The sequence below is a fragment of the Saimiri boliviensis genome, chromosome 1, assembly GCF_048565385.1.
Source record: "Saimiri boliviensis isolate mSaiBol1 chromosome 1, mSaiBol1.pri, whole genome shotgun sequence".
Lineage (NCBI taxonomy): Eukaryota > Metazoa > Chordata > Mammalia > Primates > Cebidae > Saimiri > Saimiri boliviensis.
Genome location: NC_133449.1, coordinates 173,359,622 through 174,513,054, shown reverse-complemented (window position 1 = coordinate 174,513,054; position 1,153,433 = coordinate 173,359,622). Strand labels below are relative to the sequence as shown.

The following is a 1,153,433-nucleotide window of genomic DNA, read 5'->3' as shown; positions in this document are numbered from 1 at the left end:
AAACATTCAGTCAATGGTTGCTCAACCAGAGTTGTTTTAATGTTTCTTATGAGCCAGCTCTAGACTTAGATGTTTTATAGGATTATCTCATCTTAAACCTCGTACCAATTCTATGAGGATATTAGTACCTGAAATTTGTGGACAAGGAAACAATGGTAGAGAGGACTAAGGTAACTTTTCAATGTCCAAGCATCCCAGTACCCTAGCAGCTCCCCAGCATTCCCCCTATTGCTTGACTCATCCAATTGCAGTCTCCATCTCAAAGGGGACAGGGCTCTGTGCTTCAGCACTTCAGGGACAGTGGTAGCTTCCACTTCCCATGCACCCATCACATCTGCTACCTCTCTCTGGAGTTGGCCCCAAATGCAAACTATTGGCCACTGTCTGTTTCCACCTCTCCATCCTGCTCCCTTGGATGGAGTGCTTCATGGCAACTCTCTCCTCGGACCCTGACTCAATCCCTCTCTCCACAGTCATGATAAACTCTGTTCTTCCTTCACGACTTGTAATGGGTTTTAAAACCTCAGTCCAAGTTAGAGGAAACGCTCTGACTACCCACCCACCACCCAGCTGGATTGCTCTAAGCTCACTGAGCTAGTGAGAGGCAGAGCTAGGATTCAACCCACCTTCTTTGTCTTACCTCATTCCTGGCTCCCAGGTTGACCATTAAAGTAAACAGATAATTCAAACTCTAAACTCAAACACTGTTTTCTAATTATTCTCTCCTCGGTCTAGATAAGCCCAGTTTGATAAAACGCATAAAATGGAGTGGAATAAATGAATAACATTCCTACGATGGCTGTAGGGATGTCACTGTTGAGAGTGGACGTCAGGGTCGGGGTAGTGGGCACCACGAACTCAGAGTAATGGCAGGGAGAGGCTGCACACACCCCACACACCCCACCGTCCCTCTTGGAGGAAAAGGCAGCTCTACCTCTGGTTGTTCTCCTGCCATTGCCAGAATGCCTGGGACACCACGCACAGGACCCAGCAGGAGCCTCACCCATAAAACCATGCATCTGGCCAAAAGGATGAATGACAAACGTGTTTTCCTAGTTGATTTCAGAAGATAAGCAAAACAAAGAAGGAAACCATCATTCTGCTCCTCATGCTACTTCGTAAGAGGCAGACTGAGGATCTTGTACAGCACCTCCAAAAATTCTCAGCACCAGTGCGAGAACTCCAGTGCCCATGTTCATTACTTCAGTCATCCTGGTGGGGCTCCAGTTTGGCTCAAAGAGCCCTGCATTTGCTAAACGGAGTATCATCGTAATTAAAAATGATGACATGATTTTACAAAGTTTTGTGATCAACGGTCCTCTTAGATAAATTATTAGAGTTTTTTTCATGTCAACTCATTTTTGGTATCCCTCTAAGGAAAAAATGAACGTCTGGGTCAGTGTTACCGTGAGAATTAGGATCAGAGTATAGGTTAGGATTCTTCTACAGGCTTGGCGTTCTAGATACAATTGATTCGGTGAGCATTTTCTCCCTCTGGAAACCTGCTAGTCACCTGGCCCCATGGGCACCCCTTGCTAATAACTCTCTGCCTATGTCATGAACTGCTCCCTCTCAGTCTTCTGTGGGCCTCCTTCGCTTTTTTCAACCTCTGCCTACTGGATTGCCCCAGGACTCAGTCCTGAGCTTCCTGCTCTTCTCTACCATGAACTAGATGTTCCCATTCAGTCCATGGCTTTACTCATCCACATGCTGATGACTCAAATGATATCTGTTGCATTGATAGTTTCCCTGAGCTACAAAATCACAGTACAAGTGTGACATGTTTAAATATGAACAGATTTTCTTCCCCTTATCAATATTCAGATCATCGTTTCTCCAGTCTCCTCAGCAATCAAGATGTAGCTGTGAGACTGAAAATAATTTTTACATTCCTTACTACACTTAGGATTTAATATACAAAGAGATTTTATGAAATTTTGTGAACAACGGTCCTATTAGATAAATTATGAGTTTTTATTTTTTTCATTTCAACTCATCCTCAATATCCTTCTATGGAAGAAACAAGTGTCTGACTCTGATGGTTGGGCTGTGGTCTTGCTGCCCCCAGGCAGGAGAAGAATGAACCAGGAGGAATAAAAAAGTTGGAAGCCCAGATCATCTGGTACCGAGGGATCAGAGGCAGACATGTGGATGCTGAAGTCCTTTCTCTGAACTTCTGGCCAAGCAGCAGAAAATGGGTTACAGCTCTTCAGGGGAATGCTGAAAGGAGAGTTTTTGCACAATTTATTTTAGGAGCTCTGGGAGGAGATCGTCTTTCATCTGGCCTTATGTCACCAACCTGAGCAGTGGGGAGGAGGTGGCAGGCAAACATGTCAGAGTACAATCAGTGGCACAGCATGGTCAGGCAGAGACAGGGCTGGATTGTGGCTAAGCTACCTTAAGTTACCCTGCGGTGTGGATGGGATTCAGAAATTCCCACATGCTGCCAAAGTGTGAGTGGACCATGGCTTGGTGGAAAACTAGTGGACATTCACAGGGCCTGTGGCCAAGAGGGGCATATGGGCCATTGAACCAGGAGCTGGGTGGAGAATATGGCAGACAGCTAGAGGGGTGCACAGGGCCATCCAACATGGAGCTGAGTCAGCCAGGGAGTCCCAGAGCATTCACCAAGCCCTCACCAAGCCATACTACTGCCAACTTCAATGGTAAATGCCAGCGGGGCCAGTGATGACCAGGACCTTGCAAATAAGGTGCATGACTGTGGAGTTCAGAGGAGGTAGAAGACACTAAAATTCACAAAGACTTTCCGGGATCTGCTGGAGGGCACCATGGACTCCTGGCATCTGGGGGAAGAGGACTGATGGGCTGAACATCTGAGAGACTGCATCTGTTTAAATGCTCAGGAGAAGAATCCCAGACCGAACTAACTCTATTTCCCTCCCCCAGTCTGCCCCCATCCCACAGTGGGTCAGCAGTCATGAGGAAGATCTGAGAGGAGGATATAATTTTATTGCATTTCTATAATGCAGAAGTGCAATAAAAATCATATGCTGTCTGCATTACAGAAGTGCAGTAAAATCATATCCTGTCATAAATCTCCTCAACTCATAAATCTGATTACTGACAGCTAACATTAATCTTAGATCAAACCTAGCTTACACTACAGTCTTCTTCCCTCCCTCTCTACTAAAAACCAAAAAAACAAAACCAGTCTACTCTTAGTTTTCCCTGCCTTAGTCAGTGGCAGCATATCCTCCCATAGTTTAAGTCTCCAGGTTGATGCCTCCTTTCCCATAATCCTGCACATCTCATCTGTTGGTATGTCTTGCCAGCTCTACCTCCAGACACATCCTAAACCCACCCACCTCTCTCTTTTCTCCACCATCCCTATTATCCTTGCAAAGATTATTGCAATCCTCTCTTCCCTGTTTCCACCTCTGAGGCAGCTTCCATACGGTGCTGTGTATGCAATAAAAAAAGACAGCCCTTTCACGGACATGGAGCTTGGTGAACGGGCAAGGGCTGGATCTCAATCCCTACACACCCGCTTTGCCTGGGGAGGTTGTGTGGACTCCAGCCTACCAAAACACAGCCAGCAGCCCTCCTTGCTCCTCTGCTTGCACCCTATGATCCAGTATCCACCAGCAGCCAGAGGGATCTTTTAAAGACATAAATCAAATCTCACCGCCCTGCTGAATACCCTCAATGTCTTCCCAACACTCTTAGAACCGTGTTTCAACTTTCCACCATGGCCTGTGGTGCCCTGCACGCTGGGACCCTGCTTCCTTCTCTAGCCTCACCATTTTCCCTGTCACTCTCTTTCCTCCCACATGATGCCAGGCAATTGCTTTTGCTTTTTCTGTTTTGCCAAACTGGAATACACAGGCTGGCTCCTTCTTGTCATCTAGGTTTGGGCTCGAATGTCACGTCCTCAGTAAGGATTGTCCTAACTGATACCATTCATATCATCCCCTTCCACATCTTCTGTCACATTACATGTTTTTTTCTTGATGTTTGTCAACCTCTAAAATCATTTATTCATTTGTGTATTTCTTCTTTCCACATCTTTTTCTTTCAAGAGAATAAAAATTTCAAAAGCAGGGACCATTTCTGTCTGGTCCACCTCTATTTTCAGGATCTTAAACCATGAATGGCACATATTTGTGGAATGAACACTTGACATAAATAATCAATGGTGAAATTTTCATGTGGTGTTATTGTTGGTGTCTCATAAAAAGACTGTTAAGTTGTTGCTAACTTGAATCCAAGGCTTTAGTATTTCTCAGAAAGACAGTGACGTGGACCTAGAGACACACAGATAGAAGAATAGACATAAGAAATCATTTACAATTTGCTGGACAGTGAATCAGCCACTCACGTTATCCAGTTTTCAGCAATAAATTGTGATGTCAGTGCACTGAGTGCATCTTAACAGATTTCATACTTCAGTTTTCTAAATATTTCAAAAGTTCAAAAATAATTACTATAATGTTCTATGCTTGGAATAAAAAAACTATTGACGAAAACATCAATAAAACCCATTTATAACTAAAACTGGACCTTCTAGATTACCATATGTTAAACTTAAGATTCCTTACCCAAAGAAAATTTTTTTTTTTCACTTTGTTCCCAGGGTCTCACTCTATTGCCCAGGCTGAAGTACAGTGTCATTATCTCAGCTCACTGCAGCCTAAACCTCCCAGATTCAAATGATCCTCCTGCCTCAGCCTCCTGTGGCTGGAACCACAAGTGCATGCCACTGTGCCCAACTAACTTTTAATATTTTTGTAGCGACGGGGTCTCCCTGTGTGGCCAAGACTGGTTTCAAACTCCTGGGCTCAAGTGATCCTCCTACCTCCGCCTCCCAAAGTGCTGGAATTATAGGCGTGAGCCACCACACCCAGTCTGAAAACCCTATTTTAATATCTGAATTCACATAGCATATTCTATTTGGTTAATTCAATTAGGGTGATAATAAAACATTCCTCCCTTTCCTTTTTCACACTGCCTAAATTTTAAATACGGCGTGAGAAAAGACGCTGTTCAGTTGTGTGATTATGACACTCAGGAATCATGCAGAGTGTTGCCTTTCAAAACTGAATTTGAAACTAGAAAATAGCAAGTTTTCAAGTGGTTGAATGCTTTTACAAAGTCATGCAAAACACATTGTTTTGATAGTCATCTTTTCTTCTGACTCTGAAACTTTTCATCACCATTTGTCTGCATCCTGTTTGTGGTTTAAGTAAAATCTGATCACAAAGAATGATATAACACATACTAAACAATAGTTAGAATCATCTTAAAATCTATTCATCATCAAGTGTTCAAGTTTACTAAAACATTATTCATGGTGTTACCAAATCCAGGAACTGCTTACTTCTATACAATTTAATATATAGCCCATGTGAATGAATATTACTAATGACTGAGCCTCGTCATGACCAGTTCACAGAACTACTACAGTGGGGGCATTTATCGAGTGTCACCATCTTCTGTTACCTTATTTGCTCCTAATCTTCAGCCCTACTATGATGGCCTTGTGGTCTGAGGCTCTGCCTTGAGGTTTCTCTTCTCACAGTTTCTTCCGTTCAATTTAGGAAAGGCAGTAGTTTTACAGTGGGCTGGGTCTTGCAGACGTATTGTCAGATCACTATAAGATACTGGTTATTAAATGTAAGCTCTGTTGAACAACAGAAAAAACAATTTTTACCTGAAAACTACTCTACTTTTCTTCCTTCTTTTCTTCATCATTCCTCTATTTTTCCTTTCCTTTCTTTCAACTTTCCTTCAATATATTGTGTTTCCATTATGCAGGAAGACTAGCATAAGAACTGTTTATGAACACAAGAAAAACCCTGTTGCTATGCCTACAACATAGTAGATGTTTCACGGCAGGTTAAAAAAAAAAAAAAAAAGAATGAAACCCATGGTTTCCACCTTTGATGCTGACATGATTGAATCTTTTGTTTGAAAAGATTCAAATCAACCTATCTAAGCTCTCTTCGCATATCTTAGAATCCTTAAGAAATGGTCCTTGGCCGGGCGCGGTGGCTCAATTCTGTAATCCCAGCACTTTGGGAGGCCGAGGCGGGTGGATCATGAGGTCAAGAGAGGTCTACTGCATTTAGTAGACTCAACTTCAAATCAAGATTTTGCTTCCAACAAGCCGTGTAACCTTGAATCAGTCACTCTCTTCATATAAGCCTCACTTTCCACATTTGAATAATGAGAAGATGTGTTATTTACTTGGAATTCTTTTAAACAAAAGTGACAGGAACCCAGCTAAAACTAATTCAGACAAAAATGAGAATTTTTCAACTAAACATCTTCAGTCACGGCTGGATCCAGGAACTTAGAGCAGCACTAGAATACTGTCTTTTTTCTCAGCTGTGCATATTTCTGTGTTGGCCATTTCTCCCCTCCTGTAAATGGGCTTTCACTATGGGCCTAAGGGAAGTAGCCACTGGTAATTTTAAGTTTGCATCATCCCAGCTTTCTTAATTTCAAGAGAAAACGGCTTTAATTCCCAAGATCTGTGGCTCAGCCTGAGGAAAGAACTCAGGTTGGCTGTGCCCTGTTCACACACCTACCCTCTGGAACTGTCTCAGTTGCTAGGGAGGCAGGGTTCTACCGCTGGCCAAGTGTGGAATTTATGTCCACCTCTGTAGCTGGATGGTGGAGGAATTTTTCTTGGTCCCTGTTCTATTGTCTATTTTCTGACCACAGAAATAACTAGAAAGAGTTAAGACAGCACAAGTGTGCCCTTAGCCTTTCCAGGCAGTTTCTCCATACCTCTGATAGACTAGGAGACACGGAACCGGAGAGGCATTTCATCTATAAAGCAAAATTATTACCCATGTCCTTTGCTCATATATCTGTCCTGTTCTAGGGGATAATAGTAAGTTTTGTTACTCACTAGGAAGGTATCTATTTCACAAAGAGATAAAGTACTTGCCGAAAGTGAAAAGCCTGAATTGTGACAGAGTCTAGGGCTAAAACGAACACCTGCCTTCCCCCAACCAGGGTACTCTACACACTGCCATGCTTTCTCTTGGTTAAGCAGAGAATGCCGTTTTACCACTTTGGTGCCTGTGGTCATGGGGCTACTCCAGTTTAGAGGCAGAGACAAGTTAGTTCCTCCGGACCCAACTTAAAAACTTCTTAAGTATTCTATATAACTTATATTCTTAAAACATGAGCATTTTTAGAGCACCGTGACCGACAAGCTCAGTCAAATATTACTACTGCAGACTAAGAGGAAGTGCAAAATGAGTTACAGGATCTTTTGCAAGAAAGGCAGTCTGGGCATTTCCACGTACACATGAAAATTAAGACATGGAATCTGTATTGAGAAGCTCACAGATCAGCAGATGACCTTTTGGAACCTCAATTTCCTCATGTATAAAATGAGGGGTTAGACTAAACTACTTTTAAGGTCCTCTAGGAGTCTGTGAACATGATTAAGGCCTGTTGGAGCTTCCTTCAGCCTCTAGACCCATGGAGCAGAATTCATTTTAATAAGTAGAGAAATTATATGCTGAAGATGCATGGGTTGCATGGGTTGTATCTATTATACTCAACTTTATCTCCAGGGCTTTAGCAGTCAAAATCCTGACCCCAAACCACAGAAGCTGAACCTAGCTTGTTGATTCCCAAAATTTCAATATGGGAACTTCATTCGTTTGCTCTCTCCAAAGAGACAAATAACAACCTTGGAAGAAGCGGCCTGTGTAAGCTGTGATCAGAGGCTCTCCTGGTGCTGGTTTTGAAAGGAAGAAGTACAGTGGCTCTGGATGTCAGAAGAGGAGGGGGTTTAAGATGCTGAGGGGCATGGCAGTAAGAGACCAGGGCATCTAAGCCACGCACTAAACATCTGGCAAATGTGTGAAAGCTCAGTCTCATAAAAAACACTTGCATTTACATTCTAAGTGTGGTCAACACAGAGCATACGTGTTACTCACGTTGTGACCTCAGGAAAACACTTTTGGTTAACCGCCAAGAGTAAGGCTCACTTTTTTCTCAGCACCTTCTCTGAGTAGTCTGTTCAACCATGATATGCCCACGAAGACAGGAAGAACCAAGTGAAGTTAAGTGAGGTAAGTGACTGGCCCCAGGTCACTGTGAGATTGTGCTCATAGTCTACGTGCCATCCCACTTTTTTCGTATGCTAATAAGCCAGGCAATGATAGACTTTCCAAGCCTTCAGTGACATATCGGAAATGTCAAACTGCTGCTTGGGCTTATCTTGCATTTTTATGTTTCAATACAAATGTGTGAAGAGCCAGTGAGATCTTGAATCCATTAAGCCTTCCATTGCTACCTGATGTATAACAGTGATGTATGAATCCATGTAACTACAGTACTCTTTTCTTGGTAACACATTTTTAAGATGTTCAAATGAAAGATGTTATTTAATACTTAATTTCGGAGAAATGGAAAATGTATAATGATTACATGCTGCCTTTAGCCTAAAATAGGATAGTTCTATCTATAATTCTATATTGGTATTTGTGCTGTTTTTCCTAGATTGGGGTTAAGGTGGGTAGTGGTGGTGACAGGTGGTATCAGCCTATCCATAGGTGCTATTATCTGTCTACCAATCAATCAATTTATCTATCTATTGATCTATCTGTCTATCTATCTCCCTACCTATCCTCTGCCTACTGGAACAATTTTGATAAATGATAGAACATTCATTTATTCATCCCCTCTATAATTATGCATTGAGTAACCACCATGTCAGTCACAACTCTAAGTAGTCAGGATACAGCAGTGAACCAAACAGACAAAATCCCTACCTGCCTGAAGCTTACCTTCTAAGGGAAGAGACATAGAAGCAAAACAGCAGTTAGTTCTAAGGAGAAAATAAAGCAGGCATTCTTTGAATAAAGCCCTGAAGGAGGAAAGGGAGTGACCCTCACAGATGTCTATGGAAAGAGCATTCCAGATAGTGGGAACAGTGAGTACAAAGGCCCTAAGGTAGGACTGGGCTTGGAAGGTTTGAAGAACAGCCAGGAGGAGACCCCTATGACTAGGGCAGAGAGAAGGAGAAAGGAAGTAGCAGAAGACAACGTCAAAGAGCAGGGGAGGAGGTCAAATTCTGGAAGGTTACATAGGTTCTTCTAAGGACTTCCTTGGCTTTTACTCAGTGTGAGAGGAAGCCTTTGGAGGGTTTTGAGCAGATGTGTGGCATGAGCTGATGTTTTACCAGGACTCCTCTGGCTGTGTATTAAGAAGATGCTGTAGGGGGTGAGGGGTGGAGGTGGCGAAGCCAGCTAGGAGGTTGCTGTACACTCCAGGTGAGAGATGGTGCTGCCTTGGACCCAGATAGTGGTGGTCAGGTCATTGAGAAGTCTTCAGAATTCTACATCCCATCTTCTGCGGACAGATGGGAAATAGAATGTGAAAGAGAATAGTGGAATTGGAGACGATTCCAAAGTTTTGAGCCTGAGCAGCTGAAAACATGCAATTGCTATTCACTGAGGTAGGAAGACAAGTTTTAGAGGAGAAGATCTAGAATTCACTGTGGACCTAAGTATGAGATGACTATTAAAATCAAAGAGAAGTCGAGTAGAGAGTTGGATATAAACATCTGCAGTTCAAGTGAACTGTATCTCCAGGGCTGGAGATACAGAACTCATAGTCAATCACACAGGAGACTGTGCTTAAAACCATGAGATGGAAGGCCGGGCGCGCTGGCTCAAGCCTGTAATCCCAGCACTTTGGGAGGCCGAGGAGGGTGGATCACGAGGTCAGGAGACCATCCTGGTCAACATGGTGAAACCCCGTCTCTGCTAAAAATACAAAAAATTAGCTGGGCATGGTGGCGCATGCCTGTAATCCCAGCTACTCAGGAGGCTGAGGCAGGAGAATTGCCTGAACCCAGGAGGCGGAGGTTGCGGAGAGCCGAGATCACGCCATTGCACTCCAGCCTGGGTAACAAGAGTGAAACTCCGTCTCAAAAAAAAAAAAAAAAAAAAAAAAATCCATGAGATGGGAAGGCACCTGAAGACCTCAAGAGAATGAGCGCAGATAGAGAGAAGTGCTCCTGGGACTGAGCTGCCGAGCACTCCAGTATTTAAGGGTTGGGGACTTGCCGGGGATCTGCCGAGAAGACTGGCTAGAGCAGCAGGGGAAATGTCAGAGGCTAACTTCACAGTCTTTTACAATAAAATAGCACAAAATTAAGTAGTGTGCCCCAAAACTATTAACATGACCTGATCTCTATTTAGAAGAATGTGTGTGATTTGACCTGAGACTCAGACAAAACAATGCTAAAGGAGATTATATTGCATCATTCAATCACGGAACTCTACTTGGATATGTACTTGGATATGCCTTCCATCATTTTTTTCTACTTTAAAAGAGGATGCACACCAAAGTTTTGAATCCAATGCATTTGATTTAAAAACTATTTTGGGATTTTTTTCTGCTTAATTCAGGAATATAATAATTATGATTCTCAACATATTTCCACAGAATAATATCAAAAAGTATTCTTAATTAAATCTAGGCTGTGTGAAAATAGGTTTTCTATGCCTTCCAGAATTTAGAGGAATTTGAATTTGTGAAAAGGCTCTTTCGCTCAAATTTATTACTTTTATAATTAAATAATGCTTTAACTCCAACCTGAAAGCAATTAATAAAAATACTAGGGATGCTATCAATGTGGTATAAGCAATGTTGTGATGTATTAATTCAGTTTCTAGCAGTTTTCTAGTTAAGTAATTTCTAGTTAAGTAATTCAAACAAGTGCAACAAGAGTATTATGCTCAGGGTCAATGAAGTATTTGCACATTACCACCACTGATTGTTAAAAACTATATATATATATATATATATATATATATATATATATATATACACAAGTTTAATGTTATTAAATTTTTCTAGATTGAAAATGAAATCTGTTTGAAAGGGAAATGTGTCAATACAATAAGAGTTTGACAGGGTTCTCCTCTGAAGCACCTGTATAATTATCCCACTAAAAGTAACAATACACACTTAGGACATGACTCTATAACAATTCACTCTTGGTGAAATATACTTCATTTAACAGTAAATGGTATGATGATTTCCTCTGAAAAATTTGAAAAGTTCCCTAAAGGTAGCAATGAGTGATAAATGTTGATAAAGAAAAATTAATATCAAAGTTTTCTCTAAAGACTTTATTAAATATATGGGCAACAATGCTTGACAAGGATTTGGGAATCTACAGTATACTCTGACTATGATTCAATCCAAACTGAATATATCCTGCTGAAGATCATCATTGTGGGAAGAAAATATTTCTTCATACACAGATCTTCTGGCAGGAAATATTTCCCTTGACACAAATTGTTCTGCATTCTCAAAAGAATGGATTTTTTCTCAAAGCCCAACTCAGTGCCCACATCGCTCTGAGTGCCAGATATTCATGTATTCAGACAAGTGGGTTTCACTTAAATTTTCATTTGTATATGCTCTGCACACCTCATCCCATTTTCGTAAAATTCAAATACAAATGCTCGTGAAGGATCTGAAGATGCCATTCTCCCTACAAGTGCTATTATTTATCATTTTACTCAAAACAAGGAGTCTGTACTGGGAGCTGTAAAAGTCAGACATCCTGTCCTCTATTTTAATTTCTATTTTTGCAATAAGTTTAATGCAATAACCATCTAGAAGATGCAATAACCATCTAGAAGACATGGTGGTATGTACTGGTATGTTCAGAGATGATATGACCAGTAGTAGTTGCAAGCACTTAGCTGCATTGCACATATAAGTGTGTGGCCCAAGTTTGTTCTCTTGCACTGTTCCCTATCCTGAATTGGCTGCATAGTGCTTGACTGATAAACCTTGTTGATGTCAGTGAGTCTGTTTTCCTAAAGCCTTCTTAATACCTTGTTTATAAAGAGTTGCCCTATTTCTGTTGGCACTTGATTGGTGGGATTGCTGGCAGTATAGCACTATCTTATGGCATTTTGAATATTACTTCCATTAAATATTATAGTTTTTTCTATTTCCTCTGGCAAGTATTCTATTTTATGATGTTAGGGTAGTTGGCAATACAGTATATTCCCTCAATTAATGATAATCTTCTAAAAAATCACTTCAGAGCATTTTCTTTCTAGAACCAGTAAATCAAATTAAACAAAACTACTTAATTTTAAATTCTTAATTTTGAATCTTAAAATATGTCAGTTTTCATAGGTTGTAAATTAACATAGGAGGATGTGCCATAAACAAAGAAATCAAAATTCAGTAGCTTGAAACAGTTTCCTGTTCTTTATAAGAAATATCTTTGTGTTCAAATTTTCCTTTTGCTGAAAAAACTAAGAAATTTTTATTTTTGGTAATGACTCCTTTTTGAAATTCCTGCTAAAATGACTGATTACCAGGACAGCTGTGAAATATGACCTACTAACCTACTTTTATTAGATGATTTTGAATTACTAGCCCTGTTTCTCTTGATGAACCCAGATTTATGCTGACAGTGAAAGTAATAATACAGTTTTGTCTTTCATAAATAAAATTACTGCAGAAAATGTTCTCTAGTTTAACAAAATATTCCTATAAAATTTTCAGTTAAATATGGCAATAAAATCATTTGCCTTTTTTTAAAAACAAAATATATTTGTAGAATTATTTTCCTTGAGTTTCAGCTTTTAAAACCAAATAATCTACAAAGTTGGAAGCACAATTCAATGTTACATTTTATTTTAAATAGTTTGCAGTGTGAAAGCTTTACTAGAAAAGCAATAGTAAAAAGCAGTAGGTTAAAAATCATTTTTCTTCCTTATTTTAAAAAGTGATAACTTCAGATCCATGAAGCCGCACAAAAAAAAAGTCTACCAAAAACCAGAGGAACATGTTGTTAATGAAATCTTGAGCTCCATACAATGCCCTTGACTTTATTCACTTTTCAACACAGAGCAATGGCTTTGAATCCATGTTGTCAGTGATGACTAAGCCTGACCCATTTAGAAATGCTTATTTCATAATTCCCCATTTACGAGGACTTCATACTATGGATACAATGCAAAAGACAGCAAGCTCTTCTACATTTAGAGACACACTAGCTGGCATTTCTGATTTAGAAATAAATAGCCTTAATCTTGAAGTAAAGTTAACTAGCTCCTTTACTAATTTCCTTTAAGGAAAACTTAATCTAAATAAATATGAAACGAAAACTGCATGTCAAAAATCTTAAGAGATTTTTGCACAGGCAAAAAATATTTACCTATTTAAATAATAGGCTAGCTATATTTTAAATAGTAAAAACCAAATTCTTAAAGGAAAAATATGACCAATCTTCAAAGCGTAATGAAGTCCATTCCAGGTTTAAATGTGACAAACGAAAACAGAGGGAAATCTTACAGTGTCTCTTTACATTGAAGAGGTGTTTCGCAGTGTCCGAGGGGAGAAATGTGCAAAGTGTACCTGAACTATTCTCTGTGAAGTAGGAAGTTTACATATGAAGCCAAATACAGGCATGATTCAGAGGTATTGTGGGCTCAGTTCCAGACTGCTGCAATAAAGCAAATATCTCACTGAAGCAAGTTCTATGAATTTTTTGGTTGCTCAGTGCATATGCAGGTTATATTTATGCTATACTGTAGTCTAAGTGTACAGTAGAATTATGTTTAAAAAACTGCACATACCTTAATTTAAAAATACTTTACTGAAAAAAGTGCTAACCATCATCTGAACCTTCAGTGAGTTGTCATATTCTTGCTGGTGGAAGGCCTTGCCTTGATATTGATGGCTGCTGACTGATCAAGGCAGCAGTTGTTGAAGGTTGGGGTGTCTGTGGCAATTTCTTAAAATAAGGCAACAGTGAAGTTTGCACATGGATGGATTGACTCTTTTTTTCACAAAATATATTTCTCTGTAGCATTTGATGTTGTTTGATAACATTTTATCCACAGTAGAACTTCTTTCAAAATTAGAATAAATACGAAATCAAATAAATAGAATCAAACCCTGCTACTGCTTTATCAACTAAGTATATGGAATATTCCAAATCCTTTGTTGTCATTTCAACAACGTTCACAGCATCTTCACCACAAATAGATTCTAGAAACTACTTTCTTTGCCCACCTATGAGAGGCAACTCCTCATCTGTTCAAGTCTTTTGAGACTGCAACAATTCAGTCACATATTCAGGCTCCAGTTCTTATTCTAGTTCCCTTGCAGTTTCCACCTCATCTGCACTTCCTTCCTCCATGACGCCTTAAACAATCCATTTAGGTTGGAATCAACTTATTCCAAACTCCTGTTAATATTGATCCTTTGACCTCCTCCCATGAAGCCCAAATGTTCCTAACAGCATCTAGAATGAATCCTTTCCGGCAGGTTTTCAATTTGCTTTGCCCAGATACATTAGAAGAGTGGCTATCTATGGCAGCAATAGCCTTACAAAATACATTTCTTAAATAATAAGACTTGGAATTCAGTTCTTGATCCATGGGCTGCAGAATGGATATTGTGTTAGCAGGCCTGAAAACAATACTAATTTCCTTGTACACCTCTATAAGATTTCTTGGGTGAGCACTGTCCATGAACATTAACATTTTGAAATACTTCTACTGAAAGTAGATCTCAATGGTGGGCTTAAAATACTCAGTAAACCATGCTGTAAACAGATGGCTTTGTTATATTTCTAGAGCACAGGCAGAGCAGGTTGAGCATAATTCTTTTTTTTGTCTTTAAATATAATTTTATTAATTTTTTTCTATAATTTGGAAAAGGAAACGATTCACTTGAGAGTGACTTATTTAGGAGAGTAGAGAGAACTACTTTTTCAGCAATTGAACTGTTTTCCAAAATGTTCTCTTTTGATTTTGATTATTTATTTATTTATTTATTTATTTATTGCATTTTAGGTTTTGGGGTACATGTGAAGAACATGCAAGATTGTTGCAGAGGTACATAATTCTTAAGGGAATTAGGATTTCTAGAATAGTAAATGGGCACTGGTTTTAATTTAAAGTCACCCCCACATTATTCCCTAACAAAAGAGGCCAGCTGTCCTTTGAAGCTTTAACATAAGGCCTTGATTTCTCCTCTCTACCTATGAAAGTCCTAGATGGCATCTCCTTCCAATGGAAGGTTGTTTAATCTACATTGAAAATCTATTTTGACTGTAGCTGCCTTTATCAATGAACTTGGCTAGATCTTCTGGATAACTTGTTGCAGCATACGTGTTGATCCGCAGTTTATGTATTGACAAGGCTTCAGTCAACAGGAGGCTATTAAGTGTCAAGTTTCGGGGAAGTCAAAAGTTATACCCCATGGACTGCGCAGGGTTTGGCACCCCAAGCCCTCTTCCCATTGTTCAAGGGTCACCTGCATTTGTGCATTGATAAAGGGGTGCGCTTCACAGGGAGTAAGTCCCGGAAACCACAAGCGTTAGCTCGCCCCTGTGTGGAGTCACAGGCAGGTGGCCACGGGGAATTAGCTGAAGACCAGCAGGCAGGGAGCCTCCCACGTGCCACCTAAGGGGCGCTTCGGCAACCGCCGCCCCCGCCGGAGCGGGGCTGCGGGCTCAGATCGCCGTGCAGGACTCCGCCAGGCGGCGCCAGCGCTGCGGCCTGCGGGTGAGGAGAGGCGCGAGGCGGGGCCCGGCGGGGCGGGGCCGGGGCGGCTGCGGTTTCCTCGGACCCTGCGCCCAGGCGCGCCTGTGGCCCCCGCCCGCGGAGCCGGCCTCGCTCGCGCCCATCCCAGCGCCTACCGGACGGCTGGACTTGGGCGCCTCGGCCCGGCCCGCGAAGGACGGGCACGCGCGGAAACGCGGCTGGTCCTCTCTTTAAAGGTAGCGCATCTTCCGGAGGTCGCAGCCGGCGGCGGCGACGTGGGGCGGGATGGGCGCGCTCTTCGGGCTGGGGAGGCGTGCGCTCGCGCCCTGGGCCGCGTCGGGGCGGTCTCGGGGTGCCCCGCGCCCCCTAGAGCGACCCCTTCCGCGGCCGGGTCCCGCGAAGCCGGGGTGAGCGGGGCCTGGCTCGGGCCGCCGGTGACGCCGCGCAGCCCCCAGGCGGCCGTTTTCTCGCGGGGCTGGACTCCCGCAGGGCCGGGCGCCCACCCGGCCACCCCGTCAGCCTCGGGTGGCTCGTCGGGGGTGAGCTTAGAAAGGGCTGCGTTCGCTGTGACCACGGTTACCCGAGGTTGCTTTTCGCATGACTGCTTGCAGTTCGGTTCACAGGACTTATAGTTGCCACAAAGAAACGTCAAAAAGTAGTCTTCCCGCCAGTTGAAAGCGCTCATCTGTGCGCTTTAAGGTGTACGGTCTTTGTCTTTGGCGAGTTGTGCCTTTTAAGACGCTTCCAAGAAAAGAAATTGAAGAAGAAATTATGATTATTTTCTCCCCGAAAAATCTTGCAAAAATGATTTCTGGAAACACCTGTGTTGGTTGTTAGCTCCCTTAGCATGCCCAGTCCAAGGTGGGCTCTCCCTGGCTCGGCAGGCCACCCCGAGGAGGGTCTGGCTTGCTGTCCGCTCCCTTCGCACTTCCAGAGTCCGGAGAGGCGAGTTTGGGGTGCCGATGTGGAGAGGGAAACAAATGCCCCAGAAGCCCCCCATTCAGGGATTTTCACAAACCGCCCAGTTCAGCTTTACCCCTTGTGTCTCCAAAGGTGTTTTCAATCTACATATATTTGGAAAACTTTAGTTTTCCTGTTATTTTTTAAAAAATAAACATACGTATTATGTTTGGTAGAAAGCAAAACTTTTTAAGTAGAGATGTCTTCATACCACAGAGAGACTTGAAAGTGTAGAAAATTGCTAAACCAGTGACAAGATGCCAGAACATCGAAAAGATGGCAACCACTGCTTTAGGAAATATTTGACATAAATATTTTTCACCTTTTGTCTGATACCTGGCTGATACTTTTATTTGATAGTTTAAAAAGAATTGTAACTTTTAGACTGAAAAGGGAACCTAAAGTCAGTCCTATGAGCTACAAAGAATGTAAATCTTTTTCATGACATCTCCAATAAATTATGTTTTGTCCTTTGCTTGGGTTACATTTAGTAGAAGGAGGTGTTGCCCCATTCTTTTTTGGAAAGCTATGTGTTTTTAAGTGTATTTTGGAGCGGGAGGCTTCAGCCTGCCTGTCCAGGTCGTGCTTTCCCTTCCATTACACCAGCGACTAGGATTCCAGGCTCCTTAACAGGGATCATCTGCCTGGGGCAACAATCTGATTGCTCACCATGAAACTTCAGGAAGGAGATTAAATAAAGGATATTTAATAATTATTTTTATTTACTTTTATCTTGTGGCTCCCAACAAATTTGTCCACCCTTTTCAGATAATTTTGAATCTATATTCTGTTGTCTGTGGTATTCACATATTATTTCTCTTGTTGTGACCATGGAAAACTTGAAACTGTTAAAAGTAACTTCTGGGTATTCATTTCACCAGTCTGGAAGAATCTAGTGATGGTGCAAAAGAGAGCTGCTTCCATAGCCGTTAGTGAGTTGGCTGTGGATATTCAGTCAGTCTTCGTCTCACCTGTCTTTGATTATCTTGCCCTCAAGAATGCTGTGGGCAATCTCTTAGATACTTTTAGAGGATCTGATTCACGTGGCCACCTGATCTACCAAATTAGAAAACACATCAAAAAAGGTATTTGAGTTAAGGTGGTTAGTGGAGCTCCTCAATGCTAGGAAACCTGTTTCATACTCTGGAATTGTGCTGAAGATCTGTGTCCAGCTTGCTCTTTTCTTCCTTTTTGGAAGGATGGCTTATCACTTGATGGGGTCCTGTATTCTGGTTTTATTCCCTACCTGTCCTCACAATTCGAGATAGTGACTTGGAGACAGCCATCATGTTCCTTCAGCAACCAGAGAAGTAATTCATCTGATTCCGAGGACTTCAGTGAACTGATCTGAGATAGGTACTGAGGCACCATCTTAATGGTTTTACGAAGCAAATCCCTATTGGTACGTCAGTATTATGTCAGTATTCTCGCATAAAGAAGGACCTATTGGCACAGAAATGAGCCTTAAGTATAAGTCAGCAGAAAAGTTTCTGCAGTAAATAAAATTGTGTGTCATCTAATTTGAGGAATAAATAACTAGTCACTTGTCTTTCTCTTATTTTTGGTGTTTCACTGAAAGTGTGTCCTGGATTTCCTTTCCCTCTACTTCTGGAATAAAGGAAGGACACCCAACTGTGACATTATCTGGAGGACAGTGGAACAGCAGGTGGTAGTGAGGAAATCAAATTGTATATCCTCAGCTCAAATACATTCCCCTAGTCTGTCCTTCCCAGTTCTGCTTTAGGAGTGGGATTGAGAGAGAAACGGAAAACTAATAGGTGGTAGACAGTAGAGTTTTAAGGGAAGTGTGTAGTAGATTAATAGATTGCCTTGTTTACCTCCTCTGTATAGTTGGGTTTGGTTTGCAAAAGTAGTAAAGTGTATTTATTTTTACCTTACTGCATTTATTCATGATGCCAAGACTGTTTTATCCTGCTATAGACCTATATTACTATTTTCTTCGATTTTCTTAGACTTTGCTGCTAACTTTGACAAGTCACTTTCCTGAAATTTGGTAAACCTCAGAGAGAGTATCACTGACTTAATGCCAACTCTATCAATGTATATGTACAAATTTTTTATTAAGCACTGTATGTTTGGAAGCATTTCTGGTCTCTACTTGTAAAAAAAAAAAAGAAAAAAATTTTAAATCTGAAACATATATTCTCTTAACAGACTAGTCCAACTATATTCATATAGGAATGATAAAATAATAAAAATTGTGTGTCTGTCTCTTTACTATAACTGTGATGGTATTATGCACTGCTAAAAGCTGTAACTGGAAGATTTACAGAGCCTATAAACAAATAATTGTAGTCATGAACTCCCTCAATTTTTTGTAGTATCTCTCTGTAGACATTAATTAAAATGTGGATTCCAGAGTTCATTCACTCTTTGATCCATAGCCTTAGTAGAGCCTCAAGTATAATTCCTGGGAATTGTAATAAGATTTCCACTAACCACGCTAGTTTTTGTTTTGTTTTGAGACAAGGTCTCACTCTGTTGCCCAGACTGGAGTGCAGTGGCGCGATCTCAGCTCACTGTAATTTCTGCCTTCTTGCCTCAGCCTACTGAGTAGCTGGGATTACAGGTGTGCACCACTACCACCCAGCTAATTTTTGTATTTTTAGTAGAGATGGGGTTTCACCATGTTGGCCAGAGTGGTCTTGAACTCCTGACCTTAAATGATGCACCCGCCTCAACCTCCCAAAGTGCTGGGATTACAGGCGTGAGCCACCGTGCCTGGTGAGGATAGTTTTTTAATGAACAACAAAAAATAGTTTTAGAATTTTGTTAGTAATTTCCTAACAAAATTCTTCAATATAGAGTGATAGATAAAGAACCTAAGCATAGAAATGATTGGATGTTTATTTATGTATTCTAATGAATGTGTTTTTGTGGTGTTTTACCAATATAGGAAGTGAAATCAGATGAATGTTGGTGAGTACCCCCACGACAACAGTTGCTTCATTTCATTGGTTCAGAGTGAACTATAATCTGGAAGCCTCCCTTAGGTAAGAAAGGCTTGAAAAAGAAATGATTGACTTTTTAAATGGTCATGTATCTTTAGGCTAGAATGTTTAGATTATTGTTTTCAAGCTAGTAAATATCAATTTGTCTAAAATATATTTTACAATGTACATAGCTATAAAATTATTTCATATGAAGCTTTTGATTTGTGAGTGACTATAATCTTTATGCTCTGAAGATTAACGTACACAACCTAAAAGAACATTAAAATATTATTTTTAACAAGTTATTGGTATTAACATAATACCCTTAATTACTTATTGTGATTCTACCATCAGTGAATTGGCAATTTAATGATATTATTAAATAATTTTAACAATCCATGCCACATACAGTGAGATGTGACATGCACAATATATATAGCACAATCCCTCTGTTTAGAACTGCAAGGCAGTTTTGTAACCTGGCATTCGTTGGTTTTCAAGTAAAGGATTCTATTAAGGGTAACTTCTTTGTAAAATCTTAGTGAAAATTTAAATATCCATTTTGTAGATTTCCAAATGAAATTGTTACAAGCAAAATGTCAATGACTGTGGTCCACATTAGAATTTAGAATCCAGCATCTGTTCTTGTACCTTACAGTTTTAAGGAGTTAGCATTGAAGAGCAGTAGATGAGTCCTTTTAAAATAGCATATGCTTTGAATTTTTGGTAGCCAGCAGTTTCACAGAGTCTACGTAGTATTGCTGGATAGGACCTAAGTCATGCATGTAACTGGTTTCGTCAGACTAAAATGTGTGTAGTAGCTCTTTCGTCTGATGCTTGAGAGCAGCTTTGTAACTATTTTTGCTTTTCATTTCAGTTTTCCAAACCCTAACAATGACTTTTCATTTTGTTCAGTGACTTTATAGGTCATTCCTGCTTCTGGGATCCAGCTGTATGTTGTGGTTAAGAAATCTGTCACATCAGACAGAGTGAATCACAAGACAGAGATATTTACATATTACATACATGTTTCGTTAGATTTCAAGGTATGTTTCAGTTATGACACTGAATCTTCCATGTGTACATTCCTAACATTTCAGGAGTGAAAGGAGGATTCTATAGTTAAACAAATGTCAATATAGTTCAGAACCATTCTTACCATTATTTTGCCTTTCAACTAATTGCATACATAAAATATTTTGTATTCTTATATGAAATATATATACAAGTTGACCATATTTACTTGGACATATCTGGACTTCAAATTTGTTGGAACTTAGTTGTGTCCCATGCTGGCTAATACCTAGAGTTTCATCATTTCTGTTTGGAGGGTAAGAATACTCATTCCCTGGTTGCTTTATGGAGAGGATCAGGTGTGCTGCTTGAACTTAGAGTTTGTCCCTGCCATATCCAACTTCTCTGAGCTCCTGTGTCCTGGCTGTCATCTGAAAATTGTTGCAGATCATTTGAATTTTTGTTAATATTATTCTTTGACTTACGAAATGAAAACAGTTAAGAAAACTTCACGGGACAATTTAATATAGGAACACAGACTGCAACTAAACTATTTGCTGGTACTTTAATCCTCACAATGACCGTATAGATACTTTTCTTGTTGCAGGCAAGGAAACTGAGGTTTAGAGTAATTCGTTCTGACAAGATCATATGGTTAGTAAGTAGCAGAGTAGGGACTTATCTAGACCCATGCTTTTAGTTATGTTTTGCTGTCTCCAAGACTGCCCAAGAGTTTTTTTTTTTAGTACAATTTCAATGTGATACTTCCTTTTTTGAAAGAGATAAGATACAATAATTGACCAGGAAAAAAAAACTTGGGACTTACAGTGCTTCCTTGGACATATCCTCCTTGAAGTCTCGCAAGGTACCTCTTCTACACACAAACTCAATCACATGCATCCTCTTTTCCTTCCACTGAAACTTGTCCCAACTTTGGTCTTAGCATTGATCACTGTATTTCACCATTTGACTATAGCTCTTTGAGAACAGGTTTGTAATTCTTTATCTCTATATCCCCAGCACGAGGTAGCACCTATCGATGAATGAAAGTGGAAGATACCAACTAAAATTGTATTAACTAGACATTTTTAAATTTTTTAATGTTATCCTATACTGTTAGAGTGCCAGTATTTGGTGGAAATGTGAAAAAAACTGTCAGACACTGAACATTTTCTAATATTTACAGAATGAAGAGGAACAGTTTATCTGTTGAGAATAAAATTGTCCAGTCATCAGCAGCAGCGAAACAGCCAAAACTTGGGTTCTACTCTTCTCTCAATCAGAGTCATATGCACACGGTTCTTCTAGATTGGGGGCATTTGCCTCACCACGTAGTATTACGAATTTTTCAGTATCTTCCTTTACTAGATCGGGCCCGTGCATCATCCGTATGTAGGAGATGGAATGAAGTTTTTCATATTCCTGACCTTTGGAGAAAGTTTGAATTTGAACTGAACCAGTCAGCTACTTCATATTTCAAGTCCACTCATCCTGATCTCATTCAGCAGATCATTAAAAAGCATTCTGCTCATCTTCAATATGTCAGCTTTAAGGTAAGAAAAATCAGCATTAAATGGAAACTGTGACTGATACTTTGTTAACAATGCTTTTGTATATCTAGAGCCTTATTTTGAGGCAGTCAGTGAATTTTGCAAAACATTTTATCCGAAGTGGTTTCCTGTTTTTCTGCAGTTATTTGCATCGATAGAAGTGTAGAACTTGAGCTGTAATTGAAAAACTTAAAATGTAGTTTCCATCATTTGTATGCTGTTATTAAAATTCAGGTAATTGCCAAAGATTTGAAAATATGAAGTGCTTGGCAGGCTAATTTGTCATCATCTCTGTTTTTCATTTTATAGTCTTGAGACATTTTGTACGAAGAAAAAATACTCATTTATATGATAGTTCAGAGGGATGAATAAAATTTTGCAATTGAATTCTACTAAATAATTACATTGCCATTAACTTTCTGATAAAATTATCTTCAGGAAATTGAGATTAAAAATTGTCTGTCTAGGTCGACAGCAGCACTGAGTCAGCAGAAGCTGCCTGTGATATACTCTCTCAACTGGTAAATTGTTCCATCCAGACCTTGGGCTTGATTTCAACAGCCAAGCCAAGTTTCATGAATGTGTCAGAGGTAAGGATGTTATGCTTTTTTTGTGAGCTGTAATAAAATCCCTCAATACTGCCAAACTAGGCAGAAGCCATTTTTTTTCCTAAAGACAGACCATCTCTTATTTGTATTCAAAGTATTATTTAAAGCCATTTTCTATTGACCAGCACTTATTTTTACAAAAATAGTTTATGCATGTTTTCACTCTTTAGATATATTTTGTAACTGTAGTCATTGTTCCCACAGTGTCATTAATATAAAATTTGGATATTGTGCTTATTCTAGTTAAATGCCAATTTATGTAGTTACTTTGAACACAAAGCATGTAGAGGGAAGAGTGGATGTTTTTCCTGTGATTCTGTGGCCTCTTTGTTGGAGGTGGAACAATATAATATTTAACTAAATGAGCTACGCTTGTTAGAATGATGTTTAGATTCATGCAGTAGAAACTCCAAAACAAAAGTGGCTCAAAACATGATTAAAGTGTATTTCTCTCACATTAAGGAAATTGATAGGCGAGCAGTCCATAGCTGGTATGAAGGTAGTGGGAACTGAGGTTCCTTCCAGCCACTCCACTCTCTCCAAGGTGTTTCTTCAAGATTGCTTTCTTTCTTTTTTTTTTTTTTTGAGACGAAGTTTCGCTCTTGTTACCCAGGCTGGAGTGCAATGGCATGATCTCGGCTCACAGCAACCTCCGCCTCCTGGGCTCAGGCAATTCTCCTGCCTCAGCCTCCTGAGTAGCTGGGATTACAGGCACGCGCCACCATGCCCAGCTAATGTTTTGTATTTTTAGTAGAGACGGGGTTTCACCATGTTGACCAGAATGGTCTCGATCTCTTGACCTCGTGATCCACCCGCCTCGGCCTCCCAAAGTGCTGGGATTACAGGCTTGAGCCACTGCACCCGGCCCGCAAGATGGCTTTCTAAGCTCCAACCATCACATCCTTGCTCTGGGTGCTGGGATGTTAGAAAATGGGGGAGAAGGGTGTGCCTTCTCTTTATCAAGGAGACTACCCATAAGTACTACCCAGTGTTTCTATTTACCTTTCAGTCTGGCCACACCAGATTCCAGGGAGTCTGGGGAACTTTTGAGCTGGATGGCAGTATGCCCAGCTAAAAATTGGGACTAGATTAACAAAGAAAGGAAGAATGGTTGCCAGGAAGCAACCAGCAGGCTCTGCCATGGAAACTAACAATTGTATTCTCTTCATTCAGGCTTCAACCTGAATGCCATCTCCTCGGAGAGGCCCTTCCTTAACCATTGTGAAAATGGCACCCCCTCCTCCAGTTACTTTACAGTTAACGTTATTTTTATCTTCTTTATGTTATTAATCAGTACTTGAAACCACCTCATTTATTTAATGTGTTTATTTCCTTCTTCGCACACCAAACACAAACTCATTGAAGGCAGAGATTCTATTTTGTTTACCATTATAAACCCAGAGTCAGAATAGTGCCTGATATAAGATGGATATTAAATTATGGTAGTTGGTAAAGCTGGCTAATGGAAACGTTCCTATGGAAGAGGTTAGAGGAATAGCAGCATCTCTTTTATAAACTGGGTCATGGCTCTCTTCTAGCCAGTATTCCTGCTGGTCTGTTTATCTTCTAAAGGGATGCGCTGAAAAAAAAAAATGGATCATTTAGGGATTAGAATAATGTAAGTAATCCGATGAAATTTATACTTCTAGATAGTTATTTCCTTGTTTATGAACTACAGAATCAGCTTACCCTGAAATTCTTCTTATATTCTAAAAGCTGTCTCTAATGTTGCATATCAGCTTCCAGGACCAACTTCTAGGTTAGCTGATGCAGTCATTAGAGCTAGACACCAGGAATTAATTAGCAAGCTTCATTTCAAGCTCTACCTCTGCTTTTTAAAGTAAGCTCTGTGGCTTCTGGCAAGCTCATGGATCTTTCTGAGACTCAGTTTTTTTCATCTGTAAACTAAGGAAAAATAAAAGTATAACATTTTGCTAAGCATAAATAGTACTAAACTAATATATTGTTATTATAATGAAATATATACTCTAATTTTTTAAAAGTCATCCTTTAGGACTAAAGCAGTCAGTTGACAGTTGATTAAAGAAAAACTAAACTTTGTATTTATATTCCCCTAACAATTTTGGTACTATAAAATTTAATGAAGAGGTCTAGCCTTCTACCATTTGAAAATTTATTTGAAAATTTGTGTAAACCAGTTTACAATTAGTATAAATCAATAAGTTTTCTTATAAACTAATGAACATTTATAACCAATTTGGTCATTCTGTTAGGCGTAATAGAACCTCTGGTAGAATCCACATTGATAGATTTTGAAAAGGGTAGAGTGGTCATTTACAGATTTGGTTTCCAGACTTTCTATCTTTGCCAAAAAATACTGAATCCGAACGTTTCTGAAATTCTACTCATTTTAAGGTCAAACTAGAAGTAAGCTTTAGTCTGTCAGTGTTCAAAGCATACACAGACTTGGATTTACTTTGGGTAATTTGCAAGGAAAAGCATGTCGCTGAATATTGTGAAATCTTATAGAATGAATTAAAACTTCATTTATTCATTCAACAAATTTTTATCATCTACCTGCCATGCTATGTGCCAGATACTATTTTAGGTGCTAGACATGTGGGAGTGAATAAATCAGATAAAGATTCTATTTGTTCTAGAGCAGGGGTTAAAAAGTTTCAGATAGCAACTATTTCAGGCTTTGGGGGCCGTGTAGTTATGCCGTGACTACTCAACTCTGCCATTGCAGTCTGAAAGCAGATGCAGACAACATACAAATAAAGGGCATGGCTGTGTTCCCGTCAGACTGTATTTATGGACACTGAAATTCAAGTTTCATGTAATTTCATGTCATAAAATATTATTCTTTAAAATTTTTTTCCAACCATTTTAAAATACAAAAATCATTCTTAGTGAGCCATAACGAAACAGACCATGAGCTGGATTTGGCAAGTGGTTTATAATCTGCCAACCCCTGTTCTAGGAAATAAATATACATTAATTATGTCCTTTTAAGATTGAAAACCAAATCCTTAACATTGAAACAATTGGAAGACATGCTTTATGAAATCTTTGAAGCTTTTTTTTTCACTATTTATCATTATAAAAAATATAAAACTGTACTTTGTTATAAAAATATCTTCTGCAAAATGATTCTGTGGAAGCAGCCATATGTTCAGATTCTTACTGTGTTATCATTAGCATGTATTGATATGGTTTTAATGAATTACTTAAAGCTGTGTGTTTTAAAATAATGTTTTCATATTTTTTTCTTATTGCCATACAAGTCTCATTTTGTGTCAGCACTTACAGTAGTTTTTATTAACTCAAAATCTTTATCATCAATCAAAATTGAAGACACACCAGTGGATGATCCTTCATTGAAGATTCTTGTGGCCAATAATAGTGACACTCTAAGACTCCTAAAAATGAGTAGCTGTCCTCATGTTTCATCTGATGGTAGGTTACATTTTTTTAAAGCTAGAGTGATATATATTTTTTTATTACAGTAACTGTAAAGATGCAATTTCTTATTGAAAATTATATGCTTATGAAGCCTAAATTATTATGGTAAGTTTTTTCAAAAGTTTTCCTAATCTGCAAGGTAGGTATAGTTAGATATAGTAACTTTCTCCTGAGATGTTTTAAATTTACACATATATATGCTTTTCCTTATATACATTATATCTCTTGGCAGCCATGTTCTCAGAAATGGTTAGATATCTATTTCACAAAGAATGAGTAACTAATGTCAAATTTAAATGTACAAAATATTGTATTAGGACCAGTATGTTCTTTGTTCCTAAGAATTTCCCCCAACTTCCCACAGGAATTCTTTGTGTAGCTGATCATTGTCAAGGCCTTAGAGAACTGGCATTGAATTATTACATCCTAACTGATGAGCTTCTCCTTGCACTCTCAAGCGAGACTCACGTTAACCTTGAACATCTTCGAATTGATGTTGTGAGTGAAAATCCTGGACAGATTGCATTTCATGCTATTAAAAAACACAGTTGGGATGCACTTATTAAGCATTCCCCTAGAGTTAATGTTGTCATGTACTTCTTTCTATATGAAGAGGAATTTGAGATGTTCTTCAAAGAGGAAATCCCTGTAACTCACCTTTATTTTGGTCGTTCAGTCAGCAAAGCAGTTCTAGGACGGATAGGTCTCAACTGTCCTCGACTCTTTGAGTTAGTGGTGTGTGCTAATGGTCTTCAGCCTCTTGATAAGGAACTTATTTGTATTGGTGAACACTGTACAAACTTAACGGCCTTGGGCCTCAGTGAGTGTGAAGTTAGCTGCAGTGCCTTCATCAAGTTTGTAAGACTGTGTGGGAGAAGGCTAACACATCTCTCTATAATGGAGGAAGTTTTGATCCCTGATGAAGATTATAGCCTAGATGAAATTCACACTGAAGTCTCCAAATACCTGGGAAGAATATGGTTCCCTGAAGTGATGCCTCTATGGTAATTGGCTACCAAAGATTCTGAAGTTGTTGTTGGTGTTGTTTTTTAAATCAGTATGATTAGCTGCTTTCTATCTAAGCAAATGTAAATTTTAAGATGTGTTGCTGCAATATTTTAGTTCAAATATTTTATTGTTTGCAAACTGTCTTAATGAATTGCTGCAGAAATATTTGAAAAAAATAAGAAATTTGAAAAGCAAGAAATTGCTGTAAATAAGTCACAAGCACTGTATGTGGATTAGATGGTTGAGATGCTAAAAGCTACAGACAATTTCTAAGTAGATTTCTTAGCTTTCCTTGAAGTCATATTTTGGCTTGCTAAGTAAATGTGTAATATTGAACTTGGATTCCTTAAGTTATATCATCTACTTTATTACATTGTTTTATTTGATTCTATTTTATCTTGCTATTAATATATTTTATAAAATACATAGTATTAAAAACTAAATGTAAAAATCAAGATTATAGACACAGAAGCTTACTTAATTATAACATTTCTAGCACTATATGAGATCATCTTGTGATTTAATAAATAACATAATTTCCATGGTACTTTAGATTCTACTTTATCATATTGAGAGATAATGAGCATTCCATTAAAACTCAAACTCATGATAGTGAATAAGTCTCATGAAATCTGACGGTTTTAAAAAAGCGAGTTTCCCTGCACAAGCCCTCTCTTCTCTTGTCTGCTGCCATGTGAGATGTCTTTCACCTTCTGCCATGATTGTGAGGCCTCCTCAGCAATGTAGAACTGTGAGTCCATTAAACCTCTTTCTTTTGTAAATTGCCCAGTCTCAAGTATGTCTTTATCAGCAGCGTGAAAATGGATTAATACAACTGGTTATCATTTGGCTTTTTTCTTGATAATAACCATTCTAACAAGTGATATCTCATTGTGATTTTGATCTGCATTTTCCTGATGATTAGTGATATTGAGCACCCTTTCAGATACTCATTGGCTGTTTGTATGTCTTCTCTGGAAAAATGCCTATTTTTATAGACAGCAGGCACTACATTTACCATCAGACATTTTCATTTTGTATCTTTCATTAAAATTTTTATTTTTTATTAAAATTGCATGTATTTAAGGTATGTGACATGATGTTTTGATATATACATATACACAGTAAACCAAATATTACAGTCAAGCTACTTAATGTATTCCTGTCCTCACACAATTACCTTTTTTTGTGGTAAGAACACTTATAATCTACTCTCTTAGCAAATGTCAAGAAAGGTTATTAAGATTTATGCCTATGTTTTCTTATAGGAGTTTTATAGTTTAATCTCTTGTGTTTAGGCCTTTTATCCATTTTGAGTTAATTTTTATATATAGTGTAAAGTAGGGGTCCAAATTCATGTATAAACATAGATAATCAGCTTCCCTAGCACAACTTGTTTAAGAAGATTTGTTTAAAAAGGGTGCCAAGATAATTTAATGAGAGAAAGAGTCTTATCCAGCAGAGAGCAGTGAGTACTAAAAAAAGAGGCTAAAAACCCCTTAAAATGTGAAAATTTAATTTCTACAACACATGGATTCTTAACAAAGGCAACTTAAAAATCCCCACCAAGAAGATGATGAATGAAAATGAAAATGAAAGAAGAATCTGAACAATATTTACTTGGGGTTTGTCAAAGAGTCAAATGGGAAAAAAAATTTGAAAAGAACAAGAAATAGGGACATCCAAGAAGCCAAAATTACATATGTAAGAGAAAAAAGTTATTAAAATTTAAAAAAAATCTTGGAAATGACAAATATGTTCAATATAATTAAAATTAAAAAGAAATCTCAATTGATAAAAATATGAATTCTCACCAATGAAAGTGAGAATGCATAAATATGCTAATTCATTAAGAAATTAATAAGTTAGAGACAGATATGAAAAACAGGAGAACACTTGTAAACTTGGAGGATAAACTAATAGACTTAACAGGATTTTAGCTAATAAATGTTGACAAATGGCCAAGCAGAGAAAGACAGTAGAAAAGTAACACTCAAAGTGCTAATGACACAGAGTTTACTAGAAATGAAGAAAGAAATGTCTCAGGATGGGAAGTTAGCTGTAAGTGTAGCTAATAATAAAATTAAGTCAGCTAGCAAAATGAAACTGCAGAACATCATGAAAGAGGGAAAACCTTAAGATGCTGCCGGAAGTAGTACACTATCTACAGAGGGAAGACAATGGTATCTAATCAGACTTCTCATCAGCAAGGAGAGTAAAATCTTCAGACTACTAAGGAAATGCAGAAATCTATAACTGACTGAATTATTAAAGATGGAGGGAAATGATTGTTTTAGAAATACAAAGGCAGTAACGGTGTATCTATATATTCTCACTAATAAAAAGAACATAAAGTAATGGAACAGTTTCAAACTTAGAATAGCGGCTTCAAATACCTGAAATTCAAATTAATGAATTTTACATTTTACGTTGTAACTCTTGTTTAAGTTTTATCAAACAATATGCTTATTTTGTAGGATGCATTCTGATGTTTTGTTTTAACTAAACATACCATAGAGATTTTTTTAAAAAGCAAACATTGCTTAATATAAGTTCAAATGGTGTTCCTGCATTCAGTGACCAATTAAGAAATGTGATTAGGCTGAGAGCAGTGGCTCATGCCTATAAACCCTGCACTCTGGGGAGCCGAGGTGGGTGGGGCCAGGAGTTCAAGACCAGCCTGGCCAAAATGGCAAAAGCCTGTCTTTGCTAAAAATACGCAAATTAGTCAGGTATGTTGGTGCATGCCTGTAATCCTAGCTACTCAGCAGGCTGAGACATGAGAATAGGTTAAACGTGGGAGCCAGAGGTTGCAGTGAACCAAGATTTCACTACCACACTCCAGCCTGGGTGACAAAGCAAGACTCTGTCCTAAATAAATAAATAAATAAATAAATAAAGTGATTTTTAAAAAGCTACCCTTAAAATGGTAATAAAAACAAAGTATGCACAAAACATTAACATGGAAAATTACAAAATGTGAAGGACACAAAAGATAATCTTAAAGGGGGAAAATGTTACTTTCATGATGCAAAAAGTCAATTTCCATAGCTATGGAAATTTGTCCCAAATCACCTGTAAATATAATGCAATTCAAAATGCCAGAATGTCTCAGTGTGGTGGCACACACCTGTAGTCCTAGCTACTTGGAAGTCTGAGGTGGGAGGAGCTTTTGAGTCCAGGGTTTTGAGGCTGTAGTGAGCTATGCACCACTGCACTCTAGTCTGGGTGACAGAGTGAGACCCTGTTTCTAAAAACAAACAAAAAATAGCCAAAATGATTTTTTTTAATGAAACTTCACATGTTAATAGTAGAATTCACATAGAAGAGCAAAATGTCAATAATGGCCAAGGTAATTTTGAAGAAATATAAATTTGCAGTCTCCCCTTGACAACTGTTTTTATTATTAAAAAGCTAAAGTAATTAACACAATATGCTATTACCAATAAAAAACAGTTCAATGGGGGTCAGGCCGGGACCTGCGCCGCCTCAAGTTGTAAAGTGTAACAAGAGGGTTGGGGTGGGCAGCGTGGGCCTGTGAGGCCTGTGGGTGTCCGCATCCCCCAGCTCCCCCCACTGGCTCCACGGTGGTCTGCTCCAGTGGCAGCTTGTGGATTCAGGTTCCAGATTGATTCCAACTTAGAGTGAGCCTGCCACCGAACATCTGACATCACAACAACAAAGCTTGCGGTCTTTGTGTTCTCCTCCTAAGTAGATGTGACTGATCTCAAGTTCCCATCAGGGTTGACTCTGCCTTCAAGTGAGCCTGCCACTGAACACCCGGCACCACAGCAAGAAACCTCATGGGTTTTGTGTTCTCCCAAGTAGTTGTGACTGATCTTGAGTCCCTGTCGGTTTCTTTGCATGTAAGCCCAATTTTCCTTTTCTGAAACTCTTCCTGAGACTCATTCTCAGTTTCCACAGCCTTGACAGATATAAAGAGCAATGATAACTCCAAGCTGTGTCTATCTAGAATATTTTTTCTGAACAGATGCAGACCTTACATTCCGGGCTGTGACACATTGGCATGGTGCTCTTCTCTCCTCAGTCCAGCCCACCTGGAAGAGTACAGATCCATCCTGCCACCGCTGGTGATCTCACTTGGTAATAGCAAAATAGTCATATACAAATTTTATCTTGTCACTCTCCTGATTTAATTTTGCCAGTGGTTTCTCACTAACCTAAGAAAAGGACCACAGAATTCACCAAGTACTTCTACCTGTTTCCCTCTCACATTTAGTTTACTCAACTACGCTCTGGGGTGTGTCTGGGATTTTTGTGCATTTCCTCAATCCATTCACCCAGTGTCACCCTTATCTGATTTTCTAAGGCTTTTTCAGTTAAATCCTTAAAGTCACAGTAGTTGTAATATCTAACTGTAGAAAAGTTAATTATATTGTGTGTCTAAAAGTTAATTATTTAGTATGTCTAAAGAAATGATTATTTAAGATTGTTTTTCCGTCCAATTCTGTGAAGAAAGTTATTGGTAGCTTGATGGGGATAGATTTGAATATATAAATTACTTGGGGCAGTATGGCCATTTTCACGATATCAGTGCTTTCTAACCAAGAGTATGGAATGATTTTCCATATATTTGTGTCCTCTCTTATTTCCTGCACATGGCTTGTTAGTTATATTCCTAGGTGTGTGTATATATATTCCTAGGTGTGTGTGTATATATATATATATATATATATATGTATGTGTATATATATATGTGTATATATATATATATATATATGTATGTATATATATTTTTTGTTCCCTTTGTAGCTATTGTGAATGGGAGTTCACTCATGATTTGGCTGTTTGTCTATTATTGGTGTATAGGAATGCTTGCAAGTTTTGCACATTGATTTGTATCCTGAGACTTTGCTAAAGTTGCTTATCAGCTTAAGGATATTTTGGGCTGAAATATTTTGGGTTTTCTAAACATACAATCATGTCATCTGAAAACAGGGACAGTTTGATGTCCATTCTTCTGATTTAAATTCTCTTCATTAATTTCCCTTGACTGATGGCCCTAGCCAGTACTTCCCATACTATGTTGAATAGTGAGTGAGAGAGGACATCCTTGTCTTTTGCTGTTTTCAATGAAAATGCTTCTAGTTTTTGCCCAGTGAGTACGATATTGGCTGTGGGTTTGTAATAAATAGCTGTTATTATTTTCTATATCATTGATATCTATTTTATTGAGAGATTTTAGCATGAAAGACTTGAATTTTGTCAAAGGCATTCTCTGCATCTGTTGAGATAATCATATGGTTTTTGTATTTGGTTCTATTTATGTGATGGATTACATTTATAGATCTGTGTATGTTAAACGAGCCTTGCATCACTGGGATGAAGCCAAGTTGATCATGATAAAGTTTTTGATGTGCTATTGAATGCGGTTTTCCAGTATTTTATTGAAGATTTATGCATCAATGTTCATAATGGATATGGGCCTGAAGTTTTCTTTTTTAGTTGAGTCTCTGCCAGGTTTTTGTATCAGGATGATGTTGGTCTCATAAAATGAGTTAGGGAGAATTACCTCTTTTTGTATTGTTTGGAATAGTTTCAGAATGAATGCAACCACCTCCTTTTTGTACGTCTGGTAGAATTCGGCTGTGAACCCATCTGGACCTGGGCTTTTTTTAGTTGGTAGTCTATTGATGGCTGCCTCAACTTCATCCCTGTTATTGGCCTATTCAGGGTTTCAACTTCTTCCTGGTTTAGTCTTGGGAGAGTGCAAGTGTCCAGGAATTTATCTATTTCATCCAGATTTACTGGTTTGTGTGCATAGAGTTGTTTGTAGTAATGTCTGATGGTAGTTTGTATTTCTGTGGAATTGGTGATGATATCCCTTTTAACATTTTTCATTGCATCTATTTGGATCTTCTCTTTTTTCTTTTTTATTAGTTTGGCTAGTGGTCTATTTTTTATTTTTTATCTTTTCAAAAATCCAGAGTCTGAATTTGATGATATTTTGAACTTTTTTTTTTTGTCCCTATCTCCTTCAGTTCTGCTTTGATCTCAGTTATTTCTTGCCTTTGGCTAGCTTTTGAATTTGTTTGATCTTGCTCCTCTAGTTTTTTTTCTTTTTATTGTGATGTTAGGGTGTCAATTTTACATCTTTCCTCACTTCTCTCAGGAGCACTTAGTGCTATAAATTTCCCTCTAGACAGTGCTTTAAATGTTTCCCAGAGATTCTGGTACATTGTGTCTTTGTTTTCATTGGTTTTAAAGGACATCTTTATTTCTGCCTTCATTTTGTTATTTTTCCATTATGCATTCAGGAGCAGTGTATTTAGTTTCCATGTAGATGTGAGGTTTTAAATGAGTTTCTTAATCCTGAATTCTAATTTGATTGCACTGTAATCTGAGAAACTATCTGTTACGGTTTCTGGTTTTTGTTTGTTTGTTTGTTTTTGCATTTGTTGAGGAGTGTTTTATTTCCAGTTATGTGGTCAGCTTTGGAATAAGTGTGGTGTGGTGCTGAGAAGAATGTATATTCTGTGGTTTTGGGGTGGAGAGTTCTGTAGATGTCTATTAGGTCTGCTTGGTCCAGATCTGAGTTGAAGTCCTGGATATTCTTGTTAATTTTCTGTCATGTTGATCTGTCCAGTATTGACAATAGGGTGTTGAAATCTCTCACTATTACTGTGTGGAAGTCTAAGTCTCTTTGTAGGTCATTAAGAACTTGCTTTATGTATCTGGGTGCTCCTGTACTGGGTGCATAAATATTTAGGATATTTAGCTCTTCTTTTTGTATTAATACATTTACCATTATGTAATGTCATTCTTTTTCTATTTTGATCTTTGTTGGTTTAAAGTTCATTTTATCAGAGACTAGAATTGCAACCCCTGCTTTTTTGTTCTCTATTTGCTTGCTAAATATTCCCCCAACCCTTTATCTATACCTTTGTATGTGAGATGGGTCTCCTGAATACAGCACACCAATGAGTCTTAACTTCTTATCCAATTTGTCAGTCTGTGTCTTTTGATTTGGGTATTTGGCCCCTTTACGTTTAAGGTTAATATTGTGCCGTGTGAATTTAGTTCGTTGATGCAGTTTCTTCATTGCATCGTTGGTGTTTACCATTTGTTACATTTTTGCAGTGGCTTGTACTTGCTGTTCCTTTCCCTGTTTAGTGCTTCCTTCAGGAGCTGTTGTAGGGTAGGCTAGGTGGTGGCAAAAACTTTCAGCAGTTGCTTGTGTATAAAGACTTTTATTTCTCCTACACTTATGAAGCTTAGTATGGCTGGATATGAAATTCTGGGATGAAAATTCTTTTATTTTAGGGTGTTGAATACTGGCACCCACTCTCTTCTGGCTTATAGGGTTTTGGCCAAGAGATTTGCAGGGAGACTGATGGGCTTCCTTTGATGGGTAATGCAACCTTTCTCTCTGGCTGCCCTCAGGATGTTTTTCTTCATTTCAACCCTGGTGAATCTGATGATACTGTGCCTTGTGGTTGCTCTTCTCAAGGAATACCTTTGTGGTGTTCTCTGTATTTCCTGTATTTGAATGTTGGACTGCCTTGCTAGGTTGGGAATGTTATCCTGGATAATATCCTGAAGAATGTTTTCCAACTTGGTTTCATTCTCCCTGTCATGTTTGGGTACACTGATCAAACAGATTTTGTCTTTTCATACAATCCCATATTTCTTGGAGGCTTTGTTCCTTTAACTCTTTTTCTCTAATTTTGCCTTCTCATTTTATTTCATTGAGTTGATCTTCAATCTCCGATATTCTTTCTCTGGCAGGATTAATTCAGTTATGGAAACTTGTGTATGCTTCATGAAGTTCTTGCACTGTATATTTCTGCTCCACCAAATTGTTTATGTTTTCTTCCATGCTGGTTATTCTCATTAGCATTTTGTCTAACCTTTTTTTCAAGGTTCTTCATTTCCTTGCATTGGATTAGAAAATGCTCCTTTAGCTCAGAGAAGTTTGTTATTACCTACTTCTGAAGACTGCTTCTGTCAATTCGTCACCCTCATTCTCCTTCCAGTTTTGGTCCCTTGCTAATAAGTGTTGTGATCCCTTGGAGGAAAAGAGGCTTCCTGGCTTCTGGTAATTTTAGCCTTTTTGTGCTAGTTTCTTTCCATCTTTACCTACCTTTAGTCTTTGAAATTGGTGACTTTTGAATGGGGTTTCTGAGTGAATGTCCTCTTTGTTGATGTTGAAGCTGTTTATTTCTCTGTGTTAGTTTTCCTTCTAATAGTCAGGCCCCTCTGTTGCAGGTTTGCTGGAGTTTGCTGGAGGTCCACTCCTACCCTTCTTGCCTGGGAATCACCCACAGGTGCCACAAAACAGCAAAGATTGCTGCCTATTCTTTCTTTTTGTAGCTTCATCCTAAAAGGGCACCTGCCATTTTCCAGCCAGAGCTCTCTTGTATGACGTGTCTCCCAATTAGGATACAGAGAGGTTCCCAGAGCCACTTGAGGAGGCAGTCTATCCCTTAATGAAGCTCAAGCACTGTACTAAGGGATCTGTCACTCCCTTCAGGGATGCTGGACTGGGACATTTACATTTGCTGAAGGGAAACCCATGACCGCCCTTTTCTCAGGTGGTTTCTCCAGGACAGTGGGGGCTTTGTAAGACCCTGAAGGGCTGCAGTCTTTTTATTTCTGAGATACCCTGCCCCGCAAGAAGGGAATCTACTTGACAGTCTGCTGCAGAGGCCTTGCTGAGCTGCCCTGGTTGGTTCCATGCAGCCACTGTATAAACTTCCTAGCGACTTTATTTATACAGGTGATGTTGAAAACACCTACCAGAGAATCAGCAATGGCAGGCGCCCCTCTCCCCACCAAGCTCTAACATCCCAGGTCGAGCTCGAACTGCTCTGCTGAATGTCAGCATTTCAAGCCAGCAGATGTTAGCTTGCCAGTCTTTGTGGGGGTGGGGCCCACCAAGCCAGCTCACTTGGCTCTCTGGCTTCAGCCTTTTTCAAGGAGAGTGAGCAGTTCTGTCTCACCAATGTCCCAGGTGTCAGTCGATTAAAATAGCCACCCAGTTTTGTGCTGGAAACCCAGGTCACTGGCACTGTAGGTGCCAGAGGGAATCTCCTGGTCTGCGGGTTGTGTAGCCTGTGGGAAAAGCACAATATCTGAGCTGGAGTGCCAGAGTGTCCAGAAAAATCCCCAGTGGCTTTCCTTGGCTGGGAGAGACAGTTCTCTAGCCCCATGTGCCTCCCAACTAGGCTGTGCCCCACCCTGCTTCAGCTTGCCCAACTTGGGCTGTTTCCACTGTCTAACCAGTCCCAATGACTGATTTCTCAGTTGGAAATGTGGAGATCACTTGTCTTCTGGTGCTGTCAACTGCAGACTGAGGCGGTTGCTATTTTGCCATCTTTACTTTTTTTTTTTTTTTGGAGATGTAGTTTTGCTCTTGTTACCCAGGTGGGAATGCAGTGATGCAATCTCAGCTCATTGCAACATCTGCAGTCTGGGTTCAATTGATTCTCCTGCTTCAACCTCCCAAGTAGCTGGGACTATAGGTGTGTGCTGACCAAACCTGACTGATTTTTGTATTTTTAGTAGAGACAGTGTTTTACTGTGTTGGCCAGGCTAATCTTGAACTCCTGACCTCAAGTGATATGCCCGCCATGGCCACCAAGTGTGCTGGGATTACAGACCTGAGACAGCATGACTGGTGTTTTCAGCAATTTTGACATGTACATTTACTAGCTGTGATAATTATTCTGTGCAACAGATTACCAGAACTTCTTCCTGTCTCATTGAAATGTTTTACCCTTCGATGAACATCTTCACTTTCCCTATCCACTACCATCACCACTCCATACTCCAATCTCTGACTACCTTTTGTGTGTTTGTTTAAAGAATCAGGGTCTTGCTGTGTTTCACAGGTTGGAGTGCAGGGGCACAGCTATGGCTCACTGCGGCCACAAACTTGTGATGTGAGGTGTTCATCCTCTGAAAGTGCTGGAGTTACAGGCAGGAACCACCATACCTGGCATATGAGTTCAACTTTTTTAGATTTCACATATAATTGTGATCATGCTATATTTGTCTTTCTATGCCTGTCTTATTTCACTGAGCATATGTCTTCAAATTCCATTTTTTGTCACAATAACAGCTGTATAGTATAGTCCACTGTGTATATGTGTCACACAATCTGTTAATCTGTTGATAAGCACTTGGGTTGTTTTCCTAACATGGCTATTGTGAATAATGGTAACATAAATATAGGAATGCAAATATCTCTGATATACTAATTTTCTGTCCTCTGAGTACATATTCAGCAGTAGCTGAATCATCTGGTAATTCTATTTTTGATTTTATTTTATTTTTGAAACATCTATTCTATGACACCAAAAGGAAAAGCACAGGCTACAAAAGCACAACAAAACAACAATTGGATTGCACCACATCAAACTAAAAAGTTTCTGCACAGCAAAGGAAACAATAACCAGAGTGAGGAGAGAACCCACACACTTGGAGAAAATACCTGCAGCTCATGTATATGATAAAGGAGAATAATAAATGCATACAAGCAACTCAAGCCACTTAACAAAAATCAAAGAAGCCTATTAAAATTGTCAAAGAATCTGAATTTACATTTCTCAGAAGAAGGCAGTCAAATGGCCAACAACTCTATATTTTCTTTCTTTCTTTATTTTGAGATGGAGTCTCACTTTGTCGTCCAGGCTGGAATGCAGTGGTGCTATGTCAGCTCACATAAACCTCCATCCCTTGGATTAAGCAATTCTCATGCCTCAACCTCCCTAGTAGCTGGAATTACAGGTGTGCACTACTATCCCCAACTAATTTTTGAACAACTGAATGCTTACCACCACCAATCATCAAGAAAATGTAAATTAAAACCTATAATGAGCCCTCCTCTCACAAATGTTAGAATGTTAGAATTAACATAAGGATGAAAGATGAAAGTGTTCTTGAGAATGTAGAGCAAAGAGAATCCTTATGCACTGTTGTCAGAAATGTAAACTAGTATTTTAAATTATTAACATGATCATTTCTTTTTAATTCAACTTTTTTTTTTACTTTCAGATGTATTAATATAAGTTGTTTTCTGTCAGTCAAAGCTCAATGAGAATGACCTTAGTTACCTTAAATTAATATAAACAGCAGCATTTTCATAAGCTCAAAATGTATACACTAGATTCCAAACATTTGTTAAATTAATGGCACTGGTTCCAAAAATGTACTAGGTAAAAAATGCATTATGGTTATTTTTCCTGCTTAGCTTTTGGACTCAGATGAACTTTTGATTTTGTTTTATTTAATGAATTGTATAATTATACTTTTTTTAAAAAATTAGGCTGGTTGCCGTGGCTCAGACCTGTAATCCCAGCATGTTGGGAGGCTGAGGCGGGTGGATCATGAGGTCAGGAGTTTGACACAGCCTGGCCAAGATGGTGAAACCCTGCCTCTAGTAAAAAAAGAAAAAGAAAAAAAAAATTGCCGTGTGTATTGGCAGGTGACATAGTCTCATCTACTTGGGAGTCTGGGGCAAGAGAATCACTTGAATCTGGGAGGTGAAGGTTGCAGTGATCTGAGATCATGCCGCTATATTCAATACTGGGTGACAGGATAAGAATATGTTACAAAAAGAAAAGAAAGAATGGGAGAAAGCGGGGGAGGGAGGAAGGAAGAAGGAAGGAAGGAAGGAAGGAAGGAAACAAAAATTACTAATACATAGTTACAGGAAAAAAATCAATTTTATTGAAAATTACTCCCAAGATCTTGCTCTTTATAATTTTTTTAATGAAAGAGTATCTTTAAAAAGTCACATTCAGCATCTTTACTACATTGTTCTGTGAAAGTACGTATGTATATTTTGTGAATATTTCATATTTTATTGAATGAAAATTACTCATCTATTCCAAGAATGATAATATTTCCTTAGCTGCTTATTTTTATTCTTTTAATTTTCTTTAGATGTTTACATAATACCACAGTGACTCTGGCTAATTTTTAGTATGTCTTTACAATATTTTGTCTGACTTCCTTGGGTACAAATAGTGATAGAAGAGACACATAAAGGAAAAGCCTAATAAGTAGATTATGAGGACGTGTATGGCAACTAATGTGTAACAACAATTCAGTAAAGTTTCCCCTCTATAGAATATAAATGCGATTATCATCATCACATTTTCTAAAAACTGAAAGCTGTAGTGTAGAATTCTATGGCCCCACCTCTCTCTCCTGTCAAATATTTTCTCATTTGACAACTGCAGTTTCACTGCTGCCCAGCAGGAGAAATTGATGGCAGCATACAGTAGTGTGATGACGATAAGCATCAGTACTGTACCCACCACACTGGAATCTTCTGTACTGCTAGGAAGATGAGCTCCATTTTTCCAGAACTCCAGCCATGGTGCCAACACTGATACAAAATATATGACCAAGAGAAAGGGTAGGCTCTTCAGTTTCAGAGATGCAGCAAATAATGCCAGAGCCACTGCACGTGAGATAATTTCTAAGAAACGCCATATTATCACATAGAAGAGTTCCATTGGCGGTAGCTTAATGGTAGTATCATCGTTGCTGATTTGGATGGCTAGTGTACTGCAGAGAATTGCCCCATAAGCAGCTGATAAGAGGCAACATGTCATCAGCAAGGCTATTAAAGATAAACATAACAATGTTAGAAAATATTTTTTGTTAGTAATGTTCACTTTCTCTTCTAACCTTGTGGTTTTAAGATTTATCCCCACTCAACTCCTTTAGAAAATCATTTACTTACAAAATAATAATAATAATAAAAGCTTTGTTAAGCTTTTATTACCAGGAATATTTAAGTATGCAATACATACATACACCTGGGAAAAACAAATAACACAAATACATGCATACCTACATTTCTACAGGTATATACACATTCCCTCAAAGGGAAGACTGGCAAAGATGAAATATGAGAGAGACATTCAGATCTGATGCTATAAGATGTTATAGCACATAGAAAGCAGTCTCAAGTAAAAAATAATAAAATTACCTGAATTAGACATTGAAAAGTTAGTCTTTATAGAAAGTTAAGAGTGTAAAATAGGAAGTTAGAGTGTAAAGTAGTGGCCAATGTAACATAAACTGTGTTTTACACTATGGTGATAATAGGAAATAAGAAATAAGCTGTGGAGTTAAAGTAAATCCTGGAAGTGAAGCTGACAGATTTTGCTGAGTGATGGAATAGAAAATACTAGAGAAACAGAAAATCTGAAAGTTCCAGAAATTAATAAGTGAGTGTGTGCATATGTGTGTTTGTGTCTATTAATGTAATTTTATCAGAAAATTCTTCATGAGCAAAATTAATTAATTTCAACATTGTTCTTTTAATAATTAGACAAATAAGCACATGGAAGAAAGCCTAAGTTATGAAGTAGTTGCATAGTGTGTTTAAACAATTTTGTACTGTATTCAGTTGAAAGAGTAAAAACTCATTGCACATACACATTCAGGCTAAAAAAAAAATCCACTCTTCATACACAATGAAATGAAGCCAGAAAACAAAAAGTGGTCAAGTTGTCATTTTTCATCCAAATTACTTTTTCATTTTCTAAGACTATTTAGAAAATGAGCATCAACACTCCATTTATTCCTTAAGGAAAACTCAAAGTGAAACTCTGAATCATTAGCATCCTAAATTTCATTTATGAGAAATATGACTGAATAAAAATAAGTAACCTAAAATTTAAATTTAAAAAGTAAAATTGACCAGATGTGGTGACTCATACCTGTAATCCTAACACATTAGTAGGTTGAGGTGAGTGGACCACTCAAGCCCAGGAGTTCAAGACTGACCTGGGAAACATGGTATAAGCCTGTTGCTACAAAATTTAGCCAGGCATGGTGGCACATGACTCTAGTCCCAGTTATTCAGGAGACTGAGCTGGGAGGATTCTTGATCCCAGGAAATAAGTATAGGACTTTGTCTTGGGACTGATATTTGCCTGTCTTCTCACCCCAGCACTTTGGGAGGTTGATACCAAGGGGCAAGCTTCCAGACCCACCCCAGCAACAGATGAGAAATTGGCCTCAGCAAAATGTACTCCAGTTCCAGTCAATAGTTTTATTGATCGACTAAAGTGACTTCAGGCCTGAATAAATCTGAGAAAGGCAGATCATGGCAGCTGCAGGCCTTGAGTGCTCCCAGTGTTCAACCATGGGATACAGGTGCAACCTGTACTTGAGTGCTTCCAGTGTTCAAGTCGGTACTGAGTCAGCTTTGGTGACCAAATTACTCCAGCCATCAATGTCTGGACATCAGTGTCCCTAGTGCTACCAAGGCTGAAGCTATCATAAACTTAAAGACCTCAATTTCCTTCTTGCCCTGAATTTTTGGACAGGCTTATTTCCAAAAATAGCCAAACTGTGAACATTGAATCAGGCACCTACATCACTGTGCAGACATCAATGCATAGTCACAAAGATCAGGATTTTATCAGAGATACATGATGACACCAAGTGGTCAAAATCAGGTCTCAGTGGTGACTGACACAAAAGATATATGACTTGACAAAAAATTCAAAATAGTTATTTTAAGACAATGTTGTGGACTTCAGGAAAACACAAATGATTCAGACATTTATCAGAGAAATTTGACAGAGAGATAATATAATGCGAGAAAAATACTAACAAAAATCTTGAAGATAAAACCACAACAAAATTAAAATGCAGTTGAGAGCACTGACAGCAGAAGTAGTCAAGCAGAAAAACTCAAGGACAGGTTCATTGAAATATACAGTCAGAGGAAAAAAAGAAATAAAGAAACTTCATAAGACTTAGGGGATAATATCCAAAGAGCGAATGTGTTAGTCACTGGTGTTCAAGAAGTATGGAAAAGCTGGGCGAGGTGGCTCATGTCTGTAATTGCAGCACTCTGGGAGGATAAGGCAGGTGGATCAAATGTGATCAGGAGTTTTAGACAAGCCTGCCCAACGTGGTGAAATATAAAAGTCTCTACTAAAAATATAAAAGTTACCTGGGTGTGGTGGTGTACACCTGTAATACCAGCTACCTAGGAGGCTCAGGAAGGAGAAGCACTGGAATCCAGCACACAGAGGTGGCAGTGAGCCAAGATCATGTCATTACACTCCAGCCTGGGCAACAAGAGCAAAACTCTATCTCAAAAAAAAAAAAAAAAGTGTATGTAGAAAAAAATGTAGAAAGCTTATTTAGAAAAATAATAACAGAAAACTTTCCAAGCCTAAATATAAAAATAAATATGCAGGTAGAGGAATGTCAAATGCTTCCAATCAGATTCAATCCAAATAAGAATATCCCCATACTTAATATAATCAAACCACTAAATATTAAAGACACAAAGATGATACAGAATTAAGAGGAAAAAAAATACCAGAAATACACCTATATAATTAATATATACATAAATATAATGTAAATATTAATACATCCAAATGGAGAGAAAAACTGCAAGATGCTAATAGAAAACTTCAGGACCTTACTTTCAACAATGAATAGATTATGTACATAGAAAATCAATAAGTAAACACTGAACTAAAATTCGCTGCAGGGCAAATGAACGAAACAGTTACAGAACTAACTATCCAAGAACTATAGAATACACATTCTTCTCTACTAAATACATAGAAGATTTTCTAGTATCTATCACACATTAATTAAAAAATACAATCAAGTTGAAGAGATCAAATTCATATTAAGGATTTCTTCTGAAATCACTAATTCAAAAGTACATGAAAATTAAACAACATAATTCTAAGTCAATGAAAACATTAAAGAGAAAACATAATATTTAAAATAGCATATTAAATACAAAACTTGATGTTTCAATCAAGGAAATAGGAAAACAAAAAGCTAAAATCAAAAGTTAAAAAAAAAATATCCCTACAAAATATAATCAGAGACAAAAAAGGAGATATCTTACCTGGTACCCAGAAACAAATTCATGGTAAAAAATCAAATCAGCAATGAAAAGTCACCTTTTAAAGAACAGCCCAGGAACCCAATGGATTCACTCTGCATTCTACCTACCCCTGAAATAGAACTCCTGCCAATTCTCTTTAATCTAGCAAAAAAAAAAAAAGAAGAAGAAGAAGAAAGAAGAAAGAAAGGAAGAAGAAAGAAAGAAAAAAGAAGAAGAAGATATGTGAACTGTTTCATTCCATGGGGCGGGTCATACTGATCTCAAAAACAGACAAGGACAGAACAAAAAAGACAAAAAAACCACAGGCCAATATTCCTGAATAACATAATGTAAAAATCCTCATCAAAATACTGTGAAACTGACTTACAATGCACAGTTAGAATCCTTCACCAAGATCAAGAGACATGACAGGAATGCAGGAATGGTTTAATACACAAGAATCATTAAATGTCATACATTACATGAACAAAATAAAAGAAAAAATCTAGGCGGTCATTTCAATAAGTAAAAAATGCATTTGTCAACATAACAAATAACATAGACAAGAATAACCAAATAATTCAATACATGAAAAAACCCACAGCTAACATCACACTCAATGAGAGTTAAAAGTAGAAGAGTTTTCTGCAAAGATCTGAAAGAACACCAGGATATTCACTTTAATTGGTTAAATATAATACTGGAAGTTTTTGTTTGTTTGTTTGTTTGTTTTTTTAATAAAAGTAACACTGGAAGTTTTTAGCAAGAGCAATTAGACAAGAGAAATTTAAAAATAGGTATCCAAATTAGAAAGACGTAAAATTATCCATATTTATTAATGATATAATGTGGAAATTCCTAAAAATACCTCTGAAAAGCAGGTAGAACTAATTCAGAAAATCAGTAAAGTTTCAGTTAACAAAATCAATATACAAAATTAAGTAGCATTTCATACATGAATAGCAAAATATCTATTAAAAAGGAAACTCAAGGAAACAATCCAATTTACAGTAGCTTTGGGAAAAAATAAAACAACCTTAAAAGTAAATTTAACCAAAGACGTATAAAAAATGCATTCTGAAAACTAGGAAACATTAGCAAAAAATTAAAATAACATAAATAAATTGAAAGTTATCTATGTTCATCGATTGGAAAAAGTACTATGATTTAAATGTTTATATGACCCCAAAAGGTCTGCAGATTCAATGCAATCTCTATTAAAACACTAATGACATTTTTCACAGAAATAAAAAAAAATCCTAAATTAAGAATAAAGCGCACACACACAAAAAAACCCTGAATACCCAAAGCAATATGACAGTGGGGTTGGAGAGTGAATCCTCAAAGCTACAGGCATCACAATGCTATAAACTAATACAACAGAACACACTGAGCAAAAATAAATCCACACATATATAGCTAGCTGATATTCTACAGAGGTGACAAGAACACAAAATGAGAAAAGGTCAGTCTCTTCAATAAGTGGTGCTGCTGAAACAAAAGAGCTACATGCAGAAAAACAAAATTAGAACCTATCTCTAACCACATAGAAAAATTTACTCAAATGGATTAAAAAGCCTATATGGTGGTGTCACCTACAGTTCTACCTACTTGGGGGATCACCTGAGTCTGAAAGTTCAACGCTGCAGAATGTCACACTCATGCCACTGCACTCTGGCCTAGGCTATGTAATGAGACCTCATCTGTAAAAGTACATTTTAATAAGCAATTAAAATAAAGATGTAATGAAAACCCCAAACTGTCACACTACTAGAATAAAACACAAACACACTTAATGTTGGTCTTGGAAAGAATTTTCTTGGATCAGACCTCAAAGCATAAGCATAAAAACCACAGACAAATGAGGTTACATCATGCTATAAGCTTTCATACAGAAAAAAATATATAATAGTAATAACCAGAGTAAAATAATGAGAGCGAATATTTGCAAACTATACATCAGACAAAGGGTTAATTGAAATATATAAGGAACTAAAGATTCAAAAGCAAATAAACACTGCATAACCTCACTTATAATTGGGAGCTAAATGATAGGAACACATGGACATATAGAGGGGAAGAACACACACTGGTCTGTCAAAGTGTAGAGAGTGTTAGGAGGGAGAGAATCAGGGAAAACAACAAATGGGCCCTAGGCTTAATACCTGGATGATGAAATAATCTGTACAACAAACCCCCATCGCATGAGTTTACCTGTATAACAAACCTGCATATGTACTACTGAACCTAAAATAGAAGTTAAACTTGGAAAATTAGAAAGAAAAAATATAACTGTATAAGAAATTAGGTCTCTTAATAGGTTTTCCTCAAAAGGCATTATTTAGAAGAAGACACGTGGTCAGCTTCATGGCTCACATCTGTAATCCCAGCCCTTTGGAACGTCAAGGCAGTCTAATCACCTGAGGTCAGAAGGTCAAGACCAGCCTGGCCAACATAATGGAACCCAGCCTACTAAAAATACAAAAATTATCTGGACATGGTGACACAGTCCTATAATCCCAGCTACTCAGGAGGATGAGGTAGGAGAATCACTTCAACCTGGGAGGTGGTGGTTGCGGTGAGCTGAGATCACACCATTGCCCTCCAGCCTGAGAAACAAGAGTGAAACTCTGTCTCAAAAAAAAAACAAACAAAAAAACTAAAACAAACAAACAAACAAACAAACAAACATGCAAATCAAAACCACAATGAGACATCACCACGTTTCAGTTGGAATAATCACTATTTAAAGAACAAAAGAAAAAGGAAAAGAAGAAACAAAAAACTAAGACTATGGAGGAAAGAAAACCCTTGCACACTACAGATAAGAATGTAAATTAGTACATCCATTTACACCACTATATCCATTATACTCCAAGAACAGTTTGGAGCTTCCTCAAAAATTAAAATATAGGACTAAGATATTCTCCAGAAATTCCACTTTGGGGTATATATCAAAAGGAATTGAATCCAAAATGTTAAAGAGATCTATGCACTCCCATGTTTATTTCAGCATTATTCACATTAGCCAAGCAATGTAATAAACTCATGTGTCCATCAGTGAATACATAAGGAAAATGTGATACATATATGCAAAGAAATAGCATTCAGCTATAACAAAATGTAATTCTCATCTGCAGCAACAGGGATGAACCTGGAGGACATTACATTGAACTATATCAGGTACACAAAGACAAATACCACATGGTGTCACTTTTATGAGAAAGCTTAAAAGAAAAAAATAGAAGACTCTATAGACATAGAGAGTAAAATGATTTTTACCAGAGACTGGAGGCTTTAGCAGAAAAGAAATAATGAGAAGAGTTTTATCAAAGGATTTGTAATTACAGTCAGACAGGTGTAATAAATTTAAAGAGATCCATTGTGTAGCAGGGTGACTATAGTTAGTGAAGGTATATTGTTGAAATATGTTCAGAGTGTGGATGTTAATTTGCTCTTACCAAAAAAAAAATAATAATAACTATGTGAGAAAATGCATTTATTAATTATCTGGATTTAACTATTCCACATTGCTTTTGTACATCAAACATCATCTCATACAGAATAAATTCATACAATGTTACCTGTGAATGTAAAAAAAAAAAAAAAATGAGAGCGAGAGAGAGAAATAAGGAAGAAGAACCACGCCAAAAAAAATTGTATTACACTGACCACTGACACAATGTTTTTTTCTTTTTTTGCGACGAAACCAAGTCTCGCTCTTCATGCCCAGGCTGGAGTGCAGTGGTGCTATCTCGGCTCATTGCATCATCTGCCTCCTGGGATCAAGCTGTTTTGTTGACTCAGCCTCCCAAGAAGCTGGGATTATAGGCTGTACAACCACACCCAGCTAATTTCTGTATATGTAGTGAACACAGACAGGGCCTCACCCTGTAGGCAAGACTAGTTTCAAACTCAGGACCTCATTTGATCCTCCCACCTTGGCCTCCCAAAGTGCTGGGATTACAGGCATGAGCCACCACAGCAGGCTTACACAGACAGTTTTCACAAGATTATATATAGGTGTTCATAACTATTTGTCAGTTAATGGACAGGAAAAAATAATTATGGAGCTCGTTAAAAAATTATTGGTAACACACAAATGCACAGAGTCTACAGATCTGTGTGTATAATAAAAATGGCATCTAATGCCATGAAGCTATTAGAACTGCACAAGAATCACACACTCACAAAAAGCCCAGAGGTCAAATTTCATGTATTGCATTTATACATTTAAACTTACTTTACATATTTTACATTTTTATAAAAAATATTCCAACTATAGATCCTATACCATTCTTTGTAGTTGCTGCATAGTCACAGGTTTATTTAGCCCTCTTTGTTTTACTGAAACATATGTAATACACATGACTGCTGAAGGTCATATGTAATTCCGTAATTCTGGACATGTGAAAAAGTGTACCTAACTGGTTCTCATTTGGTTTGGATGTCCACTTGTCAAAAGTCTATTTCTTTGGCAAACAACTTCTTAGTCTTTGTTTGTTGTTTACATAAGTTCTAAAAAACTTTCCGATCCAACAAAAGTTTAAATGACAGCTGATAATGTCAAATCACATCTTTGTAATAAAATACTATACATTCCATGTCTTTTTGTGAGGTTTTATTCAAGCTTATATTTATCAACTTTGAAAATGAAAAATAATTACCTTACTTTTACATGTAACAATCAGCACTTCCCTCTTAAAGACCAAATAAAAATGTTTGGATTTTGTTTTACCTCTGCAGCTAATCAACATCTGTTTAACTGGTTATCTTCCTCTTCATGTATATTAGAGGGATATATATGTAAATGTATACATTCCTGGTGACTGTTAAATTTTTCATAATGATAGATTAATGCAAAGTTGCAAAGATAGTGGAGACATGTTTGCTGTACATTTACACGTATTTCCCTAAAGGCTACATTTTAAATAATTTTGCATAATTCCAGTACACAAGAGGAACCTGACATTGCTTCAATGTGTGTGGAAGCGTGAATGTGTGTTTATGTGTGTGTGTGTGTGTGTGTGTGTGTTCTATTTTAAGTTATTCAGGTGCCAATTCAGGCAACTACCACTGCAATCTGGATACTGACGAGAGAGGAATTCACCTGGTAACCATAAGACAGACTACCCAGGGGAAAAAAAATTCTTAGGAATTTAAAAGGGAGCAAAGACCACTTGGTAATCATCAGTAGGCTATCCAAGAGGCAAAACTCCTTACCTGGGAATATGGATCCAAATTTTCCTAATATCTAAAGACAGCATGTAGCTTCAGAACTCCTTCAACTTTTACTGTAAGTAACTAACATTTTGATTTATTTCTAGAATGCTATGCCTAAACTGATTTAGATTTTACAACCCTAAACTCCTTTATTAAAGTCCATAAATAACTCTCAGGAAAATCCACCTGTGGTGAGCTCAGTTCTCTAGCTGAGGTGCTCTGCTGTACCCTTTCACAGCATTTTTTCTTTTTAACAAACTTTCCTTTTTCAAACTTATACTTTTGTTGGTAAATTATTTTCACCAACCTTAGAGTAAACCACTTACCAATTCCCAGGCTCTGACAGCTGGCTGGGTAGATACAGGAGACTTAGGGCTAAGACTGATGACTAGATGAGCCTAAATGAGACTAAATGTCACTTTCACAGAGACCTCCATTTTGACCACACCAACATAATTTCAACAGATCTTTGGAGAGAAAACCTCAATAGTTCTTGGCTGAAGGCAGCCTAAATCCCCTTTACATTTAGTTAATAAGAAAAGCAAATAGCTATAGTATGGGGGAGTCTGTCCAAATAACTTGTTTGCTCATGTGGTCTTAACCCTAGAGCCAGGTGGCCCTCTTGGAGGGAGGTCGAGCAGGGATGTTAAAACACTAATAGTGTTTGCTTTGGGCATCAGAACCTTTACTTTACTCTTCAACCTCTAGATGTATTGACGCAAGCCTTTGTCAATTAAACTTCACTAAATAAATGCAAGTCTCACTAGCTGGGGAGGGCCGATGGCTTCTATCTGTTTACAGTACTCTCCAGGAAGCCTGTAAGCTGCCCAGACCCTCAGCTGAACTGGCAGAGCATGATATCAATGTAGTTTATTCATCCATCGCTCGGTCAGGGAGTGCAGGAAGATCCTGCAGGTAGTGAAACCAAAAGGATAGCAGCCCACACTCTCAGAAAACTGAGTCACACAGGTTTTTGGGCTGGTGTGAGACTTAGACATGCCTCCCTCTAGAGCAGTTATCCCCAACCTTTTTGATACCAAGGACCACATTGGTGGAAAATTTTTTCACAGATGGAGGAGAAAAGGTAGAGTGGGGGAATGGAGTCAGGGGTGAGAATGGAATGATTTTAGGATGAGATTGTTTCACCTCAGGTCTTTGGCAAACATTAGATTCTCATGAGGAGCACACCACCTAGGTCTCTCATGCAAGGAAGGGTTGTGTTCCTGTCAATCAGATCTGACAGGAACCTCAGGCACTAAGGTTCAGGCAGTTTCTGTGGCAGATGGGTAGGGGAGAATGTGGGGGTGAAGTGATGGGAGGGTGGTGTTAAGGGGCCCTGAGTGTTCAGTTAGGCCACGGCATATTTCTCTGTGGACCCTTAGCTGAACTGACAAAGCTAAATATCTGTGTTGTTATACTTTATGCATCCATCACTGAGTCAAGGTCTGCAGGAATACCCTCCCCAACGAAGTCCACCATGGGAAAAACCTAACAGCAAGAACAGCAACAACAAAACTCTCAACACAGCGCCAGTGATTTCAGGGGACTTCCCCAGAGCCACAAGCTGACCCAGTGAGGGGTTTATTCCTCCCCGTTTGGGTGCAAATGCAAAATTACACAAAGAAACTCAGCTGTGAATCCTGGAATACACAAATGAACTATGCAGCCAAATAATATTCTATTTCCTACTATTTTCTAGGTATCTATTTCTCATTATTTTCTAGAACCATCTTCTAAATCTTAGTACAAATTACAATGCCGAAAAGTCACTTTACTAATTCTGCTCCCATTCCCTGTGGAAAAAAGGCAAGAATTCAGCAATGATGCTCTACAGAGCCTTTGTCATTTCAAAACTTCCAGAAATTAGGCCAACTGATGATACCCCATTTACACTACAGTTAATGTTATATCAGTCCTCCCAGATGAGAAAGAACCACTGCAAGAACAGTGACAGTTCAAAATACCGTAATGTCCCTCGCCTGCAAATCAGCATGTTAGCTTCCCAGGAACCAGTCTCAATGATCTCGAATGACAGACATGGAATTCAGAATCTGGATGGCAAGAAAACTCATTAAGATTTAAGAGAAAATTGAAACTCTCCAAGTAAAACAAGCAATATACTAAAGACATTCAAGAGCTGAAATATGAAATAGCCACTTAAAGAAAGACCATACATTGACTTCTTCAGCTGAAAAGTTCACTATAAGAACATCACAATACAATTGGAAGTGTTAACAACAGAGTAGACTGAGCTGAGGGAAGAATCTCAGATTTCCAAGACTGGTTCTTCCAAATCAACTCAGTCAGTAAAAAATAAATAGAATCGAAAATGAGCAAAACCTCCAAGAAATATAGTATAAGTAAAGAGACCAAATCTATGACTTGTCTCACCAGTATTCCAAAGAGGAAAGGACAAAGAATAAACAACTTGAAAATATATTTGAGGAGACAGGCATGAAAGACTTTCTCAACACAAGAGAGAGGTTGACACCCAAATCCAAAGAATACAAAGAAGACCAGCCAGATGCTACTTAATATGACCATTCACAAGGCACATAGTCATCAGATACACGAAGGTCAATGCAAAAACAAACAACAAAAACAAAAATGTAAGAGCAGCTAGAGTGGCAAGTCACCTACAAGACGGCAGGAGATCTCTCAGTGGAAACCTTGCAATCCAGAAAAGACTGGGGACATATTTTCAACATTCTTAAAAAAACAAACTTAACCAAGAATTTCATGTCCCACCAAACTGAGATTAAAAGAGAAATGAAATCCTTCTCAGACAAGCAAATGCTAAGAACACACACTTCAAATAGATTAGACTTTCAAGATATCCTCAGGGAATGCTAGATATAAATTTGAAATAATAATATGCTACCACAAAAGCATACTTAAGTGCATAGCCCACAGGCATTATAAAGCAGATAGAAAACAAAGGCTACATAGCAACCAGCTAACAACACAATGACAGGATGAAAATCACACATATCAATACTAACCTTGAGTAACACAGAGAGGCAGGCTGAATAAAAGACAAAACTCAACCATCTGTTGCCTTTAAGATACCCATTTCACATCTAATGACACCTATAGCCTCAAAGTAAAAGACCTGGGTAAGATCCACTATGCAAATGAAAAACAAAAAGAGCAGGAAAGCAGGTGTTAAACCAGTGAAAATTGAGAACTACGAAGGTCATTACACAATAGTAACAGGTACAAGCCAACACTATCCTAAATATACATACATCCAACTTTGGAGCATCTTGATTTATAGAACAAGTTCTTGGCCTATGAAGAGACTAACAAAGAAACTCTGGACTTAAACTCAACACTTGACCAATTTGACATAACAGATATCTACAGAACAAACATTCCACTTAACAAATAGAGAGTAGATATTCTTCTCATCTGCACAGAGAGCATAGACCAAGATTAACTATCAGCCCAGTCATAAGGCAAGTCTCAGTAAATTCAAAATAAACTGGAATTACACAATATACACTCTTGGACCACAGTGCAATAAAAATAGAAATCAATACCAAGATCTCTCAAAATACACAAGTACATGGAAATCAAACAACTTACAACTAACTCACTCCTAGGTGAACATCAAAATTAAAGCAGAAATTAAAATAATTCTTCGAAATAAATGAAAATAGAAAAACCTTTCCCACATCTCAGGGATGCAGCCAAAGCAGGTGTAAGTGGAAAGTTTATAGCCCTGAAATGCCTTCATCAAGAAGCTGGAAAAATCTCACCTTAGTGGGCAGGCACAGTGGTTCATGCCTGTAATCTTGGCACTTTGGGAAGCTGATGTGGGCAGATCACCTGAGGCTGGGAGTTTGAGACCAGCCTGACCAACAGGGAGAAACCATCTCTAGTAAAAGTTGAAAAAATTCGCTGGGTATGGTGGCACATGCCTGTAATCCCAGCTACTCAGGAGACCAAATCAGTAGAATCAAGGGGTGCGAGTGTGCCTTTAGGCCCTATGCTACAGGGCTGGTTTGGTAAAACCTTGGCCTACCAGACTTCTGCTTAAGAGAGCCCCACCATGGGAAAGACTTAACAAAATCAATAGATAAATTAAATAAATAAATAAATAAATAAATAAAAATAAAAACCTCTGAACACAGTGTCAGTGATTGCAGGTGGCCTCCCCAAGGCCCACAAGCAGATCCAGTCAGGGGTTTGCCTCTCTGTCCCTAGTCCAGTAAAATACAGGAATAAATGCCAGAATACAAAAAGAAACTCTACAGTTGAATATTAGGCCATCTATTGCTCATTATTCTCTAATACCATCTCCTAGATTTTAGCCCAAATTACAACACAAAAAGTCACTTTACTAATTCTGCCCCCATCCTGTGTAAAACCACAGACAAGAATTTAGAAACAATGACATTGTACAGAGACTTTGCCATCTCAAAACTTCCAGAAATTAAGCCAAATGATGATACTCAATTTGAATCACAGTTAAAGGCACACCAGCCATCTCAGATGAGAAAGAACCAGTGCAAGAATGATGACAGTTCTAAACACAAGAATCTCTTTTAGCACCAAATCAGCCCAGTAGCTCCCCAGCAACCAATTTCAATGGTCTCAAATGACAGACATGGGAATTCTGAATCTGGATGGCATAAAATCTCATCTAAATTGAAGAGAAAATTGAAATGATTCAATGAAGCCAACCAATGCAAAAAAGAAATCCAAGAGCTCAAAGATGAACTAGGCACTTAAAGAAAGACCAAAAATTGACTTCTTCAGCTGAAAACTTCACTGTAACAACATCAACAAGCAATTGGAGGTGTTACCAGCAGAATAGACCAAGGAAAAGAGAGATAACAAACCACTTGAAAAAAATATATTTGAGGAGACAGTCGTGAAAGTCTTTTTCATCACACTAGAGAGGTCAACATCCAAACCTGAAGAATACAAAGAACCATAGCCAAATGCTACCTAATATTATTCCCAAGGCACATAACCATCAGATTCATTAAGGTCAATGAAAAAACAAATAAATAAACAAGAAAACTAACAAAAACCAAAGACGAAAATGTAAAAGCAGCTAGGGAGAACTGTCAGGTCACCTACAGAGAGAACACTATCAGGATGACAGCAGATCTTCAGCAGTAACCTTATAATACAGAAGTGATGTGGGTCTATTTTCAACATTCTTTTAAAACATTCCAAACAAGAAATTTTATATCCCACCAAACTAAGATTCATAAGTACAGAAGACATAAAATTTTTCTCCTACAAGAAAATGCTAAGGACCCACACTTCAGTTAGATTAGGCGTTCGAGACATCCTCAAGGGAATGCTGAACATGAATTTTAGAGAATGATACCTGCTACCACAAAAGCATACTTAAGTGCATAGCCAACAGGTGTTATAAAGCAGCTAGGAAAGCAAGTCCACATAACAACCAGCTAACAACACAATGACAGGATCAAAATCACACATATGAATACTAACCTGGAATGATACTAAGTGGCAGGCTGAATAAAAAGACGAAACTCTACCATGTTTTCAAGACACCCATGTCATATCCAGTGACATCCATAGCTAAAAAGTAAAAGAGCTGGGTAAGAGCCACCATGCAAATGCAAAACAAGAAGAGCAGGAAAGCAGATGTTAAACCAAAGAACATTGAGAAGGACAATGACGGTTATTACATAATAATAATGGTTGCAATCCACCACCATCCTAAATATACATACATCCAACATGGAGTACCCTGATTTGTAGAACAAGTGTTTGTCCTATGAAAAGACTAACAAAGAAATACTGAACTTAAACTCAGCCCTTGACAAACTGGACCTAATAGACATCTACAGAATGAACACTCTACCCAAGAAACAGAGAATAGACATTCTTCTCATCTGCACATAGAAGATAGTCTAAGATTGACTATCAGCTCATCTCAGTCATAAGGCAAGCCTCAGTAAATTCAAAAGAAACTGAAATTACATAAAGCACAATCTTGGACCATGCTGCAATAAAAATAGAAATCAATACCAAAAAAATCTCTCAAAATACACAATTACATGGAAATCATACAACTTGCACATGAATAACTCCTAGGTAAACATCAAAATTTAGGCAGAAATTAAGATAATTGTTTGAAAATAAATGAAAATAGAAAACACTTTCCCAAATCTCTGGGATACAGCCAAAGCAGGGTTAAGTAGAAAGTTTATAACCCTAAAAAAACCTTCATCAAGAAGTTAGAAAAATCTCAAATTAACAATCGAACTGCACCTAAAAGAACTGAGAAAGAGGGGAAAACAATTCCCAATTAGCAGAAGAAAATAACTAAAACTAAAGAAAAACTTAATGAAATTGAGATGCAAAAATCTATATAAAAGATTACTTAAACAAAACCAAGATTTTAGCCCTTGAAAATAAATAAATAAATAAATAAATAAATAAGATTGATAGACTGCTACCTAAATTAACAAAGAAAAAAAAGGGGGCTGGGCATGGTGGCTCACTTTTGTAATATCAATATTTTGGGAGGTTGGGTGGGGTGGATAACTAGAGGTCAGGAATTTGAGACCAGCCTGGTCAACAGAGTAAAATCTTGTCTTAATAAAAAACTAAAATAAAATAGCCAGGCATCGTGGTGCATGCCTGTATTACTAGCTATTTAGTAGGCCAAGGCATGAGAATTGCTTGAACCTGGGAGCTGAAGGTGTCAGTGATCCAAGATCATGCCACTGCACTGTATCCCAGGTGACAGAGGAAAAACTCTGTCTTAAAAAAAGAGAGAAAAAGGAAAGAAAGAGAAGATGCAAAGAAGCACAATCAAAACCACATAGGCAGTATTATGACTGATCCCACAGGAATACAAAAGATCCTCAGAGACTACTATGAACAACTCTATGGATACAAATTAGAAAATCTAGAGGAAACAGATAAATTTCCAGAAGCAGACAATCTCCCAAGACTAAATCAGGAAGAGATTAAAACTGTGAATAGGCCAAAATCTATGCCTGAAATTGATTAGGTAATAAAGAACCTACCAATAATTAAAAAAAAAAAAATTCTAAAGCAGACGGATCCATAGCTAAATTCTGCCAGATATTCAAAGAACTCATAAAATGCTACTAAAGTTATTCTGAAAAATTGAGGAGGGGGTCTTGTTTTTTTTTTTTTTTCATCTCATTGTATAAGGCCAGTGTCAGCCTGATACCAAAAACTGGCAGAGACACCACAACAACAAACACATCTGGCCAATATCCTTCATGAACACAGATACTCAACAAAGTATCAGTCAACTAGACTCCCCAGTGCATCAAAAAGCTAACACAACACAATCAAAGTAGGCTTTATTCCTAGAATGCAAAGCTGGTTCAACATATCAATCACTAAATGTGATCACTGCATAAATCGAATCAAAAGCCAAAACCAAAATTTAAAAAGTCTTCGATAAAATCAAACATCTCTTCATGACAAACTCAACAGACTAAGCACAAAAATAATGTACTCAAAATACTAAGAGTTTTTTACAACAAACCCATAGCCTATATCATACTGAATGGGCAGAAGCTCAAATTATTCAGTGCTATCCTTATCAAACTGCCAATGTCATTCTTCACAAAATTAGGAAAACACTCTTTTAAATTTCATGTGGAACAACAACAACAACCAAGAGCCAAATTAGTCAAAGCAATCATAAACAAAAGCAGCAATGCCAGTGATGTTACACTACCTGACTTCAAACTACATTAAAAAGCTGCAGTAGCAAAAACAACTTGGCACTGGTACAAAATCAGACACGGAGACCAAGAAAAGAGGTCAGAAAACCCACGTATAAAGCCACACACCTACAACTATCTAATCTTAGACAAGCCAATGAAACAGGCAATGGGGAAAGCCTTCTCTTTTCAATAAATGGTTCTAGGATAACTGGCTAGCCATATGTAGACGATTTAAGCTGGACCCCTACTTTTTACGATATACAAAAATTAACTCGAAATGAATTAAATATTTAAATGTAACACCTCAAACTATAAAAATCACGGGAAGATAACATTGGAAGTATTCTTTTGGACACTGAGAGCAACAAACATTTTTTGACTAAATGCCCCAAAGCAACTTTGGAACAAAAATAAAAATAGAAAATAGGGACCTAATTAAACTAAAGAATTTCTGCACAGCAAAGGAAACTGTCGATGGAGCAAACATACAACCTACTCAACGGGAGAAGGTATTTGCAAATTATGCGTCCAACAAAGGCTTCAGATCCAGAATCTAATAAACTTAAACAAATTAACAAGCACAAAACCAAAAACTCTGTTAGAAAATAGGTAAAAAGAAAATGAACAGATACTTCTCAAAAGAAGACATACAAGTGGCCAACAAGCATATTGAAAAATGCTCACCCACCTCAGCCACCCAATGTGCTGGAATTACAGGCATGAGCCACCCAGACTGGGTACAGTCAAGAGTTCGAGACCAGCCTGACCAATATAGATAAACAAATACAACCTGGGCATAGTGGCACATGCCTGTTAAGTCTAGCTACTTGGGAGGCTGAGGCAGGGGAATCACTTGAATCAGGGAAGTAGAGGTTGCAGTAAGCCAAAAGCATGCTATTGTACTAGATCCTGGGCAACAAGAATGAAATTCCATCTAAGACAGACAAACAAAACACAAAATTTAGCATCAGAAATTATTATAGAAATGCAAATCAAAACCACAATGAGTTACCATCCCACACCAGCAAAAATGGCTACTATTAAAAAATCAAAAAACAACACATGCTGGGTGAGGATGCTGAGAAAACGTTATATACTGCTGGTAGGAGTATAAGTTAGATCAGCCATTGTGGAAAGCAGTCTGAAAGTTTCTCAAAGAACATAAAACAGAGCTACTATTTCAACCCACCAATCCCATCCCTAGGTATATACCCAAAGGAATATCAATGATTCTACCACCAAGACATGCAGTCATATGTTCATTTCTGTTCTATTCATGACAGCAAAGACATGGAATCAACCCAGGTGACCATCAGTGGCACATCACGTAAAGTAAATGATTGATTTATTTTGTATGGTTGTCTAGTATTCCATGTATGTGCATGTGGAGTATTCCACAGCAATTCAAAAGAAATAAATGTTGTCCTTTTTAGCAACATAAATGCAGGTGGAGGTCGTTATCCTAAGCAAATCAACTCAGAAGAGAAAACCAAATACTGCATTTTCTCAATCATAAGTACACATGAACATTCAGCACACATGAACATAAGCACAGGAATAACAGACACTGTGAACCAATAGTGGGTGGAGGGAAAGACAAAATGGACTAAAAACAAAACAAAACAAAACAAAACAAAACAAAACAAAAACCAAAAACCTACCTATCGGGTACTATGCTTACTACTTCGGGTGATGGGATCCACACTCCAAACCACAGCATTTCCCAATATTTCCATTAACAACCCCACACATGAATTCCCTGTATCTAAGGTAAAAATTTAATATAAAAGATACAGAACTATTTGCCTGGTGACTTTTATAAAATTTTATAGTCTTAGGCACGTTCTAATTTTCACACAGTTTCCATTTCAATTAAAATCAATGCTATTTACAAAAGGCAAATTATAATAAATATATGTTTTATATAACAACTTATTCCACCACCTCATATCTCAATATTATATCAAGCTTAATTTACCTCTTCGGGGTCAATAAAATAAATTGATGCTAACTTCTATGCATACTAAATTCCATAGGTTCCAGTGACATCCTTTTATACACTGCTAACCAAATAAATTCATAGAAATTTGATCTTAAAAAAAATTTAGTGCATCTGTAATTTCAGATTATATATATTAACTTACCAATTTCTGTTATATTATTATGCCCTCCCAACCTTTGTCTACCTGATTTTCAACATCAAATAACTCAACTTACCTCTACCTGAAGGCAATTCTTTTATAGTGAGAGTGACATATATCTGAAAAACTAATTGTGGAGCAGAAGAAACAAAAGCCTGAACAACTCTCATGCATTTGAATGCATTGTCTTGCCTTAAAATACACTGACTTGAGTAAACAATCTTCCTTTGCAGTATCTTATTTCTCTCTGGGTTGCTATCTTGACTCTCTTCCGCCTCCAGTGTAAGATATTTCAATAATTTGTGGTAGTGTATAGTGGTCTGCAAACACCTGTTAATATGAAGTAACATCGAGATTAACATTTTCTAGTGACAAATGTGTAGAAATATTTGAAAGATTATCAGTAGATGAACGCTTAATTTTGAAATAAACCATTAAATTACACACATTAACTTAATCACACTGAATAAAACATAACTTTCTAACAGTTTCTAATCTTATCATTTATTTTAGTTCTTCCCCTCATTTTCAACTTGAAATAATATGCAACTTCCGCCTGATAAAAGGATCCAAACAACAGATTAAAAAGCAAAAGGTAAAGATTCTTTCATTCATACACAAGTCAATTCATTTTTTCAAAATCACTTTGATTAAATAATATCCTAGTCTTTTACTAATGCATTTATATTCTGACCCATACAAAAGCTATTTCTCTTAAAATATACTTAAGAACATCGATGTTTTTAAACGTTCTTTCAATGATACAAATTTCAACTTCCTCAGACAAACCCAAAATTTCACTGGAATATATTTTGATTTATGATTTTTTACTAGTGATGGAATTTTGTTCACATATCATCATTATAAGAATGTAGTCGTATAAAACACCAATGAGTACTTAAAGCGGTTTTATGTACATGACAAAAACAAACACAAATAGTATCTGTAATGAAGTTTAACTGCAAAGTTGTCCCAAAGAACTTCCACAGATAAAATTCAGTAGGAAATAAGCAGATCTTTATAAGAAATCGCAAAACACAAATAAAAGCAAGATAAGATGTCATGAATAAAATGTATAAACATGAACCCAGCATATTTCCTATTTAAAACTTATCAAGTCAAAATTATTAATTTTTGAACAAATAAAAAGTGCTTCAGAAGTATAAAAAAAGACAACTTCTCCATGATGAACAATTTTAAAAATACCAACAGAACCAATTACCAATTTCTTCATGATGAACAATTTTAAAAAGAACCAACAGAAGTTCTAGAAAATATATATATATATAAAATCACTGGCTGTATTAAATAGTTAAAAGGTAATTAGATAACTGAAAAACAAATTTTATAAAATTACCAAAAAAATGTAGCAAAGAGAAAAAAAGGAACTATAAGATGGAGATTATTGGGCAATTAAGAAGAGCGTGACAAAGCCTACACATCTGATCAAAATTTTAATAGAAGATAGGAACTGGCAGTATTTTAAAAATAATGACTGGAAGAATAATTTCAAGTTGTTACAATCATTACTTCTTAGCTTAAGTAAGTCTTATGTATCCTAAGCAGAAAAGACACATAAATAATAAAATTAAAATAAGTGTGGGCAAGTATGATGGCTTATGTCTGTAATCCCAGTACTCTGGGAGGAGAGTCAGGGCAGATCCTTTGAGCTGAGGAGTTAGAATTCTGCTTGGGAAACATGGTGAAACTCTGAAATACAAAGATTAGCTGGGTGTGGTGGTGCATGCCTGTAATTCCAGTTACTCAGCAGGCTGAGGTAGGAGGATCACTTGAGCCTGGGTGGCAGAATTTGCAGTAAGCTGGCAGAATTTGCAGTAAGGTGGCAGAATTCACACACCACTGCACTGCAACCTGCACAACAGAGCAAGATGCGATTTTCATAAATAAATAAGTTTAAGTTTTAAAATAACATAATGTATGCAAACAAAGTTACCTGTTCACAAGTTTAAGTGGTCATGTGTTTTAAAATAGTTACAACTAAAGCATAAGAACAAGAAATAAAAGCCATCAACCAAAAAAAAAAAAAAAAAAAAAAAAAAAAAGAGAGAGAGAGAGAGAGAAAAATATCCACATAGAACAAACAACAGAATAGGCTATTTGCACTTTTAGGAAAACTGATTTCAAGGAAAACCAAAAGCATCATCAGCAGTAATAAAGGTCAGCACAAAGTAATATTTTAATTTGTTAGAAAAACCTATTAATATAAGCTTCCATATACTCAATAACATGAAAAAAACGAACAAATCCAGCATAAATCTTAAAGAACAATATAAGGTCATAGACATCTTATGGTTTGGAGCCCATTTTCTGTTATAATACAACTACAGTTTTCAAAAAGGAATACATTTTTAAAATTTATGATAATTTATTAATGTAACCCTCTTCTTTAAAAAATTAATGTTTTTAATATCTCTGAAGTTGCCTCTGTCATTGCCTACTGTTTTACCTCTCTCTTACCACATAATCCAATGTCTATAACATATCATTTCATTAAACCCTATTAGCTAAGTCTTCCTTAGAAATTATTAAATGTATGATAAATTAAATAGGAGATTGTATCATTATAACTTTTAGATACTTTTGACCTTTAGGTACACACAATCATTTATTATCTCTACATTATTTTTGCTTCTGAAAATATGAAAAACAGTTTCTCTCCTATCCCTCATCTTCCATGATCTTATATGAGAAATTTTATTGGATTTTGGGGGAGGAAATATTGATAGATTCATCTACATCTCCAGAAGTACGAAGTAAAGTGCTGAGTATGAAGTTGCATTTAGATGCCTCCATAAAGTGTAAACATGAATATGAAATGAAAGAGATTTGATTGAATTGTCTTACCTTTACAAAGTAAAAGAAAGGAAGATAAGGAGTGAAAGAAGATAAATGAGGACATTTTTAGCTACAATATCTAATATTTAATCTTATTCAATAATTCATGTAAATCATTCTACACACTCATTAAGACATCAAAGGTGTCTTAAAACAACAAATGTATGCATCAGGCATAAATATAATAAAAATCTATTACAAATGCAGTAGCATGTTCAAAACCAGGACAAGATTAGGAGAATTTGCAGACCATCCTTTATGAACACAGCCAAAAAAAAAACCAACAAAAAACAAACAAAAAAAAAGCTCAACAACACACTAGAAAGCCAATCCAAGCAATACGTATAAGCGATAATACACAACAACCAACTGGGATGTATTCCTGCAACAAGAAGACACTTCTCAGGGGTATGTGAACCTGTGCAACTCCATCTTTAACAGGAGCTGGGTAAAATGAGTCTGAAACATAGGAGGCCGTAGTTCCAGATGGTTAAGGCATTCTAAGTTACAGAATAAAACAAAAGGTCAGCATAAAATTACAGGTCATAATGAACTTTTTAATAAAACAGGTTGCTGTGAAGGAGACAGCCACAATGCACAAAAACCAAAATGACAATAAAGGTGACTTCGGTCGTCCTCACTGCTGGACTCCCACCAGTGCCATGACAGTTTACAAATGCCATGAAACATCAGGAAATTACCTCATATGGTTTAAAAAGGGGAGGCATGCCAGGAATAATCCACCCCTTGTTTAGCATATCATCAAGAAATAACCAGAAAAATGAGCAACCTCTGTTTATGGAGTAGCCATTCTTTTATTTCTTTACTTTCTTAATAATCTTGCTTTCACTTTGCACTGTGGACTTGCCCTGAATTTTTTCTTGCACAAGATCCAAGAACCCTCTCTTGGAGTCTGGACGAGGATTAATTTCTTTTAACAGATTCAACATATAAAAATCAGTAAAATATATGTTAATAGAAAAATGGACAAAAATCACAGGATGATCTCAACAGGCAGACAAAATTATTTTGCAAAATCCAACACATATTAGAATAAAAACACTAAACAACCAATCCTTTCTCAGAATAGCAAAGTATACTTGTTAAGGAAAATGTAACAGCTAGAATAATATTCCACATAGAAGTGAGGACTACTAAGCTCTGATTTTCTTAATCTTGCCCAAATTCCTATGTAAGTTGCATGAGGAGTCATGTCCTAGAAACCATAAATTCTCATCACATGGAATTTATTTTTATTTTGACAACATTGTTTTATTTTAACTGGAATGTTTCCTTTCTGTCATTTCAGGTCTTTAGACAAGCTCACCCAATTGTCAACCAGAAAGTATTTAAATTTACCTAAAGCTTGAAATCCACTCCCCCACCACTCGCCCACCTTACTACTTTAAGTTGTCCAGGCTTTCTGGAGAAAATGAATGTATTTCTTAATGTATTTGATTGATATCTGATGCCTCCCTAAAATTTATAAAACCAATTTGCAGCCTGACCATATTGGGCACATGTTCTCGGGTCCTCTTGGGAATTGTTTATCATGGGCCATGGTTACTCATATTTAGCTCAGAATAATTATCTTCAAAATATTTTACAGAGTTTGACTCTTTTCATTGACAGACTGAACTTTTTCCCTTATATCAGAAATAAATGAAACATGTAAACGCATTTTTCAATATGGTACTGGAGGTTCTACCCAAGATAATTAGTTGTTAGGCTATGGGGGAAGAAATAAAAGAAAAACAAATTTAAAAAGGAGATGTGAAACTCCCTCTACTCAAGATGACATGACTTTATATATAGAATATCTGAAGAACTTCACACAAAAAAACATTAAGCTAGTAAATGGATTCAACAAGGTTTTGGTACACATCACCATATAAAAACCAGTTGTGTTTCTACATAACAGCAGTAAACAGTTTAAAATGATGCTTAAAAAACTTTATTTGTAAGAATCTTAAAAGGAAAATATTTAGAAATAATTTTAAGGAAGAAGTATAAGATTTGTACATTTAAAACTACCGAATATAAACAAAGAAAGTTAAACACCTAAGTAAATGGAAATGCATTACATGCCCATGGGTTGATAGACTTAATATTGTTAATATGACAGTGCTCCCCAAACTGATCTATAAAATCAATTTTTTCCATATCAAAATTCCAGTTGCCTTTATTGTTATTATTAATGTTTGGCAGAAACAAACAAGTGATCAGTTAGAAATGCAAAGGACTCCACATAGCCAAACAATTCTGCAAAAATAATAATACCAACTTAATTAATTTGTTAATTTATACTTTCTACTAAAAAACTTATTACAAAACATTAATCCTCAAGGCTGTCTGTTAATAAGGATAAATATCTAGATCAAGTGGATAAATCTTACAGTCCAAAATCTACACTTGTATTTACCAACAGATGATTTTCAACAAGGGTGCCAGGACCATTCAAAGAAGAAATGAAAGCCAAAATCACAAGGAGATTTTATTTATTCACATTAGGGCTATGATGTAAAAAATTAGAACCCTCAGTCACTGCTGATGGGAAGATAAGATATTGTAGCTACTTTTGGAAACAGTCCTACAGTTTCTGAAATGTCAGTTGGACAGTCTGACAGTTCCTCACTGGATTTGGAGACCAGCCTGGCCAGCCTTGTGAAACCCTCTCTCTACAAAAAATAAAATATGAGCTGGACATGGTGGCGGGTACCTATAATCCCAGCTACTTCAAAGGCTGAAATAGTAAAATCTCTTGAACCTGTTAGACAGCAGTTGCAGTGAGCGCTACCCAACTCCAGCCTGAACAAAAAAAATGAAACTTCATGTCACACACACACTAAAAGAAACTCAATTAGGCCAATTAAGCCATACTTTCCAATTTAGCTCACTTGAAAAAAATTACAATAGCTGACATCAGTTCAGATCATAATTCAAGACTCTATATATTTATGTATTTTAATTTATATGTTCATTTAGTTTATATATAAATACACATTTTCATTCGATAATTCAGATCACATTTTTGATGCAATCGTTAAGTTTTAAATCAATAACAAAACAGTTAACAATCTTTATACAATTTGAAATATCACTTAATCCCCATCTACCAAAAGAAATAAAACATAAAATAAAAATATACCTTACATACTATTAACCTAAAATGTAAACTCTATGATGCAAGAGTCCTAAAAATTATAAAAACTTCAATTAAAAAACACACAAACCACTTCAGAGATATTAATCTTAAAAAAATGAATTCCTATGTAGTTCATAAATACGAAGAATTGTTCTTGGAAATCATGTTAGTCTTTCCTAAATTTAACCTATAAATTTAATTTGATAAAATAAAATGTATCAATAGCTAGCTCTGAAATTCACATAGCAAAACAAGCATAAGATTACCTAAAACATACAGTGAAAAAAAGTTAAAAAAGAATTGACCTGCAAGATTTTGTGTTTATTCACATACACAGTAACTAAGATTTTAAACCTCTGACTAAGGCAAATTAATATAACAAAATAAACTCAGTTATGGTACTTTAATAGAAAAAGTAATTGTTTTAAGTTGAGATATTTTCAATCTGACCTTTAAATTATACAGCAAATAATTTTTAATTAATATTTGAAAACATAAATTACCTAATTCTGTTCTTACTCCTGCCTAAAATTAAATGATGTCACATAGTAAGTATACAGAACTAAAATATTAACTTATCTATATATGTATATATAGAGAAGTTGGTAAGATAAAAACTCTTGAACAATAGCAAAATTCTATTGTAATTTATTACAAAAACATTTTAAAATTTCAGAGAAAAACATTAAAACATTATGAACAGCTGACTGAAGAAATGTGTTTATGTTTAGCTGTCAAAATTATCAACCCACTTTGAATTTTATAAATCAAAAAGAAAGTTCACAAATGTCAAAACTGACTAAAAGAAAAAACAAAAATTAGAGGCCAGGCATGGTGGCTCATGCCTATAATCTCAGCACTAAAAGAGTTTATTTAATCATTAAAAAGGCAAATGCAAATATATATAAATTTATGCAAAAGTGTGAAGCCTTATTCTTTATGCAAATGATAATTAGTAACTCTTTTCATACATCTAGTTTGGAGGAAAATTAAACAGGCTATCACCACATAAATTATATCACTTCTTTGTGGTGACATTTAAGAGCACCTTTACGTTATCTATGGACGTTCTTATTTAAACACATACAAATATAATAGGGTTACAGAATTATTTATAATACAAAACTTTTTGCAACATAATTATCAGATGAGACATTAACTAAATTACAGTTTATTCACATATCAATGAAAATTGCTAATCTGAGAAGAAAAAGTTAAAAACTAATACTACAGAAAAAGTAAAAGATGATTACAGGAAGTTCTCATTCTATGTATGGAAAAGCTACAAACAGGCAAAATTGATACTATAATAGTGATACTGCCAGAGAAGTGAGTAAGAGACATTAACATATTTATTTATTAGATAAAATCAAGATCATTATAATTAACCTGGCCGTTTCTTATATCATTTGCATGTGGAACATATATAGAAATATAGATGTCATATGTAATTGCATAATTAAACTATTTATATACATTATACACTTCATAGCATGTCATATAATCTAGAACACCTAGAGAATGTTACATACCACACCAGAAAGTAAACCACACATAGAAATTTACATAATAAGGCCGGGTGCGGTGGCTTAAGCCTGTAATCCCAGCACTTTGGGAGGCCGAGGTGGGTGGATCACAAGGTCAAGAGATCGAGACCATCCTGGTCAACATGGTGAAACCCCGTCTCTACTAAAAATACAAAAAAAATTAGCTGGGCATGGTGGCTCGTGCCTGTAATCCCAGCTACTCAGGAGGCTGAGGCAGGAGAATTGCTTGAACCCAGGAGGCGGAGGTCGCGGTGAGCCGGGATTGCGCCATTGCACTCCAGCCTGGGTAACAAGAGCGAAACTCCGTCTCAAAAAAAAAAAAAAAAAAAAAAGAAATTTACATAATAAACACATTGCCATTATTGTCATTTACAATAAAGAAATATATTTTAAAGCCTTTTATATGGCTTTATGTAAATAGGCTTCTAAATAGTGCATGGTTCTGAGAGGAAATAAAAGCTTACTACTGACATTTTAAGTGACAACTAATAGATATCTCCATATCATATGGGAAAAAGAAAAGGCACATATACCATAATTTGGAAATCTTTATTTCTGCTTAGTAGAACATAGTTTTCCTGAGAGAATCTCTTTTGATAATAGAGTGAATAAGTTTAAATATTAAATATGCATTCTTAACAAGTATATTGCAAATATCCTGTTTCGAGCCAGGGAGAATTCACCATTCTTTTCACTGCACTGAACCATTCATAACCATTTTTATTTAGAATAACATAACACTATGACGGAAGAAGGCAGGATATGAAAGGATAGTAAAAAAAGAAATGAGTCATCAAAAGTGGGGGGGAAAGTGGAAGATGGAAAGAAAACGGTAAAGTTGATGTTGGAGATATTTTGAACAAATACTTTATTACTTAAAACTCATATTTCTTCGAATATTTTTTAAGGAAATGGGTAATCTAGTATCTTCCACTTACAGGCATATTTTTATAAATGATTTTTCTTTTCTTCTCATGTTGTTTACTGTAAGAAATTTTTTTTTTTCCCCCAGGGGCCATGGAGTCTTACTCTCTCACCCAGGCAGGAGTGCAGTGGTGTGATCTGAGCTCCCTGAAACCTCTGCTTCCTGGGTTCAACTGATTCTTCTGCCTCAGCCTCCCAAGTAGCTGGGATTACAGGCCCATGCCATCACAACCAGCTGATTTTTTATTTGTAGTAGAAACAGGGTTTCACTATGTTAGCCAGGGTGGTCTCAAAATTCTGACCTCTGGTGATCCACTTACCTCAGCCTCCCAAAGTGCTGGGATGAGAGGCATGAGCTGTCACACCCACTCTATTGCAAAAATTTTATCAAATATTGATGAGCATCTTTAAATAGTAAAATTAGGTATGTTTTTACAACACTCAAATTACTAGTTTTAATACTGTCAGGGGTTTTATTTATTTATTGAGTTTTGTGGCTGTCTTCATTTCTTGTGGTTTCTGCCTAAAGTCCTTTTCTTTCAGGAGATACAGTCAATTAAAGCTAAATTCGCTCCAGAGAATGGCACAAAATCACTTCATGAACTGTCACTGGGATTAACTCTTTGGCCCTGCAGGAGTGTTTATTGTCCTCCTCTTGTTGCTAATTCTTTGTATGGAAGATTAGACTTTGATGTTTCGAATTTTCGCATGTTTGTAAACCACTCTGCATTTTGTGCATTTACAGAATAAATATATATAAATAAATATATTCAGAGTATACATATATACAGAGTCTTACTCTGTTGCCCTGGCTAGAATGCAGTGACATAATTTTGGCTCACTGATCTCTTTACCTCCTGAGATCAAGGAATTCTCTGCCTCAGCCTCCTGAGTAGCTGAGTTATCATTAAAGGCACCTGCCATCATTCCCAGCTAACTTTTCTATGTGTAGTAGAGATGGGGTTGCACCATCTTGGCCAGGCTGGTCTCAAACTCCTGACCTCATGATCCACATACCTTGGCCTCCCAAAGTGCTGGTATTACAGGCACACATCACCACTTCCAGCTAATTTTGTATTTTACCTTTTTAATAAAGGGTAACACTTATCCCCAGTGACTCCAAATTCTGTAAAATATATATAATTGTATATACATGTTAGTCTCTTTGAACTATAAATACAGAACTGGCTCAAATTAGATCTTACAGAATTTATAGTATTAACACAAATCAGTGAAGTCACAAACAAAAGTGATGTGGAAATAAATTGCATAGCTACATTTTGGTATTCCAAGTGACAGCTACAAATTCAAGGATGTCTGGAGAATCTACCATTAAAAAGTTTAATCCCTTCAGTTGACAAAGTTTATGAGACTATTTTCAAGGCTTTCTCTCTTCTTATGCTACTCTTCTTTCTTAATTTAGGGTTACATATTTATCCCCCATAACTATTTAAAATGTCCATTAGGCTGAGCGAGAAAAAAAAAAAAAAAAAGACTGGTATACAATATGTGCATAAAAAGAACAGAAGAAATGACTGACTTATTTCCATTTGCATTTTATAAAATTAGTATTATCTTACAACCAATGACAATTACACAGTAACGCTTTCAAAATTGTGAAAACAAAATAAAACTAAATAGGGAAGCATTTCCATTAGAGAAACATTAATTATGACATCCTTAATCTTGTTAGCCAACTATTTATATTCAATTTACTCGCTGGAAACAGTGAATGAGAAATATTTGTGTCACTTACCTCACTATAGGTCCTAAAAGAAGAATGTGCCCAATAAGTAACACAACCTTATTTCCCCTCGAGTCTTTGTTGAAAAACAACAGGGTAATTTGATCAAAAAATGCTCCCGTAATAATAAGGCTGATGGTAAATGACATCCAGTATATGTCACCATTGTTCCGATAAAGAACAAACATATACAAAGCGGAGGCCACCTCACCACAGTAGAGAAGAGTTGACAAGAAAATGCTAAAAGGAAACCTTGGATGGGTTCTGCGGTCAAGGAAAACTTCTATTTCCAAAGATGAAACTCCTCCTGTACTTCCTTCATCAGTCTCTTCTAAAGGTGTCTCCATTCTCAGGGTTCTGCTAATTCAAACTCTTCTTGTCAGTGAATCCAGCAGAATTCAGTATACAATCCAAAAAGAAGAGAACGAGATTCCATATAATTCACTGCTCCTAGGAAATGTTAGGAACACATCCTAGGAAATGTTAAACACATAAATATGGATCACTAATCACAATAGAAAAATCTATGTCTGATTTAGGGACTATTCAACCAAAATCTCTAACTTAAGGTATTAAATCTTCAGAAAACATTGTTTTAAAGAAATAGACAATCAAACTTCTCTGAGGCATTTATCACCTCTTAACACCAAGAAGATAGTCCTATCTCCAAGTGGTATTAAAATATTCATTTCCCGTAAGTTTTCTTTTTGCGCCTTTTAGTCAATGTCTGCAGCTGACATCCACTAAAACAATGCAGCACAAAATCTAAGCCAAGTCTGCCCATGATGACACTACAAAAACTATCCAGGAGATATTCCAGATCAGGAAAGGAATACATAATAGTGACCCCTTTAACTTCCACTTATTTTTAATGTTGGTCATTTTGCATTTAAATTATGTGGGTTTTTTTTTTACTTGATTTAACTCTGAAGTTATTAATCAAGTCAAGTTTGAATTTAAAATAGATACAAAATTCAGACTTTGCATGGTAATAGTAAATTGAACCTCTTTGGTGGAGGAAAGAAGCTAATTTTAAGTTGTCTCTAGACAAACTGCCAGAAAAATTACTACTGTGAAGATCAACTGTTTATTATGTGTGGAAACAATATAAAACAAAATAATAAGGAAAATAAAAGGTAACAGTACTTTCAAATCAAGTAAACGTTAGAACAGAATTTTTAGACAGAATTATTTTTTCTGACTAAAAATGCTGTTAATATAATGAAAATGCACAAAATGAGTAATAACTAATGCAAATTTCAAGAGAGAAAAGATAATATTCCCATAGAAGATGTTGGCGGCGGCAGCGGGCCACCCAGGGGTACGCCCCGAGGGAGGAGGGAGCAGCAGAGACGGGGCAGGTGAGGCGGGGCCTCGGCCGGGAGGGAGGAGCGCTAGGAGGAAGAGGCCCGGCCGGGAGAGCCCCGGCCTCGGGAGAGAGCAGAGGGGGCCGAGCATTTCCTGGGGCATTCCCGGCCCGCCGGACTGACTCTCTCGGCCAAGGAAATTCCCGGCCAGCCCCGACCCCCAAGCCGCTGTGGACCCAGGTGAGGAACCCCGCGCACCCGCGTCAGCCCTGCGGCCTCCGTGGGGTCCGGGTAGCCCTCGGAACCTGGGCTGGCCAGGGCGGCGGGGCTGGGAGTGAGGCCCCCCCCGCGCCCCCGCGGCGCGACCTCCGGGATCGCCCTGGCCCCAGCGTCCCCAGCTCCCGCCCCGGGCTCCGTCCCCGCACCCCTAAACCGCGCCCCGGAAAAGGTACCCACTGACCAGAAAATGCACACTGCAGCCCCCGCCAAGGGACAGCGCCAGACAGTACCCGCCACAGCGGGAGGTTGAACTGTCCCGAGAATAACTGCCAGTTCGCCAGTTGCCCGGCAGGAGAGAAAACCGCCAGCTCAGAAAGCGACAGTCGCTGGAGCCCGAACTCTCGGGGGAACAGCCGCCTTAATACATAGATGGCAGGTTTCCTCTCAGCTGCTTGGGAGGCTGAAGCAGGAGAATCACTTTGCTGTTTTCTTTCTTGTTTCTTTTTTCTTTTTTTTTTGAGACAGGGTCTCACTCTGTTGCCCAGGCTAGAGTGCAGTGGCACAATCTTAGCTCACTGCAACCTGGGCTCAAGCAATCCTCCCACCTCAGCCTCCTAAGTAGCTGGAACCACAGGCGAGTGGAACCACAAGCTATTTTTTGTAGAGACAGGGTTTCACCATGTTGCCCAGGCGAGTATCAAACTCCTAGTCTCAAGCAATTCACCCACCTCTGCCTCCCAAAGTGCTGGGATTACAGGTGTGAGCTACTGTGCACAGCCCACTTTGCTCTTTTTTTTTTTCCTCCCCTTTCAGCTTCCCCAGGTAGCTGGGATTACAGACATACACCACCACACTCAGCTAATTTTTGTATTATTAGCAGAGATGGGGTTTCACCATGTTGGCCAGGCTGGTCTCGAATTTCTGACCTCAACTGATCTACCCGCCTCTGCCTCCCAAAGTGTGGGGATTACAGGTGCCAACCACTGCAGCCAGCCCAATTTGTTCTTTTTCAAAATTGGCTTAGCTATTTGCGAACTTTTATTCTTCCATAGACCTTTTAGAAGCAAGATGGTATCTTTGAAAAAAAAAAAAAAAAAGGCCCACCTGGCTCCTGCCTTTAACCCCACCACCGAGGCGGGTGGATCACTTGAGGTCAGGAGTTTGAGACCAGCCTGACCAACATAGCGAAACCCGGTGTCTACTAAATATACAAAATTAGCTGCACACCGTGGCACATACCTGTAATCCCAGCTAGTTGGGAGGCTGAGGCAGGAGAATCGCTTAAACCGGGCAAGGCAGAGGATGCAGTGAGCCAAGATCATGCCATTATTCTCATCCTGGGCAACGAGCAAAACTGCATCTCAAAAAAAAAATCCAGCTGGAATTTTAATTTTTTTATTGGAATTGCAGAGAATTTTATTGGGATTGCATCGATCTAACTTGGGGAAGTTTGATTGCCTTGACATATTAATATCCATGTTTATTGTAACTCTTTATCTTTTACTAGATTTTGGAAATTTTCTTTTCGAAGATCTTGAGTGTTCTTTGTTTAATTTCTACATCTGTTACAGTTTTTATTTTTGTGAATGATATTTCTTTTGTTTATTCCTGATGTAGAGGACATAATACTGGTTTTCTTATGTGCAGCCTTTTTGTTGAATCCTGATATGAATCAATACTTTGTTGATTTTATTTGGTTTCTTATATAGATGATTAGTGTCATCTGCAAATATTGGTTTTTATGTGCAAATATGGTTTTAATGTCATCTGCAAATATGGTTTTATGTCCTCCTGCTAGTTCTTATGCCTGTGTCTTCTCTGTGATGTCGTGATCTAATCTCTTTTCTGGCCCAGCAGCCTAGCCCTGTACTCCATAGCGGAAGTAACAGCTTATAGGAGTGGGCTTCCTGGACAATTAGGTCTCATCCTAACAGGGGTTATACCTGAAACTCCTCCATTAAGTGTGGTGGTTGTTTGGTATCAGTTCAGGGTATGTAGCCTTTATTAAATTAAGACAGTATCCTTCTATTCCTTTTTTTCTACAAGTCTTTAATCATAAATAAATGTTGAATTTTTATTAAATGCTATTATTTATTTGTGAGATAATCTCATAACTTTTTTATCCTAATAATACACTGATAGACTCTCTGATAATGAATTATTCTTGAATTCTTCACCTAAACTTGTTTGATCATGTTATTTTTTAGTACATTATTAGATTGGGTTCAATTTTGGATTCACTTTTTTTTTTTTTTTTTTTTTTTTTTAAGACAGGGTCCTGATCTGTCACCCAGGCTGGAGTGCAGTACCATGATCACAGCTCACTCCAGCCTCAACCTCCTGGGCTCAGCTATCCTCCACTTCAGCCTCCTAAGAAGCTGGGACTTCCGGTGCATGCCGCCACACCCACCTAATTTTTTTTTTTTTTTTTTGCTTTTTTGTAGAGATGAGGTTTCACTATGTTAGAGACCAGCCCAGGCTGGGATTACAGGTGTGAGCCACTGAGCCCAGCAGGTTAGCTCTTTTTTAATGTAAGATTTTTCATCTTTATTCTTTGATAAATTACACTTATCATGTCTTTATCTAGTTTAAGCATCACTGTTATATTAGCCTCATAAAATGTTAGGTGGCTTTCTCTTTTTCTGCTTTTTCAAACAACTCGTGTAAGATAGACATTATCTAATCCTTCAAAATTTAGCACCAGTGCTGAGGCTTTGGAAGTGGTTGGGAAAGTCTTTGGTTACCATTTTAATTTCCTTAATGGTTATTGGACTATTAACATATACCATTTATATCTTTTTATATGTGTGACAATTTTTTTTTAACTTTCTAGTCAATTACATTAAATTTAGTATGTGTTTCTTTTTAAATGTGCTGCTGGTCTTGAACTCCTGGACTCAAGTGATCATGCCACCCTGGTTTCCCAGACCGCTGGGATTATACGTGTGAGCCATAGAACCCAGCAGATATATGTGGTTTGAAATAAATGATAATATATAAGTAAATGTTGTTAGGTAGCTGTTATTTTTAAAAAGCCATTTTCAACTATACATTTGAATGGATCTTAAGTCCAGATATTGTGACCCAGTATTTATTGTTATTGTTGTTGTAACTATTATTACTCACATTTACTACATTTCTTTCAAGCAGATGAGCCAGCTGACCGAAGCTGGCTGGAGCATCACGTGGTCCATCAGTACTGGACAGCCAGGCCCTCCCAGTTTTCTTATAGCTTACATTTGCACTCCAGTTTAGCTGCTATCTGGTAAGAAGCTAAAGTTTTCATTTAATGTGATAATAGAAAAAACTTTGATGTTTAAACATTTGGCTTTGATTTGTGACTTCAGTTCCTCTCTGAAATTTAAATTTGTTTTGGTTTTGACAATTTCTTTTTTGAACAGAGTCTTACTCTAGTTGCCCAGGCTGCAATGCAGTGGTGATATCTCTCTTCACCTCACCCAACCAATTTTTTATTTTTTATTTATTGATTCTTGGTGGGGGGTAGAGAAAGTCTCACTCTGTCACCCTGGCTGGAGTGCAGTGGCATAATCGTGGCTTACTGGAGCCTCTGCCTCCCTGGTTCCAGCAGTTCTCATGCTTAAGCCTCCCAGGTAGCTGGGATTATAGGCACACATCACCACACCCAGCTAATTTTTCTATTTTTAGTAGAGATGGGGTTTCACTATGTTGACCAGGCTGGTCTCAAACTCCTGTCCACAAGTGATCCACCTGCCTTGGCCTCCCTAAGTGCTGGAATTACAAGCGTAAGCCAGCACACCTGGCCAGTGTTGAAAATTCTAGTTGAATGTTTTTTGATTATTTAATTGTTAAAAATCATAAAATTACAGTATTATTTAATTATAATCTGTATTTCAATTTTTTTGTTAATTTCAAGGTAAATGGATTGGTACATATTAGGGCATTATTTGATTTCTGTTTTGGTATACTTACTATAAAAATAGACATATTGTTTTCCAGAAAACAGCATCACATAGTTGTAAACATTTGCCTAAATCAGCAATAAACATAACAATTGCAGTTGTTCTGAAAGTGTTTCTCAGGATTTTGAGTAATGTGAAAATATAGGGGGCATTTAAGCCATTTATTAAGTGTACTTGCTAATTCATAGCCAGTAAGGTTAGCACTAAATTGCAAATATTCTTTGAAATTAGTTATTTACTTACTTAGAAACCTTTCTGTTGGCGTTTATCTCTGCTGTCTCATAGGGACCATCACTTGTACAGCAGTGATCCATTGTATGTTCCAGATGACAGGATTTTGGTTACCAAGACTCAAGTTATTCTGGAAACCCTGTGGTAAGATATATTCACTTAATTAATAGTTTTTATTTATGATGCTTGATTACCGAGAAGCAGAACTTTTATTAAAGGAAACTATTAAAGCATTTTCACATGCAAATTAGAAATAGACCATTAGGTGTAAAGTTAAAAGACCAGATTTGACTGTGGAGATTGAGAGATTTTGACATATTTACTTCATTTTTATTTTAAATTGTTTAGCATATGATTTACTTAGATTAGTCCATCACTTCTTTAACACTTGAGTTCAAAGCAAGGTTTACTACTATTCTTAATAGGCAGAGAGTGTCAGTGAGGGCCTGCGCCTCTATCTGGAAGCCAGAAATCTAATGCAGCATGTGGTGCTGTTACTCCTAAAATTCCAGGTCCCGGTGCTCTCACTATGAAGTATGATATTGACATGCTGGCATTCTTAGAAATAGGAAGATCTCTTTGGGTCATCCAGTATATGGGGGAGATGCTTTGACAATATGTCTTGGACTTCTCTCTAAGACGATGTTGAAATATCTTGAGACGTAAGGTAATCAGATGAAAAGATTGATGTCTTCCATTTTCTTATTTTCTGACCTTGTTACCCCTTAATTCTGAATATTTAATAAAAATTTCCTGAAGTGGGGCATGGTGGCTAACACCTATAATCCCAGTGCTATGGGAGGCCAAGGCGGGTGGATCACTTGAGATCAGGAGTTCAAGACCAGCCTAGGCAACATGGTGAAACCCCCATCTCTAAAAAAAATACAAAAATTAGCCAGGCATGGTGACATTTACCTGTAGCCCCAGCCATTCAGGAGGCCCAGGCTGGAGAATCACTTGAACCCAGTAGGTTGAGGCTGCAGTGAGCTGTGATCGCTACTGCACTCCAGCTTGGGTGACAAAGTGAGACCCTGTAAAAAATATATATATATATATTTTTTTCTGGGCATACTGTCATGAATATTTTTCTAGACTTAAAATACACTCTTTTAAAAAATCTAATTTCAGGTTACTTTCAGGAGTGAAAAAGCTCTATATTTCAGCTGATAGATGGGAAAGTAACTGAGAAACAATATTATAGTAACTCCTTTAACACTTGTAAGTTATTTGTATTTATTGTTATTTAAGAAATAATAGGATTTATGTAAACTGTGGCAATATAATTTTAGAACATTTTACAGTATTAAAATTAACTATAATTGCACTCATTTGTGCTTCCTTACGCAAAAAAGATTAATTTAAAATTATTTAATATCCAGGCCAGGCACATTGGCTCACGCCTGTAATCCCAGCACTTTGGGAGGCCGAGGTGGGTAGATCATGAGGTCAGGAATTCGAGACCAGCCTGGCCAAGATGGTGAAACCCTGTCTCTACTAAAAAATATAAAAATTAGACAGGTGCAGTGGCCGGCACCTGTAATCCCAGCTACTCGGGAGGCTGAGGCAAGACAATCGCTTGAACTTGGGAGGCAGAGGTTGCAGTGAGCTGAGATCACGCCACTGCAGTCTAGCCTGGGCGACAGAGCAAGACTCCGTCTCAAAAATAAATAAATATTTAATATCCAAAAAGAAAAATTGAGTTGTGCATCTTTACAGTACTTAAGAGAATTCCTTAATATTGTTTGGGACATGTTTAATTTCAGTTTGCATTTTCTACTGTTTAGATCTGTCATTCTGTATTGTAAAAGCTATATACTGTAATTTTTTTTGCCTTAAGTAGATTACCTTATGTATATTTTTAAAAAATATAAGCCATAATTCTCTAGTCTATTGAAATTAATGCTCACTCTTTTTCCTTTGTGTATAAAACTATTCATCATTTTATGACTTTGTTTTCTACTAAACACACTGTTTAAAAGAATTGTAAAAGAAATATTTTACAGTGAGAGGGAAATGAATTTGAATGTTTACAGATCACCTTTGAATAATTGCACTTTGCTTCTGTCATAGAGCTGTTTACGATCTGTGCTGGAACAAATAGCAGCGTATGGCCAGGTTGTATTTCGACTCCAGGAGTTCATTGATGAAGTCATGGGACACAGTTCTGAAAGCATGCTGCCTGGAAGTGGGTCTGTTCCTAAGAAGTCACCTGAAGCTCCCTTTAGAACCTACCAGGCTTTCATGTGAGCCCTGTACATATACTTCATTGGTTTCAAAGAGGAACTTGCAGAAATTGAGAAGTGCATCATCAATAATGGTATTAAATGTTCTTCAGTTTTACTCATACTACACATAACTCATAATTGGAATGCCATTTAGATTTTTCATTAAGATTTCAAAGTTGCCTGGCAAATAAGTAGTTCTCTTGAATACTTCATTTTTAAGATTAAATTTGTATTTTTAACCCATTTAAATCTCTCAAAATCAAAAAATTACAGAGGATTTAGACTGAAAAATCTAAATTACTCTTCCTGCACCAGCTCCCCAGCCAGTCAGTTCCCCTCCCCAGAGACAGCCAGGTCCTCGGCTTCTTACACATCCTTCCAGAATGAGTTCAACACACACAAGCAGTGCATATACATACACCCATACCTAACAGTCATTACACTACTCTCTTCAAATATTTCTTTTTTTTTTTTTTTTTTTGACACAGAGTTTCGCTCTTGTTACCCAGGCTGGAGTGCAATGGCGCGATCTCGGCTCACCGCAACCTCCGCCTCCTGGGTTCAGGCAATTCTCCTGCCTCAGCCTCCTGAGTAGCGGGATTACAGGCACGTGCCACCATGCCCAGCTAATTTTTTGTATCTTTAGTAGAAACGGGGTTTCGCCATGTTGACCAGGATGGTCTCGATCTCTCGACCTTGTGATCCACCCGCCTCGGCCTCCCAAAGTGCTGGGATTACAGGCTTGAGCCACCGTGCCCGGCCCCAAATATTTCTAATTTAAATTTTGAGGATAATACCATTAAAATATGAAGAGCTTCTTGGTTTTTTATTTGTTTGTTGTTTTTTTCTGAGACTGAGTTTCACTCTGTTGCCCAGGCTGGAGTACAGTGGCGCTATCTCAGCTCACTGCAACCTCTGCCTCCTGGGTTCAAGCGATTCTCCTGCCTCAGCCTCCTGAGTAGCTGTGACTACAGGCACATGCCACCACACCCATCTAATTTTTTGTATTTTTAGTAGAGACAGGGTTTCACCATGTTGACCAGGCTGCTCTTGAACTCCTGGCCTCAGGTGATCTGCCCACCTTAGCTTCCCAAAATGCTGGTATTACAGGCACGAGCTGAGATTATACCACACCTGACCATGTAGGGTAGGTTCTTATAAATGGAATTGCCATGTGTGATTTTGCTGAGTTTTGCCACTTTATGGGGAGGTACAAGTAAATAAATGTGTACTCTTGTGAGCCATGTAGATGAATACCTGTTTCCTCACACTCTTGCCATCTGTGTGTTGTCAGATGTTTTGGTCCTCACCGTTACGGTAGATGTAAAATGGTAACCCATGTAGCTTTTTACCCTTCACTTTAAATTTGAACTACCACAGAAAATAATACAGAGAGGTCCTGTGTTCCCATTACTTTGCTTCCCCCAGTGGCAAAACCTCATGTAGTTAGAGTACATGATCAAAACTGGGAAGCTGACACTGGCACAGGCCACTAGCCCAGCCACAGACCTGACGCAGTTTACCAGTGTTGCTGGAACTTGCTTTGAACTCAGGGGTGGGTGTAGTATCTTCTTGTATAGTTCCAAGCTGTTTTATCACATGTCTAGCTCCACATGGTGACTTCCATGTTGAGGTCCCAGCTGTGCCATCGCCTCACAGGAGCTTGTGCAGCCCTCTGTAGGCACAGCCTCCCGCACTAACACTGGTCCATGGGGAGGTGTTTTGTTTTACCTAGTATGATTTTAATTTGCATTTTTTTATTATAAGTAAGGTCGAGTGAATTTGTTTGTTTTAGAACCACTCATCTTTCCTTTTCTGTGAACTGTCAGTTCCTTTATATGTTATTTTTCTGCTGAGTTATCTTTTTCTCCATGACTTGCAGGAGTTCTTCCTTAGGGAAGTTGGGTCCTTGTGATGTGAGATCAAAATCCACCATCCTTCATTTTGTCCTGGCTGCCCATAAACCTGATGATTTGCCAGCATTTATGTCACATTTTAGATGCATGTATTTTTCCTTGCTATTGAGTTTGATTTGTTGATATTTGCAGGTGCTACAATAACTCTTGCGATAGTGGTGGACAAGTTGTCACCTCAATTGGCTCAACTCAAGGTTCGCACAGAGTGTTCAGTACCAGAGTAGCAGAAGTTCCACCTGATACTCAAAATGTCTGGGCCTCTCACCTGCTCAATACCCTGTACAAGGCCATTCTCGAATATGACAATGTTGGAGAGGCCTCTGAGCAAACCGTATGTGAGACTTCTGCCTAAAGTGTGTGACTCCATTCTGCACAGCAGAGGGGTGGGAGACAGCTGCTCATGGTTCTGTGTTAATGATACTTGAATGGTGACTTGTTGGACAGTTCAGAGTTTTCAAATTAGCTTCCAAATTTGAGGCTGTAGGAAACTAGCTTTTCAGCTCTAATTGCCAAGATCCTCAGAAGGATGAGGCAAGGGCAAAGCAACATGTTTCTCGAGAAATACCTAGCTGATGTGTATAGACATTTATAATAATTCTTTCTTACATAAAAACTAAGTCTATTACATGAAGTATCTGAAGTAGTCATATTCACAGAAACAAAGTGGAATGGTGGTTACCAAGGACTGAGGAATAGGGAGCTGTTATTTAATGGGTACAGAATTTCAGTTTTATGACATGAAAAGTTGTGGAGATTTGTCACAACGATGTGAATGTACTTAAAACCTCTGAACTTAAAAATGGCAAGGGCAGGGCACAGTGGCTCATGCCTATAATCCCAACACTTTGGGAGGCCAAGGGGGGACTGCACTTAAGCCCAAGAGTTTGAGACTTGCCTGGCCAATATAGTGAGACCCTGTCCTAAAAAAAAAAAGTTAAATTAAAATTTGAAAAAGAAACAGGTAAGATGATAAATTTTATGTTATATATTTCATATTGTATTTAAAAAATACAAATCTAGGCCAGGCATAGTGGCTCATAGCTACTTAGGAGTTTGAGGTGAGAGGATCACTTGAGCCCAGGAATTTGAGACCAGCCTGGGCAGCATACTAAGACCCTGTCTCTACCAAAACTTTTAAAAGTAGCCAGGTGTGATGATGCCAGGAATTTGAGACCAGCCTGGACAACATGGTGAAACCCCGTCTCTACTAAAAATACAAAAATTAACCGAGTATGGTGGCGAACACCTATAGTCCCAGCTACTCAGGAGGCTGAGACAGGAGAATCACTTGAACCTAGGAGGTTGCAGTGAGCTTAGATCATGCCACTACACTCCAGCCTGGGTGATAGAGCAACACTCTGTCTCAAAAAAAAAGTAGCGAGCTGTGGAAAAGTAGCCATGCCTGTGATCCCAGTTACTCGAGAGGCTGAGGCAGGAAGATTGCTTGAGTGTGGATGGTCGACGCTCCAGTGAGCCATGTTTGCACCACTGCACTCAGCTTGGGTGACAGAGCAAGACCCTGTCTCAAACAATATATAGATTAAAAAATCTATCTAGAGGCTGTAATTTAGAATGCCACAGTTTTATTTGGGTATGTATATTACGTGTATTTTCTAGTTTGTTGGTATAAGTTTTTTTCTCACCAATTTAATATTGCATTTCAGTATAAAAGAGATTGATTTTCTCTCAGCACTGCCATTTTTGGTCCTCTGAGAGCTACTGGAATTAAGTAATTTCCTCACTTTTTTTTTTTTTTGAGACGGAGTTTCACTCTTGTTATCCAGGCTGGAGTGCAATGGTGCGATCTCGACTCACCGCAACCTCCGCCTCCTGGGTTCAGGCAATTCTCCTGCCTCAGCCTCCTGAGTAGCTGGGATTACAGGCACAAGCCGCCGTGTCCAGCTAATTTTTTGTGTTTTTAGTAGAGACGGGGTTTCACCATGTTGACCAGGATGGTCTCAATCTCTTGACCTCGTGATCCACCCGCCTCAGCTTCCCAAAGTGCTGGGATTACAGGCTTGAGCCACTGCGCCCGGCCCTCAATTTCTCATTCAAAACATTCTTTTCCTGATTTTGTTGAATGTTTATTTGTACTCTCTTGTTTATCACTGAGTTCCCGTAAGATTTTAATTCTGAATTATTTTTCTGGCATTTCCTGTATTTCCTTATTGTAGTCTCTTACTGGAGAGTATTGTTTTTCTTGGGAGGTGTCATGTTTCTTTGCTTTTTCATGTTTGATGTATTCTACATTGATTTCTACACATCTGGTGAGAAAGTCACCTTTTCCAATTTTAAGGAGTACATTTTGTAGGGAAAGAGTTATCGACATGAATGGGTCTTGGAGTGTTGGTTCAGTGGAATGCATTGGCCTTGGTTCTGGATGAATGCAGTAGTGCAGTCTCCATGTACTTTCTACAGTTGTAAACCACTTCAGTGATGTTTCCAAGTACCTCAGTGACCTACACTGAGGGAGTTTGTGGCAACAGTGGCACAACTGGCCAGATGCGCTGGCTCACGCCTGTAATCCCAGCGCTGTGGGAGGCCAAGGCAGGTGGATCACTTGAGATCATGAGTTTGAGACCAGTCTGGCCAATGTGGTGAAACACCATCTCTACTAAAAGTACAAAAATTAGCTGGGTGTAGTGGTGCATGCCTGTAATCCCAGCTACCCAGGAGGCTGAGGTAGGAGAATCGCTTGAACCTGGGAGGTGGAGATCGTAGCAAGATGAGATAGCGCCACTGCACTCCAGCCTGGGGGACAGAGCAAGACTCGGTGTCCATGAATGAATGCATGAATGAATAGTACACAATGCTTGGCTGTGCTGGAAGGCCTGGGTTCTAGGTGGCTTTGCTCATGGGCACTTGCCCCTCTGTGCCTCATTTTCCTCATGCTGCCTGCCTACTTCCCAGAGTTGCTGCCAGGATCAAAGTGCTCCAGGTTTGAACAGTACCCTGCCTGGCATCTCTCACCCACCTTGGGAGGAAGGGTGAGTATCCAGACAATGAGAACTACCTGCAGGGATGCGGAAGAGGGAACACAACTTTCTCTTCCCAGCAGCTGGCTTCAGGGGAATGCAAAACTACTACACACAGAGAAAACCTGTGAGCCTTGACGCAGGCACAGGTGGGGATGAGTATAATTGAAGGCGACTTTGCATGTGAGCGTGTGCATTCCCAGAACAAGAGAGATGGAGGGTGCTTGCAGGGCATCTCCTCCAGGGCCTTCCTCTTAACAGACCAACACGCTGAGCCCCAGAGAGAGGATCTGTGAGCCCGAGTCAGAACCCACCTTCTGTGTTCCTCTGAAATTGAAATATAAATGTTTTCCTAGTTGGCGGCTTGCCTTTTTATACTACCGGTTGACGTAATGTTTTAAATGTTGATGAATGTCAAAACTAGTGACATTTTTGCATGTGTTTTCTTCCAACCTTAGAGAGTTTCTGCTAAGCTCTTTGTGTACACACACACACACACAGAGCTGGCTAGCACAGAGCTGTCAAAGGAAATTCATTCATCAGGACTCCATTTTTACTTGTTGGTTAATTGCTTTGTTCTTTTCAGGTTATCTTGTATGTTCTGTGAAAAGCTCCTGCATTTCAGAGTAGGAGATCAAGAACTATTAGTTGAGTGAATGAATGAATGAATGAATGATTGAAGCTGTGTATTTGATTTTTTTTTTTTAAGAGACACTCTGCAAATGCTGTCCTCCTTCCCATCAGTTGTTTCCTTTTGAACCAGCACTTACGGTCCAGGTTGTACTTATACCAAACTAATGATGCCTTTTCAGGATGGAGGTGTCAACCAGATTCTAGTGAAGAAATTTATGAATTGTTTCCCTGAAGTTGTAAGCAGGTAGATTTGGTTGTAATGACAGTACATGCATGTATGGTATATATTTGCATGTTAGCAAATGACTCTGTGACTTACCCACCTTTGAAACGTGCACAATGTGACTTATCCACTATGAAATCTGCACCTTTATCCTGTTAATATCTGTGCTAATGCAGCCGCGGCGGGGAGTTGGGGGGGGCAGGCAGGGGAGGTGGCTTGCACCTGTGATCCCAGCACTTTGGGAGACTGAGGTGGATGAATCCCTTGAGGTCAGGAGTTCAAGACCAGCCTGGCCAAATGGTGAAACCCTGTCTTTACTAAAAATACAAAAATTAGTCAGACATGGTGGCATGTGCCTGTAATCCTAGCTACTCTGGAGGCTGATGCAGGAGAATCACATCAACCTGAGGTTGTAGTGAGCTGAGATCATACCACTGCACTCCAGCCTGGGCAGCAGAGTGAGATTCTATCTCAAAAAAAAAAAAAAAAAAAAATCTGTATGGATGCAGCAACCACTTATGAATCTTTTCCCTAGCTTCTTCAGAGAAATAACCAGAGAGACCCCTACCTTCTTAAAAATCTCAGAATAAATAACTCCCCAGATAGATGGCCACTGCAAGGCCTGCAAGGCCCCTGTGGGCTGGAGATGGTGATATTACTTCCTTCTTAGAGATGAGCTCCTACCTGCAGTCCCCAGCCATGACATGGATACAATATTGCTGTGTGGTTCTCCAGTGGCCCCTGGTCCAAGCAGATGTCTTTTGCCTTGTTGGGAAGCTGCAAGAACAAACAAAACACGACCCATCAGAGCTCAGCTAGTGGGGGTGGGGATTCCTAGTCACTGCTCCACCATGCCTTGGTTCTGACTGTGATGGGAAGACCAAATGAGCTGCTAAGTGAGGACCAGGGCTCAAGTCTGTGCGGTGATCACCTCAGCAAGAAAGATCAAGTCTCAAGGTGGACGGCCTGGGTGCTCAGTCTCTTGACTGTGTCCTGGGCAGCTTGGACCCCACCCTCACGGCACCTCCATCCCCAACATGTCAGGCAATCTTAGGGAACTTCTGCATATAGGAGCACTGGTTACCTAGATCTCAAGCTTCTCAATGGCTTTTAAACTTCTAAGTGGGTTCTGAGCTCCTCAGTGGCTTGGAAAACCTGGTTATCCAGATTTTAGGCTTCTAAGTGGGCCTCAGCACCAACATTGATTTTAATAAACTAGGTAATCACAAGTTAGCTTCTCAAGTCATTATTTGCATAAAGGCATGAAGAACAGATGTGGTGGCTCACACCTGTAATCCCAGCACTTTGGAAGGCTGAGGCAGAAGGATCACTTGAGCCTAGGAGTTCAAGACCAATGTGGGCAACATAATGAGGCCCCATCTCTACAAAACCATTAAAACAAATTAACAGCTGGGCGTGGTGGCTCACGCCTGTAATCCCAGCACTTTTTGGGAGGCTGAGGTGGGTGGATCACTTGAGGTCAGGAGTTCAAGACCAGCCTGGCCAACATGGCGAAACCCTGTCTCTACTAAAAATACAAAAAATTAGCTGGGCATGGTGGTGCATGTCTGTAATCCAAGCTACTTGGGAGGCTGAGGCAGAATTCCTTGAACCCAGGAGGCGGAGGTTGCAGTGAGCCAAGATCTTGCCATTGCACTCCAGCCTAGGCAACAAAAGCAAAACTCTGTCTCAAACAACAAAACAAAACAAAAAAACAAAACAAATTAACCAGGAGTGGTGGCACACACTTGTAGTCCCAGCTACTCAGGAGGCTGAGATGGGAGGATTGCTTGAGCCCAGGAGTTCCAGGCTGCAGTGAGCTGTGATTGTACCACTTCACTCTAGCCTGGGTGACAGAGCAAGACCTATTTCTAAAAAAAGAAAAAATACCTAAATGCTTGCTACCATGAAACACTCTAACATATCTATTTATATATTCAGAAACATTTACTGATACCTATGCTGTGCTAAGCACTATTGTAGGTGTATGGAACGCACCCATGGAAGAAATAGACAAAAGTCTTCAAAGCAACCACACCCCTCAAACTAGGCATGTGTCTTTGGGAGCGTACAAGAACTGATCTAATTTGGATCTCTGGGTGCACTGTGTTCCATACGGGTATCCATCCCACCACCACCCTAGGGTAAAAGGCAATGGGTGGGTAAAAGGCAATGCTGCTGGACCTTTCATCTATACTCATTCCCCTCCTGATTATATTCTCCATGGAAACAAAGAGAAGAAAAGGCATTCTGTTCTTTGTGTACCCAGATTGTGTTTAGGCTCGCACAACTTGAGCAGATTTCTAAATCCTTTTTTTTCCTTTGAGTGGCAGGGTCTTGCTTTGTACTCCAGGCTACAGTATAGTAGTGTAATCATAGCTCACTGCAGCCTCCATCTCCTGGCCTCAAGCAATCCTCCCACCTCAGCCTCCCAAAGTGCTGGGATTACAGGTGTGAACTACTGAGCCTGGCCAAGAGTTCTTTACATATTAAGGATATGAATGTTTTAACAGAATATTTGCTTTACATCATGATTTGAGAGTGCCAGGCTTTTAAATTTTGTTCTAATATTTATGCAATCAAATCTATCATTCAGTAATTTAGTAACTATTTATTAAGGGCCTGGGAAGTGCCTGGCACTGTGCCAAATGTAATGAACAAAAATAACAGTCCCTGCCTTGAAGTAGTCCACCATCTACTGTAATGACTGAAATATGCTAAGGCCAACAAGGAGAACTATTTTTTTGAGACAGAGTCTCACTCTGTCACCAGGCTGGAGTGCAGTGGCATGATCTCGGCTCACTGCAACTTCTACCTCCTGGGTTCAAATGATTCTCATGCCTCAGTCTCCCAAATAGCTGAGATTACAGGCATGCACCACTACACCCGGCTAATTTTTGTATTTCTAGTAGAGACAGGGTTTCACCATGTTGGACAGGATGGAAGAAATAGACAAAAGTCCTCAAAGCAACAACACCCCTGAAACTAGGCAGATTTCTGAATCCTTTTTTTCTTTCAGTGACAGGGTCTTGCTTTGTACTCCAGGTCAGAGTGCAGTGGTGACCTTGTGCTTTCTTTATTTTTCTTTGGAAATATTTTATTTTGTTGTTTAAATCAAAATTTAAAAATCATGCCTTTAATCCCAGCACTTTGGGAGGCTGAGGTGGGTGTATCAATTGAGTTCAGGAGTTGGAGACCAGCCTGGCCAACATGGTGAAACCCCATCTATGTACCTATGATGCATTTGACAACAAAAATTTAGAAAGAGGTTGGGTGCAGTGGCTCATGTCTGTAATCCCAGCACTTTGGGAGGCTGAGGTGGGCAGACCACTTGTGGTCAGGAGTTCAAGATCATCCTGGCCAACATGATGAAACCCCCTCTAAAAATACAAAAATTAGTTGGGCATGGTGGCGGTGCCTGTAGTCCCAGCTACTTGGGAGGCTGATACAGGTGTATCATTTGAACCTGGGAGGTAGAGGTTGCAATGAGCGAAGAACGCACCATTGCACTCCAGCCTGGGTGACAGAGACTCCGTTTAAAAAAAAAATTAGAAAATATATTCATGTAATACATCATATTAACAGATAAAAGGATAAAAATCATTTGATAGAATTTGACACTCTAGGCTTTGTGCAATGGCTTACACCTGTAATCCCAGCCCTTTTCGAGGCCAATGTGGGAGGATCGCTGAAAGCTAGGAGTTTGAGACCAGCCTGGGCAACAAAGCAAGACCCTGTTTCTACAAAAATTAAAAAATTAGCCAGGTGTGAGACTCCTATAGTCCCAGTTTATCAGGAGGCTGAGGCAGGAGGATTGCTTGAGTCCAGCATCTACAGTGAGCCATGCTAACAGTCTCCAATCTGATAAAAAATAGACCTACCAAAATCCTATAACAGGTATCCAACTTAATTAGAAAAATTACCTTTAAAGAACTATCTTAGTCCATTTGATGTTGCTGTGACTGAATACCTGAGACTGGGTAATCTATAAAGAAAAGAGGCTTCTTTCTTACAGTTCTGGGGGCTGAGGGGTTCAAGGTTGAGGGGTTCTTTCTGGTCAGCCTCTGGTGATGGCCTTGTACTGTGTCATAACACGGGAGAAGACATCTTGGCCGAGGCGGGGGCACTGAGGGCCAAACTGGCTTTTTATACCAAACCCACCGTGGCAATAACTCACCCACTCCCATGATAACTCATTCAACCATTGGTTTATTTTTTTATTTTTGAGATGGAGTCGTGCTGTGTCACCCAGGCTAGAATGCAGCAGCATGATCTTGGCTCACTACAACCTCTGCCTCCCGGCACCTCTCCTGTATCAGCCTTCCCGAGTAGCTGGGATTACAGGTGCGCACCACGATTCCTAACTAATTTTTGTATTTTTAGTAGAAACGGGGTTTCCCCGTGTTGGCCAGCTTGGTTTAAAACTCCTGACCTCAGGGGTTCTGCCTGCTTTAGTCTTTCAAAGTGATGGGATTACAGGCATGAGCCACTGCACCTGGCCTCACATTTTTTTTTTCAATTATTTGCTAATCACCCCGTCTTTCTCTTCCTCCCTCCCTCCCTCCCTTCCTCTCTCTTTCTCTTTCTTTCTTCTTTTTTTTAATGGAGTCTTGCTCTTGGTACCCAGGCTGCAGTGCAATGGCACAATCTTGGCTCACTGCAACCTCCGCTTCTCAGGTTCAAGCGATTCTCCTGTCTCAGCCTCCTAAGTAACTGGGATTACAGGCACCTGCCACTACACCCAACCAATATTTTGTATTTTTAGTAGAGATGGGGTTTTGCTGTGTTGGCTGGGCTGATCTCAAACTCCTGACCTCAGGTGATCCACCTGCCCCAGCCTCCCAAAGTGCTGGGATTACAGGCACGAACCACTGTGCCCGGCCTCACCCCCAGTCTTTCATTACATGCTTGACATGTAATGGGAATGTGGTAATAATCATCCAATTCCATTTTCCTTGTATTGAGTTTTCCTGCCATACATCTCAAAAGGCTGAATCAACTCATTTGCCCACACATCTCCTTCCCAAGCCTCTGCTGGTGACAGTTTCAATGACCAGACTGTCACCTGTGCCAGGGACTGTGCTTCCTCTACCCCCGGGATGGTGCCCTCATTGTCAGCCAGTTGCCAAGAGATTTTGTTCCCAAGCCTCAGCTTACCATCTGCCTTCTCAGACCACTCCTGGTAGAAACTGTGAGGTCCTGCCTTGTTAGGAAGCAATCCTGAGATGGATTTTGAAGTGCAGAGATGGTGCCCCACGCTTATAATCCCAAGACTTTGGAAAGATTACTTGAGGCTAGGCGTTTGAGACCAGCCTGGGCAATACAGTGAGACCCCGTCTTAAAAAAAAAAAAATTACCTGGGCATAGCGGTGCACATGTAGTCCCAGTTACTCAGGAGACTGAGGCAGGAGAATCACTTGAGCCCGGAAGGTTGAGGCTGTAGCGAACTATGACTGTGCCACCTGGGCATGGGCAACAGAAAAAAGTCTCAAAAAAAGTACAAAAGCATTTTCAAGAAGTAACACGTGAAAAGAAAAGTATTTGTGAAGAGGAGCTATCAGGTGATGATGGAGATGATGATGATGATGCAAACCTGATGACATCCCTGGCAGCCCAGCAGAGAGCTCTGGAGCAAAGACTGCCTGTTAGAGGTGCTGGCATTGTGTGGAAATGGAGAAGCTGCCATGACTCAAATGTTACCACCTTGTTCATTCATTCATTGGCTGGAAGTCAGCGCAAGGAGAGCATGACTCAGCTCCAAGCTGAAGCAGACCCTGAAGGAATTTTGTTCCCAAGCCTCAGCTTACCATCTGCCTTCTCAGACCACTCCTGGTAGAAACTGTGAGGTCCTGCCTCATTAGGAAGCAATCCTGAGATGGATTATGAAGTGCAGAAATGGTGCCCCACGCTTATAATCCCGACTTTGGAAAGATTACTGAAAGGAGGCCATTGCTTCATTGTTTAGTAAGCTCCCAGTAGCTGAGGAGCAAGCACTTTGTTTTTTTTCTCCTTTTCTTTTATTCTCTTTTGAGACAAAGTCTTACTCTGTTACCCAGGCCGGAGTGGAGTGGCGCAATCACAGCTCACTGCAGCCTCTGACCTCCTGGGCTCAGGTGATCCTCCCACTTCAGCCTCCTGAGTATCTGGGACCACAGGCCTGCATCACCACACTTGGATAATTTTGTGTATTGTTTTGTACATGTGTGGTCTCACTGTGTTGCCCAGGCTGTTCTTGACCTCCGGGGCTCAAGCAATTCTGCCTCGGCCTCCCAAAGTGCTGGGATTACAGGCATGAGCCACTGCTCCCAGCCCAGGCAGGCCCTTCTAAAGACAACTGTCTCAGGTCTGCTGTTAAATGTTTTCTGTAGCCCACTCCACTGGCCCTCAGCCAAGGTATCTTTATGGCAAAACTATCATCTGTAGGACCCCACATAACAGGGTGGGGTGGAACTGCAAGACTGGCCTCAGCTATGCCCTCCAGGAGCCCTGAATTTAGCCAGTTAAAGCACATCCCAATAACCATAGAGGTCTAGCTTCAAAAGTGAGATCACTTCCTTTGTTTCTGTATGAATTGTTTTATCTGGTTCAAGACATTGATTCAGGCACAGCAAGTACAACTGGCCAGTAAGAGGAAGCTGATCTGAAAGGTGTTCAGGGCTGAGACAGTATCCTAATAATCAGGGAGCAATACACACAAAAAGTACAATCCCAGACTGGGTGCAGTGGCTCATGCCTGTGGTCCCAGCACTTTGGGAGGGTAAAGGCAGGAAGATCATTTGAACCCAGGAGTTCAAGACCAGCCTGGGTAACATAGAGAAACCCCATCTCTACAAAAAATGCAAAAAATAGCGAGGCATGGTGATGCACGCCTATAGTTCCAGCTCCATGGGAGGTTGAGGTGGGAGGATCACTTGAGGCCAGGAATTTGAAGCTGCAGTGAGCTGACATTGTACCACTGCACTCTAGCCTGAGTGACAGAGTGAGACCCTATCTCAAAAAAAAAAAAAAAAAAAAAAAAAAAAAAAAAAAAAAAAAAAAAGAGGGCACACATGGTGTCCCTGAAGACGGAGAGTTTACAGTCTTTAGGGAACCCCAGGCAGGAAATGCCTTCATTAAAGGCTCAGGAGCCCCAATGTGCAGTCTTCCAGCCAGTCCTGAAGGTGCCAGACCAGTCCAAACAGGTCTGCTCAGTCCTTGCCGTCAGAGGGAATGCCCAAGGCAGTCAATTCCAGGCAGGTTTTGCATGTCCACAACAAGAGTGTCTGCCTGAGCAGTGTGGACAGCAACCCCAGGTGGGCATTCTGGTGGGATGTCCAGGATCTGGGTGGCCCCAGGGGGCAAGTGAGCAGGTGGAAGGACACGGGTCAAGTGGAAGGTCACAGTCAATTTGAATTCAAAGCAGTCCAGCAGCTTGGAAAGGCAAGACCGGGTGTTTCTTTTTATTTTTCTTTGGGAGGAGGGGAAAGCTTTCAGGAGTAGTTCTGAACGACAAAAGTCATTACTGCTCACCCCCAACTCTGGACCTCCCCAGATGCCAAGTTTGTGTTTCGGTTCTCTTTCAAACAGTAATTAATTTTTGGAGGCAGGGTCTCTCTCTGTCACCCAGGTTGGAGCACAGTGGCATGATCTGAGCTCACTGCAACCTCCACCTCCCAGGCTCAAGGGATCCTCCCACCCTAGCCTCCTAAGTAGCTGGGACTACGAGTGCCTGCCACCACACTTGGCTAATTTTTGCAATTTTTGTAGAGGTGGAGTTTTCCTGTGTTGCCCAAGCTGGTCTCAAACTCCCGAGTTCAAGAAATCTGCCTGCCTTGGCCTCCCAAAGTGCTCGGATTACAGGCGTGAACCACCACACCCTGACTGTGTTTTGGCTATTTAAAAATGTTTTATTGGCTGGGCATGGTGGCTCACACCTGTAATCCTAGCACTTTGGGAGGCCTAGGGAGGTGGTTGCCTGAAGTCAGGAGTTCAAGACCAGCCTGCCCAACATGGCAAAACACTGTCTCTACTAAATATACGAAAAGTTAGCCAGGCATGATGGTGCGTGACTGTAGTCCCAGCTACTCCAGCCTGGGCAACAGAGTGGGACTCTGTCTCAAAAAAAAAAAAAAAAAAAAAAAAAAGTTTTATATATTTAAAAATAAATGGGGTTTCACTATTTATAGTGAAATATAAATGGGCTATTCACTATTTATAAATGGGCTGGACTTGAATTCCTGGGCTCAAGCAATCATTCTGCCTCCACCTTCAGAGTAGCTGGGACTACAAGCCTGTGCTAATGCACCTGGCTCTGTTTTTGTCTTTTTGTTACAAAATCAGTATGTCTCATTCTGTCATTATAACTTTAGATTTTTTCCCATTTTGATGGAGGTAAAATTCATACATGTATAATTCACTATTTTAGCCATTTAAAAATGTATACAATTCAGTGGTTTTGTTACATTCACAATGTTGTGCAACCATCACCACCAACTAGTTTTCAAATCACCCCAAACAAACCCTGTACTTGTGAGCATCGCCCTCCTCCTCCATCCACCTCTTCCTCCCTGGCAACCCCCAATCTATTTCCTGTCTCAACAGATTGGCCTATTCTGGGCAATTCATATAAATGGATTCATATAATATGCAGCCTCCTTTCATTTCACGTATTTTTAAGGTTCATCTGTATTGCAGCATGTATCAGTATTTATTTTTATTTATTTATTTATTTGAGATGGAATCTCTCTTTGTCACCCAGGCTGGAGTGCATTGGTACGATCCTGGCTCACTGAAACTGCCAGTTCCCGAGTTCAAGCGATTCTCTTGCCTCAGCCTCCTGAGTGGCTGGGATTACAGGCACCCACCACCATGCCCAGATAATTTTTTGTATTTTCAGTAGAGACTGGGTTTTACCATTTTGGCCAGGCTGGTCTCGAACTCCAGACCTCAGGCAATCCACCTGCCTCAGCCTCCCAAAGTGCTGTGATTAGAGGCATGAGCCACCATGCCCAGCCCAAACTTTTTTTTTTTTTAATGTTGACTTTCAACTGCATGACCTGGTCTCAGCACTGTAGCTCAGAAGCCCCAGGAGGTCGGGTTCACACCCTTAGGGCTGGGACTTTCTGAGCCCTAAGGATGAGAATCTAAGTTCCAAGATGAGTGGAGGGCTTCCCTGAAGGGACCAAGGAAATCACTGTGGTAGAAACAATAGGAGGCAAGAGGTCAGTGGTGGGGAGGGGAGGGGAGGGGAGAGAGGGGCCTGGGGCTGGATCGGAGGGTTTTGGGTGGGAGGAGAAGAGAGGAGAGGGAAAAATTCTTCTCCAGGACGGGTGTTCCCCCATGCTCAAACCTGTGGGTTTCCCCTCAGTAGAGCAGGGTCCCTGAAAGCAGCAGCTGTCATAGGAAGATATGATGGAAGAAGCTTCTCCTAGTAGTTTCTAGAACCTGAAGATGAGAGCCTTTAATCGGACACAGGCATTCCCAGTATGCCAGGGAGGTACAAGCGCTTAGTTGGTTAATGAGGGGTCCCAGCCAATGGTCCCAGGCCCTGGAAGGCAGTCAGGCTGTCTTGCAAGAAGGGTGGTCTTGGACTAGGGTAGACAAACTTGCACAATCACACTGGAGTTGGTCAGATGGGCTCCATAGTGGCCAGCCCAGAACTCTGTATCCTGGCCCCAGTGTTTGAAAGACACAAAGCAGACACCCATCTTGATGTTGGAGAACACATGGGTGACCTATAGGCAGAGGAAGGGCCCAGCCCCATTATGCCACAGCCTCCTCGCCAAAGTTGATGTTAGGGCCTTCTGGCAGATGGTTATTTTCCAAGGATGGCTATAAAATCTCCTATGGGGCACATGTTCTTCTAGAATCTTGTAGAATCTTCCACTCCCCTCATCAAAAAGTGGAATCTGGGTGGTGCAGTGTGGCTCATGCCTGTAATCCAGCACTTTGGGAGGTGGAGGCAGGTGGCTCACTTGAGGCCAGGAGTTTGAGACCAGTCTGGCCAACATGGCAAAACCCCGTCTCTACCAAAAATAATAAAAAAAAAATAGCCAGGTGTGGTGGCACATGCCTGTAGTCCCAGCTACTCAGGAGGCTGAGGCAGGAGAATTACTTGAACCCAGGAGACGGAGGTTGTAGTGAGCTGAGATCATGCCACTGCACTCCAGCCTGGATGACAGAGTGAGACTCCATCTCAAAAAAAAAAAAGGTGGTGGGGAATCTAATTATCTTCCCCATGAATCTAGGTGGGTTTGCTTGTCACCAAGAATGTGGTGAAAATGATATGGAGTGACTTTTGCCAAGTGACTTCCAAGTCTAGGTCAGAAGAAGCAACGGAGCTTCTACCTGTTTCTCTAGAATCCTCTTCCCCAAGCAAACACATAAGCATTCTGACTGTGTGGGAGCCACCATGCTGTGAGGAAGCCCAAAGTAGCCCAAGCAGAGAGATCCCATGGAGAAGCTCTGAGACTAAATGAAAGAAGAGATGCTTCCCAGCCACCAACTGCTGCACACACACCACCCACCACCCTGCCCTGCAGCTCCAGACTTCATCAGAATGTCACTATCCGAACCTTGAGAGGCAGAAGCCAGAACCACCCAGGTGAGCCCACACAGAAACCACAAGAGGTAGTCAAAGGACTGTCATTGATTTTAGGCCACTAGGTTTTGGGGTGATTTGTTTAGCAGCAATAGGTCATCACAGGCCCCCAACATCCTTTCCCCAACCCCCATCAGAGACTCACGTGAAGGTAGACATTGTTGTTCCACCAGGGGATGGGATCAGGCACAGCAGAGAATTCATCTAGAACAGTCTGGTTGGCATCTAGAAGTTGGACAAGGAGTTGATACATACAGCCACTGTCGTGTTGGGCTCCCCACCTGTGGGAGGAGGGAGGCCTTGAAGGCTGGGCTTGCCACCCCATCTCTTTGGGTGTCTGCCTACCTAGTCCTTCCTGCCTTGTCCAAATGCCCTCCCCATGTACACAAATCCTCTAAAGGGACTCCTGGGAGGTGATCTCTGGACCCTTGAATGTGTTGTGTCAGACAGGACTATCTTTGATGGGGACCCAGGGGGTACTGGATAGTCTACCAATGTGATTTAGGGCAGGGGCTAGCCACACTCATAGAGATGGCCTCAGGGAGGGGGCTGGCCCCTCCAGAAAGACCCACAATGTGACTTACGGTGGGGGCTGGGAGTCAGGGAACATCAGTGGACCTGGATGCCAAGATTAACCACATGGGCCTTTGATCAATTCATCATGCCTATGTGATGAACCCAAGAAACACTCTGGACATGGAGGCTCAAGTGAACTCTGTTGGTCAACAAAATGCCATGCATCTTGTCACACATCAGTGCCAGCACGATAACATGTCCTGATGCCATGGCAGAAGGACAGCAGAAGCTCTGTGTCTGACATTTCCCCTGGATGCTACTCTATGCCCTTCTTTTCTTGGATGATTTTAATCTATCATTTCCCTGTAATAAACCGGAAGTGTTTAGTAGTTTTCTATGAGTTTTCCAATGAATTACTGAATTGTGAAGGTGGTTTTGGAAGTCCCCAAAAACTTGCAGTTGGTGGAGTTGTAGAGATGGGGTTTTGCCATGTCACCCAGGCTGGTCTTGAACTCCTGGACTCAGGCGATCTTCCCATCTGTGCCTCCCAGAGTGCTGGGATTACAGGCATAAGCCACCATACACAGCCAGATTTTGTTTTTAATTATCACTCATCAAATGACATAATATGTTTGTGTTGTTCTGACATACTGTTTCAGAAGTGAGGATGGTGTTAGGGATTCCATCCCTGAACTTTGTAGTGAGCTTGAAACTTCTCACAAATATTGATGCCTGGCCAGGCATGGTGGCTCACCCCTGTAATCCCAGCACTTTGGGAAGCTGAGGCGGATCACTTGAGATCAGGAGTTCAAGATCAGCTTTGCCAACATAGTGAAACCCCATCTCTACTAAAAATACAACAATTAGCCAGTCATGGTGGCAGGTGCCTATAATCCCATCTATTCAGTAGAGGCCCAGGCAGGAGAATTGCTTGAACACGGGAGGCTGAGGTTGCAGTGAGCCGAGATTGCTCCATTGCACTGTAGCCTGGGTGGCAGAGGGAGACCCTGTCTCAAAAACAAAAACCAAGCAAACAAACAAACAAAAAATATTGATGCCTGGCTCTCACACTCAGACACTCAGATTTAATTGGTATGAATGGTGCCTGAGCATTGTGTTTATGTGTGTTTTGACTGAGTCTTGCTCTGTCACCCAGGCTGGAGTGTAGTGGTGTGATCTTGGCTCACCACACCCTCCACTTCTTGTGTCCTGGTTCAAGCATTCTCCTGCCTCAGCGTCCTGAATAGCTGGGATTACAGGCATGTGCCACCACGCCCAGCTAATTTTTGTATTTTCAGTAGAGACGGGGTTTCACCATGTTGGCCAGGCTGGTCTTGAACTCCTGACCTTGTGATCCACCCGCCTTGGCCTCCCAAAGTGCTGGGATTATAGGCATAAGCCACTACACCTGGCCAGCATTGTGTGTTTTAAAAGCTACCTTTATGATGTGCAGCAAAATTTGGAAACCGCTGATTATTACAATCAAATAGTACACCATTGACCAAAACAACACAAATATGTTACAGAGTTTGATGAGTAATAATTAAAAACAAAATTCTGGCCAGGCATGGTGGCTCACAACTGTAATCCCAGAACTTTGGGAGGCAGAGGTGGGAGGATTGCTTGAGTCCAGGAGTTCAAGACCAGCTTGAGTGACATGGCAAAACCCATCTCTACAAAAAATATATGGCCAGGTGCGGTGGCTCACACCTGTAATCCCAGAACTTTGGGAGGTTGAGGCGAGCAGATCACCTAAGGTCAGGAGTTCGAGACCAGCCCGGGCAACATGGCAAAACTCTGTCTCTACTAAAAACACAAAAATTAGCCAGCCGTGGTGGTGCATGCCTGTAATCCCAGCTACTTGGGAGGCTGAGGCAGAAGAATCATTTGAACCCGGGAAGCGGAGGCTGCAGTGAGCTGAGATGGCACCATTGTACTCCTGCCTGGGCGACAAGTGAAACTCCATCTCAAAAGAAAAAACAAGAAAAAAAAACCACAAACATTTAAAAATTAGACAAGCATGGTGGTGGTACACTTGTAGTCCCAGTTACTCAGGAGGCTGAGGTAGGAGGATCGCTTGAGGCAAGGTGGTGGAGGTTGCAGTGAGCCGAGATCATGCCACTGTACTCCAGCCTGGGTGAAAGAGCAAGACTCTATCTCAAAAAAAAAAAAAAAAAAAAAAAAAAAAAAAAAAATTCTTATTGGAGATATATCTCTTAATGAGATGGAGTTTGGGGGCAAAGTTATAAATGTGAATTTGCTGGCCAGGTGCAGTTGCTCATGCCTGTAATCTCGGCACTTTGAGAGGCCAAGGTGGGTGGATCACCTGAGGTCAGCAGTTTGGGACCAGCCTGAACAACATGGTGAAACCCAATCTCTACTAAAAATACAAAAATCAGTGGGGTGTGGTGGTACACACCTGTAATCCCAGCTACTCAGGAGGCTGAGGCAGGAGAATCACTTGAACCCAGGAGGCAGAGGTTGCAGTGAGCTGAGATTGCACTGTTGCACCCAGCCTGGGCCACCAAGAGAGACTACCTCAAAAAAAAAAAAAAAAAAAAAATTTGCTAAAGATCAAAATTTCCAATGGCCATTTTGCCTGGTTCCCCAGTAGTCCTTACATCTGGGGACCACACACCACAGTGAGGGGCTTTTTTCCTGTAAAACTAGAGAAGGGGGATACTGAGAAAGAGACTAGGGAAGGAGAACCATATGATGCTTCCCACACAGATGTAATCTATAGCAGATTAATTTTATAATAGGGGGCAGATGGCTGTGGTGGACCTGGAATTTGACTCCCATAAAACCATCTGGGTCATAAATCCCCTGGAAAGTCTTCATGCACCCCAGATGCAAGATCATCACTAAAGGGACAAGCTCTGGAGTCTGTTGAGTCGGGGCCTTATGCCAGGTTCTGCCAAGCTCAGGCTGTATGGCCAGGGCAAGTCATCTGGCCCCCAACATTTTTCTTCCAGAGATGCAATCTTACTCTGTCACCCACACTGGAGAGCAATGGTGTCACCTCAGCTCACCGTAACCTCCATCTGCCATGTTCAAGAGATTCTCCTGCCTTGGCCTCTGGAGTAGCTGGGATTACAGGCACACACCACCATACCTGGCTAATTTTTTGTATTTTTAGTAGAGATGGATTTCACCATGTTGGTCAGGCTGGTCTTGAATACCTGACCTCAAGTGATCTGCCCACCTTGGCCTTCCAGAGTGCTGGGATTACAGGTATGAGCAACGGTGCCCAGCCTGTCATCTCCCCTTTCCTAACCTCTCAGTTTCCTGCAAAGCTCTGAATGATCTGAAGGCCTGAAATACACCTTCCCCCAGGATCGAGGTTCAAAAAAGATGCTCGCATTTATAAAGTACTTGTTATGTGCTTGCCATGTAATAATTGTCTTTGCAAGAGCCCTATCTTATAAACAGAGGAAACAGAGGTTATGCTGTGACATGCCCAAGGCCACAAAGCCACAGAGCTAGGGTTTGAATCTGGGAGGTCTGGCTCCAGAATCTAGGCTCTTAGCCAACTTTGCTATTTTCTCCTCCTAAGGCAAGGAACATCTCAATCATTCACAGACAAGACTGAGCTGGGCCCAAGGCCTCTGTATTGGATCTCATCTTCTGCTTTCCAATCTATATCCCTTTGGGCATGAGTAGAAAGGCTCAGGGTGTGTACTCTGCTAATTACAAAAACTGTGAGTGTGGCTGTCACTTCACCTCCCTGAACTTCAGTTTTTCTTTTTCTTTTTTTTCCGAGACTGAGTCTCACTGTCACCCAGGCTGGAGTGCAGTGGCACAATCTTGGCCCACCACAACCTCTGCCTCCTGGGTTCAAGCGATTCTCCTGCCTCAGCCTCCCAAGTATCTGAAACTACAGGTGCGCACTATCACACCTGGCTAATTTTTTTTTTGTATTTTTAGTAGAGACGAGGTTTCTATGTTGGCTGGGCTGGTCTCGATCTCCTGACCTCAAGTGATTTGCCTGCCTCAGCCTCCCAAAGTTCTGGGATTATAGGTGAGAGCCACCATGGCCGGCCTGAACTTCAGATTTTTTTTATCTATAAGGAGGGGTTAGGAGGCCTAAATTAAGTCACCCCTAAAATGGTCATGTGACATGAAGTCAGTGCTTAGCAAGGGGCTATTTTAATCATCACACTCACCAGTCAGAGACACAAATCTCAATCCTGCCACTATCCAGCAGTTCTGGCCACAGAGCTTCCTCCACTAGGTCCAAGATCTGCTTCTTGCAACACCAGCTGGGAATGGAGACAGGGTAATAAGAACAGGCAGGCCTTTCTCAGCAACTGGCCGTACCTTTGGATAGCAGGGGCATTCACCTGAATGAAGTCACGAAGCATGTCTGAGAAGGGGCCCCACGAACGGTTGTCCTGTTTTCCTCTACCACCCAGTCGTCCCCACCATGCTGCACCATACACTTTCGGAGGCCTTCTGTGACATAAAAAAAGGCTAGTACCCAAGTTCCAGTCCCCTGCCTTTAGGCTCCTAGTGAGACTCCGCCCCTAGCCCCTCCCATGGGCTCCTAGTGCAGCTGGCTTTCCCGGCCCTTCCCACTGAGGCCCTGCCCCCGTCCCCTCTCATCAGCTCACGGCAAAGCTCTGCTCCTCTGACCCGTCTCACCTATTTGCAGCAAAGCCCCGCGCCTCCAGCCCCTCTATCTGGCTCCCAGAGCTGCCTCCGCCCACAGGTTCCCAGTGAAGCCCTGCCCCACCAGCCCTGCACCCTGCCTACGAATGCTCCCTCGCCGCTCCGACTCCTCCCATCAGCTCCCAATGCTGCCTCGCCCCTGCTACTCCTCCCACCCGTCCCAGTGCGGCCCGGCCCCTCTACCGCTCCCAGCACCCTGGACCACCTCTTCTGGGATCCCACCTTGGCCGCAGGGGTTGCGAATAGGTAGCGTCCGATGGGTCTGAGCGCGCAGAAGCGGCCCAGCGGGCAGGGCCTTGTGTTGCGGGCGGGCGAGCTGCAGCAGCGCGCGGCCGGTGGCGCTGTGGTCCCGGGTCAAGATCAGCAGCCGCAGGGCCTGACTGTCCACCAGGTCTCGCCAGCCCTGGCACACTTGGCGGCAGCGCCCCAGCAGCGTGCGCGGGGGGACTTGGCTCAGCACCACCAAAAGCAGCTCCGGGGCATTTGGCTCAGGTCCAGCGCCCCTTCGGGTTCCGGTTCCGGCTCCGGCGCGCGGGGGGAACCGGGCAGCCAGGCACCTGGAGGCTGAGGCGCCCATGATGCCCCCGCCAGGCCCGGCTGTGGCTGCGGGTGAGGAAGGGTCAGGGCGTCAGGGACCAGCTGCCTCCGCCTGCCCTGCCTCTGCCAGTCGCATCCCTACCTTCACCACCCCTGGGCCCCGTTCCCAGGTACCCATCCCCCAGCCCGTCCTTGATAGCACTGATATCCCGGAGACCCCGCGGTCTGTGTGTATGTCCCGAATTGCATGCTATCAGCCCCCCTCGCCCCCACAAACACCCCAACCCAAGTCCTACCCCGGGGCCTGGCGGCGCTCCTCGCCGGGAAGCCGCAAGCTCCCCACACCCCTCTGCAAGCTTTTTACTCGCCGGCTCCTCCCCTCTTACTAGCCAGCTTGACCCACCCCTGCATCCTCCTTCTTACTGGCCAGCCCCTCCCACCTACTCCTTCCCGGTCTGGAGACCCAACCTGCTTCCCGCGATGGGGCCAGTCCCTCCGGGATCCAGGGGAGCCGTCCTCTCCAGCCCGCCTCTTGAAATGTTCCTAATTCGTTAGCGGCAGATGCCTGGCTCCTAACAACCGTTGTTATTTTGGTCCGGCTTCTGGGTGGGAGGCCTCATATCCGCTAACGCATTAAAAATTTTCCATCTCCTTTAAGGTCGGGCATGATTATCTTCGTTTCACAGGAGAAAACAGCCTCCGGCTGCTAAAAATGAGTGCCACAACCAATCATAACACTAGCCAACTTTTATGGACGGTTTTACTGCCATCCAGGATGGCAGCTCCATGAAGTAGGTGCCATTATGCCTCCACTTCACAGGTGAGAAAACAGACCGGCAGAGGCCAAGTGACTTGCCTATGACCACCGGCCAGTAAGGATTTGAATCCAGCCAGCCTAGCTCCAGAATTCCTGATTTCAGCTTCTACATCAGCTCTGTCCAATAAAAACACAATTGTGGCTGGGTGTGGAACACATGCCTGTAATCCCAGCACTTTTGGGGGCCAAGGCGAGTGGATCGCTTGAGATTAGGGGTTCAAGACCAGCCTGGCCAACATGGTGAAACCCATCTCCACTAAGAATACAAAAATTAGCTGGGTGCGGTGGCAGGTGCCTGCAATCCCAACTAATTTGGAGGCTCAGGCAGGAGAATCGCTTGAACCTGGGAGGCTGAGGTTGCAGTGAGCAGAGATTGTACCGCTGCACTCCAGCCTGTGCAAGAGAGTGAGACTCTGTCTCAATAAACAGAAAAAATAATTATGAAAGTTGATTATATGAATTGGATCCTTCTTGTCATACTCAACTAAAACAAAGTTGAGAGGCCAGGGGGAAAGAAACGCTCAGGGCAGATACCATTTGCCCCAAGAATGTGATTCTCTGCAGGGCTGGCTGTTAAAACTGCCAGGTGTAACCTGGAACCAGTCTAACTGGTACTGAAACAACCTGCTGTGACTCTAAGACTAGTTTTACCATCTGCTGTCACTTACCAATCAGAACTTGCCAGCTCCCCAAAACTATGAACTTTCTTGCAAAACAATACCTAACATTTCTGTTTCTTATTTAAAAAAAAAAAAAAAAAAAAAAAAAAAAAAAAAAAACCTCTAACCTCTTTGTTCTTTGAAAATACTGAAGACCACGTGGTCTGTGTGCATGCCTCAAATTTCAATTATTACTTTACAAATAAAACATATATATATATTTTTGAGACACAGCGAAGACTCTGTCTCCCAGGCTGGAGGTCAGTGGTGCGATCTCGGCTCACTGCAACCTCTGCCTCTTTGGTTCAAGCGATTCTCATGCCTCAGCCTCCCCAGTAGCTGAGATTACAGGTGTGCACCATCATGCAGGCTAATTTTTGTATTTTTAGTAGAGAGGGGGTTTCACCACGTTGGCCAGGCTGGTCTAAACTCCTGACCTCAGATGATCTGCCCGCCTTGGCCTCCCGAAGTATGGGGATCACAGGCGTGAGCCACTGCACCCAGCCCAAGTAAAACATTTTAAATTTTGAGATTTGTCTCTATACCTCTATATTTTATTTGGCTTTGCATAATGTGAGCCATATACATAATTTAAAACATCAACAAACAAAACCAGACATAGATTATTCCCCACAAAGAACTTAACCTTCTAGAGCAGGCATCCCCAAACTTTTTACACAGGGGGCCAGTTCACTGTCCCTCAGACCGTTGGAGGGCCGCCACATACTGTGCTCCTCTCACTGACCGCCAATGAAAGAGGTGCCCCTTCCTGAAGTGCGTCGGGGGACTGGATAAATGGCCTCAGGGGGCCGGATTCGGCCTGCAGGCCGTAGTTTGGGGATGGGACGCCTGTTCTAGAGGGGGAGACATGATAAACAGTTGCATAATGAGCAAATTACATAGTATCAAGGAAATAATTAAAAATAAAGCCTCCAGGTCAGGTACAATGGCTCAGGCCTGTAATCCCAGCACTTTGGGAGGCTGACAGGGGCAGATCATTTGAGGTCAGGAATTCAAGACCAGCTTGCCTAACATGGTGAAACCCTGTCTCTATTAAAAATACAAAAATTAGCCAGGCATGGTGGCACATGCCTGTGATCCCAGCTACTTGGGAAGCTGAGACATGAAAATCACTTCAACACAGGAGGCAGAAGTTGCAGTAAGCTGAGATCTCACCATCACGCTCCAGCCTAGGTGACAGAGTAAGATGCCATCTTAAATAAATAAATTAAATAAATAAAACCTCTTTTTGACCTTCTAAGAATTCTCTCCGCAAATGCAGAAAAGAATTAAATGGGGCCCAGCATGGAGGCTCACATCTGTAATCCCAGCACTTTGGGAGGCCGAGGCAGGAGGTTCCCTTGAGCCCAGGAGTTTGAGACCAGCCCTGGCAACACAGTGAGACCCTGTCTCTACAAAAAATTTAAAAAGTAGCTGCATATGGTGGTGTGCACTTGTAGTCTCAGCTACTTGGGAGGCTGAGGTCGGAAGATGGTTTGAGCCAGGGAGGTTGAGACAGCAGTGAGCGGTGATCATGCCACAGCAGTTCAGACACTGTCTAAAAAAAAAAAAAAAGAATGAAATGGTTGCATTAGTGCATACACATTAAACTAGCTTGTAATGTGCATCTGCCCTGATGAACAATGTGTGTTAGTGATTAGTGGGCCGGGCACAGTGGCTCATGCCTATAATCCCAGCACTTTGGGAGGCTGAGATGGGTGGATCACAAGATCAGGCATTTAAGACCAATCTGGCCAAGATGGTGAAATCCTGTCTCTACTAAAAATACAAAAATCAGCTTGATGTGATGGCAAGCAACTGTAATCCCAGCTACTCGGGAGGCTAAGGCTGGAGAATTGCTTGAACCTGAGAGGTGGAGGTTGCTGTGAGCTGAGATCATGCCACTGCACTCCAGCCTGGGCGACAGAGCAAGACTCTGTCTCAAAAAAAAAAAAAAAAAAAAAAAAAGTGATTACTGCTATGAAAAATTAGACCAGAGAAAGGAAATGGGGCATAATGAGGCTGGGTTGGGTGGATAGAAAAGGAGAACCTGAATTAGAAGAGACGGATGAACTATTATGCTGGTCTCATTTCTTCTCAATATGTATATTTTCATTTTTAAAATTTCATTTCAGCTGGGCGAGGTGGCTTATGCCTGTAATCCCAGCACTTTGGGAGGTCCAGGTGGGTGGATCACCTGAGGTCAAAAGTTCGAGACCAGCCTCACTGACATGTTAAAACCCAGTCTCTACTAAAAAGACCAAAAAAAAAAAAAATTAACCAGGTGTGGTGGTGTGTGTCTGTAATCCCATCTACTTGGGAGGCTGAGGCAGGAGAATTGCTTGAACCTGGAAGGCGGAGGTTGCAGTGAGTCAAGATCACACCATTGCACTCCAGCCTGGGCAACAAGAGCGAAAATATGTCTCAAAAAATTGCTTATATATATTTTTTGAGACTGGGTCTCTGTTATAGCTCAATTCAGCCTCAAACTGCTGGACTCAAGCAATCCTCCTGCCTTAGCCTCCTGAGTAGCTGGGACTAAAGATGTGTACCATCATGCCCAGCTAACTTCTTTCTATTTTTTTTTTTTTTTTTTTAAGGAAAGATAAGGTCTTGCTGTTGCCCAGGCTGGTCTCGAACTCCTGAGCTCAAGTGATCCTTCCTGCTTCTACCTCCCAAAGTGCTGGGATTATAGGCATGAGCCACTATGCTCACTAAAACTAATATGCTAGTTTCAATGTAATATGTAAGTAGTGGGAATCTTTTTGATAATGAGATACAATGACCTAACTCTATGATTTTTTTTTGAGACGTAGTCTTACTCTGTTGCCAGGCTGGAGTGCAGTGTTGTGATCTCAGCTCACTGCATCTTCCACATCCCAGGTTCAAGCAATTCTTCTGCCTCAGCCTCCCAGTAGCTGGGACTACAGGTGCACGCCACCACGTCCACGTAATTTTTATATTTTTAATAGAGACAGGGTTTCATCATGTTGGTCAGGATAGTTTCGATCTCTTGACTTCATGATCCACCCGGCTCGGCCTCCCAAAGTGCTGGGATTACAGGCATGAGCTGCTGCACCCAGCCATATATGAATTTTTAAGAACTTGTTAAGACAGAGTCTCACCTTGTCACCCAGGCTGGAGTGCAATGGATTGATCTGGAACTCCTGACCTCATGTACTCTGCTTGCCTCAGCCTCCCAAAGTGCTGGAATTACAGGCATGAACCACCACACCTGGCCTGAATTTTTTAACAGTTAAAGGGTTTTAAAAATTTAAATAGGTTGGTCAGGCACAGTGGCTCATGCCTGTAATCCCAGTACTTTGGGAGGCTGAGGCAGGTGGATCACCTGAGGTCAGGAGTTTGAGACCAGCCTGACCAACATGGTAAAACCCCCATCTCTACTTAAAAAGTTAGCTGAGTGTGGTGGCACACACCTGTTGTCCCAGCTGCTCAGGAGCCTGAGGCAGGAGAATTGCTTGAACCTGGTAGGCAGAGGTTGCAGTGAACCAAGATTGTGCCACTGTACTCCAGCCTGGGCAACAGAGTGAGACTTTGTCTGAAAAAAAAAAAAAAAAATTCAAGTAGGTGAAAAGAGCAGATACTGAAAAGTCAGTTTTCTTTTCCAGTACTCGCTCCTCCTCCCGAGAGGTAGACTCTTGGTCGCCACCCAAGGACACCACACCCAGATATACGTTCACCAACCCTTCTGAGGACTGCTACCTGAGACTTTATTTGCGAATAAGACCACCTCTGTTCTCAGTGCCGTTCTGCCCCTCACCCAACCTTAGCTTGTTACAATGATGGTCCAGACTCTCCTGGCCCCTATCTATTTCTGTAGCTCAAAATGCTATTTAAGCTTCAACCATCTGGTCCTTCTTTCGATCTCAGACTTTGTGGGGTTCCTGTGTGCGTGCACATAAGGGATTTGTGTGCCTTTTCTCCTGTGAATTTGTCTACTGTCAAGTTTATTTCAGAGACTTAAATTGTCAAGCCTTTGGAGAGGGTAGACAGAAAGTTTCGCTTGTCCCTTCACTTGTTAAAAGTTTTAAAAAGTTCTTTGAGATGAGGTCTCACTCTGTTGCCTAAGTTGGAGTGCAGTGGTGTGATCATGGCTCACGGCAGATCTGACCTACGAGGCTCAACCCATCCTCCCACCTCAGCCTCTCAAAGTGCTGGGATCACAGGCATGAACCAGTGCCCTGCAGGTACGAGTCAGGTCACTGCAGCCTTGCCCTCCCAGCCTCAGGTGATCCTCCCATCTCAGCCTCTTGAATAGCTGCGATTATAGGCACAGTTATAGTCCCACCATGTCTAGCTCAATTTTTTTTTTTTTTTTGAGACGGTCTTGCTCTGTCGTCCAGGCTGGAGTGCTGTGGTACACTCTTGGCTTGCCACAGCCTCTGCCTCCCGGGTTCAAGCAATTCTTCTGCTTGCCTCAGCCTCCCGAGTAACTGGGATTACAGGCGCAAGGCAGCATGCCTGGCTAATTTTTGTATTTTTAGCAGAGACAGGATTTCACCATGTTAGTCAGGCTGGTCTCAAACTCTTGACCTTGTGATCCACCCACCTCAGCCTCCCAAAGTGCTGGGATTACAAATGTGAGCCGCCGTGCCCGGCCCAATGTCTGGCTAATTTTTTTAAAGTTTTTGTAGCGATGAGACTGGACTACAATGTCTCCTCTCAATCTGTTGGCCTCAAGTGATCCTCCTGCCTTGGTCTCCCAAAATGCTGAGATTACAGGTGTGAGCCATCACTCTGGCCTTGTACCTATACTTTATAGACAGAAAGGGGCTGAGGAAAGCAGAAACAGAAAACAAAAAATGGGCTGGCACTTTCAAAATTACCTTCCTTGTAGTGGATAAAGCAGAGTTGTTCTTCAGTTCAGTAAACCAGAAAATCTCTTAATCTATGAGGGCCAGCTGTGGGTTTTATGGAGCTGTTGCTTCAGAGACCCCACACAGAGGGGCAAACCTTCTAGAGCTACCACAAACCCCCTGGGGATAATAAATCATCAGGTCTGCGTTTGTAACAAATTCCCAGGAGATGCCAGAACTGAAAGCATCCCTTGCATGTTGCTGCACATATTCTTTTGGTTTTTGAGATGGAATCTTATTCTGTTGCCCAGGCTGGGGTGCAGTGGCACGATTTCAGCTCACTGCAACCTCTGCCTCTTGGGTTCAAGCTATTCTCCTGCTTCAGCCTCCCAAGTAGCTGGGATTACAGGCACATGCCACCAGGTCTAGCCAGCTTAAACTTAAATTTCTCTCCTTTTATGTCCCCTTTACATTATAGCTAGGGCATTTTGGAGCTAGGTTTTGTTATCTAAGTATTTCATTTCAAGGTGATAAAGGCAGAGTGAGAAATGATTTGCTGTAAATCGGGGCATTGGCTCTGATGAGATTGGGCAATGCTGATGCAAAGCAAGAGGTGAGTGGGGGCTGCAAGCTTCTCTCTCTGCTAGGGGTGTGGATAGAAAGCTGGGGAAAGTCCTGTGGTCCAGTTTGCAGAAGCAGAAATGTCATGTGCCTCCAGGAACAGAGAAGTGGGCAGTACAGATAATCCAAGGGTGTTAGAGGTTTGACCAATGCAGGTTTCTTGACTGCAGCTCCCCCTAGAGGCCAGTGAGCAAGATTAGAGTGAGGTAGAACCAGAGGCGGGGCTTGGTCAAACAGGGCGGTGGGAGGGTGGGAAGCATCTTTCTTTATTATTATTATTATTATTACTATTATTATTATTATTATTATTATTATTATTATTATTATTATTGAGAGAGAGTTTCACTCTTGTTGCCCAGGCTAGAGTGTAATGGCACGATCTCGGCTCACTGCAACCTCTGCATCCGGGGTTCAAATGATTCTCCTGCCCTCCCAAGTAGCGGGGATTACAGGCATGCATCATCACACCTGGCTAATTTTTTGGTATTTTTAGTAGAGACGGGGTTTCTCCATGTTGGTCAGGATGGTCTCGAACTCCTGACCTCAGGTGATCCTCCCACCTTGGCCTCCCAGTGTTGGGATTACAGGCGTGATTTTTGAGACAGGGTCTTGCTCTGTCTCCCAGGCTGGAGTGCAGTGGCACAATCTCAACTCACTGTAACTTCCGCCTCCCAGGTTCAAGTGATTCTCCTGCCTCAGCCTCCTGAGTAGCTGGGATTACAGGTGCCTGCCACCATGCCTGGCTAATATTTTTATTTTTAGTAGAGACAGAATTTCGCCATGTTGACCAGGTTGGTCTCAAACTCCAGACCTCAGGTGATCCACCGGCCTTGGCTTCCCAAAGTGCTGGGATTACAGGCTTGAGCCACCGTGCCCCTCTGGAAGCAGCTTTCAATGAGACAGGCCCACAAGTGTGCCATGCCAATTAACCATTGCCATGGCAACACCTGGGAGTTACTGCCCCTTTCCATAGCAGTGACCCAATGGTTACTCCCCCTTTGCTAGAAATTTCTGCATGAACTGCCCCTTAATCTGCACACAGAATTAAAAGTGGGTATAAATATGACTGCGGAACTGCCCTGAGCTGCTACTGTCTGCCCATGAATAGCCCTGCTCTGCAGGAGCGGTCACCAAGCTGTGACACTGCCACTTCAGTAAAGCTGTTTCTTCTACCTCTGGATTGCCCTGAATTCTTTCCTGGGTAGGACAGGTGCAGTGGCTCACACCTGTATTCCCAGCACTTTGAGAGGTCAAGGGAGGCGGATCATCTGAGGTCAGGAGTTGGAGATCAGCCTGGCCAACATGGCAAAACACTGTCTCTACTAAAATTACAAAAATTAGCCGGGCATGGTGGTTTAATCCCAGCTACTCAGGAGGGTGAGGCAGGAAAATCGCTTGAACCCAGGAGGCAGAGGTTGCAGTAAGGCAAGATCATGCACTGCACTCCAGCCTGGGAGACAGAGCAAGACTCCATCTGAAAGAAAGAAAAAGAGAGAGAGACAGAGAGGAAGGAAGGAGGGAAGGAGAGAAGCAAGGAAGGGAAAGGAAAGAAAGAAAGAAAGAAAGAAGAGGAAAAGGAAAGAAAGAAAGAGAAAGAAGAAAGAAAGAAAAAGAAAAGGAAAGAGAAAGAAAGAAAAGAAAGAAAGAAAGAGAAAGACAGACTTGAAAAATAAAGCCAGGGAATGCCATGAAGACAGGATTCTCATGTTTGTATGCCTAATAACAAAAACAATCACTAAAGACTCTACAGAAACCACAAACTCTCCCAAAGGGCATTACAACTTTACACAAAAAATAGTTCTACAAAGACCTTTGTAGAAGGACCTGTCTGACCTCAAACTGGCATCACCTTTAATATTGATAATTATTTCAAAACAGTTACGTACTCCTCCTCATTTTTTCTTGTAAGAGCTTTTGTCTTCCTTTCTGCACATAGTTTGCTGAATCTGCACATAGTTTGCTATGCCATGCAGATTCTCATTACAGTGCTATATTCCTAAATAAACATCTTTTATTTTATTTTATTTTATTTTATTTATTTATTTATTTTTTTTTTGAGACTGCCTCTGTCACCCAAGCTGGAGTACAGTGGTGCAATCTTGACTCACTGCAACCTTTGCCTCCTGGGTTCAAGTGATTCTCCTGGCTCAGCCTTCTGAGTAGCTGAGATTACAGGCGCCCACCACCATGCCACGCTAATTTTTTTATTTTTATTTTTAGTAGAGTTGGGGTTTCACCATGTTGGTCAGGCTGGTCTCGAACTCCTGACCTCAGGTGATCCACCTGCCTTGGCCTCCCAAAGTGCTGGGATTACAAGCATGAACCACTGTGCCTGGTGCAAACAACTCTTCTTTTACAGAGCCTCTCTCTGTTCATTAGGTTGACAGATATGGAATCAGAAATGGGACATGAATGAGATCGCTACTGGAAGATATTGATGGTTTTTGGAATGGCTGTGCAGCACTCACTCTGAGCTCTGTGTTTACATGGATGGCTCTTCTTTCTTGCCCTGGTTATCCCCGCTCAGGCTGAGCCTCCCTTCTTTTGTTAGAGGCTTTTTGATTTCTTTTATTAGTCTTTTTGATATTATTTGGGATCTGTAAGATAAGATCACTGTCTTTTATTTATTTATTTATTTATTGAGATGGAGTCTCACTCCTTTGCCCAGGCTGCAGTGCAGTGGCCTGATTTTGGCTCACTTCAACCTCTGCCTCCTGGGTTCAAGTGATTCTCCTGCCTTACTTAGCCTCCCCAGTTCCTTGGATTACAGGCATGCACCACCATGCCCAGCTAATTTTTCTATTTTTTTTTTTTTTTTTTTTTGTTTTTTGAGACGGAGTTTTGCTCTTGTTGCCCAAGCTGGACTGCAATGGCATGATCTCAGCCTACTGCACCCTCCGCCCCCAGGTTCAAGTGATTCTCCTGCCTCAGCCTTCCATGTAGCTGGGATTACAGGTGCCAACTACCATGCCCAACTAATTTTTGTATTTTTAGTAGAGATGGGATTTCACTATGTTGGCCAGGCTGGTCTTGAACTCCTGACCTCAGGGGATCTACCTGCCTCGGCCTCCCAAAGTGATGGGATTACAGGCATCAGCCATCATGCCTGGATAATTTTTGTATTTTTAATAGAGATGGAGTCTCATCATGTTGGCCAGGCTGGTCTCAAACTCCTTACCTCAAGTGATCTACCAGCCTCAGCCTCCCAAAGTGCTGGGATTACAGGTGTGAGCCACCGTGCCTGGCTAAGACCACCTTAATAAGGGACTATACATCCTTCCTGAAATGATAACAGACTTTTTTTTTTTTTTAATCTTTTCTGGTAAGCCCTTCCTGGTATGGAAACCAGTGTCTTTGTGGATTGCATATTCTGGGTTTCTGCAGAATTTGCATGCTGCCTGTGACGCATGCCTCTTTCAGTTTACGCACCTAGTTTCATATTTTGTTTGATCTGCACACCTCAGTTAACATTTCTGTGAGCACTTTTATCTTGGTTTCTTTTGATTTGGTTTGACCCTTCCCTTGCTTGTTTCTGAAAGTCTTTCAAGAGCAAAAATAAACATTCTAAATGGTGGGTGTGTGATGGCTAATTAACAGCTACTAGGGTGGTCATCACTATCTACAACACCTGACTAAACACCTGACATTCCCTGGCAGGATTTACAGGATTTTCTTTGCTTTTGGAACATTAATATGAAGTGGAACAGGATTCTCAAACATGAAAGCACTCCAGGTTTTCTGAGGTTCCAGCTGGCACGTATTATGATCGGTTCTTGTGCACCTTGATTTTTGAGATGGAGTCTTGCTCTGTTGTCCAGGCTGGACCGCAGTGGCGTGATCTCAGCTCACTACAACCTCCGCCTCCTGAGTTCAAGCCATTCTCCTGCCTCAGCATCCTGAGTAGCTGGGATTACAGGGGTGCACCACCACGCCTGGCTAATTTTTGTATTTTCAGTAGAGATGGGGTTTCACCATGTTGGCCAGGCTGGTCTCGAACTCCAGACCTTAAGTGATCCATCCACCTTGTCCTCCCAAAGTGCTGAGATTACATTCTTACCTATGAATTATGCCTCAATATAATATTTATTTGAAAAAATTTTCAGAGATTAGGGTTAGCTTGGAATTCTTGCTGTTTCACAGCCCTAATTATTTGCATTCATCAGTTGTCATCTTTCCCAATGCTAGATGACATAACATCTTAACTGTATATCAGGGATTCTTAACCTGTGGTCTGTTAATAATTTTCAGTGGATCCATGAACTCCGTGAAATTGGATGCACAATTTTGCATGTCTATGTGCATGTATTTTTCTTTTCCCTTGTGGACTGAGTTCATAGCTGTCATTGTATTCTCAAAACAGTCTGTGAACCAAAACTTATTCAGAATAAAACCTCTGTGTTAGAAGTTTCATGCAGAATGTGTAGAAAATAATATCAGTAAAGATGAGTGAACTAATAATTGACACACTGTTTCCAGTCAATGGTCAAGGAACCAAGCCCCTAAGAGTTTGCAGATTAAAACTGGCAGGTGTCAGTGGCTCTGTGACACTAACAAAAATTTGAGTAATTTGGTCTGAGAAATAGAATAAAGCCCTGTTCAGAATAGGAGGCATAATCAGTGTGCTACGAAAAGACCTTTCCATCACACTTATAGAAATAGATGTCTGTTATTCAAAAGTATCCTGTATACCATGTTTATTTTAAATATTGAAATTAGATAGATGAACATAATAGAGGCAACAGTTATGATTCAACTGTATAAAAATTATTTGATACTTTTTCTCTTAACAGGAACAAAACAATTACCATAGTCAACGCTAACAGAATTATATCAGGTTCAGCTTTGCCAGTGTTTAATAAAAGAAGGCAATTTTGATGTGGCTCAGTTATGGCAATTTTCATGCAATGAGTTTTAGGACTTTGTTATTTATTCTCAGTCTCTGATAGCAGGGAGACAGTGCAGTATTAAACTGGTGGCATAGGGTTGTAAATATTCTTTGAGATGTGAAGTTGCTCCAAGAAATCTGAGAACTTTGGCTTTCTTTGATGTACTTATTGACAGGTTTCTGTGGTATATTCTGTCCTATGTGTCTTGAGTGTGACATCTCCAGGCATTATGGAGAGTGTCTTTGTTGGCCGCTGTTACCTGGGTCCACCTTTGCACTGAGAATTGGCACCAGGGAGAGACATAAAATACAGGTAAGTGTATTTGAAGGTGAATGTGAACCTGAATCTATGTGAGAACTGGATGCCTTCCAAACCTGTAATTTTCCAAATAAAAGAAGGGTGGGCGAGGATATTGAAACATACCATGTTTAGTGGGAAACTTTGAGAAAGGAAATACATTTAAAAATTTTATTCTTTACCAGGAAGTATAAGTTAACTAAAATACCATATTATTTTGCTAGAGATGGGATTTCACCATGTTGGCCAGGCTGGCCTCAAAGTCCTGCGTTCAGGTGATCCGCCTGCCTCGGCCTCCCAAAGTGTTGGGATTACAGGTGTGAGCCACTGCACCCAGCCCAGCCTGATATGTTTTTAAGTGAAAACAACAAGTAAAGAACAGTAGTATGTAACTATTTAAAAAGACTATATATGTATATATTTATGTAGACATAGAATTTATCTGGAACTATTTAAAAAGACTATTTATGTGTATATTTATGTAGACATAGAATTTGTTTCACCAGTTACAAGAAACTGGTAACAATGATTACTTCCAGGCAGGCAACTGAATGGTTTGAACAGCTGGAGAGAGGGATTTACTTTTTACTTCCTATCCCTTCTTACATTGGATTCTTTTGTGTGTGTGTGTTTTTAGTAGAGATGAGGTTTCTCCATGTTGGTCAGGCTGGTCTCAAACTCCTGACTTCGTGATCCACCCACCTCGGGCTCCCAAAGTGCTGGTATTATAGGTGTGAGCCAATGCGCCTGGCCTCTTACACTGGAATTTTAGGCCATGTGCACTTATTACCTACTCCAAAGAAATATTATAAATATCAGATCCTAAGAGAAAGAACCAAGAAATAGAGAAATCAGCGGTTTCAATGATAAAGGCAGGTTAGCAATTCAGATTAGCAATTCAGCTGCTTGGCACTACATTGGTTTACGGATGTTGGTGAATCTTGGAAGCCATGGTTGAAGGGCTAGGAGATTATATTGTACAGGTCCCTGGGGAAGAAAAATGAGCCTGTGTGATTGCAGCAGAACAGAGACTTTGGTCTCTCCCTAGGGCACACTGTGTGAAGACCGGCTGGTGGTGCACTGCTGCTGGCCTTTTTTCATCCGCCAGGTGGCCCAGGAACTCAAGATGAGGACCTCCCATGTCTACGAAATCCGTGCAGTCCCAAAGGACACCCTGGTTTGACAGAGCAAGATAACTCCTCCTCCTTATGCCCCAGCACCCTCTTCTCAAGCCTCTCAGTAGAACAATTGCTTTTTTGTAAGTTTTTATTGAAATGATATGAAAATAAATGATTCCCCCCTACTGTCTCTGCTGTTGTTCTTTCTTTACACATTCCCCTGTTGATGACTTTATTATTTGTCTGAATTTGCTATTCCAGTCCAGCCATATAAAGCAGATCTAGAGGTGAGGTTTTTTTCTTTTTCCTTTTTTCGACAGAGTCTTCATGTGTCACCCAGGCTGGAGTGCAGTGGCGTGATCTCACTGATCTCACTGCAACTTCTGCCTCCCGGGTTTCAGCAATTCTCCTGCCTTAGCCTCCCAAGTAGCTGACACTACAGGCGCGTACCACCACGCCCAGCTAATTTTTGTATTTTTAATAGAGACGGGGTTTCGCCATGTTGGCCAGGCCTGTCTTGAACTCCTGACCTCAGGTGATTTACCTGCCTTGGCCTCCCAAAGTGCTGGGATTACAGGTGTGAGCCACTGCGCTCTGCCTTTTTTTTTTTTTTTTCTTTTTGAGATGGAGTCTTGCTCTTGTTGTCAAGGCTGGAGTGCAGCGGCACCATCTTGGCTCACTGCAACCTCTGCCTCCTGGGTTCAAGTGATTCTCCTGCCTCAGTCTCCCAAGTAGCTGGGACTACAGGTATGTGCCCACCATGCCCGGCTAATTTTGTATTTTTAGTAGAGACGGGGTTTCATCGTGTTGGCGAGGATGGTCTCGAACTCCTGACCTCAGGTGATCCGCCTGCCTCGGTCTCCCAAAGTGCTGGGATTACAGACGTGAGCCACCGCATGTAGCCTAGAGCTGACTTTTGTGCCTCCCCTTCCTTGCTGGAGTTTTGGAAGCTTGCATTTTCCCCTCTGGATTTCTACTGCCATCCTTTCATGAGGGATGTCTGAGAAGCTGGAAAAGTTGTTACGTGGCTTACTTATGCCAAGCCACCTTCCTCAGAGTATCAGGGATGGAGCACGATGTGGTTAACTTTAGTTAACATGTGGACTGGCTGGAAATGTCACTGAAACACATCAGCCATTGTTTTTCCCTTATCCAGACTCTTCAGGTCTGATTGCTTAAGTGAGAGAGTCTCAGGTTGGTGCTCATCTTGAACACCTCTGTAACACTTACAAATCTTCTCCAGGCCCCAGGCTCAAAACCTCAGGTAGGCTATGGGTGGAATTGTGTTCCCCACTTCCCACCCCTCTACTGAAAGATAGGTTGAAGTCTGCACCCAGCTAAATTATACTAATCGACCAGGGTTAACCCTGGTAACTGTGAATACAATTTTATCTGGGAAATAGGATCTTTGAAGGTGTATCTAGTTAAAATGAGATCATTAGGGTGGGTCCAATCCGGTATGACTTGCGTCCTTGCAAGAAGAGGAGAAAAGACACAAAGAGAGTCACAGAGGGAAGATGGCTATGTGAAGGCGGAGGCAGAGCTGGGAGAGACGCTGCTGCAAGCCCAGGAATGCCTGGGACTGCCAGAAGTTGGAAGAGGCAAGGGAAGATCCTCCCTCAGAGATTTTGGAGGGAGCATGGCCCTGCCAACATCTTGATATTGAACTTCTAGCCTCCAGACCATAAGTTTTTGTTGTTTTAAACTACTGAATTTTTGGTCATTTTAGCAGCCCTAGGAAGCGACCATCCACCACGCTTGGAAGATGTTTTTGTTAGGGCAGCAGCACTGAGCAGTGCCGAAGAACCTGGGTTCTGTAGTCTGAAATGCCTCCTCTGTTTACTAATTACGCAACCATAGGCAAATTTGCTAACCTCTCTCTGTTTCGGTTTCCTTATCTGGGAAGTAGGATGTTAATAGTACTGACTTCACAGGGCACAAGGATTGTAAATCAAGACATTTAGCACATGGCCTGCCAACAAGGACGGACCCAGTAAATATTTGTGATTACTGTTTTATGGGTACTTTATATTTGTAGCAAATTATACTAATTTTCCTTTTTTTTTTTTTTTTTTTTTTAGACCAAGTCTCACTCTGTTGCCCAGGCTGTAGTGCAGCAGCGTCATCTCATCTCACACAACCTCCACCTCCCAGGTTCAAGTGATTCTTGTGCCTCGGAGTTGCTGGGATTATAGGCGTGTGCCACCATGTCTGGCTAAGTTTTGTGTTTTTAGTGGAGATGTGGTTTTGCCACTTTGCCTAGGCTGGTCTTGAACTCTTGGACTTAAGCTGTCCACCTGCCTTGGCCTCCCAAAGTGCTGGGATTACAGGCGTGAGCCACTGCACCTGTCCAAATTATACTAATTTACCATTGGAACATACAGTTTTCTTTTAAATTAAATTCTAGTTGAAAGTTGATACCAGAGATGAAGTTGCCTCCACCTCAAAAGGCAATTAAAATAAGAACTGTGAGTAAATAATAATACAGGTAGTAGATTAAATAATAATAATAATTAATTAATAATAATAATTAAATAATTATACAGGTAGTAGATGGATATGGCAAACATTGTGAAGGTGTAAACTACTAATTTTATTGATCACTTACATGTGCCAGGCACTGTTCAAAGCACTTTACATGTTTTAAGACATTTATCCTTAACATCCCTCAGAAAGGTGCTATTACATCTTAATTTGCTAGAAAAGGGATCTGAGTCACAGAGAGGTTAAGTAACTTGCCCAAGCCCAAACAGCTGGCAACACAGCAACACAGGAAATCAGGCACTTGGGGCTGTGCACCTAACCTTTGCACTAACCAGGCAAAGAAGGAGTCCAGCCACGAGGCCTTCATAGGCCCACAGGGTTGTGCAAACCAGAGTTTGCTCCACAGAGGTGAATTCAGCCTGCTCGGCATTAAAAGGAAATGTTACTTGCCCGCTCCTCCACCTGCCTCCACTGAAACTAGGCAATTCTTACCCAACAAAGTGATTTCCTCTCCTCCCAGCCCTCCCTTTTGGATGTCCAGAGCACCTGCCAGGAGCTAAACCCCTTTGGGAGAAATCAAATGCACACTGTTGACATTTAATCTATGACAAAGTGCTGCCCTCTCCAAAGCAGCTAATGAAAAAAAAAAAAAAATCCAGGCCTGGGGAACACCCTAGTAAGTGAAAATAAACATGTTTTTATTGTTTCATACTAAAAGATGTACTGGGCTTCATACACTGACAGCTGGGAACAATGCACATTTTTGGCAAAGGAGACTTGAGTACTCTCTGCAGGTTCACGTGGTTGACCCTCCCTGCATGAAGAGCAGATGGTGTTTCATGCACAGATTTCTGGCACAGTTCTCCTCTTGTCTGATGTAAAAGATGCGAGTGGACCTCTCCAGCAAGGGAGCCCCCTTTCCCTTTTTGCTTCCTCTGATCAGTTTCGGTGGTAAAGAGCAAATTTAGCACTTCATTAGGGCCACGAACCCAAGTCAAGCTCTGGACTCTGAAAGCACTGAGTCTACCACAGAATCACAGAACTTAAAACTGAATTAACATGTGGATCATGTGGATAGTTTTTTGAAAACTGATGGTAGAAAGTGGTCCTGATGGGAGGTGGCTTAGGGTCATGACTTCTGATATCTTCTAGAAGAACATGTTAAGTCCAGGAAAAAAGCACTTGAAAAATAAATGTGCTCCCAGGAGAAACATGATCAGTACTGGATATTGAAGTGAGAGACAATAACCCTGACATTAAACACCCCATTAGCACAGTTTTACAAGAAATCTGGAATGCTACAAATCTGAGAGTTACCCAACAGTGAAGACATATTCTGTATGTTTTTCTTCTTACTAGAAAATTCCTTTTGGTTTTCCAGGATACAAAGTGTGGCACGAATCTCTGATGACTCCATGTGGGTAAACAACACCAACACACACGCAACAGACATTTCAAAGTAATCCATACAGATCATTATAAATCACAAAACCAGCAAACAAGCCCCCAAACCTCTTGGCTTTACAGTGGAATATACCAAGAAAATAAGCCGCCAGCCCTGGAACTCTTTATTTTTTGGGATGAAGATATGAAAGGTTTAGAAGTCCTTAAGTGTCCACTGCCCTAAGCAATCATTTTTTATATATTTATATATTGTATATATGCAAGGTTTATTTATGCAATATTCCATAATGACTAACATATACCCTTTTTATAAACACTATTCACACATATATAAACTCATAAAGCTTCTCTTTTGTCTATTAAAACACTGTACTTAGAAGAATAAGCAGAGACACAAGAGTCTACAGTTTTTCTGCTTCTTTTTTCATGGAGGTGTGTATTTTTCTCTTTATCCATTTTCTCCTTACCCTTTTTACGCTTAACACCCCTTCTGTCTGACCTAAAGTGTAGTAATAAGAAACAGTAATTCCAGGAGATGGAACTCAGACATCATTAACAAACTCTTCTACTGCACATTTCTGATGGACTCATTGTGATCATTCAAGCCCATCCTTGCTTCCTCCCTGCCACCCCCAGCACTTTTTGATCCTTGATCATTTGGAATCTGTTTGCTAAAACCAAGAGTCCAAAGATGAAAACTTTAGAAAGTGGGAAGCTTGGCTGGGTGTGGTTTCTCACCCCTGTAATCCTAGCACTTTGGAAGGCTGAAGTGGGTGGATCAGAAAGTCAGAAGTTCGAGACCACCCTGCCCAATATGGTGAAACCCTGTCTCTATTAAAACTACAGAAAAATTAACTGGGTGTGGTGGCAGACACCTGTAGTCCTACCTACTCAGGAGGCTAAGGCAGGAGAATTGTTTGAGCCTGGGAGATAGAGGTGGCAGTGAGCCGAGATCATTCCTCTGCACTCCAGAGTGAGACTCTGTCTCAAGAAAAAAAAAAAAAAAAAAAAAAAAAAAAAAAAAAAAAAAAAAAAAAAGAAAGTGGGGAGCTTTTTCTAAGCTTCTGGAAAAAAAAACACATTTTTTATTTTGTGTTTTTGAAAATATTTAGTTTATTGGCTAAGCAGGTTCAAAGGAAGAGCTAAATTCTTATGAAACCCTCTACTATGCATCATGGAAAGTTCCCAGAGACTTAAAAAACAGCAAGTGTAAAAATTAGGAGTGATGGTTTCCTATTGCCCGATTGTAAGGCAGAAGCCAATGTATGAAGATGGAAATGTGACTAAGAGGGCTTTGAAGACAAGGTGTAAATACCCAGTGTGCTCAATCACATTTCTTCCCTTCTCACCTACCACTTGGCAGATAAAGCCAGAACCCTGGGGCTTCTTATGGTGTACTATCACCTCTTCCTGTGGTTAACAGAGAGAAGGGTATGGCTAAGAAGTCCAAATTATTCATAGCATTCAAAGGTGGCTGCCAGTTTAATCCCTGCATATGACACCTTCACATAGAAGAAAACATTTCTGTAACCTTCAGATGCAATCCTTACTCTGCTTGTGATTTGGCCAGTGTTGGCTCCTGTTTACAAGCAGGGCTGGATGAAAAACTGAGGATGTGTCCATGTAAAATTAGGATCTGAACTCTAAAACAAGTGACATATCTCAGTGATGCTGCATTTGTGTTATTGTCTTTGATAATCAGAGCAGCAGGTGCTTTTAAAAAATCAAATTCTTATTGATGTCTTAAGAGAGGAGAAGATGAAAATATATGGCTCAAATAACATCAGGGTATTTATGAATTTCACTTATATGAGCAATGTCTCTTGTAGGTTAGCACAGGTAATTTTAAAGTTGTATTTTAGATTATAGTATTTTTCTTAAATGAGGAGTAGAATGTCTTCTAATGGTTTGTTCTTGATGATGATTTATTTATGAACATAAAAGGATGTATGGTTATAATTGATATTTATATCTTTCTACTTGAAATAGCCTCTTTGTAAGCATTGCAGTTTGGTATCTTTCTTATAACATCATGGATTTTTTTCTTGTCTGAGACTCCTTAGATACCAAGTCTTTATTTCCTTGATCACTATGTTTTATTAGAAATTCTTTGGGTCAGAAGGTATCATGGGAAAAGACAGACTGGAAAAGAATAAAGATGTGGCAGAGGGATGCAGGATGCTTGATGGGGAATCAGGCTGGGGGTGATGGCTAGTGCACATTGTGCTGAAGCATTGGCCTCTTCGGATTGAACATCAAAGAAAATATTAAGTCACCTCCTCATCACTCTAAATCTGATCTGGAGAGACAGGCCAGACCACAAAACTGGAAGGCACTGGATGTCCCGTCTTGTCATTTGTTAGGTGCCAAGCTATGAGAAATTAGCAAGATAAAGTTTGGCTTTGACAAAAGCAGTGAGTAACAGAGGGATAAGAGTCTGGTGTAAACTGTAATAGCATATGACTCACTTGCTTTTCTCCACTCTGGCCTACCACCCATTAATACGGCGGGTGAAGATGGATTTGCTTCCTCCTATTACTCTCCTGTCTTGGAGGCCAGATTATTGGTATCCCTGTGCCATCCCTGATGTTCAAGGAATATCATGCAGTCCACAAACTCTCCATTTGAGCAGTTTCCATCCCGGCAGATTGTTTGCTCTCTTCTGCATCCCAGTTGTCACAAGCTCCTCCTGGGAAGATGACCAAGGCAGGTTCTGAAAAGTAAAAAGGATTTCAGAATCTGTTGTGTGCAAATACAGCTGGGAAGAACTATAGTTCTTCAGGATTCTTGTACCTTTGGGGTAGAAATTTTTCTTCTCACAGAAGAGATGCTATGTTCTTCTCAGTGCATCATATCAGGAGGTACACAGTATCTGTTTCCCCATTGCTGGTGATGCTAACTTTGGTGTTTTGGTTAAGGTGATTGTCCACTGTAAAGTTGTGATTTTTTTTTCCCTTCTGTGACTAATAAGTATCTTGTGAGGAGACATTCTGAGACTTTTCAAGCTTTCATCCACTAGTTTCAATATTCATTCATGGTTATTGCCTGAACCAATTATTACTGAGTGGTTGCCAAATGGGTTGTTTTTAAATTTCATAATTTCTTTTACACTTAGAGATTGGCACTTGACTATAAGGGGGAGCTTTTCTTTCTCCTGCATTTATTTATTTATATCAGCACAGCCTCAGGGATTCCTATTTTATTTTACAGGTTATCGCCCATTACTGCCAAGCCCCCGACTCCTGCTCTAAACCCTGAACCTAATGATGAAGAAAGAAATAACAGACAAATATAGATTGAGAGACATTCCATAAAATAAATGGCTTGTACTATTCGCCATTCCAAGACCATAAAAGAAAACGAATCTCAAGGAACTGTTCCACATTAACTGTTTCACATTAAACTAAAGAGATATGACAACTACATGCAAGATGTGGTCCTGAAAGGGATCCTAGAAAAGACTTTTGAAATAATTTTTCTGTAAGGGAAAATAGAACAATTAAAAAATAGTAGGCCAAATGAATATGACCTGTAGACTAGTTAATAGTACTACATCAACATTGATTTTCTGATTTTTCTGATTTTATTATGGTTATGTAAAAGCATATCCTTATTTTTGAAAAACACAGACTGAAATGTTTAGGGATAAGTGGCATTTAGTCTCCAACTTACTCTCAAATGGTCCAAAAATAAATAAATAAATAAAAATGAACCTGGTAAAATCTTAACTTTTGGGGAACCTAGTGGAAGACCTTACAGGAACTCTTTGCACTATTTTAGCAAACATTTAGGGAAATCTGAAGTTATTTCGCAAATAAAAACTTAAAACCCATGAGCCCCCAGAATTTCTCTGAGGCCTTAAATATTGTATTTTCATGGCCAAACTCAACTTGCATTCTTATCATCCTCACACATGTAATCAATATCCTCCCCTCCCTGGCCAATGTCTTGCCTCCTTTCTCTTCCTAGGTTGAGGATGCTCCAGAGGAAAGTGCAACCAAACCTCTCTGGCAGCCCCTTGTGAGGCGAGGGCAAGTGGTTTGACTGCACATAACAGGAGGTTGCTCTTTATGACTTTGTTGCATGGCTCTTGGCCATGAGTACTAATAAAGTCCAAACTGATCATCCTGCAGGAGGAAAGGAGAAAGCTAAAAGGATGATGGGAAATTCATTCAATATTTCTATCTCCTGTCCAATTTTCTTTCATCTATACCCTGATTTCTTTTCTGTCCAGGGACTCATGCTGATGTAACTGGCTAGTTTTTGCTTGGGGAAACTTTAATGATCACAGCCTCATTATTTGTGGGGATGGTGTGGCACAGTCAGATCTTACAAGCCATTTGTGGAAGTCTTATCACATCAATCTGGGGAGTCTTACTTAAACCCCCAACTTACAAAGGCAGAACTAAGATCTGTGGCTCCAGAGACCAAAGGTACCAGAGGAGGCTCGGCTTTCAAGCAGGCAACCACAGCTGGGCTGAAAATGGAGCTGCCCTGAGCTCCCAGGGCCTGCAAATGCACTGCAACACTTCCTTATTAGCTAATGTGCTTCATTCAGCACAATAGCAAGTAAGAGCTTTCAGAGGCTCCAGGTGGCTGCTTTACATTCAGCAGGAGAAGCAGGCATTCCGTGATTACGAGGATACATTCTGTGTCTCACCATGTCAATAAATTACACAGGATTTGGAGTTATGCTGTCTTCACTTCACGCCACTAAATGTGGGTAGGGGTTTCATTTTGTTATTCACCCATTTTAAAAGGAAGGTGGCCTGCCTTAGACATACCCTGCCTCTCCTCCTTGTGCGTAGGTTGGTGCCAGTGCTGATGTTAGGCTTCTGCCTATGGAGAAGTTTCGACCTGTTAATATCGCAATGGGCCCAGAGATGGTCGTTTTGATCTGTATTATCAGTCTTGGTGTGAGAATGTCTCTCCCAGGTTATAGCATCTGCATCCCAAGCGAGTAGCTGTGGTTTCTTTGCTCTTTTTAACTACATTTATTGTGATGTAACATTTCTGAGAACAAGTGCAGGGGCAGGGAAGTAATAAGGAAGTAACTGCCAAGGGAAAGCTGGCTGCCACATTAATCTGACCTTCCAGGTTGTGCTAAATGATGTAGAAAGAACTTCAACTCTAAGATCAACTGACATTTTAATAGGCACCCAGAAAAATCCCATCAATGGTAGGAGGTGTGACTTTTCCTATGGCTGGCACTGTGCAGTAGGAAGTAGCAGCCCTTATTAGTGCTGTGTCTGCAGGTTAGGGGTTTTGAGATTAGGCAGGTAATAATTCTTTGTTTACTGAGCACTCCAGAAGACAAGTCTATTTGAAGTAAAAACAAAAGACATCACCAAAAATCCCTGATGTCTGGAGATAGCTTTTCCGTCCAATCTTTTGTTGTTGTTGTTGTTGTTGTTGTTTTTGAGATGGAGTTTTACTCTTGTCCCCAAGGCTGGAGTATAGTGGCACGATCTCGGTTCACTGCAACCTCCAACTCCCGTGTTGAAGCGATTCTCTGGCCTTAGCTTCCCAGGTAGCTGGAATTATAGGTGCGTGCCACCACACCCAGCTAATTTTTGTGTTTTCAGTAGAGATGGGGTTTTGCCATGCTGGCCAGGCTGGTCTTGAACTCCTGACTTCAGGTAATCTACCTGCCTTGGCCTCCCAAAGTGCTAGGATTATAGGTGTCAGCCATCATGCCCAGCCTTTCATTCAATCTTAAATGGGGTGGAAAGCAGTTAGCAGCCACAGACTGGAGCCAGATTGCCTGGGCTTATTTCCAAACTCCACAATTCCTAGCTTTGTGACCTCATGGAAGTTTTTTAATCTCTCTAGGCCTTTAACATGCGGGTAGTAATAGTGTTTATTGTAGCTGTGGGAGTTTCAAATAAGTCAATGTTTGATATGAGTAAAGCACACAGTACAGTGACACATCGCAGGGGCTCTATAATTGTTGGATCAAAATTATTATTATTGATTCAAAGACCTCCTGAAGGCTATTTCTTGTGATTCTGTTTCTTAATTATCTCAAAGAATAGAAAATCCTGCAGGTAGAAACAGGTCATTAAACAGTGGCTGTCACATTTGTTACTAGAGTTTCTTCTGCCCTAAAAAACTGTTTCCTAAGTTGAGATCTTTAAACTTTACATTCTTATCTATAAAAGGATAATAATGGATACTAATGAAGATAACCATACCTTAGTATTTATTTTGTGTGGTGTTGTGAGATGTCTCCTATTATTATTCCCTCTATATAGATGAGAAAACTGAGACTCAGAGAGGTGAAGTGACTTGCCCAAAGTCACATAGCAAGACACACTTTAGCACAACTTAGGTGTTCCAGTTCTATAGCCTGGGCTCTGAAATCCTGTGGCAGAGAAAGCTTGGGGGATAGAGAGGGAGAGAGAAACAGAGAGAGAGAGAAAGGGAAGAGGGCTGAAGGGAGGAAGAGAAGAGACTCACAACTAGTAATAAGTACTTTCTGAATAAGTGGGTGCAGAAATTCAGTAAGTATACCCTAGTGATAACAAAGGAAATGATATTTCATGTCTTGTGTATACAATTCCAAACAACCATTTTGGCTTTTTTTTTTTTTTTTTTTTTTTTTTTTTTTTTTAAAGATGACCCTTTGCTTTTTGTTTGCTGCATAGTCACTGCTTTAAATAACTACGAGTGCCAGTTCCTCTGAAAGGTGAGTTCTTAAGATCTCAGAACCCTGGAAAGCAAGTGCTTAAGCCAAGTTCCTTGTTTTAGAGACGGGGAATAGGGTGGAGAAAAGGGAGGTAATTTGCCTCTCCGCCTGCAATAACTCCAGTGACATCTTCCCTACATTCATCCTTCCTATGTTGGGCCTTCTTGTCAGGAAAAAAAGGTGATTCATTTATTCTCCAATTGTTCATTCAACAAATACTGTGTAATAAAAAATACTTGATGAATAAAAGAGTGTTAATGGAACCTATCCCATGGAGAGTTTCCTGGACTGGTTGAGCTTGTTCCTGCGCTTCCCACTATGCTGCGTGTCTGGTTCCTTCTCAGTCTTCAGATCTCAACTCCAATGTCATCCCTTTGGAGAACCTTCCCTGGCCACCCTACGTAACATAGCTCATGCCCCTCAGCCATTCTTTGTCCCACCACTTTGTTCCTTTCATAACATCTGAAATGTAAAAATTCTCCTGCTCGTCTATCATTTACTGCCTCCCTTCCTGCAGATAGGAACCTTATCTGTGTTGTTCGCTGTTGTATCCCAACTGTACGGAACAACACCAGGCATGTAGCATGTAGTAGAAGCTCAGTTGATATCCATTGAATGAAAAATGAATAAATGAATGAAGTGATATTGATTTTTGCCCAGGAAGAAAACATTCTGTGACTTTAAATGGAGATGGAGCGAGAGAAGCACTTGGCTGGAGCCCATAGGTCATAATGGATGCCCAGTGGGGGGTTTAATCAGTACATGCATTTTCTGAATTACAAAGTGTGCCAGGGACATTTAATTTCTGTTAATTGGCACCAAGGAGGAGGGGTTGTTATTGAAATCACCAGCCAGCTGGAAGCATGTCCGTGTCAGACCTACTTGCAAATCAGAAGGGACATTTCATAAACCGTGTCACCCTTGGGAAGCTGCAAGCACCCAGAGGGCAACACCGATGTGCTTGCTGGCTGCATTCTGCGTTACGCACAGCCCTGAATCTGAAACCTTCAGCAGATGAGGTGGTGAGGTGGTGGGGACAACCAGAAGAGAAAAGACTGATGAGAATTATGGCATAAAACGCATTTTAAAATGATCGTCATATTGCCCAACCCTGGCACCACTGACCAGCTTATCTGAAAGGTCAGACAACAAAGCTGAGATTTCTTATCCTTCAGAGCCGGCCCCACCGTCTGCTAATGGTTGCCTTGGACAAGTGATTTATCCTCTGAGCTTCAGTTGTTTGATCCACACATAGGGAACAATAACACAACTCATGGGGGGTGGGGGTTGTGAAGATTAAATGAGAAAATGAATGTAAACAATGGTATTGGTAGCTAACATTACAGTATTTTCTTGTGCTGGGCACTGTGCTAATTGTCTCACTTAATCCCCACCAAACCACTCAAGGAAAGCACAATTAATACCCATTTTACAAGGGAGGGAACTACAGGTTGGAAAAGTTAAATGATTTGCCCATGGTGACACAGCAAGGAAACACGGGGCCTGTATTTGATCCAGGTCTTCTGATTCCACTGGACTCTTAGCAACCCTGTAACAAACTCTCTAAGGGATTCACTAGGTACCGGGCACTTAGTCCACATCTAATGAATGGCAGCTAGTAAGAGACTTCGTTCTTACATTTAGCATCCTTCCTGCTCATCCTGCTTTCAAGCCTACATCATGCCTGCTAATGTGTTCAACAGCCACCACGTCTGGGGCCCCTTCTGTACACCAACATCCGCCTCTTGTCTCACTTGATTTTCCCAGTCACACTATGAAGTGCTGATTATTGTTTCCACTTTTCTGATAAGTAAAGAAAGGCTCAGAGAGGTTTGTTAACTTGGTCCAAGGTTAGGTAGCTAAGAAGTGGGGTCAGGATTTGAACCTAGGAATGTATGACTCCAGAGTCCAGGCACATCCCTCTTCACATCACACTTCTCTGTGATGCTCATTTTTCTAAATCTTTCTTCTCCACAAAGCTCTCTTGACAACTAAGACATTCTCATTGGTCTCCTCTCTCACTTCTGTCTGATAGAGCCTAGATTGTACTCTTTGTTTTGAATTGTGCCTCTGCATCAAATAAAAGGTAATAGCTACAATTTATTGAACATTTCTAGGTACCCAGTACCATACTCAGAGCTGGACATGCCTGAACTTGTTTAATCCTTTGAGAGCTCTTCTAGGAAGTATATGGTCTGATCCTAACTTTACAAATGAGAAAACTGAGGTCTAGGGAGGTGTAACTTTTCCAAGTTTCTTTAGTTATTTGCCAAAGGAAACATAGCTCCTAAGTAACAAAGCTGTGACAAAGCCCCAGGTGATCCGGTTCCAAATCTCATCATTCCAGCTATTATATTAATTACTTCTCCTGATCTTGTAAGGTTCTAGTGGAGTGGGAACATAGTTGGTCCTTGACTGATGCTTTTAGTTCTCTGTTGGAGGCCCCCGTAACAAAGAAGTCCTAAGCTCCAAAACTTGCCAACATCTAAAACACCTTAAGCTAAAAAAAAGAATTCAGCTTATAAATAGAATGTGCAGACAGAATATTTAGAAATGTGGTTCTGGTATCTAAAATTAGCCTTCCCTTTAAAACAGTATCACCCCTTCTGACTGTTTGACTGCTCTGTTCCTTGTCATGGAAGCTAGTGCTATCTCTCTCTAGCTGTAACTGACATGTCCTATTCGTGCAATGCAGTCCTCTCTCTCCTTGACAGAGACATAAAACATCTCCTACGGTATTGGGGAGAAGGTGGTGGTGGGGCCAGCAGGAATCCAGATAAGACCTTTTGAAGGCACTATTTGTTTGAATTCCTCTTTGGTCCTCCAGGCCTGTTTTAGCTGCCTCTCTACATTTTGATTCAAGCTTGCTTTCTATTTATTTGTGAGGGTCTCCTGAATGCCACAGCCTTCTCAATCCTCTTGGATGGTCAAGGAAGGTCATTAGGTCCTGCTGGCCTCCAGGACATGTGTGACCTACAGCACTGAAACTCTGACATTGAAAATGGCTCTCATCAAGTTGGTCCGTCATGCCAGCACTGATTCCAAGAGCATTAACACAGAACGCACACAATGCACAAAACAGCCTCTCAGATATCTTTTGCCTTTCTCCCTAGGTCTTGGCTGGCATCCTTTTAGTCCTTACCAGGCTGCGGCTCTTGTTCATCCAGCAGTGACCCCATTTACCTAATTAGGTTGCATCCGTGGGTGTGTATCTCCCCCCAAAAGTAGTTGCATTTGAACTTCGGACAAACACTAGCAAGGAACACTGGAAGAAGATGTCAGCTCTCTGAGCCCTTTTGTTCCTACAGAGGAGATGGAAGTGGAGGTCATTTTGGAGATCATATCCCTCTTCTCATAGGACTCTGCTCTATATCATTTAGAGCGAGGACAGGCAAAACCAGAAATAAGCTCACAAAGAGAGGGCAACCTGGGGAATGCAAAATGATCATTTTGTTTTGATGTCAATGATCCAGAACCACACTGCAAGCTTTAATTCTTTTTCTTTTTTCTTTCTTTCTTCTTTTTTTTGATGGTGGGGTTTCACCATGATGGCCAGGCTGGTTTTGAACTCCTAACCTCAGGTGATCCACCCACCTCAGCCTCCCAAAATGCTAGGATTACAGGCGTGAGCCACCACGCCCGGTGCTTCAGTTCTTTTTCAAGTGGCTTGGCTGTGTCTGGCAACTCTTGCAGCAGGGGTAGATATGCTTTCTGGATTTTTCTGTGCATAAAACTCCAGGTATCTTACTTCCTACCCCTACTTGTTGGACAGCAAGACCTTACCTCACAGTTTTTCTCTGGGAGGGCTTGACCCTCTGATATAGACCCCCCCGCTCCATCTCCTTCCCCATCCTAGCAAACTCAGCAGCGCATCTCACTTGTCCGTGCTCTGCGATCTCAACCATGTTGGTAGTTGCCATTGAAGAAAAGGGATTAAGGTTTTGGATTAGAGTCCTGGGTTCTAGTCCTTGTTGTCTTGAACAGGTCATTTGACCCCCAAGCCTCAATTCTAATCTTTAAAATGGGATAACAGCAGTACTTCTGTCATAGGGTTGGGTAGAATTAAATGACACAATGCATGTAGCATGTAAAGCACCTGGCATATAGTAGGTACCTGATAAATGATGGCAATTATTGCTGGATGAGGAGTAAGAGATGCTTTTTAGTTTAGTTTTTTTTTTTTTTTTTTTTCAGTTTCCATTACACCTCAAACTAGCTTTGTGATTTAAAGCAAGGAACTGAAACATTCTGAGTCTCAGTTTTCTGATCTGTAGTCGGAAGACAAAAATAGCATTCCCCCCAGGCCAGGTGCAGTGGCTCACACCTGTAATCCCAGTACTTTGGGAGGCTGAGGCAGGCGGATCACTTGAGCCCAGGAGTTTGAGACCAGCCTGGGTAACATAGCAAAGCCCCATCTCTACAAAAAATACAAAAATTAGCCAGGTGTGGTGGCACATGCCTGTAGTCCCAGCTACTGGAGGCGGGGGTTGTGAAATGGGTGAATCACTTGAGCCAGGGTGTTGAGGGTGCAGTGAGCTGAGATTGTGCCGCTGCATTCCAGACTGGGCGACAGGAGTGAGATCCTGTCTCAAAAAACCAACCAGCCAACCAACCAAAAATAAACAAGCATTTCCCTGCATACCTCACAACGTTCTTATGACAATTTATTAAAAGATTAACAGCAGCAGCAGCAGCAGCAGCAGCAGCAGCAAGATCTCATTTCAGTTTCAGATTCAGAGGATCTGCTTTTGGTTTCTATGATTGGCTACCTTGAGGTGCCAGGCAAGGCGCAGAGGAGAGCTCCTTTAAAGGCCCCCAAATTGCTTAAAAGCCCTCAAGCGATCTGGGCTTGGCCACAACCCGTATTTCCTCATTCAGAAGCAACAAGGTCTCCCAAAAGAGGTGTAGTTGGAAAAATCGTCAAAATTCCTTCAAACCATAAAATTTTAAAACCAGACATGTTGGTATATCAAAATCAGTTCCCAGCAATGAATCAAAGCCTTAGAATCTCAGGGACAGAAGCCAGATGGGAGCTCGACTCTTGAGGCAGAATATCTATGACCTTAGGTTGCAATATTTGTTTTGAGTAGTGTTTACCAAATACCTCTGTGAGTTGCACTAAAACTTCTATATGGTCTATGTGTGGGAGAATTACAAGGGAAACATAAGTCCAGAATGCAGGGTGGTGGTTGTGAGGGAACTTGTGGGGAGGGGAAGAAAGGAATGGAATTGGGAGAGGCATGCAGTGGACCACAGTGGTAATGACAATTACTATTTTTTATTTTATTTTATTTACTCTTTTTAAAGATGGGGTTTCACCATATTGCTCAGGCTGGTCTCGAACTCCTGACCTCAGGTGATCTGCCCACCTCAGCCTCCCAAAGTGCTGGGATTACAGGCGTGAGCCACCGCACCTGGCAGTGACAATTACTGTTTTTAAAAAAGCTGGGTGCCAGGTATATGGTTATTTTTTAAGATCCTGTATAATTACATATGTGTATAGACATATATTTCATATGTGTGAAACATATAATATAAAAGGGGAGAAAAGCAGAAAGTAGGCCCCAAATCCAGGAAAATTTAATAAGAAACAAACAACACTCTATGATGGCTGTATCTATTTTCACCTCTCCTGTTAACCACTGTATCTCCATTGCTTCTCACAGAGCCTGGTCCAGAGTGGGTGATGGATCACTGCTGTTGAGTGAATAAATGGATGGATGGACAGATGGGTACATCTATAACCTCCTCCATGATCCTCATCATCCTCACCATCTTTGACTTGATGGCACACCTCAGATACCACCTCACTGCCTTCACCTTGTCAAAGTGTAGATCAGTGGGCAGAGGGCCTCCTGGGAACATTTTGTTTCGGCTTTGGTCTCGGACATAATCTAGGCCTGGAAAGCAGTCTGTTTGATCATTTAACATTGCTGTTTCAAACAAAGCGTCCTTGTGTGAGTTATTCTCCATGACACCAATTTGCTGCAAGGATCTTTGGAGTTAATGTCTCTGGTTTAGTCCTGACTGCCAAACAGATTCCCTAAGTGACTGTCTTTCATGGTCACCTGAGAGGTTGCTGGAAGTGCTAGCATTATCTTCTCTTAGTCAAAGGGAGAACTGGGAGTTCTTTTCTCTCAAGATATGAACAAGAGAAGCATCAGTGGCAGCAGCTGCTGGCCCGGCACTGCCTCGTGCCAGCTTGCTAAGCACTTGGTCCCAGCTGGAGAGACTTAATAGGACTTTGCCGTTCTGCGTGCCACAGCTGTTCTCTTCCCGGGAAGATATGTGGCTGCCTGTGTGGTCAGAGGTGGGTGAGAGGATGAGGATGGATGCTTGCTCCTCTCATGGAAACGGATTACTTCTGTACCTGCCGAACCAACGCCAGAGGAGCTGGGAAGCTCATAGGCATTGCTAAAACCTTTGAGAGTGTTAGCTGAGAAAGACCAGCGAGCATGGAGTCGCCCTCCCCCCAAGTCAGCGCCTTTCCTAGGCCCAGGGCCAGGTGAAGGTGATTGTCAAGGGCTGGACAGCGGTCAGGAGTGGGTTGAGAGGAGTGCTGGGTTTGTTAGAAGTGCTCTTGGCTTCTGCATGACCTTTCTGGGTCCTGTGCTGTACTCTAGGGTCAGAGTTAAGATATTTAACAAGCAGGATGGCATAGGCACTGGCCAGCTGGAATGGAGAAAGTCTTTATGGCCAGAGGTCTTAGCTGCACCTGGCCTGAGCCTTTAGGTGCTGGATGGGAGAGTGATGGGGAGAGCCTGGGGGAAGGACCAGGGTATGGGTGTGAGGAAGCCTTGGGGAGCTCAGAGTACCCAGTATTCACCGATCAGTACAAACCTCTTTCAACATTCCACCAACCAGTGTGGCCACACTCCTGCTGGATGTCAGGGCTGAATGTTGGCTCTGAGAAAGGTGGATTGGAGCCTCACATTTTATGAGAATCAGATTCACCTGGGGAGATTGTTAAAAACAACAGACACCCAGAGCCCACTTCCAAACTACTGAGTGAGACTCTCTAGGGCCCAGGCCAGGCTTACTACACTCCTGAGATCTGAGTTTCTTGGATCAGCTGATTTCTAAGGATTCGGCAACTTTCCAGGGGTTTTTGAGGACTTGAGAGATAAGAGTCCTGCACAGTCTCTGGGGGGAATATGCCCAATTCAGGGGCAGGTCACGTGGGTGAGTGAAGCAGGCTGCTGGGGCACAGCACGTTGAAGAACGAACGTTCATTTATTTGAAGCCACCTGGACCCTGACCTAGGCCCCTGGATTGCTGCTGCCGGGGAAGGCAGGCCTGTTGTGGACAGACTCCCTGACTTCTCAAGACACACTAGAGGTCACTGAGCCACGTTTTGAGTCAGTCCTGCATCTCTTCAAGACACAGGTGGGTGCGCTCCTTTAAACTCTTCCTGCTCTGAAATCCCTGTCTGTGGGACAGAAGGGTGGAGGGGCGGAGTGGGTTCCACACACAAAGGGAAGGAGACAAGTCCCAAGTGAGGATCTTGATGCTGCTTAATGAAACCATTTCTTCAGGTATGGTCCTCAGAGTATGTCCCCAGCTGGGCGTGACCCGCTATCCCTGCTCAGGTGTCTCCTATTTTCCCCCAATCAAATCCTACTCTTAGATGCCAGAGTCTGACCACAGGGCCAAGGGGCACTCTTCCTAGGGACTGTCCGAACCTTAGCTGAGTGGTGGTGCTCTCACAGAATGGAATTTTCACCTTCAGACTTGAGGGGCTTGGGTTCTACCTGGGATCTGTGGAATGTTCCACAGGGAAATGAATTCCTCCGAGTATAAGAGAATTTAGCTCCACTGTTACAGTTAAACCTAAATGCTGAGGCTCTTTTCTTGCTTGGAATACCCTTTTCCCACCACTGTGTGTATCTGACTCGCTCTTGTGCTCAGGACTCAGACGCTGTTCTGTCTTCCAGGACTAGTCTGTGTGTCTCCTTTTAGCACCACAGTCCTGGGTGGGCCCTTGTGTTAGAATTTCTCACCTGAAATTTCAGTAGCCTGCTTGCTTAAAAACATCCCATCTAAAATTTGTCAGGTGTTCATGATGCCAGCACTGTTTAAGTCACATTGTATCATTATCTCAGATAATCCTCATAATAGCCTAATGAGGTTGGCACTACACTGTATTATTCCTACGTAAGAAAATGAGGCTCTGAGGGATGAAGTAACTTGCCTGACATCCCATGGCCAGAAAGTGGTAAATGAAGACCTGAACTGTGTGCACAGCAGAGCTTTCTGGGCTCTTTTGAGTTTGCAACCAAAAATGCACTGTGCTGCCTCCTGGCTGTCCAGAATCAGCATCTTGAAGTCAAGGATGGGTTTTTGGTTCGTGCAGCAAATGCCAAGTTGGGCTCTGAAGTCAGATAGTTTGAAAGTATATCCTTGTCTGTGGTTAACCTTCAAGCTTCAGTCTCTTTGGCTCTGAAATGGGAACAATCTACCTGCCTTATAGTGATATGGTGAAAATTACATGAGAGGATGTGTTATCATCTTCATTGCTGTGCTTAGCACACAGTAAATGTTAAGAACATGTTGTCTTTGGGTATGAGGACTCATGTCTGTAATCCCAGCACTTTGGGAGGCCAAGGCATGAGAAGACCAAGCCCAGGAGTTTGAGTCCAGCATGGGCAACATACCAAGACTCCGTCTCTACAAAAAGTATAACAATAAATTTACAAAGCATGTTGGTGGAATGAATGAGTTAAAGCCGCCAGTGAAGCCAACTTTTGTTTGGAAATAATATTTTCTGCCCCTTTCATGCCCTCTTAAAACTCCACAAAGATGGGATTTGCTTTGGGAGAGGGTGAGTTTGATGCTGTGCATGGGTGAGGAGGCTGGATGGAGTGGTGGTGGCAAGGTTTGGAGTTGTTTGCATCACTCAGAGGGGTTACCCCATAGAGATAACAGACGGTGGGAAAAACATTCCATTTCATTTGGCTTAAGGCAAGGACATCTCCATTACATCTAAACACCCTGCTCATCAGCCACAAAACTTAAAAATTAACTGGATGCATCACTACTGAGGAATAGACTAAATACCTGGTCGGCCAGTCATGCCGTATCTCTGCCAGTCTGGGTGTAGAGTAGACTGCTAAACATTGCTAAACCCATTGAGAGTGCTTTTTGGGTAAAGATGAGGGATAGGTATTTACATTTTGACAAATCACACAATGCCTCCCTGTCCTTGTGACTTTATCTCATTTCTCCAATTGGATTATTATATTTAGTTCAGTGAGGCATGGATTTGGGCATGTTGATTTTGTGGAACTAATGGGTCAGTATCTCATATTTGTTTAGGTCTACAAAGGTGAGATATTGACCCAAAGTTTGTGAGATACGGACCCAAACGTGATTGAGATTGCTAGAACAACGTGCTACCCTGTTGGCTATACTGGCCCCTAAGGTCTGACGCAATGGCAGTATTTTATGAGAGGAGTATGGTTTGTTTTATTAAGGTCTGCAAAATGTGGACAGTTCAGTTTGCTGAGTGTGTGAGTGGGTATGTAAAAGATACGTGTTTTGAATCCCAGGACCTTCAAGACCTACCTAGGGGAAAGGTCTAAGTAGACCTGCCTTTTCTTTAATTTTTTTATTTTTTATTTTTTATGGCACCCAGCCTTAGCAGCAAATGTTATTTATTTGTTAAAGTGCCCATGTTGATGGGCACACAGTAAATGTTAAATCACAACAATTAAGTTTAATGAAATGAATGGTTCTCTCACAGCATTGCCTGGGCCTCCTGGGATGCCTCCTCTACCCTGATTACAAGGCTCTGCCTGGCTGGTCCTGCTCACATCAGTCTCATCTTAGTGGGGTCACCTAGCTGTGCCCCATTCTTCGCCGCAGGCTCCGTCCTCCTTCCCCCACCCTGTCGGGAATGTAAGGTTGCCCACCCCTCATCTCCTTTAGCCTCTTCTGCCTGGCTTTCCTCTATCCTCTTTCACTCTTACTCTCACACCCACCCTCTCTCCTCCATATTTTCTTTGCCCTCCTACTTTCTCCTTCTCCTTTACCCTCTTTTCTCCTCCAGTTTTCTTTGTTCTCCCCCTTTTATAGCAGCTTTCCCTTAGGAAGCTCCCCCACTCCAGCCTCGGGCTGCCATATTCCCACAATGTTGTTGCCTTGTGGGTGAAACAGCTCATTTGCCCCAACTGAGAAGAAACCAGGGGAAGTCAGAACAATATATATCCAAATATATAGCTAAACCCACCCCACATAAGGTTGTTTTTAAGCACGTTGTGCTTTTCTTCTTTTTTTAGAGTCTCACTCTGTCACCCTGGCTGGTGTGCGGTGACGCGATCTCAGCTCTGTGCCTCAGCCTCCCGAGTAGGTGGTATTACAGGCACATGCCACCATGCTTGGCTAATTTTTGTGTTTTTAGTAGAGATGGGGTTTCATTGTGTTGGCCAGGCTGCTCTCGGACTCCTGACCTCAAGTGATCTGCCTGCCTCGCCTTCCCAAAGTGTTAGGATGACAGGTGTGAGCCACCACGCCTGGCCCATGTTGTGCTTTCTTGAAGTCAGACTATATGTCTAAACTCTAACCCCATATAGGATTGTTTGTAAGCATGCTGTGTTTTCTAGAAGTCTGACTATATAGCCAGGATGAATTAATTGTCCATAATGGCCCTATCCAGAGCCATATGCTTTCTTCTTATCTATCGCATAAGATTACATGTGAGAAAAACAGACTGAGAAGCTTCAATTATAATCTTTTGCTGTTTGGTACTCAGAGATCTTTCTGACCTTCTTAAGTGGAGGATACTCAGGAAGCTGACTCCTAGTTTTATTGGGTTCTGAAAATGTTCAAAGTATCCACCTCACAACCCTTGCAGAAATTCTCCCTTTGCAGCCAGGATCATGACTCTACAGAGGGAAAAAGATATGGCAGCTACTATCTTTTTGTGGCCGGTATAGAGGCCCCAGATGATGGGAGAAGCTGTTCTAATGCTTGCTGAGGATACTGCAAGGTCAAAGAAGCAATGCCAACAATCCCACCATTGTCACATTCCTGCTGCAGCCCCCTTTAGGACACCATAGAAATTCTACACAGTAACATGGGAATGACAAGAGGCACACTCCATGCTGGGGCATAAGGTGGACACAACAATTTTTCACTCCTTGGTCTGAGTAAGCAAGCTCTGCGGCATCAAATCATGATGTCTGTATGTTTGGAAGGTCACCCAGTCTCTCTTCCCACCCAGGGCAGGAATTCCTGCTCCCGCCTTTCCTTTCCTGGAGGTAAAATAGAAAGAACAGGGACCCGTGCTCAAGTCCCCAAAGAATGGCAGGATGCCCTCGGTGGAGGCAGATTGTATTTAAATGCAATTCACCTCTTTGGGGTCCAGGAAAAGCCACTTGTAGGTTCATTTGCTGGGAAACACGGTCTGCATGGCTGAGGAAGTGGACACCAGGGTTGCGGCCTTGCCAGGAGCTGACTTTCTCCGGAGGTCTGTCTGTTGTCCGGAGTGGCAGCCGCTTCGGTGGGCAAATAGGACGGTCATCTCTGGGCCCACAGAGGCTGCTTCAGGCTGGGATGCCTTGAGGGTGGCTGGCTGTTCAGGCTTTCCAGAAGTGGGATGGGAGGTATAATGTTTGGTGGGAGGAGGGCTGTAATTCTGAAATCTCACGGTTTTGACTTGCTGCAAGAGAAAGGAGAGGACATGGACGCGGGTGAGTGGGAGATGTCAGTTTTCCTATGCTTGTCGCCACTTGAAATCCCTCATTTATGTGTTTACTCTGCAAATACCAGTGCCTGCCGTGAGTGTCAAGTGCTATGATGGGGGAAGTACAAGATGCTGAGAGTGCAGAGGACCCTCTGACTCCAGCTGGAAGTGGAGAAGCCAGGGAGGTCTTTCAGAGGCATTAAACTGAGAACCACAAAAGGATTAGGACTCATCTGGGAGAAACAGGGTAGGCCACTGCCTGTGAAAACAGCCTGAGACAAGAGGGTAGATCCCTTCTGGAAGATAAAAGAAATTTACCTTGACTCTCTCCTCTCTTTTGTTTGAGGCCTCTCTCCTGATAGAGATTTCCATATGGCCTTATAAGTCCTTAGAGCACAGTTTGCAAACTGGACACCTGCTGGCTGAATTTAGTCTGCAGAATGTTTGAGGGTTTGATCGACTTGCCAACACATAAAAATTGGGAGATTGCATATAAAAATCAGAATTTCATATGTCTCCCCCCACCTCCCCCCCAAAAAAATTAAAGTTCTGGCACACTGGGCCTATGCCTTATTCTGACAACAGCTGGTTAGACTTGAGAAGCAGGGCCCCCTTCATGTGAAATACAAGGTCTCCAGTGAATGCCAATTCCCCCCTCCCTCTTTCCTTTCACCTCTTCTCTCCTGTTACGTATCTGTCAGGTACCTATAGGTACAGTATTTGCTTTGGCCAGTGTCTTTCTTAGCTACTGCTCAGGAATGATGTCTTTTTTTTTTTTTTTCCCATGCAATTCAATCCTAGTGCCCCCACTAAGATCCGAGTTTCTTCATACTTTCTGACCCTCATCATATCTAGCCAAGGTCTGGGCATTTACGAAATGCGTATGGTTGTATCTAGAAGCTTGGAGTAATGGGCAACTGGGGCCTAGAAAACTCTGAATTATTTCTGTAATTCAGAACAAGTACTCCCAACATTTATATCTGTCAATGCTTTTTTCCAATGCCTTTCCCAATGAGTTTATAGCTTAGTATTAAGAGCATGAGTTTTGTATCAGATCTGGATTCTACTCCACATATATGTGTCAACTGTCTTGGGTAATCTTCTTGAACTCCCTGAGCTGCCATTTTCTAATTTTAAAATGAGGGTGAAACTAATGCCTATTTGAGAGGGTTGTTGTCAGGATTAAATAGATGGGGCACATGAAGTACTCAGTACAGTGCCTGCCAGCCTGTTAGTACTCAGTAACTGCTTAACCAACAGGGGGAATTATATCCTCTTTCCAATCTGAGGGGAATGGATGATGATGGTGGAATGATGCTGATCGCAGTGCTGACGGAGGTGGTGATGGCCATGATGTGATGACGGTGATGATCCATAAGTTAAAAGACAGCAATAAGCATCACCTAACTTTCTTACTGTCTTCTCTTCCCGCCTTCCCTTCTGCTTCAAAGATATTATGAAGAACGTAAGCCTTTTACAAAAACTCTTATGTCTGCTAGTGGGAAAAGTCCTGGACTAGAAGTTAACAGATGTGACCTCTGCCACAGAGGTCACAATAAGTTAGTTGGGGTCATTATCATTCAGTGTGACCTCAATGTCACTTACATTATCCTGTGTCTCAGTTGCCTCTTTTATTATTATTATTATTTTTTTTTTTTTGAGACAGAGTTTCACTCTTGTTGCCCAAACTGGAGTGCAATGGTGCAATCTTGGCTCACTGCGACCTCCACCTCCTTAGTTCAAGTGATTCTCCTGCCTCGGCCTCCTGAGTAGCTGGGATTACAGGCACCTGCCACCACGCATGGCTAATTTTGTATTTTTAGTAGAGATGGGCTTCTCCATGTTGGTCAGGTTGGTCTTGAACTCCTGACCTCAGGTGATCTGCCCTCCTCAGCTTCCCAAAGTGCTGGGATTACAGGCGTGAGCCACTGCGCCCAGCCAGTTGCCTCTTCTATACAATGCATAATTATGTGTCAAACCCTATGTAAGTACTTCACATATCTCATTTAATCTCCAATACTATGTGGCCATTACTCATTCTACCTCCATTTTACAGATTATGCAAAATAAGTGTTTCAGAAGGGTGAGGTATTTTGATCAAAGCCACCCAGCTAGCAAGCAGCAGAGCTGGAATTCAAAACAAGATTTGTCTAATGCCAAAGTCATGCTTTGTCACAAGCCACTTTTGGGCCTCAAAAGATGTATAAAATATTCAGGAATCATAAAGGAGACTCAGTAACACACGTAGGGAGGGTGTGAATGATATAGGGATGTTGGCCATGGCACGGTGGGGAGCTGAGGAGGAGGAGTGTTGTGCGTGAGAATTCTTTTGAGGCTGCAATTTTGGTTCCTTGTCCACCAACACTAAAATCTCAGAGCTGAGACACTGTGCAAAGTGGAGGATCGAGAGTCGGGCCCCCAATGTCACTCTGATCCTACCTTTTCGATGCCATTTCTTGAGTTTTCTGGTTTCACCAGGATGGATGGTGGGGCAGACGCAGGTGGTTTCGGCAAAGGCTCACTCTTGACGGGGATTTCCTTGCCTTCCATGATGAGGGAGCTGGCTGCCGAGTGGATCCGGGCCTCGCTGCCCCTGCCGATGCACGTGAGGGCGGGCTCCCCCGTGGGGGCAGGCTTGGGCCCCATCTCCACCACCATGGCTGAGGGGGAGGAGGAGACCCCCTGTGGCTGGTAGAATTGGAACTGCTGAGGCCGAACAACCATGGTGGGGCTGCGTCTGAGGGAGCCTACCACGAGAGTGGGGATCCCGGACTGGACAGGTCTCTGCAGGGATCCATCTGGGGAATTATAGGACAGAGAGGTCAGCAGCATGGGCAGCTGGCAGTAGGTTGGGTGGGGTGGGGTAGGCAGTGCATCCTGGTATCCCAGAATAGACAAGTGCTTTCCTAATCTGACTGCATTCACATTCTCTTGGGGTCTTTGAAAGGTGACTTCATTCTTTTTTTAGTGCTGTTTACTGATGCTGGCAGCAAACAGCTCTTTGGCTGAATGGTGTGCGTGTGTGTGTGTGTGTGTGTGTGTGTGTGTGTGTGTAGAGGGGCTGTCAGCGGAAGGTATATTGCTTCCATTTGCCTTCAGTCTCTCTCTCTCTCTCTCTCTCTGACGCACACACACACACACACATACACATGAAGCAGACACAGAGGTGGGCAGACCAAATAGGAAACAAATGACAGAATCAGAGACAGGAGATTGAGAAACACAAAGGAGAGACAACTGAGAAGACTGGGAGAGAGGAAAATTAGAAAAGAGAGAGGAGGAGAGAGGGAAAGTCTGACGAGTGACTTGCTGTGAAAATCTTAACAGAAGCTTTAGGCATGTGGTGGGGGCTTCCTTTTTGTCGGGGCCTGCAGGGAGAAAGGGTGAGTGGAAATAACTGTGACTGCTAGGCAAGCACAACAGCAGAAAGAGGCAAATTTGGAAAGGGTATGCCACAGTGCGGGCTGTGAGGATGGGCTTTGCAATGTCTCATGACAGAAGACCTGGAATCAGGCCTCCTGGGGAGTCTGGGATAAGTAAGTCCCATCACCTCTCTGAACCTCAGTTTTCTCATTTGTAAGCTGGAGATAATAATAGTATGTCATTGGGCTGCTGTGAGAATTGTATTCTATTAGGTGTGCAAAGTGTTAGGACAGTGCCTGGAACATGATAAACGGTGCATGTTTGTAAGCTATCATTGTTTCTGGGTAAAGGATAGCATATCCTAAAAACGTTTGGTTTTGGTTTTGTCCCTTCCTGAGCTCACTCTTCTTCTCCTTTTTTTTTTTTTTTAATTGAGATGGTCCTGTCTCAGTAAAAGGCCATTTCTTCCCCTGAAATTCTCTGGCAGGCAGGAGATCCCCTGCCTTCAGCTACATATGTCCTGTAGTTGACCCGGGGAATCAGGAGTTCATTGCATTCTGTGGGCAGGTGGAGGAGATACCCCTTTCTCTATGAGGGTCTCCCAGCATTTAGAGAGCTGCAGGTTTTATCCCAGCCAGAGCTGCTAGTCCTTTGTGACACTCCACAGACTCGAGTTTGAATCAAAGTCATCTGTGTCCAGCACAGAGGGCCTGAGCCAAGGCCACGTCTGCATCGTGACTCTATCAAACCGGATGTGTAAATGAAAAGCAGGATGCTCACTTAACATAGTCGGTGTCCTCAGCTGCTGCAAGCAAGCCAGTCACTATTTACACAAGTGTGACCTTTCAATTTAGACATTTATTTTTCTACGGGCAGCCCTGTGAGGTTCACACGGTCAATTCTCCTGTCATTTCTCTTTGCTCTGGAGAGATTGATAGCTTGCCAGCCTCACCTTGGGAAAAGACAGAAAGAGAAAGCCTCTGGGAACTGGGAAGTCAAAGAAGCACCAGGCAGACATGTCCTTAGGCTCTTGTAAATGTATGAAAAATTGGTCTGATGCCTTATCTATTTATCTTGTCAATTCCTAATTTCCCAGAGAGTTAATGCTTTCTTATTACATGTGCATACAGTGCAAGCAGCCGAAGCTTCATGCCCATCAAGATTTTGCTAAGGTGGAGAGGGAGTATATTAAGGGAAGTGTGAGCAATTGCTTTTGGGATGTAACTCTGCATACCTAAGTGGTCTAGACTGAGTGTGAATGTTTCTTCTTTTTTTTAAATCAAATATGTATATATATTTCCTTGAGACAGGCTAGACTGGAGTGCAGTGGGAGACTGTAGCTCACTGCAGTCTCAACTTCCCCGGCTCAAGCCATCCTCCCGCCTCGGCCCCAAAAGTAGCTGAGACCACAGGCATGTGTTACCACGCTCAGCTTGTTCCTTTAATTTGTTTAGAGATGAGTTTTCACTATATTGCCCAGGCTGATCTTGAACTCCTGAGCTCAAGTGATCCTCCCACCTCAGCCTCCCAAAGTGCTAGGATTACAGGTGTGAGCTACACACATTCAGCTGTGTATGAACATTTCAACCCTAAGTGAGTTTGTGCTCTGGATGAACCAAAGATGATTTGATTGTAGTAGCAATGATAGTCATAAAAATATTATATAAAAAACTAATGTTTCTTGACAGATTGTTATGTGCCAGGCACTGTGCTATCAGTCATATATGGGTTGTTTTATTAAGTTAACCCTGATGAGGCAGGAATTTTTATTTCCCTTTTACAGAAGAGTGAACTGAAGGCTGAAGAAGTTAGTCATTTGCTCAAGGTTATTGTGGTTGGTTTGCTTACAGTGGGTGTGTTGTGGGGAGCAGTGGAGGGAGGTACAGGAAGGTGATGGAGGGAGGCATGGTTGAGTGGAATGAAGTGCTCAGAGTCGTGGGACTGGTGGTCAAGCAGGCTGTCAGATGAAAAAGGCACTGGACAGGGAAGCTAAAATATGTGCTTTCTTTTTAATGGAGTTTTCCTTTAAAAGGGTCATATTGTCCCACACATTATTCTTCTGCCTTGACCAATCATATTGCATTTTCATTAATTCATTTGTTAAGATCATAAGAGAGATCGCACAGCTTAGTTTAATTCAGAGAACACAGAATAAATCATATTTATGGGGCTTGGCTAGTTGTCTTCTACAGAGGTATAAGAAAATAAAATGTTGATGTTTCGTGTAAGAATTGGGTTTCAAACACTGTTTATAATGCCTGAAAAGGAAGTCTTATGTGGAAGTTCACTTTGTGTCAAGAAAGGAGCCTAGTTCTTAAGATGAAGAATCTGTATTCATTGCCATGTGTGCAATGTGGATGTTGTGATGGTAAAAATAAAGCACGGTGCAGAACAATGCAGTGCGCATGGTTAACAGGTGTGTGTGTTTCCATCTATCTATCCATGGAAGAGAACTTGGGACTCAGTTAAGGATATGCGGGAGATTTGCTTTTGTACAATTTGTATACAATAAACCTTTTTAAGAAAGTTCTATGCATTCATTACTTAAATAACATAGTGGGAACTAGGGGCTCTGGTCACTGCCTCCTTAATCCTCATTTCCTCCTCCCACATCCTGCCCACCCACCCCTGCCTTCTGTTTCTCTTGTGGCACCCCATGGAGGATTCCCTGGAGTGCAGTTTGAGAAGCACTGATCCAGCAAATGCTCTCATCACTCTGTCTTAATAAGAGCCAATGTCCACACTGGGCACGTTCTAATTACGTATTGGCACTCAGGGCTTCCATCACCCCCATCATTCAACAAGCATGTATGAAGTAACCTAAGGCCATGACCTTGAGTTGGTATGACACTTCATTCAATAAAACTCATCATTCGGGAATTGTACAATATCCTTTGCAGGGGCTTAGTTTAAAGGCAAGATCCTGTTTTTGCAAAGAGCATCCTGTGTACCCCGGGGTCAGATCCCCCCATCTCTTAGCTCTAGGCACGTACCTCTCTGCCACCACTTACTCTTTCTCATGCTGCTCCGCCCTTTCCGAAGAGACCCTTGTCCTAAAGTCCCAGGGCCAGCTGTGCTCCTCACAGGGTTGACTATGGCGGTGGGCACAAAGACGGATTTGAAGGGACGGCTTTGCCGCGGATCACCTTCTGAAATGCTGCCTTGGGAGGACACAGAGGAGGTGGATAACGTCCATGTGGTGTAGAGACCAGGGCTTCGGGAGTCTGGAAAGCTAGAGGTCTTTCTGGTTTTGGACATTTTTTTTAAAGAGAAGAAATAGAGAAAGAAAATGTTCAGTCAAGAGTCCTATTTAAAAACCTATCAGCTTCCAACCACATACCAAATATGGCCACTTCTCACCTTCTTCCCACCCATACACACTCGTTTTGTCAACTATAGACTTCACTAAAGTTGGCCCCACCTCCTTACACCCGGGTAACTGTGAGGGTGTGCTGAGGGAAGGAGGGCGGTGGGGGGCGGGGTGTGGATCATATCAAGGCCTTGGTGGAACTAGAAGACTTGAATTTCATCCTTTTTCACTCCAGTTCTGATCATTCCTCACCCCACATCTTTTTAGCCCTTAAGCTCAGAGAACAAGATCCTGTATGTGTTTATTTCATTTTGCGATGGCAAGTTCTTGTTCAGTCAGTGACTTTTTCACAAATTCAAACTCTTTGAAGGCAGAGAATTTATATGACTTATATCTCTGTTTTCTGCATATACTGTGGATCAATAATCATTTGTTCAGTGGCTGTCATACTGCTTTCAGCATGGACACCAGCCATTTTGGCTGATACATGTAGGGTGCTTACTGCATGCCAACCATCGGCCAAGTGCTTTGCCCACATTATCTCACGGGTTCTTTACAATAGCCTTCTGAGGTAGGTACTCTCAGTGCCACTATTTTGTAAATAAAAAACACAAAGACTTACAGTTGCTTGCTCAAGCAACTAGTTGAACCCAGGTCTAAGAGGGCTCTCTGTTCTTACGTACCTCCTGACTAGGTGGAGCATTTATCATTTGGTAGCAGGAAAAGTCCTTGATTCTGCCTGAAATAAATGAACTAAGGCAGCTGGTAGGCCCTACATATGCCTCCATAAGACTCTAATTCTTTAGCCTTGGGCTATGATTTTCAAGCATTGCATTAAAGTTTTATGAAACAACAATCCCTTATCCACTGTTTCCAGCCTGCAGCTCCCTGAACTCCATGGGGACTGACTATCATTTTATTTGCTTTTCTTGCCCTTTTACCAATCCATTCCCAACATCACATCTCCTATTGAGCAGTCCATTAATCACCATGTCACCCTGTTGATTAAGTAACCTCTGCTAATTTCCTGGGAATAACCAACTCATCTAAGACCCCGGCACAGAGATGCCATGTGGTTTCCTTCTTACCAACGCCTCCAAGTTTTCCTTTAGGTCATTTCCCCTCATTTCTCCTCTTTCCCATTGTCTCCCCTTCTTTTGATTGACAAAGTAATATACAGTTTAACAACAAGCCATTGTTGTATGAAGATAAGTAAGGCATTGTTTAATTGTGGTCAACGCTGCCTGAGAAGTATATTCAACCAAATGCTCTAGGAACTGATGCTCGCAGCAAGGGGACTTACACACATAGCTGTCAACCTGTTCCTGGTCCCCATGGTGGTGTAGTCAGTGAAAACGAATAGGGCCATTCATTAGAGAGGAGTCAGCCCATATTCTGTGGATAAGACCTGGGCAGTGGGGAGAAATCCCCAAACTGGCTTCCATGGCAGGGTGCAGCTGATCTGCCTATCTTTTGAACAGAGGCTTCAAGGGAGAGTGTCATATTGGCTGAGCCTGACTCTTAGCTGTGGTGATGAGTTAAGGAGGAGGAAGATTGCATTTCTTTAACCTCACTGTCAGTTCTAGGCCATTTCCCACCCTCCTCAATACTTCCCAGCTTTGACTCAAATTATCAGGCTTGACTGCCCGCCGCTCCACCTTCCTGCAGTCAGCATTTACTCTCCAAGTCTCTCCCCTTACTCTCTGATTTCAGCTTCTGGCTCGTTGTCACTCTCTGGATACAACTCATCCTACCATGATGATCTCATCTCATCTCAGGGCTTTAAATAGCAGCTCAAGTCTGGAGCTCTCCCTGAAATGCTCAACTTGTATATTCAACTGCTTACCAACATCTTTACTTGGATTATTAAGAGGTGTCTGAGGCTTAGCCTGCAGTGAACTAAGCTTTTATTTCCCTCCATATCCCAAAACGTGCTCCTTTTATGGAGCAGTTGCTATCTCATTTAAAGGCAACTCTATCAGTTACTCAGGGAGAAAAACTCAGTCTCACCTTGAACCCTCTGTTCTTTCACATCTGACATTTTATTTGTCAGAAAACCTTGTTGTCCAAGGTGTATTCAGAATCTAACCACTTCCTACTTCCACAGCTAACACCTTGGTTCAATACACTATCAACTCTCCCCAGGATAATGATATCTTCTTAGCTAGTTTATCTGCTTCTACCTTTTCCTTCATATAATTTATTCTCAACTCAGCAACTAGAGGGATTCTGGTTAAACACAATTAAGATTACATCACTGCTCAAAACCCAGCCACAGGCTTAAAGCCAATCCCCTCATTATGACCTAGGAATTTCTTTATGATCTGGCTACCCATTACCATTCTGACCTCCTTCCTAATCTCCCCCTCGCTTGCTCTAAGCCAGTCCTGTTGGCTTCATGTTGGGCACACTCCTACTACAGCAGGGCCTTTTATTTTTTTTTTTGGAGATGGAGTCTCGCTCTTTCTCCCAGGCTGGAGTGAAGTGGTGCGATCTCAGCTCACTGTAACCTCCACCCCCACCCCTGATTCTCCTGCTTCGGCCTCCTGAGGAGCTGGGATTACCGGTGTGCACCACCAGGCCTGGCTAATTTTTGTAATTTTAGTAGAGATGAGGTTTCACCATGTTGGCTGGGCTGGTCTCAAACACCTGACCTCAGTTGATCCACTTGCCTTGGCCTCCCAAAGTGCTAGGAGTACAGGCATGAGTCATGGCACCTAGCCTACTGCAGGCCCTTTGTTTGTACTTGCTGTTTCTTTAGCCTGGACACTTCCCTCAGAGGTCCACAAGACTTGCCTTCTGCCTTCCTTCTTACTTCTCGGCAAAGCCATCCCTGACCAACCTATCTAAAATTGTAACCACCTCCAAAAATTCTATTCTCCTTTCCTGATTTTCCTTGTTAGCCAGTATCATTAACACATCATATAGATTACTTAAATATCTTGGTTTTTTTTTTTCCAAGTGTCTCTCCCACTAGAACATACGCTCCTGTAAGCAAGAATTTCATTTATTTTGTTAACTGGTATTTCTCCAGTGCCTGGAAAAGTTCCTGACATATAGCTTGCACTCAATATTTGCCAAAGAAATGAATTAAAGCATCAGTTAAAGACTTCAGTTTGCCCTTGGGTATTTTACAACTTTGTAACAAATTTCAAGAACTTTCCTTTGAAAGGAGTAACTATGATCTTTTACCCTGACTTTCTGCCACGTGAAGAAATCTTTTTATACAACCCTAGATCTATGGGGACTCTGACCAACTTCACCTGCACTCTTTCTAGAAAGAAAGTTCACCACCTCACCAGCTAGCCTGGTTGGGAAAATCTGTGGGCTAGAAAATGCTGCCTTTTATTGAACCAAGATGTTCTTGAATGTCTTGGTTTACTGAACCAAGACCAGTTGCTTACACTGGTCCCAGTCCACTGGCCTCCCTCGGAACAAATTTACTGCTCTATTTACACAGTAGAGGATGATCCCTCTGCCTCTTGTCTTCTTTAGGTTAAATAAGCCCAGTTTCTTTATCAGTTTCACCCATGATGTAGTTTGCTGTCTCCTCACCATTCTTGCTGCCCTCCTCCGGCCGCAGTGCCTCACCTAAATGAAGGTCCCCAAAAGTGGGCATATGACTAGGTATGACACCCTACAGAGCACAATGGGGCTCTTTCCCAGCGATTGTGACCCTCTGGTATGTCATAAAGGCAGCGCTTGAGGTGTGGTGGTAGCCTCACTGCCTTGAGACAGGCTTTGCTCGGGCTGATGTGGGGGTGAAGGCAGGAGGAGTCATGGATAGTTTTGGGGTCTGGGTGCATTTGTGGCAGTGGTATGAGGTGGCAAGACAAAGACGGGGTGAACAACACGAATGGTATGCCACGCATCGTAAAAGATCGGGAAAAGCTGTAAGGGAGGAGACCCTGCAGGGTGGCTAGCATTTCATCTTGGGTGTGGAGGAAAAGGTAGGGGTCTGAGTTCATGGAAACTCTGATTAGGGGTCGGTCGAGCAGCCTGTTTCCCGAGGTGCTCTGGAGAGGTCATCTGACCACATTTTCCCCTCACGCCACTAGATGGAGCACTAGGACAGAGGATGTGAAGTGGGGTTCCTGGGATTTAATGCGGAAGAAAACCCGACATCCAGTTCTCGAGGAAGTTGCTTAACTTTGCACACGATTTTCATCTGTAAAATAATATCTACCTTACAGGATTCTTGGGCATAGCCAGTGAGCTAAGAGATATAAAAGTGCCTGTAAGCTGTGAAGAGCTACAAAAAAGATAACTAGTTTTGCTATCTTGGTTTTAAAAGAGATAGGCAGGTAATACAGCGAGAAGCCCTTTCTTGGCCTGTTTTCTGCAAAAGCATCGGGTCCTCCATCATCAGTTCAACCCACAGACGCCCCCGGGGCTAGGGCGGCCTGACCTCCCAAAGTCCGGGATTAGAGGCGACGCACCTGAAAATGGGGATGACATAATTGTTTGGAAAGATGCCAACTCGCCCGGTGACCAAGGAGACGCCCCTGAGCCAGCCGTCCTGGCACTTCCCCAGGACCCTGACGCCTTCTCCCCTTTGCAGGTCCAGCTCTTCGGGTCCATGGGCTGAGTAGGAGTGCAGGGCTACAAACCTGGGAAGATAACAGAGAACTGGTGAGAGAGGAAGGAAGGTGTGCCTGATCGGGGGCATGGAGCTGGCCAGTGGGTGGTTAGCAGTGAGAACCTTCTTGGCCGAGTGGGCACGGTGGCTCACGCCTGTAATCCCAGCACTTTGGGAGGCCAACGTGGGAGGATCACCTGAGGTCAGGGGTTCAAGACCAGCCTGGCCAACATGGTGAAACCCCATCTCTACTAAAATAACAAAAAATTAGCCAGTTGTGGTGGTGGGTGCCTGTAATCCCAGCTACTCAGGAGGCTGAGGCAGGAGAATTGCTTGAACCCAGGAGGTGGCAGCCGCAGTGAGCCAAGATTGTACCACTGCACTCCAGTATGGGTGACAGAGTAAGACTGTTTCAAAAAACAAAGCAAATAAAGAACAAAAATGATAACCAATACAAATAAAGAACAATAAACAATAACCACCCCCACCAAAGAACAAAAACAAAAACAATAAAGAACCTTCTTAACACAGAAACCTGGACATGTAAAGCAGATAAACATGCAACCCCTTGGTTGAAATAGTTGGGGAGGAGGCCAGGTCCCTGCCTTCTTCATCTCCCCATCATCCTCCATGCAGTACACAGCAGCAAATCACTCATTTAGGCCAAGCTTGGCACTTTAATCATGGGGAAACAGGCCTTGAACAAGGAAAGGAGTTGGTGACAAGAATTAGCGTCAGGGATGAGCCTCAAACCTAGAAGGTGCTGCTCTACTACCATGCTTTTTCACTAGGGCTTGTTGTGTCCCCAAGAAAATGGTGGCAGCCAGCAAGGTTCAGGGGAATAAGAGGTCAGCATAGAAGCCTCTCTGATCCAGAAAGCAGGGACGTGTTTGCCTCCTGGGAGTGTCCTAAAGAGTCAGCTTAACGTAGGCAGAGAAGTAGATGTTGGGAAGTGGGAGGCAGGGGGGAAGTTTTGCTTTTGGCACCCAGTAGAATCCTGGCTGCATGGCGGGACTGGGAAACGGGCCTGTGACATGGCAGAAAGTTCTCAACTTGGAGCAGAGTTGCTCCCTGAAGTCCACACAGGAATCAGGCAGGTAATATCCAGGTCTGAGTCAGAGGGGCGAAGACCATCAGGGCTGATGAGGCTGTGGAGGTGAGAATAGCTGCCTGACCAAAGGCATTCAGGAAATAATCCATTGGTTTGCCAGATTCAGGGGTCACCAGCCTGTGGCCCCCAGGCATCTCAGACATCAGGAAGCCCTTCCAGACTCCAAGGACTGTGAGACACTGGAGTGTTTTATCAAAGGGAATAGGGGAGTGTTCTCTACATGGCTTTTTTCTTTTTCTTTCTAAAATGCTATATTTATTTTTTGCTGATTACCAAAACAACATCTATTTATGACCCAACATTTTGAAGCTAAAGCAAGACAATAGAAATTGCTCAATACTCAATCTCCCCGTGATGTTGTGATATGTAATCTTCCAGTCTCTTTCTACTTTTGTAAAATAATGAGCCAAGAGTGCTGTGGTTTGCTAATTTGTGTGGTCTTTTTTTTTTTTTTTTTTTTTTTTTTGAGATAGGGTCTTACCTGTGGCCTAGGCTGGAGTATGGTGGGATGATCATAGGTCACCAAAGCCTCAAACTCATGGGCTCAAGCCATCCTCCTGCCTCAGCCTCTTCAGTAGCTAGGAAAACATGTGTGCACAGCCATTCCTGATTCATTTAAAATTTTTTTTTTGGTAGAGATGGGGTTCTCACTATGTTGCTCAGGCAGGTCTGAAATTTCTGGGTTCAAGCAACCCTCGTGCCTCAGCTTACTGTAGTGCTGGGATTACAGGTGTGAGCCACTGCACCTGGCCCTAATTTGTGTTTTTCACCATTATTTCACTTGGAAGTGGTAAAGAAAGGTGACCTGTTATCTCTCTGGATGGGATGGTTTGGGAATGGTGATGCTCAATCACCCCTGTACTTGGTAAAGATGACCCCTCTGTGCCAGGACTGGGGTGAAGGGATGAGCCTTTTACTCACATGTTCGCTGAAAGGTGTTGCTGGGAGCCAGGCAGACTGACCACGGCTGTGGAATGTCCTGGAGAGGCAGGTGCGGGGTGATAAGTGCTGACCTGCACATACAGAAAAGATAGCCACGCAGGACCAGTGAATGCCACAGCCCAGGCCCACAGCAAACAGAGCAGCTACGCAGGGGCCCCACACAGCTGAAAACCAAGAGCCATGCCCAGTGCCACCCATTGTGCATCCTCTCTGTGGTTGGTGGCTATGGGAACAGGGAAGTGGAGAGGAGCTGGTTTATGGCCTGCTGGGGTGGCATGCCAGGACTGCATTCCAAAAGACTGCTCAGATAGGGCGGAAGATGAAGAGCCGTCCAATTTACAGTCCACAGGGCACTGCCAGGCTCCTCCTCCTGTCCCTCTCCCCTCCCCACCCATCTCCCTCTATGAAAACCTGCTCTTGGAAAATGAAATGGTGGCTAATATTGATTCAGAAGTGAGCACTTGCCAGGCAGTTTTAAGTGCTTTGTAAGTATCAGCTAAGTTAATCCTTATTGAAGGAACTGTTATAACCCCCATATTTGGATGAGAAACTGAGACAAAGGGGGAAGAAAGGTCACACAATTTGTATGAAACAAAATAAAAAATTAGGTAGTCCAAGTTCTGAGCCCATACTCTTATTATTGACTATTGCTAGAATTCACACACACACACACACACACACACACACACACACCAGCCTATCCAATGACTTATAGAAGATGAATTTGGATCACTTTAACTTTTCCAGGATAAAAGAGGAAACAATAATGATAAAACTCCTGGAAGGCTGGGCTCGGTGGCTCATGCCTTTAAACCTAGCACTTTGGGGGCCCGAGATGGGAGGATCGCTTGAGCCCAGGAGTTCTAGACCAGCCTGGGGGACATAGTGAGACCCCGTCTCTTTAAAAAAGATTAGCTGGGTATGATTGCAGGTACCTGTCATCTCAGCTACTCAGGAGGCTGAGATGGGAGGTTTGCTGCAGCCTGGGTGGACAAGGCTACAGTGAGCCATGATTGTGCCACTGTACCCCAACCTGGGTGAAAGAGTGTGATAACGTTCCTGGAAACTGCCTACTCTCCTAGGGCTTTGGCAAACATATTGCCTTGCTTATTTCCTTCTGAGCACATATTACAGATTATGAGAGTTTCCCTGCTAGACTGTAAATTCCATAAGGGCAGGGAATATGCCAGTCTGGTTCATTATTGTATTTCTGTGTGCTCAATTTGTGCTTGTAGTTTAAAGAACAAATGAATGAGTGAATGAATGAATGAAAAGATCTTCCTACCTAGTACACCAAGGATAATGAAATCTTCTCCATGCCATTCAGAGTAAATATATTCAGTCCGTTTTCAGTCATCTACTGATAAGTGATGGTAACTTTATGTGTGCCTTTTTAGGACCATGCTTTTGTGGATACAACTATTGTTTATATATTTGTGTTTATGTAGGTTTGAGTGCATTATTAAATACTTATGTCTCTCTGTTTTGAGCAGACATGTAGGTTTGTTCAAAGCCCATGGCAATTTAATATACATGTGTGATGGCTTTGGTCCATTGTAAATCTGGTTTTGTTCACACATATGGGTTATGGATTGATGTTTGTATGCTGCATGTGCTGCATAAGATTGCAGACACAATTGTATAAGGGATTGTGAATATCTATATGAGATTCTGTGTGTGTATGTGAACTCTAGAGGAGTGTACAGGTATGCACACCATGTAATGTTATACGTGTGTCTGTGTCAGTGATTGTGTAAATGTCTGTGTGGTCATCTTTGTATTTGTGACAGTCTAAAGATTGAGTTGTAGCATCAAAAAACCACTTTAGTCAAATAATAAGTGTTGGTGAAGAGGTATAAAAATGGAAACCCTCGTACATTGCTGGTTGGAATTTAAAATGGTACAGCCTCTTTGCAGAACAGTCTGACAATTCCTAAAATGTTTAAACATAGGATTACCATATGATCCAGTAAGTCCATTTCTAATATATACTCAAAATAAATGAAAACATATGCCCACACAAAACCTTATAGGCAACTATTTCAGCAGCATTATTCATAATAGCCAGAAGAAGGAAACACCCCAAATGTCTATTTATTGATGAGTGGATAAACAAAATTTGGTATAACCAGACTATGAAATATTATTCAGCCATAAAGATGAATGAAGTATTGATACATAAGAGAACATGGGTAAACCCTGAAAACATTATATTAAGTGAAAGAAGCCAGACACAAAAGACCACATATTATTTGATTCAATTTATATGAAATGTCCAGAAGAAGTCAATCTACAGAGACAGAAAATAGATGCTCATTTCCAAGGGTTGGGATGGTGGGGAATATAAGGTGATAGCTAAAGGGTACAGGTTTCTTTTTGAAGTGATAGAATATTCTAAAATTGTAGTGATAATGGCTACATATCTGTGAATATACTAAAAACTACTGAGTTGTATACCTTAAATGGATGAATTGCATGGTAAGTGAATTATATCTCAATAATAAGGCATTAAGAAAAAAGAAACCATTCCACAATCACCCACCTGAGGTACTTTTAGCACTGCATAAAGTGTTCTGAGTTTGTAATCAGATATTGTCCCACCTGTTCCTTCAAATAGACATGAGAAGGAGCTGGCTTTGGGCTAGGCTGCTCCTTGTCTGTGACTGGTGAAGGTAAACTCCTTAAAGATAAACAGGGCTTATGTTTCTGGAGACTGTTGGAGCACTGATTAAGCAGGATGGACTTCACTTAACACTCTCGGATTTCCAATATTATGTTTGAGTAAAGGAACTGCTATCCATAAACACCGTTAATGCTTTAGGGAGGGGGAAGATTCCAGAATGCAAAGCCATCTTTTTATTACACCAGGCTCTGTCTTTTTACTTCTCTGGGCCTTTACTGGAGGAGGGCATCTTTCCCCTATTTGGAACAGTGAGCCTGGCCAGGACAGTAATCTGCGGGCTTGTGATAGAGTTATTTCTAATATGGAATGGGAAAGGATGTGAGATTCTCAGGTTTTAAAGCATCCTGGAAGAGAAGAGAAGGGACGACATGAGAAGGAAGCAATAAAGAAAGGGGGAGAGGGGGAGACAGTGGAAGACCCTGAGAATGGCATAGGGTAAAACTGGGACAGAGATACCATGGGAGAATGACAGATCAAGAGGAACAGAGGGAGGAAGGAAGGGGGAAAAAAGGGAGGTAAAAAAAGTTTGGGGAAACTCTCACAATACATTCATAAGAAGACAAACAACCCAATAAAAGTGGGTAATAGATACCATGGAAGATGATATATTGAGTGGCCAATAAACACATGAAAATATGCTCAATATCAATAATTTCCAGGGAAATGCAAATTAAAAGCACTATGAGATACTGCTACACACCTATGAAAATGGCTAAAATTAGAAAGACCAACCATACCAAGTGTTGGTGAGGATGTGGAGCACTTAGAACTCTCACATCCTTCTAATGGGAATGCAAAATGATACAGGCTATGTTGGAAAACAGATTGGCCATTTCCTATAGAGTTAATCCTACACTTTCCATACTACTCAGCAATTGAATTTACAAATGTTTACTTAAGAGTAATGAAAACATGTCCGTAAAGGACTTGTACATTAATATTCAGAGCAACTTCATTCATTTTAACCAAAAACTAGAAACACCCCAAATGCCCATCAATGGGTGAATCAATAGGCAAACTGTGGTATAACCACAGTGGTGTACTCCTCAGTGGTACATGCAACAGCAGAATGAATCTCAACAGTGCCCTAAAAGATGCAGGATGCTGAAGACTACATACTATATAATGCCAATTATATAAGATTTTAAGAAGCCATAACTATAGTGACAGAAAACAGATAAAGGGTTGCCAAGAGCCAGGGTGGGGAGAAAGGATTGATGGCAAAGGGGCACAAGAGAGCTTTTTGAGATGATGTGAATATTTGATATATTGATGTTGGTAGTGATCACATGCTGTATATGTTTACCAAAAGTTATTGAACTGTATACTTTAAATGCTTAAACATGACTGTATATAATTAAACCTCAATAACTGTTAAAAACATGACTACATTATCTGGTTAAGGCTGTCCAAGGGGTCTTAGCTTGACTCAGCTCGAGCTCTGGAATTAGTCAGGGAAGGGGATGGGAATTGCTCAGCTTTATAGAGAGGGTACCTGTCATGGTAGCGGGCCACCTGAATAGGAGAGAAACCAAGAATGGGAACCCATGGATCAGATGCTCAATCACTAAGGCAAAGGAAAAATGAACGAATGAATGATTAGAGAGATAGGAAAAAAGAACAGAAAGAGAAAGGGGGAGATAAATACAGTTTGGAGAAACTCTCACAATATGTTCATAAGAAGACAACCCAATAAAAATGGGCAACAGAGACTACAGATGACATATTGAGTGGTCAATAAGCACATGAAAATATGCTCAACATCAGTAATTACCAGAGAAATGCAAATGAAAAGCACTGTGAGATACCACTACACACCTATGAGACACACATAGGCAGAGAAGAGAGAGAAACTGGGTGGGAAAGAAGACGGGCAGAACAAGACAGAAAGGCAGGCCCCACCCGGTTAAGTGAAGACAGCTAGATAGATGGATGGCCAGCTTCTGAGGAGACAAGTCTGCTCCTGTCACTGTGATTGAAGAAAGAGGCCCAGCCTTTCTGAGTGAATGGGCCTGGCCCTGGTTCCTTTCCCTGGGGCCAGTTGTGACCTTGGGTGCTGTGCCACAGAGGCTGGCTGGGAGGTTCTCCAGCAGCCGATGCTCCGTGGCCCAGGGTTCAGAGTCTTGAGCAAGATCAGGGTTAAGTATGGGTGTGTGGGTATGGTGGGGAAGGGCATTTCTGCTGAAATCTAAACACATTTTTTCCCCTCCCTTTTGAAGGAAATGACTCATTTAAAAAAAAGTCTTTATCAGCCACAGCAGAATCCACAGCTGTGTGGCTTCTGGGAATTTCCAGGTCTTCAGGTGCTAAGTGAGGGAGTAAGAGAGTATGAGGCCTCCTGGCACAGAGTTTTTGGCAGTGCTCTGCCCTGCTGCCTTCACCATCAGCCACACAGGTATAGAAAATGCAGCCACCTCTCAGGAGTCCAGAGAGGAAGTCTAACTTAGGACTCAGGCCAGTGGCTCTACCATCTACTGGGACCTGCGATCTTGGACAAGTGATTAAATTCTGTGGATCCTCCATTTCTTCAAAATCTGTAAAATGGGGCAATGAGGTTATTTCTCCCTTAGAGTTGTTATGAGGGTTAAATAAAATAATCCACATAAATTATTTGGCGCAGGTTGACACACTGTAAGTGCTCAATAGATATGACTTATTTTGATCTGCATAGGGTGGGGACAGAGTGGGTGGAGTACTTCTTATGGGACAGCCTGGCAAGGTCTTGGACTGAGAGCAGGACCCAAGAATGTGGTGGGCATAGGGATGAGTGTCTGTAGCAACCTTGCTCCTCTCTTCTAGAGGAAAACCTCCCCACCTTTCCAATGTAAGGTTGTTTTTCCCCACCCAACCCATGCCGTGGATCTCAGCTATTTCCTCCAGGGCTCTTACCTTTTGGTAACTTGGCAGGCATGGGGTGACCGTCTTCCCCAGCAGAGTGTGAACTAATCTACAGCTGCTTATGGTACTACACTTAGTATTCCCCAAAACTAACAAGGGCTTTGAACCTACAGTGTTCACTCAGGGTTGAGAGAAGGGCTACATTTTATTTTATTCATTTTTAATTTTTTCAAGACAGGGTCTTGCTTTGTCACCCAGGCTAGTGTACAGGGGTGCAATCGCGGCTCACTGCAGCCTCAGCCTCCCAGGCTCAATCAATCCTCCTGCGTCAGCCTCCTGAGTGGCTGGGACTACAGGTGTGAACCACCATGCCCAGATAGCTTTTTGTATTTTTTGTAGAAATGGGGTTTTGCCACGTTGCCCAGGCTGGTCTCCAACTCCTGAGCTCAAGCGATTTGGCCACCTCGCCTTCCAAAGTGCTGGGATTATAAGCATGAACCACTGCACCTGGCCTAGGACTGCATTTTAGGAAGAAAATTAGGTATTGGTAGTTTCTGTACCCACCACTAGGCTAGAGTTGACCATCTGACTTTATAAAGTTGAAAGCTCATTCCTCTCTATGGATTCAAAATGAGTTAAGAGCCACATTTGGTAATTGCTGTGTGTGGACTTTATTTGGTCCTAGGCGCTATGCCAGGCACTGGGATTACTTCAGTAAGCGGGACACACAGGGCTCTGTTCTCATGTGGCACTCACAGTGTATGCTGGGAAGGGATACACCTGTAACTATACTGTGTAAGCCTGGTGTGTGTTGGGGTTGGGGAAGATCAGGATGCTCTGGGAGCTAGCAGGAGAGGCTTGCCTGGACCTCCAAGGGCTGCTTCACCCTCATGTGCTATGACTCCAGTGCTAATTTATACATGGGCCCCATGATCATTATCCCCATTTTTATAGATGGGGAAACTGAGGTAAAAAGATTTCACAATTTTCAGAAAGTGGCCATATTGGTGGAGAGCTTGATACCAGAAGCAAGGACCCTAGGCTCAGAGTCCTTTCTGTGGAGCTCAGGATGAACATTTCCAGGTCTCAGTGTGGCTAACGGGGTCATATATATGAGGCATATGTGTTTATGCTCGTGGGTAGGATGACCACTATTCCTGTCCGGTGTCCCTAGTAATACAGAATAGGTCTGCAGGCAGGTGGAATATGAAGCTGCTTGTGCTTGTTTTTCCTTCCCCTTTCCTGGCGGGGCAGATCCAAGGGAATCAGAGCTTCGGCTGCCAGATGGCTATCAGCCCTTCTCCATCTACGCCTGCCTCAGAGCCAGCCCCGCCTGCAACCCTCCCTGTTCTTGATGAGCAAGGAGCAGCCACCCAGAGCTATTTATTTGTCCTGAAAGTAAAAACACTGTCTGAGAGAGAGAACTCATTTATGAGCTATCAGCAGGTCCCTTCAGGTTCATCTTGAAAATACTTTTTTCCGAACTACACAGCTAGGTCTGCAGGGGTTATATAGCATAACGCTGTGAAGACTACTGAATTTACAGTTCCCGAGTAGCCATCAAAGTTTGGAAGATCCTCTGTGATCTGCTCCCATTTTGCTCTCCAGCCTCATCTTCCCTCACTCCCTCTCCCTACCCCTGCCCCACTTCAGTAGGGTCTTCTCTTAGCACTTTGAGCAGGTCATGCTGTTTATCACCCTTGACCTTGTGCCTCTCCTGGCCAATCCCCCTACCCTGTTACGTTCCACTTCCCATTTCTGGTTTGATTGTAACTTCCCTTTGTTATTAAAATATAAAATTATAGATATATTATGCATACAAATAAGTGTATATATTTTGTGTCATTTAAAGAATAATAATAAAACAGATATCTGCATATATACCACCCTACTTAAGAAATCCAATAAAAATAGAAATCGAGTCTCTCTCCAAGTTACCCCAGAGGTAACTGTAATGCTAAAGTTAGCAGATCTACAAGAAAAAAACAAACAAGCCCATTCAAAAATGGGCAAAGGATATGAACAGATACTTTACAAAAGAAGACATACGGGAGGCCAACAAACATATGAAAAAATGCTCATCATCACTGGTCATCAGAGAAATGCAAATCAAAACCACATTGAGATACCATCTCACACCAGTTAGAATGGCGATCATTAAAAAATCGGGAAACAACAGATGCTGGAGAGGATGTGGAGAAATAGGAACACTTTTACACTGTTGGTGGGAATGTAAATTAATTCAACCATTGTGGAAGACAGTGTGGCGATTCCTCAAGGACCTAAAAATAGAAATCCCATTTGACCCAGCAATCCCATTACTGGGTATATATCCAAAGGGTTATAAATCATTCTGCTACAAGGACACATGCACACGAATGTTCATTGCAGCACTGTTTACAATAACAAAGACCTGGAACCAACCCAAATGCCCAACGATGATAGACTGGATAGGGAAAATGTGGTACATATACACCATGGAATATTATGCAGCCATCAAAAACGATGAGTTCACGTCCTTTGTAGGGACATGGATGAACCTGGAAACCATTATTCTCAGCAAACTGACACAAGAGCAGAAAATCAAACACCGTATATTCTCGCTCATAGGCGGGTGTTGAACAATGAGAACACATGGACACAGGGAGGGGAGCACTACACACTGGGGTCCGTTGGGGGGAAATGGGGGAGGGGTGGGGGGGTGGGGAGGTGGGAAGAGATAGCATGGGGAGAAATGACAGATACAGGTGAGGGGACGGAAGGAAGCAAAGCACACTGCCATGTGTGTACCTATGCAACAATCTTGCATGTTCATCACATGTACCCCAAAACTTAAAATGCAATAAAAAAAAAATCGGAAAAAAAAAAATCATTTCAAGGCTTTTCTGTGTTGTTGCCACCTTGGCATATATCCCTAAACAGAATGTTCTTGAGTTTTGACTATTTGTGCACATCATATGAACAACCTCACAATGTGTATATTCTGTGACTCGCATCTTTTGCTTAACAGGAAGTTTTTGCATATGTTCATGGCTAATTTTCACTGTTGATTCTTATATTTCATTCTGTGACTCTATGACCATTTCACCATTCTGTCATTTATGTATCATTTGGGCAATTTTCAGTTTGGGGCTGCTATGAGTGATGTTACTATGAACATTTTTGTATATGTCCCCTGTGCACATGTGCAAGAGTTTCTCCAGGATGTACATCTAGGAGTAGAATTGATGGGCTACAGGGTATGAGTCTGTTCAGTTTTATTGGGCAATAACAAACTGTTTCCCAATGCGGCTGTAACAATTTATACTTCCACCAGCAGTGAATGACAACTACTGTTACCCCACAATCTCACCAGCATGTGGGAAGGCCTGCTTTTTTAATACCTGCAGATCGGGTGGGTGTGATATGGTATCTCATTGTGGTTTTAAATTAATTCCTTTGAGCACCAGTGAGCTTTAGGTTTTTTTTCCCCCCAAATACTTACGGGCCATTCTTGTTATCAGAACTGCCTGTTTATGTCCTTTCTCTCCCCCTCCTCCATGGGGTTATTTATTGTTTTTGTATTAAATTATGGAGTTCCAATATATTGGATATGAATTCTTTGTAGCTTGTATTTTTACTCTGTGGTATCTTTTGATGAACTGAAGTTCTTGTTTTTCATAGAGTCAAATTCACAATATATTCCCTATGGTTGACGATTTTAAACAGTCTTCAGTAAGTTTTTTTTTTCCTCCCAAGGTCATAAGGATATACTTCTATACAGTCTTCTAAAAGTTTTATAGTTTTGACTTTCACAGTTAAGTCTTTAATCCACCTGGAATTGATTTTCGACAAGGGAGGAATCCAGTTTCATCTTTTTCCACATGGATACCCAATTAGCCCAGCATCATAGTTCATCCTTCCCTTCTGATCTGCAAAGTCTTCTGTGCCATCAATCAAGTCTCCATGCTGCGTCTGTTTCTAGGTTCTCCAGTGTGTTCCACTGGTTCAATAGAATCTCCATGCTAAATCCATGCCGTCTTCATTAGCTTTGAAATAAAAATGGAAATCTGATTGGGTAAGTCCAATTCTTTACCCTAACCAAATTGCATCTTCTTCTTCTTCATTAGAAGTGTCTTGGCTCTTGGCTTTTTGCTCTTCTATTTGAGTCTTAAAATCACCTTTTGAGTTTCATAAAAACAAATAGCAATCGGACCCACCGGGATTTGAATTCATGGGTAAATCTGGGGGAAAATCAACATCTTTAAAATATTAAGTCTTCCCATTCAAGAACATTTCATAATTCTCCATTTATGTGAGAGCATTTTTAATGTCTTTCAATAATGTTTTATAGATTTTCTCAATAAAGGGCTTGCATGTCTTGTTATATTTATTCCTAGGGATTTAAATAATTTAGTTGTTCCTGTAAATAGTACCTTTTTAAAAATCATTTTTCTATTTAGTGTACAGAGATGCAATTGACTTTCTTATATTGATTTGTATTCCGTAACCTTGATAAGCTCGTGTTTATTCCCATTATATTTTTTTCTAGATTCTTTTGAGTTTTCTATATAGGCAATGATATCATCTGCAAATAATGACATTTATGTTTCTTCCTTTCAAAGACTTAACCCCTTACTCAATTTTACGACCTTACTGTGCTGGCCAGGCCGTCTGGGACAATGTTGAGCAGAAATAATGAAAATGGGCATTCTGCTCTTTTTTTTTAATCTTAAAGAAAATGCTCTCAATATTTCACCATTAAATATGATGTTTGCGGTAGATTTTAGATAGATTCTGTTAATCAATTTAAGTAAGTTTCTTTTCATTTCTAGTTTGCTAAGACTTTTTAATATATAATGAGTGAATATATATAATGAGTGAACATTTTCTGTACCTATTGAATGTGTCACTTTTTATCTCCTTTAAGCTGTTAATGTGATAAATTATATCAGTTAATTTTCTAATGCTAAACCAACCTTTAATTTTGGAGAAAAACCCAAACTTGCTCATGATATATTCCATTTCCCTGCATTCCTGGGTTTGGTTTCCTAATATATACTTGAGGACTTTTGCATCTGTGTTCCTGAGTGTGGCAGAACTATACTTTTCCTTTTTTATGTCATCTTTTCCTGCTTTTGATAGTAAGACTCTCCTAATTTTATGAAATGAGTTGGGAATGTTTTCTTCCACTCTTTGAAGTAATATATATAGTTTATATAATAGTTAAATTATCCCCTCCTTGAAAGTATGAAAGAACTCACTGGTAAATCTGTCTGGGTCTGGAGTTTTCTGTATAGGAAGATTTTAAATTACTGATTCTGTTTCTTAAATGGTTATAATGTTATTCTGAAGGGTTTTTAAGAGTTGTTTACCAGATGCAAAATGTTTTTCCTTGGCCCTGTTTGTTCAAGAAAAGTTCCCGTGGGAACATTTGCTTGGCCTCCCTGTTGGTGAGAAAAGGTAGTACTTGGAGTATCTACATAGAGGCTTGGAAAATCCCAGCCAGAGCAGACCCCCATACTGTCATCAATTCAAGTACTTAGAGAACCTGAAAGTCCCAGTGCCTTACTTAAGAGGAACTCCATGGGAGCAGTCACTGTTAGGTGGACTTTGGTAGCTCCTTGAGGGACTATGCAGCCACAGCTAAAGGAATGAAATTTTGGGGCCATCTGACATGGGTTTGAGTTTTGGCATTGTAACTTATTGGCTGTGGGAGGCTCAGACTTAATCTCTCTGAGCCTCAGTTTCCTCATTATGAAAGAGGGCAAGAATGGTGGCTACGTCATGAGATTCTACTGAGGGTTTAATTAGAACATGCAAGCAAAGTGTTTTATGAAATGCCTGGCTCATATGAGGTACCCAATAAATGGTTACCATCGTCACTATTATGACACAGGAGACATACAAAGCAGATGTCTGGAGGGGAGAAGCAGGCAATAGGACTTCCTCCCTTGGACTGGATTTAAGAAGGAAAGATTTATTCTCTAGGATGCAAGGGCCAGCCACCATAATCCAGATTGCCTTTGAAGAAGACCCAGTGATGGGTGGCTTAGCCCAAGTGTGGGGGATGTGTATTTAGGAGTCTTTCTTCCCTTTCCCTGATACTAGGCTGACTATTCTCATGCATCCTAAGGCTTCCATCCCAGGCACTTCCCTATGGCTGTGCTCTGCATTGGCTTTTTGGGGAAAAAGCAGAAAACACTATCCACACAGCAAATCACAAAGACAAATGTGCTTTCTCTTTTGGTTGGGCACAGAATATCTCCTACCCTGTCACACCCCTGTTGTTTTCTTCTTTTTAGGCCGAGTCTCACTCTGTCACCCAGGCTGGAGTGCAGTGGCGCGATCTCGGCTTACTGCAACCTCTGCCTGCCAGGTTCCAGCAATTCTTGTGCCTCCGCCTGCAGAATAGCTGGGATTACAGGCATGTGCCACCAGACACAGCTAGTTTTGATATTTTTAGTGGAGATGGGGACTTGCCATGTTGGTCAGGCTGGTCTTGAACTCCTAATCTCAAGTGATCTACCTGCCTTGGGCTCCCAAAGTGCTGGGATTACAGGCGTGCACTACCATGCCTGGCCATTTAATTTTTTTTTTTTTTTAATTTTAAGTAGAGATAATGTCTCACTATGTTGCTCAGGCTGGTCTTGAACTTGTGAGCTCAAGTGAACCTCCTGCCTCAGCCTCCCAAGTAGCTTGTACTATAGGTGCAAGTCACCATGTCTGGTCTCCCCTGCTGTTTTCTATCTCATGCTTTCCTGAGCCCAAGGGTCCTGCTGCTTTCAAAGCAGGGTTTGGGCATCAAGGCAGAGTCTGATGGGGTGAGTACTGTTAGGGCTTTTTGAAATGCCAGGCTTCACAGAAGTCTTAATTATAACCCTTATTCTCCTCATCCTAACAGTCCATTTGAAGAAGTAACTGTTTGGCAGTAATTATGGTTAAATCCTCTCATAGGGCCTCATTAAAGGCCATAAAAACTTAAGTATGCAAAGTTTCTCTGAAGTCTGCTGCAGATCACCTCACAGCATTTACTCACAAAAGATGCTTGTTAAGCATCTGCCAGGTACCAAACCCCGTGCTAGGCCCTGGGGACCTGTGATGATGCCACTGCACTCACAGACAGTGGAAACTGTGCGTCCAACCTTCTGTCCATCCTACCACAGCCTCCTGCCCTCACATTCCCCAGACATGAGTATCCCAAAGATGAGGTCTCTGTACATCTAGAAATTTCCATGCTCACTCACCTCTCATGTGGACTAAATGACCTACATCCTTATAAAGTAGCTTTCTATGGTGGAGATATTGGTGATGGAAGTTATTTTCTGAACTAAGGAATTACGGACCCACAGGGAGAGGTGGATGAGGGAAATGTTAAGTAGAGATAATGTCTCACTATGTTGCTCAGGCTGGTCTCTCAGCAGACCAAAACCAGTCAAGAGACATTGGAGCATAACTGTTAGGAACTCGGCTGCAGGTCCCCACTTTGCTATGCTTTCACAGACTGTGTAACCATAGGCAAGTTATTTAGGGGAGATGGCTGGTGAAGCAAACTGAAGTCAGAATGAAGAAAGCTTATTTTTAAAAAAATCCCTTCTAAGGAATCTAGTGAGCCCAGAAATAATTTGGCAATGTCAAGTTCATCTCAGCATCTTCAGAAAGTTTACTTTCTGCCATGTGTTTGTTGTCTATTAATTTAAAATTTTCTCGAAGAATATTATAGTAATCACAATTAATATTCTTAATTTAAAAAAGAGAAAAAATAATCGCTTTTCACCACCACCTATTATCAAAGCAGTTGTCTCTGTTCTTTTTTTTTTTTGGAGAGTTTCACTTCATCGCCCAGGCTAGAATGCAGTGGCGCAATCTCGGCTCACTGCTCTGCTTCTCTGGTTTGAGCAATTCTCCTGCCTCATCCTCCTGAGTAGCTGAGATTACAAGCATACACTACCACGCCTGGCTAACTTTTGTATTTTTAGTAGAGATGGGGCTTCAGCATGTTGGCTAGGCTGGTCTCCAACTCCTGACCTCAACTGATCTGCCTGACTCGGCCTCCCAAAGTGCTGGGATTATAAGTATAACAAACATGCCTAGGCTCTGTTCTTTTTTGAGTAGTTGAGTGCCCTCAATAAATGAAGGATTTACATTCCTGGAAACAGTCTCCAGTGCTCTCACGGTTCCTTGAAACACTCCCTGATACCTTCTTGTTGGTTTGACTGCCTTCATCTTCTGAAGTATTATCACTGGATAATAACTGGGAAAACCCCCCATACTGAGGCTGAGACCTTGGTTGGCCATAGGACAATTTTTCCTTCTCATGGGATTATTAGAATGTGGCTGCAAAGTCCACCAAGATCTAAGAATCCTTTCTGAGACAGGCTCAGTGATCTCAGCAAGTGAAAAGGGCATGTGTTTCCAAAGCCATCACCTAAAACTTCTTCTGGATGGCATGCTTGCTGGCTTTGTGAGGTTCTGCAGAAATCAGTTGTCTTTCATGGTTTCAAATGAGATTTAAACAGTTTTAGTTGGCTGTCCCCAGAGACTCGGCATCCCTGCCCCGAGGGTCCAGCCTGTGGTACCCAGAGAGGTTTGGCTGCTCTCTGCTGTCCTCTCCCATCACTGAGTGAGCCACACAAGCTTGGGACCCTGGCTGTTTGGACAATTAATGCAGCTCACTCCTCAGAGCACTGCATTTGATGGAAAATAAAGGGAGAATAAAACTCTTCAGATAATCTTTGTTTCCAGGTATCCCGATATTTTTATCTCACTGTGCAAAAAAGGAATGAAAATATGCATTTGCATTAAGAAGGAGAAAATCCCTATTTTTGGCCCATCCTTACATCAACCATAAGTTTATTTGTATCCCCGCCTTTTAGAACAATACCTAAGCACTCAATAAATGTTTGTTGAGTCTGCTTTTAGGAAGATCAGTTTCCGCACCATCTGGGACAGATGTGAGGAAATGGTCCTTTCAATTCTCTCTTCTGTTGGTAATAAGACTTTTGTAACAACAAACAGTGGTGACATATTTGTGGAGGAGGGGTGTTACTTTTGTTCTTTACCTTTCCTTGATGTTCTCTACCTCTACCTTTCCCACAAAATGTGGATGTCATTTTTCCCACAAAAAGGCTGAGAGCTAGTGCTCATAGATTTTCACTAAGGAACCTCCTGTAACATCTGGAGAGACATAATTTGGGAATATCTGGTCTTCTCCAATTGACAAATGCTCTTAGGTAAGATAATGTGAAAGACAAAGAAGGTTGAAAAGAAAGCATAGTCCCTGTGCTTAAAGGAGTGTGTAATCTCACTGAGATAAGATGACAAAAAATACAAAGCAGAGTTCCAACATCAAGAGCTAACTATTTACAGAATACTTGCCAGAGGCCACACATTCCTAAACACTCTATTATCTCATGTAATCCTCACAACAAACCAAGGGGCTAAATACCATTATCATAGTCATTTTTTCCCATTTGGCCTTGAGAATGTCAAGGAAAAAAAAACCATATGTTTAGTAACATGCTCAAGGCCACAGAGGCAGCAAGTAAGGTGAGCTGGGATTTGAACCTACTTGACTGACTTCAGAGCCTTTCCTCTCAGCCCTAACTACAGCACACAAGGCAGTGTGTACATTTTGGAGGGAGGATCAGGTGGTGCTGGCTCTAAGGGCTGGAAAGTTCTAGAGGGCTGGACTCTGTGAGGGCTGGGACTCTCAGAGAAGGGCTTCTTTAGCTCTCTGACCCTCATTTGCTGGGCTAAGCCAGGAAGAGTTTTACCCCATTTCTGGGAACTCTGCAAAGACATCTGAGAAGAGATTTCTCAGTCATTCTCTGTTATGAGACAGAAATGTGATTTATGGGCACACTTATATAACTTTCCCAAGGCATAGGCAGTAGGATGTCAGGCTGGGCTTTGGCCCTGAGCTGAGGCTTGGCAAAGCCTGAAGGAGAGCTGTGATAGCATCTGGATCATCTCCAGTCGCCACACCTAGTGTCACCTCACCCCTCTGTCACTGGTAAGATGAAATCGCTGCCTCCTATGTAATAGCCAATTTTCTTTTTTAAGAGTTGTGGTCAGGGAACTCAGGTTCATATTAACTATATGAATCTTAAAAAAAATCTGAAGCCCATTCCCCTGGCTTTAGGAACCTAGTATGTAAGAGCTGAAGATTTTAAAGCTGGAAGAGCTTCAAGACCACCCAATTTAATCCCCTGAGGGAAAGTGGCATGGGGAAGGTCACCACCCATGGGGCTTGGCAACACAGTCAGACCTAAGTCCACCACTGAGAGAGGGTACCATATCTTGGTAGCTGGTTCAAGAGGTTGGTTTGCTTGACTTGCTTTCCAAACTATGTTTCACTAATTTTCAACAAATATTTATTGGACTTTCCATGTGCCTCGTTCTGTCCTCATGGAGCTTATATTCTAGGGAGATGGCAGGTAAAACAAGATACGCATATAAGAAACAGAAACCAAGAAAACAGACTAATAAAATACACACCATAAAGGAAACAGAGATAGATGATGGGAGAACTTTGGATAATGCGTTTTGATTCCATGTCTTCCTACCTGGCTGGGTGACCTTGGCTATGAAGTTCATCTAAACCCAACATGCTGCTTGTCCCTTGCCCCTGGAGCATGCATCATTGTGGGGTGGTTAGCTTTGGGTTGGGTCTAATATACCTGGTGCACGTGGAAGGGATGAGGCTGGGGATGTACCAGCCAAAGGCGTATTTTTCCATATATGGAGGCTGCAGTCTTAGATGCTGGCTGCTTGGTCTCAAGCTTAGGGGTGCAGTTGATTTTGTCCTTTGGAGAGAACCCAGATATCAAAGCGCTAAAGCACTAAAGCATGGACACACCCTCAGTGGGGAAGGTTATTGGTTAAGCTCAAAATCCCCAGGGCTGTCAGGACATGAGCAAGCAAGGCGAAATGATGAGACAGCAGAGCTTCGCATCACTGCCCCTTATATCCTTATGGGCCTGTAGTGACCCCACAGCCTGCATTCACTTGACACTCACCCACCCTGTTGATCTCTCCCTCCTTCATTCACTTACATACTTATTTCTTTATTGAATTCCTCGTTATTATAACAATTCCCTCACATACTCATTCACATCTTTCTTTCATCAGATTCCTTCATCACCTAATTCATTCATTTATTCATTCATTTATTCAGTCTCTTCTGTTTATTGGCTCATGTACATAGCTATGTATATGTTCACTGGCTTTCACTTGCTTCATCACTTATGCATTCAACAAACGTTTATTAACCATCTCTCTGTGCCAGGCTCAACTGAGCTTAATCCTAGAGGGAGCAGGGGGACATCAGTTACCCTGTCTTAAGGAGTTGAGGGCATTAAGGTGCACTTAGGTAAATTCCAAAACAAAGTAGTAAGTGACAGAATTCCACCAAAGGCATATGCCAATTGTTTGGAAGTGAAAATGGGATGGTGTCCTCCATTTTCACTGTTCTTTCTTCCCTACAGGGCCCAAAGTGACCAGACACACATATTCTCACAAAGGCATTAGGGACCTCAGAAGTGGCTAGAGTAGACGAGGGTGTTTGCATTTTAAAGGAAGAGGGCAATCCTCTAGCCCAGGGATCTGCACACTCTCTAAAGGGCTAGAAAGTAAATCTTTCATGCTTTGTTGAAGGTCTCTGTCACTACCATCTAACTGTTTCATTGTAGTGTGAAAGCAGCCATAGATAATATGTAAAGAGTAAGCCTGGTTGAGTGCCAATAAAACTTTATTTTTGGGAGGATCCAAGATGGCCAAATAGGAACGGTTCTGGATTGCAGTTCCCAGTAAAAACACAGAGGGCAAGTGATCACCACATTTCCAAACAAATTTTTACTGCCCACAGACCAGGAGATTCCCGGGTGGAAAAGCACCACAAGTCTCCAGCATGGCTGTTTCAGCCAGTGCAGCAGGTCTCTGCACAAAAACTCACACCAATCCGGGTGCTGTTTCAGCTGGTGACTGGAATGCCTGGGAGACAGAGTCGCCCATCCAACTGAAAAAAAGGGGGCTGAAACAGGGAGCCTGGTGATCTGGCTCAGGTGGTCCCACCCCCACAAAAACCAGCAATCTGAAACGCTCTGGATTGAGAGTTTCACAAGCATAGCTGGACCCAGGATGGTCCAGCTCTTTTTGGGGGAAGGGCATCCGCCATTACTGAGGCAGCCCACCATTACTGAGGCAGCCTACCATTACTGAGGCAGTCTGCCATGACTGAGGCAATCTGCCATTACCAAAGCAGTTCTAACTATACTTCTACAAACAAAACTGCAAGGAAGTTCACACAGCAGCTGGGCAGAGCCCATGGCAGCTCAGCAACACCTCTACTGGCGGACAGTGACTAGGCTACCTCCTTGCTGGGCAGGGCATCTCTGAAAAAGGCAGCAGAATGACAGGAACTTATAAATAAAGTCCCATTTTCCTGGGATGGAGCACCTGGGAAAAAAAGGTGGTTATGAGTTCCACTGCAGCAGACTTAAACATACCTGCCCAGCAGCTCTCAATAGAACAACAGAGCTCACAGATCAGCACTTGAGCTCCTAGAAGGGACAGACTGTATCCTCAAGAAGCTCCCTGACCCCCATATAACCCAAGAGACACTTCATAAAGGAGAGCTCAGGCTGACATCTGGAGGGTATCCTTCTGGGACAAAGATAACAGAAGAAGAAACTGGCAGCAACCCTTACTGTTCTGCAGCCACCCCAGATGATCCCCAGGCAAGCAGGATCTGGAGTGGACCTCCAGCAATCCTACAGCAGAGGGGCCTGACTGTTAGAAGGAAAACTAAGAAACAGAAATAAATAACTTCATCAGCAACAAAAAGGACATCCATTCAGAAACTCCATCTGAAAATCACCAACCACAAAGACCACAGGTAGAGATGGGAAGAAACCAGTGCAAAAAGGATGAAAATACCCAAAACCAGAACGCCTCTCCTCCTCCAAGGAATCACAACTCCTCACCAGCAAGGGAACAAGGCTGGATGGAGGATGAGTCTAATGAATTGACAGAAACAGGCTTCAGAAGGTGGGTAATAACAAACTTCTCTGAGCTAAAAGGTCATGTTCTAACCCAATGCAAAGAAACTAAGAACTAGGAGTTGGGAGACCAGCCTGGGCAATATGGTGAAACCATGTCTCTACAAAAAATACAAAAATTAGCCGAGCATGGTGGTGCATGCCTGTAGTTCCAGCTACTCAGAAGGCTGAGGTGGGAGAATCACCTGATCCCAGGAGGTCGAGGTTGCAGTGAATCAGGATCACCACTGCACTCCAGCCTGGGCAACAGAGCAAAACTCGGTCTCAAAAAAAACCCCTTACATTAGCATAAAATCTGTAACAGGAGTGGAATGGAAATACAAGTTCTTAGAGAGAATGAAATAATGTAAATTTCTAAGCTGTTTAATTAAAGTTTGTTCCCCCATTTTTTTAAATGAATAATGTTGGACACAGAATTTCTCTGGGATTTAGATTCCATTGGACATTTCAAAGGAAAATAAAATTTTTGTTGGAAAATGTCAAAAAAAAAAAAAAGAAACTAAGAACCTTGAAAAAAGGTTTGACGAAATGCTAATGAGAATAAACAGGTTAGAGAGGAATATAAATGAATTGATTGAGCTGAAAAACACAACACGAGAACTTCACGAAGCATACGCAAGTTTCAATAGCTGAATTGACCAAGCAGAAGAAAGGATATCAGAGCTTGAAGATCGGCTCAATGAAATAAAATGATAAGGCAATATTAGAGAAAAAAGAGTGAAAAGAAATGAACAAAGTCTCCAAGAAATATGGGATTATGTGAAAAGACCTAATCTACGTTTGATAGGTGTACCTGAATGTGACAAAGAGAATGAATCCAAGCTGGAAAACACTCTTCAGGTTATTACCCAGGAGACAACCTAGCAAGGCAGGCTATATTCCCCAACATTCAAGTCCAGGAAATACAGAGAACACCACAAAGATATGCCTCAGGAAAAGCAACCCCAAGGCACATAATTGTCAGATTCACCAGGGTTGAAATGAAGGACAAATGCTAAGGGGAGCAAGAGAGAAAGGTCAGGTTACCCACAAAGGGAAGCCCATCAGACTCACAGCAGATCTCTCGGCAGAAACCCTACAAGCCAGAAGAGAGTGGGGGCCAATCTTCAACATCCTTAGAGAAAAGAACTTTCAATCCAGAATTTCATATCCAGCCAAACTAAGCTTCATAAACAAAGGAGAAATAAAACCCTTTATGAACAAGCAATTGCTCAGAGATTTCATCACCACCAGGCCTGCTTTACAAGAGCTCCTGAAAGAAGCACTAAACATAGAAAGGAACAACCAGTATCGGCCACTCCAAAAATGTACCAAATAGTAAAGAGAATTGACACAATGAAGAAACTGAATCAACTAATGGGCAAAACAATCAGCTAGCACCAAAATGGCAGGATCAAATTCACACATAACAATATTAACCTTAAATGTAAATGGGCTAAATGCCCCAATCAAAAGACACAGACTGGCAGATTGGATAAAAAGTCAAAACCCATCAGAGTGCTGTATTCAGGAAATCCATCTCATGTGCAAGGATATACACAGGCTCAAAATAAAGGGGTGAAGGAAGATTTACCAAGCAAATGGAGAGCAAAAGAAAAGCAGGATTTGTAATCCTACTCTCTGATAAAATAGACTTTAAACCAACAAAGATCAAAAGAGACAAAGATGGGCATTACATAATGGTAAAAGGATCAATGAAACAAGAAGAGCTAATGATCCTAAATATATACGCGCCCAATACAGGAGCACCAAGATACATAAAGCAAGTTCTTAATGACCTACAAGGAGACTTAGATGCCTACACAATAATAGTGGGAGACTTTAACACCCCATTGTCAATATTAGACAGATCAACCAGACAGAAAATTAACAAGGATATTCAGGACCTGAACTCAGACTTGGACCAAGCAAACCTAATACACATTTACAGAACTCTTCACCCCAAATCCACAGAATATACATTCTTCTCAGCATGACATCACACCTACTCTAAAATTGACCATATAATTGGAAGTAAATCACTCCTCAGCAAATTCAAAAAAACAGATATTATAACAAACACTTTCTCAGACCATAGTGCAATCAAATTAGAACTCAGAATTCAGAAACTGACTCAGAACTGCACAACTTCATGGAAACTGAACAACTGGCTCTTGAATGTTGACTGGATAAACAATGAAATGAAGGCAGAACTAAAGATGTTCTTCAAAACCAATGAGAACGAAGACACAACATACCAAAATCTCAGGGACACATTTAAAGCAGTGTCTAGAGGAAAATTTATAGCAATAAATGTCCACATGAGAAGCAAGGAAAGATCTAAAATTGACACCCTATCATCAACATTGAAAGAGCTAGAGGAGCAAGATAAAAAAAAAAAAAAACTCAAAACCTAGCAGAAGACAAGAAATAACTAAGATCAGAGCAGAATTGAAGGAGATAGAGACACAAAAAACCCTTCAAAAAATCAGTTAATGCAGGAGCTGGTTTTCTGAAAAGATCAAAAAAATAGACAACTAGCCAGATTCATAAAAAAGAAAAGAGAGAATAATCAAATAGATGCAACAAAAAACGATAAAGGGGATATCACTACAGATTCCACAGAAATACAAACCACCATCAGAGATTACTACAAACAACTCTATGCACATAAACCTGGAAGAAATGGATAAATTCCTGGACACTTACGCCCTCCCAAGGCTCAACCAGGAAGAAGTCAAAACCCTGAATAGACCAATAACAAGGGTTGAAGTTGAGGCAGCAATTAATAGCCTACCAACCAGAAAAAGCTCAGGTCCAGATGATGGGGTTACAGCCAAATGCTACCTGATGTACAAAGAGGAGCTGGTCCCAGTCCTTCTGAAACTATGCCAAACAATCCAAAAAGAAGGAATCCTCCTCATCTCATTTTATTAGACCAACATCATCCTGATACCAAAACCTGGCAGAGCCTCAACAAGAAAAGAAAACTTCAGGCCACTATCCATGATGAACATAGATGCAAAAATCTTCAATAAAATACTGGCAAACTGATTGCAACAGTAAATCAAAAAGCTTATCCATCACAATCAAGTAGGCTTCATCCTGGGAATGCAAGGCTGGTTCAACATATGCAAGTCTATAAACGTAATTCACCACATAAACAGAACCAAAGACAAAAACCATATGATTATCTCAATAGATGCAGAGAAGGCCTATACACCATGGAATACTATGCAGCCATAAAAAACAATGAGTTCGTGTCCTTTGTAGGGGCATGGATGAACCTGGAAACCATCATTCTCAGAAAACTGATACAAGAACAGAAAATCAAACACTGCATGTTCTTACTCATAGGTGGGTGTTGAACAATGAGAACACATGGACACAGGGAGGGGAGCATCACACATTGAGGTCTGTTGTGGGGGACTAGGGAAGGGACAGTGGGTTGCAGGGAGTTGGGGAGGGATAACATTGGGAGAAATACCAGATATAGGTGATAGGGATGGAGGCAGTAAACCACACTGCCATATATGTACCTATGCAACAATCCCACATGTTCTTCACATGTACCCCAGAATCTAAAATGCAATAAAATATATATCTAAAACAAAAACAAAAACAAACAAAAAATTAAAATTAAAAAAAAAACTTTATTTTTGGACACTGGAAATAGAAATTTATATAATTTTTTGCCCCCTGCCTCTACCCCTAATAAATTCAAAATTACATCTGTAAAAACCATTCTTAACATGCTGGCCATATGAAAACAGGCAGTGGGTGCATTTGGCCCATAGGCTGTAATTTGCTAATTTTGTTTTAGTTCAAAGAAATGAATGAACAGTGGATAATTTCCAGATGTCAATAGCAGAAATAGTTTAGGGTTTAGTCCTTCTCCTGGTGACTGCTTTATCTATGGATGTAGACAGATGAGGGCTCACTCAGCAAAGGCCTAATCCCAGGCATAGAGAATCAGACATTGAAAATACAGGATAGGTATTCTCTGACCTCATCTGTGTCCTGCCTCCTTGAAACTAATGCAGACAATTAGAGCAGTAAACCCTCTCTGTGCTCCAGTGTGTCTGGTTCAAATCTGTTTAGGGCTTGTCTCCTGAGTATATTCCCCAGGCCTAGCAAAGAACAGGGTCTCAGTAAATCCTCAATGAACGAAGGGACACGGTAGGTGTACCATATTTGTGAACAGAAGCAAGGAAGCAGCGAGACTTCTCTCATCAGTATTGGCTCAGGTCAAGTCAAAGACAGCAGGGCAGGCAGCTTGAGCAGCTGAGAGAGTAGAAACGATTTGTTCTCATTTCTGGCTCTGCCCTTTTTGTCCTCGGAGTTGCCCTATACTCAGCATGAGAAAGCAGGGCTTCCCTAGCTGAAGTGCCTTGGATTGGAAACAGACAAACTGGTGCTTGCAATATTCATTGCACATGTAAGCAGTTTTTATTATGCATCTAGTTGTGTAATTTTCCACTGGGGCATGATTGTTTTGAGATGGGAAGAGAGGGAGAAGAATGGATATTACATATCCCAAAGCTCATGCTTTGAGATACTATAATTTTTTTTTTAAATTTAAAAAAAATGGTCAGTTTTCTTGGAATTTTCTCTTTTTCTTTTATTTTTTTTTCTTAACACACTGTCATTTATCAAAAATGAAATTCCTGAGGCATTCAGAGAGGGTTGTGATAGGGGCCCATATCTTGTTTTTCCATGAAAACAATTGAAGAACATGCCCCTTTTGTGTCCTCTGTAGAAACTCTCCCTTATGAAGAAGGCCTGATATTCAGCTTATGCGCAGAGAAAGCAAATCGCACCGGAAGTTGTTTGCTGAAGAAATCCAGATGTACCCTGAACCCAGCATAGCCCCCAGGGAGTGCCCAATAGTATTATATGGAATCACTGAGTCTTAGATGATGGGCCTGCGTGGCGGTGGCAAACACATGGCACATGTGCCCATTTCCTACTCCTGGGCCCATGGCAGACATGGCTAATCAGCCCCTTTATTACTTCCTACTGAGTCTGGTTGCTGTCCCAGAATCTCTCCTCCATCACCTTTGGGGACAACTGAATTACTATGTGAGATGCCCACTACTCCTACTGCTCAGGCAGGGAAAGAGCCTGGGCTAGGAAGACAGCCAGACCTGGGTTCTGATAAAAACTCTGAAACATACTCGCTGAGTAACTGAACTTGTTACTTAGCCTCTCTGTGTCTCAGTTCCTCCATCTAAAATGGAAATAAGTAACAACTATTAACAATACTCACAGAGGATGTAAGACTGTGGCACTGGGTCTGTCACAAAATGAGTTCCTTTTTTCTTAGAGCTGAGCAGGAATGAAAAGTGGGCCTGAATTATGTATTTATTATGCCTTTGTTTATTGTTGTGGGGGTATGTTTCTCTGCACGATTTGTTTTTCCAAAAATCCACTCAATGCACGGATCCTTTCAGCTCCTCCAGCCAGGAGTGCATTAGTTTGTTTTGGCACATTTCCAGGGACAGGGCACTGGCAAGTCTCCCTGTCCTACCTGGGGAAAGTGTCAGGGTTCCCCAAAGCCCTTCTATTGTCCCATGTGTTTGGGAAGAGTGGTCTGCTGGGGCTACTCAGAAAGGGCATCTTCTTCACACAGCCCTTGACTTAGCTGCCCTTCATTCTGCATTTACTGCGAGCCAGACCCTGGGCTACGTCCTGCACATCAGCTGTTGTCAGTGGGAGGCAACTCTGACCCGGATTAGAGCAACCACTTGATTATCTTTTTCCCCTCCAAGCAATTAGAACAAATGAAGCACTGGCTAGTGTAATGATAATCCTGATGGTTCTTGTACTTGCTAATTTTAGAGGTGAAGTGGTAGGAAAGTGTTTCTAAATGAATAATCATACAATGGAAAAGTTTTGGGAAAATGGGTTTCAGAAATGGGTAATAAGATGAGTGATGCCTCCCCCTCCCCACCAGAGTTATGAGCATCTCAAGATAATGCAGGAGACCAGGGACATTTGGTAATGTCTGTTGTTGCCACATGTGGGCGGGTGGTGGGTCATACAGGCACCAGTGAGTAGGGGCCAGGGATGCTGTTAAAAGCCCTGCAATGCACAGGGCAGCCCCCACAACAATTTTCTCACTCAAAATGCCAGTAGTTCTGAGGCTGAGAAAACCTTCTGCATGAGAATGTCTCATTCATCCTCTAACAGGTCTGTGTGGAAGATGCTATTAGTTTTCCCATTTGAGATGGTGAAACTGAGGTCTTATAAGGTTGAGTCACTCAGCCGAGGCCATCGCACCATCAAGGTCTGCCTGTGCCCACGTGTCTATATTACCTTCCTTGTCCCCAGAATGCTGCCCTGTTACACTGCTTTTTCTTTTCTTTTTCCCTTCTGTTTTATTTTGCTTCTCTTGTCTTCCTTTCTTGTTGAATTCTGTGTGTATTGCAGGCTCCAGTGGCCTTGGACATCAGTGTTCCCTGCTCCCAGCTCCCAGAGCTATAGCGTCTATGTTAAAATGTCTGAGGTGCAGGCTGGGTCGCTCCCTTTTTCACCCGGGCAGGGTTGGGTCTTCTCAGTGGCTCACCTGCCAGGATTAATTGGACAAAACTATGATGTAAGGTTTAACCTCTTGCTGGAGAAATGCTGAATCAAGGAAGCAAGCAAGGTTAATTATCAAACCTGCTTTAGTCACCAGAAACCAGAAAGGTTTTTCCCCAGAGGACCTCAGGGAGCTTGGGCAGGGCTGAGGATCCGAGTGTTGCAGGAGTCACCGTGCCCCAGGAGTACTGGCACTTTCTGGAGTTACCTCAGTAGAAAGGCAGTGAGTGGGTTTCTCCTTGCACTGGGTGGCAGTGCCAAGGAGAGGTGCACGCAGAACCTCAGCTCGCTTCCTTTTTTCACCTGGCTGACTGCTGTCAGCCTCCAGGTTTTCACCTGCAGATCACGTCTTCCAGGCAGGCTTCTCTGACTTCCTAGACTAGGTGGCCCTCCATTACATACTCCCTTCCTCCCCATCATTGAACTTCACAGCGCTTTGCACATTTAATGCCTTGTAATCAAGTATTTTAATAATTTGTTTAGTTTTTGCCTTCCCTGGTAGCTTGGAGGTTCCATGACTGTAGCAACCATGTCTGTCTTGTTCACTGTACCACCTATGCCCAGCTCAGTGCCTGGTGGGCAGCCAACAACTCTGTTGACTGGCTCACTGACATGCTGTGAGGGGCTCTGGCAACTAAGATTCACAGTGGGCTCTGGACACTTGCCAGGTGAGGACGGGGTTCACAGAAAAAACTGCAAGGTGCATATAGGAAGTGGTGGACAGATGGCTGGCTCTGCCTCAGTCTCTATCTTGGTCTTTTTTTTTTTTTTAATCTGAAGTCCTATTTTCTTGCATTCATTTTTGGGTTCTCTCTCATGGGTTCATATGGAATTTCAGCTGAGTGTCTGAACAAAGCAAGTGCAATTGCCCCAGGGGGCCGCCTAGGTATAAGCCAAAAGTCACACTCCTTCCCTGCTTCTGGAATTGTCATTGTTTATCAAGGAAGCAAAGGGGCTTTTGGAAGCCTCTACACTTCAAAGCAGGCTCCAACAGATCATCGCGCTGAAGTGTGTGGCTGATCAATCTCATTCTCAGTAGAGCCTGTTTGTACAGGCTGGCTCTGGGGCAGTGGGTATGGGAGATGGTTTTAGCTTCCTGGCTTGACCCCATGATAATAATAACAGAATGAACATTTATGGAGCCATTTACCACTGCTAAACTCTGACCATTATCTCATGTATATGCCTTGCCTCATTTTATCCTCACAGCCATCTTATGAAAACTACCACCATCAGTTTCATTTTACAGATATAAAAACTGAGGCTCAGAAAGAGTATGTATCTTATGCAAGGCTATATTGTTTGGCAAGAAGCAGTGTGAGTTCCATAGATTTGGCTGACCCCAAAGCCCATATTTTTATTTCCTTACTGTGCTGAGAAGCTCTTTGCCTCAGAGAAAAGCTCTACCCAATACCTGTGGGGGATGACAAAACTTTGCACCTGCCAGAAAGAAAACAGGTCTCTTGCGTGAATGTGTGCTTGAGCAGAAGACAGGAGGAATCGCAACAATAACCATGATTCATTAAATAATAGAAACAGCTCTTTCCCAGTGTTATGTCTCTTCAGAGTGTGCTGTTAGCCAATTAAGGCACATAATAGTCTGCCAAGTCAATTTTGTCATTCCAGTGAGAAAACTGGGACTTGGACAGGCCAAATCCCTTGTCCAGGGCTACGCAGTTAACTGTGGGAGCACTAGGATCACATCCTTTGAGTCCTCATTGGTGACGTATCTATCACTTTTCTGGTGCAAATAATGGTTAAAGTCACCTGGGACTATGTGGTTCAAACATGTGGCATTCAGTTATATATTATAGAGACTCTTAGTTTTATTTTAAATTGCAATTCATGTGTTTCTTTAATTTTGGGGGGAAGACCTTCACTCTGTTAAGGAAGTACCTTTTCCTGCCAGTGTTTTACATTTGAGAGGCAAGATCACCCCTTCCTCCATATCTGTTAGTGATTGTGAAAACTACACCTTAAAACATTCAGATTGGAATGATCATTTAGATTTGAAAACATTTAGCTTATTCCCTGCCTTAGGTCAGGGGTTCTCCCCAGCCACACAAATGACAGATCCTAAAAGCTCTCCTTGGAGGAAAGAAGGGGAAGGTAATAGCAGTGGCTGCAGCTTGAGTTATTGCTATATTACCAAGATCCTGCATGGAAGGACTTATCCCAGTTTGCCGATGAGGACACTGAGGCTTAATGGGGTTAGATTCTTAATTTCAATGTTACTTAGTTATTAGATGGCAAAGCCATGACAAGAAGCTTTGCCTGATTCAAAACCTTTTTGTTTGTACTAAGCTACCGTCCTCTATAGGAAAACAAACAAACAAACACAGTAACAACAACAGAATCCATAGATTCCATTTCAGCATTGGCAGTATTTAGTTTCCAGCAGTCTATGCGATAGGAGAGATTTCTCATTGTGCTTCCCCAAATCATTCACGTTTTGATTTACGTTCCTTTGCTCTTCAGAGCACAGGAAACTAAAACTAGTATATAAACACAAGTTTGGAAAAATAAAGTCATCATTCAACCCTACATCAATCTTTTCTTCTCCAGGCTGAACAAACTCAGACTTCTTTCTCCTGATCTTGGCTCAAGTGTGGGAACCAGACCTCAGGAAGGCAAGGGAGGGAAGACATAGGCCAAGGAGGCTCAGGCTGGGGGCCAGCCTAGGGCAGTGGTAAGAATGTAAACATGGATACTGCATAGGCAGGCAGTAAGATTAACCCAGCTGGCAGTGGCCAGTGGAAGAAGGGATAGCTGTTCAGTGATGGCAAACATGCCATATGAGAAGGTGGTAAGAAATGAATCTTATCTTTGAGCTAGGGGAATGCCCAGGAACAAATGAGAGAGAAAGAGAGAGAGTTAGGTTAAAAACACGAACTTTAGACTCCCCAGTATATGCTGAGGGATTATGATGTGCAGGTGTGGGGATCAATAGTGAGATAAAGCTCACAGTGCTGTGTCTTACACATAGTCAGCTCAATATTATAGAAGAATTGGGGTATAAAAAAATTCAGGAGTGACACATTTGGAACACCACTATTTTGCAACCCCTAATGAAATAATGTTCAAACCACCAGGTGAAAGGCTAATGGGAAACCATATAATGAATGGAGCAGGCTGACACTTGAATGGAATCAATTTTTATAAAAAAAGAGAGGCAACTAGGCATTATGTGCTTCCTGATGTGTTGCTATAGGAAGTACTTAATTTTTAACATGAGTGTAAATATAACAAAATGGGAAAAAAGTCTTTTTCAGTAAATGATGCTAGAACAACTTCATATCTACATGTAGAAGAATAAATCTGGATCCCTACCTCACAACATATACAGAAATTAACTCCAGCTGGATCATAAAATCTAAAGATAAGAGCAAAAATTGTAAGCGCTTAGAAAAAAATGCAGTGGTAAGTCTTTATGAATTTGGATTAGGCAATGGTTTTTAGATATGACAACAAAAACACAAGCAACAAAGGAAAAAGTAGATGGGATGACTGGACATCATTATAATGAGAAACTTTTGTGCTTCAAAAGATGTCACCTAGAAAGTGAAAAGGCAAACTGCAGAATGAAAGAAAAATTTGCAAGTTATATATCTGATAAGGAATTTGAATCTAGAATATGTAAAGAACTCTTACAACTGAATAAGAAGAAAAATAACCCGATGATAAAATGGGGAAAGAATATAAAAAGACAGTTCTCCAAAGAACACATGTACAACAAACAGATGCTGTTATTAGCTATGAGGAAAATGCTTATCAAAACCACAATAGGATGGATGGGTGTAATAAAAAGCCTGATAATAAAAACAAGGGTTGGTAAGATATGGGGAAATTGGAACCTTCATACTCCAAAGCTGGGAAGATAAAATGGTGCAATCACTTTTGAAAATTATTGGCAGTTACTTAAGCACAGAGTTACTATATGATCTAACAGTTCCACCTCTAGGTGTACAATCAGATGAAAGCATATGTTACAAATGTTCATAGCAGCATTATTCATAATAGTCAAAAAGTAAAAACAACTCAAACATTCATTGATGAGTGGATAAACAAAATGTGTTATATTCATACAATAGAATGTTATTTTCCCTAAAAAGGAATGAATACTAATACATACCATGATGTGGATAAACCTAAAAACATGTTCAGTGAAAGAAACCAGGCACAAATATCCAAATATTCGAATGCTCTGTGCTTCCACTTAAAGAAAATGTCCAGAATAGGCAAATCTATAAAGAAAGAAATTAATGTAGTGGTTTCCTAGGACTGGGGTTAGAGGAAATGGTAGTTTGAGAGGTGATGACTAAGAAGTGTGGGATTTCTTTTTTGAGTAAAGGAATGTTTAAAATTGACTATGGTGGTGAATGCTCAACTGTGTGAATTTATTGAAAGCCATTGAATTATACACTTAAAAAAATCCAAACCAAACCAAAAATCAAGTACTTAGTACTGCCTATGGAGTATTCTTGCCAAAAAAAATTGAGCCTGAAGCTGTCAAGCCTTTAGTTCTAACTATCAGTTTACAGAAAGTACAAGGGAGGCTGGGCATGATGGCTCATGCTTGTAATACCAGTACTTTGAGAGGCGTAGGTGGGTGGATCACTTGAGTCCAGGAGTTTGAGACCAGGCTGGCCAACATGGTGAAACCCCGCTTCTACTAACAATACAAAAATTAGCCAAGTATGGTGGTGCTGCCTGTAATCCCACCTACTTGGATGGGTGGGGTGGGAGGACCACTTGAACCTGGAAGGTGGAGGTTTCAATGAGCCAAGATCATGCCACTGTACTCCAGCCTGGGTGACAGAGTGAGACTCTATCTAAAAAAAGAAAAAAGAAAAAGAAATATGAGCTAGAGAGAAATGTGTTATCACTGCAAAAATGCAACCAGTAATATCCAGAATTTGGAAAATTCAAAAGGACAAGTGACTTTGTTTTTTTAATGTATATATGGTTAGGGGAGAAGGAGGGATGTGTAGAATTAAAAAAGCTGATAAGCAACTTTAGCGAAGTCTCAGGATACAAAATCAATGTGCAAAAATCACAAGCATTCTTAAACACCAATAAATAGACAGAAAGCCAAATCATGAGTGAACTCCCATTCACAATTACTACAAAGAGACCTAGGAATACAACTTACAAGGAATGTGAAGGAATACAACTTACAAGGAATGTGAAGGACCTCTTCAATGAGCACTACAAACCACTGCTCAATGAAATAAGAGAGGACAAAAACAAATGGAAAAACATTCCATGCTCATGGATAGAAAGAATCAATATCATGAAAATGGTCACACTGCCCAAAGTAATTTATAGATTCAGTGCTATTCCCATCAAGCTACTATCGAATTTTTTTCAAAGAATTAGAAAAAACTACTTTAAATTTCACATGAAACCAAAAAAGAGTGCATATAGCCAAGACAATCCTAAACAAAAAGAACAAAGCTGGAGGCATCACACTATTTGACTTCAAACTATACTATAAGGCTACAGTAACCAAAACAGCATGGTACTGGTACAAAAGCATATATGGACCAATGGAACAGAACAGAGGCCTCAGAAATAACATCACATATCTACAGTTATCTGATCTTTCACAAACCTGACAAAAACAAGCAATGGGGAAATGATTCTCTGTTTAATAAGTGGTGCTGGGAAAACTGGCTAGCCATATGCATAAAACTGAACCTGAAACCCCTTCCTTACACCTTATACAAAAATTAAACCAAGATGGATTAAAGTCTTAAACATAAGAGCTAAACCTAGGAGAAAACCTAGGCAATACCATTTAGGACATAGGCACAGGCAAGGACTTCATGAGTAAAACACCAAAAGCAATGACAACAAAAGGCCAAATAGACAAATGGGATCTAATTAAGCAAAAGAGCTTCTGCACAGCAAAAGTTACTATCATCAGAGTGAACAGGCAACCTACAGAATGGGAGCAAATTTTTGCAATCTATCCATCTGACAAAGGGCTAATATCCAGAATCTACAAGGAACTTAAATTTACAAGAAAAAAAAAACATCAAAAAGTGGGTGAAGGATATGAACAGATACTTCTGAAAAGAGGGTATTTATGCAGCCAACAAACACATGAAAAAATGCTCATCATCACTGAGCATTAGAGAACTACAAATCAAAACCACAATGAGATACCATCTCATGCTAGTTAGAATGGTGATCATTAAAAAGCAGGAAGCAACAGATGCTGGAGAGGGCGTGGAGAAATAGGAACGTTTTTTGCTGTTGGTGGGAGTGCAAATTAGTTCAACCATTGTGGAAGACAGTGTGGCAATTCCTCAAGGAGCTAGAACCAGAAATTCCATTTGACCCAGCAATCCCATTACTAGGCATATACACAACAGATTATAAATCATTATACTATAAAGATACATGCACATGTATGTTTTTTGCAGAACTGCTCACAATAGAAAAGACTTGGAACCAATCCAAATGCCCATCAGTGATAGACTGGATAAAGAAAATGTGGCACATATACACCATGGAATACTAAGCAGCCATAAAAAAGAATGAGTTCATGTCCTTTGTAGGGACATGGTTGAAGCTGGAAGCCATCATTCTCAGCAAATTAACACAGGAAGAGCAAAACAAACACTGCATGTTCTCACTCTTAAGTGGGAGTTGAACAATGAGAACACATGAACACAGGGAGGGGAACATCACACACCTGGGCCTGTTGTGGGGTAAAGGGCTAGTGAAGGGAGAGCATTAGGAAAAATACCTAATGTAGATGATGGGTTGATGGGTGCAGCAAACCACCGTGGCACATGTACACCTATGTAACAAACCTGCACATTCTGCACATGTATCCCAGAACTTAAAGTATAATATAATAATAATAATAAAATTTAGGAACCATATTAACCCAATGCAACATGTTTACTTCATTTTGTTCACATTTGAACAAACACTGAAAACATAAGCCAAATATAAAAATTTGAACACTGAATAATGTTTTTAAGGAATTGTTCTTTTTTTTTTTGAGATGGAGTCTTGTTCTGTGTCATTCAGGTTGGAGTGCAATAGTACGAATCTCTGCTCACTGCAACCTCTGTCACCTGGCTGTAGTTCAAGCCATTCTCCTGCCTCAGCATCCTAAGTAGCTGGGACTACAGGCATGCGCTACCATGCCCGGCTAGTTTTTGTATTTTTAGTGGAGATGGGGTTTCACCGTGTTGGCCAGGCTAGTCTTGAATTCCTGACCTCAAGTGTTCCATCCACCTCAGCCTCCCAAAGTGCTAGGATTACAGGTGTGAGCCACCGCGCCTGGCCTGTTCTTCATTTTTTAGTGTGTAATAACGGTATCATGATTATGTTTAAAATATTTTTAAAGAGACACTTGCTGAAATTTTTCCAATGAAATGATAATGATGTCTGGGCTTTGCTTTAAAATAACCCAAGAGGCAAGGTGGGCAGATCACTTGAGGTCAGGAGTTCAAGAAAACCTGGCCAACATGGTGAAACCCCATCTCTAATCATAACATAAAAATTAGCCAGGCATGGTGGTGCATGCCTGTAGTCCCAGGTACTTGGGAGGCTGAGGCAGGAGAATTGCTTGAACCTGGGAGGCAGAGGTTGCAGTGAGCTGAGATTGTGCCACTACACTTCAGCTGGGGCAACAGAGTGAGACTTCATCTCAATAAATAAATAAATAAATAAAATAATATCAAATACATAACCCAGAGGGGAGCAGGTGAATGAAAGGAGATAGATCTGGCCCATGAGTGGATAATTGCTGAGACTAGATTATGTGTACTTGAAGGGTTCATTATACCATTCTTTCAACTTTATATATATTTGAAATTTTCTGTTATAAAAAGTTCAAAAAATAATGATAGAGATTGAAAAGCAAACCAGCAACTGCTAAGAAAGTTTGACGGCTAAAAAATTTTTTAAATAACAACAATGAAAAGAAATGGTAGCCAAGCACTTTATATTCACTTTCTATTTTTTGATCTTCCCAACAAGCTTGTGAGTCAGAGGTTAACTCTCATCTTTTGAGGGGAAACAAGCTCAGAGTGGTTACTGATTAGTCCTACATCCCATCATTGGGTTGGAGAAGCGGTACCTGGGGAGGCTGGCGTGGTTTCTTCTGTAAAACACTGTTTCTCTGGGTGGCTCATGACAGTTCTTTACTCAGGGGGCTCTGGCAGAATAGAGAGAGAGGCAGGGGGCCTTCTGGTCCTTTCTTGCTTTCAGCCATCTGCCTGTGAACTCCTGCTAAGGCATTAACTGGTAATTTATGAGAAAGTTTAAGGGGCTATCTTCACCCAGGGTGTACACATTCAAAAAGTTAACAAACACGTTTCAGCCACTCAGTAGGCCCCATAAAAGGCACTATGGGGGCAGATAATGACAACATGGAACAGAACAATTGTAGGGATAAGTGTTCATCTAATGGTGCCTCCTCCCTTTTCTACCCACAACTCTTTGGGAGTACTCAGTGAGTTCTGGAGTACTCTGACAACATCACGTATGAGTATGGATTTGTTGAGTGAAAATTGTAAAATAAGAGAAATGTTTATCTTGAGAGATGTCATCATAAGACTATAAACATAGGGTTAATTTATCTCTGTAAATTATCTCAAGGAGGAGGATTAGCTAAGAATCTTAAATATAAATTTGCACTAGAAGGGTGTCCAAAGGAAGAAAACATGTATATTGGTACTAAGTAAAATAGTTTCTCATGGCAGCCCTGAGGACCATCCAGTTGGGTTGGGATTCCTGTGAAAGACAGTGACAAAGGAGTACCCTGGGCGAGGATCTGGATTTATAATAGTTCAAACTCCCAAAAATTACTTTATGCAGACTATTTCATATATGGGGTGAAAAGGACAGTCAGCTCTATAGACCTCAGAAGTCACCAGGGCACATGACAGTTCATCTTCCCAGATGAGGAGCCCAGGAAAGATGCTTGGATTTGTCATTATCATCCTGGCATAGGATAGAGGACGGTGGGGGAAGGAATCACATTCCTTACACTGACTTAAGTGAGCCCTCTCCCTCTTTTTTCTCTTTCTCTTATCTTTTTTTTTTTTCCGGGTAACAGAAGAGGGGTTTGGAAACTCAAGAGCACGTAAGTGAACAAAACATCAAACCTGCTCTTAAGAAAAAAATATTCAATTTTAAGCATGTTGATTAGATATACATGTGGTATTTATAGTGCCAAGAGGGTGTTATATGTTCTAACATATATGCTACAGCACAGGTATAAACAATGTGCTGTTAATACCAGAGAGATACATATAAGAGAAATAATTCTGCAGAAAAGGGGTGGCAAGAGCTTCCTTGAAGAAACAATATGCTTATAGGTCCTTGGGGTATGGATATGAGTGTAACAGAAGAATGAAACAAAAATAAATTCCAGAAGGGACAGCAATTATTTATTCAAAAAATATTTGTTCATTGCCCAGAATAATCCAGGCATTCTGCTGGGTACAAGGACAAAAAGCCATGAGGTGACCTAGTACATGCTGTGCATATAGGAATGTACACACACACTGTCCTTTTCTTTTCTTTTTTGAGATAGAGTCTTGCTCTGTCACCAGGCTGGAGTGCAATGGTGCTGTCTTGGCTCACTGCAACCTCTGCCTCCCAGGTTCAAGTGATTCTCCTGCCTTAGCCTCCTGGGTAGCTGGGACTATAGGCGCACGTCACCACGCCCAGCTAATTTTTGTATTTTTAGTAGAGACGGGTTTCCCATGTTGGCCAGGATGGTCTTGATTTCCTGACCTTGTGATCTGTCCACGTTGGCCTCCCAGAGTGCTAAGATTACAGGCGTGAGCCACCGTCCCAGGCTCAAACACTGTACTTTTGTGTGTATGCACATGTGTATGTCAGTGGACCTGGGAGTCCAGGGAGGTAAACTGTAGCCAGATAATGGAGAGTCTAGAATACCATACTAAAAGCTTACTTAGGGAAGGGAGCACAGGTCTTGCCTCAAGTCTGGGCCCTATTTCTACCCTTGCAATGTACAAATTACTTAATCTTTTTGGGAATTCCTAGCCAGCACAGTCAGGCAAGAAAGAGAAAGAAATAAAGGGCATCCAATTTAGAAAAGAGGAAATCAAACTATCTCTGTTTGCTGATGATTATACCTAGAAAACCCTAAACGCTCTTCCAAAAGACTTCTAGATATGATCAATGAATTCAGTAGTCTCAGGTTACAAAATCAAAGTACACAAATCAGTAGCATTGCTATACACCAACAACAAACAATCTGAGAATTAAATAAAGAACTCAATCCCTTTTGCAATAGCTATTAAAAATACCTAGGTATATAATTAACCAAGGAGGTGAAAGATCTCTACAAGGAGAACTGCAAAACACTGCTGAAAGAAATCATAAATGACACAAACAAATGGAAATACATCTCACATTCATAGATTGGAAGAAACAATATTGTGAAAATGACTATACTACTCTAATCTACAGATTCAGTGCAATTCCTATCAAAATACTAACATCATTTTTCACAGAATTAGAAGAAACAATCTTAAAATTCATACAGAACCAAAAAAGAGCCCAAATAGTCAAAACAATTCTAAGCAAAAAGAAAAAATCTGAAGGCATCACATTAAATGACTTCAAATTATACTACAAGGCTGTAGTAACCACAACAGTATGGTACTGGTATAAGAGTAGGCACATAGACCAATGGAAGAGAATCGAGAACTCAGAAATAAAGCCAAACACTTACGAACAACTGATTTTTGACAAAGCACCCGAAACTGTAAACTGGGGAAAGGACATCCTATTTAATAAATGGTGTTGGGAAAACTGGATAGCCACATACAGAAGAATGAAACTGAATCCTTATCTCTCACCATACACAAAAGTTAACTGAAGATGGATTAAAGACTTAAATCTAAGACCTGAAACCATAAAAAACCTAAAATGCAATTAAAAAAAAAATTAAAATCAATTAACTAATTTTTTCCTCAGCAATTGTATTTTATATTAGCAATGTGTTTCTCATCTATTTTGCATATGTGTACATATATAAAACATATTTCTCATATATAGCGCATATATAGAAATGTGTTTCATGTATATGTTTTATATACATACATGCACACAATACAAGGCAGTGAAGAACCAAAAAAAAAAAAAAAAAAAATCTAGAAGAAAACCTAGAAAACTTTTTCTGGACATGGGCCTAGGCAAAGCTTTTATGACTAAGATCACAAAAGCAAATGCAACAAAGACAAAAATAAATAAATGAAACCCAGGTAAATTTAAAAGCTTCTGCACAGCAAAAGAAATAATCATCAGAGTAAACAGAAACCTACAGAATGGAAGAAAATATCTGCAAATGATGCATTTGACAAAGGACTAATATCCAGAATCTACAAGGAACTCAGAAAAAGGTAAACAATTCCACTAAAAAGTGGGGTAAAGAAAATATATAAGATACAAGCAGCCAACAAACGTATAAAAATGCTCACTATCACCAGTTATCAGAGAAATGCAAATTAAAACCGCAATAAGTTACTACCTCACCCAAGTCGGAATTACCATTGTTAAAAAGTAAAAAAACAATAGATGTTGGCATAGATGTGGTGAAAAGGGAACACTTATACACTGCTGGTGGAAATTCAAATTAGTATAACCTTTCTGGAAAACAGAATGGAGATTTCTCAAAGAACTATAAGTAGATCTATCATTTGATCCCACTACTGGGTATCTACCTAGAGGATAAGAAGTCATTATAACAAAAAGATTCATAATTGCAAAGATAAGGAATCAACTGATATGTGGATAAAGAAAATATATTGTGCATATATATATACACCCATGGAATACTCAGCCATAAAAAAGAATGAAATAATGTTTTTTGCAACAACTTGGATGAAACCGAAGGCTATGATCCTAAGTGAAATAACTCAGCAATGGAAAACTGATAGTGCATGTTCCAAGTGAGAGTTAAGCTATGGGTATGCAGAGGCATACAGAGTGGTGTAATGGAAATGGGAGACTCAAGGAAGAGAGGGAGGGTAAGGGTGGTTAAGGGAAGAAAAATTATCTGTTGGGTACAATGTAGGCTGCTCTGGTGATGGGAACATTAAAATCTCAGACTTCACCACTATATGATTCATCCATGAAACCGAAAACCACTTATATCCCTAAAGCTACTGAAATAAAAAATTAAAATTAAAAAAAGGACTAAGAAAAATACCTAATCTTTCACTTCCAGAGTTTTCCCCTTTGGTAAAATGAGCATACCAATACCTACTCTGAATAGTTTTGAGGAGCGTCATATGTTTGTAAATCCCTTATGGTAGTTTCTTGGTTTTAGTGATCACTCAGTAATGGGATCTATTAATGGTTTGAGGAAGAGAAGTAGCCAAAGGGATTTTGGTTTGCAAGAGGTCATTATGGAGGCCATAACTGGAAGCATGGATGGGAGTGGGAGGGATTGGGCAGGATGAGGCAAAGTGATTGAGTGTGGGCTCTGGGAGGCCAGTGAGGAGGCCAGAGCAGGAGTCTAGGCAAGAGATGAGGACCCAAACTAAGGCTGTGAAATGGAATGGGCAAAAGCAATAACTATTTAGGTGACACAATCAGCTGACTGACTAGCTGAATGTAGGAGGTGAGGGAAAGAGAGCTTTCTAGTTGCACGGCAGTTCAGCTATTCTGGATCTGTAATACAGAAGGAGGAAGGCTGAGGGAGTGGGGCTGAAGGATTGGCGGGGAGGGGAAAGGGAAAGAGAGAAAGAGAGCATATTGAGGAGCAGAACTTCTTAGAAAAACAAGAATGCTTCATTGCTCTGCAAGTGTGGGAGGCAGGAGGTAAGCAGTCTCCACATCCTGAACCAAGTCAACTTTAGAATCTCCAGGGAGTGTCCTGCACATGTGACTTCCCCCAAAGAGGCATTTACTGAAGGACTTCTTTCTAACTTGTGTCATGTGTAGTTGACTTTCTTTGTCTGCAGGACTCTCCCAGAGACCAGCTGCCTTGGTTTCAGTCCACCCACTTAACTTCCTCCACTGCAGTTTTCCACAGATCTTACTCAGCAACTTCAGGTCTAATCCTGAATTGTGTTTGAGTGCCACTGTTTTTAGTCTGTAGTTGCAGTTCATCTGTGAGGTCATTTCCTGATGTTCTACCCGGAAGTTCCAAGTGGTTTCCCACAGGTGGAAAGACACAACGACAAAGGGGAAAAAATTCCTGACTCTGGCTTCTCATTATAAAGGGGCAGCAATTGCTCCCATTTGGGGTTTGAGGGACAATCCAAGACTTGTCTCTACCACAGGGGGAGAACAAGGCAGCAGCTTATTCTTGGTGCCATCAGCACCGTACACAATGTTTGGACGCAACTGGTAGGTCATGAGGAAACAGTAAATGGAAGCCTTTTTCAGGTGCAAAACACTTAGGACAAATTCTTTACTGAGGGGGCGGGTAGAGAAGAGAATGCTGGAAGGCCTTAGCATTGAAAAGGAGTCAAGTGAAGATGACCAAGAAAAGGGAGGCTGCAGACATCCAGGATAAACTACATGGGCATAACAATGTTGCTTAATGTGGTCTTGGTTGACAGCATAGTGTAATGACAAGAGCTTGTGTTCTAGAATTAGACAATTCTAAATTCAATCCAGACTCTTTACTAAATTACATGAGCTTGGCTTAATCATTTTTCTTTTGGGGCCTTAGTTACCTTGCTATAAAGCATTGATAATACCTCCCCTACAAAGGCTCTTACTACAGTTTTAGAATAGACAGCAGGACTTAGGAGACTGGCAGTCAAAGGAGACTTTTCCCATTATAGGATATCATTCTATTTATGTATCTATCTATATATCTACCTACTTACCTACCTACCTACGGATCCAACCAACTCGTATTAGTTTCAGTAAAGTTTGAGGTTATATTACTGTTCTTGCTTTGGTAGTAGAATCCCCAGTACTCACTATGGTTACTAGCACATCGTAAGCGTTCAACAGATGTTTATTGGCTGGAAGAGTTACATTCATCTGTAATCTTTCTTTAAGAAATTAATTCTTTCTCCAGTCTTCCCTAAGTATATGTCACTACCATCAGCTCAGCTATTTATGTCAAAAGTCTTGATTCCTTGATTTATTGAGCACCTGCTAGGGTCTAGGCACCATGTGGGTTGCTAGAGCAGGGGAGGTAGGAAGAGTGTGATGAGCTCGATCCAACCACAGCTCTCAAGAATGTTAGAGAAAAGGGAAGAACTTGTCATTTGTTCAACTTTCCGCTCATCTTTAGGTATAACTCATAAGTGGGCCATTTGAGTGTGTTTTTACAACCCTTGGACAAACATATAGAAATATAATCCACAGCCATCTGAATGGAGAAAAGGCTGCTGTGAAATGGTTCCCTGGTCATTGGATGTGTGAATGCCATACTCTGGAATTCTCACTCTTTGTGAAAACTACGAAGGAATAATGCTTCTTTTAACTCCTACTAGACTTCTCCCACTCCAGTCAAGCCTGTGTAGATGACATAAATGCCCAGAATAAGAATTTGAAACGCACACAGAAAATGACTCTTGGCTAAATCTTTTGTGATGCTAACTTAGAGCTGAGTGAGTTAGCTTATTTCTATTGAGTGTGGGCTGTACTTTATATATATTTCTATTGAGTGTGGGCTGCACTTTATATATCTATGACTATATATAAAGAATCGTTTCAAAAAATTTGGTGACTCTTTGGCTTAACTGTGAGTCACAAGGCTCCCATTTTAGTGTGTGTGTGTGTGAGAACTTTGGGCATAAAGCATATATTAATATGTGCTTGTAAAGAAGTGCAATGTGTATGTAGAAAGTTTTATAGTTTTGTTAAAGCAAGCGGAGTGTAATGGAGGAGAAAGAGAAAGCGTGTATGTGTGTGCATGTGGTGCAGGCGGTGGGCAGGATTACATGAGGAGCCAACTTCTTAGCGACCTGGACAGTGATATAAGACATGAAGAAGTGTTGTAAGAGGTGATTGTTTTCCTTTCAGAATAGCACACAGGTCTTTGAGGAGCCCTTGACTTTCTCTTTCCTCCTTGTCTTGTTAAAAAAGGATTAGAGTCCAACTAAGCCTTTTAATCCCAAGGTAGAAATTCATGTTTAAAAACAAGATTTACGGCTTCTTAAAAAAAATACATCAGTGCAAGTTGGGTTTTGTCCTTTCAAGTTGTGACCTGCATGGTCCCAAAGAATGTTTTCAGCTGAGTACCCAACATGTGGCTCTTCTTAATTACTTCGCCTCATACCTCCACTCCTTCATCTTTTGAAGTACCCTTCAACCTAAATAGCCATATGCTGCTAGAAATACTTCAGCTTCTGGATTGCCATGACCAACTCTAGGCTTATCTCTCTTCAGTTGGCAATACAGTGACCAGGGTTAACAACAATAGTATTAAGAGCTAATGCTTACTGGATGCTAAGTATATGGCAGGTATCATGGTGCTAGGCAGTTTACATGCATTATCTTATCAGGTTCTCCATCTGGAAACACCCAGGACTAGCTTCACCAGTGTGTGACTTGCATAGCCACACAGGTTTAATGCTCTGCTGTTCTCATCTTGAAATTCTTGATCATTTTTGAGCAAAGGACTTGTATTTTCATTTTGCACTGGGTCCTATAAATGTAGGTAACCAGTCCTAAGAACATTCAATAAGCCATAGTTTCTTTTTGTTTCTTTTGCTTTCTTTCCATCTGATGCCTAATACATTGCCAGAGGTTGGGATAGTGAATCTTAAATTGTGATGCCAAAACACCCTTGAGAAAATAGGTGCTATCGTCTTCTCAGACGGAAGTTCTCTAAGGGACAGGAACCATGTCATGGCACTCAGCAAGGGAAAGAAAAGTATCTGTGAGAATTTGGAAAATGCTGTTTAACCCCCCTAAACCTCAGTTCCCCCATCTGTAAAATGGGGATAATAGTAATAACACCTAACTCGCAGGCTGTTCAAGGATGAAAGGAAATGTTTATACAACTGTGACATGCAATACGTACGGCATTAGTTACTATCAGGGCATTCTGGATGCCCAGCAAGTACTAAACATCAAATATTGCTTGTGACATGTATGAATCACTTGCCCAACTCCAAAGTGCCCTCGTCCCAGGAGTTTCTTCCCTACCTGCCCCACCGAGCTGGAGGGAATGTCTGCTTTCTCCATGGGCTGGGTGATCACAGAGGGGTTGCTGGAGCTGATGAGCACTGGGGTGCTGATCTCTACCATATGGCGCCCCGAAGGAGAATGGACCATCCGGTTGAGAGTGTTCAAGGCTGTTGTGATGGAAAACTGCCCAGGCCCCTTCCTCCTGGACCCGGGGCCCCTACGGAGGGTGGATGTGTTGCCTCTGGAGGACGAGGACACCAGGGACAGGTTTTTTGTGCGGGATGACTGGCGACCTTTGTTCTTTTCTAGAAGGTGTCTTGCGGTGAGGTTTGGCTGAAAAGACAAAAGGTCCAATGAGAAGTTTGTCTTCTTGATTTAATGTGAGTAGCCAGTTCCTACCCACGCCCATGTGAAGCCAGGTCAGATGCCACCTCCTCAATCACTGGCTCAGATGCTCATTCCTTGGTGAGCACAGTAACAGCTTCCATCTTTTATCAGTGCATCCTCATGATTTTGCTCTATCAATGCATTCTCACAACTTTCTGGCAAAGTATTACTCTTTTACTGAGGTCCAAAGGGGATAAAAATAAGCCATGATGCTCTTTCCTGACTGAGAGTATTCTGTTTTTACCCATTTTCCCCAGTCATATCCAGCTCTTTTCACCTAGTGGGCTTCCTTCCTCTTCCTTTAGCAATCCTGGAATCCCCTTGCCCTTCCTGGTGCTCCCAGCAGCCCCTGTGCTTCCCAGTCATTGCATTTTTCACTCCAAACCACAATCCTTTTCTTGCCTTTCCCCCACTAGTCTGTAGGCTCCCTGGGTTGCAGGGACCTTCTTTTTCTACGCACGATTCTCTCCTGTACCCTAGAGTAGATACTTAGTGTTTGTGGAATAATGAGTGAATGAAGTTGCTCAAATTTATACATTTGATGTGTTTGAGTCAGAATATAAGTGCATTCAGTACCCCAAATCCTTATTCTAAGACTGCCTTTTACCATTTCCTTTAAATATGTTCATGTAATCACCATTCTTCCTTGTTCTATATCTCTTGGCCAGTGATGTGTTGGCAAAAAAGCTGTCCAAAAAAAAAAATAGTAGCAAGCAACAAAGAAAACAAGTCCTAATTTGTGGAGTTTTCCAAGCCACCAATGGTTTAACACCTGGCTGGCAAAATTCCTGAAAATGTAACAACCAGCTCTTGTGATCTAGTTCCAGCCAGCTCCAGTACACCACTGTGTTATGTCTGTCTTCCCTACTATATTGGTCAATTCTCACAAGAAATATATAATAATATTTTGAGTACCCTACTCACTGAGGGTCCCTGTATGTTCATTTTCTTTGGAAATCTGAAAAATGTTGACAAACAAGGGTTAGTGCAATAACTTTAAAATTTTAGAATGATTACCTAAATTTCCATTTTTGTTATTGTTACCAGCTGCCCTCTAAAACCACATCTCATTCTAATGTAGAAATCCAACTATAGAGGTAAAGGAAATTTGCCCATTAAAGGACTTTTTAGTGACAATGTGCAGAGGATTAAAATAGCTGAGATAGAAAGTTTTATTGAATATGGTTTTTTTGAGGAATAAATAAATAAATTTCTTAAAAAGAAAATTTTAAAGATGTGTTTCTTGCCTCAAGAAGCATATAATATTGTGAAAACCTCATCAAGTAGGGGAATGAGTATTATTGTGTCTACTTTAAAGATAAGGCTGAGGCCTGGAAGGGATGACTTATAAATGACAGAGCCAGCATGTAAACAAGAAAACATCATATAATAAGTGCTCTGATGTGAAAGAGAGTGACTGGGGGAGGAAGCTACTGTAAATTAGGGGGTCGAGGAAGATCTGAGAAGGTGGCATTTAAGCTGAAGCAACAAATGTCAACAAGGAGCTAGCTACGTAAAAATGGAGGTTAGAACATGCCCAAAGAGGCACTATAAGCTAGTGTGGAAGTCCTAAAAAGGGAAAGGGCTCAGCTTGCTTGAGAGAAAGACAGAAGAAAGAAACAGAGAGAAGGCTGGAACAGAGAATACGACGAGAAGATGATAAAAGAGGTTGCAGAGACAGGCAGGGGCCAGATCACAAGAGTCAGGGAGGGTTCCATTTTATTCTATGTATAATAAGAAGTCTGGCAGGACTTAGGTGGAGGAGTGATATGATCTGATTTATGCCTTTAAAAGCTCATGCTACTGTTTGGCAGTTTCTTAGAAAGTTAAACACACATTTAGCATCTGACCCAGGAATTCCACTCCTGAGTAATTACCCAAGAGAAAGGAAAACTTGTGCCCACTCAAAAACCAGTATGAAAATGTTTATAGCAGCTTTACGCATAGTTGCCAACAGTTGGAAAACAACTCCAGTGTCTTTCAAGAGGTGAGTGAACAAACTCTGGCACATCTATATGATAGAATACTACTCAGCATCAAAAAGGAATGAACTACTGATACACGAAACAGCATGGATAATCCCAGATGCATCATGCAAAATGAAGGAAGCCCGACTCCAAAAGCTACATTCTGTATGATTCCATTTACATGACATTCTGGAAAAAGAAACCTGCAGGAGCAGAAAACAGACTGGTGGTTGCCAGTGGTTATGAGTTGGGGAAGAAATTGACTGTAAAAGGGCAGCATGCGAAATTTCAGGGTGGCTATTGGAACTATTCTATGTCTTGATTGTGGTGTTGTTACACAATTGTATGCATTTATTAAAATTTATAGAACTGGATGTTAAAAAGAGTAAATTTTTCTGTATGTAAATTAAAAAAAAAAAAGAAATAAAAAGCTCGTTTTGGCTGTTATTTAGAAATGCCAGAACAGAAGTAGGGAGGCCAATTAAAAGTTATTGAAATTGTTTAGGCAAGCTCTGATGGCAGCCTGAACGAGGAAAAATGGCTTATAGGACCCAGGGCACCTGCCCCTCCATTGTTCACCCAGTAAAAGGGCAATATACTCTCTGAATTGAATTAGTAAAGTTCTTTATACAGCCATTCATGGCTATAATGAAAAAAGTTAATTTTTTCTGCTTCTGCCTAATTGTTCTGTCCCCAGGTGAGCACCACCTTCAGCTTTTCTAACATCAACACTGACAAAGGGCCCCTGGAGACTCTGCATCTGCCCTGTCCTCTGCCAACATGATTAATAGCTCTGTTGGGGAAGAATTACAGGTCTCTTAGATTTGCACCCACTCATTTAAAACAATATTGTTGAGGCTCAGTGGGCTGATCAAAGTTCATATAACCCAGGCAGGCTCCACTGGAGGAGTCCTGATAAGAATGAGCATAGGCTGAACCTTTGTTTTATCACCTTTTAATGTAGGTGCAATTCAATAAGTAAAATGATACATTAACAAGAAAAAGCCTGTTTATGCCAAAACACACACACACACATACACACACACACACTCTCTACACACACACACGCACACACTACACACACCACACACACACACACACACACACACACACACACACACACACACACCATGCTCATAAGAAAGACTCCCTTCTAATTGCTTTGCATGGCACTGGTAATTCAAAACTTATTTAAAGAGATCTCAGCAAGTGTTAGTCTTAATGAAATGACTGAAGTCAAAATTTAAGTGCTGCTTTAAAAAGCACAATTTAGATTTCAGGCAATTTTTGAAAACCAAGTTTCCAGATTAGAGCAACCACTTGATTATCTTTTTCCCCTTCAAGCAATTAGGAGAACAAATGAAGCACTGGCTAGTTTAATGATAATCCTGATGGTTTTTGTATTTGCTAATTTTAGAGGTGAAGTGGTAGGAAAGTGTATCCAAATGAATAATCATTAAATGGAGAAGTTTTAGGAAAATGGGTTTCAGAAATGGGTAATAAGATGAGTGGTGCCTCCCCCTCCCCACCAGAGTTATGAAGAAGCATCTCAAGATAATGCAGTAGACCAGGCAACAACTTCCATAAATACTTAGGTACCTCCTATGGGTCCAGTGAGGTGCTAATTGCAGCTGATCTCTGTCCTTGGAGAGTCAACCATTGTTTCTGAATCATAGTAACTTCCTTCTCAGAAAAGGCTCCTTCCTACCCAGCAGATGCCTCTGCCACTGACCTACATCCATAAATCAAAAAGTAGGGCTGTACTTGACCACTTATCTTCTCTATCCCTGCCTCTGTCAACCCCAAAGTCCCCTGGATTCTACCTCCTGAAACGTCCCTGAACCTCCTGGTCTAATCCACAGTCATCTAACTGGGCAATGCAGGAGCATCCTGACTGGACTTTCTGCTTTTTTCTCTCTCCTCAAATCATTCCTCCCACTGCAGCCAGGACAGTCTTTAAGAAATCCAAATCTGGTCACTTCGAAAAATCTTTCAATGGCTTCTATTGGCTTTTGGGTTGAATCCACACTTCTTATGATATGACAAATGCAATGAAACCCAATGTTTCATGTGTTCCCTTATACTTCTCAGCTGACTTGAAATCAGAGCAGGCTATGTAACTGATTCAGGCTAATGGGCTGTGAGTGGGAGTGACAGGTGTCACTTCTGAGATGAGGTGTTTAGTTGCTGATACAACTCACTCTTTTTCATACATCCCTACTGTGGAAACTAGGAAGTCTACCTGTTCCAGATGATACAGCTACAAGATGCACTACACACACACACACACACACACACACACACACACACACACACATACACCACACAAGCTACAAGATGCATTATCTGGAACAGGTGGACTTCCTAGTCTGGGTTCCTGAGTGACTATGTGAGCAGAACCCCTCATCATTCTGCACTACATGGAATGTAGGTGAGGAATAATATTTTTCTTTGTTAAGCCACTTAGACTTTGATGCTGTTTATTGCCATGGCATAACCTAGCCTATCTTGACTATACAGGATGGTTTACGAAGTCCTCTGTGATCTGCCTTACATTTACTTCCCTGGCTTCACTTTTTGTTCTTCTTTTATTCTCTAAGCTCCAGCTCTGGTACTTCCTTTTTCCCCTGGCTACACTTTACCTCCTCATTCTGCAGGACTTTTGCACATGCTACCTCCATTACCTAAAATGCTCTTCCTTCTATACTTACTTTTCTGTCAGATCTTGGCATAAGTGACATTTGCTGACTTTCTGCCCAGGTAAGTTGCATATCATAACTTCCTAATAGTTTCCTCTACTTCAGTCTTTTTTTTTCTTTTTTGAGATAGGATCTTGCTCTGTTGTCCAGGATAGAGTGTAGTGGCGCAATCACAGCTCACTGCAGCCTCGACCTCCTGGGCTCAAACAATTCTCCTGCCTCAGCCTCTGGAGTAGCTGGGACCAAGTGTGGGCCATCATACCTGGCTAGTTTATAAGTTTTTTGTAGAGATGGGAGTTTCACTATGTTTCTCAAGCTGGTCTCAATCTCTTGGGCTCAAGCAAACCTCCCACCTTGGCCCCCAATGTGTTGGGGTTACAGCCATGAGCCACTACAGTGGCTTCTTCAGTCTTTACATGATTCATCATACTTGTAACTACTGGAATACTTTCTGACTTTACAGTCTCTCAGGGCAGGAACCCATGTTTGTCTTGTGTCTTTTGAACTAGGCGCAGGTCCTGGCATAGCAGGCGCTCAATGAAAAATTAGTTGAATAATTAAATATATGTTTAGGACAGGGTTACACTGAATGGTTTGCTCTTTAATTTTTTTTCCCCTTGGGAGCTTTGACTACTTTCCAAATCATTTTCCATTCATTCACTTGTTAAGCTAATGTTTTAAAAACAGAGTGCCTGTTCTGTGTTAGGTTAGCCTGTGAAGTACGACTAATACACTTATCGGATATTCAGTGAGGTAAGAGACCATTGAGGGTTTAACTACTTGCTGAAATTTTGTAGAGAAAGTGGGTTTCTATTTGAGCCTTATAAAATAAGTGAAATTTGAACAGGTAAAGAGAATTGGCTGGTGTATCTGAAAGGGGCTCCAGCAAGAGAAAAAGCATTAGGAATGAGTTTATTAGAGGCAGTAAGAAGACCAGCCTCTCTGGACCCTTCCTCCAACCCTTCCTTCGACACTGATCGAGTAGAGGAGTTACAGAGAACCTTGAGAGCTGTGCAATGCAGGTTCATTTCAGAACCTGCTTTAGCTCTTATGATTAGAAGAATTGGTCGCTTCTCCATTGCGGTCTGCTCTGTTTCAAACCCTCCAACCCCCAGGGTGGACAGCACACCTTTTACATCTTTCAAAGCTTTCCACTACTCATTTTTAATGCTTTATGCATGTTAAACACCTAATAAATGCAGTTAAACAATGAAACCTTTGTTTTTTGTGTGTGTGTGTGTGTTTTTTTTTTTTTGAGACAGAGTCTCACTCTGTCACCAGGCACCAGGCTGGAGTGTAGTGGCGCCATCTTGGCTCACTGCAACCCCCGCCTCCTGGGTTCAAGCAATTCTCCTGTCTCAGCCTCCCGAGTAGCTGGGACTACAGGTACATGCCACCACGCCCAGCTAATTTTTGTATTTCTTAGTAGAGACAGAGTTTCACTATGTTGGCCAGGATGGTCTCCATCTCTTGACCTTGTGATCCACCTGCCTCAGCCTCCCAAAGTACAGGGATTACAGGTGTGAGCCACCGCGCCTGGCGGAAACCTCTCTTTTAAATATGTAATGACTTGCTTCAAGCTAAAGTGAGGCTCATGGCTAATGAGATTAGGCATTGACCAGTTATATCATTATACTGAAGAAACAGATAACTTAGCATGTTTTCTTTCTTTTTTAAAAAAAATCTTTCTTTAAAAAACAGAAGTAATAAATATATGCTAATTTCAGAAGATGTAGAAAATACAAGTTGGCAGAAGAAAATGAAAAGCATCTAGAATCTCACCATCTAGTGATCACAGAATGTTAACATTTTGATACATACACTTCTCTAGTCCTTTATCCATTTATATAAACACACATATATTTATAAAGCTGGTTCCATATGGTCCAACTTATTTTTTTATTGTGATAAAAGACATGTAACATAAAATTTACCTTCTGAGCCATTTTTAAGTGTACAGTTCAGCAGTGTTACGTATATTCACACTGTTATGAAATACATCTTTAGAACTCTTTTATCCTGCAAATCTGAAACTGTATACCTATTAAACTTTTAAAAAGCTTAACAATGAATCCTTCCATAATATCAAATATTTTATGACATTAAATATTGTTCTCCATATATTATAGTATTCTCCATTGAGAGACACTTTTTTCATCACCACAATTTTTAAAAATGAAGTCCTTATTATTGAATATTTCGAGTAATTCTGGTTTGTCATAATTATACGTCATCACCTAATGTTATGGTGAACATTTTTGAACATTTTATATATCTATCTTTGCATACTTATTTAAATATTTTCTTACAATAAACTCTCAGATGTAGACTTGTGGACTCATAGGAGGCACACAGTTTTAATACTTTTGGTGTAAGTTTATTTTAGTTTGCATATGAGAGATTTCGCTCATTTCCCCAGACTCTTGCTAGAATTAGGTATTATTGTCTGGCATCTATTCTTTAGAGATTTTAGTTTTGAAATAAGCCTCCTATCAAATAGGAATTGTTCTCAGGCATCACTGTAGCACATGCATATTTCTGTATAAGCGTGAATCAGATGTAGACTTGATACTCACATACCTCTACAAACAAGATAGGGAAGATGCCTACTTTATCTCCTAACTTGCCTTCTGCCCAGTTCTCATCCACTCGGCTGATCACAGTGATGATATCATCCTGAAAGAGAAAGTCTCATGGTCAGCATTTACTTTCATTTTCAGGCAGTAGAAGCTTTCAGTAGAGATCAGTTTGGAGTCTCAGATGGTGTAAAGTGTGAGGAATATAGCTTGTGCTTGATTTATTTGGAAAGTCTTTTTGCTAAAATGAACTTTCTTCATAAAGGGCAGTATTTGTGTCACCGAGACTACAGGGGAGTAGAAATAATTTGGAGAATCAATAGAATCCAAATGGAAAACTTAGAAACGTTCCAATTTTTAATCACCAGAAGTGTCCAAGCTTTTCATTTAAATTTATCTGATAGAGAAATCAAGATGGAAGCCATAGGGAAAAGCACTTTTAGCTTTGCAAAAAGAAAAATGAATTTTATGCTCATTTAGAAGGCTTTTCAGAATGTTTTCAATTTTTAATGCATCAAACATAAAGCAACTTTTTGTTCAGATTTTTCTTACTACAAAAAGTTATTTGTAAATTTGTAGAAACATTTGAAAATACAGATAAGCAAAACAAGGAAAATATTATACCACAATAAAGATACAATCACTGTCAACAGCTTGAATAACACATTTTTTCTAGATTCTTTTCTATCAAGACAAACATACATATATATAAATGTACATTTTTTTTTCTTTTTTTAAGGATTTTTTTAAAAGTTTATTTTTTTATTGCATTTTAGGTTTTGGGGTACATGTGAAGAATGTGCAAGACTGTTGCATAGGTAGACATGTGGCAGTGTCATTTGCTGCCTTCCTCCCCCTCACCTATATCTGGCGTTTCTCCCCATGCCATCCCCTCCAACTCCCCACCCCCCACTGTCCCTCCCCCATTTCCCCCCAACTGACCCCAGTGTGTAGTGCTCCCCTCCCTGTGTCCATGTGTTCTCATTGTTCAACACCCACCTATGAGTGAGAACATGCGGTATTTGATTTTCTGCTCCTGTGTCAGTTTGCTGAGAATGATGGTTTCCAGGTTCATCCATGTCCCTACAAAGGACATGAACTCATTGTTTTTGATGGCTGTGTAATATTCCATGGTGTATATGTGCCATATTTTCCCTGTCCAGTCTATCTTTCCAAAAACATACACACATGCATATAATGAAGTGCGCAAATCTTGAGAAATTTTACATTTGAATATATCCATGAAATCCCTGTTCAGATGAAGATATAGAATATCTCCAGCACCCAGGAGGTTCCTTTGTACCCTTTCCCACCACGTATTAAGAGGCAACCACTACTCTGACTTCTAGTACTATACATTCATTTTGCCTGTTCCTGTACCTAACACAAATTCATTTTGCCTGTTCCTGTACCTAACACAAAAAAACGGGAAACCGTTTTTTTTTTTTTTTTTTTTTTTTTTTTTTTTTTACTTAATACCATTTTAGGAACACCTTACCATGCCCCTACAACATTCATCAAGTTCAACCTGTATATTCATCATCCACTAAAGACCTTCTGATCTCTCTGACATTATGTTCCATGCTCCTCAGGAATCAGGATTAATTCAAATCTAAATCTGTTACTGCATTATACCCTTTCTTAGCTTCCTCTTTTTTTTTTTAAATGGCAATTTATTCCTTTTTTTTTTTTTTTTAAAGATGAGGTTTCACCGTGTTGGTCAGGCTGATCTTAAACTCCCAACCTCAGGTGATCCGCCCGCCTTGGCCTCCAAAGTGCTTGGATTACAGGCGTGAGCCACCGTGCCCAGCCCTTAGCTTCCTCTTACATAGCAGTACCCAACCTTGTTGGCACCAGGGACCAGTTTCGTGAAAGAAAATTTTTCCATGGACGCAGTGAGTAGGGAGTAAGGAGAGAGGGTAGGGGGATAGGGGATGGTTTCAGGATAAAACTGCTCCACCTCAGATCATCAGGTATTCGATGCTTATAAGGAGCATGTAACTTAGATCTCTTGCATGCGCAGTTCATAATAGGGTTCATGCTCCTATGAAAATCTAATTGCTGCCACTGATCTGACATGAGGTGGAGCTCAGGCAATAATGCAACCCATGGGGAGCAGCTATAAATACAGATGAAGGTTCGCTTGCTTGTCCAGCTCACCTCCTGCTGTGCAGCCTGTTTCCTAATAGGCCACAAACTGGTACCGGTTGGTGGTCCAGGGGTTGGGGTTCCTGCTCTTACGCATTTGCAATTATGCATTTATAGGTGATTCCTTTTTTTGTTGTTGTTAGATGGAGTCTTGCTCTGTTGCCCAGGCTGAGTGCAATGGTGCAATCTTGGCTCACAGCAACCTCCGCCTCCCAGGTTCAAGCGATTCTCCTGCCTCAGTCTCCCGAGTAGCTGGGACTACAGGCATGTGCCACCACACCCGGCTAATTTTTATATTTTTAGTAGAGATGGAGTTTCGCCAGGTTGGTCAGGCTGGTCTTGAACTCCTGACCTCAAGTGATCTGCCCACCATGGCCTCCCAAAGTGTTGGGATTACAGGCATGAACCAGTGCACCCAGAGGTTATTATTTCTTTCATGTCCGTCTACCCTATCAGACCATAAACTCCATGTATGCAGGGCCTGTGTCTGCTTTGTTAATCTTTGCTGTCCCTAGCACCTAATGCAGTGGCCTCCTTTAGTTGTCGGGCAATAAATATTTCCTGAATGCATCCTTGCATAAATAAATACATGAAGTTGAATAAATTAAATAATTTACTGAGCTAGAAAGCACTAGGAAAAGAGCAACTTTGGGAAGGAGTATCTCGAGTTTAATTTGGATGTGCTGAGTTTAGACCATGAGATTTCCTAGAAGTCTCTGTACTCCACAGCCTTCCAGAATGGGTCAAATCCTCTTTTCTGGTTTCTTTATCATAATTTCCCATTTATATGTGTGTTTCTTTCACTAGATTGCCAACTCTGTGAAGGTAAGAACAATGACTCATCACTTTATCTCCAATGGCCAGCTTGGCACATGGATAGGCTCAAAAAATGAATAAGCGTGTAGAGTAAGTGTCCCAGTTTGTAAATTCCCAGATAGGGTCAGAGAGGGAGACGATGATACTCCCTGTTTATGTCTCCCTCCAGCTGTGTGTCTAATGCCTGGCACAAAATAAATACTTACTAAATATTTGTGGAATTGAACTGACCTTCCTCTAACCGTAGTCTACGTCTAAACTTTGTCGTTTGGGCTGTAGAATGACCTTCCTTAGGAGTCTCACTCTTAGGTTCCAAGGTAATAATAAACATCATTATCTCAAAATATGGAGGACAGAGAGGTTGTCTATTTGAGGAAACCTGAAGTAAATCTCCTTTCTGGTAGTGGTGAAATAAAAATATTTTACAAAACAAAAGACCTTGGCTAAACTATCGTAACAGTGCCACTTTCTATACTTATATTTGATCTACTTATCACCAGTAGTGAAGAATGAAAATAATTCCAACTGTGGTTTCTATGAGAGATGTGAATGTTTATGGAATAACGAATACTGAATACAGAGAGTTAAAGTAGTGTAGACTTTAGTAGAACTGTCATACTTACAAATGGTGGGGAATCATCTAATGAAAAACGGAGGCACAAGAAATCTTAGGGTAATTAATGTTTGAAAAATATGTCTTGTAAGAGGTTATTTATGTAGAAAGGCATGATTATGTTGTTATGTGTGTCTGCAGTGTTTTGAATGTGATGTTTACAACAAGATAGAATGTTGTAAATGAGTAGAATTAGGTAACCATAACTTAGTCAGCAAGAATACCCTTCCACATACATGATAAAGAGGTAGGGGCGTAGTTTTACATAGCATGTTATCAAATTGTTTGTGATTTTCTGTCCACGTATCTGTTCTTCCCATTACTCTGCCAGGAGAGCAAAGACTTTGACTTATTCATGTACTATTCCCAGGAGATGCAAAGAGTAAGTGCTCAAAAGTGATAGAATGAATGGATGAATGAGTGAACGAGTACATACTTTTGTAATTACAGTAAAAAAGGCTCACAGATTTCTATCACTTATTTGTAGATTTCTGCAGAGATTTCACTTGCATGTAGTTTGAATTGTACACACATATTACATATATAATTTATGCATAAAATATAATTTATGCATAAAATATATTTTATGCATAAAAGAATAAATATAAATAATAATATATTTAATATATAATTTTTTAAAATCAGCAAATGTTAAACAAGCAACTCTGGTTCTGCTATGGTCTCTATGTGGTCCCAGATGACTCTGGTGGCCACCCAGAATCCTACCTTGAGGAAGGTGAGGCAATCCTGGTTCTCACTCTTGTCCTTGCCTCGTAGGTCGAAGTTGTAGAGGGCCCTGCAGAGTGGGGGTGGCTGGGGCAGCTGCTTGATGACTTCCACAGAGCTGGCTGGGAAGATCCCACTGATGCCGTTGATTTCCCCCTGGTACCAATTCTCATCAAGCTGTCTCCGGAGAAGAATGACATCTCCCTTATTAAACCTTAGGTCACCAGGATTCTGCCCTCTGTAGTTGCATAAGGCCTTTGCTCGAGGCACCTACAATGGCACAGACCAATAAAATACACACTTAGCTCAAATATCTACTTAGCTTAGAGTCTGGAGGAACAGAAGATACAAGCATTCCTCCTTTTATTATACTTTGCTTTGGCATGCTTTGCAAATATTGAGTTTTTTACAAATCAAAATTTATGGCGACCTGTGCTGAATAAGTCTATTGCTGCAATTTTTCCAACACCACGTGTTGATTTTGTGTCTCTGTGTCATATTTTGGTAACTGTTATTAACTTTAAATATGTTAACCTTTTTCATTATTATTATATCTGCTATGGTGATCTGTAATCAGTGATCTTTGATGTTATTATTGTAATGCCTGGGTTGGGGGGTGGGTGCCACAAACTGCCCGTACAAGACAGCAAACTTTGTCAATAAATGTTGGTGTTCTGATTGCTCCACCAACTGGCCATTCTCCCATCTCACTCCCTCTCCTTGGGCCTCCCTATTCTCTGAGACACAAAAATACTAAAATGATGCCAATTAATAACCCTACAACTCTCACTTTAAATCAAAAGCTAGAAATGATTAATCTTAGTGAGGAAGGCATGACTGAAGCTGAGATAGGCCAAAATCTATGCCTCTTGTGACAAACAGCCAAGTTGTGAATGCAAAAGAAAAGTTCTTGAAGGAAATTAGAAATGCTACCGCAGTGAACACATAAATGATAAGAAAGTGAAACAACCTTATTGCTAATATGGAGAAAGTTTGACTTGTTTGGGTAGAAGATCAAACCAGCCACAACATACCCTTAAGTCAAAGCCTAATTCAGATCAAGATCTTAATTTTCTTTAATTCTGTGAAGGCCGAGAGAGGTGTGGAAGCTGCAGAAGAAAAGTTTGAAGCTAGCTGAGATTGTTTGAGGTTAAAGAAAAGAAGCTGTCTCTATAACTTAAAAATGCAAGGTGAAGCCACAAACCATCAATATTGAGGCAAGACCCACCACCAGCAAGAAGATGGCTCAAATCATCATTAACTTTTTTGTTAGTAATAAAGTATTTTAAATTGTTAGGTATATATTTTTTAGGCATAATGCTATTGCACACTTAATAGACTACAGTGTAAACAACTTTTATATGCACTGGGAAATAAAAAAATTTGTTTGACTTGCTTTATTATGGTATTAGCATTATTGTAGTGGTCTGAAACTGAACCTGCACTATCTCTGGGGTATACCTGCATAATATTTTTTCCCATAAAACACGGATATTTTATTCCAGCTATAGGACAGGGAAAACAAAACAAAACAGCAACAACAACAACAACAAAAACCAGAGGGAAACACATCTTGCCACACACCATTCTAATTTAACTGACATTAATTTGGGAAAGGTAGAGCAGAAATACATTTATACATATAAATATGTATGTCTTTATACATACATAGATGCATTTTCAGATTTTAGTCTCACTGGAGTTCATATCCTCATTTTTAAAAAAATAAATGCCCTTAAAGGTCATCAAATGCAAGCTAATATTTCTACCTATGTCTCCTCATCAATCATTTAATATTGTTCGGATTGCATTCAGAGTTTGTGTGTTAACCACTTACATAATTTATCGAATTGCACGTTTGGAGAGGTAAGGGAAAAACTTGCTTTAAGTAATACTCTATGTATCAGTTACCCATGATGTGATTTATTTTCATCATTATTTGAAACTTCGCACATCTTGTAGTTTCCTATGTAGTCTCTCTATGCAGTCTACTTCAGCTTCTAGTGCTATACGTATCTATGTCTTCTGGGTATGACTGCCCGTGTTCCATGAGCTTGAGGTCAGGCATTATCTGTGTAGCACCCGAGGTGGATTCTGACTTGGTCTTTGCTTCAGAGCTGAGTTCTGTTGGCAAGGGCACTGAGTGTTTTGAGACGTGAGGTATTTTGGCAGGCACTTCTATTTCGGCAGAGGATCGTAGCTTAGTTTTTTCTTTAAGTTTAGGGAGTGACTCTTTCATGCTGTTTTTTATCGACAATGATTTAACTACTCTAAAAATCTGCTGGCTTGTAGCATATACCTTTTCCCTGTTACCTTAGCAATTATTACTGACTGAACTGGGTAGCAAACAGTTGCTCCTAAAGTGGCCAGTCCTAGAGGATAAGTAATTTTCTTAAACTTAGAACTTTTTCTTGCTGAAACCAAGCCCCTTTGAAACCGTAATAACTCCCATTTTTGGAAGAAAATCCCGAGGAGGATTTTTCATATAAACATAAGCATCTTTTCCAAATTGTACTGTATCCATTATCCCATTTTTCACAAAGACATAAACACCGTTGCACCAGCCAATACAATGACCAGTTGCAGTGCGGATGGAAGCAAAGCCCATTTGTAAATGACCAGGCTGCTCTTCAACATATTTAGAATGGAGTGGCAGTGCAGCATATATGGAGAGCTACTCTGGTTTTTCACTAGCTGCTTTTTGGATTCCTCTTCTTTGGCTGCATGTACACTTACAGATGCATATATCAGACCTGCAGGCATGGTTGTCAGTTTTCCCATCTACTAGCAGGGTGAAAATCCAAAACACTGACAATGGTAAATGCTGGGGTGAACGAAGAGCAACAGGAAGTCTCATTCATTGCTGGGTGATGAAATAATCTGCACAACAAATGCCCATGCTACGAGTTTACCTGTGTAACATACCTTTACAGGTATACCTGAACCCTGATGGCCACCATGTCTACGACCCTTTCGGCCAAGGTTTTCAGACGGCACCTGCATAATATTAATAACTAATTACTGAGCACTTCCTATGTGCTAAGTGTGTATGTGGATCATCTCGTTTATGTAGCCCTTAGAGTTAGACACTCATTATCTTCATTTATAAGACAAGATGACAGAGACATAGAGTGATTTATTAACTTGCATAAGATGACACAGCTGAGAAATGGCAGATATGGGACATGAACTCAGACTACCTGATGCTAGAGCCCTTTTTCTTAATGACTATGCCAGCAACAGGGTTGGGAACTCGACTCCACATCTATGAGAGTGGAATCAGTGACTCTGGGTCTGAATACCAATTTTGAATTATGGCTCCACTTCTTTCCATTTGTGTAATCATGGCCAAGTTACTCAGTCTTTCCTAAACCGTATTCATTTATAAAATGAGCATTTGGATCATTAGGAAGCCCAACTGACACAAAGAAACAATTAGTCAGAGATCGATCATCAGTTTAAAAAAAAAAATCAGCTCAAGCATAATCATTTGTCAAATCAGTTGTCTAAATAATTATTTCAGTCAGATACAATTTTACTAATTAAAATTGGGTTTTTTTCCACATAGAAATGGCTTTACTCCAGTCTTGCTTGAAGTCAGCTTGACAAACTGCAAGTTCTAACAGATTATGTTTAAGAGGAAGTGCTTCAGTCACCTAGGGTCATATTTTATTTTGTGATTTTCCATGCAGTGGGATTATGTAATCCCCTCTCATTGTAGCAGTCTTGCTAGTCATATAATGGGTATAGAGAGGCATTAATTTAGGTCTTCATGGATCTCCTGAATCTGCAATGTTCATTTGAAAAAAAAAAATTCCAAGCAGATCAGAAGTAGAGACAGGACCTAACATTACTTTGCTGATGGAATGATTGAGCTGTCCTTTCCTGCTGGTCTGCACATAGAGTAAGGAGATCCCAGGGGTGAGAAAACCACAGAAATACAGCTCATACCCAGGAAACTGGTGGACAAATGAGCAAAGATGTATGTACTAGGGGGTTTAAAAAATACTGTGAAATAAACAAGGAATTGCTTGAATAAATTATTACATAACCATACAATGAAAAACTTTACAGTCATTAAAATTGATGATGTATCAATCTATCTATATTAATAACATTGAGTGTTACTGATAATATACCATTAAGTGTAACAGAATGAGTTAAGAACAATTATGTAGACTACATTTTCATTATAAATACACATGTATATTTTCACCTGGGGAAAATGCTAGATGACTATAGGGCAATATTTTAGAAGTGGTTATTGCTAAGTGGCATGATTTTTGAATATTGTAAAAACACTTTATTCCTAAGTGCCTAGCTGTGTTTTCCAACTTTTCTAAAATAAAATAATTGTATTGCTTATTAAAATTGGACAGTCAAAAGAAAATGAATGACGTTGGTAGATGAGGGGTAAAAAGTGTAAGAGGAATTTAGAAAGAATGAAGGCCATGCTGAGTAGGATAAGCAAACTATGCAACTGCCTTTTTTAGAGAAGGTGCTCCCTATCTGAGCAATAAGCAGGTAAAAGCTGGATGAGAATGGATTTCTGGGGCATGACTCAAATCTGTTAGACTTCTAGGGTTGAGTACATCAGGGAACAATAGTTGTCCCTCCATATTTCTTTCTCTCAATTTTCCATTGTAATACTAATCACATTTTTATGGGTGCATGACTACCTGGAATATTGGTCACATTTTCAGCCTCTCTGGTGATTAAGTCCAGGCCAGTGTGGATGTAAGCAACCTTTTGGAATAAAACTTCCTGATTAAGAAACCTTTAGGAAAACAAAACTTTGGAGTTTTCTTTTCCTCTCCTCTCTCTTGCTATGTGGAATGCAGACATGACCCCTAGAGCTCTAGCTGCCATCTTGAATATTGAGGACAGGGGCTACACCTAATAGGGAGGAAAGAAGCCTGGGTTTCAGAGCTGCTGCACCCATCCTGGATTTTTGTCTGAGAGCTAAATAAATTTCTACCTTGCTGAATGCATTGTGGGTTTTCTTTTTTTATTTTTTGATTTATGGAAAAAAAATCAGAAAAGAGAAAAGGAAAGAAAGGAAGAAGAAAAAGATAAAGAAGAAAAAAATCCAAGTCCCTTTGGCTTTGCATGATAATGATAATATCAATAGCTAACCTTTACTGAATGGTTCTTCCTTGCGCCAGATTCCTTGCTAAGTGCTCTAATTCTCTTTGCTAACCACTCTCTAATTCTCACAACAACCTTTGATGTGTGTATTATTTCAAGTGTCAATTTTCAGATAAAAAAATGAGATCAGAGAATGAAATGGTTTGGATGTGTCCCCATCCAAATCTCATCTTGAATTACCACATGTTGTGGAAGGGAACGGCTCAGAGGTAATTGAATCATGGGGGCAAGTTTTTCCTATGCCATTCTCATGACTGTGAATAAGTCTCATGAGATCTGATGGATTTATCAAAGGTTTCTGCTTTTGTTTCTTCCTCATTTTGTCTTGCTGCCGCCAAGTAAGAACTGCCTTTTGCCTCCTGCCATGATTCTGAGGCCTCCCCATCCATGTGGAACTGTAAGTCTAATTTAAACTCTTTTTCTTCCCAGTCTCAGGTATGTCTTTCTCAGCAACATGAAACAGACTAATACAGTAAATCGGTACCACTAGAGTGGGGTGTTGCTGAAAAATAACCTGAAAATGTGGAAGAAACTTTGCAACTGGGTAAAAGGCAGAGGCTGGAAACGTTTGGAAGGCTCAGAAGAAGATAGGAAAATGTGGGAAAGTTTGGAACTTCCTAGAGACTTGTTGCATGACTTTGCAAAAATGCTGATAGTGATATGAACAATAAGGTCCAGGCTGAGGTGATCACAGATGGAGATGAGGAACTTGTTGGGAACTGGAGCAAAGGTAACTCTTGTTATATTTTATTAGCAAAAAGACTGGCAGCATTTTGCCCCTGCCATAGAGATTTGTGGAACTTTGAACTTGAAAGAGATGATTTAGGGTATTTGGTGAAAGAAATTTCTAAGCAGCAAAGCATTCCAGAGGTGACTTGGGTGCTGTTAAAGGTATTCAGTTTTATAAGGGAAGCAGAGCATAAAATTTTTGAAAATTTGCAGTTTGACAATGCGATAAAAAAGAAAATCCCATTTTCTGAGAAGAAATTCAAGCTGGCTGCAGGCTGCAGACATTTGCATAAATAATGAGTTGAATGTTATTCCCAAGACAATGGGGCAAATGTCTCCAGTGCAGATCAGAGGTCTTCATGGAAGCCCCTCCCATCACAGGCCTAGAGACCTAAAAGGAAAAAGTGGTTTCATGGGCAAGCTGAGGGTCCCCATGCTGTGTTCAGCCTAGGGACTTGGTGCCCTGTGTTGCAGCTGCTCCAGCTGTGGCTGAAAGGGGCCAATATAGAGCTTGGGTTGTGACTTCAGAGGGTGCAAGCCTCAAGCCTTGCCAGCTTCCATGTGGTATTGAGCCTGTGAGTACACAGAAGTCAAGAATTGAGGTTTGGAAACCTCTGCCTAGATTTCAAAAGATGTATGGAAATGTCTGGATGTCCAAGCAGAATTTTGCTACAGGGGTGGGGCTTCCATGGAGAACCTCTGCTAGGACAGTGGGGGAGGGAAATGTGGGGTTGGATCCCCCACACAGAGTCCCTACTGGGACACTGCCTAGTGGAGCTGTGAGAAGAGGGCAATAGTCCTTCAGACCCCAGAATGGTAGATCCACTGACAGCTTGCACCTTGTGCCTGGAAAAGCTGCAGACACTCAACACCAGCCTGTGAAAGCAGCTGGGAGGGAGGCTGCTTTCACAGGCTGGTGTTAAGGCACAACACCAAAGCCCAAGGCCATGGGAACCCACTTCTTGCATCAGCATGACCTGGATGTGAGACATGGAGTCAAGAAGATCATTCTGGAGTTTTAAGATTTGACTGCTCCACTGGAATCTGGACTAGCATGAGGCCTGTAGCTCCTTTGTTATGGCCAAGTTCTCCCATTTGAAATGGCTGTATATACCCAATTCCTGTACCCCCACTGTAGAAAGTAACTAACCTGCTTTTGATTGTACAGACTCATAGGTAGAAGGGACTCGCGTTATCTCAGATGAGACTTTGGATTGTGGACTTTTGAGTTAATGCCAAAGTGAGTTAAGACTTTGGGAACTGTTGTGAAGGCATGATAGGTGTTGAAATGTGAGGACATGAGATTTGGGAGGGGCCAGGTGGAATGATATGATTTGGCTACGTCACCACCCAAATCTTATCTTGAATTTCCATATGTTGTGGGAGAGACCCAGTGGGAGGGAACTGAATCGTGGGGGCAAGTCTTTACTGTGCTGTTCTTATGATAGTGAATAAGTCTCATGAGAGCTGACGGTTTTTAAAAAAAAGGAGTTCCCTTGCACATAGTCTCTTGTTTTGCCTGCTGCCATCTATGTAAGATGTGACTTGTTCCTCCTTGCCTTCTGACATGATTGTGAGGCTTCCCCAGCCACATGGAACTGTAAGTCCAATTAAACATCTTTCTTTTGTAAATTACCCAGTCTCAGGTATATCTTTATCAGCAATGTGAAAACAGACCAATACAAAAAAATTTAAAAGTTGCCCAAGTTCGCAAAGCTAGAAAATGGTGAATTTAAGATTTGAACTCAGTTCTATCCCCAAGCCCAAGCCTGCATTTCTTTTATTTTTCTTTTTTTTGAGACAGGGTCTCACTTTGTCACACAGGCTGGAGTGCAATGTCATGGTTTCAGCCACTGTAGCCTCAACCTCTCAGGTTAAGTGACCTTCCTGCCTCAGCCCAAGTATCTGGGACTACAGGTGTTTATCACCATGCCTGGCTAATTTTTTTGTATTTTTTTGCAGAGACAGGGTTTTACCATGCTCAGGCTGGTCTCAAACTCCTAAGCTTAAGTGATCCACCCGCCTCGGCCTCCCAAAGTGTTAGGATTATAGGTGTGAGGCATTGTGCCATGCCTGTTTCTTAAAATATAATCTGTGGTTTCCCTGTATGAGATTCTGGGAGGTGTTAAAAATGTGAATGCCTTGATCCAACTCCTGACTGATTTGATCAGAATCTCTTGGAGTGGGATCCAAGTAGCTGCATTTTTATCAAGCTTCCTCACCAAGTTTGATACTACTGTAGGTCTAAGCTATACCTTATTCTAACTCAAAAGGGTGGCAATAAATGGAGTTTTGACGTAGGCTTTGTAAATTGCTAGGTTGCTTTCTTTCTTTTCTTCTTCTGAAAGATGTTTGCAGTACAAATGGCTTACATATTTTAATGACTTACTGAAAGTATATTAAATTAAAATTGCACAAAATTCTCAAATCCCTTTGAAGATGCCAAAACCTTGAAACCCTAAAATAGTACTAAATACGTATTTTCATCTTTTCTCCAACTCCCCCAACATAAATAAATATTGTAGAAATGAATTATATATAAATTCTATTTTTAACAAGAAGACCCTCTTTCTTCTTTCTCGTCATTTTGGACAATCCCTCCTCTGGTATTCTCATTTCTATGGTCATAGTTGCAGAAAACATTGGCTTCCATAGTGCAAAGCAGGGCAGAGGGAAGCAGGAAGGGGTGGAGTGAGGGGAAGAGACAGGGAGAGTGAATGATTCTGAAGAGCAAAGGAAATTAACATTTATTGGGGTTCTACTAGGCCACAGACATTTTTCTTACGTTATTGCACTACTGCACTTTCCGTATATTATCTCATTCGTATGCTCTCAACATCCTCTGAAATAGGTGGTATTACCCTATTTTATTGATGAGGAAACAGAAGTTCTGAGATGGTAAATGTCACCAAACAAGGTCACACAGCCAGTATATGGCAGATCCAAGATTGGCTGAGGCTCATTTGACCTGAAAGTCTGGGTGCTTTTACCATTCTCATTGTCTGCCATCAAGCTGAAGTCACCTAGCGTGTTTTTCCATCATAAAACTCATTTGGGGCTCTGTTTTGTAATCAAAATCTGAATTGAGTGTGAATGCAATTTGCTTGCTGCTGGCTGCATTAGCATGAATTATTGAACTCCAGAGCTCTCACATAAAAGTTAAGCACCTGAAGAGACTCAGCTGGTTGATTCCATCCAGTCCCTCACTGCTCTCTCAAGGGAAAAAGATTCCAAGTTCCACATCAGCTCTCACCTGTTGTATTGTTGGCGATAGCTTTTCTCACCCATCATTGTTTTCTGTCTCTACAGATGCAGGGGTGAGAAGGCACAGGGATAAAGTTTGCATGGAGGTCTCACAGTGAGGTCATCACCAAACTCTTTTTCCTTGTGTGTACCTAAAAAGCTTTCCTTTTCTGATATTAAAAAAGCTCAAGACTCTATAGTCCTGTAATTTACCTATTCATTTGTCTCCTCAGTAGGGTCTGGAAGCCACAAGGAGCATGATTTTGATAGAAAGATGATTCATAGGCTTCAGAGATGAGAGCTTGCAGACACTTTAGTAATAACATTAAGTTGTTGTTTTGTGAAGCATCCCCTTCTGTGAGGAACCACCTGTTCTCTCTTTACCTTCTGATGGGCAGGTCATTCACCCTGGCCATGTCATACACACAAGGGTATGCGGGCCAGGCTGGCCAGTTAGAATATCCAAAACCCTCAGCACAGTGATCAGTACAGCATAGGCATGTGCGTCAGTCAGGGGTAGTTAGTATCTGAAATTTGATATATAGATGCTGAGAAAGAATCTATATTACTTTTGAATCATGAGCCATCAGGTTGTGGACCTTGGACCACCAGTGCAATACGGTGTCGTCCAATGTTGGCTATAATAGTGGTGATATTTCTGAACCAGTAGACTCACTTTCCTGAAAGAAGCTGTAGGAAACAGCAGAACTAGATATAGCAAGCTAGATAGTTAACTAGATAGCTAGAGCCCTGAAAATAAAATGTGAACTGCTAGATTAAATGGCTTCTGAAGGTTATTTTAGATGAGATCTCCAATCCTCTAGATCCCCAATTTACTGCTGATTACTTAAACTACTTGGAGCTCTGACACTTGAAACTGAACAATTCCTAATTAATACATATTTGAAGCCCAGAAACAACAAACTTCGTAACGATATAACAGGAAAATAGCAAATTTCAGAAACAGTCAGAGGTTCAGCTGCCAGTGAGCCCTGAGTTTATTTCCAATTTTAAAAATAAAGAGAGGTATAGACAGCTAACAGGGTAAGGAGAAAGGAACCCACGTGGAGCCGGATCACCACGGTGACACATGCAAGGAAAAAGGCGGAGCTGAGATGAGAACTCAACCTGTTGCTATGAAACGAGCTCTTTGACACACCCTGGCAACACTTCCCACCAATTTAGAAAGGTTGGCCTGGTTCTCTCTACTCCTTGCATCAGGTGGGACCAAAATCAATATGCTGAGCTAATGGTCATCATCAGTGGTTTGCTTCCCTGAGCTGAGCATGAGCTCGCCCATCACTGGAGAATGGAGCCCAAAACCAAAACCATACTGTTCTTTGACTCAAGTTATCTATCATTTCCTGGGCTAAGTTCTTTGCTGCTGGACAATGCAGGATTTTTGTCTGAACCATCTCTGCCTCTCTATCTTTGAACCTGGACAAAAGTAGGTGTTTAAGAAATGCTTGATGAATGAATGAATAAGCGAATTACTCTGAAAACATTCAGGAATTGGTGTTCTCAGATACACAGAATGCATGCAAGATTAACAAATATGGCCGATAATAATTACTTAAATACAGATCTATTGGTATGAGCTAGGGTAAAGAAGGATTGTTTTCATCAGATTTTCCAAACATCCCCCAATGTTAATGATTTGGTGTTATATACACACAAAGGTTCCATACTCAAAGTTAGGCATCACTGAGTCAGCAAAATCACACAGGTTCCTTTGCTGACTCGCTTTTCAGAAGCTTTATTTTGTGAATGTGATTTGCATAATTGCATCTGGGCCACTTTGCAGGAAGGGCCCACGTGTCTTGGGAATGCTGGGCAGGGAAAATATAACTTCCCCTGTGATTTCACTCTATTGAAGAGGTAAGGGGTCAAGAATTGTCCTGCACCCTATCTTTGTAGTTGCTGCTTAACCAGCGAAGATACCTTGCCTCCCTTGCGTATAGTGATAATCTTTTTGGAGCAGATTTGTTGGGGGAAATGAAGTAAATATTAGAGAGGTCTGGTTAGCCCATGTGCATGTTTTCTCTTCTTTGGTGAGGCGGGAAACACTATGCAACCCCCAGTGCTCACTCAACAGGGTGATCAGATCCACCTGGCCTTGGCAAATCCCAGATGATTCACTGCTGGGGTACTTGAGATCAGCAGAAAGCTCACGATGATCTTACTAAGTAGAAACATTCAGTTTTCAGACTGGTTTTATAAGACACTCTGTGTGAGGGTTTTTGTTGTTGTTGTTGTGTTTTTGTTTTGTTTTGTTTTTCATAGAAAATTTTACTTGTTCAGGAGAGGTACTAGGATGCAATAGTTAAGAACACATATGTTAGAATCAAGTGGGATGTTGCTTTGCATTCTGGCTTTTGTAACTTTAACCAGATCATTTACCATCCCTGATTCTTAATTTGGATCATTCACAAATTGGGGCGAATGCTAGTATTTCCCTGTGCAACAAACTCAGCAAGTCTGGGTCATCCAAACCTTGCATATTCTGACAGAGGTTTTGGCTCTTGTCCTGGGAGATAAACTTTTAAGGCCTTAGACTATTTTGCCTGATCAGAGAGACTTTGTCTACCAGGAGGCCTTGGGTCACATGAGATAGTCTAAGCTAACAATGTGATTTATGGTGGGGGCTTTGGGCTAAACAGTAGAAGCTTGACCTCTGGAGGGACTGGAGACTGAGGACAGCCACATGGGTGGTCTGAGATGGTAAATGTCATCAAACAATGAAATCTTCAATAAAATCCTGGACAGTGAGTCTCTGGTAAAAACAAATGCTGTCCACGTGACTCCACTGGGAGAGGACAGCTGGAAGCTTTATGGAAGCTCCTGGACTCTGCCCTAATGTGCCTTTTTTCATTGCTGACTTTAGCTTATCCTCTTTCACTGGAATAAACTATAACCATGAGTTTAACAGCTTTGCTGAGTTCTGTGGGCCCTTCTAGTGAATAGCTGAAAGTGAAAGTGATCTTGGGACCCCTGAGCACACTTCCTCATGGTTTTGGAGAGGATTAATGTGATAAACAATGTAGAGTACTTGGTGGAATGCCTGGCAAATAATAGGTGCTCCATAAATAAGGATGCTTAGGAGAGAGGGGTAATAGGCCTGCTGTTACAGCTTCTGGCCTGACTTCCCAGCTCTACACGTCATTCATTCATTTTTGCTTTCACGAATTATTATTTGAGTGCCAACCATACCAGGTATGTTCAAGACCCTTCATGGAGAGCTTAAAATCTAGTTGGGGAAACAAAGATCAGGCTTATAAACACATAGATCAATATATAATTGCAAGCTGGAATAAATGTTATGAAGGGAAAGAATTACATTATGACCTCAAGGGAGGCCAGAGACTTGAGGGCTGGAAAGGAACCCAATGTAGGGAAGATTCTTTTTATTGGCTGCATATTTACATCTGAAATTCTATTCTGTTCTGTGACTTTTGTTATGTGTTTCTCTCTTTATTTTAGTGTTTTCTCCATCGTACGTTCTCACTGATATGTAGGAGCTAAGCTATCGAGAACGCAAAGGCATAAGAATGATACAATAGACTTTGGGGTCTTAGGGGGAAGAGTTGGAGGCAGACGAGGGATAAAAGACGACAAATAGGGTGCAGTGTAACTGCTCGGGTGATGAGTGCACCAAAGTCTCACAAATCACCACTACAGAACTTACTCATGTAACCAAATGCCACCTGTACCCCAATAACCTATGGAATAAAATTTTAAAAATATTTTACTGTTTTCTCATTCCTGGACTGTATTAGCAAGTCTCTCTCTCTTTGTCTCCCCTCAATCTTCTGCTTTGGCCTTTCTTTTTCCAGTCCTTGGTAGAATGCTAAGATATCACCGGCTCCGTTTTCCTTCTTTATCTAGCTCCTGCCACTTTGAGTCCTTGGGCATGACATCCCTTCCTTCCTCCTTCAAGCAAATATTTTTCAAACACTCAGAATACACCAGCCTTTCTGAGGGTTTGGTCCCTCCTTCATCAGTTCCAGGGCTTCTGTAGCAGGGAAAAGGGAAGGAAGCAGGAGTTTATACCACTTGGGCAGAGAAAGAGCTGCTCATAGTCAGCAGTGCCTTTTCAGGGCTGCCACTGGCATATTTTAATTTTTTCCTCCAAACATTTCTCTGAGATTTCTTTGAGTTAATCTTATTTCCCTATCCTATGAGGTATTTGAAGATATGTCCAGAGCCATATCCTTGGCTCCAAACATAAGCTGGTTCTCAATATAACAGCTTGGGATTGTTTTTCAAATAGGCTAGATGCCAACTCCCAGAGATGTTCATTGGGATAGCACTCCCCAGGGAGACAAAGCATTTCTGTCACCATCTCTTCTTCACGAGGACACAGGGCACCTGTGGAGAAGGACAAGGGGTACGTGGGAGACTGAAGGATGAGGGAAAGCACCATCTCACTTGGCCTGGGAGGCAATTCTGCCCTCTTTCATTATCCCCCTTTCCAGAGCGAGTTTTCCAGTAGGTGTGGCGCTTGGTGGGTGAGTCTTTTTCCATATGGTTTGAGAAACTGAGCCAAATACACCAGGCAGAGTGAGAAAAAATGAGTCAAATGACCCCCCCCCCCCACCACCACCACTACTTCTCCCCTGGCTTAGAGGAAAAGCAAAACTCTGGTTGCTCTACTCTGACTTTCTCCTCTGAGAGGTTTTTGGAACGGAAGGAGGAATGACCAATGACGTGGAGGTTTCTCGTAATGCGACCAGCTGGCCTGGGGGCTGGAGGTGGCCTCTGGATATGATTCACAACTTTTACACTGTGTCCTTGAGTAAGCCACTGAACCTCTCTGGGCCTGTTTCCTCAACTGCAAAGTGAAGAAGGTGATTTTTACCATTCTTCTCAACTGTAAAGATAACAGATTTTTTTTTTTTTTTTTTTTTTTCAGACAAGGTCTTGCTCTGTTGCCCAAGCTAGAGTGTAACAGTGCGATAATGGCTTACTGCAGCCTGAAACTCCTGGGCTCAAGGGATCCTCCTGCCTCAGCCTCCCAAGTAGCTAGTACTACAGGCATATGCCACCATACCCCAGTAATTTTTATTTTTGTTTTATTTTTGTTAGAGTTGGGGTCTTGCTGTATTGCTCAGGCTGGTCTCAATGTCCTGGGATCCCTCTTCGGCCTCTCAAAGTACTGGGATTATAGGCATGAGTCACACTGTACCAGGCCCAGAGCTTTTTAAAGGTGAATAATTAAAGCTCCAGGAGTATCTTTAAAATACATCAAAAATAATGGTGACAGGTAAGCTGAAACAAAATTGGCAAAATGATGATAACTGTTGAAACTTTAGTCATGGGTAGAAGGCAGTTCGTTACATTCTCTGCTTTTCGTTATTTTATAGAGTTGATTATTTTCTCCACTTCTGTGTATGTGTTCCTCCTTAGAATTGTCAGTGAGTTAAAGGTGCCACAACCTGACAGGCTGTTGTGGGAGGAATGAAATGACTGTAAATACCCCCAGGCCCTTGGGGAAAATGGCTTGAAGAGAAGAGCTGAAATGGCTTGGCTTGTCCTCAATTGTCAGAAAGTTACATCTTGGTTTCAAGTGATTTACTTCTTAGTTAATCTCCATCTTTTAAGACTTACGTGTTTTTGTGTGTATATATTTATACTTATTTGCAGTTCAATTTTGTGATACCAAAGGAAAAAGCCTGGCATGACCCTTGTTGGAGACCTCAAGCCCTGGAGAAGTTGGACTTCTTCCCTCTCAGTTCAGTTGCCCCTGAAGCCAAGATTTTTTTTATTTTTATTTTTATTTTTATTTTTAACAGGGGCTTGCTCTGTTGTCCAGGCTAGAGTGAAGTGGCGTGAACATGGCTCACTGCAGCCTGGTCCTCCTGGGCTCAAGAGATCCTCCCACCTCAGTGTCCCAAGTAGCTAGGACTATAGGCATGTGCCACCACGCTCAGATCATTTTTTAATTTTTTGGAGAGATGGAGTCTTGCTATGTTGCCCAGGCAGGTCTTGAATTCTTGGGCTCAAGCCATCTTCCTACCTGTGCCTCCTACAGTGCTAGGATTATAGGCATGAGCCGCATGCCCAGCTGAAGCCAAGATTTTTAATCACGAGGACTTTCTGCAAATCTGCAGTTTGCCTATTTCAAATCAAAATTCAGAGCATTTTTCTCATTTATACCTAGTGAAATAGACATGACCTTGGAGAAGAAGTGTCCTGCCTGCCTACAGTGCTGGACTTCATGGAAGGAGCGAGTGGCTGTGCGTCAGAGGGGTCTAAAGACTCACACACCATTTGTCCTACTGGACATAAAGGCTGAACTTAGAGAAACCTCCTGAAACTCTCTAAGAAATGGAAAACATCACCGATGGGTAAGTTATAGAAGTATTCTAGCAGTTATTTGCAATCATTTTTCACTCTGAGATGGAGCCAAAACTCTTCCTTAGGAATATGAGATATGGCCAAAATGTAACAGCTCTCCTTTTCCATAAGGTCGTATCCACATAGGTGCCAATATCTTTGGCATTGTTCTCTGGGTCTTTCATATCTTTGTCTTTAGAAAGACTTTCCTGTCTCTTTCCCTAAAGGCTGGGTCGGTTCTCCCTTTTTTGTGAGCCATTGCACCCTATGCTTCCCCTATCACAACCCTCATCACTCACCCTGCATTGCAACTGCTGTTTTACTTCTCTGTCTGCACACCAGATTGTGAGCTCTGTAGCAGCAGGCCGTATGACTTATTCATCTGTATACTCCCTACATCTACTCATTCATTCAACAAAAAAGTACTGAGTGCCTACAATAAATGAGACAGACATAATATCTGCCTTTCTGGGACTTACATTCCAGTAGCATCTAGTAAGCACTCATTTATTTGTTAAACAAACAAATAGATGAGTAGATAAATAAATGAATATTAAATCACACTATGCCAGTTAAACCCAACCCAAACTTTGGTATTCAGTCAACGTTCCTCTTAACAAAGAAACTCCAACATACCCAAGTAGTTATTTCCCCAAGATTGGGGAGCATCCAAGCATGCTAAGCAAAGATAAATATAGCATTTTTCTAGGTCATCCTTTAAAAAGGCTCCATTATTTAAAACATGCCTTGAGCTGTATCTACATCCCAGTTTTTCCAGTGGGTACTTGCCTTGGAGACTCTTGCTTGTCGAAAGCTTTTTCTTTCCCACATGCCCTCTGCACTGAGTGTATAATCGCCACCGCAGGCAACCATGATGAGTGACAAAAAGCACCAGCTGGCAGCTCCAGCAAAGGGAGCAGGAGAGATCAAGGAGGTATCTTTTTCTGCCTATTCAGAACATTGAAACCCAATTTATCGCTGGCCTCATGAGCCAAAGAAAGCAGCTCTCAGCAGCTGTTGATCTGAGAAGCTCCAATCTCATTTCCATGAGCTGGGTGTCATCAACACTCATCTGGCCTGTCTGGGAATGAATTGGCATGAAGGAGCAGTCTTCCTCTTTTCATCCCTGAGGCTTTGGGTGGGCCTGTTTCAAATGGCAGAAAGGGTTCTATGACCACTCTCTTGAAAATCATGCCAAAGACTTTCTTGTTTTTGTTGTGGGTGGACATTCCTTAATAACTACTGCCCGGGGTTCTACTCTTCTCATTGCTTTCACCCTCACTCAGTAAGTGCTGGTAAGTCAGCTCTCAAAAAAAGAAAAGAAAAGAAAAAAGGTTCCGGTTTGTACCATTTGACAATTTCCTTGGTTTAAATATTCCTATTTTGGCTACTAACAGACATCGCTGAATGTGAAGTTGGGAAGAGATGTATTCTATTGCCTCCTAAGAGCTGGTAGAAGCTGGTTCCAAAACACCACTACACAGCTCCCTGTCTAATTCACATTCACTCCGGAGTGAAAGCTTGCTCTGGGCTAGCACCATTGCCTTTCTGCAACTGGGATTTTAGGATACAGTGTATTCTTTTGCATCTGCTATCTCACTGGGCTCTAATCATGACACTGAGGGGTATTATGCCTATTTTGTGGATGAAGATACTGAGGCATGGGGGGACATGACGTATCTTGCACAATTTACACCAATATTATTTATCTCTCCACTCTTGTCTCTGGCCGTTCTCTTCTCACACTGCTCATTGCAGCCAAACTGAACATTCTTTTTGTACTACTGATGCTTCATGCTCTTTCACCTCTTAAGATCTGGAATAAATCTTAAGAATATTCCTTCTACACTCCACCTTCTCCTTCCACTCCCCAATCACCGCTTGTCTTTTAGGTTTCAGCTTATATATCGCATTCCTGAATGTCCATGTCAGGGTTAGGGACCTTTTCCATGTGCTTTTATGATGCTCTCTCATGCTCTCATGGTGGAATTTGACCAGTGGTGTTGAAGTGACTTGTTTATTTATCTGCCCCCTTCACCAACTGTAAACTTTGCGATGGCAGAAAGTTCTACGCAGCCCACCACTGATTTCAGTGCCTTGTACAGGGTCTGGCCCAGTAAGTATTGTGAGAAGGAATGAGTCCATGAATGATAGTCCCTTAATTTCAGATTTTCCAAATGTGTCCCACCAGAACCCACAAATACCAATTTCTTCATAGTTGGGCTAAGGTTTTCAAGAACGAGGAGAGGCTCCTGCTAAAATGCATAGTCAGCCAGACTTCTCTGTGGGCTGGGTGCAGGTGCTCAACTCCTCTGTCTCGACATGGATCCTTTGGGCTTTGCAAAATGTCACAAAAGCAAGCTGAGAAACCTGTTTGGTGTGCTATGAATGTGCTCATTACATGCATGCCAAGACAAAGACATAGTCAGGAAGAAGCCTCCAGAAGCAGCTGCACCTTGATAAGACGATGAATGTTTATGGATATCCTGGAACCAGCATGTCCTAGTATCGTTGCAGGACTGAGCCTTATGGATTAGCATGGATTCCCTCAATTTTCCTCCTAGGAGGCTAGGAAAGGGTCAGGCTGCTTTGCATGCTGGGGAGCTGCTGACCTTTTGTCACCACAGAATGTCACACATACCTGAGGCACTTGTGCAAATACTTAATCATTTTCTGTAAACACAGCCACTGCCACTTAAAACAGGCAGTAGAGTCTGCCACACATTAGTTACTTCTCTTATATTATGTGAGCCTGCAATACAAACTAGTGATGCAGACTTCAGGGTGTTCAGCTTTGTTCTTGAGTTCATATGAGAAAAACCATTTTAACAATTATCAGAGGATCCCATGATGCCTCTAGAAGCACTACTGTTCAATAAAACTATCTGCCATGGTCTAAATGTGCTATTCTATGCTGTCCAATACAGCAGCCACTGCCTGTCTGTGGTTATTGAACACGTGCCACGTACTAGTGCGACTGAGGAACTGCGTTTCAAATTCTATTTACTTTTAATTATTTAAATTTGAAGAGCCGCACATGGCTAGTGGCTACTGTGTTAGACAGCATAGTTCAAGATCTAACTATCACAAGAAATACAGAGATTGATGAACATCTTAAATGACAACACAGGGATGCAATGGGAAAAATTCAGAAAGTGGAAAACTGTAAGACAAATGACCCAATCTCGCTAATAAATAAATTGCATCGGAAAAAGGAAGAGGAGGTATGTAGGTGTGGGACCCTAGAGCTTAAGAGATTTAGGAGGCTTATCAGCCAACTGCAATGTGTGGACCTTGGTGAATCCCGATTCAAACAAGCCATCAAAAAATTATGAGACTGCCTAGGTGCAGTGGCTCGTGCCTGCAATTCCAGCACTTTGAGAGGCTGAGGTGGGAGGATCACTTAAGCCTAGGAATTCAAGATCAGCTTGGGCAACATGGTGAGACCCTGTCTCTGCAAAAAAACATTTAGCTGGATGTGGTGGCACAAGCTTGTAGTTCTAGCTACTTGGGAGGCTGAGGTAGGAGGATCACTTGAGCTCAGGAAGTTGAGGCTGCAGTGAGCCATGATCATGCCACTGTACTCCAGCCTGGGTGACATAGCAAGACCCTGTCTCAAAAATAAATAAATAAATAAATAAGGAAAAAAGAAAAAAATCAATTGAGGACATTTGAACATTTTTTAGAGGAAGCCCCTGATGTATTTACCAGTCAAAGATTATGATGTCTGGGCTTTGCCTCAGTTTCGTCCAGTAGGGGGAGGAAGTAAGTGGGACATATACGCATTAAGATGGACCTTATGTTGATAATTGGCGGAGGCTGGGTGATAGGTACGTAAGTGATCATTACTATTATTTTCTCTATTTTTATATATAGAAATATTTATAGTAAATTTGAAAAACCAAATCATCAGAGGAATCCTAATGTTGGTGTGAGAGTATGGGCAAAAAGTCACCTTCCTTGAATGTTGGGAGCTTAAAATTTCACAGTGAGAAGTGACTGGGTATATTGGTCAAGATTTCCATTACATATTTTCTTTGCCTTACAAGTCCTAGAAATCCTAGTTTTAGGACTTTCTCCCGTAGACATATGCTAGAATTTATGTAAAAGATCATGGAATATAGGATCATTTATAGTAATGAAGAATTAGAAATAGCCTAAGTGTCCTTCTGCCATGGATTACTTAAATAAATGATAGCAAGTAACTACTGTGGAATGCTAAGCAGCTTTAGAGAGAATGAGATAGATTGGTATGGACTGCCATGGGGAAGATTCATGATCTAGCCTTAGGTTAAAAAGAAAAGCAAGTTGCAAAAAAAAATATGTACACTCTGATGCAATACAAAATACATATGTGTATGTGTACACACAGATAAAGCCTGGAAAAACATATACCTAATTGATCTAGGGAGGGGAGGAGCTTACAATCACCCTGTTACCTGTGGGTGTCAATTAGCTCCAACTCCTGTCATTTGTTACTATGAATAATCAACAGCTGGCACTTCCATTAGACACCCTGGCCCTTTCTCCCAGAAGAAAATGAACGTGTCTCTGGGGCTGAGAAGTTTCATCCAGCACAAATTGTTCATCCCTACTTCCAAAGCAGAGCATGTTTCAGAAGTTTATTTATCTTATGAGAATAGCTCACAATTACTGAGTGTTACCCCATGCTGAGCATTGGGCTAATGTCTCTGTCACCTCATGGGCTCTAAATTCAGATTCTCCTGCTTGCCACTGTGTCACTTTAGTTACTTCAGCTCAACTTTCTCATGTATAAAATAGAAGGAATATCAGTACCTACTGTATGGTTATGAGAAGTCAGTGAATAATGCATACTAAGTGCCTAGTGGATAGAAATAAATACTCAATAAAAGTCCACTATCATTTTCTCACTTCAACCTTCCAACAATCCCTGTGAGGTAAACACTATTATTGATCCATTTGACAGATGAGGAAATTGAGTCTTAGAGGCGGTGGTGTGCTAGAGCCAGCTTCCATGGGCTTGTGAAAGCTAACTGTTAAATTTTCACAAATTTTTCGAATTGGCTGACATCATGTCGACAGTTTGAAAGTAGCTATGATAGGATATTTCTGCCGTGAAAATGACCCATTTCCCTCACAGAGCCGCTTGTTAAATATTTACCAGCACACTGATGCTTAAGCGGTTAGATAACTTTACGGAGGCCCTATGGCTGACGAGTGGCAGAGCCTAGTTCTAGCTAATTCCAAAGGTCTTGTTTGGATATTTGTAGATATGCTTTGTTTGAAGAAATCCCTCTTTAAAAGTCACTCTTATGTCCTGGACAGGCGCTTTAACATCACATCACTTGAGCAGTGATTCTCAAATTTTAGGGTGCATTGGAATCATTGGAGGGCTTGCTGCAATAAATTGCTGGACCCTAACCCAAGAGTTGCTTCTGCAGTAGGTCTGGGGTGGGTCCCAAGAATTGGCGTTTCTAGCCAGTTCCCCTAGATGATGGTAACCTTGCTGGTCTGGGGACCACATTTTGAGAACCATTGTTCTAGAGCAATATCTGAAGCTTTCTGCTATAAACCTTGCCATAATCTTAGGGTCAGGGATTTATCAGTTCTTTTCCAAAAGAATTTAGATTCCAGGCCCAGAGGTTTTCACAGGAGAAGATTTTGGTAGGATATCTGTGTTCCCAGAAGTTTGAGCACAGGAAAACAGGAACCCAATCTTGGTGCCTGCTCTCCAGTTGGCCCCCATTTAGCTCTGGCGGGTATCCCAGGAGCCAGGGCCTCTCCCCACAGAGCAGGAGGTAAATGAAAAAAGGAACATTTCAAAGTCTATCTTTAAAACCTGGCAGAAAGCTGCCCTATAATTACCCTAAGTGAACTAGTTACAACTTCTCTCGTATTGATGTAGGATTATGATGAGATTGCTCACACAGTCTGGTGGAATTCAACTAATGAATTTAGAGGGGTTTTGTTTTGTTTTGTTTTGTTTTTTTCTTAAAACCACCCTCCTAACTACCTCCTGTCTCCTAAATATTATAGAAAACAAAACCAGGAAGGAAAATGAGGTAAACCCTGAATTAATGTTCCCAATCAGAACATGTTTATTTACTGAAACAATTGCTGCTTTTGGAAGTACAATTTGCCAAGTCTGGTTTTCTAACTTAAGTATTTCATTTTTCACAAACCCTCAGATGGGGCATGAGGGGTGGATGAAGCAGGAGGGCATGAAGACATATATAAAAAACACTCTGTGGACCTCGCTGCAAAGGAATCTAGAGAAACTAGGATGGGGTGTTAGCCATTTCAAGTGTGCAGGGACTTGACTTATCTCTGCAACCATGTTCTACGAATGTGCTGGCCAATATTGTAGAAGGTAATGGACCAGGGTGAGGGCTCTGGTGGCCACTTCCATAATCTTAGGTTTGGAAGATAGGAAAGGTACCCTTGGCTTAAAATGTACCAAGGGCTTGTACCATATGGACTTGCTTTCATTTAGGGAATCTGATTTTAGGAATCTGACTTTTCGCAGATAATTGGAATCCCAGTTTCTTGAGAGTAGGAACAAAATCTTACAAATCTTTCTGGCCCTATGTTCCTGAGCACAGAATTAGTGTTTAAGAATCTCAACAAATGCTTGTGAATGACAGGATATTAATTTGGAAAGAACAAGAGTTTTACAGTCAGTGATTTGCTAACTTAAATACTTAAATACTTAAGTTAGTGATTTGCTTTCAAATCCCATCCATATCTTCTATCTGTGTGACCTTAAGCAAGTCATATAACTTCTCTGACACTTAGTTTCCTCCTCTGTGAAACAGGGGTCCATTAATCCACAAAATTTACTGAGTGCCTGTGTGTGCCAAAACTGTTCTAGATATGGGATTTACATTAGGGAACAAGGCAGTCAGAATTCCTGTCCTCAAGGTCTATGTGTATGTAGCATTAGAGCCGATCTCAAGCTGCTTCTCAGGAAGGCTAAATGTGAGCTAAGAGCCAAATCCTGGGTTCAAGTCCTACCTCTACCACAAAGTAGCTGTGACATCTCAGCAAGCTAATGGTAATAGGACCAGCCATATGGGGATACGGTAAAAACCATACTTGCCTTTGTGTACATTTGGAAAGGGCATTTTTTTGGACACAGGAGTTACATGAAGGGGCACTCTTATCATGGAGCTGATGTGGTCCCATTTCAGAACTTGGTAAGCAGAGGCTGAATTCAGCCTACAGAGTACTTCCTTGGCTGGGTACCTTGTACAAGTACATGTAAAGCCCCTGGCATATAGTAGGTATTCAATAAGTACTAGTTTTTTATTACTGTGTGTGATAAGAATTAATGTAAGGAAGGCATCAACAGTACAGGCATCAACTGAACAGGTTGGTGTTCAGTAACTGTTAGCTCCCTTCCTCGTGGTATGTCAAAAAATAGTAACCATGTACGTCATGGTTACCGTAACCTGTAGTAGCAACATTACACTAACAGTGTAGGTGATAAGCGACCACTAGCAAACTGTCTTGTCTTTTGTTTTACCAAGTGCAGGAAGTAGTTGGGACTAAGAAAAAGAGCCCTGGACTAGGAAGAAGATACCGCTCTTGCTCCAGCTCACCCTTGCTTGGCCTCTGCCGAGGTGACCTTCACCAAGCCTTAGTTTTCCCATTTGTCAATGAGATGAAGGTGTGGGCTGGCTGAGGTCATGCAGTGGTATGATCACATGAGTGCATTTCATTGTAACAGTTTCTTTGCCTAGAGTGTGTATAGACAAATAAGGGCATGAGCCAGATTCGGGGAAGGGAAGACTTCTATGCGGGAGTCTTAGAAGGACTTCCTCTTCCAACACGTCTTACTGTACCGGCCCTCACTGAGACAAGAGGACTTGCCACACAGTGGGTGACCTCTGTATGGTGTCAAATGACCTTTAACGGAGAACCATGGGAGAACTGGCTAGCAAGCCCAGCTATTAATCGATGGCTTAAGCATGCAAGATTTTGTATCATGTTCTAGTCTTGCCCGGGCTAGGTTTAACAGTGGCTAAGTCCCTTCTAGTCAATATGATCTAAGATTCTATCCAGCTCAGATATTCCATCAGTCAGTGACTAACACCTTCCATTTTTCGTGACTTTTCTAGTTAGAACTAGATTATTCAAATTCCTAATCAGGCACTCAGATGAGGCAATCTTTCTTTCAATTTAAGGTTTCCAAGCAGTCAGTGTTTTAGTCTTTAGGCAAGCGCATTTCCAAAACCCCCTTTTTTGGTTTTTCCTTCTTAATTCCATTAGTAATTCCATTCCATATGCAAAATATCTAATAAAAGTCACCATTTATTGAGTTTGCTGTAAGTCAGGAACTCGGCTAAAGTGCATTTAGTTACAGTATCTCATTCAGTCCTTACAACCAGCTGATGACACAGGTATTACTAATATTTTACATGTGAAGAACTGGAAGCTCAGGGAGGTGAAGTAACCCGCCTAAGGTCACACAGCTGATGTGTAAGTGATGGGGTCTGAGGGCAAAGCCTGGTCTCTTTCCCCTGCAATATCTTGCATTTATTAATTATTTATCTTTATGTAGCATTACGTGAAGTGGCTTCTCTGCTATAGTTGCTCAATATTCTAAGTCGATTAATGTTCCATAAATATTTACTAAAAACTCACCATGTTGCAAAAGAAGGTTCTTCATTGGTGTGCATGTGACCTGTCTCATTATCTTATGCAAGCTATATAATGATGTATTTGAGGCAACACCATTGATCTCTTACTGAGTGCCTACTGTAAGTAACATTTATTGGTCAAATGATACCATGTCTCAAAGTACTCCCTCATCTAAGCCTTACAACAATCCTGGAAGCAGGGCCTCTAATTATCTCCAGTTTACAGATAAGAGACGTGAGGCACAGAGCAGGGATTTTTCTACAGCCCCGCAGCTCCACAGCCAGGCACTGTCCCAGGTATGATAATTATTCAACATCTTCTGTTTCCTTTGACTCTCTGCCAAGGGTCCAGCAGCCCTGTTAAGTTTGAACTCAGTAAAGTTCATTGCTTGGTTAGACTGTAGCAGGGTCGACTATGAACCACCAAGGTCACAGATGTTCTTTCTCTGGGAAGGTGGGTTTGGAAGTGCATAGAGGGAAGCAGCTGGGGCCTTTATCAAGTCAGTGTGCAGGCAGCAGGGGTGGGAGTTGGGCCTCGGACGCCTGCCTTCCCTTCCTTGGTGAAAGGGGGATCTGATATCCAAATACCTTCCTTTCTTCTCACTGCTGTGAGTCACCTGTGTCTGCATGAGGAGGCTTCCTGTGATGTCTGCAGCTGCCCCTCTAAGACAAGAGACTCGGCCAACTAGGAGAGGAGTCAGGGATGTGCCATGTTCAGCCAGCCTTCTTAGAGTAAGTATTTGAAAATTCTGGCTTCCATGGACTAATGCTGAGTGGCACTTTCGGAGCCATCTTGTTAAAGTGGCTATTGGGAAACTGAGCTCCGGTGTCAGTTGGGAAGGAGGGCGTATCTAAAAATAGAACAGGACATTGCAAATGATCTGTGAAAAACAAACCCAGGCCCTGGCCTGGCTGCCTGGACCCAGATGTGCTCCCACAGAAGCTTGGCAGAGCATGCGTGCAGGGCACTGCCTGGATAAGCCAGGTGTCTCCAAGGTTCTGGACACAGTTTGGCTGTAGAGTTTGGCTTCAGGTTCTGAAACTCAGGTGGGCCAGAGAAGAGTTTAGAAACATGAGACTCAGCTGTGGTCCCACAGGCTTCAGTTCTAGATTCTATTTTTTTAATTGGGTGGTTCTTGGAAAAACCAATTCAATATATTGTAGACCTACAGATTTCCTTACTGATTGCCATCTCTTTTAGGAACAACTTGGCATATGTTCGGAAGCTCTGTTATCTCTCATTTCTCCATCTCTTTCCTTTTCTCCTTTTCTCTTCCTTCCCCCAGCCTCTCTTAAACTACAATGTAGTAGGTTAAGCTTGGGCTATAGAGCATAGTGGAAACAAGTGTGACTCCTAGTTTTACTTTTTGCACTGTATGACCTCAGGAAACTTGCTTCACATCTCTGAATTCTAGTTTTCTTTTTTGTAAGTGGTTATAATATTAACAGCTATCACATGGGGTTTAGAGAAAGATTACATGATAAAACGCATGTGGAGATAACTGGCACAGTACTTTGCACATAATATATGGTTAATAGATGCTGTATACCATAGACATATTCTCCTCCTTCCTCTGTTCTTCTTTTCTTCTTGCTCTCTTCTTTTCCTTCCCTTCCTATCCATCTTTGGCAGACAGACTCTAAGGTGGCGCCCATGACCCCCACCATGACCAAAGGTGCTCATGCCCCCATGAAGTTCCTTCTCCTTGAATGTAGGTGGTGTCTGTGACTTGTGCCCAGTCAATGGAACACAGCAAAGGTGATGAGATATCACTACCCTGTGATTAATTCATGTTATATAAGACTCCACCTTGCTAGACACTCTCTCCCTTGCTGGCTTTGAAGAAGTGGCTATATTAGAAGGTCACATAGCAAAGAGCTGAGGACAATCTCTAGGAGCTAAAGGCAGCTTCCAGTCAAACAGCAGGCAAGAAGCCTGGGTTCTCAGTGTTACAGCCACGAGGAGATGTTGTGACTATAGCCTGAGGAAGCCTGGAAGTGAACCCTTCCTCAGACAAGCCTCCTGATGATAATCCTACCCTGACCAACCTCTTGATGGTTTCAGCTAGGGTGTGTCAGACTTCTGACCCACAGAACCTATGAGATTAAAAGTGTGTGTTGTTTTATGCCTCCAAATTTGTGGTAATATGTTACATAGCATAGAAAATGAATGACCCTTCTTTTCTAACTCTTCCTTACCCCTTTCCACTCATTCACAAATTCCATAATAAAATTATATGTCTAAGTAGAAAATGCAGTAGAACTACTTCCATATATCCCTTACTGAAATATTTAGGAGAAAACGATTTTGCCTTAAGGTAAAAAAACAAAAATAAGCAAAACCCCCACAAAGAACAGAACTTAATTCGGTTGAATGGGCTCAAGAATCCTTAGGGAAAGATAAAGGAAAGCTGCAGTCATTTTCATGGCGTAACGGAAGCACTACCTCTTTCTTCTTATATGGACCAACAGAAAATTAATGTCTTCTCATCCTTCTTAAGAGGATAAACCTGTCTGGGGACATTTCAATATCCACTGCATAAATGACCCAGAACTTGAAAGAGTGAAAGAGCCTCAAAAGATTTAATTCTGAGAGAAATTCTATTGGTTTCTGACTCACTGTTTTTTTTTTTTTTTTTGGGGTGGTGTGGAAGATAATGCTGAGAATGCCCAGTTCTGAAATGATCATATCATTTTCCCACTCAGAACTCTTCAGAAGTCTCCCCATTGTCCTCAAGATAAAGTCCAGACCCCTAATTTGGCTTAAGGGTCATTGCCAACCTCTTCAGTTTCCTTGTTTCCCTTTCTGCCTCTGATTTCTGAGTCTTGCTTTACAGCATTTGCACATGCTATTCCTCTGCTCTGAAACCACTTTCATTTCTTTGACTGGTAAATTTGTTATTATCTTTCAAGTCTTAGTTGAGGTGTCATTTACTGTAGAGAGCCTTTCCTGAGTCCCAAGCACAGGTCAGGCGTCTTTCCCTTTCCTTCCCCAGTCATAGGCTTTATTACGCTGCATTTTAATTGCATGTTTACATGTCTGTCTCACTCCAGTAGAACATGGCTTCCTTAAGTGCAAGGTCCATACCTTGATTCTTCTTGTAGCTCTCTTGTCTACTTGTGGGCCTGGTACTGTGACTACAGCAGTGAGCAGAACAAAGTACTTCCCTCATGGAGCTCAAACTAGGATCAGGGTATTATACTCTGCAAGGCCCTATTTACCCTCAAGGTTCTTTTACCAAATAAGCCATGTGACTTGCCATGATGCCAAATCATTAGAGTTAAAGATAATTTATGTAGCCTCCGTATCTCCTGGAAAGGCACAAAGGACAAAGGAGCAATCACCTCTGGGGTGATCAACAAAATAGACCACTAGCCATATTAATAAAAAAGAAAGGAGAGAAGAATAAAATAGATGCAATAAAAAATGATAAAGGGGTATCACCATCAATTCCACAGAAATACAAACTACCATCAGAGATTACTACAAACAACTTTAGGCACATGAACCAGTTAACCTGGAAGAAATGGAAAACCAGGAAGAAGTCAAAACTCTGAATAAACCAATAACAAGGGCTGAAGTTGAGGCAGCAACTAATAGCTTACCAACCAAAAAAAGTCCAGGTCCAGATGGATTCACAGCCGAATTCTACCCGATGTACAAAGAGGAGCTGGTACCACTCCTTCTGAAACTATTCCAAATAATCCAAAAAGAGGGAATCCTTCCCAAATCATTTTATGAGACCAACATCATCCTGATACCAAAACCTGGCAGAGACTCAAGAAGAAAAAAAAACTTCAGGTCAATATCCATGATGAACATAGATGCAAAAATCTTCATTAACATACTGGCAAACTGATTGTTACAGGACATCAAAAAGCTTATCCATCACAATCAAGTAGGCTTCATGCTGGGGAGGCAAGGCTGGTTCAACATACGCAAGTCTACAAACATAATCTACCATATAAATAGAACCAAAGATGAAAACCACGTGATTATCTCAATAGATGCAGAGAAGGCCTTGGACAAAATTCAACAGCGCTTTGTGCTAAAAACTCTCTTTAGGTTCTGGGGTACATGTGCAGATCATGCACCCTAATCTCTTCTTTCTTGAGAATGTAGAGAATTTTGAGATGAAGGGAGTGGGGAGGGAATAATGTAGGGTCCAGGGAGAATGTACTCATGTTCAAGGCTACCTCATGAGCAAGGTCACCAGCAGGCCAAGGAACCACACGCTGGCACTAGAGTGTATATTGATCACCCTCATCCCAATGTATCTGGCATTCTTTGCCAACTCAAGGCTTGGATCCCTCTTTTTAAGAATAATCATTTATTTATTTTTACTTTTTTTTTTTTTTTTTTAGAAATAATGTCTTGCTCTGCTGCCTAGGCTGGAGAAGAGTGATACAATTACAGTTCACTGCAGCCTTGAACTCCTGGGCTCAAGCAATCCTCCAGCCTCAGCCTCCCAAGTAGCTGGGATCATAGGCATGCACCACCACACATGGCTGAATCTCTTTTTCCTCTAACCTGTTTTGCCCTCTAAAGTCTGTAGCTATTCTATAAACCAGGCAGAGAATCAGGGGGTGTTGGAATCTGCCCTCTGCCTCCTTTCCATCACCACTCAGTGATGCAGGAGTGTCTGGGGTCTGCCGGATCCAATATGCTGATAGTGAGCATCTCTTGTTGTCTCCTTTCCTCCTCCCCTTTCTTTCTTACCTCTTACTTCCCACCAACTCCTCTTCTTTTTTATTCTGATTGCACTGCTAACCCTACACTATTTGGTGAAGACATGCAGACTTGAGAGTTTTTTCCTCTAAATGTTTCATAAATAAGTCTTTTCCTCCAGAGGGCAGGAATTGTGGCTCATGCCTTTTCATACCCTCTGCAGGGTGCAGCTCACACTGTAAAGTTTTAATAAACACTTGTTGGCTTGGCTTGTCTGGTTGGTAGCAGCACATAAATATTTGCATAGCCTTGGCCATGAATCACTGATATCAAGTAAGTTCTAGCCTGGGTGAATTATTTGGCAGGAACTGAGAAGCAAATTCAGATACTTACAAGTTGCTCGTGAGAGTATAAAAGTAAAAAAGAGTTATATGTTCTCTGTATAGAGATCCAGACACTATAGAATGTATAAAGAAAATATACATATCTCGTTTGCTTTCTCTTCCAACTCCACTCCCAAGTGAAGACAACCTGTGACCATGGTTTGAGGCATATACTTCCAGACCACACTGTCCAGTATGGTAGTCGCTAGTTCCGTGTGGCTATTGAGCATTTAAAATGTGACTAGTCAGAATGGTAATGTGCTATAACTGAAAAACACACACTGGAGTTTGAAGACTTACTATAAAAATGTAAAATATCTCATTAATAGATTTTTATATTGATTATATGTTAAAATAAAATTTTGATAGATTAAATAAGTTATTAAAATTAATTTCACCTTTCTTTTTACTTTTTAATGTGGCTACTCAAAATTTAAAATCACATATGTAACTTACATTGTATTTCTACTATAGAATAATGTTCTGTATTTTTTTCTATGCATATATAATCCCACATACGTGAACAAACACACATAGACATAATTGTTAACAAAAATATGTAGATAGGTTCTGCCATTTGCTTTCCTCTAGCTGTACTTTTGGGACATATTTTATTAGAATATTTAGAGCTAACTCATTTTAAAAAATGACTATAATATTCTGCTCTAGAGATATATCATCGTTTATTTAATTAAGTCCCTACTGATAGGATTTGGGGTTGTTTCCAATATTTTTTTCTATAAGCAGTGTTGCAATGTTTGAGCATCTGGGCATAAATATTGTTAAACAGTGTACTAGTATTTCACAAGTGACATTATTAAATCAATAAGGCATACACTGTACAATATTTTGTACAATAATTTTGACAGATTAGGCAAACTTTTTAACATTTGGGTATCATGGACCCTCTGGAGAATCTGATGAAGGCTATGTATTCTTCCAGGAAACTGTACATAGGCAAATATCTATACAGATTTTTTAGTGTCAGGAATTCACAGATATCTGGAAAGCAAAGTTAAAGATCTTAACTTAAGATCTTTAACTTTGCTTTCTATTAACTCACTATAGGGCCAACTCTTTTCTCTTAGCTCACCAAAGTGCTGGGAATACAGGCATGAGTCACCACACCCAGCCCTATGGTGAGTTATTTCTCTTAACTCAAGAGTGGGCCTACTCTCTTAGGCCAAAGTGGGTGGATCACTTGAGGTCAGGAGTTCGAGACCAGCATGGCTCAAATGGTGAAATCCGTCTCTACTAAAAATACAAAAATTAGCCAGGCGTGATGGTGCACGCCTGTGGTCCCAGCTACTCAGGAGGCTGAGGCGGGAGGATTACTTGAACCTGGGAAGTGGAGGTTGCAGTAAGCCAAGATTGTACCACTGCAACTCCAGCCTGGGCAACAGAGTGAGACTCTGTCTCAAAAATAAATAAATAAATAAATAAATAACTCATCATCAATTCAGCTTCTGAGTGTTCTAACTGTTGGCTAGAAAAGACAGACAGTCCCACATTGTGGTCAAGAACCTGCATCAAGTATTAGGCAACCTTAATTAATTAATCTCTAATTAAGTCCCTGTAATTAGAGATTACCCTTCTAATCTCTGTAATTTAGGGATTTACCTGAAACTCAACATGCATCAGTTTCCTCCTCCATGAAATGGAGGCATAATACCTACTCATGGGATCTGGCACATGGCAGGCACTGAATAAATATGGCTTTCTTTTTGTCACTTCCGTGGGATTTTTTTTCTCTTGAGGTATCTTAGAGTTATCAGGATGCTTTCAGTGGTCAGCTAATGGTCAGAGACTGACTGGGGCAGGATTCATAAATGGGCCAATTAGAGGAGTCCTTTGATATCTATTTAGAAAGTTTACTTAAACATTTGCAGCCATTTCTTCACACAAAGCTGTTGTTTTCAATCAGTTGCCCAAACAGGAACTTTAAACAGTCTTTAGCTCATAGTAGGATTTCTGTTCCAATATCATTGTTCCAGTAGGATGATTTTCACCTAAATTATAGAAGCTAAATAGTTCTTATTCCTTTAAAGGATCTTTGGGTCCCTGCTTATACAGTAATTATTTATTTTTCTTTTTAAAATTTGAGACAGGGTCTCATCCTGTCACACAGGTTGGAGTGCAGTGGTGAGATCTTAGCTCACTGCAGCCTCTACCTCCTGGGCTCAAGTGATGCTCCCACCTTAGCCTCCCTAATAGCTGGGACTACAGGTATGCACTACCACGCCCAGCTAATTTTTGTGTTTTGCAGAGACAGAGTTTCAACATGTTGCCCAGGCTGGTCCTAAACTCCTGGACTCAAATGATCCACATGCCTTGACCTCCCAAAGTGCTGGGATTACAGGCATGAACCACCATGCCCAGCCTTACAAAGTAATTATTTCTATTTGTTCCCTGAGTATTCCTTTTATCATCTCTTTCTTTCCATCCACGAAATGTGGATTGTTCTGGGTGACAAAGAGCTCTTTCTCTTGTTCTTCCCCACAGCAGTTAGTACAGTGCTGGATATAGAATGTGTATTTTAATTCTTGTGAACTAGAACCCCTGTCTTGAGAGTTTTTAATAACAGAAAAGAAGTGAGTTTTTATTCAAATGATTCCCATTGACCTGAAAATAATAAAAACGATAATAATAGCTAACATTTATTGAGTATTTACAGCATGTCAAGCATTGTAACAAACTCACTACATTCATTGTCTCCCTTTATTCTCACAACCCTAGGATGTAGGTGTTATTGATTTCACCTACATCAGTGACGAAATTGAGCCTCTAAAATCTATCTCAAATCAGTCATTTCCTCTGTCTCTGCTGCCACCATCATCCCTCTTTGCCATGTTCTCCTGATAGGTTTTCCCATTTCCACTTTGTCCTCACCCAATCCTTCTCACCAAGGCAACCAGAATGATCTTTAGAAAATATAAATTGATCAGACTGCTCCGGGTTCCATCTTCCTAGTAGTTTCCTATTGTCCAAAGAATCTAAAGGGTCCCCGCCTCCCTCACGCCTCCCTCGTGACTCCTTACCCCTCTGCACAGGTGTGAGGTCATGGCTTCCAACAGCTCCACCTCCCTCTCCCACTTCTGCAGAAGCTACTGTACCCTTTGCCTCAAATACTCTTGCCCAAATCTTTGGTTGGCTTATTTAGACTCATCCTTCACTCCCTTAGGAAACAGCTGTTTCTGATAAAATGCTTCTCATTTTAATTAAGTCTCTTTCCTCAAACAGGCCAGAGCTTTCAGGCTTTTTTCTTCTTATTACCAATCACATTTAAAATATTTTTAATAATATTTTCATTTCTCCTTATTACCAACCACACTTTATATATTTATGTATGTGTTTTACTTCTTAACATCTCTCTGATGAGACTGCACATTCTGTGAGAGTGCCTGCATTTTTCTGCACTGTATACCCAATGGCCTAGTCGTCTGTCTGGCTGGCATATGGTGGCTGGTATTAACAAATAAATATTTGTTGAAAGGATGAATGACACTTCAAGTAGTGAGTGTAAACACTAATTACCTCAATTCTTTTCCACTTTCAAAACCTCATAATGCCTAGTCTAATGCTCTCTGTGTAAAAGGCAATGTTCATTGAAACAAATACAACTGAACTTCAATTTTTTTTTTCCTCTTAGTTTAAGAGGAAATTATCCCACCCTAGTCCAAAACAATGATGGCTCTAGATGGCAAAAAATGATGATGACTCAGAACAGATTTAAGGGGATCTGTAACACAGCTTATCAGTTGGCCATTTACTCTGGCCTAATAAAGCCCAAGATAACCGAGTGAACTCACAGGACTCTTCACTTAGTGGCTACCTACAGAATCAGACATTGCCTGAGGGTAAATACCATTGACAAGACAGGCAGTGCTATTTCTGGGAGAAAAAACTAAAAATTGCAGTGGGTGGCTGAAAAATTCTAGGTTTTTAAAAAAATTTTATTTTTTTGAAATAGAGTCTCACTCTGTCACCCAGGCTACCGTGCTGTGGTGTGATCTCAGCTCATTGCAACCTCCACCTCCTGGATTCAAGCAATTCTCCTGCCTCAGCCTTCTAAGTAGCTAGGATTACACGTGCACACTGCCATGCCTGGCTAATTTTTGTATTTTAGTAGAGACGGTTTCACCATGTTGCCCAGGCTGGTTTTGAACTCCTGAGCTCAGGCAATCCTCCTGCCTCGGTCTCCCAAAGTGCTGGGATTACAGGTGTGAGCCACTGCATGCAGCCTACAGTTCTGGTTTTTGCTTTGTGAGCAGCCTTGTCAGAAATAACAAAAGCCTACAAAATGAGTTTGCCACTTAATTTCATTAGTCTCAAGACATATGCGAAAATGACTTTCTGCTGGAGCGTGCTTTGTGAGCACCAAAGGGAGCCCTTCAGTGGATCGCTTAAGGACCCAAAGTCAAAATGGACACAGGGAAAATCTCTATAGCCTGCTCACCTCTCATTTTTGCTGCAAATGTAACTTAATTATAACTGCAGTTTATGGACTTTCTTGTGGTATGGAAATGCAGCAATAAAAAAACCAAAACTGGCCTAGCGCAGTGAGCCTGTAATCTGGCATTTTGAGAGGCCAAGATGGGTGGATCACCTGAGGTCAGGAGTTTGAGACCAGCCTGGTTAACATGACAAAACCCTGTCTCTATAAAACATACAAAAATTAGCTGGGTGTGGTGGTGCCTGTCTGTAGTCCCAGCTACTCAGGAGGTTGAGGTAGGAGAATCACTTGAAGCTGGGAGGTGGAGGTTGCAGTGAGCTGAGATGATACCACTGCACTCCAGCTTGGGCAATAGAGCAAGAGTCTGTTCAAAAAAAAGAAAAAAAAAGAAAAAAAAAAAAAAAAAGGAAGAAAGGAAGGGAGGGAGGGGGAGAGAGAGAGAGAGACAGGGTTGCAGAAAGTTACCTGATGTCATTTAATTCCACTCTCTGTCTCCAAGGGACTTGGAAACCAGTTATAAATAATGGTGGGAGGAAGTCGAGAGTCTAATTAGCCTGACAGGACAGTAATTTTTAAATCTTAAAACAAACTCTCTTATGCAATAGTTTAAACATATTGTGTTCCATCTGTTTTCAATATGGTTATGATACCTTCCAGTATAAAATTTTTCATACCTCACTCAGCTGATCCTAATCCCTTCATTGTATGGAACTCTTACTTCGATGAGAGAAAGGTTTTGTTGTTACTGTTTAAATAAAATGAGATAGAGTCTCACTATATTGCCCAGGCTGAACTTGAACCCTGGGCCCAAATGATCCTTCTGCCTTGGCCTCCCAAATTTCTGGCTGGCCAAGGGGAAGATCTATGTCAGAAACTACAACTAACTCTATACATATATAGTTATTCATCCATCCATCCATCTATTCATCCATTTATCCATCCATCCATCCGTATTTATTTTGTGCAAGCTAATAAAAAAAAAAGTGGAATAATAGACTGATTGCCCTTAAGGAACTCTGAGTTCAGAAGGACAAATAGATAAGAAATAAATGCCAATAAAGGGAGGTAGGTGTTACACTGGAGGAGGTATGAAGTCTTAAGGGGGTCTTGACTCAGATAGCTCCTTCACTTCTCCCTTCTCTTGCTCCCTTACTCTAAGTATTTTCTGAGCTTTTAATCTGGTGGAGGGGTGGGAGAGGAAGGACGGCATAAGGGACAACCATGCATCTATAAGACGTAGAAGGGCAGGATGAGGTAGGTACCAGGGAAGTCCTGTTACAGGAGCTGAAGAGGGAGACAGAATCAGAGACCAACTGAGAAGATTTTCCAAAGAGGCAGTATTTTCCAGAACACTAATAACTGTGGACAGGATTTTGAGAGATTGATTTGTCAAATAGTGAAGAGGTTAGATCGAAAGTCAAAGGGTTAAGAGAATTATTAAGGACACATGCACACAAATGTTCATTGCAGCACCGTTTACAATAGCAAAGACCTGGAACCAACCCAAATGCCCATCAATGATAGACTGGAAAGGGAAAATGTGGCACATATGCACCATGGAATACTATGCAGCAGTAAAAAACGATGAGTTCATGTCCTTTGTAGGGACATGGATGAACCTGGAAACCATCATTCTCAGCAAACTGACACAGGAGCAGAAAATCAAACACCGCATGTTCTCACTCATAGGCGGGTGTTGAACAATGAGAACACATGGACACAGGGAGGGGAGCATCACACACTGGGGTCTGTGGTGGGGGAACTAGGGGAGGGACAGCGTTGGGTAGGAAGTTGGGGAGAGATAACATGGGGAGAAATGCCAGATATAGGTGATGGGGATGGAGGCAGCAAACCACATTGCCATGTATGTACCTATGCGACAATCCTGTATGTTCTTCACATGTACCCCCAAACCTAAAACACAATAATATATATATATTTTTAAAAAAGAGAATAAGGCACTGGGAAGTACTTTGAATTTTGGTTTCTTTTTGCTTTTAACACTTATGTATAAAATGTTAGTAATCCTAAAAATGCATTTAGGGCTTAAATGTGTTCTCACTGAGATATCTGTCTGCACAGGATCTCTCCCTTTTGTGAGCCATCTTTCCTTTATTCCCTAGTAATTCCGCTCAGGCCATGTGGTGCAGGAGGGCTGATTCTGCCCAGACTTCTGGCTTCAGGGGTGGCCATGTGACCGAGGTCTGACCAATCAGAGTATTCCTTATACGCTTTGTACCAAAACAGTTGCTCCGAGGTGCATGCAGACCCCCAGGTAAGTTAATCGGAGTCTCCTTGGCAAAGCTGTCACAAAAAACACCCATAATTGATCTAAGATTAAGAGCTTAAAGAATGATGTCGGCCTTGGCTGTCAGTCTATTGCTCCTGAAAAGGAACTTGCCTGAGAATGAAGAAAGCAAGAGGTAGAGCTGAAAGATGATGAAAGATACCGAATCAAGATGACGGTGAGCCCATGGATCCTGCTGGGTCTGAGGTCTACCCTCCGAATCCCCATGAAATGAACTCTCTTGCCTTTTTTTTTTTTTTTCTTAAGCCAGTTTGAAGAGGAATTTTGCAAATTACAACTGAAAATGTCTTCCTACACAGAGCAGATAAACTGTATTGACACAAGGGAAATAATTTTCCTGAATAAGTTAATATGATCAGTATTAATAAAAATCCACAACTCGGGCTCACATCTGCCCTGATCAACTTACCTTTCTGGCTGAATTGATGGATTCTATTCGCGACTTCAGTTAAAAAGATAAAACACCATTGTGGTTACAGAATGTGGCCAGGTAGTTGCCCAGATTTCTGTTTTTCAGATCAATCCTTTTAACAACTATTCACCATGATTCTGTCCTGTAGTTTAGATATTTGAGTCCTTTCATCCCAAGGACCCCTGAAATAGTTTCCTATCTGTACCAAGAATCCTATGAATGTTAGTCACTTTATCCATATCTGAAATATGATCTCTCTCCTCAGCTCCCTCCCCCGCCTTAGGCCAGAAAGAAACAGTGGTTCTTGGAGAAGAGAAATGTTAAATAATGTACCTTCTTGAGAAGGAAGAAAATTCTAATGGGTCACCACATTCTCATTTCTATTACCAAATAAGATTGTCATAAGTGACAAGTAAAGATGACCCCTCAGAGCTTTTCCCCACTACAAACTCTTTGGAATTGACCTGAGGCAAAAATAAACAAATAAATAATTAATTCTTAATAATAAAATAGAATAAAAGAAGAGGAAGATGCAAGAATGCAGCAGCTCCTGAAAAAATCCCACTGTCTTCAAGAACATTATCAATTTTACCTCTTCATTTTATCTCCATGGGAAACTTTGCAGGAGTCAAGGCTGGGTGGTGTTCACTGTAGGAGTATGTGTTAGCAAAACTAATTTCAGCACATGTATAAAAAATTTCCATCAGTTGCTTGCTGCTATCAAATATCACACTACCTGTGAAAGCTCTTTGAGGAACTGCATTTTAACTTCCTACTCTGTTTTTCAATGAAAGTGAGATTTCTGTTTGCCAGCTGCCTTGTCTATTGGGTTCGTTTTGATCCCAGTTTTGACCCTGCTAATGTATCTTTAAGTGCCAATAGCAGTTTTACATCTTGTTAATATTCTTCCTAGGTAAGAATCTCATTTTCTGTCTCTGTAGACTTCCAGGGGTAAAAATGTGAGGTTTCCATTTTTCAGAAATATTATATTTTTTTCCACCCACCACAAAAAGAAATTAGACAGCCATAGGAGTTAAACACAAGTGAGGTAGGTTAGCCTACCCATTTTAAACAAAAGTTGGGGGAAAAATATTTCAGACACTAGGAAACCAGGGGGCATAGCACTTTAATTCCATCTTAGTTTTGTCAGTATTAGATATAAAGGAGTCTTAGGACTTAGAATCAGGCCTTTTTTGGGAAGCTTCTAGATCAATTAAATCGGACCGATGTTTATTAAAGGGCCATGCATTGAATTAGATGATACTGAAAGAGACAGTCCTTCTTTTCTGGACTGGTGGAGCTGAAACCTATCTAAGTCTAAGCTATCTGCTGCACTGTTTTTTATAGTAAATATTTGTGATTCTTTTGAATGTCCTGCATCTGAATCCCTTTTCCATGTTTGGGAATCCATCCAGCTTCTAAGTGTAGGTAGGTGGCAGAACTTGCTTCAAAATTTAGAAGTTGAACAGCTGGGCATGGTGGCACATGCCTGCAGTCTCGGCTACTCAGGAGGCTGAGGCTGGAGGTTTGATTCAGCCCAGGAGTTGGATGCTGCAGCAAGCAATGATCACTACTGCACTCCAGCCTCTGTGTCAGAATGAGACCCTGTCGCTAAAACAAAATTAAATAGATAAATTAAAAAAAAAAAACAAAACACACACACACACACACCCAGAGAAGTTGAAAATGCCCGCTTAATAGTGTTGCTTTCAGCCAGGGATCTAGGTTTTGTCAATTAGATGTACTTGACTCGAATTTTTAATTGAGAGTTAGTGACCCAGAGAGAGGACCAGGGAAGACTCCTCTCCACCTCTGTGTGATGCTGGTAGAAGCTAAAGCATCTAAAGTTGGAGGTCGACCTCCAACTACAGCAATAGGAGGGGGCCAAGGGGCATTGTTCCTGCAAGGTGGCCTCAAACCAGTCTTCCAGCCCTCCTAGAAGTTCTGTGAACAACCTAATATTCTTTTTATTAATCCTGCCTCTGCTGATTTTATTTTTCTTTTCCTTTTTTTGCAGTAGATTTTATTGCTTGCAAGAAGCCCGGGGAATCTAAGTCGTAGAGAATGCCCTTTGTAAATGAAGAGAGTTTAAGGCAGAGGGTGATGATCTGCCAGAGCTAGCTGGGTCCTTACAGGCTCTTAGTCTGGCTCTCACTCTGAATTTTCCAGCCTGTGAGCTAACAAATACCAAATTTTGTTTGAGCTAGTTTGAGGTGGTTTCTGTCACCTGTAACTAAAAGAGTTCTGGCAAACACAGATGAAAGCAAACTAATATTACGTATCAGGAGTCTCAAACATGTTCATCCCTTTGACCTGGTAATCATTTTTCTATTCTTCGGAAATAATTTAAAATGTTAAAAAACAAACCCCAAATAATTGATGGGCTTGGGCGAATGGTTGGATAAAACACACCTTTAGATGACATCCACAAAGCTGGAGATATTTGCTACCAATTCCATGCTCCCTTTATTTGTCCTCTTCACGTTACATTTTGGAGATGTTTTCATTGCTGCCTTAGTTTTATTCTGTGTCTCTCTGGACAGCTTTTCCCTGCCTCTCTCCTTGGAGTCTTAGAAAACTACTTTTTGAGGCTCAAAATTGCCATAACCCGTGAGACCATGTAAATGCTTATTTGCTTTTCAGACTAAATTGCAGCTGAGAGCCAGAGGTCTGAAAGTGCCCTGAGCAGGCCACGTTGTTAAACACCACACATGATCTTGGATGTGTTCGTGTTTCTAATGGAACTTTTTATGCAGCAGCCTGGTTTGCAGGCTTCTGACCCTTTCAAGCCCAGAGAACTATTACAGTGGCCCGGGCAAGAAGCAAGGCAGTTTGGTGAAATACAAAATGCATGGACCGAGAGTCAGGAAACCTGGAGTTTGCTCCTCGTGTGTGTTCCCTGCAAACTGGTGACCTTGGAAAGTTCCATTTTTCTCATTAAGCCTACACCACACATTTGTATAAGACATTGGACCAGGTGTGTTTTATGGCCCCTTTCAGCTCTCGGCATCTATGTTTTATGATTCCTTATACGGTGGCATTTTAAAAGAAAACCCGTGATAAACTTGGTTTAGGAGTGCCTTTGATGTCATATCTAATGCAGATCAGGCCTCAGGCAGAGTCATGAGAAGAATTTGCTTGAATGCATTCCCCTGGGATGAAAATCTGTCTCTGAGTCTTTAGAGCTGAGTTCCCTAAACCGACTCCTAAGAATGTTGGCCTGACTGCACCTCAATTCTGCTCCCAGCTGGAGGCACCCACTCTGGAACAACTAACGATTCAGCCTGACAGGGTTCCATCTAGTCTTGAGAACAACCATTTGAAGTAGGTGTTATGGTTTTACAGAGAAGGAAACTGAGGCTCCAAGAGTTCTAGTGACATCCGGCATGTGAGAGAGCTGGATTCAAACACAGGTCTTTGGTTATTTCCTTTTTATTTGTTTTGAGATGGAGTTTTGCTCTTGTTGCCCATGCTGGAGGCAGTGGTGCAACCTTGGCTCACTGCAACTTCCACCTCCTGGGTTCAAGCAGTTCTCCTGCCTCAGCCTCCCAAGTAGCTGGGATTACAGGCATGCACCACCACGCCCAGCTAATTTTTGTATTTTTAGTAGAGACAGGGTTTCACCATATTGGACAGGCTGGTCTCAAACTCCTGACCTCAAATGATCCACTCGTCTCAACCTCTCAAATTGGGAACACAGGCGTGAGCCACTGCGCCTGGCTGGTCTTTTGGTTTTAATGCCTGTGATGTTCCCCCTGCCTGAAAACGGCCCTCAGGTGAACATTGTTGAAGTGAACGGTGAGGTGCATATTCAGAGAAGGTGACATTAGACAGACTTCCAGCCCAAGTTTTTATAATGTGATAGTATAGCACCTTCAGGACATCAGCTTTGGCCAAATTCAGGTTTGTCTCTTGCTCTCTGTGTGACTTTGAGCAGATTAATGTTCCTGAGCCTCAGTGTCCTTACCTGCAAAATGGGAATAGAGATAATAATACCTGCCTCCCATAGGGGCTGCAATAGTTGAACAGAAGTGCTTAGCATACTGGGTTTTCAGTAAGGCTAGCAATAGGTGAAGGGTCCAATTTGCTTGTCCAATTTGCAACGAGTTCTACTGCAAATTTACTCTTCAACCTTCAATTTACTCTTAAATTCATCCACTTTTCTGCATTACAGCTACTATCTTAGCCCAGGCCACCCACCCAGAAGACCAGAATTGGTTTTCTACTTTCATTCCTGTTTGCAGAAATTCATTTCCCAAACAGGAGCCAAAGTAGGGTTTTTTTGTTTGCTTGTCTGTTTTTACACATTAAAAACATTTTGTAATTCAAGATCAATGCGATACTTGTTGAAAGTAACAACTTTGGTATTTATGGAATAAACTTTATAATGTGATTGTTTAAAATTAGTTTGGTTTGGTGTAACATGTTGCTCTGTAAAGGACTTTTATGAAACAGGTATTATATAAAAAGAATTGACTATCTCAAAAGAAAAAGACAGCCAAAGCTTCATTGATCAACTTAATTTCATTTGATTAACTCATAAAACAAAACTTTATCTTTGCTGCCTGTTATGAAGAGGAGAAATAAGTTGCTGCAGTTTATACCCATTCTAGCACAACTTCCTTCTTCCAGTAAGATCTGGAGCAGAAATAACCCAATCTTCTGTTTGAGAACGGATATTCTGAAGCCATCTGAAGTGAGCTCTCTCAGATTTCCTTGTCTTTAACTCCCAAATTACCTAGGTAACTTCTTTCTTCCCTCCTTCTCCCTTCACAGTCCTTCTTTCTTTACAAAAGTAATCTCTCAATCTGTGGTCTTGATCCGTCCCCTTCTATAAGCTTTTTATGGATTATTCCCATCACTTCTTTCATCTTCATTTAATGGTAGTATACATCTACACTTTCTATTTCTTAATCTCTTGCTCTTTGCCCTCTAGGTAGAAACAAAAGCAAAAGACAGCCAGGTGCAGTGGCTCACGCCTGTAATCCCAGCACTTTGGGAGGCTGAGGTGGGTAGATCACTTGGGGTCAGGATTTTGAGATCAGCATGGCCAACATGGTAAAACCCCATCTCTAATAAAAATGTAAAAATTAGCTGGGCATGGTGGCATGCCTGTGAAAATCCCAGCTACTGGGAAGGCTGAGGCAGGAGAATTTCTTGAACCTGGGAGGTGGAGTTTACAGCGAGCTGAGATTGTGCCACTGCACTCCAGCCTGGGTGACAGAGTCTCACTCTGTCTCAAAAATAGAAAAATAGTAAAAATACAAAAGCAAAAGAATGCTTTCTGTCAATCCTGTTATGTCTTGAACTGTTATCCAATGACTCTCCTTCCTGCTTTCTCTGTGGTGTGGTTCAAGGAGCAGCAGCAAGGGGATCATCTGAGAACTTATGAGAAATTCTGATTTCCAGATCTGCTGACTCATAATGTACATTTTTAACAGGGTCCTCAGCTGATTTCTTAAAGTTTGGGAAGTTCTGGTCTATTCCGAGTATGCTTCCACACTCTTCTAGCTTAACTTACCCTTTTGGAATCTGGACTTAATTTCCTCCCTATCATGTCTTTCAAACTTAAATTTCATTACAAGTCATAAAGTGTGGACTTTTTTTTTTTAAAGTCAGACTACAGCTTCCTTGATCTCTGCATAATTAACCCTATACTGCTCTTCTTTCCAATTCTCTTCTTTTGGACTATATGATATGATCACACAAAGTAACGTTTTATATGACCTTGAATTATAGACATGTTTGGCTGACCATATATGCTCATGTTCATCTATGGCAGATAAAACAGCTCTGCATGGTCAGGTACCTCAATCCCTAATGCCCTTCCAACAAGAGAAAGACAGGGAGAGTAGAAAAAGTTTTCTCTACTTCTCTGACAATTTTGGTACTGGAAGCTCATTTTATATTCTTTCCACCTTTCTAATACCCTCATCTTTTTTTTTTCCCTTTAACTTTTATTTTAGATTCCTGTTCAAGTGCAAGTTTGTTACTTGGGTATATTGTGGGATGCTGAAGTTTATAGTATGAAGGATCCTGTTACCCAGGTACTGAGCATAGTACCCAAGAGGTAGTTTTTCAATCCTTATCCCCCTCTTTTCCTTCTCCACCTAGTAGTCCCCATTGTTTATTGTTGCCATCTTTATGTCCATGAGTACCCAATGCTTAGCTCCCACTTGCAGGTGAGAACATGCAGTATTTGGTTGTCTGTTCCTGCATTAATTCACTTAGGATGATGGCCTCCAGCTGCATCCATGTGGCTGCACAGGACATGATTTTGTAGTGACATTTTGAACTGAAAATCAGATCAGGTTATTCCCTGCTTTAATATTCCTTATTAGATCTAGTACCCAGCCCCCTTCATTACTGATATACTTTATATATTTGTCCCCACCCACATCTCATGTTGAATCATAATCCCCAGTATTGGAGGTGGGACCTAGTGGGAGGTGACCGGATCATGGGAGTGGATTTCTCATGAATGGTTTAGCACCATCCCATGGTGCTGTCCTCATGAAATCTGGTCATTTAAAAGTGTGTGGCACCTCCCCACACCTGTGGTCATTTAAATGTGTGTGGCAACTCCCCACACCTGTGGTCATTTAAAAGTGTGTGGCGACTCCCCAACCCTCTCCTCTCCTTTTTCTCCTCTCTCCCTATCTCTTTCTTGCTCCTTGCTCCTGCTTTCACTATGTGACACGCCTACTTTGCCTTCTGCCATGATTGTAAGCTTCCTGAGGCCTCTCCAAAGCTGCTGTTGGAGCTATGCTTCCTGGACAGCCTGCAGAAACATGAGCCAATTAAACCTCTTTTCTTATAAATTATCCATTCTCTAAATGTAAAACCCAAAACTATAAAAATTCTGGAAGACAACCTAGGTAATACTACCTTGGATATAGAAATGGGCAAAGATTTCAGGACAAAGACACTAAAAGCAATTGCAACAAAAGAAACATTGACAAATGGAATCTAATTAAACTTAAGGAGTTTCTACACAGCAAAGGAAACTATCAACAGAGTAAACATAACCTACGGAATGGGAGAAAATATTTACAAACTATGCAACTGACAAAAGTCTAATATCTGGCATCTATAAAGAACTTAAATTTATAAGAGAAAAACAAACAGGCCTATTCAAAAGTGGACAAAGAACATGAACAGACACTTTTCGAAAGAAGACATACCTGCATCCAAGAAGCATATGAAAAAAGCTCAATATCACTGATCATTAGAGAAATGCAAATTAAAACCACAATGAGATACCATCTCACACTAGTCAAAATAGCTATTATCAAAAAGTCAAAAAATAACAAATGCTGGCAAGGTTGTAGACAAAAGGGAATCCTTATACACTGTTGGTGGGAGTGTAAATTAGTTCAACCATTGTGGAAACCTGTATGGTGATTCCTCAAAGAGCTACAAGCAGAACTACCACTCCACTCAACAATCCCATTTCCAGGTATGGCGCCAGAGAAATAAAAAGCATTTTACCATAAAGATACATGCACATGAATGTTCATTGCAGCAGTGTTCACAATAGCGAAGACATGGAATCAACCTAAAATCCCATCAGTGACAGACTGGATAAAGAAAATGTGGTACATATACACCATAGGATACTATGCAACCATAAGAAGAATGAGATGATGTCTTTTGAGGGAACATGGATGAAGCTGAAGGCCATTGTCCTTAGCAAATTAATGCAGGAACAAAAATAACAACAAAAAACAAATACAGCATGTTCTTATTTATAAGTGGGAGCTAAATGATGAGATCACATGGACACAAAGAAGGGAATAATAGACACTGGGTCTACTTGAGGCTGGAAGGTGAGAGGAGGGAGAGGACTAGAAAAAATCACTATTGGGTACTAGGCTTAATTCTTGGGTGATGAAATAACCTGTATAACAAACGCCTGTGACATTTGTTTACTGATATAACAAACCTTTACATGTACCCCTGAACCAAAATAAAAGTTAAAAGGTAATATAAATTCTCCAGCCTCAGGTATTTATAGCAACAATGCAAGAATGTCCTAACAAAATTACCGTGGGATGGATTCTTAGTCCCTCTGCACCTTCCTCTGCAGCTTATCTCATGCCACTCACCTCAGTGTTTATCACGCCTCAGCCATGTGAGTCTTCTCTCAGTTTCCAGGACTCGGAACTTGCCAAGTTCTCTCTGCTCTCTGAGAACAGGGTCAGGATGTTCTCCCTTGTTGGAACCCATTTCCCTGCCTTCCTCTCATCCTTCAGGTATCAGCATAAATGCCTCCCTTAGAGAGCCCTCTTTTTTGACCACCCTAATCAAAGATCTTTTCTTTTATCCTCCATTTCATACCATTGTCTATATTTAGTTTATATAGCAGACACTTCACAATTTGCAATTATTTTTATTATTTATGTGTGTGTGTATGTGTGTGTGTGCGTGTGTGTGTGTGTGTGTGTGTGAGAGAGAGAGAGAGAGAGAGAGACTGTTGGTGTTCTGCCTACATTTTTAAAGGGCCTTTACCATTTTTGTGCAATTCAGCTTATTTCCAATAGTTGGCACCTATGATTTTGTTGAATGCCTTCTACTGAGCTTCTAGAATATACTTTGCGTTTGGGGGCAGCACTTAACTCATGACTGACAGGCATGAGGGTATAAATACCCCAGATCTCTCATCTCTTGGCCAGCATCGTTCTAAGGTCTGGGTTTTATACTGTTTCTCAGAGTTTCCTCAAAAGACTATGCTTCATTGACCACGGCAGTAGCTGGCCTCATAACACAGCTTCGTTGGTCACCCTCTCTTCCCTGTATGATGTCACTGCTCCCCTGCCAATTACACCTCCCAAATAATCTATAAGCATTCAATCCTCATCTCAGGGTTTGCTTCTGAGGGGAACACAGCTACGATAATAAACTTTTTTGTTCTTTTTATCTATCCCAATAGAGTATACATTACATGTCTGTCTTGTTCATGGTATATCCTAGAACTTAGTTTAGTGTCTGACACATAGTGAGCACTCAATATACATTTGTGTAGTGAGTGAATACTTGTGGTTATTATCAAAATGTAGAATTTCTTCCTTTCACTGAGTTGTGTTGTATCAGTAGCTTACCATGCCCCCAGAATGTGAGATGTGCCTTCCAAAACTTAGATGAAGAAAAGTTGTTTTTTCCTATTGTGAAGTTAAAAGTAGCTCTACTGTTAAGATATTGTTTTAGCAAGGTTTGTTGTGGCTAGAGGCTCTCTATGGGAAGGAATCTCAACAAAGATTCTCTAGGATTGTGTCAATTCTTCCTGGAATGACCTGAACCCCCAGCATATGGATACTCTAGAGATGTTTTAGGCAACGAAACCCATTCTGCCTATTTTTGGGTGATTTAAACAGAAATCAACTGAACCCTTGACCAGGGACCCTCAATGGAATAAGATGGATACTTATGCAGAGAGAGTGTCAATAATAATATTAAATAATAACAAAAATAATGAACATATGGTAAGTGCATTTATGGGCCAGTCCTCTAGTATATTTGTTCATCTCAGAACCAATGTAGGGGGTAGAGGACACATTACTACCATTCTTGATGAAGAGATTGAGACTCAGGGAGGTTGACTTATCCAAAGTTATACAGCTATCAACAGGTAGAACTGAGATTTGAAACTAGCTATTATGACTTCAGAGCCTCTGTTCTTAACTAGTCCTCTATCTTGCCCCCTGGGTTAGAAATACTTAAAACCAGTTCAACAGGAGAACTGAGTGAAGTGGTCCAGCCTAGAGAAAATAAGATTGAAAATAAGGTGTTAAAATAATATGCAACCCTCCTGAATTGCCTTCAAAGAGCAGCAGATGCCCATCGAAGAGTGGGCAGATGTGTTTCCCATGGCTTAATTTCAGGGAGACTTGTCTAATATTGCTGTTCAGAGGTAGAGGGAATAGTATGTGCTCAGACACACAAAACTTCCCTGAACTGGAGATTTAAATGGACTGGTTGTGTGGGCCTCTCAGGGAGAAGTCAGTGAGAGGACTGAAGCATAGGAGGACCTTCAAGATGTCTTGCAGATGTGAGATTTTAGAATGCAAAGGAATTAGAAGACTCGCTCAGTCCCTACATATGTGGCTGGTACTATGTAGTTTTGGAGAACCAAGATTTAAACTGGTTACGTGACTTGGGACAAATTTACTAATGCCATGTTAATAAACAAAAAAAGATGTGCTATGCATACTCTTTGCATGAGGGAGGTGGAGCTGCTGTGCTGCAAGATGAGCTGGCAAAGTGACAGTCAAGAATGTGGGCTTAGAGTCACTCTACATGGGTAGCTTGCCCAAAGTACTCCTGAGCCTCTTATCTGTAAACAAGTGTTGCTCTGTGGATTAAATAAGGTTTTGTGGGTAAAGGATTTAGCACAGGCCTTTGAAGACAGTAAGGGTTCAAAAATGTTAGCTATCTTTTGGAAAACCTTTAAATGTATATTTTTCCTTAAAAACATAAATGCAAACATTTCTGTATCTTCTGTATACTCTATAAAATATGAAAAGAGAAAGTTTTAAATGTGGGTTGCTGGAATCTGGAGACTCGGAGAATTTGGAACTTTTTCCATAACCATAGTAGGGCTAAGATTTATTAAGCACTCAGATACGTTTCATGTCACATGATTGGTTTTCAGCTAAAACAGGATTGGAAGCTGAGTTTCCTGAATTTCAGGCTCTATTTTTCCTCACCTACAATGGACCATTTTGTCTGTGTAGATAATGGTTTCTATCAGGAATGAGATATATTTTGTCCTGAATCTGCTTACATTTCAGGAAAAGCAGATCAGTTCTGGACCAGGGCTTGTCATATTCTAGATAAAACATCTCTCCCAAATCTCCCTCCCTTGCACATTTGATTTCTGATTGTCTTCCCTCCCTTTTCTCCTCCTTCTTCTTTGGTTTTCCTTTTTTGCCTTTTTTCTTCTCTAGCTCCTTTTCTGCCTTTTCTTCCCTAGCTCCCTCTTTTCTCTCACTCAATTTCCCCTTCTCCTGTCTCCCTCTCTATTCACCTACACTGATTTTACTACTTAAGCTCCTAAATTTCTGACCAAGAAGTACCCAGTGAAGACACAGCATGCAATTAAATGGAGCTAGATTGGCTATGGATTAAATCATGCTCCAGAAGCTTATCAACAGCATTAGAATGGAAATGTTGGTGCCAAAAGATTTAACCAGCAATGGCAGCTAGTGCAGGGCTCCATGAGGTTCCAAAAGAAAACACACTGGCCCTGGTCACCTCGGTTAGAATCCTGCCCTTGGATTCAGGCAGACCTGGTTCAAGTTCTGACTCTGTACTTCTTAAGCTTTTCCTCATCTAAAGTGGGAAAATATCACAGGCCTCCAAGGACAGTTGAGATGATTAAAGAAAATATGTTTCTTTTGCTCAGTTCCTGGCACACAGGGTGAGCTACGTGATGGTAGTAGTTATTACGGTGATGATCAGCAGCTATATCCACCTCTTCTCTGGCTCCCTGGCTCCGTTTTTTCCCTCCATGCCCAGTCAGTGCGAACGATCGTTCCACTTGGTTATGTTGGTGCAATTCTCCAGCCTTTGGTATAGCAACTGGAATGGAGGAAGGTAGGAATCCCAGAAATATCGCAGCTATAAAATTTTATGTTGTGAAAAAAATCCTAGTGTGTGAAAAGCTGCAGAAAACAGAAACAATAGAAAGAAATATGTTTAACTGCAAATTATTTTTCTTTCTAATACAAAGAGAAGTAAAAGAGGGAGATGGTAAATTTCTTTTTCCCCTGTTAAAATGTAGCCTCCTGCATCCAGGATCCTTTTTATCGCCTCTGAGTAGGAAGAGAACACTGCTCTCTCCTTCCATTGTTCTCTCCCGCTATTCTTCCTTCCTTTACGAATCAAATCAATCTACTTGGCTTTCTCTCATCCATGGGAATCCACCACTCTGATGAGAAATTTGGAATCCAGATTACCGCTCCTCCTTCTCCAGAGAGCTGGGAAGGGAAGTTTTCTCTTCTGCCCCTCCATTTCTCTGCCATTCCTGTTTATTAAGCAAAAGTCCCAGATAAGATTTATTGCCACTTTGCCTTTCTCATATCCAGGCAGCTCGTTAATATCACAGACGAACACCTTTCCTGAGCAGAGTCCTACAGAGTTCTATTCCTGCTCTGGGTCCCCTGATTCTGCTGTATTGCCTTGGCAACCAATTAAATACTTTAATGTGTACAGCGATATTATTCTTAATTCTGCAAAAACCAGAGCAACCTGCTCAGAAGGCTTTGGCATGCCAGTCAGTTGGTGTTCTCATTGGTATCTGGCTGCATTCTGGTTTGACTTCTTTTTTCACCTCCCAATTACCTCCGAATCCCCTGCAAGCACCTACGTGTCATTCCTAACACACCTGGCCTCAAGTCAAGCAACAACCTCATCAACAAGGCAGGGGCTGGAAGAGATCCTGGGGACAAAATGGCTGATATGTTTCCTTTCATTTAGCCTCAACGGAAGATACCAGGAGCTCAGCCACGAGGCTGGCTAATCTATCTGCAGTTTCTTGCAATATGAAAAACATTATGCATTATAATTAAGTATTTGGTGAATGCTGATTGCATTTCAGACCCCATGTTAGGTACAGAGGAGGACAAGATATCTTCTTACCTATAGAACTTATAGTCTAGTAGAAAAGAGACATGAGCAGATAGCACTGTACAGTCTGATACATGCTTTGGAGGCTGGAGGGTAGCACTGGAGACTCTGGGAACCTGAGGAGGAACCTAAGGCCAACCTGGGCTTGAGACAGAGGGCTGACTTCTGGAGGAATACAGGCTACACTGGTACCTGAAGATGGGTTGCAGGCAACCACATGGGGAGTTTCCCCCTCAGCTGGACAGTTTCATTCTTGCCTTCTCTTAACACTGGCAGTTAGTCTGATGCCCTCAGCTCAGTGGTCTGCTTCAGACACTCTGGGATTATTTGCCTTATTTCTCCTGTCTCTAGGCTGGTGTTTTCCTAATAGCCTTTCAGGAAAGGGTGACAGTGAATGATCCACATTCTCTCATGTCTGCTCTTGGTTCCTCTATGCTGTGCATGCAAGTGGCACCCGGAAGACACGTTTTCCACAGCTAGCAGTGTTGGGACCACGAGGCCAGGACTCATCGCCCAACTTATGTGCCCCTCAATGCTTTCTGAGCTTTGCAGTCCTCAGTATCATGGGTTTCTGTTGATGCCTATTTTAAAAAATACAACCTCAAAATATTCCCTAAACATTCCCACAACTAGAGGGATGCTAAATTATGGTGTGTAATCATACTTTCCTATTTTGTTTTCTTAATATTTACACTTACAGAACACAAACCTCTTGTCTAAAGTGGAGATAGCAGTAGCACTGTTCTCAGTGGGTTGCATGTAGGTAGAGTTAAATGAGATGCTATAGGTAGAGTCCAGTGAATGACACACAGTCAGTCCTCCATACATCTCCTCTGTTGGTAGAGTTGACCAGTCCCACATCTGTGCTCTTGTAACACATGTGAACACCTTTATTTTAAGGTTTATTAACTGCATCATGCATAGTAAGTAGTATGCAGTTAATAAATTTTAAAATAAACTTTAAAGTTTAAGTGGTATGTGGTTTACACAAAAGACCACAAGCATTTGAGGACCTGGATCCTGTCTCTCTCAGTTTTGGATCCCAAGCAAAGAGCTTTTACCCATCAAAGGCATCTTATAAGTGTCTGCTGAATAAGTGAGACCTGAGAAATATTAATAATAACAATGCCTGACATTGATTGCCACTGAGCTTACTGAATCAGGCCCTGAGCTATGAGCTGTATACAAATTATCTCGATAAAGCCTCCAAGTGATGCCATTATTTTTATTATTCCCATGTCTATAGCACAGGGAATTAGCAGTCCAACTGTGGTAGGCATGATAGCATGTGAGAAGAGAAACCTGCCTGGGGGAGTGCAAGCAGATAGCTAACCATACTGAGAGCTTATTTGGTGCCAGGCCCTGTACTAAGCACTTTGTAGGCATCATCCCATTAAATCCTCCAATAACCACACAAGGTGAGCCTTACTATTTCTATTTTATAGTAACAATGTTCAGAGTCACTAAGTAACTTGCACAGAAGCACACAGCCAGTACTCATGATGGACAGCCTTTGTTCCAAATCACAACATTATGTTGTTTACTTGTCTCCTCAGATGTCTCAAGTCAGAAGCAGCAGAAAATTGGAATACATATTTTTAAAATAATACTAAAATACCTATTCTCATTATTCAGATATACTTTTAAATATAAATATATAGATATTTACATATACACACACATATCAGGGGCTGGAGGGAGGGGAGGATGGGAAGTTACTGTTTAATGGATACGGAGTTTCAGTAGGGGGTGATGTAAAAGTTCTGGAGATGGATAGTGGTGATGCTTGCATAACAAGATCAATGTACTTCATGCTGAACTGAACATGTAGCAAAGGCTAACATGGTAGATTTTATGCTATGTGTATTTTACCACAATAAAAAATACAATAGTTGAAAAAACGGATAAAATTAGAGCTTTGGCAGCAGGAGTACAGCGTGAGTACGGCGGCCGTGTTTCCACCGGAAATGCTGTCTTCCCTTTACACTGGAGGCCAGTTCAGTTCAACTCAGAAACGCAGTGCAAATTCAGAGCCTCTGCCTTTCTGTCACTGATATCCCTGTGACAATTAAGTATCAATTAAGATGAAGTGTTTCTCTCAAGATCAAAGAGCACATGAAATTTGTGGTGGATGATGCAAGAGTTTAGACATGCAGAGTGGCATTGCCTATCTTCTTAGGGTTAGCAGCTCATGAGCTAAGAGATTTTGAAGCTGGCCCATTGTATTTTCCTGAGAATGATGTTCATCACCTAAAAAAGGCATTTAGTAAGGTGATTCACAGCAAGAATGTTTCAGTCACCACATGACTTTATGCCTAATGTGATGTGCTGCTTGTTCCTCAAATAGCTCTGTAATGGCTTAATTCATGAAGGGTTCATCTCTGCATAATGAGGAGTTATTCTATGATCCTATGAGATCGACCACAGACATGATGATGTTTATTTATTTACCCTTCCATTAAAAAAAAATTCCTAATATGGGCCAAGCTATGCACTGGGTGCTCTGAGCACAGTAGTCAGAGATAAGATGAGGTGCCTGTTCTGGTTGTGCTCGGAAAAAAAGATCGAAGAAATGACAGAGCTCTGAGATGAACTCAGCTCTATTTGAGCCCTGGAGTCTGAGCTCATGAGTGTCTCTGGTGTGAGCTTTCAAGACAGAGCCTGGTACATAGCAGGCACTTAGGAATAGTTTATTGAATGCTCTGGCTTCTGAGCTGGAGATATGGAGCAGTGTGACCCTGGGGGCTGGCACAGGTCCCGGCTGTAGGAAGCAGCTCATGGTGAATGGATTTATCTTTCCCTGCCCATGTTCTATCACTTACTTTGGATGTTCTTGCTTGTGTTCATGTGTGCTAGGGGTATCAGGTAGCCTGACCATTTCAATAGAAAAGAATGGCTCTGTCTGCCAGGGACATGGAGACTGTTCCTCAGTTACCCAGTAAGCTCGGTCACCTGCTTGAAGTAGAGATAACTTCTTGTTTGGCTGCCCTGAATCCAAGAAGTTGCTGTAGATACAGCCGATAGGCCTTGTGATGGCAGGCAACCAGTCTGGCATGAGAGCTGCTGGAGAAGCTATTACAGAGAGCACTTGACATGCGTCTTCCTGGTGGTGTCTAGTCACCCTGCCTGTCCTCCATCTGTTTCCTTCCCTTCTCTTTCAGCTTCCATTCTCATTCAAGATATCCCTGCCCTGTCCTGCCTTTTCTAGGTCCACATGCCCAGGACAGACCCTGCCTTTTCTTCTCTTGAACATAAGTGTAATGACCCCTAAAACATGTTTTTATTTATCTAGGAAGTTTCTTTTTACTAATCAAGTTTTATTTTGTTCAGTATGAATTGCCTCACCACCTGACATTTTCATAAACCATCATTTCTTGAGTCTAAGAATTCTTTGTCTTAATCAACTTTATTGGGTTATAATTTACATAAAAAATGTACCCCGTTTAAGTGTCCACTTTGATGTTTTGTTAAACCTATATACCATTGCATAAAACATTTTCATTATCCAAAGAAATCACTATAGTTTATAGTTTTGTCTTTTCTACAATTTTATATAAGTAGAATAAGACAATATGTACTTTTTGGTAAGACATTTCTTTTTTTCACATCTTAAGATTTCTAAAATTGGATACATCCTACAGTGAGCATCTAACATGGTAGTGTTTCTCTTTCTCTCTAAGAACTATAACTAAACAGACAATACATCTTGTAATGAATACCTTAAAATCAGCATCAATATCCCTAATTTTGATATATTTATCTATATGTATATATATGTTTGTATACATGTATACTGACAAGTTGGTTTGCCAACTAGTCTTGACTGGTTTTTGCACTGAGGAGGTGAGAATCTTTGCTTTGCTGTGTAGGTTACCATAGAGCCTATAGCTGAAAACTGGTAGGAACTAAATAAATACTGCAGAGGGTGGCAATAGTGAGTTTCCAAGAGTTTTCTAAAAATATCTTTTGCATTATGACTGAGCATGTGAAGTCTGAAACAGCATTTCTCAAATTTGTTCCATGGACAATTCATATTACTAAGATGCTAATAAATAAAAGGGAGAAGAAAGGGGGGGTGTCAATGCCATAGGAATTTGGGAAATTGTTTCTTATTAAAATCTCACTTAGAAATCCACAATTTATTAGCATGCTAAAACTTGCAAAAAGGCCCACAGCAAAGAGAAAATGTTTAGCTTTAATCTCAGGTTTGTTTGACCCTGGTACTTTGTGGCACACCCCATTACAGAATTCACCATGTGAGAGGCTGGTCTAAAGTACAAGCATGAATAAACAGAAGGAGAGGGAAATGGAGAGCCAGGTGTGGTGGTATGTGCCTGTAGTTGTAGCTACTCAGGAAGTTGAAGCAGGAAAATTGCTTGAGCCCAGGAGTTCGAGGCTGCAGCAAGCTATGACTGGGCCACTGCACTATAACTGAGCAACAGAGTGAGACCTCGTCTCTAAAGCAATTTTTTTTTTTTTTTTACAGGGAAAAGAAATTGAGTAAAGTTGTCCAAGTTGAGTATCCCTTGGGACCAGAAGAGTTTCAGATTTCAGATTTTTTGGGGGGGATTTTGGAATATTTGCAGAATACACACTAGTTGTGCATCCCAAATTGAGAAATCTGAAATTCAAAATGCTTTAATGAGTACTTCCTTTGAGCATCATGTCAGTGCTCAAAAACGGCTGGATTTTGGAGCATTTTGAATGTCAGATTTTCAAACCCATATTTGAGCTGGTCCCAGCTAAGCCCAAAGTGATATCATGGGGCCTGCAATGGGCCAGATGAGGATGCACTTCAAGAGGCAAGGGCTAGACAGGCACTTTTCTTCTCTCCTGAGTCTTTTTGTAGTACGAAGGGACAGGTGGGCAGGCAACTCTTCCTAAGAGGAAATGAAAACAACACAAAAATATACATTGGCTGACACCTTAGGTAACATGTCCCTAATGCACATGGCAGATAATTGAGGTTGAGTAAGAAAAAGCTTATGCTCCACCCATTGCCTCAGAGCTTAGGCCATCCTGTGGGCAGTGAGCTGTTTGTATTTGTCCACTGGTTGGCCAGGCACCTTTAACTAATAAAACCAAAACCAAAACCAAACAACAACAAAAAAATCCTGAAGTAGGTAATGGAATGACTGGCTACAACAGGGAGGAGCCCTTTGCAGTAACTGCCCTGATCACTTAAATGGTAGCGAAGATTTTCTCGAAAATAGCATTGATCTAATACACATCGAAATGAAAGGTGATCAGAGTGAGTCAAGTAAAAATCAGGCAGAGTCTAAAAGAAATGTGCATGAGCTTACTTTCCCTTCTGAAAATACACAGCAAAATTGACTTTTTTCTCTTGGCATTTATTTCTACAAATTTTAACACATACATAGTTTCATTTAACTACTACCACAATCAGGATATGTAGCAGCTCCATCACCTCATTCTGCCCCTTTATGGTCATATCTTCCCCCAACCTGTAACCTCTGGCAACCACTCATCTATTTTCAATCACATAGTTTTGTCTTTTTGAGAACTCCCTTACCTTTTGCAATTCTCTTTATTTTTTTTAGTAGGGATCCCTGCATGTTTCTGTGTGTATGCAAGCAGCTCTAGTGCCAGCCGGCTTTCTCCTCTGTTCTTACTCTTTTGTTATTTACTGTTGCTAATGTTTATTAGCTTCTATTATGTGCCAGGCACTTCTGCTAAGCTCTTTATACATATTATCTCATTTTAATCTCATAATAGCTGTATGATATATGTACACCTTTATTATTTCCATTATACAAATCTAGAAACTGAGGATCAGAGAGGTGAAGTGACTTGCCAAAGGCCTCACAGCCAACCAGCAATTCAATCCCAGCACAAATACAGCCCTCTTCACCGTAAATCCTTAAAATGCTACAGTAAGCAATAAAAGAGAAGAAACTAATTAGGAAAGAGGTGCACTGAGAGAGATTGGAGGCAGTGCCAATGTGGGGCCATGCGGTTATTAAAAATGTTTGCAAATGCGTATGAAGCTGGAGAACTATCTAGGTCTCTTGACTTTTCAACCTCAGCCCCTTACCTTTATGTCTTTCTCCACCTGCCACATATGGTCCTTGCTGTCCCAAATGGCACTTATATGTGTTTTCAGGGGCCTGGTATGATATTAATCTCTTTGCAAATTTAGCAAAAAAAAAAAAACCCACTGTCTACATCACAGCTCTGTCACAGGATACAGTCTCTGAGACCCAGGAAAAGGGCTGGCCTACCTTCTGGTTTCTGCCCAACCTCAACTCCCTGATGTGCTTTCTAACCTCATTTTTTTTCCCATCAGTTGCTTGCAACACCAGCTGAAAAGTTTCTAGGACAAAGCCACCTGGTCTGGTCTGTGTGCTGGAGTAAGACCGAAATGTGTGTGACTGGCATGATACTAGCAATGTAGAAAGTCCAGGCTCACAGAACCCACGGCAACATTTGTGTTCGGGCATAGAGTGAGCAGGAAAAAATGAAAGACAGAAAAGTTAATGAAGAATTGATGATGCTGAGGAAGTAGACCAGGTTCTTGCCCTGTGCATAGTTTTCCTTTGAATGCACTGTTTGGGGAAGTGAAATTAGTTCAGGAGTTTTCTCCTAGAATTGATCATTAGCACCTTAAGGGTACTGGAAGTGAGCTGCAAAACCAGCGCATGCTGGGAAGAATCATACATCTGAATCATGGCCACAGATCATATGGAAGCAAACAAAACAACAAAAAATCAGGGCACCAAGGACCATCCCTGGATGGCACTTGCTTAATAAGGGCCTGAAAAGGTATGGGTTATTTAGAGTAGAAAGTATTGAGTCATTTCAATAACAACCACAGCTAACATTTACTGAGCACTTAATATGAGCCAGTCACTGTGCTTAGAGCTAAGTGACATGAATCATCTCACTTATTCTCACAACAACCCTCTGAGGTAGGTACTACTATTATCTCCAGTTTACAGATGGGGAATTGGAGGACCTGAGGTTTAAGTGAGTCACCCAAAGTACACAACTGTTGAGGGTCAGAGTCGGGATTTGAATTTTGGTATTTCTCAAACCCAAGTGCACAGATTCTTAACTTCTCTGCTTTACGACCTATCCTAAGTCAGAAATATTACTAAGGTGTAACAAAATGAGGAGGAAGAGAGATCAGATTTCAGGAACGTACAGTCCTTTTGAAGGCTTGCCAACTTCCTTTGCTTTCCCTGGATTAGGGGAAGGAATAAGGACCAGTGGGATTTGTACCACCACGGGCTCCTCCCAGAGGAGTCTGGTGATCTTGCCTGTTGGTTTGAAATAATTGCATGCTGTGGAAACCTACAGCTGTTTCTCAAGTTTTCTTTTTACACAATCATCTTGGGAGGGTTTTAGACATGTAGGCACAATAGACTATTTTTTTCTCTCTATTGGGCTGGCACCATGAGGTGTGACGATTGGTTCCACCCTAGAACACTGGCTGGCACAGGATGCATCGGGCCTCTTTGAGCCAACAAAAGGAGCTCGATGAGCTTGTTTTTTAGATGAGTCTAGGTGAGCAGAACAGACTCTGGGCTTCAAAAGCTCACAGACAGGAAGTTAAATGAACTCTCTGGAATGCCAGGTTATCGGCAAGTCCTTTGAAAGTTTTACAAAATGGCACCCTGTGACAACAGGTTATTTATGCTCTCTGTGAGGAGTACTTTATACTTGGTATTATCCTGGCCTGCACTCACCATAGAATCAAGTTTAATGATAATCATACCTATTACACTCTCCCGCAAGGGCTGTTACTCCTTCTACGTTTTGTAGCATGCCTCATGCGTGGCAGGGCACAATGCACAGTCAATAATCATGTTCACTGCGATAACGATCTTCCAAATGTGTTTCATCTAAGGCTCTCAAAATGTTTTGCAGACATTAATTAGTAACGCCTCACAGTGGTTGTCTGTTTTTATAAAAGACATCTTCCCATTTTACAGAATTTTACATTGAGATTCAGCAAACATAAGTGGCTTGCCCAAAGTCACACAGCATGTCTACATGAATCTTAATGATGATGCTTTGCATTCACATAGCAGATGTTTTCTAAGGCTTTAAGTATATGTTGCAAAGATAATTTTCACACTATCTTGGAGGAAGGTGGGTAGCAAGTGTTACTAGCTTTTGACTAGATTGGCTGAACTGTGGCAGAGAGGGCAAGGAACTCAGGAGGATTTGACCAAGGATGCAAGTCCATTCCTCTGACTCTGAACAGACTGTGGCATCCAGAAAAGCCTTAGTTCTTTTAACTGAGGGATGCATGGTTGCTTTCATGCTTACCAAAAATATAGTTAATATTTTTGGGAGCAGAGGCATGTTGCAGAACGACAGCCATATTGACATCCAGAAATGGGTTTGCTCATATTCCCATTGAGGAAGGCAAAAGGGATGAGAGGAGTCACTTCAAGAAAGGATAGGTAGGAAATGAAGGAATTGGGAAGTGGGGGGATGGGGGTGCCAGCTCTGCTCTCTTACAGAGCGTCTTTCTAGCCCAGGTCCTGCCTGAACACAGGAGTTCTTGAGTTGCAGCCTAACGACAGGACTTGGTCCAGAGCAGCTTGGAGGGTGGGCACAGACCATAGTCTGGTGTTATAAGTCTCTGCAAAAGAATTCCAGAGAGACCCAGTATCTTAATGGCTGTCTCTTATGTATGACCAGCTCTCTCCTCAATTGCCTGTGCCAGAAGGATTCTGGGAATCCTCTGTGGTTCAAAAACTTGGTAACTGTAAATCAATTCATCGCTACCTTTTCTTTGCAACACAGCCACACTGAGAAAGGTGAAAACCACAGCAAAAATATTCCAAGTTGATAAGGGAACTGCCTCCTCCCACTGTGACACCATTTCTTGAGTGAGCGATGATACTCTGTTAAAAGGCAGTCAGACTTCTGCAAGGTGAGGAGGGGGAGAGGTTGCTGGGTCTTAGGAATTCAAGGAGGATTTGCTGACCCAGAGATAGAGCCCTTTTCTCTACAAACAAGGCATGTTTGAGAACAATTTGCCTCCTCACCCCCGATTCTGCCATTTCCAGACCAGTGGATTCTGATTGATGACTAGACCAGGGCTAGTGGAGGGACTTAGAAAGAGTTCCAAGCCCTTTTCTGGAATGCGTTCGCATATAAGCACAATGGCAATAGTCTACGGTGGAGAAATCAAGAGTCTATAGTGAAAAAATGTCCCACTTCTTCTCACCCTCATTTTTAAATGTTTACACATGTCCCATGGGTGGTTTCAAGGTGCAGTGAACCCAGGAAGGGGTAACTGTTAGAAGGAAAATTTTGGAAAACTGCTCCAAATGTGTATCACAAGCCACTCCTCACTCCTGAGTGAGGAAGGAGTCCTGCAAGACTCTCCCACATGCTGTTCCTCTTCACAGCAGGGATACACGGGACCCTGCTGTCAGAGCAAGCCTTAGATCTAATGCTTGCTCTAGGTAAGACTTCAAAGAATGCAGTTTTGATTTTCTAAGTATGCCAATGGCCCAAGCCACAGCGTTCCATGTCCACTTTGTCACACTGACTTCAGGGGTGACAGTGCAAATAATTCTGCTGGACTCACAAGGAGCATGTCCTTCTCTCCAGATGTGCCCCTACACATTAGTCCACCACAAGGCTCGTGGCAGGTCAGATGAAGTCCTCAGGGTGTGCTTTCAGCTCTGGACAGAGGGATTCCCATTATCCAAATATAAAAGCATTACTGGGTGATCTGTGAGGCTCAACTGGGTCTGTTTGGTTTTTCAATTGCAGCCCCTGCTGTGTATCTTCCGTGTATTTCATCCATTTTGCAAAACGAGACACATCTGCAGAGCTCCTATACACAGCTGATGTACTTCACAGCCCAGCCTTTGCTATCAATCAGTCCGCCCACATAGACGCTTCCCTCCTGCACTATCTCCTGCGTCAAGTATCTTGATAGCTTGGAACAGAGTATGAATGAGTATTGCCATAATAGCACTTTATGACTAGGGGTGGGATGATGGATTTGGGTAAAATTTTTAAAAAGCCCGACATTTGGAAATTTCTGAGATCTCAAAAGCAACAAGCAGTTAGATTTGTTTTCTTTTCCCACCCTCCATGCATTTCTCAGTCACTGGTTTGGCCTCAGAACAGCAGAAGTGAAATACCAAAATTATAATCTAAAAGGCTTTCCTTGTTCTACTACTTTCTGGACAAAAGGAAAAGGAGAACCTACCAAGCTTTGATAGTTCTAAAGAGAATTCTTGGATGATTAGATAGGCTCAGACTTCTGTTGTATTTGAGTAAAATGATCACTGCCCACAGAAACATATCACTTAGGAATCACCAGCGGCACTCTGAAATGTAACTAAAAAAAGGTAAGTTCTAGCTCCTTGTATACACAAATCCAACCCCCAAGTGGACATGATAGTAACAAATAAGATCTCTCTTACCCCATCCATGTGGATTCTGATATTAGGCACTAGCCGGAAAGGACTGGCCTGCAGACGTCTGGGGTTGGTCCTGCTTTTCCTGCCATCCTGCAAGGTCATCGTGCCGGGCCTGCGGAAGGAGCCCCCTCTTCCCGAGCTCTGCCCTGAGCGCACGCCATCCAGAAGGCGCACGAGCAGCAGGTTGGCCGGTAGCGCCTCGATGCTGCAAAACACTGGCGTCCTGCATTCGGGGCACCGCAGCTCCTGGTGGGCCTTGAAAACCCTCTGTAGACATGGTTTGCAGAAGGTGTGCTGGCAAGGGAGGACTTTTGCCGTGACGTCGAGCTTCTCAAAGCACACAGGGCACTCCAGAAGATCAAGTAACGTCAAATCATCCATTTTATTTCAAAACTCCAGTCCCCACCTGGAGAAGCAGAATCCACATGGTAGGGTCCTTTGAGCCACCCGGGGAAGAGCTGATCTCTTGAGAACGTCAGAATTCTTGCCTGCTTGAAGGAGAGAGAGGAGAGAAAAAAAAATGTGACTGTTCTGAGAGGTCTATCCCACCTACATGGAGGCAGTGTCTCATAAGGCAGTTTACAAGTACTTTGTTCCGGCACCCAAGTTTCAAATGACTCATTCTGATTCAATGCTAGCAGGTATAAGACTCAACTCGTGCCTGCCGTGAGGATCAGAGGGAACATTCAGCACAGGACTGACTGCTCATTGCCTGTCGGGGACAGGAGAGCAGGGACATAAAGTGGCCTGCTGAAGTGGCCACCCAAGCTCTCTCTACCAGCCAGGGCGGGAAGAGGTCCTTTACCCCTGCCTGGGGAAATCTCCTGGACAATTGCAATTCTTACAACAAAGCCCCCTCCAAACATGATTTCTGGGTAGCTATCTTCTCCTTCTCCATCTCCTAGATGTAAGTGTATCTATCGTCTGCATCACATGTGGATTAGTTTAGTTGGGTAAGTTGGTCTGAATCTCATGCAGATGTAGAATTATTTCCTTCACAATACATCTTCCCACATTCTTCTAGCAATGTACAAGAAAAATTTCCATTAGAAACCCATTTCCAAAAATTGTTTTGCCTTAACTACAGGCCAGGGTACTTGGAAGCTTTGTTTCTCTTCTTTTGTCATCTTTTTTTTTTTTTCCCCCTTCCCATCCTGATTACCTAAGGCTCAGAAACAATATTCCTCCCACAAAGTAAAGTCGTGCAGCCTGTTTAGTTACTTTGACATTGTTCTCAGTTTCAAATGAAGCAGATAGGAATTCTGGATTGTGGTCACAACCTGTAAAAACCATACTAGGGCAGCATATACAGGTAGAGGTCAGCGTGTGTGTGTGTCTTTCTCTCTCTCTCTCTCTCTCTCTCTCTCTCTCTCTCTCTCTCTGTGTGTGTGTGTGTGTGTGTGTGTGTGTGTGGTCTGAAAACAGTGTTTGTTCCAGAAACAAGTTTCCTTTTGGATGTATGAAAGGAAGCCTCCAGTTTAGAAGTCTGGGAAGAAGTGAGCTGCCCCTTACAAGTGCCAGGACTTCGGTGAACACCGAACCCAGAGGTTTGGCAAGAAGGCCAGTGGCCCCACTAGCGACTAGTAAGCAGGAAAGGCATGACGCCAGGATGAGCGATGGCGCCTCGCTTCCTAAGACTCCTCTCCAAAGATGTCAGCGCAGTGGCGGGCTGGGGTGGCGTGTGGGGGCCACTAACCTTGTGCGTGTAACCTCTGCTGAGTTCAGCGCAGCAGGGGTGCGCAGCTCCCTCCAACCGGCTTCCTTTCCCCCAGCGCCGCTGCAGCCACCGCTCAAAAACTTGAACCACTCAGTCTTACTCATTTCAAGGGATCGCCTTTCCCAGCCCTGTTAACGCTTTCACCGCCAGGCTGCTGCCTACCAGCAACGCTTTTGTTGTGGTTAACTTGATGATCTTTCCTACAGTTAACTGAATCGTTTCTGAGAAAAGATTGTAAGAGGCAAAACATAAACCAGTCCCTAAGGCCAGGTATTTACGAAGTTCCTATTTTCACCTTTCTCATTTTCTCTAGTAGCCAAGGAATTGGAACCTGCTCCGTTACAAACATACCAAAGTGATTGTGTTTATTTTAAAACTTCATAAGGATTTCCTGGGAAAGTGAAAAGTAAAAATGGTTAAGCTATGAAAACAAGGATAAGCCGGACACATAGAAAATATTGCTTTTTAAAGATCATAGTCAATCTCTGAATTTAGAGACTCTGAATTTAGAGGGACTTCAGTGATCTTTTTGTTCAGTCTGTTTAAATTAAGCAACGAGTGTCATGTATATACACACATATGCGAAAAATCAAAGCACAGAGAAGCTTTTTCAAAAAAGGAAAAGCAGTGGTCCCAAAGTTGTCCTGCCTGTTACCAACTGCAGTCTTTTCATATCCTCAGATTATGCTCATATTTCTATTTTTTGATTTATCAATAATACGTTTCATGTAAAATTACAAAGGTATCCGACTAAGTAATAACAATCTTACCTAATACCAGGGTAGCCCTTATCTGTGTCAAGCACTGTTCTAAATACCTATGTTAGCCCTTTAACTCTTTAAAGGATACACTAAATTCTTTACATTTATTTTGTAGATTAGGGAACTTGAGACACAGAGAGGGTAAATAACTCAACCCAGGACTCACAGTTAGTGGAAGGTAAGTCGTCTGTGCTCTTAACAATGTCATGGAGTGATACAACTTTAAGAGGCTGGCGGGGCGGGGCAGTGGCTTATGCCTGTAATGCCTGTAATCCCAGCACTTTGGGAGGCCAAGTGGGTGGATCATGAGGTCAGGAGATCGAGACCATCCTGGCCAACATGGTGAAACCCTGTCTCTACTAAAAATACAAAAACTATCCGGGCATGATGGTGCGCACCTGTAGTCTCAGCTACACAGGGGGCTGAGGCAGGAGAATCACTTAAACCCAGGAAGCGGAAGCTGCAGTGAGCTGAGATCGCACCACTGCACTCCAACCTAGGCGACAGAGTGAGGTTCTGACTCCAAAAATAAAAAGAGGTGAAGAGGTGGTTGAAGGTAGCTAAGTCTTCTCTAAGAGGGCACGAGGTCAAAAGATAATGGCCAAAACTGACTGCTCTCTTTTGCAGGTGAGGCAGCTGCAACCAAAAACATCAAGGGAGTCTTTGAAGTTGTCCAGTGAGCTAGGGGCAGAACTGGGACTAGAAACTAGGTGTTCAAGGCCAGCTGTGGTGACTCACGCCTGTAATCCTAGCACTTTGGAAGGCTGAGATGGGTGGATTGTTTGAGGTTAGGTGTTTGAGACCAGCCTGGCTAACATGGTGAAGCCTGATCTCTACTAAATATACAAAAAATTGGCTGGGCGTGGTGTCTGGGAGTACTTGGGAGGCCGAGGCACAAGAATCACTTGAACCTGGAAGCTGGAGGCTGCAGTGAGTTGAGACCACGCCATTGCACTCCAGCCTAGGTGACAGAGTGAGACTCTATCTCAAAAAAAGAAAAAGAAACTAGGTGTTCTTTTAAAAATTATTGTTATTACTGTATCTTCTCTCTAGACTGAGGATGACCATTATTATGCAGATTGAGTTCTGATACAGCTCAATGGGAAAATCTTAAGAGGAGACCAGGAGATCTGAAAACATTGTTTACATGTTTTTCCATGTTTTTTTCATGTTAGTTCCAAAAAATCAAACATGCGCTTGGGCCAGAACTTTGGGATGGAGTAGATGGTTATCTATTTTCTGGGCACTGAGGCCTAATTTTGATGTTGGTCAATTTCAGAGACCACTTTCAACTACTACTTTTTTAACCTTACTTTTGAGCTCGATAACAACCCATCCGATTCTGCTTGCCTATCTCCTTCTATTAATTCCTAATCCTGAGTCTGTCCCACTAAGGATTTTCCTTGTGGTTTACTATCCTCTTACTCTGTTCCCCACTTAGCAAAGTTGAATCAGTTTCCTTTGTACCCTGCAGTGGTCTCACTCCTTACAAAGGGCCACTCCTATGCTGGAACTCCTATTGCAGAGATTGGAATATTTTCTCTTATTCCTTTTCTTGTGCTTAAACACACTCTCACCTTTACATACTCATATCTGCACATGCATGCATACATTTGCATAAGGATGCACACACACATAATCTTAATCATAGTAACACTTGGAGCACTTGCTGTATGCGACTGACCAGCGTTAAGACTTTAAACATATTATCTCATTGAATTCTCCCGACCACCCCATAAGATACAGTAACTTTCTCAGGGTTACAAACCTTGTGATCTGAACTCAGGTTGGTCTAATCCTGGGGCCTATGTTTCTTTTCATTTTATAAAGTCATGTAAGTGTCATAAATATACCCATGTATCTTTACTATGTAAATTCACATGTTTATACGTATGCCCATACTGTATACACCAGCTGATCCCAGGGCCAACCCAAGACAAAATATTGATGTCAAAAAAGGAGATTGGGCTCCTCTGGGTTGCAGTCTACCCACCTCGTGGCCCTACACACCCTTGTGTGGTCAGTGATCTTAAAAACTTGGAACTCTCCCATCCCTGAGAAAATGCAGTCAAATCAGCTCAGTCCCAGGAAGCTGGACTAGATCCAGTGGATTACTCTTTTCTAGCAAACCTGGCAATTGAAAATCTAGCCACATAGAATCATGACGGTAGAATTTTAGACTCTGATGGAGGACAGAGAAAATGTACACTGAAGTGAGGAGTGGTCCTTTAGCACCTCTCAAACCACACCCTGTAGGTGGTCCCCAGCGCCACCCACAAGAGGTTAGTCTTGAAGAGAACATTTCTTTTGAAACTTTTAAAGAAGGATGAGAGTTTTAAATGAGGATTTCATTCTGGCTTACACAAATACTACCTTGACATCAAATCAGATGAACATGTAGTCTCTAAAAACAAACAAAAAGGTGAACTATGCATACCTCTTCAGACTCCAGGCCACCTCCCTTCCTCCTCCATTCCCACCCCATCAACACTCCTGTTTGTATCTGTACAGTTTTGGGGTGATTATTGGCTGCATTCTTTTTTAAAATCTGTGTGATATGCCTGAGGTTCTGCTGTGCAAATTTATGAGTACATTTAGATTTATGTATGTAAAACACACAGAAAAGAAAGTCTAATCATATTGTTTCCCTAGTCAAAACTCTTCAGCAGGTTTCTGTGACCTTAGGATAAAATCGTATTCTTCTTCTGACGGTCAGGCCCTGCATGATCTGGCTCATGCCCATCTCTCCTGCTTCAGCTTATACCCCCATCACCCCTCACTCAGCGCGCTCTAGACCCACTGGCTTTCTTCACACTTAGGACAGTGTTTTCACCATCAAGTATTTGTTCATGTGCTTCTTTCTGTCTTCAGTGCACTCTCTTCCCCTTCCTCTCTTCCTAGTTACTCTCTCCCCCACCCTTGGCTTTTTAAATCCTCTTCTCTGCAAATTTGAGCTTTAAAAAATGCCACTTCCTCTGGGAAGCCTTCTTTGATTCTCACAAGTAGAAAGTTTGCCATCCTACACCTCCCCTTTATAACACCTATCACAGCTGTAACTCAGTAATTATTTTCTAATGTCTTATTTAATACCCACCTCCCCCACATAGACTGTAAGCTCCAAGAGAGGAAGGACCTTACGTGTCTTGTTGCTGTTCTATTCTACCGTATCTAAACAGTGGCTGGCATGTGGTTGATACTCACTAAATGTTGAATGGGTTTATTGATGACTAAAGGAATGAATGATGTTCTTAAAAAGTTGCATTTTGGCAGGTGTACACCAAACAGTTGATGATGGTTTTATATTAAACGCCTCTTGAATGTCGCTTTGAATGTTCTCAACCACACTTCTTATTTAAGCTAAGAAGTTTTCCCAGATTCAGGCCACATGCAGAGATGCTACCTGGCAGTGTCTCTCCTCAAGACCTAGTCACATATTTGTTGCCTCCTGCCCCAGAGCTTCTCTGACGTTGCAGCATGGGACACACATGGGAACTTACTTCACACGCACGTGTGCATTATCCAGAAGTGTGGACTGTCTTTGACTAATGGAAAGTCTACTGATATATTTTCCTCTTTTATCCTCTGGGGCAGGCAGTCCTGAGATGTCATAAAGTTCTTCAGAAGGTCTTGTGAGATGAATACTATTCATTCGTTGGAGGCTAACACAATAATGCATCTTTGTGCTGGCTTTCTCTTATTCCCTGTTTCACTTCCCCACCCCTAACTCCTGCTCCCAAATAAATTACTTTCAAGGAAGCAAGCCTTTGTCTCAGGCTAAGACAGTTTCTTTCCAATTAAAAATTAAATCACAAACAAGTGTGCAGATAAGTTTTGTCAATCAAATTTACTTACTTATTGTAATTATGATTTTAGAGGTGTACTACTTTCATTTGACTCTTAGCCACTTGGTGGTCTCAGGCTCGCTGCCATAAAGTTACTCATTTGTAAAGCACTCCTTAAATCCATCAAAGGACTTGAGGTATTTGGAAATCTAAAGTCTTAGAGCTGCAGGGTCATGAAACCTCTCTTGACCATCACTGGACTCTTGTTGCTGAAGGCCATGTTTTGTACATCTTTGCTCTCTTCATTTAGTACCTAGTAGGTTTTAAACCTTTAAATAGATGTATGTTATCTGTTTCCATTCTGTTGAACTTGCCTTTATTGCTTTGATTTTCTAGTGACACTGAGAAACCTTTGCAACAATTCAAGAGGAGGCATAACTGGAGGACAACAACGGAAATGTGAAGAAAATCAGACTGACAGGGGTTGAGTGGCTATTAAATATTTTGTCTTTCTTTGAAGGATACAGGCCCAGGATGAAGTCAGATGTGAGATTTTCTCTCCAATCAGGGAGATGTTTGCAGGACATCTACAAACTCCTGGCCAGGACAAAGAGGCGTTATAAATTTTCTGGAGATGACTTATGGTTCTTAAATTTACTGGGAAACACTTTGAACCAGCAGTCAAGAGCATTGTTGTAAGCCAGGTGTGGTGGCTCATGCCTGTAATTCCAGCGCTTTGGGAGGCTGAGGCGGGCAGATGGCTTGAGTTTAGGAGTTCAAGACCAGCCTGGGCAACATGGCAAAACCCTGTCTCTACAAAAAATACAGAAATTAACCAGGCATGGTGGCACATGCCTGAGGTCCCAAGGTGGGAAGATCGCTTGAGCCCCGGAGATTGAGGCTGCAGTGAGCTGAGATCACACCACTGCACTCTAGCCTGGGTGACAGAGTGAGACCCTGCCTAAAACAAAACAAAACAAACGAACAAAAAGCCCTATGGTTTTGGAGTCTAACAGACCTGGTTTGAATCCCAGCTCTGCCAGTTGCTAGACAGATAGATCATTTAGGCAAATTATTCCTCTGTTCCTTGGATTCCTCATGGATAAAGTGGGGCAACTAGTAGGACCTACTTCATTGAGATGTTCTGAAGAGTCAGTTGAGATGACGTATATAATGGTGCTTAATAGATGTAGGGTTTTTATCTTCTTTCTTCTTTCCGTAAGCAGATCTCATAAAAGAACCAGATGCCAGATGGTTCTCACTCTAACGCAAGCTAATCCAAAGAAAAACATGCTAGGCCATGTGATTGCTCAGTTCTTTATTGATCAAAATGCTCTTACACAATGTGTTCAAAACCTCTGTCATCTGCATTTTATCTTTATGCCTTTTGCCATAGTCATGTACTTTTTAAAGATGTCAAATTATTTTATTAATGATTTAAAGGGAAACTTAAAAAATACTACTATAAATGGGAAATTTCCGTTGCTGCAGTTTGAAGGTGAAAGTAAATGTACATTTGATTAAAACAATAAAATGTCATTGAATCCCAGTTAAATGCTATTGCCTGCCTAGATCTGAACTTGAGACCTGAGCAATTTTTGTTAAAGAGAGAGCAGTGGCTCAGGCCTATAATCCTAGCACTTTGGGAGGCCAAAGTGGGCAAATCACTTGAGGCTGGGAGTTTGAGACCAGCCTGGGCAATGTGGTAAAACCCCGTCTCTACTAAAAATACAAAGCCTGGCTGGGTGTGGTGATGCATACATGTAATCCTAGCTACTTGGGAGGCTAAGGCATGAGAATCACTTGAATCTGGAAGGCAGAGGCTATAATGAGCCAATATTGCACCACTGCACTCCAGCCTGGGTGACAGAGTAAGACTCTGTCTCAAAAAAAAAAATTTTTTTTTTAATAAATAAAAAATAAATATAGAAAGACTTACCTGAGGCTTTCTCCTTGGTGTTATCAGAAAAGTGAAGGAGAATTGAAAAGAAAATAACTTTCTCCTGGTGTGATTCAGTGTTATTCCTTTTGGGTTAGGGTATCCCAACCCATAGGAGACTCTGATTTAATATATTATAAAGGAACTGAAGTGATTGTGAAGAACCAAAGAAAGATAGAAACCTACCCATTTCTGTACCATAAATGGGGGTTCACCCACTGTGCATCTGGTGAGAGATTCTTAAGCGCATTTCTTGCTTTTGATTTTCAATAAAAAATAATAGTTTACTAAGCATGTTTATAATCTTTCCTCTACAGATTAGAATGAAGTTCTAAAGGCATATTTTTGAGAGGAAAAATTAGGAAAGTAAGTAAGAATGCATCTTTCCATTCTATTATTGATAGAAAATAATTCTGCTGCTAAAATCCAAGTAATTGAATTTTAACTGTAAAACTGTAACTGTAGTCTAGTTAATTGAATTGTACCAATGCCAGTTGCTTAGTTTTTACAATCTATTATGGTCACATAAGAAGTTATCATTGGGGGAAGTTGCGTGAAGGGTACTAGGGATTTCTCTGCACCATTTTTGCAATGTCTCATGAGTCTATAATTATTTCAAAATGAAAAGTAAAAAAAAGTTTAGAAAGCAGTATATAGCTAAAGCCTTAAAAAATATGGTTTCACTTTTCACCTTTTGATCCTAAAATACCACTTCTATACATTTATAGTAATGTAACAGATATATATCCAAGTGTGCTCCTCATAGCGTTACTCACAACAGTGAAAAGTTTAAAAACAGCCTAAATGTCCAGCAATAGGGGAATGGGTAAATGGTGATATGGGGAAATATTATGCAACTCTTAAAATGACAAGGAGATGTATATTTAATGACATGAAGGATCATTCATAATTAAGTGAATATTGAAACTTAAGTTATATGAATTCAAGTTATCTAAAAATGAAACACACACACACACACACACACACACACACACACACACACACACATATAGTATCAAGACTAGAAGATTGTATGCCAAAATGTTAGCAATGGTTATTTCTAGCCACTGGGCTTATTAGTTGATTTTTATTTTTAAAAAATTTGCTCATGTATATTTGTAATTTTTCTGTAATAAATATATTACTAATGTAATATATTTTTTAAAAGATATTAAAAATGCTTAAATCATTATAGATTTACTAAAACATTTGCAACTGGGGGAGTTAAATCCTATAACCCTAATAGCTTATGCATTACAGTTGATAGGATAGCCATTTAAAAAATAATAAACTGCACAGCTCTGCAACTGCTGTAGGAAGATGTTAATCCACAACAGACACTGTGCCTTACTAAAGAAAAGTAAGTGGTAAATCGTTTCACCCCTAACCTGTCTTTCTCCCTTTCTTTTACTGTTTCCTTGCTGATGAAATCAGTAAATGTTTTGATTCAAAACCAGGAGCAGGATGCAATCTTAATTCTTATTAAACTCAGGGCAAGTCTGTGCAAAAGCTGACAGTTTGCCTGGGCAATTGGTAAGCACAATCTTGTTTTCTTTGTCACACAAGTGAGAAAGTTGCAAAATTCAGTAATTCCCCAAGTTCTCTGATTCGCGTTAGTTATCTCTCTTTATGGGTAGGCCTTCCAGAGTAACGTTAAATACATGAGAAACAAAGTTTTTTTTATTATTAAAAAAGAATTAGAACGATTTTCTATTGCTGACTGTAAATAACATCTGTCAAATCAATTAGACATTTTTTAGGGTGCCCTGTGATGGTGCTAATTATGTGTTAATTATATGATATATGTTATTTACTCACTTGTCCTTATAAATTGTCTCTCTGTGCCACATAATCGACATCCCATGGTGCGGGAATCATGTCCGTGTTGTTAATTGTGTCTGACACAAGTAGGTGTTGAATAAATATTTGCTGAGTGATGAGGATGACTCATTTGTGTTTGGAATTCTCATTGCATTCCTAGGGAGAAAGCTTGGGACTTGGAATCTGGAGACATGCTTTAGAAACTCAGCTCCACCGGTAACAGCTCTGTGACCCTTTGTGTTCAAAAGCTTTAGGCCTCGTCCATAAAAATGTGATCAGTAACAAGTACTTCCCAGGCTTGTCATAAGGAAGAAATGTCCTAATACATGTTGGTAAAACAATGTCTGGTACATAGAAAGTGCTCAAAAGATATTAATGGACATATCTGAATTCTTTCTGTTTTAGCTATAGTTTATCTCTTTCTGATACAATTTCTAACGTACACTCTGGAGTCAGATGGCCTCTGCTGTCTTATTAAATAAGAGTGTGACCTAAAGCAAATTACTTAAACATGCTATACTCGGTTTTTCTCATCTATGAAACAGGAATGGTAATGATGGCACTTACTCCTTGGGATTATTGTGAGCACACACTGAGAAGATGCTTGTAAATGCTTCAAAGGGTGTGACAGGAGTAAGTGCTCAGTAAAGGTTAGCCATTATCTCCTTATCAGGCCTCTTATCTATTGTATTGCATCTAAAGTACAGTTTAAAATTGAGCCCAACTGCCGGCTTCTCTTCTTGAAGCAGTTATTTATTCTGATTTGGCCTTGTCATGACTGTCAACTCATGAAATGGCTGCCTGGAGGTTTACGTGGTCTGGGCATTTCGGCACCCTGTAAAACTTTAAGAGGTGATGAGATTGGCTATTGTGCTAGAATAAATAATAACAATTAACATTGTTTTGTACAAGATTTTGTGCAAAGAACCATAGCCCTATAATTACCCCCATCTTACAGATGAGGAAACAGAGGCTCAGAGAGGTTATGTATTATCTCAGCCAGTGCATGAGGAACTCAGAACTTACACCCAGGCAGACTCTTAACCTTCATGTCATCCCTTTTGCCACATTTACTAAATTAAAAAGAGGCTATTTAAATCAATACTTTATTGCAACTTTGATCTTAGACTTTTATTTTTGGTGCCACTCAGTAGAGTTCAAACCTTGGCAACATAAAAAGCCTTCTCACAGTTAACATCAGGTTAATCTCCAAGAAACACAAAGGGAAATAAGCCTGAAACAGAAAGGGACAGAGCATAGGGGGAATTATTATTATTTTTGAGATAAAATCATGAAAAATTTCAACAAACTAGATAAAAGCATTTGGGTAAAAATCCCTTTGGTTTTCAGAAACAAATGGAGACTTCTATAAATATGACCAGAATTACCTCATTTTGTTTTTATGCTCAATTTATGACAGTGAATTAACTTTTCAACTAGAATTTTAAAATAGATTTGCCCTGGTAGATCTAGCTCTGCCACTTGACATATTACCATTGTGGTAATCAACTGTAGGTACACTAGGAGTATAGGAGTGTGGTTGCTGGAGAAGAGGGCTCAGATGGTGGGCAGTTCATCTCTCCATGCCACTGTCCAAACTCACCTACTCCTTGCCCCCTGATTGGCACTAAACGTGGCTTGTATTCTAAACTAACTTCAGTATTTCGGCACTGTCTATAAAATCTGTAAGTATGCATTCCATTTTACTCAGTAATTCTACATCTAGAAGTTCATTTAACAGAAATATCACAAAATATGCAAAGAGATATATACAAGGGCATTCACGGTTTCGTTGTTAGTAGTGGAAAATAAATGGCACTAACTTAAATATCCATCAGGAAGGGATTGGCTATATGTACCATAATGCAATCATACGGCAGAATATCTCGGTAAGTGAATATATATTGATATGGATATAATGGAAAAAAGATTGTAGGCTATGCTCATAACACCCATAACATTATAGAAGGATTTTGTAAGGATACATACCAGTGATACACAAACTTAAATGCATGCAGGGGATGAGATTTTGGCTTTGTGAATGGGTCAAGTAGGGACTGTGACAACCTTGAGAGCATGCCTCATGTTAAACAACTAGCACCACTCATTTTCAGGAAATCGTTGCTAATGTGGTGGCAGGTCTTTAGATTTTCCAAGAAAAGTTGGGAGTCAGAGTACTATTTATTCTGGTTTGTGGCATCTACTTACTTCTCTGTCACTTCCAAACCTGGGAACTCCATGAAAGCATTTCAGTCATGTGAAACCTCTTGATTTTCATTTCAAGAAAACAAATAAAAATATTTTAGTAATGTATTGTGTATGGTCATCTGCTAGCCGTATTTTTCTTGCAGGCTCATTGCGTATCACCCGTTAAAATACTCTTAGCAAGGGCTATCTCTGGAGAATCATATTATAGGCCAATATCAGGGCATGAAACTTATTATGTATAAAGTAGACTGTTCTCAAGTGTAATCCTGGACCACAACATCAGTGTTCCTGGAAACCAGTTAGAAGTGCATAGGCCCCACCCAGACTTGTTGAATTAGAAACCCTGGGGATGGGCCCAGCAATCTGTATTTCCCCAAGTGCTTCAGGTGATTCTGATGCATTCTAAAGTTGGAGATTGAGTGGGGCTGATGCATTTCTAACTAGTTTCCAGGTGGCACTGATGTGGTACTCCAGGGTCACATTTTGAGAACCGTCTATTTTATACATGGCTTTATGTTTGGGGTTCATGCAATGCCTGCACTGCTTTTATAATTAAAAAACCCCAAAAGCACACAGGACATACTTACACTGGCTTTATATTAGGAAGGTCTGAACTAAAGTGAGTTTCCAGAACACTCCAGACTAGGGCTAGTCCTGAGAGTTGGGACTAGCTTTAGTTTTGTTACCAATCTTCTGGGCTCAGCTGGATTACGCTTTAGACTAGGGTTTCCGTAGCCTTGAAATGCTTCTGGCCATGGTGGACCCTGTGAGCCGCTGTGGGTAGAAACAGCTTTTTAACGGTGTTGAGAGAGAAAAATTACATCTCTCATTTCCATGGTATACCTGGAGCCTGTGGGGAAAATAAATACCTAGGTGATAAGCATTCATTCTTTGATTCAGTTCATTCATTCATTCAACAACAATGTTGTGAGTGCTTACTGTGTGTCTGGCATTGTTCTGAGCCTCAATGACACTGAGATACCTTCATGGAGTTCACAGCTTAGGAAGGGACACAGAAGTAAATAGACTATCATGAACCAGTGTTAAAAGTAGTGTGATGAGGGTCAGCACATGGTGACTTGGAAATCCCCACTAGAGATGAGGGAAGACTTTCCTGAAGAGGTGGCACCTGGCTAAGTTTTAAGAGATAAGCAGGAGAAAAAGAAATGGGGAGGAGTCAGCTTGGTAAAAAAAAAATGGAGGGGATATGCAAGGCCAAGAGCTAAACAGATACAGAGACATGAAGGGTTGGAGGACCCGGGACTTTCTGGGAAATGCTTGTACTCTGCCTAACCTGGGAAGAGGGTGTGTAGCCAGAGTGTCTGGCTTTGGGGCTGAAGTGTGGGCAGCTACCTGATCACAAAGTGCTTGGAAAAGCAGGCTGGGATGCCTGGGCTCCATCTAAAAAGCAACTGAGAGAGCCAATGACAAGTTGTAACTTAGGGAGTGACAGAGAGTCCCTTTAAATTTGGGGGCTGTTTATATATTTATGACAACAAATGTTTTCACCCAGAGTTTTCATTTATATCTACTTGAATCTATAAAGTTTAAAAATACCATGACTTTAAGTGAAAAGAAATAGCAACTTATTTAAAAAAAAAAATAGAATGTACAAAATGACGGCTGGGAAACTGTAGTTAATGTAAACACAGATTTAAGTTTTGTACTTTCCCTTACTGCTTGGTTTTAGATATCTTTCATGACATGTCATACATAGCCTGTGAGTTAATTAAGCTGTTGATTTGGAAGGTTGCTGGTAAATCCCAAGCCAGTTTCAAGGGTGTGTATGTGTTTTGTGTGAGGACCTGGTTAAAGGCATTCATAACGTTATGATAATCCTCATTGAATGTTGCTGGGCTTCCAACTGGCAATGCCTCCCATTCCTGGCATCATTACCCCACTAAGGGCTTTGCTTCCCCGGAAAGTTGGGTGAATACTCAGTTAGTAGAAATCAAATCAACATGTTCAGTTTGGTAAGGACTTGTCTTCCTTCATCTCACAGGGAGAAAGGGAAAAGTCAGTGGTTTCTCAAGAGGAAAAGGAGGGGAGGGAGGAGCAGACTGGGGTGACTGGTGATGCTGTTAAAGTCCCACAATTGCTGTAGAGGTGCATTTTCAGCCCTGGAGCAGGGTGACCTCATTTGCTGCTACGCATGCATTCATCCTTGGTTTTCTAGTCTTTTTGCTATGAGCACATGTGTATCTGCTGAATGTGTAAATGTGTCCCAGAGAGGCTGTGAGGATTTTAGAGACAGACTAAACCAGATTTAAATACTACCCTGCAACAACTTACTGAGTGTTGAGAGCTTGGAAAAATTGCTTACCTACCTGATATGTGATTTCAGAATGCCTATTGATATGGGTTTTTTGGTGAGAATTTAATGAGTTGATATATTTATGTTTAGTATCTTAGTCTGTTTGGGATGCTATAACAAATCCCCAACACTGGGTGGCTTATAAACAATAGAAATTTATTGCTCCTAGTTCTGGAGGCTGGGAAGTCCAAGATCAGTGAGCTGACAGATTTGGTGTCCGGTTCATACACGGCATCTTTACCGTGTGTCCTCACATGACAAGAGGGGAGAGGCGTTTCTCTTGAGCCTTTTTTATAAGGTCTTTACCCCCATGGCCTAATGGCTTCCCAAAGGCCCTGGCTCTTAATAACATCACCTTGGGGATTAGGATTTCTACATATTGTTTTTAAGGAGAAAGAAACATTCAGACCATAGCACATGGTGACTGACACATAACTGATGTTCAGTATTTCTTTCCTGACCTGGAACTGAAGCTACCTTTTCTGGTTTCCATAGGAACAATTGTTTGTCACCCTGACCCTCTGTCATGCTTAGTTTTCACCAGTAGGGAAACATATTTGGGGAAGAGAGAACTTGAGGGCAGCATGACCTGCATTCCAATCCTGGTGTAACTACTCATTTCAGACAAGTCACTCAATATTTTTGAGACTTAGATTCCTTCTCTATAAAATGGAAATGATAATGTGCGATAATTTCCATACCTTCTATAGTCATTGTGAGAATTCAGTGAAGTAATGCAAGGGTGCTCAAACCTTAGCATCAGAATCACCTGAAGAGCTGGTTAAGACACAGATTGCTGGGCCCAGCCCCATGGTTTCTAGTTCAATAAATCTGGACAGGGCCTATGCATCTGTAACTAGTTTTCGGGTGACGCTGATGCATGTCCAGGACCACACTTTGAGAACAGTGCCTGACGAAAGTAAACACCAGACAGTTGTGAGTTACCATCACTTTCATATTTTGGAGCAGTAGTAATAGTGTAGATACCACCACATGGCTGCAATTTTAATTTTAGGGTCCTTATTTTGGCTACATCAATAATTTCTTGGTTTTCAATTTTGTAGCACTATTATAAACAGTGAGGAGGAGAGATTCAGTGTTGTAGGGGGTTAAAATCCACAAGTCAATGTTGCTCACATCCAAGTGACCCAAGTACAGGAATCAGGGCCCAGGATGGCTAGGTCCCAGTGTAGTTTTGTCAGCCTGGGACAAACTAAAAAACAATTTTTTTTTTTTTTTAGATTGAGTTTTTCTCTTGTTGCCCAGGCTGGAGTGCGATGGTATAATCTTGGCTCACTACAACCTCTGCCTCCTGGGTTCAAGTGATTCTCCTCCCTCAAACTCCCAAGCAGGAATTATAGGGATGTGCCACCACACCTGACTAATTTTGTATTTTTAGTAGAAACAGGGTTTCACCATGTTGGCCAGGCTGCTCTCGAACTCCCAACCTCAGGTAATCCATCTGCCTCGGTCTCCCAAAGTGCTAGGATTACAGGCATGAGCCACCAGGCCAGGCCTTAAAAAACAATTTCTGGAACATTCGACTTCTCAAGACCCTCTACTACGTATTGAGGGCATGTTTTCGGGCGATTGGGGCAGAAAACAGGAGACTTCCACAGCCCAGAATCTTCTCTGCTGTTTTCTTGGGTCCCACCCTCCCCAGGGGTTTTAAGCTTCTGAAGGGTGGATCTTCCCCCTGAGGAAATCACAGCCCTGACTCTTATTTTAGAAGGCAGATGGCAAAGATAAGCGGCAAGTGACACCTCTGTCACCTAATGAACAGTCTGAATTACACATCTAAAATTAACAGCTTCTCTTCCTGCCTCCCACCCACCCGCCTACCCAATACTTAAACCCTCCTCTGTCATTGTTTCTCTGAGCAATCGAGTCGCAAGAAATACTACCTGGATTTGCAAACCCTTGAAACTCAGGGAGGGGGACTCAGCATTGCACTCGGGTTAGGGTCAAGGGTGCTGGGGTCATCTCCTCACTTCTTAGCTTGGAGAATGAGACAACCATTTTCTTAGGTAAATTGAAGGAAGTAAGGGTATTTGTTTCAAAGTGTTCTTGTGAGGGTTAACTAGACATGCATGTAAGGTCTCAATAAATAGCAACTGTGGTTGCTATGGGGGATTTTTAAGTTTCTCATGGGATCCTCTTCTGCATGCCCTCCCAGGGCTGTCACTTTTCCAGAATTATCCAACAATGTTCGGTTCGTTTTGGGGGTCCAGATTCTCCACTTTCCGTGATTTGTTTATGTGGCTTCGGACTGAAGGAGAAGAAAGGAGCCTTTGGTGTGGGATCTAGGGAAAGAAAGGAAGGGACAGGGACAGTGCAAGCTCTAATGAGGAGTCTGCCCCCACCTGACCCCAAGAACAGATGATGCTCAGTACTTGTGAAGCAAGGGTGAGAGCCGTAAACTGGAGGCTCTGTTCTCCCCAGGCGATGTGGGAAACTTAGTAGCTCAGCGGCCGAGTGGACAAAGTGCAATGCAGCACTGCGGGAGAGGCTCACACACCTCACACACGGCACTAGGCATGCACTGAGCACAGAAGGGAACCGAGTCTATCTGGCTTTTCCAGGGGGTGAGGTCTCAGGCAGGAAGGTCGTGTTTTGATGGAGGCCACAGTATCACAGAGATGCCAAGGTAATTCCCTTAGGGAATTGTGGGTGGGCAGTAAATATTAACAGAGAACATGAGGGGACTTGTTCCTGAGCTTCTTCCTCTAGATGGGGAAAATTCCTAAGTAATGGGGTGGGAGGGACTTGTAGTTACACAGGTAGGAGCAGGTGAGGTCAGGGACATTCAGGTGATATAGCTGAAGCCTGCTTCCAGCACAGTGCTGGGCATATGGGAAGCACCCAGGAACTGGTCCTAATTACCAGCTTTTCCTGGACACTTTGACCTTTCCCTGTGCCCATAGGACTGGGCAGTCTCTGCTGTGAGTATCGAAGGACATGAGAACTCTCAGTTCTTCCTTCCATGGAACTACAAAATATTTACTTTTGAGAGGAAAGAGTAACTTATATCTAAGGAGCTAGGAGATAGCGGTGATCTTTGGCCGGCTTTGCTTGTCAAAAGACCCGCTCACCTCCCAGCTATTTCACCTTTGAACTGTGAGGCCACAGGCTAATTATTTAGCTTCCTCATCTGTAAAGTGGGGACAAAATAGCCTGCCCTACGACAAGATCAGAAACATGAAAATGTTTTGTAGGTTGTAAAGTTCTGTTAAGGGAGTTAGGAAAAAGGGGTTTGTCGTGGCTGATAATGAGGTCTCCTAGGGACACCAGCATTCAACCAAAAAGTGGCAACCACAAGAACTTATTCTGAAATAATGAGGACTAATAAGAGTTCAGCTGGCTGGGCACAGTGGCTCACGCTTGTAATCCCAGCACTTTGGCAGGCTGAGGCAGTAGATTATAAGGTCACAAGATCGAGACCATCCTGGCCAACATGGTGAAACCCCATCTCTACTAAAAGTACAAAAATTAGCTGGGCATGGTGGCGTATGCCTGTATTCCCAGCTACTCAGGAGGCGGAGGCAGAAGCATCACTTAAAGCCAGGAAGCGGAGGTTGCAGTGAGCTGAGGTCACGCCACTGCACTCTAGCCTAGCAACAGAGTAAGACGACTCTGGCTCAAAAAAAAAAAAAAAAAAAAAAAAAAAGTTCATGGAAACAGATGAGGAGTGGGGTTAGGGGTTATTCCTGGGTGTTCACCACCTACTCTTGAGGCTGGTCCACAGGACATGAGCCTAATAATCTCATCAGAAGGTGCCATTGGGACAATCCTGAACAGGTGATATGTGCTGCCCCCTGCTTCACACCCCTGTGGTCATTTCTCACTGTCTTACAGGTTGTGAACTTCTAGATGAAGGTCTTCATTCTCTTCTTATTGTTGTTCAGCCCTGAGCACAGGACCTGGCATTCAGCAGACATTCTGATGGTGTTTACAGAATGATTCAGTGAGTGGGAGTGTGCGTTTTCTTTTTCTGGATCAGGGTCCTTGTCTATATTCTGCATACTTACTCTCATTCTCACACCTCTTCTCTTTCTGAAATGTCCTTACACTGATTTCCAACTCTGGGGAGACTAGAAATATTTGGGTCTAAAACACAGGAAAATCTGAGAAAGAAGAACAAGTATTGCATTCCTTTCTAAGTCATGTGTGCCTTGGGAATCCACTTTGGGGAAGGAAGAAGACTTGCGAATTGATCTCTAGGGGCAAGTGGGAGTAACAGGCAAATCCTGTGGAGAACCTGTCCATCTTCACATAATACTGTTTTGTGTCTTAAAAGGACATGTAGATTCTGGAGGTTTCCCATCCTGGAAATAACTGCTTTTCAAAAAAAGATAGTTAGGAAATAAATCTGACAGTGGCTCCAATTGTTGTTAGGGTAAAATGCATGATTTGTATTTATAATTTTTCTGAATGCGGCTGTGATTTTAAGTCAGGGAACTTCTTGATTTTAAGTTGGTTTTCAAGCTTGCTCCTACAACCTCTTAGCTGTGTCACAACAATGGCAATGACAAGAAAAGGTGTTGACAGTGCCTGTTCCCTGAGGGCTTGCTCTAGACCAGCATTCATGCTTGTCCCCTTTCTCATAATAACGCTCTAAGGTTGGTCATGATCTCAACTTTATTTTACAGATTGGGAGACTCAGGTTTTGAGGGGTTCCGTGGTTTCCTCAAGGTAATAAAGGAAGTCACCTTAATTTGAACCTTTTTTGAATCCAGGCCTGATAGCTATGTCTATACCCCTCTCCATGCCCTAAATTGCTCCCTTTGAAAAGTATAAGGTTGGATTTATGATGAGATTATATAGATCTGTCTCTGAAGTGTTTTCTAGGCAGTTCAAATGAAGCTCTTCAAAATACAAACTGTCCTCTGTGACAGGGCATCCTGCCCATTCCCAATGCCTTCCATCAAGAACTTTTTCATCGACTCCCCTCAGAGTTCAGCCTAGGGCAGGCATCCCCAAACTATGGCCCGCGGGCCACATGCGGCCCCCTGAGGCCATTTATCTGGCCCCCCGCCACACTTCAGGAAGGGTCACCTCTTTCATTGGTGGTCAGTGAGAGGAGCACAGTATGCGGCGGCCCTCCAGCGGTCTGAGGGACAGTGAACTGGCCCCCTGTGTAAAAAGTTTGGGGACGCCTGGCCTAGGGCCCGGTGGAGAAAATGGGGCAACAGAACAATAAAACAAAAGAAAGCCACAGACTAGTGTCTGCAACTGATCATGAATGAAACAACAGTCCCCCAGCCTGGAAAAATGTTAGTCTGATGTTCTTTGTGCTAAAAGCTCTGGTTCCACAGAGCATCAATTTCTCCTAATAATAAGCTTTTTAATTCCTCATCTAATGATGCAGCCTTGTTTTGAGGATTCTTATAATCTCTATTGCTCATCCACGATGACAGACACATGCACAGTCAGTTTGTCACTTCCCTTCTTTTCTTTTTCTTTCTCGTCACACATGACTCCCGCCCCAGCAGGAGCAGGGGCTCTGAGCAGTGCCCCCATTTCCTCTGCCTCCTCGCCTCCCACACAGCCATGCACGGCTCCTAGAATTCTCTGCAGAACATCATCTGCTTCCCCATGAAGAAGCTTGTCTTTCTTTTCTTCCCTCCTTGCCTGGTGACTCTGTGTCAGCTGGGTATGCACGTGTACCCTGCTTTGTTGACCAGTTCCACATTTGAGCTAGTATTTTTCATGCATTAATTCTGTTCCAGGCCCGTGATGAAAGCTCTGAGCAGGTTATCTCATTTGCTACCCATGAGGTGAGTCTTAATGGTGAACCCACTCTGCAGATGAGAAAACTGAGGCACAAGGAAGTGTCCAAAGACACACAGCCTTCTAGTGTCTAGATTCTAGAGCCTACCTTCTTTTCTTTCTTTCTTTCTTTTTTTTTTTTTTTGAGATGCTCTGTTGCCCAGGCTGGAGTGCTGTGGCATGATCTGGGCTCACTGCAGCCTCCGCCTCCTGGGTTCAAGTGATTTCCAGGTAATTTTTGTATTTTTAGTAGAAATAGGGTTTTACCATATTGGCCAGGCTGGTCTCGAACTTCTGATCTCAAGTGATCCACCCACCTTGGCCTCCCAAAGTGTTAGGATTACAGGTGTGAGCCACTGCACCCAGCCAGAGCCTCCCTTTTTAACCAGCAAGATTCACTGGCTTGAGGTTGTTCTGGAATCTATCACATGAAAATTAGTGTTGAGAGTAATCTCTGGCTTTTGAAGTTCTCAGCCCAAAGGGCCCTACAGAATCAAGGTGGACAATAGCCTCAGGAAAGGTCAGGCCAAACAGGAACAAAAACTAGAAGGGTTTGCAAAACATCCGCAGACTGATTAACACTACGCAATAATAACCATTCTCTACCTCTAATGAGTACACAGGAATGGCCTAATAGGACATGGTCCCCTGCACCTGCTCCATCCCTCACCTCTGTAGAACCTCCTCCCAGATCATTTGCATGTTTCCCATGCTTCAGTTTCACCACAGCCACCCATAGATGGGTGGGTAGCCTGTGGGACAGTGGCCCTCAAGATTTCAGGTAGGTTAAGATCACTTAAGGGGCTTACTTAAAATACAGATGTTGTAAATTCCAATTTAGGATGCCTAGAAGAGAGATCCAGGACTTTTTATTATTACCACGAACCTCTGGTGATCCTAATGCAAGTCTCAATGCTACTCTTTAAAAGTAAGCTCTGCTCCTAAGACTAAGGCATTAGGAAAAGGAAGTAAAAAGCTCCAGTTGGCTGGTGGCCTGACTTTGCCTCTGGCAGTCCCTCACAGATGCCTAAGGACATAATCCGGCAGGCCCAGCGTCACTCAGTTGCAGTGGTCTTTTTCTCTTGACCAGTCTGTTGCTGGGGAGGAGGCAGTACAAGAACTGCCTATCTTTATCTGCTGTGCTTATTGTAGAATCCTAATCAGATTTTTTCTCTTTTTTTTTTTTTTTTTTTTTTTGAGATGGAGTCTTGCTCTGTCACCCAGGCTGGAGTGCAATGGTGCGATCTCGGCTCACTGCAAACTCTGCCTGCAGGGTTCAACTGACTCTCCTGTCTCAGCCTCCTGAGTAGCTGAGATTACAGGAATGTACCACCACACCTGGCTGATTTTTGTACTTTTAGTAGAGAGAGGGTTTCACCGTGTTGGCCAGGCTGGTCTCAAACTCCTGACCTCAGGTGATCTACCCACCTCGGTATCCCAAAGTGCTGTGATTACAAGTGTGAGCCACTGTGCCTGGCCAGATTTGTTATTTTTTAAATCTTCTTAATGAGCATCAAGATTTTTATCATTTGTCCTAAAATTTCCTACTTGGGTATCCCAACTTAGACCAAGTGAAATGATCAGGAAAAAGTAGGGAGGAGATACTACAATAAAGACAGCTGCTTGTTAAGGCGTAGATACAACTGAAGTTGCCCTAAAACTTGGTTTCCTATGACTAAATCATGCTAGAAGCCCAAACTTGGACAGGAGGCTTGCGTGGCCAGCCATCCCATCCCAGGGGGATGTGCATCCCAGTGCTCCTGTGCAGCACTCCTCAGTTGCTGTGCTCATCTTAGAGCCAACACAGAAATGTTGAGTTGCCTTTACTCACCAGCTCCACCAGCTTTGTAACAAATCTCCTCTGCAATTAGATATTTGATTTTCCTTGGTCCATAGCATGATTCTAAAATCGAAACTCTTGAGTGTGTTTTGTAGCACCTGACACATGGAAGGCACTGAGTCAATATTTGCTGATTAAGCAGTTATAATTCTGTGAATCCACATTTTTTTTTTTAAGATTATTGTTCCCAGCTGGGCATGGTCCCATGCCTGCCTGTAATCCCAGTACTTTGGGAGACTGAAGCAGGCGGATCACTCAAGCCCAGAAGTATGAGACCAGCCTGAGCAACATGAGGAAACTGTGTCTCTATTTATTAAAAAACAATTTTTAAAATTTAATAAAGAAGATCACCATCCCAGAAAAGATTCTGTGGGCTGGACCAATACAAGTTCATATAAATTTTCATTCTTTTCAGACAAATGAGAAAATTTCAGGTAATGTATTAAGTTTTTCATAAAGCTAAATTTATTCAGCATAAGAGACTTCTATTCTGAGGCTGTTCTTTCTAATTTGGGGTATTAAAAGTACCTTTATTCTATAGTAATTGATGTGACTGTATAAACTAAATTGGCATCCAACCCCGTTTCTTTGAGTGGGCCCCCCTCATCTCTGCCTGGTTGACTCTAGCAATATCCTTCCTCAGCCCACTCTTTTCCTCTTGTCTATCAGGACTTTTAGTTACAAGAAAGATGATGATGCAGGCCTTTCCTTGAGTATAGAAAGACTTCAGAAGACCATAGGTCTAAATGCAATATGCTATCTTGAGCTGGATTCTGGAACAACAACAACAAAAAAAGGATATTAGTAGAAAAACTGGTGAAGTCCACAGTTTGTCTTGTAGTCACTGGTAATCTACTCACGTTAATGTTTCAGTTATGATGAATGTGCCATGCAGATGTTAACAATGGCAGAAATTGGGTGAAGTGCATGGGAATTCTCTACTGTACTACTTTTGTCACTTTTCTGTAAATCTAAAATTACTCTAAAATGAAATTTTGTTAAAAAAGGATAAATGCTAACAATCTATGCGTTCCACAATCCATTTAGCCAGGGTTGCTGTTCAAACATGTGAATCAGCACGTTTCCATATCCTCCTTAAAACCTTTCAATGGCTTTCCATTGCATTGTGAATTAAATCCAAAACCTGTACCAGGCTCCCATGAACTGGCCCTACTTCTGTCTCTGGGCTCATCTCTGCTTGTCCAAGCTGCCCCCGGTGAGTGGCTGGTCACTTTACTCAGGTCACACTGGCCTTTCTCTAGTTGACGAGGCCAGGCTGGTGCCACCTTAGGCCTTTCCATGGGCCTCCGCCTCATACCTCATCTTCATCCACCTCATCTTGCTCTTTAGAGCTCTTCTATGGTGCCTCCATTGCCCACTCACTCCACAGTAACTCTCCTGCTCTGCCTGTCACTCTCCTTCGCTTTGTTTTGTGTTCTTGAAAACACTTATCGCCATCTGTCAAATTGTTTACACTATATATTTGCTTATGATGTATCTGTGCATGGTCCTTCCCCTGCCCCTGGGATGTCAGCTCCACAAGGGCTGGGGTTTTGTTGCTCATTGCTTTAACTCCAGCACCCAGAGCAGTGTCTGGCACATAACAGGGGTACCGTAGTTATTTGCTAAATGAATGAAAGAGGGGCCATCTCATCCAGGAAGCCTTCCTGATCTCTGGTCAGAGCTAAAACCCCCTTTTTAGCTCTCATAGCTTCCTGCACCTCCCTCTCCCACAGCTCCTGCCCCACAGGCTGTCACCGCTGGTTGACCTGCTGTATTCTCCACCAGGTTCTGGCTCTATAGGGTGAAATGTATTATGACCTTGATCCGCCCATCTCTGGCAGAACACCTGGAGCAAGTCTGGCACTCAGTGCCTGGGAACTCATCAGGGCTGCTGCCTGGACACTTACTGGTTGACTTCTGGGAGTCAGGTGAACCTGAATTAATTAATTATTTTCAAGACAGGGTCTTACTCTTGTCACTCAGGATGGAGTGTAGTGGCATGATCATAGCTCACTGCAGCTTCAATCTCCTGGGCTCGAATGATCCTCCCTCCTCAGCCACCTGAGTAATTATGACCACAGACATGTGCCACCATACCAGGCTGATTTTGTGTGTGTGTATGTGTTGCATAGATGGGGTCTGTTTTTCCAAGCTAATCTCAAACTCCTAGACTCAAGTGATCCTCTCAACTTGGCCTCCCAAAGTGTTGCAATTACAGGCGCGAGCCACCATGCCTGGCCAGGTAAACCTATTTAGAGAAGGCCAGTCACTGGCCACTTCATTCCTCTTTGGGCTATCAGCGTCAGCAGTAGAATACACTCGATGTGTGCTTTCTGAATGAATTAAAAGAGGAAATGGGAAAAGCAGTCTGGCTATGGGATCTGAAGGGGATTTCCAAAACGGACTTTGAAACCTGGACAATATCTGAGTTCCACCTGCTCAGTGGACCCAAAGGAAGTGTGAATTTGGGGACTCAAGTTCACCTGTCTTGGCATTGGGTCAGTTCTTCCAATGTTTTCAAATCTTTTAGATATTTTCTTGAGCCTCTTGTCAGCGACATCTTCTACAAGTAGTGTTGTTTCTGCCTTGCTGCTTTCCTTTCATTTCAGCCTCTCTCACCCCTTCCCTCTCTGTGGCATAGCAAGAGCCTTTTCCACTCTGCAGACTCACAGCTGGAACTGCAGCTGCCCTGGGAATGTTGCTCAGCCATCACTACAATGCACAGGGGATGCCAGACTGTGACACCTGACCTCTTTCTCCAGCTAAGCACCAGCCCTCCATCTTCTCTGATTTAAGCAAGAAACAGCATAGAACTGTGGAAAGGATGTATAATTCAGAGTCTGACCAAACTAGTTCCTAAAATGTTAACTCGGAGTGCTGATAGATGTGTTCATTAATTTGACTGTGGTGATCGGTACACACTGTATACACATACCAAATCATCATGCTGTATACCTGGAACATATAAAATTTTAATTTGCCAATTAAGTATTTTGCAATAAAAATAAAATTTAAAAAATTTAAATCTTTTAAAAATGAAAATAAAATAAATGTGACACACTTAAATTTGTTTCTAAAAACAAAAACAAAAACACAAAAGAACCCCTGCTTCATAACATGTGAGTGACCTTGGGCAAGAAATTTAACTTTTCAGGGCCTTGGCTTTCTCATCCAGAGAGTAAGGATGGACCCGTACACACACACACACATACTCTCTCTCTCTCTCTCTCTCTCTCTCTCTCTCTCTCTCTCTCTCTCTTCACATGGTTCCTCTTCTTATCTGCCCTTTGATTTTAGCTGAAATCATATCTGCTTCATCTAAAGTATGTTTCGTCCTTCGGTCTCAACCCTGTATGAGTTTTCTTCATATCCCTTACCACAATTTGTAACTAATTGATTTATATCTTTTGTGTTGTCTTCCCCATTAGAGTGCAGGTAGGAAGTACAGCTATGTGTCACTACTGTATCTCAGACATTGAAATAGTGGGTAGTATGTAATCATATGCACTATAAAAGTATATACAAAGTAGAAGTAGTTTTATACGATTATAAGTATATACTTATGCAATATAATTACAAGTAATTTTCAAAGTATAACCGTTGGTATATAATTATATCACTATTAATACTCTCATTATTTTTATGAACAGTGGGGACATTATTGGAAAGAGGAAAAAAGAAAATCTCTGGGCAACATGGTCTTCTTTCATTAGCTAATGGGGAGGGTCAAACTGTAGTCTCAGGTCCTGGCTAAGAGACTCTTATCTTCCAATGAGAGGTGGCATGTGTTTCAGAGGCTGTCAGTTTAACTGGACCCCAAGTTTCAGAAGTTAAAGTTTCTTCGAAATCTCTTCCACTTCAGCCTACTCCTGTAGTTTCTATTTAACTTCGAAATCTCTACCACTTCAGCCTACTCCTGTAGTTTCTATTTATTTTAGTAATAAATTCAGTTGGCATTTTCCCTCTGGAACCCTGTTATTAGAACAAACGTGACAGAGACTCTGCTTGCAGGTACAATAGTGTGGGAACAAAATGAACTTCGATGTACAATATGACTCCCAATACTGGTTCAGCCATAGCGTGTCAGTTCCAATGAGTAAGAGCAATGGGCATCTCGTTAAGCCTCACAATTTAGCACCAGCCTTCAGGAGAGGAGAAAATCATGTCTCATTGTACTGTCCTGTTAGCCTTGTAAATGTGCAGGAGAGAGGAATTGGGAGGTGAGGGGCAAGGTGTGGGGTTGGAGGGGAATATATAAATCAAGAGAGCAGAAATATTTATTCCAGCTTTTTGGTTGTTTTCTGATGAATCTGAAGAAAGACTAATTGATTAAAAATGATTTATAAGAGAAGTGAAATGAGGTCATGGTCAAAAGGCTCAGATAGCTGGTGAGAGAATTGTTGTTAGTCAGCAATCATTCAATTATTGAGCATCTACTATGTGCCAGGCACTATTCTAGGCATTGGCAAAGAAGCCAGACAAAGTCCATGATTTACATTCTAGTGGGAGGAGACAGACCAAAACCAAACAAGCAAGCTAATGGATATCTTCCGTAAAGAATATAAAATGGTAACATTACAGGTAGTTACGCTAAGGAGGGTGATAGAGACTGCTTTAGGTTGATGGTCAATGAAGTCTTCTCTGAAATTGTGACATGTGAGTGATAACTGGATACTTGGATGGAGGCAGCTGCAGAGAGAAGTTAATAGCATTTCAGCTGAGAAACAGAATGAGAAAAGCCTGGAATGAGCTCAATATTAGGGAAAAATTGGAAGATTGTCCAATCCCTCTAAATACAAAGACACAAAGAATTACCACTTCTACATTCTTTACTATTTACTAGTGATGTTTATTATTTACCAGCTAAGTGCCTGGGACAAGTTATTTGATCATTCTAATTTGACAGCTATAATATGGCAGTAGTAATGACTGCACGCCTCACAACCTGTTATGAATTACATATATGGCAATAAATGCTAACAATTGTTGAATGCATATTATGTGCTGGGTAGCATGCTAAGTGCTTCACATATAATAGCTCATTGAATTTTTTGATAAACTCATTAATAAGATGAAAAGTATTATATACTCCATTTGTGAATGAGGTGATTGAGCACAGAGAGGACAAATAGTTTGCTTAAGCTCAACCAGCAGATGAGTGGCAGACATGGGATTTGTACCCAGATACCCTTCTTCCAAAGTACTCAACCTTAACCCACATATTCCAGATGTAGAAGTCTTGGATTGGTTCCTATCAGGTACTGAGCCCGGTGCCTGCAGTGGTAGCCCTCAATGCTTTTAGCTCTATTATTACTACATACATTGCCTTTCTTCTACCTCCCAGCAGCCTTGAGTAATCTTGGAATCTGCATTTTAGAATGTGACATTGAGAAGTCAATGATTGCCAAAGAACTAGAGCTGGAAGCCAGATCTTCTCATTCCAAATCCTCAAGTCTTTTCCTGCAGTGAGCATCCCCGGAGTTTCTGCTTGTTATAATTGATCATAGTTTGAAAGGAATATTCAGAAATACACGCTGAATTTGCTTCAGTAGATCCAGCTGTTTGCAAAACAATAGGTCCAATTTTCTTCCTTAATACTGCTTCTATTAACATTTAAAAGATCCCTCCATATTCATAGTTCCTATTTTAAGCCAAAAAAAAAAAAAAAAATGGTTGGAGCCTTTCAGCATTCATCAGCTGATGAAACCCACCAGGATTCTGAATCGACACCTCCTCTGCCACCTGTCAGCCTCAGTGCCACTTTCTGTGCCTGCCTTGCTCCTCCTTGTGTACATCCTAGGAATTTCCAGGTTTCCTTGAGGCTTCGTAGGTAGGACTCTTAGTTCCTGGGGAATTTGCTTTTATTTTCTTGTACATGGTCATTCCTATTCTCTTGGATTCCTAGAACTGAACTTTAAACTTGAAAACCGTTTTTTAAAAGTAGTCTCTTTGGTTAGGATGATTGGAATTTAGAATCGGCTTCTGAGGTTGGAAGAAAGTACATCTCCTCTCATTGTCTTGCAAGGCAATCACAGCTGCAAATAGGACAAAGAAACATGACAGACAGCAGGGAGGTAAAACAGCTAGAGCATCTTCTTTGTAAAAATGACAAGGCTGGAGCTTCCTCGGATCTTTCTCTGAGGTTGGTTCAGACTTACAGCTCCAGTCCAGACCCTTTCTTTTAATGTAAGACTCTAATATTCAATCACCTACTCTGCGTCTCCACTTAGAACTCCAGCAGGCACCGCAAATCTAACATGATAAAAACAGACACCAAAACTTCATCCTTAAATTTGCTTCTCTCTGTCTTCCTCACATCTGCTAATAACAACTCTGTCCTTTGAGGCACTCAAGCAAAAATGTTGCTCAAGTAAAAAATATTTGGCTCCTCCACCACTCTATCCCCAATATCTATTCTTCCCCAACACTTCTCTCTCTCTTCCAGGACCCCATGTCAGATTCACCAGCAACTCCTCTTGACCTTTACTTTCAAAATAGATCCAGAAGCTGACCATATCTCCCACTGCAGGCCAAGCCACCACCCTCTCTCCTGGTTTCTGTGGTCTCCCTTATTTATATTCAGTGTGACAGCCAGAGTGATCATTGCCTTAATTAATTAATTAATTAATTAATTTTGAGAGGGAGTTGTTCAGGTTGGAGTGCAGCGGTGATCTCAGCTCACTGCAACCTCCGCCTCCTGGGTTCCAGTGATTCTCCTGCCTCAGCCTCCCAAGTAGCTGGGATGACAGGTGCCCACCACACCTGCTAATTTTTGTATTTTTAGTAGAGATGGGGTTTCACCATGTTGGCCAGGCTGGTCTCAAACTCCTGACCTCAAATGATCCTCCCACCTCGGCCTCCCAAAATGCTGGGATTACAGGTGAGAGCCACTGCACCCAGTTGGAGTGATCACTTCAAATTTGTGTCAGTACACGCCCCTCCTCTGCTCAAACTTCTCCAACAGCTTCTGTCTCTTAGTATGAAAGGTGAATTCTTAAAAAGGCCTCCAGGATCTCCACCTTCCCCTATTATCACTCTACTCTCATCTGATGTACCCCCTTGTCCTCTATGCCTTAGCCATCCTGGCCTCCTTGCTGCTCTGAGGACCTTCCAGGCATGGTCTTGCCTTGGGAACATAAGTTCCCTTTGCTGGAAAGCTTTTCTGCTCTGCAAGGCTGACCCTCTCACCAATTTCAAGTCCCTTCTCAGCCAAGCCTCCCATGATATCTCTATATAAAATTGCAAAGTTGCTTCCAGCCTGTGCTCCCAGTTCCCTCCCCTGTTTCATTTCCCAGACCATGGATCACTATCTCACATACTGTACATTTAACTCACTGATTAGGTTTATTGTTTTCCCCCCCATGACTCCCACTAAAACATAGGCTCCATGAAGGAAGGAATTTTTGTCTATTTTTTTCACTCTATTTCCAGTGCCTAGAAGAGTACCTGGCAGCTGGCAAACACCGAAACATATTTATTAGGCAAGTGAATGACTGTTAAGGGATTAATGACTGTTAGAGTGTTCAACTCTATCTAGTCAGGAATCATTCTGTGACAAAAAGACAGAAAACCAATTCAAGCCAGAAAGGAATGTGATCGGATCACTTCCAATGCTGTTGGAAATTCAGGGAAACGTTACTTTGAAGGCAGCTCTCTCCAGGAACTCAAATGAACCCATCAGTCACAGACTCCCTTTCTCTGTTGTCTCTGATTTCTTCCCTGTTAGCTTCATTCTCAGACAGGTTTTCATTGTCCCGCCAACTTTAGACATACATGCTAGCAGACTAGCAATGCCAGTGGGGGAAGAAAAGCACCCCGTCTTCTAATACTTTCCCCTAAAGTCCTAGGACACCATCTCATTGGCCTGGCTCAAGTCAGGTGCCCATCCCTAGACCAATCCCTGTGATGCAGAGGAATGAAATGCTCCCCTTGGCCAATTGAATCATCTGATCATCCCTGGAGGAGAGTGAGAGAGTGGGGTATGAGGCCCACCAACACTCCACAGACTGAGAAGACAAGGAGGGGTGCCTCTGTAGGGAGAAACATACATAGGTGCCATTATCAGGCTCATCCTGCATTACCACCAGAGTAATTTCTGTAAAATACGGTTATGATCTTGTGACTATTATGCTCCAGAATCCCCAGTTTCTCCTCATTAAAATAAATGCTGAAATTCTTGATCTGGCATTCAAGACTCATCACAATGTAGCCCTAGTCTATTCTTCTGGTTTTTCTCACTTACCAAACTCTCCCACATTCCCTTTGCTATGGACACACCGGACTATGTGCTATTCTTGGACCACTATTTCTTTCTTTCTTTGTTTATTTATTTATTTATTTATTTATTTATTTATTTATTTATTCATACATTTATAACACTTACTAAGCACCTACCATATGTCTCCTAGCCTTTTTTCATTTAGTGACTGCTCTTCTAAATGCGTTTTGCCTCCTCTATGTATATGAAAGCCAATACACTCTTTATGGATCAGGTTAAGGCCACATTTTTGAAGATGCCCTCATTCCTCTCCTACCTCCTCCATGCAACTCAGAATTATTTATTCCTTTCATCTCTCTCCATAATACTTTAGTCCTTTTTTGAAGGTACTTTGGTTTAATGTTACGTATGTCAATAGCAATTTCCTCTATTGGACTCTAAATTCTTTGCGGGCTTAGGCATCCCCTCTATCCATGCAGGCAGTTATAATATATTGTGTACATAGTATATCTCTAATAAAAATGAATGAATAACAAGCCAAATTGTCTTAAACTTTCAGTTTCTCTCTTCATCACTGTGGTATGTTTGTTTGTATAGTACACATTTGGATTTATAAAATGTTTTCAGGACTTACATGTTATTTACTTTTCCGAGCAGTTTGTGAACTCGGTATTATCTCTATTTTAAGGATAAAGAAACAGAATCTCTGATAAGCTAGGCAACTTTTGGGCTGCACAGCTAGTAAGTGGTAAGGATGAGAACTGAATTCAAATCCAATATTGACTCTGTTTCAATCAAGGATAGTTTGGTGACTGTGTAAGCACAAAAAGTAATTTATTAGTGAATCAGTGGTAAATTTTGTTTAATTTGGCTCTTTGGCAAATGACCAAAGAACCATGCTTTTTGGTAATCACTCTTCTGTGTCATCTCCTCCCTCAGTGGCTCTGAGCATGGATGTGTGACTTGTTTTGACCAATAGGACTTTAGCCAGCATGATGTAAGTGGAAGCTGGATAAGTCACTGGTGCATGAGGACTTGCTTGTTTGGACTGCTTCCTTTTGGAACCCAGCTGTCACACCATAAAAAGCCCAAGCCACTGAAGGAAGAAGAACCATGCACCCTTCCACAGTCCCAGTTGAGTCGTTAGCTGCTACTGGCACCAATGGAGCATGTGAGGCTCATCCCATCTGAAGGCAACTGGTCAGGCCTCTAGATGGCTGAAACTCCAGCTACAGAACCATGAGAGAATACAACGGTTGTTATTTAAAGTCATTAGGTTTTAGAGCAGTGTGATACTCAACAATAGGTAATAGAAACATCAGGCCAGCATCTGACTTACTCTGTCCAACCCCAAACCAATCACTGTGGCCGGGGCTGTGGGAACTTCTGGCTCCTGCCAGGACCACAGGGAGCAGGCAAAGAGATCCTCAAGGAAGGATATGAGGATTTGTGTGTGACAAATAAAACTGGTGGCTCCAGAGTCAAGTCCAGCCTGCTCCTCAGTGGGTTAGGAAGGCATTCATCTCATTAAGGAACCATAGATTGTCAGAGGTGAAAAACTTCAAGTCCAAGTCTTTCATTTTACAAACAGTAAAATTAAGGCCCAGAGAAAACCATTTCCAGGGCCAAGATATTGTGGGCCCTACTCTGGATCTACCACCCCTCGTTTCCTCAGCGATGCTGGTTCTCAGGAGAGGGCGGAGGTAGGGTGTGAGGATGTGTGTGTGTGTGTGTGTGTGTGTGTGTGTGTGTGTGTGTGTGCACTCATATGTTTCCTGGTGTCTAGTCTAGGATGGGAGGGATATCATCCCTTGGTGTGAGGGATATCATCCTCCCAGAGCTCTGTTTTCAGCACCTAGTTTCAGCTCTGTTTTCAGTACCCTTCTGGGCAGAGACTCACATTCACACACAAATTTGGGATTAGTCAGACCCCACTCAACTCCAGGGATGAGTTCTCCTCAGCCTTTCCTGACACAACTGATGGTTAAACCAGTTCAGGACATGTCTCTAAAGTGTGGTGGAATTTTCATCAGAAAGGAGTACTTACAGACAACATTTGGGACCTCAGGCTTCATGTAATGCCCTGATTGATGTGAATTTGTGGCTCTTTAGATAATTCAAAAGCAGTTTTTGTGAAATTTCCCGGAACATTTTGTTTCCTCAGGCAAAAAATGGCTTTCGCTGCATGAGCAACAGTTGTGTGTCTACTCCAGAGAAAGACAATCAATTGTGCCCTCTGACACATCAATAAATACCAGCAGGGAGCCAGATTCTCTGTCTTCACTGTATCCATCATTCTCTCCCTTCCCACAACTTCCAGAGTTAGAGTTGTAGGATGTTCATCCTGAGACAAATTTAGAATTTATTTGCCCAAATCCATGATTTTAGAGATGAAGAAACAGAGGCCCAGAGATGGCTAGAGACTTATTTCAGCCACACAGTCATTCTCATGAACTAAGTTGGGATCTGAGCTCTTTTATTTTTTTTCTTTGAGTCTGAATCAAATCTTCTTTCCATATCACTGCAATGTTTTGGTGACTTCAGTGTCAGCTCTGATGCAGGATAGGGAGTAAATTTTGAGGAAGACAGATAGGGAAAGAACTGAGTTTCAGAGGAAAATGCCTCTTAGCAGGGAGCCCCTAGAGAGTGAAGAGAATGATCTGGATTTTTCCAGTAGAGACTCTGGACTGCACTACTAGTCTTCAGCCACCAACAGGACACTTGGATATAAGATCTTGAAGAGATTTTTACACAAGTCTCCACAGGAAACTAGCCATGCTATGTCTCATTTTCTCAGGGCCCTGATCTATGTCTCTGAGGTTCAGAGAGGTTAAGCATGTTACCCAAGATCACACAGCTAGAAGTTGATTTCAAAGCCTGTGACCTTTGCATTACCCTGTATTGCCTTTTAGGGGGCTTGGTACAATCTTTGCTGTCAATGCAGCTGAAGGTATTTAGTCAGTGCTTATTAGTTTTCAGGCAAAAAAGAAATCATAGGGATATGTAGGAGTTGATTTCTATTTGAAAGCTGCATAATGCAGCTGGTTCAGGATGTGAGTTCTGTAAGGTTACACCATCTAAGTGCAAATCCAAGTTCAATCACTTATGCCTCTGTGACCTTGGAGGACACTTGACCCTCCAGGGTCTCTTTTTACTTCTGTTTAACTTGGCTTCACTCACTGATTCCTTTGCAGGATTCTCTTGAGCACACATCTACCACCTCTGGTTGGTTTGCTTAGATCAGCTCATTTATGCCAAAGGAGAGAGACAAGTGAAACTGTTTAATGGGAAACTCAACCAAGTGTACACAAAGATGCATATAAGAGTATAGTTTCTACAGAATTATTTATAGTAGAGAAAACCCAGAATCATCTATATATGAGTTTATAAAGAACTGGTTAGGGCGGGCACATTGGCTCACACCCTATAATCTCAGAACTTTGGGAGAATCACTTGAGGCCAGGAGTTTGACACCAGCCTGGGAAACATAGTGGAATATTGTCTCTACAAAAATAATAAATAAATAAAAATTAGACACTTATGGTGGCATGCACTTGTAGTCCTAGCTACTTGGGATACTTGGGATGCTGAGGTGGGAGGATTGCTTGAGTCTAAGTTCAAGGCTGCAGAGAGCTATAATCATAGCACTGCATTCCAGCCTGAGTGATAGAGAAAGACACTGTCTCTCTCTAAAAAAAAAAGAAAAGAAAAAAGAAGACTGGTTATATCAACTATGGTATATGTCAGTAATGCAGCACAGTGCTTTCAACTGCTTAGGACAAAAACATCAGAATCATCTTTAATTCTTTTCTTTCTCACTCCCTCCATGAGTACCATGAGTAAATCTTGTTGACTGCCTGCAAAATATATTTAGAATCTGCGTACTTCTCATTGCCTCCACAGCTACCTTCCTGATCTTGAGCCACTATCATTTCTGAAGCAGATGTTTGCAATCATCTTTCACCTGGTTCCCCTGCATCCATGCTTGCTCCTACCAGCTACAGTGGCATCCTTGCTGTTCCATGGACCTATTAGTTACATTCCTGCCATGGGGCCTTTGCTCTTACTGTTCCTGCTGCCTGTAACACTCTTTCCTCCAAGTTCTCCTAGCTCCTCCCTCATCTACTCAAGGATGCTTCTCAGTGAGACCTGCTCTATCCACCTTATTTTTAGTTGCAATCAACCCCACTCTGAGTTTAGTACTCCCAATCCCCTTTACCCTGCTCTACTTTTCCACAGCCATTATCACTTTTAGTATAATATATGATTTATTAATATATTGTGTTTCTCTCTACTAGAATATAAACTCCACAAATGCAAGAATCTCTGCATTTTTACCTCTGCTTTTGTTGTTTAGTGCTGGATTACTAACACCTACAATAGTTTCAAGCATACAATATGTGCTTAATAAATGTTTGCTGAAAGTATAAATGAATAAATTCTTCTTTATAGTGGGTTAGTAAACAGATCTTAAAATCAATGAAGATTTATATGTATTAACACTGAAAACTCTTCAAAATTTTTTTTAATTTCAATTTTTTAGATTCAGTGGGTACCTGTGTGCAGGTTTGTAACTTGGGTGTATTATGTAATGCTGAGGTCAGTGGTATAAATGATCCTGTCACCCAGGTACTGCACATAGCACTCAATAGTTTTTCAACTCTCGACCCCCTCTTTCCCCAACTCTAGTAGCTCCCAGTGTTTACTATTGCCATCTTTATGTCCATGAGTATCTGATGTTTACCTCCCACTTTTAAGTGAGAATGTAGGATTTGGTTTTCTGTTTCTGTGTTGATTTGCTTAGATTAATGGCCACTAGCTGCATCCACGTTGCTGCAAAGGACATGCTTTGGTTCTTTTTTACGGCTGTAGTTCCACAGTGATATATGTATCACATTTCAAAAATACAACCCAGGCCAGGCATGGTGGCTTACATCTGTAATCCCAGCACTTTGGGAGGCTGAGGCGGGTGGATCACAAAGTCAGGAGATCAAGATCATCAGGGCTAACGTGATAAAACCCTGTCTCTACTAAAAATAGTGTCTGTAGTTCCAGCTACTCTCAAGGCTGAGGCGGGAGAACTGCTTGAACCCAGCAGGTGGAGGTTGCAGTGAGCCAAGATCGCACCACTAGACTCCACCCTGGGTGACAGAATAAGACTGCATCCTAAAAAAAAACAAAAACAAAAATACAATCCACCATTAATGGGCACCTAGGTTGACTCCATGATGTTGTCATTGTGAATAGCTCTGCAATGAGTATGATGAAGTGCATGCATCTTTTGGTAGAATGATTTGTTTTCTTTTGGATATATGTATGTGTGTGTATATATATATATATATATATATATATATATATATATATATATATCTCCAGTTATGGGATTGCTGGGTCCAATAGCAGTTCTGATTTAAGCTCTTTGAGAAATCTCCAAACTGCTTTCCACAGTGGCTGAATTCATTTACATTCCTCACCAACAGTGTACAGGCATTCCCTTTTCTCTGCAGCATTGACAATATCTGTTGTTGTTTGACTTTTTAATAATAGCCATTCTGATCAGTGTGAGATGGCATCTCACTGTGGTTTTGATTTTTATTTCTCTCATGATTAGTGACAATGAGCATTTTTTTCATGTTTCCTGGCTGCTTGTATGTCTTCTTTTGAGAAGTATCTGTTTGTATTTGTATTAGTCTGCTCTCACATTGCTACGAAGAGCTACCTGAGACTGGGTAATTTATGAAGAGGTTTAACTGGCTCAGAGTTCTCAGGCTATACAGAAAGCATGACTAAGGAGACCTTAGGAAACTTACAATCATGGTGGAAGGCAAAGAGGAAGCAGGCATATCTTACACTGGCAGAACAGGAGGAAGAGAGTGAAGGGGGAAGTGCTACATACTTTTAAACAATCAGATCTTGTGAGAACTCACTATCATGAGAACAGCAAGAGGGAAATCTGACCCCGTGATCTAATCACCTCCCACCAGACACCTGCTCCAACACTGGGGATTAGAATTCAACATGAGATTAGGGCAGGGACACAAACCCAAGCCGTTTTGATATCTTTTGCCCATTTTTAATGGGGTTATTTGTTTTTTGCTTGTTCAATTGTTTAATTTCCTTATAGACTCTGGATATTAGACCTTTGTTGGATGCAGAGTTTGTGAATATTCCCTCCCATTCTGTGGGGTTGTCTGCTTACTCTATTGATAGTTTCTTTGGCTGTGAAGAAGCTCTTTAATTAGGTCCCATTTATCAATTTTTGTTTTTGTTGCAATTGCTTTTGAGGACTTAGTTATAAATTATTTCCCAAGGCCTATATCCAGAATGGTGTTTCCTAGGTGTTCTTCTAGGATTCTTATAGTTTGAGATTTTACATTTGTCTTCAATCTATCTTGAGTTAATTTTTGTATATGGTAAAATGTAGGAGTCCAGTTTCATTCTTCTGCATATGGCTAGCCAGCTATCCCAGCACTATTTATTGAATAGGGAGCCTTTTCCTGTTACTTATTTTTGTCAACTTTGTTGAAGATTAGGTGGCTGTAAGTGTGCTGCTTTGTTTCTGGGCTCTTAATTTTGTTCTAGAGGTTTGTGTGTCTGTTTTTGTACCAGTACCATATTGTTTTGGTTACTGTAACCTTATAGTATAGTTTGAAGTCAGGCAATGTGATGCCTCTGGATTTGTTCTTTTTTCTTATAACTGTTTCGGCTATTTGAGCTCTTTTTTGGTTCCATATGAATTTTAGAATAGTTTTTTTTTTTTTCAGTTCTGTGAAAAATGGTGTTGGTAGTTTGTTATAAGTAGTGTTGAATCTGTAGACTGCTTTGGGAAGTATGGTCATTTTAATGATATTGATTTTTTAAATTCATGAGTATGGAATGTTTCTCCACTCCTTTGTGTCATATATGGTTTCTCTTAGCAGTGTGTTTAGTTCTTTTTGTAGAGGTCTTTTACCTCCTAGGTTAGATGAATTCCTAGGTGTTTTATTTTTTGTCTAGCTATTGTAAATGGTATTGTGTTCTTAATTTGGCTCTCAGCATGAACATTACTGATGTCTAGAAATGGGTAGTACTGACTTTCATACATTGATTTTGTGTCCCGAAATTTTGCTCATGTCGTTTATCAGTTACAGGAGACTTTTAGTGGCATCTAGGATTTTCAAGGTATAGGAGTGTATTGTTCACAAAAAGAGATAGTTTGGCTTTCTGGCTTCCTATATGGATGCCTTTTATCTCTTCCTCTTGTCTGATTTCTCTGTCTAGGACTTCTAGTCCTATGTTGAATAGGTGTTGTGAGTCTGGACATCCTTGCCTTATTCCAGTTCTCAAGGAGAATGCTTCCAGTTTTTGCCTATTTAGTATGATGTTGGCTGTGAGTTTGTTATAGATGGCTCTTACTATGTTGAGGTATATTTATTTAATGCCTAGTTTCTTGAGGGTTTTTACCATGAAAAGATGTTGAATTTTATTGCCTTTTCTGTGTCTATTGAGATAAGAATGTGTTTTTTTTGTTTGTTTTTAATTATTTTTATGTGGTGAATTACATTTATTACTTTTGTATACTGAATCAACCTTGCATCCCAGGAATGAAGCCTACTTGCCTATGGTAAATTAACTTTTTAACATGTTGATGAATTCAGTCTGCTGGTATTTTTTAAAGGATTTTTGCATCTATATTCATCAGGGATATTGGCCTATAGTTTTCTTTTATCTTGGTGTCTTTGCCAGGTTTTCATATCAGGGTGATGCTGGCTTTGTAGAGTGGATCAGGGAAGAGTCCCTCCTCCTTGATGTTTTGAAATAGTTTCAGTAGAATTGATGTGGTGCCAGCTCTTCCTTGAACATTTGATAGAATTTGGCTGTGAATCCATCTGGCCCAGGGCATTTCTTTGGTTGGTAGGTTTTGTTTTGTTGTTGTTGTTGTTGTTTTTAATTACTGATTCAATTTCAGAACTCAATAAAGTCTGTTCAGTGTCTCAATTTCTTCCTGATTCAGCCTTAGGAGATTGCGTGTTTCCAGGAATTTATCCCTTTGCTCTACATTTTCTAGTTTATGTGTGTAGAGGTGTTCATAATAGTCTCTGAGAATCTTTTGCATTTCTGTGAGCTCACTTGTTATATCACCTTTGTCATTTCTAATTGTGCTTATTTGGGACTTCTCTTTTTCTCTGTTAACCTAGCTAGTAGTGTTTGCTCTATCAGTCTTGTTTATCCTTTCAAAAATCAAACTTTTGGTTTTATTGATTCTTTGTAAGAATTTTTGGGTTTCAATTTCTTTACTTCTGCTCTGATTTTAGTTATTTCTTTTCTTCCTCTACCTTTGGGGTTAGTTTTATCTTGCTTTTTTTTTTTAAATTCCTCTAGATTGATTTTAGATTGTTAATTTGATATTTTTCTAACTTTTTGAGATAAGCATTTCGTGCTATAAATGTTATTCTTAGCACTGCCTTTGCTGTATCCCAGAGATTTTGGTATATTGTGTCTCTGTTTTCATTTATTTCAAATAATTTTTTGATTTCTGCGTTGATTTTATTGTTTACCAAAAGTCATTTACTAGCAAGTTGTTTAATTTTCATGTAATTTTGTGTTTTTGAGAGATCTTCTTTGTATTGATTTGTATTTTTATTCCATTGTGGTCTGAGTATATATGGTTGGTATAATTTTGAATTTTTCTTCTTTGAAATTGATTGAGACTTGCTTTATGGCTGAGACTGTGGTCAGTCTTGAAGTATGTTCCATGTACAGATTATAAGAATGTATATGCTGTGCTTAATGGGTGAAGTATTCTGCAGATAGCTATTTAGGTCAAGTGTTCTTTGTTTTTTGCCTCCATTAACTGTCTAATGCTGTCAGTAGTGTGCTAAAGTCCTCCACTATTATGTGTGGCTGGTTAAGTCTTTTCATGGGTTTAGAAGTACTTGTTTTATGAATCTGGGTGCTCTAATGTTGGATGTGTATATAGTTAAAATAATTAAGTCTTCTTATTGAATTGAAGCCTTTATCATTACATAATGCTCTTCTTGGTCCTATTTTACTGTTGTTGGTCTAAAGTCTGTTTTATCTGATATAAGAATAGTGAACCCTGCTTTTTCTTGATTTCCATTTGTGTGGCAGATCTTTTCTCAGACCTTTACTTTGAGCCCGTGGGTATCTTTAAGTGTGAAATAGGTCTCTTGAAGGCAGCAGATGGATGAGTCTTTTCCTTTCATTCAACTTGCCCTTCTGTGGCTTTTAAATGGGGTGTTTAGACCATTTGCATTCAGGATTAATATTAACTTGTGAGGTTTTGAACATATAATGAAGTTATTAGTTGTATGCTTTGTAGTTTCTACCATGTTTTTGCTCTATAGCATTGGCAGGCTATGTGTTTAGCTGTAGGCTATGTGTTTAGCTGAATACCTCCCAGATATTAGGAGGCTCAGGGCAGGAGAAATGCTTGAACCTGGGAGACAGAGGTTGTAGTGAGCCACGATGATGCCACTGCACTCCAGCTTGGTAACAGAGCAAGACTCTTTCTTTAGAAAAAGCAAATTCATGAAGCATTCTATATTTAAAATAAAAAAGGTAGCAAGTATCATTCTTTTGCTTCCATGTTTAGAATGCCCTTAAAGATCTCTTATAAGACTAGTCTAGAGGTAACAAATTCCCTCAGTGCTGGCTTGTCTGGAAAATATTTTATTTCTCCTTCACTTGTCTTGAATTACTTCTTCAAATGTACTTTCCAGGTCATTTGCTTTTTGTGCTTCTCTTTCAGGAATGCCAATAATATATAGATTTGGTGACTATACATAGCCCCATATTTCTCGAAGTCTTTGCTCATTTTGAAAAATTCTTGCCAGGTGCAGCAGCTCACATCTGTAATCCCAGCATCTTTGGGAGGCTGAGGCGGGCAGATTACTTGAGGTCAGGAGTTGGAGACCAGCCTGGCCAACAAGACAAAACCCCATCTCCACTAAAAATACAAAAATTAGGTAGGCATGGTGGCACATGCCTGCAGTCCCAGATATTTGGGAGGCTCAGGGCAGGAGAAATGCTTTAACCTGGGAGGCAGAAGTTGTAGTGAGCCATGATCATGCCACTGCATTCCAGCCTGGCAACAGAGCAAGACTCTGCCTTTTTAAAAAAAAAAAAAAAACTTTTTTCTTCATTTTTTAGATTGGTTTAGTTCAAAAGATTGGTCTTTAAGCTCCAAAATTATTTCTTCTGCTTAGTCCAGTCTATTAATAAAGATTTCAATTGTATTTTGAAACTCCTTAAGTGAGTATTTTAATTCCAGAAGCTCAGATTGCTTTCTTTTTAAGGTGTTTATCTCTTTCTTCATTTTTCTGAACTGCTATAGAAGTTTCTTTATGTTGATTTTCAACCTTGTCTTAGATCTCAGTGAGCTTTCTTGCAATCCATGCTTTGAATTTTTTATCTGTCATTCCCAAGTTTCCATTTTGGTTAGGGACCATTGCTGAAGAGCTAATGCAATCCTTTGGTGGTGTTGCCACATTCAGATTTTTTCATGGTGCCAGAATTCTTGTGCTAGTTCCTTTTCATCTGGAGACACTGGCACTTTTAATTTTTGTGTTTATTTTTCTATGGGTAGATTTTTTCCTATTCTTTATTTCCCTCACAAAGTGAATGATGTGGAGAGCAAAGCATGCCTGGAAGTTCCCGAAAGTGTGGAGATGCAACAGCAGATGACAGCTGGAAGTTCTAAGACATCGTTTTATTTTTATTTATTTATTTTTTATTTATGTATTTTATTTGCATAGGTTATGGGGGTACAGGTGGTATTTGGTTACATGAGTAAGTTCTTTTAGTGGTGATTTGTGAGATTTTGGTACATCCATCACTAAAGCAGTAAACACTGCATCCTATATGGTGCCCTATCATAATAGCACTATTACATGAAATAAGCCCCCACCTTCTTACTTTCTGGTTTGTTGAAAAAAATACACTGGTGCTCTTTGAAGTGATAAAAGTGTTTATGAATAGGTATAATTAGGAAATACTTCTCATATGACAGCTACAAATAACTAAATTTGGAGGTATTTTGACTCAATATGAATAAATATTTTTCCATAAAATAGTAGTGATTATATTTTTTGTTTTATATAGATCCCAAATTATAATTGTCAAATATATATATTTTAAATTAATAATAGGTTGTCATTCTTAGGAATTTGGTTTGAAATTTTTCAGTTCCATAGAATTGTCTTACTGCATTAGCTTCTACTTTTACTTAGACATGTTGTTAGAAATATATTCATCTGCTTTAACATTATTTCTGGGTTGAAAAATCTTCTTATAAAACCCTTGAAAATAAACAATCTCTTTTTTATAAAGCCCGTGTTAGAGCACAGATTTACTTAGGATTGAAGATCTGGAAGAAATAATGTATAAGAATGGTCTCAAAGCAGACCACTTTAAGTTTGACTACACTTCATGTCATGGAAGTATTGCCTATTTCAGTGTGAAACTATCTTGAATTTGCAAATATAGTGTTATATTTTATAAAGTTTTGTAAAGTCCCAGTAAAACAGTTGTATGTATAATCTGTATCTGAAACCATTTTGCAATCTATGGAAATAGAGTAGCAATTGATATTTCTAAATTGTGAACTTTAACTCAATCTAGATTTCTTTTGAGAAGTAACTTTTCACTCTTTGCTTTTGAGGCAGCCATTAGGTTGAAAATATACATTTATCATATAAAACGATGCATTTTACACTACTCTCTCCATTTATATGCTATAAACAACTACAGTGTTTGAAATATGGAAAATCAGCAGTCTAAAGTTTGTTTTAAGTTCCAAATTTAAAAAAATCTTCAAATCTGAATATACTGTAAATGTCATGAGAGGTTTGATTCAATAACTTGTGATAGAGGATTCTTTGGTATCTTACTGTTTGGTTAAGGCACTAATTTTACTTACCTATCTATTAAATTGTGAAAGTACCTGAGATATACAAATCTCCTTGTAGGAAATGTGAAAGAAAAGTACAATAAAACTAGGGGTTTTTGTTTGTTTGCTTGCTTTTATGATTCTTTCTGTTTTTTAAATATCAGAGGGATTTTTGTTTCTAAGCAATATATACACGTAATCAACCAACATATCTGAAAAGGATCATGAAACCTGAGAAATGCTAATGGAGACTTGCTGGTACATAGGAATCTAGCAAATTCACAAACCAAGGGGAATGTTCTGAGATAACATTTGCATTGTCAACCTTTATTGACTTTGTTTTTACAATAAAAAATATTTTGCAATTAAAAAAAGAAAGTCTTTTATCCCTCACCCCCTCAACCTTTCCCCCCAAGTCCCCAGAGTCCGTTGTATCATTAGCGGTTTTTTGTTGTTGTTGTTGATACAGAGTCTTGCTCTGTTACCCAGGCTGGAGTGCAGTGGTTCAATCTCGGCTCACTGCAACCTCCGCCTCCGCCTCCCAGGTTCAGGGGATTCTCCTGCCTCAGTCTCCCTAGTAACTGGGATTACAGGCACCTGCCACCACGCCTGGCCAATTTATATATTTTTAGTAGAGATAGGGTTTCACCATGTTGGCCAGGCTGGACTCAAACTCCTAGCCCCAAGTGATCCGCCTGCCTTGGCTTCCCAAAGTGCTGGGAATACGGATGTGAGCCACCACGCCTGACGCATTGTATGATTCTCATGCCTTTGTGCCAAGACATATTTTTAAATAAAAAGAAAAATGAAGTTGTAAAGCTATACACATACAGAGTGTATAACTTCATTTATGTTTTTTGGAAAAACTCAACAAAATTATTTGTACTTTCATACATATGTATATAAATACATAAAATGTTGAGACGACATATTCTAGATTTTTAGCAATAGTTATTTTTTAGGATAAATGAAGAAGGCTTTTTTGTTTTTTACCTGCATCTCTAGTTTTTGAATTTATACAAAACACTGTGTTCATGTATAACCTTTATGTTTTAATGTAGATTTTTCTAAGCCAGTGTAAATTTTGAAAGAAAAATATAACTGTATATGACAAAACCTTGGCACCCTTGTTAATTCTCCTAAATCAGCTAACCTGAACAAGTCGTTAGCAGAGAGGTTTGAAATGGATTGGGGGTCTCTGACCAGTGGATTGTTCTTACCCGCTTGGCCGGATCCCTACTTTCCCAGACCCACATTTTTTCAGCGCTCCACTGCGAGCACCCTGGGAGAAGGCTCATGTTGTTTAGATTGCGGCTGTAGCCCTGTCTTCCAGGGCCCTGTGCTTTAGACTTGGTAGGTACAAAGTCTGTATTTGTTTAATTGAAACAGCTCTTTCTTGTCCTCTGGAACCACACAATCACATCCTTTTACTAGGGCATTCCATGATGCAGCCTCAGTTCCCTCTTCTCCCTGCAGGTGGCAGAGTCTTCATTGGCTTTAACTAGCCATGCTTACTACAGCAGTGGCTCTTAATCCATCAGACATAATGCAGGCTTTCAGCAACACTTTCTAACTCTCTGCACTATTCTAGAATAAAATTAATAAATTAAACCATTACCTACAAATATAACTTCAAAAAGCAATACGATGCCCCTGCTCTAATATAAAGAGAAATGAAAGGAAAGTAATTGATAGTACAATACTATATATTTTAAAAACAAATGCTTGGATGTGATTTCCCTAGAAGTGGTTATAAAACAGTTAGTGCTCTGCCTATGTCTAGGATCCCTGTGATTGGGACAGCTACAGATGCTGTCTGATACAGTTACAATATTTCAATCAGTGAAATAATATTCCAAAATGGTGGACAACTCTTGGTAGAACTCTGAACAAGACAAAGTACAAAATTTCTTTAATTTATGTGCACTTTCAATTCTCCCAAATGTGCTGTATATCAAAGCTAAGCTCCCCATTCCCACTCCCACTAATAAAATAAAATAGACAAACAGCTGTGTTCTAGGCTCAGATAATTATAAACAGGTGTTTTATCTCCTCAAAAGTCTGAAGTGTGGGACAATTTTTTGTTGTGTAGGATTGCTCTTCATATTGGAGGATGTCTAACATCCCTAACCTTTCACCGACGAAATGTCTGTGGTGTTCATTTTGAGTACAGTACTAAAAAAGAAATGTTTTCACAAGTTTTCATAATGTCCTCTAGGGGGCACTACTGGCCTCATCAAGAACTTTTGACCAGCTGTCTAACAGGGTAGCCACAAGTCAAAAGTGACTACCGGCCTTGAAATGTAGCTAGGGGAGGAAATAACTAAAATTTTAATTTAAGCCTGGATAACATAGGGAGACACTATGTCTATAAAAAAAATTTTAAAAATAGCCAGGTTTGGTGGCACACACTTGTGGTCCCATCTACTCAGGAAGCTGAAGCAGGAGGGTTGCTTGAACCTAGAAACCTAGGCTGCAGTGAGCTATGATTGAGCTACTGCACTCCAGCCTGGGCGACAGAGTGAGATCCTGTCTCAAAGAAAAAGTTAAAATAAAAAATAAAATTTTAATTTGATTTAAATATAAATGTTAAAATTGATGATCAGTTCCGTTATTAGAAAACTTTTAAATATGATTGGAACAACCTGAGTATGTGAATCTACTGTGTCGATATAAATTTTATAAAATCTGAATAGACATCAAATATTTCTAACAGAAACTCTATGGAACCAATTGAGATGTTCTCTAAGTAAAATACACATAGGAGTTCAAAGGTTTAGTAGGAAAAAAGGAACGGAAAATAGCTAATGAATAGCTTTCTTATACTGGATTACATGTTGCAATGATAACATTTTGGATATATTGGATTAAGTAAATATTAATAAAATTAATTTCATTTGTTTCGTTTTGCTTTCTCAATGTGACTACTGGAGAACCTAAAAATACTGTCAGGCCTCCGTATGCAAGCTCGGACCCAGAAAGTCTGAAGTCCTGCCTGCCTTGGCTGATCACCCCGCACCACCTGCCTGCGTTCCTTCGCCATTATTCCTGATCACACAGTGGAGCTTGCTCCTGAACATAAGCTTCCCCTCACCCCACCCTGCCATCCTTTTTTTTTTTTTTTTTTTTTTTTTTTTTTTTTTTTTGAGGTGGAGTCTTGCTCTGTTGCCCAGGCTGGAGTGCAGTGGTGCAATCTCGGCTCACTGCAACCTCCGCCTCCCAGGTTCAAGAGATTCTTCCGCCTCAGCCTCCTGAGTAGCTGGGACCGCAGGCACATGCCACCACCCCTGGCTTATTTTTGTATTTTTAGTAGAGAGGGGTTTCACCGTGGCCAGGATGGTCTCAATCTCTTAACCTCGTGATCCACCCGCCTCGGCCTCCCAAAATGCTGGGATTACGGACATCAGCCACCACGCCTGGCCCCCACCCTGCCATGTTAACTGTTATTATAATAATATGAATACTCCTCGCTCCACCCTACCATCTTAACTACTCTTATCCCACCTGCCATTGTAACTGAACTTAGGGTAATGCATACTCCTTGCCCCTACCCCCTCCACTGTGACGGATCTTACTATGTAACTTTCCACTGTTCACCCCAAACCTATAAAACCAACTCCTGGCCGGGTGCGGTGGCTCAAGCCTGTAATCCCAGCACTTTGGGAGGCCGAGGCGGGTGGATCACAAGGTCAAGAGATCGAGACCATCCCGGTCAACATGGTAAAACCCCGTCTCTACTAAAAATACAAAAAATTAGCTGGGCATGGTGGCATGTGCCTGTAATCCCAGCTACTTAGGAGGCTGAGGCAGGAGAATTGCCTGAACCCAGGAGGCGGAGGTTGCGGTGAGCCAAGATTGCGCCATTGCACTCCAGCCTGGGTAACAAGAGCGAAACTCCGTCTCAAAAAAAAAAAAAAAAAAAAAAAAACCCAACTCCTATCCCACTGCCCCTTGCTAACGCCCTTTTCGGTCTTAGCCCACCTGTACCCAGGTGCATAAACAGCCACGTTGCTCACACAAAGCCTGTTTAGGGAGTCTCTTCATTCAAAGTGCTTGTTTTTGACAGATACGTATGTGGCTTACTTGATAATATTATTGGAGAATGCTGGAATAGAGAAAACTCAGGGTCATGTTTCAGCCTCTGAAATCCCATCTTGCTTTTCTGTCTGATAGGAATGCATGGTAAGTTAGAAATGAAGGAGGAGTTAGAAAAATTATTTCCTTATTCTCTAGTAGGGAAACCAGGGGCCCCAGGGACAGGGTTTTTAATGGTAGAATAATCTCAAGTGATGATTATTTTTTAATGAAGTCCCAGATTTTGGCCTGTAGTTTCTGGCAGGGTGGATGTTTTTCCACCACTCTCCTTGTCTACTGGGTTCTCTGGAAATCTTCCCTTTACATTCTGACGTGAGGGGTTTGGCCTGTGATGGAAAGACTCTTGCCAGCTCTGCTCAGAGGCAGTGAGGAAAAGGCATTTCAAAGTACAAGGAAGCTGGCCTGTCTCTCCATTCTGGAGATTTACAGATAATGCAGGTGCTACATTTCAAAGCAAACTGTGGGATATTCCCTGAGGTAGAGTTTAGAGAACCAAGCCCATAGGTAGCTAAGTGACACCCAGCCACCAAGAGGCTGCACTGATCATATATTCAGAAGCCTGTTATGGATTCTAGAATGTATTGAGACTAGTTAAAATAATCTTCTGCTTCATTTTAAAGAAATTATCTTTCTTTTTCTAAGTGATTAATTTCACGATGTGAGATAGAAGCATTAATAATGAGAAGCATGAACTTTGGGCTCAGACCTGGGTTAGGCCCCAGATGACTGACATTTCATGACTGTGGGACCCCTGGCAGATAACTTAACCTGTCTGCACTTCGGGTTTCAATTTTCCCATCTGTGAAATACCTTCTTCATATGTAGAAAATGCTCAGTAAGCAGTAGCTGTTTTTCATTATGAAGGAGTGTAAATGGGAGGTGGGGGAAATTTTTAAAGAGGGAAACATTTCAGAACAACATTTCCCAGGCTATTTTTCTCAGAATACTGACCTCATGAAATCGAATTCCAAAAAGAAAAAGAGTTTCGTGTGCACTGCATTTTGGAAATGGTGTATCCCTCAGTGGAGACTGACAAAATATATTACTATCTCAAACATTCTAAGAAGTCCTGCAGTAAGAAACCAGTTTAACTTGGCTTAACTCAGCATTTTCCAAACTTATGTTATTAGCATTTTTCCCCCAAAATAAGTATTAGCTCTGTAAGTTGTACTTTGAGAAAATGTCTTACATTCTAAGCAGAGCTCCTTAATTTCTACACTTTAGGTTGACTAGACCCCTCATCAGAGAGAGAAACGTGGAACAAGCCAGCATACTCTTTCCCAGGATAACTAGGACCACAGTGAAAAACTCACTCCTGAGGGAACTTAGGTAACCTTGGGAAAAAAAGAAAAAGGTGGTGGTGAAATATAATAGTCTCTTGAAATACTACCTTAGAAATTTCTAAGAGGGTGTTGGAATAGAGGCAGACAATAAACTTAAATTTTGTTTTTAATGTTTTAATAAAGTCTCATGAACTCTTGTAGCTCTCTATAAATGATCAATAACTATAATAACCTTCTGCCATAACAATATTTCAAAGGAAAATGCCAGGCTAGAGTTTAAATACACACACACACACACACACACACACACACACACAAACACACACACACACAAACACACACACACACACACAGGCTGCATGATAATGTATAAGCAAATTAAAAGGATATGTTTAATTTATAAGCCCTACTCTGATTAGAAAAAATGTTCGATGTGGAAAGATTACTAAAGGATAATGTTCATACTCAATTTGCAATAATTGCACATTTAGTTCATCAAGACGCATATCTAATATAATCTCCTAAATCCCAAAATACACATAAAAATAACATCCAATAGATGACATCAGACAGATAGGATAAAAATTCTACTCCTAAAAAGATTCAGAATACACTAGGATCTAAATGAAAATGCAAAGAAGCAAACCTAGCTAGGTATCTGTGAATATTCTTTTTCTCCAACTCCGAAGTGCTTGGAATGTGAATATTTTTAAAAGAGCATCATTTCTCTTCAATTTTTATTATAAACATTTCAAACATACAAGAATTGGAGGAATAGTAAAATAAGCAGCCATCAACCACTGTGAACATTTTTTTACATTGTATACCGTATATGCGCACATTATTTAAATAGGCATAAATATTGAGGGGGTAAACACTTTAATAATAAATTGCAGACACAGATATTTCACCTTACGTATTTCAGCATGTATGCCCTACAAAAGGACATTCTCCTATATAATTATATAACATTATTTTGCCTAAGAAAATGACTAATAATTCTCTAGTTCCTTCTGATATTAATACCAACCCTAGAGTAAAATTTCTCCAGGAAGAAATCTAGGTTGATATATGGCACTTGGTTATATTTCTTCATTCTCTTTAAATCTAGAATGTTTTTTCTATTGCCAACATTTTTTCCTTGATATATTGACTTTTTGATGAGACCTGTGTCTGGTAGGATGTCCCACAGAGTGACTTCGTTTGGTTGTTTCCTTTTGGGTCACTTAACCATTCCTCTATTCTCTATACTTCCTGTAAACCAAAACCTAAGCTTGCCTAAATATTGAAGATTTTGTCCAGAATACTTCATAGGTGGTGTTTATTCTACTTTGCTTCCTGTCCGGGTGTAATTGTAAATAGCACCCCTCTCACCATCAAGATTTTTATGTGTTTGTAAATGAACCATCACATCAAGAGACAATACGTTTGTTCCACCATTAGCAATGTCAAGTTTAATCACTAGCTTAAGTGTCCATTAGAGTTTTTAAAAAGTATTGTGTTCCATACTGAATTTTATAACGAAGGCTTTTATTACTACAAGTCAACTTTGGGTCTCACTCTGTCGCCCAGGCTGGAGTGCAGTGATGCAAGTCAGCTGTGACCTCCTTCAGATCCACCTCAGCCTCCTGAATAGCTGGGACTACAGGCATACCAGGCTAATTTTTATATTTTTCATAGAGATGGGTTTTTGCCAAGTTGCCCAGGCTGGTTTTGAACTCCTGGGCTCAAGCAATCCACCTGCCTCGGCCTCCCAAAGTGCTGGGATTACAGGCATGAACTACTGTGCCTGGCTGGCACCTCTACATTCAATAACCCATTGAAATTTTTTGCAGCTGGGTACAATCCTGAGTAACCAGTTCCTCCAAGAGTTTGACTTAAGTTAAAGTCATTTCTTTTTGCATTGAAATGGCACCCAAAATATATATTTTTTACAAAAAATTCTATTTTTTTTTTTTTTTTTTTTTGAGACAGAGTTTCGCTCTTGTTATCCAGGCTGGAATGCAATGGCGCGATATTGGCTCACCGCAACCTCCGCCTCCTGGGTTCAGGCAGTTCTCCTGCCTCAGCCTCCTGAGTACCTGAGATTATAGGCACGTGCCACCATGCCCAGCTAATTTTTTGTATTTTTAGTAGAGACGGAGTTTCATGATGTTGACCAGGATGGTCTCGATCTCTTGACCTCGTGATCCACCACCTCAGCCTCCCAAAGTGCTGGGATTACAGGCTTGAGCCACCGCGCCCAGCATGATTTTTTATTATTGAATTCAGCCAAAGGAAAAATGTAGAATGTTGAGGATTTAAGTATTTCCAACCAACTGCACAAGTTTTAGGTATAGTTCACTTTTAAAACCCTCTTATTTTAATATTAAAATTAGTACTTGCTCATCATGGAAAATTTAGAAAAAAAATACAGAAAAACATGAAAAAGCATAAAAACCACCCTTAACTTCCCTTTTAGATAAAACCACTGTTAGCATTTTAATGTATTTACTTTTCATCTTTTTTCTATACAGTTTTATAATATACATTCTATATCACAGAACATAAAATCTGTTATGCCTTTTCCTACTTAATTTGTGTCATAAACATGTTTCCATATTATTTCAATTTTTTTTTTTTTTTTGAGACAGAGTTTCGCTCTTGTTACCCAGGCTGGAGTGCAATGGCGCGATATCGGCTCACCACTACCTCTGCCTCCTGGGTTCAGGCGATTCTCCTGCCTCAGCCTCCTAAGTGGCTGGGATTACAGGCACGTGCAACCATGCCCAGCTAATTTTTTGTATTTTTAGTAGAGACGGGGTTTCACCATGTTGACCAGGATGGTCTCGATCTCTTGACCTTGTGATCCACCTGCCTCGGCCTCCCATAGTGCTGGGATTACAGGCTTGAGCCACCGCGCCTGGCCTAAATTCTTTGTTAACCTTTTAAAAATGACTACGTAATTTTTCATATTGTGGTGTTCCTACTGTTGAACATTTAAGTTGTTTTCAATTTTTTCTCATTATGAATAATATTTTGGGGAATATCTTTACATAAATCTCTTTAAAATTATTTTCTGAAGAGAAAGAATTGGGTAGAAATGAATGGATTTTTTTCTTTTATTTTACTCTTGCTTATCAAAGTAAGATGAACTTATCATAGACAAGTACAATATGATAAAACTGGGAAAGGAAAAAAAACACTCAAAATCCTCCACCTAGTTGCCAGAGGCAACTGATATTAGTGTTTTGCCATGATTTCTTTAGATATATGGAGCTACAGTGTTTTCTTTCTTAGGAAGTTTCGAGGATATTTATATTTTTAAGGCTTCTGATAATATGGCCAAAATTGCTTTCAATTTATCAATTTGTTCCTCTTCTTGAAGTGTGTTTGTGACTATCCTGAAAACACCAACATCTGAACATTTTCAAATGAGCATAGTTGTTTTGAAACTTCCCATGATTTTAGGTTGGCTCATGGAAAATTTGTCTGTGAACATGGGAAATGGCATAAAAAATGCTGAACAAATGTTACTTAGAAAACTCACCTCCAGCTTTGTTTTTGTTGTCACTGGCGTTCATTTTCGGGCAATTGAAAATGTTTACTTACTTGACAAGTAGTTGTGGAAGCCAGTTCACTGGTTTTTCTAGATGAAGATAGGCTATTGCTTATGTATTAACATTTGTTTCCTGGGAGAGATAGAAGAAAATATTATTCTAGTTAGGAGTTCCTAATCTTTTTCATGGCATGGCACACATAGAAAATAATAATTGTTGCACACCTTGGCCTCAGCTACTCAGGAGGCTGAGGAAGGAGGATTGTTTGAGCCCAGGAGGTGGAGGTTGCAGTGAGCTAAGATTGTGCCACTGCACTCCAGCCTGGGTGACAGAGCAAGACCATGTCTCAAAAAAAGGAAAAAAAGGAAAATAATAATTGTTACATTTATGTGTGTGTGTGTGCATGTGTGTGTATGTGTGTGTGTGTGTGTGTGTGTGTGTATACAATTTTTTGAGACAGGGTCTCTGTTGCCAGGCTAGAGTGCAGTGGCATGTTTGCAGCTCACTTTAGCCTCAAATTCCTGGGCTCAAGCAATCCTCTTATCTCAGCTTCCTGAGTAACTGGAACTACAGACTTGCACCACCATGCCCAGATAATTTTTTCAAAAAGAGTTTTGTAGAGACGAAGACTCATTTGGTTGCCCAGGCTGGTCTCAAACTTTTGAGCTCAAGCAATCCTCCCACCTCAGCTTCCGGAGTAGCTTGGATTACAGATGCAAACCACCACGCCCAGCTTGATATTGTTCTATACAGTGAAGTAAATGAATAAGGCTCATGTAGTCCTGGGGCCCACCTGGCTGCCATGAGGGCTGAGAGATCAAAGTCTCAGTCTCCCATAATTCACTGATGGTATGTCCCAGACAATGATGCATCCTGGGGGAGTTACCATGTTATGAAAAGTGTATCTTTCTTTTTCTTTAAATGTCGTTTTCCTATTTCTTCCATCCCACCTATCTCTTGAACCAGTTACACAGGGACTTTACAACCGTGACACCTCTCCTTAGTAGAAAGGTAGATTTAAAAAATTCTTCTGATCCTACCTCTTCATTATTCTACACAAAATACGCTCAATTCCTGTTCAAAAAGTTTTGTGTATTTGGTTTCTCTCATCTGAAGTCATTAATTCAACAATTACTGAGTTCTGTTATGTACTGGACACTTTGATAAACACTGGGACTAGGCGGTAAGCACAGCTTCTGACTGTAAGGTGTTTACAGTCAAATGGAGGGAAAAATAGGAAGGGAAAGGGAAAGTGAGAAGCTCCTGAATGGCGGCAGGTCTAAAAGTTCCATGGCATTCTCCCTGGGGCTGATGGGAAGGCTGCCCAGAAGCACTGACATTGGAGATGTGAGTTGAAGAAGAAATGAAACTTTGACACTCTAATCAAGAAACAGAGTACTGGATAAGAGACAGAAACTTGTGGGTTTGAGAAATGGGTGAGCTTGTTGATGTGACTAGAATACCAATTCCAGGCAACCCTTAGAAGAGTGACAGAGGGCAAGGCTGGAAAGAAAGGAAGGTGAGGCTGGTTTTTGATGGGCTTTGCCTGCCACATGGAACAGTTAAGATTGATGCCCTGAACCACTGGAAAAGATTTTTCAGCAGACTGACACCTGTAGACTTGTCTTTTTGAACTGTCACTCTCACATCAATATGGAGAATGGAATTGGAGGTGAGTGGCGAAGTCCTTGGGAGACAGATGCAACTTTGAAAACAGAAGCGATGAGGGTTGGACCTATAGCCAGGGTGATGGGAGTGGATGAAAGAAGGCAGTGGTGATAGAAGCAATGTGAATGGCTGTAGGGGCACAGGAGGGGTCAATTTGGGCAACTCAGTAAGTGGTGATGCTGGTCGCAAAGACAGGGAGAAAGGCTTTGCTCCACTTTCAGCTCCTCACACCCAACCTAACCTTTTCCACCCAGCCCAAGGGCCTTTTTCTTTAAAAATCTTCTTCCATCCTTGTCTCCTTAGAGACCACTTCCTTCCCAGAGTGGCTATTCTGGGATTCAGCTGTGGGCAGCTTGCTCCCTAAGCATGAGGTTATTATTTCACCTGTATTAGGTCTATTTCCTGCATGAGATTGTAGGACTGTTTTCAGGCCCACATCTCATGATTCTGTGCTACTCAGTTCAGTCACTATTGCAGTGTCAGGCATTTACGAGGTCCAACAGGCAGTGGGGACTTGTGCTGTGCTTGCAAATGAAATCTTAAATGTAAAGTACATACCAAGCGGAGCTGCTCTGGTTAGTGCATGGGGAGAAGGCTCATAATCCGGGACCCTTGGCCTTCTTCTGTTCTTAGCAGCAGCCCCCAAGAACCTCCACTGTATCTAGGACCTCATGGGACAGAGTTGGAAAACTCCTGGTTATGTCGACTGATCATGGGTTTTGGAGTCAGATAGATCTGGGTTCAAATCCCTGCTCTGTCACTTACTTAGGTGTAATAGAGCAGACAAATGATGAAGACAAATGACAAGTGGCTACAAGCCTCACTTTCCCCTCTGTAAACCAAAGGTAATATTGTGTTTGTAGGGTTATTGTGAGGATGAAGTAAGATAATGCATGTAACAATCTCTGGCACTTATTAAATGCTCACTAGATTATAATTGTCATTGATAACAATAAGAAGACATTTGTTAACTAATTACATGTTTGATCCTTATTGAATTGGCACACGTTCAGTCTAAATAAATTTCTTCATCCCAGGTTAAGAAAAGCTAGGGTTGGGGTGAAGTCATGGTGAGTTTGGGATTATAAGAAGAATCAATCTTGTCTCATATTTCATCCACTCCGTCAAACCAGAATCGCCTGCCTTTTCATGAGAGTCTATCAATATTTAATGTATGGGTGTCAGTTGCTGTAAACTGACCATACCCCAGCAACAACTTGAATTAATTATATGCCGGACGAGAGAAAATAAAATGCCTTTTTCTCAGAGGCCCAAGTTTCACTGGCTGCACGGAAGGCTGGAAACCACAGGGTGAACTTTCTGCTGATGGAGGACGCTGAGAAGAAGCTGAATCAGAAGAGTGATGGCAAACCCCGGAAAGTACGATTTAAAATCTCCTCCTCCTACAGCGGTCGAGTACTGAAGCAGGTCTTTGAGGATGGGCAGGAATTAGAGTCACCAAAGGAGGAATACCCTCACAGTTTTCTCCAGGAGTCCCTTGAACCAATGGATGGTGTTTATGGGTCTGGGGAAGCCCCCAGGCCCCAACTGTGCTCCCCTAAGCTGACTGCTCAGAGGATCAGTGTGTTTAGAGAGGGTAATGCCTACACTTTGGCGGGCGGCCAGCCTCCTCTGTTCAACAATTACAAGGCGAATGACCATAAGGTTGGTATTGTACATGACATATAGGCTTTAAGTGTTTAGAGAAACACCTAAATGGTTCAGATTTGTGTCTTGCTCACCTTCTGGTACCAACCAGAGCTATTGATGCACCAAATGGGAAACTGTTATTAGACGAATATTTCTGGGGTAAAAATAACATGCTTGCTGACTACTAATTGGAAGTGCAATGAGCATACATAGTATTCAAATTCCATCCAAGGTAATACATTGTAATTGGATCCTTGAGTTTTCCCGGAATGTAAATTAAATAAAGGTGCAGTGGTTTTCAGGTTGTCAGACTGCAGTTTTTAGACAATTATGCGACATTTTGTTTCCTGAAAGAGCAAAGTATTTGAAAGTGCTCACTTTACTCCAGCCAATTATTCAGCTTGCAGTTTATCCACGTCTTGTTTTTTACCCTTATTGCCTTCCTCCTACTGCCTGCATTGTCTATTTATTTTGCCTTTCCATTGCTCATTAGCATTGACTCTGGGTAGTTGGAGTCCTGGGAAGAGATGGTGAAATGCAAATCAGCCAGAGGAGATGTTATGTGGGGAAGAAGTTTGAGCTAATGGTTTAATTGAAATGTGTTTAATTTATGAATTTCAATTACTTCCCAGTACCATGGATAATCAAAAGCCCATACATGGTTTTCTTTTAAGCTAGAACCTGGAAAATATTCACTGATATTCAAAAATTCATAGGAGATGTATATATGCTGTTAGTGGGAAAACAAATGCCTTTTAAAAAAGATTAAATACAATTATATAACGTATCTGTGTTATTAATGAATAGTACAGCAGGATGTGTTCTCATCTTTAAAGTGTGAAAGCCAGATAATTACTCTTGAATTATTTTTATTGTTAGTTTCCTAAGGGAATAGATAATACATCTATTGCAGACAAATGTATTTTTGGCTTTACTGGCATTGGTAAAAGTATAATTATGGGCATGTTCACAATTACCAAAGATAACATTAGGTTTCTTTTTGATATTAAAGGGGGCTGAACTTAATGACCTCTTATCTTAATGGGTGTATTACAAAGTGTTATCACATCTTATCTCTATCTGTATCTATCACGTTGGGTCTTCACCATAACCATGGGGAGAAAGGCAAACTATGGTCATTCCCATTTTGCAGATGAGAAAAACTGAGTGCCAAGTTGTTAAGGGATCCATTTGATACTACGGGGTCATTGGATACAGAGTCAGAATAAGAATCCAGATCTTCTTATTCCCCAAATGTTTTGCTTTAGGGCATGTTCCTTTTTTAGAGAACAATGTGATTATATAATAATAATAATAGGCCGGGCGCAGTGGCTCAAGCCTGTAATCCCAGCACTTTGGGAGGCCGAGGCGGGTGGATCACGAGGTCAAGAGATCGAGACCATCCTGGTCAACATGGTGAAACCCCGTCTCTACTAAAAAAAAAAAATACTAAAAATTAGCTGGGCATGGTGGCGTGTGCCTGTAATCCCAGCTACTCAGGAGGCTGAGGTAGGAGAATTGCCTGAACCCAGGAGGCGGAGGTTGTGGTGAGCCAAGATCGCGCCATTGCACTCCAGCCTGGGTAACAAGAGCGAAACTCTGTCTCAAAAAAAACACAAACAAACAACAACAACAACAACAAACAAACAAAAATAATAATAATAATAATAATAATAACTACCATTTGTTGAGTGCTTATTATGTCCTAGGTACTTAGCTAGTCTTGTACTTATACTATATCTTTTTAACTATGTCTCATTTGTAAGTTTAGAATTTCCGAAGTCACAGTTCATGCAAACCTTTTACAAGACCCAGTAGATAAATTTTGGGTTGCTTGATCTTCATAAGTTATGTGCAAAATTTAACATTTATGTAAATGTATCATTTTTTTTTTCTTTTTTAGACACAGGGTCTTGCTCTGTCACCCAGATCGGAGTGTAGTGGTATGTTCATAATGCACTGCAATCTCAAACTCCTGGGCTCAAGGGATCCTCTTGCTTCAGCCTCTCTGGTAGCAGGACTATAGAATTTATAAATCTAGATAAATGAGTCTTCATGGCAGCACAGATCAGTTGGTTAGAACACAGTACTCTACATGTTTTAGAGGCCATGTTGAAGGTTCTATTCCTGCTTGGCCTCATTATCTCAGGTTCCTTTGTTTCCTGATCAAGTGCCCCATCCCAATCATAGCCAGCTTCTGAAAATGAAAGTGGCCAGGATGGATTCATGCAGCTCCACTTACTGGAACTACTTGTCAATGTGGTATTTATGAAAAAGAAGGAAATGAGAGCTAATGTCATGATTTTTTAATAACAAATCCAATTGTAAAACACCTCCTAGTAAATATTGGCTATAAGACCACATTGGGTAGCAATTAAGTGCAATAATTCAAAGCAAGAGCTCTGAACTCAGATATATGTACACCATCGTTCATAAAAGCGTTATTCTCAATTGTCTAAAGATGGAAAGAATCCAAATGTCCATAGACTGATGAATGGATAAACAAGATGTGGTATGTACACACAACACAGTATTATTCAGCCTTGGAAAGGAAGGACATTGTACACATGCACAATGTGGTTAACTCTTGAAGACGTTATACTAAATGAAATAAGCCAGTCACGAAAACACAAATACTGTATGATTGAACTTATCTGAGGTACCTAGAGTAGTCAAAATCATAGAGACAGCAAGTAGAATGGTGGATGGCAGGGGCTGGGCATAGACGAAAAGAAGGGTTACTGTTTAATGGATACAGAGTTTCAATTTGGGAAGAAGAAAACAGTTCTAGAGATGAATGGTGGTGATGGTTTCACAGTAATGTGAATGCACTTAATGCCACTGAGCTATACGCTTAGAAAGGTTAAGATGGTGAATTCTATGATATGTACAGGTTACCATGATAATAATATATACATTTTTTTTTTTTAAAAAAAAAGGGCTTTGATGCCAGTCAAACCTGAGCTGATGTTCAGTCCTACCCATTTACTGTGTGAGCTTGAACAAACTAGTTAATCCTGTTGACCTTCAGCATCATTGTGATATGAGGGATATCAAAGGACTTAAGAGAGTTGTTGTGATGATTTTAAAAGATAACACATAAAAAGGTCTTAGCATTGTGCCTGGCACATTTTATGTGCTTAGCACATGATACCCACCATTGTAATAATGAGCAAGTTCTTATCAAAGAAATGTTGAGTCTTAAATTTTATAAGATGGGTAGAGAAAAAGGTTATAAATAATCAAAATATTTTAAGCAATTAAAATGGGCTGAAGTTTATAAGGTTCAAAGAAAATGTCAAGGAAAAAGGAAGGGAGGTAACATTTACTGAACACCTACTTTATACATATTGCGTAATTTCATCTTCACAAGATTTCTTGGAGAGTTTTGCAGATTGGAAAAACGGAAGTTCATAAGGGTTAACTGACTTGCAAATCTCACACAGTTGTCAAATGACATTTTAATACAGTCTGAACTCAGGTCTGTCTATTTCCAAAGCCCACTGAATTTCTAGTACCCAATAAGCATTTCTGCATTTAAAAATGGAGCAGTGGGCAGGTTTAATAGTGCCTGATCAATAATCTCTAGGCATGTTGCCACAGACACCAGAGTATTTACAAGTGCTCAATCACATAGGTTGCCATTCTGCATGCTAGGAACGGAAATGAAAAATTCTTGGCTCTGTCCTGGCCTTCTATCATGCAGGAGTGAGTGTTCCTCACTGACATTTGATGTAACCATATAATGGGAACTTTCATTACACCCAGAGAGTTTTCTTTTCTTTTTTTTTTTCTTTTTTTTGAGACGGAGTTTGGCTCTTGTTACCCAGGCCGGAGTGCAATGGCGTGATCTCGGCTCACCGCAACCTCCGCCTCCTGGGTTCAGGCAATTCTCCTGCCTCAGTCTCCTGAGCAGCTGGGATTACAGGCACGCGCCACCATGCCCAGCTGATTTTTTGTATTTTTAGTAGAGACGGGGTTTCACCATGTTGACCAGGATGGTCTCAATCTCTTGACCTTGTGATCCACCCACCTCGGCCTCCCAAAGTGCTGGGATTACAGGCTTGAGCCACCGCGCTCGGCTTACACCCAGAGAGTTTTCTTACACACAAGGAAGAATTTGCCATCAGGGTAACTAAAACTGAAACACATCTTAAAAGTGATTTCAGACCTTCCATCTTTGGGGTACATTAAAAGATAAACTTGCTCACGCCTGTAATCTCAGCACTTTGGGAGGCCAAGGTGGGTGTATTACGAGATCAGGAGTTTCAGATCAGCCTGGCCCCAACATGGCAAAACCCTGTCTCTACTAAAAATACAAAAAATTAGCTGGGCATGGTGGTGCACGCCTATAATCCCAGCTACTTGGGAGGCTGAGACAGGAAAACTGCTTGAACCTGGGAGGCGGAGGTTACAGTGAGCTGAGATTGCACCACTGCACTCCAGCCTGGGCAACAGAGCAAGACTTCATCTCAAAAATAACAATAAAAACAAAACAAAACAAAAACTTGCTATCTTGGGTGTATCAGACATTGAGCAGCTCAGAAACGGGTTTGCAGTAAGTGATTTCAGATTAGCGTATTGAGAGTTTTGTCTTGAAAAAAGTCAGCTCTAGAGATGAAAAACTTCCTAGTAACTGAACCTTGTTGGCTGTTACTGGAAGTAGAAATGGAACCTTCCAAAAGTACCACCATCCTTATCTTCTGATATTCAGAAACTGATAGTACAGAGTGTGAAATAAGAATCCAGCCTGCATAAAACAATAGGAAATGGAAGCTGCTACACGATCCCTTGAAGAAAGGAAGAGAAAATAGGGCCAGTTAGGAAGCTTGTGGCTTAATAAATAATTATTGAAAACTCCACTGGTGTTTCCTGAAAGAGACCCTGAATATCGAAGTCTTGCTTAAGCCAGGTTTTGGTTGAATATACAAGGGTTATAAATACAAGGGCTCAACTACAGCATTTAAATAGATTTGGTTTATATAGTTCTGTAAGCAGGGCAGAATATTTCATGCTAAGGTATTTAGTTGTATAGTATGATTGTGCATGTACTCCCGAAGAATAGTTTTAAATAATAACAATGGCAACAATTCTCACAATCTGCATAGTATCTCCAGCTTTTGCAAATACTGTTTTATATATTTTTCATGGCACCTTCCACCCCTAGAAGTTGATATAATTAGCCTCAAGAATGAAAATAAAAATATTTAACCATAGGAACATTGCTCAATCAGCAGAGAAGCCAATAGAGTGTTGGGGAAGGGTACTGAGACTTGGGTTCCTAAGCATGAACTCTTATATTACTAGATTTGGGGATGTCAGAGGCTCCTTGAAGGGAGACTGGGGCAATTGGATGGCACTCAGGAGTCTCAGGACAGCACATGTTCACCATCTAGTTTGGAAACATTTCTGTATTTTAATCACTAGCTTGTCTGTGGTGATGCCTACCAGCTGGACGTCAGCCTCTTTGCAAATGAGCAAACTGAAATTGAGAGGGTACATGACTTTCCTATATCTCACAATCACACTATACAACTGAATACTTCAGCATGAAATATTCTGCCCTGCTTACAGAACTGTATAAACCAACTCTATTTAGATGCTGCAGTCAGACAGTCTTGTATTTAAAGTAATTTCTAAACAGTTACCCTCCAGTCCTCTCTACTGCATTGTGGTATTGCCCAGGTTTATTCCTGAGCAAATGATTAAATAACACCATTCAAGAGAACAAAAGCTATTAATAATGATGCTTTAGATGTCTATTTATTGGCATAGATAATTTTCATATTATATAACTAATGAAAAAATAGGTTACAACAGAGTATATGTTATGATTCTATTTTTTCAGGAGGAAATACTTTTGAATAGTGTGATACAGCTGGTAAAAATATGGGCTTTAGGGTGACAGATGGGTTCCAATTCTAGTCACAGTGCCCTAGTAACTCTGTCAACTTAGTGAGGCATTTAACCCCACTGAGGCTCAGTCTCCTCAATTTAAAATGTGGAAACCATAGCATCTGCCACATAGGGATGTTTGGGGAGAAACTGAGGCAATGTTGGTAAAATGCTTAGCATGATGCCTGACACACAAAGAGTGCTCAATAGGTGGCATCTACTAATATTATTATTTATGCTGATAAAAAATTAGAGAGATATTTATATATAAAAAAAAGGTGTTCCTCTGTATTTATTAAACACTCATTGTACCCAGCCCTGCATTAGCTGTTGCGGTACGCAGTACGAATAGAAGCTCTAGCCCCTGCCCTCCAGATTTTCATACTCTGAGTAGTTCAGCTTTGATTGGTCACCATCAACAGGAAGAAGGAAGCTAGTTTTCATGGCTTTTAGAGAGAGCAAACAGACCAGGGAATGAACTGTGACTTTGGGGTCTGATGGGATCACCAGTGCTGGGTGATAGAAGTTCCTCCTTTGCTGTTTCCTGGTATGTTGGACAGGTTCTGCAGCTCTCTACTTGGTGATTGGTAGTAAAGTTTCCATGCTCATTCTCCATTTCTCTAGCCCCTACCTATCATAGATTTTGGAAAGATAATCATCTACACTAATAACCTGAAAATCATTCGAACCCCTATGGACAAGAGAGACTTTGTGAGGAAAATTCTCCAGAATGAAGAGGACGCTAAGGAAGAGTCTCTGATGAGCAAAGAAGAAAGCTATGGAGGCAGAGGACAGCATGAGAGGCCTTTGGTGGAGGCAGAGAATACATTCCCCCATAACCGGTATACACAGGTGTGTTGGGGAGCTTGACTATCCTACTCGGAGCTGGCCCTACAGCAATGGTCTCCAGGCTGGCTTGACTGTGCACTGCTTAAGTAAAACCTTTTGAATATGAATACTTAAGATATCTAAATTTGAAGATATGAGAATTTTAACATTTGTTATATTTTAACGGTACACTGTTAGCAATAGCAATTATAAGTCCATATTTCAAATACTTTAAATTTTTAATTTTTTGGCTGACTTCTTTTTAGACCTGATTAAATATTTATTGTTTTCACTGTGCAGTGTGGCTTATGAACAGCTGGTTCTAGAGGTGGAAAAAATAAATCAACCCTAACTTTTCTTATGGGTTCACTTGTTCTTCTATTATTGCTGTTATCCTTGATCCATAGTCTTCTTGAGGACATCATGTAAAGTAATGATTACATTTGGCAGGTTAGTTTGGCTAAAACTAAGGAGTATCATTTGTAAATCCACTAGACCAGGCACAAGTCAACTGCAATATGTTAAAATGTGCTGAAAGTGAACAAGTGAGTTGGATGCTACTGTCAGCAGCATTTGAATGACAGTCTTACTCCAGGGTCCCTTGGGTACCATGCTTGTCTAGTGACTGCCTGACCTAATATGGCTGTCAGTGTCCACAAGTTTATTAAAAGTTAGTATAAAAATTCTTTTAAAATGATAATAAAGCTCAATATCTTGCCTAATTTTAGATAAAAGTAAATATAAATAGTTCCAATGTTTTCCTCTCATATGCCTTAGAAGTGTGCACATACCACCTTGGAAACCATTGCTCAGATATGCTCAGACCAGGGGCAGGAGGGCTGATACTCAATAATTCACAGTGTGAGGTTGGGGGTGGAGGAGGCAATTTTGATGAATTTAAGCCAAAAGAGTAAAAGCTTGGGTAGCTGGAGAAATGTTTTCTGTCTCTTAGATTCCATCTCTTGGGACTTGATATTTTCTGTGAGATTCACTTTAACTTCCTGGGATTGCTATGGAAAAATGGATCAGGGGCTTTCTGGAACTTGAGTGATTCCTCCATTCTGGGAGGATTCAGATGATAAGAAGGGCACGACTGGGCTTTGAGTGATGGCCTTAGACAAGAGGCACCAAAGGCTCCTTCTTATCTGATTTCTTCCATATCACAAATCTATCTACCTCTACACAATTTCTCTAAAATCTACTTTTTTCTTTCTTCCTTTCTACCTCTTCTTCCCTTCTCCTAGACACAAGCAACCAGGACTCTACCAAAAGGTTCTGAAAGTTCTGCTCACATCCATTCACATCTCTTTCCAACCAGCCCTTACACTCTAAAAGATATTTTTAAATGCAATCTGATTAGGTCACCCTGTATTAGTCCACTTTCACACTGCTATAAAGATACTACCTGAGACTGGGCAATTTATAAACAAAGGAGATTTAATTGACTCATAGTTCCAAATGGCTGGGAAGGCCTCAGGAAACTTACAATCATTGTGGGTGGTGAAGGGGAAGCAAGGCACGTCTTACATGACAGTAGGAGAAAGAAAGAGAGACAGGGAGTGTGAGGAAGGGCCATGCTTTAAAACCACCAGCTCTGGTGAGAACTCACTTATCATCATGAGAACAGCATGGGGGAAACTGCCCCCATAATCCAATCACCTTCCACCAGGTCCCCCACTTGACACATGGAGATTACAATTCAAGACGAGATTTGGATGGGGACACAGAGCCAAACCATATGTATCACCCCCTCTAAGTGTCTTTTCATTGCTTGGGATAAAACCCCAAACTTGTTACTTGTCCTAGGAAGCTCTATGTAGCCTGGCCTCTGCTGGCCCCTCCAGCAGCATCTCTCACACATCTCTTCTCATGCTCTTGCCCCAGACACACTGCCCATCTCCCCATCTCCATCCCTCATATATTATTTTCTCTTTCCTACTAGAGGCAAATCCCCTCTACCTGGAATGTCCCCAGACTCCCCACCATCTTGTCTTCAGCTTCTGAGATCTCAGAGGAGACATCACTCCCTCAGAGGGATCTTCCCTGGCTTCCGTGAGGAAAAATTCCTCTAGGATTGACCTGTCAGGGCACCTTACACCCGTCCTGACAGCTGCAATCTTACTTTAATGTGTGTGAGTATTTGGTTGGTGTTTGCTCTTCCCAATTAGGTCTCCATGAGGGCAGGCCTGGCCATGTTTATATTGGGTGCAACATTGTAGTTCCAGTATCAGAAAAATAGAGCCTGGCATATAACAGGTAATCAGTGAATATTAGTCAAATGTTTGTGGAAAGAATACTGGAATTTGAGACCAAAGTGCCAGCTGGTAAGAAGTCTTTGGCCATTACCTTCTCTCATCTTCTATGCTGAACTATTACGAACCTAGTCTGTGCCAGGTGTGGCGGCTAATGCCTGTAATCTCAGGCAGAGGAGGGAGGATCCCTTGAGCCCAGGAGTTCAAGACTAGCCTGAGCAACATAATGAGATCTGTCTTTACAAAAAATTAAGCGGAGGAAAAAAAAGAACCTAACCTGGCAGCAGGAAGATGATTGAACATGGTGCTCCAAAGCTATATAATTCTTTAATTCTATTACTTATGATACTATATTGTAAGTTGCAGGAGCATATGTTTTCAGAAGACAGCCAGAAATGATAAAAAGCAGGTCATACTGCAGGCCTGAGTGAAAAAAGCAAGAGTAAGCCTGATATGACAATTACCTTTAAATTGAATTTGGAGAGAGCTGAGTTTTTTGGCTGTAATGCTGTAAACTAGGACAGAGGTGTGCAACAGAAGTTTGCTGTGAAAGGTTATACTTCACTTGTCTGTCCTATAAACTCTGTTTTAAATTGTTATTTGTTTGCCCAATCCCTCATGCAGCAAATGTTCAGACAAGTTTTCTTCTAAAAGAGAAGGTCAAAGAACATCAAGGAGCCCCTTCTGACCAAGAGCCCCTTTCTTCTGTTAGATGGAATGGGGCAGCAGTGAGAATCTGATGAAAGAGCAGGGCAAGGCTGAAAGCCGGGCCAGGATTGAGCCTCTGTATTAACTATCAAAGAAGAGGAGAGGAATAATTGAATTGAGCCATAGCAAAAAGTGGAAAGGGAAAAATTTGGCTTTGTGCTCAGTGGATTTGAGGCCATGAATTGTCTGGGTTTCTTTATGCTTTATGTGATCTCACTTTGAGATAATAGTAATAATCATCTCATCATAAGCATAATAATAATCATAGTAGCTGCCATTTATTGAGGGCTCACAATAGCCAGGCACCATGACCAATGCTCCATGATATAGTTCATTTAACTGTTACAAGAATCTTGTGAGGTAGATATTATTAATAGTCACATTCTGCAGTTAGGGAAACTGAGGCTCAGAGAGGTTAAGTAACTTGCCAGAGGTCACTAGAGCCAGTAGTCAAATATAAGTCCATCTGTTGATCAGTCTTATGACCATAACCACCATATTATGCAGTCTCAATTGGTGTTGGTTACCATCTTCAGTGCTACACAAGCCCTGGAGTCTGCAATAAAAGATCAGGCCCCTCTTCTTGGTCAGAGAGCTAGTAAAAGGTGGATTGGTGGGTCTCTTGGGTTCTAGAACCTAAGCTATGCTGTGCAACTATGTTCTATATCCTACTAAATATTTTCTGAGAATAATTTAAACGATACAGAGAAAGAAAGAAAGAGGCTTATATTATACAAGTCTTGTATAGAGTGGTGCTCCTTAAATACTTGCTGAATTAGCTGAATCATTAAAAAGAGAGTAAGTGGTTGAAGAGAGTGATAACCCAGAATTAGAATGGAAACTCCAGTGAAACTTCAAATAATGTAGTACACTCTAGAACTATATGACATTAGATATAATTTGATGGAAGACTTGTTCTTATTCTCTATAGCAGGCTTACTAGGTCATTTCATTAATCTTTCAATATCTGATCAGGCATTTTATGCAAATGAATTTTTGGATCACATGTATAGCATTATGGTAGGATTTTACTGTACTTTCTCTGGCAGTGTGGACTTATGTTATTAAAATCTCACTGCTATGAAGTACAAAGCATAAAACCTAATGGATTTGGCAGGAAATGAATCATGGGAATTAGCTTTAAGAATATTTTGGCAAATATCTTTATTTTAAATACTTTAAGAAAAAAAATTATCCATTGTTAATATTAATTAACATATGGGAGCAATCAACAAAATATTAACAAAAGGGTACATATACATTATTTGAGTTTTTGTCAGTTGGGTAATGACTTCTATTCCTTAAATCTAGAATACATAGGCTGGGTGCAGTGGCTCAAGCCTGTAATCCCAGCACTTTGGGAGGCTGAGGTGGGTGGATCACAAGGTCAAGAGGGTGAGACCATCCTGGTCAACATGGTGAAACCCCGTCTCTACTAAAAAATACAAAAAATTAGCTGGGCATGGTGGCACATGCCTGTAATCCCAGCTACTCAGGAGGCTGAGGCAGGAGAATTGCCTGAACCCCAGAGGCGGAGGTTGCGGTGAGCCGAGATCGTGCCATTGCACTCCAGCCTGGGTAACAAGAGCAAAACTCCATCTCAAAAAAAAAAAAAAAAAAAAAATCCAGAATACATAAACTTTAGTAGCTTCTTAGGCACTTTGCAGCATGATGGAGCTGTTTTCAAAACTTATGCCTTCCTTTTCAGAGATTATTTTTATTCTTAGTTTATAAAAGAAAGCTGTAAGAGTTGGGTAGAGCTACCTAGTGAACTGTTGTCTTGTTGCTCCCTAGAATTTAAGGACAGGAAGTGTTCTCCAGACATCATCGTTCATTCGTTTATTCATTTGGCACAAACAGCGTGCCAGGCACTGCACTAGATGTTTGGGAAGAGACAATGAAATGGTACAAGTCCTGTCTAATCAACAGAAACTTTCATTGGAGTATGGGACACCTGTCATGCCAGGGGTAGTACAAGTGGCCATGGGGGTGGCGGGACTCCTGGTCTAGAGGTGTGGGTGGGCAAGGCTTCCTGGAGGAAGAGCTGCTAAGCTGACTTCTGGGGACAAGCAGGAGTTGGCTGGGTTGGGAGTGGGGAAAGGTCCATGGAGACCAAATGCAGAGAGGCCCATGAACAAGATCCTGATGAAAGAAGTGACAAAAATTTTAAATCAGCCTAGGGAACTGAGTTTCATCCTGAGGTTTTATCTGGAGGGCAGGTGTTCATTAAAAAGCTTTTCTGAGTGCTTTCTATGTGGCAATCACTACTGCAGGCAACTTAATGAGCTTGGCATCAGTGAGGAGAACGTACCACAAGACCAGAGGCATGGGTCCACACTGAGTTCATGCCAGAGTCAATGGGCAGTTGGGCTAGGATTGTGGTTGTGGGATGAAGAAAGCAGGATGGATTTGAGATTTTCAGAAGCTGAAATGGACAAGACTCAGTACTGGATTCACCAGGTTTCAATCTAGTATCTCCCCTTATTTCTGGGAAGATTCATAGTCTATAAGGAATGCCAAGATCACCAATTTCCTTAAGATATCTGAGGGGAGAGCAAGACAAGAGCCAAAGAATATTTTCTGGAGAGTGGGAGTCAAGAATTGGAGATTTGTTAGCAAGGTTTAGAAGTGAACTAACTTTTATGGTGAATCTATGATTTGATAGATAATATTGCATTACATAAATTCTCTCATTTAATGTTCTACCTACTCAGAAGGGTAAGCATTATTATTCACATTCTATAAGTAAAGGAATAGATTGGGAGAGGCTAAGGGAACTTTTTAAGTTGCACAGCTGCTGGCAGATAATAGCCTCACTCCTACTCTATTAACTCCAAAGTACAGAGCTCTTAGTCACTGGGCCTTAGCTCTCAAAGAGAATAAAGATATAAGTACTGCAAGCATTCAGAGTTAAGCTTTGAAGGATTGTAACATTTATTGATTCACTGATTTTTCCACTCAGTCTCTCAGTCACACAAAAGTCTTTCTTGAGCACTTACTATGGACAACTACAATGAGGAGCTGTGTACATAGGCATTAGGAGCGTCAATTCTGGTGCTCTAATCCCTGGGATGAAAACCAACCTCTTCCTCTTTCAAGCTGTGTGTGTGACCATTGGCAAATAACTTCTCAGTATCACATTTTCCCATCTGCAACACAAGGATGATAATACTTACACTATCTCACTGGGATTTTTGTGAGGATTAGACAAATGATATATAGGAAGCTCTTAGAACTGCACCTGGCACCTATCAGGCATGCAACAAGGGTTCACTTGTAGTATTTGGCAATGAGGAAAATAAAGTCCTTGCCCTTTATGGAGCTTACAGAAGAAAAGGCCAGAGATAGTGACAAGGGCAATGAAGATCATGAAGTCTTAGAATGCAAAGTGTGGTGACAAGAGATGCTGTCTTAGAGATGTCCACCAGGGGAATTCTCTCTGTTAAAATTGCTGTTACTATTCTGGGTCCCAGCCGATTATCTCACTGACATTCGTGGGAAGCATTTTCCTCTATTCTGCCCCAGCCTTTGCAGAAGCCTAGTGCTGTTTTGACCTGCATGTGAACAATGGACTTGAACTGCTGCTCTAACTAAACCCTAACCTGTCTCTTGCAGGAAGGGGATCTTCCCGAGGACAGCTGTTTTCACTGCCGAGGGTCGGGCAGTGCCACCTGCTCTCTGTGCCACGGCAGCAAGTTCTCGATGCTGGCCAACAGATTTAAGGAGTCCTATCGGGCCCTGAGGTGCCCTGCCTGCAATGAGAATGGCCTACAGCCTTGCCATATTTGCAATCAATAGCCTGTGGCTTTTGCATGTCCACTGTTATCTTACCCTCCCTAAAGTTATTTCTAATAAACTATCCCCTTCTCCTCCTCCTGCCTCTCCCAGCAAGGAGGCCACGGTGGCTGCAGTCACTCCCACTGCTGGCAAAATTCAATTATCTGATGACATTTTGTGAGGTTGGTAACATCTCTGTGTGAGTCTAAGTGGCAGGGGCATTTTCGAATTAGAGTTTGCTTTGAAACTGATTCTAAAATTATCCTTCCAGGATGGTGTGAGTGTATCTCACTTGACTTAGCTCAGTTTTCTCCTTGTTTCAGTGAAGAAATATATGCACACTTCAAGCATCGGTTGGGGGTTATTTTGCAAAATTATACGGTGAGAAAGGAATAAAAAAGGCAGGTTTCTGATGAACTGAATTCTCATTGCTTATAATGCATCTCAAATGATTATTGGTCAAATTGAATTTCTGATTAAGCCGAAGAGGAAGGGGACAGCCGATGTTAAACGCACTAGCAGGCCACGGCAAGCAAAACAGGATGCTCATTCTGGAAGGCCAGGGAGCCTTCCCTTTCAAAGATTTAAACCTCTCCTGTGTGGTGTGCTTGGATATTTATGCAGACAGTGAGCAATACTATTTCTTAAGTCAAGATGAGGTAAGACATTTTCATGTGCCTCTAACTACTGAGGTTATAAGCCAAGTCAAAGCTATTTATGATAAATTTGGTGCTCAAATATGTGTGTATGACATAACTTCTTCCAGCCCCTGAATTACTACCAAATAAATAAACCCATTTTAAGTCTAAAATCTAGCCATGATCTCTTCATAAAGGATTGCAGATATTTTATAGATTACCTCCTGGAAATCTCTAAAAGAAAAAATGAACCAAGGCTGATTTTTAGCAGTAATGTTTTTACTATCTGTGAATATGCATAGTAAGGATGATCCTTTCCTCTTGAGGTTGGCTTTAAAATTAGAACATACTTTTATTAATGAACTTTTGTAGCTCTAACACCCACTCCCCAAGCCCCTTAAGAATAACACTGCAAAATGGATCTCTTGAGGCCTGTTGCGTTCTGTGGTAATAATTTTGATTTTACAGCTTAATAATTTCTCAAGATTTGTTTGTTATTCTCTAATACTCAGCTTTTAACATAATTTAACAATGGAATGCTTCTCAGGCAATATAAGTACTTCTAATAAAAAAGATCAAAATATTTTCGAAGCCATGATAGTTTTGCCTGTCCTTTCATACTTAGGACTTACCATGTTGCTCACCAGCTTTCTTTGCTTCTGTGCTTCACTATTATACCTTCTGCCTCTGTTTATGTTTTCTCACAGCTGTTGGCTCTTCTGCCTTTTCAGTATAGAGGAAGGAGGGATGTAGAGAGAACTTTAAGCGTTATTTTGCCTTTTTTCTTTTTTTTTTGGAGACAGTCTGCTCTGTTGCTCAGGCTGGAGTGCAGTGGCCCCATCTCAACTCATTGCAACCTCCGCCTCCTGGGTTCAAGCGATTCCCCTGCCTCAGGTTCCCAAGTAGCTGGGATCACAGGCACATGCCCCAACTCCCAGCTATTGTTTTGTAGTTTTATTAGAGACAGGGTTTTGTCATGTTGACCAGACTGGTCTTGAACTCCCAACCTCAGGTGATCCACCCATCTCAGGTGATCCACCCACCTCAGCCTCCCAAAGTGCTGTGATTACAGGCATGAGCTCCCAAGCCTGGCCCTATTCTACTTTTTGACTGGAACATTCCATCACAACTATTGTTTGAGCCCTGCTGCATGCAGAACAGTATTTCAAAGTACTTGTGTGTTACTCAGAGAGGCATCATCCCTTTGGTATCTCACGGAATTTACAGTTTTAGAGCAGGAAAAAGATACATAATTACAATGCACTGTGACAAGTGCTGGGATAGGATAATTACGGGGAGCATTTGGAGCAGGCAGAAGGGGCATCTAATTTAAGCCTTGGGATTATGGTGGTTGCCCAGAAGAAGAGGTATGAGCAACTTCAGCTTCTGTGAAGAGCCTTTAATGTTTTTCATCATATAATAAATAACCTACTAGTGATCACATTTATTGTGTTCATTCCACAAGTATTCATTTATTATTGTGGTAGGAATACTTAATATGAGATCTACTCTCTTAATGAATTTTTAAGTGTACAGTATGTTATTGTTGACTAGCCACAAGTATTTATGGAGCACTGAGGATGTATCAGAAGACAAAAGAAACTAAACGCTCCTGCGAGCTTACATTTTGGTGAAGGAATATAGACAAATATATGGATTTATGGGAATAATATATATGTTTATGCAATAAATATAACCTATAGAAAATATATACATTTATAGATAATAAGCTGCGTATATATAACACATACATTACACACACACACATATATATATATATATATATATATATATATATATATACACATACATGTAATGTATAGTTGTATTAAAAAGGCTTTATCCCTTTTCTGATGAAAAAACAAAACACTAAGGGGGAATGGAGGATTAGAAGAGGTTTCAATTTTTGTCAGGGCGCGGTGGCTCATGCCTGTAATCCCAACACTTTGGGAGGTTGAGTCGGGTGGATCACCTGAGGTCAGGAGTTTGAGACCAGCCTGACCAACACAGTGAAGCCCTGTCTCCACTAAATACAAAAAATTAGCTGGGCATCATGGCATATGCCTGTAATCCCAGCTACTTGGGAGGATGAGGCAGGAGAATCGCTTGAACCCGGGGGGCAGAGGTTGCAGTGAGCCAAGATTGTGCCATTGCTCTCCAGCCTAGGCAACAAGATTGAAACTCCAGAATGGAACTCCATTTCAAAAAGAAAAAAAAAAGAGGTTGCAATTTTAAAATTAGCTTGCAGGGAGGCTCCTTGAAAAGGTGCCATTTATCAGGTTGAGGTTGATGTCCAGGAATATAAATTTAAAATTAAAATTAAAAAATAAGAAAAGGTGTCATTTAAAGAAAGGCCTAAAGGAGTTAGAGAGTGAGCTGGGAAGGTGTCTGGAGTAAGATTATATCAGGCAGAGGAAATAGCAAACGCTAGACTCGGGAAGCAGAGTGCCGTAATCTTGAAGATAGAACCACAAGCTCTATTTACTGTCCTTTGAACTCAGGAAGATTGCTATGACCCACTGTTTGCAAAACAAAACCTGAGTTATTTGCCTATTACTAGAGACAAGTTTGCACTATAATATCCACTTCCCGATTTTGTGAACTGCAAGTATTTGCCAGTGGGTTGGGCAGGGTTGGGGTAAGTTTAGGACAGGTCAGCCAACTGGTCCTCCTTTAAGACTAAGAGAATCCCTTCGGAGCTAGAAACAAACACGGAGGTTAAAAAATATCATCAAAGTGCTGCTGTGATTAAAATAATACTATATCCTTAGAAAAAAAGCTCAAAAAATTTAAATAAATACATGTCTTAAAAATGTAACATTTATCCATTCATTTATTCATTGAGTAATTTTTTGTTAGATTTCTACTATGTTCTGGGCATTTGTACTAGGTCCTCAGAAGACAAAGATGAAAAAGGATTTAGTATTTATCTTTAAGGAAATTACAGTCTTGGGCTTCTAGTTCTCATAGTAAATGAATTTGGTCCCACAATTTGGAAAGGACACCTTCACTACTTCAGTAACTTTCATTCGTCTGCTTGAGGTCAAGTTAGCTCCCCCAGGTTTGGGGACTGTGTTTGTTACAAAATGTATGTATGCATTTATTTAAATTAATAAGCACATATCAGCCTTTACTGCCCGCAAGACATTGCTCTAAGCAGTTCACACTTAGCCAGCTCCTAAACCATCTTAAGGTTGAATTAATTCAGTTTTTTGATCATCTCTTAGTCTCCCCCATACTGTTCTTTTCCATGCCATGCTCACCTACAGTAAATACACAGGCTCTTTTTGTGATCCTCACAAATATCTTGCTTTACTAGTCCTTTGTGGATATGATAAACTGTACTGAAACTGGAGATCTACTTAGGGGGCTAATACTGCATCATAGTAATGAGGTAACTTCTCAAGACTTCTGAGGACTTTGTTGGCCACTTAGCACCCTTCTACTGATTCCTCCTTCCCTCTGTGCCTTCCCATCCCAGCTGACCCTTATTCTTCTTACTCTGTTGCCAGAATGACTCATCTTTATGGCCCCTATTTCCAACTGTGGCTCAGCCTCAAGGCCTATCTACTCTTCACATGCAAAGATCTGCAAAGCCAGGAAGCTTATGGCAGTATATCCCCCTCCCTACCTGTCTTAAGGGGCTCCATGGAGCAGGAAGGGCAGAGTCCAAAGGCTTTAAACCTTTGCCCCCATAGCAACTCTACTTTTTCTTCCTTGTTTTCATTTTGGTTTCCAGGTAAGAGCCCTGCTGAAGAGAGCATAGTACATTTAAAAATTTTTGAAAACAGAGTTAAGTATTTACTTTGTGACCCATACTTTACTTTTCCAAATTAAACTGGCCAAAGACACCATTTAAGCTTCAGTTCATAGGTACGATGATATTTTTCTATTCTAACTCTTCCACAAATATGAATTGCTCTGGTAATATATTCATTTAGACGACTGCTGACATTTGTAAAAAAAAATTCTGTGGTTCACTAGAGCTTAATCGGAGTGAATTTTATGCTAAAGGTAAATGTGAAAGAAATGTTCGCAGTTGTTTTTAATCACCTGTCCTCATTAGTTGCATCTCCTTATTTTCTAATTAAACACAGTAATTATAGAGAGTTCACATTCATGCAATTATGTGAGAGAGAAATGGAGTTATGTCAGTGTCAAAATTATGGCATATAATTACTGCCTGTGTTAAAGAACACATAAAACCAAGAGAAGCTGTAGAAACGTCATACAGTAGAACTTCCTTATTGCTTGAGAATTGGGGAAAGCAGGGAGGAAAGGGGCAGTTAAATCAGACCTTGACTAAACTAGAATCTATGTTTATCTCCTTTTACACTATAAGTTTGCTCTGTCCACAGTCCCCTTAACATCCCTTTTATCCAGCTCCCAGACACATTTTCCTCCATCAGTGATTATTTCCCAGATTAGGGCTGCTAATTCACACTAAGGTGTAAATGACTAATAGATAATTGACCATGCTGCTTTTTTAGTTTCAAAGTGTTATAATTTTTGAAGGCCTCCTGTGTGTCAGGCCATGTGTAAGATACAATCAGTCACACAGATGAAAGAGACGCAACATCTTCTCTTACGGACATCATGGTCTCACAGGGAATTAGAGAATTAAATGAACATTTGCAAACTAAAATAATACATGCCATAGGAGGGGGAGAGATTGAGCTTGGTTAACTCTCCTTTCATTGTTGATCTCCCTCATTCAGCTTTGAGCTTCTTGAGGGCAGGAACTGTGGCCATGCGTCATTCTATCTCCAGCATCCACACAGTGCTTGGTGCATAGAAGGTGTTCTATAAGTACGTGGTGGTTTGGTGTTTGCAGAGACATGACATTTAATTGCACATACAGGGCCCTCAGTATATTGTTGTCTTATGGGTCAATGCCTTGTGAAAATTTCACCAGTGGACAGCTTCTAAAATGGCTCCCATTGATCCCCACCTCGTGGTATTCCTGGCCCATGTAATCCTTTCCCTTTGCGTGTGGACTGGACCCAGTGACTTACTTCTAACAATAGGATATGGCAAAAGTGATGAGATGTCACTTTGGAGATTTGGTTGTCAAAGACTATGACTCTTTTTCTGGCTTTGTGCTTGCTCACCTGATGATGCCAGCTGCCGTGTTGCAAGCTGCTTTATTGAGAGGTCCACATGGCAAGGAGCAGAAGGCAGCTTCCAGCCAACAGCCAGTGAGGAACTGAGGCCCTCAGTCAGCAGCCTGCTGGGAATCGAATCCTGCCATCAGCCACATGAGTGAGCTTGGAAGAGGCTCTTTCCGCAGTTGAACTTGAGATGCCTGCAACCACAGCTGACAACTGAACTGCAGCCTGTGAGAGACCTAGAGTCAGAACCACTTAGCTAAGCTGTGTCCAGATCTCTGACCTGTGGGATACAAAACTGTGAGATAATAAATGCTGTTTTGAGCCAATACATGTTGGGATGATTTGTTACATAAGAATAGATAACCAGTACAAGGTAAGACCATCATCTGTCTAGGTCTTTGTTGATGAAGCCTTATATAACTGAAGGTTTTTCTCATAGAGAAGAATACTAGCAACAATTTGTTATTTGTTTAATGCTCAATTGATTAAGCTCATAAATCTAACACAAAAAACTAACAACCAATTTTTCTTGGGGTCTTTAAACACAGATTACAAATTTATTAAGCAAACCATTTTAAACAATTTAAACAAACAGCCATTATACATTTGGAATGGCTAACCCTTTTAAACACTTTAAAACCTTAATTGACAAACATATAGAAACAAAGACTACAGAACATATTGCTATAGTTTTACGTGAATTACAGTTTCACATAAATCTACTTTAAGGCATCAGTATCGTGGGTTTGATGCTTTTCTTATTTCTGTGCTTTTTGTTTGTTTGTTTGTTTTGATATACCCTCAGAGTTTTAGTATTGTTATTTTTATTTCTTTCTGGGGTCACACAATTGTGAGGAGGCCCGAAGAAAATATTATCTTATCAAAACAGCCTAGATTGCAGGACTTGGTTTATTGACTGATTAATTCTTGGTCAGATTTGTTGCTTCTCCCAAGGTGATTCTAACCTAAACCACCTTTTTATAGTAAGCTTTTCTATAGTTCAATGATATCTGTTATGTCAGCAAGACTATTTCAGGCCTTATCTTATGCCTAGGGTTTAATTTTGCAACCTAGTATCTACCCCTCAAATTGTTTTTGTAATTATCGCTTGGGCTGTTCTTATATAACTGATTCTCCTGTCATAATCAAATATCGATTTAGTCTCTTAGCATTAAAAACTGACAAATTCCTTATTAGCACTGAGATTTAATCTCCTAGGAGTTGACGGATTAAGTCTGGGTAGTTAGTCTGCCTCTGTAGGTCACTTGGTAATTCATTACATTGGCAAACACTGAAAAACCCTCTTTCTGGTAGGTTATTGTTGGTGCTCACTCAAACCAAATAGTCTTCTTAGCTTACAGTTCCCAGCATTTATTTTCTTTAAACAGACATAGACAGATGACTATGTGTCGTAAATACATAAAATTAATAGAATATCAAGCCCTCTTCATTGTTAAAATCAGTAAGAAAATAAGTATACTCTATTATTCACTGTTTTCTATTATAATGACCTTTTGCACAGACTTCGTATTAACGTTTCTATTTTGAGTTATTTTGAATTCATGGCCTTTGATAAGACTCACCTTTTTCCTATAATCCATGATGATGATGGTGGTCATAATGATGATGGTGGTGGGAATAGTGATTTTGATGCTCACATTTTAACTTCATCTTAAAAGGCATATCATCATTTTAAAAAAATTGGGGAGACCATAGTGTTTAGGAGTTAGGAGTGCACATTTGGGTGATAATACTATAAAAACGACAATGAGATCATTACTATTAGAGTGACAATATGCAGAAAGAAAAGGGGATGTGGTTGGGATGAGGCTATGGAAGGGGCTTATGGGGTGGGCAGCAAAGTTCTATATTTTTGACTTACGGGGTTTTTTGGAGGGCATATGTGCTTTCCTTTCATAATACAAATTGTATTTTTAAAAATTATCATCGTAAAGTTAGTTGGGGGCCCTGAATGCTGGCTCTTTTATTCTTTTACCACTGTCCCTGATGTTCTTGAAAACATTCTTGCTTTTTGGCAACAATAGGATGTTGAAGAAATGTTCTGATTTATTTCCATCTTAAATAATGGAATTAGCTGTTCTCCAAGGAATTCTATTTCCTTTTAGTAGGAAATAATTGTCAAGTCCAGGATCTGGGCTCTGGGAGTTATACATGAGAATGTATGGTGAGCCAGAATGCTATTGATGTGGCTGTTAGGCCACTCAGAGCTGAAAAAATACTTCTTAACTCATAACTTGTCATAACTCCAGGTTCTCAGGTCTTCAAACCCAAACTGAATTACACCGTTGGCTTTCCTGGTTCTCCAGATTGCACATAGCAGGTCACTGGGCTTCTCGAACTTCAAAACCACATGAGCCTATTCCTAAAATAAGTTTGTGTTGTGTATCTCTCTATGTATCCTATTAATTCTGTTTTTCTGGGGAACCCTAATACAGATTTGAATATTGGGGGTTTTAGCTCAATGATATGTGGGATAGTATATCTAAGTTAACAAGTTGATAAATTTTAGTAAGACAGTAAAGATAACAGATTGGACTAATAAAAGTATGTATTATTAAATGCTTCTACAACAAGCTTTAGACTGCAGCAAAATGAAAAAAATAGGTTTCCAAGAATCCATAAATCAACATAACATATTAAAATGTTGTAAAAAACTAAGCAAATCTAGATTTTTCACCCCCTTATTTTGTCTAGAAGATGAAACACAATCTTGTTATGAACTGGCTTTGATAAGTCCTACTGTGTGAAGCATGAGACTTTAAGATTCTTTTTTGTTAGTCATTTAACTACTGAGACCTTTTATCTTAAACAAGCAAACTTTTCTATATTTAGTAAATGTGTTGTGCCTCAGCTTCCTAACCTGTAAACTATGGATAATAACTATACCTGGCAATTGTGGTGAGAATTAAATAAACTAATACACGTAAATTACTCAAAGCAATTACACAAGTAACAGTGACTGCCACATATTAAGTGCCCATAAATGTTAGTTGTTATTATTAAGAGCTTATTTCCTTTATTATTTTATTTGAATAGCAGCTTCTATGGCCAGAGCGCTTACTTAATACATTATCTTATTAGAGTTGCATGAGATGTTCAGTATTTAGTATTTGTTGAGTGTTAGGGATATAAAGAAACATGAGACCCTGTCCCATCTTTCAGAAATTTGCAACTTAGTTCCAACAGTATTTTCTATTATGGCTTGATTTTAGAAAATACATTTCTGCCGGGCACGGTGGCTCAAGCCTGTAATCCCAGCACTTTGGGAGGCCGAGGTGGGTGGATCACGAGGTCAAGAGATTGAGACCATCCTGGTCAACATAGTGAAACCCCGTCTCTACTAAAAATACAAAAAATTAGCTGGGCATGGTGGCGCGTGCCTGTAATCCCAGCTACTCAGGAGGCTGAGGCAGGAGAATTGCCTGAACCCAGGAGGCGGAGGTTGCAGTGAGCCGAGATCGCGCCATTGCACTCCAAGAAGAGCGAAACTCCGTCTCAAAAAAAAAAAAAAAAAAAAAGAAAAGAAAATACATTTCCAGGGGAGCTGAATATAGACTGCTAGCTTTTTACCAGTAAGGATTCTTTAGGTTGCAAGTAACAGAATCCAACTAAAACTAGCTTAAATAACAAAGTGGATTTGTTATTATGGGGCAATGAAGAGTGTGTGATTTAGGAGTGGTTGGTCCAGGATTTCCACAGCGTTCACTGAAACCCCAACTTTTCCTCAGCTAATGGCTTCTCTCATCACAGGGATGACATCAAACCAAGGCTATCTACCCATAGGATGACTATTAGCCTCAGCTTGGGGCTCTTCCTTGTTCATATCTAGGGGAGGGGAGCTAATTTTCAGAATCCCCCAGTAAACCTCTCTTCATGTCTCACTGGTCCAATCTGCGCCATATGCCTGTTCTATTGCTAGTCCCTGGTAATGGAGATTATCCCTAGATCCATCAGGACCATCTAGGAAGCTGGGAGTGAGTCAACCTCCTTTCAGGTCCCTGTGCTAGTGCTTATTAGGGCTACAACAAAAACTTGACAGGAAAGCAGAATGAATGCTGACTACACAACCAACAATTCCCAGTCTACTCTTTGGGAGGAGAATGATATCTTACTTTTATATTCTAACATGTTCTGAGTCAAGTGCACAGAAAATGTTTAATAAATACTAGCAGAAAGAGTAGAGAGTAAACAGACCTACCAAAGAATTATTTATCTACTTTACATAAGTATCTGAATCCTAGAAATATTTGTCCTAGGAACTGGCACTACCAGTTTTTTTCTTGTTTAATTGCCCTCTCTCTCAGCAACATGACCATAGACTCCATCTAGTCCCAAGAGTGCTAGAGGGGCAGCTGGGATTGACCTTTTCTTTTGGAGTCTCCCTTGTTGATTGATCATAAGCTGTGATATTCATAATTCATTCCCAGGTCAAGGGGCACATTTTGGCTGCTTGATATGATATGTCATAGTAGATGAATCAATCTTTTAAGATTTGTGCCAAGAAAAATTGGCATTTAAGCTTTCTCTTTATTCCAGCTCTGAGGTTAGGGAAAGGACTGCTGATCGACTAATTAGCATATTAGAGGGACTAAGAGTGATGTCTTATCCTTTAACAGTTGAATAATCAGTTGTCCCAGGGAGATTCTTAGAGCATCACCAGAATATTATTTCATGTAGAACTCCAGACTGGTTTGACCTCCTGGTCACCATATGTAACACAATGGCAATAGCTACAGTAAAGAAAAGCAAGTCTGTCATGACTGGTCATGGGAAAGGATAATGGTAGAATGCATTTGACATAGGAAAGTTTTTTACTTCTCAGGAGTTAATCCTTCAACTTGCATGCTCAGCATCTGTTTTGTCTCACTTCTGACTAAGAGAGAGTCTATGTCTTAGGAGTAGATGCAGGAAAACCAAGTACATACAATCAATGCATAATATCATACAGGATAGCTGTTCAGGATATTGGGAAGCTGAAGCAAAATCAGGAACCACCTTATTCATTCTAAAGCATTACTACTGTACGAGTTAGTACATTTTTTTTTTTTTTTTTTTTTTTTTTTTTTTTTTTTTTTTTTTTTTGAGATGGAGTTTTGCTCTTGTTACCCAGGCTGGAGTGCAATGGCACAATCTCGGCTCACTGCAACCTCCACCTCCTGGGTTCAGGCAATTCTCCAGCCTCAGGCTCCTGAGTAGCTGGGATTACAGGCACGTGCCACCATGCCCAGCTAATTTTTTGTATTTTTAGTAGAGATGGGGTTTTACCATGTTGACCAGGATGGTCTCGATCTCTTGACCTTGTGATCCGCCTGCCTCGGCCTCCCAAAGTGCTGGGATTACAGGCTTGAGCCACCACAAGTTAGTACATTCTTATTGATGAGAACAGCTGGCTTGGTGAGTTGATCAAGAAGGAAATCAGGCAGTTGCTTCAGGTTAATCTTTTCAAAAGTTTTTATTTTTATCTCAAGCTCCAACAGAATGAATGAGGTTAATCTTAAATATTCACTTATTTGTTTTACTGCTCTGAAGGCACATCTACATGGGTCAATCTTTTTTTTTTTCTTTAGACAGGGTCTCACTCTGTCACTAAGGCTGGAGTGCAGTGACATAGTCACAGCCACTGCAGCCTTGACCTCTCTAGGCCCACGTGAGCCTCCCACTTCAACCTCCCGAGTAGCTAGGACTACAGGTACATGCACCACCATGTCTGGCTAATTTTTCTATCTTTTGTAGAGATAGAGTTTCACCATATTGCCTAGGTCAGTATGAAATTCCCAAGTTCCTCTGCCCTTCTTGGCTTCCCAAAGTGCTAGGATTATGGGTGTGAGCCACCAAGCCCCACCTGGTTAATCTTTTATTATTATTATTATTTTAATTCTGGAACAGATTAAGATGAGAATGGCTTGGTTAATCTTGATGTGACCATTTTAGGAAAAGAATTTTTTTTCCAATGGGGAAGTAATTATTGAAAGTCATTACCTGAATCTTCTATTTCTAGGAGTAATTTTCCCAATAATCCATGTTTACCTATTGAGTGTTATTTTCCCATTATTTCATAAGTGGCCAACACCTCTTTTGATTGACTTTTCCTTTTTAAAGAAACATCAATGTCTTTAATCTGGGCAGTCTTATATGTTCTGCTTTCAAATCATTCCAGTTTTCATGTACTGACTTTGAATCTATTCGTTTACATCTTTGCAGATAAAAGATTAGAGAAATGGGAGGCTGCTCCCTTTGGATGAGTTAATTAGCCCCTCCATGATTCAGTTTATTCATCTGTGAACTGTGGATAAAAATGTGGCAGCGCTTTACTCATGCCCCCTCTTCAGGGCCTGTGCCCCCCACCCTCCTCAAAGCTGTGCTCCTTTCTGAGGCTTGTCACCCAGCCTCCTGACTTCAGTGGGGGCCACTCAGCTCCAGGGATTTCTGTAGGATTTGCTGAGGCCTCAACTGGAACCAAATTTTGGATCAGCTTGTCTTGTTGTCCAATTCTCCATTCTTTATTTTCTCAGGGGTGTATCTCCCTAATCCCCATCCTCATCCCTGTATATAATTCCTTATCTCACAGTCTGTTTCCAAGGAACCCAATTGGAGACAAATACATACATACTTCTTCAGATGGTTGTAAAGATTGAGTGTCTACATAAAGCCCTTCAGACAGCACTTGGGTTTGGGAATAGATTTATTATTTGATAGCTGTCATTATTCTTGGGTTGTACTTCATTGATTGATAACATTGCCATTTCTGCTTATCCCATCAATCAGATAGTCGTTTGGAAAAAAATGTAGTAACTAGACCAAGGGAAAGTTGTTAAGTTTGCTATTTTTCTGTTAGTTTACTCTTCCTTTGCCCTGGGGCCCTTCATGGCTGCCTCCCTCCCTGTCTCTTCTCTCCTTTCCCCTTCTTCTATCCATTTCAACCTTTCAGTATCTGACTGCTCATGGCCTCTGCTCCTGGAAACATATGTGGGAAAGGAAAGGACTTGTTAAACTTACTCACATTGGAGGCTCAAGGTGTTATCCCTTAGCTTTGTTAAGTTATACTTCATCTGAAATTCTCTCTGTATGCCTTTGGTTTTATTATTACTACTATTATTATCTGTAGTACCACCACAACTGCCCTTCTGTAATTTTTGGCCTTCAGACTGTTGTGAGATCATTCTTTTAAAATTGGTCTTCCCAGATAAGAATCATCTTAAATAGATATTTTTAAAATGCATGCCATTATAAGCTTCAAGTCGTGAAATTTTTTTAAAAAAGAAATAAAATGCATGCCATTAAGCTAAAATAAAATGCATGCCACTAATTACTACCTGCTATTACAAAGAAAATTTCCCCTTTTTTGCTCATTTGGTGAGCTGAATTGGCCTTAAAGGATGCAATTTTACCAAACAAACAAGATGAATAAAATTCTTACTGGATTTCTAAACAATTAAGGTGAAGAGGGTAAATACAGAGAGTTGAAAATATCAGTGTAAAAGGCAGCTCAACTTTCAAAGGTCTCAGGAGCTAGGCTGATTTGGAGATGGAAAAAGAGTAGGCAATAAAGAGTCTTTTTCCTTTCCTTTTCTCTTCATTTGGCACATGAACTCACAAAAGCTAATTTCTTCTTTCACATCATATTAGATAGGAGTCTCAGCTCAAAGTGCTAGAAAACTCAACTCAAATTAATAGCTAAGCACAAAAGGAGATTTACTGGAAGGATCCTGACCAAGCTCAGAGAATCCAAGAAGGAGCTGCAGGGAACATGGCAACTCATGGGATTCAGGGACGAGAACTGGAGGTCCAATGCCTTCAGAATCTCTTTTCATCTTTTGTCTCTGCTTGTATCTGGTATTATTGGTTAAATTGTGTCCTTCAAAAAGATGCTGAAATCCTAATCCCCAATGCCTAAGAATGTGGTCTCATTTGAAAGAAAGTTTTATCAGATGATGAAGTTAAAATAATGTATTAGTTTGCTGGGGCTGCCATAACAAAGACTGAGTGGCTTACATAACAGAAATTTATTTTCTCACAGTTCTGGAGCCTAAAAGTCTGAGATGAAGGCATCAGCAGGATTGATTTCTCCTTGGCTTGTTGGTGGCTGTCTTCTCTCTCTTTCTTCACATGGTCTTCCCTCTGTGTATGCTTGTGTCCTAAGCTCTTCTTTTTATAAGAGCACCAATCATATGGGTTATTACGGCCCAACAATATGACCTTATTTTATGTTAGTTACCTAGTTATTCTTTCAAAGCTCCCGTCTTTAAATACAGTCACATCGTGAGGTACTAGGCATTAGTACTTCAACATATAAATTTTAGGGATACAACTTCACATATAACAGTTGAGGTCATTAGGATGGCTCTTAATCTAAGGTTGTTATGAAAATTTGAACACAAAAACAGACATACATAGAGAGAAGACAATGTGAAATCATAAGAAGACCATCAACAAGCTAAGGCATGCCTGGGGCTAGTAGAAGCGAGGGGAGAGGCATGGGACAGATTCTCCCTCCCAGCCCTCAGAAGGAATCCATTTTGCCAACAACACCTCAATTTATGACTTCTGGAATCCAGAGCTGTGAGACAATAAATTTCTGTTATTTAAGTCATCCATTTGTGGCACTTTGAAAATGAATACATCTGGCTTTTTTTTCCTATTACAGTCAGACAGGCTTTCGCCAGGTAGTGGCCAGTCTGGGCTTTGGCTCTTCCTCTTCGCATTTCTGATCTTTCAGCACACTTTCCATCTCTATCTTCACAATGGATCAAGAACCTAAAGACTGATCACCACCTCCTCTGATACCACTATGGTCTCAGCCATCATTTCCTCTTATCTAGATTATGGCAACTGCCCCTTGAGGGGAGAAGCAGCTCAAATCATGTTTTTCTTTTCTTGTGCTCTCACACCACAACAATCATCAACACAGAAGACTTCTGTAACCAAATGTGTGTGTGGTTTCTCCCCACAGAGCAAACAAGCACTCAGTTCTGCAATGGACACCAGCTGGGTATCCTCCAATTCAGTTCTGACACTAGTTGGAGATAGTTCAGATCCCAAAAGTTGAGGACTCAGTCCCATATGATCACCCTGCGGTCCCAACTGTCCCCATTCAGACGCTAGTTGCAAGTCCTGGCCTCCAGAACTTCTGACCGACCAACTTCAAATCTGGCTTCCCATGACCCTCTCTTTGAATTGAGTTAACTTAGCAGAGCAGCTCATAGAACTCAGGGAAACACTTACTTCCATTTACCAGTGTATTATAAAGGATAGTACAAAGGATGTAACTGAAGAGCTGCATAGGGCAAGGTATAGGGGAAGAGGCATGGAGCTTCCACGCCCTCCCAGTGTGCATCATTCTCCAGGAATCTCCACATGTTCGGCTAGCTGGGAGCTCTCTGAACCTTGTTTTTTTTGGTATCCTAGCAAGACTCCATTGGATAGACATGATTGAAGGCAACTAGGTAGAAATAATGATTAGCCAAAAAAGGGTATGATCTAATACTAACAGATTGAGTCAGGAAACTCAGCAAGGCCCATCTGTCCAGCTTCTTCTTGGCCTCCCTGTGCAGCATTCCTTCCTGCAAGGTATAGGGCAGGATGCTTTCTGGAATGAGTGTCTTATGACCTACAATCAGAAAGGCTAGGAAAGATTAGAGTCCTACCTTGGCAGGTGAAGGGAAGTCAGAAGGCGAGAGAGAGAAAAGCCTCCTTCTGAGGCCTATAGTGCCCCAACATTATAGCCAAATGCTGTAGCAAGGGCTATAGGAGTTATGAGCCTGGAACCATGGATGAAAAAAAATATATATATGGAAAATATCATACCTCTTAATTAGTCTCTTTCTTTGCTTTGCTTCTCCAAACTGTAAGAGCCAGAGTGACTCTGTTAAAATATGGAGTTGAGATCATGTCTCTACTCTGTTCAAAACTCTCAACGGCTTCCCATGTTATACAAAGCCAACGTCTTTACCACGGCCTGGAGGACGCTATGTGACCTAGATCCTTGTTTTCTGACCTTATCTCTCAGGAACTCTGCAACAGCCATACTGACCTCCTTGCAGTCCTGAAATGTTTCAGGAGAATGCCTATTTCAGGGCCTTGGCACCTGCCTTTCCTTCTACCCCAGACGATCCTCCTCCAAATATGAGCATGATTTGCTCCTTCTCTTCTTTCAACTTTTCTACTTAAATGTCACTTTCTTGGGAAGGTCTTCCTTAGCTCTTTAAAAAAAAATTTAACACTGCTCCTCTCTCTCCTGCCCTGCCATCACTTCTCATCTTTCTTCTCCAGTTTATTTTCTCTCCTTAGTACCCACACTTACTTATCATACCTGGTATTTTACATATTTGAATCTATTCTGAGATTTTGCTTTGTGTTCCTTGAAAATTCTCTTTCTGTACCCTGTTTTCAATAACTATATCCCTGTTCCTTGCCTTGGCCGGTGTCTCTAGCCCACATCTCAAATGTCAAGTTGCTGGATTTTAGAGACAGTCTTGGCCCACTCAATTTCTGCCCCTGAATTTCAGTTTTTGTTGATGGAAAAACTGAGCTTCAGGGGCAGGAAGAATTTTGTTCAAGGTCCTATTGTATGGTAAGTACATTCATGAATTTATTCAACATATACTAGGTGCCAGGCATTTTACTAGGCACTGGACAGAGAGGAGTGAATAATATATAGTTCCTCTAGTCTTGAGGATGTCACAGTAACAGGGAAGTATTTCTATATGCAGACAATTATAAGACTGGATACAAAAAAATCAGTGATAGAGAGATGGTCAGGATGGTCAGAAGAGGGAACTGAACTAGCGTGAAGAAGGCGAGAAAAGCACAGAGACGGAGTCAGGATTGGAGTTCGGTGTCACTTAAATTTTGCAGCATTTACAATCATTCATTCATTCAACCTAAGTGTATTGGATGACTACCATGTTTAAACTATTGTGCCTCCCTTTGAAGACACAAAAGTTATTTGATATCTTACAAAAGCTCTTTGGTAAGATATTTGGTATCTTAAAGACTGAATAAGGTTGGCCAGCAAATTGCTGTCATCAAGTCCCTGACCAGTTAAGCCAACCAATTTCAAAGCAATGGAAATTTATTTCACAGTTTCTTCTCTCTCCCTCAGGGACCCAGCAAGTAAGATTACTGTTGTGCAAACTGGCTGTGATTTGGAGCTACCAGATTATAGGCTCATGTTGTCAAGACTGGCACATGTTTCAGAAAGCCCTAATGTCCTTGGAATGGATAGGTCGCATTTATTCTTACACAAGTCCCTCAGCCAAGCAGCCCACGTAGAGGTAGCAGGTGGTGGAGCCTTTAATCTTTCAGGACACAACTTTACCCTTTCATGGTTACTTAATCAGGAGATTAAGTCCTGCTTAAAGATATATTCTGGAGGAAATTGATGGTCAGAGTGGACTGAGAATACAGGGTTCAGGATCCACCCTAGCAGGGGGTTTGTATGTCACATCTCGTCTCCAGCTACTCTGGTAACGGAGGCAGATACAAAATACCATAAACTCTGCAGGTCATTGATCTCTCCTTTGTGGGCCTGTGCAGTGTCCCTGGAAGACCGATTTTTGTTTTCCTATAAGGAGGGAGTGGTGATACAGTGGAGTGACTTTTAAACATGCATCCAACACATGTAAGAGTGTTTGCATCTCATTTTCCTCTCCACTCCTCCCTCTGTATTTCAAGGAAATGCTGCCTACAAGCTTAGTAAGGTGGGGATTAAGAATTAATTATCGGATTTAGCAATTTGGTCATCGGTGACCTTGACAACAGTAGTTTCAGTGAAGTGGTGGGGGCAAAAACTGACTGGAATGGGCTCAAGAGATTACAGGCAACTCTTTTGAGGAGCAACATTGGAGAGAGGATTGGAATACAGCTGGAGGAAGATAGGGGATTAAGAGTGACAGAGTGATTTATTTTTTTTTTAAGATGGAAGAAATTACAGTGTACTTGTGCTGGCTGGAATGGCCCAGTAGAGACAAAAGCTGATGGTGTAGAAAGGAAGGGGGATATTGCTAGAGAGATGGCCTTGAACAAGAAAGGGGTAAAGTACATAAATTTACAATCACATAAATTATATATAAAAATAAATAAATATTTATTTATTTGAGCTGGGTCTCACTCTGTGGCCCAGGCTGGAGTGCATGGCATGATCATCGTTCACTACAGCCTTGAACTCCTGGATTTAATAGATCTTCCAGCCTTAGCCTCTCAAGTAGCTAGGACTACACGTGTGCACCACCACACCTGGCTAATTTTTTATTTTTTGTAGACATGGGGTTTCACTATGTTGCCCACACTGGTCTCAAACTCTTGGTCTCAAGTGATCCTTCTGCCTTGGCCTCCCAAAGGGCTGAGGTTACAGGCATGAACCATAGGAGCCTGGCCAAAAAGTAATAAACATTGAGAACTCATCCTTTCCTACTACATTTTCCTAGTATCAATGTTCTTGGTTCTTTATGGCTCTTGTATATGGATGGTTGAAACACTATATAACGGTGTGATTCTGTGCTTCCCTCCCCAACTCCCACTCCTCCCTAAACTTCATGTCGCTAAATCCCAAACTTGTGTTTAGTGACATTAACTTAGCATCTTTAAACATGGTAGGAGTATTTATAGCACAGGAATCAGCAACCTTTGGAAATCAGGGCCTTGCTTAGTTTATATTTTAAAGGAGAGCTGTTTGTTACACATTTTTCAGCTCACCTCAGGATTCAGTGGACAAATGGAGACACTGGTGCTAAACCAAAGTGCTGACAGTTCATCCACAGGAGCAAGAGGGAAGGCAGGGCATTAGGTCCAGCGGGTAGAGAGGTGGCAGAGCGAAATGACCTACCTACTAAGTGAAAATGGAAGTAAGGTAATGACTGGAGTTTAAGACTGGCAACAAAGATGTCAGAGGTGTGAGATTAAAAGAGTGTGGGAGAGTCAGATTAGAAAAATTTAGTACTTTATTTTTCTTTCTTTCTTTCTTTTTTTTTTTTGAGATGGTGTCTCGCTTTGTTGCCCAGGCTGGAGTACAGTGGCGCGATCTTCGCTCACTGTAGTCTCCACCTCCCAGGTTCAAGCAATTGAACTTCACGAGTAGCTGGGATTACAGGTGCCCGCCATGATGGCCGGCTAATTTTTTTTTTTTTTTTTTTTTTTTTTTTTTTTGAGACAGAGTCTCACTTTGTTGCCAGGCACCAGGCTGGAGTGCGGTGGCATGATCTCGGATCACTGCAATCTGTGCCTCCTGGGTTCAAGCATTTCTCGTACCTCAGCCTCCTGAGTAGCTGTGACTACAGGCGTGAGCCACCATGCCCAGCTAATTTTTGTATTTTTAGTAGAGGCGGGGTTTCACCATGTTGGCCAGGCTGGTCTCAAACTCCGGACCTCAGGTGATCCGCCCGTCTCGGCCCCCTAAAGTGCTGGGATTACAGGCATGAATCATCGTCAGTACTTTCAAATTGTGTTTGTCTGGCAGCATTCAAGGCCCCTTGGGGTTAGTGGTTATGAATTTAAAAGATGCCCGTCACAGTGGGTGAGTATTTCCTCCAGCCCCTTCCCGTGGCTTGGGTAGAGGCGGTCAAAGGAGAGCTAGATTTTCCCAAGGCTAGGGTTTTGGCAGACCAGTGCGACTGTGTATGGCAGGGGCATATGGCAAGAGACCTTCCATAACCACCCTCGCTAAAATCACGTCCGCGTCCGCGTCCCTTTAACCGAGCATTGTGTTTATTTTCCAAGCTTGTTGATTGGTTGTGAAATGAGCCGGCTCCTCAGCAGGGCCGGTGTTTCCTCCCCGCGGAATCCGCAGTGCCCACCACGGCGCTGGCGCATGGGAGGCCTCAGAACTGTGCCGCATAACTCGCTGAATACGCGGATTAACGTGCTGGTTCGCCCAACATCTGTGCGTTGCGGCGAAGACGAATACTCGCAACTCTTCGCGTATCCTCTAGTTCCTCGCTCCGTGGTGTGTAACCTTAGCGAGCAAAGGAACTTCCCCGCAGGGTGGGATGCGCGAAACCGCGGTTTTATTCCCGAGGCAATCTTTACGGTACCCGCGGCCCAACCCCAAGCCTCAGAGGCAGCTGCCCGGTGGCGCGAGGAATGCTAACCTTTGTCACACCAGACTTTCCTTATGAAAACTTTTTTCCGGTGCTCCAACCACGCTTATTCTGTGACTCCAGGCGGTGATGCCATGAAAGCACACGCCCAAGGTCCGGGTTTCACGGGGCGGGGCGTGGTGCCTCCCGGGCAGAGAAGCTTCTCTCGGAAGGCGCGGCCGCGGGAGGGCAACGGGGCCGCTCTGGCGCCCCCAGCGGGGAGACCGCGGGGCCCTGGGGGCTCCGGGCGCGCTCCCCGCGCTCCCCGCGCTTCCCGCGCTCTGCCCCGCCCCCGCCCCCGCCCCCGCCCCCGCCCCCGCCCCCGGCGGAAGGGGCGTGGGCGTGGCCGACTGCGCGTTTCTTCGAGTGGCCAATAAAGTTTGGAAAGTTTGAAAGCCTGAGGAAAAAGGCCACGCCCCTGTGGCTGTCCGAGTGTGGGCGCCCACGCGCGGAGCTGGGGGCAGCCCTGCGCTCGCGGAGGCGTGGCCGGCGCGCGGGGCCCGGGGCGCGCGGGGATGGGGGTCACGGTGGACGTGCACCAGGTGTACAAGTACCCCTTCGAGCAGGTGGTCGCCAGCTTTCTCCGAAAGGTACCGCCCAGCTTCCACCCTCCGGAGCCCGCGCTACCTCGCCGGCTTGCCGCTCTCCCCTCTCCTCCGTCCTAGCGGAAGCTCGCGCGCGCGTCTCTCCTTTCAGGCACTGATGGCGAGGGGAGGCCGTTGGGCTGTCCTCCTGGTTTGCTCAGCATGTTCCTTCTGCTGCCTCTCCACTTTCCCTTGTTAAACAGCTGTGGGACTTGGTGCAGTTTGCATACTCTCTCTGTGCTTTAGTCTGGTAATCTGTAAAATAGGGAAAATAGTATTAGCGACTCATAGTGTTGTTGTGAGGATCCAAATGAGGTAATTCAGGTAAAGTGCTTATCACAGCTGTCACCTAAATGAAGAAACTGAGGCAAAATCAGTATAAGAAGAGAGTTTAGCTAAGTTTGAGGACCGCATCCTGGAGTGAAAGTGCTCTGGGTATACATTCTGATGAGCAGAAGTCAAAAGTGGGGTTTTAAAGGAAAATAGGCGGTTCCTAAGTTGTTTACCAATAATTTATATTAAAGTAACATAAACTATTGATTGGCTGTACATTGTTCTTTGTATCAGAAATTCCGGGAACTTGAAGATAATGGGTAAGGCAGCTGGTTAGGAACAAAATGCCTTTAACTAGTTGCTCCCAGGAATGGGTTGGGTGAGGAGGGAAATCACTAAAGTCCTATACTCTTCACTTTCTGGGCTCGATCGATTTTGCATATTTCACTGGAGCTCACACAGTCTGCTCTGAGCTATTTTTCTTTTTCTCACTGCTACTGATGTTTAGTTAGGGCTCTAAAATGTTATGTTGTTTGTATTACTAAAACTGATTTCAGTACAAATAATGAGCTCTTCCTCAATATTGAGCGGCCCTGAATCCTAAAGACTGTTTCTAGGATTGTGGGTCATGATAATGGGAAAATGAGAAATGGCTTTGAAAAATCAAAAGCGCCCAGGTCTGGGAGGTAGGACTCCTGGACTCTGCTCTGGTTCTGTCCGTGGTTAGTTCTCTGGGGGACCTTGGCCAAGGGTCTTTTCTCTCGGTCTTAGTTTTCACATCTAAGATGAAAGGGTTGTACCAGAATATCTTTTAAGGTCTCCTCATCTTTCACTTTCTTAAGATTTGCAACAATTGCAATTTGTCTTGGTTAGCAGCCACTGGACATTGAACTCCGTATGCAGCCTGGAAGCCAAACTAAGGGGGATGTTGGGAAGATGAAGGTTATTTGTTGAATGATGAGGCATAGCCTTCATTAGAGGAAGTGACACGGTGGCCCAGGTCACAGAGGAGTGAGGAGGACATTGGTTAACATTTTGTTGCTCCTCTTTAGGAGGAATGTCAGCTTGCTGATATGTTCATTGATTTTCAGTTAGCTAGACTAGTGCCTAACACCTACTACTAGGTATTTAATAAAAACCTGATCAAGGAATAAATGAATGAAAGAATGATTTAGGGATCTGTTGTAGTCTTTGCCTTAGGCTAGGTGTGTGGGCCCAAAAAGTAACAGCCAACACCCAATTTTTTTTTTTTTTGAGTGGGGTTTAGGACTGGCATTTGAGTGTGGGTGCTCTTATACCACTGCTCCTTTGTAAAATCTTTTTGGATTGTCATCATCAAGAGTCCATCCATCTCCACCTTCTCAGAACTTGCAGGGCACTTTACCTAGGCCTTGCTGACCTTCTGCAGTGACAGATGATGACTTCTGTATGTGTTGTGTTCCCCTGTTAGACTCTAAGGTTTTTAAAGGTGAGACTCACTCCTTCAGAAACATGTAACACAATGCCAGGCTCTCATTTACGGAGGTCTCAGCGCATTGTCAGCTTTTGGTAAATGCTTTTCTTTCATTGAACAGATACTTACCTTCTGTGTGCCAAGCTTTGTGCTAGGTGCTAGATAAACATAGGAGGGCACCACAGACCCTGTTCTCATGGAGCTGATGGTGTCTAGTGGGTGAGATTAACATAAATAAATGATGAGCAAATGAACATAAAATTCAAATGGTTGATGTGTATTTACAAAAGGAAAATACATGGTGCTTGAATATAGCAGGGAGGCCTGCTGAAGTCAGAGAGGGCGATCTTTAGGAAAGTGTTTCCTGAACAAGTGGCACTTGTGAAATGACGACTGAAGCATGAATAGGAGTTTCCTAGGAAGGCTGGATGTGTGGTATGTGGTGTGGTGTGTGTGTATGTGCGCTCATGTGTGCTTTCCATACTTTATCATGTTTACTGCTCCCAGCAGCCTCAGGAAGTAGTTATGATTAATTTCCATTTTCCACTATGGAGAAACTGAGGACCAGAGAAGTCCAAGTGCCTTCCTCAAGTTCCCACAGCTAGCAGGTAGGAGAGCCAATATTTTAACACATAGATCCAAAACCCACACCCTTAAGCCACCAGGCTGTGCTGCATTGCATGTAACAGGCACTCGGATGATTATTGAGGGAATACAGTGTTTCAGAATCAACTTTGCTGGCCAGGCACAGTGGCTCATGCCTGTAATTCCAGCACTTTGGGAGGCCAAGGACTGGTGGATCACTTGAGGTCAGGCATTCGAGACCAGCCTGGCCAACATGGTAAAACCCCATCTCTACCAAAAATACAAAAATTAGCCAGGTGTGGTGGCCTATGCCTGTAATCCCAGCTACTCAGTAGGCTAAGACAAGAATCTCCTGAACCCAGGAGGTGGAGATTGCAGTCAGCTGAGATAGATCATGCCATTGCACTCCAGCCTGGGTGACAGAGCAAGACTTTGTCTCAAAATCAAAACAAAACAAAAAAGCCCAAAAAACTTTGCTGCGCTCGATCTGTTTCCTTTTGTTCACAGTCTTCTCTCAGGGTTTGCTCAGTTGAGTGGACCTATTGTCCCTGACATAAAGGTATAATTTGGATGTGTGTTAGGGTGAGAACATAGAATGTTTAAGTTATCTATTGGTATGTAACAAACCACTCCAAAACTTAGTGACTTAAACCAAGGACAGGCTTTTAATTTTCATGATGCTGTGAAAAGTGGTTGGTTTTTGTGTGCTGTGTGGTATAGCTGAGGTCACTTATGTAGCCGTAGTCAGTTAGAACCTGTTATAATTCTTATAAAATATTTAGCAAAGTACCTGGTACATAGTGAAAAAAGTTAAGAAGGACATTTTGGAAGGCAGAACTGGGAAAATGAGAGACAAACATTTGGAGACTAAATGTCTAGTGGTGGGATAGTGTTAACATCACCTATGTCACTGTACTTCCTTTCTTTCTATTCATTCATAAAAGAATCCTTCAGAGATTCCTTGGAAGGAACTATGTGACTATTTATAAGATGTCAGTAAATCCATCTGCTGGGTGAATTTTCACCTTACGTTTTTCAGAGCCAACTGGAAGTCAGTAGACCTGGATCCTGATCGTTGTGCTTTCACTGTTAGGTTGGATGGTCATGGGAAACAGTTTTCACCATGCTATACTATGTCCTTGTGCAAATTAGAAAAGGCTTCTTTTAGGGGTCCACTCCTTAAGCTCACAGTTCATAGGGCTAGTGGAAAGCAAATGAGACCATTTATGCAAATTAGAAAAACATACTCCTTCCTCTAGGTAGATGCAGTTCTGTGTCCACAGGCCTACATGACCTGGAGCCCATGTGCAGTGAGCAACTGTGTAAGTCCTAGCGTCTCATCTGTGAAATGGTAATGCCACCTACCCCACCTACCTTCCAGGGTTGTTGTGAGGATATCAAATGTGTTAACAGTTTGAAAAGCATAAGCTTTTTTATAAGCCTAAGGTAGTAAGAATTATCTTTTTGGCAAAATATAGTTTTATTTTTCTTTCAGTCTTTATAAATTTTTTTTTTTTTCAAAGGAAAGCACTTGGCAGAAGGGACAATGATATGAAGATCTCTGGGAAGTGTTTAATCTGATTTTGCACAATGGTATGTTTGAAGCTGCTTTAGCACTGAGGAAGTTCTATTTTAAATCAATCTACTGATCTACAGCTTTGGTTATGTTAGGACTTGCCTTCCAAGTTATAATATATTACTGTTTTTAAAACCTGAAGAATGTTTGCTCTTCTTACATCTGCCTGTTGAATACCACAGGCAAAATATTAGCTGCATGCTTTCTAAGCTAAGTGACACTGTGAAAACAAACAATATGATATTCTTTGTTCGTGAAATATAGTATTTCTCAATAAACTCTTCATGGAGGAATGTTATGAAACCCAAAATGGTTTATTTGTTGGATGCTGAACTATATGCACTTTCCAAGAGCTATAGCATCAGTGCACTTGACAGTATATTTTGGTTTCTTTCTTCATGGGAATCTTAGCTTTCTAGCTCTCATCACTTACCACTGTTTCCTTCCTTTTACTTACAGTCATCTACAAAAAGAACAGAAAGTTGCATAGATGAATGTAGCAGTGTAGAAAATAGGTCTTCTCTGGAAGCTGACTTAGACCTTTTTAATGGGCTTGTCTTTCATGAGCTGGATTCAGAGAATTTCTTAAATTTCATCTGCCTGAAATTTAAAGTCATTAAAAAGGATCCAGAGGGCCATGTATTGACTGGCTCTTCTTGTTTATATCTAAATGAGGCCAGAGAAGTAAAGATTTTTCTTACCCTCAGAAGGTTGATTTTCTTTTTATGCTGTGGTCAAAAGAGTCATAGTGAATAGAGTATTGCCTTCATGGGTGGTGATTTTTGTCATTTGTTTCTGATGTATCCCAAGTACCCAAAGAGATCTTGGAACACAGTAGGTACTCAGCAAATCCTTGTTGAATGGTTGAATGAAATAACTCTTTTGTGGATTAGCCACGTGTAATTTTAGATTGAAGTCAGTATAGGATTCAGAAACATGTCCTTACTTTGGGTACTGTAATGAAATCGATGTATTAAAATATTAATAATTTCTTTGCTTCAACAAAATGACCCTGGGTATTATTTATTCTGGCTGGGAGCCTGGTGTGCTGAACAAAATGGCTTGAATGTTTACTCTTAAGCTCATAAAGGGGATTTATGAATGGCTATTTCCATTTAGAGTAGAAAGTTGATTGGGTAATTAATAATGTTTCCATTTCTGATCTTATCTTTTCTCCCTTGCAAATCTGACACTTACATGTGTGGAACATATCTCCTTGCAAAGCTCCAGAAATATGTGGGGGGTGAACCTGCATTTCTTTTTTTTTTTTTTTGAGACTGAGTTTCGCTCTTGTTACCCAGGCTGGAGTGCAATGGCGGGATCTTGGCTCACCGCAACCTCCGCCTCCTGGGTTCAGGCAATTCTCCTGCCTCAGCCTCCTGAGTAGCTGGGATTACAGGCACGCACCACCATGTCCAGCTAATTTTTTGTATTTTTAGTAGAGACGGGGTTTCACCATGTTGACCAGGATGGTCTCAATCTCTCGACCTCGTGATCCACCCGCCTCGGCCTCCCAAAGTGCTGGGATTACAGGCTTGAGCCACTGCGCCCGGCCTGAACCTGCATTTCTAAGATAAATGATTTGATAAACCATAGGCCTAGTTTAACATAATGATTATTTATCTTTTGTCTTGTGCTGCACTAGTCTTTCTTCACTTTTATCTTCGTGTCCTCAGTTCTCCTAGAAGATTAGTCATGATGTAAAGGAGAATGGTGTAGTTGTGCAGGACGTGGGCTCTGACATCAGATGGGATGGGGAAGACAGGGATGGAGTGCTGTTAGCTAGCCCTTTGAGCTTGGTTTATAGGTCAGTTCATTTTTCTATACCTCGATTTCCTCATCTGCAAAATGAGAAGAATAATCACTATCTTCTGGAGTTGGAGAAATTAAATCAGATAATACATACAGTTGCATATAATATAACTAGCTTAATTTCAGCACACAGTAGGCTCTTTTAAAGTACTTGAATAATGATAACAGCAACAACGATAATTTGTTGCATTTATTTCGTGAGCCTGAAATTAAAAAGCTGAGAGAAGTCGCCTTCAGAAATCTTTACTAACTTGAAGTAATAAAGGGGAGAGTGAGCATGAGTAAAGGTACACATTTGAATTATGAATATTTTCTAAATGCCATTTGAAAATAATTGTAGAGTGTACTTAGAAACCTATCTCGTGGCGATTGTGGCAGCAGCCTAGATAACAGATTCCCTTAATGCTTATAAAATGGATATATTAATATACCAGACTTACTGTAGGTCTTCTTTGCCTTCTTTGCAGGACTATTCAGATAGATCTTTCACTTACCTGCTTCCTTGTACTCTGTTGGGTAATGGACAGTGACTCCTCTTTGGATGTCATTGACTCTTTCTAAGAGGGGGAGGAAATGTTATTAAAAAAACAGACATTGTCGTCTGAGCTTTTTGGAGAATTGATGTTTTAATAACTCTTTTAAGAGTAGGCTTTCTGTGCCGGGTGCGGTGGCTCAAGCCTGTAATCCCAGCACTTTGGGAGGCCGAGGCGGGTGGATCACGAGGTCGAGAGATCGAGACCATCCTGGTCAACATGGTGAAACCCCGTCTCTACCAAAAATACAAAAAATTAGCTGGGCATGGTGGTGCGTGCCTGTAATCCCAGCTACTCAGGAGGCTGAGGCAGGAGAATTGCCTGAACCCAGGAGGCGGAGGTTGCGGTGAGCCGAGATCGCGCCATTGCACTCCAGCCTGGGTAACAAGGGCGAAACTCCGTCTCAAAAAAAAAAAAAAAAAAAAAAAAAGAGTAGGCTTTCTGAAAGCTTATGGTTTTTTTTTCTCCCCTCAGCAAATATGAATGCTAAGTGTTTTATCTTCATGAAGCTTCTCCCACAAACATATTAAATATTATTTCTGTAATTAGAGGGACTCAGTTTCTTGGCCTCTCACTTTTTATATGTATGTGTTTGTTTTAATGCATATCCCCCCCCGCCAATATTATGAAGTTCTTGGCTTATCTTTTAATACGTAAAAAAATAAATGAAAGCAAAAAGATACACCAGCTTTAGGAGAGTCTAAATCTTATCCTGTTAGAATGTTACATACATGTGATTATGCGGTGGTATTTGCAATAGTTTCATGTCTTGGGAAAGGAAAAGGAGTTAGTTTACACATTCTGTGAAGAAAGTAAAAGTTATAAGGAAATGCAAAATCAAGTCAAATATACCTTTAAAAATCCCTTAAATCATCCATAAAGTAGTATAGCATACATGGTACATGTATGCAGCCTGTGGGATCATTCTTATGCACACTGCAGTTGGTGATCACCTGAGCCAGTATTGAGAAGGATAAGGGCTTTTGGCAGATACGTGGGTCTTCAGATCACATTGCTTTCATGAGAGTCTCTAGTATGAAATGGGGATTGAAGAATTCAGGTGTGACCTGCTCATCTACAGGCTTTGCATTATTATATTTTAGGAAAAATACTCTGTGTATTAATACTTGATAGGATTCCATGCTTTCAGAAGGACTGAATGAGATCATGTGCATGACAGCTTCTCTAGTATAGCACCCTGCATAAACACAGTAGCTGCTCTGTAAGTCTTTGATGGGTGTGATTCTGATTTAGCTTGATCAATTCTGCGGTCATACTGTATTGTGTTTGAAAAGGTCTTCAGAAAAACCTGGCCACATGCCTCCTGTCTTTCCAGGTTAGTGTTTCTGGCGTTGACCTTTTCTGAGAAGCTTTCCCTTTTTCAACACTTTTTCATTGGAGTTTTGGTAAATTTTCATGAATTAAAACATGAATATTCAAGTTACCACAAGGTGGCATCAGATAATTTCAAGTAACGCCAGGTAGGGGGAGCCTCAGTTCAATAAATCTTTAAAGAGGTTGAAATATGTACCTTTCATAGTATGGTAGTTAGCTATTACAAATAAACCCCTATTTTCTTCTACTATTCTTGTATGGAAACTGAGGCTCATAGCTGTTCAAACTCCAAAAATTATGCAAGTGTTAAGTATTTGAGTTTATAATCTTTAAGAATTTCTCTGATAACTTAGTGAAGTAGTCAGAACTTGAAAAATTTTATCACCTCGTCTCCCTGGTGATTACATTTTCAACTCTTATAATTCAGTTTAGTCATCTCCCTACAACTGACATGAATTTATAATATTCAGTCAATATATATTTATGGGTCTGTAATGAACAAGCTAGAACTGTAGTAAAGGAGATAAGCCCATTTTACGTTAGTGTACAAGTTACAATATACACATATATAGTCACAGTTAAGAGGACCTGTGTGAGTCTCAAATATCTCCCTTGCTTTAGGGGGTACTGTGTAAGTGAAAGTCTACTTTGCTGAGGAGCAGAGCGTCTATACCTAACCCTCTGTCATGGGCATGTAACTTGGAAGGGCTGAACTGCAAAATCAATGTTGTTTCAAGCATCTTTTTTTTTTTTTTTTTTTGGAGTCTCACTCTGTCACCCAGGCTGCAGTGCAATGGCACAATCTTGGCTCATTGCAACCTCTGCCTCCCAGGTTCAAGCAATTCTACTGCCTCAGCCTCTTCAGTAGCTGGGACTACAGGTGTGCACCACCATACCCGGCTGATTTTTGTATTTTTAATAGAAACAGGGTTTTACCATGTTGGGCAGGCTGGTCTTGAACTCCTAACCTCAAGTAGTCCGCCCGCCTCAGCCTCCCAAAGTGCTGGGATTACAGGTGTGAGCCACTGTGCCCAGCTAAGCATTTTTTCCCCTAGGGCTAAAAATGAATGAATGAAGATATAAATAAATAGATTTTTAAAAACTAAGTTTTTCATCAGTTATCAAGATTGCAGTTTCCAGGATGGAAATGTGAATGACAGAGTTTACCAACATGGAATGTGAAGAGAGATAGTGAGGTTGTCGAAAGCTGAGCCGCTGCTCTCTTCGCAGATTGGTTTCTGACTGAAGGCAGGCTCATTTTCCAAATTGATCCCTAAGGTCATTGAGGTTTACATTGCAAATTTTAAAATTTATTCAGAAAATATTGACTTAGTACTTTCTATGTGCCAGACATATATAATATAGGAGTAACTGAAATGGACAGTATTCCTGCCCTCAGAGAGCCAGTGTTCTAATCTACTGTCTTTTTTGGGTCATCGATATCTTTAAGAGTGTGTTAAAATGATGAACCTCTTTCCCTGAAAAATCCATTAATAAATCACACACACACACACACACACACACACACACACACACAGACATACACACACACAGAGCTGCTGTGGGTGGAGACCTAGGGTTCAGAAAACTTAAGGCTCAAGTTTGCCAAATGAGGGGCCTTTTTTCCTCCTTCCCTCAGCCTGCCAGCTGCTCTTGCCTTCTGCTCAGCACTTTGTGATGTCATGGATGACTTCCCACTAATTTTCAGATTTGATCACATGATGAATAGGTAAACCTCAGGAAAAAAGAATCCAAGGGGGCTTGGTGGGCTCGGGTCAGCAGCTACCTTGTCTTGTGGCTTTTAGGAGGTCGCTTCTGCTTGCAGTGTCTCTCTTTTCACATATGAATAATGGAAAGGAATGTGTTAGATTAACTATTAGGTGATTTGGTGGTAGGTTAGGTGGGCAGGCTTTGTAGGCTGGCAGAAAGAATCTGGGGGTAAATTATGTTACCCCCAGATACACTATTCATTAGCTGGACAATTTGAGCAAATTACTTAATTTATCTAAGCCTTATTTTTCATACAGGAAGTAGAAAAATAAGACATAGCTTATAGAGCTAATGTATATAAACTGAACTAATGTATAAAAAGTATGTAAATTGCCTAGGACAAAAGTGGTAGCTATTATCAACCTTGTCACAGCCAAATTGTCTTTCAGGGGAATTAAATCAACATGTTAAATATTTATTGAGCATTTACTATGTGCCTAGCGTAGCATACTTCTATGAGTATCCTACTGTGATGCTAACCCAGCCTGCAGGCAATGATATTAGATCATGGTGAAGAGGTCTACTCTGTGTTAATACAAACAGGCCTGGTTTAATTTCCTGACTCCACAAGGAGCCAGCTGGGTGACCCTAAGCAATCCAGTCTTCATTCAGTTTCCATATCTGAAAGATGGGGATGATGATATCACATAAATCAGTTACAACAGAGAGAGAGGCTGCCGGATTTAGACAAGATTGTGCCAGGAAAGCATTTAGTACAGTGCCTAGCAGGAAGAACACTCTTATGTTAGGCTGGTTCAATATTAATAGTATTATTATTTATTGATTAGCTTAACCTCATCCCCCCTCTCCATTTAGGGCTATGTTGGATCTAAAGGTTTTCCCCAGATTTCATGTAAGTCAAGATGGTGATAAGCATCTCACTTACATAGGAGAAATATAAAATTAAGATCCATGATTTAAATCTGGACTTTGTTTAGAAGTTTCTTGGAAAGCATTTACTACTCCTGCCAACAGTGGTGGTTACTACTAAATAATTCACTTTGGTAGAAGATTAATGGTGATTCTTTTTTATATGTTTTTGTTTAGTACCCGAACCCCATGGATAAAAATGTCATCTCTGTAAAAATTATGGAGGAAAAAAGAGGTAAGTTCTCTATACAGCTTTTTCAGTGATGATCATTAAATCATAGTGGTTTTTGTGAAGGGGTGTGTGTGTGTGTGTGTGTGTGTGTGTGTGTGGCCTCTTAGGTTTTTTAAAAAAATTGATCACCTGTGGTTCCTTGCATTATTAATTTTTAAACAGGTATATTTCTGTACTTGAGGTGACTTAGAAAGATGTGGCAGGTAGAGCACCAGCATTTATGATAGTAAAAGTCCGCCAATGCTTTTTGTCACTTTCTAAACTAATAGTTAATGACAGTACTGAGCTATATATAATTGTAACCGCTAACATTTTTGAGCACTTAATATTTGCCAGGTCCTCTTTTATTAACTCAATCTTCAGAACAATGTGTGGGATAGGTATTAGACTACTCATTTAATGAATGAAGAAACTGAGAAGTTAAGTGACTTGCTCAAGGTCACATGGCTGTAGCCTATTATCATATCATCTTGTAGATGGCAAAATGCATATGATTAAATATGAGATGTCACCATAAAGTGATTGCTTATGGAATCAACTACTTGGCAGTGTAGGTTAGCATTGACTAGAGCAGGAGTTGACAAGCTATGGCTCCTGCTGCCTGCTTCAGTAAATAAACTTTTATTGGAACATATTCACATTTGTTTACATGTCATCTATGGCTGCTTCCTCACTACAACAGCAGAGTTGATCAGTTGCCACAGAGACTTTATTGCTCACAAAACTTAAATTATTTACCCTCTGATTCTTTACAGAAAATGTTTACTGATTCCTGCTCTAGAGTATAGGAATCTTTTCTGTTCTGTGTTGTCCCCATCTCCAGCAAAAAACATTATCAATGTCACTGTTTAAACTTGAGAACTGGGCAATGCAGGAACCTGTGACAATGCACATAATCAATGTACAAAGCTTTGGAGACACTGAGGCCTAGGTACAGCATGACTTCTTAGTAATCATGAGATGCTACTGTTTATAGTGTGACTCTGAAGCCCTCTCTGTGCTTGGTAAATGTAACTGCCTTTTGCTTGCATATGCATTTTTTGTATTTCTGTAACTATATAGGTATATTAAAAACGTTTTCTCATGTATCTGCACTGTGGGAGAAACTTGTTATTTGTCATCAGAGAAATCGGATTTCAGTACTATCTTGGTGACCTTTTTGGAGCTTCAGTTTCTTCATCTGTCAAATGGGAAGACAATCTTGTTTTTAGGTTATGAAGATCAAATGAGAGAACACTGCATATTCTAAATTGAAATGTTAATTTTAATTTCTGTCATTGTCAGGGGCATCTTTGCCTTTGGGAGTGGCTAATCCATTTTGAGTATGTGGGTGAGATGGCCAAAGGGAGGGCCAATGGGCAGAGGAGTTTGCACCCTATCAGCAGCTTCTGGGCAGTCAGGATTTTTGCATCAAGGTTTGGGACTGCTATAGCGAGAGCTTTGAGAAAACCTGTAGCAGCATGGCTAAGTCACAGTGATTCACAAAGCAGAAGACTGCACTTCAGAGTTTATTCTTTCCTCTGCCTTTGCCTTTCTTTTTCCTAAATCACACACAATGTTGGGTGACCATCAGGTGATGGTCATGCGGTTGTTAACTGTCTCTGTAAAGTAATAATTGGTCACAGCTGGCATCAGGCAACGGCACATTCCTAATAGAAAACATCTGAAACTGATGAGCAGGACAGAAGAGGGCTTGCACACACACAGTGTTGGGTGACCATCAGGTGATGGTCAAGAGGTTTTTTAATTATCGCTCTAAATAATAATTGGTCACAGCTGGCACCAGGCAAAGGCATGCTCCTAATAGATAGAAAACACCTGAAACTGATGATCAACAGCTTCCTGATAAGATCTCAGGAGTTGGGAGAAGTGATGCAAGACCCCGGATGTATGCCAACGTATAAAAGCCCAAGCCAAAAGGTCAGACCACACACTTGCCTTTCAGGTTGCCCATTTGGCCCTCTTCTAAGTGTATTTTTCTTCCTTTCATTCCTATTCTAAAGTAACAGGAATAGCCTTTTCCTGTTTAGGTAAGTTTATTAAAAAGAACAGGAATAGCCATTTTCTATTCATTTTAATAAGCTTTCACTCCTGCTCTAAAAACTTGTCTTGGTCCCTCCTTCTGCCTTATGCCCCTCAGTTGAATTCCTTCTGAGGAGGCCAAAATTGAGGTTGCTGCAGACCTGTATAGATTTGCTGCCAGTAACAATAGGAAGTCTACCTCCTTTTGAGAGATGGATATGGCCAATATAATTAATTATAGGTCTAAATTTTGTAGACAGAAATCTGTGCTTGAAAGTTTGGTACAGAAGGTAGCAGCATTAGATTCTCTTCCTTTTTGCTGAAACATTGAATTGAGCAGGTCATCGTCATTGGAGCACTTACATGGATAGTCCAGAGCAGTGAATGGCTGTGATTCTTTCATCTTGACGTTGGAGGGTGCATTCTGAGTTGCTGTTGTACCCTTATTCCTTCATCACAGATAAGGAGTATCTGATTTGGCCCAGAAAAGTGTCAGGAAAACTGAATTTTGAGTTAAACATTTTCTGTAGGAATTCTGCAAATAGAAAATTGAGATTGACTTTAAAAGATTTATTGACACTAAGAAAAGAATACATTTTCCTTAATTTTTTGTGTGTAAAAAAATTTCTTTTTTAGATGAATCAACAGGGATCATCTACAGAAAGAGGATTGCAGTCTGTCAGAATGTGGTTCCAGAAATTTTAAGGAAGGTAAGTTCATTTTAAAATTTAATCCCAGTTGTAACATTAATTTTTTTTCATTTTTAAAAATTATACATTAAATTACACATGTGCAGGTCGTGCAGGATTATTACATAGGTATACACATGCCATGGTGGTCTGTGAGTAATTTTTAATAGTCACAGAAAGGAACAGCATTTTCTGATGTAAAGGAGCATTAGAAACTTCCTACTTCTCTTACTTCATAGCCTTCTGAGAAAGAAAGCTCTTTCTTATCCAACCTCAGTTTTAGCAGAAGTCACTGGAGATACTTGTCTCTGTCTCACTGCTTATGAAGGACTCTTAATGGACATAGAGATATTGTGCAGTTATTTTTAAGATACTTTGGGCATTTTACATGAAGTGACTGTCTAATCTGTTCATGGTGAGAAATGAATTGGGTGAGAATAATCAGAAATGGGAAGATTGTAAATATTTAGTCTCATCTTTAGTAAGGAAGAGAAAAACTTCAGTTTCTAATTCACTATCAGAGATAACAGTTGCTTCCCAGAGTATAATGTTCTCCATGCCCTCTGTGAGTCTTTATGTGTATAATATTGATGATGAAATCTTTATGATAGCAAATTATTTTCTTTCTTTGAAGTCCTTAAGCACTCTGGTGATTCTTTGTTGGAAAACGGTGAGTGGAAATTTTTAATCACTTGCTTGAACCATAGAGGGATTTTCAGTGGGAGTCCTTTTAGAGCTATGAGGAAGTCAGAGGAAAACATCTGGATATGCACTTTCAAACAGGTCTCAGAGGGTAGTTTCAACCCGAGAGAGATTCTGTGTATGATGTTGTGATATTCCATTCTCAGGCTGCTAATGAAGACATACCCGAGACTGGGTAAGTGATAAATAAAAAGAGCTTTAATGGACTCACAGTTCCACATGGCTGGGGAGGCCTCACAATCATGGTGGAAGGTGGAGGAGGAGTAAAGGCACCTCTTAGATGGCAGCAGCCAGGAGAGCATATGCAGGGAAACTGCCCTTTATAAAACCATCAGGTCTCATGAGACTTATTCACTATCATGAGAACAGCATGGAGAAAACCCACGCCCATGATTCAGTTACCTCCCCCTGAGTCTCTGCCATGAGATGCAATTATGGGAGCTACAATTCAAGATGAGATTTGAGTGGGGACACAGCCAAACCATATCAGATGTGGAACCCAGCTTGGCTCCTGCTGATTAGCTTGCAAATTAAATTGCTGTGCGGTATGTGGAACAAATGGCAGCTTCCATCACTTTCTTATCATGGATTAAAAGACTGTCACATTCTTCAGTGTAATAAAGCTAATATGACAATGAAAATGAACTTTCTTTTATTTTCCAGATGGTAAAACTTGTTGCACTGTAGCAGGAAATTATTACTGGCTTTTTCCAGAGTGTGTACCCTGCCTTTGCATTATATACTCTGAATCTATTATTTAAAAAGGCATTCAATTTTGTCTTGTGTCTCAATTCTTAAATAATTTAAGGACACCTCTGACTTGTACAATTCTGCCTTTGTAGTTTTCCATGTCTTCACCTAGGAAACCATACATTTCTAGGTATTGGACAGAGTTTAAAATGAAGACGATATTTTACCTGATATTGTCCTGCATGTGAGCCTGTAAGTGGGCTCGATTAGAATTCATCAATTTAAGAAGGCCATAACCACCCTTAGAGGAGACACAAAGGAGGCTGATAATTTGCTTAGTGTTTAGCAGTTAGGGAAATTAGGCCAGGAACTGTATAGCTTACATAAATCCTGGGCCATTTGCATGTCCTCACCAACACTTAGTAAGGTCATAGTATATTTGATTATCAAAAATGTACAGCCACTGGTGAGCCATCATCCATATATCAGGATTACTTGTCCTTTTGGTTTTCCAAGACTGAGAGTAACTCTGGATGCAGTCCTTTTATAGCCTGCTCTTCCTAAATTGAGAAAGCCATTCTCTTTCTGTTGGACAGGTGAGCATTTTGAAAGTACCTAATATCCAATTAGAAGAGGAGTCATGGCTCAATCCTTGGGAAAGAAACATGGCTATACAGAGTCACTGCCTTACATGGACACAGTATGCATCCATGAAAGAAGAGTCTGTGTTCCGGGAAAGTATGGAAAACCCAAATTGGTAAGACTCGTGTGTGTATGTGTCTGTGTGTGTGTGTGTGTGTGTGTGTGTGTGTGTGTTGGATGCAGGGATGGCACATGAGTACATACATTAAAAACCTATGGTTCTATACTTATGACCTCTGTTTATAACTCATACAAATTCCTTATTATTATTTTTTTAGTCACACAGTGATTAGTGATTTTTTGCAGGGGAGGTTAGGAAATGACAGAGCTCAACTCGTGTCTGACCATCCCTCCCAATCCTGGTGTCTTTATCACTCTCTCGAGAAGCAGTGAGTGTTATCAATTTGATGACTATTCTTCTAGACCTTTAACAGATACCTTTAGATTCTTACATATATACTCATAGAGCCTGTATAGTGTTGTTTATCTTTTTAAACATATATTTTAAATTGTAAATTATTTTGTAAATTATTGTGTTTGTAAATGGTGCACTTCTTTTAGTTAACAGAACATTTCTGAGCTTAATTCATGTGAGATATATGTATGTATCTATAACTGTTTAAACTATTGCATATAATTAAATCCTGTGATCCTGTGACTATATGACATTTTATGTAGCTACTACTTTTTTGATAGACAGATGGTATCTAGGTTCTTTTTTTTTTTTTTTTTTTTTTACAAACAGTACTACAATATTTGTGAAGCATATGTTCCTTGTATATGATCCTTTATATTGTATATGAGTTGTTTCTCTATGGTAGATTTTTTTTTTTTTTTTTTTTGAGATACAATCTTACTCTGTCACCTAGGCTGGAATGTGGTGGCATGATCATGGCTGAGTGCAGCCTCAACCTTTTGGGCTCAAGTGATCCTCCCACCTCAGCCTCTTGAGTAGCTGGGACTACAGGCATGTGTCACCACACCTGACTAATTTAAAAAATTTGTTTTGTAGACACAGGTCTCACTATGTTGTCCAGGCTGGTCTCAAACTCCTGGGCTCAAGTGATTCTCCTAGATCAGTCTCTCAAAGTGCTAGGATTCCAGGTGTGATTTACTGTGCCTGACCTAAAGTAGAATTTTTAAATATCAGGTTCATTAAGATATTATTTGCATACAATACAATTTTCTTAGTGTACAGTTCTTTTAAGTTTTGACAAACATATAGTTGTGTCATCACTGCTACAATTAAACTATAGAAAATTTTAGATAGATTTAAAATAGTTAATATTACAAGACCAATAAATGGAGAAAGAATGTTTCTTTCAACAAATGGTGCTGGGATAATTGGATATCCACATATCAAAGAATGAAATTAGATCCCTACGTCATGCAGAATATGAAATTAACTCAAAATAGATCAAATACCTAAATGAAAGAGTTGAAACTATAACACACTTTGAAGAAAACAGATATAAATCTTTACGATCTTAGGTTAGGTAATTTCTTAGATGTGATAGCAAAAGTCTAATCAGCAAAATTAAAAACAGATAAAATTGACTTCATCAATTAGAAACTTTTGTGTTTCAAGGGACACTGTCAAGAGGGTAAAAAACAGGCTGGGCACAGTGGCTCATGCTTGTAATTCTAGCACTTTGGAAGGCCAAGGTAGACCAATCACTTGAGGCCAGGAGTTCAATACCAGACTGGTCAACATAGCAAAATCCCGTCTCTACTAAAAATACAACAATTAATTAGTCAGATGTGGTGGCACATGCGTATGTTCTCAGCTACATGGGTGGCTGAGGGACGACAATAGCTTGAACCCGGGAGGCGGAGGTTTCAGTGAGCTGAGATCACAACACTGCATTCTAGCCTGGGCAACAGAGTGAGACTCTGTCTTTAAAAAAAAAAAAAAAAGACACACAATAACAAGTGTGGATATGTGGAGAAATTAGAACCTTTACATGTTTCTGATGGGAATATAAAATGGTACATCTGCTTGGGAGAACAGTTTTTCATATCCTCAAAAAGTTAAATATAGAATTGCCATTTGACCCAGCAGTTTCACTCCTAGGTACTTCAAGAGAAATGAGAAAATCTATGTCCATACAAAAACTTGTGCAAAACTTTCATAGCAGTGTTATAGTAGCCAGAATGTAGAAACAAGCCAATGTCCATCAACTGATGAATATATAGCCAAATGTAATGTATCCACAAAATGGAATATTATTCAACCATAAAGAGGAATCGAGCGCTGATTCATGGTTCACCATGGACAAATTTTGAAAATATGCTAAATGAAAGAAGCCAGTTACAAAAGGGCACATATTATATAAGTCCATTTATTTGAAAAGTCCAGAACGTATAAATCCATAGTGACAGAATGTAGGTTATTGGTTGCCCTGGGTTAGGGAGAGAGGAGAGTGATGAGTGACTGCCAATGGGCACAGAGTTTCTTTTTTGGGGCTATGAAAATGTCCTGGAATTAGTGTTGATGTTCTGTGAATATACTAAGCCTCACAATTTTATGGTAAATGAATTATATCTCAATACAGAAAACTGTATAGCTGATTCTTAGGACATGCGTACTTTTATTAGTTTATATAGCATCTTAGTTTGGGCTGCTATAACAAGAATACCATAGACTGGGTGGCTTGCACAATAAACATTAATTTCTCACAGGCCTGGAGGCTGGGAAATCCATGATCTAGGCCGTATTCTTGGTTTGCAGATGCTGCTTCCTTATTATGTCCTCATGTAGTAGATACAGTGAGTTGGAGTCTTGATCTCTTTTTATAAGGACACCAATCCTGTCATACAGGCTCTACCTCGTGGAAACTAATTGCTTCCCAAAGACTCACTCTCTTTGTAGACAACCATCCCATTGTAGGTTAAAGTTTCAACACATGAATTGGGGGTGGCAGGAGAGGACACCGACATATAGTCATAGCATATAGAGTCTGTCACATTGCCTTCCAATGTGTTAATATGCACCTTTTACACTGATCAGCAACACATGAGAGTGTTCATTGCCTTACAACAGGCGTCCCCAAACTACGGCCCGTGGGCCCCCTGCGGCCCCCTGAGGCCATTTAGCCGGCCCCCCGCCACACTTCAGGAAGGGGCACCTCTTTCATTGGTGGTCAGTGAGAGGAGCACAGTATGTGGCCGCCCTCCAACAGTCTGAGGGACAGTGAACTGGCCCCGTGTAAAAAGTTTGGGGACGCCTGCCTTACAACATTGTCAGCACTTAGCATTCACATGCTTTTTAACTTTTGCCAATATAATGGGTGAAAAATGATTAATTTTTTGGAGATACGTTTAAAAACAAGCAAAATTATTTTAAGCACTAAAAGTTAATAGTGATTATTGCTGTGAACTGTGGTTGCTGTGAACAGGACAATTTTCTATGTTATTTTTGTTATTGTTCTGTATAGTTTGAATTTTTTATTATATACTTATCAGTTTAATGGAAACAGTAAAGCCCTCAAGCCCAAAGAACTATAAATAAAAAATCTAACATCCATTCTTAAGCCCAAACACTTGTCCAAATCATTACTGCTCTCCATAACTTTGGTCCTATAGTGATAATTCTAGGATACTGCAGCAGCCTGCTGAGTGGTGTGAAAGCCATGTCTTATTAGCATCAGAGATGGGCTTGCTCTGAAACACTCACAAGTTTTTCTTTCTTAGTCTTTCTCATGATAAGAGTTTCACATAGGGCATAGATGTTTGGGATTAAGTGTAAAGGCTGTGGCCAGAGAATAGAGCTCCTTTTTTTGTGTGTAGAAATAGAAAAAGTATGGAATTGGCTAATTTGTGGGGGGAGAAAAAAAAAACAAAAAACATCTACTTTGTTTTACTTTGATTTTTGCAGATATTTGAGCTACTAGCTAGTCGTAAAAGTGGAACTAAATCTTCATCTGTGATACATAAAATGATAATTAGCTCTAAGAATCCAGGGAGAATATCCTTTAGGAACAAATTTCCTTTTTGTGTTTTTCAAAAATTATTTTTAAAATGGTCATTCTGATTCTAGAGACAGTGTTGCATGCGTCTTGTAAAATTTTTTTTTCCTTTTTTTTCTTTTTTAATTGTACTTTGGGTTCTGGGGTACATGTGCAGATCATGCAAGATTGTTGCATAGGTACACACATGGCAATGTGGTTTGCTGCCTCCATTGCCCCATAACCTACATCTGGCATTTCTCCCTATGTAATCCTTCCCCGACCTCCCCACTCCCCTGATGTCCTTCCCTTGGCCCCCCAACCCCTGCCAACAGACCCCAGTGTGTGATGCTCCCCTCCCTGTGTCCATGTGTTCTCATTATTCAACACCCGCCTATGAGTGAGAACATGTGGTATTTGATTTTCTGTTCTTGTGTCAGTTTGCTGAGAATGGTTTCTAGATTCATCCATGTCCCTACAAAGGACACAAACTCATCGTTTTTTATGGCAGCATAATATTCCATGGTGTATATGTGCCATATTTTCCTTGTCCAGTCTATCGTCGATGGGCATTTGGGTTGGTTCCAGGTCTTTGCTATTGTAAACAGTGCTGCTATGAACATATGTGTGCATGTGTCTTTATAATACAATGATTTATAATCCTTGGATATATACCCAGTAATGGGATTGCTGGGTCAAATGGAATTTCTGTTTCTAGGTCCTTGAGGTGAGGAAGCACCACACTGTCTTCCACAATGGTTGAACTAATTTACACTCCCACCAACAGTATAAAAGTGTTCCTATTTCTCCATATCCTCTCCAGCATCTGTTGTGTCCAGATTTTTTAATGATTGCGATTCTAACTGAAATGAGGTGGTATCTCAATTTGGTTATGATTTGTGTTTCTCTAATAATCAGTCATGAGCATTTTTTCATATGTTTGTTGTCCTCATATATGTCTTCTTTTGAAAAGTGTTCCTATCCTTCACCCACTTTTGGATGGATTTGTTTGTTTGTTTCTTGTAAATATGTTTTAGTTCTTTGTAGATTCTGGATATTAGCTGTTTGTTAGATGGGTAGATTGCAAAAATTTTTTCCCATTCTGTTGGTTGCTGGTTCACTCTAATGATTTTCTTTTGCTGTACAGAAGCTCTGGAGTTTAATTAGGTCCCATTTGTCTATTTTGGCTTTGGTTGCCAATGCTTTTGGTGTTTTAGTCATGAAGTCCTTGCCTATGCCTATGTCCTGAATGGTTTTGCCTAGGTTTTCTTCTAGGATTTTTATGGTGTTAGGTCTTATGCTTAAGTCTTTAATTCATCTGGAGTTAATTTTAGTGCAAGGTGTCAGGAAAGGGTCCAGTTTCTGCTTTCTGCACACTGCTAGCCAGTTTTCCTGACACCATTTATTAAACAGGGAATCCTTTCCCCATTGCTTGTTTTTGTGAGGTTTGTCAAAGATCAGATGGTTGTAGATGTGTGGCGTTGCCTCCAAGGCCTCTGTTCTGTTCCATTGGTCTATGTCTCTGTTTTGGTATCAGTGCTGTGCTGTTTTGGTTACTGTAGGCTTGTAGTGTAGTTTGAAGTCAGGTAGTGTGATGCCTCCAGCTTTGTTCTTTTTGCTTAGGATTGTCTTGGCTGTGAGGGCTCTCTTTTGGTTCCATATGAAGTTTAAGGTGTTTTTTTCCAGTTCTGTGAAGAAGGTCATTGGTAGCTTGATGGGGATAACATTGAATCTATAAATTACTTTGGCCATTTTCATGATATTGATTCTTCCTAACCATGAGCATGGAATGATTCTCCATCTGTTTGTGTCCTCTCTTATTTCATTGAGCAGTGGTTTGTAGTTCTCCTTGAAGAGGTCCTTTACATCCTCTGTTAGTTGTATTCCTAGGTATTTTATTCTCTTTGTAGCAATTGTGAATCAGAGTTTGCTCTTGATTTGGCTCTCTGTTAGGCTGTTATTGGTGTATAGAAATGCTTGTGATTTCTGCACATTGATTTTGTATCCTGAGACGTTGCTCATGTTGCTTATCAGTTTAAGGAGATTTTGGGCTGCGATGATAGGGTCTTCTAAATATACAATTGTGTTGTCTGCAAAAGAGACAGTTTGACTTCCTCTTTTCCTAATTGCATACCCTTTATTTTTTTTTCTTGCCTAATTGCTCTGGCTAGAACTTCCAATACTATATTGAATAGGAGTGGTGAGAGAGGGCATCTTGGTCTAGTGCCAGATTTCAAAGGGAATGCTTCCAGGTTTTGCCCATTCAGTATGATATTGGCTGTAGGTTTGTCCTAAATGGCTTTTATTATTTTGAGATATGTTCCGTCAATACCTAGTTTATTGAGAGTTTTTAGCATAAAGAGCTGTTGAATTTTGTTGAAGGCCTTCTCTGCATCTGTTAAGATAATCACGGGGTTTTTGTCTTTGGTTCTGTTTATGTGGTGGATTACCTTTATAGAGTTGCGTATATTGAACCAGCCTTGCATCCCTGGAATGAAGCATACTTGATTGTGATGGATAAGGTTTTTGATGTGCTGTTGTGCAGTCAATTTGCCAGTATTTTATGGAAGATTTTTGCATCTATGTTCATCATGGATATTGGCCTGAAGTTTTCTTTTTTTTTTTTGAAACTCTGCCAGGTTTTGGTGTCAGGATGATGTTGGTTTCATAAGATGATTTGGGAAGGATTCCCTCTTTTTATATTTTTTGGAATAGTTTCAGAAGGGATGGTACCAACTCCTCTTTGTATGTCTGGTAGAATTCAGCTGTGAACCCGTCTGGACCTGGAGTTTTTGGTTGGTACGCTATTAATTGCTGCCTCAACTTCAGCCCTTGTTATTGGTCTGTTCAAGGTTTCAACTTCTTCCTGGTTTAGGCTTGGGAGAGTACAAGTGTCCGGGAGACAAGTGTCCACTTGGAGATAGTGTCTGTTTACATAATTTTCTTTGCCCATTCCTAATTGACACTTAGATTGTTTCTTTTTTGCTCTTACAAACAGTGTTGTGATTAAACATCTTTATGATTACATATTTTCCCACTTATTCAGTTACCATTTAAGGTAGATTGAATAAAGTGAGTTTCTCTGTCAAAGATTATATGCATTTTATATTTTGGTACATATGACCAGACTTCTGTATAAGGTTTGACCTGTTACACATTTTTTTTCTTTCTTTGATTTGTTATGTTCTAATCTTCTCCCAAACACTGCCTTTTCTATCATTGACACAGCAGGCTAACATTTCTTGATGTGTACTATGTCAAGGTCAAAGCTATATCTTTCATGTGCATTCTTCTGAGGCTTAGGCTAAATAATTTGCCCAAGGTGATATACTCAGTAGATTGCTAAGCCAGGATATGAATGCAGGTATCATAGACTACACCTTGAGCACAGTGGTGAGGCAGGAAAACGACCATTTACAAAGGATGGGTTTATCTTGTTCTGTAGAGTGCTTTGAATCCCAGGAATGAAGAATGGGTTTTGTCCTTTGAGTAACAAGCAGCCACACAAAGGTTTCTGAGTAGGCACTGATATGCTGAAAGCTGGGATCCAGATTCTAGAGAACTTACATTTCCTTAGCTCTTGACATGGATTTAGAAAGGCATTTTAGGCAGACATTCTAAATAAGTGGATAATTGGGTGGGGTGGGGGCATCCAAGAAAGAGTCATTATTACTTTAAGTTCTTCCCTTTGCTAAGGAAATATGAGAGTAATGGCTAGTCACTGCACCCAGAATAGGGACAATTTTTTTTTAAAGGGAATAAAAAAGCTGTCAGCGCTGCTGAGTGTAAAATTAGACTTTCAAGCTGTGTGTTGGTTAGCAGGTGTGGGTGTGTGACTAGAAACCAGATGTCACTCTGTCCCTGTGCATGGCCTGTTGGCTCAATTCAGAGATGGGCCCAGAATAAGTTTCCTTTAGATACTAAGCCTCGCTCTATGTTCTCTTTACATACTTCTGATTTTGGCTTCCCACTGACATCTCTACAGTTGTGGCACCTTCTTAGGTGAGAGCTACATTGGGCTTTCCCCCATCTGTACTCTCACACAACTGGAGAGCTCTAATATGCTTTCTTCCTTTACTAATTTTATCTGACGTTGTCTTCCTGTAGTTTTTATGGAATGGAATTTCTATTCTTTCCATAAAAGATATGGGAAGATAGGGTGATGTCCTGTTTCTCACTCATCCGATTCTCCCAGAACCCAGGTTGGCACTCCATGCCTCAGGGAAGTCTTCCTGTATTTACTTTATCCCTTCTCCTGTATCAGTTAGGCTGCCTTTTGCTGCAAATAGCAGAAACCCTGACTCAGACAATACCAGCCATCCCTTACATGTGTTTGCTTTGTGCAGGCACTGCTCTATGTGCTGGACGGATACATGTATATTTGTGTGTATATATATGTGTGCCTATATTTAATCCACATAATAACCATATGAGGTTGGAACCATTATTGTTGTTGTTTGTTGTTGTTTTACAGACTGAGGCTTAGAGATGTCAAGTAACTTGTACAAGGTAAGATGGCTAGTAAGTGGCAGCACCAGATTCAAACATGGACTGTTTGGCTTTAGAGTCTAAGTGGTTGGCAGCGACAGTGTCCTTCCTCTTACTGAGGAACTGCATTATCTCATAGCCAAGTGTGCAGTATTTCTGTAGCTCTTATTCTTTTGGCTTTCTCTGTATGTCCACTTTTTTTTTTTTTTGAAGTTTGGATTCCTCATGACTGTCAACAGCATCTAGGGTCAGCATACTATTTGTCCACATTTAGTGAGAGAAAGAGCTATGTGGAGAAGGGAACCTGTCTTCAGCCATGAGGAAAAAAGCCCTTCCCCTGATGCTGATTGAGTCAACTTAGAACACCTGCTCCCCCTGACCAATCAGAGTGTTTAGAAGAATGATATGGTTGTATTGGTCTGGACCAGTCAAGTTGTGCTTCTGAAGCTGGAGTCATCCCCTCTGAAACACTTGGGCTGCATGGGGGACAGGTAGGCACCTGAACAGAAATAATTGGAATATAATAGAAGGGAACTCTGGACACCTTTTTTCCTCTTCATGTTTTCTTGGCACCATATTGCTCATTGTCTTTGTTTTGCTTTGGAAGTAACAGAAATTCACTACTGCAGATGATTACAGGGATATTTCTGTATGAGCTATTGGGATAGTAACCAGAAATTGGAAAGCCAGCAAGACCTAAGGAAGCCTCATATTCTCTTATTTTTCCATGAGCGGTTACTTTGCCTGGTAATTTATGGATCTGCTTATTTTACACAGCCAACCTGACTCCCTCCAGACCTGCACAGGGTCTCTCATGTCCTATGCCACAGTAACTGAGTAGGTTTCTGTGTTAGAATCCTACCTCTGGGCTAGGTGTGGCTCAACACCTATGATCCCTACACTTTGGGAGGCCAAAGTAGGAGGATCTTGTGGCCAGGAGGTTGAGACCAGGCTGGCAACGTAGCAAGATTTTGTATCTACAAATAATAAAATAATTAGCTGACCATGGTGGTGCATGCCTATGGTCCCAGCTACTCAGGAGGCTGAGCTGGGACATCACTTGAGCCCAGGTCGTCAAGGCTACAGTGAGCTGTGATCCTGCCATTGAATTCCAACCTGGGCAACAGAGCAAGACCCCTGATATGGTTTGGCTGTGTCCTCAACCACATCTCATCTTGAATTGTAGCTCCCAAAATTCCCATAAGTCATGGAAAAGACTTAGTAGGAGGTAATTAAATCATGGGGCAGGTCTTTCCTGTACTATTGTTGTGATACTGAGTAAGTCATGAGATCTGATGGTTTTCTAAAGGGGAGTTCTCCTGCACAAGTTCTCTCTCTCTCTCTCTCTCTCTCTGTCTCTCTCTCTCTCTTTCTCTCTTTTTGCCTCCTGCCATGTAAGATATGCCTTTTGTCTTTTGCCATGATCGTGAAGCCTCCTCAGCCATGTGGAACTGTGAGTCCATTAAACCTCTTTCCTTTATAAATTACCCAGTCCCAGGTATATTTATTGCAGCATGAAAATGGGCTAATACAACCCCCATCTCAAAAAAAGAGAGGAAAAAGAAGGCAGTCTCATAGTCTCTTATTTTTGTACAAGGGCACAGACTGTAACTGTGTGTCCTTGTATAATTTATGTCACTTATCTACTCCTCAGTTTCTTCATCTGTATCATGGGGATGATAATCCTTTCCCAGAGGGTGGTTGTAAGAATTAAATGAAGTCATATGTAGAGAAAGCTTAAAATAGCGTCAGCCCATAGTGGTCAGCAAGTATTAGTGTTTTGTATTATTACTTTTACAGTTGTTATTTTTATAACCTTAAAAATTCTGATAACTTTTGATTCTTATTCTTAGTATGTATTTAATATAGAAACAGTGTTTGTAATCATTTACGGTTACACTGCAGAAATATGTTCATGTTGGGGTTTTGCATTCCCTCAGTACACATCTTTGGGGCTATGGGTGCCTCAGTTTAAGAGGTGTGGGACTGGGAACCTTGTATTTTAGTTCCAGAGTGAAACTTAAGCTCTGGAGACAATAGTATTCAGGGTGAATGCAAGCAACTTGCATGGATCAATCTGCTCACATTTCTGGTGTTCTTCTAGTTTTATGCAGTGATCTTGGCAGTCATAGACATAGGAGCATCACATAGGGTCCTCTGATGCACCGCTTGAGTGTGTAGAATGAGAGACACCACACTCATGCTCTGCTTTGCCTTACAACACTTGGGCCAAATCAGAAAAAATAGTGGATCTTAATCTGAAAAGAAGAAAAAAGTAAAGCCAGCTTTTGTGGGAATATACTTTATTATGTAGAGCAGGACATAGGCATTTACTTAAGAAGTGGAAATGAAGTGTATTATTTTAGATGCTTTCAGAAGGAGGAAAAAGTTCATGGTTTTTACCCTCAGAAACCTTACATTGAGATAGATTTGCTAATTTCTTACTATTTTGTGTTTGTGTCTGCTCTTTAAAATATATTTATTTGTTAATTTCTGGTTCTTCTCTTATTTATTACCCCTTTCCTTTTAATAGGTATTTGCTACATCATGTGGGAATATAATTGACATGCATTTGATTTGGTTTTAGTAATTGACATTTGCTTTATCCAAGTACTGCAATGTAATTCTGAAAGATAATCATCTTGTAAAAATATTTTCTTGGGCTTTGCTCTTTCAGCATATGCGTTTTTATGCTACGTAAAACCTTTCTGGTATCTTCAGGTTACTGTCATCAATGGAGACCCATTCTATTCATGATTTTGTGGAGCTGGGTTTTTCCTGCATTTGAGTAACAAGAATTCTTCTTTTATACTCAGTACAGCATCTCAAAAGCTATGTCTTCAGCCTTCCACATCTAAAAGCTTTTGCTTATCCTCTGATGCTTATTTTTGACATTATAAATGCTCACCCAGGCCGGGCATGGTGCCTCACACGCGTAATCTCAGCACGCTGGGAGGCTGGGGAAGGTAGAAAAACAAAAGCTCTCCCAGGGCCCAGCATAGGCTCATGACCAGGTTGAGGCTGGCTCTTTGTCTTTAGGTGTTTATTGCCTCATTGCATGAAGACTGTTTTAAGACCCCATTTGGCCCCTGCTCTCCTGGGCAGAATGGTTGGGCATAGCTGGGCCATGGCAGTGCATCAAGACTTGAAGGACCGGGCACAGTGGCTCACTCCTATAATCCCAGCACTTTGGGGGACCAAGGCAGACTGGTTGCTTGAGTCCAGGAGTTCCAGACTAGCCTGTGCAACATGGAGAAACACTGTCGGTCTACTAAAGAAACAAAAATTAGCTGGGCATGGTGCACATGCCTGTGGTCCCAGGTACTTGGGGGGCTGAGGTGGGAGAATTGCTTGAGCCTGGGATGTGTAGATTGCAGTGAACTGAGAGTATACCACTAAACACTCCAGCCTGGGTGACAGAGTGAGACCATGTCTCAAAAAAAAAAAAAAAAAAAAAAAAAAAAAAAAAAAGACAGCAGCAACAGCAACAACAAACAAAAAAACCCTCAGCCTAGCAAAGTGTGTGTTAATAATATTGAATATATCCCTTGGATATGTTGATTCAACATTTATAAAGTATCAAAGAAATTTCTCCTGCAATATAGTGAAAAACAAGCCAAAATCAAATTTAAACACAGATTAAATTAATGAGATGAGAAGCTGTTCTTCTTTTTCTTTTCTTTTCTTTCTTTTTTGGAAAAGGTTCTGCCTCTGTTGCCCAGGCTGGAGTGCAGTAGCACAATCAGTTTACTGCAGCCTTGAACTTCGTGGGGCTCAAGCAATTCTCCCACCTCAGCCTCCGGGTAGCTAAGTAGCTGAGATATAGGTATGCGCTATCATACCTGGCTAATTTTTTTTTTTTTTTTTTTTTTTTTTTTTTTTTTTTTTTGTAGAGACAGGGTGTCACTGTGTTGTTCAGCTGGTCTTGAACTTCCAGCCTCAAGTGACCCTCTCTCCTTGACGTCCCAAAGTGCTGGGATTATAGGTATGAGTCACTGCACCTGGCTGCAGCTGTTGTTAGGTGAATACATTTTCACTGCTACTGAAATTACTCATGAATATTCTTCACTTTAATAGATATGTATATAACTTTTTAAATGTTTTATTTTTGAATTTCTGGATTAAAATGTCCCAAGTCTCGAGTGTTCATCTGAAAAATCACAAATAGTATAATTTGCATGTGCTGAGGGCTAATTGGGCATATTTTTTGGTGTCCGTTTTTCCCCCTGCTCTAGAGTCTTTTTAGTTTTTTTCCATGAGTGAATTCGGTAGTCTAGTGACTTCTGTGTGTTTTTAAGATTGGCACTGGCCTTTTTGATTGACCTCCAGACTTGCTTTTACTGAAGTATTAAAATAATCTGGCTCTGCTGACTTAGAAATTATTTCTAAGCCCAGCCTTGGCACTAAAGGGCTTGAGAGTGTAGTTAACTAATAGCCTGAATAAATACTACTGTATTCATCCCAAAACATGACTCCCTGTGCTCATATTGACCTTGATTTCTAGTGCACCAGTGGATAATCAAACAATTAGCAGAAAGCATCACCAATTATGAAAAGCCAAGCAGTGGGGCCTTTTCTATATAAAAATAACCATGTGGGCTGGAGCTTTATTTTTGGCTTAATAAGACTGCCCTCCAAAAGATACTCATTTGCCATTAGATGTTTGTGTTCATATAATCAGAGTCTCCTCTGGTTTTTATCCTGTACTAATTGTTTTGTGATGGCTGTGCACTAAGGTCACAGTTTACCACTGTATTTCCTGTATTCATCATAGTGCTTGGCTCACGGAAGTTGCTCCATCACCGTTTGTCTTATGAATGATGAATGAAAATCTGCCAAAGGGGATGCAGATAGTACTGTGGGCTGAAATGGGAATGGCAGAGGGGTTGTGGGTGGGAAAGGTAAAGAGAAGAAATTTGCTGCAGGGTAAATGCAAACTGGGGAAGCCCAGTAGGATTTGGTAGGAAATGCCATATAGAGAGAATCTCTACATTAAGCCAGTAATATGGGAGCTTCTCTTCTTGTTTCTGCTTGCTCGGTTTATGTACTCTTTGACTCTGGGAAGAGTGATGAAACTGGCCTGAGCTCCCTCACAGAGTGATGTAAAGACTTAATAAGATAAAAAAATAGATATGATCTGTACATTTACAAAGCACCAAATAAATGTAAGTTGTTGGATCTAATGGTGATTAAATGTTGTTTTCAAAGTACAGTGACTGTTTAAAGTTACTAAATCTGAAAAGTAGAGTAAGCTGTTTTATTGAAAAGGAAAGTGGTAAGTGAGCTACAAACGATGTTTAGCCAAGAGAGCATTTGATGACATTTATAAGTAGGAGCTTTTGAGATACAGTCAGACACTGCTTAGCAACATTTCAGTCTATGGCAGACTGCATATATTAAGGTGGTACCATAAGATTATATTGGAGCTGAAAAATTCCTATTGCCTAGTAACGTCATAGTCATCGTAATATCATAGTGTGATGCATTACTCATGTGTTTGTGGTGATGGCCGTATAAACAAACCTACCGTGCTGCCAGTTGTATAAAAGTGTAGCATATACAACTGTGTACAGTACATAATACTTGATAATGGTGTATTAGTCTGTTTTCACACTGCTGTAAAGAAATAGCCGAGACAGGGTAATTTTTAAAGGAAGAGGTTTAGTTGAGTCACAGTTCCGCATGGCTGGGGAGGCCTAGGAAACTTACAATCATGGCAGAAGGTGTAGAAGCAGCGAGCATCTTCTTCACAAGGTGGCAAGAGAAAGATAGAGCACAGGGGAAACTGTCACTTTTAAAACTATCAGATCTCATGAGAACTCCCTCACTATCAGGAGAACAGCATGGGAGAAACTGCTCCCATGGTCCAATCTCCTTCCACCAGGTCCCTCCCTTGACACTTGGGAATTACAATTTGAGATGAGATTTGGGTGGGGACACAGAATCAAACGACATCAACGGTAATAAATGATTGCGTTAGTGATTTATATAATAGTACCATTTATTGTCATTTTAAGGTATATTCCTAACTTATAAAATATTTTAAAAAGTTAACTGTAAAACAGCTTTAGGCAGGTACTTTATGTGGTGTTCTAGAAAGCATAGTTATCATAGGAGATGACAGCTTCATGCATGTTATTGCCCCTGAAGACCTTCTGGTGGGACAAGATGTGGAGATGGATGACAGTGACATTGATGATCATGACCCCATGTAGGCCTAGGCTAATGTGTGTGTTGTGTGATAGGTTTTAAAAGAAATGTTTAAAAAGTAGAAAAAAATTAAAAAGAAAAAGCTAATAGAGTAAGAATGTAAAAGAAAATATTTTTGTACAGCTGTGCAATGTGTTTGTGTTTTAAGCTGTGTGTTTGAAAAGTGTGAAAAAGTTAAAAATGAAAAAGTTTATAAAGTAAAAAAGTTACGTACAGTAAGCTAAGGTTAATTTTTTATTGAAGAAGTAGAAGTTTTAAAAATAAATTTAGTGTAGAAATAGAGAGTTTAAAAATAAATTTAGTGTAGCCTAGGTCACATTATTTATAAAGTCTAGATATATTAATATCTTAGACCTTTGTATTTACTCATCACTCATTCACTGACATGTAGAGTGACCTCAGTGCCTCAGGTTCCATCGTTCATGGTAAGTGTGTATCATTTTTTATAAATGGTATATATATGGTATGTATCTTTTATACTGTACTTCTACAGTGCGTTTTCTATATCTAGATATGTTTATATACATAAATAACATTCTGTTGCAGTTGCATACAGTATGCAGTATAATAACAGACGCCTATACCAGGCGTCCCCAAACTACGGCCCGAGGGCCACATGCGGCCCCCTGAGGCCATTTATCCAGCCCCCTGCCGCACTTCAGGAAGGGGCATCTCTTTCATTGGTGGTCAGTGAGAGGAGCACAGTATGTGGCGGCCCTCCAACGGTCTGAGGGACAGTGAACTGGCCCCCTGTGTAAAAAGTTTGGGGATGCCTGGGCTATACCATCTAGCCTAGGTGTGTATAGTAAGCTATACCATCTAGGTTTATGCAGGTGCACTCTATGATGTTTGCACAATGAAGTTGCCTAATAATGCGTTTCTCAGAACATATGTCCATTGTTTAGTGATATATAATTACATCTTATTGGATGCCTGTTGACATTTTTATTTTTTCATCGTCCTTTTTCCTTTGAGTTGTTTTGAGTTGTATATTGGCCAAGATTCAGGGGGGAAAGTTAAAAATTCAGATTTACCTTGGTAATTCTAGTTTTGTATCTCTGGGCTAGCTCCTGAAAATCAACATTTTTAACGTTCTCCTGATGAATCTGTTGAGTGGCTAGATTTGGAATCCCTCATAAATAGTAAGTATCCCAAGGCCCCAGTGGTGACCAAACATATAGCAAGCACCACTTTTGGAACTTCATTTTCTGTAAAATTCTTGATAATCTTATAAAGGGCGATCAGTTAATAATCTGACTAGCAAACACAAAACATTTTTCAGTAGAAACAGCTGCTGAAAGGTCAAAATTCAGATGAGGGCTCTACTGAATTTATGCAAGAAGAATTATCAATGGAAATAAGGGATGAGGAAGGAAGACTTTAGTATGATTAGTGTCAAAATTGTATTGCATTTTCTGCTCTTAGGAAACACAGATGCCAGTTATTTTTTTTTCTTTTGCTTGGTTAGCTCTTGCAGCTATAGGAAATTAAAAATTTTGTCATTAAAAATTGATACTTTATTAACCAGGTATTGAGATAATGCAGAATAACCTAAAGATTTCCAGATAATAGAGAGGAACCTGGTGACAATCTAGACTCAGGGTCTACCTCCTCCATCAGGCAGACGATCAGCACCAGCTATGAGTGAGATGCATGCACTGTTGGGCCTGATATCCCGAGACGAGCCTCCACTTGGGCTAGTTTACAAACCATTATGTATTTTGAAGCTTTGCCACCTACTCAGATGCCCATAATCTTTCACTAAATAGAATCCTTTTCTAGGTAATAGGATTGTGGGGAGGGACATGGGATCTGAAGTTAACTGTGTTAATAGTGGCCCTGTCACTTATTTTTGTGTGACCATAAATAAGTTTGTGTCTCTGAACCTCTGTTTTTTCATCTGTGAACTTGGGTTAATATTATGTACCTTATAGGATTGTTGTAAAAACTAACTGAAATGCATGCATATAAAAAACAATACAATGCTTTACCACAATAGACTGTTAAAACGTGTTAACTGTTATGATTAATAATCAATTCTTAAATACCATGTTTTAAGAGCCAGAGCCAGACCGTCCTGAAATACATATCTGTACTAAGCTGCTGGGCCTTTGAGAGTCTACCATTTGATTTATTTCTTAGTGTATGGCACACTATGCTGATGCTCATCGTTAATAATTTAGGTAACAAGCTATTGGTTTCTGGGATGGGTTAGAAGAACAGCTCAGAAGGAGAGGGCTTAGGAGAGGAGGTCAGAAAAGGATGGTAGAGTGGTTTCACAGTGGATAGTGTGGGGTAGCAGGGTGGGACAGGAGGCTGGGAAGTTGACAGGCTTCTGCTCCAGGAGCTTTGAGTGTCAGAACTGGGGTGGGAGGGGTTCATTCCCTTCATGGCCAAGTAGTTTATGGTGATTGAGTGCCACCTAGAAGTTAATGAAGTACAGAGTCTTGGAGGTGGCTGGGACTGGATTTTCACTGTGGGCATTTGACTTCTTAGCCACTGTGCTTTTTTTTTTTTTTTTTTACTTTAAATGGGAATAATAATGGTGGTTATAGTAGAACAGCATTATTGTTACGAGTGTGAGTACTGTTTACACACATTTGTTGAGTGCTTACATATACTACCTTGAATGCTTTCCACATATTGCCTTATTCAACCTTTAGACAACTCATGAAATAGGTATTATTAACCCCATTTTACAGAGCAGACCAAACTTTACAGAGCTTCACGAATTTACTATGTTGGTGGGTAGGCAAGATAACACAAGATATGAATGTAGATGGTCTAATTCCAAGAGGCACACCTTTATTCCCTATCTCAAAGGCATATATATAGTGTGTGTGATTTTACATGTATGAATGCATGTGTTTATGTTAAGGCTGAAAACTGCATAGCGTTTAGTGAGAGCTCTGCAAATTGCATTGATTTTCTGTGGAGGCAGTTATGTAAATGGGTTCAGACAGACAGCATGGGAGAGACTACGTAGTTGGGCATGGTGGAGCAGCAGTGATTCAGTCAGGAAGTCTCTGCAGCAGTGTCAGAGCCAGGGAATTAGGCTGGAGTGAATGGGCAGTCTGACTTGAAGACCTTGTGTTTCCTTTGGGAACCCTATTTCTGTGTGCTTACAGGAGAATGCTAAAAACATGATTAGAATTGAGATGTCATCACAACAAGAGTATCTGTGGAACCTTTTTTTCCCACTCAAAGACACTTTAATTAGATTCCCATGATGAAAACAATTAGTCAAGATTTGCCATACCTAACCAGTCAATAATTCAAGGACAGGATCACATTAAGAGCTTTTGCTTTCCCAGAAACTGCTGTTTTGAGGATTCAGCACTGGTGGCTACATGCTCTAGGGATTAATTCCTGATCCATATTTCCTCTGAACTTTTTTGTTTCCTCAAATCAAGAAAACAAATTTTTAAATGACTGTATAAGCTGCCCTTTATTTTCACAAAGGTGTTCTGGGATTTGAGTTGCGCTTTCTCTGTCACAGTTCCATTGGGTTCTGTTTTGAATTACATCCACTAAGTGGACAAAGCAAGAGATGAGACAGGCACTGCTTGAGTGGGTGAGCCTTACGCTCAGATTTTGTGAGTGGCTTATCCCTCAGCCAGGTGAAGGTTGCCCTCTGTTGATCTGAGCCGGTGGAACTCCTGGGACATCTGGTTCATTTTCCCTGACACAAGTATTGAGATGTACTATGTATTTTTGCCCATCTTTTGCTTCACTTTCTCTTCCCTACATTCCCTCTATCTCTTCATTCTTTGTAAATGCATTGTTGATTTCCTACCATGTGCTAGTCTTTGCAATTAGAATTGAGGATGCAATGAAGAAAAAATAGGTACAACCATTTAGAAAAACATTTGGCCTGATCTATTAAAGTTGAAACTGTGCATGCGCTATGGCCCAGATAATTGACTCCTGGATACTCCAGAGATACTTATGTACATACATATCTGGATATATTATAAACATTTTCATGACAGCACTGTTGATAATAGCTATAAATTGGGTCCATTCTAAATATCTAGTGTAGAGTGGATAAATTGGAATGTTTTCAATCAGTAGGACATTATGTAGCAATGAAAATGAATAACTGCATGCAACATTGCGGATAAATCTTACAAGACTGAGCATGTGGGCATTATTCACCCTGTCTTAATAGACAGGCAGTGACATGATTAGCGTGTGCTTCAGAAGTTGACTTTTGTCAGTGTGGAGTACAGGGAATCCATACTGGAGATACAGACCCCATTGGGAGGCACTTTGCAATGGTCCTGGAGAGAGAAACTTCTATGCCAAGTCCAGGCAGTAGCTGTAGCAAGGAGGAGAGTGACATGGATTGTTGAGGGACATTAGAAGTGAAATAAGCACAATCAGGTGACTTATTGGATGTTTGGATTGATAGAGAGGGGACCATCTAACTTGTTGCTAAGATTTCTAATCTCATGGACTAGAAGGACAGTTGTGTCATGGACTGAGAGCAGAGGAGGACTAGGATTTTGAGGTGATAGATAATGAATTCTCATGGCATTAAGCTATACGACCCTCAGCAAGTTATTGAACATCTCTTTGCCACAGTTTCTTCACATATAAAAGAGAAAATAATTTTCAAAGCATAGCAATCTCAGAAGATAATACAGTATCTGATCTAGAATATACACTGTTATGATACTGGTTTTTAAGGAGTAAGTATGACCCTGAATTTGTAATATCATGAATGTGAAGGAGAGTCTTCTCTGTAGGCTTCTAACAAATGCTTATTGAACTCATTCAGAGATGAAAGACAGGTGAAGGAAAACTGGAATCATCGTTATATGTCTTGAGGATGATGAGACACTATGTACTTCAACTACAGGGTCGGGAGAAAGTCTTAGGACATAAGCTGCAAAGAAATGAGATTACATAATGTGGGGAAAGAAAAGCCAAGAGTTGATTTAATGAGACTTTAAATGAAGGGCAAGCCAGAAGTTAGCACATACCATTGCTGAAAATGGTTTAAAAGGCACAGAGCCATTTATAAAATGCTTTATCTGTTTATATAAAAGTGATACTCAGAGACTTATTATTCAATAGACTTTTTTGGTGATTGCCAAAGGAATACATATTTTTTAATAGAAAATTTTGAAACCGCTAAAAAGAACAAAGCAAGTAAATAACATATAATTCTAATGCCCTAATGTTAACATTTTAGCTCTATTCACTTACTCATCTGTTCATCCATCTATCCATCCATCCTTTCTTTTTTTTAATGGAGCTGAAATTAAACCATATGTTGCTGTGTAAACTGCTGTGTTTTGCACAGAACCTAAATGGAGATGAATTCTAGTGTGAGGGATTTAGGTTAGCTATTTGTAGCTATTTGTAGTAAGAAGAAAGTGTCTGCTGTGCTTTATCAATGAGTTATTGAGGGAAAGTGCAATATTTTCTTCTCTGGCAGTCTTAAAATATAATAGGGTAAACTCTCATCTCGTTGATGGCAAGGGCATGACCCTGCTTTACTGCCCTGTTATTCTCTGATATGTGGACAAAACCTGAGCGTGCTTTTCTGAGGACTTTTCCCAAAACTGGCAGAAAGAAATATTGCTTAGAATATGATGTAAGAGACTTTTATTAATCCCTCACCTACATTTGCCTTCAGAACTGAGGTCTGGAGAGTTCATCTCTCCCAAGAGTGTGAGACTGCTCAACTTTTCATTTCTCAATATTAAAATCACTGTAAAATTCTATTCTGATTAATCCATAATAAAGATGGGAAAGATTACTGTCACCAAGATACAGTTTTACATGAGCAAATCATTTTAAATAGGCTTAAATCTAAGAGGTGAAAACTGCTTAGACTGAAGGAATTTATGTCAGATTGGATGGGATAACTCGTGTGTGTGTGTGTGTGTGTGTGTGTGTGTGTGTGTATGAGGGGGAAGAAAGAGAGGGAGAGAGGGGAGCTCTGAAGGCGTTTATTGTATGCATGATCTAAATGTAGAGGCTGCTGCTATTAGCGAGGTCTGATTAAGAGGTTTTAATAACCATTTTGACCGAAATGACAGTTTGTTGGATCCAGTGTTTTCTCAGATTTTTGTTTGTTTCAGTGCGTGTTCTCACGTATCATGCATATAAAACATATGCCAACTATATATACAGGAGACTTGGCTCCCATCTTCTTTCCACAGAGATGTAAGGTTGGGAAAATGTTTTCCTTGTTGAATATTTTTGATTACAAAGAAATTGAGTTAATTCATCTAACAAATGCTTATTGAACTCATTCAGTGTAAGCACTGTGCTGAAAATGGGGACTGGAGATTGTCTAAAAGCATCAAGGAATGGCAATGAGCATTTTAGTCAGTGGTGCAGATGTGACTATTAATCTATACCTGGTACTTGGTGTTCTCCGAAGAGAAGCCTCCTTTACCTTCAGGGTAAAGCCTACACTCCTCCGCCTGAGACCATTTGCAATCTTGTCTTCACTTATCCTTTCAGCCTCATATCCTAACATCTCCCACATCCATCTTATGCTCCCGCCATTTCTATAGGAAGAATTTTTCAAACCCCATGCCATGTACTGGGCATTTTTAGATAACTTATGGCTCCTCAGACATCCTCTCTTCCTTCACGCCTCCTTACCTGGGTCCTTGTGGTTTTCCTCTAATGGAATGCTTCACCTCCAGTTGCTGATACTCTCCCACTTATCTGTTTGTCTTTTCCACTAGCCAATGAGATCCTGGAGGAGAGAGATCATCTCCTTCTCTGTGGACCTCTAGCAGTCAGTATGGTGCTTAGCATATAGTAGCCATGCAGTCAGTGTGTTGAACAAATGAATGAATGAGGCAAAGTTAAGTGTAATCCAAATCTCTAGTGGTGATAAACTCCCTTAGCTTTTGTTTATTTAGGAAAGTCTTAATTTCTCTTTCATTTTTGAAGGATAGTTTTGCTGGATATAGTATTTTAATGTTGTAAGTTTTTTTTTTTTTTTTTTTTTTTTTTTTAAATTTCAGTATTTTGAATATGTCATTGCATTTACTTCTGGCCTGCAAAGTTTCTGCCAAGGAATCTACTGAAAATCTTATAGGAGCTTAATGTGATGAGTTGCTTTTCTCTTACTGCTTTCAAGAGTCTCCCTTTTTTTCTGTGACTTTTGACAGTGTGATTATGTGTCTTGGTGTGAGTCTTTTTGAATTTATCCTAGTTGAAGTCCATTGAGGCTTTTCAATTTGTATGCCAATTTTCCTCCCTCAAATTTGGGGAATTTCAGCCATTATTTCTTCAAATAGACACTCTACTTCTTTCTCACTCTCTTCTCGATTTGAGATTCCCATAATGTGGATAATGATCTGTTTGATGATGTCTTGTAAGTCCCTTAGGCTCTCTTGACTTTTCTTTATTCTTTTTTTTTTTTTTGGTCCCTGACTCAATAATTTCAAATAACCTGTCTTTAATTTTGCCGATTCTTTCTTTTGCTTGTACGAGTCTGCTGTTGAATGAACCCCTCTAGTGAATTGTTTTTTAGTTCCATTATCGTATTTTTCAACTCTGGAATTTCTGCTTGGTTCTCATTTTTATAGTTTCTCTTTGTTGATAGTCTCATTTTGTTCCAGCATTTTATTTTTCTTGGTTCCTTTAGTTGTCTGTTTTAGTTCATGGAGTATTTTAATATGGTTATTTCAACTTCTTTATGAGGCAATTCTTAAATCTCTGTTTCTTTAGAATTGGTTTCTAGAGATTTGTTTCTTTGATTTGTTCCTTTGCATACATTGTGATCTTTTGTTGAGGTTTGGGTACATAAAAAACAACCACTTCTCATAGTCTTATGGACTGGCTTCATACAGGGAAGACCTTCACTGAACAGCCTAGCTTGAGATTCTGGGGGTCTCTCAAACCTTTTTTGGGGGACGCATCTTCTCTGGGCTTGTGTGTTATTTCCCAGTTACAGAGGACTGCCTCTGTTTTCAAGAGCCCATGATCTTTTGTAACCCTTCGTGACTGTCTGAGGTACTTGCAGGCTCTTTAGTTTAACAAGCCGCCATGCTTGCTTTTGAGAGTATATTGCCATTTCCTTTAGCACTCTGAGTCATGCCTATCTTAAAGACAGAGTGTTGGATGCACAGTTAGCACTTTTCTGTCCCTCCTGAGGAAGAAGCCAGAAGTTGGGAGTTTTTTCTTGATTGTGTTACATGATGCTGGGTGGGAGGCAGCATCATGGGTAAAAGCAACAAACTTTCTTATCTGCTTTGATGTGGCTCTTCTTGGCATTGCACTTACCTGGGGTGGAGCTACTTCTTGAGGGAGTTCTTACAAAGGCAATTTGGTTTATATATTGTTATTACGTCATTGTCTCTGGGGATAATGAGGGCTTGGGACTTTCCATTTCTTACTTATCTTATATTACTTTTAAGTGTAATGTAGCTCTCTTGTTTTACAAAATGAAGATAATTAATACTGATATAATTTTGGTAATTAAAATTGGTAGAGATGGTGACATATCTCTTCTGTCTCACCCCCTTCTCCAACTGAGGAATGCAAAAGTCATTCTAGGTTACTGGTTTTCCAGTCCTGTCTCTATCTGACTTTCTTTAGTAATAGTAGCTAACATTTAATAAATACATGTCGGGAACTCTTCATATTCCTGTGATGTGTGATAACTCATTTACTTGCAACAGTAGTTGTAAAAGAAAGATACTATGGTTGTTACCATTTTACATGTGAGGAAACCAAGTTAGAGAGAGTCTAAATAATTTACCTAAGGTCATATCATTGATAATTACCTCAGACTCAATTTTAAAAAGAGATTTTGCATCATGAAATGAATATTCTTTAATTTGAATACGACTGTTGTGAATATTATATAAACTATAAATTACTTTTAACAAAACTTCTTATAACAGGCAGTTATTGAATAATTATGGATATTATTTTGTATTGATTATAAGTGGTAATTATGCAGGTAAAAATGCCTGTAGTTTACGTATCCAGCCATATAATGACATCAAAGATGTGTTTTTTTAATTTTTGGTGTTTTTTTCTTTGCAGGACAGAGTTCATTCAAAGAGGCAGAATTTCAATCACAGGAGCTGGATTTCTCAACTGCATTCTAGAAACTTTTGCCAGCACATTCTTAAGACAGGGAGCCGAGAAGGTAACCTTATTTCTGCTTTGAACCAATATTAATTTTAAAAAACAGTAAGAGTTCCAATAGGGTTATTGCATAAGACTCATGAACAGACATGATGAGGAAAACAGTTAATAAATATATGCAAAAATAATTACCCTCAAAATTATTACATAAATCCAAATCAAAGTAAAACTAAAGTGCAATTTATGGCTCATTAAACTGAAAATATGCTAATGAAAAGTATGTGAAAATTTGGAGCATACTTACAATCTAATTAAAAGAAATAATCAGAATGAATAATAATGTATAGTATGGTGACAACTATTTAATAAAAAATATAATGATAGTTAATATTTATTGGGCACTTACTATGTACTACTGACTGCTGAAAGAATTTGTATTTATTATTTCATTTAATCCTCACAAACCTTTGAAGGAGCTATTACTGTTGTCCTAATATTATAAATGAGGAAAATACAGAGACCCCAATTGTCCATTCTTGTAGTTTTCAAACTCTATTCTCAAGGGAGCTTAGGCTTCCATCAAAGTGATTCAGAAGTCACATTGGTGTTCTAAGGTCCTGTGCACCCTATTTTAAGTAGACTTGTTCCATTTTAATCTGTCTTCTATGGTATTCATTATGACATTTATATCTTCTATTTTCTTGCCTTAATAGCATTATTTTAAAAACATCTTTATGGCAAAACCCATTTCTTATGCATCTTTATGTGCTTATTGCAGTGCTGAGTATAGAGCAGTTGCTCCAAAGTGTTTTATTATTGTTATTAATTGTGATGATAATTATACTCACTTATTTCCAGATTTTACTCAGGGCTTTGGTATAAGTTACCTCATTTTGTTTTGTGGGATAGAGTTAACCACTGGTCTAAAGAGCTATTGTTATGACAGGCGTCCCCAAACATTTTACACAGGAGGCCAGTTCACTGTCCCTCAGACCATTGGAGGGCCGCCACATACTGTGCTCCTCTCACTGACCACCAATGAAAGAGGTGCCCCTTCCTGAAGTGCGGCGGGGGGCTGGATAAATGGCCTCAGGGGGCTGCATGCGGCCAGTGGGCCATAGTTTGGGGACACCTGGTTATGACTCTCAGAGACTTCTGGGTAATAGACCCTTGTTTTCGTTTTTGTAAGTCTAGGTTTAAGGATGAACCTGTACTAGGAGACATTCATCTGGGAGGCTGAGGGCAGTGAATGAATATTCAGTACTGTTTTGTATACCATAGACATACTGCCGAGACTGATGACATGTTTTTGCTCCAGTTGAGGTGGTTCCTAGCACATATTCACACTGGTCCAGCCTCTTTAAACCTGGACTTGAAGGGAGTAGTTGAACTTCCTGAAGATCTGATGTCACCTTCACTCACTCAGATATTATTGCAGATTTTTCTGTTATATTGCAATTTATGCATTTGTAAAAACTCCCATATTCTGCAGCATTGCCCTCTAAAAATAGTGGAACTGATGAAAAACGTAATTTTCTTGCCATGTTTCTTACTGAGTTGGCTTCTTGTGCATCCTTTAAACTCTGTATGATAATAGTAATAATAAATTGAATATAATTTTTTGCAATATAGGTATGTTAACTAGAAGTATGGGATTTTTTGGGGGGAAGGTATAACATTTAGCTGAAGTAGGGTTCAAAGTTAGTGTTCCCTATCATCAAATTGATTGCAAATGTTCATTTATAAAAACCATTCTTGTAGGCCATATAAAAACAGGTGGTGGGCTGGATTTGGTTTTTAGGGTATAGTTTGCTAACCCCTACTTCAGGTAAAATTATTTCATTAATGGAAGTGGGTCTGTATTTGACTCATTGATTAATCTGATGAATCTAATAATGAGGTTTTATTTATTATTATTATTATTTTTTTTTGAGAAAGAGTCTCACTCTGTCACCCAGACTGGGGTGCAGTGGCACAATCTCAGCTTACTACAACTTCTGCCTCCTGGGTTCCAGTGATTCTCCTGTCTCAGTCTCCCAGGTAGTTGGGATTTACAGGCATGCACCACTACGCCTGGCTAATTTTTGTATTTTCAGTAGAGACAGGGTTTCACCATGTTGGCCAGGCTAATCTTGAACTCCTCATGTCAGGTGATCTGCCCTCCTTGGCCTTCCAAAGTGCTAGAATTAGAGGTGTGAGCCACCGTGCTTGGCCTCTAATAATGAGGTTTTAATTGCACAAGTTATATACATTCTGATCCTGTAAGATGCATAAAGTGAAATTTTTATTCCCATTTTATTAATGAGAATGAACATTCCTATTTTATTAATGTGAAATGACTTGACTTAAAAGATAAGTATATCTGATATGTGTAACTGCTTTCCCTCCTTCCTGCCTTTTTTTCCAAATATATATTGAGCACCTGCTTGGCACTAGGCACTGTGCTAAGTGTAGACTAAATGTGTTTCTTTTCTTCTTCTTTTTTTTTTTTTTTTTTTTTTTTTTTGAGATGGAATTTCGTTCTAGTTGCCCAGGCTGGAGTGCAATGACACGATCTTGGCTTACTGCAACCTCCGCCTCCCGGGTTCAAGCAATTCTCCTGCTTCAGCCTCCCTAGTAGCTGGGATTACAGGCTTTCACCACCATGCCTGGCTAATTTTGTGTTTTTAGTAGAGACAGGGTTTTTCCATGTTGGTCAGGCTGGTCTCGAATTCCTGACCTCAGGTGATCCACCTGCTTCGACCTCCCAAGGCTAAATGTGTTTCTTCAAAGTCACAGAACTAGCAAAGGGTGGAGTCTGAACTCAAATCCCCATCTTTTTTTCATTAAGAGTTTCTTCTTGCCACTTTATTGTGCAGCACTCAGATGAATGAAGTGAAATCCTTGCCTGCCTAGCATCAGTAATACATTTGTTCATTAGATGAATTTGTGCTGTGGTCTTACTCCCTTTGGATTTATTAGGACTATTTGGTTGCGAGTAACAGAAACCACTTCAGGCTAGCTCATTTTAAGGCTACAAGGGTGGTGAGGCTGGCAGGCTTCAGAAAGGTCTCCACTGGGAGCTGAACTCTGCTAGGAACCCAAGTAGTATTCCTTCTTCAGCTCTTGTCTGTAAGACTATGTGTCTGTTTTATTATACTCTTTCTGTGTAGTCTGATTTTCTCTGCTCCCCAGGCTATATAATGGGACATGAGTCTCCACTGTCAAGTGTACAAATTATATATTAATAGAATTCTCACTAATAATAAAATGGCTTATTTATTTTCTTTATTAATTCTTTGGGAGGGACTCTTGTTGGCCTCCCATAGGTCAGGCACCACCAGGAAGGTAGAAGTCAGGTTGTCTAGTTATGGCTCATCCTGTGCCATGACCACATGGACCAGGGTTGGGGGCCACTTCTCAGGGAAAGGGGTTGTAGGGGGATATATACTCCCCCAAATTTCTGGCATGATTTCACAGTTGATTCTATTTTCCTTGATGGCAGAGAGGTGGTTTGGTTTTATTCATCTTAATCCTTATTCCCTCCTCCCAAACTGTAGTACCTTGGACAGTGTTCAGTCTATTCGTGTGGGAATGAGTGGAAAGGAAGTCATATGTATGCACAGGGAGGTTCACAGTTGGTTTCTGATGAATATTATCTGGAAATAATCAGGCGACTTCAACTTCTTAAAGTGATCTCTTTTTATTCTCTTTTATTATGCTCAGAAGTAAGAATATATTTTTCCTGCTAGCTTTTGCCTTTTCTGACTTTACTTTTTCTTTTTGAAGAGGCCACATTTAATTAGCTTTTTTATTTTAGGAGCCATTTATGCTTAAGTGTCTTTTTTCTTTTATCCAAGTGGTCATGTTTTCCGGTATTGGCCTGACTTCTGATAAACCTTCACAGCTGAGCCTGCATAAATGGTGTCTGTGAAGTCACCATGAGAGTGTTTTAGGTGACTTTATTTTCACTTTAGGACTTATCCCTGAGTCTTTTTAGTAGTGGTAATGATGGGATCTGATATGTATTTTTTTTTTTTTTCAGAAAAATCAAAACAAGGTACTTACAAACTTTATATTTTTATGTTTGTAAATTAAAAGCTGACTTTAGCTAGGGATTCCCAAGCTGAGGTCATATGTATTCTGCGCCTCTGAGGATGGGCTCAATTGCTTTTTTCTTCTTCCTTCATCACTCTTAAAGGGAGGTAACTTGGAATTTGGGAGCCTTTGTGTCATAAACGCTGACTTTTCACACACCATTCAGACCCTCCTTCCTCCTGGAGTGGAAATCTGTGGGCAGAAGAACCAGGATTTCCTTTTGGCAGTCAAGTTGACAGATGTGTCCCTGAAACAGGAGTGGTTCTGAACTTATGGCCCACTGGACTTGCTCTCCTCACCTTTGTGATTCAGCACAAGTCACTTTGGCCCTCCCTATTCTAATTGTCTGCAAAATGGAAGTTTTAATGTTCCCACAGATACGTGTGAAAACTAAGTTAGCTTTCTTTAAGTTGGTAAACACAGGTCAAATATAAAAACATGTTTTAGTTTTCAAGAATTAAAAAAAGTTACTGTTACATACTTAAACATATTTTCTTTTTATGGTTATATATATTTTTTCTCCACTTCAAACTCATGTAAACACATTTAGACAACTAGATTTTAAGTTCACTTCCACCAGCACTTTTTGGGTGTCACCTGTGTGCCATGAATTGGGCTGAATGCTGGAGACACAAGTAAGAATTAAGACATAATTCACAAGATAGAGATTGTGCCTTAAGCAGGTTTACTTCTGGGACATCTAGCTCAGGGCGGAAAGCAGGACAGACAATGAATAAACATCTGCTGATGCAGAAAATTTATTGAGTCTTTCTTGGTGTTCAGTGCCAGCACTATGATCAGTGCTGAGAAGCATATTAAAATAACAGCTAGTGCTTACAAGAGCTTAGTAGATGCCAAGCACTGTCCTTGGCATGCGTTACCTTATCTGGTTTTCTGGACAACATAATGAGATGGGAACTGTTATTCTCATTTTATGCCTAGGAAAACCGAGGTCCTAAGTGGCAAAGCCATTTTCTCAAGGTCACAGAATCATTAAGTGGTGAACCTGGGATTTGAACCTAAGCCTGTCTGACCCCAGAGTACTCTTGATCACTGCAGCACAATGCTACATCCATGATCTATGCACTTAAGCCACCTGCGTGGGGCAAGCTGTGTGTGCTTGATATAACCAGAGTGAGGTGATGTGGTGCAAAGTTAATGACGGAGGAGTGCAAGAGTAGAGAGATCAGTTACAGGGAGGAACTTGGAATGGGCCAGAGGAATGGGGCCATGCTACTTGAAACAGCCTTTGAGGGGCAAGTGACTATCTTTCCTGTTGTTCAGAGGTGCCAGCATCTGTTGTCCACACTACAGCTGGCCTAAATTCCACAGTGCCATGCAGGTTAAGAGTGTTTTAGCTGTCATTTCTCCCATTTTTACTGTAATGACATCATTTTCTGCTTTTCTATTTACTACAGATATATTGTGTTATTTGCTTTGAAAATATCTTTGTATTAAAAAATAATATTAAAAGTTTATTTTTTCTTGTGGCAAAATACACACAGCATAAAAATTACCATTTTAACCATTTTTAAGTGTTCAGTTCAGTGGCATTAAGTACACTCACATTGTTGTGCAGCTGTCACCATCATCCATCTCCAGAACTTTGTTCCTCTTCCCAAACAGGAGCTTGTTAGCTATTAATAACTTATCCCATTCATCTCCCAGCCTTTGGCAACCAACATTCTACTTTTTGTCTCTGTGAACTTGGCTAGTTTAGTTATGTCATATAAGTAAAATCATATAGTATTTATCTTTTTTGGACTGGCATTATTTTACTTAGCATATGTTTTCAGTGTTCATCTATATTGTAGCATGAGTCAGAATTACCTTTTTTATGAGGCTGAATAATAATTCACTGTTTGTATATATCACATTTTGTTTGTCTAGTCATCTGATACGGTTTGGCTGTGTTCCCACCCAAATCTTACCTTGAATTGTAATAATCCCCATGTGTCAAGGGCAGGGCCAAGTGGAGATAACTGAATCATGGGGCATGCTTTCTCCATACTGTTCTCATGGTAGTGAGTAAGTCTCATGAGATCTGATGGTTTTATAAATGGCAGTTACCCTGCACAAGCTCTCTTGCCTGCCTCCATGTGAGACATGTCTTGCTTCTCATTCACCTTCTGCCATGATTGTGAGGCCTTCCCAGACATGTGGAACTGTGAATCAATTAAGCCTCTTGCCTTTATAAATTACCCAGTCTCAGGTATGTCTTTATTGGCAGTGTGAAAACAGACATCATCCATTGGTGGATTCTTGGGTTGCTTTTGCCTTTTGGCTATTGTGAATAATACTGCTATAAATATGGGTATGTAAATAACTGTTTGAGTCCCTGCTTTCAATTCCTTCAGGGATATATGTATATACACACACACACACCCAGAAATGAAATTGCTGGATTAATTATATGTTTAATATTTTGAGGACCCATTTAAAAGTTTTTTTTTTTTTAGCGCGAATATTTTATTTTTAATTGACAAATTATAATTCTATATATTTATGGGGTACATGTTTATATATATATATATAAACATATATGTATCTAAATACATTGTGTGTATGTATATATATACACACACACATATATGTATATATACATATATATACACACACACATACTCACACATGCACAATGTGTAATGACTAATTCAAGCTTATTAAAATACCCATCACCTCACATATTTAACATTTTTTGTGGTGAGATCATTTGGAGTTTACTCTTAATAATTTTGAAATTTATAATGTATGTTTATTAACTGTAGTCAACATGTTACACAGTAGATCTCAAAAAACTTACTCCTCTTGTCTAACCGAAACTTTATGCCTTTTGGACAACATCTTCACATTCTCTCTCACCAGCCGCTGATAACCACCATTCTATGCTCTACTTCTATGAGTTTAACTTTTTTAGATTTTACTTATGAGGTATTTGTCCTTCTGTGCCTTGATTATTTTAGTTAACATAATGTTCTCCAGGTTTATCCATGTTGTCACAAATGACAGAACTTGCTTCTTTTTAAGGCTGACTAGTACTCCATTGTGTATATTTATTATATTTTCTTTATCCATTTATCTGTTGATAGACACTTAGATTGATTCCATATCTTGGCTATTGTGAATACTGTAATGCTGCAGTAAACATGATAGTGCAGCTGTCTCTTTGACATACTGATTCCAAATTCTTTGGATATATACCCAGAAGTGGAATTGCTGGATCATATGGTAGGTCTATTTTTAGTTTTTTGAGGAACTTTTATATAGTTTTCTATAATGGCTATACTAATTTACATTTCCACCAACAGTGTATGAGGATATCCTTTTCTCCACATTCTCACCAACACTTTTTATCATTCATCTTTTTTATAACAGCCAGTAATAAGTATGAGGTGATCCCATTGTGGTTTTAATTTACATTTCCCTAATGATTGTTGATGGGTCAGCTTTTTTTTTTTTTTTTTTTCTTTTTTAATATGTATACCTGTTGCCCATTTGTATGTTTTCCATTGGGAAATAGCTATCAGGTTCTTTGCCTATTTCTTAATGGGTTATTTGTTTTCTTGCTATTGAGTTGTTTGAATCCCTGGAATATTCTGGATATTAATTCCTTATCAGATGTATGATTTGTAGATATTTTCTTTCAGTTTGCAGGATGTGTCTTCATTAATTGTTTCCTTTGCTGTGCATAAGCTATTTAGTTTAATGCAAATCTTATTTGTCGGTTTTTGCTTTTGTTCCCTGTGCTTTTTGGGGTCAAATCCAAAATATCATTGCCCAGACCAATGTCATGATTTTTTCCCTTTTATTTTCTTCTAGTATTTTTATAGTTTCAGTTCTTATGTTTAAGTCTTTAGCTCATTTTGAGTTGATTTTTGTATATGGTGTGAGATACAGGTCCAATTTTACTATTTTTTTTTGTGGATATTCAGTATTCCTAGTACCATTTATTGAAGACACTGGTTTTTCCCTATTGTATGTTTTTGGCATTTTTAGTGAAAATCAATTGACTATAAACATGCAGGTTCGTTTCTGGGCTCTCTATTCTGTTCCATTATTCAGTGTGTCTGTTTTTATGCCAGTAGTGTGCTGTTTTGATTACTATAGGTTTGTAGTATATTTTGAAATGAGGTAATGTGATGCTTCCAGCTTTGTTCTTTTTACTCAAGATTACTTTGGTTATTTGAGGACTTTCGTGGTTCCATGTAAATTTTAGAATTGTTTATTGTATTTTTGTGGAAAATGTTATTGGAATATTGATAGAAATTGCATTGAATCTGTAGATTGCTTTGGGTATTATGGATAAGTTAACAATATTCTTTCAAACTATCTTTCTATTTATTTGTGTCTTCAGTTTTGTCAGTGTTTTATATTTTTCAGTGTAGAGATCTTTTACCACCTTGGTTAATTTATTCCTAAGTTTTTTTTTTTGGTAACTGCTATAAATGAGACTGATTTCTTGATTTTTTTCAGCTAGTCTGTTAGTGTATAGAAATGACACAGATTTTTGTAAGTTGATTTTTGTACCTACAACTTAACTGAATTCATTTATCAGTCCAAACAGTTTTTTGGTGGAGTCTTTAGGGTTTTATATACAAGATCATGTTGTCAGCAAACAGAGATGATTTTACTTCTTCCTTTTCTACGTGGATGCCTTTTATTTCTTTCTCTTGCCTAATTGTGCTAGAAAAACTCCCAGTACTATATTGAGTAGAAGTGGTGAGAGTGGGCCACTTCTTTTGAGATAGTTGTCTGTCTATGTGCATGACAGCAATGGGGTGTACCATTTCTGTGATTTTTTTTTCTCAATTCTATACAGAAGAGTGAGTACTATATATATATATGTATATGCTCTTGGTCAGTGAGCATTGGTAAGTGTGCCATACAGTGTGTTCCTCAATCGGAGAGGCATTCACTCGTCTTTTTACTCTGCTTTCATCCCTCTCAGCTTTGATTTCATGTGCTGTCGGACAATTTTGGCCCATAGTGGCCAATAGAAGATAGTATGCTGGAAGTGCCAAAAACATGCTGAAGACAAGTATTTGCTTATTTCAAGTCATGCTAAAATATGTAGTTAGTAGTTAGTTTTTAACATGCCATGAGATAAGTAAGTACATTCAGAAAGCAGATCAAGGAGATAAAGTTCTGAAGGAAAACAGTGGTTGGTGAAAGTCTGGAACACATGAAAGGCTTCGTATACATTTCTGCAGCCTTGGGAAATGACCCAACCACTGTGTGAAGCAGAGCTGGAAGACACCCAGGCCAGAGTCAAGTCATGATCTCAGACCTCAGGGATCCAAAGAGAAGGAAACAGAGACATCACTGATGTTCTGCAGGTGCTCACCACTTTGGGGGGGCTTTCCTTAGGTCAGTGTTTCTCAACCCTTTTTTCATTAGCACTCCTTTTGGTAGCCTTTTCGGCAATTTCCCCCTAATTGCTCTTCTGACCATGAAATTTTAAGACCACAGATATACTAATTATTTGTTTGTGTACTGTATTATGTTTAATTTATACATAAAAAGTGAAGATAGCTGGGTGTGGTGGCTCATGCCTGGCTGGAATCCCAGCACTTTGGGAGGCTGAGGCGGGAGGATCACTTGAGCTCAGGACTTTGAGACCAGCATAGACCAAATAGGGAGATCTCATCTCTACAGAAAACCAAAACAATTAGCTGGGCATGGTGGTGCCTACCTGTAACTCCAACTTCTCCGGAGGCTGAGGTGAGAGGATCTGCTTGAGCCCGGGAGAAAAAGGCTGCAGTGAACTGTGATGGTGCCACTGCACTCCAGCTTGGGTAACAATGAGACCCTTTGTCAAAAAAAAAAAAAAAAAAAAAAAAAAAGACATTTTTTCAGCCTCCCAAACAAATTGTTGCATCTTTTCAATATTGGCCTGTTGAGAAAGCATGCCATATACTATTTTGGGTATACTATTTAGGGAGCTTTTGTCTCTACCCCTCCAAATTGAAGTAAAAAATTGCCAGCTCCCCACTCCAAAAAAAATTTCAAACCAAAAATTTCCAAACCCGTATCAAAAGAATGTTTTGGTGAACCCCCATATAGTTGCTTACAAATTTCACATTTTGCTTCTCTGGGGAGGCTTAGGAGATAATAGGGGTGATAACAGTCTTGTTATGCAAGCATTCTTTTTTTAGCCCAGTTTGTCTGCGAGTTTAGAGAGTACTACAAATGCTGTGGAAATGCAGAGCTCTCATTATGCAATCACATGGATTTTTTTTTTTAAGTTTGTGAAATACATTTTCAATGTGTGATGAAATAATTTGTTATTTCAGCCACTCTCCTGGCAAGGCCCCATTATTAGTTCCATCATTATTCTTATTGTGTTGATCAGGAGGCTGAATCAGCGAGAGATTGAATTCAACAGTGTGTGAAATATTTGTCACTGAAACAATGTGGGCAAGTCAAACAATTTGAAAATCGCTTTGAAGAAGGTCTGACCTAGACATACTACAACTAAAGAAATCAGAATGTGCTGTTTCCTTGTGGTGTATGCTTGTTATTTTAGCCTTATAAAAATCCATTTTAGTAGTTGGAGATAATATCCTGGGACTCAAGAAAAGAATGGAGAAAATACAAATGTAGTCCAAGTGGGCATTTGAAAAACCTTGAGACATTTGGTAGCATTATTTCTGTAAACTAACTGTATTAGTTATTTATTGCTGTGTAACAAATTGCCCCAACTTTGCAGCTTAAAACAACATATATGTATTACCTCTGTTTCTGTAGATCAGGAGTTTAGGCACAGCTTAGTTGGATCTGTTTCATGGTCTCACAAGGATGTAATCAAGATTTTAGCTGGGCTGCAAATTCATCTGAAGACTCAATGGAGAAGCTTCATTTCCAAACTCATATGGTTGCCGATAGGATTCAGCTGGCGTCCCTTGTTTCCTTGCCACATGGGCCTCTCTATAAAGCATCTCAGAATGTGGCAGTAAGTGTGAGAGCGAGAGAATGCTACCAGGGTGAAATATCACAGTTTTTAATAACACGGAATTGAAATCCCTTTATTTTCTGTATTCTGTTCATTAGAAGAAAGTCACAGCCCACACTAAGAAGAAGATTACAAAAGGGCATAAATACCAGGAGGCACAGGTCACTAGGAGCCACATCAGAAGCTACCTGCCACACTGACCTTATTCAATCCGTATGCTGAGTTGTAGGCAGAAGTGTTCAGTTCTTTTCGGTATATACTGGATATTGATGATAATTAGAGGTTGCTGAGGGTCGGCTGCATCCCTGAAACCTCACTAACAGTCTATGGAAATTTCTGTGAGATAAATGTGACATTTATTAGTCATTTATTTATAAGTAGGCACAAAATAGTTCACCTGTTCCGTAAGTTTAAGTCTTCATCCTTTTGGGTGCTCTGACCATGAATTGCATGAACAGCTCACTGAAGGTAGAGCAGACAATATTCCAAAGGTGGGATTCAACTATTTTACAGAGAGCATCAGGCAACCAGAATCTTCTGATGTAGTGGCTGGCTTTGGGACCATTTAGTCATAAACTGTGGGTGCCATCCCTAAAGTTGGAGAGTGAAGGGCTTGCTAGATAGAGACTTAAACCCTGATGGCACAAGGATAGGTGTGCGTTGAGAATTTTGAGCTAATCCACGTATCTTAAGTTCCATTCATTGGGTTAATGACAGTCCATTTCTAATATCCATTATGCTAGTTAATAAGCCATTACTTTTACCAGTGAAAATTTGTAATTTTAACAATCCTTGTGCTAATTATCAAAGCCTTTGATGTCTAACTGAAGTTTCTGGAGAGCTAGGTTGCTGATTAGAATGCTCACAGACAGCCTCTGGCATGTGAGGCCTGCCTTAGGGCATCTGGCTATATCTGGTGTATAACTTGAACTAACACTCAAACTATCATAGTATACATCATGCTCTGAAGTATTTTAAAGCAAATTATAGACATCTTAACAATCATAGACCAAATATCAACTTCTGAACTGAAAGCATAGTATGCTGTGCCCTTAGAAAGATTATTCAGTGTGAAACAGATTTTGTCTGTACGTTTAACATAGGGATTGAATATGAAGCTTTAGAGAAAAGTTTCTTGGCCCTTGATCAGATTTTCTCACTTTTCACAAGTCACACTTTCTCTCTCAGACCCCTAACTTTCTCTCTCTAGAATGAAATGATCATAAACCCTGTTTTACAGAATTTTTAAAGGATTAAGTAAGGTTACATATGTGAAACATGCCTGGAACATAGTAAAATGTCAATAATTGTTAGCTTTCAGAGATGTTCTCTGCCAAGTATATTTTTATAGGTAATGGCCTTTTAAATACAAAAATTTTAGATATACAGTGGTATAGGGCAAGTTTATGGTGTTTCTTTTAAAAATGATGTATTTTTATCATTTTCTTGGATTATAAAAATTAAATATCAATTTTTAATTACAGTTGATATTCATTCATAATTCTAATACACATTTAACATTTTGTATTCACATTTAACATTTTAATGTAGATCTTTTTATGTATCTGTTCATGTTTGCATATATATGTATATGTATATATTTTTTTTCTTTTTAAAAACAAAATTGAGATTATTTAGTCCACTGTTTCATTTGTGGACACATTATAAACATTTTTTCTGTGTCATTACATATTTCTTGAAAACACGATTTCTGGTGCCTGCATAATATTCCATTGGCATAATAGCTGTTATTGTTAGTTTCTATTTATCTTCACTATTATGAATAATATTGGAATAAATTTTTGGATATAAATGCTGTATAAATGTTTATATACATACCTTGTTGCTTTCTGAGCTAGGAACTTTCATGCTTATTGCCAAATTTTCTCCCAAGAGAATTCTGTAAATTTGGCACTGGATATCATCCATATTCTTGCTGTATAACTTGAATGAGGACTTAAGCTCTTAGAACTTCCATTTATCATTAAGAAATTAGGCTAATTTCACTTCATAAAATCGTTGAGAATAAAATAAAATTGTTAGGTCTTGTCTTCTGATATCTACTTTGAAGACTAATGAAAGTTAATTATTCTGCCATTAACTAGTTTGACCTTAGTCCCCCTCCTCTCCCCTCCAGTCCCCTTTCCTGCCCTCCCTTCTCTCACTTCTCTTGCCCTCCCCTCCCTTCTTCTTTCCTTTTCTTTCCTTTTTCTTTTCCTTTTGTCTCACCACAACCTCACTTTTTGGGTTCAAACAATTCTTGTGCCTCATTCTTCCTAGTAGCTGAGACTACAGGCTGGACCACCATGCCCAGCTAATTTTTTTGCATTTTTAGTAAAGACCATGTTTTACCATGTTGGCCAAGTTGGTCTCAGACCTATGATCTCAAAAAATCTGCCCACCTTGGCCTCCCAAAATGCTGAAATTACAGGTGTGAGCCACCGTGCCCTTTCCTATGTGTTACCTTGGACCAATTGCTCTGAGGTGCTCAATTCTGTATCTGTGAACTTCAGGGTACACACATACACGAACAGTCACAAGTCTAAAAAACAGTAAACATTTCAAAATTCAATAATTCCAAGATAGAGGAAAAGAGCAAATAAAACTGTCATTCAAAAGAATAAAGAGAAGTCACAGTGTGATATTAAGAACATGGTATGATAGTATACTGACTATATGTTGGAGACTTGCATTTCGTGCTTGTTCATGTGAATTTTTTCAAGATTCATTATATTATTTGAACCACATGAAAAAAACTGATGAAATATATTTTTCCTTTTCCAGAGGGTTTATTTCCCAGTTCAAATTTACCTCTGTTGATAATACTTTTTAATCCCACCCTTGAGTGCTCAGATAGATTGATTTAGTTGATATTTATTCATTAGATGTCCTGAGAATATTACCAGGAATTCTGATTTTTAACAGCTTATTTATAGATCCCGTAAATCATAGTAGCTGCTGTTTTCTTAGACATCTCCCTCCCCATCAGCCCTGCTATTACTGTTACCTCTAGAGTTTTCGTCTGATGAAACATAGGCTTTGCAGGGAAAACAGCTTTGTGGAAATGAGTATTCTGAGTGATACAGTTTTTTGTTCCTTCTACTGAGTTTAAATCAATGCCTTTACCTTGACTGTGAAACCTGGGAATCCAAAATCCCTTGATGGCTCATTTGAATTCATCCTGGTTGTAACAGACTTTGCTCGGTGGTAAAGCTTTTGGGAATTCCTGGTTGATTTACCAGCTGAAATTCCAGGATGTTGCCTTCTATGAAACTAAATGAAATCTTGGAAGTCAAGCTCTTGCCCGAAATGACAGCAAGTGGTTTCTTGAGCTTCAGATGTGTTAGTGCATAGTGATGGGAGAAAGTGCCTCTTGACGCAGTGCGGTGAGGAGCCTGTCAACCCAGCCGGGAGTCAGGAGACCTGGGCTCTGGCCCTGTCTTGGCCTCTCTTTAAGGGCTGTGTTGCTTGGATTAGTTGCTCTGAGCTTCACTAACATATTCTGTAAAACCAGATTGAACTGGGTAGGTCATTTTCAATTAGGCAATTGTCTGACTTTTCTTTTTTTTTTTTTTAATTCTCTCTCCCTTCCTTTAATGTCTGACCAAGATTTTTCTGACAAATAGTCTTTAAGCCTGCATTAAAATGCAGTAGTTTAAGCTAACCAGGGATCTAAGGGCATCAGAGGTAATTCATTTAACAAGTTTGTAGTCAAGGGTTGATATGGCAATAAAATATTTAAACATAAGAAACATAGTTTTATAAATTGCTAATTAGCAGAAGGCATGGTAAGCATGTGGTAGGGTTGTTACAATTTCGTTTTATAATTCTATTCACATAAACATGTTGGCTTATTTTTAATCTATGCCTTCTGTAAACACAGCCTATTCTGGAACTTTTGGGGAAGACCAGATATAATATATAATAGTTGCTGTAATTTATTGAATGTTTACCATGAGCTAAGTGCTATACTGTTTTGTGAACATTTAATTTTCCTGGTTACCTTCTGGAAGAGAGACTGTGGTTACTCCCAGTTTTCTGTTTTACAAATGATGAAATAGAAGCACACAAAGGTTAAATTCCTTGCGCAAAGTCATCAGCCAATAAGTGGCAGAGCTGGAATTTGAATCCAGGTGGTCTTGATCATCCTCTCAACTGCGTTTACTTTGATTCTCTGACAGGGAGGTCAGAGTCCCAGAGTTTAGGTGAAGGAGACAAGACAAATGCATGACTTGCCTCCCTCAGTACTGGGTATTTATATGGCTTTGAAGCAGATACTTGTTAGACTATGGAGAAAAATGTTCTCGTCTTCAAAACGCTTAATATGATACTTGCTTTCTTAGTGTTCCTCCATTCTCATACCCATTAGTTCTTCCAATCTCTCCAAAGAGATTTGGGAGCTGTGTTCTCTCCACTATTCTGGATGGAGTTTCCAACCAATCTATTAGTTTTCTGAACCCGTTCTCTCACTCTTTTGTGCTAAATTCAAAGACAAAGACAATGAGAAAATAGGAATTTGTGGCCACTATAAATCTTCATGTACCTCGTATAAACCTAAGGCAGGCATAGAATTGAAAGCTGCAATAGCTCTGGCCAGGCTGCATTGAAATACCAAAAAAAAAAAAAAAAAAAAAAAAAAAAATTGTGTATTTGTGTGTGTGTGTGTGTTTATGTTTATGTGTGTATACACACATATACATATGTAAAAATATAGGGGCTGCATCTGCATATTGTGTGGATCAATTGCCTTTAGGAGCACATCTGTTGTAAATCAGAGGTATCATTACTTACAGGATTGGATTTGGATTTTTCTAGACTCTTTGTGTTTAATTAAGGCTCTTAGTTTGACCAAAAAGGCCAAGCAAATGTCATTCAGACATCTCAGCTGAGTACTAATAAAGAATTCTGGGTAGAGCTACTTGGATTGGAAAGGTAATTTCATTTAAAGATAACATCTACTAGTTTAGCAACAGTTGTGTAAGCCCTGCAGCATGATACTTCAATGTTCCTTCAGCTCTCTGAGATGTCCAGCTGTTCTCCTGGAGCATTCTTCCTCCCTTAGTCTATGGTGATTTCTATGGCTCCGCACTCTGAGATAGAATTTATCCTTCTGGAAAGACTCTATTGGTTGTACTCATCCCTAATGGGCAGCAGGCAGTGACCCAGGAAGGCGGTGGGGAGGAGGCTCCAGTGTCTGCCTGTTGTTAGGGGAAAAGGAAGCATTGTGTCTAGTGAAGCTGGATTTGTTGTAGTGACATGTTTTTGTCACTTTCAGTTTTTTTGAATTCCATTTACTGTCTGGGATTTGACCCCTTTTCCTTGGCTAGCTTTTTTCCTTAGAATCCAGCTTACCATCTCTGAATTTCCAAAGGAAAATGATGGCTTTTTGGTAGTTAAGTAACTCTTTTCTTATTGAGTCCCAATTTAAGTAGAATGTAAAGACTATAATTAAAAATTTCCTCAATCAGTGGCCTTTAGTGCAGTGTAGCTTTTGTTATTTTTAAAGACATTAATATTTGTTAAAGCCTATTAGTTTTTCTATTATTCTCTGAACTTCCTGATATGTTTGAAATAGTTCAAATTTTAAAAACTTATACTCCTCCTAAAAATACTTTTAAAATCTTTAAACAAAATTAAAAAAAAACTTATTTAACAATGTTTTGAGTAGGTACTACCTGCACATACACATTTTAAATTATATTTTCAGTAGAGTCATTTATGTTCTTTTTCCTCAGCTTACTTTGAGACCAGCAGAATACTCTGCCCTGATCAGCTATATGAACTTGACTGAGCTATTAAATTTTCTGTGTCTCACGTTCCTCATTTGTAAAAGGGGGACAAATATCAGAACCTACTAAATAAAGTTTCGTGAGGCATAAATGAGCTTTGTACATAAAGCACTTAGGACAGGATGTGGCAACAACAAATGATAAGCTGTTAATTGTTTTGAGGCAGAGTCTCGTTCTGTTGCCCAGGCTGGGTGCAGTGATACGATCTTGTCTCACTGCAACGTCTGCCTCTTGGGATCAAGTGATTCTCCTCCCTCAGCCTCCCAAGTAGCTGAGATTACAGGAACCTGCCACCAAGTTCGGCTAATTTATATATTGTTAATAGACACAGGGTTTTGCCATGTTGGCCAGGCTGGTCTTGAACTCCTGACCTCAGGTGATTCCCCTGCCTTGGCCTCCCAGAGGGCTGGGATTAAAGGTGTGAACCACCATGCCCAGCCCCTGTTGCTATTTTAAGAGACGAGGTCTCACCATGTTGCCCAGGCTGGTCTCAAACTCCTGGCTCAAGCTGGTTGTCGTTATTAACGTTATTTTAAAAGCAAAATGCAAGATAGTTAAAAGCAATAACTTATTTTCCCCATTATGACATTATAAACAAATGTTTAGTGATTATGATGTGCCTGTCTTTGGAATCAACCCAATGTGGATTTAAATCAGAGTGCCCTCCCTCATAGAGTATGGATGAACTTAACCTCTCTCTGGGTGAAATATGAATAATAATGCCTATCTTATGAGTATGAGAGTAAAGGAGATTGTATAAAGAAGTGCTTAAAATACCTTGGCACATAATAAATACTTCATAAATGGTAATTGTTATCTTTTCATTATGACCCAAATTGGCATATTTCCTTCTAGTCTCATGTGCGAATTTTAAACAGTCGTAATTACAGCATTAGTACAATTTCATTTCTTGCTTTTTTCAAGTAATATTTTATAATAAATGCCTTTCACAGTAACTACATAAACTTCAAAGTCATTTTAATGATTATATAATATGTCATTAAATAATTACGTAATAATTTATATTGCCCTTTCTTTACTATTGAGCATTTTGGCTATTTCCGCTTTACCCATTGCAAATGACAGCATGTGAAACAACTTTATACATATAACCTTTCCTATTTTGTACCGTTACCTTAGAAAAGATTCCTTGAAGCACTCTTAACTGTATGTGACTGCTTTCATGATCCTTTGAATGGGTTTTTTAATCTCTGTCACTGATAAATAGGCTTCTGTTTAAGGCTTACCACTTTATCCTCAGTACCTAGCACATCATCATTGCTCAATAAATATTTATTTATTGAATTAATGAACAAATGAACATATTATCATATTATTTTCCAAAAGTGGTTAGACTTTATGTTTTCATTCTGTTATCTTTTAGCAATACTCTTAAAAGCACAGGCATTTTCTGTATGGCACAGGGGTAATCAGAAAGGTAGTAGTAACAGGTAATATTTTTCGAGTACTTTCTATGCCCCATCCTGAGTATGTTGCATGTATTACCTCATCCACTTTGCTTAGCATCCACCATCCAGTTCTCTATAGTGAGTACTGTTGTTTCAGGATCTTTGGGGTATCACTTTTCTGGCTGGAAACCTGTGGCTGGTGGCACCTTTGCCTAAGTTTTGTGTGGGCCTGCTGGGCCCATTCCACCCACTCGGCCTGGCAGGCTGTGCTCAGTTAACACTACTGCCCTGGATCCCACAATTCCAAGGGAGATTGTGAGTCAGGCGTGGAGCAGCGAGGGGTGTGTGAGCAAATGTGGAATACAGCCACTGAACAGTTGGACACACCAGCTGTTGCCATGGGGCAGGCAGCTCTAGGTGCTGGCATGGGTGTCATTTCTCTGCGAGGTTGTGGCTGGACCAGGCACACTACAAACAGCTTTCCTGGGGAACTCACAGTGTGTAGCTCCTTTCTGTAGCCACGGTGTCCTATAAAGTGTTCAGCCCCTAGCAGAGAGGAGACCCTGGAGTGGGAAGCTTCTCTCTGCAGGCATGTCATCCAGCTGTCTCTGTAGCTCTCAGCAGAGAGAAGTCCGTGGAGTGGGTTGCTCCCCTCTGCAGTTGATAGTCCTATCTCTGCAGCTCTTGGCAGAGAGGAGGCCCTGGAGTGGGTAGCTCTTCTCTGTGGCTGGTTGTTCCAACATCTGCTGAGCTCTGACTGAACCCAGGGCTTTTATGGGCCTCAGAGGGAAGGAAGTATGCACCGGTTGGTCCATGGGTGGCCATAGGTGGTCCCAGAAAAGGCACACAGATTCCCACTCAGGTGGGTCTGGCAGCCCCACCTCTAGCTTTTAGGCCCTCCCTGGCCTGAAAATGGGGCTTCACTGGGGACCTGCTCCTTTCTGTCCAGGAACCTGTCTACTTCCTGCTGCCATTCATATTGCCCGTGTTCAGCTCTGGTGTTGCTCTAAGATTGGAGCAGGTGCCAACAGCTGGGAGAAGCCAGGCAGCAGGGGCAGGCACTTCCAAGCCGGTGAGTGCAGGGGGCCCTTCCTGCCACCCCCTGTCCCCAAGAGTGTAGGGATGCCTTGGTTCACAGCATGCTTTGGGTGGCTGCAGCTGTGCCCATGGGGACAGAACTCCTGACTGCTCTGTGGAGCAGCAGGCCAAGGTCTGCAGCTGCAGTTTGGGCAGCTGTAACTGTGCCCAGGAGAGTGGGGCTCCTACCTGCCTCTAGGCTCCTGCCAGCTCCATGGAGTGTACAGCCCTGGCTGTGCCTCTCTGTTGCAGCCAACAGTGATGGCAGTGGCAGGCCATTTGGAACAGCTGCTGCCATCGCTATCATTACAATTTTATGGATGAGGAGACATAGAGAGGTGAGTTGACTTACCCAGGATCACACACATGGTAAGTGGTAGAATCCAGATTTAAACCAGACAGTGGGACTCAGACTGAGCACATACTCAAGAGGCTGTTGTGGGAAGATTGCTTTAGCCCAGGAGTTCAATGCTTCAGTGAGCTATGATTGCACTGCTGCACTCCAGCCTGGGCAACAGAGTGAGACCCCATCTCTAAAATGCAACAGGAATTTCCCCCTCATTTTACTTTTCCAGCAGCTCACTCCTTTACTTCAGCCACGGTAACAAACTATTTTCTAGAGAACCTAAGTTTGTTGGCCAGATTCCATATAAGATATGAATCAGAGCTGTCCCTCAGTCTTGAGAATTTTGCATCAGTCCCAAACAAGACCCAGAATTGCTTACTGCACTTGGGTTTTTAAAACAACCTCCTCTTGCAGTTCACAAGTGAAGGGTTTGTGAATTTTTTAAAAATAGAAGGTTTAATTTTTTTTTTTATTCAAAGGAAGAATTTTATTAGATTGTTTAACATTAAAGACAGATGATAGATTTGGAACATCATCCATGTGGGAGATATCAATCCATGCAGGGATATTTCAACCAAATCATACAAAGAATTTCCTAGAGATTAACCAAGAACATTCCCCACTTAGTTAGCAACTGAAATAGTAGAGCAACTTTCAGGAAGTATCATTATTATGTCTATTTCTTCAGTGTCTCCTTCCCCTTACCAGTTTATTACAGGGTTTGGAAGCTTTAAAGAGCATTTGTGTATACAGTAGTCCCTTTTATCTTTGGTGGATATGTTCCAAGACCCCGAGTATCCTGAAACCATGGATAGTATGGAACTCTTCATGTACTATGTACAAATTTCGTTTTCCTTCTTCACAATTTCATGGATAGAAGACTCGTTCTTACCATATATCTTGTAACCTCAGCATATGATTCTTTCTTTCCTTCTTTCTTCCTTTTCTTTTCTTTTCTCTTTCTTCCTTTCTTCTTTTCTTCTTCCTTTCCTCCTTTCTTCTTTCTTTCTTTCTTTCTTCTCTTCTTCTTCTTCTTCTTCTTCTTCTTCTTCTTCTTCTTCTTCTTCTTCTTTTCTCTCTCTCTCTCTCTCTCTCTCTCTCTCTCTCTCTCTCTCTCTTTCTCTTTCAGAACTTTTACCTTTTCATTTATGGGAAACACATTGTGGCTTCTCTTTTAGCTGAATTGCCAGCATCACTACTTTTGCACTTTGGGGCCCTTATGAAGTAAAATAAGGGTTACTTGAACACAAGCACAGGAATACTGCAACAGGTGATCTGATAGCTCAGAGGTCTACAGAGTGACTAATAGGCCAATAATGTCTACAATGTGGCTATGCTGGACAAAGAGATGATTCATGTACCAGGACAGAAGATTTCATCACACTTCTTAGAACATCATACACTTAAAAACTTATGAATTTTTTATTTCTGAAATTTTCCACTTAATATTTTTGGACCACAGTTGACTGTTGGTAACTGAAACTGTGGAAAACAAAACTACAGATAAAGAGTGACTATTATAAGCCCTGCAGGTATTTTTTTCTTTGCAAATAGTTGACTTAAAAACAGCAGATGGTTTATTTTTAGGCTATTATCTGCATATAGAGATTTTATTTTTTAATCATTTATTAGCTTTCCTGTATGTAACTTTTTCTGATTATTCTTTTTAATTTGTAGTGTTAAAAGTGTGGAATTAAAACAAAAACATCACTTCCTAAACTTGCCACAGTCTTACTGTTCTTTCACTCCACAAGTAATGCAAAGGATGAGGAGTGAAGTCAAGCCATCGTATTTATTTGCTCTTGTTAGTGACAGCACTCTGTCTAACCTTGTACTTCATTCAACCACTGTGGGTTTTGTCCCCAAGAAATGATGACCATGTTCAGTATCGAAAGGCTTTTAGTGGGCAGTGAAGGGCACTCTATGTTGGCATTACACAATGGAATTCTTCTTTTTTTTTTTTTTTTGAGACGGAGTTTCGCTCTTGTTACCCAGGCTGGAGTACAATGGAGCGATCTCGGCCCACCGCAACCTCCTCCTCCTGGGTTCAGGCAATTCTCCTGCCTCAGCCTCCTGAGTAGCTGGGATTACAGGCACGCGCCACCATGCCCAGCCAATTTTTTTTTTTGTATTTTTAGTAGAGACGGGGTTTCACCGTGTTGACCAGGATGGTCTTGATCTCTTGACCTTGTGATCCACCCGCCTCGGCCTCCCAAAGTACTGGGATTACAAGCTTGAGCCACCGCGCCTGGCCTTACACAATGGAATTCTAATAGGCAGATATTGTGTTGAAGCAGAAATGCTCCCTGTGGAATGTTTCTCTTCTGGCTTCTCCAGAGTGCACAAGGGAGCTTCACTTAGTGTCAGCAGAAAACAAAATTCATTTGGATACATGAGGGGTGCTTTTATTCTTATGGCAATTTCAAGAACTATGTGTTCCCAGTCTCTTCTAAATTTAAATAAAGTTCAAACCACTCAGATGTAGATGGAAGTGATTTTTTTTTAATGGTAGGAAGGACTGTGCCTAAGCTGACATGTCATTTTTGGTAATTCGAGAAGAAAACCCTATAAACACACCTTCTCAAGGAGATAGTATATGGACGTCTCAGAGTCACAAAGATCAGGGTTCTTATGCTATTTTTTTTTTTTTTTTTTTTTAAATATGGAGTCTCATTCTGTCTCCCAGGCTGGAATGCCTGGAGTATAGTGGCCTGATTTTGGCTCACTTCAACCTCCACCTCCCAGGTTCAAGTGATTCTCCAACATCAGCCTCCTGACTACCTGGGACTGCAGGCACACATCACCATGCCTGGCTAAGTTTTGTATTTTTTTGTGGAGATGATATTTCACCATGTTGGCCAGGCTCGTCTTGAACTCCTGACCTCAAGTGATTCACCTACCTCAGCCTCCCAAAGTGCTGGGTTTGCAGGCATCAGCCATTGCACCTGGCCTGATTTTGCTGCTTACTAATTGGTTGTCTTTGGTTACATTTTTTAACCTAGCTGAACTTCATTTTTCTTAGGTAACTGACTTGTAGGTGGGATGTGATGGTGAAGGCATGTAATGTGCTCAGTACAGACTAGTGGATAGAGGTCTTAGCCTGCTTGCTAATTAGTTCTTTCCCTGGAACTGGATTCTAATTCTGTCTCTGATGACCACTGTGATGTGAGGAAAGCTGGTTTACCCTACTGGGTCCAGAAGTGTGAAAAGGAGTGTTAGTGACTCTCAGAGGTGATGTGAAGAGCAAGGGAAATGTGAACAAGTATGAAAATGTGAATAAGCCCCTACTGGTATTTCCTATAGGTCACCAGTCTGTAGCCAAATGTGCGGAGGTGCCTCACTGTGGGAGTCCCATTATGAGGGGCCCCTAGTCAGATAGAGTCCGTATATCAATCAGTAGCTACTTTTAAGGGCACAGGAAGAATGGGAGGTAATGATTAACAGAAGTCTGTTGTGTGTCAGTAGCTTTTCGTGCTGCTCCTGCAGGTAAGTGTGCTATTCTCTTCCCTCCACCCATTTTCAGGCACAGAAACACATTCAATGAGATAAGTAAGCACTCATTTTAGAATGAGGTGGAGAACCCAGAGTTAAATCCTAGGTCTGCCACTTGCTAGCTACATGGCCTTGAACAAGTCATTTACTTCTCAGGCTGAGTTTTCTTACCTGGAAATGGTGGGAACAGAAGCGTCTTACCTCGAAGGACTGTTGAGAGGGTTAAATGAGATAATGTAGGTAAAGCCTCAGCATAGAGTAAGCCCATAATTATCATTAGATTCAATATTGTTGAGATTTGGTGAGATCAGTTTTTGACTAGAATATGATTTTGAAAAGTTCTGTTTTGGTGAAAGGAAGCACCTAACTTGAAGACACAGTAGACCTACTTTTTATATAAAGAAGTTCATCGACTTAGAGAATTGCCTGAACCTGGGAGGAAGGAGAAGGGTAGAGATACAAGATTAAAGCAGAATTATCTGGGCTGTTCGATTTATTTATTATTTGAGCATCAATTGGATTCATTTATTCTGTTAAATATATATTTTTGATAAAATGTACAAGCCTGCTGCTAACCACTTTATCTCAGAATAGGGAAGAAACAAGGGAAAATTATAGCTGAATTTAAATCTGATCAATAGCAAAAAAAGGACTGATAAAGGGGAAATAATAAGAACCTTGTTGCTTTTCACTTTGGCACACTTGAGAGCATAGGAGTTGGTACTGGTGCCAGCCACTAAAACAGTTCCTGGCTCTTCAGCATGAGGAAGCACTGTCTTGTGATTAAGCACAGATGGACTAAGGAAAAATACGCTTTCCATGAATGGAGGTTTCCAGCAGGTAACAGATGACCAACTGCTATAAATGTCATGGATAGGGTATGGCACTGGAGGAGAGGTCATATTTTACAAGAAGTACAAGTGAAAAAATAAAATTATATGCAGGTCAAATTTTTTAAAATTCAAAATGAAAATACATTGGAAGATGGTGGAAGTAACTGTAAAGCAGGAAAACATCAGTGACTTACGTCTTCATGTTAGGGTTTATTTGAAAATCAGCAGCATGGAAATGATTTAGTAATCTTTTATTCTGATACTTGATTGCAGGAAATCTCTTTAAATCAGATGGGCCACTTTTGATTCTTTGCTTAGAGTTTCGTATCTGGACTAGAACATATTAGGTCCTTTTCAATTTTTAGACTTTATTATTTGGGGATATATTTGAGAATTAAATATTCTCCTTAAGGAAAGAGAAAGCTTTATCATGTAAAGTAAAGACATCTGAATTACTGTATCTGTTTAATGTTCTGCAGTTACACCTAAAGATTTTGGGTTACTTATAAAAATAAAAATGAATCCTACTGAAGAGTTTATAGTAGTATGTGAAAATTATATTGAAGCCATACATTCTATCAGGTATTTCTAATTGAAAAACATTGTATTTAAAACGATTTGTAGATGGGATTAGATATTGATTAATATATTAAGATTCATGCCATTTTGTGTGGGAGCAGGACTAAAATACCTGATTTATTTATTAGGCTCTTTGAATACAGCCAATAAAGAAAGGAAGAAAAGCTCTTGCTATGTACCTGCTATGGTTTGAATGTGTCACCTCAAAAGCGTGTGTTGGAAACTTAATCCTTGATGCAACAGTGTTGGAAGTGACCTAATGAGAAGTGTTTAGATAGTGAGGGCTCCACCCTTTTGAATGGATTCATGCTGATTAAAAGGGCTTGAAACTGTGAGTTCAGTCTCTTGGTTTCTTGTATGTGCTCTCTTGCCAAGTGGTGCCTTCTGTCATGTTATAACACAGCAAGAAGGCCCTCACCAGATGCACTCCCTCAATCTTAGATTTCCCAGGCTCCAACACCATAAGCCAAATAAACTTTTTTTTGTTTATAAATCACTCAGTCTGTAGTATTCTGTTATAGCAGCACAACATAGGCTAGTTCCAACAGTATAGCAGTTCACTTTCGCATTCTCATTTAAACTTCCCAACCCAACAGTGTGGTGAGATTCAAGATCCTGGAATCTTGAGTCTGATTGCTTCCCATCAAATTGAGGTTTAGTTACTGTGTGATTTTGGACAGGTTGTTTATTTCTCTGAGCCTTGGTCGCATCAAAAAAAAAAAAAAGGCAGATGGGAGGGTAAAATAAGTGTTTGCAGGCAAAGTGCTTGGCACATAGTATGTGCCAATGAATTTTAACTGTTTATTTTAGATTATTATTAAATGTTATTCCACGTTCTAGATAAAGTTCTGCATCTAAAGGGATTATACAGCATCAGATTAAAAGTTGCATAAAAGTTGCTTTATTGTAGTGGAAGATCTCTTCCTGGAGAAGTTTCATGCAGTATTTCTCTTACCTTTTGATGAGAAAACTAGATGCAGATCCCTTCTGCCTTTCCTTCCTTCTTTCCTCCCTCCCTCCCTCCCTCCCATGCAGTTCCCACCCTCATCCATTTTCTTAAGCCTCCTTCCATTTGGTCTGTCCCTTCATCTGTGTGTGTCACACTCATGACCAGACTTTGGGTCTTACTCAAATCTCTCTTTTTCAAGTAGCTTCTGCAAGTCCTTCCTTCCTGCAACATTAGTCTCTACTTCCTTTCTTCTGTTATATAGTCACTTAGCAACAGGGATACATTCTGAAAAATGTATTATTAGATGATTTTGTCATTGTACAAACCTCATAGAGTACACTTCTACAAACCTAGATGGTAGAGCCTACAACAGACCCAGGCTATATGTACAGCTAGTTGCTCCTAGGCTATAAATCTGTACTCATGTTATTGTACTGAATACTGTAGGCAACTGTAGCACAATGATAACTATTTCTGTATACAAACATAGCTAAATATAGGAAAAGGTACAGTAAACATATGGTATAAGAGATTTAAAAAATGGTACACCTGTATAAGACACTTACTGTGAATGAAGCTTACAGGATTAGAATTTGCTGTGGGTGGGCGAGTCAGTAACTGGTGAATAGGAAGGCCCAGGACAGTACTATGCGTTACTGCAGATTTATAAACCATTTGCACTTAGGCTACGCTACATTTATAAAGAAATACTTTTGTTTCTTCAATAATAAAATAACCGTAGCTTGCTTTAACATTTTTTATTCTATAAAATTTTGAATTTTAACTTTTTGACTATTTTGCTATAATCCTTAGCTTAAAACACAAACACATTATGCAGGTATGCAAAAGTATTTTTCTTTATATCTTTATTTTAGAAACTTTTTTTCTACTTTTAAAATTTTTAATTTTAATTTTTACTTTTAAACTTTTTTGTTAAAAGCAAAGACACAAACATGCACATTAGCTTGGGCCTATACAGAATCAGGATCATCAGTCTCACTGTCTTTCACCTCCACATCTTGTCCCATTGGAAAGTCTTCAGGGGCAGTAATATGGAGCTGTCATCTGCTGTGATAACAATGCCTTCTTCTGGAATACCTTCTGAAGGACCTGCCTGAGGCTGTTTTACAGTTAACTTTTTTTCAGAGACGGGGTCTCTCACTTTGTTGTCCAGTCTGGAGTGTAGTGGCATAATCATAGTTCACTGCAGCATCAAACTCCTGAACTCAAGTGATCCTAAGTAGGTAAGACTACAGGCTTATGTCACTGCACCTGGCTAATTAATTTTTTTTTTTTTTTTTTTTAAAAGAAGGAGGTCTTACTATGTTGCCAAGGCTGGTCTCAAACTCCTGTCCTTAAGCAATCCTCTTACTTCAGTTTCTCCAAAGTGCTACCATGCCTGGCCCTATAGTTAACTTTTTTTCGTAAGTAGAAATATATTCTAAAATGTTAAAAAGTACAATATAATAAATATATAAAGCAGTAATGTAGTCATTTATCATTACTGTCAAGTATTATGATATTATAATTGTATGTGCTATACTTTTATACAAATGGCAGTGCAGTAGGTTTGTTGACCTCAACATCACCACAAATACATGAGGAATGTGTTGGGTTATGATGCTGTAACAGCTACAAGGTCACCAGATGATAGGATTTTTTTGAGCTCCTGTGGAGTCTTATGAGACCACTGTCACATATATCATCTGTCATTGACTGAAACATAATCAAGCAGCACATTACTGTACTTTTTTCTTTTAAAAGTCATAGTACTTCACAGGGGCTATCTCTCTTTAGTTATTTTTTATTTCTCTATTTCCTCTGAAGAGGGCAATGGCCCCTTGAGTAGAGGCTGCTTGTCTTATCTTCGTCCCTGTCCCACATAGCTTTCCTGTCCTTCCTTATACAGAGTGGGTGCTAATCCTATTTATGGTATTTACTCCAAAGCCATGACCCACAGAAAACAGTATTTCCAGTGGGGGTTCTTTAACACCAGTCTTTTATTACTGATAATTAAGTGAGCAATTCTCTTTTGTTAAGAGCTCCCATGAATGTACCTTTTGAGAACTGCTTTAGAAAATTTTTGTTCGGTCTAATATTACTCTCTTCCAAGCCTCCTACGTAAATCAGAGCTTCTCAAGGAAGGATCAGTTTTATAGAAAAACAAATATACTGTTTGAATTTAGCCACCTTTAGTTTTAACTTATTCCTGCTCCTCTAAGACAAGTTTTGTGTTTTTAGTAATAATCATCTATTTCTCACAGACTCTTAGAGTGGAGAATTTGCGAAGTGTTTTGAATCTGAAAGACTCTGAAACTCCTTTGTGGGGATACATTTGGCCAGCACAGCTCTGGTATTAGGGAAATGAGCCTGCAAGGTAGCTCACTTATCTGTACATTGGCAAATAGAGAAAGATAGCCTTGTAATAGAGAAGAAAAAATCTCAGTGGGGAAAGAAATAATAAAATCAAGCTGGTTTATGGTTTGTCAGTCTAAAAAGCTTTTAAGCCTTATCTATAAAGGTAGATCCACTTAATGTTTGTTCTGCATTTCAGGCATCATTGTGTGATAAGTGGTGTAAATTTAGCCCCTTTAAGCCTGATCTCCTGGGAGTTGAGATTTAAGCCTTGGAACTTTATTTGAAAGGACTCTATTGATTAGGCTTTGATTTGGTCCTTCTTCACCAAAGAGAGGTACTAAATCATGGTTTAGCTTCCCTGTTAGGTGTTTTTTTCTCTTTTATTTACTTTACAGGCGTCTCTCTCCCTGCCCCCATTCTCCACGTTCCATTTCTAACATTCTGCTTAAAAAGACTAAAGTGGTATGAGAGAGGGGGGAAAAAGGGAAAGAAAAATCAACTGTCACCCTGTGAACATAATTGATTCAACAAATAACATATTTCAATTCTCAAGGAAAACTTCAATCTTCACTTATGTCAATTAGTGTTCAGTTCAATAAGTGGTGGAGGTCTTAATTCAGATGGATGGGAAAGTTTGTAGGTTCTTACCTCCTAGGGAAGGAGTGTGCTTTTCTTCGTTTAAAGTCATACTGTCTGGATTTATGCATCTACTCTGCAAAAAAGAAGCTTGAAAGAGAATTAATGTGATAGTTTTATTCTTCCTGAAAATAGGGAAAAGACATTTAATTTCTGTCCAGAGATTTGTTAGAATAAAAAAGTGAAACGAGGGAATGAACATTTTCTGGAATCCATCAGAGTGTAAACTCCATGAGGGCAGATACTTTATCTTGTTCATTCACCATTTAATCTCCAGTGCACATAGTAGGTGCATAGTACATATTTGTTAACTGGATCTGTTGTTAAGGGAATAAGAACAAAAAGGGACATAATTCAGGTTTTCTGTTAAGAATTTAGTTAAATTTCATTTCACTGGTTGCTTCATCCTTTGCCCCTAACCCCCTTTCTCCTAATTCATTAAATGGCAGGTGGCTCTTAAGAGTGCAGTATATACTATATCTTCAGAAATGATAAAGGAGAACCTATTTCATCAATTCCCAGACTGTCAGAATTGGAAGAGATCTCAGAGATGATGTAAAGCTGCTGTTTATAAATTCTTGTAAATGAACTGCTTGTTTCAGAATCACATTGAAACGTGATAGTTCCCTGACTCCTCTGTAAGACTTATGAAGGGATTGGCTCACTTACTCAACTCACAGCTCTCAACTCCTTGTATGAGGGGGAGCACACAGGTGAGCAGGTGCAAGGGCTAGGACGAGTGCTTCTGGGCAACCAGCAGGAGCAGAACTCTGTGCGGTCCTGCAGCAGCATCTAGAGGTTGCCTGTGACCCTCAGAATCCCAGAGGGTGCATGTTACAGTGTGCTATTTTAGCTTTGTCATTCATGGATGGCTTAAGTGTTAAACAGCTCAATGGAAGGGTCAATGTGATAGCCTCTTGTACGTGCACCCAGGTCCTTGTCTGGCATCCAGGAAGAATCAGGTTGTGTGAAAGAATTGAAGGATAGTGAATGTGGAGGATTTTATTGAGCAGTGAAAGTGGCTCTCAGTGAGGTGGGGAGCTGGACAGGGGATAGAGTGGAAAGGTGGTCTTCTCCTGGAGTTTGGCTGTCCCTGGCTGAATTCTTCTCTGAGATCCTGCCATCAAGTCATCCCTCTGAAGTCAAGCTGCTTCTCTCCAATGTCCAGATGCTTCTTCTCTTCTCTCCTCTGTCACTGCTACTCTATTGGTGGGGCCTGGGGTTTTTATGGGTACGGGATGGGGAATAGAGTGGGCCAGGGTGGTTTTGGAAAAAGCAGCATTCATGTGGGAAAACAGGAATGCATGTTTTCACTTTGGGTCACAGATCCAGGCATGAGGGTGTGGCCCTCACCAGGGACTGCCCTTTTCTACCCGGTATTTTCCTGCCGCCTTTCCTTATCAACATGAGGTATGTTATACATGTACAGACTTGGGCCTGAGCTTTAAATTTGTGACTGAGTCAAACACACTCTTGGGTAGACTCTTGGAAGTCTGTTTTCTTTTGTGACTTCCCCTAGTAATGTCAGTGTGAAGCTGGGTATAGAAAGCACTAATCCCATCTGCCTCTCAGTGCCCTGACCTCTGTGGTCTGTTACTCCTTGGTAAAAGTGATCAGCCTAAGGCACCCAGCAGAATGATTGGTGGAGCTGTGATAAGAACTCAGGTCTCCTACCTCTGTCAGTGGTGCTCCTGGCCCTATGGTTTGCTGCTTTGATTTAGCAAAAACATTCCTTATTACTCAGCACTCTCTCAAGATCCAGTAATACTTCTTCCTTCCAAGATAATGGTAGTATTTGTGGTGATGGCCAGGCAGAATCTGAAGGAAATACTAACTTTAGTTTCATCTACTTTGATGTTAAATATATTTTATTGTCTTCTTTAGTGATGTCTTTGATTACCCTCCATCCCCATCCCTTGGCTTAGACCCCAAGTCAGAAGTCCCTGCCTTTCTCCTGCAAGTCCACTTGGCATTCCCAGCCCTGCCTGATCATAAGAGAGTCATATGGGTGCCTGTTAAGGGCATAGAGTTCTGGTGCTTGCTTGAGTCCCATTAAGTCAGAATCTTCCTGGGAGGGGCCTGGGGACCTGTATTTTAAGTTCCCCTTATTATTATTATCTGCCACAATTCTCAGGCTCAGGTATCTGAAAATAGCAGCTTCCTTTCCCTTGGATCCAACTTTGATGTCCTGGATACCCCAGTTTATAATTACATCATAACTCTGTCTTCCCATTTGAAGGTTTATCCTCTCGTCTGTAGAACTTGTTCTTTAAGGAGGAAAGGAATTTCTGCTTTTTTCTTTCCTCTAAGGTGGAATTTTCCTGGACAAGATGCTGGGTGGACAGGTGGGTATGAACAGTAGCAGAATGAACATTGCAAGAAGGTTCATGGGTGCCTTTGAAAAGGAAGAGGGTGCCTGTGCTCTTTTCCTGGCTTTATTACTTAATAGTTGTATAACTTTGGGCAAATTATTTAAACCTCTCTAAGTTTATGTTTCCTCATCAGTAAAATGGGGGTAAGGATAGTACTCATTTGGAGGTTTTATGTGCATTAAGGTGTCCAAAGTCAGCTCTTAGGACACAGATACAGTTTGAGATTTGCCTGCAGCGGGTATTGGAGAGTGCACTCAGGAACAACTCATGTCATGGGGTATAGAAAGAGATTTTTGAACTGTGATGCACTTGCCACAAAGGTCTTAGCTGATCCCTTGGAGAACTTTGAGGGTTGGATGCTTCTCAGAGTTGTCTCAAATTAAGGGAAGAAGGCCAGGTCTTTATACCCCTGTACTTACCAGTCACTGGATGTGGGCTGCCCCTGGAGGGACAAGACTTCAGGTAAGGCAGCTCCCTTTGGCTGAGGGTGGCTGTGTGCCAGAAGCAGCCTACATACAGTCTTGGTGGAAAGGGGAGTGCTTTAGTCCTGGGAGGGATCTCAGTGGCACACCACAGCACTCACTACCCCCAGGTAATTTGTGTAAAACCCCAGCAGTGAATCTAGCACATCTGTAAATGTTCAGTGGATATTAACTATTGCCATTATCATTCCAGCTCTGGCAGGGCCACTTTCAAGAAGTGATTTAACTACTCTTGGGCTATTTTCTTATGTTTGAATGGAGATCCTAAGTTCTGTTCTGCCTACGTCCCTGAGTAGTTCTGAGCTCATGCGGAGATAATGTATGTGAAATTGCTGAGTAAAATAGTATTAAAATGTCAGGTATGACTGTGAGCCTACCTTTTTGAAATGAATATATGGCCATGACCTGGATTCTTTGAAGGGAAAAGGTTGTGATAAATGTAAAAGTACTTGTCTGTGAAATAGGGCATTTTAATTTTTTCTCTTCTTTCTATAGGGAATTAGAATCATGGAGATGCTGCTAAAGGAACAGTGTGGTGCCCCCTTAGCAGAATAAAGAATCATCAGTGAGTACCAAAAGCAAAGTCAGAATTATTTACGCAAGCCTTGTTTTCATGCTTATCAACCTGGTATTCTACAGCAGCCTCCCTGGAGGCTGCACACTTCCCAGTTATATGCACAGAATACTATTTCACAGGTGTTTTATCTCTTTAGTACTTTTATTTACTTGGTTCTTTGATTTTCAGAGCAGTTTTGTATTACATGCTGGGTTACAACTCTATTCAAATTGTTAAAACTGTTGCACAATCCACCATGATTAGGAGCCTCAAAGTGTCATAGATTTGCAAAGACTGCAGCTCAGATTAACTGAAGCTTAATGTTTTTGTTCTGAAAATAATCAAAGGAGGGCTTTAAAGATGTAACTGGAGCAGTAAAGGAAACAAGGAAGGGGCATGTTGATTGGCTAGTGAAACAAATATCTCTTATTAGTCATATATATTTCCAGTGATTCTGAGTAGCTGCCTGAAATGCGATTGAGAGGAATTCTGAGGTCTTGAGAGTAATGCTGAGGCTCTGGTAAGAGTGCCTTGACTGATTAACAGTGTCTGCCCATGGGCACAGGATGGAAGGAAGACAGTATTCATGTGCCACATCTAGTTTAGGGCAAATGGTGTAGGGTTAACAGATAGTGGGGCATTGCAGAACTACTCAACTTCCTACCCCCACCCCTAAATTTATATGGTCTAAATCAGGAAGAATTGTTTTTATAGTGGAAATGGCAGGACAGAGTTATTTAAGGGAGAATCAAAGCCACAAATAAATGAGTATGATAGATGTACATCTTACAGAACCTATACACCTGAGAGTTGAAACCTTTGAATAAAATAAACTTTGCCTTGGGTAATGTAGAATTAACTCAAATTTTCTTATGTTGGTTTAAAAGTTGAGACACGTGGTCTTGTTTAAGCAACCTAGTATTCTAATTGTGATATACAATAAACTTTGAGAGCAGTTAGTCAAAAAGAAGCAAAAGGAGCATTCATATACAAGTGCGTTAGCATACCCAGCATGCTGTCCAGATGTGTGAATGAACATCAGTTGGAGAATTATGAAGTCTTTCTGTTTATTTGCTATAATACTAAGCCCCTGTATACTTAATACATATTAATTCCTTTGTTATTGGAAATCTAAACAAGATATAATTTTATTTAGCATAGGCATGCACATAGCAGGTGCTCATAAAATGTTGGAATTGAATCTAAATATGGATTACTCCTACATCCAATGACTTGGCCACATCTCCCTGTTTTTCTCTGCTAGCATATTTGTGAGGCTCACTAAGCAACCTCTGTACTTGCATACTGAGGCACAGATCCCATCTTACTCTGGGAGGTGGGATCTTGAGTCAGCTCCAAGGTAAATGAAGGAATGAGGGGCCTCCATTTCTATGGGAAAAGTGAACACCTGTTGGTCTTCAAACTTCAAATTAGTGGTTTTGAAACTTTCTTGAGCATTAGAGTCTTCTGGAGGATTGGTTGTCTCCACTCCCCAAGTTGTGATTCAGTAGGTCTGAGATGAGGCCTGAGCATTTGTGTTTCTAACAGATTTCCATGTGATGGTGATCCTGGTCCTGGGACCACACTTTGAAAATGGCATTTTTAAATGAGTTCACATCTCTGGGTGGAGACAGATGAAATGCCAGGGCACTGAGAAAGCTGTTAAGCTAGGAGTTAGACATTGTTATGTATTTGGTCAACTTTTGATTAATAGGAAGAGTGAGAGAGGGTGCCAAGATGGCCAAGAGAAGCCAGCGCCGGAATGCAGCTCACAGTGAATGAGACACAGAGGGCTGGAGGACTTCATGGTTCCAAACAAGGTGCCAGGTTCTTTTTTGTGGGACTGATAGGGCACTGGAATTGGGCCTAGGGAAGGGGCTGCAGGGTGACAGCCACCCAGGGGGGCAAATCAAGGCAGGGTGAAACGTGCAGCCGGCTTGGAGGATCTGGAGGCTTAATCCCCTGGGAGCTCTGTTTTGGATCCTGTGCTTCCCTCATCCCTCCTGCAACCCATGGTCCATGAGGGGCCCTGCCAGATGGTGAGGCGCTGTGGGTAGTCAATACAAATCTAAGCAGCGGCTACCGCTGGGCTTGGTAAGTTGTCACAGGGACCTGGGTGGGAATTTGGACTAATGCCAGTGGGACAGACCATCCCACTTTGGGAGAGATAATATTGGGAAGGTGGGGCCAATCTCACCTGCAAAGAAAGTCCAGGGAAGGACCACCTACCCAACAACCTGACTGAACCTGAGAGAGCCCAGCAAAGCCCTCTACAGGCCAAAAAAGATACAGCTCCAACCTCAATCAAAAAAAAGTACCCTCAGAGACTCCTCCTGAAATCACCAACTTCAAAGATTAAAGGGAGATAAATCCATGAAGATGGGAAAAAACCAGTGCAATAAGGTTGAAACCACCAAAGAACAGAACACTTCTTCTCCTCCCGGGGATCACAACAGCACACCATCAAGGGAACAAAAAAAGACAGAGAATGAATCTGACAAATTGACAGAAGAAGGCTTCCAAAGGTGGGCAATAACAAACTTCTGTGAATTAAAAGACAATGTTCTAACCCAATGCAAAGAAACTAAGAGCCTTGAAAAAAGGTTAGATGAAATCCTAACTAGAATAACCAGCTTAGAGAGGAACATAAACGACTTGATGGAGCTGAAAAACACAGCACGAGAACTTTGTGAGGCATACACAAGTTTCAACAGCCGAATCGATCAAGCAGAAGAAAGGATATCAGAGGTAGAAGATCAAATCAATGAAATAAAATGAGAAGGCAAGATTAGAGAAAAAAGGGTGAAAAGAACAAAGCCTCCAGGAACTATGGGATTATGTGAAAAGACCTAATCTATGCTTGATCGGCGTACCTGAATGTGACGAGGAGAATGAATCCAAGTTGGAAAACGCTCTTCAAGATATTATCCAAGAGAACTTTCCCAACCTAACAAGGCAGGCCAACATTCAAATCCAGGAAATACAGAGAACACTACAAAGATATTCCTCAAGAAGAGCAACCCCAAGGCACATAGTTGTCAGATTCACCAGGGTTGAAGTGAAGGAAGAAATCCTAAGGGCAGCCAGAGAGAAAGGTTGAGTCAAAGGAAAGACCATCACACTCAGAGCAGATCTCTCAGCAGAAACCCTGCAAGCTAGAAGGGAGTGGGTGCCAATTTTCAACACCCTTAAAGAAAAGAACTTTCAACCCAGAATTTCATATCCGGCCAAACTAAGCTTCATAAGTGAAGGAGAAAAAAAGTCCTTTATGGACAAGCAATTGCTGAGAGATTTCATTGCTACAAGACCTGACTTACAGGAGCTACTGAAGGAAGTCCTAAAGAGGAAAAGGAACAACCAGTACCAGCCACTGCAAAAATGTACCAAATGGTAAGGAATAACAGTGGAATCAAGGAGCCATGTCAATTAACGGGCAAAATAACCAGCCAGTAACAAAATGGCAGGATCAAATTCAACCATAACAACATTATCATTGAATGTAAATGGCCTAAACACCCAAATCAAAAGACACAAACTGGCAAACTGGATAAAAAGTCAAGACCCATTGGTGTGCTGTATTCAGGAAACCTATCTCACATGCAAAGACTCACATAGACTCAAAGGGATGGAAGAAGATCTACCAAGCAAATGGAGCGGGGGTGGGGGGGCGGTGTGGGGAAAGCAGGGGTAGCAATCTTAGTCTCTGATAAAATGGACTTTAAAACCAACAAAGATCAAAAGAGACAAAGAAGGGCATTATATAATGGTAAAAGGATCAATGCAACAGGAAGAGCTAACCATCCGAAATACTTATGCACCCAATGCAGGAGCACGCAGATACATAAAGCAAGTTCTTAAAGACCTACAAAGAGACTTAGACTCCCGCACAATAACAGAGGGAGACTTTAACACTACACTGACACTATTGGACAGATCAATGAGACAGAAAGTCAACAAGGATATCCAGGACTTGAACACAGATTTGGACCAAGTGGACCTAATAGACATTTACAGGACATTCCACCCCAAATCCACAGAATACATATTCTTCTCAGCACCACATTGCACTTACTCCAAAATTGACCACATAATTGGAAGTAAAATCACTCCTCAGTAAGTGCAAAAGAACGGAAATCACAAAAAATAGTCTCTCAGACCACAGCACAATCAAATTAGAACTCAGGATTAAGAAAAGCACTCAATACCGCACAATCACATGGAAACTGAACAACTTGCTCCTGAATGACTAATGGATAAACAATGAAATGAAGGCAGAAATAAAAATATTCTTTGAAACCAACGAGAATGAAGACATAATGTACCAGATCCTATGGGACACAATTAAAGCAGTGTCTAGAGGGAAATTTATAGCGATAAATGCCCACAGGAGAAACAAGGAAGGATATACAATTGACACCCTGTCATCAAAATTGAAAAAACTAGAGGAGCAAGATAAAAAAAACTAAAAAGCTAGCAGAAGACAAGAAATAACTAAGATCAGAGCAGAACTGATGGAGATAGAGACACAAAAAACCCTTCAAAAAATCAATAAATCCAGGAGCTGGTTTTTTGAAAAGATCAACAAAATAGACGGACCGCTAGCTAGACTAATAAAAAAGAGAAGACTCAAATAGATGCAATAAAAAATGATAAAGGGGGAGATCAAAACCAATTCCTCGGAAATACAAACTACCATCAGAGATTACTACAAACAACTCTATGCACATAAACCAGTAAATCTGGAAGGAATGGATAAATTCCTGGACACTTACACACTCCCAAGACTAAGCCAAGAAGAAGTTGAAACCCTAAATAGACCAATAACAAGGGCTGAAGTTGAGGCAGCAATTAATAGCCTACCCACCAAAAAACGTCCAGGTCCAGATGGGTTCACAGCTGAATTCTACCAGACATACAAAGAGGAGCTGGTACCATTCCCATTGAAACTATTCCAAACAATACAAAAAGAGAGTATCCTGCCTAACTCTTTCTATGAGACAAACATCATTCTGATACCAAAATCTGGCAGAGACACAACTAAAAAAGAAAACTACAGGCCAATATCCATGATGAACATTGATGCAAAAATCTTCAATAAAATACTGGCAAACCGAATCCAATAGCACATTAAAAAGCTTATCCACCATGATCAAGTAGGCTTCATACCAGGGATGCAAAGCTGGTTCAACATACGCAAATCTATAAACATAATTTACCACATAAACAGAACCAAAGACAAAAACCACATGTTTATCTCAATAGATGCAGAGAAGACCTTTGACAAAATTCAACAGCCCTTCATGCTAAAAGCTCTCAATAAACTAGGTCGATGGAACGTATCTCAAAACAATCGACAAACCCACAGCCAATATCATACTGAATGGGCAAAAAGTAGAAGCATTCCCTTTAAAAACTGACACTAGACAAGGATGCCCTCTCTCACCACTCCTATTCAATATAGTATGGGAAGTTCTAGCCAGATCAGTTAGGCAAGAAAAAGAAATAAAGGGGATTGAATTAGGAAAGGAAGGAGTCAAACTGTCCCTATTTGCAGATGACATGATCGTATATTTAGAGACCCCATCATCTCAGCCCCAAACCTCCTTAAGCTGATAAGCAACTTTGGCAAAGTCTCAGGATACAAAATCAATGTGCAGAAGTCATAAGCATTCCTATACACCAATAACAGACAAACAGCCAAATGATGAGCTAACTCCCATTTACAATTGCTACAAAGAGACTAAAATACCTAGGAATACAACAAACAAAGGAGGTAAAAGGTCTCTTCAAGGAACTACAAACCACTGATTAAGGAAATAAGAGAGGACACAAACAGATGGAAAAACATTTCATGCTCATGGTTAGGAAGAATCAATATTGTGAAAATGGCCATACTGCTCAAAGTAATTTTTTTTTTTTTTTTTTTTTTTTTTTTTTTTTTTTTGATACGGAGTTTTGCTCTTGTTCCCCAGGCTGGAGTGCAATGGCGCGATCTCGGCTCACCGCAACCTCCGCCTCCTGGGTTCAGGCAATTCTCCTGCCTCAGCCTCCTGAGTAGCTGGGATTACAGGCACGCACCACCATGCCCAGCTAATTTTTTGTATTTTTAGTAGAGACGGGGTTTCACCATGTTGACCAGGATGGTCTCGATCTCTTGACCTCGTGATCCACCCACCTCGGCCTCCCAAAGTGCTGGGATTACAGGCTTGAGCCACCGCGCCCGGCTAAAAGTAATTTATAGATACAATGCTATCTCCATCAAGCTACCAGTGACCTTCTTCACAGAACTGGAAAAAACCACCTTAAACTTCATATGCAACCAAAAGAGAGCCTGCATAGCCAAGACAATCCTAAGCAAAAAGAACAAAGCTGGAGGCATCACGCTATCTGACTTCAAACTATACTACAAGGCTACAGTAATCAAAACAGCATGTTACTGGTACCAAAACAGAGATATAGACCAATGGAACAGAACAGAGGCCTTGGAAGCAACGCAACACATCTACAACCATGTGATCTTTTGATAAACCTGGCAAAAACAAGCAATGGGGAAAGGATTCTCTGTTTAATAAATGGTTTTGGGAAAACTGGCTAGCCATATGCAGGAAGCTGAAACTAGACCCCCTCCTTACACCTTATACGAAAATTAACTCCAGATGGATTAAAGACTTAAACATGAGACCTAACACCCTAAAAACCCTAGAAGAAAACCTAGGCAAAACCATTCAGACATAGGCACAGGCAAGGACTTCATGACTAAAACACTAAATGCATTGGCAACAAAAGTCAAAATAGAGAAATGGGACCTAATTAAACCTAAGAGCTTCTGTACAGCAAAAGAAACAATCATTACAGTAGACTGACAACTAATAGAATGGGAAAAAATTTTTACAATCTACCCATCAGACAAAGGGCTGATATCCAGAATTTACAAAGAACTATAGCAGATTTATAGGAAAACAAACAAACCCATTAAAAAATGGGTGAAGGATATGAACAGACACTTTTCAAAAGGCTAACAAACTATGAAAAAATGCTCATTATCAATGGTCATTAGAGAAATGCAGATCAAAACCACATTGAGATACCATCTCACACCAGTTAGAATGGCGATCATTAAAAACTCTGGAGACAACAGATGCTGGAGAGGATGTGGAGAAAAAGGAACACTTTTACACTGTTGATGGTAGTGTAAATTAGTTCAACTATTGTAGAAGACAGTGTGGCAATTCCTTAAGAATCTAGAAATAGAAATTCCATTTGACCCAGCAATCCCATGACTGGATATATACCCAAAGGATTATAAATTATTCTATCATAAAGATACATACACACGTATATTCATTGTGGCACTGTTTACAATAGCAATGACCTAGAACCAACCCAAATGCCTATCAATGATAGACTGGACAAAAAAAATGTGGCACATATACACCATGGAATACTACGCAGCAATAAAAAACGATAAGTTCATGTCCTTTGTGGAGACATGGATGAACCTATAAACCATCATTCTCAGCAAACTGACACAAGAACAGAAAACCAGACATTGCATGTTTTCACTCAGGCAGGTGATGAACAATGACAACCCTTGGGCACAGGGAAGGGAACAACACTCACAGGGCTAGGAGGGGAAGGGAGTGAGGGGACATTGGGGGTGGTTGGACGGCGGGGAGGACAGGGAGGAATAACATGGGGAGAAATGCCTGATGTAGGCAATGGGTGCGGGGGTGGGGTGGGGGATGGAAACAGCAAACCACCACAGCATGTATGTAATCCTGCAGGATGCAGAACATGGACATGTACCCCAGAGCCCAAATACAAGAAAAAAAAAGTAGGAAGAGTGATATTCTTTGTTTGGCTTTTCCCTCATCTTTGCATCTCAGCTTCTTGTTTGCCCCCTTTTTTTGTTGCTTAAACGTTGCCAGGCTTCATCCTGGCAACAATGCAGTTGAAAAGAGGGGAGGGGAGACTCACATCAAGTTGTATTTTAAATCGATTTGGATTTAAATTGTTGGTAGTGAAGATGAGTAACTTAAACAAGTTTAAAGCATTACCTGTTGTCTTGTTATCAATGTTCTGTATTTCGTTTTGTTTTGATTTGTTTTGAGACAGGGTCTCACCATTCTGTCACCTAGGCTGGTGTGCAGTAGTGCAGTCAGGGCTCACCACAGCCTTAACCTCCATGGCTCAAGTAATCCTCTCACCTCAACCCCCTGAGTAAGCTGGGATCACAGGCATGCGCCACCACACCTGGCTAATATTTTCCTTTTTTGTAGAGATGAAGTCTCTGTATGTTGCCCAGCCTGGTTTTTTTTTTTTTTTTTTTTTTTCCTGTCCTGTGGTTGAGGGCTAAGCCATGAATGAACTCAGGACATCGCATTGTTCGTGAAAAGCAACTTCTTCTTCTTCTTTCTTAACTGAAATGGTTGAGGTCTGAATATAACCAGGAGTTTAGTACAGGACAGTTGCATTTAATGCATTCAATGCAATGAAATTTCCTCAAGGATTTATATAATTCAGACTCTCAAATTCATGACCAGTTTTCTCAGAGGGTAACTGTAAAGTAGGGGATACACACATACACACACACACACACACACACACACACACACACACACACACGTGTACACACTCTTACCACATAAATCTACAATTCAGTGTTGCAGCCATGCTGCCAGCTTATTCCTTTTCTTTTCTCCTGTTTTCTTGAGTATTTTTACAAAGCTTTTAAAGTTTGAAATGTGCCTATTTTGATAGAACTTTTTAATTTCTCAGAAATAACTGTATGGAAAATGGAGGGGGTGGTTTCAGGTGGGTGTACTACTGTTTTTGTGAGTCATAAAATGCTACATTAAAAGAAAGGGGAAATTAGCTCTATAGCTATAAAATAGAGGTCAAAAAACTGCAGCCTATAAACCAAACTTAGCCTGCTGCCTGCTTTTATAAATAAAGTTTTATTGGAACACAACTATGCTCCTAACTATGTTCAGAGCTATAACTGCAGAGTTGAATAGTTATAACAGTGACCTTACAGCTGCAAAGCCAAAAATATTTACTGTCTGGTCCTTGAAGAAAATTGTTGCCTACTGAGTTAGTGTCCTAAATTAACATCAAGGAGTGTTGTGGTGATTGTTTGGCCTTTAAAATATAGGGTCTGATCATAACTTACCCCTAAAGTTTATAGTTTGACAGTTTGTTTTTCTTGCATTAGCTCTAACATCAACACTTTGTGAAGACTTGGCTGATTTTGTATTAAGACATAAAAAGGTATTAAAATGATAATAACAGGAAGTTAAAATACCAGCAACAGTGGTCACTTAAATTGCTCACAAAGTTCCAATGCACATATACAATGGAGTAGATTAAATATAGGCATTTTGTTTAGCACATAAAGTGGCACTGTGATGAGGCTGTAGGGTAGTTGCTATTTATAATTTACTCAATTTGCCAGTTTTGTAATTTTTAATTCTTAAAAGATGTTTTGTGAGATTTGCAGAAATATGCATAAGGAGACATTATTTAATATTTTCATATCATACCACATTTTAAATTTGCATAATTTAAATTCACATTGAATGTGACTGCATTCTATGTTGTACCTAACATTTTTAAAAAAATTTATTTATTTAACTTTAGGTGCATACTGTATCTGACATTTCTCCCCATGTTATCCCTCCCCACCCCCTCACTGTCTCTCCCCAACCCCCCACCCCAACTGCCCCCAGTATGTGATGCTCCTCTCCCTGAGTCCACGTATTCTCATTGTTCAACACCCACCTATGAGTGAGAACGTGCGGTGTTTGGCTTTCTGTTTTTGTGTCAGTTTGCTTAGAATGATGGTTTCCAGATTCATCCAAGTCCCTACAAAGGACATGAACTTATCGTTTTTTATGGCTGCATAGTATTCCATGGTGTATATGTACCACATTTTCTTTGTCCAATCTATCATTGATGGACATTTGGGTTGGTTCCAAGTCTTTGCTATTGTACGCAGGGCTGCAATGAACATACATGTGCATGTGTCTTTATAGTAGAACGACTTATAGTTCTTTGGGTATATACCCAATAATGTGATTGCTGGATCAAATGGAATTTCTATTTCTAGATCCTTGAGGAATTGCCACACTGTCTTCCACAGTGGTTGCACTAATTTACACTCCCACCAACTGTGTAAGAGTGTTCCTATTTTTCTGCATCCTCTCCAGCATCTGTTGTCTCCAGATTTTTTAAGGATCACCATTCTAACTGGTGTGAGATGGTATCTCAATGTGGTTTTGATTTGTGTTTCTCTAATGACCAGTGACAATGAGCATTTTTTCATATGTTTGTTGGCCTCATATGTGTCTTCTTTTGAAAAGTGTCTGTTCATATCCTTCATCCACTTTTGAATGGGGTTGTTGTTTTCTTGTATATCTGTTTTAGTTCTTTGTAGATTCTGATTATTAGCCGTTTGTCAGATGGGTAGATTGCAAACATTTTTTCCCATTCTGTTGGTCACCAATTCGCTCCAATGATGGTTTCTTTTGCTGTACAGAAGCTCTGAATTTTAATTAGATCTCATTTGTCTGTCTTGGCTTTTATTGCCATTGCTTTTGGTGTTTTAGTCATGAAGTCCTTGCCTCTGCCTATGTCTTGGATGGTTTTGCCTATGTTTTCTTCTAGTGTTTTGATGGTGTTAAGTTTTATGTTTAAATCTTTAATCCATCTGGAGTTAATTTTAATGTAAGGTGACAGTTAGGGGCCAGTTTCTGCTTTCTGCACATTGCTCGCCAGTTTTCCCAACACCATTTATTAAACATGGAGTCCTTTCCCCATTGCTTGTTTTTGCTGGGTTTGTCAAAGATCAGATGGTTGTAGATATGTGGTGTTTCTTCTGGGGCCTCTGTTCTGTTCCATTGGTCTATGTCTCTGTTTTGGTACCAGTACCATGCTGTTTTGATTACTGTAGCCTTGCAGTATAGTTTGAAGTCCGGCAGTGTGATGCTTCCAGCTTTGTGTTTTTTGCTTAGGATTGTCTTGGCTATGCAGGCTCTCTTTTGGTTCCATATGAAGTTTAAAGTGGTTTTTTTCTACTTCTGTGAAGAAGGTCATTGGTAGCTTGATGGGGATAGCATTGAATCTATAGATTACTTTGGGCAGTATGGCAATTTTCACAATATTAATTCTTCCTAACCATAAGCTTGAAATGTTTTTCCATCTGTTGTGTCCTCTCTTATTTTATTGAACAGTGGTCTGTAGCTGTCCTTGAAGAGGTCCTTTACATCCTTTGTTAGTTGTGTTCCTAGGTATTTTATCCTCTTTGTAGCAATTGTGAATGGTATTTTGCTCTTGGTTTGGCTTTCTGTTTGTCTGTTATTGGTATATAGAAATGCTTGTGATTTCTACACATTGATTTTGTATCCTGTGACTTTGCTGATGTTGCTTATCAGTTTGAGGAGATTTTGGGGTGAGATGATGGGGTCTTCTAGATACACAATCATGTCATCTGCAAATAGAAACAGTTTGACTTCCTCCTTTCCTGACTGAATACCCTTTATTTCTTGTTCTTGCCTGATTGCTCTGGCTAGAACTTCCAATACTTTATTGAATAGGAGTGGTGAGAGAGGGCATCCTTGTCTAGTGCCTGAGTTCAAAGGGAATTCTTCCAGCTTTTGCCCATTCAGTATGATATTGGCTGTAGGTTTGTCATATATAGCTTTTATCATTTTATGATACGTTCCATCAATACCTAGTTTATTGAGAGTTTTTAGCATGAAGGGCTGTTGAATTTTGTCGAAGGCCCTCTCTGTATCTATTGAGATAATCATGTGGTTTTTGTCTTTGGTTCCGTTTATGTGATGGATTACATTTATGGATTTGCATATGTTGAACCAGCCTTGCATCCCCAAGATGAAGCCTACTTGATAGTGATGGATAAGCTTCTTGATTTACTGTTGCAATCTGTTTAACAGTATTTTATTGAAGATTTTTGCGTTGATATGCATCATGGATATTGGCCCAAAGTTTTCTTTTTTACTTGAGTTTCTGCCTGGTTTTGGTATCAGGATGACGTTGGTCTCATAAAATGAGTTAGGGAGAATTCTCTCCTTTTGTATTGTTTGATACAATACAATTGCTTCAGAAAGAATGGAACCAGCTCCTCTTGTATGTCTGGTAGAATTTGGCTGTGAACCTGTCTGGACCTGGACTTTTTTTGTTTGGTAGGCTATTGATTGCTACCCCTACTTCAGCCCTTGTTATTGGTCTATTCAGGGTTTCAACTTCCTCCTGGTTTAGTCTTGGTAGAGTACAAGTGTCTGTGAATTTATCCATTTCTTCCAGGTTTACTGGTTTATGTGCATAGAGCTGTTTTTAGTAATCTCTGATGGCAATTTTGTATTTCTATTTTGTATTTGATATCAGTGGTGATATCCCCTTTATCATTTTTTATTGCATTTATTTGACTCTTCTCTGTTTTCTTTTTAATTAATCTGGCTACTGGTCTGTCTATTTTGTTGATCTTTTCAAAAAACCAGCTCCTGGATTTATTGATTTTTTGAAGGGTTTTTTGTGTCTCTATCTCCTTCAGTTCAGCTCTGATCTTAGTTATTTTTGTCTTCTGCTAGCTTTTGAGTTTTTTTGATCTTCCGCCTCTAGCTCTTTCAATTTTGATGATAGGGTGTCAATTTTAGATCTTTCCTTGTTTCTCACATGAGCATTTATTGCTATAAATTTCCCTCTCGACACTGCTTAAAGGTGTCCCAGAGATTCTGGTAAGTTGTGTCGTCATTCTGGTTGGTTTCAAAGAATATCTTTATTTCTGCCTTCCTTTCATTATTTATCCAGCGGACACTCAGAACCAAGTTGTTCAGTTTCCAAGTGGTTGTGCAGGTTTGAGTGTGTTTCTTAATCCTGACTTCTAGTCTGATTGCGCTATAGTCTGATAGACTGTTATGATTTTTGTTCTTTTGCATTTGCTGATCAGTTATTTGCTTCCAGTGATGTGGTCAATTTTAGAGTAAGTGCAGTGTGATGCTGAGAAAAATGTATATTCTGTTGATTTGGGATGGAGCGTTCTGTATATGTCTATTAGATCCACTTGGTCCAGCTCTGCATTCAAGTCCTGGATATCCTTGTTAATTTTCTGTGTTGTTGATCTGTCTAATATTGACAGTGGAGCGTTGAATTCTCCCACTATTATGTTTCGGAGTCTAAATCTAGTTTTATGTTAAGAACTTGCTTTGTGTATCTGGGAGCTCCTGTGTTGAGTTCGTATATATTTAGAATAGTTAGCTCTTCTTGTTGTATTGGTCCTTTTACCATTATGTAATGCCTTTCTTTGTCTCTCGTAATCTTTGTTGGTTTGAAGTTGATTTTATCAGAGATTAGGATTGCAATCCCTCCTTTTTTTGTTCTCCATTTGCTTGGTAAATCTTCTTCCATCCGTTTGTTTTGAGTCTATATGTGTCTTTGTATGTGAGATGGGTTTCCTGAATACAGCACACCAATGGTTTTTTACTTTTTATCCAGTTTGCTAGTCTGTGTCTTTTGGGGCATTTAGGCCATTTACATTCAATGTTACTATTGTTAAGTGTGAATTTGATCCTGCCATTTTGTTACTGGCTGGTTTTCTTTTCCATTAGTTGACTCATTTTCTTCATTGCATTTTTGGTCTTTGCAAGCTGGTTTACTTTCGCAGTGATTGGTACTTATTCCTTTCTGTCCTTAGTGTTTCTTTCAGGAGCTCTTATAGGGCAGGTCTGGTGGTGACAAAATCTCTCAGTAATTGTCTGTAAAGGATTTTATTTCTCCTTCACGTACGAAGCTTAGTTTGGCTGGATGTGAGATTCTGGGTTGAAAGTTATTTTCTTTAAGGATGTTGAATATTGGCCCCCACTCTCTTCTTCTGGCTTGTAGGGTTTCTGCCGAGAGATCCACTGTGAGTCTGATTGGCTTCCCTCTGTGGGTGACCTGACCTTTCTCTCTGGCTGCTCTTAGCATTTTTTCCTTCATTTCAACCGTGGTGAATCTGATGATTATGTGCCTTGGGGTTGCTCTGTTTGAGGAATATCTTTGTGGAGCTTGCTGTATTTCTTGAATTTGAAATTTGGACTGCCTTGCTAGTCTTGAGAAGTTCTCCTGGATAATATCCTGAAGCATGTTTTCCAGCTTGGATTCATTCTCCCCATCATATTCAGGTACACAGATCAAGCGTAGATTAGGTTTTTTCACATAATTCCATATTTCTTGGAGGCTTTGTTCATTTCTTTTCACTCTTTTTTCTCTTGTCTTGCCTTCTCTTTTTATTTCACTGAGTTGATCTTCAATCTCTGATATCCTTTCTTCTGCTTGATCGATTCAGCTATTAAAACTTGTTTGCTTCATGTAGTTCTCGTGCTGTGTTTTTCAACTCCATCAAGTCGTTTATACTTTTCTCTAAGCTGGTTATTCTAATTAGCATTTCGTCTAACCTTTTTTCAAGGTTTTTGGTTTCTTTACATTGAGTTAGAACATGTTCCTTTAGCTCAGAAAAGTTTGTTATTATCCACCTTCTGAAGCCTGTTTCTGTCAATTCGTCACACTGCTTCTCAGTCATGATGTGATCCTGTGTTGTTGAGGAGTTTTGATCCCTTGAAGGAGAAGAGGCATTCTGGTCTTTGATGGTTTCATCTTTTTTGCGCTGTTATTTTCCCATCTTTTTGGGTTTACCTGGCTGTGTTATCAGGGAGCTGCTTGATGAGGTCACTTGTCTGCCTGTGGAGGTGCTACTGGGTTTCTAGGGACTCCTTCAGGTTATTAGGGAAGCTTCCTGTGTCTTTTTTGTTTATACTGGGAGATTAGACCCACCTCTTCCGCTGACCTGTAGGCGCTGCTGGGTTGTCAAGAAAACCGTCCCATTGCTACTTAGGCTTCCTGTGTTTTTTGTTAAAACATGTAGCCCAGTTCCCACACCTCTGCTGGTGGGTTGTGCCCTTCCTCCACTGGGCTGGATCATTCAGGGTTCAGCTCCGACCGTGGCACTGGCTGTGTAACCCGCTAGAATCAGAGCTTCAGCCTTCTGGGGTTTGAGGGGGAGGGTAGGGACCCGCCCAGCAGCACTAGGCCATCTCCCACTTTCAGCTTCCTCTCTCTCCAGTCAAGGGGTAGAGGCCCACCCAGATGCTCCTGATTACAGCTCTCCCTCTCTCCGGGCGGGGGAGGGGGTAATAGCTCAGTCTGAAGGTTCTCCTGGCTGCCTTTTGGGCTTATGTATCTGTGAGCCAATCTGGGACACTGTCCTGTATTATGATTAAACTCCATGCTTGTAATTCCTGGAGCGTGACTGGCAAAGATCCCCTGTTCTGTGTATTGCTGAGGCTTTGAGGGAAGCGCTGTATCTGGACCAGAGTGCCAGAGTGGGGGACTTCGACTTGCTAGTCAGATGCACTTTCTGGGTGAAGTAGCACCCCTCCCCACCTCGGTCTGCCCTGAGTGGGCTTTGCTCACCATTGGACCAAACCCTTTGAAATGCACCTGGTACCTCAGTTGGAGCTAGGAGATCTCTGGATTTCTGCATCACTCTCATTGGGTGTTGTGCACTGGAGTTGTATCTATTCAGCCATCTTGGATCCCCTCTCTGTTGTACCTAACATTAAAGATACTTCATAGAACTCTTTGACCTGTATGTTCAAGTGGGCATTTGAAAATTAGAAAGCTTAGAAGGTGATTTTTGTCATGAGCCAAAATGGAGACACATAAATCTCACTAACCAATATGCTTGTGGCATTGCTGTTGACACATCCATTTGATAGATTTTTGGTTTCCTGTCATTTTTGAATAAAACAAATAACCCTGACATCTGTTTGTTCTTGCCACTGGCAGTTGGGAGATCAGGCTTGGTGCGATTTGATAATGTAGCAGAGGTCTATCATAGTGGAATGATTTAGACCTCAATTTTAGCTATATCTTAACTCCTCTCTGAACCAGCTCCTTTGGGTAGTTGGACTTAATAAAATGAGGTGCTTGCCTCGTTCGAAGATCATTAGGAGGGAGAAATGCAATCTCAAGAATTATCCATAGTGATAGAATTCAAGTGGACTCTGAAGAGTTGCTTCAGAAAAGAGGGCAAATAATTATTGATTGGTGAGACATGTTTATGAGGTGATAAAGCCTGTTTGCTTTCTCTTGCAGGAGAGCTGTATCGGTGTCTACTTTTTTTTTTTTTTTGGAGGGGGGGATGGGGATTCACTTCTTGGCCACAACACATCAGACACAGTTCCTGGAATACAGGTTTGAGGATACAGTGTCGGCAGCTTCAAGAAGAGGAGACCTTCTTGCCAGGACATAAAATGATACCCTCCTCTGGGAGCCTGCTTCGAATAGTGGGACTCAGGGAATTGAGACCTTCTGCCTGGATTTTTATGACACAATCTCTTTACAATTTTACAAATAAAGGAAAAAACCCGTGCAAGATGATGTGTGCCCTTCCTCAGGGTGTTCTGCTGATTGTCTGGTTATGCTGTCAGAGCAGCTAAGGACAGGATAAAGGCCTGGAGAGGGTGCTTGTGCCCTTATGTTATCAGCACCGTTGTTCATAAGATTTGTGAGGGGATTCTGGAGCTAATAAGGGCGTTGAAACTAGTACCTGATTCATGAGTGGACTGGAACAAACAGGGATGTACCAGACCAACATTGAAGCTAAGCTTTATAGCAATGTTTAAGATTCTCAGAAATCAGGAGATTTTTATCTCTATCTATAAGTAATTTGTCACTGCCATTAGTATAGCTTCTGGCCACAAATAATCCTCCTGCCTCTGCCTCCGCAATTACTGGGATTAGAGGCGTGAGCCTGTGTCTGTTCTTTCTTTGGAATTCATTAGGACTTGTTAAATTTTTTTAAATTATATGTTTTGTGATGAAACATTTAGAAGTCCATGTTTTTTATTCTGTACTGTGTAGCTTAAGAAATGTCAAAACCAGGAGTACTGCCTTATTGGGCACATTAGAAACAAGAGTGGAAAAGGGTTAATTCACAGACCTGGCCAGCCTCCTCCTGACTTCAAGGTGATGATTTGCCTTGTGATTCTCAATCAGGTTCTCAGGCTCTTCTCCCAGCAATTCTGATTCATGGAATTTCAGTGGATCACTCAGGACACAGTAAAAGTTCTTATGCAGAAAGAAGCTGACTTGAACTATCCCTATATGATTGAGGTGCTTTTACCAGGAAGGGGTTTTTATAGTTTCAGTCATATATGATGAAAAAGGTGCTATATTCTTTTTGTATGAACTACTTTCTATATTTTATAAGCACGATATATGTACTAATATTCCTTTATCAGACATTGTGGGGCACATAGTATAGAAAACTCCAGGTATTCTTTTAAAGTGCACATCTTTTTTTTTTTTTTGCTTTATTTCAACCGTTTGCATCAAACTATTTCTTAATTTAGAATACATTTCTCTGCTTTTGCAAACACAGTCTACAGGTGATAATTAAATCTTTTCAGAGTCATCATATACGTTTTTAATTCTTTCAGGTCTTAGTTTTGTTAAAGTTCCTACACTGAAGGCTCCAGATGTGTTTGCTCTTTGAATTCTACCATGTTTTTAGAGTTTTTTGTTTCCCTCACTTTTTTTCTGTCATTTAGCTCTCCCATTCCTGAGCCTACCTCTAGGAACCTTTCTTTAATTTACCCTTGGGTTGCGAAATTGTGTAACTGCATACTATATGTTGAGTAAGAGTAGAGAGGATTTGAATGAGGTTTTGATAGGCTGTTCTAGCAATTAAAATGAATATACTTTGCTGCATTGACTTGGTGACATTATTTTAGTGGCTTAGCTCCCTTCTAACTTACTTCCTTATCAACTGCAGTTGTCATATTTGTGATTTCATGGCAAGTGAGAAATTGCTAGAAATAATTTGTCTTGATCTATATGTCATCTTTCCCAGTTGTGTTAGTGTTTTTGTGTATACAGTTCTATAATGTGAAACTTAAGACAATTAAAACTCAAAAAATTCTCAGGCCAAGTTTTTGTATAGGATGAAGTGTTCTTGATTCAGTGTTATTGTGATAGAGAGCTATAAATTAGTTGTTTACCTATGAAATTCCTTCCTGCAGTCATTCTGAAATAAAGTTATGTTACACCTAATATATATGTGTGCATTCTAATTTGGGGGGGTTATCCCATCTCTCAGCCAAGCTTGTGGTTATCGTTTGTAATAATAATCCTAGTCCTTTTCAGCTGCCCCAGTTGAGAGTGTTATCCCGATCACATGATGTTAGCTCCCTGCCTTTCCTCAAGGTGAGACATTAAAGTTTCTCCCTGAAATAAGCAGAGGCCACTGTTATTGAGTGACCTGGGTGGGCCATGTGCTAATGGAGCAAAGGACCAGGATCTGCAGAGGGAGAAGTAATAAAGCCCAACATGGACAAACAGAATGAAGCTAGGTGTTCCCAAAGGGTAAAGGAGAGAGAGAGGACCTTTTTTTTGGCCTGTGAGGCTCAGCTTTGTTTTCTCAACTTTGTTTCCATGAGACTCATATTTGTCCTTTCATTTGTCCCCTTTTTACGTGAATGTGTTTGGGTGGGTTTCCGTGTCTTGTTACCAGAATGCCTTGTCCATGCCCTGTTAGTGCCCGCCCTTTGCTAGAGCCCAGGTATTGTGGGCTTGCATTAGGGGTAGAGTCCTAAGTTCAGCCAGCATTTACTGAGCATCTGATGTGTGCAGGAGAAAGACAGGATTTGTTTTCTCTTTTGATTTCATCCAGTGCATCACTAGAAGGCTTATATCAATTTATAAGGGGGCTTTAAAAACTTCATAGAAAAATGGTATTAAAAGATAAAAATATAAACTTTATTTCTCAAAATAAGTTCTATCAAGTTCAAGACTCTTTTTTAAAGCAATGATACCAGCCATTTAGTCCATCCCTAAAGAACTGAGGGTCTTGGGAATTTAACCATGTCAGTGTAGTCTTTTTTACATTATTACCTGAAAAAAAATTGATTGCCTTTAAAGGTTTAAGATTAGAAAACAAAAAGAAGTCAGAATGATCCAAGTCAGGACGGTAAAGCGAATACCTAATGATTTCCCACGAAAACTCTCACAAAATTGTCTTTGTCTGATGAGAGGAATGAGCAGGAGCTTTATTGTGGAGAAGGCCTCTGATGAAGCTTTCCTGGGTGTCTTTCTGCTAAAGCTTTGGCTAACTTTCTCAAAATACCTTCAAAATACTGCAAATATTGTTGTTTGGCCCTCCAGAAAGTCAAGAAGCAAAATGCCCTAAGCATTCCAAAACATGCTTTCCATGACCTTTGCTTCAAACCCAGTCTGCTTGTGCTTTGACTGGACCACTTCTACCTCTTGGTAGCCATTTATATGATTGTGCTTTGTCTTCAGGATTGTACTGATAAGGCCGTGTTTCATATCTTTGTGCAATTCTTTGAGGAAATGCTTCAGGATCTTGATCTTGAAATTTAAAATTTCACGGAAAGCTCCACTCTTGTCTGCACCTGATCTGGGTGCAATGGTTTTGGCACTCATTGAGTAGAGAGTTTGCTCAGCATTAATTTTTCAGTCAGAATTGTATAAGCTAAACCAATTGAGATGTCTATGGTGTTGGTTATTGCTTCTCCTAATTGTCAGTCCTCTTCAATTGGGGGCACAAACAAGATTAATTTTTTTCTTAAAAATTGATGTGGATGGCCTGCTGCTGTAGGGTTCATCTTCAGCACCATCTGGTCCCTTCCTAAAATGAGCTACCCATTTGTGAACTGCTGACTTCTTTGCAGCATTGTCCCCAAAAACTTTTGTAAGGCATCAGTGATTTCATCATTCATCCCAAGCTTCACCATAAATTTGATGTTTTTGCTTTAATCTTAGCAGAATTTATGTTGTTCTGGCAGGGGCTCCTTTTGAACTAATGTTTTAGCTTTCTTAGTGCCTCACACTAGATCCTGTTTAGACATATTATAACAACTTAGTATGAGTTTATTTTGGTTAAAAAAAAATGGAAACTCATGCATAGGTTTTGTAATATGCATTTTCCATGAATTTTCATAAGATTCCTTGCACTGACAGATGGCAGTAGTGGGGACCAATTGATGATAAGACCAGACACAGTTACATCTTGGGTATATCAAACAATGATTACTTATTTAAAGGGATGCAGGAGAAAAATTAGCATAGGATGCACAGTGGAGAGATCAGCACAAATGCATAGGTTGGTGGCCCCAAAGCTCACCAGCAAATGCACAGTTGTAAATGATAATGTCCGAGTGAGTGAATGGCATGTTATACCTTTGGTAAGATAACAGCTTCTCTCTAGCCCAGCCTTATATACAGAAGAGTGGAGCTGACTGCATGAGACCACCTCATCTGAGTCAGGTAGGAGCTTTGCAATACATAATTTGCAGGGCACAGGACATGCAGGTATGAATGTCTTTTACCTTCAAGCTGTTCTGATGGTTATAGCTTGGTCTGAGGACATCCTTGAATTCAGGCTGCAGTATCAGCACAGTGTTTCCCTGATGTCTCAGGGTAGGAGGGTAGCATGCTGACTTGTGTGGACTAGACCTGCAAGCTCCAGAACCTCAACACAAGCCTTGGAAAGAATGAGGAAGGTGGAAAGGGAGAGCCCTAAGAGTGGCAAAGCCAGAGTGGTAGGGACTCAGAATAGAAGTTAACTCAAAGAAACTTAACTGATAGAATTTTGAAATGCAGTCTTCAAAGTTTTAAATGCAGTATTTGTTTTATACCTTAGCTGCCAATTTATAAAATCTGGGGAACTTTAAAAAAACATTGATGCTTGGATCCCACACTCAGAGATTCTTTCTGGTTTATTGGTTAGGGTTGCTGGCCTGATGCAGACCCCAGCATCAAGACTGCATATAGCTCCCAAGGTGATCCTGAGCTATGGACAGTGATTCCTACCAGAGTCAGAGTCATGGTTTTCTCTTATCAGTAGTAACCCTTAGGAAGCTTACTCTAGAAGGAAGTTTGAGGCAAAAGATCTCTTCTTGTGTTTTACCTCAAGTCCTTCAGAAAAGTACAATTCACTGTCCTAGAAAAAAGCGCTCCAGTGCCTCTTTAATGCTAATAGAAGAAAAGAGATTCTAAAAATACTCCTCCATGCACAGCCCATTTTGTTATGATCAAAAGTTTAAGTTACACTTGTTGGAACAAAATCCCATGCAGAAAAAGGATCCCATAGTAACTCCAGACCCTTGATGGTCTTTAAGGGTTAACCTGAGTAAATGCACTGCCACACCTTAAGATGTAGCATGCTGAGCAAGAGGCAGCAGAAAGAAAATAGCAGCCACTATCCTGTTAAATTAAACTCCACGGAGCTATTCTCCAGCATTCTCAGAGAAGGTTAGAGCCATTTCGTGCCTGCCATCTGTTAGGCTGCTGATGGAATCATTACTTCTTTGTACTGGTGCGAGGTTAAACTTTTAGATCTGATGACAAAGGAGAAAATGCTAACTTGTCCAACCGCGTGATTTTGTTTTCTCATTTTGAGTTGAGGTGTCTCCCTACATTTGAAAACTCATCAATTGTTCAAACTTTAAAATTACCACACTGCCAATTTCTTTGGTGGTTTGTAGGGAAATTATTTTTTGGACTGAAGCCCCTTCTTTCACGTGTGTTTGTTTAAGAATGTAGTCATTAGTCTTGTGGAAACCAAGGCCATTCTTGTCAATTGGTGAAAACAACCTCCAAAAAACCCAAAAAAACCAACTTCCTGGGCCCCAGGACAAGAGGCTTACGAAAAGCAGGCAGAAAGAGTTGAATTAATGAATCACCCCAAAATGTAATTATTGTAAATGAAGACAGGTTGTGGGGTGAGGAGCGGGAGAAAGAAATGGAGAACCCTACCGAGGTCATAGCTGTCACTGATTAGATAAGGGTGGCTGAGGAAAACCTCTACTGTCTGATGTTTTCTTTCACAAATGGCATTTTAGAGAATTGGAGGATATAGCATGGAGGTCTATAGTGTTCAATTTGACCCTGCCCCCTAACCCCACACCCAACATATCTTTAGGTACAGCAGAAATAAGTTTAATGATGCTTTTCTGCTAGTTTCTTGGTGATTGGACATAAAGCCCTTTAAAAACTTGGTGTTGCATTGGTGGCTGTTGATGACCACAAATTTAAATTATGGTTTCAGATTGCATTACACAGTATGCGTCAGATTACAACTGGAGCTATTCCAGTGTTGAAAGTAGTCGTTCTGTATGTGTGAACTCAGAAGCGAGCGTTGTAACTTGTTTCTTTAGGTGTTAATTGTTCTGTCAAGTGCTATGAGAACCATTTCTTCTTGGAAAAATAAATGCTAACAATGTTTTTTGAGCCTTATTAAAGGAAAGGGTTTTGTAGAGAAGAATTGGGGAAGAGCGAGGAGTCAGTCAGACATTTAGTTTCCTGCTGATCTGCCTCTAAACCTCTTTTTGGGGGATATTGTCCACAATTCTCAAAACAGGGTATTTGTTCTCTTGGAGATCTACAGTCATCTCTGAAGGGGTGTGTGGAGTTACAAGATAGACTGACAAAAACTTGTCTTTTTTGAGATAGAGTTTCACTTTTGTCACACAGGCTGGAGTGCATTGGCACAATCTTGGTTCACTGCAATCTCTGCTTCCCAGGTTCAGGCAATTCTCTTGCCTCAGCCTTGCAAGTAGCTGGGACTACAGGCGTACACCACCACGCCTGACTAGTTTTTGTTTTTAGTAGAGAAGGGGTTTCACCATATTGGCCAGGCTGGTTTTGAACCCCTGACTTCAGGTGACCCACCCGCCTCGGCCTCCCAAAGTGCTGGGATTACAGGCATGAGCCACCATGCCCAGCCTAAAACTCTTCTGTTGGAACATTGACTTTTCTCAAAGTTTGTGGAAAAGTGATATTTTTATATTAAACAAGAACTTTGTGGAAAGTAAAATTGGAATAGATTCTTAATTTTTAAAACATGAGACTTTTTAAACAATTTTAAAATTGTGTTTGGGGCACTGGAAATTCTTGGAATGCTGCCTAACACACAGCAAGTGTTACAGCTGGTTGAACATAATGGAAATACCAAAGAATGGCAATTGCGTAAGGTTCAACCTAATGCAATTACTTGCAATCAGTGCATTGCCAAATGCTCCAGGGTCCTCTTTTGCTGGTAGGGATCTGGGGTCTCTTGGAAAAGTTGGAGAAGCCCTGATTGAGGCCACCTGCAATCACTGGAACTCCTAAAATTTCCATGTTCTGCAGAATCAGGCTATGTTCTTGCAGCATATCCAGGAAGCTTGGGTTAGCCTTGCCATCAGTGGCATAATGGGTTATTTTGAATACTGAGTTAATATAAAGTTCTTAGTTATTAAAGCTCTTAGTTGAGAAAGAAGTCCTATATAAAAATATAATGAGCATTTATTGAACATTAAATTATAGACAATTTTCCCTTAATGTGTGTGTTTGGGCAATGCTGTTTCCTTTTGTTTTCCTGGTCAGAAAAAACGTAATTTGTCAACATAATGTTTGTAACATACCAGTTTTTCCTAAATTGAGCCAGTTGAGATATACCTATATACTGCAACATCTCTAACCAGTCAGTCTACAGTGTTTAATCCAGGGTGCTTGTTAAAATCAAGGGAATTCATATAATTAGTTTTGAAGGGGTAAAGTAACAAACAATGGAAAAAATTAATGAAGCTGTGTTGTGATTTTTTGATTCTTGTAATTATATTGGTGCAGCTGGTTCTGCTTTAGTGAGGCTCTTATCATTTCCAATAACAAACCTCTTTCCTGGTTTATTCTCTCAGATATATTTTAACTGTTATCTGGTTGGGACTTGTATGGCAGTTGCCAGCAGGAATAACATTTTTTAAAAAAAATTTATAAAATGCATGTATTTCTCTGAAGAATGGCAAATATGATAGTATCCTAACTTCTTTGTTGAAATAGTATATGCTGGTCAGATCTGAATGTCCTTTTGTAAAAGTAAAATTGAAAAGTTAGGTAATAGATTAAGATTAATGTGAAATCTTAGCATCTGATTTGATTCAGATATTTTTTGAGCAATGGCCACGAACCAAACTCTAAAGTTTAGAGATTGTATAATGTGGTGGGTGAGAGTAAGGGCTTAGGAGCCAGGAGCTAAACTGGAATTCTGGCATTGCTGTGTACTAGCTGTGTTATTTAAGCTCTTTGGGTTCATTTTCCTCATATGTGAGGAAGTAATAATAGAGTCTACCTTATAGGGTTGTTGAAAGGATTAAATGAGTTGAGATATGTGAAAACAATTAGAGCAGTTCCTGGCACATAGTAAAATACTCAGCAATCTCTGGAAGAGATTGCAGAGTTGGTATAAATTCTTAAATGTTTATAGAATTCTCCAGTGACACCATCTTGGCTTGGAGATTTCTGTTTGGGGGAGATTTTAAATTACAAATTTAATTTTCTTTTTATTTTTTAAAATTTTACTTTAAGTTCTGAGATACTTGTACAGAATGTGCAGGTTTGTTGCATAGGTATATATGTGCCATGGTGGTTTGCTGTACCCATCAACCCATCCTCTAAGTTCCCTCCCCTTTCCCCCCACTCCACAACAGGCCCTGGTGTATGATGTTCCCCTCCCTGTGTACCTGTGTTCTCATTGTTCATCTCCCACTTGTGAGTGAGAACATGTGGTGTTTGGTTTTCTGTTCCTTTGTTAGTTTGCTGAGAACGATGGATTCCAGCTGCAACCATGTCCCTGCAAAGGACAAGATCTCATTCCCTTTTATGGCTGTGTAGTATTCCACAGTTTACATGTACCATATTTTCTTTATCTAGCCTATCATTGATAGGCATTTGGGTTGGTTCTGACTTTACTATTGAAAATAGTGCTGTAATAAACATATGTGTGCATGTGTCTTTACAGGAGAATGATTTATAATCCTTTGGGTACATACCCAGGCATGGGATTGCTGGGTCAATGGTATTTCTGGTTTCCAGATCCTTGAGAAATTGCCATACCGATTCCACAATGGTTGAACTAATTTACATTCCCACCAACAGTGTAAAAGTGTTCCTATTTCTCCACAGCCTCTCCAGCATCTGTTGTTTCTTGACTTTTTAATAATTGCCATTTTACTGGCGTGAAATGGTATTGCATTGTGGTTTTGATTTGCATTTCTCTAATGATCAGTGATGATGAGCTTTTTTTCATATGTTTGTTTGCTGCATAAATGTCTTTTGAGGAGTATGTGTTCATACCCTTTGGCCACTTTTTGATGAGGTTTTTTTTTTTTTTTTTTTTTTTTTCCTTGTAAGTTTGTTAACTTCCTTGTACATCCTAGATATTAGACCAGTCAGATGGGTAGGTTGCAAAAATGTTCTCTCATTTGGCAGGTTGCCTGTTCACTCTGGTGATAGTTTCTTTTCTGTGCAGAAGCTCTTTATTTAATTAGATCCCACTTTTCAATTTTGGCTTTTGTTGCAAATTGCTTTTGGTGTTTTCATTATGATGTCTTTGCCCATGCCTATGTCTTGAATGGCATTGCCTAGATTTTCTTCTGGAGTTCTTATGGTTTGGAGTTTTACATTTAAGTCTTTAATTCATCTTGAGTTAATTTGTGTATAAGGTGTAAGGAAGGGGTTCAGTTTCTGTTTTCTGCATATGGCTAGCCAGTTTTCCAGCACCCTTTACTGAATAGGAGATCCTTTCCCCACTGCTTGTTTTTGTCAGGTTTGTCGAAGGTCAGATGGTTGTAGATGTGTAGTGTTATTTCTATGGTCTCTCTTCTGTTCCATTGGTCTATATATCTCTTTTGATACCAGTGCCATGCTGTTTTGGTTACTGTAGCCTTGTAGTATAGTTTGAAGTCAAGTAGCATGATCCCTGCAGCTTTTTTTTTTTTTTAATTTTGATTAGGATTGTCTTGGCTATATGGAGTCTTCTTTGATTCTATATGAAATTTAAAGTAGTTTTTTTTCTAATTCTGTGAAGAATATCAATGGTAGTTTGATGGGAACAGCATTGAATCTGTAAGTTACCCCTCCCTCTAGGGGCTCAGGCCCAGGGAGATCTGGGTTCTGACCCTGAGTCTTTGTCTGGAATTATTGGAGTTCCTGCAGGGAAGCCCTGCCCAATGGGGAAGGATGAGTCAGGGTCAGGCCTGAAGAAGCACTCTGGCCACAGTCTGCCACAGCTAGTATGTTGGGCTATGGGGCACACATCTTGGGACCAAGCCATCCAGCTTCCCTCATTCCAGCAGGGGAAAAGCATGACCTAGAGCTGCAGAGATGGATGCTGCCCTTCCCCAAACCAGGGAGGTTAGCATGTTAGGCAGTTGTGAGTACCAGTGATGGCCACTGCTCTTTCCCCAAGGAACTCAAATGGCTTAGACAGCAGGTAGCTGCAGCTGTGGTGCTGGTTGCTCCTCCCCCTGGGAGTTAGGTAGTCTTGAGCAGATGCTAGCTGAGGGGTTAAGAATGTGAATGGTTCTGGAGTTGGGATGCTAGGCCTCTGTAGCATGGGTTCACGGGTGGGATCTTCCCATCCATGGGGTGCACAGTTCCAAGGAAAAAGCACAGTTTCCTCAGCTGTGTAGCATATTCACTCACTGCCTCCCTTGGTTGGAGGGTTGGGGTTCCTCCACCATGTGTGGCTTTCAAGTGGGCCACTGCACCACACTGCTCTTCCTTGTTCTCCATGGATTGTGCTAGCCTCCTAATTAATTCTGATGAGAGAACATGGATACCTTGGTTGCCAGTGAAGGATTCACATGCTTATTGTGGTTCGTTCCTTCCTTTCCTCCCTCCGTCCCTCCCTCCCTCCCTCCCTCCCTCCCTCCCTCCCTCCCTCCCTTCCTCCCTCCCTCCCTGCCTCCCTCCCTCTCTCCTTCCTTCCCTCCCTTCCTTCCTTCCTTCCTTCCTTCCTGGCAGAATTTCATTCTTGTTGCCCATGCTGGAGTTCAATGGGCACTCCAGTGATCTCTGCTCACTGCAGCCCTGCAATAGGCATTCCAGTGATTTCAGATCACTGTAGCCTCTGCCTCCCGAGTTCAAGCAATTCTCCTCCCTCAGCCTCCCACATAGCTGGGATTACCGGTGCATGCCCCCATGCCTGACTGATTTTTTGTATTCTTAGTAGAGACAAGGTTTCACCATGTTGGCCAGGCTGGTCTTGAACTTCTTACCTCAGGTGATCTGCCTACCTCACCCTCCCAAAGTGTTGGTATTACAGGTGTGAACCTCCACACATGGCTATGATGTTTCTTTTCCATGGGAGCCTCTGATCAACTCTGTTTCTAGTTGGCCATTTTGACCCCGCCCCCTAATCTTCTTATTACTTGAAAGGGCTATTCAAATGTTTTATTTCATATTGGATAAGTTGCAGTAATTTGTATTTTTTGAGAAACTGGTCAATTTCATCTAAGTTGTCAAGTTTTGTTCATATAGTACTTCTTTATTATCCTTTTGGTATCTGCCTAGTTTTTAGTGATCTACTGTTTTATTCCTGTTATTGGTAATTTGTATCTTCTGTCTTTGTTCTTTGTCAGTCTTGCTAGAAGTTTAATTTTGTTGATCTTTTCAAAGAAGCAGTTCCTAGTTTTATTTTCTGTATGGCTTTTCTGCTATATCTCATTGGTTTCTGCTGTTTATTGTTTTGTCTTCTGCTTGCTTTGGGCTTATTTTTCTCTACTTTTTCTAGATCTTGACATGGGAACTTAGATTATTGTTTTGAGATTTCTTTCTAATATATGCATATAGTGCTATAAATTCTCCTTCTAATTGCTTTTAATTCTGTCCCACACATTATTATATGGTATATTTTCTTTTTAATATAGTTCATTTTTTTTGGCATCTCTTGAGACTTCTTTGGCTCTTAGATTATTGAGAGGTGTGTTTAATTTCCAAGTGTTTGGAGATTTCCCAGCTGTCTTTCTGTTATTGATTTCTGGTTTGATTCTACTGAGTTAGAAATCACTCTATATTATTTCAAGTCTTCAAAATTGATGAGCTTTGTTTTCTGGCTTAGGATGTAGCCAGAAAATAATACATACACACACACACACACATACACACACACACACACACACACGCATTTTATGGGCACTTGAATGTTTATTCTGATGTTGTTGGGTAAAATGTTTTATAAATGTGAATTAAATTTTTTTAGATAGTGTTATTGCATGCTTCTGTATCCTAGCTGGTGTTCTAGTTGTTCTACTAATTGTTGAGAGAATGTTATTATAGTCACAACCTATAATGATTTCTCTATTTCTCTTTTCAGTTCTATAAACTTTTCCTGCACGTGTTTTATAACTCTGTTGTTTGGTGCATACACATTGAGGATTGTTATATAGCTAGTGCTTGACTTATGACCACGATTGGTTCTGACAGACCGGCCGTAACATGATTTGGTTCTAAGTTGAGTAGGCTATATGTACAGTACTGTGAAATGATGTTATAAAAATCTTTAAGTAATATTTTATCATCATTTTCTTTCATTATTGTTATATATCATAATTTTTTTGTACATTTTATGCCATTTGTATCATCTCTACACCATTTTGTTTCTTATTTTTACATTCGTCAGGTTTAAGTAAAACACTGCATTACCAGTACAACTAGTTTAATATTTGCAAAACATTCAAAATTACAAAATACAGGTGCCTATAAAAATACAAAACACAGGTGTAAAAAATACCATAGGAAACATTTTCCCAATTGCAAAATATATCAAAATATGTAAACATGTACCTTTCACAGCTTCACTAATTCTTTATCTTTCAAAATCGTTGACACAGTCGTGTGATAACTTCATATCCCGTGCGATCACATTCACTTTCTTTCCTCCTTCTTACTGCTTAATTACCTTCATTTTCGTGTTGAGGTTGATGGCCTTTCTTTCCTTCTTGGCAGGCTGAGGCATAGACAAAGACAATTTCCTCTTGGTAGACATCTTGGGAGGGGTTTGATGAAAAATATCCAAGACACAAAACACAAATTGCTGTACTGAGTCTGGGATAACGGTTGAAATGGTGCACCCGGAGATAGTAGTGCTGCCGGAAGCTGGTCTGCACTGTCGTACACCCAGCTGGGCAACATTTGCGCTGCTAGACGCGGAGCAGTCGTGGCTAGCGATTGTGGTCGTAAAGTTGAATGGTTGTAAGTTGCATAGGTCGTAAGTTGATCAATGCCGGTATATATATTTTTTATAAATCCTCTTATTCTTATATAATGTTCCTCTCTATCCATAGTACTTTTCTTTGCACTAAATCTACTTTAGCTGTATTAATATAGCCACTCCTGCTTCCCTTTTTATTAGTGTTTGCATGATATATATATTTAAATGTTTGTATTTTCAGCATGCCTGTATGATTATATTTGATTTGAGTTTCTTATTAGTAGCATATGGTTGGTCATGGTTTTTAACCCACTCTTCCAATTTCTGACTTTTAATTGGTATATTTTGGCCATTTACATTTAATATAATTATTGACATAGGGCTTATGTCTTTTATTTATTTTTCTATTTCTATATGTCTTTTTTGTTTCTTTGTTTTCTTTTCCTTTTTAAAATTTTCTATAGGTATTTGGATACATTTTGGAATTTGTTTGATTAATTTATATAGTGTTTTTGAGTAAATTGTTTTGTATAGGTTTTTAAAATTTTAGGTGGTGGCTCTAAATATTACATTATATATACATAACTTAAAAAAAGCCTATTGATATGATCATTTTATCACTTCCAGTGAAATGTAGAAACGTTATCTCCCTTTCCATTACTACCCTCTCCTGTTTATAATCAATTATTTAAACATTTCTTGTACATTTATCTAGGACCACATCAGAGGATGTTGTAATTTTTTTCTACAAGTATTAAACATAATTTAGAAGACTCAAGAGGAGAAGGAAACTTTATTATATTTATTCGTATTTTGCTTCCCTTATTCTTTCTTGTTGATGTTTCAAAATTTCTTTCTTTCTTTCTTTCTTTTTTTGTTTCTTTTTTTGAGACAGAGTCTCACACTGTTTCCCAGACTGCAGTGCAGTGGCAGGATCTCGGCTCACTACAACTTTGGCCTCCGAGGTTCATGTGATTCTCCTGCCTAAACCTCCTGAGTAGCCGGGATTACAGGCACCTGCTACCATGCCCTGCTAATTTTTTTTTTTTTTTTAGTAGAGACAGGGTTTCGCCATGTTGGCCAGGCTGGTCTCAAAATCCTGACCTTGTGATAGACCTGACTTGGCCTTCCAAAGTGCTGGTATTACAGGCGTGAGCCACTGCGCCTGACCCCTGAAAAATTTCTTATTTAAATTTTTGTTTTTCTGTTTAGAGAATCTACTTCAGCCATTCTTTAAGAGTAGTCTGCTGGTGACTAATTTTTTCAGTTTTTCATCATCTGAAAGTATCTTGATTTCCCATTAACTCCTGAAGGATATTTTTACTGGCTATTTAGGATTCTGGGCTGACAATTCTTTCAGCACTTAAAAATGTTCCATTTCTTATAGCCTCCATGGTTTTTGATGAGAAATTCACTGTTTTTTCCTTATAGGAAAGGTGATGTTTTCATCTCACGATTTTTTTCTTTGTCTTTACTTTTGCTGAAGTTTGACTATGATGTGTTTTGATATGCATTTCTTTGGGTTTGGCCTGTTTAGAATCACTCAGCTCCTTGAATCTGTAAATGTATGTGTTTTGCCAAATTCGGGAAGTTTTAAGCTGTTGTTTCTTTGAGTATTCACTCGAAGAGCTTCACCCTTTCTCTCCTGTCCTGGAATATGTTGACATGAGTTAGATTTTCTGTGTTAGTCTTGAAGTTCTGTTTATTTTTTTTCCTTCAGTTTATTTTCTTTCTGTTCAGGCTGAGTCATTTCTATTGTTATACCTTTCTGTTTTCCAATTCTTTCCTCTCCCCATTCTGATGTTGAGCCCATCTCTTGCATTTTTAAAAAATTTGGCTATTTTTTTCAGTTCTAAATATTCCTTTTGGCTCTTTATATCTTCTGGGTTTTTTTGGCTCAGATTTTCTACTTCCATTTGTTTCAAGTGTGTTTGTAATTGCTTATCAAAGCATTTTTGTGATGGCTGCTTAAAATGTTTGCCACATAATTCTAATATGTCTGTCATCTTAATGATGGCCTCCATTGCTTGCCTTTTTTCTTTCAGGTCAAAATCTTTCTGGTTCTTGATATGAGTCACACTTTTGTTGAAACTTGGATATTTTGGGTATTATGTTATGAATCTTATTTAAGTAGTCTGTTTTAGCTGGCTTATTCTGACATTACCCAGCTGGGAAGGGAAGCAATGCCTTGTTATTGCCATGCGGAGGTAAAGGTTCCCACTCAGTCTCTGTTGACGTCTGAAGGAGTGGATTCTCTTTTTACCACTTGATAGGAGTGGGAGTTCTGGCTTCCCATTAGACTCTACTGATATCACCCTGGCAAGGGTAAGAGTGTCTTATTATTGCTCCCCATCTGGCCTCCACTCACAGTATGGGGTTGGGGAAAGTATTAACTCTTCACTAGGCTTTCCCTGGAACTACCTCAGTGGGATGGGAAAGAGGTACTCCTTCTGCCAGATGGGGTGGAAGTCCAGGCTCCTCACAGAGTCTCCAGTGGGGTTCATTACCTCCTGGGGGGATGATAATTCCAACTCCCTACTAAGTCTTCTCTGACAACACCCTAGCAGGAGGATTGGCCCCCCACCATTTCCCCCATTACATCCTGGTGTGGGTGAAAGTCTAGGCTCCCCACTCAATGCTTGCCAGTATGGGTTATGGTGAGTCAGTTTTTTTTTTTATGGTATCTAGCTGGAGTACAGAGGTTATCTTCTAAACGTTTTGGCCTTGTAAGACTGCTTCTTTCCTGGTGTTTTGCCTGGCGAGGGCATCCTTTTTTAAAAAAATTATCTGTGCTTGTTGCTGTTTCCAGGTTGCCAGCTTCTCTAGTACCTGGCCTGGGGTATGTGAGGCAAAAAGAAAAACTCGGGGAACTTAGAGCAGTGTTGTTCTTTGGGTCCCAAGTTTCCTCACTTCTTCACTCCACATTTCACAGTCTTTTTATGTTTGTTTTATAAATAACATGTGAGGTTTTAGTTGTACCACCACTGAATTTTTATAAGTTCAAATCTTTGAGTGCCTTCCTCTATTTAAGTTCCAGTTTTCCTTTATTTCTCAGCTGAAGCACTGCTTCTTCTAGGCTGCTCATTCTGAGTCTGCACATGAGGCTGGGTCCCCTGTTATGCTCCTCGCTAGCACCCTATACTTCTTGTAATAACCGTTCAAAGCCTGTCTCCTCTGCTTCCCTGTAAGCTCCCTGAGGGCAAGGATTGGTCTCATGTTGAATAAATGAGTGACATCTTCGTTTGTAAAGTAAGGCAATTGAAATAGATGCATTAAAAGTCTCAGTCTCTCTTTCTTCTTTCCCTTCTCTCTTCCGTTTATCTCTTCCTCTCTCCCATGTATCCTCTCTCAATTCTCTTCTCTTTTTCTCAACCACCTTCTAAGTCAGGCATCCCCAAACTATGGCCTGCGGGCTGCATGCGGCCTCCTGAAGCCATTTATCTGGCCCCCCGCCGTACTTCAGGAAGGGGCACCTCTTTCATTGGTGGTCAGTGAGAGGAGCACAGTATATGGCGGCCCTCCAATGGTCTGAGGGACAGTGAACTGGCCCCCTGTGTAAAAAGTTTGGGGGCGCCTGCCCTAAATAATTCCCCCCCAAATTGTTCCTGAAGTCTTCTCCTGCACTCTGACAGCATTAGATTTTATCATGAAAACCAAAATTGAATTATCTGTTAAATGAATAAAGACATCGAATTATGGTTTTATCTTGTACTTATTTGAATACTAAGAATGTTTATTTATCTAGTCCACAACGATTGAGCATCTCTTATGTGCCAAACTCTCTGGGTTCACAAAACAAAGTCTGTTTTCCCATGAAGCTGATGAAGTGTTTTTCATCTATTTATTGATCATTTCCTTTTTTTGTGTGTGTGAATTACTCTTCACATCAGTTGTTCATCCACCTGCTGCCCTCTGTTCCTTTACAGGGCTTAACAAATATTTTGCTCAGAAGTATGGAAGATGAAAAATTTAAACAGTCATTTCCACTATTCAGTTAGCATGTATTCTGGCTCACCAGATAGATCATAGAGTCGAACAAACACCTCTTTCTCAAGCAACACGTCTGGGTAGTCTACTCATTATCACTAATTTTATATAATCTTAAGTAATTCAAATTTGAATTTTAATAGTCACTTGAGGCCAGTAGTCACTGTCTTAGAGCTGTGTGTTCTTGGGTAAATTACTTACTCTCTGTGAGTCTTTGATTACTCATCATTCTGATGATGAGGAACAGATAAGACAAAATGACAAATAGAAAGAACTTGGTGAAAACATTAAAGAAAACAAAGCCCAAAGGCTTGTGATTTTGGGCACTTTATTTTTATAACAAATGTGTGGTCCCACTGTACAGCAACAGCTAAATACTATACAATGCAAGAGGGAATTGAAGAGCTGTATTTAATGAAACCATTTTAACAAGAACCAGTTGCAGTCTTAGGTTGTAATTGCAAAGGAACCTGCCCAGACTTCAATTTGTCATCTTGTTTTATTTTAAAATGATGCTCAATTTGCATTTCCCAGATGTTAGAGGCGGTGATGAGAGGTCCTGGGTGACAAACCTTTAATATCAGCAAAGTTTTAAACAAAACCTGGCATTTCTCTGATAAACTAAAATTCTTCTCACTTGAGAGAGAGCACGGAGTAAGATTGTTTTAGTCTCACCATGTGGTCCATCATCCATTTCACTTATTTCACACGTAATTGCATCCCTTATATCTGTAGAGAGTGCTCTAGCTGATTAAGCACTTCCACATGCCTTATCTCATTTAATCCCTGAGGCAACCTTGTGAAGATGGTAGCAGGTGATTTCGGATGAAGGATCAAAGGCTCACAGTGAGTAAGTGACTTGTCCAGGAACACACTGGTACTAAGTGGCTAAAGGTGAATCACTGCACGGTCACATATTTATCATGCCTTAAATATAATTGCATAGTAATGTGATGTAATGCTAAATACACCAAAGATAAATGTCTTTATACCTCTTTCTTTTTCTTTTTTTCTCCAGTCATGAAATATCTATATACCTCTTGATTTATGCTTCCTTATGCCAAACTATGTTCTTTATACTGCGTCATGTCATTCTCATAGAATCTTATTTTCTTTCTTTCTCTGAGGTGGAGTAAACTATGTTATGACTCACCTGATGTGTTTCTGAGTGTGTATAAGAACACATCTTTGTAAAAGCCCTTTGTTAAACTCCCTCCCAGTTATCCAGTATGGCTATTCTATTTCTTGCTATGATCTTGACTACTACAGCCTTGGAGCTGAGATGAGTTAGACTAATTGTAGCTTTTTCTTTGTGAAATGAAACATTTCAGGTAGCATCTGGGAAACAGAGAAACTGGGCTTCAGTAGGAGCCTGAAAAGCCTAAGCTTTCACATTAGTGGATCATAGTTCATGTGTTCCCTAGTCAGTCTGCCATTTACTATATGATGAGATCAGTTATTTAATCACTCTGAAGTTAAGTTTCCTCATTGGTAAAATATAATTGATAATGATATCTATTTATGGAGTCATTATAAAAATGATTAGCATAGTCCCTGGCAGATAGTGGCTCAATAAATGTTAGCCTTTAAAATACATGCTCTTTTTCTGGATTAAGAGATTGGCTGGCTGGATTAGTGAGGAATATCATTTTTTTCATAAAACATGCTAATTAATGCCCACAGCTTCCCGAATAATCACTGCTAGTACCCCTCACTTATTCATTGGTAGACTTTTGGTCTCAAAAGTTGAGTTATATGTTTCCCAAGGATAATTTGCATTAATTCCAAAACCAGTTTATATTCGTTGCATTTATAATCATTTGATTTAATCACCCATTATGTAAACTGGTGCACTAGTTTCCTTTTACTGCTTTAACGAAGCACCACAAATATAATGGCTTAAAACAACACACATTTAACATCTTACTGAAGGTCTGGAGTCTGAAGTAGGCTTCACTGGACTAAAATCAAGGTGTTGAGCTGGGTGCAGTGGCTAATACTTGTGGTCTCAGCTACTGAGGAGGCTGAGGTGGGAGGATTTTTTCAGCCTAGGAGTTCAACACTGAAGTGAGCTATGATCATGCCACTGCACTCCAGCCTGGGTGAAAGAGTAAGACTCCATCTTTAAAAATTTTTTTTTAAAAAATCAAGATGTTGGCAGGGATGCATTCTTCCAGAAGCTCTAAAAGAGATCTGTTCCCTTTTTTAACTTCAAGAGGCCACTTGCATTCCTTGCCTTGTGGCTGGCCCCTACCTCCATCTTCAGTTCTTCCCCCCATAGCATCTTTAAATTACACTCTGGACCTCCATTTCTCCAGTGATTACAATGGGTCTGCTGGATAATCTAGCATAGTATCTTCATGTTAAGATTTCCAACTTCACCATAACTATAAAAGTCCCTTTTGCCATGTAAGGTAACATGTTCGCAAGTTCCAAGGATGAAGGCATGGGCATCTTTCGGGATCCACTGTTCTGCTCACCCTAACTGGTGATGTTTGAGGGGAGAGAGAGGATGTTTTTATGAACCCTACTTTCCTGCTTTTGAAAAACTCATTGAGTTAGATGTGGGCTGGGTAAGTGTAAAATTTTGGGATGCTTATGAAAATCTAGAAGGATTCTGCACTCAGATTGCTTCAGAAATATGTTTATATACTTGCTTCATCTGGAGAAACACATGATAAATCAGAAGGCACAGTATGGTTTTGATTTATGGAAGGAAGATAATGCAGAGTAATATGAGTAATGTTTTTTAAAGCTTTTCCAGTTTAAGATAAAATTCTTCAATTAAGAATTAACCAGCCAACTGCCAATCCTAATTGTGCAGATTTTATATCATTGTATTTAACTAACTCACACCCATTTCCATCCCTTTTGTTTTAGAGGATAGAGAATAGTTTTATGTTGGTGATTCTTCACATGTTAGTTGGAGTCTTGGATTCCACTGAGATTTTTTTTTTAGACAAGTGATCCTCCCACCTCAGCCTCCCATGTAGTAAGTAGCTGAGACTGCAGGTGTACGCTGCCATGCACAGCGTTTTTTTTTTTTTTTTTTTTTTTTTTTTTGTTTTTTTGTTTTTTTGTTTTTTTAGTAGAAACAAGGTCTGATTATGTTGCTCAGTCTGTTCTAAACTCCTGAAATCAACCAATCTTCCACTGAGAATTTGATGAAAGCTAAGACTGATCTTGAAAAACACCTATACAAACAATGTGTTCTTTTACTTTTAGTGCCTTGGATAACAAAGAGTTGAGTTATTATTCTCTTCAATTCTTGGTCCACTTGTCATTTTTAGTCTATGCAAAACCACCCTTGTATTTTATTATAATCTCTTCCAATACCCATTTTTACTTCTGCTCCTCGACTATCCTCCTCGTAGATAACCACTATTTTATTTAATAATTGCTCTTGGATAGTTATGTATTGTTGAAAGATAATTAGTATTGTTTTGCATACTTAACATTTCATCTATAATTTTGGTAATTATATGCATCTCTGAGGGTTATTTGTGGACACTAGAGGATCTATGGGTCTCAGGTCAAGAAACTTTGCCATAAATCTGAATTATCCAGTGCAGTGAATGTCAGACTCATGTGACTCTTAAAATTCAAATTTAAATTACCTAACATTATATCCAATTAAAATTTTGGTTTCTAGGTCTCACTAGCCATATTTCAAGTGCTCAGTAGTTGTATGTGTCTACTGGCACATTTGTGTGAGACAGTGCAGATATAGAACCTGTCCATCGATGTAGAAAGTTCTATTGGACAGTACTGTGCTAGTGATCTATACAAACTCTTCCAGCTCTAGCACTAAGGATTATTTTTGGCTGGAAACCTTCTCTCTACCTGGTATGCCTTTGTACTTGTGTGGAGTAACTCATTTCTCAAAAGTGTGTTAGGGAGTCTCTGATAAAGTAGATGGGAGACAGGCTCAGGACTTGAAAACTGTAAGCAATGGTTCTGGACTCAGCAAGGTAAAGGACTGCAAAATATGCTCCTAGTCAGTTGCTTTCTGGAGTGCATAATCCAGGAGGTCACAAGTATAATCCCCCAAATTTAAATATAGCACTTCAGATTTCGAACATCTATTTACTTATAGCTACCTTTAGTGATAGTGTTATTATCGTAATGGTTGTAACCATTGTCACAGAATGTCCAGATTGGTATGCAGGTATAGCCCGTTACCAGGAGGAAAACAAAGAAGGTGATACAAAGAAACTTTTTACTTTCCTCACCGAACTATCCTTCAGTCTACATAAAGTCTACTTTAGGAGGTAATTCAGAGGCTTCTGCTGTCTTTAATCTCCCTTTCTCCCTTCTACTCCTAAGGGTCCAGATTTACTCCTGGAATTGGGAACATACAGTGCTCTATTCTGGTCCCTGCTGAGAGGGAAAGGTAGATCTTTATGGCCTGTGCCTCCTTTTATAGAAAGAGGTACAGGTATTTCAGAGTCATCATAATGGAGACACAACCTCTTTTTTTTTTTTTTTTTTTTTTACTAAATTTGATAACTTCTCATAGCATACTTTCAACAATAGTGAGGGGTAGAAGGAACAAGGGATAGTGAGGAAGAGATAAGTGACCTGCCATGCTATATTTAGTCTCATTTTACTAATGAAGACAGTGAGGCTAAAAATGGTTCAATGTCATGCCCCAGATTATTCAGGGAGTAAGTGTTCGGCTCCAAATCCAGTGCTCTTTCCCATGTTATACTCTCTAACAATTTGGAATGAAGAGTTCTACAGTGTTCAGACCACTTTGATGGGTGAATACCTCTTTCACACATTGGACTCACTAGATTCCTTGCCAGTATGCATCTTAGTCACTCTGCATTTTAGGAATACAGCAGGATATGGCTGAGAATAGGAGGCAATATTAACATTTGCTTTGGTCCATATCTGTGATCAGTGGATCAGAGAATGGATTCTTAATGCTCAAAACGGAGTACGTTCCAAGAACTTTGGGAATCCCCAAATTTATGGCAGATAATTTCCCCATATGAAATGCAAGTATATGCTATGAGCATTCATACACATGCAACAATGTAGAACACGTAAGAGTTAAGAGGAAAGAAACACAAAACGGGGCTGGCAGTTAAAAACAGTTTTTCTTTAGTTAACACCTGAGAGGCGTTCCCGCCGATTTCCCTCAGGAACACTTTGTTTTACAGACTAAGAGTATGTATTGGTTTTAGGGCGAGGGGGCTTATCAGAAGCTTGGAATGTTCCCGTTTGAGGGAGAAGTTTTTTGGTGGGGTTGGAATGTCTCTGGAAGGGGGTTTATCTTGAGGCAAGCATCTTTTTGGCCAGAGAGGGGTTACCTGGAGACTGGCATCTTCCAAGCCAGAAGTGGATCATCCTGGGGCTAGGATGTCTCTGGTCAGGGAGGAGTTTGGAATGTTTCTGGTTGGAGGTGTTTGTGGTTTATGGTCATGCTGACCTTAGCTGTTAGGCTGATGCCCTTTGGATTTAGGCAGTTTTATTTACTAAGGTGAGCTTTAGAATGAGGGGCTTATCCTAGATGGCGATGCCCCTGCTCTGTCCGAACAAAGTTGCAATGTGATACGATGCGATGTGGATGCTGAGTAGCTATCTAGGCTCACTCACAGGTAACAAACTTGCTTTTGTGCTTCTCGCAACCAGCCTCATCCTCATCAGCATAGGTGATTCAAATTTATGCCTCAGCAAAATTACAGATGACTCCCTGTCATGAATCTTCATGCCATGTGTGAATAGTCAAAATCTTCTTAGTTTGGCATTTTGAGAATGTGCTAGTCATTAGTGCTGCTCGTTAAATATTACTTGCTTTCTACATTATGGACATGGGTTAGAATTACACTTCTCTTCCCTTCTTTGAAATTGGGCATGGCTATGAGAATCACTTTTCCAATGAAATGTTATAATTTACTTCCAGACAGAAGCTTCAAGAGCTGATGTACAGTTTGTGTGGGCAGAGCAAGCTCCCACAGTTTTAGTGAAAGTTCTAAGTGTGAAAAGTTAATAGACGTGTTACAGAGGCTTGAGGTGGAAAGCTGTCGGTTTGAAAAGCTACAGCTGATGTCAGAACTGGGCTGAGGGAACGGATGCAGGGCAATTCCTGTTTAACCTACATAATTGTGTATCCCTCATACTTTTCCTAATCCATCCTCCCAGAGATAGGCACCTTGGCAGACTCCCATTTCCTGCTTCTGCTCCTAAATATAGTGCTCCAGTGAGCATATTTGTACATATTCACCTATCTGTCTACCTATCTATTCATCCATCTATTAATCATCTACCTATCCATCCATTCATCTGTCTTCAGGAATGAAATTGCTAATAGGTGTTGACCAAGACAGACTTAATGTTCTTCTCAGCTTGACTAAAATTTAGACTGATTTCTCTGTGACTATAGATCCCTGACCTCGCTTTACTTAGAGCATTTACTTTAGAAAATATGTAATTGTAAATTCTTTCTAATTTTGTTGTTGTTGTTGTTGTTGTTGTTGAAATAGTGTCTTGCTCTGTTACCCAGGCTAGAGTACAGTGGCAGGATCAGGGTTCACTGCAACCTCCATCTCGTAGGCTGAAGCAATCCTCCCACCTCAGCATCTGTAGTAGCTGGAACTACTCTGGCTATAAAAAATAATTTTTTTTTTTTTTGTGGACACAGTGACTCACTATGTTGCCCTGGCTGGTCTCAAACTCCTGGGCTCAAGTGATTTCCTGCCTTGGCCTCCCAAAGTTCTGGAATTACAGGCATACACCACTGCACCTAGCTGTAAATTATTTCTGTTTAAATTCTTAATTCTAATTAAGGACTTAATTCTAATTATTAAGTCCTTCCCTGTAGAATATGTAAATATCCTACAACCCAGAAATGTCTTGCTCAAGGACCTTGGAGCCATCCTTTTGAAATTTTTGAAATGTAATCCTTGAAGGCAATAGAACTCCATTTCTCAGTCTCTATGGGAGGGTAGAAGCCTGCTCTTGAAAAGCCTACCCTTTAAAAGTGACAGCAAACACATATGACCTAACCACACTGGCCACCTTCCCTACACTGATGTCCTCTAGGACTTTCTAGTACTTTTCTGTTAGTGCCTTCCAGCATTTAAGAATCTTATTGGGCTGGTCGCGGTGGCTCACACCTGTAATCCCAGCACTTTGGGAAGCCGAGGCAGGTGGATCACGAGGTCAAGAGATCGAGACCATCTTGGTCAACATGGTGAAACCCAGTCTCTACTAAAAATACAAAAAATTAGCTGGGCATGGTGGCGTGTGTCTGTAATCCCAGCTACTCAGGAGGCTGAGGCAGGAGAATTGCCTGAACCCAGGAGGCGGAGGTTGCGGTGAGCCGAGATCGCGCCATTGCACTCCAGCCTGGGTAACAAGAGCGAAACTCCATATCAAAAAAAAAAAAAAAAAAAAAAAAAAAAAGAATCTTATTGCCTTTTGTTTCAGTAGAGTTGAGTTCATTCTCTCTCTGCTATTGCAATAGTCTTGAATAAAGTCTTTCTTGTCATATTAAACATATTCAGTGACTTTTTTTTTTTTTTAAAACAACAGACATATTTAACTTAATGAAGTAGTGAAGTAGTGCTCATTTGTTATCTGGAATGACTATAATGGTTTCTAGTTCCATATATACCTATTAGCAACGTTTAAAGGTTTACACCCCTACATTTCTACCAACTCTAAGAATTATTCAGACTTCTAATGTTTGTGAGTTAGAGGTGAAGTGCTGTCTCATTGTTTTTTAAATGTGAATTTCTCAAATTACCAACGATTCTGAACACCTTACTATGTTTGATAACTTTTGGAGTTTCCTCCTCTGTAAATTGGTTTTATTTATTCTATTGGTATTGCTCTTTACTTGTTGCTTTGAATTCCTTTCACATACAGTCAACAACTTACGAATTTTAGAGATTTTAGGTACCTTACTTTGTTCATATTATTGTCAAACAGAAATCCACATTTAAAAATATTTGTTGGCTGGGAGTGGTGGTTCACTCCTATAATCATAGCACTTTGGGAGGCTGTTGTGGGAGTATCATTTTGGCCCGGGAGTATGAGAACCAGCCTAAGCAACATAGAGAGATCTCATTTTTACAAAAAGTAAAAAAAAATTAGCCAGGCATCATGGTGTGCATCTGTGGCCTCAGCTACTCTGGAGGCTGAGGTGGGAGGATTGCTTGAGCCTGAAGGTCAAGGCTACAGAGAATTATGATTATGCCACTTCATTACAGCCCGAGTGACAAAGCAAGACCCTGTGATGTATATATGTAATATATATATATATACACACACATTCACTTTTTATGCTTTTAAAGAACTGTTTCCAAGTAAGTTATAGGCATTCATATATATACACATATATATGTATTTCAGTGTTTTCCCTAAAGACATGAACAGGGAATAATGAAAGTACAAGTATGGAATCAGGATGTTTAATATTGATTCAGTTTTGTTATCCATTATCTGTGTTCAACTTTTGCGAATCATCCTGATATTACAGCCATTTCTCCCTTCAATTCAGGATTTTACTTAAGTCTCTTTTGTTTCCTTTTGTTATCTTAGCCCCTCAGGATTCTTTATTTTTCATGCCCTTAGTGTTTTATTTTGTAGACAGCTTCTAAACTTGGGTTTGTCTGATTTTTTTTTTTTATAATCATGATTTTTTTTGCAAAAATATTATGAAGGTGATATTGTGGTCTCAGAGCATCATGTCAAGGGGACCATGATACTAATTTATACCATTACTGAAGATGTTAACTTAGGTCACTTTGCTAAGGTGGGCCTGCAATAACCATTTTTCCCTTCGTAATTAATTACTTTCACATGGACATGTTGGAAATATATGTATATTTGCATGTTGCATTTGTCACTTATCAATATATGCTGAACTTAGTTCCTATTACCTCATAGAGCTATCCTTTATTCTTTATTACAAATGTATAGCATTCCACTGTATGTATGCATCAGAATTTATTTGATCAATCTTTTATATGTAGACATTTAGGTCACTTCCAATATTTTGCATTTATAAATGAGGCTGCTATGGATAACCTAAAGCAAATGTCTTGTCTTAATGTTGGACGTATATAGTCAGGGTATGTTTCTAGATTTGAGATTGCTGAGTTGTAAGAAAAATATACATACAATTTGTTAGAGATTGCCAAGTTCCCCCAATGTAAGAGTTGTATCATTTACATTTCCACCAGCAATGAATGATAGTGCCTTACAAGCACTGCCAACAGAATGTATTGCTAAGCTTTTAAACTTTTTGCCAGTGTGATAGAAGAGAAATGGTATCTCAGTGTACTTTTATTTGCATTTCTCTTAGGATGAGTAAAATTGAAAGAGTTTCGTGATTATGGACCATTGTATACCTTTTTAATGAATTTTTGGCTTGTGCCTTTAACTCATTGTTCTATTAAGGCTTAGTTATTTTCCCCTTTCAGTTTTGAAATATATTAAATATAATAGCTTTTTATCTGCCATACACTTTGCAAACATTTCAAAATAGTCTCAATAACCCCAATCTCTATGTATTCACTCCTTTGTATATAGACCTTTCTACATTGAATAGTGCTGGTCTGTGTACCCAATAGAATATTTGGTACAAGTCTTGGACATATCTATAGTGTTTTTGTATAAAACAAAACTAGCTTCAGAATCATGGTGTGTTTGTGCGCTTATTTTATATTCATGAATTTCTTATATTTATGACACCTCTCATTCCTAGAATAAACCCTGCTTGGGTCATTATGTATTATTTTCCACAGTATGGTGATGAATTCTATTTGCTAGTAAATATTTACAATTTTTGCTCTAGTATTTATAAGTAAGCTATGTTAGTCTGTAATTTTATTTAAAATTTTTTGACAATCAAATTTAGGTCTCAATATTATACTTGCTTCATAAAATGATTTTTGACAGTTTTCCTTCATTTTCTTGGCTTTGAAACAATTTTTGTAACATTGGGTCTATCTGGTTATTGATAGTTTGGTCAAATTTCCTTGTGAAACCTTCTGTTCCTGGTGCTTTTTTTGTGGGATATAGCCTTGATACTTTTTTTTTTCCTATAAAAATTTGTTTAAGCTTTCTAAACTCTATTTTAATAAATTTTGGTAAACTGGATTTTTAAAAATAAATGAATAATTTGGGGCCGGGAGTGGTGGCTCACACCTATAATCCCAGCACTTTGGGAGGCTGAGACAGGAGTATCAGCTTAGAATAGAAATTCGAGATCAGCTTGGCCAACATGGTGAAATGTCTGTCTACTAAAAATACAAAAATTAGCTGGGCATGGTAGTGCCATGCCTGTAGTCCCAGCTACTCAGGAGGCTGAGACAGGAAAATTGTTTGAACCTGGGAGGTGGAGGCTGCAGTGAGCTGAGATTGTGCCACTGTACTCCAGCCTGGGTGACAGAGTGAGACTCCATCTCAAAAGAAAATTATTAATTTGATACTGGTTTCTACTAAAACTACAAAAAGTAGTCGGTGTGGTGGTGCACACCTGTAATCCCAGCTACTCTGGAGACTGAGGCAGGAAAATCACTATAAACTGGAAGGTGGAGGTTGCAGTGAGCTGAGATCGTGCCACTGCACTCCAGCCTGGGAGACAGAGGGATACTCTGTCTCAAAAAAAAAAAAAATCAAATTACTTTCAGTTTTTAAATTTTGAAATATCATATGCCTTATTTTATTGTATTATAATCTGAGAGTGTTGTTGGTAATATTTCTTCTTCCTGGGGCTTACCAATATTTTTTTAACCTAATATTTGATCAATTTTGTAAATGCTCCATGTATGCTTAAGAGAAAAATGTATTTTCTGTTATCAGGGTTTAACATTTGATACATTTCTATAAGATCTGTCTTATTGAGAATGTTGTATAGTAATTATTAATTTTTTGTCTATTTGACCTGGAGTAGGATACTAAGGTCTATTATTAGTGTGCTTCTGTATATTTCTACTTGCTTTTCCTATAGTTTCTCCTTTATGCAGATGGCTGCTCTGTTATTTAATGCATAGATATTCTTAAATGAATCTCTATTTTGAATTACAGATTTTTTTTTTTTTTTTTTTTTTGGTTTTAAGAAGCAGAGAGTTTAATAGGCAAGAAGGAAGGAGAGGCAGAAGGAACAGACTTCCCCGTACAGAGACAGAGGGAAGTGAAGCTCCAAAGCTGAAAGAGGAGATCCTCTTGAATTACGGATATATATATATATATATATATATATATATATATATATATATATATATAATTGCACTTTAGGTTCTGGGATACATGTGAAGAATGTGCAGGATTGTTGCATAGGTACCTACATGGCAATGTGGTTTGCTGCGACATCCCCCTGTCACCCATATCTGATATTTCTTCCCATGTTATCCCTCACCAACCTCCCCACCCCCTGCTGTCCCTCCCCTATTGCCCCCCAACAGACCCCAATGTGTGATGCTCCCCTCCCTGTGTCCATGTGTTCTCATTGTTCAACACCTACCTATGAGTGAGAATATGTAGTGTTTGATTTTCTGCTCTTGTGTCACTTTGCTGAGAATGATGGTTTCCAGATTCATCCATGTCCCTACAAAGGACATGAACTCATCGTTTTTTATGGCTGCATAGTATTCCACGGTGTGTATGTGCCACATTTTGCTTGTCTAGTCTATCATCGACGGGCATTTGGGTTGGTTCCAGGTCTTTGCTATTGTAAACAGTGCTGCAATGAACATACGTGTGCATGTGTCTTTATAATAGAACAATTTATAATCCTTGGATATATACCCAGTAATGGTATTGCTGGGTCAAATAGAATTTCTATTTCTAGATCTTTGAGGAATTGCCACACTGTCTTCCACAATGGTTGAACTAATCTACACTCCCACTAACAGTGTAAAACTGTTCCTATTTCTTATATCCTCTCCAGCAACTGTTGTCTACAGATTTTTTTTTTTTTTTTTTTTTTTTTGAGACAGAGTTTCACTCTTGTAACCCAGGCTGGAGTGCAATGGTGCGATCTCGGCTCACCGCAACCTCCGCCTCCTGGGTTCAGGCAATTCTCCTGCCTCAGCCTCCTGAGTAGCTGGGATTACAGGCACGCGCCACCATGTCCAGCTAATTTTTGTATTTTTAGTAGAGACGGGGTTTCACCATGTTGACCAGGATGGTCTCGATCTCTTGACCTCGTGATCCACCCGCCTCGGCCTCCCGTCTCCAGACTTTTTAATGATCGCAATTCTAATTGGCATGAGATGGTATCTCAGTGTGGCTTTGATTTGCATTTCTCTAATGACCAGTGATTATGAGCATTTTTTTTTCATATGTTTGTTGGCCTCATATATGTCTTCTTTTGAAAAGTGTCTGTTCATGTCTTTTGCCCACTTTTTGATGAGGTTTTTTTTTTTTTTTTTTTTTTTTTTTTTTAATAAATGTGTTTTAGTTCTTTGTAGAGTCTGGATATTAGTCCTTTGTCAGATGGGTAGATTGCAAAAATTTTTTTCCCATTCTGTTGGTTGCTGGTTCACTTTAATGATTGTTTCTTTTGCTGTACAGAAGCTCTAAAGTTTAATTAGATACCATTTATCTATTTTGGCTTTTGTTGCCAATGCTTTTGGTGTTTTAGTCATGAAGTCCTTGCCTATGCCTATCTCCTGAATGGTTTTGCCTAGGTTTTCTTCTAGGGTTTTTAGGGTGTTAGGTCTCATGTTTAAGTCTTTAATCCATCTGGAGTTAATTTTAGTGTAAGATGTCAGGAAAGGGTTCAGTTTCCCTGTTAATTTTTTAATCTTATTTTTTTGTCTCATTTTTCTGCTTTTCTTCATTTCCTCTTATTACATGTTTATTTGCATATAATTTCACTTGGGCAATTTTTAATTTAATTTTTCATTTTTCTGAGATGATTTCTTTGTTTTTCAATCAACTCTTAATTTCTTTCTATTTTATGTTTATTTCTGTTCCTTAGATTTTGATTATCTGATTTATGGTGTTTTTCCTATTCCTGCATGCTTGCTTGAAGATACTGGATTTAATGTGGAGTGTTGCACTATAATTTCTTTTGCTTTGTAGCTATGTTGTGGTGTGGAGGGGTAGGAATTTTATCATTTGAACATTTCAATTTTAAGTTTCCATTTTATCTTTCCAGTAGGTTTGTATAGATGTAGATTCTTTTTCAGTCTTTTTTTTTTTTTTTTTTTTTTTTTTTTTTGTGGATCAGGTTGGCAATCCAGGGAGAATATAAGCATTTAATTCAAGAGATCCCTCTTCTGTCTGTGTAATGAAGTCGAGTTTCTTCAGTGACTATCAATCTGTCATTAAGTATGAATATATGTATGCATGCACATATGTATGTATTCCCTCTCTTTCTTTCTCTCGTAATGGGAAAGTTGCCATTTATCTCCCAATTTTTTACTGCCTTTTGTCTTGTAGCATTCTGTTTCTTTTACATGCTTCTCTTCACCACCAAGACTCTGAAGTGTTTTTCTTTATACTGTCTTTTCCCCTAAATTGCTGTTCCCCTCAGAGACTGCCACTTTGAGTCCCGCACATCTTAAAGCCTGCAGTTTTCTTGTTAAATTTTTCATGATTAGTGTAGGCCTTCTCTTTCTCAGGGTGATTTTAATTTAAACTTAGGCATAATACTCCCTTTTTTCTTTTCCTACAGTTTTCCTGGACTTCTCACATTCTCCGCAAATGCTTGCAGTGGGAGCTAGTGTTCTCTATCTTCCAGTTGTCCTGGGTCAAATAGAATTTGAACCCAAGGAATGGGTTTCCTGTGGTTTTATTTGTTCTTCTTGTTAATTTTCAAAGTTTGGAAATGTTGTAGAGTGATTCAGATTTAGATGGCCATCCTTATTCTCAGGATACTCAGAAAGCAGAACTCTTTAAATTTGATGCAATCAAATCAATCACGTTCTTTTTCCCATATAGTGTATGCTTTCATTTCATTTCATTTATTTATAAAGTCTAAGACATTTTCTTCAGTTAACCTTATAATTCTACCTGTTATCTTCACATCTTACACTTACCAAGAGTGGCCTTTTTCATATAATATTATGGAGAAACCCAGTTCTATTTCCTCCATGTAATCAACAGCTTTTACAATACCTTCTCTTAATCAAATCTTTTCTTAATTATTTGCATTTTGTAATATGCCAAGTATTCAAACACATTAGTGTGTTTCTAGGCTATTTATTCTGTTCCATTCTTCTATTTTTTAATTTTTATGGCTTAATAAAAAATATGTTAATATCTGTAAGCTTGCTTTTGAGTTTTTTGTTATATGGTTTACTTAGCTAAGCATAGGTCTTCATTCTTCCATGTAAATTTTAGAGCAAATATGATAAATTTCTCAAAGACATTCGAGTTGATATTTGACTAGAAATTTATACATTAGTGATGGGAAAATTTACATCTTTAAAAAATTATGGAAGCTCTTTCCATTTATTCTAATCATCTTTTACATTCTTTATTAGATTTTAGAATTGTTTTCTGGAGAGGTATTGAGTTTTGTCGCTTAGGTTAATTCCTAGATATTTCATAGTTTTGTTGCTTATTTTATTTTTTATTGTGTTTTCAAATTGGTTATTGCTGGTGTTGAGGAGTACTATTGATTTTTGTAGGTTAATCATCTATCAGCAACATTGCTAAGCTCTTATTTTTTCTAACAGCTTGTCTCTAGATTCTGTTGTTTTTCCTAAGTAGATGATCATATATAATCTACAGATAATGCTGCTACTTTCTCACTGTTGCGTTTTGAGCATTTTATTTTGCATTCTTGGGTGAAATAAAATAAGAAAATATAGCAGTGTCAGATTTGTTCTTTGCTTTACATGAACTTCAATTATCCTTCCCTTCACTGTCCAGGGTAATTATTTAAGAGTTGACAGTAGCTATATATATTTTTAATGTAGTATAATGTCAAAACCCATTATGAATCCAGAAAAATCATTCTTTGTACTGTGGGAAAGAAAATACTCAGCCCCTGAAGGACAAATGTACTAAGGAGGAGAAACTCTATCCTGCAATCCACTCATTTATATTACATTTGTTGATAGTATTGATCTTAGTACTTTGGTAAGTAGACTAACAAAAATGAAATATTAGGGCCCATTTTCCTTACTTGATTTGAATTTAAAAAATTTTATTGTTTTACATACTTGATTTGAATGTTTAAAATTTTATTATAATTATTTTTACTATCTAATTCATTATATTAAATAATACAAGAAATAAAATCATAATTGTAAATTATTTAAATCATGTGATTCAGATAACACAGAACTAGGCAGAAAGCATCTCTCTTTATTCTCTTCATATTTCCACCTCATCTTTCTCCTACCACTATCAACAATTTTCTGTGTATCCTTTTGTCCCCTTTCTTAAATACATATGTATATGTAATATAAGATGTTTTTCTTCAGTTACTTTAAAAACATATCATTTATTGAAATATAACTCATACCATACAATTCATCATTTTAAAGCGTACAGCTGAGTGGGTTTTAGTATATCCACAAAGTTGAGCAACCAACCATAACTACTGTCTAATTTTCAGACATCTTTATCACCATCAAAGAAAACTCATGCCTGTGAACAGTCACTCTCCATTTACCCCTCTCCCCAGCCTCTGGCAACCATTAATCTACTTTCTGTCACTAGGGACTTGTGGGCCAGACATTTCCCAGAAATAGAATAAAATAATATGTGGCCTTCTTTAACATAGCTATGCATGATTTATTAAAATAAGCATTAATAGGATCATAATAAGCATATTTTTCTGATTCTTTTCCCTTAATATTTTTTCCATATCTTCTTGTATAGTTTCACATGATTATTATTATTATTTTTTGAGATGGACTTTCACTCTTGTTGCACAGACTGGAGTGCAATGGTGCCATCTCAGTTCACCATAGCCTCTGCCTCTCGCAAGTGATTCTCCTGCCTCAGCCTCCCAAGTAGCTGGGATTACAGGTATGAACCACCATGCCTGGCTAATTTTTGTATTTTTAGTAGAGATGGGGTTTCTCCATGTTGGTCAGGCTGGTCTTGAACTCCTGACCTCAGGTGACCTGCCTGTCTTGGCCGTCCAATGTCCTGGGATTACAGGCATGAGCCACCATGCCTGGCCTTACATAAGTATTTTTAATAGCAGTATAGTGTATACAGACTAGATGCATCATATTTTATCCACACATTCTATTATTGACAGGTATATGAGTAATGTGTCAGTCAATATCCATAATCAACTTTGTTGTTCATACATATAGTGTGCAGGTGCAAGTGCCTTGTCCAGAAGAGAAAATAGAACAAAATTGAAATAATAATAGGACTCACTGAAAAAAGTTATTGTGCAGATAAAACAAGACAATACCAGTGCTGAGAACAATGCCGGGCACGTAGCAAACTCTCAATAAATGCTAACTGTTATTAATATAACAAAAATATTCAGATCTGCAGTAGCATAGAAAATGTTTATAATAGCAAGTGTAAAAATCAAGCCGGTAAAGTGGCATGTATACTTTGGTTGCAATTGTGTATAAACTATGTCTGCTTATGAATAAAAAAGGAAAGGTGAATATGTGAAAATGGCTTTGTTATGATGGTGGTATCATAGATTGCCTTTTTATGTTTTCAAAATGTCTTTAATGTTATAACAGGATAAAATTAAAAAGAAATGAATATAGAGAAGAAGAAATCTTGACTTGCCTTTGAAGATGAGAAAGAGGTTTCTGAGTACCCTCAGACTGGGGCCCACCCTAAAGCAAAGTGGCTCTGGTATGGAAGTATCAAGACATGGTAGCTCACCAGGATTTCTTCTCAGTGAAAGATTCCTGGTAGTTCTGTCTTCCTTTGTGATAAACAGCTTTGCTTTGTCTCCTTGGTTATTCATTGATCTATCTGTTCAGTAGACATTTGTTGAGAGTCCACTGTGTGCTGGGCACTGTTCTAGTCACTACATATACAATGGTGAAAAAGACAGGAAAGGTTTTGGATTTTTACATTCTAACAGAAGACTTAGACCAGTGATGTCCAGTCTTTTGGCTTCCCTAGACCACATTGGAAGAAGAATTGTCTTAGGCCATGCATAAAATACATCAATGCTACCAATAGCTGATGAGCTTAAAAAAAAAAAATCGCCAAAAAAATCTCAGTGTTTTAAGAAAGCTTACAAATTTGTGTTGGGTCACATTCAAATCCATCCTGGGCCACATGTGGCTAGAGGGTCGTGAGTTGGACAAGCTTAATTAGACCTAAACAAATAAATAAACAAGAAAATAGACAATGATACATACCATGCATATAATTAAAATACAATGATGTGATGATATTTTACTTGGTGACAACTCTAGATTGATGGTCAAGAAAGCCCTCTCTGCAGAAGTAACAATGTATCTACTGAGCCTAAATGACAAAAAGAAGCCATCCATGGGACACTCATAGGGAGAAACCTTTCAGGAAAGTGACTAGCACAAGCAAAGGCATTCAGGTAGAAGCCGGTGTGGTCAGTGTGAAATACATAAACCAGTGTGTATGGGCAGTGGTGAGTGAAGTGGGGGCAGAATAAGGTCAGAGAAGAAGACAGGCATCCAATCATGTGGGTGGTTATAAACTAGGGTGGGAAGTTTAGATTTTATTCTAAGTGGGATGGAAGCATCAGATGATTTTTAAGTAGAGGAGTAGCTTGATTGGATTTAAGTTTCAAAAAGTTCACTGGCTATTCTGCAGCAAATGGATTTTCGTAAGATTAGAATCGGGGAGATCAGTTAGAAAGTCTAGCAATGGTCTAGGCAATAGATGATGGGCAGCTCAGATTAGGGTAGTAGAAGTAAAGAGGAGAATGGCTGTTGGGCTTCATTTGAAGACAAGTTAACTAGATTTGCTATTGCATTGATTGCGGGGGGATAAAGAAATAAAGGGACTGAAGATAACCTCTAGATTTTTGGCTTGAGTAATTGGGTGAGCAGAGATGCTATTTATTCCAAAGATGACTAAAGAATTTCTGGGGAATAGAAAAGTTCTGTTTTGATAATGAAAAAGCAGAACATTTCTATCAGAAATACAAACAGAAATGACAAATAAAGAGTTGATTGTATGAGTATGGACTTCCAGGAGAGATACTAAAGTCTTCAATACAGATGTGGTGTTTAAAGCCATGGCACTGGGAGGGCTTGCCTAGATGGAGAATTTAGATAAAATAGAGAAAGAGGCCCAGGTTTAAGTTATCTACACACTCCTAGACAGAGTATGTACATAAAATAAAGAAAGAGGTCCAGGATCAACCGCTGAACTGTTAGGTATAAGAAGTGGAACCTGGAAAAAAGACTGAGGAAAGAGAATGAAGTAGGAAGAAAAGCAGGGGAGAGTGATGGCACGGAAGCGAGAAGAAAGTGCTTCAAGAATGCAGGTGCGTTAACTGTTAAGTGCTTATTGAAAGGCCTGGTAAAATGAAAGGAGAGAAAGGGAGTTTGGACTTGGCAATAAGAAGGAGACTTGTGAACCCAGGACACAGATTTTAGAGCCAGACCAAACTGGATTTGAATTTAGATTTTGAAGATCTGTTGTAAAGGTTAAATGAGGTAAAATATGTTAAATTACTTAGCACTTAATAGGAACTCAGTAAATATCATTTCCTGGAAAGGCAGGATTCTTGAAATATCATAGGAAAGAGGTCCTAGCTTCCTGGTGTTTTGTTTTTAAAGTCCCAGGTTAAAAAATGATTTAATTATTATTTTCAAAGCAGGGAATAGAGTTTATTGACCTGGAGTGATGAGACTTCAGGGAAGTTACTTCTGCCCAAGAAGGGTATGAGTATAAGTTTATTCCCATGTAGTCCCACAGGGAGCTCTTCCTAGCTCTTGTTTGGTTCCTTGGGCATTTGTGCTTGTTAAATGGTCATGAAGTTTCATGCCAATGTGTCACACTTACTTAATTCTAACATGAACAGAGAGGACTGAGGCTAAAAGTGATTGGTTTTGTGCCTAAAACATTGACAAGACACAGCAGAGGAGACTATTTCATTACCATATTCCTGCTGTTTTCCTGAGGACATCTTGCTGGGAGTTAGGGAGGGGACCAGAGGGTAAAAATAAAGGTTTATGGTCTACAGGTGCAATCATTAGGAGCTCAGTTCCGTTCCTGTCCCAAAACGTTGGCTGTAGAGTTACGCAGTTCTTAGTCTGCTATAGACTTTTTTTGGGGGGTCTATGTGAAAATGTGCTTATTTCACACACATATTTGAAGAACATTTTCACTGAATATAGAATTCTGGGTGACAGATTTTTCTCTCCTTTCAGCACTTTAAAAATATAATTTTATTGTCTTCTGCCATAAATAAATATATATATATATATATATATATATATATATATACACACACACACACACACACACATATATATTCTAACTTGAACGGAGTGAATTGAGGCCAAAAGTGATTGGTGTTATGCCTAAAACATTGACTGAACACAACAGAACACAGCAGAGGAACCTACATGTATGTATATATATATGCACCAGAAGAACTCTTATACAAGAGAACTCTATGATATCTGACTTTATATATATAGTATACTTTATATATATATACACTTTGTGTGTGTGTGTGTGTGTGTGTGTGTGTGTGTGTGTATAAAGTCAGATATCATTCTCAGAGTTTTCTTATATGTAATGTTTCCCTCCTCACTTACCACCTTGGCTGCTTTTAAGATTTTTCTCTATATCTTTGGCTTTTAGTAGTTTAACTATAATGTGTCTAGGTATTTTTTTTTTTTTTTTGTATTCAGCTTCTTTAGAGTTAGCTAAGCTTTTTGGATCCATGGTTGGTTTTGTCATTAATTTTGGAAGATTCTGATCATGATAATTAATATATTTTATTAATATATTTCTTTTGCTTCATTCTCTCTACTCTGTCTGGAACTCCAATTATATGTTTGATAACGATCTAATATTGTCCCACAGTTCTATGGTGTTCTTTTCTTCTTTATTCCCCCTCATTCTTTGTCCTCTATGTATTTCAATTTAGACAACTTATATTGACGTATCTTTAGCTTAATTGATTCTTTCCTCTGCTTTGGTCAGTCTTCTGATAAGCCTATCAAAATATTCTTCATTTCTGATATTTCATTTTTCACCTTTCATGTTTCCATTTTGTTTTTTACATACAGTGTGTTAAATTTATATATATATGTGTATATATATATACATATATATATAAAATAATTTTCATATCTGCTGAAATAGCTCATTTTTGTCTACTTTCTCCACTAGATCCTTTAACATATTTATCTTGGCTCTTTTAAATTTTCTCTCTTATCTTTTCAACATGTGAGCCATATCTACGTCTGCTTCCGTATACTATATTCTCTCTTGATAGATTACATTTTGTGCTTTTTCACATGCCTTGTAATTTAAAAAAATGCATGGTGGATATTGTATTTCACATGCCTTGTAATTTAAAAAAATGCATGGTGGAACAGTAGCAGCTGCAATAAATGCTATTTATCTTAAAAAAAAAAAAAACGGGGTATTGCTTCTTTGTGTGTTAGGCTTGTAGTGTAGAGGGCTGAGTCAATCTAATTTATCAGTGGCATGCTAGTTGATGTTTAACACCTGGATCTTTGGAAAGAAAAGAAGCCTTGGCTTGCAATATTTGCTGATTTCTACCCTTGCCAATTTCAAGCTATCAACATGATGTCAAAGAAAGAGTTGGGAGAAGCACTGTAATGTTGCTAAGTAATATTTCTAATATACAAATACAATAGATGTAAATAACTTCAAGAATATATATAATCACAAAATATAGTAAAATCTTTAGGAAGTGATGAGTTTAAAGTATTTATTACATTTTAAAATGTAATTCATTTATTTAAGTGTATGTAATTTAATAGTGGATATATTTAACATTGACTCACAAAATTGGTGAACATTTGGCAATCAGCTCTTTCAAGCTAGTAGATGATGGCTCCAAATCTTTAGCTGATTTTATCAGGGCTTTGCTGTTGTTTCAGTTAGATTCAGCTCACCACTTGATTCAAATGATTTGTGGGCAGCATCAGGATTTTCCTTCCAGTAGGGTTTGGGATTTGAGTAGAGGGAATTTCTGGAGATGTCTTTGTGTTTTGTAGTGCAGCTACCAGCTTTCTGAACCACAGGAGAGCTCACTTTGCTTTGCAACCTGGCTGCTCGCTTGCTGGGTCACTGGGGAGTTCTCCTTGGTCTTCAGCAATGCCCCTGGCTCTCTGTGCCCCACTCTGCTGCCCTGCCTCTCCCTGTGGTAGTGCACTCGGTGAAACCCAGAGTGTCTGTGAGCAATTTCTCTCAGTTCTCTTGCTCCTACCCCCTCCCCCACCACTCCAGCCATAAGTACTCAGGGACTGGAAGGCATTGGAGGAATTCTGTCAGTTCTCCTACTTTGCCCCCAGTCTTCAGCAAACACTGCACACCTGCAGCTCAGGGAGAGAGTCTCCCAGCTCTCCACTCTGTCCCGAGATTTCCATGTAAGCAGCCAGTGAAGGTCCCTGGGAGAGACTTGGCAGGTGGCTGCAGATTTGTGGCTGGGGCTCCTGGAGATGCTAAGCAGTCATGATAGCACGCACTTAGTCTTTAACAACTTGAAGTGGTTCCGGTGGTTCTTCTTACCCCAATCAATGGCAGCTTCCTCTCCATTTCACCCCTCCACCAAAGATGAAAGCAGCCATGGGTATCTTCTCTTCTAGCAGGAGCTCACTATTTTCTGGACTTTGGTTATTCTGGATTTCTTTGAAACCCCATATTTTTAATGGCCTCCACAAAACTGCAATTTTGTTAAGTCCCTGTCCTGTTCTTTTTGTTAGAATGGTAACAGCACTCTTTTGTGACCTTCTACTTTCTAAGTGAAAATGAAATTTTCTTGATTCAATTCTAAGCATGAATTTCTGTTCTGTTAAAGAGTGTACCAGTAGTTGGAAAATGACTTCTAAAAGCGGGCAGATGGTAGACATCGATCCTCTTGAATGCTTGGGTTCAGGAAATTAAAAAGGTTTGAGCTGAGGGCCAAGGGTGCAAACAAAGATAAGTGAAATTGCAGAGTATGGTTCCATGATGATATATGCGGCAGAGATTACTCATTGTCTATTCTAATATCATCCTCTTCCTTAGAAACAGAACCCTGTGTGCTTAGCTGAATGCATGGTCACCTGAATAAATTCTCTATTCCTCAACTTCCCTTGCAGAGAGGTGTTCAATGTGTTTAAGTTCTGGTCTATAAGTTGTAAGCAGAGATGTCTATGGCAGCTTCTGGGAAACCTTTGTGAAGAACCTTCTTTTTATCTTTTACTCATTTCTGCTACTTGGTATGCTGATGAAGTAGCACGAGCGTCAGCAACCATTTTGAACCAGGCAGTGACGTTGAGAGCAGGTGCCGCCCCTGTGGAACAGTAAGAACAAAGGTGTCTGACCCATGGCATCATGGACGCTTTGCTATGTTCGGAGTGTCCTCCTCCTCACTTCTTTCATAGGAGCGAATAGTTCATTCTCTGTTTTAGCCATAGTTTGGAGGAAGAAGAATTCCTCTGAAATGAAGTTAAACCTGTCTGACTGATTGGTAAGAAAACTAGAATCACGCAATCAGAATCTTAGAGCTAGAAGAATATTTTAATAGCAATTAATTCTATTTTCTACTTTTATAAAAAAGGGGAAAAAATGAGGCCCAGAGAGGTTAATTATTTTCCCAAGGTTAATGACAGTTTGCTTTAGATAGTACTTGGGAAAATATCCCACATAGACCTAGAATTTATTAGTACAGCTATGTAACACAATTTTCTTATAGAAACATAAGTAGTACTAAAGATAATAAATATTTTTATATTTATCACATATAAACTGTCTTTATATATGTCAGAGATAAGTAAAATATTGTGCCTTAAGCAAAGTAGACAGTGTCTTAGCACACTTCCAAGCCTTCATGGAGGAAAAATTAATAGTACCTACTAATTGCTTGGAAGGAGTTTCTTTGGATTAGAGATCCTCTTCCATCATCTTTTTAACAAGTATAGATTCTGAAATAGACTGGCAAAAAAATTGTCCCTTTCCCCCAAAAAAAGCAAATTAAAAAAAAATCTGTAAATAAATTTAAATATTAGGTCTTTCTTCTCCAGGGACAGAAATTAAATGCGTCGGAATACTCCCTCTTTGTTAGAAGGAAACTGGAATTGACCTCCAGAAACTTTATTGCAAGATCACATTCAATTTCTCTGATCTGATCTGCTCCAATCTCTAAGGGAGTGACCACAGCTTTGGGATCTGGAACCTTCTCAATGAGGAGCTAAAAATGGGGTTGTCAGTGGTTACTATCTACATACTATTTGACCATTGAATTTGAAAGAGTATAAGAAGTATGAAAATCCTTTAATTGGTGATTGGCTCCTGTCTCTTGATGCTCTAAAATTCCAATCTTATTATTATTAAAAAGTTAAAATATGATCTAGCCAAATGAAGCAAACTTTATTTTATTTTTATTTTTATTTTTTAAATACAGATAGGACTAGAACTTGCTTTTCTTTATTCCTATTAGAATGTTCATTCCACCTGACTGAATCCAACAATGCAAATAGAGAAGGCCAGTCTTGTATTTGCATGATGAGGCGGTTCTGATGTATAATTTCAGATGGACCTGGAAGCTCGCCCTGGTCCTACTGTCTCCCACCAATCTCACCAAAGCCAGAAACTCCACAAGTAGAAAACTGTTCCTTGGTTTAGAGTAATCACCTGGGAGAGATAGCGCAGAAAGCCACATAATTATTTACACTTTGAAATGACTGTGGCTCTGGGTCCCTTCCTGAGAGAGGTATTGGTAAGGAAGCAAGAAGAGAGGATTAACTGTCAGTCCCTGGGGAAGGGCAACTGAGAACTACTGAGATTCTCAGTGGGTGGGCCAGGAAAAGACACAAGAATAGTAACTGGAGCCCTTGCCCTATGCTAGTTTTGCTCTAGGTGGTCTTATAATCAGGTCTAGGGCTACCAGCCATGTTTACTCCATAGGATCAGGGTTGGAGCAGCTTTCTCACCAAGGCAGTTGCTACAGCAGAGCTCATGCAGCTCGCAACCTTTGTGTAGCTTTCTGGCCATATATGGATGCAGCTGTAGACAGTGTCTTTGATGCCAGCTTGCTGGGGGAATTTTCCACAAAAGCACACGAGGATTTGTCCCACCCGACTGAGAATGCTGTTTTCTGGATGAATATCTATTTATGCATGAGGAAAGTTGGCATTGGCAAAGCGGTGGCTTATTTTTCTTTTTTGTTTGGTTTTATTTTTTGCTTCAGAAATAGAACAGATTAAGCATTACTTGCTTTTGAAGGCACAGCTCTCCCTACAGCATGACTTTAAATTTTGTTCTCCCCAGGCAAGAATGGGAGAAAACATCTCTTCTAGCTTTTGTTAAAAGCAATGCAAGTGCAGAGAATACTTGAGAAATTTTTTTTGTTTAATTTCTATGTCTTTGAAAATAAATAATGCTTATTTATTTTTTCTACAAAAAATAATGCTTATTGTAAAGAAATGAGAATAAATCAGAAAACATACATATAAAAAATGCAGTTGGATGATAATTAAAATGATGTAATAAAATTACATTATAGCTGGAAGGGACCTTAGAAATAATCTTACTCTATAAACTATTTTATTTTATAAATCAGGCATCCCCAGACTTTTTACACACGGGGCCAGTTCACTGTCCCTCAGACCGTTGGAGGGCCGCCACATACTGTGCTCCTCTCACTGACCACCAATGAAAGAGGTGCCCCTTCCTGAAGTGCAGCGGGGTTCGGCGGGGGTGGGGTGGGGGGGTGGCGGATAAATGGCCTCAGGGGGTCACATGCGGCCTGCTGGCCGTAGTTTGGGGACACTTGTTATAAGTGATGAAACTGGGTCCCAGAGAGGTTAAGCAACTTGTCACACAGTTAATATAAGAGGAGATAAAATCCATCCTTTTTTTCTTGGTTAGTCTTTTCCTTACTGTAGTGGTTTCCCCAAATTTATTTTTTTCCTTTTTAGTGATAAGACTGTTTCTTTAGGTCAAATATTACTCTGAAGCCTGACATATAAAACAAGCATGTTCCAGTTGGATGGAAGCAGGTGGGGAGGGGAAGAGCGGGCCTATTCTCTCCATCCACCACTTCCCCAAGAATGTTTTGCAGATACCCCAATAGCACATCTCAAGTTTCCTAGAGCAACATCAGTTGTACTGAATAATCATGGTGTTATACTATTTGTCATTTATTTATTCAACAGCTATTTATTGAATGTTTGCTATGTGCCAGGCATCTTTTGAGGGTGAAAAGAAAACAGCTTTGAATAAGGCAAGATTGTTTGGGGTGGGCCTGAGTTCATGCAGCCTACTGGGTGTCTCCCAGGCTCTGCCTCCTTGTCTGTGGCAGCTTTTTGCATGCTATTCTTGTGTTTTTGGGTATGCAGTACTTCACAGTTTGAATAGGGACCACGCAATGTAAACCATCCCAGGAACTTCCAAATCAGCAAGATTTTTTTTTTTTTTCTGACTTGATCTGAATAATTTTTCTGTTTTTGTTTTGAAAACATCTATTATTTCTCGGTGTTTATTCAGAGCCTTTTATTTCTCCTTAGCTGGTAGTAGACTTGGTAGTTGCCCTGAGACTAATTTATATTTCTACTTGTATTAGAGAGGAGGAAATTGTCAATTCTAAAGGGTACCATTTCAGTACCTTATGGATAACTTCTTAAGGAAACTAAACATACTAACTTAACAGATTTTTTAAGAAGTCTCATTCCTGGTGGACACGCTTAAGGATCCTATATCTTATTCTCTAATGTTGTTTATTATAAGCTTGGACCTCATAATACAGAAATTACCCTCTTTTTGGCATTACTGACACACTCAAATTCCAAAGGTCAGCTGAGCCTTTTGCAAGTTGGCCACTTGGCCCTTCAACTCCATTCAGTACTGACACAAAATCAAGAGAAGTGTTGTCATATTCATTGGGGTCAGTTCCTGGCTCTGCCACCCACTGCAACCTGCTTGCTATCGATCTTGGGCAAATTAGTTAGCTTTCCTGAGCTCAGCTTCTTCACCAGCATATTAATAAAATGGGTATAAAATCAGTGTCATTGTGACAATTAAAATAATTATATCACAGTGGCACAGTGCCTCTCTAGGAGATGCTTAATAAATTTTGTTCACATCCTCATTTCCTTTGAATTTGAAGGACACCTGAGAGTCAAATGCAGATTCAGAATGAGCAGGCCTGAGGATGAGGCCTGAGACACTGCATTTCCAACAGGCTTCCAAGTGTTAACTTGCATGTAAGGTCCTAGGAAAGGATGTTTAGTCACTGTGAAGTCTGGGCATGTGATTGAATCTTGGCTTTACCAGTTGCCAGGTGGATGATCTTCATTAAGTCACTGTGCCTTTTTGAGCCTCATTTCTCAACTGGGGTTACTTATGTTTCATAGATAAAGTAAAGACTGAAAATGAGACATTTTAAGGGTGCCATGAGTATAACACCATTATTATTATTGCTATTTTATTTTACATTTCAGCCATATTAGACTGAACAACACTGACACTGAGAGAGTGACCTGCAGCTATTGGGCAGAGTGCGTACATCTTTCGTATAGCACCTAGTGTAGTGCCTGGTACACAGGAGGTGACTCATAGACATTGAATTGTATTTCTCATGTATGAGTGGAGGCTGGCTGAAGACCGGGCAGAGCTGCCTGGTAGAAACAAACATTCAGGTCATGGTTAGAGTTTGAGTGGGTTCTCCCTTGAACCCCTTCTGTAAAGGAAAACTGACTACCCACTGATCAACTGGGTTCAAAAAGAAGGAGTTGGCTCATCAATTTTTTTTTTCCTTCTGGGAAGCACTGAGATTCTTATTATGACCGGTGTTTTTATTATAACTTCTGGAATTAGATGCTGAGGTCCTTAGTAAGGTGGTTCTGTGATGATACGGACAGTATTCCTACTTAATGTCAGTGACTAGTTGTGGCTTCCTTTGCAACTCCGAGCTAGCTTAACTTGCAGGAAGAAGGCTAGAGTTCCAGGGGACCTTGGTGGAGTTGTGCACTTCAACTTTGCCATTTTCCTGCCTCCTTCTTTGTCTTTCATCTACATTTTATGACTCAACCTTTTTTTCCCCATTTAGTTAAAATTAATTTCACAAGTAATATTATGCCTATGCTACAAAAATAGAAAATATGGGCAAATAAAAACAAGAAAATAAGTATCCTTGAAATCTACCACCTTAAGATAAACTTTTTTCTTTCTAACGTTTTGAAGTAAAACTTTCAAAGTGGCGGCAGTGGTGGTGGTGGAGTTCGTGTGTGTGTGTGTGTGTGTGTGTGTGCACGTGTGTGTGTACGCAGGTGGGCATGTGTGCATGGGTGATATATGGCCCATAGCTGTGATTGGATTTTATACTTTATTTTTCTTGATGGCAGGAAAACATCATGAGAAGGATATTATTTGGTGACATGTATAATTTATATGAAATTCATATTTCAATGTTCATGAATAAAATATTATTGGAACACAAGAATGTCTATTTTGTTTTTGCATATTATCTATAGCTGCTTCCTCAAAACAACAGTAAAATGAATTAGTTGTGACAGGTATCATATAGCCTACAAAGCCTAAAATATTTACTCTCTGATTCCTTACCAAAAGTATTTGTTGACCCCTGGAATAAACAATTTCTGTTTTGGTAGCCTGTCTGCTTATCAATAAACATCTTTCTAGAAGTATTGTCTTCAAAATCATCTTAGTCTTTCATTAAAAACAGTACTTTTGGCCAGGCATGTTGGTTCATGCCTGTAATCCCAGCACTCTGGGAGGCTGAGTAGGCAAATTACTAGGTCAGGAGTTCGAGATCAGCCTGGCCAACATGGTGAAATCCTGTCTCTACTAAAAATACAAAAAAAAAAAAAATTAGCTGGGCGTAGTGGTGGGCACCTATAATTCTAGCTACTTCAGGAGACTGAGGCAGGAGAATTGCTTGAACCGGGGAGGTGGAGGTTGCGGTGAGCTGAGATTGCACCACTGTACTCCAGCCCAGGTGATAGGGTGAGACTCCATCTCCAAAAAAAAAAAAGGTACCTTTTGGGTTCAGATCTATTGTCTTTATCAGTTGTTAGAGTGCTTTTCCATTTGTAAAGCATTGTTATTTAATTATTGGAGCCTCCAAGTGAGTTAGACATTATGTGTCCATAAATACTCTCAGCTTGCAAGTAATGGAAACCACCTCGAGTGTCTTAAATAAGAAAATGGGATTAAGAAAGACTGACTTTAAAAATAGGGGATTTGGCCTGCAACCCTGGGGTCGGGCTCAGCTGGGCTTCTGAAAAGGTGTAAAAAGCAGCCATGACTCTCTTGGTCACCTCTGAGCTCCATCCTATGTGTCCTTTTTAATCTTTGCACAGCTCATCTGCCTCTGCCTGTCAGTACAAGTGCATCTGGCTGCTAACAGCTCAACTCTCCATTTTACTGGTTCTACCACTCTGAAGGAGACTAATTATATTCACTTTTGGGCCCAATTCTAAATTTTGTCTAGGAGGAAAACATAGGTGGCCCAGCTTTGGCCAGATTTCACTCCTGGTCCAGTCAGCTGCAGCTATTATAGAAAATGGCTGCTGGGGGAACTATTTACAAAATGGCTCCATTATACACTCGGGGACGTTAAGAGGAATACTTGTGGGTTAGGCAGAGATTTCAAAAGTTATCTATTTCATTATATTGTTTTCTATTTTACAGAGGAAGGAATTAAACACTAGCGACACCAAGTGATTCTCAAGTAGTACTTTGTTAAATATTAGTATACAGACTCCAAATTTCAGGTGTGTTTTGAGTATACCAGGCTGCTGCTCATGGATTGCTGTGGACTTGGGATGTTACACCAGTAACACCACATTTGGGCTGCAGATCATGTTTTGCTCATTTCTCATCTCATTGCTTGATATATCATTGGAAGGTGGGAATTCCCTCTGTGTCTTTTATTTTGTTTCCAGGCTGCAGCTGGAAGCTGGATGGACAGATGCAGATTTTAGAATTTTCTCCTGGTTGACTGCTGTGCTTAGAGTGCTTTGATCCATCAGTGGAGGGAAATTGAGTGAAAATGATCCACATGCCAATCTGGGCTGGCATCTCATCGCTTAGCCCAGTGTTTGTCTCACATCTTGTGTATAATGCCAGCAACTAAATTTCCAAGCTCGATTAGCAATAGTTACAGCTCAGTGAGCACAAATCCAGAAACCCCCTTGACATGATGTTTCATCAGAGAGAACAGTGGCCCCAAAACCTACTTCTGAGACAACCAAGGAGGACACCTCAGGTTCCGTGACTCTGATTCTGGGACAGTTGTTGAATAAAATATGCCATGACTTTATGGATTTTTTTTTCTCTCTAAGTTGCATGAGTAAAATGAGCCATGCGGTGTTGTAAAATGTAGCTCTGAAGGAGACCTGGAAATTTGAGGCTTGCTGGAAAGAGTCCTTTATGCAGGCACTCAGGTTTGGAGGACAGGTGCAGGGGAAATTTATTGTGATGCTCCAGTACCCACTCCTTTCTTCTCCCTTTCTCCCTCTAAATATACCTTGAACATCTCTCTTTTCTATATGATTTTGATGTGGAGTTGATCTGTCACAAAGTTCAAGGATTAGACTGTAATTGACCTAAGCCAATTTATATCTTCTTTCCCTAGCTGCAGTTATTAGTTTGGGTTCAGTCAAATGTCCCATTTCAGGACAATGAAAGGGATCCCAAGACCTGGTTATGTGCTATTGGAACTGACATTTTCTTTTCCCTGAATCCTTTAGGGTTAGCATGTGTGGCTTGAAACTATTTTGTTGTCATAAGAGTAAAGCTGAAGCTACTGTGTGTATTTGGGGACATGTCTACCACATGGAATCTGATGATGGAGTGATCCCTATGGAAAGTAGAGCTAAGAGACAGAAGGAAGATGAGACATCAAGGGTCTTTAGCAGTTTAGACATTGATGTCTAATGTTTTTATTTATAGCTTGATTTATACCTTTAATGTCTAAACTGCTGAATCAACTGAATTCATTTAAAGCCCACTTTGACTCTGAATCAATTGCTTAAGCCAGGCGTCCCCAGACTTTTTATACAGGGGGCCAGTTCACTGTCCCTTAGACCATTGGAGGGCCGCCACCTACTGTGCTCCTCTCACTGACCACCAATGAAAGAGGTGCCCCTTCCTGAAGTGCGCCAGGGGGCCGGATAAATGGCCTCAGGGGGCCGCATGCGGCCCGCGGGCCATAGTTTGGGGAACGCCTGGCTTAAGCCATTTCAGCTGAGTTTTAAACGATTTACATAAAAATTCCTGTCTGATACAATTAATATTAACTAAGTATCTGCTCTGAATAGGTGATGTTTGCTTGGTTTCTTCCAAAGGCTTGATACACTTGTCACTTGATGACCAATCGGTGCAGCACAGACCTGTAAAGGAATGGTGAATCTAGTCTCCAACTTGGACCCTGATTTCTGTTTGCAAGTCTAGTGTGCATTTTTGTCAGGGTTGATAGTTTAGAGATTGCTTTATTTGATGGTATTTTCTGTCTTTTGATAGAAAGGGAAATAATTATATATCAATCTGCTAAATGACTTTCTTTCCTCTTTAAGATCTACCTGTAATTTTTTTCCTGGTGATTGTGGAACTCAACCCCACAGAGAAATGGTATCTTCTCTGACTTTTCGCTGCTCAAGTTTTATTAGGAGTGCCCTGGTAGGTAGGGAATTTTGATTAGTCGGTATCATTTAGGGTAATTCCTTTCCCTATGTGCTCCTTGGCCTAGAAGCAGCCAAATTTTTGTGACCTAATTTTGGCCAGTTTATATGAAGCATCAATTGGGAGTCTGCCATGCATGGGGATGCTTTAGGCAGAAGTTTCTTAACTACTTAAAGAACAGGGGAAAGTGTCATTGAATTTCTTTACTTCTTGCCTTCTTATGTGAGATTTTAAGCTAGTTGTCAGAGTTTTTTTTCTTTCTTTCTTAATTTATGTCAAAGAAAGCATCCTGATGCATTTTGCCAGGACCACATGAAGTAGGAAATTGTTGATTCCCCCAAGGGGGGATCAAGAGCCAAAATAAGAAAAGAGAAACAGAGAAAAGAAAAACCCATCTAAAGCCATCTATTACAGTTGCTTTACTTTTATCTTGATGTCCTATTTCTCTGTGAATGATTCTACCTTCAGACACAGACAAGACAAGAAGTGATTTGTGTGATTACTAGATTTGACTGTTTTATGCAAAGTAGTGGTGCTCAAACACCATACTCAGATGATTATAAATTTGCTAGCTCACTCTCATACGTACTTATAAAAATATCTTTTTTATAACTATTTACAGGGGTGGCATTAAAATTACTTAAGTGTAACAGTAACATAAGTTAATATATAAATCAAGCTATAAATAATAACATTAAATGTATATTTTAAAATTCTCCAATCTAAATTATAAAACTGCTTAACAAGTGATGGAGTTGAAATGCACAAAATTCATTAAAAAGATAATGATTTACAGGTCATTTATTGATTTTTAGAAATTGTTGCTGTGATCTGTTGATGGCATGGCTGTCACATGCTAAGTGACACCTTGTGGTTTGACACAGGGAATTACACTGAACTCATCCACCAACCTCTTTGCTGATTTGTTGGTTGATAGTCATTAGGAGACTTGCATTCTCAAAAAATAGAGAATTTCTTTTAAAATCAATACTGTTGTTCATGGTCCTGAGACCTCTCTCAGCTTCTGCTGAACTAAGAAATTACATTAAACCGTTCTAGATTTTATAATGTTGCCTAAAATTTTTATATGGTCAAATTCTCCCTTATCAACTATGCCATAAAAATCATTTACTGGAATATCACTTTTAATTAAGTTGAAAGTATACTTCAGGCCAAATGAGAGGCAGTACAGTCAGTGTGAGAGTTAAGCCTGCTTCCTCTGTTGCCAAGGTGCCTGGGCTTGGATTCAGACTCTGTCACCTACATTTTAAATAACCTCTTTGTTCCTCAGTTTCTTAATCTGTGAGATGGGGAGAATAATAGTAATTATAGGACTCTAAAAAAGTGCTCTTCTCTCTTGAAATTACCATCCATGGAGTTGAAATCCTGAGTCACTGGCCTGAGCCTGCAGTGATGCCTAATATCTCCTGGCTTGACCATCTGCTGTCCTCATCCTTCTCCGGTCCTTTTAGAGCCTGGCTCCCAGTGGCTGTAATTTCCACAAGTGGTCACACATAGATAATTCTGTGGCATGCTGGCCTGAGATGGGCAGTCATAACCTTCAGGGTTCATATGGCCATGGAGGGGCTTGCTTACCTGGGTGTTAGCTGTACTGCCAAAGATATTCCCCATGCTGCTTTTGTCAGATTAAGACACACTCTGGCAGGTGGAACAGATACTGGTGTTTATGAGCTACAGTTAATTGGTTGTTCTCATGTAGTCTGGTAGTGTTCACCCAGGGATCCCCAGGGCCGAGAGAAAGATATGGATGGAGCGTGGCTGGTCCCTGGGGATCCCTAGGAGAACCTTTGGTGGGCAGCAAGGACAGACACTTTTGGGTGCTTTGACCGTCTTGGGCATCTACCAATAAGAAACAATACTAGCTATGGGTCCTAGAGGTCCCAGATGTGCCAGTGATTAACCCTTTTGTTGCTAGTCTATGGAGAGATTCTAGTGATATTGGCAGTGGCTATTTATGAAAACTACATATAATATTTAATATTTTAATAAATGCTTCTATGAAATGCTGGCAAAAACCAGCATCATGTCAATCTGCCATGCTACGAGTGGGGGCAAGGGGATTTAGGAAAATAAGTTAATAGTTTTTTGAGTACATGGGTTTGGGTAAACTGAGATTCACGTACATCACCTAAGTTGCCCAAGATCACGCAGTTCATGTGTGGAGGATTGGGGATTTGAATCTAGGTCTATGGGTCCTGAAATCATTACAGTTTGATGTCTAGAGGAGATGGGAAGTTGGGGATGCTGTTGATGACCAGAAAAACCTCTAGGTTCTGGTGACTCTTTGAGACTATAATCTAAATATCTGTTAGGCTTGCAGAGGTTACATCACTCTACTCCAAACATTTTCCTCACCTATTAAGAGGGAATTAAGTGACCACAGATAGATATGTGACTGGGTGTGTCCATGTCTGTGGTTGCTCTAAAAGGAAAATGGTTTTTCATTTGGGAAATTTCAGGAGGTTGCAGAACTTATATTCAGCTTCCTGATCTTGGTGTTACATCCCCAGGAAGTCAATGCCACCTTTGGCACTAGGAAACCAGGAGAGGGGACAAACACCAAACACCAGGGTTTGTTCCTGGAATCCCTAAGAACGCAAAGAACTGATGATGATGTTTTCTTTCCAGAAAGGAAATTTGTGAGGCAGCTGTGCTATTAAGGGTAGGGTATGTGGGTTACTGGAGTGCTGGAGAGTCTGGGGCCATGCTTAGTGTAAATGACAGCTTTTGACATTTCTTCTCCTTGAATTTGGAAATCTTAAAGGAAAATCATATGGTTCTAAAATCAGTTTATTTTAAAAATACCTCAGTGTCACACAAACTGAAATGGGAACCAGACTGTAGTGCAAGGGCTTTCCTATTTCATTAACGTCAATGAGTAGGGAAGAGATGCAAATCATGGGTCAGTGGAAAGCTCTGGCCATTGGAGTCAGCCTAGGTATGACCCTCAGACTTGTCATTTACCTGGCAAATAGATGAATCTGCAGTTCTCCTACACTCAGTTTGCCCATTTGTAAATTGGGGTGTGTGTGTGCGTGTGTGTGATGTGTGTGATGTGTGTGTGTGTGTGTACAGAAGTGTAATAATAATATTAATATCCAATTTGCAAATGTTAAGTATTATATACTGATCCCAGTTTTCCCAAATCCTAGCATTCCAACATTTGAACATTGCAGCAAGGTTCCTCTTCCTCAAATAATTCATATAACTTGGCCCTACTCTGTCTCTGGGTCCCACCACAGATGTTTCTTTACCCGAGAAGCATTCCCAGTCTTCCAAAAGGAACTAGGTACCCTATTACTGTCTTTCTTAGTACTCTATTCTTCACACATTCCAATGGCATGGACTGAATGTTTGTGTTTCTTCCAAGATTCTTATGTTGAATTCCTAAACCCCAAGGTGATGATGATATAAAGAAGTGGGATCTTTGGGAGGTGATTAGATCATTAGAGTGAAGCCCCTTTGAATGGAATAAACGCCATCATAAAAGAGGGCTCAGATAGCTGCCTTGCCCCTTCTACCAGGTGAGGACAGAGCAAGAAGACACTGTTCTGTGAACCAGGAAGTGGGCCCTTACCAGACACAAATCTACTGGCACTTTGACCTTGGACTTCCCAGCCTCCAGCACTGTGAGAAATAAGTTTATGTTGCTTATTCAGCCACCCAGTCATCTCTAGTATTTGTTATAGCAGCCTAAACAGACTAAGACAATTTTTTAATGATATATTTAGTTACTTGTGTTTATTTGAATTCTGTCTTCTCCTGTAGACTGTGAGTTCCAAGATGATAGGGACATAGTTGTTCTTAAATCTCATTTAAAAGTTAAAATATCACCAGTGATGAATGTATAGTACAGGTAAGGCAATTGACAGCTGACAAATAACTATTCTGTAAACAGTAGCATTGCCTAATATATAGTAGGTCCTCAGTCAAAATTTTCTGAATGAATAAATACATGAGGTTTTATGAATTGAAATTGAAATCTAAACGTTCTATAGCTGTATAATGGAAATTCATATATGGAGCTTGCGAAAAGGCCTGAATGATATCTTTAGTTAATAATAATACCAAATATCTTGAATTTATGTTTTGAATTGCCTTGCAAACCATAACTTCTTATATATACATATATATCTCATATATATATCTATCTTATATATATATATCATATATATATCTTATATATATATCATATATATATCTTATATATATCATATATATATCTTATATATATATCATATATATATATATAAACAGAGAGAGAGGGAGAGAGAGAGAGAGGGAGAGGGGACATTAGGACAATCACAGTTCTCATATGTAAGCTTTGAAGTAAGTAGGCTGCAAATTTTTAGTGATTTTATTTTGGAGTGTCAGATAACAGGCAGCTGAAATTGAAACAGCTTCAAATGTCACAAAATGTCTTCTTGTAATTCTCAAGCATCAAATGCATTAAACCTTAAAGGCACAGTCTCCATTTCCCAACTCACCACAGATTAAAACTAAGGAGACACAGCCACACCCAAGGGAGTTTTCTTATCAAAATAGACTTCATTTATGACAACTTCCCTGAAATCTTCAAATTAGTTTTTCAGACAAGACGATGATAAAGAGTAGAGGGTCAGGAAACCTTTTCTGTAAAGAAGCAGAGAGTAAATATTTTAGGCTTTGCAGGCCATGGAGTCTCTGTTGTCATTACATACCTCTACTCTGCTAGCATAAAAGCAGCATAAATACCGTGTAGAGAAACGGTGATGGCTTGTGGCAACTGAACTTTATTTATAAAAGCAGGCAGCAGGGAGAATTGGCCCATAGGTGATTAGTTTGCTGACCCCTGCTTGTATACATAGGCTTTGGAGCCAGACATATATGTGTTCAAATCCTGACTGTACCATTGAGAAGCTGTCAGATCTTTGGAAAGTTTCTTAACCTCATTGAGTTTGCTCATCTGTGAATGCACTGACTCCTAGGATTGCTGTGAGATTAAATGAGGAAAAGCATGAATAGCACACCAGGCAAGACCTGTACACAGGGATGCCTATATCTATGTCTATATCCATCTACATTTATCACACATATGTTCACCATCCCAGACAAATATATGTCGTATATATCGCACACCAGGCAAGACCTGCACACAGGGATGCCTATATCTATGTCTATATCCATCTACATATATCACACATATGTTCACCATCCCAGACAAATATATGTCGTATATATCAGATATTTATTTATATTGTATGTGTGCATGTATGTGTATATATAGGTATATATCAAGACATTTATTTTTTAAATATGTATATTATTTTCCTCTCTTTCCTACATCCACTTTGTTGCTTGATCAGTACCTGCTTACTTAAGCAATGATCAGTATCATTTGCTTAGTATCGATCAGTATCAGTAAGCAATGATCAGTATCATTTGCTTACTCTGATTTATTCTTCTTGTCTTGGCTTCTTCCAGTCTTCATTACCAAAAGTGGCCTGAATATATACTCTTTTTTAGTATATACTATATGCATACTATTTTTAAAATTAAGTAATTAATTCCTTTATTGGTGAGTCTTGGAATTCTCAACAAATTGCTGGGAATGTTAAGAACTGTAGCCTGGGCATGGTGGCTCATGCCTGTAATCCCAGCACTTTGGGAGGCCGAGGCAGGTGGATCATGAGGTCAAGAGATTGAGACCATCCTGGTCAACATAGTGAAACCCCATCTCTACTAAAAATGCAAGAAATTAGCTGGGCATGGTGGTACACGCCTGTAGTCCCACCTACTCAGGAGGCTGAGGCAGGAGAATTGCTTGAACCCAGGAGGCAGAGGTTGCGGTGAGCCAAGATCACGCCATTGTACTCCAGCCTGGGTAACAACAGAGAAACTCTGTCTCAAAAAAAAAAAAAAACTGTAATGATTTTTTCAAATATTTTAAGGATGGTTGGGTTCACACCTGTAATCCCACCACTTTGGGAGGGCGAGGTGGGTGGATCACTTGAGCTCAGGAGTTCCAGACCAGCCTGGGCAACATGGTGCAGCTCTATCTCTGCAAAAAATACAAGAACATTGGCCAGGTGTGGTGGCATGCACCTGTGGACCCAGCTACTGGAGAGGCTGAGGTCGTAGGATCACTTGAGGCTGGGAGATCAAGGCTTCAGTGAGCAGAGATCATGCCACTGCACTCCAGCCTGGGTTACAGAGTAAGACTCTATCTCAAAAAAATATTTTAGAGATAAGAAAGTAATTCTGGAATATTTAGGTAGGTCAAATACATATTGGTGAATGAATGAATGAAAGGTATCTCTGAGGTATATGTGCTTGTAAGTGACCATAATTCCTGAGTTTTGGAATAATGAAATTTTCACCACTGGATGTGTGATATTTTTGTATCAAGCAGATCTGCCTCAGGAGTCCTTTTAAAGGGATAAAATATCTTGAAGAGAGAGGCACAGAAGTGGCTGCTAAACTGGCAAATGGCTATTTTATGAGCAACACTGGTTAAAAAAAAAAAAAAGCTTTTATATATTGCTCACTATGTGCCAGAAACTATACTAAGCCAGATATATGTGATTTTCAAGTTTTAGAAATATATAGAGTTCCATGTGCATATTTAGATTATATTCAGATACACACACACACACAAGTTTGAAGATTAAACTTTCACATATGTTAACATAATTAACCAGCTAGCCAGGGTCTAAAATGGCCCCCAACCCGCAGTGATCCCTACCCTCTGATATTTTTGCTTTTGGGTGGTCCCCTCTTACATCATATCAGGGTCAGTCTATGTGACCTGTTGACTATGGTAGAAGTGATAATATGTTACTTCTGAGACCAGGTTATAAAACACATTGCAGCTTCCTCCTTGCTCACTCTGAGTCATCCATTCGGGGAGAAGCCAGCTGCCGTGTTGTGAGGGTCCGGTGGAAGGGCCAACATAAGCAGGGACAGAGACTTTGTGCCTCCAGCCATGTAAACAAGCCATTTTGCAAGCAGATACTCCAGGGCCCATGAAGCCTTCAGATGATTGCAGCCTATGATTTCAGCCTGCTTGAAAGCTTGACTGCAATTCCATGGGAGATTCTGAGCCAGAACCTGAATTCTCCTGGGCAAGGATGATGTTTTGGGACAACTCAAGGAGTAAGAGCAGATTGGAGGTGGCATTGGAAATGGACCAATACCACACTTCTCTTCTATGAAAAAGTAGTAGTCTGATTTTGTGCATCAGCTGACTTTGTCTGCCTTACGGACCTTATTCTCCTTTGTCTATCACTCGCTTCCTAGCCCATTAGTCTCTAGTCATTCAGGCCCCCTTCAGGGCTTTGAATGTACCAAGCTCTTTTCTGCCTCAGGGCTTTTGCATATGCTCTTTGCTGTACTTAGCAGCTATTCTTCTGGCTCTTGACATGACTGATTTATTTTCTCATTTTTCAGGCCTAGGCATTCATGTCACCTCTACAGAGAGAGGGCATCTCCAACTGCTGTAAAGGGATAGCTCTCCTCTTTGTACCTGTTTGTTTCCTTCAGCACACTTAGGATAATCTGTAATTATTTATATCTTTTTCTTTACTTGTTAGTGTTGTCTGACCATACAATTTTATACTTTGCAAAGTAAGGCAGGATCCATGACTTTATGGGACACTACTGAATCTGTAGTAACTGGCTGAGGACCTAACACGTACTAAGTGTCCAGTAACTATACGAGGAGTGATGGAATATTTGTCTTTGTGTTTCTCCAAGGGCTTTTCATCAGTTCTGGCATTAGTGAGTGCTCACTGAGGTTTAGCATCATAGCTGGCTCTTCTTCATTCTCAGTTGTCCCTCTGCCCAATTCCTGCCACCCTTTCCTTTTATTTTTCCTTCAGACCAAATTATTATCTTCTAGTATGTTACATAATATGTAAGCTACAGGAAAGCAATGATCTTTGTGCATTCTATCAACATAGTAGACACTTAACAAAAAAATTTTATTAAATGAATAAATGAATGACATTTCTGAATGTCGTATGGAAAAGTCAAATCCATGAAATAAATTATTTAAAAAAACAAAACAAAAAAACCAGTCAAAAACTACAGTCATACTTTACCTTATACCGTGGACTTCAAATTCTTCAAATACAATGAATTTGTGCTTAATTTCATGCAAAGTCTGAAGCTGTTCATATATTTTATTGTAATATATTATACTTATTTTAAAAAAAGGTTTTATTAATAAACTATTTTAAAAGCAAAAGCACTTAAGAAAAAGAAATTTCACTAAAGATTATCAACATTAAAAAAATTTCAAAATCATGCATCTTTATTTTTGAAAAGTAAAAAGTAAACATAAAACCACCCCCTCCCCCAAATTACCCCTAATCCCATTGAGACAATCATGGCTAATATTTTGAGGTATATACTTCCAAGACTTTTTTCCTATGTACAATATATTTATACACTGTTTAAAAACAGAAACATATTGTAAATGTTAATAAGAGCCAAAGTTATGTTGCACTACTATTACTAAGTGCTTTATTTGTATGTATTTATTTATATTGATTTAATTCTCACAACAAATTTAAGCTCTAGGTCCTAGTATTTGCCCTCATTTTACAGAGGAGTAAACTGATACACTAGAAGGTTAACTACCTTGCCTGAAGTCATACAGCTAGTGAGTGACAGAACTGGGATTTGAACCAAGGCAGTGTGGTTTGAGAATCCATGCTCATAATCACTATTTTGCTGCCTCAGAGTATTGATTGTGATTTGCTCCCTCCCTGTCATTATATCAAGACATCTTCCCAATTGTTGTATATTCTTCTCCAACCTCATTTTTTAAAGTCTATATAGTGTTTCAATACATAGATGCTCTAATTTTTCAATTTTTAACTTAAATTTTTTAGAGCTAGAGTCTCACTCTGTCACCTAGGCTGGAGTGAAGTAGTGTGATCAGAGCTCTCTGCAGCCTCAAACTCCTGGGCTCAAGCCATTCTCTCACCTCAGCCTCCTGAGTAGCTAGGACTACAGGTGTACACCACCATGGCCTGGCTAATTTAAAAAATTTTTTATTTTGGAGACAGGATCTTTCTATGTTGTTCAGGCTGGTTTCAAACTCCTACCCTCAAGTAATCCTTTAGCTTTGGCCTCCCAAAGTATTGGGATTATAGGTATGAGCCACTGCACCTGGCTAATTCTTCTGGTTTTTTTTTTTTTTTTTTAAATTTAAGAATTATTTCTGGCTTGATGCAGTGGCTCATGCCTGTAATCCCAGAACTTTGGGAGGCTGAGGTAGATGGATTTTTGAGCTCAGGAGTTTGAGACCAGCCTAAGCAATGTGGTGAAATCCTGTCTCTACTAAAAATACAAAAAATTAGCTAGGTGTAGTAGTGCACACCTGTGGTCTCAGCTACTTGGGAGGTTGAGATGGGAGGACTGCTTAAGCCCAGGAGGCAGAGGTTGCAGTGAGTTGAGATCACACCACTGGCACTCCAGACTGGGTGAAAGAGCCAGACCTTATCTAAAAAAAAAAAGAATAATAATAATCCTGATGGAAAATTCAGGATAAAAATTCAGGCACTCCAGCCTGGGTGAAAGAGCCAGACCTTATCTAAAAAATAAAAAATAATAATAAACAGAATTATTTATTTCTTTTTTTTCCCTAGGAACAAAGTTCAACAGAAGTAGGTAGTTCAAGGAGTTTATGAGGAACGGTTTTTTAAAATGTTTGATTTTTTAGTTTTGTACAGCTGTAATTTGAGGCAGTTGCTTCATGAATTGCTTTAGGTGATATCCACCTCTTTCTTCTTCTCATTTGCAAATAGTTGCTTCTGCTAGAAATCCACTTGGTAAACATTTATAAGTGAAAATGTGTTCCTAAACTGATGCACTTTGTCTGTGGGAAGAACTATAAATAATGATGGAAAATTCAGGATAAAAATTCAGGCAAAAATGAGCAAGTAAAATAAACCACATCTGGCTGGGCACAGTGGCTCATGCCTGTAATCCCAGCACTTTAGGAGACGGAGGTAGGTGGATTGCCTGAGGTCAGGAGTTTGAGACCAGCGTAGCCAACATGGTGAAACCTCTTCTCTACTAATAATACAAAAAAATTAGCAGGGCATGGTGGCACATGCCTGTAATCCCAGCTATTCAGCAGTCTGAGGCAGGAGAATGACTTGAACCCAGGAGGTGGAGGTTACAGTGAGCTGAGATTGTGCCACTGCACTCCAGCCTGGGCAACAAGAGCAAAAAAAACCCCAAATCTGTATACTTAACATTAAGAAAACTGGAGTGCATTTGAAGCCAAACAAAGATCTTGCTTTATGAAGACACAGAGCTAATTAATCTATGCCAAATTGTTTTTTAAATACTTGTCTTTTGGTATAATTCAAGTTCACTCTTGCAGGAATTAATCTCTCTCTCCTTTGCTATTTGTAATTGTCGACCTGACAGGCATTTACTTTGATTTTTTTTTGTAGTATAAAAAGTGTTTATGGTGCAAAATTAACATCATTAGACAAAATGTCACCCTTTGGGTGAAAACACTGAGCATTTTTACCTCTTGAGGTGTCAGCCCAGACTCTTCTGATTGATGCATGGAGCTATATTCCTGGAGAAGGTCTCTAGCTGGTCAAGTATTACCTTTGCTAATATTCAGAAACACACAGCATGGTTACACCTGAGGCCTAGGGGTGTGTGTGTGTGTGTGTGTGTGTGTGTGTGTACCTCCATGTACATACAAGCTTATAGAATTGGCTGGACAAAAATACATATAAACCTTTCTTGTTCCAGCAACTGTAACTCTCAAAAAATTCAAGTACAAGCAGTTTAAAATCTATTTACTTATCAATTCAATAAGCATTTATTGAGCATACTATGTGCTCAGCACTGTTCTAAATGCTGGAATAGAAAGATGAATGAGAACCTCAAGGAGTTTGTGGCATTGTGAAGATATGAGCCAGGTTGGATAGTGTCACAAGTAATGATAAGTTCAGGTAACAGCATCAACTGTGATCAGGGAGGGAGGAGATTCAAGCAAGCGTCTTGGAAGAGGACTTGCTTATGATAGGTCTTGAAGGATGCATTCATCAGGTGGTCAGGGTGGTATTCCAAACAAAAAGAAGAATGTGGTCAAAAGCACAGAGCATGAAGCACCATGGAGTATTCCCCTGCATACTTCAGGGGAATATTTCAGCAGGGTATTCTGTGCTCCTGGAGACAAGAGAGCCTGAGGTGCTAGAGAAGTAGCCGTTCTGGTCAATCTTGGGCTCCATGAAGGGACAACTGAGGCCATAGCAACCACTGGCCATCTTTTCATTAAGACTTTTGGACTTTGTGAAAATCCAGGAGTCTTAGATAATTACTGAAGCTGTCTGGGATTCTACAGTTAGGTGTGATTGATTCATCTGGGGTTAGCCTTGGCTCTACTTTTCATTCCTTTAAGTGTAAGTATTTCCAGGAAGACCACTACCAACTGTGCTTGGTCCTATGTTAGCTGCTATGCACAGTTTCCACTTCTAGTTGGTAGTAAATATTTGTTGGCTGAAATGTTGAATTGTTTTAAAAATGAGAGCTTCCAGGAACTTCCTGTCTTGTTGGAGAGATGAGCTAAAAACATGTAAAGAAGTCACAGTGCAAGATTTAAGTAATAGTTACAGGCAAAAGAGAGTTGACAAGATTATTATAAACTCCAAAAGATAAAGCTAACACGAGCTGAACTGATACACATAGAAATATTCAGGGTCCTAAAAATGGGCAGGAGTACTATCTTCTACTGTATGTACAGTGTCCAGTTTTAGTAACTCATCTTTAAATAGGACATTGGTAAATAAGAGTTACACCAGAGGGTCAAACATGGTAGAGAATGGTCTGTGCAATTGTATTCTTAGGGTAACTTTCTAGTAGACTTACTGGGTCAAAAGTTATAAACAATGTTAGGCCATTATTACATATTGCAATATCAATTTCCAAAATAGGTGTCAATTTGCACTGTTATATGCAGTGCATAAATGTACTTATTTCATCATAACTTTGTTGGAGTTATCTATTATAATTTTTAAAGTTTTTTTTTTAGGGAGACAATCTAATCAGGATGAGATCATTGTAATTTGCATTTCTTTGATTGCTAGTGAGGCCAAACAATTTTCATTTGCTTAATATTGTTATTTTCTATTGCATGAAGTCATGTTCCTGGGAGCACTGTGATCTAAAAGCAGGACAAGCAAAGGTGATCTTGCACATAGGGGAAGAGTGGAGAGACAAGTGTAAGAAACAGGTGCTATATTTTTTTTGAATTGCCTCTTTTCGTAGCTAGTGAAAGAAAATCTCACTTCATATGGCTTAAATAAAAAGGGAAATGCAATAATCACCCTACTGAAAAGACCTGACAGTAGGTTTGTCTTCAATTATAGCTCAGAGCTCAAATGATGGCACCAGGACCCATTTCTGGATTTTGTGCTTTCCCTGTTGATGTAGCATCCCTGTATTCAAACAAGCTTGCCTCTTGTTGTGTAGCGGCAGTAGTTTCCCCACTCTCTAATGCCAGGTTAAATTTCAGATGGAGAACAGTCCCTTTCTTAGTCTCATTGGTTCTCATTGGATCACCTAAACATCCTGAGCTAATCACAGTGGCCAGGGACATGTGGTGTTCTGATCGGCTTAGGCCTGTCATATATTCCACTGCTGAACTGAATTGGAACTGCACCCTGAGCACGAAGCATTAGGGAAGAGGATCCCCTTGCTGGACATGGTGGCTCATGCCTGTAATCCCAGCAGTTTGGGAGGCCAAGATGGATGGATTGCTTGAGCTCAGGAGTTTGAGACTGGCCTGGGCAAAATGGTAAAACCCTGTCTCTACTAAAAATACAGGTGTGGTGGTGTGCGCCTGTGATCCCAGCTACTCAGCAGGCTGAGGCATGAAAATTGCTTGAGTCCGGGAGGTGGAGGTTGCGGTGAGTAGAGATCTGGCCATTGCACTCCAGCGTGGGCGATGAAATGAGACTTTGTCTCCAAAAAATAAATAAATAAATAAATAAATAAATAAATAAATAAATAGGACCTCCAGAAAGAAACTGGAAGTAAAGTGAATGGCGCTTAAAGTATTCCAGGATTACAAAAGAGTCATTGTTGAGGAAAGCAGGAGTTCGGTAAGGACCGGTAAGGACCCGTACACTGGGAGTTGTAAGTGGAGATGCAAGGCCCTGAGGATAAATTCCCCTTTGCTCTGTGTGGCCTCAGGCTGCCACCACTGGGCTCTGCCTTTCCATTGGGCAGTAGAAATAGAGCTGCCATGATCTTCCGAATTCTCAGATTCCTCCCTCTTAGTCCGACTGTCAGGGTAGGCTTAATTTCCTTTTGTGCTCCCCTCTCCCTGGAGCTTGCTTAAATCCATGATACTCAGTTTGGTCCTATCCCCAGAGCTGTCAGGAAGGTATTTATGGAGACAGAAGCCTGCAGACCTCTTACTTGATGAATACTAAACTATTGTTTCTCAGCTCAAAGCATTCTTTGTTACTTAGCTTTTTGATACTGGGGCTGGAACTCTGCAAACCACGTTTCTTGTTGGCTGGTTGGCTCCATGGTTAGGCTTTGCCAATGAGAGAGAGGAAGCCGGAAGAAGATGTGAAGCTAGAGGAGGAACAGGGGACTTGTCTTTCTGTTTCTGTAACCCAGCAATGCTGCTGCTGCTCCTTGGGAGTGTCACTTGCTTCTAGTAGCAGCAGTTGATTCCTGTTTGCAGTTTTGCTAACACTCCAAGGATCTGCCTCATGGAGGTCTCTCAGAGGCGTAAGCTCCTGCCAACTGCCCTCTCATGGGAAGCCTAAGTCCCAGCTTTGCTGGATCCTCTAAACTCCTGGGAAATTTGTCCTTTTTAATAATACTGACATTTTCTTTTTGTTTTTTGAGCCGTTGAAGTAGTAGCTGCTTCCTGTAGTATCTCCTTTTGGCCCTCCCAATTGTCCAATACCTGGCTAACAATTTTTTTTTACATTACTTTTGTTAAAATAACTGTTGCAGTTTTTAATTCTTGACTGGACTGATTGAAGCAATATCAGTTTCAATCGACCTGAATTGTCTTGCCATCATTTCAATGAAGCCTGAAGAAGATCATTCTGACAGAAAATTAATATTGGCTTCCCATTGCCTTTAGAAGAAGGTCCATACCTTTGCCTCCTGCCTAGTTTTATAGCTGCATCTTTTGCAAACTTGCACCTTATGCTCTAGGTACATGGATCTTCCTTAAGTTATTCCAATGTGTAATGCTCTGTCATGATCAGGCCATTAAATGCGTAGTTCCTTTTGCTAAGAACATTGACATATTCTACCCTTTTAACTGGGTAGGTAACTCTATGTATTATTCATGCATCAGCAAAGATGTCATGTTCCAAACCTTTCTAGGCCTCTTCCCCTTTCCTGTGGTATGCTGTACTTGCTTTCTGATGGCATATATTGTTTGATGATCTGTTTCTGTCACTGGACTGCAAGCTGCTTGAGAGCAATGCCTAGAACTCAATAGGTAGCTGCATAAATATTTGGCAAGAACTTCCTTAGAAAATTTCCATGCCTTCTTTTTACTTTTGTGAAATAAGGATAAAACCCCAGCTATCATTACTGTTGATGCAAGTTACGCCCTAAATGACTACTGAGGGTTTTATCCCTCATCCAAAGGACAAACTAATGTTACGAAAATTGCTGAAGTCAGACTAGAGGGCAACAAACAAGAAGCCTTAAAGACCTGAGATGTCTCTGAGGCTGCCATGTGTCGCACCATTGATGAAGGTGGACAGGGATCAGCTACTGATTCACCGGGTTAAAAGCCTTCCCATCACCCACAGCAGCTGTGTCAAAGACAAGTGGCAAAAGAAAATGAAACCTTGTCAAGCCCTTGCATATATGATTTCGGGATGCCAATGAGAGGCATTGGATCAGAGGAGAAGATTGTGAATATAACTGCTTTTCTGAGGCTGCACCATGCAATGAAAAAACAAAGACTTGGGAGTCTGAACTTGATTCAAATCTTGGCTTTGCCTCTAGTTCTACTGTGAGATAGGAACCTTGATAAGATTCTTAGTTTATTAAACTGTAAAATGGGACTAATAGCACTGACTTCACTTTATTTATTTATTTACCTATTTCTAAATGAGATAATTGATTTGAAGTGTCTAGCATGAAGTTAGGAAATATTGGTAGTTTGTGGAGAACAATTGGATTGGCAGATCTGATTCTACTCATTCATTCATTTAGTCATTAAAAAACATCATTGAGCATCCCTGAAATGCTAGTTATACAAATGAATTACATTAGAAAATGTCCATCCTCTCATGGAGTTTCTCCTGGAAGGAGACAATCTGAAAGGTAACACATTGATAAACAAAAGAATGACAATTTTGTTCATTGATTTAATCATGTCCTTTATAGCATCTTTTTTTTTTTTTTTTTTTTAATTTGGATCCAGGATCCAGTCTAGGATCCACGTTGCATTTTAGCTGTCATGTTTCTTTATTTGTTTTTACTCAAGAATAAGTTCCCTGGCCTTTCCTTGACTTTCATGACATGGATATTTTTGAAGAGTCTAGATCAATTGTCTTGTAGATTGAATCTCGGTCTGGGTTTGTCTGATTGTCTTGTGCTTTTTAAGACTGTGCAAGGAACAAATACCAGAGCTAACACTGGGACCTAGCTTTCCTGACCCCATGTCTTATGCATTTTCCCCTATCTGTCTGTCTGTCTATCTATCTATCTATCTATCTATCTATCTATCTATCTATTTATTTAGAAATGGAGTCTTGTTATGTCACTCAGGCTGGAGTGCAGTGGTGCAATCTTGACTCACTGCAACCTCTGCCTCCCGGGTTCAAACAATTCTTCTGCCTCAGCCTTCCGAGTAGCTGGGACAACAGGCATCTGCCACCATGCCTGGCTAATTTTTTGTATTTTTAGTAAAGAGGGGGTTTCACCATGTTAGCCAGGATGGTCTCCATCTCCTGACCTCATGATCTGCCCTCCTTGGCCTCCAGAAGTGCTGGGATTATAGGTGTGAGCCACCACGTGTGGCCTCACATTTTCCTCTTAAAAGCTGCCAGGAAGTTGGAGTTCAGAAGCCCCTCACAGCTCCATCCCCAGAAGAACAGTCCTATCAACACTGCCAGGTTGTTAAATAACAGCAGTATTGACATGGTAATAAGTAGAGAAGACACCTCCTTCCAGGTTAACCTAGGGATCTTCTTTGTCATCATTTAGCATCTTCAGATCTGAATGACAAATTAAAAAAAAAAAACAAACTGTGATTATTTTATTACATTTTTGTCATCATCTTTCTAGGTGACGATTTGTCCTGCTTTAATAGAAGAGCTGAAAAAATAATTAGGAAAATTAGATCAAATGTGGGTAGAATGCCATAAGATCATTTCAGTTCTATTATGAAGCATTTTTCAAAACTGTAGGACATTGAACAAAATGCACTAAAATAAAACATTTTTTTTATTTGGAAAATTCTTTTTAAAAGCTGAACAATTGCTGCAGCTAATCTATAATTTACCCAAATGTTGGGTACTTTATTATATTGACATGCTATAAGTTAGCTCACTAAATTTTCTCCAAGAAATGGGGGAAACAAAAGGGCAAGTAATTGGTGCTCTGAGCCCATGGTCTGCTTCCTGTTTCATGAATGGGACCACAAGTACATTTTAAAACTTGTCCAGATGTTGTTTAAAACACACACACACACACACACACACACACACACACACACACACACACACATCTTTAAACTAACCCTAAATGAACTCTGCCTTTTCCTAGCTTTTTTGTTTCTAGTTGAGTGTTTCTTTTTCTGCTGTTCCAAAAGTGGGATTAGAAGAGGTTTTCAGGTGGGGCTGGGAAAAGACCCTTCCCCCATTCAGAGACAGAAACTGTCCAGGATAGGGAAGCTGAGGAGCCTGAAGGTTTTTTTAACCTTCTTTTCTAGGTGATCCTCTGCAGAGGAGGGCTACTTTCGCCTATGGGTCAATGGCTTTCTATCTCTTTTCTCTATACACTGGGCTTCCTGCTTTTTACAGTGGTACTGACTTAATATTTATTTATTACAGGCAATTGTTTTCTGGTCTCTCTCTCTCTTTCTCTCTCTCTCTCACTGATATATAGAACTTCCCTCTCTACACTCATAGACAATATTTTATAGCCCTTCTGAAACAGATGTGGATTCTAATGAAGCATTATAGTTGCTTTTGTAATGAGTGTTGAGGGTAGAAAAAAATGGTCATGGAGGAACTTCAGTGTGATGAGGTTTAGGTATGTCCTCCAAATTCTTATCTATGCCAGAGAAGGCTTCTGCAAAGACGCAATGTCCAAGCTGAGACTTGAAAACATTAAGGAAGAAACTGGGCTCTAGAGAGCAAGAATAACATTTGCAACGACCTAGAGACTAAAGAGAACATGGTGTATTACATCAGAGAAACTGAAAGTTGTTCATATGGCTGATGGAAGAGTGAAGATGGAGGTGAGAGGTGGGTTTGGTAATTGAAAGCTTTGGAAGCCTTTCAGGCCATGGGAAGCTGCTGAAGCCATGTAAGAGGGGAAATGGAAAGGTTAGATTTATATTTCAGAGTGAGCATTCTGGCTGCCTTGAAATTAAAGGTGTAGGGGCAAAGCTGAAAACAGAGAGATCAACAGGTTCTCTCTATGGATTAATATAGCGGTGGTCAGGATGGGGAGAGGCAGAAGAATGACAGAAATATTTTGGAAGTAGAAGCAACAAGACTTGATAATTAATTGGATGTGGATAGTGAGGGAGGAGGATAAATCAGAGACAAACAGCCCAACTTTCTTCACATCTGTCTTGTGTACCATCCTGGACTTTGAAGTCTTCCTGCATCTTCAGTTTTTCCTAAAGCTGTGACCTCAAATCTTGGCATTGACCTTAGACTCCATGATGACTGTGCCTTAGTGGTGCCAACAGCACCCATGGGTACAATCTGCATTCTAAATGCTGCTACTGGTCATTACCTGCCCCCAGATTTGGTCCATCCATGTTTATCTTCCTGAATGTACAGCCACAGGATGATAACGGTGGTTAAGAGCAGGGACTGTATGTGAGATGGATTTGGGTTCAAGTCCCAGCTCTGCACTTACTCTTAGTTTGACCTTTAGCAAGTCACTGAACGTCTCTGAATCTCAACTTTTCTCATCTGTGAAATAGTAACAGAACAATTATGAGTATTAAATGAAAGCATGAATGTGAAGCACAGTGCCTGCACATGGACAAGCACAAAATGAAAGCTGGTCAGAGAGCGAAACAAGGAAGCAATGCAGAAGAGAGTGGTAGGTTTTAGTAGGTTTTTTTTTCCTTTCCCTCCCATGGCCGAGAGTCTGAAACAACACAGAATAACAAAAGCATTCATTTGGATAGAGGGGAAGAGGAAGAATCTCCTTTAGCAGGATTTCTTGAAGGTCTGCTAAGAAGAGTTTATTTCGACCATGTAAAAGTTCAGATTGGTTTGTTGAGCCTGGACTAGAACCAAAGCTAGGGCCTGGCCCACTGAGACTTCTTCCACTCTGGGACTCGACTTTTCATGTCATTTTTCTCTCTCTACTTACATGTCTTCCTCATCATCTTTGTTCAAATCTCGACTACCCTTAACTCTCTTATCCTCCCCACTCCTTCTCTTCTCCTTCTGCCTCTTCTCACAAGGCAGCTCTAAAGCATCCCTGTGTTTGTTCAGTTCCAGACACAGCAGGATGTAGAAGTTAACATTTGTTGGAGACTGTTTTGCCTCCTGGAATCTCCCCTCTAGAAAACTTCGTGTCACTCTACTTACAAACCTGGTATATCCCTGAGTAGAGGCAGTGCTAATAAAACTCAGTAATACTAATAATACCAATAAGCAATGTGCATCAGTGCACTCTGCTATTCTATACAGTCAGCAGCTCATTCTACTGGCCAGTGACCAAGCAGTCCCCTTTCTGATTGGTCAGTTCATGCCATACTGGTCGTTATGCGTTGAAGTGTGTGCCCCCCACCCCGTCCCCTACAATTCATGTGTTGAGACCCTAACCTCCAACACCTGAGAGCGTGATTGTGTTTGGAGATAGGGCCTTTTAAGAAGTGATAAAGGTAAACTCAGGGCATTAGGGTACGCCCTAATCCAATGTGACTAATGTGCTTTTAAGAGGAGGAAATGTAGATATGCAGAGAGATACCAGGGATGCATGCACGCAGCGGAGAGGCCATGGGAGGACACAGCAAGAAGGTGGTCATCTGGAAGTCTAGGACAGTGTCCTCAGAAGAAACCAAACATGTTGACACCTTGATTTTGGACTTTTAGCCTTCAAAACTATGAGAAGACAAAGTTGTATTATTTAAGCTGTCCAGTCTTTGGCATTTGGTGCAGTAGGCCTAGCAAACTAACACACTGGTTATGATATTTTTTGGGCTATCATGTTCAATAGTAACAATAGTTTTGTTGATTGCTGAGTCAATTCTAGGGGTAGTATAGATCACATCATTACATCTTAAGTTACTATCTAAGTATTATCCTCATTTTGCAAATAAGATAACTGAGACTTGAAGAGGAAAATGACTTACCTAAGTCAAAGTCACAGAGCTTGTAAAGCGCACATTTGGGCTCAAATATAAATCTTTCTGACACTAGTGCCTAGGTTCTTAACTATTCTGTACTACCTAGAAATACTGGTCTTCTCCGACTGTTCCCTTTCACCCAGTATAAATGATACTCCTTATTTTTCTCTATGGCTCTCTGGTCTTTTTTCCCCTTTGGAGTATGAGCTACAATTTAGAATTATAAATTTAATTACATGATCATTTTCTCAATGCCTTCCTCCCCTGCTAGTCCAGTGATACAGCACTGTGCTTATAATTATGACAATGATGTTAGTTTTGGAACAAGCGATGTTGAAAAGCTTCTTGATTTTTCTGCCAGGTGAAAGCCAGCCAGCCCTTTGCATGTGTTGAAATGATCAGCCTCAATGGGCATTCGCAAGTAACAGGGATGCTGCTGTGCTCGTTAGTTTATACCTTGATATTGTACACATGTGGCCTCAGGAAGGGACCGTGACACTTAACCTTCCACATGGCACAAACCAGCATTTCCCTCCCCACGGCTGCTGTCATGAAGAGCCCTGCCTGGTCTGGTGTTCTAGGAGTTTTTCCATTTTGAAACGCATTTCAAGGCAGGAAGCTGCGAGCCACTGGGTGCTCCCTTAGTGGCTTTTCTCTGCTTTTCCTGACCTTCTACCCTGTTAATACATCTGGGTGAAGTGGCAGCAGCTTATTTTGGGTATAATTGAGCCTACGAAAAAATGAAGCCAGGTCTGTTATACCAGATTGTGAGTTCTTCTCAAAGAACAAGATCCTAGCAGATACTTGTAGATGTTACTCCGTACTAATTACCTATTGAGCCAGTGTAGTGTTATGATGATAGTGGTTATTATTTTCCCAATGATGTTCCCCTATCAGAGGTGGAAACAGTGTACATTTCCCTCCCAAGCAAAACTAATAGAAAAATTCTATCTCCTTCCAAGGGACTGAATTTTGTAAAGACAGATTATTTTTCTCTCTGTGGCTTTTTATTTTTAGGTTTCCTCCTCCCTCTCCCCATTTTTTTCCTTTTAATGCTTTCATACAGAATGAATAGTATTCTACATTTTTATATTCTAAACACTGCTCCTGCATAATTTTATTCAATTCTTTGTTGGTCTTTTTTTTTTCTCCAAGTTATGGTTTTAAAAATAATCTAGAACTAATTTGTCTAATGAATATGCAATTATTGCAAGAGTCTTTTGAAGTTTTTGAAAACCTTCAGTCAGCATCTTTCTGGGACATGGTGATGAATGTAGCATCAGGCACTTGAAAGCCATTTCTAATTTGGCAGGTATAATTTTTTGCACATTTCCAAGCTGGGTATCATGCAGCTATTTATTGTGTACTTATGTTTCTCTTAGTGTAGTTACTTTCTAGCCTCACTCCCTCTGCTGGATGAATGGATGCACCATTGCTACTGGGGCACACTGGGGTTCAAACAGAAGTCAGGTGGGATAGTCAAAGCAGGGGAGAGAGGGCGCAGTTTGGTTTTGCTACTACTCATGCCCAGAGCTGACAACTAATAGCTATCATTTATAGTGTGCTTATCCCATGCAAGACACTTTAAGTATGTCTTAATCTTCACTACACATAATCCAGAGAGCAAAGGAATATTACCACTATTTTAAGACATGAAGAGGTTAAGAAAGTTCCCTGAGATCACACAGGTAGTAAATGGCAGAGCCTTTATAAACATTTATCCTGGAGCACATTTTCTGTGTGAGGCACTGTGTAAGTCTAGAAATGAAGTTGACCTGGATCTTACTCTCAGAGTGTTTATCTTCCTGTAGAAGACAGAGAAGACAAACAACCATATCATTTAGCCAAGAAAATTCAGAAAAAAAGAAAAATAGAGGACTGTTCCATGGTAGCAGAAGCAAAGGAAAGGGAGAAAAATTTCCATTTCAGTAGAGAGAAAATTTTATCATCAGAGGAGGACTGGTTTCCGGAGATTTTTGCTCATGCCTCCCTGTTTCCTGCCTACTATGCACATTGTATTTGAAAGTAGCCCCTGGATAGAATTTTTCAGGAATCATTTCTGACCTGGGAAGCAGCTTCCCCCTGAGTACTTTTTTCTAGTACTTTACTGAAGAGGCTATTGCTGAAGCAGACAGAAGCATCCCAACCCCAGCTGTGGGGTTCATTATCCTCTGCTGTCAAATTGCCGTGGTCACGAGGGTGTGAAAGTCACAGCGCCTTCCCAGCCCTGGCTGGGTACAGGTTGTCAGAGCTCCTCATAAAAACAGCACAGGGCCTGCTGCTGAGTGCTGGAACACGACATCTCACGAACCATAGCCGTCCTCAGCGATGAAACAAAGCACTTTCTCCTTACCCAGTCTTCTTATACACTTTCTTTTTTTTTTTTTTCTTCTGGCCTCCTGAAAATGTCTTTTGGTTACAGGTAGCAGAAGTACTGAAACTATCTTAAGCAAATAAAAGGGAATTTATTATAAGACTCTCAGGGGCTACACCCAGGAACCAAAAACATCAGAAGTCAAGGTAGTTACTCTCTCGGCAATTCTCTGTCTTAATTACATGGACTTGTGTTTCTGATTGTTCTTGCATCTCTATCTGTGTTTCTCTCTCTATTAACGAGTTGTCTCCTCTTATAGATTCGTGCCGGAATATGGCTTCCCAAAGCTCCCAAATGCTCATCTTCTCAGTTTGAGAAAACAAAAGAAGTTCATACTGGATCACAATTCTATAGCTGTGAGAGAGAAGCCTGATTTATTCCAGGCTGGGTCCAATCAGCTGTGGTGGAAGCAGAGATCAGATAAGAGAGAAAGGTCCTCATTCTTTCCCCAGCTTCTAGGGGTGGGGTGCATTTTACAAAAAAGGAGAAGTTGCAGGACAGGCAGTGACATAGATAATCACATATTTATGAATCAGTGCTGTGACATGGTTTTGTCTTTTCTTAAGAGTCAGTGCAGCATGCTGACTATCCATACAAGGACAATGTCTGTGGAATTTCATTCTTCCTTCTTGGAACAAACGGAATTCACTTGTGCTGTGTAAAGAACACTAAACTATCCATGTAATCCAGGAAAAATGGATGCTGAGGGTAAAAAGGCTTCAGTTGTTCTGAACTAATTAGGTCAACTAATATTGTTCAAATTCATAAGATAATTGCTTAGGCATCCTCACGAAAGTGTGAGTAAGATTTAAGTAGTTCTCTCTGGCATTGGGAACCTAAAACTACCTCCTTGACTCATGCTTTTTCTGCAGAGATGCCTCTTTGGTGTCCCAAGGCAGAAGTGATCCTTCCCTCCTACAAACATCCAAACAGATGCTTTGCACTTCTCTTCTAGTTTATTTAACTTCCTTATGCTTGTTTGTATACTTTTATCTACTGGTAGATTGTTGTTTGTACAGAATGGTATTTGTCTTATTTAATTGTCCCTAAGACTGATTACAGTGCTTTCCTTATGCATAGTAAATTCCTAAAGCATAACACTAAATATGTAAGTCACTTCAGTGACCCATAGTAAACCAGTCCAAGTTATTATGAGTTCAAAACTCTTTGAGCTGGAGATTCTTCAACAGGCCAATTAATAAATACAATAAATGTACTAGTACTGTCAATATGCCTAGTACTGTGTTTGGTGCCACTGAGTAAATGGTTTTATAATTCATTTGCTAAGACCTTGGGAAAACTTACACTGAGTCTCAATGTCCTATCTGCAAACTGGAAGATGGAGGAGGAGTAATAATACTTCCTTTGCAAGATGATTCTAAGAGTTAGAAATTATATATAGAAAACAACAATTACATAGTAACCTTTTCTGTTTAATTGTAGTTATTATTCATTGTGGTAGGTATGAATTTTCAGGCATAACTCTCAAGTGTGAGAAAACTCACGTCTTTATTGCTCACAACATTTGTGTTGTCCTTGTTGATCTCTTCACTTTCCTTGGACAAAATTGAATTTCAGTTGTATTCTAAAGACCTCTAAACAGTCCAAAGATATGGAAAGTTTCCATGTGTCTTATGCAGTCCTCTGCATTTGGGAAATGCTCTCTGGGCTTCAATCTACTCTGCTTATCACTAATAAACTCTTCCAAGTCCTTCTTGGCCCCATGGGATTGAAACTCTAGCTGTTGTTGCCAGGATCATAATTGCTATGTTCTCTATTCCCCTTGGAATGAGGAATCTTCCACTCTTCTAGTTTGAACTTTTCTGCTCCCACTCCCTAACTATAGAAGCCTGAGGCCAGGTGGGAGGGTTGTTGTGTAGGAATCTGGAAACTTCTGCTTTAGTTTCTGAAACTCGAGAGTTGAGATGTCATTGAGTCTTAGCTCAAATGTTATATCTTTGTAGAGATCTTTCTAGAATATCCCTTCTAAAGCAGAGTCCATGCTGAATCCCAGCCAGTTACATCACTCTATTTTATTATTTTCATCAAATTCATTACTATATTGACTTATCTTCATCATTACTTGTCTTTGCATGCTAGGATATAGTCTCGCAAGGGGCGGAAATCTTATTCACTGTTGTATCCTTAGCACTATGTCTGGCACATATCAGCTTCTTTGTAAATAGTTCTTAAATAAAAGAATTAATTATCTTGCCAGATTGCAAAGCTAATGGTGATGAAGTTGATGAAAGAAATATGACATAATAGTTATTTTAAGGTTGCTTAAACCATTTTGTGTTACTAATCAAGAAATAATTTGAAGACTGACCCAACGCTTGAGTGGAGAATTTGGAGAGGTGAGGTAGTTAGAATATATATATATTCTAATACACACACACACACACACACACACACACACACACATTGGAACTTAAACATTTTTTTCCAACTAGGTAGAAACCCTCTATTTTATACATATTTATATGTAATGTATACTGTATATATTATTCATATAAATGAATATATACATATGTGTGTATATTGTTTTTATATATGTATACATATACACATATACACACATATGTGTATATGTATTTCTGTGTGAGTGATGTATACTGTATATATTTTATATATTATTCATATAAATACTAGACTATATCCTAGCATATATTTTATATATTACTCATATAAATGCTAGGATGTAGTCTAGCATTTATATGAATAATATATAAAATATTTTATATATTATTATAAATGAATATATACACATATATTTTATATGTGTATATATTTTATGTGTGTATAGTTTATATACATATAAAATTATATGTGTATAGTTTTTAATAATATATAAAATATATACAGTATACATTACATACAAATATGTATAAAATAGAGGGTTTCTACATAGTTAGAAAAAATTTTTAAAGTTCTACTGTTTGTATTAATAATATTAAAGGTAGATATAAGATATTTATGTTTAGCAAAAGGGGACACAGATTGTAAAAACTTGAGCAATATTGATTTAAATTTTAATGCCACAGTGAGTTGTGAGCCAACTCCACCTGAATCACTGGAGCATTTAAAAAATATAGATTTGAAGGCATTACCCATGGAAGTCCTGGTTTAGTAGAACTGGGATAAGGCTCAGAAATCTGTATTTTGAAAAAAGATTCTCTAGATGATTCTGCTTCTTAACCAAACTTGGGAGCCAGTGATTTATGTTAAAAGTCCACAGAAAGGAAAGGAAAGTGAATTTAAGAGCGATATCTTTGTGGATGATGTAGAACTTCAGCTCAAACACTGTGCTCAGTTGTGAGTTTTTAATGAAACCACAGGCAGTTGCTGACCCCAAAATTCATAATTCACACTTTATCCCCAGTGCTTGGGGTGAATGGTGGTGCTTCGGTTTTTTTTTTTTTTTTTTTCTGGTTTTATTCAACATAGTATTTTTATTTTCAAAAAGTTCAATTATATATGAAAGTAAAAAAGCACAATGTACCCGTGTTTGTTTAGATGAATGTGTCATTCAGCTTCAACAATGGTCAATTCTTGACTGACTTTATCTGTGCTCTGCTTGCTAACCCCCTGCCTCTAGCTTATTTTGAAGAAAATCCAAGACTTGATATCATTTCTTGCATTAATATTTCAATGTGAAAAATAAGGACTACTAAAAAATGTAATCTCAGCCAGACACGGTGGCTCATGTCAATAATCCCAGCACTTGGGGAGGCTGAGATGGGTGGATCAGATCTGTAGTTGGAGACCTGCCTGGCCAACATGGTGAAAACCCTTCTCTACTAAAAATACAAAAATTAGCCAGGTGTCATACTTGTAGTCCCAGTGACTCGGGAGGCTGAGGCATGAGAATCACCTGAACCCAGGAGGTAGAGGTTGCCGTGAGCCAAGATTGCACTACTGCACTCCAGCCTGGATGAGAGCTAGACTCTGCCTCAGAAAAACCCTAAAACTAAAAAATAAACAAAAAAAATGAAAAACATAATCTGAATACAATCATTAAACTAAATTAATAATTTCTTAATTTTTTCAAATATTAGTGTTAACATTTTCTCAGTTGCTGCAGAAATGCTTTTTCACAATTTGTTTTCATAATTGGTTTGACTTATGATACAAATAAGACTCATATATTTTGATTGTTTAATAGATCTCTTAAGCCTCCTTTGATCTAAGGTGTTCTTTCTTCTTTGCAACTTGTTGAAATCTGGTCACTTTGTCAGTAGAGTGTCTCACAGTCTAGATTTTGCTAATTTTATTTTTGTGGTGTCATTAAAAGCATTTTTTTTTGTCCTTTGCTTATTCTATAAATTGATAAGCAGATTTAAAAGCTTACTCAGATTAAGGTTTGATTTGTTTTCTGCATTATTCCATGCATGGTGGTGTTTATTTATATCAAGAAGCACATACCTTAATGTCTCTCTTTTTGTCATGGTAGTAGCAACTGGTTTCTTAAGAAAAGTAGGTTAAATGCTTGATTCATTCGTTTTATTTGCCTGTCTCTTGGCATTCTCCAAAAATGAGCAATGAGCTGTTTTGTTGTTGGTGGTGGTTTTTTTGAGGGGAGGGGTGGAGTCTCACTCTCTTGCCCAGACTGGAGTGCAGTGGCATGGTCTCGGCTCACTGCAACATACATCTGCCTTCTGGGTTCAGGCAATTCTGCCTCAGCCTCCTGAGTATCTGGGATTACCAGTGCCTGTCCCCATGTCGACTAATATTTTGTATTTTTAGTAGAGAAGGGGTTTCGCCATGTTGGCAAGGCTGGTCTGTAACTTCTGACCTTGTCATCCACCCATCTTGGCTTCCCAAAGTGCTGGGATTACAGGTGTGAGCCACCGTGCTCAGCTCTTTTTGTTTTTTAATATTGTATCAGCTCACATGTTTGTGTTTCAATCCATTGCAGTTGTTTTTAGTCCTCTTTTTTCTTTCTTTCTTTCTTTTTTTTTTTTATTATGTTTTAGGTTCGGGGGTATACGTGCAGAACATTACATATGTATACATGTGCCATGGTGGTTTGCTGCATCTATCACCCCCCCATCATCTACATTAGTTATTTCTCCTAATGCTATCCCTTCCCAATACACCCACCCCCTACTAATCCTCCTTAGCCCCTCTACCACCCTATGGGCCCTGGTGTGTGATGTTCTCCTCCCCCCATGTCCATGTGTTCTCATTGTTCAACACCCACTTATGAATGAGAATATGTGGTGTTTGGTTTTCTGTTCCTGTGTCAGTTTGCTGAGAACAATAGTTTCCAGCTTCATTCATGTTCCCGCAAAGGACATGAACTCATCCTTTTTATGGCTGCATAGTATTCCATGGTGTATATGAGCCACATTTTCTTTATCCAGTCTATCTTAGATGGGCATTTGGGTTGGTTTCAAGTCTTTGCTATTGTGAACAGTGCCACAATAAATGTACGTGTGCATGTATCTTCATGGTAGAATGATTTATAATCCTTTGGGTATATACCCAGTAATGGGATTGCTGGGTCAAATGGTATTTCTATTTCTAGATCCTTGAGGAATCACCACACCGTCTTCCACAATGTTTGAACTAATTTATACTCCCACCAACAGTGTAAAAGTTTTCCTATTTCTGCACATCCTCTCCAGCGTCTGTTGTCTCCAGATTTTTTAATGATCACCATTATAACTGGCGTGAGTGGTATCTCAATGTGGTTTTGATTTGCATTTCTCTAATGACCAGTGATGATGAGCATTTGTTCATATGTTTGTTGGCCTCATATGTCTTCTTTAGAGAAGTGTCTGTTCATATCCTTTGCCCACATTTTGATGAGGTTATTTGTTTTCTTTCTTGTAAATTTGTTTAAGTTCTTTGTAGATTCTGGTTATTAGCCCTTTGTCAGATGGGTAGATTGCAAACATTTTTTCCCATTCTGTTGGTTGTTGTTCCATCTAATGATAGTTTCTTTTGCTGTGCAGAAGCTCTTTGGTTTAATTAGATCCCATTTGTCTACTTTGGCTTTTGTTGCTGTTGCTTTTGGTGGTTTAGTCATGAAGTCTTTCCCCACGCCTATTCCTGAATGGTATTGCCTAGTTTTTCTTCTAGAGTTTTCATGATGTTAGGTCTTAACGTTTAAATCTTTAATCCATCTGGAGTTTATTTTTGTATAAGGTATAAGGAAGGGATCTTCATTTTTCTTTGTCATTGTGTAGTTCTTAATTGCATGATATACCACACTGGTTCATAGCTGAGTTTGGCAAATATTTTCTGTAAAGAACCAGATAATACTGTATTTGTTACACTTTTTTTCTTTTTTTTCTACAGTCCCTTAAAAATGTAAAACCACTCTCAACTTCCAGGCTGTATAGAAACAGTCCTGGAGATTTGGCTTGTGCACTGTGGTTTGCTGATCACTGAAGCAGTTCTCTATTAATAGCTATTTGGTTTGTTTGCACGCTTTTACATTAATAAATTGTGCTGTTCACGAATGTTCATTGCAGCACTGTTTACAATAGCAAAGACCTGGAACCAACCCAAATGCCCAACGATGATAGACTGGATAGGGAAAATGTGGTACATATACACCATGGAATATTACGCAGCCATCAAAAAGGATGAGTTCACGTCCTTTGTAGGGACATGGATGAACCTGGAAACCATCATTCTCAGCAAACTGACACAAGAGCAGAAAATCAAACACCGTATATTCTCACTCATAGGCGGGTGCTGAACAATGAGAACACAAGGACACAGGGAGGGGAGCACTACACACTGGGGTCCGTTGGGGGGAAATGGGGGAGGGGCGGGGGGTAGGGAAGTGGGAAGAGATAGCATGGGGAGAAATGACAGATACAGGTGAGGGGACGGAAGGCAGCAAACCACACTGCCATGTGTGTACCTATGCAACAATCTTGCATGTTCATCACATGTACCCCGAAACCTAAAATGCAATAAAATAAAATTAAATTAAAAAAAAATAAATAAATAAATTGTGCTGTTACAGATAATCTTCTGCATACATCTTTTTCTATTTTTGCCATTAGGATGGAGTCCTTGAAGTGAGATTACTGAGTCAAAGGGTAAATGCTTATTAGTTTTGCTAGATACTGTCAATGTCTTAATGGGTTTGTTCTGTTTTGTACCAGCAATGTGTGACAGTAATTCTTTCCTCCAACCTTTCCAAAAGGGGTGGAGGAGAGAGTTTTAGATTTTTTTTGGTCATTCTGGGTAGAATAGCATATATAGTCTTAATTTGCATTTGTTTTATTGGTAGTAAGATTGAGTCTCTTTTCCCGTGGGTTAAGAGGCATTTACATTACTTTTTGGTGAAATGTCTATTTGTATCTCTTGCCCCCTGGTTTACTATAATTTATTGATTTTTTTCTGTAGTTTTATAATATTAACTCATCATCCTTGCAAAAAGTGGTGAGTGTTTTTCTCTGGGTTAAAAAAATTTTTTTTTAATTAAGAGTTTTTTTTGCTGTATAGTTTTTAAAATTTAAATTTTTATGTCAAGTTTATATAACTTTTCTCTTATTGCATCTAGATTTTGAGTGACAGGAAAATATTTCCTACTCCCAAGTTTAGATCATGCTTTTTTTTTTTTAATAGTACTGATATAGTAGTAGTCTTATATTTATTGTATCTTTTTTTTTTTTTTTTTTTTTTTTTGATGTCGAATCTCACTCTATTGTCCAGCAGTGGTGGGATCATGGTTCACTGCAACTTCCACCTTCTGGGTTCAAGCGATCCTCGTGCCTCCACTGGGACTACAGGTGTGCACCACTGCAGGGTTTTGCCATGTTGGCCAGGCTGGTCTCAAACCCCTGGCCTCAAGTGATCTGCCCACTTCGGCCTCCAAAAATGCTGGAATTACAGGAGTGAGCCACTGTGCCTGGCCACAGTCTTAATTTAAATCTGACCCATTTGGAATTTATATTGGTATATGGAGTGAGGAATAGATCCAATTTTATCATTTTCCATATGACTTACCAGGTATCTCAACGCCACTTATTAAAACATTCATCTTTTCCCAATTCATTTGAGATGGTGAATCTGAATTAATAAAAAGTATTAATTTTACACATTCCAGTTATTAAATGCTAAATTTTCACATGTGATTAGATCTATTTCTGGATGTTCTATTTGTTCCATTTGTCTTTCTGTCTATTCATATACCAATATCACATTTTAAAAGTTTTTATAGGTTTGAAAAAACATTTTAATACCAGGCAGGGCTAGGCTTCCCCCTCCTATTTCTTCTTCTTCTTCTTTTTGGCTGTTTTTCCAAATTAATGGTTTTATCAATTTTATCTTTAGGAAAATAAAAACCTGATGAAATTTTAGTGGTATTCACTAAGTATAAAAGTTAACTTTGGGTGCACTGCCAACTTCATGTTGGTACTTCCTTGTCTAGAATATGGAAAGAAAGTCTCTTTATTTGTTCAGGTCTGCTTTTGTGTTAGTCAGAAATATTTTATACTTTGTCTCATGTGGATTTTACTTAGGTGTTATTACTATAATGATAATAATAATAGTTATTATCCTTCTAAACAGACTTTTCTCCTTCCATTATGCCTTTGAATTGGATTTTGCTTATTCATATGTCCATCTTTTTACTTTTAATCTTTCATAATTTGTTTTGCATGTGTCTCTGAGATGTGTTGAATTATGATTTGCTGGCAAATCTGAAAAGTTTTTATAGATTTGTTCTGTCCATTTATATTTATTGATATGATTAAGAGCTTTGATCTCAGTTGTGTTATATGGTTTTATTTTATGTGATGTGGAGGGTGTGTGTATATATCAATAATGTTTCACTATGGATTTATTCTATTGCTTGCTTTTTTTCTTTTCTTTCTTTTTTCTTCTCGATATAGCAGCATTTAGGAAGATCTGGATGCTCTGTCTAATGGTTACCCATATTATACCTTTATACAAAACATTTATCTGTTTTGGATAGTGTCTGATACTTCCCTACTATAAGTAATATTGAAATTGGCCAGCAATCTCTTCTTTCCCTTCCCTCCTCTCTCTCAGAGAATTTAATGTAATTTGATGCTGATGTAATACCATTTTGCTGTAGTTAATACCTATACGGCAATCATCGAGCTTTAATCTTCTTTTATATGCTCTCCTCCTCTTTGTTTCTACTTTGGCTGTTCCTGAAAAGGAGAAATAGGCGAATGGCAACATTTTTCCTCACACCTCATGCTACCTCTTCCTCCCACAGAGCCCAGGGAAGTGCATAGTTTGGGAAAAAGAGATCAGATTTTGATGGGTGAAAGGGAAGCATTTTAGTTATCTGCTTTTAACAACTTCCTTACGCTTTTTAACAGCAAGGGAATATTCTAAAGGTATTTTGACATTTCTTTGAATATTTTATAAAAGAAGAGACAATAACAACTATGAGGAGAGTAGTCCAATCTTTTGCAGTGCCCGGCGGGAGATGAGAAAAACAGAGAGGGAAATCGGTATGGTTCACCTACAAGGCTGGACACTAGGAGCCTAGTGTCATCTCTCACCAAATGTCCTGTGCTCAGGTTTCACAGGAAATCTGCAGGGGTATCTATATTTAAGGGATCTTGCATGTGTGTCTAATGAGCATATCGCTGGGAAGCAGTGTGGCCTGGAAGACCAGAGGGCCCTTCTTCAAATATTCTGAATCACCTATGTCATCAAGCATATCACCTGATTATGAGGAAGGGGAGGGGCTTCCCTAAGCTCGACTCAAATAGAATTTTCCATGACCAACATAGTCAATTCTTACCTTTTCCCATGGAGTAAACTCATACATGTATGAGATACTGGAATGTATACTGAAGACAACAAAATAGCAAGCTAGTTTGGGGTGGAGGATAGGGATGTCAAGAGCTATCTCCTGAGGTGCTGGAATGTAGCCATAGGGACATTTTGTTGGGTGCCTTCATCCCTGGGTCAGAAGAGGCATGTTGGGTACTTTGCTAATTTGAATATATGTCTTTTCTAAGTAGGTCTGGTAGGCTTCAGAATCCCTGACTCAGATGGTTCTCTCTCTTCTAGAGATTTGCTTCTGACCTGTGTGAGCTTTTCTGGCACTCTATTCCCTCCAGACTTTTGTCTTATTCATCCCTCACAGCATCAGAATATAGGTGCTTGGTTGTCTTGAACTACAGAAGGCCCTGAGGAAAGCTGTGCTATCCTGGGTTTCATGGCTGTGTAAGGTACATATTCTAAAAAAGTTTTAGAATTCAAATAAAATTGGATGTCAGTGATGAAAATTTTTATGACTCAAAGCTGGAAGAAGAATTCTGCCTATCAGTAGAAAGATCAAGTTTCCTTTAAAGTTAGGGAAATCATGGTGAGGGGTTGCATTTTCTATCAGTCCTTTTTTGTGTTTTTATTGGATCTTTTATTGCTCAGGGCCTTTATGTTTTGAGATGAAGCAAAAGCCAATAAAGTTGTTACTTGTTTCTAATTTTTGGTTCTTTTAATGAATGAAATCAAGGGTGTCTTTTTCTTAGCAGTTTCTCTCCTCTCCTTTCACATTTTCTGTTACATGATGAAGAGATGAGAGAGACAGAAGGTGGCTATACAGTAGGAAATAGGCTCTCATCATTTGAAGTGGCTGCTTTTTTCCCCACAAGCTCTGTGGGGGAATTCTGAGCATTAGCTTCAAAAAAGCCATTCCTTATGCCAAAGCTGTGCTTAGATTTGGCTTCTTGGGATTGTTTTTGCAAATGCCAGCACTGATAATGGGAACTGTTGATTCCTGAGATGGAAGAAGGACAAAGTAATGGCCCCAAAATTACAGCCTAGGTGTATCTAAACGTTTCTAATGTGTGAGAATTCTGAATCCTCTCTTTACCCCTGCTGTGAAAGATGATACTGATATGACCCTTTTCAGTATTTCCCCCTTCCATATTATTCCGGACTAGCTTTTTGTGCTTCAGTGATACAAATTTAGAGAAAATTGGGAGCAGAACAAGGGTAAGAGGGGATGTTATAGGGCTTGGTGACAAATATTTTGAGGATTTTGACAAGTGAGCCATGGAAGAAGTGTGTGAAGGAGTGGAGAAAAAAGAAAAGTGAAAATTTCAAATACAGTTGCCTGAGCTCATTGACATTACATTCAAGGCATTTGAAAATGAAGTAAAGCACTTGGTCAGTTTTGCCTTTATTATTATTTTTTTGTTTCTGGATTGTAGGTCTTTTTTTAATTTCTGCTTTGTAGTTCTTTGATTGCGATAACATTGCAAAGCTAGTCCTCATGGGTGATACCTTTATAAGATTACACTTGTGTTTCTTGCTCTGATAACTAGATTTCTGGTTTCTTGTAGACCATTTTCCTAAGTCCAGCATGGTGAATAGGTTATGTCTTACATACCAGCTCTAATTAAGTGGTACAGCTTCCGTCGTTTGGCATTGAGAAGGAATAAGAAACTCCATGTGGGTTTTAGCGGAAAAGAACGTTCTGACTGATTGATGATGTTTGCTATAGAATGCTGGTGAATGGTTTATATGCCATAGACTCTGCCACAGCTGTTGGAAAACAGTCTTCTTGTCTTTTCTCGTGACATACAGCTAAAGTGACAGAAAAGACAACTACAATATGCAAACGTGGAAAACTGCTGTTGAGAACTGCTCTTTGTTGTTAAACCTAAGTGGCAGAACAATACCAAGTTTAACAGAGCAGAAGGGAGTGAGTTAATTAACACAGAAAAAGTTTTGATGCAGAGAATCTAATCTAGGACTGGGTTCTGGGAAACAGAACAATTGACCTGGATTTGAGTACTCTATTGGACCTAAAAGTTTCATTGGGGTTCTGAGCACAGCATGGACTAACTGGGTTCAAAAAGTCAAGCACTTTGCCTTGTGAATAAGTTATATTAACTATGTCCATTACCTGAAATCTGTATAGCAATAGTTTTTAACCCCCTTTTCCTGAATTCATTCCATCATTTTATTAAAGAATTTGGTTCATTATAAAGGCAAATTTTCTGAGAGGAACATTTTTGTCATTATAGGAACTTGGTTTGTTAATAATGGCTTCCATTTCCAGGCTAAATGTTTGCATACATTAGCTTATTGAATACCTATGAAAATCTTGTGAGATCAATATCATTATCCCCATTTTATGCTGAAGCAACTGATGCTCAGAGAAGTTATGTAGCTAAATTGGGTATATGCTTAGTATATTAAGATATCACTGTTATAAGTTGCAAAGCTTGGGCTTTTAATCTTATACTGTACTACCAATTTATTTACTTGTTTGCCTATTCATTATTCATAATACATTTTAAGAACTTGAGAACATTTTAGTCATTTTCTAAATCCAGCTGCTGAAATTAGGCTATACCATGCACTAGTTACAAAGATCCTGAAGGTTAAGTCCAAATTCTTAGAGTTTGCAGAGCCAAAAGAGACAGACAGAGATTGGGAGTCAGGAGGTTGGGATCAAGATGTGAATCTGTCTAGGTGGAGGTGGAGAGTGAGAATGAGTGGAGATGAATTACAGTAGTGAAGAGGTTAAGGGAATAGAGTGTGTGACTGTTGGGTTCTCTAATTTGTTTTTAATTTATGTCTTGAGCACTCACCATGTGTCAGACAATGTGCTAAAAACAGGAGATACAAAGCAGCAAACACAGAATCCATCACTGCTTTCATGGGTAATACGGTCTGATGTTTTTTCCCTCCAAATATCATGTGGATATTTGATCCCCAATGTTAAAAGTGGGGCCTAGTGGGGAGCTATTTGTGTCATGGGGATGGATCCCTCACGAATGGCTTGGTGCCATTACGTAAGATTGACTGAGTTCTCACTCTTCGTCTTGCGAGATCTGATTGTTAAAAAGAGCCCAGCATCGTCCTCCCCTCACTCTCTTGTTCCCTTTCTCACCACACACACCTGCTCCCTCTTTGCCTTCTGCTGTGATTGGAAGTTTCCTGAGGCCCTCACCAAAAGCAGATGCTGGTGCCATGTTTCCTGGAAGTGTGGGCAGAAATGTGAGCCAAATAAACCTCTTTTCTTTATAAATTACCCAGCCTCAGATATTTCTTCAGTGACATAAAATGGACTAAGACAGTGGGTTTATAGACTAATGAATACATATGATTAATCAATTCGTCTCTCAAGCAGAAAATGAAACTGTAGTAAGTGAACATACTAGTTCATGCTTGGTGTAGTAAGTTCACTGTGGGTGAACGTGGTGCTATGAGAGGCTCTAAGATGGTGGTTTGATATTATCAAAGGTCAGGAAAGACTTCTCTGAGGAAGACATGGTGTATCCCAGGTCAGAAGAATGAGTTGATTTGGTAAAGAGAGTGGGAAAAGAATTCCCAATAGAGAGAATAGCATGTGAAAATCATGAGAGGATGGTGTGAAAGAAGCCAGTTTGGCCAGAACAGAGAGAGAGGCTGCTGGAGAGATAGGTAGGGGGCAAACATGCATGGTCATAGGCTAAAGCTTTTGGCCATTATCCCAGTAACTATTGATATCTGCTGAGGACTTTAAACACAGAATGGCATGACTTGGATTAAATTTGAATCCAATCACCTGAGCCATGATGAGAAACAGACTGAAAGGTGGCAAGAACAGAAGCGAGTAGTTCAGTTTGAAAGCTATCACAGTTGGATCTATGTCTAGAAGCACTGATTGTGTCCGAAGATGACCAGTTAACAGGAGTTTTGCAGTGTCTCTGGGCTGGTAGCACTGGGATAAAGGCCTCTGGTTTATCTGGGCAGTGGAATATAAACCTACTATACAGTAGAGTGCACTAATTAAGAACACCTACTTTGGACACACCTGTGTTTGCCTTTTATTGCTATTTTGGTTGCAATGACCATTACTGTTCATTTATAACCAACAACCAGAGGAAAGCAAAGAGCCAATCTGCTATTTGTTTTCCCATCCAATATTGTTTCCTATCCAATAATCTGAAACCAGTATTTTTTCAGCATCATCCTGCCTCCTTGTGGCTCAATTAGTTTAATGATAATTCTATACCTTTTCCTAAGTAACTGGTTTAGGAATGGCTATGTGACATATTCTGAGTCCAGAAGACATGAAGGGAAGCTTGGAAGCATGGGGATGTGTGTCTGAGGAACGTTTCTGTCTCATAAAAGAAATCCACAGGAAGTGACTCCAGATATGATACCTGAAACCTGTGAAAGGAGGAATTGAGAAGTGGAAAGCTGCAGCCTGTGAAAGGGGGAGCTGAGAAATAGAAAGAAACTTCGGACCTGACCTTAACAGCACAATTAAGCTATTAGTCAAACAAATCAATCATCTTCAGGGCTCGCTCTGCCTCTAATAACCTTCCTGTTACCTGGGATAATAAAGTCTTTAGTTTGAACTTAGGTTTTTCTGATTTGCGGATGAAAGTATTGAAACCAGTAAACCAGCTATGTGGACCTGGGAAAGCTGATTACAGTCTTTGAGCCACTTTCCTTATCTGTAATGTAGATAATAGTTATATTTGTTGCATTGAAATAGTGTTGTGGGGATTATATTATATAATATACCTTATGTCCTTAGCCCAGTGCCCAACAAAGAGTTGCTCAATAAATTGTTGCTATGGAGATGAATAACAGTCCTTTCTCATATTTTGGATCAGTGAGGATGGACTCTGATTACATATGGCTATGTGTCTATAGGTCATATACTAGCCAACTGTTTGGAAGCAAATAAACAGCTATACTTTCTTTTTTAAAAAAAAAGATTTTTAGATTTGTAGATTTATGTTGGGGGTCTATAGGGACATGCAAATGTACCCCTAGACTGCCTGGATATCTTTTTTTAACCACCTTCATAATCCATTTCAATATAATCAATTAGATTGGTTATGCAGATGATTCAATTTGGTCATTAGGTTGTCAGAAAACACCAGCTGGGTGGTTACTGGAGCCAGAATCATCTCTTTGGCTGTAGCCTCCCTGTCTTCTGTTGAAGGATTTCACACATACGACATCACTGTGTAGGGACTGTTTTGGCAATACTCATTCACTTACTCTGTGACAGGGGAACACTGAATCTTTGATATCTCTTGAATGTGCAGATCAATAGCCTAGTTCTTCTTTCCTGAAATCCTAATGTGACTTTTGGACCACGGACAACATTTCACAAGCTAGGTTGACACTCCCAAAATGAATTGGATGATTCAAAGCCAAAACTTGCTTTTGCACATCAAGGCTGAAATACTTGTTTTTTTCTTTTTGTCTCTACCTGAACTCACTGGGTGACTTCTAGAATTGTGCTTTCGAGTATTCTCCTAAAGTCACATGTACTCAGTGGCTGGGGTTAGATCCTAAGCTAGTATACAATTAGCATGTATGTCTGCAGAAAGAAAGCTAACATTTGAGTGCAAGGTATGCTGCTAGTGGGTTTATATGGATATTATTATGTTCATTTAACAGATTCAGACCTAGGATTAGAGAGTTGAAATAACTTGCATAAGTCACTGATCAGCAGGTGGTAGAGATGAAGTTTGAGCCTAAACCTCTTACTCTAAAGCCATATTGGAGAAGCCATTCAGCATAGTAAATAGGAGCGTACTGCATGGTCAAAAGCATAAAGTGCTGTGTCAACTGCCTGTGTCAAATTGATGACTGTCACTCACTGAGCATGCAATCCTAGGCAAGTTACTTAACCACCTTGTGCCTCAGTATCTTCACCTGTATAATGGGAATAATATTAGTACCTGCATCAAAGGATTGTTGTAAGAATTAAATGAGTAAATATATATAAAGCACCTAGAACAATGCCTGGCACAATGTGTTATAAGCGTTTGCTAAATTAAAGGAATGTATTGTGTATTGCCATATATTCAGTTTGAAATTAATGTTCGTGTGTATTTTATAATGGAAGACAAATATTCTTGAATTTGTCTTGGTTGCCTTTCCTTGTTTATCAAAATATACAACTGTGGATTTTGACAATACAGCCAGAATATTGCAGGCAGAAACTTGAGTACAGGTCTTTAAAACTATAAAACAATTGTGTTTCCTACTATATCAGGCACAGAATGGGAGACTTTGGGGAGTTACAGAGGAGAAAAAAAAACCATTAAACGTATTATAACACACTCAAAGGCTAATATTCATACAATCTTCTTAGACTTTTCTGGATTAGCCATGAGTGACTAGGATTTTTCTCTGCATATTGAGGCTTAAAAATCAAATACAATTTCAAATAAATGTTCAGATAAAATGCATATATATATATATATCTATATCACTAGAGGCCTCTCATTTCCTTTTTTGTCTTTTGCCAGTAATGAAAACTTCTCTTTCCTTATTCATTTTAACTCCCTTATCTTTTGTCACTACAATAAGAGGTTTTAAATATTTTAAATTGGTCACGTATAAGCGATTCTCTAATGACTGCATCAGTTCAGAATTGGTGTGCTATAAATAAACACAAAACTGGAATAAATTTCATTAGCAAGTAAACATAATACGTATCACAGTACAACACATGAATTTCCTTCTGTGCTTGTCAAGCAGGGTACTCGAGAAATGCTTGTCTCTGCAAGCTGCACCAAGACTCATAAGTTGATTCACAGAATGAGGAAATATTCAGTAAACACAGACAATTAATAACCATGTTCTCAAGGGACTAAATGGAGCTACTATACATTCCCAAAGAGCTAAGGAAAAGTGGTGTCCTTATATCGTCCTTGAGGACTCTACCACAGGGTACTGTCAATGAGTGAGATGGGCTTAGTTTGGTGGGGAAAAGACACATATAAACTCAAAACTCATCATTTTGTGTGTATGTACAGTTTTTTTATGTTTTACCTGCCTGGAATAGATGCCTCATTTTTCTGAAAAGAACACTCGTGGTCTTCCTTTGGTGACCATAGTCTTTCCCCTTGTCTCTCTGTATGGTTTGGGTGAAGCAGTTGATTTACCTCTCCTGCTTCAGAGGTAGAAGCTGACCCATATCTCGAGAATCAGAAAATTCACTTCTCTTGGTCACAGTGATTGTTCCAAGGGTGGGCAAATAATCCAAGACAGACATATACGACTAAAATCTGGACCTCTATTGAAACAATTAGGAAAGAACACTCCCTTTTTGCAGATCCGAAGCATGAGTGCTCTCTAAGTAGAAACCAACCACTTAGAATTAAGTCAACCTAAAGGAGAGAAATACCTGGAGAGGAAGGAGCCAGCTGTGAAGACACCTTTTGAGCATCTTGATCCAATTATGTCTGAAGACTCTATCTCCAAACTTTTTGTTAATAGGAGAGAGTAATTAGAACGTTCTTGTTTCTTTTTTTTTAAAGTTTGCTATTCTTTTCTTAAGGCAGTCTGAATTGGTTTCTATCATTTATCAAGAAAAGTTTCTAATTAATAAGACTATGATATAAAAAGTACCATTATAATCATGTGAACAAAAGGTCTTGGCATCCAGGATGGAGAGACTAAGGAGTGCCATTTGAACTGAGCTTTGAAGGATGTATAGAATTTCACAAGTGGAGTAAGGTAGGGAAAGCCATTTCAGAGAAGAATAGCATGTGCAAAAAGAATGAACATTTTATGGAATATGAGAAATTTGGGGTAACCAGGGCATAGTGTTATGGTGCGAGAGCAATAAGAAGAATGACTGGAGAGATGGGCCGGAGCCCAGTTATACATCGTACATGATGCTAGGCATTATATACCATGTTAGGGAACATATGTATAAGAGCACTGTGAGCCATAGGGGGAGTGATGTGATTAGATGTGAGTGTTGAATTACTGACTATGGTGGCAGAATGGGGAATGGGTTGAAGTATGGAGACCTGTAAGCACAAAAGTTGACTTGGGGCTATGGCATTGAGTAAGGTCAGTAAATATATGGCATATGTTGTCTTTTCCCAATCCTGGACCTAAGGCAGACTTTGCTAATTGACCACTCCTCTTTCCAATTTAGCATTCTCAGCACAGCGTTCCAGACAGCTATTACCAGTGATTTGTTTATTCTGCTGCTCAGATTGAAATCTACCTGCTCTTCCAGGCCTTTCAGTAAGTAGTTGATATGAATGCCATAATGGAACTGAAACTCTCTTGTGTTGACTCTTGCTTTAGATTCTTGGGTTGTACTGTAGAGTTAAAACTCTTCTTTTTTAACTTGTAGAAGTAAATAGGTGAGTGTTTGCTCAGCAGAAAAAATATTTTGAGTGAAATCTCAGTCTCTAAGAGAGACTGCAACATTCCTTCTCTCAATGCAAGCAACAGCCCTAGTCCAGCAACCAAAACAAAGTTGATGGATTCCATGGGGGCCAGTGTCTAGCTCAAGCTACTTTTAATGGGATAGGAAGCATGTACATTTCCTTGAGGTCACAGCTTTAAATCTGACCTGTGGCGATAAGAACCACCTTCTGACAGCCCGTTGGCAGCTGCTGTGAAATGAGATATGGATCTTAGGACCATTTCTTGTAGCATGAGTCCACTTCAGCAAAGCCATGCTGAAGTTACTGCTGGAGAGGGAGTGGTAAACTGAAGGGAAAAGGTATAAATGGAGACAGAGCTGCTCTATCTACTTGTCAAAGTGGTTTTGCCAGAGCCACCTTGAAACCCATTGGGTTAAAGGCTACAGTGAGAGCTTTCACTGGAGAAGGGACAATACTGGGCAGTGGGGGGTGCATTCCTTTCCTGACTCAAAGAGTTAGATTTAAAAAGCAGGAGTTTTAGAGTTAAGAGAAATAGCCCAGCTAACAGATAGCAGAGAGGAGCTGTATTCCTCAGATCCATCAGATAAAGGATCTTTAGAGTCACCTAAAATTATTTGCATTTGAATTAAAGAAGAGAAATTCCTCATTTGGAGGGCAAAAGAAGCAAGGAAGAAAAAAACCTGGTTCTTGGAGGTTCTGATGACCTTCTTCATTGTGCTTCTTAGTATAGTCTTGTTCTTGCTCGCTCAGATGGAAAGGAGAATGCACTATTATCTTTAAGAATCCAAGGTTTTACAACCAAAAAAAGTAGATCTAAAGCAGAGAAAAAATTGAGGATTTCAAATTTCAAAAGCTTGTCAGTATCTGTTTTCAAAAATTCAGAGAAGAAAACTTGGACACAATACTGTATATAAAAAGAATTACCATCTACCAAGCAACAGCAGTTTGCCAGCACTTCTCTGTATGACTTATTTACATTCTTTAATATTTCCTTTATTTCACAAATGAAGTAGCAGAGTTTACAGAAGCAACTTGTTCAGCTTACACATCTAGTGAGTGATCAAGTCTGGATTTTATGGCACATCTATCTAATATCTAGGCCATCATTGTTTCATTCTACCTTGATATATTCTGGTGTAGAAAATGTCTTGAGGAACAGATGCCCCTAGCCAGCATAAACTCGAATGACCTAAAAATCCCTAAAGATAATGATAATGGGCACACTGCTGAGCACATTATAGAAATCTCTCCAATTAATCTTCAGAATAACACTGTGCATTGGGTTCTATTATTTGCCAGTTTTACAAAGGAGGACATTTAGAGATCCTGGTTAACTCACCCAAGGTCTCCCAGACATTCAGCGATGAAGCTGGGGTTAGGATTCAGATCTGCCTTGCTTTCAAGACCCATCCTCTTAATTTCTAATGCTGGTGTGGCACATATTAATAAATACTTATTAATAGAGGCACATCAGATTACTTTACGGGGAGTACAAACAAATATAATTTTTAAACGTAGTTGTTTCACTACCAAATTCAGTATTTTACTTTTAAATTCTACATGAACGTCCACAGCCAGCTTAAGTCCCTGCCTCCATGAAGCTTTCCTCTGAATTCCTGCTGGCTTACTGCTTGTAGCACAAAACTGGACTGTTCACATGAATACCTGGTGGTAATATGCAGTTATTGTTTCTCTTCAGTTGTGAGCAGAGGTGGCAAATATATCTCAAATCATGTTCTTCTAACTGAAAGATGAATAGCAACTGTTGAAGTGCTGTGTTGGAAAGGAATTTGAGGTCGCCTGTGAGCTTAGTAGGAAAGGACACCATGATCAATAGTGATGTCTATCATGGGGCAGGTGAGGTGAGAAGAGGCCTGTGTGCTGCACATTTGTCATCCTTGTGTCTTGGTTTTCCAGCTAGAAGGTAACTCTTAGAGAAAATGATCCATGGCTCCTTCATACACTGCATTTCCCTCAGCATATTTATAGATTCACTGATTCTGACTCTCGTTTCTTTTGAAGACCATTTCTGAAATTCCATAAGAATCAGAAGCCATTCAGTGAGTCTTTTGTGAATAATAATTTAAAAAACACGAAGAAGAATGAGAAGCCATTGTATTTTCACTATTGATTACAGGTGTAGAATCTGTACTTCTGGTTTGAAGACTGTCTTGGTCCGTTTTCTGTTGCTTATCACAAAATACCAGTAATTGGGTAGTTTATAAAGAAAAGGAATTGTTTTTTCTTAAGTTATGGAGCCTGAGAAGTCAAAGGTTGAGGGGCCACGTCTGGTAAGAGCTATTTTTATGGTGGTGACTCTCTTATAGAGTCCCAAGGTGGCTCAGAGAATTACAGATAAGGAGGCTAAGCCTGCTCACATGTTAGCTCAGGTTTCTCCTCCTCTTCTCATAAAGCCACCAATTCCCCTCCCATGATAACCCATTAATCCATGAGTGAATTAATCTATTAATGAGGGCAAAGCCCTTATGATCCAATCTCCTCTTCACAGCCTTACCTCTCAGTACTGCCACATTGGGGTTGAAGTTTCAGCATAAGTTTTGAAGGGGGCATTCAAACTATAACAAAGGCAAAATAGCTGGTTACCAAAGAGCATTTCCCTTTTCTTTCTCCCTACACTATAATCCAGCAAGTACTGAACAGGAGACTTAAAGATGTGGGAGAGAAGCCAGGAAATGGAAGGGATCAGAAAAGCAATGCCTTTGACCAAAATGAGCTTCCACAATAACATTTGGGAGACAGTTTTTCTCACATGCTAATCCAGTCTTATTCAATCAGTTTGTTCCTTTGATCTCACATCTGTCTGGTTTTCTCTATGATTTCATTACTTGTTGCCATAGAACGGATGGCTGATAGCTAGGAATGGCTGGTCCGTGGCCCTCTCTGCTTGAAATTTCACCAGCATCATGTTAGGGTGAAAAACAGCAGCTGTCAGGATCTGTTCACAGTGGGCTATTGATCTAGACAAGTGCCTGCATTGGACCCAGGGATATCAAATTGTAGCTGGGAAAAAATGATCTGCAAACAGAATCCTGTATATTCATCTAGCTTAGGCACTTCTTGACAAAACTATGCAGTAAGCAGAGTGCCAATTCAGGCTCTGCTCAGCTCTCCTTTGTCCATGCTCTGTTTATTCTCTGTAGTGTTCTGAGATGTTTATTATCACCAGGCCAGAGCCCCCTTTTCTTGAGAAAATATAATCTGTTTTTTTTTATATTATTTCCCCCATTCTAACTCACCCAGCAGCATCCTGGGTCACATTCCTTCAGAGCCTTTTCTCTTAGCTGGTTGACTACATGCTGTTTTGCATAAGTTATTCTCAGGCAGCTAATGTATTTTCCCTTCTAAATGGCACTTGCAAGCATAACACTTTTTTTTTTTTATGGCTTGGCTTGTTTGTTTTTAACATCCTGGAATCATGTCCATGGTGTGAATCTCAGGCATTGTGACAGGCCAGTGGAGGACATACTTTTGCTTATAGAGGTTTTCACTGAATCATACAGTGACAGGGTCCATTCTTCTATTTGAATACTTCTGGGCAATGGATCTCAACCAGCATCCCTAACAGAAGTGAGCTGTCAAATAATTAATAATAATGTGTGAACTGATTTCTGCTGTAACTGAGGCTTCATGTGGGTAAAGTCACATCTGTTCTAATTTATAGTTAAGTGGGTCATGCAATGCTGCACAGAGTTGAGTAAGACTTGGCACAAATAAAAGATACATAGCATACCATTAAGTTGGTGCCAAAAGAGACAGTATGTTTACTGGAACATAAGGAAAAGCAGGCCCTTGTATACAAATATGAAAGTCAAACTTAAGACAGACAATGCTTTTAGCCAAACATTTGTTGGAAATCACTGTTTTAGAGTATTTTGTACCTTTTTCTATTTCCAGAGACTAGCTTGATGCCTGACATAAGGAAGGCACTCAAGAACTGTTTTGTAACCTAAGCAGTAAGATTGAGGTTAGCACCTGGGGCATATATATTGGGGCAATTTAACCTCATATGCCTCAATATAAAGCAATCTTGAATTAGATGATCTTGCACTTTCTCCAAAAAGAATATTATTTTTTTAAAAAGGTTTTGGTCCAATTGAACAGACATACTCCTAAGTCTGTAGATGAAATGCTATAGTTGCTGATCTACAAATAGTATTTATTTAGTTTATTACACATACATACTTCAAGAGGTGATATATTGATTTAGAAATACTGCTTTTTTCCACTTTTATATTTTTTGAGACAATTTTATTCAAACTCTTCAGATGCACTTTTGATGTCTTCTTTCTTACAGTGCTTTTGACACTGTTCTCCCTTCTCCTGTTCCGATTTCTTCTGAAGATTCACGTTGTTCAAAGGAAATTTAGGCTGTTGCCCAAAGACATTTCATAGTTGACGGTATAACACTAAATTATGCAGAACCCCATTGGCACCAATAGGCCTGATGCTGGTTCTGGCATCCATTAATTCTTTATTTCAAGAGTCCTTCTGGTGGCTTAGAAAGCACTGCTGTTAGTGCTGGAGCCATCGAACGAGTGCATTTTTTCTCAGTCTTCCCTGTCAGTAATAGAATATAGCAATAAGCTGTCTTCTCGAATTTACTTTTGGGCTTTAGTCTGCCTAAAGGGTTAGGAGGAGGAACTGGGAGCTGATGTAGGAGGATCAGAATAGGAAAGAAAGACACATTAGTGTGGTCCTGCCCCAGTCTGGATTGTGCAAATTTGGAGCATTGAACTACAAAGGGCTGTGGAGATGATGGAATTCAAAACCTTCGTGGTTTAGAAAAGTAACACACAAAAAGATTAGGGAAGGCACGTATCCCAGGATGTCTTTTCTGTTGACTCCAAAGGCCATATTCTTAACCAATGTACTGTCCTCCAGAGAAATCTGTGATTCTTGACCTTGCTCATCCTTCACTATGGATCCTTAGGCAAGATACTTAGCTTCCATGAACATGAGTTTCCCATTATCTTCAAAACGGAGTAGTCACCCTTTGGTGATTTTGTAAGCAGAAGCGAAAATGATAATACGTAAAGTGCTCAAATCCCTTTGACACAGTAGTGTCAAAGATATATGGTAGCTACTTTTATTATTATTAATACTAGAGTTGTGATGATTATTATTTTGCATTGTAGGTCTTTTTCTAGGCATGAAGTGCTCTCTTGCTACCCTTTTCTATCCCTTCCCACATAGACTCACTATATTTCAATACAGAATATACAGTTTAGAGAATTGCAAGTATTCCGTTACAGTGATAAATGAAGTTGTATTGTTATTCATAACAGTAAAAATGTCTTTTTCCTTTTCTTTGAGTTACTCTGTCTGGAAATATCGACAGTGCATTTACATGAGGCTGGGAGACCAGAGGCCACATTCTGAGGTCCATATCTCCCCTCACAAAGGTTAAGGGTAAGCACAAGTGATGGAAACAATTCAAAGAAGCAAACAGGAAAGGCCTGGCAGTGAGTCCCTTTCCCACCACGCCTTCCCCACATCCCATTCTAAGCTGGGAGATTGCTTTACTTCTTGACTCTTACCAGCCTACAGTTTTGAATATTCCAACTTTCCAGCTGCCATGTCCATGCCTGCTTTTGATAATCAACTTAGCTAACACTTGTTGAGCACCTACTCTGTGTGCTCAAACTGTGAAAGTTTTTGTGGAGTCTGCCTTAAAATGGAATAGTAGTCTGATATGGTAAAACAAATGTACACATAGGGTATAAAAGGTGAAAATGGGGACAAGGAGGTTTCTAATTGTGAACTGAAGTGAAAAGGAACCAACTGCCAAGTTCCAGATGGAATCAATGAGATAATGGTGCTGGCCTTGATTGTGCCCTGGTACCTGGGTTATTGGTGAGCAGTCCCTGTGATCTAGAGAATAACAGTATGTTATTGCCCACTGGAGAGTGAGATGAGACTCGCTCACCTTGAAGTCTGTGCCATGGCCCTACCACTTTGCATGTGATCTGACCCTCTCCTAACTCCAGCCTCATCTTAGGTCAGACTCTCCTTTGCTCCCTCTGCTGTAGGTTCATTTTCCCAGCATACTGAGCTTTCTGCCTTAAGTTCTCATGCATCTGCCTCAAACTTCCCATCTTCCCTATTTCAGCTTAAATGCCACATCTTCATGGAGATTTTTCTGAAACACATTACCCAAAGTATCCCCTTTCTAGTTACTGTGTGTCTCACTACTCTGTTTTACTTTTATCTTAGCCCTTACCCTGTAACTATCTAGCTTATGTATTGATTTATGTGTTTTGTTAGTTTGCATTGTGATAAAGGGATGCCTGAGATGGTAATTTATAAGGAAAAGAGGTTTATTTTGGCTCATGGTTCTGCAGACTGTACAGGAATCATGGCAGCAGCAGCTGCTCTGCTCCTGGTGAGGTTTTAGGAAGCTTTCAATCATGATGGAAGGCAAAGGAAAAGCTGTCATATCCCCTGATGAGAGAGGGAGCTAGAAAGAAAGTGAGAGAGCGGTCCCAGACTCTTTTAAACAGCCAGATCTCAAGTGAACTAACTGAGCAAGTACTCACTCATCACCAAGAGGATGGCACTAAGTCATTCATGAGAGATCTTCCCCTATCATCCAGTATTTTTCACTAGGCTCCACCTTCAAAATTGGGAATCACATTTCAGCATGAGATTTGGAGGGACACATATCCAGACCATATCACACATTACATTTCCATGGAAATGCATGCTCCATTAAGTGTAGAAGTGAGTATGCATTTTAGGAGGGGTCTAGGGCTGGGTCTCTGTGGGAATGGACCTTGGTGGGTACAAGGCTCCCCTTTGACCACATTTTCTATCTGCCTTACAGTATTGATTTCACTCTTCTTCCTTTAACATTTTTTTTCCTTCATAGTCCTAACAATTGTCACATTAACATCTTATAATAAAAGGAGATGTTTTTCGAGCATGGCCATTGGCTTATCTTTTTTGCAGAGACATGTTTTGTTCACTGTTGTAGCCTTGGTGCCTAACACATTGCCTGGCACATAAGAGGTACTCAGTATGTTAACTGAATTGTCTGTAGCACACTGTGGCTGTGTGCCTTTAGTAAGGCATATGACATCTACGAACATGTTATATGACTTGTAGAATATGGGATGAGATGGGGGAATAATGGTACATCGATTACTGAGATTTTGAGAGGATGCAGAAAGATAATGACTGTGGAATGCTTAATACATCATAGATATTAGCATAGAGAATGCATGAGCAAAAAGGAGGCTTTTGGGTCTCTGTCTCCCTTTTGAAGAAGTAACCGTGGATGCCTGTCCCTGAGGCAGAGTCAGCATTTGAAGAGTCCAGAGTTTGTGCGTGATACATTCATTAGCACTTAAGGGCTCATTTCACTTTCTTTCTTTTTTTTTTTGAGATGGAGTCTCGCTCTGTCACCCAGGCTAGAGTGCAGTAATGCAATCTCTACTCACCGCAACCTCCACCTCCTGGGTTCAAGCAAATCTCCTGCCTCAGTCTCCTGAGTAGGTGGGACTACAGGTATGTGCCACCATGCCTGGCTAATTTTTTGTATTTTTAGTAAAGAGTTTCACCATGTTAGCCAGGGTGGTCTCCATCTCCTAACATCATGATTCACGTGCCTCAGCTTCTCAAAGTGCTGGGAATACAGGTGTGAGCCACCGTGCTCAGTCTCATTTCACTTTCAACTAATATATCCTTGTTGAGGCCAGAGGGTAGAGTCATTCAGTAATTTTTACATCTGAACTTTCCTATTTATTTATTTTGAAAACTTTTTTGCTCACGTTGATTTTCTATTTTAACAAAATTCACAATTGGATCCATTTTAAGGGAAAGAATAGTGTAATTATGCACCAGAATCCTTGAACTGCTGCTAAATCCTTGCATGCATGCTGAGAATTCTATTGAATCAGCTATTATTATTATTATTATTATTATTATTATCTGTTAGATCCCTTTCTTTCTAGCAAGTCCAGCAATAAACTTTTAAATAGCAAGAGAAATGACAAATATGCTCTTTTTCTATAAATTATAATACAACTAACATTTATGAAGTAATGAGCATGATCCAGGCACAGTACTAGATGCTTTTGTCTATGTGTTCTAATTAATCTTCCAAATAAACATATAAGATAGGCTAAGGAGACTAAAAACAGAGAGTCTGTGCCATTTTCTTGAGGGATTACAGAAAATAGGTTAAAACTAAGACATGATAGATTTTAAGTTCTAGGTTTTTTTCATTTTTTTCCTGTGAAGAACCTCTATTAGAATGTAAATACAATTAATTTTTTTGTTTGCTTGTTGTTATATTTTGTGAGGATAGCTGAATAGATTTGAACCAAATTCAAAGAATATGTTTGAGTCAATAAATATATACATATAGGCTATTTAATATACTCAAAATTCACCTTAGAGGCGTTCTGCTTCTGGTAATGCCAAACCAGATTGTCTCTGATCAAAATTCTGGATGAGAACAACTAAAAAGGTAGGATGATACATTTTCAAATTCTGGAAGGAAACAGAGAGCCATAAAGAAAGAGAGGATCAGGGCAAAGATCTGAGGGAGCAGAGAATGCCATAGAGGTGATTCTGTTATTCAGAGCTAACCCTCTCCTTGAGGTGATTGTTGATTTCAAAAGTAGTAGCTCAGGGTCTGAGAAGCTGAATTTAGCATTAAGAATCCTCATCAGATGGAGTGGTGAAACTAGAGTTCAGGGCATGCCAACGAAGAGGAGCCTTGGTAAAACTTTAAAGTTTCACTTAGGATCTTAGGCGTGATGGTGAATTAAAAATAATTACTTCTTGGAGAAATTCAAGTTCAACTTTGAATGACTTCACTTTGCGATTGGATCAATATAAATTTGGGACATTGCAGGAAGATAACATGGAGTCTCGGATATTTTCTACATTTCTCGTGCATCATACTCAATAAAATATTTCCTGCATAGAAGACTTGACCCAAACAACAATAAACAAACAAGAGATAAACAAAAAACAGACAATAAAATAAGCAAGAGAGAAAAATAATGCAAATCAATCCACAGCAGATCCAGATATCAGAGTTAAAATAATTGCAATTTATATGTTCAAGGAATTAAAAGACAGGATGTGGAAGTTTGATGGAAAATTAGAAACTATAAAAAAGCTAAATAGAAAATTTGAAGCCCTAAAATGCAATAGCTGAAATAAAGAAATTAAATCGATAGGTTAAACAGCTGCTTAGATGCAGCAGATAGGTGAATTAGTAAACTGAAGGACAGAAGAGAACATCTAGACTCAAGTGTGAAGAAAGAAAAGGATGGAAAATAGAGAAGAGAGTACAGATACTCCTTGACTTATGATGAGGTTATATCCTGATAAACTCATCATAAGTTGAAAATATCAGAAATTAAAAATGCATTTAATATACCTCACCTATTGAACATCATAACTTAGACTAGTTCACCTTAAATGTGCTCAGAACACTTAACGTTAGCTTACAGCTAGGCAAAATCATCTAACACAGAGCCTATTTTATAATAAAACATTAAATATGTCATGTAATTTATTGAATACAGTTGTCCCTCTATATCTGTGGGGGATTTATTCCAGACCCCCCTGTCCACAAATCTTGGCAAGACTACCAAGATTTGTGTATGCTGAAGTGTCATATAAAATGCCGTAATATTTGCAAGTAATCTACATACATTTTCCCTCATACTAGTCATCTCTAGCTTATAATGCCTAATACAATATGAATACTACATAAATAGTTGTTATGTTGCATTGTTTATATTTGTATTATTTTTTATTTTTGCTTTGTTATCTTTTATTGTTTCTTTCTGAAATAATTTTGATCTGTAGTTAATTGAATGCAAAAATATGGAACCCATAGATTTCGAGGGTTGATTGCACTGTATGAAAAGTGAGGAACAAAATAGTTACTCACAGTAGGGTTTCTACTGAATGATTATCACTCTCACAGCATCATAAAGTGGAAAAATCATAAATTGAACTATTGTTAAGTTGAGGACTATCTGTATGGGAGATAAATAAAACGAAAGGTTTAAAATTTATGTATATATTATATTATATGTATACTATGTTATATATATTTATATGTGTGTGTTACATATCTATAACGGGTGGCTCAGAGAAAGAGTAGAGGATATTGCAGAAGTATTTGAAAATGTAATAATTACGTATTTTTCTAAATTGTCAAAAAATCTTAATCTGTTAATTTACAAGAGCCTCAAACCCCAGGAGGATAATAAAAAAAAAAAGACCACCTGAACTCATCTAAATAAAACTGAGATAAACCAATGACTAAGAAGAAATCTTAATAGCAGAGAGAAAAAAAATTACTTTCAATGAACCAACGATAAACGTGGTAACTGACTCTTTAGCAAAAACAATGAAAACCCAATCCTAATAATCTATTTCCTTTACCAAAGATAACTATTAACTTGATAATAAAGTTTTGTTATTTCATTATTTGTTTATTTTTAATATTTAAAAACATCTTTTTATCTTATATGTAGGGACCTACTAACAAAATGCAGTACTGTTTGCATATTTTCAAACATTATTTAGTGTTTAACTCTGTAAATGATACTGTAGTCCACTTAAAAAAATTCCAGCATTTTATTTTGGGATGTATTCAAGTTGATACATACAATGTTAGTTCATTCTTGGACATGTCTTCTTAGCACATGTGCATGAGTTTCAGAAGGAACTCTTTAGGGACTTACTAAACTAAAAGGTATACACATCTTCTTTACCACAATAAATTCTTAAAAAGTATACGCATCTTCAACTTTACTAGTTATATTCATTCCTTACCAAAATGAGTGGTGAAGCAATTTCTATGTCCCCAGTCATGTATGCAAGGCTCCATTTCTCTATATCCTAACACTGATATTGTCAAGTTTACATTTTTTTGTCATTAGTGTTTGTGAAATGACGTCTCATTATTAACTTTCATTTTTCTTTGCTTAACAAAGTTTACCATCTCTCTCTCTTTTTTTTTAAAATTGTACTTTAGATTCTGGGGTACACGTGCAGGTGATACAAGATTGTTGCAGAGGTAGATTCATAGCAACATGGTTTGCTGCCTCTATCCCCCCATCACCTAAACCTGACATTTCTCCCATGTTATCCCTCCCCACCCGCCTTCCCACTATCCCTCCCCTAACCCCTCACAGTGGACCCCAGTGTGTGATGCTCCTCTCTCTGTGTCCACGTGTTCTCATTGTTCAACAGCAACCTATGAGTGAGAAGATGTGGTATCTGATTTTCATTTTTGTGTCAGTTTGCTGAGAATGATGGTTTCCAGGTTCATCCACATCCCTACAAAGGACACAAACTCATTGTTTTTTATGGTTGCATAGTATTGCATGGTGTATATATGCCACATTTTCTTTGTCCAGTCTATCATTGATGGGCATCTGGGTTGGTTCCAGGTCTTTGCTATTGTAAACAGTGCCACAATGAACATGCATGTGCATGTGTCTTTATAACAGAATGATTTATAGTCCTTTGGGTATACACCCAGTAATGGGATTGCTGGGTCAAATGGAATTTCTATTTCTAGATCCTTTAGGAATCACCACACTGTCTTCCACAATGGTTGAACTAATTTACACTCCCACCAACAGTGTATGGTACTAATGACCATTTAGATTTTCTCTCTTTAAGACTTGCATGCTAATATCTTTTACCTATTTTTCTCTTTTTTTTTTTTCTGATTCATTTATAGTAGTTTTGGATACTAATTCTTTGCTAGTTATGTATATTGCAGATATCTTTTCTCATATTGTAACTTATTTATGGTGTCTTTTTGTTGAAAAGAACTGTTAGGTTTTAAATAGTCAAATTTAGCTCACTTTTTCCTGTGGCTTGTACTTTATATACGTTATTTAAGCTATACTTTTCTACCCCAGTATTGTAAGTGTATTACTCTATATTTTCTTAAGTTTTTAAATTTTGTTTTTTCTTTAAATTTGAGGTATTAATTCACTAGGGCTTGGTGTAAAATATGGCTATATGTTAATATGTTTTACAATATTGAGATCAATTAAATAATTGTCCTACCACTATTTATTGAACAGATCTTCTTTCTCCCTTGATTTATAATGCCACACTCATCATATATCATGTTGTCATATATAAGAGTTTGCACTTGTTCTGTTGTTCATGTGCTGATATCATGCTGTCTTCATTACTATAGTTTTGTAATATGTTTTGTTATTGGTGGGTGGGTAAATCCTCCAACTTGTACTTAGAACTGTCTTGATGACACTTGGCCCTGCCTTTTCCAAGTGAATTTTCTTGAACCATCACAGCTGTTTTCATCTTTTGATTTCCCATGTTTGATAGAGATACTGATTCCAAGAAACATTTGTATACTACGTATTTTAAAAAACCCCACCTATGTGAATGTAATGACAAATGCCCATATACAGACCTTACCGACCTTAAAGCTAAGAGACAATAGAGCAGGTGTCCCCAAACTTTTTACACAGGGGGCCAGTTCACTGTCCCTCAGACCGCTGGAGGGCCGCCACATACTGTGCTCCTCTCACTGACCACCAATGAAAGAGGTGCCCCTTCCTGAAGTGCGGCGGGGGGGAGGGGCAGATAAATGGCCTTAGGGGGCCGCAGTTTGGGGACGCCTGCAATAGAGGGTGGTGGGAACTGTGAAAAACTGAAGAACGCACGTCCTTTCCCAAGGGGATACTGCTTATCAACTTCAGATGCTTTTGGCCATCTGGGAGTTTAGGCTAAGTTATTGAGAAAAAACAAAATTCATGAGAATCTGGAAAGTTGTATTTTCCTTTTCAATATGGGATTTTCTATTTATTAAAAATTTTTTTTTTCTGTACCTCTCAGCTCATACTATTTGTTAAATCTTGTTTTAATTTTTTATAAAACATGTGGACTAAAGAAAATATCTCTGAGGCCCAACCCAAGGCACTTTCCCGACATTGGATTTGAATAGTTTCCAAGTCACATTGAACAGGAAAAAGGCAGATAGAAGAGCAGGTTTGGAGTGAAGAATCTTGGGGCTTTAATGTGACATTGAGGTGCTATGTTTATAAGTTCATCAGTGGATCCAGAGTATAATCTCATGAGCCCCAAGGCTCCAAATTAATTATTTCAATGCTAAATCTTTTAGGTCTAAATGTTTGAGACAGTTTCCAGGGCATATAGCATGGGGCACTTTAACAAGAGGATTCTAGATGACAAAAACAATGCATTCTACTATGCTTAGACCTCTGTGACCCCATCTGCCATCTTGCCCTCCTTTCTCCCGTTTTCAAGCTGTGTTCTTTCTTCTTAGAAGTGAGTTTTATTATAATTATCTCACTTTCCTCCACATCTTTATTATGCTTAGCATATAATACTTATGTTTCTGAGATTGTATCCTAACAAAATAATAGGGCCCAAAGTTGTCTTATTAGAATTATATATGCAATAGGTTTTCCTTCTAACTATTTAGCTACAGTTTGAAACCTGCTATGTAGGGACCTTTATAAGTGGTCTTCTAAAGCTAGAGTTACATGTTCTGGGAAAGACCGATCTACTTCTTTCATATTTTGTGGTTTATTTGACTACTGATTATCTTGAGGAATATACTCTTAGGTCCAAAACACCTAATCCAAGTCTAAAACACATTTTAAGATCTAAAACACTATTTTACTCCGGCTTGCCCACAAAATAATGTGGGCAACTGAAGCTCACATAAGCTCCTATACCAAGAAGTAGCAAGTGTTGAGCAATGTCTACACTAGTTTTCATTACAGAACAAGATAGGACAACATATCATTTTTCGTCTCTCTTCTTTCTGGGTGCTGAAGGAGATGTATGCTAATTACGAGCTTTATTTTTTAAAAATAATGATGCAAGAGATGATATCATAAGACATAAAATATAAACACCTGTTAGGTTTCTTTTATCTTTTTTTTTTTTTTTTTTTTTTTTTTTTTGTCATAGAATCTATCTTTCTCCAGACAGATGTGCTTAAAAGGAAACATTCATGGCCGGGCGCGGTGGCTCAAGCCTGTAATCCCAGCACTTTGGGAGGCCGAGGCAGGTGGATCACGAGGTCAAGAGATCGAGACCATCCTGGTCAACATGGTGAAACCCCGTCTCTACTAAAAATACAAAAAATTAGCTGGGCATGGTGGCGCGTGCCTGTAATCCCAGCTACTCAGGAGGCTGAGGCAGGAGAATTGCCTGAACCCAGGAGGCGGAGGTTGCGGTGAGCCGAGATCGCGCCATTGCACTCCAGCCTGGGTAACAAGAGCGAAACTCCGTCTCAAAAAAACAAAAAACAAACAAACAAAAAAAAAAAAAAAAAAGGAAACATTCATGTACTTGAACTGACTCATGTCAATGACACTGTCCTTCCGTCACTCAACAAACAGTGTTAAGGCTCTAGGTGTATAGTCACACCCAAGACTGGCATAGTTTATGCTCTTCTAGTGTTTGCATTGCATAGTAAGGGTAAGATACAGACAGTTAGCATGTAAATAAGCAAAAAAATAATTTTAGATAATAATAAGTACTTGGAAAAAATTAAACAATGGAATAAAGTTGAGTGTGACTGTGTGTGTGGGAGAAGAGGTGAAGAGGACTGTCAGTGTAAAAGCTGCTTTGATTATGCTGTAATAGTGTATATCATTATCATATAAATAAAGCTCAAATGCCAGAAGATATCCTAATGCCCGTTTAGTGGGGAACACAGCATGGAACAGCTTAAGTCAGGCAACTCCAAAGGTTTCTTGTAAAATTACAAAGGTTGTATTAATAGTACTGGTAGTAGTAGTAGTAGTATTAGTAGTACTAATAGTAATAATAGTACTAGCAATTATGAAACTGACAGTTGTGAAGTATATTAAGAATGGTTGGCTGGGCATGGTGGCTTATGTCCGTAATCCCAGCACTTTGGGAGTCTGAGGCAGACAGATCACCTGAGGTCAGGAGGTTGAGACCAGCCTGGCCAACATGATGAAAACCATTTCTACTGAAAATGCAAAAATTAGATGGGTGCAGTGGTGGGTGCCTGTAATCCCCGCTACTCGGGAGGCTGAGGCAGAATAATTACTTGAACCTGGGAGGCTGAGGTTGCAGTGAGCTGAGATCACACCACTGCACTCTAGCCTGGGAGACAGAGCAAGACTCCGTCACATAAAAAAAAAAAAAGAACAGTTTCGTGTTTGTATTACTGTAACACTGAGACTTTGAAAAAGTGACTTTCCTCCTTCCCATGTGTGTGTTCAAAGAGGCAGTTAGAACTGATGATCTCTATGTTTCCTCCCAGACTCTTACTAAATGAAACAAGTGTTTAAATCCTCTTCGTCCTCATGTGCATTCTTATACTGGATTTTTCTTCCCACTGATTTTTCATCTTCATGTTTTCTTCTAACAGTTAAGCATATGATTCAGTTTCAACAAATTTTTTTTTGTGGGGGGGGCAGAGAAATCCCAATTCTGGGCATGACCTTGGGACTATTCCAAGGAGAATACAGAGTACTGAAAATGTTTGGACATAGCACAGTGTAGAAATGAGGGGACTAGGTTCTAGAGTCAGAAATACCTGGGTTCAAGTCCTGTTTCCACCATTTCCAGGCATGGGGCACTGGACAAATGGCTTCACCTTTCTCTTATTCTCTTTGCTTGCATATGGAATGGAGGCAATGGAAGTATCTCCTTCATTGGGCTTTTTAATGCAGTTTTTGTGAAATAATGCATGTAAAATGTCTGTTATGCAGTGCCCAGTAAATGTGAATGGTTAATATGATCACTATTTCAGTACATCTGAAGATCTTTAAAACTGGTTATTTTTTCATGGTCAGTTTCTGATCTGAATTGAATGTGAGATAATTCCAGTTGGAAGAGTCTTTGGGTCTAACCTCCCATCTGAGGCAAATGGCCTTTATTTAGACCCCATAAATGATGGATGTCTATTCTCTGCTTGACTATTTTCTGCCTTGAGCAGTTCACTTCATCTTTCCATTGATAGAATAGCCTTGATAAAAGGATAAATTTTAAAAATAGTGGAAATAGCCTGAAAAGGGAGAAAGGATGATTATCTCACCTCCAAAGGAATTATTTGCCTTAAAAAATGAAATAATTGAGGAATGCTTCTCCAGGGCTACAGTTTGATCACTGGGTTAATCCTTTAAGAGTGCACATTTTCAAAGTGTGGAACCTATGGCCCCAAAAGAAATCCCAGGCAATTTTCTGTTGTTTAAGTGGTGAAACTCTGAAAAAATATTTTCATTCCCTTTAGATATGTATCTACTTCTTCTGGTGGATAGAAACAACTGTTTAATGACTGCCTAGCAACATTGCTCAGTGGCTGAGGACTGGCTGTGCCATGGTTTCACCCAGTGGAACACCCAAGGGCAATTAGGAAGGCAATGTAATTACACAAGTTAGAAATAGGTCAGGATTTGGGACAAATACCCAGATGCTTGAGAAAGTAGCTTTGGGATTTGAAGGCCCCTGGAGTGAGAAGTTATTTGGGTTGATGTGCCTGGGGCTCTTCTTTGTTTTGTTCTAAGCACTTAGGCAGAAAGACAGCAATTGTGAGTATACTCTTTAGATATAAATCTTAGTAATGCTTGTCAGTATAATATACAGACCAAGATGGATACATATCAGAAGCAGTATATCAGAAAGGCCATGAACATGTGCTATGGAGTTAGATTACTGCTCCTCTACTTTTTAGTTGAGTGATCTAAGTGATATTATTTGACTACCTTGTTAGTTTTGTTATCTCTACATTAGATATAACAATAGCACCTATCATAGGGAGTTGTATAGATTAAACGCAGTAATGAATGTGAAGTGCTTAGAATAGTGCTAGGCAACTGGAAAATAATTCAGCAGGATGTGGTAATGTGCTGTGCCTCACTTCTCAGCTGCTGCCATGTTGCCTTCAATGGCCTTCCCTCTTTCTCCTTGACTTTCCCTGCAAAGAGTCCATACTCATGGTTCAGCTACCACATGTACAGAGGTTATGTTATCAAAGGTATATGGATTTGAAAATGTGTAAGCCAGATCCAGGATTGGAGAGCAGGTAGAGAAGAGTGTTGTCCAGCTTATAGGTATCACCTGTGGATATGCCCTAGGGAGTAAAGCTCTCATTAAAAGACTGTTGACAGCTTGTGGCCAGCAAACTAGAGTAGGCATGACTTGGATCCCAGAAAAAGATTTGTGACTTTGTAGGTCTGGTTCATTTCAAACACAGAAGGACCTTGTGGAAAGCCAGGCTTCACTTTAGAGGCTTACGCTTTGAAATGAGGCAAATATTTAGAGTCATGCTGCACCCTCAAAGTGGCCAAAGACAGAATTAGTGGCAAGAGCTCAGGCACTGTTGCCATACAGGCTTGAGTTCAAACCTTGGGTCTGCCATTTATTCACTGCGTGATCTCTGTCAGCTTACATAAATTAAATTTCAGTTTCCTCTTCAAGTGGGGATGCTAATATCCACCATGTAATATTGAATAGATCAAATGAATGAATATAAAGTATTCAACCAGAGCTCGGTGTATGGTGCAAAGTTAATACCTAGTAGATATTATATTAAATATTATTGCTGTTATTTAATCCTAAAACCACATTAAAGCACATAATCATCTTGTACAAAGTAAACTCTTCATTATATAATACTATAAATATTTACTGAGAACCACTTTAGATTCTGTAATGACTAAACTGATTTTAGATTCTGTGATTAAGGCATATAAAAACTGTTTTTGTCCTTAAGGAATTTATATTTCAGTTGGAGAGACAAACACAAACAATCCAAGCAAAAACCCCGAAGTGCTAAACAGAAGGTACAAGCACCAAACTTTAAGGACAAAAGAGATGCAGAAATTAAATCTGCATTAGGGAAACCAAGTAAGTCTTTACAGAGGAAGTGTTTTGATAGTAGCATTCTGGTGTGTGCACATTCTTCTTGAGGGTGTAGTTGTGAGTAAAGGCTCAGAGGTAGGACTGTGGAGCATGGGCTGAAAATGGGGGATGGTTTAGTCTGACTGGCTGCTACAGAGTGTTAATGGATGTTGTATAAGAGGTTGGAAGATTGGGTTAAGGTTTGATCCTAGAGGGCCTTGAATATGCAAATAAACTTTTTGCAAAAAATATTCTTTGAAAGAATGACTTCATTCATTGATTTCTTTCTTCCTTTGTTCAACATTTATTTAGTGCCTGATTTCTGCCAGATATTATTATGGAGACAAAGCCGCAGTGAACTAGATAAAGCTGATGAGTTTCTAGTGAGGAAGAAAGACAATTATTACATAAGTAATTCCATTAGAGTATGTTGAATGCCTCAACAGCCAGGGAGGAGGGAAGCACCTTGTTAGATGTCCTAGTCCAGCACTGGGGTGGGGACATCAAAGAGGGCTTTTAGGGTAAATGGCTCTAAGCTGGAATCTAAGGAAATGACTTGAAGTTAATCAGGTGAAAGGAGTAGAGGTAAAATATTCTGAGTCAGAGGAATAAATAGCAGACCTTATAGCTTAGAGGTGAGAAAGATCATGGTGGGTCTCAAGAATGGCAAGTTAGTTCAGTACTGGTTGAGTGCTGAGTGCAGTGTTTGGAGGAATAAGGGGATCATAGAACATGGTGTCTTATGCTGAAGAGTCTGGATTTTTATCTCAAAGGCCTGGAAGAATTTTAAGCAGTGTTTGCTTTGGGAGTGGAGAGGCAGAGTGCATGACCCAATGATGTTTGTATTTTGGAAAGGTAACTCTGCAGATTGAAATATAGGGATTGCAAGAAGCAAGACCGGAAGGAAGAAGAACAACTTTGAGACTATTACAGTTGTCAGCAAATGCGTCTGTGTTTACATGTGCCCCAAAATGCACCAGACTGGAAGAAAGAGTGAGCAACTATTTTCTGGGATTATCTCCTCACCCTGCTGATGTGCAGAATGTACTTGGTTGCCTGTGGGGGCTGTGGGGCACTGGGTTTATATCTTGTTAAGCAATGTTTCTAGCAATTATCTAACACAAGGCATCTGTGCTCTCCCAGTAGTAGGAGGAAAGGATCCTGTCTACTGACATGGGGATGCAGGGAACATGGCTTTTGCGTCCTTGATGCAGAGTTTGCTAGACATCAGGAAGTATTTCACAGAATTACTCTGGAAGTGGTTGCATTGCTTTCTAAGAGATCTGAATTTGCCTACAGAAGTGAGAATCAGGGAAAACAGTGCCCATTTACTCTAATGAGACCTAAAGCAAGCAGCAGCAGCACCTCCAGAGAAACACAAATAGGGCTGCTGATTTGACAGCAATTGAGTGCACTTGTGAACTTTTTCTTTCTCCCCTAGGAAATCAAAATAGCAAACAGCATGATACTGGAGTGTGCAGATGCAAAGCTTCCTAACTCAGAGCTTGTCTGATTCCTTTGTCAAATGGAGCAGTCCTGTAGGATCACTGGAGATGATCGGAGCTGCTCTTCTTAGTCCTGCAGACTTGTAGCTTATTCTCTCTGTTGTTGGCTATTTGCCTCTGCTGTGGTTAAAGAGAGAGGGCCAGGAAAATCTGAACTAGACTTTGCTATTCATGCAAAGGCCGAGTCAGACATTAGACCTGGGAAACTAAAGGTACATTAAAACACATTGGACTTAAAAATCAGTCTCTAGCTGGTGAGTAACTTGATTCTAGAACATGTTTCATTACTGCATTAGGTTTTTAAAAAAATTTGCTGCATAACAAATTATTATGCATTTAATGGGTCACAACAATAATTTATCATCTCCAGTGTCTGTGGGTCAGGAGTCCAGGCAATGGGTTCACTGGCCCTTTGTTCAGCATTTTACAGGGCTCAAATCAAAGTCTTAGATAGCTGAGTCCTCATTTGGAGGCTCGACTAGGGAAAAATCCACTTCCACACTCCCTCGAGTTATTGGCAGAATTTATTTTCTTTCAGCTGTAGGACTGAGGTCTCTGTTTTCTTGATGGCTTCCAAATGGGGCAAATCTTTTCCTCTAGAGGCTGTTTGCCACACAGTGCCACATGGACCTCTCCATGCCATGTGAACTTTCTCCTCCATGGCTGGGAGCAGATTTCTATCTCACTTTAATTCTGACTGGCTTTGAGAGCTTGCCAATTAGGTCAGGCCCGCCGAGGATAGGCTTATTTTTTATTAACTCAAAGTTAACTGATTAGGGACCTTAATTTTATCTGAAAAATCCCTGCTGCCATATGATGTAACATAAGCATGGAGTGTTATCTTATATACATAAGTCCCACTCACACTCAAGGGAGATGATTATAGAGGATGTGTACACCAGGGTGTGGAATTCTTGAGGGCGGCCTTAGAATTTTTCCAATCACACCTACCTACCAGCTTCTTTCCACAGGCAGACTTTCTAAACTTATGGAGAATATTTCAAAATTTGTGAAATGGGTACATCCTCAGACCTAACTTTCCCTGAGCAGGTGGAGTCACAAGTGATATGATATTTGTGGTTTATTAAGTTTTCTATGTAGAAGAGGAATTGTGTCCACTGAGACCGCCAAGCAGCTTTCTGAACATGATTTTTTTTCTGACATTCACCATTTAAAAATAATTAGTTTTTAAAATTATCAACTTTTTATTGTTAGATCTTTAAGTGATTTATAATTTTTGTTATTATGATTAGGTGAAAGGGTATGAGCAAAGTGAAAATTTACTGATTTTTTGATAAATATTGTCAAATTATGCTCTAGGAAGGGTATCAATGATAACGATTTCAAAGTATTTACAATTACCCTACAGAAGAGAGAGATACAGACCTCTGAGGCTTGTTTACGTAAGGATGAGAGAGAGGCTTCACAAAATGGTTTGAAGCAGAACAATAGATTTGGGAGCTACAATTATAAGCAGTCTCCAAAGACCTAGTGTCTCAGTTCCTGCTTACCGAGGCCTTACGGGCTTCTAATTTATTTTACCATGGCATTCCCCTTATTATTAGATTAGATGTTATTTTAAATAGTGCAATTAGTTAATTACTTCAGAAAAGATCTAGAGCCAAATTTTCAAAGACTGATTTCCCTGTTTGCAGGTGCAGTGATCACTGTGGAGCCTGAGGTACAGTTTTTTAATGTTCTGTTTCTCTTATGTATTTAAGAGGGAAATTGCTTCTCTAGTATGTAATGTATGTTGTAGAGTTAAATTACAAATAAATGAATATATACAAAAAAATGGGTGCTTTAAATTGTGGAGTTTAAATTTTAAATGAACATTTGGAAGAATAATATTGGTGATAATATAGAGTTACTGTATTTATTAGTTATTCATTCATTGACAAATGTTTATGGAATGCCTATTATATGCCAGATGTTATTCTGAATGCTGAGGATGCATCAGTGAAGAAAACAGTCCAGACCCCTTGAACTCATGGTGCTTACGTTTCAATAGGGGCAGACAATATATATGATGAGAATAATTTTTTGTGATGACCTATTGCCTCATTGATTCATACCCTACAAGCCTGTAGGATAAGGAAGAAAGGTATTACGATTCCTGTCTTGTAAATGCAAAGTTGAGGATCAGGTTGAAGGACTCTCCCAAGGTCACATGGCTCACAATTGGGAGTGAGACAAGACCTTTAGTTATGGTATTTCTGAGAATGAGGCAGGCACACAGCCGTACAGATTCTTGGCTGACTGATATTCTAAAGTAGTGACTTGCCAACTGGTACACCCATGGTCTTGCAGTTGCTTCATTTCTTAAAAGAGACTTTGTTGTGTGGTAACATTCTACAGAAAGCTGGCGTGATTGGGGGAATACTGGACTCAATGTTTTCTGGAGAAGTTCTGTAAATGGGGGCTGGGTGCATACTGGGAAAAGAATAGTCATGCTTTTACATTTTTTGGAGCTTCATTTACCAAGTACATTCATAATCAATCACTTCTTTTAATTATCTCCATGAGCCTTTGAAAGCAGAATGAGTGGCTTACCCTCTTTTCACATACGAGGAAAGTTGAGTCCTGGAGAAGTTAATTGACTTGGCCCAAACTGCATGGTGTTCAGTGGCAGAACATGTAATAATAGAGATAGGTAAGCACCAGGAGTTCCTATTTTCTGTTTGTAAGTTCTCTTCAAAAATGCATTAGATGGCAGAATTCTAATAATCACAAAAATAATGAGAATTCCATGAGTATTATATATATGTATATATTGACCTAAAAGATTAGCAGTAGTTTCTTTTTCAGTCCTAGGTATACATGCTTTCTAAATCAAGCAGCCAATGATATGCCACCCAGGCCTTCCCCATGGTGTGAATAGTACCTCTTTTCAGTCATCCAAATCTTTCAGAAGGTCTTGCATGCTAAAAGATACTTGGAATCTGGCTTTTCTTATCTGGGCTAATAACCTGACAAAAGGGAGAACACGTTTTAAAAAAAATAGAAGATAACTTTTACAGTTAATGGGATGTTGCTGTTACAGTTCACTCAGACTTACTCAAGGCAGACTTATGCAATGGAGAATGTTTGTCTTGCAGTTCTTCCTCGTCCTTTCTTGTACCAAATTAAACAAAATTAATTTTTGAAATAGGTAAGGCATACCAAAACGTACAAAAAAGTACACATTAAAAAGGGAGACTTTTTTTCTTCCATATTTTTCAGTCCCCCAGTCTTCCTCCCATAGTAACTCAGTGCTGTTTCTTCCCAATTATGGAATCACCTCATTGCTTCATTGCCCTCCATTTACCCACACACTCCTCATGAAACACAATTATCTTTAGAGAGAATAACTCATTCATCCATTCATGTATCCACAGATCTAGCCATCCATCCAACCATCAATCCATCCATCCATCCATCCATCTTACAAATATTTTTTTGAGTATATACTTTTCACACAGTAGCATGTTAGATTCTGGATATGCTAAGACAAAAGTCATAACCCTTGACCTCAAAGAGCGGACATTTTCCAGAAATGTCTTGAATCGTTCATCCTCATTAAAGCTTAAATGTCTTGTTTTTGTTCACAGTTAGGGCTCTGCTCCTTGCAAGCTAATGTGATACATTAATTTGTATTAAGATTTTAATGGCTGATTATGTGCTGTGTTTTCCAGATAATACCTTTGGCTCACAGGGGTTTTCATTTCCGTTTTTTTTTTTTTTACATTTAATTTAATTTTTTTTGTATATATATATATATACATACATATATATATATTATTGTACTTTAGGTTCTGGGGTACATGTGCAGATCATGCAGGATTGTTGCACAGATACATACAAGGCAATGTGGTTTGCTGCCTCCATCTCCCTGTCACCTGTATCTGGCATTTCTCCCCATTTTATCCCTCCTGAACCTCCCTACCCCTTACTGTCCTTCCCCTGGTCCCCACCAACAGATTCCAGTGTGTGATGCTCCCCTCTCTGTGTCCATGTGTTCTCATTGTTCAACACCTGCCTATGAGTGAGAATGTGCGGTGTTTGATTTTCTGTTATTGTGTCAGTTTGCTGAGAGTAGTGGTTTCCAGATTCATCCATGTCCCCACAAAGGACAGGAACTCATTGTTTTTTATGGCTGCATAGTATTCCATGGTGTATATATGCCACATTTTCCTTGTCCAGTCTATCATTGATGGGCATTTGGGTTGGTTCCAGGTCTTTGCTATTGCAATCAGTGCTGCAGTGAACATATGTGTACATGTGTCTTTATAATAGAACAATTTATAATCCTTTGGATATATACCCAGTAATAGGATTGCTGGGCCAAATGGAATTTCTATTGCTAGTCCCTGAGAAATCGCCACACTGTCTTCCAAAATGATTGAACTAATTTATACCTCCACCAACAGTGTAAAAGTGTTCTTCCTATTTCTCCACATCGTCTCCAGCATCTATTGTCTGCAGATTTTTTGATGATCCCCATTCTAAATGGTATGAGATGATATCTCAATGTGGTTTTGATTTGCATTTCTCTAATGACCGGTGATGATGAGCAATTTTTCATATATTTGTTGGCCTCATATATGTCATCTTTTGAAAAGTGTCTATATGTGTCTTTCACCTACTTTTGAATGGGTTTGTTTGTTTTCTTCTTGTAAATCTGTTATAGATCTTTGTAGATTGTGGATATTAGCCCTTTGTCAAATGGGTAGATTGCAAAAATATTTTCCCATTCTGTTGGTGGCTGGTTCACTGTAATGTTTGTTTCTTTTGCTGTGCAGAAGCTCCGGCGTTTAATTAGATCCCATTTGTCTATTTTGGCGTTTGCTGCCAATGCTTTTTGTGTTTTAGTCATGAAGTCCTTGCCTATGCCTATGTCCTGAATGGTTTTGCCTAGGTTTTCTTCTAGGGTTTTTATGCTGTTAGGTCTTCCATTTAAGTCTTTAATCCATCTGGAGTTAATTTTAGTGTAAGGTGTCAGGAAGGGATCCAGTTTTTGCTTTCTGCACATGGCTAGCCAGTTTTGCCAACACCATTTATTAAACAGGAAATCCTTTCCCCATTGCCTGTTTTGTGAAGTTTGTCAAAGATCAGATGGTTGTTGATGTGTGGTGTTGCCTCCGAGGTGTCTGTTCTGTTCCACTGGTCTATATCTCTGTTTTGGTACCAGTACCATGCTGTTCTGATTACTGTAGCCAGTAGCATAGTTTGAAGTCAGGTAGCTCGATTCCTCCAGTTTTGTTCTTCATGCTTAGGATTGTCTTGGCTATGTGGGCTCTCTTTTGGTTCCCTATGAAGTTTAAGGTGGTTTTCTCCAGTTCTATGAGGAGGGTCATAGGTAGCTTGATGGGGATAGCATTGAATTTATAAATTACTTCGGGCAGTATGGCTATTTTCACAATATTGGTTCTTCGTAACCATGAGCATGGAATGTTTTTCCATCTTTTTATATCCTCTCTTATTTCCTTGAGCAGTGGTTTGTAGTTCTCCTTGAAGAGGTCCTTCACATCCTTTATTAGGTGTATTCCTAGGTATTTTATTGTCTTTGTAGCAATTGTGAATGGGAGTTCACTCTTGATTTGGCTCTCTTTTAGTCTGTTATTGGTGTATAGGAATGCTTGTGATTTCTATACAATGGTTTTGTATCCTGAGACTTTGCTGAATTTGCTTATCAGTTTAAGGAGATTTTCGGCTGAGATGACAAAGTCTTTTAAATACACAATCATGATGTCTGCAAATAGAGACAATTTGACTTCCTCCTTTCCTAATTGAATACCCTTTATTTCTTTTCTTTGCCTGATTGCTCTGGCTAGAACTCCCAGTACTATATTGAATAGGAGTGGTGAGAGAGGGCATCCTGGTCTTGTGCCAGATTTCAAAGGGAATGCTTCCAGTTTTTGCCCATTCAGTATGATATTGGCTGTTGGTTTGTTGTAAATAGCTTTTATTATTTTGAGATATGTTCCATCAATACCTAGTTTATTGAGACTTTTTAGCATAAAGGGCTGTTGAAGTTTGTAAAAGGCTTTCTCTGCATCTGTTGAGATAATTATGTGTTTTTTGTCTTTGGTTCTGTTTATGTGATTGATTATGTTTATAGACTTGCGTATGTTGAACCAGCCTTGCATCCCCGGGATGAAGTCTACTTGATCATGATCGATAAGCTTTTTGATGTGCTGTTGCAATTGGTTTGCCAGTATTTTATGGAAGATTTTTGCATCTATGTTCATCATGGATATTTACCTGAAGTTTTCTTTTCTTGTTGAGTCTCTGCTGGGTTTAGGTATCAGGATGATGTTTGTTTCATAAAATGATTTGGGAAGGACTCCCTCTTTTTGGATTGTTTGGAATAGTTTCAGAAGGAGTAGGACCAGCTCCTCTTTGTACATCTGGTAAAATTCGGCTGTGAACCCATCTGGACCTGGGCTTTTTTTGGTTGGTAGGTTATTAATTGCTGCCTCAACTTGAGCCCTTGTTATTGGTCTATTCAGGGTTTTGACTTCTTCCTGGTTTAGGCTTGGGAGGGTGCAAGTGTCCAGGAATTTATCCATTACTTCTAGGTTTACTGGTTTATGTGCATAGAGTTCTTGTAGTCATATCTGATGGTAGTTTGTATTTCTGTGGAATCAGTTGTGAATCCCCTTTATCATTTTTTTATTGAATCTGTTTGTTTCTTCTCTCTTTTCTTTTTTATTAATCTATCAGTCTATTTTGTTGATCTTTTCAAAAAACCAGCTCCTGGATTTGTTAATTTTTTGAGGGTTTTTTTTGTGTGTCTATCTCCTTCAGTTCTGCTCTGATCTTAGTTATTTCTTGTCTTCTGCTAGCTTTTTAGTGTTTTTAATCTTGCTCCTCTAGCTCTTTCAATTTCGATGATAGGGTGTCGATTTTCGATCATTCCTTGCTTCTCATGTGGGCATTTATTGCTGTACATTTCCCTCTAGACACTGCTTTAAATGTGTCCCAGAAATTCTGGTACATTGTGTATTTGTTTTCACTGGTTTCTAGGAGCACCTTTATTTCTGCCTTCATTTGATTGTTTATCCAGCCAACGTTCAAGAGCCAGTTGTTTAGTTTTCATGAAGCTGTGCGGTTCTGAGTTAGTTTCTTAATTCTGAATTCTAATTTGATTGCACCGTGGGCTGATAGACTATTTGTTATGATTTCCTTTTTTTTGCATTTGCTGAGGAGTGATTTACTTCCAATTATGTGGTCAATTTTAGAGTAGGTGTAATGTGGTACTGAGAAGAATGTATATTCTGTGAATTTGAGGTGGAGAGTTCTGTAGATGTTTATTAGGTTTGCTTAGTCCAGAACTGAGTTCAGGTTCTGGATATCCTTGTTAATTTTCTGTCTTGTTGATCTGTCTAATATTGACAGTGGAGTGGTAAAGTCTCTGACTATTATTGTGTGGGAATCTACATCTCTGTAGGTCATTAAGAACTTACTTTATGTATCTGGGTGCTCTTGTATTGGGCGTGTATATATTTAGGATAATTAACTGTCCTTGTTGCATTGGCCCTTTTACTGTTATGTAATGCCCTTCTTTGTCTCTTTTGATCTTTGTTGGTTTAAAGACTATTTAATTAGAGACTAGGATTGCAACTCCTGGTTTGTTTTGCTCTCCATTTGCTTGGTAAATCGTCCTCCATACCTTTATTTTGATCCTATGTGTGTCCTCGCACGTGAGATGGGTTTCCCGAATACAGCACACTGATGAGGTTTGACTTTTTATCCAATTTGCCAGTCTGTGTCTTTTGATTGGGGCATTTAGCACATTTACATTTAAGGTTAATATTGCTATATGTGAATTTGATCCTGCCATTTTGCTAGCTGGTTGTTTTGCCCATTTGTTGATGCAGTTTCTTCATTGTGTCAATGATCTTTACCATTTGGTATGTTTTTGGAGTGGCTAGTACTGGTTGTTCCTTTCTATGTTTAGTGCTTCTGTCAAGAGCTCTCATAAGGCAGGCCTGGTGATGACGAAATCTCTCAGCAATTGCTTGTTTGTAAAGATTTTATTTTTCCTTTGCTAATGAAGCTTAGTTTGGCTGGATATGAAATTCTAGGTTGAAAGTTCTTTTCTTTAAGGATGTTGAATTTTGGCCCCCACTCTCTTGTGGCTTGTAGGGTTTCTGCTAAGATATCTGCTGTGAGTCTAATGGGCTTCTCTTTGTGGGTAATCTAACCTTTCTCTCTTGCTGCCCTTAGCATTGTTTCCTTCATTTCAACCCTGGTGAATCTGATGATTATGTGCCTTTGGGTTGCTCTTCTTGAGGAATATTTTTGTGGTGTTCTCTGTATTTCCTGAGCTTGAATCTTGGCCTGCCTTGCTAGATTGGGGAAGTTCTCCTGAATAATATCCTGAGGATTGTCTTCCAGCTTGGATTCATTCTCTCTGTCAAATTCAGGTACACCTATCAAATGTAGATTAGGTCTTTTCACATAATCCCATATTTCTTGGAGACTTTATTCATTTCTTTTCACTCGTTTTTCTCTGTTCTTGCCTTCTCATTTCACTGAGTTGATCTTCAATCTCTGATATCCTTTCTTCTGCTTGATCGATTCAGCTATTGAAACTTGTGTATGCTTCACGGAGTTCTCGTGTTGTGTTTTTCAGCTCCATCAAGTCATTTATATTCTTCTCTAAGCTGTTTATTCTCATTAGCATTTCATCAAATCTTTTTACAAAGTTCTTAGTCTCTCTGCATTGGGTTAGAACATGTTGTTTTAGCTCTGAGAAGGTTGTTATTACCCACCTTCTGAAGCCCATTTCTATCAATTCATCAGACTCATTCTCCATCCTGCTTTGTTCCCTTGCTGGTAAGGAGTTGTGATCCCTTGGAGGGGGAGAGACATTCTGGTTTTGGGTGTTTTTATCCTTTTTGCACTGGTTTATTCCCATCTTTTTGAATTTATCCACCTGTGGTCTTTGTAGTTGGTGACTTATGGATGGGGTCTCTGAGTTGACGTCCTTTTTGTTGATATTGATGTCATGTCTTTCTGTTTTTTAGTTTTCCTCCTAACAGTCAGGCCCCTCTGCTGCAGGACTGCTGGAGGTCCACTCCAGTCCCTGCTTGCCTGGGGATCACCTCCTGTGGCTGCAGAACAATAAGGGTTGCTGCCGGTTTTTTTCTTCTGTTATCTTCGTCCCAGAAGGTTACCTGTCAGATGTCAGCCTGAGCTTTCCTTTATGAGGTGTCTCTTTGGATATAAAGGACTCAGGGAGCTGCTTGAGTATACAATCTGTCCCTTATAGGAGCTCAAGTGCTGAGCTGTGAGCTCTCTTGTTCCATTCAGAGCTGCTGGGCAGGTATGCTTACGTCTGCTGCAGTGGAACTCATAACCACCTCTTTTCCCAGGTGTTCTGTCCTGAGAAGGTGTGGCTTTATTTATAACTTCCTGACATGCTGCTGCCTTTTTTCAGAGATGCCCTTCCCAGCAAGGAAGTAGTCTCGCCACAGTCTGCCAGCAGAGGTGTTACTGAGCTGCCAGGGCTCTGCCCATCTGCCATGTCAACTTCCTTGCAGGTTTTGTTAACAGAGGTACAGTTAGAACTGCATCAGTAATGGCGGTCAGCCTCAGTAATGGTGAACTGCCTCAGTAAAGGCAATTACCTTCGTAATGGTGGACTGCCTTGGTAATGGCAGACTGCCTCAGTAGTCGCGGACTGCCTTGGTAGTGGTGGACTGCCTGGGTAATGGCTGATGCCCTTCCCCCCACAGAGCTGGACCGTCCTGGGTCCAGATGCACTTGATGTGAAATTCTCAATCCAGAGTGTTTCAGATTTCTGGCTTGTGGGGGTGGGACCTGCTGAACCAGATCACCTGGCTCCCTGTTTCAGCCCCCTTTTTTTTTCAGTTGAATGGGCAACTCTGACTCCCAGGTGTTCCAGGCACAAGTTGAAATGGCCACCCAGATTTGTGTGAGTTTTTGTACGGAGACCTGCTGCACTGGCTAAAACAGCTGTGCTGGAAACTTCATGGTGCTTTTCAGCCTGGGAATCTTCTGGTCTGTGGGCGGTAAAAACTGGTTTGAAAATGTGGTGATCACTCACCCTCTGCATTGTTCTTGCTGGGAACTGCACTCCAGAGCTGTTCCTATTTGGCCATCTTGGATCCCATTTTCAGGGGTTTTCATTTCAAAGGGTATATTTGTTGCAAGAATTTTAAAAAGCATTACTAAGGAGCCATTTTTAAAGGATGGTGCAAGATGGGTTTTTATCCTTTTTAAGGAGGCAGTAGAGTATAGAGGTGTTAAACCCCTCTGCCTCAGGTTCCTCATTTGTAAAAGGGGCTGATACCACAGCAGTATTTTTTCCCTTAGAGTTTTTATAAGGATTGAATATAGATGATTCCTCTAAAGAATTTAGCCAAGTGCCTGGCACATATTAAGCCCCCATAATTGTTATAATTTTTAACATCATCATTAGTGGTTTTCACATAGTTGGCTTCTAAATTCACCTGTCGTAGACCTGCCTGTTAAATGGCCCAGTTTACTTCCAGATTCCCACAGGCAGGCATACTCCTTTTATCAGTGATAAATACACAAAGGGAGGTTAGGACCCATCCCTCCTTATCTGTCATTAAGTAGAAACCACAAGTACTGACAAAATGTCAAGATGCTCCTTGAAAAGAAAAAGGACTTGAAAAAAACTGCCTTTGGGCTGGGAAACAAATAGGGTGAGTAGCACTCACCCTCTCTCGTCATAGAGTGTGACCTTTCTGCTCTAGAATCTCTTCTTGACACTTGTTTCAAGGGTCCTTAGGACCCAGTCACAGCTCTGTTCTCCCAGAGCTCCTGGACCTAGGAGGCAGGTATTAGGAGCAGTTCCTGAGCTCCATTTGTCTGTTGAACAGCCACGTGCATCTAAGGCTGTCAAAGCTGGGCTGACTTAGTGGTTCTGGTAGATTAGACTTGAGAGTACTGATTTTTACTCTTCTGGGATCAGGAATAAATTCAGCCAGCACAGTGAAGCAAATTTTTAAACCACCTTTCTTGCTGCTCACCCTTGACTATTTTCTGAATTTCTTTTGACTTTCTGTATGTGCTACAAGCTGGGCTGGGCTAAAAGTATCTTTTATCTTGCTTTCTGGAAAGGAAGTCCACTCATTCTGCAACAATTTTCCACTTGAGCTGAGGTGGAAAATTATACTGCTTTTTAACATCATTTTAATTGAGAGGCCAGATCAGGACTTATATCATGGTTCTCTTGTCTTTAATTTCCATTTTCTGCCCACAAAATGCTCATTTAATAACCAGAGATCATAGTTCTTCCTGAAAGAAAAGGAGGAGCTGGCTCTCTTAAAGGGTTATTCCTTGCAGTTCAAGTGATTATTCAAAATCTCATTAAAAATACATTTCTCAGCCTTGCTCATTGGCTCATGGCTATTAATCCCAGCACTTTTGGAGACCGAGGTGGGTGGATCACCTGAGGTCAGGAGTTCAAGACCAGCATGGCCAACATGGTGACACCCTGTCTCTACTAAAAATACAAAAAGTAGCTGACCGTGGTGGAAGGCACCTGTAGTCCCAGCTACTTAGAATGCTGAGGCAGGAGAATTGTCTGAACCGGGAGGCAGAAGTTGTAATGAGCCGAGATCGTGCCACAGCACTCCAGCCTGGGTGACAGAGTGAAACCCCATCTCAAGGGAAAAGATAAAAAAAGCATATATTTTTCAAGAATCTTTCAGATTTCTCCAGAAAGCATTTAATAAGGAAGTCACATTTCTTCTCGTGAGGGGTGGACAGATGGGTTGGGAGTTGAGGAGGTTAGGAGATGATACATATGTATGCTTAATAGAACGTGTATAGATTACCTAATTGCCTTACAGAGATAGTATATCTCTGTAGACAGTTCTGTGTAAAACACAATGCATAAGTAGTTCCCAAGTCATGTGTAAAATGTTCCCAAAATTCTTCAAAAGGAAGACATCACTGCCTCTACATCAGGCCTAATAAGGATGTTTTTATGGGGTCACAGGTGTATAGAATTAAGTAAATAATAAATATTTAATCATGGCAAACTTTCATCATTTGTACATCCAGGTCCTGTTTATATTTAGTTAGCAATTTAACAGTAGGTGCCAAGGCCCTGCTTAGCACATATAAGGAAATGGAAAGAGGTCAGCATCACAGTTGGGTGAATATTATAAGATCAAGTCAGAGAAGTAGCCTGGAGCCATGATTATACAGAACTTGGATTTTATTTTATGTGAGATGAGAAGCCACTGGTAGTAGTGGTGGATGGGTTGATTAGAGTTGCTATGTAGCAGAAATTAAGTTTTCAAACAGTAATTGCTACTTTGAGAAGAGCTTTGCTATGTGAGAGAGGTAGTCTAGGGTTGATGTAATGAGACTAAGTAATGAGCTTTTCCTGTGGTTTAGCTGAGAAGTGGTGGTGGAGTGGTATGAAATAGGAAAGTAGTGTTGGCAGTTGTGAGAGATAGTTGGTTCTGGATATTTATTTTATTATTATTTAATTTTTAATTTTTATGGAATTAAGAGTGTAAGTGCAGTTGTATTACGTGAATATATTGCATAATGGTGAAGTCTGGGCTTTTAAGGTACCCATCATCTGAAAAGGGTACATTGTACCCAGCCCCTTCTACTGCCCCACCTTTTAAACTTTCTAATGTCTATTATTGCACTCTGTATATCTATACTTACCCATTGTTTACCTCCCATTTATAAGTGAGAACATGTGGTTTTCAACTTTATGTTTCTGAATCATTTCACTAAGGGTAATGTTCTCCAGTTTCATTCATGTTGTAAACTACATGATTTTATTCTTTTTTACTGTTAAGTAGTATACCATAGTATATGCACACAATATTTTCTTGTTGTTGTTTGTTTATTTTTGAGACAGAGTCTCATTCTGTCGCCCAGGCTCGAGTGCTGTGGCATGATCTTGGCTTGTTACAACCTCCACCTCCTGGGTTCAGGCAACTCTCCTGCCTCAGCATTCTGAGTAGGTGGGACCACAGGTGCTCCCCACCATGCCCAGCTAATTTTTGTATTTTTAGTAGAGTCAGGATTTCACCATGTTGGCCAGGCTGGTCTTGAACTCCTGAACTCAGGTAATTCACCCTCCTCAGCCTCCTAAAATTCTGGGATTACAGGCTTGAGTCACTACATGCGGCCTATACACTACATTTTAAATCCATTCATCTGTTGATGGATACTTAGGTTGATTCCACAACTTTACTATTGTGGACGGTGCTGCAATAAACATACAAGTGCAGGTATCTTTTTTGATAAAATGATTTCTTTTCCTTTGGGTAGATACCCAGAAGTGGGATTGCTGGATTGAAGAGTAATTCCATTTTTAGTTATTTGAGAAATCTTCATACTGTTTTCTGTAGAAGTTGTACTAACTTACATTCCTACGAAGAGTGTATAAGCATTCCCTTTCTCTGCATCCTTGACAACATCTATGTTTTTTGACTTTTTAATGATAGCCATACTGATTGGTGTAAGATGATATCTCATTGTGGTTTTAATTTGCATTTCTCTGATGATTAGTGATGTATATTTTTTCATATGTTTGTTGGCCGCTTTTTCTTTTGAAAAGTATCTATTCATGTCCTTTGGCCGCTTTTTAATAGGATTATTATTTTTTTCTTATTGAGTTGTTTGAGTGTCTTGCAGATTCTGGATACTAGCCCTTTGTTAGATGCATTATTTGCAAGTGTTTTTTCCAAGTCTGTAGGTTATCTGTTTACTCTGTTGGTTATTTCTTTTGTTGTGAAGAAGCTTTTAAGTTTAATTAAGTCCCATTTGTGTATTTTTGGTTTTGTTGTGTTTCTTTTGAAGACCTAGTCATAAATTCTTTGCCTAGGCCAATGTCCAGAGGAGTTTTTTTCTAAGTTTTCTTCTACGATTCCTATAGTTTCAGGTCTTAAGTCTTTAATCCATCTGGACTTAATTTTTGTATATGGAGGAGCTATAGGTCTAGTTTCATTCTTCTGCATATGGCCTTCCATTTTCCCAGCACCATTTATTGAATAGGGTATTCTTTCCCCAGTGTATATTTTTGCCAACTTTGTCAAACATCAGTTGGTTATTTTGCAGGTAGAGCCAACAATAGTTGTTGGTAAGGTGGAGGGAAGTCAAGAACTGTAATATATTTATAGTCCCTTTCAACTTTGTAATCCATATATGTTTTTAATGGTCACTCTGTTTAAAGTATACATTTTCAGTAACCACAGTATTCCATTTTTCCAGCAATTCCAGAGACTTAGAGTGCTATTTGGTTCTTCCTTCAGTACACTAATTGGCTCACTCTAAAGATTTGCTTAACCAAGCAAGATAATTACAGTTACATACACTATGTTTTCTCCATACAGTCAATCCCAATAATTTTGATTAGAGAAACAAAAGATGTTGGATTTTTATTGGAATTTTAAAAAAATGACTATTTGCTTTCCATACTTGAAAGTAATTAACAAGTTTTATAAAAATGCTACCATATACTGTCTGTGGTCTACTGTGACCTGTTTTTTAATTCATTATTTTGTTTCTAAGGTTTATTCATGATGATGTGCATAGCTACAGTTCATTCATTTTCATTGCCATAAAACAATTTATTTTATAAACATGTGGTGAATTATTTATTTATTTTCCTGTCACTTCCAATAACTATGTTGAATAGGAGTGGTGAGAGAGGGCATCCTTGTTTTGTGCTAGTTTTCAAAGGGAATGCTTCCAGCTTTTGCCCATTCAGTATGATATTGGTGGTGTTTGTCATTAATAGCTCTTATTATTTTAAGATATGTTTTATCAATACCTAGTTTATTGAGAGTTTTTAGCATGAAGGGGTGTTAACTTTTATTGAAGGCCTTTTCTACATCTATTGAGATAATCATGAGATTTTTGTCATTGGTTCTGTTTATGGGATGGATTACATTTATTGATTTAAGTATGTTGACCCAGCCTTGCATCCCAGGGATGGATCTGACTTGATCATGATGGATAAGCTTTTTGATGTGCTGCTGGATTTGATTTGCCAGTATTTTATTGAGGATTTTTGCGTTGATGTTCATTAGGGAAATTGGTCTGAAATTCTGTATTTTTGTTGCATCCCTGCCAGGTTTTGGTATCAGAATGATGCTGGCCTCGTAAAATGAGTTAGGGAGGAGTTCATCTTTTTCTATCGGTTGGAATAGTTTCAGAAGGAATGGTTTCAGCTCCTTTTTGTACCTCTGGTAGAATCTGGCTGTAAATCTGTCTGGTCCTGGGCATTTTTTTTTCCTGGTTGGTTGGCTATTAATTACTGCCCCAATTTCAGAACTTGTTTTTGGTCTATTCAGGGATTCAACTTCTTCCTGTTTAGTCTTGGTGGGGGGATGTATGTATCTAGGAATTTATGCATTTCTTTAGCTTTTCTAGTTTATTTGCATAGAGGTGTTTGTAGTATTCTCTGATGGTAGTTTGTATTTCTGTGGGATTGGTGGTGATATCCCCTTTGTCTTTTTTTTTTTTTTTTTTAATTACATCTATTTGATTCTTCTGTCTTTTCTTCTTTATTGGTCTGGCTAGCAGTCTATCTATTTTGTTGATCTTTTCATAAAACCAGCTCCTGGATTCACTGATTTTTTGAAGGGCTTTTTGTGTCTCTATCTCCTTCAGTTCTGCTCTGCTCTTAGTTATTTCTTGTCTTCTGCTAGCTTTTGAATTTGTTTGCTCTTGCTTCTCCAGTTTTTTTAATTGTGATGTTTGGTTATTGATTTTAGATCTTTTCCGCTTTCTCCTGTGAGTATTTAGAGCTACAAATTTCCCTCTAAACGCTCCTTTAGCTGTGTCCCAGACTCTAGTACATCACGTTTTTGTTCTCATTGGTTTCAAAGAACTTATTTATTTCTGTCTTAATTTCATTATTTACCCAGTAGTCATTCAGAAGCAGGTTATTCACTTTCCATGTAGTTGTGCAGTTTTGAGTGAGTTTCTTAATGCCATCAAAACGTGGGCTAAGAACATGAATAGACAGTTCTCAAAAGAAGATACACAAATGGCCAACAAACATATGAAAAAACACTCAACACAACTAATGATCAGGGAAATGCAAATCAAAACCACAATGTGATACCCACCTCACTCCTGCAAGAAGCATGGGTATAATTCACCTGGAATTGATTTTTATATATCACATGAAGTAAGGATCAAGTTACAACCTTTTTTACATACAGATGTCCAATTGCCCTAATATCAGTTAGTAAAACACCTGGTTTTCACACTGCTCTGCATTATCATCTTTGGTACAAAGTGTCATTTGTATATGGTTCTGCTTTTCTCTGAGCTGTTTCATTGGTCTATTTGTCAATGTTTGCACCAATATAACATTTTCATAATAACTGCAGCTTTTTAATAAGTCTTTGTTTCTCATAGAGCAAGTTCTACTATATTTTACTATTCTTCAAGTATGTTTTGGCTATTTTTAGCACATTGCGATTGCATATACATTTTAGAATTAGTATTTTATTTACCACAACAATCAATCAGACAAACAAAAAATATCTGCTAGGATTTTGATAAGAATTGTTTTGAAATTATAGATCGACTTGTGGGAAATTAATTTTAAAAATGTGTCTTTTTGTATCTGATAATGGTGTATTCTTTCATTTAATTAAGTATTGTTTAATCCAATAATATTTACAAACAGTTAATACACATTTTGCTAAATGTATTCTGTGTAATGGTAATTATGCAGCCATCCAAAACGGTATCTTGTGTAAGGTGTCAGGAAGGGGTCCAGTTTCTGCTTTCTGCACATGGCTAGCCAGTTTTCCCAACACCATTTATTAAACAGGGACTCCTTTCCCCATTGCTTGTTTTTGTCAGGTTTGTCAAAGATTGGATGGTTGTAGATATGTTGTGTCGCCTCCGAGACCTCTGTTCTGTTTCATTGGTCTGTATCTCTGTTTTGGTACCAGTACCATGCTGTTTTGACTACTGTAGCCTTGGGGAGCACTACACACTGGGGTCTGTCGAGGGGAAATAGGGGAGGGACAGTAGGGGGTGGGGAGTTGGGGAGAGATAGCATGGGGAGAAATGCCAGATATAGGTGATGGGAAGGAAGGCAGCAAATCACACTGCCATAGGTGTACCTATGCAACAATCTTGCATGTTCTTCACATGTACCCCCAAACCTAAAATGCAATAAAAAATAAAAATAAATAAAAAAATAAAAAATAAAAAAAGTAAGAGGAAAAAAAGAATATCTTGGAAAAATTTTTAATTTTCTATTTGTTGCTGGTTTATGTGTTCCAAGTAATTTTTAAAAATCGAGGCTTGTTACAGTGGCTCTGCCTGTAATCCCAGGACTTTGGGAGGCCAAGGCAGTCAAATTACTTGAGGTCAGGAGTTGGAGACCAGCCTGGCCAACATGGTGAAATCCTGTCTCCCCTAAAAGTATAAAAATTAGCCAGTTGTATTGCTGCACAATTATAACCCCAGCTACTTGGGAGGCTGAGATAGGAGAATCACTTGAACCTGGGAGGTGGAGGTTGAAGTGAGCCAAGATTGTGCCAATGCACTCTAGCCTGGGCAACAAAATGAGACCCCATATCAAAAAAAAAAATTGACCTTGCTAAATTTGTTTCTCAGTTCTAATAATTTATCTGTAAAGTCTTTGGATCAAATAATAAATCTAATAATTTATCTGTACCGTCTCTGGATCTTCACTGTACAGAAATATTATCTGCCAGAATTTTAGTGACCATTTTACTTCCTTGTTTACAATTCCTCTCCCTCTCTCTATATATTTCATATTACATATTTTAATATTATTAGATATATTTATTATATAGATAAATACACTTATTTTGTTTACTGTAGTTTAGAGTCTCTTGTACACTGCTGAATACATTAGGTGAGAGTGGGTTTCTTATCTCTTCCTGATTTCAAACAGAATTTTGACCTGTTGTGATTAACTTTGGTATTTTCTCTGTATTTTTGTAGTTAACCCGTATCAATTTAAACAAGGTCCTTCTATTCTGGTTGGCCTACTTTTGAAGAGAATATAGGAGAGAAGATACTTGTCTTAGAGACTTAATAGATTTTACAGTTGTTTTTCTACACCTGCCACTCAATCTGAAAGCCAGTATTACGTCACGGCAGCACTTTACATCTTGGTTCTAATTTCTTTCTCAGCCAGATTTTGATGCATAACAAGAAAACACAAAATTTCAATGGCACTCAACAATTAGTATCTCTCATAAGCCTGTGGATTGGCTGGCTACCTCTACTCTAGGCTGGGTCCTGTGTTCTTGTGTTCTACATACTTATTTTAAATTATCATTAAAAAAAAAATGAGAGTGATGATCTTTTAACCTGAAGATATTTCCGGGGTGAGGGTCAAGATGGTGGACTAGAAGCAGCTCATGAGCAGTGCTCTCACAGAGAGGAAACACTACTCCTGCAGGCAAATTATCCAAGAAACCATGTCAGGATCCATCAAGGAAGCAGGGAGACACAGAGCAGGGAGGAGCAAAGCTGGGCACTAGCCTGTCTGGGCTCAGTGTGAACCTCTCCAACATGGGAAAGGGTGTGAGTGAGAGCCCCCTCCAGGGGATTCACACTCTCCACAGAGATCCATGCCAGACTGTGAATGAGATAATTTTCTTGGGCCCCCCGCACTTCATCACTGCACTTCTATACTGAGGCAGAGAGCCACCTGGGCATTTTGCAGGGACATCTCTCCAGTCCAGGGGGACTTCCATAAGCCTTGGTCCCTGGAATAGACCAGCACCAGCACCATAGCCCTAATAGAGGCTGCAGTTGTGGTTCCTGGGAGCAGTTAGATTGCTCCACTCTCCCTCACCAGACATGGCTCAGTGCCAGCTCCCAGCCCAGTGATCTCACTTCTGTCTGAACTCAGCAGGTGGCTACAGCCTCCTGTTGTCCTAAGAAGCAGCTCGACAGCAGGGTGGGTGGCCTCATCCACCCCTGCCACTGGTAGTTACACAGGAAATGCTTGCTAGAACTCCCAACCCGTGGTTCCACTTCTGTGTGAATTCAGCTGGTGGGCACAGCCTCCTGTTCTCCTGGGAAACACCTGGATGACAAGGTGGGTGACCCCATGAAACCCCTCTTTTAGTAGCCAGACATACCACAGCTCCTAGAGCTTCCAGCCCAGCAGTCCCACTTATGCCTAAACTCTGCAGGAAAGTGCAAACCCATGTTCCTCCAGGAAGCACTCAGACAGCAAATTAGGGCTGACCTGACAAGAATATGGCCTCTCTGCCAACTGCTGCCACCTGCTTGAAGGAGATTCATGGGTCAGAACATCCAACAAAAGAAATGAAGGTACAAAGACAGTAATCAGCAGGGGCTCCTCCAAGACCTGCGAGCAGACTAGAGGAGAAAGAACCAGCACAGGATCTTAGGCAGCTCAAAAAGCCAGAAAGTATCTTCTTATTTCCAAACAACCACGCTAGTTCCCCAGCAATGGTTCTTACCCAATCTGAAATGGCTGAATTGTCAGAAATAGAATTCAGAATATGGATAGGAATGAAGATCATCAACATTCAGGAGAAAGTCGAAACCCAAAGCAAGGAGTCTAAGAAAGACAATATAAGGACACGGGAGATAAAAGATGAAAGGACCATTTTAAGAACAAAATAAAATGAACTGATAGAGCTGAAAAACTCATTTCAAGAATTTCATAATACAACTGCAAGTTTTAACAGTAGAATTGACCAAGCAGAGGAGAGAATCTCAGAGCTTGAAGACCAGTTCTCCAGAATAACTGAGTCAGACAAAAATAAAGAGAAAACAATAAAGAAGAATGAACAAATGAACAAGAATGAACAAAACCTTGGAGAAACATGAGATTTTGTAAAGAGACCAAATCTATGACTCACTGATGTCCCTGAAAGGGAGGAAGAGAAAGCAAGCAATTTGAAAAACATATTTTAGGTTATCATCCTTGAAAACTTCCCTAACCTCACTAGAGAGCCCAACATTCAAATTCAGGAAATGCAGATAACCCCTGTGAGATACTATACAAGATGACTATCCCCAAGACGCATAGCCGTCATATTCTCCAAGGTGGAAATGAAAGGAAAAATGTTAAAGGGAGCTAGAAAGAAGGGGCAGATCACCTACAAAGGGCATCTCATCAGGTTAACAGCAGACATTTCAGCTGAAACCCTAAAAGCAGAAGAGATTGGGGACCTATATTCAGCATTCTTAAACAACAGAAATTCCAACCAAGAATTTCATTTCTAGCCAAACTAAACCTCATAAGTGAAGGAGAAGTAAGATCCTTTTCAGACAAGCAAATGCTAAGAGAATTCATTACCACTAGATCAGCCTTCCAAGAGATCCTTAATGGAGTGCTGAATAAGGAAAGACTGTTACCAGCCACCACAAAGACACACTTGGGTACAGAGATCACTGACATTATAAAGCAACCACACAATCAAGTCTGCATAATAACCAGCTAACAACATGATGACTGGATCAAATCTGCACATATCAATATTAATGTTGAATGTTAATGAGCAATTAAAAGGCACAGAGTGGCAAGTTGAATGAAGAAGCAGGACTCAATGGTACGCTGTCTGTACGTGACACACTTCACATGCAGTGATGAGCATAGGCTCAAAGTAAAGAGATGGACAAAAATCTACCAAGCATTGGGAAACAGAAAAAAGCAGGGGTTACTATTTTAATTTCAGAAAAACAAAACAAAACAGGCTTTAAATAAACAACAATGGAAAAAGACAAAGAAGGGCATTACATAATGGTAAAGCATTCAATTCAACAAGAAGACCTAACTATTCTGAATACATATACACCCAACATAGGAGCACCTAGATTCATAAAGCAAGTTCTTAGACACCTATGGAGAGCCCTAAACAGCCACACAATAATAGTAGGACACTTCAACACCCCGTTGACAGTATTAGACAAATCATCGAGGCAGAAAACTAGCAAAGATATTCAGGACCTGAAATTGACATTTGACTAAATGGGCCTAACAGACATATGCATAATTCTCTACCTTAAATCATCAGAATATACATTCTTCTCATCTGTATGTAGCATATACTCTAAAACTGATCACATAATCAGCCATAAAACAACTCTCAGCAAATTGAAAAGCCCCAAAACAACCAAACACACCCTTGGACAATAGTGCAATAAAAATAGAAATATATACTAAAAAAATGCTCAAACCCATATAATTACATGGAAATTAAACAACTTGTTTCTGAATGACTTTTAGGTAAACAATGAAATTAAAGCAGAAATTAAGAAATTACTTGAAGCTAATGAGAACAAAGACACAACATGCCAGAATCTCTGGGACATAGCTAAGGTAGTGGTAAGAGCAAAGTTTATAGCACTAAAAGCCCACATCAAAAAGATAGACAGATCTCAAATTAGCAACCTAACATCATACCTAGAGGAAGTGGAGAGATGAGTACAAATGAACCTCAAAGTTAGCAAAAGACGAGAATTAAAAATCAGAGCTGGACTCAAGGAAATTGAGATACCCAAAAATCACACAAAGTATCAGTGAATCTAGGATTTTGTTCTTCAAAAGAATAAATAAGATTGATAGGCTGCTTGCTAGTCTAATAAAGTAAAAAAGAAGATTCTAATAAACACTACCAGAAATGACAAAGGTTACATTATCACTGAACCCACAGACATACAAGTATCTCTCAGTGACTACTACAAACACCTCTATTGCATACACACTAGAAAACCTAGAAGAAATGGTACATTCCAGAAAGCATACAACCTCCCAAGATTGATCTAAGAAGAAACTGAATCCTTGAAAAGATGACTAATGAGTTCCAAAATTGAGTCAGTCATAACAAGTCTACCAACCGGTAAAAGCCCAGCACCAGACACATTCATAGCTCAAATTCTATCAGATGTAAAAGGAGAACTGATAAAATTCTTACTAAAGCTATTCCAAAAAAATTGAGAGGGAGAGACTTCTAACTAACTCATTCTATAAGGTCAGCATCATCCTGATAGCAAAACCTTGTGGATATACAATAAAAAAAAGAAAAAAAATTCAGGCCAATATCCTTGATGAACATCAATGCAAAGTTCTCAACAAAATATTAGCAAACTGAATCCAGCAGCACATCAAAAAGCTAATCCACCGTGATCAAGTAGGCTTTATCCATGGGATTCAAGATTAGTTCAAAATATGTATACCAATAAATATGATTAATCACATAAACAGAACTAAAAACAAACACCACATGATCATCTCATTAGAGGCAGAAGAGGCTTTCTATCAAATTCAACATCCCTTCATCTTAAAAACCTTCAACAGACTAGACACTGAAGGAATATACCTCAAAATAATAAGACAAACATCCAAACATCCATGACAAATCCACAGCCAATATCATATTGAATGGGCAAAAGCTGGAAGGATTCCCCCTAAAACTGGAATAAGACAAGGATTCATATTCTCACCACTCCTATTCAACATAGGATTGGAAATCCTAGCCAGAACAATCAGGCAAGAGAAAGAGATAAAAGCATCCAAATAGGAAAAGAAGAAGTCAAATTATCCCTGTTTATAGATGATATGACTCTATCCTAGAAAACCCCATAGTCTTGGCCATAAAGCTCCTAAATCTGACAAATAACTTCAGTAAAGTTTCAGGATATAAAAAAATGTTCAAAAATCAATAACATTTGCATATATTAACAATGTCCAAGCTCAGGGCCACAGCAAAAATGCAATCCCATTCAAGAACAAGATCATATCCTTTGCAGCTGGAGGCCATTATCCTAAGCGAACCAATGCAGAGACAGAAAACCAAGCACCACATGGTCTCACTTATGAGTGGGAACTAAACCTTGAGTACCCATGGACACAAAGAAAGAAACAGCAGACACCAGGGCCTACTTGATGGCGGAGGGTGGAAGGAGGGAGTAGATTCAAAAACTGTCTAATGGGTATGCTTATTACCTGGATGATAAAATAATCTGTACATCAGACCCTCATGACACAAAATTTATCTATGTTACAGACCTGCCCATGTACCCTTTAACCTGAGAGTTAAAAATAATAACAGAGAAAATATATATAATTTTAAAATCTGACCTACTTACTAAAAAAAGAAGATATTTATATTTAGTGTCATTACTGATATCTGAAACCTGTCTTATTAGTATTTTTAATTTCTTTCACCTGTTGTATATTGTCTTTTCTCTCATTTCTTTTTCTGGATTATTTTATTTTTTAATCATTCTGTTTATATTCCTTGAATACACTGAAAGTTATTTACTCTTGGTCTATTTTTTAGAGTTTATCCTAGAAATTATATAATTTGTATTATTCACTTATGAAAGTACTTCAATAATTGACACTTTTATTCTCTTCCTAAAAGCAGTCTATCAGAATACTGGACATATTTACCTCCTCCCAAATTAAATGCTAATGTGTGTGTATAAATGTTTGTGTACAGGTATGTGCATGTAAAACCTCAAGTCAGTATTATTATTATTTTATAAAGTTAATACTTATTTAGGCATTTCTGTGTATTTATCTTTTCACACTCTTTTTTCTGCATCTCTAATTTTTCATTTGTAATGAGTGTTCTGCCTGAGATCATCTTTGGTAATTGTCTTATTTTGTAAGTCTTCTGATGGTGAACTATCAATTCTTCTTTATTTGAAAAATGTCTTTGTTTTGCTTCCATATATAAAGTGTTTATTCACTTGGTAGAACATTTTAAGTTGTCAGTCATTTTACTTCACTACTTTGAAGAAATCATTCAAGTAATGTGCTCTTGAGAAGTTAGCCCCTGGTTTACATTTTACTTCTTTGTAGATAGTAATTATATTTTTTTGGTTTCATTCAGTGATATTTCTCTTTTGTTTCCTAGTCACTCTAATTTAATTATGCTATTTTCTTCTTATTTATTCATTTAGCTTTTGTTTATCTTGAATATGTAACCTGATGTATTTCATCAGTTCTGTAAAATTCACAGAACTTACTTCTTTTAATAGTATGTGTTTGTTCTCTCCTTTTCTTCTGGGACTCCAATTATGTGTATGTGTTCTCTATGTCTCTACCTGAAAAAAAATATATTGGCTTATTTTTCCCATTTTTTTGGAGACAGAGTTTTGCTCTTGTTGCCCAGGCTGGAGTGCAATGGTGCAGTATCGGCTCACTGCAATCTCTGTCTCCTGGGTTCAAGCAGTTCTACCTCAGCCTTTTGAGTAGCTGGGACCACAGGTGGGCGCCACCATTCCCAACAAATTTTTGTATTTTTAATAGAGATGGGGTTTCACCATGTTGACCAGGATGGTCTCGATCTCTTGACCTCATGATCCACCTGCCTCGGCCTCCCAAAGTGCTGGGATTGTAGGCGTGAGCCACTGCGCCCGGCCAATAAGTTTCTTATATTCACATTCTTGCCTTGGGAAACTCAAAGTCACTGTGTCAAAGTACACTTCAGTCTCCCAGCTACCTTGCCTGGATTAGCAAACCCTCTCAGTGCAAAAGTGGACCTGCTTATTATGCCCATTTGTCTAGATGCATGTCTTTTTTTTGGATCACAGTTCAGTAATTTCTCACTCTCTTAACTCCTCAATTCTTCTTAGAATATGTACATTTTAATGTTTAAATTGTTTTCAGTGGAGGAGTTAGTCCAAATTATCTAGATCCCCTTTAACAGATGTAGAAACTTAAAATCTTATCTCTTGAAATATTTTTTTCTGTTCATGCTTTCATTCTTTTCTTTGGGATTCTAATTAGAGATATTTTAATAATTCTAAAACCATCACCTGGGCTTGTGATTTTAGATCTTATTATTCTTCCTTTAACCTCTCCTCTGTAATTTACATATTTTTCTCTCTGTATTGTAGGCTAAGCAATTTATTCTATTTGTTTCAATTTTTTTCATTAACCATTTCTAGTCTGCTGTGAAAATCTTCTAAATGTTTATTTCACAATTGTGTTTCTCAAAATATTTCTGGTGGTTGTTTTTATTCATTTATTTACTTACTTTTTAGAGACAGTCTTCCTCTGTCATCACAGCTGGAGTGCAGTGACACAATTATAGTTCACTGTAACCTTGAACTCCCAGGCTAAAACGATCCTCCCACCTCAGTCTCCCCAGTAGTTAGGACTACAGGTATGCTTCACTATGCCAGATTTATTTTTTTTTAATTTTATTTTTGTAGAGACAATGCCTTGCTCTTGCCCCAGCTGGTCTTGAACTCTTGGGCTCAAGTGATTCTCCTGCCTTCACTTCCCAAAGCACTGGAATTAAAGGAGTAAGCCACCACATTAGCCTGGGCTTATTTTTTGATATTTTATTTTTGTTTCTTTAAATATTTCATATATATATATGTTTATAATATTTCATATTCTGATTTTGACATCTGAAGTCCTTAGTGGTCTATTTTTTAAATTGTTTCTAATGATTCTCACTGATTTTGGTTTACTTCGTTGTGTAATTATTGCTCTTTGATTGTTAAATTTGATTGCCATTAATCTGTAGTAAACTTGAAGTCTAAATTAAGAATTTCTTCTTCCAATGATAAATTATTCTTGCTGAAAATTTTCCTGAAAGCCAAAGAGTGCTACGAGCAGTGATCACTCTATTCCAAATCTTAGGTCCTTGGCTAAATATGTGAGTTTCAGATTCAGTTTTTCTACTTTGCTACTGGGCCAAGGCATGGTCTCCCCATCACATCTGTGATATATACATTTTTTTCCTTTTCCCTGAGAGAAGCTCATGCCTTTTGAATGCACTTACGGTTCATTACTCTGGTGTCAGCAGACGTTTTCCTTCTTATTGAAGATTCCTTTTATTTTCTAAAATCCCAGCAATGCAATAAAAAGGCAATTTTACTCAGGATCTAGTTGTTTTGTCATACAGAAGGCATTTAGAATACCTAATATGCCATAGTCAAAGAAGGAGGAGCTTCATTTAAAATGTTTAATTCTACCTCATTGATGGTCCACAATAAAAATAAGAATTTTGGAATGAAAATGTTAACTTTGTTAGCTTTTAGAAAGCTAAACTTCAATTCAGATTCTTTTTCTTCTGGCTATTTAGACCTTGTGTTTGTAACGACTTTTTAAAATGTCACAGATAATGTAGAACATATCTCTTTGTAAGCCTCTAAACCTTTCCATAATAGGCCCACATTCTGTTGGTGCTCTCTTTGGTTTTCATTATTGAAATTATTGCATTAGGAATACCTGGGAAGATGTTTTAAAGTAAAAGTACCTTAAACCTAACCCAGATCTGCTCAGATACTTGGGTATTGAGGAGCTGGGAAAACAGAGCCCAGGGATTTGCATTTTGAATTAGCTGTCAGGTGATTCTGATGAACAACTAGGTTTAAGAATCGCAGATCTAGAAAATGTCTGATTTGTTTTTGCCTATGAAACATTTTCAGGGATCTTATCTGAAATTTATTTTAATACTTCATTTATTGCTGATTCTTCCCCAATCCAGAAATATTTACTAAGTCCATGTCAAATGCTATGGAGGCCATTAAGGATCAATATAACACACATTCATGGAGTTTATCATCTGTATGGTAAGTTTAGTTATGCATTCAAGTATCTTGAATGTAAGACAGAAAGAGTCCAGTGTTGAAAAGAGGGTAACCATGAGAATTTTTTCAGCGGTCATCAAGGCTATTGGCCAAGATAGGAAGTTGAGACCTTCATGGATACTAAAAGCCTTAAGAAAAAAGAATGAGAAGAAACAGAAAAACAGTCTTCAAGGCTTTCCAAGTCTCCTGAGGCTTTGTGGTTAGTTGAGCCTAGATTTAGTGAACACAACAAGAATATTCTTTCCACTGATTTAACCAAATGTTTGAATTTTCTGGGATTTTAAGAGTGTAACAAGTGACTCTGCCTTTCTAGACTTTGCTAAATAGCTGCCCAAAATAGGCTTTCAGCCTTGAATGGCTGTGTGGTAATAGAACTGTCATGGCAGAAATATGACTTTCTGTCAATAAATATTTACTACTAAGGTGTAGATTTATGGCAGCAATTACCGTCTCCATGTTGCCTCTCTGATAGCAAGTTAATAACCACCTTTAGCAGCTCTTTCGGTCCCACAACTATTGGGATCCATCATTAGTTGAAAGGGTAACAACCTATAGGCTGAATAAGTTTTGACATAGAGGGGAAAGAGAAAGAAAGGAAAACTATGTTGCCTTTGAAATATATGGTTGGTATATTTGTACTGGTAGAACCAGGACTCTAATAATTCTTTCGGTATTTAGCTTAACAGTCCTCTCTTTAGCAAACTCTTTCTTACCATTATTGTGAAGAAGATCCTGGATTGTGTGTGCTTACTTCATCCTCTATCCCCAGAGCCAAGAAATATTTGGAACAGAATACTCATTACATTTCTGTTGAATAAATGAAATGCTACTGTGCCACAACAGTAATGAATGCCGAATGAGTGTTTGGTGAATTGAATCCATATTCATATCAAAATTATGTATTTTTTAAATTTTACTTTATAATAGTCATATACATTTAGGGTGCAATTTAGTAAGCACATTTTAGATTTATCTATTTTTTGTTATGGCAACAACATCATCTATTAGCTGGCTTCTGGTATCTCTACCTGGAATTTATCCTAAACATAGATGCTAGACCAGTTTTTCTAGAATGTTCCATCCTGTCATGCTTCTGCTCAAAGCATTCAACCGCACCCTATTACTTAGAGAATACTATTGTATTACTTAGACTGCTTTCTCTGCTCTCATTTCAACTTCTTCTCCAACTTTATCTCTCATCCTCCCTTGGTTAAACTCTTACTTCACCAATACTGGTCTATTTAATAGATTTTTCTTTTCTCGCCATCCCTTGCTTCATTCAAATGTATCATGCACATTCCTTCTGGATCACAAGATGTCTTCTATTTGATATGCCATTTTTATTTCCTTTTCTTTTTGTAGTAATTAAGCAGAATGTTTTAATACATTTCTATAACAGACATTCCTGACAGCATTGGTATCCACCTCCAAAGTTCCCACTAAATCCTTTTTTTTTTTTTTTAAATTATACTTTAAATTCTGGGGTACATGTGCAGAACATGTAAGTTTGTTACATAGATATACACATGCCATGGTGGTTTCCTGCATCCATCTCCCTGCTGTCTACATTAGGTATTTCTCCTAATGCTATCCCTCCCATATCCCTCCATCCCCTGTTATGACTCCCCTTTCCCTCACCCCCTGACAGGCCCTGGTGTGTGATGTTCCCCTCCCTGTGTCCATGTGTTCTCATTGTTCAGCACCTACTTATGAGTGAGAACATGTGATGTTTGGTTTTCTGTTCTTGTGTCAGTTTGCTGAGAATGATGGTTTCCAGCTTTGTCCATGTTCCTACAAAGGACATGAACTCATCCTTCTTTATGGCTGCATAGTATTCCATGGTGTATATGTGCCACATTTTCTTTATCCAGTCTATCATTGATGGGCATTTGAAAAGGTTCCAAATTATTGCTATTATGAATAGTGATGCAATAAACATACATGTGCATGTGTCTTTATAATAGAATGATTTATAATCCTTTGGGTATATACCCAGTAATGGGATTGCTGGGTCAAATGGTATTTCTAGTTCTAGATCCTTGAGAAATCACCACACTGTCTTCCACAATGGTAGAACTAATTTACATTCCTACCAACAGTGTAAAAGTGTTCCTATTTCTCTACATCCTTTCCAGCATCTGTTGTCTCGAAATTTTTTAATGATTGACATTCTAACTGGTGTGAGATGATATCTCAATGTGGTTTTGATTTGCATTTCTGTAATGACCAGTGATGATGAGCTTTTTATTATATGTTTGTTGGCTGCATACATGTTTTCTTTTGAGAAGTGTCTCTTCATATCCTTCACCCACTTTTTGATTTTTTTTTTTTCTGTAAATTTGTTTAAGTTCTTTGTAGATTCTGGATATTAGACCTTTGTCAAATGAGTAGATTGCAAAAATTTTCTCCCATTTTGTAGGTTGCCTATTCACTCTGGTGATAGTTTCTTTTGCTGTGTAGAAGCTCCTTAGTTTAATTAGAACTAATTTGTCATTTTTGGCTTTTGTTGCAATTGCTTTTGGCGTTTTAGTCATGAAGTCTTTGCCCATCCCTATGTCCTGAATGGTATTGCCTAGGTTTTATTCTGGTATTTTTATGGTTTGGGGTTTTACACTGAAATCTTTAATGCATCTTGAGTTAATTTTTGTATAAGGTATAAGGAAGTGGTCCAGTTTCTGTTTTCTGCATATGGCTGGCCAATTTTCCCAGTACCATTTATTGAATAAGAGATCCTTTTCCCATTGCTTGTTTTTGTCAGGTTTGTCAAAGGTCAGATGGTTGTAGATGTGTGGAGCTATTTCTGAGGTCTCTGTTCTGTTCCATTTGTCTGTATGTCTGTTTTGGTACCAGTACCATGCTGTTTTGATTGTTGTGGCCTTGTGTAGCATAGTTTGAAAGTCAGGTAGCATGATGCCTCCATCTTTGATTTTTTTGCTGCTGTTGTTATTTTTTGTTTTTTGCTTAGGATTGTCTTGGCTATGTGGGTTCTTTTTTCGGTTCCATTTGAAATTTAAGGTGGTTTTTCCATTTCTGTGAAGATGTGAAGAAAGTCAATGGTAGCTTGATGAGGATAGCATTGAATGTATAAATTACTTTGGGAAGTATGGCCATTTTCATGATATTGATTTTTCCTAACCATGATCATGGAATGTTTTTCCATCTGTTAGTGTCCTCTCTTATTTCCTTGAGCAGTGGTTTGTAGTTCTCCTTGAAGAGGTCCTTCACATCTCTTGTTAGTTGTATTCCTAGGTATTTTATTCTTTTTGTAGCAAGTGAATGAGAGTTCACTCATGATTTGACTCTCTGTCTATTACCAGTGTGTAGGAATGCTTGTGATTTTTGCACATTGATCTTATATCCTGAGACATTGCTAAAGTTGCTTATCTGCTTAAGGAGATTTTGGGCTGAGACGATGACGTCTTCTAAATATATAATCATGTCATCTGCGAATAGAAGCAATTTGACTTCCTCTTTTCCTAATTGAATACCCTTTATTTCTTTTTCTTGCCTGATTGCCCCCGGCAGAACTTCCAATACTATGTTGAATAGGAGTGGTGAGAGAGGGCATCCTTGTCTTGTGCCAGTTTTCAAAGGAAATGCTTCCAGTTTTTTTCCCATTCAGTATGATATTGGCTGTTGGTTTGTCATAACTAGCTCTTATTATTTTGAGTTATGTTCCATCAATACCTAGTTTATTGATAATTTTTATCATAAAGTGCTGTTGAATTTTGTTGAAGACCTTCTCTGCATCCATTGAGATAATCATGTGGTTTTGTTCTTGGTTCTGTTTATGTAATGGATTATGTTTTAGATTTGAATATGTTGAACCAGCCTTGCATCCCAGGGGGGAAGCCTACCTGATTGTCATAGATAAGCTTTTGGTGTGCTGCTGGATTTGCTTTGCCAGTATTTTATTAAGGATTTTCCCATCAATGTTTATCATGGATATTGGCCTGAATTTTCTTTTTAAGTTTTGTCTCTAACCTAGCAAGGCAGGCCAACATTCAAATTCAGGAAATACAGAGAACACCACAAAGATATTCCTCAAGAAGAGCATATAAGGCATATAATCATCAGATTCACCAGGGTTGAAATGAAGGAAAAAATGCTAAGGGCAGCCAGAGAGAAAGGTCAGGTTGCCCACAAAGGGAAGCCTATCAGACTCACAGCAGAAACCTTACAAGCCACAAGAGAGTGGAGGCCAATATTCAACATTCTTAAAGAAAAGAATTTTCAATCCAGAATTTCATATCCAGTCAAATTAAGCTTTATAAGCGAAGGAAAAATAAAATCCTTTACAGACAAGCAAGTGCCGAGAGATTTCATCACCACCAGACTTACGGGAGCTCCTGAAGGAAGCAGTAAATATGGAAAAGAACAATCTGTAGCAGCCACTGCAAAAACATGCCAAATTGTAAAGACCATCAACATTATGAAGAAACTTTATCAATGAATGGACAAAACAACCATCTAGCATCAAAATGGCAAGATCAATTCACACATAACAATATTAACCTTGAATGTAAATGGGCCAAATGCCCCAGTCAAATGACATAGACTGGCAAATTGGATAAAGAGTCGAGACCCATCGATGTGCTATATTCAGGAGCCACATCTCATGTGTAAAGACACATACAGGCTCAAAATAAAGGAATGGAGAAAGATTTACCCAGCAAATGGAGAGAAAAAAAAAAGCAGGGGTTGCAATTCTAGTCTCTGATAAAACAGACTTTAAACCAACAAAGATCAAAAAAGAGAAAGAAGGGCATTACATAACGGTAAAGGTATGAATGCAACAAGAAGAGCTAACTGTCCTAAATATATATGCACCTAGTACAGGAGCACCCAGATACATAAAGAAAGTTCTTAATGACCTACAAAGAGACTTAGACTTCCACACAGTAATAGTGGGAAACTTAAACACCCAACTCTCAATATTAGATCAATGAGACAGAAAATTAACAAGGATATCCAACACTTGAACTCAGGTCTGGACCACATGGACCTAACAGATGTCTACAGAACTCTCCACCCCAAATCTATAGAATATACATTCTTCTCAGCACCACATACACTTATTCTAAGATTGACCACATAATTGGATGTGAAATGCTCCTCAGCAAATGCAAAAGAACAGAAATCATAATAGACAGTCTCTCAGACCACAGTGCAATCAAATTAGAACTCAGGATTAAGAAACTCACTCAAAACCACACAATCACATGGAAACTGAACAACCTGCTCCTGAATGATTACCGGATAAATAATGAAATAAAGACAGAAATAAAAATGTTCCTCAAAACTAATGAGAACAAATATACAACATACCAGAATCTCTGGGACACATTTAAAGCAGTGTCTAGAGGGAAATTTATAGTACTAAATGCCCTCAAGAGAAATGAGGAAAGATCTAAAATTGACACCCTAACGTTATGATTAAAAGAACTAGAGAAGCAAGATCAAACAAATTAAAAAGCCAGCAAAAGACTAGAAATAACTGAGATCAGAGCATATCTGAAGGAGATAGAGACACACAAAAAAAACCCTTCAAAAAAATCAATGGATCCAGGAGCTGATTTTATGAAAAGATCAACAAAATAGGTAGACTGCTAGCCAGACCAATATAAAAGAAAAGATAGAAGAATCAAATAGATGCAATAAAAAATGACAAAGGGGATATCACCACCAATCCCACAGAAATACAAATTACTCTTAGAGATTACTACAAACAACTCTATGCAAATAAACCAGTAAATCTAGAAGAAATGGATAAACCTCTGGACACTTACACCCTCCTAAGACTAAAGCAGAAAAGTTGAATCCCTGAATAGACCAATAACAAGGTCTGAAATTGAGGCAGCAATTAATAGCCTACCAACCCAAAAAAGTCCAGGACCAGATTGATTCACAGCCAAATTCTACCAGAAGTGCAAAGAGGAGCTGGTATTATTTCTTCTGAAACTATTCCAAACAATACAGAAAGAGGGAATCCCTCCTAACTCATTTTATGAGCCCAACATCATCCTGATGCTATCCTTGTTTCACCTGTATCTTGCAGGTACAGTATGTTACAGAGAAATCTTGATCTGGGATTTTGGACAAGATTCATCTACCCTTCTGATAGTGATTATTATTTGATTGATATTGGATAGCATGAACATAGAGTTAAGAATTCTTAAAGAATGCCATATCAATATGTCTGCCTGGGTGAGAAAGAGAAATGCCGTAAGTTCATTTGAAGTATATGAAATTACCTTTGTAGGTTAAAAATGGTCAAATATTGGAAATACTGTGTGTTCAACCCAATACTCATTTATCTTGAATTTTAAATTATTCTGAACTTACTTTTTTCTACTCTATGAAATGCTTTGATACTCTTTTCAGAATTCATACCAATGGATTAGTTCAGTATGCATCTATCATCAGATAGCTGGCAAAATTTCCAGATCTCTTATGTCATGTAGCTTTAACTAGATATGGCTTGAAGTTTGCAGACAGGTATGAGTGGGTACTACCTTTTCTAATGAGAGTAAATAAAAATAAAATATTCTTGCACTAAATAGGACAGTTATATTTAGTTGATAATATATAGGATAACTTATTTCCATACTATTTGTAGAAGTCTTGTAATTAAGGAAATAGTGTCATAAATTTCTCAGATCTAAAAATCTTTGATAAAAATTCAGTTATTTAATCTTCATATCAATATTTGAGCTTGTAGTAGTAGCAGTTTCAAATTATGTTCAGCAAGGTTAAGTCTACTAACATGCTTATGTTTTCTGCTATGCAGTATTTTAGACCATATGGAGCCTCTAATTTGCATTTAGTGTTTGCTATTCATCATCTCAATGGACTACAGAACAGTGACAAGTGACTAATCACTGAGGGAAGAAATGTTGAGGTCAAAACCAGGATAAGCCGTTAGTGAGCAGCTTCCTTAGCACAAAATATTTTAATTCTGCTTCTCAAGCTGTATTTAAGATATGCAAACAAATTAATCCGTTGTCCAGTGTATTGTACTGTACATTTTCTTTGAATCTCTGTTTTGATGACTGATTTAAAGTCAAGACAGAAGGTGAGTTTATCTCTTGTACTAACTCTGATGTTTAGGTTCTGCTTGTGCAGAGGTCCCCACTGAGAAGAAATCACAGGGTTTGTTGTGGGGGAAGTACTCTGCATTTTTTTGATCCTTCTAAATAGTCAGGAACTTATTATAGTCAAGAAAGCTTGGTCTTAGAGTTTGAAGAAAAGGAAAAACAACAAGAACCTGGTTGTCAAATGAGAAGAATTTGATATCAGAGTTAGAAGAGCAAGAACAAAAATCATCCAATGTGTTGTCTGATTTTTTGTCTAGTAGAACCACTCCCCTAAGCTGTGGTACTGAGACTTCATTTCCTGGATAAATGCCAGGTCTAATTAGTATGTCTTTATGCTTCTTGTCTGTAAAACAGAGATAAAACTGTGTTACCTTTTTCTTTGTACACTAATAATTTCCCTTCAGATAAACCTAACTGGAGAGGAGAGTCAGAGCCTGCTAAATAAAGTCATTAGGTAATTTAAATCGTTTGAATATTTTCACACAGGTTCTCTCTCTCTCCTTCCATTTCTTCTTTCTTTTTACTCTTTTTCTTTCTTTTGTTTTTCTCAGAGCCCAAATAACCTTTTTTTTTTTTTTAATTTTTCCCCTTTTTTGAGACAGGCTGTTGTTCTGTCACCCAGGTTGTAGTGCACTGGTGCCATCTTGGCTCACTGCAGCCTTCACCTCCTGGGCTCACCTCCTTGGCTCTCACCTCAGCCTTCCAAGTACCTGGAACTATAGGTGTGTACCACCACACCCGGCTAAGGCTTTTGAATAGATATGAGTGAAGAAGTATTGGGAAAGGGTAACTGTTGGCTTTATTTTATCTGAATTAATTTTTTAGACATACTGAATAACCCAGAGTGATATGATGGAAATAAATTTTAAAAGTAGCCATGTAACCACTAAAAATAACCCAGAGTGATATGATGGAAATAAATTTTAAAAGTAGCCATGTAACCACTACACTGGAAGGGCTAGGATAACTTGATGAACCTGAGAGTCCAAGCAGTGTTCAGTACTCTGAAGTTTTATTTTTCTAATAGACATGGCACTCATTAAGGACCAGGGTATGGCATACACTACAACATGGCATCTAGGTCCAGTGCCTGACACACTGAAGTGTTCAAGGATAATTTTTTTGTTGAGTTAATCAATGGATGCATGCATGTATAGAACTGACAAAGATGGAGCTTTGCTAGTTTCTGCAGTTTTAATTATATTGTTTGTGATAATTTCCAGCTCTTGCTGCATCCAAACTACAACCCACCTTTACCTCTTCCTTTTGAACATAAAGGCTTAAAAGACTTTGCTTTCTTTCTTGGTATTACTATATATTAACCTGTCATAGAAATAGGCTGTGCTAAAAAATAAACATTGCAGGGTAATGGATAGTAAGTAACATGTCTGACACATGATGTACCATTTACTGACTCTGGCTTTGAAATGGTGTGTGTGTGTGTGTGTGTGTGCCCATTAGGACTCCTACTTTTTAAAAATTTCTTTTGGGATAGAGTCTCACTCTGTTGCCCAGGCTGGAGTGCAGTGGCTTGATCTTCGCTCACTGCAACCTCTGCCTCCTGGGTTCAAGTGATTCTCCTGCCTCAGCCTCCTGAGTAGCTGGGATTATGGGCGCCCGCCACCACACCTGGTTAATTTTTGTATTTTTAGTAAAGATGGGGTTTCACCATGTTGGCCAGGCTGGTCTTGAACTCCTGACTTCAAGTGATCCATCCACCTCAGCCTCCCAAAGTGCTGGGATTATAGGCGTGAGCCACAGTACCTGGCATATTATGACTCTTCTTAAACTTTACTCCTTGTTAAATTAATATGAGTTCATTGCTTAAAAAATAGAAAATACAATAAGCAAAACCTCAAATTACTGATAATCCTATTACCTAGGGACAGTCACTTTTAATATTTTATGGACTTATACATTTTTAATAACTTTTTTCACTTGATGAGTTATACATATTCTTGTCAATAAATATACATATATAAAATTACTTTAGTGGCTATGTAAGTTAGACATTTAGGTCATTTCCAGTTTTTGGCTTTATGTAAAATACTGTGATGAGGATTTTCATCCACACATCAATGAATATGTTTCAGAATATTTCCTTTTAATACATTTTTTGAAGTGAGTGTAATTCTTCAAAGCAAATTGAGATGAAAGTCAGGAAGATCAGAAAAACAATAAGATGTAAGCCACATTTCTATAATTAGTAAAAAAATGTTATTTATTATTAATGTGTCATGGACTAGATATACACTGACTCAAAAAACAAAAATAAATAAAAACACCAAACTGTTACTTCTTATCAGTTGAAACATGAAAAAAATAAACTCATTGTCAGTACGGGGAAATAGGTATACCCATGTTCTATTTGTATGACTGTACACTGGTGCAAAGTTTTTGGAAATTATTTTAAATTTATGAATACAACTGTTATGAAAAATTTCAACATGTAAAAAGTAGAGAATATCATAGTAAGCCTCTATGTATGCTTTATCAAGGGTTAAAAATCAGAAACAGCCAATCTTTCCTATATACCCTATTCACTAAAAAATACTCCCAATTAGTTGGAAACAAATCCTAAGCATGCAATTTCATTCATAAATATTTAAGTATTATATCCAAAAGACAAAAGATATTCCTTAAAAATATTATCACAATACAACTATCAAATCTAAAAATTTTAACAGTAATTTCTTAATATCATTAGTGTTCAAGGTTCCTAGATTGTCTCATTTTGCTTTTTACAGTTTGTTTGCGTCTGGATCCAAATGAGGTCATAGTTTATGATTAAATGATATATCACTTGAGTCTATCTGAATCAACCACATCTTTTTTTCTTCTGATTTTTTGAAGAACTCAGGTGTTTCTCCTACAGGGTTTTCATATTTTGAATTTTGTTGATTACAACCCAAGTTGTTGAACTGTTTGATGACTCTATGGTACAGTTCATGTGATAAAGGCAGGATTTATGCTTTCTCTTTGCCTTTCTTCTTCCTCTTCCTTTTCTTCCTTTTCTTTTTCATTAGTTTTCTGTCTAATGAGTTGGTTCCTTAGCATTCAAAAGTTGCCTCTAGTTTTTTGTTAGGTATATTTTATATACCATAAATTGTATATTGTATATTTTAAAACTACTGGAGGTTTTAACTGATTGCAAATTGACTCAAATTGCCCCAATTTCTGCTAATGGCTGACTGTTTAGATTGAGTATTGGGTCTTCTTGAAATGACCCCAGAAGCTTTTCACAGATTTCTTGATCACAAGATATTCCAGGCTCATTTTACAGATTTCTTACCAAGACTTGTATTTGGCCCCTTCTCTAAGGAGCCTTGGTTCCTTTCAAATGGGAAATGGTATTTAGGGGCCATAATTTTGATATTAGAAGTGTTATTTGCTACTGAGTCCTTCCTTGTTTGTATGACTTTTCAGTAGACAAGACTAGAACATATAATTTTTAAAAAAACAAAATACATCATAAATTTTACTGATACTTCCAGTCCATATTCAGGACTACCGGATTTTTCCATTACTTTATTGATTGTACATCTATTTTCTCTCTCCCATCCTGGATACTTCAGCTCTCAAAAACACTAACATAATCACTTTTTTGCTTAATTATATTCACCGTAGTCTCAGAATAAAAATATCAACATTATTGCCAACAACATGATTATTAAAAATTGTTTTTATTTTCAATTTTGTCTTTTCTTGGGGTATATCCCAATAGGAAGATATAGTGAAATTATTGGTGACTATAGGTCACTTGAAATAGTTACTTTCCCTGTCATTATATAGTTAGCTTAATGTTTCATTTTATCTTCAATGTCTGCAGGCTGCATTTTTACATTAAATGTTATTTTATAATTCTTAAAATATCATGTTTTAGTGTTAATTACCTGTTATGCAACAGAGTAAGTCTAGTTTCAATTCTTAGCTCTCAGCTCTATTTACTTTCTCTTTTTACAAGAATCAATTAAAAAAATTTAATGGTTGGATTTTCACTTTTTAAAAAATATAAGCAATGATGTAAATATATTTGCTTCCTCTTTTTTAGATGTAGAGTAGCAGATTTTACACACTTGTCTACAACTTGCACTTTCTATTCTATTGTGATTATCACTCCATAGTAGTTGTGTGTGTGTGTGTGTGTGTGTCTGTGTGTGCGCGTGTGTGTGTGTGTGTGTATTTATATAGAAAGAGAGGTGGGGTGGAGTGGGGGAGGAAAAAGAAAAAGAGAGAGAGAGAGAGAAAGAAAGAGAGAGACTTTATTCCCCCTCCTTTCTTTTTTAAGATGGAGTCTCGCTCTGTCGCCTGGTGCAGTGGTGTCATCTTGGCTCACTGCAACATCTGCTTCCAAGGTTCAAGAGATTCTTCTGCCTCAGCCTCCTGAGTAGCTGGGATTACAGGCATGCACCACCATGCCCAGCTAATTTTTGTATTTTTAGTAGAGATGGGATTTCACCATGTTGGTCAGGCTGGTCACTAACTCCTGACCTTTTGATCCGCCCACCTCGGCCTCCCAAAGTGCTGGGATTACAGGCTTGAGCAACCGCACTCGGCCTCTTATTCCCTTTTTAAAGCTGCCAAATACTCTATATTTGATTTAATACATTTTCTAATTATGGGCAAGATGGTTATTTCACCTCTTTGGCTGTTACAACTCATGCTGCATTTAAATTATGAGCTACTCTTGAGCCAACTTAAATGTACATAGAAATTTTCCTCTCTCTGAGCACGTTCATGGATAGTGTACAGAATGTAAGATGAGGTAGAGGTGAAGAATGTACATGAAGCAATGAGACTGGCATAGTAGGTTTAGGCTATAGCACCGGAGCAGTCATCACCAAGTGGTCATTAATATCCAGCTGAGGAAGTCTGGTTTTTATTTCAGATTCAAATGAGACCCAGGAAAAGATTTTAAGTATGCGAGTCAAATGCTGATACCAGCATTAGTAAAGTGAGTCAGTGGCTTCAGCCCAATTCCTCTGGTAAAAAATGGGTTTCTTAGGCCGGGCGTGGTGACTCACACCTATAATCCAAGCACTTTAGAGACCAAGGCGGGCAAATCACCTGAGGTTGGGAGTTCAAGACCAGCCTGACCAACACAGTGAAACCCCATCTTTAAAAAAACAAACAAAAAACAACAAACAAACAAAAACAAAAATGGGTTTCCTGGGAGGGTCCCTCACATAGCTGGGATGTTCAGCTTTTCTATCATGGCAGCTTTGATTTAGTGTGGGATATTTGTGCTTTTCTATGAAAAAAAAAATTCTCAAGAGCTTTTGAGTAATCAGTGAGGCCTGAACGTTTTGTCAGTGAAAGTGCCCTGAAATCAATGCCATAGGGCTGCCACGAACATACAAACTTCATCCTAACATTCAAAGTTACATAGATTGTTACTCTTCACAGTCCACTTTATCCAGAGACTGCTGAATTGTTACTTCCTTTTGTACTATGAAATGATCTATTCTCCAATGTAGAAAAATCTTTAAAATTTCGCTTTTTTATTCATGTATTTTGAAATAGAAACTTAAAAAATAAAGCCAGTGCTAGATGTGATATTATGGCCAAATCAATGTGGGTCTCAATTTTTTTTTTCTTGAAACACAGTCTTGCTCTATCACCCAGGCTGGAGTGCAGTGGCATAAACATGGCTCACTGTAGTCCCAACCTCCTGGGCTCAAGCAAGCCTCCCACCTTAGTCTCTTGAGTAGCTAGAATCACAGGCCTTTATTACTATGCCTGGCTAATATTTTTATTTTTTGTAGAGACAGAGTCTTGTCATGTTGCCCAGCCTGTTCTTGAAATCCTGGGCTCAAGCAATCTTCCTACCTTAGCCTCCCAAAGTGCTGGGATTGTAGACATAAGCCACCATGCCTAGCCAAGGAATTTGAATTCTTATTTGGTAAGGAAACAAGTTCACGTTTTCAGGTTTAAGAATCCATGAGTTTCTATGAGTTTGGGCATCAGGTAGTCTTATGAGAATACTGAGAAATTCAATATTCCCATCAGTCTAGACAGTGTCCATTCTATCTTAGTATATTCACGGGTTTTAATTAATGTCAGTGTGGGGCTTAGAAAACTCTGGAGGCCAGAGTTTTCCTCAGGATGGGGCATAAAATAGGGTGTATGCTAGACAGATAATCTGACAAACTGATTCTAAATATTATCTGGACTAATAGACACAAATAATTTTGAAAAGAAATAGGATGAGGAGAATTTGCCCCAAAATACGAAGATGCATTTTAGATTTGTAATAATTTAGTAAAATTGGTACTAATGTAAATATAAATTGACATATTGATGAAATTCCTAAAATTCTTTATTTATTATTCTAGTAGATATTCGTTGGTTGTCTGCCATGTTTCAGGCATGTTCTATGTTTAGAGAACATCTATAATACCGAACAAGAAAATCAAGGTCCTAGGGTTCCTCTCTTTGAGTCTACATATTAGTGGGAGAGATAAACAATAAATAAGCAAATAAGCAAACACATATGTACATAAATAAGAAAATGTTAGATTGTAATAAATGCCATGAAGGAAATAAAATTGTATGAAAGAACAGAGAATGCTTGAGTACCTAAGTGATGTTTCTCATTTGAGTGATCAAAGAAGACCGACCTCTCCCAGAAGTGAATTTTAGAACAGACACCAGAATAAGAGAAAGAAACCATCTGATAATCGTGGGGAGGACCAAAGCAGGTAAAAGGAACAACTCTGGTGAAAGCACTGGGGGTAGAAATGGCTTAGTTTTTAAGAATAAGAAAAAACCAGTAAGCTCTAACTGTCAGGAGAAAGGAGGTAAAGTTAGAAAGATAAGCAGAGAATATGTAGGATTTTAGAGGTCTGTTAAGTGCGATTCAAAACTCCCTTCATAATCCTAGAACATAATTCATATGTAGTACATATAAGAATATCATGCATATTAAAGAATGCATCTCAAGCCAATGAGGAGCTGATGGGCCATTCAAAAAGTGGTGTTGGATGAATGTGTTGTTTATGCAAAACATCATATTCTTACATCAAACTGTACAACAAAATAAATTACAAGTGGATTTACAAACTTAACATAAAAACTCAGACCATAAAATACTAGAAGGAAACATGGAAAAATATGTATATGAGCTTAGAGTAGGAAAGAATTTTCTAAACATGAAATTAGTGTAAGAAATCACAAAAGAAAACACTGTTAGTAAAATGTCTGCAATAAATGTGGCAATGCATACAAAGCTCATAAATGAAATGGGAAAAACACTGAGGCTACAATTAATGAGATGACAAAATACATAAATGGGTAATTCACATAAGAATAAATGCAAAAAGCTTCTGAACTTATGAAAAAAATTTAACCTTGCTAGAAATAAAACAAATTTTACTGAAAACAAAGGAAATGATGTGACTTTTGCCTGTTATGATGGCAAAGAAAAAAATGATAATATTCAGTGCTACTGATACTATGGTGGTATGGCCATGTTCAGATACTTTTCATGTAAATTATACTCCTTTAACTGTTAACCTTAACTTTTTGGGAATGTATGTCAAAAGTATTAAAATTAAAATTCAACTTGTCATAATTGAACATGTAAGAACCTTTCTAAAGTGAGTAATCAGGGATGTGAATAAAGATTTAAATTCAAGGACATTTACCAGAGCCTGGTTTATAACAGGAAAACATGAGTAACATCTAATCCTCAACCATAGGGAAAGGATGCAAAAATACAATTATGCACCCTTTGAAAATTAAGGTTAGACACAAAGAGAATTTTGAACTGTTTGTGCAGTAGGTATTTTTTTTGCAAAAAGCTTGCTAAGTTTTATTTATATAGCCAACCACTAGCTTACTTTTTCTCTCTCTCTCTTGAATAAAATACAACCAACAGTTGAGGTGGTAATAAACTGGAGGTAAGATTATAGATGACTTATTTTCTTACTTAACTTCTCTAGTTTCTGAATGCTTTACTATTAACATATATTACTCTTATAATCAGGAGAAAAATCACAATTATCTTAAAAATAAAAGGCATTCCCTAAAACACACTGTGTGGATTTTAAATAGTCCTTGCAGAACAGTCATTGCAGGACTTTACTTCCTTTCTATACCTGGCTCCTGCTGGTGCTGCCTACCGAGGGAACATGGGAAGGAATCATCATCATTATTTTTGAGAGAATCCATCCAGGGGTCCCAGATTGGGCAAAGACGTGAGTGAAACTGTGAGCAAGAGTAAATGCTTCAGGAGAACATGAGGTAGGACTGATGTGCCAAGTCAGTCCAGTTTTGACACATGCGCACCCTGTCTCTCTGAATTATCTTAATGCCACCTTATTGTATTACTTAAAATCCTACCAGTTAAACATTAATTTGGGACAATCATCTTCTACATATAGATGTGAGTATGAATATAAGAACAATAATCTCTGGGTTGATTACAGGTCTATTCATTCATTCATACTTAAGTATGATTTGGGACAAAAGTAGTTAGATTGAATACATTTGAGTGAATAAGAGTTTTCTTCATGGAAAAGGAAAGGCAGGGCTTTTGGCATATGTTTCCAGCTGGGTAGGAGCCTGGAGGGAGATGTGCTGCCCATGGGGAGCGAGGGCAATGTGAACACTCTGGATGGTTTCAATTTTCTAAGCTTCAGTTTCCTTACTTGTATCACAGAAAAAATACTTATGTACAGGATAAATAGACTATAGCATAAATAAGAGAGTGCCTAGAACATCCGAGCATACCATAAATTGTAAAAATAGAAATGATGATGTTGATGACAGTGATGATGATTGGGGGAGTAGTTCTAAATGAATGAAACACTATTAAACATCAGTGGGGCTGCTGGAAGGGAAATGGAATTTTCCTCTTCCTCCACCTGGCAGCATGAGCCCTCTTATACCTAAACCCTAGTAAGCAGGCAAAAATAATTAATTAAGAAATTTCTACTCCCTCTTTCTAAGTGGTGGCTGCCAGAATGGCAGAAATGAAATCTTCCGTGTTACTCATTTGCTATCATACTTCAAAGTAAATTACTCAGAGGTATCCCAGAGGCCCGAAAAAAATTAATTTATCTTCAAAGCTTGTTTTCATCCTGGGAATAGCTGAGTCATCCAAGGAAAATCTGAGTCAATTACCAGTGAATCAAGGAAATGGAAATGACATTTTACAGTTTGGTTGCAGCTGAATAAGGAGTACATGATTGGGCTGTTTGTAAAGTTTGCTTGGTGTACCTTATTATAATGTAATGGAAACCCATAAGGAATAGCTAATAAAATTGAGTATCAAGTATTATGCTTTCTCAAAGTGCTATAGAAAAGCCAAATTGTACTATTTATGCTCCTATGTAAACACCATTAGGGCTAGGTTCTCTATTGCCGCAAAAGATATATTTTAGTATCTCCTGCAAAATTAGAGCTGAATTTTATGACTCTCTTTTCATGAGTATATGCCCTGTCAGCAGATGTTAACTGAAGATGCATGAAGAGGAGAAAGTCAATTTGACATCGGCCTCTTTCTAATGCTTGCTGATGTATAAAACATCCCAGCCATGAGGGCCCGAAAAGACTGGAAGTAAACTGCTTTGCCATAAAGAATAATGTAAGTTTCTGTGTTCTCCAAGCCTGAGAACTGTTTTAACAGAAACATCACACACCAAATAGGATACCGTTTCATACTCTTTTCCCAACGCCATGGCATTTGGGAGTGGCCAACTTTAACCAGCCATAAATTGGTGGTAATGAATGGTGATAAGGCTTGATCTATATGTTTCCCAGATGTTCCCTGATCTGATGCTGTATCTTCATTTCATTGACCACAATTACCCAGCTGTGGGTAATAATTCAGCAGTCATTCACAGCATTAATCTGATACCAGGACAGATCAGACTGTTGATGTATTTGGCCTTTACAATAACCAATTACTTTTACTGAAGTAAGTGTGTGTGTGTGTGTGTGTGTGTGTGTGTGTGTGTGTTTATACCGAATTCCTCTCCTGTCTCGTTGCTTATCATAGTTCCTTTCCTTGGAATTAGAGATAAAAAGAATTGTTGAGAAACACTGGATAATGGCTCTAAAGGTCATAGTTACAATCCTGGCTGTATAACCATGTATATATTTGAACTCAAGTTATCTAAGTTCTCTGGGTCTGAGATTTCTCATCAGTACTATTAGGAGGTTGGATTTAGTAATCTCCTATTTTCCTTTCTAAAATCTAGTGAGTCTGACCTATTTCATGTTCAGAGATGTGGGATACATGAGGACTTTTCTAGAGTGGAAGAGAAGAAGGAGTCCATGCCCACAGGAGTTTATATTCTTATTGAGGGAATAAGGGAATAAAAAACAAAATAAGCTGGTATGTGATTAAAACAAGCTGACAGCTAATGACTTAGCACAGTTATAAAACTATGTATTAGGTACTGAGTTAAGGGCTCTTAAACAACATTATTAATTTTCATACTTCAGAAATGGGGTCTCACTGTGTTGTCCAGGCTGGTCTTGAACTCCTGAGCTCAAGCGATCCCCCTGCCTCGGCCTCCCAAAGTGCTAGGATTACATGTGTGAGCCACTTCAGTCTTTATGATATTAATGTACATTGACTTGTCAGGGAAGGTCAGGTTTTTATGAACTGCACTGATGGGAGAAGTTTTATGCAGAAAATACGCTTATGTAAATAGAGATAATGGATGTGGAAATTCAAGGTACAGCAACAAAGGACATTCCTCGCAGGGGAATTTGTGGGAGGAAATCCTGTGTCCTCATCAGGACATAGGATGAGCACTGTAGATCTGGCTTCTGTCTGTCTTTCTGACCCTTGCGTTTTTTCAGTGTGATTTTTCTCATAACAAATCTGCTTTTGTGAATCAAATATCAGTTTCTTTCACTTGCTTGAGAATTCTAAGAAAGAGTTATCAAGAGCCTGGAACCATAGACTTGAAATCTCTGGATGATCCTGGAATTTTTCTAGGTTTCAAGAGCACAGATTTATCGCATAATCTACAGCAGTGATTCATACACTCACAATCTTTCATCTGGAATAATACTGAAGAGGGGAGGCCCACACATGTGGTGTACTCTGTTCTAATGGGTGTGCCAAGGCTTTTCAGTATCTCTGGCCCCCAGGCTGACACCCCACCCCATTCTGTACCAGTGAAAAGTATACTAGAATGCAAATAAGCAGGGGAGACATTGTTATAGGCATTACTTTCGTTCACTCCATTAAAAAATGCTTCCTTTGCAGACTTGGTTAACCTAACTGTTTTTAGTTAATAGTAGATTTCATTTATTGTTTAGTATGTGCTGGGCATTAGGCCAAGCACTTGAAGATGACTATCATTTAAATATCGCAATAACCCTGTTAGGTATGGACGATTATTATACTCATCTTTTCTAGGTGCCTGGCTCTGTATCAGGTTTTACATAGATTACCTTATGTAATCCTAACCATAGCACTATAAAATGTTTACTATTGTTATCATCATTTTTCAAATCTTCAACTTTTTACTTTTAAGCTCAGGGGTACATGTGCAGGATGTGCAGGTTTTTTACATAGGTAAATGTGTGCCATGGTGGTTTGCTGCATAGATCATCCCGTCACCTGGGTATTAAGCCCAGTATCCATTAGCTGTTCTTCCTGATGCTCTCCTTTCCTCGCCACCCCACCATGACAGGCCCTAGTATGTGTTGTTTCCCACCATGTGTCCATGTGTTTTCATCATTCAGCTCCCACTTGTAAGTGAGAACATTTGGTGTTTTGTTTTTTGTTCCTGTGTTAGTTTGCTAAGGATAATGGCTTCCAGCTCTATCCTTTGCAAGGACATGATCTCATTCCTTTTCATGGATACATAGTATCCGACTGGGTATATGTATCACATTTTCTTTATCCAGTCTATTACTGACAGATATTTGGGTTGACTTCATGTCTTTTCTATTGTGAATAGTGATGCAGTGATATATGCATGTATCTTTGTAATAGAATGATTTATATTACTTTGGATATATATACAGTAATGGGATGGCTGAGTCAAATGGTATTTCCATCTCTAGATCTTTGAGGAATTGCCACACTATCTTCCACAATGGTTGAACTAATTCACACTTCCACCAATAGTGTAAACGTGTTCCTTTTTCTCTCCATACTTGCCAGCATCTGCTGTTGATGATTACTTGTTAATGACCACCATTCTGACTGGTGAAAGATGGTATCTCATTGTAGTTTTGATTTGCATTATTTAATGATCAGTGATGTTGAGCTTTTTTTCATATGTTTGTTGAACGCATGAATGTTTTCTTTTGAGAAGCATCTGGTCATGTCCTTTTCCCACTTTTTAATGGGTTTGTTTATTTTTTAATGTAAATTTGTTTAAGTTCCTTGTAGACTCTGGCTGCCAGACTTTTGTCAGATGAATGGATTGCAAAAATTTTCTCCTATGCTGTAGGTTGTCTATTCACGCTGATGCTAGTCTCCTTTTCTTTTGCTGTGCAGAAAGAAGCTCTTTAGTTTAATTAGATCCCATTTGTCAAGTTTTGCTTTTGCTGCAGTTGTGTTTTGTGTTTTTTGTCATGAAATTTTTACTCATGCCTAGGTCCTGAATGTTATTACCTAGATTTTCTTCTAGCAGTTTTATAGTTTTGAGTTTTACAAATAAGTCTTTAATATGTCTTGAATTAATTTTTTGGATAAGGTATAAGAAAGGGGTTCAGCTTCAATTTTCTGCAAATATCTAGCCAGTTCTCCTAGCACTACTTATTAAATAGGGAATCCTTTCCCTATTGCTTGTTTTTGTCAGGTTTGTCAAAGATCAGATAGTTGTAGGTGTGCAATCTTATTTATGAATTCTCTATTCTGTTCCATTTGTTTATGTATCTGTTTTTGTACCAGCACTATGCTGTTTTGGTTACTGTAGCCTTGTTGTATAGTTAAAGTTGGATAGTATGATGCCTACAGCTTTGTTCTTTTTGCTTAGGATTTTCTTGTCTATTCAGGCTCTTTTTTGGTTCCATATGAATTTTAAAATAGAATTTTCTAATTCTGTGAAGAATACAATGGTAGTTTAATGGGAATAGCATTGAATCTATAAATTACTGTGGGCAGTATGGCCATTTTCACAATATTGATTTTTTTACCTATGAGCATGGAATGTTTGTCCATATGTTTGTGTCCTTTCTGATTTCTTGGAGCAGTGGTCTGAAGTTCTTCTTGAAGAGATCCTTCATTTCTCTTGTTAGCTATATTCATAGGTATCTTACTCTTTTTTTAGCAATTGTGAATGAGAGTTAACTTATAATTTGGCTCTCTGCTTGCCTGTTGCTAGTGTATAGGAATGCTAGTGATTTTTGCACATTAATTTTGTATCTTGAGAGTTTACTGAAGTTGCTTATCAGCTTAAGAAGCTATTGAGCTGAGACAATGGGTTTTCTAGATATAGGATCATGTCATTTGCAAACAAAGATAATTTGACTTCCTTTATTTCTATTTGAATACCTTTTATTTCTTTTTCTTGCCTAATTTCCCTGGCCAGAACTTTCAACACTGTGTTGAATAGGAGTGGTGAGAGAGTGCATGCTTATTTTATGCCAGTTTTCAAGGGGAATGCTCCAAGTTTTTGCCCATTGAGTGTGATATTGGCTGTGGGTTTGTTATATATGGCTCCTATTAATACCTAGTTTATTGAGAGTTTTTAACATGAAGGGATGTTAAATTTTATCAAAGGCCCTTTCTGCATCTGTTGAGATAATCATGTGTTTTCTGTCTTTAGTTCTGTTTTTGTGATGAATCACATTTATTGGTTTATGATTGTTGAACCACCCTTGCATCCCAGGGATGAAGCCAACTTGATAGTGGTGGATAGGCTTTTTGATGTGCTGCTGGATTTGGTTTGCCAGTATTTTATTGAGAAGTTTTGTATCAATATTCATTAGAGATATTGGCCTGATTTTTTTTTTAAATTGTATCTCTGCAAGGTGTTGGTATCAGGATGATGCTGGCCTCATAAAATAAGTTAGGTAGGAGTTCCTCCTTTTCAATTTTTTGGAATAGTTTTAGTAGAAATGGTACTAGCTCTTCTTTGTATCTCTGGTGGAATTCAGCTATAAATATGTCTGGTCCTGGGGATTTTTGGTTGGTAAGCTATTTATTACTTCTTCAATTTCAGAACTTGTTATTGGTCTATTCAGGGATTCAATTTCTTCCTGGTTCAGTCTTGGGAGGGTATATGTGTCTGGGAATTTGTTCATTTCTTCTAGATGTTCTAGTGTCTGTGCATAGAGTTGTTTATACTATTCTCCAATGGTTGTTTGCATTTCGATTGGATCAGTGATGATATCCCTATTATTTCTGATTGTATAACCATTTTATAGCTGAGAAAACAGACTCTGAGACAGTGATGTGATTTGGCTCTGTGTCCCCACCCAAATCTCATCTGGAATTGTAATTCCCATGTGCTGGGAGAGGGGTCTGGTAAGAGGTGATTGATTCATGGGGGTTGACTTCCCCCTTGCTGTTCTTGTGATAATGAGTAAATTCTCGTGAGATCTGGTTATTTGAAGGTATGTGGAACTTCTCCATTTGCTCTCTTTCTCTCCTGCCACTGTGTAAGATGTGCCTTGCTTCTCCTTTACCTTCTATCATGATTGTAAATTTACTGAGGCCTCCCCTTAGCCCTGCAGAACTGTGAGTCAGTTAAACCTCTTTTCTTTATAAACTACTCCATCTCAGGTAGTTCTTTATAGCATGTGAAATTGGACTAATACAGACAAGAAGGGACTTGTAGAAGTCCTTCCTTGAGAGTAGGTGGTAGAGTTAGGATCTGAACCAAGATTTTTGTGACCTTAGTGACTGTGTTCTTAACCACAATAATATGAATGAAAAGTTACCTGTAGCACCACTCACAACTCATTATATCACAAAATTAGGACTGTCCCTGTGATTGAGCAATATTGAGGTACAGGATTATTTTCTGTGACTTCGTTCAAGTTGCACTAAATATGGCTAATTTGAATCAGGTGATTTGGAGAGTATAAAGATAACTAGTCATACTAGGACACTCATGCCTTGCTGAGCAACAGCATTTGCTGTTTGAAATAATGACTAGAATAATGATGTTTTCCCTGGCTATGTGGTGCATGACTGGTCCTCAATTTATCTTGTACAGCACACAGGTGATACACTCAGGTTTTCTGGGAGCTCTTAGGCTAATGTAAAATCACAAGAGGCTCATTCCCAAGTGACCTCAGGCATCAACATCTGGTTACCTGCCATGTACCATGCAGGCCGAATAATTAATATACCTTTTGACTAAGCACTTTCATCCTAAATGTTCACATGGATGGAATTAAAGATTTTAATGCCTAACAATGCATGAACTCAGAGATAGGAAAGGATGTGACATGGCAGGCACCAAGTATCCAGTTGCGCAAAAAAAGGAGTCACAGAACAAATAAAAAAATTGAAAGAGACTTGTCTTACTTACTGCATTAATGCAAATCTCATCTGTTCCAAGAATGAAGATGCAAACCTCCCACATATTTCCTTGAATGTCTGTGTAATATCAGACATTGTGCTAGACGGTAGGAAAGCAGAGGAGAAGGCATAAAAACCACTTTAGGCTTATGGTTGGCCTGAACAAATATGTGTTGATATTAACAACACATGATGGCTTCTATGAAAGGAAGAGAAAGGGCCGTTTTGACAGCACTTAGTGGGGAGTGAAAGACGGTTTGGGAAGGCCAATCTCAGGAAGGGATATCTAAATACAGACTGAAACCTGAATGGGAGTTGGTGAAGCAAGAGAGAGTTGGCATTTCTGTACCAAGAAGAGGCAAGAGCTATTTGAAGGCCAACAGATATAAAAGTCTGGAGTTGACCTCCTGGTGGAGGTAAATGGTAAGAAGGGGATAAAAGGAGAAAGGGCGTGACAAGATGTGAAGTAGGTGGGGTGGGATTGTAGAAGATGTGAAGCAGATTGTAGAAGGCTTTGTAATTTGTACTCAGAATATTGAGATTTTATTCTAAGGCCAATGGAAAGTCATTGAAAGGCTTCAAGCAGCCATCTTGCTAAGCAAATTTCAACTGGTGGTAGGAGAAATATGGTAATGCTGACAGCTAGCTCAAGTAATTCGGGTTCAACATTATTTATCTACAAGTGGATATTCTGGATTGTTTGCCTGCATTACCTTTCCTCTGCAATTGCAGTACACTCCATGTTTAGGATGGCACCTGGGTTCTCAGGATATTCCTGAACACAGGAGCCTGGCTAATTCACATGCTAAGATCAGAGCAAAAGTAAGATTGAGGGCTTGGTTCACATAGGCTTGACTTTTCAACTCTGCCCTTTGGTTACAGAATTAGCAGTCTTACAAATGCATTCTCTTGGGGAGAGATGGGAGTGTGATATGGCTCTACTCAACTCAGCACTAGACAAAGGGTAGTCAGTAAGCAGTGTGTGGCCTAAGAAATTTAGCTTGGGCCTCTTAGCCACATGTTAGGAAACTGGCCATAGAAAAATTGTAATCTAGAATTGGGGCTATTAGTCAAGTCATACTGACTGAACGTCTGAGAATCTCAAGTTGACACCCATAAACACTGAAGTGAGCTTCTCTCCTGCTATTAAATAAACCAGTTGAATACTAACCTCAATATTAGCAGGTGGCTTTTGTTTACCATATAACTCTTCTTCTGACAATGTTTTATAACTTACCTTTCTTGTTCCCTGATTGCTTTTAGTTATCTATAGCCCATTGTGACATTATCCAAGAATGTATGGCCTTGCCACCTATAGTATTAAGTCAACACAAGCTGTTGTAACAGATTCTTAGATTGCTACAATCTTGGTCTAAGGCTTGCCAAAATCTTAAATGCACTCTCAGCCTACCATAAAATATTTCTGGAATGGTTAATAGATTGAATTCTAAGGAGAAATAGAATCTTATTTGGAAAATTATTTGGTCTTATTTGGAAAGTTATTCATTCAACTTGGCTAACTATTAATGATTTACCAAATACCCATTCTATAAAGAACTGTCTTCTAGGTGCAATGTAGGATTAAAGATGAACCTGGCAAAGTTATGCCCTTAAACACTGGGGTAGCCAAGGGGAGACAGTATAAGAGAGGTAAATTTGTTTTCATTTCCTTTCTATCAGATAATATTCAATAACTTGTAAGTGTCAAGTATCACAAAACATGTTCAACACCCCTCCTCAGACAAAGGGCGGTTCAGCCTCTATCCCAAATGCCTATGTATAATACTGTTTAAAGTCTTTTTTATATTTATTTAGCATCAAAAAATACTAAATAAATGCAAAAAGTCAATGATTCATTCCAACCAGTGTTCACAGACAACTCTATTTGCTTTTTCTGATTTTTAATGGATACAGGCCACATAGTTAAATTATGTATTCAATAAAACTGATACTTGACTCCTCTTGTCATGGCTTGACAGTATCCTTAAACTTCAATGGGCCAGAAAATAGAATTACGCAATTATTGCTCTGCCCAAGAGCAATAAAATTGATGGATGAAATGATAAAAGTTAGCTAAGATAACATAACCAAAACTATATAACGTTTGTGAATACTAGCTCTTTCTTTCTTTTTTTTTTTTTTGAGACGGAGTTTCGCTCTTGGTACCCAGGCTGGAGTGCAATGGCACGATCTCGGCTCACCGCAATCTTCGCCTCCTGGGTTCAGGCAATTCTCCTGCCTCAGCCTCCTGAGTAGCTGGGATTACAGGCACGCACCACCATGCCCAGCTAATTTTTTGTATTTTTAGTAGAGACGGGGTTTCACCATATTGACCAGGATGGTCTCGATCTCTGGACCTCGTGATCCACCCACCTTGGTCTCCCAAAGTGCTGGGATTACAGGCGTGAGCCACCGTGCCTGGCCCTAACTAGCTCTTTCTTACCAAAATTTTAACAGCAAACTTTCCCCATCTAGACTAATAATTTACAAAAACCGTATGTGTGAGTACTGATGTTTTCCTCTGGGAAGTTTCTAAATTATCAATTAGTGAATATTTTATGTATGATACTCATGTTATATACATTTCCTTTGGTTTTTCTAGTGTTTTCACATTCTTCATAATGTTCCCAAGTGCATTTTATGTCAGCCTGATCTTTAGACCCCTGTAAGACTAAACAGGCTACTCAGGTCATTCTCCTATTTTACAAGTGAACAAGTAGAGGCACAGAATTATTAAATGTATCACTCATGGCAAATACAACTGATGAGTATCAGTACTAGAGCTAGAACCCAGTGCTCTGACTGATACATTTTTAGCATGGTGACTTAGAACACAGATCTTATCCATGGATCAAGTCCCAGCTCTACTACTACCGACTACAAACTGTTCAAAGTTCATAATCACCCTTCTGACTCTGTTTCCTCATTTATAAATTTGTTAATTATAAAAGCTATTTCATGGCACCATTGTGAGAATCCAGCAAGATGTTGTGTATACAGTGCTTAGTATTGTGCTCATCACATAGTAAGCACTCAAAAATGATTGGGTATCACTAACACTAATTCCCAGTCTGCATTACACTGTGTTGTGCTGTGGTCTATAAGTATGAAGTGTTAGAAGATCAGCAACTAAAAGTATAGTGAAACATTACCATCATAAAACTATGTCTATATTTAACAGCAGGACATTCTCAGTCACCCAAAATGCTTTCTCTAGCAGGGACTGTTCAGGACAGACTACTTCTTTTCTGCTGGCAATGGTTTTGCTTTTCACACATCTTTCAGCACAGAGGGTTGTTATGGTTCTCCAAAAATGGCCATGTTTACCTTTGACTTAGGGGGAAAAAAGGGGAGCTAGACACATCTAACATGCCTGAAATACTGGCAGCCTGGGGCTCAAATTGTACTCCTTTGCACTCCCACCACTTGCAGCTCTAACAGTTTATTTTAAAAGCACACATGTTCTGAGTGAAAGTGGGATGTTGGGGAGCTCTTGTGTTTTGTAGGAGGTAGAAGAGGTGGTTACATTTGCCTGTTTCCTTGCAGGTACTTGCGATCAATAAAGATGGGCTAGAAATGTTTACTTTCAGCATGTGACAAGATGGGAGATATCTTCCTCAGAATTTTATTCTCTTTGGATAAAGTTTCTACTGGTAGTAAGGTCAAATTGTCCAGATATCAGCTAAGCTGATATAGCACCTGGCATGTATTATGCCCAAAGTCAAAACTGCAGAATGTTTGGAGATTAGTAAGAAAATGTTTCTGGATGGATTGAGAGAGGATGATCCCTTCATTGAGAAGAAATGTCATTTCTTACTGATTGCTTCCTTTTTTTTTTTCAATGTCCTATACTTAACATATTCATTTATGCATTCATTTATTCTTTTATTCAGCTAATATTTGTTGATGATGGGGATATAATGATAAGCAAAAAGCAGATATAATATTTGCCTTTAGGAGGCCTATACTTAGTGTGGGAGAGAGATGTTAAAATAATCATATAACATATAGTTACCAGTTGCTAAATTCATAGGTCCTTTAAAAATCTCAAATATTCATCAAATGATGTGATAATAAATCTTGGGGTAGTTTTATTTGGATAGAATCTGATTGGAGATTTTTTTTCTTCTTCTCCTTCTTGAATGCCTGTAACTTGAAAAATTGCTTTTTAGATGCTGTCCTGTAAATCCTGTAAGCTTTCTTCATTCCTTTTCATTTTTTCTTCTTCTGGCTATATATTTTCAAGTAAACTGTCCAAGTTCACAGGTTTTTTTCTTCTGCTAGATCTATTTCACTATTGATGCTCTCTGCTGCATTTTTTATTTTCTTCATTGTATTTTTCAGCTCTGGAATTTCTATTTGATTTTCTAAACTTATTTTAATCTCTTTATTAAATTTCTTGTTCTTGTCCTTTATTGTTTTTTTCAATTCATTGAATTGTTTTTCTGTATTTTATTGCAGTTTGTTGAGCTTACTTAAAGTAGTTATTCTGAATTCTTTGTTGGGTAGTTCATACATCTCTGTTTCTTTAGGGCTGATAATTGGTACTTTATTTTGTCTGTTTGGTGATGACATATTTCTTTGATTGCTTCTGATACTCTGGCTATGAATTGATATATGTGCACTTAAAGAAATTGGTATTTATTACAGTCTTTGCCAACTAGCTTTGTCTGGGATGCTCTTTAACAGTAAATCTGTCTAGAGATTCTGTGAAGGCTGGCTGGCATGGTCCCTAAGCCTGGGACCACTGTGGCTGTTGTGCTGAGAAGTGCCTTAAATGAAGTTGGGTTCTTCCCAAGAGCAGTAATATTTCTATTTCTCTCTTTTCTGCCTCCCTGTTATGCTGTGAAGAACCCTATGATTGCATTGGGTCCACTCAGGTAATCCATGAGAATCTTCCTATTTTAAGATCAGCTGATTAACAACATTAATTCCATTTGCAACCTTAATTCCCCTTTGCCATGTAACATAACATGTTTATTGTTTCCAGGGATAAAACATAAATATTTTGGAGGGCTATTTTTTTCTGCCCATCACAGAATGCAGAGTTTATAAAATGGTAAACATATTACTCTTTTTCTGGAGGTAAAAATTTGTGTGGGTTCCTCCACTCCCCTTCTAAAAGATTGAAGGTGCCGTGTATGTTTATTGCAAGACTATTCACAGTTTCAAAGACTAGGAGCCAACCCAAATGCCCATTAATGATAAAATGGATAATAAAAATGTGGCACATATACATTATGGAATACTATGCAGCCATAAAAAAGAATGAGTTCATGTCCTTTGCAAAGACATGGATGAAGCTGGAAGCCATCATCCCCAGCAAGCTAACACAGGAACAGAAAACCAACACCACATGTTCTCACTCATAAGTGGAAGTCGAACAATGAGAACACATGGACATAGGCAGGAGAACATCACATATAGGGGCCTGTTGTGGAGCAGGGGGAAAGGGGAGGGGAGGGGGAGCATTAGGACAAATACCTAATCCATGTGGGCCTTAAAACCTAGATGACAGGTTGATAGGTGCAGCAAACCACCATGGCACAAGAATACCTATGTAACAAACCTGCATGCTCACAACATGTATCCTAGAACTTAAAGTTTAAAAAAAAAAAGATTGAGGGTGTGAAACATTCTCTTTTGGGGAACTGGTTATTATATTCTGTCTGAATGTTGCTCGAAGGCTAGACTAGTAGAGTACCGAGGTTGTTAGAATGTAGAAAAAGGTGGTGGAGAGATTGTGTGGAGATACAGAGAGATATATGTATATGAAGGGGAAAAGGGTCAGGAGAAGGCAGCCCCTATTCTCAATATTTGGTATGAAATAATATGTGAACTTTCCTTGGGTTGAGTAGAGGCCTCAGAAGGGAGCCTGCTACTCCCTCTGTATCCTTTTGCCTGAGGGAGGATAACTTGTTGGGCTATCTATACTTGAGCAATAAAAGGTTGCGGGTTGGACTATCCAGGAGAGGGCTGGCAGTGGGGTGAGAATTTGAGCTAGATAGAGCTCTCATGCTAGAAGAGTCATCACAAAGTATACCCTACAAGAGATTGAAACCCTACTAAGACAGGAGCTAACTTCCAGAGAGCCTCAGAGAAGACTAAGAACCAGTCAGAATGAGGAAAACTTACTCAGAGCAATTACACTGGAGATAAGGTCTACTTTCCACCAAACACAAATGGGCATGCACCTTAGAAAGGAGGCAGGTACAGGCATGGACTACTACATCCTTCCCTACATATAAAACTGGAGGAGACATGATTTATTTAGCCTTGGAAATGGTAATGAGGGTGCCAAAGCTTTATTAGAGTATAGTCAGTAGCAGTTACTGGGAAAAATAGTTATTCAATGTTTGAATCAATTGAAAATGTAGATTTCTCATAGCTAAAATAATAATGATGATGATAGTTAACATTTATATAGCACACAGATGCTATATATTAAGTGCTTTGTATGTATGAATTTAGTTAATCCTTAGAAATTCTATGAGTTAGAATTTTATGAGGTGTTAACAAAAACAGAAGAACTCTGTGAAATATTTGAAGAGATTTATTCTAAGCAAGTTATGAGTGACCAATTGCCAGTGACACAGCCCCAGGTACTCCTAGGAACGTATGCTCAAGGTTATCAGGCTACATGTTAGTTTTATACAATTTAAGGAGACATAAGATGTCAATCAGTATTGATGTAAGATGCACATTGGTTCAGTCCGAAATGTTGGGACCACTGGTAATGGGGGTGTCCAGGTCATTGATGAAGTCAAAGTTTTCTAATTGGCAATTGGTTCTTTCAACCAATTTATCTAAAAACCTGAAATCCATAGAAGAGAGTGTCTGGGTTAAGATAAGGGGTTGTGAAGACCAGAGTTCTTATTATGCAGATGAAGTCTCCAGGTAGCAGGCTTAAAAAAAAAAATAGATTGTAAATGTTTCTTATCAGACTTAAAAAGGTGCCAGACTCTTAGTTAATTCTCTCCTGGATCAAGGAAAAGACTGGAAAGGGAAGAGGATTCTCTACAGAAAGTAGATTTTCCCAGGAAGAGATATCTTTGCAAGGCCATTTGAAAATATGTCAAAGAAATATATATTAGAGTAAAATATTTTAATTTCTTTCATTGCCTACTATCTGTCATGTGATGCTATACAAGAATCAGTCTGGAATGCAGTATCTTAATGCTACAAAAAGTCTTAAGATCTCTGTTTTAATGTTAATACTGGTCAGTTGTGCCTGAATTCCCAAGGAGGTGGGTATAATGAGGCACATCTGACCCCCATTTCCTGTCGTAGCCTGAACTCATTTTTCAGGTTAACTTTGGAATGCTCTTGGCCAAGAGGAAGGGCCCATTCTGACAGTTGAGGGGCTTAGAATTTTAATTTTGGATTACTGGAGACACAAAGAGAATAAGTAATGAGTCCAGCACCATACACATATAGGTAGTAGAACTGAAATTTCAACCTGGGAAATTAGGCTGAAATATCAATGTTTTTAAAGAATTAACTTTTTAAAAACCATCAGAGTACATTTATGGGTAATTAGTATTAAAATGCCTTTCCAAGTCACTATAATTATGTTCTGCTATTTGGATTCATTCATTCAGTAGACATTTATTAAGAGCATGCTTAAAGAATGGCTGGAGTATAGTAAGCAAGAGACATAATTATAGAAGGAAAAGGAAGAGAGGTAATGGACCAGCTTATGTAACGTCTTGGTTTCTCTATGGATTTTAGTTTTGTTCTCAATAAGATGGGGAGCCTTGGGAAGGTATTTAGTAGAGGAGTGATATGATTTGACTTACGTTGTAAAAGAATTATGTGTTACATTTAAAATAAGTTAGGGGAAATGGGAAGACAATGATGAAAGCTTGGCCAGTTAGGAAGCTGTTGTAAGAGTGCATGAAAGAGTTAGTAATAGCTGGACAAGTAAGTAACAGAGGAGGGGATGAGTCATGGATAGATTCTGGATGTATTTTGAAGGTGGAGCTAATGTGGTTGATGTGTGGATTGGTTCTTAGATGTGATACAGAGGAAAGAAGTTACTTCTAATTCTAAGAGTTACTTATAAACTTATAAGCTCATAGCATCAGCACCACAGCCTTTACTGGTTTGGGCTGTCCTCATTATTATAATGCTTGTAAAATGTTGTTTTATTGTGTTTAAAAAATTACTCATGCAAATTTTTTTTTTTTCATAAATGAGAGGACAAAGGTAGAGTTCAAGTGAGAGAAAATGAGCTTTGTGAAAATATCCCATAGGAGTATGCTCTTCATGTGAATGTTGTATTCACATCATAGTGGAAAACTGATGAGTACCTCTGCTCTGCAGGCCTGTTACGGGTTGAATTGTGTCCCCTAATAAAAGATATATTGGAGTCCTAACCTCCAGTGCTGTAGACTTTGAGATAGCTTTGCAAGACCATTTGAAAATATGTCAAAGAAATATATATTAGAGTAAAATACTTTAATTTTTAAAATTAAAATTGAGAGAGATGATCTAGTTAAAATGAGGCCATTAGGGAGGGTCCTAATTAATATGACTGGTATACTTACAAAAAGAGAAAATCTGGACACCGAGCATCCACACAGGGAGAGCACCATATGAACATAAAGGCAGAGATCTGGGTGATGATGCCAATGCAAACCACCAGAAGTTGGGAGAGAGGCATGGGATATCTCTCACTGCCCTCTGAAGGAATCCACCTGGCCAACACCTTGATCTTGGACTTCTCACCTTCAGAACTGTGAGGTAATACATTTCTTTTGTTTAAGCCACCCAGTTTGCTATACTCTGTTATCACAACCTTGGCAAACTAATAAAAGCTTTCTGAGCAAAGACTTTCAAAAATCACAATCGACTGATGAAAAAATTGGCAAAATCACTGGGAGGTGCCATCACTATATCATCTAGGACAGTGTCGAGCACACAGTTAATCTTCAATAAACATTTGTTTTCTGACAGAATATCTAATGTATGTAAATATCTAATACATAATAGATATTCAACAAATACTTTTTTTTTTCTCCTTTAACTTAAACACTGAAAATGATTGAAAACTGTCATATGCTTTTTGAGATCTTCCACAGGAAATCACGTATTCCAGTGTCAGTCAGCCCAGTCAGATCTTGCTGCCCAGAAGGGTTCTGGTTTTCTCTTAAACCATATCACTGCATCAAGATTCTATAATGTAGGATAATATTAGTAGCTTTTAGGAAGTCAAAACCCAAGCTTCTATTTTCATTGACCATGATAATGAGAAGAAAAGAGAATGCAGAAATGAAAAATAAAAATTCTAGCAACATAATTATGTTATAGTCCTTTTAAAATTAAAATTAAGGGCTGAGTCTACCCAGATATGTTACATTAAAAATAGTTTGTTTAGAACATATTCTCTAGAAAAACTAGGTTTTCTTATGCCTTCTAATCAATTAGTACATTCCTTCTTTATTAATTCATCTGTAAGAATGAAATAAACATTTGAGAGACTTTCATTTGTTTGCCCTGTCTCTAAGTTATTTTGAATTTCATTTAACCAGATTTTGTTGCTTAGACGCAAACTATTCCTGACAGTTTTTCAGTCTGTGCTTTTCATCACTCAATGGTCATAACTGGTGAGGATGCTATCTGATGTTCTAGGTGATGATGTAATTGATAACCTTTGTAAAATCTCTACAGTGTTTCTTTGAAACAGCATAAAGGAAGAATTCATATGGGAAAGTTTCAAATAGCAATAGACCAGAAGGAGCAGACTGCCATGTTTCTTTATGATGACAGCAATAAAATATATGCCAATTCCAGTGGGCTGAATCAATCTTTGCTCTGAGATGGTGGTGGGGTGGCAGGCACAGTGTGTAACATCTTGTCCCAGGTTTTCCTAGTAACCTGATGCCTTCTCTTTGAGAGTAATATTGTGCTAGCATGCAGAAAATGATTGGCTGCCCAAGTTATTCATAAATAAAAGCAGCTGGCTGCAACAAAAATCTAAGTAGCTAAGATTTCATCATTATTTATGAAGCAGGCCAGGGAGACAGAGACCTAAAAGTGCAATAGCAAACACCATCTTTCTCCAGAGAAAACGGCTGACTAGGAGAGAAATTCTAAAACAGAAAGAAGCCAGTGTCACATTTATTTTCACATCATCATCTTCTTAATCTTATAGATAGTAAATAATATAAAACCATTATCATAATGCTGTCCTTGCAAGTTCCTCCTGAACCAAGTTTATCTTATGATTGCTGGTCTCATTAGGTTGATGTAGAAGAAAGGATTCTTACTGACTTCCAGTATGTGAGAATAGTTATGGATAACAAAATATTGGATAACATTTTTTATTTATCTTAATTCCATTGACAAGGATAAGAGTTAATATATTATTGTTGGTTTACAGTACCCTCTACCATCTGCTGGGGGTTGAGGGAGAATTCTGCCCCCTGGCAGTTGTGGAGGGGTCTCTAATAGATTGAATTTGACCTCTTCCTCATTCCCTCTCTCATTGTTTCCCAGGAAATTGAGTAGTTTGGTGAGTTTAGAAGAAGAATCTAAGCATGCATGGCTAAACCCTTTTCTTTCCTTTTGGTCTTTGGGAGGAACTCTGCCAGCAGGAACATTCCTTCTGTGCTTCTCCCTTCTGTCATATTACAGGAGCAGGCCTCCAAGGGAAAAAGCCCAGTATTGTCCAGGATTACCAGTCGCTATGATTGGCCAGGTCTGTCTAAATGAGAGACTGAAGTTATCAGTGAGCCTAATGGTCTTGAAAACAGCATTTTATTTTTCAGACATCAGGTTTATCAGCATATTAGTCTGTTTTCACACTGCTATGAAGAAATACCTGAGGCTGCATAACTTACAAAGGAAACAGTTCTACATGGCTGGGGAGGCCTCAGGAAACTTACAATTATGGTGGAAGGCAAAGGGGTAGGAAGGACCTTCTTCACATGGTGGCAGGAGAGAGAAGTGCAATCAGGGGAAATGCTAGATACTTATAAAACTATCAGATCAGCTGGGTGTGGTGTCTTGCACCTGTAATTCCAGTACTTTGAGAGGCTGAAGCAGGTAGATCACTTGAGGTCAGGAATTCGAGACTAGCCTGGCCAACTTGGTAAAATACTGTCTCTACTAAAAGTACAAAAATTAGCCAGGAGTTGTGGTGCATGCCTGTAATTCTACCTACTTGGGAGGCTGAGGCAGGAGAATTGCTTGAACCCAGGAGGCAGAGGTTGCAGTGAGCTGAGATTGCACCACTGCATTCCAGCCTGGGTGACAGAGTAAGACCTTGTTTCAAAACAAAACAAAACAAAATAAACAAAACACAAACCATCAGATCTTATGAGAGCTCACTGTCATGAGAACAGCAAAGGAGAAACCACCCTTGTGATTCAGTCACTTTCTTCCCTCGACACATGGAGATTACAATTTGAGATTTGGTTGGGGACACAAACCCTAACCATATCAATCAATAATAAAGCTAATATTTTAATCTTCCTTGGCTTCACTCCTGTGATTATCTCTGAAATGGATGGTAATTTTGGCAGGAAAAATAAAGATATACTGTTTATTGTTATTTATTATTATCCTTACTAAAACTACAACATCATGTATGAAAATGATGTATATACTCTGGCCATAGAATAATATAGTTGTAAGAAATTCTTTTATATTACAAACATATTTAGTATAAATAATACATGTTTATTATAGAAAAATTAGATAAGCAAAATAAATAGAAAAAGAAAACTATTCATACTTTCGCCTATCAGAGATATTTTTCACTTTTTCTTTCTCTCTTTCTCTCTTTTTTTTTTTTTTTGGAGATGGAGTCTTGCTCTGTCACCCAGGCTGGAGTATAGTGTTGTAATCTTGGTTCACTGCAACCTCTGCCTCCCACGTTTAGGTAATTCTCCTACCTCAGCCTCCCGAGCAGCTGGATTACAGGCACATGCCACCACACTCAGCTAATTTTTGTATTTTTAGTAGAGACAGGGTTTCACCATATTGACAAGGCTGATCTCGATACCTGACCTCAAGCAATCTCCCTGCCTTGGTCTCCCAAAGTGCTGGGATTTCAGGCATGAGCCACTCTGCAGGGCAATTTTTTTTTTTCACTTTCTCTTTATCTTTACAGATTATTCTCTTTCTTGTATCTTTTCTTCCTCCCTCCCCATTATTGTACTATTCCCTTTCTTTTCCTCTTCTCTTTTCATTTTCATGTCTCTTTATTGCTTCTCAGAGGTGTATATGAATGGAATGGCAAAATGCTGGTGTTGGAGACATTACCTTTCTGTTTCAGCCCAAACCTTGGTTTGATTGTTACTCTTGATGGTGTTGGAAGAATGGGTGCATGGTGTACCTGGCAAAACATAAGAGAAGTAGGTAGATGGTTTTTGGTTTGTAAAGAATTTAAAATATGTCAGTTATATAGTCCTCTGTATCCCATTGTCCCTTACCCCATTTCTCTTTGGTTGACCCAGGCTTCATGGGAATACAGGGGATATTTGGCAGTTGTCATGACTGCAAGAACACTTCTGAGGCTTAGTAACTTGTGTGGTGTAGCAGAAGTACATTATTGTTATTACCAAGCTTTCATTCACATTTCTTCTTTAACAGCACTCTGATCTACCCCAGAGGAACAATCTCCTTCTTAGTCTTTAACCATGAGCTTCAAGTAGAGTTAGTTGACCCTACTCCAAAGCTCTAGATGTATCCACATGCTGATTCTATCTATATTAATATTGCCCTAGCATTATATTGCCCTAGACATTTTTCAGAATAATCTGATTATTTTAGAAATGAACATGTAGCCTCATAGGAGCCAGTGAAACTTACAGAAATGTTTGCTTAGACTTACACCTACTGGCATGGAGGCCTGGAGAATGGCTGCCCATCATCTTGCCACCATGACGAGTCTGCAAAGGAAGTGTGTGAATGAGCAGAGTTGAGACATGATTTGAAATCCCGAATCCAGGGGCGGATTTACTACTAGAGTTTTCAGTTAAGTGACCCAGTAAATTTCTATTTTTGCTTAAAACATTTATTTTTGTCTCTTTAAACCAAAAGGATTCTAACAAGGTGAGCATGAGCTGTAGAGTTGACATATCTGCCAGCTGACTACAAGTGACCAAGTTTCTTGGCTTACAGTGACCTGTGTTACTGATTTAGCAATTGTCTGCAATCCATGTGAGGTTAAATACACCTTTTCTCAAGACTTGGTTTATGAGATTTACAATTGAGTTGGACGAAAATACAATATTTAGATATTCAAGCTGGCAGCAGAGACACTTGGTTTGATGCAGCAAGCGGGGCCAATGTCAGAATTAATATAATGGTTCCATGTCAAAACAATAACGGGACAAATCACCTGGAAGGGCAATTCAATCACTTAGGCCTGATCGCCACTGGCAAATGGTGCACTAAGCCACCTGCCTTCCTTTGCTAGACACAGGCTTGGATGAAGCTAAGCTGCCCAGCAATTTAGGTTTAGAAAATGGTTTGGGAAATCACTGCTGTTTAAATGGCAAAAATGCTCTAAGGGTTTTCTAAGAAGAATACTTTTGGGTGGCTGGCAAGATGGCCAAATAGGAACATTTACCATCTGCAGCTCCCAGCCAGATCACTGCAGAAGGTGTGATTTCTGCATTTCCAGCTGAGGTACACGGCTCATCTCACTGGGACTGGTTAGACAGTGGATGCAGCCAACCGAGGGTGAGTCAAAGTGGGGTGGGGTGTCACCTCACCTGGGAAGTGCAAGGGGTTGGGGAACTCCCTTCGCTAGCCAGTGGAAGCTGTAATGAAAGTCTCTCGAAGCTTTCTAGTATTGGGAATAAAGACAATGAAATCTTGTTTTGAAAAAGTTGGAAAGGCTGTGAGCTCAAGTTAGGAACGGGAAGGTGTTTTCTTTTATTTATTTCTTCCATCAAATGAAATATTTATTCAATGCATTCTAAATGCTGGGCACTTGGGTTTCACAGTGGTCTGTAGAGCTGTGCTTCTGCTCACATCAAGTCCAGGAGAGAGGAAGACAACAAACATGTGAATAATAAATAAAATGACAATATGTTATAGATAAAATTTAAAACAGTGTCCTGAGTTCAAGAGATATAAAAAAAGGTAACTGCTTTGATGAAAGACCTCCTTGGTAGAGGAAACATTGAAATTGAAACCTGGAGACTAGAAGGAGCCAGCTGTTCCAAGAGTTCAGGACAAGCATCCTAGCCAGAGGGATTAGCAAATGCAAAGGTGAGTGGGACAAGAGTGAGGGACATTCAAGGGTGTGAAGGAAAACCAGAGTGTCTGGAGCACAGTGACAGAAGGAAAGCACTGTATGAGATGAGGTTGCAAGAGTGTCAGGGGCTCAATCAGTCAAGTGTGTGATGACTGCAGAAAGGAGTTTGGATTTGATTCTAATACCAGTGGGAAGCTATTGGATGTTTGCTGATCTTTGCTACTTTTTGGTGCGTTAGAGAAAACATGTAATTTTCAGAGGCAGGTACACCAAAGCTTTTCTTTAAAAGCTTTGGCTTATGGGTGACATTTCAGCTTTAGATGTCTACTTGTTTCCAAAATGAGTCTTTTCAAGAAGTCAAAAACAATACTTTTTTGAGCTTTCTTTTTAAATAAAAATTGTGTATATTTAAGATGTACAACGTGATGTTTTGATGTACATAGGCATGGTGAAATGATTATGACAGTCAGCAAATTAGTATATCCACCTCTTCTTATAGTTACCTTTTTTCAGTGAGAGCACTTGAAATCTGCTTTCATGGCAAATTTCTAGCATGCTCACAGTATTATTAACTGTAGTACTCATGCTGTACATTAAATGTCTAGACTTAATTGTTGTACATTACTACAACTTTATACTCTTTGACCAATATCTTCTCATTTGGCCTACCTCCCTACCCCTGGTACCACCATTCTCTCAGCTTGTGTGTATTTAACTTTCGTAGATTTTACATGTAAATGAGATCATATAGTATTTTCCTTTTGTGTCTGGCTTACTTCACTTACCAAAATCAATCTTTATTGAAAGTGTAGAGAAAAGGCAGTGGACTAAAATTGAAGCCATCTGCATTTTTGCTTAGGTTCTGCTGTTGACTGTTGTGCAACTGTAAGCAACTTCTTACTTCTCTCTGGACCTCAATTCCTCATCTGGAAACTTTAAGTTTGGGCAGGATGTTGCATTTATCATGACCTTTTGTTGAAATTGACAGAAACATGGTTCAAAACGGCTTAAACAAAAGAAATATATTCATTCGTCTATCCAAACAATCCAAGGACAGTGGATCCAGGAGCTCACATTTAGTCACCAGGAATCTAATTCTTCATTTTTTGGCTCTTTATTGACTTTACTCTCCAGGAGGTCCTTTCTATGGATGATTCCCTGCAATTCCTGGGTAGCATCATTCATAGAATTAGAAATCCTTGGGCAAAAGGATACTTCTCTCCTAAACGGTGATTTCAGAAGTTCCAGAATTGCAGGCTGACTTGGGGCATGTGACCATGGCTGTGGCCAGGGTATTAGGATAAGATCATTGGCCAAGCCTGGATCACGTGCCACTTCTGGAGTCAGTATGAACCACATTAACAAAGAATGGGGATGGTGTGATTTCCCATGAGAAAAGGGAAGAACAGGAAATGGATTCTGAATAGGCCAATGGGTAATGTCTATGAATGCTATTTTGGGCTTTAATAGTCCTATAAATCCTGAGATAAAGAGTCAGTTTTTTTTTTTTTTTTTTTAGATGAAGTTTCACTTCTGTTGTCCAGGCTGGAGTACAATGGTGCAACCTTGGCTCACTGCAACTTCTGCCTTCTGAGTTCAAGCAATTCTTCTGCCTCAGCATCCAAAGTAGCTGGGATTAGAGGTATGTGCCAGTACACCCATCTGATTTTGTGTTTTTAGTAGAGACGGGATTTCTCCATGTTTGTCAGTCTGGTCTCAAACTCCTGACCTCAGGTGATCCACCTACCTCAGCCTCCCAAAGTGCTGGGATTATAGGTTGGGATTATATATATGCTTTGATGTACATATACACGGTGAAGTGATTATGTGCCCAGCCCAGTTCTTTGTAACTGCTTCCTTGTTGAAATTAGTCATGGGGTGGGGGGACCTCCACTTTGGCCTAAAATACCAGGATTATGTTTTTATTTTGTTTAATTTACGGTGTTTTCCCCTTCATCCACCCTCTCCTTCTGTTTTTTCTCTGTGTCTCTGAACTGTTAACCCACACCTAGATTTTCTCCTATGGTTCTTTTTCATGATTTATAAAACTTGTGTGTACATTTGAAGCATTTTGCCTTGGTACAAATGCTTACCCACCTACTCTGGTACCTTTTCCCATAAAGAACATAAAGACAGTCTTTTAACAGAATCTATCTTTATTTCCTTGCCCATATTCCCACTGTTATTCCTGTTATTCCCACCAAATTTTGGCTCCAGATACTTGCACAGCCAGGAAGCCAATGGTGCACCAAAGCAAACCACTTCAAATATACACACACATTTTATGAGTCGTGAAAATGAGCCATAAGAGATAATTGAGATGTGTGTTAACTGATTTTAGATACACAGAGCAAACATTGAAGGAGAATTGATGTTTATACGATACATTTATGCAAAATAAATATATAATCCTGGTATTTTAGGCAAAAGTGGAGTTTTTCTCTGGAGTCAATGACTGATTTCAACAAGGAAAAGGTTGTAAAAACTGACTTATCATTATAAGATTTATGGGATTTTGAAAGCCCAATGTATATTTTCTTAAGTTCTTGCTTTTACGTGAAATATTTGATACTTGCTAGTCAGCCTTTCTGATTTTCACTTAGTGCCAAAGCCATCTTTTGCTACTGGATTCTGGCTACCTGAAATGTATGACTAAAAAAAATGAGATCTAATTCACAAACTGTAAAATTTGCCATTGTGCATACAATTCAGTGGGAGTGTATGTGCAAGGTTCAACAACCATCACCACTATCTAATTCCAGAACATTTTCATCATCCTAAAAAGAAAACCTATGCCCATTAGCACTGACCCCCTACTTGTGTCTCTTACAGAAGTCTAGCCTAATTCTGGGACCCTAGGAGATACTCCTGCAAATGTATTGAATTTAAATCTTACTATGTTGATGGTAGTCTCAATTCAAGGCGAGAGGCTATGTGCTACAGTGGAAGGAACACTGAGCAGGGAGTTAGTTTTAGTTTTTCTTTTTGCTTCACACCACCTGGGCCTTTAGGTAATGCTCTCTTTTACTTTTTGTCTAAAAAATTGTTCTAATTTTCCTCTGTCAAGGAGAAGCATGGACTCAATGACTTATATCATGTCTTCCTGTTCAAACTGACCTAGCACTGTAAATTTTGAAGTCAAAACTAACTTAAGGCATAAGACAATTTGTTGAGTGAAATCAGCAGGATTTCTTTCCATTTTCATTGGTGTATCTAGAATACATGAAATAATAAAGCCTCTGTCTGGGGGCCATGCTTGGGGATGGAATATGATCTTGCTCAGTCTTGTCTGTATTCACTTGAACCAAGGTGGCATGCACCAATAGAGAAAAAAAAGTGCTGCTCTTGGACAAGGGCCCAACTTTCACCTGAGGTATTTTTTTGGAAGTTAATATGTGTTCGCATTCAAAGGCTTTTCTCTGGATATTGAGTCAAAATACTAAGTAGAAGTCATGGTACAGATAACCAAAAATACACAGATTGTGCATTGTATTTTATTCATAACTTGGAGGCTAAGCATCTTTCCATTTCCACCTAAGAAATCTTTGTGGCATGCATTTTCAATCATTTTGTAGCTTACCCAGGGCCTAATGTCTTTAAGAACATTTTAGGCAAAAAAAAAAAAAAAAAAAAAAATGTGAAACAGTTTTATTTTTCATGATTCCCAAATGAGCGGTTCCACACCATGGAAATGAGGTTGGGGTGGTAAACAGACAGCTGTTCTGTGTTTCTCCTTTCAGGGAGATGAAGGTTAAAGACACCTTCCTTCTGCTTAATAGGTCCCTCCCAAATGGATTGTAAACAAGTGTGCAATGCAGCCTTAGCTGCACTGGGAAAGAAGAGAGGTATTTTGGAACAGCCTTTAGAGGTGTTGAACATACATGTCTTTGATTCTGTTTTCTCATCTCTTTGGAGTATCTCTCTTTCACACCATGAAGCCATTGATTGAATGAAGTTAGAATAACTTTTGACATAGCTAACCAAAATAGATAGCAAAGGGACTGGTTGCTAAGCACAGCTCCACTGGGTTCCCTGGCTGACAGGCCGTATTAGCATGCCAGACTTTTCAGAAGCAAGTCCTTAGTTATTGGCAGTGGGTTGTTTAAAGCTGTCAAAAGCCTCTCAGTTAATAGTGGGTCAGCAGCACATGAGATATTAAGGATAAATTACTTAATATTTCTAATTATAAGCCTTCCTAACAGGGTATAAGCTGCTTAAGGACTTTGCTTGTTCAAACATATATTCAGCAAACATTGTTGAGCACCTACTATGTGTTGGTTAAATAATAGGTTTTGAGGACATAATAATAAAGCTACAGTTTCTGTTTTTGTGGCACTTGAGCTTAGTGATTGAGGGATGGGGAGTAAATATGATGGAACAACACTTACTAGTACAGACGGTCCTCAACTTACAATAATTCAACTTGTAATCTTTGATTTTACAGTGGTGCAAAAGTGACACGTTCAGTAGAAGCTGTACTTTGAGTACCCATACGAGCATTCTGTTTTTCACATTCAGGACAATATTCAAAAAATTACATGAGATATTCAACACTTTGCTATAAAATAAGCTTTGATGATTTGCCTAACTGTGGGTGAATGTAAGTGTTCTGAGCCTGTTTAAGGTAGGCTAGGCTAAGCTACAATGTTTGGTAGGTTAGATGTATTGAGTGTGTCCTATAATGGGTTTACTGGCACATGGCCCCACTGTTAAGTCGAGGAGCATCTGTGTGTTAGTGTCCTTCTTCTCCTCTACAGTAAAGAGGGTTTTCTTTTAACCTCTTTTTACCAAGGAAAAGATATTCAGTATCTTCTCTTTCCCCTATCCTTTAGAAGTAGTCCACATTGAATGCTTAGTTTTCTGGGGTTGATGATGCCGAATTAAGAAAAAGAGAAGAGATAGACAAAACAGGAGAAGCAAGAAGTTAGGTTAGGAAAGACAAGAGACTTCATGCTGGACACTCATGCTAGAGCTGGACTTTTCCTAGAAATAGGGGAGAGGGGATGAAAGAGGAGTCAAGGGATAGAAAAGAAGTGGATGAAAGTGGATAGAAGATTTTAAGATGCATTGCTGTAGACTTTATTTGTTATTTATGGTTTTCACAAAAATCTGTTTCAATAACAAAAGTTATAATTGTTTACTGTTAAAAATTTAAATAATACCAAAGATGATAGAATGAAAAGCAAAAGCTGCTTAACTCTGCCCCATTCCCTCAAGCCATATGACAATCTCATTCTTCCAGAAATAACTATCATTAATACTAACGTATTTGCAGGTTATATACATATAATTATTAATATATGTACACATATGTGGACCTATGTGACACTTTTTTGTTATTTAGTTTTTATTTCGTAATCATAAACTTTCCTCCGCAACCTAGCTAGGCATGGAGGGAACGAGGAAAACATGGAACCCACAGGGAACTGCAGCGAGAGCACAAAAAATCTAGGACACTGCGAGCAAATGGGGTGGGAGCTGCTTTCCTGGTGGTTAAGATAACACACAAGTCAAACTTAATCGAGTTGTCCACAGTCAGGAATGGTGATCTTCCTGCTGGTCTTGCCATTCCTGGACCCAAAGCACTCCATGGCCTCCAAAATGTTCATGCCTCCTTTCACCTTGCCAAGGACCTCATGCTTGCCATCCAGCCACTCAGTCTTGGCAGTGCAGAAGAAGAACTGGGAACTGTTTAAGTTGGGTCTAGCATTTGCCATGAACAAGATGCCAGGATCTGTACCCTTTGGAATGAAGTTCTAACAATCAAATTTCTCCCCATAGATGGACTTGCAACTAGTGCCCTTATGGCATGTGAAGTCACCACCCTGACACATAAACTCTGGAATAATTCTGTGAAAGCAGAAGGAACCATTATAACAAAATCCATTCTCTCCAGTGCTCAGAGCACAAACATTTTCTGCCATCTTTGGAACTGTGCCTGCAAACAGCTCAAAGGAGACGTGGCCCAAGGGCTTGCCAATGATAGCAATGTTGAAGAACATGGTGGGGTTGACCGTGGCTGATAGTACAGGGCTCCCAACTTTATGAGCATCTGCAAAGCCATGTGATACATATTTTAAACAAAAAAGACTGCATTATGTATTTTTGATGTTCCGTAGCCTTTTAAGCTTAGTATAACAGCATATTTTCAGGTTAGTAGATATGTATCTATCCCTTTTTTAAAATTAGCCCTTAGCATTTTACTTAATGTAGATACCCTAATTTATGGAATTATTTATCTTTTGATGGGCATTTATGACAGTATTTCCCAAAACACCTTTTTACATATATTTCTTTTCATGGGTGTATGAACATTTTTATAGAATAGATTCTTAGAAATTGGTTTGCTGGATTATAGAAAATGTGTATCAAATTTTTTTCCATAGATTTTGCCAAATTGCCCTCAAAAAATGTGTCGTCTATTAAAAGGTTTGAGGATGAATGTTTTTCACATCTGCATTAGCTCCATCTTCAAAGTCAAGAACTGCAATGTCACTGGTGAATCTGCCTCAAAATCTTCAGATTCTTCAGTTTTTTAAAGATAGGCATGATAGTCTTAGAAAACCAGTTTTGCTGCCTTATGGAAGAGTAGCTCTTATGGGTATGCTCCAAGGTATAGCTTGGAAATGGAAGCCTTAAAGCTTTTGACTCTCAGAAATACTTCTAAAGCCAATTCTAAAGCTGCTTGGAGAATTCTGAGTCTCATGTAAGGTGAGTTCACTTTAGCTGTCAGCATTTCTTAGGGCAAAATGTATCTACAGAGTTATCAGCTTCATTCAACAGCCATCATTGTGAAATTTTTGGTCTTCCCACAGGATACATTTAGCTAATAAGAAGGTTATCCTTGCACATATGTGTATCTGTCAACTCACTGGTAATGAACCATTTGGTTCATAGGTATAACAACAACGAAGTTTCATATTCCCCCTTCAACAACCTCTACAAATAACTCAGTTCCGTAAAATACCTTTTCTGATTAATTATCAAATGCATCCTTTAGTTCTGTACTAATGACTTTCAAATACATTATTTCTTTTAAACAACTTTATGAGCCAGGTTTTAATATTCCCATATGAACAGAAACCAAATGTCAGAGAGTTTAAGTAACAGCCACACATTGAGGTCAGTATTTGAAACAGTATTTATCTGATTCCATATTGTTAGAAACTATGACTTACTGCTTATTAAATGACATGACGTTAAATAATGTCATTTCTTGATCTGTTTAGGGATATCTCATTCCATTTTATAAGAAGCTTCTCCCATCTTACTTTTGTTCTCACAGACTTACTTATTTTTGGATCTCATTTTGTAGCCAAGGCAAGAACCAGCTTCATCAATAAGCCATTCTGGTCCCTAATTTTGTAAAGGAAGAACATTCTATAGTAGATAAAAGTATAGAGTCAGCCTCTCTGGGTACAAAAGTTGGTGCTGCCATTTACTAATTGTTGACCTTGGGCAGGCCTCAGTTTTCTCATTTGTGAAATTGATACAATAAGCTTGCTTACCTCATTGGATTAGTGTGAAAATTAAAATGAAATAGTGCCTTCAAGCATTTAGACAGTTACCTGTCACATACTAAGTATAGATGAAGATCTGACTCCCCTGTGAATATTTCTTTCTACTGTTTCTCATCTTGCCCCACCAGCAGCGTCTCCCCTCAGTGCTCTATCTGGCTCCTTGACAACCCAGGTCATTCCCTTCATTCTCACTCAATTATCTGTAGCCTCATGTAGAAATTTTCTCTTAGACAGAATCTTTTGTAGTTTTGTAGTCCTGCTCTGGCTCCTGATCCAGGTTGCCTGTCATATGTGGATTGTCATGTGTTTATCTTTAGATTGCCATTTCATCTCAAGTTTCTAAATGATTTTGGTCCACTACCTAACTAAGTCCCAACTAGCTCAAGCTCCCTGTTGTCTCTACCTGATTCATATCAGTATCTTTCATAAACGTGCCTGACTTTTCCATCTTCTATTTTCCCCATCTGGTCTGCAGCTTGGGCAAACTTATACTGGGGTTAATAAAAATTTGGTTGTCATGCACTGTTTCTGATTTTTTTTCTTACCAATTCTAGTCATTTAAAATTTAACAAGTGTTTCAGAGAACTCACTATGTATCAGATAGAGTGCTGGGTGTTGGGGATATACTGGTGAACAAAACAGACTCTGGGTAGCCTACTGGGTAATTATTAGATTATTAGATTATCACACAACTTTAAAGTTGCAATCGTGATAAGTGTGCAAAAGGTAAGTCACACAATGTCATGACAATTTGCACTAGAGGTGTTGGGCCTTGTCAGAGAGATCAGAAAAGGCTTCCCTGAAAAAATAATGCCTGAGATGAGGTCCAGAGGATGAGTAGGGGGAGTTAACTAGGCATATAGGGAGAGAGGAATGTTATAGACTGAGGAAGAACCTTCACATAGGTGCTGTTGTGAAAAGAAGCATGGGAAGTGTTATTTCCTGAGAGAAGGCCAGTGAGGGTTGAGCAGAGAATACAAGGTGCAAGATAAGGGTGGGGTCAGATGAGACCACACTGGGCCTTGTCAGCTCTGTTGAGGATTTTGATCTTTATACCAAGTGCAATGGAGAACCATTGGTTGATGGTTGGTGTGGCAGTAGGGTACTGGGGATATGATCCGATTTTCAGATGCCTTTTGGAGATGCCTACCTGAGCAGAACAAAGAGTGGGTTATGGGTTGACCAGAATGTGCCTGGGGTAGGCACTTAGGTAGCTTAATCTAGGATAACAGTTATGGAAAGAAATAAATAGTATTGAGAGATATCAGAGCTGAAATCAGCCATTTTTGGTGATATTGGATGTGAGAGACGAGAGAATGAAATGACATCAAGATTTCGGGCTCACACAACTGGCCAGAGAGTGATTCCCTTTTATTGCAGTGGTGGAGAATGGAAATGCACGAGCTCAATTTATTCAGTTACATGTTATGTGCTCCACATAAGGCTCTTATAATCTCTGACAGCAGAAAAACAATCAAACTAGTTTGAGTAAAAGTTTTAATATAAGGGTATAGGGAATCTCATGGAAGCAGTGACAGTAGGGCCTTGGGGAAACTAGAAAGTTATCAGGAACTAAGACCATTCTCCCTGGCTCTCAAGGTCTGCTTCTCTCGGTGAGTTTCATCCACCCTTCTCTTTTTCTTGATGTTCTACTTCTGCTGGCTCCCTTTGCATATAGCTCACCATGGCCACTAACCAAAAATCTAATCCTAGTTGGTCAGCTTCAGCATATATCACCAACCACCTACAGTTTCTCTGTCCTGTTTCAAATTATTGATACACAGAGAGAACTGTTGATTAGATGTCCAGCCGTATTCCTGGTCCATTCAGCTGCGCTGTGTGATAATGCTGCCCCAGATCTGGGGGTTGTGAACAGGGAAGACAATAATATCCAAGTGTAGTAAAACTACTTTAGGACAGGAATAATGTTGTGTGTATTGGCATTGTGTGAAGTGACTGGCAAATAACTGGCATTTAATAGATGCTCAATAAGTACTGTCCTTGTTGAGTCATTGGAGATCTTTCAGTGTTTTTGAAATGTTGAGATACCTCAGAATCTCCTGTGACATTTTTAAAATTCAGAGTTCATGGTCTGCCTTCAGAGAAGCAGATAAGTGATGGAACAGGGACCCCACTAATATGCATTTCTAAAAAAAAGGAACCTAACATAAATTTGATACAAGTGGTTCATGGACCATACTTTGATGGACACTGCTCTAATGCTTTAATAAATCATGCCCAGAAATCTCTGTTGTAAACTCTGCACATTGAGCTCCTTCTGGGTCTTCTGAAATTCAGTTTATCTATTTATATATTGGGACAAATATTTATCTCTTTCTTGTACCCAAAGGTGGACTTGGAGGTTAGCAAGGTAACTTTGGAAATAAAGCTTTGACCTCTCTTTTTCAGAGCCATAATAAATATGAAAGATGGTGTTAATATGTATCTAGACAGCTTCTATACTGCTTGTATTGCATAAAATTCTTCTTAGCATTCACTATTTCCTGATGATGACCCATGAATGAATAAGACCTCATCAGTGTTTTATTGTCTGCTTTCAGGAACTGGAAATATAACTCTTAAATCACTGCTACTTGTCCTGAGTAAAGTTCTTACAAAGAGAATAGAGGAAAGTTCTTGAAAAGTCAAATAAAATGCTGTCTGTAACTGCCTGGCTTTTCATTTTTAATTTCTTTTATTTTTATTTTATTTTTTTTTAAATTTTACTTTAGGTTCTTGAGTAAATGTGCAGGTCATGCAGGGTTCTTGCATAGGTGGATAGTGTATCCAGCATTTCTCCCCATGTTATCGCTTCCCACCCTCCCCACTCCCTGCTGTCCCTCCCTTAGCCCCCTGACAAGGGCCCCCAGTGTGTAATGCTCCTCTCCCTGGGTCCACATGTTCTCATTGTTCAACACCTGGATTTCAAAAACAAGCCTTTCTGATGATAAAAGATCCATTTTGAGGAGTTCCAGCCAATAACACAGCCCTATTACACACATTGTGTGGTTATAACATTGTCTGACACTAAGGTCAATGGAATTGCAAAAGGAGGGAAGCCTGAGAGAGTTGCCAACCAGCTCTTTGAAAGAGTGGATTATTCAGCTTGGTCCAGTCCTCACTTTTCTCTTTGCCGTTAGCCACTGCTGTCTGCGTGCAGCTTCTATCATGCTTCTGAAACTTCTCTCTGGGTTTAAAAATGATTCCTGTTAGCAGTGGTGTCCTTTGAGTCATTATGCATTCTAAGTGCCATCTCTGTAAGCCTTTCATTTCTAAAAGTTGCTCCTTGAAGCTCTTTCCTCCCTTGTTTTTGAGATCTCTACTCTTCCGCTTTATATTCTCCCACACTCGTGGTTACTTTTAAGTCTTCTTTGCTGACTCTTCTATTTGTGTTAGCATTTTTCAGGGTTCTATCCTCGTTGTTGGGTAGGCACATCATTTCCCTTTCTTTAGATGTAATATATTTGCAATTGATTCTCATTTATTGGCCTCCAGCCTGTAACTCCCTCTTGAACTCATTTTTCCAACAGCTTCTAGAATTATTTATTTTCTCGGCATATGGACAACTAGCATCTAGCAGGTCCAAAACTTGGGCTTATGGTTTTCTCCTCCAGCCCTATTCCTTCTTTCCTGATCTTTGTTTACTAAAGGCATTATCATCCACCAGTAAGTTTGCCACCATGCTTGATCCTTCACTTTTGCATTTCTGTCACTTCTTCTGCACCCCTCCTACCACTGTCCTGATTCAGGCTACATCCTTTTATCATCTAAGGGCTATTGTAATATTCTAGTTTCTCTGCTTTCAATTACTCCTCACTCCAATTCAAGAGTCACCCTGTCACAATTCTTCTTCTAAAATACAAACCTGTTCCTGTCTACTTAAAACTTTGATGTCTGATGCATACATTAAATTATATAAAACCCATTATATTATGTAAAACTACATTGTATAAAATCCATTATTTAGCAGAGTTCATAAGAATTTTCAGAGCCTGGCATCAGTCTTCCTTTCCAGCCTAATCAATGATATCTCTTCAAATAATAGCATTTTATGAGCGATGGGTACTTTAATTGCAATAGAACTTGCTTAAATGAACTGTGGGACAAATATGAACAGGAAACTATTATTAGTCTTGTTTTACACATGAGGAAAATGATACAAAGAAAAAGGTGACTTGCCTGAGATCACGTAGCTAGCAAAAGACGGGGTGCCAAGGTGGAAGTAAGCACTCCTTAGTCACTCTGCTACTCTGCCTTTACAGAAGCCACACTGAACCGCTTCAGGTGACTGTGCCTTTGTTCATGCTACCTCTGTGGCCTGCATTGTCACACTTCCTTGTCAAAGATCCTGTGTGTACTTCAAGGCTCTGCTTACAAGGCATCTTGTATATAAAGCCTTACCAGACTTCTTGCATCGTAGTACAATTGATAGCTCCGTTTTTGGAGGGTCCTCTAGATTCTTGTATGTACTTCAATTATAATATTATATCACTTTTTGTAAAATGAGCTTCTTGATGTGCCTCTGCTTAATTCTAGTAAACTCTCTAATGACTTTATGTCTTAATCATTTTTAAGTCCCCATTGTCTAGTACATAGTAACCTCGGGAAATATCTGCAAAATGTAGAAGGAGTGATGTTTCATAATCTTGTTAGATTATTATTGACTAACCCAAACATTTCTTCTAAGTAAACTAATTTCAGGTGTTAACATATAAGCATTGAAGATTCTCAGTAAGCTGCTCAAAGTTTATTAATGATATGTTATGAGCAGGTGTTTTCAAGAACTTTAACTGAGACTACCTAGAAAGTAGTTATTTCTTTGGGAAGCACCAAGAGGCCTTGACAGAGGTATGATACAGTCAATTGTGTTGGTAAGACATTTCTCAGTGATGAGCAGCAGAAAAGCAGACTCAAACAATAAAGAGCACTTATTGCCTCATTTTTTTTTAAAAAAGGACAGTGGCAGGAATACCTTGATCTAGTAATAATAAGAGATTTTTCTTTTTTGGTTCTAATTTCTTGGTGTTGCTTCTATTTTCAGCAAGCATCTCCCCTTGTATCCCCGAGGCTTGCTCATTCAAACTGAGGTAGGGGTGGGAGTGGAAGGTGAGGCCGGGGAGAGAGAGTGTGTCTCTTAACCCATCAGTCAACAGGATTCAGTCTGTTTGGATCAGTTAGACCAGACATATCCCTGTAAGTCACCTGTAGTTGAAGGATGTCATTGCAATAGTCAAAGTCCTATGCCACACTCTACTCTAAAGTCTCATGTGGCAGTAACTGTTCTCAAACAAACAGGCTGCAGGGGGGAAAGCTGGACATTTTAACAAAGGCCTGGTTGCTGATACCAAGCAAAGAGCACACAGATGATGAATGACCAAAACTAGTAAAATGACTCATCAACAATTGCTATGAAAATGGACCAAAGAGACAGGGAAAATGTGTGATCTGGAGGCTGTTGTCATGCTTTCCAAGAAAGACAATCCAGTCTTATTTCTGTGGAGAAGTAGGGTACACTATGTAATATAAAAAATGTTGTTATCATTCTGAACTGGATGTCGTCTGCTCTTTGCCATGGAAGGCTGAGCTACATGGTGTGTATCAGCAAGCTCTCCAGATTCAGGATGGATTCAGCCCATGGGGAGACAGAAGGCAGGAGGAGAATGAGGTTGGGGTATGTATTCCACCAGCTACCTCCCTGCTGGGCTGTGAGTTGACTGTGTCCCTGCTCCTGCCAGACAGCCTTCTGTCCACACCTACTCTCTCTGGATTCTAAACCACTTCCTCCCTTTGCCTTCTTGGGTCTTAAACATGTTGCTGTTCCTGGGGTTCTGCATTGCTTATTTCGCTAAACTCTACCTACACTTTTGTAAAGAGTCTTTATTAAACTCATCCCAAGTCACCCACTTGGAGTATGCCATCTGTTTTCTGCCAAGACGCTTACTGATGCAGTGGGTAATCATTTCTCTCCTAACATGTTTTCAATTACTGCAGTGACACTTTTCCAAAATAGAATTATCATGATATCAGTCAAAGGTAAATTTTTTTTAATTGAAAAAGGCAACATTTCTCCAGTCAATAGTGATCATCACTTGTCATTGAGTTGCCAAGTCAAAGGATTTTCAGCCTCAGGACAAAAGAATTGTTAGAGAGGTTTTCTAATAGCTGTTGAGCAGATTCTTTCAGTTTGCATGTTCCTATGCAAATTGGTTAAGATTTCTCTTGACTCCTCTAATTACAAATAATAAATAAATGCAAATATTAGTTTAGAAACTTTATTTTTTGTAATATTTTAGCAGGAACATTTATTCTCAATAGTATTAGTACAGTTTTTACTAAAGGAAGAATGTTTGTAGAATTATGTAGTCATGACAATGGTATTTACCATTCAAATTACTTATATAAACTTTTCTATCTATACAACTTAGTATAAATAGCAACCCCAAGAGCAGATTATCTAGAGTTATGTTAATATTCTTTTAAGAAAAAATAGTAAACATTGTATTTCTTTTGTGCTGGGATTTAAATCCTTGAAAATGGCTCAGCAACAGAAAACACCAATGATCAAGAATTGCTAGCTTGTGCCATTTCATTTAGCGCTGACTGAATTCAGTTTCCTCCCCTTGGTTTCCTGGTTTCTTATTTACATATATTTCTGATGTCATTAAAGTTAGAAATATTGATTGTGTTAATATTTTTAGGTCCTTCTTTAGTGTAGGAAACTGTACATTTTTAAATTATTATTACTGTATTGGAGGCGAGTTCTCAGTCTGTTGCCCGGGTTAGAGGGCAGTGGCACAATCATAGCTCATTGCAGCCTTGATCTCCTGGTCTCAAGTGACCTTCCCGCCTCAGCCTCCTTAGCAACTGGGATTATAGGCATGTACCACCATGCCTGGCTCATCTATTTTTAAGTGCTTAGAAATAACTTGTGAAATAACTTCTTGGTTTCATTTACTAAGAGTCTGGTTTAATAGGTCCTGGTAAACTCGAGGTTTCATTTTTTTTCTTTTTCTTTTTTATTTTATTTTATTTTATTTTATTTTTCTATTCTCTGCCTTGCTCATTACGTTCTGGCCACAAAGGCTCTTCTGTTGTTTCTCAAACCAGCAAAGTTGTTCCTGTCCCAGGGTTATATATTGAAAACCATGAGTTTATAGTGATATCTCTAGGTCTAATTCATATCACAGTTCATTCTCATTTCCTCCTTCTTTCCTTCCTTCTTCAGGAGTGAGAAATTTGGCTCCCATGATATTTAATATGTTTGCTTATTTGCCTAAACCCTGTTCATAGGCAAACACTTCACCCCATTGGTCTGCTGGCCCATTTGAAATTTCTCTTTGCCAGGTCCCAATCCCTGCCTTCCCACCCTCCCCAATGCCTCCCTTGTGGCAGGACTTTCTGACTGAATTGGAAGAAAGGAAGGAAAAAAGGAAGGAAACAACTTCATCTTTTAAAACAAGGTTATAAAGTTACTAATGTATAGGACAGGATTTTGGATTAAGGAGTGAAGTGTTTTATAAGCTCCAAAGTTATACTCAATGGCTACTTGTACTCATACACTTAAAATAACATTTACTGAATAAATTAATAGCATGAAATTAGCAACAAATATCCCTGAACTTTAGTAGAGCAGAAATACTAGTTTGGTATCTAGTTCTAAATATATTACCTAGATCACTAAGAATTTGAACAATTATGTAAGTTTATTCATTCCTTTATTTAAGAAACACAATGTAAATACCCTCTCTGTCCCAGAAACTATCCTAAAAGGTAGGGAATTAAAATTAGCAAAATAGACTTGATCCTTCCTGTCATAATGCTTGCCAGCTAGCTGAGAAGCAGATACCTAATGAGCAACAGCAATAACATAGAGCAAGTGCTTTGTGACAGCTCTAGAGAGAGCTCCGAAAGCACACTAGAGGGGTGCACAATCACACCTGCAGGGACGCTCAGGATTTTCTGGAGAAGATGAGCATTAGGCTGCAACCTAATGTAAATAGTAGTTAGTGAGGTGACAGGAGAAGAGTATTGGGGGCAGAAGGAGCAGGATGTGGGAATGGGGGAGAGAGCATGTTGTGTTTGAGGAATTCAATGGAATTTGAGGTGGTGGGTACAAATGAGTGGCAGATGTGGAAGAAATTTGATTGGGGTTATCAGGGGTCTTGTGAATCTGTTAGGAGCCTTGGACATTATTCAGAGTGTGATGGAAAATCATAAAAAAAATGTGAAAGAAATTAACCCTTTGTAAGCATTTCTCTGACTTCCCCGCTGAGAAGAGGGTATGCATTAGAGCAAGATGGCAAGGCTGAAGGCACAACAAGAGCTCAGTTGCTATCACAGCCGTCTAGGGGAGAGATAGTGAAGGTATGGCCTGGGTAGAGACCACAAGGATGGACAGAAGTGGGCATGAATCAAGGAGATTTAGAGGTGGGCTCAATGGAAATGACACCTAGATCTCTGGCACTGGCAAATGCTCTTTAATATAGTAGAGGACATGAGTAGGTTGAGGTAGGTTGAAACTGAGGGCAATGAGAAAGGAGAGGTGATAACATCATTCCCAAACATTTGTAAAATTAGAGGTTTAAACTTATAGGAATACAATTCTATGATTTTCTTATTTTTGTCTTCATGTGGCCAAAGACAGAACAATTTTAGAGCTGTTGAGGCATTCTCTTAAATATTTCCCCTTTCCTCTTGTGATTCAGACAGCTATCTAATCTAGACTTTAGTTACTAATTAAGCTCCGGGAATAGGAAATGTTTGTATTCCTTAATATTTAAATTGAAACAAAAGAAGGGGAGGTGGGGTGCTGGCAGAAGCTAGTAAATATGTTAGCTTTCATAGGCATGAAATAACACAAGATTTATCATTCCACATTTTATAACTTGTGTGATTTTAGATCTTCTGTGGCCAGGCTGACTTTATTGTCCTATAATTCTCAATTCTGTGATTTGCGCTTTCTCTTAGCTTGAGCAACTCTCTCAATTGCTTATGACTTTACAGTTGCTGCAGGGGAATCATTATACACAGATGGCTTTTAGGAGGGGAGTCAATTTGGTAGGCATTTTCCTTGATTACGATGTCTCCTCTCTGCACTGATCATTGCAAGAGTGAAGATTCTTGCATGTCAAATAGCAAAAATGTTTCCAGGGTCTTGAAAAAGAAAAGAACATTGCATTTTGCAGATGATCTCTGTATGAGTATACTCTGATGAAAGGCTGGCTGGTTCCTTTAATTTATTCGGATAAATTTTTATAAGCAATGATAAAGCCAAACCAACATGAGACACCAGAGGGAAAAGACGGAGCAGGATTTGCAGCAGTAAGTAGATATTGACTTGAGCATTTAATTATATCCACCTTGTTATATGGTTTCATTTTCTTCTGTTGCAACCTTGCAAATAAGTACAAAAATCCTATCAGACATCACTTGTACCCATTTTTTTTTAGTTTGTTCAACTATGCTTCCAAGGGAACACAGGCTGGAAAATGAAATACTTTTTTTATTTGAAGCCAATTTTATTTCTTTTCTTATATTAACTTTTAAATCAACCTTTTATTGCATAGTTGGTGTAAGTTTGTTTTAGAAATGTGAGCAAATGCAAGCCAGTTTTTTTCACCTAAATTCTTCTGAGTCTGAGGAAAGGCCTGGTTCATATGGATAATCTTTGGGTTCAGAGCTATAGAAAGTAAAACGGACACCATTGATCAGGCTGGTTATTTACATTTAGATCTTACATTTGTGAGCTATCATAACACAAAATCAGGGGCACGATCTACGGGTGGACTTTTTCATGAAGATTAGGAGAAAAAATAGGTTATACTGGATAGTTTCTGTAGTTTAACTCCAATCAAGCAATGCTTTCTAATTAGCTGTCAAAAGCAGACTTGGCTGCCAAATTTTGAGAACCCAGAGCAAAGAAAAGTATATTCCTGTTGGAAGAAGTCTCCTTCTTGAGGTATACAAATTATACCAAGTATCGAGCATTTACTACACATCATTGTGCTAAGTATTTCATGTGTATTTTATTTAAGCCTCATGTAAAGCCCCTGAGGTAGGTATTACTCTCTCTTTAACAGAAGTGAAATTTAAGTACTGAAAGATGAACTTGCTCCAGATCACAAAGCTTGTCCTCTTAACTGTGAGGCTAAGCTGTTATCCCTCTTCCTTTTCCTCTGTGTTACTTTCCTCTGCAGCATGAGAATGGGTCCATCTTGTCTAAATTAGAATAGGCTTTTTTTTTTTTCAAAATTCATTGAAAAATAGCTGAGGGAAAGACATTGACTTCCTGAACACCTGAACACACCAGTAAAAAATCCTGTAGTGAAAGGAATCACAGTGGCAGAGGAAGAGATACAGCACTCCATTCATCTCTGCTCTACCTGAAGTGGAGCCAATTTAGAGGTCCTATCTGGAAAAGATCATTGATTTTTGTCCCTCTGACCAGTCTGTGGTATGTTCATACAATGAATGTTCTACTTGCCTGTCTTTTCATTTACTCCTCACTGTGATTTTACTTCAAGTTCATGGATTTCCACGTAGCCTTGTTTCCCTCCTCACAAGTGTATGATATGTATCCTTTCATCTCCACATTGATATATGCAGTGCTCTTCCTCCAAATCTCATGCAAATCTTGAAAATGATGTCTGATTATTTACAGTTTAATTCTGAGTCTTCTCTGATGACTACATTTTATTTTTGCATGTGTGAGAGATATTGAGTATTAAAATGTTTGTTTTCGGACTATTTTCTGTTTTCCTATTAATTTCTCAGAGAGATCATTTTTTTCCTTACTCTTATGTTATTTCCTTGATCTCATGCTAAAATAATTATAGACTGCCTTCAAAAATGATGAATAATAATATCATACACTTGACAAGATTTTATGTTTAAAATTTTGTGAAACACTTTAAAATGTGATGCAGTTATTCCTAATTTATGTGTAAGAAAGAAAAAGCTGAACAGGATTGGCAGACACCTGACATTTTACCTCTAGCTCCCCATCTATCTCCCATGTTGTCCTTCTCCTTGTTATATTAATACTTGGTGTTGTTTTATGGATATTTATCTGGTTGCTTTTTCTTCCTTCAATTTCACATTTAGTTTAAAACCCATTTGGTCAGCTGATTGTCTTTTTTTTTTTTTTCATCTGTAAATCAAGACCTTCCCTGGGTCTACCCATCACATACAGTTTTTGAATTATACAAGAGCTTATATATGGATTGCTTTACCATATGAGCTTTAGGACTGTAAGATGCTATATGTCATTTTATCGTCTACTGCCCTCTTTTCTCTAGTCTATCTCAGGTGGTGGTTTTCCAACTTCAGAGCATTTAAGAATTACCTGAGATAACTGATTTCCATGTGGTTTTCTGGGATCTATTACCAAGAGGTTCTGAATGGTAAAGTGAGGCCTGGAAATCTGTGTATTTAGCACGCATTGCAGATTATTCTGATCCAGGAAATCTGTGGACCATATTTTTGGAAACACTGTTCTAATGGGCCTTATTTCCATGTCCTGTCCTACCATTTAGACCTCAGATATCTATAGGTTTGGGGTCCTACTATGTCACTTTTCACTTCTATGTACACAAATAACCTTGAACAACTTTAAGGAACAGAAAAACCACCAAATGGATGTTAAAAAAATTATTTGCCATGATATGGAAGCTCATGTTCCTCCTATGCAAACAATCAATCATCTGGAGAAAGTATCTCATTTGAGTGTGATAACTGGAGTAGTTTCTGAATCTAAATTCAGAAGCAGCCTGCTGGACTGCAGAAAAGCACATTGGACATACGGGTTCCATTTTTGATTCAGTTCCGAATGCTGGTTGTCTGACCTAGGCCGAGGCCCTTTTGTTTCCTGAGCCTGTTTAAAATGGTACTAGCTCTAGGTTTGTTAAATTCTTCCACAAAAATAGAGTAGAGGAATGTGTTCAAGTCCTCAAAGAACTATGACCCAGCTGGAAGGAGCCTACTACTAAAGAAATTTTCTTTGAAGTATTATGTTTTACTTTGAAAACTAGGGTAGTTTTCTGGGTTTTTTTTTTTTTTGCCTTGTACTCCATCATATATGCATGGTTACTTCAGTGTAAAAGTAATGTTTAAAATTAAATACCATTGAGTAAAACTGAAACTCCCATGGCTTTACTTCCCGCTGCCTCCCGTCCCAGGAGTCTCTATACTTGAGTTCGAAATAGACTAGATGATCCTAAAAATTCTTTCCAGTTCTCTGATTTCATGATTTAAGAAAACCCTTTAAGTAAATTTGTCATTTGATGCACTGACCTCTACCTCCAAATCAGATGTTCTCTGATGTCTGAGGACCGAGAAGGTGTTCTAAAGGAAAAAAAAAAACAAAAAAACAACACAAAACTCACCTATAGGGTAACTGTCATTTTGATGTAAAGGACCCAGTGCTAAATTTATTGACCTGATTTACAAAGGGTTTTGTGATTCTCTAAACTCTCTTTGAGCTCTGTATGAATTCATTGGCCTCAAATTGAACTTGTACTTGCAAATAGTTATCAGAGTGTGGGTTTGAAGAAAAAAATTTGACTTGACATGAACACCCATGCTGGAATTGAATGCAACTAAAGTTTGTTGAGGGTACTTTGTCACACTCATTAAATGTATTGATCTTTCTGTGTCTCAAGTCACCTCTCTGTGAACTCCTTGGCCACTAATGATCCCTCCAAATTGGACATTTCTTGACCTCTTTGCTCTTAGAGAGAAAGATGATTTGATAAAAATTCTAAACAATTTGAATTCTGTTATCTTCCGCAATAAGGCTCATTACAGTTCCAGTGTATACCAGTGAACTTAAAATGAACTGTATTTAATTTTGTGAGGAGCCAGAGAGACACACACCACCATAGAGGGACATGTATTATCTCTAAGAAGCCAGCTGTTCCCTCAGACACTTCTCCAAAGGGTGGCAGTAAATAGCTAAGATCCTAAGCTAGATCCCGGTGAGATGCCAAGTCTCCAGAATGGACTCCACTGAACTAAAGTCACAAGCAACTTATCTGTAATAGAATATCAATTTATTAATTTATGTTAAGAAATATAATTAATATGGTGGCTAGTTATGTCTGTCTTTTGACCAGCATATTTGTAGCTCACCATACAAATGCATGCAAAAGCCAATGTATTATCAACAGTTTGTTTGCTTGGTAAGTATGGGATTAAAGCATAAGTTTAGTTGAATAATCTTGGTGGTTTCTAGGGCACTAAATTATGATAGAATTATGAAAGTGTTGTGCATTCAACTCTCCCATAGGCCAATAATGAGCTAGATTCATGTACTTAATGGGCCCTTATCATAGTGGTCATGGGCATGAACACTATACACAGGCTTTTTGGGATCAAAGTCTCTCTCTGCAGTTTATAACTGTGTGATTTTGGATGCCTTCTGACTCACTGGCCCTCACCTTCCACAACTGTAAAATTCTGTTTTACTCTGTCCTATTATTTTTGTAGGTTTTAACTTGTGGTAGAAAATCCAATTTTCCTTATTTCCTGATTTTTGGAGTCCATCTCAGTGTTACCTCCCTACAGCCACTGAAACTTCAAATTGAAATTTCAGTGGCCTACCTATTCTCAGAAAGAAAAGTTGACTGAAAAATAATTCTTTATCTCATAAAAGAACCCAATGACCAACTTTATGAACTGTTTGACTTCTGGGAGAAAAGTGAAGCCTTAGAATCCTGTTTCTTTCTAGATGGCTTCCAAATGTGACAATTACTGATAGTCAAGGTTTCATAGAGAAAGGTTGTTGGAGGGGGGGGAATGCCAATTTCTACTCAGTGACTGATCTCAAGCCCTCATTAATCTCTTCGTATTTCCCACAAATGCCACATGAAGACATTGGCATTCTAAATTGGAATTTTACTGGCTACTGTTCTTTCACAGAAAGAAAGTTTGAGCAGGAAAACATTTCAGTTATCTTGGTGATCACTTAAATTTGAATAAGACAATGAAAATCTTTGACTAGGAACAAATAAGTCTCAATAAATATTCAGAAATCAAAAAAGGGCTTGCCAGTCAGGAATTACACCATAAGATTGAGAGCCACAACTTAAAATCCATGTACAATATATTGATTGAATAACTTCTCTTAGGCCCATACAGAATACACTAATATTTTGGAAGAAAGAAACGAAATAAATGCCTTTGCTGTCTAAATACACTTAACAAATACGTGTGGAATAGCTGTTGAGTGCTGGCCCTGTGGCAGGCACTGGAGATAACAATGGTGAGCAAAAGTTGGCTTCTCCTCATCCTAGTAGAAGAATCAGGTATTATTCAAATGATAACTCAAGCAAATGTGAAATTTCAAATGGGATACATATTTTAAGAGAGGCAGCTAGTAGGAATATTTGACCTAGAGAAGGTCAAGGAAAGCTCTCCCTGAGGACGTAACCAATGAGCTGAAATCTAACATGAATGGAAGTGAACTAAGCAAAGGGCGGGAAGAAAAAGCTAACAGTTTGTACAGAGCTTGCTTGGCAAGAAGGATTAAGTGAGTTCAGGAGAGTAAAAGCAGGGGGTAGGGTTGCAGGCCAGAGACCTTTATTCTAAATCTGATAGGATTCATACCACCAATACAGAGATAACAAAAAGGTGCATTAACAACAGCATACCCTGTATAATAGAAAGAAAGAAAAGAGCGGAAAGAAAGAAGCGAAATCATAGTGTATATTTATCATTTATAAAGATTCAGTTTTTCATGGAGGAGAGTAAAAATGGTTTCCAAATAGTAAGAAGAGGTCAGTTTCAACAAATCAAAACTGCCAAGCATACTGTTTTCTAGTATGGAGGCTTACTTTCATTCTTCATATGATCCTTAGCAAAGCTGTCAAAATTTTTATTCATTCTTTGGTTTCCCAATACTTTCAGATTAAAGAACTATTTTTTCTCCCAACAGTGAAGTACCATGAGGGCAATGTTACAGTCAATTGCACTCACTGCTAAAGTCTTTATGTCTACTGAGTATCTGACACACAGTAGGTGATTGATAATATCTGTTGAATAAAAGATCTGAAAAACATAAACTCCATCTTTCTGTTTTAATCCTCACCACTTTTAAAGTCTTAAGCTGGAAATACAATTGTGACTGAAAGAATCCCTTCTCTTCCTATCTGCTGTTGGAATTACAATATGACAGCTCATTATGTTTGCTGGGAGCACACTGCAGTTAGGGTGACCACACTGGAAAGCTGTTTGGGGAAAGGACTCAGGAAAGCAGAGGAGATCAAAAGGTGGGCTCAGCCTATTTAGGGCATGGCTGGAGGTGACAGATAGGGGAATCAAAGCAGGTACATCTACTTCCAGGGATAACCACTGTTACCCACTTGGTGTATATCCTTCCAGACTTCTAACAAAAATAAATTTCATATTTCAAAATTAATTTCCAAAAAACTCCAAAATATATATGTTTTTTACTTATCATGAATTTTCTTCTTATGTAGAACATAAAGATCAGTCTCATTCTTCTGTTCTACTTACATATATTTACATATAATTTAAAATTTTTATTTACTTATAAATATTGCAGTAACATTTTAGGAGCTTTGTTTTTAGTTAGAAAATTATAAACAAGAAAATGAAAATGGCCCATTATCTTAAAATCCAAATTATCCTTTTTGAACATAAAAAAGCCATTCATGCTCAAGGTGAAAAAAATCAAAACAATAAAGAAAATAATTCATAAAAACTGAATGCCTGCCATCCCCAGGTTCTCTTCCCCAATTAACTGCCTTTATAGTTTCTTATGCATGTTTATAGAAATAAAATATGTGGGATATATTTAGCAAAAGTAGAGCATACTATATACAACCGTCTACATACACCCTGATTATTTTCCTTAATAATTCCTGGAATCATTCTGCATCTGTGAGAAGCAAGGATTGTATAGTGGTTCAGTGCATAAACTCTGGTTCCATATAGTCTGGGTTTAAATCCCAGCTCTATGACCTTAGGCGATTTAACTTATGAGTGCCTCCATGTTCATATTCTATTAATAAAATGAGGATGTAAATGTTCCCTCATTATAATGTTGCTGTAAGGATTAAGTGAGCTAGTCCACAAACTATACTTACAACAGTGCTTCACACATACTAAATTATATATATTAGTTGTCAATATTATAGCAACATATACTATTACATCACCTTATTATATTCTCTATAACTGTTTCTGTTATCCCATCAACATGTAGAGATCTACGCCATTCTTTTGTATTTCACTTAAACTTTCATTTAAAAACAATTTAACAGACAGGAATGGAGAGAATAGTACAAAGCATCCTCATATACCTACCACCCTGGTTCAGAAATTATCAACACGTCTAACAACTTGTTTCATTTACTTCCTCCGGTTTCTTTAATGGAATATGTTAAAGCCTGTCCCAAGTATTGTTTCATTTTACTTGTAAATAGTTTTCAGTTTAAAAACTGAAAACATAGCCTCTATGCCATTATCCCATCACATGCCATTATCGCATGTAATATAATTCCTTAATATTTTCTAAAACCTGATATATATTCAAATTTCTCGGGTTGACTCAAAAATGTCTTTTGTAGTTGATTTATTCTGGTTTCAAGCATAATCCATACATTGCATTTGATGTTATTCCCTTTCTTTTTTTCCCTAAAACAATCTTCTGTCTTCCCTTCCCTGCTCTCCCACCGATTTTTTTTTTTTTTTTTTTTTTTTTTTTTTTTTTTTTTTGCCATTAACTTCCTAGAAAAAAACGGGTCTTCAATAATCCCTCATAATTTGGGCTTAGCTGGTTATTTCCTTGTGAGTCATTTAAGCTGTTTGTCTATTCCCATATTTCCAGTATCTTGGTAGTTATATCTAGAATTTTGGTTACTTCTACTTCCTAGGTGCCACATTCTATTGTCCAATGATAAGATTCATCTTCCTAACCGTTACATGCTGCCATGTTGATGGACACACCATAATTTATTTAGCTGTTCCTTTATGGATAGTACCACAAGAAACTCTGTGAGCAGATATCTTTGTATACTAGTGCGAGTATTACTGAGAGTGAAATTCTGTTTAAAATGGTTGGCTCTAGATATTGTCTCTAAGGCTTATCAGTCTGAAGCCTCTTGTCTTCCCCTTATTATGTTTCTAATTCTTTCTGTTGTTACTATGGATAGATTGAGGAACATATAAGTAAATTTCATTAAACAGACTATAGTTAGAACCCAAATTGCAGAATTTTAAAGTGAGAAGTTTAATTCAAAAAATTGCAAATAGAATACATACAAACAGGTTAGAAGGGTTAGGGCTGAGACGCAAATCAGCATGGCCCAAATACACAGTGCAATCAAAGAGAAGGCACTATAAACTCTTAAAGTGATATTATTTTCGCTTACTTTTTTTCCTAATTATAATTTTTTTACATATTAGTTGTATAATATGAAATAAAAAATAAAAAGAAAAGCAACAATCATAGTATCATTACTTAGAGGCAGTTGCTTTTATTAACATTTTGACTTATTTCTTTGTAGTTTTTTTCATTTGACACTAACATTTTTCATAGCTCCAATCATACCTTGTAAAAATGCTATTTAAAAATAACTGAAATGTTCTTTTCATTAACAGTATACTTTCTCCCAAATTATTAAGAACTTTTTGGAAACATGATATTTAATAAAAACATTATAAAGTGGGCTTATTATAATTAACTATATTACTATTATGTGATATTTATTATTAGATATTCTTTATAAATACTTTTGCAAAAACAATTATGATTTAATAAATATTAATGCTTTAATTTTTATAATGTATGTGTGCCAGACATAAAACTTATCTTGTGTTTTTGGGTATATTCTTTATAATACAAGAAAGGAGAGGAGGAGAAAAAGGTAGAGAAGGCAAAAAGCAGGGTGAGATAGTGCAGGAGAAGGCAAATTATTCTCCTGGTTCAACAGTCCTCAAATTTCAGGGTGCATAAGAATCACCTGCAGTGCTTATAAAATACATTATTGGGCTCCACTTCCAGATTCTGATGTAATAGATTTGGATGGGGTCAAAAGCCTGATTTTGTTTTTAAACAAACCCCTGGTTGTTTCTGACATAAATGTCAGGTAATACACATTTGGGGAAAGTAGCCAAAGTCAGTTCTTCAGGTACTAATAAGCTGGTGATCCTCTGCTATGCATTTATTCTCAAATGGAAACCAGTAAATAACTGGTAATGAATTCTCCATAACTAACTCAATCTGGGTCTGTTTACTCCTCACACCCTACATGTTACAAAAACACTGCAGATTGTCCACAGTGGCAGTTGGCCTTGTTGTATTTTAATCTCTGATGGATACTCCTTGTTTTGGCTGTTTTAGATTTCCTTATCTCATTGTCTTTCTACTTCTTGGAAGACCGGTATTCAGCAGTTTGGATTCTTACAAGTTAGGTTACTATTTGGCTCTCTTACATGATTGATCAAGATGATTTGTGGTGATGCTGTCAGGTATTCTGAGTTATGCAGTGAGGCTTTCTGCTGATAGAGTATGTGCTTTTGAGCAGGAAATGGCCCTTATAAATCTTTTCTTTAACAAGGGCTTCAAAAATTTGCTTCATTCATTGAAGCTCATAACTGTGTCCTCATATCATTAAACTTTGTGCAGGAAAGATTGGTTGCTCGAAGCACTCCTCTGTCTTTGGATGCCACTGAGTGCAGGACAGTCTATCCATTCAGGCAAGGGGGCTTTCACATTTCTCCAGGATGAATGAAAGCAGGAAAAACACAATGCCAACTATTACCAGAGTTAAAAAGTCTCATGATTGATGGTAGGTAACAGACAGCTAGACACCTTCTGATACTATAGATACTTTAGTAGCAGAGTGGTTAAAGCTAGTTCTGTCTGATAGAACCTTCTGTGATAATGGAAATGTTCAATAATCTGCCATAGCCACTTGCTATATGTGGCTACTGAGTGCTTAAAACACAGCTGGTGTGACTTAGTAATTAAAATTTTAATTCATACTACTCAATAATCTATATATTTAATGCAATCCCTATTAAAATATCGATGACATTCTTAACAGAGGTTTTAAACCATCATAAAATTTATGTGGAACCACAAAGGAATCCAAGTATGCAAAACAATCCTGAGAAAAAAGAACGGATCTGGAGGCATTACACTAATTGACTTCAGAATATATTACAAAGCTATAGTCACCAAAATAGCATAAAAAAGGACACAAGGATATAGTGGACAGTGGAACAGAACAGCGAACCCAGAAATAAATCCACCCACCTATACCCAACTAATTTTTGACAAAGATGCCAAGAACATACATTGAGGAAAATAATGTTTTTTAAAATAAATGGTGCTGGTAAAATTGGATATCCACATGCAAAAAAATGAGATTGTTTGGCTACATCTCACCACATTCAAAAATGAAACCAAAATGAATCAAAAACTTAAATGTAAAACTGGAAACTATAAAATTACTAGAGGAAAACGTAGGGGAAGTGCTCTGTGATACTGAGCTGGGCAAGGATTTTAAAAATAAGACTGCAAAAGCACAGACAACTAAAGAAAAATAGGCAAATGGGATTTCATCAAACTAAAGAGCTGTTTCACAGCAAAGGAAACTATTAACAGAATTAAGAGACAACCTACAGAATGGGAGAGAGTATTTGTGGACTATACATCTAACAAAGGATTGATATCTAGAAGGACTATATAGGGAATTTAAACAACTCAACTGTAAAACGAAACAAAAAACGAATAGCCCAATTAAAAAAAGGCACCAGACTTTGATAGAAGTTCCTCAAAACAAGACACACAAATGGCCAATAATATGGAAGAAGATGCTTAGTATCACTAGTCATCAGGACAATGTAAATTAAAACCGCAAGATACCTCGTAGTTTCTGCTAGAATGGCTATTATCACAAAACAGAAGAAAACAAGTGTTGGTGAGAATGTGGAAAAAGGGAAAACTTATCTGCTGTTCAGTGGGATTGTAAACTAGTGTAGTTATGGAAAACACTGTGGAGGTTGCTGATAAATATTAAAAATACAACTACCATATAATCAGCAATCCCATTACTGGGCATACACCTAAAGGAAATGAAATCAGTATGTTCTTTGCTTTTCCATTTTGTCGCCTACCAGTCTATACAGCCCATAGTTTTTGGTTGACTCTCTTCATTTCTTCTCCCACAAGGTCACTTCAGAACTTAGCCTGCCTGTTCCCCTAGAATCAAAATACATCACTGTGTGAAACATGCAGTTTACAAAACTATATGTATGCCCTTTCGGTAAGTGAAAACCATGCATAGAAAACATTCTTTTACAACGTGGGATTCTAGTTGATTTAAAAATTTTAAACTTCTCTTAGTTGTATCCATTTTCTAGTATTTAGATAATACTTGCTAATTTAATTTTTCTTAATTGAAGAAAACTTAAAATATTTTGAATTCTCTCTTCCACAACAAAGCTCTTGTAACTTCTGCTTTCCTCTGTTTCATTTAGACTTCCTGTGAATGTGCTCAGGACCCCTCCATGCACCTACATCCTCATGAAATATACACCAAAAGGACCTGGAAAAGACATACAAAGTCTAACAAATTTTCTTTTATTCACCCTTTAAGTCACTTTATTAGGCCTTGAAAAAATAACTGTGTCCTTATTTTCACATGGGCATTAAAACCAATATTTCATTATAGCCTCTAAGGGGCCAGGACTAAGTTAATTGCCTTGAACTGCACAGAAGTATTCTGGCCCCTATGGACTCCAAGAGAAAGGGACATTGTATCTTTTCCTCTCTTCCCTTATCTTTTAAAGATGCAGAACATGAACCCCAGCTTTCCCTTCACATGGGAAATAAATAAGAGTGCATTAGAACATTTTGCAAGATCATGGAGAAATAGAGACTTTTACCCAGTAGTGCAAGGTTGAGAGTACTTGGCAGCTGCATTTCGAACTCATTGCACAAAGTCCATGAAATGATTTACTTCCCATTGTATACAAATGAGCAAAATCACACACTTAATTTTAGATTCTTCAGCAGTGATACAATTTCTATTCTAGTTCTACTGCTCATAATTTAAAATGGAGAAGGCTTATCTGCATTCATTTCTTAGATCATTGCTTTGGCACTTTCAAGATTTTATCCAACCATGACTTTTATAACCTTGTGGAAATTGCAGTGATAAAGGATGCATCAGCAATTTTTAAACCCATTTCTTTTTGTGAAGCCATTCCTCAGCGTTCCTTAACAGCGTAATGGAGAGAACCACAGGTCTTTTTTACTGTCTTCATTTTTAAAGAGCTTTGTTTTGGTCAATGAGACATACACTGTGGAAACAAGGCCAATACAAACTTTGTGGTACTTCTTTCACTGCACATCTAACTAACCTTGATGAGATGTAAGGCAAGGGGCTGCTCTGCCATTTTATCGCCTAAAATTGGTTTCAGAGGAATTGGTTGTAATGGAAATGTCAGATCATTTAAATATCAACCTTTAAATACCATACAGACATATGGATGTGAACATTACTTTGCCCATTCTTCGATTCTAGTATGCCACGTGTCAGAACTAAAGGAAGAAGTGAAAAAGAGAAATAAACTATTGCTCTAGAATAAATGACTTAAAACACAGATATGATGAATGGATGAGGATGATTGGCTCATCTTTAGAGTAAGGCCTTCTTTTCTCTGAAAATTGGAGCCAAAATGGAATCTGCAGAACATAGACAGCTATGAAATTATACACATGCCTCCTTGTTCCTTCCATCCCATCTCTTCTCATGCCCTGGAGGACTTATTTTACTTAAAAGTAAGGAATTGTGAGTACAGCACTTTGACTATGACTTCAGGAAGCTTGCCCTTTGAAATATAATAATAATAATAAACTCCTTATCTTGGTGACAGCAATAAAACTTACTATTATTTGCCTAATCTATTACATAGTAAATAAATATTGAATTGAATTGAATTCTGACTACTGGGAAATGAATTAGGCTGCGAAGATGTGGGCTCGAGTCTCACTGTGTTCTTAACTAGCTGTGTGACTCTAAGAAAATCACTTAAACTCTCTGGGCTACAGTATAATAGTGATAAAAATATCTACTTTATGGGAGTCTAAGGACATAATTTCCAAAAAATCTCTGAAATAATAAAGTGTAAATGAGTAAGTGAAACAGTGCATAGAGAGCCATTTAAATGAAGAGCAAAGTGCAATTTTTAACCAAGTTTAAATATGATGAAATCCATTGCATCTGAAGGAGATACATAGGAGGGAAAGGCACATAGGTCTATATTACAAATATGTCTCCTGGGAGTCCTAAACCTATGCAAGGTCTGTAACTCTGTGGAATGGCAGAGATGAAGTTGTTAAATTCTGCCTAGAGAAGAAGTCTAATGTCAAAGGACTCTGTCAGACAAATAAAATCTTAGAAGAATATCAAATATTAGTCTTAGATCAGTGAAATAGCAAAATACTGTTGATATGACATTTTCCATAGGGAGAAAGTCATTTAAAGTCACTTCATATGAGCTGGCTCTAGTTATAGTCTGGAGATATTTCTTCACCCAGCAGAGACTTTCTCTATATGTGAAATTATAGGTTGTTGGATGTTCAACCACTTCTGTGATACGTGTCAGCTTGTTTTTCCCAACACTGTTAGCACAGAAAAAAAGAAACTAACATTTACTAGGCAACTACCATGATAAGCCAAATATATTGCATTTATTATGTTGTTTAATTTAGGTAGGTTCATTGAGTTAACTACCTGTCATTTTGTGAATGAGGAAAAAGGGACTCAGGCTTAGTTTACTAGTGAGGAGGGAGGCAGGCTCAGTCTGCTTTACTCCATGGTCCACGTACTTTTAGTTGCACCAGCTTTTCCTCAAACTATGCTCTGCTGAAAAGTTCTGTAATCAAGTAATTTGGGTAAATGTTGCATGCTGTAGTCCCTTTTTAGACATTTGCAATATCTGTTAAAAGGTAAAAGGCTCAGCAAAGTCAAACAGTTAAGACTCTTAAAATATTTTTTACTTAGTTTTTTAAATTTATCATAAAATATGCTTTTCCTGTGTTTCTCTAGAAACACACGAACACTCAAGAAACACTTTTGAAGAACAGATACTTGTACACTGTAGAGCACAACATGAAAAATGCTTGCCTCTTCCTGTCCTGCGTGTAAGCTTGTTTAGTGAAGTCTTATCATCTGAGAGTAATTGTGGATGGGCCAAAGGACCTAAATAGGGACTGTTTGTTTTCTAACTATATAACTTTGTTCATGACCGTGAAATTTGCCACTTCATTTTACTACAAGAAAGACTTTTATCTATTAGAAGGGAAATAAAAATTGGAGTCCAATTTCCCATCTAATCTAGAATCTCCCCAGTCATAGAATCCAACTTCAACTTCTATCACAGATACGTCTGTGGCTGATAAGCTCACTAGCTGACAGCCTCCACAAGGCAGTCTGAAAAGATTTTTATGTATCTAAGACATATAAATGGAAAGAGAAACATCCAATTACTTGGTCACCTGAATTCTTGCTTTGACTAGCAATAGACAGCTCAGATATTGTCCAATATACAAATATTTGGAACTACAGAATTTCAGAGCATGCCTGACTGAATCGGTCACCATGTTATTGATAATATGTAATTTGAACAAACATCAAAAAGAGAGAATACAGTATTTAAGAGGGAAATACATATGCTGGTTCTGCTTCCTACAACTTGGAAAACTTAGGTAAATCACTAATCCCTGCAAGCCCCAGTCACACATGGGACTAACAATTGTGTGTAACTCTTAGAGCTATGATGAGGAATAAATAAGATAATTTATATAAAACATTGAGAAAAGCATGTAATACCCAGTAAAGTGTCTATTTCTAGTCTTCTCAAAAAGAGTTATTCTACCTTGATTTTTACTGTTCGGAATACTAGAAAAAAACAGCAGTAATAACTTTGAAATTTTCTTTCATGCTTTCCCAGTTATTTTGTGGGGTTCTTCATTTGAGTTCAAGATATCAAACTCAAATGTATGATATAAAGTCTCCTTCTGTCTATACTTTGTTGTTGCTGGCATCAGAACTGAGAACTAGAACTCCTCATCAGCCCCAGATCTCCCCAAGTCATTAGGAACAGAGGAAAATAGGAGTGATGCCTTTTATGTTGTCCCATTCCCACACTTGACATGTGTCACTGGTGTATTGGCACTTAAGTTGAGGTATTGTTAGAAATAGTGATGATAAGGGTAATAGTAATAACATATGTTTAGTGTGAACCATGTGGTCAAGACTCATTCTAAGAGCCATTCTAACAGTGCAGCTGTTATAATAAACACCATGGAGGTCTCTCAAACAATTAAATATAGAATTACCATATGATCTGGAAATCCCCTTTCTGAGTATTTATTCAGAAGCAATGAAATCGATATGTCAAAGAGACATTTGCACTTCCATGTTCAATGCACCCATTATTCAAAGTAGCCAAGATATGGAATCAACCCGAATGTGCGTCAACAGGTTAATAGACAAAGAAAATGTGGTATCTACACAATGGAATACTCTTCAGTGTATAAACACAAGGAAATCCTGTCATTTGCAACAATATAGATGAAATGAGAGGAAATTATGCTTAGTGAAATAAGCCAGGCACAGAAAGACAAATACTGCACCATCTCATTTATATATGGAATCTAAAAAATTCAACCTCGTAGAAGTAGAGAGAATAGTGGTTACCAGGGGCTGGGGGCAGGATGGAGAATGGGAAGATATTGGTTATATGGTAGAAAGTTTCAGTTAGACAGGAGGAATACGTTCTGGAGATCTATTGTACAACAAGGTCACTACAGTTGATAAGTTTTTGTATACTTGAAAGTCACCAAGAGAGCAAATTATAAGTGTTCTCATCACAGAAAATGATAAAGATGTGAGGCAAAGATAATTGATTTGTTACTTTGCTTGGTGTAATCATTCTAAAACATGTTTATTAAAAGATCATTTTGTATACTCTATGTACAATTTTTATGTGTCAATTGTACCCAATAAAACTGGAGATGAAATAAAAAAGATGCCTTACATTGATGTTTTTATTTAATACTTCTCCAATCCCTATGAGTAAGTTTTGTTTTTAATATCTCTATTTTGTTGATGAGGGAGACTTAATCATATACCTAATGAATGGTCTAGGTGGGATTAGAATACTTGTCCTTCTCACTTCAAACCTTATGCTTTTAATCACCACACTAGGGACATAAGGCAAGAAAGAGAAGGATAATCATGATGACAGTGACGATGACAGTCATGCCAGCAGACATTTATTGAGCTGTTACTACATGCCAGACATTGTGCTGCTTTGCATATATTTTGTCATCTAATTTCTGCCATACTCCTGTGTGATAATTTCTATTAGTACCACCATTTTACTTAGGAACAAACAAATTTAAAGACATGAAATAACTTTTTCAAGTCTACATGGCTATCAAGTGACAAAGCTAGGATTTGAATCAAGTTTCTCTATGGTTTAGCTATTTTTTTTTTAATGGTATAAAAACTTGAACAGTAGAACAAGGACAGTAGATGTTGGTTAGCAGGTTGGGGCAGATATTTACACTTATTCTATGCTTAGATCAAATTTTTGTGGATCTAGGTCCTGGTGATGCTTCTCTGCATGAAAGTAAGGCGTCTGTATGTTCAAACCCAGCACAGAGACTCTGCTGAGCCTGGGGAAATGGCCTTGTCGATGCACAGTCTACACGGGGCTGCACATTTTAATGAGCAGTGGGCCTTCCAGATTCCTCTTCTTTCCTGTTCTCCTGGCCTAAGCTGAGTGAGGAGTCCTTTGAGGTGAATCATACCCACGGTGAAGAATGAGATGATGACCACTTCCCAAACAGTTTTCCAGCCTTTTCAATTATCAAGGTTTAGAGGTCTTAACTTTCACCCTCTGGAAGAAGTGCCTCAGCCACTTGTGTCCAGCAAACATAGCTTTTGACACTAGCCGGAAGGAAACAACAATTACCTCTCACTTGTCAAAACAGCCTCTTTTAGGGAAGATAAAGTAAATGAAATGGACAAGATATTTTAATCTGTGTCAGAGCAGTCAAGGCCAGAGACACAGCATAACAACTCAAGGGGGGAATCAAGAGGTGTCCTACCCCCACTTCCTCAATATACATAAGATCAGACAATGCATACGGGCTGTATGTATTAATGCCATGGAGACAGACAACAAATGACTAGCATCCACCGTAGTGAGACAGATCAAAGAGCCCTCACAGGGGTTGAATATATGTATGTGGACTTTCAAACAACAGCAGAATTAAAGCCCAAGGCTTCACTGTTCTTTCAAAGAATGTACTTCCAACAAAAAACAAAACCAAAATGAAAAAATTTTGAACTATATCAGGACCTGGAGTGGACTTTGGAAAAGATAAGATTTTCTAAATATTTGCTCTCTCCTCTTCCCATTTTTTTCCTCCACCTAAGATGGAGTATTAGCTGCCTACTTACATGGCATGGTTCTAGTTTGAGATGTCTGTGCTTCTCCTTGGACAATTATGACTATTACAGCTGCTTTCCTGCCACCACCTACAACTGGCTTCCACTCACTTTTTACCTCCAGAAGGCTTTTTCTAAGTTAGTGATTGTGTTGCTGCTCACCAGCTCTCAATGCTTCAGTGACTACTGCTTCAGACCAGAAAGTCTCAATTTCTTAGCTTACTGTTCAGTACCATTGACAACCAGTTGCTGCTTTCATTACCCAACTGTTGGCCCATCTCTCCCTCCTTATTCTTTCTTCTTCATCTCACCCACAAGAGTCTGGTTGCTGCTCTCCACACTCATCATCATCTTTCCTGTCTCTCTCTATTTCACCAATTTCCTTTGCACTAACTCCTCTTAACTTATCCTCTATTTTGTAAACTCCCACTCATTCTTTAAGGCCCAGGTTAAACACTGCCCCTGTGGAACGCCTCCTCTGTTTCTCCGAGGTGTTATACTTTTTTCCTGAGTTTGTAATGAATTATTTAAATGTGATCGCAATGTGACTGGGAGCTTCATAAGGTCAACGTTATATGTTTCTCACCATGAGTAGTAGCTATCAACTGGCAATGAACAAAACAATTTAATATTAGTACTTGTTGAGTAAATTGGAGTTCTCTCTCTCTTTTTTTTTTTTTAAGACGGAGTTTCGCTCTTACTACCCAGGCTGGAGTGCAATGGCGCGATCTCGGCTCACCACAACCTCCGCCTCCTGGGCTCAGGCAATTCTCCTGCCTCAGCCTCCTGTGTAGCTGGGATTACAGGCACGCGCCGCCATGCCCAGCTAATTTTTTGTATTTTTTTTTAGTAGAGACGAGGTTTCACCATGTTGACCAGGATGGTCTCGATCTCTTGACCTCGTGATCCACCCACCTCAGCCTCCCAAAGTGCTGGGATTACAGGCTTGAGCTTCTCTATCTACTGTAAATGTATCCTGGAGAGGGCATTGGACTAGGAGTCAGTAGTCTTGAATTTTGAGTTACTCATTTATTGTATGACCTGAGGCAAGCCCCAGCCTTCTCACCTGAAAAACAGGGAGAGGCTGGGTGCGGTGGCTCACGCCTGTAATCCAAGCACTTTGGAGGCCAAAGCAGGTGGATCACCTGAGATTGGGAGTTCAAGACCAGCCTGACCAACATGGTGAAACCCTGTCTTAAAAAAAATAATTAAAAAAAAAGAAAAAGGAAAACGAAAAACAGGATAATTGTACCATTTCTGAAAATCAGAGGAAAATAGATGTGAAGTTATCTGAGACATAAAGTAATATTCTAGTGCAAATGATCTGCTTTTAGTAAAGTAGGTAATTGTATAAAGCACTTGCTCTAGTCATGATATGAGCAGGAAGAAGATTGAAATAAATGATCATCTCAGCCATTTTGATTATTACTTATTATGTAAAACATGCACTAATAGTTTAATCGAGATAATACTGACTCTGTAGGGATTAGATATTTTTCAGATATACTAACACAGACTTCAGGGCTTATGTTCAAATATCTCCTCAGAGAGTCCTTTAGTGAACACCCAATCTAAAGCAGACACGTATTTTATATCTTAGTATTATTTTGCTTTTTTTTGTAGTTTGTATGTGTTTACTGTTTATATATGTCACTATAATATCAGCTTCATTAGAACAGAAACATTGTCTTTTTCACGGCTGTTTCCAAGTGCTTAGAACAGTGTGAGACATAGTAGACAGTCAGTATTCTTTAAATAAATAAATCATCTATCTCTGAGGACAAGTGGCAGTACTGTTAAATTTCACACGTAATTACAATTCTCAAGACAATTCAAATGAGATAATGTACATTAAAGTACATTGTAAATCATGAAGTTTTAAGAACAGATTCCTAATTGTGGCCCATTGAAAAATTCTGGCCGGTTCATTCTTCTGCCATCTTAACAACCCAAGAAAAATGAGAAAGACTGAGTTAGTTGTCGGTTTAGTATTTGGTAATGTGTTCTTATTTCTTTGGAATTAGAGAGAGACTTTAGAACTAGTTTAAATGCTTTGACAAATTCGGTATGATTGCCACTGGTTAGCACAGAGTGGTAATTAAGTCTGCAATTATATGTTCAGATTTTCATATTTTTCTTGTATGTGCATTTTGACAGTAATTGAACAAGCCACTAGTTGCAATATCCATTCTGAAACTGTTTCACAATATTTCATTATATGCCAAATTAATTTGTTAAACTCACATTGCAAATGAAAACTTTCAGCATTGATCCAATTAATCCAACTGTGGGACCTTACTGCTAATATTCTCTAGTGGGGAAATGGAGGGAGATGTTGGGTAAAATGTCTAGGAAGATTAGGGATATGGTTTTGGGGGTGGAGGAGAGCCTGATAGTAAGCTTTATTTTTTATTCTTCTAAGTTACTCTTTTTTCTCATTAAACATCATTTGCTTCCTTGTGAATCAGCACAGTGGGAATTTGAATAAACATTAATGAGGTATGCATCTGATTTTTAAAAAGACCTGGGGATATATAACTTTCCCTTTTGGTCTCTGTTGTGTGTGAGTGAGAATGACTGTGTGTGTGTGTGTGTGTGTGTGTGTGTGTGTGTGTGTGCAGTTTAGAATGAGGTGCAGTGGCTCAAAACAATGGCATTTTGATTGTCTATGGCTCTTTTATTTGTCAAGTATACCAGTGTGCCTTACAAAGAGTAAGTGAATTAGAATCCCTTTCACTGTAATAAAAGCTTGAGATGAGAGGTATGGAAATACTCAGTGGAATATAAAATCCCTTTGCATATATGTGCTCTCTCTCTTGTGAACTAATGATAGGGAAAGAAACCTGCTGTGTGTTGGGTGAGCAGCCTCTTTATAAAGTCAGGCATGTCTGCCAGCTTCTGTCATTATAGATTTATTTATTCATTTAAGCATTCGGTCATTCAACAAATAGTTACTGAGTATCTGTAATGAGGCTAGGACTGTGATAGGTACTGGGGGTAATATGAAGAGCAAAATCAAATCCAGTTTTCATTTCATACAGATTAAAATCTAGTGGAGTGGCATATGACAATCACATAGCTCTCAAGGTGTATAATCAAACTACAACTAAGATAAATACTATGAAGTGTTGAGCTATCTACGAGCTCAAAAATAGAACATTTGACCTTACCAATGAGGTCCAAGAAGTCTTCCCCAAGAAAGTGATGCTTGCCTTGAGATTAAAATGGAGTAACAAGGATTAGTGTGTTGAATGAGGATGAGTAGGTGATAGGTGGTGGCTGAGAGATGGGACATAATATGCAAAGTTTCCGAAATGGGAAGAATTATAGTTAAGGCAGAGGATGGCAATGGGAAGACAGGGCAAGAAGAAGCTAGAGAGATTGGAAGGAAATGATACATTGCAGCTTTATGGATAATAACAGTTATCACTTTTTATTTTGTTTATTTTGTGCTTATTTCGTTTTAGTCACTCTTTTAAGTGTTTTACCATATTAACTCATTTAATTTTTATGAAATCCCACGAGGTATGTAAAATTATAAATTTCATTTTACTCACTAGGAATCGGAGGCATGGGGAAGTTAAACAACTTGCTCAAGTTTTTGGAAGTAGTGAAGTCAGTATTTGCATTGTTTTGCTCTAGAGTAAAAGCTTTTAATACAAAATTACCCTTGAGGGCAAAGCACCAACTTTCTGGGTGTCTCTCTCTGGATTTGTATAGTGACAATGTACAGAAATTCAGAAATTCAGAGGCTTTATGAACTTGAAGAAATTGTTTGAAAAATTCTGCATGTACAATTTTGTAGAAAATCTATAGTTTTTATGAAATTCTTAAAGGGATCCATAACTCACAATGGATTAGAAATCACTGATCTAGGTTATTTTGTTGTTTAAAACCATTTTATTTCGAGAGAACTGTGGATTCATATGCAATTATAAGAAATGATACAAAAAGATCCTATGTACACTTAGCCCAGGTTCTCCCACTGGTAACCTCTTGCATAAATTTAGTATAATATCACAGTATGGAAATTGATGTTGGTATAATACACCAACCTTATTCAGATTTCATAAGTTTTATATGCATTTATGGTGTATTCACATATTTGTGTGTATGTATGTATGTGTGAATTTAGTTTTACATGATTTAGTCATGTGTGGGTTTGTACAGCCACCATCATAATCAAGACATAGAACAGTTTCATCAGAAGGATTGCTGGTGCCACCCTTTTATAGACACAGCCATTTCCTTCCCCCATCAATACTTATCTAGCTTATTTTTAAGGCAAATAGCTTATATATTATGCCATCATTGTTTGTCATATGAATCTAACCTAATTCTCTCATTATCATAGCACTGGCTGCACCATCTGGTGAGTATTCTTTTTCATCCTTGTCATTGTTCAGTATTAAATGGTTAACTTAATGAATAAAAAGTGACTAATGAGCAAGATATCTCAGTTGGCTTTTGATGAGCTATTACTATATAAAAATTGCACTGCAAATAAACGGGTAAAGACTTCTCCAAAAGAGACAATCTTATTTTTCAAATAAGAGAAATAATCTCTCCTGCCCCAGACTTTACTGCTATGTACTCATTAAACTCTATGTAGCCTCTTAGGCTCTGACCAAGTCCTCTGGAATCATTGCAACGCTGAATATTACTTGCTGGTTTTTGTTGTTGTTTTTTTTTTCTGTTTGATACTCTGCTTTCAATTTTTTCTTTATTGTACTTTAGGTTGTGGGGTACATATGTAGATCATGCAGGATTGCTGCATAGGTACATACATGGCAAAGTGGTTTGCTGCCTCCAAAACCCCTTGTCACCTATATCTGCCATTTCTCCCCATGTTATCCCTCCCCAACCTCCCTACACACTGCTGTCCCTCCCCTATTGCCCCCCAACAGACCCCAGTGTGTGATGCTCCCCTCCCTGTGTCTATGTGTTCTCATTGTTCAACATCCACCTATGAGTGAGAACATATAGTGTTTGATTTTCTGTTCTTGTGTCAGTTTGGTGAGAATGATGGTTTCCAGATTCATCCACGTCCCTACAAATTATGGCTGCATAGTATTCCATGGTGTATATGTGCCACAGTTTCCTTGTCCAATCTATTATAGATGGGCATTTTGGCTGGTTCCAGGTCTTTGCTATTGTAAACAGTGCTGCAATGAACACACATGTGCATATGTTTTTATCATTGGTATTATTATTAGCCTGACATGTCTCCCATGATCTAGCTTTGCCATCCTCTAGGACACTTCCTACAGAGCAGCTAGAGTGATCATTATAAAAATAAAATACAGACATCTAATTTTCCTGCTTGAAATTCCTCAATGGCTTCTCATGACTTTCCAGACCAAGCCCCATCTCAGCCTGCCATATTGGGCTCTTTATGGCCTGGCCCAGCTTGCCCTCCAGCCTCTCCACATACAAATATAGGAAGTGACTTGCCATCTCTTTCCTCTAGGCTATTGTGTATATGTTCTAGATTCCCATGGTGCCTCCTCTGGAAAGACCTCCCTAACTGCCCTTCACTGTAGGTTTTGTGTCCCTTCATTATGTTCTCTTGACAGTATTACAGAGGAATTAAGAGGTTGGGTTCTGAAATCAGGTTAATCCAGACTTAAATCCCATCTCCGCCACTTAGCAAATGTGACCTTGGATGAGTCCTGTCACATGAGTTTCCATTCCTATGTTTGAAAGAATAAGGAACTTGTCATGTTGTAAACATTAAAGAAAATAGCACGTGTAAAGCACTGTATCTGGCACAGAGCAGAGCTCAGTAATGAGTGGCTTTTATAACTATGATGGCATTCTGGGCTTCCCTGCAGCATAGCACTAGCTGCACCGTCTTGTGAGTAACTTGCTCATAATGCCTGTGCTTTAGTGCCCTTGACTCCCAGCTGCTTCCACAGTGTGGGTGCTTAGAAGTACATAAATGAAAGAAGTAGACCCAGAAAGAAAAGCAAATGGATCAGGTTTCTAGTTGCTGTAGTGTCTGCTTTTTTTGGAGTTTGGCCTTCATTGTTTGGCCTCAAGTCAGTTTTTAGAATGTCAGACATACCCACCTTTCAATGCAAGCTCCAAATTTATTCCAAACCCCAGTAGAGATGATTATTGGTTTCTTGCAGTTGTTGTTGTGTGTTTTTTTGAAAAACATTTACATGCTTTTCCTTCAGTCATTGAGAGTAAACTGAATCCTCTGAGTTTTAACAAAAGCTTAATTTTTGCCTGAGGAGAGAAGCATTGGGTTTAAAAGACAGAGAGAAAGCGAAAAAGAAAAAGAAACCAAAAACTGTCTCATGATAACTGCCAATCGGATTTGGAGACTGTACATTCAAGTGCAGGAACAAGAGAGTTTGTAGTGGGCTTTCCCTGTTGCATCTGTAGAGGTGGAATGAAGACATGAGGTGAATCCACCATCTAAGAATTTCATGTGAGAAAAACCCTCAACTCCATATTATTTAGAAATTTAAAAAGGCAATATCATTAAGGACTTTTAATTTTGTTCCACTCTTGGAGAACAGGAATGTGTGTATATACATCAGGTTCTCCTAGAGATTTCTCTCACCCCAATTTACTTGCAAATTGAAGGAGAAGCTTTGCAAAGGGGATCCATCACGGTGAAAAAAGGAGCTGTGAGATTGGCCTAATTTAGTGTAAGTCCCATTTTCCCCTATCACTCACTGTCTGATGTTGGGCAAATCACTTAACCTTCTGAGTCTCGGTTTCCTCATTTGTAATATGAACATATTGAAATAATACAACCTGACTGTGAAAGTTGAATGAGATGATGCATGGAATGGCATAGAATAAATGTTCGATGACTAATTTCATTAGTATTTGTATTAATATTAGTATTGATATTTACATTAGTATTGGTTCTGGTTACTTTTAAAATGAAAAGAGGAAAATATAATTAGCTGACTTGCGTCAACCTCTTCCTGTGTAATAGAGGCCATGTTAGAGGTCCTGTGTACACTGTGACGCTTAGTCTTATGGTAAACCTGCGAGATAGGTATTATTTCTGTGTTGTAGAGGAGGAAATGGAGACTCACAGCTACCTTGTCCCACAACCATCCAAAAGGAGAATTGCTACTCAAATCCTGTGACTGCAACCCTGAGTAGTTGGTTGGTTCTGTGTTATTTCAGGAAACTTGGATTGGAGATTTCTCTGAAGGGACCTAGTTTTGTGGGGTTATGTATTTCCCATTGCACTGAATGAAGTCACTGAGACATCAAATACATCAGCTTTTGAGCTTCTACTTTAGCAAGAGACAAACTTACAGTATTACCACATGGAGAGCAAAGCCATATTTTTTGTCTTTGCTTTGTTTCTGGATCTGCGGCTTCTCTGAGTTACTAATGATTTATATTCTTTCTCGAATCTCCAGTTAGTTTCACTTTTTAGCATAATTAGGGCAGAATTTACCTTCATCTAGAGCCTCTTTTCCTCTTGAGGCTTCTCTGTGCCCTGGAAATGGCCAAATCCTAGTGCTCTGGCTGGAATGCCCAGAGGCCATGCACTGATTCTTGTTCTGGGATCCGCATTCCATACTAATGAGGGAGCTGTCTGCTCTGCAGAGATGGGTTGAAAGCAAGTGGCAGAATCTCTTGGGGCCAACCCATGACCCATTCCTGTGAATGCCACTTTGAGACTGTGACTCTGCCCAGTCCCTAATACACACATGGTGGTTGAGGGAGCCAGCCAGGGAGGATCATCTCGGCTGGCACAGAGTGGTGTGCTTCAAAGGGCTCTGCTATTAGAAAGACTTCTGAGGGGAGCTGACCTGGGATTTCAGCCTATTTTACAGTGGCTCTTTGACCCCTGAAAAACAAAAAATCCTTTGAGAAGTAGCATAGAATTCTAAAGATGTTAGCAGAATAAGAAAGTAATGTGAAATTCTCCTTCTAGGCATATACACCAGAAAAACTTTTGTTTTTCAAATGAAAGTCGTCATGTGCATGAGGAAACTAGTACAAGGATGTTTGTTGCTATATTATTTATAATAAAGAAAAATTTAATGGAATTTATCATATGCCTGAATATAAGATAACTAAAAATATGCAGTGACACCTTCTATCAGTTGACTATTTGTGTCCTCCCAAAATTGATATGAGGAAGTCCTAACTTCCCAGTGTTACTGTATTTGGAGATAGGGGCTTTATGGAAACACCTAAGATTAAATAAGACCATAGTGGGTGGCTCATCTGATAGAGCTTGCTTTCCTGCCCCTCCCCAACCTCACCCCTGCATACAAAGTAGAGGCCACTGGGGAGTGCATAGCAAGTGGGTGGCCACCTGCCAGCTGAGAAGAGGCCTCAGAATAAAACCTGCCGTGCCTACACTTTGAGCTTGGATTTCCTAATCTTTAGAAGAATTGTAAAAATAAATTTTTATTGTTTAATTCTTCCAGTGTGTGGATTTTTTACGATGGCCTCCCCTTCACTTACACCCTCCCAAGACTAAACCAGTAACAACTTGAATGCCTGAATCTACCAATAAAAAGATCTGAAATTGAGGGAGCGATTAATAGCTTACCAACCAAAAAAAGCCCATGACCAGACAGTTTCACAGCCAAATTCTTTCAGAGGTACAAAGAGGAGCTGGTACCATTTCTTCTGAAACTATTCCGAACAATAGAAAAAAGGGAATCCTCCCTAACTCATTTTATGAGGCCAACATCATCCTGATTCCAAAACCTGGCAGAGACACAACTAAAAGGTAAAGTTTCAGGCCAGTATTCCTGATGATCATCGATGTAAAAATCCTCAATAAAATACTGGCAAATCAAATCCAACAGCACGTAAAGAAGCTTATCCATCACGATCAAGTCAGCTTCATCTTTGGGATGCAAGGCTGGTTCAACATATGCAAATCAATAAATGTAATCCATCATATAAACAGAACCAAAGACAAGAACCACATGATTATCTCAATAGATGCAGAGAAGGCCTTTGACAAAATTCAACAACCTTCATGCTGAAAATTCTCAACAAACTAGGAATTGATGGAACATATCTCAAAATAATAAGAGCTATTTGTGACAAATGTACAACCAATATCATACTGAATGGGCAAAAACTGGAAGCATTCCCTTTGAAAACTGGCACAAAACAAGGATGCCCTCTCTCACCACCCCTATTCAACACAGTATTGAAAGTTCTGGCCAAGGCAGTCAGGCAAGAGAAGGAAATAGAGTGTTCCAATAGATAAAGAGGAACTCAAATTGTGTCTGTTTGCAGACAACATGATTGTATATTTAGTACAGTAATTTATAAATCAGCCTGTAACACTTTCTCTAGAAATTTTACCCCAACTACAAGGATCCATGTCTTAACATTAAGGCAGCTGGCTTATTCATTTGTCTTGTTATGTATTTGCTCTTCACAACCTGACAATTACTGTATTGTTTTAAGGTGATCTGTAAAGGGTTTATACATAATGGCACACACACTTGCAATTACTTATAGTGATTACCTAGTCAATGTTAAATTCCTCCGGTTCCACCCCTTCCCTCCCCTTCCGCCTTCCCATTCCTCCTTTTCCCTCCCCCTCCCCTTCCCTCCCTTCCCCTTCTCTCTCCTCCCCTCCCCTCCCTTTCCCTTCCCTTCCTCCTCCCCCTTACCCCCTCCCCTCCCCTCATTATTCTTGTTTTTCTTCTTCTTCTTTTTCTCCTCCTCCTCCTTCTCCTCCTCCTCCTCTTCCTTCTCCTCCATTTTCTCCTCCTCCTCCTCCTTCTTCTTCCAAAGATAACATTACTTAAAGTTATTTCTGGTAATGTATCTTCCCCAGCAATGCCGTTTGGTTTGAAATAAAGTAAATGAAAGATTGCACAGTAATATGAAAGACTTTGTGAAACTAATGTATGAGTACTTCTTTATCTGAATGATAATTTTGGGGGCAATGTTGCATCATATTCTGCCATACATGCCATCATTTGGGAAAAGAAAAAGAAAGTATATTCATATAATGAAATACTATACAGAAGTTAAAACATGAACTCCTCTCTCTCTCTCTCTCTCTCTCTCTCTCTCTCTCTCTTTCTTTCTCTCTCTAGTGTGTATATGTGTGTGTATGTGTCTCCATATCTATGGATAGACACACAGTGATGACCAAAAAAACACATTGCCGAAGCTACAAGTAGTATGATGACTTTTATGCAAACAAAGTACCTAAAATAATATAATACAGCTGCTGTTTGATACATTTATTTGCATGTAAAAATGTAAAAGGAACTGAATAGATATAGCTCAAAGAAATGGTCTTGAAGAAAGGAGAGATGAAGAGACCAGGAATTGGGATGAAGAAATTTAATCTTAATTTGTAATGTTATATTTCATTTATGTAAAGAAAAAACTTGAAGCAAATATGACAACATTTCAATAGTTTTTAACTTTTGATGGGAGGTACATGTTTTAGTCTATTTTTGTTATATTTTTAAAATGTCTCAACAAATGAATGAATTAAAAAAAAGAGGAAAAGCAGCATGGCAATTTTCTTTCATCAGTAGAGAAACAGACTGTATTGGAAGGAACATAAATTGAATGATGTTAAAATTTTCTCCAGCAGGGCACCTTTATATGGTCAAATACAAGTTGGAACTGATGGTTTCTATTCATATGGTAAATTAACATTGCGTTTGTCACCAACCTGGTTTCAGAGAGAGGAGGATTGATAAGGTATTGACGATGGGGAAGTAAAGCTGTATTCTTTGAACTTTGAGCCAAGAGGATACCTGGCTGTGACTAGTATCTCTGCTCTACACAGTACATGGGTCTACTCCAGGCTGCGTTTCTTGCCACAGCCAATTCTCTGTTCCCTGAAGAACAAAGATAGAGATTATGAGGCAGAACTGGCAACCTGGTGGTCCTCGAATGTATCCATTCCAGATATACCTTATATATATGTATAACTTGTGTGTATATAATGTAAACAATCTGTATAGTGATTTTTAAAATAGCTCCTTTAAAAACGGGGCTATTTTACAGCCACACTGGATCCCCATGTTGTACATGGCAGGAATTGATTGCAGGTAATTGGAGTCTGCTCCAGTTTTCCACAGAGCCCCTCTCTGCAACCAGCTTCATTCAAGTGGTAATAGGCCCCTGTAGGAATTTGAGCATGCTGCCCCCATGTATAGTAACCATGTGACAGGCAATAGCTAAGACTCTGCAATAGATGGTGCCAGTCTTTCACAGGAACGCTGGCAAAGCATTATATACGAAAGTTCATTTTAGCTCCCCACTGTGCCTCATTATAAATAAATGGTCGGAACATTTAAATATGCCACAAAAGAATGACTAAGATCTCAGCAACTGGCAATTCTTCTTTCTCTCCAGCCTGAGATTAACTAACTGACATTCCTCATCTTTAATTTCTGTGAATTAAACACTGTCCTTACCCATGAAAGCCTTAGATTTGTTAACTCCCTGTCAACTTAGAATCTATATACACATTAGCTAATTATATTCCTTGGGAAATATTGGGGCGGGGAGAGGGAATCTTTTGCCTGTCATATCGGACCACGTTTAATGCAAACTGCACTCAATTATATATGTTCAGAAAAGAAACTAATGAATAAAATAAGAATGTGGTCAAGGTTAACAGAAAGTTTATTTTTATACATCCACTCAACATATATATCGAGTACTATGTTCCTGGCATTGTGCTAGTTTCTAGGGATGAGATGGTAATATAAAACAGGCAATCCTTGTCCGCTTGAGGTTTAAATTCTAGTGGGAGAAGGATACTAAAACATATGTATACAGTTAATTAATTAATTACAAAACATTGTATCTAGAGGAAACCCAGAATGTCAAAGGAGAATATAACATTGGGAATTAGCCCCCTGCAAGGTGGCTGGGCAGGTTCCTGAGAAAGGCATGTGATGGGTGAATGGGAATCTGGCTACCTGAAGAGAGGGAAAAAGAAGCACATTCAGGTGATGAGAACTGCCAGTGCACAGATGAGGTCCAGTGTGTTCAGAAACTGAGGTGTGTCTGTGGTTCAGTGTGGGAAGGGAAGAGATGTACAAGATGAGGCCTGGCCGATGCTTTGAGGGAGGCTTGGCAAGTGTAAGTATTTAAGCTTGTCATTTTACCTCTTTGTTGCAGATGTTTTTATTTATAGGAAGGATTTCCTGGTTTTACCTGCCTTTACTACTAGTTCAGAAAACGCAGGAATGGCTGTTATTGAAATCACTTTAGAAACTTCAGGGGTAATGCCCCCAATGTTATGTCCTGTATGCCAGGAATGATAAAGAAGAATGCAGAATTCAACACAATGATGGAGTCTTGGCTTAGGAGAAACATTGTCCTTTTCAGACATTTTTTTATACCCTAAAGAAAGAAAAAGGTCACCTAAATAGATGGTTTTGTACAGGTAATATAGTCTAGGTTCTCACTAAATGCTCAAATTGATCAGAATCCTGGCTACTTGCTCACAGTTGAGAGGCAACTTATTTCTAAATGAGGGTAGCTCAGTATTTAAATTACAAGAGCCTAAGTGTGATTTGGAAACCTAATATATATCTTAATGAGTTTTAAAATAATTTCATTTGAGACATTTCAATTGTAATTTTAGACTAATTCTTCAGGGCAGAGGCTAACCTAGCACCTCCCATTTTATTTAATTTTTTGTAATACAAAATAAATCAATTTTGAAATGGTTCAGCACTTTCAATTAATTTTAATGGTCTGCTGGTCTCCATGTCATTGGATCAGAGCCTATGAATTCAGACATGTCGTTGGGCTTTTTAATAGGTCCTTAAGAATCGTACATTGCCTGTATTAGATTCTTGCTAAAATAAAAAGAGCTCCTACTCAATTGGTTTATCTTGACAGTGAATCTCTAAAATTAATATGGTTAATAAAGCCTCATCGGAAGCAATTGTATGTCTTTTATAGGCAAAGCAAGTTAATGTTTTTCAAGTGGATGATCAGAAAAGTGTAAGGAAGTAATTATCAGAGGAAGACCAAGTAGTGGTTTATAGGGTACGTGGATGTTATTGACATCAACCTCAAAAACCTAGGGATGTATCTCAGATATCTTCAGATTTCCATTTTAAGTCATTTCTCTACACTTTTAGCTTAGGTTACCACTTGGGATAAAACATTATGTCTAACATAGCAATTATTTATACACACCCTAAAGGTTACCTTCAGCACATTCAAGATACCTTTTAAATTCAGTGTCTTATGAGTAGTGATTGAATTTATTTATAAGGACAAGTTTTTCTTTAATCCCAGTGTTCAGGAGACTCAAATTGTGAATTATAAAAGAAGTCAGGCTTCTGGTGCTAGGGATGACTTTAAATGTAACTTTCAACAAGTCAACAATAGTACCTGTGTCCATGTAGCTCCACCAGAGTAGTCTGGTGCAAAGGGCTGGTTATGATATGAAGAGCCATTGTAAAATGATGTCATGGCAAGTTAAAGATGGTGACACTATCAGAACTGTGGGAAGTTATGAGATCCACAAAAATGGAACACTTAGGAGCCCTGTGGGTCAGGAAAATAGTAATTTCTAAATTGAGTTTACCATAGAGCAAGATTTCTCAACCTCAGAAAGACTGACAATTTGGATTGGGTAAATGTTTGTTGTAGGAGATTGCTCTGTGTACTTTAAAACGTTTAGCAGCATACCTGGCCTCTACCTGCTACATGCTAGATGCATGTAGCAACTCCTTCCCTGAGTTGTGACACCAAAAAATGTCTTTAGATATTCCTGGATATTTCCTCATGGATAAAATTGCACCCCTAGTCACGGACAAAATTGCATCTGCTTGAGAACAACTGCTATAGGAAAATCCACACAGCAGAGATATCACTAAAGGACTGATTGATGCAAATGACTGATAACCACAAATGTTTATATTGTAGCTAGACAACTTCTCTTACTTCCAATATTTGTATTTAACAGCCAAAATCTGTATTTAGATGTCTCAGTAGGTACAAAAGTGCACTCAGGGCCAGGTGCAATGGCTGACGCCTATAATCCCAGGATTTTGGGAGGCCAAGGCGGGCAGATCTCAAGGTCAGGAGTTTGAGACCAGCCTGGCCAATATGGTGAAAGCCCATCTCTAGTAAAAATACAAAAATTAGCTGAGCATGGTGGTACATGCCTGTAGTCCCATCCACTCTGGAGGCTGAGGCAGAATTGCTTGAACCCAGGAGGTAGAGATTGCAGTGTATTTAAGTTCCTGTGATACATGCACAGAATGTGCAGATTTCTTATATAGGTTTGTTGCATCCATCAACCCATCATCTAAATTAAGTATTTCTCCTAGTGCTATCCTGCCTCTAGCCTCCCACTCCCCAACAGGCCCCAGTGTGTGATGTTCCTCTCCCTGTGTCCATGAGTTCTCATTGTTCAACTCCCACTTATGAGTGAGAACATGCAGTGTTCAATTTTTTGTTCCTTTGTTAGTTTGCTGAGAATAATGGTTTCCAGCTTCATCCATGTCCCTGCAAAGGACATGAACTCACCCCTTTATGTGGCTGCATAGTATTCCATGGTGTATATGTGCCACATTTTCTTTTTCCAGTCTATCATTGATGGGCATTTGGGTTGGCTCCAAGTCTTTGCTATTGTGAATAGTGCTGCAATAAACATTGTGTGCATGTGTCTTTACAGTACAATGATTTATAATCCTTTGGGTATATACCCAGTAATAGGATTGCTGGGTCAAATCGTATTTCCATTTCTAGATCCTTGAGGAATTGGCACACTGTCTTCCACATTGGTTGAACTAATTTACACTCCAACCAACAGTGTTTTTCCTATTTCTCTACATCCTCTCCAGCATCTGTTGTTTCCTGACTTTTTAATGATTGCCATTCTCACTGCCATGAGATAGTATCTCATTGTGGTTTTGATTTGCATTTCTCCAGTGACCACTGATGATGACCTTTTTTTCATATGTTTATTGGTCACATAAATGTCTTTTTCTGAGAAGTGTCCATTCATATCCTTTGCCCACTTTTTAATGTTTTTTTTTTCTTATAAATTTGTTTAAGTTCATTGTAGATTCTGGATATTAGCCCTTTGTCTGACAGATAGACTGCATACATTTTTTCCCATTCTGTAGGTTGCCTGTTCAGTCTGATGATAGTTTCGTTTGCTGTGCAGAAGCTCTTTATTTAAATTAGATCCCATTTGTCACTTTTGGCTTTTTTTGCCATTGCTTTTGGTGTTTTAATCATGAAGTCTTTGCCCATGCCTATGTCCTGAATGGTACTGACTAGGTTTTCTTCTAGGGTTTTTATGTTTTTAAGTCTTATATTTAAATCTTTAATCCATCTTGAGTTAATTTTTGTATAACATGTAAGGAATGGTACAGTTTCAGTTTTCTGCATATGGCTAGCCAGTTTCCCCAACACCACTTTTAAAACAGTGAATCCTTTCTCCATTGCTTGTTTTTATCAGGTTTGTCAAAAATGAGATGGTTGCAGATATGTGGTGTTATTTCTGAGGCCTCTGCTCTGTTTCATTGGTCCATATATTTGTTTTGGTATCAGTACCATGCTGTTCTTGTTACTGTGGCCTTATAGTATAGTTTGAAGTCAAGTAGCATGATGCCTCCAGCTTTGGGTTTTTTTTTGTTTTTTTTTTTTTTTTTTTTTTTTGGCTTAGGATTGCCTTGGCTATATGGGCTCTTTTGGTTCCATATGAAATTTAAAGTAGTTTTTTCTAATTCTGTGAAGAAAGTCAGTGGTAGCTTGATAGGGATAGCATTGAATCTATAGATTACTTTGGGCAGTATGGCCATTTTTACGATATTGATTTTTCTGTGCATGAGCATGGAATGTTTTTTGTTTGTGTCTTCTCTTATTCTCTTATTTCCTTGAGCAGTGGTTTTAGTTCTCCTTAAAGAGGTCCTACACATCCCTTGTAAGTTGTATTCCTAGGTATTTTATCCACTTTGTAGGAATTGTGAATGGAAGTTCACTCATGATTTGGCTCTGTGTTTGTCTGTTACTGATGTGTAGGAATGCTTGTGATTTTTGCACATTGAACTTGTATCCTGAGGTTTTACTGAAGTTGCTTATCAGCTTAAGGAGATTTTGGCCGGAGACTATGGGGTTTTTTAAATATACTATCATGTTATGTGCAAACAGAGACAATTTAACTTCCTCTTTTCCTATTTGAATACCCTTTATTTCTTTCTCCTGCCTGATTTCCCTGGCCAGAACCTTCTTATGTTGAATAGGAGTGGTGAGAGAGGGCATCCTTGTCTTGTGCCAGTTTTCAAAGGGAATGTTTTTAGGTTTTGCCCATTTAGTGTAATATTGGCTGTAGGTTTTTCATAAATAGCTCTTATTATTTTGAGATACGTTCCATCGATACCTAATTTAGTGAGAATTTTTAGCATGAAGGGGTGTTGAATTTTATTGAAGGCCTTTTCTGCATCTATTGAGATAATCATCTGGTTTTTGTCATTGGTTCTGTTTATGTGATAAATTTGGTTTATTCATTTGCATATGTTGAACAAGACTTGCATCCCAGGGATGAAACTGACTTGATTGTGGTAGATAAGCTTTTTGATGTGCTGCTGGATTTGTTTTGTCAGTATTTTATTGAGGATTTTTGCATCAATGTTCATCAGGGACTTTGACCTGAAATTTTCTTTTTTTGTTGTGTCTCTGCCAGGTTTTGGTATCAGGATGATGCTGGCCTCACAAAATGAGTTAGGGAGGAGTCCCTCTTTTTCTATAGTTTGGAATAGTTTCAAGAGGATTGGCACAAGTGCCTGTTTTTACCTCTGGTAGAATTCGGTGGTAAGTTTGTCTGGTCCTGGGCTTTCTTTGGTTGGTAGGCTATTAATTACTGCCTCATTTTCAGAATTTGTTATTATTCTGTTCGGGGAATCGACTTCTTCCTAGTTTACTCTTGGGAGGGTGTATGTGTCCAGGAATTTATCAATTTCTTCTAGATTTTCTAGTTTATTTGCATAGTGGTGTTTATCATATTCTCTGATGGCAGTTTGTATTTCTGTGGGATCAGTGGTGACATCGTTTTATCATGTTTTATTATGTCTATTTGATTTTTCTTTCTTTTCTTCTTTATTATTATGGCTAGAAGTCTACCTTTTTGTAATCTTAAAAACAAAAACAAAAACAAAAACAAAAACAAAAAACTAGCTCTTGGATTCATTGATTTTTTGAAGGCTTTTTCGTGTCTCTGTCCCTTTCAGTTCTGCGCTGATCTTAAGTTATTTCTTGTCTTGTGCTAGCTTTTGAATTTGTTTGGTCTTGCTTCCCTAGTTCCTTTAATTGTGATGTTGGGGTGTCGATTTTAGATCTTTCCCATTTTCTCCTGTGGGCATTGTTGCTATAAATTTCCCTCTAGACACTGCTTCAGCTGTGTCTGAGAGATTCTGGTACATTCACTCTTTGTTTTCTTTGGTTTCAAATAACTTATTTATTTCTGCCTTAATTCCATTATTTACCCAGTAGTCATTCAGGAGCAGGTTGCTCAGTTTCCATGTGTGGTTTTGAGTGAGTTTCTTAATCCTGAGTTCTAATTTGATTGCACTGTGGTCTGAGAGACTGTTATGATTTTTGTTTTTTGCATTTGCTGAGGAGTGTTTTACTTCCAATTATGTGGTCAGTTTTAGAATAAGTACAATGCTTATTCTACGGTTCTGAAAAGAATGTATATTCTATTGATTTGGTGTGGAGAGTTCTGGAGATGTCTATTAGATCTGCTTGGTCCAGGGCTGAGTTCAAGTCCTGAATATCCTTGTTAATTTTCTGTCTTGTTGATGTGTCTAATGTTGATAGCAGGGTGTTAACAGTCTGCCACCATTATTGTGTGGAAGTCTAAGTCTCTTTGTATGTCTCTAAGAACTTGCTTTATGAATATGGGTGCTCCTGTATTGGGTGCATATATATTTAGAAAGTTAAATTTTCCTGTTGCATTGGTCCCTTTACTGTTATGTAATGTCCTTCTTTGTCTTTTTCGATCTTTGTTGGTTTAAAGTCTGTTTTGTCAGAGACTAGAATTGCAACCTCTGCTTTTTTTTTTTTTTTCATTCTTTCTATTTGCTTGGTCAATATTCTTCCATCCTTTTATTTGGGGTGTGTCTTTGCACTTGAGCTGGGTCTCCTGAAACTAGAACACCAATGAGTCTTGACTCTTTGTCGAGTTTTAATTGGTCTGTGTGTTTTAATTGGGGCATTTAACCTGTTTACATTTAAGGTTAATATTGTTATATGTGAATTTGATCCTGTCATTATGATGCTAACTGGCTATTTTGCTTGTTAGTTGACACAGTTTCTTCATAGTGTTGATGGTCTTTGCAATTTGTTATGCTTTTGCAGTGTCTGGTACTAGTTTTTCCTTTCTATATATAGTGCTTCTACCAGGAGCTCTTGTAAGGTAGGCCTGGTGGTGACAAAATCTCTCAGCATTTGCTTGTCTATAAAGGATTTTATTTCCCCTTAGCTTTTGAAGCTAAATTTGGCTGGATATGAAATTATGGGTTGAAAATTCTTTTCTTTAAGATTGTTGAATATTGGCCCCCACTCTCTTCAGTCATGCAGGGTTTCTGCAGAGAGATCTGCTGTGAGTCTGATGAGCTTCCCTTTGTGAGTAACCCGACCTTTCTCTCTGACTGCCGCTAACATTTTTTCCTTCATTTTAACCCTGGTGAATGTGATGATTATGTGTCTTGGAGTTGCTCTTCTTAAGGAGTATCTTAGCGGTGTTCTCTGTATTTTCTGAATTTGAATGTTGGCCTACCTTGCTAGGTTGGGGGAGTCCTGGATAATATCCTGAAGAGTGTTTTCCAACTTGGTTCCATTCTCCATGTCACTTTTAGGTACGCCAGTCAAACACAGATTTGGTCTTTTCACATAGTCCCATATTTCTTGGAGGCTTTGTTCTTTCCTTTTTATTTCTTTTCTCTAATCTTGTCTTCATGCTTTATTTCATTAAGTTGATCTTTAATCTTTGATATCCTTTCTTCCACTTCATTGATTCAGTTATTGATACTTGTGTATACTTCACAAAGTTCTCATGCTGTATTTTTCAGCTCCATCAGGTCATTTATGTTCTTCTCTAAACTGGTTATTCCAGTTAGCAATTCCTCTAATCTTTTTTCAAGGTTCTTAGCTTCCTTGCATTGGGTTAGAACATGCTCCTTTAGCTCTGTGGAGTTTGTTATTACCCACTTTCTAAACCCTACTTTTGTTAGTTCCTTAATCACATTCTCAGTCCAGTTTTGTTCCCTTGCTGGCCAGAAGTTGTGATCCTTTAGAGGAGAAGAGGTGTTCTTGTTTTTGGAATTGTCAGCCTTTTTGCACTATTTTTTCCTCATCTTTGTGGATTTATGTACCTTTGGGCTTTGATACTGGTGACCTTTGGATGGGGTTTCTGTGTGGATGTTCTTTTTGTTGATATTGATACTATTCCTTTCTGTTTGTTAGTTTTCCTTCTAACAGTCAGGCCCCTCTGCTCCAGGTCTGCTGGAGTTTGCTGGAGGTCCACACCCTGTTTGTCTGGATATCACCAGCAGAAGCTGCTGAACAGTAAAGATTGCTGCCTGCTCCTTCTTCTGGAAGCTTTGTCCCAGAGGGACACCCACCAGATGCCAGCCAGAGCTCTCCTGTATGAGGTGTCTTTTGGCCCCTACTGAGAGGTATCTCTTAGTCAGGAGGCATGGAAGTCAGGGATCCACTTGAGGAGGCAGTCTGTCCCTTAGCAGAGCTCAAGCGCTGTGCTGGGAGATTGGTTGCTCTCTTCAGAGCCAGCAGCCAGGATCGTTTGTGTCTGCTGAAGCTGCACCCACATCTGCCCCTTCCCCAGGTGCTCTGTCCCAGGGAGATGTGAATTTTATCTATAAGCCCCTAAATGGGGCTGCTGCCTTTCTTTCAGAGATTCTCTGCCCAGAGAAGAGGAATCCAGAGAGGCAGTCTGTCTATGGCAGTTCTACCGAGCTGCAGTGGGCTCTGCCCAGTTCAAACTTCCTGGTGCCTTTATTTACACTGTGAGGGGAAAGATGCCTACTCAAGCCTCAGTAATGGTGGATGTACCCCCCTGTACCCCCCACCAAGCTCAAGCATCCTAGGTCAACTTCAGACTGCTGTGCTGGCAGTGACAATTTCAAGCCAGTGGATCTTAGCTTGCTGGGCTCTGTGGGGGTGGGATGCACTGTGCTAGACCACTTGGCTCCCTGGCTTCAGACACCTTTCCAGGGGAGTGAATGGTTCTGTCTCTCTTGCATTCCAGATGCCTCTGGGGTATGAAAAAAAACTCCTGCAGCTAGCTCAGTGTCTGCCCAAATGGCCCCCCAGTTTTGTGCTTGACACCTATAGCTCTGGTGATGTAGGCACCTGAGTGAATCTCCTGGTCTGCGGATTGCAAAGTCCTTGGGGAAAGCATCATATCTGGGCCAGACAGCACTGTTCCTCACCACATCATCCCTCATGGCTTCCCTTGGCTAGGGGCGGAATTTCTCAGATCCCTTGCACTTCCCAGTTGATGTGACACCCCACCATGCTTTGGCTCACCCTCCATGGGCTGCAGCCACTGTCTAACCAGTCCCAATGAGATGAACCATGTACCTCAGTTGGAAATGGAGAAATCCCCTGTCTTTTCTGTTGATCTCACTGGGAGCTGTAGACCGGAGCTGTTCCTATTGGGCCGTCCTGCCAGCCACCAGCTTCCTCTCATGACTTTTCATCTACAAAATTTATTCCTTCTTCATGACTCCTGATCTCAGTGAATGTACCAAGTTAGAGACCTAGGATTCATTGCTGATTCCATCTTCCCACTCGTCTCCCACATGCAATCAGTCTGCAAGCTTTGCCTGATGATTATTTACCACAAAATATCTCTCGAGGCCATCTACTTCTCACTAATTTTACCACCACTGCCACCCCACTCCAAGCTAGCATGATTTCTCTCTTGTCAGCTTCCACTATGGAGGCTAGAAAGGCAAAATACTTATTTTCCAGTTTCTCCTGAAGATAAGAGGATATTCATGTGATTTACTTCTGACCATTTAGTTGTTACTGGAGGGTCTTCAGAAAGTTCCTGGAAGATATTGTTTTCCTAATAGAATGCACAGAGATGCTGGCATTGTCCCTTAATATCTTTCAACTACTTTGAATCTAGACTTCATGCCCAGAGTTGAAGCAGTCATTCTGTAGCCATGAAGGAAAGGCGACTGAAATCCACAGAGATGCTGGCTGAACATTTTTGAACCACTAAACCAATGGCCATAGCTGCCTATCTCTCATCATACTGTCACGTAAGAACAGCAGGATCCCCACTTGTAGAAATTGCTGTCTGTTGGGTATTCTAATCCCTATAGACACTTTCCTAGTGAATACAGTAGGTTTTCAGACTTGAAGAAGGTATATAAGAGTTTTCCCCATTTCTTGATTTTTCCATTTGTAAAATGAGGATAACTTTGTAATGACTGAACTGGTAGAATAATGTGAAGTTTAGAAGAGATAAAGCCAGACACGTAATAAATATATAATGGCACTATTTTTTAATTAAAACATTTGAACTCTTTGGTCTTTGTAGGTCTCAATTAAAGCTATGCATATGCATTTCATGAAGATCACGACATCAAAAATAGCAGAAGAAAAATAGCTTCCTGTGTTCCCATGAAGACAGGCAGGCACTGTGGTCAGTGATAACTTCCACTGAACTGGATTTCAGGACAGCAGTTAGAGATTGACATCATTAGCCTTCTGAATCAAGAGGCGGCATGGCTGACATCACCTTTGAGTTTCCAGCCTCCTGTTGATATTGTTTGTCTGCGTTTTACGCCACAAACCTCAGTCAGCTTACTTTGCCCTGCTTTCAGGCATCTGCGAACCATCTGGCCTCTTGACAGATCTGGCATATTTCATGTAGAGATGCTGAATTCCAAAAGCTGGGCACCTGAAAGCTGAGCATGAGGGAACAGTTCTTCTAATCATGTATGCTTATTTAGAGAGAAGACATTGCAAAAGGCGGCTACAACCTCAGGCTGAAGATGAGATGACAGGACCCCCAGAGTTTCCTTAGTTAAATTTGTGAAGCTTTTCCCATCATACCCAGTAACAGTACAAAGGTAAAGGGAACAAAAAGATAGAAAATAAAATGCATAAAATTAGCTTGCTGGAGACTGCCATTTTATCAACAGTTCCAGGAGATAGCTGGCATCCCCTCTGCTTTGCCTCCAGCCTTCTGAAATCATTTCTAGCCATAGATGAGAGAGATTCTTTCTTCCTCACCTTCACATCAAATGCTGTGCTGGAAAGCAATCAAGCATGTGGCCAGAGCCAAGAGTTGTGTCATCAGTGTTTCAGAATAAGACCCAGGCCAAAATACCCCCTTCCTCTGAGGCCTCTTACTACAGGTCACTAGGAAAAGCCCTCCATGACTTGAAGGATGAGAAAAAAGCTGGAGCCTGTTGTAAGGCTGTCTAGTCCCATTAAAAAACAATGTCAAGGGAGAGGAAAAAATCCCATTTAATATTTTATATGCTCCTAAAAAGTCTGGGAAAAAGTGGGGTGAGGGAAGAGCAAAGAAAGGAAAGATGTTGCTTTCAAACATAATAGATCAAGTTTATGGATTTATATAGGTGAACATATGTAAACAACATTCTTCTTGATGGAGATGATTATTTATTGAGGTTTGAGTATGAACCAGTCACTAGTGTAGCTATTTTATGTAGAGCATCTATTTCATTCAGTCCTCAAAATAGCCAAGCAAGTTGAATGATAATATTCCCCTTGGACAAAAGATATTCGGAGAAGTTACATAACTTGTGCAAAGTCATGCATGTTATATGCAGCTTTACACAATGGTATCACATTAAGTAATATAATTAACAATGAGAGCAGGTGCAGTTTATCAGATGCCTACTTTGGGCTCTGAACTTTGGAAATATGATCTTAGCCATTCTGAGGGTTAGATATTATCTCCAATTTATCATTAATGAAAAACACTAAAGATTTTGGGAGGTTAGGTACAGCCAGTACTCGACTTACGACCACGATTGGTTCAGGCAGACCGGTCGTAACATGATTTGGTCGTGTTGAGTAGGCTGTATGTACAGTACTGTGAAATGATGTTATAAAAATCTTTAAGTCATATTTTATCATCATTTTCTTTCATTATTATATATCATAAGTTTCTTTGTTTATTTTATGCCATTTGTATCATCTCTACACCATTTTGTTTCTTATTTTTACATTCGTCAGGTTTAAGTAAAACACCGCATTACCAGTACAACTGGTTTAATATTTGCAAAACATACAAAATTACAAAATACAGGTGCATACAAAAATACAAAATACAGGTGTAAAAAATGGTAGTGCTGCCGGAAGCTGGTCCGCACTGTCATACGCCCAGCTGGGCAACGTTTGCGCTGCCAGACGCAGAGCAGTCGTGGCTAGCGATTGTGGTCGTAAAGTCGAATGGTTGTAAGTTGCATAGGTCGTAAGTCGATCAATACCTGTAATTTGTTAATTAACTCCGGGCAAGATGCTTCACAAGTCAGAGCATCCATTTCCTCAATAAAAGGAAGAAAACGGCACCTGCTTTACAGTGTTACATTGTTTTCAATAACAAAATGAAGGAGGATGAAGAAAAGCAAAAGTTCGTTTCTATCCTAAGAACTGGGGAAAACCAAAGTGGCTACACTTTGTGAGTCATTATTTCTTATGGTTCTGGCAGAACTTCTCTTTCAGAGATGGCAAAAGGAAAGGCAAGGTGGCCCTTGCCCTGAGTCTTGGCCCAGGCAGCCTGGATAATGCGTGCTCAGACATGTGAACTTTTCTGGTCTGTGCAGGGCAGCCTGGATAACCTTGCCTCTCTAAAAAGCCACTTAAAATTCTAGGGCAATTCTAAATAAAAGCATCTTGTCATAGAGTAGTTGAGAGCATGGGCTTGGAAAATCAGGCCAATGTAGTTTTATTCCTGGCTCTACCACTTATAAACTGTAGGACTAACTGTTTAATCTGTAAAATAAACCTGATAAATCTGTTGCAGTTTTCGATGAGAAAATGTATGTAGCATGCTTAGCATAATGGCTGGCTCAGAGTACATATTCAACACACAGCAGTTGTCATTGCTGTTGTGGCTGTTAACTCATCTCACAGATGTTCACAGCCAATTTTCCTATAACATGTACTTAATTTTTTCAGCCCAGGCTGCAAGTGCCTACTCACTCTATCTCTTATCTCTTGTGTGGACCCTCTCAGTTAAAACCACTGAATTCCAGTGTTCTACTTTGGCAAAGTGACTTTCATTTTAGCTTCTTTACAGACTACGAGTATTCCAATTCTGCTCTAATACTTTCGACGTGGAGAGTCAAACCTCGGTTCAGAAAGTATCTAAAGGGCATCCCTGATTTCCTCCCACAGGATGATGTTGCTTGCTGGTTCTACCAGGCCAGCTATTTTTGGCCCACCATTTATTTGTTCCCACCCCTCAAGCCAGAGACTTCCTGCATGTTAGTTTATTCCTTTGCCTTGCATCACTTGAGGGCAAACTCTTGAGGGGTAAGACAATTCTCTTATTTTAGTAAGAACGCGTATTCTGTCTCTGATTTAGGAGCAAGTGAATCAGGAACATGAGCAAGAAAAGTTAGGTGCCCTAGAATATCTAAATCCCACCATCCTGCAGAGACAGACACAATGTTTTCTTTCTTTTAAATTTTATTAATTAAAATAAAAATAAAATATACTCATCTTTAATAAATTCAATCGCCATCCCATTAAATGCGGAAATAAAAGTTTCTTCTTTCTATTGGTGCTTATTCAGTCTCTGTCACTTTGGCTCTTTTACCTCCCTTAACTATTTTGAGTACTTTATTTGTGCAGCCTTCTAAAACTTTTCTAAGCATATACAAGTATATGCCTGTTTATTTCAACTTCAACAATGCTGAAAAAAGATTTATTAATATATAATCTTTATATACTTCTAATCTATCTATGTATACAAAAATAACCATAGCCTAAATCCTTGAAATGGATTTTTTTCAGCCAGTGTGAATGTGCATTTTAAATATGGAATGAATAGAAATGCCAAATTTCTCCTGGGAAAGATTATAGATTCACACTATCACTAAACAAGAATGACTGTTTTCTTATGCTGTTGCCACAAAGCATTAATAAACCACTGAATTTTTGTAATCTTTATGAATATCAGAGGCTTGACTGCATAGGAGGACAATACTAATGAAAGGTCAATGCTAAAATAAGAGAATTAACTACATATAGCTCAACTTAACCTAACATTAGGGTGAGTTGTTACTCTTTGCCTTAATTCAGCCTTCTAACAAAATGCGGATGTCAAGTTCATTTCTTACCTGCCTCATGGGAAAATTAATTGATTAACACGGTTTTTCAAGGAAAGAGACTGCTCAGAAATGATGAGCAATACAAGGATTCAGTCTGGCTCCATGTCTCCAAAATGGAATTTTATTAGAGTCTGATAGAAAGGTGTGGTCATATCATTTAGGATTAATTTGGAGACAGTCTTGTCAGTTTAAAGCAATTCTTGTGGAAACAGAAGCCAGAGAAACAGGCCACTAAGAATATTTCAGCACTTGCAAACATGAGAGGAATATGGGGGAATGCAGCCACCAGCAGCCCCAACAGAATGAGCTGTGTGGCAGTGAGGACTGACAGTCTGTGGATCCACTCGTTCTAGAAGAAACACAGGGGAAATCTGTTTGAAATGCTTGAAAACACATGTCCCATCTGAATCATCCATTAACAGCCTCTACACTGGCTCCCCTGACTGGGTTGTGTCTACCCCTCCCATCTAACTACATGCTACTCTCTCCAACGTTGGGTAAGTGTTATATGGGCATCACCTAATTTAATCCTGTGGCCAAATCTGCAATTTGTTTCCCCATTTTATAGATAATAACACTAAGGCTTAGGTCATACGCTGCTGTAGCTTGATTCTAAATTATTTGTTTTTAACTATACAACATAGTACATAGTCTTCCTCTTTGACCCTCCCACCCCCATATTCAGACATTTATTTATATTTGCCAAGGAGTAACTAAAAATATGCTGAGGGACTAACACTGAAATGAAAAGCAAAGATGCAAGTGTACATAAGAATGCAGGTTTCTAAAATGAATTTATCTTATAAGGATTTATTGAGCCCTTACTCTATGCCAAGTGATGCTCTAGTTGTGGTTTAAATAGTGAATAGGATAGAGAAAATCCTTTTGTATATTTCTGGAGGAGGGAGACAAAATGAACAAGTGAGCCAACGAACAAATGAGTTAATTGAAATTTATGCAGACAATAAACAAAACAAAAATGGATAATGAATTAGAGAGCCATTGAGGGTGACATGAACACAGGTGTTCCTAGAGGGCCTCTCTGAGGAGATGGCACTGAAACCAAAGATAGAAAGAGCCAGCCACGAGGAAAAACTGTGGGAACAGAAAATTCTAGATGCTGGTAGCAGCAGGGGCCTGATAGATGGAATTATTTGTCTTAATCCTTCACTACCCTATGATAGGATTATATATCTACCCCATTTGCCAGATAACTTTGCAGTATCCTCCTATTGTGGGCAGAGTGTTGTTTCCTGCCCCATTAATGTTGGGCTTGATTGAATGATTTGTTTTGGTCAATGGAAAGTTCTTCAAGATTTTGCCTTCACTGTTCAGCTTGGTCTTTTGTACTCCTGCTACTCACAATGAAAGGAACATGACCTGGGTGGCGCTGGTTGAGCAGAAGTGGGCACACACAAGGCAGATATGAACTGAACTCATAGTTTGAAACCAAGCTCAGCCAACCTATGACCTGAAGCAGAGCTAGTCCTTGCAAAGCTAGAACTGACCAGCAGGCCCATGAACAAATATACACAAAAGGCTTACTGTAGCAAGCTACTGATTTGGGGAGTGGTTTGTTATGCATGTTAGTTGACTGAATGAAGGAACAAAATCTCTGAATTGGGAGTAAACTTGGAATGACTCGGAAAGAAAAACATTCTGATGGAGCAGAGTGAGCAAAAGGGGCAGGATTTCGAGTGATGAAGATGGGCCAGATCATATAGGCTCTGTGGGTCAAGAATTTTCTTTTAAATTTAATTTTTCTAATTGTAGCAGAACATTTAACATGAAATCTACTCTTTTAAATTTTAAGGATGCAACTCAGCATTGTGAACTATAGGCACGATGTGGTACATCAGACCTCTAGAACCCTCTTGGCAACTCCACATTTTCTCTCCTCCCAGCCCCTGGAAACCACCATTCTACTTTCCATTTCTATGAGTTTGACTTTTTAGATATTTCATTTAATTGGAATCATACAGCATTTGTCCTTCTGTGACTGGCTTATTTCACTTAGCATAGTGTTCTCAAGGGTCATCCATAGTGTCACATATTGCAGAATTTTCTTTTTAAGGCTGAGTAATATTCCATTGGATGTATACACCACATGTTCTTTATCTGTTCTTTTGTTGATGGGAACTTATGCTTTTTCTACACCTTGACTATTGTGAATAATGCAACAATGAACACAGGAATGCAGCTATCTCTTTGAGATCCTGATTTCAATTCTTTTGGATAAACATCCAGGAGTCATATTGCTGGATTATGTGGTAGTTCTTGCATTTTTTTACTTTAAGTATGAGAATTTCAAGCTGGAGAGTCGTGTGATCTGACTTATATTTTGAAAAGATGAAAATGTTAAGAATAAAGTATAGGTTGTCAAGAACAAAAAAGAAGGAAGATCAGATATGAGGTTATTGTAATAATCAAGAAAAAGATGTTGAGAGCCACATCTATAGTTATTTGGGATTTGTGCTACTGAGAGTGTCCAGAAAAGTGGGAAAATGACAGCTAAAGTCCAACCCAGACATTCCCTATTGTGCATTTTGTCACAATGCCCATTGCTACCCAGAGGGAGTGTATTTTTCTAATTTATAAAAATCCACCATATGGACTAGTGGTGGCCTTGGCATTGATATGATGGCTTGCACTTGGATGGTAGTAAATGTGTTTTTTTCTTTTTCCTGACTATTTGATGAATAATATTGATCAAAATGGAAATCTATTGAATCAAAGAAGAAAATACACAAAATTAAGTATACATAAAAATACATAAAATTAAGCTCTATACAGTATGTATAGAGCTAGTGTGCTCGTAAAGGCATACTTTTGCCATCATGTATGCTTGGAAAAATTCTGTATGCTATGTTATTGAATGAGAACATATCAAATTAGTGGATTATGGAAAATAGGATGTCCTTGCTTAAGTATGTGAAGACAGAGACCAGTTATGGCCAAAGAAGCTATAGCGAATTTATAGTCCTGTGTCCAAAATGTGAAGTAAACAAGAATATATTGATGTTCAACCACTTGGAGAAAGTCTGTGTGGTTCTCAGCTAGGTAGACACCACTCCCAGGAAACTAGGTTACAGGGGCCTAATAGGTAATAATATAATTAGATAAGTTGTATGCAAATACAGTAGACAATAATCAAGGGTAGAATGAAGTATGCATGAAGAGAGCTGCCTCCTCTTTGAGGAAAAATCTAAGTGGAATTTTGAAAAGGTGACTAGAAGACAACAAATGAAATCAGATGAGGAAGGGTTCAGTTACTAAATAAAAGGGAGGTACTTAGCCAATGTGTTCCGATATGTTTCCCTGTGGCAATTGGCCCAACCAGATAGATGAACCAAGTGTTCATGACCCCACGTTGCCCTACCTGTTCTGCCTGTTGTCATCTGTTAATTGAAAGAAATTTCAGGGAAAACAACATGATCTGGAACACAAAAGATAAAATGCTTCTAGAAAATGTTATGTGTATTTCTTCTCAGCCTTTCAGCCAAGATCAAATAAAAATGTTATGTGCTCTGTTTGGAGTTAATGAAATTATTAGCTTCGGTTTATTAAGCATTTACTATGGGCCAGTTACTCTAATAAAAGTCCTTTATAAGCCTTATCTACTTTAATCTTCATATCAGCCTCTGGAATGTAGGTTCTATTTCCTCCATTTTACAGATATAAAAACTGAGGTTTGATGAGGTTAAGTTGATCTAGCTCAAGGTCACAGCCAAGCACTGCCATGAGAGCTTGTGATGTTCCATAGTAATGTGCTGCTGCTCAGAGATTCTTGGTTGCTCACCCGTCTAAGTGGCATCATAGTCTAGCAGTTTAAAGTGTTGCTCCTGAGCTCAGCCTGGCTGAATTTTAATTCTGACTTCACCACTTGGGCAAATTGTGCAAGCCTCTTTGAGCCTCAGTTTCTACATTTTAAATAAGGGAATAACAAATTACTACAGAGCCTGGTCCAGTATAAATGGAAGGTAATCTTTCTTATTTTTCACAATGTGCTGTGAGGCTCCCAGTTCCTTCTTCAGAAACATCAAATACCTTTCCCGAGACTTTGAATTCAAGATAGAGGCTAAACCTTTGGCATGTTTCCCAAAGTAGCACAAATGTTTCATGATCAAATGAGTTTAGAAAACAACTCTTACAGAATCCCAATGTAAACCAGCATGCTAAAAGCTGCAAAGCCCTGTACCAAAGAAATTTTTTTTTAAGATAATGATTTTCTAAATTGATTTGATCATGGAAACAAGTAATATGGTGTTTCAGTGCAAAGGACCAGCAAATTCCTGGGGTCACACAGTAGCCCATTATGCTCTTATCTTGGTCAAGCTTCTTAACTTCTCTATACCTTAGTTTTCTCATCTTTAGAATGAAAATAATAATAGTGTCAGGAGATTTTGGGCTGAGATGATGGGGTCTTCCAGATATACAATCATGTCATCTGCAAATAGAGACAATTTGATTTCTTCCTTTCCAATTTGGATACCCTTTATTTCTTTTTCTTGCCTGATTGCTCTGGCTAGAACTTCCAGTACTATATTGAATAGGAGTGGTGAGAGAGGGCACCCTTGTCTAGTGCCAGATTTCAAAGGGAATGCTTCCAGTTTTTGCCCATTCAGTATGATATTGGCTGTTGGTTTGTCGTAAATAGCATTTATTGTTTTGAGATATGCAAATCAAAACCACATTGAGATACCATCTCACACCAATTAGAATGGTGATCATTAAAAAATCGGGAAACAACAGATGCTGGAGAGGATGTGGAGAAATAGGAACACTTTTACACTGTTGGTGGGAATGTAAATTAATTCAACCATTGTGGAAGACAGTGTGGCGATTCCTCAAGGACCTAAAAATAGAAATCCCATTTGACCCAGCAATCCCATTACTGGGTATATATCCAAAGGATTATAAATCATTCTACTACAAGGACATGTGCACACGAATGTTCATTGCAGCACTGTTTACAATAGCAAAGACCTGGAACCAACCCAAATGCCCAACGATGATAGACTGGATAGGGAAAATGTGGTACATATACACCATGGAATATTACGCAGCCATCAAAAACGATGAGTTCACGTCCTTTGTAGGGACATGGATGAACCTGGAAACCATCATTCTCAGCAAACTGACACAAGAGCAGAAAATCAAACACCGTATATTCTCACTCATAGGTGGGTGTTGAACAATGAGAACACATGGACACAGGGAGGGGAGCACTACACACTGGGGTCCGTTGGGGGGAAATGGGGGAGGGGTGAGGGGGTGGGGAGGTGGGAAGAGATAGCATGGGGAGAAATGACAGATACAGGTGAGGGGACGGAAGGCAGCAAACCACACTGCCAAGTGTGTACCTATGCAACAATCTTGCATGTTCATCACATGTACCCCAAAAGCTAAAATGCAATAAAAAAAAAAGAAAAAAAAAAAAAGAAAATAATAATAGTGCTTTTTTTCAGAGTCGTTTGGAGGATGAAATGCAGAAAAAGTGACTGATATCTAGTAGGACCTTAATAAATGAGAGCTCATATTATCATGATTATTATTTTAAATGTCTGAGCACTGATATCACAATATGTATCTTTTTCTATGGTCCAAATATTTGTTTCTCTTTTAATTTTATCACCTTTGTTTTAGTGAGTACTCTACATGGCTCTAAATCATGGAATTAAGTGGATGAGGTGTGGAGACATGGGGTAGGAAAGAGTCTTATAGGTGCTCAGAGTAGAACAGCTTATGAACTTTGGAAAGTAGACAGCACCACAGCAATGAAATTGCTATAATCACTCCTAAAGGAGTTTTTGGGATATGGGAGAGTTGTGTTCTGTGCTACACCTGCTGACAAGGGCCCTGCTATTTCTAATCTCCCAGCTTTGACAACCCGTGGCTTCCACCCGCTGTGAATCCTTTCCTAGCCATCCACTCCATTGCTTCTAACAGCTACTGCCAGAGGCAAGGAAATTAAATCTCATTTAAAAAAATCATGTGCTATGTGAATCATAGCTGTCCTTCTTTCAGTGAAAGATCAAAATGGGTTTTGGGATCTTAGTAGTCAGCCTGTCTTTCAGATAGCTCTTATTTTTATTAGTGATATCTATACAGACATAGCAGAAATTAAAAAAAAAAACCTTCTGGGGATCAACCGCTAGGAAATTATTAATTTGCTTTCTTGCATAACTATTGGGGAGCATAGCCATGGCTACTGGAGGCCTGTAATTGATTAATAATTAATTAACTAATTAATATGCTCGTTAATTCATTATATGCATCATTATATGCACATTGAGTGGTTGCTGTATATCAGGTACTGGGCTAAGCTCTGAGTGCAAAAGAGATGAAGGAGACATGGTCTCTTCCCTCAAAGATCTCAACATTCAGTTGGGAAGAAAATGCATGTAGACAAATTATTTTAATTCAAAGTAGTTTTCCAGATGAGTAGTGGATATGTGGCAGCATACAAAATTTATTAACCTGGCCATGGTTGTAACACCTCCTCCCCTTTCATATAGCTCCTGTTATCTCTAGTGTAATTTCTTTCATCCTGATACCATTTGGATCTGTGTCCCCACTCAAAGATCATGTTCAATTGTAATCCCCAGTGTTGGAAGTGGAGTCTGGTAGAAGTTTACTAGATTATGAAGGTGGTTTCTCATGAATGGGTTAGCACAATTCCCTCAGTGCTGTTCTCATGATAGTGAGTGAGTTATCATGAGATCTGGTTGTTTAAAAGTGGGTAGCACCTCTCTCCTCTCTCTCTCTCTTCTTCCTGCTCCAGCCATGTGAAGTTCCAGTTCCCTTTTGCCTTCCATTATGAGTGCATATTCCCTGAGGCCTCCCCATATGCAGATGCCATCATCTTCCTAAAGAGCCTGCAGAATTGTGAGCCAATTAAAACTCTTTTCTTTATAAATTACTCAGTTTCAGGTAGTTCCTTACAGCAGAGTGAGAATGAACTAATACACATCCCCTGGAAAGTCTGCCACTGCTAGACAGTTTCTGGGAGTGTGTGTGAGAGAGAAAAAAAAGAGAGAGTTAGATTAATACAGACACAGAATCATCAATATATAGAGGACAGCCGGAATATTTATGGCAAAAGTTTATTTTATTTACATATTAAAGGTTGGAGAGAGGAAAGAGAGCAATAAAGAGCTGGGGTAAAGTAGGAGATGCTTTGTGCAGGACAGGGTGTTTGGTGGTTGAGGGCTCCATTGAATGTAAGGAATGAGAGAATTTCTTGCCTATTGGGGCTATCCTTTTCCAAAGTAGTATCACTCTGGGGCTGAACCATTGAGTCATGGTCTTCAGAGGGTTATGGCCATGGAGTCTCATGGGAGTTCAGAAGAGGCAGAGAGAGCTGCTCCAACAGGGATGGCCAAGGAGAATGTCATGGAGGTGACACTTATGAATTAGGTCTGCATTAGTCTGTTTTTATGCTGCTGATAAAGACATACCCAAGACTGGGTAATATATAAAGAAAAGGAGCTTTAATGGATTCACAGTTCCATGTGGCTTGGGAGGCCTCACAATCATGGTGGAAAGGAAAAAGTACTTCATGCATGAGGGTAGTAAGAAGGAATGAGAACCAAGTGAAAGGGGTTTCCCCTTATAAAACTAACAGTTCTTATGAGATTTATTCACACCACAAGAACAGTATGGGGGAAACCACCCCCATATTCAATTAACTCCTATTGGGTCTCTCCCAGAACATGTGAGAATTATGGGAGCTACAATTCAAGATGAGGTTTGGGTGAGGACACAGCCAAACCATATCAAGGCCCTACAGAATAGATAGATTTTGATATACAGTAAAAGAATTAGTAGAGGGGTTGTGTTCTGGGTAGCGGACCCCTTTTAAATAAAGGAGCAGAGTGGAACTATTGTCTTTAGGACATACTGTTGCAAGTAGTCTGGGTTTTATAGGGCAGTAATGAAATAAGTCCAGAAAAGCTAGTTGAGGTCAGAATTCAGTGAACCAGATCTTAACACAACATTGATTTTTGTCACAGTATTTTCTTCTTCAATTGAATTGATGGCAGGGTGGCCTGGGCTGTGCATTTGACTCTCTATATTGAGAGAAAGAGACACGCCCAGATTAAGGGGAATTATCTTTCCCTTACCATGTATGAGCCTGTGGGAAGGGTAATTCCAGGAAGCCACTTTGCACTGAAGCTTCCAGGAGGCCAGCTCCTCCCTCTGCTTGCCATTATAAAATCATCAGACAGGCACATGATCTATGCTCGGCCACCCGCAGCATTGTAACTTGAGCAAATGACCCAAGGACAAGAGGGAATAATAGAGATGATTTATTGCAGCAGCAGTGGTGGTGGCATCAGCAGCAGTGGTGAAATTAGTCTCACCTGATAGCTGTCCTAGCTACGAGGCAGTTGTCATCCTTCTTGGACATCCAAAGTTAACAAAGTCCATGCTTCTTTTGATGCCTGGTGCCCAAGCCACTCTTCCCTCTCTTTACTACCCTGGAAATTTTCTAACACATCATGCTTATTTTAAATTAACAAAAATCAATTGCTGTTACTTGCAACTAAGAACCTTAACTGACCCTCGGGCCAAAAGCTCTTCATCATTCTGTGGGCAGATGAATGTCAGCTCAGATGTTTTTTTCTGGAGAAAGCCCTTTCTTACAGAGCTCAGAAAGTTGACTAGGCCTGAGACAGTGTATTAGTCCATTCTTGCACTGCTACAAAGAAATACCTGAAACTGGGTAAATGATATAAAGAGGTTTAATTGGCTCACTGTTCTGCAGGCTGTACAGGCTTCTGCTTCTGGGGAGGCCTCAGGAAACTACAGTCATGGTAGAAGGCAAAGGGAAAGGAGGCACATCTTACATCATGTAAGAGTGAAGGGGGAGGTGCTCTAACTTTTTTTTGAGACGGAATCTTGCTCAGGTGCCAGGTAAGAGTGCAGTGGCGTGATCTTGGCCCACTGCAATCTCTGCCTCCTGGGTTCAAGCAATTCCGCTGCCTCAGCCTCCCAAGTAGCTGGGATTACAGGCACATACCACCACACCCAGCTAATTTTTTGTCTTTTAATAGAGACAGGGTTTCACCATGTTGTCCAAGATGGTCTCTATCTTCTGACCTCGTGATCTGCCCACCTGGCCTCCCAAAGTGCTACACACTTTTTAAAAGCCAAGTGTAATGAGGACAGATTCATTATCATGAGAACACCAAGGGGAAATTCATCCCTATGATCCAATCATCTCCCATCCACCCCTCCTCCAACATTGGGGATTATAATTCAACCTAAGATTTTAGTGGGGACAGAGATCCAAACACTAACAGACAGTTCTATCTTTTGCAGCTATGTTTCCACCTTGCTACACAACTTCTCTGAAAGCAAGGGCAGAATAATTGCCAGACTTTTCCAAATATCACACTGGAAAGCACCAGGAGGTTAAATGACTAGCCCAAAGCACCAGAGCCTAATAGTTCTTCATCCAAGATTAAAGCCAACTGTGCAGTTCACAGGTAGGTGTGCAGAAAGTTCAGCCTCTGCAATTTCACATTTGTTTTTGGAGTAAAGCACAAACCCTTGTTTTTATGACTTTAAAAGAGTTAATTTCATTTGTTCTGAAGACAGTGGCAGGGGAGCTGACTGGAATCTTTCTCTGCTGTCCTTTCATTGTGGGGTCAGGAGTTTACATGAGCTCCCTTTAGCAGCTTTGTTTTTCCTGGAACTCGGAAGGTGCCTGATGATCCTTTACATCTGTCACAAATTCTTCTATCGCTGGGCAGAGTAACCACAGCTTCCCTCAGGCCCCGCAGACCTTGGGGCACAGAAGGGAATAACTAATGAAACCTCTCTTCTGTGGCTGCTGTGGTGTAGGTGCCTGACCTCTGGCTCCAGGCCCCAACCCCACACCATCCCAATCAAAGTCATGTCAGTTGTCTTTGGAGCACATTGAGAATTTCTTTATCTCCTCTAAAACTAGTGTTTGTTCATTTTTACTTCCTCATTTTGAAAGAATAATATTCATTGTCAAAAAATTGAGAACTTCAGAAAAGAATGCAGAAAGAAATCATTAATAGTTCTACAACTTAGAAATGACCACTTGTGATAGCCTTCTAGTTTTTTGTCTGCATACACAGAAATAAACATGGAGTTACATAACTATATATTTCTATATAATATAGTTTTAAAAAATTATTTTATTGCATTTTAGGTTTTGGGGTACATGTGAAGAACATGCAAGATTGTTGCATAGTTACACACGTGGCAGTGTGATTTGCTGCCTTCCTCCCCATCACCTATATCTGGCATTTCTCCCCATGCTATCTCTCTCCAACTCCCCACCCACCGCTGGCCCTCCCCTATTTCTCCCCAACAGACTCCAGTGTGTAGTGCTCCCCTCCCTCTGTCCATGTGTTCTCATTGTTCAACACCTGCCTATGAGTGAGAACATGCGGTGTTTGATTTTCTGCTCTTGTGTCAGTTTGCTGAGAATGATGGTTTCCAGGTTCATCCATATCCCTACAAAGGACACGAACTCATCGTTTTTGATGGCTGCGTAATATTCCATGGTATATACGTGCCACATTTTCCCTGTCCAGTCTATCATCGATGGGCATTTGGGTTGGTTCCAGGTCTTTGCTATTGTAAACAGTGCTGCAATGCACATTCGTGTGCACGTGTCCTTATAGTAGAACGATTTATAATCCTTTGTATATATACCCAGTAATGGGATTGCTGGGTCAAATGGAATTTCTATTTCTAGGTCCTTGAGGAATCACCACACTGTCTTCCACAATGGTTGAACTAATTATAATATACTTTTAACATTTAATTTTTTTTAGGAGATGGTATCTCATATTCTGTTGTCTTGGCTGGAGTGCAGTGGCATGATCATAGCTGACTGCATCCTCAGCCTTCTGGACTCAAGCAATCCTTCCACCTTATCCTCCCAAGTAGCTCGAGCTACAGTGTCACACCACCATGCCAAGCTCATTTTTTAGCTTTTTCTAGTGATGGTGTCTTGCTATGTTGCCCAGGCAGGTCTCGAACTCCTGACCTCTATATAGCATACTTTAAAATATATTTTCCTCATAAATCTATTTATGTTTTGTCATTTTTTTACTCAGTAATATATCATGAATATTATTTCATGATTTTCATCAAATAAAATTCATTTTTTCTTTTCTTTTTTTTTTTAATTTTTTTTAAGAGACAGGTTCTCAGACCAGGTACAGTGGCTCACACCTGTAATCCCAGCACTTTGGGAGGCTGAGGCAGGCAGGCAGGTCACTTGAGGTCAGGAGTTTGAGACCAGCCTGGCCAACATGGTGAAACTGTGTCTCTACTAAAAATACAAAACAAAACAAAACAAACAAACAAAAATCCATAGCTGGGCATGGTGGTATGCACCTCTAGTCCTAGCTGCTTGGGAGACTGAGGCAAGAAAATTGCTTGAAGCTGGGAGGCAGAGGTTGCAGTGAGTCGAGATCACACCACTGCACTCCAACCTAGGCAATAGAGTGAGATTCTGTCTCAAAAGGGGGAGGGGCAGGTTCTCACTGCATTGTACAAACTGGATTTAAACTCCTGGAATCAAGTGATTCTCTTGCTGCAGCCTCCAGAGTAGTTGGGACTACAGATGCATGCTACCATGATTGACTGTGTAGAATTTTAATCATTTGGCTATACCATGATTCAGTTAACATATATCATATTTTTAAGCATTTAGGTTGCCCTTTCTTGCTATACAAATAATATTGACCTTCCTTGATTGTATTTTCTTTACATAAATTCTTGGAACTAGAATTGCCAGTTTCTTAAGAAGATTTAGCTTCCTAATTTAGATTTTTTGGCCTTGTTTTAAATTATTTTATAGTTTAACAAGAACCCAAGATGGGGCTGGGTGGTATGAGAAAGTTCCTTTCTCTAGAGGATACATGGCTGGATTATGAAGAGCTGATTAAAACTCAGGGTCTTAGAGAGTTATCAGTGGTGGCCACTGGACTTAAAAGCCTTTTAAGTCCTAATTTAACCTTACAGTGGATTGAGAATATTAGTGAAGGGCTAATAAGGCTTTTAATCCTAATTTAACCTTACAGTGGATTGAGAATATTAGTGAGGGGTAAGTGTTGACAAACAGGAGCACAGGATCTAAGGCTAAGGTCAAAACTTTTAGAAATATGGGACTTCCACAGATGCCGTGTGGGAGAGTTACAACAATCCTCAATTCTTTGACAACAGTAATAACCCTCTTGATCTATGCCCAGCTGTCCAAAGCTTCCATCCAGTTGTGCACTCAGCATTAGGTTTACTTGCTAACCTTTTTTTTTCATTAACTGCACAGTCTCTGAATGTAAATAAACCTCAAAATATTTTAGACATCTGTTGTGCCAATGGCTCTTGGGATTGGAAACATGGACATCCCAGAAACTGCTTGAGTGAGCACAGGTAACCTTACGGCCATGTGGTCATTAGCAATTTCCATTTACTTGTCTAATGGCTAGTACGCAGGTGTTTCTACTTACCTGGAACCCCCAAAACAATATCACTCCTAAGTTACTGCTGACAAATACTATAAACATTTAATCAGTATTCTCCCTGCAATGTCTATCTTGGTAGAGATTATCCTAGAAACAATGTTTTAAATGCAAGAAGTTTATTGGAAGACACAAAGAAAATGGGTAGTTAAGGTAGAAGTGATACAGAAAAGGGAAGAGATGATTAATAAAGACTATATTATTAGTACAAAAGCACAGTGGAGGACTGGAAATGAATGCCCTGGGAAATTTCCAAAATATAATACAAAACACAAGCCTTTAAATTATTCTAGTCTGAGTTTGGCATGGTGGCTCCTGCCTATAATCCCAGCACTTGGGGGACTGAGGTTGGAGGATCACTTGAGACCGGGAGTTTAAGACCGTCCTGGGCAACATAGAAAGAATTAAGAGCCGATTAAAACTCAGGGTCTTAGAGAGTTATCAGTGGTGCCCACGCATATGTACAAAATTAAAAAAAAATGAGCATAGTGGCACACACCTGTAGTCCTAGCTACTCAGGAGACTTAGGTGGGAGGATCACTTGAGGCCAGGAATTCAAGTTTACAGTGAGCCATGATCACACCACTGCACTCCAGCTCAGGTAACAGAGTGAGAGCCTGACTCTTAAAAAAAACCAAAGAACCCCACAATTATCCTGGCCTCAAAAGCATGAAAAGCAGACACTAATACAGGCCAACACCTTAAGGATCAAGGGGGAACGAACAGGAGTAGGAAAAAAGAACTCTCAGACCACAAGGCAGGTTTGGCATTTGTGAAAGGAGAGACGAAGGAGAAACCTCAGGCCATAGCACAGTCTAGAAAAAAATCTCAGCTAGCCCAGTGGAGGGGGTCACAAGTGGAGCCTTGACCATGCCCAGCCATTGACTGGGTGCAGTCCAGGTAAAGCTCATCATTGGCTGGCAACATGCTTTTCCTCCTAACTTGCTGGTCAGTCCCTCTTAGTTCCTTTTTCTGGTTTGTCTTGTACTTTCAGATCTCCAAATATCGGATTTCCCAGGTTATCTCTTTTTTTCTATATATTCTCACATCCTAAGTTTCCTACTAGTGTCATAACTTTAAATATTATGTATACATTTGTGACTTACAACTTTATATCTCTTGTCCAGACTTTGCCTCTGAGCTCTTCAGCCACTTCTGCTCATCAGTTCAGATATCCAACTGCCTGTTTGGATGTCTAGTGGGCAACCCAAACTTAACAAGTCTAAAATAGAGCCAAAACAGGAGTCAAATTGGTGTATTGTCCTTATTTGTATTTTCAATTGTATTCCTTTTCTATATGAATGTAAGTTTCTATAAAGACATAAATATAGATTTTTGTCTTTTTCATGCTTATAATTTCTAAGAATAGCACATAGTATTACTATAGTATGTAATAAAGAATATTTCTTAGCCCTCAAGACAGACAAACTTTTGTTGAGATTGACCAGTTTCTGAGCTAAAGCTGTGAAGGAACTTAGCATTATCTAAAGGGCACATTGTAATGAAACAGCTGACTCATTCTCTGGTGACTCACTCTCTGAGCTAAGCTAATGGGCACAGACAATTTTTATTCAATGAAGAAGAGCAAAGAACTGATGCAAAACTTGGGGGGAAGTGAAGAGTTTAGAGCTTTAAAGAACATGCACTACCTTAAAAGAGATAATTAACCTACCATCCCAGTAAAGTCTGATGAGCACAATAAAATCTAGCAATATTAATGCACTAAGCTAAATGCCTTATGTAAATCATTGTATATAATCTTCACAACAGTTATATGAAAGAAATGCTAACGTTGTCCCTGTTTTCTAGCTGAGGAAACTAGGGCTATGAGAATTTCCAAAGAATCTTCTAAGATGTAAGTGAAAATCTAGGAGACTAATATGAAACATTTTTAAATTCTGAAAGGCAGGCTGGATGTATTCATGATGGAATTGTTTTCTTGAGGGAAGCCAAAAAAAAAAAAAAAACCCAAAAAAAAAACGTTTAGCACTTAGGTTATTTAATGCCAAGATGAGACCAAGTTAGAGATGTCAGTCTTGGAACAATTTTGTGTTGGCAGAAAGCTTGGGTGGACTAAATGCAAAATTCAGGGCCTTTTGCCTAAATGATTCCATCCAAAAATAGTTCTAGCAGATTCTGCTGATGCTCAATTCATACTGTCTTATCTCCCTGCACTATTCTCTTGCATACCAACCTGATCTTCAATGTCCAGCCTACCAGAAGAGGCAGGAGCAGACTGCCTGATAATGCTGATGCTGACAGACTGTGCCCATAAGTGCAGAGAGGCCAGGTTAGTTGAGGAGTGAGAAATGACTACTGGGTTTAGCAACATGGCTTTGATGGCGTGGTGGAGGCAAAAATTTGATTGAAATGAATTAAGGAGATAATGGGAGGAATGAAACAAGAGACAGTGAGCATAGACCACTTCTATGAATGATTTGATAGCTACCTTCACCACTTAAAAAATGTAAACAGCTCACATCATATCTTTTTCTACTGCTGAAGACATACTGTCATCAGCACACTTAACATACAAGAATATCAGAGAACAGCAGCATGACATCTGAATTAGGAATTGTAAAACTTGCATTTTAGGCTGAGCTTAAAATGTGACTAGATTTTTGGCCCTGAGCAAGTCATCTCCCATTTTCTCATTCTCCTATCTATTCAATGATATTTCCAGCTTTAGATTTCATTATTTCCCCAAAGAAAATAACCTGAATTTTCTCAAGTAAGATCTAATATTCTTTTCTTCTCATGGTACATAATACATATCCATTTGTTGCCATTATTTTTAATACGAATTTATACTTAAAATGTTCTATTTGCTCTCTTTTAGTTTTTTTTAACCGTTACAAGATCTTTTCTTTAATAACCTCTAGAGTACTTGATGAGTGAACTTCCTTATTACTTGATATGACCTGTCGATTACTATTAACTTATATGTGTGATCTTGTCAAGATTTGCATCCATAGGGTGGCTTTTCATTTAAGCCACCATTAACCAACTATGACATAAATGTTGACTTTAAAGTTAAAGTTGAAACTTTTTATTAATCCTATATTGTTTTCAGTTAGAAAATTATCCAACATATGGAAAATATTTCAAAGAAATTTTTTTAAAATTATACTTTAAGTTCTGGGGTACATGTGCAGAATGTGCAGGTTTGTTACAGAGGTATACATGTGCCATGGCGGTTTGCTGCACCTGTCAACCCGTCGTCTACCTTGGGTATTTCTCCTAGTGCTATCCCTCCCCTATTTCTCCACTCCTCTGCATACTGATTTGTGCCTATTTTCACACTTGTTTAGTGTGCACAGTATTTGAAACTTTGGTCAAAGTTATATTTAGATTTAAATGAACTACTTTTCTTCAGCATAGCACAAAGTAAAGTTTAGTGGGACATAGTCTTTGGATTAGGGCAATCTCATTTTCAATCTTTGTTCTGCAATCTGCTAATGATAGGACTTTTTACTAGTTAATAAACATCTCAAAGCATCATTTTCCTTTTCTGTAAAATAAGAGACTCTGAGCTTTGTGAAGGACAAATGAGATATGCTTGTAAAATGTTATGCACAGTGTGTGAAACTAAGTAAATGTTCAGGAATCTATTATCACTGTGAACAAGCAACTTATGAAGTTTTAAAGAATTAAAAAATGTTATGACATGGTGCCTAGCCTCAAGTATACTCCAGTGAAAGCATCTGACATATAGTTTGAGTGCGAGGAAATTTTCAAACTGAATTTTCAAAATTTAAAGTAATTTCTCCTGTTTTATTTCCTTTAGATTTAGTTACTTTTAAATGCTGTATAGGTAAAACAAAACAAGAGATGAGAATTGGAAACTTAAATTTGTAATTTTTGTAATTGCCTGATATTTTCATCTATACATTTGCTTAAATTACTGTTTACATTTCCATTCAGCATTTACATGCATTTTTTCAACTGCCATAGAATGGATATGATTCATACTTAACTGATTACTATTACTACATATCCCAAGTAAGTGGTTCTTTTCTTTTTTTTCTTTTGTGCTCTTTTCCTCAATAGTTTCTTCTACAACATATATTGGTTTCAAGAGATCTTGAAAAGAAGTGATCAATACATCCATAATATAAATTCTAAAATAAGTGGATGAAGTTTTAGACAGGGGAATATATGTGTGTACAGGTGTGTTCATGTGTTTTATTTAGTTTCAGGTACAAGAGAAAGTGTGGACAAAGCTTTTTTTTTTTTTTTTGAGACAGAGTCTCACTGGGTCGCCAGGTGCCAGGCTGAAGTGCAGTGGTGCGACCTTGGCTCACTGCAACCTCCAACTCCCGGGTTCAAGCAATTCTCCTGCCTCAGCCTCCCAAGTAGCTGAGACTACAGGCACATGCCACCATGCCCACCTAATTTTTATATTTTTAGTAGAGACGGGGTTTCACCATGTTGGCCAGGATGGTCTCCATCTCTTGACCTCGTGATCTGGCCGCGTTGGCCTTCCAAAGTGCTGGGATTACAGGCGTGAGGCACCGTGCATGGCCCAGCATTTTTAAATAGATTGAATTCTGGAACTTAAAATGCAAGAGTACCAAAGAGAAATTTTAAAAAGTCTAGATAAGAGCACAAAGAAGGAAATAAGATCCAGGTAAAGGAGCTTTTAAATGAATATTAACAAGCTGATCTATCAATCAAATTATACAAAATTTCTATATCTTCTATATGGAGATATACTGGTAGCTCAGTTGATTTTATTTTAAGCCACATCTTTTAAGAAATACTGACAAAGAAATTGGTGTAAGATAGCATAGATGTATCATCTGTAAAAATTCAAAGTAATATTTCAATATAAGAATTCACATCAAATTGATGTAAAATTGTTCTTTATATAGCAAGTTTTGATGCCATTGATATAATGGATAATTTTTTAGTGGAAATGTAATCTATTAAGGTTTTGGAAAAAATAAATGTATATATTTCATTACTGAAAAATAGCTAATGACAGAGAGCAAAGTCTGAGGCATATTCTGAGCAAATTCTGAAGATAAAACAGATCAATTAATTCTCTCTCCAATCATTTTATCTTCCCAATGTGCTATTCATCTTACAGCTTGTTGCCTGGTAACCCAGCGATTATGAGAAATAATCACTGCATACCAACACTGAGGGTACAGGTGATTTTATATGTGATTCTTGCTTGCTTTTTAAGCTGAGTAAGCAATAATGGGTGGCTCTCAGATCCAAGACAAAGGGCTTTGTTGTTACAGGGAAAGAATGCTGGATATAAGATGACAATTTTGCTTCTACCAGGTACTGACTGTGGCTCTTGGAAACTTCGTTGAATTCAGACAGCCTCAATTTCTTCATCTGTATAATGGAGAAAAACTTAGTACCCAATTGTTTAAGTTGTCAGGAATCTTACATAAGATCATGTATGTAAAATACACAAATACAACTTTTTAAATATTAACAGCATTACTATTACTATTGCCAAAATGGATAAAGTTTGCTGTTATTGGAGGCTAATTGGAAACACTGAAGTTATTTGTTATTAAAGGCTGAATCAAATAGCTAATGATGATACTTTGTTTATCAGGTGGAATCCTTAATTGAAATTAAGATAAACTGACTCTGGCTAATTAAAGCTAAAAGGAATTTATTGAAAGGATATCCATGGTGTAACCGTACATATTAAATGGACAGCTGGTGTGCCAGGCTTGGGAATGGGAAGAAACCAGTATAGTCTGGGAGAACGACACCATCACTCATAGATAGGGCACTGCCGCTGAATTGCTGGGCTCCATCTTTTTTGAACTCTCTTTTCCTCTTTATTTTTGAGATCCAAATTCCTGGTATGAATACATGTAAAACTAGTCTCCCTTGGGTCACATGCTCTCTCTTTTAACAATGTTGTTAGCAAAAGGAAATTAAGACTCTCATTAGAAATGGTAAATGGATACTCACAGCCTAAAAAATTCTGAAAACAAACAGGTTTCCTAACTCCCCAGAATAAAAACAACAAAAAATGTCCTTTATACCAACTGTCACCAATGTATGAATAAAAAACTACTAGGTCATAAGAAGCCATGAACTTGATTGTATAGAGGCTTAGCAACTGTTACTACCTACTGTTTATTCGGTGTTTACTACGTGCTGTGACTTGTGCTAAACCCATCAAGCAGATTACACAATGTGCATAAATATATAACTTATATCATGCTGAATGCCAGACAATGGACAAATTATGAGTTTCTTGGATTAGGGTCTTGTTTTTATTTTATTTTTATGAATAATTGTAGCTTTCTTTTTTCTGTTTTTTTTTTCCCTTTTTTTATTGCATTTTAGATTTTGAGGTGCATGTGAAGAACATGCAAGATTGTTGCATAGGTACACACATGGCAGTGTGATTTGCTGTCTTCCACTCCATCACATATATCTGGCATTTCTCCCCTTTCTATCTCTCCCCAACGCCCCACCCCCTGCTGTCCCTTCCCTATTTCCCCCCCAACAGACCCCAGTGTGTGATGCTCCTCTCCCTGTGTCCATGTGTTCTCATTGTTCAACACCCACCTATGAGTGAGAACATGCGGTGTTTAATTTTCTGTTTTTGTGTCAGTTTGCTGAGAATGACGGTTTCCCGGTTCATCCATGTTTCTGCAAAGGACGTGAACTCAATGTTTTTGATGGCTGCATAGTATTCCATGGTATATATGTGCCACATTTTCCCTGTCCAGTCTATCATTGATGGGCATTTGGGTTGGTTGTTAGTCTTTGCTATTGTAAACAGTGTTACAGTGAACATTCATGTGCATGTGACCTTATTGTAGAATGATTTATAATCCTTTGGATACTTCCAACTATACTGCAAGGCTACAGTAATCAAATGAGCATGGTACTGGTACCAAAACAGAGATACAGACCAACGGAATAGAACAGAAGCCTTGGAGGCAACACCACACATCTACAACCATCTGATCTTTGACAAACCTCACAAAAACAAGCAATGGGGAAAGGATTCCCTGTTTAATAAATGGTGTTGAGAAAACTGGCTAGCCATGTGCAGAAAGCAGAACCTGAACCCTTTCCTGACACCTTACCCTAAAATTAACTCCAGATGGATTAAAGACTTAAACATAAGACCTAACACCATAAAATGCCTAGAAGAACATCTAGGCAAAACCATTCAGGACATAGGCATAGGCAAGGACTTCATGACCAAAACACCAAAAGCATTGGCAGCAAAAGCCAAAATAGACAAATGGGACCTAATCAAACTCCGCAGCTTCTGCACAGCAAAAGAAACAGTCATTAGAGTGAATCAGCAACCAACAGAATGGGAAAAAAATTTTTGCAATCTACCCATCTGACAAAGGGCTGATATCCAGAATTTACAAAGAACTAAAACAGATTTACAAGAAAACAAACAAGCCCATTCAAAAGTGGGCAAAGGATATGAACAGACACTTTACAAAAGAAGACATATATGAGGCCAACAAACATATGAAAAAAAATGCTCATCATCACTGGTCATTAGAGAAATGCAAGTCAAAACTGCATTGAGAGACCATTGCACACCAGTAAGAATGGTGATCATTAAAAAATCTGGAGACAACAGATGCCGGAGAGGATGTGGAGAAATAGGAACACTTTTACAGTGTTGATGGGAGTGTAAATTAGTTCAACCATTGTGGAAGACAGTGTGGCAATTCCTCAAGGACCTAGAAATAGAAATTCCATTTGACCCAGCAATCCCATTACTGGGTATATATCCAAAAGCTTTCTTTTTTCTATGTTAATCCTCATAATGGGAATTTGTTATGATTATTTAATTAATCAGGAGTTTTTGTGTTTTATAAGTGACAGAAACCCTACTCTAACTGAACTAAACAAAAAAGGTAAATTGACTAGTTTATGCCAGTGACAAAAACATGGGAGTGGCCCTGGAATTACGTGGAGTTGCTGCAGGAACATCGGCCTTGGAGATATGAGGCTTAGAGCCAAAACTGCCAGGTCAATCTCTCTTTCCATTAGGCTCTCCATTTGTTCGTGTCTGATAATCTTAATTCCTTCCTACTGCAGACAGATCTTCTACATATGGTGGATAAATAGTCACTAGCAACTTCAATTTTCCAGTCTTCCCAGCAACCCCTCTCCAAATCAAAACAGAAAGGATGGAAAGATATGTTTGTTTTTTACCAATTCTATTTCTTGATCTTTATGTCTGCTATTGGAAAAAAGAAAGAAAAAGAAAAAAATGTTTGAAATCCTATTTCTATGATCATACTAAGCCTGATACCCTTCCTTCCTCCATCTCTAAAGAATAAGGAAGAGAGAGAGATGGAATGAAAAACTTTCAAAGCTGGAAGGACAAAAGGAGTTTCCTGTTGTGAAAGGGACTTAGAAGATGAACTGCCTGGAAGTATAGACATGACCCCGTCCAACTCATCATCTGAGATCAACTGTCCTGGTAGGAACCCCTCTAGCTAACCCTTCCTCAAGTTATTTACTTCTGTCTACTAGAAAATTGACATTCTATGCTGATTTCATTGGACAAAGATTCTACTCACATCTGTTTTTAAATTGTTCTAATGGATGCGGAAATCTATGACATCTACAAAATGAGTAGTGCCCTTGGGATCAGATAGTTTCCACCTTTACACTATACAGAGTTATAGATACTTTATAAATCTCCTGAATACAACTTAGTCTTGAGCACAACTAGGAGAAACTACCGCTATGACTAAGGTAGTAGAAGATGCATTCTATTGATGCATATAATTTTCTTTGCTTTTTAATCATTTATTTTCTTAATTTTGTGAAATATGCACCAACAGTACATGCCACCTTACATTGTACATGTGCCCGGACTGAATTTTCCCCAAGAGTGATCTTACAGAAAAATGCACCAAGATGCAGCTGGTGTTCTTGCATGGAGGTTGTGGGGTGTGTTGGCCAGGATTGTGATTGACAGGAAGAGTTTAAGAGCACTGGACTCATTGTATGAATTTTGTTTTACATTGAAAAAGTGTTTCTGAGGAATAGTGTCATTTATTCATTAAATTAACAAATTATGAATATAAATATGCCAGACACTGGCTAGACACTGGGGATAATGTGATGGACAAGATAGGTAAAATTCTTATCCTTACTGACTCTAACAGAAAAAATACAGACCCTCATGCAAACTGTAACAATTAAGTGTGATAAATGCTGTCAAAGAAAAATGACAGACATTTATGGAAATGAACAGATTGAACGTCTAATTTTAGGGCTCCAGGAAGATGTTATAATCTGGCTTTTGACTTGGCTCCATCCCCCTATAGTGATGTCATTGGCTTTTTGGGGCAGTGCTTTAAATAGGCACCTAAACCAACATCCAGATGAAAACAATGAGAGAACTCACAGAAGAACATAGGTCCTCCTATATTCTACTTTAAACTTTCTATCTGTGTTAATAGGAGTGTGTATGAAAGTTGGAAATGTGTCTGACAATGAAAGCATGCATCCCTGTGTTCTTGTTATTGGTAAAGATAGATAGACCTATATAGATAATTTTTCATGGATAACATAAAAGTTTCAATTAAGATCTCAGAAGGATTTAATACATATTTCCTAAATGAAGTTCTCTGCATTTGTTTTAATCAACAAATTACTTCCCTGGGTCATAACCATAAACAGCTTAATTTGGCAGAAGAATGAGCATGTACTTTATGGATAAAACGGTGCTTACTACCTGGTGACTCAAGTGCTGAGGAGTCTCTGGTCAGGGACAGACATTGATGGGAATGGAAAAATGGGTGGGTTGCAATGGTTAAGACTGCCATTTTAGCACAGGCATGTAGAAGTGCCAAGAACTTGACAACATGACAGATAGTGAGCGAGGAAGCCAAGTCAGTTAAGGATGGCCTCCAATTCTTGGTTGACAGCCAAGAGTAACTTGTCATTAACAGAGCAGTCAAATAGGCTCTACATATACACGCTCATCCTGAGAGTGCTCTAGGTGAGATTATCTCAAGTTCTATGGCTAGCTTTGAACTGGAATCACTGACTGATAGTATGCCAATATCTCTTTGTAGGTTCTTTGGAAGTATTTACCTCACTTGAAATAGTCAACTATACGTATGTGACAGCCAAGTTTATTCCAGACTTAAGTCCTTGGCAATCGCCGTTTGCACTGCCTAGAACCCTCTCCCCAGATTGTCCTGTGACTGACACTTATTTTGTCAATCTCTTCTCAGTGTGAATGTTAGTTCTTCCAGAATTCCTTCTTGAATCTCTATTTTAAAAAGACAAACTGCAGCTTTCTGTTATATGTTATTGTTTTATTATCTCATAGCATGTATGATTGTTTGAAGTTATCCTAAAGTTTTTATAATTGGCTATTTATTGTTTGAAGTTACCCTAAAGTTTTTATAATTGGCTATTTCTTTATTATAGGTATGTTTGGATATTTCTATATTGCAGGTACTTTTCTTTTTGGTCTGGAAACTCTATGACAATGAGGAATTTCTCTATCTCATTCACCTTTATACTCTCAGAGCCTAGAATAGTCCCTGGCACTAGCTGCTCTATGTTTCTTGAGGGTAAGAATTCTATCTTAGACAAAGTCCTGAACTTTATGTCCAGCACAGTCAGTGAATATAAAGATGCTCATTAATATTTAGGTTTCTTTAATGAGAAATACATTATACTTATAGAAATAACAGATAATGAACACTAACTGAACTCCTTATTGGCTAAAAGGGCCAGTTTTTTCTTAACTTCTAAGTTAATGTAAAATCAGCTCATATTTCTGTGTATTTGTGTGTTTAGTCTCCACTTGAGTACCATTCTGTGACAAGTGCTTTTAGAATTGAAGAAAGGTGAAAGTGTCATTGCCTTTTAAGATCTTATACCCTGTTTTAAAATGATCCAATGAAATGCTTTCTCCCTTCTAATCTTTATAAATGGTGCCTACCCGCATTCTTAGACACAATCATATTTGTTGAAAGAATGAATAAAAGAATCAATGAATAAAGAATCAATGAACCAATAAGAAATAGAAGAGCTAAAGGAGCAAAACACAGTCAGTTGTCAAAGTCTGTGAGTCAGGATCTGCTTACACGAAGTCTTTGACTCATGAAATAGGCTACGTTGACTTTTTTCACCCAGTAGAAGTCATTGGTTCCTTGTGCCCATAGCATTGTTTCTTACTCCATGGTTGGCTCATGGCTTGTGTGCCTGGAATGCCCCATCCTCATAGTCTCCATATGTTCAAAGTCCAGGTGCTGAGGATAAAATTAAACATCAACACTTCAGTGAAATATTTTATTGCCTCCCTTGTAGTAATTTCCCCTGCCTCTGAATTCTGAGAATGCTCTACTGATTCCTCACCTGTGGCTCTTAACCTTCCCATGTTAAATTACCATTATTTATGTCTGCATTTGATTTCCTCTTTTAGACTCTCAGCTCTTCAAGGGCAGGCTTCATTGCTGATTTATCTGAGTAGCCAACCTTCAGTAATTTATTCAATAAATCTTTGCTGAAGACTTATTACATGTCAGGTACAGGGCTCATTATGGAGAAACAGTTGTGAGTAACTGACACAGACAGGGCAAACACTCACTTGCCCTGTATCTTAGGGTTTAATAATGGAGAATAGTATTAATGGCTTTTATGTGTTGAGCACTTCGGCCAATTTAAGACAATTATCTTAGCATATGGTGATAGGTAAAGACATAGGTTTTTAACTCCGTAGACTATGATTTCATTCCTGGCTCTTGTTAGATGTGTGGTCTTAAGTTGGCAATACAACCTCTTGGAGCTTCTGCCTCGGTTATTACCACAAATCATGCTGTATAGCAAACCAAACCAGTAGCAGATAAAACTAGAATTTATTAGGTTCGTGAGTCTGTGAGTTGATTGTATGGCTCTTCTGGTCTGTCCTAGGCTAGGCTGGTCTCACTGTTGGTGGCTGATATGTCTGTGATGGGCTGATGAGTCAGCCAGGTCAATGGTGCAGTCTCGAATGGCCTCACCCTCTGCGTAGCAAGCGTGGACTTCTACATATGGTGTTTGTGGGGTTGCAACACAGCCAGTGGAAACGTGCTGTTTGTACTCTAGGCTCAGAATTGGCATAGTGTCACTTTTGTCTAATTCTATTGCTTGAAGCAAGTCCCAGCCCAGATTCATGAGCTGGGAAACAGACTCCATATTTGGATGGGCATTGCTGCAAAGTCACATTGTACAGGGTGTGAAAACAAGGGGACAACAACAATTGTGGGCTATTTTTGGATTTCATCTACTACAACTTCAGTCTATTAAATAGAGACGATAGTAATAGTCCTCATTTTATAGGTGAATTGGGAAAACTGTATGACAAGTGTCCTCAACTCCCAGGCCACACAGCAGGAGGTGAGTGGCAGGTGAGCATGAAAAACTTCATCGGTATTTACAGCTGCTCCCTATCCCATGCATTACCACCTGAGCTCCACCTCCTGTTAGATCAGCAGCACATTAGATTCTCATAGGAGCACAAACCCTATTGTGAACTGTGCCTGTGAGATCTAGGTTGGATGCGCCTTGTGAGAATCTAATGCCTGATGATCTGCCACTGTCTCCCATTACCCCCAAATGGGACCATCTACTGCAGGAAAACAAGCTCTGGAATCCTACTAATTCTACATTATGGTAAGTTGTATAATTATTTCATAATATAATTAATCATACTTAGAAATAAACTGCACAATAAATGCAATGCACTTGAACCATACCAAGACCATCGCCTTCCCAACAACCCAGTTCATGGAAAAATTGTCATCCATAAAACCAGTCCATGGTGCCTAAAAGCTTGGGGATTGCTGCCGTGTGAGATAATGTGGAAAAAGTTGGATTGTTATGTGGTACTTATGAATAACTATATATGTTTGAAGTTTGTTATTATATCATGTATCCTCACAACCAACCATATGGGGATGTTATCATCTTTATCTTACAAATGAAGATTGTGAAGCCAGGATTCAAACTACAGTTTAACTTTAAAGCTTGTAGCACAGCCTTCTAGTCTGTTTTGTTTTTGTTCTTTCTGAACACGTGAGCAGACATTTTCCATTCTCCCTTGCTGTTAGGTGTGACTATGTGATAAGATTCTAAACGGTGAACAGGTTACTATGAAGTGCTTCCCTGCTGGCTCATAAAATCCTTCTGTGTGGGATCTTACATGTTCTTTCCCCTTCCACGGCTTGAAGCGCATAGCACAACAGCTACATGAAGCTTAGATGTTATGTAATAAAGATGACAGGGCCAAAGAATGAAAGGAGTCCAGGTCCCTGAATCTCCATGTGGAAGAGAAATCCCTGCAGAACTAGAATTTCGATTTTGGATTTTATTGAGCCAGAAGTTAAGTTTTATTGTGAATAGCCAATGAAGTGTTGGAGTTTGTTACATCAATAACTAAGTAATACAGTTTAGTTGTAATGTAGTCTAACTAATGCTAATTGTAACGAACTCATTAATTACAGTTAGTTTTTACTAGCTATTACAAACTAACCAATACAGAATTTAATTTCTGAAATATGGTGCTATGCAATTTAGAATAGTTAAACCTTTCCTAGACTGTATTTTGTATATATAAGGCATCTGACGTTTGTTGGAATGAGAGGATTCCAGAACCAAGCATAACCTTTCTAGTCACTTAATTCCATTTGTTCTTCCTTTCTGCCTATGATTTCCTTGCTTTCTTATCACCAAGAGAAATTTGTTTCTTTTTGGTCAAAGCAGACTCACCAGGTTGATGGACAGCTAACTTGGACCAAAAGATCAAATTCTCTAGAGTACCATTACTAGAATACATTTTATTTACATTGACAAGATCAAATAATATTTTCAGGCAAAATGAAAAAAATATTGAAGACCTTTTATATAGATTGAAAATATTTGTTTTAGGGTCTCTGTGTTCAACTTTGAGGACAGTTGGGGTTAGGGAGAGTCTAAGAGGATGAAAGTAGGTTTTAAGCACTCTTGTGGGAGGAGAGGAGTTAAGAATTAAAATTAAAAAAACAAAAAAAGAGAAAGATAGAAAAGGAGCTACTGAAAACAAACCAAATAAACCAAAGGCAATCCAGCCTTATTTGAAGCCAATGAGCAAAAATTTACACTACATTCCCATTGGCCCAGAAAGAGGAGTTCATACTAATTGGTACCATTATAGAAGCTGTAGTGTGAAAAGTAGGGCTTTTATTTTATGCTAAATATATGAGACCTCTGCTGTTGATCCCACTCAAAGAATTTGCTGCTTGTCTTACAGGACCAAAGAATTGTAGAGGCTTACTATATAAATTTAAAATCATGGAGTAAGAGGTCTAGTTACATCCCTTAGAAGGAGAACAATTCTCATACAATGGAATCTCAGTGAAATAGAACTTAACTTTTAAAACATTTTCCTTTCTATTTGGCAACTTCGCTTTGAAAGAAGGAATAATATAGTTGACATTTAATGAATACTTACTATATGCCAAGCACTCTGAGTTGAACTAGAAAGAGGCAAATAATAAAATCTAGTTGAAATCAGAAATATTATGAAAGCAAATTTTCTTTTCTTCTTTTTTTTTTTTAAGCACAGCAGATCTCAGGGAGGCTTCAAGTAGAGGAAAAATCACTTAACAAAGTCTAAGGTGGAGTTTTGTTTCTGGCACTTGGTCAAATAGTCCTTTTTATTCATCTGTAAACTGGGAATAATGGTATCCTCCACCGAAGATCAATGAAATAAAATTTGTGAAGGCATTTTTCAAGCCACAAAATGTAGGGTAAATGTAATTTAAATGGAATTTTACACTTACATACACTTATCTAATTATTTTATTTACAGTGGAGACTGGCAGGCAAATAGCACAATGGAGGTTTTGAGAAAACTTAATAAAATTTTTGCATGTGGTTGATATCTAGGAAACACCCTGTACATCATTGATATTCCTTTGTTATCCAATAAAGAAGCAAAACGCACAACCCAATAAATATATTATAACAAAAACCCACTCTAAAACAAAGCAAGGGACAATAATCAAAGACATCTGCAGATGATTGCTATATGACATAATTCACTATTTTTTTTAAATTTCTTCCAGTAAGTCATTAGATGCTTAAAAGAAGTGGCTTATGACAGTTTTCATTTTCATTAAATATTCATATTTACTAATGGAAATTGCTCTGACAAACTGGGTAAATTGAGCAACTTAGAAATTTATGCCTCAGAAACAGAAGTTCTGGAACTCCTAGTGAGCAAGCTAATGCTTGAGTCATTAACAGTCCATTGATTTTATAGTCAAAAAGCTGGAAAGCAAATATAGTGTGTGTTTTAGATGTTGTGATAGTTATTTATCTTGGTACTTAAATCACAAGCCTTTTGATTGTAGATATCCATTAGCTATGAAACATGCTCCTGCGGATTTTTCAGAGGTCCTCTTTCAGTTCTCTGGGGATAACTTGCCTCCCTATTTTGTCATCTAAGAGGAAGAAAATTACAATGAACCATTCTTGCCATGTAGGAGCTAAGAAAAGGGTCATAAGTTCCAGAAAATTGGAAACCAAAAATTTGAAGACGGGACAAAATTTCTGTTTCTGGAAGGCAAAAGACCTGAGTTTCTGGGGAACTATAAGAGAGTGACTTAACCATAATTATTCAACATTAATCCAACAAATACGTACTGAGCATTTACTATGCACCAGGCACAGTGCTCAGGATGCAGTGATCAACAAGAAAACACTGTGCCTGAACTCAGGGGACTTAAGGCAGACAATTAAGTGAACGGTAATAACACAGTGTGAGAAATGTGATGACAGGAAGCTGTGAGAACACATACACAGGGACCATAAGTTCAGGGACTGTCTTCCTGATAGAGTGATTTATGCTGGGCCCCACAGGATGAGCAGGAGGTAGGAGTGTTCCAGGCCAAGGAAACAACATGTACAATTGCCAGAAAATTAAAAAGAGTGTGGCATGTGTTGTCAAGCAAATGAGCTCACTGCCTGGTGCACTCAGAAGCCAATAACTATGGCACCAGCTTTTGAGAAAAGAAAGCTTTCTTTCAGGAAAGAGTCAGGAGCAGGGCCAAATCTGGTCTCTGATTTGGGATCTAGGGCAAGTTAAGGGATCAAAGAGCAAGGGAAAGGATTTAGGAATGTTGGCTTGGCAGGGTCTGATTGAAGGGCTTCAGATTTGAGTGTTTACAGGAAAGTATGTTGAGACAGATTTTAGCCTTGGATCTTCCTGGCCAATGGAGTCACTTCTTAAAGAGTTTTGACGTTCAGGTTCTGGTCATGTCCAGTCCTCTTGGTTCTCAGGGCAGAGGGGAGGAATTGTCAGTTCTGGTATTGTTAGAGGTCAAAGTTTTTTCTATTGCACATGCCCAGGCTATACAGCTTGCAGTTTTTGGCTGTGCTATAGCTAAAAAGTAACCTGACATTTTATTATCAACAGAGTAGGCCCAGTTTGGGCTGGTCCCACAGTTACGCATGTTCCAGCCACTGAAAGACAGTGTGGGTAAAACAGTTGTTGAATAAAACCTAACATGAGCTACAAATATGTGTCATACAAGTAAACATGACATTTGTAATTTTAAACTTTATAGCAGTCACATTAAAAAAGAGGAAGAAGATAAAATTAATTTCAATAATATATTTGATTCAGCCACAAATATCCCAGAAACCATTGTTTCAATGTATAATCAGTATAAAATATTAAGGATACACTTTATATTTTCTTTTGCTTTTTCCTTTTTTTTTTTTGAAACAGTCTTGTCGCCCAGGCTGTAATATAGTGGTGTAATCTCAGCTCACTGCAGCATCTGCGTCCTGGGTTCAAGTGAGTCTCATGCCTCAGAAGAATCCCCCAGTAGCTGGGATTACAGATATGCACCACCACGCCTAGCTAACTTTTTGTATTTTTAGTAGAGACAGGGTTTCACCATGTTGGCCAGGCTGGTCTCGAACTCCTAACCTCATGATCTGCCCACTTTGGCCTCCCAAAGCACTGGGATTACAGGCATGAGCCACCGCACCCTGCCTATATTATTTTTTCATACTAAGTCTTTCCAATTCTGTGTGTTTTTCATGTGAGCACAACTCAGTTTGAACTATCAACATCCAAGCGCCCAAAGCCACATGACTACTGCACTGGACAATATAGGGTGGTGGTGGGAGACAATCTAGGCTCGAGTGATGGAAGATGGTAATGGACATGCAGAAAGGAAACAAATTTTGAAATTTATTTATTTACGACTCAGTTAATTAGACAAGGTAGCTTCAAGGTTCTTCTAGCCCTAAAATTCAGTGAACCACTAGCCTATCTCAATGTAGAAGTGGAAAGAAATATCCCAAACTCATTGTTCTCATCTTAACATCTCAAATTTCTCTTCCTCCCCACTTCCTTCTTTCCCTTCTATTCCTCTTCCCCTCTTCTCCTTCTCTTTCTTTTCTTCCTTCTCCTTCTTATTCTTTTTTTTTTTTCCTTCTGACTAAAATGGTATTTATACATGCCAATGACCCAGGAATGCCACAATGAATACACTTGCTCTCACATGAAATTTTATTTAAAGCTCTTGGTTCATTTGGTAGGGCTTTCATTTGACAGTATTTATAGTAGACTTTTATATAGCAGATTTTACCTTCTGGAAATAACACTTTAAGTTTTCTTTGGGAACTGTGATTAATTCCTGCATTTTAAGTCAATGTTGTTCGGGTGTGGTTAGCCATGCTCCAAGTCCAGGGATAGGTGTGTCTTAGGCCTGGGCATGCATTCTTGGCCATAGCGATTGGTTCATTGATGGGCCTGTTGCATAAGTCATATTAATCAGGGCCAACGAGAGCTCATTTGGGGAATTTTTCCTTAGCTATTGGGATATAATTGTATTCCATTCTTTCTATTGGTAAAATGATTGTTAGGATAGGATAGGATGTGGACTGGAGTGGACGGCAGCCACCTTGTTTCTCTGAGGAGACAGCTTGTTGAGAATGAGCACAAAGAAGTGTGGAACAGTGAAATGGACAAACCAAAGCTTTGAGAAAAAGTCTTTTGTGCACCTGGATCCAGCTGTACTTGAAGTCCAAAGATCCACTCTTGGTCTTTCCAATTTTATAAATCTCCATATTCTCTCTCTCTCTCTTATTTTGATAAAGCCTCTTTGAGCTGGAGTTTCTACCACTTGCCATGAAAAGATTACTGGATAAATCTTCAATAGCACTATTGTCAACTGAAACAGTTTTACAGAATGGGCTCCAGACTTACAGGAAAACATCATTAGATAGAAAATTCTAATGTCTGAAAAATATATTTCTATGAGCTTCTATTATTAACTAATTAAAGTATTTGCTCATTTTATTGAACATTTGTTACAAGTATACTATTTGTCAGGCACTGTGTTTTGCTTTTGGTGTTATATTGTGCAAATTATTTACCTGATTGTTTTTCTCATTTCCCTATGACCTTTTGGTGACAGAATACTACTGCTCAACACCGTATAAAAAGAGGAATTTACAAATAAAAATAGAAGCAAGATCTTTGTGTGTGAAAGGTGTCATTCTTTTTTAAAAAAAAAAAATTGTAAGTTTCATGCTTTTTGAGAAGGAATTTTTTTTTTTTTTTTTTGAGATGGAGTTTTTTTTTTTTTTTTTTTTTGCTAATGTTGCCCAGGCTGGAGTGTAGTGGTGCAATCTTGGATCACTGCAATCTCCACCTCCTGGGTTCAAGTGATTCTCCTACCTCAGTCTCCTGAGTAGCTGGAATTATAGACACACAACACCACGCCTGGCTAATTTTTGTATGTTTAGTAGAGATGGAGTTTTACCCTGTTGTCTAGGCTGGTCTTGAACTCCTGAACTCAGGTGATCCACCTGCCTGGGCTACCCAAATTGCTGGGATTACAGGCGTGAGCCACTGCACCCAGTCAGAAACAATTAATTCTTTCAAATTTATCTTCTTCTACTTTATATATGTCACATATTAATTTTCTGCATAATTTTCTAACTATAATTTTGGAGCACTTTAGAATTGATTGTCTCCCAAAATTGTGACTAGAATAAATGGGCAGTTCAAAAATAAATCCACATCTAGACCTTAACTCAGTGCATCAGAATAAGTTGGGATGATTATTTGGAATGAAAATTCCTGGCCTTCTTTTGTTCAGAGAAACTAAATTGGAGTCTTTTTGGTAAAGTCCTTAATTTATATTTTACCCAGATGCTTTAGAGAATCACATGCACAGTTAAGTTTTAGAATTACTTTGTTGCTTAGGAAAACAATCCGTAAGCATTGCAGGATATAGTGAAGACATGGATTGGCTTTGAGACTTAGATCATTAGCATTTAAATATTATTTATCTATTTTAGTCCACCTGACAGCAAATAATTATTTTTAATGATTATAAACATTTCACATGGAAAAATATTTTCTAAATATTATTCACCTATTAACGTATGAACAGAATTGTATTAGTCATGGGTAAATATTATAGATCATAGTGACTATTTATTAAATTTAATTATAGCATGTGAACTCTCCCAAATGAGGGATTAGCATACCAATATTAACTTAAGCTGGAAAAGCTGGGCTAATATTATTTTTTTTTCAAACAAGCAAGAGATCTTGTTCCTAAGCTCTGTTCTTGTATATTTTATAGAAACTCTTAAAACATCTTGGTCAGTTTTCTTTTTTACATTAGCCTGTGTTGGGAGTTTTGATGTTTATTTTAAATTTTGTACTGCCTTGGAAAAATGGTTGGTACAATGCATTCATTTAGTAATGAATGAGGTGGGCATGAAAATAAGATCTTGCAAAATAAAAATAACCACCTGAAATTGAGATTTGGAGAGGGTCCCAAAAGAGAAAGTCAGATCACCATGGATGTTTAGGATACTTCTTTTTTAGTTTTATAAACTGAAGTTTATAAATGCCCACAATACTTCCTGGGCCCTGGTAACATTCCCAAATAGCTTATACTTGAATAAAATATTTAAACTGAGTAAAGCAACTGGGAAGAGTTTCTATTTCAAGAAATGTTAGGTCACTCGAATGTTGATCTCTGATTTTGGTTAGCTAACTTTTAATTAATTAATTAATTAATTAATTTTTCAACAAGTGTTTGTAAAGTGCTTGCTATATGTCAGCCACTGTACTAAGCGTTTGGGGTGGAATAACATGCACATAACCCCATCCTCATGTATCTTATCATCTGGTGACTCCACTTATCTGTGTGTCTAGTCCTATGAAGAGAAACCCAGAGAATAGTCTTTCATAATTTTCAGAAGAACTTTAGTTTCCACAAATAACAGACCTATTAGCTTGGTAGATAGTTCATTTAATATGCATGGTAATATCCCATTTTATACACTATAGTCCTGCCTATCTCAGTCTAGTGTACTCCGCGAGGAATAGATAAGTTAACCTACAAATTTTCACCGCTAGACTATCTTTTTGCCAAGGATCCTGCCAGATAGTAGAAGATGATTACACTTTTTACTAAAGTACTACTGCAATCTGTAGCATGCACATCCCAACTTATGTCATTGGAAAGAAGTGTAAACATTCACACTGACCCCCCAAACAACTTAGAAACAGGAAATCTGTCTTGAGGGTTCGGCTGTGACTTGAACCCATTTGTTGGGTTCTGTCAGCCAATGTAGCAGTTATGATCAGGACAGAACTCTTTGATGACTTGCAGAGCTGCCAAATGCCTGCCATCATGGCTAACCAAGACCTGATAAATCTCCCCTGATACCCAGATTTCTATGTAGTAAGATTTCCATTGAAAATAAAGACGCAGTTTCAGGGATTAGTGCTTAAGAGAGTTCTCTTTGTCTTTTCTAGTTTTATAAAATAATTATGACAAGAGAGAATTGGTGGTAATATTGAGGCCATGAGAACACTGTAAGGAGCTGAATGTAAGGAATGTTTTAATAAAATGATACAAGATTGATCACATCTACATTCTACGTTGTTCTTTCTGGATCCTCTGATCTTGGGAGATACATTTATTAAGCAGTTTATTGTTGTCACCTATTAGTAATCTCATAGATATTGGAATCACATCGTGCCCATGTGGACATAACACTTTGCATTGAGTACTTTTCTTTGCTGTCAACATTGGGTTGAAGTTGATATTGGTTTTTCCTTTAGTGGAGCAAAAAACACTTTTCCTCACTATTCTTGCATCTATTACAAACTAAGGCAGCTTCCATAGACGTAACTGTAACTTACCTCCTGGTAGTTGCAATAGCATCAACAAAATTAACATAAACATGCTCATAGAATATTTTACACTATGTAAACTGTTGTTATATATATTTTTATATTCGCTCTTTAAAGCCATCACAAGGGGTGATTGTTATTAAACTTATTTTACAGATAAGAAAATTAAGACTCATCTGAAGACTTAAGGCCATGTGGCTTGGAAGATGACCTAAATTAAGAATTCCTATTTTTTTTTTTTTTTTTGTAATTGTATTTTAGGTTTGGGGTACATTTGAAGAACATGCAAGATTGTTGCATAGGTACACCCATGGCGGTGTGATTTGCAGCCTTCCTCCCCTTCACTTATATCTGGCAGTTCTCCTCATGCTATCTCCCTACAGCTCCCTACCCACCACTGTCCCTCCCCTATTTCCCCCCAACAGACCACAGTGTGTAGTGCTGCCCTCCCTCTGTCCATGTGTTCTCACTGTTCAACACCTACCTATGAGTGAGAACATGTGGTGTTTGATTTTCTGCTCTTGTGTTAATTTACTGAGAATGATTGTTTCCAGGTTCATCCATGTCCCAAAAAGGACACGAACTGATCATTTTTGATGGCTGTGTAATATTCCATAGTGTATATGTGCTGCATTTTCCCTGTCCAGTCTATTATCGATGGGCATTTGGGTTGGTTCCAGGTCTTTGCTATTGTAAACTGTGCTGTAATGAATATTCGTATGCATGTGTCCTTATAGTAGAATGATTTATAATCCTTTGGATATATACCCAATAATGGGATTGCTGGGTCAAATGGAATTTCTGTTTCTAGATCCTTGAGGAATTGCCACACTGTCTTCCCCAATGGTTGAACTAATTTACACTCCCACCAACAGTGTAAAAGTGTTCCTGTTTCTCCTCATCCTTTCTAGCATCTGTTGTCTCCAGATTTTTTAATGATCACCATTCTAACTGGCAAGAGATGGTATCTCAATGTAGTTTCGATTTGCATTTCTCTAATGGCCAGTGATGATGAGCATTTTTTCATATGTTTGTTGGACTCCTGTATGTCTTCTTTTGTAAAGTGTCTGTTCATATCCTTTGCCCAGTTTTGAATGGGTTTGTTTGTTTGTTTCTTGTAAATCTGTTTTAGTTCTTTGTAAATTCTGGTTATCAGCCCTTTGACAGATGAGTAAACTGCAAAAATTTTTTACCATTCTGTTGGTTGCTGATTCACTCTAATGTCTGTTTCTTTTGCTGTCTAGAAGCTGTGGAGTTTGATTAGGTCCCATTTGTCTATTTTGGCTTTTGCTGCCAATACTTTTGGTGTTTTGTTCATGAAGTCCTTGCCTATGCCTATGTCCTGAATGGTTTTGCCTAGATTTTATTCTATTTTTATGGTGTTAGGTCTTATGTTTAAGTCTTTAATCCATCTGGAGTTAATTTTAGGGTAAGGTGTCAGGAAGGTGTCCAGTTTCTGCTTTCTGCACATGGCTAGCCAGTTTTCCCAACACCATTTGTTAAACAGGGAATCCTTTCCCCATTGCTTGCTTTTGTCAGGTTTGTCAAAGATCAGATGGTTGTAGATATGTTGTGTTGCTTCTGAGGCTTCTGTTCTGTTCCATTGGTCTATATCTCTGTTTTGGTACCAGTACTATGCTGTTTTGATTACTGTAGCCTTGTAGTATAGTTTGAAGTCCAGTAGTGTGATGCCTCCTGCTTTGTTCTTTTGCTTAGAATTGACTTGGCTACGTGGGCTCTCTTTTGGTTCCATATGAAGTTTAAGGTGGTTTTTTTTTCAGTTCTGTGAAGAAGGTCATTGGTAGCTTGATGGGGATTGAATCTGTAAATTACTTTGGGCAGTATGGCCATTTTCACAATATTGATTCTTCCTAACCATGAACATAGAATGTTTCTCTGTCTGTTTGTGTCCTCTCTTATTTTGTTGAGCACTGGTTTGTAGTTCTCCTTGAAGAGGTCCTTTACATTCCTTGTTAGTTGTATTCCAAGGTATTTTATTCTCTTTCCAGCAATTGTGAATGGCATTTCCTTCTTGATTTGGCTCTCTTTAAGTCTGTTATTGGTGTATAGGAATGCTTGTGATTTTTGCACTGATTTTGTATCCTGAGACTTTGCTGAAGTTGCTTATCAGTTTCAGGAGATTTTGGGCTGAGACGATGGGGTCTTCTAGATATACAATCATGTCATCTGCAAATAGAGACAACTCGACTTCCTCCTTTCCTATTTGAATATGCTTTATTTCTTTTTCTTGCCTGATTGCTCTGGCTAGAACTTCTAGTACTATATTGAATAAGACTGGTGAGAGAGGGCATCCTTGTCTAGTGCCTGATTTCAAAGGGAATGCTTCCAGTTTTTGCCCATTCAGTATGATATTGGCTGTTGGTTTGTCATAAATAGCTTTTATTATTTTGACATACGTTTCATCAATATCTAGTTTATTGAGGGTTTTTAGCATAAAGGGCTGTTGAATTTTGTCAAAGGCCTTCTCTGCATCAATTGAGATAATCATGTGGTTTTTGTCTTTGATTCTGTTTATGTGGTGAATTACGTTTATAGACTTGCATATGTTGAACCAGCCTTGCATCCCAGGAATGAATCCTACTTGATCATGGTGGATAAGCTTTTTGATGTGCTGTTGCAATCAGTTTGCCAGGATTTTATTAAAGATTTTGCATCTATGTTCATCATGGATATTTTCCTGAAGTTTTCTTTTCTTGTTAGGTCTCTGCCAGGTTTTGGTATTAGGATGATGTTGGTCTCATAAAATGATTTGGGAAGGAATCTCTCTTTTTGGATTATTTGGAATAGTTTCAGAAGGAATGGTACTAGCTCCTCTTTGTATGTCTGGTAGAATTCAGCTGTGAACCCATCTGGACCTGGGCTTTTTTTGGGTGGTAGGCTCTTAATTGCTGCCTCAACTTCAGAATTTGTTATTGGTCTATTCAGGGTTTCAACTTCTTCCTGGTTTAGACTTAGGAGGCGGCAAGTGTCCAGGAATTGATCCATTTCTTCCAGGTTTACTAGTTTATGTGCATAGCGTTATTCGTAATAATCTCTGATGATGGTTTGAATTTCTGTGGAATCTGTGGTGATATCCCCTTTATCATTTTTTATTGTGTCAATTTGGTTATTCTCCCTTTTCTTTTTTATTAATCTGGCTAGTGATCTGTCTATTTTGTTGATTTTTTCGAAAAACCAGCTCCTGGATTTATTGATTTTTTGAAGGGTTTTTTTGTGTCTCTATCTTTTTCAGTTCTGCTCTGATCTTAGTTATTTATTGTCTTCTGCTAGGTTTTGAGTTTTTTTCATCTTGCTCCTCTAGCTCTTTCAATTTTGACGATACTGTGTCAAATTTAAATCTCTCCTTTCTTCTCATGTGGGCACTTATTGCTATATATTTTCCTCTAGAGACTGCTTTAAGTGTGTCCCAGAGATTCTGGTATGTTGTGTCTTCATTCTTGTTGGTTTTGAAGAACATCCTTATTTTTGCCTTCATTTCATTCTTTATCCAGTCAACCTTCAGGAGCAAGTTGTTCAGTTTCCATGAGGCTGTGCAGTTCTGATGTAGTTTCTGAATTCTGAGTTCTAATTTGATTGCACTGTGGTCTGAATGACTGTTATGATTTCTGTTCTTTTGCATTTGCTGAGGAGTGATTTGCTTCCAATTATGAGGTCAATTTTAGAGTAGGTGTGGTGTGGTGCTGAGAAGAATATATATTCTGTGGATGTGTGGTGTACAGTTCTGTAAATGTCTATTAGGTTTGCTTGTTCCAGGTCTGAGTTCAAGTCCTGGATATCCTTGTTAATGTTCTGTCTGGTTGATCTGTCTAATATTGACAATGGGGTGTTAAAGTCTCCTACTACTATTATGTGGGAGTCTAAGTCTCTTTGTAAGTCATTAAGAACTTGCCTTATGTATCTGGGTGTGTATATATTTAGGATCATTACTCTTCTTGTTGCATTGATCATTTTACCATTATGTAATGTCCTTCTTTGTTTCTTTTGATCTTTGTTGCTTTAAAGTCTATTTTATCAGAGATGAGAATTGCAACTCCTGCTTTTTTTTGTTCTCCATTTGCTTGGTAAATCTTACTCCATCTCTTTATTTTGAGCCTTTGTGTATCCTTGCATGTGAGATGGGTTTTCTGGATAGAATACACCGATGGGTTTTGGCTTTTTATCCAGTTTGCCAGTCTGTGTCTTTTGATTGGGGCATTTAGTCCATTTATATTTAGGGTTAATATTGTTATGTGTGAATTTGATACTGCCATTTTGATGCTAGCTGGCTGTTTTGCCCATTAGTTGATAAAGATTCCTCATTGTGTTGATGCTCTTTACCGTTTGGTTTATTTTCAGAGTGGCTGGTACTGGTTGTTCCTTTCTATGTGTAGAGCCTCTTTGATGGGCTCTTATAAAGCAGGCCTGGTGGTGATGAAATCTCTGAGTACTTGCTTATTCACAAAGGATTTTATTTTTCCTTCACTTATGAAGCTTAGTTTGGCTGGATATGAAATTCCGGTTTGAAAGTTCTTTTCTTTACGGATGTCGAATATTGGCCCCCACTCTCTTCTGGCTTGTAGCGTTGCTGCTGAGAGATCTGCTGTGAAACTGATGGGCTTCCCTTTATGGGTAACCCGACCTTTCTCCCTGGCTGCCCTTAGCATTTTCTCCTTCATTTTAACCCTGGTGAATCTGACCATTATGTGCTCTTCTTGAGGAATATCTTTGTGGTGTTCTCTGTATTTCCTGGACTTGAACGTTGGCCTGCCTTGCTAGGTTGGGGAAGTTTTCCTGGATAATATCCTGAAGAGTATTTTCCAGCTTGGATTCATTCTCTTTGTTACATTCAGGTACACCTATCAAATGTAGATTAGGTCTTTTCACATAGTTCCACATTTCTTGGAGACTTTGTTCAGTCTTGCCTTCTCATTTTATTTCATTGAGTTGATCTTCAACTCTGATATCCTTTCTTCTGCTTGGTCAATTCGGCTATTGAAGCATGAACATGCTTCATGAAGTTCTCGTGTTGTGTTTTTCAGCTCCATCAATTCACTTATATTCCTCTCTAAGTTGTCCATTCTCATTAGCATTTCGTCAAATCTTTTTTCACGTTCTTAGTATCTTTGCATTGGGTTAGAACATGTTCTTTTAGCTCACAGAAGTTTCTTATTATCCACCTTCTGAAGTCAGATTCTTTCATTTCATCACACTAATTCTCCATCCAGCCTTGTCCCCTTGCTGGTGAGGAGTTGTGATCCCTTGTAGCAGGAGAGGTGTTCTGGCTTTGGGTGTTTTCATCTGTTTTGAGCTGGTTTCTTCCCATCTTTGTGGATTTATCCACTTGTCGTCTTTGTAGTTGCTGACTTTCAGATTGGTCTCTGAGTGGACGTCCAGTTTGTTGATGATGAAGTTATTTCTGTTTCTTAATTTTCCTTCTAACAGTCTGGCCCCTCTGCTGTCAGGCTGCTGAGGTCCACTCCAGGCCCTGCTTGCCTGGGGATCACCTGCAGCAGCTGCAGAGTAAGGGTTGCTACCAGTTTCTTCTTCTGCTATCTTTATCCCGGAAGGATACCCGCCAAATGTCAGTCTAATCTGTCCTTTATGAGGTGACTCTTTGGATATAAGGGGGTCAGCAAGCTGCTTGAGGAGGCAGTCTGTCCTTTATAGGAGCTCAAGTGCTGAGCTATAAGCTCTATTGTTCATTCAGAGCTGCTGGGCAGGTACCTTTAGGTCTGCTGCAGCAGAACTCATAAACATCTTTTTTTCCCCAGGTGCTCTGTCCCAGGGAGTTAGGGCTTTATTTATGAGTTTCCATTGTGCTGCTGCCTTTTTTTCAGGGCTGCCCTGTGCAGTGAGGAGGCAGCCTAGTCACTGTCTGCCTGCAGAGGCTTGCTGAGCTGCTGTGTGCTCCAGCCAGCTGCCATGTGAACTTCCCTGCAGTCCTGTTTATATGGGTGTAGTTAGAACTGTCTCGGCATTGGTGGCCCACCTCTTTAATGATGGAATCTCTCTGTAATGGCAGGTTGCCTTGGCAACAGCAGGCTGCCTCAGTGATGGTGGACTGCCTCCCAGTGGTGGAGTGCCTTGGTAATGGTGGACGACCCTTCCCCACAGAGCTGGACTGTCCTGGGTTCAGCTGTGCTTGCTGTGAAACTCTCAATCCCGAGAGTTTCTGATTGCTGTTCGTTTGTGGGGGTGGGACCAGCCAAGCTGGATCACCTGGCTCCCTGCCTCAGAGCCTTTTCTTTTTTAAATTGAATGGTCAACTGTCTCCCAGGTGTTCTAGTCACCTGTTGAAAAGGTGCCAGGATCTGTGTGGTTTCCTGTCGTGACTCACTGCGCTGGCTGAAACAGCAGCCCTGACATTCGTGGTGCTTTTTTTGCTCAGGAATCTCCTGGCCTGACTCCCTGTTCAGTTCTCTTTTTAATCAGATGAATGGGTGGCTTCCTGGGGCTCCAATCGCCAGCTAAAAGGGCACCCAGACCAGTTTATTTTGTATGGAGGACCACCCCACTGGGGTGTGGGCAAAGCAGCCACACCAGCCAAGCAGCCACACCAGCGAAAACAGCTGTGCTGGCCAAAACAGCTACGCTGGCGACCCATGGGGCTCCTCTGCCTGAGAATCTCCTGGTCTATGGGCAATAAAAATCCACCTGGAAATGTGGCATCCACTCACCTTCTGCACTTTCTCTGGGAGCTGCAATCCTGAGCTGTTCCTAGACAGCTATCTTGGATCCTCCCCAGAATTAGTTCCTCTTAAGATCATTTCCCTTTCCCATGGCACTGTAGGCCATTCATAGAGATGGCTGTTGTATTACATGCCCTTCAAATTTTACTCTGCACTATTTTGAAGACATATAATAAAGATAGTAAAATGCAACAGTAGCAGTAATAATAATAGCATAATTTGGTGTTGAGAGTGTTGCTCTAACATTAATGAGTGATTTAAATTCTCTAAGATTCACTATACACATCTGTGAAAACGGTAAGTATCTCTTAATATTGTGAGAATTAATGACATTATCCATATAATAAGATGATGATGATGACAACTACTGTTTTGGAATCCTGTGTGTTTACTAGATATTATATATTTTATATGTATTATCTCTAAACCTTGTAATAATGTTGTAAAATATGCATTTTCAACATTATTACAATTCCCAGCATATAAATGGGGAAACAAAGACTGGAAAATGTATGCGATTTGCTTAACACCAAACAGTCATCAGGAGCCTGTGTTAGCATCTGTCCTGCGTCCAAAACCCATGTTTTTTAATGTGTTAAGTTGTTGTAAAATGTTCTTTGAAAAAGATGGAAACATTCTTTACCCAAAATCAGTTAATTTCCTTAAATCCTTGACCTCGCATGAGTACCAAGTCCATGTTATACTCATGGTATATTTTAGTGTACTTAAGGCCCACACAGTAAGAGAAATTTGAATTTCACAATTTAGCACAGGTAGTTGGTTGCTGTGAATGAAAATGTTTCTTTTTGTGCTAATTAGTTCATACGTGTTATCCTAGGTTCCTTAAAAAATGTTAGGTCAGATTCCAAAGAAACTGTGTTCTGTAAAATAATAGTTTAATGAAAATCTAAGTTGTCACTCACATAATTGTTACTCTGTACTTATCAGACCAGAGAATGATGATTCAGGCTTGCAACTGAAGAGCTTTTAGTGCTTTTGAGGGATTTATACCTGTATTCTAATATTGTGTCTCCTCTGTAAATCTAGCAGGAAGACAAGGAAAGTGTTCCATACCATTTCACCACTGAGGAATCTGAGTCTAGAGGAGTTACATTTTCTGCTGAAGATCACATAGCCAGTGGAACTTGTTTCTGCCTCCCAGACGATTTTCTGCTGTCATCTTAAGATAGGCACAAAGGGCTGGGGGCTATTCCTTAGGCTGATTTAATTTGTGGATAAAGATTATTTTCCTCCAAGGCCTCAGGAGTACAATAAAAACGTTATCCCCCTGTATTTATCTTTAAAGTAATGAGTATAAACTGTGAGTTACAAGGCTGGGGGTTTCAGTTCTGCTCTGTCACATACTAATGGATAGACTAGGTCACTTAGCTTACCTGGGCCTGTGTTTCCTCTTGTGAAAAACGAAGATAATAGTGCTTATCATTCTTGTCCTATGGGGCTGTGGAGAGCATCAAACCAGAGAGTGCAGGTGGTAAGAAAATTATCTCAGCATTCAAGTTGTATGTGGACAAGTTCTAGCTATCCAGCATATTCTCTTCTTTCTTAATCATACCATAATTTTCTTTGGAAAAATTGGTTATTTTCCATTACGTGTGATCTTGGAGGGCCTGTGAATCAGGGTTTTTCTGCCTTTTTACTACAGTCCTCAAAAATATTCTGGAGGCCATTGCAAGCTTCTCCCTCCAGAGCCCTCCTCAATCCTCTGAGAGCATAGTCACAGGACAGACACTGGATCTAAGCCAGTCAGGTGGCCTCTTTCTTTTGGAACTAAATCCTATGCAGAATAATAAAGAAAGACTAAACAAAGATGACTGAAATGAATTGATCCTTTGATTCCACAGCAGCTCCTCCATGAGACTGGGAAGCAGACGTTTACCTTCTTTTTGTCTCATCATGGAGATGGGTCCTCCAGCTGTGCAATTCTAAGGGAATTCATTCTCCCAGTGATCTCTCTCTTCAGATAGCCAGAGTTGGATTATGTTGATTGCAATCACAGAATTTTATTACATATGTAAGTTTTTAACACATTTCCTTGACTTCAAGATGCCACCAATTTAATATGCATCACTAAGTTTTTCAGGGAAGTAAGCAACAGTTGCAGTATATTCAATATACACACCAATAGGCAAGAGGCATACTGGTTTGAGGAATGTGAAACATGAGAAATAGAATGTAAAAAAATGTACGTTTTAGAATTGAGGAAATATGGTACCCATATTATCATTATTAAAAAGTTATATTAGAATAATAGTTATGACAACTGAGTATTTTATGTGCCTAGAATCCACAAGGAGTCAGGGAAGTATGCCAAAGGAGTTGATTCTAAAATTCTCTTGATTGCTTCTCTGAGAACTTCTCAGTGTATTTGCCTTTTGGTATAAAAAATATCTGGTTTTAACTGCCAGCTAATTTCCAGAAGTTGCAGTCAGTTCTGGTTTACTGTGAGTGGGAGGTTTGTAAGAAAATAGCAGTGCAGCAGTAAGGAACTCTCTGAAGTTGTTCTGAATGTACAGCTAATGGGCAGTTATCTTTGAGAGAGATTTTTATAGCTTCCTCAATATAGCTGGTAAAAAATTAGCCTGGATATTGGGGGAGGAGCCTGTCAGTTTGGCTTCTTATCAAACTCAACTTTGTTAAGCACTTAATTTTAAGGTGTTTTATCCATTTATTACTAAGAGATGTAAGTCTGAGCTGGCAGCCTTAATTAATAGATTAACGATCACTGCTCCCTACAATGTAATTGTCATTGTATCCCTAGAAGAACTATAAATTTACCTCCGGGGTTAGGTTTAGGTGAGGGTGACACTCAAGCAGCCACAGAAGGTGTGAGGATTTGAGGCCTTTTAAATGAAGACAAAGACATGCCCTAAAGAAACAATTTTCCAAGCTGCTGTTTTGACTTGACGGTGGCAGTGACTTCATTGCAAGACATGATAATGAAATGCAGCAGGATCAAGAGGAGGGGGTCTATTAGTCACTCAAAACCTACTTGTGCAGATCTTGCAATTTCATTTGTATTTCTATCTCCCTCTCTATGAAGCAAGAGCATTATTCATAGTTTGACTGCCATTTGTATCATGCTAAGTGATTTAGGGCTGTATCTTCACATGACACAGTTTATCATAGGTGTGCTATAGATTTAATGAGGTGATGTATCCCTGCTCTATCACTTCCCAGCTCCATAAGCAAGGGCAGTTATGTAACTCTTTACAACTCATTTCCTCATTTGGAAAATGAAAATAATAATAACTTATCTCATCATCATTTTGTTAAAAAAATACTCTAACTAGTGTCTGACAGGCTTAGCAGGTTACAGAGTAAGTACTCAGTAAATGTTAGCTACTGTTACTTAGTAGATACATATGGAGATTTTGTAGATGGGTGCAATGTAGATGTGTTATGATTCCTGTTAGTGTAAGTTTGACAAACTACAGCCCTGAGTCAAAGCTAGCCTGTCACATGTTTTTGTAGAAAAAGTCTTATTGGACCACAGCCATGCTCTCTTGTTTATGGATTGTCTATGGCTTCTTTTCTGCTACTGAAGTAGAGTTGAGTAGTTAAAACAGAGATCCTAAAATATTTACTACCTGGCCCTTTATAGGAAAAGTCAGCCAATCTCTGGGGATCATCAAGAAAACAGGCAAATGTCCTACCCTTCATGTAATTTACATTTAGTAATAGATAAGATGTGTTGTAATTTACTTAACTTTTCCCCTTTGGGTGATTAATAGACATTTATCAGATTTCCATTAATTCCATTCACAAATAATTCCACAATAAATAACATAGTATATATGTGAATGTATCTGTAGGATAGATTCCTACATGTGAAATACTTAGGGGTAATTATTCAGGACACCTCAATTGATGTGCTTGCAGATTTACTGATGGGACATTGTGAAATTTCTCAACACCAAAGTTGTCAGAACTGAGTACAGAATTAAGCTGTCAGTTCTAATTCCCTATAACAGAGTTTATCAGTAATTAGCTTTTTTGATCGAGCCAGAGGTTGCAATCCCTAAAGAAAAAAACACAACACTGAATCTCAAGAAATTGACTACTTGTCAGATGAAGTTAACTATCAAGATTCCTACCCATCACAAGTAATCTTACGGCTGGTCATTGCTTCCATCTCTTAGTTTGGTGTTACTGCCTTTGGGCTTTGGAATAGATTATGTGGATAGAGTCATCAGGCTTAATGGAAGTCTCCATCTGGATCATCACATCTGTTAACCTTTAAAAGGCTTATGAACTCTGAGAAAGGGAGAGGTTACATTATTCTTTCATACAAGGTGATATTATTCCTGAGACTACTCCTTTGTGAAACATGCCTCAATAAGAAGATCTGATGGTGGAAACACTCATTTCACCCTTAGGTAAAGAACCCGTCTGTTTTCTTTTGACACACCTCAAATTATGCCACCTGCAACATGGCTCGGGATTTACTACTAGTATACACAACTATGATATATTGGTAGTAGATCCTGGAGATTAGTTGACTGTACCTAGATAGTATTTTCAGAGAAGAAACTGTTATGTTGAATTGGGGCACCTAAAACACAAAAGCCTCAGGGGCCAAGCAGATAATATTAATGGTGAACTTGAGAGCTCATTTTTCATTTGAAGAGAGGGGCTGCTACTTAGTCCCAGCCAATTGCTGCCACACTTTACTTTTCTAAAAGAAGGTGGACATACACATCTGTAGGTAAAACTGTCCCAAGATTTAGATGTATGCAACTATTTCAAAATAAAAAAAAGCATATATATGTGGCATGACTTGAAATATGACTGCTTGTTTGATACTATCTGTAAGCCATGAAAAAAATCGAAAAAGGTAGAATGATTGAGAATAGAAATGGCTCAGGATGAGATGCTTACAATGATGGCCGTGAATAGCTAGGAAGTTCCCTTAAGAAATAGGGTTTTGTCATCAGACAGACCTACAGGCAGGGTAACTTCTCTGTTTCCTTCTTGAGGACTTAATGAGAAAATGTATGTAAAGTACTTTGCAGGGTCCTTGATACATGCTAGGTGCTAAATATATATTAGCTAATGTAAAATGGGCCTACATTTTATTTTAAAAATATTATGAAATATAGTTTAGGTCTAGAATCCTAGACTTGGAATTGTTCGCCATATCCCTATTGCCTGGAGAGCCACTATGAAATCCTTCCGTGTTGTCATTTTATGACTGGATTTGTGAAAAGCCCAGAAAATTCTGTGTGGTGTATAAGGTGTCAAAGCTCTGGGAATTCCATGATGCAGATGGAGGCTTCCAGTGCTGGTGGGCTAGTGCTGTGTTCTGTTCCTCAGGACAAATACTTTTGGTTGTAACAGTGATTCTCCAGATTATTATAAGTTATGGATTGTCAATGATAACCACTGGGGTAGTAGACTGAATGAGAAGGACTGTGAAAAATGTTTTAATGTGGAAAGGGTCTTCTTGGGTTTTACAAACTTCTGGGAAGATACTCCTTGGGGACACTGGTGGGCATTATAAGATCATCAAAGGGTCATTGGAGACCTTTCAGATTTATTAGTGATCCTGGGAGGGTGAGACTAATGAGAGTGTTGATCTAGTGCTGGGAACATACATTTCTTTAGATTTGGTACTAGATTAATGTTTCATTTTTATAGACAAGTGAATTCAGAGTGGGTGGTAGAAGTGAGGTTGTAATGGTAGAGGCATAAATTCTTGCTCTAGGTTGAGTGTGGCTTGCTAAATGGGAGTGGATCAGGGTTAAGAAGGCCTGAGTGGGCAATTTAACATATCTATCCTGAAATAAGTGTTGGACTTCATTATTTTAGTGACCTGCTTAGCCAGAAAACTATCATTTCCTGGAAAAAGCCCTGCATCTGTTTGCTACCAAAATGTTTGTCCCAGCTTGTCAAGGGACAGCGTGTTCATGGATTTTCTACTCAGTGGTTTAATCACCAGCCAATATGAAAATGAAACTGAAATTTACAGTTTTCCTTAGTGGGAATACTATCCATGCATTTTACATAGTTATAGATAGATATATGATAGGTAGGTAAATAGATATAAATACAAAACATACATTATTTATCATGTAATATACATTCTAATTTGACTCTAATTACCAGAATGTGATTTAAATTAATGTTAGTTTGATCACTATTTCCAAGTATTAAACTAAATGCATAATTATTCATTTAAATTGTGTCACAAAGCCACCTATTTTTCAAAACCTTTTATTAATCATAATGAAAAATGGTAATAATTCTTATAATTTATTGCAAGATATTAATCTTGCCAAATTGGTATGCTTATGTTTTTATTCATACTTTTGGTTTCTATAGTAAAGTGAATTTCCTATAGAGAGTATCTTTTTAGATGTTACTTATCTGTTTTTCTCATTCATTTTATTAATCATTGCCAACTGTTAAACTGTTCAGCTTCCAAGGACTTTTTTTTTCCTCCATGCCTTTAACGACTAACTTATTTGGAACAGCAGCAGAAAGAAAAACCTCAGAGGCAGAATATGCTCACACACATTCTGACACATCTCAGCTCAGGGCAAATTTCCAAAGGATAATTATAGATGGCACTAAAGCTGAATTCATGATGGTCAGATTGTCAGAAATCTTATTTATAAATGCTTTCATAATGCTGGAGGGGAATCTATCTTCCTTTGAAAAAGGAAAAGTTTGAAACCTTCAAGGCTGCCTGAGTTTGTCTCCATCTCTGGCTCTGGGATCTAGTTTTATGCTAGAATCACCTGTGGAGCTTTTGAATGCTAAAATTAAATTCAGCCACTAATGAAACTTTTCTCAGACAATATTTACTATTATATTAATTAACACTGCACTCACTCCCTGTTTGGTACTGTTCTATGTACTTTAGATCTATCATTAACTCATAGAGTTCTTCCAAAAGTCTATGAGGTAGTCACTGTTAGGATGGTTATTTTACCAGTGAAGAAATGGAGATGCAGAGAAGTTCAGTAGCTTGCTCCGGGGTTGCATCAGTAGTTAAGTGTAAAGTTGGAGTTTGAACCCAGGCAGCTTAACTCTTGAGTTCATGTTTTCAATCACTGTATCTTCCTGCTGCTTATCTTCAGCATAGTTCTGATCAGAGAGACAGATCTGGGTTTTTAGGATAATATCACACAATGAAATTTATTGCCTGGTTCTCAACTCTTACTCATTTGATTTGAATATCTTATTTATATCATAATTGACTTTCAGATATACTGACTGATTACTCACTAATGAGCACACACATAAAAATTTGTCTCTAGTCTGGACTAATTAAACTAGAATCTCTGATGGGTGGGGCCTGAGCATCTGTGGCTTAAGCAGCTTCTCTGGTGATTTCGGATGTATATGCTGCTTGCCATCTAATATTAGAAGGTGGAAAACTAAACTATTAATTTCAATATAAGGTAGATGAGACAAGGATTCTAGAAAGCCATGGAAAGTACTATGGGGGAACACGTGGGAACATTGATTCTGGGAAGCACATACAGAGATATATTTATGTATACTATTATTACAATAGCTTCCCCAATCCTAACCCATTCTGATAAACAGGACAATGTACATCACAATAGGGTTATTATAGGCAGAATTTTACATTTTTGAGGGGCTCTACTTTAGGCTCTGTGGTCCAAAGAAAGCAAAGTCAGGTACCCATTGCCCCCCAATGGCCTATGTCAAATATTAAAAATATTAAAACCATGGATGTTATATATCAGATAGGAAACCATACCTTCTGCACCTCTTCTAATATACATGCCCATTCACAGAGAGGCTTTAATTACCCCAAACAAAATGCCAACCAATGCCAAATTGATACATCAGTTGGCAATGTTTAATAAAGTGAATAAGAAAAACCTACTATCAGCTGCAATGATCATCCAATCATTGATAATAATGGTACATTGGGCCTCCCCATGGGTAGATCCCTGAAGCATACTACTACATACACTCCAGAATGGTTATAATTCGTAATGTGTTAGTCGGGTTAGACTAGGTTGTGCTGCAGTAACAAATGAACCTCTCAAATCTCAGTGACTTTCCATACCAAAGTTTATTTTTCACTCATGCTGCATACATAGTCCATGTATTTCTGCTCATAGTTCACTGGCTGGATCTAGTCATATGTCCCCAATTGACTATACGGGAGTTAAAAATGTGGGAGAATATATGAATATTTGGTCAGAATTAAATTTTAGTATTATTTCCATGCATTCCTTTGACCAGTTTTGAATCCACTGATACTTATGTTATCTATATTTCTCCATCTTTTAATGACTTGTCATTTATTGAAGGCCTTTTATAGAATAACAATAATTAAGCATAAACTCTAATTAAATCTCCAAGACCATCCAGTGGGATAGGTATTATCATTTTCCTTAAATAGATAAGAAAAAAAAAGATTAGAAGTTAAATATCTTGTCTATAGGTATACAGTCAACAAGCAATAAAGATTTGAACCAATCAATTCCAAACACACATAGTGCTTCTTATTATCTGTATATCCAATCTCTTAGCTAAAAATGGGATAAAATAAAGGGGAAATCTGAGGCCAGATTAAAAATAGGACAAATTGATTTTTCATCCTGTTCAGCAATTCTTTTCTTGTGCTCTGATTTGTACTACTTGCTCTCTTGTATTTAGACACATGAAGCTCTCATTATTTCCATCCATTATCAATTGCTCTCACAAAAAAATCTGAGAAGTCACTCATATTAAAGTGAAAATAATTAAATCCATTCTGTTTTCCATTTTAAGGGTTATTTATTTATTAAAGTAGATCATCCTGCCACCAAGAAGAATAAATTTCTAGTTGTATATGAAATATCTCTGAATTTGTTTAACTAAACACATACTATTGTTATCCTTAAAACTATATCATGGAGCTGCCAACAGTGTGGTCTTAGGAGGCAATTTGGCACAATAGAAAGCATGGACTTTGGACCCAGGATGGGAATTAAATCCTTGTTATACTTCTAGTATCTATGTGACCAAGTGAAATTTATTTAAATTCCTGTGATGTAAGTTTTCTCATCTGTAAAATGACTTAATGCCTACTTTATATTTTTTGTGAAGATTAAAGAGGTATAGCACAGGCTAGGTGTCCCAAGTATTTGTGAAGTGAATGAATAAATGATGTCCAGAATACACCAAGCAAGTCTTGATATAGAGAATTCATATTGTTTTTCAGCAAAAAGTATTTTATAGAATTTACATAAAATTTCTTTTGCTCAATCTTTTAGGACCTTCATATTTCATGTTAGAGTTGACAATTACAGATAGTTATCACACATTCCCAAAGAGTACTGCTGTAGCAACATTAATTACTAATTCACTTTAAATTGAATGAAACTGTAGTATTTGCTGTTGCAAAGTTGGATCTAGGTCCAGGGTATAGTATGCTAGGAAAAGAAAGTCAGCAAGTGAAGCCAAGTATGGAAACTGATAAGTATGTGTTTCAACCCAAATGAAATCATAGGCTTATATGCTAATAGAGTAGAAGATAATTTATTTTGGAATTCTACCCACTAAAAATATATATTCCATGTCTTACTATAGCAACTGAAAACAATCTGCTGTAATAAGATGGTGTGCATGGTGGCAGTGTGATAAGTCAGTGTATGAAAAACTCTTGAAATCATTGGTCCAACCTGAGACATATGGCAGGTGGCATGAAAACTAATAGACAATTGCAGTTGGTTTGTAGCAGTTTCACTACAGTTCAGTTAACGACATGAATTGTGATGACTCTTGGTCATTTTTATGTTGCCAAGCTAACAGCTCTTTTAAAATGTTAAATTGTAATTATTCAAATATTTTCTATGAATTCTATTTAGAAAATTATAAATACTAAAGAAAAAGTAAGAATCTATAGTTGAGACATTTTGGGGACATGATTGTGCCTTTTCTTTTTGTTTCATTGTACATTTCAGAATGAAGGTATTTTAAATCTGGAAATACGTATAGGAGGGAAAGTTTTATAATATGAAAAATAAAGTAAATATGTTAAAATAATATATGTCTGTGACTTAAGTTGTTAAATAGCCTTAAATTGTTTATTGGGAATCAAAATTCATGTACATATAAATGATAACTTTATATGGAAGAATAAATTCTATGGGGAAAGAAAATAAAATACATTTCTTATTTTCACTTTTCCAGGTACACTATATGCAAGTTTTTCTGGGTCATCTTAAGAAATCTTACCAATTGAAAATTTAAAAAAATGTGATTACTGAGGTTAAAGGGGAAATTCTAATATCTCAAGAGGTTTCAGTTACAGTGTAGCATCTAGAGAAAAATGAATAAAGAATGTGTAATTTGAAAATTATATGTACTTCAAATTGTTGAGTGTGTAGTGACTCCAGGACACAAGATTCCAGGATACAGCTCCCAGGGGACATGAGAATTTTCTGGGCATATTTTAGGTATTCATTCAAAGTAGCCTAGTAGTCCTTGTTCCTATTTCTCTTGTGATTGCCTCTGTTTGACTCAAGATGACGATCAGTCTGAATCACATAATAGCCCACTGCATTTTATTCCCAGAACCCTAGGTGGCTGATGGCATTTCCCCTTTTATTCCCCAAGGAGTTTCTGAGCAGAAATAAAACCCATGATAATTGATATTTATGCTCTGTTGATCCTCTCTCTTCTTTTGATGCTCTGACCAATTTCTTAACCTGTTTCTAAGCTGACCTCATTACTTATTGATTTATTTCAAAAAGGAAGAAAAAAAAACAAATTGGTTTTTTGTCTTTTTTTCAAATAATAAAAGAAACAAATGTTCATTGTAGAACATTTGTAAAATATGTCCCAAAATTCATGAAATCAATAAATCAAATAATCGATAACCCTGTTATAATTGGAGTATACTTTCTTCCATTATTTTCTCTACCTATCAGGGTTTCTAGTCAAACTTAGCACAAGTGACATTTTAGAAAGAATAATTCTTGATTGTTGGAGGATGTCCTATGAATTCTAGAATGTATACAGCATCCCTTGGTTTCTACTCACTAGATGCTGGCAGAAGAGAGCCTCCCTTTCTCACCACCCAGTCATCCCAGAAAACTCTCCAGACACTGCCAAATATTCCCTGTGAGCAAAATTATACCCAGTTGAAAACCACTACTAATTATTATAATAAAATTGGAATTTTGCTGTCTGTACAATTTTATATTCTTTTAAAGCTATTTATATGCCTTAAAAAATAACATTACATAGTGGAAAATTTCCTATTTTATTAAACAGCATTGAAATGATGGTTTTTACTAGCTGAATTCCAATGTAAAGATCAAATATAATTAACTATTTTCTCATTGTTGACCAGTTACATTGTTTATACATTTTTAAATAAATAAAAGTTTTAGGAGTATCCTTACACATAAATATTTGACCCCATCACTGATTAGGAAAATTTTTATGTCTTCCTAAAGCCATAAAATTATTTTCAAAGTAGCAAAGTATCATTGAATTAATGCATATTTATTCAGAACTTTGGGGGTGTAAGTAGAGCGATAGGTATCTTTTACCCAAAACAAGTTAGTGGCTAAAATCTCTAAATCTGCTCTGAACCTCTTTTGAATAATGTTCAAAAGGCTGAGACTCTAATGAAAGCTAAGGACAATTAAGCCTGAATAAAAATACGCACTGTTATACATACACACAATTCCATATAAAATTTTGGAAGGTGGAGATTTGTAGATCTGCTAAGAATAGCCATAGACTTTAAGGAGTCTATAAAGACCCCTGGTTTCTACTGCAACTTTTACAAATATGTAACCCCAATAGAGAGCTAAGCAAACCAAGGATAAGGGGCATGTCCATTGACAGAACTAGAAGCCTGGTATCTGCTGAACCTTTATGATTTATTTACAAATGTCCATATTATTTATTTATAAATGTCCAAAATGAATGGTATTACAGAAGGGCTTTGGAGGTAGAAAAGGGAGACACTCTTTTGGTCCTTTAGACCTGTGGCAGCATTGGTCTAGTAGGCTCTTGGTTTCCTTAATTGACCTGGCCCGTCTACGAATTTCTCTTCTAAAGTCAATGGCAGTATCCTATGAAGGTAAAACCAATACCAAGTACTAGGCTTCAGAAAGCACTTACCTGTCCTCATCACAAGGCTGAGTATAATTTACTCCCCAATGTAGACTGATGCATAATCATATCTATGAAAAACATTCCCTAGAATGAATGATAATGCAATGACTATGGCCACAATCATTGCTTTCTAACATAGAGGGTGGGAGAGAAAAAGGGAGGTTGAATAGCATTTACCAAGATGAAGCACCTACTCGCTTGCCAAAGACTGTTCAAGGATCTTTGCTTCCATACTTTTGTTTAGTCCTCACAATGACTCAGTGAGATGATTGATATGATCATTTTACTGATAATAATTCAGATGGGTTAAGCCATTGTCTCAATGTCACATGGAGAGTAAGTGACATGTAAAGCTGGAGTAAGCTCATGCTCTTTTTATTACACTGTGCTACTCAAAAGGAACAGAATCAAGACTTTCTCTACCCTTCTTCAGCACCCACTACTCCCACTTCCAATAAAGCTTTGCCTTGGCACACTCCATCCCCTTAAAAACAGAGTACATGAGTTTTTGGAGGGTCTTCTGACGCACTCTTAGGTGATTAAATTATTTACTTTATTAGACATTAAACCTGCATTTAGACGACTCAACTTTGTTTTCTAGCCCTTTATCATTTACTTTTGATTGATGATGGGCAAGTCACTAATTCTCTTCGAATGTCAGTTTTCTTCTTATCACAGCTGCTGTACTACTTGATGCATAATGTTAAGAGTTCTTAACTTGAAGTAAAAGAAAACTGTAAAAGATTGTTATTTTTAAAAACGTTTAAATTCCCTCAGCTTTAATTCCCTCAGCTTTAATTTCCTCATTTATAAATTTGGAATTATAACTCCTATGTCACAGGGTTGTAATTTCTTCATTCAACAAATACTGTGCATCTAGTAGCATTATACACTTCTTTATTGTTAGCAGAGAGGTGGTGGTGGTAGACATATGATAAACAAGTAGAAAAAGCTAATTTGATAGTTCCCCTTTGTGATATGTACTATGAAAAAATAAACAAGCATTTTGGGTTGGAGGTTGAGGGTACAAGGGTTGGAGATTAAGGATGCGAGGACAGTCAGAGGAAGCCTCTCTAAAGAGATGATGGAGACTTGAAAGGATGAGAAGGAACCAAAAATAATTGGGGAAGTGCTATCAAGAGGCCCTAAGGTGTGGAAAACAGGGTTATTAAAAGATAATGATAAAGAGTGAGAAGGCTGTAAGTGTTGCTACCCAAAATACAGTCTGCAGACTAGTGGTTATCTTCACATTTCTTTTTTACTGGTCTGAAACAAGATTAGAAGCCTGAGCAATGGTTTGTAGCTCTCCTTGAAGAAGTCCTTCACATCTCTTGTAAGTTGTAGTCCTAGGTATTTTATTCTCTTTGTAGCAATTGTGAATGGGAGTTCACTCATGATTTGGCTCTCTGTTTGTCTATTATTGGTGTATAGGAATATTTGTAATTTTTGTACATTGATTTTGTATCCCGAGACTTTACTGATAAGTTGTTTATCTGCTTAAGGATATTTTGGGCTGAGATGATGGGGGTTTCTAAATATACAATCATGTCATCTGCAAATAGAGACAATTGGACTTTCTCTCTTCCTATTTGAATACCTTTTATTTCTTTCTCTTTCCTGATTTTCCTGAAAAGAACTTTCAGTAGTATGTTGAATAGAAGTGGTTAGAGGGATGAGAAAGACCTCTTCAAGGAGAGCTACAAACCACTGCTCAAGGAAATGAGAGAGGACACAAATAAATGAAAAAACATTCCATGCTCATGGATAGGAAGAATTAATATCATGAAAATGGCTATACTGCTCAAACTAGTTTACAGATTCAATGCTATCTTCATCAAGCTACAATTAACTTTCTTCACAGAATTAGAAAAAAACAACTTTAAATTTCATATGGAACCAAAAAGAGCCCATATAGCCAAGACAATCCTAAGCAAAAAGAACAAAGCTGGAGGCATCACGCTTCCTGTCTTCAAACTATACTACAAGGCTACAGTAACCAAAACAGCATGGTAGTGATACCAAAACACATACAGACCAATGACACAGAACAGAGGCCTCAGGAATAACACCACACATTTAGAAACTTCTGATCTTTTACAAACATGATGAAAACAAGCAATGGGGAAAGGATTCCCTATTTAATAAATAGTGTTGGGAAAACTAAAACTGAACTTTCTCCTTACACCTTACACAAAAATTAACTCAAGATGGATTAAAGACTTAAATGTAAGACCTAAAACCATAAAAACCCTAAAAGAAAGCCTAGGCAATACCATTCAGGACATAGGCACGGGCAAAGACTTCAGGACTAAAACACCAAAAGCAATGGCAACAAAAGCCAGAATTTACAAATGTGATCTAATTAAACTAAAGAGCTTCTGCACAGCAAAAGAAACTATCATCAGACTGAACAGGTAACCTACAGATTGGGAGAAAATTTTTGCAATCTACCATCTGTCAAAGGGCTAATATCCAGAATCAACAAGAAACATAAATTAAAACCAAACAAACAAACAAACAGCCCCATCAAAAAGTGGGTGAAGGATATGAACAGACACTTCTCAAAAGAAGACATTTATGCGGACAACAAACATGAAAAAAAGCTCATCATCACTGATCATTAGAGAAATGCAAATAAAACCACAATGAGATACCATTTCATGCTAGTTATAATGGCAATCATTTGAAAGTCAGGAAACAACAGATACTGCAGAGGATGTGGAGAAATAGGAACAGGAAGTTTTACGCTTTTGGTGGGAGTGTAAATTAGTTCAACCATTGTGGAAGACAGTGTGGTGGTTCCTCAAAGATCTAGAACCAGAAATACCATTTGACCCAGCAATCCCATTACTGGGTATATACCCAAAAGATTATAAATCATTCTGCCATAAAGACACATGCATACCTACGTTTATTGCAGCACTATTCACAATAGCAAAGACTTGGAACCAATCCAAATGCCCATCAATGATAGACTGGATAAGGAAAACATGGCACATATACACCGTGGAATACTATGTGGTCATGAAAAAGAATGAGTTCATGTCCTTTTCAGGGACATGGATAAAGCTGAAAATCATCATTCTCAGCAAACTAACACAATAACAAAAAATACTGCATATTCTCACTCATAAGTGGGAGTTGAACAATGAGAACACATGGAAACAGGGAGGGGAACATCACTCATCAGGACCAGTCAGCAGGTGCGGGGCTAGGGAAGGGATAGCATTAGGAGAAATAACTAATGTAAATGATGGGTTGATGGCTGTAGCAAACCACCATGGCACGTGTATACCTATGCAAGAAACCTACACATTCTGCACATGTATCCCAGGACTTAAAGTATAATAAAACAATAAACAAATAAGAATAAAAAAGAAAAATGGGAAGCCATTAGTGTTTCTAAGCAGGAGAATAGAATGAGCTGATTTTGAGAGAAACAGATGCTCTCATGCACTTGTAAACATTTTATAAAATCTGATGAATGTGAGTTTTGACTCAATAGTCTCATTTAATCAGGGCTTGCCTAGCCATTCTGCCAAAAGCTTCCTCCTGGACTTTTAATTAACATATGTCATGAATCTCTTGAGGCCATATTGCAACATAATTTTTTATGTGGCAAAATATATGCAATCTGATTTTGAGGTTCTCTCTAATGCAAACAAAATTTTATGCTTGGGAAGTAAATAAGTCACATTCCTATAGCTCAGGGGTCTCAAATATCAAAATAAATCCCCCCCTTTTTTGGGCAGCATTAGTATTCCATGTTTACACCTACAGAGCTTATTACTAACATATTATCTATTTGTACATCCTGTGCTACAAATAACATCTGCTTAAAATCTAGGAAATTCATAGCTGTACTTCATTCATGGAGGAAGTTTTAGAGTTTTCAGCAAGAGGAACTGATGAGTTCACTCTCTTCTCATGCAGGAAATGGCTCCTTATAGCTTTTGGAGAAGAAATGGCATTAATGTGTTTGCCCTAGAAATGATTATTTCCCTTTCTCTCTACCCCCTCCCTTCCTTTTTTTTTCTTGCTTTTTTTCCTGACTCCTCTTCTCTCCTCTCTTTCTTCCTTGCTTCCCTCCACAATGAATTTCTAGTTATCTATACCATGTGCTAAGAACTATACTAGACCCTGAATATAACACCATTAAAAAGATGCACACAGACTCTAACCAAAAGAACTTCATTTTTAAAGGGACACAGATGAGTAACTGGAAAATTATAATCCAGTGTGATTTCTACCACAGTGGGGGAAATAAAGAGTATGTATTGGAGAACAAAGACTGGGAAGCTAACATGGAATTGGAGTCAGGAGAGCTTCAGGGAGGCAAAGATGTCTAAGTTGAGGTCTAAAAAATAAGAAGTTCCTATGTTGATGATTTGGAGATGAGCAGGGTGTTCTTGCTAGAGATATTATGTGTCAAAGCTCTGAGATGACACAGTGCAAATGTAAGTTGCAATAAATAAAAGATGTTGAGTCTGAGAAGATAGAAGGAAGAGGTAGAAAAAGTAAATAGAAAAGAGATCATAAAAAGCCTTATAAAACTATGCTAATGAATATGGACTTTGATGACAAGTCATTAAGGAATTTCAACAGGCAGATGACGTGTCATATGGGCCTTTTAGAGAAATAATACTGATTTCATGAAGGAAATGGATTAAAGGGGCAAAGTTGGAGTCAGGACACCACATGGAAGGATATGTCTGAGGATTATACTGTAGAGCAGGCGTTCCCAAACTATGGCCCGCGGGCTGCATGCGGCCCCTTGAGGCCATTTATCTGGCCCCCTGCCACACTTCAGGAAGGGGCATCTCTTTCACTGGTGGTCAGTGAGAGGAACACAGTATGTGGCGGCCCTCCAACGGTCTGAGGGACAGTGAACTGGCCCCCTGTGTAAAAAGTTTGGGGACGCCTGCTGTAGAGTGAGCAAGTTAGAACAGTATGCATGCAGATGGCAAGATACTATATTTTATTAGACACTCAGAAAACTGCTGACTGATTTTCTTTTTTTTTTTTTTTTTGAGACGGAGTCTCACTCTTGTTACCCAGGCTGGAGTGCAATGGCGCGATCTCAGCTCACCGCAACCTCTGCCTCCTGGGTTCAGGCAATTCACCTGCCTCAGCCTCCTGTAATAGCTGGGATTATAGGCATGCGCCACCATGCCCAGCTAACTTTTTGTATTTTTTAGTAGAGATGGGTTTCACCATGTTGACTAGGATGGTCTATGATCTATTGACGTCATGATCCACCCGCCTCGGCCTCCCAAAGTGCTGGGATTATAGGCATGAGACATCGTGCCCGACCCTGCTGACTGATTTTCTTAGGGTCATAGGACATTTTGGGAAAGCAAGAGCAAGGGCCAGGTCTTCCAATCTGTGGATTGCTTTTCCAGTGAGAGCTGTTTTGAGAGCAACCGTCATTCATTATTTTCCCAGCCCCTTCCCTATGACACATAATTTGAGCTTTTTTAATCTTAAAGGGGGGAGTTTCTCTTTGATGACAGTTTTACTTTTGGGAGCTGTCCAATATTCTACTGCTGCATTAAAATATAAACTGACTTTAAAAAATAATGAAGGGGATATTATGCAGGCAGCTGTCAAGGGAATGATTGGAACTTAGTCCTGAAATTCTATTGAATCAAATTCTGCAGATTTTAATCTGTCCCCCTAAGGTTTTTCTCAACACACACCCATGATATAAAGAAGGGGGATTAATCAAAGAATAAGTGTGTTCAGCACTATTGTGAACTTGACACAGAATGAAGCACTCAGGGGGATAATGAGGAGAGGTAAGGCGTGATCTCTGCCCTGCAGTTGTCTAGTTTAAAAAGCAAAAGCAGGGCCGGGCGCGGTGGCTCACGCCTATAATCCCAGCACTCTGGGAGGCCGAGGCGGGTGGATCACGAGGTCAAGAGATCGAGACCATCTTGGTCGGCAAGGTGAAACCCCGCCTCTACTAAAAATACAAAAATTAGCCGGGCATGAGTGGTGCACGCCTGTAGTCCCAGCTACTCGGGAGGCTGAGGCAGGAGAATTGCTTGAACCCAGGAGGCAGAGATTGCGGTGAGCCGAGATTGTGCCATTGCACTCCAGCCTGGGTAACAACAGCGAAACACCGTCTCAAAAAAAAAAAAAAAAAAAAAAGCAAACACACCAGAACACATCAAGCCATTTAAAACAATATCTAAGCATGTATTCTGGTTATATGCTTGAAAGTTTAGTGTTCTAGTTGTTTAGCAAACACAGATGACTGGTAAGGATGAAGCAGTCAGACAACCTTTATGGAAGAAGTGGTATTTGAGGGGGAGTCTTGGGTGAACAGAAGTGAGATGGTGGTAGGGTAGGGGGCTGGAGTGGTGAGGACGCATGTGTGAATGACTGTATAGTACTTGTGGTACTTAGGTATGACATCTAGAAAAGTGGTGGGGAAGTACCAAGAAACAGTGCGAAAGAAGCTCAAACAGATGGTGTGTGGCAATAATGAGTGACTTTGAAGTCAAGACACAGAAATTTTGAGGAGTAGGGATGCAGTGAAGGCTCTACAGTAAAGGTGTATTAAGAGAGGATTATAAGATGTCCATGTGAATGGAGGATAATGGTCATTCCCAGCTCCCACTATGCTTCCACTTGCCAGTACATCTTGGCCGAGTCAAGTGACTCAATGCACGTCCATGCTTCCTCCCATCTCTGAGACATCTTGAGGGTTAAATGAGATACCTGATATGAAAGTGCTCTGTGGATCCTATATGATTACCATAAATGTTGCTGCCACCTTCACAAGTTTTCCATGTCTTTGACAAGTCTGTTTTTCAAAATTCAGTCTCAGTAGCTGACTCAGTGCCTTCCCTTGCTACTGTGACTAGGCTGACTGTCTTACAGAATTCTCGATCCAGCATTCATCAATTGTGTCCTTTGGTACATATTCATTTCTAGCATTTTAGACACATCTGCTTTGACAGAATACAGTCTGGTTAGACAACCTGAAAAAACAAACAGTAAATGGAATTCAGCATTTTAAGTAGTGAGATGGCTTGATCTAAATTAATATTTAATCTTTGATCTCAGTTTGGGGATTTTGTGGTCATGGCCTGGGTCTTTTTTTAAGAGTTCTCTATAGGACATTGCATAGCCTCAGTAATGAATGGCTTTTCTACACAAGCCACTGACTGCCCAGGAGGTAGATTGTTGCTTCTCCTTGTGCTGGAAATTGTCGGCTTAGCAGCTTTTCCACCATGGCTTTCTGCTAATATTTTTAGATTGCCAAGATGTTATCAAAAATGGTATTTAGTTGGGTGGCTTCGATGATTACCTCTCATTGACAACAGGATTGTAACTTCTTGAGCTCAGCTGTGTCTGTTTAAATTATCAGTTTTTGGAAATTCTTTGCAAGGGACTGCTCTATGTGTTTTGCAATGAGGGGTTGTGCATTTTTCTGTGGTTTCCCATGTAATGAAGAGCTGCAAAGACATGACTTTTGATTGATGACTGTATTTAAGAAGCTATTTAAGGAGTATTAGGTTTCCATGTTCTTTTGCTCAGGAGCAGCTTTTTAAACTGCTCTTTCTCAGCAGCTTCATTCTGACAAGGAACATTCTGTTTGCATTTCGTTTTTATTTTTAGGCATTTGCAAATGAGGCTACCCTGAAACAGCAATCTGCTCTATCCAGAGGGGGGCAGAACAGTGTCAAAAATTTTATGTATTTATTCCACAAGCATTCATCCAGCAAGTAGAGCATGGCAGGCTCTGTTCCAGGCATTGAAGATACAGGGATGTGTTAAGATAACTCAGTCTTTACCCTCAGGAAGTTTATAGGCTTGTGAAGGTGTGATTTTTAAATTATAACGATGATAATCACTGTGAAGGGGAAATGCTAGGAGCTATTGGATCCATCAGAATGTGGAGCAGGAATAGACTTAAACAGTGGAGTAACATTGATACAGACAGTAGATAGGGAAATACTGGGTAGAAAAGGGTGGTTCCCTGGGGAAGGTCTCACCCTCAAGCCTGGAAACCCGTGGTCCTAAATGAGAACAGGCATTCCGATTTTCACACCCAAAAGTTGCCTTTTGGCTCACCATGCCCCACTATTCTGTACCATATAAACTCCAAACCCCAGGCTCCATGAGCTGATGAACAGAAGAGCAGAAGACTGGCAGAGAAGGAGAGAAGAGAAGGAGCATTTGAACGTTGAAAGGAGTTCAACTGGGGACAGTTGGAGAGAAGATCGGCCACTGGACAAACTCCAGGAAAAGATCATCTTCCCACTCCATCTCCTATCCAGCTCCCCATGCAACCCACTGAGAGTCACCTCCACCACTCAGTAAAACCCCCACATTCACCATCCTTCAAGTCCATGTGTGACCTGAGTTTTTCCAGGGAGCCACTCTCACCTGGCTGTCTCATTAGCATGAACATGTGCTGACATGTGGGACTCAGCTTCAGCACTTTAATTAGAACTATTGAGAAAGAGACGTTCTTCTTCCCTGGGTCTTTCAGAACCAACAGTCATTTTGGAGTGGCTGCTGACCTTTTTGTTACTGAAGACGAGAGGATAAGCCTAAGAAGGGAGTAACACACCAGGCAGCAGATGGTGTTCTTTGAGCTTCTAGGCAATCTGATCTATATGTCCTTAGCTTTTTCAGTTGCATAATCCAGTATATTCCTTTCTATTCAAGTGAGTTTGAATTTGTTTTCTGTCACTTGCAACTGAGAATCCTTTCAAATACAGTACTGTATGATTTGAGATCAATAGTCAGAGTTACTGACTGACAATGATTATGAATATTTATTTAGCTCTTACTATGTGTAAATTACCATGACCCTGGACACACTTTATCTAAATTTAACCTTCCCAGCAACCATATGGCATAGGTATTGTTTTCCCCAATTTACAGATGAGATAACAGATTCAGAATGGTGGCCTCAGTTTACACAATTAGGATTCAAATCTAGGCAGCCTAACTCCGGAGCCCATGCTCCACTACCTCTTAACAGTAAGAAAAGATTTCATTACAATAGATGCTAAAGAAGCTCAAGTGAGAATTATAACTGGGTTCTCTCTTTGTTCATTATCTTTCATGTAATGGAGAAGAAAAAGCAACAGAAGCCATCATTCATATGTCCTAGGTTAAGTCAGGTGAATTATCACCACTTAAAGCCCTAACTAACATTAATGGATTTTGACTATTATAAAAAATCTTTCAACCTCATGTGGAACTGAAAACTCAATGAAGGCGGAGATCTCTCCTTTTGGCTCCAGGCCTGTATAACCAAAACCATCTGAAATTAACTATCTCAGGACTCTTAAACTTTACATATCAAAAAATGTGGTCTCTGATTTTCTTTTATTTTTATTTATTTTAAAATTTTTATTATTTATTTATTTTTAGATGGAGTTTTACTCTTGTCATGGTGGCTTGAGTACAATGGCAGGATCTCAGCTCATTGCAACCTCTGCCTCCCAGGTTCAAGGGATTCTCTTGCCTCAGTCCCCCCAAGTAACTGGGATTATTACAGGCATGCACCACCATGCCTGGCTAACTTTGTATTTTTAGTAGAGACAGGATTTCACCATGTTGGCCAGGCTGGTCTTGAACTCCTGACCTCAGGTGATCCACCTGCCTCAGCCTCCCAAAGTACTGATATTACAGGCATGAACCACCACTTCTAGACTCTGATTTCCAAGTGACACTGCAATCTGTTTCTCTTTCTGTGTCTCCATTTCAGTCGATGGAAGCTCCAGGTACATGGCTCATCAAGATGATAATACAGGAGAATTTACTAATCTCTGCCTTTTCTTCTTGTGCAGTCTGATCCATTGGCAAATTGCCAGTTCTATATCCAAACTGTATCTAAACACCATCTACCAACCACATTAAACTTACATAGGTTCTTAGAATGTTTGCATACAAGAACATTGATCCTTAAGGTTTCTACTACCCCTAACACCGTTTTCCTGGCTCCTCCTATGGCTAGCTCTTTCTCATATTTCAGTTTTGAGCTTTAACATAAGTCTGCTTAGAGCCCTTTCTTGACTACTTTGTCTGAATCATCACTTCTCCCCAACCCCAGTCACTTTTTATCACAGAATCATCTTTATAGCTCTTATTTCAAACCGAGACTTATTTTTTAATGAACATATAATAATTGTACGTATTTATGGAGTACATAGTGATGTTTCCATACATATAAGGTACAGTGATCATATCGGGGCAATTAGCATATTCATTATCTCAAACTTTTATCATTTCTTTGTGTTGGGAGCATTCAATATCCTCCTTTTAGCTATTTGAAACTCTATACTATTAAAAATATATTTCTGTGAAGAATGTCATTGGTATTTTGATAGGGATTGTACTGAATCTATAGACTGCTTGGGTAATATGGTCGTTTTCATAATATTAATTATTTTATGTTATTTGCTTATTTTCAGAAAGTAGATTATTTCTTTAAACTTTGTATTTACATATATAATCTAATGCTTGGCATATTATAGGCACTTAATATGAAATGAGTGAAGGAATGGGCACTGAGTGATAGGAATTATATAGAGATTCATGTAACCTTCTCTCTCATTGTGTAGCTATATATCATTAGCTAAATATCTGTGTGTCTTTGAGTTTTATTCTCTTAGTTTGTCAAAAAAGGGAGGGGGCTAAGGGTAATCACTTTGCCTTCCTAAACCAGCAGGTTCTTGAGTCTTCTACCTGGAAAGAGCAGTGGCAGGGCGAATATTCAATGAAAATCATTAATTCATGACCCATGACTCAGGAGGCAGGCAGTCAGAGCTATAGAACAATGGCAAAAATGATGGTGTGGGGACCAAATAAAGAGCCCACTTATGACTGTTACAGAGTAATTAGTATCACACAGAGTGAAACATCTAAATTTGTTGCAGAAATACACTTGGCTATGGGGAATTCTCTTCAAGCATGGGAATGAATGTTCAGAATCCAGTGTTCATGCTAATGGCTACCTTTTGAGTCCAGGTTCACTGTTCAGGGGCTTTTCACTCAGCATAACTTTTATGCCCAACAAAATTAAATGATTGGGCAGAATAATTACAAGTAAATGCTGCTGGGCTGTTAGTCTCAAGGGGCCAGTTTTCTAGCCATTTGTTGCCATCTGAAATGTCAAATTTATTACACAGAGGTCATGGTAATACATACAACATCCTCTCCTAAATAGGATATGAAAGGCACTAATCAGCACTGTGGCTGTGAATGTTGAAGTCAGTAAGATGTTGCTTTAGTTAATAAGGTGATCTAAATTAATTATATGGATTATTTTAGGAAAAATAAAACATCTCGTAATAGATGTGCTACCTGAATACAGGTTCTTCAGTTCAAAAACTCTCTCTAATTTTCATAGATTCCCAGGGCCCAGGAAAAAAGACACTGGGCAAAAATAGGGGCTCCAACTTTAATTTCTGGTTCTGCTATTGTCTTACTATGTGAGCCTAGGAAAGTCACAAACCCTCTCTGATCTTCAGTTTCTTCACCTGTAAAGTTAAGGCTGTGGTGTGCTGATGGCATTTTTGAGAGTGCAAAGGAGGGAGGTTGTTTTCAAGCACTTTGGAATTATGAACATGCTATACAGAGGTAGAACTGTGCTCTGCATTGTAGACATTTGCTTAACTGTGCATGCCCAATGTCATTTCTACTGCTTTGATTCATAGCAAATGACCCTAGGCTTCATTTTTAGAATGCTTCCTCCTTTAAGTCAATACAGCTCAGCTGTCCTTTTCTAAAATTCCAGAAGCTGTCACATGACCCAGGTGTGGCCAATTGAGCCTTCTATCATGTTGGCCTCATTGACTGGTTCAGATATGAGTACATGACTCGGGCCAAGACAATGAGACTTATTTCTTGTATATATGGAGGGAGACCATGGAAAAACTAAGTTTTTTTGCCTTTGGGAATGTAATCTGTCAGGGTATAGAACATGATGCAGAACAGAGAGGGTGATGGTGAATTGTAATGACATCTTTTCAGCCCCTGGATCAAGCTTGCTGGCTGGATGCTTTATTGAATGCTTGATCTGTACCAGGCACAACAAAAGGCATTCAGAATTTATCTTCGTATGTGAGAAATAAGTCTTGCTCTCAGACAACTCACATTTCAATTGCATAAACCAACATCCAGTTTCAATCTTCATCATTTGTTTGTGTTCTCTCTTGATCCTGAAAGTTCAGGATTTTATAAAATGGACAAAAAAATAACTATTTTGCTGAAATATTGTAAAGATAATGTACATGAAATCTTTGGGATATAGTAGGTGCTAAATAAATGGTATTAAAGTAGACATCAATTATATTCCTGGCCACCGTTTCTTTTGTTGGAGAATCTCCTCTATCTTTTCAGTCAGAGTCCATTTTAAAGGCTGGCAATGCCATCTCCTGTGAAGCAAGGGTATAGACATTTGGCTAAGAGTTCACTAATTAGATGCATCAGACTTTTGTCTGAAACACATTATACAATGAAGAACCAACCATGCAGACTTCTCTCTGGGGAGGTTGGTTCTAGTGGTGGCAGCTGCATGTGATTCTCAGAGTCAGCAGAGGCAGTGGTTCTAGTAGTAACATCTGAAGCCCTGCCTCAGAATGCTAACAGGGCAAACTGCAGAGGCAGTGTGTGGCGGTGGAGGCTGTGTGCCTTCACCATATGTCCCTGAGAAGAAGGGATTCCCAGATGTGTAGCTTCTGAAGTAGTTCTCCAGACTTCCTAGGGAGTATGGAAATCAGCCCATATCCTTTAAGTTCATTATTTCTGCTTCAATTAGCCAAAGTTTATTTCTTTTGCTTACAATTAAGAACTGACTTATGACAATTATGATAATATCATTTCAATAATGACAAGGGCGATAAGAACTGTTGTAGGAATCAAAACAATCACTCAGTTTGTAATGTGGAAAATAGATAAGAGAGAAGTGATATGGGAACTGAGATAAGTATGAGACTACTCATATTACGAATGATGTATGGCTGGTGGTTAGTCTCTAACTGTGTAGATCAGGCATCCCCAAACTACGGCCTGTGGGCCGCATGCGGCCCCCTGAGGCCATTTATCCAGCCCCCCGCCACACTTCAGGAAGGGGCACCTCTTTCATTGGTGGTCAGTGAGAGGAGCACAGTATGTGGCAGCCCTCCAACAGTCTGAGGGATAGTGAACTGGCCCCCTGTGTAAAAAGTTTGGGGACGCCTGGTATAGATGGACACTGGAGTTGAGACGACCTTGAGTTTCTTCAGCTGTTGGACCATGCATAGTACAGAAACTTTGAGAGTTGTTGGCCTTAGTTGCTAATGTTCATTGTTCAACCAGAGATATTTGGGCTGCGGAGAGTGCAGCACAGCTTCACTTCATTTAGACTGAGTCAAAGAGCAACTAGGATTCATGTTCAGATTGGGTTCCCTCATCTGGGTAGGGAGACTCAGACTTTATTTTTGTCTTTGCAAGGAGGTGAGTCAGACATTTCTCCTAGACTCCGATATACTGATGACATCCAATATTTTGCAAATGGTAAATATGCCAGAAAGGTGCTCATGAATAGATAATGAACACTGCTCATCACGATTTTCCATGGCGCTTTCTCACTGTCCCAAGTGCTGTAAAGCCAGCCTAATGAGCCTCTTGTGACCACAGGAGGAACACGGTTCAGAGAGGGTAAGCGCTTTTTATTGAGATGTATAATTTCCCTCTTAAATTCATTAAAAGTTTCTGAAACAAATAAATAAAACATAATTGATACAGATCCAGCCTCCTTTTCTTCCATAGATCATTAAGAAGTTGTAATTGCTTCTCAGCCTCCAGGAAGCTCTCGTCTCTAAGAATAGAGTGTTAGTTGTGACTCCCTGGCAATTGTTATTATTCTGAGGAATTAATTTACTCTAATTAGTTTTAAGCCCATTAACAGAAATAGAAAGCCATGCAAGGGAAGGGACGTCTGAAAACTACATTTTCCTCAGCCTGTTGTAAGAACTTTCCATGTGCTTAACAATTTGACCAGTGGAATTCAAACCTTGTTAAAAACCAAACAAAACAAATATAAATCAAGATATAACTAGTATGGCTCCTAAAAGGCACATTAGCTCTTACTCTGTTTTCTTTCTTTCTTTCTTTCTTTTTTTATTTTTTTTTTTTTGAGATGGAATTTTGCTCTTGTTACCCAGGCTGGAGTGCAATGGCACAATCTCGGCTCACCGCAACCTCCGCCTCCTGGATTCAGGCAATTCTCCTTCCTCAGCCTCCTGAGTGGCTGGGATTACAGGCACGCGCCACCATGCCCAGCTAATTTTTTGTATTTTTAGTAGAAACAGGGTTTCACCATGTTGACCAGGATGGTCTCGATCTCTTGACCTCGTGATCCACCTGCCTCAGCCTCCCAAAGTGCTGGGATTACAGGCTTGAGCCACCGCGCCCGACCTTACTCTGTTTTCTGAAAGTAAGAAACAAACTATGATTTTTCTGTCCCGCTGGAAATCTTCACGTTGAGTCCCAAGGATGATAAATCAGAGAAATGACTGATAGTGAGGTTCACGGGTTGGTTTTGCTAAGGCAAAATTGGTATCTGTTTGGAATGACTCAAGATATCTGGGGAAGGCTCTATTCTCTCAGGAAGTAGCCTCCCCATCCTGAGTCACTGTGGCTGGAAACTGGTCATGAGAGAAGAAAAGTCATGGATCTGAGTTCTTTTCTTCAGGTTTTCTTTTAACAGTTCATCCACGCAGGAGGGGCAATGCGTTTTCCTTAGTCTCATGGAAGGGCCTGCACTCCTTAGAGCTCAGCGTCAGAATAGACTAGCACACAGCTGTTGTGGAGATTGGCGAATAGCCTGCTGGGATAGAGGTATCCATGATACGGAGCTGGAAAGGCCATCAAGGTAAATTGGGCACAAATGGTGGAGTCCATGGAGTTCAGAAAGATTTTCAGGCAACAGGGAGATTTTGGAGTTTTGTTTGTTTGTTTGGAACAGAGAAGTAACAGAATCACATCTGTGCTCCTTGATAAAATGTGAAAAATGAATTTGAAGAGCAGAGACCGAAAAATGGAAGGCAAGTTAAGAGATACAGGTAAGAAGTACAGAAGGCCAGCAAGCAGGGCAGTAAAAATGAAAAGGAGAAGACAGATTTTGAAAACGTATTGGGGTGGAATGTGTAAGATTTAGTGAGGGATAGGATACAGCTACAGACCCAGAGGCTTTAGGTTTGGGTAACTAGCACAGTGAGGCCAGCAACTGAGATAGGGAGGGAACAAAAACTCAGCACATTCCCAGAGTCTGAGACAATGGATTTGGCTTTAGACAAAATGGCTAGTCCTGATTTTAAAGATGATTAGCTTTGGGGGAGAATATCCTGAATTTCCTGTAAAGCAGACATTGGTCAAACTGATACACTTTTTTTTGAGACAGAGTTTCGCTCTTGTTACCCAGGCTGGAGTGCAATGGCGCGATCTCGGCTCACTGCAACCTCCGCCTCCTAGATTCAGGCAATTCTCCTGCCTCAGCCTCCTGAGTAGCTGGGATTACAGGCATGCACCACCACGTCCAGCTAATTTTTTGTATTTTTTAGTAGAGACGGGGTTTCACCATGTTGGCCTGGATGGTCTCGATCTCTTGACCTCGTGATTCACCCGCCTCAGCCTCCTAAAGTGCTGGGATTACAGGCTTGAGCCACCGCGCCCGGCCTGATACACTTTTTAACCAGGCAGAAGTAGATAACATTTATAATAAATATGAATAAATGCAGCTGACTGGAATTGAGGGCCACTAGATTTAAAGAACATGACCCACGTGAAGGCCACCTAGCTCTACTGAGTTGCTGATGTGCAAGAATGGCTGCCAGTATTGCCAAATCATTCAATTCCTAAAGAGAAACCAGAAATCAGAAATGCTGCCTAAAGATTCTTAAATGTTGGCAACCACTTCTTTCTTTGTTGAACCTGAAGTGAGGCAATCCCAGGCAATTCTGCAGAGCATCCCATCTAATCCCTCACATCTGAGATTGGATGTACTGACCTGAATGAAGTATTACAGAGCGGCAGTGCAGAAGTGGGGACAAAACTAAAGGAGGGAGAATCACCAAGGAAGTGTTTCGAGAACTTGCAGCCTTGCTGGCCCCATGCTGGGTGCTGTAGGAGATTTAAGCTATGGCTGCTGCCTTCAAGAAGCTGACAGCATAGCTGCATCAGAGGAAAAAGCAGCACATTCTGTGATTACCAGTAGTAAGACTCAAGAAAGGAAGAAATCAGCATAAACAGACAAGTGAAGAGAGGCAACATAAAGGCTCTGGGTCTCAAATAGCTTTAAAGAGGAGGCACAAAGAGCTAGAGAATTTCCTCCAAAGTCAATTTCCAAGTCAATAGCTGCAATTCAACAGGTTTTGTGATTTCTGCAGAAAGACAAGAATGAGGTTTCTAAGAGCAGGTGAAAATGAGTAAATTATGGGTAGAACCTGCTGTCACACTAATGATCATTAACAGAACGGTTTGTGCAATTTCTTTTATTTTTAGACAGTTTCCTCTGTTTCAGTTGCTAGGACCTTGGCATTTAACTTAAGAATTATCAATGAATAATAAAAATCCTGACTGTTTATATTAGGAAATGACACATCTCTCTAAAATAGTGAGATAATCCCTGAAGCTGGAGCAGCTTATTTTAAGGTTGGTTTATTTAGGATTGCTCATGGAGTGTGAAAAGAGGTTAAGAGAACACTGAAATTCTCAGGGTAGGGGAGGGTAGTATAAAAGAGAGGATTTGTCATGTTCCTTATAACTAGACTTGGGGATGCAGCAGAAAGTTAAATCGAGTTTTGCTTGATAATATACTCTGTATTTGCCTCTTGATTTCTTGCCTTTCTTTTTTATTTTCTGTTCCCCCCCCCCAATCTCTAATGTTAACAATGAGGACTGACTAATTTGTTGGAAGATAAAGAAAATAGTGTCTTTGTCCTGAGTTGGTATCAATCAGTGTATTTAAATGAGCTTTTTTGTTGATAGGCAGAATGAATTTATGAACCACATTTGATCCCCTCAGTTCAATTACTGCGGAAGCTGCTTCCCAGCTCAGGTGAGGAAAAGTAAGAATATATTTTTGCATTTTCCCTTCTGCAAGAGAGGATATGAGAGTATAACAACCTCTCAGAACAACAGCATGACATTTGTCTGACTGTTCTGCTTTGGGGATGGATGGCTCTGGGGGAAAGAAGCATTTTCAGAGCTAAGATGCACTGTTTTCCATAAATAGGTAGAGATCGGCATCTCCTGCCTTTTTGACCAGTGTCAATTATATTTGGGTGAAAATGCCAGACCATATGTCTCTAATAGTAACATGAGTTCTCACACCTGATGCAGTTTTGAGATGACTGGGTTCTTTAAAAACAAAGGGAGAGGGAAGGAATGAACCAAGGAGAGGAGGGCCTCTGTGCAAAACTCCAGAGAGCATCAGGCCTCCCAGATTTTTCTGGGTCTGTCAGCTACATGAAGAGTCATGTGGTAGGTTGAACCCAAGGTTCTCATATGTGTCCTTTGAGCTAAAATAAGATCTCTTTCACGAAATACTGTCTTCTATTATAGTGGGGATTATTTTAGTTGTGCACAGACAGAGGCTACTTCAGAAGGGAATTAGAGGTCTCATTTTAGAGAAGGTTAATATACTAAAGACATTTAATTGCATTCTGGCTGACTTTGAAAGCTCAGATTTCCAGCATTCTTTGGGAATTAGGTAAATTCTTTTTTTTCAATATCCTCTTTTAAAGGATTCTGTTTCCTCCTTCAATGATAAACTAGGCATTAGAGCAGTAACAGGATTATTCCTTTGGGTTAGCACTAACAGCTAATGTCACACAAATCAGAAAACTGCAATTATATGCATGCCTTGAGTTACAAACAACAGATTACAACCATCACTTACCAGAGATGGTAAAGTTTTCCTTCTTTTTCTTTTCTCTATACCTCCTTGGCAAAGGCTGCTCTCTCTACACAGCCCCTGAGATGTCCAAGTCAGAGACAACTTATCAGTGGCTGGTGTCTGGTCTAAAATAATTCACAGCTGAATTTATCAATCACATTGCAAATTTGTTGTGTGCAGGAATTTGGATTCTGTGGTTGGTGTGCAAAGATGAGGGAAGCACATTACTTGCTGTCAAGAAGCTAATAGTAAAAGAGAAGAACAGATGTGGAAACAAATTCCATAAGATGTAGGTGGTAAGGCTTAAGGTAATGGGAGACCTTGACTCAGCCCGAATATCTAAGGGAGGCATGCTGCAGAAGATGACATCAGACCTGAGTCTTGAAGTAACAGCAGGAAGTTAGTAGAGAAGAGTTAGAAAAAAGGAGGGAATATGAATGCACACAGGAACATCTATAGTTAGTCTCGGGGAGTGCTTTCTGTGAGCCAGCCTCTATGCTTTATACACATTCAGCCCCAGGATTCTCACAGACAACGTAAACACATCCAGCAAACACATGAAAAAATGCTCAGCATCACTAATCATTGGATAAATGTGAATCAAAACCAAAATGAGATACAATCTCACACCAGCCAGAATGATTCTTATTAAAAGATCAAAAAATAACAAATGCTGGTGAGGTAGAGGAGAAAAGGCAATGCGTATACACTACTGGTGTAGTTCAACCATTGTGAAAAGTGGTTTAGCAGTTTCCAAAGAACTTAAAACAGAACCACCATTCTACCCAGCAATCCCAGTTTGGGGGTATATATCCAAAGGAATGTAAATCATTCTACCATAAAGACATATGTATGTGTATGTTCATTGCAGCACCATTCACAAATGGTAAATGTGTAAAGACATAGAATCAACCTAAAAGCCCATCAACAGGAGGCGGGATAAAGAAAATGTGATACATATATACCATTGAATAGTACACAGCCATAAATAACAATGAGACAATGCCCTTTGCAGCAACATGAATGGAGCTGGAGGCCATTATCCTAAGTGAACTAACACAAGAACTGAAAACAAAATGTCACATGCCACTTAAAAGTGGGAGCTAAAAATCAAGTACACATGGGCACAAAAAAGGAAAAATCAGACAACAGGGCTTACTTGAAGGTAGAGCTTGGGAGGAGGGTGAGGATTGAAAAAAATACATATTGGATACTATGCTTATTACCTGGGTGACAAAATAATCTGTACGCTAAACCCCTTTGACAAACAATTTATCCATATAGCAAACCTGCACATGTACCCTTGAATCTAAAACAAAATTAAAACAAACAAAAATTTTTTTTTTGAGATGGAGTCTTGCTCTATCACCCAGGTTACAGTGCAGTGGCACCATCTTGGCTTACTGCAGCCTCCACTTTCTGGGTTCAAGTGATTCTTCTGCCTCAGCCTCCTAAGTAGCTGAGACTACAGATGTGTACTACCTTGCCCTGCTAATTTTTGTACTTTTAGTAGAGATGGGGGTTCACTATATTGGCCAGGCTGGTCTTGAACTCCTGACCTTGTGATCCACCCATCTCATTCTCCCAAAGTGCTAGGATTACAGGCATGAGCCACCGTGCCCAGACTAACAAAAATTTTTTAAATCCTGCAAGTTAGGTATCTCTCAGTCTATTAAATAGGTGAAAAAAATGAAGACTTAGAGAAGCTGATTAATTTGCTCAGATTAATATTGCTACTGTGTGGTAGACATAAGATTTAAACCAAGACCTGATTTCAAAACTCCACTGCTTACCTATTATATAGTACACTGACTGCCTTTGTGGCTGACAAGACATAAATTGGTATGATTATTTCCACCAAATAGGAAAAATATTGTAAAGTCTATATGAAATGTGAATCCACCTATTTAGCAAAGAATGAAGAAGAGCATACAGAAAACAAAGTAGAATTACTAGAAAGTCATTGGCTACTGAAAATTAACAAGAAATTATGCAATAAAGGCCGAAGTGATAAAGTAGGCCTTTGAGACTAGGACAATTAATTTGTACAATGCTTAAAGCGTGTACAAATACCAGCTGTGCAAAGTGTTGTTTCTTTGGAGTCAACCGGACCCCACTCTCCCCATCACTCCCTTGGGCTCAGCTACACACTTGGTCCTTCTTTCTGTTCCTCAAAACACCAAAATTGCTCTGGCCTGTGGGCCTTTGCCCTCAGTCCTCCCATTGTTTGGAATATTCTCCCTGTAAACCACCTCTTTTTCATTCCCTCATGAGTCAGCTCAAGTGTCACCTCCTCAAAGAGGCCCTCCCTGACCTCTTGACGAAGTGAGTTCAACCACTCTTTGTCAAATTATTTTTTCTATTGCATCTGTCACTCTCTGACATGCCATCTTTATTTATAAGTTTACTTGCGTACTGTCTGCCTTCCTCTATGAAGGCATATGCTCTAGGATGGTGAAGGTTTTGTCTTGCCCACTGCTGTGTTCCCAGCTACTACAGTAATGCTTAGCCCACATATTGGAAGAACAAGTATATTTGATGAAAATAACTTTGAAAGGAGAATGGGCATTTGTTTAAATCTTCATTTAACAGAAAATGGAATGGGACTCTTCGTGGCAAAATAATACATTCAAAGTCAAAAAATGAATAAGTGGAAGAGCCAGGGATTGAACCTGAGTCTTCTTCCCCCACTGCATGCCCCTCTCAACTAGTTCAGAAAAGTGTTTGCTGGTTTCCTGCTTTTCTTTCCTTCTGACTCTCACATATAAAGATGGATTTCCCTGAGGTCAGAAACTCTTTGTAATGACTAGAGTTGTATATTCTTTTCACTACCTAGTGCCCCTTACTTCTGCATCTTCCTTTGATTCTCTCTCTCAGATAGAGATGCCAGGTTGACCAGGTGGCAGTGGGATGGGATGAACTGTGCACCAGAAGCCAGTGGCTTGCTATATGGCCTTGGGCCCATCTCCTGTCTGCCCTAGACCTGATTAGTGAAGAGAATTAACTCAATAATCTATGAACTAGATGGCTGTTTCAATATTAGCTTGTCAGTGCTGAGACTGAGCATGGTGTGTCTGTGTCTCTGTATGTGTGTATGTGTCAGTGGTTGTTATTAGGAAGACATCAGAAACTAATGATACAGTTATCCAGTTTCTCAAAGCTTGAACATAAAGTACTCAGGTTACCTACAGTTGACTTCATTTGTCCCAAGTGCATTGCTCAATGAATACATATGGATTGAAAGATGGAATGAATGAGGATGTTTGCTCAAACCTTCCTACTTAGTGCCTTAGTATCAGTACACACTGACACTAAGTACACACTGATACTAAGCTCTTATTCACAATGCACAGAAACTAATTTTAACTAAACTAAGCAATAGGTATATTTGGGTGGTTTTCATGGGCCCACAGAATGCAAAGGAAGGTGGAGAATTGCGTGAGGATGAAGGAAACTAAAAGAGGAGAGGAGGACTTGGAAAGAAGCAGCATGGCAATGGTTCTGTCATGAGAAGAACCTCAAGATCCTCTCTACAGCCATGCTCATTTGGTAACGAAAACGTGCAACCTATGCCTTTCCTCCTTATTAACGCACGTGGGGGTCAACATCCTGAGTGAGAATGCCTGCAGCAGTCAGGGGCTAGTGAGGGAAACAAAAGCTTGGCAGTTATTTTAACAGACAGACTTCAACATAGGGAAATGGTTGCACAGAAGTTGAAAAATACAATCGTAAAAACGAACCTCAAGGCAACGTAGACACAGTACCTGTAGGAAGAAGCTACCATGCCTAGGGCTGGGTAACAAAGAGAAGTTGCTGATAATCAGAGGCCAAAAGCTTGGCAAAGAGGCACGAAGGAGCTGAGTCCCAGACGTTTGAGGGGAGCATGCTGGCCAACCTTTGCTGGTGTCTCAGGAGTTGGAGGAAGATTCTGCCAAGGCTGGGGCTCAGACCTCTGAGGAGAGGGAACCTGGCTGTTACCTCTGAGGGACTGAGGGAAGGATGATTCTAGGACCATGGAAAGAAGTTGGTAAAGGACCAGTTGTCATTGGAAGGAATTGCAGCTGCCAAGGTGAAGAACGGCAGCTGGCTGATACTGAAGGGGGAGGAGCAAGTTGCTCCAGTTTCCCTATTGACAGAATGAATCAGGACGCCACCTAGCCCTGAAAAATACAGTCTACAAGGCCCCAGGTCCAGCAAAACAAATCTGGATAGTGAAGGTGAATTTTGAGCCGAGAGACAGTAGCTTAATCACCTGCAGCACACCTCATCCTCATGTACTCCCAGGTACAGGTTAGGTCATGTGCCCACTCTCTGGCTTTACTGGGCAGGGATAGGGAGGATCTAATCTTTTCCTTTTGTTATTAAAAATGGTCAGCTGTAATTGTTTTTCCAATACTACACATCCTGGAGGAGAAATTAATTCTCAGTGTGGAAATATAGGTGATACTAGACAGAGGGAATGGATGTTGGGGAGGCAAAATGCCAAATACCTGTTGTGGCATCTTAGTAAGTAATGTCTTGGTGGAGTGCTCATTTTCCTTTCTGTGTAAAGATCTGGAGTTGACCCTTTTTGTCCCTTTATCGTAACATTAAAGCTGGATGTTTACATCAGACTGCCAGTTGCAGATGCCCTGTTAGGTAGGGATTATAAATCCCCTACTTTGAACTTTAAATGGGGCCAAGTAAAGAGAAAAAGTTTGGGGTTATTTTATTCCATGGTTCAGAGATTTATGTAGGGCACTTAGAACCTGTTTATCTCAGCAGGCAGAAAGAGGTTTCTTAAATGGATTTTCATGCTTATAGCTTCAAAACACAAAGCCCTATGCAGCTTGGTGTTTGTTTTGCAAATCCTTTTTATACCAAAATTATTGTTTTGTGGAAGGAGGGAGGAAAACAGCTTACAGCAGTGCCCCCCATCTCCCCCAATTTCTCTATTTTGTGCCTAAAGAAAGATACACACAAACACGTAATAGATCCGTTTTTGGAGGAATTCAGTGCATGATAATTAGTCCATGGCAGCTTGAAATTAGGAATATTGATTCTTTACTGAAATGTAAGTTACTTGCAGATACTTTATTCCTTTTATTCTTGTTTGTTGTTGTTGTTGTTGTTGTTTTTAAACAACTTGAGCTTATTTGCTAAGTAAAGTTCTTCATTTATGCTTTATGCTGCTTGACTCAAAAGACTGAATTGGAAGTTCCTTAGAATTAAAAGCTCTCATAAATTTCTTCAAGGGTGGTTACAAAAAAATTATTGACTGACTAAACTACAGCAGCCAAAAGGAAGGTCAATTGTCAATCTTGTATAAAAATTTATTTCTTGAAAAATACTGAAAAATGAAAAGTTAAAATTGTCAACAGCCTACCTTAAAAGATATATGTATGTCATACAAGAAATGATAATCCTTTTATCCTCATAAGTAATCTTTTTACTACTGTAAGCTTTTTATACACATGTATGCATTTATTAAAAATAGAACCATGATATATGTATTCATCTAAAATATATATTGTTCAGATAATTATATGTCAGAGATATTTTCCAGGCAATTACACGTGATTGCTCTCTATTTTACATAGCATGACTTCTCATAGTTTATCTCTTGCCTGTTGATGGATACTAAGATTGTATTCCTATTTTTCTTGCTGCCAGAAACAATGCCATTGTGAACCTTCTTGTATATCTATCTTCGCATATATGTGTTATTGTTTCTCTAAAATAGATATGGCATCATCGTCCTTTTATGAAAAGATCCAGTTCAGAATCACGTGTTGCATTTACTTGTCTTGTCTTTTCAATCTTTTTCAGTCTGAAACAGTTGTTCAGACTTTCCTTTTATTTCATGACCTGGATACATTTGAAACTAGTTATTTTGTAGGGTGTTTCTTAATTTGTCTTTGTCTGATGTTTCCTCCTGATTAGATTGAAGTCATACATTGTTGGCAGAAATATTACAGAGCCGATGCTGTTTCTTTCTCACTGCATCCTCTCAGGTGCTATATGATTTCTCCCTTTACCTTTGATCACATGATTAAGATGTTGTCAGGCAGACATCTTCACTGTGCAGCTACTCTCTTTCCCTTTGAAATTCTTAAGTATTTGATGGGGGAAAACTTTGAAACTATGTAAATATCCAGTTTATAATCACATTTTCAGTTTGTCCACTTATTTAAATCAGTATGGGCTCACAGTTTCCTAGTTTATTCAATGTGTTATAATCCATTACTATATCTTCTAATTTTGATATTTCATATGTCTATGCTCAAACATGTTTCTGGAATATTACTACTAAAAACTGTTCACAATTATTTCATTTGGGAAAAAAGACTAGCGATTAGGAGTGGATAAAAAATAAATTTTACCTTTTAAATACCTTTCTATTATCTTTGATTTTTAAAAATTTCTACTTCTTACCATATTTTGTTTTAATAAAATGTCAAAAGAGGTTATCTGGGCCATAACATTAGGGCTATGATGCTCAAAATTGACAAGATGTTATAATTTAAAAAAAAACAAAAAAACAAAAAACAAAAAAAAAACCACCATTGCCAGGGCCTCATTCCTGGAGTTTGATGTAATTTGTTCTCAGGTTGTGCTTAGGTATCTATATTTTAAGAAATTCCTCCAGTGAGCACTCTGGTTTGAGAATTACTAGATTATGTATGAACAAGATTGGCTATGTACTTCACAGGGTTTGGGACAAAGTGAAAATGAGAGACTTCTTGTTGAAACTCATTAAGAATTTCAAAATGCTGATATCAAATTATTAAACTAAATGAAGAGTTTTAAGCCTGGGGGCCCTGTGAAACTGCACAGGATGCATGTTCATGAAGTGAGTCCTGTGCAAGAATATACCACACTTGGTATAAGAAAGGGAGTTATGTAAATCAAAGGCATAAAGACATACAGAGATGGTACCATGAGAAACGATGGCATAGACACGGACAAGAATCCATGTGCTCCCCTGATTTTCCAGCTCTCTTGAAGTCAGATGAGGCCACATGACCAGGCCTAGAAAATGGGCATGAGCAGAAGCTGAGAAGAACAGGTCTGAGTTCTTCATGAGCTGTCTGAGGTCTAGATCTGAGACAGTGTTTCCAAGAAGGTGCTGCTTGCATCAGTGTAGTAACCTGAGAAAAATGTATGAAGCAGAACTCCCTGGCAATTCTCATAAGTTGTGTACCATGATCAAGAAATAAATCTTTTTTATTTGAAGCCACAGAAATTTATTACAGCAACAAAATTTTAACCTATTCTGATAAATACCGAAAGATACAGATTAAATGCTATAGGGTATTGGAGGGAAAAAGAGCTGACTTCTTACTGTAGATATCAGGCAATACTTCATGGAGGATGGTATATTTGAAATGGAATGGGCAGAATTTGCAAATGTAGAGTTGGGAAGACTAAAGTTGAATTAATTAACTGTTACTGCATAGAAAAACACCTCGTGTGCTAGTGGCTAAAAACAACCACCATCTACTATTTCTCATGAGACTATGGACCCACTAGATGGTTCTGCTCTTCTGGGCTGCAGTCAGGTGCTACGGACAGGCCTTTCTCTTGCATCTGTGTTCAGCTGCTGGGATGGCTGAGGGCTGGCTGGTTTAGGTTGGCCTCACTCACATGTCTGGAAGTTGGCTGGCTGTTAGGTCTTGTGCCTGGACTCTCCTTCATGACGTCTTTCATCCTCCATCAGTCTAACATATGTGGTGGTGGCAGAACCCTAAGAGACATTGGAAGCATGCCAGGTCTCTTTAGGCTTAGGCCCAAAACAAGCATACTGTCTTTTGCACTACATTCTGTTGGTTGAAGCAAGTCATAACACCAGCCTAGAATCAAAGGGTGGGGAAAGAAATCTCTACTTCTTGATATCATATTTTTTATCTGCAACTCAAATAGTCTATGACGCCAACGGAAGTAGATATAGAACTGTTTGGCCAGGCACGGTGACTCATGCCCATAATCCCAGCACTTTGGGAGGCTGAGACAGGTGGATCACATGTGGTCAGGAGTTTGAGACCAGCCGGATGAACACGGTGAAAGCCGGTCTCTACTAAAAGTATGAAAGTTAGCCGGGCATGGTGGCAGGTGCCTGTAATCCCAGCTACTTGGGATGCTGAGACTGGAGAATCACTTGACCTGGGAGGCGGAGATTACAGTGAGCCGAGATCACACCATTGCACTACAGCTCTAGCCTGGTACTTAGAGGGGTCAGGGTCGGGGTGGGGGCGGGGAGGAGAAAGGAGGGGGGAGGGGGAAGAGAGAGACGGAGAGAGACAGAGAAAGAGAGGAGAGAGAGAGAGAGAGAGAGAAATATTGAACTGTTTTCATACAAGATTTTCTTGAGATCCACTGGCATCTAGTATCACTGTTGCCCTTCCAATCTGTTCTCTCCACTAGTGCCTAAATCTCATGGTTTTCTGTCCCTTTTCTCATAATTAATACTTCTTTTCCCTTCAGTCTAAACGTAATGATTATATCCCTGAACTTTGTGCCCAGATTCTCTTTGGACTATTTCATAGCACCATTCACTATTTCCTAATACCACTTATCTCAACAAAATTGTATTATACATTTATTGGTATGATTGTTTTCATGGATTATAAACTCTATGAGGGCAGGGACTATGGTTGGTTCTTTTTGTCAGTATATCAGCAGCATCCTGAGCAAGTGCCTGGTTCATAACAGGGACTAAATACCTCCCGGGGCCTGACCACGAGAAAGAACAAGTGAATCTATCTCACCCAGATGGTACTGTCCTCTGATCACTGATTCTACACCCTCCACTAGTTAATTTTAAGAGGTATATTTAAAAATTGATCCATCTTTGAAATCCTATTTTAGATTCTTGTCTGAATAAAAGAATATTAAGGCTTTGATACAGAGTTGTGGGGAGAGGAGAGTCTTAAAGCTGATTAATAAATGGACTGTGTCACAGGGGCCTTTTGGTTACACATTGCATTAGACGGTTAAAATTCATAGCCAGACTTCTGGGATCCTCTTAGTATTCCTCTCTGGGGACCATTTTTGAGGTTGTCTAAAACCAAGACTTAGGGATTTTCTTGCAAAACAATATTGCACAGCAGCTCCAATCTTGGCAAATTCTGCCTGGGAGGCAGTGTCATCTGTTATCACTCCATGTGCAATTAGATATATTTAACAAAAACAGAATGATATTTGTTAAGTATCTTGAAAGAGTCCATGGGGTACATCAAAATTGATTCTAAAGTAGGTCAGATCTGTTCTGTACTTAGTCCAATTATGATGTGTAGGCAAATGCATTCAGTTACTCAGAGATCTGACTCAGTTAAAAAAAAAAAAAAAAGCCTAGAGGTGGCTAAACTGCTTGTCTTTGGAAGCCTCCATGCGTGGGATCCTACAAGACTTTCTCAGCCAGGGTAATAGAATCCTGGATAGGAAAGAAGTGCCCTATTTATCTTCTTCCCTCTCATTCTTCTCTTTCTTTTCAAGGCAGTACAGTGGACTTGGAGCTCTGGAATCAACAGATCTAAGTTCACATCTTTCACCTTATTAGCTGTATGATCTTGGGTGTGAAACTTTACTTCTGTGAGCTATTGCTTTCTCACTTGTAAAATAGCAATCCCACCAACAGGAAGAGTCACACAAGATTATGTAGATTTAAATAATTAATGAATGCAAATGGCTTAGAAGTCTGCCTGACACATAGACAATGCACCATAAATGTTGACTCTTATTGTTATTTAGTATCACCTTTATATTATACTTGATTAGGAAATGAATAACCCAGATCCTTCCTCATAGTTGAGCCTTCCTGGGGAATTTCCCACAAACGTTAGATGTAGATTCTGCAGCTTTTTAGACATTTGATTCATGTCAGAGTGTTTGCCATTTAAGATGCGGCCGAAGGGTCAGTTTTACTCCAGGAATTCTCCACACCCCACACCCTTCGTTCCCTGCCTTTTCCTCACCAAGATGAAAATTTAATGTCTGAAGGAAATGTCAGTTATTTCTATATTGATCTTAAGGGAACAACTTATTTCTGTTTTAGAGAATATAGATGTTTCGGCTGGACATCACTGAGAAACACAAGGAAAGCGTCAAAAACCCTGCAGGCAAACCACAGGGTGGCTTTAAAGACGGATTTTATTTCTCTCCTCTCATCCTCCAGCTCTCATGGTCCTGACTGAGGCCCATTCTTTTCCCAGTGGGATCTTTGGGGAAAACAATCACCACTGGTTAATTCAGAGAGGGAAGGGAGGAGGGGCAAGTGAGACTTGAGCTGAGTTCAAGGTAAAAGAAGAATAATGATGATGAGGGATTTCCCAGGCAGGTGCCTTGTGTTTCTCTAAGGGAAGACTGTGTGGGAGTGGGAAGGCAGAGTTGGTTTTTTAAACTTTTGCTGAATTTTTATTTTTTCTTTGACTTTTAAGGCATACATGGGCAGGATGTGCAGGTTTGTTACATAGGTAAATGTGTGCCATGTGGTTTGCTGCACAGATCATCCTATCACCTAGGTATTAAGCTCAGCATCTATCAGCTATTCTTCCTGATGCTCTCTTTTCCTACAACACCTCACAACAGCCCCCATTGTGTGTTGTTTCCCACCATGTGTCCATATGTTTTCATCATTCAGCTCCCACTTATAAGTGAGAATATGTGGTGGTAGGTTGTCTGTTTCTGAATTAGTTTGCTGAGGGTAATAGCTTCCAGCTCCATGCCCATCCCAACAAAGGACATAATCTTGTTCCTGTTTATGGCTGCATAGTATTCCATGGTGTATGTGTTCCACACTTTATATATCCAGTCTATTACTGATGGGCATTTAGATTGATTCCATGTGTTTTGCTGTTGTAAATAGTGCTGCAAGGAACATATGTGTGTATGTATCTTTATAATAGAATGATTTATATTCCTTTGGGTATATATCTAGGCATGGGATTGTTTACTCAAATGATACTTCTGTTGCTAGCTCTTTTAAGAATCACCATACTGTCTTCTACAATAGATGAATGAGTTTACACTCCCATGAGCAGTGAAAAAGTATTCGTTTTTCCCTGCAACCTCATCAGCATCCGTTGTTTTTTGACATTTTAGTAATAGCCGTTTTGACTGCCATGACATGATACCTCTCTGTGGTTTTGAATTGCATTTCTCTAATGATCAGTAATCCTGGGCTTTTTTTTTTTTTCATATATTTCTTGGCCACTTGTCTGTCTTCTTTTGAGAAGTGTCTGTTTGTGTCATTTGCCCACTTAAAAAATTTTTTTTTCTTGTACATTTGTTTAAGTTCCTTGCAGACTCTGGATATTAGACCTTTGTCAAATGGATAGATTACAAAAGTTTTCTCTCATTCTGTAAGTTGTCTCTTCACTCTGATGATAGTTTCTTTTGCTGTGTAGAAACTCTTTAGTTTAATTAGATCCCATTTGTCAATTTTTGCTTTTTTTGCAATTGCTTTGGCATTTTTATCATGAAATATTTCCCCATCCCTATGTCCTGAATGATATTGCCTAGATTTTCTCCTAGGATTTTTATAGTTTGGGGTTTTATATTTAAGTCTTTAATCCATCTGGAGTTAATTTTTGTATATGATATAAGGCAGGGGTTCAGTTTCAATTTTCTGCATATGGCTAGCCAGTTCTTCCAGCACCATGTATTGAGTAGAGAATTCTTTCCCTATTGGTTGTTTTTGTCAGGTTTGTCAAAGATCAGATGGTTGTAGGTGTGCAGTCTTATTTCTGAGTTCTTTGTCTTTTCCATGGGTCTATGCATCTGTTCTTATACCACTACCATGCTGCTTTGGTTATTGTAGCCCTATAGTATAGTTTGAAGTTGGGTAAGATGATGCCTCCAGTTTTGCTATTTTTGCTTAGGATTGTCTTGGCTATCTGGGCTCTTTTTTAGTTCCATATGAATTTTACAATCTTTTTTTTCCCTAATTCTGTGAGGAATGTAAATGGTGGTTCAATGAAAATAGTATTAAATCTACAAATTACTTTGTGCAGTATGGGTCATTTTCATAACATTGATTTTTCCTAATGGGCATGGAATGTTTTCCCATTTTTAAATGTCCTTTCTTATTTCTTTGAGAAGTGTTTTATAGTTTTCCTCGAAAAAGTCCTTTACTTTCCTTGTTAGCTATATTCCTAGGGGTGTGTGTGTGTGTGTGTGTGTGTGTGTTTGTGTGTGCACATGTGTGTGTGTGTGTTGTAGCAATTGTGAATGGGATTTCATTTATAATTTGGTTCTTGCTTATGGTTGGTGTATAGGAATGTTAACAATTTCTGTACATTGAATTTATGTCCTGAGATTTTGCTGAAGTTGCTTTTATCAGCTTAAGAAAGTTTTTGGCTGAGGTGGTAATTTTTTTAACATATAGAACCATGTCATCTGCAAAGATAATTTGACTTCCTTACTTCCTATTTGAATACCTTTCTTTCTCTTGCCTGATTGCACTGCCCAGAACTTCCAGTACTATGATGAATAGGAATGGTAAGAAAGGACATCCTTGTCTTGTGCTGGTTTTCAAGGGGAATGCCTACAGCTTTTGCCCATTTATTATGATATTAGCTGTGGGTTTATCATATATGGCTCTTATTATTTTGAAGTATATTCCTTCAATTTCTAATTTATTGAGAGTTTTTAACAGGAAGGGATGTTGAATTTTTCAAAGGCCTTTTCTGTGTCTATTGAGATAATCATGTGGTTTTTGTCTTTCATTCTGTCTAGGTGGTGAATCACATTTATTGACTTGTTGAACCAACCTTGCCTCCTAGAGATGAAGCCAACTTATTCATGGTGGATAAGTTTTTCGATGTGCAGCTGGTTTGGTTTGCCAGTATTTTATTGAGAATTCTTGCATCATTGTTCATCAACGATATTGGTCTGACATTTCTTTTTTTCTTGTATGTCTGCCAGATTTGGGTATCAGGATGATGCTGGTCTCATAGAGTGAGTTAAAGAGGAGTCCCCTCTTTTCAGTTGTTTGGAATCGTTTCAGTAGAAATGGCACCAATTTTTCTTTGTACCTGCGGTAGTATTCAGCTGTGAATTCATCTGGTCTTGGTCTTTTTTTCATTCCTAGGCTATTTATTACTGCCTCAGTTTCAGAACTCATTATTGATCTGTTCAGGGATTCAATTTCTTCCTGGTTCAGGCTTGGAAGGGTATATGTGTCTAGGAATTTATCCATTTCTTCTAGATTTTCTAGTTTATTTGCATAGAGGTAGTTATAATATTCTCTGATAGTTGTATTTCTATGGGGTCAGTGATAATATCTCCCTTATCATTTCTTTTTTTTTTTTTTGAGATGGAGTCTTGCTCTGTCACCAGGCTTGAGTGCAGTGGCACGATCTCAGCTCACTGCAACTTCAGCCTCCCAGGTTCAAGCAATTCTCCTGCCTCAGCCGCCCGAGTAGCTGGCACTACAGGCGCATGCCACCACGCCCAGCTAATTTTTGTATTTTTAGTAGAGATGGTACTTCACCATGTTGGCCAGGATGAGCTCTATCTCTTAACCTCGTGATCCACCCGCCTCAGCCTCCCAAAGTGCTGGAATTACAGGCGTGAGTCACCATGCCTGGCCCCTTATCATTTCTTATTGTCTTTATTTGGTTCTTTTCTTTGTCCAGCTATTATTTTTTAAAAAACTAGCTCCTGGATTCATTGATTTTTTTAAAGGGTTCTCCATATCTTTATCTCCTTCAGTTCAGTACTTATGCTGGTTGTTTCTTGTCTTCTGCCAGATTTGGGGTTTGTTTGCTATCACTTCTCTAGTTTTTTAGTTGTGATGTTAGGTTTTTAACTTGAGCTCTTTCTAACTTTTTCATGTGAGCATTTAGTGCTGTAAATTTTCTTCTTAACACTGTGTTAGCCATGTCCCAGAGATTTCTGATACATTGTCTCTTTGTTCTCATTAGTTTCAAAGAACTTCTTGATTTCTACCTTAATTGCATTATTTACCCAAGAGTCATTCAGGAACAGGTTGTCCAATTTCCATGTAGTTGTGTGTTATGAGTGAATTTCTCTATCTTGAGTTCTAATTTGATTGTGCTCTAATCTGAGAGACTAATTGTTATGATTTCAGTTTTTGTATTTGCTGAGGAGTATTTTACTTCCAATTATGTAATCAATTTAGAGGAAGTACTGATAAGAAGTTGTATATTCTGTTATTTTGGGGTGGGGATTTCTAGAGATATCTATCAGATCCACTTGATCCAGAGCTGAGTTCAGGTCTCAGAACCATTCCTTTTTCTCGTTGCAGCCTAGAGTTATTGTTGGTGGTGATTTTCTAAAACTATTTTATGAGACATATAAATGGTAAACAGAATCCTCCCATGTGAACACATTTAAAAGAAAGCATTCTGCATATGGCATTGAGACATTTGTGCTGCATATTATTTCAAGACTCGGGTACTGAGTGCTGAGATGCCCAAGTAAATACTTACATGGTGATTGAAATTATGCTCATTTGAGGGAATTAATTCAGAAAAGGTTTAAAATGGAAGAACACTACACTGATTCACAGTTCGGCCATATCAGAGTTTTGGGTGCATCATGTATTTATTCTTTCATTCATCAGTTCAACAAATATTTATTGAAGGCCTACTACATATCTACCACTCTTCTAGTCACTTAAACATATTGGAAATAAGAAGACAGTTTTATCTGTTCATTGAAAAAGAAAGAAAAATTTTCTGTCTTTATAGACTGAGAAATAATAATAGCAGGAAATAATAACAGCAAATAAATAAAGAGGGAAACTACAGATTTTTGAGGGGTTCTATTACAGAGATATGCTGGACAACGGGGAATATTTTCAGCAGGCCTAGGGGACTACTGAAAATGTTATGGTGGTCATGGAAGGGCATCACCTTTGGCTACAAGAGCAGCCAATCAAATGTAAACCAAGATTATGTAGAAAACGTGTTCTGCCAAGTAGTTCAATTTCATGTGGCCAGAGATTTTGAATTGTGGCAAACTCTTTCTTTCTTTAACGAACAGTCCATTTCTCTGGTCCTGTTCTCTGCCACTTGCTTGACCAACTGGGGAGGGAGGGATATGATATATTGCTAATGTTTTAAGAGAGTTCCCATATCCTGAAAAGGATCAGATAACAGTAGGTACAAATATAAATTAGAAATAAAAGGCTTAATTCTCCATGTAAAATAGCAGTTGTTTTCTTCTCCCCTTTCTCAGAGCAATTACTTTTAGAAATTTGTAATTATTCACAATAGCTAAGACATGAATCCAATGTAAGTGTTCATCAACAGATGAATAAAGATGTGTTATATAGACACAATGAAATATAATTCAGCCTTTAAAAAATCATGTTATTTGCAGCAATATGAAGGGAACTGTAGGTCATTATGTTATGGAAAACAGAAATACAAATACCACATGAACTTATTTATGTATGGAATCTAAAAAAGTTGAACTCATAGAAGCGGAGAGTAGAATAGTGATTACTGGGGTCTGAGGAAAGGGGGGATGAGAAAATGTTTCCACATCTATTGAAATAATAATGTGTGTGTGTGTGTGTGTGCGTGCGTGTGTGTGTGTGTGTGTATTCACTTGTTGGTTGATGGCCATTTAGACTGGTTCCATATTTTTGCAGTTACAAAGTGTGTTGCTGTAAACATGCATATGAAAGTATCTTTCTCATATAATGACTTATTTTCCTTTGGGTAGATACTCAGTAGTGGGATTTCTGGATTAAATTGTAGTTCTACTTTTAGTTCTTTAAGGAATCTGCATACTGTTTTCCACAGTAGTTGTACTAGGTTACATTTCCAACAGCAATATATAAGTGTTCCCTTTTCACAAAATTAATGCCAACATCTATTATTTTTTGATATTTTAATCATGGCCATTTTTGCAGGAGTAGGGTGGTATCACATTGTGGTTTTGATATGCATTTCCCTGACCAGTAGTGATGTTGAGCAGGTTTTCATATGTTTTTTGGTTATTTGTACATCTTCTTTTGAGAATTGTCTATTTATGTCCTTTGCCTACTTTTTGATGGGATTATTATTTTTTTTTAATTGCTGATTTGTTTGAGTTCTTTGTAGATTCTGGATATTAGTCCTCTGTTGGAAACAACCAAACCTAGTGGTATGGTTTGGCTGTGTACCCACCTAAAATCTCATCTTGAATTGTAATAATGCCAACATGTCAAGGGGAGACCAGGTGAAGATAATTGAATTATGAAGGTGGTTTCCCCCATGCTGTTCTTATGATAGTGAGTGAGTTCTCATGAGATCTGATGGTTTTACAAGGAGCTTCTCCCTTTGCTCAGTATTCATTCTCTCTCCTGACACCCCTTCTACTATAATTATAAGTTTCCTGAGGCCTCCCCAGCCACACAGAACTGTGTGTCAATTAAACGTCTTTCCTTTATAAATAACTGAGTCTCAGATATTTCTTCATAGCAGTTTAAGAACAAACTAATACAGTAAATTGGTACCAGGAGTGGGGTGCTACTGTAAAGGTACCCAAAAAATGTGGAAACAGTTTGAAACTGGGTAACAGGCAGAGGTTGAAATAGTTTGGAGGGCTCAGAAGATGACAGGAAAATGTGAGAAGGTTTGAAATTTCCTAGAAACTTGAAAAGCTTAGAAGATAGAAAGATGTGGGAAAGTTTGGAATGTCCTAGAGACCTGTTAAATGACTTTGACCAAAATGCTGATGGTGATGAGAACAATGAAGCCCAGGCTGAGGTTTTCAGATGGTGATGAGAAACTTGTTGGGAACTGGAATAAAGGTCACTCTTGCTACGCAAAGATACTGGAAGCATGTGCCCTGCACTAGAGATCTGTGTATCTGTGGAACTTTGAACTTGAGATAATGATTTAGGGTATCTGGTGGAAGAAGTTTCTAAGAGGCAAAGTGTTCAAGAGGTGATAGAGCATAAGAATTTGGAAAAATTGCAGCCTGGTGATGCAGGAGAAAAGCAAAACCCATTTCTGGGGGAGAAATTCAAGATGGCTGCACAACGTTGTGTAAGTAATATGGAGCCAAATGTTAATCACCAAGACAATGGGGAAAATGTCTCCAGAGCATATCAGAGAACTTCATGGAAGCCTCTCGCATCACAGGCCTGGAAGCTTAGCCTGAAGGGAAAAATGATTTTCTGGTCTGGGCTCAAGGGCCTCCTGCTGTGTGCAGCCTCAGGACTTGGTGCCCTGCATCCCAGCTGCTTCAGGTATGGCTTAAAGGGGCTAAGGTACAGCTCAGGCCATTGTTTCAGAGGATGCAAGACCCATACCTTGGCAGCTTCCATGTGGTGTTGAGCCTGCAGGTGTGCAGAAGACAAGAACTGAGGTTTGGGAACCTTTGCTAGATTTCAGAGGATATGTGAGAATGTCTGGCTGTCCAGGCCAAAGTTTGCTACAGGGACAGAGCCCTCATGGAGAAATTCTTCTGAGGCATTGCAGAAGGGAAATGTGGGATCAGGGCCCCCAAACAGAGTCCCCACTGGAGCACTGCCTAGTGGACCATGAGAAGAAGGCCACCATCCTCCAGACCCAAGAATGGTAGATCAACTGACAGCTTGCACTGTGTGCCTGGAAAAGCTGCAGACATTCAATGTCAGCCCTTCAAAGCAGCTGGGAGGGGGGACTGTACTTGCAAAGTCACAGGGACAGAGTTGCCCAAGGCTGTGGGGGCCCAGCTATTACATCAGCATGTCTTGCTTGTGAAATACACAGTCAAAGAAGATCATTGCAGAACTTTAAGGTTTAATAACAGGTATGGTTTGGCTGTGCCTCCAGTCAGATCTCATCTTGAATTCTCACATGTTATGGGAGGGACCCAGTGAGAGATGATTGAGTCATGGGGTCATGTCTTTCCTGTGCTGTTCTCATGTTAGTGAATAAGTCTCATGAGATCTGATGGCTTATTAAAGCAGAGTTTCCCTGCACAAGCTCTCTCTTTGCCTGCCGGCATCCATGTAAGATGTGACTTACTCCTTGCCTTCTGCCATGATTGTGATGCTTCCCAGCCACGTGGAACTGTAAGTTTAATAAACCTTTTTTTCCTGTATAAATTACCCAGCTTGGGCATGTCTTTATCAGCAGCATGAAAATGGACTAAAACAATGACTGACTGACCTGTTGGAGTTCAGACTTGCATGGAGCCTATAGGCCCTTTATTTTGACCAATTTCTCCCATTTGGAATAGTTGTATTTACCCAACACCTGTACCCACATTGTATCTAGGATGTAATTAACTTGCTTTACTTTTATGGGCTCATAGGTGGAAAGCACTTGCTTTGAATGAAATGAGACTTTGGACTTGGAGTTTTGGGTTAAAACTAAAATGAACTTAAGACTTTGAGAGACTGTATAAAAGGCATGTTTGTGTTTTGAAATCTGAAAACATGAGATTTGGAAGTGACCAGTAGCAGAATGATATTGTTTGGCTGTGTCCTCATCCAAAATCTCATTTTGAATTGTGATAATTCCCATGTGTCAAGGGCAGGACCAGGTGGAGATCATTGAATCATGGAGGCAGTTTTTCCCATGCTGTTCTTGTAATAGTGAATTCTCATGAGATCTGATAGTACTATAAAGGGCTTCCCCCGTCACCCAGAACTCATAATCTCTTCTACTGCCCTGTGAAGAAGTGCTTTCTGCCATGATTGTATGTTTCCTGAGGTCTCCCAAACCTTGCAGAACTGTGAGTCAATTAAACCTCTTTTTTAAAAAATAAATTATCCCACCTCTGGCATTTCTTTATAACAGCATGATAATATACTAGTATACATAATTTTCAAAGGCCTTTTTCCCACTCTCTGGGTTGTATATAACACTCCTCATTATTTCTTTTGATGTGCAGAAGCTTTTTAGTTTAATTAAGTCCCATCCATTTATTTCTGTTTTTGTTGCATTTGCTTTTGGATTTTTGGTCATAAACTATTTTCCTAAACCAATATCTAGAAGAGATTTTCTAATTTTTTTTCCTAGAATTTTTATGCTTTCAGGTCTCGGATTTAAGTCTTTGATCCATCTTGCATTTATTTTTATATTATGGCGAAAGATCAGAATCCATCTTAATCTTCTACATGTGGCTTGCCAAGTGTCCCAGAACCATTTTTTGAATAGGCTGTCTTTTTGCCAATTTATGTTTTTGTTTGATTTGTCAAAGATCAGTTGGCTGTAAGTATTTGGCTTTATTTCTGGGTTCTCTATTCTGTTTCATTGGTCTATGTGCCTATTTTTATAACAATACCATGCTGTTTTGGTAATTATGGCCTTGTAGTCTAGTTTGAAATCAGGTTAATGTGATGCCTCCAGATTTGTTCTTTTTGCTTAGTCTTTCTTTGGCTATGCAGGCACTTTTTGATTCCATATGAATTGTAGGGTTTTTTTTTTTCTTTTCTATTTCTATAAAAAATGATGGTGGTATTTTGATGGGATTGCATTGAATTTGTAGATTGTTTTCGGAAGTATAGTCATTTCACAATATTTATTCACCTCATCCATAAGCATGGGATGTATTTTCATTTGTTTGCATCTATGATTTTTTTAGCAGTGTTTTATAGTTTTCCTTGGAGAGATTTTTACCTCATTGGTTTGGTATATGTCTCAGTTTTTTATTTAATTTTTTTGCAGGTGTCATAAAGGGGGCTGAGTTTCTGATTTGATTATCAGTTTGGTCTCTGTTGATTTATAGCAGTGCTATTGATTTTGTGTACATTGATTTAGTATCCAGAAACTTTACTGAATTTATTTCTCAGATCTACAGGCTTTTTCAATGAGTCTTAAAGGTTTTCTAGGTATACAATGATATCATCAGCGAACAATGGCAGTTCAATTTTTTCTTTACTGATTTATATGCCCTGTATTTCTTTCACTTCTCATTGCAGTGCCTAGAACTTCTAGTACTATGTTAAATAAAAGTGGTATAAGTGGGCAACCTTTTATTATTCCAGTTCTCAGGGAGAATGCTTTCAACTTTTTCCCATTTAGTATAATGTTGACTGTGGGTTTGTCATAGATAGCTTTTATTATGTTGAGGTGTGTCTCTTCAATGAGGATTTTGCTGAGGATTTTAATCATAAAGAGTTGCTGAATTTTGTCAAATGCTTTTTTTTGCATTTATTGAGATGATTGTATAATCTTTCAATTTTAATTCTAATTCTGTAACATATTTATTGACACACATATGTTAAACCACCCCAGCATCCCTTGTATAAAACCCACTTGATTATGGTGTATTATTTTTTGATACATTGTTGGATTCGTTTAGCTAGTATTTTGTTGAGGATTTTTGCATTTATATTCATCCATGATGTTGGTCTGTAGTTTTCTTTTTCTTTCCTTTTTTTGTTATGTCTTTTCCTGGTTTTGGTATTAGTGTGCTACTGGCTTCATAGAATGATTTAGGGGGGATTCCCTCTTTCTCTATCTTTTGGAATGCTTTCAATCAAATTGGTGCCAATTCTTCTTTGAATGTCTGATATAATTTAGCTGTGAATCTGTCTGATCCTGTACTTTGATTTATTGTATTTTTGTGACCTATCATATGGTCTATCTTGGAGAATGTTCCATGTGCTTATAAAAAGTATATTCTGTCATTTTTAAGTAGAATTTTCTGTAAATATATGTATGTCAATTTGTTCTAGGGTATTATTTAAGTCCATTGTTTCTTTATTGACTTTCTGTCTTGACAACTTGTCTAGTGCTGTCAGAGGAGTATTGAAGTCCTTCACTATTACTGTATGGTCATCTATCTCATTCCTTAGGTCTAGTAGTAATTGTTCTATAAATTTGGTAGCTCCAGTTTTATGTGCATATATATTTAGGATTGTGATAGTTTCCTGTTGGATGAGTCTTTTTATCATTATGTAATGGCTCTCTTTGTCTTTTTTAATTGTTGTTGCTTTAAAGTCTATTTAGTCCAATATAAGAATAACTACTCTTGCTTTTTGTTTTCATTTGCATGAAATATCTTTTTCTACTCCTTTGCCTTAAGTTATGTGAGTCTTTATGTGTTACGTGAGTCTCTTGATGACAGCAGATATCTGGTTGCTGGATTTTTATCCATTCTGCAATTCTGTATCGTTTAAGTGGAGCTTTTAGGCCATTTACAATTCAACATTAGTAGTGAGATGTAAGGTACTATTCTATTCATAGTTCCCTGAATACCTTGTTTCCTCCCATTGTGTTATTATTTTATAGGCCTTATGAGATTTATGCTTTAAGGAGGTTTTATTTTGGTGTATTTTAAGGTTTCTTTTCAAAAATTAGAACTCCTTTTTGCATTTCTTGTAGTGCTGGCTTGGTAGTGGCATATTGTCTTAACATTTGTTTGTCTGAAAAAGACCTTATCTTTTCTTCATTTATGACGCTACTTTTGGTGGATACAAAACTCTTGGTGGCTGACAATTATTTTCTTTAAGGAGGCTAAGTCTAAAACCCCAGTTTTTTCTGGCTTGTAGAGTTTCTGCTGAGAAATGTGCTGTTAATCTGATAGGCTTTCCTGTATAGGTTACCTGATGCTTTTGCCTCACAGCTCTTAGGATTCTTTCCCTTGTCTTGACTTTAGATAACGTGATGACTGTGTGCCTAGGTGATGATCTTTGTTTAATGAACTTTCAGGGGTTTTTTTGAGCTTCTTGTATTTGGATGTCTAGCTCTTTAGCAAGACCAGGAAAGTATTCCCTCAAATATGTTTTCTAAACTTTTAGATTTCTTTTCATTCCCATGAATACCAACTATTCTTGCATTTGGTTGTTAAACATAATCTCAAATTTCTTGAAGACTTTGCTCATTTTTTAAAATTACTTTTTCTTTGTCTTTTTCTCATTGACTTAATTTGAAAGCCTTATCTTCAAGCTCTGGAGCTCTTTCTTCCACTTGCTCTATTCTATTGTTGAAAATTTCCAGTGTATTTTGCGTTTCTGTGGTTGTTCTTTAGTTTCAGAAATTGTGATTGTCTTTTCTTTATGATGTCTATTTAACTGGAGACTTTGTCATTAATATCATATATATATACATACATATATATATATATATATATATATACATACACATATATATATATATATATATATATATATATATCTTAATTTCTTTAAGTTGGTTTTCATCTTTCTCTGCTACCTTCTTGACTAGCTCAATAATTAACCTTCTAAAATCTTTATGGGGAAATCCAGATAGCTTGTATTGATTGCTGGAGAGCTAATGCGATCTTTTGAGGGTGTTATGGAACTTTGTTTTATCATATTGCCTTTTCTGGCTCCTTCTCATTTGTGTAGACTATTTCAGTAAAAGATCTAAAGCTCAGAAACTGCTGTTTAGATTGTTTGTTGTTGTTGTTTCATGGGGTAATTCCTTGATGTAGTGCTCTCCCTCTTCCCCTAGGGATGGGACTTCCCAAAAGCCAGACTGCAGTGATTGTTATTGCCCTTTGGGTCTAGCCACCCCTTTGGACTACTGGGCTCTGGGCTGGTGATGGAGAATGTCTACAGAGTCCTGTGATGGGATTCATTTTCAGATCTTACAGCCATGGATACTAACATCTTTGCGTGTGTAGGTGGCACAGGAGTGAAATATACTCTGTGGGAGTCCTTGGTTATAGTTTTGTTTAGTGCATTGTTTTTCTTCAATGCTGGCGGTGGTAGCAGTGAAGTTTAACTCCCAAGAGGAGTTAAAGGGGGATTTAGGTTTGCCCGATGTTAGTTAAGAAAAGTACTGGCTTTCCCAGGCAACAGGTGGAGTCATACAGTGCCAAAGAGCTTATGTCTTTTGTTTTTAGCTACCAGGGCAGGTAGATGAAAACTACCAGTTAGCAGCAGGGTTAGGCATGTCTGAGTGCAGACTCTCCTTGAGTGGGGGCTTGCTGTGGCCACTGTGGAGACAGAGGATGGTTCTCAGGTCAATAGAGTTATGTTCTTAGGAGGATTATGGCTGCCTCTGCTCCATTATATAGGTTACCCCAGAAGTGGGGTTAAGCCAGCTGTGACAGGCCTCATCCAGAGCCATCAAGGCCAGTCTCCAGTCTCACTCCCACTGTGCACCACCAATAGCACCGAGTTTATATCCAGGTAGCTGGTACACCTGGATGGTACACAGGGCTGAGCTCTTGCTCCAGGCTACAAGCCTTCCTGCTGAGAAAGCAAGGACTCTTCAGAGCTTACCCTTCTGCTGTCTGCACTGTCAGCTGCAGCTTCTGTGCCCATATCCGTATTTCCCATTTACTCTCCAATCCTGGCTTCAGCTCAGAAAAATTTGTGCTCAAAGTTATTACAAAGTTCATCTAGAATCTTCCTTCACCCTGTGGCCCCACCCTAATTCTCCTGGCTGCCTTCCTCAAGGAACCCCATGAGATAAGGCCAGGAAGGGCTTCCCTGGGTTTGAGCTGAGGACTTGGAGGGCCAACAGGGGTCTTCTCACTGCTTCTTCTACTTTTATATTTCACTCCGCTCTCTAAACCCATTTCAGCTCTAAATAAGGTTAAATCTTTCTTTTGTGGTCTGGATTTTCAGGTTTTCCAGTGGGAATGTGTGTTCAGAGGCCAGCTTTACCCCCTTTCACACTTTACAAACTCACAGTTGTTAGCTGTTTTATAAAGTTTGCAGGAGCAAACCCCTTTCTTTCAAAAGATTTGTGAATTCTTTTGGTTTTCCTGATATGTTCCTGCAGTGATTCTCGGAGCAAAAGTTCACAATGTGAGTTTCTACACGATGTTCTGTCTGTCCAAGTGGGAGCTCCACATTAGTACTGTCTCTTATCTGCCATTTTCCTCACAATGTATACATATTTTCAATCACTGTTGTACATAAAAATATATACAATTTTCATCAATTAACAAAACAAAAGCTAGTAATTGTTCATTCTTTCTCTGCCTTTTGAGACGTAAATCTTTCTAAAAGCCCCTTGATAGTTTTATAACCCAGTAATGTCTTTCTCAGAGACATGGGAACTATCCTCTTGAAATGTAAACATTATGTAAACATTAAGGAGTTAACATCCTTATTTTCCAGTTTCTGTAGAAGTGTAGAAGTCTAACTTCATGAGTACTCTGACAAATTGCAAAACTATCACCTGTCATACAAATATGAGTAGTTTATCTTTCCTTTATATGATGCCAATTGATACAGTTTGGATCTGTTTCCCTGCCCAAATCTCATATTAATTTTATTCCCCAGTGTTGGAGGTAGGGCCTGGTGGGAGGTGATTAGATCATCAGGTTAGATTGCTCATAAATGGTTTAACAACATCCTCATGGTACTGTTCTTGTGATCCTCAGGGAATTCTCATAAAATCTGGTTGTTTAAAAGTGTGTGGTACCTCTAGCCTCTTCCTCTTGGTCCTGCTTTCACCATGTGACATGCCTGCCCCTCCTTTACTTTCTGCGATGATTGTAAGCTTCCTGAGGCCTCCCCAGAAGCTCAGCAGATGTTGTCACCATGCTTCCCACAATTTGCAGCTACAGGAAGGGCTGGAGGTTACTACGTTAAGTGAAACAGAAAAACAAATACTGCATGATCTCACTTATATGTGGAATCTAAAAAAGTTGAACTAATAAAGCCTGCAGAACCATGAGCCAATTAAACCTCTTTTCTTTATAAATTACAGTCTCAGGTATTTCTTTATAGTAATGCAAGAATAGCCTAACACATCAATTAACTAACATAGGTGGGAACCCAAATTACCAGGTGAGTTTAGGATAAACTATGTGACAAAACAGTGTTGTTAAGTTCTTTTGCTTATATGTAATAGGTTATATCTACTTGGCTACATAAAAGAATGTGGTTTCTTAATGTCTTTGCAATCTCTTACAGGACTGCCTATAATACACAGCAGATTTTGGTTTAATGTTTATTCAACAATAAACTTTTCTTCTCTTTTCTGCTATTATAGAGAAATTTTCTTTTTGGGGAATATTTTGTTTTTAATTATATTTCCCAACAATAGCAAAGATGCCCCCCTTATTGGGAGTTTCTTAATCAAGATATTATTATACATTTTTGGAGTTTCTGACGTGGAGCCCCAGTGTATAAAACCATGGAAAGATCAACCATCCTAGCTGAACATGCATAGCAGGGTCTCCAGCCAGTTACCTGCCCACATCCCGCCTTCACTCTGCAACCCCCAGAGCCAGTTCAGGGAAACTTGAGAGGTTTAGCATAAAAGTGTCTATTCTCAACATGCAAATAATCTTTCTTCCTCTTCTGCCTTCAGTCTCCTCTACATTTCCATCTTGCTTCACTTTCATTAGGTCTCACTTTAAACTGGACCACAGACAGTCAAAACCACAATTTGTGTGACTCTTGCCAGATTATAGATGCATTCTACCCAATATTAGCTAATCCTCACCCCAGCCTTGTGAAATGGGTATCCATTATTCTTTCCATTTTACAGATGAGGAGAGGTTCAAAGATGCTGAAAGACACGCAAGTGACCTTGCATACATCTTTCTTCCCACACTCTCCACGTTGTATTATAATTGCTGGTCTGTTTCATCAGTCTCTTTCACTACTCTTTGTGCTCCTTGTGAAGGGGCATATTTCCTTCACCTTGGTGTCCACTCTGCCTAACGTAGTGCTAGACACACACTAAATATTCATAAAATGGATAAAGGCACATAATGTCACACAGCAGGGGCAAAAGCAAAGCTGTTATGGGAATCCCTGCCTGTTTGATCCCGCAGTCTCTATTCTTTGTGTTGTCCTTCTGAAGGACAGCTCTGCAGCTGGAGCATGAACTAATGGAGGTGTACAGAGTGTGTGGAGAGGAAAATAAGCCATCTTTCTTGCATAAGCTAAAGCTTCCAATATATCATACATTTTCACTGTTCTGTGTTTGCTCTATTACTCAGAGTGAACAAATATATCATTCGATAGTGGTGAGGGATGGTAGAGAGAATGTTACGCTTAATTTATCCTGCCAGCCTTCAGAGACCATAGAAGTCACAGGTGCCATTGTTGATATTTAATCTGCTTCAAATCAGGGTGGCTGCCATCTACAAATGAGATGGTTTGGTACACACATTTCTCTTGGCGTTAGTGCTTTGGCAGTTTAAAAGACCAACCTTGTTCCCAGAAAAGATGCACTGTCCTAATAAAAAGGATCTAGATAGATTTGGCTTTCCTGGGAGCTAACGTTGGCTGTTATGAAGATTCAGTCCCTTGAGTTTCTCTTCAGGGTGAGACAGTATTATATTGCATATAGATTTTGAGTCCGATACACTTAATTTTGGAGCTGGGATCCCACACTCCTCATTTGAATGACACTGGGGATGTACCCAATCCTGTGGACTTCAGTTTCCCATCTGTAAATCAGGGATAATAGCACCTATGTCATAAGATTTGTGAGAGGATTAAATAAAATCGTGCATATTAAGGGTTAGCATAGTTCCTGGTGCATAAAAAAAATATATAAAGCTTTCTTACTTTTACCCACTAGGTCTAATTGAAGATGTTTTGAGCCTGGGAAGGGGAATTGAATTTCATTCTTCATGGGAGGAGGAACAGGCCTAGAAGGGATGGGCCAGCATGAGGAGACCTCCAAACCAGGTGCCATTCTTGAGACTGGCTACTGTGTATGGGGGGAGCAAGCACTTAAGCTTTTTCCCCCATCTTCTTTTACAATTTTTTTTCTAAAATTTTAAATTATTTGATAAAAAGAGATGGAGTCTCACTATGTCACCCAGGCTGGCCTTGAACTCCTGGTTTCAAGCTATCTTCCCACCTCTGTCTCCCAGAGTGCTGGGATTACAGATGTGAGCCACCACACCCAGCACTGGTCCCTTTTAAAACTACTTTCAAAGTTATGGGCTTTTCCTTATAATCAGAAAAGGGAAATTGGACACTCTGGGTCCACCTTAGAAGAGTTTGGGTCTCCAGTGACTCCTCACAGTATTTAGACCTTTTCAGGTTTCTTCTCAATTGCAGTCCCCTAGAAAAGCTCTACCTTCCAAGGGAAGAGGTTTATATTAAAAAGAACATGTGTGGGTATCGGGGCTCAAGGAAGCAGGTCCAAATCCCAGCTCTGTCACCTAATCCCAAGGTAAGCATGAGGAGTTCGCTTCTGGACTCTTAATTTCCCTTCGGCAAAACCCCTTCCTCAGTTTATAGTATCTGGATGGTTCAGCATGATCATTTTGAATCCTTTGCTTCTCATTCGTACATCCTTGAAAAGACTCACCTGAAAGAAGCTGGCATCAAGCATATGTCATCTATTCAGTCTGTTGTGCCTGCTCCTCCTCACATTGTGATCCTCACTGTCAGGCATCTTACTTTCAGTGTCTACTCACACAAGAGAGACACTATGCTAAACTCTTTAAATCCATTATCACATATAATACTATCTGTAGACTCATCAGGTACACACTAATATATCTACTGTGAAGATAAGAAAACTTATCTTGAGGAGGCTCAGAGAGGTTAAACATTTTTTTCAGTCATACAGCCAGTGAGAATTGGAAAAAGGATTCAAAACAAGGGACTGGCTCTACAATTCAGATTTTGACACAGTGAGCATTTTAGTTTTTCTTTACAATTTTCTTAGATCTAATCCAAACTAAATCTAAAATGTCTCCCTGGCATAAATTCATTTCCCCTAAATCCAAGGGTACATATTTCATATATTACCAATCTTAAAGTTTCAGAAGTATCTGCTCACCTGTATAGTATGAGTGTTTAAGTATATCTGCTTAGGATAAAATGTGCTGAGTCTTGAATCTACCAGGACACCAAGAAGCATGAAGCTTCCCTTAGCTTTTTCCCACTCAAGGAAAGCCAGTTTTGCTTGGGACACTTGTAAAAAAGTCTGTGCATCTTTGGGAAAACCACTTTGGCTCTCTGAAACTATGTCCAATTCTTATAAAGTATGAATAATCATATCTGCCCAATCCATGTGTTAAAGCATGTGAAAATGATTTGTAAACTCTTGTTTTTCACAAATTTTATGGATAAAAGGTAATGAATAAGGCACCTCATATGGAAGAAGCAGAAAGCTAAACAAATATAAATAATCAAGTATGGTTGTGGCTGTAACTTAAAAGCAACAGGGGTGGATGAGTGAAGTTTTAGAAAAGACTTTTCTAAATAAGATCATACCATTGCTAGGAGTTAATCAGGAAAATAACATTCAAAGTAGCACGAGGAAAGAGCTTTGGTTCCTCCTCTGTCCATGAGAATAGTCGCACTGTCTCACATTATTAAATTTAGCAGAATGCCATGCATAAATGAGGTGTTCGGGAGACAGTGGCAAAAATCAAACACATACCTAACAAGAAAAACACAAATTGCTATTTTAGATAAATGTGCACATCAAGTCCATAGTCTGACCATTCATTTGACGAAAGTATCCCATCTGCAATTGTGGGATGGGCTGAGCAGGAGGCAGAGGATATATATGAGTAAGGAAGACAAAGAGGAAGTTCTCATACAGCCTAACATTCTCCTGGGATAGCGGCTGCAGGGGGAAAGAGGCAAGCTTATTATACTAATGGGAAAGTCTTCATCATGGAGCTGTTATGAGGATCTAATGCATTTCGAAGTCCGTAGCACAGTCTTGGCACATGGTAAAAGTTCACCCATTGAAATTATTATTTTAAAACCCAATTAACAGATGATTCTGTGAAAATACTGCTGAGGCAGTGCCTCATTCACCTGAGGGAAAATTTCATACTTTCTGTCTTGATTGATTTTATTTTGTTGTGGTAAGAACACTTAACATGAGATCTACCCTCTTTATTCGTATTTTATCAAGGCTAACAGGCTAGGAGTCTATACGAAAAAAACCCTAGTTTCTAGAACTTGGAAAATCTCAGTTCAAAAATTCACATTATTTACATCCTTGAAATTTCAACTGTGTGATTTAAGTTTCCAGTTCTTGGCTTTATCCCTTTAGGCACGTGACAGATACAGTAGGACCTCTGTCTCAGCATGGATAACTGAAGAGTTGTTCTTGGGTATCTGTATTTTCTGGCTCTTTTCAGAGTCTAAGTGGTGGGAGGGAGGCTGTCTGGTGGTAACTACACCCACCAGACAGTGGTGAGGCCCTTGAGAGTCATCCTTTGCTGCTGCCTTTCCTATTATTGGGGAAAATGGCACTGGCTTTAGACAAGGCGTAATTAGGTTCCTCATGATCCTAATGTTTTCTTCGATTATCCCAAGAATGAATGCCTTGAAATTCTATCCCATGTCATGGTTGATGATAGTGAGTCTGAGAACTCTCAATGTGTTTTCTTCCTTTGGGAGAGAAAGGCTTGGAAAACATACCTCTTGTCTGCATCAGATGGTCCAAAGAAACAAAGCCTGCCACCCTCCTTCCCACAGAGTAGGGGATAAAACCAAACGTGTGTGCTGAGGAGAAAAATGAAAAATGCCTGTTATTTTCTTCAGGCTAGAAAATGATGTATGTTCCTGAGGGTAACCTGCTACCTCGGAATTAGTCATTCAACATCATGTTCTCTCTGCTGCTTGAAGTGTCTCATTTTAAAAATGTTAGATTTTTCCCCCTCTCACTTAACTGTAGGAACATTAAATGCACAACTTTATCAAAATGACACAAGATATATGTTTCTGCCAACAGCAGCAGGAGAGGATTAACAATTCAAATGGGAATTAGTAAAAGTTTCTCTCAGACGATGGGAAGAAGAAAAGTTTGATTGGGGATCCTGCACTTTCCCCAGCCTGAAGCACACTATTACATACTTGGCATCTCTGAGGTCTGGATGGGGGAAAATTTTTATTTTTAAGGGGAATAAGGTTTATTTCATATTATTTTGTTCTGTCTCTTTGAGATCAAGACTAGTTGTACACATTTGTAGTGTGTATGACTGTATGGATATCTCAAAAAATAGTCATCACTTGCAGAGTGGCTGATGCCTAAATTTGGTCAGGGCCAATACTTCTAGCCATTCTCTAATAAAGGGCCAGAAAGCCAGTATTAAATAAAACTAGGAAAAAGAAGGTCAGTGTGAGGTTATGGAGCTAATATGCTTTGGCTGTGTCCCCACCAAAATCTCCTTTTGAATTGCCATATGATATGGGAAGGACTCAGTGGGAGATAATTGAATAATGGGGGCAGGTCTTTCCTGTGCTTTTCTCATGATTGTGAACAAGTCTCATGAGATACATTGGTTTCAAAAAGGGGAGTCTCCCTGCACAGTCTCTCTCTTGGTCTGCTGCCATCCACGTAAGATGTGACTTGCTCCTCCTTGCCTTCTGCCATGATCGTGAGGCCTCCCCAGCCATGTGGAACTGTAAGTCCAATAATCCTCTTTCTTTTGTAAAGTTCCCAGTCTCAGGTATGTCTTTATCAGCAGCATGAAAATAGACTAATGCAGGAGCCCTGGGAGATGAGGGCATGAGAGGGAAAAGGATCTCTGTGGGGTTAAATTGCACATAAGAAATTTATGTTAGATTCATTTGGAATTTTTGAGAAAGTTGTTAAGATTCTGGATGGAGTGACAGAATTTCCTTGGTCTTAAGAAGAAGAGCATATCATTTTGCACAAGCTCTGGTATTGTTGTAGCGGGATATAGAAATGAATCTTTGAATTTCTCAGAATCCTTTTCTGATATGTAATTTATATATATTAATTTATTTTCTATGACTCTCTTCTGTGTATCAACTTCTTTTTTTTTATTATACTTTAGGTTCTGGGGTACATGTGCAGATCATGTAGGATTGTTGCATAGGTACATACATGGCAAAGTTGTTTGCTGCCTCCATTCCCCCATCACCTATATCTGGCACTTCTCCCCATGTTATCCCTCCACAGCCTCCCCACCTTCCGCTGTCCCTTGCCTGACATGTCCCCCTCCAACACCCAACAGATCCAAGTGTGTGATGCTTCCCTCCCTGTGTCCATGTGTTCTCACTGTTCAACACCCACCTATGAGTGAGAACATGTGGTGTTTAATTTTCTGTTCTTGTGTCAGTTTGCTAAGGATGATGGTGCATACAAAGGACATGGACTCATCATTTTTTATGGCTGCATAGTATTCCATGGTGTATATGTGTCACATTTTCTTTGTCCAGTCTACCATTGAACAGCATTTGGGTTGGTTCCAGGTCTTTGATATTGTAAACAGAGTTGCAGTGAACATTCGTGTGCATGTGTCTTTATAATAGAATGATTTATAATCCTTTGGGTATATACCCAGTAATGGGATTACTGGGTAAAATGGAATTTCTGTTTCTAGATCCTTGAGGAATCACCACACTGTCTTTCACAATGGTTGAACTAATTAGCACTCCCACCATCAGTATAAATGTGTTACTATTTCTCCACATCCTCTCTAGTATCTGTTGTCTCCAGATTTTTTAATGATCACCATTCTAACTGGCATGAGATGGTATCTCAATGTAGCTTTGATTTGCATTTCTCTAATGACCAGTGATGATGAGCATTTTTTCATGTTTGTTGGCCTCATATATGTCTTCTTTTGAAAAGTGTCTGTTTGTATCCTTCACCTACTTTTGCATGGGTTTGTTTGTTTGTTTGTTTCTTGTAAACGTGTTTTAGTTCTTTGTAGGTTCTGGAAATTAGCCCTTTGTCAGATGGGTAGATTGCAAAAATTTTTTTTTCCCATTCTATTGGTTGCCAGTTTGCTCTAATGACTGTTTCTTTTGCTGTACAGAAGCTCTGGAGTTTAATTAGGTCCCATTTGTCTATTTTGGCTTTTGTTGGCAATGCTTTTGGTGTTTTAGTCATGAAGCCCTTGCCTATGCCTATGTCCTGAATGGTGTTGCCTAGGTTTTCTTCTAGGGTTTTTATGGTGTTAGGTCTTATGTTTAAATTTTTAATCCATCTGGCATTAATTTTAGTGTAAGGCATCAGGAAGGGGTCCAGTTTCTGCTTTCTGCACCTGGCTAGCCAGTTTTCCCAACACCATTTATTAAACAGGGTATCCTTTCCCCATTGCTTGTTTTTGTCAGGTTTGTCAAAGATCAGATGGTTGTAGACATGTGGTGTTGCTTCTGAGGCTTCTGTTCTGTTTCATTGGTCTATACTCTGTTTTAGTACCAGTACCATGCTGTTTGATTACTGTAGCCTTGTAGGATAGTTTGAAGTCAGGTAGCTTGACGCCTCCAGCTTTGTTCTTTTTGCTTAGGATTGTCTTGGCTATGTGGGCTCTCTTTGGTTACAAATGAAGTGTGAAGTTGTTTTTTTTCCAGTCTTGTGAAGAAGGTCATTGATAGCTTGATGGGGATAGCATTGAATCTATAAATTACTTTGGGCAGTATGGCCATTTTCACAATATTGATTCTTTCTAACCATGAGCATGGAATGTTTTTCCATCTGTTTGTGTCTTCTCTTCTTTCCTTGAGCAGTGGTTTGTAGTTCTCCTTAAAGAGATCCTTTACATACTTTGTTAGTTGTATTCCTAGGTATTTTATTCTCTTTGTAGCAATTGTGAGTGGAAGTTCACTCATGATGTGGCTCTGTTTGTCTGTTATTGGTGAACAGGAATGCTTGTGATTTTTGCACATTGATTTTGTATCCTGAGACTTTGCTGAAGCTGCTTATCAGCTTAAGGATATTTTGGGCTGAGACGATGGGGTCTTCTAAATATACAATCATGTCATTTGCAAATAGAGACAATTTGAGTTCCTCCTTTCCTAATTGAATACCCTTTATTGCTTTTTCTTGCCTGATTACTCTGGCTAGAACTTCCAATAGTATATTGAATCGGAGTGGTGAGAGAAGGCATCCTTGTCTAGTTCCAGATTTCAAAGGGAATGCTTCCAGTTTTTGCCTGTTCAGTATGATATTGGCTGCGAGTTTGTCATAAATAGCTTTTATTATTTTGTGATACATTCTGTTGATACCTAGTTTATTGAGGGTTTTTAGCATAAAGTGCTGTTGAATTTTGTCAAAGGTCTTCTCTGCATCTATTGAGATAATCATGTGGTTTTTGTCTTTGTTTCTCTTTATGTGATAGATTATGTTTATAGAATTGCTTATGTTGAACCAGACTTGCATTCCCAGAATGAAGCCTACTTGATCATGGTGAATAAGATTTTTGATATGTTGTTGCAATTGGTTTGCCAGTATTTTATTGAAAATTTTTGCATCGATGTTTATCATGGATATTGGCCTGTAGTTTTCTTTTTTTGTTGAGTCTCTGTCAGGTTTTGGTATCAGGATGATGTTGGTTTCATAAAATGGGTTGGGGGGATTCCCTCTTTTTTGTATTGTTTGGAATAGTTTCAGAAGGAGTGATACCAGCTCCTCTTTGTACATCTGGTAGAATTTGGCTGTGACCCCATCTGTACCTGGACATTTTTTTGGTTGGTAGGTTATTAATTGCTGCCTCAAATTCAGCCCTTGTTATTGGTCTATTCAGGGTGTTAACTTCTTCCTGGGTTAGACTTGGAAGGGTGCAAGTGTCTAGGAATTTATCCATTTCTTCCAGGTTTACTGGTTTATGTGTTGATTTTAATTTGTATTTCTGGGGAATCAGTGGTGATATCCCCTTTGTCATTTTTTATTGCATCTATTTGATTCTTCTCTCTTTTCTTTTTTGTTAATCTGGTTAGTGGCCTATTTTGTTGATCTTTTCCAAAAACCAACTCCTGGTTTCATTGATTTTTTTTGGAGAGTTTTTTTGTGTCTCTTTGTCATTCAGTTCTGCTCTAATATTAGTTATTTCTTGTCTTCCTCTAGCTTTTGAATTTTTTTGATCTTGCTCCTCTGGCTCTTTCAATTTTGATGATAGGGTGTCGATTTTAGATCTTTCTTTGCTTCTCAGTGGGGTATTTATTGCTAAAAATTTCTCTCTAGAGACTGCTTTAAATGTGTCTCAGAGATTCTCATACGTTCTGTCTTCGTTCTTACTGGTTTTGAAGAACATCTTTATTTCTGCCTTCATTTCATTGTTTATCCAGTTGACATTCAGGAGCCAGTTGTTCAGTTTCCATGAAGTTGTGTGGTTTAGAGTTAGTTTCTTAATCCTGAATTCTAATTTGGTTGTGCTGTGGTCTGAGAGACTGTTTGTTATGATTTCTGTTCTTTTGCATTTGCCAAGAAGTGATTTACTTCCTATTATGTGGTTGATTTTTGAGTAAGTGTGATGTGGTGCTGAGAAGAGTATATATACCATGGATTTAGGGTGGAGCGTTCTGTAGATGTCTATTAGGTTCGCTTGGTCCTGATCTGAGTTCAAGTCCTGGATATCCTTGTTGATTTTCTGCCTCAGTGATCTGTCAGCATTGACTGTGGAGTGTTAGTCTCCCACTATTATTGTGTGGGAGTCTAAGTCTCTTTGTAGGTTGTTAAGAACTTGCTTTATATATCTGGGTGCATATATATGTAGGATAGTTAGCTCTTCTTGTTGTATTGATCCTTTTACCGTTACATGATACCCTTCTTTGTCTCTTTTGATCTTTGTTGGTTTAAAGTCTGTTTTATCAGAGACTAGGATTGCAACCCCTGCTTTTTTTTTTTTTTTTTTTTTTTGGCTCTCCATTTGCTTGGTAAATCTTCTTCCATCCCTTTATTTTGAGTCTATGTGTGTCTTTGTACATGAGATGTGTCTCTTGAATACAGAAAACCGATGATTCTTGACTTTTTATCCAGTTTGCACATCTGTGTCTTTTGATTGGAGCATTTAATTCATTTACATTTAACATTTATATTGTTATATGTGAATTTGATCCTGCCATTTTGTTACTGGTTGGTTGTTTTGCCCGTTGGTTGGTGCAGTTTTTTCATTGCATCATTGGTCTTTACCATTTGTTGTTTTTTTTTTTTTCAGTGACTGGTACTGATTGTTCCTTTCTATGTTTAGTGCTTCCTTCAAGCTCTTGTAAGGCAAGTCTGGTGGCAACAAAATCTTTCAGCAATTGCTTGTCCATAAGGATTTTATTTCTCCTTCACTTAGGAAGCTTAGTTTGACTGGATATGTAATTCTGGGTTGAAAGTTTTTTTCTTTAAGGATGTTGAATATTGGCCCCCAGTCTCTTCTGGCTTGTAGGGTTTCTGCTGAGATATCCACTGTGAGTCTGATGGGATCCTCTTTGTGGGTGACCTGACCTTTCTCTCTGGCTGCCCTTAGCCTTTTTTCCTTCATTTCAATACTGGCACATTTGATGATTATGTGCCTTGGGACTGCTCTTCTTGATGAGTATCTTTGTGGTGTTCTCCTTATATCCTGTATTTGAATGTTGGTCTGCCTTGCTAGGCTGGGGAAGTTCTTCTGTCTAATATCCTGAAGAGTGTTTTCCAGCTTGGATTTATTCTCCCTGTTACCTTCAGGTACAATGATCAAGCATAGATTAGGTCTTTTCACATAATCCCATATTTCTTGGAGGCTTTGTTCATTTCTTTTTACTCTTTTTTTCTCTTTTCTTGCCTTCTTATTTTATTTCATTGAGTTGATCTTCAATCTCTGATATCCTTTCTTCTGCTTGGTCAATTTGGTTATTGAAACTTGTATATGCTTTGTGAAGTTCTTGTGCTGTGTTTTTCAGCTCCATCAAGTCATTTATGTTATTCTCTAATCTGGTTATTTTATTTAGCATTTTGTTTAACCTTTTTTTTTTCAGGGTATTTGGTTTCTTCGCATTGGGTTAGAACATGTTCCTTTTGCTCAGAGAAGTTGGTTATTACCCACCTTCTGAAGTCTGTTTCTGTCAATTCATCAAACTCATTCTCCATCCTGTTTTGTTCCCTTGTTGGTGAGGAGCTGTGATCCCTTAGTGTGGGGGAGGCATTCTGATCTTTGTTAGTTTCTTCCTTTTTGTGCGGTGTCTTCCCGTCTTCTTGGATTTATCTATTTGATCTCAGGGAATTGCTTGGGGAGGCAGCCTTTTCTTTGTCTGCCTGCAGAGGCACTGCTGGGGGCTGCCACGAATTCAGTGGAGCTGCTGCATGAGTTTTCTGTGTCTTTTGTTTACTCAGGGAGATTAGGCCCATCTCTGCAGTGGTGGCTGCCCTTCCCCCAGCTGAGCTCAATCATTCTGGGTTGAGCTCGAAGTGATGTGCTGGCTGCAAAACTCTCAAGCAAGAGGGCTTCAGTTTGCTGGGCTTTGTTGGGTAAGGACCCACCTAGCTGTATCAGCTGATTCCCTGCTTTCAGTTTCCCTTCTTTCTGGGGGGCAGGTAGCTCTGTCCTGCAGGCTTTCTTGGTGTTAGCCAATACTTCCACTTAGATCTGTTTTGACAACCCCTGTCACCGGCCGGAGTTGCTGCTCAGTGCTGTTCAGGTAACTCATGGGTGCTTTTGTGCCCAGCAAAGATCTCCTGTTCTGTGGGTTGTAGAGGGCCTGGGTGAAGCACAGTATCTGAACCAGAATCCTGGAGGGAGAGAGCCCCTGATCATTGGTTAGTTGCATGCACTTCCCGGGTAGAGCAGTGCCCACCCTGCCTCAATTTGCCCTCTTTGGGTTATACCCACTGTCCAACCAGACCCATTAAAATGAACCTGGTACCTCATTTGGAACTGTGGAGATCACTCAGCTTCTGTGTCTCTCTTGCTGGGAACTGCATTCTGGAGCTGTTTCTATTTGGGCATCTTGCAGCCCTCCCCTCTGCATCAACTTCTTAAGCAGGAGTGGCTTTGATGCTCGATTTTCCAACCCCCGTGTAATCAACACCACCTCATTTTCTACCACCAGAGAGTGAGGTTGATTGTAGTTGAGACACTGATGTTGAGGAAACTCATATCATGGGCTCCACAGACTATCCTCTAGATAACAAGTAAGAAGAAAATTCCTCCCAGAGGAAGAGTACAGAAATGATAAACTTGACCCAGTAAGAATATATGGGAGATTTCAGAGGAGGAATAATTCTGGGTACAATCTGTTGTTGGCCACTTGGGTTATTCTTTCACTTCTCCAATCTCAGGACATGTGAATCTCTCACTTGCTTAGTGGATCCCAGGTACATCTCTAGAATATATCAAGTTTTTTCTTCACTTGAAGCTTCTGTAACTTATGGCTCCTTTCCCCTGGAACCTTTTTCTACATGATCCTCTTAAGACTAATTCTTGAGGTTTAGAGTGGAGCTGAAATGTTCCCTCTTGAGGAAGGACTTCCTTCCTTTACCATCTAAAAAGCCACGCTCCTCTCGCTCATCCTTCTCTCTATCACATTTACATTTTGTTTTCTTATTGGTTTCATTATTCTCTGAAATGACCTAGTTCACTCTTTTACTTCCTTACTATTTGTGTCTTCCACTTAGATGCAAGCTCCACACGAATAGGAACATTGTTTGTTGCTATGTCCCCATCACATAGAAAAGGGCCAGGTGCATAGTAGAAACAGAGTGAGTATATGTTGAATTAATAAGTAAACTAGGAGTCCTATGGATCACAACTCCAAAATGGCCCATGTCTTAACCTCTCATACCTCCCCTGAAGGCAGAGACTTGGGGGAAACTGGTATGCAGAGGGTTTAGGGATATGATCCTAGAAAGCAGGCATGAGAGGCAGGAGTGAAAACGGGAGATGGGAGAGGACTGAGAAAAGGTGTTACTGATTTAGCCACTGCTACAATCAACTGGTGACTGAAAGAGTTTCTGAGGAGCTGGATAAAATAAACCTTAGAAATGTTCATCTGAAAGAGGCAAGGGGAAATGATGATACATTGGCAAGCATGATCCATTCTTTGGCCAGCAGTTGCCCCAAGGGACATGACCTCTTCTGTATTTTGCATGACATATGAGTGCGTGCCCAGTGGTTCTCTGAGGGATCCCAGGGAGTAGAAGATGGGAAGTACAAACAGATGAAGCACTGTCTGGTGACACTATTTGAAGCTGGTTGAAGCTTGCCTTGGCCTGGTCCCGGCCATGGCTGGAGAAAAGATGAGGCCAAGGAGATTTAAGTAATGCACGAGAGGTATCCAAAGTTCATTTCAAACTCTAGCCCCTTTGAGAAGTAATTATTAAATTATTTTTCCAGCCATCACTTGACACTATTGTATGCATTCTTGCTCACCTGAAGGTATCAGGCATAATATGTCCTCAGGTTCATTCCCTAATATGCTCGCTCCACACCTCCATTTCGTGGTTCTCAGATAGTCTTGCTGCTTTGGCTCCTGCAGGGCATGGAAACTCAGTTTTCTCTGACCATTTTAACCAATGGCAGGCACTATTAATAACTTTGGACCTACTATTTCTTGGCATCTGGCACCAGAATCCAAGCTCATCATTTCCTAAAGTCTTTCAAAAAGTGCAGGTGGGTGTCTTCTTGTCTCTCTCTCTTCCTATCTTCTCTCCCAGGGTCCCTGTAGAGCTTTGTAGATGACTAGTTAGCTCTCAGAGCAGAATGATGTATTTTGCAGAGGAGTTTACAGAAGCATTGTCAAAATGTGTTCTTTCTACAATCTGGAAGAAAATTGCAAAGATGCAAGATGCAATATATTTTTGACACTGCAGTTTGTTGAGTAAAGTTTTTTTTTTTAAATTCCCCCCTACCTAGACACATGATAAATTAGATAACTTATTTCTTGTAGTCCCTCAGTGTACAATATGATAACCATTCCTTGACAGCAAGCAACATGCTATTTTTTTTTGGGGGGGGGAGCGTGTGTTTTGTCAAAATATGTTTCCCTAGGAGATTCTCCTAAGTCGCAGATTTTTATTTTTAGAGTATTTTTTACTGATATTGTTAATTCTGCCTGAAATGTTTGAAGTCATCTGGGGGCCTTCAGAACATGTCGAGGGAAATGGATGCTTTATAGATCTTAGAATATCTGTGGACCTGAGATCCAATAACATCCCCCATTCTCCACTCAATAACTCCCATTATAGTCTCACTTTCAGGATAGTATCTGACTCATTCATCTGGAGAATGCTCTGGGCTTAGTGAAAGGTATTAAGAATAGCAGTGGACTATCATTGCAGTTGCTCCCCAGTGCCCTCAGTACAATATCCAGACATTTTTCTATGTTTAAGTTCTTTCGTTTGTCACCTTTATTTACTTATGCAGCCTTAACTTTTCTTCTTACTCACTTTGCACTCTGACCTTTAGCTGGACCACGTGGATTTTTTCAAACTCCCCATGTTCTCTCTTCTCAGCATTTTCTTCTGCTCCTCTTCACCTTAGTAATTAGTCTTCATCCTCCACCCATGTTACTGAGTCTCCAATTTTAGTTCTCCTATTGTGTCTTGCTTCCACAGCTTTTATTCTTTCTTTGTTTCAAAATGGAATCTCAGGGAACTTGACCTTAAGGGAAATATTTTAATCATTTGCTTAGAAATTAGGGTCAAGTATAAAAGAAGCCCCTAGCTTTTTATCTATTATAAAAGGTTTAAGTAACAGATGTCTCATATTTAGTTCAAGGGTTGGCAAACTTTTACTACAAAGAATCAGAGAGTAAATATTTTAGGTTTTATAGTACCAATACTGTCTCTGTCACATTATCTTTTTTTCTCCGCAATCTGAAAAATGTAAATATCATTCTTACCTTTTAGGCTTTGGAACACATTTGGTTCACAGGCAAACTATAGATTTAAAGCTAAGAGTTAGTCCCCTAACTATTGAGACTCTAGCTACTAGTACTGTAGATAATAAAGCATTAAAATATTGCCAACAGTCCCATGAGACTGTGAACAAATAGCTCTTCTTAGCAATGAACCTGCATTTTCAAGCTCAATTATCTTCACATTTGATAATGTCTCAGCAGCTTACTAGGGGATGTTGGTTGTTATTACAATGCTGAGGAAAATTGGATGAAAGTGTGCTTAATTATATATAAACCTTTGTAAAGGATTATTCCTTTGAACTAATATTAGGTGGTCTTGTAACATCTACCTATAATGTTGATGAGCCTCATGTGGTTAACGTACTTAACCAAGTTTCTGTTTTCTGGAATCATTTCTGCTTTTGCTTTCTTATTTTGACTCCCAAGAAGACACAATGATTCACGTAAATGAAGTGGAGTTAGTACTTTGAAGCCCAGAAGGTAGTAAGGGAGACCATTCTTATTGTATGACTGTGGCAAAGATTGATAAGCTAGCCATTGAATGTCAGCACCAGAAGGTAACTTAATGACTATCTGGTTGGAGAAAATGAAGCTCAAATTTAAAAACGAGTGTCTGGCTGAGCTGGAACTGGGGTCTGGGCTCCAAGACTCCAAGGCCTGGGTTCCTTACACCTCTCCAGACTGTCTTAATTATTTTAGACACTATTATTAAGTCTGGTGTTTTTTAACATATGTCTGCAAATGTCTTAGCCTGTTTCGTAACAAACACAATGCTCTGAATTTCACTTCTTCTTCATGCAGTCTCCCCCAAACAGACTTAACCCTGTTACATTGAATTAAATTCGGCCTAAAATTGCCTCCATCCATATTTAAAATTTAGACTAAAGATTTCTCTGTACACAGTGAACCGTAACCTAACTTGATGTGTAAACAGACTGTAATATACTTTGTATAAGTAGTTGAGTCCCAGCCAATCACAGCAGTTGAGTTTCAGTCAGTTACAGGCAGCCAGCTGTTCAAACCAGGTTCAGATAAGGCAAATGCCAGCTGTCAGCAATCCAGCTGTTTCTGCAATTCACTTCCATTTTCTGTACTTCACTTTCCCTTTTCTGTCCATAAATGTTACAGAACCATGTGTCAGCCCTACAGTCTCTCTGAACCTATTCTTGTTCTGGAGACTGCCTGATACTTGAATCATTCTTTGCTCAATTAATTTGCTAAATTTAAATTTAATTTGCCTAAAGTTTTTTCTTTTAGCAACCCAAAACCAGGCTACTCAGTTCCTATACAGAGATGCTCCACTGACACTTGTCCTGACAGAGTGGACCCTGTCAAGTTATATTTCCCCTGAAGAGCATGACAATTGGGCTTTAGTTCTGAAATCAAAGGAGCTACAGATGGCTACTCATGGTGTTGGCCTTTATTCTGCTATGTGCCTGCTGTACCTTATTCTGACTTAATGGTTAATGTCATTCTCTATTATACATTCATTAAGGGAAGGCCAGCATCTGATTGTGTGATGGATTATACCAGATTCACAGAACTCTACACATTAATCTGGAGTATTAGTAGAAATCAAATAACTGAAGCTCCTCTTGGTGAGAAGTTTGGTGCTTCTCCGAATAAAGTAGCAAGGTGCAATGGGGAGAAGAGGATGGAGTAGGAGATTAAAGCCCTCAACTGGACAAATGGGCTTTGAGTCATCTGCCCAGAAACAAAGTGTTAGAGGACGAAATAGAGTCAGACTATGTTACTAGACAATGTGGGTTCATGCCATTGACTCTATTAGAACAAGGGACAAGATGGAATAGAGATTTTTTAAATAGTTTACTTGGAAGAACATTCTTGTTCATTTATTCTGGATACTGTTATTTAATTGGCTAGCGAGCATGAAATCTCTCCCTCCCTCCCTCTTTCTTCCTTCCTTCTGTTTTTCTTCCTCTTTTCTTCCTTCCCTCTCTCTTTCTCTTTCATGATAGGATGTCTATTTTTGGTATGTCCTATTAAAGCTAATTACAATTATAGAACAAAATCATGACTCTGTTTTCAGAGTGCATTGTGTCCTCTGCAATTCTATTCTATTATTATTTAAAAGTCCTTTTAACTTCACACTCTCTCTGTGTCTAGGTGATACGGTTTGTCTATGTCCCCACCCAAATCTCTCCTTGATTTGTAGTTCTCATGATCCTTACATATCCTGGGAGAGATCCAGTGGGAGGTAATTATATCATGAGGGTGGTTACACTCATGCCATTCTCATGATAGTGAGTTCTCCCAAGACCTGATGGTTTTATAAGTAGTTTCCCTCCTTCACACAGCACTTCTCTCTCCTGCTGCCTCGTGAAGAAAGACATGTTTACTTCCCCTTCTGCCATGATCGTAAGTTTCCTGAGGCCTCCACAGCAATGCTGAACTGTGAATTAGTTAAACCTTGTTCCTTTATAAATTACTCAGTCTCAGATATGTCTTTATTAGCAGTGTGAGAATGGACTAATACAGTAAATTCATACCACAGAGATACCTGAAAATGTGGAAGAGACTTTGGAGCTGGGTAACAGGCAGAGGTCAGAACAGTTTGAAGGGCTCAGAAGACAGGAAAATGTGGCAAAGTTTGGGATTTCCTAAAGACTTGTTAAATGTCTATAATCAAAGTGCTGATAGTGATATGGACAATGAAGTCCAGGCTGAGGTGATCTTAGAGGGAGATTAGGAACTTCTTGGGAACTGGAGCAAAGGTGAGTCTTGCTATGTTTTAGAAGAAAAGACTGGTGGCATTTTGCCCCTGTCCTAGAGGTCTATGTAGTTTTGAACCTGAGAGAGATGATTTAGGGTGTCTCGTGGAAAAAAAATTTAAGTGGCAAAGTGTTCAAGAGGAAGCAGAGCGTAAAAGTTTGAGAAATCTGGAGGCTGATGATGCAATAGAAGAAAAATAAAACATTTTCTAGAAAGAAATGTAAGCTTGAAGCAGAAATTTGCATAAGTAATGAGGAGCTGAATGTTAATCATCAAGACAATGGGGAAAATGTGTCCAGGCCATGTCAGAGACCTTCACAGCAGCCCTTTCATCTTAGACCTGGAAGCCTAGGTGGAAAAAAATGGTATCCAGGGCCAGGCCACGAGACCCCTTTGCTCTATGCAGCCTTGGGACATGGCCAGACCACTAGAACCCCTCTGCTCTATGCAGCCCTGAGTCCCAGCTGCTTCAGCTCTAACAGTGGCAAAAAGGGGCCAACATACAGCTCAGGCCATTGCCTCAGAGGGTGCAAGTCCCAAACCTTTGGGCTTACATGTGGTACTTAGCTTGTGGGTGCACAGAAGTCAGGAATTAAGGTTTGAGAACCTCCATGTAGATTTCAGAGAATGTATGGAAATGCCTGGATGTCCAGGCAAAAGTCTACTGCAGGGTTGGAGCCATCACAGAGAACCTCTGTTAGGGCAGGACAGAAAGGAAATGTGGAGTTGGAGCACCCACACAAAGTCCACTGGGGCACTGTTTATTGGACCTGTAAAAAGAGGGCCACCATCCTCCAGACCACAGAATGGTAGATCCACTTACAGCTTGTGCACCTAAAAAAGCCACAGATCCTCAACGTGAGCCCATGGAAGTAGCTGAGAGGGGCCTGAACCCTGCAATGTCACAGGGGTATAGCTTCCCAAGGCCATGGGAGCCCACCTCTTACATCAGTGTGATCTGCTTTTGAGACAGGGAGTCAAAGGAGATCATTTTGGGACTTTAAGGTTTAAGACTGCCCTATTGGATTTTGGACTTGTATGGTGCCTATAGAAATTAGCCAGATCTTTTGTTCCAGCTAATTTCTCCCATTTAGAATAAGTGAATTTATCCAAGGCCTATACCCCCATTGCATCTAGGAAGTAACTAATTTGCTTTTGATTTTACAGGCCCCCATAGATGAAAGGGACTTACCTGGTCTCAGATGAGACTTTGGATGTGGACTTTTGGGTTAATACTGGAATGAACTAAGACTTTGGGAGATTGTTGGAAAGGGATGAATATGTTTTGAAATGTGAAGACATAATATTTGAGAGGGATTCAGGGCAGAAGAATATGGTTTTCTATTAATCTGATCGAGTTCTCTAATCCTTCATGCTTCAGCTGAGATATTCCATCCTTGAAGAATCTTTTTGGATACTTAAGAACAGGATTAGGTGTCCTTCCTAGGTACTCCCACTGTCCTTACCTCCAGTAGAATTCTATTTACTGTATTGCAGATACTTTTTTATGCAGCTATCTCCCTAATCAAACTGTGAAGGCAGACTTGCTTTGAGATTTCATGGCTATAGCCTGACATTTACATAGTAGGCACTCAATAAATGTTTGTTGAATATTTGAATAAACTATATAACTTCTTGCCACACAATTACTAGTATTGTTTTCTAGGGTAATTTTAAGAAAATGTCTTTCACTTGGTCTCACGTAAGTTTTTGTCTTTCTCAATAGAGTAAGTGTGAATCCCTATGGTGGAAATAAAGGCATTGTTCCTATACCACCTCAGCCTCTCCCCTGGACTACTGAGAATTTAAATTTCAGAGGTGAAGTGAGCAACCTAACTTTCATTTCCAATAACTGCATTCTCTTCTTTTTTCTTCCAAATTTGCATGCCATGCGGCCAAGAGAGATTTTTAGAACAACTCCCACGAGTTTTCAATTCATTTCGACTGTGTGAGATATATACTGTATTTTATGTTAAATAGAGTTGTTGCCATTTATTTGAGCTCCTTGGAAGAAAGATGTTCCCTAAATGCAAAGCAGCCAGAATAGCAAAATTTACATTTCAATGCATTACTTTATCCCTTTAGTAAAAACTCTCTAGAGAACTATGCAACCTCAGATAGTAACTGGTATTGACATTTGGGCTTTTGTGGGTACTGCAGAGCAAAGGTGTTTACTGCCTCCGTATCAGGCGATGAGTTGTCTCATTACCTGTTCTAGACATGTGAATGCAGTTACATTACAGCATTCACAAGCCTTTCTAAAATCATCTGTTTGTATTTCTCTTCCATCTACTGTCTTGTGTAACAGCCATAATCTCTAACCAATCAATCAATGAGTCATTTTTGGGTGCAGATATACCTAGATCTTTGCTACAAACAGTAGAGGAGGCAGACAATATGTAGCATGGTTCTTAGCCATAAGAAAGTTATAATTTAGGATGGAAGATAAGAAATGAAATAATCAGCAAGTAGTACAAGGCAGAATGTAATACAGGATATTCATTTGGTAAAAAATTATCAAGCCTCTATTATGTGCTGGCCACAGAATTAGGAGCTAGCACTACAGCGGTAAGATACATCATGCTTATATTACATCATGCTTATAGTAGAAAAAAACCATAAAATAAATAAGTACATGTAGAAGTTATAAAGATAATTTCACGTAGTGAGTCCTGAAAGGAATATAAAACAGGACAATATGATAATGATGGAAAAATCATGATGGAGGATGATAGGGAAATGTTACTTTTAATTGAGTGGTCCAGATAGTCTTGCCAAAGTAGTTAATATTTGAGCTTTTCCCTGAATCAAGAAGGAGCCAGCCACATGGAGATGTATAAAGACAGATTTAACACAGAGGAAAAATCAAATACCAATCCTTGAGATGGAAATGAGCCCAGCTCACTTGAAAAACAGAAAAAAAGCCAATGTGGTTAAAGCATAGTAAAGAAAAAGGAATGGTGTTTGAGTGTAGGAAAGAGCCAGTTGTGTATGGTGTACACTTCAAGCTCTGTTAGAGTTTAAAAGAAATAAGTTTTCATGAGAACTGGAGGAATCATCAAAAACATTAACACGGTGAAGATTAAACTAGGGTTTGTAAAGTGGGTTTAATTGATGGGAGTGGGAAAAAGAAAAGCATTAATGGACAAAGGAATATCATTATCCAATGGCTAGATACTTGTTAGTTGTGTTAGATACAGCGTTTCCATGTTTTCACTTGCTACCACCCAGACCAAGATGCAGTTGATTATTGTAGCTTTTTGTGGACAAGTTATATGTTCATTCATTTAAAAAATACTCAAAATGTCAATTAATTTTAATTTTTATATTTTTATTAGGTAATACTAGTATACAGAATTCAAAGTAGAAAAGAGATAGAGATCTTATTTTTACCCCCTTTTTCAAACACTCAATTCCCTACTTTACTGGTAATTATTGCCAAGTGATGAGTCCTTGTAATGTTTCTACCATCCTCATCCTTTATCTCTTGAATTTTTTTTCTAATTTTTATTAACTCTTAGGAATTCCGTTTTATCTGTGTATTAATGATAAACCTCTTTAAATATTTTTAACAGGGTAGTTTGCCACTTTAAAGCTTGTAATTTTAGGGTGTTTATTTTTGTTTGTTTGTTTATTTGTTTGTTTTTGAGACAGGATCTTTCTCTGTTTCCTAGGTAGGAGTGCAGTGGTGCATTCTGGCTCACTACAACCTCTCAGGCTGAAGCAATCCTCCCACCACAGCCTCCAGAGTGGCTAGAACTACAGGTGGGTACCACCATGCCCAGCTAACTTTTGTATTTTTTGTAGAGACTGGGTCTCCTTATGTTGCCCAGGCGGGTCTCAAATTCCTGGGCTGAAGCAATCCTCCCACCATGGCTTCCCAAAGTGCTGGAATTATAGACATGAGCCACCACACTCAGCCTAGATTGTCATTAAACCAGTGTCCAGGTGATTAGAAGCAATGTATGGTCCAAAGAGTACATTTATAAGTGAAACAACTTCATTTTTTAAGTGCACAGACATTTAACTGGTTAATTGATGGTAACTATAAATTCTTTATAAAGAAACAGAATGTGAACAAGTTCAAACATCCGTGGGCCAGGTGTCAAATATATGAGTTCTAGATGAGGCTCTTTTCTTAACTAATGTAATGACATTGTCCACATCAATCTCACTTCTTATGGCCTTACTTTTCACGTGTTAAATGAAAGAAGTCATCCCTTTCATTACTAATGTTCTCATTTTAGCTGAAAACTGAATTTTTGCTTCTTGAATACTCCACTATATATGTGGGATTTCACTAGCCCATCATAACCATGCATCTGCATTTCCATCAAAAAAATAAAAGGTTTTTGACACATCTAAGAGCAACATTTAGGTTATATTTGTTCAGGTTTGATGATACCACAAATTGAACCATAAATACTAAAGTAAGTATACTTGGCCATGCGCATTACCTGAGTGTTATTTGCAAAGTGAACCCTATGTAAATATCTATTGATTTATTGACTATTAGTAATTTATGTAAAATGAACTTTTTTGGAGAATCATACATAATAAAGCTATGTCACTGATCTTTAGAAACAGAGGAGGACTTACCACTTTATAAAGTGGTTTGTTGAGTTCTGTAAGGAAATTGAACCAGTTATTCAATATTATTTTGGCTGCTCCAAGGAGAATTAATAGTATAAAGTGATGTAGAACAAGTAATTCCTTGAAATGCAACATTTTGACTCCAGAAATTGAAGCTCCTCTATTAAAATGATCACATCAGGTGCTCATTCGTTATTTCAGTAAGTATTAAGAATTTGTTATGTCACATATTTGTGTAATAGAGATATTATTAAGCTATGGTTTCTGTCCTGTAGCAAGATATGTAAACTCTACAAGTAATGCCAATAAAGACAATAATAAGGGCCATGTATAAGTCTGTTTTTACACTTCTGTAAAGACATAATTGAGACTGGGTAATTTATAAAGTAAAGAGGTTTGATTGACTCACAGTTCTCTATGGCTGGGGAGGCCTCAGAAAACTTATAATTATGATGGAAGGGGAATGGGTATGTCTTACATAATGGCAGGCAAGAGAGAGCAGGTGAGAGTAGGGAAAACTGACTATAAAGCCCATCAGATCTCATGAGACCTCAATCACTATCATGAGAGCAGCATGGGGGAAACTGCCCCAATATGATTTGACTATGTTTTCACCCAAATCTCATCTTGAACTGTAGTTCCCATAATCCCCCTGTGTCATGAGAGGGACCTGGTCGAAGGTAACTGCATCATAGGGGTGGTTACCTGCATGCTCTTCTCATGATAATGAGTGAGTCCTCATGAGATATGTTAGTTTTATAAGGGGTTTTTGGCACCTTTGCTCTGCACTTCTCCTTGCTGTCACGATTTGGAAAGGAAGTGTTTGTTCCCCCCTTTCACCATGATTATAAGTTTCCTGAGGCTTCCCTAGCCATGCTGAACTGTTAGTTAATAAAACCTCTTCCTTTGATAAATTATATTATGAATATAATGTGATATATTTAATATATTTATATTATAATTACATGTTAGCCTTGGGTATGTTGTTATAGCAGCCTGGGAATAGACTAATATAGCCCTTGTGATCCAATCACCTCCCACCTTGTCCCCCATATCTTGACACATGGGAATTATGGGGATTATAATTCAAGATGAGATCTGGATGGGGACATAGAGCCAAACCCTATCAGGCCACAAAACAGAGGTGTTCAGTGAAAGAAAATATGTTTTCAGTTTGTAAAGGTACTTGAAAGGCTTTATGAACAATTCATAAAGGTGACGTTTGAGTTGGTAAAGTACCAAAGTTCTTTACCTTGTTTACACATGTGTGTGTGTATATGGATATGTGTGTATGTGTATAAATAAAAATAGTTGTATATCCACACATATATTTGTGTATATATACATATATGTGTATATATGTATGTATGTACATTTATATGGGTGCATATATATGTACTTGGGTGTATATATATTTGAGTATTGGATATTTATACACACATATATGTAGATGGATGTGTGTATTTCTGTGCTAGATTTTGGGTTTGTTTTGCTTGCTTTTCCCCATATTTTAGAATAAATGTAAATTTTGTATTTGTAAAAATTTCATTGGGAAGTTAAGATTGCACTGAGTCTAAAGATCAGTCTGGAGGGAATGATATTTTAACAATGTTGAGTCTTTCAATCCATGAATATAGTACACCTCTCCATTTATTATGGTATTTTAAAATTCTCTTGGTAGTGTTTCAGAGGTTTTGATATAGACCTTTGTACATATTTTGGTAAACTTTACACTAAGTATCTCATTTTTTATGTTATTTTATTTTTAAGATTTCAAATTTATTTTAGATTCTGGGGTTACATGTACAGGTTAGTTACATGGATATATGGTGTGATGCTGAGGTTTCAAGGAGAAATAAAATATTTTCCAGGCAAGTAAATGCTAAGGAGATGTGTTATCACTAGACCAGCATTATAAGATATTCTTAAGGGACAGGATTTTTCATCGTATGGTTCTGCTGGTAATTAATTCTCTCTTTTTGTGTACTAGAAAATATCTTTGTCTTACCTTTCATTTTCGAAAGATATTTTTGCAAAAAAAAATGCTATTCACACTTTTACTTGAAAGATCATTATATTGCCTTCTGGACTCTATTGTTTTTGACAAAATGTTATCTGTCAGTTTTATTGTTATTTTGTATATAATGTATTGTTATTCTTTGGCTTCTTTCAAGATTTTCTTATTATATTTTTCAGAAATTCTTACTATGAAATGTTTATTATTTGCTGAGATTTTTAAATCTCAAAATTAATATTTTCCCACCAAATTTGAAACTTTTTTCTATTAATTAACTACTTTTGTTCTATTATCACTTATATTTTTTTCTGGAACTTGAATTATATGTATGCTAGACTGCTTGACATTATTCACACAGGTTACTGAAGATGTGTTAACCTTTTTTCAGTCTTTTACTATCTGTTCTTTAGCTTGTATACTTTTTTTTAAAAGAGAGATTTATTTGGCTTGTGGTTCTGGGGGATGAGAAGTCCAAGATCAGGGGGCCCCCATCTGGTGAGGGCCTTGTTGCTGCATCATAACATGACAGAAGGCATCAAATAGTGAAAGTATGCAAGACAGAGAGAGGGAATCTGCCAAACTTAACCTTTTTTTTTTTTTTTTTTTTTTTTTTAACAGTACACAGTTCCGTGGTTTAGTTTATTCACAGAGTTGTGCATCATCATCACAATCAATTTTAGAACAATCAAGTTTAGTTAATTACCCCTAAAAGAAACTGTTACTCATGAGTGGCTGCCCATTCCCCTCAACTCTTTCAGCCATAGGTAACTGCTAATCTCCCGACTCCACAGATTTGCCTGTTCTGGATGTGTCATATGAATGGAATCATATATGTGGTCTTCTGTACCTGGCTTCTTTCACTTGGCATGTTTTCATGGTTCACCTATATTGTGTAACATGTTCATCTACATTCTGCAGCATTTATTTTACTGTCAGATAACATTCCATATTATGGATATACTGTATTTTATTTTATTTATTTATTTTTTGGTGTTTTTTTAAATTGCATTTTAGGTTTGGGGGTACATATGAAGAACAGGCAAGATTGTTGCATAGGTACACACATGGCAGTGTGATTTGCTGCCTTCCTCCCCTCCACCTATATCTGGTATTTCTCCCCATGCTATCTCTCCCCAACTCCCCACCCCCCACTGTCCCTTCCCTATTTCCCCCCAACAGACCTCAGTGTGTAATGCTTCCCTCCCTGTGTCCATGTGTTCTCATTGTTCAACACCTGCCTATGAGTGAGAACATGCGGTGTTTGATTTTCTGTTCTTGTGTCAGTTTGCTGAGAATGATAGCTTATATACTTTTTATGGCTCTGTCTTCAGATTAACTAATTCTTTCTATGCTGTGTCTCATTTGTTGATAATCCAGTGACTTTTTAATTTCTGGTATAGATTTTACATTTTAGAATTTCTATTTGTTTTTTCTTAAGAGTCTCAATCTTTCTTCTGAAATTTCCTATTTATCCTTTTGTTTTAATTATGACTACCCCCCACTTTAAAGTTATTCAGTGTATTTAAAGTCATTTTTATGCTAAATTAAAAAATAAATGAATCTTAGGGTCTATTTTAATAGATTTTTTTTCTCTTGACAATGCATCCCAGTTTTCTGGGTAATAAAAAATGTGTCTTATAATTTTAATGAACACAGTGGATTACACCTTACAGAGATAATATATTCTGTTATGGTTCTCTATAGAATGTAGGTTGATTACCTTGAACTTGTGGTGTTTTTATCTTATTCTCTGATAAGAATGTCTTGTTTTGTTCTTAGAATCTCCCAGTTCTGGATCATAGCATTTACTCCTGAGGTATGGCCAATTTTAAGTTTCAAGGAAGGCCTCCAAAGTTTCAAGTACCAAAGTTCTTTACCTTGTTGGGACAGAATTCATTCTGCTGTATGGTGAGTAGTGGCTAAAATACCTTCTAAACATTTTAGAGTTTGCAGCTGTTGACTTCCACTGAGCTTCATACTATGTCATCCACACATGCACAATACAGATATCAGCTGAGGATTGTAGTAAAGTTTGCATTAGGCTGGTGCAAAAGTAATTGTGGTTTTTGCCATTGAAAGTAATAACAAAGAAACCACATTTACTTTTGCACCAACCTACTATGTACATTTTTGGGGCTCTCCACTCTGTGCCATTCCTTTTTGTAGGATTTTCCTCCTCATTTTCAAGCCTCCATGACAGTTCTGAACTTTTTCCTCCCACAATTTAATTCAGAAAGACTGCATCTTTTTGCTTGAGTTTCAGGTGTTTTGATGGAAAGTGCTCTGCATGGAATAGATGCATAAACATGGATTTTACTCTGGCTTCAGTCTTTTAAGAGTTGAATTTATTTAATTTTTGCCTGTGTTTAATCACTCTTAAGGCCTTTAAGTTATTGTTTTTTAAGAGGCAACTTGTTCAGAATTTGTAGTAGTTAACTGTAAAAAGATGAATTCTATGCAAATTACACTGCTATGACTGGAACCAGAATTTCCAGGGGATCTTTCTTTAAAAATGTAACACCTATTTTATTATGTCCCATAGAACGAATGTTCTATGTTACATAGTTTTTGCTGTCCCAGAACATGCATGAAAACTGTGTCCCATAGTTTTAGGTCACTGATTGGATTTGTTTATACAACACTTATCAAGACCCTTTGTTGAAGATGACAGTATTTTGGGCATTTGTGGAGGCAAAGAAAAAGAAAGGTTCATCAAAGCCTTCAAGTATCTCAGTCATTCACTCATTCATTTATTATGAGGGAATCCAAATATAGTTCTGCTCTAAAAACCGAATGAAGTTTAAAGAGCAAACCAATAGTTACTTAAAAACAATATTAAATTTTTAAAAAAGAAAAATTCCTTAAAATATAATAAAAGGTACTTGCTATGAGTGTAATAAAATGGGAGGTGCCAATTTAGAGTGGAAACTACAGAAGATTTTGTTGAGAAATTATATTTGAGCTGAAACTTTAAGTTAATCAGGCCAAATGGGGGCATTAAGAAAATAACTTGTGGAGGAGGACAAGATGGCTGACTAGAGCAGCCAAATGAAACAGCTCCCATCAAGGGACTGAGAGGACTGGTAAAGAACAACAAGGTAAAGAACTTTGGTACTTGAAACTTCGGAGGCCTTCCTTGAAACTTAAAATTGGCCATACCTCAGGAGTAAATGCTATGATCATGCTCCTAACAGATCTTCAGAGGGAAGGCATCAAGAGTGAATGAAGGCAAGACACAAAAGTTGGACTAAAGAGGGAGAAAGCTAGGAACCTGCATCGGGCTACCAAGCACTGGGACTTACTTCTTGCCCCGAATGGCTCTGGGGGAATAACTGAGTTGAAATGACAAGGAGCAATCTGCTGTCTCCATTGGCCTCTGGAACTCCAGCAGGAGGAGATCCCTTGACCACCATGGACACTTAAGTTGGCAGGGAGAGCTGCTTAATGAAATGATAGGGACAGCAAACTAGCTGATGTGGAGCCCAGAAGGTTTGGTACAGCAGCATCTGTAACAGAGCATGGACAGAAAGGGCTATCCCCCTAGCACTGACTTGCTCCCATAGCCTTTGGCCCTAAAGGAATTGTTGGACCTGAATTTTATAGGGTAGTCTGGTCCATCAGACAGGGCTGGTCTGACTTGACCACCTGTTGGTTTGCTGGTCTCTCCTGGATCTCTAGCCTGCACATGCTTGCTTGAAGCACAGTCTTGAGTGCTCTGAGGGCCCACACTGTAGCTTCTGTACTCACAAAATGTGCCTGAGCTCCTGCAGGTTGACTCCTGTGGCATGTACCAGCCTGTATGCTCCCTCCCTATGCTGCAGCTTCCCCTTGGCACACAGCAACTCCCCACATTGCTTTGCTGTTTGTATGTCTGTGTGGGCCAGTGCACAGTAATGCACTCCACCCCTGCTCCCCACTCCAACCTCCACTGTAGTTGGAGCCTTGGTACCAGCAGCCCAACCTTGTGTTAACATTGCACAGAGAACAGTGGATCCTCCCTCACTTTGAGTGACCACTCTTGCTTGCAGAGCACAGAGAAGCCATCTAGAACTGTGCTTACAGGCACCCCACCTGCAAGCCAACACTACCTCCAACACTACCATGTTCCTAGTCACCAGAAGGAGTCCCCAACACCCTACTCCAGCGCCATTGTCTCTGCCATTGTGATGAACACTGACAAGGAGTCAAGGGAGTTAGGGACCCTAGCACCCACTAGGACTGTGCCACAGCTGCTACTATGAGAATATATCCACTGTCACTGCACTATGAAACACTTTGGCTGACACCACCCATTGGAGTGCATGAAGAAACCATAGAAGAAAGTTGGGACTCAGTACAAATCTTCTAGAATTAAAGCATGCAGTCCAGTGGTTGGGAGCTGAGCATTGGCCCCTTGAAATCTTCCAGAAATGAATCCAGTTGGCTGAATCAATCTTATACCACAATCAAACCCTCAATGTCATCTAATAAGAAAAAAAAAACAAAATAATCCAAAGGTTAACACCCTCAAATATTGAAGGCAGATAAGCCCACAAAGATTAGAAAGAATCAGCAAGGGAACCTTGGAAACTGAAAAAGCTAGAATGTCTTCTTTTCTTCAGATAACCATATCACCTCTCCAGGAATGGTTCTGAACCAGGCTAAGATGCTGCAATGACAAAATAGAATTCAAAATATGGATAGAAATGAAGATTACTGAACTATAGGAGTACCTTGGACACAATCCAAGGAAGCTAAAAAGCATGTAACTGACATAAGAGGTTAAAAACACATTACAAGAATTTCATAATGCAATTACAAGTACTAGTAGCAATATAGCCCAAGTAGAGAAAAGAATATCAGAGTTTGAATATTGGCTTCCTGTAATAAAACAGTCATACCATATGATTCATCAATGTGGTTCCTTATAATTTACCCAAAGAGGTTGAAAACTTATTTCACATGAAAACGTGTAATAGAATGTTTATAGTAGCTTTATTCATAAAGCAACCAGGATGTAGGTTATAGGTGAGTGGATAAATAAAATGTGGTTCATCCAGACAATGAAATACTACTCAGTGCTAAAAAGAAATGAGCTACCAGGCCATTGAAAGAGATGGAAAAAAAACATAAATATATATTACTAAGTGAAATAAATCAATCTGGAAAGGCTGTACACTGTATTATTCCAATTACTTACCATTATGGAAAAGGCAAAACTATGAAGAAGGTAAAAAGATCAGTGGTTGCCAGGAATCAGTAGAAAGGAAGCATGCATTAGCTGAACACAGAAGATTTTTAGTGCAATAAAACTACTCTGTATGGTACTATAATGGTGGATACATGTCATTATAAATTTGTCCAAACCCATAGACTGTATAACACCAAGAATGATCCTCATGTCAACTGTAGACTCCAGGTAATTATGATGTAGCAATGTAGGTTCATCAGTTGTAACAAATGAGTAACTGTTGTGGGAATGTTGAAAATAGAAATGGCTGTACCATATGTGCAGACAGGGAGTATATTAGAAATCTCAGTACCTTCTGTTCAGTTTTATTGTAACTTAAAACTGCTCTTAAAAATATAGTCTATTTAAAATTCAAACAATTCGTGTTTTGAGGAAATTTAAACTGGAACAATATTATTTTGAGTTAAAAGGATGTGAAACTTTATATAGAGTGGTCAAAGAAGGCTTTTCTGAGGAGTCAGCATTTTATCAGAAACCTAAATGATGAAGGAAGAGAATTGTATGACAATTTTTAGGGGAAAGTCCTGACAGAGGAAACATCTAGGGGAAGCCTTGTGCTAAGAAAAAGCTAATTATTTTGTGTGACTGGATTTTACCAGATTAGGGAAAGAATGCTAGAAACCTCATTATGTATGGCCTTCTGGTTACAATATCCTAATCAGACCAGCTTACCTACTGATGGCTTTTGGAAGCCTTTTAACTCCTTATTTCTACTCCAACATGATAAATCAGAAAAACATTTCAGAAGAATAAACAATGGCAGGAGTGTCACTTTTTGAGTATTTCCTTGAGGTTGTGGAAAATTTAGAAAATGGAGCATCTATGGGTATCTCTCATCCTGTGTCATCCACTTGCTTTTGTTTGTTTGAGGAAACAGAAGACAAGATTGGTGGCTTTAAAGCATGGTGCGATGCTGAATGGAGCACAGAGATATGCTTTGGTTTGTGAGAATATAGACAATTTCAACAGGAATAGTCAAAGTGTGTCAACAGCAAAAGCTATGTGGAAAAAAAGATGAGAAAAGTTATAGCATTATCTGTTCTGTTACTTTAACTTGATGTGATTTAAAAGAGCAATCTTACTACTAGGAGCTATCTAATCCTCTAAACAATGCATGGTGACAATTGAAATACCCTGTATCCTTCTGGACTGTCACTTAGCTTATTTGGGAGGGATTTGACAAATCACATGTTTGCCAAACAAGCAATACTCCAAATTCCTGTTATTTTCTCTCTCCATTCAAATGTTTCCAAGTGTTAGAATCTTCCATTTCCATAGGGAAATAATCAGCCCTATTTGGAAGGCATAAACCTGCATGCAAATTAGAGTTGCAGACATGAATATGGAGCTATTAGTGTCATGCTGGAACTGCTCAGGTTATTTACACTCAGGTTACTCTTTGAAAACAAGAATGAACTGTGAGAATCTGTGGATGGAGAACATCACCAAAACCTTGTCTAATAATTATGAAGCATATATCTTCTATGGTTTTCATTAAAATTATTTTCTCCCCATCCTGTCCCCAACATATCTGCCTAAGTTAATTTAAGTAAAGTCTGCACAGGCAGATTGAGGTAGGGAGGTGAACTAAATCATACAGATATCTATTTTAGAAATAGAAAATTGCTATTTAGAAAAAAAAGACCCATTTTTGAAAATATGTCTAGAGAGCCTTTTTTATACCACTTATATTTATCAGAGAACCACTTACTCACTTTCCACTTTGTCAGTCTTATTTTTTATGTCTTATTTATTCTGGAGACTAGGGATGCCTAATGAAATCTGTTCTGCCATGTGGATTTTTAGGTGCTCCAGAAAATTAACCCTAGAGAGATTCTGAAAGGTCATTTTGTCCTACAGTCTTGTTAAGACCCAAACACTGAAACATTTGATCAAGGCAACTCCATCAGTTAGTGGTTGAGGGAGGCATATTAATTATAGAACATGATCAGTCTCTCTGCCAGACTAGAGTAACTCCATGGAATGTTTCTATCCAGTCCAATTGGTTATTCAATACACTATTGCTGTTGCACCCTGTGCCCAAGCACAGTGAATGCTCTTTGTGGCAGGTACATAGGCCAAAATTAGGCTAAATTTTCCCTTCAGGAATTTCTAATTAAATACCCACACATGAACAAATGGACAGTTAGCTTCACGTGTAAGTCACAATCTTTTAAATAGATTAAATTTATAAAATTTTATTTTTAATTGACAAGAAACATTCATATGTATCATATATTTATGAGGTACAGTGTGATGTTTTGATATATGTTTGCATTGTAGGATGGTGAAATCAAACTCAGTAACAAATCTATTACCTCAAATACCTATCTTTGTTTGTGGTGAAAACATTTAAAATCAAATCCTTCAGTAATTTTAAAACATATAATGCATTATTATTATGGCTACCATTCTGTGCAATAGATCATTAAAGTTTATTCTACCTGTCTAACTGAAATTTTGTACCATTTGATCAACATCTGCATCAACATCTGGATCATCTTGTACCAAATGATCAACATTTGCATCCCTCAGTCTCTGGTAACTACCATTGTACTCTCTACTTCTATGAGTTCCTATAAAATACCATTTTATGGAGAAGTCTCAATTCAGTTTTCTCTAGAAAGAGAGTAAGTCAGTCAATAAAATTCCTTTCTGACTACTTTGTGTAGTCAACACTTTTACGTTAAATTTCCTGTATTTATTTACCACTGGCTGGTCTTAGGTTAATATTTCCTTTTGGGAATTTTCAGAAATCCTTTTTGATAGGTCTTTGAGTTTGAGTGGGTTACAGCAAGTTGGTCAGGAAATGCAGGGAATCAAAGAAGTGGCAGTGCTTTTTACCACTCAGCAGTCAATATGTGTAAGATACTACATAATTTGGTGAAATTCAAGTGTTGTCTGCATATACTATAAAATTTCAGTTTTGGGCAAATACCTGAAATGCTTAAATTTACTCTCCAGGAGATGCTCCTCTCCCTTTATCTAATGCCTTTCTGTTGTAGTAGCTTGGTGATTTAATCCATTGCTCCCCACTTCATTTGTTTGACATCTAACAAACATTTATTAAGTAGTGCTGTATATCTGACACCGTTTTAGAAGCTGAGGATCTAGAAGTAGATAAAACAAATTTTCTCTCTTTAGGGAGCTTATATTCTATTAGAGGAACAGGACAATAAAGCAGGAAAATATGATAAATGACTTAAAGGTAAATTAATTGGACAAATATGTAATTCATTTCAGTATGTATCTTGACATGGAGGAGGTTATAGTGTGGGAAATTTTCTATTTTCTAGTAAGTAGAATCCAGTAGTTGTAATGCATCTGCCAGATGCCAAAAATATAATCAAACTGTCACGAGAATTCAGAAACTTAAAGAGACCGTGGTCAGAGAAAGCATTTCAATTTCGCTATCAACAGAATACTCTCTGCATTTGTTTTCAGCCAAATAGCTTTTCTTCCAGTTTTATTTCCGTTTGGTATTTGTATCAAGCTCTTATTTTCTTCTGATAACCCATTAATTTAAAAGTAGCTTTTATGAAGCAATAGTGATTTTTCTATTATTGAGTATCTGTTTCAAAGTCATTTAATCTTCCAAGCAGAATTTGTTGTGTGAAGCTTTATGCAGCCAAGAATAATTTATTTGCAAATGTAGGAATAGCATACAATCAGCCAAACAAGATTTTTTTCTCCAAATAATATTCTACTGAAAGTTTAAATGTTTGTAGTCTATGTTTCATTAGAATTTGAATAGGTATGTGCAGCTACTCCAAATGTTCACTGATAGTAAAATATTATTTGGGAAACAGAACCCTGTAAACATAACTCCTTTCAGAATACTAACACATTCAAATTCTTACTCAAGGCAAATATTATTTGGAAGGTGACATTGTTTGAATAAAATAAATTCATATGATGATTATAGTCATGAACTAAAGAACTAATTTGGCAAATATAGGTATAAAGATACATGTACAATGTTTTACCATCATTATTAAGAATTTTCTCTTTAATGGTATGTTCAAAAAATGTTTCAATAAACATTAAATATTTAAGGGCTATTTTAAAATGACCTATGAGGAGATATTCTCTGTCACAACACTTGCACTATTAGCTTAAATGAGACTTAATTTCTTACTAATGAGTCAGAGGACTTAAGAGTTTGACTGTTTTTTGTTTGTTTGTTTGTTTTGTTTTGTTTTTTACTTATTCCAAAAATTTATTCTTGAAATCCAAGTCACTTAAAGAACATAGAAAAAACTTACTTTACAAAAGATTTTCAAAGAACAGCTTTTCATAAAGCCAAGAAATCATTATCAAAATCATCAACCACCAATTACCTCTACCCAGAATGTGCCTGCTTTGTAAATTCAGATTTTTGTATATTGGATTTTCCTAAAAAGAGAACACAACTGACCTTTTGTTACAGAGGTTGTTTTTTTCCTCAAAGTACACCAGATTGCTACATAAAATCTGCCTCACATTTCTCTAAAAACTTTCAGATAAAAGTGAGATAAATTTCCAATTCAATTACATGAAAGAGTAATGAAATCTATTATTTCCCCAACTATCTCTCATTCTTTGCACAAGAGAACTGAAGATCTCTGGAGGTCACTGGGCCAGTAGTAATCCCATATCGACCAAGACCTGTGTGGGTCACAAGTGTGAGGAGAATCCCCCTTAATCAAGGTCACAGATGTCTCATGCAAATGAACTACAAGATGATCAACTATGAGAGAAAAAAACATCTGCTCAAATCGAGGAGAAACAAGATGTCACCTCTGCCTGGAAGAAAACAGACTATAGGCAGTTAATCATACAAGGTTAAATGCTCAGCACACAACTGATGGATTTTCTCAGCTAGCTCTTGAAAGGAGAAACTAGCATAAATTGGTCACCCTGATTCAGCGGGGCTGGTAGAGAGACCCCTGCTGAAACAGGCAAACAATCTCTTCTGATGGTCCCTTTTCTCCCGGCTCCCACCCACCTAAGCTTAACTCATCACTCTTCTCCACCCCAACACAGCTGTCCCATCCATCACACCCATGCCATCTATAAACAGTTCTGTTGAATCCACCACTTCAATACCCCAGGCATCCATCTGCCTCTTTCCAACTCTACTGCCACTCCTTCTTCCATCAGGCAACTTTAACCTTCAGGGACCCTCAGCTAGTTTCACTGCCTGCAGTCCTAGACTCCTCGATCCATTTTCACCAAAGCAATCCGAATGATCTTTCTAATTTACAGACCTGCTGGTTAAAGACTTTCAGTGGTTCCTCGATGCCATAAATCCCTCTCTGAATACAATCCAAATGCTTTAGCATAATTCAAAAGACCCGTAATCAGCTGGCTCACAGGCTCCCAAATTTTGCTATACCTTGTAATCTGAGAAGCTTTTATAATTCCCAATGCCCAGGCACACTACATACCAATTAGGTCATAATGTCTGGGGCATAGGAGGTGGGGAGGAGCCAGGGATTGGGAGTTTTTTCTTTCTTAATTTAAATTTCCTCTAAATTCCCAGGTGACTCCATTGTGCAGCAAAGTTTAGGAACCACCAAACCAATGACTTTACCTCTCTAGGCTCACCCATTACCACTCCCCCAGCACATATATAAATCATTTCCCTATTTTCAATACTTTCTTAGGCTTTCTTACATCTAAGGCCCCACCTAGGCTGTTCCCTCCCTCTGAACACTTCTCCCCTATCAAGGCTTGTGCAAATCTCCTTCCAAAAATACCTCAACTCAATTTACAGTAGAGTTCCAAAATATTCCCTAACAAAAATTGCCTACTGGAGAAATCCATATGAAGTTACCAAACAGGAAAAGATATATTAGATGGCAATAAATGCAGATCTGTGTTGCAAAAGTTGTGATATATAATTAGGAAATACAGCCAGGAATCAGCTAAAATGATGAGGTGTGACCTTACATCAATTGGCCTTTATGTAATAAGTACTACATGTGTGCTGAAGAGTAAAACATAAAGCCAGTGGTAAATTAGCATTACCTGGGAAACTAGAACTAGCTGGTGGTAATCTATATGAGTATGGGCTACCCTCAGCAGACAGACAACCTGGGATCTGCATAGATAATTTGGTAGCACATCCCTGACTGATGACAAGGGGCAGGTGATTTTCTAACATCAAATTCAGATGATCCTTTAATAAGTCATTTTCTGTAGATCTTTCAATGAACCGCTGTATGTATAAACAACATTGCTTTGTGTTAGGGGGTTTTGATTCGTTGTACTTTGCTGATTAGTTTGCTCTGCAGTACCACCACACACTTTCTCTCTCATCGTTTTTTATGGCTGCATAGTATTCCATGGTGTATATATGCCACATATTTCCTGTCCAGTCTATCATTGATGGGCATTTGGGTTGGTTCCAGGTCTTTGCTATTGTAAACAGTGCTGCAATGAACATTTGTGTGCATGTGTCCTTACAGTAGAACAATTTATAATCCTTTGTATATATACCCAGTAATAGGATTGCTGGGTCAAATGGAATTTCTATTTCTAGGTCCTTGAGGAATCGCCACACTGTCTTCCACAGTGGTTGAACTAATTTACACTCCCATCAACAGTGTAAAAGTGTTCCTATTTCTCCACATCCTCTCCAGCATCTGTTGTCTCTATCTTTTTTAATGATCACCATTCTAACTGGTGTGAGATGGTATCTCAATGTAGTTTTGATTTGTATTTCTCTAATGACCAGTGATGATGAGCATTTTTTTCATATGTTTGTTGTCTTCATGTATGTCTTCTTTTGTAAAGTGTCTGTTCATATCCTTCGCCCACTTTTGAATGGGCTTGTTTGTTTTTTTCTTGTAAATCTGATTTAGTTCTTTGTAAATTCTGGTTATCAGCCCTTTGTCAGATGGGTAGACTGCAAAAAATTTTTCCCATTCTGTTGGTTGCCGATTCACTCTAATGACTGCTTCTTTTGTCATGCAGAAGCTGTGGAGTTTAATTAGGTCCCATTTGTCTATTTTGGCTTTTGTTGCCAATGCTTTTGGTGTTTTGGTCATGAAGTCCTTGCCTATGCCTATGTCCTGAATGGTTTTGCCTAGATTTTCTTCGAGTTTAACTGATTTTGATGGCTGCTCCCTCAGTACCTGTCACAGGGTTGTCTTTGATTTTACTTTAGAATATAGAGAGGAAAGACAGAAACTGGAAGCAACAGTTTCCCTAATTTGGATGTTAATACATTTATTTGGGGCCCTTAAGAGTTATTCAGTATTTAAAATTTTGACATGTATACATTTTATAGAGACTGACAATGATAACCAGCTATCAATATTAGCTAGATAACATATTCACTATTCTTTCTCATGAGGGTGATATGTTTGTGCTGAGCTAGCCATATCATTTTCTTTGTTTTTTTGTTTGTTTTTTTTTTGTTTTTGTTTTTGTTTTTTTTCCTTATGGCCATGATGTGGCTAGAATCAAGAATGCAGGTCTTTTTATTTGAAAAAGTAATTAATCTCTATGGTGAAGAAGGAAAAAAAAAAAAAAAAAAAAACAACCAGAGTCACAACTTTTGACATTGTAAGCATATGGTCTAAAGATTTAAATTAAGAGAGGAAGAGATTGAGGTAGGATAACCCATGGGGTGGTGTCAAAACAGATGTGAATAAATTTAACTTATTATTACTATATATAGTTGTATTGATTTCTAGGCATCAAGCACTGTCTGTATGTCTTAGAAAGATCTATTCCTTTCATGGTAGTCAAAACAGCACATGAATATGAGTACCCCTGAACATTTTCTGGCCAGGAGTTATTACTGATATATCATTGGCATAAGCATGACTGTGTCTATTCCCATGGTCTTCCGGGTGTTGTATTAGTAAGCCTAAAATTCATCATATAACTAATTTTTCTCCCTTGGTCAAAAGTCCCTGATGTATAGGCATAAGATTTATTTTATTTTCATCAGATCAGTCAAATGTTATTTATTCATCTAGCTATCTAAAAAGTATTTAGTGCATATTATATACCTGGTTCTATTCTATGATCTAGCAACACAAAAATGAGTGAAATTAGAAACTTGCTTTAAGAAATTCAGGAGAAACAAAGACGTGAATAATGACAGCAGTGTGATAGGCTGTGATAGTAGTATGAATATGGATCAATGGAAACAGAATGCAGAAAGTGCTTAACTTTGTCTAAAGATGGTAGTGAGTATGAAGGCTTCCCAACGATGTGAGATGAAACCTGAATGTAACCCTGAAGATGATCAGATTCCTTTGTTTCTCCATCCTCCAACCCCTATTTTTCTTATGAAAGGCTCCAAATACAAAAAAAAAAAAAAAAAAAAAAAAGGCTCCAAATACCAACATTTCAACACACTGTCTTGACTAGGAGGTAATTTCCAGCTTGGCTTTCCTTCCTTTCTTCATTTAGCATATGTTTATTGGGTCCCCAAGATAAGCACAGCACTAAACAAGGCACCGAGGATGGTGATAAGTGAGACAGACATGACCTTATGCTTGTGAAATATGCATTCGGGTAATGTTGCCATAAACATATCATCATCTAAGTACTTGTTGAATTATGATTGCATTGAGAGCTGTACAAAAGAGGTGTGTGGTTGTCTGAGTCCCTGTCACAGGGAACCTGGCATAATCGAGAGCCAAGAAGTTCCTTGAGTGGCTAAACTTTCAACTGAAATCTAGCGCATGATTGTGACTTTCCAGAGAAAATGTGGGGAAATTGTCTCCCAGGTAGGAGGACATCTTGAGTGAAGGCTCTGGAAATGAAAAGAAGGCCAGCCAGTATAAGCCAGAGCTCACAGAAGGCAAGGTGTGGTTCAGAAACTCAGAACAAGGTCAGATCATGAGGACTCTTGTGGGACATTTTAAATGTTGAACAAAGAGAAGACACTGAAGATATTCATGGTGATGTAGGGGTTGGGAGACTCCAATATGCATTTGAAAAATAGCCCTCTGCAGAGCTGTGGTGTGCAGATTTGGTCAAAGAACCACTCTTTTGTGGCCCTTTACATACTAGTCTGTCCCTTAAGAAATGCTGAATATAAGATTAAATGGATACATTCTCAACAGGGACCAGGGCTGTATTGCTGACATCTGGCTCTTGCAAGCTGTTTGAAAGGACTCAACAGTTGGCAGAAGATACCATAGAGGCAGGCATCTTTGGGGGAGCATCATGAAATTTGTGTTACTTAGTCATTGGTTTTACTCTGCTACTTGTTCTTCAGTCTTGCTGTTATCTGCCTTCATTTAGAAAGGACTTAGCAGGGTTAAACAATATGTGACTTTGACCTAAGGTGTTAAGGACTGATTATAATTTATAATGCCTCCTTCTCAGAAAACATTTGCATTTTTAAACACCAGCTTTTAGAGTTTTTGCACAGCCTTGAGTTTTATGGCAATATCAAATACTATGACAGGAATATAAGAAAGACAACTCAAAATAGAAAAAGTTTTCCAGATGTTTTACATATAAGAACACCATTGAATACTTGGGCAGTGTTTTCTAGAGATTACAAAATATTTTTACATAGTCTTCAATTCTTTTAACAACCTCATAGGTGAATAAATGAGAGGACTGAGATAGAATCATCTGCTTGCTCCCATCTACAGGATATAGCAGTAGGATACTGTATCTTGATGGAATTTAGATTGCCTTAAGTATTATATATGCAGTCAGGATGTCATATTTATTTCCTTATATGCCAGCTTTTAAAACAAAAAGACACATGAAACAAAATCAGTATAATAGCATCATAAGATAATTAAGGACTAGAAAGAGAGATTTGCTAATTCGAAGGATTAGGATTTTTATAACTCCATATCAAATGGAGTTATTTGCTTCCTGGAATCCAAGTCAAAAGGGGAAATGTAATGGGTCCTTTGGTTTTGTCATCAAGAAGAACAGGTGTTGGTAAGGAGTATCACCATTTTCCATATTGTTGGCAATAAATTTTGAAAAATCTTTCTCACACATTTTATAGAATAGATACTAATATTGAAATGAACAATAGGTTCAGGGGCTGTTATTTTCCAAGAAAAACCTACTTGAATCACAGACCTCTCTATTGTGATTTCCAGTTAGGACACTATAAGGGTTTGTTCCTTTGTCATCTTACTAGACCTTCATCTTTCTTTTCTTGCATGGCTGTGGGAGATCTCACCTGCAATTCTTTGTTGGCTACATTCCTGCCTCCCTACTACTCATACAGACTTTTGCCTTTTCTGTCTTCTCAGTTGTCTGTTTCACTCTTCTCAGTGCCTTCTAGATACCAGGATTGCATGATTCCTGCCACTGTTTGGAGGCTACCCACGTGGTGGTGCCGACCTACGCTTGATTCCAAAGTACCCTTAGGTGGTGAGTTTCCCCATTTGGCGTCACATTGCCCTCTTTCTTTCTATTCTGGCCAATATGTTCTTGTTCTTCTGGCCTGCTTTTGTAGGAGGAGGACCCACAGGAGTGTGGCTGGTCTCTCTTCAGCTTTACTGATGCTATGGCACCTGCCCAAGCCTTGGGCTTCGTATACCTCAGCAGGTCTGACATATTTCTCAAATATAGCCATTCTCTCAGGAATTCTGTTTTCTCTAGCTCGTGCCTCACAGTCAATCCAATATGTCTGTACCAAATTGAACCTCACTGTGGAAATGCTTAAAGTATATTCGAGGCTCTTTTGAACTAAAGAGAGGAGGGGGTATGGCTTGATAGTAGAGTGTTCATAACTTAACATGCCAGCATACTTGAGACTCAGCTCTGATCCAGTTGGGATCTCATTGCAAAAGGAAGCAGAGGTGGATTTCAAATACCGTTTCATATAACAAGCTCCGATAATAGTCTTTAAACAGCAATTAAATAAAGAGTGGTCTATAAAGCTAGTGTGGTACCAGTACATAGCCTTCCAGCTTTTTAACTTGCTTCAAGGAATGGCTTTCTGTAGTAGAGGAGCAAATTTATAGTTCTGTAACCATGCTTACTTAACTGAGATTGGGAAAATCAATTCTGCGTCTTATTTCTCCCGTGTGGTGATAATGGATGTTGTGATAACTATGGAAGAACAAAGGAAACTCTGTTTTTCAGTTGAAATTCCTAATGATCATTTTCTTGAGAAATTCTAAATAGTCTTCTTAAATAGCCAATCTCATTTCCTCCAGCCCTACTCCTGATTGAGAACAGGGAGAGATTAATGGAGGATGGCCATGGTTCATTCTTAGTGGGCAGCTGTGATAGATTGAATGTCACCAGCTGCATTGCACTAGGTATTCTAGCAAATCTTGTTTCTGACAAAATACTGTCCAGAGTATTGATTATGCTAACCTCTAGTTGTAAATTCATGTCTGGATTGAATACTTACAATAAAGCCCATTTGTCAAGCACAGGCTTAATCAAAGATTATAATTGGCATTAATGAGTCCTCAGTAAAAGAACAGGTTTGGAGTACCAGTTAAAGATTGGTCCATGTCAGTGCATCCATCGGTAATCACCATCTGGAATGGAAGCTGACAGCTGTGCAGGGAATTAGGGGAGTTGCTGCTGGGATACTTTCCTTTTTGATGGGCAGGTGCCCAGAGTCCTCATTATGAATTATGTTTGGATTGAGTGGATGATCTTTTTGGCAAAGCTAGTACTATCATTCTTTAATGTTTTCTTGTGGGAAATCCATTCTGAAGAAAATTTTAAAAGCTTACAAAGAAGAAGAAGGTCAGCTTAAACTTCATTCCAGAACCTTAAATTTGCCAATCACAATTTCACAGATATTTTGCATGCACATTTGGATAGCAAAATCAAGACCTTTTTGTACTTCTCCATTCAAGGATCAATGTCAAAAACATTGAAGGGACCATTTCCCCCTTCATGGGATTTCATCTTTTGGGTATCATCTGTGTCTTAATTCCATTACATTAAAGAGATGACCTTTTTCTTCTTTGGCTTTCATCTTTTCTCCCTTTGGTCATACTCTTATCCATGAGACTAGAGTTAAAGTGGGCTAGCAACTGTTTTCATCTGGGAGAAGACTCTATCCTATCTTTCTCTGTGGCTCTGGCCCGGCAGTCCCATTTCTGTGTGAACTCAGTGGAGAGCTCAGCCTCCTGATGTCCTGGGAAACACCTGGGTGGCAGGCTGGGTGATCCCACCCACCTCCACGGCTAGCAGCAAGGTAGGCAATGGCTGCTAGGACTTCCAGCCCAGAAGTCCTACTTCTGCCTGAATTTGCTGAGGGGCACAGTTTTCTGTTGTACTAGAAACAGCCAGATGGCAAGGCAAACAACTCCACCTACCCTCTACCTCTCATAGTCAAAAGGGCCACACTTGCTTGAGATCCGAGCACAGTGGTCCTGCCCCTGTTTGAACTCTGTGGGCAGGCACAACCACATGTTCCCCTGGGAAGCACTGAAACAGCAGGTAAGGGCCAACTCAGCAAGTATATGGCCTGTCTGCCAACTGCAGCCCTTGCCTGAGGGGGGCGCCCATGGACCAGAACACCCAACAAAAGAAATACAGATATGGAGACAGTAATCAGAAAGGGCTCCTCCAAGACCCAGGAGCAGACTAGAAGTGAAGCCAGTCAACTAAACCCACCTATGCGAAAACCAAACTACCAATGGCACCAAAGAATAAAAATGTGAAAAAAAAAATCCAAAGGACAGCAACTTTGCATCATAACCAGCTAACAACAAGATGACAAGGTCAAACCGTACATATCAATATTAATCTTGAATGTAAATAAATGACTCAGTTAAAAGGTACAGGGCGGCAAAGAAGCAAGACACAACTGTAAGCTGTCTACAGTGTATGCATCTCATGTGCAGTGACACCCATAGGCTCAAAGTAAAGGAATGGAAAAAAATCTACCAAGCAAACATAAAAAGAAAAAGCAAGGTGGCCATTCTAATTTGACAAAACAGACTTTAAATCAACCATGATCAAAATAAGACAAAGAAAGCTATTACATCACAGGAAAAATGTCCAATTAAACCGAAAGACTGAACCATCCTAAATATATATGTACCCAACACAGGAGCACCCAGATTCATAAAGCAAGTTCTCAGAGACCTACAAAGAGACTTCACCACACAATAATGGTGGGTGACTCTTATTTTATTAATGATTATTTATATTAATAATTATTAATAAAGCTCTGGACTCCAAGGAGATCTTGCATCATTGCTCATTTTGTCACATGTCAGCCTTGAGTACAGTGTTACTTTATAATGTGGAATGCTTTATAAATCCAATCTGAAATACTTGAGTATTTTATAAAATATTCTCTTAAATTCAAATCTGTTAAATCACATAAGTATTTCTCTTCAAATGAGGCCAGTATTAGGTCAATATAAGGTAATGATAGGACTACTTAGTGGTGCTCTTTGTTGAAGAATATTCTGTTAACTTTGGAGAATTTTAGTAAGACAGTGGAAGAATTCAATAGTAGTACTGTGGTACTCTTATTCCATAGAAATTACTCTTTTCAATTTAAAGATTGAACACCTAGATCCCTGAGGAATTCAACTATCAGCTCTCTTCATGAGTGGAGTAGACATGGCCTTAATAATTACTACTTATTTATTAATAATAATTGCTACATTTATATGCCTACTATATAGTCTTCTGCTACATAAAGTACATACCAGGTCATGTAACTTTTAAAACAAGTATGTAAGGACAAATGTTACTCTCCAGATTTTACAGACGAGATTCTAAGAGGTTAGACGGTTTATTTTCAGTAACACTATAGTAAGTGGTAGAACTTGGATGTAAACCAGTGATTGCTGGACTCAAAGATCATGCATTTTTTGCTCTGCCTTCATGCTGAACTCCTTTTTCTCAGTATCTTAGCAGCCATCTCCTTGGTAGGATGTCTTGGTAGGTCCTTTGAACATAGGTGAACATAGGTATGGGCATATGCATGGTCTGCTGCCTTTGCCTTCACACAGCAAACTGTAAATTTCTAAGATATCCTTTGTGTTCTAAACTCTGACATTTTAATAAAAAGTTTGTTAATAAGAGATGTCATCAGCAGGGTCATCTTTTTATGAAGGGAAATAAAATATAACTCTTTTCCTCAATCTCTGCACATATATACACACAAATGTATGGAGAGAAAAAAATCTTAAAAATACTTCTGAAAACATAATATTTAACCTTTAATATTTACATTAACTAAATTACATATGAGCTTACTGTAGCATATTAGAAGATTGTCTTAAAATTTATCTATGTTGCAGTTAATTCTATGGTATTTTTACCCATTGTCTTTTAAGTTTTCCACTTATATAAGAAAGTTTTTTTTTAGAAAAACAATGTATAGATTTTTTAGAACAATAATCAGTTTTTATTGCTATAATTTACAACACAATACTGAAACTATTCCATCTAAAATATTACCAATTATTAGAAATCAAGAATATTAAACACTGTCTTAATGAAAAGGCTCATTACATACTAGTTAGTGGTTCTAGCCACTGAATCAATTTTCATTCTATTATCAATTTTGTTTGTTCTTTAATAGCATCAGTTGAGATATACCTCATGTTTAAGAACAAATAAAAAAGAGCTTATCTAATCATTTGAGCAGCTCAAATGAACAATGTAGGCATTGTGTCATAATTTAATTTGCCTATTTGATTAGTTCCTACTAATCTCCCCTTGCCTAAAGTGGCACAATGAAGAAGTTCAAGATGATTTATTATTTCATTAAAAATTATATAGATTCACGTATCCCTCTCTCTGACATACCTTGGCACAAGTTTACTCAGGAAACCTACCTTTATTGTCATATTAGCGCATGTGTGCGGTGGTTTTTGTTATTGTTGTTGAAGTTTTAAAAGTTAATCATGAAGTAATTCTGCCAGGAGGTGAGACAGGAAGCAAATAGGTATTTCTCTTGAGGTTGGAAATTTGCAGTAGTTTTCTGCCATAATAAATTACACAGACGGGCTGTGGAAATATTTGTTAATGAGAGGAATCAGTAAATTAGGAAAAACAAATCTATGAAAGAAGGGAAGCTGTTTTCAACCAGGAATCCTCCTCTTTCCCCACCTTCTGTGCATCCTGAGTATTGTTACCTCACAGCTCCTCTGTCAAGAATGGAAATTAAAAAAAAAAAATTGGAAACTGCCAAAATAAAATGTAAACATAGAATGGGGCAACCTTTCCAAATTTTACAAAATATGATTCATATTATGAAAAACACAGTGGACTAGGAATATGGATCTTAGTTAAGAGGCCTGTTTCTGCTGTGTTGTGGCTGTGCCTTCTCGAGGAAAGTAATTTAATATTGTGGTACCTTTGTTATTTCTAAAGGTAAGATGGTAATTACAGCCTCTTAGCAACCCTGTTTGCTAAGATCAAGTGAGTATTTGTAAAACAGTCTGAAACCACAAAGTACCATCTAAATGAAATGGGTTATGTTGCTGAAGCAGATAATGTGGCTGCTTTTCCAGGGACTTGAATTTCTGAGTATTATTCCTTCCTAACCCTTGGTGAAGAGAAGAAATACAAATGTTAAATTTCATTGTAACCATTGGAGGTGGTAAGGACAAATTAGTAAAGTTAGTGAAAAATCTAGAAAATTGGAGAAGGACCTCATAAAATCTTTTATGATCGTAATTGAAGTGCTTTTCCCTATTGATGTGGTTTGCCTGTGTTCCCACCCAAATCTCATCATGAATTGTCATAAGAGAGACCTGGTGAAAGTTGAATGAATCATGGGGGCAGTTACCTCTATGCTATTCCTGTGATAGTGAGTGCCTTTGCATGAGATATGATGGTTTTATAAGGTGTGTTTCCTTTTTTGCTTGGTACTTCTCCTTCCTGACATCATGTGAAGAAGGATGTGTTTGCTTCCTCTTCCACTATGATTGTAAGTTTCCTGATTGTAAGTCCTCCTCAGCCATGTAGAACTGTGAACCAATTAAACCTATTTCCTGTACAAATTACCCGGTCTTAGGTGTTTCTTTTTTCTTTTCTTTCTTTTCTTTTTTTTCTTTCTTTCTTTCCATTCTTTCTTTTGTTCTTTCCTTCCTTCCTTCCTTTTCTTTTCTTTTCTTTTCTCTTTCTTTCTTTCTTTCTTTCTCTCTTTCTCTCTTTCTTTCTTTGCTTTCTTTCTTTGCTTTCTTTCTTTTTTTTGAGATGGATTCTAGCTATGTCACCCAAGCTGGAGTACAGTGACACAATCTTGGCTCACTGCAACCTCTGCCTCTCAGGTTCAAGTGATTATCTTGCCTTAGCCTCCCAAGTATCTGGGAGTACAGGTGTGCACCAACATGCCCAGCTGATTTTTTTTTTTTTTTTTGGTCTTTTTGGTAGAAACGGGATTTTGCCATGTTGGCCAGGCTGGTTCCAAACTCCTGGCCTCATATAATCCACCCACCTCAGCCTCCCAAAATGCTGGGATTACAGGCATGAGCCACCATGTCCATCCTCAGGTATTTCTTCATAGGAACATGAGAATGGACTAATACAGTCAATTGGTACTGCAGAGAGTGGTGACTGCTATAAAAGTACCTGAAAGTATGTAAGTGACTTTGGAGCTGGGTAACTTGAAGAGGTTGGAAGAGTTTGGAGGGCTCAGATGGAGACAGGAAAATATTAGAAAGTTTGGAACTTCCTAAAGTCTTGTTGAATAACTTTGACCAAAATGTTGATAGTGATATGGACAATAAAGTCCACGCTGAGGTGGTCTCAGATGGAGATCAGAAACTTATTGGGAACTGGAGTAAAGGTGACTCTTGTTATGCTTTGGCAAAGAGACTGGCAGAATTTTGCCCCTACCCTAGAGATCTGTGGGACTAGGAACTTGAGAGAGATGATTTAGGGTATTTTTATGGATGCATAGTATTCCAAGGTGTATATGTGCTACATTTTCTTTGTCCAGTCTACCATTGATGGGCATTTGGGTTGGTTTCAGGTCTTTGCTATTGTAAACAGTGCTGTGATGAACATGCATGTGCTTGTGTCTTTACAATACAACGATTTATGGTCCTTTGGATATATACCAGTAATGGGATTCTGGGGTCAAACGGAGTTCAACCATTGTGTAAGACAGTGTGGCGATTCCTCGTGAATGAAGCTTTTGACTCTGAAATCAGACAGACCAGAGTTAAAATCCTACCTGTGACATTTAGTGGCTTTGTAAGCTTGGGAAAGTCACTTTATCTTTTGGCCTCAATTTCCTCTTTGTAAATTGTGATATATTGCACCTACTCTCTGTGTTGTGAGAGTTAAATTACCTAAACATCCCAAACATTTATCCTATTGACTGGCTTATATCAATAACTCAGTAATTGCTCGCTACTATTATTATATAGAATATGTCCTCATTATTATCAATAAGTAGATTCACTGGGCATACTCCAGGACCAAATCTCACAAGCCAGAATGTTCTCTTTCAGGAAATTCTCAGCCTAGACCTAGAAGCCTACAGGCTTCTCATAGTCTGGACTGATGCCACATATTTCAAATATTTTCCTTCTTTTCTGGAGCACAGGAATCTTATATATAGGAGACTAGCCCCAGAATCATCTTAGCTCTGTGCCAGTGGTCCCCTCAACTCTGATTCATTTTAAGTATGGTGGTTTGGCATAATTTGTGTGTATGCATGTGGATGTGCATATTTGTATAAGAGAAGTGATATACAAAAAATTAGGATGAATCCTGAGTGAAGGATCCTCAAAAGAATGAGAGAAGAGTGAATAAGCTTATTTTCCAGTCTTGGTGGCTGGGCTTCATAATGCCCTCAATCAAGTCTCAACCTGTCTTCCTGGTCTCACAACAGGCTAGCTATCTTCCTGTTCACCATCACACTGAGATTGTCTCCTGGTTTTCCCTAAACTTTGTATAATTTTGACACTTGGAGCCTTCGTAGATCACTGTGCCTTTCTTGCTTCTTACCTGCCTGACGAATTCCCACTCACTCTTTAAGACCCAGGCCAAATACCACTGTTTGGTAAAATATTTTCTGATGTCATCTAGACTGATAGTCTGTGCCTCATTTATGTTTTCTGGCATTGAATAAATAACAAAATAAAATTAAGTGTTAAAGACTATCATGATCGAGAAAATACTACATGTTAAGGAGTCTTCAGGCTTTATCTTATTTGATGCACAGATAAACTTATGTCCATTTAGCAGTTGAGAAAAGTAAGACTCAAGACATTTAAATAATTTGTCCAGGGTTACAAATACAGTAAACAGAGTTCAATGTGTGTCCAAAGCCTATGCTCTTACCTACTAGGGTACTATTTATTTTATGGCATGGTTACCCCTCCAATAGGCTGAGATTCCTCATTTTATTCCTCTTGGGACCCCTCATTGGCACATAATAGGAGCTTAATAGTTGTTTATTGAAGGAATAATGATGTAAATCCTAAATAATTATTTATCAAGTGAATAAATGCTAAGGAGTAGTTTTTAAATTTAGATGATTTGAAATGCAGTTTTCCTTATTATTGTAGTACATTAGTGGACCTGTGATCTCACAGTTAGATTATTATTTCTTCATGTGCTTACTTATCATAAAGACCATATTCAGAAATAGTTATAAGTCCCAAGGATTTTAGTCTTTAATGTATGCTATTATATAATGCATAATATAAAGTTAACTATAGAGAATTCTTTTTAATTTCTCTACTTCTTTAATTGAAGGTGATTGTATATGTGGAGTGGGAGATAATATGTTTTTGTCCTTTGAAGTTTGCTGTATGAGTGTCTCTTCATGGTTTCAATAAGCAATTATCCTGCTAGGTACAGGATTTGTAAAAAATAATCAAATGAAGTTATATAATTATGAGTGACTTCCTCCTCTGTGTACCTCCATTAGGAGGTATACTTGGGATTTGATTGTTGAATTTGGACTTTAAAGCTTAGTTCAAATGGGAACCAATAGTAATCCCAAAATACAAAATTCCCACAGTCATAATTGCAGATGTTGAAATCTCAAAAGATCAAAGTCCCAAAAGTATAATTCTGAAAAACAATCTTTAAAGATTCTTTAGAAGACATTTGCTTACATTTCTGAAAGGATTTATTTGAGAAACATAAAAACAGGACAGAACACTTCATAGGGTATTTTCACAATAAAATAGGCAATAATAACATACACATTTTTACAACATGAGTACCCAGATATAATAACAGTAGCATGGGTGTAAGAATTATAAGCAGATAAACCAAATTCACAAAGGAATAGATCAAAAAAGAACATGTATAAATATATATTTCACTATGGTTGGTAATTATGTGCACCAAGATTTATAACTGCAGTCATCTGAAATACTATGATGAAAACCCTGAGTCTTTTGATGAGATCAATCAAAAATTGCAGTGGATCACCACTGCATACGTAGTCACCCAAAAAGCCAAAATCTCAAGAAATGTTATCTTTTATAACTGCAGATGTACAATGACATCTCTCTATTTACTGGGAAATTTCAACATTTAACATATACATACAATGCTTACATAAAAAATCAACATTGTGATAATGCCCTTTTATGGAGTCAAATTTGCAAGAAATGCATGAACAAATTAGAACTCTCTAAATGTCTCTACACAGTTATACCACCATTACTGGAAAGGATGCAAAGATAAAAGATACAGAATAGTGAATTAAAAAAAAAAAAAGAAAAGAAAAGCCTGCAATTTATAATAGTAAAAAAAAAAAAAAAAAAAAAGCCCTTAAAAAAAGATAAAAGGAAGAAAAGCAATACCTTGAAGTATTGCACCATGATGAATAGGTCTTTCTTTTTTATTTTTGGGTATGGTGTCCTCAGATAATACATTCACTTTTATTATCTTTAGGGATTTTGATCTTTCAGGATTTCAACATTTGAGATTAAGAGATTCAGAAATATGTCTTTCAGAATTATACTCTATATCTGTTTCAAACACCTAATCATAGATGCAAGTATCTAGGAGAGTACCATAGAGGTACTCAATTGATATTCATTGCACTGAATTGGATTTAATTGATTTAGCACAGATAATACACTTTGTGTCACAGGAAATATCCTTCCTCAGTTTTGAATTTAAGAAAGTGTTGATCCCATTCTGTTGGTTGCCAGGGAGGAATAACATTAGGAGAAATACCTAATGTAGATGATGAGGGGATAGATTCGGCGAACTACCATGGCACATGTATACTTAGGTAACAAACCTGCATGATCTGCACATGTACTCCAGAACTTAAAGTATAATTAAAAAAAAAAAAAGAAAGCCATTGAAAGAAAAAAAAAAGCAATTTTCCAAAGACATATTTCAGATTGTCAACTGAATTTATTGCAGATATTTACATTGTCAGGAAACACAGGTTCCTATCAATTATGGGGGCAGCTTTGTTTCTATCAAGGTTATATTTAAAACTAATCTGTCTACCATAATGATCAAATCAGGTAAAACAAACAAACAATCAAACTGTTTTGATTAGTCTGCTCTGGGTCAAAATTGCTGGGTCCTTATTCCTCAAGTCTAACCATATTATATCCCATTCTTGTTGGTGGTTTTGTAAAAGAAAAAAAATTTATCACTGTGACAGATATTTCAGATTGCCTGATCACAAGTCTTTCCTAGCTTCCTTCTCCCTTTCCTTCCTCCAACTATAGAGACTTATTTTTCCTACTTTCTTTATAGCAAGTAGTGTTCTTGTTTTCTAATTACAGTCAATGAAATCAGGAAATCTGCTGGTGGCTTCTGGGAAAACATTTACCTTCCTAATTAAAAAGTACCCAGACAGCTGATGCAATTTATTTATACCCTTGTTTCTGCCTGAAACTTGAAGATGATGGCTACAGAAGAGGCAAATTCTTTAACTTCGAGATGCCAGGCATGAAGAAAAAAGCCAACATATTGAAGAAGCCAAAGCAGAGAGAAAGCCTGGGTCCTTGAAGGCATAGTCCAACAACTGAACTAAGGCCAGAAGTTGCCTGCTGTGGCTTCTTATTTTGTGAGGACAAATTATATATTTGTTTACACTCTACTTATTGAGTATTTTTGGTCACTTTCAGCCAAAAAAAAAAAAAATACGTAGAATTGGTAGGGAAGACTCAGAAGGACTTCAGGGAACAACTAAGAGTTATGGAGGAAGTGAACTGCCCCCCCCCCCCCCCCCCCCGCTTATGTTAGAAAGGGACAGTTTGTTTCTATCTTGGTACCATATCAGGATGAGAACTACAGCAGTATAATCAAGTGTCTAACTTCTGACCTCTCCCTGGATGCCAGACAACTAAATCAAGAGTATAATTGAGAGAGAAGAAGATAAGACATGTGAGTTAATTCCTTCTTGATACCTGGATGAAAATGTCTTGAGATCTGTATTGGTTATTTTTCTTTATGAGTAGTGTACCTCATATGAATCCATTAAAAAGTCTCTGTGTTTCATTTATTCATTCAGCAAATAGTTATTGGGCATCAGCAAAACCAAGCAGAGTCACTCTAATGTGGATTGTAGCCTGGCAAGAGAAATAAGCATAATTCAGATAATTATAAAATGAGTATACTTTTCAAGTTAGAGTAAGTGCTATGAAGTAAAGGAATATGGATCCAAGATCACATATGATTAAGGAATCTGGTCTTTGAGTTGTTGCAAATTAGGAGACAATTCCTCTGAAAGTGACACTTAAACAATGAAGAATGTTAACTAATACTGGTTAACTAGGCATTGAAGGGATGTTAACTCTGCATAGCAAGGGAGAGGAGAATATTCCCAGGAAAAGGAAGAGCATGATGGAAGACAGACTGGTGAGTCTGAGGGTCTCAGAAAAAATCACTGTGGTTGAAGTGCTAAGAATAAGAGATAGTCTGGAGAGGGAGGCAGGAATCAGACCCTGCTGGGTATTATTGTGCATCTTAAGGTCTTTAGTCTTTACCAAATGACCATCAGAAACTATTGAAGGGTTATAAAGAGGGGCAACAAAAACGAGTTGTAAATGCTTTTGTGTTTTGAAAATATCAATCTGGCTATATTGTGGAGAATAACTTAGCAGTGAGACAGTCTTACATATTTATATAATTAAGAATTTATTTCATTAATTCAAGTGAGAGACAATGGTAGTTAGGTATAGAATGGTTCTGTTGGTGGTGACTGTGATGCTACTGGGGGTGGGAGAAATTGATGGATTTGATAATTATATTTAAGATGTAACTGGACATTTGCTTGTGGCATGGAAATGACTCTGTAGAAAAAGGAACTAGAAAGTTGGCCCCAAATTCCTTGCTTGCTACCTGGATTGGTCATGATTCTATTCTCTCAGATTAGGAACAAAGGAAAAGCCCAGAGTCGGAGGAGAATATTGCAATTTTATTCTTAGATTCACTGACATGTTTTGATGGGCTTCTGCATAAGAAATATGGTAGAGCAACGACGACAAAATGTAATGGGAAGATTTCAGTCACACCCACTAATCTGTTTATCATTATTGACAATGTTTTTATTTCTACTGTTTGTTGCCACTTAACTTTTCTGATGTCTTTAACTGACCATGGATCCCTTGCTGACATAGAGGATTTCAGGATAAATTGCCTGTTTATTGCCTCTTAATGTTCTAAGACCTTGTTCTTTGCAAGATGTTCCTGCCTGCCTGTTCAGGTTCTTTTTTTTTTCTGCTGAGAGTACACAGTGACTCTGACCTGAAACATTGGAATCATTAAAATCAAAATAGTAAAGTGTCTTTCCTTCAGTAGTTCTGCTAGGGATAAACCTCATCTTTTTATAAAATAGACTTTCATTTTTAGAAGTTTTAGATTTTCAAAAATATTGAAGACACAGTGACTTTCAATATATGCCAACAATTTCTCCTATTATTAACATTTTATATTATCTACCACTACAGCATCATACAGAATATTTTCTAGAATCCTTTCAAACAAAGGTGGTATTATTTACTCAAAGGGGGTAAAAGCTACTACTAAGAGGCAGGAAAGAATGAACCTTCACCCAATTCACTGCTCTGAAACTCCTAAAATGAGCACAAATAACTAAAAATCAAAAAAGAATAGTCCATGGATAATAAAATAGCTACCACTAACCCTTATTAAAACTCCAGAATCTTTGTGACCCACAGTAAAATTTGATTCAAATTCAAAGAGGAATCCCAGGTTGATAGCATCTGCCCTATTTTTGAGGAAACAGCAATTTTCAGGAATGGGCTCTGAAAGGCCATATAAATGCTGCACTCGAGATTACAATGTGGGTGAACTGGAAAGATGCCTTCCCCTTGAGGTTCATTTCCTCGCTACAAAGCTTTCAAAGAGGTGCAATAAAAAGATCACATGTCCATGCCATTTTTATTTTTTCCAACTCAGCTTTCTAAATTGGAGTGGCAGCCTGAAGGCCAAGCTTAGCCATAGACACAGATCTAACTTTGCCACTACTGGGCAATATTAGCTGAGCAGAAATAAATAACCACTGACCTTCTGAGCAGAAGTTTCTTAGATGTAGAACTCTGTGCTCTTACCCTGTAGTATCTACCCAGAGAGATCTGCTGTTTATGAAGGAGAAGAAGGAAAACTTCTCTCCCCACAGGAACAGATATTTCCCCTCTGATACACACAAAGAAGCTTTAACACTATAAAATCAGATGAAAGAGGAACACTGATCGCATACACTTCGAAGAATGTGGATATGTTTCTTTATCCAGATCAAGAGGTATATAAGACCATAGTCTAGGATGCTCATAGTTAATTTAGTTTCTTTTAATTTCATCTCTATTAGGCCTTAAGTGGATGGTCTTCCTTTCTGGCATGTACGATAAGCAGAGTTCACACATAGGAAGTTCAAGTCCAGAGGAATTATCAACACTTTGAGACTAAAATCAGCTTCTTTCTCCATTGACAGACTAAAACATATCACCTGTCCAGAACTGAGAATAGTGTTCTCTTGAAAAGGGCCAGATGGTTTTGTCAATAATTTACTCTGACAGTGTAGAAATAGCTAGGCTCTAGGAAAAGAGATCCAGGTTTCTGATGCTCATTTTGCAATTATAGCCCTTCTAAATCTTATTCTTAGCTGCTATTAGTTTTAAAGCTCCTAAAATGGAACAGGCCTGCTAAACTATCTTTAGTCAATAATTCCTTTTCCATTATAAAACAATTTAGTGCATTATCTTGGGCCAAGCATAGGAGACGGGATAGTGTTTTTCTTAAATAACATTGCTAATGCAATGGGCAATGTTAGTGAACCTGCTCCTCAAACTGTCTCTTGAGAAGAAACTATCAGTGTGTCAATCTTACACATCTTAGCAACCAAATAGATATGAGATTAAGATTGTCAAATGCTGACTGTTTGCAATTCAAATGTGAGCTTTACTTCCTCTGAGTCTTTCTTGGAGTCCTGAGTTTTTACCTTTAGAGGAATTATTAATGCTAACACTTGAAAATTAGGATGTTAGTGCTGGGGGTGCTTTAAGAATATGTAACTCAATCCCTTTGCTTCACAGATGAATAAACAGAATGTCAGAGGCTGAGTAATTTGCTCTAGGTCCCAGACTAGTAAGAAGCAGAAAGGTGACTAGAGTGAGAACTCTTACAGAAAATGATCTTTAACTTTCTCTGTTTTGTCACCGTTTACATAAGTCTAGGACCAGCAGACTGCTAGCTGTTGTGCAATCTGCCATAATGCTCATTTGTGGCTGGGACTCAGTTTATATATCTGAAAGTTGGGATAAAAATGCCTGCCCCTTCAGTGTATTTGTCATGCAAGTGAGAAGTGTGTAAAATGGCTAAATATGTATGTATGTGTGGAGGGTGGGGCGGGGGTAGGTGGTTGCTGGTGGTTATAGCAGTTTCACAGTTGCATCAATCTTGAAGCAATTTCTTTACATTTCACAAGTCAAATATTCTAATAGCCCAGCATTCAGCAATTATTTTCAGGTTATGTTAAGGTGTTTTTTTTTTCCCCCTTAAAGCACTTCACTTGTAGATATTACAGTCTGTTTTCATGTGATACTGAAATGAAAAGGTTATTATTAGCTTGGAAGTAAGCAATGCCAGCTATAGAGTGTTTTATTTTACTTAGATATTGTAAACTAAGATGATGAGAAAGGCTTGCTGTGGGAGCACAGAATTTTCCATCTTTCTGCCATCCTGACTATTCTCAACTCATTCATTCTTCTTGCAGTATTTCTAGAGAGGGAGGAAGGTTTTGAGTTTTGGGGCTTCAAGGGTTTTATTCCACTTACAGGTCAATTTGGAGTCTCTTGTGCCAAGGCATCAGATGCCTCAAAAAATGAGTCTGTGGTCATGAATCACTAGACTAGAAAACGGAAAGACAAGTGCAGTCTTTACTTCCTTGAGCTTGAAGACAGGAGCTGTCCTATTCCCCTTTATATCTCCAGGGCTGACTGAGAATAGAATAAGTACTTTTTGAAATAAAAAGACTGATATTTCTTTGCTTATATCTAAAAGTGAAATTAATTCCAGATAAGTAAAAATTTAAATCTCAAAACAAAACAGAAAGTGCTGGAGTAAAATATTGGTGAGTATTTAAAGTAACATCATAGGCAGAAATCACATAACCACATGTAAAGTTTTAATAGCTTTTATCAGGTAGAAATGAACAATCCTGTATTAAAAATTCAATATAAAACTTAAAGGAGACTTAAATTGAGAATGAGGTTTGGAATTACACAGAACAGGTAAATCCTCATTATGGAGAATTCTTAAAAATCAGTAAAAGATAATGATTATTCATCCCAATGGGAAAAAAGAAATGAGGACAAACAGGCAATTCACTAAAGAAGAAATATAAGTACTTAAAAAGTATGAAAACATATTAAATACAATCAGTAAGAAAACTTGCATATTGGAGAATAGCAATGAAGTACTATTTGTAATGATTTAGCTGGCATAGACTTTGAGAACACAGTAATACTCGGCAGGCATGTCACTCTCATGCACTGTAAGTAGGACTGTGTACGGGTAAGACCATTTTACATTATGTATACAGTGTCTTAAAAATCAGATCTGTTTTTTGATCCAGCAATTACACTTCTAAGAAATATATAGAAGAGTATGCAAAATTATAAAAATGTTTACTAAGGCATGGTTTGTAATAGAAGAAAAGTTAGAAACAACCTAAAAGTTCCAAACCAGGAGACTTGTTCAATAACTTATGATATATAATAATATATTAGAATCTTACAATTATGATACCTTAAAATATATCATATGGTTTTTGGCCTTCATTCTGTTGATGTGATGTATGACATTTATCAATTTGCATATGTTAACCATCCTTGTATTCCTGGTGTGAACCTACTTGATCAGGGTGTGTTATCTTTCTGATATCTGTTGGATTCAGTTGGCTATTATTTTGTTGAGGATTTTGGGATCTATGTTCATCAGGGATATTGGCCTGTAATTTGCTGTTGTTGTTGTGTCCTTGTCTTATTTTGGTATAAGGGTTATGCTGGCCTTGTAGAATGAGTGAAGGAGAATACTCTCCTCTTAAATTTTTTGGAATAGTTTCAGGAGATTTGGTATTAGCTCTTCTTTGCATGTTTGGTGAAATTCAGCTGTGAGTCCCTCTTGTCCTGGGCTTTTCCTTTTTGAGAGACTTCTTGTTACTGATTCAGTCTTGCTACTCATTATGTCTACTGAGGTTTTCTATTTCTATCTGATTCAATCTTGTTATGTTCTATATTTCCAGGAATTTATTCATTCCCCCTAGGCTTTCAGTTTGTCAGCATATAGCTGTTCATAATAGTCTCTGATTATTCTTTGTATTTCTGTGGTATCAGTTGTAATGCTTCCTTTTTCATTTCTGATTTTGCTTATTTGGGTATTCTGTCTCTTTTCATGGTTCATCTACATAGTGGTGTATCAATTTTATGTATCTTTTCAAAGAACAAAGTTTTTATTTTATTTATCCTTTGTATATTTTTTTGGTCTCTATTTCATTTAGTTCTGCTCTTATATTTGTTAAATTTCTTTTCTTCTACTAATTTTGGTTATGGTTTGACCTTGTTTTTCTAAATCCATGGAGTACAGCATTTAGACTGTTAATTTGTAATCTTTCTGGTTTTTTGATGTAGGCAAAAAAAAAAAATTGCCTACATCAAAAAACCAGAAAGATTACAATCTAAACTGTAATAGTCTAAACATAAATTTCCCTCTTAGCACTGCTTTTGTTGTATCTCGCAGGTTTTGATATGTTATGGCTTCATTTTCATTTGTTTCAATAAACTTTTTGATTTTCATTTGAATTTCTTTGTTGACCCAGTGATTATTGAGGAGCATGTTGTTTAATTTCTATATATTTGTACAGTTTCTAAAATTCATCTTGGTATTGATTTGCAGTTTTCTTCCATTGTGTTCTGGAGAGATATTTGATATGATATTGGTTTTTAATAATTTGTTGAGAATTGTTTTGTGGCCTATAATATGTGGTCTATGTTGGACAGTGTTCCATGTGCTGATAAAAAGAATATATATTCTGCAGTCATTAGATAGAATGTTCTGTAAATTTCTGGTAGGTTCATTTGGTCTAAATTACAGTTTAATTCCAATGTTTCTTTGTTGATTCTCTTGTCTAGATGATTTGTCTAATGTTGAAAGTAGGGCATTAAAATCCCCCACTGTTATTATATTGTAGTCTATCTAACTCTTTAGATCTAGCAATATTTGTTTTATAAACCTGGATATTCTAGTGTTAGATGCGTATGTGTTACAATTGTTTTATTCTTTTATTTCAAAATTATACTTTAAATTCTGTGGTACATGTGCAGATCGTGCATGATTGTTACATAGGTATACACATGCCATGGTGGTTTGCTGCATCTATCCCCCCCATCACCTGCATTAGGTATTTCTCCTAATGTTATCCCTCCCCAATCCCCCCACCCACTGCTATCCCTTCCCTAGCCTCCCCACTAGGCCCCAGGGTGTGATATTCCCTTCCCTGTGTCCTTGTGTTCTCATTGTTCAACACCCACTTATGAGTGAGAACATGCGGTGTTTGGTTTTCTCTCTTGTGTCAGTTTGCTGAGAATGATGGTTTCCAGCTTCATCCATGTGTCTGCAAAGGACATAAACTCATTCTTTTTTATGGCGGCATAGTATTCCATGGTGTACACGTGCCGCATTTTCTTTATCCCGTCTATCACTGATGGTTCTTTTTCCAGACTGATCCCTTTATCATTATAAGACTGTCTTTTTTTATTATTATTATTGTTTTTGACTTAAAGTCGGTTTTGTCTGATATAAATGTAGCTACTCTTGCTCACTTTTGGTATTCATTTGCATGGAGTATCTTTTTCTGTTTCTTTACTTTCAGTATGTATATGTCTTTACTGATAAGATGAGTTTCTTGTAAGCAGTATATAGCTAAATGGTGTTTTTTAAAAATTTATCCAACCACGTTTTATATATATTCGGTGGATAATTTATTCCAATCACATTCAAGATTATTATTGACATATGAGACTTTGTTTTGTCATATTTTTAATTGTTTTCTGGTTGTTCAATATATTATTTGTTTCTCTCTTTTATGATTCATAATTTGTGGTTTGGTGGATTTCTATAGTGATATCATTTGAATCCTTTCTCTTCCTCGTTTGTGTGATTGCTTCACCAGAGTTTTATATTTTCATGTGTTTTAATTACCGGTATTGATCGACTTACGACCTATGCAACTTATGACCATTCGACTTTATGACCACAATCGCTAGCCACGACCGCTCTGCGTCTGGCAGCGCAAACGTTGCCCAGCTGGGCGTACGACAGTGTGGACCAGCTTCTGGCAGCACTACCATCTCCGCGTGCACCATTTTAACTGTACATATAGTCTACTCAGCTTACGACCAAATCGTGTTATGACTGTTCTGTGGTCCCGACCGTGGTCATAAGTCGAGCACTACCTGTATAGTAAATGTCATTCTTTTGCTTCTAAGTTTAGGACTCTTTTGAACGTTTCTTGTAGGGAAAGTGTAGGGTAATGAATTCCCTCAAGATTTGTCTGTCTTGGAAAGATTATTCTGCATTTATGAAGGATAATTTTGCTGAATGTATTTTTCATGGCTGGTAGTTTATTCTTTTAGCACTTTGAATATATTATCCCATTCTCTTCAGGCTTATAAGTTTTCTGCTGAGAAATCTGTTATTAATCAGAATAGGATTTCCTTTGTAGGTGACTAGACACTTTTCTCTTGCTGTTTTTAGGCTTTGCTCTTTATCTTTGACATTAGAGAGTCTGACTATAATGTACTGTGGAGAAGAACTTTTTGCATTTTATCTGCCTGGGGATTGTCGAGCCTCCTGTATGTGAAAGTCTGAATCTCTTGCTAGACTTGGAAGATGTTATCAATTATTTGTTAAATAAATTTTCTGATCATTTTATTTTCTGTTTGTCCACAGGAATACGATAATTCAGATATTTGATTGCATTATTTGTCCCAAATGTCACAAATGCTTTGCTCATTCTTTTTTTCTCTAAAATTTTGTCTGACCAAATTATTTTTTATAAAAGCCTGTCTTCAAGCTCTTTCTTCAGCTTGATTTTATGTATTGTTGAAGCCTTCAAATTCATTTTGTCCTTTCCTCAATGAAAAATTTAGTGCCAGGACTTCTATCTGGTTCTTTTTAAAAAATCTCTCTTACTCTGTGTCTGTCTGGCTCTCTCTCTCTCTCTGTCTCTCTCTTTCTCTCTCTCTTTTTGAGATGGAGTCTCACTCTGTTGCGCAGGTTGGAGTGCTGTGGCTCAGTCTTGGCTCACTGCAATTTCTGCCTCCCATGCTCAGGTGATTCTCATCCCTCAGCCTCCCAAGTACCTGAGATTACAGAAAAAAAACCTATCTCTTTAGCAAGTTTCTCATTCATGTGCTGAATTGTTTTTTTGACTTCTTTTTGTTGCTTTTCAGAATTCTCTTGTATGTCACCAAGCTTCTTTAAAATTAATATTTTGAATTATTTGAGATTTCAAAAATTTCTTTTTGATTGAGATTGCTAGAGAATTAATGTGTTTCTCTGGCAGTGTTTTTTGTTTGTTTTGTTTTTTTGCCTTTTCTTGTTTTCTGTGTCCTTATATTGATATTTGAAAAGCTGGTGTAACAGTCACTTCTTCCGATTTTTTGATTTCTTTTCATAGTGGAGTACTTTTCCCTGAAGATATACACACACACACACACACACACACACACACACACACACACATATATATATATATATATATATATATATATATATATATATATATATAGTTGGTTAGGTAGGGTGCTTTGGTTTTGATTTGCGGTGACTGCAGTAGCGTGATCTCCGTATGATTTCTTCAGCTGCCAACAGCCTCAGTGCTATCTGTGATTTTCTTGCTGATTTAGGTGTGGTTATTAGTGGAGGCTGTGGTAAAATTTTGCTGAGGACTAGGATGCTGGCAGGCCAGTCTTTGGGCCCTAGTGGTGGCTGTGTTGGACACAACATGCCTGTTCTTGGGCCTCAGGGCAGCTTACACTGGCACCCATGTTAATGGATCCAGGAAGGAGATACACGCGTGCACACACACACACACACACACACACACACACACACAACACATATATATATTTTTAAGGTGGGGTTTCACTCTGTCACCCAATGACATGATGGAAGCTCACTGTATCATCCATGTCCCAGGCTCAAATGATCCTCCTACTTCTTCCTCTTGGGTAGCTGGAACACAGACACACCACCACACCCAACTAATTTTTGTGTTCTTTGTAGAGATGGGGTTTCACCATGTTGTTCAGACTGATTTTGAACTCCTGGGCTTAAGTAATCCGCCCACCACAGCCTCCCAATGTGCTGGGATTACAGCATGAGCCACCATGCCCAGCCTGAAAACCTGATTCTTAGGCCTTCAGGTGGCTTGCATAGGTGCCGGTCATGGCAGTGTTGGACTGGGTATGTGGACATGATCTTGAGCCACTGGGCAGCTTGTGTGATGTGGGTGATGGCAGTGGTAGTGTTGGAGCAACCCACTGGAACCCAAGACCACATGTTGGTGGTGACTGTGACAGGTTGAGCAGACTGGTGCTTATGGGTTATAGCTGTGGCGATATTGGCACGTTGGGTCAGCCAGACCTCAGACCACAGCAGGAGGGATCAGGTGCCAATGGTGGTGGAATGAACTGGATAATTTTTAGGGTTATAGGTTGGATGTTTGAGTATTTGGGGGATGGGACCAGGCTGATAAACTGGTCCTCAGGCCCCCTAATAGTGTATTCAGGTGATAGCTGTGGTAGAAAGAGGTGGAGTGGTCTCAAAGTCACTGGTGGAATGCTCAGGTGTGAGCTCCTCTCAGCTAGCTCAACATAGGCAAGTAGTTGTGGGGACTGTAGTTTGCTAACACTTTCGTCTCAGAGCAGTGCACAGCAGCAGCAGTAAGATCTGTCCTTACGTGTGTGGGAGTGTCAAGCTTTCTCTCTTCCTTTATGTCCCTTTCTCTTTTCCTTTATGGCCCTTTATGGCAGCAGCAGTGTCAGCCATGCCTCAGGGAAGGATACAGATCTTTGGAGGCTAGGCGCTCAAAATGGTGCCTGTTGAGGGCTTGCCTTCTGGTCGGGTGAAGTCCCTCTCAGCTGGAGGAGCATGAGCAGATAGTTGTGGGAAGGGTAATTTTCTTGTGCCTTGGTCCCATAGCAGCCTACATAGGCAGCGGTGGGATTTTTTTCTCAGAGGGCATGGGAATGTCTAGCTTCTCATTTTCCTTCTTGGCCCCACGGCAACAGGGTCATCCAAGGCCCAGCGCAGGACACAGGTATTTGTAGGCTAGGCTCTTAGAATGGCACTAAAATGCGGCTGCTTTGAGCTCAGATACCTATAGGACTGTGTGTTAGTTCCCTATCTGGAGCAATGTCTCTGTGCAGCCTCTGGGCAGCTTCATATGTCTTGAGGCTTGTCTGGGTCAAGGAGTTCTCTCGTAGTTAAGGTTGTAAAAGATCATGGTGGGAGTGTGAAGCCCTGGACATTCCTCTCTTACCCTTTTCTCATGTCTGGGAGATTCTCCAAGCTCCCAGCCATTCCTGGCTGAGCAAGCTGCCTTACTTCTCTCTCTTTCCTTACTTGCTTTCAGTGCTGTGTGTCACTTCTCTGTTGAATCCCACTGTTCTCTCTTAGATAATTTACTCACAGTGTGATGATTTACTCACTTGCTACTTTGATTTGACTCTATGGAGGAGGCATGTACTGACTGTATCTAGTCAGCCATCTTGCCTCCAGTCTGCTAGTAAATGCTTAGGTGCCATAGTTCCCTTTAAAATGCCTCTTCTGTGCTATCCACATTTTAGGGGATAATGAGCCAGCTATAGTCCAACCTGTTTAAAGCCGTATAAAAATTGAGCTATTTTAATAATATAAGCCACTCACTTGAAATATGCAGATAATTGTTACTAAAACTAGTATCTACTTAAATTCCAAGCACTAAGGCCTGATTTAATTAATTATTTTTGTCAACACCTTGATTCACATATACTGCCATTCAAAGCATGAACACACAGGCCTAGTGAATAGTACATAGGCATTGGAGCAGTTCAAATTCCATAACCATGGATTAATTGCTGTGTGATGTTGGGCCAGTGTTTCAACTATTCCTGATACCAAAACATGGCAAAGACACAACAACGAAAGAAAATTTGAGGCTAATATTCCTGATGAATGTTGATGCAAATATCCTCAATAAACTACTGACAAACAGAATCCAGCAGCATATCAAAAAGCTTATCCACCACGATAAAGTCAGCTTCATCCCTGAAATTCAAAGCTGGTTCAACACATGCAAGACAAAATCCAGCATTCCACCAGTGACTTTGAGACCACTCCACCTCTTTCTACCACAGCTATCACTTGAATGCACTATTAGGGGGCCTGAGGACCAATTTATAAGCCTGGTCCCATCCTCCAAATACCAAGACATAAACAGAACGAATGACAACTACCAGATGATTATCTCAGTAGAAACAGAAAAGGCATTTGACAAAATTCAACACCCCTTCATGTTAAAAACTCTCAATAAAGTAAGTATTGATGGAATGTATGTTAAAATAGTAAGAGCTATTTATGACAGACCCACAGCCAATATCACACTGAATGGGAAAGAGCTTGAAGCATTCCCTTTGAAAACTGGCACAAGACAAGGATACTTTCTCTCACCACTCCTGTGCAACATAGTATTGGAAGTTCTGGCCAGGGCAATCAGGCAGGAGAAAAAAAACAATAAAGTGTATACACATAGAAAGAGAGGAAGTCAAATTGTCTGTTTGCAGATAATATGATTGTATATTTAGAAAATCCCCTCATCTCAGCCCAAAATCTTCTTACACTGATAAGTCTCAGGATTCAAAATCAACATGCAACAATCACAAGCATTCCTATATACAAATGATAGACAAACTGAAAGTCAAATTATGAATGAACTTCCATTCACAATTGCTACAGAAAGAATAGAATACCTAGGAATACAACTTACAAAGGATGTGAAGGACCTCTTTAAGAACTACAAACCAATGCTCAAGGAAATAAGAGAGGAACAAACAAGTGGAGAAACATTCCATGTTTATAGATAGGAGGAATAAATATTGTGAAAATGGCCATACTGCCCAAAGTAATTTATAGATTCAGTGCTATCCCCACCAAGTTACCACGAACTTTCTTCACAGAATTAGAAAAACACAACTTTAAATTTCATATGAAATCAAAAAGAGCTCATATAGCCAACAATGAAAACTTTGTTCTTTTTCTTAAGTAAAAAGAAAAAGAACAAAGCTGGAGGCCTCATGCTACCAGACTTCAAACTATACTACAAGGCTACAGTAACTAAAACAGCATGGTTCTGGTGCCATAACAGCTATTTAGACCAATGGAACAGGACAGAGGCCTCAGAAGTAATGCCACATATGTACAACCATCTGATCTTTAACAACCCTGATGGAAACAAGCAATGGGAAAAGAATTCCCTATTTAATAAATGGTGTTGGGAGAACTGGCTAGCCACATGCCGAAAACTGAAACTGGACCCCTTCCTTATACCTTATACAAAAATTAAAAGGGATTAAAGAGCTGAATATTAAGACCTAAAGCCATAAAAACCCTAGAAGAATCCCTAGGCAATACCATTTAGGACTTAGGTATGGGCAAAAACTTTATGACTAAAACACCAAAAGCAATGACAACGAAAGCCAAAATTGACAAATGGGATCTAATTAAACTAAGGAGTTTCTACACAGCAAAAGAAACTATCATCAGAGTGAACAGGTGACCTACAAATTGGGAGAAAACTTTTGCAATCTATTCATCTAACAACAGGCTAATATCCAAAATCTACAAGGAACTTAAACAAATTTACAAGAAAAAAACAACTCCATCAAAAACTGGGCAAAAGATATTAATAGACACTTCCCAAAAGAAGACATTTATGTGACCAAACAAATATGTGAAAAATGCTCATCATCACTGGTCATTGGAGAAATGTAAATTGAAACTACAATGAGGTACCATCTCATGGCAGTGAGAATAGCAATCATTAAAGTCAGGAAACAACAGATGCTGGAGAGGATGTGGAGAAGTTGGTGGGAGTGTAAATTAGTTCAGTCATTGAAGAGAGTGTGGTGATTCCTCAAGAATCTAGAACCAGAAATGTCATTTGACTCAGTAATCCCATTAACTGGGTATATACCCAAAGGATTATAAATAAATCATTGTACTATAAAGACATACACACACATGTATGTATTGCAACACTGTTCACAATAGCAAAGACTTGGAACCAACCCAAATGCCCATCAATGATAGACTGGATAAAGAAAATGTGGCACATATACACCATGGAATACCATGTGGCCATAAAAAAGGATGAGTTCATGTCCTTTGCAGGGACATAGATGAAGCTGGAAACCATCATTCTCAGCAAACTATCACAGGAACAGAAAATCAACCACCGCATGTTCTCACTCATAAGTGGGAGTTAAACAATGAGAACACAAGAACACAGGGAATAGAACGTCATATACCAGGTCCCGTTGGGAAATGGGGGTCTAGTGGAGGGATAGCATTAGGAGAAATACCTAATGTAGATTATGGGTTGATGGGTGCAGGAAACCACCACGGCACGTGTATACCTACATAACAAACCTGTACATTCTGCACATGTATCCCAGAACTGAAACTATAAGAATAATAATTTTTTAAAAACTTCCAGCAGATGCACAAAAAATAAAGACAAAGCATCAAATAATACCACTATAAAAAATTGTCAAATCACAAAGGAAGAGAGCAAATGAGAAATAAAGGAAGGAAGGAACTGCAGAACAATCAGAAAACAACTAAGGAAATAGCAATAGTAAATTCTTACCTATCAGTAATTACTTTAATTGAAAATTGTTTAAATTCTTCAATCAAAAGACAGAATGACAGAATTAATTTAAAAACAATGTCCAATAATATACTTTCTACAAGATACTTCCTGTAGCTTTAATGACACACATAGGCTGAACGTGAAGGAATGAAAAAAGATATTCTATGCAAACAGCAGCCAAAAGGGAGCAAAAGTGGCTTTAATGATATCATATAGAATAGACTTTAAGTCAAAAACTGTCACAAGAGACAAAGAGGTCATTATATAATAGTAAAATAGTCAATTCATCAAGCTGATATAACAATTATAAATAAATGTGCATTCCACATCAAAATATCTTAATGTACAAAGCAAATATTCACATAATTAAAGAGAGGAGTGATCAGCAATACCGTAATAATGGGATAATTCAATACGTTTCAACAATGAATTAATAATACAGACAAAAAAATCAGTAAAGAAATAGTGGACTTGAATAACGATATAGACCAAATAGACCTAAAGACACAGAATGTTTCTTCCAACAATAGCAGAATAGGACTGTGATTTTTAGGATTTTAGGCTTTAAGAGGTTTTGAGAATTTAGCATTTCAACATTTGAGATTATGGTGTTTGTGACTGTGTTTTGGAATTACAGCCCAAACTCATATTGCAAATGCTTTCTCCCAGTTCTTGGCTTACCTTTTCAGCTTCTTATTTATGCTTTTAGAAAAACAGCTGCCTTAATTTTTAAGAACTCTAATGCACCAGTTTCTATTTGTTTTATTTTATAGTTAGTGCTTTTTTTCTGGTCTTCTCTAATAAATCATTGCCTGTGGGTCTATTACCCATTTTGATAGTGTGTGGCAGGAAGTCGAGGTTACTATTTTTTCATATAGATACATAATTGTTTTTTTTACCACTTGTTTAAAGCTGATTTTTTCCCTATTAATTAATTTTAATATCACTGTCAAGAATCAATCAATTCTATATGTGTGGACCTTCTTCTGGACCCATTATTCCATTAATCTATACTTACTCCAGTTCAACATTGTTTTATTATTATAAAATGTAAAACTATAAGCATGTATAAGATAAAACAACAGCTTTATAGTAATTCTTGAAGAGAGGTAATATATTTATCCAGTTTTGTTCTTTTTCTTCAAAATTATCTTGGATACTATAGGTTTTTTGCCTTTTCATATGAATTCTTGAATCAGCTTGTTTATTTATACAAATAAACCTGATGAACTTTTGACCGAAATAGTGTTGATCAATTTTGGGGAAAATTGACACTTTAATAATACTGTGGCCGAGTGCTGGCTTACACCTATAATCTCAGCACTTTGGGAAGCAGAGATGTGAGGATAACTTGAATTCAGGAATTGGAGACCAGCCTGGGCAACATATCAAGACCCCTTCTTTACTAAAAATTTAAAAATTAGCCATGTATGGTGGCACATGCCTCTACAGGTACTTGCCTGTAAAGCTACTTGCTTTACAGGTGACACATCCTCTACAGACACTCGTAGGTAGTTGTTAGGCTGAGATGGGAGGATCACTTGAGCCCAAAGATTGAGGCTGCAGTGAGCTACGATCATACCACTGCACTCCAAAGTGGGCAACAGAGCAAGAGCCTGTCTCAAAAAAAAAAAAAAAAAAAAAAAATTGAGTCTTCCAATTATGTGCTGTTGTCCAATGTCTGTAAATATATTTTCATATATTTTTGGAGAGTTCGTGTGGTGTCAGTTTCTCTGTCATGACAGGAGTGGAAGGCTGACCATTCTAATTTTAAACAGAATTCTGAACAGGCCATTGCTAGTAATTTTTCTCTAACTGCAAATAAAGATTTTCTAGTTTTAGTTTTAATACTTACTTCCTCTATCACTTTGACATAGAAAAGTAGGAAAAAACACCAGAAAAACCTAATTAAGATAGATTGCAAAAGTTCATCACTGTAGAGGCAGGCAAGGTAAATGAGAGGGAATAAGGTTAAAAGACCAAAGTTTGCATTTTGGCTCTTTTCAAACTGTATGGTCTTGGGTAAACTATTTAATGTCTTTTAACTTTAACTTTCTTATTAGAAAAAAATAGGTCTAATGCTCCTCTAATTTTTCCACAGGACTATTTTAAGTCCTTTATAAAATAGTGCATAGATATGAAAATACTTTGTAAACGCTAAGGTACTGAACACACAACAAAAAATTACTTTTATTGTTCTTGACTAAAATAAAATTCCGTTCTCTTAGACAACTCTCATTTTTTCTCTACCTCTCCAATTATCTGGATATTTGGCTCAGGATTCTTTCATGCCTCTTTTTTTCTCTTATAGTTTGCAGTAGGAGAGGGAGGATGTTGTAGCACTTAGTTGAAAAGAAACATTCTCCAAAGCATTTGCCCTGTAGGGAAAATTTTCTTCCTCTCTGTGGAATTATGTCTGAGAAATAATATACTTTGGGCTTTCAGCCAATCAAGAAAGCAACAGCAAGAAAACATGTTTGCTTTCACTTAGAAAATAAAAAGATGGCTTTGGTTTTATAAGGTTTTCTTATTTAAAAACTAGTTGTGCTTGTTTTTTAAAAAAAGTTTAAAATTAAACTTTAATTATTGCTTTCAGAAACTTGATGAAAGTGTCATGGCAGAATATGATGATTACAGAAATTATTCTGGTTTTGGTATTATCTCCAGGAGTCTTGAACCCCGTGACTTTTCAGAAATGCTTACTCATGCAATAAGCACTAGCCTTGTCTCAGTGTAGGGAATGAAGCAGAACCCACAAATACTTTGCTTTCCCTAATTATTCCTATATATTATGAAGTCTGGAAGCCAAACTCACTTTTTTCTAATCCTAACTCCTTCTTTTATTAGTTATGGGCCCCCAGAAAGTTATTCAACCACTCTAGGCATTAGTTTCCTCATCTATGGATTGGGCTAATATAAATAAATACCAACACACAGGGTTGATTTAGGATTGAATAAATTAATAATATAAAGCATTTAGAACAATGCCTTATACGTGGTAAGTTCTCCATAAATGACAAGTTCAGAGTAGGCATTCAATAAGCATTTTTATAAAAATATTCCATGTGTATTTCTTGTGCTATTCTTTTAGTGTACATGGTACAAGAGTATATGGCAAGAATTATTCGAATTTTTGAGGACCTGAACTGGGTGGACAGGAATCTTGATATTCACAAATAAGTTTTATTCCAGAATCAAGAACTACTGAAACTTACCATTCACAGATTTGAACATGTCAGTTGTTTGAGAGAACAGCTAAGTTTAGGTGTTTCACAACTTGAACCCTGGCACCTAAGAGTTAAAAGTCCCTTCATTAGTTTTTGACATTCTATTGGCTTTGTAGGTGGGAAAATAGCAATGCCTCTGCATTTTCAGACGGGTCTTTTACATCACAGGATAGGTTGGGAGTTGTGAAAGGAAAGGAATAGAATTCACTTCCCCCTACATTGCCGTCTGCAGTGTCCACAGTGATTCCCTGTCACCGCATATATACCTTAAATGAGTGTAACTCTCTCTGTTGCAATTGCTTATTTTACTAGTTCTGACTTCCCTGTTAGTATGGATTCTTTGTGGAGAAAGGGGAATGCATATTCACCGCTGGTGGGAATGTAAATTAGGTCAGCCATTGTGGAAAGCGTTTGGTGATTTCTCAAAGAACTTAAAATAGAGTTACCATTTGACCCAGGGTTTCCATTATTGGATATATACCCAAAGGAATAAAAATTATTATACCATAAAGACACATGCATGTGTATGTTCATGACCGCATTATTCACAATAGTAAAGACATAAACTCAACCTAAATGCCCATCAGTGATAGACTGGACAAAGAAAATGTAGTACATATATACCATGAAGTACTATGCAGCCACAAAAAAAGAATAAGATTATGTTCTTTGCAGCAACATGGATGGAGCTGGAGGCCATTATCCTAAGCAAACTAATACACGGACAAAAACCAAAATATCATATATTCTCACTTAGAAGTCGAAGTTAAACATTGAGAACACATGGACACAGAGAAGGGAACAACGGATGCTGGGGCTTCCTTGAACATGGAAGGTGCAAGGAGAGTGATGATTGGAAAACTACCTGTTGGATACTGTGCTTATTACCTTGGCAATGAAACAGTCTGTACACCAAACCCCCATGACATGCAATTTACCTATATAATAGACCCATGCCTGTACACCTGAACCTAAAATAAAGGTGTTTTTAAAAATATATTCTCTATGCAGTGACCAGAGGCATTTTTTAAAAATTCAAGTCTAATTATATATCTTCCCTGCTTAAAACTCTTTAATGACTTCTCATTGGCCTTGTAATCAATGCCGTATCCCCATGTTCTACCTTCTTACTTCAGCCCTTGCCAACCTTCCAGTTGTATCTGAAGCACTCTCCTACTCGTTCTCTGTGCTCCAGTCACTTTTAGCTTTCTTTCATGTCCCCAGCCATGCCCTTTCCAGTTTTAACGCCTTTGCACACATTTGTTTTCCTCTGCTGGTGCCTTCTTCCCCGTTAATTTTCCCATACTGGCATTTTCTTGTTTTCAGATCTTCCCTGACAACCACTCTAAAGGAGAAGCCCTTTAACTGGTATCTCAGGACCCTGTTGTGTGCTTCTTAGCACAATTATTTGTTAATTTTGTATTTTTTTATTTTTTATTGCATTTTAGATTTTGTATTTATTAATGAACTCTTTTTGGTTTGTTTTCTTGCTAGCAGCATGTAAGTTTTATGATGTAAAGATCATGTTTATCTCTATTATATTCCCAGGGCCAATCACAGTGCTGGTTTCTAGTATATATTGAAATGATTATGTGTCAGTTGAAGTTTTCAAATTGAATTTGCATTGTTTTCTGTCTTGCTAGGCAGGGAAGCAAGCATTTGGAGGTAACATACACAGACACAGAAGTGTGTTAGTAGATGTGAGTGGCTAGATTTTGACTAAACCAAATTGAGAAGTCCTCTCAATACTACATGTTCAGATGTAAAGACACTGTATTGAGTGGACTTCTCAATTTTGGTTTAGCCCTGAGGGCTTTACATCTTTCAGGAAGGACTGCATCAAATCAAAGAGAAGTTACAAAGAAACAAGTTAACTAAGTTTTCAGTGTGGAGAGCTGAAGCCCTATTCTCCTGGTCCTAGGAGGTCTTTATATGCATGGAAAAAATAGCCTAGTACCTCGATATAAGAGGGATATTTGAGATAATGTAATATAAACTCTTGTGCCAAGTGCTTTCAAATGGACTAGAAGGGCAAGGAGATGTATGATGGTTAACTTTATTCTCAGATAATTTTTGATCCTGTCGACATTTGCTAGCCACTTTTGAATTATTTTAGCATTTCATAGACAGGAGCCAGGAGCTATTCATATTTATGTGGAGTGAAAAAGAGAAAAAGAGCATGCCAAGAAATTAGAATAAGCATCTTTTCTCAGCAGACCCCAGACCATAAAATGGTCTGTATGCAAACCAAAATTGATTAAAGTATATCTCCAGCTCAGTGCACACGCATCTCCTGTCGAGGGTGCTGAGCTCCAGCACCACATTGTGATGGTCTCTCCAAACTGGATTCGGCCACCTGCACATTATATCTTTATTCCACACAGCAGTGCTTTCTAGATTATGTTTCAGTGTTATTACTTGTATGAGAAAGGGAGGGCAGCACGAGTCATCTTCTGCCATCGAGAGACCTTCTCAGCACAAAGATATTTTTGTATTTCTTTCTTCAGACAAATCTTGGCAAATTATAACTTCGAAGGGCTTAGTTTTATCAAGGGGACAATTGCTATGGCTTGATGAGTTTAAATCAATATCCAAACATCAGTACTTTCCTTTTCCTCTTATGTCCAATAAAACAAAATAGGGTCCTTGGGGCTAAGTGAAGAAGAAACTAAAGCATTTTTTAAAGGGCGTCTGCCAGTGGAGTAGCAAAATGTCTCTCTGTTCTCCACTGCTATTGTTGTGGGCAACAAAAATGATCTGGGCTCAGTATTTACATAGCACAAGCTATGTACTAAAGTTTATTGAGACACATGTCCAGAGTCTTTCAGAAGGTGAAACAGGCATTTGCAATCTGTCTATAGTATAATCAGCTATCTAGCAAGAAATTTCAGAGTGCTACCTGAATTCATTTCTCTAGAAATGGAATTTATGTTGCCTATAAAACTATTTTCTCATTAATAGACTAACTTACTCCTTAGTAACTTTGGAAAAAATGTAGGCAATAGAATTTGAATTGTTTTCTCAAATTTTATAATAATCACGAACAGGGTTCTTCCTAGTGAATGTCAATTGCTAACACAGCTGCTTTACTATATTGACTTATTAAAGGGAGATAATGATGATACGGAACCTGGGGCTTGGAAGCAGAAGACCTTGTTTTTCATTTCAATTCTTAGATTAAATAGTAATGAGATATTGACCAATGTATTTTGAGCCTCAATTTTTGCATATGTAAAATGGGGCAAATAATACTTTCAGAGATGGAGTAAAAATTAACTGTGGAAATGCATAAAAGTGTTTAGCACTATGCTGAGCATATAGAAAGTGCTCAACAGACAGTAGTTAATAATTCCAGTAACAGTGACAGTGGTTGCCTTAACTGCATTAACTTTTTAAGTCAAATGCCTAATTGGATTGCACATATAAATATAATCTTAAAACCAAAGACAATAACAATAAACAACAAAAAAAGTCAGCACATATTTTTTTCATTTTTCAGTCTTTTCTGCTTAATTTAGAATACATATATTCTAAATTATAAAATCTCTTTGTTTTCTGTTAACAGTGACCAAAAAAGGCATATTGTCCCCAGCATTATTCTTCCAGCATTAGAGCACTACAGGCAAAATAAAGTGCAGAGTACCATTGTGATGAGTGTTGGGAAATGTGTATCTTCTGGTGACTTATCCAGAGGGCCACTTTGTGGTAACCTAACTCCTGGTCATTGTTCAACCTTTAGCTTCAAAAGCTGTTGAGTGCTGATGGGTTTTGATATGTGGCAACTGCAAGCAGCCAGTGCCAAGTTCAAGTAGTTTAATGAGCACTCAGGAAAACTATTTCCTGACTAAAAATTAAATGAGACATTGCATCTTAAATCCAGTACAGTGTGTAGCCAGAGTAAATGGAACAGAAGAATAAAATGTATTCCATTCATAATGAAGTGAGACCGCACATAAAAGAATCTTTTAAGTTTCCAAATGGTTAAAAATGGATTATATTTCCCTTTGGGAAAGGAAGTAGTCAAAGGGATAGGTCTGATGAACTGAGCTTATTAAATTGGCTTTTGGTGGTGATGAAAATGGTATTGACAAAAGGCAGTGGTATATATTTCACACACATTTGCAGGGGTAATAAACATAAAGTACTGCTCTGGTAAAAAGGTGAGATGCTTTATATTCTGATACCTGGACTCTTACCATCTAGAGTTGTGCTCAGCTCCAAGAAACTAAGGTGATTTTATGAATAAGCACCTTTAATCACTGGTGGGATTCCTTTTTAACTTCACACAATTATGCATTACTTGAGACAAGAATCAGGAATGGGAGGGGTAGACACCACTTGCTTCGGTTGACATTATCAGGGAAATTCCTGTCCTTTTAGTGATGTGGACAGGAGGCAGGGAGATACTGGGTAGAAGAGGGTGGTTCCCTGGCAAAAGCTCCACCCTCAAGCCTGGAGATCCGTGGCCCTAAATGGGAACAGGCATTTCTGTTTTCACACCAAAATGTTGCCTTTTGACCCACAATGCCCCTTTATCCCATACCCATTTATCCCTCAAATCCCAGGCTCCATGAGCAGAACCGCATAGGAACAGAAGAGCAATGCAGCAGAGAAGAAGAGAAGGAGTGTCTGAATGTTGAGGAGTTTGGCTGGGGATGGTCAGAGAGGAGATTGGCTATGGGGCCACTGATCTCTGGGTGGAAGATCTTTCCACTCCATCCCCTTTCAAGCTCTCTATCCAACCTGCTGAAAGCCACCTCCATCCAAAAATAAATTCCCTTGCAGTCACCATCCTTCAGTTTGTCCATGTGACCTGATTCTTCCTGGATGCCAGACAGGAATCTGGGTACCAAGAAGGCACTGAGCTGGTTAACACTTAAACCCTCTGTGGATGGCAGAGCTAAAAGAGCACTGTAACACACCTACTCAGCCTTCAGGAGTCACAGATGCTACCATGGGGCTGGATCCCAAAAGCATTCGCCCCAGTTCCTGACCTGCCCGTCTGCATGATTCTCCTCCTGTAAGGGGTTTGAGTGCAAGGCAGCCAAACAGACAAGCCACACCCCTGTTTTCCATCCTGGGAGCGGGGACAGGGAACTATCCCATTTTATTAGTACAATACCGAAAAATCTTTGACTACTGTGACTGCATATGAAGGCATGTTATTAACCTTGCTCTGGGGAACCTGCCTTTTCTAGTCTAGATTGTGAGTGATTGTATGATTCTTTATGTATCCCAATTGATACATAAAGACATTAGATACATAAAGATAATGATGTATTAGACATAATACATTTCATATTTCTGCCTTCATTAACAAAATAAAATTCAGGTCCTGAAAGTTTTAGTAAAGGAAGGCAATTCTGTGTGTGGAAAGGGGTGGCTGACATGGACAACTATGGCTTGGTCTCCAAGATTGAATGCCTTTGCTTTATCTTCTTTAATACAGAAGGCACCACTATGTTGGCCTTTTGAGAACATAGATGTTTGTGTAATGCTTTGTAGAAACATTGACAAATAACCCTTCCCTTGCTTTTCCAGTAGCCCAGTTGAGACTTGACTGGAACTCTAAATAAAATTTACTATAAATTTGAGGATAATATAAATATACAGTGCCACAGTCTCTCTTCATCTGTGAAGTGGAATAACAATAATGCCTACCCTGAGAATCTCTAATCTTCAGAATAGTACCTAGAACCTAATGGAGTTTCAGCATATGTTAGCTGCTATTGTTACAGTGAGATCTATGGATCTCAAATTTTGATGATCTCTGTATTAGGATCTAAATAGGAACACAGAAATCTCATCAAATAGTTCACAGTGAGGTTACCTAGAGATGAGCATCGGGAAGAAAGTAATACCATTCCTAGGCTGGAGAGACATAGGGAGCAGGTGTTCCTGGAGCCCAGGGACAAGGTCACCTGATAGAAGTGTGAACCTCAGAAGAGCTTTCTGGAGTGAGCTGGAGTCATGGAAGAGACTTAGACATGATGGGGAAGATATCCATGGCACAGAGAGGAGAGAAATACCCTGGATTCTCCTTTTTTCCACACCTCAGTCTTGTACCAGTTCCTCTGTTGTTCAAATCCAGTAAGAAGCCTAATGAACTGGCAGCGTAGTAAACAAAGATTTCAAGATTCAGCCTTCTCTCACCCTTTGTTACAGAGTATGTCAGACAAAGGGTAATAGAAGGATCTGAGGGCCAACAGGTCCAGAAACACCAGAAGCTGGTCTACAAGACGGCTTGGTCTCTGGGGCCACAGGCTGTTCTTACTCAACAGCTTTCTAGCTGTCAGACTTCCTCCATTTGCAGAGCCATTTAAAAATGCACTGCTTGGGAGCACCCTTTTCCATATTATGGCAATGTCTTCTCCAATTTTGTGTGTTTCACTTCTAAAGTAACCCCTGGTTCAGTGCTTCTTAATAAATGTTGCAGAACTGACATTCTCAAAGGACCATTGTAGGACCCAATGTGGTGATGTGCATGAAGGCACCCATTAAACTGGACAAACACAAGGAATTTCTCTGAGTCCATACCAGCCTTCCAGCTGTCTGGTAAAGAACTCTGACATCATGTCTCCTACAACCTGGCAATTAGAGCACTTGTCTTCCAACTAGAAACCATTTTCTTCTATCACTCTTGACTCGGGTGGATTTTAGAAGTACAGGAAATATCCTGGTGGAATCTGATTTCTTCTTGGATTAAATGATCTTTTAGAACTGTGCTGATTTGTGAGAGCAGGACTAAATTCTTCAGAGTTAAATGGAATTGAGGTATATGAGGGAGAAAGGATGAAATGAGACATCATTTGCATACATACACATTTGCAAAGAGGAGCAAACATTGTTGGTGGCTTTTACAGAACTCTTTATATGAAATGGCTTTAGAAACTGAAAAAATGGAGTTCATTCAAACAAGCTGGGAAACATGGTATTTTCTTAGGTGTATTTTTCTAGTAGAAATGCACCCTGCCCTATGGAATAGCCCTAACTCTCAGATCTAGGCCTAAGTTCAATAAATATGGAATTCACCATTGCAAAAAACTGCAGACAGTCATATCTTAACAGGAACTGTCTTTGTCCTTCTGTTTTCACCCTTTTTTTCCTAGTACTATATGATAATCTTCTTTAAGTAGTTCTGCATCAGATTTCTATTCCCTTGCACATTGGGTGTAAAAAAGATGTAGCATTTTTAGCTGCATGGTGTATGACTGAGGGATTGATTATGGTGTGTTGGTAAATGTTTAACAGTCTAGTCCCCAGGTGTAGTTCCAACATGAATATGGGTTGATCTTTTCATTTATGTGAATGAGGACAGTGAAACTGAAACAAGAAATACATATGTCAGAATATCACTGGTTTATCAATGGCTTTTTTGCTGAATACTAAAAGGCTATTTTCTCTTCTGTGCTCTGCATGATTAACTGTTAAAAACATTTTAAAGTATAATCTACATTACTAATGTTTTTTCACTTTGTTAAGTTTAAACAGTAAAAACCCAAAAGACCAAGAAACCAAGAACAATATACAGACCCTTATAGTTGTAGTGTTTGTTTGCTGCTTCCTGTGGTGTAAATATTCTTACTATGGCCAATTTCAAGCAACATATCTGGCATTACTGAATGTGGAGATGAAAAGAGAAACACAGTAGTCCACTAGTATACAGTATTTCCATCATATAGATAAAAGAGAGGTAAATAACTCAAGAGTTTAGATAGTAGTAAATCCAGTAAAATAATTAAGAAATTATGAGTTTTGAGTATATTTTAACAACTTTATTGAAGTATAACAATATATAAAATTGTATATAAGATGTACAACTTAGTGTTTTGATATACATATGCATTGTAAAATTATTACCACAATCAAGCTAATTAACATACCTATTACCTCCACATAGTTACCATTTTCAGTGCCCTCCATTCCATGTGTAGATTCACCCCACATTCCATTGTATGGATGTGCCATACTTTACTATTTTTCATTAGTAGCTTCATTGTTTCCAATATTTCTCTCTTGTCAGCTACATTTAAAAATACCACTTTGTGGATATGTGTGAGGATGGTTTATTTCCAATAAAAATAACCAACTGGCATGATTGACACACATACACACACACAAACACACACACACACAAACACACACACACACACACACACATACCCTGAAAGAGCAAGAAAACTAGGACCCTCAGGTAAACCAGTCATGAATAAGAAAAATCTAAAGAGAATGATTCATAATTCTTCATTTTATATGAAAGGGAACTGAAAGTTATTCTTTCCGATTAGATATGTCCGTGTGCGTAAGTATAAATTTACAAATTATTATAGAGTATAATTAGCTAACAATTTAATATGCAGCTACAACCTTCCCAATTTACTTATCTTTTAAGATCAAAAAGCAAAAGAAAACATAAACCATCCAATAAAAATTAGAATTAAACAACAGCAACAATAGGTAAATAATAGTATGGTGACAGATAATAAAAGATGGCCCAAAAGCAATATGAGTAAATTATATAAATTTTATCCTATTATTAAAAATAAGAATCTCAGATATGAATTAAAAAAAAGCAATGTCAAATGTTAATTATTTTAGATGTCATAGCAATTTTATATAGAAAAGTTGACCTTAATTTATAGGGCTCAGGGATGACCTGGCAACTTACTTTGAAATGATACAGAAAAATAGTTAAAACTGCTATGGCAAAATCTTAATAATTATTAAATATATATGGTACATGTAGGAATACATGTATTATTCTTTATATTGTTCTGTATTTAAAATTTTAGTAATAAAAATTTTAATAATTTGTCATAAAAAATGTGGAAAAAAATAAAATTTCTTCAAAACCCCATATAAATCAGTTACGTTCTGAAAAATTTCCACACTGTTTTTAATTTTATAATTTACAGCACTGCATTCCTAAAGTGAATAAATAACTGTAAGATATTTCTAGCACAATCAAAACAGATTTTGCTCTGTTTTCCCCTCATGTAAAATAGAAAAATAAAAAACAATGGCTCATTTAAATGTATTAAACTAAACAAGACAGATTTAACAATACTACTTATGTAACACATCCATAAAGTGAAAGATAGAGTGAGATTGAGGATGAAAGGCTAGACATGTGCTTTAATCCTTAACAAACGTTGGGATAGGGAATCATACCTGGGCTTCAGTTCCAGAACCATTGCTTTGTGGAGCTGTGCCCATAGCTAAGTAACTATCTTGGCATCTCTATTTCTTCATCCATGACAAAGATCTCATGATTCCTGCCTTCTTCAAATGTTTTCCTCACTATGAAGTGATGTGACATAATTCAAAATGCTTTGGTAGACTGTGCAGTGTCTTATAGCATAACATAAGTATACATGGCCAAGGTATTAAAATTTTCAGTTGGAAAACAGGCACTTTGAAATGGCCATCAGAACAAGAGTCTAGGTACTATTAGCATTTTATGTTCATAGATTCTTCTCTCTGTTTAAAAATAGTGTACCTATGCAACAGTCTTGCATGTTCATTACATGTACCCCAAAACCTAAAATGCAATTAAAAAAAAATAAAAATAAAAAAAAAATAAAAAAATAAAATAAAATAAAATAAAATAAAAATAGGGTCTTCCCAGGAGAATTTTTTGAATTATTTCCATTTAATTTCCTTACGCTATTATGCTGCGCCCTGCTATTGAGACAAATTATTTGACTTTTCTCAGTTTGTAAACCATGAAACTAGTTAAGTAATATAACACTGCAACTCTTTGGGAGGTGAGAGATGGGAGAGAAAGAAGAGAATCATTCCTCAGGATACCCCGGCTGTAGCCCAGCCTCAGAATTGTGCCACCTCCTATGAATGTGATATCTATCCTCTCTCTTGCAATTCCCGATGAGCACACCTTCTAATTCCTCTGCTGCCAATGCCATCTACAGGGATCCCACAGTAGCCATTTTCCTTGGGCTAAACAGAACAAAGAGGCTATTGTCAGAGAGCAGATGCAAGACAAGATTTTGCCAAATGGCATATTCTAAGGTGAGCAGGTTTTCACAAACAGAACGTTAATCACAGTCCTCTGACACTACCAATTATGGAAGCAGACCAAGAATAAACTTGCAAATGAGAAGAGCCCTCTCCTCCCTTCTCAAATTAAGAATGCAAACATATTGGAGATGCAAAAGGAAAACAGATTTGCTAAAAGATAGACATCTTAAACAGAAAAAGCCTCACTTTTGAAAAAATATTCAGAACAAACATTTTATTTTACTGGATGAATTGGCAGCAGAAATGCCTTTGAAAGTGTAATTGCATTAATTTGTTGTTGTCTTATATATGTCTATTTTACAGCATTATTCAGCACCTTGCTACCTAAAGTACAGTTCTATGAACTAGTAACATCAGAATTACTTGAGAGCTTATTAAAAATGCAAAAATTGCTAAACATTCACTTGGCTATTTGGGTTTCTTGGGGCTGCATATGAATTTTAGAATATTTTCTATTTCTGTAAAAACATTTGAATTTTGATAGAGATTACATTGAATTTATGTTACTTTAGCTAGACTGAACATTTTAATAACATTTATTCGTAATAAAATAGAACTATCATATGATCTAGCAATTCTACTTCTGTGTATCTATCAAAAAGAAACAGAATCAACAGCTGAAGAAGTATCTGTACTCTCATGTTCATTGCAGCATTATTCATAATAACCAAAATATGGAATCAAACTAAATGTTCATCAATAGATGAGTGGATGAAGAAAAATGTGGTCCATATACACAATGGAATGCTCTTCAGCCTTAAAAAGTCATCTGTGGCACACAGATGAGCCTAGAGGGCATTATGTTAAGTGAAATAAGCCAGGCACAGAAAGATAAATACTGTATGATCTCACTTTTATGTGGAATCTTAAAAGTTAATCTCATAAAAGTAGAGAGTAGACTGATGACTACCAAGGGGTGCATGTAAAGTAAAGAAAGGAGAAAATTGAGAGATGTTGGCTGAAGGCATCAAAATTTCACTTCAATAGGAGAAATAAAGTCTGGGAATTGATTGTGCAGCATGGTGACTACAGTTAATAGTAATGTATTATATACTTGAAAATTGCTAAGAGTAGATTTTTTGTTTGTTTCTTTTTTTGAGACAAGGTCTCACTCTGTCGCCCATGCTAGAGTGCAGTGGCATGATCTTGGCTCACTGCAGCCTTGACCTCCTAGGCTCAAGTGACCCCACCTCAACCTCCCTGGTAGCTAGAACTGCAGGTGCATGCCACCATGCCCAGCTAATTTTTTGTATGTTTAGTAGAGACAGACTTTCATCATGTTGTCCAGGCTGGTCTTGAATTCCTGGGATCAAGGAATCCACTCACCTTGGCTTCCCAAAGTGCTGGGATTACAGACATCAGTCAATGCAGCTGGTATTAAGAGTAAATTTTAAATGTTCTCATCACAAAAAATGATAACTATGTGAGGTGATGGGTATATTAACCAGCTTGATTAACCATTTCACAATGTAAACATTTATACCAAAATATGTTGTATGCCATGAATATACAATTTTTCATTTCAATTAAAAAATAATAAAAGGGCAGAACCACAGTCCCCTTCTCGTATCTGTTATCAGAATCTGCATTTTACTAAGAAGATTTGTATTAAAGTGTGAAATGCACTACTCTAGAACATAAGTTTCTAGAGGGCAGGCATGTCACATCTTTCTGTGTTTATCCATATATTATAGCACCTGCTGGGCTAATGGGAATCACTTAACATGCTGGGCACATGAAGAGTGTTTGTTTGCCATGCTATTTAACTTTCAGCATAGTACTTTTGCATGGAACTGGTGTTACTGCTTAGGGAATTTCATATGGAAGAAAATACACTGTGTGTTCACCAGAAAATAGTGCATAAAAAACTAAATTTCATAGCTACACTTGCAAAAATCAAAGTCATGCCCTGCGTACTAACCAACCAGCAAGGTCTGGATAGAATTCATGGTCACAGGAGTTCCTGTGCCATCCTTAGGATGGATTACACAACTCGTGAGATGTAGTGTAAAATAAAATGTGAGGCTTCTTTATCCAAATTAACAACTTCAAGATGGTGACAGCAAAGCAACAAACCAAAAAAGGCTCTTCTCGGCAAGAAAAGTGTGGGTGGGGGCTGTGCTACGGTGTTCTGGTGTCATGCTTATCAGCCAGTGCCGGCCACACTCTAGCGCCTCTCTTCCCTGGCCCTGGCAACTCCTGAAACCATATGTAAGATGGTAACACTGAAAAATGCTAGGGTCTTGGTCAGACTATGTCCCTGAGTGACCTTGGGGAGCAGAACCCCTGCTAACATTCTTTGGATATATAGTGATGAGAAATATTTTAGTTTCTGCAAACCACTGAGATTTCAGAATTCATCACCTTGTTGTCATCTGGCCTGCTTTTACTTATACATCAGAGTTGTTGCCAATCACACATGAATCAAATTGAGAGGAAGAGATTGAAACACAACTGAGAGACCAAGGGAGCAAATATGAAGAATTAGCATGGAGAACAGAACTGAAATATCCAGGCTTGTAACAGAAAAATATTCAAGGGAAGATAAGAATTTTTATTTAGAGACAGCTTGAAAGAAAAAAAAAAAAAGGAAGATGAAAGAAACTTCCACCTGATGACTGCCTTTTTTTCTTAATGTAAAAAAACCAAAACACTGATGATCATGAAAAGTGAGCTTAAGGGTTTGTGAAGATGCATTTTGCAATGACTATTATGAAAACCCTTCTAAGAGACCACCAGGAGATGAATAAGAGGATATGAGCAGAAAAGATCAAGATGAATTAACCTTTGGGTGAAATTGAATAACCCAACTGATGGATCTAGAGGGGATGAAAGGAAGATATGGTTCAATATCATGAACTAAAAAGGTAGTTAGAATTAAATTTTAGAGTATCTATCATTTTGTAATTAAGAACTGATTTTTCTGTTAATGTAAATCATGACAATTTTGACAGTGTCAAGTAGGTTTAAAAAAATCACATATGTTGATTGCCACTTGGGAAAGGGCATCCGGCCACTTAGAAAGGTCTCCAAAAGTGGCATTTTCTTTGGTAAAATTACCACAGTGCAAATAATGATTGTTATCCCTGAAAACTCAAAAGTCTGACATTGTAAGATCGAAATGTCAAGTTAGACTAGGACAGACTCATCACATTTCCTTCCTCTATCCAAACTACATAGGAAGCTAATTTAAAATTGTATTGCTGATTGAACATATTTCCCCCAAAGAAATGAAGATAATTGCAGACTCATATTAAGAGTTCACTATGCGCCAAGTACCCGTCTAAATGCATTACATGGGTTTCTTTAAATCTCACAACAACCATGAAAGCAGGATTCTTGTTATCTTCATTTTCTCAGATTAAGTATAGTTAGAGAGAGAGATTAACTTGTCCAAGGTTGCATAAGTAACAAATAATCTCGTTATGATTTTAAATGTTTGTCCTTTCTGTGGCCTTGGGGTTAAAAGAAGTCATCTAATATCATACCATTAGCAATAGCAGACTACTCCAGTTGGTCTGGTAAGCTTAGCCTATCACTTTAGGTAAGCTACAAGAGAAGCCATTTTCTTATAAGACTTCTTGGAGATGTAGAATAGCTTCATGGTTAAGGTGTGGGTGTTGGAGTCATACTTCTCGGGGATCACACTTTTGCCCCACCAATTTCATCTTCCATAATTTGTGCAAATTACTGAACTGTAATTTGTTTGTTCCCTAAACCGTAAAACATGGAGCTCAGGGTAGTTGTAGAGATTAAATGAGACAGGAAGACTGACATAGCACTTGGCGTATTAAGAACTCAATCAATGTTAGCTATTGTTGTTAGTGGGAATAGAATCAAATAAAAGGTAATTATTATTTTATTAAGCCCATCTTATAATATTTTCAACAAATACTTTCTTTAAATATTTGGTACAACTGGTGCCCAAAATTACAAGGAATTCTTTCTGTCTGTCAGCAGGGCAAAGTTCTATCTCTTTAGCTTAGCTGTTCTGCATCAGTTTTCTTTCTCTCCCTATCTTTCACTACTATCCAACGTGAAGACTTCAATCCAGCCCCTTAAACAAACCCCAGGGCCTTTGCTTGTGCCATTTCTCTCTTTCATCCTTCAGATCCAGCCCAGATCTCACCTTCTAATCAACTCTCCTGGGTACACTATGTTCTCCAGTAATGTCCTTCTCTTCTGAGCTTCAAGAACACCCATTTCTGCTCATATTTCTTGTGTTAATTACTCCCTGTGGTATTTTCTCAATGTTTGCTTACAAATACGGAGGAGAGATAAGGGCCCAGGCATCAAACACCACACTCCAAATTAGCTGATTCAGCTCTATTATCTGACTTGTCCACTTTGAGGAAAAACTATTTTAATGTGTCAAGATGTCAGAACAATTTTTAATGATCCAGTGTTACATGCAAAACAGACTTCAGACTTACTTCATCCCTGCTGTCCAATACGCTCTTGAATTGAATATTCTGAGTGGAGTCGGGGATGGAGTGGGGCTAAGGAATATAGTAAATGTTTGCTCCACCCATTAATTTACAACAAATAAAAAAACATTGATGGCATCAAGGTCCCTGCATTCAACATGATTTTGCAAAAGCAGGCCAGTCAAAATGACAAGTGCCTTTCAGGAAGCATTCACATCCTCTTTGAATTCTTTGTTGGCATTAATTATTTTTGTTCCTTCTAAAAATATATATTTCATTACCTATTATGTGTTAAGGTTCAACTAGAGTTCCTCAAACTATTAAAAGCTTAATAAATATTTTCTGAAAGAAGCATGCATTGTATTAGACAAAAAATACATTCTTACCTCTAAATTAAAAATAGCTGCACCTACATGTCCATAGACAGATAGACAGACAGACAGACAGACAGACAGACAGACAGACAGACAGATAGATAGATAGATAGACAGACAGACAGTCAGATCTATATGGGTAACAGTAATTAAATTCACATTAATTTCTTAGAATAGACTCTTGAATCGATGCACCTATAGTACTCTGCAATATAGTCAGAAGAAATTCAACTAGGATTATAATGTGTAAAAACTGAAAAGTAAGCACAGGCAATAAAAAATGTGTTTTAAAATATCACATTACAGAAAAGGAAGGCAAAGTAATCATTACAGCAGAGAAGATTGATGATTCTTTCCACAGCTTAAATCTTTGTCGATTAGTACATCTATTTTTCTCCTAGAGATATGTTTGTTGGCATTAAATCACAGACCTATCCATATGGACAGGATATATGTGTACATATCCTGGGACTGCTGGGCATTTGGGTTCCACGCTTGTCTCAGAGAATAATGGCTAAGATAGGTAGGGGACCATCAGTCACCTTGAGGCACCTGGTGCCCTCTCAGTCTGATAATGGCTCATAGCTTCTCGCTAGAGTAGTTAGTGGTGGCTTTTAAGAAACTACTTCTTCTTCCCTTCAAATGATTCCTTCTTACACTGTGCTGCTCTGTCGCTGTAGTTAGACTGACCACACAGAGAGTGCTAGAGCAATGAAGAGTTGAGGGAAACTGTATGTCAAACAGACAGGCCCAAGAATGTGGGACTCAAAGCATCTCTGCCCGGTGGCCTGGTAAATGACCATATATAGATGTCTGGGTCAAGGTTCTTCCTTGTAGTTTTAAAAATAAATGACAAAAGCAAATGAGCGCTCAGCAAATCTTTTCTTTGATGCATTGAATGTTAAAAAATTAAATTTAAAAAATATTTCAAACAATCTTTCTCTCTATAGCAGAATCTTAATTTCTACTTGCCCAGGTACCTGATACTACTGATTTCTGAGTCCCTGTTGGGTTCCACATTGAATATTGGTTTGATTTTCCATTTTTATCGCTACCAGCTTACAATTTTACACTGCCATATCTACTAACTCAGTTACACCTTTTGCTTTCCAACTTTGAAAAACTTGCTCCTGTCATCTCCTATCCTATTGTCTCTCTCCTTTACGCTTATGTTTATGCTTTAAAATTCCCATGACTGGAATTTTCAGTGAAGCTTCAGGAGATAGCAGAAATAGTTGTATGCATTCAATCTGTCATCATTCACAGACAGTGTGGTTTACCATAGATCTAAATTTAAAAAATTCTACATATCCATAATAGGAGATGGATTAATTATTAGTACTTGCATAGTCATTTATTCATTTGATAAATATTTTCTAAATCTCTACTCTGTTCCTACTATATCAAGTGCTGTACTCTGTGTGTGTGTGTGTGTGTGTTTGTGTGTTTGTGTGTGTGTAACTTAAATGCATTGAAACGTTGTTTACGAGACTTTGATGTCTTTTCTATACTATGTAGTGAGAATTGTGTCCAACAGCATATGAATCTTTAAGTGGGAGGATGATCCAATGAACAGAACATGGTCTTGGTGTCTGGATGTCTACGGCCTAAATCTCAGCACTGATATAATTTTTAATATTGTTGAATAAGTGGGACAGCAATATATATTGGATAGGCTATATTCTTTGGAGTCAGAAGTACTTGGGTTGTACTCTAGGCTCTCACATTTACTAGTTGTGTGACATTGAACCAGTTAATCTCCATGAATTATTTCAGTTTCCTTTTCTCTATAATAGGAATGATTAAACTCATCTCAAAATTTTCCTGCTCCGATGGTCTTGCTCTTATGGCCCAGATGCTTAGCCTGCATGCTAAGGAGATGTGGGCTGCTGTTGGGTACAGGTCTCAGTTCATCTCTCTCCTGCCCACAGCCAAACTGGAGGGCTCTATGGTGAACTGAAATGACCTGAGTACTCACCTTCAAATTACTAAATGCCACATGGAGCTATGTACACTTTTGTTGGGTGTGAGTGGGGATAGTTGAGTAGGCATGTGACACACAGAGGATTGGGAGGTAGCTATTAGATTCGATTTTCCAGGGCCTCTGGATTCAGTACGAATGGGTCAGGATTGACATGTTGAGGGTGATGTGGTATTTTTTATTTTGCATTAAGTAACAGTAAGGTTGTTAACAAGTATAATCAGACCCAGTTTATGTGTCTTCCTGGATTCACCTGGCTCTGTCCAACTATACACCTTAGCTGCTTGTGCCATATAGAGATTCTGGCCATCTGCTGTGTGAGCCTCCCTCAGGGTGAGGACTGGGCTTCGGATGGCTTCAGTGGTACCTGCTGCAGAGGGAGCTCTGGAGACTCCAACATCCAGGACTGCCCAAACTATACCTATTAAGCTATGGCTCTTCACACTGCTTCCTACTGAAATGAAATAGCATACCTTAGGTCACGAGGTCAGACTTCCTCTGCAGCTTCCTGGAAGAATTTAGCAGCAGAATCCAGGAAGAGAATAAAATTAATGCCCTGTGTGACAATTTTTGACCAGGTCCGCTGTGAAAAATTATAGAGTCCGACAAGACTATAAAACCATATATCGAAATATTTAAAAGTTATGCCAAATTAACCAACTATAATATTAAAAATAGTTATGTCTCCTATTTTGACAAGTGTACATTCAAAATGACAAGATGTAAAGAGATGAATCAAGTTATATTTATATGAATAAACATTGATAAATACTAAAGATGACTATATTTAATAACTTACAAAGCATATATAGGTATTCTGCTGATGGACTGTTGATGTTTCTGTAAGTATTAAAAATAAACATATATATGTAATTCATAAACTAGTATAATCCTTAGTTTTGCCTGCTTCAGGAAAAAAATCACTAGTTATATCATTATAATCAAGATTTTAATATAATTTAGGTTGAACTGATAATAGTGCTCTAAAACATTGAAATATGACATAATTTACTCCACTGTACAAGAATCCAGTGAATTTTCATCAAAGAAGTAATTTTAAATAAATGTAACAAAATAAAATTATTTTTACTGTTTTCAAAAATGTTTTTCTTTTAAATAAGTAATATAAAATTAGTTTTATGATTTTCTATTACACTGAAAAAGCAAATATGAATTAATGCCTTTGGAATTAATGGCTTTATTAAATCAAGTTGACAAGTAAATCTTAAAACATTTATTTCTTTTTAAAAATATAATTAACTCATTAAACATTGTTATTAAAAAAAACTATTGTCAAGCAAGTGTTCCAACTTCATCTAGTTGCCAATGTAAACAATTGACAACACACTTCACATGTTATGTTAAGACTGACATAATATTTGTACAAATCTAAGAGTAATATGTTTATTGCTTAATACTGTAAAATGTCCTTCAAACTCTATCAGTCACTGAAAATACTGCATTAACTAGTGTTCCATTATTGGCACTCTCAGCTTGTGGACACTTCCAAAATGTAGAAGAGGTACCCAAAGTAAAAGGACACTCAATACTTCACGAAAGGATAGTTTGTCATGCAAGAGTCTGCTGCACTTCTGCTGTCTGAGAAGGTTTTAACAAGTTCACTATTTATTTTTTCTCTGACCTAAGTATTCCCACTGGTGGAATCATGTCATATCCTACAGCATGTTCATCTTTGCATTAGCAGTGGCCCATGGGCATCCGCACAAAAATGCTACACAGGGTAATAGATGTGGGGAAGCATTTCCCTGGGGCCTGTATAGTATTTGTGGTGAGAGTAACTGTTTGGGGTTAACGGTTGCTTTGTGCCAGGATGTGCCAGATCCTGAGTGACAGGTGCCCCTGTGCTTGCGATCTCTCTCTCTCTCTCTCTCTCTCTCTCTCTCTCTGTGTGTGTGTGTGTGTGTGTGTGTGTGTGTGTGTGCAAGTTCTGCAGGACCTTTGAAAAAACAGGACCCAGGTCAGGGGCCTCTCTTGCCCTGACCAATGAAAGGCTGACTAAGAATGCGGCCACAGACAAATTCCTTTCCTCCTTCCCACTGACAGTCTATGCTGGTGAGTAGTTGTTACCCATGGCCTGCCCTCAAGTGACCAGTTATGTGTTCATTATAGCACATCATAATGTGCCTGTCATCCTCCAGTCTCAAGACAGTCTCTTTTTCCTTCTGTGGAAAATTGACCTACAATCTTCTCCTTAGGGTAGGAAGGGCAATCATGCGGAAATATAGAGTTGGCTCTTTCAGTCTTTCTCTCTATAGCAGAATCTTAATTTCTACTTGCCCAGGTACCTGATACCACTGATTTCTGAGTCCCTGTTGGGTTCCACATTGAATATTGGTTTGATTTTCCATTTTTTTCGCTACCAGCTTACAATTTTACACTGTCATATCTACTAACTCAGTTACTACTCATCCTTTTGCTTTCCAACTTTCAAAAATTTGCTCCTGTCATCTCCTACCCTGTTGTCTCTCTCCTTTATGCTTATGTTTATGCTTTAAAATTACCATGACTGGAATTTTCAGTGAAGTTTCAGGAGATAGTGGAAATAGTTGTATGCATTCAATCTGTCATCATTCACAGACAGTGTGGTTTACCATAGATCTAAATTTAAAAAATTCCACATATCCACAATGGGAGATGGATTAATTATTAGTACTTGCATGTCTTTTCTATATTATGTAGGGAGAATTGTGTCCAACAGCATATGAATCTTTAAGTGGGAGGATGATCCAATGAACAGAACATGGTCTTGGTGTCTGGATGTCTACGGCCTAAATCTCAGCACTGATATAATTTTTAATATTGTTGAAAAGTGGGACAGCAATATATATTGGATAGGCTATATTCTTTGGAGTCAGAAGTACTTGGGTTGTACTCTAGGCTCTCACATTTACTAGTTGTAGGACATTGAACCAATTAATCTCCATGAATTATTTCAATTTTCTCTATAATAGGAATGATTAAACTCATCTCAAAGTTTTGTCACAAACAGAAATGAAGTGTTTAACTTGCTTAGCACAATCGTAATACAAACAATATGTTTGCGTGAAGAAAAAAACTATTAAAATATTAAAAATGCATGTCTCTCAAAGGTGAGATTATAAATTTTATTTTTAGCTGTGTGACTTTGGAAAAGTTATTTCACATTTCAGAACCTCAATTTCCTTTACTATACAAATGAATCACAACAACAGTAATACTCATAATAATGCTCTCATAGAATTGCTGTGACCATTTGATTTATAAGATTTTGAAAATAAGGCATTAGGACATTGCTTAGGAAATACTAAGTATTTAACGTATATTATCTATTATGTTTTATTTATTTTGCTGTATTTTGCCAATTTTCTATAAATGGCCTGTTCTGTTTTCTTAATCATAAAAAATAAATAATAAACTTTATTATTTTTAGAAGAAAGTGCCCCTTCACCTGCATATTTCCAAGTGGGAGCTCAATAGGAAGGTGAAAATAAAGCAGCGTATTATTTGCACCAAGTCTATCACACTCTGATAATAGTCACTGAGTATAATTACAAAGCTTCAGCAGAGGCATTATAAGCGCTGAATGAATAAAAGGCCATGCCACAAAGATGGTCACTTCCAACAGACTCACTTGTCCCTGAGTATATACTTGGGGTTGTAGAGGACTATCAACATCATGAAATGGAGCATTTATAATTGCAACAGTAAAGTAGTGTCTTCAATTTGGTGCTGTTATACTTTTTTGTAATCAGTGGAAATTCAATTAATCCAGTTAATTAAATGTTGGTGAACCCAGAGTGAATTCTATTAATTAATGTTTCTGTATAAAGACATACCAGACTACACAGTGCTTTCCATCAAAGCTCACAGATGGCTGCCCAATCAGAGCTGTCACATTTCCATGTTGCTGTTGCTGGAGAGAGAGAGTTAAGACACAGCAAACCTCTGATTCCCAGCCTGGAGCCTACAGATGTGATCTCATGGGACCATGCATTCCTTCTAAGAGTTTAAAAATGATGAGTTTCTATTTAGCTGGTAATATAAAAGTAATACAAGCTTCTAACTATTCTGGGTGACAGTTTGAGGTCACACACATTTAGTGTCCATGTTTTTTGGGGGAGGGGGGCTTACAATCATATTCGGTAATACGATGAACTTAAGGTAGCAGTACTGACTTCACTGTTTTCTTTACTGTCAGTGGTAAGAAAGCGAGTATCAGAAACAACCTTCCAGCACTACCTCTAGACCAAAGTGTACCTAACATTTTATCACTCTCCTACTTTCTGGGGTGCTTTACAGATGTTATTTAATTCTTACAACATTATAAGTATTTATAATATTGTTGTCAGGTACTGAAGTTCAGAGAAGTAAAGTAACTCTTCTAATTCACACAGCTAGTCAGTGGTAGAGCTGAGATTTGAACCTATAAGATTGACTTCAAGGTTGAGCTATTTCTAATATTACCTGTGATTATAGAGTTTAAAAGATTAGGTAGAGGAGATATGTGTTGTGCTCCCCAAATCCCATGCTCCTAATACTTTTGAAGCCTGCTTCCATCAAAATAGCTTTACAAACAAAGTAGTGATCAGCTTGAAGAAATAACTGCTCGATTAGCTGACCTTACTATTAGAACCTCTATTACTATTACTACTGGGAAAAAAAAATGCAATTGTGCCTTAAATGAAATGGAGCATGTATTTACAAGCTAATTATATTGAAGAATTATATCTATTTATACACTATTTTAAAAAGAGGAAGTTGAGACCAAATACATTAATACCAATTACATTTAATTATTCTTAATATGGTAATCTCTATTTTTAATAAATTAGTAAATGTGAATGAGCATAACTCATCTACTAAAATAAAAAAATCATATTGGTTAACAATACAAAATTCAACCCTATCCTCATATTGAAAAACACACTTAAAAAGAGATTCAGAAAGGTAAAAAATAAAAATAAATGCCAGACAAATATAAATGAAAGAAAAGCAAGTGTAATACTCTTGACATCAAGAAAGATAAAATTTGGCCAGTCGTGATTGCTCATGACTGTAATCCCAGCACTTTGGGAGACCGAGGTGGGCAGATCACTTGAGGTCAGGAGTTTGAGAGCAGCCTGGGCAACATGGCAAAACCCCATCTCTACTAAATACGCAAAAATTAGCTGGGCATGGTGGCTGATGCCTGTAATGCCAGCACTTTTGGAGGCTGAGGTGAGTGGATCACCTGAGGTCAGGAGTTTGAGACCAGCTGACCAAGATGGAGAAACTCCGTCTCTACTAAAAATACAAAAATTAGCTAGCTGGGCGTGGTGGTGGGTGCCTGTAATCCTAGCTACTCAGGAGACTGAGGCAGGAGAATCGCTTGAACCCAGGAGGTGGAGATTGCTGTGAGCTGAGATTGTACCACTGTACTCCAGCCTGGTCAACAAGAGAGAAACTCCATCTCAAATAACAATAATAATGATAATAAAAAATTAAAGATCTATATAAGTGAGAAAATATGTGGAATATTGGAAAATTCAATATTTTAAAGAGATTCATTTTCTCCAAATTTGTTCATGAATCAATGCAATCCTAATGAACATCTCAGCTATCCTTTGTGTGTGTGTGTAATAACTAACAATCTGAGTCTAAAATTATTTGAAAATGCAAATTACCTAGGTTAGCAAAAAAAAAAAAAAAATGTTGGTTTACTTGGGTTACCTGCTTTCAAGAATTAATAAAAAGCTACAATAACCAAAACTATATGATTTTAGTTTAAGGAAATTCAACTTAATAGGCTAGGATTGAGAGACTAGAAATAAATTTTATGATATACAATGCATTAATTTGGACAAATATGCCAACGAAATTTAATGAGGAAAGGAAAAGTACTTTCAACCAATGTAATCAAATGATCTTAACTCCTACCTCATACCATATACAAAAATTAATTTGAGATGGGTCATAGATATAAACATAATAGCTAAGAGTACAAAGCTTCTAGAATGAAACCCAGGAGAGTACCTTTGTAAACTTGAGGTAGGCAAAGACCTTTTAGCAAGGAGCTGAAAGTGCAGAACATAAAAGAAAAACCTACAAATTTCCTTTTAGCACAATTTGAAATATCAACTCTTCAAAAGACAACAGTAAGAAAATGAAGAGGCAAGTCAAAAACATGCAGAAAATATCCAGATTATACATCTCTGTTTCAATGATAATGAAGGAATTACTATAAATCTGTAATAAAATGACAAACCTATAAAAAATGGATGTCTTGAATGGACCTTCCACAAAAATAAAAATACATAAATGTATTTCATTCATAAAAGGAAATATATGAATGGCCAAAAAGTACATCAAAATGTGTTGAACATTGTTAGGTTTCAGGAAAATAAAAATTAAAACCAAGAGACATAGGGGCCCAAACTTGTCCATTTATAATGGCAGTTATACAATATTATAGTCATCAAGTATAAATGTTATGCAATTTTAGGTATAAATGTTATACAGTTTTATAGTTACTAGGGTAAATACAATTAAAAATTAGACAACACTAAAATATGTGCTAAAACGTGGGTCAACAGAACCTCGAAGATGTTGCTAGTGGGGATGTACAATAACAATCACATTGGTATAACTCTTTTGGATATATTGCTATGCAAAACAGACAAGGGGAAAAAGTATGTACAATATGCTCCATTTGTTGTTAAAAAGGTGATCGAGTAATAAAAATCTATTTTACAGAATAGGGTAGATGGGACATGAGAAACTACACTTCTCTGAATATGTTTTGTTCTGTAGGTTTGGCTTAAAAATCATATAAATCATTTGCCTAATTATAAAACAAAATCAAATAGAAGACTTCCTTAACAATAAATACACTAACTTTGTTTCTAAGTGGTGGCAAAAATCCGAAGGAAAGGAACTGTTTCAAGAAAATACAATACATTAATTATTCTTAGTGGGATATACTCTAAGGACAAGCTGAATTGCAAAAAAAAAAAAAAAAAAAAAAAAAAAAATCTTAAAGTGCTTTTATAGTTATAATATTGGTTGTAGTCTTGGTAGTCTTGTTCTGATGGTTGTGCTTATATTGTGGGATACAACAAATGTATGGTTATGTAATATTTTAATTCCATCATACCCTGTGTTTTGAGCACTGGGATTCTTGACTTTAAAGAAAGGAGATTCAGATTTACTATAATTGGGCTTAAATAAAAACCTGTATTTTAAAATTTGAATTTGCAGTTATCAGTATGAATTCATGATTGTATTTTATTTAAAACATTCTTAAACTTTTTTACTAAAAAGGTTTAGTTATTGTTTAGAAACAATAACTAATGCAGTAGCAATGGGTCCCTAGGAAATTCATACTGTGGCCTTAAAATTCATTACTTTCTATTAGAAACTAGTAGTACTTGGGGAAATGACTATTTTCAGGTGACATTCTCTTTTAACAGATAAGAAGGTACTATCAGATATCAAGCATCACTAGTTTATTTAAAAGGACAGGTGCAAATTTGAAGTGGATAGAAATGTTCAAATAAGGCATTTTTTTTTAATAGAAGAAAAATTTACATGCAGTTAGTGATATATACAGGTAAATGAAGATGGGACAATATAATAGCCAATAAATATAACATTTGGGATATATTACTTTATACCAAATATATTTAAATATTGAATTCATAATGGAATAAGACATAAAAATTTGTTACTGTTGAGAAATACTAGAAAAACAACTCCTTGAGTTAAAACCGCTAAAGATAAAGAATCATGTATCTATCTTGTCTTTGCTTTACAAACTGTATTTTAGGTAGCTAAACTGTAGATGAGAGCAGGTTTCTTTTTACAGAAGGATTCCATTTAGTTAATGAAGAAGTGGTAGAAATAAAGTATCACCATTTTGCAGTCCCCAGTGAAATTATGGATCTATTTATTGATAATCAGTAGCTGCTAATATCACATAATCTGAATCTTATAAAATCTTGTTTTATGAATGTATAACATGTATAGTAGTCTCAGCAGGGAAAAAAATGGAACCTGTATCTAATCTGGCCTCAGAATGCAACTATCAGGTGTCAGGACATACAGAGTGCAGAGAAACATGTTAAACAATACAGTAATACAATAAGCATGCAATCAGGAATATCCAAACTGAGGGTAATTCTGCAATCCTGTTTATTCAACAAATACATTACAAAAAAAAAAAAAAAACCTCTGAAAATAATGAAAGAAAGCCTATAGATTAAACATGACAATTAGAGTAATAGCAATTGATCTCAATATGTGGATCTTACTTTTATTCTAGCTCAACCAAACAGTCAAAATAATAATAATAATGATATTTATGAGACAAAAATCTGGATACTAACCGAATGTCTGATAATACTAAGAACATATTATGAAGAGGTATGGGAATGATATTGTTATGTTAGCAAGAAGGGAACATATACAAGGTTTGGGATCAGTTTCAAAATGAAATGAAAGACAGAGGCAAAATACAGGTACAACAAAATGGATTTTGAGTTGATAATTATTGAAGCTAGGCAATGAGTACTTGGAAGTTAAGTATTCTGTTTGTGTCTGTTAAAATTTTCTATAGTAAAAAATTAGAAATATATAAATATTGCAAAATGCAATATGTAATAAGGGTACACAGGTTTCATATTGCTTTTTATGTTGTTTTATATAATCTGTTTTATACATGTAACATTTCAAAATAATTAAAATGCTGTCTTAAATATTTTATAATGTAAATATATGAAAGCAATAACAAATAGGTAGCCTATTAAAATATGTTACATAGTATAATATATAACATTAAAATGTATACTATACTATGTATATTGTCTTAGTTTATTTTGTGTTGCTATAACAGCATGCCACAGATTGATTAATTTATAATGAACATAAATTTATTGGTTCACAGTTATGGAGGCTGGGAAGTCCAGCCTGGCATCTGTCTTGACAGGTGCTGGCATCTGTCAAGAGCCTTCTTGCTGCATCATCACATGGCAGGAAATGGAAGGCCCAAGAGACATAAGAGGTCCAAACTTGTCCCTTTGTAATGGCGGTAATTCCACCTAAGAGAGCAAAGCCTTCATCCCCCAATTGCCTCTTAAAATCCCACCTCTTAAAACCGCTATAATGGCAACCAAATTAGCATATAAGTTTTAAAAGAACAATTTCTTCTGCTGTCACTGAAATTTTGGCCTCACAATACTAATCAGTTAATCTCATTTCCCTATATTTTGTCTGAAAATCTTAGCAGCTTTGCACCAAGACATACTTACCAGATTTTTTTTTACAAGTATAAAGGAAAAGTCCTAAGTCCTAATTCATTTTTCTCAAATTCTCACAAATGATCCCTTTGATTCGTCTTTTCTTGGTAAAATATGGTTTTAAAATTACATCATCTACTCATTTTGTTTATTAATATATTTGATTAATAAGTGTGGATAAGATAAACAAGGTCTCTGCCCTCATGTCTGGCTTTTCTATCAATTTGCTACATGAACATAGGCAAATCTTTGTTTTCATTTAGAACCTCTGTTTTCAAATCTGAAAAATGATGCATATGGACCTTAAGATCTCTAAAGAACTCTTCTAGGTTTTAAAGTCTACAAAACAATAATTCAATCATTTATTTCTATCTGGCATGCAATACTTTTATCCATATCATGGAGATGCTTGCTGTTCCGTACTATATCAACACTTGGATCATCATGAAATCAACAATTAGTTTCTTTTAGTTTTTGTTTATTGCAGCAAAACAGGCTTTACTTCAACCACCACTTTCCAATGAGTCAGTGTAAAGGGTGTCACAATTAACTGTGTTTGGGTAATACTAGAAAGTGTGTAACACTGACTTAAACCACCCTCCTAGTTAGAAAGTAAATTATATTACCATGATTCTCCTTTCTTTTTCTTGCCTGATCACTATGTTTTATAATTGAGTCTTTATAACAAAATAATTCTAAAATAAATTTTTCGTCAGAGGTAACCTTGAAGCCCCCAGCCCCTCTTTTTTTGGGGGGGGCAGGGCTATGCATGCAGAAATTTTAACTCAATGTTAATCCTTGTGTTTGTATAATCTAAAGTTTGCTATACTGTTTTCTGAAGCATCATAAATGTTTCCACATTCGTTTGACACATTGGGCAAATAATCAAAAACAAGCAACCCAGGACAGGCAGCCAGCTCAGAGCTGGTGAGCAGCCCTGGGGTTGAGGAAATCAATACCTAGGTTCCCTAGTATCTCATTCACAGCAAAATGGCTGCAAAGCTCTGATGTATTTTTTGCTCTCACAGAATAAAAAACATGTTTGTTGTTTGGACAGCAGACTTCTCAACAAATCTTTCAAAAAGAAATTCATTCATCCAGAAATTCTCATTTTGAGGCCAGTATAGTTTAGTGATATCCCCAAGCAGAGATTCACTTATAAGTTATGAGAACTTCAGGGAAATATGGCATTAAGTGCAGAAATAGAACATCACTGTAGAGATGCATGGTTCTATCACCTAAACTGCATGAATCAGGATAAGTTCATTCCAAGTAAACAAGTTACTTATGCAAGTTTCAAATATGTGGTTAATCACAAAATAATTTTAGTATATTCTGCAGTATTTATAAATAATGACAAATTCTAGCAGGAATACAATAAAAGCTGAGTTAATAATCTTGATATGGGAAACACAGGCCGTATTGTGAAGTTGTCAAAGTGATATAATATTGTTCATACAGGGTTAGCAATGGAATTGTAGAACTGTTTATACAGCTGTGTACATTGTGGACACAGAACTTTTAGTTTTGAAACATTTAAAAACTCAAAGTCATTTGATCTTATTCTCTATAGTCAAGTCAATGATGTAACACGTGCTGGTTAATGGGATCTGATTGCTTTCAGAACACATTCATTAGCGTCTTAGAAATTCTGATTATAGATATTAGTTGTTGTAGCTAAATAAATAATAATAAAATGTGTTTCTGGAGGCACGTTGCTTTACCTGGCCTGCATGATGGCATTGTTACATGGAAGAAAACTCACAAATTGCCCAGAAAACAGACTCAGATTTGAAATGTAATGTGCATAATTTTTCAAAAAGGTGTGCTCTTGGGACAAAACCTTTAGCAGAGAAGCATGCATAATTGAGTAGAGAGCAAAGTTTAATTATGATACTGGCCCTCAGATTCCTCAGTTGACACAACGTGGAGCTCTGGAGCTAGAATAGTATTTCAGCATAGTCAAGCATCAGGCATAGGTGGCCAGGTCTTTATACTGACACATGAGTAGTCATTGGATATATGCCATTGGCTAGGTGAATTTATAATCTTGATATAGGAAGTCCAGCCCTTGTTGTGAAGTTGTCAAAGTGATATAATATTGCTCATACAGAGTTAGCAATGGAATTGTAGAACTGTTTATACAGCTATGTATAAACAGTTTCTATAAAATATAAAAGAACCAATTGTTGGAGTTGAGAGTAAAGAGTGAGAGTTTTAGAAAGAGGTGAGGTCAACTGCAGAATGTGTTCCTCACATATCATCAAGGCTGCCCCAATCACACCCATCCCCCTTATTACACTTAATATCACCTGAGGTTCGAAGTTCAAGAGCAGCCTGGCCAACATGGTAAAATCCCGTCTCTACTAATAATACAAAAATTAGCCTGGTGTGGTGGTGGGCAACTGTAATCCCAGCTACTCAGGAGGCAGAGGCAGGAGAACTGCTTGAACCCAGGAGTTTTCTGCAGTTGAGCTAATTCCTGATAGGGCTATGTCTGATGTCTGCTAACATCAATCCCAGCAGCTCGTTACTCTTTGTAACCATAGCCTTGTTCTCTTGATCTAACTTTACTTGATCGTATTTATAGGACTTAACATGTTAATCTCAACCCTCTATTCTCTATATATGTTAATTATCACATAATGAGGGACATTTACTTATATTAATAACATCATTCTTTACATGAGAAAATACCTTAATATCTCTGCATATTCTACCCCTTCTCCTCTTATCATCAGCAATGAATTTCTCCTATTCTTTAGAAAATGACAAATTTGTTAAAATAATAGTGAAATGATTAGGAGTTTAGACCTAAGACCTATTCTGCCTTATGGCATGTGTTACGTCATTGATTTGACTATAGGAAATAAGATCAAATAACTTAGCTATATTGTGAGTGAGATGATTTCCTTTCCCCTATAAAAAGAAACAGCATAGGTAGCTACTATCTAGGATTATCATAAATAATAAAACATACATTTATGCCAAGTACTTAGCATTAGGCCTGGCATAGTTCTAATTCTAAACAAATTAGACATTTTATTATTATTAAAATTATTATGAGATAACTTGTTTGTTCTTCTAATCCCCAGAAATCTGTCTAAATACTGACACACTGAGTCTATATAACAAGGGTTGCAGACTCAAATGTGTATTTGGGGACAAGACAGATGAAGACAATGAGTAAAGCTGGCCACGTGTTTAAGTAAGAGTGGTAGCAATTGTGGCAAATGGTACAGCACCTGTCCTCTCTAAAAATGCACAATTACTCAGTTACAGTCAATGGAAATAAAGGCTCTGTGTTGCTGGATTCTCTGAGTTTTTTTGAGCTCAGACAAAAATCTGGATTTTCATGAGAATTTTTCTCATTTAAAATCATTGGAGAATGGTTATGGTGGTTCACACCTGTAATCCCAGCACTTTGAGAGGCTGAGGCAGAAGGGTCACTTGAAGCCAAAAGTTTGAAACCAGTCTAGGCAACAAAATGAGAACCCATCTCTAAAAAAATAATAATACAAAATAAAAAGATTAGCATGATGCCATGGCATCTGTCTATAGTCCCAGCCACTTCAAAAGCTAAGGTGAGAGAATCACATGAGCCCAGGATATTGAGGTTGCATCAATATACAGTACATCGATGTACTGTAGCCTGGATGATGGAGAGATACCCTGTCTTTTAAAAATAAAAGTGTGGGAAATGAGTACAGATTTTTAAGAAATACTGTTTTTATCTTCTTAAGTGTGAGTAACGTAAAACACATCTGTGACCCAGATTCAGCCTCTGGTCCACCCTTACATTATTCACTGAATTTAGTTTATCCAAGCTTATGCCATCATCTTTCATTTACCAAATATTTGCTGAGCCGTGACTGTGTGTGAGAGACCCTGTGCTTGGAGTGGGTGAAATACTCATCCTCTTAGAGCTTGCTTTATAATGTGTTTCTCATAGTTTGTGTGCAAGGTCAGCGGTACAGAGTCACAACTCCTGCCCATGCACACACACTACCATGCATTTTCATGAAGTCATAAAATAAGTCAGCTGTAGAGCAGAAACTCATATCTTATAATAATTCCCTCTCTTGTCTTGTTTAGTCTGAGTGCAAAATTCTTCCACAGCTGATATAGAAAGCACACATCCTAACTTTTAAAATTCATAATATATATTTTTCTAAATCTGTGACTCCAAAGGGGAGTTTATCTTCCTCAAAGCCTAGGGGTAAAAATGAGAAAATGATTATGAATCATTTGTAGTTTATGTAAGAAATTTATATCACCTTTTTTTTGTGGAGCCTACAGAAATGGAATTTTTTTTTTTTTTTTGATGAATGATCTAGAGGAAAGGAAGAGTAATAAAATCTGCTGTTGCAAACATAAAAAAATTATGAAAGAACTTTAATGGATTATATCATATATGGAAAAATAACCAAGTATTAAAAAGTGTAGCTCAGACCCACAAAAGTATAGTCAACTGACTTTTAACGAAGGCACAAAGGCAATTCAATCAAGAAAGTAGAGTCATTTTAGCAAATGATGTTGGAACAACTGGATGCCCACATGCAAAACACTGTTCCAAGATACAGACTTTACACTTTATATAAAAATTAACACAAAATAGATCATAGATATAAGAGTGAAATAAAAATCTATACAATTTCTAGGGAAAAATGGGAGAAAATCAAAGTAACCTTGGGTTTGGTGGTGAGTTTTTATAAACAACAAAACAACATAATCCTTTAAAGAAAATTAAAAAAAAAAAGGTAAATTGAACTATATTCATTTCCCAGGGCTGCGGTAACAAAGTACCACAACCCACATGGCTTAAATAACAGCAATCTATTATCTCATATTTTTGGAGGCTAGAAGTCCAAAATCAAGATGTTGACAGGCCTGTCCTCTTTCTGAAGCTGCTAGGAGGCACCCTTCCTTGCCTCTATCTAGCTCCTGGTGGCTTCTGAGCACCCTCTGGTATTTTGGGCTCGTAGATACATCACTCCAGTCTCTGCCTCCAGGGTTACGTGGACTCTCTGTCTGTCTGTATCCAAATCCCCACTCCTCTTTTTTTTTTTTTTTTTAAGTAATGATGTCAGTCATTGGATTTAAAACCTCCCCTAATCCATTGTGACCTTATCTCAACTTGACTACCTCTGTAAAGACCCTATGTCTAAGTAAGATCACACTCACAGATACCGATACCGGGTATTCGGAAAACCCCCAACGTGGCTTATATTAAAATTTTAAAATTCTTCTCTGTGACAGATACTGTTACAAGAATGAAAAGACAAGCCCCAGATTTGAAAATAAAGGTTTACAAAACACATATCTGACCACGTATTGTATCCCAAATATTTGAGGAACTGTTAAGACACAAAGATAGAAAACAACCCAATTAATAAATGGCAACAAATCTGGAAAAATACCTCACCAAAAAAGATATATAAATGCCAAATAAGCATATGTCATTTATATTTAGATAAATACAAATTAAAACAATGATGAGATGCCACTATACATGTATGGCAATGGCTAAAATTAACAAGATTAAACTGACAGTACCATTTCCTGGTGAAGACACGGAGCAATAAGAATTCTCATTTGTTACGGGTGCAGATGCAAAATGACACCACCACTTTAGAAAACAATTTGGCAGTTTCTTACAAAACTAAATACAGTCTTACCATATGATCTAGGAATAATGCTCCAGGTATTTACACAACTAACTTGAAAACTAATGTCCACACAGATGTCTATGTGCAAATATTTATAGTAGCTTTAATAAAAATCACCAAAAACTGGAAGCAACCAAGATGTCCTTAAACACACTGATGTACAAACTGTGGTGTACCCATGCACTAGAATATTATTTAGCACTAAAAAGGAAATGAATTACCAAGTTATGCAAAGATGTGAGTGAATCTTAAATCCATATTGCTAAGTTCCAGAAGCCAGTCTAGAAGGCTACCTACTGTATTATTCCATTTATATGATATTCTAGAAAGGGAAAAACTATAAGGATAACAGAAGGATCAGAGTACAGAAGACTTTTTCAGACAGAAACTATTCTGTATAGTCCTGTAGTAGCAGACACATGATGCTATACAATTGTTAAAACCCATAGGACTTTACAGCAAGCAAAAAGAGTGAGTCCTGATGTATACACATTAAAAAAAAAAATCACAAGGTCAAGAGATCAAGACCATCCTGGCCAACATGATGAAACTCTGTCTCTACTAAAAATACAAAAATTAGCTGTGTGTGGTGGCGTGCACCTGTAGTCCCAGCTACTTGGGAGACTGAGGCAGGAGAATTGCTTGAATCCCGTAGGTGGAGGTTGCAGTGAGACAAGATCATGTCACTGCACTCCAGCCTGGCACCTGGCAACAGAGCGAGACTGTGTCTTAAAACAAACAAACAAACAAACAAACAAAAAATAAAAATAAAAAACATTTAGAAGATTATGGGAAGCCAGGATAGAGTGCAAACTGTGGCAAAAGAAGCTAACTGTATTACAAACGTATGAAACAACTTTATTGAAGGAAGTAATAGGGAACAGTGCCAACCAAAGTAACTTTGTAAATGGGAGAAATCTTAAGACTAACGGCAAAAATACCTGCACAAAAGCACTGTGATTTAGTTGAAAAATTAGTTGTCCATGGGCTGTTAACAATATGTTACTGCCGTACGTGTATCCTGATAGAACAATTAAACAAATAAATGGCAAATGGTGCAAGCCAGGTGTCTCATTGCTAGAGTAAGAAGATACAGACAAACAAGGAGAGAAGTCTGGAATGATCCAACTCTAACAGATTAGAATTGGATACCTCAGTATAAACTCATGTTTGGATTAATATAGTACATATGGATATTTTATACTTACAGATATGTGTATATACATGTATTAATAAACACACATGTATACACATGCACTTATTTTCTTGCTCTGTCAGCTAAGAAAGCCTAGAATTGATGATACCCAGTGGCAAACAGCACACCTAACATACAAATGCTGGCTTTTAATACCATTTTCTGATAAAATGACTTAGAGCTCTTTGCCGACATGATTGATTCTAAGGTTCTGGCAGAAAATATACAAAATGAAGCTGGAGCATCTTCTATTGTCAAAATTTAAGGAACTTCTTGGAAACAAAAGTAAAATACAGTGATGGGGATATGTCAAAAGGACACAACAGCCATCTGAAGGAGCTCTCAATGATCAAAGCTGGAATGATGTGATCCACGAAAGAAAGTATTGGATAATGACTAAAAGTATAAAATAAATATATGTGAATCTAAATTGATATAAATAAATTATTGAGTAAATAGTTAAATCTCTATTGAAAGTGCATACAGAAACTATTCTACATAACTTTCTACCTCTTAAAGTGTATGCTTCTTATAGTAACTTCTTCCAAAGACTAAAGTGTGGAGAGAAGGGCAAAAGAGTAACTTGACAGTGTAGGAACAATACTAGCTCAGCCAGAGATCAAGATTAACATTCACATAGACAAGTCATGTTAATAGCATCTACTCTAGATATGATACGATGAAAAAGGCACTTTATCTCTCTGGTCTTTTTTCCTAAACATATAACCTCTAATTATGACATAAACTCAAAGAAATCTCAGTTGAGGAACAGTCTACAAAACACATGACGACTCCTCTAAACAGTCAAGGTCATCAAAAAAGTCTGAGAACTAGGTAGAGCTAAGAAAAGTTACAGCTAAGGATACATTATGACTAAATGTAATGTGGTATCCTGGATGGGATCTTAGAACAGAAAAAGAATATTAGATACAACTTAAGGGAATCTGAATAAAGTATGAAATTCAGTTAATAGTATCAGTATTGATTCATTAAATTATATCAAAAGTCCCATACTGATGTAAGATATTAATAATAAGGAAAATCTGGTACAGGGTATATAAGAACTCTGTAATTTTTGTGTAAATTTAAATCTATATCAGTCCTCCCTTATCCATGGTATTACTTTCTGTGGTTTCAGTTACACATGGTCAACCATGGTCCAAACATTTTAAATGGAAAATCAAGAAATGGGCAATTATAAGTTTTAAATTGTATATTATTCTGAGTAGTATGATAAGATCTCACCCCATCCCTTTGTCCAGCATACTTTTTAGTCATTTAGTAGATCAACTGATAAAAAGATGAAAGGTGAGAACAGTACAATAAGACGTTTTGAGAGAGAGTTCACATTCACATAACTTTCATTACAATATATTGTTATAATTGTCCTATTCTATTAATTATTGTTAATCTCTTACTGTGACTAATTTATAAATTAAACTTTATTGTAGGTTTGTATGTATAGGAAAAAAACATAGTATATATGGAGTTTGGTACTATGTAAGCTGCATAGAAATGAATGCAGTTTCAGGCATGAACTGAAGATCTTGGAATGTATACTCAATGGATAAGCAGGGACAACTGTAAAGTAAAAAGTGTTTAAATTTTTTAAAAAATATATTAATAGTTCAAACATATTTACAGGAGAATACAGTTTAAGTGTAACAATAAGAAGTTCTGGCCAGGCACAGTAGCTCATGCCTGTAATCCCAGCCCTTTGGGAAACCAAAGCGGGTGGATCACCTGAGGTCAGGAGTTCAAGACCAGCCTGGGCAACATGGTGAAATCCCGTCTCTACTAAAAATACAAAATATTAGCTGGGTGCAGTGGTGTGTGCCTGTAATCCCAGCTACTCAGGAGGCTGAGGCAGAACAATTACTTGAACCTGGGAGACAGAGGTTGTGGTGAGCCAACATCCTACCACTGCATTCTAGCCTGGGTGAGACTTAACCTCAAAAAAAAAAAAAGTTTTATGTCGGCAATCAAATCTCACTTACCTTGATTCTGTTTACCTAGAAATAAGTTCCTAGTGGCTTACAGCACTTAAAGATTTACTGATGAAAAAAAAGAGTGCTTCTTGAGAGCTATTTTGAGAGGGGTTAGGCATGTTGGCTGTGTGAGATGATCCAAGTTTGAATTTCATTCGGATTCAATATGACTGGGAAAAATTACACATCATCTCTGAGCCTCAGTCTCATTATCTATAAATTGGGGCCAATAATAGCATCTACCTTATGGAACTATCATATCGCTCTAATGAAATAACTTGTAAAATTTTCAGCATAATTCACATCATCACACAATAAATCCTGAAAAAATAGAGACTGCTATGAATATGGCAAAGGACAAACAAGGACAGAAGTCTAGAATGATCCAACTCTAACAGATTAGAATTGGATACCTCAACTCCCAACATTATAGTCCCAGTCTACCAATTGCATGACCCTTGGAAAGCATTCTAAACCTCAGTTTTGTTAAAACCTACCTCACAGATATGGTGAAACAGGACCGGTAAACATGAAATGTATCTCACAGTGCCTGGCACATAGTAAGTTTCAATTTAAATTAGTTTTCATTATTATAATATTAGTAATAAGTATATTGAATACATTCTTTACTTTCTGAAATAAATTCTTCTAAGGACTTATTCTCAAATATCTTTTAAAATTTTGAAGATTTTAGATAAAACCTCTACCCTTAGTTCAGAAAACTCTTTGATATAGAAAGTAATATTAGCAGAAACCAAACGAACCACACTTTCATATCAACTTGGTAGGGACCAGGTTGAGGATAGGAGAAAGAAGAGAAAGTTGGGATTTAAAAAGTTGAATTTTAGGATAAACTCTACCTTCATTGTTAGTTTGGACAAGTCATTTAACTTGTTGGATCTGTTTCCTAAACTTGGATTCCTTTCTTCCACTTCCAGAATATAATTTCATTAGATTTCAATATACAGAGGGCCTTCCTTTAAATAAAATAGTAGAAAACAAAAAACAAAATCTTGAATTTGCCGTCATCTTTTGACTCCTTATGCCCATTATTTAGCATTTCCTGCCCAGTTGTGATTGATGAAATTTAACATACAGAACAGAGTCATGGCAAAAATTATTTCCTAGTCTGTTGTTAGGTTGGCTTATTATGTCCCCATATAGCTAAAATGATTTAAAGTGATTTAGCTAATACTTTCTCTGCTGAACCTAGAAAGAATGTTAAAAACAAACCAAATTGCAAAACTACTCCCTATGCATGTTGCAGAACTTTGTATTCATGAGGATGCAGTGATAATTTTATAGCATTAGCATTTATTGAATACATATTATGTGTCAGACAATACTGAGCAGTTTATCTGCATTAATCCTCAGAATAAACACATGAGGAAGATATTCTTATTATTCCTATTTTATAGATGAGCAATATGCTTGGAAAGATTAATAGCTTTTGAAATTCAAACACCTAGAAAACAGTAAGCTGGATTTTAAACCAAGATCTCTTTGACTGTGGCACTTTAACTTCTAACTACGTGGTTTCTGGAGATTCTAGAAATTAGTAAAGAAAGTGAAAAAAAAAAAAACAACTTCTTCTCAAAATTAAAAAATATATATTAAAAATCTAAAAAGGCCTTACGTAAGAGCTACTAAGCACTTATATAAGTGATGGTTTTTAGCTGAACATACATAATTAATTTCCTCTCAAATCAGTTTAACATCTAAATAATACAACACCAGCTAATGGGCTCTCAGCTGGCCAAACATTAAGAGATATATTGCCCCATATACTCATCATAAAGAATGAAGATGAACAACTTGCCTGGTTATATAACACTGTTGTACAACATAAATAAAAGATTCTCTTGCTTTGGCAATTGTTCTGTACTGTTCTAAGTTTTGCTAAATCAGACTTCCTTCTAATCTAACAGATGCCAGCAGTTTAAAAGCAGTTCAAAAATCCTTATTTATATCTGGTGTTCAGCTTTGAATAAAATGGGCCAGCAAATGCAGAGGGAGAGGGGAGAAAAAAAGCATAACTTAAAAATGGAATTTATTTCCAGCCTTCTAAACACAGATTTCCAATAAACATCCACTTACAGAACCATTTCATTAAGCTAACTACAGCCGAAAACAAGTTCTCTGATGTTTCTTTGAGCATTTTATTTTCTAAAATGAATCATTACTTTCTATGTTTTGGCTTGACAATCTTTCCCCCCCAATTGTGTAATTTTACATTTGTCACTCAAATTGCTTATATTTCCGGAGAATTGTTCCAAGACATTTACACTTTGGAATGAGACTGTTAATACGGTGTCATGAGTTTGGAGAAGCTCCCAAACCACTAAGGTACATTGCTTTGCTTTTAAAAAACTGGAGAGGGTCTTGACTTCCTCATTCCAATTAAAGTTTAGCAGCCCCTTAAGGCTGATTCTAGAGGTGGCTGAAATGAACTTGTAATGGAGAAGATGAAGAGCTGTGGCCTTAATAGGAGGCAAGAGAAATGCAAGCCAGAGCTTTTTAAAACTCTTCAATCTGTGGTTTGGTAAACAATCTAGATATTTGCAAACACATTCTTAACCATTCCACCCCTAAATGTAAAGATGAACCTTCACTAATGAAGAACCAATGGAAAGTGAAGAAAATTGAAGCAAAGTATTGAAGGGAATATTTTCAATATACAAACTCTGCATATGCAAATGACATTTAAGAATAACTGTCTTGGCTGGGTGCGGTGGCTCATGCCTGTAATCCCAGCACTTTGGGAGGTCGAGACATGGGATCACAAGGTCAGGTGATTGAGACCATCCTAGCCAACATGGTGAAACCCCATCTCTACTAAAAATACAAAAATTAGTCAGGTGTGGTGGCGGGCAACTGTAGTCCCAGTTACTCAGGAGGCTGAGGCAGGAGAATTGCTTGAACCCAGGAGGTGGAGATTGCAGTGAGCCTAGATCATGCCACTGTACTCCAGCCTGGGCAACAGAGACTCCATCTCAAAAAAAAAGAAAATATAGCTATATTTCATACTTGATAATAAGCACAGGAGATTATTGTATCAAGACACTCTTCTTATAGTAGCTACATATAATAGCTACATATTCATTAATTCTACTATTCAAATGATTAGACACAATAATGATAATTACAATGAACAAACCCTAGAGTCGTTTTGAACGACTAGACCTGGTATGATGCTAAGACCTGGTATGGTGCTAAGATAATAAAAGTAAATTCAATCATTTCAACTTCAGCGTAGCCATAAAAATTAGTAGTATTATTAACAACACCATTAGTTAACATTTGTGAACTTCTTACCTTAAAGCAGACAATATACTAAACACACTGCATGATTACATCACTTGACCTTCAAATAGCTTTCTGTATCAGTATTAAAAGGCTATTCTTATTCCTGAAGATAACAGCTATTATTTATTTCATGTCTACATGACTGTTCCACTTAATTTCTGCTATGTCTAATCTTCATTACAAATCTGCAAGGTAGATATCATTATTTTCTATTTTAGGCATGATAAAATTTAGTTTTAGAAAGGTTAAACAACTATTCTAATATGACATATCCAACGAACTTAAAAAATTAATAGCTATTATTTGTTGAGGATCTAAAACAGTATTTTAACACAAGTCTATACAATTCAAATTTGGATACTTACTCTGCTATATTGATCCCACAGTTTCTCCTTTGGAGTTAAAAAGCTGTAATTGTTAAGTGATTAGATTTTCACTGAATGAACATATAAAGGCTTTCCACTTGTCAGGGCAGACGTGTGACCTCTGCTCATTCCATGTGGGAACACTGTGAAACATTCATGGATCCACATAATCCATTTTCTTTGAAGGTGTTTTCATTACGGTCTTATTTCATGGTAGATACAGCAAGATAAGCTGCCAGTTTTAACCCAGGCAGATAACATGCTTTATTTTAGTGCTAGAGGGTCAGTTATTGAAAGCGTAAGAGTTCTAGCATGCACTGCCTAAACTGGTTGTGCACAGAAAAAAATAATCACTAAAGGGTAGGGGCTATCTATGTTTGACCACCCACTGTACCTCTGCAGAAACGTTTCTCACTAAGAGATATACTTCTCCATGTATAGATTACATGGGTTTTGGTATGGGAGACTGGACTTTACTTCCAGGTCTGAGAGATAAACAGTTGATCTAGTTCTAATAAATAAGTTTACCACATTTCCATGCCTAGTGCTGTATTCTGTGTTCGACATTTGGACATTTGGACCTAGCTGGAACCCACTAACCCACTGGATTGCTGAGAAAAAAGTTATGCTTTTCTAGCTGACATTGCAAAGGCTGATAGGACATAATCCTGATTTGTTGGTTACCAGTTTTGCTACTTCTTGGAGCTAGCCTGAGATGGAGCCAACAAAAAAGAATGCAGAATGGTGAGATAGGGCGAGAATTTTAATTTCATCATTTGAGCATCTGGATACTACTGTTCCTGAAGGTAAATATCACAGGAGTCCACTATGTAAAAAAAAAAAAAAATGCATTTCCCCTACCCCACCCTATCCCGCATATCACAAGCCAGTTTTGGGTTGCTGTCATTTGCAACTAAAATTATCCTAAGTAATCCAGCAATTTGCAAAATATACCGAAAAATGTAGCAATCTATTTTTTCTCATGCATCAAGCTATACCACATTACTAAGTGGTTCTACAAAAAAGCCAAGGTCTAAAAAACACATCTCTGTTCTTTCTTTTCCCATCTAGACAGAAATAGTAGATTAAAATGCAAACATTTCATGACTGCCAATACATATACACTCACATGCATATATATGTAAATAAACTGTCATACCGAGTTGCATGATTTTTTAGTTAATGCATGCCACACACACTACTCTGTTTAAATTTACTATTGAGAAGAGAGTATTTCTTTTTAACAACATGAGCAAAGAAATTATTTCCAGTTGCATTTTTACAAATTGCTCTCAATTGTGACATTTATCTTCTAGCCCAATCAAGTGTAATTTACCAGGAAAACTGCAGAATGTTTCTGTATTTAAAATGTGTGAGGTTTTTTATAACAATTCTCACCCCCTCAAACTTTCCCCAAGACGTAGGCAGGGGGCTGGCATGTTTCAGACAAACTCATCAAGGTATAATGGCTCCCCTGAACCCTATCTGTCACCAAAATAAGATAGCCAATTGCTAAGAAGTCACTGGTTTGGTTCACAGTAAATCAATCCAAATGGCTTGAAAGTTTGAGGCCCTGTCTAACTTCAGATATCTTAATGAAAAACGTGTGTTGATGTAAGATAAGCCAATCATTCAGTTAGTGATTGAGATACAAGAGGGCAGTAACTATTACTCTGGTCTGATGGGACCTTGGGTTTCTAATCCAGCCATTGCCAAACCCTGGGCTATGAATCATTGAAAATCCATGATGAAGTTTTCACCATGAGGTGGCAAAATAAGAAAAAGCAATGTTGAATAGTGAAGGGTTTTTTTTTTTCTTCAAAAACTAAATTCATTCCATTAAAAAAATTCTCTTTAATTCAAGAATATGTCCTTTGAATTTTTTGGTTTAGTGTGTTTCATTTCTTTGATAAAATAGCAGTGACATTAAATAATAGTTTTAAAAAATGAATTTAATTGAAAAACTATGTTTTTTACATTTCTATTGGCCTGGCAACTAATTACTGTTCTTGGCAATAATTATAATGTTAATTTTAGGCACTAGAATTTGTGAAATGCTAGCCATATGGCAAGCAAGCACTGTGCTAAATGGTTTGTGTATTTAAACCTGACCTTAACATTACCACAGAGGCCATTATTATTGCCATTTTACAGGTGAGGAAACTGAAGCCTATGGAGGTTAAGAAGCCAGCCTAAGATCATACCATCACCAAGTGAAAGAACTCAAATTTATATAAACAAAAGTTCTTTTTCATCAGAACTTTATCATGCCTGTCACTCAGAATGTGAATCTGCTAGATCAGGGATAATAATGGTGACATCTTTTTGAGCCAACTTGGGAAAAGAAACCTGGCAATGATGTCTGGTAGATACTGAAATGAGAATGGAGGAAAGAATTTATTAGGTTGATGCAAATGTCCTTGCAGTTTTCACCACTAAAAGTAATGCCAATTGAAAGTAGTATCAGCCTCCTATTCTGGAAGCCTTTCAGATACAATGCATAGACTGACAGTATCTCGAAGGGTTGCAGAAACTGAGAGCTCCTTGTTTATATTATGGATTAAAAAAATGGTGAGGAAATAAGTGCTCTGGATAATTTGAATAGCAGGCTCCTGTTACTGTCCACTGCCTACTGTGTTACACTGCTGCAGTGTTTTCGTTCTGGGTCAGAGAGAGCAGGGCCACCCATGCTCATAGTTTCTCCTACTCCTCAGAATAATTACTCTTAGGTTTATTTCCTCAACTCTAGAGGATCTTTAAATATCTTTCTTTGCTTACCACTCCAGGCTTTTACTATTGGTAAGAGTAAGACAATCACTCTACATAGGACAAAATTAACCAGAATATAGTCCAAGGGTAGTAAAAAGATTTTAAGATGACCTCTACGACCCTTACCTCCTTGTGTTCCTTGGCTGGACCCCTCCTACTGAGTGTAGGCAGCACCTGTGACTTACTTCTGGCCAGTTGAATATGGCAAGGATAACAGCGTGTCACCTCCATGATTATGTTATGTAGGATTCTAACACCTGTCTTGTTTGGACTGTCTCTCTCCCATGCTGGCTTTTAAGAAGCAAGGTCTCATGTTGTGAGCTGCCTATGCAGAGAACCACAGAGTGAGTAACTGAGAGTGATGACTGCTTAACATCCAACAAAAATCTGAGGTCCTCATCCTGCAGACTGCAAGGAATTGGATCCTGCAATGACTTCATGAACTTGGAAGCAGATATTTTGATCGCGATAAGACTTTAGTCCTGGCTAACATCTTGATTGCAGCTTTGCAAAAGACCTACCTGTGGGTGGACTACTGATCTACAGAAACTGTCAGAAATAATATTACTACCAACTCAAAGTTGCTTTAAGCTGCTTTAAGTTGGTGGTAATATTATTACACAGCAATAGATAACTAATGCACCAGGTTTGTGTCTTGGGAGGCTGAGATGATGCTAGTGATGTTCCCTGAGAAGAACTCAAGAGGGGATCAAAGTCCGAGGATTCAAAAACCAAGATGAGTTCAGTTTGAGCAGTTGGGTTTCAGATTTTCAAGGATACCCAAATGGAAGATATCCAACAGAGAGAGAGAGAGATGGTTCTGGAGCTTCTCAAAGAAGAAAGCTGGAAATAGAAACTTTAGAGTCATTGGTTCTTGTAGGCTGGGTTTCCTGGAAGCAGACTCTGATGGAAATTTACATGCAGGAGGTGTATTAGGAATGTTCTGAAATTAACACTAGTATGAGAAGAGAAGGCCACAGGGTGGCCTGGAGGGAAGGCATGTGTATAACGCAGACTTAACATCAGCTGCTATTAACCCCAAGGGAAACTCAAGCTAGGATGGGCCAGTTTGGAGAGTCAGCGTTTACACCCTCTGTTGCCAATTATTGGATGCCAACTGCCCCTGGGAAGGTGTGGCCTTGGGTAAAATAGCTCTTTTCAGTTAAGGGCAATTCCTGGAGAGGGCTGAGAGCTGAAGTTTATTATCTGTTAGCATTCCCAGAAGCTGGAGGAATAAATCCAAAGGAAAGCTGGAAATCTATGACAGTGTCACTAAATTGGCAGCCACAGTTATGGGTTATGGGTGTGGCTATGAGTCCCCTCAGGGAGTTGGAAGCTAAGAGGTAAAGAGAGACAAGGACAGGGATGGAACCAATGGAAACACTAAGGTCACCCTGAAGTGAAGAATGAGAAGATATCGTTGAAGAATTAAATGAATAGGAGCCTTATGAATGAGAGCAACACTCAGCTGGGCGTGGTGGTTCATGCCTATAATTCCAGCACTTTGGGAGACTAAGGCGGGCAGATCATGAGGTCAACAGATTGAGACCACTTTGGCCAACATGATAAAACCCCATCTCTACTAAAAATACAAAGAATTAGCTGGGTGTGGTGGCACATGCCTGTAGTCCCAGCTACTCAGGAGGCTGAGGCAGGAGAATCACTTGAACCCAAGAGGCAGCGGTTGCAGTGAGCCAAGATCATGCCACTGCACTCCAGCCTAGGCAACAGAGCGAGACTCTGTCTCAAAAAAAAAAAAAAAAAAAAAAAAGAATGAGAGCAACACTCTAAAGTTTTGAAGATGGAATGCTAAGCATCAAATGTGAGGTGCATATTCTATATCACAAAACATATTTCTATATTTTTATGAAATCCAATGGATTAGATATGCAGACTTTAAAAGATATATGAAGTCAAAATTATTTTTGCCTTTACATTATATTTGCAGTATTATTATTTTTTGAAAACTCTGATACTGAACATTTAGCAAGTGCCAGTGACTATGTTAGCGCTGGGACCCAGCAGTAATCCATGCAGTCTGGTGAGGGTTATGGCAGGAAATAGGTATCTAAGTGTCCTGTAGCAAGTCCCAGGCTTGGTGTAGCACAAAGAAGGTACACTCAAACCAGAGTGATCAGGACTTTTTTTAGTCTGTGGCATCATTCACACAAATCAGAACAGGCATGGTGTGGCTTTTGAATCTAGGAGACCTGGACTTCATTTCTCCTGTCATTCACCACTATGCTGCCTTGAATGGGTTAACATCCATCAACCTCAGCTCTCACATTTGTAAAATGGGGAAATAACCATCATCTGCAGAATCGCTCTGAGGACTATTTCTGATTCACTAATTCAGCAAATATGTATTGAGTGTCCAACCCCATATGACTTTTTTTTCACAGTTGTATCATTGCATTTTCAACATGAAAGCAATGATAGAACTTTCAAAATGCAACCATACTGTCAGATAGTAACTGTACTATATAGCAGAAAGCAATTCATGACAGCATCCCAACTATTAATGAGCCAACTAGATGAGTCAGGTAGTTCTTTATAAACAAGTAAAAATAAGATTAAGGTATCTTTTTTCTTAAAGTTGGGATTTTGAGAACTTATTTTCTGGCAGTGGGGAGGAGGTTACACTATTAACCTAAGGATAGCATTTTACACAGTGAATCTTGTTGGCTCTAGTGATTTTAGAGAGTACCAATATTTGAATGAGTTTCCTCTAGACCCATTCTTTCTTGGAGGCAATTGCCTTCTATCATCGTCTTTCCTTTGTCAAATATGTACACCATGAACGTGTGAAACAGCAGGCTAGGTAGAAAAGAGAAATTTTGAACTGCTAAAAAGAGAGAAAGGCAACTTAGATTAAATATTTTAGTGGAAAGGTGTAAGTGGAAAATATTTAATCTCCAAGACCACAGCAGCACTTAGAACCAATGCACATTTGTCATTAATGTGCTTCCATCAATTTCTTAAAAGATGTTTTAAAGGAAAATTTCATCATAATCAGATATGTTATTGGAGAGTGAAAGATAAATTAATCAATAAATGCTTGCTGAAATGATCATTAAGGGACAGTTCTGCTTTCTACCTTTATCTTACCTTTAAGCAACTTCTTCATATGTTATGCAGATTTTATCTTCTGTTATTTCTGCTAATGATAAAGATTGTTATATCCTGAATGCTGCTTTGCGTCAGAAACTGCTAATTATGTACATCCACATGTGTACTTTAGGTACATCTACTCATTTAACTCCACTTATGAGGTATATAATGTGATTAGGCTAAATGCGGAGCTGAGGATGATGATACACAGAGATTAAGTAACTCACCAAAAGTCACAATACTGGTAAGTGGTAGAGCCAGGATTAACTAACCCATAAAGTCTGAGCCAGAGGTCTAGTTCTTGAAAAGAACTCTCAAAATTATTAGACAACTGTCTTCTCACTTACCTCCCAATGCACCCGTAGAGAGGACTCACATTAGTGCATGCTACTCTGCACATGCTACACTTCACCCCAGCAATCAAACTTCAGTTTTCTCCAAATGGTCTGACATCTGCTTGTGGCCCCAGACTCATTGCACAAATCTATTTTCTTCTCTTAGTCCTGCTGGCTTCACTAAACCCTGCCAACACACAGCAGTCTCTTCTGCTTGCTCCCAGCAAACATGCTATTTTCTTATTCTTGGGTCACCTGTCTTCTTCCTCCAGCTCATGGCTACACCTTCTTCCAGTTGTGGCTTAAAGCTTCCTTCTTCCAGGTGTGCCTCCAGGACCCTCCCCTATTTCACACACTTCTTGGCAGCATGTTGCACAGGTGTGATTAATTATTAAATAATGTATTTGTATACGATCCCCTATTGGATGCCTGTCTTCCCCCCATCTCCTGTGGTCCATGAGGACAGGGCCATGTCTTCCTTTATCTGCAGTGCCTTGCACAATGCCCTGAACAAAGTAAGTGCTCAATTAATATTTGTTGAGTGTTTTGGTTGAATTGTGTCCCCCAGAATTCATATTTTGAAATCCTAAGCCCCAGTGCCTCAGAAAATGACTATTTGGAGACAGGGCCTTTAAAGAGGAGATTAAGGTAAAATGAGATTATGTGGTGGGCCCTAATCCAATATCACTGGTGTCCTTATAAGAAGTTTAGGACATAGATGAAACATAGACAGAGTGAGGACCTAGTGAAAAGCTGGCCGTCTGCAAGCCAAAGTGAGAGGCCTCAGAAGAAATCCATCCTGCTGACACCTTGATCTCAGACTTCTGGCTTCCAGAACTGTGAGAAAATAAATTTCTGTTGTTTAAGCTACCCAGTCTGTGGTATTTTGTTATGTCAGCTCTAGCAAACTAGGGTATTGGATAATTAATTGACATTCTCTATGTCAAACTGGCCTTTCTTTGCCTCTGATTTCCATTGCTTTCCATGTGTCAGACTATGGCTTCCTCCTTACTGCATTCCATCCACCAGCTTCTGTTTTTGTCTCTTCCTGACTTAAAGTAATGGATAGACTAGAATATATATGCAAATATCTTCTATTGTCTTTACTAGTGTTATTTATTACTTCCAGCGGCTGATTACAATGATGTAAGCCTCTCTGCCAAGGTGCCCACTTTTTAACCTCTAAGTCTGTACCTATCCCAAATATCTATATAATCCTTTTGAATATTTGGTGTGGAAGCTGTTGATGAGCAAATGAGGAAACTTCTCCCAGCTGCCGCGGGGTCCATAAATTCAAGTGAGCTCATTATTTTCTTTTCTGATGCATAATGTCGCTCTAGAAAATTATCATTTAATCAGCAGTAACGACTCTCATATTTCTGCTGCACTGCTTGTTAATCTCTCTACCTAGTATAAAGTCTTTAGCAATGCAAATACAATGTCAGCTTAGAAACAGAGCTGTGAAAAAGAAGGGATCATATACCATTCTATTGTCATAACTATAGCCCTTAATAGTCAGAGTAGCAAAACAATAATTGTACTTTATCCGATGTACTAAGTATAATTTTCCATGGAAGGTGGTCAAATATAGGAAATGATTCATTTGAATTTGATAATCTTATAAAATACCCAAATGCTTGCACTTCTTAAATCATTTAGAGTGTTACACATTTATTGAAAGCCTGTAGCTCCAGTCCTGCCAGGCCCGAACTCTTCACGCACCTCTGTCCCTCTTGCTCACTGTGCTGCAGTCACTGCAGTATTCTTCTAACTCCTTGAAACCATCAAACTCCTTCCCACCTCAATGCCTTCGTCCATGCCATTGCCTATGCCAGTGGCCACTTACCCCGTGTTCTTTGCCTCATTACTTCAGATCACAGGCCTTGTTTTACTGCCACCTTCTGGAGGAAGCTTTCCCTGAATTTCCCAGGACACAATAGGTACCATAATGGGTCCCATATTTGTTCCCAAAGTAAGAATGATATTTTTCTTCAGAGTACTGGTGACAATGACATTAAATCTTGATGTTCATAATCAATAACTTGTTAACTCCCTAATATTTGTAAGGATAAAAACACAGACTTTGTTTTTCAGACTGTCAGTCACACACATGTATCCGGAGGATGCGAAAAGCATTTCCATCTCTTTTTCTTCTTTGAGTGATTTATGGGTCACACCCAAACCTCCTCTCTGGGTCCTTCGTTTTTTTTCCTTCCTCCCTGGGGTGCCTTGACCCTGCATTCCCATAATCATCATCTATGGGGCTTCCTTTCTTCCTTTCAACCTCTGGCTCTGAACCCATGATTTGGTTACATTGGATTTTCCTTAGGTATTTGAGGGCATGAGGTGGAGGGTGGAGAACTGGAGGGTTGGGAGTGCTTAAGACCTGAAGAGCAGGATACAGAAAAGCATTTGCTTCTAGTCCAGCTGGAGAGAATATCTGAAAGACCAAGATCTCTCTCTCTTGGTAATATCTCTCTCTTGGTTCTACTTATTACGGTAGAACCCCCAGGAAGATAATTCCAGAGAGTCCTTGCTAATGCTTTTTCAGTCCATTCCCTATCAGAGTGACTTTTTCTAAAATAAAATTATGAGCCCAAACTCTGCTTTAAATCTTTCAGTGGTTTCCCTTGCCCTTGAGGATAATGTAGGATAATGTCCACATTTTCCAGCATGGTGAACAAGATCCTCTGCTATCTGATGAGCTAATTTTGGTTTGCCTATCTGGCCCCACCTGCTGCTACTCTGTATTTGTCCCATGCACTCTGTACCCGTGCAACGTGGGCCTGTTCAAACTCTCCAGAAGGTGCTGGTTCCCCCAGGCTCAGATCCCTGCTGAGAGGCTTTTTGTTTGTGAGGTCTTCACAGATTCTTAGCCCATAAAGAGTAAGGGAAAAATTCATGGAATATTAAAATATATGTCTATATTATGATGAAATATAAGATTTTATTTAAAAAATTTCTATCATCTATGATCTAAAATTATAGATTACTAACATTATTAAAGTATAGTAAGCACATTTGAACTAGTAATTAAAACATTATATATATACACACACACACACACACACACACACACACACACACATAAAAAATTAAATCTAATTTTCTCAATAAGCCTTTTGATATATGGGAAACAAAGGCTCCAAACTGAAGTTATATATACAAGGCCCCACTGTTTTATAGAGTATAATGGGAATTTGAATCTCACCAATCTGTCTAGAACCCATGATATTTACCACCACCCAATTTACTTCTGCAGTTCTGTATGTTGGACAAACGCCTATGTTAATAAGTGTGTGTATGCGTCGCACCATTTTACAATGTTTTATTTGTGTTCCTTACAAGATTGAGTGCTCCAAGACCAAGATGATTCTCCCTAATTTTTTTCAGCCTGATGCATTACCACAGTCCTTACCATATAGTAATATTTGCTGGATTTACGTTCGGTTTAATCTATACCAGTCTTGGAGACTGGCTTCCCTGCCTGATCAAGTCCCATGACTTCCATCTTATCTTTCAGTTAAGTATTGAAATGTTAATCTTCTCAGTATATTCAAATTATTGCAGTTTAGTTTCTGTGCCCAGAGGTGAAGTGTGTGTTCTCAATAGGTCAAACTAGTAAATGAATGCAGTACAGTTCTAAGGTAGATTGTTTGCTGCTCCAGAAATAAAACAAAAGTCTCTATCCCATACTACCAGACTTTTGTGGTTGTACCTTTTTAATTACCTTTTCAATCTTGCTGCTTGTTGTTGGTCTGTTCAGAGTCTATGCTTCTTCCAGGTTTTATCTAGGTGGGTTGTATATTTCCAGAAATTGATCTGTCTGCTCTAGGTTTTCTAGTTTATGCATGTAAAGGTGTTCATAGTAGCCTTGAATCTTGAATAATCTTGAATAATCTTTTGTATCTCTGTGGTCTTGATGGTAATATATCTCATGTTTCTAATTGAGCTTCTTTGGATCCTCTTTCTTCTTTTCTTGGTTAATTTTGCTAATGATCTATAAATTTTGTTTATCTTTTTAAATAACCAGCTTTTTGTTTCATTTATCTTTTGTGTTTTTTTGTTTGAATTTACTTTAGCTATGCTCTGTAATTTTTTTGTTTTAATTTTGTTTAGCTTTCCTCTGATCTTTGTTATTTCTTTTCTTTTGCAGGGTTTGGGTTTGGTGTGCTCTTGTTTTTCTAGTTCCTTGAGGTGTGACCTTAGATTGTCTATTTGTGCTCTTTCAGACTTTTTGATGTAGGCATTTTATGCTATGAACTTTCCTCTTAGCATCACTTTTGCTGTATCCAAGAGGTTTTGATAGATTATGTCATTATTATTCAGTTCTAAGAATTGTTAAATTTCCATCTTGATTTCATTGTTGACCCAGTGATTATTCAGGAGCAGATTATTTAATTTCCATGCATTTGCATGGTTTTGAAGTATCCTTTTAGAGCTGATTTCCAATTTTATTCCATTGTGGTCAAGAGAGTATTTGGTATAATTTCAATTTTCTTAAATTTGTTGAGACTTGTTTCATGACCTATTATATGGTCTATCTTGGAGCCTGTACCATGTGCTGATGAAAATAATGTATATTCCACAATTATTAGGTAGAATGTTCTGTAAATATCTGTTAAGTCCATTTGTTCTAGTGTATGATATTACATTTCTCTTATACCATGTTGACTTTCTATCTTGATGCTCTATCTAGTTCTGTTGGTGGAGTATTTAAGTCCCCCACTGTTAATTGTGTTGCTGTATTCTCATTTCTTAGGTCTGGCAATAATTGTTTTATAAATTTCAGAGATTCAGTGTTAGATGTATATATATTTAGGATTGTAATATTTTCCTGTTGTATGAGTCTTTTTTATTACATAATGTCCCTCTTTGTCTTTTTAAACTGCTATTGCATTAAAGTTGTTTCTTTCTGATATAAAAGTAGCTATTCCTGCTCTCTTTTAGTCTCTATTAGCATGTAATATCTTTTTCCACCCCTTACCCTTAAGTTTATGTGAGTCTCTATATGTCAGGTGAGCCTCTTGAAGACAGTCAACCAGATACCTGGTTGACGGTTTTTATCTGTTATGCCATTCAGTATCTTTTAAGTGCGGATTCATGCCATTTATATTCAATGTTAGTATTGAGATGTGAGATACTATTCTATTTGTTATTTGTTGCCTGAATACTTAGTTTTTTCTTCTTTTCATTGTGTTATTGTGTCATAGGTCCTGTGAGATATATGCTTTAAAGAGATTTTATTTTGGTGTAATTTAGGATTTGTTTCAAGATTTAAGCTTCTTTTAGCAGTTCTTGTAATATTGGCATCGTGGTTATAAATTCTCTCGGCATTTGTCTGTCTGGAAAAGGCTGTATCTTTCCTTCATTTATAAAGCTTAGTTTCAGTGAACATTAAATTCTTGGCTAATAGTTGTTTTGTTTAAGGAGGCAAAAGATAGAACCCCCAATCCCTTCTAGCTTGTAGGGTTTTTGCTGAGAAATCTACTATTAAACTGATAGGTTTTCTTTTATAGGTTACCTGATGCTTTTGCCTCACAGCTCTTAAAGATTTTTTTTCTTCATCTTGTCCATAGATAACTTCATGACCATGTGCTGAGGTGATGATCTTTTTGTGATAAATTTCCCGACTGTTCTTTGGGCTTCTTCTATTTGGATGTTTAGTTCTCTAGAAAGTCTGGGGAAGTTTTCCTCAATTATTCCCTCAAATATGTTTTCCAAATTTATATTTCTCTTCTTTTATTGGAACACCAATTATTCTTAGGTTTGTTAATTTAACATAATCCCAAATTTCTTAGAGGCTTTTTCATTTCCTTAAATTCTTTTTATTTATCTGTCTTCATTGGATTGGGTTAATTCCAAAGCCTTGTCTTTGACCTCTGGAGTTCTTTCTTTGACTTGTTTGATTCTACTGCTGAGACTTTCCAGGGCATTTTGCATTTCTCTAAGCAAGTCCTTCATTTAGGATGTCATGATTGTTTTCTTATCTGTGCTATCTACTTCACTGGAGATTTTTCCATTCATATTCTGTATCATATTTTTAAAATTTATTTTAAAAAATAAATTTGTTTTTTATAAAAAAAAATTTAAAAATTTTGTAATGCTTCCTTCATTAGCTTAATAATCAACCATCCGAATTCTTTTTCTGGCAATTCAGAGATTTCATTTTGGTTTGGATCCATTGCTGGTGAGTTAGTGTGATCTTTTGGTACTAAAACCCTTATCATAGTACCAGAATTGTTTGGTCTGGTTCCTTCTCATTTGGGTAGACTATATGTCACAGGGAAGATCTAGGGCTCAAGGGCTTCTGTTCAGATTCTTTTGTCCCACAGGGTACTCCCTTAATTTGGTTCTTTTCCTCTTCCCCTAAGGATGGGGCTTCCTGAGAGCTAAACTTCAGTGATTGTTATTTTTCCTCTGGATGCAGCTGCCCAGCAGAGCTACTAGGCTCTGGGCTCATACTGGGGAGTGTCCTGTGATGTGACTGCAGAGAGTCCAGTGATGTGATCTGTCTTCAGGTCTCTAAGCGATGGATACCAGCACTTCCTTCAGTGGAAGTATTGGGAGAATGAAGTGGACTCTGTGAGGGTCTTTGGTTATATTTTTGTTGTGCACTGGTTTTGTGTTGGTTGGCTTCCAGCCAGAAGGTGTCTGTTTCAAGAGCACATTAGCTGCAGTAGTATAGGGAAGATACAAGCTTGTCCTCGGGTCAGGCTGTGGCTAGGGCATAGAGCTCCCAAGAGATTATGTCTTTTGTCTTTGGCTACCACGGTGGGTAGAGAAAGACCATCAGGTAGGGGCAGGATTAGGTGTGTCTGAGCCTAATCCTGCCCCTACCTGATGGTCTTTCTCTACCTGCAGCAGCTGCTCTAGGGGATGGGAGTGTGGTTCCCAGGCCAATTATGTTATGTTCCCAGGGGGATTATGGCTGCCTCTGCTGCTTCATACAGGTCACTAGGGAAGCAGGAGAAAGCTGGTAGCTACAGGCCTCACCCAGGCCCTATGCAGCCCACAGCCCGAAAAACCAATCTCACTCCCACCATGCCCCCACAATAGCAGTGAATTTATTTCCAAGCATGGGAGTAGGGCTGAGAACTTGCCCCAGGCTATAAGTCACCCAGCTGAGAAAGCAAGCACAGTTCCTCAGCTGTCCCATGGAGCCTGCAGCAGCAACCCACCTCCTTCAAAGAGTCCTTAGATTACCTTGGCTTTCCTGGTATGTTCCTGCAGCAGTTCTTTGAGCAAAAGTCCATGGTGTGAGTTCCACACCCTGCTTTGTCCATCCAAGTGGGAACTGCAAGTTAGTCCTGCCTTCTAGCCACCATTTTTTCTTTCCCAGTTCTCTGATGTGATTATTACACATTGCATTCCTGTATAAAAACATCTCATATAGCTAATAAATACACACACCTACTATGTATCCACAAACATTAAACATACAAATTTTATTAGAGAATACTCGAAACAAAACAAAAATGTTCCACATGTGTCTGAAAATTTCTATTTGGCTGTTATTGTTTCTTATTCTATAAATTGTAATAATATAAGTTGAATGACAGTGCTGTTTAAGTGTTCTGATGTATTCACTCATTTTCCCGTTTATTATGTCCCTGTGAAAGGAGTTGAAGTCTTCAACTTTGTAGATTTTTTTTTTCTGTCTCTTTAGTTTTCTTGATTTCTGCTTCATGTGTTTAGAATACTTTTTTTCTTTATTTTACTTTAGATTTTGAGGTACATGTGCATATCATGCAAGATTGTTACATAGGTACATTCATGGCAAGGTGGTTTATTGCCACCATTACCCCCATCACCTATACCTGACATTTCTCCCCACATTGTCCCTCCCCCACCCTCCCTCCCACTATCCCTCTGTACCACCCCACAACAGACCCCAGTGGGTGATGCTCCCTTCTCTGTGTCCACGTGTTCTTATTGTTCAACACCCACCTATGAGTGAGAACATGCAGTGTTTGATTTTCTGTTCTTGTGTCAGTTTTCTGAGAATGATGGTTTCCAGGTTCATCCATGTCCCTACAAAGGACACAAACTCATCGTTTTTAATGGCTGCATAGTATTCCATGGTGCATATGTGCCTTTTTTACTTGATGAATATGCTGTATTGATCCTTTCTCACATTGCTTTAAAGAAATCCCTGAGACTGGGTTGTTTATAAAGAAAAGAGCTTTAATCGGATCATGCTTCTCCAGGCTGTACAAAAAGCAAAGCAGCATATGCTTCTGGGAAGGTGTCAGGAAACTTCTAATCATGGTGGAAGACAAAGGAGTAGCAAGCATCTTACATGGTAAGAGCAGGAACAGGAATAGGAGCAAGAAGGAGAGTGAGAGGAGAGGTGTTACAGAGTTTTAACAACCGGATCTCACAAGAATTCACTATCATAAGAACAGTTCTAAGGACATAGTGCTAAAACCAATCATGAGAAATCCCTCCCTTGATTCAATTGTTTTTCACCAGACCTCACATCCAACATTGGGAATTAAAATTCAACATGAGATTTGGGTAGTGACACATATCCGAACCACATCATTCAACTCTTTGCCCCTTCCAAATCTCGTTTTTCTCACGTTACAAAATGCAATCATGCCTTCCCCATAATCTTCCAAATTCCTAATTCCAGCATTAACTCAAAAGTCCAAAATCCAGAGTCTCATCTGAGACAAGGCTAGTCCCTTCTGCCTATAAAACTGTGAAAGCAAAATCAAGTTAGTTACTCCTAAGATACAATGGAGGAACAGGCACTGGGTAAATATTCACATTGCAAAAGTGAAAACATTGGCCAAAAGAAAAGGACTACAGGCTCCATGCAAGTCGAAAGCTGACTTAGACTTAACCGAATGCAGGGCAGTCATTAAATCTGAGGGCCAAAATAATCTCCTTTGATACCATGTCCCACATCCTGGGAATGCTGGTACAAGCGGTGGGTTCCCAAAGCCTTGTGCAGCTCCACCCCTGTGTCTTTGTAGGATTCAACCCGCATTGTGAATTTTAAGGGCTAATCTAAAGTGTCTGTGGCTTTTCCAGGCACAAGGGTGCAAACTGTCAGTGAATCTGCCATTTTGTGATCTGCAGGACCATGCCCTCTTTTCATAGGTCCACTAGGCAGTGCCCCAGTGGGGACTGTGTGTGGAGGCTCTCACCCCACATTTCCCCCCTTCACAGCCCTAGTAGAGGTTCTCCATGAGGGCTCTGATCCTGCAGCAGGCTTCTGCCTAGGCACCCAGGACTTTTCATACATACTCTAAAATCTATGTGCAGGCTCCCAAGCCTCATCTCTTGTATTCCGTGCACCCACAAGCTTAATAACATGGAGAAACTGCCAAGGCTTATGTCTTGCACTTTCTGAAGCAGTGGCCTGAGAGGGACTTGGACCTCTTTGAGCCTTGACTGGAGCTGGAGTGACTGAGATGCCAGGAGGTATGTCCTGAGAATGCAAAGGGTGGCAGGGCCCTGGGCCTGCTCCAAGAAACCATTCAATCCTCTTAGTGCTCTGGGCCGGTGGTAGGAGGGGCTGCCCAGAAGGTCTCTGAAATGTCTTCAAAGTCTTTTCTCCATTGTCTTGGCTCTTAGCTCTTGCCTCCTTTTTGCTTATGCAAATTTCTACAGCCTGCTTGAATTCCTCCCCTGAAAATGAACTTTTCTACCACACAGCCAGGCTGCAAATTCTCCAGTGTTTTATAGTTTCCATCCCTTTTAAATATAAGTTTCAACTTCAGGTATTTTCTTTGCTTTTGCATATGAGCAAACGTTCAAAGCAGCCAGGTTAAATCTTGAATGCTTTACTGCTTAGAAATGTCTTTTACAGATACCCTAAATTATGACTTTTGAGGTCAAAGCTCCACTTATCACTTGGGCAGGGGCGCAATGCAACCAAGTTCTTTACTAAGGCATAATGAAAGTGAACTTTGCTCTTGTTCCTAATAAGTTCCTCATTTCCATGTGAGACCTCCTCTGCCTGGACTTAACTGTCCATATCACTATCAGCATTTTGGTCACAATCATTTAACCAGTCTCTAAGATGTTCCAATTTTTCCCTCATCTTCCCTTCTTCTTCTGAACCCACCAAAATCTTCAAACCTCTGCCTGTTACCCAGTTCCAAAGTTGCTTTCCCATTTTCAGGCATCTTTATAGCAATGCCCCACACCCCTGTGCCATTTTTCTGTGTTAGCCTGTTCTCACATTGCTATAAAGAAACACGTGAGACTGGGTAATTTACAAAGAAAAACTGTTTAATTGGCTCACGGTTCTGCAGGCTGTACAGAATACATGCCAGCATCTGTTTCTGAGGAGGCTTCAGGAAGCTTCTAATTGTGGTGGAAGGCAAAGAAGGAAAATGTGCCTTACATGGCAGGAGCAGGAAAAAGAGAAAGAGTAAGAAGGGATGTGCTGCATACTTTTAAACAACCAGATCTCATGAGAACTCACTGTCTTAACGACAGTACCAAGAGAATGATGCTAAACCATGTATGAGAAATCCCCCACTGTGATCCAGTCACCTCCCACCAGGCCCCACCTCCAACATTGGGGATTACAATTTGACATGAGATTTGGGTGGGAACGTGAATCAGAACCATATTATATGCACTTGAGATTGGTTTGTATTCTTGTCTAATTGACCCATTTATCATTATTGAAATGCCCTTTCTTTGCCTCTGATAATAAACTTCATCTGGAAGTCTACCTATAATATTAAAACCATACCAGTTTTCTTATGCTTAATGTTTGCATGGTATACCAGTTGTCTTCTTTTACTCTCAAATATTCTGTATTCTTATACATTCTTATGAGCATCATGAGTTGTGCCTTGTGGTTTTATATTGTCTGGCAATCTCTGACTTATAATTTGAGTTTTTATTACTTTCATGACATTATTTGTATGTGGATTCTATAAGTCCTACCTACTTCTTGTTTTTCTGTTTTCTTTTTTATGCCTGCTTTTTGCATAAATTATTTTAAAATATTCATTTTTATTTTTTCTTTTGAATTTTTAATTATACCCTTTTCTGTTAATTGTTTTTAGTAGTAACTCTAAAAATTACAATAAGCATATTTAATTTCCCCTCTTCAACTTTCATAAAATACTCTACTTCTTAACAATCAATATAATAATGTTAAAATGTATTATCTAATTACTGTCCTGCTGAGTCATGTGATCTTTTTATTAAATAGTTAAATTTTACACACGCTCTAAAACATACGCTACACTGTTAAACTATTTCTCCTTAAAGAGTCAATAGCCTTTTAAATAGGCTTAAAAGTTATATTGTACATTAAGAATAATTTTTAAAATGCATTTATATTTATTGAAATATTCATGCCTTATAGAATTTTTTATTTCTTTATGCACCAATAGTTTTCTATGTGATTATTTTCCTTCAGCATAAGAAAGGCTTTAAAAACACTTTATGTAGTGCAAGCCTATTGAAGATATCTTGTTGCCTTTTTTTAAAAAAAAAAAAAAAAAGGTTATCTTTATTTTTGAATGATATTTTTATTGAATATAAAATTCAGTTCTAGTTTGACTGTTTTTCTTTCAGCACTCTAAATATACGTTTACGTTGTCTTTTAGCCTGTACTACTTTACTGATTAAAAGCATGCTGCCATTCTTCATTTTTCCATGCATGTAAGGTATTTTTCCCCTTCTGGCTGCTTTAAAGAATTTTTAAAACTTTTAGTATTCCAGTGTTTTTATAATTATCTGCTTAGATATGGTTTTCTTTGTGTTTTTCCTGTTTGGGATTTGCTGAGATTTGTGAATTTATGAATACACATCTGTGTCAGGCAGAATATTGTCCCCTCCCACAAAGAGATGTCTATGCCCTAATTTCTGGGATTTGTACGTATATTAGATTATATGGCAAAGGGCAACTAAGGTTGCAGATAAAATTAAGGTTATTAAGTAGCAGACTTAAAAATAAGATGATTCTGGATCAACTGGGTGAACCCAGTGTAATCACAACAGAAAATAATCAATAGAAACAGACATAGAAATGACTCAGATTTGAAACAGACAGAAATTGACTCAGGTGACAAAGATGTCAAATGACAAAGATTTTAAAATAATTATAATACGTTAATAAATCTAAATGTTTGACAGGATAGCAGAAGAGTCAGTGTTATTGTGATAAGATGTGAGAGAGATTCAGTCATTGCTGGTTTAAAGATGGAAGAAGGAAATAAGCCGAAGAATGGGAACATTGTCTAGAAACTGACAAGGCAAGAATATAAATTCTTTTTTATGGCCTGATGAAAATAACACTGCCTTGGTGACACTTGATTTTAGCCCAGTGAGAACTGTTTTGCCTTGACCTCCATGATTGTCAAATAAGTTATGTTGTTTTAGCCACTATGTCATAAATTTCAATAGCAGCAACAAAAAAACTAATATAATGTCTCTTACCAATTTTAGAAAATTGTGTTGGCCATTATCTCTATTTCCTTTTCCCCATTATCTCTTTTTCCTTTTCTCTCTCTCTCTCTTTTTTTTTAATATATTCTGGGATTCCAGTTTTATGTATATTTTACAATTTGATATTTTTCTCACATCTTGGGTGTTCTATTCTTTAAGTTTTAATTATATATATGTATATATATATTTGAGACACAGTCTTGTTCTGTCACCCCGGCTGGAGTGCAGTGGTGCAATTATGGCTTCAATTTCCCGGGCTCAAGCAATCCTTCCACCTTGGCCTCCGAAGTAGCTGGGAATGTATGTTCACACCACCATACTTTGCCGGTTTCTTTCTTTCTTTCTTTCTTTCTTTTTTTTTTAAATAGAGGTGGGGTATCACTGCATTGCTCGGCCTGGCTCAAACTCCCAGGCTCAAGCAGTTCTCCCACCTCCGCCTCCCAAAGCATGGAGATTACAAGTGCGAGCAACTGCACCGAGCCAGTAATTTCTTTTCACCTGTATTCCAGTTCTATAATCTTTTCCCCTCTGGTATCATTTAAAAAATATTTTCAGTATTTCCACTTGGTACTTTTTTACTATATTTTGTATTTCTTTGGTGAGATTTCTCACCTGTTTGTCCTTTCTGTGTATTTTTTCCACTGGATTTGCTAATGTATTTATCATAGTTATTTGAAAGTCTCATAATTCTAACATCTGAGTCATCTTTATGTCTGTCTCTATTAACTATTTCCTCCCTTAACAATAGGTCACATTCTCCTGCATCTTTGAATGTTTCATAACTTTTAATTGAATGACAAATATTACATATAAAAGAATAGCAGAGACTAAAGTAAATAGTATTTATACTCAGAAAATGGCATTGCTCTGCTTCTATCAAACTGTTAGTATGTGAGGGGTGGCATGGTGTATTGGAGCAATTTAGTTGTAGTCTATAGGTGAGCTGGCTCTGAGATTTGCTGTTGCTTTAGTTAAATTCAGCTTTTTAGAGGCATCAAATTAATTGTGGGTGGGGTCATTCTTTTTTTTAATTCGTAGTTTGTGTTCTGACTACCTAGGAGGAAAGTCTCATTTCTCATATTTGCCCATCAGACTTCAACAAGACCTGTGCACCCGAGAATCAGTGCAAATCTTTCTCATTTCTCTTGCTCATCTCTCAGTCATAGATAAATAGTCCTTGAGTGTATGTAAGGTTCAAAACACCTGTGGGTTTTTAAAAATTCTCCTCTACCCTTATTCCTCAGTAGGCTTTGCAAATCTGTATCACAGCATAGTTTTGTTTAGCTCTCCTGAATCTTCCCCAGGTTCATATTGTCACTTCTTCAAACTCAGTGTAAGGCTCCCATGACCTTTAGGGTTTCTCTCAGTTTTCTTGCTTTGTCCTCAGAATTAAACAGGTACATGGACGTGTGCCTTTAGAGTCACCACTTTCTGTTCATTGCTCTTCTATCTTCTCTCTGACCTTGGTATTATTCTCTCAAATCAGCTTTTCCATGAGGCAGGAGATCTGGCTGCCAACAGATTGGGGCTCACATACTTGTAGTTTTTTAAACAGAGAGCAAAATAATTACCACTGGCAGCTTTAGTTTATTATTTTTTTCTTTTCTTTTCGCTCTCTTTTTTTTTTTTTTTTTTTTGAGACAGAGTTTTACTCTTGTTGCCCAGGTTGGAGTGCAATGATGCGATCTCAGCTCACTGCAACCTCCGCCTCCTGGGTTCAAGTTATTCTCCTGCCTCAGCCTCCCGAGTAGGTAGGATTACAGGAGCCCACAATGAGTCCTGGCTAATTTTGTATTTTTAGTGGAGGTGAGGTTTCCTTCGTGTTGGTCAGGCTGGTCTTGAACTCCTGAACTCAGGTGGTTTGCCTGCCTTAGCCTCCCAAAGTGCTGGGATTCAGGTGTGAGCCACTGAGCCTGGCCTGTTTTGTTTTTTTAAATCACTCAGAGTGGTAATAATGAATAATGATTCAAAAAACAGAGGTTAACATTTATTGAATATACAATGTGTGCAAGACAGCTGTTAAGCAATCTCTCTCTATATATTTAACATGCGTATTTACATAATAGGCATGTCATAATAGAAATAAAATGATAGGTATATATAAACAGTCAATCCTTATTATTCATGAATTTTGTATTTGAAACTTTACTGAACTTTTGTGGTCATATATGGGCATACACAACAGATCAGCAAAAGATTCAATTCACCTCATGCACAAGTTCTCAACTGAGGAATAAGGTGACATTCATTGCTTTCTTGTCACTGTGTGTCTGTGTGTGTGTGTGTGTGTGTGTGTGTGTGTGTGTGTGTGTCCTTACAATAATCCTATGAGATAGCTATTATTATTTTTTGTTTTCTTTTTTAGGAAATTGAGGCTCAGAGACATTACCCTGTCTAAGATCATACCAACACTAAATAAAAGCAACAAAATTTTCAATCAAAGGCAGGTTGAGTTTGTGTGTTTGTTTGTTTGTTTGTTTGTTTTGTATTTTTAGATCTTACTCTCTTAGAAACTACACTTTACCACTTTAGTTGGCTTGGCTTTGGTTCATGACTGTCTCTGGAGGAATAACTGTGTCCAAATGATGGAAGACCAAACTGGCCTAGTTGGGGTCATATGCCTACTTCTCTAAGAGTTTAGCTACCCAGTTTGTTGAATGGCTTCTACAAGGTGATGCAGAAAGGGAGACTTAGAGTCTGACAGAGGCACCGCGGAGATGCCTGACAGATTACGTCCTGAGGCCATGAATTGTAGGGATTCTTATGAGAGTTTTTTGTTTCCATATTGGGAAGCCCTGATGAATACAAAGGAGAAAAAGTATGGATGACAGACCGATCTTCTCCCAAAGCCTGACTTTGCTTTTTAAAATTGCTATCTGTATGACCTCTAGGAATATTACCTAGTCTTTCTCAGATTGTTTCATCTATAAACTAGGTCTGATACTTACCCTTAAAAAAGGACTATGAAAATCAAATAAGATAATGTTGTAATGGGTCTTGCCCAGCATAAGTATTCCATGAGAGCTCCTCCCACTCTGTGGTAGCACCTCTTAAGTGAATAGTCAACCACAGGTTCCACCTCAATAGAATATCCTAAAGGTTTGCTTTTAGTTTATCATCTCTCTGGGAATCCTACAATTCCTTTGCTAATATTGCAGTAAGAAAATGAGATTTGGCAATTTGGTATTGCACAGGAAATACTTAGTTGCCAACTTTCTATTTTTCTTCAAATCCAGAAGAAATTTAGTGCAACACGAAGCTTCGACAATACCAATCATTTTTCTCTCTTTCTGTTGCATCTAATAGTTTCTATCAATCTTAACATGCTTTCTTGAATGATGGTCCTAAGAGTTATTCCTTAATAAATTTTTTTTAGAATATAGTAAAATTTATCTAACATAAAATTTACCATTTTAACCATTCTTTTTGGTGCATGTATTTATTTATTTATTTTTATTGAGGTAAAATATACATAAAATGTATCACTTTATCATTTTTAGGTATATTAAGTATGTGAACATAGTTGTACAACCATCATCACTATACACTTTAAGAACTTTTACATCTTCCTAAATTGAAGCTCTGTACCTTTTAAACAATAAATAACTCCCAAGTCCTCCCTCCCCCTTGGGTTATTTCTTTGATCTAAGGTGTTGTCATCAGAAGCTGTCACTAAAAGTGCACATGTTTCCTGTATATGGAAAAAGGCTAGCACATTAACACATTAAAGTTGATAAACATTAATATAATACAAAGACAAACATTTATTAGTGCTTCCTTTATACTAGGAATTATGTTAAGCACTTTACAGGCATTATCTAATTTAATCCTCTCAATAAACCTATGATGAAAAAATTTTAATTTGAAAAATGAGAAAAATCAAAGCACAGAGAAATTAAATAGCTTTGTCCAAGATTGCACAGATGGCATGAGGCAGAGCTGGCATTTGAGCCCAAATCTAAATCTGATATGGAAAGGCATTACCTGGAATACTTGTTATTTATGCAGATTTTTGTTTAAGACAGGGCCAGAGAATCTACATTTTTAGCAAGCATAAGACAGGTTTTCTTGAACTTTAACATAAGAATCAACAGGAAGGCTTATCAAAATCAAGATTCCCATCCATCACCTCTAGAGTTGTTGATTCAGGGGGTCTAGAGTGGAAGCTGAGTCAGCATATGTAACAAGCTCCCAGGTGATGTCAATGTTTCTGGCCAGATTTTGAGTAACAAGTCTCTAGGCATTTCTGATTCTGGTGGTGTGGATCACTCCGAAAAAAACAGCACTATTTCGTATTGTCTGCATAGTTAATTGGTTAGCTGAGCGTTATCTACAGAGAAAAGGAAGGTGCTTCAGGGTTTGGGTCAAACACCAGAAAAGTTTAGACAAGAGACAAAGTATAGGAAATTATTCACACATGAACCCCTGAGAGATGAGAAGGTCAATAGAGATCAGCTGAGAGCTTAGCTAGACTGTCCAGGCAGAGGATGGACTCCCAGGCTAAAGGTTGTTTGTCTTAGAGGTTAAAGTGTCACTCGATGAGGCAAGCTGAGGAAGAGGCAAGGTTGTCAATGAAAACTATGGGCATCAAACAAGGTGCAATATCCATAACCAAAACTAGGGCCTAGAGATAGAAAATGCAGAAAAGAGGCCCAGCTATTCTGGCAAAGGTGTCCAGGGCTCAAATAATCTACAAAAGACAATGGGGAGTATTTCTTGATCCCACATAGAGATGTTACAGCTGTGCTTGACTACCCATCACCAGTTGAGGTGAATAGCCTGCTATCCTGGTTGGAATGATGAAGACCACCAGGCAGCCTCCTCTTCTAGAATATTTATAGCTCCTGCAAATTACTTTAGTTATAAATCATTACAAAACTGAGTTCAAGACCCCTGAGAGTTTTCAACCCATGGAGCGCAGCTACAGAGGGCAAGAGTCCGGTGGAATATTCGAACAGCAATTTGGGCTCATTGCCCACTTAAAAAGTTTGCTTGAGCAGTAGGGTCAGCTATGATGCTATTGTGTATTCTGAAAATGCAAAATAATTGACTTTCTGGCTTAAAGTTACAATTAGGAAAATAATTGAAAATAATAATTTATTATGCTCATAATACCATAATACTATGGATAGCATTATCCAGGCATCCCCAAACTTTTTACACAGGGGGGCCAGTTCACTGTCCCTCAGACCATTGGAGGGCCGCCATGTACTGTGCTCCTCTCACTGACCACCAATGAAAGAGGTACCCCTTCCTGAAGTGCGGCGGGGGGCCGGATAAATGGCCTCAGTTGGGGACGCCTGGACACAATCCCAGTCCGGAGTATGCCTTCCATTGCTCTCTGCCGCTGATCTAAAGGAGACTTGCCTATAATGTCTTCAAGATAAAAAAACTACTGGGTGGATCAAGAAAATTTTCTTGATTTCTCCCTTATACTTTATCTTTTATCTAGATGTACATCTGACTGGGGGAAGTTATCTAGCAGCTGTGGATAGTTATGTCATCTCTTCTTTATCATTCCTTGTAATTATTTCATTTCAAAAGCAAATATGTTTTAAAATAACTTTCTTTTTGTCTGATTGCAAAGGCATTGTGTGTCATTGCAGAAACTGGATGGAAAATGAAAGTAAGTACCTACTAAATGTTTTTTTCTCTGCTCTTCCAGGCACTGCAGATATAAAGGTGAACTATTACTGTACCCATAACCTAACCTCCCCAAAGTGATCACCATTAACATTTGTTTGTTTGTTTTATTTTTGTTTGGGTTTATCAAGATCTTGCTCCATTTACTATGTTATATCCACTTTAAAACTTAACAGTGTTTCATGAAAAATATCCCAATGTCATTACCTAATCGCTGCATAGCACTTGTATTCCATCTCAAAAATCTGAACATCTTTATTCCACTTATGAACCATTATCTCTTGCCACTTCTTATCTAACCTATCTATCTAAGTCTCTTGGTACCCTCAGATCAAGCCTACATGATCTACAACTTCAAGTTCTTTTTCATAAATATTCTTAACTTCATATCAATGATTAGATTGCAAGTTGGTCAGTCTGTAGCTTCTTTTTAGCCACGTTTTATACTAACACCGATTCCCTTTGATGCTGTTGGCTTGATTCAAACACTTTCGAATGCATTTTGAATGAAGTTGGAAATTCTGAATTCTGGCAACCATTGGCACAGAATAAGCTCCTTACAAATATGTTTAATGTGTTGCTGACTATAAAATACTCATCAAGTCATATATATACTAGGTGGAGCTCCTTTGAGCAAAATAGTGCATATTACAAACCTGATTCTTGCACCCACATAGTTCATACTGATGAGGGTTGTTTGCGTGTGCTTTTAACATTGAGAATGTCTTTTAACATTGGTCATTGCACTTCTAAAGAGTAGTGATTTCTCTCCTGAAATAACATAAAACCTTATCCAATAATATTGCCTTCCCAAATTGCATGTTACAATGGCAACATCATTGAAAAATTCTAGATCTATAAAGAAAATTTAGGTTTTGGTTTTTTAGTTAAATGTCTTCATCTAAATTGTATGCAGATTGCAATTGGTTACGAATTGAAAGGAGGGAGGGACGGAGGGAGCGAGGGAGAGAGAAAGAAAGAAGGAAGGAAAGGAAAGAAAGAAAGGTATAGAGACTATACTGACCAAGGAATGGCACCTTCCCACTCCCCTATTGCCCCTCCTTCCACAAGGATTTAAAATCATGTCTCTTTTCTGGAAAGAATCATAATATTCCCTTAGGCATTACAAAACAGAGAACTGAGCTTAATACTACAGAATAAAACCAAGAACCTGTCTTCTCTGCTGGCTGAAATATAGTATTTTCTCTTTAAAATAATGTTGAAGGAAGGTGAACCTTTAAACCTACAGATTTGTAGCTTAACACTGTAATTTATTTCTCCTGGCAACCATTGCAATATTTCTAGATTTATGTAGAGAAGAAAAAGTATAATTCTATTTGAAATGGACAAAATTCTAGAAAGAAAAAAAAATGATGATTTTGACTTTCATTGTTAAAAGGGGAAAATAGACGATGGGAATGTACCAGTCCATTGTCTGATCCTCTGAGGATTTTAGAAGGTAATTATAGAACAGTATTGTATATTCAAAATATTCAAAATTGAGTGTAAGGCTCAGACTGCCCAAATACTACCAAATTAACCTTATCAACTAATAGTAATGAATAGAATGAAAAGGTTTAGAATTTGCAGAAGCATAGAAAAAAAATGACAGCAAATAGTTATTGACTAACAAGAACTTCTGTACTGGAAGGGGCATGTTAAACAATGAGCTTCATCTCTTTTGCGCTTGGTGCAAAGGCAAAGACAGGAGAATTCTAAGTTTCTCTATTCTTCAGCAAGTAGCTAATTTGTGGCTTTGTAATTTGTTTTAAAAAGGGTCATATTGTATTTCATATAAAATATGATGCTTATTAATGTGCAGGAAATATGCTGACAGCAATAGGAGGAAAAAAGCTTCTAAATCTCAACAAACATCAGCATAGTATTTATTGAGCTTATGTAAGTGAAACACGTGATAGCCTCAAATAATAGGCTGGCACTAAACATTTTTACTGTGGTCCCTGAGACATTTCCATCTGAAATTTAGTTGTTGGCATCTGATTATTGCTTCAGTGGGTTTGGCTCCCTGGGCATTAAGATAAGGAGACAATGCCGGAGCGCAGACAAACTTACATGATTTTACAAAGAATGGCCAAGAATAAACTTAGAGCGGTGATATTTCTGACTCCCAGATTTGCATCTCATATTAACTCAGAGCTGGCTTCTCATTCTATGGGAATACATTTTACATTTTTATAGTTATGATTTTAAGTTAATATTTTTTAATTACAAAATAAAACCAACCTGTCGTATAAAATTTGAGAAACTACATCTAAGCAAAGAGAACAACATGAGCATCTTTGTCTCTTTATTCTGTTTTACCAAGGGCCTCTTTCCCCAACACATATACAAAGAATAAGAAAAGGGGGGCAAAGAGAGGAATGAAAACATAGAAATTTTGCATTTGTACTTACCATTACATCCTGAGCAGTTCTACATTTATGATTTTGTTGAATTATTATTAATAGCTATTTTATATTTTATTACCATCTATCAAACTATTTCTCTACTGTTGGATACATTTAAATATTTCACAAGGTATATTAGTCATGATTTTCTTCAGAATGCCTGTGATTCTAGCTACCTTCTAAATGTTGATATTCCTTTACTTATTGAAGAATTTGGCCCTTTTTTTAGGTAGGTAACAGGGGACCACTAGCAAGTTTTGGCCTCAGATTAGCTGAGGCCAGTATAATAAAGAGACATGGTAAAAACTTACTGAGTGACCAATCTGAACTAGAATGTAGGATGTCTCAGAGACAGGAGGTACATCAGAACACTTGTTTGGTCCGTGTCAGATTTTCTTGCCCTTTCTTCTAATTCCAGCTTCTGTTTGGGGGACAGCTTTATGTGTGTGCAAATGGCAGCACCTTGACTGGAAACCATTCTCTATACTTCTTGCTTTGCCCAGGGACTTCTCTGCTGCAGACCTGGGTATGCCTGATTGGCATTCAATACTAGCCACTCATGCATGTACAACCCAGGATTTGGGGAAGTTAGCATACACAGAGCAACCTTTGAGCAATGTAGGACAGAAGACCATACACAAACGCTTTCTCTGTTCTTCCGAAGAGGGTGCAAACAGGAGTTTCATAAGACTTCTCAGCTGGCACTGTGGCCTAAGCGGCCACTTGTCTTGTAGCTGCCCAGTGGGTTCACCTTGCCTGCTGCCTAGACAGAGCCAATTTGTCAAGACAGAGAAATTGCGGTGGAGAAAGAATAATTCACGCAGAGCTGGCTATGTGGGAGACTGGAGTTTTAGTATTACTCAAATCAGTCTCCAGCATTTGGGGATCGCGAGTTTTTTGTTTTGTTTTGTTTTTTGTTTTTTGTTTTTTTATGTTTTTTATTATCTGCGTTTTCTTTTTTTTTTTTTCTTTTTTTTTACTGCATTTTAGGTTTGGGGGTACATGTGAAGAACATGCAAGATTGTTGCATAGGTACACACATGGCAGTGTGGTTTGCTGCCTTCCTTCCCCTCACCTGTATCTGTCATTTCTCCCCATGCTATCTCTTCCCACCTCCCCACCCCCCCATCCCTCCCCCATTTCCCCCCAACGGACCCCAGTGTGTAGTGCTCCCCTCCCTGTGTCCATGTGTTTTCATTGTTCATCGATGATAGACCGGATAGGGAAAATGTGGTACATATACACCATGGAATATTACGCAGCCATCAAAAACGATGAGTTCGCGTCCTTTGTAGGGACATGGATGAACCTGGAAGCCATCATTCTCAGCAAACTGACACAAGAGCAGAAAATCAAACACTGCATGTTCTCACTCATAGGTAGGTGTTGAACAATGGGATCGCGTTTTTAAAGATAATTTGGTGGATAGGGGCTCGAGAATCGAGGAGTGATGATTGGTCGTGTTGAAGATGGAGTCAGAGGGGGTGACAGTGAAGTTTTCTTGCTGTCTTCTGTTCCTGGGTGAGATCACAGAACTAATTAAGTCGGATTACCAATCTGGGTGGTGTCAGCTGATTAATCCAGTGAAGGATCTGCAAAATATCTCAAGCACTGATCTGAAGTTTTACAATAGTGATGTTATCCACAGGAGCAATTTGATAGGTTTGGACTCTTGCAGCCAGAAGCTGCATAACCCCTAAACCACAATTTCTAATCTTGTAGCTAATTTGTTAGTCCTGCAAATGCAGACTGGTTCCCAGGCAAGAAGAGATTTTTTCAGGAAAAGGGTATTATCAATTTTGTTTCAGAGTCAAACCATACATTAAATTTCTTCCCTAGGTTAGTTTGGCCTATGCCCAGGAATGAACAAGGACAGATTAAAGGTTAGAAGCAAGATAGAGTTGTTCAGTTTGATCTTTTTCACTGTCATAATTTCCTCAGTTATCATTTTTGCAAAGGCAGTTTCAGTCTCTTGGAGTAGTGGCAAATTTGATAATGTAACCTTGTGCTGGCTCTCGTTCTCTTTCCCTGTCTCTCATACCTGCTCCTAAATAAACTATTCATGCGTAAGCTTTTATCACAAGATTAGCCTTGGGAGAGCCCATGCCATAGAAAGAAAGAAAGGAAGGAAGGAAAGGAGGAAGGAAGGAAAGGGGAAGGAGGGAGAGAGGGAGGGAAGGAAGGAAGCAAGGAAGGAAGGAAGGAGGGAAGAAGGGAAGGAGGGAGGGAGGGAAGGAAGGAAGGAAGGAAATTGCCTTTCCCCAGAGAGTCTTTCTCACTCTAAACTAGAATACCTATTAATGCACCACACTTTTATCTTAGAGTGGTTACAATATCTTTACTTTTTTTATTTGTATAACTATATATTTATACTCTTTCCCCCCATTTGAGTATAAGAGCCTTAAAGCAAAGACCGTGTCTTTTGATTCACTATTATATTCCCAGTACTTAATAAAAATATATCAGATAAACAAAACGGTGAATGTGATTTTAAAACTTTCCTCTAAACCCCACACTTCTGAAGTCGAGGCTGTCAGAAGCCATACTCTATTTTATCTTTTTTGGTGGTAGGGGTTATTGTCTTTGATTTTCTCAGAAAAATACATGACATTAATTAGGATAAAAGAGAATTTCAGTAATCCTCCCATTTACCAGATTTATTGCTATTAATCTAATTTCTTCACCTCAATTTTGTGTATTCTGAGTAAAATCTCCTTTCCCAGTTCAAGTTTCTCATAACTACAGTTGATCTGTTTCATTGTGTCCCAATTTAAGACAATTTGGGAGTTCCCTGACCTCCCCTGTTCTCTTTCCAGAGGATTCTTCAAAGATTAGCTGAAGGCAGTTTGATTGAAAAAACAAAAATGTGTTGTGTGCCACGGTGCTTTTTATATTGACATGCACAGTCCCATGAGAGGAAGAATCATCAGTTACAGCTGAAGAGAATGAGGCTCAGAGAGATTACATGAACTACCTAAGTCCCCACAGCTAATACGTGGTCTCATTCCAAAGCCTGTACTGTTAACTATTACATTTAAGAGCTGCTTGAATCTACTGAACTTCCATTTCTTTTGAATCAACAGAAGGATTTTTCCTGCCCTCTGCAGTCATCCTTAGTCCTTCAGGGCCGCTAGGAAGGTTCTTTGTTTTTTTTTTGAGATGGAGTTTCACTCTTGTTACCCAGGCTGGAGTGCAATGGCGCGATCTCGGCTCACCGCAACCTCCGCCTCCTGGGCTCAGGCAATTCTCCTGCCTCAGCCTCCTGAGTAGCTGGGATTACAGGCACGTGCCACCACGCCCAGCTAGTTTTTTCTATTTTTAGTAGAGACAGGGTTTCACCGTGTTGACCAGGATGGTCTCGATCTCTCGACCTCGTGATCCACGCGCCTCGGCCTCCCAAAGTGCTGGGATTACAGGCTTGAGCCACCTAATCAGGGCCCCTGACCTTGTCATTCATTCTTTTTCTCACTCTTCAGTTAACTGCGGGCACCCTAGGGAATGAAATTGTAACTGCTTTGGACTTCAGAGGAGCTGGCCTAGCCGGAAAAACCACATCAAAGTTCTCACAGCAAAACCCAGGGTAATTTTTTTTTTTATATATGAATGTGCGCTCTCTCTCTCTCTCTCTCTCTCTCTCTCTCTCTCTCTCTCTCTCTTCTATCTGCTCACTTTCTCTTTCTGTGTCTGCCTTACTTTGGGTGGAAGTGAGGGTAACAGATAGAAGGAATAAGAGGATATCTTCATTTAATTTTATTTCTTGCTGAAATACAAATGTATTTAAAATTGGTCTCTGAGGATTTATGGGTTTTACTGTTGGACACTATTACATTTAAACTGTAGCTTCTTGGCATTGAATCTAAATCTATGGAAATACATCATATTGGAAAGCTCATTTCTTAATTATAGGACATAGTATCTAGGTTTAAGAATTTTGTAGTGGGTTAAAGAAGCATTTTAGTTAAAAGAAAACTCCCTTAATCTTTTTGCTATAGTGACGTCAATGAAGTATCATTACCATTAGTTTGAAATAAAAATAAAGAGGAAAATGTGCCAGAACAAAAAGAGATGCTTTGAATACTTTGGAAATGAGTCAGAGAAGAAATATAAATTTTAAAAATAACAATTCTATTTCATTTTATGTGGAGTAAATCCTGAAGAAGACTCATAAACTGCAGTGCTGATTTTATTCTGGGTAGAACTGTGGATAGGCAAAATTTATTTTCCACGTAAAAGAAAATTAGAGTGAAATTAACTCTGATCTGAATTGGACTTCAGCAAGTAACAGCAATTCCCGAAGTTAATGGTTAGATATTAAATTTTACATATTTGAGTAACATATTTAAATATATTATCTAAATTCATTTAAGACCTTCCCTGCTATGTAGAAATTTTACCTGCTATGAGTTGAGATTAGGGAATAATCTAAATGAAGAGACTCCCTGTAGAAAGCACCTGAGTCCCTGTGTCTGTGTCTGTGGAACTGTACTGAGTCCTCACCATTATTCCACTCATGGGAATATGGTCTCATAACAGCCCTTCCCTCCTGTTCATTCCCCCAAGACTGCATCTTTTTGTACCTTCAATTCAGGCCACCATGTCAAACATTCATCACTTTGTAGATGTTCAAGGAGCACCTGGCACCTGCCAGGCACTGTGCTAAATGCTTGGAATAGAATAGCAGGCAGAGAGTAGAAGTGGTCTGTGTCCTCAAAAAGCTGTCAGTTTTGGGGGAAGCAGAGAATTGGGCAAGTATACTACAAGTGAAATGCACGTTACAAAAAAGCTGGGGCCAGGTGTGGTGGCTCAGGCCTGTAATCCCAGCACTTTGGGAGGCCAAGGCAGGTGGATTACTTGAGGTCAGGAATTCAAGACCAGCCTGGCCAACATAGTGAAACCCCATCTCTACTAAAAATAGAAAAATTAGCCAGGGTCGTGGCCAGCACCTGTAGTCCCAGCTACTCGGGAGGCTGAGGGAGAAGAATTGCTTCAGCCTGGGGAGGCCAATGTTGCAGTGAGCTGAGATTGTTCCACTGTACCCCAGCCTGGGCAACAGAGTGAGACTGACTCCATCTCAAAAATAAGAAGAAGTTGGAAGTAAAAGGTGCTGAGGAAGTAAATATGACAGAGGGAACTAGCAAAGACCTTCATGATTCTAGAGAAATGTGTGATCTTCTCTTTGATACCCTAGGGAAATGGCACATTTATAAAATAATAATGCTGCTAATAGTAATGATGGTTAGCATTTGTTGAATATTTATTTTGGAAAGACATTCAAGCAATTCTATAAACCTTGATTGTATATTACTAAGTGAAATAAGCAAATTTTAAAATGCTATATATACTGAATGATTTCAACTCTATGATATTCTGAAAAAGGAAAAATAGAGATAGTAAAAAAAATATGGTCACCAAGGGTTGAAGCCCTGTATGACTGTTTTGTGTAATGGTAGATACCTGGCATATATTTGTCCAAATCCATAGAATGTACAAAATAAAAAGTGAACCCTGGTGTAAACTATGGACTTTCATTAATAATAATGTATCAGTATTGGCTCATCAATTATGACAAATTTACCATATTTGTGTAAGATGTTAATAACAGAAGAAATTGGTGGTGGAAGAGGGTGGGTAAGAGTGTCTAAGAGAAATGTCTGTGATTTCTGCTTCATTTTTCTGTAAACCTATAACTGCTCTAAAGAAAAAAAAAATCTATTAAAAAAACCAAAACCAAACTCTTTGAAGAAGGCACTAAAATTAGGACAGTTTTTCAGAGTAAGAAATGAAGGCTCTTGAGACTTGCCTAATTTCCCACAACTAGTAAGGGGCTGAATTAAGATTTAAATCCAAGTCTGTCTGACGAAGCTACTGTTCTTATTCTGAGGAAGATCAGAAATGCTCTCTTTGTTTCTCACTTCCATTTCCAACTTATTTTCTAACATCGTCTCTTCTTTTAGCTGCTAACGTACTCACTATTTCTCTGGGTATCTGGGATTGGAATCTCAGAAGGCCATTTGTCTTCTTGTTTTCACTCTTGCCTCTGCAACCACAATTGTTCCTCACAGCCCATGGATCCTCCTTTTGGAGAGTTTCTGGGCCTCAGTTTCTCCTTTTGATTTTTCTGGCTATCACTGCCTTGGTGCACTGGGTCATGAATTCTTCTTTATTGCCTCTTAGGCCCTTCACCTGCCCTCGACTCAGGGTTCCTCTTTTTTTCTCCCTCCATTTCCCACTACTAACTTGAGACTGATTTTCTTAACAGTTAAGCCTATGCCAGGCCCTTGGCACTCAATGATTGGGAATTTGTTTTATGAGGATAATGATGAGGAAGATGATATTGGTGATAACACTGAGAAAGATGAGGTAACCAAATGTAGCTTTCATAGCCTTCTTTAACCTTACCTGCCAAAACATCAAAACAAAATTGAAAGGCTAATTGTAATAGCTATCACGGACTTTACTGTTTGGGTGTTTGTGCTCTTTTTTTTTTTTTTAAATATGAAAAACAAAGATTTACCTAGTTTTACCATTCCCTTTTCATTCTGTTAACCCTGACCATACTTTCATAAATAGCACTTTTATTAAAGTGTCTTTATTTGAATCTTCTGGGGTGAATTCTGTTTTCTACTGGCATGCTTACTAATAAAGAGAATATTCGAAGCACATTTGCCAAACTGATGCAGAACAGAAAAGCATTTCTATCTCTTTTGTTGTTTTGTTGCTGTGTTTGTTCAATTGACCGTAAAAATTCCACAGTGAAACAGGTTGAAATGTCTTTTAGTTCTTACTTTGCATTCCTACTTTGTATTTTCTTTGGAATGTTCTTAATACATTTTCAGGAAAGTATAATTTTCTGTTAAATGCATGATTATTTACAATTGTGTTATATTTGTGTGATTTTACAAAAAGGTCTCTTAGCCACTCTTCTCTTTCTAAAGAATTATACTTCAAATCGAATAATGAAAATAAATGGGAAATGGTATTTAAATATGTATATAAATATTTGTTATGTAGTTACATTGTTTCTCAGGAATACATATGGTGGTTAAATCATACCACTAAAAGTTTCAAATCACTTTATTAGTCTATACATGTGTTTTATTTACTCTTTCCTGAAACAGGTATGCTTTTAGGGTAGGAAATGATAAACACTTTGCATTTCTGGCATTTGCACTGGAATTACCGAAATTGGGTTTAACCTACTGCCCACAGATAATTTAGTTGTTCTTTTTTATGATGCGAGCTGGGATTAGGCCAAATGTATCTATTGGTTACTTTTTTCTCTCATGGACACATCTATAACTTATATTGATTAACTTGATTATAGCTGCCACTTTGAACATTTTCAGAAAATTCATATGTGAAAACTGAAGTCTGCAGATCACTTAGTGGATGATTACTTGGATCGCCTTGTGGCACCAGCCAGGTAACCTTGGACAGAACCTTTAATCTCTCTGAATTACAGTGTCCCCTCCTGTCAGTTCGGACGGACTGACAATACCTTCCGACACAGAAAACTCATTGTGGAGCATGATGCAAATGTAAGGGGAGAGCCCTTTAAGTCTATATTTAGAAAGACACATTTGATAGTGTTATTTAATGTCTCATGGTCCCTGGAGACTCGAAACACTCTGAAAAATATTCCAGCTAGTTTCAGTTGGAAGTTCTAACCTTAGAAAATAAACCATGTGGAAAGTGTTTCATGGTTTATATTTGAATAAATTTTTGCCTGAAAGCTCATAAAATCACATACACACACACACACACACACACTCAAAATCTTTATTTTTGGTAACCTTCTTTTCCCTTCCTTTGGTAACAAATAACATTTTTTGTAAAATGAACAATGCTTCAAATTGAGCATTTTTTCTTTCATGTCTAGGATCCTCAAGGGGAAAACTTGGGAAATATATTTCTGTTTGGTATGACTTTCCTGTAGACACTGCAGAACTGCAGAATCATTATGGGGAACTTTTTTTTTTAAAAATGCAATAGCATTTCTTTTGAGTAGTTCTCTTTTTCCCAAAGAATGTTTCCTCCTGGATTTCCTCAGCTTGTACTTTGGTATTTATGACCTAAGTGATTTAGTAATGTAAGAAAATGATGTTCTGATATTCAATGGTCAGTGTAAGAGGGATTATGAGGAATCTGTGTCTGTAAGTTGAATAAATACATTTAGTTGTATTGAGATTAACCTCTGTAGCCTAGGGCCGGAATGGGGAACATAAAGAAATAAAGATGTGGGGTAATATGCATTCTAGATAGACAAATGACCCATGGACTCATATATTATCAAGCTGTAGATTATCTACACTGGATTTCAAGTCCTAAACTTTTTTTACTTCTCCATTCTTCATATTTTGAAATAAAATTCTCTTTTTAAAAAACGGATAGTGTGTGATAAATGATTAACAATAGGCAACTCTACTGGTCAGGAAAAGCTCACTGGTATGACAAGAACAGTAAAATATCTAAAATGCAATGCAATATACATTTATTTCTCACTGGTGAATGTTAGTTGCATGTGGTTGGTGGGGGTGGGGCTCTCTTCCACAGAAGAGAGCCATTCATAGATCCGGGCTCCTTCTGTCTTGTGATTCCACCTGCTCTAGGTCCTTTGGGTGATTTCTTTTCTGCTGGTTGACAAGGAAATGAATGAGAATCGTGTCTTGAAGGTATTTATGAGCCAGGCCAGTAAATGCCATACATCAATTCATCTCACAGTCTAGGTTCATAGATGTATCTAATTGCAAGAAAAGCTGAAAAATTAATTTAGTTATGTTCCTAGAAACAAGAGAACATGTAGCATCTACTGAATGCTTACCTGTGCCAGGTACTGTTCTTTGTCCCCTTCATGGGTCAAATCACGTAATTCTGAGAGCAACACTAAGAAATCGATACTTTAATCCTATCGTATTCCAGATGAGGACACTGAGGCACAAGAAAGCGCTTTAACTTGTTTGAGTCATAGAACTAATGAGTAGCTGAGCCAGCAAAGGAGACCAAGTAATCTGGCTTGAGAAACCTGCTTCTCGACCATTACATATTCGGCTTTTATACACATAAACAAGGTTTACAAAATCACTCTAATGTGCACTAAATGTAGGAAATAAACATGTTAATTTTTTATATGTCATCTAAGCTTATAAAATGCTAACACGGAGGACTGGCACAGTGGTTGTATAAAGCAGTTACAGTGTGAAATTCAGGCATAAGCACCAGGAGCTTTTAAACTGCGATTTTCCCTTTGGCCCAGCAATGCTACTGATTTTTAAAGAAAACCTCAAATAACTATAAGAAGTTGTATGTAGAAAGACATTTATTACGATGTTGTTTAAAATACTAAAAATGTGGAAACAACCCAGCTGCCGGATAATAAGTATAGGTTCAACAAATGTTGAGATATACACAATGGATTATTTGGTCACTACTAAAGATAAGGATGTACATGCATACTTATGACATAAAATATGTTGATTTGCTATTTATAAACATGTAAGTTACAAAATAGTATATATATCAGAAAAATATTTTTGTTTAAAAAGTATATTTGCATAGAAAAATCTAGAAGAAGACTGAAACAAAATGTTAATATTCGTTAATGCTAGGTGGTGAAATCTTTGGTTTTTAAAATGTTGGTTATTTTTCTTTTCTTTTTCTTTTTGAGATGGAGTCTTTCTCTGTCACCAGGCTGGAGTGCAGTGGTGCAGTCTTGGCTCACTGAACCTCTGCCTCCTGGGTTCAAGCGATTCTCCTGCCTCAGCCTCCCAAGTAGCTGGGAATGTAGGCGTGTGCCACCACGCCCAGCTAATTTTTGAATTTTTAGTAGAGACAGAGTTTCACCACGTTGGCCAGGATGCTCTCGATCTCCTGACTTCGTGATGCACTCGCCTCAGCCTCCCAAAGTGGTGGGATTAGAGGCATGAGCTACTGCGCCTGGCTGCTTATTTTTATTTTCTAATATGACTATAAAAACATGCTTTCCTTGTCTGATGATAAAGCAATAAAACAGAAAGTGAAAATTAAAGAAAAAATACATTTGCTCAATGTGTAGAGTGCTGGTGAAATGTACAAATTTATAAATGTCACAAAACTTCAGACCTATCTGAGGAACCATCTAATAAATTCATTTTCATGCATTCAATTACCATATACTCACTCATTCATCCCATTATCAACAAGAAAGACACAACCTTGTTGTCAAAGAACTTATTTAGCAGGAAGAAAAGAGGCAGAAGATATACCTAGTTCTGAGAAAATAGCATTCAAAGATACGCTTTGCTGGGGGCCATACTTTTATATGAAATGATTTAGCACGAATTGTGGCTGCTATCAATCACATTGAGTTGTTGTTATCAACCTTAAGTTATTCAGTGGCAGAAAAAATCATTCTAGTTTTGCCAGGTCTTTACCTCAGATGTCTGAGAATATTCTAAAGAAGCTTCTATAAGGATCCATTCATCAGATGAGAAGGCCACTTGAGTAGGGCACAAGCTTATAGAATTTCTTAAGGACTCTAATGGGTTAAAAATCTTCTGAAATATCCCTATGGATAACTTACTAGGAAGCCTTGAATTGTTTTTTAAATAATGGCATTTCCATTTTTCATGGTCTATATTTGAGCTTCTGGAGAGCGAAACATCAATTTGATTTAATTTGATTCAACAGACATTTATTGTAATTGCATTATATTTATTATAATTGCATTATAGCATTTACCATTACTTCAGGAGGAATCTCAGTAATTAGAGACCTTAGCAGTTAGTCATTTTTGCCTTTCTTCAAAGTGTAGGATATCTTTGGGTCTCTGCTGACCCAGAATACTGTGCTGTAATTGTCTGTTTATCCCACCAGACAATATCCTTGAGGCCGGAGACTATGTCCTCCCATCTCCCCATGTGATTCCCAGAACATGGTAGGTACTTCATAATTACCTTCTGGGAAAATCCACTCTTCATTCTTTTGCCCCCTTTTAACATTTAATTGCTCATTAGTATTTCTTTCAAAGAAATTGCTGGAGAATAGCTAGAAAAGAGGAGGAATCATTGGTCAGTCATAAACATTTAATGAGATAGTTGAAGAAATTACAGTGGGCATTAGAAGATTATAACACAATTTTAAAATTAGTACTTGCCCTTGCAGAGCTCACATTCTTACAGAAACAGTGCACATAGTCCCAGAAAAAAATAATTCAGATGTTTAACTGTGAGTCACTGAAAAATTAACATTAATGTGTGTGTGTTTAGATAAATAGATAGATATTTAGATAGATAGATAGATAGATAGATAGATAGATAGATAGATAGATGATAGATAGATAGATAGATACAGATAGATACCCACACATTAATTAATGTAAACCACGAGTATTAGGAAATCAAGCTCAATAAAGCAGATAAATAAATGATGATTCAGATAATTATATGACTTCTCTTTTGAAGGAAAGTGGTTTTGCATAGGCTTTCATTTGCATAGGAAATGTCCTAAATAATTTTAACTTTGAATCAATCACTTCATTCTTAGAAATGCATGGATTGTGGTAATATGAGGCTTATTTATAGGATAGTGGGGGCATAATAGGAGACCTTTCACGAGGTGGGAATATAGAGTAACGGAGTAGTCAGGTGTGGCTGTGGCTATTCTGGGTATGTGAATTTTGAAAAGGGTTTCAAGGAGTCAAGAAAAAAACCATTTCATTCATTTAGTCATTTACTTATTCAACAGATGCTTAGTACATATCTGGCACAGGAGAAAAAGACATGGAAAAGTAGCGATAGGAAATGTCTAGATAAATGTGTTTAGGTTTTATGCAGACAAATTTTCTTTACTGAGGTTGACATATTCTATGAGGGAGTCATAGAAGGTCCTGAAATCTAGGAGTGCTGAATGAAATTAAGAGTTGGAAGTATGCATAATAGAAGAAACATCCACATTGATGTCAGCAAGTCCAGGTTTTGAACCTTGGCTCCATTTGTTGAGCAAGCTACTGTCATCTGTAAAATGGGGATAATAATTACCTTATATGGATAAGTGAAGCATTTACTCTCCTAGAATAGCACCCTAGCACATAGAAATGTACAGCAAAAATTACTGCTCTTCTGTCTTCCTTATTCTGTCCTCCTCTTTTGTAATGTGGCCCTTTTCATAGCAAGTTAAGGGAGGGGGGGGCCTGGGAAACCAAATTTGTTCCAGTGAACTCTAGGTGGCGCTCTAGCAATGTAAGAGAGGTTGGAGGGTAGATCTTTGTAAGAAGGAATGAGGCATATGCCAGGTGCCTGATTACCACATGAAATACGCCCCTGGTCCACAGTTTTATGTCCCAGCTTAGCCCTGAGCGAGCTAGGAGGATTGCTAGGGTTGAGGAAGATACCAATACTCATTTCAGCCACGTGAGGAGCTGTGTGTGTGTTGTGTAAGACTGGTTAGAGAATCAGTAAAACTGACCACTTCTTTCAGAAGCATGGGAAGGAATGATCAGATGGGGAAGCACATGGGCAGGTCATCCAAAGAGAGAGAGAGAAAAAAGCAAATATTTATACTGATTCTTTATTATCAGTGGTGGAAAAAAGCCAGCTTTATTTGTCATCACCCTCTCTGCTGCTGCAACCAGAGGTGTGAGAGTCCTGTGAGAGGGAACGAATCTTTAGAAGGATCCGGGAAAAGATGATGGATACAGGGGAAAACAATATTTCTTTCTTTGAAAGGCTAGAAGGGTGGGAGACGTTGACTCTAGACCAGCAAACACGTCATCTGTGTCACCACCTCTCAATTTCATGCTCATGGCAGACATTAATAATTGATTATGCCAATTTTCTCTGTTGAGATTGAAAATGACTACACAAACATTCTTGTCATAGCCTCCAGACAATCATTACAAAATCATAGGAACTGACACACGGGATGAAAGCTCAGCCGTAGGCATGTATAGCTATCCCATGCAGAGGTTTTTGTTTGTTTTGTTTTGCTTGTTATTTTCCTGTTTGGCTAGCAATGAAATCTAAAGAGCTGTCTTTGAAGATACGTCATGCAGATTTGCTGCAGTAACAACCACACTGTCTTGGTGACTTAGAATAATAGCATATTTCTCACTTAACGTTATGTGTTGGGACTGTGAGTCAGCTGCTGCAGCTTTGCTCTGCATTTCCTTGCTGCTGCATGGCAGGACATAAGCTCAAGGAGCAGACCCGATTTGTGACATGCAGTTCTTTTTTTTTCTTTCTTTTTTTTTTTTTTCTTTCCCGAGACGGAGTTTCGCTCTTGTTACCCAGGCTGGAGTGCAGTGGCGCGATCTCGGCTCACCGCAACCTCTGCCTCCTGGGTTCAGGCAATTCTTCTGCCTCAGCCTCCTGAGTAGCTGGGATTACAGGCATGCGCCACCACGCCCAGCTAATTTTTTTTTTTTTTTTTTTTTTTTTTTTTTTTTTTTTGTATTTTTAGTAGAGATGGGGTTTCACCATGTTGACCAGGATGGTCTCGATCTCTTGACCTTGTGATCCACCCGCCTCGGCCTCCCAAAGTGCTGGGATTACAGGCTTGAGCCACCACACCCGGCCGACATGCAGTTCTTATGGGAGAAGAAAAAAGAACAAAAACAAGTGATGCCTCCTCATACTTTTGCTCTGATGTGTACAAGTTTACTCATATTCTTCTGGTCAAAGCACGTCTCAAGCCAAACCCAACATCAACGCAGTGGGATGATAACCAAAATGAGTGACTGAGGCATGTCTCAATTACGGAGGTTTATTAAGCCAGCTTTAGAATGCATCCGAGGAAAACATGTGCCACAGACACAACTGTGGCTACTTTTTCTGATGAGGTTTTTAGGAAGTTTAGTGTTTGTACATTTCCTTAAAAGTGAGGAAGGCGTATAGGAAGAGGAACAGTAAGGTGAGTAGTTACATTTCTATGAGACTTTAGTTAGTGCCCAGTAAATCTACATTTTCCATAAGATAAGATAAGGTAAATTTCTGAAGAGAAAAAGTGAGTAAAGAAAGAGTAACTTATGCAGACATCTCTGGGTAAGTTGAAGAAATGAGTCTTGACTTTGTTCTAAACCTGGAAAAATAAGCTTGTAATCAGCATTATCAATGTGGAGTTTGAGAAGCTAGATTCAGATTGTAGATCTAAAGTTACAATTGACATGTCCTTGTTTATCGGAGGCAAGACCAGCAATTTACTTGCTTGTGAATGATCTGGGAGGGGCAGCCCTTTGCAGGTGCCTGAGGCTTTTACCTTTCCATGAGAATCTTGCTGATGCATTGGTAACAGCTATTTCTTTGGAAGAGGGTGTTGCAATGACTCAGCCTCCTCTGGGTTTAAGCTTCCTTTTGCATAAGACGTTTGGGAGGTCCTGAGATTTAAAATTTTCCTTTACAGGATGTATACTCTTTTCAGGGCAGGGATGCTGCAAGAGACGCAGCTGTGGTTGAGGATATATCATCCTCTTATAGGACAGAGAGGAAATGATAATGCAGTCTACCACTGAAGATGCCTTCCTTGTAATCTTATTAGGTCAAGATAAACCATTTATGCACCATAGTTGGTAACTCAGCACCTTTCAGGTTTCTTCCTCAATGCCAATGAAGACAGAGCCTATGGAAATCTGGGGTCAAGCATCTTCTAGCAACTCATTCAAGTTCTCAGACAGTGAGCTAGCACCTTCTCTTTGGGAAACTTCTCACTACACTCTAAATGGCATGCTCTAATTAGACCAGCTAACTTAATCCAAAATTCTTGCCGTGACTTGTGCACTGGCTCCTGTTTAGACCTCTGAACATTTTTGACATTCTTCACCAGGACCTTTATAATCCAGACAAAAATACCACTTGAAATTAGAACATATTATGCTTTCTTTGCATATGCTCTTTCCTTTGCCTGGAATATATTCCCTACTAGGAAACATTTACAAAGCTTACCGTATTATCCTATGTACACACATAAGTGTGGCATTTGTTCTTTAGCAGGCTCTAGGATGGCAAATCTGCTATTTTTTTCCCCTTCTAATAAGAAAACCTTTGTAAGCAAAGAAACGATTTTGGGTGTCAATTGAAAGAGAAATGAACTAATGTTTCAGCAAAGGAGCACAGATGCATTGTTCTCGTTCATCCTAATTTTCCATCCCCACCAGGGCCAATTCGAGTGCCAATTCATGTTGCAAGGAAAGCACCCAATTTTCTATTTCCCTGATGCCTTCAAATCAGGGCAGTAACCGACTTCAGCACTCCCTCCGTGCTTGACAACAACCGGAGGAACAAATGTACTTAATGCTTGGGTTGACCAATGAGTAAATTACACCATTTTGAGTGACAGCTATAAAATTCTCCAACAACTGTACACCTTACTCAAATAAAAGAACATGCTAAAAAAAATCACAGGATTGAGGGGCTCTGTCACCTTACCATAAGAATATCAGCCCATGACCCTCTTTCTTTACTATACTCTGAAGGGCTGAGTGTTTGACTCTCAGTTACTTGTGTATTTATATATGCTTTTATATATATGTTTATGCAGCAGTGACAGGAAAGAGAATGGCTCTGAGAGATGCTGATAGTCTGCTAAGGTCACTGAAAGTTGTGCATCTAGCTTCACCTCCTGCATCACAATATTCCAGTCCTGTTACATTTCCTTTTAATACAAAATGTTACATTTCTTCTTACTTAACTGATAGGTGATTAGAATTATTATTTTAATTTTGCAAAATCCACAAAGAGGTCCAGTTTCAATATTTTGAAGGAGAGAAGATGACATACTGAAGCCACAGCTCATACGAATACACTTTGCCTGGAAAATACCCTCATCATCCTCAGGACTCAGCTGTGATGACACTTCCACTGGGTCACTCTGAGCCAGGTGTCCACCTGTGTGCTTCTATGAGTAGTTTGTATACTGAATGGGTAGACTTTGTTTCCTGAGGCAGTGTTCCTTCAGTGTGTAGTCTACAGGTCTGGATGTAGACTAGGTCTTCAATAGGTATTCATGGAATAGATGGCATAAATGAATATTTACTGCAGTTGCTTATTCTTGTCTTGTAGACCAAGAAAAGTTCTTGGGTTGGACTAGGCCACCAAGAACATGGAAATGGGAGTTGGAACACTTTTTAGGAAATACTCTGACCAAAGCAACCATATTTTAGAATGCACCATCTTCACAACTCTGGACTTCTCCTTTCTTTATAAGGAAGCACTGTAGTGTAGTAGTCAAGGACAGGGACTAATGACTGACATACCTGGTATTAAGTATTTACTCCCCTTTGATTAAGAGCAAAAACTTTTTGAGCCCTCATAGCCAAGACAACACTAAGCAAAACAAACAAACAAACAAACAAACAAACAAAACAAAGCTAGAGGCATCACGCTACTTGACTTCAAACTACATTACAAGGCTACTGTAACAAAACAAGATGGTACTTTTACCAGAACAGAGATACAGACCAATGAAACAGAACAGAGGCCTCAGAAAGAATGCCACACAACTACAACCTTCTGATCTTTGATAAACCTGACAAAAACAAGCAATGGGGAAAGGATTCCCTATTTAATAAATGATGTTGGGAAAACTGGCTAGACGTATGCAGAAAGCAGAAACTGGATTCCTTCCTTACACCTTATACAAAAATTAACTCTAGATGAATTAAAGGTTTAAACGTGAGACCTAACACCATAAAAACTCTAGAAGAAAACCTAGGCAATACCATTCAGGACATAGGCATGGGGAAGGACTTCATGACTAAAACACTAAAAGCAATGGCAACAAAAGCCAAAATAGACAAATGGGATCTAATTAAACTCCAGAGCTTCTGCACAGCAAATAAACTATTAATAAGTGAACCACAACCAACAGAATGGGAAAAAATTTTTGCAATCTACCCATCTGACAAAGGGCTAATATCCCGAATCTACAGAGAACTTAAACAAGTGTACAAGAAAAAAAAAAAAAAAAAACATCAAAAACTGGGCAGAGGATATGAACAGACACATCTCAAAAGAAGACATTTATGCAGCCAACAAACATGAAAAAAAGCTTATCAGCACTGGTCATTAGAGAAATGCAAGTCAAAATCACATTGAGATACCATCTCATGCCAGTTAAAATGGCAATCATTAAAAAGTCAGGAGACAACAGATGCTGGAGACGATGTGGCGAAATAGGAACACTTTTACACTGTGGTGGGAGCGTAAATTCATTCAACCATTGTGGAAGACAGTGTGGTGATTCCTCAAGGATCTAGAACTAGAAATACCATTTGACCCAGCAATCCCATTACTGGGTATATTCCAAAGGATCATAAATCATTCTATTATAAAGATATGTAAACATGTATGTTTATTGCGGCACTATTCACAATAGCAAAGACTTCAGCCAACCCATCAATGATAGACTGGATAAAGAAAATGTGACACATATACACCGTGGAATACTATGCAGCCATGAAAGAGGATGAGTTAATGTCCTTTGCAGAGACATGGATGAAACTGGAAACCATCATTCTCAGCAAAATGACACAAGAACAGAAAACCAAACACTGCATGTTCTCACTCATAAGTGGGTGTTGAACAATAAGAACACATGGACACAGGAAGGGGAGCATCACACACCTGGGCGTGGAGGGTGGGGAGCTAGGGGAGGAATAGCAGGGGTGGGGACTGAGGAGGGATAGCATTAGGAGAAATACCTAATGTAAATGACAGGGCAATGGATGCAGCAAACCACCACCATGGCACGTGTGTACCTATGTAACAAACCTGCACGATCTGCACATGTACCCCAGAACTTAAAGTATGATAAATAAAATTTTAAAAAAAGAGTAAGGACTTTTTAAGCAAGTGGTTTAAAAGCGCTAAGCCTCAGTTTTCTCAACTGTAAAATAGAAAAAGTAGTAATACTTATCTCATGGAGTTGTTGTGACGAGTCAGTGAGATTGTGAGTGTCTGGGCCTGAGAAAGCACTCAGTAATTGTTAGTTGTTATAGTTGGTACTGCTAATAATTAGTATGTTTCTGATTTGATTATCATAGTAAGATTCAGGAAAATGAAGTAAAGCTACTGAGTATCTATGAGCAGACTTCGGAAGACCGTATGATTAAAAATTGATAACTTATTTTCTCTTGCATATAACCCCCCACTACCCATAACAAATTAAGAATACTCAGTGTAAATATAATCACCATTCAAATGAGGGTATCTATTTTTCACTCATTTTGTAGAAAAGTAGCATAAACATAAATGTAAAGATGCTGATAGCAGTGTGGTTGGTAAATATTACGCTTCCCCTAGCCCTGTCCTATTCACATCCCAAGGTTGGTTCTATTTTAAAAACACACTTATTTTATTAATCTGATTTAAGAAAAGGGAGGAGTTGATTATTAATTACACATAATGCTTAGGCTAGCTTGTAAGAAACTGACATTGTGGCCTTTGTTAATAGGATTTGTTTTCTTAGTAGTTACTCAGTAGCGTTGATACCAGGTGCCCTTTATTACAGTAGAAAAGATGTTGACTGCCACAGAAGACAGGCAGCTGAGGCCTGAATGAACTTACCCCTTTCCATGACTGTCCTGAGAAATTCTGGGCCAGTAACTACTTTTGTAAGAAGCAAGAATGCTGTGTCTTCTCACTGCAAGTAAATGAGGGTAGATTAAGTTTTTCTGGTTTTGATGCTAGATTCCTCATATTAGTGAGGAATTCTAAGGTCCAACAGGATTGTGGTGACTGCCTTCTGCAAGTCCGTCTTCTTCGAAATGCCAGCATCGCAACATCAATAGCCTCGTGAAAAAGGTAGAATTTCTTCTCTTAAAACAATGTTCTATCTCAGGACAGCATGTAAGGGCATGCCTATGGAATGAGAGACAAGCAGAATTCCTACCTGGAATATTGTGTATGTGTGCTGAAAATAAGAACTTCACATTTTGGGAGGAGCAGAGAAATGAGAACCTGGTTTATATTGTGTCCTTCATTTTAGCAGAAATAGCACTGGCTTTAGAATCACACAGATTTAAGTTTATATTCTAGCTCTTGCACATTTCAGCAGTGTGATCATAGGTAAATTAGCAGACCTCTCAGAGCCTCAAGTCACATTATTAAAATTAGTAATATATAAGAATCACCTTCTAAAATACTTGCAAGATATTAAATACATAATAAATGACAGTTATTTTAAATAGCAGAGGTAGCAGAATAAATATATATATATCAGCACACACACACACATACATATATATACACATATATACATACATATATGTTTTACTCTGGGAATGCTAGTGGAAACATATACTATAATAGTATTTATAATGATAAATTACATTGAGTGCCTACCATGTGATACATTTTTATATGTATATTATCTCATTTAGTTTTATACTCACAGTTTAAGAGGTGGATTTGGTAAATTAAGAAATTCAGAAATAAAGAATAAATTACTGAACAACATGAAGAGGTGATAGAGTCTTTCAAAACTTCTGAGTCACATGAATTTTTTTCTATTATAAAGGTAATTTATCCAGAATTTTCTGTTTACCCAGGAGGGAATAGATAGTACCATGAGACAGGATTTATTCATTAAGTTGCCAATCTAGTTGAGACACAAAAATATACGTCCAAATAATGAGTGCTCAAGCCTTATAATTGGTGGCCATGTTACTGTTTAGAGAGAAAGACTCAACAAGACCTTACTCTTTTTTTCCTTCTTCATCCATGTCATCCTCTACTAAGTAATTATGTGGGGCACTCATTCTGGCTAAGGTCAGTGCTAGGTACCAATGTGGAATCTGGCCTCAGATTTCCTGGGTTGGAAGCCCTACTTCCCCCCTTATTTGTGGGCTGACCTCAGGCAAGTCACTGAATTTTAAGGCTCAGTTTCTTAATTTGTCAAGTGGGTATAACAATAATATTATTGACCTCTCAGTGTTGTAAGAAATGAATGAGATAATGTATGTCAAGCCCCTAGTACAACTTCTGGAACATAATATAGACTTTATTATTGCCATCAACATCATTATTACTTTTGAAAAAATACTTTCCATACTCTGGGAATGCTAAACATCTCACTAAGGTGTCACTCAGTATAACTAAGGATATATTATGGATAGCCATTAACCTCTACACAAGATACTAGTGTTCTAAAAGTTTCTATGTTTTTAAAAGATCTGATACATTAGCTGGGGTGGTGTATGCATTAGTGAGTATATGTGTGAGACACACAGAGAGAGTGGGGAACAGTGAGAAAGAGAGAAAGAGGTTTCTACGTTACTCCCTGAATACAGAATACTGGGAGTAACATTCCAGCAGAGTAAGCCACAAAAATAGAGGACAGGGAAGAATATTCATTTTGGGGCTGATGCCTCCTCCATTGCTCCACAGAATATTTAGCAGAGTTTGACTGAAGTGTCCTGACTCAGAGGAACAAGAAGACACCTTCTAGTGCTAGTTTTCCCTCCAGGGAGTAGCTTAGCAACTCTTGTTCAACCCTCCCACCAAGACGTAAATACATTGATTTCAGCATAGCAGAGAGAAGAAGGTGGTAAAATTGAACATGTTCATACAAGTGTGGGGGATTTGGAGGTTGATTGTCCAATGTTAGCATCTCCTCTGAAGCACTTCAGACTTGATTCTAGTGGGCAAACTGTCCGTGAGAGGTGCAACTGTTTAACTCTATTACTTATTTACACAAACTGTCCTAAAATTGCCAGTGCAGATTTTAGATCACTTTATAAAGCCTTAAAAGTAACCACGGTGCCTTGCATTGTCCCTTGTTTCCTGACTGTCTCCCTCATTGGAGGCCACTGTTAATGGCATGCATGGGATCAGCATTGTATTCAGCTTACAGAATGGATAATCTCTTGGGTACAGTATATACTGCCCAGGTGATGAGTGCACCAAAACCTCACAAATCACCACTAAAGAACTTACTTATGTAACCAAATACCACTTGTTCCTAAAAGCCTGTGGAAATAAAAAATAATAATATAATAATATAATATAATATGTCAAAAATCATGACAAAAAATAATAAAAAGAATCGATCCTGTTTAGGAGCTGCCCTGACTTGTAATGCAGGCCTTGCAGAATATAGCAAAAGCCTGGAAATGACCCTGTGGTGGTTTTTAAAATATGTCAACAAAATGTTGATCTTCCCTTTGAAAGATGGGCTCTGATTTCTCTCTTCCTAAGTGTGGGTTGTATTTAGTGACCTCTTCTAATGAATTGAATATGGTTGAGGTGAAGGTGTGTAATGACATTAGGGTATATAAGGCTTCCTCCTTGTTCCTCCTCCAGGAAGAAGCAAGCTACCATGTCATGAAGACACTCAAGCTGACCTGTGGAGAGGTCTATGTGTTAAGAAACTGCAGAGTGCCACCAACAGCCATGTGAGTGAATAATCTTGGAAATAGATTTTACAGCTCCATTCAGGTCTTCAGATGATGGCAACCTGGGCTGACATCTTGAGCACAGCCTCTTGAAAAATCTCTGAGCCAAAATCAACCACTTAAGCAGCTCCTGAATTTCTGACCCACAAATACGCTGATATAAATGTTTATTACATTAACCCACTATTTTTTTTAATCACACAATACTAGCTTATTTTGACAAATCTTTTTCAAGAGACTCTTCATTTTAAATAGGTTTATTTTGTTGTTGTTTTTATAAAGAAAATAAACCACACAAATAAATTGATGAGCATTATATGTTCCCTTGCTGGCACCTCCAACTTCTAATTAATTATTCCTGGGCTGGCTGTGAGGTCAGGGACTGAGCACAGAATCACGTCATGGTATGTATGGAGAAGAGAATACTTAGGAAGCCCAGCTAGTCTTATGAACAGCACTTCAGGACTTATCTTTAGCTGATGGGCATAGTATCCTTGCTCTAACAAGAATCCCTTAGGTTTAATAACACATATCTTACTTATGTGGTTGATATATAGACATTATTTTTGCTTTCAATGTATCCATAAAAGTCAATCTTCATGGTTTTAAGGGTAAGAAATATGTCAACTACTGAAATTGATACCTAATTCTTAGTACTCAGGAAAGATTTAGGAGAGGAGGATGTTTCTGAGTAGAGAACTCCTTATGGACTCAGAAAGGACATTGTGAGTGAAGACTAGTTGGATAGAGAAATTAGTACCTGGGCATGTGCAGTAGATGTGGCTTCTGTGTTCTCTGGAACATTCCCTACATCATTCTGATTTTCTGGGTAGTATTGTGGACTGAACCTTGATCTTACAGCGAAGAGGCTTGGCTTATAGTTCTACTCCCCACCAGAGATACACTTAATATTCTGAAAGAGACCAGTCATGGTGGTTGTGAGCCTGTAATCCCAGCACTTTGGGAGGACAAGGCAGGTAGATTGCTTGAGCCCAGGAGTTGGAGATCAGCTTAAGCAACATGACAAAACCTCACCTCTACTAAAAATAAAAAAAAAAATTAGTTGGGCTTTGTGGCACACACCTGTAATCTCAGCTACTTGTAAAGCTGAGGCAGGAGGATTGCTTGATCCTGGGCTGTCAGGCTGTAGTTAGCTGAGGTTGTGCCACTGCACTCTAGCCTGGGTGGCAGAGTGAGGCCCTGTCTTGAAAACAGTGGTATTAAATAAATAAAATAAAATACTGAAATAAATTTTTCTCCAAAGACATTTTTCTGTTTGCTTCTTAGTGCAGTTAAGGGATAGAGTTATAATTGAAAAACACATTTTTTAAAGAAACTGTATAAAAAACGGATTCTCATCATGACAATTACTTAAATACATTTTTTAATCTCAACGATGATGCTTTTGTTCCAGGAAGTTATATTACAATCCAATTAATTCATCTTTGCAATGAGACCAGTGGATGAAAAGGTCTATAAAGTGCAAACCGTTGTTATTAATTTATAAGATAAAGCGCTTGTTGTTTCAGGAACCAGTCCCAGAGCTCACTGTTTTCACATAATCTTATATTGTGGGTAATTATACACAGACATTAACGTGATAAAGATAATTACAAGAATCTATCATTGCTGGGGTTTTGGTTTATTTGATTGTGAACTTTTGGGAACTTCGGATTAGATGATTAACTTACGCTGGGTATTTATTTGTTGGTGAGTGCCTGAAATAGTTACTGAAATTAATACAGAGCACGTTTTTACCTTTTCACAATGAATTTGTTTGATTAACAGCATGGTATTTATTCAGTTGGAGATCTTAAATACCAGATGCAAATTTCAAATAATCACTTGAACAATCGAGTTCAAATATTTAACAGATCAGTGCAGAAAAGATTAAGTGGGAAATTTAGTTTAAAGGACAAGCGTGTGTGTTAGAGACAGAGATACAATGAAACACCAGTAAATTTTAACTGTTTCAGGCATTACGGTTTGGCAGACACATGGACCATGCAATGATGATGTTTTTGATTTTTAGAAATTTTCTGTTTTTTGACAAGTTGTATGTAACTTTCCCTGATGTTAGGGAACAGCTTCCCACTATAGCTTTGAGATTTTGTTAAAAATACAGATTTCTACTATGCAGCCATAAAAAAGAATGAAATCATATCCTTTGCAGCATCATGGATGCAACTGGAGGCCGTCATCCTAAGTGAATTAAAACAGGAACAGAAAACCAAACACTGCATGTTCTCTTATAAGTGGGAGCTAAACATTGAGTACATGCGGACATAAAGACGGCAACAATAGACACTACTGGGTGCTATGCTTACTACCTGGGTGACTAGATAATTGGTACCCCAAACCTCTGCATCACACAATATACTCAGGTCATAAACCTATACATGTAGCCCCTGAATTTAAAATAAAAGTTGAAAAAATAAAACAAAGTAGCCAAAAAAAAAAAAAAAAAAAAAAAAGATTCCCAGGCCCCTGGGGATTCTGAATTGTAGATCTGGTCTGGTGGATCCACACCTTTACTTTTAATAAGCTCCCCAGGCGATTCTGCTGCACAGCTTGCTTTAAGAAGCGTTCAGTTAAGGGCATTACTGTGGAAGTCTCCTCCTAGCTTAAAACATAGTATCTTATTAATTTGCTCTTATCATACACAAGAAAGCATACGAGAAGAAACATTGTTCTCTCTCTTTTCCCCTACCCATCAAGCCTGGTTCCAAACTTTGCATGTCTTTTCTCTTTATTGTCAGAGACACTATCACCTTCAAGCTATGTCTTCCTCCAGCTTTTTTACCTGCAAAAATAATCATTTACCCATATCTAGCTTAATCCCTCCTGGGATTTAGATTCAACTCATCTGTGAGGCTAACTCTGATGATAACTGGGCCTTTTTCTTGCTCCCTGGATTCGGTTGCCTCATTGTACTTCAGTTTATATTACTGGATTTCTGGATTGTTCCTAAATCTTAGTCCTGAAAATCCATCCAGTAGCGTAGTCCCTCTAGGATTAGAGCCCTGTCTTGGTTTCCCTCTAGGCTCTTCCCAAGAATGTAAATTTGCGTCAGAACCTGGTCCAGAGGCCAGAACAGTGACAAGTTATTAGATTTTCCTATGCAGTCTGGTTCGTTTGACTTCCTGAAACCCATGTCTACTCTGATACCATCTTCCACACACTCAACTGTCCTAATACTCTGTGTTGGACTTTCCTAATGACTCCAGACCAGGGACAATCCCACCTCAGAGAATAGATCTTGTTCCATGTTCTCATTCTGTGTTCTGGTTAGCTTCATTCTATGTTCTGGTTACCTGGGTCCAGACATGTGATGTCCTGAGACCTGACCCCACAGTGGAGCATCTATGAACTTCTCTAGATTGCATAAGCAGATAAATGGAAAAAAAATAAAAGCATGCTTTTTCTATTTAGATTTTCTTTTCCTTTGTCTTTCTCACTGTGTATATTATGAGACCTAAATTTATGATTCTGTGGAGTGGGATGTGAGTCAACCTAAGAGAATATATTTGAAGGCTCAAAAGAGGATGATAGGTCAGCCTGGTACAAGATAACATGATAAATGATGAGTGTCCTGATTATATACTCACTTGGTATAATTTAGACTTTGCCTATTCTGAGGCAATGGCACTAAGGCCGCTTGATCTACCATGCAGGTATCAACTGTATTCTGAAAAGGTAGCACATCTTGCAACCACCTAGGGAGTTGAGGCTGGTATTTGATGTTCCAAGAAATGTGGTTTTGAAACAAATTCTCAAGAGAACTTAGATGTTTATTATAGAATAAGTTTTATTGGGCCTTTACTATGTGCTAGACACTGGATACTGTTGGTAAAATTTCAGGATTATCTGAGAGGCTTAAGGCTTTCTTATACCATGTGTCTTAACAAGCATGCAGTTTTACCATCTAGATCACAAGCTTTGATGATGCTGCACTGGACATATTACTCTGGGAACTATCCAGGATCAACAAACCACTCTGGAGTAAGACGAAACCTTTGGGTTCCAATACAGATTGACATTCCCCAAACCAACACCAGTGTCTGGGAGGCACCAGTGTCTAAGAAGGAGGTTGAAAGATTTGAAGACTTACCCTTGGCTGTCTACATGCATGGGCCAGTTCTCTGGACTAGATTGCAGCAGAACTTACCTTTCAGTCAAGCTTGATGGCAGAATGCTAGCTATTGATGCCTTATTTTGTTTATTTGATGGGAATTTATATAAGTGAGTATGAATTTATGGTGCACTGAAGCTGAACAGACTTATGCATTAACATTCTTGTCAGCATCCCATCAGGGTCAGATGGATAATGGAAGGGTGAGTCCCATCTGTCCCCTTTACTATGCATCTGGAAACTGCCAGCTGGGCTGACCCTCCTCCGTGATCAACCCTGCATCTGTTTTCAGATTATGTCAAGGCTCCAGAGCTCTATTTAAGTAGAGTATTGCTCTAAGTCTCCATTTGTCTGACTCAGTCACCTAACACAGAAAAAAGTAACTGAAATAAAAACCTCATACAAGATTCTATAAGAATATTCACAAAGTCAATTCTAATAAGCATCAATGATTCTGTAAACTGAAGATCAAATACATCCCCCCACTCCTTTTTTGGCTCATGAGTAATTATCATGGCAAGAGGACTGAAAACTGCTTAGATGACTCAGAGATCTGTTAAAGGCATCAAAGGTCACAGAACTCCGATTTTCCATATTAATGAATACCTATACATAGTCATAGAATCCTTGAAAACATACCACTATTTTCATCTGTTTCATCAACTGTACTTTTGGATTTGTAGGACTTGGTGGTAAAGTAAGGGTGGGCAGACAACACCTCTTGGCTCAACCCAAGTGAAGGTCAATAGTTAGTCTCATTTCTTCTTAAAGAGGGAATTTAAGAAATACAGGCATTTTGAAGTGTTTTACTATTTGAGGAAATGTGAGGAGAGGCTCTTGGTTCACAGGCCCACTTTTCTTGGTGAGAATTCTGTTAATAACTAGAACAAAAACATATTTCAATCACTACTACTTGAACGCACATACTTCTGTGGCATTTTTCATAATTGAAAAGAGAAATGTGAGGCATTGCATTCACAGCATTCAATACTGTAAATGCTTATTTCTGAACTGTGATTGTGTATTGTTTCATGGCTCATGCTGACACATGCCTAATTTCTGTCACAGCCAGAATGGTGTGCTCTAGGCTGATTACATTTTGACCAAACTCTCTATGGAGATTCTAGGAATGGCCAACATATAATAATGAAGTGTGTGTGTGTGTGTGTGTGTGTGTGTGTGTGTGTGTGTGTGTGTGTGGTGTGCATGCGCATATATGTTAACCATGTTTAGACTTCCATTAGATGTTTAAGATGACATGCAACATTTCCCTAATGTTTAAAAACATATTTGCCAGTTTAGACTCAAGTTTGCTAAAAGAAGACATTCACCAAGCAAACAGGCTTTTCTCTTTTGACTGAAAACAAACATGTCCAAAGAGTCCCAATTTTGTTGCCAGTGATATAATAAAGAAAGAACCACAAAAATTGGGATGGAAGAGGGTGAAGATCCAAATCCAGACAGAGATTGGATGTGTTTGTCTGGATGGCAACATTTAAAAAATAAAACCCCAGAGAAAGAGCAGGCAACATGCAGGTAATAAGAATGTAGATAAATGATAGATACAAAAATAGAAAGGGGGGGGGTGTTGGAGAGAACCACATGGAGTGGTTCTCTTCCTACTCTTTTCCCTCCCATTAAGGCTGTCAATAGTAAGTAGCACATTTCAAAATAGCAGGGAACTATGAAGGAACTATGATGTGCCCTAGGCAGAGAAATTTCCTAAAGTATCTGAAATCTTTCACTGTGTCTTCTCCATTGTCTTTAACAAAAAGTCCAAACTCTTTCAAGTGGCTATAAAGTCTGATATAATCCAACCCCCACCTACCTGTTCAGCCACATTTGTGTTTTGTTTTGTTTTGTTTCATTCTGTTCCTGTCAAACTGACGTTCTTTCATTTCCTTCGTCTGCCATATCCTCTGTGGAATCTAAATCTTCACATAACCTGATATTCCTTACTTGATTATTCTTCCTTTCTCCCCACCCAACACTTTCACATGGCTAAAGGCTTCTTGTCTTTCAGCTCTCAGCTTGGTTGTCACTTCCTCAAGGAAGCCTTCCCTGATTTCTCCTCTGCCTGATGACTCTAGGTCTTCCACCCCATATTCCTATGACATGCTCAACTTCTTTTTCATAGCATTCATCGCTGTTGAATTCACCTGTTTAAAGCTTTCCTTTTCCATTACACTGTGAGCTCCATGTGTTTACGCTATATGCAAGAATTAGCCTGATAACTTACACTGGGTTTGTGACTAAATTTTCTGATAGTATTAGAAGTAAGATTATTGAGGCTCCCGGGTAAGTGAACACTTGTCTGAAAAATGTGATAAATAATAAACCCTCATGGGTTGTTGTGAAATAAGGTGTGTAAAACATCTACTGAAGTTTCTGGTACACAGGACTCATCAATTTGTACCTTGTAAGTTGCTTTGTGTGCTTTATTTAGAATTAGTAAGTATAGAAATTGATAAATAATTATATATCTCTTCTTGAATATATCAAAGTCTTTAAACTCAGCAGATTCAGAATCAAACATGGGTTCTTTTTGCGCAAACCTGTACTGATCCATTATTCCCACCCTCAGTGGACAGAAGCACCATGCCAACCTGGATAGCCATCGTCAGCACCTCTAACCTCTATCTTCCTCCCTAACAGCCAATTCTTAACAAGTACTGACCACTTTATACTCATTCATCCCATTCAATCCTCTCCATATTTAATTCTTCCACCCTAGCCCATAATACCATCATCTAATTCCTAGACAATAAGTTGTCTTCATAAATGATCCTCTTTTTACTTGCATGTTTGCCTCCAATCCAATCTTCTCAATGTAGCTGGCATGACTTTTTAAACATTTATATCCAACCAGGTCACATACGTCCAACTTCATATCATTATCCATAACAACCACCACCACCACCACCAGTAACATGTTAAATGGCATCTTATAGTACTCATTATATGCCAGGCACTATTTTAAGTGCTTTATGTATACTAATTCATTAAATCTCCACAAGAAGTCAGGCTGTTGTATGCATTTAGTTCATCATGGAGAAACAAGCACAGAGAGGTTGAGTGATTAACAGCAACCCACACACACTACTCTTCAGTAGTTTTCTAATTTGGAGAGGCCTTATGGAGTCCTGATGAAGAGAGTTGACTGTGGAAAGAGATTTCCTGGCTTTAAAACCTGGCTCTACTATTTCCTAGCTAAAGCCTTGTGTCTCTGAACTCTGTTTTCTTATCTGCTAACTGAAAAATAATAGTGCCTCCTTTATAAGGTGTTGTATCAAGTGAGTAATGCAAGTAAAATGTTTAGAATGGTACTTAGTACAGAAAAAGATTTTAGTGAAAGTTATTGATATTGCCACATATGTATAAAAATATATATTCTCAGCAAACTAACACAAGAACAGAAAATCAAACACTGCATGTTGTCACTCATAGGCAGGTGTTGAACAATGAGAACACATGGACACAGGGAGGGGAGCATCACACACTGGGGTCTGTTTGTGGGGGACTAGGGGAGGAACAGCAGGGGTTAGGGAGGTTGGGGAAGGATAGCATGGGGAGAAATGCCAAATATAGGTGACGGGGGTATGGAGACAGAAAACCACGTTGCCATGTATGTACCTCTGCAACAATCCTGCATGATTTGCACATGTACCCCAGAACCTAAAATACAATAAAAAGTGTGTATATAGTATATATGTATATATGTGTGTGTGTATATATATGTATGTGTATGTATAGATAGGGCCTATATATATATATTTTATATATATATATATATATAATATATATATATATATATCCTTCCAACTTCATTCTCTACAGTTCTATCCTTTATTCTGGTCTTCCTCTTGTCTCTCGAGAAATCATCCCTCTTACTATAGGAAACAGTGTTCCCTAATCGTTTCCAACAATCTCACTCTTCCCTATTTTACTTTTGCACATTGTTCAGTTCTCAGCTCAGATGTCATTTACACGTGAATTACTCACCTGCAGTTTAGTATAGCTCTCACTATTATATATGTTCAGTTTCTCCTTGGAAATTTCCTGTGAAGCATTTATCACAATGGCAATTTTATATTTATTTGTCTAATTTTTTGGTTGTCTTTTTTTTCTCATTAGATTACAAGATCCATGAAAAAAAGGGACCAAGTCTTTTTGTGTTCATTATTGTACACTGAGCCTGACATATATTTGTGTTGTTGAGTGAATACACATATTTCTCCATTATCTGGTAGTTACAGTATAAAGGGTATGTTTTTGTTTTAGAAACACAAATTTGACTCAAATTTCTGCACTGTGGTTGCTATAGAAGATGGTAAATCAACAGATAGATAGATAGATAGATAGATAGATAGATATGCATATATTGATATGTATATAGGCATCTCTCAGTATACTCAGGGGGTTTGGTTCCAGGACCCCCACATACTCAGGTTTTGCAAGTAGGCCCTGAGAAAGTCAGTCCTCCCTCCATATAGGTGAATTTCAAAACCTATGAATACTATATTTTTAATCCACATTTGATTAAAAAAATCTGCATGTAAGTGGATCCATGTGGTTCAAACTGTATAGTTCAAGGGTCAACTGTATATATTGAACCTCTACGTAACTGAAACCAGAGACACTATTACTTTGACAGATACAGTTTGAGTTGAAAATCAAAAGCCTACTTTTAAAGTGAACTTAAGTTTGAGGGTGAAGGTACATAGGAATAGCTTGTCATCAAAGTCTAGGAAAGATATTTCTTTTCTTTCTTTCTTTTTTCCTTCCTTCCTTCCTTCCTTTCTTTCTTTCTTTCTCTTTCTTTCCTTTTTTTTTTTTTCTTTTTTTTTTTTGATGGAGCCTCACTCTGTCACCAGGCTGGAGTCCAGTGGCGCTATCCCAGCTCACTGCAATCTCTGCCTCCCAGGTTCAAGCGATTTCCCTGCCTCAGGCTCCCGAGTAGCCGGGAGTGCAGGCACCCACCACCAAGCCTGGGTAATTCTTTATATTTTAGTAGAGACAGAGTTTCACCATATTGGCCAGGATGATCTCGATCTCCTGACCTCGTGATCCGTCCATCTCAGCCTCCCAAAGTGCAGTGAATTCAGGCATAAGCTACCACACCTCGCTGGAAAGATATTTCTTGATTTTGGGCACTGTCTCCCCCAAAGCCACCCTTGGGAAATTCTTCAGTTAAATTATGAAGCAGAACTCTATCTGTCCCAGTGGAAGTTACCAATGAGCTAATATATATAAGAAGAAAAAAAATGTTAATGCAAGCAAAAAAAAAAAAGGGCTTTGCATTTATAAATCATAAAGGGAATGTAAATCATGATGAATCTTCTTCCTTATTTGGGAGTAACTGGCCTGTTAGGCATTCTCTACTTCAGTTCCATGCGGCAGAAGCGGTAGCAGTTTTTTAAGCAGCCAACATGTTGGTTATCCAGGTGTGGGCAAAAGAAACTGTGCACCTGAGCACAGATGAGTTTAAGAAAACAAACCAGTGAAAATCTGAGCTACAAATGGCCATACCCAGTTGACGTAAGCAAATATAGCACGGGAAATGCCATAGAAAGCTAAGTTCTGCTGTTCCTCTTCAGTCTAGGGCTCACTTCTTTGCTACTTTGAGGGAGTATAGTGGTTATTCTTGAGGATGTGTACTATTCCATAAGGAAAGATATTTTCATTAAGCTTTTCTATTATTTCCTCTAAATAATAAAACACTTGGTCCTACACAGTTGTAGATGAAGGATAGCATGAAGAATGTCTTCATTTAAAAGATGTCTTTGAATACAGATATATTTGAATATAGGTCTTTGCATTTCCTAGGGTAGCTCATGCCCTTCTCATTGACCCGCATTACTGATTGTGTGCATTATACTATGAGAGAGTAGTTCTCTACCAGCGTGCCTTATCCGACGCCACTTGAGATTGAGAAGTCTGACTTCTTTTATGTGCATTGAATGTGTTTACTCAGAAGAAGGAGTAGTAGAAGATTTGATACAACATTTACTAATTTATAAAACCTGGCATCAGAACCATTGGAGATAGATGATAGAAAGGAATGAAAGACCATGTAAGGTTAATAATCACTTAAGAATTTTGATTTATTAATCAGTTCTCTAATGTGAGAAAACTCGATGTGTTTGAGCAAATCAGAGTCATCTGCGATTTCAGAAACTATATGAATCCCTCTAAAACTTATACCAGAAATTACAAATCAGATAAACTTATTATGCCTTTTATGGGGCTTGAACAATTCGTTTGCAACTAGTTACCCACTGCTGGCCACATATCAACATGAATTTCTTTCTACAGTTATATTGGCATCCAACACTGTTTTGGTTAGGTTGCTTTTGATCCCATGTTCACAGCAGAATCACCTGTACAGGTATTGCCGACAGTGGAGACTTACAATTCTATTGCCCATATTCTCCATCACCTTCTTGGTAAGCTTCTCTGCCTCCATTCCCCTGCAAACAAGTCTTGCAAGTCTTTCTCATGCAGTCACATGCTACCTACACACATGCTCTTAGGATTCTTCTGTTAATTCATAACATGCCTATCTTTTCTTTCAATCTTGGGTATAGCTTGCCTTTTATCTTTAAAAATACCCATTGTTATACTACAAGTCATAAAATTCAGTTGGTCCTATGTCCCTGCTACAACTTGAGTCCTGGGAAATTATTAGTGCTACTCCTTACCCCTAAACAGCACCCAATTTTTATGTATGCCTTTTATAGCTTTTTTCTATTACTGTGGCTTTTCATTTCACCTATAGTAAGTCTAAATTCCTTACCATCAGCTGTAAGTTCCTGAAGAGCCTGGTCTCTATCTACCTCTCCTGATGCATTTCCTGTCTCCCTCCTCCTTCCTTTCCCTCTGTACTTCAGTATGCTGGCCTTTTGTTTTAAAAATATAGCAGTCTTTTTTTTTCCTGCTTCCACACCTGCTTCCACACCTTTACACTTACTAGTTCCTCTGGAACACCATTACACACAGCCTTCACATGTGAGGCACCTGAATAAAATTTAATACTCTCAGGAATGCTTTTTCTGTCTATCCTACCTAAAGTAGGCTTACTCTTTAGAGCACTTAAAATGATAACACATAATTTATTTGTTTATTCATTTTTGGGGGTCTGAATCCCCTAATATAATGCAAGCTCCATAAAGCAGGGCCTATAAAAGCTTGACCATTTTTGCTTCTCAGCATCTATAATGTCTTGTACTAACAAGTGAACATGAGAACACGAGAAATAAGTTCTTAGCTAAGATAAAGTGTTCTTTATTACCAGAAAATTCATTTAGCCAAAATCAAATTTACAAAATGATAAATTGCCTAAGGAAATTAACTTCTTCATTTAAGAGTACATAACGTATACTGCATACAGACACAGCCTGCAAACTGCACCATTGCATGGTAGTTGTGTTACACATCACAACTGGAGCATAGGAGGAGGGCAACTCATCCTGGAAACTGGGAACAAAATGACACCAAAATTGGCCCTTTGGTTGAGGCATAAGTCCCTCCAGTGAGGTGTGAACTCGCAGCTTGAGAAGCACTATAAGGTATGACATATAGTCTTAGTGTCTGCCTGTTGAATCCTGAGTCCTTGACATGAGGCTTGGCACATGATAGCCTCTCAGATATCTGTTGAATGAACAAATGAATCCATGTAGCATGCCACAACCTGGTAATCTTTATTTATACTGAAGCTATTTTTATTACTCAAGTTAGTCATTTTTTTTCTTGCTAAAACAACATATTGCTGATTTTATATCAAAAGTCTGCAGGGAAACATGATTCACTTTATAGCCAATTTTGCTGAAATGTATTGGCCCTGCAAAGCAAGAGACATTTACACTTTGAAATATGCATTGTCATTTACTCTTCAAAAACACAGTTTTCCTTAGCTGTTTCTTGGTTTAATCAGTCCCCAAAGCTGAATAAATGAAAGAAATGGAATGTGTGTGAACATTAAATTACATTCTAGCAAGGTGACTCATACTTAGTTCATGGTATGGTAATTATTAATGAACAACTGTTTTGTCTCGGTAATTGTTTTCCTCATAAGTTATCATTGGTTTATGAAATACAGTAATTCCAGGAAAGAGAAAAATGTTCTCAGTGCTCCTAGCTCAAAGTCTAATCCCAAACATTAAGTAAATTAAAAAGTGCTATTAAGACATCATTTTCATCTGTTAAATTTCTACAATTAAAAACAAAAAATAATACAAAATAACAGTAAGGCTGCCGGAGGTATGGTGTTCTCAAAAACATTGCTGTGGGACTTAATGATTGGTGAAATGATTTTGAAAGCAATTTAGGTATATTTACCTATAAAATGTCACCATATTTGAACTTTGTAATGTGGCTTTTAGAAGTTAATAATACAGATATAGATAGATTTTTACACAAAGGTTTATATGTAAGAATGTTCATTACAGCATCAGTAAAAATAACAGAAACAATGTGATGTCCAAATATTAGGGATGTAGCCGTATAAATAATGGCATGTGCCTGTTATATCATCCTGAATTTCCATAAAAGTTGTTGTTTACAAGTACAAAGACTATTTAATGACATGCGGGAAATGCTCAGTTGCTAAAGTTAAGAGAAAAAGGCAGAAAAGGAAAGCGTAAATGTAGAAACGGTAGATGAGCTCTCTGGTGGAATCTAGTCTGTAGGTTAGTTTCCCTCATATGGTGTTAATTATTTAAATTAATTTCCAATATTTTTAAATTAGGATATTTTACCTTTAAATAACTGTATGTTCAGGGAAAATCCTAGATATTGGGTAGCATTCATGGCACATCATCTGGGAGCAACGATCAGCTGGAGTTGGGAAGCCTGGGCCCCTAGTCCCGGCAGGTGCTCTCTGGCTGGCCACACTCCTCAGCACTCCTGACCGTTACTGCTGACCTGTTGCATTCATGGATGTCACCTTCCTGGCATTTGAATTCTTGGCTGCTGTGCGGCATGATCCTGTGTGGCAAAGTCCACATCCATATGCATGAAATGTTACGAAAACTCCTCAGGGTGATAGGATAATGAGCGATTATCATTTTCTTCTTAACAGTTTCTGCATTTTCCAAATTGTGTAACAAAAAGATGTATTGCTTTTCTGATTAGAAAAGAGTAACTTTTGTTTTAAGTCAAATCATTAAACATCATGGAGTACCATGCTAAAGGATTATAAATGGCAGATGTTAACAGCAATCTTAAGGAAAAATTACATTTCCGAATTCCCTTAACCAAAATGGTGGACGGTTATTGATGCCTTTTCATTCAGTGTTTTTTTCCCCCATTATTTAATAAAAATACATCAATACTAAATTGCCTTTTTTGCCTACAAAATATTGTAAATGAATAATGGCCTCAAGCTTAAGTAAACCATTTTGCTCACTGTTCAAGTAGTAACTACTTCTGATAATATGAAGCAAATAAATAAAATTATTCTCTTTCAGATCTTTGATTTTGTGGAGAGTTAAACTTAAATTTTAATTAATACTAGTGCATTAGATAAACTAAGGTACATGCTTATCCCTGAATTGATGGCATAGACATATGATTTAAAAGATTTTGTTTTCTGTTTGTAAGTAAGGGATTTATAAGAATGCATTTTTTTAAAATAAATTTTTATTTTATGAACGGGATAGTCAACCATGCATAATATACTTATTTTCACTTTTACCAGAAGAAATGATTATAGAGTCAGAGATTTTTGTTTTGTTTTCTTTTCTAGTTTTACAAGAATAAGAGAGCAAAAAATAATAATAATAACAAAACTTGTGTGTCTGACATTTTTCCACCTGGCCAGTTACAGCAATGAGACTCTTATGCATTTACTAGTAGATAAAATAAACAACAAATATTTTTTGACCACCTAATACAAAGTCCTTGGGAAAATCCATATGAAACCTATTCTCTAATTTCTGAGAAATTTTCATTGTACATTAAGCTCTGACAGTATGAATATCAACAATGATATGCTATTAGAGGTACTATGAGACTAGAATAAAGTGTACTTTTATCTCTTTATTAATACAACATACAGTTTTTAAGTAGGAATATGACCTAATTAAATCTTCCTATGAAGAGGTAGTACTCAAGATCTGAGTGTTAAAATCATGCAAGTGGATTTAACCCAGAGGGGTAGATAGAATCATATAAGAAAGTATGTAAAATTACAGAGAAGCAGTCAGTCATGATGGCAAGGAATTAGAGAGTTCAAATTATTAACTTATAATGCAATTTATTATATAGTTAGCTTTAAACTCATTATCTTGCTCTTTTAAAATCTTTTTTTCTTCTTTCCTGTTCTCTTAACATTAATTGGCCAATTTTTCATATAACAATTTATTTTTACCATTGGATTTCTTTGCTTTTATGAAATATTTATTATTTTTATTTTTAAAATTAATATATTCCTTTAATGAGTTTCAGATTGAAATAAAAATTGAGCATATAGTACACAAATTTCCAATATCATTCTATTATTCACCCCCACTTCATAATTTAACCTATTATTAACATCTTACATTACTGTGATACATTTGCTAAAATTAATGAGCAAATATTGATACATTATTTTTTAAAAAAATAAATTGCAACTATTTTACAGTATATACTGTACCCAATGTGAAGTCTTTTATTTCTCACCAACCTCCCTCTTTCCTCAATTCCCAAAGTCCATTGCATCATTCTTATGCCTTTGTGACCTGATAGGTTAGCTCCCACTTATGAGTGAGAACATGCAAGGTTTGGTTTTCCATTTCTGCGTTACTTCACTTAGAATGATGGTCTTCAACTCCATTCAGGTTGCTGCAAGTGCCATTATTTTGTTTCTTGTTATGGCTGAGAAGTATTCCATGTTATATATGTACGAAATTTTATTTATCCACTCGTTGGTTGATGGGCCTTTAGGCTGGTTCCATGTTTTTGCAATTGTGAATTGGGCTGCTATTAACATGTGTGCAACAGTCTTTTTCATATAATTACTTATTTTCCTCTGGGTAGATACCCAGAGGTGGGATTGCTGGATAAAATAGTAGTTCTAGTTTTGGTTCTTTAAGGAATCTCCATTTCAAATAATAGTGATTGTACTAATTTACATTCTTGCCAACACTGTAAAGGTGTTCCATTTCTAACACCTGTTTTTAATTTTAATTTAATTTAATTTATTTAAATTATGCCCACTCTTGCAGGAGTAAGGTGGTATCTCATTGTGGTTTTGATTTGCATTTCTCTGATAGTTAGTGATTTTGAGCATTTTTTCGTATGTGTGTTGGCCATTTGTTTATCTTCTTTTGAGAATTGTCTTCATGTCCTTTGCCCTCTTTTTGATGGGATTATTATTTTTTCTTGCTGACTTGTTTGAGTTTCTTGTAGATGCTGGATATTAGTCTTGTTAGATGCATAGTTTCAAATATTTTCTTCCAATCTGTGGGTTGTTGATTTTATTCTGCTGTTTTGCTGTGCAGAAGCTGTTTAGTTTAATTAAGTCCCATCTGTTTATCTTTGTCTTTATGCATTTGCTTTTGGATTCTCTTTACCTAAGCCACTGTCTAGAAGAGTCTTCCTGATGCTATCTTCTAGAATTTTTATGATTTCAGGTCTCAGATTTAAGTCTTTGATCCATCTTTAGTTGATTTTTGTACAAGGTAAGAGACGAGGATCCAGCTTCATTCTTCTACCTGTGGCTTGCCAATTACTCCAGCACCATTTTTTAAACTGAAAGTCCTTTCCCCACTTTATGTTTTCGTTTGCTTTGTTGAGGATCTATTGGCTGTATTTGGCTTTATTTCTGGGTTCTCTATTCTGAGTTTTCAAATATTTGACTTTATTTCTGGGTTCTCTATTCTATTTCATTGGTCTATGTGCCTATTTTTATACAAATACCATGCTGTTTTGGTAACTATAGCCTTGTAGTATAGTTTAAAGTTGGGTAATGTGATGCTTTCAGATTTATTTTTATAATATTGATTCTATCCAACTACAAGCATGGAGGGTGTTTTCATTTGTTTGTGTCATCTGTGATTTCTTTCAGAAGTATTTTACTGTTTTCCTTGTAGAGATCTTTTACCTCCTTGGTTGAGTATATTCTTAAGTATTTTATTTTTTTCTTTCAGTTGTTGTAGAAGGGGTCAAGTTCTTGATTTGATTCTCAGCTTGGTAGTTGTTGGTATATATCAGTTCTACTGATTTGTGTACATTAATTTTGTATCCAGAAACTTTACTGAATTTATTTATCAGATCTATGGCCTTTTTGGATAAGTCTTTAAGGTTTTCTAGGTATACAATCATATCATGGGTGAAAAGTGACAGTTTGAATTTGGATGCCTTTTTAAAAAAATTTCTCTTGTCTGATTGCTATGGCTACGACTTCCAGCATTATGTTCATTAGAGGTGGTGAAAGTGGGCATTCTTGACTTGTTCCACTTCTCAGGGGGAATGCTTTCAACTTTTTCCCATTCAGTATATTGGTAGTGGGCTTGTCATAGATGGCTTTTATTACCTTGAGATATGTTTCTTCTATGCAGATTTTGCTGAGAGTTTTAATTATAAAGAGATGCTGGATTCTATCAAATACTTTTTTCTGCATCTATTGAGATAATCTTTGATTTTTGTCTTTAATTCTGTTTATGTGATGTATCATATTTATTGACTTGTGCAAGTTAAACCATCCCATCATCTCTGGTTTGAAACCCACTTGTTCATGATGTATTATCTTTTTGATATACTGTTGGATTCAGTTAGCTAGTATTTTGTTGAGAATTTTTGCCATCTATGTTTATCAGGGATATTGGTCTGTAGTTTTCTTTTTTTTTATGTCCTTTCTTGGTTTTGGTACTAGGGTGATACTAACTTCATAAAATGATTTAGGGAGGTTTCCCTTTTTCTTTATTTTTCTAAATAGTTTCAGTAAGGTTAGTACCAATTCTTTGAATGCCTGATAGAATTCAGCTGTGAGTCCATCTTATCCTGGACTTTTTTGTTGTTGTTGGCAATTTTTAAATTACCATTTCAATCTTGCTACATATTATTGGTCTGCTCAGAGTTTCTATTTCTTTCCGATTTAGTCTAGGAGGGTTGTATATTTCAAAGAATTTATCCATCCTCCCTAGATTTTCTAGTTTGTGTCTGTAAAGGTGTTCATAGTAACCTTAACCTATCTTTTATATTTCTGTGGTTTTGGCTGTAATAGGTCCTATTTTATTTCTAATTGATCTTACCTGCGTCTTCTTCTTTTCTTGGTTAATCTTGTTAATAGTCTATCAAGTTGGTTTATTTTTTCAAAGAACTAGCTTTTTGTTTATCTTTTTGTTTGTTTGTTTCAATTTCATTTAGTTCTGTTCTGATCTCTGTTTTGTTTTGTTTGTTTGTTTTCTTCTAGGTTTAGGTTTGTTTATTCTTTTTTTCTAGTTCCTTGAGTTATGGACTTAGATTGTCTATTTGTGGTCTTTCAAACTTTATGATGGAGGCATTTAAAGCTATGAACTTTCCTTTTAGCATCACTTTAGCTGTGTCTCAGAGATTTTGATAAGTTGTGTTTCTATTATCATTCAGTTCAAATATTTTTTAAATTTTCCCCTTGATTTTATTGTTGAACTAAAGATTACTCAGGAGCAGATTATTTAATGTCCATGTATTTGTGTAGTTTTGAGAGTTCCTTTTGAAGTTAATTTCCAATTTTATTCCATGTGGTCTGAGATGGTACTTGATATAATTTTGATTTTCTTAAATTTATTGAGACTTGATTTGTGGCCTATCATATGGTCTGTTTTGGAGAATGTTCCAAGATAGACCATATGATAGGCCACAAATCATCATGCTTATAAGTAGAATATATATTCTGCAGTTGTTGGGTAAAATGTTCTGCAAATATCTGTTAAGGTCGTTTGTTCTAGGGCATAGTTTAAGTCCATTGTTTCTTTGTTGACTTTCTGTCTTTATGAACTGTCTAGTGCTGTCAGTGTAGTATTGAAGTCCCCCACTATTATTGTGTTGCTGTATATCTGATATCTTAGGTCTAGTAATAATTGCTTTATAAATTCAGGAGCTCTAGTGTTAGGTGCATATATATTTAGGATTGTGATATTTTTCTTTTGGACTAGTCCTTTTATCATTATATAAGTCCCTTTTTTTCTTTTTTAGCTGTTGTAGGTTTAAAGTCTGTTTTGTCTGATATAAGAATAGCTACTTCTGCTCACTTTTTGGTGTTCATTTGCAGGGAATATTTTTTTCCACTTCTTTGCCTTGAGTTTATGTGAATCCTTATGTGTTAGTTGAGCCTCTTGAAGACAGCAGATACGTGAAGCCTCTTGAAGACAGCAGATACGTGATTGGTGGGTTTTTATCTATTCTGCCATTCTGTATCTTTTAAGTGGAGCACTTAGGTCATTTACGTTCAACATTAGTTTTGCAATATGAGGTACTGTTTTATTCATTGTGCTAGTTGTTGCCTGAATACCAGGTTTTTTGGTCCTTATGTTATTGTTTTATAGGCCCTGTAAGATTTATACTTTAAGGAGGTCCTATTTTGGTGTGTTTTAAGAGTTTGTTTCATGATTTAGATCTCCTTTTAGCATTTCTTATAGTACTGGCTTGGTAGTAGTGAATTCTCTCAGTATGTGTTTGTCTGAAAAAGACTTCATCTCTCTTTTTTTTATGAAGCTTAGTTTTGCTGGATACAAAATTCTAGGCTGGGAATTATTTTGCTTGAAGAAGCTAAAGATAGAACCCCAATCTTTTCTGGCTAGGAGGGTTTCTGCTGAGAAATCTGCAGTTAATCTGATAGGTTTTCCTTTACAAGTTACCTGCTGCTTTTGCCTCACAGCTCTTAAGATTCTTTATCTTGATATTAAATAACCTTATGACTATATTCCTGGGTGATGATATTTTTGCAATGAATTTCCTGGGCTTTTTGTATTTGGATGTCTAAACCTCTCACAAGATCAAGGAAGTTTTCCTTGATTATTCTCTCAAATATGTTTTTCAAAGTCTTAGATTTGTCTTTTTCCTCAAGAATATCAATTATTCTTGCATTTGGCTATTTAACATAGCCTCAGATTTCTTGGAGGCTTTGTTCATTTTAAAAAATTCTTTTCTCTTTGTCTTTGTCTAATTGGGTTAATGTGAATGGCTTGTCTTACATTTGAAAGGCTTTGAAAACCTTGTCTTTAGCTCTGAGGTTCTTTCTTCTACTTGTTCATTCCTATTATTGAATTTTCCAGTGCATTTTTCTTTCTTTAAGCGTGTCTTTTATTTATAGAAGTTGTGATTTTTTTAAATGATATCTATTTCTCTGAAGAATTACTCATTCATATCACATATATTTTCCTAATTTATTTAAACTGGTTTTGCCTTTCTCTGGTATATCCTTGAGTAGCTTGATAATCAACCTTCTGAATTCTTTATCTGACAACTCAGAGATTTCTTCTTGGTTTGGATTCCTTGCCAGGGAGCTAGTGTGGTCTTTTCAGGGTGTTATAGAACTTTGTTTTGTCATATCACTAGAATTACTTTTCTGATTCCTTCTCATTTGGGTAGACTATTATGGGGAAAAAATCTGGAACTCAAGTACTGCTGTTCAGATTATTTTTTCCCATGAGGTCGTCCCTTGATGTGATGCACTTCTCCTTTACTTACTCTGGTGGAGATGGAAGGGGAGTAAGGTAGACTGTGTGGGAATCCTTGGTTGTAGATATGTTTAGTGTGCTGGCTTTCTCAAATACTCATTATGCTAGCAATGAGGTTGTCATGTGGACAGAATTAGGACCACTGGTTAGCCAGGATGTGGAATTAGCTTTTATTTTCTCCTTCCTTAGAGCAGGGTTATTCTGCCATGAGTTGCTGTGATGTCCTGAGTTGGCTGGCCTCCAGCCAGGAGGTGGTGCTTTCAAGAGAGCAGCAGAGTTTTTCTCCTGTCTTGTGGAATTTGCAGTGCCACTTCTTTCAAAGATCTATTAATTCTTTTGGATGTTCTGGTGTGCTTCTGTGGTGGTTCCTGGAGCAAAAGTCCACAGTGTCTCCACATGCTGCTCTGTCCATCCAAGTGGGAGCTGCAAGTCAGTCCTGTCTCCTATCTGCCATCTTCCCTAGTATTTCCTCACCATTGGATTTTTTTTTTCAGATGGTGTGTCACTCTCCCGCCCATGCTGCAGTGCAGTGGTGTGATCTTGGCTCATTTGTAACCTCTGCCTACTGGGTTCAAGCAATTCTCCTGCTGCAGCCTTCCAAGTAGCTTGAATTACAGACATGCACTACCATGCCAGGCTAATTTTTGTATTTTTAGTAGAGATGGGGCTTCACCATGTTGGCTTGACTGGTCTCAAACTCCTGACCTCAGGTGAATCACCCATCTTGGCCTCTGAAAGTGCTAGGATTACAGGCATAAGCCACTGCACCTGGCTACCATTAGATTTGTATCCATACTTTTAAGATGTCTTTTAAGGTTTCTATAGGATTTACAATATGCATCTTTACATTATTATACTACATCCAAATAATATTCTACATGTTGTACTTTTTAGTAATATAATTACTATGTAAAGATCTTTCAATGATATATTTCCATTTCTCCTTTTTTCTCATTTGTGCTATTGGTGCTGTACATTTTATTTCTAGCAGTAATATAAATGCCACACTCATTAGTATTATTTTTGACTTAAATAATCAGTTAATTTAAAAATTCATTTAATGAAACATAAAAATGAGGAAAAAGTGCAAGTGCCATTTCTTTGGAGCTCTTCAGTCATTTATGTAGATGAAAGTTTCCATGTGGTATCATTTTCACTTGACTTTACAAACTTTCTTTACTATGGTAGTACAGGTAAGAATATGAGTTATTCTTTCAACCTTTATTTCTGAAAACTTAATTTATTTTGCCTTTATTTTTGAAGGACATTATTGATAGATCTAAAATTCTAAGATGGCAGGGGTTTTTTTCTTTTCATGATTTTACAGTGTTTTTCTATTATCTTTTGACTCATGTACTTTTTGATAAGAAGCCTGTCGTTTTCTTATCTTTATTATTCTTCAGGCGCTGTCCCTTTTTGTTCCTCTGGCTGATTTCAAATTTTTTTATTCCTTACTTTTTGTTAGGAAAATTGATTATGCACTGTTCTGGTATAGTTTTACCTGCATGTATCATGCTTGAAATTTGTTGACCTTCTTGAGTTTGTAACATTCTCAAGGAGGCCCTCACACAGATTTCTGTAGCCCTTTTCTCCATAACTTTGACACACAAGTCTACCCACATTGGTTTCTCTGAACTTTCATCTTTCTTTCTTTTTTTTTGAGACGGAATGTTGCTCTGTCACCCAGGCTGGAGTGCAATGGCACAATCTTGGCTCATTGCAATCTCCACCTCCCAGGTTCAGGTGACTCTTCTGCCTCAGCCTCTCCAGTAGCTGAGATTATAGTCAGGCACTACCACATGGCTAATTTTGTATTTTTAATAGAGACAGGGTTTCTCTATGTTGATCAGGCTGATTTCGAACTCTTGACCTCAGGTAATGTGTTCACCTTGGCCTCCCAAAGTGCTGGGATTATAGGCGTTAGCCACCATGCCTGGCCCCTCTGTCCTCTTTACTTAGTAAAACTGCTGGGCTTTGCCTTTAATTCCTCTTCCTATATCAAGAAATTACAAGGATCTTCAACAAGATGCCAAAATGATTAACAGGTCATCTCATGGGTTTTACCTCTCTCAGGGATCTAAGTCCTGTATTGGTTGTTGTCCAGTATCTAAAAATAATTGTTTTATATATATTTTCTATTTTTCTAGTTATTTATGAAAGGAGGGAAACTGTAGTCCCAATTGCTCTATTATTACCTAAAGATGAAATCATAATAAATTTCAGAAGACTAAAATCTTGCAGAGTATGTTTTCATGATATCTCAAAAGCAATCAGGACATAGTATACATAGACTTTGGTTTCTAAATATATTTCTCCATTAAAATGAACTAAGGAATCTGGAAAAAAAGGCTGATTCTAGAGCTGGGGTGGAATAAGTACAAGTTGAGCCTCAATATATTGTCTGCTAGAAAGTAAGGACATGGTAAAATTATGATGGACATATACCAAGAAAACACAGAAGCCAACTGAAGGAAGTCCCATTGATTAAATTTGGTTTAATTTGAACATCAAAATAAACAATGGTAGTAATGGAATATAGGCCTACTGAATAAATTAAAGCATATATATGTGTGTGTGTGTGTGTGTGTGTGTGTATATACACACACACACACACACACACACACAGACACCTACATACATAAAGGGAAAGAATGTGAGGTTCTCACAGTTAGATGCCAACCAATAAACATAGATGGACAGATGAAGTTAAATGTTTATTAATGTATACTAAAACTAGTGGCAGAAATTTGTCAGGGAGCAAGATGTTTACTTAATCCCCAAATATTTCCCCATAGCACATTCAACAAATCCTACCATAAGCAAATGTTCAAAGTTTATGCCAATGTTAAAAAACCAATATCACATAGCTTTTGATGTGATGCATCAAGAATGACACAACACTTTGATGGCATTCCTCATGAAAATAGATAACTTACATCTAATTGTGAGAAAATATCAGACAAACTCAAATTGAGAGTTTGCAAAACAAGTTTCATATTCTCTTCAAAAATACCAAGACCAAGGATTATCAAGAAAGGTTAAGAAACTCTTCTAGGTTAAAAAGACATGACAACTAAATGCAATGTATGATCTCAAATTTGATCCTGGGCCAGCAGAAAAACAGCTTTAAAAGTCACTGTTGGAACAACTGAAAACTATTAGAGTATGGCCTATGAACTAGAAAATGGTATTTCATTACTATACAGTTTCCCAATTTTATAACTGTACTCTTGTTATGTAAGAGGATATCATCATTCTTAGTAAATATAATGTAAAGATGTTAAGGAAGATCATGTTTCTGACTTAAATGGTTCAGGAAAAATAATAATTTGCAAATAAATATATGCATACAAATTTATATGTATCTCTATCTACCTTCTATAGTTTGAATGTGTAGCTTCCAAAATTTATGCATTGGAAACTTAATCTTCAATGCAACAGTGTTGGGAGGTAGAGCCTTTTGGGAGGTGTTTAGGTCAGAAGAGACAAAGGGTGATGAAAATTCTGTCTTGACAAGTATTTCCACGATTGCACATCAGAGAGAAAGGAATATAGGAAATCATAAACTGGCACTTAAGTCTCCTTTCCAGCAATAACTTTAGTCACTTTTGCTCATTTTTTCTTGGTTAAAGCGAGTCATATGAACACATATATTTTCCCAGGAGGTGGTAAGTGCAATCTTCCTGGAAGGAAACCATGAACAGCTCGAAGGATGCCCACACACAGAATTTATTATATCACATACAAGTTATCATGCTTATCAGTTTTCTCCAGGGAACTGTGATTGCAGTTTCTATGTTCAGTTCATTCTTCCATTCAACTCCTCAAGCCCAATGTTTATTACAAAGAATGCTTGCTCTCTGAATGAATGGACATCCAGAGACTTTTCTGAGATCATAGAGCCTAAGGGATTTCTATTCATGTTTCTGAATTTTTAATCTTGTGCATGTTTCATGGCATCATGCAATAAGAATCTATAGAATTCTTGACATGGTCCCATTCTTATTAAATTGTTATCTGCTAATAGAAACTATTCCAACTTTACTATATAAGATAATATTTTATAGGCCTCAATCTATATGCAAATAACCCATTTCAAAATTGGCTTGCAGCCAAAGAATGCCAAGGAAATGCATTGATTAAAATCCCACAAATAAAAACACCTTTCATTTTTTTCAACCTGCATGTTGTTTCGCTTCTGCATTTCAGAATCTCCCATCATTTCCCTTTGATGGCTGTTTTCATTACAAACTGGACCACTGGGTCTTTTAGAATTGTATGCCTTTAATAACAAAAGCTAAAAAATAAAAAAAAAAACAACTTTAAATGACTTCAAAACATATAAAAGATATCAAAGTTTAAAAAAGACTTCAAAGCAAATTTCACCAGGATAGCATATATTCTTGGTTAACTCATGAAATTAAAATATGTGATTGTGGTAAAATCTTTTAGATGCTTATCCAACTTTATTAATGTTGTTATTATGGCTCATTTCTCAAGTTCCCATGGAACAATAAACTATTAATGATCATATTCCTCTCTCTTTGGGAATGAGAAGAATGGAATTGACTGCTGCCACAGTGGTGAGACTCCATAAGATCCTCTGAGAGAGGGTTTGTCTTTTAGGTATATTGAATCATTATCACTTCAATGAAAGGCAACAAAATAGCCAATTTTGTGCAGATCAGCATGGTTTCCAGTGAAATTTCCAGTGCAAATCAGAATTTCAATGTGAGGCAGAGAGTGAATAGACATGATAAATTCAGGAGGTGATGTTCAGGAATAATTCAAATGAAGAGCGTCTGTTGTTGCTTGGATCCCAGGAAGCTAAGTTTGTTTCTTATCCTGCTGTATGTCTGCCATATAGAGGAGCCAAGTCAGTGACTGGATAAGTGTTGTGGCTAGTTTTGCCACCAATTACTAAAGTATGACAAACCTGGAATTGCCTTCCTTACTCAGACTTCCAAACGCAAAATAGAACCACTTTCTGTGTCTTTGATTTGGGATGAAGTTTTGATATTTCCCAGCAAGGGTGAGCAATCTTTAAGCAACAGATCATTTTATGAAGCTTCTAAGATGAGCAAGCCTGTTTTGATAACATAAAATTGGCAGGAACTTGTGCTTGAAATTTGAATAGAGACCAAACTGAAATCTGTACAAGTTTGAAGAGGCACAGATGATTTTATGCAAATTGTTTGTTTATGGAATGCTTCTCCTGGGCACATCTGCTGGATCAGATGGGCCGAAAGTGGAAGAAGAGATAGACGCTCTTAAGTTAAAGGGACTATTGACTTGCTTTTTCTGGTTTGCTTGTTTTTTCCAGTAGTTAGAAATAAAAAAAATAGTAATATCTAACATTTATGGAACACTTCATTGCAGGGCTTTTCCTTAGTTCAGCTAAAGATAGAACCCTTTTCCCACAGCCACAAAAGTTTAGGCTTGCAGGTGTTTTGAAGTGTGAGAAAAGCAGGGTTTAATTAGGTGAAAAGGAAAAACGAGGGGGAACAGGGACTCTCTGCAAGGCCAGAATCCCTGCTAGAGTGTGTACCGCCTTGCAGTTTGAATCCCAGTTTCCACACAGGAGGAGAAAGGGCCAGGTTCCTCCCAGCTGAAAATGGCACAGACTTCTGTGGCTCTACCCCAATGCTCATTCACAGTGCACAGGCTGGTTGGAGTTTTGCAAGGGACCCTCACCCATCTGGCTGTCTCTCCTAGGCTAAGTGCCTTGAAATTACTTATTGGCACCACTATTATCCTCATTTTCCTAATGAGGAAAGTGAAACTCAGGTAGGTAAGGTGCTTACTTACCATTGCCTCACAGCGGGAAGTGGCAGAGACAGGTTTTGAACCCAGAAAGTTTGTCTCCAGAATCATTTCTAACTTATGCAGTGCTACATGGACCATCTGAGATAATACAAAATAACTCTAGAGGACTGAGTTATTATTTAACACACAAATATAACATTTGTTTAAAAGAATAAGAAAACTCAGAAAACTTCAAATTGTCATTCTTACCTTAAACTCAATAGAACATTCTTTTGGGGACAGGCCATTCACTCCCTGGAAATTGAACAGAATACCCTATTAAATAACAAAACTTTAGTCTTGTGACCATCAAATCAGAGTCCTTATTAACATAATCAGTGAGAAAGGTAGAAATTCTTTTCTCTCTTAAACTAGTACATCAAATTTAACTATCAGGATAATGAAGGCTTGACATAGCTTGTGTGAAGGAGTCTGATTATGTAATGGGAATTGTGCTAAGATATCACATAAGCCAAAATTTATAGAAAGCAGAACTCAAGTTATCTAAAATCTAAAATTGTATAAAAGTAACTTAAGTGTGATGACAGAATGTTGGTCATTATATGGAGTTTTGCTTCATGTGTGACACTCTGACAAACAGAAAATAAAGCCAAAATGAAATATATTTTTGTTGTTCCATGAAACATCACCCACTACTCTTCATTTGTTACCCAGGTTTTCTTATGTTGTTTTTTAGCCATCTTGTGGTCTGGTGCTCCTTTTTGACTCAATCTGTTTTCTCAGAAACTCTGCCAGGAGATCTGATAGCATATCGTGCCTATTGTTCAAGAAAGTGGTACTTTTGTTGAGTATTTGATCACACTTTTCTCTTGGAAACTGAGTTGTCAGCTGCTTATGCTATCAGGATAACACGTATGCCAAGGAAAATGAAAAAGACATATTCGCTAAGCCTGCCAGAGGATATATTGACAATTGTGTCAAAACCTGAAAGCATGGCTTCAATGGTTAAAATATATATGAATATTTTTATTTTGTCAAATAATTCTAAGATTTGAAGTCCATGTCTTTACCATAATAATATGAAGAAAAGCAATCCACACAAATAGCAACTCAAACTTCTGAAAATATCCACCTAATATAGGAAGGATTAAGAATACTTCATTTATTTAGCATGCATTATTGAATACCCACTGTGTCATTCACTGTGGTATGCACTGTGGGTAAATCAGACACTGTCTTTTAGTTAAGGTGATCCCAGTCTAGAGGATGACTAAGATATGCAACTAGATCTCTTAAGCTGTGTAATGAATAAGAATGTTATTCTTTACTTCTCTACCCCATAGACTCATTCTTCACCTGTCCTTTCCTTGCTCTGTCCCTTGGGAGGCTGATCTCAATGAATTGCCCACTTACCATCTGGCTTCAAGTTGGGTTTAGACAATGAGTCATTGGCAAGAAATTCGAGGGGCCAGAGTTTTTCTTCCTCTCTCTCTTTCTGCTCCAGCCTCTACTTTCTGGCAGTGACTCTGTGTCTCCATGATTACCCTCCTGGCATTCTCTGTTTCTCTGCTGCTTCAATTCTCACAAGGTTCTGGGCAACAGGACTTCCTCATCCTTTGTTCCTTTGACTCTCTTAGTTGTAGTGATTTCCATCGTTGCTTCTCTCTGGGTGCCTGAACATCTCATATTTATTCCCTTGCCATGCAATAACCCAGAAATAGATCCTTTATTTAAACTCTCTTCACTTGAATGGCTAAGCTGAAGTTTGTCTCCTCCCCAAACTCTGACAGCTGCAAGAATTATATCAGAGATATTAATTGATTCTATTCATTTTTTCATTCATTTATTCAACAACTATAGACATATTATTGAGTGCCTATTATGCGAAAGCTTACTAGGTATAAGATATAAACTAGTACTTTCTGATAGAACTTGAAAATATTCTGCAATGTCTAATATGGTAGCCACTAGCCAGGTATGATTACTGAACACTTCAAATGTGGCTATTGTGACAGAGCAATTGAATTTTAAATTTTATTTAATGTTAATTAATTTAAGTGTATCTAGCTCCTTATGCCAGTGTCTACAGTATTAGACAGCACAAGTATGAATTAATATTAATAGGGTCCTATAACTCATTTGGAAAGAGGTGGGTAAGGAGAAAGCAGAGTTTGCTTTGCGATCTGGCTAGGCAGGAGACATTTGAGTTTCTCTGTGGATGAGAAAGTCGCTTTGTTAGGCAGAGAAATGTGGAGAGTGAATTCCAGCCAAAAGATCATCTTCTATAAATGCTGAGAGGCTTTGACATATAGAAGGGCATGGTAGTATCAGAGCAACACATAGTATTCGCGGTGGTTAGGTCTTAATGATTAAGGGGGATGTGGTGAAAAACTAATTGAGAACATTGGGTTTGAGCTATATACTGATGCACCGTATTTTATGTCTGTGTTGCATTCCTCTTTTGTACTCCATTATAAAACCATTAGGTGAGCATTTTAAAACATAAATTTTAAGCAAATATTAATAATATGTACATATTTTCCTTAAAAATATTTCATTGAACTTTTCATTGAAAATAAAACATGATTATTTACAGCATGCTCAATTTTGTTGCCCCTCATTCTTTAGAGTTTAGCTAGGAAAGTGAGTTCAGTATTATCATATGATAGGTATGTCAGTGATCTAGTCTTATTTAGAGATGCCCAAAGTGCCACAGGGCACTGATGAAGGTTACCGTAGCCAAATATTAAAGGGATCAGAGAAGAGTTTCTGGATAGGTTGTGAGGTTTGGACCCAAATAACAGATATGTGTTATCTAGATGAATTTGTGTAACTGTATGGGGTAGACGTGGAAGGGGAGGGGTCATGGGAGTGGATCAGAGTCTGTTCCCGTTAGAAAACAGTAATTGTGACAGAGTGAGGAGGAGAGGAAGCTGGAGTCATTTGAAGAAACAGATCTAAACACATCTAAGTTAGAAAGGACCACTCTGCTTGAGTGCCTCTGTAGAGTGGCTTGGGGAGAGGTTAAACTGCAATATCAGTTACAAAACCGTAGTAGTAATACAGGGAAAACATAATGGTATTTGAACATAGGTAATCTGTGTCTCAGGTTCTGAAAAATACTATGTCTTATATATGATTTTCCCACTGCCAAAAACTTAATTATGTTTCTCTGAACAATAAAACAACTCTACTTTTTGTTTTGGGACATAATAATAATAGCCGTTATTTAGCAAGCAATTACTATGTTCCAGTCACTCTTCTAAGCTTTTACATGCTGAGGATTAACTTGCTAAATCCTTACAACAACTCTATGGGTCAGGCACCAGTATTATCTACTTATTTTATAGATGAAGAAATGGAGTCTCAGTGAAATGAAGTAGGTTTCCCATGACCACCCTTAGTAAGTTCCAGAGCAGGATTTCAATACTGGCCATCTGCTTCTAGAGTCAACTCATTAAGTTTTACCCTTTTCTTTAAAATTCTTATAATTACTGTATGCTGATGCTTACTTACTATTTGTTGGTAAAGTATTGTTTCTTTCTACTTTGAATATTGAGTTGGCTAGGAAATAAAATTAACTAAGGTAGAGTAAACTTTGAAAAATATATATTTCTCTTGTAGACCATAAACAGAAAAGGTCTGTCATTTTCGGAAGGATGGAAAGAAGTAAATAAATGCCAATGCAGCCAACATTACACCCTATTAAGCCATCTGAGATTATTCAATTTACTATGCAGCAGTTGTCTACATAATAGTCTCGTTAATCAAAATGCTTTTCAGTTTAAACATTTCAATGTGAATAGTTTAAAATGCTGAATATTTTAAAAAGGCTTTAAGGGGACATGGTTGACAGATTTGCAAAGTATATTTTCTCTAATAGACTAGATCATGGCAAATGAACACTAAAATATGTATGTTTCTGGATGCTTGATGAATATTTGTAGCTTACAGGGAATCCGTATTTATATGATTTACCTTAAGATCACTTATTGCAGCACAGTATCATAAACTCTTATTTGTTTATTTTATAATTACTTTTTAAGATAGATTCCAGTAGATTAAATTTAGAGATGTCCTTGATGCAGACAGACCTGCAATTACACTATTCCAAGAGAAAATGTATTATTCTTAGGAGTATTGCCAAAAGTACTTGATATAGGATCTAAATAACTCCCCACGTCAAATAACTGATATGAAAAAAAGCACAATTTGGTTAGAGGTTTTGGTTAGAGGTGGGAAGCTGTCTGGGTGTCCCCAAAACCTAATACTCATTTAGTTCACATCTTAGATATCTAATAAGTCTTACTGCTGTGGCCTTCACTTATATATCCTGGATGCTCATTAGTGTTACAGAATTCTAGCAGAGTTACAATAGGCAGCACAATTTGAAACAGAACATGCCAACCAGTTCAACCTTGTACATTTTACATTATCCCACTGAATCTGACCTCACGTTGATTTCCTTTCACAATAACCTGACTTTCTTATAAATAGCATTCTGTTTGTTTGCATTAAAACAGGTACATGGCTGGCCGGGCACGGTGGCTCAAGCCTGTAATCCCAGCACTTTGGGAGGCCGAGGCGGGTGGATCACGAGGTCGAGAGATCGAGACCATCCAGGCCAACACGGTGAAACCCCGTCTCTACTAAAAATATAAAAAATTAGCTGGGCATGGTGGCGTGTGCCTGTAATCCCAGCTACTCAGGAGGCTGAGGCAGGAGAATTGCCTGAACCCAGGAGGTGGAGGTTGCAGTGAGCCGAGATCGCGCCATTGCACTCCAGCCTGGGTTACAAGAGCGAAACTCCGTCTCAAATGAAGTTGGAGAGGAGATGAGCTTATGATATTTGGCATCTATTGACACTCTTCCTAAATAAATGCTCTGGATATCATTCTTTCATCAAGGATTGCATATAATGAAGCCATAGCATGTATGAGTAATAATAATAACACAAAGACAGTGTTTACAGACATAACCAGTTTAGGTGGAGAAATGTGAGACACCAGTGCATGTCAGAGGATGCAGGACCATGGGAATTTTGGTTGTTTTGAACCATAGCAAATGTGGGAAAGATTAGTGAAAAATTAGACTCTAAAAGAGTGTGAAGTCCAGGTCATAAAAAGCCTAGATCTATGCTAAGGAAGTTAGATGTTCTCCATTTGCAGCAGGGATCTGCTGAAAGCCATTAAGCAGAGAAGCATTCTGTTTTTGTCTTTTTTGTTTTTTTTGTTTTTTTTTTTTTTTTAGGGACAGAGTCTCTCTCTGTCACTCAGGCTGGAGTACAGTGGCACAATCATGGCTCAATGCAGCCTCAGCATCCTGAGTTTAAGCAATCCCCCTGTCTCAGCCTCTTGTGGTAGCTAGGACTACAGGCATGCACCATCATGCCCAACTAAGTATTTAATTTTTTATAGAGATGGGGGTCTCACTACCTAGATCATGTTGGTCTTGAACTCCTGACTTCAAGTAATGCTCCTGCCTTGGCCTCCCAAAGTGCTGGGATTATAAGGATGAACCACTGTGTCCAGCCAGAAAAATGATATAAACCTAGAAAGTTCACCTGCATTTGTGTAGTAAAACTATAATCCAGAGCTTCATTATCATTAGATCTATAGCAGTATGAGATTTGGAATCTCATCACTCCCTTAAACAACACATTAAAAAGATATGTTAATATGTTAATGAAGTATTGGGTATTATTTATTGAAGAACTAGGCAGCCTTCACCTCTGAAGCAGCCTGCAGGCAGCATTGATACCAGGCTTGGCACATAGAGATGGTTGCTTTGGTTGAAGCTGAGAATGTTTGGCTGCATTGGAGTCTCTCAATGGAGTTCTGCTCCTTTCTCCAGGGAGCTTAGAGCTAATAAAAATCAACTGAAATTGGGTCAAGTTATCAACAGTGAGCTAAAAATCACAACAGTGGCTAATCAACTGTTGTGTAGAGAAAATCCCCAATCAAACATATGGAAAATGAGGCTTATGAATCATAGCACCAGCTTGGCTTTAGCCCTGAGGCAAATAAAACTAAATCAGTAAAAATATATTCAGTAAAACCATAACTTATTCTAATTCTGTTTAAGGCATCTCAGTTCTAAAAGCAGAGAACCCTCCATAGACCTAAAAGGAACAATTCTTCCTCTGTCCCTAGAATCAGACTGGAAATTCAATGCTGACATCACAGTCTCCAACTGTTGTGATTTTGGACAAATCATTTGAATGCTCTAGCCCTCATTTCTTCATCTTAAAAATAAAGAAAATGGGCCAAATATGCATCAGAGGGCCTATATGCTCCAGGAGGGCAGAGACTATGTATATCATTTCCGTAACTGAATCCTCCCTCAGTGAATAGCATAGAATCAGGCATATGGTGGGCATCTAACAGATGTTTGTGAAAAGCATAAGTAAGTGAATGAAGAGACAGAAATGTTATAATACATCATGAAAATGCTTTGTGAGCCACAGATTGCTGTATATATGGTGACATCATGATGCTTCAGATTCTACAGGTTCATATCACAGGTATATCATATAGAAAAGATCTCCAACCACTTTCCTCTCACTTCAAAAAAGCAACAGCTAAGCTATTTGTCACTTATTATTTGTTAGACCATCATGTCCATTTCCTCATTCATTTCTTATGACAACTCTAAGAAATTGGAATTATTATCAACCCAATTTTTAGATGAAGAAATCCAGCCCAAGGTCGAGTAAGTAAATTCCTCAAAACAAAGCAGCAGTAAGTGGTAGCACCAAGGCTCAAGTCCAGTCTGTCTGCCTCCAAACACTATAATCTATTCTATGACTCAAATGCAACTTCAGACTTGCTTTTTATTCTAAAACATATTGTAGTTAAAAAAAAAATAAACTTCAAGCTGTCAGGTTGTACGATTGATTCTAGTTGGCATAAAGGATTTTACAGAATTAGATAGGGCATTATATTTGATTCAGTAATATTTTTCAACCCCCAACTCGATAATTCTATTACTATTGTTTCTTTCAAAGGACACCTACATAACCTCAAGGAAATGGGTGAATTCCTACACAAATAAAGCCTATCAAGACTGAATCATGAAGAAATAGAAAATCTGAACAGACCGATAAAGAGTAAAGAGGTTGAGTCAGTGATAAAAGTGTCCCATTAAAGGAAAGCCAAGGACCTGATGGCTTCATAGCTGAATTCTACCAAACATTGAAAGAGCCCAAACACCTATCCTCCTTACATTGTTATTAGGTTGGGACAAAAGTAATTGCAGTTTTTGCCACTGAAAATAGTGACAAAAACTGCAATTACTTTTGCACCAAACTAATACAAAAAGTTGAAGAGGAAAGACTACTTTCTAACTCATTTTACAAGGCCAGCATTACCCTGATTAAAAAAATAAACAAAAAAAAAACAAAAAACAAAAAAGAAAAAAACCAGACAGTAAAATTATTTAAAAATCTAGGGGAGGGACAGTGGTGGGTGAGGATTTGGGGAGGAATAACATGGGGGAAAATGCCAGATATAGGTGATGGGGAGGAAGGCAGCAAACCACATTGCCATGTGTGTACCTATGCAGCAATCTTGCATGTTCTTCACATGTACCCCAAAACCTAAAATGCAATAAAATATATTTTAAGGAAAAAGAAAAGAAAATTACAGGCCAATATCCCCAATGAACATAGATGCAAAATTTCTCAACAAAATACTTGGAAATAGAATTAAATAACACATTAAATGGATTATTCTTCTTTTAATGTGTTATTCAAGTAGGGAACAGTAAGTGAGATTTACCACATCTTCTTTTAATTCTACCCTCCCCTTCCCTCTCCTCTTCCAACTCATCTCTTTACTCATGGCCAACTGTGGCTGCTCAAAATGGGTAGCCTTAGCTCCTGACCCTGTCTTTTCAAAGCAACTTACTCTGTTATAGGTATTATTTTTAAAACATGGGACAGATAGTCAAGGGCCACTCTGTTCTAATCACCTGTGGCCCAAGAGGTTGGGTTCATCTATCATATTGCATGAGATATTTAATGGCATGCACAGATTTTGTAACAAGGCTATATGGTACTGGAGAAAGTGATTGGTAACTCTAATATAAGAGGATAGCTCTTCTGAAAATGCAATACACATGAAAATATTACTAAAAGAATGGTTAGCAATTCTGTGAAAGGAAGGTCTAAGCAAGTCAAATCCATATATGCTTCAAAGGGGATTGAATCTAAATTATCAGCTACAAAAGCAAAAATCACTTCTCTAAAATATTAAGTTCATATACAAATCTGAGGAAGAACCAATACACATTATTGTTTTAATGCATTTTTTAAATTATAGGTTGTGGTACATTGACCTAAAACAGTTCTCTGAATAATGAGAAAACCAGTTACTAAATTAGCTTATGTTATTTGACTGCTTTACAAAAAATCCGAAGGCAATATTGTCTGAAAATACAAGTGCTATAAATATTTTCAATTTATTATTGATGTGGCCTTTTAACACATACCCTTACTTGTAGTTCATTGAATCAGAGAGATTCAATTAAATCTTTTATAAGCTATTGAAGCCTGAATATCTCTCAGCATTGAAGCAAGTTGTCAAGAGAAATGGAAACTCATCTGTTGCCATTACATATTTCTGTCTTCTTCCATCCAGCATCCCTGTGCTTCATTTTCTTTATTTTGATTACCTACTAGGTACAAAGTGGAGCACTAGTTACTAAGGTGTGCACATAGCTTGAGAATTTCTTAAGAGACTTCTTGAGAGTCAAAAGAGCTAAAATGTGAACTGACTTGGAAAAAAATAAATTATAATACACACAGAAGGTATTCTTATTTTTATTTCCCTGGATCTTGTAGAATATCCAAAGAAATATGTATCTTTTGGTCTACCAGGCAACAAAAGTGGAAAACTTCCACAGGAAGAATCAACTGCACAAACAGTGATTAATATGAAATAACTAATTGGACTGAGCCCCTGGAGAAAGTACAGAAAGCTGAGAGATGGAGATGTGCATATTGCTCTGTTTGTTCTGGCAAAATGAAAGCCTTTTCCCGTTTACATTTCTTCTTATTAATATGCAACATAGACTATCATCATAGCCCATTTTATTCTGTTTGCCGGGCTTTAAGAAGGTGACTCAGGGGCACTTAATGAAGAATGACAAGCACCTAATATCAATCAAATGTTTCATTATTTCTTTTACATTAATCTCCTCTTCTGCAAAGATTAGTCAAAATGCTTAACTGAAAAAACTAGGAGGAAATATGGACAGCATGGAGATCAAATTAATCCCTGCCTTTTGAACACAAAGAATTTCGTTAAATGTTGAAAAAAGTAGTAAAAACAGATTACACGTGAACAAGAGCAGTCTAATCACTACACAAAGCAGAATAGTCTGTGCATTTGGGCATCCATGGCTTTAATAGAACTCATGAAGAACTGAGTGTTTTATAGATTGTTTGATTTTTATCTCAGGTCTGAGCTGGCAAAGAAAAAGTCATGTACCTTCAGGCTGTATTATAAACTCAGGTTTTTTTCTTTCTTTTTTTCCTCATGTAAGTTGGTTTTCATTATTTCTTTTGTTTTAGTTTTTGTTTTGTTTTGTTTTTTTGTTTTTTTGTTTTTTCTCTCTTTGAGACAGAGTATCGCTCTGTCACCCAGACTGGAGTACAGTGGTGCCATCTTGGCTCACTGCAACCTCAGCCCACTGGGTTCAAACAATTCTCCTGTCTCAGCTTGCCCAGTAGCATGCGCCACCATGCTCGGCTAATTTTTTTGCATTTTTATTAGAGACAGAGTTTCACTATACTGGCCAGGATGATCTCAAACTCCTGACCTCATGATCCACCTGCCTTGGCTGCCCAAAGTACTGGGATTACAAGCATGAGCCACCATGTCTGGCCTATTTTCATTATTTCTAAAAACAACTTTCAAGCACAGAGAGCAAATTTTCAGCCATTATATGTGCTGATTGGATTTAAAAGTCCTCTGCTCCTCTTCTGAGTCTTTCTGGCAGAGAAATCCAGGGAGCGCTTCCAAGTTTGGATCATGAAGCCAGCTTCTTGAGAGTTGGAAGATCCTTGGGAAGGTAGATGGGTATAGAGTAGACTCCGTTTACCATCTAAACTAGAAAAAATAACACGGCTTTTCTTTAAGCTTGACCCTGTTTCTTTTTCACAAGCCATTGGATGGTTACTTTCTGCTTGTTTTAAAATAATGAAACAGTATAATTGGATTGTTTGTAACACAAATAATAAATACTTGAGGGGATGGATACTCCATTCTCCATGATGTGATTATTATGCATTGAATGCCTGTATTAAAACATCTCATGTACCCCACACTTACTATACACCCACAAAAATTAAAATTAATTGGTAGGAATGCTAAATAGAATATTATTATAATAAGCCATTTATCAAGGTCTTGTCATATGCTAGACAATGAGGTAAATGCTTTACATTAACAATATGATTTAGCTTTCAAATCACATCAAAATATTTTCATTTTCTCTATAAGGAAATTTAGCCTTTTGTGTAGAAATCCTAACATTGAGATAAAATGTGATTACTCATATAAAGATCAGTTATTTTACATTTCAACCAACAGTGTAAAAGCATTCCTGTATCACCACAACCTTCTCAGCATCTGAGTATGTTTAGGAAGTGGCAAGATCAGGTCAAAGATGGGAAACATCTCGTAATATTTGAGCCAGCCTTTCTAGGTAGTGGTTAAAATGGTGATGGTAGAACGTCTTATGTTCTCTCTTGAGTTTCTAATTTTTCCTCTAGATTTTAAGGATGCCTAAATCTTTCCAAAACATTTTCTTGCTTCCTTTCTCATATGTCCCCTTTTCTTCCTAGCTCTATCCATACACCCTTCAATCATTATAAAAAATAGAAATAAGACAGAGTGTAGATACCAACAGGCAGTTCTTTTTCTTTTTTTGTCCTCTCTCAAGTTCTGCTTCTAGGGAACAAAAGGAACCATGAAAGATCCTACATGCCTCCTGTAAAATGCTCTTTCATGCTTCTGTGTAGCTACTTCATGTTTTGTTTTCTTTTTTTCTCAACGACCAAAAGTTTAAACTCTTTGTTTTCTTTTACATGTCCATCCTCATCTTTACAAATAAAGATGAGGATGGACATGTAAAAAGAGATGTTCATTTTCCAAAGGTACATTCTGGGTCATGATCTAGATTTCTACATAAATGAACATGTCAAAAGTGGTTTATTGGCCTTTCTAGATTCCTCCTGTCTACGCAGGGCATCTTTGAAAAAAAGGCAGCAGCCCCAGTGAGAGACTTACAGATAAAATCCCCATCTCCCTGGGACAGAGCACCTGGAGGAAGGGGTGGCTGTGGACAGAGCTTCAGCAGCCTTAAACACTCCTGCCTGCCAGTTCTGAAGAGAGCAGTGGATCGCTCAGCACAGTGTACAAGCTCTGATAAGGGACAGATTGCCTTTTGAAGTGGGTCACTGACCCCTGTGCATCCTGACGAGGAGACACCTGCCAGTAGGGGCTGGCAGACAGGACATAAAGGAGAGCTCTGGCTGACATATGGTTGGTACCCCTCTGGGATGAAGCTTCCAGAGGAAAGAACAGGCAGGAATCTTTGCTGTTCTGCAGCCTCCGCTGGTGATACCTAGGCAAACAGGGTCTAGAGTGGACCTCCAGCAAACTTTAGCAGGCCTTCAGCAGAGGAGCCTGACTGTTAGAAGGAAAACTAATAAACAGAAAGGAATAGCATCAATATCAACAAAAAGGACATCCACACAGAAACCCCATTTGAAGGTGATCAACATCAAAGACCAAAGGTAAATAAATCAATGAAGATGAGGAGAAACCATCATAAAAAGGCTGAAAATTTCAAAGCCCAGAATGCCTCTCCTCCTCCAAGGGATCACAACTCCTCTCCAGCAAGGAAATAAAACTGGACAGAGACTGAGTTTGACGAATTGATGGAAGTAGGTGTCAGAAGGAGGGTAATAAACTCCTCTGAGCTAAAGGAGCATGTTCTAACTTAAAGCAGGGAAACTAAGAACCTTGAAAAAAGGTTAGACAAATTGTTAACTAGAATAACCAGTTTAGACAAGAATATAAATGACCTGATGAAGCTAAAAAATACAGCATGTGAACTTTGTGAAGCCTACACAAGTATCAATAGCTAAATTGACCAAGTGGAAGAAAGGATATCAGAGATTGAAGATCAGCTCAATAAAATAAAGTGAGAAGACAAGATTAGAGAAAAAAGAAGGAAAAGAAACAAACAAAGCCTTCAAGAAATATGGGACTATGTCAAAAGACCAAATATACATTTGATTGATGTACCTGAAAGTGATGGGGAGAACGGAACCAAGTTGGAAAACACTTTTCAGGATATTATTCAGGAGAACCTCCCGAGTCTAGCAAGGCAGGCCAACATTCAAATTCAGGAAATACAGAAAACTCCTCAAAGATACTCTTTGAAAAGAACAACTCCAATAAACATAATTGTCAAATTCACCAAGTTTGAAATGAAGGAAAAAATGTTAAGGGCAGCCAGAGAGAAAGGTTGGATCTCTTGGCAGAAACCCTTCAATCCAGAAGAGAGTGGAGGCCAATATTCAACATTCTTAAAGAAAAGAATTTTCAACTCAGAATTTCACATCCATCCAGACTGAGCTTCCTAAGCAAAAGAGAAATAAAATCCTTTACAGACAAGTGAATGCTGAGAGATTTTGTCACCACCAGGCCTGCCTTACAAGAGCTCCTGAAGGAAGCACTAAACATGGAAAGGAACAACCATTACCAGCCACTGCAAAAGCATACCAAAATTGTAAAGACCATCAATGCTATGAAGAAACTGCGTCAACCAATGAGAAAAATAACCAGCTAGCATCATAATGACAGAATCAGATTCACACATAATAATATTAACCTTAAATGTAAATGGGCTAAAAGCCCTAATTAAAAGACACAGACTGGCAAATTGGATAAAGAGTCAAGACCTATTAGTGTACTGTATTCAGGAAACCCATCTCACAAGCAAAGACATAAATAGGCTCAAAAAAAAGGGGGGGGGAATGGAGAAATATTTACAAAGCAAATGGAAAGAAAAGAAAGAGAGGGGTTGCAATCCTAGTCTGATGAAACAGACTTTAAACCAACAAAGATCAAAAGAGGCAAAGAAGGACATTACATAGCGGTAAAGGGATCAATGCAACAAGAAGAACTAACTCCCTTAAATATATGCACCCAATACAGGACCACTCAGATTCATAAAGCAAGTTCTTAGAGACTTACAAAAAGACTTATACTCCCATACAATAATAGTGGGAGACATTAGCACCCCACTGTCAATATTAGATCAATGAGACAGAAAATTAACAATGATCCAGGACTTGAACTCAGCTCTGGGCCAAACAGACCTAATAGACATCTACAGAACTCCTCACCCCAGATCAACAGAATATACATTCTTCTCAGTACCACATCTCACTTATTCTAAAATTGACCACATAATTGGAAGTAAAACACTCCTCAGCAAATGGAAAAGAGCATAAATCAGAACAAACAGTCTCTCAGACCAAAGTGCAGTCAAATTAGAACTCAGGTTTAAGAAACTCACTCAACTGAACAACCTGCTCCTGGACGACTGCTGGGCAAATAATGAAATTAAGGCAGAAGTAAGGATGTTCTGTGAAACCCATGAGAACAAAGACACAACATACCAGAATCTCTGGGACACATTTATAGCAGTATGTAGAGGGAAATTTATAGCACTAAATGTGCATAAGAGAAAGCAGGAAAAATGTAAAATTGACACCCTAACATCACGATTAAAAGAACTAGAGAAACAAGAGCAAACAAATTTGAAAGCTAGCAGAAGACAAGAAATAACTATGATCAGAGCAGAACTGAATGAAATAGAGACACAAAAAACCCTTCAAAAAAATCAGTGAATCCAGGAGGTGGATTTTTGAAAAGATTGACAAAATAGATAGACTGCTAGCCAGACTAATAAAGAAGAAAAGAGAGAAGAATCAAATAGATGCAATAAAAAATGATAAAGGGACAATCACTACTGATCCCACAGGAATAAAAACTACCATCAGAGAATATTATAAACACATCTATGCAAATAAACTAGAAAATAGAGAGGAAATGGATAAATTCTTGTACACATACACCCTCCTAAGACTGAACCAATAAGTCAAATCACTGAAAACGCCAATAACAAGTTCTCAAATTGAGGCAGTAATTAATGCCTTACCAACCAAAAAAAGTCAAGGACTAGATGGATTCACAGCTGAAATCTACCAGAGATACAAAGAAGAACTGGTACCATTCCTTCTGAAACTATTCCAAACAATACAAAAAGAGGTAATCTTCCATAACTGATTTTAGAGGCCAGCATAATCTGGATAGCAAAACCTGACAGAGACACACCAAAAAAGGAAATTTCAAAAAAGGAAAAAAGCAACAGCAACAATGTTCATCCCTGATGAACACTGATGTGTACATCCTCAATAAAATACAGGCAAACTGAATCCAGCAGCGTATCAAAAAGCTTATTCACCACAATCAAGTTGGCCTCATCCCTGGAATGCAAGGTTGGTCCAACATATGCAAATCAATAAACATAATCCATTATATAAACAGAACCAGTGACAAAAACCACATGATTATCTGTCTGAATAGACGCAGAAAAGGCCTTTGACAAAATTCAACAGCTCTTCCTGCTAAAAACTCTCAATAAACTATGTATTGATGGAATGTATCTCAAAATATTAAAAGATGGAAGCACTCCCTTTGAAAACCAGTGCAAGACAGGGATGCCTTATCTCACCATTCCTATTCAACATAGTATTGGAAGTTCTGGCCAGGGCAATCAGGCAAGAGAAAACAATAAAGGGTATTCAATTAGAAAAAGATGAAGTTAAATTGTCTCTGTTTGCAGATGGCATGATTATGTATTTAGAAAACCTTGTGGTCTCAGCCCAATATCTCCGTAAGCTGATAACCAACTTCAGCAAAGTCTCAAGATACAAAATCAATGTGCAAGAATCATAAGCATTCTTATGCACTAATAACAAACAGAGAGGCAAATCATTAGTGAACTCCCACTTACAATTGCTACAAAGAGAATAAAATACCTAGGAATACAACTTACCAGAGATGTGAAGGACCTCTTCAAGAAGAATGACAAACCAGTGCTCAAGGAAATAAGAGAGGACACAAACAAATGGAGAAACATTCCATGCTCATAGATAGGGAGAATTAACACCGTGAGAATGGCCTTAGTGCCCAAAGTAATTAGTAGATTCAATGCTATTCATCAAACTACCATTTACATTCTTCACAAAATTGGAAAAACTACTTTAAATTTTAAATGGAATTTTAAAAGAGCCTGCATAGTGAAGATAATCCTAAGCAAAAAGAACAAAGCTGGAGGCGTTATGCTACCTGACTTCAAACTATATTACATGGCTACAGTAACAAAAACAGCATGGTACATATACAAAAATTAACTCAACTTGAATTAAACACCAAAAGCAATGGCAACAAAAGCCAAAATAGACAAATGGGATCTAATTAAACTGTACAGCTTCTGCACAGCAAAAGAAACAATCATCAGAGTGAACAGGCAACCTACAGAATGGAAGAAAACCTTTGCAATCTATCCGTCTGACAAATGGTTAATGTCCAGAATCTACAAAGAAGTGAAACAAATTTACAAGAAAAAAATCAGCTTCATCAAAAAGGGGACAAAAGATATGAACAGACACTTCTCTAAAGAAGACATTTATGTGGCCAACCCACATATGAAAAATAGCTCATGACCACTGGTCATTAGAGAAATGCAAATCAAAACCACAGTGAGATACCATCTCACACCAGTTAGAATGGCAATCACTAAAAAGTCAGGAGACAACAGATGCTGGAGAAGATGTGGAGAAATAAGAATGCTTTTACACTGTTGGTGGGAGTGTAAATTAGTTTAACCATTGTAGAAGATAGTTTGGTGATTCCTCAAGGATCTAGAAATAGAAATACCATTTGTCCCAGCAATCCCATTATTTGGTATATGCCCAAAGAATTATAAATCATTCTACTATAAAGACACATGCACACATATGTTTATTGCAGCACTGTTCACAAGAGCAAAGACTTGGAACCAACCCAGATGCCCATCAAAGATAGACTGGATAAAGAAAATGTGGCACATATACACCATGGAATACTATGCAGCCATAAAAAAGGAAGAGTTCATGTGCTTTGCAGGGACATGCATGAAGCTGGAAACCATCATTTTCAGCAAACTATCACAAGAAACAAAAAACCAAACACCACATGTTCTCACTCATTAGTGAGAGTTGAACAATGAGAATATATGGGCACAGGGAGGGGAACATCACATCACCCACTGGGGCCTGTCAGGGGGTAGGGGGAGGCAGGGGAGGGATAGCATTAACAGAAATACCTAATGTAGATGTGGGTTGATGGGTGCAACAAACCACCATGGCAAGTGTATGCCTATGTAACTAACCTGCACATTTTGCACAGGTACCCCAGAACTTAAAGTATAATAATAGTAATTTTTAAAAATATATAGGCAATAGAGTCAGTGAATTTAGCCTAAAACATAACTTATATTCATAAAATGACTAGTAATCATCAATTATTCAGAGTTCTTCCATTAAAATAGACATTGAATAATTCTGTTAGTTAAGGTATGTACTGACTACAGTAAAATCAAATGATCTATTTGAAGATGAATCCAGATGCCCAGACTCATGTCACGCAATAGACATGAGGAAATTTGAGGCTTTATTTCAAATGCTATAGATCTCCAAGAACTAAGCATCCTGAACAATATTAGACATCATTGCCTATCTACAACCTTTCTTGTGTGTGCAAAATCTTGGATATTTATGTTCAAAACACATTTTTATTGTTGGTTCTAAAGTTAGACCCAAGGCTCTTCAAAATTATTTGATTTATTAGGTTTACTTATGCTTTCGTGGTGTAATATGACATTCATAATAAGTTTAACATAAAAAAGTGGTTTGTTGGCAATTGAGCCCTTCTACTCTCTCCATGACAATATAGCTAAAATGTCTGTTGACACTGATGTGAAAGAATTCATGTCTTTAGCTAAGGCATCCTATTGTCTAGCAGAAGTTTCTGCAATAAAGGAAATGTTTGATAATCTGTGCCATCCAATAAGATAGCCACTAACTACATGTGGCCTTTGAACCTCTGAAACGTGATTAGTGCAACTGAGAAATTAAATGTTTAATTTAATTTATATTAAATTAAAATAATCACAAAAAAAGGAAAAAAAGAAAAGATACTCAGCATCATAGCTCATTAGGGAAGTGCAAAATAAAATCAAATTAAGAGACTACTATACACCTTTTAGAACTGCTAAAATAAAACAACTGATAATACAATATGCTGGTGAATATATGGGACAAGTGGAGCAAAACTCATGTTTCTTGTGGAAATACAAAACAAGATAGTCACCTTAGAAAACAGTTTAAAAAAAATGAAATTTTTATTTTAGATTAGCCTGGCAGAGGGGTGCATGCTGTAGTCTCAGATACTTGGTAGGGTAGCCTGAGGTGGAAGGGTGGCTTTAGGTGAGGAGTTTGAGGCTGCACTGAGCTATGATTGCATCACTGCATTCCAGCCTGGGCAATAGAGCAAGACTCCCGTTCTCTCTCCCTCTTTCTTTTCTTTCTTTCTCTCTTTTCTTTTTTCCTTTCTTCTTTCTTTCTTTCTTTTCTTCTTCTTTCTTTCTTCATCTCAAACTTAACCTGAGGTGGAAACCATCAATAACCCTTCCAAATTTCTTTTTTCAACTTCCCTTTGTCTGTCTTTACTCTTCTTTCATCCATTTAAGGGCAAACCTTGTATTCAACATTGAATCTGAATCCTCTTTTCCTTGCCTTCATCTCCCAAATCATCCTTCACTAAATCATGCAGGAGTTCCTTCAATGTATTCCTCACATCCTCCATTCCCATTTCATTCATTGACCACTATTCTTTCTGGTTTACTCTTGCAACAATGTTTCCATTATACTCTTCCTGTCCATCTTCCACCCCCATTCTTACCTATTTGCTGCCAGACTTTAGCTTTTAAAATTTTGTTTTTATTATATATTCCTCCCATGCTTAAAAAGTAGTTAAATAAGTAAATCTTCATTCTTGTCCTGTTTTCTTTTTGAGACAGTCTCTATCGCCCAGGCTGGAGTGCAGTGGTGCAATCTGGGTTCACTGCAACCTCTGCCTCCCAGGTTCAAGCGATTCCGGAGTAGGTGAGACTATAGGTGCGTGCCACCACTCCCAGCTAACTTTTGTTTTTTCAGTAGGGATGGTGTTTTTTCACGCTGGCCAGGCTGGTCTTGAGCTCCTAACCTCAGGTGATCTGCCAGCCTCAGCCTCCCAAAGTGCTGGGATTACAGGCATGAGCCATGATGCCTGGCTCTTGCCCTGTTTTCTACCATGTCAAGGCAAATTGTAATGTCTGCTTCTGAAGGCTCACATTTTTTTTTAAACGCCCACACCTTGTACAGTGCCTGGTACCTAATAGTTGTTCAGTAAATTTGTTCGGAATGAATAAATGATTCACTTTGTTTATACCGTGTTTTCCCCAAACCCAGCAAAAATCCACTGCTCTGCTTGGATAGCCTTCCCTGTACACATGCACAACAATTTCTGCATTTTCCTCTTGATGATCCAGCTGGATGCACTACTTCCTCTATTACTCTTCATGTCTGTGCCAACTTAACTACCACCTAGTTCCAAAGGTGGGTTGAAGCCCCTCAGAATAAGAGGCACAGCTACATTTAGATCACTTATGATTATACAATAAACATACTAAGCATCTACTATGGGTCAAGTTCTCTATCATTTTCTTTCTATGTATTACTGAATCATTCCAATAAACTATAGAGCCAGGCATTATTGTTGCTACTACATGGTTGAGAAAGAGGCTCTGAAACTTGAACTATCTCGCCTAAGGACTACAGCATATGGGTGTCCCCCAACTCTTAAATTCCACTCAGCTCTCAAGGATTTGATCAGATTTCACATCCTTCATGGAGTCTTCCTTTATTCCTGTGGCTCTTTTTCTCTCCCCTCTGAAACTCTTACAGCACATACAGCCTGGGCCATTGATTTGTCACCAAATCACCTACCCTTACATGTTTGTGGTTGTTTTATGTGTGCCTGATTTATCTCCTCAATGAGAAAGTAAGCTCTTTGAGAGCTGAGGCCTTATGGAGGGCAGCTTTCTCTACTCTCCATCATCTCGGGTACAGTGAGCTGGGCACAGAAACAGAGAAAGGGGTTTAATGAAATAATTTTTTGAGATAGAGTCTTTCTCTGTTGCCAGGCTGGAGTGCAGTGGTGTGATCTTGGCTCACTGCAGCATCCACCTTCCGGGTTAAAGTGATTCTCTTGCCTCAGCCTCCTAAGTAGCTGGGAAAAAAAAACGTCTGTTGACACAACTGTGGGATGCATTAATTCATAATTTCACACCTGAAATGATAAATAAGCTCCCACAGTTGCAATAAGTTATGCATTTGTATTTGTACCTCTCGCCATTTGTGAGCACTTGATGTGAAATACCCTTTCCCAGAACTATCTTATAAGACTTTTCTAATTCGCTCTCCTATAGAACAGAGTGGAAGGACTTAAAAGAAAAAAAATAGTAATGGTGTTGTGTTTGCCAACCATACAGCCAATATTTGACTTTGCTTTTACCCTTAAAATTATCTTTGGCAATTTTTGTATTAATAGCTGTCATTTTAATAATGTCTATTTTTTGGCATTGTATGTTTCAGGGCCTCTGGGCACCCGAACAGAATTTACTAAACAAAATGACAAAATTAACCAAATAAGACAATTAAGTCCAAATAAAAAGTATATAAGCCTAAAGTAAAGAATAAAGTCATGTAGGAAAATGTAAGACTGACTTTCCGCTAGCGAGGTTGAACTGAAGCAGTCATATTTTGGGGATGCAACTATTCATTTTAGCATGGCCACTTGTGGCCTGCCGGGTAGTGAGACCATCATCCAGACCTATTTCTGGGGTTTGTTTCATTCTCTTTTCAGAGTGTTTTGTTTCTTTAAAGGAAAGACTTTTTCAATAAGCCCAAGGCTACCGGTATAGATAGTTTTAGGATTGGGATAGACTTGAGAGTGTGTCGGACTTAAGTTCCAATTCCAAGTCTGTCATCTCCAGTTAATGTCACCTGATCATCTCTGTCTTCACTGGTAGCTTGATACCTCTATTACAGGTTTGTTGTGGGGAATTAATGACATTATTCATGAAAAAATACTTATGATCAGCATTATTATTATTTTTGTTAATATCATTTGAGGTGGTAATAGAATTGGTAGCAAAATTTCAGGGTTTGATGTTAGGAACTCGTTTGAGAGCCACAGTGGAACTGATGGAGGAGAAAAGGATAGTGTGAGTGGAGAAGTGAAGTGCTGAGTCAAGGTTCTAAGAGTTGAGTGGCTTAGCTGGGATATTTATGAAGGCTGCTGACTGGCACAGCCACAGCTACAGTGAATATTTATAACATAGTTGAGAAAGCAGGCAAGCTACTCAGTAGCAAAAAGATTTTTAATAATTGAAAGAAAGGGATGTGAGATGTCCAATATTCCATTTTAATTTATTTTCCTGCACTAGGATGTACCACTTCCCGTTGCATACCAAGTCTAATGAAATTCTACTGTTCAATGGTGTTTTAAGATGTGAAGTAATTGGGGCTATAAAGATTATAGCCAAGTGGAGAGACAGTTTATAGAAGAAGCAAATTCCAGATGAGCAATAGAATTTTCAGTAGAGTTATATATATTTAATGTTTATATAAATTATAAATTTATCTTTATACCAAAATATAATATTTAATATATAAGTCGTATATTAATATATTTCAAATATTCAGCAGAAATATTTCAAGAACCTCTCAGGTATCCCCTTCCAAGTCACTCAGCACTACCCTTTCAGTCTTAATGACCTTAGAGTGTTTTGACTCATAAAGCTTACCTAGAACCCATGTCTGTCCTCAATTCAGTTAGTATTACTGGGCATTCTTGGCTTCAAACAGATCTACTGGCTACTTTAGAGGAAGTTTTCCACTCTCAGGTGAAGTCAAGTTGCTTCTGTATGTATTTCTAGTTTCTAGCCTCTTCTTAGCCCTCTTCTCTCAACTGTTGGAATTATTTGCTTATCCTTAAATTCTTTTTAGGAAATGTTTACTGAACACCTGTAATAAGCAGGCACTGTTCTAGATTCTGGGGATGCAGGGGTGAGCTTGTCTGACATGGTCCTCGTCTTGAAGGTGAGGTAGACATACAGAATAATGGCTGCAACTATAATTCCAATTATTCCTTAGGTGCCTCCAGTACCTCACAAAGGGAATGGTGTTGCAGTATTAGAACTACCACTCTTTATCAATAGCAAAGTATCCTAACATTTTCCTAGCGGTAACAGATATATCAGTCTGCATGCTACACTCAATCAGCTCTCTTGGGCAGATCACTGAGAAGTGGCAGGTGCTTGGTGATAGGATGTTTAATATGCAAAACAAGAAAGGCTGGAACCTAAGCATAAGGGTCTGGGTGTTGGCGATTGTTCCAATGTCCCTAGTAAGGATGGAAACAAGGAACAAATGGGTAAATACAACAGACACATCTCACTATTAACCAGAATGGACACAGACTATGTTGTCTGAGGGGTCTCTCTGATGCTTTGGTGCTGATGAAGTATCTTGATACCACTACAGAGAGGGAGTTCCTCCCAAAAGTTTCTACCAGCCAACTGGGATGAGAATAAAGATTAAATTTGAGATTGAGATTGAACTAGATGAAATTTAAATAAAAGTATATGATTATATTTTAGCTCTGTGTTTATGAATAAAAATTCATCACAGTTACACGCTTACTTGTTTTTTGCACTAGCCTTTGAAAGTATGCCTTTGGGTATTATTTTCCCCCTTCAACTAATGTAGAAACGAGATCAGAGATGACTCAGCTAAGGCCACACAGTTGATAATGGGCAAAACACAAATTCTGACTCCTAGTTCAGTGTTCACTACACTGTGGCATAAAGCATACCAACACATACGAAGAAACATTACTTTCTTCAGTCAGGGCTGCAAGGATTGGTGGATGTGTGGTGGCAGTAATGTTTCTTCGTATGTGTTGGTATGCTTTATGCCACAGTGTAGGGAACACTGAACTAGGAGTCAGAATTTGTGTTTTGCCCATTATCAACTGTGTGGCCTTAGCTGAGTCATCTCTGATCTCATTTCTACATTAGTTGAAGGGGGAAAATAATACCCAAAGGCATACTTTCAAAGGCTAGTGCAAAAAACAAGTAAGCGTGTAACTGTGATGAATTTTTATTCATAAACACAGAGCTAAAATATAATCATATACTTTTATTTAAATTTCATCTAGTTCAATCTCAATCTCAGATTTAATCCTTACTCTCATCCCAGTTGGCTGGTAGAAACTTTTGGGAGGAACTCCCTCTCTGTAGTGGTATCAAGATACTTCATCAGCACCAAAGCATCAGAGAGACCCCTCAGACAACATAGTCTGTGTCCATTCTGGTTAATAGTGAGATGTGTCTGTTGTATTTACCCATTTGTTCCTTGTTTCCATCCTTACTAGGGACATTGGAACAATCGCCAACACCCAGACCCTTATGCTTAGGTTCCAGCCTTTCTTGTTTTGCATATTAAACATCCTATCCCCAAGCACCTGCCACTTCTCAGTGATTGTGGTATTCTCCTCTCATCTCTCCTTCCCTAAAACCCCAAACGCGTATATTTTTAAATGTCTTGAGGCCCTCGACAAATAGGGAAGATCTATTGACTTCAAAGAGCTTTTGCTTTGCATTCCACCCTGAAAAACTGGCTTAAGGCAAGAATATTAGAAAATATTAGGGGCCAGGTCATTTGCTCAAAAATGAGGAGGCAAAAATCTGAATTCTTCTGTATTTTTGATAGAAGCAACAGGAATTTATATATTAATAATTTATCCGGTCAAAGGACATTTAAGACACATAAACTCTAGCACATGTATCAGGATGTGTTGCTGGAATTTGTCCCTGAGTCACAGGCACCTCTGCAGAGCAGTGGGTAACTAATGAGAAAAGAGATACCTCATCCCCCATTCACAGATGCTACTCTTTTCTGGTTGTGGTTCATGCCACAGTCATTACATGGTGGATTTCAGCTTTGAAAAGGCCTCCAGAGCCATTATAGATCATTGAGTCTTTGATTAAGCTCTGCTAAGTCCTAATAGTCTGGAATTTTTCATTACTTTCTTGGCAGCACTCATAGGTTATGTTTTAACAGGCAACAGAAAGCAGAAGATGGGAAATAGTGTGTGTCACTGTTTGAGGTCCCACAAAGGAGAGGCCCATTACAGTGCCTTTAAAGAGCACATTCCCTTTAATAGGTTTAGCTACTTTCCATGTTAAAGTCTAGATCTCATTTTCATATCTCTCCCACCCCCACAAAATGTCCAGTAAAATGATCAATTAATAACAATAAGACATTTAATAATAACAGAAATCATTACTAATTCAGTGTTCATTCTGTACTAGACTTGGACCTAGAAGTTAGAATACCTTCTACCCTAGTATTGGGTTGAATTGTGCTTTCCTCTAAAAATTGTGTCTCTCAAAAAAATATGGCTAAGTCTTAATCCCTAGCATCTATGAATGTGATAGGTAGTGAGTTGAATAACATCTGAAATTTCATGTCCACCTGAATCTTCAGAATGTCACTTATCTGAGAATCAAGTCTTTGAACATATAATTAGTTTTAAAAAATGAGCTTAAATCCAATGACTGGTGTATTAGTTCATTCTCACATTGCTATAAGAAATACCTGATACTGGTACCAAAACAAATATATAGACCAGTGGAACAGAACAGAGGCCTCAGAAATAACACCACACATCTACAACCATCTGATCTTTGGCAAACTTGACAAAAATGAGCAATGTGGGAAGGATTTTCTATTTAATAAATGGTGTTTGGAAAACTGGCTAGCCATATGCAGAAAACTGAAACTGGAGCCCTTCCTTATACCTTATACAAAAATCAACTCAAGATGGATCAAAGATTTAAATGTGAGACCTACAATTATAAAAACCCTGAAAGAAAAACTAGGTGAAACCATTCAGAACAAAGCCATGGGCAAAAACTTCTTGAAAAAAACAACAAAAGCAATTGCAACAAAAGCCAAAATTGACAAATGGGATCTAATTAATCTAAAGAGCTTCTTCACAGCAAAAGAAACTATCATCAGAGTGAACAGGCAACCTACAGAATGGAAGAAAATTTTTGTAATCTATCCGTCTGACAAAGGGCTAATATCCAGAATCTACAAGAAACTTAAACAAATGTACAGGAAAAAAAGCTAACAACCCCATAAAAAAGTGGGCAGAGGATATGAACAGACACTTCTCAAAAGACATTTGTGCAGCCAACAAACATATGAAAAAAAGCTCAGGATCACTCGTCATGAGAGAAATGCAAATCAAAACCACCATGAGATACCATCTCATGCCAGTTAGAAAGGCGATCATTAAAAAGTCAGGAGACAACAGATGCTGGAGAGGATGTGGAGAACTAGGAATGCTTTTACACTGTTAGTGGGAGTGTAAATTCAACCATAGTGGAAGACAGTGCAGTGATTCCTCAAGGATCTAAAAACAGAAGTATCGTTTGTCCCAGCAATCCCGCTACAGGGTATAAACTCAAAGGATTATAAATCATTGTACTGTAAAGACACATGCACACATATGTTTATTGCAGCACTGCTCATAAGAGCAAAGACTTGGAACCAACCCAGATGCCCATCAATGATAGACTGAATAAAGAAAATATGAAACACATACACCATGGAATACTATGTGGCCATAAAAAAGAATGAGTTCATGTCCTTTACAGGGACATGGATGAAACTAGAAACCATCCTTCTCAGCAAACTGACACAGGAACAGAAAACCAAACACCGCATGTTTTCACTCATAAGTGGGAGTTGAACAATGAGAATATATGGGCACAGGGAGGGGAGCATCACCCATAGGGGCCTGTTGGGGAGGGGGGTCAAGGGGAGGGATAGCATTAGGATAAATACCTAATGTAGATGACAGATTGATGGCTCAGTAAACCACCATGGCAACTGTATACCTATGTAAAAAACCTGCACATTCTCTACATGTATCCCAGAACTTAAAGTATAATAAAAAAAAAAAAATGAACAAAAATACCTGAGACTGGGTAATTTATAAAGAAAAGAATTTTAATCAGTTTTTGGTTTCACAGGCTGTACAGGAAGCATGGAGACAACTGCTCAGCTTCTGGAGAGGCCTCAGAAAACTTGAAATCATGGCAGATAGGGAACAAAGAGTCAGGCATCTTATGTGGTGGAGCAGGAGCAAGAGAGATTGGAGGTGCTACAGACTTTTTAAATCACCAGATCTCCTGATAACTCACATACTTACTATCCTCAGAACAGGACCAAAGGGATGGTCCTAAAGCATTCATGCAAACTCTGCCTCCATGACCCACTTACTTCCCATCAGGCTCTACCTCCAACATCGGGGATTACAATTTAACATGAGATTTGAGCGGGGACATGGATCTGATCCATATCACTGGTGTCCTTAGTAAGAGAGACACACAGAAACACAAACACACAAAGAAAATAGCTTATTTAAAGACAGAGATGTGCCAAAAGTCAATTCCTATTCTACTGAAAAAGTGAAAGAGAATGGTGATTAAGTAGATTATCAGCTTCACACAAATTTCAAGTGCACAGCTAGAATTCAAACCCAGGGTTTAATCCTAAATTTTCTCCATTCTGAAGCCTGCACACTTAGCCATTTCACCAAATCACTTCCTACTATTTACTAGGAAAATATGTATATGTATATGTATTTACCCAAAAGAGCCACTAGAAATAAATGAAACAGCTCATTTTGCTTGAGGCATATTTAAGGAAAGTTAAAAAAAGAAAAAAAACTATTTCATATTTTAACACCCCTTCAACTAATGTGATTTCATATCTATTTTGTTCCAGACACTGTGCTGGAGGGACAAAAGGATGTAAGATACAGTTCCTGTCTCTACAGCATTAACTATTGACTAGATGGGGAAAAAACAAAAACAAAAACAGGAAAACCCGGAGTGCTCTGAAAACATCAAGAGACACATGTAGCAGCATTCTGGGCAGTGGTGGATAAGTGATGCTTCCCAGAGTTAGAGATGTCTTGTGAAGTGAAAAAGAACTTAGAGTGAGTAAATTGGAGAATTGATAGGGTTGGGGAGAGCAGGGCAAAGGCCATTTTAAACTAAAGGAGCAGCATATATGAAGCTCAAAGTTAAGAAAAAGTACGGCCCATTTATGTCATGTGTTTCCTGGTGGCCAGAAAAGAGGCTGGGAACAGAGAAAGGGTCCAAGTCTGTGAAGAACCCTGGATGCCAAGATCAAATTTATGTTAAGAGAGAGAAAACCATGAAAATAAACAAGAGAATGCAATATTTTTGTGAGACATCATCTTCTAATAACTAATTCTGAGTCTTCAGATGCAGTGAGCTAAAAGAATAAGGTTGTGATGAAATATTAAAATACTCCTCTCTCTGAAACCTGAATTTTTAAAATATATGTCAAAGAAAAATTGCACTAAAACAGGCAAGGAAGACTTTATTCAAGACTATTGCAATACAGGAGAGAGTGAACTAAATTCTACTGAAACAAAAGGCAGGAGGGTTTTAAGCACTGTGGTGAGTTAGTGGGAAAACACTGGAAGATATTACAGTGGAGTCTGGTTCATGTGATGAGGCCATGTATAATCATTTATTGTCACTTATGGAAGTTAAGCTTTTCTTATGACCTAAATGTTTGTGTCCCCCCAAATTCACATATTGAAACTCTGTCCTCCAATGTGACAATATTAAGAGATGAGACATTTCAAAAGGATGTAGAAATCATGCAAACAAAGTTTTTGATCAATAATAAGTTTTGTAATTTTTATCCTATGAATATTTGGCCAATGTAGGTGTTTGGTTGCCTGAGGTATTTTAATCTGCAACAAATTACATAGGCTATGAGGTATTGTATTTGTGAAATGAGGGTGCTGTTTATATTTCCACCCTGTAATTTTTGGGATACTAAGACATTCAAAAGCACAATGCAAAGTGAGACATAGAGCATGGGGAAAGCATTTGTTCATTTGGGGTAATGTCTTCTGTTTATCAGAGTCAGTTTAGGGTTCACTTCAGCCATGCCATAGGCAGAATGTTGTCTAAGGGCATAATGAGAGTAGTTTCAAGAGATGTTCGTGTACTCAAGTGTAAAGGCCATGCAGTGACAAAAGAGAAGAGATTTAAAAACAGCTAGGAGGTTCATTGATCCCCAGCTCCACTTCCAGCTTATATCTGTATTGTTTTGATACTCAAAACAGCCATTGAAATTAGTCACAGCAGCACATCCATTTGAAATCATGTATTTCAGTTGCATCCCAACAAATTTCCAATGCATTTTTTTCCTCTGAGAATTTGCAAAGCATAAGCAAAAAAAAAAAAGCAATTAGAGATTCAGAAAACAATCCTCACACTGCCCTCAATAGCATTCATGTCCCCCAGGGCCACATTTTCCTTTTCAATCTTTAAACTTAAGTCCCTTTGACTCCTGTGCTTTTAGCTCTTCTCAATTTAATCGACTATTTCACCATGTCTTAAAATATACATCTTTTGAATACACAACTATCTGCTCTGCTTTGAATATTTTCATTTCATTTTATTACAAGCTTGGTTCAAGAGAAGTTTTACACCTAATTTTGAGGACCTGCCCTGTCAATTTTATTTTCCTCCAGGACTTTTATGGGCTAATTTGATTCAACTATGAGTTATTCTTTGTAAGCCTTAAAGTCTTTGTTATTTCCCTTACTTTAAAAAATTACTCTTTCTGAAGCATGCTGGCTCTACTGTAGCCTTCCTTTCTTATTTCTGCACAATCTCACTTACCTCAAGTTAGGCAATGGCTAGCTAATCTATTCAATAAATATTGAGCACCTCTAACATGTTGGTAATTTGAAGATGAGCAAGAAAACATCCCCAGCCTCAAGATGATCACAGACTAATGGTGAAGACTACCAGTTAAACGGATAAGTTCAATGCATCAATGTGAAAGCAATAATGGAGCTGTGTTCTAAGTGGTCTGGGAGCACCACCATGTAAGAGACAAACCAGGAGTTTTATAAACTGAGGGCTGTTAAACTGCATTAAGAGAGCACTTTAAAGATTTAAGAATTCACTTTATGAATCTTTTAAAATTAATTAACATTTATTTTATTTTATTTTATTTTATTTTATTTTATTTTTGAGACAGAATTTGGCTCTTGTCGCCTAGGCTGCAGTGCAATGTCGCGATCTCAGCTTACTGCAACCTCTGCCTCCCAGGTTTAAGTGATGCTCCTACCTCAGCCTCTGGAGTATCTGGGATTACAGGAGCCCACCATCATGACCGGTTAACTTTATGTATTTTTAGTAGCGACGGGGCTTCACCATGTTGGCCAGGCTGGTCTTGAACTCCTGATCTCAGGTGATCTGCCCACCTTGGCCTCCCAAAGTCCTGGGATTACAGGTGTGAGCCACCACTCCCAGCCTAATTAACATTTATTTTAATTGACAATGTATACACTGTAGAATGGCTACATTGAGCTAATTAATCTAGGCATTACCTCATGTACTAATTTACGTGTGTGTGTGTGTGTGGTGAGAACACTTAAAATCTACCTTGGTTGTGATTTTCAGGAATATAATACATTGGTATTTACAATAGCCACCATGTTATACAATAGATCTGTTGACCTTATTGCTTGTTTTTTTTTTTTTTTTTTTTTTTTGAGACAGGAGATTCTCCTGCCTCAGTCTCCAAAGTGCTGGGATTACAGGTGTGAGCCATTGTGCCTGGCCTTATTCCTTGTATTTAACTGAAATCTTTTCATGAAAGACCTAATGAATTTTAAATTTATATACAAATATATAACATATAACATGAATATATAGCCATTAAAATAGCCATTACAACTATGCTATTTATAAATATTTATATTTATAAATTATAAATCTTTATAAATAGCATAGTTTTATAAAACTACACTAAGAAGGCACTTTAAAGAATTAAAATTTCATTTAGTGAATCTTTTAGAATTTATTTATAAATATTTATATTTATAAATAGCATAGTTTTATACCCATTGGAGTATAAATATCCAATTTATAAAACTTCTGGTTTCTATTCTATGTAATAGTACTCCCAGAGAACTTTGAACATAGCTCCATTATTGCTTTCATATCAATGCATTGTACTTACCTGTTTAACTAGCAGTCTTCACCATTAAACTGTAATCGTCTTGAGGTTAGGGATATTTTCTTACTCATCTTCATATAAATTTATACATAAATATATAACATATATAGGAATGTGAATATATGAATAATTTAAAATTTTTACTTAGTGAATCTTTTAAAATTAATTTAATTGATATGTACAACATATATATGTAAAAATTTAAAATTGATTAGCTCATTTGTTGAAAGATTTCAGTTAGTTACAAGGAGTATGTTCAATAGATCTATTGTATAACATGGTGACTCCAGTATAACAATGTATTATATTCTGTGAATATATGTTATATACTTATATATGAATTTATATAGAAATCCAGATATATATGTATATATGTAAATATATATCTTTCTCTTCAGATTTTGATACATCTGCTTAAGCTTGAATATCAGTCTTCTCCAAGTAATTTTCTTTAAATTTATATTTAGGGCAAAAGTAAGTTTCATAATCTAGTAAGTTTCAGATGTAAAGCTTACCCTATTGTGAGCATGTAATGCATAGTGCACATTAGTAGAGATTCTTAAAAATCTTCATGTGTTTACCTTTGGTAACTCTGTTTCCTAACTTACTTGACCACTGAAACTTTTTCTTTCTGTGACAACCATTAACATCCCAAGAACTTGTGTTCTAAGAAATACACTTTTTTTTTTTTTTTTTGAGAGGAAGTCTCACTCTGTCGCCCAGGCTGGAGTGTAGTGGTGTGATTTTGGCTCACTCCAGCCTCATCCTCCTGGGCTTAAGTGATTCTCCTGCCTCAGCCTCCCAAGTAGTTGGGACTACAGGCATGGAGCAACATGCCAGGCTAAGTTTTGTATTTTTTGGTTGAGTCGGGGTTTTGCCATGTTGGCCAGGCTAGTCTCAAACTCCTGACCTCAAGCAATCCTTCTACCTTGACATCCCAAAGGGATTACAGGTGTGAGCCACTGTGCATGGACTTCAAGGAATACACTTTGAAAGATGTTCTTTTATAAAGTTACTTGATTTGGAAATCAGTGGAAATTGTCAGACTAGTTCAGGCAATTGAACACAGTGAGTTGCAATGCCTTAATAAGGCATCTCCCAATATCCATTAACAACATAAAGCTTGCCTTTTTTCTTTAACCATTATAAAAGTAAAATTTTTGGAAACCACACAAGGGAAGAAGAAACCACCAGTTGGCAGTTGCCTTACCACCCAGAAATAGCTACTATTAATTTTGTATACTGTTTTACTATTGACATTTTGAAACCTAAGTATAATAAAATATATACTAATATGTATAAGCTAATTTTAATGTTTATTTTGTTGATTATAAAAATAACTTCTGTTTATTGTGAGGCTGCAGAGAAGTCTAGAAAAAAAGTAAAAACCATGTGGAAGCTCTTCATCACCTTTGTCATAATTAAAAGTTCTTTTAAAACCATCTCTCATTGAGATACAATTATATATAATTAATTAAATTTTAAAGATATGGATTTGAAATGTGATTTAGGAAGAGACAAGAGCATAGTCACTACCATAAACTGCTTTGATATATGCTAAAGGGAACTAACTAATGGAAGAACATGGTGAAAATCATCAGTGGCTTATGTTTCCCTATGTAGCAAGGGGAATTGGAAACATCTCATAGTTAAAAGATTTCTGATAGCAAGTACATTCCTTAAGGGATGGTCTAAGACACTATATCTGGACATTTGGACTCTACAAACTTAACGTTTTCTCTGTTTACCTGGTCTGGAAACACTCCATTTAACAGCCAGTTCCTATTTGGATTTTGTCTTCTCTCCTATGCTTGGTAATCTGCACTCATCTGCATGTGGCTATCATTTAGCCTGGCAATTTAATTGTATTGCTTTTCTGAAATTAACACCACTGTACCATGACAATTCCTGGGCAGCACTTCCATTTGCTGCTGTAGCTAGATTTCTCTCCCTGGCCACATTTCACGTTCCTACCTGATCTGTTTTGGTTTTTCAATTTACTCAGTGGGTTGGAAGGCATAATTTATGGGGCCACTGGCTAGCTGGGCTTTAAAGCTACTTCAACTTTAAGCTTTCCAGTATGATGCCTTCCCTACGCCCTAAGTTCCCCAGTGTCCTTCTTCATTTCCACATTTCACTGTTTGTGTAAACAAAACCAAAGTTAACTGAGTTCAGTGCTAATCCTTTGTTGTTCTGTGGGGAGTAGAATTAAGCATGTAAAAGTTTTGGGGGAAAAAAAGAAAGAAAAAAAGAAAACATTGATTAGAAAGAAATTAAGCCAGAGGGACTTAAACTCAGCAGAGTGATTTTAATGACCAAACATTCAGGCCATTTTTATTTGGATTTTAACTTTTGGGGGCACATAACAGTGTCATGCAGAGAACATGTCAAATGAGAAGGCAGTTAGATAGTATGACAGGATTACTGGGGCAGTCAAAATGAGAGGAGCATGGGGAAGGCTGGATGATCTATGGGGACCGGAAATAAGAACACAGCTTCTGAATCCAGCACTTGGTTGTCATGATGTGGGGAAAATGCCACACCCCTTTTCTCTTTCAATTAAGATATCTGAGCTGCTTCTGTCAGGAATCTGACATATACTCAGGGTCTTATAAGTCCAGGAACTCTGTTGGATGTTTTCTTACAGGTTATTTCCACTATTACAACAGTTTTGCAAAGTTTGTTTTATTTCATATTCACAGGTGAAAAAAAAAGACTCTCAAAGAGAATAATATAAATAGAAGTTTTCATCTTTGGTAAGTAGTACACCGAAACTCAGATGGAAGAATGTTTTTCACTCTGAACTCCGTGTTATTACCATGACAGCAGGTATTTCTGGTTTTGTTTGGTTTGGTTTTTGTTTTTGGTGGAGGGTGGGAGGGCAATAAGGGGTGTCACAGACTTCTTGAGGACCTTCTGGAAGTTTTGAACTTGAGTATAGAAAAGTGTATATGTACAATTTTTTTGTGGTGGTTTATGGGCTTCATGTTTAAGAAACTGTTCATTTTGCATTTATTCTTTCTGCCAAGAAAAAGTAGGGCTTTATGCAAAAGAATATAAGCTGCGATATTTTGGGATATATGTGCTCTTTTCCTAACAAAAGTAACTCCTGATTAGGAATGAGTTGGGCAGGAAGTGGTTGGTGAGCACTGTGGTTAATCCTCTCTTGGTTGTCTTTTAGCTCCCCTGACATGTTTCCCCCAAGCCTCCCCTGAAATTGGTGCTGTCAGAACCTTTGCCGTTTGTCAGAATGGCACTGTGTCTCATTCCATTAATGTGCTAGTGCTGAAAGACAAACAGACAAAATGTTACAAATTACTGTCATGGCAGTAAAATAACTGGCTAAGTAAAAATTATCTGTTGGCGTTATTTGCTGTCACCAACATCACATAGATACGATTTTTTGGTCATCACCTATTTCAGGTGAAATTGGCTTTATGCAGTCATTTCTATCCTTGAAATTTCTGCATCTATCATCTTTTTTTTCTACTTAAAAGACCATAAAATGTGTTTGCTGCCAGTCTTTGCACATCCTATATGGAAAATGAAAAGAAGTTTTCTTTCCCGTATGTCATGATTCATGTTCCAGCTCTGGCCTCACGGAGTTGTTTCAGGGAAGACTTGTTACAGTAACTGAGACCAGCAGGTAACAAACACCCAGTTACCTTCTGAAAGGGGTATTCATCGCCTGAGTGCACTTCAGACCTACAGGTGATTTCTGGGAAAGTTTGTTGTGCAAATGCAAACTTTGCTCCACAGGAAGTCAACAGAACCCCTCCCAACCCAGAACATAAGTTATTCATGAGCTTGGGGATGAAAGGAGTGTGATGGGCTTCAAAAATATAAAATGCCTAATGTTGTCTTTGTGTCAAGGAGAAACACTTTTATCTTCATAAAAGAGAGAACAGAAAGAGAATTTTTTTTTCTACAAAAACAACTTTTGTATCTTCCATGACACATTTAGTACAAAATTAGTTTTCTTCTTTCTCCCTCTCCCTAACCTCCATCTTCACCTCGAAACATCTGGAATTTTAACATTGTGGAGTTAGAATAGAAACAAATGAATTACATGGGAGGTAAAAATCTTTAAAATTTATGTAAGAATATTGCATGGTATTTATTTCATCCCATTAACAAAATGTTTGCTTTTCACTTTGTTTTCTTCTGTCCCCGCCATCATTATGTTATAGAATTATATTATGTTAAATAAAAATAAGTTTTGATATTTATTCATGCTTACTCTGTTCCAGGCACTGTGCTTTAAGCACGTTATTTAATTTACTGCTCAGAACAATACTAGGAAGTAAGAACTGACGTCTTTCCCCATTTTATGGATAAAGAAACTGAGCTCAGAGAGATAGAGTAAAAAATGTCAGACTAGTTTAGGCAGTCAAACATGGTGAGATGTCATGTGTCAGTGGGTAACTTAGTTTATACAAATTACACTTTAAAGATACAGAATCAGAATTTATTCCTAGACCTGTTTAACTCTGGAGCCTTTCTAAACTCTTCATGGTGTGGTAAGAGAACAAGGAGCATCCACAAACCTGGGAGCTTGTTAGCAATGTAGACTCTCAGGCCTCATCTCCAGTGAAGCACTGGCAGATGTTCTGCAATCAGCTTTTTTGGAGGCTGTGTGTGTGGAGGAGGTGCTTTGTAGTGCTAGCAGATTTTTTTTTTTTTTTTTTTTTTTTGAGATGGAGCCTTGCCCTGTTGCCCAGGCTGCAGTGGCAAGATCTTGGCTCACTGCAACCTCCGCCTCCTGGGTTCAAGTGATTCTCCTGCCTCAGCTTGCTGAGTAGCTGGGATTACAGCAGCATGCCACCATGCCTGGCTAATTTTTGTATTTTCAGTAGGGACGGGGTTTCACCATGTTGGTCAGGCTGGTCTAGAACTCCTGACTCTGTGATCTGCCTGCCTCAGCCTCCCAAAGTGCTGGGATTACAGGCATGAGCCACCGCACTTGGCTAGTGTTTGCAGATTTCTATGGTTTCAACATTCTCACCATGGCTGATTACAAGTACCACCATTGTCACTGACCACAGGATTAGGAAGAAATGTGAACCATGGATTGGCTACCTGGAGGAGATACATACTACACCTCAGGCCCACTGAAGCAGAATCTTTGTTTCTACTAATTCTCTAGGCAATGCACATGTTTGAGAAGCACCAGTCTAAGCTACTGCTTTGTATTGCCTCAATTTTTGGATTCCTAGGAGGTCTTTGGTCCTCGTCTGGTATTTTGCCCCCCATTTATCTCCCACCATACTGAAGCTTACAGGACAAAGCTGGGACGGAGCAGCAGATGCAGTCTGACTTCTGATCTCTGGCACTCATGGTGGGGGGGCTCAGTGTAAAGAAAGTTGCATTCAGGGAAATGGCCTACTGTAACTCAGCAGATTCTTAGTCATGCACTCTGAGGGAGGCAAAAGAAAGCTGAAAAACCAGGTCGTCATGCCATTATACAGGCTTTTCCTGACTGAGAAGAGAATTTGCACAGCAAGACATTTGGGGATCAGAAAGTTAGAATCTTTTGCTTCCCTCTGCTATCGATAAGCCATCTTATCATGTTGGGGTGCATTTATCCCACGTGTCCACTAGAGAGAAAATGTGATAATAGGGAGGCTTATATTTTACAGTACTCTACATGCCTTTTATCTGGAAGCCAACTAAAATCAAGTCTATTGTTCTTGTTTTGCATGTGGAAACAGAGACTTATTTAGAAAGTGGTTTGTAGGATATGAATTGAGAATAAGATGTAGTTTCCCCAATCTCCTACATTCCCTCTAACTGTAGACCAGAATGTAATAGCTAATAAATGAAAAAATACCACAGAAGAGAGAAAACTTGAAAATTATCGAAACAGAAACTCTGAGAGATGAGAAGACAAGGGCCCAGGAGGTCCTTGGAGAAATGAGATTTGCATAATATCATAGGGCTGGAGAGTGATGAGGCCACTAACTATTCCAGCTGCTACTCAGACTTCACTGAACCTTACTCAGCTTACTCTTACAATGCCCCCCGCCTCACTAACCAGGAATATCTCCTATAATTTCTTCCCTCTCACCCATACTGATACCTTCAAAGACTACCTACAAACAACAAAACTCAAATTAATTTTCTAGCCCAAATTCATGAGTCTATTAGACTTCTTCATTTGAATGCTTTATTGATGCCTCCAATTCAACTTGTCTTCCTACTTTTCTTCCTAAGGGAGATTCTCTTTCTGTGTTTCCATAGCATTCACATCTCCCCATCAGAGTATTTAAAACAGTATATTTAATTGTCACATTTTTTCTCATACATGGCAATTCTAAGCCCACAATAGCAGTGGCTATGTTTGGTTTATTGTCTTATCCTTTGCACCTAGAACAATTCTTTGCATATTATAGAATGATCACAAATTGCTCAGTGTAACACGAGTGAGTTATTTTGAGTTCCCCAGAAGGCAGAGACTGAGGCAAAGGATTACTGCTGCTAATTTGATAGGGAGTGTAGTCCCACGGATCAGGAGTGAGGATCAAGGGTAAGGTAGAAAAGGAGAGAAAGCCAAGACAAGGAAGCAATAGCAAGTTGGCCACCCAGGAAGTTGTTTAAACTAGGTCTGAGGACCATTCATCAGGGAGAGAAAGGGGAAATACAAATCCAACAATTATAGATTTGCCCCATGCAGCATTAACAGCTCTTATCTTCCAGATTATACTCAGGTAGGTGTCAGGTGGCTTCCCATACCTCAGAGTCAACAGGGAAGGCCTGGGACAAAGGCAAGAAGCATATAAAATGGTCTATGAGGTGATGCTCCAAGTAAGGCCCAGAGCTTATCCCCAATTCTTTCTCTCTTTTTTTAGTTCCCCATCTCCCATGAATTAGCATAACTTTACCAAAATACTTCTAAAACATGCCCTTTTATTTCTTACCCACCGATTTTTTAAAAAAATGTTAGGTTCTTTCTGTCCCTCAACGTATGTTTATGCCATAATCCCTTCCTTGTTTTTCCTGCTTTTCAGTCTCGCCCCATCCATCTCTGATTCTAACCCTTCAGCAATGCTCCATTTCTTTCAAGATATAATTTAATCTCATCAAGATGACTCATAAGAATTTTCATGATCTGTTCCATTGCATTTGGCCAGCTGCATCTTTCTAATCCCTGTATGCTACTTCTTAATCTCTGGCCATACTAAATTTGCAATTCCTCGCTGTGTTTTGCTTCTTTATGCCCCTGGGGTTGACAATATTGCTTCCTTTACTTGGAACACTGGTCTTTTTCAAGATAGTTTCTCTTCATCCATTAAAACTCTAATGTCTCTGCTTTAGACAAGTGGCTTATAAACTGTAGTGTATTAGAATCTCCTGGAGGAATTATAAACACAAATGGTAGGGTCTCACCCCTAGAGTTTCTGATTTAGTAGGGTCTAGGATGGAGCTCAGTGATTTGCATTCTGAGCAAGTTCCCATGTGAAAGCTAATGCTGCTAGTTCATGTCAACACTTGGATAACCACAGCTCTGGAGATAATAGCTGTGCTTTCCTCCAGTATAGCACTTCACACAGTTATGTAGTAGTTTTAGTGATTTCTTTTCCTCCAATTTAGTGTGTATTCATCAGAGGGTCAGGGCTTTCATCAGAGGTAGGTCCTATTCATCTCTATGGCGTAGCACTTGGAACTGTTTCTGGCACATAGTAGGTGTTATGTCAATGGAAGGAAAGGGAAATGAAAGAAAAGGAAGAAAGAAGGCCGGGCGCGGTGGCTCAAGCCCGTAATCCCAACACTTTGGGAGGCCGAGGCAGGTGGATCACGAGGTCGAGAGATCGAGACCATCCTGGTCAACATGGTGAAACCCCATCTCTACTAAAAATACAAAAAAAAAAAATTAGCTGGACATGGTGGCGCGTGCCTGTAATCCCAGCTACTCAGGAGGCTGAGGCAGGAGAATTGCTTGAACCCAGGAGGCGGAGGTTGCGGTGAGCCAAGATCACGCCATTGCACTCCAGCCTGGGTAACAAGAGCGAAACTCCTTCTCAAAAAAAAAGAAAGAAAGAAAAGGAAGAAAGATATTATGAACGAAGAGTGAAAAATACAGAGAACTAAATGTAGAGTCTTTAGAATATTTCCCCAGGTTACTGTTCTGTGTTTTGACATAAATTATTATTACACTATGGTTATTAAACCATTATTATATTATTATTACTAAACTATTATTACACTACATTGTACTAAATGTAGTGATACCTGTGCAGTTTAGAGGCTGTAAATGTGGCCTTTGACATCACATAGTCGCTTTTAACTCCTAGTTCTGGTATGTGACATTAGACCTATTACTTATGTCTCCCTAAAATTCAGTTTTTATAGTCATACATGCGAATAATAAAAGTGCTCCTAATGGGGTTGTTCTAATGTTTAAATGAAGTTATACATAGAAAGTGTGTTTTATAGTCTCTAACATATTATAAAGCACTCTATAAATGTTAACTAGCATTTTATTATCTGTTCCTTTAAATAATTTATTTACAAAATGATGTTTCATCGATATTACCAAAAAATGAATGTAAGTTAAATTGCTTATATCTTAGGCATTTTGGTGCCATAGAGCATTTCATTCATTTTAAACACTAAATGTATTTCTAATTCAGATGACTGTTATCAAGGCAGAACTAATGAATTCAGGAAGAAGCCATTTCTTTTGAAAAGTTGTACATTTTATATTTGAAATTCTTTTTAAAAATATTCACAACATAAAGGGAAACATTTTTTTCCAAAATACCAATCTGCTAAAATAATATTTCCATTCAAATAACTTTTGGTCAGAGAGTCTTATTTAAAGATCTAATGGTCTATACAGTTACAAACAAAACATCCCTCCATTAAGACATGCTATGACAATTTCATGCTTAGGAAATGCCCATCACATAAAAAGTATGGAATTAGGATTCTGGTGCTTCCATTATCAGGCTAAGCCAGAGGTAAAATACAACCATTCAGATAACTTTTGGTCAGAGAGTCTTATTCAAAGATCTAATGATCTATACAGTTATGAACAAAACATCCCTCCAAAATATTGTTAAGACATGCTATGACAATTTCATGCTTAGGAAATGCCCATCACATAAAAAGTATGGAAGCAGGATTCTGGTGCTTCAATTAGCAGTCTAAGCCAGAGGTAAAATGAACCTGACAAGAAAGAATTTCTAAACGACTGGACTAAGGAGTGATTCATAGATCTTACATTATGATGATCTCTCAAAGACTAAAACTGTAGAGGAAATAATTTCTAATCATTTTAATAGTGTTTCTCCTTCTCTTTCAGTTCATTCCTTCAGTCATTTTTTCATTTGTTTGTTCAATAAATATTTAAAATAAAATATGTTCTAGCCTCTTCTAATCATTTCGCTTGCATTACCTCATTTAATTTTCATACTTATTTATGAAGTAAATGACAATGACTTCTGCTTACAGAATAGAAGCTTGTAAATGTTAAGAAACTTGCCAAAATCACATAGTAGCTAGAAATCTAAGTGTTTCTAACAGTAGATGCTGAGGGGAGGTGGGGATAGAGTTTCTACCTACAATTCTACACCATTCTATTAAATCATATGACCTTCACACAGCTGAAGATGCATGGCAGCCGGAGGCTTTGAAAATGGCCATCCGAATGAGAATGTGTAAACTATTACATGTGAAAATTATAAAAGTTTACCTTTGGTATATAATTGATTAATTACTTATGCATTTTAAATAATGCATTATGAAAAAGAATATATTATATTGTAATATAGCTTTCTCCAGTATAAAAAAAGCAGGTAAAATGAGCAAGTGCCCCAAAAGCTTTTTATGTTATATATACGTATATATATTTTATATATATGTAATGTAAGTTTATATATATATATATATATATATATATATATATATATATAACATATATAATGTAAGTTTTCTGGGTGCATATATATGTAATTTTTTCTGCCTTAATTTTTCCAAAATGTCAGTAAGTGATGGTAGACAATGATGCTTTAAGATGTATACATACATCTAAAAGATGATGTATACAATGTAAATTACTATCTGGTTTTTCAAAATTTGATTTCAGAAGTCCTTCTTGCAATGATGTCCAACACTTGCAATTATAAAATCACAACTCCCAAGAATAATTACTAAATACATGTTAATTTTTTTTTTTACTGAATCTGTCAAGTAATTTTTATGTACACTCCCAAATTAATAATAAATAATTCTCAGGTTAATATGTCTTCTTCAAATAGAATTTTTTTTCAAAATTGATTATTTAAGAAAACATTCTGTAATATGAAAGACTTGCTAGGGTGATAACAAAAGCCAATATTCTCTTTTCTGAGCAATGTATTTTTTGTGTGTAGCTGAATAGGAACCTTATTGCCTTATATTTAAGCATGTTCAGTAAGCATGGTGTTCAAAGGTAGACATTTTGGAAAGTGACTCAAAAGGGTAAACCCTATTTCCATTCTTTTCATCTCTCTATTTCCTACTGTTACCAGTTTGATCCTAAAGCTGGTTCAACTTCAGCCACAGAGTGGCTGTCAAAGGTGCTGTGAATAAGCCTAGAGAGAGAGCAACACAGAGAGAGACAACACTGTACTTCCTGCAATTTAACAAAAGTATTTTTTAAATTTTATCTGACGTGGCCAACTTAAATTAGAAACATGTTAATCTAACTAATGTTAATTCAACTTAGATTACATGTTGACCCCTGAGTCAATCCCTGTGGTCATAAAAATGTTAAGTACCAATTGACTTGGGTCAACTAGGCCCCATCTCTGAAGCTTGGGATGGATAAATTCTCTCCAAACTGCATTTATTATACAGTAAGAAAAGGACAAAATAGATGCTGGGGTATCCACTACATATTTCAACGAGGCACTATGAATTGCCAGGGATAGTGTTTAAAATTCCAGAGCACTCTCATGCCCACTTTCTCATTTGATTCTGAGTTCAGCTCTTGAGTTTTGTAGTATAAGTAAAATCATTTCCACTTGATGAATGAGAACACTGCGACTCAGTGTGGTTAAGTTACTTTGAACCCAGATCCTTTTTGTTGCTGTTGCTAATTCCAGGTTAAAAGCTTTCTGAGCACTTGCTCATTTTACCAAAACAATTAGTGAAAAGTAAGTAGTTCAAATTACACATTTGTCATGTTGACTAAATGGAATTGCTATATTGAATTTTTAATTTGTTTCCTCCTCAATTTTTCCAAAATGGCAGTAAGTGATGGTAGACAATGATGCTTAGAGCGATAGAGGGAGAGTCATAAGTCAAATCTGCCTTGGTTAGTAGCTTTGTTTGCTGGAAATACAGTTTTCCAACAGCCTCTCTATTAAACAGGATCACAGATTGACAATCTACTTTTTATTTTTGTCTTAGAAAGTTTTGCTGTCACCTTTCTTCTATGGTAATAGAGAGTTGTAGTGATTTTTTTTTATTCTCCTGATACGTGATATAGGAGAAAGCTGAGATATCAATTGGCCAGGAGAGTCAGAACCATCCAGAAACTTTGCAATACTCCTGGAAAGGACTCTATGTAACAAATTGCCAAAAGCCTCTGAGAAGAGATTCTTAAATAAAAACTTAAGATAAATGAAAACAAAGATAAAAATTTATAGATTGAAGTGAAGTCCTCATTGGCAGGCTTGTTCATCCTGCCTCTCTTGATAAGGCACCCATGCTTTAATATATTAGATATTGATGATCATGATAGTAGATGGCTGGATGAGAGAAAATTATGAAAATACCACAATAGGGGAGTATAATATTTGTATTTTTATATATTTAGTAAAAATTAACTCCTAATGCTGGCCTTAATATATTTCATTATTTGCTTTTGTAATGCCATTGGATCCGATGATGTTAAAAACATTTTCTGAAAACAAAAGACACTGTGGACTACTAGAGGGCATAAGGAGGGAAATGGGTTAAAAGACTACCTACCACGTACTATCTATTCTCACTACCAGAATGACAGGATCCACATGCCAAACTGTGGCATTATACAATATTCCTGTGTAACAAATCTACACACATACCCCCTCTATCTAAAATAAAAGTTGTGGCTGGGCATGGTGGCTCGTACCTATAATCCTAGAACTTTCAAAGGCTGAGGCAGGTGGATCACCTGAGGTCAGGAGTTTGAGATCAGTCTGTCCAGCATGGTGAAACCCTGTCTCTACTAAAAATAAAAAATAAAATAAAAAAAATAAAGAATTAGCTGGGCTTGGTGGTTTGTGCTTATAATCCCAGCTACTTGGGAGGCTGAGGCAGGAGAATCACCTGAACCTGAGTGGCAGAAGATTGCAGTGAGCTAAGATTGTGCCATTGCACTCCAGCCTGGGCAACAGAGTGACATTCTGTATCAAATTAAAAACACAAAATAAAATAATAAAATAAAATGTTGCAATTTTTAAAAATTTTTTCTCAACTTCTTGTGGGCCATGTATTTTTTTTTTCTGCATATTATCTCAGTGCCCCACAGAAGTGACTTTATTGACATGGATGCTGTAAGGGAGTTCTAGTGTAGTAATAGACAAACCCCAGTAGAATATGCATGTAATATATTTCACAGGCAGATGGCCACAGAGAGGTAGTCCAATTGTAAAATGGAAAGAAACATTCATTTATGCAAAAAAGACCACATACTTAACTACTTGAGCAGAGCCTTTTGCTAAATTCTAGGAATAGATGAGTGGATCAGTCCTACTCATTCCTCTTTAACAAATCAAGTATAGCAGGAAAACAGATACATGGACAAATAATAAAACATAAGCAATATGAAATGATAAGAGTTTGTACAAGGTCCAGATCCAGTAAAGAGAAAGATCTATTTAAACAAAAAAAAAATAGCTGACAAACAGCTGAGTAAAGATAAATATCAAATGATAGACATTGTTAACAGATGACAGAAGGAAAAAAAAACAGAGGACCTCAAATGAAAGTTCTCAGAGAAGATAGGAGTTGTATGAAACATTCATGAATGAGAATGTTCCTGACAGGCAATTAATGGGTCAGGCATTATTGTCCTCACAGTAGGGTGAATGAGGTTTATTTCAGGAGTAGTGTTGCTCAAGTCTAAAAACAGTTAAAAAAAAAAAAGGGAGTATGGATTAAGTCCCAATTGTAATATAATTTTGATAAAAGACTGAGCTTCATCAAACCCTTGCAAGACTTGCTGTTTGATATTCATTAAAAGTCTTACTTCCTGGAAGCCTGGAGTTCAAGAATTCATGCTTACCTAACAGTGTTGCCAAGGCCTTCTTTCTGCATCACACAGCTCCAAACCACCCCCCGCCCACACACACACCCACCCTTCTCTGAGGTATATCTTCTATTCTTTTCTTGGTGAAGATGCGTCTCTTCAGCTACAGAGCCAATTTGAAATTCCCCACTAGTAAATCTGAGCTTCAGATACAGTATTTTCCTCAGCTGGTAACTTCCATTTTTTTTTCCTTTCTGCTGAAGATAGAACTTTTTGTTTTTTTCTTCCTAGTCTACTTTTTCCCTGTTTCCATGCTGTTACTGTAGAATTTAAATTAGTGATGCATTTGTGTAGACAATTTCGATGAAACACACAAATCAAAATACAGTTATAGTATATCTAATTTGCTGTGCAGTCGGTGTTTGATAAAAGGCTGTAATGAGAATAATTCAAATACGTTTTAAAGTGCTCTTATCATGGCAATTATCATGGAGATTAAGAGAAGCAAAACAAAACAAAACAAAGCATTCATTTTTGGAAAAAAAAGTAAATATTAGTAATCATTACTAAAAGAGACAAGATATGCATGAAATGGTGCTTATATTTTGAAACAGGTTGTGTATAAATATAGGTCAATATTTTGATCAAAATCTAACATAGTAATAGGATATTCTATATTGTGTTTTAAGATTACATAAAACACAAAGGCAAAGATGGAGACAATAGAAAAATTGCATACTTATTTCCTTTAGAATAGGAAATTTAACATTATGTTATTCCATGAAGTACAGATTTCCTTTGAAGGTGAGCTATGTTAAGAACTGCATGGATCCATTTCAAGCTGCTCCATCAGCATGTGATCTCATCCAGGGAAGCATCAGAGGGATGCTGAGGCTTCTTCAGCTCCTTTTCACACTCACCTCCAAATATCAACAAACCGTTCTAAAATACCTCACTTTCCAAAATGACCCTCTTACCAACAAAACTCAAGAGAGCAGCAATTGCCTAAACTCCAAAGAGGAACAGTTAATAGTATCTGATAAAATTTGTTTTCAGATTTCAAAATCTGCTTATAATTTAGGTAATATATAATCATTGAAAATCTACAAATTGTGGAAATAAAAAGAATGAAAGTAGAAAATCACTTGTGATCCCCCCACTTCTATTGTTAACATTTTAAGATCTTTTCTTTCTTTTAATAATTGATATGCACATAATATTCATGTACTCATGTATTCATTATTTTATAATTATGGAAGAAGGAAGGAAGGAAAGGGAGGGAGGACTGGGAGGAAGGGAGGAAGGGAGAAAAAGAGAAAGATTAAACTTTGTTTTAGGCACTTTATAAATACTAGAGACTTAATAATAGATGAAATAGTGTCCATACCATTACAAAATATGACTCTCTAATTGTGATAAATGCTTTTGTACAGAATAAGATTCTACAAAAATTATTGACCCCGAAGACTTAAAGAGTAGAATGTCATTGAAGTCTATGAATATCATATTAGTATTTTGCATATGCATTTCTTTTTTCCAATTTGTGACTCATATATAGCAACAAAGAACTATCCTTGCTAACACACCTGGTCTGATCACTTCCCTAGGAAAGATTGCTACAAGATTACAGGGCTAAATTTTTTAAAGGTTCTTGGTACCCATTACCAGTATCCTTGGGATGGGAGAATTCAGAACTCATATTCTTAGGTAGTTGTAATTCAACCTCCATCTGTCCGTGCTCTGAAGGAGGAAATGAAGGGCAGTTTTTCTCCTGGTTTCTAAGGACACTAGTAATGGAAATTGTTTGTTGTTTTTTTTTTTTTTTCTCACAATATTGTTGTTTATTAGTGAAACCAATTTTCTGCTTGAAGGCATCAGTGGAAAAGGTTGCAGAATCGGTAGCCTTCAGCTCTTTCTTGAACTCATTTATATAATAAACAAGAACTAATTTATTTTATTTTATTTGTTATTATTATTTTGAGTCAGAGTCTTTCTCTTATCATCTAGGCTGGAGTATAGTGATGTGATTTTGGCTCACTGCAACCTCTGTCTCCTGGGTTCCAGTGATTCTCCTGCCTCAGCCTCCCTGGTAGCTGGGACTACTGATGTGCGCCAAAATTGCTCAACTAATTTTTGTATTTTCAGGCCAGCTGGGGTTTCACCATGTTGGCCAGGCTGGTCTCAAACTCCTGAACTCAGGTGATCTGCTGCTTCAGCCCCCGCCCCAAAGTGCTAGGATTACAAGTGGGAGCCACCATGTCAAGCCAGTTTTTTTTAAGTTTTAAATTTGTATGGATCCAGGTGTATATATGTATGGGGTACATGAAGTATTTTGATACAGTCATATAATACATAATAATCACATTAGAGTAAATGGGATATCCATCACCTCAAGCATTTATCTTTTCTTTGTGTTACAAACAATGCAAATAACTTTTAGTTATTTCTAAATATACAATAAAATATTGTTGACTATAGTTACCTGTTGTGTTGTCAAAACTAGATATTATTTTATTTTTGTCTAACTGCATTTTTATACCCATTAACCATCCCCATTTCTCCCTCTCACTCCTCACTATACTATCCAGCCTCTGGTAACCATTGTTCTGGTCTCCATTTTGATGAGCTCAATTGCTTTAATTTGTGAGAACATGAAAAATTTGTCTTTCTGTGCCTGGCTTATTTCACTTAATGTAATGACCTCCAGTTCCACTCATGTTGTTATAAATGCCAGGATCTCATTTTTTTTATGACCAAGTAGTACTCTATTGTGCAGATGTACGATATTGTCTTTATCCATTCATCTGTTGACAGAGACTTAGATTGCTTCCAATTTTTTGTTGTTGCAAATAGTGCTGCAATAAATGTGGTTGCACAAATACCTTTTTGATAGATTGATTTCCATTTTGGGGGTTATATATCTAGCAGTGGGATTGCTGGATGATATGGTAGTTCTATTTTTAGTTTTCTGAGGAACCTCGAAACTATTCTCCATAGTGCTTCTACTAATTTACATTCCCATCAACAGTGTATGGGGGTTCACTTTTCTCCACATCCTCAGCAGCCTTCATTATTGTCCAATTTTTGGATGAAAACAGTTTTAACTGGGGTGAGATGATGTCTCAGAGTTTTGGTTTGCATTTCTATGATTATCAGTGATGTTGAGCACCTTTTCATATATCCGTTTGCCATTCGTGTGCTTTATTTTGAGAAATTTCTATTTAGGTTTTTGTTCATTTATTAATTGGATTATAGATTTTTTTTCCAGAGAGTTGTTTGAGCTCCTTCTCCATTATGGTTATTAGCCCTTTGTCAAATGGAGAGTTTACAAATATTTTCTCTCATTCTATGGGTTGTCTGTTCACTTTGTTGATTTCTTTGCTGTGAAGAAGCTTTTTAACTAGATGTGTTCCCATTTGTCCATATTTGCTTTGTTTGCTTGCACTTGTGGGGTATTACTTAAGAAATCTTTGCCAAAGTTAATGTCCTGGAGAGTTTCCCCAATGTTTTCTTTTGGTACTTTCATAGTTTGAGGTCTTTGATTTAAGTCTTTAATACACTTTGATTTCATTTTTGCATATGGTGAGAGCTGTCTAGTTTCAATCTTCTGCATGTGGATATCCAGTTTTCCTAGAACCACTTATTGAAGAGACTGTTCTTTCCCTAATGGGTACTCTTGGAACTTTTGTCAAAAATGAGTTCACTGCAGGTATATGGATTTGTTTCTGGGTTCTCTATGCTATTGCCTTGGCCTATGTGTCAGTTTTTATGCCAGTATCATGTTATTTTGGTTACAATGGCTCTGTAGTGTACTTTGAAGTTAGGTTATGTGATTCCTCTAGTTTTGTTCTCTTGCTCAGGATAGCTTTGACTATTCTGGGTCTTTTGTGGTTCCATATATATTTTATGATTGTTTTTCTAGTTATGTGAAGAATGTCATTGGCATTTTGATAAGAATTGCACTGAATCTGTAGATTGCTTTCAGTAATATGGATATTTTAACATTATTGATTCTCGCAATCCATGAACATGGAATGTCTTTCCATTTTTTTAATGTCCTCTATAATATCTTTTTTCAATGTTTTATCATTTCCATTGTAAAGATCATTCACTTCTTTGGTTAAGGTAATTCCTAGGTATTTTATTTAACTTGTAGCAGTTGTAAATACCATTATTTTCTTGGTTTCTTTTACAGATTGTTTGCTGTTGATATATAAAAATGCTACTGATTTTTTAAATGTTGATTTTGTATCCTGCAACTTTACCAAATTTGTTTATCAGTTATGATAGTTTTTTTTGTGGAGTCATTAGGTTTTTCCAAAAATAAGATTATATCATCTGCAAACAAGAATAATTTGACTTCTTCTTTTGGATGCCCTTCATTTCTTTATCTTGTCTGATTGCTCGAGCTGAAACCTGCAGGACTTGTTGAATGACACTGGTGAAAGTGGTCATCCTTGTCACGTTCCAGATCTTAGAGGAAAGGCTTTCAGGTTTTTTTTTTTTTTTTCCCCCATTCATTATGATACTAGCTGTGGGTCTGTCATCTATGGCTTTTATTGTGTAAGAACTAATTAACTTGTACATTTGAAGGGGTCTTTGATGCTACAATTGAAATGAAAAACCCACAAATACCCATGCAGGAGAAGGTAATTTTGCTGTTGTTCTACTCTGATTTACATCTTCCATTTAGAACAACTGAAATTACTCCTCCTGTGTGTGATCTTGCCTTTGTTGGGAGGCTTCAGCTTAAACACTCAACCTACCTAACACTTCACAGAAGGAAACTGGAACAGGATCAAAATACACTGGTTAGGACCCCCAGATACTTGACTAGTGTGATGGTTAATATTAAATGTCAGCTTTATTAAAGGATGCGAATTATTATTTCTGGGTATATCTGGGTGTTTGGGGGTGTTGCCAGAAGAGATTAACATTTGAGTCAGTAGACTGGGAGAGGAAGACCCACCCTCAGGAAGACTCAACAACAAGGTGGATGGGCACCATTCAACTGGCTGCCAGTGGAGCCAGAAAAAGTAGGCCGAAGAAGGTGGAAGAAAGAACTCGATTTGCTGAGTCTTCCAGCCTTCATCTTTCTCCATTACTGGATGCTTCCTGCTGTCAAACATCAGACTCCAAGTTCTTTCGCTTTTGGACTTTTGAACTTACCAGTAGTTTGCAAGGCGATCTCAGGCTTTCAGCCGCAGATTAAAGGCTGCACCATTGGCTTCCCTCAGTTGAGGTTTTGGGACTTGAACTGAGCCAGTATTGTCTTCCTTGATCTTCAACTTAGAGATAGCTTGTTGTGGGACTTCACCTTGTGAACATGTGAGTTAATTCTCCTTAACAGACTCCCTTTCATATATACATATATCCTATTAGTTCTGTCTCTCTAGAGAACCCTGCCCAATACACCCAGGTAAGCCATCCTCAGCCTACTGCCATCTGGGTGCTAAGAGAATGCACTGAGTGTGATTTTGGAGTGTGTTTCTGTTATCCATTTTTTGAATTGGGAACACACTAATCTCTGCTGCTGAGGATACATGTGAAAAAATACTAGTGTCCTTGTTTTCAGATCTTTTCTCTGTTTGCCTCCTTGAATTAGCAAAGTCATATTAGCTCATCATTGTTCTCTCTAGTCTTTATTTGCGGCTTTATGATAATAATAATCATTATTATTTTAGAGACAGGCTCTCACTCTGTTGTCCAGGCTGGAGTGCAGTGGCACAATCATAGATTATTATAACATCAAACTCCTGGACTCAAGTGATCTTCCTGCCTCAGCTTCCCAAGTAGGACTGCAGACATGCACTACCAGGCCTAGCTAATGTTTTGTTTGTTTTTTTTTTTTTAATTACTTTTTTCTGTAGAGATGGAAAATATGTGGTTTTATTAAAACTAGATCAAAGAGTGTTTGAGATTTGATTAAATGAATTGAATTTTAGTGTGTACATTAAAGTAAGTCTTGCTTCCTTTATGTTTGTGACCCGAACTGCTGTATGTATAAACAGAACTTTCTCAAAGAGGATTTCTGTTACAGTTACTTTCTACTTCACTTCTTTTTTCCTAAGTACTTTTTAGGTAAGGATTGAATAGCTTCACTCATTCACTTTATTTACCCATTTGCTTACTTTATTCATTCAATATATTTTAAAGGACATCCCACTGTGGTCTATGTGTTGTGTTAGGCCCAGGAAATGAAATTTTGATTAAGACTCACAGTTTTGGACCTTATAAGACCAATATTCAGTGGGGAATAAGAAAAACCCCAAAGACACTAGCAAGTTAAATAATAACAATTAATGGTAAGGTATATAAAAAACAAGGTGACTAAGATATGAACAAAGGAGTGTTTCTATTTAAGCGTGATGATTAAAAAGGCTTTCTTGAGGAGGTAAAGTGCTGAAACCTAAAGGATGAGAGGAGCTAGATAGCATAGGTGAAGCACACCCCAGGCTGACATCAAAGCATGTACAAAAATGTTACCTGAAAAATAACAGCGTTTTTGCAGAACCAGAAAGGACAAGGCCTTGGCATCATGAGTCTATCATTCCCCTTGTATCAAAAGCTGGTGAGTACTTTAAAGGCCACGCTTGCACCTGTGTACACCATCTTTCTTTCTGCAGCTAGGGCAAATGCTAATGAGCAATGAGAACTCTGTTACTTTAGTTGAAAAATTGAAGAATTGAAGGAATGCCAATCTGTTCACATACGTAGTGACATTGCTTAAAAATACTGATTAACTACTTTCCTATTAGCACTGACATCTCCAAGGGATTCCAATGGGTCATGTGACATGATCATTTATCTAGTTTAGGGAAATGATTCCTTTCATATTCCTTAAAATCTCTCAGATGTGTTCTTGCCTCTATGAGTTGGACCAAAGTTTTCTTTCCAGGGGTGCCCAAACTCCTATGCTCCTATATTTTACAAACTTCAGGCATGCACATTCACCTTTCATAATTATACCATATCTGGATTGTAGCTATATTGTTATTTGACATATGTCTATGTATATGTTTGTCTATTTGCCTCATTTAAAAAAACTTAAATGCCTACTAGAGCCATATATTAAGCAATAACATTTATAAGATCATACTGTATTCAATATCCCACCTATATTTTTAATATACATTAAAATAAACACACAACATTTTTTATACTGAGCATGTGTCTTAACCTAAAATTACATCCTCTACCACCAAAGCTTACCTGTGAAAGCAATATCCCAAGGACATGGGAATTTTCAGAGTGTTGCAGATTGTTTTCTTATTATTTGTGTTAGTCAGGGCCAGACAGAAGAATGCTTAAAGGGATCAGGCATAATGGCAGGCAGAAGCATTTAATGCCCAAGAATCAGTAATAGGCCAATTGTGGCTTCATTGTCCTGGGCCCACTGTTCAAACTGATTGGATGAGACCTTTGAAATTGATGTCTTACAAGAGTACTTCTTTACCATTATTGAGGTCCCAGACCTCTTTTAGGAAGCTCTTGGAAATTGCACTTTCTCAATACATATAGCATAAATATTAGTACATACTTACAAGGGGTTTGCACAACACAACAACAACAACAACAATTAAAAAAAAATCCTGCCAAATAATTGGCATTTGCTGAGGGCTTACTGTGTTCTGGATCCTTTGCCCAATAACTCATGTGCATCATGTCTTTCAATTCTTTTCACAGTTGTGTGGTATGTGCTATTGTGAATACTGTTTTATAGAAAAGGAAAAAGAAGAGATAAACACAGCTTCAGTAATTTGCTGAATTTCAAACTATGAGAAAGTTATAGAGGCTGATTTTGGACTTAGCAGTTTGACCAACTCTGTTAACCATACTACTCTAGTCTCCTTTTTTAGTATTATTTATGTCTAATCCTGATAAGGAGTGAATAGCACATCCATTTGGTGATGGAGTGTGTTACCAGAAACTTGGATGATTGACAATAGCACCAGATGTTAATGCTATGGATTCTTCCTCCAAGAATGGAAACTAACTATTCTGAGATACATAGGGAATAAAGATAGTGGTGAAGAGTCCAGGTGGTAATTAACACTCTCCCCACTACTTCTTTACCCAGAGACTTGCTTAGTTTCTGTTTTCTTAGATGAGGTCAAAAAAAATTAGAATAAATTCTTCTTCATTCTGGCTGCAACATATTCTAATTTTAAGGGATCACAGGTTAATTAAATTGATTTAAAAACAACTTTTGGGTACTACCTTAATTAACCTTCCAGGTTTCTTCTCATTCTGCTCCCATTCAGCACTGTCAGTCTGCCAGGGCAAGGGGTTAGCACTGCTCACCTCCTCAGGTAGGAGAGGAGGATGGGAAATAGCATTTGCTCTTCAGTTTGATTAGTGGAGCTCATTAGCTGTCAGATATAAGGCAATAGCAGTCCATCAGAAGAGAACAGCAACACCAGTGACATTTATTACATGGCCATCGTTCACAGCCTGCTTAGAAACCAATTTCCATTCTTATAGATTCTGTCCCCAAAATGGGAGTTTTCCAGGATTCATAAGCAAGCCTGATCAAAATTCTGAGCAAAGAAAAGATAAAGCAAAAAAAAAAAAAAAAAAAAAAAAAAAAGGCCTTAAGATAACCAGAGTACAAAACCAGCCCTGAACACTTAAAGCAGAAATAAAGGAGTCAAGTTGTCAGTTGCTTTTCCTTTTGTTAGCTGAGCCTGAGTGGTATTTACAGTTTCGGGAGACTTGCTGTTCTTGTGTTTTCCTGTGATTTCACAAAATGAATGGGCATCAAAGCTGTTTGGTGGATGGTCCTAACACAGTGGAAACTGACATTGGTTTTCTGAATTGATCACCATATGCTTATCTGTCTGTTTACCTTGCCTGTCCTAAAATGCTTCCGGACAACTGACTTGAAAGAGGACTTGGCCAGACCACACAGTGGGCAGATGTTTCACTTGCAAAAAGATCTCAGTGCAATGAGCCAGGAAATCCTCTGAAAGCATTTCTGCCTTTTAGCAGTGTGGGAAGGCATTTTACTTTTTAAAACTTATAAATAAATATCAGCAAATGGTCCTTCTTCTAAATAATATATGGTTTACATAAAGAAATGGAAGCTGAATGAAATCAGATTTTTTATAGAGCAAACTATAGTGGTGGAGTCCTTTAAACATTTCATTGTATTTCTCATTTGCCCTCAACGTATCTGTCTTAGTTCCTTATGTGCATTATGACTGTATTGCATGGTGTTTGTAGTCTTTTCTGGCTTGAAATTATATACCTTTATGATTATGGGTAGTTTTGGACCCATCTCTTTTCTATTATTTTGCTTAACTCTCACTCCAAACCTATGAGCTAGGTATTATGATTTCTCCCATTTACAGAGGCATCCACTCAGATCCTAATGTTTTATCCATTCTTTTGCCTCCCAGATCCTCTCTACCTCTAACAATCTGTGATTCAAAGCTGCAAATCTTTGAGGCAATAAATATATATATTTTTTAATTGCTTTAACTTTTGTCTTGCCTGAGGGGATTTTAACAACAACAACAAAATTCACAAATTATTCCCTGGCCTCCTCCACTCACCTCTGTCCACGTAGTTGGTAGCAGTGGCACAAAGCCTTAGGATCTCAGGACCACCCACGATCACCTGGTTTCTTCTTATTTCTCTGAAGAGCAAAGAACTGAACCAGGAAACCAGGGCATTGCTGTATTATGTGTAAAGATTTCAAGGAAGTATTTTTAACTTGGAGAAAACGTGAGTCAAGGAATAAAATTTCCTGATAAATATACCTCATAACAGAGAAGGTATTAGACTCGCTTGAGCAGTTCTTAAGTGTGTGTTCACGAACCCTCTCATGGAAACTGATTCAATGTGGGGCCCAGCACATGAATTTGTATTATGCTTTGAAGGTGATTCGGATGCAACTAGATAAGGTTAAAGAACAGCTGTCCCTGAGACTCTGGAAGGTTACAGCAGAAGAGACAGTTGTTCTGAAAACATTTCCATGGTGTCTTCAAAGTCTTCCCATACATTCTTACATTTCCAAGTCCAAATTCAAGGCTGATGTACCCATATTCCTTCTTACCTTCTTTCTCCACTTGGCTATCTCCTATTTATCTTATATTTACCAGCCAAATATAGAAATGTTTATTTTTGCCCTGAATATTGTCCTCCTTCATATGTTCTCCCTTCCAATAAAGAGCGTTAGCAACCTGGTTATTAAAATAGTAAAGCAGGTCATGACTGTTGTCTGCTCTCTTCTGCTCATACGTTCACTTTCCTACTTTCCATCTCTTCCTCTAAATTCTAATCTATTAGTAAAACCCTTTGTTCTACCTCCAAAATATATTTTTTGCTTTTCTTTTTTCTTTCTTTTTTCCATTGCCACTACCATCATCTTAGTTCAAGCCAACATCAAATCTCACCTGGATTTCTGAAGTAGTCCTCCCACTCTTCTAATTTGACCCCTCCAGTTGATTTTCCACAGAGCAGCCAATGATTTTTAAAATGTATTCATCATGCCTCACTTGAAACGGTCTAATGGCCTTTCATTGAAAATGGAATAAAATTCACACTTCTTACCATGCCCTGCAAGTCCACACCTGGCTACATCCTGCCTAGCTCCAGACACATCAGCTTTCTGGGAGTTTGAAGGTGGAGCTTTCCCCCTGCCCAGGGCTGTTGTGATCACAGTCATCTGCCTGCAAAGTTTTCCTTCTGAATCACTCCTTCTGTTCCTTTAGATTACAGTTAAAATTGTTACCACATGAGAGAGGCAGCCCCTGACTTCTCTAGAAACCTCCTACTTCATTTATCTCATCCACAAAGCTGTTTGTAGTTCCCTCATAGCATTTATCACTATTAAAATTATGTATTTGTTAATATTCTGCTTCTCTCAATAGAATGTAAGCTCCCTGGAGTTAGCAACTTTATCTGCTTCGTCTCCTTTGTACTCCAGTGCCTAGCTCCACGTCTCGGCACTTAGCAAAGACCTCATAAATATTTGTTGCGTCTAAATCAGATATTAATAAGTTGTTGGAACATTTTCTTCTTTGCAAAATGGGACTATTGTAGATATAGGTATCATTCATCTGGAAGGTATGATTGACCTGGAAAAAGTAAAGGGCCAATTTGTGTGTGTCGTATTGCCTTTGTTCCTGAAAGTTCCACATAGCAGAATCTTTTTAACTAAGAGAGCCCATTCACACTGACACCATCCATGCTGATTCTATCTGATCAGAGAGTATTTCCTAACTCACAGCTTTCTCTTCTCCAGACAAAAGACAGCTGTTTTCCTGGTTCACGGCCCAACCCACTGTGCTCATGGCAGCCCTCCCAGCATGGCTATGGAGGGTCCATTGAACATAATGAAAGGCACTCAGCTCCAAACAATTACAAAAACAAATGATGATGAACTGCTTCATGCCCTCCTCTGCTTTGTAACTCCTCATCTGCTGTTAGTTTAAAAGCATCCTGTGGTGGAAATGTGGTTGCACTTTGAACAGTCAGACAAAGAAAACACAAGTGGCTTCCTCCAAAGGCTACAAAAAGGATAATTCTTTTTAAGTGTTAGACACAAATTAAGTTCAAAATTCTCCCAAACAATAAAATGCTTTTTTCTAGAACTCATATTTTAAGATTGATTTAAATATAAATCTCTTTGAAGGTTTATATTTAACCACTTTGCATTTTGAGAGAGCTAACTAAGCATGCTCTGCCTCTAAGCCAAAGGGGTTGAGTCAAAAAATAACAATTTAGAATAGTCTTTATGTTTGGAATTCCTTTTTAGTTGTTGTTTTCTTGACCCAATGCATTTTTTTTTTCATCTGGTAGAACATCTTGATTTTGCTTTGGCAAAGAATTCTTCCCTAACTCATAGTCCAAATGATTTAGTTGGGATAAATCCACCATGAGTCTAAGAATGGAAACAATTCACAAGCTGCATCAATCAGATTGTCTGTCTCTGGAATTTTTATCTTGTTTGGAGTAACTCAAAGACTGAAATAGTAATATGTGATGGTGAGTCCAAAAGAGATTGTCCATTTGTTTCTGTTACTAAAGCTCCCAGAGCCCCAGTTTCACGTGCTTTCAGAGACCTCCTTCTTAAGCTTCTCTCTCAATTGTATGAGCTGTTCTATGCTCTTAAAATTCTTGTAATTATCTATTGATGCATAGCATACCACTTCTGAGTTTAGTGGCAATGATTATGGTTCTATAAGTCAGAAATTGGGACACAGCACAGAGGGATGGCTGGTCTTAGTGGATGGCTTGATGAGTTTCAGTCCTGGCTGTTAGCTGGATTACTCACTTCCTCTCCATATCACATTTATTTGGTCTAGAATATGTAAGATGGTTTCTTCACTCATATATCTGGCATCTTGGCAGGGTTGGCTGGAATAGCTGGGGCTGTCTGGTCATCTCTTTTTCTCTATATGGCCCCTCACATGATGAGTTTGCCTTCACCATAGGCAATCAATTCACAGAATAGTCCAACTTCTTACATGGTAGTTGATGTCTCTTTAGGCAGGTGTACCAAGAGTCCAAAGCACAAAATCTCCTCTAAGTATGCCTCAGCAATCAAATAGCATTTATTTTGTTGAATTTTATTAGTTATAGGGAAGTCACCAAATGAGTCCAGGTTAAAGGGCAGATAACTTCACAAGAACATGAGTAGTTGGCAATGTGGTTCTTTCAGGTGTCTTTGGAGACTGTCTAACACATCAGTAAATTCCTTTGGAACTTGAAATTTTGCTTCTTACAGCTACATAACCCCAATTCTCCCAATCCATACCACGTATTGGGGGAGTCTGTGATAGTGTTCCTCAGATTTAAATTTTCAAGTAACAAAGCTAAAAGTATTGCATTCTTAAATTGGGTTATCACTTTTGAATCTTGCAAGCAAAAATATTAATCTATATAGAATATATTATCATCATTTAGTAAACAAAAGGAGATTTAATACTAAAATGTAGGGAGAACCTAAACTCACAATGAGGAATAATCTGTTCATTTCTTTTTTTTAGGAACAAGGAACAGTAATCCGTTCATTTATTTCATTTAGAAATAATTCATTCAATTAATTAATTAATGTTTTTGAGACAGGTTCTCACTCTGTCACCCAGGCTGGAGTGCAGTGGTGAGATGTCAGCTCTCTGCAACTTTCACCTCAGGGGTTCGAGTAATTTTCGTGCCTCAACCACCCAAGTAGCTGGGATTACAGGCAAATGCCACCATGCTTGGCTAATTTTTGTATTTTTAATAGAAACGGTTTTGTGATGTAATTTAAATGTAAAAAATTATAAATGTAAGAAAAAAAGTTGGCGCCTGACTGCCCCCACAGCCATGGTAGGATCCCAGGAGAGAAGAATATGGACACAGCTCTTGGGTCGATTCCTGTCCAGCCAGAATGCCTCCAACTCAGGCCGAAAGTGTTACCAGGAGTATTATATGAGAAATAGGACAAGAATGTGCAGTCCATGGAGAGATTGTTTCTGAAACTCTGATTGCTTTTATGGTGAAAGCTGTTATCCTGGATCCAAGTAATGGCTTTACCATGGATATAACCCTCATGAAAAGTGATGTGCAGAATCTTGTTAAGCTTTGTATGGCTCAGCTATTGTATACTAAAAATCCATCCTTGGACACTATTAAGATGCAAGTCTACTTTGATATGAATTATACAAATTGAGTGGAATTTCTTGAAGAACATCACCGAGTCCTAGTCTTGAGATTAGGCTCTGTTACCAGGGAAATTACAGATAACAGAGCATGTGCTAAAGAAGAATTGGAAAGCCTCTACCGGAAGATTATCAGCTATGTGTTACTCCGCTCTGGCCTTGGATCCCCTACAGGCATCAAGACTGTCAGAGAGGTAACAGCTGCTCTCCAGAGTGTTTTTCCTCAGGCTGAGCTTGGGACATTTCTAACTCTTTCTAAGAAGGACAAAGAATGCCAACTGAAAGAACTCACCATGATTGTTACTGGAATTCGTTTATTTAACAGAGACTGTGGAAAAGGAGGAGAAGGCATTGATAATTTGCCAGGTGTTCTCCATGAAGCAATCCCAGCCACCCCGCAGCATGTTGATGATCAGCTTGAGAAGACCCAGCACCAGGCATACTGCTACACAGCCGTCCTTGAGAAGGCAGCTGACAACCCATTCATGAAGGCTGAACTTCAGCCATATATGTTAAAACAGGCACTATATAATATGCGACAGTGTGAGGTCTTCCTTCAGATCATTTTGTCAGACATAATTACTGGTGCTCAAGAAGTGGAAATGATGACAAAACAGTTAGGAGCCCTTCTTGAACAACTAAAAGTGACCGTAAAATCAAAGACAGCCGTCCCAACATCACAGGTCTTTCCTGTCTTCATCATACTTTCCACTCTGTGGACCAGCTTGCAAGATGAAACTGTTGTAGTTGGTGTCCTCAGTAATTTATTAACTCACCTTCAGCCATTCCTGGGTACTCACGAACTATTCTTACCTGAGAGAATAATGCAACATCATCTCAATGGAGTGACTGTGAAAACTGATATGTGCAGAACGAAAGAACACATGGAAGATAGAGTAAATGTGGCGGATTTCAGAAAACTAGAATAGGTTTTCCTAGAAACAACAGCAAATTTTGATGAACTGTTAATCCAGTATCGGGGATTTTGTGCTTACACGTTTGCTGCAACAGATGGTTTTCTCCTTCCAGGTATATCATTGGAAATAAGACTGCTCTCCTTTCCCTAATTTTTTCTTTATATGGAGTGCTGCCATTTCACTTGTGTATTCACTTTAAAAACTTTATGGAATCTAACGGTGAACCAGCAAAGGAGCTACAAAGATGATCCAGACAAAGTCTTCATTTTGGAGGGGCTCTGGTAGACTGACATAAGCAAGAAATTATACGTGATAAGTAATGGAAGGTGTATATATATTATGAAATATGGATGCTGTAGTACCATAGAAAGGGAATGACTCCTATGCCAAATGAAGAATTCTAGAAATGTTACATGACATTGGCCAGACGTGGTGGCTTACGCCTGTAATCCCAGCACTTTGGGAGGCCAAGATGGGTGGATCACTTGAGGTCAGGATTGAAGAGCAGCCAGGCCAACATGGTGAAACCCTGTCTTTACTAAAAATACAAAAATTATCCAGGTGTGGTGACACATATCTATAGTCCTAGCTACTCAGGAGACTGAGGCATGAGAATCACTTGAACCAGGGAGGCAGAGATTGCAGTGAGCAGAGATTACACCACTGCATTTCAGCTGGGCAACAAAGCAAGACTGCATCTCAAAAACAAAACCAAACAAAACAAAACAAAAAAGTTACACAACATTACTAAAAATATATTATCTTCCAAAGTAATTACTGAAAGAGCAACACTTATTTGACTGAAGTATTTGTTAAAAAATATTCTTTGTTACTTTGCAGTTATATTTCACTGGCATAGATCAGGATTTCTCTGTTAGCCCCTGTAAGGAAGTGGCTAATATTTTATCAAGTAAAATTTCTTTATGGTGTATATATTATTAGAGCTTCTCCAAAATAAATAATAATTCAGAGACAGAGATGAAATAAATTATCCAAAAAAAAAGAAAAGAAAAAAGTGTTCTGAAAAAACTCACCTTTTCTTTCTTATTTTGTTTAGAACAGTGGAAACTTTCTCTCTTCTAGGCGGTAGTCTGCTAAAGAACTTTGGAGAACTACTGCTCTCTCAAAGTGAAATGTTGAACTACATGATACTTAGAGGTTGCCATGCTCAGATAAAGGTGCAAGGAGAATGGTGGTGTGGGAAAGCCATAATGGAGAAGGCAGGGAGGTGGAGGAGGCAGAAGCACATTAAAGGGTGGGAGAACAAAGAAAATGACAGAAAGGAAAAAAGGAAAGATGTTTGTGGAAATTTGCTAATGCCACAAGGTTTAGATGTATTTAACTTAATCTTCATCAAGTACTCTGATGTGTAAGCATACATGGCCCATGTAAAGATAAGGAAGTAAGTTCAGAAAGTTTGAGCAAAGTCTCCAAATGCTAAGTGGCTGAATTAGGACTTGGATCATGTTTGGTCTGAGGCCAAGGATTACTCCACTCCATTGAAGAACCTTGGAAGTGAGTTACGCATCCAAATATACAGTGAACTTAGCATTTATTGTGCTCTATGAACAGAGGCTACAATAATGAGAGAGACAGATATGTTTACCTCCAGGAAATTTGTAGCTTGGCACTGGATGATAGGCAATATAGTAGTAGTTACATGGTATTGTGATGCGTGCTTTTGGGGAATGTGGAATCAGAATTCAGGAAGCTTCTAGAATTAATGAATAGTCCCCAGTCTAATCAGGAGAGTCAAGAAAGGCTTCCCAGAGGATAAAAGTAGATACAGAGATTAGCTAGGTGAAAAAGGAATGTGTTTGGTGAGGCTACAGGAGTCATAGGAAGGAGGTTTTCTGGAAAAAATGGAGAAATCTGGAGTTAAGAAGCATCAAGATAACTTTGAACCACGCAATTCAATATGGTGAGAGTTTAGTGCCTGAGAGCCTGGGCTAGTGGAAATGGAGAGTTAGGCAGGTACTAGCTTAAGACAGGATAGGGATCCATGATTGTTTTCCATTCTGTCTAATGCTGAATGTGGGAGGTGTGCTGTTGTGTGGCTTTTGCTGCAAGGACTTCTTTTGACAGCCCATAAAGCAATGATAGATGCCAAAAATAATATACTTCTCGGCTTTTATCACCTTGCTATATATTTCCCATACATGCTTAAGGGAAAATTTGAATCACCAGTCATTAATAAACTTATAAGTATACTTGAGTGGTTCTGAGAAGAGTGGGTCATCTCTATTTCTTTGTCTCAGACATATTTTTGGTGAAATATTTTAGTGTTTGCGTGACCTTTAATCAAACATACTGCACATTTTTAGATCTCAGTAAATTACTGCCTTCCTGTAAGTACTGTGGGCAGCGGCAAGGGGGGAGGGGAGGAACATAAAAGTACCATTTTTTAAAAATCATCTTTTAATTTTTTTTCTCCATGTAGTTTTTATTTCTGCCAGTGAAAAGTTTTTTTTTTTCTTTTCCCAGTTGTGCCTATGGAAATTAGGCAGGATTTTTTTTAGCAAAAAAAAAATTTCCAAGTTATCTTCCTTCTAGGTCTAATGTATTTCTTACAGCCCTTCTCAGGCTATAAAAGAATTAAGTTCCATGAAATCTCTAGTTCTTAGTCATCACTAGCTCATTAACATCACCCTTCTCTGATGGGTGTGACACTAACAGAAAAACCAGGATATATCTTCAAGTAAGTTTCTAAATGAAGAAAACCTAACTTTTTTTTTTTAAATTAGATGCTGGTCAATTCAACTTTAAAGTATAAGAATTACATTCCTCTATTAGCGAGGACTCTTTTGATTTCAAGTAATAGACATAAACTCAATCTAGCTTAAGGAAAAAATATAAATAAAAAAATAAGGACATTTATTGGTTTTTATAATGAGGAAATCTAGAAGTGCTCTGGCTTCAGGTCTGATTGGGTCTGGGCCCTCAAATTATAACACTCATCACAATGCCATGTAACTACTACTATATGGTCTACCATCCAGTGCTAAACTACAAATTTCCTGGAGGTAAGCATGCCTATCTCTCTCATTATTGTAGCCTCTGTTCATAGAGCACAACAGATGCTCAGTTCACTGTACGTCTGGATGCGTAACTCACTTCGAAGGTTCTTCAATGCAGTGGAGTAATCCTTGGCCTCAGACCAAACATGATCCAAGTCCTAATTCAACCACTTAACATTTGGAGACTTTGCTCAACCTTTCTGAACTTACTTCCTTATCTTTACATGGGCCATGTATGCTTACATCAGAGTACTTGATGAAGATTAAGTTAAATACATCTAAACCTTGTGGCATTAGCAAGTTTCCACAAACATCTTTCCTTTTTTCCTTTCTGTCATTTTCTTTGTACTCTCACCCTTTAATGTGCTCCTGCCTCCTCCATCTCCCTGCCTTCTCTGTTTTAGCATGTTCTAACCATGTGATGGCTGTATTGAGGTCTATGTACACAATATGGATTCTTACTTGCTGGCGTAGAGCTTGTGAAGGTAGAATTTGCATCCCCTGTCTTAGAAATCATATAGACTAAGAAGTAGGTAGTAGGAGTATCCTGGAACATCCAGATTTTATTAACAGAATAAAGAAGAATAGACAACAGAGAGAAGAAAATGACAGATTTCCCTATACAATTACTTTTTAAAAGTAGCTTTAGGATTTATGATACATAAAATACAATGAAACAATCATCTCATTATACAGACAAGGCAAGGCCTCATAATTCAGGCATTGTACTTTTCAGGTCTCAGGATTAAAGATGCTGTGATAAATTAATGTGTAGAGTTCTACAGGTTTCACAGGAGAATTTTCTCTAAATAGAGCAAGCTTATTAAATAATACAGTAATTACTTTGTCTCAGTTCTCAGCCACATTGCTAACATTTTCTTAAGGATGATATAGTTTTGATTTGGGAAGAACAAAAACCTGATAAATCCCAGCTTTCCAACCTAATTTTATTTTCTTTAGCAGCTTTTCTGTACCTAAAAGGAATCCATTATTCTTTGCCTTGTTAAGTGCATCTACATACAACATAAGAGCATTTTTTGGTAAGTGTACCCAAAACTCTGCAGGTCGTCCATCAAGACCCAAGGTTCTGCCTGTAGTGGGATCCATAATGGTTCATTTTCGCTTTCCTGGAGTGACAGGCACATTATTTTCGTCTCTGCAGATTAAGCAATATGAAAGGCAAGTTGGCTTCCACTTATTAAAAACAATGTAACACCTTCATTACAGTCTTTGATATCTGTATAGTATGGCATAACACAATGATGCTTTGAGGTCTTCACTTACAAGAAGCAAAGAACTTCTCGCTATATTTTTCTAAATTTAGGATGATTTTAAATCATTTGCCTTGACCCATTTTATGGGCATTAACATTTGCTTCAGTTCTTGCTTCCTTGCAGCAAGCTCCTGAATGCTTGTCTTACTTTTTCCTTAATCAAACTTGCTTTTGAAGATGTGATTTTAGTTTCCTCACTGAATGCCTTTGGTCCTCTTCTTTTTAGGTAAAGTGAAAACAGCTAATTAGCATCTCTTTTCTTCATGATCTTAGAGTTTTCCATATAGGTTATGGAGAGGATTCAGAATTATTATTATTATTGAGATAATTATTCAAGTTTATTAGAGAAATCTTTTTTATTTAAAAAAAATCTCTCTCTGTTGATTACCAATGAGTGTTGAGATGCCATCTGAAGCTGTTGAGAGAGATGAATTGAGTGTGATTCAGTGCTATGATTAGGTCATATGATTGGCCACCAGAACTGATAATCATGTCATTAACAGCACATGAATGGAGGAAATTACCTGCAGTGAGAGGAGTGAATGGTGAATGTAGAGTATGACCCTGTTCCACTCTGACCTTTAGCACACAATATCTCAAGCCCAAAGTGAGAAAGTACAGATGCAAAATGAAGACTTCAACAATGTGTCACACACTACAGATGGATCCATAGCTCCAGGGTTGGCTTCTCATTGTGGCTAAACAAATACATGTGATATCTGACCATGGGGCAAAGTATAGGAACAACTACCATCTGCTGTGAGTTCACTCCATCAAAGGTGTTACGCAATATAAATGTATATTTTACGTCTCACAACCACTGTATCAGGCAATACTATTCTGCCCATTGTAAAGATGATAAACTGAGTCTGAAAGATGTTAAGTACCTTGAAGCTTACACACCTGGTAAGAGGTAGACCCAAACTTCGAATCCAAGTCCACTCAATGTCCATTAGATCTGCTAATTCCAAGTTGCAACTGGTAGATGGAACCATGAGAAGGGCAAAGAAAAAGCTTGAAATTCACAGGGTTTTAGTTCACTTATTATTATTTTTTTTCCATCAGAAACAGTTCTGGCTTCCTCATGGGCTATCAGTGGAGTAAACTAATAATGATAAAGCTACCAAACCTAGTATTTATAGTTTACCTCTACATATAAGATGTCATCATTTGATCCTCCACTTACCCTTTTAGGAAAGAAGAGTTTTCTTAAGTAATTCAGAAGGGTTACATTTGGCCTAATACTGTCTTATCCACTGAGCACAAAGCAGAATGGAAACAAGCTACAAATCTCATATGTCAATGGTGTCATGATAATAATAATAACTATAGCAGAAACAGTAAGAACGATAATATTCCTCTGCTATTTCACTTTGAGCCAAGCTGGGAGCTCAGCATTTTAGTTATTTTATTATTTTAAGTCGACTTAGATGAAGTATAATTCACTTCAAATGAGTTGCATACATTTATAGTGTACCATTCAGTGAGTTGTGACAGATAGACACACCTGTGAAACCACTACCTGGATCAAAACACGGTATTTACGTCATCCCCAAATGATCCTCACACACCATCGCAGTGCACTCCATCCTGCGTTCTTCTTAACCACCAGTCTGCTTTTTCTCACTGTAATTAGTTTGCATATTTAACTTTATGTAAATAGAACAATACACTCTGTGCTCTTTTGTACGTGATTTTTTTTTCACTCAGAATAGTGATTTTGAGTTCACTCATTTTATTATGTGTATCAGTAGATTTTTCCTTTTTTATAGGTGAGCATATTTCATTTTGTGGGTATGGCATATTTTGTCTATCCACTTTTCACCTACTGATGAATATTTGAGTTATTTGCAGTATTTGGCTAGTCTAAATAAAGCTTTGGTGAACCTTGAAGCGTACATGTCTTTGTGTGCTTTTATTTTTCTTGGGATAGAGACCTAGTAGTGGAATGGCTGAGACTTATCATAGGTTTATATTTAACTTCTTAGGAAACTGATAACTTTTTTTTCAGAGCTGTTATATTTTGTATTCCCATAAGTAGTGTATAAGAGTTTCAGTGGCTCCACATCTTCATCAATGCTTTTTTTCCCTGTCTTTATTATAGACATTCTAGTGGGTGTAAAGTGATATCTCATTGTGGTGTTAACTAGATGACTAGTGCAAACTAAAGCTCCAGACGTCATGTTCACACGCAATTCCTTGATGAGTAATGATGCTGAGCACCTTTTTAGGTGATTTTTGGCAATGCATATATTTTCTTTTGTGAAGTATACTAAACTCTCTGGCCAATTTTTATTAGATTAATTTTATTATTATCATTGATTTGTAAGAGCACTTTATATATTCTGAACAAAACTGTGTTTTCAGGTAATGTATTTCTATTATTTTTACCATTCTGTATCTTTTCATTTCCCTAGTGATGTCTTTGAAAAAGTCAAATTTTGATAAAATCTAATTGATTATTTTTTCCTTTACGCTTTACATCATTTTATTTACCTTAGCACATTTAACTCTCTCATAGCCTTATATGAAACTATAATTGTCTATATTTCTCAAAGAATTAGATCTAAATCTCCCAGAGACTATGTTTCAGGGACTAGGAATAGGAATTAGACCTGTTCCTCCCAGAGGAATGCAGTCAGAGGTTAGAGCAGGTGAACAGAATTTAAGATCCATAAAAGTTTGTGTGGGCAAACGCAAAAGACAGAAACTAGGACAATATTTTGGGTTCTGTCACAGAGGTGATGATTCATTTTCTAAAAGGAGTTTTGATATTAAGATTCATTCAGCATCTCTTCTTGAGTAAAACTTTTCCAAGCTGAAGGAATCAGTGTTCTGTGTCTGGTGCCTGATGCCCAGTTAATAATCAGAAAAACCAAGATAAAATCAGGACTATTTATTTATTTATTTATTTATTTATTTATTTTTTTTTTTTTGAGACGGAGTTTCGCTCTTGTTACCCAGGCTGGAGTGCAATGGCGCGATCTCGGCTCACCGCAACCTCCGCCTCCTGGGTTCAAGCAATTCTCCTGCCTCAGCCTCCTGAGTGGCTGGGACTACAGGCACACGCCACCATGCCCAGCTAATTTTTTGTATTTTTAGTAGAGACGGGGTTTCACCATGTTGACCAGGATGGTCTCGATCTCTCAACCTCGTGATCCACCCGCCTCAGCCTCCCAAAGTGCTGGGATTACAGGCTTGAGCCACCGCGCCCGGCAGGACTATTTATTTTGAGTCCAGTGCTCTATCTACACCTCTGAGGCAAAATCCTTGTCACAGAAAACAAACAAACAAAAAACACCATTCATATGGTTTTGAATTTAAAAAAAAAAAAAAAACTATAATTAGCTTACGTGGTAAGATAGAGGGACAAGTCTATATTTTCTTCTTAGAGAAAGTACAAATAGGACACAATTTTTCTTTTGTAATATAAATGGCAAAATAGTTTTTCGGACTTCACAAGAATGGAAAAGGATTGAATAGTCACTGTTAAGTTTCATCCTCCCACAGCTCTTCTCAGAGAAAAAAAAAAAATACAAAACCTTCTTTTCCTCTCCATTTCCTATTATGCAGGCAGGCACCATTAATTGCAATTGATTATTTCTTCAGGCTGCATCCTGTTATTTCTCCTGCCACATTTCTCTGGCCAACTCACTGCTCAGATCTATTCTGGCAGATGTGAGTTTTATATTTCTCTTGCCCCTGGCTACCTTTGAATTACCACAGCTCTGCGGCACTGCAGGTCCATCACCTGAAGGTATGGCAAAAGAATATTGTACAACTATCACTGATAGCAACTTTAAATGGAAATTAGATTTCTTTCCTTCTTATTTTTATGTTCCACTTTAATTTGAGCAAACTAAAGTTCCAGACATCGTGTTCGCTTAAACCACCTTTCTTTTAGAGAGTGCAGTAGTAGTACTGCTTGCTTAAGTACCTTTCATTTTTTATGCCTCTCTCTCTCTCCCCTCTCTCTTTAGTAGCATACTTCTGCCACGGGGAAGGGCATAATGTGTTTACATGAAACTGCCTGCCCATTCAAGCAATAGGAATCAGGAGAGTCACTTACCAAGCTGATGAAATGTGCTGCAGTGATCTAGGAGCCTTTAACTCTTCAGTTCTATTTCCAAAGCAAAATGCATTTTCAGGAGAAATGTCTGGGAACCAGATGGATTTTTAGAAGACTGAATTGCAATCCTTATATCATTGAAAATGTGAGGGAGTGACAGTATCTAAAGGAACATCAAAAAGGTAACAAGTAAACAACCAGCAAATCCCTTGAAATCAAGTAGCCAATTACCTTTTTGAATAACCAAATGCTCAAGTCCACTAAAATGATAGACATAACCCAGTGTGAACAACTCAGTCTGTCTTTGACAGAATATTTTGTTGATTTATTGGGGGAACAAGCTCTTTCGGTAGTCTAATTTTTGCAGAGCTTACAGATAAAAAGAATGGTTGATGGGTTTGCTGGTTATTCTTGATTTGTCTCTACCAAATAAATATATCTTGCCCTTCCCTCCTCTGTGCTTTGCCCCAGGAAGGCTGACCCCTATGGATTGTGGGAGATACTGGTAGGGGATTGGAGACTGGGAGAAGAGAGAGGGAGGGGTATTTTTTCTTCTCTTACTAGCGTTTCTGCTCTGCTGTGCTACTGGCAGGAACTATACACGTTGCAGCCCCTGCCTCCACGTTCAGTCACCCATCCATGGGCTCAGCTCTTCTGGGTCTGGTAACACTTTTTCTGCTTCCTTCCCTTTCTAGCTTAAGGGTGGGCACATTATTGCCACTTTCAGAATGATTTATGTCTCTGTTTTTCTCATCCCAGTCTATACTCACATAGAAGAGTCCATGCATAATTAAACACTTTTTTTCTTTGCATCTGTTTCCTGAAATAATTTGACCTGATAAAGTTTTCTTATTAGAAAATTTTTCCTTTTTAACATATTGGTTTTTGTGATTATTTAGCGAGCTACAAATGTTTATACTTAATGGTATCTTAAGTATGTTTTCAGTAAATAAAAGTAAAAGTAAATATATATTAATAATAGGCAGAAATTGAATAATCATAAATGATTTTTATTTATACCAAACTCCTTATCTCCCAGGCCACTTTAAGTATTAGAGTTTGTAACCTGATGTGTTGCATCCCTGGCTTTAAAATTTCCCAGAAAAGATACAGGTGAGGTAGTTAATAAAATGCTTGAAATGAATTTCCTATTCCTTTAGGAAGTCCTGTGCTGCAGGTGAGCTAGTATTCGAAGAATCTTTCCTTTGGTGCCTGGCAGGCATGACGCAAATTACTTCTCCCTGTCTCTCTTCCCAGAAAGTCATTCTAAGGCCTAGACAATTAGACCACCAAAGAGATTGATTCTAAAACTCACTTACTGTTTAAGGGTTAAATCTATACATTAACATATACTTTTTTCTGTCCCCAAGGATTAAGGCCAGAACTTCAGCCCATTAAAAAAGGCAAAGAAAGACTTTAAACTGTAATGAGCTTTTGGAAAACTGACCCAATTTTCTGTTTTTATATTTTACTTTGTTTTAGGTGAAATGAAGCTAACCAGATTTGCTTTTCCATTTTCCAATTCTGCTGTAACACATTTTTTTCTCAATAAAGAAGGGGTTTGCTTGCAGTAAATTAAATACTTATAAACTACACCAATTTCTCGAGGATGATTGTTGCTACCTTTGCTAATTTTTCTGTACTTTTTTCTCTCTTGTTTTCAAAGAAGTTCCTGATTCAGTGGAATCTTACTTCTGAATATATTCTGTGTACTCTGGTAGACATACTCTCCAAACAAAAAATAGTATCAACAACAAAAGGAGGTTTTAGAAATGCTAATACTTATAATTGCATATATATTTGCATATATGTAAGTATATAATATATACAATTATATATTATATATATTTTATCAACTTGTATATATAATTATACATATAAACTATATATAAGTATATATATATACATATATATATAATTGCATATATACATCCAAGACTGGCTTGAAGAATAAGTTGGCTAGGATCACAGTTAAATTCATAGCATAGAAGGAGATAGAGTAGGATGACTGACTAGAGGAACCTAAGGTCTGTATCTCCCACAAAAAATGATGAAAACAATGAACAAACAACTATATTTAAGCTGGAGTGGTTGAAGGAGAGCACTGGGGTACAGCAGGAAGAGAAGAAAAACCTGTGCAACTAAGATACCGTGAAAGAGGGTGACATATGGAACCAAACAAAATGTTCTGCCTCTACCGCAATGTCTTCTCAGATGAGATTAGCTCAGAACAAGAAGCCACTTCATTCAGTAGGGAAAAAGTAAGCTGAAGGCTCCAGCAGTTCTCATTAATGTTGTAGACATCTGTAGTCTTTGCTACTGGGAATCCTGCAGTCCCCAGAATCCTTGAACCCAGTTTAAAAAACTTCCTATGCCCATGCAATTGCACTGCCCCAGTGAAGGAACACACATTGTCCTCCCTTTGCCCCATGATGCAAACTGTAGCTGTATAGCACCATCTTGAAACTACAGCCAAGGCTAGAAAGCATCCTGCTCTGGAAGCTAGTAGCTACTGCATCTCATTATAGATGCTATGCTGCCATTACAACATTTTACATTTACACATGATAATGCACCATTCTCCTGCTATACTACTACAGCTACCTACACCCTCAGAACAAGCTGCCTACAAGGTCCTCTGCCTTACATATCCTAGTGAATGCATCACCCTGATCCTCGCCTCTCAGAGCCTAAGTTCAGTGCCCAAGCACTGGAGCCCATACAGCACCCTGTCCCCAAAGGAACAGGTGATCCTGCTCCATAGAGAAGCCAAATTTGGACTAGCTGCAGACATAGTTGGTCGGTTCATCAGTGAAGTGCACTGCTTCCAAGGGAGCCCCAACCTGAGCCAGTAATTCAGCTCCTGTCACCACAGCAGCATTCACCTGTTGGGTAAACCACTTCTAAGGAACCTCAAACTCTTTGTAGACCAGACCTAAAGTACTTCCACATGCTCACCAGCCAGGTATGCAATTCCAGAGATGCCCCACCCTGAGTCTGTGGATTGGCTTCCATGTGCCACCAGTGCACTCACCAGCCAGACATGCTGCTTCCAGGTGGTCCCTGCCCGAAGCCATGGGACCAGCCACACTAACTCTTGTAGTGTAGACCACTAAGGCACTCACAGGCCTCCTTGAGTTGACTACAGCTGGAAAAAAACTGCATGGAAATTACAATATTACATCCAGATGGACCCAAAGCCAACATACCCTACCAAACTAATACCCTAAGACACATCTGTAGGTGAAAGTCTTTTTCTTTGAAAGCCACTGTATATAACACAAAGGTGACCAGTTAACCAGATGCAAAGTGTCATCACAGGGACACAGAAACATGAAAAGGCAAAGAAATATGACACTACCTAACAAGCAAAATAATTCTTCAATATTTGAGATGAATAACTTATCTCAAAGAAATGAAGGTTATGAATTTCCTGAAAAAGACATGTACCCCAGAACTTAAAGTATAATAAAAAAATAAAAAATATATTATAACTATAATTATCTTAAGAAAACTCAGAAAGATGCCAGAGAATACGGACAGACAATTCAAAAACACCAGAAAAAGAATTAATGACCTAAAATAAATTCAGAAATGAAATAGATTTAAAAAATTGGAATGGAAGAAATCAACAAATGAAATAAAAAATATAATAGCTTCAACAGCAGACTAGATCAACCAGAAGAAGTGATTTCTGAATCTGAAGACAGCTCTTTTAAAATAACTCACTCAAAGGAAAAGAGAAAAAAAAAAGAATGAAAGAGTAAATAAAGCTTAAGCAAACAAACGTTGGAAGTATAGGAGTTTCAGAGGGAGGAGACAGAGAAAGGAGAAGGCACAGAAAGCTTATTTAACAAAATAAGCTAAAAGCTTCCCAACTACTGGGAGAGATAGAGACATCTGGATCCATGAGTCTCAAGGGATGCATTATAGAGTCAACCCAAAGAGGTTCTCTTTAAGTATATTATAATAAAACTGTCAAAAATGAAAGACAAAGAGATAAATCTAAAAGCACCAAGAGAAAAGCATTAAGTCTCATGTAAAGAAATTACCAGCAGACACTCAGCAGATCTCTCAGCAGAAACCTTGTAGGCTACGAGAGAATAGTATAACATATTCAAAGAACTGAAAGAAGAAGAAAAAAATCTTTCAGCCAAGAATACTATGCCAAGGAGAGCCATCCTTCAGAAACCAAGGAGAAATTAAGTCTTTCCAAACATAAGCTGAGGAAGTTTATCACCACAAAATTGATCTTACAGGAAATGCCTAAGAGAGGATTTGAAGCAAAAGAATAATTACGAATATGAAAACATTTGAATGTTTAAACCTCATTATTAGAGATAAACTTGTAATAAATTTAATACAAGTTAATGTAATGGTGGCAAATAATCTTTCTAATCTTCAGTTTGAAGGTTAAAAGTCAAAATGATCAACAAAGATATCTACAATAAGTTGTTAAGGGGCACACAGAATATTAAAAGATCTAAATTAAGGCAACAAAATTATACATTTAGGGAAAGAGAAAAATTTAAAGTAACTGTATGCAACCAAAGTTAAGTTATTAGTTTAGGATACTCATTGTAACTTTAAGATTTTTATGTAAGCCCCACTGTATCTACAAAAAGAAAAAAAAAATCGTAACACATACACAATGAAAAAAAATAAAAATGAAATCTTTTTACTATAGGAAACTACCAAAATGTTATTATTTCAAAAAGAGAAATAATTTAAAAAGGAAGAATAAAACAAATGACCTATAAAACAACCAGGAAACAAATAACAAAATGGTGGGAACAAGTTGTTAACTATTAATAATAACTTTGAATGTTAATGAATTAAATTCTTCAATTAAAAGATACAGAGAGAGTGGCCAAATGAACAAAAAGCTCCCATTACCAACAAGAATACACAGACTTAAAGTTAAGTAATGAAAAGCATTCTATGCAATTGGAAACCAAAAGACAGCAGGAGTAGCTACACTTACATCAGGTAAAATGGGTTTTAAGTTAGAAACTATAAAAGGAAAAATTATAAAGGGTCAATTCATCAAGAAGTTTTCATAATTATAAACACATATGCACTTAACACTGAAGCACCCAAATATATAAGCGATTATTATTAGATTTAAAAGAGAAATATGCAATACAAAACATTCTATTCTATTTAATGATTTGCATGTGTTTAACCATCCTTCATTCCTCAGATGGATCTCACCTGATCATAGCGTATGATGATCTCTTCAATGTGTTGTTGAATTTAGTTTGCTATTATTTTGTTGAGTATTTTTGCATTTATGTTCCACAAGAATATTGGAGGGATGGGTGCTTGGTGACTTCAATATTCCCCTCTCAGCAGTGGATGGATCATTTAGACAACAATGAAATAAACATCAGCTAATAACCACACAGTAAACCAAATAAACATAATAGACTTTTACAGAACATTTAACCCAACAGCTGCAGAATACATTCTTCTCATCACCACAAGAAACATTATCCAGGAGCAATCATAAGTAAGGCCACAAAACAAGCCTTAACAAATTTAAGAAAATAAAAATATTTTTAAGTTTGTTTTTGACTACAATAATATAAAACTAAAAATCAACAAAAGAAGGAAATTTGGAAAGTTACAAATACAAGGAAGTTAAATAATATGCTTCTGAATAACTGATTGGTCAATTAAGAAATTTAAAGGAAAATTTAAAATTTCTGGAGACAAATGAAAATAGAAACACAGTGTACTAAAACTTTTGAGATACATGAAAAGCAATTAAATAATGTTTATAGCAATAAACACCTGCATCATAAAATAATAAAGATCACAAATAAAAACCAAATTATGCACCTCACGGAACTAGAAAAATAAGAACAAACTAACCACAGGATTAAGGATGGAAGAAAATGAATATGAATATGAAGAAAAAGAATATGAGCAAAAATAAATAAAACAGAGACAAAAAGTGCAAAAAAATCAATGAAACAACGAAGTGGTTTTTTCAAAAATAAACAAAATTGACAACTTTTAGCTATGCCAACTAACAAGAGACTCTTCAAACACTCAGAGATGAAAAAAGAGACATTACCACTGAAATCACAGAAACATAAAAGAGTCTGAGACCAATTTGAATCATTATATGCCAAGAAAATGGGTGACCTAGAAGAAATGGAAACATTCCTGAACTTGTATAACTCTTCTAAATTGGATAATGAAGAAATAGAAAACCTGAACAGAGCAGTAACAAGTAAGGACATTGAATCAGTAATAAAATGTCTTCTGTTGGTGAAAAGTTTAGTGCCTGATGGCTTTAGTACTGAATTCTACTGTACATTTAAGGAAGGACCCATGCCAATTCTCCTCAAACTACTTAAGAAAATTAGTGAGAAGGGAATATTTCTAGACTCATTCTAAGAGGCCCTCATTATCCTGATACACAAACCAGAAAAGGGCAGACCAACCAATAAAAAGTAAGAAAACTGCATGCCAATATTATTTTTTGTTTGTTTTACCTTATTATTTTTAATTGTTTTTATTTTTTTGATTTTTAATTTTAGCAAGCAGCCCACTGAACATGACACTAAACCTCTCTGCTTCCAGGCAGGATTACTCTGAAAGGCAGGTGTGCTTTTCATTCATTCTTTCTTAGCAAGTGGTGCCTGTTCTGTGCTGGAGTTAAGTTTGAGTCCCTCTTTCCACACTCTGTTCCTGGATACACCAGCAAGACCTGGCTTGAATAGAGCTGAGAAACTTGTTTAAAACAGGTAGAAGTGGGCTGGGGCAAGGGGGACTCTGTGGGAGGAGGAAGGGAGAAGCACAGAGGGCCCAGGAAGGCATGGGGGTGAGGGAGCAGCTGGTGTTTCTGTCTCTCTAAATATCTGGGCTTCCTGCTACCGCAACCCTGGAGGGTGGGGTGGGGGGTGAAACTAGATGCAAGGAACTCTGGGGCCCTCAGGCTATTCAGTTCAACCCTGCCACCCACTCACCAAAAAAAAAGGGGGGGCACAGGCACACCCCTAAAACTCGGAAAACTCATTGACACACTTCTCGTTGACGGAGATCCGGATCTCTTCCTCCTCGTAGCTGTCAAAGTTACTGGCATCCCCGGGGCCTGTGAACTTCGGGATGAAGGGAGGGTCCACCTCTTCTCATAGATGGAAATCCAGTTGGTTGTGGCGAACCACTTGTGGTTCTTGATGTCGCCGACCCTGTTCTGGAGGTTCCCGAAGCGCTTGGTGAGGTCCACGTGCAGCAGGCTCCGCAGCAGGTCCTTGAGGTCGGAGCTGACGTGGGAGGGGAACCGCACCTTCCCAGACAGGATCTGGTAGATCTGGATCCGCTGGTCGGCGTAGAAGGGCGGGAAGCCCGCGGCCATCTCGTAGGTGAGCACCCCCAGGGCCCCCCAGTCCATGGCCTTGCTGTAGCCTTTGCTCAGGATGATCTCGGGGGCCAGGTACTCGGGGGTCCCGCACAGGGTCCAAGTGCAGCCCCTCACGCGTTTGGCGAAACCGAAGTCTGTCACCTGCAGGTAGCCCTGCTGGTCGATGAGGAGGTTCTCGGGCTTCAGGCCGCGGTGGATGAGGTCGAGCGAGTGCAGGTACTGGAAGGCCAGGACGGTCTGGGCGGCACAGAAGCAGGCATGGGGCTCTCTGAACCTTCCGAGGCGCCGCAGGCGGGAGACCATCTCCCCACCCAGCACGTACTCCATCACCACGTACAGGTTGGAGTTGTCCCCAAAGAACTGGAGCTTGACGAGGAACGGAAAGTGGATCGCCTGCAGGATGCGCTTCCCGTTCAGGACGTGCTCGGCCTGCTGCAGCTTCACCACCCTCTGCTCGCTGAGACTCTTCATGGCGCTGTGGCCGCCGCTCTCCCGGTGCCTCCCCAGCACCACCGCCCGAAGGAGCCGGTGCCCAGCGTCTCGAGCAGTTCAAACCCATCCGAGCTGGCGTTGTTCCGAACGGGCTGTTCCCAACTGCAGAGGAAATCTTCTTTGGCTCCGGCTAGGAACTCTTTCACGTCCTCCTGCTCGGTGTCCTTCTTTGCTGGGGTGTTGCCCATGGCGGTGGCGGCCAGGGCCTTACCTGTTTCTTTTTTCCTTTTTTTTTTTTTTTAAAGATTTTTTTTTGGATACATTATCTTTGGGTAGCAGTTTTGTGTGTGTGTGCTTTTTTTTTTTTTTTTTTTAAAGACTAACAGCCCAATGGCTGTTAACCATTCCACCCGTTGTCGCTCGGAACTTCACTCACCTCCCAGGCCTGATAAGGCCTTTGTCCGTTGTCGTCAGGACTAGGTAGTTCCCGCCCAATGGGGACAGAGTGGTCACTGGGACCCGGATCAGCACAGCTCCGTGGCCTAAAGAGGCCGCCGAGCCTGCCTGCGTCCTTAGGCCGCCTTCCCAGGCCCTCTATCACCGACCGGCCTCCGCTGTGCAGCAGGTGAGCGGCCGCCATGTGTCCTGGTCCGCCCCTCCCGCCGCCACCCAAAGGTGTTGCATCCGCGCAGCTCAGCGGGGGCTCTGCCGGGGCCCGGCACACGTGGGCCGGGAGACCCAGTGGCCAGCAGGGTCCAGGCTGGGGTACTGGCTGGGAGAAGCTGCCGCCGCCATCAATCACCGAAGTGGGGTGGGGTAGAGACGTTCACCGCGGCTTCAAGGCCTGAGCCTGGCCAGGCGAATGCGCAGTCACAGCGGAGGCCTCCGGTGTCTGAAGGGCAGAGGGCATGGCCTGTCCCGGGGCCCCCCAGCTCACTCGCCAGCCCGGGCCGGAGGGCCTGGAGGGCCCAGGGGGAGCTGGCGGCCTCTGCGTCTCTCCGCGTTCTCTGCCAGACCGGAACTCTATTTTTTTAATTTTTATTTATTTATTTATTTTAAGAAATAGAAAAAGAGAAAAAAGGAAGTAACTGGCTTACTAAGAAAGGGAAAGGTGGAAAGTCAGCTAAAATAGGAGTTTAAACTCAGCACAGAGAGTTCTTGTGGTGTGGTGGGAGTTGATCTTCCTTTTTTTTTTTTTTTTTTAGAAAGAAAAAAATAAAATAAAATTTAAAAAAAAGAATGAAGGAAAGCAAGAAAGAGGAAGAGGAAAAGGGAGAGAGAACGGAAGTGTTGCTTTATTGCCCAGGCTAGAATGCATTCTAAAAATGGGTATTGAAAACCTCTTTTATACCAATAATTGTGCTTAATAATGGAGATAGGAAAAAATGAGGGAAGAAAATAACAAGCAGCCAACCATATTTCATTTAAACCTGTGAGTAGGTGTGATGTGGTGCTAATAAGAGTGTATAGTCTGTGTATTTAAAGTGGAGAGTTCTATAAATGTTTATTAAGTTTACTTGTTCCCGATCTGAGTTCAAGTCCTGGATATCCTTGTTAATTTTCTGTCTCGTTGATCTGTCTAATATTGATGTTGAAGTGTCCCACTATTATTGTGTGTGAGTCTAAGCCTCTTTATAAGTCTTATGTATCTGGGTGTTCCTGTGTTGGGTGCGTATATATTTAGGATCGTTAGCTCTTCTTGTTGCATTGATCCTTTTACCGTGATGTAATGTCCTTCTTTGCCTCTTTTGATCTTTGTTGCTTTAAAGTCTATTTTATCAGAGGTGAGAATTGCGACTCCTGCTTTTTATTTATTTATTTTTGCTCTCCATTTGTTTGGTAAATCTTTCTCCATTCCTTTTTTTTTGAGTCTTTGTGTATCCTTGCATGTGAGATGGGTCTGGATGCAGCATACCAATGGGTTTTGGCTGTGTCTTTTAATTGGGGGATTTAGTCGATTTATATTTAGGATTAATAATAATATATGTGAGTTTAATACTGCCATTTGATGTTAGCCTGCTGTTTGCCCATTAGTTGATGTAGATTCTTCATTATGTTGATGCTCTTTACACACATACACAAACACACACACATGCCCACACACAGCAACTACACCAGCTAGATTATGGGATTCTGGTCAAAAATACTTTTATTTTTCTTTAACTCCTATTCTTTAAGGAGTGCTGTGGGTAAATGAAAGAGTCATGCACTGTGGAATTCACTATAGCTAAGATAAAAATACCAGCATTTTACTTGGACAGACTCCTCAATCTTAAACCTTAGTTTCTTCCTCCTGAATAAAGAGGGTAAATAATACTTTTTCTTCAGAAGGTGGTAAAGAGTAGATAAAATAATTTATGTAAGGCCCTCGCAGAGTGAGCAGCATATTGTGGAAAGTTATGAATATTAACAACCATTCTTCTTCTTATTTGGTTTTTGCTTAGCATTTATCACAATATTTTGGAAACACACCAGGTGCTTAATAAATATCATACATAAGAATAATAACAATAGTGAATTCTGTTGGCTATTGTTAACAAAGCCAACAGTGAAATAGTGAAAATAGTGTTTATTAATTTGTTTTTCAATATAATACTTAGCAAAATTTAGATCAAAGTTTGGTTTCTTCCCTTGTACATTTCATTTCCATTTTATTTAAGGTTTAAATAGTGGTAGACATAACAAATTTTCAATTCTCATGCCCAGGCTGCATGTGGGCATTTTACAAGTCACTTCTTCCCACTCTTAGTAAATCAAGAATAACTTTTTAAAAGTACTTTTCTACATTTTCCCTTTCCCACATGAAATTCATGACATCTGCACTGGCAGATACTTGAATGGCTTTTCCAAGATAAGGTTGTGGAATGACCTAGTCCAAGCAATTCTGTATCTCAATTTTGAATTCTGTTTCAAGGGCTGAATTAGTCAATAGATGTTTGTGACACTTTCCCTTTAGGGATATCTGCTGTTTTGCTCTAACTTTCACCAAGCATGTAATGCTTAGAATCACTGAATTTGGCCCCCCTCTTTTTTTTTTTTTTTTTTTTTTGCCACATCTTGTTTTGTAGCACCATCACTTAAAGAAAGAGCCAGGGAAATTTGGAGAATTCTTCTCTAGGGAAGGTGAACAATTTCTTTCTTTCTTTCTTTTTTTTTTTTTTGAGACGGGGAGTTTTGCTCTTGTTACCCAGGCTGGAGTGCAATGGCACTATCTCGGCTCACCGCAACCTCCGCCTCCTGGGTTCAAGCAATTCTCCTGCCTCAGCCTCCCTAAGTAGCTGGGACTACAGGCACGCGCCACCATGCTCAGCTAATGTTTTGTATTTTTAGTAGAGACGGGATTTCACCATGTTGACCAGGATGGTCTCGATCTGTTGACCTCATGATCCACCCACCTTGGCCTCCCAAAGTGCTGGGATTACAGGCGTGAGCCACCGTGCCCGGCCGAAGCTGAACAATTTCTTACAACTGCAGGGAAAGTTTTCTCCTTCGACTGATAATGGCTTTGATAATAAAATCAAACATTTTGCTTTTATTTATTTCTTTATTTATCTTGTTGGACCTGTACAACAAAAAGACTTTATGAAATATATTTTTAATTATTTCCCAATCCCTGTTTGCATTAGAGGGAATCACTCCCATTCAGCTGACGTTCTTTCTCTTGATTCTTCTGGCTTCTCATTCAGTGTCACCCAATCTGGCCAGCAGCAACTATAAATCCATAAATAATATCACTTTAATACTTCCTTATTGATCTAGACATAGCAGAAGCTTGACCGTGTCTTTACTGGTCCCAAATCATTTCCTCATCCATAGGGATCTTCCTCTAAATTCTCTACCGCTTCCTTTGTAGGTAAAGATAAAATGGAAGATAAATCGCCCTTGCCTAGCTATTTCTGTCTCTTCAATTTTCTGACTTAGTTTTCAGAGACAGACAGCTATTTTCTTTACCATTTTTCCTTCTTAGGAGGAAAATCAAAAAGAAATTCTGTCATCTGAGACATTGCTGTCCATTTTCCTGCCCTTCTTTTCGTCCATATTTCACTTGCATTAGCTTTTTTGGACTTGAGTTAATCTTCTAACATAAAATTATCTCACAGCGTCTTTTTTCACATCAGTTTTTTGGGTATAATTTACCTATCAAAAAATTTACCCTCTTTCCTAATAATTTTGAGACAAAGTAATATGGAGGAATAAGAGAAAAAATATCTTTTTGTTCATATATTTTCTATTCCCACTTTTTAGTTGTTTTTTGTGAAAAATGAAACCTACTTTTGATATTTGTGTGTTTAAAAAATTTTTTTACATTGTTTCTTACCAATTTATTTCTGTTTTCTTTCACATTGGATTAATGCTTTATTTGGTCTATGATATACCTTTCTCTCTGGTAAACATTTATTTATTTATATTTTATTATTGTATCTCAGATCATTATTAATTATTAAAGCTCAGATTTTGGAAGCACTCAATAATTTTATAAACATCTAAGAATCTATCATTGAAATATTTGATATAGTATTAGCCATACCTAGCAAACTGACAGACTATCTAAGACAGCAAGCATAGCACAATAGTAGAAACAGGACAAGATTAAATCATTGCACAATATACATTATAGTCTAATTAAAATACATATTAGGGATTGTTATTATAGATAGAAGAAGGATGGCAACTAGAAAATATTGATTTTACAGGATACTAAATTAAAAATATTTCCAGGCTTAGTGAATATCTGGCTTCATGTGCATGCCTACCAAATCATGGGAGGAAACTCGAATATATGTACTAGGATTCATTATTTCACTAAATAAGAAACTATGAATGGAATTCCTGCTAGTACTGAAGTCTGATTTTAGGGACTAGTATTACAATGAATAAAGGCTGAGAAGTTTTGCATATTAGATTTGTATTGTCAAATATAAAAGACATTACTCATATTTAGCTAAATTAATTAAGATTAAGTAAAATTAAAAATTGCATTCCTTAGTTTCATTAGCCACAGTTCAAGTGCTCCTTAGTCACATGTGACTAGTGTCTATTTTGTTGGACAGAAAGGATATAGGGCATTCTCAACATAAGAAATGTTCTGTTGGAAGAGGCTGAATTTAAGACAGTGTTTTTATTTTGATAATAATCTTAAACATATAGAAAAGTTAAGAAAATAATATTATAGACATACATGTTAATTACCACTGAGATGAAATACAGGTTGCTATTTGCCATATTTGTTCTAGTGGACTCTCTTTTTAAAAAATAATAAATTAAACCTTCCAAATAAGAAAAAATTTATATACCTCCCTCTTTTCCCCTTTCCCTCCCTAAAGGTAACCATTATCGTGAAGATGATGTGAATAACTCATAAGCATGTTTTTGAACTTTTATGACATAGAGATATACTGTTAAACAATTATTTTGTACTTTATAACGTTTATATAAATGGCATCAGTTATTTGCAACTTGCTGTTGTTTCGTGGTTGTGGTTTCCATTTAACATTTTATTTTGAGATATAATTCTGTATCTTCAGTTATTTGCTCTATAGTGTTTTCTATACAAAACATCTACCAAGTATCCATTCATTTTATTTTATTTTATTTTATTTTATTTTATTTTATTTTATTTTATTTTTGAGATTGAGTTTCACTCTTGCTGTCCAGGCTGGAGTGCAGTGGCACGATCTCTGCTCACTGCAACCTCTGCCTTTTGGGTTCAAGTGATTCTCCTGCCTCAGCCTCCCGAGTAGCTGAGACTACAGGCACCCACCACTACGCCGGGGTAATTTTTTTTGTATTTTTTGTAGAGACAGGGTTTCACCATGTTGGTCCGGCTGGTCTCAAACACCTGAACTCAGGTGATCTGCCCACCTCGGCCTCCCAAAGTGCTGGAATTACAGGCTTGAGCCACCGAGGTTGGCCCTGTATCCATTCATTTTCTAGATGAGAAACTATTTTAGGAGCTTTGCAACCGAGGTCTAAAATCTGTACATTTTGTAGCCTCTCTTGGACAGTCTAACCTCTGTCCCAGGCTTGATAAGAGTTAAACAGTCCACCAACTGTTCAGTCTTTTAAGAAAGTGTACTGCAGAGGATGGAAAGGCATTCTTCCTCCGTGGTGCTAACTGATGTTCCACCTGGCCTTGCTTCAGTGGGGAACTCTTTGAGAGGTCTTCCGTTTACCCTCTGAAAACAGCACAGGGCAGATACCCAACAACATTGCAGACTCAGAGCATCTGACTCAGTTGATGTTATTCTCTGGTTTTCTGTTTATTGACTCTTTCCTAAATAAATGGGTCTCTATGTAAATCAAGTCCTAAAAAATAGCTGGCAAAAAAAAAAAATGCACTCATTTCTTGAGTGGGAAAAATAAGTCACTAAATTTATGTCAAAATTTCCACTGTACTTGAATATATTTAGCTGCTATCTTTTGATGTTCTGATCTCATAAATTTAAAAGCAACACTTGGATCCTAGTTAGGAAACAGGCAGCAGACATTAGGTCTATTTCTCCTTCCCTTTGCCTCCTTCTCTCAAAAGATTCTGTCCTTAATGGAATGTGAAATCAGCCTGGAGATTTTTAAGAATTTCCATGTAACACTGATTCTGTGTTCTCCATCCTGGATGTTTAGTTCCTTTCTGATACTTTCTTTAGGTTACAAAGCAAACCTGTTTTTCACCTACAAGGCAACGCTGCTTTTGTACCATTTCAAAGACGTGACACTTTGAAAACATTGATGTATTTCATTGCTACATTTCAGGTATTTTCACATTTTGGTTTATTGGTTTAGAAAAGAACATTAGCAAATAGGACATTTCAAAACAAATGAGGAATCAAAGGGGTTTCCATGATTTATTTTTCAAAACAGGCCTGAAGGTAATTTTCACTAATTGTAAACGCTAGGAAGCCCACAAAAAAAACATAAGATGAAAGTAACTGCTCAATCAGACTCAGTTTAGTAAGTAAGCATATACTATATCAGGTTCCTCCTTAGAGCAGGGGCACTTTTTCTTTATGCTTTTCCAATACAACACTTTTTGTCCCCAAGTGATGTCTAATGTGAAAGTGTAATGCAGGCAGTGGCACTGAAGCATCCCTTACTCAGCCATTCCTTTCCTTCCACATATTTACAGAAAGCAAGAATTCTTAGGAATACAGTGTTGCTAAGTATTTGGAAAACAAATGAAGTACCTAGAGGACTAGTTTTTTCTTTCCCTCTGATGGATTGGTTACCCTAAGTTTACAACTGAAAATAGCAAAAGACTCTGGTGAAAATAGCCAACATTGACATAGAAAGAATACAAAGTATCTGCCATCTGCAGACACACACACACACACACACACACACACACACACACACGCACTCCAAAAAAAATGGAAATTCTGGGAGGTAGCTAGCATTTAAAATGAATTTCACCTTGAGAGCATATGTTGAACATTGTTGACTTCAGGATTCTGTTTCAATGTTATGCAGGGCATAAGAGAATGGAAATAAAGACTAAAGCCAGCATAAAGTGAGAATATATTGGGCAACCTCGATATCAAGCTTAGAATCTAAAGGACTACTACTTCAGAGTATAGTCCTTCAAATGATAAACTCTACCTAGAAGAAGACAGCATACCTCTGTCATTGTTCTGGCACTGGTTGGACACACAACCAGTTGAGTTGGACACTCAAACTTGCCTTGAGAATCAATAAACAACCAGGTGCCTTTACTTGGCTTCCAACCCCAATTACTATTATCTTATGCAACTTAAATCATTGGTAAGCAGGTAATTTTAAGTAGGTAATAATTTGAGGTGACTAAAAAAATAAAATACAGTGTACTTTTGGGAAATCCAACTTTAGCTTATGCATCAAAAAATTGAACTTGTATAACTCATCTAAATTGGATAATGAAGAAATAGAAAACTTGAACAGACCAATAACAAGTAAGGACACCGAATCAGTAATAAAATGTCTTCTGTTGGTGGAAAGTTTAGTGCCTGATGGCTTTAGTACTGAATTCTACTGTACATTTAAGGAAGGACCCATGCCAATTCTCCTCAAACTACTTAAGAAAATTAGTGAGAAGGGAATATTTCTAGACTCATTCTAAGAGGCCCTCATTATCCTGATACACAAACCAGAAAAGGGCAGAACAACCAATAAAAAGTAAGAAAACTGCATGCCAATATTATTTTTTGTTTGTTTTACCTTATTATTTTTAATTGTTTTTATTTTTTTGATTTTTAATTTTAGCAAGCAGCCCACTGAACATGACACTAAACCTCTCTGCTTCCAGGCAGGATTACTCTGAAAGGCAGGTGTGCTTTTCATTCATGCTCTCTTAGCAAGTGGTGCCTGTTCTGTGCTGGAGTTAAGTTTGAGTCCCTCTTTCCACACTCTGTTCCTGGATACACCAGCAAGACCTGGCTTGAATAGAGCTGAGAAACTTGTTTAAAACAGGTAGAAGTGGGCTGGGGCAAGGGGGACTCTGTGGGAGGAGGAAGGGAGAAGCACAGAGGGCCCAGGAAGGCATGGGGGTGAGGGAGCAGCTGGTGTTTCTGTCTCTCTAAATATCTGGGCTTCCTGCTACCGCAACCCTGGAGGGTGGGGTGGGGGGTGAAACTAGATGCAAGGAACTCTGGGGCCCTCAGGCTATTCAGTTCAACCCTGCCACCCACTCACCAAAAAAAAAGGGGGGGCACAGGCACACCCCTAAAACTCGGAAAACTCATTGACACACTTCTCGTTGACGGAGATCCGGATCTCTTCCTCCTCGTAGCTGTCAAAGTTACTGGCATCCCCGGGGCCTGTGAACTTCGGGATGAAGGGAGGGTCCACCTCTTCTCATAGATGGAAATCCAGTTGGTTGTGGCGAACCACTTGTGGTTCTTGATGTCGCCGACCCTGTTCTGGAGGTTCCCGAAGCGCTTGGTGAGGTCCACGTGCAGCAGGCTCCGCAGCAGGTCCTTGAGGTCGGAGCTGACGTGGGAGGGGAACCGCACCTTCCCAGAGAGGATCTGGTAGATCTGGATCCGCTGGTCGGCGTAGAAGGGCGGGAAGCCCGCGGCCATCTCGTAGGTGAGCACCCCCAGGGCCCCCCAGTCCATGGCCTTGCTGTAGCCTTTGCTCAGGATGATCTCGGGGGCCAGGTACTCGGGGGTCCCGCACAGGGTCCAAGTGCAGCCCCTCACGCGTTTGGCGAAACCGAAGTCTGTCACCTGCAGGTAGCCCTGCTGGTCGATGAGGAGGTTCTCGGGCTTCAGGCCGCGGTGGATGAGGTCGAGCGAGTGCAGGTACTGGAAGGCCAGGACGGTCTGGGCGGCACAGAAGCAGGCATGGGGCTCTCTGAACCTTCCAAGGCGCCGCAGGCGGGAGACCATCTCCCCACCCAGCACGTACTCCATCACCACGTACAGGTTGGAGTTGTCCCCAAAGAACTGGAGCTTGACGAGGAACGGAAAGTGGATCGCCTGCAGGATGCGCTTCCCGTTCAGGACGTGCTCGGCCTGCTGCAGCTTCACCACCCTCTGCTCGCTGAGACTCTTCATGGCGCTGTGGCCGCCGCTCTCCCGGTGCCTCCCCAGCACCACCGCCCGAAGGAGCCGGTGCCCAGCGTCTCGGGCAGTTCAAACCCATCCGAGCTGGCGTTGTTCCGAACGGGCTGTTCCCAACTGCAGAGGAAATCTTCTTTGGCTCCGGCTAGGAACTCTTTCATGCCCTCCTGCCCGGTGTCCTTCTTGGCGGGGGCGTTGCCCATGGCGGTGGCGGCGGCGGCGGCGGTGGCGCCCCCTGGAGCTGGCTGCGTCGGCTGCAGCGCCACGAGCCCCCCACCCACCCCCCTCACCCGCGGCCCCAGCTTACAGTCCCAGCTAATGGGGGGTTGAGGTGGGAGGATTTCTTGAGCCTGGGAGGGCGAGGCTTCCGTGAGCCAGGATCATCCAGCTGCCTTCAACAATATGGATAAATCGAAAGGGCATTATGCAAGTGAGAGAAGCCATCTCTAAATGGGACTTAGTGTATGAATCCACGTCTTTATTATTTTGCTTTATTATATATATATATATATATATATATATATATATATATATATATATATTTTTTTTTTTTTTTTTTTTTTTTTTTTTTTGTAGAAGTAAGGGTCTCCCTATGCAATCATACTGGTCTTGAGCTTCTGCACTGAAGCAATCCTCCTGTCTCAGCCTCCCAGAGTGCTGGTATTACATTTGTGAGCCATAGCACCCAGTCATCCAATATTCCTGATGCTATAAATAAATTACTATATATCAAACTTATGGGTACACTAATGTGAAAGCAATTTCATTGCTTTACATGTTCACATTTTATAAAAGTAAAACAATGATACTGAATGAATTGAATGAAATCTGCGTTTCATGAGGAGACAGAACTATATCAACAATTTGAAGAGAGCACATATAACATGAATTTTTACCTATGAAAAGGTTGTGAACTAGTTGGAAGAGCAAAAGACTGACACAACAGAGAGAGTAACTACAGAGAGCAGCTGCTGTCCTTAGTGCTGACTGAAAAAATGAGCACGGGAAAAACTGAAGCTTCAAAGAGAGGCTCTGTAAAGATAAGACTTAGACCTCTGGGAGATGGCAGAGATTTTTCCACAGCCACATCAGCTGCCACAGAAGTTGCTGGGAGTCACTCACCAGAACCACAAGAACAATGTGCTCTTGTGTTGAAGAATACTGATGAGGAAATCAGCTTCACATCAAACTGATCTGCCATTCCTGGGACTGGGATCAGCCATGCACCCCACAACTTGCTACTGCAGAAAAACAAACAGAAAGAAGTGGGTAACTTCTCCCTCCAGTCTTGCAGTCTCCTTTGAGAGACCCTTATTGTCAAAGCATAACAGGGCCTGCTAGAAAAGAAGAAATATGATCTGTAGCGTCTAGCTTCAGCATCCCAAAAAGGAGGGTGATTTGGGACTGAGAAGCAATAAATTAATAATGAAGATACTAAGGATTTAACATGGCATAACTACACACATGGAACAAACTAAAAATAAAAATATAATATATACTAAACAATTTCATGGAAATAAATTTTAAAATGTTGACGAAAGTTTCAAAAACACAACTGACCAGTAACTGATACAAGAAGAAATAGAAAACCTAAATTGTCCTACAATTAATAAAGAATTAATACTTGAAAATCTCCCTGTGAAGAAAATACCAGGACAAGTTCCATCAACATTAAGAAAAAAACACTAAAATCCTACACAATTTCTTTCAGGTAATAATAACAGCAGGTTCATGATAAGTATGTTTATATTTTCAAATTAGTTGGAAAATGATAGAAACTGAAAATGAATGAGGATAGCATGAGAAGTAAAAATCACAGTTTTTTCTCCCTTGACAGCATATGAGCCAATGTTCTAAACAAACTACGGTAGTCCTCTCCTTACCTGTAGTTTCACGTTGTGCAGATTCAGCTACATGCTGCACTGTAAAATAAGATGTTGAGAGAGAGAGGCAATATTCACTTAATGTTTATTAAAATTATATTGTTTTAATAGTTCTATTTTATTTGTTATTGTTAATATCTTTCTATGCTTACTTTATAAATTAAGCTTTATCATAGGTGTGTATGTATAGAAAAAACATAGTATATATAAAGTTAGGTACTCTCTGCAGTTTCAGGCATCCACTGGGGTCTTGGAATGCATTCCTCACGGATAAGGGAAGACTACCGTGTCAGAAAACTAAATCCATAATAGAAACAATCTAGAATGAAGCCAAGTATACATCAAAATAATTAAATATGGTATATTATTTTATGGAAAATTTACTGTGCAGTAACTAAAGTAAAGAGATTATAGCTATAATCTACAAGGGAAGAAGGGCAAGAGGGAGAGAGGAACCATGCAGTATAGCTATTACAATAAGAAAAAGACTAGATTTTGGGTTAAATCCTAACTCTGCCACTTACTAGCTATGAGACTAGAAAGTTTACTTCACCTTTCTGAATTTAGGTTGCCTCATACATAAAATTAACATCGAGTTTGGAGCAATCTAAGAGGATTAAATGAGATATTTTTTAAGTGCTTAGCAGCTAGTAAGTGCTCAATAAATTATAGCTATGTTTCCTATATGTAATAGTCTTTAATCTTTTTATTTATGAACATTGATGGAACACCATTATTTACCAGACTATGTACTAAGCTATACAAATAAATAAAACAGATACAGTACTTGCCTTTGTGGCATTTATACTCTAACAATGGAGGAGAGGCTAAGCAATCACATAAATGTATATGAATAAATAAATTATAATAATAAGAAAGTAATATGAAAGGCAGAGAAGAAATTTATTTAGATTGAGGGAATCAAGGGAAGTCTTCTCTGAACAAGTGACAGTCAAGAGATTTCTGAAAGATGCCTTTATATCTCTTTATGTTAAAGTGTCTTATAGGCCAGGAGCAGTGGCTCACACTTCTAATCCCAATACTTTGGGAGGTTGAGGCAGGAGGAATCAGTTGAACCCAGAAGCTTGAGACTAGCATGGGCAACAGAGTGAACACTGGTGGTTTGTACCTGTAGTTCAGCTACTTAGGAGGCTGAGTGGGATAATCATTTAGGCCAGGATGTTGAGGCTATAGTGAGCTGCGATTGAGCCACTGCACCTCAGCCTGGGTGACACAGCAAAACCCTGTCTTTTGTATAATTTAAAAATGTATATTTGAATAAATAAATAAAATGTCTTATTCAGCTGGGTCCCTTTCAGCCTTTAAATCTTAGTTTAAATGACATTTTCATAGCTTGGAATTCAATATCTACTGAAAAATGTATGTTAATATTGCCATGTGACTATTAAACTCTGTAAATACTTACTAACATTTTCAGATTTAAATGGCTTATTATTGTGTTTTACACATAGAACCTTCTCAACATTAGATAACAGCATTTAGAAAATATATGCTAGATTTCCTACCAATATATTCCTCAACACTTATAGGTTTACTTTTAAAAAAACAGAAAAAAATCCAGTTATAGAAACTTAGAAAAGCACATTCAGAAAATAGTGATTAAGATATTAAAAAATTAATGAAAGCTGCAAATAAGGCCTTCCTCCATAAATTGCCAATTATAATCATTCAGCCTTTGGTTATATAATCCTGACTAGAATTACTTTTGATTTTGGACCCAAATCCCTAGAGTCTTATGTTCTTGGCTGGAGCAGACAGAGTAAAATTATTGTGTGTGAACCTCCTAAATTCTGAATACAGCATTTTCTCACTTACTGCTCTCACAGGTCTGCAAGATAATGGGAAAGAAAGAAAAAGAAGGCAGTTTGAACACTGGGTTCATTAAAAAGCAAAACATAAAGTTCAAGTTGCATCTTGAACTTAATCAGTTGTAATAGTATTTTCCTTGAGCAATATAAAAGAAATTTCTCTAGATTTAGGCACTAGTATAAGCAGAGATGAAAAAGTGAAGCATTTACTTAGAAACTTCTATTCACCTTTCCATAGTAACTAACCACACTGATAAGGAGCCTAAAGCAAAAGGGAGGTGTTTTAATACCTGCTTAATAAAAATCTCCTACTTAGAACATTGAATTGTACATCAAAAAACTAGTGCTTCCCAAGAGACTTGTACCATCTTGAGGATGTAGCTCCACACCGCTGCACTTGTTTTTCTTCATGCTGATGCAGTGCAGTGCTTTGTTATAGGTTAGATGAGAAGAGAAAAACAGAAAACAAGAAAGTAAGATATTTCAATTGGGCCAAAGATTTAAAACTTAGAAAAAAAGAGCAACATTCTAAACCTTGTAGCTGCCTTCTTCACCCTCCCAAGATACAAAAACCAAAGCAAGCAAGCAAGCAAGCAAAATACTTCCAGATAAATGAAAATAATATGCATTTGTGTTCTTTACTTATATGCATGGAGGGTTTGCCTATTAATTTAGTTATGCTTTGAAAATTGAAGTTCTGTCTCCTTGTGGAGGCGTTTAATATCAGTGGTTAGTTCTGTCTCTATTTGTGTATATACTGGGACTGAAAGAGAGTTTAGGAGAGCATTCTGTGTCACTTTCTGATTCTGGAACTCCTTGGATTCTACCATTTCCTGTAAAAATAATGATTGGGAAATCATTATCGGCCCCTTAGAAAGCACAATTCAGAATTCATTGGTTTCAGTAAATGAGATACTTGTTATCATGGTCGCTGAATAGAATTCAAGTTCTCATCGGGGGCGGGGGGTGGTAATTATGTAAGTGTGTGTTTGTGTGTGTGTGCATATGTGTGCGTGTAAGTACATGTGTGTCAATGTGTGTGTGAACCTAAACTTCTACTTTGGCTTAGGAAGAAAAGCTTCTCAGTTTCCATGAAAAAATAGGTACTTTTTTTTTTTTTTGCATATGCACACATACAAACACACACATTTAACTTTCAACTTTATCATTTTGGGCAAAGAAAAGACATGTGAGCTAATGGTAGTGACGATGGCTGCCAGTCACCAAGACTGTTGCCCACCTTCAGCCTTTTGGCAACATCAGCATCATCAATATTCATAGTCACAACAAAAAATAATTAACATGTCTTGAATCTCATCCCACAAAGCCAGACACTTTAATAAGGACTTTATATATATATATATATATATATATATATATATATATATATATATATGCATAATTGATATACATGAAAAACATACAGTGAGGTCCATGCTAAGGCAAGGAATCAGTGAGATACAACTAGAGCTTTATGAATACTGCCAACCACACAAGATAACAGATTTTGTGGCAAAACCTGAGGCTTCTTGCATTCTATCATCACTTGTGCCCTTCATCTTGGCACCCCCACTTCTTGCTGTCCTCCCTATCCTTCTCCCACAACCCTGAAACCAACCTGAAGCTGCCAGCTTCCTCTGTGGTTGATTTTTCATCCCCCATTTGCAGCTGAGAGACCTGCAAGGGTCCCAGTCCCGTTGTGAACTGTGTGTTTCAGAAAGCCACTGGAGCCCTGACTGCTCACAGAAGTCACACAGATGGTTGAGTTAATACACATTTAAAAGGCTCGTTTCATGATCTTGTGTATCCTTTCAAGTGCATATAGAAAAAGTCCTGGAAGTTTATTTCTTTATTTAGCAAATGTTTGTCATATATCTACTATGAGGAAGCCATTGGACTCTTTTCTGGAGATATAAACTCTATTCATTCTTCTTCATAAACATTCAGCTGGAGCCAGTTACTAACATTAAAATCATATCATTCATTGCCTTTTTTTCTCTTTTTTTTCTGTACTATATTTCATGACTCTTGTACATGAACGTTCTCCTTTTGTTCTTTCTCTGCCTAAGTTCAAGCCATTCTTTTTCCCCTCAGCTTTACTGAGGTACAATTGAAAAATAAAAATTGCCCATATTTAAGGTATGCAATTTGATGTTTTGATATACATATACATTGTAAAATGAATTACCACAATTAAGCTAATTATTATATTAATCATATCACACAATGATGATATTGTGAAGTGTGATTAGAACACTTAAGATCAACTCTCTTAGCAAATTTTAAGTATACAATATAATGTTATTAACCATAGTCACCATGCTATAGGTTAGATCTCCAGAACCCATTCATCTTGTATAACTGAACCTTTGTACTCTTTGACCAATATTTCTAATTTCCCTATTCCCAGCCCCTGGCAACCACCATTTTCCTTTCTACTTTTATGAGTTCAACGAAAGATAACAAGTGTTGGCAAGGATATGAGAAAAAGAAACACACTGTTGGCGGGAATGTAAATTGGTATAGACATTTATGGAAAACAGTATGGAGATTCCTAAAAAAATTAAAAATAGAGCCACCATATGATCCAGCAATCTCACTTCTGAGTATATATCCAAAAAAATAAAGTCGATATCTCAAAGAGATATCTGTGCCCCCCATGTTTATAATAATATTATTCACAACAGCCAAGACGTGGAAACAACCCTAATGTCTGTCAACAGATGAAACAATAAACTGTGGAAAATATTATATACATACCTATAAACACAATGGAATATTATTTAGCCTTAAAAAAAGAAGAATATCCTGCCATCTGCGATAACATGGATGAACCTGGAGGACATTATACAAACCGAAATAAGCCAGACACAGAAAGACGAGAACTGCATGATCTCACTTACATGAGGAATCTAAAAGAGTCAAACTCATAAATGCAAGCCATTCTTAAAATCTCAGTTTCAATGCCAAGTTAATGAAGTCTTCTCAGATCACCCCAATGAGAAATAATCTTGCTTTGATAAAAAATTCCGATGTCTTTATTGTTCGTTTCACTCATAAGGGACATTACATAATCCTTTCCCTTGTAGTGTGGGATAGACCTAGTGAATTACTTCTAAGGAACAAAATTTAGCAAAAGTGATACAATAACACATCTGAGATTAGATTATAAAAAGGGTGGCTTGCATACCTCTCTCTCTCTCTCTCTCTCTCGCTCGCTCGCTCTCTTTCATAGAAGCAAATTGCCATATTGTGCACTGACATATGAAGACATATCCTTGTGCTAAGAAACAGAAGCCAGTCTCAGGCCATCACAAGGGAGGAATTGAATCCAGCCATAACATTGTGAGTCAGCTCAGAAGTAGATTTATTTCATCTGAGCCTCAGTATAACTATAGCCCGAACTAATAATCTTTTCTGTTTTTTGTTTTTGTTTTTTTGAGACGGAGTTTCACTCTTGTTGCCCAGGCTGGGGTGAAATGGCACAATCTCAGCTCACCACAACCTCTGCCTCCCAGGTTCAAGCAATTCTCTTGCTTCAGCCTCCCGAGGTGCTGGGATTACACACATGCTCCACCACACCCACATAATTTTGTATTTTTAGTAGAGACAGTGTTTCTTCATGTTGGTCAGGCTGGTCTCAAACTCCCAACCTCAAGTGATCCACCTGCCTCAGTCTCCCAAAGTACTGGGATTACAGGTGTGAGCCACTGGACCTGGCCCCAGGTAAGATCTTAATTGCAGCCACATGAAAGAGACCATGGGCCAGAGGATCTAGCACATTCATGCTTGGATTTCTGACCCACAGCAAATGTGAGATAATTGTTCTTTTAAACCATTAAGTTTATAGATACTTTTTTACACAGCAATAGGGAATTGACTCTAACCTGCAAGTGTAGCTCTTTGTATAATAGAGTATTTCATTCATTCATTCATTCATTCATTCATCCATCAAATATTTAGTGGGTATCTGCTATTCTTTCTTTTAGGTGCTGGGTTAGGCAAGGTGAATCAGATTTCAACTTTGCTATATATTATATATGTTGTTATGCTTATATATATAATTTCAAAATATAAAATGGATATGAATGTGCATAGTTGCATGTCTTCTCTTCATTTAAGCCCAAGCCTAATAGGATGGGCCTTTGAAAATATCTTTTTTAGGAAGTGCATATCAATGCATCAATAAAGAAGTTAAATAAATAAATGAATATTTAAATTTATTACTCTTCTACTGATGGTATTTTGGTTTCTGGTTGCATTTCTCTTCATACATATAATTCTAGTCTCTGAATATTTCCATAGGATAGCTTTCTAGGAGTGATATTATTGGACAAATGGACTTTGGGCATTTTTAAAGCTTTTAATGACTTTTCAAGTTGGATGTACCAGTTTATGTTTTCTGCAGTAATGTATGAGTAAGCATTCTCCCAAAGTTTTATTTTTAACGTCTACACATGGAATCTTAGGTCAAAGTTAGAACTGACCATGCAAAGCAACCTAGAGTAGCAAGTTTTAAGCTTTTCACTCCTGGAGTGTGTTTGGAAACACTGTGGTCTGTGACAGACAAATGAACTTGAAGAGCTCAAAGGTTTTTCCTCAGGTGTACTGAGATATTCTCATTGAACAGGCATTGGGTTTGAAGGCTCTTGCTCAAGGTAGACACTTTCATAAATGTTACTCATGAATGACTGACTGCACCGGACTGATAATGACAAAGGTGAACTCTAAGAAAAGACACACACACACACACACACACACACACACACACACACACACACAGAGAGAGAGAGAGAGAGAAAGAGAGAGAGAGAGAGAGAGAAACAGGGTTTTCATTTACTTTAGCCAAATCTTCTGTGGTTGAATATATCTGCTGTTTTTCCATTGAAAATAACACATTTTTGGTTGGATGTGAAAATCTATGTCATGAAATGCCCCTGAGAGAACAAAACATGTATCAGGTGATAATGGATGTTATTACTAGAAGCAACATTTTTTTCCTTTCTTTTTTTTTTCCTGGCTCTCACTCAACCATAGTAAATTTTAATATGTGCGTCAGGTTTCCTGCAATTTATATAAAATGAAACTCTTTGGGGAAGATAACATCCGAATGTCCATATGATTTCATGCTGCCGTCTCAACTTAGATCTAAAGCTAATGTCAGTTTCTTGTACTTTCTCCTGGGGAGATGTCAACAGAATATGCTGGTTCAAAATAAATGTGTTCCTGTGACTGGTATTTCTGATGGACCTGGCTGCGTTTCTGCTCTCAGCAATCACCCCCTTCTGTGATCACAAGAAAAACAGGCCCATCTTTTAAGACAGGAATAATTTTTGCTCCACTGAGTACTGTTTCTAAAGTTGTTTTTAGTATCAAAATCTATTGGTTAATCTTTCTGTCATATCATATTATGCAAAGAAGTTTACTGTACACTTGGTTCCCAAAACAAGTCTCGAAGTCTAATGGAATATGTTTGGTTCTTGAAGGCTTCAGAACCAAATAATTATTTCTCTTATTTTTCTAGTCTTCTAAATTTGCTTCTCCCAGCTATCATTCTTTTGCTCATTTTACCACCTGAGGGATGACATATACATACTTGGAGGCATCACGAGATATACCACCAATGCATATTGAGAGAGTGTATATTTGGACTAAAATAACTAGAATGGTAGAGGATATCGGTCCATAGTCAATAGATGACCACTGAAATAGCCATAGCTTTGCTACTTGGATAAGTCCGAATTAGGAGAGCAGATAAGAATGACACTGTCTTTCTTCAAAAGGCTGAGTGTGGTCAGGTGGGCATGTGAAGCTACTTGTGTTGTATAATAGAGCAAAGGGAACTAGTATCAACAAGCAGGTTCTACCTCCCAAATATCTCTTAAGTCTATTTCTCTTCATCTCAACTCCTAGTGTATGCCGTTTTTGTCTCTTGCTGAACCACTACCACAGCCTCATAAGTGGTCTCCCCAGTTCACTTTTGCTTCCCTCCAATTCATGTCTTTCCCCTGCTTAAAACACTTCAATAACTTCACATCACTTTAAATAAAGAGTTCAGAGTCTTAGGTGGCCTACCTAGTCCTGAATAATTTCCTTCTTTTCCTGCTTCCAGTCCCACTGCTTTGCCCCTTAGTCTTCACTTCTCCTGTAGCGGGGTTCTTTGAGGAAGTGAACACTCATGAGGCTAGATAACTACATGCTGCAGCCTTGGCCGCATACTTAGTTTCCTTCCTCTAGTTTTGGAAATTCCAGATACGTTTATCCTTTGGTTGGAACTGCCCTTTCTTCTTCAAGCACTTCCTCCTTGTGCCATCTGACCCATACTTATCCCTTGGGCTTCATGCGTGCTCCTCCCTTCCTCTCCAGGCTATTTCCTCTCTACTCCTTTTCCCGTGCTATTCCTGGAATTACGTACACAGTATCTATTTTCCCAGCTTCCTGAACACTGTAAAGGAAGATGCTGCTTTTCTTACCCACTGCTGTATTGTAGCACCTACAATAAAGTATTTCTTTGCCAGGGGATGCTTACAGAATAAATAAATAAATAAATAAATAAATAAATAAATAAATAAATGTTGAGTGAAAAACTCAATAAAAGGAAAGAATAAAATGAAATTTTATTTTTTCTATTTGCAACGACTCTAACACTGGAAGTTTTTAGCTGATAAATTGGACACGTTTTTGGTGGGGGTGTTGTCGTTTACTAGAAGTATTCCCGTAGACACTAAAAAACCTCTTGCTAGAAACAATGCAATGACATATAAAAGACCTAGTAGTATAACTGCACTATATCCTTTAATTACTCTTCCAAGTCAGGTGATTCTATGATTTGTAAATTATTTTGAAGCTATGTTTGGGGGCTGGAGGAGAAGTAATGTGAATAAAAAGATTAATAAGGAAGAGATTAAACTTTTAGCTAAAGATGAATGATTTGAATGTCTGGTTGTCCAATTTGCATGAAAAGGTTTGTGCACGTATGGATGCTATGTCCTTGATCATGGATGAAGGTGATAGTCACTCATTCATTCATTCATTGAACGAAGGTTGCCCTGATAGGAACAGAGCAGAGAACAAGAAAATATAGTGCTTTCCCTCAAGAAGCATCTATTCCAAAGGATAATAAACAACAAATACATGAATAAATAAGGTAGTAATTAATAATTAAGAAGAATAATAAGAGGGTGGCTTCCTTAATCATAGAAGACATATGTAAGAAGGGAGTATTTGAGTCGAGATTTGAATGACAAGAAGAAGTTGTGCAAAGATCTGAAGAAAAATAAGCATCGAATGGACCCCTAGACGAAGGCCCTAAGGCAGAAGTAAACTTGGCATGTTGAAAGGGGAGAAGGAAGGCCAGTGTAGACGGCACAGTGTGCAGAAGGAAAGGGTGGTGCAGAACGAGGTTGCAGCAGTGGTTGAGACAGACCAGGTGAGGGTTTGTAGGCTATGATGAGGAGACTGAATTCCATGATAATGAACTGAGCAGTCATGGAAGTTTTGAGCAGAGGACTTACCTGCTCACAGTTTGAGTTTGCCTTCCTGTCCTTTGTAAAAACCTTTTAGATTCATCTACCCTGTGGCTCAAGGTAGGATTTCCTGATTTTGCACACACATGTTCTACTCTATTCCTAGTTATAAGGGAGCTCTGCTGTACTACCCAAAGCAATTCCAAATGAATATATTCTGAAAGTACTGGCTTAAAGAAAAGCATTTTTGGAAGCTGGAAACATTGTGCAAGAGCTCAACGTTGAAAGTAAAGACAATAGCAACAAAAAGCTATTTAACTGATGTGTCAACGTCTACATTTTTAAATATTCCACCCTCTTTTACGTATTTCTAGAGAAATCATGGTTTCTCCCTTAGGACCTTTTAAATAGCTGGTCAACTTCATACAAAATGGAAGAAGTCAACCTCATTCTGCATGACTACAAAAATTCGAACCCCTCAGAATATGTCTCAGTATTTCCAAAGCGTGCTTACATGTTCTGGTTGATTTTTATCATTCTCGCTCTGAATTGCAACTTCTAACTCCTCACCCTACCATTTTTGGATGTTTGTCTCTAGTTCTCCTTGTCATTTAACTCTTTCCTCTTTGTTTTGCTTAAAATGTTGACATAACACCTTCCTTTATTTTCAAGATAGTGCTAACAAGAGACAAACCAAATTGCAGCAGGATAGTAAACTTTACTTGAAAATTGAAGATGAGAACAATTTGACTCAAAACTAGACATGACTACTGCCTAAACTTGTCATCTGTCATCTGTCACAGGAAACGCCTTCTGGATGGTGCTCACTGTGGCTCTGGATTGCCATCCTGTTGATGACGCGTTCTTCTCGTTCTCTCATTTTGTCTGTTCAACCAAAAAATGGACCCCCAACTTTGTTTTTTAATCTGTAAAGAAAGCTGCATTTTTTTGTTAGTGTCCTTGCTATGGGTTGGATTTTATCTTCCCCAAATTCCTGTGTTGAAGTCTCAATCCCTAGTACTTCAGTATGTGATTGTATTTGGATACAGGATCTTTAAAGAGGTAATTCTGTTGAAATGAGGTCATTAATGTGGGCCATGACCCAATATGATGGATGTTCTTGTAAGAAGAGGATTTTGGACCCAGACAGACATGGAAGGAGAACACCATGTGAATATAAAAACAGCCAAGGGAAGATACTTCAGAGGAAACCAACCCTGACATCTAGATTTTAGGCTTCTAGCACAAAGAACTATGGGAAAATAAATTTCTGTTGTTTGCCACCCACTTGGTAATATTTTTGTTATGGCAGCCCAGAAGTCTAACACAACCCTCCAGCCTCTTTCCATACCTCTTCAGTTTTTTTTTTTTTTTTTTTTCAGAGTTGTGCTGTTCCTCAATAAAACACATGTTACTAAACCAAGCACTTACCGTCATTGTCTGTAGTTTTTCTATTCCATTACCTCTATCCGTGGTAGAATTAACTAATATCAAATAGGTATTTTAACTGCACTACTATGACTAAGAAGGCTTTCTAAGTGATCACTTCCAAGAAAACAAAGAATCTGTCCTGGAGCTTTGTTCATGTCACCAGGAAAATTTTTGGCATTCTCATAGGAGCCAGATTACTTTCTGTGTCTAGCCATCACTGCCTCAGAAGCATTGATGTTTGGTTTCAGAGCATTCCATTATTTTCCTTTATAAATCCAGGGTTGAGCTTTTCCTAAGCTCTAAAAGCACTCATTTACAAATATTGACAGGTTGGGCGTGACAATCAGCCTAGAGCTTTTCACACCTCTCTGTTAGTGTCCTCCAAGACTGCCAAAGTCAGCTCAAGCAAACTGCGGCATGCCAAAGCCAGGCACAGAGGTCACAGCTGTGTTCTGGCTTCATCAGCACATGAGCCAAGTGGAAGCTGCCCCTAATGTCTTCCCCTTCCAGCCAGGTTGGTCTCAATTCCACATGCCTATTAAAGCCTTATAGAAATATTTCTGTTTCACGACTTATGCTAAGGGTTTGATATTTTATTCCATTCGGTCCTCACCACAACCCTCAGATATAAGAGTTATCACATTTTGTGGATGAGGAAATGGAGGTTTGGAGGATTTAAATGGCTTACCAAAAGTCACGGGCTGGTAGTGTGGGGTTTTTGTGCTAAGGTTTGCATGCTACAGAGGTCCTAGCTTTTTATCCTTCTCTTAGAATCACTGTGAGCCTTTCCTGATTTCTTTAGGTTTAATCATTACTCCCTTCTATTAACTTTTATATCAAATATTGCCATAACCACTGAGCACTTAGCTGTGGCCCACTTTGAATTGTTCTTTGTTTGTTTAATGTGTTTGGTGTCCCCATTTGTATTATCCTTCAGTACTAACAGCTATTTTATGTTTACTCCCATGCAGTTTTGCACTCAGTGGAAACTCTGTGCTGCTGCTTTTCTAGAAACTCAAGGAAATCTTATGAAATTATTTTTTGGAATGTCTTATAATAACAAACACCAAACAAGGGATAATCTGGTGAAATTTCTTGAGAGACAATACAATATAAAGTTAAGAGCTGTGGTATATTATTCAGAATATCACAATTTCAATTTCACCTCAATTTTTGCTGTCTCTTTTGTGCTAGAGAAGTTACCTTAGTCCCTCTAAGCCTCAATTTTCTTATCTGTAAAGTGGGAATAAGTCACATTTCAGTGACTTGCTATGAGAACTGGAGGTGAGACTGGGCATGAAGATGCTTCCTAGATTATACAGTGCTATCACATACAAGACATTATATATTTCAGAATTTGTGGTTCTGTCATAAATCTTCAACTATAATAAATGACATCTTTCAATGATTTCATTTTCTCCATAAAAAAAAAAAAAAACACGGGTGGTCTCCAAAGTTTCTTCTTATTTTAACACTCTATGAATTTCTCCTTATGGTGATCGTGAGAATGTGTGGGATTGGCTGGGGTGGCTGTGTAAGCCAGACCTTCCAAAGTGAGAACTGATGCCTTATATTCAAAGGGCTTCTCACTCACATCCCACTTGCCAACCAAAAGGATCCCATCACATGTGGGGGCTGTTTCTGTCTTCAGGGAAGGGGTGGTGTGGTTATATGAAACGCATTATCACCAGTGCAGATGGAGAAATGCCATTCTCCATGACTTTGTGGTTCAATGACTTTCTTTCCCACATGGTGTATATCAACTCACAACTGTATGCTGATGTCTTTGAACTTTTGTCCCCAAAAGAAAAAAGTAAAATCTGAAGACAAACATTTTCTCACTTTCTTTTAAAGTGCAGTTGTTTTAAGATTACTACCCCCATATCCCCCAGCAAAAATTCCTTACATTTTTCTCTTCTCTTGACAAAAGGAGTGAGAATGAGGGCATGTTTAACAGAGGTGGAAATGGAACAAACATATATTCACAAACTAACTGATAAAACGCAGTTTTATTTTCTATCGAACAAAGCTCTGAGAGTGCTAAAAGGATCTGGAAATTTTCCCCAATGGCACTAGGTACGAACGTGAATGTGTTTGTGGCTCCATTTCATGACCTTGCTGCAACTTCGTGTCTTGACTACGTTGAAGCAGTGTAGGCCAGGCAGTTACAGAGGTCTGGCTTCGTCTCTAAGACAGACGGCAGTTGGAACTTTTACTACTGAAGTGCTCAGCTACTGAAGATCTCTTTTATTCAGAGAAAGTGGTTTTTAAATATATAAAAATACCAAATTTCTTTCCAGATTTCCAGAAATGTAAAAGCTAAATGGAAAGGTCAAAAGAGTTGAATTGACTTTGGGGAGCACAGCACCGAAAAGTGAAAGTTATTTTTCTCTGAGTTATCTTTTGAAACGCAGATTAGTTTACAGATTATTTAACTTCTTACCTGTACTTCGTACAGGCTTCAAAATATTTACATAAAAAAAATAGTTGACGTTCTGTGCTCTGCATTCCAAGATCCTCCGTAGTTTTTCTCCAAGCAACTACCTTTCTGGTCATATTTCTTTCTCTTAGTCCTCTAGACATTCTGCATTTGGCCATACAGTCTCTTATCATTTTCTTCAAACGTTAAGCAAGTTAACACACTCTAGGCTTTTATTCCTACTATTCCCTCAGTTTGGAACAGTCTTGTAGTCATTAAAATCTCCTTTTTATTCTTTAATTCCCCATTGAAATGTCATTTCCCCTACAACATTGCTCTCGAACTTCCAAATGGAATATTTATCTCATATTTCATCTTCGAAAGTTTGTTATTTATACCATTGTTATGTACTTTATTCAGGCTTGCCTAGAAGTTATGAAGCATCTGTTTTCCTTTCTGATCATAAGGAACTTGAAGACAAATATCATGTTATTCTGCGCTGATTTTCTTGGCCCTTTTTAAATGGCTAGTGCTTCATAAACATGTTGTGAATGGATAAATAGATGAATGGATGGATGGATGAATTAGGAAATAGCACAAACTGATGTAATAGATTATGAATTCATAGTTTTATCTTTTCCCTGTATTAAAATGATTGCTTGACACCATTGCAGTGTAGGTGTGTGTGTTAAATGTTCGTTAGTTTTATTTTTACCCATTTCACAGCCTTTTATTTGAGGAAGATTCTTTCACTAATTTCATAGTAATCTGCTTAGTCCATGAGGCTCAGATGAAGCTTACTCACTTTAAAACTTAAACACATGATCCAGGCCTAACAGAGTATTCCTTTCACTGCAGAACAGGGATTGGTTTGGGGGTGGAAAGAAGATCCAAGCTGGCACAATTCGATTTTTCTCCAAGACACTGAACAAAGTTAGTCGGGGAGACTCTCTTCTGGGAGATTTTGAGCGTACAGTTGATGTGAACTAAAACTACAGTATCCTTTGTTCCCACTAGCAGGAGAAAAAAGTAGAGTTAAAGGAAAGAAAAATAATTATGATGATGGTATTGGAATCATTAGACCTAGCCAAGCCTGTATCTCACTTCCCAGGACGTGAGTAGACATCCCATTATTTATTTATTTTTTACATTACTTTAAATTCAATTATGGTTACTTGAAAGCCAAATAATTCTAATTAACCCAGGAGTATTCAAATAAATTGTCCCAGTAGTGTCTCTTTTTTCTAATAAACAATTGTATCTCTGAGGAAAATCACTGTAATCAATGGGAAATAGAGCTAGCTATTAAGACAAAGAAAAACAATTGTCAAAAAATAAGTTGTGTAACAATCTATAACTCTATGCCTTTGCCTTAACTCCTGCAAGTCCTTACTGATGAAATCTTTTTCCCCCCAAGTCTGCTACTTTTTTCTCCCTCCACTGCCACTCCTGTGACTCAAATCATCACCCTCTCTCACTTCACACCAACAGCAGCCTCCAACTGGACTCTTGCCCTGTAATCTCTTCACACTCGGTCCTCTGCCCAAGGCCAGGATAATTTTGCTTAAAGAGTCTCATCGTGTCAATCCTTTGCTTGAATCACACTTCAGTGTTTTCTGTTATTCTCAGAAGAAAGTCTGAATCCCTCAGGTTAATTGACAAGGTCTCCTTTCTGTCTGTTTCTGTCAAAAGGTGTCAAAACCACCTTTTAAATGATTCCTTCTCCTTTGGGGTGGTTGAATAATGCCTCCCCAAAATTTATGTCCATCTGGAACTTCAGAATATGACCTTATTTGGAAATAAGGTCTTTGTAGAAATAATCTACGATCCAGCCAAAAGAATTTCTGGCAAAATGGCACTGAATAATCCATATTTTCATGATTTGGACAATCAGATTAAGAAGATGAAGCTTTCTGACAAAAAGTTTCCACATCTTATATCAAGAACAGAAAGTTGTGTTTTTATTGTTAACTGTGTCTATTTTTGTCTTACATATTTCTCTGTTGTCAAACTTAAGTTGTACTTCATCTTCTAATTTCAAAAGTATAACTTAAAATGTAAATATTCTATATGAATTTAAATATAATTCTGTATATGTGTGTAGGTCTCACTGTACCAACTATTTGTTACTATAATAAAACTATAATATTGATGTCAGGAAAAAAATAATAGAGTAGATATAGAGATTATATTAGATGAAGATGGGGTTAAATCCAATGACAGTGTCCTTATAGAAGACACAAATGGACATAGAGAGATACAGTGGAAAAGGTAATGTGAAGAGAGAGTCAGAGACTAGCAGGATGCATTTGCAAGCCAAGCAACCCCAAGCAAGGATTGCCCAGAACCCAGAGAAGCTGGGAAAAAGGCATGGAGCAGCCTTTTCTCAGAGGCTCCAGAAGAAACAATCTGTGTACACACTGATGTTGAATTTCTGGCATTCTGGACTTACTGTTGTTTTAAGCTACCCTATTTGTGTGGCTTTGTGAGAGCAACCATAAAAAACTAAAACAACTTTCTTTAGGTATCACTGTCTGTGGTGAGCCATCCTGTATCACTAGATTAAATCAAGCGTCCCTTGATGTGTTGCCATAGAATACGTTTTCCTCCTCAGTAGGTTTAAATTTTCTGTTTGCTTGTCTTCTAGTAGGTTATACCACACGGGGCTCTCTCTTTCACTGTTTTGTGCCTAGGACCTATCAAGGTGCCCAGTAGGAAAGCAGCTTCCATAGCATACTTTCACTGATTTTTTTATGCCACAATCTCTTTTGTTCTTTGGCACCTAGTAAAACAAATATAAAACAAATGCTCAGTAAATATTTTCTCAGTAATGGTTTTTGTCAGTTGATTTGTGTTGTTGGCCATAGTACAATCCATTAACTGTGGTTCCCACAAATCCTGGTCCTTACTCACATAGAGTAAGTGGAGCGCTCACACAGAGGGGTGCTATTTGTAGAGCCCTCAAAAAGTCCATGATTCTTTCTTATGCATAACTGAAGGTGATTGTGCAAAAACCCTCTGAAGAAGGTTTCGGTAAGCAGGCATACTCATCCCCAATTTACAGAGTCAAGGGAGAGGGAGCCAAATCTTATACCTAGGAAATGACCATAGAACTGACAAGTTCTAATTCTGAATCCATCATTCCTGCCACTGAATCCTAAGACCCTCATTAATTTTGGGACAAAAACATTCTAGTTCTTTAATTATCCATTAAACAAAACTCTTCGTTCTTTTTTGCGTGTGTGTGACAGTTTCGCTCTTGTCGCCCAAGCTGGAGTGCAGTAGTGCGACCTTTGCTCACTGCAACCTCTGCCTCCCAGGTTCCAGCAATTCTCCTGCCTCAGCCTCCCAAGTGGCTGGGATTACAGGCATGTGCCACCATGCTCAGCTAATTTTTTGTGTTTGTGTATTTTTAGTAGAGATGGGTTTGGCCGTGTTGGCCAGGGTGGTCTCAAACTCCTGACTTCAGGTGATTCACCCACCTCAGCCTCCCAAAGTGTTGGAATTACAGGTATGAGCCACTACACCAGGCTACAAAATTATTTTAGTGATTCTTGTGATAGGTAAAGGGAAGGCTGTTGGGAGAATTTAAGCGAGATGAAAGGGAATTTGAGGCAATGGGACTCTAAGGGCATAAATCCCAGGGAAATCTCAAGTGGCAGCAGACAGCCATGGTTGTTGAAAGAGCTCTTATTAGTCTTCCTGGCTCTTTCTGAATGTGTCCTACCTCATTAGAAATATATTATGGAGCCAGCAAACCAGTAGGTGATATGAAAACTAAATGGAGAGGGATAGAGGAAAGACTGGAGAGTGCATACTTGCACTAAAAAAACAAGAGGGAATGCAATTGTGCGTTACAGTGAATAAGTAGTCTCCAAAAGCCATGGGGTTGGCTGACGCTGAAAGCAAGAGCAATTGAGAGTGAAAAGCAGAGCACTCTGGGAATGGAGAGGCAGTCAAAAATAGCAAAATGTTCTTGCTTTCAAAATTTCCACTTGAGGGGCGTTTGAAGGCTAGTCAGGCCTGGGATTTCTAGGTATCTTTGAGATAAATAAATGATGTTTGCTCACTTTGTGTGTGGATGCTGAGAGAAGAAAAACTTTTTTGTATTAGGAAGAAAAAGACATAGAATGTGTTGAAACAGTATATGCTCTTTGGAGATGGAAAAACACAAGGCAGTGTGTATGTTAAGCAGTTTCAAGCAGGAGGCGCAGAGGAGTCTCCACACATTTTTACTCTGGGTGGTACACTGTGTGACTAAACGCACCGGCTTTGCAGTTAGACTGACTTAGCACAAATCTTGAATCTTTTACTATTTCACTTGTATCGTTTTGGACAAGTTACTCCACTTCTCCAGGTCTCAGAATTCTCATCTATAAAATGAGGACAAATGATATACGTAATTCACAGGTAAAAGTAAAGGGAAGTACAATATAAATGATGTAGAATAGTGCACAGCACACAATAAGCACTCGATACATACGCACCCTTATTTCTAATATCTATTTTATGTGGATTCAGCCATAAAAGTAGAAAGGTGAGAGAACAATATACACAAGAGTCAAATGCTCAGACTGTCGGGACAGGTAGACCCTTCCCCTCATTGGTAGCTCACTTCTGGGAGTGATTTAACTTCTGTAAGCCTAATTTCTGCTTTGGTAACATAGGAAAGATGACAACAGGACCCTTCTCAAAGGTCGTTGTATCATGTGAAGCACTTGCCTTATTTCCTGGCACATAGTACAAGGTCTACAAATAGCAGCTGTTATTATCACAGAGTTGGGATTAGGCATTGGCTGTGAAACCAGAATGCTTTAGTAAAATATGATATGTTAAGCAGTGAAGCTTTTTGTTTCATGGGTCACTAAGAGAATAAGCTGATTTAATTCAGCCCTTTAAAGAAAAACAAAAACAAAAAACCCCAAAACCAATCAACCAAACAGCAACAAAAACAAAGAAATAATCCTGCTGAAAGAAGGTATTGAAATTTTTATTGTAAGGGAAAGCATGCTTCTAGTGTGTGTGTGTGTGTGTGTGTGTGTGTGTGTGTGTATGTGTGTGTGTGTTTCCTTCTGGGTACCAAAATGATAGAAAGTGTTTTTTTTTTTGTTTTTTTGTTTTTTTTTAAATCAGACTTTATTTGGGAGTGGTACCACAACTGAGATTGCACAAACTCCTTTGTGTACCTTCAAGGTAATATCTTTGACAAGAGAACTTTTGATCCACAGAGTCAGTGTGATAAATGTAGTTACTTCCTAGTGTAGTCACTGGAATTCTATATAGTTTTTGAAAAACTTTAAGAGTGTGAGGGTAAGAAGATTACTAAAATGTTTCACAAATTTCAGCTTTCAGTTTTATCTAAAATTATAAATTAAATTTAGAACATTTAAAGGCTGAGGTACAATCACTACGGCAAAAAGGTGTTGACAACAGATACCCTTTGAGGTGACTTAAAAGCTATAATAAGAGTTGGGGATGAGGAAAGATAACCAGTGCTTCAACAAGCATGAGTGTGTGTGGGATGTGTGTGGGAAAAGGGGTTGAGGAGCCGGAGGATTTTTTTTTTTTCTGTTTAATTCTTACCACAAGCCTCTGATGTATATAATATGGTTGTGATTTAAGACCAGATATTTTTATTCAAGTAGGCTATGGCTTAATTCCCAGCACCACCACCTTCTAGTTGCATAAACCTAAGCATCATAAGCCTCCGTGTTATCATTTATAAATTGGAGCTAATAAATCAGTTTTCCCGGTTTCTTGCCAGAATTATGTAAAGCAGTAAATGTAAACATGTTTGCACAATGCCTGGCACAGAGTATTTGGTCAACAAAAGAAACTTATTCTTATCAATTTTTATAGAATAGAAAATTACAGCTTAAGTGAAGGCAAAAGCTGTCTAAAACTTGAAATCCCAACTAATGGATAATTTTGCAAGATGATATAAAATCCATGTTATTCATAGGCGCTACCAAGTTTCCCAATTCTCCCTCCACAAGCCACACTTTGGAGTCTCAAGAGCTCGCTCACCCACCTCCTCATGCTGTCACACTTAACATTCTCCTTCCCAATAAGAACTCCAAGAATTACTGTCACATGTGTAATATTTACCATGTGGCAGCTTTTGTGTTAAAAAAAAAAACCATCCAGTGGCTTAACACACAATTATAGACTGAAGCAGTTTGGCAGAAGGGAGGGTAAGGGTTGATGGTGGAGAAAGGCTGTGTTTTCTGCAATCATTCCAGATCCCAGGTTACTCTGTACTCAGCAGGCAGAAGGGAAAAGAAAAGAGACTGGAGATTTGGGGGGAGATTCTTATTGGCCAGGTCTCAAAATGACACCCTATTTCTCTTCCTTCCATTGTCTAGATCTCAGTTACATGACCAAACTTAACTGCAAGGAAGTATGGGCAATGTGGTGTTTAGCTGGGTGTGCCAGCAAAGGACTGGGGTGAACCAATTGCTAGTGTCTGCAACAGCAGCCGACCTCCGCCTGCCCATCAGTATTCACACATAGGGAGACACATAATACCCTTATAGGGGACTGGCCTGAATGAGGAGACATAAAAATTATCGCCATAACATTAACGAAGAAAACAATCAACAAACAAATCAGCCTAATATTTGTTTTTCATGTGAGCATCAGCTACTGATGAAGTAGCTGAGATGCAGTAGATGAGAGATGTATCTCAACAAACAGGAATGGCTTTTATCCATCAATTATGTTTCTAGGTACTTACCTTCAGTAAATAAGTGGAAAGTATATAAAGATATATGTAAAAGTTGCTCATTACAGCATTATTGGATTAGGGAAATCATAGATTAAAATGTGCACCAATAGAGGACTGATTTAGCCAAATTGTGGTGCATTTATACAATGTGGCACTCTGTAGTCTTTAAATGTAAAAAAGTGTTTTGTTTTTTTTTTTACTTATATGACAAGTTGCCAAATACCAAATATAATACCTTCTATACAATCATCTGAGCTGCTGTGTGCTGCCTGCACTGTGTGAAGTTTATGCCATGAAGCTGAACAGCATAGCAACCCTGGAAATATCTATGGCTATCTTTATATTTATGTCTCTATATAGAGACTCACCCTGTTCCTATCCAGTAGATAGTTCTTACAAAGGGAGTGAATAGAATCACATCTTTTAAATTTTACCACATTAGTTGCTGAAGTTCCCGTATACCTTAATTGCAGAAAATTCAGAATCTCCTCATCATGCTCTTCTAGCTTTCTGAGAAGTGCGCCAAAATGGAAGGTGTGAGGAGAAGGCGTGGATCAGTCTGGCTTCCACTCTTGGTGGGGCGGAAGGAGTAAATCACAGTACACTGCCTCCCAGTGGAGTTACTGAAAAGAACTGCACCTTGTCTGAGAGACGGCGTTGGTCTTATGCTACTCTGGCATCCTGCATAGCCCACCACCGCGAAGCCCTGAAACTGTACCCTCTTTCTTCACAGGGGATCCCCCTGAGTGACCAGCTTTTCTCTAAATTCTCAAAGCAGAAATTATTGGATTGCAATCAACTGCAATTTAATAAAGGTATAACTCACGAATTTCTCTGAGAGCGCATTCCCTCAATGACTCTCAGGCAATTTTCCTTTTAAGAAAGACTCTAAGAGATTTTAAGGTGTGCTCACATGAGTCCTTCCAGAAGGATGGGAAAGAAGAAATTCCATCAATAATTATGGATTACTGTACCTCTGACACTAGAAAATGCATGATAAAAATTTTATAAATGTAAACTGAATACATACGCACTTACAGAAAATATTTTTCTTCATATAAATGTGTCTATGTGCATATAAAGTTTTATATGTGACCTACATACAAACTATAAAATCTATAATATGTATGAAGAGAGAGGGATGCCTGGAAGGAAGGTCCCAAAATAGTATCAGTTGTCTGTAATAGTGATGCTGTTTTGCTCATTTAACTTATTTATTTATAAATATATTATTTATTTCAAATATATAACTCATAAAATCCCATTCCTTGCATTTCTACATGCTATATAATTCTTAATTTAGCATGATGTGTAGATGTGATTGCATGTGTATGGACTTCTATTTTAGTAAATTCTTATTTAAATTTGTTTTCACTACCCTAGGTGAAAAGTGGTATGACACAAATTATTAAGAGTTGTATGTTAGTACTTAAAATTGACACAAATTGGGCCTCTGAAAGGATCTGGGTGAAATGTAATTAGTTATGTTCTTCTCTAAGCAATTTTAATTCTATGGTACCTTCTCTTTCTCAGTGATAGCCATGTATCTGTTCATAAGTCATCTTTCTATTCCTCTCTCCTTCACTGAAAAGTGTTGGCAATCAGTCTTGATGACATTACCATTTTGTCTTTGGGGATATTTTCACTCGTTCCTGATTGTATAAACAGTGTCTAATAATAATGGGTAAAGGCCTGTAGGTGACTTGTCTGCGAGCACGTGGCCCCAGAGAAATAGAAATTCTGAATTAGAGGTAGATGTTGGGTTAGGACCTCCAGAGACAAGTGTATTATAGCTCCACTGACCCTTACAGAACTTTCACATAGTAGGTTCTTTATGAGTATTTGTCAAACTGAAATAACCTGAATAATTTTATTGATTATAAATTAACCTGCTTCTTTTAGAGCCTGGGATAGCATATAGTTTTATCTTTTCAAATACATTTTCAAGATATTTCGAACAGAGAAAATTAAGGCCACTGCCAAGAATATTTGTCACTGTTTAATGTACCTAAAGCAACAAAAATAAAAAGTTTCCTGTTGGCTCTAGGTTAAAAAAGAAAATTCTTCCTTATCAAGCAGTCCATGGCATGCTGTGAAGGAACGAGAGTGCTGTTTGGTGAAAGGCTCCAGTGACATGGAAGGATGTTCAGGTGACTGTGTAAATAGATTGTGCTTGACTTCCTCTCCCACATGGGACAGTTGCCTTTAAAGCACATTATTTTGTTATCAAAACTAGAAGCAGTGTGGCTGAAGTGAGACTTAGATTTCAAACCCCTCTACTTTGAACAGGAAGGGTCCCTGGGTAACCTGGCTTCTGATCAAAGGTTTGGGAAATCCTGAGCCTCCTTTTGAGTCCTGGCTGAGGCAGGTAGAGTTGATTTGCAGATATCCTCACTTGATGTTCTAAAGTTTTGATTCAGCTCAATGTGGACCCCAACAAACATTCCCTTTCCCACCATCCCCTGGCTGTGAGCTGATGCTGACTTAAGCATATTTTTATGCTACTGACTTAAACATATTTTTTAAAATTAAAATCAAGCTTTGTTCCCTAATACAAAATTGCACAGTAAGGCCTCATTTAACAGTACCAATAGTTTCTTGGCAACTGTAACTTTAAGTGAAATGACATGTAACAAACCATATTTTCCTCATCATTGTTATGATGTTAATCATGATTTTGAAGACCTGCTGTATATCACTTCATTTCATCACTGTTGACATTGAAAACTTATGTCAAGTAACTTCTTTGTCAAAAAGTTAAAAAACAGTATGATTAAAAGAGGGAAAATAAAAAATACCCACACTCTCACCATACATGCGCGCACGCGCGCACACACACACACACGCGCGCACACACACACTTGTTTTTGTATGCATGCTGCATAATAGAATTTCATGTACAGGTGCTCCAAAACTTATGATGAGGTTATGTCCTAACAAACTCATAGTGTGTTAAAAATGTTATAGTTTGAAAGTGCTTCTGAATACATCTAGCCTACTGAGCATCATAGCTTAGCCTAGCCTACCTTCAATGTGCTCAGAATACCTACTTTAGCCTACAATTGGGCAAAACCATCTGGTAACACAATACTAGAGAGTAGGGATTGCTTATCCTCCTGATCGTGTGGCTGATTAGGAGCTGTGGCACCCTGCCTCTGCCTAGCACTGTGAGTGAGTAACATTCTGCAGATTCCTAGGCTGGAAAAAGATCAAAATTCAACATTTGAAGTGTGGCTTCTGTAGAATGCATATTTCTTTCACATTTTCATAAAGTCGAAAAGTCTTAAATTGAACCATTGTAAATTGGTGATCATTCATAGTAATATGTTATTAATGTGTTATATGTATAAATATACATATATGATTAATCTTTAATATTTATTATTAGCTATTAAGGCTAAAATAGTGTACTGTAACCATTTCTGCTCATCTTCTATTTTGTTGGTATTTACTTTTCTTTCAATCTAATCAGAACTCGGCTGAAAATGAGCCAGGAAAGAATTTCAACTGAAGAAATTTGAGGGTGGCCAGACAGATATTTGGGTATAAAGGGAAGGTATAGCCTAGTAATCTTCAAATCTCATTTATTCCTGTTATCACCAGCTCTTTTCAAGATACTTTTTTTTTTTTAATCTCCATCTAATTAGTTACAACAGGTTTCAGGAAGATTCTATGAGGATATTCTCGACTTCTTAAAACTCTGTTTTGAAAGACATATTCTTATCTCCGGATCTCTTAACATTTTAAAATAATAATTGACACACATGCATACACTATTTGGGATCAAAAGCCCAACTTAAATCATGTTTTGGGTAAATTCCTCCTCTACTTATGGGGGAAAATATCTCATTTTTAAGAATTCATTCGACTTTGGAAAAATTTCATTGCCTGTCATGGGAAAAATTTTCTATTAGCCTAAGATTTCAAAGCCTCAAAAGTTTTAATCCTTGTTTCCTAAAACGTATCTTAGAAAATCAACTGTAATAGCATCTGGAAGTCAAAAGAGTCAGTTAAGTCCTCTCACAGAACTCAGAAAGCATTATTAATTTGATTTTTTGGGAGAGTTCAGTAGGGGAAGTCACATATCACAGATTTTTTTACAAGTCTTTGTCATTTTTCATCTGTGTCCATGTGTACATGTGTTATGTGTACCTGTATTATAAAAAGTACCTTCTCCATTGTTTCTGTCAGATTTGTCAAAGATCAGATGGTTGTAGATGTATGGTGTTATTTCTGTGGCCTCTGTTCCATTCCATTGGTCTATATATCTGTTTTGGTACCAGTACCATGCTGTTTTGATTACTGTGGCCTTATAGAAGAGTTTGAAGTCAGGTAGCATAATACTTCCCGCTTTGCTCTTTTTGCTTAGGATTGTCTTGTCTATTCAGCCTCTTTTTTGGTTCCATATGAAATTTAAAGTAGTTTTTTTTTTTCTTCTAATGCTGTGAAAGAAACTCGATGGTAGGTGATGGGGATAGCATTGAATCTATACATTACTTTGGGCAATATGGCCATTTTCATGATATTCATTCTTTTTATCCTGAGGATGGAATGATTTTTCCATTTGTTTGTGTCCTTTCTTATTTTCTTTAGCAGTGGTTTGTAGTTCTCCTTGAAGAGGTCCTTCACATCCCTTGCAAGTTGTTTTCCTATGTATTTCATTTTCTTTGTAGCAATTGTGAATGGGAGTTCACTCATGATTTAGCTCTCTGTTTGTCTGTTATTGGTGTATAGAACTGCTTGTGATTTTTGCACATTGATTTTGTATCCTGAGACTGCTGAAGTTGCTTATCAGCTTAAGGAGATTTTTGGGCTGAGATGATGGCGTTTTGTAATATGCAATCATGTCATCTGCAAACAGAGACAACTTTACTTCCTCTCTTCCTATTTGAATACCTTTATTTCTTTCCCTTGCCTGATTGCCCTGGCCAGAACTTCCAATACTATGTTGAATAGGAGTGGTGAGAGAGGGCATCCTTGTCTTGTGCTGGTTTTCAAAGGGAATGATTTCAGCTTTTGCCCATTCAGTATGATATTGGCTGTGAGTTTGTCATAAATAACTCTTATTTTTTTGAGACATGTTCCATTAATACCTAGTTTATTAAGAGTTTTTAGCATAAATTGGTGTTGAATTTTATCAAAGGCCTTTTCTGCATCTATTGAGATAGTCATGAGGTTTTTGTCATGGATTACATTTATTGATTTGCTTATGTTGAACCAACCTTGCATTCCAGGGATGAAGCCAACCTGATAGTGGTGGATAAACTTTTTAATTTGCTGCTGGATTCCCTATTTAATAAATGGTGTTGGGAAAACTGGCTAGCCATATGCAGAAAACTGAAACTGGACTCCTTCCTTACACTTTATACAAAAATTAATTCAAGATAGATTAAAGACTTAAACATAAGACCTAAAACTATAAATACCCTAGAGGAAATCCTAGGCAATACCATTCAAGATGTTGGCATGGCCAAAGACTTCATGACTAAAACACCAAAAGCAATGGCAACAAGAGCCAAAATTGACAAATGGGATCTAATTAAACTAAAGAGCTTCTGCACGGCAAAATAAACTATCATCAGAGTGAACAGGTATCCTACAAATTGAGAGAAAATTTTTGCAATCTATCCAACTGGCAAAGGTCTAATATCCAGAATCTACAAAGAACTTAAACAAATTTACAAGAAAAATAACAAACAACCACATCAAAAAGTGAGCAAAATAAATGAACAGACACTTCTTAAAAGAAGGCATTTATGTGACCAAAAAAATATGAAAGAAAGGTCATTATCATTGGTTATTAGATAAATGCAAATCAAAACCACAATGAGATACCATCTGATACCAGTTAAAATGGTGGTCATTAAAAAGTCAGGAGACAACATATGCTGGAGAGGATGTTGAAAAATAGGAATGCTTTTACACTGTTGATGGAAGTGTAAATTAGTGCAACCATTGTGGAAGACAGTATGGTGATTCTTCAAGGATCTAGAATGCAGAAATACCATTTGACCCAGCAATCTCCTTACTGGGTATATACCCAAAGGATTATAAATCATTCTTTTATAAAGACACATGCACACATATGTTTATTGCAGCACCATTCACAATAGCAAAGACTTGGAACCAACCCAAATGCCCATCAATGACAGACTGGATAAAGAAAATATGGCACATGTACACAATGGAATACTATGCAGCCATAAAAAAGAATGAATTCATGTCATTTGTAGGGACATAGATGAAGTTGGAAATCATCATTCTCAGCAAACTAATACAGGAACAGAAAAACAAACACTACATCTTCTCGCTCATAACTGGGAGTTTAACAATGAGAAATCCTGGAGACAGGGTGGGGAACATCACACACTGGGGTCTGTCAGGGGGTTAGGGGGATAGGGAAGGCATAGCATTAGGAGAAGTGCATAATGTAAATGATGGGTTGTCGGGTGCAGCAAACCACTGTGGCACGTGTATACCTATGTAACAAACCTGCACGTTCTGCACATGTATCCAAGAACTTAAAATATAATGATAAGTTTTTAAAAAATCATCTTCTGTGCCTTTTATGCTTCTGGTTTAGGATGTTAATGCTACTTACTGTGACTGTACCAGTTGTGTTGTCTGTATTATTTTCTTTCAAATTTTGTGAAATAAATTCTGTATCTGAATGAGAACAAGAAAACTGTAGCCATCTCTGATTTTTCTCTAGAGAGACACCTAGTTTCAAATTCAAGCAGGACAGATGGTTCTGAGCCCTTGATGGTCACTGCCTATGCACTTTCTTTTAATGACTACTGTAAGTAAATGTCAAAATGTCTTGTTCATTCAGAGATTTAAATGGTTCTGCATGGTTAAGAGGCAGCTTGACTTGGTAGAAGGATGCTTGTTTTCCAAAGGCCTGGGCTCAACTCTTGGGTCTGTGAATTCATATTTATGAGATCTTAGGTAAGTCCTTCTACCCCACTTAGACTGGATTTCCTTATCTGTAAAGAAGCAAGCTCAGTACTTCTCTGAATGTGTGTAAAGTGATTAAAAATCAGATAAAACAATGAATTAAAATAAAAACATAGTGTGTCAGAATCTGTGGGTGTATGTTAGAGCAGAAATCACTATTAGAAAAAACTGATAAGCCCAAGGAGGAGGTACCGCAAAGACCTGTGGGAGCAAACAGGGAGAAGGAGGGCCAATATGGCGGAAGCGGAGGAGTCACCAGGAGACCCGGGGACAGCATCACCCAGGCCCCTGCCCTACCTACTTTCTTTATTATTTTGAAGCAAATCTCAGGCATCATTACATTAGTAAATATTTGTTTGCAGGCCTTTCAGATATATCCATCTCACAAGACATTCCAGTAGAAGGAGAAATCACCATTCCTATAAGATCTCACAACCGGGAATTTGACAGCTACACGTAAATGAATCTGTTCACAATACCATCATGCGTGATCTAAAAGCTGTTGGGAAAAAAATTCATGCATGTTTTGTACCCAAGGAAAAGCAATACTCTTTTGAGAGATTGGGATTTGTGGGGCCCTTTGATCCTTTGTGTGACATTTGCATTAATGCTGCAAAGAGACTCTGCAGATAGTGAAAAAGATGGAGGGCCCCAGTTTGCAGAGGTGTTTATCATTGTCAGGTTTGGTGCAGTTACCGTCATCCTCAACTCAAAACTTCTTGGAGGGAACATACCTTTTTTTTCAGAGCCTCTGTGTGTTGGGTTACTGTATACTTCCCTTGACAGTAGCAATGCTGATTTGCTGACTGGTACTTTTGGCTGGGCCAGGACCTGTAAACTTCATGGTTCGGCTTTTTGTGGTGATCCTGATGTTTGCCGGGTCTATAGTTGCCTCCACAGCTTTCCTTGCTGTTAGCCAGCCTCCAGACCGCAGAGCCCTAGCTGTTTATCCTGTTTTCCTGTTTTACTTTGTCATCAGTTGGATGATTCTCACCTTTACTCCTCAGTAAATCAAGAATGGAAAATTAAAAACCAGTGAATTGAAAGCAAAAAAAAAAAAGAAAAAAGAAAAAGAAAAAGGAAAAAAAGTGATAAAAATCAATTATCTAAGTGTATATCTTAAGGATATTGAAAAATATGAGAAAATTAAATACAAATTAGTAGAAGAACGAAACAGAATCAGAGCAGAGAACATTGAAATAAAAAACCAACAAAATAGAGATTATAAGAATCTAAAACTAATTCATTAAAAAGAGTAATAAAATTGTCAAACCTCTAGCTAGGCTGATCAAACAAAAATAAAGAAAACACAAATTAACCATATCAGTAAAAATGGACAGCTTTAGATCCTTCAGTCATTAAATGTTTAACAAGGGAATACAATAAACAACTTTATGAGGATAAATTTGTCAATATAAATTTGTCACACAAAATCATATAATTAACAATTGCAATATTGATATAAGCAGAACTTTAAAATATGGGTAGTTCTATAAATAATTTTTAAGCCACTTAATTTGAAGTTAAATAATTACCATTGAATTGTCTTGGAATCTATGTTGAAAATCAATTGATCATGAATGTATTGTTTTATTTCTGAACTCTTAATTCTGTTCCATTGATCTATATATCAATTTTTATGCCAATACATGTCTTGATTACTGTTGCTTTGTAATAAGTTTTGAAATAGGGAAGTGTGAATCCTACTTTATTCTTCTTTTTCAAGAATGTTTTAGCTCTTTAAGCATCCTTGTTATTTCATATGAATTTGAGAATAGGCTGTTCCACTACAGTAAACAACAACAAAAAAGGTGTTAAAGTGTTCATAGGTATTGCATTGAATCTGTGATCATTTTTTGGTAATATTGACATCTTAAACAATATTGTCTTTCTACCCATGAACATGGAATGCCTTTTCATTTACTAAGGTCTTCTTTAATTTCTTTCATCATTGTTTTCTAGTTTTTAATGTGCAAGAAATGTACTTATTTTGTTAAATACATCTGTAAGACCTTTATTGTTTATGATATTACTGTGAGTAGTATTATTTTATTAAATTCATTTTTGGATTGTTCATTGTTAATGTATAGAAATATAACAAATTTCTTTATATTGATGAAGAATCCTGAATTTGTTTATTACTTCTAATAGTTGTGTGTGTGTGTGTGTGTGTGTGTGTGTGTATGTGTGTGTGTGTGTGAGTGCATGTTGATGCATTAGTATTTTCCAAGTACAAGCTCATATAATCTGCACATAAGCTACATGGAGATTTTTTTGTTTTGTTTTTCAAAACTGTATGGCTTTCATTTTTCCTTCTTATCTAATTGCCCTGGCTAGATTTTCCAGTATAATGTTTTATAAGAGGTGAGAGCAGACATCCTTGTCTTGTTCTTGGTGGGCGTAAGCATTCAGTCTTTCACCATTTAGTGTGGTTAACAATGGGTTTAGGATAGATGGTTGTTACCAGGTTTGGGAAGCTTCCTTCTCTTCCTGGTTCATTGAGTGCTTTTGTCATGAATAGGTGTTGATGTATCAAATGCATTTTATTTGCATGTTGAGGTGATTATATGGTTTTTGCCTTTATTAACATGGTATATTACATAGTTTGATTTTCATACATTGAGCTAACCTTGCATTTCTGGGGCAAATATCACTTGATCATTCTGTATAATACTTTTTATATGTTGTTCAGTTCACTTTTCTAGTATTTTGTTTAGAACTTTTTGGGGAGGTGATCTCTTCATAAGGCATATTATTTAATTGTTTTCTTTTCCTGTGATGTCTTTGGTTTGGGAATCAGGTTAATACTGACCTCATAGAATGAGCTGGTAAAAGTTATCTTTTCTATTTTTGGAGGAGTCTGTCAATGATTGTAGTTAAGTCTACTTTATTTATTTATTTATTTATTTATTTATTTATTTATTTATTGAGACAAAGTCTGGCTCTATTGCTTAGGCTGAATTGCAGTGGTGCCATCTCCACTTCTGCTCACTGCAACTTCCGCCTCCCAGGATCAAGGCATCCTCCCACCTCAGTCTCCTGATTAGCTGGGACTTCAGACATGCAACACTATGCCTGGCTTTTTGTCTCTTTTGTAGAAACAGGGTTTCACTATCTTGTTTCAAACTCATTAGTTCAAGTGATCCACTAGCTACAAGCTTCCAAAGTGCTGGAATTACAGGGATGAGCTGTTGCCCATGGTCAAGTCTACTTTGAACATTTGGTAGATTTTTGTCGTAAAGTCATACGGACCTGAATTTTCCTTTGTGGAGAATTTTTGGATTACTAATTCAATTTATTTACTTTGTTATAATTTTATTTAGATTTTCTATTTCTTTTTGAGTCAATTTTGGCATTTCTTTTTTTGTAGAGATTTGTTCATTTCATCTAGATTTTTAAATTTGTTTGCATACAATTACTCATAGTATTCCTTTATAATCCTTTATATTTTTATAAGCTTGGGAGAAAGGTCTCTTCTTTCATTTTTTATTTTAGTTATTCATGTCTTTTTGGCTGTTGTTCTTGGTTGGTGTAGCTAATTATTTGACAATTTCACTGATATTTTTTGAAGAGCCAACTTTTGCTTTTGTGCTTTCCATTGTTTCCATTCTATTTCATTGATTTTTCATTCTAATGTTTTATTTGTGCTTTGGCGGTAGATTATTCTTCTTTTTCTAGTTTTTTTCAGGTGGGAGGCTAGGCTATTGATTTGAAAACTTTCTTTGTAAAACACTTAGTCATTTATAGGTATAAATTTTCCTTTAACTGCTGGCTTTGTTACATTTCGTAAGTTCTGCATATTGTATTTTTGTTTTCTTTCATTTCAAAATATTTTCTAATTTTTCTTGGGTTTTCTTCATTAACCCTCTGGTTATTTAGCAGTGTGTTGTTTAATTTTCACACATTTGTGAATTTTCCTAGTTTTCTTTTCTCATTGGTTTCTAATTTAAATCTGTTACAGTCAGAGAAAACACCTTATAAGATTTTAATTCTTTCTAATTTATTGAAGCTTGTCATATAGCCAAGATCACAGACTTGTGTTCTTGGCTATATGACATATTTCATGTCCACTTGAGAAGAAAGTGCACTGTACTATTGTTCGGTGGTACATTTTTGTCTTTTTATATTTTTAATTTTTCTAATGAGTGCTATAAGGATTACTATACACATATTTAATTTGCTACAATCTATTTAATATTATTAGTTAATAATATAACGCTTGATATAAAATGTAGAAATCTTCCATTCTGCATAGCTCTTTTCAATTTCATCCACCACTGAACTTTATGCTTCAGTTGTCGTATTTATTACATTGACATATGTTGAAAAATCCAGATGACAACACTGTAATTTTTGCTTTAAATAATTACATGTATTTTAAGATACTTAAAGGGAAAATAATCTTTTATGTTTACCCAAATGTTTAACATTTCTGGTTTTCTTCCTTTATTTATGAAAACTCGAGTTTTCCCCTTTACTTTTGCCTTTAGCCTGAAGAGCTTACTTTAGCGTTTCTTGCAGAGTTGGTCTGTTGACAAAAACTTCTCTTAATTTTTCTTCATCTGAAACTATCTTAATTTTCCTTTATTTCTGTAAAATTTTTTTTAGATATAGAATTCTGTATTGATAGTTATTTTTTTCTTAATCTCAGCACTCTAAAGATTTTTTACCATTTTATGGTCTCCATAATTTCTACACGTCAGATACTGCTGCAAATCATGAGCAGGTTAATATTACTATTATATTAATGATAGCATTAATTATATTTAATTATTATTTTCTATTGATATCAATAATTATATTACTGTATTGATATCAATTACATATTAATAATTAAATTATTAGTTAATATTAATTTTCTGAAAATTCACAGTACTGGTTTCTAATATTCACAGTACTGATTTCTGAAAATGAACTTGTATCCAAGTTACATAAAAAATTTTAGCAACTCAGCAATAAAAACACAAATAACAATAAAGTTTGCTGAAAAATTTTGAATACATTTTTAATAAAGACATATTACACATAACAAATGAGCAAATAAATGTGTTCAATATCTTTTGCTATTTAATGAAATATAAATTAAAACCAAATGAATAACTAAAATAAAAAAATGAGATAGCAAAATATTGGCAAGGGTATGGAATGTAACTCTGAACCCTTGTTTATAAAACTATAAAATGGCACATACACTTTGGAAAACTTTTAGTTTATTTTAATTTAAATATATATTTGCCCACGACCCTTCAATTTTACTAATAGATATTTTCCTGAGAGAAATAAAAACATTTGATTACATATAGCATATAGATTGGACAAACATTGTTCATGGTAGCTTTGCTGATCAAAGTCACAAACTGAAAATCAAGCAAATGTTCAAAAGCAGGAAATGGTTTAACAAATTATGGTATATTAATGAAATAAAAATGTATTCAGCTACTAAGACACACAATATTCTCAAAGCACAATGCTGAGTATTCTTTTGCTCAAACAAAAAGGTATTTCCCTTATAATTATATTTGTATGAGGTCCTGAATTAGGCAAAACTAACATATGGGGATAAACATTAGAATAAATGTAATTTGTCTTAAGTTTTTAATATTTATAATTCAGTGTCAAAGTTATTTAATTAGTAAGAACCTACCAATCTGTCTACCTACTTACTTATCATCTCTCTAATATACCTTATATATATCTTATATCTAATAGATATATTAGATATTTAGGTAGTATATACGATTATAATCACACATGTGCAGAGATGATGATAGAGAGAGTAGGTTAATAAAATAATAGTAATATATGCGGAGACTTCTATATAGTTATCTTAATAGCTTTCTATTTCCTTTCTTATTCCTTATTTTCCAGCAGTTTCAACACACTGTTTTATGTCTACTTTGATCTTCAATTGGCCCAGCCTCACCATGAGAACAGCTTTCTTGAATGTCACCAATGAGAATTATTTGGCTATATCTAGTGGATACATTTTACTGTCAAATGATGACAACCTCTCAAAGTACCTTACTTTTTCACTTCTATAGCTCTAATATTTCATAATATTCCTCCTCCATTTGAGTAAGTTTTTTCAAACTCCTTTTTGGGGACATCTGCCTCTACCTAATCTTTAAATACTGGTGTTGTTCAAGCCTAAGTCCTACACAATGTATTCTTCTGGTTCTATAGTTGCCTCTTGAGAAACATCACTGATCTATGTCTTGATGCTTCTCAAGTCCGTATTTTCTTCTGGATCTTTTTTCTGAAAGTCAGACTTGTATAACTAACTTTCTACAAAAATTTCAGCATGACTCTCTCATAGATGCCCCATTCTTCATACATTCACAACTGAGTTCATAATCTTTGTGCTGGCAACACCTCAACCTACTTCTTGTTTCAATTACTATCACATCTTCCTATGTCCTCTAAGACTACTCTCTTGTTAAACTGTCCATGAACCTCATAAATCCCTCTGATGTCATTTAGTCCAAGGTACTGGTCACCAACCCTATCTCTATATAAACTAATATTTTAAAAATTATCATACTGTGGTGTATTTTTTTTCTGGAAATCTGTATTCCTCACCTGTGAAATCATTGAGAAGAGACCCTCTGTCTTCCATGTATGTATTTCCAGGGATTGGCCATAGCCGAGACTCAATAAATGTATTAGCAGGGACTTAGCACATTAGTTAGTAAGTATGATGTTACTTCATTTTTTAAGTAAAGAAAGCAGGCTTAAGAAAGTCAGATGATTTTCTGAATATCTGATGTTAGAAATCAACATCACTTAACTCTTCCCTGCACCTCATTCCTTCTTCTTGGCCCTGGACACTGAAATTCAAAGTAATTCCCAAGGTTTCTAGCACCAGAACCTCTTCTATTCAGTCTCTTCTGTGATGGTCACAGGCAATAAAATTACCAGATTATAGTTTTGTCTACTTTATTTCACCCTTTATTACTTTGGGTAGAAACTCTAGTATTATATTTGAAACTAAAAGTAAGATAAAAAAGGAGAAGAGTAAAAAAATAGTCTTGTATAATTTGTTGATGGAATAGCAAACCCATTATAATTGAGAACAGCCTGGGTTTTTGACATGCCTCAAATCTCCATGAATCAGGAGGCATTTGCACTTGTATGAGTGAAAATGTCAGGATATGATTTTGAAAGGCTCTGTTTGAGGGTGAAATGTTTCTGCATCTGAAATCCATTTTACTGAGCAAAGTACAGTAGTTATAAAGGCTAAGAGGTTTTCATTTCCATAATTTCATCAAATTTTTTTCAAAAAGAAGTAGAAAAATCCAAGCTTATAAATTTGCACCTGCAGAGCTTAGCAAGAGGTATATTTTAAATAATTGTTCCAACTGGTTTAAGTTAAAAAAATAGAAAACTGTATGTGAGGTGTCCCATGAAGCTTCATCTAGCCTCTCAACTGGGTAGTTCCAACAGTCTTTGAATTTTCTATGTTGTATAGCATTTCAAAACTTGAGGTAAGCTCCTTTTGCTTTCTGGATTCCTCAGAACAGCAAAAGATCCAGTTCACACATTGAATTCATTCAAGGAAACTTTATTGAGCATCTTCTATGTATCAAGGCATTTTCTGGAAATCAGGCAAAAATCTCTGCCTTTATGGAGTCAATATTCTTGTAGAGGTAGACTGATAATAAACAAATAATGAAGAAATAAGGAATATTTGATCTTTGTAAGTGGAGAAAAATAAAGCAGGGGATTATGATAGACAAACTTTGCAGTAAAGCGAACTGGGTAAGATTTTAAATATAATGATCAGAAAAGAGTTCGCTGAGATATTTGAGCAAAGAACCAAAGGAAGTAAGATGGTGAAAAGTACAACCTATGAAATACCTAATAAGCAGATTGGAGGACACTGTAAAATAACTGGCTAATACTTTCAAAATCTCAAAGTCTTGAAAGACAAGGAAAGACAGAGGAACTGTCAAGAACGGAGGAGACTAAAGAGACATGGAAACTAAATACAATGTGAGAACCCGGATTTTTTTCTGGAGTGGAAGATAGGCAGTCTTAGTGTATGAACTGATAAAATAGAAAGTCTGCAGTTCAGTTATAGTATTATACCAATACTAATGTCTGAGTCTTGATAGCTGTATCATGATTACCTAAGATATTAATATTAAGGGAAGCTAGGCAAAGGATATGTGACAACTTTATACAATTTTTGTAGTTCTTCTGTAAGTCTATAATTATCCCCACATAAAAAGTAAAACTGCATGTACCTACTATGAAAGATACTTCTGAAGAGGGGATGCTAGTGCAAACATCTGTAACTTGTTAAAAAAGAATTAGGGCCGGGTGCCATCATTCACGTCTGTAATCCCAGCACTTTGAGAGGCAGAGGCAGGCAGATCACAAGGTCAGGAGTTTGATGAAACCAGCCTGGCCAACATGGTGAAACCCCATCTCTACTAAAAATACAAAAATTATCCAGGTGTGGTGGTATGCGGCTGTAGTCCCAGCTACTTGGGAGGCCGAGGCAGGAGAACTGGCTTTTTGTTCAGAAAAACGTTGCCGGCCCACGCCTGAAGGGCTTGTTTGTGACCTTTCTGCTTTATCGCTGTCCAACTCAGCAGTGACTGGTCTGCTGCAATTCTGCCAGTGGTGCTTCTGCTGCCAAATTTGTTTGCTTAAGGGAAGCAACTCAACACGATTGTTAATGGGTTCCATCGCTTGTCAGACCAAATTATTCTTCCAGACGTGTGGAAGTGCTAGGCTTCATTTCCTCTGGACAGGACTGTAGAAAGCACACAGAGAAGGATCTTTTCTAAGGACATTAACTGACCTGTCATGCATAACACCTGTAGAAAACCTGGAACTAGAACCATGAATGTATTAACTATATGTGCCAGAAATTACATAATAGCCTAAGCGTGAAATACTGGAAAAGACAGGTGAGGTAGAGGCAAGACAAGACTGATTTTAAGAATAAGCTGAGTATGTTAGATTTTATAGGAGCAAACACTGAACCAGAATTAGGGCAAGAGACTGACTTGGGGAAAGGGCATACTTGTAAAAAATAAAAGGAGGAGGAGGTAGGTTTGAACAGGGAAAGAAGGAACAAGATTGAGCAGGGTTGCCTGAGATAACAAGCAGGTCTGACTAAGACTGAACTGGCCCCAAAGAGAGCTCCCCAGGAAGTATGGCCCTTTGGAGAAGTCCCACTTTGAGCAGAAATGGACAGGCCCTGGTAACCCAATACATAATCATTGTTGGGACCATGTGGGAACAGCAAATACTTAATTCAGCACATGTGGTAGATATTGAGGGTGTCATCAATCTTTTTCTTTTTTTTTTTTTTTTGAGACAGAGTCTTGCTCTGTCACGCAGACTGCAGTACAGTGATGTGATCTCGGCTCACTGCAACCTCTGCCTCCTAGGTTCAAGCAATTCTCCTGCCTCAGCCTCCTGAGTAGCTGGGACTACAGGTATGCAGTAGAGATGGGATATAACCATGTTAGCCAGGCTGGTCTCTAATTCCTGACCTCAAAGGATCCGCCTGCCTCAGCCTCCCAAAGTGCTGGGATTGTAAGGCTTGAGCCACCGTGCCCAGCTCAGGTGTTACCAATCTTTTTAAGGGAGAGCATAGTGGCGCACTTCAAAAATGCACATTGAGTAAATGAATACAGACCTATGGAATGGGGGATGGCAAGAGGTGCCATGAAACCCTCACATGCAAATCTCTCTCCCTGATATATCTGGCCAAGTTAGCTCTTCACTGAGTATATGTTGCTTTTTCCCTGGTAACTATAGCATATGCATTTTCTACTCACAGGCAAAGCTAAAAAGACAAGCAGTGGGCCAAAGTGAGTTGAAATCCCCACATCTTCATCATTCACACCTATTTTCCCACAACTCTCATAGGTCTCATATTCTCATGATCAGGAGCACTTGTGGTTACCTACTGCTTGTTGAAGGAGTAGGGGCAAAGACCCACACTCTCAGCCTTCTCTCTTGTCTCCTATAATCCATGAAAGATCCCCACAGGAAGGCATTAGGATCTCTGAAGTGCCTTGCTAAGCGACTGCTGTGCCAAAGTCCTATCAACTCCAGTGGAGATGGCACCAGATTTGAGAGGACTAAGAAGAAATTCAGAGCCAGCAAACAAGACGTGGGGTTTTACTGGAAGCTTACATACAGAGGAGTCAGCTCAGTGGCCACAGACCGGGCAGTAGAACCACAATCATTTGCAAAGACATGCAGTTTATATACCATGCTCACGTAGCACCTTCCCCTAACAAACCTCACCTGGCAACCTTCAGTCAACCCGAAACTCAGAGCCCTGATTCTCTGTACAGTCTGTGTTCCACAGGACAGATTAAAAGCTCATATGCTTTTCACAGACAAAGAATGAATCTCCAGGTTGGCCACTGCCATATTCCCTAGCTTGGAGCAAACATTCAGGTACATTTACCATACAAGGTCATTTTCAGAATATGCTTAAGTTATTGCTAACAAGTGCAGTTACCCTAGAGCACGAATATCCCAATATCAGCCAAAACATTTATCCACGAGAGCTACCGCTATCTTTGTAGAGTTTTGTTCTTTATATAAATCTATGGGCCTCATTTTTTTTTGTCTGATAAAGATGATAAAGTATTCCATTCTCTGGCTTTTTAAACTGTGTCTGACAAATCTGACAGGTACGGAGGACTAATCAGTCTTGACTGAATTTGGAGATCTGCTTGTAGAATGCAGTTTGATATACCATCTTCATTAAAAAAAAGAAAAAAAAGTATAGACAAGGACACAAATCTAACCCATTCCTCAATACATAGAAAGGCTTGTAGCAGGAGAGAGGAAGGAGGATACTTAGTGTATTAGCTGGTTCTCACACTGCTAATAAAGACATACCCAAGACTGGGTAATTTACAAAGGAAAAAAGTAACTAGAATTCTGTGAATTCTCTTAATATTCTGGATCATTGAAGTTCTGCTGTGAATGAGGAGCATGAAGATAAGAGCTATCCCTCCAACATGATTCCTTTTCAGCCTTTCAATTGAAATTTTATGGGGGTAAAGTGAGATATGAGTTTGTGTAAAATAACCTATAACTGTACTCAACTAGGCACATTATAATATTCTTTCATTCTCAAATTATTTTATTGCTACAAGTTTTTAGTCACTAGTGATCTCTAACAAACAAGACTACCATAAATGCAGAGACCCAAGATGACTATTTCCCAAAATAATCTAGAATGTCATGAGCAGTGAGTCTGTCAAGACTGAACACATTTTGTACTTAAGATGTTTCTGTTAAATATGCTAGTATTTTAGTGCCATTTAGGTATGAACATAACTGTTAAATTAAAAAATTTGGAATGCCAAAGTTTTACAACTCTATAAATGTACATTCTATGGGATGAATACTCCGATAAATTTTGGTGGAAAAGTATGGTTAGCATTTGTTGCTTGAAGGCACCATTTTAGTCAAAAGAGAGCTGTTTGATTAAGTCATGCCATTTGAACCCCTTGGGAGTTTTGTGTCTTCTTTCTGACCTTCTCAACAATGCTGTACTTCTTATTTACCATTAAGGAGCTTTCTAGGTATCTTTTCCTATCCATACCTTTGTGTTCAATTTTTAATTTGAAACTTCGTACCACTGACCAGAGGGTAGATCTTAAATATCGCCTTTTTCCTTTTTTTTTTTTTTTTTTTTTTTTTTTTGAGACGGAGTTTCGCTCTTGTTACCCAGGCTGGAGTGCAATGGCGCGATCTCGGCTCACCGCAACCTCCGCCTGCTGGGTTCAGGCAATTCTCCTGCCTCAGCCTCCTGAGTAGCTGGGATTACAGGCACGCACCATCATGACCAGCTAATTTTTTGTATTTTTAGTAGAGACGGGGTTTCACCATGTTGATCAGGTTGGTCTCGATCTCTCGACCTTGTGATCCACCCGCCTCAGCCTCCCAAAGTGCTGGGATTACAGGCTTGAGCCACCGCGCCCGGCAAATACCGCCTTTTTTAAACAGCCTGCCCCATCTCTTCATAGTTTCTTTCTCACTGCTGCCTGGGGTTATTTGGGTTCTTATTTGGAGTTGGCTCATCAGAATAGCATAACTTTGGTAGTTCTAATAACAAGCAGATACTATTCTGGTGTAGCTGCCCCTTTGTAGAATTCTGATGGACAGTTGACGTCATAGCTTCTTTTGCCCACATTTCCTGCTACAAAATGGTTGTGTTTGTCATTGCAGGGCTCATGCACAGTCCTTTCAGTAATATGTCAACCTGCCTTCTCTGACATTTCTGATCTGTAGTGTATCATAATAAAATGATGACTGAGGACTTTTTTTTATAACGGGAGTAGAATGGGGTCAAGAGTCATGAGACCCAAATCCATGTGCATGGTTGAGCTGACAGGAATGGCTTTTAATTTATCTGCTGTATCTGCTTGTCACCTAGAGATCTAGCTAGTGTTTCCAAAAGAGAAACTTTCCTATTAAAAAAAAATTCAAAAATGCATTCCAGAAACCTGGGCATTTTTTCTACTTGACCAAAATCTAATTCAAACCGAGAGTAACACTTTGCTCTACTCCCAATTAAAAGAAAACAAAAAGAGAAGAAAAAAAAAACCCGTATGCTAATATCACCTTTATGGGACTATAATATGGTTTCATTTTTACAAAACAAACTTTCTTATGTAAATAAATGGTAACCAGTTGGCAATTGGAATTTTTCCCTTCACTTCTCACCACTCCTACAAACAGCTCCACTCCTAATGTGCACCAAGACCTATTGGCTCTAGCTTCATAATGCATCACCTTATCAGTACACTTCTCTTTATATCCACTGCTACTACCTTAGTCTAAATCACTATTGTTTCTTACCTAGAACATAGCAATAACCTCTAACATTTTTCCCTGCCTGCTGGCACGTAATTAATGTTAAATAGATGCTTGTTGAGCATAATCTAAATAAAGAACCCAAATGTTCCATTTACTACCAAAAGATCATTAGATTTACCCTTGCTTATAAAAAGGCACTAGATGGCTAGACATCTTTCAATACAAAGCTCTCTTGGTATATTTAAAGTTAGATTCAATTCTTAAGATTTCTATTTTCACATTATTCATTTATTTTTTATTTTTTATTTTTTCAGGAACAACAACTGTATTTGTGCCTTAGCGTTCGGTGGTGATGTGTAACTGGGGTAGAATCTAGCAGACAAGAGGATGGGGTCACCAGCGCTGATGGCTAGGAGGGTGGGCTGAAGTAAGTAGTTGAATCTTGTTGGTGAAGGTGCAGTCCTTGGCATGCTGTTCCAGTGCTGCACCCAGCAGCCGGACCCAGCGAGCCGAGTGTACAGGAACAGGGCTGTGCTCTCTTCCTGCAGTGGCTCATGGCCTTGATGGCCCATTACTCACTGTGGGCCAGAATATTCCTGTAGCCGTTTCGGGTCTAGTTTTGGCTGCGGAACTGTGAGCAAAAGGTGGTATTGGCCTTTCACATTCTGAGGTACTGGGGTTTAGGATTTTAACATGAATTTTGGGAGGACACAAGTCGACCCATAATAGAGGGTTTTCAATGATGAAGTAGTATGATCAGTCAGAGGGGCTTAGCAGCGTTGCTGCCTCACTATAAATCTCAGGTTTTTCTTTATTATCTTTATTTTATGACACGACTTTTGTTTTTGTTGGCAATGCACATAGCAGTTAAAAATCAAGGAGAAGGAAAACTTCAAATGCCAGAACGAGGACTGAACCCCTTAACAAGTGATTTCTAGGGAAGAAGCCTTGAAGGGATCCAGCACAGTTGTCAGTCGTCCGGGTCGTGACATACCAATTGCTGGGTCTTAGAAACACAGCCTCATTTCCTTCCTGGTTTATACAAAAGATAGAATGTTCTGCAAGCCCGAGTCATTTCATGCACAGAGAGAAATGTCCTTCAGTAGTAACTGCAGCTAAATATAGTTCATACTCATTGAAATTACAGCTCTCCGCTTCACAAGCCTCTCTCAGGTGTCTGAAACATACTTGACTTTTAGGTGGCCAAGCTAAAAGAGTCCAACTACTCAGCTTTTGGCAAAGACTGATATAATGGTTATGTACTGATGTCTTAGAATTTAATTCGTTAGCATTTAGAAAATTAAATGAATAATATTAATAATGATAACAGTAACAATAACCATGCAATCATTTGCAGTAGTCTTATAATATGTTAGACACTGTGTGTAATGACTTACATATGTCATTTAATCTCCTCATGCAATATTTATTGAGTGCTTACTACATACCAGACCCTATTCTGGTTCCTGGAGATATTGCACTAGATAAGACATACAAATTTTAGTCTGTCAGGGAGGTTACACATTAGAGGGAAAATAATGAAATTTAATCCATATAGATATAGATAGATAAACGGTATGTTCATTGATGGAAAGATTACAGAGAAAAATAAGGCAGGTGAAATAAATAGGAGGATCTGTAATGCTAGAGAGTTTGGGGCAATGGGGCTCACTGAGAAGATAACTTTGACCAAAGACCTACAAAAGATGAGGTCATGAGCCATAAGGATGTCTTAGAAGAGAACATTCTAGAAAGAATGCAGAGTATTCAAAGAATCTGAGAAAGTAATGTGCCTAGTGTGCTCAATTGTTGGTACACATATGGTGGCTGAAAGGAAGCGAGATAGGAATAGCTTGTGGATGATAACATCAGAGGTAATGGGAATGTACCATTTCAATAGGGTATTATTAGACCTTGCAAGGATTTTAAATTTTATTTTTTAAAGATGGGGAGCCAAAGGAAGATTCTGGGAGGAGGAGTGATATGGCCTGACTTACATGGTAAAAATGTAAGCCCAGTGCTCCATTGAGACTCTAGAGGTGGTGGATAGGATATTCGATCCAACCTCTTTGATTCCAAAGCTGGGATCTTAGCCATTGCACCAAGTCATACCTTCTACATGGTTTCATTTTTACGACTTACATTATTTCTACAATATTCATTGTGCAATGGAAAAATTGAGAATGGATAAGAAGTGTCTTTCTTCAGGTGCTTACAACATCATCAACATCCTCACCCAGTCCTGCCTTCTAATCTCCTACTGAAAAGTTGTCAAGTTTGGTCAATAGGAGCCCATTTTTATATTCTAGTCTGATCCTGTGGCTGAGTGATGGTTTCATTCCATATTTAAAGTAACAGCAACAGATGATTGAGTGGGAAAAGGGGTAAGACCACCATCTACTACCAAAACCTGACAGTTATTCTCTGAAAGGTATGTCATCTTGTGTTGTCTTTACTTGTATACTTTTTGTTTGTGTACTTGACAATGTATTATATAGTTGCCTATTGACTTCAAATTTCATTGGCCACTTCTTACTAGTCACTATGGCTAGGTCTCCCTTTTCTTTCTAAATTCTAACTGTAAAAGTGACATGAAGATCACTTTTCTATACAGCTTCTTTAGGGAATCTCATCCCATGCAATGCTTTTAAATATTACAGAGACCCAGTAACTCCCAAGTGTAAATCTCCAGCCCTACCTGAGTCATAGACTTATATATCTGGTTCAAATCACTTTTCTGAACTTCAGCTTCTATTTCTTCTAATTACTTAACATCGTTTCTTGTATGTTTAAGAGGCATCTCAAGCATAACATGTCTAGAAGACTCTTTCTTGATTACCTTTCTTGAAATTTTCTTAATCTACATATACTGTCTCAGTATGAGATACTACTATTACCTCATTGTTCCAGATTCATCCTTTTCTCTCACATGTAATGTCCAATTTCTCATTCAATCCTTTTATCTGTACTTAACCCTGAAAATTGTATCCTTAAGTTGACATTTCCAATGATGTCCCTGAGTCCTTCATGCAAACTGTCGCCATCTCTCACCTTGACCACTGCAATAGCATTCCTCACTGCTTTTTTGTCTTCTATTCTTACTCACTACAGTCAGTTTCCATTCAGCAACAAGAGCAATAAGTTCAAAATAAATCTGAAAGGCAACAACCAAAAAAAGGACAAAAACCTTTATAGGTAAACACGCAAAGCAACTGGAACTTACACATTTCCAGTGAGAATGCCAAACCATGCAGCCACTTTGGAAAAAAAAAAATTGGTAGTTTCTTCTAGAGTTATACATATATTCATCATATGACCTAGTAATTCTCTTAGGCATTTGCTCAAGTGAAATGAAAACTTATGTTCACTCAAAAGCTTATATGTGTATGTTTGCATCAGATTACTCTGTATATTGATGTTTGTAGCATATTACTTTATAATTGGCAAAGAAAACTGGATGGAAACTGGAACGGATAAATTGTGGTATATCCATTTATAGCAACAAAAACTCAGTAGGAATAAGGAATAAATTGCTGATACTATCAAGAACATGGATGAATCTCTAATGCATTATGCTAAGTAGAAGCAAGACTCAAAGAAAATACTGTATGATTTTATTTATATGATGTTCTGAAAAAGCAAAAAACTATGATGAAAACATATTTTATGAAAGTGAAGGTGACTACAAAGAGACATAGAAGAATTCTTTTCGGTGATGGAACTGTTGTATATCTTGATCATGGGGATAATTACATAATTATGCATGTACAGCAAAATTAAAAGAATTGTGGACTTTAAAAAATAGTAAATTTTACTGTTAATAAAACTGGAAAAAAATATAAATCTTATTCGTGTCATTCCTAGTTTAAAACACTGCAAAGATTTCTCATTTGACTCAGACAAAATACAAACTCCTTATGTACATATTCCGGCCCCAGCTTACTTTCTGACCTCATCTTATCACTCTGAGAAGATAGGAATTTAGTTTTCACTCAGGAAGTTTGCATTTTGTTTCTTCAGAAAGTCTTATTTTAGATTTCTCATGGCTGAATATTGAATTTAGGTTCTTTGCTCAAATATCTTCTGTGACCTCTTAAGATAAACAACGTACTTTATCATTTTATCATTTTATTCCATTTCTCTTCATACCACTTAGCCTGAATTAATTCTGACTTACTAATGAACTTCCTTATGCAACTGAAATGTAAGTTTCACTAGAGAAGGGATTTAGTCAGTTTTGATCACCGCTTTTCCTCAGCACTTAGAATGATAGAAAGAAAGCATCATTAATATATAGACTGTTAAAAATGTGTTGAATAAATTGACTGTTTTGAAGGCCCCATGATTACAGCTGAATATTTCCCCAAATTCTTGTAAAGTAGCTGTTGAATTGACATGTATTTTATCCTCTAGTTCCCATGGTTCTTCCACAGAATCAAATGAGGCATGAAACCTTTCCCCACTTACTGCACACAAGCTAACTGGTTCTTTAGGAATACCGAAGGAGTTGCATGGGAAATCTGGCTCATTTGGCAGAACAGTAGCTTAAGATACTTATAGTTTAATACCAGTTCTATGTCTATCTTCCTGTGTGAATTCCAGGAGTACAAGAATGAGAGGGGAAATAATTTACCTCCCAGAATTGTTCAGTTGAAGAATAAACTAGACTCTTTCTTTTTTTTTTCTTTTTTAGCAAATTTAATACAGTGATATTTTTATTTGATTTTATTTTTAAAATTTTACTTTAAGCTCTGGGGTACATGTGCAAATCTTGCAGGATTGTTATATAGGTGTAAACATGCCATGGTGGTTTGCTACCTTCATCCCCTTGTCACCCACATTAGGTATTTTTCCTAGTATTATCCCTCCCCATCTCTCCACCCTCTGCTATCCTTCCTCTACCCCCCACCCCACAACAGACCTCACTGTGTGATGTTCCCCTCCCTGTGTTCTCATTGTTCAACACCCTCTTATGAGTGAGAACATGTGGTGTTTGGTTTTCTGTTCTTGTGTTGGTTTGCTGAGAATGATGGTTTCCAGATTCATCCATGTCCCTGTAAAAGACATGAACTCATTCTTTTTTATGACTGCATAGTATTCCATGGTGTATATGTGCCACATTTTTTTTATCAGTCTATTTTTGATGGACATTTGGGTTGGTTTCAAGTCTTTGCTATTGTGAACAGTGCTGCAATGAACAAATGTGTGCATATGTCTTTATAATAGATCGATTTATATTCCTTTGGGCATATACCCAGTAATGGGCTTGCTGGATCAAATGGTATTTCTATTTCCAGATCCTTGAGGAATCGCCACACTGTCTTTCACAATGGTTGAACTAATTTACACTCCCACCAACAGTGTGAAAGCATTTCTATTTCTCTACATCCTCTCCAGCATCTGTTGTCTCCAGATTTTTTTAATGATCGCCATTCTAACTGGCGTGAGCTGGTATCTCAATGTGGTTTTGATTTTCATTTATCTAATAACCAGTGATGATGAGCATTTTTCCATATGTTTGTTGACCACATGAATGTATTCTGTTGAAAAGTGTCTGTTCATATCTTTTGCCCACTTTTCAATGGGTTGTTTTTTCTTGTATATTTGTTTTAGTTCTTCATAGATTTTTGGTATTAGCCCTTTGTCAGATGGGTAGCTTGCCAAAATTTTTTCCCATTCTGTTGGTTGCCAGTTCACTCTAACGATGTTTCCTTTGCTGTGCAGCTGTGGGTGTAGCCCAAGGAGGGCAAGCCGAGACAGGGTGGGGTGCTGTCTCACCCGGGAATTGCACTGGACTGGAGGATCCCCTTCCTAACGGAGGCCATCCAGGGCTTTTCTGGCCACTCTGGCACTCCGGTTGAGATACAGTGCTTCTCCCACAGTCTTTACAGCCCACACACCAGGAAATTCCTGCTGGCCAACAAGCACTCTGGATTTCCAGCACAAAAACCTGCACAAATCTGGGTGGCCATTTTAACTGGCACCTGGAACACCTGTGAGACAGAGCCACACATTCCCCTGAAAAAGAGGGGGCTGAAGGCAGGGAGCCAGGTGATCTGGCTTGGTGGGTCCCACCCCCACAAAGACCAGCAATCTGACTCTTACTATTTTTTTAATGAAGCACTGTTTATTATTTTTCCCCTTCAATCTATGATTTCTCTGATTCTAGCGTCCTCAGATTGAGCGATTACGGTGTATCAGGATGCAGCCTGTAATGATGGTCATGTGCACATAAGCGTACAGTGAGAGTTTGAACATTGCTGAGATGTATAAAAATGTTATTTAGCTATGAAATATATATAATTAACACATAATAGAGTACATTTGTAACCTTGGTAAGATCTGCACCTTTCTTTTTTAGGTTCCAGATTTAGCAAATTTGAGACAATGGAGAAAGTCAACCTGGAAAACAACCTATGATTAAATTAAAATTAATATAGAAAGAAGAGAGAACAGAATAGTCTGTAATTGGTAATTTATATTGTTGAATTGTAAATGATGATACCAAGTGGTCAAAAATGCTAAAGATTAAATTAGATTACATTCTTCCTTTTTATTCAGGCTATTAAGCTACTTAGAAACTGCTTTATACAACATGAGAGCAAAAGGAAACTTTGGCTAATATGAATAATTACAAGCTCTGAGCTGAGAGTACAACCATAATAATTAGATCTTATTGAGAATGAAGTCAATAGTTGAACATCAAGTCCTGCCCACTCCATCCAGTCTTGGAGGAGATAAAAAGAGATGGATGTAATTGGCTTTGCTCAGCTAATTCCTGAGAAAATTCCTAGGACAGCAGAGAATAAAAATAATTATATAAATATCTGTAAAATAATGTTATTTCCAAACCCAGAGCTTAGCTGACACCCAATTAACTGGCAGGACTTTAGATCTCCAGGCATCACCCTGGGATCAAGGGGAGGAAAAACAGGAGAAAGGCTGACTTCATTTCTTTCTAAACAGTACTGATTTATTGCTCTAGCCAGGAATGTATTCATTTCTAAATAGGGTTTTAGGGGGCTTGATTACTCTTTACATGAAGACAAGCATCTGAACAAAACCTGAAATTACAACCAAAATGTCCTCTTTTTTCTATGATGACTTACAGGTGATCATACCATTTCCTGGTAATTGAGGCCTACTTGAGATTCTGGGTGCTATAAAATTTGGCTCTTTTGCATAAGGGGTAGTGCTTCCCTTATCATTAGCCTAAGTTTGCATTTCCACCCTCTTGGTTTGTGATAATGAAATGTTTACCCCTTTAGCTTCAGGTATAACTCTCCCCAAACTCAAATCAACTTTAATTCCTCCGTGTCTGTACTCACTTTGAAATCCTATAGGGTATATTTAAAAAAAAAAATTTGACTCATGCCAGGCACTATGGGATCACTTACAGACCATATCTCCTTTAACCTTCAGACTCCAGAGTGGAAATTACTTAAAGATAGAAAAACTGAGTATTAGGGAGCGGTAGCATTTTCACAGTAATGTGGTTAAAGAGAAACAGAAATACTTCAAATACACTTCTGTCCAAAGCTCATATCCTCCTTTCATATAATGATTCCATATACCAAAGCTCAAGTCAAAGAACAAAGTAACTATGGAGCTCCAGGCTCTGGTTTAAGGACAAGTATTCAATTTTTACTTTTGCTTCATGTAATTCTGCCTAATTCTTTTCACACCCATATGCTCACTCACAGTTAATAACATCTATTTTTAAAGTTCCAAACCATGAAACCTACAGCACTGGTTGCTAATAGAGTCGCAAAAAATGAAATACAGTTGCTTTAACTTCATTTACTTGGTTTTAATCTTTACCTTTCTTTGACAGGAGCATTGTTGGATTAGAACACAGGTGTTGAATTTCATTCATTTAATGTTAGCCTCAAGGGTCAACCATACAGTTTTATTCCAGTAAAAATTTCAGGAAGTTGGCTGGCATTCTAGCTCTGTGAAAATTCTAACTGAGTAGAAAGCCAAAAGTTCCCCTGAGAACTAAGGAAAAAGTCAAATCAAAGGGATTTAGTGAGAGGTAAAAGTGAATGCACCAATCTTTTCCATACTAGATACTCCCCTTCTATACTCCAAATATTATGGAAACTTACAGCTGGAAAAGAAATTCAACATAATCCAAAATTCTCATTCTACAAGTAGGAAAACAGGATCAGAGTTTATGTACTTTAGTATCACTGTTGTTTTCATTTCACACAATTCACATACTTAGCTGTTGAAGAACTCAAAAACAAGTATATGTGGCACTGTTTCACATCCACCATGTCTGGAAGTACCTATGTTATGAAATTTTAGGTCAAAGAGAAAAGCAAGAGATACCATTTTAACAATAGGAGAATGATCAAGAAAGCAGAAATGACTATCAATGATACCTTACTTTTCTCAATTCCCATTTTATATTATCTCAGCTGAGAGACAGCACCTCAGATGCTCATGATTATTTTTATGCAGGGTGACCCAAATTTTCATTCCTCTGGTCTCACTCCTTAGAAGTCACATCTCTGGTGGGTTGTAGTGATCTTCACTTAACATTTACCTCCGTACAAGGAAGAAGACCTTGATAATCATCTTGGTTTCAAACATATCCAGACTCACCCCTTATGCTGAAATGAAATACTTTTCCTTCTTAGTTGGGATTTTTCATTGCATCTTCTTCTTTTCCTATTTATTTGGTGGCATAGTGAACCCAAAATGGCCAGGTGATATTCTCAACTTCTGGATCCATTCTGTATTACCTCATGAAAACAGATTTTGTTTGTTTTTTCACCTTGAGAACCAAGATCTCGCAGGGCCCAAAGGTGTAGAAACAGGGAAGAACAAAAGGCAAAAGTTTTGTGAATCTACCATTAGGTGAAATAGGGAAAACCGTCACTCTTTCTTTCACCTGTATTTATAGGAGAAAATACACCAGACATTGGTCGCTGGTTCAAAGCAGAGACCACAATTTATAGAGTTAGCTTTCGAGAAATCCTAAGTGTTGTCACCCAGCTGGCACTACAACTGGATCTTTAATAGCTTTTCCACATTGCCTTCAGCCTGTTGCTTCTGAATGATGGGGAATATAGTGAAGTAAATGGCAAAGGATCAAGCTCATTGCCTGACTTCTAAAATGAGTTCCTGTATCAGGGTAATGATGTGTACAAGATCAGGATGGTGCACAAAACATTAATAAATCCACAGATGGGGGTATGGGGAGAAATTCATGTCCTACATGTTTATTTCAGTTAAACAAATCATGATGAAAGGGGACTTAGTGGCGCAACATGCTGCTAGAGAAATGATTTGCCAGTATTGGTCTCTGACATCAGCAAGTTAGACCCTCAATACTAATGGTAGTCAGATCAGTCTTCATGAGGGAAAGCCAGCCAATATCTCTGTACTTAAAGTCTTGGCCACTTTATTATAAAAACCCTTTTATCAAACACTAAGCAGTTGGGAAAACAGTATGTATGACATGCATAGGGTGGGTCATCTTGAGCATTTGATTTTTGAGATTCTTCCATGAAGGGGATAGTCCTGGAGCACATGAGATGCAAATATTCTCTCAGTCTGTGCCCATTTCCAAGAGGTCTACCACAAACCCTTCTCCATTTTTGTTACTCCCAAGTGTCTGCCATATTATCAAACTGTTGGCCACTGGCCATGTCACTCTAGACTATATTTCTGATCATCTTTCTTTACAGAAATAATGCCCAACAAGATCACTGCTCCACATTCCACATCCTGGGAATGTTTCCTTTCCATACTGTATTTTAAGGCCACCCCGAGTGAGGTCTTAACGTTACAGCCATCTGTTTCTAGCCAGTGCCAGCATATCACATAATATACTTAATGTACTTACTCAGTAATGAGGCTCTGATTTTTTTTTCTCTGTCAGTAATCTGGTCATATGAAAATCTGTACTAGGCCACAGATAAGGGTTGATGGAATAGTACAATGCATTAGGAAAATGTGTCACGCATGTCAGAGTCAATATTCATCTAACTTACTTGCACCATGAGGACGTACTTCAGCCTATCCTCATACTTACCATTTTAAATTAACAATAGAGGGCTCTCTCCGAGCTCAAATTTATGACCAGTGAACACCCAGTTAACAACTGGAAGCTCAGATTCCAGGTTCAGTGACAAATATTGTCCCACAATCAAGCATTTAGTTTCTACCAGTGCCAACAGAAGCTATTTCTCAATAGAATAGTTTTGTGAAGTTTTCCCCCAACTTTTGGTGATCTCCTATCAGAATTTACTAGAAGTTCCAGACAGCACCCTGTTAGGTAATAGACCCATGAAGACTGTAAGTCTGGTCACAGGCCCAAACAGAAAAGCTTAAAATCCAGCCTGGACCAGTTGCAGAACTTTTCTCTTGCTCTGGACTCTACTTAAAACAGTTAAACTTACAGATAATTTCAGAAATGGGCTCAAGATATACTTTCCAATATGGTGCCCAGTTATTCATAATCTGAAGAGGTCTTACAATCATTATGGTTTTATTCATATTAAAGAAAGTAATAGTTGTAGCAACTTGTCCTTCAGGCTAGAGGGATTGCAAGGTATGTCTTAGACCAGTAGACCCCTAAGAACTTCAGCAAGGTCACAGGTACTGTATTTTTTTCTTATTTTCATCTCCTAGTGCACATTAATTTCACCACATCATTCCCGATTAGTAGAATTGACTGACGTTATCCATGTGTAGACCAATAGGATGCCATGTGAGATGGCAGGGCATTCAAGGTTTCTACATGCCAGAGTTTGAAAGAGAGTTGGTAAACCTGAGGTAAGATAGTGAAGTAAACTGCTTGCCCTGTTAGGGGTGAGAAAATTGTGTCTGGTGGATTTTGCTAATTGGTATATAGGTAAAAGAATTTGACAGATTAATAGCTGCAAATTAGATGCTAGGATCTATGTTGATTTGCTCAAATAAAAACACAATGCTTAGAACAGCAGCTAAAATTGAGGTTACTACTTGGTTAAATATATGAGAATCTAATCTAATTCCCCAAGACAGGTCTGTCTTCAGCAGAGGCCATAGAATTAAATTAAATGAGATGTAGAGTAAATTAAATTAAATATCACTACATTATATTTCAGTCTTTGATATAACTGATAATCTTTGAAACTTCTCTAGGAATACAGTATTGTTTTTGGCTTACAGTATGGTGATTATATGTGTGTTTGTCTTTGGTGGGGGACTGGGTGAGCAGTTCTAAAGACTTCAGTTGGTCCTTCCTACCGTAATAGCACTCACCTCATAGGTTAGGAAGTGAAAGTAGGGATTCATCCAACATTCAGGTATGTCTGATTCTACTATGCATTCAGGATCTGAGAAATGACCCATGGATGAGTTCTTAAATCCATCTTGGTTTCTGTAATGGGTGGGAGATGACAGGGTAGGAAAAACCCCACTTCCCCAGTTGTCAACTGAACCAGAATGTTTGAGTTAGCTTTAACAGCACAGGGGAAGCCAAACCCTCAAAAGATTAGTTGGTGAGAATGGACTCAGAAGAACGTAACGTTTAAAATACCTTATACTTTATACAATTAGTATAAGAACAACCTTCACAGAAAAGCAATATATGCAAAGTTACCTGCTATAAACTAATATTTTTTTAGATGAGACCTACAGGGATCCTGATGAAGAATTCCTCTATATTCTCTTACAGTTGTCTTTTCATTTTTTTTTGTTCTCATTTATTTTTTGCAAACAGATGACACATGCATTTAATTAATTTTTTACAAACACATTCTAGTCCTGAATTGGAAATTTTCCAAAAAATAATATTCAAGCTTTTAGGATTATTATCCTAATTTGTATCCACAAATGAATCACAGTCCTACTATGATACTTTTATGACTTTGAGATAGAAAAAGTCACTTTATTACTAATTTTGGGTGGAATTTAGAGGAGAAAGACACCTTACTACAGCTTTTGATAGCAATCAACAGTAGTAATCTAAACAAATAGGTACCTAATAGTGACAGAGCAAAAGGCTTGTGTAATTTATGGATCAGTTTTTTTTTCCTTTTAGATAGTAGGTAAAACCAATCTTGAGGTTTAATAATCTCAGAATAATTTTCTCTTGCTCCAAGTTCATAGAAGAAAGTTTGTCCAACTAAAAATTTGATGAAGGTGGAATGAAATCCATATCTTCACAGCTGATCTATAATAATAGTGATATGCACTTTGTGTAAACCTATTAAAATGAACTATGGTGCCTGATACACCATTCAAGTTATTTTACTATGGGAAATCATTAATCAAAAATGCATAGAAATCTGGAATTTAATTAATCATCTCATACAATGGGTTAGTCTCTTACAATTTTTATTCTAATACATTTTTTCTTAGTTGTCACTGGAAAATGTCAAACCAGCACTTCTGAACAAATACATATGGATTTATAATTAAGCTTAGTGAAACCTATGATAAAATATAAAAGGTAGAGAGCAAAAATCCAAATAAAAGTATTATAGAAAACAACACCAGATTTCTTTTGGGTAAGGTGTTCATTTTGGTAAGATGTTTCATTTTGGTTTTTAACAAAACACATCTGGAGTTTTTATAATAAAATTTAATCTGAGATATTATGATACATTTGGTGAATAATTGACGGCAAGAAAAGTGTAGCAGCTATTAGAAAATTCTGATAGTTATCTAATATACTTTATTAAAATAGCTAGACATACTACATGTTAACTTTAAAAATGCCTTATGAATCTAAAAGAGAGAATTGTCTGTCTGCCAGAAAAAAACCCATATATTTATGCTGTAATTGTGCATTGCTAGACAAATAAAGGCAAACAGAATTGATTATCAAGGTTTTAATTTTTTTCCTTTCTTTTTCTTTTTTTATACAAATGGTAAAATGTTGCTGCCAACCACATCATCAATTAAAAATATTACAGTGACTAATTTATGTTTCTTCTTGTTTTCTATTTTGTGTAATTCTGGTGCCAGTTCAACTCGTTAAACTATTTCACTAATTTACAATCAAAACTACTTTGAACTCAAGTACAATTTATAAGAAATTCTGACAAGGCTACTATCTGCTTCAATCCTTCTCCCAAATCTTCTAGCATAAACCCAATTTAAATTTGTTTTTCAAAACTGTTTATACATCCAAAGTGAAAAACATATATCCATCATTCCCAATATTATTATTACTGCTATTAATTGTCTTTGATACACCTGAGAAGATACGAATTAGGTAACAGTGTTTAACCCATAACACTGACACTGTAGGAAGTGGCAAACATAGTGCACAAAAGTTTGTATATTAAATATCATGTAATTATTCCAGTTTCATGTGAATATCAGAAAGACATGTTCTGATGCAAGCAATTTTTGTTGCTTTTGTTGTTAATTTAAAGAATACATCTTCCAACAAGCCAGGTAAGTCAGTTCTAAGTAGATGACATGGGATCACAAATAAAAGTGGCATTTACTCACACCCACTCTGTCCTGTTCCTGAAAACCTTTTGTATGAAGAAGGACTGAAGTGTATTGTATTATTTCCTACTACTACTGTAATAAATTCCTACAATAATAGTGGCTTAAAACAACAAAAATGTCTTATGATCTTATTTTTTTTCAGCTACAAATAAACTTTATTTGATGTAATGTAATGAAATATTTTCAAGTTTAACAATATGTATCTGACCATAAATAATCATTTAAATTGTGAATATAGGTATATACGGTCACTTTAGCAAATTTGCGGTTCAGGAATTTGTACAAGCTTTGTCTGAAAGGACAGTGCCCTCCTCCCCTTTCAGGAGAGGCAGCGCTTCCCCATGTCTGGTAAGAAGCAATGTCAGTGGGAGTTAGAAGAAGTCCACAATTCATGTCAGAATTCCACTTTATCCTGTGAGAGGACAGCTTGCTTTATTGTAGGAAAATAATATTCTCTTTCAGTTTTCTCTTACCAAATAAAGAATTGCATTCATTTCTCCCCTTCTCGGTACAGGTACTCATCTATTCTCATCTACTGTCCTTTTGTCTCCTTAGTGCCATTTAAAAATATATCTATCCGCCGGGCGCGGTGGCTCACGCCTGTAATCCCAGCACTTTGGGAGGCCGAGGCGGGTGGATCACGAGGTCAGGAGATCGAGACCGTCCTGGTCAACAGGTGAAACCCCGTCTCTACTAAAAATACAAAAATTAGCTGGGCATGGTGGCACGTGCCTGTAATCCCAGCTACTCAGGAGGCTGAGGCAGGAGAATTGCCTGAACCCAGGAGGCGGAGGTTGCGGTGAGCCGAGACCGCGCCATTGCACTCCAGCCTGGGTAACGAGAGCGAAACTCCGTCTCAATAAATAAATAAATAAATAAATAAATAAATAAATAAATAAATAAAATAAAATAAAAATTTTAAAAAAAATATATGTCCACAAAGAGACCTTTTCTGTTTCTTTACCTGCCCTTCATGTCTACCATTATTTTTGGTGGGTGGGGGTTGGAATCAGGGGACAGAATTGCTTAGGCACACATTTGATTTAAGATACAGAGAACACAAAAACAAATTCTCTAGAAAGAACAGACTGGTGTTCTGAAGCATTTCCCAGAAGTGGTCCCGGTGACCTCGCTTCACACAATTTGGTTTAATACGATGCACCTCAACAGGAGCGAACATGTTTATGCCCCATCTCCAAAAGCATCACAATCTTTCATGGAAAAACCCATTATTTCCACACTTCTTCCATATAACATACAGTTAGAGGCCAGCCCATGGGTGGGCCCACTGCACCCTGGTAGAAAATGAGAGTCAAAAACATGCCAATAATCATGTTAATTACAATGCAGTTGGGTACCACCTGCACTTCACTAAGATAAAAATCCTCCCAGGAGACATGCCCCTCACCTCTCAGGACCCTTCAGAGCACAAGAAAAAGCTTTGTTCTAGTTGTACGTTTCTCTCCATCTTGTTCCTGAGTTATACCATAATAAGTGAGTTAACAAGAAAAGTACATTGGTGGGGAAATCACAGAGACCGCCCAGAAAAGCCAAACTATTTGACAGAAGCTTGAAACAAACACTGCTCTGGGAAATCATTTGTATTAGCTGATGACTGAATTCTGTTTTCTAACATGGACATCAACGTATTCAACACTACGCTCACTGCAGTTTGCTTGGAAAACCCTTCTGTCATACAACAGAACACATTCTGTCTCATGAATGATTCCTGCATTTTCACCACAACGCCTAGACTCAGAAGCATGGGAAGTGTGCACTGGACCATTCTCCCACTTGCATGAATTTGGACATATGCAAACACCAGAAACTGCTTCCTTTCTGGAACTCAGTTCTGTCAGTGTGCTTACTGCTGAGATGATCTGCTATCTTAAACTGAGAACACACAATAGCACTGATCCACAGAAAAAAGGAGAGGTCACCATCTCCCTTCTAAGATCGTGTGTACAACAGATCACCCTGTTTGTCACGTTTTAGCCATCGCAAAAAAGGACAGAAGGTGCGTTCCATTCTGCAGTCTCAGCAAATGACTTCCTTCTGTTTCCAACTGTATTTTGCTTTGCTTATTTCATCTCCACTGTTCAGCTTTCGATCATGAATCACGATCTTTTTTCCTACAGTAGTCAGTGGTTTGTCTTACAGCACAATCTCAGGTCTCTCTGGCCTCTCAGCAAGCTTCAGGCCCTCATGCCATGCCTGCAGCCGAGAGCTTCTGGTTGCTATTCCGGTACTGGTGCTGGAGCAGGCTGCGACAGGTGGTCCTTGGGTCCCAGTTGAAGAAGGCATGTATAAAAGGGTTAATGAGAGAGTTTGCGTAGCCTAGCCACGGAAATGTCCTCTCCACCCACAGTAGGATGCAGCTGCAGGCAGTGCCACAGATGAAGGGTCTGGCTGTCGAGGGGAGGAAAAAGGGCAGCCAGCACACGGTAAAGGCCCCGACGATGATCCCCAGGGTTGTGGCTTCTTTCTGTTCCCGCTTAAAGATGGAGATGTTTTTCTTTTCATGCTTGAGGAGTCTCGAAAGGTTTGCACACTCTTCCACCTCCTTCTGGAGCTTCACTATGCCATTCAGGGCGATGACGCTGTCTGGCTCCACTCGAGGGAAGCCACGGAGCTTGTGTTTAGCAGCGCTTTCCTGGCAGCCTTGTAAATCTGGTAGTACATGAAAAGCATGACGGACATGGGGATATAAAATGCGACTGTGGTAGAGTAAATGGTGTAGCCAAAGTCCCGGCTGATCAAGCACACCTTATCATCATGTACATTCTGAGCCCATCCGAACAGCGGAGGTAAAGTGATGGAGGCGAAGAGAAGCCAGACGGAGAGAATCATCTTCGCCATGCATTTCCCATTCTGCCTCACAGGGTACGTGAGGGGCCTTGTGATCCCAAGGTGCTGGGATTGGGGGTGTCTCGATTGGGGTGATGATTGAATAGGTGTATGATTAGGGGTTCCATTGAAGTCCAGGTTCAGAGAAAAAGAGGATTAGGGAGTTAGAATCTGCAGGGAGAGGGGATTGGAAGTAAATTAACTCTGCTGCCTGTCTTCCGTTCTAACTCCTCCAGGAGCCTCCGTTATAGTTGACCGTCTTATGATCTTATAATTCTGGGGGTTTCGTTACATCTGGGGGCTGTAGGTGAGAATCGTCTCCTTGCCCTTTTCAGCTTGTAGAGAGAGGCTGCTTACCTGTTGGGTTTAGGTTCTGACCCCACCCTCCGTCTTCAAAGCCTGACTCTATTTCTGCCATTATGTTGTCTTCTTTGACTTTAATCTCCTCCTGTTCTCTCTCAGCTAATCCAGGATAATCTCTTCATATGAAGATCCTTCATTTAATCACATCTACAAAGTCTATTTTGCCATGCAAGGTAACAAATTCATAGGTTCTGGGGATTAGAATATGCGTATCTAGGGGATGAGACGCATTACTCAGCCTTCCATAAATTTACTCATGACATCGACTTGTTTTATATTCCGTCTTCTTCCACTTAGAAATATCTGGTCAAAATATTGATTCATTCAGTTTCGGTAACTTCTAGACAAGATCAGTACTACTTTGCCACAGTGATCCATTAATTAAACAAAATTATATTGGGCATTCATATGTGCTAAACACCATGCTAAGTGCTGGAGGCATTGTGATGAATATGACAGATGGATCTCTGCTTCCAGAGAGTTTATAATGTTGGGGTAAAGAACCACGTAAAAGACAAGTGTGTTATTGTTTATGAAGGGCTTTGGGATCAACAAGGAGGGATGCCTAACACAGGTGAGAAACCAAAGAAGCCTGCATAAAACAGGGACCATTTAGGTTGAAACCTAAAGGATACGCAGAAAAGGGGCATTGTAAGAAGAATTCTGGGCAATGGAAACAGCATGTGCAGAGACCTAGAGGCATGAGGGAGGGCAGATACTTCTGGAGTGTAGCTAGCAGGGGAGGAAGTGAGAAAAGAAATCATTGCGGAGAAGTAGTCAATGGCCAGCAGTGGGGAGCCATTAGGATGTGTAAGTGAAGGCATCATATAATTAGATTTTTATTTTACGAAGATTATTCTGGTTACAGTGAGGAGAATATATTATAGAAATAAAATAAAACTGGGGACAGAAATCGTTGTTTAAAGACTTTCTTCATAAAACTAATTGTTCCCTGTAAATGTCTGGATATTATGTTTCTATGTTCTATCTTGAAATACTCTCCCATTTAATCTTTAGGTGACTTCGTATTTTTGTTTCTATAAGATGCCAACTTCTTTCCTACATCAGGGCCCTCATAAAAGTTCTTCTTTCTGCTTGGAATGTTTTTCTTCCTCTCTTAACCTAGGAGATTTCCTGATCTTCATAGCCTACTCTTGAATCACACTTTTGCAGATATGTCTGCCTGGAGCTCCCAAACAAAGGTAGATCTTCTGTTACACAATCTCATAATATCTGTCACCTCTTCCTTGTGTTAAATGAGTACTGTTTTTTTGTAAATAAATTAATCAAAAATGAATATAATAAATCAATAAATGAAATAAAACAAATTGAAACATAGACCCAATATTTCTTCCAGGAAAATTATGAACTTTATATTTTATTTATTTTGTGTGTTGGTGGGAGCATAAATTAGTTCTATGACTGTGGAAGAACAGAGTGGAAATTCCTCAAAAACATAAAAAAAGAAATATTATTCAACTCAGGAATCCCAGTACTGAGTATATACCCAAAGGAATATAATCATTCTATGATAAAGACACACACACTCATATGTTCATTGCAGTACTATTCACGATAGTAAAGAGATGGAATCAACCTAAAAGACCATCAATGATAGAGTGGATAAAGAAAATATGGTACATATACACCATATGCAGCCATATAAAAAATTGGATCAAATTCTTCGCAGGAACATGGATGGAGCTGGAGGTCATTATCCTTAGCAAACGGACTCAGGAACAGAAAAGCAAATAGTGGACTTTCTCACTTATAAGTGGGAGCTAATTGATGAGAATACATGAACACATAGAGGGGAACAACACACACTGGGTCCTATTGGAAGGTGAAGGGTGGGAGGAGAGAGAGAATCAGGAAAAATAACTAATTGGTACTAGGCTTAGTACCTGCATGACAAAATAATCTGTACCACAAACCCCATGACATAAGTTTACCTATATAACAAACCTGAACATGTATCACTGGACTTAAAAGTTAAAAAAAAAATGTTGATTTGCTAGAATAGTGTTCATCAGTTTCCTTACTTCACTGTTCTGGAATTCCTACTCTAACTTCTCCCCCTTGTTTGTTTATACTTGTTATTTATACCCAACATTGTATAACAACTCGTTGCTCCATTGGGTATATATGCCAACAGTTACCTATCCATTTCATGTTAACAGACACTTAGATGGCTTCCAGTGTGCTGTGTTATAAACAGTACTGCTACTGTGGTATATTCAGATCCTTTTGTGAGCTAGTTTTCTGGGATTGTTATACCAATTTACAATCCCACCAGAAGCATATGAAAATTCTGGATGCAGTACATCCTCACCAATATTTGGAGTGTTTTGTCTGTTGAATTTTAGTTATTCTGGGGTGTGTGTGTGTGTGTGTGTGTATGTGTGTGTGTGTGTGTGTGTGTAGTAATGTGCTAAGCTGTGGCTTTAATTTATATTTATCTGATAACTAACGAAGTTGACCACATTTTTATAATTTCTTTGGCTATTTGTGTTACGTGCATTATCTGTCTTCTCAATCTATTTGCACAAATTCTTCACATACTCCGAATGCCCTTTTATGTTTTAAAAGAAATAAGAGGAAATACATGAACAGTGAGTCTGTTTAATGTATTTTGAGAAAAATCTAAGAAAATCTCAAAACTAGGATCTTACGCAGAAAACATTAAATGGGGTTAAAAAAAGGCAATTTAGAAGTTGAAAAATATTCTGAAGTTATTGTGGTTATGGTCATCTGGATTCATGAATATTATTAAGACTGGATTTCTACTGCTAAAATCCTCAAACACTAATTTTCAGTGAGTTCTAGGCACTAGGCTAAGCACTTATATTTGATTCTTCACAACTTTGTAAGGACATTTTATTTCCTCCATTTTAAAGGCGGAAATTGAGGTTAATTTTCCCAAACACACTATGATCATAGGCTATTATTGTCTCCAAAGTCTAAGCAATCACCATCATACTACATGAAAAGACCAATTGGTCTTTTAGGTACATAGAACCATTAATGACCAAAAGAGATTTAGGAGAAAGAAAATAGATTCTAAAAGAAAGTCTTAAGTAAAATTAGTGTTCTTTATCTTAAAGAAATTTTATCTAAATGAATACCTTTAAATACAAGTAGACTTTTAAGGTAGAAAATATCTTTGGAAACTGTAATAAGAAATGGAAATTGATGCAAATTGAAGCATGGTGGATTTCAGTTATTAATTCCCCTGATAACCATTGATAACAATTAAAAAATTTTTGACCATAGCATTCAAGGTCCAACCTCATTATCTTATTGTTCAATCTTCCCTTCAGCCTCCTATGAAAGTCCAATAAATTGCTGGTCCTAAATATATTTCCATGTCTTTCTGACATTTTGCATACACAAAATATTTTATCTCACTTTCTTAATCTGACAAGTCTTTCTTTTTCTACAACATCATAGTTAAATCACCTCCTTTGTGAGGTCTTCCCCAATTCTCCCCTCATATTCGGAAAAATTCTCTTTAAATAAGCTTTAACAAAAGCACATGTCATGAGCTGTAACATAATAAATTTTGATATATGTATCTCTCTCATAAACTTGAGAGCTCTAAGTTTGGAAAAAAATAGGGTTTTTCCTCATTATCCACAGCTGGCATATAGTAAGTACTTAAATAATATTGAAAAATGTTAGTACCACAAATGTGCAAGAAATCAGGGTTCTTAGAAGACAAACAAAGCATGTGAATACAGTGATACACGGCAGCTGATACTCTGCCCCAGCACCAATGGACAAGAGAGAGGATGAGGTCTCATGAGCTGGAGAAAGCCCTCTCAAACTGAAGTGGAACCCACTCCTGAGTTCTGGCTACCTGTTGCTATGCTGAAATGCAGACCCTTTATTGCTATATTCTCAAATTTGTTAACAAGAAGACAAAATCAAAATCAAAATCCATCCATCCACCAACCACCCATCCATCCATCCATCCATCCATCCATCCATCCATTCATATATGTATATATATGTGTACATATGTGTATGAAACCTCCTGATGTTTACATCCTGCTAAATAATTAAAACATAAATCATTGTGCAAGACAAAAAAAATGACGACAATAAAAAGTATCTGTAGATCATATACAAATAGCAATTTGTAACTCAAAGGAATACTTATGAGAATTTAGTAATAAATTCTGATACATCTGCTTTTCAGGGACTTGGAGAAAACTTAAAAAAATATCTAATGAAACCAAGAATACTATAGCTTGCAGTCGTCTACAGAGGGTCAGTAGTCAATCTGCCTTAAGTAACTTAGTCATTAATTACTAGTCATCTCAGGACAGATGATCTCTTATGCTAGGATCTGAAAATGTGTGAGATGAGTCACAAAGGAAAAGTATTCAACCAGGCAAAATATGACTCTACATTTGCACTTTCTGTTGCATAATGCATATCAAATTATATAAAGATCTTAAACAAGCACTGTGTGTGCATACCGGCCTTTTGAAGAAGCCTGAGGCTTGACACAACATCAATAGTGAATTGGCTTACTAAGCACATAATTAGCTGGTTTTTCCAGGCTTACAAAAATTAGACAAAACAAATGAAGCCAACAAGAACAGCAAACCAATGTCATTCTTTCGAGCATGACATCTCATGAATCATAAAAGAGAGTTTGACCCTAACCTTTATCCTGCTTTCGGTAGCTTAGTTCAACTAAGCTTTCAGAGACTAAAGCAAGGAGTTTCCTTCTTTGCCTAAATATATTAATAAAACAAAACCAACGAGACAAACTCTCACTGGGAGTAAACATAAACCTCTTGATGTCTTAAGATTCATTCATTTGCCAGCCTCATGGAGTTTTTGTTAAAATTCAGGGTAATACTATAAAGAAATAGCATTGCACCCTGGAACAGAGTAGTAGCTTGATAACTACTGGCAATTATTTTCCTTTTGTTATTAATCAAGCTAGCCAGAGATAAAAACCTGTGATGTTTTAAGAAATAGCAGTAAGTATCTGTCTATTTTTAAGGATAATTGTAGGAAGTTCCTTATGCCAAAGATGATATAGAATGCTATTTCAGGATATTAATCAGAAATCACCAGCAATAGCAAAGCAGAGGAGGGAGGAGGGATGAGCAGGCTCACCTGGAGGCTGTCTTACTTCCATTTGAACTTCCAATCATCTTGCATGAATTTCCTGTTAATCTGGATCATAACTTCCCCATACCCCAAGGGAATATAAAGCACTTGAGGGGACTAGGAATCTATTTCACATATTCACAGTGGGCTTCAAGTTGAGAATTTCAGATACCTCACCCAGATGTGTGTTTGTTGCCTTACATGGCTGCAGAGTTTATAATAAATTATGTTATAAAAATAAATACTGTATTTTTAGCACAGAATAGTACAATTACATTGGGTTGTAATTTTCATGGCTAAATAGTTCAATGTAAGAATTGAAACTTTATTACAATTTTGGAAACTCCATTTTGGGATGTCTTTATTTTTTAAAAAACATACCAGGTTACTTTAATAAGTGCAGTGACCCAGATCTCTCTCCTTTGAGAAGCTCTGTGGTCCTACCACCATTTCCATATAATAGCTTCATTAAAGGGTAAGCTCCATGAAGTGTCAAATGTCCACTTCTGACACAGGGATGATTGCTTCATTGAGTTATTCCCTCTTGTGTCTTTTGCACAGTCATTTATCCATAGAGACTCCAAGAACAAATAATTTAACTGCAGAGAAGCTTGCTGAGCAGCTCCATTGGTTACATTGCCTTAGTTTACAATGAAGCTAGCAGAGGCAATAGAGAAAATTACTTTTCTTTCTAGCAATTTTGGTGATATTTCTGATACACAATTGATGTTAGAGGTAGAAACTATGCAATTATTTGGAAAAAATGAAGCCATTTCAATAAAATGAAAAGTGTTCTGATACTCTTATGTAGCATGACTGGTATATAAAACATTCTGAAGTGTTATGCTTGATTCCTCTTGTTCTCTCCACATACACACCCGCACGCAGACATATCCACACATTTTTATATAAATGCACAAATAAATTGGCAATAAACTCTTATGGAAAGAACGGATCACTAGAAAGAAGAAAGCTTTCGGTTTTGTCTGAGAGGCAGTGTGTGCACTGCTTGAAGCCAGATAAAATTCAGGATGCCCAGATAAATTTGAAAAAAACAAATAGTTTTCTCAGTTTAAATGTATAATATATATTTAGTATAAATATATTTTTATAAGGCTAAATCTGGTAATCCCATAAAGAAGGAACAGAGCCACAGTTATTTGAAACAGCTGTGTGAGGAGTGGGTGAGAGAATGCACAGTATACTGAATCACATGGCAGTGACTGGCACACAGTAGGTGCTCAGTAAATGCTGGCTTCTAACATTCCCCCAGGTACATGGGGTAAATGGCAGTTCCTCCTTTCAGATCCTCTTAAAGAATAAGAGAAACTTGAAAAATGTAAAAACAAAGTCTTAGAAGTCATATTTTAAAAATATGTATATTTAACAAATCAACACTGCCAGTACCATTAAAACCCTGAGGTAATACATTATTTATAATTACAGAATTTCTTTTTCAATTTTAATTTATAAGGCTCTAGATACTTCCTAGTTCAAAGATAGCTAGAAGTTTAAAATTGGCTGACAAGCAACATCCTCCTTCAATGCTGTCAGATTACCTTCCTGACTATTAGTGCCTTTGCGGGTACAGGGCCTGGGCCTATGAGAGGCTCTATCTCCATGTTACAAGGAGGAAACTGAGTCCTAAAAGTGCCATAGGCACACCAGGTTTGGTGAACCAGAAGTTGCAGAACGGGGACTAGAATGTAGAATCCGGCTGGCTTTGCAGGCTGAGACCTGTCCAGTTACATGGGCCTTGGGTCTGGAGCTTAATACTTTGTGATCAGTTTTTAAATTCTTACTGATTTTATCATTGAATCCGTGTTGCATCAGTGAATAGACCATGTCCTGGGTCCATGGCACCTCAGCTCACGCTCATCTTTCCTCCTACAGCGTCTCCAGTACAGATGCTTGGCTGCCTGCTTCTCCGCTCCCTACACATAGCCACCCACCTCCATCCACTGCCACTCTCCTCCCTGGCAGGGGCCTAGGTGCTCCAAAGGGAAGGTTCCATTTGGTGAACAGAACTCAGTGTTCTAGGGCAGGGCACGGTAGCAGCTGTCCCAGCCCTGGGACAACATGGCACAACTGATGAGGGGCCAGAGGGCACATTTTTATAAAGACCACACCTTTTGTTTCTATGATTCAGGGACTAAGCAATCTTAGCATGGAGGCCATGATGTCCTTAGGAGTCACTCTGTCCCCATGTTTTAAGGAAGGAAATGGGTCTGTGGGAAGAGGACACACAGGAATCAATTTCTCTAAATCCTGGCCCTCACTGGGGCACCACATGTCAATCTGCAGCTGGCAGGTGGGGATCCCAGCAGTCTTCAGGCCTGAACAAGCCCGCATGTGCTACACCTTCAGGGACAGGGACCCTGGCATGGGTAGGGGTCTGTACACACCCATGAGTATCCCTGTCTGGAGGAAGCACTCCTTTGGGCCCACTCCATGTCTGGATTAGGGAATCTTCTCCTCTTTCCAGCCTTCTTGAGTCTCACCTATGTTTGTCTCTTCTGTCTTGCTCAGGTCATCCTTTAGGGAAATGCAAATTGTGTAACCTCCATGATTTTGGATATGAGTTAAAGGTTCTGATGTTTGCACTTAAAACTAGCACTGCTAACTATAAAGATAAAACGGAGAAAGTCATGCTAATAATTTCACATTTCAATTTTTTTTTGCTCAAAATAACATTGAATCATCATGATTCAATGTCAAAACTGAAATTTTGACATTGAAAATTTGACAAATTGAAATTGAATTTTTGACAAAAAATTCAAAATTGAAAATTTGACAAATTCTGCAGTTTCTTTTCAAACTTCTCATGATGATTCAATAAATAAGAATCATATGGGAAGTTTGAAAAGAAATAGCGGAAGACAAGTAAGAGTTTTACATTTTAGTGTCTGTTAATGGCATTTCCCCCCTACTTTTAGAATAATATCCCTCACATTTACCTTTTACACTGGGTCCTACAAATTACATATCCAGTCCAAGAGATCCTCAACTCATGGTTGAATGGGGATTCTAGCCTGCAGGATTAACCATTTAAATGATGGTTGGCCTCAGTGTCTCTTTTCTCTGCCTCATGTAGATCAATTATCAATTTAATAGGTTACGTTACCAACAGAAAATCTTTTTGAAGAATGATCTGTTTTAGAATATCACAGCAAAACTATAGATAGTGATCAAATCCTTTTGCTGGTTTTGATACTTTCACGTTGTTGGGTAAATCGTAATGTACTTCAGAGGGTGTCTGTAAAAGCTAAAGGTACTTCTTCCATACATAATAGTATGACACACAGGAGAAGTTCAATAAAGGAGAATGAATACATGATTAATTTGCAGGAAGTAATATTGTGTGGTGGTTAAAAAGGATTTCTTTAGAATCAGCCAGAACACTAACTATTTTTCCTAAAAAGGCTTTTTTTACATTGGGTTGGCAAATGAGTGCAGTATAATATCAAAATTGTATAAAACACAGTGGTGGAAAGAACCCAGGCAATAGAATCATATAGGCTTCCTCGTGGCCATACTGCAAATTAAGTGAGGTAACATGCAAAGTGCTGGTACTCAGCAAGCTTTTATTTCTTTGAACAGTGTTTTAACTTCTTTTGTTGTTTACAAATATTTAAGTAACTGCTGCTGATACTGATACTAGTTGCTTTGCTTAGAATACATCTATAAACAAAACAAATTAAGATCTCTGTTCGATGGAGATTACATACATAGCATAGGTTTATCATTAACATAGGTTTTTTTTTTTTTTTTTTTTTTTTTTTTTTTTTTTTTTTTTTTTTTTTTAGGTGGGGAGATGGAGTTTCACTCTTGTTCCCCAGGCTGGGGTGCAAGAAGGTGATACCAACTCACTGCAACCTCTGCCTCCTGGGTTCAAGCAATTCTCCTGCCTCAGCCTTCTGAGTATCTGGGATTACAGGCGTGTGCTACCACGCCCAGCTAATTTTTGTATTTTTAGTAGAGACTGGGATTCACCATGTTGGCCAGGCTGGTGGCAACCTCCTGACTTCAGGTGATCCACCCACTTCGGCCTCCCAAAGTGCTGGGATTACAGACATGAGCCACTGTACACTGCCTTAGCATAGTTTTTATTCCTATATAACTTTTAAAACATCCATTAAAGTAGAAGAAATAGTATAATGAGCTTCCATGTACTGATCATTTGTCTTCTGTAATTATTAACTTTTGCTAATCTTGATTGCCGTATCTCTCACCTTTTTCTTGAAGTATTTTAAAGCAAATCTCAGGTATTATATCATTTAATTTGCAAATTTTTCAGTTAATCAAACATACTCTGTCTTTCCATATATACACAACCTATCTATGTACACACACATACACATACGTATACATATATAAATATTTGTATGCATATATATGAAGTATAACAACATATGAAATAATTCTATAAATCACTGAATATCAGTCTATTTTCAAAATCGTATAATTGTCTCAAAAATGCATTTTTAGTGGTTGGTTTGCTTAATTTGGGTTACAAACAACTCCTATATATTGCGTTTGATTGTCATGTCTTTTAGATCTTTTTCATTGTATAGTTCCAACCTCTCTCTTTTCTAGTGTCATTGATTTGTTGGAGAGACTGATTTTCTTTTGCCCTGTATAATGTTTTATATCCTGGAATTTCCCTGGTTTATTAGCCATTGTGGCAGCCACCTGGCATTGTGCAGCTAGAGCCTACCCAAAGAGGTCTAAACCTGAAGAAAGGAAAATCAAGAGTTATTTCTCATCAACGTCTTTACACTGATGATTCGCAAAGCTTATCTCTAGCTCAGACCTCTCCATTAGACTTCCGATCCCATATTCTCCTGCCAACTTATCATCCCTCCCTTTACATGTCCAAAACTAAGTTTGTTTTTAACTTCTCTCAAAAGCACTGATGACAGAATTCCCCATTTAGTAAATGGTGAGTTCATCTTTTCAGTGTTTCAGAAACTTTGAAGTCATCCTTGACTCTTATTTTACCAAAACCCTATGTATTTTCCAGCAACAAAACCTGTTTATTCTACCTTCAAATCTGTACAGAATTTGAGCACTTCTTATCATCCCCACTTTCACCAGCCTGATTCAAGCCACTTCCATGTCTCTCCTGGATTATTGGAAGAGCTTCGTTTTTTATGTCCTTCCCCTGACACAGCTGTAAGAATCATCTTGATGAAATACAAATCTGATTGGGGCCCTTGTCTGCTGAACACTTTCCACTGTCTTCTCATCTCATTCAGCATGAATGCCAATGTTCTCGCTGTAAAGTGCCATGAACTATAAACATTTCATCAGCTGGCCTCTGATTAACTTTCTGACCTTATACCATGTTTTTATGCCTTTTGTCCAGTTTTTCTTGGGCTGCCTATTTTTCCTGTTGTTCCTCAAACATCCCAGGCACGTGTCCATGTGAATTTGCTAATCCCTATGCTTGGAAGGTTATTTCTCTGTTCCTATTTTAATAAAACCCCACTAAAATATAAACTCCTTCAACATTTCCCCTGCTTGCTTGAGCTTTCTCTTCATATTTATTTCCCTTTTTATTTCATTGAGTTGATCTTCGACTTCTGATATCCTTTCTTCTGCTTGGTCAATTTTCGGCTGTTGAAACTTGTGCATGCTTCGCGAAGTTCTCGTGTTGTGTTTTTCAGCGCCATCAATTCACTTATATTCCTCTCTATGTTGTACATTCTCATTAGCATTTTGTCCAATCTTTTTTCAAGGTTCCTAGTTTCTTTGCATTGGGTTAGAACATGTTCTTTTAGCTCACTGTAGTTTCTAACTACCCACCTTCTGAAGTCCGACTCTGTCATTTCATCACCCTCCTTCTCCATCCGGTCTGGTTCCCTTGCTGGTGAGGAGTTGTGATCCCTTTTAGGAGGAGAGGTGTTCTGGTTTCGGGAGTTTTCATCCTTTTTGTGCTAGTTTCTTCCCATTTTTGTGGGTTTATCCACCTGTTGTCTTTGTAGTTACTGTCTTTCAGATTGGGTCTCTGAGTGAGCTTCTAGTTCATGGATGCTGAAGTTACTTTTTTTTTTTTTTTTTTTTTTAAGCTTTCCTTCTAACAGTCTGGCCCCTCTGCTGTAGGACTGCTGAGATCCTCTCCAGGCCCTGCTTGCCTGGGGATCACCTGCAGCAGCCGTAGAACAGTAAGGGTTGCTGCCAGTTTCCTCTTCTGCTATCTTTGTCCCAGAAGGATGCTCGCCTACTGTCAGTCCGTCCTCTCCTTTATGAGGCGAGTCCTTGGATCTATGGGGATCAGGGAGCTACTTGAGGAGACAGTCTATCTTTTATTGGGGCTTAAGTCCTGAGTTGTGAGCTCCGTTGTTCATTCAGAGCTGCTGGGCAGGTATGTTTAGGTCTGCTGCAGCTGAACTCATAAACCGCTTTTTGTTCCCAGGTGCTCTGTCCTGGGGAGTTAGGGCTTTATGAGTTTCCGTTGAGCTGCTGCCCTTTTTGTTTTTGCTTTCAGGTGGGCCCTGTCCAGCTAACAGCCCACCTAGTCACTGTCTGCCTGCAGAGGCTTTGCTGAGCTGCTGTGGGCTCCGCCCAGCTGCCGTGTGAGCTTCCCTGCAGTCCTGTTTATATGGGCATAGTTAGAACTGTCTCGGCAATGGTGGCCCCGCCTCTGTTATGGGGACTCTTTCTGTTGTGGCACGTTGCCTCAGCAACGGCGGGTTGCCTCAGCAACGGCGGCCTGCCTCCATAGTGGTGAAGAGTCTCAGTAATGGCGGACGCCCCTCCCTCACAGAGCTGGACAGTCCTGGGTTCAGCTGTGCTTGCTGTGAAACACTCAACCCAGAGCGTTTTCAATTACTGTTTTTGTTGTTGTTGGGGGTGGGGGGTGGGACCAACCGAGCCTGATCACCTGGCTCTGACTCAGAGTCTTTTTTTTATTTTTTAAGTTGAACGACCCCGCGTTCCAGTCGCTTGTTGAAAAGGCGCCGGGATCTCCCATGCCTCGACTCACTGAGTCGGCTCAAACTGCGGCGCCAGCTCCTGGCGGATTTTTTGCCTAGGAATCTCCTGGCCTGACTCGCTATTTCAGATGAATGGGCAACTCTGCCGTCTCAGGGCTCTGCTCGCCCGCTAAGAGGGCTCCCAGACCAGTGGCTTTTGTACAGAGAACTGCGGCACCAGGATGTGGTCACAGCAGCCGCGCGGGCAGAATCAGCCCCGCTGGGGCCCAAACAGCCGCACCGGCTGGAACAGAGGTGCTGGCGACCCCTCCGCCTGGGAATCTCCTGGTCTGTGGGCAATAAAAATTCGTCTGGAAATGCAGCGTCCACTCACCCTCTGCACTTTCACTGGGAGCTGAAGTCCTGAGCTGTTCTTAGGCGGCCATCTTCTCAGCAGTCCCCATATTTATTTCTCTATATAACTTACCTTGTTTATTGTTTGCCACTCGAATGTAAGCATTGTGAGTAGGGGCATTTATTTTTCTATTTTATTTCTTAGCATATTCCCAAGCATTAGAAACAGAAGAATGACATACATGGGAGATGCTCAATAAGTAGTTGTTTAGTAAATAAAGACAACTGTCATCATCATCATCACCATCATCGCCTTCAATATTTTCTGTTTGTGAGAATTTTTCTTTCATTGCTACCTGTGCGGTGTCTCCATCCTCATTTTTATAGCTGCTTCTCTTTCAATTTTACATTTTATTCTTCGCTGAAGCAGGTTGACAGAGATCCCTTAGAGCTGCTGTGTCCTCAGTTTTTTCCACCCCAGTGGTCATCAAGATGGGAAGAACTGTAGCGGCAGCTCTAATTACCTCACTCGAAAATTATTTCTTTAGTGAGCAGAATTGCTTCAGTTTCTGGTCCTCCAGGCACGCAGACACCAAGAAAACAGAGTTAATTAGGCACTTCTGAGTCTAGACAATTGCCTGAAAAAAATCAAACTGGAGGATTTCTATTTTACCCTGAAGGTTGGTAGAGTTAGATTTTGAGAGAAGTGCTTCAAAGATGCCCTGGTAGAAAATGATGCTAATCAAGCTAGCATTGAAAGGCAGTTTAGCCAGTGAAATGGATGATCTGCCCATCTGTCTAAAGGCTGCTGACTTTCGGTTGATGATTCTCAACCTTCTTCATAGGGGACCAGCTCTGCCTTAACTCTAAGGCTTTTCTTCTGCCAGTAATACTAGGCTTCCAACTTGGCTGGGGCTAAATAAAAGGAATACGGCATGTTTGAAAATATATAGAGCAGTGCTTCTCAACCAGGGGAAACTGCTTCTTCAAAAAAAATGGCAATATCTGGAGATATTTTTTATTTCACAACTTAGGGCACTCTATTACCATGCATATATATATAGATACACACACACATTACACATACATTACATACACAGATGTGTGTACTAGCATGAATAAATATAGGCACACACACACTACACACACATACACACACATACACATGTGTATGTGTGTGTATGTGTGTGTGTGTGTGTGTGTGTAATGACCAAGAATGTTGGTAAGCATACTATAATGCACAGGATAAACCCTCACAGTGAAGAATCATCTGGTCCCAAAATGTTAATTCTGACTTGGTTGAGAAACTCTGATGTAGACCAATCATACCTTTGTCTACAAGTATTACTGATATCACTTGACTTAGAAGCAGCATGTAGAAGAATTGCTATTTTTACTGGGTTTCAGAAATCATCACACACTCTCCTGTTTATTCTTTTCCCTCTTGTCAATCTTTCTGAATCTCCTTGACTGTTTCCTTTTATCTCCCAGAATTCTTAAAGCTGTCATGCCTCAGGGTTCAATTCTTAAATCTTTCTGCTCTACATACTTTCTAGGTGATCTTATCCAGTTTCATGACTTTAAACACCATGGACATGTTAAAGACTCCCAAATTTATGCCATTGCTGCTAGCATCAGACTTGTACATTGGTAGACCCACTTGAATTCTCTATTGACCTACTAGACATTTCAAACCTAACATGTCTAAAATTAAACTTCTTTTTTTCCTTTTTTTTTTTTTTTGAGACAGTCTTGCTCTGTCATCCAGGCTAGAGTGCAATGATACAATCTCAGCTGACTGCAACCCCTGCCTCCCAGGTTCAAGTGATTCTCCTGACTTAGTCTCCCGAGTAGCTGGGATTACAGGCATGTGCCACCACGTTTGGACCATTTTTATATTTTTAGTAGAGATAGGGTTTCGCCACGTTGGCCAGGCTGGTTTCGAGCTCCTGACCTCAAGTGATCCGGCTGCCTTGGCCTCACAAAGTGCTGGGATTACAGGTATGAGCCAATGCACCCTGCCAGGCCTAAATTTAAACTTCTAATCCTCTCCTGTGTCCCAAATATATTTCATCCACACTCTATCAGTTAGCGTTCAGGTGAAAAATGTTGCAGTTACATTTGATCGATCTCTTTCTCATGGCACATTCCATCTGCCAACGAATTCTGATGTCTTTAACTTCAAAATAGCTCTAGAATTGGATCAACTCTTATTATTTCCACTGTGAGCCCCCAGGTTCAAGTCACTGTCGTCTGGTGCCTTGGTTAATGTGATAGCCTCCTCGCTGTTCTTTGTACTACTGTCATCCACTGAGGCAGCGACTACCAGATATACCCCAGTACCTTAAAAAAACGTTTATTTGTCACTTATACAAATTAGTCATATGCAAACAACTGCTATACAAATGAGAAATAATTGTTATTGCTAAGTGTATTTACTTCCTATTACTAATAAAATAGGTTGTCACAATCTTAGTGGCTTAAACAACCCAAATTTATTTTCCTATAGCTTTATAGGTTGAAAGTCCAATACAGGTCTCACTGCACTAAAATTAAGGTGTCCACTGGTCTGTATTTCTCTCTGGAGGCTCTAAAAGAGCATATATATATTATATATATATGTATGTATGTATATATACACACACACAAACACACATGTGTGCTTTTAAATATAGTTATAGTACATATATAGTACATATATACATATTATAATGGTAAATATATACATACATACATGCACGTATAATAGTAAATAGATACACACATACATGCATGTATTATATATCATAAATGTATATATATATGTATATATATATATATATGCATTCTAGTAGAGAGCTCCCAGTTGTAATAATAAAAAATAAAAATATCTGCAGATATTGTCAAATGTCTTTGTCTTTTCTTTTCTGTTTTTTTTTTTTTTTGAGACAGGGTCTCATTCTGTCACCCAGTCTGGAGTGTAGTGGTATGATCTTGGCACACTGCAATCCCTGCCTCCCAGGCTCAAGCAATCCTGTCTCAGTCCCCTAAGTATCTGGGACTACAGGTATGTACCACCACACCTGGCAATTTTTTTTTTTTTTTTTTTTTTTTTTTTTGGTAGAGATGGGTTTCGCTGTGTTGTCCATGATCTTGAACTAGTCTCCAACTCCTGAGCTGAAGCAATCCACTGGCCTTCCTTGCCTCCCAAAGTGCTGGAATTACAGGTTTGAGCCACTGTGCCCAGCCCGAAATTTCTTTTGTGAAGAAAATATTTCCTCTGGTTTAGAACCACTGTTCTACATATATTCTAACATATATTACCTTTTCCAGATTCAAGAGCCATTCTGAATGCCTTGGTCTATGGTTTGTTTTTTCTTTCTTCCATCAAAGTCAGCAACAGTGAGTCTCATCTTTCTCACATGGCATTACTCTGACCTCTGCTACTGTTACTTTTTTTGGTGTGTGACAGTGTCTCTATCTGTCTCCAGGCTGGACTGCAGTGGCGCAACCTCAGTTCACTGCAATCTCTACCTCCCGTGTTCAAGCGATTCTTCTGCCTCAGCCTCCTGAGTAGCTGGGATTACAGGCATGCACCACCACACCCAGCTAATTTTTCGTATTTTTAGTAGAGAGGGGTTTCACCATGTTGGCCAGGATGGTCTTGATCTCCTGACCTCATGATCTGCCCACCTCAGCCCCCCAAAGTGCTGGGATTACAGGCTTAAGCCACTGCACCCGGCCTTCTGTTACTTCTTTTTTTTTTTTTTAATTGCATTTAAAGACCCTTGTGATTATATTGGCTCTGCCTGGATAATCTAGGGAAAAGCTCTTATCTCAAGATCGGCTGGTTAACATTCTTAATTTCATATGCATCCTTAATTCCCCTTTGCCATATAACTAAATGTATTCACAGTTTTCAGGTAGTAACACACACACATTTTTAGGGTGATCATTATTCTCCCTACCTCACTAATCAGAGCTTTTTCTGGTCCAGTGCTAAAATTTTGGTATTTATAGCTCCACTCTCCCAATTTAGTTTAATTAGAGCAAACACTTGACATTGCACATTTACAAAATAAGATAACAAAATAATGTATCATAAAAATATTAAAAGTTAAGCAAAGTAGTCTTTTCTTGAGAACACGTCTTATTCTAAATAGTCAAATCAAAGGGGAAATGTTATTTTGACATGGAATTTTTTCAAAGCCAACTTTTCAAGACAATATATATTTAGAAAATTGAGAGAGATCCAAGATGGCTGATCACTAGCAGCTCGGGATTGTGGCTCCCAGTGAAAGCGCAAAGAATGAGAGGACGCCACATCTTCACATGAATTCTTGTTGCTCACGCACCAGGAGATTCCCAGCGGAGGAGCCCCACGGGTCGCCAGCGCGACTCTTGTGACCGGCGAGGTGGTTTTGCCGGCGCCTTGGAGCGACCGTTCTTGGTGCAGAGTCAGAAAAGCACCATCAATCTTAACGCCGCTGATTTGGTCGGTGCAGTGAGTTGCTCAGATTTCGGCACTGAGAATCAGTAAGTTGGACGTCCACTCAGAAACCTAATTACAAAGACGGTGAATACAAAGACAACAGATGGATAAATTTATAACAAAGGGAGGAAAACGGCCAAAAAAGGCTGAGAATGCCCAAGATCAGAACGCCTCTCCCTCAGCGGGGGATCACAGTTCCTCATCAGCAACGGAACAAGGCTTGATGGAGAACGAGTGTGTTCCAATTACAGAAGTAGGCTTCAAAATGTGGATAATGAGAAACTTCTGTGAATTAAAAGAACTTGTTTTAACCCAATCTAAAGTAACTAAGAACTTTGAAAAAAGATTTGACGAAATGTTAACAAGAATACACAATTTAGAGAGGAATATAAGTGAATTGATGGAGCTGAAAAACACAATAGGAGAACTTCGTGAAGTATGCACAAGTTTTAACAGCCGAATTGATCAAGCAGAAGAAAGGATATCAGAGGTCGAAGACCAACTCAATGAAATAAAACAAGAAGACAAGATTAGAGAAAAAAGGATAAAAAGGAACGAGCAAAGTCTCCAAGAAATATGGGACTATGTGAAAAGACCTAATCTACGCTTGATAGGTGTACCTGAATGTGACGAAGAGAATGAATCCAAGCTGGAAAATACGCTTCAGGACATTATTCGGGAAAATTTTCCCAGCCTAGTAAGGCAGGATAATATTCAACTCCAGGTAATACAGAGAACACCACAGAGATATTCCTCAAGAAGAGCAACTCCAAGGCACACAATCGTCAAATTCACCAGGGTTGAAATGAAGGAGAAAATACTAAGGGCAGCCAGAGAGAAAGGTCAGGTTACCCACAAAGGGAAGCCTATCAGACTTACAGCAGATCTCTCAGCAGAAACTCTACAAGCCAGAAGAGAGTGGGGGCCAATATTCAACATCCTTAAAGAAAAGAACTTTCAACCCAGAATTTCACATCCAGCCAAACTAAGCTTCACAAGTGAAGGAAAAATAAAGTTTTTTGTGAATAAGCAAGCACTCAGAGATTTCATCACCACCAGGCCTGCTTTACAAGAGCTTCTGAAAGAACCACTACACATAGAAAGGAACAAACAGTATCAGCCTTTCTAAAAAAATTATCAAAAAGAGCATCAATATAATGAAGAATTTACATCAACTAATGGACAAAATAGCCAGCTAATGGCAGTATTAAACTCACATATATTATTATTAATTCTAAATTTAAATTGACTAAATCCCTCAATCCAAAGACAGGCAATTTGAATAAAAAACTAAAACCCATCAGTATGCTGCATCCAGACCCATCTCACATTCAAGGATACACAAAGATTCCAAACAAGGGATGGAGAAAGATTTACCAACCAAACAGAGAGCTAAAATAAATAAATAAAAAACAGAAGTTACAATTAAGCAACAAAGATCAAAAGAAGCAAAGAAGGACATTATATAATGATAAAAGGATCAATGCAACAACAAGAAGAGCTAAAGATCCTAAATATATACGCACCCAATACAGGAATACGCAGACATACAAGACTTATAAAGAGATTTAGACTCCCACATAATAATAGTGGGAGACTTCAACATTAATATTAGACAGATCAATGAGACAGAAAATTAACAACGATATTCAGGACTTGAACTCAGATCTGGAACAAGTAAATGTAATTAACATTTATAGAACTCTGCACTTTCAATATACAAAATATACACTCTTATCAGTACCACATCATATCAACTTAGAAGTTTAAAAGAAATCTTGGTTGGCTCCTTGTTTGTTATTCTCTTCCCTCATTTTCTTTTATATCTCCATTATTAAGGACAATTATAGGCATACCCATATTTAGATTGCATTCTAGCCCGGGCAATAAAGCAATACCCCCATCTTCTCTCCCTCTTCCTCTTTCTCTTTCTTCCTCTTCTTTATCCTTTTTCTTATAAAAAAAAAAAAGAAAATAAAAGAAAATTGAGCAATATTTCAACTTATTTCTTCTCTGATTAACTCAACTACTTCACCATATATCTATTTATATGAAGCAATAATAATAATAATAATAATAATAATAATAATTAACTGAGTGTCTACTTTGGGACAAGCTCAGTACTAAGTGTTTTAATGAATGATTCATTTAAGTTCACAGAACCTTTTGAGGGAGGCATTATTCCCTTCTTATCATTAACAGAAGTGAGGCTTAGCTAGTAACTGGCTTACCCTAATGAGAGACAGAAGGGGATTTAAACCCAAACGAGAAAGCTCAGAGTGTTAAGTTATTTTCCAGGGGGAATTCAGAGAGATAGTAGCAGAGACAGATCTGGAATCTAGGAGTCTCAAGTCCAGTCCAGACATTTTGTCGCTAATCAGACCAAAAAAAAAAGTGCTGCTTAAGCAGTGTTTTATTTGTTTGTTTGATGGTTTTTAAAGGGCCTCTCCTTTCTGGAAGAAAACTTCTTCCAGAAAGAAGTGTGGGAAAAGCAAGCAGTGTGGGAAAAGCAAAATTTTAATGGGCATGTTTACTGTATTCTTCATTTAGAGGAAGCATCCAATTCCAGACATATGCTCACCAGCAATACACTTATTTTAACTGGAAAAGTTACAGAGGATTATCTTAAGTGCTGCAGAACAGAAAAGAGGAGTCAGAGGAACTATCCATTTCATTCACTAGTAATTGGATACAAAGTGCTGATCTTAAAAGATCGTGTTTCAATACTGCAATTATTTGCCAAAAATTTTAATAAAAAGCACATTTCTTTCCCTCATGTTTCTCAGAGGAAAGCCACTTAAAAAAATTCCAACCAAAGACAAATACAAAGGTTCAGAATATACTTGAGGTTCTTGTTACACACCTGCTCTCTCATCTGACGGTAGAAAGATTAATATAAATGGTGCTATAAGGACCAAAACATCCCTAAATGTGACACCATAAATCATCTCCACTAGTAAATGTTTGTCAGGTTCTTGAACATTTCAGACTATTTTAAACTCACTCTCCATCATTTTACAGTATGCCTGAATGAATCCTGGTGGTTCGACATGGCAACTGAATCAGCAGTCAAATCAACTCATCTTTCCTGGTCCAGCTCCCAGCGGGTCCTGGAGGTTGGATTCTCAATTACAGCATACATCACCTTACCCGTTCCTTCAGCTGTTGGATCAAAGGAACCCTTCTTTCTCAGAAATCGTATTTTATCTCTTTCCCCATTCAAGGGTGTGAGGATAGATTAAGGTTATGCATGCACACTTCACTGGTTTTACTACTCAGGTGGGAGCTGGGTGTCCATTTCCTAAACCAGAATGACAGCATGACATTTTCACTCCAAAATCTTTTCCTTTTTTAAAAACTTTGATTTGCAAAACCAAGTTTCCTTGCCTTTCATGCTTAAAGGTTGAGATTTATCAGGGGATCTTAAAGATAAACAGCTTCAGGGGTCTGTAAGGTCCTAGAATTGTGTACACATTTTATGTGTATATAGGGGGAAACGTGCTTTTTTTAAGATGAAGAATTAATTAGATTCTCAAAAAAAAATTTAAAAGTCCCTGTGACCAACAAGAGTTTAAAAAAACAACTGGAAAGAAGATTGATAAAGGCTTTTTCCCCTAAAATAAAAAGAAAATCAAACAAACACATAAGTTAGGGTGTTTGTGAATTAAGAGGAAAACATCTCCAATTCACAAAGTTCTGTGAAAGGAATAGCTACCCAGTATATACCAGCCTGCACCTGCATTTTATGCTGTCAGAGAGAACAAGGAAAAGCACAGATCCCCAGAGCTTGCCATGATGGAGGGTAGCACCCAGGTCCTACTTTTATCTACTGTTCCCCCCATGTATCCATATCAGTTAAAATATGTCAAGATAAGCACCACCATAAGGCTAAGCACAGAATGTTATGAGTAACTATGGAGCACCTAATTTAGGGAGCAGATGGGTGCAGGAACCGTTTTTAGAGGAGGTGAAATTTAAACTTAATAACAAACCGTAAGGTCAGAATTAGTTAGGTAAAGGCTGGATGTTATAGATAGGAAGAAAGAACATTCCTTGGCAAAAATGAATTGGATATTAAAAGCCCAGGAACTGGGCAAAACATTATCTTGACAAACTGAAATAAGTTTCAAATTGCTGGAAATCAGAATGGGAGTCTGAAACCTCCCATGACGGTACTGTCCAAGTACCCTGCTCTTAATAACCAGTGAATGTCTATGTTGAATTCCTGCATTCCTTTATAGCACCTATGGTTGTCTTAAATTATCCTTATTCAACCTGTCATTCAACACCTTCTATGTTTAAGGCTCTATGCTTGCTGCTGGGGATAGAGCAGCAAATGAAACAGATCATGTTCCTGGTCTCATGGGGTTTGGCATCCACTTCATTTACTCATTTATCCACTAATGCGTATTTCCCTTACACTTATCAAAAATGACAGTTCTGTGAGGGCAGAGACCTTGCATATTTTCTACATCATTCTCTCTTTAGTGTCTAGAATAGTGCTTAGCAGGTAAGAGGTGTTTAATGTTTGTTGAGTAAATGAATGAAAGACAGAAAGAAGAATGTGGTGAGAAAGATGACATTGGAAATGTGACTGGAATTCAGCTCATGAAGTTTCTTGTGAGCCATGTTAAGGAGACTAAGCTTTATTTTGTAGGCAATGCAGAGCCGTAAAATATATTAAGGAGAAACATGATATGATCAGATATTTGTTTAGAAAGTCCTTTCTGTTACTTTGTGGAAAATGGGTTGGTATAAGCAAGACTGGCGATGAAATGCTGTGTTCTTCGGACTCCAGGCCACCGTACTTGCCTGGTTTTCTTCCTGCCTCAGCGGCCACTCCTGCTGCTCTCTCCTCTTGCCTTCTTAACACTGGAAAACCCCTCCTGCTGCCCTTGAACTTCTCTTCTCCATCTTGCTGCTGCTTCTTATTTTGTAGATCTTAAGAATCCATCTCCTAGTTTTAAATACCGTCTGTATGCCATTTATTACCAAAGGGATCTCTTCTTTGAACTCAAGATTCAACTTAAGGATTTCTCATTAGCTGTTCTTCTGTTTGAAATGTTCTTTTCCAGTTAATGTACAGAATTTATTTTCTTATCTCTTTTGAATCTCTGTTTAAATGTCGCCTTCTCAGTGAGGCCATCTCTGATCTCTTGATTCATACAGAACTCTCTCCTTTATTACTCCTTATATGTTTTCACGGCTTTTATTTTTATCCGTACTATTTATGACCTTCTAACATATTATATGAGCTACTTATTTAGTTTGTTTATTGTTTTCCTCCCTCAAATATAATGTAAGCTCCTGGAGGTTAAGAATTGCTATTTAATGTATTTATGTGGTACAGTGCCTAGAAGTGTAACACACACAGATATATATACATATATAATGATATTGAGTTGCCATTATTTATTAATAATCTGCAACAAAATGAATAACAAAAAATACGAATAAATTATCAAGGGCTAAAGTGTGCCAAGAAAGAAGCCAGATCCTAAGGCTGTAAAGATGAATAAGTCATCATCCTTGTTGGAACAGACTTTGGTCTGCGTGTATATGTGTATGTTCCCTCCAACAGCAAACAGTAACATAGGTACCTAATAAATATTTTTTGCTGAATTATGACCCAAAATAAGCTTTTACTATTTTTTGAAGTGTGCTATATATAAGAAAACTTAGAAAGTGAGATATTTCATAGGTTTTAAGAATTTAAGGGGGTAGGAACATGTTGTGTGCTTATGTGTATCTGTATAAATGTGAGTGTGCAGAATTTGTACATTAAGTGAAGTTTTTAAAAAGCAGCTTTAATATCACTCTTTCACTTTTTGAGTAGTTTTTAAAATCATGGTTAAGCATTAGAAATACTAGGTTTGAATTGTAGCTCTATAGCTGTGTGAACTGAGGTAGGCAACATCATCTTTCTCAATTTCAGTTTCCTTATTTGTCAAGCTGAAATTATAATATTGCTAACTGCACAGTTTTTTGTTTTTTTTTTTTTTTTAATTTTCAGTCGGGGGAGTGAATGGTAAGAACTAAGTGAGATAATATCTGTAAAACCCTTGCAGTGCCTAGGGAAGATTCAGTGTAATGACATTCCACAAATATCAGATATGTACCTAGATATTTCGTAGTGCCTTTAGTTTTGAAAGACAATACTAAAGTGGTAAAGAGCTTGCATGTCCCATGCATTTATTGTTGTTATCCTTCTCATAATTATCACGTATATACCTTTCAGGTGTATTTTTTTCTTTCTTTTTCACTTTTTAACTTGATCCAGCTAAAGAAATTCAACTTCACAAATATACTGTGCTACTCTGGTATGGAAATAAACTCAGTATGGTTTGAGCACTGTCTATATTCACATGCACTTAGCTTAGAATCATGTCATAGTGGGGTACGGTCAGTGACTTGGGGCCTTCATATGGTGCTGATATTGACAGAGCCTCTGAAGGGAAGGAAACACAGGAGCCATTTGTATAAAATGGTTCCAGTTCCTTGAAGAAGTCTCTCACATTTTTCAATCTTGTGAAAGTAAAAAGAGAATGATATTTCAGCCCCTCAGGAGACACATTGTTTACCTCTGAGCCAACACATTCTGTAAAGAGGAGCCTTGTAGGACAGGGTATCGGGGTGGACTGACTTGAAGGATTTGGAGCTCTGCTCCTCCCTAGCAGTTCTGCCAGACTTGCACTGATGCAATTATTAATTGGATTACTGAGTAGAGGAATCAAAGTGGCTGAATGCACAAACAGTGCTTTTGACAAGGAAAAAAAAGATATTGGGTTTTAAAACTCAACACTCAATGAAGGACTTCAAGATCATATATCTTTAGTTTATGACAAGTAGCTTTTGCTCCCTTAATTCTGGTCTAGCCTGTGTTATTCTCTTCTACCTCCTCCCTAGAAAATATTGACAATACATATATCTGACAGAAAACTTGCATTTAGAATTTATACATAGCTCTTATAATTCAATAATATGACAAACAACCCAGTTTAAAAAATGGACAAAGGATTTCAACAGACACTTTACAACAGAAGACATATGAATGGCCAACTAAGCACATGAAAAAATGCTCAATATCATTGTTTATCAGAGGAATGAAAACTAAAACCACAGGAGATACCATTGTACACGATCAGTATAGCTAAATAATAATGACAATAAATGATAATATCAAATAAAAGTAAAGATATGGAGCAGCTGGAACTTCCATCTCTTTCTGGTAGAAACAGAAAATGATACAATCATTTTGGAAAACAATTTGACAATCTAATAAGGGTAGATATGTATTTATCATATGGCCAGCAATTCCATTAATACTTAGCATTTACACAAGAGAAATGCAAACATATTGCTACCTAAAGACATGGTTACAGCAGTTTTATTACTAATAACCAAAACCCTAATGTTGAGCAAGAAATCATTGTGAAAACAAATTATTATATAGTCACACAATGGAATATTACTCAATAAAGTAAAGGAATAAACTCCTGATACACAAAACAACATGAATATTTCTCATAAACATGTCAAAATTTAAAAAGACACAAAAGACCACATATTATATTACTTTATTTATATTAAACCCTAAAAAAAAATCAAAACCAACTCTGTAGTGATAGAAAGCAAATCACATGTTGACTTTGATGAGAGATGAGTGGTAGTGTTTGGGAAGGGACACAAGGAACCTTTAGAAGAAAACAGAGGAGTGTTCTATATCACTCTATCAATAAAATTGTTGCACTTACTGCATATAAATTATAACTTAAAAAAGAGGATTGAAAGCAACGAATAAGTATTAGGTATTATGGCCATAAGGCAATGAATAGAGTAGAAAAAAGCAAACACATAACACACCAAGGGTGATCAGGAGTCCTAAGGATGGTCGACAGTTTGTAACAATAAGTAAGTTAGGTAAGGTTGTCTTCAATTAACAAAGCAACCTTTGAATAAACACACAAAATACCTAAGCAAGTTATCTCCCTGAATATTTGAGGAAAGGATATTACATACAGAAAAAAACAGCTAATGCAACAGCTTTAAGGCAGAAATATGTGCAGCATATTTGAAAAACAGCAAAGATTCCAAAGTGATAGTAATATGAAGTCAGGTTAGAAAGTGTCAAGTGGACGGATCATGAGGTCAGGAGTTTGAGACCAGCCTGGCTAACATAGTGGAACCTCATCTGTACTAAAATTACAAAATATTAGCCAAGTGTGGTGATACACGCCTGTAATCCCAGCTACTCAGGAGGCTGAGGCAGACGAATTGCTTGAACCTGCGAGATGGAGATGCAGTAAGTTGAGTTTGTGCCATTGTACTCCAGCCTGGGCAATACAGTGAGACTCTGTCCCTCCCACTCCCAAAAAATAGAAAAATAAAGAGTGATGTGGAGATCTAATCATATAGGAAATTTTTAGGTCATCATCAAGATTTTTAGGCCATTTCATTTTATTCTTTGTAAAACAGGAAGCCATTAGAGGTTCTAAGCAGACTTATAAATTTGTGGTATAATTCTATTTGCTATTATGAAAATAGACTATAAGAGACAGACAAGCATAGAAGCAAGATGATGAATTAGTAGGCTACTGAAATAATTTGGTTAAGAGCTGATAGTTGTTTTTTGCCTGTTAGTGTGTTTACTAGTGTCTTAAAAATAGCAATGTTGAGAAGCAGCCATTTTCTGAGTATATTTTGAAGGTGGAGTCAGTGGGATCTTCTGGTGGATTAAAATTTGAGTATGAGAGGAAAAAAAAGAATCAAGATTCGTCAAGCATTTGGGTTGGAGACATTGTAGTGAACTGAATTGTGGAAGGCTATACATAGAATGGTCAGTAGTTCAGTTCGGGATGCATTTAGTTTGATATGTCTAATTACACAGCCATGTGTAGATGTTGAGTAATTGTATACAGTGAGTGAGCAGTTTAGAGAAAAGTTCTGAGCCAGGAGTATAATTCTGGAAGTCAGAAGTTAAAGCCACACGATATGTTAAGAATCATTAAGGGAGAGAGTGTATATATAAGAGAAGGTAAGGGAATAAATAAATAAATAAGAGAAGAAAAGGGCAAGAAAAAGAAAAAGATAGAAAAAAAAAGACTGATACTGGATTCTCAACGTTAAAACAACGGAAGAGAAATTTTCACAAGGAATGGAAAAGAAGTGACGAATAGAATAGGAAGTAAATCAGAGTGTTGTGTTTTCAACGTCAAAAGAAAAAAGTGTATCAAAAAGTTGAGAATTGTCAAATACGTGAAACACTTCTAATAAATAAGATGAGAACATGATTGTCCATTGTAGTGAACAAGCTATAGATCATTGTTAACCTTGACAAGAGTAGTTTCAGCTGAATGGTGGGGATAAAACCACCATCAGCTGAGTTTAGGGAAATACTAAAGAGAGAAGTCAATGGTGGAGTTAGCATAAATGACTCCTTAGAAATGTTTTAAAGCAATAAGGAGCAAATATAAGAAATCGTTTTTGTTTTTTCAAGATAATAACATGTTCACATGCTGATGGAAAAAAATAATATAGGAGAAAGAGGGAAGAATTTCTGGAGCCTTGTCCTCGAATAGTTAGAGGTGCTAGCATCTAGTACACAGTGGAGGCATTGACTTTAAAAAGTAACATGGAGGGCCAGGTGCGGTGGCTCAGGCCTGTAATCCCAGCACTTTGGGAGGCCAAGGCGGGCAGATCACTTGAGGTCGGGAGTTCGAGATGAGTGTGACCTACATGAAGAAACCACATCTCTGCTAAAAATACAAAATTAGCCAAGCATGGTGGTGCATGCCTGTAATCCCAGCTACTCGGGAGGCTGAGGCAGAAGAATCACTTGAATTCGGAGGCAGAGGTTGCCATGAGCCAAGATCATGCCATGATGCCATGGCACGCCATCTAAAAAAAGCAACATGGAGAGTTAACAGGTAAGAAGGTAGAGTGTGGGGATTTGGGCAATATTAGAATAGGACGATAAATTGTTCACCAAATCTTTACACTAATGTAAAGGCTTAGAAACTATTATTTAACTTTCTGGAATCTTTTGCAGTTTCAAATATTTTTATTGGTTTTTTTTTTTCTATTTCTTTGACAAAATAAAATTTTGATAGATATTGCATTACATCTTTAAATTGCTTTGGATAATATGAACACTGCAATAATATTAATTTTTCCAATTCATGAACATGGTGTATTTTTCCATTTATTTGTTTTTTCTCCAATTTCTTTTATCAATATTTGGTTAAATTTATTCTTAAGTATTTTATTATTTTTGATGCTACGATAAATAGGATTGTTTTCTCTATTTTTTGGATAGTTTATTGTTAATGTATAGAAATGCAACTGATAATTTCATGTTGATTTTGTATCCTGCAATTTTACTGAATTCATTTATGAGTCCTAGGAATTTTTTTGTTTGTTTGTTTGTTTGTTTATTTGTTTGTTTTGAGATGAAGTGTTGCTCTGTCACCCAGGCTGGAGTGCAGTGGCACAATCTCAGCTCACTGCAACCCCTGCCTCCCAGGTTCAAGCAATTCCTATGCCTCAGACTCCTAAGTAGTTGGGATTACAGGTTCGTGCTACTACACCCGACTGATTTTTTAATATTTTTGGTAGAGACAGGTTTTCACCCTGTTGGCCAGGGTGGTCTCAAACTGCTGACCTCAAGTGATCTGCCCACTTTGGCCTCCCAAAGTGCTGGGATTACGGATGTCAGCCACCATGCCCAGATCAGTGCTAGAAATTTTTAAATGGAATCTTTAGGAATTTCTATATATAAGAACACATCATCTACATACAAAGACAAGTCCAGAGGCATCATACTTTCTAATTTCAAATGGTATTACAAAAGTATAGGCCAGGCACAGTGACTCATGCCTGTAATCTTAGCACTTTGGGAGACCAAAGCAGGAGGATTGTTTGAGATCAGGAATTCAAGACCAACCTAGGTAACATAGTGAGACCCCTTCTCTATTTTATACATTAAATAAAATGTAAAAATAAAAAACCCTATAGTAATCAAAACAGTATGGTACTAGCATAAAAAGTAGACACATATACCAAAGGAACAGAATAAAAAGCTCAAAATAAGCCCACACATATGAGTGCAGCTAATCTTTGACAAGGGTGCCAAGACTACATATGGGGAAAGAACAGTCACTTCAGTAAATCATATTGGGAAATAGGATATCCACATGCAAAAATAATAAGATTGACCCATATCTTACATCATATGCAGAAATTAACTAGAAATGAATTAAAGTCTTAAATGGAAGACCTGAAACTGTAAATATCCTAGCAGGACAAATAGGACAAAAACTATACAACACTGGTTTTGACAATGATGACTTTTGGATTTGCTACCAAAAACACAGGTAACAAAAGCAAACATCAATTAACGGGACTACGCCAAAATAAAATTATTCTGCACAGCACAGAAAACAATCAACCAAATGAAAACGCAATCTATGGAATCAGAGAAAATTTTTCCAAACCATGTATTCGATAAGGGGTTAATATAAAAAAATAAGGAACTCAAATGATTCAATAGCAGAAAAACAAATAACTTGATTTAAAAATGGGCAAAAGAGCTGGGTAAACATTATTTCAAATAATACAAACAAATGGCCAACAGGGGCTCAACATCATTAATCAACAGGGAAATGCAAATCAAAACAAAATACAAAATAAGATATTAATAGCACTTCACACCTTTAGAATGGCTATTTTCAAAAATATGAGAGATGAATGTTGGTTAGGGTATGGAGAATAGGAACTCCTTGTACACTACTAGGGAAACTGTAAACTTCTACAGCCACATGGAAAGCAGCGTAGTGGTTTCTCAAAAAAATTAAAAATACCACTACCACATTATCCAGCAATCCCACTTCTGACTATATCTCTAAAGAAAATAAAACTAGTATCCTGAAGGGATGTCTGCACCTCCATGTTCATTGCAGCATTATTTACAATAGCCAAGATTTGGAAACACTTCTGTCTGTTAACAGAGGAATAGATGAAGAAATGTGGGAATTAGATCTGATTCTAATTCTAGACCCCAGTGTGGGTCTAATCCCCACATTTTCTTTATCTACTTACATATTTTATTATATATGCATATATAATATGAAATTATGTTATATTCACATTAATATTATATATAAATGCATAATATATGCAATTATTTTCATATTATATAGAACAGCATATGGTATATAATTATACTATATTCATATTAATTCATATTATATATGAATGCATATTATATATGCATACATGTGTACATAAAATGAAGGAGCATCATCCTGAGTGATATGAAGCTCTCTCACAGAGAATTTTTTAAAATATATAATATGCATTAATATTATATATGCATACATGCATATATATAATAGAATATATAAGTATCTACGACTTTGAGAGCTTACTAGAAATGCAGAGCTCTGACTCTATGCAGACTGTTGGACTCCAGGCTTTCACAGTCATCAGAGAACTTGTATGCATGTTAAAGGCTGAAGAGCAACATCCTGAGCAATGTGAAGCTCTCTCACAGGGAAGTTTTTCTTTTAAATATATAATATGCATTCATATTATATATATGCATACGTGCATAGATACAATAGAATATATAAGCAACTACATTCTTGAGAGCTTTTAGAAATGCAGAGTTCCGATTCCATGCAGACTGATGGACTCCATGCTTTCGCAGTTATCAGAGAACTTGTATGCATGTTAAAGGCTAAGGAGCAACATCCTAAGCAATATGAAGCTCTCTCACAGAGAAGTTTTTTTTTTAATATATAATATGCATTCATATTATATATTTGTAAACGCATATTATATATTTGTATATGTGTATATATAGTGGAATATTATTTAGTCATAAGAAAGAAGGAGATCCTGCCATTTGCAACAACATGTTTGAATCTGGGGGACTTTATGCTAAGTAAAATCAGTCAGACAAAGACAAAAACTGCATGGTCTCACATGTGGAATCTAAAAAATGGATTTCACAGGAGCAGAGAATAGAAAGGTGGTTTCCAGCCGGGCGCGGTGGCTCAAGCATGTAATCCCAGCACTTTGGGAGGCCGAGGCGGGTGGATCACGAGGTCAAGAGATCGAGACCATCCTGGTCAACATGGTGAAACCCCGTCTCTACTAAAAATACAAAACATTAGCTGGGCATGGTGGCACGTGCCTGTAATCCCAGCTACTCAGGAGGCTGAGGCAGGAGAATTGCCTGAATCCAGGAGGCGGAGGTTGCAGTGAGCCGAGATCGCACCTTTGCACTCCAGCCTGGGTAACAAGAGAGAAACTCTGTGTCAAAAAAAAAAGAAAAAAGAAAGGTGGTTTCCAGGGGCTGGGATCGGTCAGGTGGACAGGGAGAAGTTACTCAAAGGGTACAAACTTTGAAAGTTGAGATGAGTATGCTAAAGAAATCTAACATACAGCATGGTGACTGTAGTTAATAATACCGTATTTTTTACTTGAAAATGGCTAAGAGTGGATCTTAAGTGTTTTCGCTTACATACACACAAGAGGTGAGGTATGTGAGGTGAGGTTTCATTTAACTTGATTGTTGTAATCATTTTTGAATGTGTATATGTCAAATCATCATGTGTTACACCTTGAACATAAACAATTTTCTTTTTTCTTTTTCTTTTTTTTTTTTTTTGAGATGGAGTCTCGCTCTTGTTTCCCAGGCTGGAGTGCAATGGCTCGACTCATGGCAACCTCTGCCATTCTGGTTCAAGCAATTCTCCCACCTCAGCCTCCCAAATAGCTGGGATTATAGGCATGCGCCACCATGCCTGGTTAACCCTGTGTTTTTTTAGTAGAGATGGGGTTTCTCCATGTTGATCAGGCTGGTCTTGAACTCCCAACCTCAGGTGATCTGCCTGTCTTGGCCTCCCAAAGTGCTGGGATTACAGGCATGAGCTACCGCACCCAGCTGAACATAAACAAATTTTATTTGTCAATTATACCCTATTAAAGCTGGATTTTAAAAAGAATCATTATTTTTACTTACTCAGAAGGAGCTCAGTATGTTTACTGCCTCTTTCCCCTTTTGAAATAGTCCGATTCTGTAGGCCTATTTACACTAAGATGAAAACACTGAGTTAGAACATTAGAAAACAACATTTAGATGATTAATTTCAACATTCATGTAGAACAGGAATGCTGTCTACAACATCCCTGAAAAAGTTTAGTGTTAGCTAGAACACTTTTCATCACAGAGAGCTCTCTACCCTGAAACTTGTTAGGAAACTTCAGTGGATTCAGAGTCTATCATTGCAACATCCACTGCTGGCCTTATTCTCTCCTTGGGAGCAACAGAGCCAAACCACCTGAAGGCAGAACTTCCAAGTCCTTATCCTGAAAATACTCTTCTGGGAGATGCTTGGCATTTCGGAAATAGCAAGTTCTGTTCCTGAATATGTGGGGGAATATTATCACACACATTACCATACGCAAGCTCTGAAAGGCCCTGTAGTAAAGGAACATTTTCACACTGTTTAATTTCGTGTTCCAAAATTTTACCTACACGTGGAACCACACGCCCCTGGCTTTTTTATTTAGTACAGTGTATTAGCCACCTGTAAAGCAGTGCTTCTCTAAACAGCAAGGTTGGGGCATTGGCTTTCAAAGGCAATACTGTAAGCATCAGCCCTTTCACAGATTCAAGGCCTAGAGACTGTGTCTCTAAATGTGAACTTGTTAGACATGTAAACTCCTGGGTCTACTGTGTCAAAATCCCTGAGGGAGAAGCCAAGAAATTTGCATCTAGCAAGTGCTACTGGTGATTTTTACGTACAATAGAGTTTGAAAACTATTGCTTTCAGTCTGGGCTATTAAAAGTGTGGTCTGTGGAGCAGCAGCATCTACATCCTTGGGAGCTTGTTAGAAATGCAGAGCTCTGACTCCATTCAGACTGGAATCTGTGCTCTTGCAAAGTCACCAGGGAATGTGTATGCACATTAAAGATGGAGGAACATCGTAGTGGCCAGTATGAGGCTATCTCACACAGAAGTTTGTTGTTGTTGTTGTTTTAATTCTTAACTCCTGGTCCTTTTTATTTTTTGGCATTTTTATTACCCCAGATAAGTAAGTGACATCATTAGTAGACCAACAATGTCATTTAGGATCACAGAGAATTTCTGAAGTATATGTGGTTTTGAGGGTAGGGTAGTGGTTGATCGTAGAAAGCTTTTCCACTGGGCCGGGCGTGGTGGCTCAAGCCTGTAATCCCAGCACTTTGGGAGGCCGAGGCGGGTGGATCACGAGGTCAAGAGATCGAGACCATCCTGGTCAGCATGGTGAAACCCCGTCTCTACTAAAAATACAAAAAGTCAGCTCGGCATGGTGGCGAGTGCCTGTAATCCCAGGTACTCAGGAGGCTGAGGCAGGAGAATTGCCTGAACCCAGGAGACGGAGGTTGCGGTGAGCCAAGATCGCACCATAGCACTCCAGCCTGGGTAACAAGAGTGAAACTTCATCTCAAAAAAAAAAAAAAAAAAAGAAAGCTTTTCCACTGCCAAGTACCCCAGCTCATTTTAACCAATTATAAACAGATTACTTTCAAGAATATCCATAGGAGAGTAGTAAGCATTATAGCATGCTGCATGAACAATAAGAAAAGTTGCTAACAGTGAACTGTGACTGTGTGTGCCTTGGCGTCATTTTAAGTGTATGAATGGCTGGGCACAATGGCTCACACCTGTAATCCCAGTACTTTGGGAGGCCAAGGCAGGTGGTTCGCTTGAGTGCAGGTGTTCAAGACCAGCCTGGGCAACATAGTGAGACCCCAGCTCTACAAAAAAAAAAAAAAAAAAAAAAAAAAAAACAACCCAGAAAACAAAAACAAAATTAGCCAGGGATGGGGGTGCATGCCTTTAATCGCAGCTACTTGGGTGGCTGAGGTGGAAGGACTTCTCAGAAGGCAGAGGCTTCAGTGAGCTGTAATTGCACCACTGCACTCCAGCCTGGGCAACAGCAAGACCCTGTCTCAAAAAAAAAAAAAAAAAGAAGTAAATAAAAATTACGTGTATGAGTGTGTATGTGTGTGTGTAAAAACTAACACCTCATCATGACCCTAAGAAGCTGGTACTGTTATTATCCTCAGTAGCCAGAAAGAAGGAAGGATTTTTATGAAATTCATTACCGGGCAAAGTGAAAAAAGAGTTAAAGAAAAAAGATTAAACTATTTGAAATTTTTTCCTGGACAAGTACATTAGAATGCAATAAAGGCTTAACTGTGAATAAAGTAAAATTCAAGTCACAGAACTTTCTTCAAAGAAAGGGAATTCGTTAGACAGTTTAATTGACTTGGAGATAGAAATTTGCTGAGCAGGTTCTGATTACCTTGCTGAAGATGCCGGCAATTGGCAACAATCATACCGATTACAAGCCATTTAAGCAACCTCAATTAAATTAGTGATAATTCTAAACTACTCTAGCTTGCATAGAGATTGGTTTAATTTTTATGCAAATTCAAATTTTCCTTGTGCAAATCCTAATTGTCTGACAGCAAATCAAGCTACATTATTTTCATTTCTTTTTGTGGAAATCAAAGTTGTGTTCAAAGCTATGGTAAGTGTATATACATAGACTGAAAACATACCTGGAAGAAAGAGTCTTGCAAAGAAGAATCAAAGGGCCATTTTCTTGGCTTAACGTGACAGATAGGCCAACTGTATAAAATAAGGAAAGTGACAAATTGAGGATCACCAGGATTTAAGAAAAAAAAATAGAGTAGAAAATACGTTGAACTTGGCAGGGGTGGGGAATGGGGGGCAGGGGGCCCAGAGCCCTGAATTTTAATGCTGACTTTGCCATCTACTTACTGTGTAATCTCGAGAAATTCTCTATTATGTAGCTGCTGAGTAACAAAGAAATACAAACTTTCAATGGATTGAAAGAGCATGCATTTATTTCTTGTTTAAAAACCTGTATAAGTAGGTTGGCTGGGGTTTAGCTGATCTCAGTTGACTTCAGCTGGACTTGGCTTCAAGCTGTAGCTTGATTCCAGGTCTGCTTCATATGTGCTCATTTTCCTCAGGCCAGTATTACCTAAAAGGTGTCAATGAAAAGAGTCAAATTCTGTAAAATATTTCAAGAGATTTATTCTGAGCCGAATATGAGTGACCATGGCCTGTGACACAGCCCTCAGGAGGTCCTGAGAACATGTGCCCAAGGTGGTTTGTAAATAAGGTGGGTTGTATTTAAACCAAGGGTGCAGCTTGGTTTTATACATTTTAAAGAGGCATAAGACATCAATTAAATACATTGAAGAAATACAGTGGTTTGGTTCAGAAAGGCGGGACAACTCAAATCGGGGAGGAGCTTTTAGACAATAGTTAAATTTAAACATTTTCTGATTTACAACTGGTTGAGTTTGCCTAAAGACCTGAAATCAACAGAAAGGAAATGTTCAGGTTAAGATAAAAGATTGTGGAGACGAAAGTTCTTTTGAAGTCTTGTAGTGACTGCCCTAGGAGACAACAGATGACAAATGTTTCCTCTTCAGACCTTTAAAAGGTGCTAAAACTCTTTATATATATATATATATATATGTATATATATATACATATATATATATGTATATATATATATATATATATATATACATACATACATATATATAAATTGCATTTTAGGTTTAGGGGTACATGTGAAGAACATGTAAGATTGTTGCATAGGTACACACATGGCAGTGTGGTTTGCTGCTTTCCTCCCCATCACCTATATCTGGCATTTCTCCCCATGTTATCCCTCCCCAACCCCCGACTCCCTGCTATGCCTCCCCTAGTTCCCCCCCCACAGACTCCAGTGTGTTATGCTCCCTTCCCTGTGTCCATGTGTTCTTATTGTTCAACACCCGCCTACGAGTGAGAACATGCAGTGTTTTTCTGTTCTTGTGTCAGTTTGCTGAGAATGATGGTTTCCAGGTTCGTCCATGTCCCTACAAAGGACACGAACTCATTATTTTTTATGGCTGCATATTCCATGGTGTATATGTGACACACTTTCCTTGTCCAGTCTATCATCAATGGGCATTTGGGTTGGTTCCAAGTCTTTGATATTATAAACAGTGCTGCAATGAACATTCGTGTGCATGTGTCCTTAGAATAGAATGATTTATAATCCTTCGGATATATACCCAGTAATCGGGATTGCTGGGTCAAATGGAATTTCTATTCCTCGGTCCTTGAGGAATCGCCACACTGTCTTCCACAATGGTTAAAGTAATTTACACTCCCACCAACAGTGTAAAAGTGTTCCTGTTCCTCTCCAGCATCTGTTGTCTCCAGATTTTTTAATGATTGCCATCTAAAACTCTTAATCTTTTCAGGATTGGGACAGAGGGCCTGGAAGATAAAGATCTAGCTATGATAATAGAGATTCTTTTTTTTTTTATTGTTTTGTTTTTCTTTTTGAGACAGTTTTCATTCTTGTTTCCCAAGATGGAGTGTGATGGCGCTGTCTCAGCTCACGGCAACCCCCGCCTCCTAGGTTCAGATAATTCCCCTGCCTCAGCCTTCCAAGTAGCTGAGGAGAATTACAGCAGGAGAATCACAGGCATGTGCCACCACACCCCGCTAATTTTGTATTTTTAGTAGAGATGAAGGTTCTCCCTGTTGGTCAGGCTGGTCTCAAACTCCTGACCTCAGGTGATCTGCCCCACTAGGCTTCCCAAAATGCTGGGATTACAGGCAAGAGCCACTGCGCTTAGCCAAAATTCTTTAAAAGATGCAAATTTACCCCCACAAAGGATAGCTTTGGAGAACCATTTCAAAATATGGCAAAGAAACATGTTTGTAAAATATTTGGGTTAGTAAACATGTTAGTAAAATATTTTGACTTTCTTTTCTGTCATGTTAATTTTATGCCAGAGTCAGATTGGAAAATAAATCACAACATATAGGATTAAATAAAACCCATCTGATGAAAATTTATGGTTAGTAGGATATGACTCACCAGACCCCTCAGATAGGAATTTGGGCAAGATGTAAAAATCAGAGCTTAGTCTTCAGAGGTATCCTACCCAAGGCCAAAGGCAGGAATGCAGAAGAACAAGCTTAATCACACAAGCTCCCTTCAAGTCCTGGTGTCATGTCTGTCTGCCCAACAATTGGCAAAAACAAACTACAAAGTCAAGCCTAAATTCAAGGGGAAAAGAAGTCTATCTACTTCGCAACTATGAGGGCCTAACATGGGTGTGAAAGATCCAATAATTCAAACTATCATCTTGTTCCCATTTTCTATAGCTTCTACATTTATGAACTGTGGTAGATGGATTCTGTGACTATTCAGGACACTTACGGCCCTTAATGTCAATCTGTAATTTTAGGAGAAATTTTATGAGAGTCTCTAGTATTATGTATAAATGATTGTCCTGCAGGCTAGATGTTTTGGTTTCTCTGCAGATAATTTTACAATAATTTTAATTAGTTGAAAGTATTTTAAAAACCAGAATGTTTCACCCAAACATTCAGAATACTAATTTTTCTTGAAGTTTCAGAGTAGCAGACAATGGTGATTTTGACTAACAGCTGACCCTTTTATTCAAAGCATTCCTCTCCAGATGAGCACACACATTCCTTCCAACCCACACAGATTCTATCTATTGTCATACACCTGGCCCACTTCACTTATTTATATTACCTCCCTGAATCTTGTGGGCAGTTTTTGTTTCTGTTGTACAATTCCGAGTTTGAGTTCTGGACCTCTTCTCTCACCAGTTACTTGTGTGGCAGGGTAAGTCATTTAATATATTTGGGTTGTATTTAGAAACAGAGAAGCAAAATTGTGGAAGTCTTTATGGGATTTCCTGCTGTACCATCCTGTGATTCTAAGGAGGTTAGATCAGAGAGTATCATATGTTTCAAGGGATCTCCTGAAAATAAAAAAGTAGTCTATTTCAAGAGACGACTGGACGACTCTTCAAATGAAGATATACAGACTGAAAGCTGGAATCTTACAGCAAGCAGGGCAATCAGGAGCCGTGCTTGCTCTGTGGATCTCAGAGAAGCTCAAGAAGGAGAAGAAGCAATTAAAGAAAAAGAGAAATTGTTGAGTTAGGCTGAATATCAGCAAGGTGTTAATAGGCAAGTCTTTAAACTGGCATGCTTTCCCAGGAGAAGTGGCAGAAAGTTACTTAAGATATAGCCACACAAAGCGTTTTAACAACCCACTGTAAACAAAATTCTCACTTAAGATAGAGCTATTGACTCAACGGTAGGTTGTTTCTTTCCCTTCATTTTGTAAGTTGTTTTAGATTTTTGTTGCATAAATAATGAAAAAGATTAAATTCTGGAATGGGGCCTTGGAAACAGACAAATCCAGGCTATGCTCCCATGCATTCTTCAGGCCTGTTAGTTTAATGCAGATGGTTGAGTCATCTCAGAAATGATGATCTGTTCTGCACCAGGCATCTGTGTTAAATAAACATGTACAAAACATGAATGTAGATACATTGTTTTGCACATTGTCATGAATGCGTAGTTTCAGACTGTCATCCAGTTTGCTGTATAAAAGGCAGAGATTTTTGCTTTCCTCCTTATCTGCTGCACATCTCTTTTGGAGGTATTTTGGGATAATAGTGCTTGTTATTTAATTATTTAAGATAGAATGTTTGCTGACAACTCAATATTCTATTTTTTTCTTCTCTTCTCTTTGAATAGAAAAGTGCAAAATGGGCAAAGTAAAATAACTGGCCTGGCTTCAGGATAGAGCAAGAGAACAAACAAACAAACTAAAAATAAGCAAAAAATGCTCATCATCTTTTCAGCCAAGGTGTTAAGGGTGACTTAGGAAAGCATTTGGAAGTGCTGCATGCAATTCACATACTCTTAGAGGATTAACATAATGGCAGCAAGCCGGCCCTGGAATCAGCTCACTGACATAAAGGGCAAATTTGATTACAGACATACAAGAATGTGAACTAATTACATTTGTAATAATCCACTATCCTAAGCAGTACTGTATTTACCCATTGAATAGACCCTTTCTATGCATCAGAGTTATTCTTTCAAAACTTGAGAGGTTGACAAAAATTGTTTTCTGTATACCCTCCTGCACTCCCCTTTCTGTTGTAGGGCCCTCCTGCCTCCAAATTCAGTAACTTCTTCCTTGGTATTTTTTGCTGCCAGGGCATCACCTGCCACTCATGGAGTCCTCTGATAAGTGTGTTAATAAATAGAGTCCACCTTGTGGATCTAGAAAGGAAACTGATGAAAAACAGTGCTGTGAATCATTAAGAGGGATCATAGTGGAGAAGATCTGGTTGAGGGAAGGAGGAATGCTTCAGAGGAGGAGATTATTTAAAAATTTGGGGCCTGGGTGCAGTGGCTGACAACTGTAATCCCAGCACTTTGGGAGGCCGGGGCAGGAGGATCACTTGAGACCAGGAGTTTGAGATCAGCCTGGGCAACAAAGCAAGAATCCATCTCTACAATCAATCAATCAATCAATCAGCAAGCTAGGCATGGTGGCACCTGTCTACCATCCCAGCTAGTCTGGAGGCTGAGGTGGGGTAATTACCTGAGCCCAGGAGATCGAGGCTGCAGTGAGCTGTGATCATGCCATGTTGATCTAGCCTGCGTGACAGAGTTAGACCTCCATCTAAAAATAATAATGATAATTGGACTTGTCTACTCCTCTGTAGAAAGGTTGTCAAAGAGTAAGTTTAAGGAATTCATAAAAAGAAAACACAAGCCACCAATAAACATAAAAGAGGTGTACCTCACAAGTCATCAGGAAAGTGGAAAACAAAATAACAAAATCCAACTGTAAATGCTTAAATTGGAGAAAACACTATAAAGTATTAATGAAGACATAAGGAAATAAGCATTGTCATGTGGCAGGTGTTACGGCAGACTGATTCAGGCACTTTGTGGGGGTTAATTTTGTCACATCCATTAAAATGTTAAATGTCTCTTCCCTATGATCTAACAGTTTCACATTCCCAAATCTACCCTAGAGCCACTCACTGGTCTTTAATGGAGAATATGTTCAAGCCTGTTTATTTATATTTGCAAAAATTTGAAAACAACCTAAATATCCATCACCAAGAGAATAGCTTAACTTAGATTTGTCCTTGGAATCCCTCAATTAAAAAATATTGTCAACTAAATTAACTGAATCTGTAAAAATAAAATACATATGAAAGCTAATCACCATATAGAACAAATAAAATACAGCTGTAGGTAAAATTCAGTCTACAGGCCCCCAATATACAATCTCTGGTTCAATAACCACTTAAATCCTTTAAATTCTGAAATTCAAAATGTACCTTTGGGAAGTGAATAATACCAATCAGTAGATTTTCTTTTTATCATCTGCTAGGTGTCAATTACCATATTTGGGGATTTTACGTGCTTTTATTGTCTCTGAAACAACCCTGCAAGATAGTTACTTTCTCAATTTTATAAGTTGAATGGTGTGAGAATTTCCATCCATGGAGGACAAGCCGTCCTTGTCACCAGCCACCAGCCTAATCTTGAAAGAGTCTCAGACAGAGTAGGACTGATTTATGTTTCCAGAGAACTGAGTCTGAAAGTCTCAATAGCTTTACAACTGAGCAAATCCAAAGAGGTGTCCAAGCCATTTATGCAGCTGCTTTAGCTGAGCACACAAAGACAATGCTTGGGGGAACATTCAGCATATCTCATACTGGTAAAAGGGCCTTAATGTTTTTCTCAGCTTGACAAAACTTAGGTTTCCTACAGACTCTAGGCTCTGATTCTTTGCTTAGAGCATTTTTCTTAGAAAACTTGAAATTATAAATTATTTCTCTGCCCCTTTGAGATATAAATCTTTTTAAAGGTCTCTTTCCACCTAGGACAGCATTTTTTTTTTTTTTTTTTTTTTTTTTTTTTTTTTTTTTTTTTTTTTTTCCCTCAAGGACCAGTGTCCTAGCTCTTTGAAATGTAAATATTTAACTGAGACACCACCCCTATTTCCATAGTTTCCATAGGAGAGTAGGAACTTGAATTAGGTGGGGCCCCTGCTCCAAGTTGTAAAACTACATTTGGTCATAAAGATAGGAGAAAGAATGTTTATATTTTCTTCCTTGCTTAACACCAATTAGCAACCACAGATGGCCTAAGATCTCCATTTCCCTCATTCCACCCAGGCTCTTAAAAAACTCTCCTGCCCTTTGTTCCAGTGGAATTAATTCCAGACCAAGTTCTGCCTCTTTCCCTATTGCAGTAGTCTAGAATAAAGTCTTCTTTGCTTGTTTAACTTTGGTGAAGTTTTCGCTTTGACATGGCTTGCTTTGCATTTCAGGCTGACAAAGTTCTGATTGGAGAACCTCAGGGGTTATTAGGGAAAAGTGCCTAAAAGAAATGGATAGCAGAGTTCAGTCAAGATACAGTCATATCATGTCTTTTGTATTAAGAAGAAAAGAAGAAACAAACAAAAAATCCCCGAACACATATATTTAAGACAACAAAAGTGATCTGAAGTCTGGCAGGCTATATAATAAAACCATCTTACATTATTTTAGCAGTTAGTATTTTTTAGGTACTTTGACATTTTCTCTAATCTTTGTTTAAATGTTCATTCATCTTTTAAAATGTCTTTCAACTAATCTCATTTCTTTGCAAGTGATAGAAGAGCTGATTCAGATGGGCTTAAGTATCAAAGTCATTAATCTGTTGCTTTAATAATGAGAAAGTAGAGCAGTATTTAAGCAAAGGGGGATCCAGATATTCTTCAGCGTCTTCAGTGGTTATTCTCTGTCTTTGGGCCCTGACCTCTTTTTTTTTAACCTTCAGTTTTAAGCTGGAGCTTTCTCTCTTTGAGGCCACAAAGTGCATGCCAACTTTAGGGTTATTGTTATAGCCAGTTGAAAAGGGTGCTTCCCTCAAGTAGTTTCATCTACAGCCCAGAATTGACTTATGATTAAAAAACAAATAAAACTTGCATGATACAATTTTCTTTGAACTCATCAATATGGCCTAAGGCATGCAAATGTTCCAAATGACCAGACATGAAGATGCCATCCCACTAAAATCACAAGTACTGAAAGTAGGGGGGAAGCTTATTCCAGGAGAAGAGCAAGGTATGGTGACAGAAAAAGAGGAAATGGAAGCTTATCAGTCTGCACCAGGCTGTTTCCAATCAACTCTGACGACAAACAATATTCCCTGCCTCCACTGAAAATACAGAAGACATTGGTTGTCCTTCTTTTGAAGCACGAGGCTTCTTTGATTTCATATTGCAATTAACTGTGCCTCTCTGAAAGTAACATCAGATTTATCTTTGTATCCCCAATCTCTGCTTTCGATCCTTCTAAGGATGCCTTATATGGCTGTGCTAGGCAAGAGGCAAATGAACTTTAGTAAGTTCTTCAATTTTTCTATGCCTAAGAGGCAAATGAAACTTAGTAAGTGCCTCGATTTGTCTGTGCCTTGATTTTTCCATTTCCTGAGAGCATTCATGTTCATTTCTATTCAGACATTGACTTATTCATTCAAAAGTAATTTATTATTTCTAAGAAAATAATAAATTAAACTATAACATGACAATACTAGCAAGTAAACTGTCTAATATTATTGAGTTATTACTGTGTGCCAAGCAATATTTTAAGTATATTTTGGCTTCTGGCTCTTTCTCTCCCATTCTTACCTATAATATAAAATTATCTCTCATTTCTCTCTTGCTTCTTGTACTTTGGCCACGTTGGCTTTCTTGCTGTCTCCGGTTACCCAAAGCTCATTTCTATGACAGAGGCTTGCTGATCCCACTGACTAGATTGTTCTTCTCTCATTTACTCATTCACATGGCTGGTTTCTTCTTGCTATTTAAATATCAGCTTAAATACCAGGTTCGCAGAGAGGATATCCTTGAACACTCACTATAAGCTTATCCAAATATCTGCTTCCATTTACTTTTCACACATTAACCTTTTTTCTTTATTCTCTTCCTCATCTTCCTCTTTTCTTCTCCTTCTTTAAATTTCACTTATCATTTCTTAACTTATCTTGGGTAATTTTTTTCTCTGTTTATTTTCCTTCTGGAATATGAATTCACAAGAGCAAGGACTTCATTTATCTTGGTTACTATCATACCCCCAGTACCTAGAAATGTGCTTGGCATAGAGCTTCCAGTGCTTTAGCTGCCTTATAAATTCATCTCATTTAATCCTCAAATGATTCTGCAATGTAGATATAATTAATGATCTCCATTTTATAGACAAAGAAGACCAATGTTTGAAAAACTAAGTGGCTTGCCTAAAGTCACAGTTGATAAGTGGCAAAGCCAATATTTCAACTGAAGAATTCTGACTCTGTTACTAGGGCTCAAAACTAGGAGGCTCAACTTTTGTGGCTGGGGTCTATATAGTGGGTCATAAAGACGTGAATAAAACACAATCCTCTATTGCTCATGGGCTTACATTCTAGAGGTAGCTAGAATTCAACAAGCAATAAATAACTGTAGAATTACAAATTAATAAATAATAGGAAGGAAAAACACAGGACACTATAAGAAACATATCAAACCAAGACTTAATCTATGGGAAAGTTAAGTGAAGTTAAGGTTTAACAATGATTAGGTTTTAGAAAGTATGAACAGAACTTACCAAATAGAACGACACTGGAAAATCTCTGAGTCATTTGCCTGTTACCAGGCAGGAGACAAGGACTAGGGATAAAGAATATACCACCCTTTTAACACGCTTGAGGTGCTTTAGTTGATTATGTGGGTAAAAAAAAGGTATATAAAGTATGATTAGCCTTTAAAAGTACTTTCAAGTTATTAAAAATCAAATGGACCATAAATAGCTATAAAAATGGAGAAATAAACTATTAATTCACATGATTTATAGCTATATATTGAATTTTTTTACCCTAAAATCTGAGACTAGATCCTCTTTTAATGATCCATTGAAGATTTGCAAAAGATTGACCTTGTATTATTTCAGGAGCATAAATTTAATCAATAAATCAATCAAGAAATGTTATAGTCCACAATCTCCATAGTCAATGCTGTGAAACTAGAAATTAATAACATCGGCATAAACAAATCAATTCAAATCACATAGAAATTAGAATAATAGCTAATGCTTATTGAATGTTTATTATATACTAGCAGCTTGCTGAGATTTTTATCTTAATCAGCTCATATAATCTTCACAAGATCTTTATTAGGTTATTATTGTCACTTTATGGATGAAGAAGCTTCTGACAAGAGAAATATATGTCCAGTTACAGAGCTAGTAACTTATATATGTGGAATTTAAACAAAGCAGTCTAATTGTTGTGTGTGTGTGTGTGTGTGTGTGTGTAACTACTTTGCTATTCTGCCTCCCTTAATTACCTTCTGGGTTAAAGAAAGTGCAATCGTAGTTAAAGGAGAAAATGATAATATAAACAAACTAAAGAAAAGCAAGAAGAATTACGAAGAAAATATGTTAATAATTATTGAAGGTATATAGTGGGTACATGAGGGTTTATTGTACTGTTTGTCTTTTTGTATGAATATTTAGAAGTTTCCATCATATGAATTTATAAATAGAAGATAAGAAGAACAGAGATTAATTAAAAATAGTCTCTTTTAGCTCCAACAGGACTTTAATCAAATCTTTTTTGTGGTGCTTAGTGCTCTCTCCTTTTTATTGTAGATATTCAAGCCTAAATCTCTTTTGTAAATAATGACCTTTATTAAATATTTACTATTAATAATATTATGTTATTGTATTTAATTCTCATAGTAACATTATGAAATAAACATTATTTTCTCCATTTTTAAAATGAGGGGATGGGTGTTCAAAAAGTTTTAGTAACTTGCCCAAAGGCCTCATTTAAAAATGGAAAAATTAAAATTTGTGTATGAATCTTTTTCATTCTGAAGTTCTTCCTCTGTACACTCTACCATGTGGCCACAATTATATAACTATAAACTTTTTGATGGCAACACTTTTCTAACTTATCTTTTAAAATAATTCCTGTATCATCTAGCATAGAACCTGTCATAAAGTAGGCATTCAATAAATACTCTATGACAGGAAAAAGGGAGAGAAGAAATAAAGGTGAGTTGACAGTCTCACTTTTTTAATAAATAATATCAGTGGGAATTTAATTTTGTCTCTAAGATAAACTATTAACCTATTTGCCCAAGATTGAACCCTTTATTTTTGATGAGTTTAAAATGGCAGCCCAATTATTTCAAATTTTGTGCAGTTCTCTGGACAGATACACTTTTCTTCATTGATCAAGACTACTCAATGGGAGCCAGGTGAGGCTTGCCAGAGCAGCAAAGTCTGTATGATTTTAGGTTTAGGATTGTTCTAATTTCCATTAATATTTCACATCACTCTGAAAAATTTTGAATCTGCACCCAATTGTTCTCCCTAGTTTTGAGTCAGTTTGAAAACATAATATAGATTTCATCTTTGGTCTCACCTCAATAACTGTAAAAACTTCATGTAGAAAAATGATTAAGGGTTAGCCTGAGACTCATTCCTCTAAAGAACTTAAAAACTGGTAATTCACACATCATCTTACCCAAAACCAAAGCAAGAATGACTTTTTTTATTTTGGCTAATTTTCTTGATCAATTGTGTTGACAAGATTCCTATAATCTGCAAATTTAGTTAAAAAAAACTTAAAAATTAGACTGTTAATACAATATGATTTGTCATAGTGGATCCCCATGGGTATATCATGGGTAAAATGTTTTTTCCTCAGTGTACTTATAAGCCCAGTAGTACATAAGCTACTTACAACTTCATCTTTGTGATCATAATCAGGTTTGCTAGTTTGTAGTTCTGAAATTGAATTAAAATAAAAAGCAGCACACAACGTACATAAAAGTTTTTGATGACTCATCGCTTTTGCAATATTTCTTATGCATTCGGAAACGTATTTTTTTCTGCTTATGTGAGTTAAAAGAAAACAATTTATCAAAATGGAACTCATTTTTACTTTCAGTCCTCTCATATCATGCTCTTCTAATCAGTATCAAGACTGGGCAGAGCCTCTTTTTGCCTTAAATCTCAATAATATATCTTGAGTGCCTGCATTCTTTCTACATTCACTGTACTGTCTATTTCATCTGATGGTAAATGTCATTGAAATATCTTCATTTATCTCATTTTGACACATTTCTCTCTTTCAAGATATATCCTGCAAATATGTGCTTAAACTTTTGCTGTGACGTGGGCAAAGAACACTCTGGCCTTTAAAATATGTACTAGCATTTAAGTGGCTTTAGGATGTTTAAAATGCTATGTTATTCATTATTAATCTAAAAGGAATTATATTAACCCCATTATATGTCCTTTATTAATTCTGATAAAATATCAGAAAAACTGGCAACCATTCTTTAGCACATAACTTTTTTTTTTTTTTTTTTTTTTTTTTGAGACGGAGTTTCGCCCTTGTTACCCAGGCTGGAGTGCAATGGCGCGATCTCCGCTCACCGCAACCTCCGCCTCCTGGGCTCAGGCAATTCTCCTGCCTCAGCCTCCTGAGTAGCTGGGATTACAGGCACGTGCCACCATGCCCAGCTAATGTTTTGCACTTTTAGTAGAGACGGGGTTTCACCATGTTGACCAGGATGGTCTCGATCTCTCGACCTCGTGATCCACCCGCCTCGGCCTCCCAAAGTGCTGGGATTACAGGCTTGAGCCACCGCGCCCGGCCCTAGCACATAACTTTTATTTATTTTATCATAATTTGAGATCGCTACAAGTATGAAATACACTTAAAATCCAGTATTATTATGATATCAAAATTATAGTTTACCAAAGTAATGGAATACTATGTGAAACTTAAGAATAATGGTCTTTCTCTATGTAATGACATACAAAAATCTTTGGGTAATACTACTGAGCCAAAGATGAGTAAAAAAGATATATTTATGTATCTATACATGTAACTATACATTTTAGTAAGTCTGAAAGAATAAACCTAAATCTTGGGAGGTATAAAATTAGGAGAGAGGTTTACTTTTTATTATTAACTTCTTACTTTAAAATTTATCATAAACATATATTAACTTTATAATTCAAAAACAACAGACTTTTTCTATTTGAAAATAAATGTAGTTTTTATTATATTATGTGTGAATACTCACACTGCCTACCAAAAACTTTAATGTTTTCATAGGTAATTTGTTGTTATAGACACCACAGAAATAATTTCTTCCATTAGAAAAAGTTCTCCAATAATAATGCCAATGAAAATCAATAATTGCAATAATTCATTGAACTAATAGTGTGAGCTAAGCCTATGTATACTATCATATTCAATCCTAAGGACTTTAGGAAAATATTATTATCTATATTTTACAAATGGAGTATAGCTGAGATTCCAATTTCATTATATTGAATATCAAACCCATGGCTTCATCTTTACTATTCTACTAAATAATGTCCATAGTGAAGTTGATAAGTGCAAAACCATGTTTTTTAAAACATGGTTTTAAATGATGGTTTTATTTCTTAGCTTAGAAATTTTGCTTCATGTGGTCCTGTGGACGGAATTTTCTCTTGAGAACTAGGAGGAGCTCAAGGCACCAGGACCTAGGGTTGTGCAAATCCACTCTTTACAATGAACAACACCAGTTCAGTTTCTCAACATTACTTTAGAACTTATAAAACATGCTTCTTTTCCCTAACTTGATTTCGTTACCACATATAAAAAATACATTTAAAACCAAATTCTGAAAACTTGAAAGTTTTCAGAATTTAAGCCCGTAGATGTTTTTCAGATATTTTGAATAAATTTAGTAGAGCTGGCAAACAGAACAGATAAAGTGCTTAATAGAGATAAGATGAGAATTATAATTTGTTCAGGTCTGCAGCCTTCAGATATTTTCTTGATGAAAATGATGAAGCTGCAGAGCACCAATTCTATCCAAGCACCAACTCTGTCCATTCTCTTTCCAGACCACACTTTGACTTTCACTTTTTTTTTTTTTTAAGTCTAAGAAAAGGGGAATATGCCAACACTATGAAATAGAAGGTTAGCACCAGCAATATGTGAGTTTGCCGGTATGTCCATGTTTCATCTAAAGTAAATTTAGGGAACTAAAAGTAAATATATGTGGCTTTTAAACTGCCAAGTCCCTTCTTTGAATGTACATGTGTATGAAATAAAAAGGCCACTTAAAACTCGGATGTTCTTTAAAGGTAGCAAGGGAATGCTCAAAATTAGAAATGCTACTGGACATTTGACTCTAAATATGAATTACCCAACTATAATAGTAAAGAAAAGACTTTCTGCAGGAAGTCCTTATTATAAAGTCTCCAAATCTTGGCTTTCTGTTAATTTTCCCTGAAGACCAAAGGGAATTTTCAAACATGTAATGCCAAAAACCTGTTGTTTCTTGTAATAAATGGCTGGCTTGGGTCATTACTACTTTCCTATCTCACTGTTGCTTTTTGAGGGAATGAGCCACCCCTTCAGAGTCTGAAAAGCTAGATTACATTAAGATCAGTGTTTCCCAAAGTTCTTAACCTTTGGGATCTATCAGAATTTATCTGACGAGATTTTGCCAGAATACATATTCCTGGCCCAGTCCCCACAGGCTCTGATTCAGCAGGCTTCAGAGGGAGCCTACACATCATAAGAACCACTGCCCTACATGGAGATTCTCAGAGACAGAAAGGGAACTTGAGGCTCAGATCTAGAATTTCCTTTCTTCACTACATTAAATTAAAATGTACTCTAGGAGCCAGCTGGGCCAAATGCTTCACATGCCCTTAAGGAGGGTATTGGAATAATGGGGCCTCACACTGTGAATCTACAGTGTGGTAATGAATGGATGTGCCTTCTGTGTTACAGCTTCAGAGTAGGGAAAACTCATGAAAACTAACATGGGCACAGTTGGGAGCCAGAATGTTCCTTGTGATTCCCAGTTACTCATTGCATTCAGGAGAATGGGCATTGTTGCTTTTAGCTATATATGATCCTTTCACCACTACTGCAGAAAAGATAAACATGCCCAAACATAGGATAGAGTAAATGTTTTGGACAAAGAAAATTAGTACATAGAATCAAAAAAACCATTATATAAGGTTGGCAAAAGTACATGTTCTGAATGGTGTGTGGGTGTGTGTGTGTGCAAGGCTATGGGATGGGCATGGCAGGCTCTCATGAGGAGTTCTTAGCCTAGAAATTTTGCTTCATGTGGTCCTGTGGACGGAATTTTCTCTTGAGAACTAGGAGGAGCTCAAGGCACCAGGACCTAGGGTTGTGCAAATCCACTCTTTACAATGAACACCACCAGTTCAGTTTCTCAACATTACTTTAGAGCCTATAAAACATGCTTCTTTTCCCTAACTTGATTTTGTTACCCCATATAAAAAATACATTTAAAAAAGGGCAAGAGAGGAGCCAATAACTGGCAGTAGGGATGAGTGAGAGTCACGCTTTACTTAATGATCTGTGGGCAGTCGCTCCAAGCCTTTGCTTTCCTTTTGGCCAAAAGCCAGCCAGCCTGGTTCTGTTGACACAGGGGCAGCATCCGGGGTGGAGAACCTCTTGGTGACTTCTTTCACCAGTGGTGCTGGGGGAGCCGAATCAGAGACCTCCACCGTCACAGATGTAGGAAGCGCGTCGGCCTTTTCCAGCTGTTCTCTGCGCTCAGGCCTGGACACTGCCGCCTCGGGCCTCCTCTCTTCCGGTGGAGCAGACTTAGGCAGGGAGCCTGCTCTGCCGACACTGCCGCTTCCAGGCTGCGGGCTGACAATGACATTTTCTTTGGAGAACTTTTCTGCCTGTTTGGCCTCTCTGGCTTGCTTCCTCTCCTCCCGCGTCGCCTGCTGCTCCCGAAACCCCTTTGCTTTTGCAGTGCTAACGTTATCCACAGCGGCTGCGCAGTTTCCACTTTCTCTGTAAGTCTGGAGCCATCTAAAGAGGGCCTGCTCTGAAGCATCGGCTTTTCTTTCCTCCCGGCCTCAGGTTTGGGAAGGTTTCACTTGTGCAGCAGGCAGAGGTGGGGAAGCAGGTTTCCTCTTTGTCGCCTCTTCCTCCTCGTCCCTCTTCTGCCCCTTTCTTTCCTCGGGGCCTGGGGGCGAGGGTGGCCAGCGATCACTGCTCTCGTGGCCCTCCTTGAACCGCTCACTTGGCTCTGGGTGCGGCCTCCTCGCTCTGCAAGACAGCAGCTCTACCAAGTACGGCCTGCTCAGTTTGGAAAGCGGGGATGCCGGCGGTGTCTGACTGGTGGGCTTGGGAACCAGTGCTGGCTTCTATGCCAATGGCATTTTGTTTGTCGCCTTGTCTTGCTCCGGAGCCGGGATCTGACTGCTAGCCAGTGGGGCCCCAGGCTGGGCCATAGGAGGAGAGCGGCTGCCGGGAGGTTCAGCAGAGTCCCTTCGGATGGAGGGGGCTTGCTTCCGCTCCTGGGGGAGGGATAGGCCACGCCTGAGGGACACACATTCCGCCTCTTTCTCTCCACCTGCGCTCCCCACTGCGGACGGCCCTGCATCCACACTGTCTCCGGTGCTGCTGTGCCTCTTCTTTTTCTTCTGTTCGGCCTGTTGGTCGCAGTTGAAGCACAAGGAGTAGTTGGTCCTTCTCAGTTTTATTCCAAACGGGGAAGTTTTTTCCTCCCCACCTGGCATCACAGGGTCTGGCTTTGCTATCACGTTTGTGATCTCGCTGTCCGATGAGGTCGCGGACTCCGTGTGGGCCACCACTTTCTGCAGAGGACAAGGACGGCTTGGGACAAGAAAAGACGGTAGGTCTTTAGCAAATTTGCATCCCTCGGTGGTGTCTGCGGGCTCCTGGTGCAACTCCGACTTCTCCGGACCCTTCCCGAGCTGGCGAACACCAGCAGGAGGAGGCTGGGGGACCGTCTCTTCGCCGGGTCCCAGCAAGGGTTTTTTTTCGAATGCCTTCCGCTTCCGTGTTCTGTCTGGAGGTCTCCGTGCCACCATCGGAGAATTTCTGCCAGGCAGGCTTAATAGAGAACTTTGCATTGACTGGCTGGGTCTTCCGGAGATTCCTGCGGGAATCACACCGGCCCCTGGGAATGGCTCCTCTCTGGGCCTCGATGACCAGTGACCAGAATGGCAGTGTGGGGGACGCTCAGGGACGAGGGCAGGGCGTGCGCAGCCGGGCTGGCGTTGGGGGCCTTTGGTTCCTGGGGGGAGTGGTGAGCCCCGTGTCCTTTGCGGGTGTCATGGGGCTCAGGTTGACTTTGGGGAAGAGAATCTGCTTCCCCCCAGGGGACACCTGGAACGTGTAGGGCCGGGGCACACTCTGCCTCTCGTCCATTGCTGCCACCGCAGCTCCTCCACCTTGCGGCCTTGTTCAGGGACCGCGGCTTCTTTCCTCTCCACCGGAGGCTGCGCGGCTTCCACGGTCCCCTCTGGTTTCGGAGGAGGCTCGGTGTCCCCATCGCCTCTCTCTTCCTCGGGCCCGGGATGATCAGGCCCCTGGACCTCCCCGCTCCTTTCCTGCTGCTGCTGCTCTCTTGCCCGCCCGGCCTCTGGGTTCTGCTCCTCGCAGATGCCTGGGCCCTCGGAGTGCTCTCTTTGTCCTTCGGGTTTCGGGTGTTCCTGTTCCTCTGGGCTCGCCTCAAAGTCGCTCAGAAGTGCGCTTAGCTGGCCCCTTTCGTCGTCCAGGTGCACCGGGCCCTGCTCCTCCTCCCCTTCCTCCTCCTCTTCCAGGCACTGCCGGGCCTCCCCGAGCTCCTCCGCCGCCTCGGACGGCCCCTGCACCTCCTCCTGCTGTTCCAGCTCTTCCCTTCGCTCGGCCTCCCCTGTTCTTGCCTTCTGAGCTCCTCCGCGTGCCTTCCTTCCTCCTCCTCCTGCCGCCTGCGCTCCTCCAGCCTGGCGTCCCCTCCAGCCGCGCCTCTCCTCGGCCTGGGCCTGCAGCCGCCTCCGCCCCTCCTCGGCCTCCAGGCGCTCCCGCTCCTCCCACTCCCTCCGCTCGGCGTCCTCCCAGCTTGGCGCGTCCAGGCTCCGCCGCCGCTGCTCTTCCCGCGGCGTCCTGTCCGTCTCTCCCGGCGGCTCCTGCCCCTCGCCCTCCTCTTCAAGAGCTCCTGCCTTCTGTTCTCTTCCCAAAGCCTCCTCTCCAGCGCCTGCAGCCGCTGCCCCTCCAAGCGTCCTTCTCCGCGGCTTCCGCCTTTTGCCGCCTGCACTTGGCCTCCAGGTCTTGCCAGTAGTCTTCTTGGCGTCTTCTCTCTCCTCGGAATCCAGCGCATTGGGTTCCTCTTCGTGCCTCGTTGGCCGGCCCTCGCCTGGGTGTCCGTTCTCGTCCAGGGAGGGCCGACTGCCAAGGCCCCCTTGCTCATGCCGTGGATCCTAGCATTGGGAAGGGAAACACAATTAGCTTTTTGCTTTCTCTACCCACAGCTGTTCCTCTTCGACTTGAACTCCTTAGGAGAAAGCACGACGGTTCTATGAGAAGCCTTCTGGGAGTCTGATCTTTTTTCTGTAACTGGCTGAGAGGCTCTAATAAAGAAATTTCATTTTCAGCTTGTTGACCACCATGAGTCTTCTCCTTGATTGCCATTTCCGAAATGGAATGTGTGAACAACACCAAGTTCAAATGGAACCTAATTAGGCATAAGGTAACTAACAATGCATGGTGCATCCCAGGTTAGTTTACTCAGTTCTGGAATGTAAGAAAATATGGAAGAGCAACATCCAACAACCCTAGACCAAAACTGCCTCATACTGTTGTATTTTAATATCAAACATTTCTAAAGTAGGTCTTCTGAACTACTTCTCATTCTCAAAGATCAGAATCACCATATCTGTAAAGTAAGAAGACAGAGTCCTTCTAAAGTTTAGCAACATAAGACACAGAGTGTCTAAAAATAGCCAAAAATGTGTTGCAGTGGCAATTGCATTCTGACTGATAGTAATTATTCTTTTGTTGATATATTGCTTATAGTAAAGAGAATATGCTGCTTATAGTAAAGAGAGTATCTTTTGGTGGGGTAATTTTGTCTTAGTATGAATAAACACAGAGTGATCCAAAGTGACTTCCTCTGCATATTTCCTCTCTGAAAACTTCATTAACCATTCCTTGCTACTCTGCTGAATGCTGTCAGCAGAGAGAGGAAAGAGAATTTTAATATCATACAATGCTTTACTTCAGAATTTTAAGCTCCCACAGTTGATGCTTTTGGTTTTTCTCTCTGAAATGTTTAATATTTTTGTTTCCAATGTAGAATTTTATGTGTAAGTGGAGTCTACATTGACCAGCTAGTTTAGATTCAGTCAAGATTTGCCTATAGCTCTCTGTAACTTTCCTTTGTAGTTGACTATATCCCAAGCATGATGAGTTAAAATAGAAGCTAGTCTAAGAAATATTTTAAATGTCATAGTTAGAAGTATATTCAGCAATGAAAAGATGCATGTGGAAAGTTCAAAGAATACATACTTGTGATGGCTCCATTCCTTTGTCCATTCATACTCATCATTTCTTTTAAATAAGTAGGTTTTTCTTTTATCACCCACGTGTGGTATAACAGAACTCCTTCTATTGGGTATCATTGTTCCATTGGTTTAAAAAGCATTTTAGGGTTACAAGTGTTTTACTGAATAAACACAAGACAATTCTCAGTATTTTCCCAAGCAGGATACCTGCATATTAATGATTTCTAAAATATCAACAATTATAATAAAATAGTATGACTGACAATGAGACTTTGGTTATAAAGAAGGACTATTGTTGAAGTTTTTAGCTTATGCGCCATCTGTTTTTTAAAAGCAAACTGATCAAAATAGTTTTATATGTAATTTATACCTCAATTAAAAAAAGTTCAAAAACTTTTTTTAGATTCAAAGTCAAGATTTGCCTGTAGCTCTCTGTAACTTTCTGTAAAAAGCAACCTGCATGTGCAGGAAATTATAAGCTGTTTCTGACTTCTCAGGAGATAATCCTGTAAATAGAAGTGTGGTATATTCTTTGAAAACCACCCAAAGTGGAAATAAATAGTGTAAATTATGTGGCTTTTGAATACTAATAGATACCATGAATACCATGGAATCAATCTTTAATTGGTGCTAAGATACAAAACAAGCATTTGAACTGGTATGTTTGTCATGCATTTCTTGAGTTATTACCGTATTAATCAAATTTTAAAACATAGAAGAAAACCACAAAAGGAATCAGTTGCGGATTCACAGAATAAGACTGCCTTGAATCATCGCGTGCTTAAAAACATCAATGATGGTCCAGTAGAAAAGGCATAAGCTCTATAATTCTGATTTGTTGCTTTATCGATTGTCTAGATTTAAGAAAATGGTGCCAATTAAATTTAAAGGTATGTCTGGTCTGTAGCTGTAATGTTGTAAATAACACAAACAATTGAGAAAATATTATTCTGGTGCTTGAAAATTATCTTATTCAATGAAGAATTTGCTTAGGGTGATTGATAAAGAGGTAATGCTCCAAAGTATGTATTTATTGTTTCATTTACAGATTTTTTATCTTGTTAACATAAATAAAATTATCAACAAATATTCAGGTCTGAACTATATTTAGAGAGCCAGTTATTAAACATCTACTGCATGGAGCATAGTTCTCACCCGAACTTGGAAGGTTCCCATGGCTAGTTCTACTGCCCTTATACTTCAGAGGCTGTGTCAAGGCTGGAATCAGGAGGCACACACAGAGGAGTGTGCAGTGGCAGCTGTAGCAGGAAAATGAAGCTCCACAGTTGGAGAAATCTCATAAAAATATCTTTCTGTATTTTATAAATTTTCTGTAATAAATATGTAGCAATTTTGGTTTAAAGTATGTTTTAATTTTTAAAGAAATAAAAGAGATTGCAACTGGATGACGTGAGTATAGCTGGAGATGTTAAGGTCTGACCTTTGAGAAGAGATATGTGTGCACACATGTAGTGTACAGGTATGGGTATGGAAGTACAAAAAAGGGTGCATATATCTATTCAGAACATATGTAAGCATTCAGAATTACATGTCTGAGAGCTTCATTATAAAGGTTTTTCCTGCACATGGACAATTATGCATTTAGCTGTGCAAAGTGTTTTTGCAAAATCTGAAACTTACTTATTTCTATAGGTAAAAGTTTTCCTTGATGCCCAGAGCTCTTTTAACCCCACACAGGGTTGATTAATAAAAGTGTAACTATTTCTCTTTATGATCTTAGCTTTTAACAAAGTAAACATTAAGGCAACTAGAGGTTGATGAATTTGCCAGGGGTAAGTCTCCAACTAAAGATTTTTCATTACTCAGAATACTTTAAAATGTATATATATATAGTATTTGGTCAAATGATCCATACTGGGTTCTGGGTCTAGGTGAGGGTGGGGAAATAAAGAAGGCAACACTTTGATGAGTCATCAGACTAGATAAATGCCTTCTTTTCAAATCTTAATACTTTCTAGGAGTAAAATTTTCAGTTATAAGCTGTCATCCAAGGGATTATTTTACACTGCTAGCCCTCAGCACCAGGAGCTCTCTCACCAAAGCCTCTGTGGTTCTCAAGGCCTGTTTGCCTGATCTAATGTAGAAAGAGACCATTTAAACTTAATTCTCTTAGAATCTTGAAAGCTTTCCAGTGGAGGAAGCTTTTCAAAGAAAACTTATAGTAGGAGGCTTTTCACATCTTGCTAAGATTAATTTCTCTCCATTCTCTATGTTAATTCCCTTTGAATCTGGAGATGAGTTTATCCGTTGAACACCACCACATTTAGTACCTGTTATATGGTAGGAATTTACACAACATTTGCTGGGTGGTTCTAGTTACTGCTGCATAACCCACAACCCTGACACTGAATAATTTAGAATAACAGTTTTATTATCATCTCTCATAGTTATTGAGGACTGAGGGAGCTCAGGTGGTCAGTTCTCTTTAGAGAACTCGTATGTTTGCAGTCAGATGGCACGTGGGGCTGGCCGAAGGCTCAATCAGGCTTGAACCCAGGATGGTTTCCTTAGTCCCAGATCCAGTGCCCCTGTGTTCCGTGTTCTCTTTCCTTCTTTCCACATGGTCTCTCATCTTCCAAGGGCTTCTTCACATGGCTTGCTCTTCTGACAGCATGGTGGCCTTAGGATAGTCATACTTTTTACCTGCTGTTTGACTTCCAAGAGAAAAAAGAATAAAGCAGATGGATCAGTTAAAGGCTCTACCCAAAACTGACAGTGTCACTTTGGCGATATTCTTTTGATCAAAGCAGTCACAGGATAGGCTCTATCTTTTGATGGGAGAATGACAAAACTATATTGCAGAAGAGCATTGTTACGGGAAATTTTATTTTGACTATCTTTGTAGGATACAATATGCTTTATTTAGTACCTCAGGGATGGAGACCAGCAGGGCTATTCCCTTCCATATTCTATAGCATGTTTCCAAATCCTTAAAACCACAGGATGTCTTCCCTATTTCTGCCTTTCTCCTTTTTCTTTCTCTTCCACAAAAATTTACTGAGTTCTCACAAAGACATAGTTTCTCTATTACAATCACATAATTGAACTCAGGTATTGGTATCAGTTGTTATATGTTGTTTTCATGCAAAAAAAAAAAAACTATATTCAAATGTCTTCCTCTTTTTTTAGTCAAAAATTTATGGTTAAGATAGAATTGAAGAAGCAATACAGGAATAAATCCTTTGTTGTTCAGAAGTTAATCCCCATACCACATAATTTGGGCTAAATAAATACTAAAAAACATTATTCATCTCTTTATTTAGTTATGGCTCTGACACTGTGTAGTAACTGGAAACACAATGGTGTACAAAACAGACATGATCCCTGTTATGGGATGAATTATATCTCCCCAAATATGTATGATCCCCGGAAATTAAAATGTGACCTTACTCAGAAAATGAGTCATTGCACATGTAATTAGTTAAAATGGACTAAGGCCCATTAGTGTGGACCTTAATCTCATATGTCTGGCATCCTTATAAAAAGGGGAAGTTTGGACACAGACATGCATAGAGGGAAGATTATATGAAGAGACATAAAGAGAAGGACAGACATCTACAAATCAAGGAGAGAGGCCTGGGAACATGTCCTTCCCTCACAGCCCTTAGAAGAAACTGACATGGACAGTACCTTGACTTCAGATATCTAGCCTTCAGGAATATGAGACAATAACTTTCTGTTGTTGGAACAACTCATTTTGTAAGTATTTGGTTATAGTAACCCTAGCAAATGACTGCAGTCCTCATTCTCACAAAGCTTTGAGATAATTTCAAATAAAAATTGAGCTAGCAAATATAGAAGGAAAAAAAAAAATTCTATGACAGCAGAAGCCAGAGGAGTCTTTCCTAGGCTTGTGGCTCACAGGAAGTTCCCATAAAGAAGTGTGTTTGAGGCCAGGCACGTGGCTCACACAGCACCCAACACTTTGGAGGCCGAGATGGGTAGATCACTTGAGGTCAGGAGTACAAGACCAGCCTGGCCAATATGGTGAACCCTCATCTCTACTGAAAATACAAAAATTAGCCAGGCATGGTGGCTGGCATCTGTAATCCCAGCTACTTGGAAGGCTGAGGCAGGAGAATCATCTGAACTTGAGAGGCAGAGGTTGCAGTGAGCCAAGATCGTGCCACTGCACTCCAGCCTGGGCAACAGAGCAAGACTCCATCTCAAAAACAAACAAACAAACAAAAAAAAACAAAAGAAAAACAACAAAAAAAAACCCAAAAAGAACAAAGAAAAAGTGAAGTTCGAGATGAGAGATGAAGAGTGGTAAGATGTAACTTGAAGACAAACATGTCCTGGTTTGGGACATGAAGGGGGCATTACGGGGGCAGCATGTGGCAAAAACCTCTGTCATGTGACAGCATGATGCAATTGAGAAGCAAAAAGAAGGGCCGTGTGGTGTTAACACAAATAAGCCAAAAAAGCTGTGCTCATGTGAGCCTCGTTAAAATATTTTTAAGCATCATAGATCATTGAAAATCCCTCAAGGGTTTTCAGTTGGAGGTAATGTGATCGTATCTAAATTTAAAGAAGATTATTCACACTGTTTTTGGGAAAACAAGTTGGAAAGGGTGAAGACTGGAGGAAGACCTGGACTCAAGGGAAACAGGGAAGGAGTCTTGTACAGGTGGGAGAGAATGCTGGCTCAATCCAGAAAAGGGCCAGAAATAAGGTACGGAAATGGATGCTTTTGAGACATATTTAGAAAGGAAAAAAGGATAAGACTTGCTGATGGCAGAAGTCAGAGATGATTATTGCTATTTCTTTCTGCCTTCACTCAGTTTGAAAATTAGAAAACCCATTTTGAGGGAGAAGCTCATGGATTTTATATTACTCATGTCTTCCTTGCATTGGAGAGCTGCAAGCTGAGAAGACAAGAGGCAATTGGATATACAGGGAGCTCAAATAGTGAGTTCCGGGTTACAGATATAAATTTGAGGATCATTAGCAAATAGATGTTGATAGGATCTTTGTGTGTAGTTCAGATTGCTAAGGAAGAGAATAAACAGAAGGAAGAAACAAGGGCCTAGAACTGTGACCTAATTAATTACAACATTTATTTGATTTGTTTCTTATTTTGCCCTTATATTATAATGGCAATACTAGAATTTGTATCAAATTACTCCTGCGAGATCATTTCCTAAAATCTGGAGGCTCTGAAACAAGCCACACATCTCCAAGTTATTGTACAACCCTGGGTAATTGTTAACCACAGGTATTTTCATCAAACACAAAGGCAAAAACAAAAAGCTATTGCAGTTTGTTTTTTCCATTTCAGATTACAAAAGCAGAAAAATCTTTTTACGGGTATTTTAGATAAAAATAAAGAATTGATTTTGCTTTTTGTAACTTTCAAAAAAAAGCATCTAATAGTATCTTTATAAACAACCTATTGCCCACAGGGAGAAAGAGGCCTTATCTGATTGTAACAGTGATTGGATTTTTTTTTTTTTTTTGTATGTGGTGACGTTTGGTACAGGCCCTATCTTTAAATCATTCAGTTTCTGGCAGCATTATGACATTATTTGTGTTTATTGTTCCTGTTAAATAGAAACACACGTACATAAGCGGTTTCTCTCTTAAAGAAAACCCATTAGGGTTGTGCCACTCCATTGGCTTTCAGAAATTTTTAAATTATGCCTTTGCTAGTATAAGGAGAGAATGTAAGCCTACTTAACTTTGTCATACTAGGAAAAATGCTCTTATTAGGCTTTCAGATGCCCACTGCTGCTAACTCCAGCCTTGAAACGGGTGTAGCTGGGAATAAAACAGGACTAGAATAGACTTTCAACAGAGTAGATGAGGCAATGATACTCTATCTCTGGGGTAGATCCATCAGACCACAGGGTGAATGACATACATGCTTTGAGTTTATATGTGGACCTTAATCATTTTTTAATTGCTTTAATGATGATGCCCAGTGATAGTGAGAGTGAGGGGGAAGTGCTCATTCTCTAAGGATTCTTGGCTGTAGCGATTTGACAATATGCCACTGTATGTTAAAAATGTGCACACTATTTGCACCAGCAATTTTACTTGTAGAGCTGCAACTTTAAGAAATTCCTCCCGAAACTTTGAAAGGTTTATTCTAGAAAAATATTAACTTTTATTTGGCCTTCAGAAGCCAAAACTTAGAAAATTACATATCTAATTATAGCTTGTGATTTAAAACTGTTAAGGTTCATCTATACGATGTGATAACTTGCAGCTATTAAAATTATGATGTAGAAAATCCAATGCATAGAAATGTTCAATTTATAAAAGTAGTTCACAGTTTATAAAATACTACTTTTTTGTGTGAATATGGCTACTTACAGAAAAATTTTAAAATTGTATGCATTAAATTATTTCTTTCCTTTCTTTTAATTGATGAACAAAATTGTATATATTTATGGTATACAGCATGTGTTGCTTTATGTGTACATTGTAGACAGCTAAATGAAGCTAATTAACATATTCATGGCCTCATACACATATTTCCTGTGATAAGAACATTTAAAATCTACTCTCAGTACTTTTCAAGTATACAGTACATTGTTATTAAATAAAGTCACCATGTTGTACAGATTTCTTATGCTCAGACCTCCTATCTAATTTGAATTTTGTGTTCTTTGAGTATCATCTCTCCACTCCTCCTTCTTCCTAACCCCTGGCATAACCACCATTGTACTCTCTGCTTCTATGAGTTCAACTGTTTTAGATTCCACACATAAGTGAGAGAATTCAGTATTTGTCTTTTGGTGTCAGTCTTGTTTCACTTGGCATAATGTTCTCCAGGTTCCTCGATGTTTTTGCAAATGACAATATTTTATTCCTTTTTAAGGCTGAATAGTTTTCCATTCTATGGAAACACATTTTCTTTTTCCATCTGAATGTCAATGGACCCTTAGGTTGGATCCATAACTTGGCTATTGTAAATACTACTGGAATGTACATGGGAATGGAGGTATTTCCCTGACTGATTTCATTTCTCCTGGATACCAGTAAGTGGGATTGCTAGATCATATGGTAGTTCTATTTTTAATTTTTTGAAGAACATCCATAGTGTATTACATAATGACTGTACTAATCTACATTTCCACCAACAGTATATAAAGATTTAATTTTCCTCAAATTCTCACCAACACTTATCTCTTCTCTTTTCGATAATAGCTATCTTAACAGATGTGAGGTGATAGCTAATTGTGGATTTAATTTGGTATGCACAAAATTTGAGTTACTTAAGTCTGAACATTAAGTATACAGATGACATTCAAATTTTCCTCAATGGATGTATATGATTTTTACATAAATATAGCAAAAAAAGATCATTTTAAATATGACTCTTGTATGCAAAAACATACCTATCCCTTTGCCCATTATCTAATTGCTAATGTTTGATTTCCTAAAACTTTTATTCCTCATCGATCTGAAAATTATACTCTCACCCCATGAATTTATACAAATAAAAAAGAAGAGGATTTACAAAGCTATATCAGTTGCTTACATCTCAGCTAAAATAACCTCATTAACATCTTTCAGTGAGTAAAATTTGTTGGATCTGAAAGAGAATGAAAAATGAGACAATAGGATACCTGAGAAGAAGCTGGAGTGCCCACAATATAAACTCATTAAGGCTCAGTCTTTTCACAGATATCTCTGACTTTTTAGTATTTTTCCCCTCTAGGGAGAAATTGATAGTAACTTGTTAATGTAAAAACTCCGTTCAGTATGTTTTGAGTTTATTATTATTTTTAAGCAAATTTAAATGGAGACTCTACCACTTATTGCCCTAAAGGTATAAGAATAAACACAGATTTGAGATCTGTGCATCTACTGAATAGATTCTGTCACATTAGTTCTGTTGGTCTTCAACTGTTTAAAATAACTTGGACTATTCTGAATCTTTTCCTTCTTTTGAAAGTTTTCATTATTTATTCATTTCCACTGGGAACATTGATTTTTGAGTACGATATCATTCAAACAATCTAAGTATTACTTTTAGACAGGTTAAAGTAGAATTGGGTTACATCATTAAAAATAAAAATCACCCTATTTCTAGAACTTTTATTACTATTACTACCACTACTACTGTGATGATAATGATGATGATGATGATGATGATGATGATAAAGGAGGAAGGATTTATTACCTTTTGTGATTCAGTGACTACAGAATTAAATTACACATCAAATTATTTATATAACATAATTACATAAACCAGTTTAACTACACAGTCTTTAAAGTCAGTGATTCATTCTTTCTCTACAGACAAAAAATGGGAACTTGAAGACTTTAAGCAAATTGCCCAAGTTCACACAGGTTAGAAATTCCAAACTAGATTTAAATCCTTATCTTCCTCAAATCTAAATTTCTGCTTTCATTCCGTATGCTGTACTACTTATCTAGATTTTTAGAAGACAAAAATAGAGACTCTATTACATGACTACTAACACAGGCATCACTCCTGCTACCACCACCAACTAGCATGTGAAGTCTAGGAATGTTTGTAATGGAAATGCATCACCACAGCCAAGCTAACTGATTGCCACTCTGAATGCTTTTTAATGTTAACAACTGAGAGTCAATCACAGTGTCTGATTCCTAGGTGATCTGTGCTATCTAAAGTGCTCAGATGGCCTTAGAGTCACTCAGAATTCTCTGACATCCATCTCCATTTTTTCTTGGCATAGATGTCACTTCACACTTGAGTTTCTTTTCACCATCTATCCTCAGAATCTTTGCAATCAAGTTACTTTAGACAATTGATGGCAAAGTGGCACTTAAATAACCATTTTGGATGATTTGAAGCCCTTATTTACTTTATCTCTGGTGGACGTTTATTTTAGCAACCTGTAAGCTTATACATATAAATGACAACCTAGGTTGAGTGTATTTTTACTGTACTTGACAAGCTCACTTGACCAAAACACCTCTAGCCCAGGTGGGAATAAAGATGTGGAAATGTCTAAATTACTTAGACATATTTTCTCTCAATCAGAGATGTGTGTTCTCACCAGGTTTCTTGAATGCAATTAGCCATTTTAAGGCCCATAGGAAGGAAAAAAATCATATTTTAAAGAATAGATGAACAATCTCGCTGACATCCTACCTGCTTTCCCAGACAGGTACGTTTTGCTGTAGATTTAGTAGGACTAGAAGAGAAACAAGAAGACCAAGATATGGCCAAGGAAAATAAATATTTTTCTATTTTCCTTTAGAGTATATTAAATACACACACACACACACGTGGGCACACATATACACAATTTGTATATATAATTCTCAGTGTTTCCCAATAAATTCCCATTTTACAGATAGATAACAGACTCAGTCTGAATAATACGTTCATTCAAATGCAGATTATTGTTAGTAAGTGGCAAGCCAATAAAGTAAACACAAGTCTTTTGTCTTTTGGCTCCACGGTGGTGATACTAATCTATGTACTACACATCTTCCAGAGGGGTATCCTGTGACTTGCCCACATTTCTCAAGTTGTGGCTTGATGCCATCTACATCAGATTCCCCTAGGTTACATGCTAAAACAATGCTGAGGCTCTTTCACTGACTTTCCGGATTAGAGTCTCTGGGGGGTAGGGGACAGCCTCAAAGGTCAACATTTTAATTTGCTCCTTGGGTGACTTTTAGAAAATGGAAATATTTCAGAACAAGTAATGCTAACAGGTAGGCCTATAATTGAAAATTATACAGTGGAAAGAGCATAGTATCAGAAGTCGGGCATCCTAAGTTTTAATCACTACTCTGCTAGTAAGTAGCTCTGTGGCTTTAGACAAATCACTTCACGTTTTTGGGCCTGCTTTATCCCATTTGTAAAGTGATAATGTTAGATCAGATGCCTGCTCTAACATTTTATGAATATTTTCAATGGACTCATAAAATATGGGACATATTAGTTTTGTTATGCTCCCCATTGATCATTCTATATGTAAGTCCTGTTACAGGGCCTGTCACTATTTTAAAAGGGACTTTGACATCTGGAGTAGAGTCAAGAACTTCACATCAGCACTGTAGCCAGTATGGACTCTGTAACCTGGAAGCAAGAGCAATTGGCTTTTTCCAGGATTTTCAAAATGCCATCAGGTATAATTAAAGACAGGTGAGTGACTGCTGCCATTCCAGACTAATAGTGTTGAGGAACATGGGTAGTTTTCTGTGACCAGTAGTATGTTTTCATGAAAAACAAGCAATATTTCCTGTTTGAGAAAACAGAAGTCTTTAGAACTGACAGCAACTGCTTCCTAATCTATTTCAGTGAAGAGGTAATCATTTCCAGTCTGTGAAACTACTCCTGCAAATCCAGCAGCATGCGTTCATTTGTGGCCCACACAACTGTACTGGCCTTTACAAGGGAAGTAAATATGTCCTCAGTGGCTGTTTTGTGTTTGCAGTTAACTGATTTGTCGGAAGAATTTGGCATCTGCATATGCAAATGCACGTTTAGCAGTACACTGTGGAATGCAGGGACACATTTCATTTTGCAGGCATATTTTGGGAGCTTGGAAGAAAATGTAGTCTTTATTTTAATCTGCAGTGGCTTGTCCAGTGCTTTCCATACCAACATTTTACTAAATGAGTGTTTGATATTTAGGTCCCAAAATAAACAGCTACTGAATATTCATGTATGTTGAATGCAATCAGAGAAAAATCCAGGAATAGAAGCTCAGAGTGCACACTCCTACTTCCCATCTGTGACCGTTAAGATAAGAGGACTACAATGCCACAAGCTAGATATGCTATCATTCATTCAACAAACAATGTATTAATTGCATAATATATACAAGCCACTGAAATGAGTAACAGAGGCTTGGGCTTTTCCTTTGTTAATTTCAAGGAGAACAATATACCTGAAAGTAGAGAATTATAGCTAAGTATTTATTCAACAAATATTTAATGAGTTCATACTTTATAACAGGCATTGATAAAGGCACTCAGGGTTCAATCAATGAATTTTTAAGAAGTGACAAAAATCCTTTCCCTCATAGAGTTTATGTTTCAGTTTCAGAAAGACAAAAAATGAATATAAAATATACAGTATGATAGATGTATATATAACCGAGTAGTGAATTGGGGATACCAGTGAAAGCAGATTGGTTTAAATAACGAAAGCAAAAAAGTCTTACCAAAAAGATAAAATATGAATACAGATATGATGGAGATAAAGGAGTGAGCTACAGTGGTGCCAGTGAGAAGAGCATTCTAGGCAGAAGATGCTATAAATGCGATGTCTCCAAAGCAGGCTGATGTTCAGTGAGTGAGAGGAACAGAAGGGAGGATACTGTGGCTAAAGTAGAGGGAGAGAACAGGATGCCAGATCATGAAAGGCCTTGTAGACCATGAAAACTCCTTAACTTTGATTCTGAATGAGGTGAAAAATAAGAGATTTGAGCAGAGGGATGATATGATCTAAGTTATATTTTAAAAGAATGGCATTAGCTATTGAGTCAAAAGTGGACTATAGAGGGATAGGGGCAGAAGGAAGTCCAGGTGGGTGGCTAATGCTGCTAGCAAGTTAATGAATGATGGAGGCTTGGGTCAGTGGAATAGTGGTAAAGGTTGTAAAAAGTGGTTTGGGATATGTTTTGAATATGCTTATATAATGGCTGAAACATCAAATCACCTACAGGGTACTTTAATAAGATTTTACATCTCTACTGAAGTATAATAGACAAATGAAAATTAATATATATATATATATATATATATATATATATATATATACATTCTGAAACAGTTACCATAATCAAGCTAAATAATGCATCCATCACCCACATCAGTACCTTTCGTGTGTGTGTGTGTGTGTGTGTGTGTGAGAGAGAGAGAGAGAGAGAGAGAGAGAGAGAGAGAAAATACAACATCTCTCAGCAAATTTAAACTATACAATCCAGTATGATTACATGTAGTTACCATGCTGTACATGAGATTACCAAACTTACCTATCATATAAGTTTATACCGTCTGATCAACATTTCCCCATTTGTCCCACCTCCCAGCCTTGGTAACCACCATTCAACTCGCTGCTTCTATGAGTTCAGCTTTCTTAGATTCCGTATGTGACTGAAGTCAGGTAGTATTCATCATTCTGTGCCTGGGTTATTTTACTTAGCATAGCATCCTTCAGCTTTTCACTTTACCACAAATGGCAGAATTCCCTTCTTTTTATGACCGAATAATATTCCATTGAATATATATGACACAGTTTCTTAAACTACTTGGCCATCCTGACAGTCGTCTAATGATCACAATTTCTTTATTGATTGATCTGTTGATGGACACTTGCATTGATTGCATATCTTGAGTATTCTGAATAATCCTGCAAAGAACATTGGAGTGCAGATATCTTTTTGAGATATTGATTTTATTTCTTTTGAATATACTCACAGAAGTAGAATTGTTGGGTATTATGGTAGTTCTACTTTTAATTTTGTTGAGGAAACTTTATACTGTTTTTCACAATGGCTATGCCCATTTATATTTTCACCAACAGTGTACTAGGGTTCCCTTTTCTCAACAGTCTTGTCAGTACTTCCTGTCTTTTGTCTTTCGGATAACATCAATTTTAATAGATATGAAGCGATATCTTATTGTGCTTTTGGTATGCATTTCCATGATGATTACTGATATTCAACATATTTTCATGGACCAATTGGCCATTTGTATGTCTTTTTTTTTTTTTTTAAGTCTATTCAGGTCTTTTGTCAATAATTTTATTGGCTTATTTGTATTTTTTGCTATTGATTTGTGTGAGTTACTTATATATTTTGCATATGAACCCTTTATCAGATATGTGGTTTGCAAATAGTTTCTCTCATTTCACAGGTTACCTTTTCATTTCGTCAATTGTTTCTTTTTTTGTGCAGAAGTTTTTTGGCTCAGTTAGTCTCACTTGTCTGTTTTTGCTTTGGTTGTCCGTGCTTCTTGTATTATATATATAAAAAAACCACTGCCAAGACCAATTCCGAGGCTTTTTTCTAAAGCTTTCTTTTCTTTCTTTCTTTTTCTTTCTTTCTTTTTCTTTCTTTCTTTCTTTTTTCTTTCTTTCTTTTCTTTCTCTTCTCTTTCTCTCTTTTTTCTCTTTCTTCTTTCTCCTCTTTCTTTTTCTTTCTTTCTTTTCTGTCTTCTTTCTTTCTTTCTTTCTTTCTTCAGCTTCAGATCTTACATTTAAGTCTTTAATTCATTTTGTATTAAGTTTTTGTACATAGTTTGAGATAAGTATCCAATTTCATTCTCTTACATATAGACATCCATAGTACTGGAGGTCCTAGCCTGAGCAATTAGGAAGTAAAAGAAATAAATTATATACAAAGTAGAAAGAAAGAATTTTTTTTTCTGTTTACAAATGAATAATCTTGTATCTAGGAAACTATAAATACACCACCAAACAACTCTTAGAACTAATAAAGGAACTCAGTAAAGTTCTATGATAAAAATTAACATACAAAAATCATTTGTATTTGTATACACTAATAACAATTATCCCCTCAAAAATTAAAAGCACATTCCCTTTTACAATCACGTTAAAAATAATGAAATACTTAGGAATAAATTTAACCAACCAGGTAAAAGATCTCTACACTGACAATGATAAGAAACTGGTAAAAAAAAAAATGAAGATAAAAAAATGGGCACAGTGGCTTATGCCTGTAATCCCAGCCCTGATTACAGTGCTGAGATGGGTGGATCACTTGAGGTTAGGAGTTCGAAACCAGCTTGGCCAATGTGGTGGAAGCTGGTGTCTATTAGAAATACAAAAATTAGCCAGGCATGGTGGCATGTGCCTGTAATCTAATCTCAACTACTTGGGAGGCTGAGGCGGGAGGATGACTTGAACTGGGAGGTGGAGGTTGTAGTCAGCCAAGATTGTGCCAGTGCACTTCAGCCTGGGCAACAGAATGAGACTCTGTCTTAAAAAAAAAAAAAAAAAAAAAAAAAAAAAGCAAAGTTATCCTGTGTTAGTAGATTTAAAAAAATTAATTTAGTTAAAATGTTTATGCTACTGAGAATAATCTACAGATTCAATGCAATTCCTATCAACACAAAATCCCAATGGCATTTTTAAAAGAACAGAAAAACAATGTTAAAGTTTATATGGAACCACAAAGGACTAAAATAACAAAACAATCTTGAGAAATAACAGGAAAGCCTATTTTCTGATTTCAAACTGTATTACAGCGCTATAATAATCAAAATAATGTAACATTAGCATAAAACCAGACACATAGACCAGTAGTATAGAATACAGAGCCCAGAAATAAATCCAGTCATACATGATGGATTAATCTTTGTTAAGTTTGCAAGAACACAAAATGCAGAAAAGATAATGTATTCAATAAATAGAGTTGGGAATCTAAGTTTCTATTTTGAAACATAACACACATGCAGGAAAGTACACAAAATATAAATGTAAAGTTTAACCAAGTATCCACCATCCAGGATAGGAAATAAAAAATATTATTAATATTCCAGGTATCTATATATTCAGTAACTTGAAGGAAATTTTGAATATACTAGGTATAGTCATAAGAGATATAAATAGACCAAATCAAACTTATAGAAATAAAATTTACAATGCTTAAATTAAAAATTTACTAGATGAAATGAATGGCAGACAAGTCATTGAAGAATTAAAGACTAGTTAATTTTCCAAGAGAAAACTTTAATGATAACAGATGAAACTACATTCTTGAGAAGTATGATTGGGCATCTCTCAAGAAGTAAAAGGTACTCCTGAGGGCTCTTTCTCTTGCAGAAAAATGTTTTCTTCACAGTGAAGACCACAGATTGGATTGAGATAATTCTTATTCAATCCTGTGTATAATCATAGTGGCCACAAAAATCTATAGACCAGAAAAAAATGTTGGCCTACATTTTAAACATGTATTAGAAACTTCCAGTAACTTAGATCTTGTGGAATACAAGTTATATGATTATGGTCACAGTGGAGTCTCTTCCCAAGGGCCTGCTGGCATAAGAGTGTCTGCTCATTTTTTTTCTAACTTCAAAGGGACAGATATAGTAGCAGAAATTATTTTAATTTAAAAATACTTTCTTAGTCAATTTGGTTGCTATAACAAAACCACAGACTTGGGAGCTTAACAATGCATTTATTTTTTATAGCTCTGGAAGCTGAAAGTTTATGACCAAGGTATTGATATGTTCTGATTCTGGCGAGGGTCCTTGGGACGGTTAGTTTTAGGTGTCCACATGACTAGATTAAAGTATACCAAGACAGCTGGTAAAGCACTATTTCTGGATATGTCTATGAGAATGTTTACAGAAGAGATTGACATTAGAATAAATGAACTGAATAAAGGGTTTCCACTCTCACCCAATTTGGGTGGGCACAATCCAATCAGCAGAGGGCTAGAATTGAACAAAAAAAAAGCAGAAGGAAAGTGAATTTGCTGTCTCTCTTTTCTGGAGCCAGGTCATCTAGGTTCTCTGGCCTCTAAACTGTCACCAGCTGCACCCCAGGTTCTCAATCCTTTGGACTTGGACTGAGTCACTCTACTGTTTTTTGTTTTTTGAGTTTTTTTTTTTTTTTTCCGTATTGTGAGACTTTTCATCATCTGTAATTGCATGATCCAATTTCTCTAATATGTCTATTTATCTCTGTGTATCCTATTGTTTTTGTTTCTCTGGACAACCCTGACTAATACAATCCTCTTCTAGGTTGCAGCCTGCCCTGTTCTTACTGTATCTTCACATGATAGAAGAGGATTAGATAGCTTTCTGGAGTTTCTATTATTAGGGCACTAATATCGTTCATGAAGGTCTAACCTTCATGGCCTGAATTACCTCCTCAAAGCTATACCTTCCTAAGACCATCACATGGAGGGTTAGGAGGCCAACATATGAATTTGCAGGGACATTCAGTCCTTAATACTCTATCCCATCCCCTCAAAATTTACACCTTTCTTACATGCAAATATACTAATTTCACCCCCAAAATTCCCAAATTCTTAACTCATTATACCATCAACTCTAAAGTTTACATAGCAGTGTCTCATCAAAATATCATCTAAATCAACTATTAATGAGACTCAAGGTGCAAATTATTGAGACAAAGTTCCTGTGAAACCAAACAAGTTATGTGCTTCCAAAAACAATGGTGGAACAAGCACAGGATAGACATTTCCATTCCAAAAGAGATGAATCAGAAAGAAGGAAGGAATGAACTATACCAAGCAAGTTCAAAACCTAGCAAGACAAGCTCCGGAAACTTTAAGTATCAAGAACAATCTTTGGCTTGGAGTTTTGCTTTACAGACCAACTTGGGTGGAGGAGATTCCACCATCCAGACCCACAGAGGTAGGAGTATCACCTCCACAGCTTGGCAGGGAGCTGTTCAACTGTGGCTTTCTGTGGCGATTCCGCTATGCCTTCCTTCTCTTTCACAAGCAGTGAGGGGTCATGTACCTAGTACTTCAGCCCTACCTCCACAGCTCCAATGGGCATGGGTCCCAATCTTTGAAATGGAGGTGGGGAGAGCTCTGTCCTGCACTCCCATTCACTCTTGGCCTGTGGTAGGAGTGGCAGCCTTGATCATCTCTAAATTTCCTTTGAAGTCCTTCTGCTCTCGTCTTAAATAATAATACATGTTCACAGTTTAATAGCTATGGTCTGGTTCTGTAGGGTCTAAGAAATCGAAGTCTTCCTCTACTTTGTCCCATTTTCTCTGTTTCCTTCAATCCCAGCTGATTCTCTTTCTGTTGGTATAATACCATCTCTCTTCTTGGCTTTTGTTGATGGTTATTTGAGTTGGTTCGCATTCATATTACTGCTTATCAAGCAATTTACTTGGCCACACCCTTAGTGTTCTCTTCTGAACATGCTTTCTTACTTTTCACAATATTGACGGGCTGAGAACTTTCCAAATCTTTAAGTTCTGGTTCTTTTTTGCTGAACAATTTTATTTTCCTCTTTGTTCATTTTACTGTAAGCAGTTGGGAGGAACTAAGATGCTTCTTTAACATCTCACTTAGAAATCTCCTCAACTTAATACCCAGTGTCATTCCTTATGAGTCCTATATTCCACAAAACACTAGAATACAAGCAATTCAGCCACATTCTTTGTCACTTTATAACAAGAATCGTATTTTCTTTATTGTTCAATAACTTGCTTCTCATTTCCATCTGAAATACCATCAGAATGGCCTTTACTATTCATATTTGTAGTAGTGTTCTGTTCATAATTACTGAGGTATTCTCTAAAAGAATATGGTGAAAGCTTTCTCTACAGCTCTCTTCTCTTTCTGAACTCTCACCAGAATTGCCTTTAAAGGTCCATTCATAGCAGTATAGCCTTTTTTAAAGCATATACTTTAAAACACTTTCAGCCTTCACCTGTTACCCAGCTTCAAGCTGCTTTCACATTTTCAGGTGTTTGTTATAATGGCATCCCTGATTCTTGGTACTAATTTTGCTTTGGGTACTATAACATGGAATCGTACATGGGATGACTTACAAAAAAACAGAAATTCTCACAGTTCTGGAGACTGGAAGTCTGAAATCAAGGTGCCAAAAAATTCAGTGTCTGGTAAGGGCCTCTTTGTTGGTTCATAGATGGACATCTTCTTGGGTCATTTTTTTAAAAAATTGTACTTTAGGTTCTAGAGTACATGTGCAGATCATGCAGGGTTGCTGCATAGGTACATACATGACAATGTGGTTTGCTGCCTCCATCCCCCCATCACCTATATGTGGCATTTCTCCCCATGTTATCTCTCCCCAACCTCCCCACTCACTGCTGTGCCTCCCCTAATCTCCCCCAACAGACCCCAGTGTGTGATACTCCTCTCCCTGTGTCCATGTGTTCTCGTTGTTCAATACTTGCCTATGAGTGAGAACATGCGGTGGTTGATTTTCTGTTCTTGTGTCGGTTTGCTGAGAATGATGATTTCCAGAATCATCCATGTCCCTACAAAGGACATGAACTAATCACTTTTTATGGCTGCATAGTATTCCATGGTGTATATATGCTACATTTTCCCTGTCCAGTCTATCATTGATGGGCATTTGAGTTCGTTCCAGGTCTTTGCTATTGTAAACAGTGCCTCAATAAACATACATGTGCATATGTCTTTATAATAGAACTATTTATAATCCTTTGGATATATACCCAGTAATGGGATTGCTGGGTCAAATGGAATTTCTATTTCTAGGTCCTTGAGAAATGGCCACACTGTCTTACAAAATGGTTGAACTACTTTACACTCCCACCAACAGTGTAAAAGTGTTCCTATTTCTCTACATCCTCTTGAACATCTGTTGTCTCCAGATATTTTAATGATCACCATTCTAGCTGGCATGAGATGGCATCGCAATGTGGTTTTGATTTGCATTTCTACATGGCAGAAAGAGAACTAGATAGCAATTTGGGGTGTTTTTTTTTAATAAGGGCATTAATTAAATTCATGAGGGCTCTACCGTAATGACCAAAGTTACCTTCTAACGTCCTACCTCCTAATAACACCACATTGGAGGCTAGAATTTCAACACATAGATTTTGGGAAGATGCAAACATTTAGTTTACAACAAATATGATTGAAAAAAGATCCTTTTCCAGACACTTCTGTTCAAGCAGCTATCGTGTCTCAGTAGCAAAAACAGTACCATAACAGTTTGGAAGAAAGGGAATGAAAAATATGCTTTTGAACATATAGTGACAGTTTTTGTCAGTAACTATATCTGTGGTGAGTGATAGTTATGAACTTTTTAAGTATATGAGAGAAAATAGGAGGAAGATCTAACACATTTAATAGTATCAAAAGTACAGAGATCTCACTAATAATCAGATCTGATTCTGGAAATCCCCTGGAAATTCTATTAAATATTTTAGATATTTTAGGTAAGGAATCTGTTATTGAGGACTCAATGGGCTATAGGATGGTGCTACCTTATTTTAGAGTTATTCAATAGAATTAAGTACTTATTTAATATCTTACAAAAATGGTACAAGGCATGAAACAAAAACAAAAATGGAGCATTAAAAATGTTACTTTCTGTTCTGTTGGTGCTGTGCTACAGGTTAACAGGAGATATCTGGAATTGTTTCTTCAAGTTTAATTATGTTGCAACCGAGAGCTTTGGAATGAATGCCTTCAAGGACCCATTTGCTGATCCCAATAAAAAGTCCTCAAGGGTCTACTATTTTTACACAGGATACCAGCAGACAATTTTGTTGCACTTGTGGAAGGGAAAGGGGATATTGAGGAATATGGTCATGATCTCCCTACTAGCTTCAAGAATGGGAAGGTGGCAAAAACCTATTGATTTGATGAAGCAAGAAAAAGTGCAAAGCTCACAATGGAATTGGAAGTAATGCCTCATTAGGATTTATTTTATGACTGGCTGTATGTGCATGCGTGTATGTATGTGCATGCACACACTCACCTGTGTGTGTATAATGTGTAATGATTATTGTACATATATGTGAAGTTTCTTTGTGTTTTATAGTACATTGCAGTGAAATTATTTGATGGTGTATGAACATACTGTTCTTATATTGTTTTATTCTTAATGTTTAATATATATATAATAGTTGAAAGAGTTATATAATAAAAGTTGAAAGTGGAATATGTATATATTCCATTGATTGTTTCCCTCTAGAGAACCCTAACTAATACAAAATCCTAGAAAAAAACCCAAGAAATACCCTACTTGACATAGGCTTTGGCACTGACTTTATGGCTAAGTCCCCAAAAGCAATTGTAACAAAACAAAAGTTGACAAATGGGACATAATTACACTGAAGAGCTTCAGCCCAGCAAGATAAATGATCAAGAGAATAAATAGACAACCTACAGAATGGGAGAACATATTTGCAAACTATGTATATGACAAGGATCCATTATCCAGAATATATAAGACATGTTAACAAATCAACATGCAAAAACTAAAACATCAAATTTAAAAAACGGGCAAAGGACATGAACAGACACTTCTCAAAGGAAGATGTACAAGTGGCCAACAAACATGAAAAAATGCTCAACATCACTCATCATTAGAGAAATGCAAATAAAAACCACAGTGAAATGCCATCTCACACCAATCAGAATCACTATCATTAAAAAGTCAAAAAACAACAGATATTAGCAGTGATGCAGAGAAAAGGGAACACTCATGCAACTCATACACTGTGGGTGGGAATGCAAACTAGTTCAGTCACTGTGGAAAGCAAATTGGAGATTTTGGGAAGTAACCGAAATAGAACTACAATTCGACCCAGCAATCCCACTACTGTTGAATATATACCTAAAGGAAAATAATTCTTTCTATCAAAAAGATATATGTGCCCATACGTGCACTGCAGTGCTATTCCCAATTTCAAAGACATGAAATCAACCTAGGTGCATGTCAACAGTAGTTTGGATAAAGAAAATAATGTGGTACATATACACCATGGAATACTATGTGGCCATAAAAATGAATTAGATCATGTCCTTTGTAGCGAAATGAATGGAGCG

At 38.8% G+C, this 1,153,433-nt stretch overlaps 5 protein-coding genes, 1 long non-coding RNA gene and 8 pseudogenes across 27 annotated transcripts; 6 read left to right on the top strand and 8 right to left on the bottom strand.

Moving 5' to 3' along the window:
- The first annotated feature begins 15,600 nt into the window (after positions 1-15,600).
- On the top strand, positions 15,601-30,571 carry LOC101047407 (putative F-box/LRR-repeat protein 21). Its single transcript, XM_003920563.4, has 7 exons — positions 15,601-15,760; positions 19,402-19,498; positions 20,354-20,484; positions 21,639-22,005; positions 22,470-22,592; positions 25,859-26,030; positions 26,401-30,571. Exons 4-7 carry the CDS (start codon positions 21,640-21,642, stop codon positions 27,042-27,044), a joined length of 1,305 nt encoding a protein of 434 aa, XP_003920612.1. The 5' UTR covers positions 15,601-15,760; positions 19,402-19,498; positions 20,354-20,484; position 21,639; the 3' UTR covers positions 27,045-30,571.
- Positions 30,572-35,959: 5,388 nt separating this feature from the next.
- On the bottom strand, positions 35,960-68,653 carry XKR3 (XK related 3). 2 transcript variants are annotated; one of them, XM_074381282.1, is made up of 3 exons: positions 68,433-68,653; positions 58,041-58,294; positions 35,960-39,639 (listed from the first exon to the last, which is right to left on the bottom strand). In XM_074381282.1, exons 1-3 carry the CDS (start codon positions 68,525-68,527, stop codon positions 39,002-39,004), a joined length of 987 nt encoding a protein of 328 aa, XP_074237383.1. In that variant the 5' UTR covers positions 68,528-68,653; the 3' UTR covers positions 35,960-39,001. The 2 variants fall into 2 exon arrangements, with proteins under 2 accessions (XP_074237383.1, XP_039327622.2); XM_039471688.2 differs by having other exon boundaries at positions 35,962-39,639; positions 68,193-68,653.
- Positions 68,654-69,548: 895 nt separating this feature from the next.
- LOC120364915 (uncharacterized) lies at positions 69,549-90,012 on the top strand. Of its 4 annotated transcripts, XR_005580024.2 has the most exons (5): positions 69,556-69,727; positions 72,857-72,971; positions 73,933-74,022; positions 75,949-76,195; positions 78,152-90,012. It is a non-coding gene; the product is annotated as an uncharacterized LOC120364915 (long non-coding RNA). The 4 variants fall into 4 exon arrangements; XR_012512541.1 differs by lacking the exon at positions 78,152-90,012 and having other exon boundaries at positions 69,549-69,727; positions 72,151-72,971; positions 75,949-76,346; XR_012512543.1 differs by lacking the exon at positions 78,152-90,012 and having other exon boundaries at positions 69,555-69,727; positions 72,854-72,971; positions 75,949-76,346.
- Positions 90,013-90,064: 52 nt separating this feature from the next.
- On the bottom strand, positions 90,065-98,526 carry LOC101046771 (F-box only protein 27-like; annotated as a pseudogene).
- A 17,759-nt stretch (positions 98,527-116,285) lies between these two features.
- On the bottom strand, positions 116,286-261,245 carry SH3RF2 (SH3 domain containing ring finger 2). Of its 3 annotated transcripts, XM_074381260.1 has the most exons (11): positions 261,140-261,245; positions 259,447-259,931; positions 200,094-200,363; positions 195,795-195,890; positions 188,180-188,494; positions 146,912-147,003; positions 144,740-144,910; positions 140,002-140,234; positions 136,067-136,425; positions 133,295-133,603; positions 116,286-117,969 (listed from the first exon to the last, which is right to left on the bottom strand). In XM_074381260.1, the coding sequence occupies exons 2-10, from the start codon at positions 259,822-259,824 to the stop codon at positions 133,328-133,330; spliced, it is 2,190 nt and encodes a 729-aa protein (XP_074237361.1). In that variant the 5' UTR covers positions 259,825-259,931; positions 261,140-261,245; the 3' UTR covers positions 116,286-117,969; positions 133,295-133,327. The 3 variants fall into 3 exon arrangements, with proteins under 3 accessions (XP_074237361.1, XP_003920610.1, XP_074237358.1); XM_003920561.4 differs by lacking the exon at positions 116,286-117,969 and having other exon boundaries at positions 132,727-133,603; XM_074381257.1 differs by lacking the exon at positions 116,286-117,969 and having other exon boundaries at positions 132,727-133,603; positions 259,447-259,934; positions 261,140-261,242.
- On the bottom strand, positions 202,075-203,124 carry LOC101046453 (MICOS complex subunit MIC27 pseudogene; annotated as a pseudogene).
- Positions 261,246-313,570: 52,325 nt separating the features above from the next.
- Positions 313,571-328,621, top strand: GRXCR2 (glutaredoxin and cysteine rich domain containing 2). The gene is made up of 3 exons (XM_003920560.3): positions 313,571-313,955; positions 320,460-320,687; positions 327,239-328,621. The coding sequence occupies exons 1-3, from the start codon at positions 313,617-313,619 to the stop codon at positions 327,419-327,421; spliced, it is 750 nt and encodes a 249-aa protein (XP_003920609.1). The 5' UTR covers positions 313,571-313,616; the 3' UTR covers positions 327,422-328,621.
- A 19,113-nt stretch (positions 328,622-347,734) lies between these two features.
- Positions 347,735-978,857, top strand: PRELID2 (PRELI domain containing 2). 16 transcript variants are annotated; one of them, XR_012512534.1, is made up of 16 exons: positions 347,735-347,832; positions 358,211-358,268; positions 360,924-360,997; positions 361,611-361,646; positions 362,965-363,125; positions 386,686-386,791; positions 522,232-522,323; positions 529,878-529,999; positions 606,711-606,833; positions 611,578-611,689; positions 673,853-674,019; positions 685,342-685,489; positions 780,749-780,839; positions 785,464-785,592; positions 914,026-914,117; positions 971,748-978,857. XR_012512534.1 is itself a non-coding variant. In XM_039469218.2 (8 exons), the coding sequence occupies exons 1-7, from the start codon at positions 347,758-347,760 to the stop codon at positions 418,634-418,636; spliced, it is 570 nt and encodes a 189-aa protein (XP_039325152.1). In that variant the 5' UTR covers positions 347,735-347,757; the 3' UTR covers positions 418,637-418,646; positions 522,232-522,322. The 16 variants fall into 16 exon arrangements, 2 of the variants coding, with proteins under 2 accessions (XP_039325152.1, XP_074237343.1); XR_012512522.1 differs by lacking the exons at positions 522,232-522,323; positions 529,878-529,999 and adding exons at positions 418,577-418,646; positions 896,233-896,336; XR_012512533.1 differs by lacking the exon at positions 529,878-529,999.
- Positions 978,858-978,977: 120 nt separating this feature from the next.
- LOC141580314 (cilia- and flagella-associated protein 206-like) lies at positions 978,978-1,012,413 on the top strand (annotated as a pseudogene).
- On the bottom strand, positions 1,012,203-1,013,253 carry LOC101036995 (cAMP-dependent protein kinase catalytic subunit gamma-like; annotated as a pseudogene).
- An 8,437-nt stretch (positions 1,013,254-1,021,690) lies between these two features.
- LOC101036671 (cAMP-dependent protein kinase catalytic subunit gamma-like) lies at positions 1,021,691-1,022,744 on the bottom strand (annotated as a pseudogene).
- Positions 1,022,745-1,023,772: 1,028 nt separating this feature from the next.
- On the top strand, positions 1,023,773-1,055,934 carry LOC141580312 (protein YIPF6-like; annotated as a pseudogene).
- Positions 1,055,935-1,079,669: 23,735 nt separating this feature from the next.
- On the bottom strand, positions 1,079,670-1,088,207 carry LOC101036348 (5-hydroxytryptamine receptor 7 pseudogene; annotated as a pseudogene).
- A 40,776-nt stretch (positions 1,088,208-1,128,983) lies between these two features.
- LOC101036029 (capping protein-inhibiting regulator of actin dynamics-like) lies at positions 1,128,984-1,132,072 on the bottom strand (annotated as a pseudogene).
- Between the last annotated feature and the right edge of the window lie 21,361 nt (positions 1,132,073-1,153,433).

Excerpts from the sequence above, each read along its gene's own strand:
- PRELID2 (XM_039469218.2), top strand. The coding sequence starts at position 347,758 with ATGGGGGTCACGGTGGACGTGCACCAGGTGTACAAGTACCCCTTCGAG. Across the intron at positions 361,647-362,964 it reads TGATTCTTTGTTGGAAAACG|GTGAGCATTTTGAAAGTACC; the intron begins GTGAGTGGAAAT and ends TCTGTTGGACAG. Across the intron at positions 363,126-386,685 it reads AGTATGGAAAACCCAAATTG|GACAGAGTTCATTCAAAGAG; the intron begins GTAAGACTCGTG and ends TTTTCTTTGCAG.
- XKR3 (XM_039471688.2), bottom strand. The coding sequence starts at position 68,527 with ATGGAGACACCTTTAGAAGAGACTGATGAAGGAAGTACAGGAGGAGTT. Across the intron at positions 58,295-68,192 it reads CTTTTAGGACCTATAGTGAG|GTGTTTGCAGACCACTATAC; the intron begins GTAAGTGACACA and ends TCATATTAACAG. Across the intron at positions 39,640-58,040 it reads AGAATTGCCTTCAGGTAGAG|CCTTGCTGATGACATGTTGC; the intron begins GTAAGTTGAGTT and ends TATCTTTAATAG.
- LOC101047407 (XM_003920563.4), top strand. The coding sequence starts at position 21,640 with ATGAAGAGGAACAGTTTATCTGTTGAGAATAAAATTGTCCAGTCATCA. Across the intron at positions 22,006-22,469 it reads TTCAATATGTCAGCTTTAAG|GTCGACAGCAGCACTGAGTC; the intron begins GTAAGAAAAATC and ends TTGTCTGTCTAG. Across the intron at positions 26,031-26,400 it reads TCCTCATGTTTCATCTGATG|GAATTCTTTGTGTAGCTGAT; the intron begins GTAGGTTACATT and ends AACTTCCCACAG.
- SH3RF2 (XM_074381260.1), bottom strand. The coding sequence starts at position 259,824 with ATGGATGATTTGACGTTACTTGATCTTCTGGAGTGCCCTGTGTGCTTT. Across the intron at positions 144,911-146,911 it reads CAACACCTTTCAGCGAACAT|GTTTGTAGCCCTGCACTCCT; the intron begins GTGAGTAAAAGG and ends TTATCTTCCCAG. Across the intron at positions 136,426-140,001 it reads GCGGAGCAGCATGAGAAAGA|ATGGATCCCTGCAGAGACCT; the intron begins GTAAGTGGTGGC and ends ATAATTCCCCAG.
- GRXCR2 (XM_003920560.3), top strand. The coding sequence starts at position 313,617 with ATGGAGGACGCTGAGAAGAAGCTGAATCAGAAGAGTGATGGCAAACCC. Across the intron at positions 313,956-320,459 it reads ACAAGGCGAATGACCATAAG|CCCCTACCTATCATAGATTT; the intron begins GTTGGTATTGTA and ends CCATTTCTCTAG. Across the intron at positions 320,688-327,238 it reads CCCATAACCGGTATACACAG|GAAGGGGATCTTCCCGAGGA; the intron begins GTGTGTTGGGGA and ends TGTCTCTTGCAG.